The sequence below is a fragment of the Phalacrocorax aristotelis genome, chromosome 3 (assembly GCF_949628215.1).
Source record: "Phalacrocorax aristotelis chromosome 3, bGulAri2.1, whole genome shotgun sequence".
Lineage (NCBI taxonomy): Eukaryota > Metazoa > Chordata > Aves > Suliformes > Phalacrocoracidae > Phalacrocorax > Phalacrocorax aristotelis.
In genome coordinates, this window is record NC_134278.1 from 26,835 (window position 1) to 1,132,826 (window position 1,105,992).

Sequence of the window (1,105,992 nt, forward strand, 5' to 3'; positions counted from 1 at the left end):
CGCGGGCAGGGGCATCCCCGGGGAGCCGTGTGGCCGGGCTGCGCCGTAGGAGGGAAAGGTGATGTTGGTTTCCCAATTTCCCCGCAGCCTGATCCTCCCCCTTCCCCCGTACTGAGTTGCCCCCCCGCCCACCCCTTCCCGCGCGTTACAGCCCGCGAAAAAGCTTTTAGCAACCCGATCAACAACACTCCCTTTATCCCTCTTCCAGCAGCAGCAGCAAGAGATTAAGCCAACTGCAGCAGAGAGGAGGAAGGCAAGGAGGGCCTTTTCAAGCAAGGGCAGGACAAAAATGCACGGCGTAGACAGGCACAGGAAAGGCTGCATTATCTGGAAAGCACAACGCCTGCCCAAGGGCAGAAAATAAGGAATGAATTGTTTCCAAGGAGTTGCAGCAGACGAATCACCTTTTTCTTTATTGCTCTCCTGCCCTTTGTTATCCGAAGCAATAGGTTTCACCACCGGGCAGAAAACATCTGCCTAGATTTACACGGACAACCAGAAACAATCAAGCCACCCAGGAAGAAGTTCGCAGCAGAGGTATAACACATCAGCAGCTAAAACATTTGTTACGCAGGCACAACTAGGCACTAAACAAAGTCTTTCCAACACTGGAGGTCTAGAACAGGTAGATATTAGCACAGAAGCACAAGGGGCTCTGTCACCCTGCACAAATCTCCCCGTGCCTACACACGCACACGTTCAGAAGTTATTTATCAGAAAACGCCCAACTGAGCCATTTACCACAGTCACGATACTCACGACATGATAACACGACATGACGCACGAGGTGGGCTCAGAGTTTTAAGGCAAGAAATACCTCCCCCGCCCCCCACCCGAGATCTTTCAAGCTCCAGACCTGCCATCTCCCTGCACCAAACGTACCCGGCCAAAGGGTTTCAGGTGGCCCAAAACACAATACACAGAAAATAACCGGGGAAAGCCCTACATTGTAGAAAAGCGAACAATGCCCGACCAGGGCTTCTCCACACCGCGCGGAGCAGCCCCCCCCCCCCCGGGCCCGGGCCGCTTCTCCGCACCGCGCGGAGCGCCCCCCCCCCCCGGGCCCGGGCCGCTTCTCCGCGCCGCGCGGAGCGCCCCCCCCCCCCGGGCCCGGGCCGCTTCTCCGCGCCGCGCGGAGCGCCCCCCCCCCCCGGGCCCGGGCCGCTTCTCCGCGCCGCGCGGAGCGCCCCCCCCCCCCCGGCCGCTTCTCCGCGCCGCGCGGAGTGCCCCCCCCCCCCCGGGCCCGGGCCGCTTCTCCGCGCCGCGCGGAGCGCCCCCCCCCCCGGGCCCGGGCCGCTTCTCCGCGCCACGCGGAGCGCCCCCCCCCCCCGGGCCCGGGCCGCTTCTCCGCGCCGCGCGGAGCGCCCCCCCCCCCCGGGCCGCTTCTCCGCGCCGCGCGGAGCCCCCCGCCCCCCCCCGGGCCCGGGCCCGCGCCGCGCGGAGCCTCCACCGCTGCCCGAACTCACCCACCAGCGCTCTACGGCCCCTGGCCACAGCCGCGCTGCTCTCCCAGGCGGCTGCCGCAGGTGAGGCTCGGGCAGCGCCACGCCTCCAGGCGTCCCGAGGGGCTGCTGGCCACCGCAGGGGATGGCTGCCGGCGGCCGGACCGCCGCGGCGCTCCCCGCCCAGCTCCGAGCAGGCTCCGCCGGCCGCGGGCTTCCCACGCCGGGCCGCAGAGGGGCCCCGGCACCGCACAGGGACGCCTCGCGACCCGGCCGCCCCACGCACCGGCGCTTCGGCCTCCACAGGAACCGCTCCCACCTCCGCTCCACCGCGCCGCGCCACCGGAAGCCCGAGCCCTGCGGGGCGGCCCTTAAAGGGCGGCCGGAAGGACCGGCCCCCACCGGCCCCTCCCCCGCGCCGGACCGCCCCCGCGCCCAGCCGTTGGGCGCCAGCGCCCCCTGCTGGCCGGGCCACGCTCAGCTCGCGAGGGCGCCGAGGGCCGGGCGGGGCGGGACGCGCCGGCTCGGGGCCGGCGCCTTATCGGGGCGAGCGGGCGAGCGGGAAACCCCTGCGGGCCCCGGTCACGGCCGGGCAGAGCCGCGCGCCCTCCGAGAGCTGCTGAACGGGGCTGCCGCTCGTGACACATACCGAGCCGTCCGCAACGGGAGCGAGCAGAGGAGGAAGGGGCCGGCGGCCGCGGGGCCCTGGCCGCAGGCGGGGGCGGGGGGGGCTGGGGCCCGTGGGGCCGCCCTGCTGGGTCACTGCCCTGTGCCGCACCGCGCTGGGGGCTGGGGCCCGACCGGCGCCGGGGGACCGGGGGCAGCCACGAGCAGGGGGCCTGAGCTTAGCCACGGCCTGCAAAACACCCCGAAGCGTGAGATGCTGCAAGGCCAAGGTGGTCCTTGGCAATGGGAGCGCCTGGGCTTGGCCTCCGCCTTACCCGTCCTGGGTCTGCATGGCGTTCTAGGGAAATGGTGTTTTCCTTGTGCGGAAGGTGGGCTGGCCGGCTGTGCCCTGACCGTTACCGATACTGCCAAAGGCGCTCGGACGCTCTGGCCCATTACTGCTGCGGTACCGCGCCATAGCAGAAAGAAGAGGTGTTGTGTTTTCTCACAAAAAGCCTCCTATGGTCAGCTGAAGAAATAACCTCCTTCCGTGGGACTGACTCTTTTTGTACAGTCCATAGCCGGCTTTCGGCTTCTGTCTTTACAGCATTCAGTTTGCTTTCTGCCAAGCTTTCTACCTGCTGTGAAACATTTGGATGGTTTTTTCTCTTTTTTTTTTTTTCCCCCCCACTTGCTCCACAACTCCCACACCAACCACCCAGCGCAGCTTGCCTTTTAGCCCCCAGACCAAGGAGCCTTGCCCTGGGACGGCCCTTACATGTCAGCAGAGTTGTTCCAGCTCTCACCCTGTCCCTACCCAGCTGAGGACGTCTGTGTCCGTGGGAGACACCCAGAAACTCCCCCTGCAGCGTGGCAGTCCCCTGCCCCATCAGTGAAAACTGCGGCAATATCGGCTAAGTTTAAAAGCGTCGGCAGGAGGCGCAGAATACATAAATAAAGCAGCGGTTGGCTGCCGGGTATGGGTGCAATATAAATACCTTTTGTTTACAGGCCTTCGTGCCTATTCAGCATTGAACGGCACCTCAGCCCACCCATCCCGGGGCTCATGGGGCTCGGAGAAGGGTCTCTCCAAGGGCACAACCTAAGACAGCGCAGGAAGCCCAGCTGCCACGCTCCCAGTCGCTACGGGACGCTTGCTTACAGTTACACCGACGAGGTTACGGATGAGGCTGGAACTAGCAGAAATGCTGACTCTTCTGGCCTTTTATTTGTGGAAGGTACAGTGCACGAGCCTCGGCGGCTCACAGGAGAAGCGTGCAGTGCTGCCTGACTCTCATTCTCAGCTCACGTACTACTGCCAAAGCTCCTGCCCTGTGCTATGCCAGATGCCAGCTGGCGTGAGCACCTGGGCTCCTGAGGGACCCCCTTGTCCTGAGAGCCAGAAGTACTCACTTCCCTTTGCATGAGGCTTGTAGGAGATATACCCTGCAATTTTAAAAATCTGTATCAAATGTGGCAGACTCAAAAGGGGGCATTTTAAAAAGGCAGGTTTGTTTTCTTTTTTAACTTTACGATCTACAGCCTAGCAAAGAGCTCCCTTTCAGTGTCAGTCACTTGGCTTTCTCCCCTACTGACGAGGTCCCAGCCTCCCGGTGAGATCTCGCTGGAGATATTCTCAGTTTCCCTCGAGTACGTGGCTGCCCTGGCCCGAGGCCAGCAAAGAAGCTGACTTTGCCTGTGCCTGAATCAGCAACACGTCCATCAGGTGACTTGCAGAGCCCAGGGAACCCTCGTAAAGAGGTTTGGGGGTGGGGCACGCCACATCTGTGGCATCGGCCTTGGGAAAGGACCAGCGCAGTAAAACAGGTGGGTGAAACCGCGGTCCGCGCCAATACGCGCTGCTGCCTGGGGCATCGCTTTGCTGCGGGTCAAGTCAGATGCTCTCTGTAAGCGTCAGTCAGAGTAAAGGCAGTAGATTTTTTTTTCTGCTCATTTTAACAAAGGCTGGACGGAGCCCATAGAGGAAGGCACTACGCGTCTTGCTGGGTTTGTTTCCCTGCCTGTGCAAGCTGATGACAGCCACACACAGTTGAAGAGGGAGCAGATGGTGAGAGCAGAGGCGTGCTCAGGCTGTGCGCTGGAAGCTAATGCTAATGCTGCAAAATAAAGAGTGGATTTTCTTTTTTGGGTTTAGGTGAGCGCTAAACATTACATGTGCGTATGTGCGTCTCTCGCAGGTTTTTGTCATACACCCCACCCCCCCCACCCCAAAAAAACAACCCACAAATGCCACGCGTTAAACAGTGGTTTTCCATTGTACTTAGAAGTGCTTACATAGGTGTGTTGTTTTTTTTTTAATGCAGAAACAGCAATACGATAGATTTAATACAGCTAGCAATTAGATGGGTGTAGCTCTAGAGCGTCGGCTGTTTACAAAGCAACTGTACACCTTCTTTAACTCACAGTTTAAACAAGTAAACTTGCAGTGCATAACACGTGTTTTGTACAGTCACGTTCCACATGGCAGGCCAGATTCTTCACCCTGCCTTGTCCTTGTTCCCCCGACTCCAACGGGACCGCCGAGGCCATCCTGGGGACAGTGCCGGTTTCTAGCAGCTGGGTTGCTTGCCTGGACGCCCCACAGACAAACAATCATTTCCCCACTGAACCTCTTCTCAAATATTTTCCTACCCCTGCAGGCCCCACATCCTTTGGTTCATATTTCCTTTTTTCCGGGCTTGATGCACAGGACCGATGATTTCCAGAAATAGAAACAGAGGCTGATTCAGTCCAGGCTAAACATTCTCTGACCTAAAACTGTCTTCGAAGAGATAGCTGTACTGTAGGCACCACCTCGGAAACAGAAGTTGCCCTGTCATAAAACAAAAGAAGGAAAACAAGGCATTTCAGGCTGAGGAGACTGAACAGTGTGCTGGGGGCGGTGGTGGGTTGGAAAGAAACAGTTCAGACGATTAGAGCGAGCTTAGCGTTGCAAAGCGTGCCATTATTTTTAATTTGGCAGTCAGAAGAAAATAGATTCTGACACTGATTTCCTGTGTGCTGTGGGAGTTCTCTCCTCAGCATTCCTGTGCACCATTTTACTTTTGTGTCCCATCCGCTTTGCTTTTGCGCTGTAGCTCTCCGGTTCTAGCTACGCTTCCCACCACCCCCATTACTCTTTGACAAGCCCAGCTCTCACTGTGCTTCCCTTCCCTTCCCTTCCCTTCCCTTCCCTTCCCTTCCCATATGTGCGTGCAGGGAAAAGCCCGCGCGTCTGCCACTACAGGACACGCTCTGGGAGGCAGGAGAGATGATGACGCTCCCTGTCAGAGGACACAGCTGAGGGGTGGTCCGCCGGGGCTGGGGAGATGGCAGCACCTTCCCTCAGCTGCCCCATCCGAGCACAGGTGCAGGTGAGCACTGAGGAGAGACAAGCAGGCAGGAGCCGCAGAGCGAGAGAGAAAATAAAATTCACGGGTGGGTGCTACTTACGTCTCATTTTCAGTGCAAGGGATGAATTCTCAGCACATTCTTGGAGCTGCCCCTTTGGGACTCATGGAGAAGAGGGAGGTTGGCCACGCGGTGCAGCCCAGCTCTGCTTCCCCTAAATGGTTTTACTGTTCAGGTGTTGCCCTAATCTGGCCGGTACCCCTGCAAAGAGTTTGGGATTTCTGCTGCCTCTCTGGGCCAGCCACAGACCCTGACTTCATCGCAGCGAATGACCCTGCACTCATCAGAGCGGTTGCTGAGTCACATCCTGCTGCCTTCCCTGCAGAACTGGTGACCCTTTTTCAGCCCTTGCCCCCTCTTCTCTCAGCTCGTTGCCCATCCCTTTATCAGTGCTGGCACCAATCCTGTCTCCACCTGCGAGCGCCCAACAGGAGCTAAATGTCTCCTCAAGGATGCATGGAAGAGATGCGCAGGTAACCCAGCACAGACCCCCTGCAAATATCTTCTTTCCATTTTCTTTCCTCTCCTGACATAAAGAGATGACTTAGGAAAAAGTGTACTGCTCGCATTTCACCTGCACTGCTTCTACTTTCACTTTCGCTCTCCTTGGCAGTAATTAATAGCAGTGGCTGGGGGGGCTGGGACATTCCCCCAAAGCGGCTGCAGTTACATCTGGGCAGTTGTGGCACTCCATTAGCTTTGTAGTTTTAAATCTAAATCTTCTGGAATTGTTAGTTCTGGTCAGGAATCACCTGTACCTGCAAATTTTCTTAATAGCTACGCTTGACCCCAGCCAATGTTTAACAGCTCACCTTTATTTCTCTTCATTTTAGAATCTAAAGCTTCGTTTACTGTTTGGGTTGGAAGCAGGAGCTGTCACTGCCTCTGAACTTTCTAACATCCCTGTTACAATTTCAGTATTACCCACTCCCAATTTAGCTTTCCAGTTCGATTTTCATTGTAGATTCTAAAATTTCCTTATTTTGCTTCTGATCAGGAGTCATTAATGCCTGCAGTTGATTTAATAACGGCTGTATTTAGATTGAGCTATTAATGACTCGCAACTCTATTTATGGCATAAAAAAGGACTGCCTTTATTTTTTTTTAATTACAGATTAGGAATAATGACTGCCTGGTTTGTTCAGTAATAGCTGCAATTAAATTTAGTCACGACTCGTCCCTAAATAATATGTATTTATTTGCACTCTAACAATTTAACCTTCGCTTTACTGGTCAGGGGCACCGACAAGTGCCCGTGCGTGCCTCCTCTCCCCCTGCGCTGGGTCCCCAGGGAACAGCCTCTTACCCTGACCAGAGTCTGCAGCGGCCTGTTGTCGTCCCAGCTCCTCGCCCTCGAGCGGCGGATCTGCTGCTGCCCAAAGGGGACGGAAATGGCGCGGGGTAAAGCTCTCCGGGCCGCCTGCGTCCCGCGCGGAGGCAGTGACCTCAGCAGCCTGTACACTGTTGGGGCCGAGCCAACAACCTGAGGAGGAGTCACAGGGCGTAGCTGTTTCTGCAACAACCACACTTTCCCGCCTGGCTGGACAAGAAAGTGGGGCCTGCGGGGGCCTGGAGAGGCAGCATCGCTGTAGGTTGTGCCACGGCTGTTGAGAGGCCAAGTCAACACCTGAAACAGTGAACGGCACAACTAGTGAAAACCCCCAAGGTTCCGGGTTCAGTAAAGACAGGAATTGCAGCAGCACAATAAAATGATCTCACAAGGGGAAAAAAACCAGCAAAGCAAAAAACAAACCCCAAACAGAACACCATACCACTAAACTGTCTCACCGTCCCCTCAGCGTGCAAAACAACATCCTGGGAGAAAAAAAGCAAAGCAGGCCACAAGGGACCTTTCTAGTACAGATGCTGCCAAACAGTGCCAAGCTCTGAAATGCTTACCTCAGGCAACGCCTCCGCTTCTCTAAATGCCAGAGCACGCCTGCCCGGGGAGCTGAGACAGCCCCAAAGCTGCGACCGCCCGAGGGAACACGGGAGCACCGACGCCAGAGGAGCCCAGGGGCAGCAAGAGCTGCCCGAGCCCAGGCTGGGGCTCTTCGACCCCCCGGGCCCTGCCCCCGCCCCCACCCTTCCCGCAGTGCCCCGCGAAAGGGGCGGGCCGAGGCCCCCGAGGGGTGAAGGCCCCGGCAGTTGTACGAGAGCCGCCTGAAGTTCCCGGCATGGGAGGGAGGGGGGAGAGAAAACACCCAAACCGAGCACCCCAAGCAGAGCAAACAAATGCTTGGGCCGTTGCCAGGGGGTGGGGCCTGTCACCGGCACCGCCCCCTGACCATCACCAGGGGGCGGTTCCTGTCACTAAGGGGGTGTGTCCAAAGGGACGCTGGCAATGCCCCTGGAACCATCACCACGGGCAGGGCCTCTTGCTATGGAGGGTGGGGCCAGGCAGCACCAGCAACACCCCCAGGCTGTCACCAGGGGGTGGGACCTGTTGCTAACTGGGGGTGCTGGGGAGCACAGGAGCACGGCCCCGCCCCCCCAGGCCCTCACCAGGGGGCGGGGCCTGTCGCAAAGGTGGGTGGGGCCAGGAGGGTCAGACATCAGCCCGCCTGCCCACCCACCCGGGGGCAGGGCCGGTTGCTAAGAGCGTGGCTAGGGGTGTCAGCACCACCCTCACCGGGCTATCGCAAGGGGTCAGGACCTGTTGCTAAGGGCTGTGCCTACACTGTTCCGGCCCCCACGGTGCCGTCACCAGTTAGCGGGGGGGGACCGTCACTAAGTGGCGTGGAGAAGCGAGCGCAGCAAAATGTCACTACAGCCCGTGCACGGCTGCTGGCTGAAGTACCGCAGTTTGGTCACACGGTGGCAGCAGAGAGCTAAAAGGTCGCCACTGCGAATGCGCGGCTGCCCACCTGCAGTACGAGGGTTTGGGCGCTTGGTGGAAGTAGGGGGCAGAAAATAAAGCGTCACCGCGCATACGGATCTGACTGGCTGCAGTACCGGAATCTGCTTGCACGGTGGCAGCATCGACCAGAGGAAAACTTCACCCTAGGGAATGGGTGTCTTCCCGTCTGCAGTAGCCGGTTTTGATCGACCGGTGACTGCCGCGATCGGGTAAGGGGTGGGTGGAAATCTCTACCAGGGTAGCGCAGCTCCCGCCTGCAGTCCCGGGGTTCGGTCGCTCGGTGGCAGCAGAGAGCAGAAAAAAAAAGGTGGCCACTGCGCACGCGTGGCTGCCCACCTGCAGTACCGCGGTTTGATCGCACGGTGGCAGCAGAGAGCAGAAAAAGGCGCCACTGCGCATGCGCGGCTGCCCGGCTGCAGTACGAGGGTTTGGGCGCTCGGTGGAAGTAGGGGGCAGAAAATGAAGCACCACTGCGCATACGGAACTGCCTGGCTGCAGTACCGGAATCTGCTTGCACGGTGGCAGCAGCGACCAGCGACAAAAACCTCACCCTCGGGAACGGACGGCTCCCCGTCTGCAGTAGCCGGTTTCGCTCGATCGGTGACTGCCGCGAGCGGGTAAAGGGGCGAGGCGGTGGAATCTCTATCAGGGCAGCGCAGCTCCCGCCTGCATTACCGCAGTGTGGTCGCTCGGTGGCAGCAGCGAGCAGCAAAAGACACCACTGCGCATGCGCGGCTGCCCGCCTGCAGTACCACGGTTTGATCGCACGGTGGCAGCAGAGAGCAGAAAAGGGCGCCTCTGCGCATGCGCGGCTGCCCGCCTGCAGTACCGCGGTTTGATCGCACGGTGGCAGCAGAGGGCAGAAAAGGGAGCCACTGCGCATGCGCGGCTCCCCGCCTGCAGTACCGCGGTTTGATCGCACGGTGGCAGCAGAGAGCAGAAAAGGGCGCCACCGCGCATGCGCGGCTGCCCGGCTGCAGTACCGCGGTTTGATCGCACGGTGGCAGCAGAGAGCAGAAAATAAAGCACCACTGCGTATAGGAACTGCCTGGCTGCAGTACCGGAATCTGCTTGCACGGTGGCAGCAGCGACCAGCGACAAAAACTTCACCCTCGGGAACGGACGGCTCCCCGTCTGCAGTAGCCGGTTTCGCTCGATCGGTGACTGCCGCGAGCGGGTAAAGGGGCGAGGAAGGCGAATCTCTACGAGGGCAGCGCAGCTCCCGCCTGCATTACCGCAGTGTGGTCGCTCGGTGGCAGCAGCGAGCAGCAAAAGACACCACTGCGCATGCGCGGCTGCCCGCCTGCAGTACCGCGGTTTGATCGCACGGTGGCAGCAGAGAGCAGAAAAGGGCGCCTCTGCGCATGCGCGGCTGCCCGCCTGCAGTACCGCGGTTTGATCGCACGGTGGCAGCAGAGGGCAGAAAAGGGAGCCACTGCGCATGCGCGGCTGCCCGCCTGCAGTACCGCGGTTTGATCGCACGGTGGCAGCAGAGAGCAGAAAAAGGCGCCACTGCGCATGCGCGGCTCCCCGCCTGCAGTACTGCGGTTTGATCGCACGGTGGAAGCAGAGAGCAGAAAAGGGCGCCACCGCGCATGCGCGGCTGCCCGGCTGCAGTACCGCGGTTTGATCGCACGGTGGCAGCAGAGAGCAGAAAATAAAGCACCACTGCGTATAGGAACTGCCTGGCTGCAGTACCGGAATCTGCTTGCACGGTGGCAGCAGCGACCAGCGACAAAAACTTCACCCTCGGGAACGGACGGCTCCCCGTCTGCTGTAGCCGGTTTTGCTCGATCGGTGACTGCCGCGAGCGGGTAAAGGGGCGAGGAAGGCGAATCTCTACGAGGGCAGCGCAGCTCCCGCCTGCATTACCGCAGTTTGGTCGCACGGTGGAAGCAGCGAGCAGCAAAGGGCGCCACTGCGCATGCGCGGCTGCCCGCCTGCAGTACCGCGGTTTGATCGCACGGTGGAAGCAGAGAGCAGAAAAGGCGCCACTGCGCATACGCGGCTGCCCGTCTGCAGTACCGCGGTTTGATCGCACGGTGGCAGCAGAGGGCAGAAAAGGGAGCCACTGCGCATGCGCGGCTCCCCGCCTGCAATACCGCGGTTTGATCGCACGGTGGCAGCAGAGAGCAGGAAGAAGGCGCCACTGCGCATGCGCGGCTCCCCGCCTGCAGTACTGCGGTTTGATCGCACGGTGGCAACAGAGAGCAGAAAATGGCGCCACCGCGCATGCGCGGCTGCCCGGCTACAGTAACCGCGGCTTGATCGCACGGTGGCAGCAGAGAGCAGAAAAGGGCGTCTCTGCGCATGCGCGGCTCCCGGCCTGCAGTACCGCGGTTTGATCGCACGGTGACAGCAGAGCAGAAAAGGGCGCCACTGCTTTGAATTCCTTCATCTATCCCTTTTCTTCACTTTAAACTCCTTTATTTTTTGATCTAGATATATAGACAGTCGAGTAACTTTTGTGTTTTAAAACCCTGTATCTCGATGTAGAATTTTTGTATCCTGAAATCCGTTATATAATAATATAGGAGAGATAAGTTCTTATTTTAAAATCCCTTTATACATCTATAAATTAATTTTACATTTCAATATATATAAAATAAGAGGTTTTTGTAATAGCGCCCCTGAATTTTCAGGCATTTTGGGGCTGCAACCCCCCTTTTTGGGGGGGAACCCCTACATGACGCCCCCACTCACCTATTCCTCTGACGCATTATCAGCTCCCCCAGTGACACCGGGGCGCCCCACATGACATCATCACACCCCCCCCAGGACTCCCCCAATTTTATTCACCCCCAAGAAGGGCACTAAACAAGGGAATCTGCTCCAACCTGCAGCTCATTACTTTAATAGTGCCATTTACAAAGGTACACACACACACACACACCACACACACCCCAGAAAAGGGGGAGCTCTGCTAAAATCTAAAAGATAGGGCAGCCCCCCAAACAGCTGCAGCCCCCCCCAGCCCCTGTCCGCAGGCTGGCGGCCGCCCCACGGCAGAGCGGGAGCATGCCAGAGGACGGTGTCACGTCTCTCTCGGGCTCTGCTCGGCCATGCTCCCGGCTCTGTTCCCGCGCTGGGACGGGCTCCCCGGGGCGACAAACAGCCCCGGTCCCTGGGGGCCCCGACTCTCCCCACCAGGCAGCCCTCGCAGCCGCACCTGCGGGGCACCCGCTGGAGACAGACCCAGGAGCCTCCAGGCAGAGGGATGGCCCCTTACCTTCACCACGCTTAACGACCAGCAGGCAAACCCAGGCCGGGGGGCATCTCTTGAGCATCACGAGACACTTAGAAGACACCTGAAAAACAGAAATCCCAAACTATATTTCAGCACCTTAATAAAATAGCACAGAAGAAAATGGAGGAACTCAGTCAGCATAAGGGATAGGAAGGAAATTGAGCCGCAGCAAGATTCTAGGCAAACGGGTCATGTCAAAACACAACACATCCTTTAGAAGCTAGAGTGATTGGAACACTTGAAAACGGTATTAAGACTAACCGATATCATTTTGAACAGATTCTTCACATAACACTGACCGCTCTGGCTGGTGTTGGAAAACGTCTCATCCCTTCCTTACGGCACCACTGCGGGGAGATAACCCCGTGAGGCTGTGGGGCAAAGTTGTACCGTAACCGGAACCTCCACTTACAGATCCACCGCAGCAGCTACAGCCCTCGCCCTGCCGCCACACGTCTTGCTGCCTGGCTCAATGAAGCCTGAAGTGAAGCGTGTCAAACTTGAAAGAGTAACGTAAAAAATTAAGAATAAATCTCAGTAATTCACTTTGTGCTGAGAAGGCGGGCGCCTGTTTACGCACATCCAATATGAGCGTCTAGGCTCTAAAAGCTTTCCATTTTCCTTCTGCGTTCATTTAATTCACACAGCTGTTCACACGCACCATTCCATTATCTATCTCCAAAATACACAGCAGCAACGTGACTGGGGGGTTTTGGCGTGTTATGGAGTCGGGAGGGACGTCCGCCCAGCTGCCCCGCCCAAGAGATGCTGCTGAACTGCCAGGGAAACACGCATCAAAAGTGAGACTGAAATAAAAGACTTAAGAGCACTCCTTCAAAATACCGGCAGGAAACCGCCCACACACAACATTCAGTCGCCCCTCACTAAATATTTACCACAAATACCTACCTGCTTAAGTACACCTAACAAATCGTACCCTACATCTGCTTGGCAGTTACAGCTGAAACAGCGCAAGTCACGTCGTAAATCAGACAATGTTAGCTTTTTTTAAACTTTCATTTATGACAGAAGAATCAGTGAGTGAAGAGATCCCCGATACGGTTTTACTTTTTTTGGGGAAAAAAAAAATACCACAACAAAAAACCACGCAAATCAAATCCCCAGTGTTGCAATACATGGGGCTACCAAGACAGACCAGCAGATATGCTAATGCGTTTGGCTGTACTGAAGCATACAGGGGAACCGTATTTTATGGTATCTCGACTGTGACAACTGAGAACCCAAGCACTACCAATGCCATCAACATTTGGAGTATGTGCTGTGCTTGGATCTCCACAAGGACCATTGATTTTTTTATCTTTAAAAAAAAAAAGGCAATACTTTGCAAGTCTTGCGCTGATGAGTTCTACTGACAAAGACATCATCTCTAAGATGCACTCTGATGGCAAGTTCATAGAATGCAACCTCACTGAATAAGAAATATCTCAATTTTTCAAAATCTCTTTCTAACAAAAGTCACACTGTGGGGCTTTCAGATGGGTCAGATTATGAATCCTTTCACAACAAGAAACACACCAGCTAACCAGGATATTCTTGCAGTGGCCAGGTGCCTCTTCAACACGTGAAAAAAACAAAAAAACACCAGGGCCAGCAATAAGTATCACACGGGTCAACACAGATCTCTTCCAGAGCACCCCCCTCATCAAAACAAACATGCCCATCGGCTCACCTGCTCTGCACAGATTCCAGCATCACCCCCCGCTTCCGTCATCGCTTGTGGCACCAAATGTATCAACACACAGTAAACTACCGTTACGCTCGTGAGAAATCACCGCCCCGTGACTTCCTCATTACTACCCAGCTCACTTCTAATGCTCATACGCCATTCCAAAGACGGCCCACGTGTTACCTACAAACTGAAGGGCTCAACGACGGACCACAGCATTCTCTGATCTTAGATGCTGGCCACTGCCCCATCTTCTCAGACCTCTCATAGGCATGCGGCAGCACCACTCCGAGCCTGCCAGCGGCACCTGCAAAAAGCCAAGCGAAAAGGCACCTCCTGAGATGCTGCCCGATGCCACAGCCTGCCCGCACCGATCCCCGTCTCGCACTCCTTTCCCTCAACAGCCTCCCACCCGGCCTACGTCACTTCCAGGTGCTGTGTTCAGCTCGCCTGCCGTCCGTAACACCCAAACGACACGTGTTGCTTATAACTTCACCAGCAACACAACACCTCAGAAAAGAACTGCTACTTCAGCCCACCAATCACCACTTGCCTTGCTCGACTTGCCTCCTTTGCTCATTGCTACGCTACTTCAAAACCAAAACAAAAGACAAATGCAAGGAGCAACGGAGTCATAGAGGCATCGGTCACATCTTCCCTCTATATACACCACGCACCAACTCACCCGCTTACATCGGTCCCCTCAGTTCCCCTCCGTCGCCCTGCACGACTCGTCCCTCGGCATCCCCAAAACCAATACGAAACAAGTCGCCTGGTTGCACAGCAGTACCTTAACAGTTCCTGAAGGCCAAGTATAACCTGCCAGTAAAACAAACATATGACATCAAACATGAAGCCCTATGCACGTACAAGCTTGAACACCCTGCAGATGTAATCTGCTCAGCTGAACTCTAGCTGCCTCTCCCAGATAGCTATGGTCACGGCCTCCGAGCCCACAAAATGTCACGGTGATTACGGTCCTCGCCCGCTGAGGAGGGCCACTCAATCCGAGACGACGGTACAACCTTTCCCCCAACAGATATGCTATGCTTGGCATAGCAACAGATGAACCCTAAGCTCTTATTGCTGTGCCACCTACCCGACTCTACACGGCCAGCAAGGCGGCTCCGAGCCAAACCCAAACTCACAAAACGCACACACCAGCGCCATGAGAAACACTACAAACTGCACGCCTCCGAGACGAGAGAACGCTCTCGGCAAACACAGAGACAACTGGACGGAAGATCTCATCCAGCAACAAGACCTGCGGAACCCTGACAGTGACACAAGGAGGCCCTAACGCGATCCAAAAAGATTAGAAGAGCGTCAGGGCCCGTGACAAGAAGTTCCTCTCAAAACTGAGACGAAGGGTGCACAAGAAGCCCGGCTACAAGACCTAAGAACGTAAGGATGCAGGGAAGAAATTACACTCCTTGAAAACGGACAGCGACAGAGCAGAGCTGTTCACGCATCTGGGAACGACGCCGCAGACGACAACTGCCCAGAAACTCCTCAAACATCAGAGCAATCCACACTTTAAACTGTAACGCAAAAAAAGAAGCACCCGATGGGCGCCGGCCCCACAATTAGAACCTTGCCAGCCCCTAGGGATAGCGCTGTGCTCCTGAGAGCAAAGAGAACAAAGTCACCAGCCCCATGCGCCTCCTCACTGCAACCTGCCTCGCCTGAAATGCTCCTCAAATAGCCTTCAGTCGCATCTTCCCTTTAATCCTGCACACGGACCCGCCGCCTTAGTGTGCTCTACTCAGCTCTGCTCTATCACCCTGCACAGCTCCATCTTCATCCTCTGCAAGAACAGCATGATAGAACAAGTCACCTGGACGCACAGCAACAGCTTAACCATTCCACAGGTCTTGCTTCCGTGCAGGAATACCATCTAGAGCCCAACTACTGCATGCTGTTAAAGGAAATACCTTCAATCAAATGTTAAGCCCCACGCATGTACAAGCTTGAACAGCTGAGAGATGCCCTCTGCTCAGCTAGCACTCTAGCTGCCTCTCCCAGACAGCTACGGTCATCCCCTCGGCACCCACAAAACGCCCCGGAAATTACCGTCCTCGCTCGCTGCCAACAGCCACTCGCTCCGACGAGGGTTGTACGGGCATTGCCAAAACAGTCTATGCATATTAACATTAACCGTATCTCTTATTGCTATTCTTTCCCCCGCTCTACCATTGCTACACCCCCAGGCGGAGCAGCTCTGACACAGGCATCGAAGTGCACGGACCGACACTGCTCACAAATACTACAAGCGACGTGATCGAGGCACCTAAGAAAATTCTCACCAAGACGACAGACTTCCGGCCCAGAGATGCCACCGGGGGAGAAGATCTATACGGCAGTGAGGAAGAAGCAATAGCATCCACAGAGAAGTCACGTACCATCATCACCTGCGATAAAACCATATACCCACAACTATGACGATGCACGAGCAACAAGCCACTCTTAAAGACCTCAGAACGTTCAGGTGCAGGGAACAGGTCCCAGAAAAGGGCTCTGCGTATTCAGACTGCTCTTCAGCAGCAGTACTGAGGCCGCCTTAATCACCGCCGCAAAAAGATGACCTTCTATAAAGGTCTAATATTTAAGACACAAGACAAATCTATGCCGTAGACTTAAAATGCAAGAAAGGAAGCTCTCGGTTACCATTATGCTGATGAGCCAGGGCTTGCAAAACCCTCAATATTGCTACCTAGGTGCCTGCTCAGCACGGAGAATGACAGACACATCGAGACCCAAGTACAGTAAGGAACAAAGACAGACTACAAAATCCACACAACAACACAAGCACAGGCAGGAACTCCCCTGCCTGGCAGATGCTTCTGTTTTGCAGAAAGGACACCACAACCTCTCTCGGCCCAAACATGTCCGGTCTCTGAACGGTACCCTCCACTGATTTTAGAACCCCTGCCTGCCCCACCTGCGCTTCCCCCAGCCGACCAGCCACCCGCACAAAGACCGCATCGGCCCCTCAGCTTCCCTTCCAAATCCGGGGGCTCAAAAGCCATCCTTTAAAAAGGCCACACAGGCTACGTAGGATGGGGCTGCGGTCACACGGATACTCTTCATCTCCAAACGTGCGGTGCCATCACTCAGAGTCACACCACTCAACGCCGACCACTTCCACAACGACAGCCTCGGAAGCGCCGTGAACTTCCGCTCGCCCACGCTCTAATGAGGCTGGATGTCGTGGCCGCTGCCACCTACGGTGCCTAGAGAACCAGAGAGACAAGGTGACCGCTGCGCCTGGAAGCGGCTGCCCGCTCACAAACAATTCCACACCTCAAAAATAACCGCTGCTACGGTTTCCTGTTCATCGCTCACCTTGCCCGATGAGCTCAGGGCAGACATCCTGCTTTGCATATAGTTTTGTGAGTCCCTTCATTAACTAGTCACATAGGTGCTCACACTGCACGACCCCTCCATTGTCACGTGCTGACCTACCTTCTCACGATGCTCTGTTCGTCCCCTCCCTCCCGTGTCCAGCTCCCTACCGTGCATCTGCACCAACAGCCACATTCCAGACTCATCCTTTCCCCTACCATGCCAACACGGCTCCGCTCACCTCCCGCTCGGTGCCTCCCGGGTCAGTGGCCGCATCAGGCGCCTGCTCACATACTCGGTCCGTCCCTGATGGCTGGGGAACCGTCACTCACCTTCAATGCCGGGCCCACTTCTGGGGAAATACGGAGAGGCACACAGATGTTGGACACTGCTTTCCAAAAGCAAGAGCTCACCGTGCAAAACAAACTAACAAATCCTTTTGACTGACTTGTTCGGCAACACAGAGACCCCAAAGGCAGAAATCCCAGACGAGTGACCTCACAGCCTGCCCCATCACAGCACACGACGCCATCTGCTCGCCTTTGCCGTCACGCCTCGCTCGACTGTCCTGCTTAACCCTTGACCTATTACATAAACTGCAAGAAAAAGTCAAACCACGCAACACAAAAATCACAGTTCGTGTCAGATGACTCAAGCACAGGCGGACACCGATAGGCCAAACGCCAAAAGCAGTACGGGAAGCAAACGGGCGTGGCTGGTGTAGTGACACACACTCCCTTTGTAGGTAACTCACTCCTGAGCGACTCCATGAACAGCCGCGTGGAGAACCTCTCGGCAGACAGCACGCTCGAGTGGCTGCGCTGACACATACGGGGAAGGAGACTGGGCTACCGGAGGCTGCTCGCACACAGAACGCGACCATTAGCTAACACTTAAACACCCCTTTCCCAACCTTTCCCCGGTACCAAGGACTTCAAAAACCCCTCTTCTCCTCCTGAACTGTCAGGGAAGGAACCTCACTCCTTCCCGACAGCTCTTGCCCTGTATTTGCACCCCTAAAGCCCCTCTGTCAGCTGCTCCTCGGGAGCTGCCCTTCCCACCTCTGCCCCGCGTTCTGCAAGCACCTCCTACCTTCCGGCTTCCCGCAGACTCCGTGCTCTCTACAGGCCCACAAAATAACGGAAGCCCTGGTGCTTATAATCTACGAGGGACCTGCCGCAAGCTGCAAAGGTTCTCGGGACAACGTGGTACTCTGCGGGCGATTGGGAAAGGCGACGAGCAGTTCCGTACCCTGACACACACTATGCGTTACGTCCCTGCTGCTTTCTGAAGGAAGGCTAGAGCTCCATATACAGATGCGTACAACACGCTCACCCTAACCCCTACCGCAGCATCTCACCATCAGTCCTATTGAGAGATAACGTCAACAACTTGCACAACACACAGGCAAAACTGGTGGAAAAAATATAAGCTTCTACCTTCCGTCAAGTCATAAAATTCCTGGAAAACAAGACAAAACAAACAAAAAACCTACCACACACACAAAAAAACCAAACCACAAACAAAAAAACCCAGACAAAACCGTAACACCCCCACAAAACCAAATAATCCAAAACACACTATTAGACCACCTTGCTACCCCTGAACACCCAACACAAACTTACTGACCCTAGGAAAAACAAAAGCTCGTACAAGTGTACTTTCTAATATATATCTGCTGCTCAACTTTGACTGCTCCTTAATCTCTTACCTCAGCCAGAAACCTCCCCCTCTCTAAATGTCAAAACACACTTACCCAAAGAGCTTAAACAGCTCAAAACCTGCAACCAACTCAAGGAACAGTACCAGAGAAGCCCAGGAGCAGAATGAGCCTCCCAAAAAAAGGCTGGGGCTCATCTACCCCAGCAGAATGGCAAAGCAGAATGAAATCTTTTAAGAACCTCTTCTCAAAAAATATCTCTGGTTATAAAGTAAATAATTTATTGTAAAACCATCAACCATTTTCGGAGTCACCTCAACGCTCTCTCACACTCAGTCCCTTAACAGAACTGGATCAGTCTCAAAGGACAAAAAACATGAAAAGAAACGTGGAAATACACAAGTGTATCAGGAACCGTATGAAGCAGCTAAATTAACACCTCAGTAGCTGGGACAAAACTAAATTGTAAAGGACAACAAAAAAACCACCCCAGGAGACGCATCGATAAAAACAGATGAAGGCTCTCTCTTCTCGCAGAAGCTCAAGAAGAGACCTGAGCCAACGGTACACACTTTGGGGTATCCGATACCGAAAAGAAACATACTTGAGACAGAAAACAGACTGCTGTGGAGCACAAAGGTGGCTTTGGCAAAGGTTCTGCCAGGACAAGAGTCACAGTTACAGGGAACGGACAGCGGCCGGCAGGGGAAATGCCGTCGGCGTGGAGGGGCCAGCGGGGGAAATGCCGCCCTCAGCTAACGCTGCGCTATCAAGCCTTAAGCGAAAACTGCAGAGTAGTTACAGGAGACAGGTGTAAGATGGATGCTGAATATCACTTGGTCACAAAATCTCATGGGGATGGGCACCACGTAGCCTCATGGACACCCCTTAGACCCAAACGCTTAACGAGAGACGCTTCTTGCCAAAACACAAGCTCGACGAGGAAAAGCCAAAGCTGATGCGGGGGCAACTACTAAAATCTCAGTACGTGAGCAGGCATTACTTAAGATGGTGCAGTGGTTCTTCTGGGTCCATCCAACCTGAGCAACAGGTTCTAATGCCTGTCCAGCAGTGTCCATGATCTCTCTCACGGCCTCCCACGTCATAGACACCTCCCCTGCCCGGGACCGCGTTTTCCATGTCCCACCCCTCCCCATCCCCGCAATGAAAATCAAACACAACAAATAAGCAGTCTACTTCATCTTCTTGGCCTCCAAAAGAAGCTTTCTTCCTCTGCTGAGCGTCGACACTGACATCCTCGTGTCGTTCCTCAAAAGCAAACTGGTCCTCAGGTGCCCGTACTGCCAAAAGAAGAGAAAACGATTATGCTCTTATAACGAGCTCCATCATCCTCTCCTTCTTCAGGAACTTGAGTCCCGATTGCTACATACCAGAAGTTTGTGCAGGAGATGGCTGAGGCCAGCCCCGTAAATGAAGCACTCTGTGACCTTGCTTTCTCTTTTGGCCACAGCACCCGCCACCGGGGAGCCCCAAACCCCTTCGTGACTCCCTAGGAAAACCAGATACAACTAGTTCAAAACATCTGGCAGGTGAGAGATGACCAACAAACACATATAGCCCACCTCAAACCAGCCATAGAGCTGACTTCCTCCCCCACTAAACTCTCGTCTTCAACAAATACACCAAACAGAACAATGTTTACACTGAACAGAACAAAACCCTTACCCTCTGACACTCTGAAAAGGATTTGTGCACCCACAAAATACATATATTCATGCTATCGACCCACATACCACAATTCCTCAGGGTCAGCCCCGCAAAGACAGGAGGACACCCGATGCTCTCTCCACGGATACTCCGCTCCCTTCTTTGCCGCCCCTGTCACAGGAAAACGCTGGGAATAAAAAAAGGTTCAGAGAAGCAAAACAATAAACAATAGGGAGAGGGACCAGCGCAAAGGAATAGAGAGAGGAAGAGATGAACAGGAAGGACAGACAACCCCATCCTGAGCACAGCCTCTGGGAGAGGGAAAGAGGAAACAGCAACCGTTATTACCGCAGATCGACCCTGACCAAAGCCTCTCCTTCCGCAGGGGCTTCTGGACACACCGCTCCATCCCCGCGCTACTGCTAAGGGCCCCTGCACTGACAGGGAATCCAGTGCAGGCAGAGAGAGGCGGAGAAAGAAAAAGTAGCCACAGGCTACAGGACAGAGAGAGGGAGGACTGAAAAGACGGGGAGGCAGGGAGCCACTCAGAGCGAGATGGAGAAAGAAGGTGCGGGGGGGCGCAAAAAAAAAAAAAAAAAAAAAATATTTTGCAGCAGGTAAGGAAAGAGAGGGGGCCAGGGGAGAGACAGGGAGGGCCCAGGATGCACAAGAGAGGCAACGGGGCCCCAGTGGCCCAGGACTCACCGCGACTCTCGCTCTCAGCGCTGCTGGCACAATTTAGCCGTTCAGATGCTTCTTTCCCCTCCTCTCCTCCCTGCCTCTTCTGCAGCTCCAGACTCTAGGCCGTCCTCCACCTAAAGAGGATACATGGGTGTCTTACCGCTCTTACGAGATGAGGCTTCCTAGGCACGTAGCCTAGCTCGCTCGTGCACTACACGCCCGTACCCAACTCCGGGTTACGCGTACAGACCCTGCGGTGCACGTTGGTGGCCTGGCCCGCTGCGGACTATGAAGGGGGATCCTTCCTCCCTCACCTGCAGGAACAGGCTCTCTCTTGCCTGCAGCAGGAAGGCAGCTGGCAGCCAGAGCGCCTTCAGTTTCTTCTGCTTTACCTTTCGTTGGCGTCTCCAGCTTCAGCTGAGGCAGCTCCTGTCCACAGCCGGGAAGGGCTCTGTGTGTCCCTTTTCGCCCCGGCGCTGCGAGGATGGCAAAGCCGGGCAGAGAGAAGCCACACAAGCCTGAGATGGCCGCAGTCAACGGCATCCCCGGGGGAAGGACAGACAACCACGTCCTCAGCACGGTCTCTGGGAGAGGGAAAGAAGAAACAGCGACCGTCATTACCATCCATCGACCCTGACCAAAGCCTCTCCTTGCGCAGGGGCTTCTGGACACACCGCCCCTTCCCCGTGCTACTGCTAAGGGCCCCTGCGCCGAGGGGGAATCCAGTGCGCTTGAGGGCTGGCTCGCTGCCTTCACGACAGGGCCTGGGGGCGGCCAAGGGCTACGCAGCACGCTTCAGGGGAGGTGCCGGACCTGGGGGCAGGCGCACGGGGCAAGGGGGGCCAGGGGAGGCTGAGCGGGAGCTCCGGTGAGCCGGGGAGGCGGCCATCATCTGCGCCCTGGGCAGGGGGAAAAGGTCACCGTCCTCCTCCTCCTTTCCCTCTTCCCTTCTGTCAGCTCCCGGGTAACTCCTGGGGCTGCCCTCACCCGCTCGCCTTTAGCATACCAGAAGCCTGCCTCGGTGGGTGGTTTGAAGCGTCCCATCCCACCAGCCCCAGTAGTGCAGGCACACAAGGAGACACCCCTGCACACACCAAAGGGGCTCGCTCACCTCGCCGGAGGCCCTAGGCATCACCCGACACAGGGAATCGTGTCCGACACACCACCACGCTGCAGCAGGAGCGGAGGAGGCCTTTCCTTACCAGGAAGCAGCAACGAGCACGGCGGCATCACCTCGCAGGCACTGCAGCATCGCAGGGCTGTTACCTGCGGAGACAGCAGTGTGGATCGCGGGGACGCCACCGCGCGTGCGCGGCTCCTGGCTGCAGTACCCAATTTTGGTCGCTTGGTGTCAGCTGCGACCGTGGGGAATGAGGCCACTGCGCATGCGCGCCTCCCTACCTGCAGTACCCAATATTGGTCGCTGGGCGGCAAGAATCTTAATTATCGGTCTCTTGAGTATTTAGTAGAACGAAAAATGACTGATAGGTCAGGCTACTTTATACGATCCAGAGACGGTAACTACTTACTGGGGGTACAGAGCTTATATTTTGATGCCCTTTTCCCACTTGCAGCCCCAGCAGTAACATTCATTGCCTCTGCACCAAACAGCATCAAAGTGTCTCAAGCATTTTAGTCCTTTGCTCTTGATGGCTTTAAAAGTCTGATGGTTGTTTCTGTCTATGGCCCCCACTCCATTCCCTAGGGAGCAGAAGCAGCACACAGAACCTGTGGAATAGGGTTGGGTTGTGTGTCCATCCATGCCCCCCTCCGGAGTAGCGCCAGGAATTGCTGTATTCATGTGGCATCAGTGTTGTGACACTGAGAGCAGCAAGAAAACAGATGCTAGAGAGTGAGTTTAAAAAAAAAAAAGGCAACTGTCATGGTTTAGCCCCAGTCAGCAGCTAAGCACCACACAGCTGCTCGCTCACTGTCCCCATCCCTGTGGGATGGGGGAGAGAGTCAGAAGAGCAAAAGTAAGAAAACTCATGGGTTAAGAACAGTTTAATAATTAAAATAAATCGGTAATAGTAATAATAATTATTAATAATAATATAATGAAAAGGAAAATAATGAAGGAGTGGCTTGGGGTGGAGGCATAAAAAAACCAACCAAACAACAAGTGATGTAACTGCTCACTGCCTGCTGACCAACACCACAAGCCCGCAAGCCGCGATTGCTCCTTCCCCCTGCCAACTCCCCGCAGCTAATACACTGAGCATGACATCATATGAATATCCCTTTGGCCAGTTTGGCTCAGCTGTCTTTGTTGTGCCCCCTCCCCTCCCAGCTTATTGTGCACTCTGCAGAGCATGGGAGGCTGGAAAAGTCCTTGACTAGTATAAGCACTACTTACCGAGAACTAAAACATGTGCGTTATCAACATTATTCTCATACTAAATCCAAAAGACAGCAGTATACCAGCTACTAGAAAGAAAATAAACTCTATCCCAGCTGAAACCAAGAACCTCCACTGAGGTAGTACATCGAAATATACTGTCATTTATACAGGTGTCCTCACCTTCACTCGCTGCTAGTGAATCATCTATGTATTGTACAAGAGCTAATTTGCCCAGTAATGTTATGTCTCTCACATAATTTCTCAGCATTCATGAAAAAATCGTAGGAGGCTCTGCAAACCCTTGTGGGAGATGTGTCCAGGTTAATTGTTGTCCTTTCCACATAAAGGTAAACAAACCCTGGCTGTCCTCATCTAAAGGGAAGCTAAAGGCAGCAGTGGTTACATCAATCACAGTAAAATACTGTCCTGGTTTCAGCTGGGATAGAGTTACATTTCTTCGTAGTAGCTAGTATGGGGCTATGTTTTGGATTTTTGCTGGAAACAGTGGTGATAATGTGGAGATGTTTTAGTTGTTGCTAAGTAGCGCTTACACTGGTCAAGGCCTTTTTCAGCTCCCCGTGCTCTGCCAGGTGCACAAGAAGCTGGGAGGGGACACAGCCGGGACAGCTGATCCCAACTTACCATAGGGATATTCCATATCATATGACGTCATGCTCAGTATATAAAGCTGGGGAAGAAGGAGGAAGGGGGACGTTCGGAGTGATGGCGTTTGTCTTCCCAAGTAACCATTACACACGATGGAGCCCTGCTTTCCTGGAGATGGCTGAGCACCTGCCTGCCCGTGGGAAGGAGTGAATGAATTCCCTGTTTTGCTTCACTTCCGTGCACAGCTTTTGCTTTACCTTTTAAACTCTCTTTATCTCAAACCATGACGTGCCTCACTTTTAATCTTCCAATTCTCTCCCCCGTCCCACAAGGGGGCAGTGAGCGAGTGGCTGCGTGGTGCTTGGTTGCTGACTGGGGCTAAACCACGACAAATACCTTGCCCAATGTGCTACTTGTAAAAGCATGGTAGAGGGATCAGGCATTACGAGATGAGGAGTTACCACATGCTGATTAACTAGTCATAGATCTTGTACAAAATGGTATTCCATGTCCCCAGCTCCATGTAATCTATTCTTTGTTGCAGGGAGGATATGAGTATTGTATGGTGACACACACTCTTTCAAAATTCCTTGAGCTAAATACCAGTCTATTTGCTTTTGAATGCTCTTCTCACCTTCTTGGGGACTTGCATACTGTTTCACAGCTGGAGGGGGGGTCTCCTCCCTTTATGTTTACGGATTGAGCTGAAACTAGTAATCCCACTCCCATGAGAGTTTTACTCTACAGATTTGTGGGTACAGATTTCAATACTTCTGGTGTTTTTAGTTTATTATTTGGGCTTCCAGTGACTACAGTCATTCCCATGATTATTAAATCTGTCAGGTGTAATTCTACACCTACAGCCTGCAAGAGATTGCTCCCTAATACACACGGTGGGGAGTCCTCTGCCAGTACAAATTGTCCACATATACTCATTTCCTATGGTTACTAATAGAGGTTTACTCAAATTCTACTCTCTTTGTCCCGTGACTCCATGTATTAAAATTCTGTCTGTGGTCCAAGACCCCTTTGGGGTAAAAGTCAAGAGGGATAATGTGGCTCCCATATCTACCAAGAATTCAGCTTCACGACCTTCAACTTTACCTATGATATGTCCCTGCTTGATCCAATTGGGTTACCCACATATTAAAAATCTCTAATCTTTTTGTTTCCCCTTCAAGACCCACAGAGCCTCTTCCCTCCAGTCATTGTGATGGTGATTCTTCCTGGGGCAATTATTCCCATAAATAATTTCCTTCTCCTGTCCCTTCCCACAGCTGAAGTGGGCATTCCCACTACATATGCCCTAAATTCCCACAGTAACAACGCTCCCTTCTAGCATTCCTTCTCATTCCCCTTTCCTTTTTTCCCAGCCTTAGCTCTGACCTTGTACCCAGTCTTCTTTCCCACTGCACACTGGTCTCTAGTTTCTCACTTGCAAATTCCTTGTGAAAGCTGCAGCCAGTAAACTTGTCCCGTTCTTTTGCCCCTTTCCCCCTCCTCTAATCTGCTCAGCTTTTTGCCTTGCCTTGTGCCCATCACATACAAACACAGCAATACTCAAAATTGTTGTACTTTAGTCCAGTTCACCCCTAGCTCCCCACAAGCTCTAATGGCTTCTACTACATTTCAGAGCCCTGTCTGAGAAATGGCTTGATCCCTGCATGATTATAGTCCCAGTTTGAATAATTTACTGGCTAGGGGTTTCTGTTTCCTCCCATCAGTTAATTCAGCATTATTATTCATTCCCTTTAGTAGGGCGAAAGAGTTCCCTTAAGAGTATTTGAGTGTCACTCCAATTTGGATTATACCCTGTACATACATTCGAGAATGGCTGGGCATACCTCTCGGTGTCTTCCTGTAGGCAGGAAATCTGTCTTCCTGAAAGCAGGTTTGTTCACCCAGTGTGCAAAATGCCAAAATACACGCAGAGCAGGTCTATTTTAGTAATTTCATTTTTGTGCAAAGATGGGTGCTGGGTGGTAACTCCACAAAGCCAGCACACCACACCAAGAAAGTACAAGGTATTTATACAGTTAAATGTGTCAGCCACAGCTAATATTCACACCCCTCAGCTAATAATTGGTTAATTTCTTTCTTTCTCACTTCACCTTACAGGTATAGCTCCTTTTAAATTTACCATGCGTGCTCAGAGCGTGGGGGGCTTATTTGAGTGGGGGGGGTTTCTGGCCTATGGGTGTGATTTTTAGTATTATAATAAGGATAGTTAACCTAAAGGACACTTAGTTTTAATTCTTATCAGCATCCCAATTAGTTGTTCTCCTTGACTACACACTTTATCACCCAGTTCTCAGCATCTTCTGAGGTGGGATGCTTGCTTTTATCAGTCTGTCAGCTCTCTTCAAGGATATAGTGGTAAAACAAATGCTTCCCTATCTCTCAGCTCCCTTCTCTGGCCGCCAAATTATGTTTTGCCAAGCTCACATGATTCATTGTTATTGCTTAGTGGAAAATTCCATTTTCTTCAGGATATCACCCAGACCATGCATGCCACACATACCAGTAATCTATTTGGTATGGGTACTTATTCTCCAGTCGATATCTCAAATACATTAATTTGATGGATTGAAGGTTCCTCAGGTTGGCCATAATGGCAGAGGGCTCCCTCCTGCCATTCTTGTAATAAACGACCTTTCATCTTCGCATTAATTTGATTGTGCCCTTTTCGATAATTCTGGTGTACCGTAACCTTCCTCCCAGTTCTGTAAGACCTCAGCCAAGGACATCCCCTTTTCCACACAGGGTGCATTTCCCATTTCTTATTCCTACTATCAGGGTCTCAATTACATGTGCTTTATGCTGGTCAGGCCACGCACCACCTTTTTCTTCTGGTGATTCACGCTGTTCAGGCCACACACCTCCTTTCTGCTTCTTTTGTGGTTTACGCTGATCAGGCCACGCACCTCCCAAATCACTAGTCTCAAGTCTGCTGAGGGAATTTTAACACCCACCCTTTCCAGCCTCCTGCTCCAAAGGTCCCACGTGAATTCATCCGCTGCCAGCACTTGCATGTTTGGAGGCAAGAGGATAGGAAAGTGGTGACCTAGGGTCCCATGTGAGTCACCAAACTGTTAAAGGAAAAGCTGCAGCCTGAGCACTCACACACCATTCAGGGAGTCCCACACACACCACCCAAGACTTTAACTCCTAGGACTGAGACTTTAACTGCTAGGACCAAAGTCCCTTTGCAGTGGGCAGCTCCACCGAGCCAACAGGTGTCCCTTCCCGACTCCTCACTCACACACACACACTCGCTCTCAGGTGATTTCTCTCCCTTCAGGCTCAACTCTAGGTTTTCCCAAAACAGCATCTCTGACCCAATGTATCTCAGATGCATTTATTGAGCGGTACAGCAGCAAAGAACAGCTCGAGCTGGGTGCCTCTGGAAAGGAACTCCAAACAAAGAAATCCCTGGGCAATTATACTCTTCCAATTTAACTTCCCCTCCTCTCACGCAATAGTTCAGTCCAATAACAATATTTGGGTCTGGGGGTCGTCTTGTTCCTTATTGGATCCTTTCTCTGTCTCCAGGCAGGGCATTCTCTTTCTTATCTTAATGGATGCAGCTTCTTCTGATGGTTGTGGCTACCTTATCTGTCTGGTTTGCACTAGTTTCAGGGCCTTCCTTCATGTAGCTGAGAAAAAGTTCAGTATAGGGTCAGCATTTCTAGTCGAAAGTTCACAGCTTGGGGACTATGGCTTTAGCAAGCCTTGCTACAATGCTACATACTGGATTCTGTTTGAGCTAGAAAGTGACTCCTACAACAGGTGAGACCCCACCTGGAGCACTGCATCCAGCCCTGGGGCTCACAGTAGAAGACAGACATGGACCTGTTAGAGCGAGTCCAGAGGAAGGCCACAAAAACAGGGGGCTGGAACACCACCCCTATGAAGAAAGGCTGAGAGTTGGGGTTGTTCAGCCTGCAGAAGGGAAGTCTATCAGGAGACCTTATTCCAGCCTTTCAATTCTTAAAAGGGGCTTACAAAAAACATGGGGACAAACTTTTTAGTAGGGCCTGTTGTGACAGGACAAGGGGTAACGGTTATAAACTAAAAGATGGTAGATTCAGACTAGATCTAAGTAAGCAATTTTCTACGATGAGGGTGGTGAAACCCTGGCCCAGGTTGCCCCAAGAGGTGGTCGATGCCCCATGCCTGGAAACACCCAAGGCCAGGCTGGACAGGGCTCTGAGCAACCTGCTCTGGTTGAAGGTGTCCCTGTTCACTACAGGGCAGTTGGACTCAATGACCTGTAAAGGTCCTTTCTAACCCAAACTATTCTACGATTAACAACAAATGTATTTTTAACCTTACCAGTATGCTATGAAATCTTTATTTCAGCTTTGCTTCTGATAATCATTCTTATTAGGATCAGCCTAGTTTAAATTTGAAATTGTCATATTCTTGGAAAGCTCTACATTAATAAAGCAGTAACCATATAAGAGCTGGCAGGTAACAGCTGGTTGTCAATTTCCCTTCCCTGCCAGCTTTACTTTTAAAATTCACAGAAACTGGTTTTCCACGAACCTACAGAACTTGTGCTAGCAGACCCTGCTGCCAGATTCCCACTGAGAAATCTATTAAGGCCACAGCATTGTATTGGGGGAAAGATGACAAAGGTTCCAGAGTTCAGAATGGTAAACAGGAAGTGAACATCTGTGCCCATGGTGCCTTCCAGGAAAATAAGTATCAGCCAATCTCCAAGTCTTTGTCTACGTTCCATGTAAGCACTCATCTACAGAAATGCCTTTGTTTTATGCTATCTACAGATATATGCAGCCAATACACAGCAATGTGAACAAGCTCCCCAGGGAGGTAGTCATGGCATCAGCCTGACACTATTTCAGAAGCACTTAGATAACACCCTCAGAGATATGGTGTAAATTTGGGGTTGTCCTGTGCAGGGACAGGAGTTGGACTTGATGATCCTTGTGGGTCCCTTCCAACTCAGGACATTCTATGATTCTATGAATGCATACTTTGGTCCTCAGCTGAATCAAGCCAGGTTCTTTTTATTACTTTCCCTTCTGGGAATTTTATTTAATCGGGACTCTCCAAGGAGGCATCTGTATTGTGTCTATGTAATGTAATTAAGATGCATTTGCTGTGCATCCATACGGATGGGCTGTAAGGATAGAAAAAGTCTCACGTTAGAACAGGGAAATGAAATCTCCTGCTATTAACCATCACACATTTGTTAGTACATAAAATATATTTAACTAAAACCAAAATATCAAACACTAGATTGATGAAGTTTCATGCAATGGAGATTTCACTTGTGTCCTGGCTGCAGCAGACAGCTGGTCTGCACAAGGTGAACATATCACACTTCTGGAGACCAGTAAGTACTCTGGATGATAATGCTGTCAGAGCTCAAAATCTAAGCTCTCAACAGGCATATCTAAAGAATTTGGAGCAAAAGGAAGTCCTATCTGGTTCCTTCAGCTTCAGGAAGTCACTATGGCAGATGGCCAAATGGCCAGTCAGTCAGATACAAGACTTTCAACTCACATGACCAACAGTTACTGCAGGAAGAAAGGTAGAACTATACCAGAGGAAACTATCCACAGATAGAAGACTTCACGCATGGTTCCATGCAAGTTTCTTTATGCTGTCGCTTTACTTCTAACTCCATTACAAAGGATTCCAAACCCTCTATTTCTGAAGGTTTTGTTCATTTGGGTTGCTTCTTCTCTGGTATTTCATCCGTGTCTCCTGCATAAAGTTTCTGAAGGCTGGTTCTTCATGACTCTCCTCAGTAACTGGGGGAAAAAATCCACAGTTCAGCAGTATTTCAGCACTTGTTCTACTTGTGTTACTGAAGAAAGCTAGAGTCAGGCTAGTCAGAGCAACACATCCAAGTCTATTTGATCTTCAATTTCATTACAAAGCAAAAGAAACAAGTGATCCTAAAAATCAATGGAACAGGGAAAAAATGAAGATTAAGCCTGTGAGCTATATAAAAGAAGAATCACACACTAGGAACTTAGAAAATTGCTCCAAGACCAGGAGTCACAGGAAAAGGGAAGAGAGCCAGGGGCGGAAACTGCAAGGGCAAAAAGATGATGAAACATATTGTGTGTTAATCAGGTTCAGAGGTCACTGTGTGTTTCAAGCCTAAGTTGTCTGGTTTATGCATGTTATACACCTATTAAAAATCATTACTTGAATAGAAAATTTACAATTCAACTTCCACGAAGGTTAGAGAGTGGTATCAGTGGGCTCAGCATTGCAGCTGGGCTTCTGCTACAGATTCAGACACCTATATTTACCTGACTGAACGTTTGCTTGTTTTCTAGGCTCTCATTACAGTCAATCCAGTTAACGAATTACAGAAGGTATTTCCCGACTAGAGAGGCAGCGTTTTGACCAGATCATACCCCTCATTTCCTTACCTTCATGGTCAATGTCATCAGTATCACTCTCCCTCTCTTCTTCTGCTTCATCAAGAGTTCCTCGTGTTAGGATCAGCTCAGAGGGACCCATTGCAGAAGTATCATCAGACCCTCGAAGGGAGCAGAAATAGCTATACACAAAACAGCATGCTAACAAGTAAGTTAGTTCATGCAATGACAATTTCTATTTGCTCATAAACACAGCAACTAACACCTACTCTAATGGGACAGAAAACTGCTTCTCGATTCCAAAGATCCAGGACAGACTGCATCAGCACCACACTCAACCTCATATAAAGCAACAGTTCAACCAACAGCAGAGCTTTCTCATATTCTAATTTGATTGTTTCACCTTTTATGAAGTATTTCATTACTTTTAGTAGGTACACTGTTTTATCTACACAGCACGGTTTCTTCTTCTCATGTCTGTGACTGACACATAGAAGAGCTAAGTCTGACCCATCCCACAGGAACTAAAGCCCCACTCCTCTTTACTAATATCAGTTGCTTTATTGCTTTTGCTGTGAAGACAGAAAAGCATAGTATGACTTCTCTGGGCAAACTCTTCAGACAACTTCTGCAGGAAACTTAATCTTCCTAGTAAGGTACCTGCAAGTGTGTTTCCCTGCACACACACACTGCCCATGTCCTTCCACAAATGTTCCAGCTGCTCCCTCTTTTGTTTATTTTGAGCTTTCTCCTGTAGGTACAAAATTATTTGCGGACTCTGAGTACATTTAAAACATCAGTAGAAAAGTAATCTCACCCAATACTAGCAGTCTATCCCCCAGCCAGAAACCAGAAGTCAATAAGCAGATCTTACATTATACCTAAGGTTACACAGAACTTTTGGATAAACATGGAAAGCAGCCTCCAGCATGGCGGACTTCAAGAACACTTTCAGCAGCATCAGGAACCAAACTCAGTGAAGTTGTGCCTGCAGAGAACTGCCCTTTGGACAGCCTGAATTAAAGGTGAGCACAGCTACTGGTTTTGGTACTGTAATTCAGTCTTTGTTATTAATTGTCTAAGTCAAAACAAACTTAACTGGTGTGGAAAGATACAGTGATCAACAGATCACTTTGGAAAGTTATTTTTTAAAAATTCTCTATCCTTCTCAATGGAAAATATAAAAATCTTTCCTGATCATTTTCTCACAATTTGCCCAAATAAATTATTAGAACTAAAACACTGTAAAACAAATGTTGCTCAGAACATCTTTATTTTTGTGAAGATGTGATCCACCACATCTAGGAATAAAAGACAGATGGTGAGCTTCAGGACTGGACATTTTCCACACTGCGTATGATTAGCAAATGAGTTGTTAGACCCTCCCAAAATACAGGCAATTGTGTACATAAAAATGACCAAAGATACACTGCCCAAGTATACAACAGTTTAAAATACTTACCACTGTTTTTCTCAGACGCTCATATTCTGGACGATATTCTCTGAAAAGAAAAATACATTCAGTGTGAACTAATATGTGATTTATATTAAGTAAAGAACATCTTGGAGACTCGTATCTACCCCCAAAAAAGGTTTCAGTGGGCTTTTTACCCAGATATAGATTCTGAAACAAATTAGTCTAAAATAAGTCAACATACTTCATTAAAATAGCAAACCTTTCTCACACTGTCTTATTAGATAAGAAATTAAACCAGCTTGACTGAGGTAGTCATTTCCCTGCTATACCTAATCAGCAGATTTATCGCTTTCCTCAAATCACAGACATTACTTTCTCTGCCAGTACTTGTGCCTCTTAAGACAGTTCAATGGGACCTCATACAGAAGACTGTTCACAGACTTCCAAACTACCGTACCATTATGGGACCTTTGAAATATTTCTTTAATGAAGTAAGAATAACGTGGATGTGGATACCCTCTTCTCAAAATCATGAGAGTGGTTTGGGTTGGAAGACCCCTTTAAAGATCATCTAGTCTGACCTCCCTTACATGAGCAGGGACATCTGCAACACCACAGGCCTGGGGCAGAGTGGCTGGAGAGTGCCCGGCGGAGAAGGCCCTGGGGGTGCTGGCTGACAGCCGGCTGGGCATGAGCCAGCAGTGCCCAGGTGGCCAAGGAGGCCACCAGCCCCCGGGCTTGTGTCAGCACTGCTGTGGCCAGCAGGGGCCGGGCAGGGATGGGGCCCCTGTGCTCGGCACTGGTGAGGCCCCACCTCGAATGCTGGGCTCAGGTTTGGGCCCCTTGGGACAAGAAGGACCTTGAGGGGCTGGAGTGTGTCCAGAGAAGGGCAGCGGGGCTGGGGCAGGGTCTGGAGAGTAGGTCTTACGAGGAGAGGCTGAGGGAACTGGGGTTGTTTAGCCTGGAGAAAAGGAGGCTGAGGGGAGACCTTATCACACTCTACAACTACCTGAAAGGAGGTTGTAGCAAGGTGGGTGATTGTCTTTTTCTCCCAAGTTACTAGTGATAGAATGAGAAGAAATTGCCTCAAATTGTGTCAGGGGAGGTTTAGATTGGATATTAGGAAATATGTCTTTACTGAAAGAGTGGTCAGGCACTGGAACAGGCTGCCCAGAGAGGTGGGGGAGTCACCATCCCCAGAGGTATTTAAAAGTAGTGTAGACATGGCACTTCAGGGTATTGTTTAGGAAGCATAGTAGTGCTGGGCTGACAGTTGGACTTGATGATCCTGGAGGTCTTTTGCAATCTTAATGATTCTATGAGTCTATCTTTCACTAGGTCAACTTGCCCAAAACCCTGTCCAACCTCACCTTGAACACCTCCAATGATAGGGCATCCACAGCTTCTCTGGGCAACCTGCTCTACTGTCTCACCACCCTCATCGTAAAAAATTTCTTCCTTATGTCCCATCTAAACGTACCCTCTTTCAGTTTAAAACCGTCGCCCCTTGTCCTGTCACTACAGGCCCTATCAAAAAGTCTCTCTCTGCTATAAGCCCCCTTTATATACTGAAAGGCTGCAATAAGGTCTCCCTGAAGCCTTCCCTTCTCCAGGCTGAGCAACCCCAATTCTCTCAGCCTTTCTTCATAGCAGAGGCATTCCAGTCCTCTGATTGCTTTCATGGCCCTCCTCTGGACGCACTCGTAACAGGTCCATGTCTTTCTTGGACTGTGGGCCCCAGAGCTGGACACAGGGCTCCAGGTGGGGTCTCACGAGAGCAGAGGGACAGAATCACCTCTCTCGACTGGCTGGCCATGCTGCTTTTGATGCAGTCCAGGATACAATAGCCGTTCTGGGCTGCAAGTGCACACTGGTGGCTTACACAAAACCCTTAACTAAAGTTTTGTTATACAGGCAGTGTATATCCCAGAATAATCATTAGGTTATGTGGTAAAACTCCTCAGCATCACCAAAGAGCAGAGAGACATTTGGGAAAGCACAAATAATATTCTGTCCAAATAATCCCAGGTCCATCACAGGAGAGCCAAAGCCTCAAAGACCCATCTCAACAAGGCCAGAGGAACACAGGGGCATGGTGGCAGGCAGGGAATCCAAATTAAGGACTCCAAGGAAAGGATACTCTGTCCCAGCTCCTCCCAGGAGAACCACCAGTCCCATGGTCCAGGTGTGAAACCCATCACCATGCTTCATCGGGAGCTCTCTGGATCACCTTGTGGCTGCCTTGGGGTGCAGGACACATTATGGGATGCAGGGAAAGAACGTTTGGGAATAGGACAGGATTTATTATGGGTTGTTTAGGGGAGGAACCAAAGGTGGGAAAAGGGAGGGATTTAGGAGATTTCGGAAGGACAAGTGTGAGAAATAGAGGGATAAGGGAATAAAGAAGTGTACTTGCATGGAAGCAGAGACTAGGCAGTATGCAGACCTGGGGTAATGACCAGGGGAGACTCATCTGATCTGGGAGCACAAAGCTGTAGCAGCCTCTCTCTGGCTATCCAATCCAGCATGACATGTTTTCCTCTAACAATAATCTATGGTCTGGCTTGGGTATTTCCAAGTAATCCAAGTTACCGGATTTGCTTTCTAATGTTTTAGAGCAGTCTGGCAGTATTTCACGGGGAGGAATCCAGTAAGGAGCACATTCACAAAGAATTTTTGAATTTCAACTTTCTCATCTATTCAGTCTGCCAAACTGGTCTGTTAGCTTCCTGAAGACAATTCAAACCTTGATAATTTTATGGTATCAGAGGAAAAAAATTACTTCATTGATCCGCTGGCACAGATAGCTTTTACTTTTTCACAGAACAGTTAGCACAAAAATTCACCACTGAATAGTTCCTTTTGACTGCTCCTTTTTATGCTGACTCTTGCACTTAGGTTTATGAGAAACCATAGACTATCTCAGCTGTGAAAATCAAACAGTCTTTCAAACCAAAGGAGTAGCCTCATGTATCAGTAACTTCAGTAAAAATATTCACTGGGTCAGGGACCAAAAGTTATCACCTTACCTCTCATATTCATCTACAGCTTTAGAAAGCTGAACAAAAAAATCATCCAGTCCTGTTCCGAGCACAGCAGAAATACCAACCACCTATAAAAGAAAACCATATACCAGATCTGAAGAGTAAGTGAACCAAGTTTTTAAGTAACTGATGAATGATCAGAGCTGGAAAGACTAAGTAGTACCTTAAAAAAAACAAAACAAAAAAAACCCACAACAATAAACTAAAAATATAGGGCAATCTAATAATACCCATTTAATCATCACAGTGGCATAGCAGTGTGTAGCAATACTTCTGTCATTCCTACTTTCAGCCTCCTTCTCTACCTGCTGTTAATGTTTGGGGTTTTGTTGTTGTTGTTTTTTCTTTTGTTTTATTTCTTTCTTTCTTCGTCTCTCTGTCTTATTTAACCCAGGAACCTGGGTTTTCCAGTCTGTTTGTCATAGTTTTAACTGGGATAGAGTTGATTTTCTTCACTGCAGCTGGCCCAGTGCTGTGCTTTGGACTTAGTATGAAAACAATGTTGATAACACAGCAATGGTTTAGCTGTTGCTGGGTAGGGCTCACACGAGTCAAGGACTTTTCCAGCCTCCCATGCTCTGTCGGGGGCACAAGCAGCCGGGAGGGGAGGGGGCACAGCCAAGAGAGCGGATTCACACTGGCCGAAGGGATATTCCATATCATGTAATGTCATGCCCAGTGTGTTACCTGGGAGGGGCTGGCCGGGGGAGGGAGGAAGCAATCGCGGCTGGGGGAGGGGCAGTGTTGGTCGGTGGGTGGTGAGCAGTTGTATCATTTGTGTTTCTGGTTTTTTTTTTTCCCCTTTCTTCCCCTTTTCCTTTTTATTACATTATCATAACTGTTATTATCATTATTATTTTATTTTAGTGATTAAACTGTTCTTATCTCAACCCACAAGATTTTTTCTTGCTTTTGCTCTTCTGATTCTCTCCCCCATCCCACAGGGGTGGGGGCAGTGAGCGAGCGGCAGTGGGGTGTTTAGTTGCTGACTGGAGCTGAACCATGACACTGTTACAAATTTTGTGGGGGTGTGGGGGTGTGCGTTCGACGGGGGGAAGTAACAGAAAAAAAGAAAACCTTACATCCTTATACCTCCAATCTCAAAACCCCACAAAAAGCATAGTTAACAGAACAGAATGCCTAAACATATAGATAGGACAACTTGAAAGATCAAGTCGTTCTTCAGTTTACTTGGTTATTGTTAATAATCCAAGTTCTCATTCTGAGCCTAGTCATACTAACTACTTGTAATACTGCAATATCAGTATACCAGAATAAAAGAGCAAAATCATAGAATGCTTTGGGTTGGAAAGGACCTTTACAGGTCATCTAGTCCAAGCCCCCTGCAATGAGAAGGGACACCATCAACTAGATCAGGTTGCTCAGAACCCCATCCAACCTGACCTTGAATGTTTCTAGGGATGGGGCATCTACCATCTCTCTGGGCAACCCATTCCAGTACTTCACCACTCTCATTGCAAAAAATTTCTTCCTTAGATCCAGTCTAAATCTCCCCTCCTTTAGTTTAAAACCATCACCCCTTGTCCTGTCACAACAGGCCTTGCTAAAAAGATTGTCACCATCTTTCCTATAGTCCCCCTTTAAATACTGGAAGGCCACAATAAGGTCTCCCCACATCCTTCTCTCCTCCAGGCTGAACAACCCCAACTCTCAGCCTGTCCTCATAGCTGCTGTTGGCTCATGTCCAGCTTTTCATCCACCAGTACCCCCAAGACCTTCTGGTCAGTGCTGCTCTCACTCCCTTCATCCTCCAGCACGTATTGATGTCAGGGATTGCCCTGACCCAGGTGCGGGACCTTGCACCTGGCCTTGTTGAACCTCATGAGCCTCTCAAAGGCCCACCTCTCCAGGTTATCCAAGTCTCTTTGGATGACATCCCGTCCTTCTGATGTGTCAACTGCACCGCTCAGCTTGGTGTCACTGCAAACTTGCTGATGGTGCACACAATCTCGCTGTCTATGACATCATATTAACATATTAAACAGCACTGGTCCCAGTACGGACCCCTGAGGGACACCACTTGTCACTGGTCTCCATCTGGACATCAAGCTGTTGACCGCTACCCTCTGGATGCGACCATCCAACCAATCCCTTATCCACCAAACAGTCCATCCATCAAATCTGGATGTCGCCAATTTAGAGAGAAGGATGCTGTGGGGGACTGTGTCAAAGGCTTTACAAAAGCCAAGATAGATGACATCTGTTGCTTTTCCCTTGTCTACTGATGCAGTCGCTCCATCATAGAGAGCCCCTAGGTTGGTCAGGCAAGACTTGCCCTTGGTGAAATCATGCTGGCTGTCCTGAATCACCTCCCTGTCCTCCATGTGCCTTAGCATAGTGTCTTGGAGGATCTGTTCCATGATGTTCCCAGGCACAGAGGTGAGGCTGACAGGTCAGTAGTCCACAGGGTCCTCCCTTCTACCCTTTTTGAAGATGGGCACAATGTTTCCCTTTTTCCAGTCACTGGGGACTTCACCTGACTGCTGTGACTTTTCAAGTAATATGGAGAGTGACTTGGCAACAACATCGCTTAGGATGTTCCCTTAGGACTCTGGGATGCACCTCATCATAGATCAAATAGACCACAAGAACTGACATTTTGCCTCTGAAGTTCTAATACTTTGTATTTAGCTGAAGCACATTTTATAAGGTACCCAATCCAACCCCCAGTACAGCAAGAGATAGAGAATTGGTCAGCTAGTATGGCAATACATTCAAAATGCATATCTGCTTCCTAATTTGAACTTGTCTGTCATTACAGTCTGGCCATTTGTTCTGCTTTTATTAAACCAATTATCTAAAAATACCATTAATTAAGCCTATAAATAATCACTACTTGGTGACCCTTAAGAATCTTACATCCTCTAATGAAAATTCTCCCTCTTTTTTATAAGCCAATCTTAACAAATCACTTTCAAATATAAGACTTTCTCCAACACAGCCTTGCATTTTTATCAATAGTACAGTAAATATCCAAACAATCAAGTATTCCAAAGGATTTTAAGCATTAGTCTAGGCACTGTGCTGATAATGTATTAAGAGTTAATATTAATTACATAATTTACATTACCCCAGTGTTCCCCAGGGGTCTGTACTGGGTCCAGTCCTGTTCAATATATTAATCAGTGACCTGGACGATGGGACAGAACGTCCCCTCAGCTAGTTCGCTGATGATACCAAGCTGGGAGGAGCAGCTGATACACCAGAAGGCTGTGCTGCCACCCAGCGAGACCTGGACAGGCTGGAGAGCTGGGCCCAGGGGAGCCCTCATGGGATTCAACAAGAGCAAGTGCAAGGTCCTGCCCCTGGGGAGGAACAACCCCATGCACCGATACAGCTTGGAGGCTGACCTGCTCGAAAAGCAGCTCTGTTGAGAAAGCCCTGGGAGTGCTGGTGGCGGTGAGGTTGATCATGAGCCAGCAATGTGCACTTGTGGCCAAGGCGGCGAACAATACTCTGGGTTGCATTAAAAGGACTGTGGCCAGCAGGGCGAGAGAGGTTATCCTCCCCCTCTACTCTGCCCTAATGAGACCACATCTGGAGTGCTGTGTTCATTTTTGGGCCCCCCAGTTTAAGGATGCAGAACTGCTCGAGCAAGTCCAGCGGAGAGCTACCAAGATGATCAGGGGGCTGGAGCATCACCCTTGTGAGGAAAGGCTGCGAGACCTGGGCTTGTTCAGCCTGGAGAAGAGAAGACTGGGGGAATCTATTTATATATACAAGTATCTTAAGGGTGGGTGTCAAAGAGGATGGGGCCAGACTTCTCAGTGGCACCCCATGACAGGACAAGGGGTGATGGGCACAATTTGGAACACAGGAAGTTCCAGCTAAACATGAGAAAGAACTTCTTTCCTGTGAGGGTGCCAGAGCAGGGGCACAGGCCGCCCAGAGAGGTTGTGGAGTCTCGTTCCCTGGAAGCATTCAAAAACTGCCTGGACACGGTCCTGTGCCCCCGCTCTGGGTGTGCCTGCTCATGCAGTGGGGATGGACAATATGATCTCTAGAGGTCCCTTCCAGCCCTACTATTCTGTGATTTATACTTTCATTGCACTTAAGTACAAGCTGCCTTCTACTCTATAATCCTTTGCATATGCCCTGCTCTCCAGTCTACTATTCTAATAGATATGACATGCATACAAACAGCTGATTAGCAAATAAGAACTAGGAAGTACTTTGATCCTATATATGGCACCACTACAATCTGTTTTGAAATACTGTATATCGTTCCACTTAGGGCACTTATTTTTGTTTTGGCTAAATTATCATTATCTGTATGAATGGAATCACTTATTTTTATTGCCTTTCTTGCAATATCTATAAAGCTGATGAAGGACACATTAGCTGAACCCTTTTATCAAAGACTATGGTATCATTAACATCTTCCAATGTATAGTGCTTTCAGAGAAACTGAATGGATTTGTCCTCTAAAAACCTGGTAATTAAAAAAAAACAAAAAACAAACAAACAAAAAACCCAACACCCACACTTTCTTGCATCTGCAAATACCCAGAGGATTTTTTTTCATTTGTTTTTGAGATTCTTTCCCTTCTTCCTACATAGTAAATTGCCCAACTGTACTTGACACTTTCAGAACAAGAAAAATCATCTCAGATGGGAGACACTGCAACACAGAACATTACCTCTTACCAGCCTATCTTAGCTTTCTTCTGATGATTAATCACAATTCGGTATTAAATGATTCAGGCTTCCACTCAGTGTGACAAGCAACTAAAGCTACTTTATGTTCAAACCCGCAAATCCTCGCTCTCAATGCAAGGCTCATCAACAGATTCCAGTTCAAAAGAGCAGTGCAAAGCCTTTGTACAGGACAGAATATTTGACATTGGAAGATACCTCTGGAGATCATCTAGTCCAGCCTCTCCCACTCAAAAAGCAGGATTAACTAGAACAGGTTGCTCAAGATCTTGTATGAGCATGTTTTGAGTATCTCCACTGATGGAGACTCTTCTGTTTCTCTGGACCATCTTTTCCAGTGCTCAATCAGTAAAATTACAGTAGCTCTTTTTTCCTCTTCTGTTTAAACACAGTTTCCTGTATTTCACTTCATGTCTATTGTCTCTCGTCCTTTCACTGGGCACCACTGAAAAGAGCATGCCTCTGTCTTAATTACTCACATCAGGTATTTACACACATCAATAATATCCTCCTTGAGCTTTCTCTTCTCCAGTCTTTTATGAGAGGTAGTAAAAAATGGAAGATTCTTACCTTCAGTGAACTGTAAAATTCATCCAACACTAAACTCATAGAACGAGTCAGGTTACTGACATAGGATGTCTCTTGATTCAGGGCATCTTGAAAAGTCTCAAAGTCCTGCATCCATTCTACTGCAAAACTGTGGTCTATTATGTCAGTCTGGAAGGAGAAAGAATTTTCAGAAAGAGAAAATTTTCAGAGTAATAACAATGGATTCTCAGCCTTAGGCTGTTAAGTCGACAAATAAAAAATTCCATTTCAAACTTACTTTTCAAAATGCTGATCTTTTCAAAATATTCAGCCCTAGTCTGAAGTTTTCCAAGCTCTGTTTTTATCAAACCAACTACTTGAATATAGAGAGGACAAACAACCACTATCCAGGTTTTAAGAAGGCATGTTAAAGGAAACAATTGCAAGTCTAAAGGCTTCTATGGTTACTGGAAAGGGGCATCCAAAAATCGCTTACTGTACAAGAAATCTTAAATTGTAAATATTAGATTGTATGATTAAGGCCAGACAGGAACAGTCCTCATTGAAGATCCCATCCTATCTTCATTGGCTTCGCAGTCAGGGGGGGAGAGGGAGCCATTTTTATGCTGGTTAACAGCCTACAGGATCTTTATAAAAGTGAGCTGTGAACTCAGTGCAAGATGATGGAAACAAACAGGTGAGATGGTTCCATAATTTTACACGTATTAGTATTCAAACAGTCTTTTAAAGAGTTTTATAAACATACCTTACCAAATGTATATCCAGTGCTATCGCTCTGATATATTTCATTTCCCAGCACCAATGGGAAGGAGGAAAATAGATAGAGGAAGTATTGCCTAGCATTACTCAAGAGATTCTCAAGACAGAGCTGAATCCATTGAGGGTCAAAGCCTGACTATTTAGTGTTAGCTTGATTAAATTCTACAAATAAAATTAAATCAACTCTACAAATTACCTTTTTTCCCCCTCTGCAAACCTTAACATTCCTTAAATCTATGTGTTTGTCACTGCACATATATCAGTTCCTTGGGATTCTTTCATTCTTATCAAGGGTCAGTTTTAAAATGCTTGTCAAAAATTCTTCAAATGCTGTTGGCCTTACTTCTTACTGAAGGCTAAACACCAGATAAAAATGAAGTTTAAAGTTATGAATCCTAAGCCTTGGGCCTACCTTTTCTTACATACACTGATGAAGTCTCATTTCTTTCAGTCTTTCAAAAAAAACCTATTTTCTTAAGAGAGAATGATTTTCCTACCTCGTGCCTTTGTCTACAGAAAAAGCTTAACAGCTTATTCTAAAATTACTGTCTAGCGTTAGAAAGAAGGCAGTGTGCAAAAGCTTGCTAAGTAAGCAAGCAGGTATCAAGGACATGTATAGTAAGGGTCGCTGGGAAGATGTGTGTAGTTGGAGTACATCAGACACTAATCCCACTTGGCTGGTGTGAGGTAAAATTTCACATTCAAAGCATGGGTTTTCTAGAGGAAGTGTATGGTATATACGTGCGCACACACACACACAGCGCCTGCTATGTTGGGGAGCAATTCCTTGAATATAAAAGATGTCTGTGGGGACAAGAAAGAGTACTCACACCAAAAGTGTAATGGGATTCTTTTAATATGTTAAATTGTTAAGTTTAGAGAGCCAGCTAGCTGTTAAGTTCAAAAACATTCCTTTACGGCTACAAGTACCTTACACAACAGTGGAGGTGTATCCTTAGGCTAGTAAGTATCTGCTTTCTGGCTAATATTGGCATATTTTTAGTGTCACTGATCAGGACCAAACACCTTTTGTTAAGTTTTGCCTGCTACAATACATGGGCCTCCTTCCTCAAAACAGGCAGGTGTTACACTGTGTGCCATCAGCCTGCTGCTGAGTAGAAATAATTAATGATTAGGACAATTGTTCTGAGAAAGCAGGGGACTGTAAGAGCAGATTCAGTAATGAACTTACCCTTACGTAACAAGGGTAAGTTTCCTTATAGCCAAGGTTAAGGTGCAAAACATTCTTCAAGAAGGGATCTCATCACCATGTACCAGTACTTAAGGGGCAGCTACAAAGAAGATGGAGACTCCCTTTTTACAAGGAGTCCCATGGAGAAGACAAGGGGGGATGGACACAAGTTGCTCTTGGGGACATTCTGGTTGGACATGAGAGGGAAATTTTTCACAGTGAGGACAGTCACCTTTGGAATAGCCTCCCCAGGGAAGGGGTTGACTCAGCCACGTTGGACACCTTCAAGAGTCGTCTGGACAGGGTGGTGGGCCATCTTGTCTAGGCTGTGCTCTTCCTAGAAAGGTTGGACTAGATGGTCCCTGAGGTCCCTTCCAACCTGGCATTCTGTGATCTCTAACTTCAATGTTTGGGGGTAACTGCCTATCCCCCAATTCTTCTTGTGCATTTGTATACCAGATTAAAGACCCTTTTAGATGCAGTTTTTAGCCTGTAGCTCACTCCCAGCCTCTCTTCTAGAAAAATCTAATATTCTAGTAAGACAAAGACACTACGGCAAAGCAAGCTAAACAGAACAATATTCCACTAGGACATAGAAACCATAGCTTTAACTTACTTTGTTCATGACAACAATGAAAGGTAGCTTTGTCTTGTACAGGATACTGAGGGGGAAAGAAAACAAAGAACCCCACAAAAACCCCACATTAAAAAATAATTTAAATCTCATTAGAATTGAAAACAAGTTAAGCGTAAGGCAGACAAGACTTGTGCAAAACTGAATACATTTGACTTCAAAAGGTGATTATATTCCTCTGCATCAATTAGAATGTAATTTTCACCCAGATCTTCCTTACCATAGTTGAACAAAGTATGTCCCCTGCAAGATGTAAGCACATGTCTGTAAGATAGAACATCTCCTTCTACACACCCAGTTGATTTTTATTACTTTGATTATGACTCTCAGATCCCATTTTTTAACCCTCTGCATTTTATTTTGACTCAAATCTTAGGTTCTGAGATACTTGTGAACAGAGCAATGAATTCAAATAATTCAAAATATCTATAAAGCAAAACTGCCTTGAAACATGAGCTTACATATTCATTTCACTGAATATATTCTAGCATCTTTTGCCTAACACTGGAGTCAGAAAACGCAGCGTGTGATAAGACACACTTTGTATACTCCTATCAAAGTGATATAGCTTTTGACCACGGTACAAGGATTGATAGGGTTTTTTTGAAACATTTCACCAACATTTACCATGAATTATGTCAACTCTAGATAGGTAGATCTTTAAATAGGTATTTAGTCCTCATTTCAACGCAAAAGAAAAAAGATACATCCATGTATGAAGAGGAATACAATAAATCAAGAACTCCGTGCAATGCTGAGCTCCAAACAAATACTGAAGATTCACTGAAATTATCAATAATATTAAAAATAGAATAAAATATTCTGTGTTTAGAAGAAGGAGCTTAAACTAGGCTGTCTTGACACATCTTAGATAAATGATTTTATAAGCAACGGGCGCTGTGTTAGATCTGTTGTAACTAGCCTTTATCACACTAAGGTCTCATGGATCATTTAATGCTTTCACTGGGACTTTGACCCAATGACCTCCAGATGTCCATTGACACCTAAATTATTTTTCTTATCCAAAGGGAAAACCACTAAAACAGAATAATCAAAATAGCAGATTAAGTGGATATGAGGCATCAATGTGCACTTGCAGCCCAGAAAGGCTATTGTATCCTGGACTGCATCAAAAGCAGCATGGCCAGCCAGTCGAGAGAGGTGATTCTGTCCCTCTGCTCTCGTGAGACCCCACCTGGAGCCCTGTGTCCAGCTCTGGGGCCCACAGTCCAAGAAAGACATGGACCTGTTACGAGTGCGTCCAGAGGAGGGCCATGAAAGCAATCAGAGGACTGGAATGCCTCCGCTATGAAGAAAGGCTGAGAGAATTGGGGTTGCTCAGCCTGGAGAAGGGAAGGCTTCAGGGAGACCTTATTGCAGCCTTTCAGTATATAAAGGGGGCTTATAGCAGAGAGAGACTTTTTGATAGGGCCTGTAGTGACAGGACAAGGGGCGACGGTTTTAAACTGAAAGAGGGTACGTTTAGATGGGACATAAGGAAGAAATTTTTTACGATGAGGGTGGTGAGACAGTAGAGCAGGTTGCCCAGAGAAGCTGTGGATGCCCTATCATTGGAGGTGTTCAAGGTGAGGTTGGATGCAGCTTTGAGCAACCTGATCTAGTGAAAAATGTCCCTGCCCACAGAAGCAGTCATGGACTAGATGGTCTTTCATAGAATCATTAAGGTTGGAAAAGACCTTTAAGATCAAGTCCAGCCACCAACACCAACACTGCCTCCTAAAGTATGCCCCAAAGTGCCATGTCTACATGATTTTTTGAACAGCCCCAGGGATGGTGACTCCCCCACCTCTCTGGGCAGCCTGTTCCAGTGCCTGACCACTCTTTCAGTAAAGACATATGTCCTAATATCCAATCTAAACCTCCCCTGACACAATTTGAGGCCATTTCCTCTCGTCCTATCACTCATAACATGGGAGAAGAGACCAACACCCACCTCAGTCCAGCCTCCTTTCAGGTAGCTGTAGAGAGCAACGAGACCTTTAAAGGTCCCTTCCAACCTAAACCATTCTGTGACTCCCCTCCAAAATAAGTATCAAAGAGACACAGCAATCAAAGCAGATGGACTGCATTTTCAGCTTTTCTTACCTGCAGGCATACAGCATGTTGGACATAAAAGTGATAGGGTTAGTACTGCGAGAAGTGTCCATCACATAAACAACAACTGAAGGAAAAGAGGAAGCCTAGATACACAAAGTAAAAGATATTTCAATAAGTACATGCTGTTCAACAGCCACTTCTTTCACACAGCCTCACTGTCAAGTCATGTAGAAAACACTTACCAAGGCCTCAGTTATGATGGTTCCTGATGCTGACCAGGTGAATACCTCAATTTGTCCTGGTGTGTCAATAATAACATACCTGTTTAAGAAGTCATCCCCAACAAACAATAACGGAAAATTAGTCAAGCACAGGGTCCTGTTCTGACTAGATTACCACAAGCACGTAATGGAAAATCACATGATTATTCTGTTACAGATCAGAAAAGCTTCTCCCAAACAGTGACAAGATTTGTGGCATGCCTGAAAATTTCCTGTGTGAATTTTGTAACTAGGAAGCACATACTCTCTTCAGATTCTATTGAAGTTGAAGGCATCAATTTGAGAGACACTCAGTACTGCAAACTCTTCAGAAGAAGAATTAATTGTTGCCTATCTGAACAGTGCATGAGAAAAAAATTACAGTCTAATGGAAGACAAGAAAAGCAGAACTCAAATCAGCAGACATTTCTTTGAGGTATCTGAAGAAAGACTAGTTTATCTGTTCTAATTCTATGCCCTTTTGCACATAAAATTTATACCAAGGCTGAAAACCAAATAGAAAACACGCAGAGAACCTTTTTAGGATTTCATGTGTTTTTCCCACACAGATCCCAGAAAAGTAGAACTTGGTAGAATGTACTCACTTGGATGCATTTTGTCTTTTTTCAATAAACTTCATCACCTGATTGAAGAAGGAAGAGTATACTTTGTATTTAGACTCACAACAGGAAACTTTCAGAATCATTTCAAAACAGAAACTACAGTAACTTGCACAGCAGCAGGTACTTATCAAAAGAAGATTAAAGTCTCTAAGCTTTTCAATGTGTGAAAACGCCCTACTAAGGAAGGGTGGAAAAGGTTCAGACAATGCATAGGTCAAAGACAACCTTGATTTTTCCTGTGTTTTTACCTGGCTAAAGAAATGGTATAACAAATGCAGTTGTTCCCTACCTTTTTACTATGATATTGCACTCTCTCAATATCTTGCGTAAGTTCCCACCCCAGTGCTGATTTAGCATTATGATTTAAAAGAACAGTCAATTACCAAATAACTGTAGGAAACTTTGATCTGTTTCCAGAAGTGAGCTTCTCTACTTCAAATCATATGAAAGATTTTACCTTGAATAGTGCAACAATAGACTTATGTACAAAAACTTAAAAAAAAAAAAAAAAAGAGAGTTCTGTACATGTGGTTTCTAAATTTTACTTTTAAAAAAGCTGAAAAACTGAAATCTCTCAAATGAAAGTTAACGCACTTTGGCTCCTTTGTAAAATACATAGTTCGGTATGGAGAATACTCCAACTCCGAAGAAATACTAGGAGGCTAACCAAACACAGTGCTCTCTGAGATCCCAAACACACAGAAATCCCCACAGTCTCCCAGCACAGTATTTGTAGCACAGTTATCATATAGGAACAACCTCATACCTGATCAAATCTTGTAGCAAAGAGATTGAGAGAGGTCACTATTCCACCATTTGGGCCCAGCCCATATCTAGGCATTTCATTTAGGAAAACAGATGATTATGCAGACCTCAGAGGGCTTCTTTTTAAATTCTGATAATAGTTGGCCAGGTACAATGCACATTGGATACCTTGCAGCAAAAGACAATACTTCTAATACAGAATTAAGCCTAAGTGATGCAATAGCGTAACAAATGCAAAGTAGTCTCTCTCTTGCCCAAACACTTCCTTTTCTTCAGTCAGACAAGGGGCTATGCCGTGGCTTCCTCTTGCCATTATTCAAGCATTACCCTTCTGGACAAAGGGAAAATATACCTACGTGTATACATCAAAGCCATCTTTGTCTTTCCAAAAAGATTTACAACACAGCCAGTATTTAACAATTTAACAGAATTTAACAATGCCCTGAATGCACTTAGTTTTAAGAATTTACACATCAAAATATAATTAAAAGATTTCTTGCACAAGTAAATTCTTAGTAGAATTTAAATTATAATTATAACTGTAATGAATGCTGTAAAGACACTCGAAGTGTCAACTTAAAGATGAAGGTTTCAAAATTATTTTTAATGCATACAGATCTGTGTACTAATTGTGTTCAAAGAAACACAGGCTTTTTTTTTTTACTGCATGAGAACCACCACTGATTCTTAAGTACATACTGTCTCCTAGGGCCACTACTCTTAATATTCAAACACGAGGCCACATACCCTCCTTAAGCACTATTTAATGAGATGCTAACAGACACAGTAAAGCAAATAATGCACCTACATACCAAAGTGAAACTTACAAACTTACACTTGGATGTTTTGCTGGTAACTCCAAATCAAACAATAGCCCAAAATGAAGAATCCTATCCCCCACCATCTTTATTCTTGTCTAAAATATTAAATTTAAGAGCCACACTAACAAGTCAAATCCAAACACTGTATATTATCTCCATCTGCACAAGCTATTACTTAGGAGAGAAAGGAGCTCCATACCCCTCTGGAAGTGCAGTCATTTTAGTGTAATGTTACTGAACTACAGTCAAACTACTGTGCAGCAAAAGCCAACAGTCCAATGCCTGAGATTCAGAAAGATAACAATGCTTTGATTACAGTCAAACATGGAAATAGTTTTTTCCACCTACCACAAGCAAATAGAAATTTGCATTTTTGTTTATAACAAATGAAATCAGACTTGTTAAACATGGGGGAAAGGCTGCTGGCTTTCACAAAGGAACATACAAGCTCTTTGAAAGAACAACAGGGGGCGAGGGGGAAGATGTGGGCAGAGTGCCTATTATTTGTAAAAACGTATTATTAGGCAGAATCACTTTGAGCATGGAAGAAAATGGCCTAAGGAGTATCAAATCTCGTAGAACATACACTTCGAACCTTGCATGCAAGAAATACATAGTCAAAAACTTCTTATCTTTGCACGACATTCTGCATTACTGCAATCCCCAACACCTCCTGCCCCCTTCATTGTAGTGTTCAGGAGTGACAGACTGTTTTCACAAAATCTGAAATTTAAAATATCATTATTTAGACAAAAAAGGATACTGTTTCATTACTTCTTTATATTTCACAGTGTCCCTGATATCTAGAGGATGAAGACATATAAATAGTTTTAAGACATCACTTCTAAAATATCCTTCTTCACCAGTTTGCTGAGAGGTGAAAGCCCTTCTTTCTAACAAGTCTCTTTTTGTCTCAGTAATAGAACTAGCAGCAATAGGAAAAATCTCCCAAGAAGAATAAATCTAACAGATTTGCAATGCTCTCAACATACATATGAAACCCAATGCAATTCATGCAAAACACCACCAATTTAGGTATTTCGCAGTAACCTCTTCACTTCTCATCTGATCAACATCGTTTAACAAAGTATACATATTTAACTGTATTACTGGAGATCCAGCACTGGACCAGAACCTCAGTTATTCATCTGACATCAATAAAACAACCTTGGTATCCACACTGCCTTTCTTATCCTCTGTAGTGGCAGGCTGACGAACTTTAGAAAGTTAAAGGGACAGGACCCTTACAAACCTAATGACTAGTAAGCCCTTTGCAACAGCTAAACATAAGGTCTGTTTTATTGTTAAGGTATTTTCTCTAAAATTCGTGTCTTTTAAAGTGCTTTAAAGAAGTTATTTGGTAGCACATATAGCGACCACTGTGCTGGATGTAGGGAACCTGATTGAATTTGCTAATACTTTCATCACTGACAAAGAAAAACACCCCACAAGAACCCAAACGCATCAAATCACCCCAGATGATGTAAAAAAGGTACAAACGCGAAGGAAGAATGCCTTTGGCCCTAAAAATTCGCATGTTAAAGATTAGTAGGAGAAAAGAGTTAAATTAAAAAAAAAAAAAAATTGAAGTCCTTCTTGTGTTACGACTTGGAATCACTTAGAATATAAACAACCTAGCCAAATACCTCACATACCCCGCCCCCTCTCGCGAAACACATGAAAAGCACTATACCGAAAAGGGTTTTGTTTATTTATGGCAAAGTATACTTGCTTTCTTCTGGCGGCCTCCACAAAGACGCCCCACCTCTGGTCCGGGACCACCCCCCCCCTCACACCACCCATCCCCCGCCACCGTCCGGGGCTAAGCCAGGGCAGCAGGACTCACCGATGTTGGCGGGGAAGGGCAGGTCATGCACGGCGGGGTCCAGGTTGATCACGTACGGGGGGCAGCGTTGCCCATGCAGGTGGGCCGCGAGTCGCTAAGGGAACACGAGGAGGCGTCAGGCCCCGCTGGACATGGGGGTAACGCTAATGGAAACCTACAGCTCCCCCCAGCTGCCCCTCACCTGCACGAAGGTGGTTTTCCCGGAGCCGGCCATGCCTAGGACCAGCACGCACACCGGGGACGTTGCCGCCAGCCCGCTCGCCGCCGCCATCTTCCCAGCACCCACTTGTCCTTCCGGGGCGCGCAGAGGACGGCGAGGCGGGGGGGCCGCAGAGCACCCCGCCATGGCGGGCGCGGGGCCCTGCAGTCGCCCTGCCGCCGCCGGCTGAGTGCACACCGCGGGCTCGCGCGGCCTCCCCGCGCCGGCCGGGGCCCAGGAGTGGCTAGCAGCATCCCCCCACAGGGCTCGGGGGCCGGCTGCCGCCGTTAAGAGGCGGCCGGAAGCGGGTGGGCGGGACCTTGCGGCCGTGCGCGTGCGGGCGGGGCGAGTGCGGACGTGGCGGCGGTGGCGGTACCATGCGGGGCTGCGGCGGCGACACCGGCACCGTGCGGGGTAGCGGCGGCTCGGTGAGTGTCTGCCGTCCTCGCCAGCGGTACTGCCGTCTGCTGCGCCGGGGGCGCGCGGCCGGGCTGTAGTCCAGGGGCGGAGGAGGCGCATGGGGCCGGAAGCTGCCGCGAGCTGCCGTGAGACAGGCTCCGCCGTCGGGATGGCGAGAGTGGGCCGGCGCCAACGGAACAGCCGTGGTGGGACGTGTGGGACTTCTGCTTCGCCCCGACGGTCGGTCTGGGCTTGGGGCTGGAAAGAGAGGGGGCCCGGCCGTGGTCTGCGTGGGTGGTGCGGCCTTGGCTCCGTGAGCAGCCCCGGTCTCTTTTGCCGTCGCCCGGGCCCTGTCCCCGAGCGGGAGGGCGGCGAGCGGGACCCGATCCGGGCTGCGTAGAGAGCCGCTAGCGACAGTGGAAACGCCTGCTTTCTGTCTGGAGGCCTGGTCGCCCGCTGACACCGAGCCCGGGGAGCAGCGGGGCGGCCCGCGGGAGCGGCGGGCCCACCTCTGCTCGGCTGCGGGCGGGGGGGGGCCGGGCGCTCCGGAGCAGGGCGCTGCTGGCTCCTGGCGCCGGTTGTGCGTTTGTTCCAAAGGTCTTCGTTGCAGGGTACGGCAGTCCATGAAGTGTGCATGTAGAAATGGAAACGTGGGACTGAAACGGGGAGTTCCCTAAAGGGTGCTGCGGCACCACGCCGGCTCCGCGTCCTGGGCGTTTTCCCGCGGGGGTTAGGGACGGTCAAGGCGGTGCAGGACCCGTGGTGCTTCCACTGCTATCTCTGTAGCTGTACGAGTGACTCACGAGTAGTTGCTACATCAGTCTCCTGACTTCAGTGAGAGTTTCTGCGCTGTGCTTAAACACTGTCTTTCCAGATGCGTTGTTGTGGAGCAGCCTGTCTCTAGGAGCAGGCTGTGCTCCAGGTCACAGAAATGTCCCACTGGCAAATTAAGTTTCTTTATCTCTTCAGGCTCTAGGCTGCTGTTTCTCTTTTTCTAACCCGTGCAAGGAGGTTGCCTTTTTTGGTTTTCATACATCCAGCCCTTGGGCATTCCTGCATACTTTAGGGCTCCATTTTCTGAGTGGGAAATATACTTTATAAATAAAAATCATTCAAAACTTAAACACCAGTTTCTCTAGATGTTTCCTTGATAATTGCTACTACCAACTTCCCAGAAAGGAAGACTAGACAGGTGATCTGTACTCTCCTTGTTTTAATTGCAAATCCTTAACTGTGACCTAAATTCTTCATATTTCTTCAATTCTTCACTTCTTTGCAAAATTTTTTAGTTCTTAAAAAAATAATCTTTGAACAAATGCTGTGTTTGTCAATTATCTACGTTATTCTAATGGTAGATTAGGCTAGCTGATTGCAGCCTGCCTGTTTGTTCATTTTGGTTGTTACAACTTGACAGGCCTAATTTTTTTCTAGCTGCTACTCAGTGAGGCTTCTCCATGTTTCTAATGTAGGGGTTTCCCAAACACTGCTGTTTGCCCTACTAGATGCATGTAAACATATCTAAGTAATACAAACACAGACATTCAGTTGACTTTTCTTCCAAAGAAGACAAGATATGACTGTGAAGTCATTGATCAAGCAGTTGTGAACCTCTCATTCCTTAACCTTTTCATGAGAGGAGATGCTAGGCCTGGAGGCCCGAGGAGAGTGTGACATTCCATAGTCACAGTTTAAGAATTCATCTAGTTGATGTCAGTGTCCACCACTGAATTTCTTACCTGGTGGTTAGGGTGTCTCTCACTGTGGTCCTGAGAAGCTGCCTATTCCCTAGTTTTGATACAACACCTGAAGTTTCTCAGCATCTCCTCCTGACAAGTCATCTGTTCTTATGACTTCTTCATATTCTGTTATATCCCTGTTGACTGTTTTCCCCTGATAATGTCTAGCATTTATTTCTGATAACTAAAATACTTCATAGCATGGTCCAGTTGATAATGTGTGTTACATTTTTTTCTAAAGAAGATAAGTAATTTATCCATATTATTTTTTTCTTTTTTTTTTTTCCAGTTTCTTTGCCAGTTCCTGTATGTGGCAAAATATTTTCTCTGTTCCTAGGTTACAGTTTTGGTATTTCATATACTTCTACTGGGCAATGTTTTTTGTTTTCTAGACTGTATAGCCAAGATTTTTGTCCTGGGTTTCCCAATGAAGAACGACATTGAGTCATTATTAGTATTTGGAAGAAGGCGATAAATGATTGTCTGCACGCCAGGAACAATGTACAGCAAATGAGTTGTTTATACTGACTTGGGATTTTCAATGGTTATCTGTTAAATTACATGTCTTAATAGGAGGATAAGAAGCAACAAGCAATAAGTGACAATAATCTTTGTTAAAGGATTCTGTGATGTGGATAAAGTGAACATCTGGGCAGCTGATGGAGTGTGACAAAAATAATTGAGGTAAAAAATGAAAAAGGCCGTAAAAGAGACTAGAGACAACATTCTTGGCATGGTAAACGCAAGAATTATTTCATTAAGGGAATGACAAGTACTATGTAAAAAGTAGTAAGTTATGATCTAAAATATTTGTCATCATGTGATAAAGTCTAGGCAGAAAGCAGGTACCACTGAATGAATTGGAGGCAAAGAACATTCTGTCATGCCCCAGTGCAAGGGGAATGATTTGCTTTCATATGGGGAGCGTAGAGGGGCTCATCCCTATTTTGTTTCCAGTTCTAATTCAGCTGGAGTTGGAAGGGTTAAACACTTCTTTGTTGCAGAAAACAGTGGTTTCCTTTTCAAAGGATGCTATGCACATCCTCAAAGCGCAGGTGATTGTGTTTAACTGAAAAGTGAAAAATGTAAAAAGAAGAAAAATTATGCTGATAATGTAAATTGTTCTACTTTGTTAGGACACCAGGCCTGGACATCACAGACAACATAAGGTCAAGAGGCCTCTGGGAAACAAAAAGTATGTGAATGTTTCTTGTCTGGTTTGACTGAGGGCAAGAAAAAAAGCTGAGATTCCTATTGGAAAACCATATCTAGTCTTTACAAAATGCATCCATTTTGGTTTGTGTCATGAGAGTCTCAACTGACTTTGCATGTTGGGTTGTAGCAAAAGTGCTTTTCTGACACATCAAGGGGTATTAGCTTTCATTTATTGTTTTCAAAAGCATTTTAACACTGAAAAGATAAATATTTTATATTCAAGACCAATTGGTGTCCCCAAATCAATGTATTTTGAGTGTGATTGCAACTGAAAGGCTTTAATTTGAGAATTCTTCTCCCCATCCTTCAGCAGTACTCCTTATCATAGTATATACTGATCTGACCTGCTACCATCGGTGTCTCCCACTTATTAATTTCTGGACTGATGTGTTAAAACACTGAGCTCCACAGCTCAGGGTGTGGGAGAGTATTGCTGGGATGGCCATCACAATCATCATTCAAGCAATCTGCTTATTTAAGTTTGTGAATTGTGGTAGCAGTAGGTTATGTTGAAAAGTGTTTCTGTTTTCTGTTCTTTCCTCTTATATTAATGGTATTTTCCTAGACAATAGATACTCTATGTTTCTTTGACACCTAATCATTTTGCTGTCATATACAGCAGTGTAAATGCCCAGGGATTTAAGGGCTGTGAGAAATATTTGAGAATAGTGAAGCAAAGTTCCCTGTGATCTCTAGGAAGAAAAATCAGTGCTGCTGGCTAGCCTAAATTAGTCTTTAATGTAGGATGATTTTTAGGATACAGTATAAGGCTGTCTTCATTGCTGAAAGGCTTGCTGGTTAAAATTCTTCTTAGCGTTGTCTTAATTGTATAGAGTCTGACTCTGGGAGTACATACTGAAGGAGATCTTGCCCTTTGTAGGATGGCAAAGGTCTCTTTTTTAATGATGGGCTGCAGAAGAATTCTTACATTCCACATCAGTTGCTTACGGATAAATGAATATTTTTAAATTGAGATTAACTTGTGCCTGTTTCTTAAGTTGAAGGTTTGAGGCAGGATGAATATGTTTTTTTCTGTTCCTCTCAATTAGCTTTCTAATGTCATTCTCTAAAAGATGTACTGAAAAATAACATTTAGGATGTTTTATCTTGCTGGCACTTGTCAGTTCACAAAACTTAGGAGATTCAATGAACTGTGAGATGAATTTTTAGAGTACTGGGAAAGATGCAAGAGATGTCTGTCAAGTTATTGTAGCTTTGTGTGTGAGTGTATGCATACATATGCATAGGATTTCAGGTTGATATTTTCCAGGTCTAAGCAACTTGAGGAGGTGGAAACTACTGTCCTAGGACTGAACAGTAACTATGTTGAGACAGTCAGCAACATTTCTTCTGCCTCACCGAAGAGTCCAGTGAACGGAAGTGCAGAGTCCAGAAGCAAGCGGACCATTCGCAGGCCTGCTTACTGGTTGGAAATGAGAGGAATAAAAAACAGCATTAACAAATCCTCAGAAAAAAAAGGTACTTGGCACCTTTGGCACGGTGCAAAATGTTTTTCTCTTTGGTTCTTTTATGAGATTAGATGACTTCTGAAAGACATGCTGCAGTTCAGCCACAAATTACAAGCTTGGTAATGCTGCTCATGTATTGGGAGAAATAAACTTCCTCCACTACAGAGGAAGTTATACAGTTCCTTTTGAGTGACTTGTCTATTAAAATTAATGATTCTGTGATGGAACTCAGATTTATCTGTAGGAGTGATATGTATAAGGGTTCTGCCGCTCATATCAGGAATATGCTTTGAGAGCTTTAGAAGTAGAACAAGCAACAGTAAAGATGTAGAAAAGGGGACCATTCAGCAGTATTCTGGATTAGACATGGCTTTTGTCGTCGGTAGATTTTTGTTGTTGTTATGAATGTTTTTATTTTTTATTTTCTCACTTATGGTTTTCTGATTTGGAGTGGGTTGGGTCTTATGGTGTTGTAGGAACGTTCAGATTTCCTGGCCTAGGAGCTGTTTTCCAAACTCCCTGTGTGGCGGAGAGCCAAAACTTTGCTCTTCTTTAATGGGCTTTCTTCTCATCTCTAAGCCAGAATCTGTATTCTGTCCTGTTGTGGGGAGAGCCAAATCTGGTAGCTTCATAGAAGCGAGGTTGCTGCAGGTCAAACCAGTAGTGAGACTAAGCGTGTGTTCCTGTAGGTATAAACACACATATACAACATGTATACACAGCCAGCCACACAGATCAACACAGAGAGGCACATTCGGCATGCGCACAAACAGCACCAACCGCCTTCATCCTGTTTCTGTCTCTGGCTGATCAGGATGAAGATGTGTTAGTGAGGGAAAAGAAGCATATATAAAAAAGTAGTACATATATATGTATGTGTATGTTTGTGTATGCACACGTATGTGCAATGTGGATCTCTCCTGTAGCTGGACTTTAAACACTTAGTCAGTGTCTGGTCTTTGGATTCCAATCTCCTCAGCTGCTGGTACGTGGACGTACTAGCCCCTGAGGCCTGCAGAGCCATGCCAGTTGCTGGGTAGACCTCCCTACAGACAGGGTCACACTCACAGACATTGCATTCCCCTTGTCCCTCAGATTTGGTGTCAGGCATGACCAGACTTTCATACTGACCAACCACCTGTTTACAAGCAAATGGTCTTGTCCTCTATTTTCCCACACTCGTTCCTCCCCAAATCAGCTAATTCTCTCCCTTTCCTTTCCTTTGATACTGCTTCTAAACATCCCAGTCTTGTGTAATCCTGAATTGTTCTTCGCTAGCATCTAATGTGTCACATAACCCTGGGCATTAACACCATACTCTCCCTTCTCACTGCTCCCACCTTCCAAAGGGTGCTTCAGAAGGTGGCTCCCATTGACTCCTGGTGGGTCTCCTGGAACAGGCCTGGGAGGAAGGTGTCTGTTTCTTTGAGCCCATAATTTGTATTCCCCTGTCAACCATTGTGCTCCTGTACTTCTCTGTGTTCATGGAGATAAGCCTTTGATAGGCCTGGAAATAGTAAGGGGAGGTAGGATATTATTTGGGTTTCCCTACCTGCCATTGTTTCTCTATGCTCCTTTTTGTGTGTGCGCAGATGAGCTTTTTATGACATAATCTAGCACCTTCTGGCTCTTTTCCTGAGGACTATTATTTTCCCAGACCATGCTGTGGCACGGTTTCTTCCATATCTTCTGTGCAAGCTGTGGAGCGCCTAAATGTTACAGAGTCAAAAGGCTGCGTCTAGCTCACTGTGTGTCCAGGTGCCTCACAAAAACTTTTTTTAAAAAAAAAAAGTATTGAATATGAGGATGAGCTGAGGCAGCAGCAGACTCAAATCTGTTATCCTGATTGAATAACGAGACTGAAGCATTTCTGTTCTTACTCATTAGCAGAAGTACTATTGAAAGGCAAGAGGAAATCTGAGCAAGGGGAACACGAAGATCTTATAGACTCTCCCAAGAAGAAGCAGAAGATTTCAGGTAATACAAATAACTTGTAATTCCTAGTTACAAGCCTCCAGGTACTTCAGACTTCCTTGCTGCCCGAATGCTATCCTCTGCTGTCTTCTAACTCTACTTCTGATTCTGGGTAATTTGTTATAGGAGGCTGTTGACTAGTTTCTGTCCTAATTTCAGTCTCTCTTAAGAGTCAAACAGGGAGAGAGGAAATGAAGTAGGGGAAGTATAGGCTAGTCTGCTTCATTTCAGTTTCCCAAAAGTTTCTGGACTAAATAATCAGACAAATTACTTGTAAACATCTAGAGATTAATGAGTAGATGATGACAGCAATATGGGTTTGTTAAGGAGGAGAAATCAAACCCGATGACTGTAATTTTCTTTTACCACAGAGACAGACGGGGAAGATGCTTGATATCATAGGTCTTTCATACCTTCAAAGGGTTGTTAATCAGTGGTTAGGTGCAAAAAGAAGTGTACGAGTGGTGAAAGTAGGAACAGGTGACAGGAGAAGGATACGTTTGCTGTCCAGTCTTGCAAGGATGAGGTTAGGAAAGCCAAGGCCCACCTGAGCTGAATCTGGGAAGGGATGTGAAAGCCAATGAAAGAAAGGATTTTACAAGTACGTAAACAGCAAAGGGAAGACGAGAGAAAGCGTGAATGCACTGCTGAACGAGGCAGGGGAACTGGTGACAAATGACATGGAAAAAGCTGAGGTACTCAGTGCTTCCTGTGCCACAGTTTTTATCAGTTAAAGGAATCCTTCAGGAATCCCAGGTACCTGAGACAAGAGGAAAAGTCTGGAGCAAGGAAGCCTTATGCTCAGTGAACGAGAATGAGGTTAGAGCACTTAAACAAACCGGACATACCTAAGTGCTGTGGGGCCTGACAGGCTGCACTGAGTGCTGAGAGAGCTGGCTTATGTCATTGTGAGGCCACTCCTGATTATCTTTGAAAGGTCATGGCGACTGGGAGAGTTTCCTGAAGACTGGAAGAGGGCAAATATCACTCCTATCTTCAAGGACAGAAAGAAGGAAGATCTGGGGAACTACAGGCTAATCAGCCTCACCTCAGTCCCTGGGAAGCTGATGGAGAAAATCCTCCTGGAAAGCATTTCCAAACACATGAAGGACAGGATAGTGATTGGGAGTAGTCAGCATGGATTCACGAAGGGCAAATCATGCTTAATCAACTTGATAGCCTTCTGCAATGAGGTTACTGGCTTGGTGGACAAGGGGAGAGCAGTGGATGTTATTCAGCTCAACTTTAGTAAGGCTTTTGGTGCTGTTTCCCACAAATCCTCATAGACAAGCTGACAAAGTACAGGTTACATAAATGAACAGTGCAGTGGATGGAAAACCAGTTGAATATCCAGGCTCAGAGGGTTGTGATCACCAGCACAAAGTCTAGCTGGAAGCACATGACTAGTGGTATACTCCAGGGGTGAAGACTGGGGCCACTACTGTTTAACATATTCATTAATGACCTGGACGATGGGATGGTGTGCATGCTTAGCAAGCACGCAGATGATACAAAACTGGGAGGAGGCTGGAGAGCTGGGCTGAGGGGAACCTCAGGGAATCCAACAAGAGCAACTGCAAGGTCCTGCCCCTGGGGTGGAATAACCCCATGCATTAGTACGGCTTAGGGGCTGAACTACTGGAAAGTGGCTCTGTTGAGAAGGCCCTGGGAGCCCTGGTGGGCAGCAAGGTGACCATGAGCCAGCACCGGGCCCTTGGGGCCAAGAAGGCCAACAGTATCCTGGGCTGCATTAAAAGGAGTGTGGCCAGCAGATCGATAGAAGTTATCCTCCCCCTCTGCTCTGCCCTAGTGAGACCTCATTTGGAGTGCTGTGTCCAGTTCTGGGCCCCCCAGTTCAAGAAGGACAGGGAACTGCTGGAGAGAGTCCAGCGGAGAGCTGCCAAGGGCATCAGGGGCTGGAGCATCTGCCTTGTGAGGAAAGGCTGAGAGACCTGGGCTTGTTCAGCCTGGAGAAGAGAAGGCTGAGGGGGGATCTCATCAATGCTTATAAATATCTGAAGGGCGGGTGTCAGGAGGATGGGCCGGACTCTTTTCAGTGGTGCCCAACGACAGGCCAAGGGGCAACGCGCACAAGCTGGAACACGGGAAGTTCCACCTGAACATGAGGACAAACCCCTTCCCTGTGCAGGTGCCAGAGCAGTGGCACAGGCTGCGCAGAGAGGCTGTGGGGTCCCTTCCCTGGAGACATTCACACCCCGCCTGGACGCGGCCCTGTGTCCCTGCTTTGGGGGTGCCTGCTCAAGCAGGGGGTTGGATGGGATGATCCCCAGAGATCCCTTCTAGCCCCCACAAGTCTGGGATTCTGTGAGTGTTGGTAGACTAGATGGGTGTGCTGCCATTCACAGGGACCTGGACAAGCTGGAGAATTAAGCAGGCAGGAATCTCTTGAGGTTCACCAAAGAGAAATGTGAAGTCCTGTGGCTGGGCAGGAATAACCCCATGTACCAGTATATGCTGGGGGCTAACTTTCTGGAAACCAGCTCTGCAGAGAGGGACCTTGGGTTCCTGGAGGACAGGAAGCTGACTGTGAGCCAGCAACATGCGCTTCTGGGAAAGGCAGCTAACAGCATTCTGGGCTACATTAGGAAGATGGTTGCCAGTGGGTCGAGGGAGGTGATCCTTCCTTTCTGCTCAGCACTGGTGCGGCCACATCTGGAGCACCATGTCCAGTTCTGGGCTCCCCAATACCGGGCTGCAAAGATGATTGAGGGGCTGTAATATCTTTCCTATGAGGACAGGCTGAGAGAGCTGCAACTCTTCTGTCTGGAGAAGAGAAGGCTTGGGGGGAATCTTATCAGTGTGTACAAATACTTGATGGGAGGGAATGAAGAAAAGGAAGCCCGACTCTTCTCTGTAGTGCTCACTGATAAGAAAAGAGGCAATGGGCACAAATTAAAATTAAAAAATTCCATCTAAAGACAAGAATACACTTTTTTTTTTTACTATGCGTGTGGTCAAACCCTGGCACAGGCTGCCCAAAACTTTACTGACACGTTCTTCGGCAACCTACTCTAGCTGACCACTCATGAACACAGGGGTTGGACTAGGTGATCTCAGAAGGTGCCTTCCAACCTTAATGTTTCTGTGATTTCTGTGAAATAGAAAAATGTATAGAATGATGGTTCACAATGTGTCCTAAGTTCAATTCTAACTATTGTTTTTGTTGCCAAAGACTTGGAAGTATATATACAGCACAAAGCTGAGAGAGATGGCAAGTGTGTTGGAGGAGAGGCTAAAACCGAAAGTGATCTTGATGTTAGAGAAACAGTTTTAAAAATAGAATGGAATGTAGTGTGTAAAATTAAAGATACTGTAGTTCGGAAGAAATGTTAGCACAGCTGAAAGGCAAAGAGCAATCTCCTAGGTGACAGCTCTTCAGAAAAAGATTTGAGATTTGTAACAGATCAAAAGCCAAATAGGGACCAACAGTGTCATACTTCTTTTTAAAAAGGCAGATGTTACACTGAGGTGTTTGAGCAGGGATGTAGACTTTCAGACATGTGAGGTAATTCTGCTCTAATGCAGGACCACACTTGGAGTGCTGTTTTCATCAGTGGGCACTGCAGTTCAGGAAATATGTGGATCAACTGAAGAGAACAGGAACAAGAAGAGAGCAAAAAGCGTTACCTATAAGAAAATACTGAAACAATAAGAGTTGTTTAGTCTAATGGAAACAAGAATGAGTAGAGAAATGGGACTGTCCATATGGTTGTCAGCAAGTCATTAGATTGGCTCAGCCATACTGTGAACACAGGATGTTTCAGTGTGAAGAATTCCCATTCCCCGAGCTTTGTATATGAACAACCATACAGATTACAGATATCTGAGTGGGACTAATGTATGCAACTGTAAATAGCTATGGATTTTGAGAGGGTGTAGGGAACATAATCTTGAAATTCCTTTAAAAAAAAAAAAAAGGCATTGAACATTTCTGAATTAGTAGCTCTGAGGCAGCAGACTAAACAGCAACCTCCTAGCAAAAAAATCTCTGCCTTTTTGTAACAAGGTTCACAGAATTAAGTCTTCTTGTCTTTCTTGTTTGTGTATAACAGGAAAAAAACAGCAAGCTGGAACACAACAGAACTCCAAAATGAAAGGCCACTGTGTTAAGAGAGAACCAGAAACTGGCACAGGTAAGAAGTAGTAGTTGCTCAGGATTGTTTATAAAGCACCTAGAAGATAGATGTGATTCTAGGATTTGAATCTGAGCAACAGCTGTGTTTCTGGTGTTTCCATTTTGTTGTTCACCTCACTGTTGACAAGGAAGAACTGGCTGCTGTCTTTTTGGCACTGTGTCAGTACTGCAGAGCAAGATTGGAGGGACTGCATACTGCCTAATAGTGTGGTTCCACGTGGTTTTACCACTGCATAATGGAGCAGTGAAGGGAGAATCACTTTTCTGAACTGAGCAAAAGCCTGTTAAAATTCACTATAAAACTCAAAAATACTTATACTTTTTACTCAGCAGAATATGTTTGCAGGAAAAACTCCGTAGCTGTTTCAGCCAAATCACCTCTTCTGGTAACCTGGTAGCCAGAGACCCAAGCAGTCCATCCTAGAAAAATAACATTAGCCTTGATTTAGCAAGTGGAATGGCTTGTTATGTGTAGCTCACAGCACTCATTAAATACCGTAGTTTTCTGCCAAGTGCTGTTTGATACACAGACTTTTCCCCCAGCCACCTGGGGAGGGACAACGCCTGCCTGTTATTACTGGGTAAAAAGGAAAGCCTTTAGATCTTCTTATGATAAAAATTCAAGCAGATGGCAGCTAAGCCACTCTCTTCATAATCCTTGTGGATCATGCTAAGCTTTTGCTTAGCATTTCAGAAAGGGCCAAGAACTGGAAACCATGCCACACAGGGTACTTTTCCTCAGCTGCTGAGTAACTTGCCTTGGTGGTGCAGCTCTGTTCTCTTTCAGTGCCAAAACTGCTGGCTAACGTAAGTGGCGTTCTAAAGATTTGGTTAGTAGAACTGAACCGTGGACTTTGTTTGAAACAGTTCAGTCACATCTGTGACTGCTTTTACTGTGGAAAGCCTTTTGCTGAAAGAAAAGTTTACTCTGCATGCTAAAGTAATTGTGTAATAAAAATGAATGAAGGAGAAATCTCTACTGAACAAGTGGAAGAACACTGCTTGCAAGGGGATGGTAGGATTAAAGAGTCTTTATAAAATGATCTCTCAAAAGGAGCAATGTATGCCTTGTCACGTGGCACATTTAAAGCTGCAAATGAGTTAAACCTATTGAAGTGTAGCTGGACATGAATTTGGTAGCATAGTACATGTCAAAAGAAAAAAAAAAAGATATTGTGTTTGCAGTTCTATTCCAAACCTTTGGTTTTGACAGGTAGTGTGGAAGAGCAATGGTCTTTGGAAATTCAGGACAAAGGCCGAGTTACGTGTCCAACATGCCGGGCTGTGGTGAGAAAGACTGTAGAAGGACTGAAGAAACATATGGTAAATTGCAGGCAGGTAAGAACATGAGAAATGAGCAATTTTTCTTTACTGCTCTTCAGCTTGCTAATAGAAATGCCGGCACACTGTTTTGTGTTGTATTTAAAACCAGTTTCATCTCATCATTGTGCCTCTAAGCAAGAGTCCTTTATACATCTCTAAGAGGCTGTGCTTGGTGCTTCTTAGCCTTTTGCTGGAGGTTTGGGGTAGTGAACAAAGGTGTATCTGTTTCGTTGTTCCCCTAAATTTTAGGCTCCATAAAATCTCTTCTGTTCTTAATGGGCAATTAGCAGGCCCAGATAAAATGTTCTGCTTTCCTGCTCCTTTCACCCAAAGAGCTTCATACTGCTTTGGATAATTTACAGTTAAATGCACCATGCCCTTGTTTATTTCTAGGAAATGTTCACATGTCATCACTGTGGGAAGCAGCTGAAGTCTTTAGGAGGGATGAAATACCATGTCATGGCAGACCATAACAATCAGGTAACACAACTGCCTTGCATATAAAAATCCTACAGGCAAGACAGTCTTTTGTTCCTTCCCTGGTGCACACAAAAACATGGTGTGTTTTTTCAAATGCGGTAGCCGTTCAATCTTGTCTACCTATTAATTTTCCTGTGAGATCTGACATCTGAAAAAAACAGTAGAATGTTACCAGAGATGGTAGGCATGCTACATCTTAGAAAGAGAGGATGAATTTCTGTTTAGGGTGGTTATATGTCACACACAAAAGGCATTTTCAACCAGAAAAAAAATGATTGCTCATTAGGCTGCAATTTTCAGTCCTTTGCTAGAAAGTAGGAGTTTTTCTGCATCCAGAGCAGACTAGATTTCAGTTCTTTACAAGTTCAAAGGTAAAAAAGCAGAAGCAGTAGTTTAGTTATTGTCTCTATTTACTGTAAAGATACTAATGCTACAATCTGCTTTTCCTCTTTGCTATTACTTTAAAGAAGGCAATGTCTCCTGTAGTTGCAAAGAATTAGAACTTTTGGAAAGGTCATTCAGAAACGTGGGTGAGGTTTAGGTAATTCATTACTGTTAGTTTTTACATAGTTCCCAGTACTGTGGTTTCTGAACCTAAACATGTACTAGTAAATTAAATAGGTCAGGGATCATGTTCTGGCCCTGAAGAATACGTCTGTCACTCAGTTCTAACTTTTTATTCAGTCCAGGTGTAATATTATTATAAGGTAGTGTAGGAAATAATATACAATAACCATCAGAGAGAGAATAGAGAAGAACTTGAGCTGTAGTTTAGAATAGATGAATAACCGTTACAGGCAGTTAGTCTGCTCAGCTTTAGTTAGGCTAAGTGGAAGTGGTAGGACCAGTAAATATTAAAGATGCATGACAGAGGTGAGTAAGTACTCTCTGCAGGCCGAAGGGGAGAAGAGTAATTATGGAAATGCATACCCTTGTCCTTCCTAGCAGCTATAGTTTGGGACCATTTCTTATCAAGGTTTTGTTCATGGATAGCTATCTAAATGTTAAAACTCATCTGCAGAGTGGTTTTAAGGCATTTTACTCCTTTTAAAAATGGTTCTGGGACATAGACAGTGGTCATTGTATTGGATACACTTCTGTAAAATCATAAGTTGCAAAGATGCAGTTATTTTAGAACCTTTCATTCGGTAGTATGTTGAGGAGTGAATTCCCTATGAGAAGAATTGAAAATGCTAAGCATCCTGTGTTTTTCTTTCATCTTTCTGCTGTGCTTTAGCCAGTTGTGAACGAGGGAGGAGAATTGGATGAGCAGCTTGAGCGAGACCGCCTTCGGAAGGTTTTGAAGCGCATGAGAAAACTGAAGTGTACGAGGGAGGTAAGCTGCATTGTGCTAAGTATCCTGAATAAAACAGCAGCAGATGCATGAATGTAAACTATTATGAGAGTTCTGCTGGGTATGCTTTGGTGCTGGCCAAAGCTGTATTTGTTTCAAGATCCTAGCTATGCTTTTAAGGCAGAGTATCATAGAATCATAGAATGGTTTGGGTTGGAAGGGACCTTACAGGTAATTGAGTCCAACCCCCCTGTAGTGAACAGGGACACCTTCAACTAGATTAGGTTGCTCAGAGCCCCGTCCAGCCTGGCCTTGACTGTTTCCAGGGATGGGGTATCTACAACATCTCTGGGAAACCTGTTCCAGTGTTTCACCACCCTCATCGTAGAAAATTTCTTCCTTATATCTAGTCTGAATCTACCATCCTTTAGTTTAAAACCACTTACCCTTTGTCATATTGATGAGAGGCCCTATTAAAAAGTCTGTCCTGACCTTTCTTGTAAGCCCCCTTTAAGTATTGAAAAGCTGGAATTAAGGTCTCCCTATAGACTTCCCTCCTCCAGGCTGAACAACCCCAACTCTCTCAGTCTTTCCTCATAGGAGAGGTGTTCCAGCCTTCTAATAGTGTTTGTGGCCCTCCTCTGGACCTGCTCCAGCAGGTCCATGTCTTTCCTGTACTGAGGACTCCAGAGCTGGACACAGGACCCCAGGTGGGGTCTCACCGGAGCAGAGCAGAGTCCTGTTTCCAAGTTCAGTGTCAAGTTGATCACTGGATTCAAGGTTAGGAGATACTCTAGGAAGTGACATCTGCAGGAACCATTGGAGTTTTTGTTGTCCTCCACTGCAGCATGAGACAATAGCTATATCCTAGGAATAGCTGAAAGTTTTATTTACCTTCACCCTAATATTGCTGCGTTCTAGACAGTTTGACCAGCCGACCAAGTATAAAATCCTCCTCTTTTTCTACACTTCTCCATTTGTATGTGAAAATCTTTGTTTTGTGCATCCCCATTTAACATCTTGCTTCTTCATTCCATAAATTGAAATTTTCTGATGCCCACTACCTACAAAGAAGTTCTAAGAAACAGTTTCTCCCAGTTGCAGCCAATTCTTTGTCCCAGGTTTTGTTTATCTGAATAGACTAACATTAAAGTTTACTACCTGATTGTCTCTGGTCCAGCAGGAAAAGTGATAGTACTTTGGTCAGCAAACTGTGGATTCTATACACAGTGGTCATGATCACTTGGAAAGCATTTTTCTTCCATGCATTTTTCTTCTGCATTGACAGGGCTGCACAGGCAGCTTCACTAGCATAAATGGATACCTATACCATGTTAAAAAATGTGGGAAGGCTGCTTCTGAGCTGGAGAAAATGACTGTGCAGTGCCCTCATTGTGGAAAAGCATACAAATCAAAGGCAGGACTTGTCTACCATCTCCGATCTAAGCATGCGCTGGTAAGTGCAAATTGCCACAGTTATCAGGATAGTGTGGCGGTACTTCGGTCATTCGACTTGAGACACGCGTATGCTTTTGTCTGCTGCTTGAGTGGGTAATTAGGGATAGCAAATCTTTGCATTTTTCTGTCTCTCTGCAGTATTCTGTCTTTGATACTTCCTTTCTAGCAGCAGTCACAGCTGCTCTGTGACTGGGATGAAGTTTTCAATAGTAAATTACTATAGCAGCAGTAAACTTGCCCCAGCCTGACTTTTGCTCCATGAAAGAATGATGCTAACATGTATAGCTTGAGATGCTCTTCTTTGCTCTTAAAAGACGCAACATTGGAGCAGAACAGGCAGTACTACGCTTGTTGTCCGTGAAGGTTTTGCTGTGAATGCTGTGATATCCTTTCAAGACCAATGGCTGCATGTAACTCTCTGCTTGAGCCTTACTGCTGTGACCCCCCCCAAGTAGATTTGGGGGTCTGTCTTGCTAGTGGGATGCACTTCTGTGCTATGTCTGTGACAGTGAACCACATCTGCGGCAGCCTTTTTGTGAGGGATTTGGCAGAATATTTATTCACAGTATTTAGTGTAACTGAAATAGGAACTAGTGGAGGAGACACCATTTTTTGGTCTTCATTGCAGGTCACTTTCCTCCATGAGGAGAGAAGAACAGAGAGCCTGAAGGAAATAAAACGGGAGCCAAATAACACAGGCAGAGTTCAGAGGAGATCTGCAAAGGTGGCAATCTACTATCTCCATGAGCTAGCTGGAGAAGAGCTGGCCAAGGAGTGGCCCAAGAGAAAAGTTCTGCAAGATTTGATTCCAGATGACCGGAAGGTACAAGGCCTTAAAAATGCTATATAGGATTTGAGTCTTTCTTTGCATCAGATGAGTCTTGCACTAGCATCTCTCCAGTGTCCCCAGTGTTTAGTGGCCAATGGAAAGCAATATTGAAGATATCTTGTGGGAGGAATCAGGTTTTGCTCTCTCTGGACTAGATTACAGTATTGCTACAGTAGCAATTTCTGTGGTATAAGTATTTTATCCAGGTAGGCTATAATGACTTTCAAGTCCTATTGCTGTAATTTTCAGTGGGCACAAGTAACAAAGGCAGTTATAGGCAGTATGTTGCTCATAAGTCATAGGCTGCAGACCCCTGCTTCCATGCAGTGGCATTTCATAGTTTTCAGGCTTCAGAGTTTCCAGGGGCATCTTTTAGGCTATAAGGGAAACCCAAGGGAAAAGGATGATTTATTATTTTATTAGGATAAGTAAATTTAAAGCAATTGTTGTAGTCAAAGTTACAGGAAGTTTTGGATTCTAGTATTGTGGATTTTTTTTTTATTCAGTTATGTTTGTAGAGTCAGTGAGATGGGAAAAGATCGGTTATTGAGAGTTTGGCTGTTTGAGTCGGAGAAGATGTAGCACTTCTGTCTCACAGCCTAGGAGAGAAGGGATGTACTTGGCATTATGTGTGGCCAACATTGCTTCCAGCTTTCAATTCCATCTCTTTATCTTAGCTGAAATATACTCGTCCTGGACTGCCCACATTTAGTCAAGATGTGCTGTGCAAATGGAAAACAGAGATAAAGATGTACCGAAGAGTCCATTGCCCAAATCAGGTAATTCTTAAGCGTTTCTAAAGCCTCAAAGGGGTCAGATCTCAGGTCTGTATGAGCCAACAGCTTTCCACAACCCTGACACTGCAGTTTGTCTGTCTGTGGGAGACAAATTCTGCTCCATCTCAGTATGATTGGGTAGTGTAACCCAGACCCTGTTTGGACTGTTGCCCTGGGGGTGATCCCTCTGGGGATGTGTTTGCCCACTTCAGAGCCAGTAACTTGGTGTCAGACTGGTACAGCTTTCACATCCAGCTTAGAGCTGGTCTATTTGGAGGTTTGAGCAGTGGAAACATTACAGGCCCCTGCCTGTCTAGGAGGTGTGCTAAATCTAATTATAGAAGGGAGGAGTAGAGATGGAAATGAAAGAATAGAGAGACTTCATCTGGCACAGCAATTAAGTTTTCTTTTGAAAGCTGGAAATGGGCTACAAAAGACTCATGCCTGGCACTGTTGTCCTGGTCTAGGGATGCTTTTGCATGTGCACTTAGTTTCTTACAATCCCACACAACAGTCACTAGTCAGATCCAGTGAGAAGAAATGGCCCATTGGTGGAAACTATGGTGCACAATGCTGAATAGCCAAGGGTCAGTGGTGGCTTCCATCTGGGTTTGGTGTAGAGACAATGCCTTCCCCCTGCCCTACTCCTCCCCCAGCACTCTCTCCCCAGTTTTCAGGCTTGCATCATTTCCAAGTACAAAAATTGCAACAGGATGATGTATGTGGAGCTGTCCCCAGAAAGCAGCTGTCCTGTTCCACCTACCAGTAGCCCAGAAGCCTGTCTTGCACCTACCTCCTGTTTCAGGGTCTGGGCTGTCAGCTGAGCACAATCTAGTATTCTGAGACTAATGTCAAAAGGTCCACATGGGCTAGGCCTGTAAAGCTGCCCTTTAACTGGGACCATTGCTGTCAGATGCAGTACTTCTGCTCTGTGCCACTAGATACACGACCAGGGCAGGAGAGATTGAAGTGTCTTGTATTTGCCCCTGTGCATCATTTCACTCAGGCTTTTGATAGAGGGTGAATGTAACTGTGACAGGAGTCTCTTTATTATGTCTAAATGTGCTCAAAAACTGGAAATATTTAACTTACTGAAATCACAGAATCACAGAATCCCACGTTGGAAGGGACCTCAGGGATCTAGTCCAATCTTTCTAGGAAGAGCAGAGTCTAAACAAGATGGCCCAGCACCCTGTCCAGACGACCTTGAAGGTGTCCAATGTGGCCGAGTCAACCCCTTCCCTGGGGAGATTATTCCAATGGTTGGCTGTCCTCACTGTGAAAAATTTCCCTCTCGTGTCCAATCAGAATCTCCCCAAGAGCAATTTGTGTCCATTCCCCCTTAACTTACTGAAAGCTTAAGTCTCTCTTAATGGTCTTCTCAACAGAAGTTTCTGGTCTTGTAGGACTTGGTATTTCCATCCCCCTAGCTCTCTTATCCCTTCTGGAATTGTCTTCCAGAAATTGAGACTTTCTTATGCAGGAAGAAGTGATTTCTTACTAAAGTTTTGCTGACATGCTTTTTTTTACTATTTCAGGGTTGTGAATCTGTATATGGCAGTGTCTCAGGACTCAAATCTCACCTCGGCACATGTACCTTGGTTGGTAGCCTTCCTGTACTCACTATCTTTTATACCAATAGCCTGACTGTCCCTGTCCCTCAGATATCTCCTTATTCAAGCTGTTGTCCTGCCATCTGTTAATCTGAGTTCCTCACAGCTTGAGTGCTTCCCTATGTGCTAATGGGGTTGCCATTGCAAACACTGCTTGAGGCAAGGAAAAAGCATCTTGATGGTGTGCATTTTAATGAAACTGCACTCTGTCCTGTAGATTCACAGCTACATACAGTGCTGGAGACCTTGTAACATCTCACAGAGCAGTCCTATGCTTTGTTGGGCGTAACTGGTCAATAATGTCAGTGTTCCTGTAGCTAAAGCATTATGTGGTGTGAATAAGAGTTTCTACTTCTTACTGCTGGGTTATATCTGAGCAAGATTCAAATACAATATATAGGTGTATTGGCCTTCTAGGAAACAGCTGGTGATGGATTTTTTTGTTTTGGTGCCAGGGAGACTTTGTGGCTGGTAAATACAAGTGTCTCCTGTGTGAGAAGGAGTTCATTTCAGAGAGTGGGGTCAAGTATCACATCAACTCTGTGCATGCTGAGGTAAGGCAGGCAGAATGGAAGTCCTCAAACCCCAGGTTGTTGGAGGTGGGGAGAGTGTCTTGAGAAGGAAATGCTGGATGCTTGCCCTGTTTTATTTTTTCCTTGCTTAGTGCTGGGAACAGGATTCCAGACACAAGTGGCCTTTGATTTCCTTAAACATAGCTGGTCTTACGCATTGTTCTGGGGAGCAACTGTGTCGTGTCATATATCTTGTCCCAAGCTGCTGCTGCTTAGTTCAGCTATTCAGCACTTCCCATGCCTTTAGCCAGGCAACTGCCAAATCAAATCTGAATCCTCTGAGACAGAGTGACACTTGAGGAGGAACATTGAAGAACGGAGCTTTATTAGGCAGCTGCCTTTCCAGATCTCACATTTCAGGAAACCCTTGTCCCACAAGGCAGCTTTATTATAAGCTCTAATAGGCCTTATATGGTATTGCCACCATCAGTACCAACCTGTTGCCTTCTAAACCCTCCAGGACTGGTTTGATGTGAACACAACTACCACCAAAAGCTTTGAGAAGCTAATGAAAATCCGCCAAAGAGAAGAGCAGAGGAAGCAACGGAAGAAACGTTCTTTGACCCGGGGCAAAAAGAAGAGAAGTGGGACCCTGTCTGCCAAGAAGCTCCCCACTGCTGGCGTTGAAAAAATGAGGAGAAGTAAGAGAGGTCATCCACAGCGGGTGGACAATGAGAGCGCGAGTAGTGAGGAGGGGGAACCCCAAGTTGCACGGAGAGCTGAATTTCTAAAAACCAGTCACAAGCGAGGCCGGAAGTAAATCCCTAGAAGAGGAGTAATCCTAAAGCTTTTCAGTTAAAAGCTCCAGCACTGGGCATTGAATGTATGTAGAGGGTCTTCCAGTCCAGTGAGGAATAAATACTCTCCAATCTTTTGGAGATTCACTGGCCTTTCAGAGACCCCCAGTAACTAATGTAATAAGATGGCCTTTGTGGGCCCTCTGAAGACTGCTTGTTTCAGACTCACCTGGGAAACATTCTTACTGCAAGGCAGTGCATACCTACAATAGCAGTCTGGCTAATGCTGAAACCCAGGTTCCACTGAACTACCTTGCCAGTGTGTTGTTCTTTGTCATGCCCATGCTCCCATAGTGTCCTTTTTTTCTGCACTGTAGACACCACCTTCATTGTCTTATATCACCTGTTTCTTTTCAATACTCCGTCCTTTGTGTGAATGAGGTATACTAGCAGTGGCTTCCCTGTGTAGAAAAGGTTAAAAGGAGAGGGCTCTTTATTTTAAGTCATGTGTTGGCATGAACTCTGGATCACAGGGAGTATCTTCCTGCGCTCAATAAATGCAACAGATGTCATAGAAGCTACTAGAAAGCAGCAGCACAGGCAGTTCTATTCTGTCTTTCAGAGAATGGGTTCTCCAGAATTTCTGTTCCCCGAACACACACTGTACCAGGAAGTTGCAAAATTTGACTTTTTCCTTGCAGTTTTGGAGGCAAGAAAATAGACAGCTGCCTCCATGTTACCTCCCTGTGAATTTTCACTGTCTACCAAAATTGCTGATACTGAAATTCACAGGGAAGCCATTGCAGTGCCTGGTGAACAGGCAGGTTTGTACGTATGTGCTGTTATCAGAATAATCACACTGGCCCTGACAGTGGGAAGTGCAGTATGGCCAGGGTGTTCTCAAGAACTGGCTCTCCCGTATAATAAGCAAAGCAGACTCCAACTGACCATGGTCTGTCTCTCACAGGGATTAACACCTCCATGGTAGTGAGACAGCATGCCAGTGCTCCATTGTGATTTACATGCAGTAGTTAGGCTGCCTTTTGAACTATCTGTGACTGTGGTTGCAATGCTGCACTGAGAGTATAAATATGTGGACTTTGGTGCAGGGTGTATAAGGTCTGCAGTAAGAGGGGCAAGATCAGAAGGTGACAAAATAAAATGTCACCAGTGCAAGGATGTGGTTTCTTGTCTGTCTGGTGTGTCGTGTTCTTGGTACCATCCCTACTTGCACAAGCCCCCAGCCTGTCCACATGGTTGTCCTGCATGCTCTGGTGCTGCTCGGTTGTCTGCACCATTTCTCCTCAGTACTCGACTCCACACAGCTGTACTTTGAACACGCATATTTACTACCTTCCCACCCAATAGATGGGCAACATGATAAACCCATGAATTAAAGGAGGTTTTTCTTAGTGGATTTCAGTCGAGTCCTATTTACTGTCATTTATGTGTAACTAACCAGACCTGCTTTCTAGACACGGACACTTCATGAACACCTGGATTTTGTAGAGTTACATCAACAACGTTCACCCACATAACATGGCATGTGGGGAAAAAAAATCATCCAACAGTCCATTCATGTTCCATCAGTGTTACAGTATGCTGTTGAATTGGCTCAAGCCGTTAAGAGGTGGTGGGACTGCTGCACCAGCATGGTCCACTGCTTTTGAGGAGTGTGATCTGTTCGGGAGCACCTGCATCCTCCTGTAGATGGACTATGGCAGGCTACCCAATGTGACTGCAGCTATGCTCTACTGCTCTAAGAGCATGGGAAAATATAGCCTCAAGGAAGGTATTTTAATTGGGGAATTCACAACATCATGTGTATCCAGGGCTATAAATAATGTATAAAACCAGCTAATTGTACTACAACCTACCGTGATAAGGCTTACTGTTCAAGCTACCCATGAGTCTTCTGTTCAATCCATTGTTAACAGTTCAATTAGTCTAACATTTTGCAAATCCAGGTTTGGGTTGGAAGGGACCTTTAAAGACCATCTAATCCACCCTGTTTGCCACAGGCAGGGACATCTTTCACTAGACCAGCTTGCCCAAAACTCTGTCCAACTTGACCTTGAACGCTTCCGATGATGGGGCATCCACAGCTTCTCTGGGCGACCTGCTCCAGTGTCTCACCACCCTCATCGTAAAAAATTTCTTCCTATTGTCCAGTCTAAATCTACCCTCTTTCAGTTTAAACCGTTAACCCTTGTCTTGTCACTACAGGCCTTGATAAAGTCTCTCTACAACTTTCTTGTAAGCCCCCTTTATATACTGAAAGGTTGCAATAAGATCTCCCCGAAGCCTTCCCTACTCCAGGCTGAACAACCCCAACTTTCTCAGCCTATCTTCATAGGGGAGGTGCTCCAGCCTTCTGATAATTTTCATGACCTTCCCTGGACCCACTCCAACAAGTCCATGCCTGTCTTGGACTGTGGGCCCCAGAGCTGGACACAGGGCTCCAGGCAGGGTCCAATGAGAGCAGAGTAGAGGGGGAGAATTACCTCCATTGACCTGCTGGCCATGCTTCTTTTGATGCAGCCCAGGATACAATTGGCTTTCTGGGCTGCAAGCACACACTGCAATCTCATGTCCAATATTTTGGTATCCCCAAGTCCTTCTCTGCAGGGCTGCTCTCAATCCATTCATCCTTCAGTCCGTATTGATACTGGGGATTGGTCTGACCCACGTGCAAGACCTTGCACTTCACAGAATCCCAGACTGGCAGGGGCTGGAAGGGCCCTCTGGAGCTCATCCCATCCAACCCCCTGCTTGAGCAGGCACCCCCAAAGCAGGGACACAGGGCCGCATCCAGGCGGGGTGTGAATGTCTCCAGGGAAGGGACCCCACAGCCCCTCTGGGCAGCCTGTGCCCCTGCTCTGGCACCTGCACAGGGAAGGGGTTTGTCCTCATGTTCAGGTGGAACTTCCCGTGTTCCAGCTTGTTCCCGTTGCCCCTTGGCCTCTGTTGGGCACCACTGAAAAGAGTCCGGCCCCACCCTCCTGACACCCGCCCTTCAGATATTTATAAGCATTGATGAAATCCCCCCTCAGTCTTCTCTTTTCCAGGCTTAACAAGCCCAGGTCTCTCAGCCTTTCCTCACAAGGCAGATGCTCCAGCCCCTGATCACCTTGGCAGCTCTGCGCTGGACTTGCTCCAGCAGTTCCCTGCCCTTCTTGCACTGGGGGGCCCAGAACTGGACGCCGCACCACAGATGTGGCCTCACTGGGGCAGAGCAGAGGGGGAGGAGAACCTCTTATCAATCTGCTGGTCACAACTTGGCCTTGTTGAACTCCGTAAGGTTCACATGTGCCCATTCCTCAAGCCTGTCAAGGTCCCTCTGCATGGCATCCCTTCCCCCAAGCGAATAAACTGCACCACTCAGCATGGTGTCATCTGCATACCTGCACTTAATCCCCCTGCCTACATAATTGCTGACGATATTTACTAGCATTGGTACCAACATGGACCCTTGAGGGTCAACACTCATTGCCCCAGCAAACCTGGCCTTGCTTTTATAAATTCTATTTGAGCAGATATTTAGAAAGAGATTCAGTTTTGAGGGGTGTGGGAAGTGATAAAAAGAGACCAGCTAGTCACTTGATACTTGTTCCAGTGATTAGTTACACTAAAAATGATGTGTCCTTTTATTTGAACTTTTTTTAATTTCAGCCTCTGCATCTCATATTGCTCAGTCTGGGTAACTTAAATAGCTTTATGGTATCAGAAATTTCTTCCTGTATATATGTAGTCATAATTAACTCCATACATAATTTGCTGTATGAACTAAAGAGGCTTGCTAGTCTCAGTCAAAACAGTTGTTTTGTTGGTTGTTTTTTTGTTGTTCTTTGCTGACATTTTATATATTGATCAGTGTATTTTTGGCATTTGAAGTCCAGAGACACGAACCAATTGCAATATTCTGTAACAATCTGTTTTATGTAGAATACAATGATAATGTTGCTCTGCTCTTAGCTGTCTCTTTTTTCCCTCATCAACTGCTTCATTACACTGTTTATATTCAGTTTGCGATTTACCCTCTTAATCATATTTTTAAATTGTTCTGAAAATGCATCTGAGGGCCCATTTCCTTTGTAGAAATTCAAGTCTACAGGCTTTAAGGCCAGACAGCACTTGATGAACTCCTCTGTCCTTTCTAAAACATTATGATATATTTCACAGAATTACCCTAGCAGAGACCTTAATAACTGTATTTTTTCTTGAGCAACTTTTCCAGGAAACATTTTTGTATCATCTTTTCATTGCTTTCATTTGTCATCAGCTTTTTCAATCTGCAGATTTTCTGTGCAATTGTTTTATAATTTCATTAACATTCTTGATAAAGATGCCAAATAACTGCAGACTCTGGGATTCTCTAGGACAAATCCTTATTTACAGTTATTTACTAACTAGTATTTAATGTTTTTTAACATTAAATTTAATTAAACAAGTAATTTAATTAATCCACCAATATTTGTATAACATGCAGGGCTAAGAACAATGCCTTACAGAAATTTATGTCATTAGCTGCTTCTACCAACCCAGACATGTAATTAATTAAAAAATAACATTTTTAGAAAACTGTTCTCTGTGAAACCATGGTCGTTGGTTTTACTTATGATATCCTTTTAATGTCAACTGTTCTGTTGGTTTGCTGGGAGATTTCAGACTGATAAGCTGTACTTAGGCTAACCACACAGATTGTCATTTTTTAAATACTGGCGCAACGCTAGAGTTTTGTTTCTCTCTTCTTTTTTTTTCTTCAAAGAGGAGAGAGAATATCTTCTTGTTTCAGGGGTTGGGTTTTTTTCTTTTCTTCACCCTCAAGGATTTTCCCGTTGTTCCAAGAGTTGTTAAAAGCCATTAATAATAATTCAAGGAACTTTTCAGGAGATTACTTACCATCCTTCCCTGCAAGTCATCCAGTGCTGTAGCTTTAGAGATGTTTACACTCTTGTAATGTTGCCAGAATGTCCAAACAATTGAGCTGTTCTGTTGAGGTTTGGAGGACCTGTGAAACAGGGGATGCACCTTATGCAGAGACAACAGCAGCAATTTGTCATTCATTCCTGCCTGCATGAAACAGCCCCACTGCTGTGCGTGGCACATGGAAGCGAAATCATGCAGCATACATCATACGCTTAGCCATATAGCTGTATCGGTATGGAGTACATCTGACTTGTTCTTTAAAATCTCCTTTGGAGAGAACACCCCACCTTTGCCAGGCAAGCTCTTCCAGTGCTTCATTTTCCTTGCAGTAGTATTACCTGTAACTTGAATGTTTCACTGTGTAGTGACAGTGGGTTTGGGAGCAGAGCCAGGGCCCGGGACCAGGTCTCAGAACAATTTTGTCCTCAGTGACCTGCATGGCAAGTGCTAGTAAGCTATGACCTCATTGCCATTACTGAAACTTGGTGGGACAAATCCCATGACTGGAATGTGGCTGTCGATGGCTACGGGCTGTTTAGAAGGGACAGGCAAGGAAGGAGGGGCAGAGGTGTTGCTCTCTGCATCAAGAAATTGATGCAGTGTGAAGAGCTGTCCCTGAAGAATAACCATGAGCAAGTCGAAAGCTTATGGGTAAGAATCAGAGACAGAGGCCACAAAGGGAACCTTATGGCTGGTGTCTGCTACAGGCCATCTAATCAAGGGGAGCCTACTGACAAACATTCTTCCTCCAACTCCAGGAGGCTTCACGTTCACAGGCTCTCATCCTACTGGGGGACTTCAACCACCCTGACACCTGCTGGAAAATCACAGAATCACAGAAAAGTAGCACAGCGAGCTGCAGGGAATCCAGAAGATTCCTAGAATGCATTGAGGATAACTTCTTAAGCCAGGTAATAGACACCCCTACCCAAGGGGATGCAATACTGGACCTGATGGTCACCAATGCAAATGAGCTCATTGGTGATGTCAAGATTGGAGGCAGCCTGGGCTGCAGTGATCACGCATTGGTGGATTTCACACTCCTAAGGAATATGGGAAAAGCAAGGAGTATAGTCAGGACCCTAAATTTTAGGAAAGCAAACTTCCAGGTATTCAAGGAGTTAGTCAGCAGGGCCATCTGGGAAACGCTCCTCAGGGGCAAGGGAACAAGAGAGCTGGCAGATCTTAAAGGACGTGTTCCATAGAACATAAGAGCTCTCAGTTCCCGTGTGTAAGAAATCAGGAAAGGAAGAGAAGAGACGAGCATGGCTGAGTCAAGACGTGCTGGTCAAACTAAAGAGCAAGAGGGAAATGCACAGGCACTGGAAGCAGGGACAGGTGTCCTGGGAAGAGTATAGGGATGCTGCCTGGCTGTGCAGGGATGGGTTCAGGAGGGCCAAGGCATGGCTGGGGCTGAATTTGGCAAGGGATGCAAAGAATAGCAAGAAGGGCTTCTACAGGTATGTCAACCAGAAAAGGAAGGTTAAAGAAAGTGTACCCCAACCCTGCCCCGGATGAACAAGAAGGATGACCTAGTATCAACAAATGAGGAGAAGGCTGAGGTACTCAACAACTTTTTTGCCTCATTCTTCGCCGGTAACCTCTCTCCTCACCCCTCCCAAGTCGATGGACCACAAGATGGGGACCAGGGGGGCAAAGCCCCTCCCACTATAAGAGAAGGTCAGGTTTGTGACCACCTGAGGAACCTGAACATACACAAGTCTATGGGACCTGACGATATGCATCCCAGAGTCCTGAGGGAATTGGCTGATGTTGTTGCCAAGACACTCTCCATGATACGTGAAGAGTCACGGCAGTCAGGTGAAGTCCCTAGTGACTGGAAAAAGGGAAACATTGTGCCCATCTTCAAAAAGGGTAGAAGGGAGGACCCTGGGGACTACTGACCTGTCAGCCTCACCTCTGTGCCTGGGAACATCATGGAACAGATCCTCCAAGACACTATGCTAAGGCACATGGAGGACAGGGAGGTGATTCAGGACAGCCAGCATGATTTCACCAAGGGCAAGTCTTGCCTGACCAACCTAGGGGCTCTCTATGATGGAGCGACTGCATCAGTAGACAAGGGAAAAGCAACAGATGTCATCTATCTTGGCTTTTGTAAAGCCTTTGACACAGTCCCCCACAGCATCCTTCTCTCTAAATTGGCGACATCCAGATTTGATGGATGAACTGTTTGGTGGATAAGGGATTGGTTTGATACAGAGGGTAGCGATCAACGGCTTGATGTCCAGATGGAGACCAGTGACAAGTGGTGTCCCTCAGGGGTCTGTACTGGGACCAGTGCTGTTTAATATGTTAATATGATGACATAGACAGCGAGATTGTGTGCACCCTCAGCAAGTTTGCAGTGACACCAAGCTGAGCAGTGCAGTTGACACATCAGAAGGACTGAATAGCATCCAGAGGGACCTGGACAAGCTGGAGAAGTGGGCCCATGAGAACCTCAGGAGGTTCAACAAGGCACCTGGGTGGGGGCAGCCGCCCGTATCAATACAGGCTGGGGGATGAATAGATTGAGAGCTACCCTGCAGAGAAGGACTGGTGGTGCTGGTGGATGAAAAGCTGGACATGAGCCAACAATGTGTGCTTGCAGCCCAGAACGCCAACCGTGTCCTGGGCTGCATCAAAAGAAGCGTGGCCAGCAGGTCAAGGAAAGTGAGTCTGCCCCTCTACTCTGCTCTGGTGAGACCCCACCTGGAGTCCTGTGTCCAGTTCTGGAGCCCTCAGCACAGGAAGGACATGGAACTGTTGGAGCAGGTCCAGAGGAGGCCACAAAAATGATCTGAGGGTTGGAGCACCTCTCCTATGAGGACAGGCTGAGAGAGTTGGGGTTGTTCAGCCTGGAGGAGAGAAGGCTGCGGGAGACCTTATTGTGGCCTTTCAGTACTTAAAGGGGGACTATAGGGAGGATGGGGACAGCCTCTTTAGCAGAGCCTGTTGTGACAGGACAAGGGGTGATGGTTTCAAACTAAAGGAGGGGAGATTTAGACTGGATCTAAAGGGTGGTAAAGCACTAGAATGGGTTGCCCAGAGAGGTGGCCGATGCCCCATCCCTAGAAACATTCACGGTCAGGTTGGAGGGGCTCTGAGCAACCTGATCTAGTTGAAGGTGTCCCTGCTCACTGCAGGGGGCTTGGACTAGATGACCTGTAAAGGTCCTTTCCAACCCAAACCATTCTATGGATTTATGATTCTATGTACAGCTGGAGGGTTGCTGTCACTCTGGGGCGCTGCTTGACTGTGATGCTAGTAAAGAAACCAACACTAAGCATGACAGTATTTCTCAAAGTTTTGCTTGACTCTGAAAGCCAGCTATCTTCAAAATTAAGTAGGTCAATTTCACTATTAAAATACAGCAGGATTAACAGTAAGTTTGGCAGGGGGGTGGCAGTTATATCGGGCAGCTCCGCTGAGACATTAATTAGCGCATGTCCCTTTTTATGCATGTTGTGTCAGGTCCAAAACTCTATCTGAATTATGTTCAGAGGTCTTCTAAATCAGAGACATTTGTTTTTAAAAAGTGTGATTGCACATGAGAAACAAGCCTCTCTGCTTTTCTTCCCAAGCAGGTAACAAAAGCCAATTAGTTATTCCAATAACGCCTTTATTTAAAGATAGACTAACCATAAAAAAAGAAACAATCTTAGTGATTGCTGGGTGAGACAGAACCAAACAAAAGGTTAGGAGAATCATGGCCAGTGTTGCAGCTTTCTCTCCAGCTCCTGCTCCTCAGAGCGGGCTCTTGCCCCTCTGCATGCTGCAGCGCATGCACGTATGTGCTGCGGTGGATGGAGAGGCCTGTACTTAACCTGCCCTTGGATGGCCCTGCTTTTTCTGGGGCAGTCATGGCCCAGCCTGGTGGCCAGGGCATTGCACGTGGGCAGCCAATGATCCCTGTTCCCCAGACAAGGACAGGTGGTAAATGCTGTGCCATTTTTGTTGACAGCAGCTTCACCTCAAGAAAACCAGAGGCCAGTCCATGTGGCAATAAGGGTTACAGCAAAGAGGAGGACTGATGTGCAGAGGAAGGGTGTGGGGTATGAGGGAGACACCAGGACATCTGTGAAAGGGAAACAGACTTCAGACAACTGTTTCAAGTTTTTGAAAACAGGTCAACCTAAAAAGAAGACTTCCACGTCTTTGACTATTTCTTGCTGCAGCTGCTATTTGAATTTCCAAAAGATTTTGACAAGATCCCTCACTCAGACCTCTTAAAAAAGTGAGACTGCCATGCATTAAATGGGATGGTTGTCTTGTTGGAGGTTAGAGGAGGCATTTGGAGGAGACATTTTCAGGAGAGTGAGGCCACTGAGGGAATCCCATAGGGATCCATATTAACACTGGGCTGTTCAAAATTTTATCTCATGATCTAGGAAGTAAGTGGGCAGGGACTAAGGCCAGGTTTGAAGATTATACAGAGCAGTAGAAATTGAAAAGTAATGACAAAGTAATGATGAAGCAACTTAAAATACTAACTGGTTGGGAGATGGAACAGCAGATGAAATCCAGTATTATAAAATGAAAGGCACACAGTAACCTCTGTACATTGTCTTTGCAGCCCTCAGATGCCTTCAAAAATGGCTTGAATATTACCTGCTGAAAGGACTGCTGCATTTAAAATGGGGATGTCCTGAAAGCCTACAGGAATACTTCACAACTTCTTACTGCTGAAGCGAACTGTATATTGATGCTCTTTCCTCTTCAAAACATCTTGCCATGGCTACAACAAATGCCATATTTCAGGATAGACTCCGACCACCCTTAGTTATTTAACACTGGATATTATTTTTGCATATATGCTTCTTCTCCAGCTATACAATTATAGGCCTCAGCAACCTTCCGTGTGGTGGTTATTGCAACCCATTTCTTTGCATGTAAGCATCACATGACCATGTGTTCACTTCACTGCAGGTTTCCTGTCTTTTAATTTGTGCCAGAGTGTGATATCTTCTTTAAAAATATATGTGTGTGTGTGTGCATGCATACATATATATAAACTTATATCTATATACAGGACCTGTTGTTCACCCATGCAGAGGTCAAGACTGATGGTAGTCTGGACTACAGTGATCACACCCTGGTGGAATTCATGGTCTTGAGGGAAAAAAGTATAGCCAAAACCATAAACCTTAGGAAAGTGAACTTTCAGTTAAGGGACTAGTGGATGAGACCCCAAGAAGCTGCCCTCAGGAGTAAAAGAGAACAGGAGAGCTGGCAACTCTTTAAATGCATTTTTATTAGAGCACAAGAACTATGAATTCCCATGTGCAAGGAGTGAGGAAAGGAAGGCGGGAGACTAGCATGGCTGAGTAAGGACCTCCTGGTCAAACTGAAACATGAGAGGAATGTGTAGGCAGTTGGAGCAGAGACACACATCCTAGGAAGAATATAAGGGTACTGGCCAAGAGTTTAGGGATGGGACCAGGAAAGCTAAGGCACAGCTGGAACTAAATTTCCAAGGGATGTGAAGAGTGGCCTCAAGGGATGTCAAGCTTTGGAACAGGCTGCCCAGGGAAGTGGTTGAGTCACCATCCCTGGAGGTGCTTAAAAGACATGTAGATGTGGCGCTTAGGGACACGGTTGAGTGGTGGACTTGGCAATGCTAGGTTAATGCTAGGTCAATGATCTTAAAGGTCTTTTCCAACCTAAATGATTCTATCATTCTATGATTCTATGAATAATAAGGGCTTCTACATTATGTACATTAGTCAGAAAAGAAAGACAAAAGAAATTGTACCCTCCCAATAAATGAGACGGGAGCTCTGGTCACAACTCAGATAAAGAAGGCCGAGTTATTCAGCAACTTTTTCCCCCCTCAGTTTTCACTGGCAATTGCTCTTCCTACATCTCTTGAGTCCCTGAATATCAAGGCAGGGACTGGCAGAATGAAGTCCCACCTATTGTAGGGAAAGCTCAGATTCAAGACTGTCTGAGGAACCTGAGCATACACAAGTCCTTGGGACCTGATGAGATGCATCCCAGGGTTCTGAGAGAACTTGCAGATGTAGTTGCTAAGCTACTGTCCATCGTATCTGAAAAGTCATGAGACTCAGTCACCCAGTGACTGGAAAAAAGGAAACATGACACATTTTTTAAAAAGGTAAAAGGAGGATCCTGGGAACTACCAACCAGTCAGCCTCACCTCTGTATCCAGTAAAGTCATGGAGCAGATCCTCTTGGAAGCTGTGTCAAGGCATATGGATGACAGGGAGGTGATTAGAGACAGCCAATATGGCTTCACAAAGGGCAACTCATCCCTGACTAATCGATGGTCTTCTACAATGGAGTGACTGTGTTGGTGAATAAGGGAAGAACAATTGATGCCGTCTATCTTGACGTCTGTAAGGCTTTTGACACAGTCTCACACAATATTCTTGCCACTAAATTAGAGAGATACGGGTTTGATGGATGGACTATTCAATGGATAAGGAATTGGCTGGATGGCCACATCCAAAACGTTGCAGACAACAAACGACTCAATGTCCAAATGGAGATCAGTAATAAGTGGTGTCCCTCAGGGGTCTACATTGGCACCAATGCCATTTAGTATCATCATCAATTATGTAGGCGGGGGATTGAGTGCAGGTATGCAGATGACACCATGCTGAGTGGTGCAGTTTATTCGCTTGGGGGAAGGGATGCCATGCAGAGGGACCTTGACAGGCTTGAGGAATGGGCACATGTGAACCTCACGAAGTTCAACAAGGCCAAGTGCAAGGTCCTGCACGTGGGTCAGACCAATCCCCAGTATCAATACGGACTGAAGGATGAATGGATTGAGAGCAGCCCTGCAGAGAAGGACTTGGGGATACCAAAATATTGGACATGAGATTGCAGTGTGTGCTTGCAGCCCAGAAAGCCAATCGTATCCTGGGCTGCATCAAAAGAAGCATGGCCAGCAGGTCAATGGAGGTAATTCTCCCCCTCTACTCTGCTCTCATTGGACCCTGCCTGGAGCCCTGTGTCCAGCTCTGGGGCCCACAGTCCAAGACAGGCATGGACTTGTTGGAGTGGGTCCAGGGAAGGCCATGAAAATTATCAGAAGGCTGGAGCACCTCCCCTATGAAGATAGGCTGAGAGAGTTGGGGTTGTTCTGCCTGGAGAAGAGAAGCCTGGAGAAAGGCTTATTGCAGCCTTTCAGTATATAAAGGGGGCTTATAAGAAAGATGGAGAAAGACTTTTTACCAAGGCCTGCAGTGATAGGGCAAGGGGTTTAGTTTTAAACTAAAAGAGGATATATTTAGATTTGCACAAAAGTAAGAAATTTTTTATGATGGGGATGGTGAGACCCTGGAGCAGGTTGCCCAGAGAAACTGTGGATGTGCCGTCATTGGAAGTGTTCAAGGTCAAGCTGGACAGGGTTTTGAGCAACCACATGATTTCCAACTATTCATTCAAGGGGCCAGTGTTGACTGGTCATTGGTGAGTTTAGGCTAAAACAAGTAATAGAGATGCAAACCTCAAAGGAGCAAGGTGTGAATGTCTTTCAGTGGTAAAAGAGGAATTAAGAAATCAAAATTTTGTGAAGGATCTTAACCAGGTAATGAAAGAGGTGATACAGCATGTTGTTCCTGACAGCAGAGACAGGATTCACTGACTCCGTTGGTCCCTTCCAGTCCTGTGCTGCTTCTCCTACATATTCAGGGAGCACAAGTGTTCTTCCAAGAGATTACAGCTCTGAACCTCAGTACCCCAAGCAATCAATAACAATGCCCTGCACCTGCCCACCCTACAGTCTACCAATTGAATTTTCGCAGAGCAGTCTGGGGTGTCAGTGAAGTCTCAACCTCATAGCAGGCCGCCTAGACAGTTTAACATCTCACCTGAGGAGAAACCAGTAACCCAGATGAAAGCAGGAGATTCCAGAACATTACCGTACTCCCTCTCATTGCTGTGAAAGTTAATTTACAACCCACATCTGCTGCTTTTATTCAGGGCATCAGCACACCTCAGCTGAAAGGCAGTGTGGCTGCCCAGCCAGAGGATATGCCTGGAACAACCCAAAACCAAAAATCCTATGAGTCTCCTTGGAGCCAGGATCCTGCTTGCAGAATCAGATTTGTCTGCTCCCCGTTTGCACCCTGGGGCATTCAGTGGAGCCTTGATGGCTGCACAGATGGAATGGGAGGGGTCCAAGCACTTCAGGCTTCCTGCACCGAGCAGTTCTTCAACAAGCACAAGACAGCTGTGGGGACAACCTGCAAGGATAGGAGAGAGAACATCACGGCATCAGCTGGGCCACCCTGACACCCAGGGGACACCAGCACCCTCTTGCATGGTACAAACAGCCCAAGAGCTCCCTGCCCACTGGCACTGCCTTCTCGATCTGCCAGGGAAAGGCTGTACTGGTGCTTCTCTGCTGTTTCTGGTGAGGGTTCCTTGCTCAGTCTGGCATTCAAAAGCCAGTTCCCACCTTTTGCATACAGTGGGGTATTTAACTCATGCTTGACACAAAAGCATCCAGACAGGCTGCGGCCAGGGCTGGCCTTCCTGGTGTCCTGCACTGTAAGGGGAGAGATGGGGCATGTGAGTGGTGAACAGGATCCCAGATACCTTGGTTGTTCCATTGCTACCAGAATGTGTGTAGAGATTTCTTTGTTGCAGAGGTCATTTAACAACACCTCGGAGTCATAGCTAACCTGCAGGAAGCTATCCAGATACCTGGCCTGGGAGTGCCCTGTCAATTGCAGTGAGAAGAACATTGCACATTCAGAGGCAGGAGAGAGAGATGGCCCACGCCAGTGTGAACTATAGGCCAGTCAGCCTCACCTCCGTCCCTGGAAAGGTGATGGAGCAGTTCATCCTGGAGGTCATCTCCAGGCACGGAGAGGACAAGAAGGTTATCAGAAATAGTCAACATGGATTCATGGAGGGAAGATCATGCTTGGCCAACCTGACAGCCTTCTATGATGGTGTGACGGGCTGGGTCAACTGGGGGGACTCAGACTGCAGGTAACCAGCCAGATTCTCACAGTGTGGAACAGAGGGATCTCTGCTTACTGTTTTTCTCCTCCCTGGGAATCCACTGAGTGACAGTGCAGCAGTCCTGTACAGCCATCTGGTATTATCAGAAGACTTATAGGGCCACCAGCCAGCAAGACAAAGTCCTAGCAATTCCATCATCCTGGGTCTCCCTGTTACACATGCAAAGCCAGTTCTTACCTGTGCCATTAGGTCTGTCTCCTTGTTAAAGATGTTTTTATGATCCCTAATCAGGAAGCCTTGCACATCCTTATTGTCTGCAGAGAACATTACAGTAAAACAGGCAAACAAGCCAAAGGGGAAGCAAATGGCAAATGTGCAGGTCCCTGTAGCAAGGATACCAGAAGGGAGGATAGAGATAGATCTAGCTTTAATGACAGTGTCTCACTACATGGGATGTGATCACACGGTCCTCCTCAAGTCATTCACAATTATCAGCAATCCCCTGCCCTTGCTGTCCAACCCTTGCCCTGCTAAATATACAGCAATGAGGTCTCAGGACATCCTATGCACTGAGGAATGCCCTGTCTCTGCCACACAGCATAGTCTCTTGCCTGTTGCAAAGGTTGGGATGCACACCACACTTTCCATGGTCACAATGAGACCCAGCATGTGCCAGCCCACCACGGACACACAGGCCGCCTTCTGCAGACTGGAGAAGGCATAGCACAGGGCAACCACTGACTGGCACTGCTAGGAGCTTTGCAGAGCCAAGCACTAGGTGAGCAGGTGAGAAGTGGTCTGGAGTAAGGAGATACTGTGATGGGTGGCCAGAGGTTTGTAAGACATGGACAGAAGAGCACAGCCTATGGGACATGTGGGAGCTACCAACACCCTCAGGGGATGGCGAGCTTAGAAGAGGAGCTACTGCCAAAATGGGGTGCACTGCATAGATCCAGGCTATGGTGGACCTTCCCTCCTGCACTTCCCAAAGGCGCAGTTCTCTTCTCTGGATGCTTGCAGAACCAGGCACTTACTTACCTGGCTTTTGTCTGAGCTGTGTGCACTGACACGCCAACCCTTTCTTCCAGGCCCAAAGCTAGCACTGCTACTCTGGGTGGAATGGGACTGGCAGGACTCTTCACCTCATGCCTGCTTGCTTCACTAGAGCAGCTATCTTCCTGCTCTGGCCATAGGTGACTTTGTGTGTCTGTTCATATATTCTCAAGATTTCCACAAGGCACCTAGACAGAGGAAAGGTGCAGTCAGCAATCACAGGAGCTTATGCACCCAGTCAAACCAGGCCAGGTGCTGTGTCCTCTCTGGAAAGAGGCCAGCCCAGGTGCCATTCACAGCAAGCAGCAGCAGCCAGCTAAAGGGATCTTTACATAGATCAGTGCCAGCTGTGATAAGAGCTGTGTGTCATGGGGAGGCTGCCTGCCTAATTGCTTGCCAGTGTTCAGCAACCCAACACTCCTCTGAGATTTCACTCTCCCCGGAGACTGTCTTGTACACTACCAGCAGCATGGTCTCCAGCAGGATCTTGGTGGCACTTCCACCTTTCATCCATGAAGAGCCACAAAGGCCTTCATGCTGATGAAATGGGATAAAAAGAGAAATTGTGCATGGGTATTAGCCATCAAATGTTCCTGCCTGGGCACGTACTCTTAGTAGTACGTGTCCTGTGGAGCAGGGAAGCTAGAGGATTGTAGGACAGCACATGGTTGTTGCAGTTTTCCCCACTGGTGTCCTGAAGCAAAACTTGCTGTGGTTGTTTATTGCCTGGGCTCATCTACTGTGGGGGACTTCAGACATTGCAGCATGGTATCAGCAAGGGTGGAGCTGGAGAATCTGCCAGGACACTGAACTCCTGTCTCCTGCACCCTCTTTTAAGGATTTACCAGATGTCTGCTGGAAATACAATACAGCAGAGAGGAAACGGTAGGAGGTTCCTGGTGTGTGTGGAAGCTAACTTCCTGATACAGCTGGTGAGTGAGCCCACTAGGGAAGGTGCCCCACTGGATCTGTTGTTTGTGAACAGAGGAGGACTTGTGGATGATGTGATGGTTGGAGGCTGTCTTGCGCATAGCAATCACAAAAAAAATAGAGTTTTCAATTCTAGGAGGAGTAAGGATGGGGGTCAGCAGGACTGCTGCCTTGGACTTCCAGAGGGGAGACTTTGTCCTCTTTAGAAGACTGGTCGACAGAGTCCCCTGCGAGGCAGCCCTGAAAGGCAAGGGAGTCCAGGAAGGCTGGGCAGTCTTCAGGAAGAAAATATTAAAAGTGCAGGAGCAGGCCATACTCATGTGCCAAAAGACAAGCCAGCAGGGAAGAAGACACACCTGGCTGAATAGAGATCTTCAGCTGGAACTTAGGAAAAAAAAGGAGAGTTTATGAACTTTGGAAGAAGGGGCAGGCAACTCAGGAGGACTACAAAGATGTTGTGAGGTTATGCAGGGAGAAAATTAGAAGGACCAGAGACCAACTAAAACTTAATCTGCCTGCTGCCATAGAAGACAATAAAAAAATGTTTCTATTCATTAACAACAAAAGGAAGGCTAAGGAGAATCTCCATCTTTTATTGGCTGCGGGGGGGAAACACAGTGACAAAGGATGAGGAAAAGGCTGAGGTACTTAATGCCTTCTTTGCCTCAGTCTTTAATAGTAATACCAGTTGTTTGCCGGGTACCCAGCACCCTGAGCTGGAAGATGTGGACAGGGAGCAGAATGAAGCCCACATAATCCGAGAAGAAATGGTTAGTGACCTGCTACACCACTTAGACACTCAAAACTGTACGGGGCTGGTTCAGATCCACCCAAGGGTACTGAGGGAGCTGGCAGAAGTGCTCACCGAGCCACTTTCAATCCTTCAGCAGCATCCTGGCTAACCAGGGAGGTCCCAGTTGACTGGAGGTTAGCAAACCCAACACCCTTCTAGAAGAAGGGCCAGAAAGAGGATCTGGGGAACTACAGGCCTGTCAGTCTGACCTCAGTGCCGGGAAAGGTTATGCAGCAGATCATCCTGAGTGCCCTCACGTGGCATGTACAGGACAGCCAGGCAGCCAGGCCCAGTCAGCTTGGCTTTATGAAAGGCAGTCCTGCTTGACTGATGGGATCCCCTTCTATGGCAAGGTGATTTGCTTAGTGGATGAGGGAAAGGCTGTGGGTGTTGCCTACCTAGACTTCAGCAAAGCCTTTGACACCATTTCCCATAGCAATCTCCTGGAGAAACTGGCTGCTCATGGCTTGGATGTGCGTACGCTTCACTGGGTAAAGAACTGGCTGGATGGCCGGGCCCAAAGAGTTGTGGTGAACAGAGTTAAATCTAGTTGGCAGCTGGTCACAAGTGGTGCTCCCCAGGGCTGAGTATTGCGGCCAGTTCTGTTTAATATCTTTATCAATGACCTGGATGAGGGGATCAAGTGCACCCTCAGTAAGTCACAGGTGACACCAAGTTGGGTGACAGTGTCAATCTGCTCGAGGGCAGGAATACTCTGCAGAGGGACCGGGACAGGCTGCATTGATGGGCTGAGGTCAGTTTTATGAGGTTCAAGAAGGCTGAGTTGTTGCTGTGGTTGGTCTGGTCACACCCCCATTGGATGTGATGGGCAGAAGCCTTACCAAACCCTGCTAGTGCTGGCCCTGGCTGGGGGCCTTGCTCTCCAAAAAAGGCTGCAAGACTCTGTGCACAGCCACAGAAATCTGCAAAATGCCTCTGCATTCCCCTGGGCCCCTCTCCTTCTGGGAAGAAAGACACAAATAAGTGCAGCGGGAGACCTGAGGGCTCAGCATGTGAGTTTGGCAGGGAGGAGACATGGCATGATTTGATGACACACCTGAGGACATTAGTAGGAAAGAGATATTTTGAACAAAGAGAGCGCATGCAGTGGAGAAATGTGTTTGGCCATGTCCATCACAGGGTTGAGCTGGAAAATGCAAAGCCAAATGAAGGCTAGTGGTTAAGGAGCACCCCAAGGCTAGGGGAGCATTTTGTCACACCCAGACCAGAACATTTTGGAGTTCAGTCCTTCAGCCTCTCTGTTATCTGTCTCAGTGCCAGCACCCCAGTGAAGACAGGCATAGTACATGGAAGGAGTATGGCTACCTGCAGTTCTGTTCTAAGCAGGTTGGGGTGACACTCCAACTCGCCTTGCCAAGGTGCCAGTCTTCCATGCAGGACCAAAAGGTCAGGGAAGGCTGCTCAAGGAGGTGATGCAGAGAGGACTAGTGATACCTGAAGATAGGCGCACTCTAGCCCCTTCCATCCCCCCTCCTCAAGCTTTGCAACTCAAGGACAGCAAGGACCCAGCCCCGTGCAGCACTTGCTGCTCAGGGTGCAGCTGTGCCTAGCAAATTGCTAAGCCAGGCAGCATGGGAAGGCAGTGCAGACTGGGACAATCACCTCCCTGGACTGGCTGACTATGCTGTGCTTCATGAAAAATATTGGAGAACATCATTTTAAAGAAACACCTTTCTTTCATGTCCAGTATTTTTTGAATGTGCGCTTTCCATATCGTCATTACAGATGCAACTATAAACGTCACTGCATTGTTTAAGATTATACTTATTAACACTTTTAACATGCTAAGATACATTATGGCATTCACTTGGACATTGAGTCAAAGAACACCACCTGTACAGTGTCAAATAACTTTAAACTTAGCTGTTACAGGATGAATAATTAACAGATTTCTGCAACTGGCTTAAAAATATTCTTTCTACAGCTGCATTTGAGGCAGCATTAAACAAAATATATTACATAAAATTTAGAACTTGAGAAAATTAATATTCTAAGATACAGTGGGATCTAATGCTTTTATAAAAGTCTCCCAAAGCATGCACCCACACTGAACTTACAAGTTTGTTATACCTTATTCTTCACGCAGATAATTTATATCCTCACCAACTTTTGTCAGCTTCATTCTTCCAGTGATATTTATGACCTCTTAAAAAGCAAATATATTTCTCCAGATCAGTTCCCTGAATCTGGATGTGGTAATTTTTTTTTTCATTAAGTCAAAGATTTGGGAGATTATATATGCCAATGAATTAAATCCCAGGTTTTTTTTCTGCTTTGCCATTGTGTTTTGAGATAAAGATTTGTAATGAAAGAGAAGGCATTGCATCACACATTTAATCACATACATGATTGAATTGCTCTCATTTTAAGACTTAATTATAAAAAATTGTCTATTTGAAAAGGCACTTAGATATTTAAAGTATTTGGTTATCCATCTTTGTAGTCTTCAAGAACTCAAAACTGCAATGGAATAATCACAGAATCCCAGACTGGTGGGGGCTGGAAGGGATCTCTGGGGATCATCCCATCCAACCCCCTGCTTGAGCAGGCACACCCAGAATAGGGGGCACAACCGTGTCCGGGCAGGGTGTGAATGTCTCCAGGGAAGGGACCCCACAGCCTCTCTGCGCAGCCTGTGCCCCTGCTCTGGCACCCGCACAGGGAAGGGGTTTGTCCTCATATTGAGGTGGAACTTCCCGTGTTCCAGCTTGTGCGCGTTGCCCCTTGGCCTGTCGTTGGGCATCACTGAAAAGAGTCCGGCCCATCCTCCTGACACCCGCCCTTCAGATATTTATAAGCATTGATGAGATCCCCCCTCAGCCTTCTCTTCTCCAGGCTGAACAAGCCCAGGTCTCTCAGCCTTTCCTCACAAGGCAGATGCTCCAGCCCCTGATGCCCTTGGCAGCTCTCCGCTGGACCCTCTCCAGCAGTTCCCTGTCCTTCTTGAACTGGGGGGCCCAGAACTGGACACAGCACTCCAAATGTGGCCTCACTGGGGCAGAGCAGAGGGGGAGGAGAACCTCCCTCACCCTGGTGGCCACACGCCTTTTCATGCCCCCCAGGACATCGTTGGCCTCCTTGGCCCCAAGGGCCCGGTGCTGGCTCAGGGTCACCTCGCTGCCCGCCAGCACCCCCAGGACCTTCTCAGCAGAGCCGCTCTCCAACAGGTCCCCCCCAGCCTGTGCTGGTGCAGGGTGTTGTTCCTCCCCAGGGGCAGGACCTTGCACTGGCTCTTGCTGAATTCCCTGAGGTTCCCCTGGGCCCAGCTCTCCAGCCTGTCCAGGTCTCGCTGGATGCCAGCACAGCCTCTGGTGTATCAGCCGCTCCTCCCAGCTTGGTGTCATCAGCGAACTTGCTGGGGGGACGCTCTGTCCCATCGTCCAGGTCACTGATGAATGTGTTGAACAGGACAGGACCCAGCACAGACCCCTGGGGAACACCACTAGTGACAGGCCTCTAGCCAGACTCTGCCCTGTTGATCACAACCCTCTGAGTTCTGTTGTTGAGCCAGTTCTCTGTCCACCTCACAGTCCACTCATCCAACCCACACTTCCTTAGCTTGCCTGTGAGGATTCTATGGGAGATAGTGTTGAATGCCTTACTGAGGTCGAGATAGACAACATGCACTGCTCTCCCTTCATTGACCCAGCCAGTCACACCATCACAGAAGGCTATCAGGTTGGTCAAGCATGGTCCTGCCTTGGTGAATCCACGTTGAATGCTTCTCATAACATTCTTGTCCTCTCCATGCCTGGAGATGACCTCCAGGATGAACTGCTCCATCACCTTTCCAGGGATGGAGGTGAGGCTGACTGGCCTATAGTTCCCCAGGTCCTCCTCCTTGCCCTTTTTGAAGATTGGAGTGACGCTTGCTGTCCTCCAGTCCTCGGGCACCTCTCCTGTCCTCCGTGACCTTTCAAAGATGATGGACAGTGGCTCAGCAAGAACATCCACCAGCTCCCTCGGGACTCGCGGATGCATCCCATGGGGGCGCGTGGATTTGCGAGGATCCAGTTTGCACAGGTGATCTCTGACCCGATCCTTCTCAACCGATGGCAAGTCTTCCTTTCTCCCGATTTGTCCTCTCTTCTCTGGGGGCTGGGATGCCTGAGGGGCAGCCTTAGCAGTAAAGACCGAGGCAAAGAAGGCATTCAGTAACTCCACCTTCTCTGCACCCTGTGTCACCAGGGCCCCTTCCTTGCTCACTGGCCCACTGTGTCCCCAGTCTTCCTTTTACTGCTGATGTAATTAAAGAAGCTCTTCTTTAATAATAATCCTCTCTTATTTTATAAAAATACTTTCTAGAAGCAGAGAAGTGGTTTAAAATGCATTTGACTGCAGATATAATTTGCATGTAAGTACTTATATTTGCATTTACATGAGATGTCTCTATAATTCTGAAACTCTTTAGTAGAAGATCTTCATTAGTTACCTACAGGAGACACTGCTTCATGATACAGTACATAAATGGGCAAATATTGGCCTTCTGCAGAGATGCAAACAGGTTTCCAGACTTCTGTAGTCGCAGGACAGTCGCGAGGGGTCAGACAAGCCTTGCTGTGACCTAGGTATGCCGTTGAGACAGACTAGGTAAAAGATGCTCAGGAGGTGCTGCTCAGATGCCCCTGTCTGCACCTCATGTTGCCAGAGCCACCAAGGCGAACCTCCCCCACAGTGACCATTTTCCATGCTACGTTGCAGAGATGCAGAATCTGCACAGCCCTGGTGCATGGCTGAGGACAAACCACAGGAAATTATAAACTCCCAATCAACCCCAAACTTGTGCAGGACTTGCTTCTCCAGCTACATCCCTGTAAGTTGATGGGGCCTGATGGTATTCATCCAAGGGTACTTATAGAGCTGGCTGATGTCATAGCGAGACCTCTCTCAATGATTTTTCAAAGCTCTTGGGAATCTGGAGAGGTCCCAGTTGACTGGAAGCTGGCAAACATTGTACCAGTCTTCAAGAAAGGCAACAGGGAGGACCCAGGGGACTACAGGCCTGTCAGTCTCACTTCTGTGCCTGGTAAAGTTATGGAGAACATTATTGTGGGAGTTACTGAAAAACCCCTGAAAGACAAGGCAGTCATTGCTCCCAGCCAGCACAGGCTCATGAGGCGAAAGTCCTGTTTAACAAACTTAATTTCCTTCTACGACAAGGTCACCCACCTCGCTGACCAAGGAAAGCCAGTCGATGTGATCTTTTTGGATTTCAGTAAAGCCTTTGATACTGTCCCTCACAGTCTCCTCCTGGACACGATGCCCAGCACACAGCTGGGTAAACACGTAGTGCGGTGGGTGAGCAGTTGGCTGCGGGTCAGGCTCAAAGGATGATAGTAAATGGGGGTACATCGGGCTGGTGGCTGGTCACTAGTGGGGTTCCGCAGGGATCCATCTTGGGGCTGGTAGCCTTTAATCTCTTTGTTAATGACTTGGATGCGGGACTGGAAGGAATACTAGTGAACTTTGCTGATGACACAAAGCTGGGAGGAGCTGTTGGTGCTCCCGAGGGCAGAGAGGCCCTGCAGAGGGATCTGGCTAGGCTGGAGAGCTGGGCAATTGCCAACCATGTGGAGTTTAACAAGGGCAAGTGCTGGGTTTTGCCCCTGGGGCTCGGCAGCCCTGGCTGTACAGACACCTGGGGAGCGAGGGGCTGGGGAGCAGCTCAGCAGAGGGACCTGGGGGCTCTGGTCGTTGGCAGGTTGAACACGAGCTAACATCGTGTTGGCCCAGAGGGCCAACCGTGCCCTGGGGGGCATCGAGCCCTGCATCACAGCCGGGCGAGGTGGGGGATTGTCCTGCTCTGCCCCGCGCTGGGGCGGCCTCACCCCGAGTGCTGTGGGCGGTGTTGGGCGCCGCAGGACATTGAGGGTATAAATCTACTGGAGAGTGTCCAGAGGAGGCCACAGGGTTGGGGAAGGGTTTAGAGGGGAAACCGTACGAGGAGCGGCTGAAGTCCCTGGGTTTGTTCAGCTGGAGCAGAGGGGGCCGAGGGCAGCCCTCATGGCGCTCTGCAGCTCCCTCCCAAGGGGAGGAGGAGGGGCAGGGCTGGTCTCTGCTCTCTGGTGACCAACGCCAGGCCCCGAGGGAATGGCAGGGAGATGTGCCAGGGGAGGGTGAGGCTGGGCATTAGGAGAAGGTTCTTCCCCCTGAGGGTGATGGAGCCCTGGCACAGGCTCCCCAGGGAGGCATCACGGCACCAGCCTGGCGATATTCAAGGAGCACTTGGCCAAGGCCCTCAGAGACATGGTGTGAATTTGGGGTGTCCTGTGCAGGGACAGGAGCTGGACTCAATAATCCTTGTGCGTCCCTTCCAGCTCAGGGCATTCTGTGATTCTGTGATTCTATGGTTCACGAGAAACCTTTGCAGAAGAAAGGAGAGAGGCAACCCCAGCCAGCTCTGGTGAGGACTGTGAGCCTTTCTCTGGTGCGTCTCTCCATCTTTGTCAGAAGCAGACAAGCGGATGCACCAAGTCTTGGGTTTCTTTTCACCTGAAAGCCCCATGTGCCATCACCAGCTGCTACATTGCAATTTGCCTGTATCCAGGTGTGTGAGATTTCTCCACCCCCAAGCCATATCTCTGCAACTCTGCTCAGGAGCAGGGACAGCCCTTATTCCTTGTGCAGTGCCAAAATCCTAGCCTTGCCAAAATGGCCAACCACAGTTTTGGGGCAGGGAGGCAGGGGTGCAGCTGGCCCAGGTCCTCAGCTGTGGTCTGAGTCTAGAAATGTGCAGCTCTGAGCGGACCATACCATGACACCTGCACAACCTGCACTGTTCTGCATGGCTGTGGGGTGATGGAGAAGAGAAGTGCTGGCATGGCCCTGTATTTGGCACCATTTCCCAGACCTTGCTCTAACAGTGCAGAAGGGCTTGGCACAGACCGGCTCCAAAGGGGCCCTGCAGTGGAGCAATATCTGCAGCAGTGTGGCCTTGCCAAGGCACTGCACAAGGCAGAAAGGAGCAGCAGCAGAAGCAGTGGCTGGGATGAGTGGGGGTGTGCATGGCTGCCAGCCAGGGACCTCATCCCTGTGTAGCAAAGCCTGAAAGGGGATGGGACACAGCAGGAGAAGAAAGAGAATGACCCACCCATGAAATCAGTCCTTACCTGCCCACAAAACTGTGCGTGACTGCTGCCCCGCACTTAGAGCCTTGAGGGTAGGAACTAGCTTTTTACGGAGGGTATCAGATGATGCATTCTGTGGATGGAAGAGGCCACACCTTCATCTCAGCCTACAGGGATATTCCCACTGCAGGGAACTGGGTCCAGCACAATGGCTCTGTGATGCTGTGGGGCATAATGAGAGTACATTGGAGCTCAACCACCTGCTGTAGGGACAGGCCACATCACTGACAGAAACATCTGGTATAAGGGTCCAATCTGCATTTGCACAGTCTTGTAAATCCTGCTCCGTCCAGACAGGGTGACTGGGTCCCCGTCATGTAACAAGATAGTCTGGTGACTGACATCCCTGGCCACTCCTGGTCCCCAGCCACATCCTTGCAAAGGGCTACCCCAGGGCAGTGCCCTGTGCTGGAGAGGGACGTTCTCTGCCACCACACCACTGCCATGCCTGACGCATCTAATAGCCCAATCACATAGGGCTCTCCCTCACATGGGCTACCCAGTTGGTGCCTTGTCTTCCTGTCCCATGTCCCTGACATCTGCCTGCCCCTAAGGCAGTGACATGCAGATTTTGTGCATGTTTGCCCTGCTTCCCATGCCACCCGGGCTCTTCACCGGGCCTTGCAGAACACCGCCCAACTGGTGCAGGTTGATATACCACCCGTGCTGAAGAGAGGCACATGGACCCGGGCTGGCTGGCAGGCACATCATCTCTCCTTGATCTGGGAACATCAGCTCTGCTCCTAGATAATGGGAACAATTGCACAGTCAGCACAAGCAAACACAATGGGCAGATCCCAGTGTTACTGATGCAGATGGCAAATTATTGTGGATCTGTCAGAAGCCAAGGAGGAGGAGGTCAGAGGAAAGGCAGCAAGACAGCCCTTGGAGGACGGGCATGGGGGGCTGGAAACCACATCAGCATCCCCCAGTCTTACGCTGAGAGGAGCAACTACCCCTGGTCTCTGTGCAGGCCAGGCCAACACGGACTCGAGCCCTACCCCCAGACACAGACCATTCCAGTCTCTGCAGCAGCCTTGTATGTACTCAGCAGCTGTCACGCATATAAAGAGAAGCTGTCAGCACATCCCCCTCAGCTTCATAGTTTCTAGGCTAAACAACCCAGGCTAATTTAGGCTTTCACCATAAACTACTTTGCCCAAACCTCCTTCTTAAGGACTCTCAGGTGAGCTTTCTCCCTCCTTGAAGCCAAGAACCTGACTGGTCACCAAGCCCCATAAGAGGTACCAGCACTACCAGGCAGAAGATTAGGCATCTGAGCCAGACCAGGCTTCTTGCAGGCTGTGTGCCCATTTATGTGGGTGCATGACACCTCCTTGTGCATGGCAGCTGGTCACTACAGGGCAGCATTCAACTTGGGATGCAGTGTTTGACCAGTGCTCCTCATCCTTTTTCTTACTGCGGTTGGCTTTCCTGCCCCACGTTCAGTGCTTTGTACATTTCTCTGCTCATCTGTACCCTCATTTGTAGAATGAGCAATAACAAATAAACTGCTTCCCCAGGAGTGGGCTTTGATAGAGGCTGATTCTAGTTCCCATAATTCATGGGCTCAATGACTATGATAATACTGGATACTTTTGCTATTAACATACCTGTCAGATCCCTTTTTAGCTTTACTAGGCTCTTGGCTCTGATGCCTTTGTGTGGTGTAAATGATCTCAGAAAAGGCTAAGTGGTAATGTTATCAATGTATCAATGCACAGGACATGCATCTCAAATACCATATGCTGTCTAGTTGTCCCATCTTAAAAGGGTAGTAAAGAAATTATCATGTGGGAAAGATGATAAGGATCTGCACTGTCACAAATGGCACAGTGCATATATATAGCAAATAATTATTAACTGTTTCTTACAATAGAAACTAGGAAGTGCCAGAAGAAATAATTGGGCAGCTGGTATAAAACCAACAGAATTAATTACTTTTCACATTGCACATAATTACATAGCAGAACTCTTGACTTCACAATACCCTGTGATAATCAAAAGTATAAATATCTGTTCTTGGGCAGCATTGAATTTCCCAAAACCAATTATGCAGCAGATGGTAAAAAACCACCACTACCAAATGAACACAAAGGAGGATCAGGAATTACTAATGATTAGCAGAGGGGCTTTCCACATTTCATAAACTTCATAAAGTTTCAAAGGGTTGATATCCACAACCTGGTGATGGATCTGAGCCCATTCCTTGGCTGAAGACAATGAGGGAATTTCCTGTAGCAGCTTTATAGAAAATATCTGTGATTTGCTGTACCTTTGCCCTCCATAATATTGTTATCAAAAGGTATTGTCCTGGGCTGGGACAGAGTTAATGTTCTCCCTAGTAGCTGGTACAGTGCTGTGTTTTGGATTTAGCATGAGAATGTTGATAACACACTGATGGTTTAGCTGTTGGTAAGTAGTGCTTGTACTAGACAAGGACTTTTCAGCTTCCCGTGCTCTGCCACGTGGGGAGAAGAAGCTGGGAGGGGGCACAGCTGAGGCAGCTGAGCCAAACTGGCCCAAGGGATAGTCCATACCGTGTGACGTCATGCTCAGTATATAAACTGGGGGGGGGTTGGCCTGGGAGCAGTGATCACTACTCAGGGACTGGCTGGGCATCGGTTGGTGGGTGGTGAGCAGTTGCATCACTTGGGGTTTTTTCCCTGGGTTTTTGTTTCTCTCTCTCTTTCATTGTTTTCCTTTTCATTACATCATCATAATTAATGTTGTTGTTATTATTAGTTTCATTATTAATAATTTTGTTTTAATTATTAAACTGTTCTTATCTCAACCCATGCGTTTTCTTAATTTTGCCCCTCCGATTATCTCCCCCATCCCACTGTGGGGGCGGGGCAGGTGTGAGTGAGCAGCTCTGTGGTGTTTATCTGCCTGCTGGGTTAAACCACAACAGGGATCAATGAGTTAATTCTACCTCCATGGGAGGGAAATAAGGTACAGCAGTCAGCACATGGACATAGTTGAATTGACTTAAATGAGCCCTCCCAACATACCTTGGACATCATGTTCCAGTGAACAGGAGCCAAGACAACAGCCAATGTAGAGCAGCAGCCACAGCAGCTTTGGAGAGAGCATGTGATAGTCATGGGACCAGTCAAGAGATAGGATCTGGGGGTGCAGGTGTAGATCTGGCATTTGCACCCTACCTAGCCCTCCTCTAGGCCAGACTGCAGCTGGTTGAAGGACAACGCTCACCTGGAAAAGGTCACCCTGAGTCACAGCTGCAGCTGTCTCCATAGGCATAATCCTGCCCAAAGTGAGCCTCGCTCAGGTCACAGCGGGCCACGGGGAGCTCTGCAGCAGAGAGCTGGAGCAGCCAGGTTTTCAACCTGGACAGCACCATTCTGCCAGTCTCTGGAGGCAGGCACAGGCAGAACAGGGCCTACACAGACTTGCTAGCTGGAGAGAGGATGGAGGACTTGGAGACTTGGACAGGCATTCATAAACTTGGTGTTTCTTAGGGAAAGAGTTGCACGAGTGTGGTGTCCCAAGAAGAGAACAGTCACAGAGGTCCAGGACTCCCAGGTGAGGACCCAGCTATTGCAGGTCATGTCACGTTAATTTCTCATAAATTTCTTATAAATCTGTGAACACCCAGCTCATGTTAGTTAAAAGCTGACTAAGGCTTAGATTAGGGACAAAAAATCCATGCATCTGTTGTGAGTTTCACTTAATCAATAACATTTATATGCGACCAAGTATGGGCAGTTTCTGCACAGGCATATCATAAATCTAAACCTTTCCCAGCTCCCAAGGGCCATGGACGTAGACACAGAGGTAAATTACTGACGCTCTGGGAACCCTTCCTGGTGAATTCAGTATTGGGCAGAGAAAGATGACAGCAGGGTGACATGATGCAGGTACAGGAGGTTCTTGCGCCACGGTCAAGGCATTCCCCTGCTTCCACCACCTCTCCCAGAGCCTCACATTTGCCTCAGTGACTGCCAAAACTAAATACTTATAATGAGCGTATTTAAAGGCTTCCAGACCCAGGGAGTCTCTGGGAAATTCTCTCATCCCTGAAAGAGCCTCCTACAACCTGTGCATGTGTGCAAGGCAGGGTGTATGGGACACAGGAAGGAGCAAGCACAGAGGCACCACTGCACCAAGCAGCAGCCACACAGCCCATGAGACATTGCAGTCAAGCAGCCAATGTGGCTTATGTGCTCCTCTTCCACGGGCAGCTTTCGCTCATGGGCCAGCTTGTGCTGCGAACAGGGGAGCAGCACAACACTGCAATGCACGTCAAAGGCAGACAGGTAGAAGGGATGGTTGGTGGGCAGAGCACCCTGGGGGGATCAGCAGGGGTGAGCTGGCTGGCCCAGTGGGACTTAAAATGCCTCCTCTGGCAAGCAGGGAGAGAAACTGAAGGGAACCAAGGCAGGCTGGGGGCTGCGGGGGACTGCAGCCCAGGTTGCAGAGGTGAGGATGGGATCTCAAGCCTGCTGGATTTCCCCACTCAATTCCAAGTACAAGGCACTGCAAAGCATATAATAAAATTTAGATATATTAGTTCCTAATTTGTGTTTGCAAATTGAATTTTGCCTTGCCAAAACCCCAAACACGTAAATGATAATAAAATATGTGTGGAGAGTTTACACTCTCAGTATTTATTATTTATAGACTGAACCTATGGATATAAGTGGTCTCCTCTGCTCCCAGAGCACATTGTGCTTCTCCCCATGCACAGTCACAGGGTTCTTCCCCAATGCAGTGCACAAGGGGTGGTGTGGCACTGGGAAGAGATGGTTGCTGAGCCCCCAGGATTGCCTAGAGTGGCACGGCATGTCATTTCCATGTGTGCGGGACAACCAGTCTGGCAGGTGTACGAAGCCTAGGGATGCCACTCAGCCAACAGTGGTGGCCAAGGGTGGTCAGATATAAACTTCCACTGATCACAGCATGATTCTCCTCCTGTGTGAGCAATAGGGGCGCAGCCTGGAGTGTATGGAAAGGGCAAAGAAACCTAATCCCCTGAAAGTGACTTCGGGGGCGGGGGTGCAGAATAGACTGTCCCACAGTGCTAATGGGCACTTGTTTCTGCTATCAAAGAACAGCGTTATCCACTGATACCTAATACCTACAGTGCTGAGCTTTCCAAATCATGTCTTTTAAAAGTTGCCATGTCAGCTTCATCTGACCACACCTGTGCAGGCTACAGTAATGATGGGCAAGCCAGGGAGCAAATGAGTAACTACTGCAGCTGTGCGATCTGAACAGAAGTGACCCAAACTATGCAACTGATAAGCAGCTAGACAGCAAGTCAGTCTTCATGACTGTGTTCCAAAGGCTGTGAGAGATGCCACTTAAGCGTAGCAAGAACATGCTGAGAAATGTCCAGTAGAGCATGCAAACATATGTATAGCAGGAAGCAAAGTCATGGTGCTGATAACAATTGGAGCTGAAGTAACAGCTTAGTATGCAGGTAAAAAACTAATCCACTAAAATGTAAACACAAAAAATTATAAAAGCCAGTCACCAATAGAAAAAAGCATGGTATGAAGTTAAGCCACTGATTCAGTATATGGGAGGAAGGACCCGACTTAGGTTGTTTGCATTAGAGCCACAGTATGACCAGAAGCTGTTTGACATCAGTACAGACATTTGTGCTTGCTGCTTACTGGGCTGCCTAAACAGAGGAACTTATGCTACAGAGCAGCCAGCGGCAAAGAGCCTGAATCCTTGGCTGGTGGCAAGGACAGGCCATGGAGTAGTTAATATTAACACCAACCATCAGGTCTACAGCCAGCTCTGCAATAATCAAGTGTGGATCATGTCTCAGCTACAGTGACCAAGTAAGAACAGATATTGCAGAGAAGAGACAACTAGCAACCTGTTCATCTAAAACCTCTTGCAGTCACATTCTTGCAGTTGCCAGCTCTACCCTTGGCTTTCCTTGAAGTTCCCTCCCCAGCACCCAGCATGCAGATAGAGGAAGAAGGAGCCTTCCTTCAGGACTTTGCTGGGAAAGCATGATCAGACTCATCTTCATCCTGGCCACTGTTGACTGCAGTGACAAGGAAGCTCAGTATGGGATGAAGGTAATCTCCTGATCCACCAAAGGCACCTGAAGAGTGGCACTGAACAACCCAGAGAGGGCCAAAAGACCACCCAACCTGCCATATAGCTGCAAAGTTAATCTGGGTTCTACTAGACTTCAATTTCCACTTGACTGGAACTTGTCTCTTACACACTGACACTGCAGATTAAATCCTTCCCATGGCAGCAGCACTACCCTGGTCTTCCACAGCTCTCCCCAAAGTACAGACCAATTCTGCTATAACTAGGAAAGACCTCCTGAAGTGACCAGGAAATAATTTTGGGGGCCCTAGTGCATTGAATTATGCATGCATATGCCCACACAGACATCAATGTACCTTTGCTGCAGGCTGACCACATCCAGGGCTTGATCTGACTGCTGTTTAGCTCCAGCAGTGCTACACAGCCAGGACAACACAGGCTGCAGCAAAGGACATCAGCTGGACAGTGAGGAGCCTCAGGAGTCCCCGAGACTGCGCAAAGTCACAGCTCGGCTGAGCCACTTTGGCAGCCCCTTGGGACCAAGGGAGTTCATAGATTCCCACTTGGCTTGACTCCTTCTTCCAGTCTCTTACCCAGAGAAAACAGTGGCTTACTGTCTGTAAGGCAATAAGAGGATGATTTAGGTTCATTTCCTTATTTCCCTACCGCTTCACTAGCCCAGTGCTGCCTCTCCTGCAGGTGGGACACAACTCACACCTGTGCCTTCATGCTCACATGGAGCAGCACCCTGGAGGGGCCAGAGCATCCCCAGCTGCAGAGTTGCTGGTGGGACTGTACTGGGGCACCAGCCTGAATGTCTGCATCTGTCAGTGCCCCAGCAGTCATGACACCAGTGAGCCAACAGTGTTCACCGCCACTAGGGCATGACCATGGCACCACTGCCCAGGACACTTGCCTGCATGTGGAAACCCCTGCGCTGATGGCCCCCTACCTTGGATACAGGCCCTTCACATCATCCATATGCTCAGGGACAAACCCTCCAGCCCCCTGTGCACACAGCCTCCTCAGCACACAGAGGTGACGGCTGGTCAGGTTTCCTCATAAGCTGGAGAAGCCATGCTTGCTCCTCTTCCCACCTCCTGGACTGTCTCCTCAGTCCTTGCCTGGTGCTGCAGCAGAAAGCACCATTATTTTAGTACGGAAGCCCCTGCAACTTCACCAGACCCAGGCTTGACTCCAACCTTCCAGCAGCCCCTACCTACCCCTTGGTTTTGCCTTCTGCCTGGCAGCTCTGGCAGCCTGTCCTCCCATGCTGTGCTGTGCCGTGCCCTGCCATGCCATGCCATGCCATGCTGCACTATGCCATTCCTTGCTGTGTTGTGCTGTGCCCTGCCACACCGTACCATGCCCTGCCATGCTGTGCCCTGCTGCACTGTGATACGCCTGGCTGTGCTGTGCCGTGCTGTGCCGTGCCCTGCACCAACACTGTTCCCTGCTGCACCATGTCACACCGGGCTTTGTCTTGCTGTACCATAACATGCCATATCATCTCCTGCCATGCCATGCCATGCTGAGCTATCTGTGCTTTGCTATGCTCCCCTCCACTGCTGCGCCTGGCTATGCCATGCTGCACTGTGCCTTGCTGTGCATGTCAAGCCATACTGTGCTGAGCCATGGCCCTTCTTGGTCATAGTGCCCCAGTGGCTCTGCACGCCCATCTGCTTCTCCGGTTTGCCCCCAGCAGCAGAGGGCTAAAGGGCAAGGAAGGTCCCACAAGTAAAACCCATTATGCCCAACATCCTGCAGCTTCACACAACACCTGTTCGGTCAGACTGAAAGCAAGAAGGGGCACCTGAACATGGACATTTACAGTTAACCACAGCTTGTGGACTGCAATGCAGCACAGCTGGCCCTGCAGAAAGCACTGCACTTAAGCCTGAGGGAGCAACAGCCTAAACTATTATGATGAGGGAGTTACCTCCAGGATAGCCAGCATCCCACAGATTAATAAAGCTTGCTCTCAGCAATACTTCAGAGTGTCACTGCCTCCATTCTCACTTCTCTAGCAGATGAACGAGAGCCCATGGTTGGACATAGGTCTGCAGCACAATGGGGCAGAAGGGAGGCTGTTCTGGGGTGGCTGTCACCATTACCAAGCATTCAGGTGCCATGATGCAGGAGTACCTCCAACTGCAGCTCTCTTCCATGCGAGCCTGGCACAAATCCTGCCCCCAGGCACAAGCCCTGGGGAGCAAGCAGAACTCTGCCAGGGCCAGATCTCGCCAAAGGCCCAGACAGACCCTTGGGGTGGCCGTGGAATTTTGCAAGGATAGACTTGCTGATTGACGACCACATACATGAGTGACGCCATCAGAGCTGCACTGAACATATCGGGCTGGTGGGTGACCACCCTGCATCTGCAGCTCCATGGGCCAAGGCTTTGGCCAGCACCACCTACACCTGTGCCAAATGGCTCGATCTTGCAGTGACAGCATCGTGGAGCAATGAAACCCCAGAAGGATAGAAAAGGTTTCTCCCACATGCCTTCCAGAAGCCTTCTGCAGCACAGCCCAGAGATGCACAAGAACCCTCTGCAAGGACAGGATGGTGACCGAGGGCCCCCTCAGTCTGCCACAGCTGTGTGCAGCAGCATGTGGGGCACACATGCTGTGTGGGACGACCCTGTGTGCCCCCATGAAGTGTTCTGCTGTGGGCACAGCAAGTGGACAGCCAGCCTGAGGCCTGCCCAGCACAGGAGCCTTCCAGGCTCCTGGAGACTCACACCATCCTTTTTCACAGTGCCCGGCCCCTCTCCACACATCGATACCATCGCAGCAGGAGAGAGCGTGCAGCCAGCCCCTGCACGGCACCGAGAAAGTGTTGTGCTACCATGGGGTGTGCAGCCTCAGTGCAAACCCGCAAGGCAGGAGCCGTGGGCTTGTGAAAGAATGCATGGGTGCATGGGAAGTGCCACACCAGGACCGTACAAGCGAGAAGGGCCGTTGTGTAACAAAAAACGCTTTAGCACACTGCGTGAGGGAAGACTGCACGGGGAAGAGTCGGCACTGCTGGTTACTGGGGGTACAGCATGCCTGGGGTGTCACTGGTGGTTACTGGGGTAGTGCACACGGGGCAGTGCTAGTGGTTATGGGGTACGGCACGGGGTGGGGGGCAGAACTGGCGGTTTGGGGGTACGGCTCGGGGGGCGGCGCTGGTGATTTTAGGGGTACGGTTCGAGGCGCTCGGAGGCGGCTCTGGCGGTTCCGGGGGGCGGCGCCGGCCGTGTCGGGGTACGGCTGGCGGACGGCGCTGGACCCGCTGCGGTGCCGGGGCCGCTGCGGTGCCGCGCGGGGGGCGGTTCTGGGCGGAGCGGGCCGGGGGAGGTCCGGGCCGTCGTTCCGCCCCCACCCCGCGCTGCGGCCGGGGCTCGGCCCCGCTCCGTCCCGCGGCGCAGGGAGCCGGGCAGGTGCCGGGGCCGCCGCCCGGGCCGGGGCCGCAGGCCGGGGCGCCCCTGCGCCGGCCCGCCGCCATGGCCCGCTTCTCGGCGTTCCTGAACCCCGTCCTGGTGCTCTTCAGCTGCGACCTCTGCCTCGTGCGAGCCAGTAAGTGCGGCCGGGCCGACGGGACGGGACGGGACGGGACGGGACAGGAAGGGGCGCGTCGCCCCGCTCGCTGCCGCGGGGCCCGGCGGGCCGCCCCGCGCCCCGGGCGCCCGCGCTGCCGCCTGCGGCGGGGCCGGGCGGGGGCGCGGGACTGGCGCTCCACGGGCGGGGGACGTGCCGGGCGCCGTCCGGGGTGTCCGCCGCCCCTCGCTGGGCCCCGGCACGGGACGCCGGGCGCCGGCCCCTGCTGTGGGCTGGGGCCTTCCGCCGGACACTGTCGCCGGCCTTCCCCCGTCCCCGGCATGGCCTCGGCCGCGACCCCGTGGGGCCCGGCCCTGCCCCCTCCAGCCCCCGGGCAACGCCGCCGGGACTGCGCCCGGCCTCGGGGCGCCGTGGCCTCCAAACCGGCCGTGCGTTCGGCCGTGTCGCGTCCCCTCCCCGCGGGACGGAGTGCGATCTTGTGGCCGTGCTGCCCTCCGTGGAGGGCACCGGGCTTTCCCGGGGGCACCTGGAGTCGCCGCCTGGAGCTTTGGCCCCCGAAGCTTCCCGCTTCTGGGCGCGGTAGTGGGGAAACGCGGGCTCTCCTTGTGTCCCCGCAGAGGAGGGCTTCCCCGTTCCCCATCCTTGCCCCTCACCAGTGAGCAGCGAGTCCTGAGAGAGCTAATGACCCTGGGCAGGGCTGCTCCGGTGCTGGGCTGCGAGGTGGTTCTTGGTTGACAGGCATTCCCGTGTGCCTTCCTGCCTTGCTCTCTCTGGGCCCGTGTTTGGTAAGACACCGAGGTCTGCCGGCACCCAGGACACCTCTGTCCTTTCTTCCCCTGACTCATTTGAATGACCCCGTGTCAGTGGCAGCCTTCTGCTGTCTATTTGCCCCTTGTTGGGTTACTGATGTATTAAACTGAACTGCGAGTATCAGACATGTTCTAATATGTTCTGCCATGTTTTCAGTCTCCTTGCAAAATATGTACTCCAAGGCCTGACAGACTCAGGAAGAAATGCGGTCTGGGTTGTTAAAAAGGGGACGTTTATTTTTAGATGTGCAGTCCGATGCTTACCTCCCTACTGCAGGGATAAGTTGGGCAAACATCTGGGTGCCCTTGAGCAGCAGTCCCAAGGGCACGGGCCAAGGGACAGGTGAGGTCCCCTCTCCAGAGTCGTAACAGGACGGGGAGTGTGCCAGTGGGGCTGTGCCCCGTCCCTATGCAGCACCACCTCTACCAACATCACTCTTGAGGGGCGTCTGTCTAGCCCCTTCTCTAACCTATGAAGCCAGGTTGCGTGGCAGATCTAGTCCAGTGCTCAGCTGCCCACAGCTCAGCCCTCCCTGCTGCCCAGCCCCAGGCTGCAGTGCTGCTGGGTCCGGCACACAGGGCCAACTCTTCCCGCCTCTTCAGCAGGCCTGAAAGGAACCCACTGCTGAACTGACAGGACAAAAGGGTGTGCCAGGCCTTAAGTGATTGCTCTTTCTGTGGTGGTGCCCATTTCTTAATATGGCTTTAATAAAAAGTGAAGCTGGATAACTTATGAATGATGCAAAATCATTAGCTATTAATGCATTGGGCAGGGCTTAACTGTGGCATGCTTTTCCCAGACAGTCCAGCAGGGTGTTGGAGCATCTTGGCTTTACAGGAATGTTTTCAATAGTTGGCTTCAGAGAATACATTTTTCGGAGCCCTTGCACTCACAGATCTTTATGGTAACAGCTCTGGTGTGAAACTGCTCTGACCTGAGCTGCAGAGCAGGGTGGAGAACATTAGGCTTAATGTGGGGATCATACGCAAAGCTTTCTATGGTGTGAGCTGTGCTTTGGAGGTCTTGTCATAACAACTTTCAGTGAGGTCTCGTCTTGCATCTCCTTGGGATTAAACATTGCCTCGTGTTTCTAGAGTGAACTTCTCTAGTTTTGACTTCTGAAACTTCTTGTCCTGTCTCTTCCTACTAGGTGTGCAAATCCCATGTGCTCAGAAATGTCTTTTCTGCAGTTTGCTAACTGCAAACTGACCGAGGGATGCTCATTTTCCACTGAAGAACTGCAGCTGGGACACCTTCAGATCTCACTATCACACAGGTTCAGGTCTGCTTGCCTGGAGCCTGCACAAAGTGTGTTTACGATACATGAGGTCTGAAGCACTGGCTGGCCGTGCATGCTGTGATTCCCCCATGTCCCCACGTGCTTTTGCTCTCCCCTCTCTCTTTTTGGGTCATTTGGGGATTGGGTCTGGGTGTAATAGCAGATCATGCTGGCTTTGACTGTACTGGCTTTTCAGTTTGGTACCAGGGCGGTATCCCCTCTGGGATGCCCTTCTGCTGCCAGTGAGCGAAGATCCCTACACATGGCCTCTGCAAGCTCTGTCTAAGTACAGTTCAAGCAATACTGTCAGCCCTATGTGGACCCAGCAGCACGGCCCGTGGATCAATGCAGTGCCCTTGTTCTCAAATCATAGAGTGACTCAGCCCCAGGGGCGTGTCTCAGCATCCCCAGCCCGAAAACGTGGTCTGGGCCGGGCTGGGCTCCCTGCAGAAGCCTAGAAAATTCTTGTGCAGAGGAGGGAGCCTGATACAAGTTCCACCCACAGACTTTTGTGTCGCACAGATGTCAGACCCTGCCTTTAATTTCCTCACATATACTTAGAGGTTGGGAAGTCCAGCTGCCCACTTTGGACATGTTCAGATCTCTTCTTATTCTGTTAGGTATAAATTAGGTAGCTTCGCTTTTTATTACTGTAGATGTATCCTGTGAAACACCAGGTCCTGTTCTTGTCCAGAGGCCAGCTGGCAGGGTCTGGTCACATCTATAGCATTAAGCTCATGAGTTCCAAAGAAGGGAGGTCATCAGTGCTTCCTACTAGGAATGGTTCATGGCTTGTGCTAGCTCCTGAGCCATGCCCAAGAGTGGTTTGGGCACATGCTGGCTGTTCCAGACCAAAGTAGTTCCTGGAACAGTCTCCACCACTGGGTTCCTGGGCTGATCTTGACCTCATTACATTTACTAGCATAGTGGTAGCCTTGAATAACTGTACTTCTTATACCTGAAGGCTAGCAGAAACGTTACAGCCCCCCAACATGCACACACTTGGAAATGCTTTTCACTGGGACAGTGCAAGGGAGTAGTTATTGGCTAGCTGACAGGGTTCTGTCTACAGCTCAGCTGTTGTGCAGCTAACTTGCACACTGGCAGTGGCTGGAGCGGAAGACCAGACCACGTCTGTGGGGAGCTCAGCTCCTGTGTGCACAGAATACACATGCCCCAGTCAGTGGCCAGGTCTGGGGAGTCCAGCTGTATTCAGCCTGTTTTGCTGTTGGCTTGTGGGAGACAAGGATGTGCAGGCAGGGACATGGTTCAGAGACTCCCTCTCACAGGTTAGAGTGATGAACCAGAGTCCCACTGGCAAAACTCTAAGGAGACACACTCTTTATGGGACAAAGGATATTCAAGTATATCTTTGAATCCTTTCCAGTTTTCCAGCCTCCTGTTCTGGAAGACAGAGCACAGCCTCCTGTGATATCCTTGTTCATGTTGTCTTCAATGACTCTGTCTCCTGGTGATGCAGTAGGCTTCTGTAGGGTATGCACTCAGCCCCAGCGCCTCTCTGAGAACGTGTTTTCTGGGTTCTCTCAGTCGCCCATGGCCGACCACAAAACTGCATTTCTCAGAGTGGGAATCACAGCCTGGTTAGGTTAGATCTGTCATGGAGCTGGGTATATTCAAATGTGAATGCAAGTATTTAAATAGTTGACCTGCAGAAATGACCTTTCCTTGTTACTAACTGTGGTGGTTGTTGGTGTCTACGATCATCTTTTTTCTTGTTCTCAGGTGCCCTCTGGGGCTCTTTTTCTATCCATACAAGTCACAACATTGAACATGTGCTACACAAGCAGCTTGTAGAAGGACACTGTCTTGTTTACAAGGAGAGAGGACACACGAAGAGCAGCCTCGGTGTCTTCATGAGTTCCTGTGTATAACTTCCAGACAAAATTTGGCTTTGTATGCAGGTCTGCGTATCTGTGTAGGAGGATCCTGCCGTGCTCTTAGTGCTGTGAAATCTCAAAATGGTGATGATGCAGACCATAGGTCAATCAGGCCAGCTTTCCAGAGGATAGCAACGGCTAAGTGTTGCTGCCAGCTTTGCAGCTGATGGTATTGCGCTGCTGGGAAAGTCAGCTCTGCCTTCTGCATTGGGCTTTCCTCCCCACTCTAGAGCAGGGAGTAATGCCAGGCAGATGAAATGGCCAGATTGAGTTGCATAGTGTGTTTATTCCAAGCTGCCCCATTTTTCTGTCACAGTTGATATATAAATACTGTGTCTGGGCTGCTTCCTACGCAGTTCTGGGTGGTGTGCCAGGCATTCATGATGTGCACATCCACGGGGCAGCCCTAGAGCTTAGAGGAGCCTGATTTTACCATCACAGTCTTGGCTGAAGAATTGCATTAATGTAGGATTTGTTTGGACTTTCTGGACCCTACAGAAACACGGGACTTCCCTGCCAAGAATCTACTCTGTGCCCAGGCTGAGCAGGAGCATGTCATGCCAGGCAGCCCTGCTTCTGCTAGTGCTGGAGCTGAATGAAGTAAACCTTCCAACAGACGAACATCTGAGCAGCAGTGAAGGTACCTCAGATCTGCAAGCAGATGCCCTTGTGAAGAGCTAATGCGAATGTCATTTCCTCTCTGATAGCAGGGTCTCTGCGGTACTCTGGGACAGGCTGCAGGAACTTTTCATGTGATTTTGAGCTGCAGGGACTGCTTAAATTGCCATGACAGTCTCTTAAACTCTGTAACTCCTTTTTGCTCAGGACAGGCCTTCATGCATTTCCCATTTCAATGTCTGCAAGGTGGAAGGAGCCTATTGGGGGCCCTTCGTGTCTTTAGCTGGGTCTGGCAGCCTGGGCATGTGGTCAGCACTGCTAATCCTTTTTACGCAGAACGTATATTGTGAGCAATGGGCTATGTCTGCCACTGCAAGCAAGCCCTGTAGAGAAGAGCAAGTCAGATGCCTCGCGAGCCTGTCCTCCTTCCCCACTGTAGGACACTGCAGAGGGTGAGGTGTGCAGTGAGCATGTTCCTCACCAGTAGCCAGGCAGGGAGGAGTCCTTGCCAGCGAGTGAAGACTGACAAAGCCAGCAGGTGCCACAGAGAGGTAGCTGCCTGGGCAGGGAGAGCCTCTGTGCAGCACACCTCCCACACGCACAGCAGGCAGCTGCCCACTAGCCCAGTAAGCACTGTGCTGTGCATGTGTTGCTGCTGGCAGGGGCTCAACCTTGTGTGCCTGCTGTGCCACTCCTCTCCTGGGGGCAGATTCACCGGAGAAGCTGCTCCCTGTAGCCCTGGCCAACATCCTGCCACGGGCAGATGTGGGAGAGGCCTCCCATGGTGGTGTGCAGGGGTGAGTGCCTGTTCTAAAACATCTTTTTTTGCCTCTTTCCTGTGCCTTGCCTTGGTCCATCCCTGGCTCACCCAGACAGGCCACCATCCCCTGTCAACGTGACTGTGACGCAGCTGAAGGCAAACTCTGCCACAGTCTCCTGGGACGTCCCAGAAGGAGATGTGGTCATCGGCTATGCCATCTTACAGCAGGTATCCAGGCTCTGTCCCCAGCGGGCTGGGGACCCCTTTCACTGATTACCAGCATGCTCCTATGTCAGCCCTCTTGCTGCAGTTTGGAGCTCCTCTGGCACCTGCCTGAGGACACTTCTGCTGTTGAGCAGCCCTTGCCAGGGCACCCTGTCTGAGCCATCCATCCTGGTGGGAGGTGGCAGACCATGGGCTGCGCTGAGGGTAGCCGCCCGTCCAGTGACTTCCCTACGATTTATCTGGATAAGGATGGTGCTTCAGCCATGACATAACCCTTCTTTGCTTGCCTTGCTCCACCTCCACAGCCCCAGTTGATGGTGGCTTCTCCAAGGAGGTGCCCGGCTCTCAGGCCACACAGGGATGCTACATAGCAAGGTGCTGGCCAGCCTGGCCCACCCCAGGGGTGGATGATTGCCCAGGAAGGGAGGAGTAAGGGCAGTGTGCCCAGCACAGCCCTGCAGACAGGGGCCTGTGCCTGGTGCAGCTGGGAACAGCCTCCTGGGGATGACAGCTCTTCACTCTGGCAGCGGCAAGATGGACAGATGCAGCGCTTCATCCGGGAGGTGAACACCACCAACCGGGCCTGCGTGCTGTGGGACTTGGCGGAGGATGCCGACTACATCATCCAGGTGCAGAGCATCGGCCTGTATGGGGAAAGCCAGGCCAGTAAGCGTGTCCACTTTCGGACCCTGAAGGAGACCGACCGCCTCCCTTCCAACAGCTCCAACCAAGGTGAGGCAGCTCCTTCCAGCTCACCCAGGTGCCACTGGTGGAGCCACACCTGGAGGTCTCCACAGTACACGGGCAGGGATGCAGCAGCCAGTGAAGGAAGGTGCTGCCCTAAGCGGCAGGCGGCTCGGGACCCACAGGGTCATGATGGGTAGCAGTGTTGTACAAGCTGCTGTTGTGTCCACTATGGCCATGAAAATGTGCCCAAGCCCCGGTGTACAGCCCTCCTATCCCACATCTTGGCACCCTATTCAGCTAAGCAGGCTATGGACAGGACAACTGCTGTGGCCTGCTCACTGCCTGTAGGAAGCAAATATTGAACAGGCTCTCAGGTCTCCCAGCCTGCAAGCTACCAAAGGACAAATAACAGAGGCCCACAGTCTCCTTTCCTACTCATATCTGTGTTGCACCTTCTTGCCTTGGGGTTGCCTACATGCTGGCCCATGAGAGGTGATCCAAGAATCCAAAAGAGATGATGCCCAGAGGGGGTCCACTGGTCACAGGAGTCTGTGTCTAGCTCTAGCCATAAAAGGGGGACTTGAGAGGAGTAAAACAGGGCAAGCAGATGACTTTTCTCAGAACTTTTGTGTCCAACTCAGGGCCTTCCTAACCTGCCCTGGTCCCTACATCGGGAGTAACCTCAGTGATTACTCACATGCATTGTGCAGTCCCTATTTGAACCCAAACAAGGTGTTACAATCCCCGACTGGGTTTGGTAGTGAGGGTGGTTTATCTCACACAGGAAAGCCACAGGCTGCGTGTCCTCTCCCCAGCCAAGATGTCATCCCACACCTGTTCTTGTTTCCGAGAGGAGGAGCTCTCTCCTCTGGAGCTCCTTCTCAGATCCTTGAGTGTTGCTCTTCCTGAAGTAGGTTCTGGTGGGAGGGTATCTGCTGCCAGCCCTGCCTGGGTTCTCTTTGCTGCAGGTGACATCACCATGGAAGGGCTGGACAAAGACAGGCAGCTGCAGACAGGAGAGATTATCATCATCGTGGCTGTGCTGCTCATGTGGGCAGGTGAGTGCCACAAGCAATGTCTGGCAGGCTGGGGCAGAGGTGCGATCCAGGGGGCACGGGGGGCTGGGGCTTAAGAGAGTGCAGAGGCGTATTGGTCTGGCATCCTTTCTAGTAAGTCCATTGAGTCTGTAGGAGCTCAGCCAGTGGGGTAAAAGGAGCACCCACAACCACTGCTCAGCAGTGACGGCCTGGAGCATGTGGGCTGGCTGGCCTGACTGCTCTGCTGGAAGAGCTGGAGACAATGTGGGACCAAAGCAATACAGAATTACAGCGTGGGAGCATCCCAGCTGACATTAACTATCATGTAAGTTAGGCCTGAGCTAGCTTGTCTGACACCTGATAACATTGCTGCACTGGCTGGTAGCGGCTGTGCTTCCATCTGCTAGAACTGTAGGATGGGTGATTTGGTCCTGTACAGCACCTGATTAAAGCCAGTGTTCCACCAAAGAGCAGGTTGTCCTGGGGGCAAGGAAGCCTAGGAGATAACAGTCAGCTCCTGACTGGTTGCGTGCAGCTTCTGTGAATGGGAAGTCATTTGTCCCCTACTCCCTTCCCAGTAAATGTGGATTTTCTAGTGGCATCTTGCAGGAATCTCTCCTTGTCCTAACCTTGAACACTTTCCTAGTGCACTGGAAGAAAATATAAGACAATATTAGGTGGCTGCTGCTAGCTTACACCTCGTGCAGGTTGGTGTGTCAGAGTGCCAACAGGAAGAAATCAGGTCCAGTCTGTGGGTGGCTGTGATAACGCACTGTGGTTTGAATGGGTCCAACACATCTAATGATGGCAGTTCAAAGCGTTGCTCCAGAGTCCTGCATCCAGGGTCTGAAGGTGTGGGATGTGTGCTGCATGAGATGGGTGCTGCAAAACAACAACAGGGTGACTGACCCCACAGTCAGTTTGCAAGACAGGACAAAGCCAAGGGCTGGCTTTTGTGAGGGTGATGAGCGTTGAGTCAATAACTTCAGTGCCTTGCTGGAGGCACTCAGAAACCCACTCAGCTGCTCCCTGACCTCAAGGGCTGTCCCTCTCCAAGTGCCTCAATATTTGTCTTTGGCCTCAGAGTCCTAGCTGCAGAGCTGTAGGCACCAAGCCCCTCACATGTGCCCTGATGGCTTTAGTCACATGTACCTCTCTTGCCCAAGGAGACTGCCCTGGCCATACATGCAGAGGTGTCTGGGGTGGTCCAGGCTGACGCAGGTGGAAGGTGTGGGTGACCAGCATGCCAGGGTTCTTGGTCCTGACTGCTCTCCAGCTGGGATGCTGTAGGGAGGGGAGGCAGTGGGCAGCAAGTGTGAGGGAGTCCTTCATCCCCTGTCTTTTGGCAGCCGTGATTGCCCTCTTCTGCAGACAGTATGACATCATCAAGGACAACGACTCCAACAACAACAAGGAAAAGACAAAGCCATCCTCGGAGCACAGCACGCCAGAGCGACCGAGCGGAGGGCTGCTGCGGAGCAAGGTGAGTGGGGAGGGCTGGCAGGAGGGACGGCATATGACATCTGCTGTGGCTAGCTGCCTGGACAGGTTCTGGCTACCTCCAGAAACAAACACCCCAGCTCATGCTCTCACCCTAAGAACTGAGGGTTTTTAGGGTGCAGTGAGCCCTGGTGTCTCTGGGGCAGTGTGTGTGCCCCATGGGAGATTGCAGGAGAAACTTTGGTAGACACAGCAGGATATATCAGCTGGGATGGATCCCACATGGCAGGGTGGTACTTGTCCTTGCACTGTAACAGCCCCTTCACCATGCTGCTCCAAGGCTGCACCTCTTCTGCATCCCATAGACAGGTCTAACTCCAGCCTGTTCAGGCACGAGGCAGACAAGCTGGGCAGCTGTTCTTGTGGTTCCTGCACTGGTCTATCACTGCTTGCTTTCTGCCTTCACTGGGGCCTGTTCAAGGTCATCACCACACAAGTCGTTCATGGGAAGGACCCCCAGAGGCCCTTCCCCACCCTAATGGAGGTACTGTGCTGGGCTATGGATGGGGAAGGAGCAGTACTTTCATCTGGCTATTCCCTCACCACCTGACACTTCTCCCTTTGTTACTTGACAAAGACAATGATTTATAAGCCTGATGCGCAAGCTCTAACAGGACCTTGCCTTAGGTGTTCCCTGTGTCTCATCTGCCTCCTCTGTCGATGGTGGGAACTCTACTGACTGTGTTGCCTAACTGCCCCTCTCCTTCCACATCTTGGTTTCCAGCAGATGTCAGGAGCAGAAACTTCCTGTATGGACTTCAAGGCCCCAGACCTCCTCCTCCAGATTTTCTAGCCTCCTGATTAGTCCTTGCCAAAAAGGTCCATCCTTTTGGATCACTGCTCCAAACTGACCCTACTCATATAGGGCTGCGAAGGCAGGTGCAGCCTATTCCTGCTGCTTGCAAAGTGCATCTGTACAGGGCTGATGCACCTCAGTTTGTCTTTTTGCATTCACCATACCCTTGGCACTTTGCAGGTGACAACACTGCAAGTTTATTCTTGTAGTCCTTAATTACAAAGCTGGGAACAAGGTATGGAAAAGAAAAAGCTCTGCATTCGCTTGCCCTCCGGGCCAAGCATTTGTTTGCCTTCAGGGCCAAGCTGCTGTAAAGTAGCAGACAACAGTGCAGCTCTTGATCTGAGCCCTGTTATGAAGTGTGGCCATGGGGGCACTCACCTTCTGCACCCTGCTTCAGTGTGAAAGGGCTGAGCTATAAAACATGCAAGCAACCAGGACCCCTTCACTTCCTAGCAACTTCTCTGAATTCATGTATCTGCTGTGCTCTTCAATGAGTACACTCCTTTTAGTGTAACGGAAAGTGCCTGCTCATGCTTGCAACAGTTTTTGAGAACATCCACCTCGCCACCTGCAGCCTTTAGCTCCCTTGGCACATGCCAGAGCTGTCATGAGGGAATGGCAGTGAGACGTGCCTGGCACTCAGCAGACCTCATCTGTCCCTCCATGCCAGTCATCCCATGCTTTGAGGATTCTCTGCCCCATGGCAAATGTCCTCTTACCCCCTCACTTAACTTTTCCGCTCTGACCCTGCGCCTGCCTCCTGTCCAGTGGCATCAGGTGTAGCGTGGCTACCACTAAGGAGCAGATGGAAGTCACCAGACATCTGCAAGCCCTGGAGGCTGAAGAGTGAGGAGCAGGGGAGGCTGGTTCACCCAGGAGTACTGGGGCACAGCAGTGGGCAGAAAGGCTTCCTGGGGAGGCAAGTGTGTGGTTGAAGGGACTCACCTGGAGGTGTTGTCTGAAAAGCAGATTCGTCACCTGGTGTGCAGTGAGTCAGTAATCACACACTCAGGAGAGACACTGCTAATTTATTTCAGGGTTGTGTGAGCCTGGGTGTTTGGTGGTTTTCCACAAATCAAGGCACCAGGTGATGCAGCTGAGCAACCTGAACCTTTCTGCTAGGAGAGCATATAAATGCAAAAGGCCAGGGTTCCAGGGTTAGCTCCCTTGCTCTTCTGAGGGAGCTGCTGTAGCCAGGTCTCTGCTGCAGATCACCCACACCTCAGCTCAGGGCAGAGGGCTCAGCTGCAGCTGGCAGCCCATTTGTGGAGGAGGTCTGCTGGTCTTAGTGCCAGCCGTGGGAGGTTGGGGGCTCTGCCGTGGGAGGTCTGCATCCCAGGGGCTTAGCAAAGCAGGGCCTGAAAGCAGATTTTTCTCTCATAGAAGAAGTCTCCCTCGGTCAATATAATCGAGGTATAAGTACAGCACCAGCTCTGCATCTGGGGTCCTGGGCATCCTGCCAGAGCCAAGCAGGCCTTGGAAGAAGAGGCAGCACCAGGCACCCAGCCTGGAACTCTGCATGCGAAGATCCATGTATCAGAACTTACGCTTTCCCAAGGGCGCCTGTCCAGGGATGTGCATGGAGCCGGCTCGCAGCTGTGCATGCAGTGCGCGGCCCCACGCATCCCGCATGCCTGGCCTCGCTCCCCTGCCACTGCGGAGCGCAGAGCTGAGAAAGGGGGGGTGGGCCACACCAGAAGCCCAGGAGGGCGAGCCTAGGGGAGCAAAGCGGCTGGTGTGCTGGCTTGAGGGGAGGCAACATCCCTGCACATTGGCTTGGCCAAAGGCCTGGGGGCAACCGCGTGGCACCAGATGCCCGTCCGGCAGGCAGCCTGGGGCAGACCTTGCTCTCAGCCGCTGTGTCTGGGCTCGCAGGGCTGCCTGCGGAGGGCAGGAGCTGCTTCCCTTTTGGCCCTGAGACTGAGGGGATAGGGCAGTGCCGGCATTCATCCCAGGGCTGCCAGGGAAGTCGTGGCCGGGTGGCAGGAGGGTTTGTCTGTGGGGCTGGGCCTAGCCAGCACAGCTGAAGAGTGGATCCCTGCTAGAGGATGGGGTTCCACTGCACTCCATCATTCCATGCAGGGGTTTCAAGGCCTCTCCCTGCTGCAGGGGACAAAGACACAAACGAGCATTAGGAGCTAGTGCTGCCACAGTGCCTGGCTGGCCTGAAGAGCATGCAGCCAGGGCAGGGCGTGCTGGTAGGAGCCGCTCAGTGGGGTGATGTGAGCCCCACAGAGCTATGGGAGCAGGCAGCGCCAGGGCACAGCCGTGGCTTGGCTCTTTTGCTAGTAGAGCTCAGTCCTGGCACATTCAGGCTGTTTGTGGGGGAGCTGCTGAACACCCTGTAGGCAGCGCGATGCCTGTGCTGCCAGGAGAAGGTAACGTGTTGAGGCCCAGCAAGGTGTCAGTGGGCTCAGCAGGACGTGTGCTGCAGAGCTCATCACTACTCTGGCATCAACCCTAGCTTCAACAGCGTCACATCCTGCTCCTGGCTCCTGTCTTGCTGGGGTATGGTCACTGCTGATGCTTCTTCTCCCAGAGCTAGTCCCGTGGCCTGCACCAGGCTGGCTGATGTAACACGGGCTGGGCCTGAATGCCCAGAGCTGGCTCGCTGTTACCTGCCCAGCCTGCCTGCTCATGCAAGGACAACAAGAGCCGATGACCACTCTGGGGCTAGTGAAGAGGTGATGTCTGGGCTGTGCTTGTTTGCTCCGCAGAGCCTGCAGGCAGAAGTCTCTCACGGGGTGTCTGCAGTGCTCTGTGGCTGAGGCTGAGGCTGGGCCCAGGCGTGCCCTCTTGCCCAAGGCAGGAGTGAACAAGGTGATCTGAGGAGGCTCTCTACTGCAGAGATGGCAGCTGGTGCCCTGGCTGGGGCTCTCCCTCCGTGCTCTGCTCTGCAGCCTGCCACTGAGCTGCGGTGCTGGCTCTGCAGCCCTGGACTCAAGCATCACAGGATCCAGCGTCTTCCAGGAATAAACCTCCCAGTAAAGCACTTTCAGGACTCTTCCTTCCAGGTGCTGCTCAGCTCCTGCTGCAGGACTAGGTGGGAAAGGGACAGGATAAGCGACTCCCTGTGGCAGGGTCTTTTCAATAAAAGCATCCTGGCTCAAAGGCAGCATTGTCCCTGCAGAGTTGTGGGTGGGTGTGGGGGTGGTGCGAGCGCACGTACGCATATCGGCGCTTCTTAAATATGTGTATGGCCCTCAGAAGGAGACCTGTTCTTTCACGCCGTGCAAGAGCTGCAGGTTCTCTAAGGTCGTCCCGCACACCTCGCTGGCTCTCGAGGGAGTGACAGTGCTGCATGCTGAGCCATGTCATACTGCTGGACAAGCTGCACGTACAGACTGTCCCACTGAGGATGGCATCGCAGCCGCTTACTCTGCACAAACAAAACAGGCTGCAGAGATACCCTGGTGGCAGGGCCACGAAGGAGAATGAGGCCAGATCCCAGCAGGCTGCTGGCCGGAGAGGGCTATGCTGCTACCTGGTCAGATGAGGAGAGGGGTACCTGAGGAGCAAAAGCAACATGGTGGTGGGGTGCAAGTGTTGCTGTGCTGTAACGTGGGCTGTAGGGAACATGGCCACAGCTCCAGAGAGACATACTGCCTTGTTTTGCCAACTAAATTTTGTTTCTTAGGGAAGTTTTAAAAAAACTAGGGCTGCCATGGAAATACAAGAGGTTTTAAAAAGCTCTAGTGCCCTGGAAAATGTTTAGAGGTGCTATTCTGGAGGGTCAGAGCACACACATGCCTATTGTAATGAATTCTTTAACCAGACCAGAGGCGCACACAAAGAAACAAAGGAGCATGACTGCAGCAGAGTTGAGGAACTGCGGGAGGCACCAAAAAAAGGTATGTTAAAATGCTGGGATTGTGGCCAAATAAAAAAAAGGAGTACAGAAGTCTGTCACATTAAATGCAAAATCAGGGTGCAGTGTTGAGGCAAAAAAGACACATACCCCCTCAGAAAATACACACACACACACACACACACACAGAGACACACACAGACACCAATACACACAGACACAGGGACACACACAGAGACACACAGACACAGACACACAGCACACACAGACACACACACACACACCCACACACACACCCCCACACCCCTATATAAGCCAGGAGGAATGGCAGAAGTGGCATCTGTGAAGGCCTGCAAGAAGCCATACAGGGCTGTGGCGTTCAGCATGGTCACAGCAAAGAGCACACTGCAGCAACCATGAGTCCCAGGGAGAGCGGCTGTTAAACTGCTTGGAACACTTGTGTCTGGAGTTGTGACAGCTACCAGGCAGCAGGGTAGAGCCCACTGCCTTCCCCAGTGGCAAGCGATGATGAACAATTATTCACAGGACAAAAGCAAAGGGTGAGTGAACCAGTCAGCATGTGCCAGCATTAGCAGCAGCATTGTCCACCCCTCAGCACTACCTCCAGTACTCGGCTGCAGGACAGCATGAATACCAAGCATCCTAGTTCAGCGCAGGGCAGGAAGCCACATCAAGAGCTGTTTAATCTACACCAACAACAGGCCAGCCATCCCTCGGTGCTGGAAGCTGAGGCCCTGACTGACAATGACCACCTCACCTTAACAACCCCAGTAACATCTACAGGTTGGTCTGTGCCCTCAGCTGTGGGAGGAAAGGCATGGGACCAGGCCCTAACATGCAAAACTGCAAATCATAAAACAGCGCAGAGCTCTTGGCTGACCTGCAGGGACCCAAGCCTCCCCAGAGTGCTCGCCTTCCCCTCAGCACCTGCCTACAGCACTCGCTGGGAGACCAGCGCTGCTGCTGCAGGCTGCACACTGAGTATTGCTCAGCTGGGGCTGTCAGTGTCACCAGCCTGAGAAGGGGAAATGTGCAGCAAGGCCCTCAGCCAGAAAGCGGCTGCAAACTGTTACTTGCCAGAGAAACCAAACATCCTGCTGGCTGCAGCCTCCCCGCTCTACCTGGGGAAGGAAACCAAGTGCATGGCTTGCCCGTGTCTCCAGACCACAGCCAGGTGTGCAGCAGGAAAAAGGCACCCCAGAGCAGAGCAGGCACACAGGGAGAGGTTGAAACCTGCTCACAGGGCACTTGTATCCTCCCAGGCCTCAGCATGGTCAGTTCTTGGCTCCCATCAGTGCATATGACATTCACAGATGCTCAAGACACATGAGTCCAGCACAGCCTGGACCAGCTGCCCGCCAGGTAACAAGGGCCACCCTGGGCCCCAGCAGCCCTCAGCACAGGGGGAACAGCTCCCTTAGGGCCAGCAGATGAAGACATGAGAGCTGCAGGGCAGCTGCAGGCTCCATGAGCTCAGGGCAGAGCCCAGGCCCTTGCTGCAGGCAATGAAGCCTCACTGCTGGCAGTGCAGCAGAGACAGCACCCTGCACATTGTGCATGGCACCCCATCCAGCACTCAAACCCGAACAACAACAGTAAAAAAAATCAAGTTTATTTCCCTATAAAGGCAGAGCTTTCCTTTAAAAACCAGCTCATTTAGCTCATCAGAGGGCATGGGGCTGAACTGCAGGGGCAAGGCCTTCCAAACTCACACCTCCAGGCCAAGAGCTATTGCTGCCTGAGGGTCATGCGTGCAGAGGAAGTCCTCCATCATCATCGGGGGCTGCTCAGCCTCAGCTGGCACCAAAGGAGCAAAGGCAGGAAAAACAAGCAGGGCAGGTCAGACACAGTGCAGTCCCAGGTGCACTGGCTGCATCCTGCAGGCTCAGAGCACGGGAGTGGCTCTGCGCACACTGGGGGCAGGCCGAGCAAGCAGCACTGGTCCCCCAGCCCGAGCTGGGAGCAGCTGCAGTTTGAGGCGGTTCATGCAGGCAGAGAGCAGGACAAGGAGCGGGTGTCGCAGTCTGTGCACTGCAGGGCAGCAGTGCCAGCAGACCCCGTGCCTGGTGGGCAGTGCCAGGGGCAGGAGCAGGTGTTGTCTGGCCTGGGTGCAGGCACAGGGTGAGTCCTGAGTGGCTGGTCCATTGTTGCAGAGATTTGGCTTAGCCCAGGGGAGTCTTGGGGCCAGCAGTAGTGAGGTCTCCAACCCCTGCCAGCCCCTGCCAGCTGTCTGGGGCTTGCCCCGAGTGGTAGCACAGTAGCTGTGCAGTAGGCGAGCTTGCTCTGGGCACGAGAGGTGCTGACTCTGAAAAGCAAGATGGAGGAAGAACCAGTCCGTGAGGTGTGCAGTTGGAACCAAGCACAGCCTGGGAGGGGAAGCAGACCTTCCCAGGTGAGCTATCAGCCCCCTCCCCTTGCAGAGGGGATCCCCTTTGCTGCTCATGCAGCAAAGCAGCACTGAAGGAAAGGACTTACCTGCTGGGCTGTGGGCTCCCCTCCCCAGCTCCTCCATGCTGCTTTGGAAGAGAACAGAGTACCCATCATACCCCAAGCAAGGCCTGCTGAGAGACACGGCATGCTCATGACCCTGACGACGAGGCATGGCACCGCAGTACCAGGCACTCAGTGCAGAAGGCCCTAGCCCACTTGCTACCAAACCCTTTCCCCAGGCCAGCCTGTCCCGAGGCTGCAAAGCCACATCTCCTTCCCATCAGGAGCTGCCACTTCACAGGGCCACATCCATTGCTCCAGTCTGTGCATGCACTGGTTCCCAGCTGACACCAGCTCAGACCAGGCTCAGCCCTGCAGCTCTGACAGACCCCATCCAGGTGCCAATTGCCAGGCACATGGTGAACAGCCACAACGGAAGAGGCCTCTCGCACCCACCACCACAGGCACTGCTGCAAGGACCTCTGAGTTAATCCTCCACTGCGGGACTGGCACCATCAGCTCCTCTGAAGCACATGACAGACACCACCAAGCTCAGCCCCAGGCACTAGTCCACACAGAAGTCAGCATCAGCAGGCCTCCATCCTGGCAAGCCCCAGGGAAATCAGTGGGAGGAGAGGGACAACTCTGAGTCCCACCTGAGAAGCCCCTCACTACAAGACATTAAAGCAGTGCAGTGTGTCCAGAGGAGGGCAACAAAGCTGGTGAAAGGTCTAGAGAACAAGTCTTAGAGGCACAGCTGAGGGAGCTGGCGGGGTTCAGCCTGGAGAAAAGGAGGCTCAGGGGAGACCTTATCGCTCCCTACAACTGCCTAAACAGAGGTTGTAGCGAGTGGGTGTTGGTTGTTTCTCCCAAGTAACAAGCAATAGCGCAAGAGGAAATTGCCTCAAATTGTGTCAGGGGTGGTTTAGATTGGGTATTAGGAAAAAAATTCTTCATTGAAAGGGCCACCAAGCATTGAAACAGGCTGCCCAGGGAAGTGGTTGAGTCACCATCCCTGGAGGTATTTAAAAGACATGTAGATGTGGTGCTTAAGGACATGGTTTAGTGGTGGACTTGGCAGTGCTAGGTAAATGGTTGGACTTTATGATCTTAAAGGTCTTCCTTTTCCAACCTAAACGATTCTATGATTCTAAGCATGTCTGGATAGGCTGACCTCAGAAAAGAGTGACAGCAACAGAGCAAGTAACATCTCTGGATACATCCTGCGGGTCAGCACCTATCCCCAACAGCTCCACTACAAAAGCTGAACTGCAAGAAGTGCCCCTCCACAGCAGCACTTGATCTCTCAGCTGACAGAGGCGGAGAGAGCAGCAGGAAGCTCCGCCCTGCTCCTATGCAGATCTCCTGCATGCTCCTACCATGCCCATGGCCCCAGCAGCTCCCCTTGCATGGGGGATAGAGAAGGAAACAAGACAGGGTTCACCAGAGAGATCTCTGAACATCAGAGATCCTTGATGCAGCCTCTCCTTCTTTCCCAGAAAGGTGATGGAGCAGTTCATCCTGGAGGTCATCCCCAGTCAACTTGGATTCACCAAGGCAGGACCATGCTTGACCAACCTGATAGCCTTCTGTGATGGTGTGACTGGCTGGGTCAATGAAGGGAGAGCAGTGCATGTTGTCTATCTCGACCTCAGTAAGGCATTCAACACTGTCTCCCATAGCATCCTCACAGGCAAGCTAAGGAAGTGTGGGTTGGATGAGGGGACAGTGAGATGGACAGAGAACTGGCTCAACAACAGAACTCAGAGGGTCATGATCAACAGGGCAGAGCCTGGCTGGAGGCCTGTCACTAGTGGTGTTCCCCAGGGGTCTGTGCTGGGTCCTGTCCTGTTCAACACATTCATCAGTGACCTGGACGATGGGACAGAGCATCCCCCCAGCAAGTTCGCTGATGACACCAAGCTGGGAGGAGCGGCTGATACACCAGAAGGCTGTGCTGGCATCCAGCGAGACCTGGACAGGCTGGAGAGCTGGGCCCAGGGGAACCTCAGGGAATTCAGCAAGAGCCAGTGCAAGGTCCTGCCCCTGGGGAGGAACAACACCCTGCACCAGCACAGGCTGGGGGGGACCTGTTGGAGAGTGGCTCTGCTGAGAAGGTCCTGGGGGTGCTGGGGGGCAGCAAGGTGACCCTGAGCCAGCACCGGGCCCTTGGGGCCAAGGGGGCCAGCGGTGTCCTGGGGGGCATGGAAAGGAGCGTGGCCAGCAGGGTGAGGGAGGTTCTCCTCCCCCTCTGCTCTGCCTGAGTGAGGCCACATCTGCGGTGCTGTGTCCAGTTCTGGGCCCCCCAGTGCAAGAAGGGCAGGGAACTGCTGGAGAGAGTCCAGCGGAGAGCTGCCAAGGGCATCAGGGGCTGGAGCATCTGCCTTGTGAGGAAAGGCTGAGAGACCTGGGCTTGTTCAGCCTGGAAAAGAGAAGACTGAGGGGGGATTTCATCAATGCTTATAAATATCTGAAGGGCGGGTGTCAGGGGGATGGGGCCGGGCTCTTTTCAGTGGTGCCCAACGCCAGGCCAAGGGGCAACGGGCACAAGCTGGAACACGGGAAGTTCCACCTGAACATGAGGACAAACCCCTTCCCTGTGAGGGTGCCAGAGCAGGGGCACAGGCTGCGCAGAGAGGCTGTGGGGTCCCTTCCCTGGAGACATTCACACCCCGCCTGGCTGCGGTCCTGTGACCCTGCTCTGGGTGTGCCTGCTCCAGCAGGGGGTGGGACGAGATGAGCTCCAGAGGTCCCTTCTAGCCCCCACTGTTCTGGGATTCTGTGATTTTGTAACACAAGCAGCAGCTCACCACCTACCCAGATATGGTTTCACAGATGTTATCTTCCTCCTCCTCTTCCTCCTGGCGAAGAAAGAAACAGAACAAAACAGAACACCATGACACCTCGCTGCCTGGGCAGGTCTCTGCCAGGAGTGGGGCTGGGCTGCTCAGAGCCTTCTCTGGAGCAGCAGGGCAGTCCCCAGCCCCTTCACAAGGCACAGTCACCCACCATGCATGACAGACAAAGGGTTCCTACAGGCAACAGGGGGAAAGATGGCACCTGCAGCGCTGAGCTGCTGAAATCCTCAGGGCTCAGGCACACAGCCACACAAGGGGAGAGACAGACCACGCATATCCCCTCCAGCCAGCAGATCACCAAACACAGGCTGTGAGCAGGGAACAAGCCACCAAGCTGCGACAGCTGGTGCACACAGCACACCTTTGTCCAGTGTCAGGAGTGGGGTGAGCACAACTTGCAGCTGGAGGGACAGGCAGAGGACCACCCGGCAGCAGGCTGTAAACAAGGATGACCCCAAGCACTGCCAGGCTGGGTCAGCACTGGAAGCATGAGGCCAAGGACCAAGTGTCCAAAGGCTCCTGGGCAGGGACACAGTGAGACCGGCAAGGCTCTGACTGGCTCTGGACATGCAGTAGGTGTAATGCGGGTGGGCAGGGCTGAGCCTTAGCACAGGCTGGCAAGCTGATGACCAAAGGCTCCTCTCCTTCAGAGACAATATTGCACCCCTAGCCATGGCACCAAGTGTGCAGAACAGGTCCCAGTTCCCTGTCTGACAGTGCCAGCAGAGCAGGGCTGAGAGCTGCTGCAATGCTGGGCCTGCCAAGAGAGCTCCTGGAGCAAAGACCACCTGAGGAACACACCTGCCTTATGACCCAGACAGAGCACAAAGTGCCCCTCTTCACGTCAGGCCACCATGTGTGAGGGAGGCTGCACAGATACCAACAGGGTCCTGGAAGGCCAGGAGGAGGGAATGGTGTAAGGATTACTCTTTTCCTGCTCTAATGTGAGACAGCCCTGGGCATGGGCCAGACTTGTACATACTGTACCCCAAACTGGTGTCTGAAGGGAGGGCTCCCCGGGGGGGCTGGCTCACTTGGTCTGCCGGGCTCACTGCTCTCCAAGACACATGAAGGGTGAAAGGGCTGTTCCTGCCTAGAGCCTGGGACAGGGCAAAAGCAGCAGAGTTAGTGCCTGCAACCTGGAGAAGGGCCAGCAGGGGATGTATAGGCAGGACTGTGGTCAAGGGACAGATACCCCTGCTGTGCTAGGGGGAAGGTGCAAACAAAGGGGGGAATCACTGCTCAGGGTAGGTACCACAGAAGGCAAAAGAGTTCAGCATAGATAGCAGGGACACCCCCACCCCAGCTAGAGGTAGGGCAGGCTCCCCAGGTGGGGCAGTGGCAGAGAACACAACAGCAGGGACAACACACTCCCTGCTTGGTGTGTTTCACCAGCCAGGCCACGAGCCATCTCTCCTCCACACAGCCCAAAAGAGGGTCCCACACTGGAGACCCCAATCCCAGGGCTAGGCAGAGGGACGTGTTTGAGAAATTCCTCCTACCTGCATGTGCTGCTTCCCAGAGATCCAGTGCCATCTGGAAGGCCTGGGCCACAGTCAGAGTCACAGCCTGGGCCTGTGGACAAGAAAGAAGGCAAATGTCTGCTTCTGTCTGGGCCCTCAAGCCAAAATAACCCCTCTGCCATGAGACCCGAGAGCCCCCAGGTCTCCCTCGCTGCCTTTCCCTGCAGAGCATGCACACAGGACAGCTTGATGCTGTATCTGTCTACCCATGTGGGCCACCCATCCCCAAGAGATCTCAGAGGAGCTGGGACAGAAGAACCTCCTTTTGCTCACCACCCGCCTCTGCAGCATGTGAGCACACATGTGCTCCCTGGCTCCGTTTCCAGCTGATGTGCACAGGGAGCAAGGGCCTTCCTCCTGTCTCTGAAGGGGGAGAAGGAATTCCCTTGCTCCCACCCTTACCTCATGGAGCCAAGAGCAGAAGGGAAGTGCTTACAATCTTCTTCTTGGGTGAGAGAAAAGCATGGCACTCCAGTGCCCCGCTCTCCTGGCTCTGGGCAACATAAGCGAAGACTTTGTTCTGCAGCTTGTCTGTTGTGCAGTAGGAGATCCTGCAGGCAGAGAGCAGCTGCTTAGGGCAATAAGGGACCCCAGCACAGGTCTTCTGCTGTGTTCCCGGCACACCAACAAGCAGCGCTGACAGCTTGAGGCTTTCATTTGCCCCAGATGATCAGGCAGCCCAACCCCCCAGCAAGGGCCTGGCACCTACAGCTAGAAAGAGATCACTGGATCCACAGGCATTCCCTCCTGTATTGCCTCAGTGTGCTCCTCGGTCCGCTGATGCCCAGTTCAACCCCAATGCATGAACTCAAGCACTGATGCAAAAGGAGCACAGAAGGGTGGACAATTGCCTCCAAGGACATGATTGGAGGCCAGGAGGTAGGGTGGTCTACCTTGGCACATCAGCTCTGGTGCTGAGACCCCAATTTTGTACCAAGGAGATGACCTGTCTCTGCTTTCCATCTAGCCACCAGACTGCAGCCATGCTCCCCTCACACCCAGCACCCACAGACATCCAACCCAGCCAAAGCACATCTGGCAGCAGTACAAAAAGCCCACGTCAGCTCTCACAGCAACTGCCTTTATCCAGCCTGAGTAAGCTGCAGTCCACGGCACCCTCACCCCATTGCAGCCAGAAGGGCAGTCCCGTGTCAGTGGAGAGAGCCAGACATGCAGCCCTGCCCTAGCTGTGGGGGCTTTCCAACCACCAGCCTCAACATCCTGCTTGAATGCCAGAAGAGACAAGCAGGGCCCACGGAGAAGACAGATGGACTGACCCAGAACTCAAGGGTGTGGCACAGCAGGGAGAGGGCATGGGCCTCAGGGAGCCAAAGGAAGACCTAAGCTTGAAGGTACCACTGACAGAAGGCCCAGCCCTCCCTGGCTACTCAAGATCCCATCAGTCTCCAGCTGGCTGCTGGGGAACACCCAGGCCCTCCACATGCCATGCCCACCTGTAGATGGAGATGTTCTCAACCATCTCCTTTGTGTCTGCATCCTGCAGCGAGATGCCCCTTGGAGACACTGTCAGAATCACCTTCTGGAACTTGCGAGCTCCCACCCGTGCCTGGCAGTGGGGAGACACCAGACACCTCTGCAAATCTGGCAAGGGTCTTCACCCCCCTCGCTGGCAGGAGTACCCCAGACTCTGTAGAGAGTGCCACCCACTTGGACCCTTGCTGCAGAGTCTCCTGCCGTAGGGATGGGAAAGCAGAGCTTGGAGATCAGGCATGCCCTGCACAGAACACCCCTGGAATCTGTTCACACTATTGCCATGCATACAGGAAAGGACAGGCCCCACCTCCCCCAGTACTTCACCCTCCTCTCCATGCTGTGACAGACACAGCTCTGCTCCTAGCTGCATTCCTGGTGTGGGAGCAGGCAGTGGCAGCTGTCCTGCAGGAAGACAGCTCCACCCACAGCACGCAGGCAGAAACCAGCCAGCCTCTTGTATGCCACCCTCCACTTGAGAACAGCACAGTTCCTAGCTGGGGTTCGGGGCTGGGACATGGACACTTCCCAGAGTCCAGGGGCTGGGCTCTGAATTGGCTTTTCTCCACCCCAGCACAGCAGGGCCCCAGGGCCAGGACTCACCGTGGCAACAATCCGGCGGATGGCAGCAGCAGCCATGTCTTCTCCTTTGGGTTTTTCTACCAGTGTCATGCCTAGATACTTGAGTGTGAAGCACATCCCATCAAGCAGCGGCTCCTGCATATCAGCCCAGCTCTCAGGAAGCTCTGCAAAGACAAAATCCCTTAGCAGCATAAGCCACATGCCAGTGGCCCCACAGCTAGTCCACCTGACCTTGTTGCAACTTCACTGCTCCCAGCAGGGCACTCTCCCAGTTCTGTGTCATTCTTGGAAGAAGAACAGAATGAGAGGACAGTTCACCCCCAAAGCTTTCAGTCCTCCATCCCCGGAGGTACCGGCTCTGTCAGAACAGATACTAAGCTCCTACACAGGGCCTCAGATGCTATCTGCAAAAACCTTGCACTTCCAGGTCTCATCTACTTCACTACAAGCAGGATGTGCTCTCTACTGAATTCATCTCAGCCCCCCAAAGCCGCTGGCACTCCTCGGCAACAGCAGCATTTGCTGCCACACTCAGTCAGATCAAAATCCCCAAGTTGTCACAGTGTAAAGCCAAACCCTCTGGTAGTTATCATTTGCAGCAGCAGGCTGCCACGAGGGGGTAGCTTGTCCAGCACTCGTGGTCCAAGCTGAGGTGACTGGGAAGCAACTGCACCACAAGGATTCTGTATTAAGGAAGAGCTCTGACTGGTATTTCAAGGATGCAAACTAGCTTCCAGGAAAACACATTTTATGGATGGATGCAATGCACAGATGGAGAAGGATCATTGGTTGGACTCGATGATCTTAAAGGTCTTTTCCAACCTAAACGATTCTATGATCCTACGAGAGCTCCCATGTGCATTACTTTGCAAGTCACAGAATTAAAAGGGGACCGTCTTCTGTTTCCTGTGTCCTCTCTTTTCAAACTCCATTGCTGCAGTCAAGAAAAGCAAACCAAAACCAAAACAAAACAAACAATGGGTAGAGTGTCTGTTAACTCAAGGAAGATTCCCCAGGGACAGTCCTCAGCATCTCCAGCTTCGTGTTCTGCCACATCATAGATATGCTCGTAGAAGGAGCCCTGGCTCTACAGTCAGGTCTGACACCACTACTGTTGGCAGACAACACACAAAGCAAGCACTGTAGAAGCACCCATTCAACCTCTGCTCTCACAAGACAAAGCCATTGGCTTCAACAGAAAGTTCTCCCTCATCAGAGGAAAAAGCTTTAGTTATCAGACTAGTGTGCCACACACAAACGAACACTTCTCTCGTGCCAAGGGCTTCCCGGTGATAATTTTCAAGGAGAGCTGAAGCAGATATTAGCACACATTTACTCTCTTCAAATCCCAAAGGGCACGAGGATGGTGAGAGAGGAGATATGCAGAAAGGCTAAGACACAGGGAGACACAGACTCCCTCTCATGTTCTTGGGGATTCACCCCACAGAGGAGGGTAGGAACAGGAACACAGAATTTACACGCTCGGGTACAAACACTGGGTTTGTACGATTCCCTAGGAATTGCCTAGGTATCTACTGTTCATGCTAAGCTAATACTTTGCAGAGTTATTTTTCATCTCTTTGCTGGGATTAGCTCCCTGAACATTACTGGCACACTTGCAGAAGGCTTTGACTCATAACTGGAATAACCTGAACCCACAGGGAAATCAGGAGACCTTATTTGCACAGCATACTCCTGCACAAATTACAACTACCAGGACACCACTCAGTACCATGCAGGCTTCGGGGATCTCTCCCCAGGGTAGAAGAGCACTGTCTCACTCTGAACTTTGAGTACACACGCATGACAGGGCTCTGGCATGTGGCAGAGAGCTCTGCTACTCCAATAAAGCCTCTGGGCAGCTATGACTGAGAATGCCCAGGCACAGCCCTCCTGCTGGGTCTGCGGGGTCAGCCTCGGGTCTCGCTGCAGGCGGCATGGCAGTCAGCCCGCACCCAGCAACGCGCAAGCCTGCCACACTGCACGCGTGTCCGCGCCTGCAGAGAACCAGGTGCGGTGGTTCGGGGAGGCCAAAGCCTGCACAGGCTGGGGAGGGTGTCTGCGGATGGGGCACAGTGCGCTCCGGCAGCTGGCACCGCCGGCACTGCCCGTCACAGCCACCCAAGGCCTTTCAGCCTGCGGGCGTGGGCGGCCTCAATTCAAAAGTGGGGCAGGAGGCCGGCAGCCAGGGGAGCGTGGCAGGGAGGGCCGGGCAAGCAGCCCGCAGAGCTGCTGCCCGCCTCAGCCTGCAGCCCCGCAGCCTGCCCCCAGGTACTGCCACAGCCTGCTCCACAGCCCCCGCGCTGCCCCACAGTGCCGCCAGCCCGCCCCGGCCCGCGGCCCCCAGCACGGCCACAGCCCGTCCCCCGCACGGCGGGCCCCCGGCTGCTCCCCACAGCCCACAGCACCGCCACCCTGCCACTGCCCGCAGCCAGAGCCCGGACCCCGGGCCCCACACTGCTCCCCACAGCGACGCCGGCCCGCCCCGGCCCGCGGCCCCCAGCACGGCCACAGCCATGCCCCACACCGCTCCCCACGGCAGGCAGCGGCCGCGTCCCGGGCCCAGCCAGACCGAGATGCGGGCTTCTTGCCCCACCCGCGGCGCACCGGCACCGGTGATGTCCCGCCCGGCCCGCGCCACAGCTGAGCCCGGCCCCGGCCCGCAGCCCCCGCCCGCTCCTCGGCAGCCGTGACCCGCACTCACTGCGCCGCCGGCGGAGCCCCAGGCCGTGCCGGGCGAGGCGCGGGCTCCGCAGCACGGCGCGCCCTGCCGCCCGCAGCGCCTCCATGCCGGAGCCGGAGCCAAGCTCTGCCGGTATCGCGGCGGGGGGGGGGGCCGCTGCTGGACTCGGCGCGCTGACGTCAGCAGCGGCGGAGGCGCTGGGGTTGCCGGGCAACGGGGGGCGGGGCGAGTTGGGTCCGGCGGCGACGGCGACGGTCCCGGTCCCGGTCCCGGTCCCGGCGCTCGGCGCGATGCAGCTGCGACATGTGCGGACCCTGCTGGCCCCGCAGGTGGGGCCGGGCCGGGCGGGGGGCGTGGGCCGGGCCGGGGGGCGGCGGTGCTGAGGCTGTGCGTGCCCCGCAGGACGGGACCGCGCGGGTAACCTGCATGGCCTGGTCGGCCAGCAGCGCCCGGTTCGCCGTGTGCACCGCGGACCGGGTGGTGCTGCTGTACGACGAGCAGGGCGAGCGGCGCGACAAGTTCTCCACCAAGCCCGCCGACGCCAAGGTGAGGGCCCGGGGCCCGGCCGGCCCCCGCCGGGGCCTGCTGCAGCGGGACACAGCCGTCTGCAGGCCGGGCAAGCGCGCCTGTGGCAGGCCAGCCTTGCCCTGTGGTTCACGCTGCCCTCCTCTCCGCAGTACGGCAGGAAAAGCTATGTGGTCAAAGGCATGGCCTTCTCCCCAGACTCCACCAAAATCGCCATCGGCCAAACGGACAACATCGTCTACGTCTACCGGATTGGAGAGGAGTGGTAAGTCTGGTGGCGAAGTGCCCGATGCTGCAGCCGTGAGGGGGGCAGCTCTCTCCTTCCTGCTGTACAGTGGGCTTTCTGGGCGTTGATGCTTCCCGCGTCAGTGTCCTGGCCTGCTCCTCAGCCCGGTACACGCTGAGCATCTAACCTGCAGTGAGTCACTCAGATATTCTGTGGTGAGCAGCAGATAGGATTTCCTTGAACACAGCCCTTGTGGAGCCCTGTGTGAATGTGTGCCGGCTGAGCTTAGTGTCACAGAATCATAGAATCGTTTAGGTTGGAAAAGAAAGACCTTTAAGATCATAAAGTCCAACCATTTACCTAGCACTGCCAAGTCCACCACTAAACCATGTCCTTAAGCACCACATCTACATGTCTTTTAAATACCTCCAGGGATGGTGACTCAACCACTTCCCTGGGCAGCCTGTTTCAATGCTTGGTGGCCCTTTCAATGAAGAATTTTTTTCCTAATACCCAATCTAAACCACCCCTGACACAATTTGAGGCAATTTCCTCTTGCGCTATTGCTTGTTACTTGGGAGAAACAACCAACACCCACTCGCTACAACCTCTGTTTAGGCAGTTGTAGGGAGCGATAAGGTCTCCCCTGAGCCTCCTTTTCTCCAGGCTGAACCCCCCTAGCTCCCTCACACCTCTAAGACTTGTTCTCCAGACCCTGCCCCAGCTCCGCTGCCCTTCTCTGGACACGCTCCAGCCCCTCAAGGCCCTTCTTGTCCCAAGGGGCCCAAACCTGAGCCCAGCATTCGAGGTGGGACCTCACCAGTGCCAAGCACAGGGGCCCCATCCCTGTCCTGCTCCTGCTGGCCACACCATCACTGACACAAGCCTGGGGGCTGGTGGCCTCCTTGGCCACCTGGGCACTGCTGGCTCATGCCCAGCCGGCTGTCAGCCAGCACCCCCAGGGCCTTCTCCGCCAGGCACTTTCCAGCCCCTCTGCCCCAGGCCTGTAGCGTTGCCTGTGGTTGGTGTGACCCAAGGGCATGACCCAGCACTTGGCCTTGTTAAACCTCATACAGTTGGCCTAGGCCCATCAATCCAGCCTGCCCAGGTCCCTCTGCAGAGCCTTCCTGCCCTCGAGCAGATCGACAGTCACCCAGCTTGGTGTCACCTGCGACTTACTGAGGGTGCACTTGATCCCCTCGTCCAGGTCATTGATAAAGATATTAAACAGAACTGGCCGCAATACTCAGCCCTGGGGAGCACCACTTGTGACCAGCTGCCAACTAGATTTAACTCTGTTCACCACAACTCTTTGGGCCCGGCCATCCAGCCAGTTCTTTACCCAGTGAAGCGTACGCACATCCAAGCCATGAGCAGCCAGTTTCTCCAGGAGACTGCTGTGGGAAATGGTGTCAAAGGCTTTGCTGAAGTCTAGGTAGGCAACACCCACAGCCTTTCCCTCATCCACTAAGCAAATCACCTTGCCAGAGAAGGGGATCCCATCAATCAGTTCCCCGGATCCTCTTTCTGGCCCTTCCTCTAGAAGGGTATCGGGTTTGCTAACCTCCAGTCAACTGGGACCTCCCTGGTTAGCCAGGATGCTGCTGAAGGATTGAAAGTGGCTCGGTGAGCACTTCTGCCAGCTCCCTCAGTACCCTTGGGTGGATCTCAACCAGCCCCGTAGAGTTGTGTGGAGCTGTAGCTATAAAGCCTATGCTGCTGTCCCCTGTTTCATGGATGTGGAACTGTGGCACACACCTGCCTCACTTCAGCCTCGTTTGGTGGCATGTGTTGTGCTAAAGGAGCTCAGAGAGGCAGGTCACAAGAATTTTGGAAGCTCAGAAGTTGCTTTTTTTGAAAATTTTCTGCCTAAAGTTGGTTTGTGATAGACCAATAGTGTATAAAACTTAAATAGTTTGTGTTTGACGATACTAAAACAGACCGAATGCAAACAGTAGGGTAGCCAGAGCGGGCAGTATTACTAGCTTCACTGATAGTAATTTTCATCTACCTTTTTCTGCAGGGGTGACAAGAAGGTGATATGCAACAAGTTCATCCAAACGGTAAGACCCAGACTCCTGTTTAATTCCATTTTCTTCAGTATATGTAGTTCTGTTCTGTTCTGTTGCTCTGGCGCTAAATGAAGAAAGATGTTGGTCGGCCTTTGTTTCTCTGTGGTTGAGCTGCTGCACTGACTGGTCATGACATTGGAATAGAGTGTTATGAGGAAAAGAGAGCAAGAGGGGCTTGGTGTCCCCTTGTCCCTTTCCTGGACATCATGGTTATCCCAGGTATGGGTACCTGTAGCCTCACTGGAGAGTTCCTTCATTGTTTATTGCCTGCTGCCTGCCTGCTGCAGGACTAGCTTCCTGCCCCTCTGACTCTCCTTTGCTGCAGCACCTAGCTAACAGCCTGGTGGAAGGCTGCTTGCGTCTCACAAGGTTTAGAGGCTGTGCACAGCATGCGTACAGTTTTCTGTATTTTTAATGCAGTGGTTCATTTCTGTTTTGCTCATTCTCTCATTTTCCCCATGCCTTTTCTAACGTTTCTATCATAATAAATCCTTTATTTTTTCCTCATGCTATACGTGTGGTTGCTTACCACTGTGTCCAGTTTTCTCCTGTAGCTAAGCATTGATATTTACAATTTTTTGCGTGTGTTTAATCAATGTTAGAGATCATTTGTTGAGCTCTTTCCCTCTCCTGACATTTGCAAAACCTGTTGGGCACTTTTATACATCTTGTGAATACAGTGACACTATTCTGCTCTGCTGGCAAACAAGGCGTCCTGCTAGAGGGTCAGGATGAGTATGTGCAAGTTTGACTTTTTTACACAAGTAGCTGAGCACATTACCACTTTGTGAGGCCTGTTACTAAGCTACCACTGGGCTGCTTGTGGTTGTGTTAGACTGAAAATAAGGGTCTGGCAGATAATGACGGAAATAGACTGATGTCTGGGAAACAGGTGTAATAAAAAAATGGGTCTTGGTCATTGGTTGGACGTATAAATTATGATCAGCTGAGGTATCCAGGGACATTTTGGTATCTGATTGTAGCTGTGATTGCTGATGTGAATGGTAGGAGTTGGGGATAGAAGGTGAGATGAATAAATTAGACATATATATATATATGTCTAAAGTGGGCCCAAGTGCTTAAAATGGAACAGATGAGCCAGTGAGGCTAGTGCTGGTGGCACAGTGCCAAACACCAGCCTTATTGACTGAAATTCTTCAGTTTAAATTTGAAATGATTTCATTAACTCTCTTCGTCCTCTCTTACAGTTGGGTTTCATGCTCAGCTTTATTCGTCCTGACCCCCACCTCAGATTTTGAGAATACCTTTGGTTTTGATTTAATGAACCTGTTCCTACCTGACCTACTTGGTAGCATCTGATAGCCTTCTTGCTTGTAAATGAAAAATATAAATAAAGACTATTTCTGATGCATCAAATGAAGATTCAATGTACAAATATTCTCATATCTATTATAGAAGCTAGCAGAGTCAAATTATTTTCGTGTTTTATACTTGTTGTTGTAACAATCATGATTTTGTACATTCAAAAATAGCACATGGAAAACCACACATCTGATCAGTGAGTAATCCTCCCAGAAGAGCATCCATATTGAACACACCTAGTATAACTCTGACGCCCTGCTTTAGCCCTTCTGAGCCTATTACTTTACTTCAGCTCACTACTACCTAGGTCAAGATTCATCATGGAGGGCCTCAATCCTACTTTAAGGTCTGTCCAAATGCACCCACCTCTCCTCTTTCTTGGTCTCAGTGGTGTCTTACTGTTCATAAGCTATCTTATGTAGCAATGGGGCAAGAAGCTTTCTAAGTAGGTTGGAGCTTTTATCTCTCTTTTTACCTCCTTGGCAGAGTGCCGTGACCTGCTTATTGTGGCCAGCGGAGAATATCATTGTCTTCGGTCTTGCCGAAGGAAAGGTAGAGAAACTTGTTATTTGCCTGATTTTCTTTTTGATGCAGCAGCTACAGGGGCCTGCAAGCACCTGGGCTACAGGGTAGGAGCCATTACTGTGTGGCACTGGGCATGGAATAGCCACAAAGGCATTACAGCACTGACTGGAATATTCCAATTCTGCTTCCCAGTTAGTCCTTGGAGGTTCTACTTGATTAGTTGGTCCTTTTCCCGAGCCTTTCTAGAAATATGGAAGCGTGACTCCAACTTCTCCCCTGCTTCTCCAACCTACTGGAAAGCAATGATCTTCCTGTTATTTCTGGCGTTCATCATGGACTGGGAAATCTCTGGGGACGTCACACTGGGGGAAATCCACATTCTGCAAACAGAAGCAACATTGATCAGATTCTCTTTCTCAGGTTCGTTTAGCAAATACAAAGAACAACAAGTCTTCCACCATTTATGGGACAGATTCCTATGTGGTCTCGCTAACTTCCAAGTGAGTATGGCATTGCTTTAGCCTACACTGCTTTGGCTCAGTCTCCTGCCCGCTATTGGCCCTGGCATAACTGGTGGCACTCTGGGAGTTTGCCAGAGTGTCTTTCTGCTGTCAGTTCCTTGTTGAGATAATAAAAAACTGCTTCCCAGAAGGAATTCCTTCCTAAAATCTGAAACCTGTCTATGCTGCACTGGCCCATGCAGTTTGATTATCCCCCAAACACATTTCATGATGGGAGAACCCATGAGATTACTTACATACATTGATTTATTTGAATCCATGACATTATAAAGATTAAACTTGTCAACTTCATCTAGCTAATTACTGACATTAGTCAAGTTTAAGGAATAAAAAAAGTAAAAATATTCTGCCAAATAAAACTGTGACAAGGCTATAATTAGAAAAATAACCATGAAGTGCAATTTTAAATTATTTTAATTAGATTTCCTTTTAACAACTTTAGTTTCCTTCACCTAAAAAATTTAAGATGTTATAGTCCTTACAGCGGGATTTTCACTAAATGGTGTCCTTCTGTTTTTTGAGTGATAAGGAAATTAAAAAAAATTAAGCTAGTCTAGGACTCTGACTTCCTACTGCTGAGAAGTCCCTTCCAAAGTCTGTCTGTCTTTGCCTCCATTCCAGAAAGCTTCTATTTCCCCCCTCTCTCTTCCTCTCTCTTACCCCCCACTCCTTCCCCCACCTCTCTTCCCTGCTTCCCCTCCTCTCCCCCTGCCCCAGACCACCCCCTTACTTTAATTCTAAATGCAGCTCATGCTGTTATTGCTATGGTGTCAATGACAACTCTGTGACTGCAGTCAACAAAAGACAGATGTATGATTTCTGGATCGTTACAGGGTTCACAGAATTTGTATTCTGTACTTGAATCATCATTAAAAAGTGTTCTTTCTGGGTACGTTGTGTTAGGCCTGTTTCCTCTTCCTTACTGTCTTCTCCCTGCTTGTGTCAAGAAATACCCAGGATGTTAATGCTACAAAAAATGGACTTAGGCCTGGAGAGTTTGTCCAGATGTTTTTTTCTCTAAATTCTGTTGCTTTTAAGGATTTCTGGCATCACAATATCCAGCCTCACCTCTGGAACAGTTCCAACACAAGGGTGGTTTGATATACCTTGCTATAAGAAATTGTGTGCATAGTCATTATTCCACTTAAGGTCATTAGCCTCTCTGTGTTTTAGTAATACAGAAAGTTGGTTATGTGATGTTACATGATGAAGATACTTAACTGGACACTCGCCTTTCCACTCTCCATACTTTTGTCTGCTTTCTTTTTACAGACACTGATACAGGTACTAGATATTCTTGTGTTCATCACCCAGCATGTCTTTGGTGAAAGTTCCTTTGATGAGGAATGTCAGCGATGACCCTGGGACTGGCTCCCCTGAGCAGGGATAGGAAAACAAAGGTGCAAGTCTTACTGCGATATTACATCATCTTGTTTGTGTTTCTTTACAGTGTGTCGGGGAAGGGAATCCTGTCTGGCCATGCAGATGGAACCATAGTACGCTTCTTCTTTGATGATGAGGGCTCAGGTGAATCACAGGTACCAAAAGTCATTCTTCAATGAGCAAAATTCCTGTTTGTACAGCCTACTCCCCAGCTGAGGAGCTCTGGAAAAGGCACAGGCGGTAGAGGGAGTGCAAGTCTGGAGAGGAGCTGCAGTCTGTGCTTGCTAGTATAGGTTTTATGGAGCATTGATGAAGACAGAAGAGTGACTAGATGCTTTGAAATGCACTGAATGTGGTAGTAAGAGGGGAAGTTATGGTTTTGTGTATGAGACATAAGGCTTTTCAGGCATCTGGAAAGATCTGATGCTGGAGTGTCCAGGCAAATGGTGCTTGAATGGGTAGGGTTCCAGGGAATAGCTATTGTCATCTTCTCACTGAGCAATGTATAGTTATCCTGGTTAACCCTGAACCCCAAGTTCACACTCTATCTACGGACAGGATACTCTGGGCACCCAGCATTTCTCCTGAGCCTCCTGCTCCTGCCCAAAAGGAGTAGACTCTGTGCTTCAAGCTGTGGTGAAGGGAATGATATTCTCACTCAGATCTTTTCTCTCCAGCTGCAGAGTTTGAGCATGCCTGCTCTCTAGCATGATATGCTGAAGGCCCATATATACTCTGCTACGTTAAGGGTGCATCCCAGTCTAGTTAGTGGTACTGGTCTTCTTACTGGCATCAGGAATCTTCTCTCCCACTTACATGAACGGAATAGCTGATACATCTCTCAGTGCTGGTTTCTGTCTACCTTCCTACAGACTGGGGCAGGCAGACAAAGCAACCCTTATGAACTGGACTTCACAGAAGGGCCTCATAATGGTCTCAGTGTGATAGCTGAAGACAGAGGCCAGTTGGGGACTAGAGCCATTCACATTTTCAGGATGCTCTTTCTTGTCTAATGTAGGGTAAGTTGGTGATGCATCCCTGTCCTCCTTATGCCCTCGCCTGGGCTTCCAACAGCATCGTGGCTGCAGGCTGCGATAAGAAGATTGTAGCTTATGGGAAGGAGGGCAATGTGATTCAGACCTTTGACTACAGCCGGGACGCATCAGAGAAGGAATTCACCACAGCAGCTGCCAGTCCTGGCGGCCAGTCTGTCGTCATTGGCAGCTATGATAGGTGTGGTGCCTGATGGTAAAGTCTCCTCTTTATAGTGCTTTCTTCTTCAACCATATACAGTTCTTCATGTCTCTGCTTTCTCATCTCTTCTCATAGGTTAAGGGTTTTGAACTGGAGCCCACGCCGCAGTGCCTGGGAGGAAGGCAAACCCAAAGAAATAGCTCACCTCTACACCATCACAGCGTTAGCATGGAAGAGGGATGGTTCGCGGATCTGTGCGGTTTGTATCATCAGTCAGCAACTTGAGCCCATGAGGCAGACACCAGGCAGAGTCTTGTGTGTGCTCCTGAGAACAAAGTGATGTGATACAGGGAGGGCTTATGAGAGTGGTCACACCATCACCCAGGTGTGCGAGGCAAGGTGCCTGGGTGGAGACCTTGTGCAAGGGACATCGCTGCAGTCACGTGGCATAGATGTGCAGTGTGCAGAGTAGGACGCTGGAAAATATCATGGACGTTTGTGTAACGGCTCATTGGCAGCAGCAGTCCTTTTTTCACAGAAGCATAAGGTCAGCATAGCTTCTCTAGGGCAGTCTCATGAGAATTCTTTCCTCTGACCACCTGTAAGCTGCAGTATAAAAACCAGTCTTATACTCTATGTGCTGTGTTTTCAGTTCAAAGTTGTCCTTCTTGTATTCTCAGCCACTGGGGCTTGACCTGCCCTTCTCTATTAAGTTAAATAATTCTTTAAAGCTCTTTAAATCAACCTTTCTGCAAATCTTTCTGTATTGAGTTGAATAACTCCTTAAAGCACTTAAATTATTTAGGGAGGTTGCTATTTACAACTTTTCTGTAATAGGTTTTGCATCTTCTCATGTTCATGTTCATGTTCTCATGTTCTCATGTTCAACAAAATCAAGAATCCTTGAAATATTTTCAGAGAATTTTCAGAGAATTAATTGAACATGTGAACAATTACTTGTAAAGAAGGGGAAGGGGCTAAGGAATAGGAGAGCAGTGAAAGGAGTAGGGATGTTATAAAGAGATAAAGGTAGAAGGATTCTGCTGGAAGGGAGGAGAGCTTGGGAGGCTGGGAGAGGGAGAAGTGGGAAACTAGAGGGATAATGGGGAAGATGAGGATAAAGGTGATATTTAATCCCTCCTCTTGCTCTGCCATGTATGTGGCAGTATTTGGTAAGCTCTGTTTCTCTGAGAATTTCTCAATCTTTCTGTTCTCTGAAGACAGTCAAGATAGGGCTGGTCCTCATGCATCTTGGGGACTTGCAGTCTTGTTTCCCAGAGCAGCGAGGACCTGTGGATTTCTGTCTCACCTCTGATCCTCTTCATGTAAGTAGGGTCTGGAATACCTCTCCTTAACAGGTTTCACTGACTGTGTGCAATGTGTTTGTTTCTGCAGGGTACTCTGTGTGGAGGAGTTGAACAATTTGACTGCTGCCTTCGCAGAAGCATTTACAAAAATAAATTTGAAATTACATACGTGGGACCAAGCCAGGTAAGAGAATATCCAATGACGTAATGTCTCTTGATGAAAATGGTATACTTACTGAAGCTAGACATATTTGGAGTTCTTGGTGCCATCAGCTTCTTTCCTGTCCATCATCTGCCTCCAGTCCCTGGCCCAACCATTCAGATTCCTTGTAATCAGCTGAGGGAGCCCTTTAAATTCTGTCATTAGCTTCAGGCCCAATAAAACTATACTTGAGAGATTGGGGAATGATGCTGTCTTTATCTGAGTCCATCTACCTCATCCTCTCCTCCCTTTAAAGCAGCTACGCTGCCTTGAAAAATATGCACCAAAACTGCCACAGCAAATTACCAAAGTATTTTAGGTACACATCTGCACCTACAGTTTGTTCGCGGCAACTTGTCAGGAAAGGCACAGGGAATATTCCAGGGACGGGCAGGGCTGGGTGGAAATTGGCTAGGTGCAAAGACAATGGAGTTTATGTCCTAGCTTGTGAATTCTTGTGGGATACCTCCATACCAAATGGAGTCTCCTTTAGTGGTTCAACTTCAGCCAACTTTACCTGGCTCAAAATCAGGTAGTAAGGGTGAGCTAGCAGTCTAGGCACCCCTCTGTAGTCAGTGGAGAGAGAGCAGGACTCTCAGAGGGTAACTCATCCTTGGGGGCCTGAGTAGTCCTCCAGTAGCGCTAGAAACTTCTAAATGGCAGAAGTGAGGATCCCACACTTCTACTACAGTTGTCGCCCCATACAAAAGGAATGGTAAGGTTTCTTTGAAAAGCAGAGTGAAATGATGTGAAGGGACATCTAAATACCCAAATATCACCTGTTGCATGAGCTTCAGTGGGGCAAGAAGTCTGTGTTCTTCCTCTGTGCATGGAAAAAGGGCCTCATATTGCTTTTTCCCACTTACTCCAGGTCATTGTGAAGAACCTCTCAACAGGAACTCGAGTTGTGTTGAAATCCCAGTATGGTTATGAGATTGATGAGGTGAAGATCTTAGGGAAAGACAAATATCTGGTGGCCCATACCTCAGACACATTACTGCTGGGTGACATCAACTCCAACAAGCTCAGTGAGGTACTGGAAAACCTGTAACATTTCCTGAGTGTCAAATGCTTAACTTTGTAACTCCTAGGACATGTTTTCTGCATGGGAAAGGGACCTTGGGAGGTCTCTTACCAAACTTCCTACCTGAACGCAGGTCAGCATTAAATTCACATGTAGTTGCTCAGGGCTTTATCCAGGTTGGTCTTGAAAACCTTCAAGGATGGAGACCCCACAGTTTCTCTGGTCCCCTGTTCCAATGCTTTACTGTCCTCATGGGAGAAAGCTGTTTTGCTAAGTCTCGTTGGAATATCTGTTTTCATTTACAACTGTTTCTCACCCTTTCACTGTGCATCTGGCTGGGTTGACGAAGGGAGAGCAGTGCATGTTGTCTATCTCGACCTCAGTAAGGCATTCAACACTGTCTCCCATAGCATCCCCATAGGAAAGCTAAGGAAGTGTGGGTTGGATGAGGGGACAGTGAGATGGACAGAGAACTGGCTCAACAACAGAACTCAGAGGGTCATGATCAACAGGGCAGAGCCTGGCTGGAGGCCTGTCACTAGTGGTGTTCCCCAGGGGTCTGTGCTGGGTCCTGTCCTGTTCAACACATTCATCAGTGACCTGGACGATGGGACAGAGCGTCCCCCCAGCAAGTTCGCTGATGACACCAAGCTGGGAGGAGCGGCTGATACACCAGAGGCTGTGCTGGCATCCAGCGAGACCTGGACAGGCTGGAGAGCTGGGCCCAGGGGAACCTCAGGGAATTTAGCAAGAGCAAGTGCAAGGTCCTGCCCCTGGGGAGGAACAACACCCTGCACCAGCACAGGCTGGGGGGGACCTGTTGGAGAGCGGCTCTGCTGAGAAGGTCCTGGGGGTGCTGCGGGGCAGCGAGGTGACCCTGAGCCAGCACCGGGCCCTTGGGGCCAGGGGGGCCAGCGGTGTCCTGGGGGGCATGAAAAGGTGTGTGACCAGCAGGGCGAGGGAGGTTCTCCCCCTCTGCTCTGCCTGAGTGAGGCCACATCTGCGGTGCTGCGTCCAGTTCTGGGCCCTCCAGTTTAAGAAGGACAGGGAACTGCTTGAGCAAGTCCAGCGCAGAGCTGCCAAGGTGATCAATGACTGGAGCATCTGCCTTGTGAGGAAAGGCTGAGAGAGCTGGGCTTGTTCAGCCGGGAAAAGAGAAGGCTGAGGGGGGAATTTATCAATACCTATAAATATCTAAAAGGAGGGTGTCAGGAGGATGGGGCCAGGCTCTTTTCAGTGGTGCCCAGCGCCAGGCCGGGGGGCATCGGGCACAAGTTGGAATACAGGAATTTCCACCTCAATATGAGAAAAAACCCCTTTGCTGTGCGGGTGCCAGAGCAGGGGCACAGGCTGTGCAGAGAGGCTGTGGGGTCCCTTCCCTGGAGACATTCACACCCCGCCTAGATGTGGTCATGTGCCCCCTGCTCTGGGGGTGCCTGCTCAAGCAGGGATGGGATGGGATGAGCTCCAGAGGTCCCTTCCAGCCCCCACTGTTCTGGGATTCTGTGATTTTGTAACACAAGCAGCAGCTCACCACCTACCCAGATAAGGTTTCACAGATGTTATCTTCCTCCTCCTCTTCCTCCTCCTGGCGAAGAAAGAAACAGAACAAAACAGAACACCATGACACCTCGCTGCCTGGGCAGGTCTCCACCATTCTGTGATTCTGTGATCTGGTAAAAAAAGCCTGGCATCACCTTATTAGAGGTCTCTTAAGCCTTCCCCTCTCCAGGCTGAAGAAGCCCAGTTCCTTCTGCCTCTCTTTGTAGTGCAAGTGCTTCAGCCCTAACCATCTTGATAGCAGTCTGCTGAGCTTGATTCAGTTTATCAATGTCTTTCTTGTACCAAGGGGCCCAAAGCTGGATGCTGTACATGTGTACATTCCAGATGTGAATGTATGAATCTTAGTGTGTTTAAAACAAAAAAACTCAGAAAAAAACATTCATGGCTGCGGTACCACAGCTTATGCCAGTACCATTTCTGGTACCAAACAATTCATACAAAACTGTCCATACCCTGAACCTCACAGTGCACTGAGTGCTGAGCCTATGAGCCCAGCCTGCAGAACATGGGCAGTAGGTTAGTGTCCGATAGAAGTATTAAATAGGCTTCAGGACGCATGTGCTTTGTTCACACAGGTATCACATACTTCTAATCAGGCCAATAGTGTGCTAATCAATCTAGCAGGAGCAGGAGCTCCTGATTACAGATCTGAGTTGGAGGATACTGACACTTGGTAATCTAGCTGAAAATCTGTCCAGACTAAATCTCCCAGGTTTCTGTACATCATATTGCTCAGAGGCATTTTTCCTTCAGTTGCACAGCTATTCTCCTTATAAAGAATAGAGTTGTGAATAGTCATTTACCATCTTGCTGTCTCACTGGAGTTTTGTTGAAGTAGTTCCTTGGAGCTCTTGCTCTAGGAGGGAAACGGACAGCTGCAGCCTTGACTTTAGTTTTCTGCCTTTCTGACCACATGCCTGTTGTGATCGCGGTACTTACGGCATTATCCAGCACTCTTCTCTAATTCCAAATCAGCTCATCCCCCACTGGCACTATGCTGAGCAGTCACTGCTAACATGACCCCAAAACAGACAGTTTTCAGCTACATGTAGGTTCTGCCCTCACAAATGGTAGTACTGATTCTGTGGAGAAGATTTACAGAGGCAAAGAGGCTGTTTGGGGTGCTTTTTATAATAAAGTTAGTCTGAGGAAGGTGGAGAAGTGCCTGTGAAAGAATAGAATCATAGAATCATAGAATTGTTAAGGTTGGAAAAGACCTTTAAGATCATCGAGTCCAACCGCTAACCTATCACTGCCAAGTCCACCACTAAACCAGATCCTCAAGCACCACATCTACTCTTCTTTTAAATATCTCCAGGGATGGAGACTCCACCACCTCCCTGGGCAGCCTGTGCCAATGTTTGACAACCCTTTCGGTGAAGAAGTTTTTCCTAATATCCAACCTAAACTTCCCCTGGTGCAGCTTGAGGCCATTTCCTCTCATCCTATCACTTGTTACTAGGGAGAAGAGACCAACCCCCACCTCGCTACAACCTCCTTTCAGGCAGTTGCAGAGAGCGAGAAGGTCTCCCCTCAGCCTCCTCTTCTCCAGACTAAACACCCCCAGCTCCCTAATAATAGGGTAGAGCGAGTACATTGGTCAGATAAAGGCCTCTTGTCCAGAAGGCAGTAAGATACTACACAAAGAGAACAGGAGTCTGAAGCAGAGGTTAAAAAAAGGAGAGGGGAGTGAGGAACTTGCAAGCTGGGAATGACTGAACAACAGTGTTGACAGCTGAAGTGCTGGAACATGATCCCTTCTGTTCTGTAATTCTTGCTGTCTGTTGTGGGAGCTGTGAATTGGACAGTAGACCACAATGCCTGCAACCTGGTCCCTCCAGGAGCTGCCAGCCTGGCATTTGCTCACTCCATTCCATTGCTTTGTAGGTAGCCTGGCAAGGATCTGGAGGGAATGAGAAGTTCTTCTTCGACAATGAGAACGTAAGTTGGATGGGAGAGGATGCTATCTATGAATGGTGAGTAAAGCAGGGTGTGCACCAGCAGAAGTGTCATCTGCACTTCTGGAAAACCCTGTTTCTCAGCAGCTTCCTGGACTTACCCTCTCCATGCAGATCCTGATATACTTCCTCCCTGTACTTGCCTTTTCCACATGCCAGGTACAGAACAAACTCAGTGTGTGGACTGTCAAGTTATACAAGTCATAACCCTATAGGAGAGAGGAGCAATAAAAGAGCAACAGCCACAGAGGATGTTAGAGGTGCAGAATACAGCTGTCAGGGTGATAGGACTGCAGGACTGATAGGCCCAGAACTAAAATCCCCAACTCTGAGGAAAAGCTGGCAATCACAAGAGGAAGCCAAGGACAATTCCTTACTGATCCCAGAGGGTTTGAATTTAGACTTGTGTGCGGCAGAGTTCTTTTCTGCACACCTCACTGGTAGGTATGTGTGCTTACCGGGCTTTTCTGTAAGTTCATATTCCCTTCTCGCTTTCAGGTCTGCATGATCTTTAATGCTGGAGAGCTGACACTAGTGGAATATGGAAGCAATGACATCCTGGGGTCTGTCCGCACAGAGTTCATGAACCCTCATCTTGTCAGGTAGGTGGCCTGCCTGCGTGTGTGGCCAATACAGGCATTTTGTGAGAGTGACCTCAGATAGATACACTTGGACGTGTCCCACTCTGCAGAACACAGCCCCGGACACTGGGACCTGAGTAATCTGCTTCTGACAGTGACCAATGGTGGGGTTTAGTTGCTCGGTTACACTTAATGGTTGTAATGTTTTAGAAGCACAAGAGACACTTTTCCTCTGATACATGCTTATTGAAGGCTATTGCTGAAGAGGGACCTCCTGTGCATGTACTCAGGTGTCTCTGCATCCAGCTAGTCCTAGTACAGCATTATCAGGGACTCTAGATGCCAGTAGGACCTCCTCCATCCCTCTGAAGTACCATACTCCATTTTCTGATTCGAGAGAAGGAAGAATAATGGGCCGCGTGGAGACGGAAGCAGTGTTACTAATTTGCTGTTGGGGACCATGGTTCCAGAGGGCAGCTTCCAGAGTGAAGCCATGAATCAGAAAGGTTTGTTCTGATTTGAGGCAGCCGTAGGTACTGTGCAAGAGTCACAGGTCAGAGAACTGCAAGAGGCTCCATGTGCTTGGGGAAACTGCAGGTAAGTCTGGGAGGGACTACATGATTCAGTCCTGTGAATTTAGAGAGCAGTAAAAGTAACAGTCATAACTTCCTTCAAATAATAGTGTCCGTATCAATGAGAGACGGCAGAGAGGTGTGGAGGAGAACAAGAGACTGGCTTATCTGATAGACATCAAGACTATAGCAACAGGTGATGTAAACCTCTCTCTCTTGTATTTTGCCAGTCTTCCTGATTCCTTTCTATTTTCTGTGCCAGGCGACATATCCCTGAAGGCCCTTTTTGCATTCACTTTACCAAGCAGCAGATTGCTGAAGGCCCCCTCTGCATTCCTTCTGCCTGGCAGCAGACCTCTAGAGACCAGGCTGCCTTGCTTTTGGCTGGCTGGCTGGCTGGTGTGGACACAGCTGTGGGGTGGCTGTGACTGTGTCCTGGGCCTGAGATTCTATGCGGTTCAGCAGGACAGTTATTGCTGCCTGCACTGCCTGTGATCTGTGCATGCTCACAGAACGGTGGAGGGAGCTACTGCTGTTAATAAGGCATCAAGATAAAATGTCACTGCAGTCTGCTTTTCACATCACAGTGTGTTCGCCAGCAGGTCCTGCCCGAATTAAGTCCCAGGCACCTAATCCCCATGGGAAAGCATTGAATGTTCAACACTTTGGGGCACATTAGGTACTTACACTCTTTCCTTTCTTTCCTTCCCAAGTGGACCTCGTTGGTGGCTACACTGCTGGCACTATCAGCCATGACAGCAAGGTTGATTGGCTGGAGCTGAATGAAACAGGCCACAAACTACTCTTCAGGGACAAGAAGATGAGGGTGAGGCGGATACATCTGGGGGAGTGTAGCATGTCTGGGGAGAGGTACAGACAGATATGCCTGAATGGAGGGAGGGAGGTGAGATACATATCTGAAGTACTCCTGATTTTTTTGACCACTCCTTTGAGGAACACAGACCATGTTCAGATTGCATGAGCTGGCAGCATTGCATGTTTGATCTTGAGTCATAGCTAATGCTGAAGGTAGTTACTAGACATCTTGCTCTATCTGAGAATCACAGAATCACAGAATCCCAGGTTGGAAGGGACCTCAGGGACCATCTAGTCCAACCTTTCTAGGAAGAGCACAGCCTAGACAAGATGGCCCACCACCCTGTCCAGACGACTCTTGAAGGTGTCCAACATGGCCGAGTCAACCCCTTCCCTGGGGAGATTATTCCAATGGTGACTGTCCTCACTGTGAAAAATTTCCCTCTCATGTCCAACCAGAATGTCCCCAAGAGCAACTTGTGTCCATCCCCCCTTGTCCTCTCCATGGGACTCCTGGTAAAAAGGGAGTCTCCATCTCCTTTGTAGCTGCCCCTTAAGTACTGGTACATGGTGATGAGATCCCCTCTGACCCTCATTTTCTCAAGGCTGAACAAACCCAGCTCTCCCAGCCTACCCTCGTATGGCAGCTTCCCAGTCCTTTGGTCATCTTGGTGGCCCTTCTCTGGACCCTTCCAGCCTGTCCACATCCTTTTTGTACAGCGGGGACCAGAACTGCACACAGCACTCCAGGTGTGGCCTGACAAGTGCTGAGTAGTGTGGGATAATTACTTCTTTCTCTCTGCTGGCGATGTCGTTTTCGATGCAACCCAGCATCCTGTTGGCCTTCTTGGCCGCAGCAGCCACTGTTTGCTCATGTTGAGCTTCCTGTCCACCAGGACCCCCAGGTCCCTTTCCACAGAGCTGCTCTCCAGCCAGGTGGATCCCAGTCTGTGCTGCACTCCCGGATTATGTTTTCCTAGGTGCATGACCTTACACTTGTCCTTGTTGAACTTCATAAGGTTCTTGTTATCTCACTCTTCCAGCCTACCCAGATCTTTCTGCGGAGCAGCTCTCCCTTCTGAAGTGTCTACTTCCCCACTCTATGTGGTGTCATCTGCAAACTTAATCAGGCATTGATGAGATCCCCCCCTCAGCCTTCTCTTCTCCAGGCTGAAGAAGACCAGGTCTCTCAGCCTTTCCTCACGAGGGAGATGCTCCAGTCCCCTGATCATCTTGGCAGCTCTCCGTTGGACTTGCTCAAGCAGTTCCCTGTCCTTCTTAAACTGGAGGGCCCAGAACTGGACGCAGCACCGCAGATGTGGCCTCACTCAGGCAGAGCAGAGGGGGAGGAGAACCTCCCTCACCCTGCTGGTCACACACCTTTTCATGCCCCCCAGGACACCGCTGGCCCCCCTGGCCCCAAGGGCCCGGTGCTGGCTCAGGGTCACCTCGCTGCCCCGCAGCACCCCCAGGACCTTCTCAGCAGAGCCGCTCTCCAACAGGTCCCCCCCAGCCTGTGCTGGTGCAGGGTGTTGTTCCTCCCCAGGGGCAGGACCTTGCACTGGCTCTTGCTGAATTCCCTGAGGTTCCCCTGGGCCCAGCTCTCCAGCCTGTCCAGGTCTCGCTGGATGCCAGCACAGCCTCTGGTGTATCAGCCGCTCCTCCCAGCTTGGTGTCATCAGCGAACTTGCTGGGGGGACGCTCTGTCCCATCGTCCAGGTCACTGATGAATGTGTTGAACAGGACAGGACCCAGCACAGACCCCTGGGGAACACCACTAGTGACAGGCCTCCAGCCAGACTCTGCCCTGTTGATCATGACCCTCTGAGTTCTGTTGTTGAGCCAGTTCTCTGTCCATCTCACTGTCCCCTCATCCAACCCACACTTCCTTAGCTTGCCTGTGAGGATGCTATGGGAGACAGTGTTGAATGCCTTACTGAGGTCGAGATAGACAACATGCACTGCTCTCCCTTCATTGACCCAGCCAGTCACACCATCACAGAAGGCTATCAGGTTGGTCAAGCATGGTCCTGCCTTGGTGAATCCACGTTGAATGCTTCTCATAACATTCTTGTCCTCTCCATGCCTGGAGATGACCTCCAGGATGAACTGCTCCATCACCTTTCCAGGGGTGGAGGTGAGGCTGACTGGCCTATAGTTCCCCAGGTCCTCCTCCTTGCCCTTTTTGAAGATTGGAGTGACACTTGCTGTCCTCCAGTCCTCGGGCACCTCTCCTGTCCTCCGTGACCTTTCAAAGATGATGGACAGTGGCTCAGCAAGAACATCTGCCAGCTCCCTCGGGACTCGCAGGTGCATCCCATGGGGGCGCGTGGATTTGCGAGGATCCAGTTTGCGCAGGTGATCTCTGACCCGATCCTTCTCAACCGATGGCAAGTCTTCCTTTCTCCCGATTTGTCCTCTCTTCTCTGGGGGCTGGGATGCCTGAGGGGCAGCCTTAGCAGTAAAGACCGAGGCAAAGAAGGCATTCAATAACTCCACCTTCTCTGCACCCTGTGTCACCAGGGCCCCTTCCTTGCTCAGCAGTGGGCCCACTGTGTCCCCAGTCTTCCTTTTACTGCTGATGTATTTAAAGAAGCCCTTCTCGTTATCTTTGACATGCCTTGCCAGATTTAATGCCAAGTGGGCCTTGGCCTTCCTCGTCGCATCTCTGCATACCCTGACAGCATTCCTATATTCCTCCCACATTGCCGGTCCCTTTTTCCACATACTGTGAAGCTCCCTCTTCCATTTGAGTTTCTCTAGAAGCTCTTTGCTCATCCATATGGGTCTCCTGACTCCTCTGCCTGACTTCTTCCTCCTGGGGATGCACCGATCTTGAGCTTGGAGGAAGTGGTCCTTGAATACTGTCCAGCTCTGCTGGACCCCACTGCCTTCCAGACCCATAGCCTATGGGATTCCTCCTAGCAGGTCTTTGAAGAGGCCAAAGTTGGCCCTCTTGATGTTCAAGGTTGTAACCCAACTCATAGCCCTGCTTCTGCCTTGCAGTATCCTAAACTCAGTCATCTCATGGTCATGACAGCCAAGGCTACCCCCAACTCTCACATCCTCACCCAGCCCTTCCTTGTTCGTTAGGATAAGGTTGAGCAGCACATCTCGCCTCGTTGGCTCCTCCACCACCTGCATCAAAAAGTTGTCCTCGATGCTCTGCAGGAACCTTCTGGATCATGCATGGCTTGCCGTGTTGCTTTTCCAGCAAGCATCAGGGTCGTTGAAGTCCCCCATGAGGACAAGGGCCTGCGATTGTGAGGCTACGCAGGCATTTCAGAGAGGTGCTTGAGGACACAGGTTTCCCCGGAGGGGTGTACAAGGACCCTCTGTAGCCATGCAAACCCTTGAGGTGGTTGGTCTCCTCGTTGCCATCGCATGACGCCACCATGGCACCTTTATCATGGCTCAGGTTGTGCTGTCTTACTCCCCCATTGTATGTGGTGGCATTAGCATTGTCAGTTTGTCCCCCTCCCCCGAGTTCCTCAGTTTAAAGCCCTCCTTGTCAAGCTTGCCACCTGCTGCCAAAGATTCCCTTGCCCCTTCCCAACAGGTGGAGTCCATCCCTCCCTAGCAGCCTATGGTTGTTGAAGAACATCTTGTGCTCCTTTTGCCACAAAAGCATCCTGAGAAAACAACATGACCCTCTTCATAATGGTGTAATTCACATCTAGAATTTCTGTGCAGGTGTCCCAGGTGCTGTGGCAGACCCCAGCTATAGCACTGCAGTTCATCAGGGGATGGTTTTAATTGCTTCAGACTTCAGATCCCATTGGGGGCTGTCAGGCTGCAGGAGGGTATTTCCACACTGGCTGTACCTCTCTCCTTAGCCAAGGGTGGGTGAAGTGTTATGTTCACACATGCATATGTGTTGAAATCCCTGAGAACTTTCTCAGCCTCATCTCAGAAGAAACTCTGAATTCAACCCTCGCATTTCAGACAGGAACCCCAGGCTTCTTCACTGAGCTGCTCCTCCTTCGTCATTTTTGACAGCTTGACCCCTAAGATTGTGTCATAGACTGTAGGGGGTGCAGAGATATCTTCCTCCTTGGGAATCACAGATCTCCAATTAACTACCTGTCTGCTTGTTATCAGTCACACACAGGCTGATTCATTGCTGCCAAGCTTATCAGCTGGCAACCAGAGTGCTCAGCTTTGTAGCCAAAGATTGCAGTGCACACATCTGTTGCCTCACAAGCTCTTTACCATAGACTTCTCTCACAAGAGTGTGCTAGAGGTAGGCTTTCTTGCACAAAGACTGTATTTCTGGTTCTGGGCCATCTCAGAACAAGGACTCCTACAAATACTTTTGATTCCAGAGAAACAGAAGGAGCAGCCCAATGTGGATTTGCAAAAAATGTAATGCCTCCCTCTGCAGTAGAATAGAGTGCCTCTCTAATCAAGACCCTCTTAACTGTCAGAAGGAGGATTGTTCCATGTCTACAGCTCTTAGGATACTACTTTCACATATCCATAAAAGTATCAAACAAGAAAGAAGTTTGCTACAAAGGAGGCTGAATCACTGCCAGTAGCAAGGGCATCTCTTTGGGCTCTGCTGCACTGATACTCTTCAGAAGGGTGCTAGCAGTGACTGCAGCCTGCACCAGATGAAACAGGCTTCTATTTGTAAGTGGTACATACATTTCCACAAGCCTGTGTATGTCCTATCATGTGAGAAGAGAGAACTTTCTCAGCAACATACCTTTTTATATTTATTTCTGCAGTCTTGTTTAGTTCTAATTCTAATTCACTGTCTCAGCAAGAGGCAGTGGCATCATCAAGATTGCTGTTGCCTCTTCTGGCTCCTTTTCAGACCTCTCAAGGGGCTACATCAGCAGCCCCTTCATTAAATACTGCCACCAGCCTAAATCTGACAGTACTATGATTCTCCTAAGCTATGTCTGTACTTATTTCTCCAACCAGTTTGGTACAGACTGAAACAGCGACTTTCTTGGTCTCTCTTCACTGGTATATCATGAGAGTAGCACAATTCTCTCTTCTTTTTCTCATCTCTGCTATGTGAGGACAATTATGACGAGGAACAGAAGCAGCCTAGGACTTTGAAGCTACAAGGCATCATACGTCTTTGTTATGCCACGTGCAGGTTACACCTTCCAAATTGTCAGGTTTGTTTCAGGGCAGTATTTTCTACAAACACCCTCTCACCTTACTGGCAACAGTTCTTGCAATAGGACTTCACCCAGGATGGACAGTTCAGCCCAGAACTGCAGAGGAAGGCCCTTCTTGGTCCCCCAGTTTGTTTGTATGAAGGACTTAAGAGGCTGTTCTGTTCCAGCTCTGCAACTGAGGGAACTGAAGTAGCACAAGGCATATTCTGGTTTATATACTTATGTGCCTAGCAATAAGGAAGGCAGGATCTGAGCATGCTGCTTAGAATACTGCAAGGGTGATGTGTGTAAATAACAGTGTGGAAGTGTGGGTTACGTATCTTGGAAGACGTCTGGTTCCTGGTTGGTAATAACTGTTTACAAGATGCCTTCTCAGATGTTCCTACAGTGTTCATGTGACCTAGCAGCCCAGCCATGGGACCAGCTTAGCCTTTTTCTCCTCTTCCCCCCTCTAGCTGCAGCTCTATGACATTGAAAGCAGCACCAGGACTACCATTTTGAACTATTGCTCCTATGTGCAGTGGGTCCCAGGCAGTGATGTGGTGGTGGCCCAGAACAGAAACAGCCTCTGCATTTGGTATAACATTGATGCTCCAGAGCGAGTCACCATGTTTCCTCTGAAGGTAAAACTCTGGAGACTTTGATTACCTCTAGCAGTTTCTGTGACTTCTTGCTCACCTGTGTGGGAATAGTCAGGGTAGTGTTGTGGAAGGGAGACAGAGGGAGCTGCTAGTTTCTCCTGGACAAAATATGAGCTCATCTGTCAGCTTTGTGGCAGGCATTTCTGGCAGAAGATGGAGACAGTTAATACACCAAAGAGTTGTTCAGTGGCTTTTGCCTTCCCTCTGGTGAGATAAGGATGACATCTGCTTGGTATGAGCTCATTCAGCAGGAATTAAATCAGCAGAGCTGTCCTCACATCCCTGCTACCCCACATACTTTAGGAGACCATGGGAGTGTTGATATCTGGTACTCTTTCTAGGGGGATATTGTAGACTTGGAACGGAATGATGGAAAGACTGAAGTGATAGTATCTGAAGGGGTGAACACTGTGTCCTACACCCTGGATGAAGGCCTCATAGAGTTTGGAACTGCCATTGATGATGGTGATTATCACAGGTAAGTGCTAGATACACCACATGGTGATGGCAGGCAGCCCGCTTCACGTAACAGACATCTCAGTGTCAGCAATCCATGAACTACAGCAGCACAGCTTTCCACACAAGAGTTGAAGTTTAGGCTCTGAGCATGATGTTGGTGCCAGGTCTGGCTATAGTGTGCAGCAGAGTCCTTCAGGAGTGAATATTCAGCTTTTTCATCCTCACAGCTCTGTGGTTTCAAACTCTGTTGCACAAAACTGGCCAGTCTGGTCCCATTGACACTGACAGAAATTCACTGAAGGCAGTTTTCACTTAACTGCAGTGAATAAGCATGTCTTCCATAGCAGCCAGATGTGAAGGGGTACTCAAGCACTCTTGCTGCTGCCCCTCCAGGGATGGCGACAGTGTCATGAAAATATTCAGGAGCTGTGCAGAGTAAAAACTGACTGCCTGAAGCAGTCATGGCAGCGACCTGGGCATGGCTGACATTGTTCTAGGACTTTAAAATTGACCACGGAAGAAAATTTCACATGGTCATAGCACTGATACCACTTAAGAGGCTTTGCACCAGGGGCTTACTTCAGGCACAACACTTTGGACTAGCCCCACACTGCTAAGCGCCTTCTGGTGACCATATGCCTCTAAGTACCTTAGCCTGGATAGGGATCGCCCGCATCACTGAACTTTTCCCTGATGTGTCAGGCCCTGCATTACACAATCATCTTCAGAACTGGTCGCACAAAGCTTGCTTTGTTTTCAGCGCAACTCTTGTTAGGAAGCTCCTGTCTCAGCCCAGGATTTTCCTCAGAGGGCTCTTCTATTCTGTTACTGAAAGTCTTCAAATCTCTCTGTCCCAAGGGCTACTGCGTTTTTGGAGACACTGGAAATGTCCACAGAGACAGAAGCCATGTGGAAGACCCTAAGCAGACTGGCTTTGGAAGCTAGACAGCTGCACGTTGCAGAGAGGTACAGGAAGAAGCTATAACATCTTTCTGGCTGAAACACTCTCTTTGCTGAACCCCTCACAGAAACCAGGGTCTAACTAAAATTGTGACTTTTTGTGTGGCCTGGAAGATTCACTGCACTGAAGAATTAAGTGTTCTCTATTCCAGGCAATGGCTTCTCCCTTTCATCCTAGAGGGTAATGCTAGAACTGGGGACGGGGAGACATCACTCTGTAGCAAAACTTTTTGCTGATGTCTTCAGGGAGCTGACAAACATGGACAAGCTCAGCACATCTCTGAAGCATGGGAAGTGAAGCATGCACACTATTTATGCCCATGGCTGATCCCATGAAGGGATGCTAGAGGGCACTTCTGAACATGGGTCTTGGCAAAATCCTTCTCTTGAAGCAGGGCTACCTCACCTCGCCAGCTTGCAGAGCTGGGTCTGCTGCCCAGCTTCTGATTTGCTTTTCTTGGACCAAAAGTGGGCAACAAAACCCAGTTATTGACTGACTAAATGCTTTGCTCTTTCCAGGTGCTTTGCAGCTCTGGGCAACGTGGCAAAGGCTCGATTTCTGCATGAAACCAATACCATTGCTGACCAGGCAGCTCAAGAGCATGTGAGTCAAACTTTTTCAGCTGTGCAGGGCAGCTGCTTTCCTGTAAACACTTCCATACACTTTATCTTCTATGTCCATGATCACCAGTATCCTGCTACAGACTAGAACCTGGTCATGTAGAAACTGCTGACATAATCCTTCATCCACACCTGCCAGGTCCCTCTTCTGGCTAGTCATTTCATATTGCATCCATCTTGTCACTTCTGTGGTTCTCATCTGTCTTCTTCGGTTTCTGTAATGACAGACCCCACCTGCAGTCACCTCCTGTGCACCATTCCAGAGCCTATTCTTTCACTCAGCAAACTGATTGAGCTAACTGATATTGTCTGCAGGGTGGGGATGGTACAGACCATTATCTGGTGCGTGCCCGCTTGGCCATGCTAGACAAGAACTACAAGCTGGCAGAGATGATCTTCCTGGAACAAGTGAGTAAAAGAGCAAGGAGCAGAAAAGGTCTCATTTATTTCTGAGCAGGGATATTTGTACCCTGATGCGAAAAAGGAAGAGGTTGCTTATTCCTGGGAGAAGAGTTTTTGCTCTGAAATAGGAGATATTTCTTGTTCCAAGGTGTAGGATCACCCTGAGGTGCATGAAGAGGGTGAGGGAGGATGTATATTCATGTAAAAGGGATGGTTCACTTTTTCAAGTGTTTTCTGCACATCTAACCCTGCCCACTGTGAGACCTCAGTGGCAATGTGCCTGCTTAATGGAACATTCAGGTTGAGACTTTGCTCTCTGACACAGAACGCCACAGAGGAGGCCATGGACATGTACCAGGAGCTGCACATGTGGGATGAATGCATCGTGGTTGCTGAAGCCAAGGTACAGAATATAGCTGCGCTAGACTGTGGGCTGGGCTTGCTTGATAAGACTTCTGGTTGGGAGTCCGTTCAAGGTCTGGGTTCTCTTCAGAGACGATCAGGACCTCGCTTCTGCTTGGAGGGCTCCAAGAAGGTTGCATTGGTGTAAGCACTGACCTGGGTGAACAGTGAGGGAGAAAAGCTACTGAAATGGGTTTAGGAGTATCTAGGTTGTTAGAAAAGAGTGGATGATGCAGTGGTACACAGGCAGGCGTTGTGGTTTCTGCTCACTGCAGTTGCTTAGTTTACCTGGGCAGCAAGGAGTCTGGTGCCATGAACTAGCTGTTCAGAGCCTGCAGGATGAGCAGGATGACATCTTGCCTTGCCCACGTCAACCAATGCTGTATTTCTCAACAGGGACACCCGATGCTGGATAAGTTGTGTCGGGGTTACTACCAGTGGCTGCTGGACACCCAGCAGGAAGAAAAGGCTGGGGAGGTCCAAGAGGGACAGGGCGACTACCTGGCAGCCATCAGCTTATACCTGCGGGCAGGGCTGCCAGCCAAAGCAGCACGGCTGGCCACGAGCAGGGATGAGCTCCTGACCAATGGCGATGTCATCAATAGGGTCTCCACGGCACTGATCAGGGGGGAACTTTATGAGCAGGTGAGTGGCCCAGCCCGTTGGTCTTTCTTCTTAGTAGCATCAAAGCTCTTAGGCTGCTCTCTGCATCTGTGAGTTACAGGGGGAAGGAGCTGGAAAGCAGCAGATGTAATTCTGTGTTGATAAATTTGCAGTTAACAACTGGGAGGAAATCCTAACTGCATCCACTATACACAGGCGAGGTCTAGAATTGCTGGTATTACTCAGGAAAAAGATCACAACTCATTGGCAACATGTCTCTGAAACATCAGCTGAGTGTTCAGTAACAGTTGAGGAGGCCCTTGGGAAGGTAGGAGCCAACAGGAAAGGAGTTGTGAATCAAACAGAAAACCTGGTATCACTATGAAAATGTACAGTGCTTCCTCATAATAGAATAAAAATGATGGTACAGCTTTCATATGAGGGTAGTCTAAATGGAAAAGCTAAGGAAGAAAAACAAAGGAGGCGATAAAGACCATCCGTAGAGCTATGAATATCATAGAAAATGGAAGTGATTATTCTCTGTGTCTAATAACACAAAAAATTGGTAACTATTTATTATTAGGTGACAGTTTTAAAACAGAAGGACACTTTTCACACAGCACATAATCATGTTAATGTAAGAAAACAGTGCTAAGTCTGAGCAGTGTACAGCTTGGTATCCTGGACAACAGTGGCCTCTTGCAGATGTTTAAGAAAGGAATATAAAGACCAGGGTGGGCAAACATAGATGATGCTTCTGCTAGTGTACTTTTGTGGTTTCCAGCAGTTTGCAGATTGCAGTGTACCTGAATAGTTTTATTTTTATGATTAAGAACTCTTGATGGATTTTACTTCCATGAACTTGTCAAATTATTGTTTGAACCATCTGTACTTTTTAATCTACAATGTTGGCTATGAGTTATCCAGTTCAGTTATGTGTTGTGTGAAAAATCCACTTCTTTTTGCTGGCCTATTCTATATGCCTAGTCTCATTTTACCTCTATCATTTTCTGACCATTTCATTTTGACCCACAAGAATTTTGTGATTTTCCAAACCTGTCACCTTTTCTTAAGCCTTCAGCTGAAAGGGTAACTGGGGAACTCGTTGCTGCCAGGTGTTTTATTACCAATAGTATAAATGGTCCAAAAGTGATTAGACAAATCATGGAGGTAGAGTCTGTCAAAAAACATTAAATGTGATGATGTGAGGCCATCATGACACAAATTCCGGACGCTTCTACAGTGCAGATTGTCAGAGACGATATAATGGAGGAAAGGCTGGTGTATACTTTTGCCACCATCCAAATACTGAAGGGAATGAATCTTTGTCTGCCAGGGTGGCCTTTCTTATATTATGTTCTAAGTTCTACAGGCTTTGAGCCCTGTTGGCTGCCACCCTTTCCTACAGAGTACAAACCTGCTGCTGCAAGAGGCTGAGCCTCTCCCTTCATTACTCATGCTCAGGGCTCCTGTATGATCATCTGCATAGCAGAGCTCTTAGGGGCTGTGGTCATAGAAAAGGCTGCTGCTGCACCAGCCACTGTGCAGAGAAGGAACATTGTCTCAAAAACTCTCATCTTGTTAGAAGATGGTACCCCAGAAAAACACTTGAGGTGTGTCAATCAGCAGAGAGGGCAATGGTCTCAGCACATGCAGTCTTTCCTAGAAGTTCCTTTCATCATCATGCTCTTGGTTAGTGGAGAAGGCATAGCTGATGGAGAAGTCTGTGCAGCAGGACTGTCAAGCTCTGTACATGGGGCTGGTAGGGTACGTGATGGTGTGGGGAAATAGCGGCTCTGGAAACTGGCAGTTTGTATTTGTCATTAGGCTGGAGACCTGTTTGAGAAGGTTGGGAACCCACGGAAGGCTCTGGAGTGCTATTGCAAGGGCAGTGCCTTCATGAAAGGTACTGTGCTAAATATGTTCCTTCCCCACCCATCCCCAGCAGGAGCCTGGGTACTCTGGCCTGGTGGCAAAATGAGCCCAGAGATGCCTAGATGCTCTGAAGCTTCCATGTGTCATCTCATTCAATGTATGTATTTTCACACAGTTGTACCTGCACACACAGTCCCAGAACAGGATCCTCTTCCCGAGGCCTTGATCATGCTGGTTGCACCAGCATGGATTTGGTCCAGCTCTCCACAGGGTACAGATTGCTGGGTAGCCCGTTGGAGCTGGAGTGGATTAGAGAGACACCATTGCCCTCCCTTTGCCCCCCATCCAAGGCCCATGTTCGCCTCACGGCTCTGCTTCCTTGCTGGATTCAGCATAACAGCTATCATGTCCCCTTACAGCAGTGGAGCTGGCTCGCCTGGCGTTTCCCGCAGAAGTTGTGAAGCTGGAGGAGGCCTGGGGAGACCATCTGGTGCAGCAGAAACAGCTGGATGCTGCTATTAACCATTATATTGAAGCCAGGTGGGGGCAGGTGATGGCTGTATAACCAGCAGCAGTGTAACCTGGCAAGCTATGAAGTTCATATGGTTTGCTTAAATCAGCAGGGGGTTTTGCCTGAGTAGGTACCCTCAACCCCACTTAGCCAGTGCCCCTGGTGCTTATGTGCAGTCTCTGCTCACCCTGACCATGGATGCCTCCCCACATCTCTCCCAGGGTCTTTCAGCCCTGGTTCCTCTTCCCTGCTTCCTAGTTCTTCGTTCTTTCCCCTTAGCTTTGCCAGTGATTCAGATCTTGTTTGCTGCTCTAACCCAGAGAAGAATAATCACGCAGCAGACCACTTTGGTCTCCCTGGCGTAACTCAGCTGGAGGAGACAGACAACTGCTGGCTGACTGTAAAGAGCTGTGGTTTTGATGGTAGGTGCTCGATTAAGGCCATTGAGGCAGCCTTGGGAGCCCGGCAGTGGAAGAAGGCCATCTACATTTTGGACTTGCAGGACAAACAGACAGCAGCCAAATACTACCTCAAGATTGCCCAGCACTATGCAGCTTTGCAGGAGTATCAGGTGAGGCCACAGACCACAGTCGTTGCTGTTCTGTCTGACCCTTGGGACTGCTGAGTATGGTCATTTTTCCTTACAGGTTGCAGAGGAGCTGTACATCAAAGGAGACCAGACCAAGGATGCCATTGACATGTACACACAGGCTGGGCTCTGGGAACAGGCTCACAAGGTAGAGTCAGAAGCCAAAGCTTCTGGGGACCTCACCCCGCTTGGTGAAATGTCTGTCATCAGGAGGTGGTGGTGCCTTGTGCACCAGTACCCGATCAACATGCATTCTTCCTAAGGGACGCACGCAGGGCCATCCAGTAGCCAGCAAGAAGGCAGTCCCCGGTATTCACATCCTGCCTGTGCCTGTCTCTGCTTCAGCAGCCTCGTGGGGGTGCCCCGTGACTCAGATAGCACTCTCCAAGGGGGTTGGTCCTGCGGGCTTTGATCACAGTGACAAATGACTACCCATTCTCTGCAGAGCATATAGCATGTATACCTGCTTGTAATGGGAAGGAAATTGGTTTTCCCCTTCTTCACTACTACGTATCAAGAAATTGCTCTGCGGTGCGCTGTAGTTTCTCACACGTGTGTTTCTTTTGGCAGCTGGCAATCAAGTGTATGAGTCAGGAAGATGTGTCTGTGCTCTATATAACCCAGGCCCAAGAGATGGAGAAGCAGGGCAAGTACAAAGAAGCAGAGAGGTGAGCATCTTCCTTGGTACTGGTGCAAGACTGAGCCCTGAAAAAACGGCTGTAGTGAGGAAGAGCCCTTTCCTGGGGTGGAGCAGAGTTTGGGACTATGGTTTGAAAAGGTCAGAGGTACTCTCTCCACACATGGAGACCTATAGCTGGTATTTCAGAGTTCACAGGAAGAGAAGTCACTAACTGTTAATGTATCTGTCCACCAGGACAGAAAGGAGGTCCAGGTGGGGTGCAGCTGTCTCCTGTAGCAGAGGAAACATAGCAAGGCTTTTCCCTACTGCAGAGTGCTACATCTGGTCTGTCATGGTCAGCTGAGGATAAGAGCTGAGAAGTGGAGTATTTCATATCCAGGTTACTAATGTTGTCAGTTCTAGATTAATAACAACACAATAAGGTTAGTAGGTGTAGGGACAAACACAGCTGTGTATCTGATGACATGGTACCGGATCTCAAGGATGCCCTGTGCATGAACAGGGGGCATTACAGCTGGTGAGGTCACATTAGGATTAATCTTTTTGCTGGCCTATATGAGTAAGTTGAGCTGATGTCATGTTACCATCCCAACAGGACTAACAGCCTCAGGTCGGAGGCCAATATGAGAACAGGTCACAGAAGCTCAGAGTTTCCCTCCAAGTCAGAACTCTGGTTGACAAGTGAGGATGGAGGGAATAGCTTTGCTCTACTGCAGCTGATGGTGGCATAACAGAAGAGCTCCATATAAGCAGTGTTCAGCCTTGCAGCCCACAGCAGTCATGCTGCACACTGGTCATGCCTTTTGGCAGCGTGCCCAGGACCTGGCTGCAGCTGGGCAGGCTGCAGAGAGACTGCAGGGACTGGTCATGTCCTCGGCTGAGCCATTTGAATGTGCTTGTGTTCTCAGGCTGTATATCACTGTGAATGAACCTGATTTGGCCATCACCATGTACAAGAAGTGTAAGATGTATGATGAGATGGTTTGCCTAGTGGCCAAGTACCACAAGGACTTACTCAGCGATACTCACCTGCACCTGGGCAAGGTGAGTACATCTCATGGCAGGGGACCAACTAGGCCAAGCAGGGACAAGACTGTCTCTAACTCATTGCCTCTGACTGCAGGAGCTGGAGGCAGAGGGACGCTTACAGGAGGCAGAGTACCACTACCTAGAAGCTAAGGACTGGAAGGCCACAGTAAACATGTACAGAGTGAATGACATGTGGGAGGAAGCTTACAGGGTAATAATCACTTCACAGCTATCCCGCTGTGCAGGGATCAGGCTTTCACTGCAAGATCCTGGCAAGAACTGCTCTGTCTCTATTCACCGCAAAATTTGAAGACTTGGCATACCTTACCTAGCTTCAGCATGTGGCACAGCACTGGAGGCCCTTGTGCCTGCTGCTCTGCAGCGCTGCGCCCAAAAAGCCGGGCTTTACCCCTAGTCGCTTTGCAGCGCTGCCTTCCTCCAGGCACTGCTCTGCTCCTAACCACTGCAGGTTTGGTCTACCTACCAAACTGTAGGTTTGGTCTGCCCATAGCCACTCTGTAGCAGCCCCCCCGAACACTGCTCCCCTCCAGGGTGGGCACAGATTGCCAGGGGTCACTTCTGCTGACCTAACAACAGTATGGGCCGTGCAGAGGAGGCAGCAGCCTCTTCTCTGCTCTCTGCCATTTAAGCTTTTGTCTCACTCTCCCCAGTCCAGTGGTGGCTACAGAAGGGTTTCTGAGGAGAGAACAGATATTTTTGGTGCTCCCTTATGACAACAGGCATTATGTGAGAGGGGAGTCCTGGCCTAGCCTGCTGAAGATGAAATGGATGCATTGGGATCTTCTGTTTTTTTTGCTTTGGATAGGTGGCCAAGGCACATGGGGGAGCAAACTCCTATAAGCACGTGGCCTATATGTGGGCAAAGAGCCTGGGTGGAGAGGCAGCTGTGAAACTCCTCAGTAAATTCGGACTTCTGGAGATGGCCATTGACCATGCGGCAGACAGCGGGTAAGCAGGTCCATCAGCCCAGCACTTCTCTGCCATCTGCCTCACCTGAGAAAAAAGGGGCGGCCCAAGATAACTGTATGCACATGATAGCTGCAGGTCCGGGACACAGCATGTCTTCTCCCCCACACCTGTACTTCTTCAGACGGGCGTTCCGCTTCCTTGACACATCCCACTTCCTGACCACCTGTTAGTCTCTCAAATATCAAGTCAGAGCTGGGCAGGCAAAAGCAGTTTGTCCTTTAGCCTCAGCCAGGAGCCTTATAAGAGCCTGTGAACATGGGAAGAGGTATTCCTCATGTCACCATAAGTAACTGCTTGCCGGAAGAGTTTTGGCGCCACTCTGCACCTGACCAGCCGTCCGACTGCACTGCCATTCACTGCAGCAATCTCACATCACTAGGCTCCTGGGAGCCTTGTGATCTCCCCTTAGGGTTGAACCAAGGGCCTCTGGCACTAACAGCTAATGTGAAGGAGCTGAATTTTGTTAGTGGGGACTCTAAAAGCTCCTGTTCTCTGGTCAGTAACAGGAGGAATGGTCAGCGCCCATTCACTTGGGACAGTCTGTATTCCGCTTTCTCCTCTCCGTGGCTTGTGCTCTACTTCATATCTTGCTCTTGATGAAGGCATGCCCTCGTAGCACATAGTCCTGCTCTCACCCCATTTTCTCTTTGATGCAGGGTCTTTGAATTTGCTTTTGAACTGGCCCGCCTCTCCATGAAGCAGAAGATGCCAGAGATCCACTTAAAGTATGCCATGTTCCTAGAAGATGAGGTAATTTTACCCCCTGGAATAGGTGGGAGTTCCCTGGTCCCTCAAGTAATTGAACAGTTCTCCTTAAGGATTGCTGCAGCAGGGTGTTTTATGGCTGCAGTCACTGCTCACCCAAAAGGCTCCATGATTACAGCCCCAGGCTTCCACATACATCTTCGTTTCATAAATCCACTCTGCCTTAGTAGAGGAGGTCATGTGATGGTATCAGGGCAGGAAGGCAAGCAAGCAAATGCTTTCCACTCTCCTAGGGCAAATTTGAAGAGGCTGAAGCAGAATTTATTAAAGCTGGGAAACCCAAGGAGGCAGTGCTGATGTATGTATCCTTCCCCATCCTGGCCTGCTGCCATCTCCTCTCCCCATATGATGCCAGCCTGGTTGCTTCTCCAGCATCAGTCTGCTCCTTGCCATCCTTCTTGTTACACCTCGTGTTGATTCCCCCAGGTTTGTGCATAACCAGAACTGGGACGCTGCACAGCGTGTGGCTGAGGCTCATGACCCAGAGAGCGTGGCTGATGTGCTTGTGGGACAGGCACGTTTTGCCTTTGAGCAGAGAGAGTTCCAGAAAGCAGAGGCCTTCCTCCTGCGAGCACAGAGACCTGAGCTGGCAATAAAGTACTATAAGGTAAACATAGTCTGTAGCAACATCATTGCCTTCCTCACTGGTCAAGAACCCAGTCTAGACGGAGGAGGAGTGAAATCCATCTCCCAGCTCTCCCTCTCCGGTTAGTAGCCAAAGAGAAACCATTTACTCAGTGGTTCCTAGTAGAACTTAATTCTGGCCTGCTCTTAGAAGGCTGAACTGGTAGAGATTTCACAGCATAGCTTAGCGCTCTCTCAGCTCTGGGAGGAGGTATCCTGCCAGAAGGCTGTGGGTGTCCTTGGGGGTAGCATGAGTGGGTGGTTTTAGAGACTGCAAGTGCCCATTCCACAGAGGTGGCTAGGATGGATGAGCACTTTCCCCTGAGGTAGCCTGGGTGAGTGGATAGACATAGGTGCCTTTTTGGGGGAGGAAAGAAGTGGGTGGTGCTGCTGTAGTTGTTTCTTCCAGTGGGTCCTCTGGCAAGATGACACAAGAGGCTAGATGTGTTATGTGATGCCCGTACTGTGGGGGATCCTGGTGAACTGGTGAAAATCTCTCCTCCCCATTGTGCTTATGCAGGAGGCTGGCATGTGGAGCGAGGCCCTGCGGATCTGCAAGGAATACGTGCCTAGTCGGCTAGAAGAGTTACAGGAGGAGTGCGGCAGGGAGGCTGCCAAGAAGGGCTCCAGGTGAGGAATGCTGTGGTCAGGCTGCAGGGAACAGGCAGGTAGCTCTTCCTCTAGGCCTTACAGATATAGCCTGACCAGATCCCTGAAATCCAGTTGTTTCCTTCTTGAGGACTCTGGACTTCTTCCTGCATATGTTTCCTAACATCTTGCCTCCCTTCTCTGGGAGACTTCAGGCTTGTTCTTCTCATCCAAGGTCTCCCAGATGTCGTCTTGGCGCTTATAGATCTTCCAGGTCTCCTGTACCACCAGTGCATCTCCCCATGGTCCTTAATCAATTATCTCCTTGGCACTGGCTGTGTGCATTCCTTGTCACATGCTCAGCCCTCTCTGAGGTCCCTGACTTACCTCTGCTGTGCACCTCCCTGCTCATGCCCTACTCACTGTCTACAGGATCTCTGTGGTAGCATCCCAGTCATGCTCACAGCCTGCATTCCTCCCTGCAGAGGAACAGAAGGGCTGCTGGAGCAGGCACGGGAGTGGGAGCAGGCTGGGGAATATGCCAGGGCAGTGGACTGCTATCTGAAGGTGCGGGACCCCAGCAACAGTGGCCTGATGGAGAAGTGCTTGCTGAAGGTACAGTCAGGAGCTATGATTCCCTTCATCTACTCTGCTGTCTAGGAGGTCTCCCACAACCTGCAGTGCATCCCAGAAATAACTCAATCACTGCAGGGCACAAGAGAGGATCTGCAGGCTCCAGTGACCGCAGGGTCTGAAAGCCTTCGTGGCCATTCTCTTGAGCTGTGATGGGCTGTGTGCTTATCCTGCACTGCGCTGACATCCTTGCTCTGGCACCACTTCCAGCAGCATGGTGGTGTCTTTGTGCCTGTATCTCCATGCACTGAAGGGCCGGACTTTACGACATAGACCTTGGCTAGATGAGCGTCCTTTCTTCTTCTCATGGTCCATGTCCACCAGCCTTTGGGTTGTGTTCTTTTCACTCTTACCTGTGCCCTTGTACCAGCTTCAGCAACAATTATGTCCTTGTCTGATCTTCTCCCATGTGTGAAAGTAGCTGGGCTTTGCTTCTCTGAATTGCTGAAGTGGGCTGTCATTTCTTCTCCCCTTCCCCCAGAGTTCAAGTGCTCCTGACTCTCAGTCTTTTAGCTAGGACTGAGCTCTTCCCAGCTTCATCCCTCTCTCAGACAGCTCTTATCACTTGTGCTGATGACAGTTTCTCTTCACAGGCTGCTGAGTTGGCCATTAAATTCTTGGGTCAGTCACAGAGCATGGAGGTGACACGGACTGTGGCTCCTCAGCTGGTGGCCATGAAGAAATACAGTGCGGTGAGGGCTGGCTCCTGCCCCTAGACTACTGAAGCAGTAACGTAGGAAGGGAGAGCTCTATCCAAGGGAAGGAGGCCAAGTCACATCCTGGGGTAACGGGTGGATGGCCCTCTTCAGAGTTAGGCAGCACAGAGTTCTCAAGGAGGAGGATGGAGGGGAAAGCATAAAGTCCTGGAATAGAGGCAGGCCTCGGGAGGAGGCAGGAAGCAGAGAAGGGGGTTGTCTTTTGGGGGGAGGCTTTCTGTTGTTGCTGTGTGCTGGTCACCTCCAACAGCACCAGCTCCAGCCTGGGCTGCAGGGTGCCCTTGGGGTTTCATCTCCCATGGGACTGTCTCTGGCCCTGCAGGCAGCTGAACTCTACCTCAGCTTGGACCTCATCCAAGAAGCTATTGACGCCTTTATTGAAGGGGAGGAGTGGAGCAAAGCCAAGCGCATTGCTAAGGAGTTGGACCCCAGGTAAGCCCTGAACTTCTGAAATTATACTCTTCCTGCTCCCTCTCCCACCGCAGATGATCCCTTGTCCTGTCCTATCCTGCTGACCTGAAGTTCCCTGGGTTCTCCCCACAGTGGCCTTCCCAAGCTCGAAAGGGCGCATTCTCCATAGCTGCCCTTCCCAAGCCATTTACCAATTGTGACATTTATTGTGAAACCTGGGACAATTCTCTGTTGCCACACATCCCATGGAAATCATTAACCTCTTTTGTCCCATCCCTATCTCCCCTTCCCATACACACAACCTTGTGCATGCATTTCCTTCTGAAAGTCCTGTGATCCCTTTCTCTCCTCACACATCGTATTGCAAAGAGCTGCCTAGACCCCTTCTTTCCCTTTCTACCTATACTCCCAGCAGCAGGCCAGAAAGACACGGCACAGCTGTAAGTCCTCTTTTTCCCAAAGTAGACAAAGTTGAATCCGGCCTCTGCACTGACGCAAGACACTATTAGCCTTGCTGCCTATTGAGATTCTTTCTACCCAGTAGGTCAGAGGAGTATGTGGACCAGCGTTACAAGGAGTATTTAAAGAACCAAGGAAAGGTAGATTCGGTACGTATTTGGGATGTATCACAGGCTCGGAGTAATGTCAGGACCTGCACAGATCCTTAGGGCCTTTCTCATGGGGCTTTAGCCTCAATGTGCCCACAGGTGAGGAGTCTGTATGTGCCTGTGAGTTATGGTTTCTGCATACCGGATGGGTTACACTGGATCTGTGCTTCCATCCCATAGGACGGGAGGGACTGTGTGTATGCAAAGAAGAGACCTGGGTGGGATGTTGCCTGCCTTGATGCTGGTAGGAAACCTTGCCCACACAGTGAATTTATGGTTATTTCCATCCCCAGCTGGTAGGAATAGATGTCATGGCTGCTTTGGATATGTATGCAGAGCGAGAGCAATGGGAGAAGTGCCTGGAGGTTGCAGCTAAGCAGGTGAGTGCCTGTATGAGCCCTCAGGAGGCACACGTGGGGTCCTGGCTCTCTGAAGCAGGGGCTGCAGGAATGAGTGGGCAGGGAAAAGCAGTCATTTCTGTGGGGAGCATGGGGGGACACTGCAGCAGCTCAGAAAACACCTCTCCGCTGTACCCATCTTGGCCAATCAGGCCTAGAAAGGAAATGTTAGAACCCAGAAGCATATTGGCTTAAATTTCGCGATTAATGGAGCATTAGAAAAAGCTAAATGAGTTGTTTGGGCTGGAAGTAATTGGTACCGTGGAAACAAAGAGACTTGTAGAAGAAATCCTTTCTACATATTCTTTAGAGGCCTGGTGTCAGTACAAATGAGACATCCTTGTTGTGAAAGCAAATTTGACTTTTTTTATCATTTTCCTGACCTAAAACTAGCAAATTACCTCAGCAGAGTAATAAAAACGGAGAAAAGCAAAATGAAACTCTTTTACAGTGCGATTCCAGTGCAGTAACAGGAGGAGAAAGCTCTAGATTAGATTACCAGGATCTACTTTGAGGGTTTGTTTTTATTCGGTGGTTATTGATTGGTTATTGATTCAATGGTTATTGATAAAGAAGCCAAACTAGAGGCAGGTGTGGATTCTTCAAAGTGAGGTATTGCCTCACATCGAGCAACAGGGCAGCCCCTGGCAATGGAGTCTGCAGTTAGTGGAGACATCACAGCTAACCAGCCAGGCAAACACTGATAACTTGGACAAGTACTGGTGATGACTTGTACTCTGTTTTTATAATTTTGTTTCTAATGCAGTAACCCAGTAATCTGAGTTTGGGCTCTACTACAGTAAACGATTTCTTTTTGACTCAGGCTTCTCTGGTGATATGAGTGGTCTTTGTTGTAGTAACTGTTATCTTGGAGACTTCTGTGCTGATGTTCTAATTATCTGGAGATACCAGTGTTGATCTTCTTCCATAAAGAATAACTTCACTCTCAATTGAATGGTAAAGGCTTAATCAGTTTTTATTGTCAGCCGGACACAACACTACCACATTTAGTCCAAGAAGATGTTAGTCTGTTTATACCTCTAAGAGAGCATCAGCACAGCCTTGCTTCATGACCAGTGCACAATTTCATGACTTTTGACTTAGCTGTTCTCCAGTGATTATACCAGAAAAAAGTTATATTTATCAAAACAGGTCACATACCAGACTTAATCTTTATCCCAAACTATCCTGTACCTAGTGTTTCACCAGCATCTGGGTGTTCAAGTTCTAGTCATATCACTGGGGCACTGGTCTCTCTTGTGCTTAACAAACTTGTTTCACTTGCTCATTTTTTTAAAGGATTGCACATTTTATGCCATCTTCTTCATCTCATTACCCTATTTAAGTCTCTGTGAAACAGGCTGAGGTCTTTCCTCAGTTGAATTTCTGTAAGGCCAACCACAGTCAGTCCTCAGCAAAGTGTTTATGTGATCAGCACATGTATGAGCAGCACTCCAAGGAGGCCTCCGGTCCCAGAGATCTGACAGCATTTGAATAATGGACTAGAGCAGCCTTGCAAATTATGAACATCTTCAGTCCACAAAGTGTTTGGTTCATTCTTTCATTAGACTAAGGACTGGTTTACAGTTGGTACCCGTGGTGCCACATTGTGGAGCTACTGCATCCTGTAGGTATTTGGCAGTATTCCTTTGGCAAGTGGTGAACAGCTGAAAAACAGTTTTATTTCTATGTGTGGAAGGATCAGCACAGCATCAGCTAGTCAGGATTAGAGGTGTCAAGTGGAGCCCAAATCAAAAACCCTGCCTGTGTGCCAGGTCTGCTGCATGCAGGCTGTCTCTGATTAGCTAGTCTCGCCTTTTGGGGCTCAGGCATATGGGTGTGTGTCCACGGATATGAAACTGTCTCTATCAAGAGACAAGTGGTTGGTTCATGAATCTCATGCTACTGCTTTCTGTGTGCCTTCTCCAGAACTATAAAGTCTTGCACAAGTACGTAGCTCTGTATGCAACCCACCTCATCCGGGATGGCAGCTGGGACAAAGCCCTGGGCCTGTATGTCCACCATGGAGCACCTGCCAACCCACAGGTAATGAAGGCAGAATCATCCCAGTGTGAGTTGCCAGAGTGTGCTATGATTTGCTATACGAGTCAGGCTTCCAGTCCAGAACTGGGATTGCCAGGTGTTCAGCATGTCAAAGCCACTTCAACTGTGCTGTGGATTATTCCAGAGGCTCCTCAGCTAGACGACTAAAGGCAATCTCCTGGCATATTCTCCAGGGAAGGAGAAGGGGGAAGTTGAGTATTTGTATTTGTTTGTAACACCTTAACCACCAAGTCCAGAATAAAATTAACCATGTTTGCCTCTCAGAGAGCACCGGCTGAAGGAAGCATTCTTCCCCATTTCCCTGTCTGTCCTGTAGCACCTCCTGCAACCAGCAATCTGCAGCAGTGTGCTCCAGGAGCCTGTGTGCAGAGCTGCCGTCCCTCTGTTTTGTGGCAGACAGAGATTTCTCTCTGTTTTGTTGCAGAATTTCAACATCTACAAGCGTCTCTTTGTGGAGATGGTGAATGCATCTGGCATGAATTGTGCCGAGGCCTACTCCAGCTGGGCTGATCTGCGTGATGTTCTCTTCCATCTGGTGAGTGTGGGCTGTGTCTACCGCTGCCTGTTGAACTCCAACACCCTGGTGGCTCCTAGCAGGGGAGAAAGAAGAACCAGTCTCTAGCCAGGTGACATGGGCAGTATTTGTAGAACACAGGCCAAGGGAAAATGGGGAAATGTCCACAATGGGGACAGCAGAACAACAGGATCCTGTAAAGCAGACATAGCTGGGCAAAAGAAGTCAGGGAAGAAGATGACCCTGCACTCAAGGCCAAAGCCTAGAAGTGGGTCTGGAAATCAGCACTTGCAGAGCTTGCTGTGTCACTGCTACATGGGATCCTGTCACAACATGCCCACTTTTCATCTTACGCTCATATTCAGCAGCCTGGGTCAGGCAAGGACCTAGGGAAAGCACAGAACTGCTGCACCTGGAAAGTAAGAGTCCTGTCCACCTCCCCAGAGATGCTTAGAGCCTTCTGCTCCTTCTTCCCTGTCCCAGATACCTCAGCCAGAGCCCATGATTGCCTCTTCTCTGTTTCTGTCCCACAAATAGCCACCTCTAGCACAAACAAGATCCACAAATACCCCTTTGTCCATCCAAACTCACCCCTGCTTCCAATGCTGCCTGTTGTTGCAGGATGGCTCTCCCCTTCTCACACAGCCTCCTCCAGTCAGCACTCTGTAGGACCCAGGGCACCCAAGGCCCAGCCCTTTCGCAGTCCCCAGAAGTACCTGGATATTTCAGATCCTTCTCTCTCCCAACTTTTCCCTGGACTCAAATGGATGAAGAGTACCCTTGTGCTCTCATATTCTGAATTACTCTCCTTGTCTCTTCTTCAGTGTGAAAACTTAGTGAAGTCAAGTGAAGCAAACACTCCAGCACATGAAGAGTTTGAAACAATGCTGCTGATCTCTCATTACTATGCCACCCGCTCCGCTGCTCAGGGTGTGAAGCAACTGGTAAGGTTTTTGAAGTTCCTTTGCCAGGTCACCACCCTGAGTGCAGAACCCTGTGGGGACGTGCAGGCTCAGGGCTATCCATAGTTCACTATTGCACTTCATGGATCACTTACACATCATGGATGCGTGAGAATGGGACTATAGTGATCTGGGAGCCCGGCACTAGCGGGTAGAACTGGAGATAGTCTTCTCTGACTTCTTACAGTGAGACCTGCCCCAGCCACCAAGGCTGAGATGTAAACCAGTGGGAGGCTGATCCATATGCTCAGCATGACTTGTGAGAGCAGAGGCACCATTAGGAATTTAGGGATCACACAAAAATGTGGTCTTCCCAGGAGAGGCGTTGCTTCCTCCTCAACTGCCCTGGGCCATGAGAGCTGCTGGGCTTCACACATGGTCTTGAGAGCAGATTGGCTTTGCGCAAGGCTTTGGGAGCTCATGGGGCTGTGTGCCAGACCTCTCGGGGGCTTTGGAAGCTTGTGAGCCTAGGTACTTGGCACCACACAGGGCTTTGGCAGATACTGGGCCTGTATGCTGGGCCTTCTGTGGGAATCTGGGAGCTTATGGGCCTGGGGACTGAGCCTCACAAGGCACTGCGAGTATTTTTGGGTCTTATGTACACTGGGATCTGTTCTGGGCCACAATATATAGCAGAGTTCCTGGTGAAGTCTTGATCCATATGGGACTGTGGAATTGTGACAGAGCTCTGTATGAGTGTGGGACTGGCGCTGTGATACAGCAGGCTGTGAAAAAGAAAGGTTGCCACAGCTAGGACGCCAGTAAAAGTCATAAGGGAGACTGTGGCCTCCCCATGGCTGCCCGTGTAGATGTTGGGAGTCCAGAGACATGGAATCAGAATCATAGAACAGATTGGGTTGGAAGGGACCTTAAAGATCATCTAGTTCCAACACCCCCTGCCATGGTCAGGGACACCTTCCACCAGACTGGGTTGGTCAAAGCTTCATCCATCCTGGCCCTAACCACTTCCAGGGATGGGGCATCCACAGCTTCTCTGGGCAACCTGTGCCAGCGCCTCACCGCCCTCATAGTGAAGAATTTCTTCCTTACAGCCAATCTAAATTTACCCTCTTTCAGTTTAACGCCATTAACCCTTGTCCTGTCACTACATGCCCTTGTAAAAAGTCCTTCTCCTGCTTTCTCATAGGCCTCTTCAGGTACTGGAAGGCTGCTCTAGGGTCTCCCCGGAGCCCTCCCTTCTCCAGGCTGAACAACCCCAACTCTCTCAGCCTGTCTTCATAGGAGAGGTGCTCCAGCCTTCTGATAATCTTCATGGCCCTCCTCTGGACTTGCTTCCAACAGGGCCATGTCCTTCTTATGTTGGGGCCCCAGAGCTGAATGCAATACTCCAGGTGGGATCTTGCAAGACCAGAGTAGAGGGGGAGAATCACCTCCGTCAACCTGCTGGCTATGCTTCTTTTGATGTATCCCAGGATACAGTTGTCTTTCTGGGCTGCAAGCGCACATTGCCACATCATGTTGAGCTTCTCATCAACCATCACCCCCAAGTCCTTCTCCTCAGGGCTGCTCTCAATCCATTCTCTGCCCAGCCTGTATTTGTGGTTGGGACTGTCCCGACCCATGTGCAGGACCTTGCACTTGGCCTTGAACTTCATGAGGTTCACATGGGCCCGCCTCTCAAGCCTGTCACGGTCCCTCTGGATGGCATTCCTTCCCTCCAGCATGTCAACCGCACCACACAGCTTGGTGTTGTTGGCAAACTTGCTGAGGGTGCACTCAATCCCACTGTCCATGTCACTGACAAAGATGTAAAGCAGCACCAGTCCCAAAACCAACCCCTGAGGAATGCTGCTCATCACTGGTCTCCACATAAAGAAACAGTCAGAAAGAGCCAAGCCTGATGTCTTGCAAACCTGTACAGACCCAGACAGTTGTGGAATGTTGAGGCGTTAGGTACTCTATTTGGGACTGTGAAGGAGGGGTGTCCTTCCCAGTTCTGGGGTGATAAGACCCTATCTGGCAAGCAGAAAAGTGAAATATCCTTTGAATTCCTTACCCCCTCCAAAATAATTGTGTGATTGAATACAAGAAAAAACTTACTGTGACTGTGGCTGAGCACGAGAACAGGTTTCTTGGGGAGGCTGGAGTGTCCCCAGCCCTTGAGCTAGCTACTCAAAACCTGACCAGACATGTTCCTGAACAGCCTGCTGTAGCTGACTCTGCTTTGACCAGGGCGGGGGGGGGGTGGATTAGGTGATCTCTAGAGATCCCTTCCAACCTCAACAATGCTGTGACTCAAACAGTGGAACTTTGGGTGTGTCTTCTAGTAAAAAAAAGCAAGGTTTATAAAGCAGAACTTCGTCGCCAGGTGACAGTCCTTCTGTGTGTTCATGTAGTGAGGGTACTTACGGTCAGGACTGAGGGGTGGTGGGTTTTTTTAAACCTTTCTTAGACGAACATCTTGGGAACATGTGGGTGCAGAGTCCCTGCCCTGAGTCTGGGGTGGGATGATCTCATGAGATCCCTTCTGCCCTGATTTTTCTGTGCTGATCGTTGTGGCTTTACTGTCCCCTGCATCTGCAGGACACTGTGGCTGCCAAGCTGTCCATTTCCTTGCTGCGCCATACTGAGCTCCTCCCTGCAGACAAGGCTTTTTATGAAGCTGGGATAGCTGCCAAGGTAAGAGCTATCTACCACCAGAGCAGCTGAGGAGAAGGACCCTGGGCTCAGGGAGTCTCAACTTTTATATTCGCCTCGCTGCACTGGTGGACCAGTAGGCAGCCACTGGCATTGGATATATCTCAGCCACCTTGCCAGCCTCTGCATTTTGTCACGGACTGGCAGTAGGCAGTTGAGGGCAGACATGAGTTAGCAAGGGCGCATGAGCTGCAGACCCAGGGAGTAGGCCGGAGGCCCCCTTACGTTGCATGGCTCTGTTAGTGTCGATTCCCTGCTCTGCCTTGCTCTGGGTCACCTAAGTGTTACCTTACTCCTGAGACTACAGGCCTTGCCTGCCTGCATGCAATGGCACCTGGCGAGCATAGCAGCGTGTTCTCACTGTCCGATGCTGGCTGTGCAATAATACCTGACTCCATCTGGTGGGACAGCTTGTGGCTAGTGGGCTGGGTGTCCCAGTGGTTGCCTATGAAGCAGTTTTCATGGGTGCTGAGTCGGGATGTCCACTCTCCTCCTCCATTACCTGTGCTGCAAGCAAAATGTTGTTGCACAACCTGAATCACATCCTTTCTAGCCATCGCTGAGGCAGGAGAGTTGTTGCTGTGAAGATAACCTGCCTGGCTCACTTGGGGTTTCTCTCTGTACTAGGCAGCCAGCTGGGAGAACATGGCATTCATCTTCCTGAACCGCTTCCTGGACCTCTCAGATGTGCGTAGTCTGCTGGAGGGAGGGCGATCGCACTGACAATGGGCTGTAGAGCCAGGACAGACCCTCGGCCTGGCCAGGGTACTCCCGAGGTTTGGATGTGGCAGCACGTGTTTAAGCTGCTTAAACGCTGCTTGGGGTGTGTGTACGTGTGCACGCACAGCACTGAGTACCCTAACACTAACTGCAGAAGGACTTGCCATGCAGGGTACCAGAGCAGCCCTGACCACGGCACCCTGTGTGCCAATGCACACTGCAGCAAAGAGCATGTTGGCCTAACAGTTTAGGCCTGTAGGCTTCATGGCTGCGCGTGCCGTTACAGCCTTCAGGATGACCTCATCTGAAGTGTTCCAAGGGAAGGAAAACTACCTGAGGGGTGGAGGGCATGGCCCAGTGCTTTAGCCACAGTGATACAAGACTCGGGAGTCCCCCCATGCCAGACCGCCTTCCTTGACTAGGAGGTGGGTCACCAGAAAACACCAAACCCTAGGAAGGTGACAGTTCTTACCATACCAGTGGTCCAAGTGCTGTCAGCAGCAGTGGGGGGGGCGGGGGGGGGGGGGGAGAAAAAAACCAAAAATCCTCTCCATTTCATCTTTCCGTTCTTAGCAGCCACCTGACAAGTTTGAGTAGTACAGTGTTTCGGGGGACACATCCTCTGGCTCTGCAGAGGATGGCTGTAAATACCACCTCCCGGGGGCCCAGCCACCACAGTGCTAATAGATCAGGGCATCAGTAATGCCATGCTCACAGCGTAGATTATACTATCCGCTCCAGGGATGGTATTGCCTAATGCTCCACCACTTCTCCTTTCTCAGGCCATTGACGAAGGGAACCTGGATTCCCTGGACCACTCTGATTTCCAGAGCACAGACATTCCCTTTGAAGTGCCACTTCCAGCCCAGCAGCACGTGCCTGTGAGTGTCCGCTGCCTTCTTCAGCTCCCATGAACAGTGATGCTGCTTCAGGGCCCGCGCTGAACGGGGACTGGGACAAGGGTGGCACATCAGGCACTACAGGAGATGGAAATATACTCAGCACTGCCCCCTGCCCTGTGCCGCACCCCCACAAACACACACGCAGCCCCACTACACACATTCTCATGCCCCGCGCCCTGCCCATGCTTCACCATGCATAGACTCACACCCTCCCCCCAATACGTGCACATGGCATGTGTGCCATCCTGCATGCACGCTCATGTCCTGCTCTCCCCAGCGTGCCTCCCAGTGCTGCGGCGCAGCAGCTGGGCACTGGCACAGCATGCAGTATCAGGAGGTGCATTGGCCTCTGCCCTGCAGGAGGAGAAGCGGGAAGAGGTCAGGGACTGGGTGCTCACCATGTCCATGGACCAGCGGCTGGAGCAGGTGCTGCCACAGGATGAGCGCGACACCTATGAAGCCTCACTGGTTGCAGCAAATACAGGGGTACGCTCCCTGCCCTGCGTGCTCACAGGTAAGCTCAGGCCCGTTCACACATTGGCAGGGGAGTTGGGAGCATGTTGCAGGGCAGGTCTGGAGGGAGTTCAGGCTATGCTGTAAGAGGAGTAGGGAGACTGGGTGGCTGTGGGGACCAGTTCTGAGGGAGGAGATGGACGGACCATTTTTTTTTTTACTGTGAGGGTGACCAAGCACTGGAACAGGTTGCACAGAAGTTGTGGTAGCTCTATATTTGGAGATAGTTGAAGGCTGTTGAGACGTGGTCCTGGGCAACTGGCTGTGTGTGACCCTGCTTGAGTGGGGGTGGGGGGACTGTTGGCCCATAGAGACCCCCCCCAGGGTTCCCTTCCAAGCTCAACCATTCTATGTTTCTATGATTCCGTGCCTGCTCAGTCTCATGCAGCACTGCCTAGAAGACTGCCCAGCCTGGCCAGCACTGACACACATGCACATGCAGCTCCTGTTCCTGCTTTGCCCCGCTCTACAAAAACTGCCTATTCTGGCAAGTACTGTCCTTGCACACCCCAGACAGGGAGGGATTGTGGTGCAGGACTTAAAAGAGTGGGTCAGCAAAGGGCAGGGGGGCGCAAGGGTGGGCCACCAGCAACACAACTCTGGTTCCAGAGTTCAGGAGCAGGGTGCCATCAATTGACATACTTCGGTGTTGTGGCCAGAGGGCAGCTCAGCTTTCATCTTTAATCCCACCACTGTGGGCACCCCCTTCCTCATTCTGGTCTCTAAAAACCAGAGGCGGCATTGTTCCCCTGCATTGCCCCATGAGAGCAGCCCTAGCCAGCAGACCATGGCAGAGAGGGAAGGGGTGTACAGGGTAGGGGTCTGCTATGGGTCTCAGCTTGTTTCTGACGGTGTCACTGTGTGACCAGGGTACCCTGTGCTAAGGAACAAGATAGAGTTCAAGCGGCCAGGCCGAGAAGCCAACAAGGACACATGGAACAAGTTCCTGATGGCTGTCAAGGTGAGCCAGGCACCCTGTGGGGCAGGGAGACAGGCTGTGGGTGTTCAACCCTTCATGCTGACAATAAAACATCATCCCGCTGGGTGGAAACAGAATCAGGGCAGTTTTAGTGCACCCTCCCTGTGTGCTGCTGGGTGGGGATTAACCTCACTTAGAGAGCTGGGGCAGACCCAGCCCTGCCTGTGCAGATCTGTCAGCTCCCAGGGGTGCCCTTGGGCAGAAGGTGATGGCACTGCCCCCTTGCCAGTGCCAAGACCTCTTTCATTCTGCAGACATCCCACAGCCCTGCGTGCCAAGATGTGCTCAAATTCCTCAGCCAGTGGTGTGGAGGACTCCCAAGCACCAGCTTCTCTTTCCAGTGAGCTAGACTGTGGCAGCTTTCAGTCCTGTTCTTCAGCACCTCCACTTCCACCCCAATAAATATGTCTCAACCCTGCTGGGCTCCTGTTTGTCAAGAGATGCTGATCCAAGGAGCACATGTAGCCCCCATGGCACAGGGCCGTAACCCTGTACACCTGTGTCTCAGCCTCAACCTAGCTATGGCAAATGTGTGCTCTCCACCCTGCTGTATGACTGTCACACTGGGACCATGTGTCTGCCACATCCCTGCGCCTGGCGGCAGGCAAGCATGGAGTTGGGCTTACGCACCAGCTGCGCTGTCCTTCCATCAGCGGGCCGAACTCCCAGCAGGCATCCACCCTGGGGAGGCACTTACAGCATCCAGTGTGAAAATTAAAAGTTTATTTACTCAGGGAAACAAGAGGCTCACAACAAGGGGTTCTTCACCTTCCACTCCTTGGCCTGCCGGAGCACAGGCACAGCAAGCTGACCCTGCCTGCTCCGCTGCAGGACCACCAGGAACCAGGCCAGCCCTGGCTGTTGCCAGGCCCCAGCACCTCTGCCCACCCCCACCACTGCATGTAAAAGACCAATGGATCCTCTGGAGTGCCAGGAAGGGCCTTGCAGCTTGGGGAGAGAAGGGGAGAGCATCCATGGCCCATGTCACCTGCTGGGCAAAGGCTGCCTAGTGACCCTGGGCAGCTTGTGTCTGGAACCTGCAGGGTTGGTCCCAGGTGTGGTGGTGGGACTGGAGGGGGGGAGGCACACCTCTCCCCCCTGCAGCCCACCCTACCCACGCCTACACCTGGGGCAGGAGCGTGGTGCAGGTGCAACTTCACCTTGCTGGATCGCAGCACTCCTGCAGCAGCACCTGGGAGTGAAAGAGCACACATGAGTGCAGGACTGCAGGGCCAAGCACATGCCGACACCTCTGGCCAGTACTTGTAGCATGTGCTTGGAAAGAGACGGTTCAGGGGGCTGGTGTGGGCAGGGGCCCTGTGGACAGCAGAGCCTGCCCCCTCCCTTCCCCCAGGCATAGCCCATGCACTGCACTCACCTCTACAGCTAGGCAGAAGACTCGGGCTGCCCCACCAGGAGTTGCTGCACCTCACGTGGTGGCCTCTCCTTCACTGTACTTGGCCCAGGAAACTAGAGAGAAAAAAAGAGGTGGCAGGTCAAAGGGACGTGTGAAGGGCTGGGCCAGGTTGCGGGGGGTAGCATTTGCTCAGGATAGCCAGGACAGAACAGGCTTGGCTATCAGAGGGATGAAGAGGAGGGTCCCTCCGCAACTACACAGAATGAAGGGGTGCCAGTCTGTCAGCAAGGCTAGCTAGAAGAGGCTCAAACTTGACATTCTGCCCCCCCCGGCTGTTACTGTACAGCCTACTTGTATGGGAACAAGGGCCCAGCAGAACCCAGCCCCTTCAAAATGCAGCAAAAAGGCAGAAATGGTGGAGCAGAGGCAGGGACACCCGTCCGGATTGATGGGGCATACCTGCTCTTTGCCATAGCTGCGTGCACAGGGCCCAATGCCACGGAAGATCAGGGCCACCAAACAGCACCTGCCAGACAGCACAGCTTCTGCAGCCGCCAGCACCATGGAGGGGAACCAGAGTGCCAGGGCTGTGTCCTGCAGAGCAGAGGGTCAGAGGTCCCTCAGGGAGCGTCGTCCACTGCACGCAGCCTACCTGCATGTGGCTGGGCGGAGAGGCTGTGCAGGCGATGGGGGAGAGAGGGGGAGAGAGAGAGAAAGGGAGAGGGAGGGAGGCAGAGAAAGGGTGGACAAAAGAGAGGGCGTGAGAAAGAAGAAAAAAGAAGAAGAGGAAGCAGAGACAAAAAGAGGAAGAGTGGGGGGGTGGGGGCGTGTGGTGGCCCTGCAGACTCACATAGATGCGTGTGGTGTTGAAAGGACAGTCGTTGGTCACAATGGCTCCACGGGTGTCAGCAGGCAGTGCGGAGCTGTTGCAGCCCGTGACAAGGTGCGTGCCCCTGCTGCGAATGGTGAGGGCAATGGCCAGTGTCAGGCCCACGCTGCATACTGTGGACAGGAGGCAGTTCAGCAGGGACACGCTCAGAAGGGTCCAGTGCTGCAGGCAGCAAGGAGAACACATGAGAGTTGAGCCGGCCAGAGCTGGGGGAAATGCCAGGGCTAGTCGCTGCCACTGCAAGGGGGCAGACACATGGCTACTGCGTGCCCACTCTGCAGGGTAATGGGGGTGCTGGGAGCCCCACAGATATTTGCACCGAGCACATGCAATCTCTTGCCCCTTCCAGCATGGCTCAGCCCTGCACTCAGATGAGGCTTTTGCACCTTTTGCATCCTTCGCCCCTCCAGTGAGACGGAGACACTGCCCGGCCCCCTCCCACAGGCCCCTGAGCCCGGGGCGCCCCAGCACAGGTCCAGCTCCGCTGGCAGCCAAGGCCCCCGCCAGCAGCCGCCTTGCCTCATGCAGGCCCACCCCGAGTGAGCCCACAGAGCGGTGCCTGACCCCGGCTGCAGCTTTACCCCTCAGCTGAAGCGTTTCTGCCCCAGGACGGTACTCGCTGCCCGCCCACCCACCGTCCCGGCGCTGCCGGCCGGGCTGAGCCGGGGCAGCAGGCGACATCCACAGCCCCGCGGGCCAACGAGGCGGAAGGAGCCACCGGGGACAAGGTCCAGGGGAGCGGCTGCCGCAGGGACGGGGCCGCGTCGAGGCCCCCGGCCCGCCCGGCCGCCGACCCCGCGGACCCCCACTCACCAGAGCTGCCCGGGTCAGGTTGTGCGACACCAGGATGGCGACGATGCCCACGGCGATGCTCTGCGGGGAGAGATCCGCGCTCAACGCGCGCCTGGGGCAGGGCCGGCGCCCCCCTCCCCGCGGCCCGGCCCAGCCACCCTCACCAGCAGCCCGGAGCCCACGGACACCACGTTGGCCACCGCGTACTCGGGGGTGATGGCGGGGCTGGCGCCGGCCACATGCCGCAGGACCGAGCCGTGCACGATGGCGCCCAGCACCAGGCTGCTGTGGCCCAGCACGATCAGCCCCAGCCCGGTGCGCATCAGCCGCCGCGGCTCGGCCAGCTCCCCCGGCCCCCACCGCCCGCCGGCCATGGCCGCCGCCGCCGCCGCACCAGGAGCCGCCCGCAGCCGGCGCCGCCCCGGGGCAGGGCAGGCCGGCGCCGCCCCCCACCCCCGTCCCGGAAACAGGCAGCACTCGCGTATTTACAAAACAGTTTATTAAAAATAGGAAATGATAGAAATGAGATGCGGGAGCGGCGCCGCGCCCAACCCAGGCCCGCGGAGCCGCGGCCTCAGCCCCGCCAACCCCCCCGAGACGGGAAGGGGGCGCGGGGGCAGGGCCCGGGGCCGCCGCAGCCCCCGCCGCCCGCAGCGGCACGCAGCGCCACGCAGCGGCCGCGGCGCCGGGGCAGCAGGGCGGCTCCGGCCCCGCTGGGCTCCCGGCGGCTGCAGGGGCCGCGGCCCCGGGTCAGCACACGTCGCCGCCCTGCACCTACGGGCCATGCCGAAGCGCAGGGCCGCGCGGCTGTGCAAAACGAGTAAACAAAGTGCAGCCACAGGGAGCAGAAGAGGCAGGCAAAGCACCAGGGCAGGTGCTGTGGGAGCCCGGCTACCCCTAGCTCCCTCTGCCCGGGAAGGAGGGTAGTGACTGGTGCCAGAGGCCGTTGCGGAGTGGGGTGCAGAGAGGGGCAGGGCGTAGGCCCCCCCCCCACCTTGCTTACCTTTAAATTAAAAAAAAAAAAAAAAACCACAAAAAAGAAAAAACAACATTTCTGTGCTGTGCAAAAGACACTTTGTACAATTCAAACAGAACAAACTCCATGCACATGAATGGGGCTACAGAACACCCCAAGCCAGGACCCGGCTCCCCGGCACCACCTGGCAAAATCCCAACAAAAACAGGGCTGGAAATAATACTGATGCACAAAGTCCCCTTTAATAGGCGGGCAGGGAGGATTGTCGCTGAGCCCAGCCACGGCACATGCAGGATGAGCTTCCAAGCACTGCAGCTGGGGTCTTGCTGATGCCCTACAGTGATGGACAGACACAGAGGGGTCACAGGCAACAAAGCCGCACTGGCCGCCTGGGAGCCGAGGGGTGCTAAGATGACACGGTCACTGCCGTCAGGGCTCCATTCCGGGTGTAGTAGAACTTGCTGAATGCCTCTTCAAGTAAACAGGTAAGTCTGCTCTGGTCAGCCTGGGAAGAAGAAGCTACAGTGAGGGGTAGGCCCAGCCCATACGAAGCTAAGCGGTTGGCTAAAGCCTGCCAGGGCACGTGGGCAGGACATCTTATTTCTACTTCCCCAGCTAGAAAATGGTTTACGCCAGAGCAGTCCTTCAGGTTTGAGAAAGGGATGCAGACCTATATCCCTCCTTGAGCCCCTGGCCTGCTTACCTCACTGATGAATCCAAGCTGGACCAGCTCAGCTGCCAGCTCCTGGATGTTGTCATCTGCAACACAGGGACAGGTGTAAGTCCCAGGCCCCACTGCTGGCCCCAGCGCACCAGAGCATGGGAAGAAAGGTACTTACTGGGCTGCAGGTCACAGCTCAAGTGTCGATTCAACTTGTCTTCCAGTTTCAGCAGCAGTGTTAACTGCAGGGTAGAGAAGTTCCTATGAGGGACTGCACGGTGGCCACAGCCAGGAGCATCCCCAGAAATCCCCATCAGGATAGGAACCACCCCCCTCCAGAGCCCCACAGGAGTATAACAGAAAAGCCACATCCAGTTCCATTTCAGACCACAGCCAGCAGTGCCATCCTGCAAAGGAAGCCTGAATCTGAGGGTGGGCCGAAAACATCTGCTACGTGCCAGGTCAGCCACAGGCACAGGCCTGGATGGGGCTTTGGGCCCCAGAGGTGGCAGCTGTGCCACCACCAGCACATCAGCATGCTGGAACCGCACGCTCCGCGCAGCCGCCCTGGGACACCCCCCACCGCATGCTCAGCCAGAAGATGGAAACTTACATGGTGCTTCACTCCCTCCTCTACTGACTCAATGTTGCACTGCATCAGCACCACCTGAAACAGGAGCAGAGACACCCCGTGAGCGACTGCTGCTGCACAGCACAGCTGCCTGGGGAGGGGGTGAATGCAGCTCCCTTCTCTCACCTTGCGGGTCTCGACCTCAGCAGGCTCTGGAGTTGGCGTTTTCACTGATGGCGGAGCAATGGGAGACTTCACCACGACCTGCTGGGGCTGCTGGGGTCGCGGCATCCCAAAAGCTGTAAGTGGGTAGATACCATTCCTAGAAGAAAAGAGCAGGGTCTGAGGTTATGCCTCTCCTAATTGCTTCCAGTCTTACACACAGGTAAAGTTGCCCTTTAAAAAAAGCCCTCATACCTTACATCTTCCAGGAACTTGTCCAGCTCTAATGCCGGAGACTGTGAGAAGCTGGGGGGGGGAAATAAAAAAGTACTGAGGTTAGAAGTCATCTAACAGACCCATCTGCTCAAGTTTCTTTGGATGCAATTTCAAATCCCTGACCTAGACCACAGCTGTGTCAGTGGGCAGGAGGAGTACAGACAGAGGCAGCCAGCCAGAGGCAAGACAGACCGATCTTCCCGTACAGGAAGCAACTATTCATAGAAGCAAGTACGAGGCAACATTTTAGTTATGGCAGAACAGGTATCACCTCCCTGTAGAATTATTCAATGCAAACAATTATTTGGAAGCTAGCCCAATAACACCATGTTTCTAGCAAGGTTTTTCAGAGACGTCTGTCATACCAGACGCAGGAAGCCTGCATCCCCTCTCCAGAAGAGCAAGGGCACTCAGCACGGCAAAGGCAAGTGCCTTCCCAGCAGCTGATGGCACAGTGTGACCAGCCATACCACTCCAGACCAGAAACTACACCGCAGGATTTAATGCCCTGAGCAAACATTTCTCACTGGAGTTTGGGATACTTTTGTTCTCTCTGTAATGTCTTTCCCAGACTGCTCATTCAGCTTGGTGGCTTCTCAATGTAGTGTCCCAGAGGAATTCTTCCTACCACTTTGTTTTTACTTCCCCAGCTTCTAATTCCATTAAACGCCTTCCTTGCTGGTGGCTGATGGAGGACAGTAAGCACTGACAAGCCCTCCCCTTTGTGTCATCACTTATCATATGCCCACTGCTCTTCCTCTTTCTCACCCTCAAGAACACACAGTTCCTCCGCATGGTGACAGTGATTTCCAGCCCCTTGGTGAAGTCAGCTCTCTGATCCGCTCCAGGACTGTTCAAAGGTTGCCGCTTTGTACACGTACACTGTATGGGTAACATCTTTAGACATTTCACTCAGCTGCCGTAACCTTCTCTCCCATTATTGGGCACCCTGATATCATATTTGCTCTCATCTATAGCTGCGCAGCAGCGTGTTTTCAACAAGCTGGAAACGGTCTTTTCCTTTGGTGTTACCTCACAGCCTGCTCAGACAGAGCAGCAGTTCTTTCTTCTCCAAAGCAAGCTATTACTGTCTTTTGCACAGCACAGGGAGTTCGCAACACCAGCATAGTCCACAGCGAGTACCTAATTTCTTTCTGGTTCTGACTAGCAAGGAGACACATGTTATTCTACTTTACCGATTCCCCATTAAAACACTTTCCTCATCACCTTAGTCAATTCAGCTTTTTAGTGTCCAATTGACCACAGCTTCCTTTAGACCAGTGCAACAAAAACGTTGAACTGCCAGTCTCCTCTGTACCACTGTCTTAACACTGCTTTGAAGGATTTCTGAGATTAGCCAGAGATGCAAGCTGCTCAAACCCTGCCACGATCCTCCCTCAAGTGCCTTGCTCTTCCATGCGGTCTGGTGCAGGCTGCACATCTGCCTCGGTTCCCCAGACCACGCTCCAGCCCTTTTCAACACACACAACCTCTGTTACTTGCCCATCCTCTAATACAGTAGTAGATGTCAGCAAAAATTTACAATTTTCCTAGCAGTTCAGTCTGCGTGGCGCTCTGATGAATCACTTCGAAATTATGTTCTCTCGCATTTCAAGGCACTAGTATGCTTTCTTCTTCCTCTTCCAGCACCTCTGAGGTAGCGCACTACCAAAAGGCAAGTCCCGGGCGGGCACGTGTGTCATGGTTTTAGCTGGGATAGAGTTGATTTTCTTCACTGCAGCTGGCCCAGTGCTGTGCTTTGGACTTAGTATGAAAACAATGTTGGTAATACATTGATGGTTTGGTTGTTGCTGGGTAGGGCTCACACGAGTCAAGGACTTTTCCAGCCTCCCATGCTCTGCCGGGGGCACAAGCAGCCGGGAGGGGAGGGGGCACAGCCAAGAGAGCGGATTCACACTGGCTGAAGGGATATTCCATATCATGTAACGTCATGCCCAGTGTGTTACCTGGGAGGGGCTGGCCGGGGGAGGGAGGAAGCAATCGCGGCTGGGGGAGGGGCAGTGTTGGTCGGTGGGTGGTGAGCAGTTGTATCACTTGTGGTTTTGCCTTTTTTTCCCTTTTCATTATATTATCATAATCATTATTATCATTGTTTTATTTTAATGATTAAACTGTTCTTATCTCAACCCACAAGTTTCGTTTGTTTTTCTTTTTATACTCTTCCAACTCTCTCCCCCATCCCAGAGCGGTGGGGGGAGTGACTGAGCGGCTGCGTGCGTTTAGTTGCCAACTGGTTCTGATCCACGACAATATGCCAGATAGCCGGTCCTCTGCAGACTGAAGTCCAATATATGTAAAGAACCTCTCTTACACAGCTTTGGCTATTCACTCTTTGTCCTCTATTCTGAACCTTCAGTTAACAAAAAACATTCCAAAGGGAATTCAATACTATTATTAGCGCTATGAAGATCAGAATGTCAGTTTTTAGAAAGGTCTGTATGGGTCAAAAAGCTTCTCAAATCATAGAATCACAGAATGCCCTGAGCTGGAAGGGGCCCACAAGGACCATCGAGTCCAGCTCCTGTCCCTGCACAGGACACCCCAAATTCACACCGTGTCTCTGAGGGCCTTGGCCAAGTGCTTCTGGAATATCGCCGGGCTGGTGCCGTGATGCCTCCCTGGGGAGCCTGTGCCAGGGCTCCATCACCCTCAGGGGGAAGAACCTTCTCCTAATGCCCAGCCTCACCCTCCCCGGCACATCTCCCTGCCATTCCCTCGGGGCCTGGCGTTGGTCACCAGAGAGCAGAGACCAGCCCTGCCCCTCCTCCTCCCCTTGGGAGGGAGCTGCAGAGCGCCATGAGGGCTGCCCTCGGCCCCCTCTGCTCCAGCTGAACAAACCCAGGGACTTCAGCCGCTCCTCGTACGGTTTCCCCTCTAAACCCTTCCCCAACCCTGTGGCCTCCTCTGGACACTCTCCAGTAGAATTATACCCTCAATGTCCTGCGGCACCCAACACTGCCCACAGCACTCGGGGTGAGGCCGCCCCAGCGCGGGGCAGAGTGGGACAATCCCCCACCTCGCCTGGCTGTGATGCAGGGCTCGATGCCCCCCAGGGCACGGTTGGCCCTCTGGGCCAACACGATGTTAGCTTGTCTTCAACTTGCCGCCGGCCAGAGCCCCCAGGTCCCTCTGCTGAGCTGCTCCCCAGCCCCTCGCTCCCCAGGCGTCTGTACAGCCAGGGCTGCCGAGCCCCAGGGGCAAAACCCAGCACTTGCCCTTGTTAAACTCCACATGGTTGGCAATTGCCCAGCTCTCCAGCCTAGCCAGATCCCTCTGCAGGGCCTCTCTGCCCTCGGGAGCACCAACAGCTCCTCCCAGCTTTGTGTCATCAGCAAAGTTCACTAGTATTCCTTCCAGTCCCGCATCCAAGTCATTAACAAAGAGATTAAAGGCTACCAGCCCCAAGATGGATCCCTGCGGAACCCCACTAGTGACCGGCCACCAGCCCGACGTACCCCCATTTACTATCATCCTTTGAGCCTGACCCGCAGCCAACTGCTCACCCACCGCACTACGTGTTTACCCAGCTGTGTGCTGGGCATCGTGTCCAGGAGGAGACTGTGAGGGACAGTATCAAAGGCTTTACTGAAATCCAAAAAGATCACATCGACTGGCTTTCCTTGGTCAGCGAGGTGGGTGACCTTGTCGTAGAAGGAAATTAAGTTTGTTAAACAGGACTTTCGCCTCATGAGCCTGTGCTGGCTGGGAGCAATGACTGCCTTGTCTTTCAGGGGTTTTTCAGTAACTCCCACAATAATGTTCTCCATAACTTTACCAGGCACAGAAGTGAGACTGACGGGCCTGTAGTCCCCTCGGTCCTCCCTGAATGACCACTGTGTTTCTTCCTTGTCATCTTGATTACTTTTGTTGAGTAGCCTGAGCATCCCAGAATGCTGGGCTACTCTGGCTTTCTCTGGAAATACAGTATCCATGTTTTAGTCTTTCCATTATCCAGAATTTAACATAACTTTTTGGCACTTTACTTGCTCCATACATATTACAGTTACTTAGGGAGCCACCTCTATAGCTTAAGCGGCTGCTGTGCATTACCCATAGCTGCCCAACATAGCCTTTCCTTTTGCATGTTGTAGAATGAGCTGCTCCGTTAAGAAAACACTGAGGAACCATTTCTCCAACACACTGGACTTCATTTGACAAGCCTTTGATTGGTCCAGGTCACTTCCCCAAACTGTTCAGCCAGGTTTTTCTAAGGACTGTTCCAACTACAGTGTGTTCATCTCCCACCCCTCCATCTGGGGAACAATTCACATCTCAGCTATATGGAATCTGTTCACTGAATGTGGGTGCAAGGTCTTCTTCCACCCAGGAGCCACCCTCCAAAGAATTATTTGTGCCCAAACAGAGAGTAAAATCTCCTTCACCAACGGCACCATCAGCTCCCTTTTGTTTCCCAGTTAGTGGTGAAATACCAATTCTAACTTGAAGGGAAGAGTTCCAGGCGGACCCTTCAGTGCTCACCCCAGCACCCTGACACCTGTTCCACATGCACCTGAGCAGCTCCCCCCCAAGCACACCATGGGGTACTCACATCATTTTGACTCCTTCCCTGTCCACATGATTGATCTCTGCCAACACTGCACTCATGTCAAGGTTCTTGGTCATTTCTTCTAAAGCGTTTTCAGGAATCATATCTATTTAAAAAAAAGTTAGACCTGAACAACTGCCATTCCTTTCCAGCCTAAGAAAAGCAATAAACCCCCCAGAGGATTTAGGCTGCTAATCTCCCACGTGACTCAGAGCAGGCAGGGCACCATACCCCTCCAGGCTCTGCAGTGACCAAAGCTGTTTCGCAAGGCCCTGGTCCCTGCCTGTTAAGAGCAGCATGACAGTGTTGATTTCCAGGATGCCAGCTGTACTGGCACTTAGTGAAGCTTTGCAGAATGTGAGATGTGGCACCCTGGGACTCCATACTCACGCTGATGTCCAACAATACAGTGGGCAGCCAGTAGCTTTAGTGATGGCACCTCAAACAACGCCTGATGAAAAAGGAGTTCCCGGGCAGTAGGACGCTTGCCAGGGTCCTGTTCTAGACACTTCTGAATGAACTCCTGAAAGACAAAACTTGCGTGAGACCATGTGCAATACCAACGTGTCTGCAGGGCCACTGTTCCCTCCTCACTCACCCTCTGCAAGGGGTCCTCCAGCAGCTGGATGGCACTGTTAATGGCCTCCTGGGGGACATAAGATGACTCTCCGTTACCCTGTATTTCCAGAACCGCCATCTGCAAACACAAACCAGCGCATCAGACTTCATTGAGAATTACTGACTACATTGAACAGAGCCCAAGGAGACCACTGCCAAGCGTGAGATCATTACAGCCAAGTTGCTTGGTGCTATTTAAGGTCACAGTTTGTGGAAGCAGAGAGAGAACGACTGCCTCACTATGATAGCTTGTTTCTAGCACCCTAACAGCTTGCCACAGAGGCCTGAAAACTATGCCAGTATCACCTTAGACCGTATCTCATGATCCATTGGCCTGTACTTCTGCTTGATAATTCCCATCCTCTAATGAAGCAGTAACGGGACGACTGCCAGAATCTGACAGTGTCCCTCTCGGCTGTATGAATAGCTCTGTATTACAGGCAGAAAAGCAAGCGCACAACGCCATCCAGAACTGGCTCCAGCCAACACATGCACAAATTCCCAGCTAGGAAAGGCTGGCAAAAGATTCCAGAGAACGTCTTAAGATTCAACTCAAGTTTTCCTTCCTAAAAGTTGTGTGTTTCCACAGTTCTCTTCCCACTTCACTTACGGGATGCGCAGCATAGGTTCAGAATTCATGTTGGCTCTTTCTGACAATTCTTCCCAGAAAATACTCTTACGAACAACTCCCATTTCCTAGACTTGAGCCCACTGATTGCAAGGACAGAGGAACCACTAAGCTGCTACGATCGGGTACGTCAGACTCGCACCTGACTGCAACCAGCACCTGTATCAGGTGGGGACAGGCTGGCCCAGAAAGGTTATGGACTACATCTGTCCTCTCCAGATACCACAAGAACAGGTACTCCCCGGAAGGAGAGTTTTGTTCTCCATGTACATTAAGTAGAGTTTGTAGTAGTGACTGTTGTCACCAGCCAGTGGGTCAGACTTCAGAACTGGCCAAAACCCACAGAGAAATAAATCACACATTAGGAGTTTCAGAAAGAATTTTACTGAGCTATTTGCTTCTTAGTAAGGTGTTTGGGGGAGCCTCAGTAGGGATCCCTCCAAGGCAAAGCGTATTTGGCTCAGAGAACAAAATACACTTGTTTCCAAGCTAACCCACCCACAAACACATAACCCATAACGCACCCATAATCCACAGAGCCATCTTCTTCCCTCAAACTCATTCTCTCTGCCCCACAGCCAAAGTGTTCCACACTCACCTCCAGTGCACACATCCCGAAGGAGTAAATGTCCACAGCGGTGGTGACGTTGGCAACTTCTGTAACACAGAAATAACACTCTGTTATCAGGCCATCCCTGCCTTCAGCAGAACCACCTCTGCATCAGGCTACGATACTCCTGCAGCCTTCTCAGACTCTCTCTGTCAAAAGACAGAGGAGTTGGACATGTAAGCAGGCAAATAACTCAAAACTGTTAATGTGACATCTGTCATGAGTCTGTAGCTGAAAACAAGATACAGAACAGCTCGGAAGCATTAGTAAGGCCAACAAAACCAGGCTTGCAGCTGTAGCCACACCATACCTCCATATTCTGGGGCAAAGAAGTGCAGGTTCTTCTGCTCCTCACGACAGGTCTTCACATGGTTGTTAATTGTGTCCGGTGCCACTAAAAGAAAGTCATGAACGCTTAGGATACAGAAAACCATAGCCCATCCCTGGCTAGATCTTAGGGAATGCATGCAACTCCAAGGCCCTCTGGCGCCCAAAGGGGCAGCACAGTGGAGTTAAGTTGGCCCCTCATGAGTCCCTCATCTAAGCCCACCTGCCCTGATTTATTTCTCCATTGATCATGGCGGCAGATCAACTAACACAGCTTAGCATCACTCTCCAAGGGCAAACGTGGACACCACGGCTTCTGCCAAATGGGAAGACAAGCTGGGAAGGACTCCCTGTTGAAGTGCGAGTCCTGAAAGCACCTAACTAAAACCAGATCTATAGCGTGTGTCACAAACAGCTCAAGTGTAACAGAAGCCCTAGGAACAGCCAGCGATGCCAAGATCACTGCAATTAGTCATCACCTCAGGGCTCTAGGAGAGGGACAGACCTACAAGGCATCCATTCCACATATCAGCAGGACACTGGTGCCAAAGTGCCTCAAGATAAGTGTCAAACAAAGCTGCTGAATGAGGAAAGATGACCACCCTGACAGCAGATGCCTCCCAGCAGCCAGCACCTCTACAGCAGCAACCAAAAACTCAGAGCTACAGGGAGGGAATAACTCCCAGCCACAAGAACAGCAAGCAGAACACAAGCATGGACCCCCCATAAAAGATAAGCCTTTGGGACAGCCACCTCTATAAAGAATGCAAACAACTCTCCAAAACCAAGCAGCTGGCTCCACCAGGGAGAAACACTGAGTAGGCAGGGAGCAGAGTCACCACCCCATCTGATGCTCTACTTCCACCCTTGAACATGCCCAGTTCCAGTCTAAAACCCATCTCCCACTTTGTCAGCCTCCTGGACAATCACAATCGGTCCTGGTCTGTACTGCTACAACATGGACTTACATGGGACATGCCAAACTCTTGGTTTTCTCCAGGTGTTCCTGGTCTAGGGCAGGACACATCAAAGAGGATTGCTAGTTGAATGAGACTGACTTAGTTCTCGGCCCCATCGGAGAGATGATCTTTGGGCTCTAGTCAGACAAGAGGATCTTCCTTGATAACTCAGCTCAACCTTGCTGTGTGGCACACATCAAATCATATTATCTTATTCAAGCATTGGAAACAGAGCTTGCTCCAATGGCCAGCATCTACTTTCCCAACCAACCATTCATGAGTAGTTTACTGCTTTTTGTTCTTGTGCTGGATCCTTATCTTGGGAGTCCAGTACGATTACTTCCTTCCTAGTGCTTATCTCTTTACAGACACCAGCAGATCCTCTCAGCTTCACAGCACTAAGCAAAGTAAGCCACACACACTAGCCAAGTGGGTCAAATTCCTCCCTTGAACAGCTAGTAGACGCCAGATCCTCCGATCCTCCTCAGCTCCCAAACGATGAGCTCTGCACTTTCATGCAGCTTTGTATTTTGCACTACTGAGTTACCCCTGGAATTTGTCCAGTCCTCTGTCGTCTTCCTGTGCTTCTGGAGGACACCCTGACCTACCTCAACACCACACATTCCCCACGTTTCTACCAACAGCTTCAACACTGAAGAGATCAGTGCCTGAGGGACTCCAGACCCCTCCACAGTGGGGTCACCCTTTTTCAGCTTCTACCCTGTCACCAGCCAGTGCCTGACCCTGCATACAGGGCAAATCACTCAAGGTTTGTCCAGCACGACAGGTTCTCATACTCGGCCTTCTACAGATGTCCCCAGACATCCCCAGTGGAGAATTCCTGTTAACTTACTTTTGTTTACAGGCAGTATCTGCCTTAAGCAGCCCACTGCATAAGTCTGGTCTATAGGTGGCTACCAAGAGAGGAGGAGCTACGTCAGGTGTTCTCCAGCAGCTGTATTTTCTCCTTATTACTGCTCTTTCCTGATTTCTTTCTGTAGATGTTTTGGCCAAGGAAACAAGATGAGGTTTAACAGTACTGGCCCCTCCCCTCTCTAAGCAATTTATTCTTTTCTACTCAAAAGAACAATTCACCACTGTAAAATCGAATAATTTAATACTGTCAAATGATGTTCTGCCTTCTAAAAAACGAACAAAAAACCCCAAACAAAACAACCCCCACACATGTGACTTTCAGAACTTCTGCTGGAGACTTGCCGGAACTAAAAACAGTTTCTCCTAAATCTATAGCATACCACTGGTGGGCACGAGGGGTTGAGATGAGGACAGCTACAGCCCTACGAAGGGCCAGAGTCTGATCGCATACAGAAATGCAAGATTGCTGCAGATGCACAGCCACCTGAACACTCTGAAGTTTTTGATCAAGAACAATTTTTCCTCAGAGTGACCAATACCGTTGAGATTTTGGCATTTCTCTGAGGCTAGGCTATAACGCAATCACAGGATCTTGCTGATCCCAAAGGTGTTTGTTCTCTGTCCACAGAGTCCAAGTTTTTGCAGAACAGGGTATTTAAGACTTCAGAAACCCTTCTGCTCTAAAATGTGTTGTGTTTTGGGGTTTTTTTAACAGAATACTGGGTGCCTTTGTGCAGCGTGCAGCATACATGAACTATCAAACAAGTGTTTGTGAACCCTGCTCAACTTAACATCTACTGCATGCATGACAGCCTCCATCTTCTGGGAACTAACTAGACAATCTGGGGATATAAAGTAAGACTTAAGTTTTCTCTTCATTCTGCCTTTCTTACAATCTATTGTAAGAGTAAATAGGAACCCAAAACTCATCTTCAGCTACACAGTTCTGTATAGTCAGAGGCCTGGCAACCACCACCAAGATCCTGCATGTAGCTGAGAGGCTGCCAGGGCAGCACCGCTGTCCGTCCAGGGCCGGACTCCTGGGGAAGAGCAGAAGCATCTAGGCCTGCCCTGAGAGAGGTACTGTGTCAGAAGTGACAGTGTTGCAGAAATTCAGCACATGCCATCAGGTGTTGGCACAATCCCCTCGGGTAGGAGCTCTGGCACAGTACTACCCAGGACAACACTATCCTGCCAAACAAGGAGCAGAATCAGCCAAGTATAAAGTCATGTTTCAAATGATGTTTTCATTAGCTTAATTTTCCAATATGTCTTTAAATACTGTAACTACCTCGCACAGGATGGCAAGGGCCAGGTCACTATCCAGCCATTCTGTCCTTTGCTCCTGGGCCCTGTTTTTAAACAGGGAAGAGGCAGTGATCAATCACAAAAAGCCATTATCAACACAAACTTTAGCCAGTGATGCAACATAGGCACTCCCACATCAGAAAGGCAAGTACAATGGAGCCCGCGCCCAACCTCTGCGCCTCATGAAGGACCTGATAACAAGGAGCTCTGCGTCCAGGTCCTAAGGACATTCTGCAGTGGCACCAGCACTTCTGGAAAGAGCTGGGCTCGCACTGTCTGTCGAAACTTCCAACTCAGACACACAGGAAGGCGGTTTTGAATTTGCTGTTGTAGGTCATCCAGGGACCTGTCCCCTCTGACGTTCTGGTCCTTGTGCCTCTGAACTTGCACAGTCCCACTGGAATTCCTCGACGTGTTTTTCTGTCACTGTTGCAGAGGCTGGCTCTGCAGCTGGGTTTGATGAGCCACCCTTGGCAAGCCTTTTTCCTGTTCTTACAGTTTATATCACAGCTCACGTGCAACTTGACTGGAAGTCACATGCATAACCTTGCCCCGTTACTGCAAAGCTGAAGCAATGCAACAGTAGAGCAATGGCATAAGACTACCAGATTCTTCACTGTATGCCTTAGAGCTAAGCAGAGATGGCCTCATCAGACACACATCTGTTCCATTCATCGCTGTGGTAGCAACAACCTGCTGTTGAAGTTAGCTCCGAAAAATGCACTGCAAGCACATTAAACAAGGCAGACAAAAGCGCTGTTATGCCTTGAGACAGTATTTTAGAAGCTGGGACAAGAAGCTTTGGTTTTGGCCTGGTCTAGTCACTACTGTAGGTCCACCACATTGGCGTGCAAGCCACTTAACACAGACAGAGGCTTGAGAGGAGCTTCACCCAAGTGTACACTCTAAAACAAACTCTTAGCTGTACAAGACAGAATACACACTTTAAGGTACCTCTGACAAAAGCTCTTCTGACTGATTCATACATGGTTGCTACCTGTCGTCCACTACTGTATCTAGTGATGACTCTTAATTCTGTGAATGATCAGATCCATGAAGGCTAAGGACAGTTACGTTAAGCAAGACAAACAATGAACGTCAAAAAGGAAAGCCAGATCACTAATATTAACAACGAACATGCCTTTCTCAGCCACAGAGAAGACGACAGCAAGGGGTAGACCACAAGACATAGCACCACATAACTAATCAGTCTGGTAGGGAATTAGCAAAGCAAAGATGATTTTTATAAAAGGATTCAGCCACTTAGGGTGCCTGTGCAGGGCAGGTGACAGGAAGAGACGTGAAGTACAGTTGAAGGCAGGACAAGCACTTTGCCTTGCGCAAGCTGAACTCAATCTGACAACAAAATCATAAAGAGAAATGATAAGCATTATTACAGGAACATGCAGGTCTTGCCAGACTTCTTAAACCCTCAAGGACATACTAGAGCAAAGAGCTCACCAGGGTAAACAGGCAGCTCATCAGAGGGCCAACCCATCATTAGGAGTGTCAGCCAGGAAGGCACTTGGTGGTATTACTTCCCAGTTGTCACCAGTGACAGGTTTTAGTAGAGATGTGCAATCACATAGCAACTTACCCTTTTAAACGCTACCTGCTGCAAAAGACATTTTCCTCTTGTCTGGTGTCGAATTCACACCCACCTTTGTTATGCATTCAACACTCCTCCTTGCAAGTAGGAAAGATAATCTGCCCAACAGTCCTTCCTTCCCTCCTGAAGTAGCCACTGAACCACTTAGTCTCTAGCAAATGCCTAAGCACTCTCTGAAGCAAGAGTGTATTACTCCACTCTTCTAGCAAAGTGCTCAAGTACACTGTACTCCAGATTCCAGCAGGCTTAGAAAGCAGAGGAAAACAAGATGACACAGCAAGAAGGATCAGCAACTAACCTTTAAGATTAGTCCCAGGGTTGCTATGCAATCCAGCAACAGGGGACGATTAACCACCTTACCTATGCTGCACTGTACCAGCACCACAGGGACCCAAAAATAATCAGCTGAATGCAAGACCATCTGTTTGCAACTATAAAGAGATGGCCAGAGTGCCAGGATAGGTATGAGACCACATTATTATCCCCTGCACTCATATGGTCAAGACATTTTCACTACTGCAAAAGAATACAAGACTGCACAAACCCAAGACATTTCACAGTTCATTTGCACACTAAGATGACAACTGCATTTTTATTAGGGCAGGCACAGCCTAGAAAATAAACAACTAGGAAGCTATTGGAAACAAAAAGAAGCATACAGCCATTAAACACTGAGTCAAACAGGAAAAGCACTGGCAGATTTAAGTTGCTCACAGAATACAAGCATCCTACAGTCCTGCAGATCTATATCAGGGATTGTAAACAGTGTTTGCAAAGTTATTTGCAACACTGAATCACCAGAAGCAAGAGGATTGTATTATTTTTAACAGTTGAATATCTAATGAGATGAAGGGGCAAAGAGGTTCAGTGTATGTAAAGTTCACTACATACAGCTACCAGTGCCAAGTAACAGCCCCCCAGCTGCTTACCTCTACATTCATTCTCACACATCCATTGACATTGCTTCTCAGTAGTATAACTCATCTCTGCTTAAAACATTGCCCATGTTTTTCTTCAAAGAAATTACTACTGAAGCAGTGCCAGTGGTACTTGCAAACAGAAAGCTGATATAATACAAAACTTCATGTAATTCGAGAGAGGTATCGTTCTCTACACAAATTAATACAGGATCATAAAATCATGGGATGGTTCAGGTTGGAAGGGACCTCTGGAGGTCACCTTAGAATCATTAAGGTTGGAAGAGACCTCCAGGATCATCAAGTCCAGCCCCCCTGTTCAAGCAGGGACACCCAGAGCCTGTTGCCCAGGACCATGTCCACACAGATTCTGAATAGCTCCAAGGATGGAGACCCCACCGCCTCCCTGGGCAGCCTGTGCCCGCGTCAGCCTCACGCCGAGGAGTGTGTCCCGGTGTCCGGAGGGACCCTCCCGTGGCCCGGTTTGTGCCCGTGGCCTCTGGTGCTGGCACTGGGCACCACTGGGAGAGCCTGGCTCTGTCCCCTTGACACGGGTTCGATCCCCCTGAGCCCTCCCTGCACCAGGCTGAGCAGCCCCAGCTCCCTCAGCCTCTCCCCACAGCACAGATGCTCCAGTCCCTCCCCATCTTGGTGGCCACTCGCTGGGCTCTCCCCAGCCTGTCCATGTCCCTCCTGTACTGGGGAGCCCAGCACCGGACCCAGCACTCCCAGTATGGCCTCACCAGCGCTGAGCAGAGAAGGGTCACCCCCCTCCACCTGCTGGCAATATTTTGCCTAACACAGCCCAGGATAACATTAGCCTTCGTGGCACGGGCACGTTGCTGGCTCATGTAAATATGAAGGCATACAAATGAATGATGGGAAGGAACGTCATTGTGCTGCGTCAGATTTCTTGTGAAACGGTGAATGATATTTTTATGTTTAAGTAAAAAAGCATTCAGAGTTTTAAACTGACGTGTTTGACCACGTCCATTACGTGGAGGTGGAAAGCGAGAATAGACAAAGCAGGAAATGCAAGACTCTAGATACAAGAATAGATAAAGAGGACCTGTAAGATCAGTACTTGACAATCCTGGCTGCATGCAGGCTTTTAAGCAGGAACTTGGGAATTTATTAGCACTTGATCTGGAACAGTTCATGATACAAACAACTTCATTCCAAACAAAGCGTGTAGGCAGATTTGAAATCTGCACACAAAACCAAGTTCTGAGTTCTTGACCAGAGGAACAAATGCCCTATGGACCGGGCAAGCCCCTGCTTGCATCATCCAACTGCAACACAGAATTTATATCAAAAAGATGAAGGGGCAGCAGGACTGCCATTCTTGCTCAGTTCTTTCACAACTGAAATGGCAGGGCACTAATGAACTGCAGTAGCCTCACGCCACAGTGCAAGAATTACATACAATCAGAAAAAAAGGAAAAGACATACAGTGAAATTTTATGGACTAAGCTACTCTGGGGGAATCTTTTACTCCCAGAAGACAGACATACACTGAAAAACAAAGTTCTCAGAAACATGACTATGGAAGTTATTTTACATTTTAAGCAGCTCTGCTTAACAGAAATTTGGACTGAAGCAGTATAAGTGCATACTCAATTATAATGCAAATTAGGGTCCACAAGTTTGAGTATTTCAAGTTTAACTTCCCTGAATTTCAGACTTCACATCTCTGATTACCAGTGTTTCACAACATGCTGAAGTGAAGCTGCGCAAATGACCTTGATAGACTTAATAAACAGAAAAGCTCACCCCCTGGAAGCAGAAGCTAGAGTGAAAACACTACTTGGCCCACATGCCTCAAGGCCTAAATCACAGAATTATCTAGGTTGGAAGGGACCTCCTGAGAATGCAGCTCAACTCCCCTGCTGAGGCAGGGTCAGCTAGAACAGGTCGCCTAGGACAGTGTGCGGTTTGGTTTTGAGTATCCCCAGGGAAAAAGACCCCACAATCTCTCCAGACAGCCTGCCCCAAGGTTTGACTACCCTCACAGTAAGAGAAAAGGGTATTCTTGTGTTCAATAGAACTTAATGTATTTCAATTTGTGCCCATCACCTCTTGTCCTGTCAGCAGGCACTACAGAGAAGAGGCTGGCTCCCTCCTCTTCATTCTCTCCCATCAGGTATTTATACATATTGAAACAATCCGCCCGAGCCTTCTCCTCTCCAGGCCAGTTTCAGCTCTCGCAGCCTCTCCTCATATGGACAGATGCTCCGGTCCCTTAATTGTCTTCATGGCCCTGTGCAGGACTCGCTCCAGTAAGTCCATATCTTTCCTGTACTGTGAGCTCAGACCTAGACACAGCACTCCAGACGCTGCATCATCAGTGCTAAAGGGAGAAGAAGGATCACCTCCCTCAGTCTGCCAGCAATGCTCTTCCCAACACAGCCTAAGATGCTGTTGGCCACCTTTGTTGTCAGGGTGCGTTGCTGGCTCACGGTCAGCTTGCTGCCTCCAGCAACCCAAGGTCCTGATGTGCAGAGCTGGTTTCCAGAAGGTTAGTCCCCAATAAATGCTGGTACGTGAGGTTATTCCTGCCCAGCTGCAGCACTTCACATTACCCCTTGCTGAACCAAGAGACTCCTTTCTACTTAAATTTCCAGCCAGTCCAAGTCCCTCTGAACGGCAGCACACCCATCTGGGGTACCACCCCTCCTCCCAGTTTTGTATCATCTGTGAACTTGCTGAGGGTACACGCTGTCCATCATCCATATCATTGATGATGTTAAACAGCACGAGCCCCAGTGTTTACCCTGGGTATACCACTAGCGATGTACCTCCAACTAGACTTTGTCAAGCTGATCACAACCCTCTGCGCCTGGATGTTCAGCTGGTTTTCAATCCACTGCACTGTTCGCTTATTTAACCCAAACTCTGTCCCCTCATCCATGAAGTCAAGGTAAACAACACCCATTGCTGTCCCCTGTCTACCAAGCCAGTCACCTCATTGCAGAGGGCTGTCAAGTTTAAGAACAATTTCCCCTTCATAAATCCACTCTGACTCCTGATCAGTCTTGTCTGTCTTGTGTTTGGAAATAGTTTTCAGGATTAGTCGCTCCATCAATTTCCCAGGGACTGAGGTGAGGCTGACCAGCCTGTGATTCCCCAGATCTCCCTTCCTGAAGATAGGAATGACATTTGCTCTCTTTCAGTCTTCAAGAACATCTCCCATTCTCCAGGACTTTTCAAAGATAACCAATAGTGGCCTTAGAATGGCATGAGCCAGCTCCCTCAGCACTTGTGGGTACATCCCATCAGGCCCCATGGACCTAGGTATGTCCAATCCCTTTTTAAGTGTTTCCTAACCTGACCTTCCTCCACCAAGGAAAAGTCTTAATTGCTCTAGACTTTCCCCCTGGTCTCAGGGGCCCGGGACTCCTGAAGGCCAGCCTTAGCAGAAAAGACTGAGGCAAAGGCAGCAGTGAACACCTTGGCCTTTTTTGTGTCCCTTGTCACCAAGGCCCCCACCCTAATTAACAGAGGGCCAACATTTTCCTTAGCCTTCCTGTTGCTGTTTACTTGTAGAATTCTTGCTTGCTGCCCTTCACATCCATTGCCAGATTCAACCCCAGATGGGCTTGGCTTTCCTAACCCATGCTCACATGACTGGACAGCATCTCTATACTCCTCCTGTGTCAACTGCCTCTGCTTCTACAGAAAAATTTTCACATAAAATTCCAAATAAAACTCTTCAGCAATGAGGGAGAATGCTAAGCATTTCATCCTGGATGCTAAGTTTTTATTCAAGTGATCTTTCAAGAACTGGCATGAAGGAGCCTTCTAAAATGCTAATGTTCCATATGCCTTCAATCAAAAGACCCCAAAAGGAGGAAAGATACTCAACTGCTGTACTAATACGAAAATGGTAAGTGAAGACCTGGCTGACTATAAGACATGTCCCCTGATACAGCCTGGAAATACACATAAAGGCAGAGAAAAAACACAATCCAGCAGAACTGAAGCAGCAGGCACCTTCGATGCAATACAAAAAGAATAAATTTGACCACAGAAAGGGAAAGTTCTCATAACCTGGAGCACTGAACTGGTAAATCAAAGCCTTTTTAGAAGAACCTATTTAATTGAAAATGACAACCAATCTAGTAGATAGTTGTTTTCTGGTATTTTCCTAAATGAGATGACCCACAGGAGCACGAAGAAGGTGTACTGAGCAAGGAAGGCAAGCACATGAAGCAAGAGCAAGCTTTTAAACCTTCTGCAAAATAAAAACGAGAGTTTATTACCATCATGGCATAGCAGGAGGTAAACCTGTTAAGTATGCATTCCACTTTGTGACTTTGCAACAAAGCCACCAAAAGGCACCAATTCTTACCACTAAACCTGACTATTTTAAAAAAATAAATAAATGAAAGCCAACACCCTCCCCTCAAATGCACACACTAAATCATAACATGCACACACACATTCAGCCAGGTGCTAGCTGCAGTTTCAAAAACTAACTACAGCAATTAGAAGCCCACTGATTGTCATTTACCTACAGCTGCTCCTCCTGCCTTGAGGTGTGTGCTTCTCTACAAAAATCAAGGCAGGTGTCTGGTAACCATTTTTCCCACTCTAATAATCATAACAGCAGCCAGATGATGAGATGCCGGCAAATATATTAAAATTAGAAATTAACCTCATGCTATTCCACCCAGTTTGTTCAACAGAGTTTCTCAAGAACAATCCAAATCTGAAGAATCTTCACTTTATGAGAGGCTTTTACACCACTGGGAGTCTTGAAGACAACACAGGCCAAGGTGGGACAAAGCCTTTAAAAATAAAAGGAAAAAAAAAAACAACCCACAACACGAACACACCACCCAACAAAACCCTGCATACCTCCTCGGACTTTCTGTGCATTCTGGGCAAAGAGAGTTCCCCTCAAAACTATTCATCTGCCAGATCTCATTCCTAGCAGCACCTGTAGTCAGAGACAAACCTGTTCCTCTGCTTCTGAGAGTTTGCCTTAGTTTTGTCAAGTTTCTAAGCAACTGCAAATGTGTGGCTTGGTAGAGGACGTGCTCAACTCTACACATAAGACTGCACGGCTAGAAGCTAAACAACATAAATTCATGTTAAATCTTCCTAAATTAATGGGTGAAAAGTTTTTCCATTTTTATGATAGATTTTTCTATGTCTGCTGATTTCAAATGTCCATTATTTTTTCTCTAAACCACATTTGCCTTAGTTAAAAATAAAAAAAAAGCCAGATCCAAGATATCCCGGTCACCCCTTTTATTTCTACATCACCTACTAGGTGTCTCAGGTGTCTGTTAAGGATTTGAAAAACAGTGTAACAAGTCTTTAAACATAAGGTAACAAAATCCAGAAGAGTGAAGTAATGACTAAAATAAGATTAATTATGAACCCATGTCACTCACAACCTTATTAGCTCAATGCTCAAGCAAAAACGGGAGCCTTACATCCTGCATTTAGTGTTTTCAAACCCAAATCACTGTTCAAGATCTAAGGATTAAACAATTTCCAGCTCTCATATGAACAGAACAGCACTGTTGTGTCAATATGTAAAAACAAGTTCTCAAGAAACCAGCCAAGAAAGCTCAGTATTTCAAGGCCATCTGATGCTGTTTCAGCACAAGTGAGATACCACAGCATCTCCTTAAGCCTGAAGACCACTGGCAGAGGCCTTTTTCCTGCCTTGCTAGAACGAGGGCCTTTTGTTCTGCTTGCAGCGGTGACTTGATTTCTGAGAAATGGCTTGCTAGTCTTAAACCTTGTTACCATTAGCATGATTGAAGCCATGCTGAAGCCTGGGCTCAGTCACGTTCCCACTCTGCGGGATTGTTCCTGGACCATCTATCTGCTGCCAGTGTGCCACCTCACCTCTTCCAGCCCGCAAAGGCAGCCTGCAGCACGTGACTGCCACAGCCTGACTTGCCCAGCTTGCAGAACTCTGGTAAACAAGCCATCCCCAAGGAAATCTGCCCACTTAATGCCACAAGCCCTGACTACATCAACTTCCCCCTCAGCTGTGTAAGATCCCAGATTTAGCTTTTTGAGAGTGCCTCTGCTCGGCTCGCGATGCAGTACAGCATGCCACATCATCTTCCTGCAAACACTGTTAACGCATAGAGCCGATTTGGACAGGCCCTTCCCTTTCCACCACTTCCAGCTGACAGTTGGTAGGTTCCCAACTCAGTAGAAACAAACTCTAACCTTCAAGAACAACCCTGATGGCAAAAAATAAAATGAATAGTTATTTTAAATGTAAACACAGCGTGCTATTTAGTAGGGTTACACACTGCAGCACTCAAATCCTTTTCTAGTCCCCACCAGCCCAACTCCCTCGTCATATGCACAAGTCTCCCCCAAAAACAGAGCTTTGTCTGGGGAAACAGAAGTAGTAAACCTTAATTCACAATTAGGGACTTGTTTGGGTGGGATGTCTCTCTGGCCATCAGGAGCCAGACACATTCACCGAAACATTCATCTTAAAAACAAAACGACTAAGGAGTTAAAGCTACAAGCAAGCAATCTGATAGTCAAGCACAAAACAAAGGCTAGTCCAGGTCTGGTGTCCAGCCAAGTCTAGCAGAGCAGTAGCAGGAAAGAGCCTAATATATATGGAAAGTTCAGCTGGGAAGAGCTGAGAACAATGCATCCGCTTGGCTTGACATGCGGGAGCTGGCATGCACTAGGGTCCGTGGAGTAGCACGCTCTAAGAACAAGGAAAGGAAGAGAACTAACAACCAGGAGACTTCACAAAGGGCAGTGCTCCCTCTCTATAAGGCTTTGGCTGGGAGCACAAGGAACGGTTTGCATCCCAGCGCTGAACACAAGGTCTCAAAGTAGGATGCACCTAAGCCAAACAGTTTTATATACCAGCCTTATAGCAAGGGAACCCTGTATAAATAAAGTGTGTATGTTTGTGTGTGTTACAAATATAGATATACACACACACATATATATAAATATATATACACACACACAAATAAAATCATGTACATTACATATACAGTGGCAGTCACATCACAGGAGCGGAGAAGTTTGCTCACCATTAGCAAATATCCTATGAAAGACTGTTGGTAACAGAGCAGCCCGTAAGCGGGAAGTAAAACAAGATAGAAGTCAATGAGTTGATGAAATAGCAAGCACTTAACATCGACAGAGACAGCTAGGTCAGAATCATGGCAGAACATAGACAAGACTGAGAATCTGGCCTGCCTCCAGTCACCTTTTAAAACAAAATAAATTTACATAAGGAACATTAGTGTTTCTAATTGAGAACCACACTGGGCAAGGGAGACAAGACACCCCTGACCAAACAGAATTAGTAGATTACAGCCAACTCTGAGGCTAAGAAGCTGGAAATCCTGTTCTGTCTCTGAGTGCCCTACAGTCCCTTAGCAACCCCTTCAGCAGACAACTACCTTTCTCTACATCCCAGCACCCTTTCCTAGGCGTGGATCTTGGCAACAGAGCCCATACTTACATACCTGGCCACATCATTTAATAGCAGAGTTAATGCCAAGTAAGACTCAGTCTCCTGGCGCTTTGGCCTGGAACTGAAAAGAGACTCTGGACAGCCTGCAGTTAAATATATAATGAATCCTAGAGGTCAGATATGTTGAAGACAGGGAAGTATATGCATCAGCCGAGTGCCTGGAGGCACTATTGGGAAATATACTAGCACAACACTAAGCTTCCTCCTACGTTCTACTGGAAGTCTCACTCAGCACCACATTAATACATGACCTTGTCTCAGGGGCACAAGACGACATCCAGGACACTCCAGTTTGAAGCCTCAGTTCTGTTGGGGCACTCTAAGCGCTGCCCAGAAGGATTTTTAATTCAAAACCATCACCTCTTTCCACCTGCAGCTGGTTCTTACACTCCCAATGAGAATTGCAAGAAACATCTCCCAACACTGCTTAACACAAGCAAGCAGCATCATCAAACCCCCTGTTCTCCTTTGTGCTCGGAGTAACTTCAACGTGCCACAGTAAAACATCTCACAACACGCTCCCTTCGCAGGCCCACTTGTTAGACAATACAGATATGCACAAATGCAACATAGCGTTGCATTTGGATCCTGTGGAAGAGTACACAGAAAACAACTTGGACCTCTCAAGGAATGTTTTCATCTGACCACAACTCTAGAAATCAGCTGGAACGTTCCAGTCTCTGGGAACACTAGCAGCAAGTTTAAGAACTGTAGGTGTCTTTCCTATCCTCATAACAAGTTCTCCAAAGCATTTGATACTTTTCTTCCTTAAGTCTATTAACCCTGCACTTTATGGCACTAAAAAAGTTGGTAAATTAATAGATTACGGGTGGCTTTTGCATTTATGCAGTACGAGAAATCCGCCTTCCTTCCCACTCCCTTTTTCTTCCACAGATGACCCCCAGTATATAAATATTTCATCCCTCTTCTCAAAATTCAATGCAATAGTAACAGCAACACCCTACTACTAAATTAATCTATTTTCTTCCTGCAGTGCACAGGTGGCTCTAGGAAAAAATAAAAAGACAAAAAACCCTGATCCAGAATTACACACAGAACAAGAAAAACAGCAGTCAGTCCTGCTAGTGCATGGGCTTCTGCAGTCTGAAGTAGCAGCAAGAAGCGATAGGCGAAAGGGCTGTTCCCACACCCAAACAGGTGTTACAGGAGCAAGTACCAGCCATTTCCCATGCAGCGCAAGTCACAGGCACTACTCTTCTAGTACTTCCTCACCTAGCAGACAGAAGGATGTTTTGCAGAACCCACTAGCAGCTTCCCTTCCCCAGATTTTTGCCCCACATTCAGCAAGTATTCTCTTTTGCTTAAAGGGAAGTGGAGCTTTCAGGAGCGTAGCCCAGAATGGTGCCAGGGACAAAGACAGCATCAAAGAGATCATAGTGCGCTGAATCATTGTTCCCCTTAAATCCATGAGAATTACTGCCCCACTTCTTTTAAGTAAACACAGGAAAGTTTTCAGTTCTTACAGCTGGCTGGTATCTAAGTTCATGAAGCAATAAACATGGGCCTAACATTGTCAGTGACACCAAAGCAACTATCGGTCTAGAGCCTGAACATGAAAATAGCCTGTCTGACTACTGCACAGTCAGCAGTACTAGAGAATCTCAAGCTCAAATACATCCAGCAGTTCTGATGACACAGTTTTGGCTTTCTTAGTTGGGTGAGCACTACAAGAATAAGAATACGTTCTGCAATACTGGCAACTAATTCCAGCTGCACTGGAGCCATAGCTTTCACATCTGGAGGATTCCTCTTATGACCACAAGTCTACTCATGCTCACTTCCTCTTTCATTTAAGAAAGGACCACAATCTCCCAGAAAAATCACATCACTTGTGAACACAACATGAGCAAGGCAGCCTACAGCTGTGGAGCAGAAGAAAGTTTGCTCAGGAGCAACTGCAATTAAGCACTGCTCCCGCACAGTCACACTGCCAGCACGTGTCCTCTTCAGGACTACCAAGGAATCTTGCTGAGGATACAGTTGTTATAGCACTCAGACACCTGCTACTCTTTGAAAGAGCACATCAGTCTAATTGCCTCTGTCCATCCCACCGTGCCTAACAGAAGCAGAGCTCTATGGAGTTGGAGGGAGCAGGCAAAGGTGTAACTGTTGAGGCAACTGTTTGTGACCCACACTCAGAGAGCCACCCTTCTTGTAGACAGCCTCTGAATGCTCTTGAGAATGTAATGTCTGCTGATAGGCAGAACCTCCCTCTAGTAAAAAGCCACGGCTCTAGATACCAACCTCAAGTGGTTTGTTTTTACAAAGTGCCAGCCACCAATCAGAAAGATTGCAGCTGTATAATGCTTCTAAACTAAACTAGAAAGAGAAGGATCTCTTAGGTACTCAAGTCGACAGTACACTTCCCATAAGTGGCCTGAAACGAATGCCAGGGAGTCAGTTGCATTTGCCAGCGTACAGGTATCTGAGGTACACAACTCTTGGAAATTCCTCCCACCTGGTGAAAGTCAGGGAAAGGTAATAAAGTGAACCCCGTGATGTCACCACCCTGTATGAAGAGTTTACAGGCAGATAGAGAACTGAGTTTTCCCTCTGCCATGACCCAGTCTCCCTGGCTACAAGCAGGTATCAGGTTTGTTACAGAGAACAGAGACCCCAATTCTGGAACAGAGACAATACGAGAGTTCTTTGATGGAGAGAAAAGCCACAGAGGTCTGCAGTTTATTAAGAGAGGCTATTTTTAGATGCCAGGCAAAGCAGAGCATTCTTTCCTGTACACTGTCAACATCAAACCAAGAATTCACACAGACAAAAGCCTATAGGATGGCAAGTACACACTACTCAGGTTGGAGAATACTTGCAGAAGTTGGGCAACAGATAGCAAAGCTGTCACTTGAAAGGGTATGTCAAGGTACAATATAATGCATCCTGACTGCAGACAGATTTTGAGACACAGGAATAGCAAAGGTGAAAAACAACAGAGTATGTAAGGATGCACTGCACCGCCACCACACTGCTTGCTTATGAAATAAAACATTTCAGCACAGATGGCTGCCTGAACAGGGCATGTCTTTGCCAAAGAGGCCCAAGACAAGCTATCGCCTTGAAGTGCAGGCCAGAGTTAGTGATGCCTGCACTTGGCACAGGGGTGCCAAGACAAGCAGTTTGCTGCAGCCAGAGTCTATAACCTTGATTATAAAAGTTGGTTGCTATAAGAAGCACTCGTAGGCTCAGTGGACACAGCTCTCAAAGCTTCTCAACACTGGGGAGAGAAGTCTGTGTGTACTAACATGCAAAAGACTGCAAAGCAGATGAATTCAAGGATACCATGCATACAAAACTTGAAACTTTCAGCATCATTTCTCAGGACAGTCCCTTGAGATCAAAAACTGCGGAAGAGACTAACAAGGGAAACAGTATCCAGCATCAGCCCTTCCCGTGCCTGCAGGTGGTTCAAACAAGAGTGACTTCACTACTAGTATCAGGCCCATTGATGTGGAGATGGAGGAACAGGGGTCAATACATGCCTATCATTCCAGATAACCGTGAAAGGATTAGATGCTGCCTTCTGTTTGAGCAGTTTGTCTCATAGGCAATGGTGACCTCCAACAAGCCTTACCTGACCCAATTTTGATCAGTCCGTTGTGCTGAATGAAGATGGTGTCGCAGGTCAGGTTACCATGGATGATTGGGGGATCACAGGAGTGGAGGTAGCTAGAGATTCAGAACAGAGCACCGGTCAGGAGGCTGTCGAGGCTGAGGCCAGGAATCCCTGCCTTCATCCCTTCCCTGCCTCAAGCAACATCAGAGAGAACAGGAGAGCAAAGGGCACATGCCAGGAATTTACAATAGCAGGGAGGTACAATTAAGTGACTGTACATCAGCCTCTAGGCTAGGAGAGAATAATGAAAATTAAGCAATTGTCTCTAACAACCTCCAGAACCTCCAAAACACAGGGGGGAAAAGAAAGCTTATCTTATCCGTTCCCAAGAAACCCAAGGTACCAGGGGTAAAGAAACTCTCTTCCATCCCAATACTGCTACTTGGGTGCCAAAAGGGTTTCAATTTTATACCAGAAATATCAGAGCCTTATTCTGGCCCTACTCACAGGTCTTCAAAAAGGCACTCAGCACTGTACAAACATGATTGGTCATGTTTTCCAGCAGGCACAAATAAAGCTTTTCAGTGCTGGGGTCCCAGGTACATTTGAGGCTACCTACTTTTGCACCTTGCTCTGCTTGGTTTGAAGTTAGCAGCTAGCACAAAAAAGGACTGTCAGCTCCCAAAAGCTTATTAGAACCCCACTTCTTCATCAACAGCTATATTTAGCCAAATGGCAACAGCATTTTCTCTCTGGAGTGGCAGTCTTGCTCTGACATCTGGATTATTGTTTTTCCAAGGATGGCTGCAGAAAATCTGCATCATCAAGAAATGTATAGGTCCACATACATTTCTAACAATATCACACCACAATAATTATGAACCTACATTAACAATTATGCACGCTACAAGGGCTGCAGCCTGCCAAGACTAAGAAAATTATCTTCACTCCTTTCACGTGGAATTTGATTGCTTTGAGACTTTTTTGCAACATCATCTTGGCCATGGTTAGATCCAGGTTATAAAGTTGGATGCTCTTGAGAAGTTCCTGATGCTCAACTCCCACACTCACTATCATGTCAGTCGCAACTGTTGGGATCTAAAACCTACATTGCACCTGTTTCTCTGTTTTAGAGGCTTCAATATCGTCTAACTGAAGACCCTGGAATAGTTATAGGAAGTGCAGCTGGCACTCTGCAGACCGTGACTGGGACAAGAATCAGGCTGGGTGACTGAAAGTGCTCTGCAGGATCCATTCCATGAAGCTTGCTAACGTTCGGCAACACGTGTGTTTAAAGCTTTTAATATTCTAGCACAAGAGAGGTTACACCGCAGCAGATGGCTAGACCACAAGATCAGTAACTCACATACCTGAGAGCAGAGAGGATCTGGGTACACCATCGCTTCCAGGCCTACAGACACAGGAGCAAAAAGGATAGAAATCATTCAAGGAAGAGGAAATAATCCATAGTTCTGTGGTTTATAGCCCCATTCATATGCTCCATTCTGTGGCTTTTACCCAGTACAGGTGTGCAGGAAGTAAGAACTTAGAGGATCAATACTCTCATGCTCCGTTTAGTTTCTACATATTTGTATGTGTCAAGAAACAGACCTGCCCTCCTAACTCCTCTCATGCCCAGATGTCTTCCCTCTTTCCTGTATGCACACATGGAAGGGGACGTGCCTATCACACCATACATATGAAGCTGCAGAACTACTGGAACCAAGGCAAACAGCACAGAACAGCTGTCCAAGACAGCCTGCAACTAAATTAGTTTGCAGTAATAAAAAGGAATTGCAGCCACATGTTATCAGCGGTTTGCCTTCTCATCAGGATCCTCTGCTGGAAGGGCCTTCTAGAGGCTGATGGCACTAAGTGAAAATAGACATACATGGAAAAAAGAGTTACCTTTTCATTCATAGTTTTGTGGTTTTTCTTTGTCTTCTTCAGGAACTGTTTCAAGCTCCCTGAAGACATATATTCAGTGATGAAGATCACCTGCAGGGGCAGTAAGAAACATTACCCTCTGCTTCACTAATTACCTATAGGACATAGAGTGAGAAAACCCAACAGACTGTTTTCTTTACTCACCCTGGCCTTATTCTCCTTCACATCAGCCCAGTATTTGTGAAACTTCACGATATTCAGATGTTCCAGCTGAATTAAGTTGTCAAACACTGCTTTGACTTTTTCCTTAACATCAGAAAGACAGACATGTTACATTAGAGACCACATCAGCCCACATCTTACTTTCCCCTTGGGTCTTGATCCCCTTAAACAACACTGTACACTTCAAGCTCCTATGCTAAGAACAAACAGCATCTGATTTCATCATACACAGCATCTCAGCTGAACATGGTTTGATCACCAAGACTAAATCAACACAAGAGCCCATGGAAATAGCACAACAACAGTTCTGCATCACATTTTCTGCACAGGCCGGGCTTAAGCTGAATTTGCTACGTTTGAGCAGCACAGCACTCCAAATCCAGCCAATAATCCATGTGAGAGATCACCCATACCTATAGCCCCACCCTGGTGCATTGTACACTTCCCACACCTTGTTGGGAAACACATCAACTTACTTCCTGAAGCTTAAAGTTCTTCCGTTCAGAAAACTGAACCTCATTCCAAACAACTTCCACACCTTCCTCTGTATCCATGGCCAGGTAGGCACTATCAATCCCTGGGACATTGCGCTGATTCACCTGTACGGGGAGGAAGGAAACAGATGTGAATTCTAAGCCAGCAAGACCAGAGCATTACCATGCATCCTTCATTTGAGTATTATGAACTTTCTCATTACTTTTAATAAAATGAGCGTTCCAGGACACGATCGTGCACATGTATTTCAGGAATGGGACATATCCAAATGCGAGTACACTGTAGGCCACATAAGCAGCAAGCCTTGGGCATATCTGTGGGAAAACTTCTTTTGCACAAAGGCTGTTTTGTTGCAAAAGCTGCCTTTTGGCAACAATACCTTATATTTTTATGTTTTATGATACTCATAGTTCATTTAACCACCACAAAAAAAACAAACCCTCCTACCATACAAAAGGGATATAAAAAAAGTCTGAGGAACACAGACACAACTTTCTGGGGAAATTTTCTGAAAGGTGATGAGACACAAAGCTCAAGAGAGGAAAGTGATACAAGCAGAGAGAAACAAAGGGAAAGCTGCAAGCTGGGAATAAATTTAGGAATGGATTACACAACTGACACAGCTACAATAATTTATTTAGTTAATAAATGCAAAAGTTAACCCAGCAGAAGTACATCCACACCTAATATTAAAGGCATAGATGAGCACTAAGAAAGCAACAAGGTAAGGGAAGAGGACCTGACAAAGCAAGAGTTTAAAGCCTAGCACAAGAATGGCTAGGGGTGTGGAAGTGCTTAATGCTAGAAGGCCCACATAGATACATGATGAACAACGTTCCCAGCAGCAACGTCTACCATTATATTTCCCTCATATGTCATGTTTCCTCACATGTTTTTCCTCAGATATGTAGTCACATCCAAAGATGTATATGGATTCCTTCCTCCAACATCTAGAGCATCTTGCTGCTCTGTAATGCCTTTTATAGGCTATTGCACAGGCATGCACAAGTTACAGTCATGGTTAAAGTGCTACTGCACCAGGCAACGTGCAGCGATAAAACTGGGTTCCTATCTCAAAGTACTTACAGGAAAGAAGAAAGGGGGTAGAATCATCGACCATGACTATTCACCATCAACTGGCCACATACCCAAGATCACTTCACCTTCAGCTGATCCAATCCTCCCCTTGAGGTAAAAGTTAATAGAGAGATTTGGCTAGCAAACCCAGACTCATCTTCCACTTATATTGCCTCAAAGTCCTGGCCATTTCACAGCTTTTCCTACTCATACTTGTCTCGCCTTCTCTTCCCCCACTAGGGACCCCATCAGCATCCTATTTGCTGGAAGCTTCTCGCCATATACAAGGACTCACTCAAAAATCCCTTTCCTCTGGGCAGCCACTTCTAACACAAAAAACTTACTCAATTTCAGCCACAGTGTTATGCTAATGAGAACGGACACAAATGTTCTGCCACCCATAAAACTTAAGTGAATTAAACACTATACTGTAGAAAATAACTACCGATAACACAATACTAACTAATAAAACTAAAGAGAAAGAAACCAGTTTCCAATGGACGGTGCTTTTAACTCTGGTAGACTAGGTACAGACTAAAAGCATCCAGCTGATCATACTGAAATGCAAAAAACCTAAGGCTTGTGTTTATAAAGAAATTCTGCTGTAGGAGGCAGGTACCACGAAGAACTTGTAGGTCACACTAACAATCAGCTAAATTTGAGCTCCTAATAATGCATAATGACAAGGCCTAACACAGAAATGCAACACGTAACACATAATTGTGAGCAGAGAAACAAGTCCATTGAGGTAATAAGTTTACTGGTGTACAATACCAACTCTTTCTATATAGCACTGATACCAACATCTAAATACCAGGCCACGCCTGTTACTTTTCATCATTACAGAAAGCTGAAAGAATGAAGATAATTAAGGACAGAACATTTATTCTTTCAAATTTTAGTATAAGAAATATTTTAGGGATGACAGTAGCATAAGGATGCCTGGTATGATTAATAAAGCTGAATGCCAAGTCTTTAACATAAGAAAAGTTTAAACAAGCCCCCAGTCAGCAGAAAGGCAGATATGTGTTAGTATTGTAGGGATGAGATAAAAGCTATGACTGCCAACACCCACTGGCCCATGCATCCCTCTGTATTCTCTTCTTTCATCATACTTGCTGCCTATTCAAAGGCCTTTTAGCTTTACCAGATTAATCAAGTCCTCAGGTACTGACAAATACTCATAATCTGCCCTGATAATGCAGCCAGTAGATGTGGATTTATCGTATCTTCTCCCATTTCTGGGCAAGTTTACCAAATGTAAATAATTTCCATGACTCATAGGGAATATTCCAGGGCACCAGATATGACTCAAGACACCAAACCCATCTGACATCACTGATGGTAATTCCCAGTTCAAGAGGAGATTCAACAGCTTGGGCAGAAGAGTAAAAGGGGAAAAATGCAGACAGACAACTGAAGAGGTGACAGCAAATCTCTCCTTTTTTCACGTTACCAAATCACTGCTCCACATCCCTCTTCATGCTCAGCGAAGTGGAAGCATAAGCTCCCATGAAAGTGCGTTCTGGCACTTGCTCTGTACCTTCCTGAGAGCTACGTCCAGCCATTGGTGGCTGATCGATGGCTGTAAGCTTAACAGGTCACAATTCAGAAGCAATGTGGCAGTTAATACTATTGTAAGCACAGGTAGTTGTAGGAATGTAAATTTCAACTTCACAAAACTGACTGAACAAGGGGAAATAAAAATGGCAAGTTCAAAACGCTGACTTCCGTGCCTTGCCTTGAAGGTTAAGAAGCGCAACCGGCAGCATCCGTAGCCTAGTACACCCATGCCCTGAAGAGACAACAGAAGTACTGCTCTTGCCCTGAAGAGTGCTCATGACATGGGCATCAGCACAGAATGAAGATGATGCAGGTTGTCTCCTTACTTTGCCCTAACGCCCTGCAAGCTTTGTCAAGTGATTTAAGATAATTTTAAATTGTTTAATTTTCAGCAGTCTTTTATGACCCAGACCAAAGACAACAAGCTGCCCATGAACTATGCTGATGACATGACAAAAGATTACTGGATCAAATAAAACACCCTGTGTTCCTAGGGATACTATATTACTCTGACACGTTTCTTTTCCAGATAGCCCACATAGACTAGGCAGCTTGTAAACTACGAAGGAAGACTTTTTTTAACTAAACTCAGTTTTGCAGGAATTTTTGAAGTAAGACAGAGGAAGAAGTTCCACAAACACAAAAAAAATATAGCAGAAATACTAATGTAGCTCTTTGTCCATATAAACAAAAGGTAAAGACACTCAAGAAGAATTTTAAGTTAATTTAAGTACTTAAAGGGGAGTGTGGGAAGGAGATATAAATGCCGTTACTTCAAAGCTTAACTTAGCTCTAAGGGAAAAAAGTCTGGAAGATGTATTTCCCTTAGGCAGGTTATTCCAATTGTCCAATGCATATTTCTTCCATAGCTCTCAAACATCTTGATACTTATCACTGAAAGGACACAGACGTTTGGAGAGACGTTCTGTAGTTCACATGATCCGTCAATTAAATTTAAAAAAAAATTACAGCCAAGCCACAAGTGTCAGTGATGATTTACAATCAAGAAAAAGAAAACTTATAAAAATTGGAAAAAACCCTCACAATAATTAGAATATTAGTACAGAATGAAACTGCACATTGAAGAACAGAGATCAGGAATGGCACCACGTTAGGCCAAACACTTAGGAAAAGCAGTGTGTCTGGTTAAGAGTAGCATGAACATGTTAAGAAGTTACCCTAGCCACTTGTTTTGGCCAGACAGAAAGATCAAAGCTCTGCTCAACCAGCTTGGCAAAAGCTGGAGAACAGAGATAATATACCTACAGAAGACAGTAGCTGGACCACAGAGGAACATTACTTCTCACTGAACTGCCGCAAAAGAAAAAAGTAGCATATTTACCAACAGAAAGAGGAAATAAAAGCAGCCATCTCAGAGGTTTGAAGCTAATCTAGCGTGAAACAAACAAAAAAAAAGAATGCAAGATCTACTGCAGTCAAAAGGGAAAAAAAAAAAATCCAACAGAACAAAGAAGCAAGCCTACTTCATGTTTTCATTGAACTGACAGGACTGGCCTTTGTAATTACATTCATGGTTATAAAATGCTTGAAAGGTGTTAATTCAAAAATAAAATTAAAATAACTAGTGTAATATAAGAATCTGACTGAAAAGAAATGTCAGTTATTACCATGCTATGCAAACCAATTCATACAGCAATCAAAAGTACAAGGAAAAGAAAATCTGACTATCACCAATGCAACGTTGGTTCTTCCAGCCAGCTACAGGCTGGAACAAGTAGTAAGATAAAATATATTAGCAATAAGTTTGTTTGTGTAACCAAACAAACAAATCTTGACCATTAAACACAGAGTTAGACGCCTACCGTGACTTGGAGCTTGCCCTCCCTTGTAATTTCACATGCAACAGCTCAGGAGATGCCACCCTGAGAAAGAAGCCACAACCAGACATACTTTTAAGCGCACACAGTAAGCGTCCCTGCTGGCCATACAACTGAACTACAAAGGGCAGAGCACAGCTCGGAGCCAGGAAACAGTTCAAGGAGCCCAGTTCCATCCTGTCAGCGAGAACAGCAACCGTTCAGTCAGAAAGGCAGTGGGTTTTGAACCACACCACCGTCACACAGACTGTAGCCCAGTGGCCATCCAGCCTCTCCGAAAGCATTTGACAGTTCTGGTTAAACAACATGCTGAGGGACAGGCTTCACTAAAAAATACGTGACAGATAACTCTCCATCCAGTACATTAGCAACTTAAAAGAAAGGATTGCAAGAGTCAAGTTGCTTTGAAGAGAAAGAGCACTGCTCTTGCTGTCCCACGGGGAGACATGCATCATTGCCATCCATTTAATGGATAACATAAACAAACATGTAAGTTGCCTGCTAGGAGCCCAAGGGGACGAATGCTTGGTTTCGTCAGGTGCTTTGAAACAAATGAGCAATCCAATGGAGTCAAAGAGAGTTCAATCTTACTGAGCTGCACTATGGAAGCAGGAAGAGGCAATAAATTCCTCATCCCTAACTCCCAAAGGGAAACAGGAACAGCACAGCAAAATAAGTAAGGGAGGAGGAAAAAAACCAATATCCCACCAAAAAAAAACCATTCTGATAGAAGGCCATTAGGAAGGTTATGGTAACTCACCAGTACCTCTAGATCTACTGTACTACTATCACTCCTGTACCATTCTCTACAACTGCCTGAGAGGGGCTGGAGTGAGGGGGGGGTTGGTCTCTGCTCCCAAGTCACCAGTGACAGGACGAGAGGAACCGACCCCAAGCTGCGTCAGGGGAGGTTTAGGTTGGATATGAGGGAAAATGCCTTCCTTGCCAGAGCGGTCAGGCCCTGGCACAGGCTGCCCAGAGAGGTGGGGGAGTCACCGTCCCTGGGGGGGTTCAAACACCGTGCAGACGTGGCACTGGGGGACATGGTTTAGGAGGCCTGGGGGTGTTGGGTTGGGAGTTGGACTTGATGATCCCGGAGGTCTTTTCCAACTTTAATGATTCTGTGATTCTACGATTATCAACACCCTCATCAAACATACAACACCAAGGACATCAACAGGTAGTTATATTTCGGACTGTCCTCAGGGATATGAACTGACTGGGAGGTTCAGGAAGTTCTCAGTACTGAACCCAGGGGCAGTAAGCTCAGATGAGTGCCAGTAATACAAAACACCAAAGAGGAGAAAAAACACAGGATAAACTCCAAGTTAGCCACTTTCATTCTGTGCTAGCCCATCCTGTTATTCTGTGACACTTTCACTTGGTAGAGAGATCTTCAAATCACTGCAGATAACTCACAAAAAAATCCCTTAGTCTTAGGAGGTGTTAAAAGATCAGTATTAGGAATTACAAGGAAACGAATAGAAAATGCCATAAAAATTGGTATACTGCTGTTAGCACAAATCTTGAATACGCTTGTAAAAATCTCTTATGGCACACAGAATACAACTAGAAAGTAATTATTTCACATTTCTGATAATACAAGAGCAAGAAAGCAGCCAATTAAGTGATCAAACATCATATTTTGAAAAGAAAGATAAAGAAGCACTTGATCCTAGCATATATATATAAAAATATTAAACTGTAAAGCTGACTACCATGGGATATATATCAGAAGTAAAAATGACTGCAAGTTGAAATTAAACTAGCTGAAACATGCATATTTAACTACTAAATACAACAGTCCACATACACTAGCTGGCTCAAATTTTCTCAACTCCCAATTATTGTGAGACTGTCACAGCAAAACACCTTAGTCTTTTTTCCATTCTTCTGTTCACTTTCTTACTTGGTGGTTTAACAGCAGAAGCTCTGGCTCTGCCACCTAACCATAAAAAAGCTAGAGCAGAATTCCAGCAGTATTGTAATTACACATTTTCTCTTTATTCTTACTACTGTTGTAATTGCATTTTTTACAGTTGCATTCTTCCTCCTTGTGCACTGTAACAGTTGTTCACTCAACTCCAGACAGAGCTGCTGAAGTCTCCCTGAAGTAACAGGCCAACAAAGTTTCATCAAACTGCTGTGGAAAGGTATCTGGGTAAGGGCTTTTCAAAGTAGAAGCAAGAACCACATCAGTGATCAGAAGAACCAGATGGGGAACCCAGACAGCCTAATGCACGATAGATGAAACACTGAACCGAGGACCCCCAAGGCCACAGAGGAGAGTGATTAACTCATTGTCCCTATTGGGAAAACCCACCTAGGCAATTCAACAGGAGACACCCCTTCAGCAATATTACGCAAGCCAGCTGGAGACGCTGCGTAAAGGAATATAGGACTCAAAATAGGATGTTGGAGGTGGGCAATTTTGGGATCAAACAAGAGGATTTGGGTACAATATTCATGGGACTTTTGAAGGAAGGGCCAAAAGTGTGGAAAGAGAAGAATCAAGATAAGCCACTAGCCAAGTCCCGTGCCTGATCACTACCACCTGAACTGTCTTTTTATTAAATTGTTTTTCAAACTATCTTCTGTGCAAGCGTCCTCTTCACTCTCTGTGTATGTGCTCACCCGAGCACACAGATCTGCTAGCGAACTGCAGCCAGACTAGCCAGAGTTAGGACAAAAGGTCTTGAGGCCAGATTTTGCAGAGACAGAGGGCCTAGGAGACAGGCACTAGAGACACCCATGACACGGGATTTTCCCTGAGCACTGATCCTTAGAAACAGGATAGGGTTATTCATGTGACCTGTGTTAACACGGGATGCTCAGAGAAGCACCATGCTCCCATTTGTGCTAGCCTATTTGTGGCCGGCCATGCTTTCACTGTGCCTCAGCACTTCCACACAGCCTCGCTGCAGGCAGGACCTGGAGTCAGAGACAGCAAGCAGCCTCTCACCTCCACTGGCCCAGCAGTAAGTTCCCTCCCAAGCGTAAGCCTGGCTATAACATCTGACCCCCACCAAACAGCACCAACCATGACATTGTGATCGCTTCCCCTGGGCCTCCCAATGCAGGTCTAAAGAGACAGAGGTCTGACAAGGGGAACACGCTGGTGCTGCTAGTAAGCTACATGGACCACGTTATTTTTAGAACAACTCTGTCAAGAACGCAGAGCAAACCCCACCCCTCGGTCACAGGCAGCTGGAGTGTAACTAGCACCTCTAACCACCCAGTAAAGCTAGAAAAGCAGCAGGCAGCTGCTCTGGCTGCGCCTGCTTCCCCACTGAGGCAGCATAAAGGCTGAGAAGCGATGCTGGCTGGGGCGGCACTAAGCGAGCTGCCAGCTGTCTGTTACAGTCAATAAGCAAGAACATAACGGGTGCGCAGACAAGAGGCCCAAGACAAAGGCTCAATTCCCTCTTCATCTTGCAGTGCCCCCCATCTCATTCAAGCACATCAAGGGTTCATTCCTTCCAGGAAGCCCCCAGATGAGCCAATATAAGTGTTAAAAGGCTGCACGTACTCCCTCTTTCGAGTATCTTCCCGATGGTCAAGTAAAATCATAAAAACTACAGCACAGCATTAGTTTTCTCCACCAGCTGGAAAAAAAAAACAAAACACACAGGTCCATTGCCAAAGCCTGTCAAAAAGCTGGCAGCCCTCCTAGCACTAGTTTGCTTTGAGAATCTCTGCAACCCATCCTCTCTCCAGCAGCAGAATCCAAAGCTCAGAGCATCTCAAACGCCACCTTCCCAAGGAACAATGCCTCACATTCCCACATACAGAAATTCAGATGTGTGATAGGAAAAAAAAAAGACTGGTGCTTATCTTTTACTGCCTCAGCAAGTTTCTTTCCAGTCACAACAGCAGCTAAGAAATCAGACTCAAGCATCACAGAATCCATACACCCGATCTATTGGCATTTTCTCTCCAAGAACCCTGCACTCTCCCTCCTTGAAGAAATGTAATTCCAGAGGTACAAAAGTCATCAATCAGCTCCTGATGAAAAATTATTCAAGAAACTAAGATTCCCACTAGGAGTGAAAAGACAACAAAGAGGTAAAATGCATTTCATGTGTTTCTGGGCTCAGCTCACCGTAAACCACAGCTCTTTCCTTAACATTTCATAGCACGGGCGTGGATCAAGAGCGCATGTTAGCCCGAGCACTAGAATTCAGCTATAATGCCCCACCACCTAGCCATCAACAGCCCCTGAACGGCTGGGAACCACCTATCCGAGTGACAGCAAGGTCTTTCCTGAGAAAATAAGAAGCAAACTAATGGCAGTGCAGTAAAGACAGTAGTGCAGCCTACAGTAACCTTCTGAACTTCCAGCAACGGTATACAATGAAGAACAGCAAGACTGAACACTGAACTCGGACATACCCACAGGCGCAGTGCATGCTGCCTCAAACACTGGTCCTCAAGTTCTGCACCTGACCTGAAACCCAGGTCCACATGGAACTTCATTACTGTAACATGCAGACTAAGATAGGATAAAGGAAGCTATGAAGGACTGCACACTGCATCTAGTTTATCTCACAGTGGAAAATACTAGAGATAGGAAGATAAGAATTAACATAGCAACCACTGTATGCACAGACAGACACACTTCTATACAAGACTTTTTTCCCCAGGGATGAGGCAAAAGAGAACCTCTCAATCTCAGCAGCCACTGAAGTGGGGGCATAACATGGAAAGCTGATGTGGTTTAACCCAGCTAGCAGCTAAACACCACACAGCCATTTGCTCACTCCCCCTGCTCCAGTGGGATGGGAGAGAGAATCAGGGGGGGAAAAAGTAGAATTTGTGGGTTGAGATAAAGACAGTTTAGTAGAATAGAAAAGGAAGGGAAAATAATAATAATAGTAGAACATACAAAGTAAGCGATGTACAATGCAATTCTTCACCACCCGCCAACTGACACCCAGCCAGGCCCTGAGCAGCGGTCGCTGCCCCCCAGCCAACTCCCCCCAGTTTATATACTGAGCATGACATCACATGGTATGGACTATCCCTTGGGCCAGTTTGGGTCAGCTATCCTGGCTGTGCCCCCTCCCAGCTTCTTGTCAGCAGGGCATGAGAAGCCAAAAAGTCCTTGACTAGTGTAAAAACTACTTAACAACAACTAAACCATCAGCATTATTCTCATACTAAATCCAAAACACAGCACTGTACCAGCTACTAGGAAGAAAATTACCTCTATCCCAACCGAAACCAGACCAAAAGTGTCCCAGCAGCTGAGCTTACAAAAAGGTTAGCAACACATCAAGCACGGGACACAATCAGACAACCACAAGGTCATTTCTTTCTCAAGGAACGTTGTCGATGGTGAGCAAGAACTCAACCATCACCTTTCAGCCACCCCGGAAATCACCCACAAGACTTCAGAATCTCTAGGAAAGAAGCACAACCCTTAAGTCTCCCGTCCGCACAGGACTGAGCAAGTCAGCACTTGGGCAAGTTCCCAGACAAGGGACTGAATGCAAGCAGGACTGCAAGAATGGTACAAGGTTCTCCTGCTAATCTTGAGCGGCCTGAGGTATCCTCAGGCAAAGGGCAAAGGTATTTAAGCAGAGACTAGTACCCTTTCTCCCATTATCTCTCTTTTCCCCTCTACGTGCCAGGCTTCACATCCTTGCAAAGTCTTCTGTATCAGGGAACGAAGCAGCCTTTGGCAAGAGCTGTACTACAACTGACTACACCTCACAAGGAGCCTGCAGAAGAGGACGCCTAGCATACCCAAGTCTGCTTGGTCCTTTTATCTCTTAACCATGACAGACATGCTCATACACATACCTAAAAGGGAACCTACTTGTTCCCACACCCACAATATGATACAGATTCATTCAATGGCACTAAATGGGTTATTTACTAAACATGTTACAAAGATGACAACGAAGTATTTATAACAAAAAGTGTTGGCTTATGCAATCACACAGTGTTTTCCTACCCAAAAAAGGCATAGAAAGAAATCCTGTCAATAGATAGCTATTAGACACATGACAAACTGTAGGACCATCTAAGTCTGTGAATGGTTAAGTCCCTCCCACTAACATAAGCTTGCCAAACCCAACACAGTAATACTGCGCTGAAAATTAAGAAAGATTCTGCTGCAGCAGAGCACAAGTTTTCCTACAATTATGTTTGGGCCACTTTTCTGTATGATCCATGTAGCTCTCAGGAACAGTAGGCACTGAGTCCAAGCTCTCCATTTCAGGTTTAGTATCAGCCAGCGGCATGAGTCTAAAAACGAACTGCAAGCGTGTCGCTGCAATCCATCTTTTAAGAAGTTTCTATTCCTAGCAGACATGGCAGATAATTCTGAAAATATTTGTACAACCCAAGAAAAATAAATTATGCATACATGCTGACCGAAAGAAGAAAATGGAGTGTCATATAGGGACAACAGAAAAAGAGGTTTTTGTCAGAGAGAAAAGCCAAACGGGACCAAGGAAAGCACAAGGTTGGAGAGCCAGTCAGCCTCAGTCTCTCCCTCCTGTGATTCCCCTAACGTAAAGCAGTGAGCCCTTTCTCTACACCTCTCTATCATAAGACAAGATTCCCCTGTCAAAAGTTTGTCTTCAGCTCCTTGTAGAGGCTAAAGCCTCACCTTTGAATATGTTAAGAGAGCAACCAGGTACGTGATTACAATTGCAGAGAGGGATTCAGCTCAGGCAGGAAAGCAATATGGTTTGCAACACACCAGGAGACCCACACTTGCAACATATACACAGCAGCAACAGCATTGTCAGGGTCCCTGTGGCACTTAAGGACGGGAGAGATGCCTGAAAACACCTTGGTTATACAGTGCAGGAAAGAGGAGAGCAATACTAAGTGTTCTGTTGTATAAGTTGTTTAATGAACAGAAAATAAGTATCCTATGGGACAAGCCACATTTACCCTCTACCCTCCCGCTCCCAGCCATCTCACTCTGGCAGCAACTTCACCCTTAAGGTATATCAAAGCATTACCATATGCACTATTGATTAAATGTTCTACAAAGAAGAGAACTTTGGGGAAGGTAAGTGTTCTGTATCAGTTAAAACGGGTTCTTAGTTAAAAATTTCACAGTAGCATCTGATTTTAAAACACTACTCAACTTCCACAGCAGTTACACACTTTACACCATAGAAGTTTCCTGTCTCTACGAAAAATTACAACCAATGAACCAACACAACCCTTTTTTACATTTGAGGTTTAAGCAAGAATCGAACAGAATCGAACAGAATCGAACAGAATCGAACAGAATCGAACAGAATCGAACAGAATCGAACAGAATCGAACAGAATCGAACAGAATCGAACAGAATCGAACAGAATCACAGTTCACTTGGAAGGGACCTACAAGGCTCATCTGGTCCAACAGCCTGACCACAAATTAAAGCATGTTATTAAGGGCATTGTCCAAACGCCTCTTCAACACTGATGGGCTTGGGGTATCGACCACCTCTCCAGCAAGCCTGTTCCAGGGTTTGACCACCCTCCCAGTAAAAAAAATCCTTCCTCACGTCAAGTCTGAACCTCCCCTGGTGCAGCTTTGAACCACTGTCCTGTCCCTGGATGCCAGGGACATCAGCACCTCCCCCTCCACGTCCCCTCCTCAGGAAGCTGCAGAGAGCAAGGAGGTCACCCCTCAGCCTCCTCCTCTCCAAACGCGACAAACCCAGAGCCCTCAGCCGCTCCTCACAGGACGTGCCTCCCAGACCCAGCTTCGGTGCCCTCCTCTGGACGCACGCAGGGACCTTCACAGCCTTCTCAAGTGGTGGGGCCCAGCACCGTGCACAGTACTCCAGGTGAGGCTGCACCACCACTGAATATAGCGGGACAGTCCCCTCTCTGACCAGCGGGTTATACTGAGTGTGAGGCACCCCACCAGCGGGTTATACTGGGTGTGAGGCACCCCAGGGTACGGTTTGCCCTCTTGGCTGCCAGGGCACACAGCTGGCGCCTGTTGAGCCTGCTGCCCACCAGCACCCCCACATCCCTTGCTGCTGGGCTGCTCTCCAGCCACTCCTCTCCTAGTTTAGACTTGTGCCCGGCATTATTTTTCCCTTGTAAACCAATATATTTTAAGTTATATTAGATGATATAGTTTAGCCTAGGCCGCTAGCTAAAATACAAGCAAGTAATTCGCAACCCCACTAACAACCGAAACTTTTTTCTCCCTCCGCACTCCCAGGATAGCCTCTGCTGCCTTGCTAGCTTAGCCTGGACCCAAGCACACTCAGGCCGATGCCCTGGCGCACGCCCCGTGTACTGGAGAACCCGGGCACCGGCTGGGCCTGCCGAGCCCCCATGTGACTCGGATCACTGCAGCGGAACAAAGACGGAGCAAGCAGCGGGGCTCCGGGCGGCAGCCCCGCACGGCGGAGGCGGCGCTCCGGAAGCGCCCGCTCGAATGCTCCGGCAGAGCTGCGCTTCCCCCCGCGCCCGCTCCCCTGCCCCCGGGCCAGCACCGGCACCGCGCCACGGCCCGGAGCCGAGCACCGCCGGAGCCGCCGCGGCACGAGGGCGTCGCTGGGCGTGGCCAAGGCGGCGAGCAGCCTATGGGAGCTGGAGCTGGTGATGTAACGCTTGCCGCCCTCTGCCACTGGCTGGAGCAGCCGTCCTTCGGGGAGCCGCCCCGCCCCGCCCCCGGCGCCGCTGCCGTTGCCTTCCCAGCCCCGGCGGGGCCGGCGGCGGGGCGCGCTCTGCGCTGGGGCGCTCGGGGGGCGGGGGCACGGCTTCCCCCGGGCGGAGAAGCGCCTCGGAGGCAGCAGGACCGGCACGGCCACCTTTCTGCCGCCCCTCGACCATTTTGTGCCCATAACCTGCCGCGGCGGCACTGGCGGGCGGCAGGCGTGCTCAGGATTCACGCTGCGGCTTATTCTGCTGAAATCTGCTAATTTACGGTAAATGGCCTGAGCGCTTACGCCCTTCCCGTTCACAGAGACAGCCTGCTCCCTCGGAGCCACAGGGGGCCCCTCCGCCCAGCCTCTGTGCAACGTCACCTCTGTTCTAGGAGGGTGACTACAAAGACTCTACAGCCATTAATAATTTTTTTTAAATGAGGTTATTACACTTCCAAATGTACATACAAGTACGCGACTCAAAGGAAGAAGCAAAGAATGTAACATCTGGGGTTACCAGACCACACGTAGTGCAGAGTCTTGCTCTGCCTGCGATCACGCATGCTGTTTCCTCTCCAGATTATCACATTAAATTGCCTCCAAGGTGACCGCCTAATTCAGCATCCAGAGGAGATATTGCTGAGATAAAAAAAATCAGGATTGCATCACCGGGGGAGGGGGTGGCACATCCTTTCCCATGGAGTAACACCTCCACCCTGCCGAGGGGTTGCGAGTAAGAGCCTGTCTACACAGCTGCACTGACCGGAATAACCAGTGTGGCTGAGCAGTCTCGCTAACAGCCCTTTACAGGGACACCACGCCAGCATGAGAGACACTTTACTCTGCTATTCTGGGATGCTCAGAAAGTAAAGCTGTTATTCCAAAATAAATTTCATGCCAGAGTATCTGTGGTGGGAGACTTTACTCCAGGGAACAGATCAGCCCAAAAGCTGAAGACAGCAAAAGAAGTATGATGTCATATGGTTAAAGTGAATGAATGCCACTCCACAAGCCTGGGTCTAATCAAGCCACAAATTTACATGCGTAATTAAGAGGCAAAACAGAATTTAACTGTAGGATCACTAGAAGCCTGTTTTTTCACACACGAGACACAGGGCCCACACACAGCCAACTGCAGCTGCTATCAGTCAGCACCAAATCAGCGCTTCCTGTGGGGAGGTGGGGCAACCTTGACGGATGAAGGCTGGAGAATCGAGGCCCTGAGTTTACCCCAGGCCAGACAACAATTCATTTTGCAGCCTTCACCAGTCATTCTTCTGTCTGTAAGGTGGAACAAAGCTCATGTGTCTAACATATAGAGGTGGCTTGCCTTCAAACCAACCAGCCACTCTTGTTCTCAAGCTAGAAGAGAGTGATTTAGGCACGCCGAAATTTTAAGGAACTTCTTGTGTTTGGGCCTTAATTTGTCTGCAGATGGGGAAACTGAAATCCAAAGAAAATACTAGAACCTACCAAATCTTACATTTATGTAGGAGAGTACATAAAAGCCTGGAAGTAAATTTATCCTTCTGTGTCAAAATGATTGGGTATAAAAAAACACTGAAAAAACTACACAAACTGAAGATCAGGTTTGTTCCCTAATGTGTGCCAATCCAGCACAGAACACAGGAAAAAGCACTTCAAGTTATCATAAGGAATATGTTGTGGAAGACAGACTTAAAGCTTCATACAGATGCCCTCCCCATTGCAACCCAAACCCTACAGCTTCACCAGAAAAGGCATATTCTTACTACACCATGCTAGGATTTGGCTTATGTTAACAAAACCAAGAGAGCTTTCAAACAAGCAAAGGTAAGGAACTGTGGGGAATCCTTGACCTTACTTTGACCTCCAAATTTACATCAGGATAAATGACTCTTTCACCACCACCAGAGTTTGAACTACCCTGTGTGTACAATAATGCATAAAGCAGACAAACCTCTATGCTCAGCCCTGACTTGGCTGAGAAAAGCTACATCAGCACTTGTACCGCAGCATTGGAGTTAACATTTCCTGTCTTTCAGCAACTACCACAGCTACACAGCCTGCCCAGCCAGAGCAGGTTTCACTGAGCCAACATGAGCCAGAAACCAGTTTGTGGAGACAGCCCCCTATACGATAAACAGGGCACAGCAGAGAGTGGAAAAAGGGAGAAGTTCAAAACAATACTTGTGTCTTCATACAGGACAATTCTGGTATACACACTGAGAAGTGGATGCAAACTGGACTAGCCAAGAAACAAATCTGCATGAACTGGCTATGCTTTAACCTAATTGAAGGCTTCAAAGCAAACCAAAACCAAGGCATAATTCAAAAGCTGATGAGACTGGGCAACTGGCTGCTCTGTAGCAGGTACTGTTCACTTCACACTCTTTAGTTAACACCAAGAACCATCTAGTCATTGCCCTCCATTATTCCCAGAGCAAAAGATCTGTAAAACAAGATGCACATAGGAGTGCTGGAGACACTCCCTGCTCAGCACAGCAGCAACATCTGGCCCTGACACCATCCGTACAGAGGGCCTCCAGCACAATGAACGTGCAGGGAGAAAAGCAGGTTGTGCTCTGGCTTCGACGCTCCCGAGCCCGAGTAAAGGCAGCCCCACAGCTTGCGAAGAGCTATCCACCTCTCTGCCGCCCCACGAGCGTGACCGGCGCTCACCACTGCGACCTAGGCCGACCCGGGGACAGGTGGAAGGAGGACAGCCGGCGGGGGAGGACAGGACAGGAGCCCGCCCGGGTCCCGCGCCCCACCCGGCTCGGCCAGGGCTCCCCCGCCCCGCCCGGCAGTCCAGCCCGGGGCACCGGCGCCGGCACTGACCTCCTCGCGCCGCTTCTGCCAGCGGCCACACGGCGACTCCTCGAGGATCTCAGACTCGTCCTCGCTCTCCTCCTCCTCCTCCTCCTCAGGGGGCGCCGCGGAAGTCACCGGCGCAGACACTGAGGTCATTCCCGGGCCAGACGACGCGGACTCCGGCTTTGAGTCGGAGCTGCCGCTCGGCACCTGCTTGGACTCGCCCTCCGACATGCTGCGGTCGCACAACCTGCGGGCCAGAGGCGCGGGCCGTGAGGCGAGGCGAGGTGAGGCGAGACGGCTCTGAGAGCAGACCAGGCCCGCTGGGCCGGACCGGGCCGCGCCCGCCGGGCCTGTCAGCGGGGGCCGCACCCCGGGCCTGCTGGCGGCGCCCGACCGAGCCGGTTCCGGCCCTAGCCCGAGGACGGCGGAGGGCAGCACAGGGGCAGAGAGGGGAGCAAGGCGGGGGACGGGGGAGCCGCACACTTACCGGGCTCGCCCGGCACCTCCCGGTCCCCAAGCGCGTCGCTACTCCGCCGACGGGCCGCCGCCGCCAACCGCCGCGCTGCGTAACGCGCCGTCCGGGGCAGGGCTTCCCGCCCGGCAGCCAATCAGAGCCCGGGAGCGTGCCGTCAGCCTCCACCAATTGGTCGGTAGGCGGGGGCTCCGGGTATATAATTTCATAGGGGGCGCCCGCGCGCTCGGTGCGTGACGGGCTGTGAGGCGGGGCGGTGGGGGCGGGCGGCCTGGCCCTGCGCGATAGCCAATGAGAGCCTGGGAGAGGGGCTGTCAGCCTCCGCTGATTGGCCAATAGGCGGGGCTAAGCTTATACCGGGTGCTGGTGGCGCTCTGGGCCCCCGGCTGTGTGAGGGGCCGCGGGATATCGTCTGGCGGGCTGGAAGGCCCCAGGCACACGCTATGAGGGTGCGCCACTCCAGCCGGACACCTGAGCGTGGGGCCGCCCCATGCCACAGGCAGGCGGTGGTACCGCCGGTCCCGAGTCCCCTGTCCCTCCTCCTCGCCGTACGATGAGTCTGATCGAAGCGTGGCTGCCTGGGGCGGCCACCGGCTTCATCTCCCTGGGGCGGCAGGGCGAGCTGGCCTCCCAAGGGCTGCCACAGCCTACGGAGTGCGGCCGGGGCCCGGGCCCGGCGGAGGCCGCGGCACCGGCGGGAGGGAGCTGCAGAGCAGCTCACAGCCAGAGGCGGGCAGGCCCGGGCGGGGCCCGCGCACCGCTGACAGGCTGGCGGCGGGAGCGGCGGCCAAGCCCCGCGGGCCTGAGGCCGCCGAGCGGAGCGCGCTCCCGGCCCCTGTGCCGCGCTAGCCATCGCTCGTCTCTATGGTAGGCGCTTCCGGGCCGCGGCCGCGCGGGCTGAGCGCCGTCCCCCGTGGCGCCTCTATAGCCCGCTTCCGGCCGCGCGACTTCCGCTCGGCGGCTCGCTGGTGGGTGGTTCCGCCGCCCTAGCCGTCTCGCTGCCCGCGCTCCCGGGTGCCGCCCGGTACGGTCCGGTCGCGCGCGGCCCGGCTGCCGCCGCACGTGCTGCCGCCGTCCCTCCGCGCAGGGCCGCCGCGCCGGGGGCCGGTCCGCCGGCGGAGGCCGCCGCGGCGCCATGGGCGCCTACCTGTCGCAGCCCAACACGGTGAAGAGCTCGGGGGACGGGGCCGGGCTCGGGCCGCGCCCGCTCCACTTCGGCTTCAGCGCCATGCAGGGCTGGCGCGTCTCCATGGAGGTGAGTGGGGCGTGGGCGCCGGGCTGCCGCGGAGCACCCGGCACCGCGGCTCCAGCTGCGAGCCTGGCGGAGAGGCTTCCTTCTCCCGTGGTCCTTTCTCGGTGTCCTGCGCCGTCGGGCGGGCGGCGCGACGGCCCCGCCGGCGCCCACCGGAGGGGGTGGGCGGGCGGTCCCTCCCGCGGGCGCCAGGCGCTGAGGCCGCGATGCCCGCCCCGTCGGAGCGGGGAGGGGCGGCCTCGGCCGGTGCTGCTGTGGCCTTGCCGGAATGCCCGTGGGCTGCCGCTTGTCCCGGCTCCCGCGGCGACCTGCCGGAGAGCCACACCGCTTCGTGGGGGCACCGCGCGGTTTCTCACTGGGGGCTCTCCTGCCACGTACAGCCTGAAAATCTCTGTAGGGAATGAGAGGCTTGTGTTAAAAAGTGGTAGAAGGGACGGTTTAGTGGTTGGGATGAAGCAGCAAGTCAAAGCATACGAAAAATTCTCAGGCAAAATCCCTGCTTTTCTTCCCAGGCAGAAATGAAGTGTCAGTGTCTCTCTGTCCTCTCTCCCTGTTTTTATTTTTTTTTTCTAGGCAAACTTGTTGGAGGAATTTTCATTGCTGCTCTCAGTCACCTGTAGCCAGTCCTGGCTTTACCATCCTATCAGCTAGGCTTGTTGTGGGGCAAATGAATTATCGCAAGATAAGTACCTGGCTGCAGGAGCCAGCTGTTTGCCCACGTTCCTCCCGGTGGGAGTCTGTTGGAACTACTTTGTAAACCTGCATGTATAAGGGCAGTGTCCAGCTGGTGGGACTACTTCTCTGCCTTGCCAGCAGTTACTCGTTCTTTGAATTTAACACCCTCTGTGAGTACCATTAATCTGCTGGTTTATTTTCCCTGCTAGGCAGCCAGCAACCAAGCTAAATTAGATAAGAATTAATACTGGTCCCTGCAGCCAACCCCCAAGGGCACATTCCGCTGAACATGGTAATGCTGCCTTCTTGATTGTAGCCATTTGGCTGGTTTGGAGAGGATATCCCACTCAGACTGTCATGGATTGATTCTTTGCAAATATGGTTTCATGAGCCACACTATCAGATACTTTACTACTGGTAAAGTGTTACAGCAGTCTTACTGGTGACAAAACAGCAACCGGGTGTTTCCTCTTTTCTGTGTGCATCAGAGCTTTGTGAAACCGTGGGCTCTAGTTTCCAGGGTAGAAGAGGCAGGAATTGGTGCTTGTGCTCTTTAAGATGCACTCAGAGTATGTGTGTGCTTAGCTGACTGTGACTGATAGTGTGCAGGCTGGTGCATCCTGGTGACCTCTGGAGGGGTGAAATGGTGGCACAGAGACATTCCTGGAACACTGAGGTGATGTGCAGTGTAATCTCTGCAAGGCGATTAGCTCATGTCTAAGAGGCTGAATGCAGGCAGCATTTTGGCATCCTTGGTGCGCAGAGGCTGAAAGTGTTTTAAGGAGGCAGGCTTGGATGAGGGAGAGCAGAGAGTTGCCCCTATTTATAATGCTGGTGGGCTAAAGTAGCCCTCCCACAGGTGGGACATTGGCTCGTAATGTCACTTTTCTGAAGTCTGTTCTTACTGCTGTTGACCTTTACAGAAATTGGATGAGGCCCAGAGCTTGCAGCTGTGTTTTCTGCACTAGCCAATGTCTTTGGCTTATCTCCTTGTTGGCAGAAGCAATACTGAGGGCATTGGTGTAGACATGGTTTAGCTGTGTTATCACAAGAAATGAGAAGACGGCAGGAATCCTTACGTTACAGGTTGAACCTGCTGCAAATTGCTTCTGAGTCTCTGATGGAAGAGAAACATGTATTGTTTCATGTACAGCTGAGCAGAATTTGACAGGTCTGTTGTGTTTTCCGGCATTCCGGTGCTATGTGTTCTTCTCTGTGTCTCGTCTTGTGTTTTTCCCTTTTCATCATGTTTAATTGTACTTCTGCTCTTCTGTAAGGCTTGGAGAAAGGTCTGAGCAAATGCTTACGCTTAAGGTTTTAGTTATGTGTTATGCTAGCGAACCCAGTCAGAGTGTGTACAAGTGGTAGGACGCAGGCGTTTTTGGGTAGCAGAAATTTCTCTAAAGGAGTTGCCTGTTGCCTTTAACTTAGGTTTTAGGAGCCCCCAAGTGAGGTAGGTATGCAAGGGTCTGAAGCAACACTAATAAAAATCCATTCTTAGTGTAGAGAGGTTGCTTTGTGAATAAGGAAACGTCTTGGGCAGATGAGGGACACAAAGGATAAGGATACAAAAAAACAGTGTTAGGTACTATGGGCAAATAAGGAAAGAGAAGAAACTGAAGGCAGCTTTATGGTACAGACAGGAGTGCTCTGGGATATGATGAAAGGTGCAGGAGGCACTTTGGAGGTAGTTGGATGGGGCCTCTCTGAGCATTTTGCTGTTCTGACCATATTTCCACAATGAGACACCAACAACCCCTGTGTGCAGGTTCATTTCACTCCTCGGCTCAGAAAAAAAGTCCTTGCTTCAAAAAAAGTAGGAATTCTGTTCAAAATATGGAGATTTGTCAAATTAACTCTGTTTTGACCTTTTTTTTTGCTAATTTCAGCTGAATTTGATGATTGATGTTTCAAACGTACTGTTTTTCAGTACTGCAATAGTAACCACTGAGATAGCTGAGGGAGGCCTGGAATCATGCCGTCCTTGAGGGAAAGGCTAGGTAGCAGAAAGCTGGCACCCAGGCTTTGTGAGCTCTTGCTTGGTCTGAAGAGTGTGAGATCACGGTTACTTGAAGGACAATCGCTGCAGGCAGCTTACCAGGCCTGGAAGCAGGAACGGAGACATGTAACTGACAGCCTCTTGTGCTGGCAGCTCAGGGTTGGTCTTAGTGGTCAGCCAGATGCACTCTGAGCTCCTCTTAGTGTTGCAAATGCCACGGACTGGTGCGGAGACACGAGAACTCATGCTCAGAGCAGTGTAGAGCAAGTCCTGTGCGCAGCACGGGAGCTGAACTGTCTCCTACCAACTCAGGTACGGGCCTTGCTTGTCTGCCCTTCTTGGCTGCAGTGCCTTGGTCCGGGGTCAGGACAAGCTGCGGTGAGTGCTCTGCAAATGGAATAGGGACTGGTTTTGCTGCCAATATTGGGTTTCCTCCCCAGCAGCGTTTGCGTTACTTGCTCTAATTAAACTGCTGTTTAGTCACCTGAGCTTTATCCCAGGCACTTTGTTGTGATTTTGCTGTCTCACTAGCTTCTGTAAATGCTCTGAGCAGTGAGCATAAAAATGGTGGTTCTTTGCTTATTCTTATTTTCATTCACTGTCTCCAGTGATAGTCTCTGGTTAAATTTCCTACATTACCATTCAGAGTAATTTTTTTCATTTTGAACTGAAATTGTAATTTGCCTGTTCAGACACTATTTTCATCACGGTTTCAGGAGTTTCATTGCACTAAGTGTTGCATAAACCCAGAACCTCTCTTTTGCTGTTTTCCTTAGCACTTGATAGAAATTGTAGGGGAATGGAGTTCTCTTCTGATAAGATTGTGGGACTACAGAGGGAGAAGGGCTCTTATCCAAGGACTCCGACAATAAAAAAGAAGAGCTCAACTGTTGCTTGGCTGTGCAGTAGCTCTATGTGTGTGTATAGAAACTTCAGGATATGGCTGGCAGTATGGACACATGCGAATCTTTGAGCCAGCTGCTTGGAGTAAGCACAGTGGTTTGAGGCAACTGTAGCACATTTAACTTTAAAGTGATGAACCACAGCAAAGAGACTAGATCACGTTGTTTAAAATATCACATGGTGGTTCTTGAACAAAAGCATGTGGGGTGCGGTCAGGCTGTAAATTGGTAGGTTAGGGCTTGAACTTTAAGGAACGTTAGGAGATCAGTTGGGCAGGGGGAGGGTTTAAGAGAAAGATTCAGTCCATGCCTCAGTTGTCTGTTCCTTTGCATTGGAACAGCCAAGTTCAGTTTGCCTACCCATAGGGCGAGAAAGGTCAGGCACCTGGCTGTAAAATCTGGGTGGTGCCTTCTTCAGAGTCAGCTGTTCTTGTGAGACCTTGTGGGGAGAAAGGTTGCGCAGTGTTTATGGCTTGTATGTTGTTGATCTTTGTAGTTTGGGAGCATGCGCAGGGAAGGGCTGGATGCAGTTTGATATTTAAGACCAAAACGCCTCTGGGACACACCTTCCCTCTGGTTAGCCCCTGGAGATTCTCAGGGTTTCTGACAGTTGCCAGAACCAAGATGTAGGCCTCGCCTTAGGAAGTGATACCTGGGTTTGTACTTTGGTTTTTGCACTGTTAGTTGACTGGTTGCTTGTCCTTTGCTTCGCTGCTTAAAAGGCACTTGAGAGAAGCCGGGTTCTTTGCCTTGTTTGTCAGGTGGCTGTGCCTGAGGCCAGCAGTGCCTTCCTGGAGCATCCAACGTGGCAAGAAGAGCAGGAAGGAGCCTTTGCCCCAAGAGAAGGTTTTCCAGCCCAGTTGTTTGTTCTCACTGGATGTGGTAATCCTGTGTCCTGCAAGGCTGCCTTTCATTGGGCTGTTCCCGTAGCCAACTGTTGCCGTGTCTAACTGTATTCACCCGGACAAACAAAGGCAAAGCTACGGTTAGTTGAAGGCATGAGGTCAGGAGGCTCCATATTTGACCTTCTGGCTTCGTCAGCGCATCAGAGTGGCTTTTCGGTTTGCGTGGCTCGTGTTTGGCAAGAACTGGGGAAGAGAGTGTCTGTGGGAATGGCCAAGCTCCGTGGGTGCCCCTGAGCCCGCTGCGTTTGTGCGGGAGAAGTTGCCAGCGTATCGGTACCAGTGTAACTCGTATTTCTGTAGTTACGCTCGGCTAGACAGCCCTCAGCCTAGGTATCAGTTTGTGCAACAGAGCACAGCTTGCTGCCTCATGTCCTTTAAGGACTGTGAGCTACTGCAGTAATGCAGGCATTACGAGTACCGTGAGCAGAGGGATGTGGTTCTGGCTTGAGCCTGGCCATGTCTGAGTTGTACTGAGGATCTGAAGGGGTTTTCAGTACAATCTCATGGTGACAAGGCTGTGTTACTGCTCTAGCACAGAGAGCACCGTAATGTTAAAGATCTGTGCCCCATTTTTGAAGATCAGTGCTCACCAGGTAAGCTTCTGAGAATGTGTGGAGGCTTTCTTACTGTTCTTGCTCTCCCTCCAGATTTGACAATCCCTGTGCCGGTGCTCGTAGCCTCCCTGCTCCTTTCTCCTGCGCCCCTGCAGGGGTCTAGTGCAATCCATGTCACTCCTGACTTTTGCTCTCTCTTTCAGGATGCGCACAACTGCATACCGGAGCTGGACAGTGAAACAGCCATGTTCTCAGTCTACGATGGACACGGAGGTAACTGCGTCCACTGTTCTCTCCAGAGTCCTTCGGTGTGGCTCTTCTAGGCTGCTCAGTGGCTGCTGGGGCAAGCATCTATCTATCCTTAGAAATCTTGCTGCTTCTTGGGAAGCATTTTCTCTGATAGATATCATTGACTAAGGTTCTGAAAGTTTTTTTATGTTTTCTAGGTGGAAGGTCATGGGTTGATATGAGATTGAAATGAGGTTTTAATTCCATCTTGTAAACCTTTTAATAGTGGCTATTTTCTTGGTGAATAAGCTAGACAGGATAGTCACAGAAGAGTGGAGGTAAGAAAAACTACATGAGATTGGACAAAAGGTCTGACTCTAGTCAATGTTTTCTGGTGGTTGCCCGTACTGGTTGCCCAAGGAAAGAGTGAAAAAACAGAACGGGCAGATCCACTCCCTGGTACACCTTCCCAGCTTCCATTCCCCACTTAAGGGCTCCCTGAGCTAGAGGTTGCAATCATTCCGTCTTATGGACACACTCGAGTCTTCCTGATGAGCTAACTCTTCGTGAATTTGTCTAATTGCATTTTAAACCAGGTTTATGTTTGGTGATGATTTTCGTAGGGTGTTTTGTATAGAACTTCATTATTTGAAAGAAGACTTCAATCTAAACCTGCTGCCTGCCAATTTCACTGCAATATCCCCAACGCTTACGAGAAATCAGCGAATAATCACTCCGTTAGTGCTTTTCACAATTTTGCACTCAATGTCCTTTCTTCCAGTCGTAAGAGTCCTAGACTTGTCTCTGGTCATACGGCTGAATCTGTATCATTAAATAACAGCAGCACCCACTTTCTGGCCCTGAGGTCAGTTGGCACAGTCCAGCCACGCTGGTGCTATTAAACTGTCTTAGCATTTAACGTAGCGCAGCTGCATCCAAACTGACTGTTGGTCCCTGGTTCCTACTAGGTCCTGAACTGTGTCCAGAAATTGAGTGATAACTAACTTATGCCAAAATCGTACCATGGATCATTCTAGTAATTTTTAGCATAGGTGATGAAATGCCTGGGCCATGGAGCTTAGCAAGCTGCTGTTGTTGGATACAGCCACGGATTCCAGAGAGTATCTTGTACCACAGCTCTGATTGTGTTTGTCCCTTTTTTTTGACATAGCCTAGCTCTGCAACATGCTTTAGTTAGGCTGATTAGAACTGCCTATAGCTTTCAAGTTACAGATACACCATTTATTGCAACATAAGTGTTTTCTGTTTTGTTCTCCATTCCTTTCCTAACATGTTAGCTGTTTTGATACAAATTAACTGTAAACTGACATTTTTAGAACTCTGTCCCCAGTTTCTTCCAGATCTGTCCTAAGTGGTAATAGATGGCTTTGAGTCCATCCAATGTGCATGTGGAGGTTGGTTGTCTTCTCTTTTTTTCGTGTTCTTGTTTCTGTCAGTGAGGAATTTCGTCTGGCGATATCACAGAAAAGCACAAGATCCTGCTGTAAAATTTGGCAAGTTATTTTAGTTTTGATCATTCTGAAGGATCCATTGCCTCTTTTTCAGATTATTTATGTAGTTGTTGAACAACTTAAGTCTTTAAGGAACGCTCCCAGTAGCCATCCTCCATGTTGAAAACTGTCTATCAAACCTTACTACTTTTCCCATGGCAGCTTAATGTGTAAAACATTTAATGATTTATTTGAAAGCTTTTTGCAAATCTGTAGGGGGTAGATCAACTGAACTACCTATTTCCTCCTGCTCATTGACTCTTCAAAAAACACTGAGCAGTTTGTGATATTCTCTGCTGTATATTTAACCCCTGCCCATTCTACCATACATATCCATGGATGTGCTGATTCTCTTTATTGCAATTTCTGCTGTTTGCTGCATTCACATACCAGACACGCTGGTCTGCACTGTTGTGAATCCAGTGTCCACCACTCTCTCAGGCTTTTTTTTAATGATTTGTATGCATTTTGTTTCTCTGATAACGGAGCAGATTCAAGTGGAAGGTTACATACCACAGTTCATGATTTCTCGTTTTCCTTTAGAACTGAGTTATCTAATTCTGCCAATTTGTAAATAAGACCTTTTTTGCAATAGTCATTATTAAAAAGGTCAGCTGGAGTAGGTAGCTGACTAGGAGTTCTTCAAAAGGTATGGTCTCAGTCTGAAGCATTTATATTGAATGCTTGAAATTATTTTCCTCCTGAACTTCATCTTAGAATGTTATTTCTTGCAGGAATTCAGAAACCATTTGTAAGCATCTAGCAGATATGAAGATGAGTAGCAGCTAGCAAAAACTGGTCAAGAATGATATCAAAAGATCAGCGTGTTTGTTTCTCAGCTAATAGGAAGGTCTATTTTGTGTGTTGGGTTTTTAGAAAGACTTTTGACACTGATGACATTCCCAGTAGTGTAGAACATGAAGTAATGTATTTGCTTTTTTTTTTTTAATATAATAGGAAAGATTCAAGGCAGACATTAGGGAAAAGCGTTAATCAGAGTGGCAAAGCGCTGGCATGGTTTCCTAACTTGTGTTTTATATTCCCAGTGGTTGAATCTCTACAGCTCCTCCTAGACAAACCTTATCAGGAAGGATGCAGATATAGTTGAACCTGACTCTGAAGATCTTTTCCCCATCCCTACTTTTGTATGATTTTACTGATGTGTTAGTTCTTTAGTTTTAAACAATTCCTCTGGTCTGTCCCACGTAAAAGAAGGTTTTAGGGTGGGAGCCTCTCTAAGCTTTATTAGCTGCCTGTGCAAAGAATTAATTAGCTTTTCTTTTATACCTTGCTAATCTCTCAGCCTTAAACTCTCCAGAAAGCTTCCCGCTCCAGGAAGTTTGGGAAAAAGTTTTAGTTACTGTGTTCCTTGGAAAAGGCTGGGGCTTGGTTTGGTTTTGAGTTTTTTGGTTTGGTTTTTTTTCTTTCATATTTAGCCTCCCATTTCACTCATCATTTTTTCTTTTGTGTTTTCCCGCTGTGGACAAGACTTCCGGTTTATGAAAGATGCTGCTGGGTTTTTGCCTTCCCCAGTGCCTTTTTACTTGCCCTGGCCTCCCTGCTCCCAAATCTTGAAGAATCATATATGGGGACTCTGCACCTCCAGTATGGTGCTTCTCATCAGCCTCTCTTGCTATCTACATGTGCTTTATCCTTTTAGATGCTTCTTGTAATTTCCTTTTAATTTAAAGTGTCTTCATTTACAAGTAGCTCTCCCATTTCAGAGGTCAACATTATCACAGTGATGTTTTCTTTTTGCTCCTACCAGGGTGTTTAATTTTAATACAGCAAGCCCTGTTGGGGTTTTTTGTTGTTTGTTTGTTTGTTTTTTTAATTATTATTATTTTCTAGTTTGTATGCAGAGCGATGGATATCTCTTGCCGTGTTCTTGGTCATCTTGCCTTCTGATCTGCCTTAGCATTCTGCCTCCCTGTCATTGTCTTCAGGGTGGGAGTTATTTTTTTCCTTTTCCTGTTTTGGCATAGTATTCCAGTCCACAGGGATTCTGTGATATTAGTTGTTAGCTAGTTTGTTATTTGACTTTAAGCTTTCTCTATTTTATATTCAAATGGTGTGTATGTGTCTAAATACAGACCAGATCTTGGAGTGGGATCTACTTTCAGCCTTGTGAAGATGAGATAGGATGGGTTTGTGCATGTACATGCACTGAAAAAGGTTTGATCTAGGAACCTGTATCTGTGGAGGCCTTTTTCTTGCCTGGATTTCTGCCCTGAGGCCGCTGCCCATTCTTGTCTTTGCATGTCATATTCAAGCCTGTGCTCCTGGAGATAGAGAAATCATGCTGCAGTGAGATTCCAGCTGGGTCCTAGGTACTCTGGAGCCAGCCTTGCCTGAAATGCCAAGATAAATTGACTTTGTTCCATATTTCATCTGAATGAGACTCCTGCTTTTAAAACTGAATTGGGTGTGGGTTTTGCCAGTGGCATCTAGCTGTGCAAAAATGTGCTCTGAGGCCTGAACTTCCCCATCTATGCTTTCACCTTTCAGACATCCTGAAAACTCCACATGCTCTTTTGCAGGCAAAAGCAGTCTCTTTTTATAGTTTTGTAGGAACACAAAAGTATGCACTTTGGACTTTGGAGAATCCCCCAGATATTTACTCTTTCACTGAATTCAGTGCTACACGCTATATATTTTACTCTAGCCTCCTGAAGACCTCCATACTACTGCATCTGTGTTGCATGAAGTAGGAAATGCAGCTGAGGCTTTGCATTACTTAGCTGGATGAGGTTCTAGAAAATATTAATAAAATTATTCATGGAGACTTTTGAGGGTTTTACAGTGAGTTTCACACTGGAGATGTGGAAGATGTGGTCCTGGATTCATAATACATAACCAACAATGGTTATGTGTGAGTAATTGTATTCTCTAGGTGTTCAGCCCCTGAAGCTTTTGAAGTCCCTGACAGCTGAAGGCACTCCACACCCATGGATACCAGGGCCTGCTTTTCTACCTCTGCTTCTCCTCTGTCCCAATTCTCAGGGAAGTGTGAAGAAGCAGAAATTGTGTTTGGTGAGGTTTTCTTTTCCCTGCTCTCCTAAAACTGCTAGCGCCAGGACTCCTGTTGCAGTTTAATATGTAGCTTTAAGTGGGTAGAACCTTGTCTGGAAGGTACAAGCAACAGATTTCATTCCTCCCCCTGTGGAGACAGCCCTGTGTTCTTGCCCACCTTGGTGAGGGGAAGAGCCTCTGTGGCGGTTCCTCACGCTTACCGTGCTGTGCTATATTGTACTCATGCACTCATCCTTCTCTTGCTTGAACAAAATTGATTGTTTTCTGGGTGCTTGCATCTTTGAAAAATTCATCCCATTTTACTGCTCTGCAGGTCAGGTTTGTGCTTCAAAGAGCACTTCCCAACTTTTACCATTTTCGGGAAGTGTTGTCTCAAATGCTTGCTACAGGTGAGGGCAGCCAGAACCCTTTGCTGTAGGTCTGCTTAGGAAACTATACAGCCCTGAGCGCTTACTTCATTGCTGACAGATACTTCGAGGCTTTTAGTCACTTCTGATGCCCAGGTGAGCATGAGTGGTTTGGGGAATATTTCATCCTGTGGATTGTGTGTTGCTTCTCTATACAGCCGTAATAAGAGCATAAATTTGTGTGTATAACGCAGTAACTGCAGAAGTGAGGGAAACTAATTTTGAGACTGCGCTGTAGTACGTGAGGCACCACAGGAGAAAAGCAGCAAGTGGCTGTAAAAGGAGCGGGGAAGTCTTTTGCCCTGAGAACTTTGTGGTCAGTCCCGGGAGTCACTGTTACTCGGTTGCAACTGGTGTGTCTCTGATAGTTGTTCTCCTCCCTCATTCCGTGCCACAGACTAGCAGTATCGTGGCGCCGAGTCCTTTGGTACCTAGTGGAGCTGGCAGGGAAGGACCTTGGTGAAGAGCACTGAGCAGGACTGAGGTGCCTCAATCAGCTTTTGTAATTAGCTGGCTCTTCAGCCCTGCTGCTGATGCCCTCATCCCCACCCTCAGTGGGAGGGTGCTTGATATTTCATGAAGATAAGACCTTGATAAAATGTGGTGGGTGGACGGCTGATTTTGGTGTAAGTCTAACCAAATCCAGGAGCATGTAACATAATGAACTGAAAGGAGCCATTAACGTCCACAAGATAATTGTGCTGGTTGCACCCAGGCTAAACTGCAGAAAGGCTCCCTCGCCACACTTGCCCCACGTACGCAGAGCCGCTCAGTGCGGGCTCGCTCCAGGACCTGGAGTGAGGTAGAGCTGACCTACTGCACTCTCACAAAGGCTTTGTCAGTAAGAAACACCTGGTGGGTTTCTTGCTGCAATAGGTCCAGAAGTGCTGAGATGGAACATTTTAGTACATCTGTCTGCATGCAGAAAATTAATTCCTTGAGCCAGTTCGGTTTCTCTGGCCACTGTGGCAGCAATGTGCTTTGAGTTACTGACTCACCTTATAAAACCCATTAGATCTCACTGGGGCTGCTGTGCAAGCAGCTAGACCCAAGGTCTGTGTGCCAAGCCGATAGCTGCCTCCTGTGCACCAAAGGGACACACGCCTATCAGATCTGAGGACTCATTTTGATGGATCATCTTCTGCAGTTGGGGGACTCCAAAGAAGAATCTTGTTTGTCTAGGTTTTTTGGTTAAAACACTGTAAGGGAGCATCTTTGCATCCTCTGTGCAAGGGAGACGGGGTACTGCCATGACCAGCTCTGATCGCAGAGGGTGGCCTGGTTTGAGGGTGAGCTGTAGCCGATGAAGAGATAAGCCTAGGAGACTGGCAAAAGGGTCCCGTGCAAAGCCTCATCAGTCTGCAGCAGAAGCATCTTTTGTGACATCCGTGCTGGAGCTGCACAGGAAGCAGCAAAGATGTCTTTTCTTCTGTGGCACCTACAAATTCTCTTACAGCAATTTGTCTTTGCGTAGCCACGGTCGGGCACATCAGACGTTCCCAGATCACTATTTAACCTCAGCATCCCTGTTCCAGAGAAATGGCTTATTTAACTGCCAAAGGTTTTCATACTGGGGCTGCTTCTGTGGTGACAGAGCAAGATCTTTCTCTGTTGCATTACTTTGCGCAGCGCTGCCAGGCTCCTGGAAAGCATCTTCCTGCAGCCTGTGCTCCAGCCCCATGCCCTGCCTGCTTACAGGAGACATACTGGGGCCAAGGCTGCAAAGCTGTCAGTGGCTTTCTCAGATCAAGCTACTTGTTGCTGTGAAGAAAATCCCGTGTCCCTAGCTGTGGCAGAAAGATTGCAACATTCAGTCATCCTTTCCATCTGCTGTGTGATCAGGTGTCCACGCTGGTATTATTAGATCTGCCAGCTGCTTCCAGTAGCACAGATTGCGCTGAGCTGCGCCTCATCTGCAGACCCTACTAGGCAGGGAAGGGGGTGCCCTCTGGTCACTTTCTTCTCTCTTTCTGATCTCAGCAGTTAGCTGTGGCCAGTGCTCCTCTGCCAGAACAGTCACCTGGTAAAAGTGATGCAGGCTCTTACCCGCCCCGTTCCTGTTTAGCATTTGTGTATGCTCATCAGCGAAGCCTCTGAAGAGCTGCAGGGCAGGCATGGCTCGTGTGCAGAGGGCCGACCTCTGTCTCTGTCACACGCTGTGGATGATGCAGATCAATGCCCTGGAGAGTGTCAAAATGAGACGAGGAAGACATGTCAGCGCCTTTATGCTGGTCCAGATTGGGCATGCAGGAATGATTGCAGGTCAGAAGAGAAACTGAAGGAGCTTGCAGCTGCCTCCTGCGATGACTGGCAGCCGTGTCAGCAGCCCGCTGGGCCTGTTCCCTGTCCTGTAGTTCCTGATTTAGGATGAGATATTCTTGCAGTTTTCCTAGTTTTTCTTCTTGGATTGTTGAGGCATGCTCAGTGCACTGCCTTGCTGGCCAAGCCTTTAAGTGGGAGTGCTTCACCGACATGTCTACGTCTCAACCAAGGTGCCAGCCAAGACCTGGAACTCACCTGGAAGAGCTCTGCCCATGTCAGAGCCCTGTGTCCCCGCAGCAAACCCCCCTGGCCACCTTTGGGCCAGGCTGGTCTGCCCAGTCCCTGTTGTACGAGTGAGGACGTAGCAGTTGTCGGTGTTCTCTGCACGTGCTTCAGGGCTACTGTTCTATGGCCTGCTAATTTATGCCCTAAGTACAAGCAGCCTAAATAAAACAATGCACATAGCGTGTTCCAGGACCGTCTCACGTTGTGTTCGGATCTGAGGGGTGGTTTTCTGCCATGGTCCAAGACTGTGCACGCGTCTTTACTTGGTGGCCGTAGCGCTCTGAGCAGCCCCTACTCGCTCCCCCAGTTCATCAAGTGTCACTGTCGTCATTCTCCGCTTCCTCTGTCTATAATTTTCTCATAGAAATTTTTATTTTGGCTCTTTTATAAAAATGTTACAGTATCATCTGGAGCCAGTCCTTCAATACTGCATATAAACACAACTTCCCCTGTGATTCTTTGTTCAGTTTCATCTCATGACTGGTAGCTGGCAGTTCTTTATTCAGCGTGTGCTGTCTTATATGTAAGCTTATATATGTAAGATATATATGTATGTGCAAGTTATACCTTACCTAAACCTAAGCATGCAGATGTGATAGATTTATCAGGCAAAATCATAGTATTTTTAAGAGCAGATCTTGCCAATCCAAGTCAACATGTGCTTCCATAAGCCCATGTCAATGGACATTAATTGTCAGTCCTCTTCATTTGGGATCCTGTAAGGGCTGGCCAGTCTTTTTTTTTTTCCTGCCATTTTTCTGTGATGCTCAGGTAACCTTGGTATTCAATTTTAAGTTCTCATTAAAATGCTAGGGTCACTTCTATTTCTCTCTTAGAGAAATAAGGGATAAGAAGTAATTCTCTCTTATTTTTCTGTGATTTTTCCCTTTTTTTTTTTCCTCCCACTCTGCATTTTTGAGAGTACAGTCAGAATAGAGCTCAGTCTCTTTGTTGTCTAAAGCCACAGCATTGAAATTTTTGCAGCGCTATTTTGACAGCAACTGTTTTGCAAGGTGTCATGGTTTTAGCTGGGATAGAGTTGATTTTCTTCACTGCAGCTGGCCCAGTGCTGTGCTTTGGACTTAGTATGAAAACAATGTTGATAACACACTGATGTTTTGGTTGTTGCTGGGTAGGGCTCACACAAGTCAAGGACTTTTCCAGCTTCCCATGCTCTGCCAGGGGCACAAGCAGCCGGGAGGGGAGGGGGCACAGCCAAGAGAGCGGATTCACACTGGCCGAAGGGATATTCCATATCATGTAATGTCATGCCCAGTGTGTTACCTGGGAGGGGCTGGCCGGGGGAGGGAGGCAGCAATCGCGGCTGGGGGAGGGGCAGTGTTGGTCAGTGGGTGGTGGTGAGTGGTTGCATTGCTGTTGGTTGGTTGGTTTTTGTTTGGCTGTTTTTTCTCTCTTTTTTGGGCTTTGTTTCTCTCTATTGTTATTTTCCTTTTTATTATATTATCATTATTATCATAATTGTTATTACCATTATTACTATTTTAATTATTAAACTGTTCTTGTCTCAACCCACAAGTTTTCTTGCCTTTGCCCTTCCGATCCTCTCCCCCATCCCGCTGGCTGGGGGCAGTGAGCGAGCAGCTGCCGGGTGCTTAGTTGCTGACTGGAGCTGAACCACGACACAAGGTTTCTGTTCTTTGTCAATGGCCACTTGATCCCTCTGTGCAAGCACATTTGAAAAGTCCCTTGTCTGCCGTTTCTTTCTTTCAAACGTCGCCACCTTTTCGCTTCCCGCTATATTCCCTCTGCCTCTCCCTTTGCTCAGCTGATGGCTAGCTACTTCCCACCCTTCTTGTGTTTTCCCCTCTATTCCCTTGCTCCCCTTTCCTTCACAGAGCTTTTCTGTCCATTACTTCTCTTTGTGCCTAGCTGCCTGCACAGCCCCAGTTTGGCTGGAGGAATGGCAGGGAAGCTGGGACGTGCTAGCAGGGAGATCAAGAGTTGAGTGGCTGTTACAGCTCTGCCGTAAAAACCTTCCTTCTGTACCCCGGAGGAAGGAGCACGCATGGTTCTCTTGGCTTTACCTATAGCTGTAGGAAAGCTGGCGGTGTGCGGAGAGTCTCAACTCTGAGAATGGCTCATCCAGCACAGCCTTAAGCGTGCTGCTGGACCTCTCCACCTGCCTGTGGTCTGCCCTGCTCCCCTCTCTGCCACCCTTCTGCAGCTGTCATTTAGGGTTTTTTGCTATTTCTAGCTCTAATCTTTCTTTCTTATGACCTGTGAGCCAGGTTCCTATGCCCATCATCATTCTTTGTCTGTCATATAAACCCCTAAATTACTAGATTGATCTCTTGCAAGTCACACTATTCTTTCCGGTCCCCGTTGCTGAGATGAACTCCAGAAATTCACAGTCCCTCACAATTTCATCTTCGTCCTCTCTTAATTGCACCTTCATGATCACAATGTCCCCTGTGCTCTGTTGCATACTTGACAGTATTAATTACTGAGCTGCTGGAGTGTTTCCAGCTTTTAAAAGTCGTTCAGCTGCCTCAGGAGTGGGTGCTTGGTTTGTGCTGCTGACTGCCAATGCAGGTTACCCTCTGTGCTCCCAGCAGCCCGGTGTTCTGGCCGCCATTCACTCAGGCGGTGCACACCTTCCTGTACCAAGGTGACTGCTCTGTCGATTGGGACCCCCATCTTCCTGAAAGGCTTATCTCCAGGCTGTGGCACTGTATTTTCATTGGTCTGGAACACACAGAATATATAGAATATAGAACAGTTCTTGGGCTGCTCATCAGGTGTTGGTAATGCACTGAGGAGGAGATTACCTTGACCAAAAGCTTCCCTTTTTCCCTGCTTGTTGTTTATACCTGTGCTTACATGTGAAAATAGACCTTCCTAGGAAGGATGGGCCTAAACAGTTGGCCAAAGTGCCGAAATAGGCCTAAGCTTGGTTTCAGGAAGCTTATAGCATTGGCCAAACCTGATGGCTAAGGATTCATTGAGATTTGCCAGAGTTCATCCACAAATCCTGCTGTTCTGGGGGTGCATCCTGCTGGGCGGTGAGAGAGGGATGCTCAGCAGTCTGGTGCTGCATGACTTTTCTGTGTCTGGGTTAGTTCTGGTTGGTGTCCCAAGATTTGCCTCAGGAATTCAGTTGATCAAGAGTATGTTTTGCTTCTGGGAGGACCAGCCTCTTTAAATGATTTCTGCTCTCTTTCAGGAGAAGAAGTTGCCCTGTACTGTGCCAAGTATCTTCCTGAGATAATCAAAGACCAGAAGGCCTATAAGGAAGGCAAACTGCAAAAGGTAAGAATCTAGCTCTGCCCTAAAACAAGTAAGCACCAATGCAGAGGAAAGCCCTTGTTTAGATACCTATTATTGATGTGCAAGGCCCCGTCCCTCCAAGATCTGTCTGCCATGTCTTCCATTTTAATTTCCCTTCCCTTGTATTTTCAAAGATAAATATTCTATTTTCCAGCTTTCTTTTTTGCTTTCTTGTTCCAGTCAAAGGCTTGGGCTCGTTTTTTGAGCTGTTTTGGTGTGTGTTTGTGGGTTTTTTGGTTGCGGGGGGGCATGTTTTGGTAGTTTGGCTTTTTATTGTGGGGCAGGGGTAGCTCTTGTCAAAGGTAGAAGGTTAGTTCATGTCTTGTTTCCAGCAAGTGATCCCTCTGTTTTAAGTCTTCCTCATAGTACTAATCCCTGATGTGACATTGGGTGTTCTGTGGGTTGGTGCTGGGATCTGTAGCATTGTGGGTGAGGGCAAGGCAGTCCCTCCAGAACTTCCATTTACGTCTAGACTGAGGACGGCCTATAAAAGCAAAGTTGAATCAGATTGCAGCTCTTGCTGTGGGCTGAAACACTCAAGTATTGTGCTTTGCTGATCCCAGGCTGGTTGTGCTCCCTGACCGCGCTAAGCCTGTCTGCTGAGTAGAGGAGCCCGCGTGCTGAGCCGTCCCCACAGTGGCTTGGAATGCTGTCCTGTCCCCAGGCCTCCTGTGGGCTTCAGCAGGGCTGGTGCCTCAGTGTCCCCTAAGATCCTCCTAGAGAAGCTGTTGAAGTGTGGGCTGGATGAGCAGAGAGGTGCTTGAAAAACGGGCTGCATGGCCAGGCCCAGAGGGTGCTGATCAGGGGCACAAGGCCAGTACCGACCAGGGTACCTCGGGGTTTAGTACGGGGTTCAGTCTTGTTTAACATCTTCATCCATGATCTGGAGGGTGGGGCAGAGTGTACCCTCAGCGAGTCTGCAGATGACACCAAGCTGGGGGAGCAGCTGTACGCCAGAGGGTCGTGCTGCTCTGTAGTGCAGAGGGGTCTGGACAGGCTAGAGAAAGGGGCTGACAGGAACCCCATGAAGCTCCGCAAGGGGAAGTGCAAAGTCCTGCCCCTGGGGAGAAACAACCCCGTAGCACCAGTACATGCTGGGGGCCGCCCAGTTGGAAAGCAGCTCAGCAGAAGAGGCCCCGGGGGTCCTGGTGGACACCAAGTTGACCATGAGCCACCAACGTGCCCTTGCTGCAAAGGCGGCGAATGGCACCCGGGGCTGCACAAGGAGAGCTGCCAGCAGGTGGAGGCAGGGGATCTTCCCCTCTGCTCAGTGCTGGTGAGGCCACCCCTGGGCTCCCCAGTACCAGAGAGAGATGGACAGGCTGGGGAGAGCCCAGCGAGGGGCCACCAAGATGGGGAGGGACTGGAGCATCTGTGCTGTGGGGAGAGGCTGAGGGAGCTGGGGCTGCTCAGCCTGGCGCAGGGAGGGCTCAGGGGGATCGAACCCGTGTCAAGGGGACAGAGCCAGGCTCTCCCAGTGGTGCCCAGTGCCAGCACCAGAGGCCACGGGCACAAACCGGGCCACGGGAGGGTCCCTCTGAGCGTTAGGAAACACGTTTCAGCATGAGTGTGGCACAGGTTACCCAGGGAGGTGATGAGGTCTCCATCCTTGGAGCTATTCAGAAGGTGTGTGGACATGGTCCTGGGCAACAGGCTCTGGGTGTCCTTGCTGGAGCAGGGGGTTGGATCAGATGGACCTCAGAGGTCCCTGCCAGTCTCAGCCGTTCTGTGATTCTGTATGGTGTGAGTTCTGCAAGGTTGCACCGTGTGACACACAGGCATCCCGTAAGGAAGATGAAACTGTGCACGCTCTCGTGTGTGTTCATACGTAGGCCCTGGAGGATGCTTTCTTAGCCATAGACGCCAAGCTCACCACTGAAGAGGTGATTAAAGAGCTCTCTCATATGGCTGGACGACCCCAAAATGATGAAGATGAGAAGGAGAAAGTTGCTGATGAAGATGATGGTAAGTCAGATGACACTGAATGGATAAGACTGTAGCTCCAGGCCAGGGACTGAGAGCAGTTGGGCCAGGTCTCCTTTAGCAGAAGGTTTTCTGTCCAAATGTCTCAGTTAAATTTCAGCTGGGGTTGAACTGCCACCCCTCAGCACTGTCTATTGCTTTGGGCTGGTGCTAGGGGAATTCGGATTCATTTGGTAGCTTAATCCTATGAATAACAAACCAGTCTGTCACAGGTTTCCACAGGGCTTCCTCCATGGGGTGCAGAGTTCTAGGATGCGTCAGAAACCTCTGAGCTGGGAAGCTGTGAAGTGAAACATAGGATGTCCAGTGCTTAGCTCCCCCAGGCTGGTGGCAGACACCAGCTGCAGATAGGATTGAAGTAGGTTCTGGTCTCTTCAGTGGTTCTTTTTCCCACAAAGAAGCAAGCATGCTTTTTCCACCAGCAAATAGTTACCAGACCATGAAGCCAACTAGAAGGTGAATCCCAGGGTAGAATCCTGTGCAGCGCTCAGCTGAGTACCTTGTGACTAGCCTTGAAGCAGGTGTAAAGCGGTACCTTCACCTTGAACACCTTGTTGGTCTGAAAATGCTGAATTTGTTGGCCCTCGTTCTCCAGCTGACAGGGACAAAGTGGCGTTTTGTTTGGTTGGGTTTTGTTGTTTTTTGCCCTATACTTTCAAGAGTGTTTGGGATATGGTCATTTCTTTTTCTTTTGGGATTAACTAGCAAAGAAAATGATAGCAACTAAGGCGATGTCAATAGGGAAACGGTGGTCATTGGCTGTTAGTTTAGGGAAAGTCATCCTGTTTTCTGTCCAGTGCCCCACTCGGGAGATACTGCACTCACTGCCTGAAGCTGTTCTATCATCTGTAAGTGTCTAGATTAGCGCTGGTTGGAATTCCTGTGGTGCTTACAGCCCATGGAGCAACTGCTGTAACAAAAACTTCTTGTTCTCAGTTGCAGTATTAATGAACAAACCTGCACGTGGAAGTGGTCTATCTGCTTCCCCTGCAGCTTCAGATGAGCCTGCACTCATGAAGTATGAGGCTTTTTACCCCCGGCCTTACAGCTAATTCAAACACACTAAGCTGCCTGCAGGTCAGGCAGACAGCATCAGAGGGCAGAGGTGCTAGGCTAACTTGCAGACTGCATGCATCAGCTGAGGTTAGAAGCCATTCCCCTGCCATTTGCATATTTTTCATCTGCAGTGTCTGGAAGCTGTGGGATGGTGCAGGCCTGGCTGCCTTTGTCTGTGCCTGCTAGTGATCAGCCTGTTGAGTGTTGGTGAAACCTGTCTGCAATAGCAGCCTCCAGTCAGGGCAGCTCACTGGCGAGCCCAGCGTGGCTGCACAGCTGCTGCTGTGGCGATGTATCCTGCTTTCTGACCTCTTTGTCCTTACCCCCCTCCCCTTTCCATTTTTAGTGGATAATGAGGAAGCTGCTCTTCTGCATGAAGAAGCCACAATGACCATAGAGGAGCTTCTCACACGTTATGGACAAAACTGCACCAAGAACCTCAAAAACAAGTCTTTAACTCCACCTGGGGAGAACGCTGCAGAGGGGACAGGCAAGCAGCATGATGGGGAGTCAAGTATGAATGGAGAGGCTGACCCAGGGGAGCTTACCGACCACAAGGAAAGGAAGAATGGGAAGCCAGATGAAGAAATCACGGGTATTTCCTCCACCTCAGACAAAGCCAGCGCTGGAGGCAACAGCCCTGCTCTGCAGAAGCCTGAACTAGGCAAAGGTGACGAGGCCGTCACCTCTTCTACTGGGGAGGCCGGGCCCTCCTGCTCCTCTACAGGAAAGCCCCAGCGCACAACCAAATCCAAATTTTTTGAGGACAGTGAGGATGAGTCAGATGAGGTTGAGGAAGAGGAGGAAGACAGTGAGGTAGGAAACAGCACTGGGACAGAGTGGCCTTCTGGCTGGGCAGAATGCATTTGCTTACTGTGGTACTCGAGCTACGAGCCTCTGGCTCATCCTAGGTGTGTCCTAGGAGTAGGTTTTCTAGGCTGATACTTTGAGACCATCTCACGGGAGTTTCGGGGTTTGTTTAGATAACCCTGAAGGAAACATACCCTCATCTGTGCAGTGGCCATAACGGATAGCCCTTGGTCTTGCTGCATGCACCCATCCCTCCATTCACCGTGGTAGCTGAAACTAGCTGCTCTGATTGTAGATATCAGGTGTGGGGAAAATGTACCAGGTCATCTCAGCCTTCTGGGGTGAACTTACCTGTCCCCAGGATGGAGAGACCAGCTGTCTGGGGAGGTCACTGCGAATGTCCTGTGTGACTCCTGGTAGTATCTCTTGTTTCTTGTAGGAATGCAGTGAAGATGAGGATGGCTACAGTAGTGAAGAGGCAGAGAATGAAGATGATGAAGATGACACTGAAGAAGCAGAGGAGGATGAGGATGAAGAGGAGGAAATGTTGTTACCAGGCATGGAGGGGAAAGAGGAGGTGCACACCCTGTTCTTGTGTTCTGCAGTGTAGTGTGGAGCCAAGGGCACTTGGCAGGGAACTCAGCAAGGAGATATTTCCATTCAGATGAGGATTAAATGCCCCTTTTGTTCTCCTGAGGGTGAACACAGCTGCTGACAGCCTGACTTTATGCAAAAGGCTGAGGGATGGGGCGTGGATCTGGGCAGCAGGTTCAGATCAGAAGAAGCTGACCCCAATGCTGGGTTTGCTGTGCTTAGAAACTGCTGTGGGGGTTGGAGTGGAAGGAGAGCACAGGACAGTAGCAGGGCTGCTCTGCTGGGCAGAGCATTGCTCTTTGCCAGGCCGAGGCTGTGGCTCCTCAGCCCATGGCAGTGCTGTCAGTGGCCCAGGATGTCAGGAAAAGGGGACTACAGCTTCCAAGGTGCCAACCTTCTCTGTTTGGAGAGATGTCCTGGCTTGCGATGAGGCTTCTGCTTGAGCTGGACTGGGGTTGGAATCAGTGCATTATAGCTGAGGGTATAGCAGGACATGGTGAACACTGGAGAATCCTGAACCACTGGTGCTTTGTGAGGCTGGAAGGGAGGTATGGCTTGACCCTGCCTCTCAATGAACACGCTCCTGCTGTGTTTCGCACGTCCCTTGGGCTTTTCTCCATTGTTCTGTGTGTGCTTATGGGAAGAAGGGGTGAGATGCAGCACCTCAGGGTCTGGGACGCTGCTGGGTCTGTGGTGGCTAGTGCTGGTTCCCTTATTGACCTGATACGGAGCAAGAGAAAGGAGTGTCAGCAAAACCCTTTTTCTTGCAGCCTGGCTCTGACAGTGGGACAACTGCTGTTGTGGCACTTATCCGGGGCAAGCAGCTGATCGTGGCTAATGCTGGCGACTCTCGCTGCGTGGTGTCAGAAGGTGGCAAAGCTGTCGACATGTCCTATGACCACAAGCCGGAGGATGAGGTGGAGCTGGCCAGGATAAAGAACGCTGGCGGCAAAGTGACCATGGATGGGAGAGTGAATGGCGGTCTCAACCTCTCCAGGGCAATTGGTGAGCAAGACGGGGGTGAATGCTGGCATGCCTGGCCTCAGAGTGCTGTGCTCAGGACATCCATGCTTCCAGCACTTGCCAGCCACTAAGTTGAAGGAAAACTTTTAACTGGATGATGAGTAGAACCTCTCCAATATTTGATGTGGTGAGATTTCAGTCCAGTTAGAGAAAATGGCCATCAAACTGGCAGATACCAGTGGAAAGCAACACTTAGCACCTACCAGGCTCCAACACAGGACAGTGTGAAGCCTCCAGGGCTGTTGTGACAACAGCTGCATTGTCAGAAACTACCTCATATAAACTGTCTCAAAAACAGACTGACTTTTGAACGGGATTTTTCCTGTTAGGAGGCTGTTGAAGGACCTTGGTATGTTGCTTCCAGGGGACCTAACTTTTTATACCAGTTTGAGCTCATTTGTTTCTGAGCCAGCCTTGCCTTTTAACTGCACCAGCTCCATCCCCCTTGCTGCAGTGCTTCAGACAGCACCTGGCTGCTGTTTGTACTCATCTTTTGGTCTCCTATGAGCAGTGTTGGAATAATCAATGGCTTAGGAGACTGGGCATGTCTGTAAGCAGCCAAACAAGGTCTTGGCCCAGTCAATGGCTACTGTCTGAGCAGATGAGATGCTGAGAGCCATTAAGGAAAGGGTAGTGAGTATCACTGAGAATATACTAGGAAACATACAGAGAACGGAAGGAAACGTCAGCAGCTACAGCTGTGAGTGGAGAGTACTTGTACAGAAAAACTAAAACCATTGCAATTATTATTCTAAGGTAAAGAGATAACACATTTAGGACACAAACTAGGAGTCTGCTTATCTAGGGAGACACTGGCATTTCCACCTACTATTTTGTGGAAGCCCTAGAGGTCCCTTTCTAGGATGTAATTCCCCATAAGCCCCCTAGTTGGAGCTGAAAATCAGTTTTCTTCTGCAAGCTTTGGCTGCTGAGGGTTTGGCAAGACCTGAAGCCAGCAGTGTGATGTGAGCACTGCACTGAGATATCTGGCCCAGGACATCTTGAGCTTCTGGAACGTTATCACCTAGTGTTATCACAGCAAAGCCAAGCTAGTGCTGGGGGTGAGCTGCAAATCCAGCTCCAAAACATGGGATAGCTCATCTCATGAGCACTGCTGCACGATCTCAGCTGCTGGTGTCAGATGCCATGTGCTGTTGGGCTGGTGTTACCCCAGGAATTGGGGAAGTGGCACTTGGTTTGGGGTGAAGAGATGCTGAAGGCACCTCTTTCCCATTTGCTCGGCTCACCAAAGCTGATGCCACAGACATGTGGCAGATTTCTGTCTGATGCACCCACAGCCTGATCTGCTGTGGCTGTGGGAGCACTGGCTCTGGTTCTGCGGGCGGTGCCCTTCGGCAGGGCAGTGTTTCTCACTATTTGGGGGTAGGCAGCATTGCCAGGGCCCAAGCACAGCAAAAACTGGTCCTCTCCACTACAGGTGATCATTTCTACAAGCGGAACAAGAATTTGCCTCCAGAAGAGCAGATGATCTCTGCCTTGCCTGACATCAAAGTGCTGACAATAAATGATGACCATGACTTCATGGTCATTGCCTGTGATGGAATCTGGTGAGTAGTGAGAGAGCAGTCGTGCCTCTTGGGCATCACTACTCTGGCCTTTCTCTGGAGCTGGGCTTCAGGAATGCCCAAGGGCCCTGGGTGCTAATCAGCCTTTTTTTCCCCATGACCTCAGTGAGTTAAGTTGGGCCCCTGAGGACCTGTTCTCAGCTGGAGGGATGTCACAGTGTGCTGAGCTCTGAACCTTCCTGTTCCCAACGGTACACAGCCTTGTTCCCATCAGCTCCCTGCCACAGTGAGGCTCTCTCGGGACAGTTATGGCATGACTGCTCCCTTCACGTGCCCTTCTGACCTCTCCACTCTCTGCAGGAATGTGATGAGCAGCCAGGAAGTGGTGGATTTCATCCAGTCCAAGATCACCCAAAAGGATGAGAATGGAATCCTGAGGCCGCTCTCGTCCATTGTAGAAGAGGTAAGGTTCAGAGCTTCGCCATCCCTTCAGCACACAGTGTTTCTGCATCCCAGCTTGGTGCCTGGCTCTACCCTCCCTCTCCATCAGACTGGTTTGTTCAGCACTTGGGGTATCTGGCAGCACATGGGCTGCAACCCTGTCTGAACGGGAGCAGAGATGGCTCTGAACTGGGACCCAGTTCCTTTGGCACACTGACCAGTGCTTCTGACCTCTAGGTTGCTGTCAACCCGAAGGAGTTTCTGTCCACTTTCAGAAAACCAGGGCTGCTGAAGCTGTTCTGTCCCTTGTCTGGCTGCGAACAGCATTTGAGCCCAGCCCACAGTGTTGTGGCCTGGCAGCCCCTAAGCTGCTGCAGCTGCTACAGCGGGCGCAGTGTCTCAGGTTATTCAAGTGCTGTGTCTGTGCTCTCTGCTAACCTGCCCTGTCCCTCCTCAGCTGCTGGATCAGTGTTTGGCTCCAGACACCTCAGGGGACGGCACCGGCTGTGACAACATGACCTGCATCATTATCAGTTTCAAACCCCGTAATACACACCCACCTGCTGAAAGTGGGAAGCGGAAACTGGAGGACGTGGCAGCACTGGCAGCACCAGCAGAAGAGAATGGCGGCGACGACAACAAGAAGGCCAAGCTGGAATAGCAGGCCTCGCACAAGGACTTTGCTGTGCACTCACCAGACTCTCGTTTCTTAAACATGCTGAACTCAAGACTCCAAAGTCTTGTCCTTTTTTTAGCCTTAGCAGAGGCCTTGTTTGTCCGTGTCCTGGTTGGGGGGTGGGGGGCGGGTCTGGTTAGCAAGGGCATGTCGCACTCTTCATCTGTAACCATTCCAAAGAGGGAGCCGAGGGCAGAGCTGCGCGCAGGAGCAGCCACCAGCCGCAGTGCGGGAGCCCGCTGCAGCTGGCAGCCTGTGAGCACGGAGCCCTGTGGTTAGAGGATGTCCCCCCCATTGTCTCCATGTGGTTGTTGCCATTTCTGTGCCTGTGAATTTCTGTTCAGAGGGAAGAACTTTTTCACTGTTGAGGTTTTTTTAATCTGCACCCAATTATTTAAGGCCCTTTATGTTTTTATTTGTGAAACAATCCGGCTGTGGTGGTGCTGCCACACCTTGTTCTGTTGTACACTTTCAATCAATACTTTTTTCAAACTAAAAGCGCAGAAAACATAGCTGTACTTTTGGTCCTTGGTTCCTTCCTGGAGGTGGGGGGTGAGGAAGGTGGGATGGGGAGGATAAGGTCTGTCCCTAGTGTCTCAGGGCACTGTGGGGGATGTGTTTGCTGCTCACAAGAGGCAGCTGGCTTCTGCCATGTGGTGGCAGAGCACCAGCCCCTGCTGCAGTTCTTGGGGCTGCTGCCTCTCCAATACCCAGAGGTGGCTCAACTGAGGACAGTCCGTTGCACACAGAGCGGGAGACAAGTCTCTGGAGACAGTTTGTGTCTGTTGAAGGGACAGGGGTACCAGTCACCCCCCTGAGCTAACCTGCCGGCAGCATGATGCACCCCATCTAGCTGTATGCTCCTGTCAGCGTGTGACAAGAGGCAGCTCCCGCCTGGTGTGCTGGGTGGTGTAAAGCTTGTATGATGTGCTGATAGTGCAGCTTCTCCCGCAGGAGTGAAGTCCCTGGGCTATAATCCACTGATGGAAAGGTCGGCTGCTACTCACTGCTGCTGTGGCCCCTTCACCTTCCACCTGGCGCTGTGCGGAGCACAGGGAAGCACAGATGAGGTTGGCAGGCCAGGTCACCTGTCACAGCTTCCCCCAGCTGCTCTGGGGTTCCTGTGTCACAGGGGAGTGCCCTTGGCAATGCCTTGCACTGCAAGTCTTCCCTCTTTGAAGACCACCGTCCTGGTCCTGGCCTGTTGCTCTGCCTCTGCGGTTCAGTCAGCCCATGCCTCACCAGCCCGATGCATGTACCCCGTGCCATCTTTGAGCCTTTTCCCCGGTGGCCCTGAGCTCATGCCCCTGCGTCTAGTGGCACTCCAGCCATGACTTGTTCAGACCTGAACTGTTTCGGGCCCTGGATCATCAAAGCTGGGCTCCTATGTACCTGCACGGGTTGGGAGTTCAGAGCCACAAACACGGGTGCTGCAGCTGGGTTTGCTGCTCAGGCTACTGTCTGTGCTCAGAAACTTTCTGGATTAGCCGAGGTGTTCCCCTGGAATGGTGCTGCCTGAATAAAGCACCCAAGGAGATTTTTTTTTTTCCTGTGCAAAAGTGAGTTTCTTCAGGTTCGTCTCATTCTGTCTAAGGGGCAACTTGGTACCTGGCGCTTCCTCCCTCCTACGAATGTGCCAGCCAAGTAGCCTCCAAATTTTGGATAAACAGATTGAATTATCACAGAAATGAGCAGAATTACTTTCTCCAGTCCTAAAAGCATTTGTCATTTCTGAAGTCCCTCTAGTTTCCACACATCCTCTCCAGAACAGGGATGGTAGCGATGCTGTAGAGCCTCCTGCAGAAGGGTAAGTCCCAGTCAGGGGTGGCTGCAGTGCCCTGGGAGGCTGAACTGAAGAGGCAGTTTCACTCCATGCAGTTAAAAACAGTTTCAATTGTCATGTGCCCGCAGCCTTGTTCCTGCTGCAAGGCATCAGTCTTGAGAAGGTTTGGTTTTAAACTTTCTCCTGGTCATTGAAGAAAGTTTTTGCTACAGGACTTAGCACTGGTCTCTGTGGAGTCCCCTAAAATGACTGGTTATTGGTGATTTCATGTTAGTAATTTGTATCAAGACGTAACTGGATTTAGACCATTTACTGGGTGCCCTGTTGATGTTTCATCATGCCAATTTTTAATCAAAATGCTTTGTGGTTATGTCACATGCCCTATCAGAGGCCCTTGTAGCTACAGTTATTTTCATTAACCTAGTGAAGCTGTTCAAAGCACAGAATCAGGTTTGCTAAGACTGCCCGACAGGTTATGTGATGACAGCTCATCTCCACAAATGCAAAGGAGGCAAGAAGCTGTGCAGGGGAGGGCTCCTGGTGACCTATTTGGGGCCAGCGGAGGCACCCAGCCCCGCTGCCGTGGGACCATCCAGGGGGACGGCCAGACCCAGAGCTACCTGAGGTCCACGGGGGTCAGTGGAAGACACCCCCTGGCAGCAACAGGGGCTGCTGCCCAGAGGGCTTGTGACTCGCTGTGGGGTGCCAGGGCAGGGGGCACATGGGGCAGGCGGGACCACTATGGGCTGTTTGGGGGAAGGGGGACACTGGGGGGAGAGGAACAAGTCTATGCTGTGTCAAGCAAGTGTTGTTATTATCTCAGCCCTTTGTGCCCCACACTGGGCACTAAAAAGGACTGTCATGGTTCAGCCCCAGTCAGCAACTAAACACCCCGCGGCCGCTCGCTCACTGCCCCCACCCCTGTGGGATGGGGGAGAGAACTGGAAGAGCAAAAGCAAAAAAAACACCTTGTGCGTTGCAATAAGAACAGTTTAATAATTAAAATAATTTATAATAATGATTATGATGATAATGAAAAGGAGAGGGGAAAAGGAAAAAAAACAAACCCACAAATGATACAACCGCTCACCACCCGCCGACCAACGCTGCTGGTCCCCGAGCCGCGTGGGAAACACACGTAAAAGGGACCAGTTGTGTGGGTTAAAAAAAACAAAACAAGGATCACCACAAAGTGCTCTTCTTTTCTCACTGTTATCCTGGGGGTGTGGGCTCTTTCTGCTGCGCGTGGGGGTGTGTGGGTCTCAGCACCAGCAACAGGAGAGACCAGCGTGTACGTATGCTGGGGAGGGACCCACACCTCAGTGTGTACTCACCCACAAACATCAAGCTGGCCTTGCTGGTGAGCAGGCAAAAAAGTTTGGGAGACGGGTTTTGGTGTGGCCTGGGACAGATCCTGGAGACACCAGCGGTCGGGGAATTGGTTACTGAAGGCAGCAGGGAGCCCCGGTTACAGGATATGCTCAGCTGCTGACACAAAGGAGGCAAAAGAAACAACGGCAGGAGGAGTGACTTGATTAATAACGTGCTCCAGCTACTCCTAGGCCCATCAGAAGAGAAGTGGCAGCCCCTCAAAGGCCAATGGCCGAACACAGAGGGTGGGTGCTTAGCGGTGCGGGACACATTATGGGATGCAGGGAAAGAGCATTTGGGGATCGCACAGGATTTATTATGCGATGTTTAGAGGAGGAACCAAAGGCAGGAAAAAGGAGGCTTTTAGGAGCTTTGGGGGGGGAACAGGTGTGGGAAATAGAGGGATAAGGGCATAAGAGGGTCTATTTGCATGTACGCAGGGACTAGTCAGTAAACGAGTCTGGCCGTGCCCTGTGCCTGAGCACCACAGGCTGCCCTGCCACCCTATTAAATTCCACCTTCAACTACTTACTTTCCAGCATGGGCTGGGGGGAGCAGCTGTGGTGCCAGATGCACGCACATGTCTGTGAGCACCAGCAAAGAGCAGCCGTGCTGGCCGGGCAGTAGGTGACAGGGCCTGGGCACAAGGGAGGGAGTGGGTCTCTAGGGGCAGCTCTGGGTATGGGAGCATGGTGGGGGGGCCAGGGGACCGCAGGAGTCCTGGCTGGCTCTGGGTGTGAGTGCGCTGTGCATCACCAGGGCAAAAGCACCTGGGCCGCAGGGTGTCAGCTAGGGGAGCAGGGAGGGGACCTGAGGACTTCTGGTGACAGATGGGCACCACAGCAGCCACGGCTGGGGAAGGGCAATGGGGTAAGCAGCACCCGCCCACCCCAATCAGTACCAGTCCCTGCAAATGTGCTGTAAGATGCTGCTAGACTCTGCTAAACTTTAAGCAGCTAAATTTTCAGAAGGAGCTTTTTGTCCCGAGGGTGCTGCAGTGGCGCCAGACCGGTCATGGGCAGGATCCCACTTGCCTGAGACGGTGCACCCCACCTGGCTCAGGGTGCCCACCCACAGCCTGTGGCATTACCACACGGTCCCTCCACGCTGGCCTGGCTGCAGGATGGATCCCTGGTGAGGATTGGGACCCACAAACTCATGCCGCTTGGCCCCAGAAGCTTGGGGGCAGGGGCAGCTGCCCCCACCCCAATGCCACAGGCACTCCTCAGGGGCAGCCTGGTTGCCCACAGGCAGGGTGGGAGGCCACAACCACCCCTGCGCACAGAGGCATCAGGTTGGCCACCATTGCCTTGTCCTCATCCGCACAGAGAAATGGGAGCCCTGCAGCCTGTGCCAGCATCCCACGGGGTGTGCAGGGAAACTAAGGCAGGACACGGCGCACCACAGCTGTGGCGGTGGCTGGGGGCTAACGTGGCCCCCAGCCAGGGGCTACCCCGTGCAGAGCGCAGGGCTGCGTGGGGGCCTGTAATCCCAGCGGCACCAGGGAGAGGAGCAGCTGTGGGGCCCCGGGTGCTGCAGGCAGCCTCACTGCTGCTGCCTCCTCCAGCTGGGAGAAGCCACAGGACCCTCAGCACCATTTTCTCTCCTGCTTTAGAGCCAGTGCCCATCACAACAAGGATCCAGGTAGGTCCCCATCCTGCAGCACCCCACATGCTAAAGCATCATCACCCACAGCTGGCCCAGGGCACAGCCCTCCTCACCTCACAGCCCTGGGAGCCCTTCACACACTGCAGGAGCAGCCAGGGGCACAGGGCACAAAGGGACACACATATACAGACACAGGTCATCATGGTGATACCTGTGCGCTTCCCAGGCCTGCCCTGGCACACTGCACGGCCTCCCACCCTCAGTGGCTGCTCTGGGACCCCGCTGCAGCTGTCCTGTGCCATGCTCGAGGTCTGTCTGCCAGAAGCCATGTGCTGCCCCCAGGAAGGTGGCTGGGGGGACACAGGACCCGTGGGTGCCACACTGTGCACCGGGGGCCAGCCCAGCTGGAGCAGGTCTCAGCCCCTACCCGAGTTGCTCAGTTTGCTGGTGCTGGCTGAGGGTCTGCAGCAACACCCACCCTCCCAGCTGCTGGCCAGCCATGTGCTGCGCTGGTCCTGCACCCGCAGCACTCAGTTTCCCGGGGTGTTTGCGCAAGGGAATATCCCCACTCTTCTCCCACTCCCTGGCCCTACCTGTCCCTGCTGCCTGCTCCACTGTACAGGGCTGGGCTCATCCTGCCCCACCTGCTTGGCTTCCTGCAGTACCCGTCAGGGGATCGTACCGTGGATCGGAGCCTGCTGTGATGTGGGCTGTGCTGTGGGGTGGCTCTTGCCACAGGAGAGAGACAGAACCGCGGAGAGTAGTTTTATTTCCCAGCAGCATCAATGCTCAAGCCTGCCCTTGGGGAAGGGGAGGATGGGGCTGGGCGCAGGGTGCAGGCAGCACTGAGCGCAGTCAGTGCCTGCCCAGCCTGGGGATGGCTGGGACCCAGTTCATGAGGCTGGTTGCACCCCACAGAGGGTGACCAGCTCTGCCACAGCAGGGCAAGGGATCTTTGTGTCAGTGGCAGGTGGGAGCCCACGTGGGGGCTGTGTGGTTCAAGGGTCTCCCCCCCAGGTTGCTGCACAGTCCTGCTCAGTGAGGGGGGTCACCCATGGCACTGCATCTGTCACTGGTGTCTCCCAGGGAGTCCCCAGAGAGACTCTGCCCTGACAGCGCGCTGCAAAGGCTCTGCTCCCGGGCAGGATGTGGCACTGCTTCGATCGACACCTCCACCTCGATGTTGATGCCTTCCTTGCAGACAAACACAGGGCTCGAGGGCAGCAGCCCAAAGGGGGATGTCACCATATTTCTGCCCGGTACAGTGGGCGTGGGGAAGGCTGTTAGGAAGGGGCCGTGCCAGTCCCCTCTGCCTCCCCCTCACAGCAGCCCCAGCTCACCTGTAGGACATGTTCTGGCCCTCACTCAGCATGCTCCCCGCGAGGGCCACCGTGCTGGCTGACTGGCTGTCCTGCTCCTTCCACACCGCCCTGTGGCGCGGGCTACAGCTGCTGCTGGGGAAGGGGGTGGTTGTGTCCGGGACTCCATCCTCGCCCCCCTTGGGGCTGGGCAGCACCGACCACAGCTCATTCACTGGTGGAGGGAGAGGTGCTGCTGAGCACCCTGCCCACAAGGACTGCTCCCCGTCAGAGCAGGGAGCAGGACAGCCCACCAGGCAAATGAGCTGCTCCCAGACTGCTTTGGACAGCACCTGCCTGACACAGGACACCAGCATGCAGCATCCCTGCAGGGGCAGAGGTGTGCCAGGGTACTGCCAGGTGGTACTGCCACGAGCAGAACGGACACGAGTCCACAGGGAGCCCCCAGCTCCACAGATGTCACAGCCAGAGCCTCAAGGCAGGACCAGGGACAGGCTAGCGGCTGGATGGCAGCACGGAACTTACGCTTGGTCAGGTTCTCCAGCTCCACCACACCGAGATCCCCAGGCGGGCTGCGGCTGCCCCCACACCCCCAGCGGCTCTGACACAGTGACAGCACCACCACCCCATAGACGTAGGTGAGCATCAGAGGCACGCCAACTCCTGCGGGCAGACAGGCAGCTGTTGCCTGGCCCCCACCAGTAGTCCCAGCTGGCCTGCCCCCCTGGGTGGAGCCCCGGTGCCCCAGGTCTCAGTCATCCCTCCTGGAGACACTCCATTGCGGTGTCCCCCAGGCCCCAGCCCCACTCTCTCCAGCACACAGGCAGTGACCTCAGCCCTGGCCCAGCACACTTACCCACTGCAACAGCTGTTATGATGGGGGACACAAAGAGAGAGAGGAGGACACTGCTGGTGACAGAGAGGCACTGCTGGCACCCCGACAGGCTGCTCCTCCGGCTCTGGCCCAGCACCTCGAGGAGAAGCAGGAAAGGTGAAGGGCTCTGCAGAGATCTCAGTGCACAGCCCCCAGGGACAGGGCCTCTTCCCAGCCCTGGCAGAGCCCTGGCTACAGCTGCAGCTGCTGGGACACCCCCTCCACTCCTCAGGGACAGGCAGTCACAACAGTGCCACCACTACAGCTCAGGTGTCCCTGGAAAATACCCCTGGACACCCAGACCCCTTCCTCCTTTCACCCACCCCAATCCCCACCTCTCCAGCTGAGAGTACCCTCACTGGTGGAGGGTGTTGGGGTGGGCAGCAGAGGGTCCCTGCAAGGAGGGGCTGTGGAGAGTCAGGGGTGGCACAGGGACATGCTGTGGGCAGAGGCGAGTACTGGGTGTCTGTCCAGGCCTGAGGCCATAGGCTGCCAGGCTCAGCGGGGAGCGGGACCACAGGGACTCCAGGGCCCCCTGCCAGTACCTTCCTACCCATGTAGATGGGGATCCCAATGGTAATGACAGGGACAGCGATGCCTGCGACGAGGGAGATCACCATAGGCGCCCCCAGCACCATGCCCAGCTGCCACAGGGTCTTCCGGGTCCGTGACCAAGGCCTCTTCCCCCAGAAGGTGCAGCCAGAGGGGCTGCGGGGACAGAGTGGGGCTGGGCCAACAGTTCCTGCGCAGGGGCAGGCAGACACCAGCACAGCCTGCCCCTGTTCTGGAGGGGCGCCCATGGGCTCTCCAGGGAAGCAGAAAGCCAGATTCCCCCCTCCCAGTCCTGAGCTATGGCTGCCACGTGGGACAGCCCCATGGGGTGCTGACAGCTGGCCCCCAGCCCCCAGCCCTGCGAGACCCAGCAGCACAGACCACACTGCTCCCCACTGATCAGACCCACAGCCCAGCCAGCCCCAAACCTGGCTGTACATGGTCATGTACAGGGACTTGCTGCCCCCCCATCCTAGCCCCACAGCTCCTGACATGGACCCGGCCCTGACCCAGCATCACAGCACTCCCAGCTCAGCCCAGGGGCAGCTCCTCCAACCACCCCTCAGCCCCTGGGAGCCCCTCCACCCCAGCCCCCAGCACACCCCATGGCTCCCAGCGGCCCCACAGCCCCGCACTGACCTCAGGAAGTGCACATCAGAGATCTCCTGCAGGCACAGCCAGCAGAAGAGGCAGCCACAAACCGTGCAGTTCATGCGGTTGCAGCTCCCATCATTGATCTTCATGATGAAGGCACTGCAGCGGGGACAGACCTTGATGTCCTCAGCCTCAGCTGGCAGGGAGAAGGAGATGAGGTGGCATGCAGGGGAGCAGGACAGGACAGTGCAGGTCCACCCCTACATCCTGCCCCAGGATTGCAGCCCAGCCCATGGGTGTCAGGGTGAGCCAGGCACAGCAAGGCCCCACTCCACACCCCCAGCTCAGCTGGCACATGCCTCCACGCAGAGGCAGCCAGTGGGGACCGCTCTGTCCTGGCTCTGGTATCCCCGCATGCAAGAAAGTACAAAGCCATCTGACTGTGCTGCTCGGCCATGCCAAATCCCTGACCTGCTTGCTCCCACCCTGGGTCAGGGTCTCACCACGGGCCGAGTCCTCCGGGGGGACAAGCTGTGCTGCGGGGCTGGCCAGGCTGGGGGCCGGCGGCGCTGGCGCACAAGGGCCATCGGGGTGCCAGGGCTGCCGGCAGTGGTAGCAGAACTCGGTGCCACAGCCCTCACGTCCGCAGGTGAGGCGGGGACACTCGGCACAGCCGTAGGCGATGACAGCATAGCTGCAGGGAGAAGGCAGTGAGTGTTGGGGGGGCCGGTGGTGCCCATGGCCCTCCCTGTGACCCCTCCCCAGCACAGACAGGCAATGCAGTGGCAAGTCCCAGTTCCGCAGGGAGCCAGAGCTGCAGCCCCTGCTCAGGAGAGGCAGGAGCCGCTCTCACTAGCTCAGACTGCAGCACAGCCTTCCCCAACCAGCACCCACACGGGTTCCTGGGGCCTCACAGACTGGCCTGGCACGGCCAAGAGCACCAACCCTGGCAGAGACACCCAGCTGCCCAGGCTGTGAAGCCAGGACAGGGATCAGGACGGATCTCTGAGCAGGCCCAAACCCACACAGGAACAAGTCAGGAGGGGATCAAGGCTGGAAAAGGATGCAGGCACAATCTGCTGCACACTAGCTCCCAGCTGGGGAAGCCCACTGCCTCCGCTAGCGTGGTAAGGGGGGACCCACACCACCCCCCTGCTCCCGGCTCTGCACAAGGGGCCAGCCGGTCACCTGCAGTCAGGTGCAGGGCACCAGCGCGTGCTGGGGTCGGCCACCAGCAACCGTCGCAGGAGGAACGCCTCGTACTTGTCACGGAGGGCAGGCTCGGCCAGGAGGCCGTGGACATCAGCGGGCTGGAGCACGGCAGGGCAGTGCGGGCAGGCCACCTGCACACGGCTCTCGCTGACAGCGATGCGCAGGTACTGCTCCAGGCAGGCCCGGCACGAGCGGTGCGTGCAGGAGGCCAGGGTGGGAAAGGCCTCGGGAGGCTGGGGCAGCAGGCACAGGGGACACTCCACCAGCTCCCCGCCCTCGCCCAGGGGTAGCACGATGCACATCTCCTCAGGTTCCTCCGGCTCTGGCTCCGGTTCTGGTGACGTCTCCCCTCCGACGGCCTGTGGCTTCCTCCCAAAGAAGCCCAGGAGGCGGAGGGGCCCGGGCATCCGTGTCAGCTGCTCCATGGTGGCCCGTCAGGGGTCAGGGCGGCAGCCAGTCGCTGCCAGGCTACGGAGGGCAGAAGGGAGGTGCCAGCCCCAGCGCAGCCCCCATGGCCAGGCTCCTACCTGGGCCTTAGAGCCGGCATCCTCCCCACAGGCAGCAGCTGAACCATCTCCAGCTGCAGTTGGCACCGCTCAACCTGCAAAGGAACCACACGTGAGAGTGAGCTCTGGGACCTGGACATGGGAGCGGGCCCTCGGCACCCACGAGACACCACTACCAGCCTGCCAACGGCCCTCGCTGCCCAGCCGGACACCAGGACCATCCATGTGGCTGCACCATGGGAAACAGCCTGGCAGCTCTGGGACAAGCCCGCAGCACTCCTCACAGCCCCTAGGCTGACCCGGTCCCAGCCAGCCATCCCTGTGGGTCCGGGGCACCAGGGCCAGCCCTGCCAGCAGCACCCTGGCCCTGGCCCGAGCCCCGCAGCATGGAGACCTCAGCCCCCTGCCCCAGAACTTCCCTCCTCTGGCAGGTCACAGCCCACAGCCCAGACCGAGGTGCTTCACTCTCTGCTCCGGCGTCTGCCACCTCCTTCACAGAACAGCTCCCACGTGCCGCACACCGGCCCAGCATGTGCAGCAGCCCGCCCCGAACCAGGCAGCGAGCTCCCTGTGGACCAGCCGCAGACACAGCTGCCAGCAGAGCCCTGCCAGGGCCCAGGACACTGCCCACCTCCTGCAGCCCCAGCACTGCGCCTGGTCCCCATGAGAGCGCAGCCACCCTTGAACTGAGCAAGTGGCCAGACCCTGTCCTTGCTCGACACCTCCAGCTGACGTGCTCCCTCCCACCAGGCTACAGGCAAGAACAAAAGCACCCAACCTTGAGCTCCCACAACCGCTTCTTGTGTGGTCAGTGTGACCATGGTCGCCTCCAGCCATTATGTCCAGCCCCGTCCCCACGTTGGCCCAAAGGCCCTGGGTGACAGTGCTGAGGCTGACCAGTCCCGTGCTAAGCTTGGGTAATGCAACCACAGCCTGTCTCCAGCCACCCACATGCCCCTGAGCCAGTTCTGTTCTGCCCCATCCTGTCTCCTTCGGTTCAGCGTCAGAGTCCAGAGACACAGGACCTCCCAAATTCCCCGAGGGAAAGACAGGGGTCTTTGGAAGGAAGGCAGTGGCAAACAGTGTGACAACCAGTGTGTACACCGGGCAGTTCAATAGTCACACCTCTCACCACCCCGAGCCTCCGCACCTCTCCACTCCAAGGAGAGACATGGCTGAAGCTCTGACTTTCCACTGGAGTTCAAGTGCCCAAGAGGCACAGACTTGGTCCAGCTGGATGCCAGTGCTTGCCGCTGCAGACACAAGCTCCTTAGCCCAGCCTGCCTTGGGAAGCTCCTAGCAATGGCTAGCGGGAGGGACCCCACAGGAAAACTGGGGGCAAATCAAACCTGCCATCACTCACTACTCCTCCTCAGGATTAGCTCATAGGAGAGCAGGAAACGTCTCACTGCCACAGAGAAAGTGCTTCCTCCACAAAGGTTTGATCCTGAACTGTCCTGGGAGAAGAGAGCTCCTCCATGTGCCCAGTAACCCAGGGCAGTAGGACCTGAAGCCTCACAGGGAGCAGCTACTTCTGACCAGTGCTTCCCCACTCCCCAGGTGCTGAACTAAAAGCTGCATCGCCCAAGCTGCTGCTGAGTTTGTAGAAGAGACAACCAAGCCAAGGGACCCAAGAGCCAGTTAATTAAGTGACCAGAAGCCAGGTGATTACAGGACAGAGGAGGTAAATCTCAGTTAGAGCTCACGAGTCCAGGGCCACAACATAACCCCTCCTGAGAGCAAGGTCAGTCCCTTCATCATTCCCCTTGCTCCTTCCTTATCTAGACCCCAAAACGTTGCACCCTACAGTTTACACCTCCACAGCATCGCTGCATCCCTCCACCTCTAACAGCCTCTGCTGTTTTTTCCATTTAAGCAGAGCTAGAACAGCAAAAGCACTGGCACAGGAAGAGGCAGATATTAGTGACGGCTCAGGTAAGACGGAGCAGTCTGATTACATCTGCTCTGCTGGGAACAAGCAAGGTGCTGCAGCATGTCACCCCAGGTGACGAAGCACTTTCCAATGAGGTGGTAACTGAAGAGCTCACAGAAATTGGGCTGAGATTGGATTTAAATGGTTGTTAAAGAGTGGGAGGTAGTGCAGGAGGAGAGCGGGAAGGAACGTGCTCAAACACGGGGAGGGCAGTGGGACCACTGTCTGGGGTGACCGCTGCCATCACTGTGCACTCTGGCTGGCAGAACAGCAGGAGCCAGTGCCAGAGCAGCAGCAACGGCTGCACCGACACCGTGGACATCAGCTGCCCGACCAGTGGGGCCAGCCCACCAGCGGACACCCAGGGTCTGTGCTGCTGCTGCACCAGGGCTGCGACAACCTTGACTAAACGGCCGGGGCTGCACAGCACAAGCAAAGAAGCACCGGCAGGGATCTAAGCAGCCCCATCCTCTGGCCCCAAGGTACCTGTCAGCAGGGAATCATTGCTGACGACACGGCATGGCCATGGCTCCCCTGGGAGTGACACAAAGTCCAACACATTTGACTCCCTCAGGGACCTGCAAAGAAACAAAAACTACCCGTGACAAGGCTCAACAGCAGGAGCTCACACCCCCAGGGTCACCTGGCCATGACACGCAGCTCTATTAATGGAGCCACAGAGAAGGCAGATTGAGTCCTGCAGTTGGGGACCACATCCCGGGCAGGGACCTAGGCACCAGAAAGGGCAAGGACAAGGTACAGCTGAGCCAGAGCAGGGCTGCTGCCCCCGACACGCAGAGCTGCACACCAGCCATCCCTGGAGATGGGCCGAACAAGTCCCTGAGCAGGGTAATCAGGGGCCCTCCTCCCCAAGAAGCAGGACACAAAGCCCTGGATGTCCACAGTATGCACAACGCTGGGACACCAGAGATGGAAGCTGCAGGAAACCAACCAAAGCAGAGCGAAACGTGACAGCACGAGACAGCTGATCTCCCCTGGGAGCAGAGGTGTGACTGGCCTGCATGAGGAGCCATCACAACATCCCTGGGGCCCAGCCGGCTCCTTGCCTGGCAGGGTCAGAGCATGCCTGAGTGTCTGGGAGCTAAGCCATGCAAACTGGAGGAGATTTTCTGGGAAGGAGGGGTTATGAACCACAGGGACATGCCACGTGAAATCTGGAGCTCCATCGCATGGGGGCCCATCACCCACACGCACTCCTGGGAGAACCAGGCAATAGGGCTCAGCTCTGTGGTCCCTGAGAGAGCTGTGATCGTGGGGACAAGACTGGCAGAGGTAATGGCTGCAGAGGAGCCACAGCACTGCCACAGTGCCCCAACACTGGGGCCACTCCTGGGCTTGTTCTGCAGCTGCCTCTCCTGGCGTGCCTGGCTGTGGGCAGCCAGCTCCCATGCATGCATGCAGCTTCCTCTGCAGCCAGCTCCCATGGGGTCACAATGAACACAGAATAATTCAGGTGGAAAGGGACCTAAAGAGGTCTCCATTCCATCTTCCTGCCCCTTTCAGGGTCAACACTGTGGTTAAGGGCTTTATGCCAGTTGGGTCTTGAAAACCTCCAAAGACAAAGATTGCACAACTCCTCTGGGCAACGTGATCCGTGACTGCACTCGTTCTACTCCCCAGGACAGTACAAGGGAGCAGGACCCCTGTGGTTGTCTCCAAAGGATGGTTTCAGTCGCCTCTGGAGATCAGACTATGGGCAGGACTGTGAATCCTTCTCTGCACTCCCAAAAGCCCCAGAGCCCTCATCATGCTGAAAGGATCTCAGCGCTGGAAGCACCAAAGTGGTGGAAGACTGGAGCGCTGCCGCTCATCACTACTCAAGTGTCGTCCTGCATGCCCGTTCTCTAGCCTGTCTCCACCCTGCCCCCCTGTCCCAGGGCAGTGTGGGCTCTGGACCACCCAGCCGCACTCTGCCAGGATCCCCAGAGCCTCCACAGCTCTACAAGCCCATCTGTGACACACACAGAGAAGCCGTTTCAACCCTCCACCAGTGGCTCATCTCCACCTCCCTCCTGTAGCTGCCTTACGCGGACACCTTGCTCCTTCAGCCCTTTCCTCTGCACGAGGTGCCGCTGTCCCCCATGGCTCCGCAGGGCAGGGCCCCGTGAGTGACCCGCACCGACCCCTCATCCCGGCAGCTGCCTGGCCGGGACCCCCAACCCCGCCAGCGCTCCCCGCACACGGCTGTCCCCGGCGGACGGGGGCCCGGAGCAGGGCCGTGCCTGGCGGGGCAGCGGGGGAGGTCGCCGCCGCAGCCGCCGCTACTGCTGCTGGGGCACAAAGACCGTCAGCCCGCGGCCCCGGGCCCCGCCGGGCCGCCCCCGCCTCCGCTCCCCGCTCACGGACCCCGCGGCTGCTCCCCGGGGACCCGCGGCGCCGCCGGGGCCGCCGCCTCCCCGCCCCGCCCCCGAGGCCTCCGTCCCACAGACGCCCGCCCCTCCCGGGCCCCCGCTCCCGCCCGAGGGGACCCGGCCCGGCCCAGCCCCCGCCTGCCTCTCCCGCGGCGCGGCCCGAGCCCCCCCGCCGCATGCCGGGGAGGAGAGGCCGGCGTGTTTCCGGGAGGGAAGCGAGCGGCGGCGGACCGCTCGCACGCTTCCGGGTGCCCGGTCCGCGTCCGGGGCGCCGCGCTCGCTTCCGGCTCCGGCCCCTCCCCGCGGCGGCCGGAAGCGGAAGTGCCCGGTCGAGGCGGGGCGGCGGCGGCCGCCCCGGGCTGGCGGGGGCGGCTGGCGGGCCGCGGGCGGGCGGGCGGCGGGGCCGGGCCGGGGCCGGGGCCGGCCACGATGCCCCGGCGGAAGCAGAGCCACCCGCAGCCGGTGAAGGGTGAGTGCGCGGCGGGGCCGGGGCGCGGCGGCGGCGGCGGCCCGGCCGTGACCCGCGGCGCTCGGTGTGTTGCAGCGGACGCCGAGGACGGCCCCGAGGAGACGGCAGGAGCGGCGCTGGTGCTGCCCGGCGACCTGCTGTTGGGCCGCGGCCTGGCCTTCGAGAAGGGACCGCCAGGTGCGTGCCGCCGTCCGGGCCCGGCAGCGGCGCCCCGCGGGGACGGCCGTCCTGGGCGTCCCGGCTCCGGGAGTGCCGCCGGGCGGGGACGCGGCCCGGCCTTGCCGGTACCGGCACCCGTTCTCGGCCCCATCTGGCAGCCGCCCTCCCCGGGAGCGGTCCCACTCGGCGGCCGCTCCGTCCCCGGGAGTGTTGTCCCTCCCGGATCGCCCCCCGCGGGGTGAGGCCCCGTCTCCCGGCAGGGGCCCGCCCCTCCCGGGACCCCGCTCCCGCCCGAGGGGACCCGGCCCTGCCCAGCCTGGCACTGACCCCCCAAGCGCTCCCTCCCGGTAAGGCTCCCCAGGCGCGTTTGGTGCCGCCACCAGGCTCATTCTCAGAGCCGTCCATGCTCCTCTGCCCAGCAGCCCCAGTTCCCCGGGCCACCAGGAAGGGCTTTGCTGCTCACCTGGGAGCCGGGGCCTTCCTTGGCCCTGCGGGGTCCTGCCCCACCACCACCCCTTGGCATCGCTCGGGCCACAGAGAGCTGGGCTGGGGCTGCCTCTCCACCAGCCCCTGCCCTGCGGGCCCCACCGCCCATTTGTGTGGCCGGCCAGCACCTGCTCAGCTGGTGGCACGATGGGCTCCAGGTCATCCTGCAGTGCGGGGCAGCCAGGGACCAAACGCTGCTCCAGCTCCATTAAGGTGCCTCACAAAGACCAGTGGGAGCATCACTCACTACCCTTGATGGTGAGCAGTGAATAACATGGGGACATACTCAACGGCAAGAGAAGGGGGCACAGACCCCACCTGACCCCTGTGGCTCTGTCACCTCGCTGTTCACAAGGGCTGTGCTCCGGTCTGCACGCTCTGTAGCCATGGCAGGCCATGCTGGCAGCTCCCACTCTCGTGCCAAGGTGCGGTCCCAGCTGCCAGGCAGGTGGGGTTCTGCTCTGAGGGCTGCGCTTCCCCACAGCCCGTGCACAGATCCCAGCACTGGGTCAAAGCCTGCTCAGCAGCTCTGGGAGCTGGACACTATGAGGGCTGAAAGCTATTCTCTTCAGCAGACCTTTTGCCATCAGAAATACCTTCCTTTCTGCTCTCAGCCACCAGCCCCATCTGGGGAGCAGGACCAGGCACCTCAGGGCCCACTGAGGAGGTCAGGAGAGCCATCACCAGCCACATCGTTGTCCTCACCCCGTGGGCCACACTGTCCCACCTGGGCAGCTCAGGCAGCCACGCTCAGGGGACGGTGTTCCGGGGATGCTGTGGCACTGCTGGACTGTGGGCCTGAGCTGAGGAGGCAGGAGAGGCCCTCAGTGTGGGGCTTGAGGTGGGGTTGAGGGTTCCCCCAGCAATAGCCAGGCCCTTGCAGGATGCCCTGTTCTGGCATCTGCACTTCAGGCAGCCCTTGTGAAAGGGGACCAGAGGCCGGAGGCGCTGCCCCATCCTGCACTGTGGGAGCAGCCTCACCCCTCCGCCTGCCTGGGGCTTTGAGAGCTGGACCCCGCTGGGTGGGCCGCAGCAAAGGGGATGGTACAGGCTGTTTCCTGGGGTGGTGGGTATCTGTTGGGTCTCACAGGCCCCAGGGCTCCAGGTCCAGCACAGCATGGGACAGCTGGGCACAGCTTGAGGCTGGTAGTGGCAAGGCTTCAGCTGCACGTCACTGCCCTTCTGGCTCTGAGCACCAGCCTGGGGGCACGTCTGGGGCACGGGGCTAGCAGGCTGGCCTGAGGCGGCTGCAGGGCAGTGGATGCTGCTTCTGTCATCCCTTCCTGGGGCCCAGGCACTACCCCAGGGGCTGTGGGAGGATGGGTCTGTGCCCAGCTGGGGAGCAGAAGTGCCCTCTGAGAGCCTGGTACAGACTTCCCCACACTGCCATGGGACGGTGGTGCTGCGGGGGGCTGGGGAGGGTCTGTTTTCCTGCATGATAGAAGGGGGCTGGTGTTGGAGCCCCAAGGTGTTGGCTGTGGGAGCAAGACCAGCTGCCATCCCCAGGGCGGGGGCAGTGGCACAGTGAGGTGGGGCCTGGAGCAAGCTTTATGGGCACCCAGCCCTCCTGCCTGGGTCAGGCTGTGCTCAACACCTTCCCACCACTGCTGCTTCCTACCAGCCAGGTCCAGGAGTGCTTGTGGGTGCCCAACCTGCCCCTGTGCCCCTCACTGCCCACCCTTCCTGGTGCCAGGGGTTTGGCCATGAGCCAAACCTCATTCGGCCAGCCACAGGGGTGGCGACAGGGTTTCCCAAGGTGCCCAGGACAGACCCTGCAGTAGGGTGGGGTTCATCACCCCGCTGTGCTCAGCATGGTGGGCTCCTGCAGGCTGCTAGGGTGGGTGCAGCTGCCTGGCCCCTTCTGGCTGCGGTCCCTGCTGGGGCTGGTGGCACAAGCAGAGGGGCTGTGCCTGGGCCAGCCAGGCTGACACCGTCCCATCCCCACACTCTTCTCAGCAGACACTCTGGTGGGGAAGATTGCCATTCCGGCGTATGCACTGAGCGACGACGACTGCTCCTCTGGGTACCAGCAGCTCAGTGTGGAGAGCGACCCCGAGGAGGGCGGGGAGCCCGGCCCCGCAGCGCTGCCCTGCCGCCAGTGCGGGCTGCAGCTGGCTGCCAACCTGGGGCAGAGCTGCCTGCAGTGTGCCGGCACCGAGGGGGGCCGCAGCCAGCGAATCGTGTACTCCTGCCAGCTCTGCCCCTTCGCCTCCCACTACTCCAGCCACCTCAAGCGCCACATGAAGACACACAACGGAGAGAAGCCGTTTGCATGCCCGCAGTGTGCCTATGCCTCTGCCCAGCTGGTGAACCTGACCCGACACCTACGCACGCACACTGGGGAGAAGCCCTACCGCTGCACATGCTGCAGCTTCGCATGCAGCAGCCTGGGCAACCTCAAACGCCACGAACGGGTCCACAGCCAGGACAAGCCCTTCCAGTGTGCCGCCTGTGACTATCGCTGCAACCAGAGCCGCAACCTGAAGCGGCACATGCTCAGCCACCGCCTGCCTGAAGGCGAGGGGTCACATCGTCGGGACAAGGACCCAGGTAAAAGCAGGGGGTGCAGGGGAGAGCTGCTGTGGGGGGAGCCCCATGGCACAGCCCTGGGGATGGGGAAGGGGCACGTCCTGCCATCAGCCTGTGCCAGGTGTGGCGGCATGTGCCAGCAACCTTAGCCAGGGCACTGTCGCACCCTTAGCCAGGGCACTGTCACCCCCTGAGCACAGGGCTCCTTGTGGAGCTGAGCCCTGCCAGCACTGCGCTGCCCTGCTCACAGCCCTGCCTGTTTTTGTCCCACAGAGCCGCTGCTGCCGGAGCTGAGCCTGCACGTGGGCAGTGGCAGTGGCCCCTTCCTGCCTGGCTGTGCTCGGCTGCGGGGCGAGGAGGCAGCTGCACTGCCCGAGCTGCTCTTCCCCTTCACATGCCGCATGTGTGGGCTGGTGCTGGACGACGGGTTCGCGCAGGATGAGGGCCTGGCTGAGCAGGTCTGTGGGCGCTGCAGCTTGGCAGTGCTGGGCACTGAGCCGGGCGCCAGCCCCCGCAAGGGCACTGGGGACAAAGGCTTTGCCTGCAGCCTCTGCCCCTTTGTCACCCACTACCCCAACCACTTGGCGCGGCACATGAAGACGCACAGTGGGGAGAAGCCGTTCGCCTGCCCGCTCTGCCCCTACGCCTCTGCCCACCTTGACAACCTGAAGCGGCACCAGCGAGTGCACACGGGTGAGAAGCCCTACAAGTGCCAGCTCTGCGACTACGCCTGCGGCAACCTGGCCAACCTCAAGCGTCACGGGCGCATCCACTCGGGCGACAAGCCGTTCCAGTGCAGCCTCTGCAGCTACAGCTGCAACCAGAGCATGAACCTGAAGCGGCACATGCTGCGGCACACAGGCGAGAAGCCCTTCCAGTGCCGGGACTGCCCCTACACCACTGGCCACTGGGACAACTACAAGCGCCACCAGAAGATCCATGGCCACACGGCTGAGAGCTGGGTAAACCCCCGCAATGCCAAAGCCCTCCTGGCCCCTCCAGCCGTGGGCACAGCCCTGCCCTAAGACAGCACTTATCCTGACTGCAGGGGCTTGGCCCTGCACTGGGCCTGGGGTGCCTCAGCCTTGGGGCACCCCAGCCACTTGCTGGCTGCAGCCCCTGCCCTCCCTGGGGGAGGGATGGGCAGCAGACTCCATGGGGGCTCAGGGCTGCCTTCTGCAGGGCCCATGGGTGCACCAGGGTCTCCAGCAGCCCTATCCTGCCCGGGCAGGGTGAAGCCACAACCAACAGCTCGGATGTCTGCCTCAGCAGCAGTGGTGCTGTGCCCCCAGGCACCCTCGATGGCAGTTCCTGCCTGTTGGAGCCTTCCTCTGCCAGAGTTTGGGGAAAAGGGGGGAGGGGGAAACAGGACTGGTTCCATGGCTGTTGCCATGCCAGTCAGTGTAATTTATATTGTGTATAAAAGCATTAAACAGTCAAGTTTTGTTATCTGCTATTCCCCCTGGGGACCTTGTTCTGCTTTGGGAGAGGGCACCATGGGGCTGGCAAAGTGAGCAGGGAGGGGAGGGACAGGGGCCACCCCTGAACAGACAGCCCAGTACCAATCAGGATCCATTTTAATCATCATTGCAACGTGTAAACATCAGTTACTGTCCATTAATGCTCTGGTTGGTCTCAGCAGCAGGAGATACGTGGTTACAAGCCTAGATTATGCAGGAGTCTATGAGTGGGTTAGAGAAGGGGCTCTGCGCAGAGCCCCCTGGAGACAGTTTACTGCAGTCTGTCTCTGAGCAGAAACCTAAATGCTAATTTGGCATTATGGAGCCTCACGAGGGCTGCTCGCTGCGGCCAAGCCACTGCCCCAGCCACCTGGGGCAGCTGCCCTCCTGCACAGCTGGGTGCTCAGGCCAGGCCCTCCTGGCTAGGGAGGGAGCAGCTCTGCCCCCCCACGCTGAGCCAGGGTCCACGACGCTGCTCAGCCTGGGCATGCTGCTCAGGCTGGACTGGTGCCGCCCTGGGAATAAGCCCTCTCCCAGCTGGAGCCAGCAGCAGGAGGAGTTCAGCTGCCCCCACCCTGAAGGCAACGGTGGGCTGGGGTGAGCTCCCCAGCCCTGGGGGAGCAGGGGAAGGTGGATGTAGCAGGTGAGAGGCACGTTGATTGCAACCTGTCTGCAGGTCGTACATTCCTCAGCGAAGGCCCTCGCGCCAGTTCTGTCCTAGCACGTGGGGCACTACAGATCTTCATCACCAATGCCCTCAAAGGCGTAATTGCCATGGAAGTCGTTAGCGCCCACATCATTAGCAGAGCTGGAGTGGCTGATCCCTCGCAGGCTGACAGAGGTGAGCTTGCTCTGCAGAGAGGCGAGATGTTAGGAGGACCATCACTCCCCCCACTTGGTCCGAGGGTGACAGCGCCGGTGCGCCCACACACAACTCACCGAGAGTTTGGCCATCGGCTCCCGGGAGGCATCGGGCGAGTCCTGCGGAGACAGCACCGTCAGGCAGCAGGACACGCTGCCCACCCTTCCCACCACCTGCCGTCCCCCCGCCCTTGGCCACCATTCACCTTCCTGGGATGAGGCCAGGCCACCATCCCTTCCTTCCCCCAAGGGGTCTGGTTCCTGGGTATGGGTCTAGGACTGCGCTTCCCTGGGCTATGGGAGTGGGGCACTACAGCCCTGCTGTCCTCAGGGCTTGTCCCAGCCCTGCCAAGGGGACAGCAGCACCTGTGAGGTGGTGGGCTCTGGTACCCAACACACAACAAAACCCATGGTCACAGTCATCTCCACTAGCAGGGCCGCAGAGTCCCACTCACCAGCAGCGGGGGTGATTTCACAGCTTGCTGGCTGTCCGAGCGCCGCAGGGCCCCATTCACCCGCCGGCGAAACATCTGCAGGGGAGGAGCTCAGCTCAACAGCAGGGTCCCCATGGGCGGCTCCAGAGGTTAAGAAGGCCCCTGGGGATCCTTCAGCTGGCCTCATCCTGAGGAGAGCAAGCAGGGCCCGGCCCTGGGGACCCGGGGGAGTCACAGGGGCAGGATGGGATCCCACCCCAGAGGCAACATCCAGCCCCAACCCTCACCTTGCGGATGCTTCCTCCAGACTTCTTCACCATCAGCTCATCCACCATGGACTGCAGGCAGATGCTCAGCATGATGGCCTGCAAGGGACAGGTGTCACCATGCCAAGCCCAGACCACCACCTTGCTCCCATCCTTGTCCACTGCTAGCCTGGTATGCAGGCAGCCCTACCTGTGGACTGGTGATGGTGACCCACTGCAGCCGGTCCTTGCTCATTAGATACTCGAAAGCCAACTCCAGCTTCACCTCAGACTTCCCTGGGCTGCTCCCTGAGGGACCGTTGCTCATCGGCACCTGCAAGGCCACATGCTGAGGCCGGGAGCCTGCAGAGGGAAAGCGGCCAGCCTCCCAGGCCCCCGTGCTGGCAGAGGGCAGTCCCCAGGTGGGTGCTGGACACTCTGCCCAGCTCCCACTGGCCTTTCATCACCATCAGGTCCTCTCACAGCAATGGCCCCCTCAAATGTCCTCACACCGATGACCCCTTCAGCCCCAAAGCACAATTCAGACCCTCCTCAGGGCAGCTGGGCTGGAAGCCAGCAACACAGCCAGCACTTTTCCTGGGGAGAGCCTCCAAAGCAGCCCGGCACAGCTGGGTCCCACCAGACCCACAGAGCCCTCCCTACTCCCCAGGGCCTCGCAGGCAAGTGGCACTCACCGAGGATGTGACCCGCCAGCACCGCATGCGCGTGACCTTGAAACTGCCTTCCTTGATCTGCTCGTTCGGCAGCCGCACCTGGAAGTTGAGCTCGTTGTTGCCAGCACTGACAACGACGTGGCATCCCTTCTCGGGGAAGTCAGTGATGCAAGGGTCGAACTTGAGATAGCCGTAGTACTTCAGGGTCTGCGCCAGGCGGATGAACTGCGGGCAGAGCCAGGGAGCTCAGCACAGGCAGCCACCCTCCTGCCGCACCTCCCAGACTCAGCACCACACATTCACACAGGAGCGGCGCCAGGCCAGTGCCAGGACTGCTCCAGTCACAACATCGTGCCCTCCCCTACCTCCTTCTTGGAGACTTTTTCCTGCAGGGACTTCAACTGCCGGTGCTGTTCCTTGTTGACAAGGATCCATCCGTGCTCGATGTCCGACACCGTCTACCAAGAAGCAGGGGCCGGTGAGCATCTGGGCCCAGAGCCACCTAAGACCCTGTACAGCTGTAGCTGAGGGGTGCGGTGCCCCTCCTCACCTGGCTGGGCCGCACTGACCCTCACCTGTGCATACAGCAAGTTCAGCCCAACACGATGCTCCATTACATCATCGTCATAGGAGGAGTCCCAGTAGCTAGAAAGGAACCACATGGGTCAACTTATTCCTCAGCTCCTAACAGTGATGGGGACAAAAACAGCCCCCTGCGCTGGGGCGAGGTGCCAGGCTGGCTCTCTGGCCAGCTCCCCCGGTACCCATCAGTGGCCATGCACCATGCTCCCTCTCAAGCAGCTGCCAGAAGCGGGAAGAGCCATGTCTGAGAAAGCAGAAAGAGAGGCCAAGCCCAGCAGGGCAGCCCAGCCTCATGTCATGGCTGGGGACGCACAGGTGTGTTTCTAGGGGCCAAAGCACCCTGTGGGTGGCAATGGCAGGAGGGGAGGGGTCCCTCTGCAGAGCAGGGAGCCCTGGACACCACCCCACTGCCCCAGCAGTTGGTTCCCCTCCGGTTCTGCTGCTCACCTCTTGCGCAGGATGATCCTGAACTCGGAGTTGTGCAGGCTGGTGACAGACACATATGGCAGCTCAAACTCCTGCAGCTTCCGCACGACTGCAGGGAAACAGCAGCTCAGCAGTGGCTCAGGGCAGCAGGAGCCCAATGGACCCCCCACCAGCCAGGGTGCCCCGGGGTGGCCCACTGGATCCCCCCACCCAGGGCAGGACCATCTCATCCAAGCACACAGCTCTCATTCTGGGGCAGGGCACATCCCGCCGCAGCCATCACGGGGCTCCAGCATGCTCTACTCACAGGATAAAGCTCCATCCTTGGTCTCTCTCACTAGGAAGAGGCTGAAGTAACCGACCAGGTCATCTGGCAGATCCAGCTTGGAAGCCACCGCCTGTGTGTGAGAGCAGGAGGTCACCACTTCCCTCCGAGAGGCAACACTTCTACATCCTTACCCCGCAGCAGGATCCAGCCTGTGTGCGTCCTGGGGCCTCCCAACAGCAGGAAGGCAGCACCTCTGCTGTGCTGGGGGCCAGGGCAGGGGGTGCAAGTGTACAAGCAGGGCCCGGGAGATCACTGCCACCATGAGACAGCTGGGGGCTTCCTGACATCAGTCTAGGCCCAGAGAGGGGCACAAGCACATCAGCACACCCTTTCCAGCTCTACCGCTCTTCAGCCCCACAAGGCAACCCTGCTCTGGGGTACAGATGGGACAGGGAGGGTTGGGGGGCTGCCAGGCTGAGGGAACTCCTGCACGTGTGGGAAACCACAGAACTCAGCAGGAGGAGCTGGTCCTGCCCAGCACAAGAGCTTTGGCACCTCAAGGACATCCTCCGTCTGGTCCGAGGTCAGGATGGTGACCTTGACCTTCTGGCCATTGGAGAGCAGCACTTCCAGCACCACCTCCTCTGTGGGTATCTGCTGTGTCTCCTGGAGAGAGAAACAGGATTAGCACGCCAGCCCCTCCACCGCTGACCACCCTTGCGCCACCCAGACTGCCCCGCAGTCCGAGGGCCCCAGCGCGCGCCGCCTGGCCTGGTGGTCGGCACTCACCCCCGCGCAGGCTGCCCCAGCAGCCCACCACATCCAGCAGCTCCTGCCCCCTCACCTGCTGGGCCTTGCGCAGGAAGCTGTTGAAGGTCTCGCTGCCTCCCAGCGTCGGGTCCTGCCGCACTGGGGGTGGAAGATGAGCACGGAGTCAGGCATTACGTGGGAAGGGGCACAGACCCACACCAACACTCATCCACTCTGCAGCCCCTCAGAGTTCACACCCAGGCTAAGCGTGCACTGCATGTAGGATGTGCACATGGGCAGCCACGGACTCCCTGCAGGTGGAAGGACCAGCAGGTCTCCACCTCTGCCAGCACAGGGAAGGGGAAGGGGCTGGGACAGAAGAGCTGACATCCAGTGGACAAGACCAACCAATACCAGAGCAAGACCAGGAGTAAGTATCAAGAGGGCCATAGCAAATGGAGCAGTGTGAGGAGGAAGATGTGGGCAGTGCCCTGGTACCCTGAGTGACCAAGCGGGAGGCAGCCAGCCCTGAGCTGCAGCACAGGGCAGACTCAGCTTACCAGCCTGCATGTACTTCTCCAGCTGTTCCCGTCGTTGTTCTACCTCTGCTGGGGTGAGTGTGAAGATCTTCTTTGGGGGAAAGGCTGGCACCACATTAGCGCCATACTCTTTCCTTAACTGGGAAGAAAGCAGAGTGCTGTGAGAGCCTCCAGGGAGATGGTAGCTGCTCTGACCACCCCCACCCAGCACATTTCCAATGCGCAGGCAGCAGAGAGCTCGCCAGTGTTCCTCATCCAAATGGGCAGCCAGCAGTTTGCATGAACCCAGCTGGGATATCACAGAGCTAGAGAGGAGCCCTGCACCCAATGTCAAGGAACAGAAAGCAACACCCTGGCTGGCCCCGGGGGCAGCACATGCCTGCCCGCAGCCAGCGCAATGCCCAACACTGCTCTGGCTCCCCAGCAGCATGCAGTGCCTTCCTGCAGCCTGCAGGGCCTGGCACCCTGCCCGCCAGGAGCACAGTGGGCACTGCCCCGCGGAGGGGGCCAGTCGGCAGCAGCTCCCACCACTGCTGGGGACACCTCCCTACCTGCTCGTGCAGCCCCAGGAGCTGGCTGTAACGCACTCGGCAGTGCAACACCCCGTTCACGTGGATGTTGTAGGCCTGCAGGGAGAGACGCCAGTCAGATCCCAGCATCCGCTGGATGGAGGGGCCCCGGGACCTGCCGAGCTCGGGCACATGGGCCACCCCAGGGAGAATCCCCTGCAGGACCCAGCCCCACTGCAGCCCAGGAAGAAGTAGTGCTCCTGAGGACCCCATTAAGGGGCAGATGGGGCACCCCCAGCCCTCCCTGCCTGTCAGCAGAGCTCAGCCCCTACCCCAGGGAACACTGGGACCCACCTGATGCCCTCAGGTGCCCCATGCCGGGCTGGACACTGCTACAAGAGCTGGGTTTGCCTTGCAGGCGCCAGACCCAGCTCAGAGGTACTGGTCCCAGCAGCACACCTCCCACCACCTGGACCCCCTCCAGGCACTGCCCTGGAGCACACAGCTCCGCAGCACTTGACTTGTGGGGCCAGGGCCCCCTCCAGCTCTCAGGGGCAGGACCCCCAGCAGCCTGGAGAGGGGCAGGGCCCACGCGCCCCAAGGCTGCCCATGGAGGCCAATGCATGCAACAAGCAGCCCCAGGCAGGCACGGCCACAGCCCCCAGCATGGCCAGGACCAGGAGGGGCTGCTGTCAGCAGTCGAGGGCTAAACATTAGCAAGTAAGGACAGATCAAACACCCAGGACTTGCACGGATAAGTACAGTAACAGCACTGAAAGGTTTCTGTGTGCTGCTTCTCTGAAGCATCGGTGCATTTCTGCAGCCCAGTGGATATGGTCAAAATTGCTCAGGAAGTACAAGTGCATCCAAGGGATATGTCTGATGGACACCAGGAAGGCGTAACCCTGCAGCTGCCCAGCCACGGGAAGAGTACAGAGCCACGCTGCAGCCCCGTGGACACGGCTGTCCCCAAGTCAGCAGGCAAGGACACCCCACAGCAAGAACCAGAGGCTCTCCGTTCTGCTGACCCCAACACATGTCAGGAGTGAGCTCAGCGACATGGTGGCCGGCACAGTGACCCAGTCTGTGCTCAGGCCAGCAAAGCAGGAGCCTGGCATCCAGCCGCTGAGAGCTGCATAGCCAGAACATCCCCACTGTCAAAGGCTGCAGGCCTGGGCTCACTCCACCACCTTCTGGGGTGCAAGGCCATGGCCAGCCTTTGCCACAGGGAAGGCGATTCCTTCCTCGTGTGCTGCCAGCCCACCTTAGGGCTACCACAACATACCCCAGCACTACTGGGGCACTGGTTGGTTGAAGCATAAGGGTTGCTGCAGTGAGTCCGGCAGGACATGTCCCCACTGCGTACCCCCTGGGCCAGGGGAGAGGCTGGAACCCCTCTGGGACAGTTCTACCCCAGAAGCACCAGCCCAAGCTGGGGCTCACCTGCCCCACAGCTCAGGGGCAGCCCTACAGAGAGATGGGGAGCCGAATGCTCCTGCTGCGGGGGATTCCACTGTTACAGAAATTACGCATGCTAGCACTAAGTTTTGACTACTACAACACCGCGGAGCTGGTCCCTGGCTGCTGCCCCCAGTGTCCCCTCTGCCCTGCACCCCGCCCTGGCTCAGCTCCCTGCTGACACCACAGACAGAGCACAGCCACAGCTGCACAGCGCCCAGCGACCCCATGCCCCAGCTCCCAGGCACCTCGCCACAGGCAGCGTCCTCCCAGGGGACAGTGCTGTCCCTTTTGTGCCAGAGCAGGTCCTGCCAGACCCAGAATGGTATTTGGGAGGGCAGGAGGACTGCACTGCAGCCACTGGAGACATGCCTCCAGCTGGCCATAGCAGCCCAGGCATGTATCTCCCATGGCTGTTTTGCTCACTGGAAGCCCCAAGCATCTTCTCGCCCCCGAAAGCTGGGACTGCCCAGGGTCAGCGGAGGCACAGGTCCAGGCCACGCTGGCCCTGCACACGCTAGATCTCACGCTAGCTTCTCACACCACCTTCCAACCCAAAGGCAAAAGCCCTGTTGCTCAGGGTCCCTGCAGAGGGCCCAGGACACCACGATGGATGCTGGGTGGTCCAGGCAGTGCTCACACCTCCCCAGCACCAGCACGGGGGCCTGTGCTGGCAGGGTTCTCTGTGGGGACACCAGCTGCTGTCCAGACCCAGGGCTGCAAACGAGCTCTCCACTGACACTGAGGATGAGGTCTCCCCCCCACCCAAGGAGCCAACGCAGCACCTGAGGGCAAAGTGCAGGGAGAGGCATAGGGTCAAACACACCTCGGGCGCTTGCTCCTCCTGCCCTTGTGCGACCACAGCTGCCTGTGGATCACCAGGTCCCTTCGTAGTCCTTCCCGCAGCTCACAACTGCCATTCATGTCCCTGACACAACGCCTTGTGCTTCTGAAAGGATCAGGGAGATCCCCCAGAGAGGGATCTTGGCAAAGGGGAGAGAGGCATCTTGGCAAAGGGGAGAGAGGCATCTTGGCAAAGGGGAGAGAGGCATCTTGGCAAAGGGGAGAGAGGCAAGGGATCCCCGTGGCAGCAGGCGTGGAGAAGCACACTGCCCAGAGCACAGAGCTTCCTGCAGGGCTGGAGCAGAAGGGGCCATGGAGCCCAGAGCTGCCTGCCCTCGCCCTGAGCTGGGAGCAGAGGGGAGTACAGACCTGGACCCGGCCCCTGCGGCCGCACTGCCATCTCCACGTACCGAGTCCCTGCTCTGCAGGCAGCGCTGCCACTGCAGGCCCTGACACAGAGGGGTCTTTTGGCACCTGGGGAGCCGTCAGATCACCACCCCACAGCAGCGTCCCTCCAGGCGCCCTGGGGGCCCGCTCCTGGAGGAGCTGCCAAGCTGGAGGGCGTTCACGGCGCGCTCAGCAAAACAGGAAGCCCGGACGGATGGACAGGCTGGCGGGCCAAGATGAGCCGGGCCCCAGGGACGGGATGGGGCCCTGGCCCGCAGCGAGCCCCTGCGCGCCGTCCCTACCCGTGCCCGTCATCCGCCCCCGCCCGCAGCACGGCGGGCCAGCCGCCCCACAGCACAGGGCACGGTCCGGGCACCCTCCGAGCGGCGCCTGCGGGGGCGCACCCCAGGGACCCCCCGAGCCCGCCGGGGGCCAGCCTGGGCCACAGGGCCCGGCGCCGTGGCACAGGCCGAGGCCCGCCCGGCCCGGCAGCGGGGCGCCGGCTGGGGATGGCGGGCGGGCGGCCGGCCGGGAGCTGCCCGCCTCGCCCGGAGCCAGTGCCGGTCCCTGCCCGCCCAGGCCGCCCGCCACCGCCGCCGGGGCTGCGGGCCCGCACGGCCCCACCGGGCGGGTGGGGCGGGGACAGCGCCCGCCCCGGGACGGCGGACCCGGACCCGGACGGGCGCTGCCGCCGCGGGGCCCGCCGGAACCGGGCCGCGGGCCGCCCCGCCCCGCTCCGCACCGCGGGACAGCTTCGATCCGCTCGGCCCCGCTCACCACGTAGGCGGCACCACCGTCGCCAGCGCGGGTCTCGGTCTCGGGGATGGAGAAGTGCATGGCGGGGCCGGGGCCGGGCCGGGCCGGGTCGCGCGCCCCCGCTACCTGCCGCGCGCCGCCATGTCGGGCCGGGCGCTCCCCGGCGCCGCCCCGCGGGGCCCCCGCGATGGCGCGGCCGGCGGAACCGCCCGCCGGGGCCGGCCCGGCCGCCCGCCCCGCCCCGCCCCGCCCCACCGCCTGCGGCCCCGGCGCCGGGGCGAACCGGCAGGGAGTAGCACGGCCCCCGGCGCCGGGGCCTGGCCGTCGCGGTGACACGTCCGTGTTCCCCCGCCCAGGGACCCCGCCGCAGCCCCGTGCCTGGCGTGGGGCGCCCGATAACGTCCCAGCAACACCCGGCCGTGACGCAGCCCTGCCCCGCCGCGCCCGGTGCTGAGCGCGGGCCGGCGGGACGGGCCCTGCCCCCGGGGAGACAAAGGGAGCAGGGCCGGGGGCTGAGCGGGGAGGGCGCGGGGCTCTGGCCGCGCTGGCAGCGGGCGGCGCGGGGAGGGACACCCCGGCCACGGAGTGGCGTCACCGCGCTGTCATGCGGCGGGCCGCTGACGTCACGACAGGTCACGCGGAGCACGCGGACGGCAGCGCCCTCCGGCTGGCAGGGGGCGCTGTGGGCGGCCGGGCAGGCGCCATGGCGGAGCGGGCCGCGCCGGGCGGTGAGTGCGGCGCCGCGCCGGGCGGGGACGGGCACCGGGTGGGCGGCGGGAGCCGCCCCGCAGCACCGCTGGGGACCTGCTCCCGCCCCGCTGCTCGCACCCACCCGGCCTCCCCCCACCGGCCTCTCCTCGTCCCCGGCAGCTGGTGCCGGCCGGGCCCGGCCCCGCTCCCGGCCCCTCTCACGCTTCCCCTCGTTCCAGGTGCGGGCCCTGAAGCAGCCGCGCCGGTGCCGGCGGGACCGCAGGTGAGCAGGGCCGGGGCCGGCGTGGGGCTGGGGGCCGCGGGCCGGCGTGGGGGCCGGGGGCTACCTGACGGTCTGTGCCCGCAGGCCCCGGAGCTCTCCCGGGAGGAGAAGCTGCAGCTGCGGAAGGAGAAGAAGCAGCAGAAGAAGAAGAAGAGGAGCGAGAAGGGGCCGGCCGCCGAGTCCCCGGAGCTGGGGGCGCCCTCCGACCCAGGGCAGCCCCGCGGTGAGGACCTCCTTCCCCCTGAGGCAGCCCCCGCAGACCTCCCCAGCACCCCGAGCGGGAGCAGCCCTGTGGTGAGGCACCGGTGGTCTCCCAGTCTCAGAACGCCCCTCGGGCTGGAACAGCCCTGAACCAGGAGCATCCTGCAGTTAGGGGAGGTCACGGTGGGACCTCTGGGGTGTCACACCTCTCTACACCTGAATCCTGGCATCTCCAGTGCCTGCACCTTGCGGGGGCTGAGATCTAGAGAGGCCATTCCCCTCCCCACCTGAATACAGGGCTGGCCTGGTGGTCTCCGCATCAGCCGCACAGGGGTGGCAAGGTGCTGGAGAATCTGGGGCTTAGTCCTACCTGCCCCTCCAAAGGCAGACTCCTGCTCAGTCTGCTTGCTGTAGGCTGCCCCACGTACTGGGCTACAATTCCTGGTGACAGAGGCTGGGCACAGACTTCCCCTTTCCATCTCCTGCAGTAGCTGCTCACCCCACGTCCCTCCCAGCCTTGGCCGATGGCCCCAACGATGGTGAGAAGCCCGCAGGGGGAAAGAGCAAAGCTGAGCTGCGAGCAGAGCGGCGGGCCAAGCAGGAGGCTGAGCGGGCCCAGAAGCAGGCCAAGAAAGCAGAGCTGAGTCAGGCAGCCACAGCAGCCAAGCCCAGGCTGACCCCCACCGAGCCTCAGTCTGGTAAAGCCATCGTCACCAGAGGGTGCAGAGGGTGGGTAGGTGAGCAGGGAGGGAGGGGGCTGGGGCAGGCACCTGCAGGGGCTGCCCATCCAATCCTTCCAGGGTGCCCTGGGTGCTGCCCTGCCGTGTGTTTCCTGAGTCTTGGGGCAGCATGGCTGGGCTGGGGGCTGCACCCGGATGGTACCACCTCACACTGCTCTCCCCACTACCCTCACAGTGGTAAAGCGGCTGCCAGAGCATGTGCAGGTGGATGACCCTGCTGCACAGAGGAAACTGGCCAAGAAGCTGGAACGGCAGCAGGTAGGAGGAGGGCTGGGTGATGGGCTGCATGCTGCAGTGTGGTGGGGTCGGGCTGTGTGTGTGTGGTGGGACTACGGCCGGCTCTCAGGTGTGCCACAAGTGAGTGCTGGTGTGATTGGTGGTGCTGGAGTGAGCAGGGCTGTATGGTGGCCTTGGGTAAGCCATCATCAACACTGTTTGGCTACAGGTACCTCTGAGGCAGGACTATGGCACCAAGGTCAACCTGTTCTCCCACTTGCACCAGTACAGCCGGAAGAAGCCACTGACACAGCAGATGAGGTACGTGGCCTCCCCAGCCCAGGCCCCTGGCAATCATTTGGCTCTGCTTTGGCTTGTCTGGCTGCAAAATGGCCCTAGTGAAGGCATGGAATAGGCTTGATCAGGTGGAGGGGGACCCCTTCGCTTGCTTTGAGGAGCAGCAGCAGGGACAGCTGGATATCCTGCCTGTGGGGTGAGGAGAGCTCTCCTCAGTGCAGGGCCGTAGGAGAAGGGGCTGTGGGGTTATCCTTGACTCTTTAGGTCGCAGAGCAAGTAGGGGCCAGACTGACAGCTCCCGTCTTGGGCTATCCCTTGGGTTGTTTGGCTGGGAGCCTGGCAATGGGTTGGTTGTTCCTGGGCTGTAGGGGGCCAGGGCTGACAGCTCTCTCACGTTTGTCCCTGCAGCATCCCCTCCACGGTAATTCACCCCGCTGTGGTGCGCCTTGGCCTCCAGTACTCTCAGGGCATCATCAACGGCTCCAATGCCCGTTGCATCGCCCTGCTGGAAGTCTTCAAACAGGTAGGTGAGCAGTTACCCATGCCCACCAGGCTGCAAGGGCATTGCACCAGGCACAGGCATCCCTTCCTGTTCCCTGACTGCTGGGGCTGTACCTGTCCTCAGTCATCTTCAGCCTCTTCCTTCTGTCCATGCCCAGGGCTGGGCCCTGCTGGTGTCCTGTTCTGGTGCTGACACTGCAGATCTGAGTTCCTGGAGCACCCCTTTGACCTCCCTGTGAAAGCGAGTCAGGCTGTGTGGTACATGCTTGTGCCTGGTCTGCAGCCTCCTGGGCAAGGGTGGTCGCATGCAGCGCCTGGCCAGAGGGGGCCGGTGCCCTGAACTCATGCTCTCTTCCTTCTTGTCTCAGCTGATCCGGGATTACTCAACTCCCCCCAACGAGGAGCTGTCACGGGACCTGGTGGCCAAGCTGAAGCCACACATCAGGTGAGGGCTCCCAGTGCCAGAGCAGAGGGACTGAAGCTCCGCTGAGTGTGGTCCATCGTTCGCCTCTCGGGTTGGTGTCCACCCAAACTTGGGCTGACTTTCCTGGGACTCTCGGTTCTGCCTCCCTGCCCACCATCCCCAGCTCAGTTGAACACTCCCTCTTCCTATCCCTGCCCTCCAGGCTGCTCTGGAGTTAAGCCCATTTCTTCTCTGCAGCTTCCTGAACCAGTGCCGACCCCTCTCAGCCAGCATGGGCAATGCCATTAAGTTCCTCAAGAAGGAGATTTCGTGCCTACCTGACACCCTGAGGGAGGAGGAGGTGAGTGGCCTCACGTGAGCAACAGGCTCCAGCCCTCTGGCTGCAGGCACCAGGGTGGAGGGACAGTGCTGGTGCGGGCTAAGCGTGGAGAGGTGGTGGGATGCAGACTGGGAGCAGTGCTGCAGTGAAGCTGGAAGACTTGGCCGTCAGTGTCACCAGCCATGGCCTGCGCCCAGACCTGCTCCCCCTCTGCCAGCAGGCGCAACCCAGCAGGGCCCAAAGGGGCCAGGGAGTGCCACAGCAAATGCTGGGCTGTTAGTGTCTCTGGGCTGGTAGGACTGGAGCTTGTCAGGAGCAGGGACATAAAATGGGAGAAGCTTCAGTAGACACACACGGTCTCGGTGAATGCAGCAGTGCAGCATAGGCCTGGCCAGCAGCTGGCATTGCACCTGCATTGAGAAGTGGCTCTTGAGCGGCTGGAGGACTTGCGGGCTGGTCCAGCTGGTGCTGTGCAGTGCAGGAAGGCCACAAGACCACAGCAGCTGGGCACCATGAGCTGCCTTTGCCCACCAGGACTGCCTATGAGAGCATAGTTTGATAGCATCAGTAAAGTCACAGATGAACAAGAATGTGTTTTTTCCAGTGCTCAGCTTCGTCCCATGCAAAAAGTTCCACAGGAGCTCAGTGGCCGTGGAGCAAGGGGCAGGGTGGTGGTACACGTCAGCACGCCTGACACTGCATGGCTGGTGGGCTAAGAGGAGTCATGCTGGAGAGTCTGAGCAGTAAAATCTCCATGGGATGACTAGAGTGACTGACCCGGGAGATGCAGGAGAGAGAACGGGCAGAGCTGGGGAGGGCCTGATGGCAGCTTAAATGCGTGGTGGGGCACTATGGTCTTCTGGGAAGCTTGTGCTGGGGCAGGAGTGGCCTGTTGTGTCCTGCAGAGCCCCAGTCCCAGGGGAAGGTGCGATTCAGCAGACAGGCTGGTTGGGAGCAGGGCAGGGCTCTCTGCTTGCAGGAGAGCTCAGCCCACAGTCCTGCTAGGCTGCAACGGACAAGAGAGAGTCTGCAGAGTGGCAAGGCCATGCTGTACGTGATGGCACTGTCTCCCCAGGCGAAGGAGAAGCTGCAGGACACTATTGACAAATATCTGCGGGAGAAGATTCTTTTGGCAGCTGAAGCCATTTCAAGGTCTGCCTTTGAGAAGATAAATGACAACGATGTGATCCTGGTCTATGGATGGTAAGAGGAGAGCCAGGGCAGCCAGGCCAGCGGGTGGAAAAAGGAAACAGAGCAGTTGAGCGAACATAGGAAGCTCTTGCAAAAGCCGTTTTTCAAGGATGGAAAAGCCAGCGTTGCGCAAGGGGGAGGGAGAGGTTGTGGCTCTGGGTCCAGCAACTAGAAATAAAACAAGCAGGGAGGGGGCAGTCAGGGGACACCAGCCAGAACTTGGCCATGATGGGGAGCTGGTAAATAAGGGCACAAGGGAGAAGTTTCTGACCTGCGGGGCAGGACAGAATAGTGGTTGTACAAGGGTGTCAGGACAGAGCAGAGCATGGCCCTGGGATCAGCACTTGCTAACTGGATGTGGATGTATTGTTAGTGCTTTAGAAAAAGCAGAGAGCTCATTAGGACTCTTGTCCCGTCCTGGGAGACAGGCAGGCTGATGAGCTCGTGTCATGAGGTGGTGACAGCATTATCTGCCTGGCAGCTGCTGAGGGGAATGCCTAAACCGTGTCTGTGGAGTGCAGTGGATGGTGTTGGCAGGCCTGGCTGTGAGCAGGTGTCCCTGGCGGGCCCCACTGCGGAGGGCTGTGTCCTGCTGATGTTGTTTCAGATTTTTCCATGTGCTGGGACAGGCTAGGTGCTGGAAGCACTGGAGCTGCCAGATTCATTGGAGGAATGAACAGGAGGGTCTAACGAAGTAGCCTATACTGATGATTGTAGTTGTGTTAGCACCTCAAACTCAGTTTGTGAATGCCTGAGTTTTCACTGCCCGCCATCTCAACTAACCCAGACTCCTAGACTTGCGAGCCTGTAGCATTACAGTGGTGGGCAATGGGCCACCACTCAGAGAGGTGCCCGACAGAGGCCTGAAGCCATTGCTGTCAGCAAAGCCTGTACCTAAGGCTTGTCTGTGAGACTTTGCTGTTCCTGTTCAGGGCTCGGCACTGTCCTCTGCATGTGCCCAGAGTTCAGTGTTTCAATAAACCCAGATTCACTGCTGCTTCAATACAGGGCACTTACAGAGCAGTCATGGCTGTTTACTGGCACTTGAAACAAACTGCAACAAAGCCAGATGTCAGGAAGCAAAAATACGGAAGCTCATTCTCCCTTCCAGGGACTGTGTCCTAGAAAGTAGAGGTGGGAAAGGAGCCAGAGACCGCTGTGGCAAAAGAGTCCAGATGTGCTGTGCCTCCTGGGTGATTGGTGGAGGAAGGAGCAGGGGCAGGAGGCCACTGTGGGACTGTAGCATTGAGAGGGAAACTTGGAGAGAGTTTAGAGGGAGAGTCCCTCGCTGTGGCTGTGGACGGGTCAGTGCTGCTTCCAGGGAGGGCTGAGACATCACTTTTCTTAGGGAGTGATTCTCTGTGCAAGGACAGGGAGAGGGGGCCCTGGTAGCAAGTATAGCAGGAGAGTGTCTGGGAGGGGCAGCACTTTTAATGGCGAGGGTGGACATCAGCTCTGTCCACACTCATCTCTAGGAAGCACCAGCCCATCAGAGTCTTGGTGGGAGTCCAATTCCCACCCTGGGTAAGAGAGACATTGCTCTGTCTGGGCTGGATGTGCCCAGGGACCTGCTGTGGGAGCTGGTGCCTGGCAGCGCATACTCTGCTGCAGCTCCTGCCACCAGGTGCCTGTTGGGGCTGCCCCCTGGGTAAGACCCCAGGCTAACACTCAGGAAGCCTCCTGCCTGACCGGCATCTGACAAGTCCCGCCCTGGGGCCAACACCAGGGGAAGTCTTCTGGCACTGGGCTGGGTTCCTGGGCAATGCTGGCAGCATGCAGCATCAGCACAGGGCAGCTGGGGCAGCCACGTGAGCCAGGTGAGAACCTGGCCTGACGGGACAGGGCAGCCTCCTAACTGGTGTCCGTCAGCTCTTCCCTCGTGAACCGCACACTGTGCGATGCCCACATGAAGAAGGGCCAGGCCTTCCGAGTGATCGTGGTGGACAGCCGGCCGCGGCTGGAAGGCCGGGAGACGCTGCGCCGGCTGGTGCGTAAGGGCATTCACTGCACCTATGTGATGATCAACGCCATTTCTTACGTGCTGCCTGAGGTGAGGAGCAGCGCGGACTGAGGGCGGTGGCAGGCATGGGGGAGGCTGCAGCATGAAGAAAGGCGCTAACAGATCCATGTGCTTCGCTGACAGGTGTCCAAAGTGCTGCTGGGAGCGCACGCGCTCCTGGCCAACGGCTCTGTCATGTCCCGGGTGGGGACATCCCAGATAGCACTGGTCTCCAAGGCCTACAACGTGCCTGTCCTGGTGTGCTGCGAGACCTACAAGTTCTGCGAGCGAGTGCAGACGGACTCTTTTGTCTCCAATGAGCTGGGTAAGGCTTCTGTCCCCTTCCTCCCACCTGGGACCTGCTTCCCTTTCCCACTGCTGGCCAGGACGGACTGATGTGCCCTGCCATTCCCCTTCCTGGCTGAGGGGCAACAACTCGCAGGAAGGGTGGCTGTTTGGCCTGGCTGGCAGCAGGGCAGGATGGAGAGGTGCTGTCCCTCCCCCTGGTCCTACCTGCTGCTCTTCTCTGCACAGATGACCCCGATGACTTGATCATGCTCCGGAAGGGCCAGGCCCAGTTGGGTGGCTGGGCAGAGAACAAGTCCTTGCGCCTCCTCAACTTGGTCTATGACGTGACACCGCCTGACCTGGTGGATCTGGTCATCACGGACTTGGGCATGATCCCCTGCACCTCGGTGCCTGTCGTCTTGCGTGTCAAGAACGTGGATCAGTAGTAGCGGCAGCTACATGGACACTAATAAACCAGGCCCCAAGATACACCTTGTTTACCTTCTGTGGTGTGGCAGAAGTCCTGGCACCTGGTATCACCATAGGATCAGCTCTGCGCTTTCCTTGTGCATGCCGGCACTTCTGCCCAGCTCTGCCTGGCCCCTCTCCTACCACTCCAGGCTGCAGCGGGGAAGGACTTCCCCTATCCCTGGGCCCCTCCTCTGGAGTGGTGGAGGAGGGATGCATTGGGAGAGTGTGCACGGGTGGGAGGGTGCACAGGCTGGGTGCGAGGCAGGCATTCACTGTGGGGGTGCACAGAGGGTGTTGGGGGACGCGTGGATGGGGTGTGCTCAGGGTGGGTGTGCGAGGGTGCCTGACATAGGGGGGAATGTGCCCCCTCCTGCTCTCCATGAGGGCTGGGCCAGGCAGGAAGAGGGGTCTGGGGTGGGGTCTGGTGGGAACCCCACTCCTCGATGGGCCCGCAGGCCAGCACAGTCCTGTCTCGCTGGTCCCACTCTCCAGCCCCGTCATCCCCAGGCCCCACAGCGCCCCGCTACATGGGGACAGGGCCACTCTGAACAGCGGTGGCAGTCAGGGGGAGCCCCCAGTGACTGCAAAAGGGAAACGACCCCCATCACAAGTGGTGTCCCGCAGGGGTCTGTGTGGGACCGGTTCCATTCAATGTCTTATTTATGACGTAACGGGGTCAAGCACACCCTCAGCAGGTCTGCGCATGGCACCAAGCGGCGTGGTGCGGTTGATTCGCTGGAGGCGGGGGCTGGCATCCCCAGGGACCTGGGCAGGTTTGGGGGGTGGGCGCATATGAACCTCCTGAGGTTCAACAGGGCCAAGTGCAGGGTCCTGGACCTGGGTCGGGGCAGCTCCGGGGATCAATCGAGGCTGGGGGATGGGGGGATGGGGAGCAGCCCTGCCCAGAAGGACTTGGGGGTGCTGGGGGGTGAAAAGCTGGACACGAGCCGGCAATATGCGCTTGCAGCCCAGACCCCCAGCCATCCCCCAGGCTGCATCCCCAGCAGCGCGGGCAGCAGGGCGAGGGAGGGGGTGCTGCCCCTCTGCCCCGCTCTGTGAGACCCCCCCCTGCAGCGCCGCCTCCAGCTCGGGGCTCCTCAGCACGGGACAGACACGGGGCTGTTGGAGTGGGGCCAGAGGGGGCACAGAAATGCTCCGAGGGCTGGAGCCCCCCTGCTGCGAGGCCAGGCTGGGAGAGCTGGGGTTGTGCAGCCGGAGAAGGGGAGGCTGCGGGGGGACCTTATTGCGGCCTCTCAGGGCTTGAAGGGGCTGTAAGACACCTTTAAGGCAGACAGGGACAGATGTTTCAGCAGGGCTGGTAGTGACAGGACAAGGGGAGATTTAGGTTGGACACAGGGAAGAAAACTTTCACCCTGGGGGTGGTGAGGCTCTGGCACAGGCTGCCCAGGGAAGCTGTGGATGCCCCATCCCTGGCAGTGCTCAAGGCCAGGCTGGACGGGGCTTTGAGCAACCCGGTCTGGTGGAAGGTGTCCCTCACCATGGCAGCGGGGTGGAACTAGATGATCTTTGAGGGTCCCTTCCAACCCAAAGCGCTCTGTGACCCTCTGACCCCATCCCAGAGGTACCTTGTCCCTCCCCGGGGCTGGTGTCCCTGCGGTGGAGCAGCCTGGCCCCAGGCAGTGATGTGGCGCAGAGAGGGGGTCCCCACACTGTTCCACAGCCCTCGCCTGCCCCGCAGAGGGGCACCCTGGGGGGCTGCTGCCGGTGCTGTGTGTGGGCACCCAGGCAGCAGCCTGTGGGGGTCCATGGCGCCTGGTGTCTTTGCAGGGACCTGACGGAGAACCCGCTGACAACCCTCCCCAACGGCTCCTTCCTGGGCTTCACCCACCTGCAGTGCCTGTGAGTACCGGGGCGGGGGGCGCGGGGCTGCCACGGAACCAGGTGCTGAGCTTCGCTCCCCAGCGCGCTGCCGCTGCCGCTGGAGTGCCCGGGTGGGAGCAGCGCCTGGGAGGAGGTGACGACAAACGGGAGCAGCCGGCTCTGCCAAGGCCAGAGGAACCCCTGCAACGGCTCTGGGGAGCTCGGTACGGCGGGGGGCCGGGGGCCGCATCCCCAGCACTGGGTGCCACAGGGCTGGCGGGGGGGGGCTGGCCATCGCCTGCCCCCATGACCCCCCGCTCTGCTCCACCAGCCTGGCCGTGCCCTGAGAACGCCGCCTGTGCCCCTGACGGCCCCGGCCTCGTCCAGTGCCTCTGTGACAGCCCCTTCCACGGCTACAAGTGCCTGCGGGAGGTGAGCACCTGCGGAGCGGGACCCCCGCGCCCTGTGCCCCCCGCCGGAGCTGGAGCAGCAGCGGGGTGGGGGGCAGCACCACTCACTGCAGCTTCCTCGCAGGGCACATTCCCCGTGCTGCTCTTCTGCGGGATCCTGGGAGCCATCACCATGGCCCTGGCCCTCCTGCTGTGGGGCACCCAGCGCCGGAAAGCCAAGACCCCCTGAGCGGGGAGAGGGCATCTGTGCCAGGGCCTCTGCTGAGGCCAGGGGCAGGGTCAGGGGCTCTGGGTCCCAGGGGGGTCCGTGCCCTGGGGTCTGGCTCACCATGTGGGGGCTGGGGATGAATAAAACTCGCAGCAGCCTCACCGTATGTCTGTCCGATGGCTTCCCGGAGCAGCCGGGGTGCCGCCATAAGGGGGGTGCGGGGAGGGGGGGTGCAGGCAGGGAGGTGCTGGCAGCCGCCCAACGGCAGCGTGGGACCCTCCGGCTGCTGTGGGGAGCGGCCCACGGGGCTGGGGGCGCCACCTTCCGCCAACCACCGCAGCGTAATGGTCCCGCCGCTCCTCGGAACCCCGACCCCGCACCCGCGCCGTGCGGGGGTACCCGCGGGGAGCGGGATGGCGAAGGTGCGGGGCGGGGGCGTGTCCATGCAGATCAGGCACCGCGCGGCATCACGGGACACACCCGCACACGACGGTCACCGGCCACGGCCGTGCGCGGGCCATGCGTGGGCGCTGCGCGGCGGCAGCGCGGCGCGGGGCGCGGGAGGCGGCGGGTGCTCGCGTCGTGCGCGCGTTGCGGGTTGTTGTGTGCGTGTGTTGTGCGCGGTAGGCGGGGGGTGTGGTGCGGCGTTGGGGGGTGCGGTGTCATACTTACCTGGCAGGGGAGACACCATGATCAGGCAGGTGGTTTTCCCAGGGCGAGGCTCATCCCCTGCACTCCGGGTGTGCTGACCCCTGCGATTTCCCCAAATGCGGGAAACTCGACTGCATAATTTGTGGTAGTGGGGGACTGCGTTCGCGCTCTCCCCTGGCTTCTGGTTTCTAACAACAGAGCTTTGGGCGGGGTTTTGTTAATCCCGTTGCGGGAGGCAGCTCCGCGTCCGTTGCGAGATGATCCGGCGGGTTCGCAACCACCGGTTTTTGCACATTGTCGCTCAGCCCCGACCCTGGGGGTGACACCGCGGAAACCCCCCGTTTCCCACGGCCCGCTCCCGCCCCACCGCCGCGGCTCCGGTCAGCGAACGCGGGCAGAAAACGCCTTCAGACGGTGCATTCAAGAGCCGGCACTGCTTTGCTCGCGCCGGGTACGCGGGGGTCTCTCCCCCCACCGCGCAGCCCCACCGCAGTTCCTTCAGGCATTTTCACGCGGCAGATGACGCACCGCGCTGACCGGTACGTAATCGCTGACCCGGCTGGGCGCCCCCTTCTCCCGCTGCTCTGGTCCTGCTCCGCTTAAGGCCAAAGGCGCGGCGTGATTCGCAGTCACTGCGCGTGCTAAGGGCAGTGGGGGGGGGGTCAGTCCTTTCGCCCCTTCGGCTGAGTCGGGGGTCGCATCTCCCCCGGCCGGAATTACCGCCCCCCCGGTTCCCACGCTTCGGCACCTTCTGGGCCAAGACGATCCCCGCTGTCGCTGCTGGCGGATTTGTGGCCTTCCCTGACCTTCGCCCCCGCTTTGTAGCAGGATGTTCCCGCGCTCAGTCCCTGAAGTTTTACTGACTTGGCTCTTCGAGGGGGCTCTTGTCAACGGGGCCTTCGTCGCCAACAGCCTCGCGCCTGGCCTAAGCGTTACTGACCGTCTTGTTCCGACCTTCTGGTGTCGGTCTCCGCTCCGAGCTCTGGTTCCTTGTTAACCACTAACGCCTCCTGCGCGCTCCCGTACGGACACAGGCGCGTGCGGTGCAGCTCCCGCCCCGGCACCCAAGGGGACGGGGTGTCGGAGCAGCACCACACCGCTGCAACTAGCCCCGCCCCAGCGATACGTCTGTCCTTGCGACACCAGAAACCAGGGGAGAGCGCGAACGCAGTCCCCCACTACCACAAATTATGCAGTCGAGTTTCCCGCATTTGGGGAAATCGCAGGGGTCAGCACACCCGGAGTGCAGGGGATGAGCCTCGCCCTGGGAAAACCACCTGCCTGATCATGGTGTCTCCCCTGCCAGGTAAGTATGACACCGCACCCCCCAACGCCGCACCACACCCCCCGCCTACCGCGCACAACACACGCACACAACAACCCGCAACGCGCGCACGACGCGAGCACCCGCCGCCTCCCGCGCCCCGCGCCGCGCTGCCGCCGCGCAGCGCCCACGCATGGCCCGCGCACGGCCGTGGCCGGTGACCGTCGTGTGCGGGTGTGTCCCGTGATGCCGCGCGGTGCCTGATCTGCATGGACACGCCCCCACGCCAGGCCACGCCCCCAGCCGGGCCGGCTTTGCCCCGGCGGCGCGGGGGGGACGCGGCGGAGCCCGGAGGAGCGGGGGCGGGAGCAGGGGCGGGAGCAGGGGCTGGGGGAGTCCGCTCCATCTCCCGCAACGGGAACGGTACATAACGGGCAGCGCCTTGACCGACACCCGCTGCGCTGCTGCTGGGGCTGCCGCCCCGCGCCCCGGCCAGCGACTGTCACGCAGCGAGAGCCACCTCGCCACCACCGGGTCCTGCCCGCACCAGGGCCCCACCGGCACCGGGTCCTGCCCGCACCGAGGCCCTGCCCCCCCACTGGGTCCCGTCTCCCCAGCGTCGGAGCCTGGAACGGCCTCAGCGCAGCGCCCACCCCTCCCACGGCAGCAGGCTTGGCCGCAGCTGTGCCCGGCGGCCTGGGCAGTCCCGGCGGCGGCTCGCGTGATGGGGAGCCCCAGTGCCAGGCACCGGGAGTGGCGGGAAGGTGCCCCCGACCCCCACCGGGCGTGGAGCAGGGCCCGGGGAGGTGGGGGCCGGTGGCTCTCCTGCTCGCGGGGACGTCATGCCGTCGCCTTCGTGTTTTCTGTGCAATGAGGAGGAAGCACGGGGAGCAGCTCCCCCGGGTTGCCTGAGAGCAACCCTCGAGCTGCTTGCGGAGCCCCTGGGCAGCGTCCCCTGGGCAGCGTCCCCGGGGGAACCCGCTGGCGAGGGCTCAGGGGTCTGTGGGAGCGGGGCAGGTCTTTGAGCCACCTTGAAAAGCCCAGGAGCCACAGTCCCAGGGTGTCCTAAGGGAGGCACGCAGGGCAGGAGACCAGCCGGGCTCACCAGGGGCCTCCTCCTGGAGCTCAGGAGGAAGAAGGCACAGCACCATCTCTGGAGGCAAGGTCAGGCCTTGCAGGAACATGGCGGAGCCGTGGGTCACGTGTAGGGAGAAAACATGAAAGGCCACAGCTCGGCTGGAGCGGACACCGGCCAGGGCTGTGTCGGGCAAGAAAGGCTTTCTACGTACGTTATCAGCAGGAGGAGCCTAAGGAGAACGTTGGACCGACGCTTGCTGAAGATGGACACCTAGCAAACGGGGTGAAGAAAGGCAGAGGCATTCGGTGCGTCTTTTGCCCTAGTCTTCGGTAACACGGACAGACCTGGGGCTGCGCGTCCCCTGAGCTGGGGGACCACGAGTGTGGGAACAGTGACCTTCCTCTGTGGACACTGAAATCGTCAGGGTCCAGCTGCATCAGCTCAATGTTCACATGCCCAGGGGCCCTGGTGCAGTTCGCCCCGGAGCGCTGGAGGAGTTGGCGGGTGCTACGGCAGGACCCGTCTCAACCACCTGGCAAGGTTTGGGAGGCCGGGGAGGGCCCTGCTGACTGGAAGCTGGCCAGCGTTATTCCAGCGGAGAGGAAGGGGGCGAGGGAAGCCCCAGCAAATGACACACCTGTGAGTCCAGCCTCAGCACCTGGAAGATGACAGAGAAGATCATCCTGGGCGCTGTTGAAAGGCCGTTAAAGGACAACGCAGTCATCAGGCACAGGCAACATGGCTTCGCAAGGGTTCGCCCTGGCGAACTAGTCTGATACCCTTCCATGATGAGGTCCCCCTCATGGTGGATGAAGGGGAGGTGGAGAATGGAGGTTTTCTGGATTCCAGTAAGGCTTTTGATCCTGTCCCTCCCAGCATCCTTCTGGACAAGTTGTCCAATGGTGGGATGAGCAGGTTCGCAGTGCCCTGGGTGAAGAACCAGCTGGGCGGCAGGGCTCAAAGGGTTGCAGCAAATGGGGCTACGTCTGCCTGGTGACCGGCGACTAGTGGTGATCCTCAGGGCTCTGTCCTAGGGCCGGTTCTGCTCCATGGGTTCATCAGCGATCTGGGTGCAGGAGTTGAATGCATCATTTGGCAGTTTGCTGACGGTGCCAAACTGGGAGGTGCCGCTGAGTATCTCGAGCAGCAAGAGGCCCTGCAGAGGGATCTAGACAGACTGGAGCAGGGGGCAATCATCAACGGCATGAAATGGAACAAGAATAAATGCTGATTCTGCTCCTGCAACAGAGTAATGCTGGGCACAAGTCTAAACTCTGGGTTTGGCTCTGGGTTTGTCGCGTTTGGAGAGGAGGAGGCTGAGGGGTGACCTCCTTGCTCTCTGCAGCTTCCTGAGGAGGGGACGTAGAGGGGGAGGTGCTGATGTCCCTGGCATCCGGGGACAGGACAGTGGTTCGAAGCTGCACCGGGGAGGTTCAGACTTGACGTGAGGAAGCATTTTTTAACTGGGAGGGTGTTCAAACCCTGGAACAGGCTTGCTGGAGAGGTGGTCGATGCCCCAAGCCCGTCAGTGTTGAAGAGGCGTTTGGACAATGCCCTTAATAACATGCTTTGATTCCTGGTCAGGCTGTTGGACCAGATGAGCCTTGTAGGTCCCTTCCAGCTGAACTATCCCATCCCCATCCCATCCCTCCCACCCCATCCCACCCCACTCGTTTATCCCTGAGCAGGACGGCACACACTGTGCGATACCCCTGGGGTTGGCTGTCCCGGCTGGGTCCCACCCGGCCCCTTGCCCACCCCAGCTGCCCCCTGGGGATGCAGAGGGCACCCTGGTGTGGGGTCGGCGCCGCTCAGCAGCAGCTGAAGCGTGGGCATCGCCAGCCCCGTGCCGGCCACGCGTGGGGCAGAGCGCGGCACTGCCGGGGCTGCTGTGCCAAAAGGTGACCCAACACAGCCGAGCCCGGCGCACGATCAGCCGTGTCGCGGGGTACACCGACACTTTACTGATGCGGTCGTCAGCTGGGGGCTTTGCCAAAGCTCTCCCTGGCTCTCATCCAGCCCAGATTAGCACTGGGAAGGGAGAAATAACTGGGCGATAGGCACGGGAGAGACACCTGGAGCAAAGCCACCCTGCGGCGGCAGCTGCCACCCCCGGCTGGAGCGGGCCCCGCGGGGCACGGGAGCGGGGCGGCTCCGCCCCTGGTACAGAATTTGATAACTGTGTTCTTCCCTCCGAATAGTCTCGTTTAGCATTAGTAGCTTCGCACGAGTAGCTAAAGCAGCTGAAGCTTTAGGCCGCAAGAGCTGAGCGAGAGTAAACTTTGTGATAAAACTAATGCTGCAGACACAGGACTCGCTGAGTCCAGCAGGTACCAGTGGGATGGAGGAGATAAGGGCCAAGGAGACAATTCCAAGGCAATGAGGTAACTTCAGAAGGCGGCCAGCGCAGAGACAGTGAAAACCAGTGAGGAAACAAGAGACCACCGCCCAGAATTTACTGTTGGGACTTGGGGATCGAGTGCTGGGTGGTACGGGTAGCATTGAGGGGCGTGACATGGGGTAGGGGTCCCTCTCCAGAGGCACCAGCTCGAGCTGTGACCTGAGAACTAATAAAAGAGGGACTGGAAACCTTCAGCTGGACTTTACGTTCACCAGCAGGACCCCAGGTCGGACCCTGTTACGGTGGCCGGTGTGTGTAAATGCGTAACGCCGGCTGCGGTGGCTGCGCGGAGCCACGTGCGGTGGTGGAGGGAGCTGAGCGTCGCTGGCCAGGCTCCTCAGGGGGGTCTGGGTGCCACTTCAGCCCCTTCCCCTGCACCGACCCCCTCCACCCCGAGGGGGCGTCCGGCAGGACGGCACCAAACCTGTCCCCGTCCTGTTCCTGTGCCCGGCTCGTCGTCGTTGTCGAGGGCAGAGGCTTTTAAGACCCCTAGAAGGGACCCAGCTCAGTGGTGGAGGAAAGAGTAAGAAATCCTCTCCCTGGGCAGAGGAGGGACGCGTCCGTGTGTCCTTGGACGCCAGGACCCCTATTGCCACCAGGGGCCGGAGCAGCTGAGCCTGCACTGCGTTGTCCCGGCCGGGCGCGGAGGTGCCCGGCGGTGCCGGGGCAGGAGCCGCAGGGAGGGGCGTTCCCGCAGGTCCCGCATTTGGGGGAGTGAGGCTTGTTCCCGCAGCCCCCCGTGCTGGGCACCGCCCGCTCTGCTGCTGGGCTCGGCCAGAGGCCGGTCCCCGGGCAGGGCGGCCGCTCGGCGGCCCCCGCGCGTTCCCCGCCCTGCTGCCGCGTCTCCTACACCGGGGAGTGAAGCGCGGTGAGCGCCGGGCCGGGCCGGGCCAGCGGCGGGTCCCCCCGGCCCGCGGCGGCGGCTGGCGGCGTGCGGGCGGCTGAGGGCGTGGCCCGGCGGGGGCGTGTCCATGCAGATCAGGCACCGCGCGGCATCACGGGACACACCCGCACACGACGGTCACCGGCCACGGCCGTGCGCGGGCCATGCGTGGGCGCTGCGCGGCGGCAGCGCGGCGCGGGGCGCGGGAGGCGGCGGGTGCTCGCGTCGTGCGCGCGTTGCGGGTTGTTGTGTGCGTGTGTTGTGCGCGGTAGGCGGGGGGTGTGGTGCGGCGTTGGGGGGTGCGGTGTCATACTTACCTGGCAGGGGAGACACCATGATCAGGCAGGTGGTTTTCCCAGGGCGAGGCTCATCCCCTGCACTCCGGGTGTGCTGACCCCTGCGATTTCCCCAAATGCGGGAAACTCGACTGCATAGTTTGTGGTAGTGGGGGACTGCGTTCGCGCTCTCCCCTGGCTTCTGGTTTCGCAAGGACAGACGTATCGCTGGGGCGGGGCTAGTTGCAGCGGTGTGGTGCTGCTCCGACACCCCCTCCCCTTGGGTGCCGGGGCGGGAGCTGCACCGCACGCGCCTGTGTCCGTACGGGAGCGCGCAGGAGGCGTTAGTGGTTAACAAGGAACCAGAGCTCGGAGAGGACAGACGTAGTGCTGGGGCGGGGGTTGTCGCGGTGTCTGTGCGTGGGGGCTGTGATCCGGGGGGCGGGGCGGTAACGGGACGCTGCTGCACAAGTGCCCTGTAGCCCCGGCGGGATCCGGTACGGCGCGTCGGTAGCAAGGCTTGCTAAAACCTCCGGCCGCGGGCTGCGGACTTTCCCCGAGACAGGCTGAGCCTACGCTGAGCTCTGCTGAGCTACGTGAAGGTGTTACGAGCGCGTAGGAAAACACTCGCCTGCCCGGCACAGGCCAGCAGCATCTCTTAATTCCCGCGATGGGACACGGGGGGAAGCTGCGCCAAACACGTGACCGCCTTTGCATTAAAATGCACCAGTTTTTACACACTTTCTCTGTCAAGTTCCTGTTACATAAATTGCTTAACATGAAAACGCATACTATGTTCGCTGTTAAATTTAACCTTGGCTTTGATTGGTTTCTTTGGTTATATAACTTCATCAATATTCATATCCCAAAATTATCATTGGTCACTGTCAGGACTAGAAACTTGTCTCAACACTGTCAGCAGGCGAGTTTCTCTACCAAAGCCGGACCGCTCCGGCAGCTGAGCGGAACAGTTAGATCACCAAGGTCGACCCGGCAGGAACGTGTGCCCCGTTATCTCGGAGTGCTCGTCCTCCGCGCATACGCCCGGGCCCAAGGCTGACGGGCAACATCTGGGGGGGCTCGGACCCTCCAGAACTTTCAGGCACCATCTAGTGACGGTACTGGGCACGTGCCCCACCGCAGAGTGGGAGGCAGGGGTGTGCAGAGCAGTTACTGGCTCTGCAAGAGAGCAACCTTATAAAAGGGGAAACCAGCGGAGACGACAGAGGTGCTTTCTGGAACATCCCCCCCTCCACCGGCTTCAGAGATGCATCAGACGCCTGGACTCCCCCACCCCGGACCACCCAGGCTCCCCCCCACCCAGGCCGGACGGACCGCTGCAGATCCATGGTGACAGCTATCGCAACAGTCCCACTCTCTCCTGCCCTCTCTCCCTCTCGTTCCCTTTTTCACCTTTTTTTTCTCTTTTTCTTTGCTTTTCTCTCCCATATCTATTTTTGGCCAAATAAAGTGACTTGGCACTTGACTCCGTCTGGAGTCTTAATTCTGTTCCCGAGAATGTCACAGGACCTAGCCACGATAACACATTGGAGTCAATCACAAGTTAAGCCCCCAACCTCCCAGAATTATCTGAGGCCGGTTGGCAAGCAAGGGGGTTTAACCTCTGCCAAACTGTTCAACCCAACAGGGGGTCGTGAGGGTCACCTCTGCTGATGCCCACCGATCGGGATTCTTGATATTCAAATCGAGACGGGAAGGGTAAGGGGGTTTCCAAGCGCCATCACTGGTGCGTAACAGCTTTCTAGAGCAAGTTTCCTTGGTTTCACCAGACTTAACAAATATACTAACAAATACGGTTCCTGGAGTTACAGGATTCAAACAAAACTCCTTTATTTGGTTCTTCGTTGTTTCATCCAGTTTCTCTTAGTTTCTTAATGCAAAACAGTAACTACCTAGTGAGGTTTCTATGGTTACGAGTTTCAAAGCACACAATATTCTAATGTTCTATTTCTCCTAGAGACAAATGTGGCGATTCTTTGCAACAAAGGCAGGCCCCAAACCGGTGCAGCGCAGACAGATGAGGCAGCCCTGATGCTCTCCCATGACCGATCTCCTGGCAGACCAGCTGACAGGAAAGCCACGCACCCAGACGCCCTTGACCTGGCAATTCAAGCAACTGCCAAGGAACGGCTACGTCTCCCAGGAAGTGCGTGCGATGCCGCCCTACGTTCCAGCACTCGGGACGGAGGGCTGGGTAGCACCGGGCTCTCGGGATGGATCCCCGGCGTGCAGCTCCGAAGGCTACACAGAATTGCGTGGTCTTCGGATGCAATGATACGTGCGGTGTCTTGACAAGAGGGGCTTGAGAAAGAGTTTGAAAAACTATGGATTGCAGCAGGAGGGGATAAGGGAAAAGGTCCTCCTCTCTGGGACCCGAGAACAGCAGTGGTGACATCCGGGGAGCCCGGCAGTGAGCAACCAGCCTCGGAACGGGAGGTACCTGCCCCAGACGTCACCTTCCCGAGGGCCTGTAACTGGAGGAAGTGGGAATTTGAGAACTGGACCAAGGTGGTTTCCCAGGGCCACGGTATTTCCAGCTTCGTGAAGGATGAGATCAGCAACACCGATGAGAGGTTTATGGGGGCAAGCCCCACAGAAAGCTTGTCACTCCATTACAGTTGAGAGCCAGCGACTACGCGACGAGAGAATTTCTAGCAAGGGTAGACAGGACAGTCAGATTAAACCTTGTCGACACTGTCAAGCGGAGGACGAGTCCTGCGCGAGTTGGCTCACCGATTATTGAATCGAGCACTGCTCTCTTCAGTGGATGTTATGCCTACGTTTGCCAGTAAAGTAAGAACCGTTGTAAGATCTTAATGTTTGATGTAGTCTAAGCATGTTGTGTGATGGTTTATAAACCAACTGCCCTTTCCTCTCTCTCTGCATAAGGCAGCATGCGGACCCCCCTGGAGCAGCCGAGGGCGACCTAAGCTCGGGTAACGAGGGCGAGAATAAGTAGGGATGAACTGGGGTCGGTATCGTGACGTGTCACCACTCCTGCCCAAAGGACACTTTATCACTGGCCTTTACCAAGGTGGATGGGCCGGATGGGGCACCTACACTTAACCTGGACGAGGAGCATGTATAAACTTATATATGTTCAATAAACAGCCACAACTGTCAGCAGAAGCCGCATCCATCAAGATGAGAGAGGGAACGTCCCACGTGGAGACAGAGAAAGGATCCAATGAGGAACAAGGCGACCCCAGCCCCAGACGTCGCTGCGGGATGGAACCATCAGCTGAGGGGAGGGGAACGGGGATTGCACGGGGATAACTGCGCAGGGCTCCTCTGCTCGGGGTCCCTCTCCGGAGGCGCCCAGCTCGGGCTGTTCTTCACCGCGGAAGCCCTCAACAAACCCGCACGGGCGCTGCATCAGGGAAAGGCAGGCTGCGCCGGAGCGGGGAGCAGCGGCCGGCGGGGCCTGTGTGTGAGCTCGGGGCGCCGGGGGGCACCCGCCGGCTCGGCGGAGCCGCCCGCTGCCGAGGGCCGCCGCTCTGCCTCGCCGGGCCGCTCTCGGGCGGGAGCGCTCGGGCCGCGGTTTCTCCTTCCGCGACCTCCCGCCCGGCTCCGGACGCGACGGCTCCGGCGCTCCGGGTCCGCCTCCCGCGCCTGCAGCCCTGCCCGCCCCGGGGTCTGGACAGCTCCGCCGGCAGCCCCAGCGCCCCGAACAGCCGCACATCTCGTCCCGACACCTCGCCAGAACCGCAAAACAGTCACCGTCCTGCCTCACCGAGAAACCACATCTGCTTTTAGGAACCAGAAGCCAGGGGAGAGCGCGAACGCAGTCCCCCACTACCACAAATTATGCAGTCGAGTTTCCCGCATTTGGGGAAATCGCAGGGGTCAGCACACCCGGAGTGCAGGGAATGAGCCTCGCCCTGGGAAAACCACCTGCCTGATCATGGTGTCTCCCCTGCCAGGTAAGTATGACACCGCACCCCCCAACGCCGCACCACACCCCCCGCCTACCGCGCACAACACACGCACACAACAACCCGCAACCGCGCACGACGCGAGCACCCGCCGCCTCCCGCGCCCCGCGCCGCGCTGCCGCCGCGCAGCGCCCACGCATGGCCCGCGCACGGCCGTGGCCGGTGACCGTCGTGTGCGGGTGTGTCCCGTGATGCCGCGCGGTGCCTGATCTGCATGGACACGCCCCCCACGCCAGGCCACGCCCTCCCGACCCGCCCCGTGCGGGGACTCGGACGCCGCGTCCCGGCCCGTCCCCGCGCCCCGGCACCGGCAGCGCCCCGGCACCGGCACCGCCCCCGGCACCGGCAGCGGTACCGGCACCGCCCGGGCTGGGCCTGTCCGAGCCGAGCGGGACCCAGCTGCGGCCGCAGCGCCGGCAGAGCGGGACACCGCGGGGCCCGCGGCGGGAGGGGACCCGTGGGACGGCGCCGGGGCCGAGGCAGCCGCTGTGACCGCCCGGGGCAGCGTCTGCCGGCGGGTGGCTGGGGCTGGCCTGGGTGGCCGGGGGTGGCCGGGGTGTCTCGGGGACACGGGCTCAGCTCCGTGGCTGCCTGAACCTGCAAAGGGGGAAGCGGGAGCCATGTCCTGCGGCTGGGGCAGAGACCCCCGGTCCCCAGACGCTGGGCTGGGCTCCAGTCGACAGGCAGCACCCTACTGAGTGGTGCTGCTTTGTCCTGGGCTCCAGTACAGATCGACACAGGGCACCTACAAGGCCTGTGGACAAAAGTCTTCGCAGCCCGGTAGATCCAGTGCCGGGACCGTGGGATCTGGGCGCTGGCAGCAGCGCAGCAAAAGCAGGTGCCTGCAGAGGAGCCGCCCCACGAGCACACGGTGCCGTCACAGTGCCCGCACACCCTCCATGGGGAAGGGGAGGGGCTGGTAAATGCCGGTGCTCGAGGAACCCCAGACCCACCAGCTCCCGCGCTCTCTGCCTGTAACCCCACGGCTCCTCGAGCTCCCTCAGCAAACGCAAACCCACCCTTTAATCCATCTCCTGGTGTCTGGGCATTGCTGGGTGGGCTCATAAACCTCGCCCCGCCACGGGGAGGTACCGGGACTCTTGGGCTCTGACCCCCGGTGCCTTCGGAGACAAAAACGTCCCTGTTCGTGTTTCACCCACCCACCAGCCCATTACACGTAACCAAATCAATGGGGTTCGAAGGGGGAAGGGGTGTAGCCAGGCTCCCTAAAGAGGGGCCTAGAGGTGACGTGCCAGGGTTGGGGGTGAAACCGATAGCCCAGCTCGAGGTCATCCACACCAATGCACGCAGCACGGGCAACAAACAGGAGGAGCTGGAAGCTGTTGTGCAGCGGGATAGCGATGACTTGTTCACCAGCCCAGAGACATGGCGGGATGACTCTTACGACCGGAGTGCTGCAGTGGATGGCTCTAAGCTCTTCAGAAGGGATGGGCGAGGAAGGAGAGGCGGTGGGGTGGCTCTGTATGTTAGGGAGCGCTTTGGTTGTCTGGAGCTCAGCCACTGTGATGACAAGGCTGAGTGCGTATGGGTGAGGATGAGGGGGAAGGCCGAGAAGGCAGAGATCCTGCCGGGAGTCTGTTATAGACCACCCAACCGGGATGAAGAGGTAGATGAACTGGTCTACAAGAAGCTGGAGGAAGATTCACAAGTGGTCCCCCTCATTCTAGTGGGGGACTTTGATTGACCAGATGTCTGCTGGGAATACAGCACAGCAGAGAGGGAACGGCCTGGGAGGCTCCTGGAGCGTGTGGAAGGTAAATTCCTGATGCGGCTGGTCAGTGAGCCTACCAGGGAGGCACCTCGCTTGGCCTGCTCTTCAGAGAGAGAGGAAGAGTGGTGGGAGATGTGCGGAACAGCCAGGGGATCGGGCCCAGCCAGCACAGCTTTGTGAAAGGCAGGTCCTGCCTGACCAACCTGATCTTCTATGACAGGGTGACCCACCTGGTGGGGGAGGGAAAGGCTGTGGGTGTGTCTGCCCGGGCTTTAGCAAAGCCTGTGACGCTGTCTCCCAGAGCATCCTCCTGGAGAAGCTGGCGGCTCATGGCTCGGACGGGTGGACCCTTCGCCGGGTAAAAAACTGGCTGGATGGCCGAGCCCAGAGAGTTGTGGTGATGGAGCTAACCCCAGCTGGCGGCTGGTCACGAGTGGGGTTCCCCAGGGCTCAGTGTTGGGGCCAGTCTTGTTTAATGTCTTTATCAACGATCTGGATGAGGGGATTGAGGGCACCCTCAGTGAGGTGCAGATGACACCAAGTTGGGTGAGTGTTGATCTGCTTGAGAGTACGAGGGCTCTGCAGAGGGACCTGGGCAGGCTGGATCAATAAACTGAGGCCAGTTGTGTGAGGTTTCACAAGGCCAAGTGCCGGGTCCTGCCCTTGGGTCACACCAACCCCAGGCAACGCTCCAGGCCTGGGGCAGAGGGGCTGGGAAGTGCCCGGCGGAGAAGGCCCTGGGGGTGCTGGCTGACAGCCGGCTGGGCATGAGCCAGCAGTGCCCGGGTGGCCAAGGAGGCCACCAGCCCCCGGGCTTGTGTCAGTACTGGGGTGGCCAGCAGGAGCCGGGCAGGGATGGGGCCCCTGTGCTCGGCACTGGGGAGGGCCCACCTCGAATGCTGGGCTCAGGTTTGGGCCCCTCGGGACAAGAAGGGCCTGGAGGGGCTGGAGCGTGTCCAGAGGAGGGCAGCGGGGCTGGGGCAGGGTCTGGAGCACAAGTGTGCTGGGGGGCGGCTGAGGGGGCTTGGGGGGTTTAGCCTGGAGAAGAGGGGGCTGAGGGGAGCCCTTCTCGCTCTCTGCAGCTGCCTGAGAGGGGCTGGAGTGAGGGGGGGGTCGGTCTCTGCTCCCAAGTCACCAGTGACAGGATGAGAGGAACCGGCCCCAGGCTGCGTCAGGGGAGGTTTAGGTTGGGTGTGAGGGAAAATGCCTTCCCTGCCGGAGCGGTCAGGCCCTGACACAGGCTGCCCAGAGAGGTAGGGGAGTCACCGTCCCTGGGGGGGTTCAAACACCGTGCAGCCGTGGCACTTGGGGCCATGGTTTAGGAGGCCTGGGGGTGTTGGGTTGGGGTTGGACTTGATGATCCTGGAGGTCTTTTCCAACCTAAATGAGTCTATGAGATAAACAAAGTGGCAAATGCCCCCCGCACGCTCCTTCCTCACCTGCCGGAGCCTTCCTCCCCGCACAGAGCACCGGTCGCACCAGGACCTGCCACCAAGGCCCTGTGACAGGGTGGGGGTGCTGGTGCTGCAGGTGACGCTGTTCCAGCCTCACAGCCGTGGTGATACAAGCCCCAGCACCCACGGGACAGGGCAGCTCTCGGGTCCGCGCCAGCTGCTCGTGGGTGGGGGTGTGTGGGCCAAGAGCACGTGCTGTACATGTGCAGAGCAAGGTCAGAGAATGGAAGCAGCTGTGCATAAAAGCAGAGGTAAACTTCAGCTACAGCAGGAAATATCTGGGAAAAAACCTTTTGACAGGTGGGGACGGTTCCCAGGCGTGGGAGGACGGATAAGAAAACTGCTGGGGACAGCAGTGGGGTCCAGTTGGGTTTACTGATGGCGCTGGTTGTGTACGTGGGGGTCCAGCTGATCCTGCATTGAAGCAAACTGTTATGTGAGAGGCTGGAATGAGGCCGGGATGGCACAAGTGGAGGCCAGAGGAGCGATGCTGAGTGCATCAGGGGATGGGGAAGAAGAGGAGGGGGAGAAAGAAGAGGAGGTGAAAGAGCTTGGCATAATGACTGGAAATGATAAGGAAGCCTAGCAGCACGAAGGGGCGAGGGGATGTCAGGGACCCGGCAGCGATGGGTGCTGAGCTCCCAGGCCGTCGGTGCCAGCCCTCCTGCGGTAACCCTCGACTTTCAGAGGAAGACGGTGCGAGTCTGTACGCCTCAGCGGGTCACGGGGCAGTCGAGCAGCAAACGCTTCACAGGCGTTTCAGGCCAGCTCGGTTCGGAACTGTCGGCAGGAGCCCGGGCCCCCAGCGAGTGGGCAAGGTTTAATTAACGCCGGGGTGAGCTGCCGGCAAAGGAGAGCCGCAGCGGCAAAGAGCCACCGAGGCTGGGGAAGACCCCGAGGGTCCCGGCGCCCGAGCGCGCCGGCGCCGCTGCCAAGCCCACGGCCAAGCCGCGGCCCCACTCCCCGCGGGGCGCGTCCTTCGGGCGTGGCCTGGCGTGGGGGGCGTGTCCATGCAGATCAAGTACCGCGCGGCATCACGGGACACACCCGCACACGACGGTCACCGGCCACGGCCGTGCGCGGGCCATGCGTGGGCGCTGCGCGGCGGCAGCGCGGCGCGGGGCGCGGGAGGCGGCGGGTGCTCGCGTCGTGCGCGGTTGCGGGTTGTTGTGTGCGTGTGTTGTGCGCGGTAGGCGGGGGGTGTGGTGCGGCGTTGGGGGGTGTGTTGTCATACTTACCTGGCAGGGGAGACACCATGATCAGGCAGGTGGTTTTCCCAGGGCGAGGCTCATCCCCTGCACTCCGGGTGTGCTGACCCCTGCGATTTCCCCAAATGCGGGAAACTCGACTGCATAATTTGTGGTAGTGGGGGACTGCGTTCGCGCTCTCCCCTGCCTCGGGTTCTGTTAAAAACAGATGGTGTTACTTACGAGAAGGGGCCCGTAAATGCGGTGCGCTTGTACTTGTCCAGTGTTCGTGGCTCGGACTCCCGCGGGCAGTGCGGGTCCCGTTATCCGCCGGTGCCAGCGTCGGTGGCCCGCTGCGCTCCGGTCTCCGTCCGTAGGATCCCCTCCCGGCCGCGCTCAGCCATTCTCTTGCGGCCCCGCTATCTGCATCTGGGCCGCTACCGGCGACACTCCCGCTCCCTTCCCGCTGCTGCCCTGGGACGCCCCCGCCCGCCGGGCACCCGCTCCACCAGGGGCCGCCGCCGCGTGCCGCCCCGCCGCCGCCCCGCCCCGCCGCGGGGGCTGGCCCGGCCCGGCTCCGCCCCGGATCCTCCCGCCGCCACGCTGCTCGCTCCTCGCTCGGTAGCCGCCGCCGCCGCGGAGCCGCCGGAGCGCACGTGGAGCCGCCATGGGCTGCCTGGTGCTGCAGGACGGGTCGGTGCTGCGCGGCCGCCCCTTCGGGGCCGCCTGGACCGCCGCGGCGGGGGAAGTCGGTGAGTGCGGCGGGCGGGGCCGGGCCCGGAGCAGGTCCGGGACGGCGGCGGATGTCGGGTGGCGGCCAGAGCCCGGCGAGCGGTACCGGGAGGGAGGCGGCGCAGCGCGGTGCGGGGAGCGCCCTCTGCTCGGCGCCCCGCCGTGGGGCAGGAGCGGGGGCTGGCCCGGGGCGGTGAGGGAGGGGGCCGCCGTGCGCGGGTGCCTCCGCTGGCGGGACGGGGGGCGGCTGGGCTGCTCAGTCCCCGCCGACCCGGCCCCACTCTCGCAGTCTTCCAGACCGGCATGGTGGGCTACCCCGAGGCCCTCACCGACCCCTCCTACAAGGCGCAGATCCTGGTTCTCACCTACCCGCTCGTCGGCAACTACGGTGTTCCCCGGGACGAGACCGACCCCTTCGGCCTCAGCCGGGTGAGCGAGCGGGGCCGGGGCGGCGGTGCGCAGGGCGGTGTGTCCCTGCAGCGGGGCCGCTGCAGCCCGCGGAGCCGCCGAGCCCAGCTGCCCGCGGGCCGGTGCACAGTGCCGGGGCGGGGGGGCGCCGGGGCGGCACTCGGCGGCTGGTTGACCCCGATGCCGCGGGGCCCGGAGCCAGCAGCAGGACCCAGGCCGCCCCAGCCCACCGTGCTCCCAGGAGGGGCTGGGCAGGGCCGGGAGACCCCTGTGCACTGGGATTGGGGCACCCTGGCAGCACGTGGGGAGCAGGGCTGTGTGTCTGTCCTCCCAGGGGCCCCGTTGCAGGATGGGGGTCCCAGCCCCCGAGGGCAAGGCGGGGTGGGGCAGCGCAGCCCCTGCTGCCTGCTGGAGGCCCAGGACCCCTCCCAGCCCCTCGGCCTCCACGCTGCGTGTCCTAGAGCTGACCCTGCCCCCAGGGCAGAGGCCAGGTCCCAGTGCCGCAGTGCCATGTCAGGCCTCCCCGTGCTGACCCTGGGGGTCTCTCCTGCCCAGCCACATCCCACATCGGCATGCCAGGAGTCCCCAGCCCCACCCTTGCTGTTGGCAGCCCTCTCTGGGCTGGTGGTCTATGGGTCTCTGCTGTGGCCCTGCAAGTCCTGCTCCCAGGAACCAGAGCCCCAATCCCATCGGACAGAATATATTGGTGTGTTTGGGGCTCCCCAGTGAGGCTGTGGCCAGTGGGAGCGGTGCTTTCCCCTCTGCTAGTTCGTGCTGCAGCTGAGCTTGAGGGGTCCTGTGGCACAGGCCATTCTGGCCCCTGAGTAGGGCGCTGCAGTCCAGCAGCACCAGGGACCTGGGCACCCTGTCCTGGGGCTCCCAGAGCCTGGGGCTCGGCTGGACCAAGGCTCAACTTGCATGGCTGGGTGTGGGGCAAGCTGGGGGCAGCAACAGCCCAGCATGCTGTGTGGGGTGGCAGCAGAGGCTGGTCCTGTGCCCTGGGCCAGGGATGGGGTCCCTGTTCCATGGGCATCCCACAGCCCAGGGCTGTAGCCAGCCTGCTGTGCCCCATGGGGATGATGAGGCTGGGCATCCAAGGGCTGCACAGAGCTTCTCCCAGGCTGGCGACCCTATACCCAGCCACGCTCACCTCCTGCCCCCACAGTGGTTCGAGTCCAGCAAGATCCATGTAGCCGCACTGGTCGTGGGCGAGTGCTCGGAGACCCCTAGCCACTGGAGTGCGTCCCGCTCCCTTGACCAGTGGCTGAAGGAGCAGAACATCCCGGGGCTGGAAGGTGGGACTAGGAGACTGCGAGGTTGGGTTTGAGGTGGGAGCTGAGGGTGTCTGGGGGGCAGCTGAAGGGCTGGGGCCCAGGGGTCAGTGATTTCTAGATGAGACTTGTTCCTGCATTGAGATTTCCCCCCCGAGGGGGTCGACCCGGCATTGGCGGTTGGGGGTGTTGATGTTGCAGGGGCACAGGGTCCTGCTCGGGGTGGGATGGGGCTGCGGGGTTGCATCTCACGGCCATCCACAGGGGTGGATACTCGGGCCCTAACAAAGAAGATCCGCGAGAAGGGGACGCTGCTGGGGAAGCTGGTGCTAGATGGGACCCCTGAGGAAAGCCTGTCCTTTGAGGACCCCAACAAGCGGCACCTGGTGCAGGAGGTGTCGCTGAAGGTAGGCCTGGGGGGTGGCTGGGGGCATGGATGGGGATGGCGAGGGGATTGTTGGGGTTGCTGAGGGGGCTGGCACTGCGCTGGGGGGCCTGGGAGGGTGGCTGGGGTGGGCTGGCACTGGGCTGGGGCATGGCTAAGAATGCCTGGGCGACATGGGGGGGCTTGGTTGGAGGGGCAGCTGGGGCTGCAGAAGTTCTTGTTGTGGAGGGCTGGGCCCAGCCTAGAGGGCCAAGGCGATCCGTGCTCACTCCTCCTGCAGACACCCCATGTGTTCAACTCTGGTGGGTTGCTGCGCATCACAGCAGTCGACTGCGGCCTCAAGTACAACCAGGTGCGGTGCCTGTGCGAGCGGGGGGCAGCCGTCACCGTGGTGCCCTGGGACCATCCGCTGGACACAGCAGGTGGGGTGGCAGCGGCTGGGGGTCTCCTGGGGCCCTGCCAAGGGGTGGGGGACAGGGCCTGGAGCCGGGGCTGACTCCTTGGCTGGTCCTGGGGGCAGCAGGGAGCAGCACCCGACTCCCCACTGTGGGGTGGGAGAGCCTTGATGTTGTCCTTCCTGGGGGCTTGGGGCCCTTGGTGAGACCCTGCGGGGGGTGGGGGGGGCATAGGCACAGGGTCTCTTGCTGTGATTAGGATGGGGGGGATCTGGTCTGTGGCATCAGGGTGCCCTAATGTGACCCTGCATGGGGGGCTGTGGGACTGGGAGGCTTGCTACCACCGCGATGGGGGTTGTGGGGTCAGGGCACCTTGGTGAGACCCTCCTGGGGTGTTAGGAAGCTGTGGGCTGGGGGTGCTTTGCTGCTAGGATGCTGGTAGCCAGGGGGCCCTGCTGTGACTCTGTGGGGCCGAGGTGCCCACTCTGACCCCGCTGCTGTCTTGGCACAGACTTTGATGGGCTGTTCATCAGCAATGGCCCCGGGGACCCACAGCTCTGCCAGGAGACAGTGTCTAGCCTGCGCCAGGTGCTGGACGCCCCCCAGCCCAAGCCTGTCTTCGGTATCTGCCTGGGGCACCAGCTGCTCTCCCTGGCCCTTGGTGCCCGCACCTACAAGATGAAGTGAGTGGAGTCCAGGGCTGGGGTCAGGGTCCCCGTGGGGTCCCGGCTGTCCAGGCCTGCCTAACGCCCATCCCACCATCTCAGGTACGGGAACCGCGGGCACAACCAGCCATGCCTGCATGAGGACACGCAGCGCTGCTTCATCACGGCGCAGAACCACGGCTTCGCGGTGGAGGCAGGCAGCCTGCCGCCTGGCTGGGTCCCGCTCTTCACCAACGCCAACGACGGCTCCAATGAGGGCCTGGTCCACGAGCACAAGCCCTTCTTCAGGTAGGCACAGGGTCGTGGCTGGGGGAGCCGGGGGGGTGCAGGGCTGTGCCCTGCCTGACCCCCTCCACAGCGTCCAGTTTCACCCTGAGCACCGCGCTGGCCCCACGGACCTGGAGGGGCTCTTCGACATCTTCGTGGAGGTGGCACGGGACCTGCGGAGTGGAGACAGCAGCGCCCGGACAGGTGGGTGTGGGGCGGGAAGGGGCAGCCAGGCCCTTAGTTCCTGGGCTGTGGGTGGGGGCTGTGGGACTGGGACCATGTGTGGGGCTGGTCCGTGTGCAGAGGCCACAGGCAGGACTGTGGGGCAGGGGCTGTGCGCTGGGGTGCGTATGACCCCAGCATGACCCACCCCCCCCCCAGTGCGGCAGCGGCTGCGGGACTGGCTGACCTACGACAATGCACCGGAGGAGGGCCAGGATGCAGCCCGTCCCCGCAAGGTGCTGATCCTGGGCTCCGGTGGCCTCTCCATTGGGCAGGCGGGCGAGTTTGACTACTCAGGGTCACAGGTGAGCACCCACTCTGGGGCCACGAGGGGCAGTGGGGGTCACCAGGGTGTGTGGGCCTGGGGCCACTAGCCATGACCCATCTGCTCCCCATTAGGCCATCAAAGCACTGAAGGAGGAGAACATCCAGACAGTGCTGATCAACCCCAACATCGCCACGGTGCAGACCTCCAAGGGGCTGGCAGACAAGGTCTACTTCCTCCCCATCACGCCTGAGTATGTCACCCAGGTGAGCATCCCGGGGCGCCAGCTGGGACAGGGGTGGTTTGGGGGGTGCAGGGGTGGGGCACCAGTGGCTGCCTGGGGGGCTGTGGGGTGGCAGAGGGGCTCTTACATGGAGGACTAGGGGGTGGCGGAGGGGTGCCTGGGGGGCAACACAGGTGCGGCAGCAGCTGGAGGGTGCAGGGCACATTCTGCAGGGCTGCTGTGGGTCCCTGCCCCACTCTCCTGTGCCCCCAGGTGATCCGGAACGAGCGCCCCGATGGGGTGCTGCTGACCTTCGGGGGGCAGACGGCCCTCAACTGCGGTGTGGAGCTTACCAAGGCGGGCGTGCTGGAGCGGTACTGCGTGCGGGTGCTGGGTACCCCTGTTACCTCCATCGAGATGACAGAGGATCGCAAGGTCTTCGTGGAGAAGATGGAGGAGATTGGGGAGCACGTGGCACCCAGTGAGGCTGCTGCCTCCCTGGAACAGGTCCGGGGTGGTCATGGGGCAGGGTGGGGGCAGCTCCTGGGCAGGGTGCTGTCCTCCCTGCTCCTACTGTGTTAATACCCTTGCTCTCCGCAGGCGCAGGCGGCGGCCGAGCGGTTGGGGTACCCGGTGCTGGTGCGCTCTGCCTATGCCCTCGGGGGCCTGGGCTCTGGCTTTGCCAACACCCGGGAGGAACTGGTGGCACTGGTGAGCCAGGCCTTCACCCACACCTCCCAGGTCCTGGTGGACAAGTCTCTGAAGGGCTGGAAGGAGATTGAGTACGAGGTGGTGCGGGATGCCTACAACAACTGTGTCACGGTACGGGGTGGGGCGAGTCTCCCCAGGCCTCTGCTGCAGGGGACTTCACAGAGGAGCAGGCACTGGGGGCATGGGGTCGGGGGCTCCCACTGCACCCCAACCCCAGGGAGGGCTCCCCAGCCACTCCTGCAGTGCCAGCATGGCTGCTGTGTGCTGCTGGGAGCTGCGCCCCTTGAGCCAGACCTCCCGCATCCCCTGTGCTCTGGCGGGGCTGCAACAGATGGAGGTGTCCCAGGGGCTCGTATTCAAGCCCTGACTGTCCAGGGGAGTCCCCGTCGGTCCCCAGGGCAGGGGAGGAGGCAGTGGAAGCCAGGAGGGACCCTCCTGGGGCAGCAGCAGACAGGAGCGTGTGTGGGGGTTGGGACCTCAGCAGCCCGTGGTGACCCCCCCCACTGCCAGGTGTGCAACATGGAGAACCTGGACCCGCTGGGGATCCACACGGGCGAGTCCATCGTGGTAGCGCCCAGCCAGACCCTCAATGACACCGAGTACTTCATGCTGCGGCGCACAGCCGTGAAGGTGGTGCAGCACCTGGGCATCGTGGGCGAGTGCAACATCCAGTTTGCCCTGAACCCCGAGTCGGAGCAGGTGAGTGCAGCCCCTTGAGGGCCCCAGCTGCGGCTCCCCCTCCCAAACCCCCTGGCCAGCCCTGCCCTGGGGGAGCCTGGGTCTGGGTCCTGCCCTGCGCTGTCCTGCAGGGCTGTGCCTCACCGGCCTCCCCAGGCTGCGGTCCGTGGGGCCAGGGGGTCTCAACGTGTCACTGGCTCAGCCGGCCCTCACGAGCGCACCAAGGTACTGGGTTCTGTCATTCCCGGTGCCATGTGCGTATGGGGTCCTTGGGCAGTCGCTGCCCAGCACCATCCTCCCACAGCCATCGGTGATGGCTGCCGTCCCCAGCCCGGCTGCCTTCACTTTCGGTCCCTGTTGCTATTTGTGCCCTCCATGTGCAAGTGCCTCTGTGGTGCCAGCCGAGCACTGGGCAGCAGGGAGCTGCGCTGCCAGTGCCCGGCCTGGGGCCGCATCCCGTGCCACCCCACTAACCCTGCCCGCCTGCTGCCTACAGTACTACATCATCGAGGTGAACGCCCGGCTCTCCCGCAGCTCAGCCCTGGCCAGCAAGGCCACTGGCTACCCCCTGGCCTATGTGGCTGCCAAGCTGGCCCTGGGCATCCCCCTTCCCCTCCTCAGGTAATGGCAGCGCTGCGGCGTGGGATGGGGCATTGTCCCGGCCAGCCTTGGGCCCCACTGGTGGGATGGGCCCAGCTGCTGACCCCCATTGCCTCTCCAGGAACTCTGTCACCAACTCCACCACGGCCAACTTTGAGCCCAGCCTGGACTACTGCGTGGTGAAGATCCCGCGCTGGGACCTCAGCAAGTTCCTGCGCGTTAGCACCAAGATCGGCAGCTCCATGAAGAGCGTGGGTGAGCGCGGGGCGGACAGGCAGCATGGGTGGTCAGTGCGGTGGGGGGCACAGGGTCCAGCCGCTCATGGCCCTGTCTGCAGGGGAGGTCATGGCCATCGGGAGGAACTTCGAGGAGGCTTTCCAGAAGGCCCTGAGGATGGTGGACGAGAACTGCGTGGGCTTTGACCATACTGTGAAGCCGGCCTCAGACGTGGTGAGCGCTGGGGGCCTGGGGTGGGGGGGCCAGTCTACCAGCGCAGTCGGGGGGGGAGGTGGCCATCTGCCCCCCTCCCAGCCCCGCTCACCCCGGCCCGGCCTGGCAGGAGCTGGAGACGCCAACAGACAAGCGGATCTTTGTGCTGGCGGCCGCGCTGCGGGCCGGCTACTCCATTGAGCGGCTCTATGAGCTGACCAAGATCGACCGCTGGTTCCTGCACAAGATGAAGAACATCACAGACCATGCAGTGCTGCTGGAGTCGTACCGCGAGGAGCAGAGCACCATGCCGCCTGCCGTGCTTAAGCGGGCCAAGCAGCTTGGCTTCTCTGACAAGCAGGTGGCCCTGGCTGTCCTCAGGTAACACTGGGAGGGGGCAGCCCCGCTCTGTGCCCCGGCCTGCATCCCGGCACTCACCCTGTCCCTTGCAGCACCGAGCTGGCCGTGCGGAAGATGCGGCGTGACCTGAAGATCCTGCCGGTGGTGAAGCAGATTGATACCGTAGCAGCAGAGTGGCCAGCCCAAACCAACTACTTGTACCTGACCTATAACGGCACCGAGCACGACCTGGTCTTCCGTGAGCCCCATGTCATGGTCATCGGCTCCGGTGTCTACCGCATTGGCAGCAGCGTCGAGTTTGACTGGTGTGCTGTCGGCTGCATCCAGGAGCTTCGCAAGGTCAGTTGGGCCCCAGCACCCTGTGGGGTCGGTGGGTTGGGTGTCCTCGGTCAGAGGATGGGGGCAGGGAGGAGCAGGGTGCCCTGGGGGCCCTTAGCCTCACCTTGTCCCTCTTTCCCTGCAGATGGGCTTCAAGACAATCATGGTGAACTACAACCCTGAGACAGTGAGCACTGACTATGACATGTGTGACCGTCTCTACTTCGATGAGATCTCCTTTGAGGTGAGCAAGTCTGGGGGCCCTGTCTGCCGTGGGGCTGGGGCAGGGTGAGGGCTGCCGTGGCCCCAGTCCTAGCCATCCCCCTGCCCCCTGTGTTGCCACAGGTTGTGATGGACATCTACGAGCTGGAGAACCCCGAGGGTGTGATCCTGTCCATGGGCGGGCAGCTGCCCAACAACATTGCCATGGCCCTGCACCGGCAGCAGTGCCGCATCCTGGGCACCTCCCCAGAGGCCATCGACTCAGCTGAGAACCGCTTCAAATTCTCCCGCCTGCTCGACTCCATTGGCATCAGCCAGCCGCTCTGGAAGGAGCTCTCCGACATGGAGGTGGGGGGGCTGGTGAGGGCAACAGGGCTGCCCGAGAGGCAACCGGCCCTCAGCACGTCCCCTGAGAGTGCTGGCTCTCCTGCAGTCGGCCAAGCACTTCTGCTGCAAGGTGGGGTACCCCTGTGTCGTGCGCCCCTCCTACGTGCTGAGCGGCGCTGCCATGAATGTGGCCTACTCGGACAGTGACCTGGAGAAGTTCCTGAGCAATGCTGTCGCAGTGTCCAAGGAGCAGCCTGTTGTCATCTCCAAGTTCATCCAGGAGGCCAAGGTCCATCCAGGAGGCTGCTCTGGCCCCAGGGTGCCCCTGCTCCCCGCAAGAACCCCATTTCCCTGCTGTGGCACCAGGCTGTGACCCATGTTCCTGTTTGCAGGAGATAGACGTGGACGCAGTGGCCTGCGATGGTGTGGTAGTGGCCATCGCCATATCGGAGCACGTGGAGAACGCCGGGGTGCACTCAGGTGACGCCACGCTGGTGACGCCCCCTCAGGACATCACCCCCAAGACGCTGGAGCGCATCAAGGCCATTGTCCATGCTGTCGGGCAGGAGCTGCAGGTCACCGGGCCCTTCAACTTGCAGCTCATCGCCAAGGTACCCCAGCTGGGGGGACTGCACTGGACTGGCATGGTGCTGAGGGGGACACCCTGCTGCCCCACATGAGCCTCATGCCATCCCCTCTCCTCTAGGACGACCAGCTGAAGGTGATCGAGTGCAATGTCCGTGTCTCTCGCTCCTTCCCCTTCGTCTCCAAGACCCTGGGGGTGGACCTGGTGGCTCTGGCCAGCCAAGTGATCATGGGCGAGGATGTGGAGCCTGTGGGGCTGATGACAGGCACGGGCATCGTCGGCGTCAAGGTGAGTGGGGGATGTGGGGGCCGGGATGGGGTGTGTGTCTGGGCAGTCCCTGAACCTCTCCTGCCCCCAGGTGCCACAGTTCTCCTTCTCACGCCTGGCGGGTGCCGATGTGGTGCTGGGCGTGGAGATGACCAGCACAGGTGAGGTGGCCTGCTTTGGGGAGAACCGCTGTGAGGCTTACCTGAAGGCCATGCTCAGCACTGGCTTCAAGATCCCCAAGAAGAACATCCTTCTGACCATCGGCAGCTACAAGGTGTGTGGGGTCAGGGCGGGGGCGGGGGCCAGGGCCCACCCTTCCACCCTCTGACCAGCCCTGGGGTTGTTACAGAACAAGAGTGAGCTGCTGCCCACGGTGCGGACCCTGGAGAGCCTCGGCTACAACCTGTATGCCAGTCTTGGCACTGCTGACTTCTACACCGAGCATGGCATCAAGGTCAGGGATGGGGGTCTGGCAGGGAATGGGGGCACCCTCAGGGAGGTATGGGGCCCTGATGGGCATCGCTGCTGGCAGGTGATGGCTGTGGACTGGCACTTCGAGGAGGCGGATGGCAGCGAGGCCGGTGCCCGGGAGACCCAGCGCAGCATCCTGGACTACCTGGCTGAGAACCACTTCGAGATGGTCATCAACCTCTCGATGCGCAACTCGGGGGGCCGCCGGCTCTCCTCCTTTGTCACCAAGGGGTACCGCACCCGGCGCCAGGCCGTTGACTACTCTGTGCCGCTTATCATCGACATCAAGTGCACCAAGCTATTTGTGGAGGTGGGCTGGGGCGTGTGGGTGCCCAAGGGATGTGGCTGCAGGGGAGGGAACAAAGTGGGGTCTAGGGTAGGAATGTCCTGTAGTGGATAGTGTGTGGTGGGTGATGTGTGTGAGCATTTCTGTGGGAGGGTTGTTTTTGGGGTGTGGCTTGGGCAGACATCCTTATCCTGGCCCTGTTGTTGAGCTCTGGCCCCACGTACCCCTGCAAGAGGGTCCTGCCTCACAGCTGCTGTCTCTGCAGGCACTGGGCCAGATTGGGGCAGCCCCCCCACTGAAGATACATGTGGACTGCATGACGTCCCAGAAACTCATCCGCCTGCCAGGTAGGTGGGACTGGGGCCACAGCGGGGGCTGGGGGCTCTGAGGGTGCTACAGGGAGAGGAGATGTTTGCCTGTGCTGCTGGGGTGTCCCATGCTCTCCATGGGTGGGGGCTGCCCATGCTGACACTGCCCTGCTGCCCAGGCCTGATCGACGTCCATGTCCACCTCCGCGAGCCGGGCGGCACCCACAAGGAGGACTTTGCGTCAGGCACAGCAGCTGCCCTGGCCGGGGGTGTCACCATGGTGTGCGCCATGCCCAACACCAGTCCCGCTGTCACTGATGCTGCCTCCTTTGCCCTGGCGCAAAAGGTGAGGGGCTGCCGCTGCCTGGCCTGATGCCCACTCCCCTCTGCGGGTGCTGAGGTGCCAGCTGTGGTGTGCTCGCTGCCTGCGGCGGGGCTGCCTCTGGCCCCGTACCCACTGCCTCTTGCCCCCGCAGCTGGCTGAGGCCGGGGCCCGCTGCGACTTTGCCCTCTTCCTGGGGGCTTCCTCAGAGAATGCCAGCTCGCTGGGCCCCCTGGCCGGGGCAGCTGCCGGGCTCAAGATGTACTTGAATGACACCTTCTCCAGCCTGCGGATGGACAATGTGTCGCTGTGGATGGAGGTGAGCCGTGGCAGGCAGGGGTTGGCACGGGGCTGGACCCAGCTCCTGGCACCGGTGCCCACCAGCCCTGTCCCCCCTCCAGCACTTTGAGCAGTGGCCGCGGCACCTGCCCATCGTGGCGCATGCGGAGCGGCAGACGGTGGCCGCCATCCTGATGGTGGCCCAGCTGTACCAGCGCCCTGTGCACATCTGCCATGTGGCCCGCAGGGAGGAGGTGAGCGGCGGGCCCCAGGGGTGCGGCGGGCAGACTGCAGGCCCTGGTAATGGGGCGCGGGGCCGTTTTGGGCCACCCCTCACCGCCACCACGGCTCCCCCAGATCCTCCTCATCAAGGCAGCAAAGCAGAAGGGGATCCCAGTGACATGTGAGGTGGCCCCGCACCACCTCTTCTTGTGCCGGGATGACCTGGGACGCCTCGGGGAGGGCCGAGCGGCTGTGCGGCCGGTGCTGGGCACCCGCCAGGACGTGGAGGCGCTCTGGGAGAACATGGACACCATTGACTGCTTTGCCACAGACCATGGTGAGCCCTGAGGGATGGTGGCCATGGGGCGGGAGCATGGCATAGGGACAGTAGCGGGTCCCGCAGTGACCAGCCCTGTTCCACAGCCCCTCACACGCTGGAGGAGAAGCAGGGGCAGGAGCCACCTCCCGGCTACCCTGGCCTAGAGACGATGCTGCCGCTGCTGCTGACGGCTGTCTCTGAGGGGCGGCTCACCATGGAGGACGTCATCCAGCGCCTCTATGAGAACCCTCGCAAGATCTTTGGGCTGCCCGTGCAGGAGGACACCTATGTGGAGGTGGGTCCCTGTCTGTGCCCACCCTGGATCCGGCCCTGGCCCTGGCCCTGCTGCCTTTGACTTGCTGTCCTGGCAGGTGGACCTGGAGCATGAGTGGATCATCCCCAGCTGCACAGCCTTCTCCAAGGCACGCTGGACACCCTTCGAGGGCATGAAGGTGAAGGGGACAGTGCGGAGGGTGGTCCTGCGTGGGGAGGTTGCCTACATTGATGGGCAGGTAAGAGCCCAGGCACCCTTCCCCCTGCATCTAGGGGGTCCTCCCCAGCCTCGGGGGTCCCCCACCCAGTGTCAGGGTCCTCCAGTACTGACTTATTTGCCCCAATGGCTGCAGGTGCTGGTGCCTCCTGGCTATGGGCAGGACGTGAAGAAATGGCCCTCGGGAGCTGTGCTGGCACCGCATGCAGCCTCTGCCAAGGAGAGCACGAAGGTACCAGGGTCTGTGGGCCTGGGAGGGGGTGGTCCCTGCTGCTCCCTGGCTCCAGCTCGGCCTCTTGTTGCAGACCCCTGAGCGACCCCGGCATGTGGCGACTGGTGAGACACTACGCAGCCGAGCCTCCAGCCCCCGCCGGACCGGCCCCGGGGGTGAGGGGCGCTTCCACCTCCCACCCCGCATCCACCGGGCCTCTGATCCCGGGATGCCAGGTAGGGGGGCAGGCAGTGTGGCGTGGTGGAGCGCAGCGGGCGGCAGGGCAGTGAGCGTGCTGCCCCAGGGCTGGGTCTGGGGCCGCGGCTGGGCGGCCCCGCTGACGCCGGCCCTTGTGTCCCGTTCAGCGTTCCGGAGGCTGGGAGCCGTGCACCGCCCGGGCGCCCGAGGCACCGGTAATGTCGGGGGGGGACTCACTCAGACAATGAGACGCGGCCGTACTAATGGCACTAACCGCAACCGATGAGTGCATCCCCTCCCCCAGGTGCCGCGCTGGCCCCGGGCCACCCGCGCCGCCCTGGCACGGGCCCCTTTCCCCACTGTGTGATGGGGCTGGGCACCGCGGGACAGGGCATGGCTGCGCCTGCCTGCTCCCCTCCCGCCCCGGCCTGCGCGGCACCTCGGGGACCCCTCGCCTGCCAGTGTGATTTGGGTTGCGTGTGATTGGGTTTTGTGGGGTGTGTGGGGAGAGGGGCGCAGCACAGCACTGGGGCTTGGCCCGCCTGGTCTCTGGGTGGCCGTGGCCCTGGCGTCGGGCCCCACGGTGCTTTTGCCTGGTGCTGCGAGTGCCTGGAGGGCTGTGTCATGCTGGCAGCGCCCCAGGAGACTGGAGCCTGGGGTGCCGCAGCTGCCCTCACCCTCTAATGCCATCGCTCCCCTCTCCTACCCTAGCTGATGATGTCCGTGAAAAGGCCGTCAGGAAGGCGGCAGAGGCGGGTGAGTGCTGCGGGGGTCCAGGGGCCCACAGCAGGCAAGCTGGTTGGGCTCTGTGGGACCACCTGCACGGGCTGACCCAGCTGCTCTTGGTGCTGCAGATCCAGCTGTGATCCAGGACAGCTACTTCTACCCACCGGGCCCCCTCCCGCGTCAGGCGTCCCCCCAGGGTGTGCCCCACTTCCAGACCTCCCCGCTGCTGCACCCCCTTGTTGGGCAGCACATCCTCTCTGTTCAACAGTTCTCCAAGGAGCAGGTGCCTGGGCTGGGGGTGGGCGCTGGGGCCGTGGGAGCCCAGATGAGCACGGGGAGGGTGCGGTGCCTCAAGCGCCCCAGCTGAGTCCTGGTGCCACGCACCCCCTGGCTGAGCTGCCTCTCCCCGCAGATGTCACATCTGTTCAACGTGGCACACACTCTGCGCATGCTGGTGCAGAAGGAGCGGAGCCTGGACATCCTCAAGGTAAGCCAGGCATGGGGCAGCTTCCTGGCCCCCTGGGCACACCCAGTGAGGCTGTGGGAGCCCTGTGCCAGGCAGAAGTGCCCCCAGGCTACTTGAGGTGACGGCACGGCCCCCGCAGGGCAAGGTCATGGCATCCATGTTCTACGAGGTGAGCACACGGACCAGCAGCTCCTTCGCGGCAGCCATGAGCCGGCTGGGCGGCTCCGTCCTGTCCTTCTCAGAGGCCACCTCCTCAGTGCAGAAGGGCGAGTCACTGGCTGACTCTGTGCAGACCATGTGCTGCTATGCAGACGTGCTGGTGGTGCGGCACCCCAAGCCGGGCGCTGTTGAGGTGAGAGGAGGTGGTGGGGCCATCTCCTGATTGCAGTGGGGCCTGGGGTTGGCTGCCTCTACCCCTGAAGGCATTGGGGGCCCTGCCCACATGGTGGAGTTGGTGACCTGCGCTATGGGGCAGGGCCATGTTCCCCATCGGGGCTGGCTGGGCAGGCGTCAGGAGCAGGAGCCAGGTCTTGTCCCCATGGGGCTGGCGGGGGGCCACATCCTGCCTGCGCTCAGCCCTACCTGTGCTCCCAGCTGGCTGCCAAGCATTGTCGCAAGCCCGTGATCAACGCCGGGGACGGGGTCGGGGAGCACCCCACGCAGGCGCTGCTGGACATCTTCACCATCCGTGAGGAGCTGGGCACCGTCAATGGCATGACAGTAAGGCTCTGGGGGGTCTATGACCACATCGTCTGCGGTACTGTGGGACTGAAGGGCCCTGCCTGGGGCTGGGGGGCTGTCGGGTGCCGTGGCTCAGGCTGACCGCTCTCCACAGATCACCATGGTGGGTGATCTGAAGCATGGGCGCACAGTGCACTCCCTGGCCCGCCTGCTCACCCAGTACCGCGTCAACCTGCGCTACGTGACGCCCCCCAGCCTCCGCATGCCCCCTGACATCACCAGCTTCGTGGCCTCCAAGGGCATCAAACAGGTGAGCAGGCGGGGTCAGGGTGCAGGGGCCCCATGCCGCCCCCAGCCCCACTGACAGTGCCACCCCAGGAGGAGTTTGGGAGCATCGAGGAGGCACTGCCCGACACTGACGTGCTCTACATGACACGCATCCAGAAGGAGCGCTTCTCCCTGGCTGAGGAGTACGAGGCCGTGAGTAGCAAGGGGTGGGTGGGGACCCCGGGTCTCGCCCTGGTGTGGGGGTGACAGTCATCTGCCCTCTGTGGGGTGGGGGCTCCCCTGCCCCCAGTTCACGGCTGTGTCCTGCCCCATCCCCCTGCCCCACAGTGCTTTGGGCAGTTCATCCTCACGCCCCACATCATGACCCGGGCCAAGGAGAAGATGGTAGTGATGCACCCCCTGCCCCGTGTCAATGAGATCAGGTGGGGAGGGGAGGGATTGGGGGGGGGGGCAGGGGCATGGCAGGGCGCTGTGCAGTGGGGGGAGGGCTCTGGGGCAATGGGGGCTCGGTGATGGGGGGGCAGGGACATGGGGTCTGTGGTGTGCTGTGGGGGAGGGCTCTGGGGCGATGGGGGGGCAGGGACATGGGGTCTGTGGTGTGCTGTGGGGGAGGGCTCTGGGGCCATGGGGGCTGGCCTGGGGGGACTCGGGGGGGTCTCAGGGCGATGGGGGGACAGGGACATGGGGGCTGGGCTGTGCTGTGGGGCAGGGCGATGGGGGCTGGGCTGGATTGGGGGGGCTCGGGGGGGTCTCCGGGCGATGGGGGGGCTGTGCTAGCTGTCCAACGGTGGGCTCGGGGGGCCCGGGGGCGGTGCCCGCGGCTGACGCCACTTCCGCAGCGTGGAGGTGGACTCGGACCCGCGCGCCGCGTACTTCCGGCAGGCGGAGAACGGCATGTACATGCGGATGGCGCTGCTGGCCACCGTCCTGGGCCGCTACTGAGCCAATAAACGCGTCACTCGCCCGCGACCGTCGTCATCGCGCCGCGACCGCGCCGTCGCGCCGCGGCGGGCGGGCCATGGCGGCGCTGTGGAGGGGCTGCGGGCGGCTGCTGGGGCGGCGGCCAGGGGCTGCACAGGCGCTCACCGCCGGTAAGGGCCGGGGGCGGGCGGGGCCGGGCCGGGGCGCGCCTCTGCCCCCGCAGCGCCGGCGCCGCCGAGCCGGGGGCTGGCCCCGCACCCCAGCAGGTGGGCGCGCTCTTTCCTGCCTCCCTGTCCCGTCCCGCCCCGACACACAAACCCGTGCCCCGGCACACAGATCCCCCCCGGCCCTGGCACACAGCCCCCCTCCCACCCCATATAACGCAATGTCCCCCACCCCACAGCCCCTTTCCTGCCCCATTTAACGTATAGCTCCCCCCTCCCACCCCTTATAATGCACAGGTCTCCCTCCTCCTGGCACACAGTTCTTTTTCTGTCCCATATAATGTACGCTCCTCCGCCCTGCCATATAGCCCCCCCAGCCAATATAATGCCCAGCATACAGCCCTCTTCCCACCCCATATAACACACAGCTCCCCTGCCAGCACACAGCACCATCCTCCCTAGCCAGTATAATGCGTAGCCCCCCCAGCACACAGTCCCTTTCCCACCCCATACAACATGCATCCCCCAGCCCTGCCACCCCATCCCCCCAATATACAGCCCCTCACCACCATAACACAGGGCCCTATTGCCCTGCTGTGGTGAGCACTGTCAGCCACGGTGGGAAGCAGGACAGGAGCCCCACAGGCATGGGCGTGTTCCTGGTGCCTATGGGGTCCATCCTGAGGGAGGAGCAGGGGCTGCCATTCCCCCAGGCTGAGCGGGGAGCAGGGGCTGCCATGCGTCCCACTGAGTGAAAGGGTCTGGCCCACTCTCGGCTCAGGAGATCTGCTGGGGGCCTGCCCTGGTGCCAGGAGCACACAGCCCTGGAGAGACCTCCCAGAGCTTGAGGACTCACCCCAAAACCCTGGGTGGAGACTGTGTTGGGATCCTTACCCCCTCCCTGGGTGGGGATGGATGCTGCAACTTGGCAGTGGGCGGGTTCAGTCTGCAGCCTCTGCCCAAGGGCTTAGCCAGCACAGCACTGCACCAAGTCTCTCCCAGCTGGGCTGCCAGTACGCGGGAGCAAAGGCTTTGGCTTAAGTCAGGTGCAGAGGTCCTGCCTGGGGAGAGCTCCTACCTCTGAAGGGCTCCTGGGGCCCTGCATGGGTGATTTAATCTCCCTAACCGCGTTGCTGTTTGCAGGCCTGGGAGGTGTCATACCTGCCCCAGTTCTGGCAGGCGACTGTGTGCCCTGAGGATACCCTCCCGGCATGGGCAGCTGCTGCAGGCGGGGATCCTTCTCCCTGCCCTGGCCCAGGGCTCGCAGTCCTGAGCAACAGGCAGTTCTGCTTCTGCTGCCGAGCCCAGCCTCCCCTGCGGAGCTGAGGCTGCTTGGCAGGAAAGCCCGTCCTGCCTGTGCTGTGTGTGCACGGAGCTGTGTGGGGGTGTGTGTGGTGCGGGCTGGCCAGGAGCAGGGTCCCTGCATGCTCCCCTCTGCACCCCTTGCTTGCAGCCTTCTCTGCTGCCGCTGCTCCCCACCAGCTGTGCTGCTTGCAAGTAACCAGCCCAGGGCGCTGGAAGGGCACAGCTGTGGAGTCTGGGAGCGCCAGGGAGCTGGTGTGGGTGCTGCGGGGCTCCGCTTGGTGTGCAGCCGCTGACCCTCCTCCCTGCTGCCTGTGGGCGTGGCGGCATGTTGCCCTGCCTGCCAGGCTGCTGGGGTCCTGCCAGGCCACCTCACTGTTCCTGCTGTTATTTTTATCTGATTTGATGGAGTCTATTGTCTGGCACCTGCTGCGCTGTATGCTGTGCATCCCTTCCCCCTCGATTCCTGGAGGGAGGCCAAGGTGGAACTGGGAGGGCTGCCCAGGATGGAGAGAGCATGGCCATTGCTCCGAGGCAGGGGTAGCACTGCTGGAGGCCAAGCCTTCCTGCTCTCCATGTAGCTTCAGCAAGTAATTCATCTGTCCAAGGCTGGGCTCAGGCCCTCACTGCCTGACCTACTGAGGGCCATTCAGAGGATTGTCCCCTGGCCCCGCTGCTGGGCAGCCGTAGGGGGACTGGGCAGGTTCCAGCCCTGCCTTGGCTTGCTGCTTGCGGAGCTGCTGCTGCTGCTGTGCCCCTGGGTGGAACAGAGCCGTCAGCTGGGGCTGGGCCAGGGAGGTTTGCTGGTGGTTGGCTGTGTCTGGTGTGTTCAGCCACGCTTGCCTGCCGAATCCCTTTCCCACCTGGTGGTGAGAGCTGTGGGGTCAGGCAGGGCTTTGCCTCCTGCATCTCAGGCCCTGGGGCCAGGATGCCAGCAGGGCCTGGGCACAGCAGGCAGCAGCACGTGCCCATGGCAGTGACCTTGCTGTCCCTGCCTGCAGCGAGCAGCCCCGCGCTCCCGTGGTGGCGATGCAGCCTCCAGCTGCCAGCCGGCGAGGCCTGCAGGGGACACAGACGGTGTGGCCTACTTAAGCTTGGGCCTGTTTCAAAGTCCTCTGGCTGTGGGAGCAGCAGCCTGCAGGATCGGCCAGGCACCCCCCAGCTCCCAGGCTCAGCCTGGCCAGGGGCAGCACGCTGCCTGCTGCCTGCCTGAGGCACCACTCTGCACTGAGCAGGAGAGAAAGTGCCTCCCCACAGCTTGGGCGGCCGTGAGCTGGGGAGCCTTCGCCCTTCTCACTGGCTGCATCCAGCCCTCCTGCGTGGGCACACTGCTGCTATGTGCCTCGGCCCTTCCCAGCCTAGTAGCAGGTCAGCCGGGGGCTGGTTCCTGTGTTTTGTGGCGTGGGGCGCAGCTGGGGGCTCCAGCCCCACGCTGGAGCTGCAGCGGGGCCGTGCCAGTGTCACCCTGGGGCAGGCACAGTGCGGGTGGTGAGCAGTGCTGGTGCCAGCCTGGTCGAGCAAACTCACTGCGAGGGTCTTGATCTGGCTGCGCTCCCAACCTGGCCAGGGGTGCACAGACAGGCCTGTCACCCCCCATGGCAGCCCTGGCGTTGCTTCGTCACCACCAGGCACTGTGCCCGGAGCCTTCGGCACTGAATGAGTAATGCTGGCGCTGCCGGCTGCGCTTTCTCAATGAGCACCGTGCGGGGGGAGCCTCTCTGTGCCTAGTGGGAAGGCTGCCCGCAGGAAGCAGGTAGCCAGTGCTTCTGCTGTGTTGGCCTGGGGTCGCTCACCTGCTGTCACCCCCTGCCCCTTTGGTGCCACGGGCTGTCGGGGCTGCTCTGCTGTCGCAGAGGGGTGAGGTGGCTCTCAGGACTGGGGGCATAGCCTCAGCCCCTGAGGGCTTTGTTGGTCCTGGGGTGGGAGATGGAGCCAGTGGCGTGGTGGCAGGAGATGCTGCCAGGAGCACGACAGCTCTGTGGTGCTGCGGGGACCAGGCCAGCCCTCCCGGCCCTGCTGGGGCACGTCCAGCCCGGCTGGCCTTGGCTGGGGCTCAGGCTCCCACCCAGCATTCTGGGCCGTCTCCCAAGTTCTGCCGGCCACTGCAGCCATGCTGGGCCGGGTCCAGCCCCTGCCTGCGGGCTCCTACACGGCCCTGGTCTGCGTGGCTGGGGCGAGGGGCAAGCCAGGCCCACACCTCTCCCCTCACGTGTGCAGGCTGGAGATGGCACCCACAGGAAGGCACAACCTGGCTGTGGGCACTGGGGAGGCAGCAGGTCCATTCCCCTGGCACAGCCTGAGGTCTGTGGGCCTGTGGCTGGGACCTGCTCCCCACGGTGCTGCTGGGGGCTGTCACAGAGACACTGGTGGCCCCGGGAGAGAGGGAGTGGGTGGCAGGAGCCAGGTGCTGCTGGGGACGTACCCAGGGCTCTGCCACCCTGAGCGTCCTCGGCCCACCACTCGGTGAGGAACCGCTCGTGGGGACCGCCTGGGCAGGGCCAGCCCTGAGCCAGCGGTGACGGTGGGGCTGCTGGGAGGAAGGGGTACGCAGGGGATGCTGCTCCCCAAGGCGAGGGCTTGTTGGGTTCAGGGTTTCCAAGAACATAGCAGAATCGCAGCCAGGCTGGAGAGCTGCCTGACAACCATCCTGGGAGGAGCAGGGGGAATAAGCAGGGAGCCCAACAAAGGCTGGGGGAAGGAGCACGGGGCCAGCCTAGTTGCGTCGAAGAGGTCAAGGGTGTCGGATAGAGAGGGAGCTGCCAAAGGCCCAGCTGAGCAGCACCCTGCAGGGGACGTGCACAGCAGAAGGTCCCCCACACTGATATGGAAACAAGGCGAGGAGCCGTGCCAGCAGCTGGGCAGCGGCAAGGAGCTGGGGCTGGCGCTGGTGCCAGGCGAGCCTCACCTGCTTGTCCTGGCTGCTGGTGGCCATGGCACTGTGGGCTGGGAGCGGCACAGGCAGAGAGCAGCTTTCCAAGGAAGGGGATCGTAGTTGGCAGAGTTTGCACGGTGCCTGGGGAGGGGTTTTGGGAAGCACAAGGCCTTGGGCTTGGGAGAGGCTGCAGCAGGCAGCGCAGGCAGCATCTGGGTGGGCTCTGCCCCAAAAGCTCTGGGAACTGTGGGCCCTGGGAGACAGAGCAGACCTGTGTCAGGGGTGTGGGGAGGCGGCACAGCCAGGCATCATTTTGGCTGGAGACGCTGCATCATCCCAAGAGCAGCCCAAGGTGCTTGGCAGGAGGGCCTGTGCTGGGGTGGGTGTGAGCAGGTTTGGTGCAGGGCGGTGGGGAGCTGCGCACTGGGATGGACCCAGCAGGGCCAGACCAGGCTGAGACCTTCCCGGGGCAGCGGGGCCACAGGCAGGCAGAGATAGCACTCAGGCTGGAGGACCTGGCTGTTGGCAGGGCGCTCCAGGGTCTCACTCTGCCCCGGTGTGCCACAGCCACCTGAGCGGGCTGTGCTGGTCGCAGGGGCCCTCATGGGAGCTGGTGATGTGATTGCGCAGCAGCTGGTGGAGCAGCGGGGGCTGCACGGGTACCACGGCTCCCGGACCCTGAAGATGATGGCAATTGGCTTCTGCTTTGTGGTGAGTGCCAAGGGTGCGGTGGGCACCCAGGCTCTGTAGCACGCACGTGGCGGGTGGGATGGAGGACTGGGCTGGCGGGCTGTTTCAGCAGGGTGAGACTGTGGTGCCTGGGTGTGAGCTGGGCCATCCCAGTGTCACCTCCAGCAGCCACAGGCAGAGCTGGGCCCCCTCGAGGGGTAGTGCCCTGTTCCTGTGCCCAGCTGTGGGTGCAGGTACCCCTGGCTGCACTGCAGGGTGGGATGGGATCAGCAGCCTCTGTCCATGTAGTCAGAGCACCCGAGCCCACCTCTGCTGCCAGTGCCAGGCCCTGGGGAAGTTTCACTTGGCAGGAGGGTGACTCTGCACCCAAGGGTACAAACGTGCTTTGCTCCGCTGTGTGTGGCAGGGCCAGATCCTGACCTATTACCTCTTGTGCTCCAGGGGGATGTGTTGGGCCCACTGCCCTGCACTGGTGGCTCAGGCAGGGAGGGCCCTGGGCAGTGTTGGCACAGCCAGGGTCCCACCACCATGGAGCCCTGCATGGTGTGTGAAGCCCTGTGCCCATCCCGCTGGAGCAGGCCCCTGGCTGTCCCATGCTGGTGCTGCCAGGCAGAGTGCCCTAGGAGGGGCAGGGGGGCTGTGGGCATCCCTGCATCCACCCTACATAGGGGAGCCGCCCCACGGCAGTGCAGAGCCCAGCAAGGGAGTGGCACAGCCCAGGAGGGGAGGCAGGACAGCCCCTGGTCCCTGTGTCCCAGGGCCTGGGCAGGGCCATGTAACCTGCTCTGGAGACCCCCTCGCCCTGTCACACTGTGGCTCGGGGGAGTGGGGTGCTGCCCCTCACCACACAACTCCTGCAGGGTCCTGTCGTGGGCAGCTGGTACAAGATCTTGGATCAGCTCATCCCGGGGACCACAAAAGTTGTGGCTGTGAAGAAGATGGTCCTGGACCAGGTCAGTGCCACGTGGATGAGGGTGCCTGTGGGAGGCTGGTGCACGTGTCTGTGGGCAGGTTTCCATCCTGCTCTGAGGGACCCAGCTTGGTGCAGCAGGTGCTGAGCAGGAGATGGTGCCCAGGACCTGCTCCAGGCTGTTGCTGGGCTGTAGCACACAGCCCCTGGGCCATCAGGGAGTTCAGCCCTGCAGTGCAGGGCTGGTGCATGGGGGATCTCTGGGGAGCCAGGAGGATCCATGTTTTACCCTTGCTGCAGCTGTCCTAGGGCTGTTGAGAGCTGCCCTCTCCCTTCTCTGAAGCGGAGGCTGGGAGGCTGGGCGGACAGTGCCATCCCTGGTGTCCCCGCTGAGAGGGGTACCCTTGGGGTTGGGGGACCCGTGCTGCCCTGCCTCCTGCCTTTCTGAGGCTGGGGCTGGCCCCGAGGTGGTGGAGGGCTGGGGCAGACAGGGTTGCAGAGGGCCCACCCTTGGCCTGGTCTTGGACCATTCCAGAGGCCCTTGGTGGTGTCCGTCCCTCCATATGACTCTGCACTGGAGAGTGGCAGGCTGAGTAGCCCCAGGGCATCAGGCAGGCTGGGCCCATGGCCCCTGCCCCGCCATGCACTCCCCTTGCCCTGTGCTGTTGTGGGCCCTGCTCCAAGTAGTGCAGGCTCCTTGGCATCGGGCCCCAATTACTGTCTTGCAGGGGGGCTTTGCACCGTGTTTCCTTGGCTGCTTCCTCGCCATCACGGGGGCTGTGAACGGTCTGTCGGCAGAGGAGAACTGGTCTAAGATCCAGCAGGTATGTGCTGTGTCCCTGGGGTGGCGTGGGGCCGTGGGCAGCCAGGGTGCCTTGGCAGCTCCTCCTGGTACACCAGCACTGCCTGCTGCTCCTATTGGTGGTCGTGCCTGTACCCAGGCACAGCCCCCTCCCAGCAGCAACTGCGTGCCCCCAGATCTGCTGTTGCACTCCTGTCCTCATAGCCTGGCCTCCAGCTCTGTTGTGCCCCGGAACCCCAAGCACAGAGCCGGCTCTGTGGGTGTCCCAACAGCCAGGGTAGGGAGGGGTCTGCCCCACTGCTGCAGGGCATGGAGTAGCTCTCTGCCTGGCCAGGGCCTGGGGGCGTGTGGGGCCAGTCCTGCCAGGCTCAGCTGTGGGTGCCAGGGCCCTGGGGGCATCAGGTTCCTCAGGCTGCCGGTCCTCCGGGTGCTGGTGTCGGGGCTGCTCGGTGTGGCTCTCTGGGGTCCTGCCTGGGCTGGGGCAGCCAGGTGCCTGGTGCCATCCAGTTCCCTGCACGCCATCCGCTCTCCTGGCTGCGTCTCCAGACCCATTACCGAGATGGCTCCCATTAGCAGCAATTGCTGGAAATCAGCGTGAAAGCTGAGTCAGCATGTCCAGAGCGTGAGTCACCAGGGAGTGGGTGACCACCCAGCATGGGATGAGGCACTTGGGGGGTGGTCGTATGGCTGCTTGGGGGTGTGCAGCACTGGCACTCACGCACCGATGGATGCTGGGACTGTGGGCGAAGGACCCCAGCCCAGCCAGGCCCTCTGCCCCTGGGCTGTGAGCTGGGGATGTTGCCCCGGCCAGGCTGTCAGCTGGCCGGAGCTCTGCCTGGGGTGCCATCACCAGGAGCTCATTCCTCTGCATGGGTGCGCCTGCCCTGCCAGGCACTGGCCAGCTGCCCACCACGCTGCGGGTATGTCCCAGCAGAGACCTTTCCAGCCTCCAGTCCTGCCCTGGAGCACAGGGAGCAAATCCTGGGGGAGGATGGAGTTACCTCTTCTTTCTCCTGGCTTTGCAAGAGCAGCAGCCAGGATACAAGGTGTTCTGAGACTCCCCAGAGGGGCACATAGGCTGACCCTTGGCACGGGCAGCACCCCCAGGAGCTCCCATCTGCCCCAGCTGCATCTCAACCAGGTATCTTGCCTTGCCTCCCCTAGAGAAACCTGCTGGGGCCTGAGCAGGGTGGTGGGTGATTCCTGGGAGCTGTGGTTCCCAGCCAGCCCTGCCTTGGGAGGGGGCTGGGCTGGGGACTGGGCAGCGGTGGCTGGCAGCCACCCTCACCCCTGGCTTGGGGCACATCCATCTCTCCCCACGCAGAGGAAGCGTCAGCAGAGTATCTGTCACCCCTGAGCCCGCTCTCCCCGTCCTGGGCTGCCGGCCAGCGCTGGGAGGAGGCCGGGCTCCTGGCTGAGTCACAGCCAGGCTGGACGAGGGACTTGTCCTGCTGCTGTGGGGCAGGGTTGTGCCATGGCCGCAGGTGCACCATGAGGACAGCGCAGTGCCTCGGGCTCCCAGGGTGGCTGCCCCAGCTCGGTGCCCCTCTCCGTCCCTGCCCCACAGTGCCTGGGAGTGGGGTTTGGGCGATGTGGGGCTGGATGGGGGCTCGCAGCCTGTGCTGAAGGAGAGGAGCCAACAGCCCCTGCCTTGCCTGCTCTGCCTGAGTCTGCTGCAGGTGCCCACCTCACCTCCTGCCCTCTCAGCGCCTTATCCTGCCCCACGCCTGCCCCTGCTCTGCTCCCGGGCTTGCCTGGCGGCCTGGCTGTGGCACCGTGGGCCATGTCAGCTGCAGGAAGGGCTCATGGTGGAGGTGGAGCAGTTGTGGCCACCCTCGGCCTGCCACCCTGTGTTCGCCCCATGCAGGCACAGCTCCGGGAACAGGGCCGGGGCTGCGGGGGGCAGAGGGCATCTGCCCTGTGCCCAGCTGGAGCGGGTGTGGAGTCAGGGAGACCACAGTGTGGGGACAGTGGCCCTCTGCATGCTCCGGGCCCCTGCCTGCAGCCCAGCCTGCCTCCACCTCAGGCCGTAGGCACGAGGAGATGCTCCTGTGCTGCTCCTGCTGGTGCCAGCTCTGGGACCTGCCTTGGCCTCTGGCCACCCTCAGCAGCCCCAGGTTCTGCCCATGGCAGCCGGGGCCTCCCCCGGGGCTGTGCAAGCGGCCGCCCCTGCTGGGGCCGTGGCCAGCTGCACAGCAGGGCTGGGTGTCCGTGGCAGCTGGATGGCAGCAGGCACCTCTGGGCGCTCACGGCCTCCTTCCTCTCCCAGGACTACACGGATGCCCTCCTGACCAACTACTGTGTAAGTGCTGGCGGCAGCCGCAGGCGGGTTCGCACCCCTCCCTTCCCCAGTGCGGTGCTGGCCGTGACCCTGGCTGGGGCGGCTGGGCCGGGTCCTCCGTGCCTGTCCCTGTTCCCGGCCTCAGGGGCTGCTGTGGGCTTGGTTGGATGCCCGCAATGCCTGGGCAGGGGTGGACACGGGATGGGGGTGCTGGCAGGGCCCCTTCACCACTCTCTCTTTCTCTGCCCAGATCTGGCCACCGGTGCAAATCGCAAACTTCTACTTCGTGCCCCTGAAGCACAGGTAGTAACGTGGTCATGGCCCCGGCTCCCTGGCTTTTGGAGTCCACGTCTGTGGACCCTGTCCCCTCTGTCCCCAGGCTGGCCGTCGTCCAGTGCGTTGCCATCGTATGGAACTGCTACCTCTCCTGGAAAGCAAATCGGATGTGAGGGGGGAAGCCGTGTCCCCTCCCTGCCCACCTGCTGCATGACCGCCCACCTCCAGAGCCCTTGGAACAGGCACCCATGGCTGTGGGTGGGGATGGGATTTGCAGGGTGCTGGTAGCACCTGCCCGCTCTCTCCTCAGGGGACCTCATCACCTACAGCTATGGCCCTCACCGCTCGCAGGGGCACATGGAGAAGACGGCGATGGGTCCACCCTGCGACAGGCCGGTGCCTGGGGCTGCTCCGGGTCCGGCTGCCTGCCGTGCCACGGGGCAGCTCTGGCCCTCAACGTGCTTCTCCATCCATGTTCACTCCTCTCCCCAGCCCCTGGCCCCACACACGGCGTGTTGCCGCTGCGGCGCTGGTCTGTCCTTCCCCGGTGGCAGATCCCAGGAAGGGTGAGAAGCCAGAGCGGCACGTGCCGGTGCAGGCCCCGGGTCAGCGGTGCTGTGGGTTGGGCATGGCCCTGGTCAGAGCTGGGGTCAGTGCTGCCTGCCCCATCCTGGGCTGGCTGCCCCACACCGGCAGCTCTGTGGCACCCGCTGCTGCAGGTGGGCGCGCTGCCCCTGAAAATGAGTTTCTCTGTAGCCTCTGCTGCGGACAGTTGGAGCACCCAGTAAACAGTGTTTTTCCCTCTTGGGTCGTGTGACATTTGAGCTCATGGCTCTCTGTCCCATGCTGCGGGCTGTGCAGAAGCAGTTTCAGGCCAATCGCTCCTGTGCTTGCAGAGTTGCTGGCAGCTCTCCTGTCCCCTCGGAGCGGTGGGGACCCAGAGCTGCTCTCCCACCCAACAGGCAGGCAAACAGGGCCTTGGGGCAGCGGCAGAGCGAGGGCTCCGCACTCTGCCTGTTCCCCGAGGAGCTGAGTGTGCAGCCATGGTGCTGGCACTGTGCATGGGGCTGGGGCACCGCAGTGCTGAGTGTCTCGGGTTGCTGGGGGTGGGCTACCCAGGCTGTCTTGGTGAGCAGAGAGGGGGGCCTGGTAGAGGGTGGATGGTGGCTTAGGGGATCTCCAGGTCCCACTGTGACTGATTTGTGGGGTGTGATGGTGCCTCCACTGCTGCTGGGTAGTGGGACAGGACAAGCTGCACCTTGGGGACAGCGCTGGGTGCAGGATCCTCCTGGGGCTCACAGCATGCTTGATGCTGGGCTGTGCATCAGAGGGGAGGATGCGGGAAGGGTCTGGGTGAGGGCTGGAGCTGGGGTGGTGACAGGGCCACAGCTACCTGTGCCTTGTCCAAGATGAGCCTGCCTGCCCTGCCTGCAAGGAGTCCCATGAAGCTGCTGCCTGCCTGCATTGCTGCAGGCAATTGTGGAGATGTGCATCCATCCAGGCTTGTCCTACACGGGCAGTGAGCAGACAAGATTGGGCTCACACAGTGTCCTGCACAGCACGTCCTGACAAGGGTCTCCACAGCAGATCACGGTGGTTAATCTCATCCAGGGGCCTGAGCCCCAGACCCTTGGCTGTGCTGCTGCAGCCCCAAGCAGCTGGATGGAGCCAGCCCTGTGTGCTGCCAGCATCAGGCTGGGCTCTGCCGGCCAGCCACCGTCATGGCACTCGCTGAGGGGGGTGCACTGTCCACCCTCCTTCCAGCCCGCATGGAGCCTGCTCCATGCTGCCTTTGCACGCCAGCCCTGACGCTGGCTCATACCAGCTGGGTAGGGGCTGGCCATGGGGGTGGATTCAGTTCTAAGCAGGTGGGTGCAACCCAAAGCACAGGAGGAGCCAAAACCTGCACAGGACCCCAGTGCACCCTGACAGGAAGGGAGCCCCAGACCCTGCCCAGCCATCCGCACCTGAGGGATCGGGAGGGGCTGCAGCTGCAGCCACCCGGCAGCACCGCAGAGCAGCACTCGGCTGTGGGGCTGGGGCTGTGCATGGATGGCCCCGGGGCTTCAGGGGGCTGGGCCCAGCCTGGCTTCAGGCACCGCACAGGGCTGTGAGGCTCAGCTTAGGCTCTCCCCAGCCCACAGGGTGGGCACTGCTTGTCAGAGGCTGCGGATGGTGGGAGTTTGCAGTCCCAATGTGATGAGCCTCTCACAGCTGTCCAGGGGTGCAGAAGGCCCTGGTGTGTTGGCAGTGAGCGAGCTGTGAGTGTGGCATGAGCCTGGGAGCAGCCAGCCCCATGGTGCGAGGGCTGCCAGGGCTGGGGAATTGAGCCCAGCCCCTGCTGAGGGCTCTGCCCTAGAGCTGCAGGGAGGTGGTGCCAGGTGCCAGCTTTCACAGGATCCACATTATGGGTGCATGGCAGCATGTGCTGCCTCACTATGGGCAGGTCTGTGCCCCACCACCTCTGTGCAGCCCAGTGTGGGATGCGCTGCATGAGGGGCCAGGCTGAGCCTCTGCCTCCAGGCTCTGCCTAACACTGGCCCAGCAGAAAAAGCCTGCTCTGGGCCCATCTTGGCACCTGCACCAGTGCTGGGTGTCAGCTCGGTTCCCCTCCTCCTGCAGGCAAAGGCATGGAGGACTTTCCACGGCAGAGGCACAGAGAGGCCAGGCAGGGCACAGCCCTGCCAGGGGGGTCTGCGGGCAGCAGTGTGGTGCACCAGCAGCTACCTCACCTTTTGGCAGCGGCGGCCGGTGCCCCGGGCTGGAACATCCTGCATGCAGCACAGCGCTGTCAGCTCCGGTGTCTTTGCTCTGTGAGTCACGGAATTTGGCTGGTGGTGCCTCGCTGCTGCTCAGTGCTGTCTGCAGCATCCGGCCCCGGTGCACGCGGCGGTTTGACCCCGCCACCACGAGCTCTGCCCGGGGCACGGTGCCTCCAGCCCCTGTCACGGCCAGGTCGTGTGTGCCCCCCGCGTGCCCACCCTGTGCCAGTGGGTGCTGGTGGCTGGGGCTCCCCCACCTGCCCAGACTCGGCCCCTCCTGGTGCCTGCCCAGGACGTCATTGCTCGACGCGGCAGCCGGGCCCGGCCCGCCCGGGTGGTCCCACGGCGAGAAGCCGCGGGTCAGCCCACTCCGCCGGCCCGGCGCAGCTCCCCGGCACAGTGGGCTCGGGCCGGCCCGGGGCCCTGCCCGCCGCGGGGGCCGGCGGCCCGCCCGTGTCCCGGTGTCCCGGCCCGCGCTCTCCCGGCGGGTCCCGGCCCTTCAGCACCGCGGACAGCGGCACCGGGGCCGGGCCGGGGCGGCGCTCGGTGACCGGGGCCGGGAGGGGTGCGGGCGGCGCCGGGAGGTGGAGCGGGGGCGCCGGGGGGGCCGGGAGGCAGCGCGTCCGGCGGCTCCCGGCCCGGGGCCCCGCCGCGCCCCTGCGGGAGGTCGCCGGAACGGAACGGGGGTCTCGGCCCCCGAAACCGGGGAGAGAAGGACCTGCCCCATTGCCCCGCCGCCCCGCAGCCCCGGCGCTCACTCCCGCTGCCGGGCACCGGCTCCCCGCCGCTGTCCCGGTGCCCCTCCCGCCCCCGCCCCCCGCCGGTCGGTGCGCTGACGTCAGCCCGAGCCACCGGACCTATATAACCACCGGCCGCGCCGCCGGCTCAGCTCCCGCGGGACGGATCGCGCTCCGCTCCACCGCCAGCGCACCGGCAGCGGACAGGGGACAGCGCACCGGGTACGGGACGGTACGGGGCGGGGGCACGGGGCGGGGGCAGCGCCGCGGGGGTCCGGGGAGGGCGCAGCGCGTACGGGACGGTGCGGACTGCCGGGGAGGGGGCCCCACACCCGGGACGGCCCCGCGGCGGGACGATGCCCGCGCCGCCGTGTCCCCTCTCGCTGCCGAGGACGCGATTCCCCTCGGGTGCCCCGATCCCTGGAGCCGCCCCGGTGCCCCTGTCTCTCCCCAGTGCGCTGAGCTCCCGGTCCCGCAGGTGCGGACGGAGCCGAGGATGCGGCGGGCGCTGCTCACCCTCCTGCTGCTGCTCGCCCGCCCGCAGCCCGCCGCCGCCCGCCCCGACGGCTCCGTCCCGGCGGCCGCGGCCGGTGCCGAGTTGCGGGGCCGCCCGCTCTGGCCGCCTCTGGCGCCGCCGCCCCCGGAGCTGTGGCGGGCGCGGCGGGACGAGCCTCCGTTGTCCATCGACCTCACCTTCCACCTTCTGCGGCACCTCCTGCTGCTCGCCCGCGCCCAGAGCCAGCGCGCCCGCGCCGACAGCAACCGCCTCATCCTCGACGCCGTGGGGCGCTGAGCGCCGTCCCGCCCCCCCCGGGTCCCCGCCGGGGCTGCGCAGAGGTCCGGCCACCACCACCGACTCCACGCCATGGGCCGCTCGGCGCTGCACCGGCAAACTCACCGGCACCGATCTGCGCCTGCCGCACCCGCCTCCTCCTCGGCGCTGGGGCAAGTGGGCGCGGTACCGGCCTCGGCACGGCCCCGGGACGGGCCCGCACCGATTTTGTAATAAAACGTGGTGAAAACCCGAGGCGTGAGCGAGTGCGGGGGAGGTGGGGCTGCACGGGGCCGATGGGATGGGCTCAGCGGGAGCGGGGGACGGGCTCGCCGGGAACGAGGGACGGGCTCACCGGGGACGGGGAATGGGCTGAGCAGAGCCGGAACGGGGCTGTGCAGGAGCAGCAGGGCGGGCAGCACCGAGCATGCCGCGCCTGGGGACGGGGCTGTGAGTGTCCCTGGGTGGGGGGGGCATACCGTGGTCTCCGTGGGGAAGGAGCTCCCAGCCCGAGGCGAGGCAGCTGCGGATGTGGTGGAGGGCGAAGGGCAGAGCGATGGAGACAGCGGGCGCCTCCCCACCAACAAGTGGGGCAAAGAGGTGCTGCACGCACATGCGGGCAGCTGGGGACGTGAGCGATAGGAACCAGAGCTCTGCATGTGGCACCCCCCACCACCTCCCCGAACTGCTGTCAGAGCACTGCAACGGGGTGGGCCGGCTCGTGGAGCTGGGGGCTGTGAGGGATGGATACAGGCCTTTCAGGAAGGGCATGGCCACCCATAGGTGGGGCAGCTCCTCTGTGGGACACATGGTGCTGCTGAGCGCTGGTGGGTCAGGACTGGCACAAGGGGCAGGGAGGGGTACACTGTGGTGGGGCATGTTTCAGACCCCCAGTCAAGAGGAGGACATGGATGACGCCTTCCTGAGACAGTGGGGGGAGGTTCAGCCTCCTCATGGGTGGCCCTGGTCCTCACAGGGGCCTTCAGCCTGATCTAGGTGAAGATGTCCCTGCCCATGGCAGGGCGGGGTTTGGACTAGATGACCCTTAAAGGTCCCTTCCAGCCCAAACCATTCTGTGATTTGATGACTGTATTATAATCTCCCTACCTGCTAGAAGGGCAGCACAGCAGGACGAGAGCAGCAAAGGCGTTTTCTGGAGGGCCCTTGGAGACGTGATGGCAGCGCTGTGAGGCAGTGGGGGTCAGCACCCAGGGGCAGACAGGAATGCAGGCAGAAGGTGCAGCCCCTGGACTTCAAGTGAGCCTATTTCAGCGACCTGGTGCGGTCTGGCAGGACGCAGCTCCAAAGGACAAAGGAGCTGAGGAAAGCCAGGAGGCCTTTGAGGATGAGCTCAGGAGTAGTCGCAGGATGCTAGGCTGGCTGAGGGTGGAAGGGGCCTCTGGCGATCTCCCACTCCAAACTCCTGCTGAGGGCAGCCGGACCCAGTTTCTCAAGGCCATACCCATGTAGGCTTTGAAAGAGGAATTCCTTTGGATGTGAGAAACCTGGAAATGGAAGACTGTACTGGAAGAGATTCCCTAGAGTAGCTCCTTCCTCAAAGGTATTCAAAACTGGACTGGATACAGTCCCAGACAGCCTGCTTCAGCTGATCCTGCCTGAGCAGGGGCTGGGAGTGCTCCAGAGACATTTCACCCTCAAGTGAGTCCATGGATAGCTTCACAGCTGGAGGGGCCACAACCTCTCTGGGCAGTGTGTTCCAGGCAAACTGATCAGCCTTACTGTAAGGAAAGAGTTGTTGGTTTTTTGGTTTGGTTTTTTTCCCTGGGGTGGGGGTGTGGGGGGCATGGGTGGGAAAACCAAACAGCTTTGGAAAAAAGTTTCGGTGAAATCTCCTGTGGCCCAGTTTGTGCTCATTGCTTCTGGTCCTGGGCACCACTGGGGAGAACCTGGCTCTGTCTTCCTTCCCTCCCATCAGGCAGGTATACACATAGATATAATCCCCTTGAGCCATCTCTGCTGCAGGCTGAGCAGTCCCAGCGTCTTCTCATGTGGCGGATGCTCCAGTCTCTTCAGCGTTGCTGTGGCACTTCCCTTCCCACACCCCACTTGCACTGGGGAGCCCTGACCTGGCCAGAGCGCTGCATCCATGACCTCCCCATCCTGCAGGGAGGGGAGGGAGATCCAGCATGGGGAGTAGGTCAGCACAAACACACCGGGTGGGACAGATGATAAAGGAAGAGTTTTAAACCCTTGCTTGTATGTGCAGGGAAGGTGTCAGGCAGCCAGAGACCAGCTGGGGCATGCAAGGTGAAGGCGAGCATCCACCCGCACCCTGAGCAGTTGGGGGATGCCCAAGGGGCAGGCTGGGGCTGGAGAGGGCAGTGACAAGTAACAAGAACTTGGAGATGGGGCTCAAGGAAGAAAATGACCTGAAATAGAGAACCAAGCTGGGGCTCTACTGAGATGCTTCAACCCCCCCAGGGATGGCACTCAAGGACACCCAGGAGCAGACAATGTCCTCGTGAGCCCTTCTCTGTCATCTCTGGAAGGTGCTGGGGACAGGGGGACATGCCTGAGGGGTGGAGAAAGGCAAATGTCACATCTCCAAATGGCCCCAAATGGCTGGTGCAGGGATGGAAAGCCCACACAGCCTCACCTTGGTCTCCAGGGACCACATGAGCCCTCCTGGGGCATGTTTCCACCATGTGAAGGAGCAGATGGTGACTGGGAGCAGCCAGGCTGGGCTGCGGGGTCCATCCCCCCACTGCCACCTTGCCTCTGCCATGAGCAACAACTTGGGGATGCAGGAGAGCAGAGATATCCCCAAGCCCATCCCCAAGCCCATCCCTGGCCAGGGCTGAGCCCATATGCCTGTGCTGGGATGTAGGGTCTGGCGGGTGGACACAGGCAGGCAAATGCTGGGTGCAGCAAGTGGCTCAGGGAGCCACACTCTGCCAAGGACTGGTGGCGAGCAAGAGCTGCAGGGCACCTTGCTGTGGCGCCTTGCTTGGATTTGCAGGTAACACCAAATCTGCAGGGACTAGTAATGCTGCCTGAGGGCAGAGCTGTCACAAGCGGGGCTGAGCCAGGCTGTAGGAAGGGGCTGGTAGGGATCTTACAAGGACAAAGGCAAAGTCCTGCCCTGGGCAGGCAGAACCCCTGGCAGCCGTGCAGCTGGAGCCTGCACCTACAGCAGCAGTGAGTTCAGCACAGGCCATGAGGAGCGGGCTGTGCCAGGCCATGTCCCATGGTGCGCTCAGCTCCAGCATTGGCCCCTCTTGCCCACCTCCCTGCCCAAAGCAGTGTCCACACTAGGGAAGGCTGGAGCTGCTCTGGACTCCCCAGCCCTGTTTTAAGGGTTGTCATGTTCGTGGGGGGAGGACTTTTTTTCCTGGTATCCAATGGGAATTTCCTCTGTCCCATCTTGTATCACCAGCTCCTGTGCCATCCCTGTGCCTGGTGGGGCGGGGGGTGGGGGTCCAACTCCAGCTCCCTGCACCCCAGGAGACAGCTGAGAGGTCTCCTCTCCCCTGGATGCACAAGCCTAGCTCCCGTCCCAGCTGCATCCCCTGCACAGCTGGGTGTCCCTGCCTGTTTACTCCCAGGGACCCAGACTGGGCCAGGACCAGCCCAGACACAGAGGTCTCCTTGGCTGCCAGAGCACCCCCAGTCTCCCAGGCACCCCTCTGGGGCCCAGATGCTGTCCCCACCCCGGAGTTCACCAGAACCTGCCACATGCTGGCGTTTGTCTTCCTTGATTCCTGCAGGCCCGTCCTCACCCATCCTGTGGGATCCCGCACCCCAGCCCCTGGCCAGCTTGGTGGGCTGCAGGCTTGCTCTGCGGCGCCCAGGTCTGCTGGGTACTGGGGCTCCCAGACAGGCCCAGCAGCCAGCCCTTGCTGCACCCCGGCAGGGGAGCTGGCAGCAGGGAGACCCCCCCATGGTGCCCTAATCCCCAGGGATATGCGCAGCCGCAGCCTCGGCCCCACATGGAGCCCCTCGCCAGGTGCATCATCTGCTGCATCAGCTGTGACGCCACGGTGGCGCAGAACGAGGCAGGTGACGCAGCCAGCGCGTCCACGGCCCTCCTGGGGGGCCCGGCTGGCAGGGCCGGGGGGCATGGGCCCTGACCTGGTGCTGATTGTGGTGCTCCCGGCTGTGTACTCAGCCAACTCATCCCAGCACTGTTTGCTTGGTGCACCCAGGGGACAGTGCTGCCGAGACAGCACCAAGCCCAACGGGAGGGGGCTGGTGGGGCCGGATGCGGTTCCTCACCCCCAGGCAGGGGAGGGCAGAGACCCACTCACAGGGTCTGAGGTGTGAAGCTCCCAGCTGCAATCCCGCCTTGGGCTGCCAGAGCCGAGCTGCCCTGAGCCCCTGGGACACAGCCCATTGCATGGGGTCCTGGGGGCTCTGCTGGGGTGGTGGGGCTGGGACCCAACTCAGTGGGGCAGGGGCTGCACCCGGGCCAGACCCCATGGAGCCAGTGCAGAGCCATGTGGGGGGGCTGCCCCCGTGCCCACCCCGGCCCACACAGCATACCAGTGACAACATCCTCACACACAGTTTAATGTCAAAGAAGAGCATTTGGAGAATTACGCCAGCAGGGTTGGAGCTTGCCAAGGGGTACGAGGGACAGCAATGAGTCGGTGGGTGCTGACGCTGCCCCACAGCACTAGCTCAGTGCTGACCTGTGTAGGAAAGTGGCTTCAGCACCACACAGTGGGGACCCAGGGACCCCTGCCTCTGCTGGCAGGGAGACAGGGAGGGCCTGGACGGCCCCCAAGGTATGACACCCCCCCCACCCCCATCTGTCCCCAGGAGGTGCCTCCTCTGCCCCATGGCACCCTATGGCCTGTCCCTGTCCCCATTCCTCCTCCCACCCCAGTTGTGGTGAGGGTCTCACCATGGGGAGAGCTTGCTGCCTTCTGCCTCGGCCCCACATCTGCAGAGGGAAAGTGGGTGACAAGATGGAGACGGGGATGCCCTGGCATGCTGCAGGACCTGTACAGCACATGCAGGCCACAGCGCAGCCACACAGATGCGGCACTGGGCACAGCACAACCCCCCCCACTCCATGGGCACAGTAGCCCCAGCCCCCTGGGCCCCGCTGCCCACCACCACCCCCGCAGCCCTGGGGCCAAGCACAGCAGCCAGGCACGGTATGGCACAGCACAGCACGGCATGGACTCACCCTCCATGGCTTCGGGCACCTCCAGGCTGTCCAGCCGGTCCTCATCTGCCGCGGCCTCACTGCCATCCCCGGGTACGTCTGCCTCATCCTCGCCTAGCGGCTCTGCAGTGCAGGGGAACAGATCAGCTGGGGCCCTTCCTCCCTGTGGTGTGGGCAACTCAGGGACACCCCAGGAGGGAGGTGACCAGCCCAGTATAGGAGCCTGGCCCTGGTGTGGGACACAGCAGCCCACAGGCCAGGGTCCCCGGGCAGTTCTGAGAGGGGGCACACATCCCCATTCCTCTGCACAAGGGGACACATCCCCGTGCAGTTCATGAGGTGGCTGGGGCTCTGCCCATCCCAGGGCTGGGTGCCCCAGGCAGTCCCATGTGCCCCCTGGGCACAGCAGCGCTCGTCCCAGCACCAGCACCTGTCTGGAACTCGATGGTCCTCAGCATCTCTGCCACATAGTCCACATTGATGGAGAAGTGGTCCATGTTCTCATAGCCGGGCTCTGGGCGGCTGCTCATTGACACCTTGGACATGTCTGTGATCCTGCAGGGCAGGCAGACCCCTGGGAGCTGCCAGGGTCCAACACCCACGGGGCCCCCATGCCCCCCAGCCATGGTCCAGCAGGGCCAGCCACAGCTGTACCACTGCTCCCAGTGTCCCCCCCACCCTACCCCCTGCCCTGTGCTCCCCAGCTCCACTCACTTTTTCAGGAGCTCCTTGGAGTGCTGTGGAGGAAAGGGGGGGATCAGTGTCTCCCTGGAGCAATGGGACCTAGGACCCCAGGAGCCAGACATCACCCCTATCCCAGGGACAGCCCCAGATCCTTTGGAGCGATCACAGCCCCCCACACAGTCCTGCAGGGCAGCCCCAGACCCAAGGGGACCTGTGGCACCACCACTCAGCCCTGGAGCAGTCCCAGACCCCTTGGAGGGACCTGGCCCCCAGTTCCCCAGCACAGCCTGCAGGAAGATCCAGCCCCCTTGGGTCCTGGCACCCCACATCCCATGCCCGCACAGACCTGCAGGTACACAGCCATCTGGGGCTCCTCCATGGCCTGGATGGCCGACTCCACCAGCTTGGAGGAGGCCTCCAGGTGGTCGCCGTACTGGCGGATGAGACCCCGCACGCGCTGCACCTTTGTCTCCTGCTCCCGCGCGATGCTCTGTAGCAGCTCCTTCTTCCGCTCCTCCAGGATGCTGTACAGTGAGTCGAAGCGCAGCCCCAGGTGCTGCTTCTGCCGCCGGCCATTCTCCTGCAGGACCCCGAGGTTCAGGGGCTGACCTGGTCCTGCTGTGTCCCCACCACAGGCACAACCCAGGGCTCTACGTGGTACTCAGGGACACCCTCAGCCCACCTCGATGGTGCGGCAGATCTCCTCCATCTGGGTGATGATGGCCTGGATGCGGTCGTTCCCTGCCACCAGCATGGCAATGCCATCGCTGAGCTCGCTCTGGGACAGGACGGGGTGGGAAGGGCGTGAGGGCTGGCTGGGCAGGCAGCCTCCAGGCCCCTCGCCGGCTCCCCCCAGGGCCCCCACCTTCTGGCGCTGGTAGACAGCAGGCAGTGGTGCGACTTCGCAGTCCTTGTGCGCCCCGAAGACCTTGCAGAGGGAACAGGTGGGCGCCTCGCAGCGAAGGCAGTAGATGTTGATCCGTTCGTCCTCGTGCTCCTCGCACATGAGGTGCTGCTCGGCCTTGGCGTGCAGGGGCCTGCGGGGGGGGGCCGGGCAGCGCTGCCCACCGGTGGGCCCCAGTCCCCAGGGACATGCCCGGCCATGTGTGGGCCCCGTTAACCCCCGCTACGCTCCGGGTGGGCTCCCTCCCCCAGCCCTGTGCCTGCAGCCTCCCCACGGGCTCCCTTTCACCCACGGTGCTCGCTCCCCCGTGGGGTCCCCAGTGCCCCCGTGGGCTCCCCGCACCTGGCCGACTCCTGCTTGTAGATGTCGATGATGTTCTCCACCAGCAGGTTCCGCTGCAGCCCGTACACCCCGTGCCTGTCCAGCACCACCTCGTGGCGGCACGACGGGCACCGGAACCGGCCGCCCGACGGCACCGCGCTGGAGCCCCGCGACTGCCACAGCGGGTTGGAAGCCTGGGGGGGCGGCAGGGCGGCGGGTCACGGCCGCGGCACCCCCCCCCCCCCCGGCAGCCCCCCCCCCGGCAGCCCCCCGGCACCCCTACCCAGGCTCTGCTGCCGAGAGCGGGACCCCGCGGGGCCCGGCCCCTCCCGGCCGTGTGCCCGCATCCCCCGCGCCGGCACGGGCACGGCCCCCCGCCCCGGGAGCGGCCCCGAGCGCGGCCCGGCCGGGGGTCCCGGGGGTCGGTCTGGGCGCACCTGGAAGACGTCGTTGGCGCACTTGCGGCAGAGGTTGTGCTGGCAGGGCAGGATGACCACGGGCTTGGTGAACATCTCCAGGCAGATGGGGCAGATGAGCTGCTTCTCCAGGCTCTCCATGCTCCGCGCCTCCGCCAGCAGCGGCTTCAGCCCCACCGCGAAGTTCATCGCCGCGGTCCCGGCCCGGCCCGGCCCGGCCCGGCTCTGCTCACCAAGGCCCCGCTTCGGCTCCGGCTCCGGCCCCGGCCGCCCGGTGCCCGCACTGCCCCGGCCCCGGCCCCACTGAGCGCGGCGCTAATTTTAGCCGCCCCCGCCCCGCCGGGGCCGCCGCAGCTGTCGGCGGCGTCGGGTGACACTGAGTCACGGCGCCGCGGCGGGGCCCCACCGGCCTGCCCAGCCCCTCGCCCCGGCCCTGCCGACCCCGGCACCGGCTGAGCTGCGGGGACCGGCTGACCCACGGGACAGGCTGGCATACTGGCACCGGCCGATCCCCGGGGACCGGCAGCCCTGGTGGCCTCGGGGAGGCAGCCGCGGCAGTGGCGGCCGAGCCGCACAGCTCCCCCCCGGGCAGACCACCCCGCCGAGCCCATCCCACCCCAGCCCTGAGCCCTTGGCCTCAGCAGAGCCCCGCTCCACCGGGACGGAGAGTGCTGCTCGCTGGGGCTCTGCAGGGCTCCCCCGCTGCCTCCTGCCTGGGGAGCACACGGTGCTGAGCCCCTCCCCATCAGACCCTGGGTGGCTGGGGCAGGCTGGCATGGGGGGCACAGCACTCGGCGGGGAGCAGGGCTCTGGGAGGGCAAAGCTGCTGGGCTCTTGCTGGGAGGTTCAGAGGTTTGTGCTCTCCCTCACAGGCAGTGGGGCCAGACACAGGCCAGAGTCCCCAGGCCCCACAGATCCTGTCCAGCTCCAGTGCCCCCGAGCAGCAGCGTGGAAGGGTGCCCAGGAAGGACAGTGCCAGGAACACCCCCGTCCCACCGCTCGCCCTGACACTCCAGCTATATTTAGGGGGTGCGACAGAGCCCATGCAGCTGCGGGCAGAGGCTGCTGCCTGGGTGAGTGGGAGGGAAGGGCCAAGGGCTCACTACATCCTCCTTGCCCCTGGCCCCTGGGTGGCACACCTCAGCAGGGCCAAATCTCTGGAGAGAGGAGGGCAGGAGTGGGCAGCCTGGCCGGGTAGCTGGCAGCCCTGCCTGAGCAGGGAGCAGGGCTCCGGGGCAGCACGGCATGGCAGGACACATGCACCCAGCCATCAGCTGGCACATGCAGTGGAAAGAGTCACAGGGCCAGGGGAGCTGCTCCCGGCAGCAGGGCTGGCCTGAGCCGCCCTGCTGCTCCTGCCCAGGCGGCCACCTCCCACGGGGCCGCAGGGAGATGGTACAGCACTGCACAGCATGTCAGCAGCAGGAGGAGCAGAGACAGCCCCTGCGAAAGCCCCAGCGAGACCAGGGTGCCTGGCCAGGCAGCTGCTGCCCTGCGCACTGCAGCGAGGGGGAAGCACAGCCCTGCGGGCGCCAGCACTGGCCAGGGGACACAGAGCTGTCCCAGGAAAGTGACAGGAGACAGGGTGACATTCACTGCTGCCAGAAAGCGCCCCTTCCCAAGCAGCACTTGGGACACAACCTGTCCACTCCACACCCTGCTCAGCCCACTCCCCCAGTGGGACCCATGGCCACATACCCCCCAGCACAGGGCAGGGCTGAGCAAAGGCACACCCTGCTGCAGCGTTCAGGCAGCTCCTGACGAGACACAGACCACACAGAAACGTGCTCCCCTCCTGTCATCCTTTAATGGTGCCCATAAAACTATACAAACCCAAGGAAAGTGCCTGTGCTGGGCCCAGCCCTGCAGGGAGCCTGCCAGAAGCAGCGAGCGCTGGGTGCAGCCAGTGCCCCGGGGCTGTGGCAGGGCAGAGAGGAAGGGGGTCCAGAAGGTGGCACCCCAACCCCACAAGCAGCATTTGGCACCCATCACCCATCAGGAGGGTCCCCATCAGGGCGGGCAGGGGGCTCAGCCCAGCCCCAGAAGTTACAGTGCTAACGGTCTCAGACACACTCAGCTACCTCTTATAAGCTATGGAGCCTGGCCCGGAGAGGTCTCCACTTGCAGCTGCTCAGGCTAGCTGCCGGTGCCCGGGGCCAGGCGGGGGCACAGCAGCAGGCGAGGCACTGGGGATGGGGCACAGCAGTGCAGGCTCCAGGCCACCTCCACCACCAGTGCTGGGAGACAGGGGCATCACCCTAGACCTCGGGCAGGGGCAGAAGAGCCTCTGCATTGATGCTGGCCAAATTAACCTGAGATTCTAGCCACCCTGAGGATAGAGAGCGACCCTGGGTGGCATGACTGGGGTCCCAGAAAGTGAAAGTCCCAAAGAAGGATCCCTGCCCAGAGTCCTGGGGGAGCTGGTGGGACTGACGCCAGCCTCAGGCATCGGTCCTGGTGCTGACAGCTGGCAAGGGCTCTGCACTGGCAGGCGGGGGCTGCGCCACAACAGGTATCTGTGGGTCTGGAAAAGAAGAGCTGCAGATCAGTGGTTCAGCCCCATCTTGTGGTGCCAGTGAGCAGGTGTTTGGGCCATCCCAACACTCTCACAAAGCCTCCCACAGACCAAAGCTGCCAAACCTCTAGCCAGCACACAGCCATGCAGCAGTGCCCCATGCCCCATGGAAACCTGCAGAAGTGATCCAGTGGCAGTCCCTAGACTCCAGTATGGCCAGTGGCCAGGGAACAAAGCCAGCCTAGAGCACAGTGCTCTCCCCACACTCCTTCCTCAGGAAGGCATGGGCCCAAGTGTCTCTCGGCTGCAGACCCTTGCAGGGGCTTCAGGGAGCCCTTGACCAGGGGAAAATAAGGAACAAGGCATCCCCACGGCCTGTGAGGTGGTTCCCTCTACCACCATCACCAGCCCCAGCCCAGGGAGGAAACACCAAGGGCTGGCTGTTAAGCAAGAGATGTGGCTAAGTCAGATCTGAGCCTTGAGCCAGAGCTCCAACCCCTACCCAAGATGAGACATGGGGAGCCCCCCGAGAGCCCACACAAGACACAGCCAGGCGGTCTCAGCTGCTGGGGCTCAAGACAGACGCAGATACCCCAACTCACCACTGTCCTCCGCGTGCATCTGCGCCTCCAGGTCCTTAGGGTCGACGTACTTGTAGGACTCATCCTCCTTTGGCGGGCAGCATGTCCCACAGCAGAAGAAGCAGCAGCAGCAGCAGCAGCAGCAGGTGAGAGCGCCACAGCACAAAGCCAGGGCCTGCAGAGGAGGGGATGGCAGCCCCCGTGAGACCACCCGAGCCCCGCCAGGCCACCATCACAGCAGCCCTGGCGACGCTCCGCACGGAGAACGGGCTGGGCATGGCGGCGGGGCAGGGCTCACCTGGAACCACCACTTGGACATGAGGAAGTAGTGCTTGACGGCATCGTCACCGAACTGCTCGGCCACGTAGAGCCCCAGGGAGCCGTACTGGTCGTAAAGGCGGCGCTTGTCCTCGTCGCTCAGCGTGGCGTGGGCGCTGTTGATCTCCTTGAAGCGCTCGGCTGCCGCCGGGTCATCGGGGTTCTTGTCCGGGTGGTACTTGAGTGCCAGCTTCCTGCGGGGCACCGCGGGTCGGTCAGACCCGTCCCGGGGCGGGCCCTGCGCGCCCGGCGACCCCCTGCCCCGGGACGGGCCCTCCCGGCCCCCACCCCGCCGCGCCCGCGCCCCCGCCCCGCCGTACCGGTAGGCCTTCTTGATCTCCTCCGGGGAGCTGCCCTTCTGCAGGCCCAGGACGCGGTAGAGGCTCTCCCCGACCCGCGACAGCTTCCGCTGCGGCCGCCCGGACTCCGCCATGGCTCCCTCGCCCCGCGGAGGGGCACAGAGGGGGCGGCCCCGGCGCCCACCGCCCCAGCCCGGCGCTGCCCCGCGCCCGCCGCCGCTTCCGCCCGCGCCCGCCGCCGCTCTGCGCAGGCGCCGCCCCGGCCCCGGCCCCGGCCCCCCCCGGCGGCGCGGCAGCGCCCCCCAGCGGCCCCCGTAACACCCCCCCGGCACACGGTGGCACCCCCACTGCACAACCCCACACGCACGGTGACAGCCCTCTCACTCGCCCCAGCACCCACAGGATGCGGTGACACCCTGTGACAACCCCCGTGCACGGTGCCAGCCCCACGCTTGGGCATCGGTGCCACCCCATGTGCCCAGCCCCGGCTCAGGCAGGAGGCGGCAGGCAGCAGCCCGGGGGTCACGCTGCTCCTTTATTGGGGTACAAAATGAAGGCAGCTGGGGCAGCGGGGAGAGGGCAGCGCCCCAGGGCTGGGGGCACAGCGGAGCCTCTTCAGCCAGCAAAGCGGGGGCAGGGGCCAGGCCCAGGACCCCCAGGCAGACAGACCCAGCGCCGGAGCCGTTCCCGCTCAGGGATGTGAGGCCACTGCTGCCCTTCCAAAGAAGAACCTGAGCAACACGGGCAGCGGCGGCTGGGCAGACCCCGGCCCCGCCAGCCTCCCTCGCCGCCCTGGATGCTGGGCATGGAGGAGCCCGCGGGCCGCGCTGGTCCCTGGGCCAGCCCCACAGAGCTGGACAGCCCTGGCGGCCCAGGGGCTGGGATGGCGGTGACAGTGTTTGAATATCAAACCCTCCCGCCGGCGTGGGGGCCAAAGGCAGCCCCTGCCCTCCCGGCGCCGGCGGCCAGCCCGGAGCCCGCACGGGGCCTGGCCGGGGCGGGGAGGGGATGGAGTGTCAGATCGGTGGGGACAAGGTGGTTCCTTGAGGAGATCCCCAATCCCTGATGTTTTTCAAGTAGCTGGCCTGCCCCACTGGAGAGCCAGGTGGGCAGCTGCTCAAAATAAATACAAACAAATAAATACAGATTCCAGCAAGGGAGCCTGCCTGGCGCCCAGCCAGGGCCCAGAAGAAGCCTTGAGGGCACCAGACCCCGTCCCCCTCCTTCCCAGGGAAGAGAGTGACTGGCCCCTCAAGCACAGGCCACAGGGAGACCACCTCTCCCTCCCGCAGGCACAGGCGGCCCAGGGTGCAGAGGCAGGTCTCGGGGGGCGAGGAACACCCTCATGTTCCACAGGACATGCCACCCCTCCCTCCTCGGAGGGGAAGATCGATCCCACAAGGGGCCACTCCTGCGGGGTGGAGGGAGAGGCTGGCAGCAAGGCGCTCGTCCTGCAGCCAGGAGAGCTGGGGGCTGGCGGGGCCATGCTGTGGGTGGGTGGGCACAGGCTGGCAGCTCGAAGCCCCTCCTGGGGGCAGAGGCAGGGGGCCGGCCCCATGGCCAGCCCAGCTGGTGGCCCAGTGGCCAGCCAGCTCAGCAGTCCATGCCATCGCTCTCACACCAGGCAGAGGAGCCATCAGTGCCGAAGTATCTGTCCCCAAAGTTACCTGAAGGATGAAGGGACAGAGTGAGGTGATAGCAGCCCTGGCCCCATCGCACTTCCCCCCGCCAAGGCCCCAGGGCTCCCTCAGCATGGCCAGAGGGCATCCCACTGCTGGGGCAAGGCGCTGGGTGCCCAGCCCGCAGGGCACAGCACACCCTTGCCCACCCTCACCGATGCCTGGGATGATGTGGAACTCCTCGTTGATCCTCTTGTCCACAGCAGTGGTGATGATGCGGACACGGGGAAAGGCATAGGCCACGGAGTGCACCCCCATCTCTGCCATCAGCAGCGACAGCAGGAAGATCCTGTCCTCTTGCACGTCGTGATCCTGCAGCACGCACAGTCGTGAGAGCCCGGCCAGCACCAGGAGGTCTGCACGCCCCTGCCCCACACCCTGCCGCCCCCGGGCCCTCACCAGCAGGACACGCACTGCCATCATGGCTGCAGCTCCTGTGGACACGGTGCTGTCCATGAGGATGACGTAGTCCTCACTGATTTCCTTGGGAAGGCGCAGGTAGTGGAGCTGAGGAGGAAAGGAGAGGTGGTCACCCATCCCACAGTGCTGGGAGGCTCTGGGCCAGGGCAGCAGGTGCTGCTCACCTCGGGCTCCCCCGTGTCGTGGTTGGTCTGGATCAGGATCTTGCCCAGGCGGATGTCCTTGCACACAGCAGTGAGGGCCTGCTCCATGGTCTCCCCTGCACGCAGGATGGACACACCTGTGATCTGCAGAAGGGACAAGAACACATCTGCCTGGTGCTGCACAGGGGAAGCAGCCACTCTGGTGAGCTCCTGAGGCTCTGGCGCCGCGGGAGCGGGGAACAAGCCCTGCCGAGCAGCTCGCCTGCACAGGAACAGACCCCAGGAGCCACCAGGTTTTCCCAGACCATGCCAACCCGAGGTGGGGCAGCTGCATGCTCGTGAGGAGAAAGGGGCCAGGACAACATCTCACCCTCTGCCTGTGGAACCGCTTTCCTTCGTATGTTGTCCCCTGGGGCGTCTCCACAGTGACCGACTGCAGAAAGGGGAGGAGAAGGCAGTGCGGACGAAGCCAGGCCCCTGCATGGCCCGGGGGCTCAGGAGGGGGCGATGTGGCCACGGCCACACCCAAGGAGCGGTCACTCACCTTCAGTGGCAGGAAGGAGAGGGCATGTTCAATCAACAGCCTCATCAGGCGCTTGGAGTAGAAGATGAATTCGTCCCTAGTTGTGTCCTTGTTCCTGTTGAGGGAGGACACTCGCGTGAGACAAGCAGAGCCCCTGCTCCACCCTTGCAGATGGCGAACGGGGCTCCAGAGGAAGGCTGGCACGAACAGAGAGCAGTCCCTGGGAACCTGGAAGCTCTTGGGGAAGAGACACAGTTAGTAATCACTGATGTTTCAGGGGTTGCTGAAGACCAAGGGTGTTGTCTAGAAAGGACCACATGGTCAAGAAACGTGCGCAGTTCCCCTTCACCTGGAAGGTGGACACAAAGCCTGCAGCAGATCACACAGATCGGATAAAGTGAAAGATTGCTATGTGATGCTGCTCAGTCCTCTTTGGGACACGGGACAGTTCAGAGCTGACTCTGCATGGCGGGATAGCTAGACTAGCAAAGTGAATACAGCTAACAGAAAAAAGGGGGGGATAAATGAGCATAACACGAGCGGCCTGGTATGTAGATGTACATCCTGACCCTGAACAGAGATGAGGCAGGTGCCCGAGGCAGCATTACTTGCTCTGAGCACGACCTCTAATTGCTGCTGAATCTCTGCTGAGGATTTGCAGGGCTGGAGATTTAGGCCTTAAATGCTGACTATGTGGAAAGAGCCAGGAGGAAAACGGAGGGCGGGAACAGCAGATTGTCAGGCAGCACCATCGGTTCTCGGGGCAACAGAAACTCCGGAGCAAGCGGCAAGTGCTTTGCATGGGCCCTGTCAGGGGAGCACAAGGCAGAAACGGACCACAGCACAGCAGGACAGGCAGCTCTGGGAGCCCCTCAGCATGGAGGAGACCAGACTGCACCATGGCCAAGAGCAGCTGGGTTACCTGACACTGGCAATGGGAAAACATCTGACATGTTCTCAACTCCTCTCTGTTTATGTACCAAATTAGAGATAAACTACTGCCAGGAACCAGACAGATTTTGAAATACCTGGCGTTATCTCATCACAACACTGAAGTGCTGAGGACCGCAAGAAATAAAATAAATAGAAAACAGAATAAAACCACAATGGGATTGTAACTGACAGGAAACCTCCCCTTTTCCCTCGGAGGAGTAAAGCCAACTCTGTGTGCACATGCGCTAATCCCAGTGCTGGGGCAGAGGGGGAAAGAGGCTGGCTTTTCTTATTGGGAGCAGTTTGACCATCAAGCACGCACGCACACGTTGTAGTCTAACTCATCCATCGCACAAAAGAAACCACTGCACAAAACCTCACATTTCCTGCAGCACATGGTTCTCAAAGCACAGTAACACGAGCCTGTGCAGCACTTCACTTACAGGCAGGCTTGTCCTGGTGCCGTGTTACTCCGAGGGTACCTGCAGGGGAGCAGAACAGCTCCTCCACCAGCACTGTCAGTGCCAGGTGCCTGAAGGCAAAGTACCTACAGCAAGGGGTCACGCAGCAGGAAGAGGAGGAGAATCTGAGATTTGCTTGTCATTTAAAACGTGACCATAAAGAATCCAACAATGTCCATCTATACCTCTCGCAGTCTGTGGCTGCTTTGGCAAAAGAGTAAGTAGCAGGTTGTAACGTAAGTGCCGTTTTACTTGAGAACTGTCAAGAACAAGCTCCTGGCTCCCTGGCTGAACAATAGCCACGAGGCAGCCTGACACCAAAGGACTGTGCTTAATAAGATGCAGCTGAAATCTGTTTTCTCTTCTGTGACCTGTCTCTAATGCAGCGCAGCCTGCATATACCCCTGGTGTTTTCTGGAGAATGTAAGGAACAAAGGAACCCTACAGACATTTGCCAGTTTCCAGATGGAAGAGGTGGAACTGGCAACGGTCCAGATGAGGCAGAAGGATATTGAATATTTTTACTCTGTATTTTAAGACAAAATCTGCCACTTCTCACATCTCACCACGATGACAGACAGCCCAGCCAACAGTGCTCAGGAGAAGGATAAACAGACTCTACTATACCAAGATATTTTTGCAGCCAGACCTGGGTAGCTCTCACCCAGGAGCTCTGCAATGACCACAAAACCCGACGAACACGGACATTTCCGACAAGCCTGGGGAGAGCGGGGCACTCCCAGAGAAGTCAGAAAATCAGTTCTGGTCTGGAAGAAACAGGCACCCTGCCTACAGCCTTTCAGCGTGGGCTGTCGGCATATGTGCTCCCCCATGGTGTGCTTCACCCACAAGCTCACCCACGGCAGCTTTGGAAGCACTGCCTGAGCTCCAGGTGCACAAGCCCGGCAGCAGCCCTGCCTCCACAGGCAGTCTCTCCCAGCCAGCCGCCCCTGACAAGCCCCACACTGGCCCTGTTGGCCCCAGGGCCGCTCTGCCACAGATGGGGCAGTCAGCCGCCACGGCCGGCCCCTGACCTGCGTGGGACAGGCCCGTCGGTGCTCCCACAGAGGCAGGCTCCTCCGCAAGGCGTCCCAGGGATGGACAAGTACCCTCAGTCCCTGTGCTGCAAAGGCCCCAGCATGCCTCCCTTTTCACAAAGAGGCGAAGACAACCAAGAAACCTCACCCAGGGGACAAGCAACCATTGATGACACAAGGGCGAAGGGGTGCTGCAGGGGAGGGCAGCCCTGACATCCCCCGGCAGCAGCAGGGGCCCCTTCCCGCAGCGGTCAGAGAGCGGGACAGCTCCGGCCGTGCCCCCACGCCAAGAGCACTCCCAAAGGGGACACCCCTGTCCGCACACCAGGCACATGCTCGGACCCTCGAGCATTGCGCAGGTGAAGCCCGAGGGCAGGCACAGCTCCAGGCGCTGCCCGCCTCCTCGGTGGAGGGGGCAGCTGAGCCGCAGGCAGCGTGCACACCCCCACAAGCCAGGAGCCCACAGCTGGGCACAGCAGCGCTGCAGCCAGCGGCTCCCGAGAACCTCCATCTCCGCGGCACTCTCAGCACAAGATGGCAGGAAAGCAGCGGGTAGCCTGACAGGGACCAGCGAGCTTCTGGCTGGGAGCCTGAACACGGTGTCAGCTCAGCTCATGAACAGGATTGTCTGTAGCTGAAAGCCAGCCATCACATTCAGGCCCCCAGGAAACTTGAGCATGGACAGGTTTCATGTCTGAACCACCTTCCCTGGCGCTGCTAGCTTCTCAGCACACAGGGAGCACCTTGCCCTGCCCCTCACTAAAGCACCAACAGCCACACGCTTCTCAAGGGCAGCTCCAGTGCAGGACAACGTGTCCCGCCAAAGGACAAAGTCCAAAGGCTCAGGCCAGAGCAAATGTGCTAAGAGAGGCAGGTGACCCACGCCACCCACAGGCTGTGCCGCAGGGGATGTCCCAGAGCCTCTCCATGAGCATGTGGGTGCCAAGATGCAAGCAGTGGAAAGAAACTGCCGTTCTCCTGCGGCAGAGAGATGCTTCAGGGCTGCTGGGAGGCAGAAAGGACTGTTCAGGCAGGCCCTGCAGAGTCCTGAGGGGTGGCACAAAATGTTCCTGTTGACTCTGGTGATCTGGACCCAATACCGAAGACTCTTATATAAGTTGGAAGATATGACCCATACCCTTATTACAGTGTCCATCTTCAACCTGATCATGAATAAAATCATTCAGCTACTTTAGTGCAGGACTATTTTTCAGTTCAGTTTTCCCACCTCTCCACAGTAGCAGAAAATCACTCTGGAAACCACTTCTCCCTGAGATGCCTAGCCTGAATTTGCCGTGACTATGCTCAGTGAGATGCTCATCTGCTGCCACAACACGATCTTCCAGGAGGGCCCTCAGAGACAGAAGGCTGAAACACAGAAGAGCCTCCAGTGTTGAACAACAGGGAAACAATGTCGGCCAGCAGCAGCCTGGCAAGCTGAGATCAACAGGCTGTCTCCAAGAGAGCCATGCTGGGAAAAGCAGGATGGAAAAAGGGAGCCTGGAGGGAAATCATCCTGGTTCGCAGCTCTCTGGTGCACCCACAGACGCCAGGTTTGGTGTGCCAAGGCACTCCAAAAGGCAGTCCTGGCGGGAGCACCAGCACTCCATGAGCGCTGCTACTGCAAAGAGGGGCTGACAGCACCGCGGCAGCGCAGTGAACACGAGAGATCAGATTTGCCAAGACGGTAACTTCACATGCTGAGGTGCAGGAAGCTTGGCAAAAGGCGTGCGTTTGATGCTCTGCCAGCCTGGACCTCTCTAGGGAGCCCAGAATGTCAGCAGATAAGGAGCAGCACCTCTGGAGCAGAGGGAAGCCCAGAGGGTCGCACATGAGGACCATTAATAGTTCCACACCATGCTGAAGTCACGCAGAAGCGAATGAGCGCTGCCAAGTATCACCTACAGGCACCAGAAATACAAGCTGCCTTGCTGAATACAGGAACTTTTTACCAGAAGAGTTCCCCAGCTTAGAGATCTTAGTAACAGCACTGCTTCAGCTTTCCTTGCTTTCTTGGGCTGCAGCAGGATTTGAGGGGGTGGCTGACAGGCCAAGTCAACGCCCCTCATAAACGTGGTATTTTTCAGTTACCATCTGGAAGAGGCAAAGTCCGCCTTCCCGCAGCCCTGACGCTCACACCAGCCGGCTCCAGAAGCACAGCACCACTACAGTAACCTGAGATCAGCGGCGCTTCTGGACTCCAACCACAGCCTGCATGGGTTTGATCCCCTCCCGCCCCGGGGCAGCTGAACAAACTCCTAAGTCTAAGCAGATTAAGGTTATTAGACACTTGTGGCATAAAAGCGGAGGCACAACAGGCTGTTCCCGGCAAGGCAAAAGGACACAGACTTCAAGGAGGAAGACGGGAACAGCAGCTACAGATGAGAGAGGATTCAGCCCATGGTGCTGCCCCTTCCGGACGAGGGCTGGCCAAACCTGGCCCTTGGCGCTGCTAACAGATCGGCCCAGGCTCATGTTTGCTGGCTTTCCCACGGGAGCGGGAGGAGCTGTAGGTAACAGGTCCGCGCCAGAGCCTGGGAACAGCAAGGCGAGAGACAGGGCGGGCTGCAGCACAAAGACTTGCATTCTTCTCTCCCTGCATAACCCCAGCTAACAGAAAACTGCTCCCTTGCAAGTAAACAACATTCAGCTTCCGGAGGTGCCGCTCCCTCAGGATCTCCCTTCGACCTTCATCTACCACTGAGCACACAGATGGCAGATGAGCTAGGGAAATCGGCTCAGGCTATGAAGAAGACACTGCCAGAGCACTGAAGCTCTTGCTGGAGGGACATGGTCATACCTGCTCCAAAGTTCCCTTAGCTGGACCTGAACTCAGAAATACTAGAAGTCCACAGCCTAGGGGTGAGGTACGGGGGCTTTGGACACTGGCACAGGCCTCTGCCCAGTGCACATAAGGTGCCACATCACCGGGTGAGGCACATCACCCGGCTTTTTACTGCTGTGAACTGCCTCGGGAGCCTGCGCTTCAACAGGGAGGAGTCACAGGAGGAGCCTGGAGAAGGAACACCTACAAGGTGTAATTCGACAAGGGGCACAGTGGCAGTAACTACTGCTAGTGATGGAAGAGAGGAAACGGCCCCAGGCTGCGTCAGGGGAGGGTTAGGTTGGGTATGAGGGAAAATGCCTTCCCTGCCAGAGCGGTCAGGCCCTGGCACAGGCTGCCCAGAGAGGTGGGGGAGTCACCGTCCCTGGGGGGGTTCAAACACCGTGCAGCCGTGGCACTTGGGGCCATGGTTTAGGAGGCCTGGGGGTGTTGGGTTGGGGATTGGACTTGGTGATCCCAGAGGTCTTTTCCAACCTTATTGATTCTGTGATTATGGTCTATGATTCTACAATTCTAAGAGTAAGAGCTGCAACAGAGTACATGTCGATGAGGAAAAGGAGGGTTCTCAAAGCCAGGGGAATCCACAAACATGCAGAGAGACCCTGCAGGAGCCAGCAGATTCCCAAGCGGGGCTGATGTGGTGGGGACATGGCCAGGAGCAACCACGGGAAATTCATACAGCTCCAGGGAGCACGAGCGACCAGGATGGGCAAATGGCACGGCAGTTCACGCAGGGAGAGCCCTGCCACCCGAAGCACAAGCTGTGACCCACTTCTAAGGAGCTGAGAACAGCAGGGGCCATGGTATCCACCCAGCAGAGCGGTGCCCTCACGGCCCCTCCAGCTGCAAGAGCTGACACAGCCACCCAGACAGAGCCTGCGAGGTACCACGCAGCCGCCCAGGCCCAGGCTGCAGGGCGAGCCTGAGTGTCGGGCCAGCACCTGGCCGCAGCGCTGAGCTCGCCTGGGGGAGAGGCACCCAGGTAAAGGAGCTGCTCAGCCCGGGGACAGAGCTTCGGGAGGAGGTGTCCGGGCTGAGGAGCACCAGGGAGACAGAGAAGGAGGTTGACTGGTGAAATAGTACTCTACCATTCCTTTCTGAGAGGGACCTGCAGCAGCCACCCACAGCACAAGCACAAAGGGCCCCCTAGCCCCTCACCACCAGACAGAACGAGGTAACCCAGAAGACGGGGAGAATGGAAGCAGGTTACTGCTCGGGGCATCAGACGACTCCACTCTCAGCCTGCCTCACCTTCCGTGGTGCCCGTACACAACAGGTGTGAGGCCCTGGAGTTGGAAGGGCAGACGATGGATGATGGGGATCAAGGTCTTCCCAGGATGGAGCGGTCATCTAGGCAGCCTACCCCCTGCATCACAACCAGTCATGGTGAGAAAAAAAGAAGGGCAGTTGCCATAGGTGACTCCCTTCTGAGGGGAATGATCCAATATGCCAACCAGACCCAACCCACAGGGAGATCTGCTGCCTCCCTGGCGCCAGGGTAAGGCAGGGCACTAGGAAGCTCCCTAGCCTGCTGAGCTCCTCAGACTATTACCCACTATTGGTTCTCCACATCGGCAGAGAAGAGGTAGCAAGGAGAAGCCCAAAGGCTGTCAAAAGGGACCTCAGAGCCTTGGTATGGATGGTTGAAGGTTCAGGTGCTCAGGTAGTATTTTCCTTGATCCTCTTGGTATCAGGGAAGAATATTGCATGGAACAGGCAGGTCCAGCTGATCAACACGTGGCCCCGAGACGGTGTCATCAGCAGAATTTTGGCTTTCTCAATCACGGGATGGTATACTCAACACCAACCTGCTGACACCTGATGGGATTCAACTTTTTCAGAAGAGGAAAAGGGATTTTGCTCAGGAGCTAGAAGGGCTGATTGACAGGGCTTTAAACCAAATTGGAAGGGGGAAGGGTACGAAGCTAGTCAGCGATGAGCAATGGGTAGACTCAAAGCAGGAGCTGCGTGCTAGTGAGAGTCCTCAGCTTGCTGCACGTGGCGATGGGTACAAGGAGCCACGCTTGAAGTGTGTCTACACAGATGTGCGCAGCATAAGGAACAAGCAAGAGGAGCTGGAAGCCTTGGCCCAGCCCCAGAGATACGACACCATTGCCTTAAGTGTAACCTGGTGGGATGAGCCCTGTGACTGCTGTGCCTCAATGGATGGTTACAGGCTCTTCAGGAGGGACAGGCAGGGCAGGCGAGGTGGGGGGTGGCACTGTATGTAGCGGCAGAGCTGGGATGCACGGAGCTTGCACCTGGCGATGGCACCGTTGAGGGTCTCTGAGTAAGGATGAAGGGACAGGCAAATAAAGCAGATGATGTTTGGGAGTGTGCTATAGGCCACCCAGCCAGGAGGATGACATCAATGAGTTAGATGTCTCTAAGCCACCACTTGTCCTTGTGGGGGACTTCAACTCACCAGATGTCAACTGGAAATACCACATGGCTGGGACAGACAGGTCCAGAAGGTTCCTAAACCATCTGGACAACAATTTCTTGGTACAGGTACTAAGGGAATTGACCAGAAAAGGTGCCTTCCTCGATTTGTTGCTTATTAACAGGAAGGGTCTCATGGGTGAAGTGGTTATTGGTGGCTGCCTTGGCCACAGCGACCATGAAACAGTCAAGTTTAAAATCTATGGTGACAGAGGAAAGCTGCCAGCAAGCCCCCAGCTCTGGGTACTTGGTACGAGGAGAGCAGATGTCAGGTTGCTTAGGGAACTGCTTAGTAAGGTCCCCTGGGAAAAAGCTTTTGAAGGTGCTGGGATCCATCAGTGCTTGTCACTTTTTAAGTACCACCTCCTAAAAGCACAGAGGCAGGCAATCCCTAAGTGTAGGGAGTCAGGCAGCCGAGGCAAAAGGCCGACTTGGCTAAGCAGGGATATTCTAGAAATAAAGTGAAAAAAGAAAGTATATGGCCAGTGGAAGCAAGGTCAGGCAACATGGGAGGACTATAGGGATGCTGTTTGCCACTGCAGGAGGAAATACGTATGGACAATGCTCAGTTAGAGTTGAAGCTGGCCAGTACTGTGACGGACAATAAGAAGGGATTTTTTTACTACATTAATGGCAAAAGGCAGGCCAGAAATAACATTGGCCCGTTGCTTGATGAGAACGGTCATCTCACAAGCAGGGACACAGACAAGGCAGAGACATTTAATACTTTCTTCACCTCGGTCTTCAACACTGGTGATGGGCTCTGGGGGTCCCATCTCTGGGCTACAGAACCATGCCTACTATGGGAGTGATAAACTCCTAATAAACCCTGAACTTCTGCAGGACTTGCTGCCCCAGCTAGATCCATGGTGTGAATCTGGGGTTGTCCTGTGCAGGGACAGGAGTTGGACTCAGTGATCCTTGTGGGTCCCTTCCCACCCAAGACATTCTGATTCCATAAGGAGGTGCACAGGCTGCGCATTGTTACGACAAACCAACACATGGGCGCCAGTAGCCAGCCACAGCGTGAGCAGGCGCAGAAAAGCCCTGCTGAGCTCAGCATCCCCCTTCTGTTTTACAACCCAGTGACAGAAATGCACAGAGACACTGCAAGTTTCTGCAATCGCAGTAACAAGGAACGTCTTAGTGGTCCCACGGGATTCAGCTCTTGACCCGACACTAATGCTACTGTCATCTGGAAAAAAGGAGCATCAGTAGGGAATGAAAAGAGCTGGTGAGCAGCAAAGTCACGGAAGCAGCACCCTGTCACCTTCTGTAAGCTGTCTCTAAAACCAAGTGCCTGAGGAGAGGGGCAGCAAGGGTACCTGACCCCATGCCACCAACTGCTAGGCCTGTGCTCCAGCTAGGGAAGAGCTAACCAGTCTCCTCTCATCATAAGAAACAGCTGCCTGTGGCTCAAAAGTCATCCCAGGGCAGATGTGCCAAGATTTTGTTGCAAAAAAAAAAAAGCGTCTGTAGGCCAGAGCCAGCCCTGATCAGCAGTTCTGCTCCAAGAAAACACCTACATCCAAAGCTCTAAAGGCAAGGAGGGAAAACTCACACCTATGGAACAGCCCTTCTGTGACGGGGACAGAAGAAATCCTGAAGGAGGCAGGGACCTACCTGATGATGGTGTGCATGCCTCGCACCTGCGGCGTGTTCTCCAGGACACTCAGCGTCTTTGGCAGGGGCTGCCCTTGGTGGGCAGAGGCCAGAGCTGCCCTGCAACAAGGAAGCAGTGACCAGAGCTGCACAGCACACGCGGACGGAGCCACCCTGCTGGAGCCCCTCAGAGTAGGACATGGCCCCCAACCAAAAGAAGGATCCTCCCGGAGAACCCACTGCACAGGCTGGACACCAGAAAGCACGTGGCCTTCCCGCCCTGATCCCTATGAAAGCCCCACATCTGGTGCCAGGTATGAGATCCCAAAGCAGTATCACCCCGTAAAACTGGGGCAAACCTCCCCCGACCACAAATCCAGCCGTCAGCTGCCCCCGCACCCACGAGCCTCCGCCAGCATCTGGGGAGCAGGAGCAGCAGCTCTGCATGTGCAAGACCTTGCCACGTATCCTGAGACAGGGCTGCCTGGGTTGCACTGAGGTACGAGGACTGTCCCACTGAGGCTGCCTACACAGTGTCCCAGAGAACAGGGAGGACTGTCCAGGGCACTTCTCCCACAGAAAGGAGCAGCCTGGGGCACTCCAGCATTCAGGGCAGGAACCATGCTCCAGAAAGGGGCAGGAGCAGCACAGGGAGCCAGTCGCACGAGTCAAGCATAGTTGCTGTGGGATGGGTTACACAGGAGCCTGAAGCCACAGCAAGACAACCCCGAAGGAGCTGCATGCAGGGCAGCCACCTCAGCAGTCGAGGAAGAGCAGCTACGCTCAGGCATCTCAGCAAAGCTTTGGCCAGCAGGGACAGGGAAGAGGCAGGACTTGGAGAACAGTGGGTGCTGGCAGCCTTCTACCCCCAGCCTAGGAACCAGCCCCCTGCGCTGGCAGGGTCCCCACATACCTGACGGTGATCTCACGCTGGGTGGTAGAGCAGAGTCATCCAGCGTGTAAAAGGGGAAGGAAAGGACACTCAGTCACTGCACTGGCCAGCCCCAGTCCAGCTCCTACACCTTCTCCTGGGGTTAAACCGAGAGCAGGGAAACCACCACTGGGCACAGCTCGGAGGCAAGGGCGGGCTGCTGGGTGCAGCCAGGGGCGAGGGAGGTGGGGGGATTAGAGAAGCTGAGATCAGAAGAGCTGACAGGGACCAAGGGGGACAGCAGGCGAACAAGCCCAGGCCAGATCACAAGTGCCAGGCATCGCTGCCAGGGCGGGGGCTGTGCTCAGACCCATCTCAGTTTCCCCAGTTCCCACATCCCAGCTCGCTCTGCCCCGAGCGCTGTGCTAAGACCTTTTGTAAAGAGAGAGGGGACACCAAGAGCCTCTGGGTGCTCCAGGAGCACATGGCTGTGAGCAGCAACATCCTCCTCTCTGCATGCAGAACCCCCCTCCTCCTCACCCGTGCTAGCAGCAATCAATCAGCCCACGCCTCACCTTCTCCAGCTGGCTGTGCACATGCTGCACTATGAGGTCCAGGGCCACAAAGTTCTCCCCACCTGACAGGAGAGCGGAGAAGCTGGATGAGACACACGCTGACCCAACCCCACCCCCGGACACCTGCCCCGATGCTCAGGTCGGGTCTGGCACCACAAGGTGGTCTCACCCCTGGGCACCACGATGTCAGCGACCTGCATGGTGGGCTCGATGTACTGCTCGAAGGCTGGCTTCACAAACTTGTTGTATTGCTTGATGACACCCACGATGTCGCGCCCATGTTCCATGATGTCACGCTGCAGCCGCCGCACCAGCCGGATGTCAGAGTCCGTGTCCACAAACACTTTCATGTCCAGGAGCTGGAAAACTGGGAGGGGTGAGCACCCCCTATGCAGCCCCCCATCAGTCCTGCCTCAATTTCCCTTGCCCACAGCCCAGCCAGGTCTGACCCCCCACAACGATGGCATCCAGCACTTCCTCCCCTGAAGCCTGCGACATGGAGGTGCTCTGCCAGTAAGCAGTGGGTGGCCTCTCCCTCCGCAGCCCCCGGCCATCACCCTGCCCCAGTGGCACCAAGGGCCAGAACAGTGCTCATCCCACCCGCAGCAGACCACTGTGTGCCTCCTCCCACGCCAAGATGGGCCACCAGCTGCATCACGCAGCGATACCTTCAGCAACTCCTTGTTTGCAAAAGCCAGTATCCCTTCAAACACGATGACGTTGGCCCCATACACTGTTTTCTGTGGGCAGATAAGAGCTGTACTCATCCTGCCCCCCTCATGAACGCTGCAGCAATGCCAACACTCGGCACAGACATCACCTTGACTCCTGACCCACACCCAGCTCTTGCCACCCATGGGCAGAACTCCCCATAACCATCCTACCTCACCCAACCTCTAAGGGCCCTTTTTCTCACCCCTGGACTCGATACCCCAGCCCCACACTGACCCAGAACCCAGAGCCTTGCTCCAGAGCCACAAACCTCTGCCCAACACCTTCCCCCAGCCCCCACCCTCCCAGCGCTCCTTCAGGCTCTGCACCGCTGCCTCTCCCCGAATGCTGCGCTGGTCCGTTTCCACGTCCATCTCCATGCCTCCATGCTCCCTCCCTGCCTCCACACCCCCAATCCCCCCGAGTGACCCTCCCACACCTGATGGCCCCCAGCCCCTCCCTCCCTTGCCCTCCCAGGCCCCACAGCCCCTACCACAGCCCCACAGGCATCCCCCCTATTCCTGGAGGCTATCCCCGCAGTACCTGGCCCACCCACCCTCCCTCCCGGGGCCTGGCCCGGCTGCCCTGCGGCACCCACCCACTCGCGGCGGCGGCTGTGCGTGGTGAAGTCGTAGACGGGCACCTTCACGCTCTTGCCTTTCTTGAGCTTGCGAAGGACACTGATGAGCAGCTCGAAGTCAAAGGCGTCGGGGTGGTCAAAGTTGTAGTCGCTGCGGGCTGCCAGCGCCTGCTGTCCCTCGTCCAGCACCTGCAGGCACCGTCACCGCTCAGCACCGCGCCGGGCCCCCGGCCCCGCAGGCACTGTCACCGCTCAGCACCGCGCCGGCCTCCCGGACCATCACCTTGTAGAAGGACTCCATGGAGAGCAGCACGACCCAGGGCACGTCCAGCGCCTCTATGATCCGCGTCGCCACCGTCGTCTTGCCCGAGGCGTTGCCGCCGCACAGGCCTGGGGGCGAGCGGGTGGTGACACCGCGGCGGCCACCGCCCGGCCCCGGCCACATCATTTTACCGGCTCCAGCCGCGGTCCCAGCCCCGGTCCCATCGCTTCCCCGGCCGTGGCTCCGGCCCAGCCCCCTCCCTTCCCCTTCCCCGGCCCCATCCCTCCCCCGGCCCCGGCCCGCCGCTCACCGATGACGAAGGCCTCGTCCACGGGCGCGCCGGTCTCGCTGTACCAGGGCGGCCGCCCGGCCGTGTAGATGGTCCGCTTGCTGGTGCGCAGCAGCGGCGGCTCCGGCTTGCACTGGCTGGCGGTTCGCCGCCGCGGGGACGGCGCCAGCGGCAGCCGGCTCAGCAGCGAGCCCAGCGGGCCGGGGCCGGGGCCACGATCGGGGCCCGCCGCGCCCCACGCGCCGCGCCGCTCCCCCGCGCCCGCCGCCGCCGCCATCTCCCCGCGCCACCGCGGGACGGGCCGCAGGGGCTGCCGGGATGGGCCGCGGCCCCGCCCCGCGCCCCACGCGAGCCCCGCGCCGCGGGCGGCGGCGCCTCGGGCTGCGGGGGCGGGTCCCGCCCGGGACCGCGGCCGGAGTCTGCAGGGCCGGAGACCCCACCGCCTCCCCGGGCAGCCTGTGCCCGCGTCAGCCTCACGCCGAGGAGTGTGTCCCGGTGTCCGGAGGGACCCTCCCGTGGCCCGGTTTGTGCCCGTGGCCTCTGGTGCTGGCACTGGGCACCACTGGGAGAGCCTGGCTCTGTCCCCTTTACACGGGTTCGATCCCCCTGAGCCCTCCCTGCGCCAGGCTGAGCAGCCCCAGCTCCCTCAGCCTCTCCCCACAGCACAGATGCTCCAGTCCCTCCCCATCTTGGTGGCCCCTCGCTGGGCTCTCCCCAGCCTGTCCATCTCTCTCTGGTACTGGGGAGCCCAGGGGTGGCCTCACCAGCGCTGAGCAGAGGGGAAGATCCCCTCCCTCCACCTGCTGGCAGCTCTCCTTGTGCAGCCCCGGGCACCATTCGCCGCCTTTGCAGCAAGGGCACGTTGGTGGCTCATGGTCAACTTGGTGTCCACCAGGACCCCCGGGGCCTCTTCTGCTGAGCTGTTTTCCAACTGGGTGGCCCCCAGCATGTACTGGTGCTACGGGGTTGTTCCTCCCCAGGGGCAGGACTTTGCACTTCCCCTTGCGGAGCTTCATGGGGTTCCTGTCAGCCCCTTTCTCTAGCCTGTCCAGACCCTTCTGCACTACAAAGCAGCACGACCCTCTGGTGTACAGCTGCTCCCCCAGCTTGGTGTCATCTGCAGACTCGCTGAGGGTACACTCTGCCCCACCCTCCAGATCATGGATGAAGATGTTAAACAAGACTGAACCCCGTACTAAACCCCGAGGTACCCTGGTCGGTACTGGCCTTGTGCCCCTGATCAGCACCCTCTGGGCCTGGCCATGCAGCCCGTTTTCCAAGCACCTCTCTGCTCATCCAGCCCACACTTCAACAGTTTCTCTAGGAGGATCTTAGAGGACACTGAGGCACCGGTCTTGCCGAAGTCTGGGTAGGCAACATCTGCGGTGCTCCCCTGATCTACCAGGCCCGTCGCCTCATCACAGAAGGTGATCAGGCTGGCCAAGCACAACCTCCCCTTGGGGAAGCCATGCTGACTCTCCTGAGAACTTTCTTGTCCTTCGTGTGCTTAGAAATGGTTCCCAGGATTGGATGTCCCATTGCCTTCCCAGGGACAGCGGTGAGGCAGACCCCATCTACACCAGCTGTCCTCCCCATACCTAAACTGCCCCCCATGCCCAATCAGCCTCCCCCATCAGCCCCCCACGTACCAGTTAGCCAGGGCACCCCCCACTGCCCCGGCTCCCGGCACTCCTGGCAGAGGTGGTACCGCTGCACGGTGCCTTCCCTCGGGCCCATGGGGCCTCGTGGCTCCGGTGCAGCGTCCCGCGGCCCCACGCAGCCTCGGCTGGAGAGGCTGGGTCACCCTCCCACTCTCCCTGTGCCCTTGGTTGGTGTCTCGGTGGGGCCGCGGGCGGGTCCGCCCCCCCGCTGACCCCCCCCTTGCTGACCTCCCGCCGGCAGTCCCCCCTCCCGCTGCCGGCGCCCCTCCGGGGCAGAGCCGGGGAGCCCGCGGGGTGCCGGCTCCTCCCGACCCCCGGCCAGGACCGGCCCCCCCCAGCAACGCCCACGCAGCCCCCCGACTCTGTCCTGCGCGTGACCTGGGCGTGGGCGGGGCCAGGGGCGTGGGCGGGGCCGCGGCGGGGCGGGGCCACGGCGTCCCGGCGGCCGGTGCCCACGGTGCTGCTCGCCCGCGGCATGGAGTCCCCGACCGGCACCGAGAGCGCCCGCTTGGTCAGCCCGCGGGGCGGCCCCGCCGACGGCAGCCTGCGCCTCAAGAGGTACCGCCGGCCCCGGCACCCCATCGCCCCCCGCGAGCACCACCTCCCAGTGCCCCCGGCAATCCCTGGCACCGCCACCTCCATCATCCCCTGCATCTGCAGCCCTCGATCCCCCCGCACCCCCGCACCTCCACTCCCGGCACTGGCTCCCCCTTCGCCCCCGGCATCTCCACCACCCCCCGTCGCCCCCGGCGCCTCCGGCCTCGCCGACACCGGCACCCCAGGCACCCCCCGAGACGCGACAGCCCCCGGCACGTCCAGCTCCCACGCCTCCCACCTTCCCGACACCGGCACCCCCCCGGCACGTCCACCACCCCCCCAGCCCCCGCGCCTTCATCCATCTGGCACGGACATCAGCGCCTCCGCAGACCCCGAGCCAGTCCTGACCGTCCGTGCACCAGCACCCGCACCCATCCCCTCCCTGGTACCGGCACCCCATCCAAGCGGAACCAGCACTCCCCCGTGCGCCAGCCTCGCTCTCCCCTCGGGTGTCCGTCCGGCTGCTACCGGCGCCCAAACGTCACCCACCCGCACCGGTATCGTCCATTCATCACCTCCCCGCACCGGCACGCTGTCCGTCCCCTCTCCCGCACTGCTGCCCCGCGCATCAGCGCCCTGAGCCCCGGCACCGGCTCCCCGCCCGCCCCCCCGCTTCCCACGCTTCACGTCCCCGCACCGGCGCCCCGTCCAGCAGCCCGGGCGCGACACCTCGGTCCCACCGGCACCCCCGCCGCAGGCACCCGCTCCCGCACCGCTCCCGGCCCCGGCATCCCCTGCCCCCGCCCGCGCTCCCCTCGGCCCCGCCGCGTAGCCGGGGTGAGGCGGGCAGCTTCGGCCATGCGGGGCCGGGACCGGGGCCGGACCGTCCCCCGAGCATCGCCCCGGCCTCGCCGCCCGTCCCGCGCCGCCTCCCGCCGCCGGCGGCCCCGTGGCTGCCCATCCCGACGGGGGCGCTCGGCCGCTGCGGGCCCGGCTCCTCCGTAGCCTCCCGGTGACCCGCCGGCGGCCCAGCCGCGGAGCCCAGTGCGGCAGCGGGACCCCGGGCGGGGGCGCAGCCCGCGGGGAGCCTCAGCCTCCGGCTTTGTTACCGGCTGCGGCAGGGCCGGGGGCGGCGGGTCTCGGGGCAGGCACACGGCGCGGCCCCCCGGGACGGGCCCGGGCCCCCTCGCCGGTGTCACACGGGCCGGTGGGGGCCGGGGCCGGGAGGGGCGATGCCGTGCGCCCCGTGCTCTGCAGTGGCCGGGCCACGGGGAGCCCTGGGCAGCTGGGATGGACTGTGGCTACCGGGAGCCGTGGGGGTGCCAGGAAGGGGCACCGGTAACCAGTGTGGCCAGCAGTGACTCTCGCCCCCAGTCTGTTTGCAGGCTCCCAGGACCCCCTGGCACTGCCAGACCCACCAGCTATGGCTCCCCGCTGCCACTGCAGCCCCCTCACCCCCAGCCCTGGCCAGGAGAGGCTCCAGGCCCGCCGGCAGCTGAGCATCGCCTGCACCATCTGCTGCATCTTCATGGTCGGGGAGGTGATAGGTAATGGTGGGACAGGAATGGGGATGGGGACAGGGGGCTGCCAGGGCTCAAGGTGCCAGTGGCTCTTTGCCCGCAGGTGGGTACCTGGCGCACAGCCTGGCCATCATGACCGACGCAGCCCACCTGCTGACGGACGTGGGCAGCATGTCCGTCAGCCTCTTCTCCCTCTGGGTTGCCACCCGCCCACCCACCAAGACCATGAGCTTTGGCTGGCACCGCTCTGGTGAGCTGGGGGGGCACAGCTCCACAGGAGCCCCACAGCCAGGGTGGCTGCTGATGGCTCCCATTCCGCAGAGACGCTGGGTGCGCTGGCCTCTGTCCTTTCCATCTGGGTTGTGACCGGGGCCCTCGTCTACCTGGCAGCCGTCCGCATCATCAGCAACGACTACGAGATTGAGGCACGAGCCATGCTGGCTACGTCCGCCAGCGCCGTTGGTGTCAACCTGGTGTATGTCCCACACAGGGCTGTGCGCACCCCTGTCCCCCTGCACACCCCCAGCCTGAGCCCTGGCCTCCCCTCCCATACCCCTGCCCCATGTGTGTCCCTGGCACACCAAGATCCCCAGCCCTGGCTCCCAGGTCACCTTCTGTCCCTCTGCATCAGCATCGTGTCCCCAAGCGCTGCCTCCCCTTATTCCCTGTCCCCCACATGGTTCCAGCTTCCACCCCATGTATGTACATCCTCTGGCCCCACAGCCCTCAGGCCGCCTCAGCTCTGTCCCCACACTCAGCTGGAGCCCTGGCATGTGCCCCAGGCCTGAATCCCTGCCCTGGCCCCACACACCTCCCTGCAGTGGTGCAGCTGCCCTGTTCCTGCGGTGCCTCCAGCCCTGCCCCATGGTGGGACTCTGCCCCACACTTCTTCACCCTGCCGGGGCCTGAGTGTGCATGCCCGTGCCCCCTTTGCCTGCAATGCCTGGGCACCACTGCCTGCATGCAGGTCCAAGCAGGGCCAGCGAGGCCCCTGCACGCTGTCTGGCACAGCACTGAGCCAGCCCTGCTCTCCCCAGCATGGCCTACATCCTGCACCAGTCCCCCACTGGCCATGGCCATGGCACAGGGGGCTACGAGCAGCTGGAGAGCACCGGGGGCTGCCTGCCCAGTCATACCCCCCTGCCCGGCAGCACCAGTGTCCGTGCGGCCTTCATCCACGTGGTGGGTGACCTGCTGCAGAGCGTTGGTGTCCTCGTGGCTGCCACCATCATCTACTTCAAGGTGCCTGGGCTGGAACTCCCCTCCGCTGCCAGCGGGAACAGTTCCCTCAGCCCCATGCAGGGTGCCATGGGATACTGGTGTCCTGGCACCCCCACACCTGGGTGCCCATCTTGGCTCTGCACCCCTCAGCCTCACACAGACCTTGCTCTCTGCAGCCCCAGTGCAAGATTGCAGACCCCATCAGCACCCTCTTCTTCTCAGTCTTTGTCCTTGGCTCTACCTTCACCATCCTCAGGGATGTTTTCAGAGTCCTCATGGAAGGTGAGCAGTGGGTGAGGAGGTGTGGGACCATGGGCGCAGAGGGCCCTAGCAGGGCGCAGAGGGCCCTAGCAGGGCTGCAGCTGCCACAGCCCCTTCCCAAGTAGCAGCTCACCCCCTCACAACCTCTGCTCCCCACCCACCACCCCCAGCCTGGTCAGAGCATGGGGAAGCCCCCAACCCCTGCCTACTCCCACCACAAGCCGTGGGCCTGGCGGGGGTCAGGACCAGGGCCTGGCCACCCGTGACCAGGCATTGCTGGCAGGGACACCACGGGGCCTCAAGTTTGATGCAGTGAAGGAGGTGCTGCTGGGGGTGAGCGGGGTGAAGGGCACCCATGACCTGCACCTCTGGGCCCTGACGCTGAGCCACCACGCGGTGTCGGTGCACGTGGCTGTCGGTGAGTGTCCCGCGCATGGCCTGGCCAGCTCGCACAGCCCCCATGAGATGCCTGGGGGGAAGCCGATGGCTGTCCCCACACCCGGGCTGAGCCATACTGCCCTGCCATCCCCAGACGCCAGCACCGACCCTGAGACGGTGCTGCAGGAAGCCACCACCCAGCTGCAGAGCAAGTTCGGCTTTGCCTCATGCACAGTGCAGGTGGAGCGGTACCAGGAGGAGATGGCAGCCTGCCACCACTGCCAGGACCCCCGCGCCTGAGACCCTCACCTGCTCTGGAGCTGCGTCAGGGCTGGCCCCAGCCCCCCGTGGGGGAGCAGGAGCTGCCCCTGGAGCAGGGAGCGTGGGACAGGAGCAGGGGCACCGCTTGGGCCCCTGTCCCTGCACTGCACCCACCGCACTGCTGCAGAGCCCCGGGCTGGGACGGTGCTGCGGGCGCGCAGGGCCCCGGGGAGGGGGGGGCGCACGCAGCCTGGCCCCAGCAGCACAGGAGCTGTGCCCGGAGGGGACCAGGCCTGACCTAGCCTCAGGAACGCTGGGACCACCCCCAAAGGAGGGGGATCCTGCCCCTGCCCCACCGCACGGAGCCCTGTTGTCCCCTGCAGGAGGGGGGGACAGGAGGGAGCCGCTGCAGCTGCTAGAGGGCCCGGGGAAGGGAGGGGACGTCCCCGGGGGCAAGCCCAGACCGGGCCTTGGCCCCAGCCGCTCCTGTGCCCCCACGGCCGCAGGGGCTGCCCCGCGGCCCCCATGGCTGTGGCCTTGCTGCTGCTGCACCCACCGAGGGGCAGGGAGACAGGGCAGCCGGAGCCTGGAGCGCAGCCCTGAGCACCGGCTGCCCTGGCCTCGCTGCCCCCCGCCCAGCCCAGGCCAGGGCCAGGTCCTGCCAGACCTCGGCCCGATCCCTTCCCACCGTTGTGAGTCTGTGTCCGTTGCACCCGTGGAGTGTCTGTCTGTCTGTCTCTTTGTGCAAGGAGCCCAATGGGCGGTGGCAGAGCCTGCAGCCACCAATAAACTTGTTGAAGAGCAGCAGCAGCAGCACAGGCAGACAAGAGGGGGCTGGGGGGAACACGGCCCTGGCCCACCGCAAGGGCCACAGGCACGGCCGCCCCAGGGGCCCCGTACCAGCACCACAAACAGCCTTTACAAAACAAACCACGTTTACTGCACAGTTGAACACAGGCTCAATGTGAGCGACTTCAGAGCTCCTGCCACCTCTGCCGGCCCCATCCACCCTGCCCAGCACAAGGCTGGTGCTGGCAGCCCCACCTGCACAGGGGCTCAGCCGGCGACCAGGGGTGGGAGGCAAGAGCAAGCACAGCCCCACGCAGGTAGGGACTCACGGGTGCTTCCCCAGCATCAGGCTCCAAGACCCACGCTCAGCCCAGGAACACGCACCAGTCCCACTGCCCTCCCCGCACCAGCTCAGACCAAACAGTGCAAAAGGATCCTTTTGGGCCCATAGCACAAGGACAAGTGTCCTGAGCGTTGCAGGTGACAGCCAGGAGCAGCCGTCCCTCCCCTGCCGTGGGGGCTCAGAGGATTAGAAGCACCGAGAGGGGGCACGCAGCCCTCCCGGACAGCACAGCCTGCCCCTGGCCCGAGCTCCTGCCCTGGGCGAGCGTGTGGCGGCAGCAAGAGGGGTCTGCTGCACTACTCTGCCGGCAGCGGGGAGTGCTCGGTGGGGCTGGGGCTGCTGGGCTTGTCTCTGTAGAGGGAGGTGAAGCGGGCACGGCGCTCTGGGAGCAGCTGGCAGCCTACGCTGGAGGCCAGCCCCACCAGGCAGTGCACCCGCACGATGCCTGCCTGCCCACCCGACACCAGCCAGCCGTGAGAGTCCAGGTTAGGGCTGAAGCGCACCTGCAGGGAGAAAGGGGTCAGGAGTGGGGGGGGACGAGGTGCTGGGACCCCCGCACCCTGCAGCAGCAGTGGCCTTGTGCCTGTGCCCTCCCAGGCTCTCACCTTGTGCAGGGACTCCAGCTGCAGGCGGTCGAGGCTCAGCTCTGCCTTCACCTCCTGTGTGTGCATCCTGCGCATAGGCTCCCGGCTGGGGAAGTTCTTGAAGCTGCGCTGTGAACCAGCGGCACCACGATGGGCAGCGTGCCCCAAATAGGAGCGCTGCACACATGGCAGCTCTGGCATCACCAGGACCACAGCACGGGCAGGTGCTGCTTGGCCGGGGGACGCGTGCCGCCCTCATGGTCACCCACCAAAAAGCCACGGCAAAGGGCAGCAGGAGCCAGACCCCAGGGAGTGCCTGGGCAGGGCGGCTGGAGCGTAGCAGATCCCACCCCACTGGTGCCTCTCCAGGAGCTCTGGCCCACAGACTCGCTCCCCCTCTCCAGGAGGCCCTTGGGCACAGCATGGCCCTGGTGCCCCATGTCAACACCTCCAAACATGGCCCAGCACACCGGGGAGCAGGGGCCCAGGCAGGCTGTGACCCCCTGCAGGCTCCTTCCCAGGGCTGGGCACTCCAGACTGCTGCCATAGCCAGGACACTGCACTGCCTGGGGCTGATGCCCACAGCCATGCCCCCCATTGCCCCACGACCAGACAACCAGGAGCTCTCTGCCTGTGGGACCCCAGCCCAGGCCAGCAAGGGAGGCAGGCCCAGGCTTCACAGAGGCCAGGCAGCGGGGCAGCCTATCCCCATGCTCTCGGGGCAGCCGGCCTGGGCTCTGTCAGAGTGAGGGGCTGCCACAACATCTGAGCAGTGTCTCCTTGCCCCACTGCCCAGCCACAAGCCCACAGGCTCCAGCCCTGCTTCCATGGGTCCCACTCATGGTCAGGACCACCCAGCCCCAGGCCTGGCCCCTGCCCTCTCCTACCAGGTCCGTGTCCCGGAATTGGATGTAGCTCTTGGTCACCATCTCGCTGTAGAGCCTGGTCTTCGGCAGCAGCTGCTCACCACCCTCTGACCCAGCGGGGCTGCGGGGCAGCAGATCGGCTTTGTAGACAGGCTGTGGGCAAGATGGGGCTCAGGGTAGGGCAGGGGGTCCATCTGCTCCTCCACAAACAGGGACCACCAGGGACCAAGTGGGACTGGGGGCCCTGGGAGCCATGCGCTGCCCTGCGGCACGGCAGGCCTGGGGCAGGGGAGAGGAAGGAGGTGCTGCCGTAAGGGCAGGGGACAAACAGGTCCAGGCCTGCCCCACACATGAGCTCAACCCCAAAAGTCCCATTGCCAGGGCAGAGGCTGCTGCCACTGTCCTTCCCCACCACGCAGACCCTGCCCAGGTGGGAAGAACACAACACACACACATGACATGCACACACACACATGTGTGGGGCAGCAGAGGCTCTGAGGCTGGCTCAGGACACTCTTCCAGCGACCCAGGAAGAGAACTCCCATGCTGCCCCACCCCACATGTGTCGCAGACAGGCCCTGCTGAGCACAATAGCCTCTTACAAATCTGCGGTCCGAGGACCGCTTGACGTTAAGGGGGTTGACGGCCAGGTCGGGCAGCACTGCAGCCACCAGCTCGCCGGTGATGTCTCCTGCAGCCACCGTGTTCAGCCAGTCCGAGCCAGATATGCTCTGCAGAAACAGACGGCTCTAGGGCACAGGGTCCCAACAGGTTCCCCACCACCCCAAGCTGGGCTGCAGCACCACAAACGCCAACCCTTGGGCACCACCCTCTGCCCCTGGGCAGGGACAAGCTCGGAAGCACAGCCAGCTTGGACACAGGCAGGGACACCACACAGCTGCCACGGTCCCTAGTCTGAGGGGCAGAGGGTGACCCCAAGAGCCAGGGCCTCATGTGGCCAGGCAGTGTCACCCCCACCTGCAAGCTGCAGGACCCAGGGTCTGGGGCAGGTGCCCACCCCACTGACATGGCCCCCAGGGCAGAACTGCCCAGCACCAGCCTCTTACCCACACAGTCCCCTTGCGAGGGGCCACAAAATAAGCCTTGAAGCCCAAGTAGCCTGCGTCAATGTAGTGGATCCCACAGAGACCGTAACTGCAACAGAAAGGGAATGTATGAGGACGGAGCTCTGCGCTGCCACCCTGAGACTGCGAGAGCCAGGTAGGAGCCCACCTCCCCAGAGACCCTGGCGGATGGAGGGGGGCTGTTCTCGCTCTAGCAGCGTGTCACAGCCTCACGAGGTAGCTCAGGGCACCTCCTGGAGGCTGAGAACACACCAAGACCCCAGAACCCTTCTGCCAACTTGTGTCAGCCTGCGTCCACCCAGGAGCCCCGCTGCCCAGCCCAGCTCAGGGGCCTCATCCTTCCCCTTGCCCACCTTGCATGTGCCGCAGGATGGTGTGGCTGAGGGATGTCAACACTGCCAGCCGTGGCATGACCCAGTACGAGCAGAGCCTGCCCTCGCCACGGCGCAGCTATATGCTCCCAGGGAGGGAGACCAGGGCGGGCCCCTGGGGAGTAAGACCAGAGCCCAGCAGCAGGGCTGGCCCCAGGCACAGAGCAGGCACTGTGAAGGCCACAGTACTCACGAGGCATAGCAGTTGTCCTGGGCCACGGTGACCCCGTTGTAGGGCAGCAGCCAGGCCACCTCAGTGCTGAGGAACCGCTTGATGCTATTGATGGGCTCGTAGAGCCGCCGCAGGTCCCAGAACTTGATCTTACGGTCGTTCCCTGCCGTGACCAGGAAGTTGCTGAGAACCAGGAGAAAGGCAGTACTGAGACCCCAGCGCAGAGCTGTGCCCTGTCCCTGCTGCAGGGATGAGGTGGCCCTGGTCCCACAGCACAGCGCTGCTCCCACAGGCAACGGCTCTATCCCCCCTCACCCCGGAAAGCCCAGCCCAACCTCTTCAGTGCCTCAGAGGGCCAAGTGCCATCAGTACCGAGTCCTCTTAGGCCCATCTTCACAAAGGACCCTCATCTATAGGAGTGAGCCCGCTCTCCCAGGCAGCACTCGCACCAGTGCCTCCTCCCTGCCCTCACCTGTCAGCCTTGCACCACTCGATGCTCCGGACTGCGTGGTCATGGGCTAGAAAGCACTGGAAAGGGTAGAGCTTGAGGGAGTCATCAGGCTGGCGCACACACTGCAGCAGGGACTTGGTGAGCAGGTTCCAGACGGCCACAGTGCCTGTGGGATGAGACCTGTGCTTGTGAGAAGCTGCCCCAGCAGCTGCCCTGTGACTACGCCACTGCTGCAGCGTGGGACCTGAAGCAGCGCGGGGCTGGGCAACGGGCAGCAGTGCAGGCAGGGGCTGCAGGAGCTGCAAGGCACAGTGTGGGGGCCAGGGCTGGGGCTTAGAGCAGGACAGGATGGATTGGGCACAGCACAGAGCTGCAGATCACCTAAGCCAGACACAAAATTGGATCCAGGCAACTCAGACAGATGTGGATCAAGCCAGAGCCACGTCCTGGACCTGACAGGTATGTGAGGGTACCTATGGCCAGCCCACAATAAGCCCATCCCAGGGACAGGCAGAGAGATGCCTGCATGGTGCCTGCCACTTGCTGCTGCTCACCCCGATGCTGCCCCTGTACCTCATCGTCAGGCTCCCCCATTCCCTGCCCCAGGCTGAGGCTGAAGGGGCACAAAGCTCCATGTGTGTCTCTGCCTGCTGCAGGGCGAGGGCTGCTCCCCAAAGGCTCTGCCACAGGATGCAGGCCCCTCTTGTGCAGGAAGGGGACTCACCGTCATAAAAACCAGCAGCAAGGTAATGATGGGGCTTGGATGGCATCCAGGAAAGGCTAAAGCACTGGCCACACTCAGACGCATTCCCTGCCTGGATAGAGCCCACCTGGAGGGTGGCAATGCACTGCACCTGGAGGCCAAAGGACAGACATCAGTCACAGCCCCATGCTGGTGCCATCCATGTCCCAAGAGCTCTGCTCTCCAAACAGCCAGGGCCAGCGAGCTCTACTGGCGTCCCGACTCCCTCCCCAGCTCTCCCACCTGCACCAGCCAGGAGGCTCACTGGGTGCCAGCCCCGATGGGGGACCGCAGTGGTAGAGGACACTGACCTTGCAGATAACGTGCTTGTGGAAGGACCCATCTAGAAGAGAGCAGAGGAGGGTCAGGACAGGCACCAGCTCTCCTAGAAGCTCCCTGCAGCAGGAGCTGCTCAGCAGCCCGGAGCCTGGCTCACTGCTCCCCACAGCGCTGGCCATTGCTCCCAGTCCCTGTCCTGCCACCCACCCAGACCAGTGTCCCCACCACAGACAACAAACGGCAGACGAGCACACCCAGCAGTAGAAAACAGCACACGGAGCAGCAAATCCAAGGGCAGGCAGTGGCAGGACATCCAGCAGCCAGACCTGCCTGCATTGGCAAAAGGGGGTCCCCGAAAGGTGCTGCAGGCAGAGGTGGGGCAGGGCTGACATGACCCCCACCCCAGCAATCTTCACCACACCATGACCAGCTGCCTGCCTTGATGGAGGACACCTTTGCCAGGGGACCCAGTAACACACAGCAACCAGACCAGACCGTGACCACCCTGGGGAGGAAAGGAGCAGCTGTGCAGGACAGACTGCTTTGCCAGGCAAAGGTGGCCAAGCTGGCCAGGGCAGCCGGTGATGGCGGCTGGAGCAGCCGGGGCAGCCACTCCTGGGGAGGGCAGACTGTGCAGAGACCTCTGTGCCCAAACAGCTCGGGACAAGGTGCCTGCAGGATCTCCCACGCACCAGCTTTGTCCACCAGAGAATCTCCCCTGCCAGCAACACATGACACAAGTGCTGCGGGGCCCCATCCCACACCTCTCGGGCCAGAAGGGCTTCCCCTGTCCCCCCAGCATGGGGCTGTCCGCAGGCACAGTGAGCGCCAGACAAGCAGGTCTGCACCTCAGAGTGCGGCAGCCGCAGGCGGAGGCGGTGTTGTGCAGAGATACAGAGGAGCCATGCATCTTCTCTGGCACCTGCATGACAGCCAGGGCACGGCATCGAGAGCAGCCCCAGGCTGTCAGGCAGAAACACCAGGTGTGTGTACCTGGAGCCCCAGGGAAAGCCAGCACAGCCACGCTGACCCGGGAGCTCCCAGCAGGGCCCCAGCACACCGCAGTCTGGCACTGATCCTGCAGCTGCAAACCAGCACCCTCAGCCCGGCTGCGAGCCACAAGGACAGTACGTGCTGCTGACGCTACATTACAGGACCCGGCCTGTCCACCAGAGCTTTGCAGGCTGGGGAAGGCTCCGCGCCTGCCGCAAGCTCCTCACGTGGGGGCTGCGGCAGCCAGCGCAAACCACCCGGAGCTGGCACTCCGAGAGGGGGGCGGGAGAGGCAGAGCCAGCGGCCGGCACAGGCAGCAGCACGACGTGCTGATGGGGGGCGGCAGCCACGCTTGGGTGTAAGGAACCAATTCCCATTGTCAGCCACTGACGTGCGGGCTGTTGGCCACGGCTGAGCGACCACGAGCAGCACGCACGGGTCATCAATCTTGCTCAGCACCCAGCAGATGAGACTATTACAAGCACCATTAGCCCGAGACAGCGAGCACTCAGAGCCCCAGATCCCTGCTATGACAAACAGCTTGAGCTGGGCTAGAATAAGCAGCTCTGCCACAACAGGACATGCTCCCAGCAGCAAGCAGGAAGGCTCGGAACACACTACCGCATCTACGCCTCGCCCTGCAACCCCACTCCAGTCACAGCAATGCCGCTGAGAGCACCCTCCCACTGCACCCAGCTCCAGGCAGAGCTGCCCCAGGAGCCACGCACCGGCTGGGCTGCTGCAGTGTCCCCCAGAGACTGAGCTTGCCTCTGGATCAGCAGTGCTTTGACATCCTCCGACATCAAAAAACACCTCCGTGCCCTCCCCTGCTGTGCCTCTCTCTGCCAGAATCCAGCCCAGGGGCGGCAGCAGCAGGGGTGGCAGCTGGTCCCAAGCCTGGAGGCGTGCCAGGCTCGCTGCCCTGCTGGACACGGCTCCCAGGCAGGGTGGCACTGGCCTAGGCACCGTCCTGCTGCATCTGGTGAGGGGGGCCTGCCCCGCGCCATGCCCCTGCCCAGCCCCCTCGGCACCACGGGCTCCCTCCCGCATGGGCAGAGGAGCCCCAGCCCCGGGGCTTGCACGCCGCCCACCCCAGCACAGTGGGACGAGGGCCAGGATGCCCCTGCCCAGCAGCATGGCTCTTCCTACCTTTTACCTGGGTTCTCTTGGAGCGCTGCAGGGCCCCGGGGTGCGGGAGGGAGTACAGCACCACCCTGCCGTTCGAGAAGGCCACAGCCAGCAGGCCCAGCCGGCTCATCTGTGGGTGCTGCGGAATGACACACGGGCTCAGCCCCAGGGTCACCGTCTGAGGGGCCTCAGGGTCCCCCGCCCAGGAAGGCAAGGGTTTAGCGAGGGCATGGACTTAGGAGCCCCAGGGGAAACCAAAGGTGGCCCCAGGGCCTGGGTGACCCTTCCAGCAGCACACCCACCTTCCTGTCAGTGGTGGGCGGCTCCCAGGCACCGCTGGGGCAGAACTTCATGTCCCAGACGCAGCCGTGATCGGCAGCGATGGCGTAGGCCAGACCAGCTTTGTCAGTAGAGCTGCAGGCACAGGTCAAGCCATGAAGAACATGGCAGCTAGTGCCCAGCAGCTCCAGTATACACCAGCAGCTTCCAGTGTACACCAGCAGCAAAGCTGGCTACCAGCACAGCCCCCATCGGGTTCACACCACGGCTGGTGGCTCTGGGAGAGGACAAACCTCACCACCCGCTCGGCTGTGGAGGGACAAGAGGTACGGGCCCTGCCCCATCCCTGAGAGCCCGGCAGCCCCCAGCCCCTTCCCCAGGGAGGCCGTTCCCCAGGCCAGGCCACTCACCCCTTCTCCTGCTGCAGCGTGCCCAGGCCCCAGAGCTGCAGGAGCGCAGGGCCCCCGTGGAGCCCAGCCACGCTGTGCGTCTCCTCCATGCTCCCGTGGCAGTACAGCGCCACGTACTGAGAGGCTGCTGAGCCCTCTGGGGACGGGCACCACTCCATTGCCCACACAGGGCCGCCCACGAAGAAGGACACGTCCAGGCGCTCCTCGTGGGGCTGCAGGGAGCTGAACCTGCCAAGAGGGAGGCAGGTAAGGGCACGGGGCAAGAGTGGTGCTGCCGCGGGATGGGAGTGTGCGGGCTGGCCAGGGCAGCTCCCGGCAGGCACAGAGCCCTGGCACAGGGCCGGAGGGTGGTGGAACCCCGGGGCACACTGCATGGTCTCGCTGCTCAGCCCACAGCCACTCCTGCTGCTGCGTGGCCCTCAGACCCGCTGGGGCCAGGGCCCTGGAGGTCACCAGCTGTCACAGGCATGACCCATCACCCCAGCAGTGCCTCTGGTCACAGACCTGTTTACCCTGTACAAGACACCGTCGTCTTCAATGCCCTCCCGCTGGATGGAGAAGAAGGGAGACTTCTCCTCTGCTGGTAGGTACGGGGCAGCTTCACTAGGGAGGCAGAAGAAGGTGAGAAGGCATCTCCCCACCCCTGCCCCTCACCCAGTCATGCCTCGGGACAGCACCATGCCCCAGCACCCATCCCAGTGTGTCCTGCTGCAGGCCACCCTGAACGCTTTTAAGACTCCATGGCCAAATCCATGAGATCCCCAAAGCCCACACCAAGAAAGCCCCATCCTCTCTGCTGGGGCCTGATCCTGACAAAGGGACGGGGGAGGACAGCACCCACCGTGCCCTCATTCCCCCCACCCCCAATGGCTGGGGGCCAACCACTGCCCTGCCCCACCTCACCCCAAGCACTGCCGAGACCTGCCCCATCATGAAGGATGAGCGCAGGCAGTGCCTGTGCCGCGTGTCCCTCCCAGCCCCTCCCTTCCTACGCTGCTCTGAAGGCACCTTTCAGAGAGACGCGTCCACTTGTGCGCCAAAGGGATCCAGTCTGGAAACTCCCACTGTGAGTACTTCTGATCCCGCCTGCAGCAGATGTGCCAGACATCAGTGACAGCCCAGCTTCCCAGCCCTGCCTGTATGGCAGCGAGCCCCCAACACGCCCTGCCTGCAGCACAGCGAGCCCCCCACACACCCTGCCTGCAGCACAGCGAGCCCCCCCACACGCCCTGCCTGCAGCACAGCGAGGCCCCCCACACGCCCTGCCTGCAGCACAGCGAGGCCCCCCACACGCCCTGCCTGCAGCACAGCGAGGCCCCCACACCCGCCCTGCCTGCAGCACAGGCAGCCTCCCATCCCCCCCCCCCACACCCTGCCTGCAGCACAGGCAGCCTCCCATCCCCCCCCCCCCCACACCCTGCCTGCAGCACAGGCAGCCTCCCACCCCCCAAGACACACCCCCTGCCTGCAGCACAGGCAGCCTCCCACCCTCCCCCCACACCCTGGCTGCAGCACAGGCAGCCTCCCACCCCCCAAGACACACCCCTTGCCTGCAGCACAGGCAGCCTCACATCCCTCACACACGCCCTGCCTGCAGCACAGGCAGCCTCCCACCCATCCCCCTCCCCCAGCACCCTGCCTGCAGCACAGGCAGCACCACTTCGAGGGCTCTCAGCCCCTGCACTTCCCCACACCCCCAGCTTGGCCCAGCCGCCTCCCCAGATGATGGGGCCCCGTCCCCAGTGGCGGCTGGCAGAATGCCGACGTTCCCAATGGCACACGCTCCTTTCTCCTCATACCTGCGAGAGCGATGGTACCCAACAGCCATCGCTCCCTGTAGCCTACCCCAAACCCCCCACCACCCCCTCAAGCCCCCACTCACAGGCTGCAGGTAAGGCTGGAGCACTTCTCCACTGGGGCCATGATGGAGTTGTGGAAGCCGTTGGGAGCAAGGCCTCGGCACTGGGGCTTGGACCTCTGGGCACAAGAGCAGACTCAGAGCAGTGCCTCGCCAAAGGGCCCCGCCTGGGCTGCCTCTCCTGCCCAAGTGTTCCCACAGGCCCCTGGGGTCCCGCCTGTCCTAAGCACCGGTGCAGCCCACAAGCACACCGCTCTCCCCCAGACACAGCGGAAGACACCAAGACTGTGTCAGACTGGGCTAATGACACAAAGGCCCATTTTGGCGACATCCACAAACTACAGAACAGCCGCCAGGACCCTGCCTTTACCTCCCATCACCTTCAGCAGGAGCCCAAGACCCCCGCACCCTCTCCCAGGAGTACATGTCACCCTGTCCCCATCCACGCTCACTCAGAGCTGCCTCTGCCCGCAGTTAAGCCCAAAGAGCTCATGCCCGGATTCACGGCTGATGGGCACTCTGCCATCCCTGACTGAGTCCTGCCCAAAAGAGCCTGGGGTGGGGACACCACATGACAGCTCAGACACTTTGTGTTGTTCATGCTGGGCCAAAAGTAAGTGGCTAAGGCAGAGACCCTGCCCTTGCCCCTGCCCTTACCCCTGCAGATGACACTTTCCCACCGTGTCCTCGGAGTGGCTCCAGCTCTGGCTCTGACACCTCACTGAATGGCACATCGCTCCCCTCCTCTTCTTCCGCCTGCAGCAACACCTCCTTCGAGGGTACAAAGTCAGCATCTTGTGCAGGATCATCACTGTCTGTTTCGTCCTCCTTCTTCCTCCGGCTCCGACGCTTCTTCTGAATACGCTCAAGCTTTGGCTCCGGCTCCTGGGCACCCTCGGTGGGAGCCGGAGGCTGGTACACTGATGTCAGCTCCTCTGCCAGCTCCTGCAGGTACAGCAAAGCCCTGGGACACCAAAGACATTGCCCAGAGGTGAGCAGAGGGACCATACAGGGAACAGCCAGCCCTCCCTCCAGGACCAGGCAGATGCACCCCTCCAGCTCGTGGTTTGGGTGAGCCATTTGCTCCAGCCCTGCCCAGCCAGGCTGTGTCAGAGCTGATCTGGATCCGCTGCTGGCCTCCAGGCCAGCCACTGTGACAGCCAGCATCTCCTGCCCCTCCCCAGGGAATGCCAGCCTCCCTGGGACTCCAGCAGCAGGCAGAGGAATGCATGGCCCTTTGCCAGCCAGAAAGTGGGAAGGCCAGAGATCCTCTTGCAAGCACCCTGAACAACGGGAGCTCCCACACTGGGTGCCTCACTGCAGGTGCTGCTCCCTCTGCACCGTGGAGCGAGGCAGCTGGGGCACTGCAACCCTGCCAGCCCTGCCCCTGCAGAGCCAGGGCTCGCGCAGGCACTCGGAGAACGCAGGCACCGCCTGAGCTGCCTTCAGAGGCCCCAAAGCACACAGGCTCCCCCCAGGACTCCTCCTTAAGCAGTGCATGGCTTGTACAGTGTGTTCTGCTGCCCCCAGACAAGCCTCCTCCTGGCTTTGTCAGGAACCAAGGAAACCCCTTCCCCACTGCAGACAGCCCACTACCGTCAAAGACCCACTGCACGTGAGCTCATCCTCAGCCCCTGCTGTCCCCCACATCCCTGTTTCCCTGGATCAAAACACGTTCTCCTCAAGCGGGAAAAGACCGTTCTGTGGGGAACCGGTCTGTCCCACTGATAACAGTCCTTCAGGAAAGACACTGAGACCCCCAGGTGAGGCAGAGGTCTTGAGGAACCATCCTGAGAGCAGTGTCTGCCCATCCTTCCAATCTCCCCAGGGCACCCACCCCCAGACCCCCCCATCTCTTGCCCCTGCTTACACTTTGGCTGCTCGCCTCTTGGGGCGCCCACCGCGGGGGGCCTCCAGGCCTTCCGCCACCTCGCTGCTCCCCAGCATCTTCTGCACACAGATGGGCTCCGGGGTCGGGCACTCCAGGTCCTGAGACAGTTTCAGCAGCAGCATCTCTGTCTTGGGCTTCCGCCCGCGCTTCCCAGGTGCCTTCGGGGGCAGCACGGACCCATTCTCAGAGGTCCTGGAGGGCTCACCGTGAGCCTCAGCCTCCGCAGGGGCTGGGCCATTGGGGTCACTGGGACTACTTTCTGGCTTTTGGTTTTGGACAGTTTTATTCCGGGACTTGGTAGGTTCTCCTCTCTCCTCAGAGCAGCTTAAAGAATCCAGATCTCCGAGTGGTGACAGTTCTCCTGCCCAAAAATAACAGCCAGAGTTAGCAGGAAAACACAACAGGGCTCTGCTACCACCCCTGGGCGCAGCGATCGGCCGGCTGCCACCGCCCAGCCGGGCACCGGCAAGGCAGCAGCTCCCTGCCCGACAGCGAGGAGCCGGGGCCCGGTCGGACACACGCGGACGCGGGGTCGGACACACGCGGACGCGGGGTCGGACACACGCGGACGCGGGGTCGGACACACGCGGACGCGGGGTCGGACACACGCGGACGCGGGGTCGGACACCTGTGCCCGGACAGCTTCTCAAACCCGCCGAGGAGCGGAGCGAGCCTAGCTCAGCCCCAGGCCGGGCCGAGCAAAGCCGGCGGCTCGGAGCAGCGGCAGGACGCACGCAGCACCCCCAGCCCCGCACGGGCTCACGCCGCCCCCCGCCCGCCCGCCCCCGTACGTACGGGGCGCCCGGGGCTCGCCCTCCCGCGCCGGGCTGCGGCTGCGGCCGGCGGGCGCCGATCCCCGTCCCGAGCGGCCGCGGCGGCTCCGCTCCCGGCAGCGCGGCCCGCGGGCGGCACTGGAAGCCATCCGGGCGGGTCCCGACGGGCTCCCGGAGCCGCCGCCGCCCCGTTGCGGGCCGCGCCGCCAGCACGGAACCGGATCCGGAAGCGGTGGCGCGGGGCGATGGCGTCACGCCGGCAACGTCGTTACCGCAAAGGGCCGCGCCCTCCCCCGCCACGTGACGGGCCGGCGTGGCTTCTGCGTGGGCGCGTGCAGCGCCGCGTCCCGCCGGACCCGCGGGAGCGGAGCTGCGGGGCCGCACGGAGGCACAAGCGTACTTCGCCCGGCGGCGCCGCGCGCGTCCACGAAGCGCCTGAACAGCACAACGCGGGGCCCGCGGGGACGCGCGCCTGAGCGGGGGCGGAACCGGGGCGTGGGGGACGAAAGCGCAGAACCGCAGCGCCATTACCAGCGTCCAAACGGCAGCACGCGGTAACCCTGCGCCATGGCGGTTGGGGGTGATCGTGGCTGCAAGCAAACAGGTGAACCTGAGCCCTGACCCGGGGCAGCACCCGCAATGCGAGCTGTGCTGCACACCTTGGGTCATAGCCTCGCCCCACAACCAGGTCTGTCTTTGGAATTAGAAGCCAGGGGAGAGCGCGAACGCAGTCCCCCACTACCACAAATTATGCAGTCGAGTTTCCCGCATTTGGGGAAATCGCAGGGGTCAGCACACCCGGAGTGCAGAGGATGAGCCTCGCCCTGGGAAAACCACCTGCCTGATCATGGTGTCTCCCCTGCCAGGTAAGTATGACACCGCACCCCCCAACGCCGCACCACACCCCCCGCCTACCGCGCACAACACACGCACACAACAACCCGCAACGCGCGCACGACGCGAGCACCCGCCGCCTCCCGCGCCCCGCGCCGCGCTGCCGCCGCGCAGCGCCCACGCATCGCCCGCCACGGCCGTGGCCGGTGACCGTCGTGTGCGGGTGTGTCCCGTGATGCCGCGCGGTGCCTGATCTGCATGGACGCGCCCCCCACGCCAGGCCACGCCCGAAGGACGCGCCCCGCGGGGAGTGGGGCCGCGGCTTGGCCGTGGGCTTGGCAGCGGCGCCGGCGCGCTCGGGCGCCGGGACCCTCGGGGTCTTCCCCAGCCTCGGTGGCTCTTTGCCGCTGCGGCTCTCCTTTGCCGGCAGCTCACCCCGGCGTTAATTAAACCTTGCCCACTCGCTGGGGGCCCGGGCTCCTGCCGACAGTTCCGAACCGAGCTGGCCTGAAACGCCTGTGAAGCGTTTGCTGCTCGACTGCCCCGTGACCCGCTGAGGCGTACAGACTCGCACCGTCTTCCTCTGAAAGTCGAGGGTTACCGCAGGAGGGCTGGCACCGACGGCCTGGGAGCTCAGCACCCATCGCTGCCGGGTCCCTGACATCCCCTCGCCCCTTCGTGCTGCTAGGCTTCCTTATCATTTCCAGTCATTATGCCAAGCTCTTTCACCTCCTCTTCTTTCTCCCCCTCCTCTTCTTCCCCATCCCCTGATGCACTCAGCATCGCTCCTCTGGCCTCCACTTGTGCCATCCCGGCCTCATTCCAGCCTCTCACATAACAGTTTGCTTCAATGCAGGATCAGCTGGACCCCCACGTACACAACCAGCGCCATCAGTAAACCCAACTGGACCCCACTGCTGTCCCCAGCAGTTTTCTTATCCGTCCTCCCACGCCTGGGAACCGTCCCCACCTGTCAAAAGGTTTTTTCCCAGATATTTCCTGCTGTAGCTGAAGTTTACCTCTGCTTTTATGCACAGCTGCTTCCATTCTCTGACCTTGCTCTGCACATGTACAGCACGTGCTCTTGGCCCACACACCCCCACCCACGAGCAGCTGGCGCGGACCCGAGAGCTGCCCTGTCCCGTGGGTGCTGGGGCTTGTATCACCACGGCTGTGAGGCTGGAACAGCGTCACCTGCAGCACCAGCACCCCCACCCTGTCACAGGGCCTTGGTGGCAGGTCCTGGTGCGACCGGTGCTCTGTGCGGGGAGGAAGGCTCCGGCAGGTGAGGAAGGAGCGTGCGGGGGGCATTTGCCACTTTGTTTATCTCATAGACTCATTTAGGTTGGAAAAGACCTCCAGGATCATCAAGTCCAACCCCAACCCAACACCCCCAGGCCTCCTAAACCATGGCCCCAAGTGCCACGGCTGCACGGTGTTTGAACCCCCCCAGGGACGGTGACTCCCCTACCTCTCTGGGCAGCCTGTGTCAGGGCCTGACCGCTCCGGCAGGGAAGGCATTTTCCCTCACACCCAACCTAAACCTCCCCTGACGCAGCCTGGGGCCGGTTCCTCTCATCCTGTCACTGGTGACTTGGGAGCAGAGACTGACCCCCCCCACACTCCAGCCCCTCTCAGGCAGCTGCAGAGAGCGAGAAGGGCTCCCCTCAGCCCCCTCTTCTCCAGGCTAAACCCCCCCAGCTCCCTCAGCCGCCCCCCAGCACACTTGTGCTCCAGACCCTGCCCCAGCCCCGCTGCCCTTCTCTGGACACGCTCCAGCCCCTCAAGGCCCTTCTTGTCCCGAGGGGCCCAAACCTGAGCCCAGCATTCGAGGTGGGGCCTCCCCAGGGCCGAGCACAGGGGCCCCATCCCTGCCCGGCTCCTGCTGGCCACACCAGGGCTGACACAAGCCCGGGGGCTGGTGGCCTCCTTGGCCACCTGGGCACTGCTGGCTCATGCCCAGCCGGCTGTCAGCCCCCACCCCCAGGGCCTTCTCCGCCGGGCCCTTCCCAGCCCCTCTGCCCCAGGCCTGGAGCGTTGCCTGGGGTTGGTGTGACCCAAGGGCAGGACCCGGCACTTGGCCTTGTGAAACCTCACACAACTGGCCTCAGTTTATTGATCCAGCCTGCCCAGGTCCCTCTGCAGAGCCCTCGTACTCTCAAGCAGATCAACACTCACCCAACTTGGTGTCATCTGCACCTCACTGAGGGTGCCCTCAATCCCCTCATCCAGATCGTTGATAAAGACATTAAACAAGACCGGCCCCAACACTGAGCCCTGGGGAACCCCATTCGTGACCAGCCGCCAGCTGGGGTTAGCTCCATCACCACAACTCTCTGGGCTCGGCCATCCAGCCAGTTTTTTACCCGGCGAAGGGTCCACCCGTCCGAGCCATGAGCCGCCAGCTTCTCCAGGAGGATGCTCTGGGAGACAGCGTCACAGGCTTTGCTAAAGCCCGGGGAAGACACACCCACAGCCTTTCCCTCCCCCACCAGGTGGGTCACCCTGTCACAGAAGATCAGGTTGGTCAGGCAGGACCTGCCTTTCACAAAGCTGTGCTGGCTGGGCCCGATCCCCTGGCTGTCCCGCACATCTCCCACCACTCTTCCTCTCTCTCTGAAGAGCAGGCCAAGCGAGGTGCCTCCCTGGTAGGCTCACTGACCAGCCGCATCAGGAATTTACCTTCCACACGCTCCAGGAGCCTCCCAGGCCGTTCCCTCTCTGCTGTGCTGTATTCCCAGCAGACATCTGGTCAATCAAAGTCCCCCACTAGAATGAGGGGGACCACTTGTGAATCTTCCTCCAGCTTCTTGTAGACCAGTTCATCTACCTCTTCATCCCGGTTGGGTGGTCTATAACAGACTCCCGGCAGGATCTCTGCCTTCTCGGCCTTCCCCCTCATCCTCACCCATACGCACTCAGCCTTGTCATCACAGTGGCTGAGCTCCAGACAACCAAAGCGCTCCCTAACATACAGAGCCACCCCACCGCCTCTCCTTCCTCGCCCATCCCTTCTGAAGAGCTTAGAGCCATCCACTGCAGCACTCCGGTCGTAAGAGTCATCCCGCCATGTCTCTGGGCTGGTGAACAAGTCATCGCTATCCCGCTGCACAACAGCTTCCAGCTCCTCCTGTTTGTTGCCCGTGCTGCGTGCATTGGTGTGGATGACCTCGAGCTGGGCTATCGGTTTCACCCCCAACCCTGGCACGTCACCTCTAGGCCCCTCTTTAGGGAGCCTGGCTACACCCCTTCCCCCTTCGAACCCCATTGATTTGGTTACGTGTAATGGGCTGGTGGGTGGGTGAAACACGAACAGGGACGTTTTTGTCTCCGAAGGCACCGGGGGTCAGAGCCCAAGAGTCCCAGTACCTCCCCGTGGCGGGGCGAGGTTTATGAGCCCACCCAGCAATGCCCAGACACCAGGAGATGGATTAAAGGGTGGGTTTGCGTTTGCTGAGGGAGCTCGAGGAGCCGTGGGGTTACAGGCAGAGAGCGCGGGAGCTGGTGGGTCTGGGGTTCCTCGAGCACCGGCATTTACCAGCCCCTCCCCTTCCCCATGGAGGGTGTGCGGGCACTGTGACGGCACCGTGTGCTCGTGGGGCGGCTCCTCTGCAGGCACCTGCTTTTGCTGCGCTGCTGCCAGCACCCAGATCCCACGGTCCCGGCACTGGATCTACCGGGCTGCGAAGACTTTTGTCCACAGGCCTTGTAGGTGCCCTGTGTCGATCTGTACTGGAGCCCAGGACAAAGCAGCACCACTCAGTAGGGTGCTGCCTGTCGACTGGAGCCCAGCCCAGCGTCTGGGGACCGGGGGTCTCTGCCCCAGCCGCAGGACATGGCTCCCGCTTCCCCCTTTGCAGGTTCAGGCAGCCACGGAGCTGAGCCCGTGTCCCCGAGACACCCCGGCCACCCCCGGCCACCCAGGCCAGCCCCAGCCACCCGCCGGCAGACGCTGCCCCGGGCGGTCACAGCGGCTGCCTCGGCCCCGGCGCCGTCCCACGGGTCCCCTCCCGCCGCGGGCCCCGCGGTGTCCCGCTCTGCCGGCGCTGCGGCCGCAGCTGGGTCCCGCTCGGCTCGGACAGGCCCAGCCCGGGCGGTGCCGGTACCGCTGCCGGTGCCGGGGGCGGTGCCGGTGCCGGGGCGCTGCCGGTGCCGGGGCGCGGGGACGGGCCGGGACGCGGCGTCCGAGTCCCCGCACGGGGCGGGTCGGGAGGGCGTGGCCTGGCGTGGGGGGCGTGTCCATGCAGATCAGGCACCGCGCGGCATCACGGGACACACCCGCACACGACGGTCACCGGCCACGGCCGTGCGCGGGCCATGCGTGGGCGCTGCGCGGCGGCAGCGCGGCGCGGGGCGCGGGAGGCGGCGGGTGCTCGCGTCGTGCGCGCGTTGCGGGTTGTTGTGTGCGTGTGTTGTGCGCGGTAGGCGGGGGGTGTGGTGCGGCGTTGGGGGGTGTGTTGTCATACTTACCTGGCAGGGGAGACACCATGATCAGGCAGGTGGTTTTCCCAGGGCGAGGCTCATCCCCTGCACTCCGGGTGTGCTGACCCCTGCGATTTCCCCAAATGCGGGAAACTCGACTGCATAATTTGTGGTAGTGGGGGACTGCGTTCGCGCTCTCCCCTGGCTTCTGGTTCCTAAAAGCAGATGTGGTTTCTCGGTGAGGCAGGACGGTGACTGTTTTGCGGTTCTGGCGAGGTGTCGGTACTGGTCGCCGGGGTCGGGACGACATGTGCGGCTGTTCGGGGCGCTGGGGCTGCCGGCGGGGCTGTCCAGACCCCGGGGCGGGCAGGGCTGCGGGCGCGGGAGGCGGACCCGGAGCGCCGGAGCCGTCGCGTCCGGAGCCGGGCGGGAGGTCGCGGAAGGAGAAACCGCGGCCCGAGCGCTCCCGCCCGAGAGCGGCCCGGCGAGGCAGAGCGGCGGCCCTCGGCAGCGGGCGGCTCCGCCGAGCCGGCGGGTGCCCCCCGGCGCCCCGAGCTCACACACAGGCCCCGCCGGCCGCTGCTCCCCGCTCCGGCGCAGCCTGCCTTTCCCTGATGCAGCGCCCGTGCGGGTTTGTTGAGGGCTTCCGCGGTGAAGAACAGCCCGAGCTGGGCGCCTCCGGAGAGGGACCCCGAGCAGAGGAGCCCTGCGCAGTTATCCCCGTGCAATCCCCGTTCCCCTCCCCTCAGCTGATGGTTCCATCCCGCAGCGACGTCTGGGGCTGGGGTCGCCTTGTTCCTCATTGGATCCTTTCTCTGTCTCCACGTGGGACGTTCCCTCTCTCATCTTGATGGATGCGGCTTCTGCTGACAGTTGTGGCTGTTTATTGAACATATATAAGTTTATACATGCTCCTCGTCCAGGTTAAGTGTAGGTGCCCCATCCGGCCCATCCACCTTGGTAAAGGCCAGTGATAAAGTGTCCTTTGGGCAGGAGTGGTGACACGTCACGATACCGACCCCAGTTCATCCCTACTTATTCTCGCCCTCGTTACCCGAGCTTAGGTCGCCCTCGGCTGCTCCAGGGGGGTCCGCATGCTGCCTTATGCAGAGAGAGAGGAAAGGGCAGTTGGTTTATAAACCATCACACAACATGCTTAGACTACATCAAACATTAAGATCTTACAACGGTTCTTACTTTACTGGCAAACGTAGGCATAACATCCACTGAAGAGAGCAGTGCTCGATTCAATAATCGGTGAGCCAACTCGCGCAGGACTCGTCCTCCGCTTGACAGTGTCGACAAGGTTTAATCTGACTGTCCTGTCTACCCTTGCTAGAAATTCTCTCGTCGCGTAGTCGCTGGCTCTCAACCGTAATGGAGTGACAAGCTTTCTGTGGGGCTTGCCCCCATAAACCTCTCATCGGTGTTGCTGATCTCATCCTTCACGAAGCTGGAAATACCGTGGCCCTGGGAAACCACCTTGGTCCAGTTCTCAAATTCCCACTTCCTCCAGTTACAGGCCCTCGGGAAGGTGACGTCTGGGGCAGGTACCTCCCGTTCCGAGGCTGGTTGCTCACTGCCGGGCTCCCCGGATGTCACCACTGCTGTTCTCGGGTCCCAGAGAGGAGGACCTTTTCCCTTATCCCCTCCTGCTGCAATCCATAGTTTTTCAAACTCTTTCTCAAGCCCCTCTTGTCAAGACACCGCACGTATCATTGCATCCGAAGACCACGCAATTCTGTGTAGCCTTCGGAGCTGCACGCCGGGGATCCATCCCGAGAGCCCGGTGCTACCCAGCCCTCCGTCCCGAGTGCTGGAACGTAGGGCGGCATCGCACGCACTTCCTGGGAGACGTAGCCGTTCCTTGGCAGTTGCTTGAATTGCCAGGTCAAGGGCGTCTGGGTGCGTGGCTTTCCTGTCAGCTGGTCTGCCAGGAGATCGGTCATGGGAGAGCATCAGGGCTGCCTCATCTGTCTGCGCTGCACCGGTTTGGGGCCTGCCTTTGTTGCAAAGAATCGCCACATTTGTCTCTAGGAGAAATAGAACATTAGAATATTGTGTGCTTTGAAACTCGTAACCATAGAAACCTCACTAGGTAGTTACTGTTTTGCATTAAGAAACTAAGAGAAACTGGATGAAACAACGAAGAACCAAATAAAGGAGTTTTGTTTGAATCCTGTAACTCCAGGAACCGTATTTGTTAGTATATTTGTTAAGTCTGGTGAAACCAAGGAAACTTGCTCTAGAAAGCTGTTACGCACCAGTGATGGCGCTTGGAAACCCCCTTACCCTTCCCGTCTCGATTTGAATATCAAGAATCCCGATCGGTGGGCATCAGCAGAGGTGACCCTCACGACCCCCTGTTGGGTTGAACAGTTTGGCAGAGGTTAAACCCCCTTGCTTGCCAACCGGCCTCAGATAATTCTGGGAGGTTGGGGGCTTAACTTGTGATTGACTCCAATGTGTTATCGTGGCTAGGTCCTGTGACATTCTCGGGAACAGAATTAAGACTCCAGACGGAGTCAAGTGCCAAGTCACTTTATTTGGCCAAAAATAGATATGGGAGAGAAAAGCAAAGAAAAAGAGAAAAAAAAGGTGAAAAAGGGAACGAGAGGGAGAGAGGGCAGGAGAGAGTGGGACTGTTGCGATAGCTGTCACCATGGATCTGCAGCGGTCCGTCCGGCCTGGGTGGGGGGGAGCCTGGGTGGTCCGGGGTGGGGGAGTCCAGGCGTCTGATGCATCTCTGAAGCCGGTGGAGGGGGGGATGTTCCAGAAAGCACCTCTGTCGTCTCCGCTGGTTTCCCCTTTTATAAGGTTGCTCTCTTGCAGAGCCAGTAACTGCTCTGCACACCCCTGCCTCCCACTCTGCGGTGGGGCACGTGCCCAGTACCGTCACTAGATGGTGCCTGAAAGTTCTGGAGGGTCCGAGCCCCCCAGATGTTGCCCGTCAGCCTTGGGCCCGGGCGTATGCGCGGAGGACGAGCACTCCGAGATAACGGGGCACACGTTCCTGCCGGGTCGACCTTGGTGATCTAACTGTTCCGCTCAGCTGCCGGAGCGGTCCGGCTTTGGTAGAGAAACTCGCCTGCTGACAGTGTTGAGACAAGTTTCTAGTCCTGACAGTGACCAATGATAATTTTGGGATATGAATATTGATGAAGTTATATAACCAAAGAAACCAATCAAAGCCAAGGTTAAATTTAACAGCGAACATAGTATGCGTTTTCATGTTAAGCAATTTATGTAACAGGAACTTGACAGAGAAAGTGTGTAAAAACTGGTGCATTTTAATGCAAAGGCGGTCACGTGTTTGGCGCAGCTTCCCCCCGTGTCCCATCGCGGGAATTAAGAGATGCTGCTGGCCTGTGCCGGGCAGGCGAGTGTTTTCCTACGCGCTCGTAACACCTTCACGTAGCTCAGCAGAGCTCAGCGTAGGCTCAGCCTGTCTCGGGGAAAGTCCGCAGCCCGCGGCCGGAGGTTTTAGCAAGCCTTGCTACCGACGCGCCGTACCGGATCCCGCCGGGGCTACAGGGCACTTGTGCAGCAGCGTCCCGTTACCGCCCCGCCCCCCGGATCACAGCCCCCACGCACAGACACCGCGACAACCCCCGCCCCAGCACTACGTCTGTCCTCTCCGAGCTCTGGTTCCTTGTTAACCACTAACGCCTCCTGCGCGCTCCCGTACGGACACAGGCGCGTGCGGTGCAGCTCCCGCCCCGGCACCCAAGGGGACGGGGTGTCGGAGCAGCACCACACCGCTGCAACTAGCCCCGCCCCAGCGATACGTCTGTCCTTGCGACACCAGAAACCAGGGGAGAGCGCGAACGCAGTCCCCCACTACCACAAATTATGCAGTCGAGTTTCCCGCATTTGGGGAAATCGCAGGGGTCAGCACACCCGGAGTGCAGGGGATGAGCCTCGCCCTGGGAAAACCACCTGCCTGATCATGGTGTCTCCCCTGCCAGGTAAGTATGACAACACACCCCCCAACGCCGCACCACACCCCCCGCCTACCGCGCACAACACACGCACACAACAACCCGCAACGCGCGCACGACGCGAGCACCCGCCGCCTCCCGCGCCCCGCGCCGCGCTGCCGCCGCGCAGCGCCCACGCATGGCCCGCGCACGGCCGTGGCCGGTGACCGTCGTGTGCGGGTGTGTCCCGTGATGCCGCGCGGTGCCTGATCTGCATGGACACGCCCCCCGCCGGGCCACGCCCTCAGCCGCCCGCACGCCGCCAGCCGCCGCCGCGGGCCGGGGGGACCCGCCGCTGGCCCGGCCCGGCCCGGCGCTCACCGCGCTTCACTCCCCGGTGTAGGAGACGCGGCAGCAGGGCGGGGAACGCGCGGGGGCCGCCGAGCGGCCGCCCTGCCCGGGGACCGGCCTCTGGCCGAGCCCAGCAGCAGAGCGGGCGGTGCCCAGCACGGGGGGCTGCGGGAACAAGCCTCACTCCCCCAAATGCGGGACCTGCGGGAACGCCCCTCCCTGCGGCTCCTGCCCCGGCACCGCCGGGCACCTCCGCGCCCGGCCGGGACAACGCAGTGCAGGCTCAGCTGCTCCGGCCCCTGGTGGCAATAGGGGTCCTGGCGTCCAAGGACACACGGACGCGTCCCTCCTCTGCCCAGGGAGAGGATTTCTTACTCTTTCCTCCACCACTGAGCTGGGTCCCTTCTAGGGGTCTTAAAAGCCTCTGCCCTCGACAACGACGACGAGCCGGGCACAGGAACAGGACGGGGACAGGTTTGGTGCCGTCCTGCCGGACGCCCCCTCGGGGTGGAGGGGGTCGGTGCAGGGGAAGGGGCTGAAGTGGCACCCAGACCCCCCTGAGGAGCCTGGCCAGCGACGCTCAGCTCCCTCCACCACCGCACGTGGCTCCGCGCAGCCACCGCAGCCGGCGTTACGCATTTACACACACCGGCCACCGTAACAGGGTCCGACCTGGGGTCCTGCTGGTGAACGTAAAGTCCAGGTGAAGGTTTCCAGTCCCTCTTTTATTAGTTCTCAGGTCACAGCTCGAGCTGGTGCCTCTGGAGAGGGACCCCTACCCCATGTCACGCCCCTCAATGCTACCCGTACCACCCAGCACTCGATCCCCAAGTCCCAACAGTAAATTCTGGGCGGTGGTCTCTTGTTTCCTCACTGGTTTTCACTGTCTCTGCGCTGGCCGCCTTCTGAAGTTACCTCATTGCCTTGGAATTGTCTCCTTGGCCCTTATCTCCTCCATCCCACTGGTACCTGCTGGACTCAGCGAGTCCTGTGTCTGCAGCATTAGTTTTATCACAAAGTTTACTCTCGCTCAGCTCTTGCGGCCTAAAGCTTCAGCTGCTTTAGCTACTCGTGCGAAGCTACTAATGCTAAACGAGACTATTCGGAGGGAAGAACACAGTTATCAAATTCTGTACCAGGGGCGGAGCCGCCCCGCTCCCGTGCCCCGCGGGGCCTGCTCCAGCCGGGGGTGGCAGCTGCCGCCGCAGGGTGGCTTTGCTCCAGGTGTCTCTCCCGTGCCTATCGCCCAGTTATTTCTCCCTTCCCAGTGCTAATCTGGGCTGGATGAGAGCCAGGGAGAGCTTTGGCAAAGCCCCCAGCTGACGACCGCATCAGTAAAGTGTCGGTGTACCCCGCGACACGGCTGATCGTGCGCCGGGCTCGGCTGTGTTGGGTCACCTTTTGGCACAGCAGCCCCGGCAGTGCCGCGCTCTGCCCCACACGTGGCCGGCACGGGGCTGGCGATGCCCACGCTTCAGCTGCTGCTGAGCGGCGCCGACCCCACACCAGGGTGCCCTCTGCATCCCCAGGGGGCAGCTGGGGTGGGCAAGGGGCCGGGTGGGACCCAGCCGGGACAGCCAACCCCAGGGGTATCGCACAGTGTGTGCCGTCCTGCTCAGGGATAAACGGGTGGGGTGGGATGGGGTGGGAGGGATGGGATGGGGATGGGATAGTTCAGCTGGAAGGGACCTACAAGGCTCATCTGGTCCAACAGCCTGACCAGGAATCAAAGCATGTTATTAAGGGCATTGTCCAAACGCCTCTTCAACACTGACGGGCTTGGGGCATCGACCACCTCTCCAGCAAGCCTGTTCCAGGGTTTGAACACCCTCCCAGTTAAAAAATGCTTCCTCACGTCAAGTCTGAACCTCCCCGGTGCAGCTTCGAACCACTGTCCTGTCCCCGGATGCCAGGGACATCAGCACCTCCCCCTCTACGTCCCCTCCTCAGGAAGCTGCAGAGAGCAAGGAGGTCACCCCTCAGCCTCCTCCTCTCCAAACGCGACAAACCCAGAGCCAAACCCAGAGTTTAGACTTGTGCCCAGCATTACTCTGTTGCAGGAGCAGAATCAGCATTTATTCTTGTTCCATTTCATGCCGTTGATGATTGCCCCCTGCTCCAGTCTGTCTAGATCCCTCTGCAGGGCCTCTTGCTGCTCGAGATACTCAGTGGCACCTCCTAGTTTGGCACCGTCAGCAAACTGCCAAATGATGCATTCAACTCCTGCACCCAGATCGCTGATGAACCCATGGAGCAGAACCGGCCCTAGGACAGAGCCCTGAGGATCACCACTAGTCGCCGGTCACCAGGCAGACGTAGCCCCATTTGCTGCAACCCTTTGAGCCCTGCCGCCCAGCCGGTTCTTCACCCAGGGCACTGCGAACCTGCTCATCCCACCATTGGACAACTTGTCCAGAAGGATGCTGGGAGGGACAGGATCAAAAGCCTTACTGGAATCCAGAAAACCTCCATTCTCCACCTCCCCTTCATCCACCATGAGGGGGACCTCATCATGGAAGGGTATCAGACTAGTTCGCCAGGGCGAACCCTTGCGAAGCCATGTTGCCTGTGCCTGATGACTGCGTTGTCCTTTAACGGCCTTTCAACAGCGCCCAGGATGATCTTCTCTGTCATCTTCCAGGTGCTGAGGCTGGACTCACAGGTGTGTCATTTGCTGGGGCTTCCCTCGCCCCCTTCCTCTCCGCTGGAATAACGCTGGCCAGCTTCCAGTCAGCAGGGCCCTCCCCGGCCTCCCAAACCTTGCCAGGTGGTTGAGACGGGTCCTGCCGTAGCACCCGCCAACTCCTCCAGCGCTCCGGGGCGAACTGCACCAGGGCCCCTGGGCATGTGAACATTGAGCTGATGCAGCTGGACCCTGACGATTTCAGTGTCCACAGAGGAAGGTCACTGTTCCCACACTCGTGGTCCCCCAGCTCAGGGGACGCGCAGCCCCAGGTCTGTCCGTGTTACCGAAGACTAGGGCAAAAGACGCACCGAATGCCTCTGCCTTTCTTCACCCCGTTTGCTAGGTGTCCATCTTCAGCAAGCGTCGGTCCAACGTTCTCCTTAGGCTCCTCCTGCTGATAACGTACGTAGAAAGCCTTTCTTGCCCGACACAGCCCTGGCCGGTGTCCGCTCCAGCCGAGCTGTGGCCTTTCATGTTTTCTCCCTACACGTGACCCACGGCTCCGCCATGTTCCTGCAAGGCCTGACCTTGCCTCCAGAGATGGTGCTGTGCCTTCTTCCTCCTGAGCTCCAGGAGGAGGCCCCTGGTGAGCCCGGCTGGTCTCCTGCCCTGCGTGCCTCCCTTAGGACACCCTGGGACTGTGGCTCCTGGGCTTTTCAAGGTGGCTCAAAGACCTGCCCCGCTCCCACAGACCCCCGAGCCCTCGCCAGCGGGTTCCCCCGGGGACGCTGCCCAGGGGACGCTGCCCAGGGGCTCCGCAAGCAGCTCGAGGGTTGCTCTCAGGCAACCCAGGGGAGCTGCTCCCCGTGCTTCCTCCTCATTGCACAGAAAACACGAAGGCGACGGCATGACGTCCCCGCGAGCAGGAGAGCCACCGGCCCCCACCTCCCCGGGCCCTGCTCCACGCCCGGTGGGGGTCGGGGGCACCTTCCCGCCACTCCCGGTGCCTGGCACTGGGGCTCCCCATCACGCGAGCCGCCGCCGGGACTGCCCAGGCCGCCGGGCACAGCTGCGGCCAAGCCTGCTGCCGTGGGAGGGGTGGGCGCTGCGCTGAGGCCGTTCCAGGCTCCGACGCTGGGGAGACGGGACCCAGTGGGGGGGCAGGGCCTCGGTGCGGGCAGGACCCGGTGCCGGTGGGGCCCTGGTGCGGGCAGGACCCGGTGGTGGCGAGGTGGCTCTCGCTGCGTGACAGTCGCTGGCCGGGGCGCGGGGCGGCAGCCCCAGCAGCAGCGCAGCGGGTGTCGGTCAAGGCGCTGCCCGTTATGTACCGTTCCCGTTGCGGGAGATGGAGCGGACTCCCCCAGCCCCTGCTCCCGCCCCTGCTCCCGCCCCCGCTCCTCCGGGCTCCGCCGCGTCCCCCCCGCGCCGCCGGGGCAAAGCCGGCCCGGCTGGGGGCGTGGCCTGGCGTGGGGGCGTGTCCATGCAGATCAGGCACCGCGCGGCATCACGGGACACACCCGCACACGACGGTCACCGGCCACGGCCGTGCGCGGGCCATGCGTGGGCGCTGCGCGGCGGCAGCGCGGCGCGGGGCGCGGGAGGCGGCGGGTGCTCGCGTCGTGCGCGCGTTGCGGGTTGTTGTGTGCGTGTGTTGTGCGCGGTAGGCGGGGGGTGTGGTGCGGCGTTGGGGGGTGCGGTGTCATACTTACCTGGCAGGGGAGACACCATGATCAGGCAGGTGGTTTTCCCAGGGCGAGGCTCATCCCCTGCACTCCGGGTGTGCTGACCCCTGCGATTTCCCCAAATGCGGGAAACTCGACTGCATAATTTGTGGTAGTGGGGGACTGCGTTCGCGCTCTCCCCTGGCTTCTGGTTTCGCAAGGACAGACGTATCGCTGGGGCGGGGCTAGTTGCGGCGGTGTGGTGCTGCTCCGACACCCCGTCCCCTTGGGTGCCGGGGCGGGAGCTGCACCGCACGCGCCTGTGTCCGTACGGGAGCGCGCAGGAGGCGTTAGTGGTTAACAAGGAACCAGAGCTCGGAGCGGAGACCGACACCAGAAGGTCGGAACAAGACGGTCAGTTAACGCTTAGGCCAGGCGCGAGGCTGTTGGCGGCGAAGGCCCCGTTGACAAGAGCCCCCTCGAAGAGCCAAGTCAGTAAAACTTCAGGGACTGAGCGCGGGAACATCCTGCTACAAAGCGGGGGCGAAGGTCAGGGAAGGCCACAAATCCGCCAGCAGCGACAGCGGGGATCGTCTTGGCCCAGAAGGTGCCGAAGCGTGGGAACCGGGGGGGCGGTAATTCCGGCCGGGGGAGATGCGACCCCCGACTCAGCCGAAGGGGCGAAAGGACTGACCCCCCCCCCACTGCCTTTAGCACGCGCAGTGACTGCGAATCACGCCGCGCCTTTGGCCTTAAGCGGAGCAGGACCAGAGCAGCGGGAGAAGGGGGCGCCCAGCCGGGTCAGCGATTACGTACCGGTCAGCGCGGTGCGTCATCTGCCGCGTGAAAATGCCTGAAGGAACTGCGGTGGGGCTGCGCGGTGGGGGGAGAGACCCCCGCGTACCCGGCGCGAGCAAAGCAGTGCCGGCTCTTGAATGCACCGTCTGAAGGCGTTTTCTGCCCGCGTTCGCTGACCGGAGCCGCGGCGGTGGGGCGGGAGCGGGCCGTGGGAAACGGGGGGTTTCCGCGGTGTCACCCCCAGGGTCGGGGCTGAGCGACAATGTGCAAAAACCAGTGGTTGCGAACCCGCCGGTTCATCTCGCAACGGACGCGGCGCTGCCTCCCGCAACGGGATCAACAAAACCCCGCCCAAAGCTCTGTTGTTAGAAACCAGAAGCCAGGGGAGAGCGCGAACGCAGTCCCCCACTACCACAAATTATGCAGTCGAGTTTCCCGCATTTGGGGAAATCGCAGGGGTCAGCACACCCGGAGTGCAGGGGATGAGCCTCGCCCTGGGAAAACCACCTGCCTGATCATGGTGTCTCCCCTGCCAGGTAAGTATGACACCGCACCCCCCAACGCCGCACCACACCCCCCGCCTACCGCGCACAACACACGCACACAACAACCCGCAACGCGCGCACGACGCGAGCACCCGCCGCCTCCCGCGCCCCGCGCCGCGCTGCCGCCGCGCAGCGCCCACGCATGGCCCGCGCACGGCCGTGGCCGGTGACCGTCGTGTGCGGGTGTGTCCCGTGATGCCGCGCGGTGCCTGATCTGCATGGACACGCCCCCGCCCCGCACCTTCGCCATCCCGCTCCCCGCGGGTACCCCCGCACGGCGCGGGTGCGGGGTCGGGGCTCCGAGGAGCGGCGGGACCATTACCCTGCGGTGGGTGGCGGAAGGTGGCGCCCCCAGCCCCGTGGGCCGCTCCCCACAGCAGCCGGAGGGTCCCACGCTGCCGTTGGGCGGCTGCCAGCACCTCCCTGCCTGCACCCCCCCCTCCCCGCACCCCCCTTATGGCGGCACCCCGGCTGCTCCGGGAAGCCATCGGACAGACATACGGTGAGGCTGCTGCGAGTTTTATTCATCCCCAGCCCCCACATGGTGAGCCAGACCCCAGGGCACGGACCCCCCTGGGACCCAGAGCCCCTGACCCTGCCCCTGGCCTCAGCAGAGGCCCTGGCACAGATGCCCTCTCCCCGCTCAGGGGGTCTTGGCTTTCCGGCGCTGGGTGCCCCACAGCAGGAGGGCCAGGGCCATGGTGATGGCTCCCAGGATCCCGCAGAAGAGCAGCACGGGGAATGTGCCCTGCGAGGAAGCTGCAGTGAGTGGTGCTGCCCCCCACCCCGCTGCTGCTCCAGCTCCGGCGGGGGGCACAGGGCGCGGGGGTCCCGCTCCGCAGGTGCTCACCTCCCGCAGGCACTTGTAGCCGTGGAAGGGGCTGTCACAGAGGCACTGGACGAGGCCGGGGCCGTCAGGGGCACAGGCGGCGTTCTCAGGGCACGGCCAGGCTGGTGGAGCAGAGCGGGGGGTCATGGGGGCAGGCGATGGCCAGCCCCCCCCCGCCAGCCCTGTGGCACCCAGTGCTGGGGATGCGGCCCCCGGCCCCCTGCCGTACCGAGCTCCCCAGAGCCGTTGCAGGGGTTCCTCTGGCCTTGGCAGAGCCGGCTGCTCCCGTTTGTCGTCACCTCCTCCCAGGCGCTGCTCCCACCCGGGCACTCCAGCGGCAGCGGCAGCGCGCTGGGGAGCGAAGCTCAGCACCTGGTTCCGTGGCAGCCCCGCGCCCCCTGCCCCGGTACTCACAGGCACTGCAGGTGGGTGAAGCCCAGGAAGGAGCCGTTGGGGAGGGTTGTCAGCGGGTTCTCCGTCAGGTCCCTGCAAAGACACCAGGCGCCATGGACCCCCACAGGCTGCTGCCTGGGTGCCCACACACAGCACCGGCAGCAGCCCCCCAGGGTGCCCCTCTGCGGGGCAGGCGAGGGCTGTGGAACAGTGTGGGGACCCCCTCTCTGCGCCACATCACTGCCTGGGGCCAGGCTGCTCCACCGCAGGGACACCAGCCCCGGGGAGGGACAAGGTACCTCTGGGATGGGGTCAGAGGGTCACAGAGCGCTTTGGGTTGGAAGGGACCCTCAAAGATCATCTAGTTCTACCCCGCTGCCATGGTGAGGGACACCTTCCACCAGACCGGGTTGCTCAAAGCCCCGTCCAGCCTGGCCTTGAGCACTGCCAGGGATGGGGCATCCACAGCTTCCCTGGGCAGCCTGTGCCAGAGCCTCACCACCCCCAGGGTGAAAGTTTTCTTCCCTGTGTCCAACCTAAATCTCCCCTTGTCCTGTCACTACCAGCCCTGCTGAAACATCTGTCCCTGTCTGCCGTAAAGGTGTCTTACAGCCCCTTCAAGCCCTGAGAGGCCGCAATAAGGTCTCCCTGCAGCCTCCCCTTCTCCGGCTGCACAACCCCAGCTCTCCCAGCCTGGCCTCGCAGCAGGGGGGCTCCAGCCCTCGGAGCATTTCTGTGCCCCCTCTGGCCCCGCTCCCGCAGCCCCGTGTCTGTCCCGTGCTGAGGAGCCCCAAGCTGGAGGCGGCGCTGCAGGGGGGTCTCACAGAGCGGGGCAGAGGGGCAGGACCCCCTCCCTCGCCCGGCTGCCCGCGCTGCTGGGGATGCAGCCCAGGGCACGGCTGGGGGTCTGGGCTGCGAGCGCACATTGCCGGCTCGTGTCCAGCTTTTCACCCCCCAGCACCCCCAAGTCCTTCTGGGCAGGGCTGCTCCCCATCCCCCCATCCCCCAGCCTCGATTGATCCCCGGAGCTGCCCCGACCCAGGTCCAGGACCCTGCACTTGGCCCTGTTGAACCTCAGGAGGTTCATATGCGCCCACCCCCCAAACCTGCCCAGGTCCCTGGGGATGCCAGCCCCCGCCTCCAGCGAATCAACCGCACCACGCCGCTTGGTGCCATGCGCAGACCTGCTGAGGGTGCGCTTGACCCCGTTATGTCATAAATAAGACATTGAACGGAACCGGTTCCACACAGACCCCTGCGGGACACCACTTGTGATGGGGGTCGTTTCCCTTTTGCAGTCACTGGGGGCTCCCCCTGACTGCCACCGCTGTTCAGAGTGGCCCTGTCCCCATGTAGCGGGGCGCTGTGGGGCCTGGGGATGACGGGGCTGGAGAGTGGGACCAGCGAGACAGGACTGTGCTGGCCTGTGGGCCCATCGAGGAGTGGGGTTCCCACCAGACCCCACCCCAGACCCCTCTTCTTGCCTGGCCCAGCCCCTTGTGGGGAGCAGGGCGGGGTATGAGGGGGCACGTGGACTCACAGGACGACAGCGGCTGCAGCCTCGGCCAGCCCCGGGGGGAGGTCATGCAGGGAGCAGTTGCTCAGGTCCAGCCTGGGAGGGGGGGGCAGTTGGAGGGGTGGCAGCATGCCTGGCACCCCCCGCATCCCCGGGCCCCCCACCCACACAACCTCCACTCCCTGCATTCCACTGACCCCCATGTGTCTCCCAAGGCCCACCTTGCCACCCCCCTGTGTCAGGCACCCTCCCGCACCCACATCATATGGCCCCCAACACTCTCCACACCCCCGCCGCGCATGTACTCCCAGTCCCCCATCACACACCTCCCTATGCGCCCCCACCCCCCACCCGTACTTCCCGCACGCTCCCCCCGCCCCGTACCCCAGCAGCCGCTCCGGGTGGGCGCCCCGTTCCCGGCAGCAGCGCCCCTCGCTCTCGGTGCCAGGCCGGGACGCGCAGAACCTGGCCACGATGGAGCCGCTCCGCGGCGGTCCCGGGCAGCTCCCGCACACCTAGGAGGCACTGCACCTGCCGGCACCCACACAGGCACCCCCGACCCCCGGGTATCCCACCCCGGAGCCCCCCGAGCCGAGCAACCCCCGGTCCGGGCAACCCCGGACCCCCTAGCTACGGGCACCCTCCCGTCCCAGGCATTCCCCGGACCCTCAGCACCCTCGATCCCGGGCACTCCCCGGACTCCCGGCACCCCCCCGGTCCTTCAGAGCCCCGGCACCCCCAGATCCAGGCACCCCCAGCCTCCTCGCCGTCCCGGCACCCCCCGCACCGCCAGCACCTCCCTGTCCCGGGCACTCCCGGTCCCCCAGCACCCCCCTGTCCTGGGCACCCCCGGACTCACGGCACCCCCGGACTCACGGCACCCCCGGTCCTTCAGACCCCCGGCACCCCCAGACGCGGAAACCCGCGGCCCCGGACATCCCCCAGACCCTCCGGCATCCCGGACTCCCGGCACTCCCCGGTCCTTCAGACCCCCGGCACTCCCAGACGCAGCCACCCCCGGCCCTGGGCATCCCCCAGACCCCCGGCACCCCCCAGTCCCCGCTCTGCCCGCCCCACCGCTCACCGCCTCGCCGGTGGCGGCCCGGGACAGCGGCAGCAGCGGGAGGAGGAGGAGGAGGAGGAGGAAGGCGCCCATGGCCCCAGCCGGGCACCCCCCCGCCCCCTCGGGGCTCTTCCGGGTCCGCCCCGCCCCGCCCCGCCCCGCCGGACACGCCCAGCGTGATGGCGCCCTCTGGCGGGTGCGGCGGGAAACACCGGGCGGCGGTGTCCCGGGAGCCCGGGGCGGGGGCGGGGCGGGGGCGGGGGCGGGGCGGGGCCGGGGCGGGGCCGGGGCGGGGGCGGGCGGGCGGAAGCGGCGGTGAGGGCGCGTTCCCCGGGCGCGCCGGCGGCTGTCAGGGTGGCACGTGGGCCGAGCTCTGCCGCGCCGGTCGCCGCCGCCGCCGCCGCCGGTGAGTGTCGCGCCGAGGCCCGTCAAGGTCACCGCCCGCCTCCGCCCGGGCGCGGCCCCGCCGGGCTCCGACCGCACGCCGGGGGCGGTGCGCGGGGTCGCGGGGCCGGGGCTCGTCCTGCGGCCTCCCCGCCTCCACCGGTACCGGCGGCACCGGTCACTGGGGACAGCGGCGTCGCGGGGGGCCGGGCCTGGGGCCGGGAGCGCAGGGACCCCCAAGGAAGGGGAGCAGCGCCATGGGCTGGGGTCACCGGGGACGGTGGGGTCACCGAGGACACCGGGGAACTATGAAGGGTTCGGCAGGAGACAACGCGGGCGGGAGGCCGGGCCTCAGGCAGGGTCACCGGGGCCGGGGAAGGGCGGGGAGGGGCCGGGGAAGTGGGGCCACGGCCCGGGGCCGTGGGGCGCCCCCGGGGCTGGGGGAGTGGGGCCACATCCCGGGGGCGTGGGACACCACCGGGGCCGGGGGAGTGGGGCCACCACCCGGGAACACCTGGACTTCAGGGAGGGGCAGCAGGGTCTCGGGTGGGGTCACCAGGGGACGGGCAGCGGGGCCTTGGGTCAAGGACGCCGAGGCTCGAGGCAGCAGGGCCTCAGGGACAGCGAGGGGACACCGAGGGCCCTCCCGGTACAGGGCAGCCTTGGGCTGGGGCCGCCATGGGCTGGCAGGCCTTGGGCTGCGGTGCTGGTGGGGCAGCCCTCGCAGCCCACGGTGCTGCCCGTCCCGTGTTTACTCTCCGCAATGGAACGTGGTGACCTTGGACCCTGGCCAGGAGCTGCGCCACGCAGGGTGATGTCCCAGCCAGGGACAGGGACCGTGGCATGCGAGGCGGGGAGGCGCTGCCCTCTCACCCCCTTCCTGCCCAGCCGGCGCTGCCACGGGGCCCCCGTACCAGCACAGCCACCCCTGGCCCCTGCGGTGGGCAGGCCTGGGCAAGCTGTGCCGGGGTGCCAGGCGGGGCCCAGCCTAATCCCCCCAAGTATGCCCCAGGCGGGCATTCCTCCAGAGATCACGGTGGGCACAGCGCCAGCCACCCCCGCCTGCCCCCCGCCACTGGCATCCTGGCTTCATCCTCCGCGTGCCCTGTGCTGCCCCGTGGCAGCCCCTATTGCTGCCCCACCAGTACGGTGACGTGGGGTCCCTCTGCACCCTGCACCCCCTGCCCTGCCAGCACCTGCCGGTCCCCTGGCACCCGCCACTCCTGACTCCCTGCTCCCCGCAGCCCCGTGCGCGCTGGCAGAGGCAGAGGGGGGTCCCTGCTTGTGCACCCTGCCCTGCATCTGGGGCTGCCCAGCCGCCCTCTCCCGCTCTGCAGGGGCTGGGGGACAGAGGCTCAGTGGGGGACTCTGAGGACATGCCTGGCAGAAGGGTGCCAGGGCCAGCAGCGGCTCAGGCATCTGCTTCGTCTCGCTGCTGCCCAGAGCCTCTGTGGCTGTCAGTCCCGCTCTGTCTGTCTGTCCATCCCCGGCTGTGTGGGGCGCATGTTGTGGGGGTCACCCTGCCCAACCTCTGCTCTGCTGGGCCTGGGGGCTGGGGATCCTCCTGCACCTCCTCACCGGCACAGAGTGGGCTCTGCTGCCCATCCGTCTGCCGTCCCCAGCCCCGTCCGTGGGTCCTGCGGGACCAGGGGCTGCCGGCGGGGCTGATCCTGCCGGGTGGGCTGGTGTGGGGGCGTCTGCCTTGGCGCTGGCTGAGCTGTGCCGGCCCCGGGGCGGCTGGCTGGCGCCAGGGCTGGGGCGGTTGTGCTGGGCTTGGCTGGGCTCTCGCACCCGGGGCGTCTCTGCCAGGCTCGGCGGAGCTGCGCGGTGCCGGGGCGGTTGGGTCGTGTTGCGTTTGGCTGGGACACGACCGGTGCTGCCGGGCTTGGCGAGGCTGTCCTGTGCTGGGGCGGTTGTGTTGGGTTTGGCCATGCAGGGCCGGTTCTGCCGGGCTTGGCGGAACTGTGTGGGGCTGGCAGGGCCGGTGCTGCCGGGGTCTTGGGTGGGACTGTTTTTGCATCCGTGGTCTTGCTGCTCTTTGGAAGAGGCTCCCGTTTCCCTTGGCAGGGGCGGGTTGGGCAGCCCAGGGGGTGGGCGCTGCGGTGCCAAGCCCAGCCCAGAGGGAGGAGAAGGGCTACAAGGACATTCCTCAGCCTGGCCCCCTGCACCGGGTCCTTGAGGTTGAGACAGAGGAACGAGCGAAGGTCCCTGCAGTGTCAAAGGTCCCTGCAGTGTCGGGCACAGCTCCTGGTGTGGCCCTCCTGGTGCTAACACCTGTCCCTCTTCTTGCAGCTCTGAGTGCTGGGGAGATGTCAGCCAGGACCCGCTGCCGGGCCGGCTGCCGGGGCTTGGCATGCCCATGAGGCCGGTGGGGTGCAGCCGGGGCGGGCGGTGGGGCAGCGGCGGATCCAGCAGGGCAGCGGCGGCAGGAGACGCTCACCATGGAGTTCACAGTGATCGACTACAGCATCTTCGTGCTGCTGCTGGTGCTGTCGTCGGCCATCGGGCTCTTCTATGCACTGAGTGGGGACCGGCAGCGCACGGTGCAGGAATTCCTCCTGGCCAACCGCAACATGGGCTTCCTGCCGGTTGCCCTCTCCCTGCTGGCCACCTTCCAGTCCGCCGTGGCCATCCTGGGTGTGCCGGCCGAGATCTACCGCTTTGGCACCGAGTACTGGTTCCTCGGCTGCTCCTACTTCCTGGGGCTGCTCATCCCAGCCCACATCTTCATCCCCATCTTCTACCGCCTGCGCATCACCAGCACCTACGAGGTGAGCGGGGTCATCCCCACAGGGACCGGGGGTGGGGGGGGTAGGTGCGGAGCCCGGTGCCCAGCGGGACGTGCAGGCAGGCGGGTGGCCTTGGGGGATGAGCCGACAGTGCCCAGCAGGGGCTTCTGCTCTTTGTCCGTGTGTCCCTGTCCCACCCAGCTTGTCTGGCACCCGTTCTGCCACGGGCATCTCTCCTGCCCGGGGCAGCGCTGCCCAGCCCCCGCCTGTCTCTGCGGCAGCAGGAGCTGAGGTGCTGGGGCAGGGCTGCCTGCCCCCCTCCTCCACTTCCCCGCTGCCCTGGGGGGACACAGGGGACGTCCCCCCAGCTCAGAACCCCGCGCCTAGGGGGGACAGTGCCCTGACCCGTCTCACCCGCAGTACTTGGAGCTGCGCTTCAACAAGACAGTGCGAATCTTCGGCACCGTTGCCTTCATCTTCCAGATGGTGAGTGGGGATGGGGGGATGGGGGGGACACGGCGGGCCGTGCACAGCTCCAGCGCTGCTCTCCCCGCAGGTCATCTACATGGGGGTAGTGCTCTACGCGCCCGCGCTGGCCCTCAATGCAGGTAAGGGGGGGACGGGAGCAGGGGGGAGATGCTGGAAGCCCCGTCCTGCGTGGATGCGCGTTAACGGCTTCTGTCGCTTCCAGTGACAGGCTTTGATCTCTGGAGTGCGGTGCTCACCATGGGGCTGGTCTGCACGCTGTACACCACGGTGGTGAGTCCCTGCCCGCCGCGCCGGCCGCTACCTGGCCATGGGGCGCCCCGTGCCCCCACCAGGCTGCGGTGACAGGCACCGTGCCTCCGCAGGGTGGGCTGAAGGCCGTCATCTGGACAGACGTCTTCCAGACACTGGTGATGTTTGCGGGGCAGCTGGCTGTCATCGTGGTGGGTGCCCAGCGGGTGGGCGGCATGGCCCGCGTCTGGCACCTGGCGAAGCAGGAGGGCAAGATCGCCGGCATCGAGTGAGTGGCCTTCGCCCACCTGGTGCTGGGCACCCCACGTCACGCTGTGGGGTCATGCGGGGCATCTGGGAAGGGCCTGGGGTGGGGGCGAGGGACCCCAGCACGGTGGGGTGAGGGGAAGGGGCATTCCTGCTGCCCCCTTTCCTGTGCTGTGGGGTGCAGGGTGCCGGTGAGGACCCGGCACCGTGACCCCCCCCCCATCGGTGCCTCTCTGCAGCCTGGACCCCGACCCCTTCGAGCGGCACACCTTCTGGACCCTGGCGGTGGGGGGCATCTTCATGATGCTGTCACTGTACGGGGTGAACCAGGCGCAGGTGCAGCGGTACCTCAGCGCCCGCAGCGAGCGGGAGGCCAAGCTGTGAGTGGGGCTGGGGCTGGGGGTCCCGTGGTGGGGACGGGCCCCCCTGCCACCCCCAGGCTTCTGACGCCTGCCCGGCACCCGCAGCTCCTGCTACGCCGTCTTCCCCTGCCAGCAGATCGTCCTCTGCCTCAGCTGCCTGACCGGCCTCGTCATGTTCGTCTACGACCGGGAGCACCCGCTGGTGCCCACCCAGCACCCCGGCTCCTCTGACCAGGTGGGTGCCAGGCCCCTCCTCCCGCAGCCCGCAGGGCTGGACCCCGCTCCCCCCGGTCCCCCTGGCTCTGCGGGCGCTGACCCCCCCTGCCCCAGCTGGTGCTGTACTTCGTGATGGACGTGCTGCAGGACCTGCCGGGGCTGCCCGGGCTCTTCGTCGCCTGCCTCTTCAGCGGGTCCCTCAGGTGAGCAGGTGGCCCCGGGGCTGGCGGGGCTTTGCGGGGTCCCAGCTGAGCGCCCTCCTGCTCCCTCTCCTCCCCAGCACCATCTCCTCCGCCTTCAACTCGCTGGCCACGGTGACGATGGAGGACCTGGTCCGGCCCCACTACCCCAGGCTGTCAGAGTCACGGGCCACGCTGATCTCCAAGCTGCTGGGTGAGTGGGGGGCTGTGTACGGGGGGCTGGCGCTGGGGGTCCCCAGTGCCACCCTGACCTCCCCCCCCCCTTCTCCCCAGCTCTTGGTTATGGATTGCTCTGCCTGGGGATGGCCTATGTGTCCTCCATGCTGGGCCCCGTGCTGCAGGTAGGGGTGGGGGCGCAGGGCCCCCCAGTTCTGGCACCCAGCTGGTGAGCAGCTGGCGCCGGCCGCGGGCCGGGGCGAGGGGCCGGTGCTGAGGGCCATGTACCCACAGGCAGCCATCAGCATCTTTGGCATGGTGGGGGGTCCGCTCCTGGGGCTCTTCTGCCTGGGCATGTTCTTCCCCTGCGCCAACCCCACGGTGAGTGTCCCCCTGCCCATCCAGGGGCATGGACCCCATGGGGGGCAGTGCCGGGGGCTGGGGCACCCCAAGCCCAGCTGGGGGTCAACACCCTCCCTCTTCGCCGGCACAGGGTGCTGTCGTGGGGCTGCTGGCAGGCCTGGCCATGGCCTTCTGGGTGGGCATCGGCAGCCTGCTGTCCAGCATGGGGGCAGCTGAGGGGGTACCCCCACCCAACAGCACCACACTCCCCCCCATGGGCAACCTCACTACCATCCTCGCCACCACCCTGATGGCCCCCACGCCGGCCCCCCAGAGGTGAGTGGGACGGGGGGGCTCAGCGCCGGGGTGCTGCAGGACAGGGGCTGCTGCTCTGTGCCCCCCACCCCACCTCTTTACCCCCCTGACCCCTGTCTTCCCCAGCCCCACGGGACTGCAGAAGTTTTACAACCTGTCCTACATGTGGTATAGTGCCCACAACTCCACCACCGTCATCGTCGTGGGGCTCCTGGTCAGCCTGCTCACTGGTGAGTGCGCGGGGCGGTGGGGGGCGGCAGCACTCCCCACCGCCTCACTCTCCACTCTGCCCCCCAGGCCCCACACCAGCAGCAGCTGTGGACCCCCGCACCATCTACCCCGTGCTGCCTCGCCTGCTCTGCTGCCTGCCGCAGAAGTACCGGGAGAGGCTCTGCTGCGGGGTGGGCTTCCCTGCCCAGGTGAGGGGCCCAGACCCCAGTACCCTGGGGAGGGGGCACGGGGTCAGTGACCCCCCCCACCCCATGCTCCTGTTGCCCCCTGCCCTGTCCCCGCAGGACACCAACCACATGGACGCCACAGTGAAGAGCAAGGGGGTGGCCAACGGCCTGGCCCCCCCTGGCTCTGGGCGGAGGGAGGAAGAGGAGGGACAGGGCTACATCCGCACAGTGGGGGCCCCAACCTACGCTCTGCAGGAGACATCCTTCTGAGCCCCCGCCCTGGCACGGGGGTTCCGGCCGCCCCCCCGTGCATGTCTCCAGCACCCCGCTGGCCAGGGGGCTCAGACCCCCCGCGGGGTGCCCGCACATGGCCGGAAAGAACCAAATAACCGGGAGGGGCTGGGTCCCTGCCCGGGGGGGCCGCCTGGGCTGCACCCCACCGTGGGCAGCATGGGGTCTCCCTGCCTTCGCCCGCAGCAGGCTGGCCCTGAGGCCCAGGCCCTCTGCCTGCCTGCGCCCACGCCAGCCCCTGCCCCCCAGCCAGGGGGGCTCTGGCTCTGGGACCATGGGAGCGGTGCCCTCTCCCCCCTGCCCCTCCCCGGGCCGGGATCCTGCCCGGTTCCCCTGGCCTGGCATGTGCCTTACTGCACCGCTCCCAGGCTGGGGGCCACCCAGACCCCTCAGGGGGCCCAGTGACCCCCCCCCCCCCCATCCTCCCAGTCCCCTGTCACCCCTCTCTGTTCATTTTTGCCCCAATAAACAGTTCTGGAGCGCAGGTGTCGGAGGAGCCCCAGGACCAGCCCCGCACACAACCCCCTCCCCACTGTCCCTGGGAGCCTGCAGGGACACAGGACCCCCGTCTCCCAGAGCCACGGGGGGGGGCCTGCTGTCCCCCGGGAGTGGGAGCTTCGCCAGCCGGGGAGATTTATGGCTGCAGCCTTGGCCCTGGCCCCTTTCCCATGGCGCAGGGCCAGCGGGGGGGCCCAGCCGGGGGAACCAGGTGAGCGCAGCTGGGGAGGGGGCCCCAGGGCCCCCATCACCCCATCTCCCCACCCTCCAGGCATGGCAGGGCCCAGGGCGAGGGTCCCACGGGGGAGCCTGTTCCGCCACCCCCAGTGTGGCCAAGGCAGGAGGCTGGTGGTGGGTGCTTGGTTTATTGCTGCAGGTCGGACCAGGTGGCCCCCAGCCCCCATGGGGCATCCCCCCCCCCCGTGCCCACCCCAAGGGTCCCTGGGGTCCTGCCCCATTGTGGCTGTGGGCAGGGAGCCTGGGCATCCCGCTGCCCACTGTGTGCCTGTGAGCTCATGGACCCCCATGCAGGATGGGGGTGCAGATCCCATCAGTGCTGCCCACCCCCCCAGCTGCTGCCCCTGATCCCCACCCTGGGGCACGGCCTCCCTGTGCTGGGGGGGAAGAGCAGGCCCGGGGGTCCCGTGGCCATAGGCAGCCTGGGGAGTCAGGGGGGTCCATCACCCATTGCCAGCCTGCTGTCCCCCTGGCCTGTGTGCTCGTGGCTGCCGGTGGCGGCGGCTGCCCCAGGGGGGTCAGGACTGGGCCCCCCCCAAGGGCTGGCGTAGAGGCGGGAGCGCATCGGCCACTTCTGCAAAAGAGGGAGAGGGGTCGGGGTTGTGAGGGCAGCCCCTTGTCCTGCTGCTCCCTGTGTCCCACGCCCTGGGGGGGGGCACCCATGACTGGCGGACCCCGGGACTGGCTGTTGCTGTGTGTGGGGCACGCTGGGGACCCCTGGACCAGCTGCTGCATGCGTGGGGCAGGCTGGGGATCCCAGGGTGGAGGGGCTGCAAGCCAAGGGAATGGGTGCTGGTGTGCACTGGGGGACCCCAGGGAGCAGCTGCATTGTGCACTGGGGGACCCCAGGGGCTGGCTGCTGGCGTGCATGGGGGATAATGGGGGTCCCCAGGGACTGAGTGCCATCATGCAAGGGGGACCGCAGGGACCGGTGCTGGGGAGCTGGGCCCCGAGGCTGGGGTGTGCTGGGTCTCACCTTCATGGGGTGCAGGAGCGGGTGTCCGCGGAGCAGGTGGGAGGGCGCGGGTGGGGGGGGCCCATGACCCAGCGCGTGGCTGAGGTGGGCGATATAGCTGGTGGCCAGGACGAGGATGTCCAGCTTGGAGAGCTTGGTGCCGGGGGGCACGGCGGGCAGGGCTGCCTGCAGCGACAGGAAGGCCTGGCGCAGTGCCCGCACCCGGCTCCGCTCCCGCGCCGCGTTCTGGGGGCACAGCAGCCCCGGGGGGCCCTGCGGCGAGAGGGGTCTGAGCCGGCCTGGGGCCCGCAGCCGAGGCAGGCACCGTCACCCCCAGCGGGATGGGGGCAGCACCCGTCCTCCACCATGCCACCTGTCCCCAGGGGACCCCAGGTCCTGGACCTGTGGGGTCTCTGTGCCCCCAGGGCTGCATCCCACACACCCGCATGCCGTGGGGAAGCCCATCCCCCCCTGCCTGCACCCAGCTGGGCTCAGACCTGCCTGCAACCCGCACCCAAGCGGGGCGTGCTGGTGCTGCCTGGCGTGCACCCCCTCCCACGGCAGCCCCCTGGGGCCCCCCACGCCATCCGGCTCTGGCACAGCGGGGCGAGGGGCGGCAGGCACGTCCCTGGGGCTCCCGGCTGCCATTGCGTGTGGGGTCCCGCTCCCACGCTTGGCCAGCTCCTTACCTGCCTTGCTGCCAGGGGGCTCCCCAGGTTACCAGGGTGGGCAGATGAGACCCCCAGGGTCCTGCCTGTGCCTGCTCCCCGGCAGCGCCGGGTGGCTCGCGGGGGGCTGCAGGCCCCTCTCCTCCCCCGGGAGCTGGGGGCAGCGGTGGCTGGGGGGCAGCCATGCATGGCGGCTGACCCCACTCTGCACCCCCTGCCGGTGCAGGCCCCCACGCTTTCGGCCATGCTGGGTGCCGGCGGGCAGCCCCCGTCCATGCTCCTGCCTGTGCCTTGGCCCTGCGATGCTCCAGCGGGTCGGGGCGCCCTGGGGAGCGCTGCCGCGTCCCCCCGCCGCCTCCCGGCACAGCCCGGCCCGCGGCCTCGTCTGGGCAGGCGTCTCGCCTCCCCCTCCTTGGCACCGTGGGATGAGCAGGAGGATACCGGCTGTCCCAGCCGGAGCCTCCCCCGGCCCGCGGCCGCCCACGGGAGCCTTGCTCACCCCACGGCCGGCCCCACGCCGCAGCCCCGTGGGAGCCCTGCTCACCCCACAGCTGGCCCCACGCTGCGGCCCCATGGGAGCCCTGCTCACCCCACTGCTGGCCCCATGCCGTGGCCCCACTGAGGCCTGGGCAGGGCACCCACATGGGGTCACACCGTGCCCCGGCCTTGTGTGCAGCCCTAGGCTCTGCCTGTGGGTCACGGTGTGGGGGGCTCCCACACTCGCTGCCACCCGGCAGGGGCTGAGGGGGGTGTCCTGGGGGCTTTCCTGTCCCCAGCCCCACCCCAGCACCCCAGCTGGTGGCGGGGGAGGCTGGGGCGGGAGGCACAGCAGGTCAAGGCTAGGGCATAGGAGGCACAGTGTGGTGGGCTGGGGCACCCAGGGCTAGGGCGGGTGGACCGTGGGGACCTGGGCAGCCCCCTGCCACACTGTGCTGCCTGCACGGCTCTGTGGGTGGGGGCAGTGGGGCTGGGGCTGAGTGGGGACCACGGGGACCCCAGCCTGAGGGAGGCCATACATGTGTCCTGCGCTCTGCTTGGACTGTGGCGCAGCTCCCCCGTGGCCACGGGGGCCGTGGGGCAGGCAGCGGCCGTACGGCAGTGCCGGCGTGCCGGGGCAGCCGGGTGCAGGTAGCGTGCCCACGGGTGCCTGGGGGAGTGGGGGGATGCGGGCCAAGCCCGGCCTAGCACGGGGCGGCCCCACGGGGGACAGACGGTGCCCTGCTGCCCGGGGACGGCGCCATGTCCCGTCGCACGGCGCAGGGAACCGTTCCGGTGCGCAGCCGGACCCACGGACACGCTGGACGCACCCGCTCCCACCCCCGCCGCACTGCGCATGCGTGGCTGGGGGCGGCGGGGCGAGTGGCGACGGGGCGGGGCTAGGGGCTGCGTGGGCGGGACTGGACATCGGGGCGGGGATATGGGCGCGGTTTGCCATCAGGGGGCGGTGCCCGGGGCGGTGCGGACGTGGCGGCGGCGGCGGGGTGACGCAGCGGCGCGCTGACGTGTGTTTGCGGCGCAGCCATGGCGCCGCGGCGGCCGGCCGAGCTGTACCGGGCGCCCTTCCCGCTCTACACCGTCCGCCTCCACCCGCGGCGGCCCCTCGCCATCACCGCCGGCGGCGGCGGCGCCGCCAAGACCGGCATCCGCAATGGGGTGGTGCGGATGGGCCGGGGGGCGGGGAGGGCGGTCCCGGGGGGGCGGGGAGGGGTCCCGGGGGCGGTTAGTGAGGGAGCTGAGGGGGTCCCGGGGGGTGCCGGTGGGGGGTGGCGGGAGGTGGCGAGGGCGTCCCGAGGGGGTGGGGGAAGGCGGTGAGGAGGGTCCTGGGGGTTTGCTGAGGCATCCCGGGGAGGGGTGTGAGGGAGCTGAGAGGGCCACGGGGGGTGAGGGGGGTCACGGGGGTGCGTGGCGAGGGGGTCCCGTGAGGGGCGTCCTGGGGGTTTGGTGATGGGGTCCTGGGGGGGGGCGTGAGGGAGCTGAGGGGGATCCTGGGGGGTGGTGATGAGGGGGTCCCGAGGGGGGGCACAGTGAGGGCTCCCGGGCGGATATGGGCTGGCAGCCAGAGCAGCATCCCTGGGGCTAGCCCCCATTGCAGAGCCGGGGTATGCTGGGGGCTGCACCCAGCAGGGTCTGAGGCTGCTCCCTGCTCTGCAGCACTTCCTGCAGCTGGAGCAGGTTGGGGGGCAGCTCAGCGCCTGCCTGCTGCACTCCCACGACACCGAGACCCGCGCCACCATGACCATGGCGCTGGCCGACGACATCATTGCGGCAGGGCAGGATGCCAGCTGCCACATCCTCCGCTTCAGCGTGCAGGCACCCGAGGGCAGGAGCGGCTCGGCTGGCCAGAGCGGTGAGGTCCCGCTCTCCCCAAGGGGGGTCGGTGTCATGGCACCTGCAGTGGGGCAGTGCGCGGCAGGCCAGGTGGTCTGTGGGGTGCATTGGGGATGGGGCAGTGCTGTGGGGGCCTCCTGCCTGCCCTGGACCCCCGGGCTCAGCCCATTGGCAGCGCGCAGCTGTGTCAGGGCTCCATGTCGCCTGCCCCGCTGCAGGCAGTGGGGAGAAGGGGCCACGGAAGCGGAAGGGCCCCAGCCCGGTGGGGCAGGGCGACACACAGAGCCAGACCAGCGAGGTGACGGTGGAGAGCCTGCACAGTGTCCGCACGGATTTCAGCCCCGACGCCCTGCAGAAGGCCGTCCGCTTCAATGCTGACTGCTCCCTGCTCGTCACCGGCGGTGCCGACGGCTTCCTCCGCCTCTGGGAGGTAGGTCTGGGGGCACCTGGGGCCAGGCATCACTGTGCCGGTGGCAGTATGTGTCTGGTCGGGGAGGCCAGGCCCCAGCAGTGCTGGCTGGGACCATGGGGTGCAGCTCTGATGCCTGCTCTGCCCTTGCAGTTCCCCAGCATGAAGAAGACACTGGAGTTCAAAGCCCACGACGGGGAGATCGAAGACATCGCGCTGGGCCCTGACAACAAGGTGAGTGTTGGGCAGCTCCCCGGCCCCGCGGGGAGAGCCGTCCTGGAACGCCCACGCTCTCTGTGCGCAGGTGGTGACGGCGGGACGGGACTTCCAGTGCTGCGTGTGGCAGCAGGACCAGCTGGTGACTGGGCTGCGCTGGAACGAGAACCTGCCCGGCATCCCCGACAAGGCTTACCGCTACCAGGCCTGCCGGTGAGCACCAGGGCTGGGACTCGTGCAATGTGCAGATGCGTACCTGGGGTGCAGCCTCTGCAACGAGGGGCTCCCCTGGGCAGGGGGCAGAAGCAGCTCCCCTGTGTGCTTTAGTGGGGTGGGGTCTGGGCGCAGGTTTGGGCTCGGGAGAGGGGAGGATGCTGGGCCCCGGCAGGCCCATCTTGCAGCCCCGGGTGGAGGGGTGGTGGCAGTGCTGGCCGTAGGGACCTTCACACCCCCTGCTCTCCTGCGGCAGGTTCGGGGCCGTGGAGGACAACGCCGGGGCGCTGCGGCTCTACACGGTGCAGGTGCCCCACAAGCGGGAGCGCCGCCCCCCGCCCTGCTACCTGACCAAGTGGGACGGGAAGAGCTTCCTGCCGCTGCTGACTCGGCCCTGCGGCAGCGAGGTGATCTCCTGCCTCTCCATCAGGTACTGCAGGGCTGGGCAGGCATGGGGCTGGGGGCCACGCTGGGCCCCGCTCACTGTCCTCCCCCCTGCAGCGACTCGGGCACCTTCCTGGGGCTGGGCACGGTGACGGGCTCTGTCGCCATCCACATTGCCTTCTCGCTGCAGGTGAGGTACGGGGGCAGTGGGTCTCCTTGGGGGGTGGCTGGCAGGGCAGGGAGGGGCATGGGTCACCCCAGTGCCCCCCCAGTCCCCCCCCGAGCCTGGCTGCCTCAGGTCACCCCCCTGCTTCTGCCCTGCAGAGGCTGTACTATGTGAAGGAGGCGCACGGCATTGTGGTGACGGACGTGGCCTTCGTCCCCGAGAGCCGGCGTGGGCGGGAGCTGCTGGCGGGGAATGAGGCCGCCCTGCTCAGCGTGGCTGTCGACAGCCGCTGCAAGCTGCACCTCCTCCCCAGCCGACGTAGGTGCTGGGGAGCTGCCTGGGGGGGCTGCTGTGGGTGCTGGGGTGGCCCCTCTTGCTCCCCAGCGCAAAGCAGGGCAGCCTCAGCAGGTGCACCCCCCTCTCCTTGCCCCCCTCTCCTCCACAGGCTCCCTCCCTGTCTGGCTGCTGTTGCTGCTCTGTGCCGGGCTCATCGTGGCCGCCATCCTGCTGCTGCAGCTCACCTTCCCGGGGTTCCTGTAGGATCCCCCAGCGCCCGGACAGATCCCGCAGGCTCAGCCAGCCTCTGCCGGGCCTTGGCCCACCCCAAGCAGACTGTGAAGCAGATGAGGGACCAGCCCCGGCGTCACCACCCCCGCTGGCGCTCGGGGAGCAGGCGAGGGGCGCGGGAGCCACGTGGGGCCCCGGCCCAGAAGGACTGTGCCAGCTGCAGCGTGGCGCTGGCCCTGGGGAGGGGGTCTTGCCAGCCCTCTGCCCCGCCGCTGACATTAAAACTGGAGTGCGAAGGCAGCGCTGTCCCATTTGTGCTGGGGGGAGCGGGGCTGGCTCTGGCACTACTCCCACCTTCCCCCGTGCCCTCCCTGCCCAGGCCCCTGGCACCCAGCTGCAGCTGTCTGAGTTTGGTGTGGGGTCGGGCAGCCCCCTCCCAGTGCTGTCCCCATCCCCCTCCAGCTGCTCGAAGGCAGAGGGGACAAACTGGGCGCAGGGTTGCTCCGTGTCGCATCCCTGACCCCCTACCCACCTGCTACCAAGTGGGTGCAGGCCGGTGTCATGATGGTGGTTGAAGGGCTGCTCTGGTGTCACGGTGCCATCCCAGCCAGGGGCAAGGGCTGTGGCTGCTGCCAGCCCAGGCGCCTCAGCACAGCGTCCTGTCCCATCCATGGTGCGGGGGCTGCCCCTTCCTGCCCGGGAGAACCCCTGGCCATCAGCGCTTGCCGGTAGCTGCACTTGGCTGGGCCACAGCTGTCTCCAGGCCCTCGGTGTTGCTGGCACAGAAGGGCCGGGGGCTCTGAGGGGTGTGCGGAGCTGGGGGTGGGGGTGGCCTGCACCCGGCTGTCCCCCACTCTCTCTGGGGTCTCACCCATCAGCAGCTCCTCACCGCCGTGGTTGGGCACGATGGACCTGGGGGAGAGGGAGGGCCGAGGGGCCAGTCCACGGGGCTCACCCGTGGGTGGGGCGGCCGATGGAGCCGGTAACAGGGAGGCCCGGGAGCAGCGGGACGGGGGAGGGCGGATGCGGAGGGACGTGCACGCTACGTGGCCCGGAGCGGGGCCGGGCTGCTGGGGGAGGGGGAGCACTGTGTGTGCGGGGCGTGCGGTGAGCAGCACACGCATGTGAGCAGCGTGAGCGGTGCCCCGCAGCGTGGCCACGCGCGCCGCACCCCCGCCCCCGCGCAGCGCAGCCGTCCCGGCGGTGCCAGCGTGTCCCCGCTGGCGCTCCCCGGAGCTCCCGCCCTCCCGGGGCGGCGGGCAGAGCTGCAGGCAGGGGAGCAGGCAGGGCTGCAGGCAGGGCTGGTGCAGCAGCAGAGGCCGGACGGTGCCGTGGCTGTGAGTGAGTCAGAAGCCCCTCGTGTAGAGCCCCCCCCAACCCCCTCGCCCCTCCTCAAATGCCGGGTTCCCACGGCCCCCCGGCAGCCCGCACCCCCACCGTGGGGTGCCCACCCGGGGTGCCCACCCTGCCGCTCTCACCCGGCCGCAGCCCGAGGTCCGATGAGGAACCTGCTGGTGGCCCTGCTGCTGCTGGTCCCCGCGGCGCGGGCTGCCCCCAAGGTTGGGGGGCACAGGTAGGGGGGGCACGGGCGTGGGGGCGCAGGCGCAGATGGGTGCCTGGGCGTGAGAGGGGTGCACAGGTACTGGGTGCGTGGGGTGCGGGTGGGTGCACGCAGCTGCGGGTGGGTGCAGGGATCCGAGGGGGTGCATTGCCAAGGACAAGGGCTCGAGGGCACAGGGGTGCATGGGGGGGCTGTGGGCGGAGGGGACGCCGTGGGGGACACTGCGGAGATGTCATGCCAGGCCGGGGCGCGCAGCCCCCGCCCCCAGGGGCACAGGTAACCCCACACCCGCCCCGGCCAGGCTTGAGACCCCCGCACCCAGGAGGCCGGATCCTGATTGCCGACCCCACTGAGCCTGGAGCTGCCCACGCTGCCGTGAGTCCCGGTCCCCTGGGGACCCCCGAGGCACCGGGCCCTGCGCCCCAGCCCGGGGGCTGTGCACCGGGTGTGACCCGGGGGGGCGGGAGGGGAGATGGGTGGGGGCCACAGGGAGTGGGGCAGGGTGGCCCTGGGGACAGCTCTAGGGTAGAGCAGCTGTGGGGCAGGCCGTGGGGCAGGGTGGTGCGTGCCCACCCCCAGCCTCGCCGCCCCCAGGCTGCTGCGGAGCGCGGTGAGGAGCCTGGGGCCGCCGGAGCGGGACGCGGAGGCCATGACGCGGGAGCAGGGTAAGGCTGTGCGGCGGCGGGGGGCCGGCAGGGCCACAGCCACGACCCCAGCCCCACGGCTGCCCGTGCCCCACAGCCCTGCTCTACCTCTTCGTGCTGCACGACCATGACCGGAGCGGGCGCCTGGACGGGCTGGAGCTGCTGCAGCTGCTGGGCGCGGTGCTGGCGCAGCGGGACGGGGGGCGGCCGGACCCCGACACGGTAGGTCCCACGGGGACGGCCCCTCGCACCCCACCTAACCCCCAGGCCAGGCCCTCACCCCGTCCCTGCGCTGACCCTGCAGGTGGCCGCGCTGGTGGACCAAGTTCTGGAGCAGCAGGACCTGAGCGGGGACGGGCTGCTCGACCCCTCCGAGCTGCTGCTCTCACCCGGCTGGGGCCGCGGACCCCCGGGGAAGCCCCTCCTGCAGCCGCCCGGGGAGCCGCTGGCAGGGGATGGGGCGGTGCCCGGCGGGGGCACGGAGACGTCGGGGGGGTACCCGGGGGTGAGCGGCCCAGGGCTCCGCCCAGCCGAGGGGCAGGCAGCCCCCCAGGCTGAAGCCCCCCAGGTTGAAGCCACAGAGGTGGAGGCAGCCCCCGAGGCGGGAGCACCCGAGGCTGAAGATGTTGAGGCTGAGGAAGACCCCGAGATTGAAGCCCCTGAAGCTGGAGCCCCCGAGGGGGAGGCAGCTGCAGTTTGGGGGGACCCTGGAGAGGGGTAGGCAGTGGGAGGCTGTGGGGTGCTGTGCCCTTGCTGCTCCCCACCCTGCTTGGGGCACATGGTAATGCGGGGCGGGGGGGCTGTGTCTGTGCCCCCCCCCAGCATGTGGTGGGGGCTGGGGTTGTGCAGCCACCCCTGTAACATGGTGGGACAGAGAAATACAGGTGCTGCTGCCGGCGCTCACCCAGGCCATGGTCAGTGTGGCCCCCGCAGTCACTGCAGGGCTGGGGAGGGGGCCAGGCCCAGCCCAGGGGGGCGTGGGAGGCAGTGGTGGCACAGCAAGGGGCTTTATTGGCAGCAGGGTTGGGGGGTGCTGGGTGCAGCGGGGGGGACAGCGTCCCCCAGGGCTGGGGCAGGGGGGGCTCCTGGCACATGGCACCCAGCTCAGACGATGCCGTCGAAGCCCTGGATCCCACATTTCCTGCCCGCGATCTGGCAGCCGAAGGTGAGGGCATCCTGCAGGCTCCTCCCTAGGGAACCGGCACCTCCTCAGCCATGGCATGGCTGTGCCATGGCCATGCGAGGCTGAGCCTTGGCTGTGCCACGCCGCGGCCATGCCAGGCCAAGCGCTGCCGCGGCTGTGCCCACCTGCCGAGAGCGCAAAGACGACGGCAGCATTGAAGGTGTCGCCGGCACCCAGTGTGTCCACGAGGGTCTCCGGGGGGAAGGCGTCCGAGTGCACCAGCTCTCCGTTGGGCCCCATAGCGTCAGCCCCCCGCCTCGGCCCAGGCACAGATCAGTGTCGCCCTGGGGGGGGGGTTGGGGGGTGGGCACAGGGTGCGGCCATGCCCCCCCACCCCCACACCCCTCCCGCAGCCCCCTACCCCGGCTGCACGCGGCCACGCAGCCCCTGCAGCGCCTCAGGGGCCGACTGGTACCCAAAGTGCTGGGCCACATCCTTGCTGATGAACACCTGGGGGAGAGGGGCTGGGAGGGGGGGCAGCGTCCCCCAACACCCCCGACTGTGCTATGCCCCTGCACCCTGACTGCGCCCCAGATCCCAGCCATGTTGCTGCACCCCCAGACCCTGACTGCACCCCCCTGAACCCTAACCACACATTGCTGCACCCCAATTGCACCCCCAGACCCCCACCACACACTACTGCACCCCAGCTGTGACCCCAGGCCCCAACCACACATCCCCACACCCCAACTGCCCCTGCACCCCGACTGCACCTCCGGACCCCACTGCACCCCCAGACCCCAACTACCCACTGCCATGCCCCCCCACCCCATACCCCAACTGCACCCCAGTGTTCCAACTGCCCCCCACCAAGGCCCCACTGCTCCACCCCCCAACTCCTGCCCCTGCTGCCCCTCCCCTCCCGGCCCTGCCCCCATGCCCCGCCCAGGGCAGGTACCCCGCCTCTGCTGGCCAAATCCTGCCCCACACCCCTGGTCCCACCCAACGGCCTCGCCCCACCCAGCGGCCCCACCCAGCTGCCCCGCCCCGGCCCCACCCAGCGGCTCCTCCCCAGCCCCACCCCGCACCACATGGCCCAGGTTCATCAGCGGCAGCAGCTCCTCCCGTGGTTTCTCCACCTCCACCGAGATGCCGACCCGCTCGCCCGGCGGCCGGGCCTGGTTGTGCTGCTCCACCCGCCGTATCATTGCCGCCTGCTCCGCCGCATTCCGGGCCTGCGGGCGCATGCTGCCTAGCACCGGCACCGCCTGCCTGGGGGGGTGACATCCCCCTCCCCCAGCCCCGGGGTCCCCCCAACCCTGCCCCAGCGTCCGCCACCCCCCGGCTCACCTCCCAGTGGATCCACTTGTACTGGGAGAGGTCAACCCGCTCGAAGTCACGGGCCGTCACGTCGGGCAAGTTCCTGCGGGGCGGGGGTCAGACAGGGCGGGGGGACAAGTGACCCCAGCCCAACGCGGGGTGAACAGCAGCGCCGGCGGTGGCACCACCCGGGCGAATCATTAACGGCGGCGCAGCGCAGCCCTGGGGCGGGCTCAAAGGGCAGCGTGCGGCGGCGGCCAGGCGGGAGTCCAAAAGCCCCTTCCATCACCAACCGGCGCAAGCGCGGCCGGCCCTGGAACCGCCACGGGGGAGCGCTGTCCTGGGCGCCGCGCCGGCTGTGCCGGGCACCGGAGCTTGTGGCCACGCAGCGATGCCACCGCCAATTGTGGCTCTGGCATATGGAGGGGGCTGATGATTGGCAGCAATTGTGTGTGCGGAATTACAGGGAATCACCATCCCGGCGAGTGGGACCCCTGGCACGCAGGGGTGTGTGGGGTGGCCCCAGCTGCCCGGCTCAGCCAGAGCGAGGGCAGGGAGGGGGCTGCGGCCCCAAGCACTGCCCACCGGGCGAGCGGGACCATGGCTGGCGCCCTTACGTGTCGTAGAGCACGATGGTCCGGGAGCCGCTGGCAGCGCTGACGACACAGCAGGCGCAGGGCACGTCCCCGTGGGGCTGCCAGGCCACGTGCGTCACATCCACGCCCCGGCGCCGAAAATCCGCCATAATGAAACTTGGTTTGGGGGGGGACGACACACAAACACAGAGGCAGAGGGGGGGTGAGGGGCGCCACGCACCCGTGGGCGTGCAGGATGGTGCGGGTGCCGCGGCTGGAGCTGGCGATGACGATGGAGGTGGGCATGCTGCCGATGGGGGGCTGCCACACCGTGTGGCTCACGTCCACCCCGTGATGCCGCATGTCGGCCAGGACGAAGCTGACGACGGGAAGGGGCCGGCGGGAGCGTGGGGGTGGCGGGAAGGGGACCCCACCGGGGACCCCCCCCCGGGGACCCCCACTTACTCGGCTGCATGCCCGGGGGCCAGTGAGCCCATGAAGGCGCAGGGGGCTCCCAGCAGCGCCAGCACCGTGCAGGAGTTGGAGGCGTTCCCGCCCCGCTGCCACCGCTGCGACACGCACCTGCGGGGCACCGGGCGGTGGGCGGGGGGCGGCGGGGGCGGCGGGCGGTGGGGCCGCCCCGACCGGCCCTACCTGGTGTCGGAGTCCTCGGCGGGGTAGGCCCGCACCACGCTGATGATGTCCAGGCACACCAGCCCCACGCATAGGATCTGCTTCTCCCCCGCGGCGCCGGGTCCCGGGTCCCGCCGGGCGCCCGCTCCCGCCGCCATGCTGAGCCCGCTGCGCTCGGCCCCGCCCCCTCGAAGGGACACCCGCCAATCAGGGGCCGCCCCCGCCGCGCGCCCCGAGGGGCGCCGCCAATCGGAGGGCGCCGCCGCGCCGCTCCCTCTCCCCTGCGGCGAGAGGGGCGGGGCGAGGGGCGGCGGGGCGGGGCGAGGGGCGGGCTGCGCTATGCAGGACACGCCTCCGTGGCACGCCCCTCAGGGCCCCTGCACCGCGCGCACGCGCACAGTAGCGGGGTGCTGAGGCTTAAGCGGCTGCGCGCGCGGGGGCTTTGGGCGTGCACCCCCCGTGCCCACAGCCCCCCGTGCATCCCCCCCCGTGCACCCCCCGTGCCCACAGCCCCCCCGTGCACCCCCCGTGCCCACAGCCCCCCGTGCATTCCCCCCCCGTGCACCCCCCGTGCCCACAGCCCCCGTGTATCCCCCCACCGTGCACCCCCCGTGCCCACAGCCCCCCGTGCACCCCCCGTGCCCACAGTCCCCCGTGTATCCCCCCCGTGCACCCCCGTGCCCACAGCCCCCGTGCATCCCCCCGTGCACCCCCCGTGCCCACAGTCCCCCGTGCATCCCCTGTTCCCACAGCCCCCCGTGCATCCCCGTGCCCACAGCCCCCCGTGTATCCCCTGCCGTGCACCCCCCGTGCCCACAGCCCCCCGTGTATCCCCCACCGTGCACCCCCCGTGCCCACAGCCCCCCGTGCATCCCGCCCCGTGCATCCCCTGTGCACACAGCCCCCCGTGTACCTGTGCACACAGCCCCCCGTGTATCCCGCCCCGTGCATCCCCTGTGCACACAGCCCCGCCGTGTATCCCCCCTGTGCATCCCCTGTGCACACAGCCCCCCGTGTATCCCCCCCGTGCATCCCCTGTGCACCCCCCCGTGCATTCCCCCCCATGCACCCCATCCCGTGCACCCCATGCACACCCCACCCCGTGCACACACCCCCCAGTACACGTCCTCTGTGCAACCCACCGTTCTCACACACACACCCCCCCCCGCCCCGTGCACACACGCACCCCCATGCTCCCCACAGTGCACCAGCCCACCCTCACCAGTGCCGGTGGTGTCAGTGCCCTGAGGCCACCGAGGCCAGGCGGGCGCAGGGCCCACGGTCAGGGCACAGTGGGCTGGGTTGGGGCAGTGGGTCCCCACCGTGGGGTGGTGCTGGGGGGGCGCGGCGGGCCGTGGCCCATCAGCCCTGGGGAGCCTGGAGCTGAACCAGGCACAGCTGGGGCCAGGGGTGCTGTGGAGTACCTTGGGGCAGGGGGTGCCAGCCCCTGGGCTCGACTCTGCCTGAGGTGGCCATGCCCGGTGCCACCGCAGGGTGCTGGGACCCCCCCTCACCCCCAGCCCCTCCCACGCATGGGGCACAGGTCAGGGTGCAGGCCCGTGGGCAGGGTGTGCACGTGCTGGGTGGGGGCGCGGGCCCGTGGGAGCGCCGCTGGGCAGGGCAGGTTAATGTGTCACCGGGGCTGTGCCGCAGCGGTGGCACGGTGGAGGGGACGGCGGGCAGCGGCGGTGGCACAGGTAGGTGCCCCCGCACGGGTCGGGGAGTGGGGCTGAGCCCCTGGCGCCGGCAGCAGCCCACAGCCCCGGCAGCCGGGTCGGGTCACCGCGTCCCTGTGCCGTGCCGGGGGATGTGCCGAGGCCACTCCCGGCTCCTTTGTGCCGGTGGCACGACCTTTGCTCAGGGCAGGGAATGCCCCGGGCATGGTGACCGTGGGAGCCCACACCCACCCTTGCCATGGGGTGGTGGCCAGGGCAGGGACCCCCACCTGGGAACCCCTCCTGTCTGCACCGGGGTCCTGCCTGCGCTGCCCCCAGAGCTGCTGGGCCAAGGGTCTGGGGTACATTGGGGGCCAAGTGCCCGGCACCGCAGGTTCCTGGGTGTCCTTGACCATGGCGTGCCCACCTGTGCCGTGCTGTGCCGGGCAGTGCAGCGCCAAGGCTGGCAGTTGCCATGCTGGGCACGGCTGTGCCGCGTGCGGCTGCACCATGTGGGGCTGCGCACCAGGGGCATCTCCCCTCTGTGCCCTGGGGGACAGGGGCGGCTCTGGGGCCGGGGGCTGGTGCCGTGGTGGGGCGCTGCGTGCCGCTCACTGCCCGCCAGCTGCACCCCAGGGCGCCGGGAGCGGTCGCGGTGGCACAGGGATGGACGAACGGCTGCGCGAGCTGCGGCTGCAGGAAGAGAAGACCTTCCTGCAGAGCATGGCGCGGGAGGAGGCCACAGAGCAGCCCCCTGGCCGGCGGGACAGCCGGGCACCAGCCATCGTCCCTGAGCCCCTCGCCAGTGACGCAGACCTCTGCGTGCCCAACAGCCCACATTATGCAGGTAGCCGGTGGGGCGGGGGGGCTGCAGGGCTGGGGTCAGGGGTCCAGTGCTGCCCTGCCTGTGTCCCTGCACCAGCAGGGACCTCGGCCTGATTGCGGGAGGCGGTGGGACGCCAGCGAGTTCCTGCGGCGCCTGGGCGAGGGCTGCCCCGAGGCGCTGGCCCAGAGCTTCACCCCCGGTCTGGCACGGCGCCGGGGACACGGTGCTGGCCGAGGGTGCTGAGGGCACCGCCATGTACATCGTGGCAGGTGAGAGCGTGGCGGGGGGCACGCGGTGCGCGTGTGCAGGTGTGCTGCAGGCGTGCACGCACGTGCGCATCGGAGTGAGCCCGTGTGCGTGTCAGGCTGCCGCACACGCGTGTGCACCTGCTGTGGGGGGGTGCAGCAACCCACGCGCGTGTGCGAGGCTGCCCGCTGCAGGGCAGACCCACATGTGCACACATGTGCTTGTGCGCACACGCGTGTGTGCGTGATGCCATGGGCCGCGTCTCTCTGCAGAGGGGCAGCTCAGCGTGAGCCAGCGGGGGCCGGCAGCTCCGCACGCTGGGGCCGGGTGACGTGTTCGGGGAGCTGGCCATCCTCTACCACTGCAAGCGCACGGCCACCGTGCAGGGTAAGGGCAGCCCCCCACCCCAGGGGCCCCGTGCTGCCCTCCCCGGCCCCCACTGACCCCCTCTGCTGCAGCGCTCGGCCCCGTGCGCCTCTGGGCCATCGACAGGCAGCGGTACCGCGCCATTGCCACCAGCAACGCCAAGCAGAGGCGAGCCGAGATCTTGGGCTCCTGCGGACGTGAGTGGGGCCTGGCACCTGCCAGCAACACCCCCGTGGCAACCCACCACCCCTGACCCCCTCGGGGGGGGTGGTGGCCTCTCCTGCCATCCCTGGCTGCAGAATCCCCTCATAGTCCCAGCCTTGTCCTCATCCCCACCCCCCTCCCAATCCCTCCCCATCCCCATTTTCATCCTTATCCCCATCTCATCCCACCCCATCCCATCCTTATTCCCACGGCCATCCCCAGACCCCTCCTCTCCATTCCCACACCCATCCCCACCTCCACCATGTCCCAGTCCCCATCCCAGCCCTGCCCCCTCCCATCCTCGTGCCTCTCCATCCCCTTCCCCAGCCCTGCCCGAGGGCTCTGCTGGGCTCCGGCTCCTGGAGCCCTGGGCGGGGCGCGGGGGGAGCAGGCGGGGGGCAGGGGGGAGCAGGCGGGGCGCAGGGGGGAGCAGGCGGGGGGCAGGGGGTGGGCGCGGGGGGAGCAGGCGGGGGGCAGGGGGGAGCAGGCGGGGGCAGGGGGGAGCAGGCGGGGCGCAGGGGGGAGCAGGCAGGGGGCAGGGGGGAGCAGGTGGGAGGCAGGGGGGAGCAGGCGGGGCGCAGGCAGGCTGCGGGAGCCCCACCGGCCCCTCTCGCCCGCAGGGTGCACTGGCTGCGGGACCTCTCCGACAGCCACCTCTCCAAGCTGCTGGACGCCATGGAGGAGGTGGGTGGTCGCGGGGCACGGTCGTGGGCCGGGACACCTCCCCGTGGAGGCCGCAGCCCGTGGTGGGGGTCGGGGGTGCAGCGTGGGGGCTGGGGCCGCCGGGATGTGCTTGGGATGGCGGCTCTGGGGCGGCGGGGGCGCTGCGGGCCCGCCCAGCCCCCCGCCCGCCCCGTCCCTCCCGCAGTGCACCTTCGCGCCCGGCCACGTCATTATCCACGAAGGGACGAGGGGGAAAACTTCTACATCATCCTGAAGGGAGAGGTGGGTGCGGCGCCCCGCCCCGCCCCGCCCCGCCCCGCAGCGGGGTCCCCCCGCGCGAGGGGCATGGCCCGCGCTCAGCCCCCCCCCCCCCCCCGTGCAGGTGCGGGTGAGCCGGCGGGAGGACGGGCGGGAGAAGCTGCTCCGGGTCCTGGGCGCCGGCGAGCACTTCGGGAGCTCTCCCTGCTGCAGTAGGTGCCCCCGCCGCGCCCCGCACCCCGCCCCGGCCGCGGGGCCAGCCCGCACTCGGTGCCTGGCTCCAGCGCCGCGGCCCGGCCCCGCGGTGACACCCGCCCCGCACCGCAGTGACACCCCCCCCGCAGTCAGCGACACCCCTGCAGTCACAGCCCCGCAGTCACACCCTTCCCACTGCCCACAGTGTCCCCAGCACGTCCCCGGCGCGCCAGGACGGGCAGGTCCCAGCTCACCTGCACCAGCTCCCCACGCACCCCCCCACCCCCCCGCCTCCCCCGCCCCACCCCGGCTCCTGTCCCCCCTCCCGCCCACGTATCCCCCCCGTGACCCCCCGCCTCCTGCGCAGGAACACCCGCCGGACGGCATCGTGCCAGGCCCAGGGACACGTCACCTGCATCACCGTGGCCAAGGAGTGGGTGTCCCCGTGCCCCCCCACCCCAGGCTGGCCCTGTGGGGGCACGGCCAGGGTGCCCCCACCCCACTGAGCCCTTCTCTGCCCCGCAGAGACTTCCTTGAGATCAGCCCCTTCTGCCCCCGGCAGCCGTCAGAGCCGTGAGTGTCCTGGCCCCCCCAACCCCTCAGGGGACCCCAGGGCAGGGAGGGGAGCCCCTGGCCCCAGGGAGGCCCCGGTGTGGGCAGCTGGGTGCTGCTGTTGGTGGGGGCTGGGCTGGGGGCTGTGGTGGGGCCTCATGCAAGTCTTGGTGCCCTCCCACTCCCACCCAGCCCCATGGCACGGGGTGTCCCCCACCATGGATCCCCCTGCCAGGGCGGCTCCTTCCTGACCCTACATATGGGTCGGGACCCCAGCTGCCCCCCCGCACCCTGTACCTGTCCCGGGGGGAATCTTGTGCTGGGGGGACTGTGGGGAGGGGACGTGGGGGTGCTGGGAGGAGCAGGCGCCGATGCCCCTGCCCCCGCACCCCCAACCCCTGATGCTGCACCCCCAACACCCATGGCTCCTGACCACCCAGAAACACTTCTGAGACAGAGGCACCGGCCCCGGAGGATCCTGGGCGGTCAGTGGGGGCTGGGGTGGAGATGGGATGGGGATGGGATGGGATTGGGATGGGGATGACATGGGGATGGATTGGGATTGGGATGGGATCGGAGGGGATGGAGATGGGATAGGGATGGGGTGGGATGGAGGTGGGATGGGGATGGGGAATGATGGGATGGGATGGGAACGGGATGGGGATGGGGAGAGATCGGATGGGAATGGGAATGGGATGGGATGGGGATAAGGGCAGGGCCATCCTGCCCTGGGATGTGGCTCCCTGGCCTCAGGGCATGGACATGGGTGGGCAGTGGAGGAGGGGCAGACAGCAGCAAGTCAGTGAGGGCCCAGCCCTGTGCTGGGCCTCCCTGGGGTCTGTCTGGGTGACACAGCGTCCCTGCGGTCACTCGGTGCTGCGGTGTCCCCATGTCCCAGAGCAATGGCGCCAGGGTCCAGCATGGTGCTGGGGAGTCCCCAGGGTCCGACCCAGCGCCGTCCCTGGGGAGCAGCGGGGGCGCCCTGAGCCCTGGCAGGTGTGGGATCGGCAGCCCCACAGTGCCAGGGCGGGTGCTGCAGGGCCATGATCCACACCCGCAGGGGCTGGGGGTCCCCAAGCCTGCGGCAGCCCCCGGCACCGGTACGGCTGGAGGACCTGGTGGCTGTACGCTACAAGGAGGGGCAGTGGCAGGGCCAGCGCGTCGTCCTGGGCACCGGCGGCTTCGGCAGGGTCGAGCTGGTGAGAGCCGGACCCTGTGCCCTCCCCTGGCTCTTGGCACCCGGCCCCGTCCTGCTGCCTCCTGCCGCGGGTGCCCGTCCCGCTGCCCACGGCCACCCACACCCAGGTGCAGTGCCAGGAGCGGCTCTTCGCGCTGAAGCGGATCCGCAAGGACTGGGTGGTGCGGACGCACCAGCAGGAGCACGTGCGCACTGAGCGGCGGGTGCTGGCACGCAGCCGCAGCCCCTTCGTCGTGGGGTGAGAGCGGGGGGCAGCGGGGTCGGGGGGGGCAGAGCAGGGCTCGGGGCTGTGCGGCTGCTGGTTGTGCCGAGGTCTTGCCAACCCCCCTCCACCGGCAGGTTTTTCGGCACATTCCGGGATGGGCAGTACATCTACCTGCTGCTGGAGTTCTGCCAGGGCGGCGAGCTGTGGACCAAGCTGCGTGAGATGTACGGAGCTGGGGCGAGCGCGGGACGGGGCGGCATTGCCGTGCCGTGCCATACCGTGCCGTGCCGTGTGACTGCCGGTCCCTGCCGTGCAGGCGCTGCTTCGAGGAGCCGCTGGCCGTGTTCTGCTGCGCCTGCGTGGTGGAGGGCCTCGAGTACCTGCACAGCCACGGCATCATCTACCGGGACCTGAAGCCCGAGAACCTCATGCTGGACCAGCGCGGCTACATCAAGCTGGTACCGGGGCGGGCGTCCCGGCGACGCCAGCGCTGCTGTGGCAGTGCCTGGGGAGGGGGCGGCAGGGCCTGGCGGGGAGGGGGGCTGCGCTGGCTGATGGCGCCGGAGCCCGCAGGTTGACTTCGGCTTCGCCAAGGAGTTGGGGCGGGGGGAGAAGACCTACTCCTTCTGCGGGACCCCCGAGTACCTGGCGCCCGAGATGCTGCGCCAGGAGGGCCATGACTTTGCCGTCGACTTCTGGATGCTGGGTGTCCTCACCTTCGAGATGCTGGTGGGCAGGTGAGTGGGCGCCCCCGGGGCCAGCCGAGCCCCCTCCACGGCGAGGCCACAGCTGCCCGCACCCCGCAGGCCCCCCTTCCACAGCGCCGACCCCCGGCAGATCTACAGCCGCATCCTGGACGGCATCCTCTCCTTCCCCGCCTTCCTCAGCGAGGCCGCCTGCTCCCTCATCAGCAAGCTCTGCAGGTGCTCGGGGCACCCACGCGGGCTCCGCAGGGGTGGGGTGCGCGGGGTGCACTGGGGTGCCCCGGGCAGGGCCGAGGCCTCTTGGGAGGCACTTGGGTGCCTGGGTGCATCGCCACACCCCACTGTGCATTGGGGGGGTGTCCTTGGGTGCATCGCCGCACCCCACTGTGCATTGGGGGGGGTCCCTGGGTGCATCACCGCACCCCACTGTGCATGGGGGTGCCCCCCAGCCCCCGCCCCACGCCATCCCTTGCAGGCGCCGGCCGGGGCAGCGCCTGGGGAACACGGCCAGCGGCATCCGCGGCATCAAGAAGCACAGGTGAGGGGGGGTTGGGGGGGGGACCCAATGCCCCCGTCTCGGTCCCTCCTGCAGCTCCCCCACCCCTCCAGGTGGTTCGGGGGCCTGAAGTGGAGGAAGCTCTCGCTGCGGCAGCTGGAGGCACCCACGCTGCGGCTCATCAAGGAGGTGAGGTGGGGGCTTGGGGGGCTCGGGGGGGGGCAGGGAGCTGGCTCTGACCCCATCCCCCCCCACCCAGGGACCCCCCTACGTCAACTTCAAGCGTTTCTCCGTTGACTGGACGCCAGCAGAGGACGAGTTCTCGGGCTGGGACGAGGATTTCTGACCGCAGCGGGACCCCCAGGACCACGGTGGAACCCCCCGGGCCAGGCCGGCTGGGCCCCCTCCCCACAGCACCCCTGGGCTGGGGCAATGCCAGGGGCTGCCCTGTGGCCTCGTGCTCCCCGGGGTTGGGGGGCTGCCCCAGGGCGATAAACCGGGGTGGGGGGCTGCAGCTGGGTGCAGGAAGGAGCCGGAGCCGCAGGTACAAAACCCGGTGCCGTGTCTTTATTTTGTGGGGGGCAGTGGGGGGCCGGGGGCGGCATGGGGGGCTGGGGCGGGCGATGTGGGGCAAGGGGTGTGTGGCGGCAGGGGAGTGAGGGGTGAGGGGTGCTGATAAATAACAGGGTGGGGGTGGGGGGGGGTCCCGCCAGGGCATGGGGACACCCTGGCCCAGCTGTGCCCCCCGGCTGGCCGGCAGCCCCATGCCGGGGCGGGGTGCGGGGGTCCGGTGGCTCTAGGGCTTGTTGGCGTCGTAGAGCAGGGCCCCGCTGAAGACGGTGAGGGGCTCATCGGGCGCGTGGGCCAGGCGCCCCGAGACCAGGTCCACGCAGAGCGTCTGGCCCGCATCCAGCTGCAGCAGGAGGCTGAAGACGCCGAGCGCGCCGGGGCTGGGCTGCAGGGCCACCACCGGCTCCTTCTCCAGCCCCTCGGGCTGGAAACCGGCCGAGTCCAGGCGGGCGATGCCCCGGTTGGAGCGTGACAGCACGGCCTCCACCTTCTCGCCCTTGTGCCCCGTCAGCACCGCGCTCACCAGGTACCGCCCGCTCACCGGCGCTGTGAAGGTGCCTGCGGCGGCGGCGGTGGATGTCAGGGCTAGTGGCCGCCCTGTCCCCAGGGACCACCCCCCCGGTACCCCCAGAATGGGCTGTGCCCCCCCCCCCAAGCTCCCCCACTGCACCCCACAGCCACCGGTGCACCCACAGGAGAGATGTGGCACCCCCCTGAGGAGCCCCCCATCCCATGGCCTTCATTGCACACCAGGATCATGCTTCACCCATGCCTGAGCAGCCCCCACATGCCTGAAAACCCCATCCAGCCCCATCCCGCCCCACAGCCCCCTCTGCAGCCCCATCCCGCCCCACAGACCCCACTGCAGCCCCATCCCGCCCCACGGACACCACTGCAGCCTCATCCAGCCCCACGGCCACCACTGCAGCCCCATCCCACCCCACAGCCCCCTCTGCAGCCCCATCCCGCCCCACAGACCCCACTGCAGCCCCATCCCGCCCCACGGCCCCCCTGCCCCATGCGTGGCCGAGCCGCGTGGGCGCTCACCCGTCTTGGGGTCGTAGGCGCCGCCGTCGTTGAGCAGGACCTGGTCGAAGGGGACGGTGCCCGGCTCCGTGCGCTGGGTGCTCAGGGCGGCCGAGAAGGCGATGCGGGGCACGGAGCCCGGCTTCCCCACCTCGCCTGGGCACCACGTCAGGATGGGGCACCCTGGCCCGGCCCCTCCTGCCCCCCACGGCACCCCCAGCCCAGCAGCCACAGCCCCTGACCCCCCCACCCCCAATACCTGCCGCTTCATTGTATCCATGCCCCCCTCCCCGACCACGTCTCCCCACCGTGCCCCCCAGCCCCTCTGCCCCCAGCCGTGCCCTTCACCCCAGGCTGCCCAGTGCCCTGCGCCCCCACCATGCCCACCTCCCGCTCCCCTCGCCCCAGCCCACACCCCCCAGCTGCCATTGCAGCCCCCCAAGCCCACTCATCCCCCAAGCTCCAGCCCCCCAGACCCCCCCCAGCCCTACCTCTCTCTCCTGGCAGCCCTAGGAGGAAAGGGGAGGAGGGGGCTGAGGGCTGGAACAGGGTGGGACCCCTGGGGCACAGGGTCCGGCCACACCAGCGCTGCCCCGCTGCGGGGGATGGGGCTTGGGGGGGCTGCTCCCTACCGGGGGGGCCCACGGGGCCTTGTTCTCCATCCTTGCCGGGGGGCCCGGCGGGGCCGGGGGGGCCCATCTCACCCATGGGGCCAGCAGGTCCGGGGGGGCCGGGGGGCCCTGGAGGGAAGGTGGGTTAGAGCCCCCCAGGCCCCACAGCCCTTCCGCTTGCCCCACAGCCCCACACCTTGCGTCCCCAAGGCCCTATGACTTGCACCCCCATGTCCCCACACCCCACATCCCCATGGCTTGAGCCCCCACATCCCCACAGCCTGTGTCCCCCCATCCCTGCAGCCCAACACCCCCGAGGCCCCACAGCTATGCCCTGCACCCCCACCTCACTCGCTGGTGACCCCCTCCCCATTCCTCAAAGTCCCACGTCCCCATGGCTGTCCCTGCACCCCTGAGCCCCCAGACCCACCATGCCTCCCACCCACGCCCTGTCCCGCAGCCCTGAGCCCCCAGCCCCACCGTGCCCCCCACCCATGCCCCGTCCCGCAGCCCTGAGCCCCCAGCCCCACGGTGCCCCCCACCCACGCCCCGTCCCGCAGCCCTGAGCCCCCAGCCCCACGGTGCCCCCCACCCACGCCCCGTCCCGCAGCCCTGAGCCCCCAGCCCCACCGTGCCCCGCACCCACGCCCCGTCCCGCAGCCCTGAGCCCCCAGCCCCACCGTGCCCCGCACCCACGCCCCGTCCCGCAGCCCTGAGCCCCCAGCCCCACGGTGCCCCCCACCCACGCCCCGTCCCGCAGCCCTGAGCCCCCAGCCCCACCGTGCCCCCCACCCACGCCCCGTCCCGCAGCCCTGAGCCCCCAGCCCCACTGTGCCCCCTACCGGCACCCGATCCCTGCAGCCCTGACCCCCCGCCCCGCCGCCCTGACCCCCGCGCCCGCGCACCGGTGAGGTCCCCCCGGGTCAGGCGGAGCAGCTCGCCGCGCAGGTGCTGCAGGCTGGCGTTGAGGGCTCCGAGCCGGCGCGGGAGCTGGGCCTGCAGCGCCTTGTCCAGCAGCGCTGCCTGCTCGCGGGCCGTGCCGTTCAGCTCCCGCACCGCGTCCCACAGCCCCGCCACGTGCCGGCTCAGCCCCTCGCGGACGCCCCGCAGCCCGCCCGACACGGCCTCCAGCTGCTCGCAGATGCCCTCCAGCTTGGCCACCCGTGGCTCCAGGCCGGCCGGGCAGCCCCCTGCCCGCACCAGCTCCCGCACCAGCCCCTCCAGCCGCTCCTCGCTCTCGGCCTGCCGCGCCGCTGCCGTCGCCGCTGCCTGGTCCAGCTCGGCCACGATGCGGTCGGTGATGGCGTCCAGCTGGCGCTGCCGGGCGTCTTGCTGGTCCAGGGCGTCCTGCAGCCCCTGCACCGTGGCGTTCAGCCCGCCGAAGGCGAGCAGCGCTGACCCCAGCTCGCCCCGCAGCGCCCGCAGCTCTGAGGGCGAGGTGCCATCAAAGATGCTGAACCCCTCCAGCGGCGGCTCCGGCTCCAGCTCCGGCTCTGGCACCGAGGGGCCGGGCTGGGGCAGGCGGCAGGCAGCGGTGCAGGCGTCCACCTCGGCCCGCAGCTGCTCCAGCTCCCGGGACGGCAGCGGGGCGCAGGGCCCGGAACAGGGGCCACCGCTCAGCCCCCCCAGCTCGGCCTCCAGCCGCCCTGTCCGGTTGCGGAGCTGCTCCAGCTCCTCTGCCAGGGCCCCCCCGGGCTCCAGCCGCCCCGCCAGCCACCCCAGCGCCTCCCCCTGCTCCCCCAGCAGCTCCCGCAGCTCCCCAGCCTCCGCCTGCAGCCCCCGCAGGGTCCCGGCCAGCCCATCCCCACCAGCCCCCAGCGCCTGGAGCTGCCCCTCGGTGTCCTGCAGTCGCTGCTCCAGCTGCCGGAGGAAGAGGAGGCTGAGCTGCCCGTCCGGCCCATCCTGGCCGCCTGCCGTCGGCTCTGGGGGCGCGGGGCAAGGCTGGCCGCAACGGGCCAGCAGCCCCTCCAGCTCGGCCAGGCGGGCGCCGCGCTGTGCCCCACTCGCCGCCAGCCCCTCCACCACCCGGCTCAGGTTGGCCAGGCGTCCTGGCAGCCCCCTCTGCCACCCCTCCGGCTCGGGGGGCCACGGGCCGGCCCGTGAGGCGTTCAGTCGCCCCTCCAGCTCCGCTAGGCGCCGGGCCAGCACCGGCCCCTGCCCTCCTGGCCCCGCCGCCGCCGCGGGCAGCCCCTCCAGGCGCCGCTCGAGCTCAGCCAGGCGCCGGTGCAGCTCGTCCGGTGGCGCGGCGGCGGGGGCCAGGCGGCTGCTCAGGCTGCTGATGTGCCGCTGCACTGACTCCACCGCCTCCCGGTTGCGCTGGTCCACCGAGCCCACCAGCTTCTCCAGCGCCCGCATGCGCTCCCGGTCCTCCGCCGCCTGCCGCCGCAGCCCCTCGGTGCCGGCCGCGCAGGCGGCGCAGGTCTCCTGCAGCCGCTGCTCCAGGTCATGCAGCGCCGTGGCCGCTCCCGGGCCTCCCGCCGGCACCGCCGAGCTGTCCCGGCCGCTCTCCTGGCGCTGCAGCCGGTTCTCCAGCTCCTCCAGCCGCCGCTGGACGTGGCTCAGCACCTCCCGCACCTCGGCGGGGGCGGCCGCGTCGGCCGGCTGCTCGCCCTCGGGGCCGCCGTCCGTCGTGCGGCGTGGGTGCTCCGGCAGCGGCTCCTGCCCGGCCCGCAGCTCCTCCACCTGCTCGCTCAGCCGCCGCACCTGCTCCTCCAGCTGCCGCACCTTCGCGGCATCCCCGCCGCCTGCCACCGCAACGCATCGTCAGGGTCACGGCCGCGCCGGGCCTGCCCCGCCGGTGCGTACCCCTCCCGCTGCCCGACGGCACTACCTTCGCCCCCCAGGCCGCTGAGGGGGTTGCCGAAGCCGGAGAGCGTGGGGCGGCCGGGCCGGGGCCGGGGGTGGCCGGTGGGCAGTGGGGACGCCGGTGCTGGCCCCTCGGTGCAGTCCTCGCCTGAGTAGCCCTGGCAGCAGCGCCAGGCCAGCTCTGACACCGTCCTCTGGGACAGCTTGTAGCGGGGCCGCAGGAAGCTGCGGTACCTGCGGGCAGGGAGGGGGGATGCTGGGTGGGGGTCCCGGGCGTGGGGAGCGGGGCTGGCCCTGGGGGGGCAGGGCTGCGGGAGAGCCCGCGCTGAGCCCCCTGCCTGCACTCGGCCCCCGGCTCTGCCGGCACCGCCGCCCGCCGGGCCCCCGCTTGCGGTCGCGCCAAGTGACGCCAGCCCGGAGCAAACCCAAACACAGGCCGCGGTCTGGCCCCCCACGGCACGGCCGCGCCCCCGCCCGCGCCCAGGCTCTTGCTCAAACGCCGGGGGCCGCGGGGGGCTGCCCCTGCCCGGACCCAGCACCCCGCCGCCGGCGGCACCCCGCGCTGCCGGCCCCGCTGCCGAGCTGCTGGCCTGGAGAGCTGCGCTGGGGGTCCCGGCGCGCGCCTTGTGGGGGGCCCCCAGCTGGGCAGGGGCGGGGGCCGGTCACCCACCCAGCGCCACTGGAGGCTCTTGTGAAAAAGTAAACATGACCCGGGCTGGATAAACACCAGTGACAACGGTGGCGGGGGTGGCAGCGGGGCCACGGCCAGAGATGGCTCTGCTCCAAGCCCCCCCCACGGCCCCCAGAGCCCCCCCACTCACGCCAGGACACGGGGGCACTGGAGCTGCCCCCAGCCGCACGGCTGGTAATCCGGCTTCACGAAGCTCTCGACGCCGTCCTCCACCACGCAGCTCACGGTGCGCGTCACCACGTAGGCACACCAGTTCCTGCGGGAAGGGGTCAGGGTGTCCATCCGGCACGCACCCGGCACCGTCCTGCGTGCACTGGGTACCCTCCCGGCACGCACCTGGCATCGTCCCGGCGCTCACCCTGCATCTCCCGGCACACACCGGGCCCCTGGCACGCACCAGGCCCCCCGGCACGCCCCAGCGCTCGCCCTGCCAGTCCCACCGGTAGCAGCCGTCACGGCCCAGTGCTGCGGGGTTAATGGGCCAGATCCTGCCCCACGGCAGAACCCTTTCATCCCCGCTCTGCCCAGCAGCCCGTAGCACCAGAGCCCTTTGCCAAGCCCCAGCCGGGGCCGTGGCACGGCAGGAGCAGCCCCTGGCTGTGGGGCAGCCCCTGGGGAGCCCTGGGGGGGGGGTTGGAGGCTCTACCTGGGGGGTTTGGGGTGGCCAAACAGGATTTGAGGTGCCAGGCACCCCACCACGCTGTGCTGTGGGGCCTGTGCTGCCTGAACTGGGGACACGAGCACCATGTCTTGCCCCACATGTCCCTGGTCTTTTCCACACCGGTGGGGACCCACACAAAGGAGTCTGCAGGCTCCACAGGCCACTGGGACCCCAGCCCCACGGCACGGGACGCCAGCCCAGCCCCGCAGGCTGCAGGGACCCCAGCCCCACGGCACAGGACGCCAGCCCAGCCCCGCAGGCTCAGGTACCCCAGCCCCACAGGCTGCAGGGACCCCAGCCCAGCCCCACTGGCCGCACGGACCCCAGCGCAGCCTTATATGGTCTGAGCCCAGCGCCCGTTGCCCAGCCCCACACCCAGCACCCCCAGCCCCATGCGGAACAGTCCCCCCGGGCAGCCTGGCAGGGAGCAGCCCCCCCCAGCCCCCGGACCCCCGCAGCTGGAGCTGGGCTGCGCTGTGGCGGGGGCCTGGGGAGCTGCGGCCGGTTCCCGTCAGCCCGGCTGGTTCCCCTCAGGCCCCGGCTGGATTCCAGCTCCTCCCCGGGGGCCGCCGGGAATTCCTGCGCCGACCAGCGGTCCCCCCTCGCCTCCCCCTTCCCTTCCCCTCCCTTCCCGGCCCCCCTGTGCCCCCTCAGCCCCACACCCATGGGATGCCAGGACCCGCTGGGCTGCCCCGGGGTCCCATCACGCAGGACCGGGGATGTCCACGTCCCAGGGAGGGATAGAACGGGGTGGGACAAGAGCCCTGCTGAAAGGGCAGGGCACGAGCACGGCCCCCATGCCCCCCATGTGCCCCGCGGGGGTGCCTGACCCCTGTCCCCCCTTTCCAGGCAGCCCCACGCCTGCAGCCAGCTCCTGCCACCCTACGCTGGGCTGGGGCTGCTGTGGGGCTGCCGTGGGGCTGGCCGTGGGGCAGGGACCGGGCAGGCGCTGGCTGCGGCCGTGCCGGTGCGGCTCCACCCCACAGGGCCGCTGATGTGGCCACGGTGACAGCGTGACCCCCACCCCAGCGTGGGGCCGGCCCCAGCCCTGCGCCCCCCAGGGTCCCCAACCTGCGGGCACAAGCTGCCCCACGCCGTCCCCACGCTGCCCGTCCCCGCCCCGGCATGGCACGGGTGGGGTTGGGGTGGGTTTGGGCCCCGCGCCCCCTCCCCGTCCCTGTCCGTGCTGACCCCGCACCGGGGCGCACAGTGCGGGCGTGCGGATGCTGAGGCAGGACCGATGCCGGATCCCCGGCACCGCGGCACGTACGGCTGCCAGTGCCCGCCTGCACCGAGCCCAGCACCCATGCCTGCCCCTCGGGGTGCCAGGGCTCGCCGGGCTCCCGCACCCCCACACCCGAGCCCCTCCTGGAGCCCCGCACCCACGTGCACCTCCGCGGCCCCCGCACCCGGCCCCTCCACGTGCCCCCAGCCCTCACCAGGCCCCCGGCCCGCACCCTCCACGTGCGCCCACCACCCGCCCCAACGGGCGCCTGCGCTGGGGGCGGCGCGTGAGCAAGGCTGGGGGCAGACCCCCGGTGGGGCGGGGGAGCGCCCCAGCACCCAGCGCAGTCCCCAGCACCCGGCACAGCAGCACCCACCGGGGACGGGACCCGCCGTCCCTCGCCGTGCACCCCGGGCTGGCGGTGGCACGTGCCGGCGCCAGGGACCCCGTGGCATCGGGGTGGGCGTCTGCGCCCCGCTTCCCCAGCGCTGCCCAGCCGCCGCCGTCCCTCCCCGGCACGGTTCGGCGGTCGCGGCTCCTACCTGTGCCGGCTGGTGGCCCGGGCACCGCCGTGGGCCGTGGCGGGGCCCTGCATGGCCGCGGCCTGGACGGGGCTGAGCGGGGCGGCCCCCCTGGTGTAGAGGCTGTACCTGGGGGGGAAGTTGGCGGCCAGGGCCTGGGCGGCCAGGAGGCACGGCCAGAGCCAGGGGGCCATGCTGGGTGGGCGGCTCGGTGCGGCGCGGCTCGGCGGGCACGGCCCAGCTCAGGAGTGCATGGCGCGTCCCGTCGCGGCTCCGTCCCTCCTGGCTCTGCGCGGCTCGGCACGGCTCGGCTCGGCACGGCGGCTCTGCCCTCCCCTCGGCCGCGCCTCGGCCAGCCCCTCGCCGCCAGAGCCGCCCCGGCGCTGCCCGCCGACGGGGTCCCCGGGGCCCCCCGCTTCCTGCCCGCCGTGGCCCCCTCCCCGGCCCGCGCGGCCCCCGGCGCGCCCCGGCCTCCGCCGGGCACCGCGGCCCCCGCCGGCCCCCGCCTCCGCCGCCCGCACATCTGCTTCTCGTTAGGCCGGGACGCCAGCGAGGACGGGAAGGAGGGACGGGGAAAGCCAGAGAGGCCGGGCAGGGGGCCAGGGCCGCAGGCAGCCAGCGCGGCCGCTGCTACCGCGACGGGTCCCCCCGGCCCGCACCGCCGCGGCTTTGCTCGGCACCCCGCTCCTCGCCCGGCACGGCAACGGGGGCTGCCGCGCTCCCCCAAGCCCTGGTGCTGCCGCCGGGGCGGCCCCCGGCACCGGGGAGGACGGGGCAGTGCCCTGCCTGCGGCCCGGCACACGGTAGCCACGCACGTGGCACGTGGCACCCGAGCCGCGGCGGCGGCGGCCCGGTGTGCCGGCGGCACCGCGCCCCATCCGTGGGGGGCCACGGCCCCACGGCAGCGGCGGTGCCCTGAGCTGGGCACGGCCCCACGCCCCGGCCCCGCCCCGACACCGCCGGCCCCGCGCCGGGGATGGTCACCGGGGGCGCGGGCGGTGACACCGCGGCCACCCCGGCCCCCGCGGTGGGGTGGCGGCCGCCCCGGCCCCAGGCCTGCAGTGACGCCACGGCTTCCCCGGGCCATGCCGTGATGTAACGGCCTCCCGCTGACATCACACCTTGGCCCCAGCCCCGGGGTGATGTCACCGCCTGGCGCGGCAGCGCGGGAACCCGCCGCGTCCTGGGGCTCCTCCCGTGGGGGCTGAGCGTGAGCAGCTGCGGCAGCTGGGTGGGGGAGGGGCGGGGGGAGGGGCGGTGACACCCCTCCCTGCGCTCGGGGGGGGGCTGCGGGGGGGGGGGGGGGGAGGGCAGGGTCCTGGGGGTCTCGCCGCCGGGATCCCCGGGCTGTGCCCATCCCATCCGAGCCCAGTATGGCCCAGCACAGCCCCAGCACGCCCCATCCCATGAGCTATATTTAGCCCCGGCCGGCCGCGGCCCCGCCCCCCAGCGACCCCGCCCCCGCCCCGGGCCCGGCCTTGTATGGCGGCGGCGGCGGCGGCGGCGGCGGCTGGGGGGGGCGGGGGGTTCCCGGGCTCCCGGGGGACGGGGGGCGTTCCCGAGCGGCGGGCAGGGCCCCCTCCCCCCCCTCCGGCCCCCGCCCGGGGCCTCGCGGCGAGCCAGGCCGTGACGTCACCGCGACTCCGGGGCCAGGAGCTGCGACGTCACCGCAACCCGCGGCTGGCGTGTCACGGCGCGCGAGGGCGGGGAGAGACCCGCGGCGGCCGGGACGTCACGGCCTGCCCGGGCCATGACGTCACCCACCCAGGCCCGGCCGCGCCCCGCCCCGTTTCCATGGCACCGCCCCCGTCGCCACGGCGCCCCGCCCCGCCCCTCCCGCCCTGCCCCGCGGCCGGAAGTCGCGCGCGGCGGAGGGAGACGTGTCGGCGGCGGCGCGTGAGCGCGGGGTGGGGGCGGAGGCGGAGGGGCGGCTCTGGGGTCCCGGCGTCTCGGTGCGGGGGGGCAGGGGGTGTCCGGGGGGTGTCTGGGGGCTGCGGCCCGGCCCGGCCCGGGGTGGCGCTGCCCCGTGGGTCCCGGTGGGGGCGGATTGAGGAGTCCCGGTGGAGGCGGGGTCCCGACCAGGGTGAGGGGTCGCGCCCGGGTGGGTGGTCCCTGGGGGGGTATCCCTAAGGGACCAAGCCCGGCCCGGGGGGGGTCCTGCCCCGAGGGTCCAGGCGGGGTCTGATCGGACAGTCCCGGCGGGGGATGGGTCCCGCCCATGGTGGGGGGTCCCGCCCGGGTGGGGGGGTCCCGGGGGTCCCGGCGGGGGTGGCAGCGCGTCCCTCCGGCAGGATGATCACGGACGTGCAGCTGGCCATCTTCGCCAACATGCTGGGCGTGTCCCTCTTCCTCCTCGTCGTCCTCTACCACTACGTGGCTGTCAACAACCCCAAAAAGCAGGAGTGACGTCACCCACGGTGAGACCCCGGTACCGGGACCCGCGCCGGCACCCGCACCAACGCCGCTCACCCTCTGCCTCCCACAGGACCACGCCGACGCATGCCATGGTGGCCGCGGTGGAGCGCGACCCCTCACCCGAGCGGCGGTGGGTGCCGGTGCCGGCGCGGTGGTGCGGCGCTGAGGCGGGAGGCCGTGCTTCTTCCAAACAAACTTTAACGGAAACACGATGATACAAGACGAGACCGTGTGGTGTAAAAATATCTCCCATCCGCCGGTGCCGGGGCCTGCCGCCGGTGCTGTGGCGAGGAGCGGGGCCATCCTGGGGCGGGAGCCCGCCGGTGCCGGGGAGCAGGCGCTGCTGTGAGACGGGGTCTGCGCCGGTGCAGCTTTGGTCTAGGGGGTCCGTGGTGGGGGGCTGTCGTGGCCCCGCCCCATGCGTGGGCGCCGGTGCTGGTGGCTGCGGTCAGGCCTCGGCACAGAAGAAGAGGAGCTGCCGGTAGGAGCTGAGTGAGGCGGGGCCGGTGGCCAGGCCTGGCGGGTGCTGCGGTGGGGGAGAGCACGGTGGAGAGGGGCTGGGGGGCTGGAGCCCCCTCCCCAGCGCCACAGCCACCACCCAGGCCCTGCCGGCACTGGGCAGAGCGGGGCTGGGGTCCCCCTGCCCACACTGTGTCCCCCGATGCCATGGGGCCCTACCTGGGGGTGCAGGCCCTTGGCCCCGCACAGGAGGAGTCTCTCAGGGCTCCGCTGCCCCATGGGGGCCTCCTGGCAGAGCCCTGCGGGGACAGAGACCGGTGTCACCTCCCCGGGACCCAGCACGGGCAGGCGGGTGCTTGCAGACCCCTGGTGTGACAACACCAGCCCCTGGGCCCCCTCCGCCCATTTTGGCACGCTGTGGCCGGGCCCTACCTGGCAGAGGCTGGGAGGCCCAGGGCCCGCCGTGGCTCTGCTCCCCGGCGTGGCGGGCTGCGGCGCTGTCGGCACGGAGCCCCGGCAGGCTCTGGCCGGTTGCTGCCCCCTTCCTCCGCACGGGGATCCTGCTGGGGCGCGGGGGGAGACGCCCTGGGCTGTGGAGAACCACATGCCACTCCTGAGGTGGCTGCCGGGAGTGGGGGGCTGCAGCCCAGACCCCCCTGCAGCTCCTGGCGGGGGTCCTGTGTCCTGACACAGGCCCTGGGCCGGCCCCGTGCTGATGCCAGCACCTACCCGGGCTGTTCTGGGGCTCTTCTGGCCTCTGGCTTCCTTGGGAATGCCTGTGGGGAGGGGAGGGGAGGGTCAGGTTGGTGCCCAGGAGGGGGGCTGGGGGAAGCCCCCCACAGCGGCAGTATCCCACAGAGCTGGACCCCTGCCGTCGCGGTGCCTGCGCAGCTCAGGAGAAATACACGCAGGGCGGAAACTCCTGGCAGAGCCCCGCAGGCAGACGGGGGGTCTTGCCCCACAGATGTGGGTCTCAGCCCTGCAGATGGGGGGGTCTCTGAACTCCTTGGGAAGCCCCCTGCCCAGCCCTGGCAGTTGGCGTGCAGGGCCCTGCGCCCTGGGACGCCGCACGTGGCTCGGGATGGAGGTCCGACACCCAGCACGGCCCAGGTGCAGTTCGCACCCCGGTGTTCCCCAGACCCACGTCCCCCAGCATGGCTGGCAGAGCCGTGAGGCAGCCCCCTCCCAGGGCACCGGGGCCCTGCTGCCCACCCTGGGGTCCCCTGCCCGCCCTGGGCCCTGGTGGTGCCCAGCAGTACCTGCAGCAGTGCCGTGCCATGGGCAGCCACCGGCTCTCCCGCGCCGCGCTGGGCCTCCCGCGGTCTGTGGCCGGTGCCGGTGCTCGGCGCTGCCCGGGAGCCCACTGGCAGGGTCCCTGTGGGACAAACGAGACAGCTCAGCCCGTGCTGGGGCCAAGGCCCATGCCGCAGCACGGCAGCCCCAAAGCCAGAGCGAGAGGAGCTGCTTTGGCAGCTGCCAAAGCACCAGCGGGGAGGACCGTGACGGGCACTCAACAGCTCAGCGTGGGGCCAGGGCTGCTGGTGGGAACCAGAGCCGGAGCCAGCAGCGGCAGCACCAGGCACGCGGCTCGGCTGCCGCAGGACACAGCTGTGGCCGAGGACCGGGCTTTGCGCCCGTGCCAGCGCTCAGCAGCGGTGCTGGAGGCGGGGATGGGCAGGACCACGACGGCAGGGCGGCATGCCACAACAGCCTGCAGGGAGCCGGGGCTCGATCCTGGGTCGTGCTCCTGGCCCTGCCAGTGAGATGGGCTCTGAACTGGCTGCGCTGGGCAGACCTGAGGGGCTGAGGGGGACGCACAACTCAGGCCCAGGGTGGGTGCCCATCAGCACCGCTCCGGACATGGCGAAGCTGGGCATTGCCTTGCGGCAGCAGAGAAAAAGCCTGGACAAGCCCCCAGCACGCACCGGCCACGCTGATGGCGTCGATGGGATCAGCCCTATGAGCAGTCGCGCGCCGCAGCGGCTGCCGGGGTCACACGGCACCTGGCCAAGCTGGCAGCGCCCACGAGCTCAACCCACACCTACGGAAATCGCTCGGCAGCCGAGGAGGGGGATGGCGAAGGCGCGGCGAGCGGGTGAGGGTGCTGCAGGGACTTGAGGGAGCCGCACGGGTGCACGAGCGCGGGCGCCAGCGGAGCTGAGGTGTGCAAGGACTTGATGGGTTTGGCTGGGAACGAGTTAATTTTCTCCGTAGCGGCCCGTCTGGGGCCACGGAATGGATTTGTGCTGAACCCCACGCACAAGCCCTCGTTTAGCTGGTGCCAAGCAGCGATTGTGCAGTGCTGGGGCTGTTCTGCTCCTCGCCCAGCCTTCCACAGCCACCGTTAGGCGAGACGGAGCCCGGCGCTCCTGGGGACGGCTGCATGCCCGCCGGCCCTGGGAACCGGCCAAGGAATGCTGGAGCTGGCTTGGATTTGCTTCCGCAGCTTTCACTGTCCCTCTTAAACTGTCTTCATCTCATGCCGGGTGTTTTTCCTCACTTTTTCCCTTCTCATCCCACAGCTGAGATGGCACAACTTGCTGATGAACGCCAGCCAGTGGCAGCCGAAGCTGTGCAGAGCAGCGGGTCACCGGGGGTCCTGCAGAGACCCCCACCTCACCCTGGCTTTCACGAGGCCATGGGCAGAGCACAGGTGTGGCTGGGGCTCCCCAGGGCTTGGCTGATGCTGGCAGGGGTTAGAGCTGGAGCATGTGGTGCCTGAGGAGAGCCCAACGGCGCAGCCCTCTGGGAAAGCGGCTCCTGCGGCAGCACCGCACAGGCTGTGCCCACGCCTCCTGTGCTCGCACGGAGATCTGCCCTTCCCCTCTGCTCCTCAGACACGGCAGCTCCCAGAGACCACCAGGACCGGCAGTACCCACAGCTCCGCTGACCACCGGTCCCCGCCGCAGCCAGGGCTGGCACGGAGGAGAGGCAGCAGGGCAGGGGGCCCGGTCCTGGTAGTGGCAGCTGGCAGGCTTTGTGCCAGAGGGCTGTGGCTGGAGCCCACCGGGAAAGGGCTCCCTTCCTGCGTGGCGCAGAGGAAGCAGCTGGGAGCGGGATGCACCTCTGACACCTGCCGGGGCCCTGGCCCAAGCAGCAGCTCCGGGACAGGACATCCTCCGCAAGGCCCAGGCATCCCCAGGGAGAGCTGTCCTGCAGGGCCGTGGGGAGAGCAGCCTCCCCTTGCCCCGGGGCATGGTCAGTGGGACGGCCGGGCACCACTCCTTACCCCGACGCCCCTGTGAAGATCGTGGCAGGATGGGACAGGACCAGGGCGCAGTGTCTTCATCCCGTGCCATTTAACCATGGCCTCGTCACGCCTGGCTGGCGGCAGCGGGGGCTGCAGGCAGGACCGCAGCATTCCCATTTCCATCCCGGCTAGAAGGGTCTGTGATGGCATCCCGGCACCACCCCGGGCAGGACAGCCAGCAGGAGGGCAGCGGCATGGGGCTCGTAGGGCAAGCTACGGGGGCAAAGCATTCCCAGGCCATGTTTCCCTGCACAGACATGGCAGCGCCAGTGCTGCCAAGGCCCCCACGCTCAGAGAGTGGCGGCGCTGCTGGCAGCCAGAGCGGGCATGTGGAAGGCAAAGCTGCCAGGTGATGCCAGGGAAGGAAGAGCCATGTCCTGGTCCCCAGAGGCAGGCAGCTGGGCTCCCCCGGGCTCTCGGCTCTGCTGGTCATGGCTGCCCTTGCCAGAGGAGGCTGTGCGGATGGCACATGCCGGCGCGGCAGCCAGCAAGGGGAGAGCGCAGGCTAGGGAGGCAGAGCGACGCTGATCCACCTTATCGAGACAGAATCTTGCCCTCCAGCCCCACAAGGTCTGTTCCTGCTCACGCGCCTGACCGTCACTGACTCCCCGGCAGCCGGGGGTCGGGCCAGGGGCTCGCTGCCGCTGGCTCCAGGGTGGGCCGAGCATGCATGGCAGAAGGAACAGACGGTACAACGTGCCCATGAGAACATCAGCCTTTTATTTCCTCCCTGCCACATTCTCGTGGCAGATGAGAAACAGTCACTACAAAGTCCTGGAAAGCAAACACGGAGGACCAAGCAACGCAAGAAACACAGGCGGAGCACGAGAAAGAAGCCGACAGTCGGAAACGCAGCGATCTCTCCCGAGAGCAGCGCCAGTACACAGAGCCTTGACACAACGACAGCTTCAGAGTCACACCCAGAGTCACACCGGCAGCCCCCCTCCGCCCTGAACGCAGGCCCTTGCTCGCACACCTCCCTTCTTTGGGCACTTCTGATCATGGTGCTCACGGGGCCCGGAGCCCCGCATCGGACCCGTCCAGCCCCGTTTCCTCAGCTGGGGGCCTGCGGGACCGGCCCATGGGGTAGCACAGGGCACTGGGGCTTCCCCCAGCATCGACCAGCCAGCATCAGCACCAGATTCCCGAAGGGCCTGGAGCAGCACTGCCCGCCCTGCCAGGGCACTGAGCCCCCTGCCCGGCAGCGAGGAGGCCAGCGCAGGGGGCACAGCGAGCGCCTCGCCTTGTTTTGGCAGCCCCTGCTGCCAGGGCACGGTGCAGTCACAGGGCTCACCGGGAGCTGGCGGCAGGGTGCTAAGCTGGGGCCTTTCTCCTGGCCGTACAGGCGGCTTGGCAGCTTGGTGCTGCGAGCCATCCCCACCAGACAGGACTTGCCGTGTGTTCAAAGCCCCTGGTGACTAACTACAGCTCTGCCAGCCTGCCTCGCCATGACCGGAGTCATGTGCCACCACCGAATGCTGCGCAGCGGGTGCCTGGGAAGGGAAAAGGCACTTTGGTGTATCCCCGCAGGCCTCGGGAATGCTGTGGGAGCGGCGGAGGGAAGTCAAGCAGAGGTTTTCCGTGCTGGCTTCTCCAGAAGCCCCTTGGCCCCTGCCCTGGCAGCCCGCAGTGGGCCCAGAGCCTCCAGCCTTGGTGCCACAGAGGCAGCGGGCAGCTTCTGCCCAGCCAGGGGCTGCAGAGCCGCTGGGCTGGAGCTCAGCTGGGCCCCCTCGGCTCCCTGCAGGGGCCGAGCTGGAGAAGCCATGGGTCTCACCATGCGGCGCCTGTCCCGGACCAGCCAGGGCCACTCTGCTCAGGACGGAGCACAGAGCTGAGCACGGCATCCAGGGCCCTTCCGAGGGGACGGGGCGGCCGTTCACACGCACTTCTTCCACGCAAAACCACTTTCATTACATCGAAGCACACGGTTACGCTGGCAGAGAGCTCTCCTCAGGGCTGTGGCTTTGCACAGCAGCTTGACAGGTACTGGATCAAGCGCACAAGAGGTCCCCAGCCCAGCTTACCTCTGCCCGGTGCTGGGGCTCTGGTGCTGCCTTTCTGAGGACTCTGGCTCGCTGTGGCCGGACCCAAGGGCCTGCTGCAGCTGAAGGTGAAGCTGGGGGAGGCTTTTATCTGTGGCGAGTCCTGCTGGCTGCTGCCGCTCCCGCTGGTGCCGTTGCTGAAGCTCCTCATGCGGGACAGGGCATTATCAGAGGCCGAGGTGGGGAGCCCGCTGGAAGGGGATGAGAAACAGGAGGCTCAGCCCAGCTTTGTGGGCAGGGGCTCCCCTCCACTGGCCCCTCTGTGCTCCCCCGTCCTTCCCAGCCTGCTCTGCCCTGCAGCCCAGGCACTGAGCGCTGGGCTGCTGCAGAGACACCATCTCTGTCAGACCCTGGGGTTTCTTCCCCAGTGGCTGGTGAGCAGCTTGGGATAGGGGTCAGGGGCTGTCCCCAAGCGGCAGCAGCCCCGTCCCCCTCGTGGCAGCGGACCCTGGACTCCCTCATGGCAGCAGATCCCCGTTTCCCCTCGCGGCAGCAGATCCCCGTTTCCCCTCACAGCAGCAGACCCCAGTCCCCCTCGTGCAGCAGACCTCAGTCCCCCTCGTGGCAGCAGACCCCAGTCCCCCTCTCAGCACATCGCTGTCCTGGCAGCCTCGGGGCAGCAGCATTGTTTCAGAGTGCCCTCTCCCTCACCCCCCCCATCCCAAATCCATCCCAGTCCAGCACTGGACCAGGCTGGGGGGAGAGAAGCTGGTTCTCTCCGCAGGCAATCACTTCCCAGTTACTGGGGCAGGTGAATCCCACACAGCTTCATGCTGCACGGCTGCGTGCCCCTCTCGCCTGCCGATGACTTGGTGCCAGGGGATACCTGCACCTGCAGTTCCCAAAGCAAACCCTGCAGGGACAAGCACAGAGCCCGACAGGGTGGGAAAGCAAGCAAATAAACCTTGGCCTCGTTAGCGGCAGGTAACTCACTTGGAGCACATCTATCATCGCTAACTGGTGTTATCCTGCAGCTCTTGAACACTCAACCCGGCAGGCCCTTACGTGGAGCTCCTGGGGGGGGTCCTGGCACCTCCTCTCCGCCGCGGGCCCCCGCCTGTGCCCTTCATCCCGCGCACGTGCTTCAGCATCCAGGCCCGCAGGTTGCTGAGGCAGCTGTGCTCCGACAGGACGATTCGGGGCCAGGGGTTGCAGTCCGCCATGTCCAGTGCTGCCACAGCCAAGGCTCTCCCGACCTGCCGGGGCAAGAGGCAACTGCTGAGAGAGGCCCCGAGAAGGAGCAGCAGCAATGTGGGGCTTGAGGCAGGAAAGCAACAGAAGAAAAGAAAACCCCGTGCGGGTGCCCAAAGCGCTGCCCGCAGTGCTCGGGGCAGGGCCGGGCCACGCACACCCGGCCGTGCCGCGGCTCGGGACCCCCTTACCTGCTCAAACAGCTCCACGGTGTATTTGGAGGGGAAGGCGGGAGGGGGCGGCGGGCTGGCCCGCCCGTTGTCGTGGCAGGCCACGGGGATGCTGTTCACCGAGCGCCCTGTGTTGTAGTTGCACTCCAGCGTGTAGCTGCGAAGCAGAGGGAAGCCCACGTTACCCGATGCGGATCCGCGCCTGCCCGAGCACAGGAGCACCACTGCTGCGACGACACCGTGCCAGCAGTGCTGGGGTCCACCCAGCCCCGGAGGGCAGGCTCCAGGGGGAGCCTGGAGGGAAGACGTGGCTCCTGCCTTGGAGCCACAGCTCTCGCTGCGACCCGCTTTGTGGATGCTGCGTTTTCTCATGCACTGAGGCAGGAGTAAAGGGGGGAAAGAAGAAGGAGTTGGCCATCAGAGGCATGTTGAGGACAGGAGAGGCACCCGTGACACAGGACCCGAGGAACCGGACTCTGAAACCACTGCCAAGGAAGGGACCAGCCATGGGGGAGCTGGTGAGCAGGGTCAGGAGTGGCCAGTGATCGCTGAGCACCCAGCTCCCAAAGTGCTGAGTACCCACCTCTTATCTTAAATCAATGGTCATGGCGCCCATGGCTGCTAGGGACGCCCCAACTGCTTCTCAGGGTGAAGCCACTACCAAAAGATCTTCTCTGATACCCTAAAAGGGTCTGCAGCCACCCCTGGGGAGTTCACGCTCAGGGCAGGGCACAGTGAAACGGCTGCCACGTCGTTCCCCACGCGCGAAGCCTCATGTGGCACCGATTTTCTGGCAGCGAGGCAGTGAACCACTGACGTCGCACAGACCGCCGGAGAGACATCTTCTCGTCTCTCCGCTTCCAGGGAAAACCCAGCGAGAAGTCACCGGATCGGCGCTGCAGGGGTGACCCGAAGGTCTGCAGAGCAGGAGCACGCAGGGGGCAGGAGATCAGCGGTGGAGGAGGAGAGGGCTCGGACGCACCGTGCAGCATTTGCAAAAGCACATACGGCTGGGATGCGTATCCTGATAGTTTGCAAACTGTTAGCAGGAGCGTGGGTAGCGAGCAAGGGAACTGGGAGTGCTCGCTGAGCAAACTCAATCTGGCTGGCAAAGCCGATGCCTTGTGGGAAGGCTGTTGTGAGGGAGGTGTTAAAGACCCCAGCTGCAGGGGCATCCTGCTGGGGGAAGGCCTGCCGAACGCCTGCCGACGGGAGGAACTCGCCTTCACAGCCGCGGCGTGCCGACGCTGGCCTGGCGCCCGTGGGGCTGACCGCCACAGCACCGCGGCACCTGCACCGGCAGCACCAAGCCGACTGAACACGGTGGGATCCAAGGGCAGAGGGGATCCCCCCTCTCTGGCCACCGGCTCCCAGGCTATCACCACATGTGCCCCCCCAGCTGCAGAGGGGCTGGGGAAGGGTCTCTGGGTCCTCCCCTCCAGAGACAGGGGGTCCTGCAGCCCAGCACAGCCCGCCTCACTCACTCCGGCCCCGCATCCCGGCAGCTCAGTGCCAGCACCTTGCACACAGAGCAGGGTGGGAGTGGGGACTGACAGACTGACAGCCTTCCCCGGTTGCCTGGGCAAGGTGCCATGCAGGGAGCAAGGCAGGAGCTCGGCGCAGGGGGCCAGAGCAAGACTGAGCCTAGTTAAACTGTACTGGAGTCTGTACTGGAACTGGTACTATTCAATATCTTCATCAACGGCACAGACAGTGGGATCGGGCGCACCCTCGGTGACACGGAGCTGAGCGGTGCGGCTGACACGCCTGAGGGACAGGACGCCACCCAGAGGGACCTGGACAAGCTGGAGAGGTGGGCCCGTGTGAAGTGCAAGACCCTGCATCTGGGTCGGGGCAGCCCCCGGGATCAGCCCAGACTGGGGGATGGAGAGATGGGGAGCAGCCCTGCCCAGAAGGACTTGGGGGTGCTGGGGGGTGAAAAGCTGGACATGAGCCGGCAACGTGCACTCGCAGCCCAGACCCCCAGCCGTGCCCTGGGCTGCATCCCCAGCAGCGCGGGCAGCCGGGCGAGGGAGGGGGTCCTGCCCCTCTGCCCCGCTCTGTGAGACCCCCCTGCAGCGCCGCCTCCAGCTTGGGGCTCCTCAGCACGGGACAGACACGGGGCTGCGGGAGCGGGGCCAGAGGGGGCACAGAAATGCTCCGAGGGCTGGAGCCCCCCTGCTGCGAGGCCGGGCTGGGAGAGCTGGGGTTGTGCAGCTGGAGAAGGGGAGGCTCAAGGGAGACCTTATTGTGGCCTTTCAGGGCCTGAAGGGGATGTAAGACACCTTTAAGACAGACAGGGACAGATGTTTCAGCAGGGCCGGTAGTGACAGGACAAGGGGTGACAATTTTAAAGTGCAAGAGAGGAGATTTAGGTTGGACACAGGGAAGAAAACTTTCACCCTGGGGGTGGTGAGGCTCTGGCACAGGCTGCCCAGGGAAGCTGTGGATGCCCCATCCCTGGCAGTGCTCAAGGCCAGGCTGGACGGGGCTTTGAGCAACCCGGTCTGGTGGAAGGTGTCCCTCACCATGGCAGCGGGGTGGAACTAGATGATCTTTGAGGGTCCCTTCCAACCCAAAGCGCTCTGTGACCCTCTTTCTTATCAGGGGCTGATAAGAAAGGCGGGACAGACGTTTTAGCAGGGCCTGCAGCGACAGGACAAGGGGTGATGGGTTTAAACTAAAGGAGGGGAGATTCAGACTAGAGAGAAGGAAGGAATTGTTCACGCTGAGGGTGGTGAAAGCCTGGCCCAGGCTGCCCCGAGAGGTGGTCGATGCCCCATCCCTGGGAACACCCAAGGCCAGGCTGGACGGGGCTCTGAGCAACCTGCTCTGGCTGAAGGTGTCCCTGCTCATGGCAGGGGGTTGGGCTGGGTGGCCTTTAGCAGTCCCTTCCCACCCAAACTGTTCTGTGATTCCAAAATGGCACAAGATCAGCACCCTGGAGCCGCGCGCTGCAGCGACATCAGCCTTGCCCTTTAACCACGACGACGACCAATTTTCTTTAAAAACCACCCGGTCCTGAACACACGCCTGGTTGGACAGTCTGGCTTTGCCAGGGCAGCTGAAGACAAACTAAGCCCCGGGCTGAGGCTGCCAGCTGGCTGAGCCTCACCAAACTCCCCCCGGGGGGAGCCAGGCAGCAGAAAGCACACACCAACCCCCCGAGGAACTCACCACGCGCTTACAAGGGCCGCAGCGCTGTCGAGAGGTGCCTCACATCCTCGCCAGCACGAGGGGAACCCTCCGTTAAGACCCCTCCGAGGGGCAGCCCTTCCGCTGGGCCTCACGCCTATGGATGAAGGAGGGCGGGTTGGGGGCGTGCAGGTCAGGGGCAGCCCTGCCTGTGGCGACTGTGCTGTGGCAGAGCTCAGTAGCCCAAAAGGAACATGGCGAAGAGCAGGATCACAGCCCTGGGCTTTGGGAGAGCAGGTTTTGCCTTTTCAGGGATCTGTGTGGAAGAGTCCTGTGGGACAGAGCCCTGGCAAGCCGATCCATCCTGAGGGCTCACCTCCTCTGATGGCTCCAGGGTGGCGGGGAGTCAAGCCAAGGCAGCAGGAGCCCTGCATGGATGAGCACGGAGCTCCCACCTGGACTCAGATGGAAAAAGGAAGCACACAAGAGGTGAAAGGAGGGAGAGGTGACCTGAGAGGGACACAGACGCTGCCCAAATGGGCAGGGATGGGGCTGGGAAAGCCAAAGCCCAGCTGGAGCTGATCCACTGAGGGACGAGAAGGGCTACAAGAAGGCTTCTGGAGGTGTATCAGTGGCAGAAGGAAGACCAGGGAGAGCGTGAGCCAGCTGCTGGGGCCAGGGTGCTCCTGCCTTCTTCACCTCAGCCGCCACTGCCGAGCTCTGGGTTCAGCCTTCTACGGCCCCCAAGACCGGAGGAAGGTCTGGAGTAAGGGAGCTGTCCCCGTGAGGGAGGAGGAGGAGGAGGAGCAGCAGCTCAGGGAGCACTGCACAGCCTGGGCAGGCACAGGGCCCTGGGACCCGGTGGGACAAACTCGCAAGTGCTGCGGTAGCCTGACGATGTCCCGGCGAGGCTGCGGCTGGCTGTCTCGGAGAGGTCCTGGTGACCGAGGTGGGTCCCCAAGGACGGAGAGAGAGCAAATGTCACCCCTGTCTTTGGAGCCAGGGACCCACGGGCCGGTCAGCCTCGCCTCAATCCCCGGGGAGGTGACGGAGAGAGTAATCCCGAAGACCCAGGAAGGATGAAGGTGCCTGGGAGCAGTCAGCAGAGTTATGATGGAGAAATCGTGCACAACCATGCCGGCAGCCTTCGATGACGTAACGGCCAGCTCCGAGGCCGACAGCGAGCTGCGGGCAATGGCTGATGGCTTTGGACAGGGTGTCCCAGCCCACCCTTGCAGGCGAGCGGACGAGGGGCAGGCGATGCGATGCCAGGGGATGTGGAGGCTGACACGCCAGGCCGTGAGCGTGGCGCAGAGCCCGGCTGGAGCCCCGGTGCTGGGTCCTGGCTCAGTACTGGTCATCAGGCGTCCACCAGTGCCTGAGGCAGCGCGTGGCTGTGGTGAGGCTGCGGAGGATGCAGAGCTGGGGGTTGATGCTCCAGAGGGCTGGAGGAAGGGTGGTCAGGGACCTCCCTGCACTCCCGTGGGGAAGGCAAAGTCCTGCCGTGGGGAGAAATAACCCCATGAGACGGACCTGGGGGGCCCGGTGGGCTCCGAGTTTTGTGAACTGAGACCAGGGGCGCTAAGCGGGGTCTCCCCTTCTTCCAGTTTCTCTGTTTGCTCTCCTAGCGTGTTCTTGGTTCCAAGCTTTCACCTTTCTCTACCCTCAGCGTTTTCAAGGTGGGAAAAAAAAAACCCTAAAGGCTTCTAAGACAGACGATGAACGCCTGCACGTGGCTCCTGCTTTGTGCATCTCTGCTGCCCAACGCGACGGGTGCTAGAAACTCCCCTGTGCTCAGTGGCAATAAGGAAAAAAAAATCAAATACATCACCCATTAAATACTGCTTCTATCCCCGGAAAGTCCTGGATTCCTGCAGATTTCTGGAGGGTGCTGGGGAATAACTTCCCGATATGGGTGCAGGACGGGCCTCCCACGGGTGACGCACAGCTGGATCACAGGCAAGGAGGAACCCGTTGGCTGGGGATGCGATAACAAAAGTCAGCCTTGCCTGCAGTGACCATGAAATGGCGGCGTTCATGATCCCGAGGCGGGGAGAGCAGCAGCGCACAGGCCCTGGGCCTCAGAAGGGCAGGTTTTGGGTAGTTTAGGGCACCAGTAAAGGGGATCCTGTTGGAGGCAGCTCTGAGGGACGAAAGGGCTTAGGAAAGGCAGCAGGTTGTTCAGGACAGCATCCTCCAGTACCTAGGAGATGGACAGATGTACCAGGAGATCAGCTGGCGGACAGGGAGCTCTCGCCAGAGCTCCACTGCAGAAAGCCGCAGGCGGGCTGGGAGGATCGCTGGGCCTGGAGACGGGGCTCCAGGAGGAAAACCACCAGGGACAGAGGGTAATCAAGTCGAGGATCTGCTGAGAAACACGACCCGTGTGAGCCCACGAGCCCCGAGGGGCAGCATCCAAGGGTGCCGAGGTCCTTGTGGGGCTTCTCTGATGGGGAGCAGGGGTGTGTGTCCCTGATGGGTGGAGAAAGGCAAACATTGCTTCTGTTGTTAAAAAAAGACCATCCAGGGTCTGAGAGGCCGGGCAGCCTCACCTCAGTCCCCAAGACACCACTGAGCGGGCCCTCCTGCAGCACATTTCTGGAGGCGTGAGGAGAAGAGGGTGACTGGGAGCCTTTGGCCGGGATTCGCTCGCATCTGTCCGACTGCTCGGAGGCAATCTGGCTTGTTAATCCAGCAGAAAACCGGCGCGTCTCCATCCCCATCTGACGTGCCCGCACAGTGCCATGCGGCACGGGTGCCAAGAGCGCTCCTGGCGCCTGCAGAGCGGCCGCCACCTCTCAGGACGTCGTGTTGGATTAGCCATGGGTTGTTCCCTGCCAGCTCTGGCAAACGGGCACGGAGCAAAGCAACACCCGCAACCCGAGCCTAAAAAACGTCATGTATTTGTGACTGCAAGGTTGGTTTTAGCTGGATCAAGTACGCCCCCTGACCCAGGCTGCGGCCAGGCCGAGGAGCAGAGCACGGGGAAAGTGCTGAGGAAACGGAGGAGAAAAAGGAGCGGAGGGAGCCACCGCCTCTGCGCAGCCTGGTCCTACACCAGCCTAAGCCAGCAACGAAACCGCACCCGCCGAGAGCGGCTGTTCACAGGAGAAGGGGCGCCAGGGCTTCTGGGGGAGGTCCAGGCCTGGTGGGAAGCCTGGCACTACTTCCACATTTCCTCAGACCACAGATTCCCGGGGAACGCAGCGCCTACTAAAGAAGCATTACGCGCTTCACTTCTTCCTTCGGCATCTGCGAGCGGCCGCCACCAGGGCCAAACAGGGCGAGACAGGCTGTCGGTCTCATTAGTTCAGCCGTTTTTATGATTCCAGCAACCACAACAGAAATGGGCCAAAATCGTTCCATCCGTTGTTGGGGAGAGGCGCGTGGCTGCTACGGGTCACACACATATCCTCAACTCACAGAATTCTGGGCTGGCTGAGGCTGGAATCTTGCAGGGCAATCTCACACGCAGGGTCTGGGGAAGCTGAGCCCGTTGCAGCTAAACAGGTTTTAACTACAGCTAAATATAAATGTACGAAGGTCCGTCTGGGAAAAAGGAGAATTCCTGCTGGAAAGCAGCGCACCAGCAGCTCTGCATGGCGAGGACAAGAAGCCAGAGTAGCTGCAGGAGGGGTGTGAAGGGACAGGAGGTACTGGTGGAAAAGGAGCCAGGCTGCAAAGCAGGACAGTGCCTGTGGCTCCGGAGTGTGGTGGTACCTGGCACGGCCAGCTCCCGGCCTCTGCCTGCACCGCACCGAGCACGTAACGCTCTCCTGGGCCGGGTCAGACAAGGCGCAAGTGCCAACCCCATGGGAGAGCCACGCAGGGTAGGTGCCTCCCAGAAGTGTCACCTTTCTGTAACAGCCTGCATCCAGCAGGACCGCCCCTTCCAGGGGGGAGGAGAGCTGGGCCAGAGCAGCCGTCACGACACGCAGCGGCAAGCGGAGGTTTGCCTACCTGTGGATGATCCCCAAGGCTTTGTAGACGGCAACTCGCCCGCTGCCCTCCTTCGACTGCCCATCCCGCTTGTCTTTGGCATACATGTTCTTCTCTGAGAAGTTACAGCCCATGAAGTCAAAGTGAGGTGAGTTTAAGGAGATGAGTTTGGGGAACAGCATGTTCTCCACCTGCGGCACACAGAGAGGAACATGGGCAACTTTGGGGGGAGTCCTTGGCTGTTCGTCCTGCTCCAGCACCACCAGTGCCAAGCTCTGGGGTGTCAGCCAACGCTGGGCCCACTCTGCCTGATCCCATTGTCCCACCCGCTCCAGCCCTGCCTGGGGGATGGTGCCCAACCCCTGCCCATCTCCAGCAGCCAGGCTCTCCCGACAGCCGGCTCGTGGAGGCAGAGAGGAGGGAGCCCAGCAGCACAGCTCTTCCCAACTCTCGTCCCCTTGGAGAGGAAGGGGCAGCTCTTCTCCCTCCCCATGCCGGCTCCCAGAGGGAGAAGGTGAGACCTGCTGCAGCTGCTCTGCTCACAGGCCTGGGAGAGGAGAACGAGCTCCACCGAGCACCAAAGGCAGGGAGAGCGCCCCCTCCTTGGGCACCAGCCCCATCCCGATGGGGAGCTCCCACCCCCTCTCCCAGCAGTGGGAAGGGGCATTTGGGACCCTGGGGAGGGGGCAGAGCGGTGAGGGGGTCCCAGCCTGCTCCAGCACCTCTGAACTCCTACCCCCTGCCCTCACCTGATCGTTTTCATCACTGAAACTGTTGCCATACATGAAGCAGCCGCGTTTGGAGGCATGCCCGTGGAGATCGACGTAGTAGGCCAGCCCGCTGTCCTGGGGTAGGATGGTTTCGGGGAGAGGTGCTGGTGGAGGCCTCCTGGCTTCCTCCTCACAGTGCTCTGCGGCATGGCTCGAAGGGAGGATCCAGACAGCTTGGTCCTTGCTGCCCAGCTCGGCGGCAGGTGTTCCCGAGAGCCGGGGTTCCTGAGAAGGGCTGAAGTACGTGCTGGCACGCCAGGTGCTGGGCGAGTTGCGGAGGTTATTGGCTTTCTCCAGCTCCGAGAGGGCTGCCTCCGGGGACGGGGCGCTGCTGTGGACGGAATGGTTGGAGGATTTTGTGCTTAGCGAGCTGGTGCCGAGCGGCGAGACGTACGTCCTCCAGTCGGGAGAGCCTGGCAGGACGCGGCTGTGAACGTGGTGGTAGAGGAGGACAGCTTTGGCCCCGTACACCGCAGGGTGCAGCTCGGCATCAGGGTTGAGATACTGGCGGTTCAGGTTTACCCCACGGGAGTCAGTTCTGCAGGGAGAGAGCAGAGGAGCCATGAGGTCCTTCGCGCAGCACCATCCGTTCTGCAAAGGCCTGACCTTTCCTCGTAACGGCTGAGGCTTTGAGCTCAACCCTGGAGTACAGGTGGCCAAACCACCCCCTTGTGGGCAGCGACCCTGCCCCAAAGCAGCTCAGAACCCCTCTCCCGGAGCGGCACTTGCCTCAGTGAGACAGAGCCCTGAGTGATCTCCTTCCCTCTCCACTGGAGCCGGCCCAGCTCTGACACGCCAGGGAGAGCAAGGTCAGGACAGCGTCCGAGTGCCTCAGAGGCACAGGGCAGCATTGCTCGCCTGAGCTAGAAAGCCCTGATCCAGGAGGTGACCTACGCAGGAACAGCAGCCCCGCGCCCTTGCCACAGATGCCGGGGGGCAGCAGGGAGGTGTTGCCGCAGCCTGGGGGCCTCAGCTCACTCTCCGACTGATGCAGGATCTCGGGGCTGTCCTTCACAGCCATCGCGAGACGCATAGCAGGCTCCAGACCAGGCGAGCAGCCCTGCTCGGACCCCGACGAAGCCGAAGCTGCAGCCCCTGCTCACTCACCGATAGTGGCCCCGCACCACCCCGTCGGGGTTCAGCATGGGAATGAGCTTAAAGACGAACATCCGCCGCAGCATCTGGGCGCGGGGGTCCTCCTCCCGAAGGATGAAGTCCAGGAAGCCATTAAAGACGAAGCTAGAGGGTGTTTCTCCCGGGTGGACTCTGCTGCTGAGGAAGAACACCTGGGGGCAGACAGATGGGGGTGATGGGCAGGTTTCTGCCTGCCCCAAGGGGCTGCGATGCCTCAGGTCCTGCTTGGAATAAGGCTGGTTATCCCTGTGTGAGACTGAAGGGACAGAGACCCTACAGCCTGCCACCGGGAGAAACCAGAGCAGAGCCACAGGAGCACCCCAGGGAAAAGCCCCGAGCGATCCTGCACAGCGGGGAATGAGCCCGACTGCAACGATGACATGAAGCATGCCCTGAAGAGCCCTTCTCTTGGGGGGAGCTTCTCGGCAAGAGACGTGCCTGCAGCCTCCCAGCCGCCCATCCCAGCTCTGCAGCTGCAGGGGCAGCTCCCTGCCCGTCCTGTCACCAGCAGGCAGGGCCTGGCACCCCAAACTCACCACCTCTAGCAGTTTCTTTGCAGTTTAACGGAGCAACAGCATTAAAAGGAGAACAGAACAAAACTCCTAGGAAACGAGACACTGATTTTTGCCCAGAGGAACACGCGTGCGGTGCTACCAGAGGGCATTTCATGGTGCTGAGATGATGCGGATGCACCGGGGCTCCTGGCTGGCTAACAGTCCCCAACTCCTGATGTGGGATCTTTCAGACTCTCCACTCCCCACGCTCCCCACCCAGTCTAATGCTCCAGCCCTCCAGGATGACGCCTTTCAAGTCAGCGAGGCCCTGACACACGGGCCATGGCAGAGCGCGCTGGCCGTGCTCGCTGGCCCCGACACAGCAGCTCACCCTCTTTCCTGCAAAGCGGCGTGGCCGCGGAGTGGCTGTGTCTGGGAAGAGCTTGTCCAGCCGGGGCTCCCGCTTCTCCAGCATGCCGTGGCACGAGGTGACGGTGAGCAGGTCCACCCGCAGCTTGTCCAGGGAGTGGCAGAGCAGCTCCCGGTGGTAATAGACAGAGTCGAGGGGGCTGCAGGTTGAGAAGAGACACTCAGCCAACGATGCACAGGTCAGAGCCTCCTGCTCCGGGGAAGGAAGCCACCCATTCAGAGAGAGGAGCGGTGGCCCAGGCCCTGGGGTCATGGCGCCCAGACCCCCGGCTGCGGGGAGCGGTGGGCGAGCAGCTCCAGCACAGTCAGACCTGGCAGAGGCACCTGCAGCTCCCAGACAGTCAAGCCATGCCCCTGTGGCAGCACGAGACTGCTCAGATAGGGAAATGAACCGGCAAGAGGAGAGGGTGCCCCACCTGCACAGTGCAGGGACCCTCCTCGCCCCACTGATGCCTCACCTAGGCCCCTGGCAGCTCCCGCAGCACCGAGGGAGCCGGGGTCTCCTGCAGGAGGGTCCGGTTGGGATCACCCAGCCCTGCGATGCCGAGGGGCTCAGGGACCTCCCTTCAGTGGGTGAGTTTGACCCACAAAGACTGCGATATCACCACCAGACCCTTACTGACTGACTGCCGGGTTTTGAAATTTTCGTAGCTCTCCATTGCGTGACAGTTTAAGAACAAACCCCGTTCAATAGACCAACGCTCACCCCTTGTCTAAGAAAAGGTATTTATGACCCCAGCCCTGCAGCATGGGAAGCCTCTGGGGCCAGAAGGGGCTCCAGGACAGTTATCCACAGGGACACCAGAAAACTGACTCTGTCTTCCTCCTCCTCCCCTTCAGCCAGGCATTAAGTTCCAAGAAGAAATTCTTGAGATCAGGGGAACTTCCCAGGGCAGAGCCTGGTGCTAAGCCTGGCTCTTAGCACCGACATGTCTCTCCGTGACAGGATTTGCAGAGGAAAGGAGTGGTGGGAGAGATACCGCCACCTTCCTGCAGCCAGGAGGGGGAAAGCAAACGAGGTGTTGGCCTCCAAGAACCCCCTCTCCTTAAACAGAGGGCTGCAGTTCTGTTACAGCCCCTCCTCAGCTTCTTCCACCCAATGGGAGCCTGCCCTTGGGAGGGCTGGGGGGGATCCAGCCCAAAACAGTCAAGGACCCTCTGGAAGCCCCTTGGAAGTGCGTGCTCGGGGGAAGCGGGGGGCACAGAGACCCTCCTCACAACACCACGGATCCACAGCGGGGGCAAAGGCGAGCGGGCAGGGCTGGGAGTGGGGCGCACCTGCTGGGAGACATGTGCCTGCACTCCTGGAAGCGGCCGTCCAGCTGCGCCAGCATCTCCTGGCACTCCGTGTAGGAGAAGGGGTAGCAGAAGGCAAAGTAGGTGGTGGCACCGCGGTGCTCCAGGAAGCGGTGCACGAAGGACAGCACAAACTGTGTCTCCACCATCTGGGACAGACACAAAGCAGAGGCTGAGCAGAGGCACGGCCGCAGGAGTGGCCGGCACAGGCCAGGCAGCCACGGCCGCTGCAGGCCTGCCGCCGCTCTCTGGCATTGCCGCGCCGGTTCCTAGTTCCCTCGTGCATCAGGTGGTGCCTGCAGCCGCTTGCTAACCGCAAGGGATTCGAAGCTGCGCTCTCAGCAGATCCCAGCCCGCTTTGCCCGTATACCCAGAATGCCAGGCTGTTCCCTATGAGGCCCTCGGTTCCCTGCTCGCCCCACTGCAGGCAGCACTCAGGTCCACTGATGCCTCACCGTGTGCATGGCTCCGGGGCAGAGCTCTTTGGGAAACCCAGAGGCTTCCTTCTGCTCCTTGTGCCCACTCACCAGCACTCAGAGACTGAACAGTAACTATTTCAGCACACTTTGCAAAGTCAATGAGCACTGCGAAGCCTGTCCTTTCTCTCCCTGGTGCTGGCACGGGCCAAATCGAGTGTCGTCTCATCCTGAGCCAGGGGATGGGTGATCCTCCCAGCCCCTGTTCTGTGGGGTGGAAGTGGGGGGCATGTTATGGGCGTCACTGCCTCCCCATGGCAGCATGCGCAAAGCAAGGGCGATCCAGGGTGCCCGCAAGCAACTTGCCCCAGGCAGCTCCTACCAGACCAAAGGCGGAAAATGCCAGAACCAACAAAGTCCTGTTTGAGGCCCAAACAGCATAACGGGGCTGCAAGGGCCAACCTGCGGCCGTTCCTGCTGGCTTCAGTTCCCAGGGCTCTTGCCCTGCGCCCCCCGCGGGGACTTCAGCACTGGGACATCGCATAGCTCCCCGCCAAGAGTGTTTACTGGCCACTTGGACAATGGGAGCAGGAAGGGAAGCCCCAGGCGTGTTTTGAGAGTGGTTCCATGTTCCCCTGTCAGGCAACAGGGAAATCACCCCGTGAGAGCCTGCATGCCAGCAGGGAAGAGAGCCAATGGGCCCTGGGAGGGGGCTTTGTCACTAGCCCCCCACTCTCCTTTGGGGCCGCCAAAGGTCACCCCGGCGCAGTTAGTGAGGGGCAGTTGCATCCCCAGAGCTGCCCACCACCCTGAACACAGGGTCCTCTCCCTGCCAGTCACCATCCCTCAGCCGAGGGCCACCCTGCCCCAGCCTGAGCCCCCAGCCCAAGGCCCCACCACCCGTACCTCGAAGCTGGGCCGCTCACGGATGCGCTCCCAGCGGGGCCGCATGGGCAGGGTCCGCACGAAGGGGGACATGCCCTGGGAGTACAGCCGGCTCTGCTTGTTCATGTTCAGGATGTGCAGCTTGATCAGCTTCCCCGGAGCTCCCCCCCGCACGCTGAAGTAGAACCAGGACCTGGGGAAGGACAGAAGAGCTGGGTCAGCCTGTGCCCGACTGGTCCTCCTCCTCTCCAGGAGCCTGTCAGACTCCCTGGTGGGGGGGGGCACATACCCCATAAGCTCCCCTCCAGAGCGCCCCTGTCCCTCCTAGCGACTCCCTGTCCCTCTCCACAGCCCCTCACCAGTCCCCTTACCCCAGGGGACTATCCATCCTGAGGGTCCCCCTGCTCTCCCCCCCATCCAGGAGCCTGTCAGACTGCCGGGGAGCTGGCACAGGCCTCATAAGCTCCCCTCCAGAGCATGCCTGACCCTCCTAGCGACCCCCCAGCTCCTTTCCGCAGTCCCTTGCTAGCCCCCTTCCACTGCGAGACCACCCACCCTGGAGATCCCCTCACTCTCCTCAGCCCCCCAACCTCCCAGCCCCTCCTCCCCCTCCAGAAGCCTGTCAGACCCCCAGGGGCGGGCGAAGATCCCATGAACCCCCTCCCAGAATATCTCTGACCCCGCTAGCGGTCCCTCTCCACAGCCCCCTTCCCTCCCTGCCGCCCCCGTGCCCACCCTGGGGCTCGCCCCCCCCACCCCGTTACCTGTTGCCGTTCTCATACTCGGTGTGGGCGCAGTCGGGCCGCGTCCAGACGTTGAACTCGTAGTCGGCGGCGGGGAGGGCGGCGCCCCAGGCCGCCGCGCCGCCCCCCGCCCCGGCCGGCCCCACCTGCTCGACGTGCGCCAGGTTACCCGAGTCGAAGCGGGAGCTGAAGAGCAGCCCCCCGCACCGGATCTCCATGGCTGCCGGCCCGCCCCGGCCCGCTCATCTCCCCACCGCCCCGGCCCGCCGCCGCCGCACCGCCTAGCAACAACAACGCCCGCGCCCATTGGCCCGCCGCTTCCTAGCAACGCACCCGCCCGTTGGACGGCGGCGAGACTGCCCCGGCGCGCGCGGCCACGCCCCTTCCCCCAACCACGCCCCTTCCCCCAACCACGCCCCCTCTCCCTGTGCTCTTTACACGCGGACGAGCCTACCCGCGCCCGGTGGCCACGCCCCCGCTAGCCACGCCCCCTCGCCCGGCACCCCGTTACACGCGCGTACAGCAGAGCGCACGCACGGACACGCGTGTGCACACACACACGAACATGTATGTCCTCCCCCATGCCTCGGGGGTGCCCCCGCACCGGCCCGGGATGGGGCACACACGCCCCCGGGGCCGTGGGCAGGCCCCCCGGCCCCGGGAGGGGGCCGCCCCATGGGAAGGGTCGGGGGCGGGGGGGGGGGGGGGGGGGGAACGGAACTGTGCTTATCGGCTACTGAAAGTGCAGAATTAGTGCTTCCCCCCGCCCCCACCAGAGGTTTTGGGTAGCCCCACCCCACCATCCCAAAGGTATGCCCAAGTAGGAAGAAAAAGCACTAATTAAAAAGAAAAATTAGAATAATCAGGTCTGGTTCATTCACCCCTGGGATGGGTGGGGGTGTGAGCTGGGGAGGGGGAATCACACACCCGGTTGAGCCCTCGAGAAGGGACAGCAGGAGAGGGGAAGCTAAAGCAAATTCACAGGGGGCAGAAAACATGGCTGTTTCCCAGGAAAGGGGGGAAAAAAAAACCCAACAAAAACCTCCCACCCTCACCCCCGCCATAAACCCCAATTTGAGCCCAAAGTCCCTGTGTGTGCCTCCCTCGGCCGGCGCAAGTTGCACCGGAGACACTCCTGGGTGGTTGGAACATGAGGAGGCGGCAGGACCGTGCCCCCCCTCCTCCAGAGAGCGGTCAGTGTCCAGAGATCATAGCCAAAGCCCAGTTTTTGACAGCTAGGGTTGTGTTTTGCAGATAAATCCATGAAGAATAGGTAAAGCTCGCCAGGTGTTCCCTCACGCAGTCCCACGTCACTTCTCCCCTGGGAAAAAAAATGTGAGAACGGGGTTATGGGCAGCACCAACGCCCCAGCCCCAGCACTGCAAGCCCAGGAGGGATGGGGAGTCCCCCAAGCGGGCGACTGCTTGCCCCTGGCCCAGCACTGGGGCAGGCAGGACCAGGGCGAGTGCTGCCTGGAGAAGGTACACCATGGTCAGGGCTCATCTCCGGCAGTGCCAAGCTCAGCGAGCTGGCTGGCAGTGGGTTACCGGGAGCCCCTCTCCAGCATCCCCCAACCCAGCCCCAGACCTCAAGCGCTGCAGAAAGAGGGCCTGAATCATCTTTGAAGGGCCCAGCGCAGGAACATCAGCTGCAGCCCCCCTCACCCACCACCTCCTGGCAGAGGGAGCACCCAGCCAGCTCCGCGGCGAGAGCAGGGGCATTCCGTACCCACGCCACGACGCCCGGCTGTTTCCCTCCTCCCCGTGGAGGGGACGCTCAGCTTGGACCCCCGGCGTGGCTCCCAGGGCCCACAAGCAGTCAGGGACGGGGCGAGCCCACCCGGCCCTTGGTGCAGAGCTCAGGACGGCTGCAGGGGAAGCAGGTTCTGTAGCAGGTTCTGGCTGGTGCTGCCCATGGGGCAAACGCTGCTCCCAGGGGGGTACAAGCTCCCTGCAGGGCCGTGGGTCAGTCACACCAGCCACGGTGCCATGTCCCAGCCGCTCCACTGGAGCGGGACCTGGAGCCACCCTCAGGTGGGACGGGGAGAGCCGCTGCTGCTGCGCCGTGGGGCAGAGCTGGGCCCAGAGAGCATCCTGGGGGGAGCAGAGCCCAGCGGGAGCCTGCTGCAGGCGCTCGAGGTGGGCAGGGATGCTCACTTGCAGGAGTCGACCCAGTGCTTCCAGCCCCGCTCCAGCGCCGCGGCCACGCACTCGAGCAGCGGCAGCAGGCAGCTCCGCACCAGGAAGAGCAGCAGCTCTCTGACGCACTCGGCGAAGTGCCACAGGGACTCCGGCACCCGGGACTGGAGCTGCAGGGGCAGAGAGAGCCGGTGCAGGTTTAACACCAACCTCCCCTTCTCACGCCAGGTTTGGGTACCCCGAGGAGCCCGGTGTCCTGGTTACCCACGAAGGAGGCTCTGCCAAACCAGGCTGTCCCACAACTGGCCAGGCATTGGGCCCCCTCCCTCCGCCCCACGGTGCGGCACCACCGAGCCCTCACCACGTTCCCCGCTTGGCTTGTGCGCAGCACGCCTCTCTCAAACAGCAGGGACACGGAACCCACGCTGCTTGCTCCGTGAGGCGCCACGGTCACCCCTCTCCCACCAAACTGCCGAATTTCAGGAAACTAGTGAGTTCTCTTTGAGACCTCTCGCTGTCAGAGCCAACATGGTTGCTGCTGTGGCTGGAAGGCAGCTGGGGTGAGCGCTCGGGGGCTGGGGCAGCTGCAGCCATGGCGGGGGAGGAAGAACAGCATCTGTGCTGGGCTGCAGTGCCCCACAGACCCAGCAGCACCGGCGGGCTCGCAGCCAACAGCAAGGGCAGGAGCCACGACAGAGACTTCGCCTTCCTCCCCTGGGCCTCTCCCACCTCCAGCCCTCGGCGTTGCCACCTGGCAGCAACCCCTGACACGGGCTCTTCAGCCCCACAAGCTCCCATGGGCTGCGGCCACGCCAGCACTCCTCCTCTCTTGGAGCAGCGGGGGCATCCTCCTTACCCCATCAACAAAGGCGGGCAGGCCGTCGCGGATCCAGGACAGCAGGGAGGAGCAGTGCTGGGATGCGTAGAGGGCCAGCTCGCCGCTCCTCACCCAGAGCAGCTCCAGCTGCAGCTGCAGGACGGCCACAGCCTGCGAGCCGTACGCGGGCAGGCTCCGCTCCAGCCACCTGGAAGAGAGCGAGCGCCGGCTGTGGGCAGCACCGGCTGCCCCGGCACCACCAGCTGCCCCGGCGGCACACGGGTACCTCGAGCTGCTGCCACAGGCCAAGGGATGAGGAGAACTCAAGAGCTGAGCTGAAAGCCCTTCCAGGCAGAGCTGAGGAACACCTTCCCAGCGCAAAGGGGCTCCCCACAGACTCCTCTGTGCTGCGGGAACAGCTTCACGCCCGCCCAGACGTGCACGCTGCCGCCCAGCGCTGGTGCCACTGACCTGTACCCTTCGAGGCAGCAGTGGGAGACCTTCTCCCAGGCTTCCTGCAAGGCCGGCAGGACACCAGAGGAACGAAGCAGGTGAGCAGAAGAGGAGGCTGCAAGAGATGAGAGCCATTCCCTGAGCAAGCCTTTGGCTCGGTCTGCAGGAGCTGCGTGCTCAGTCTGTCCCCGAAGCCTCTCCGAGGACACGCAGCCCGAGCTCCTCTGCAAAACGTGGCAGAAAATGCTCCGAGATGGGACAAAAGCTCTGGAGGAAACCTGGGCTCCGGCAGCCCTGGGGAAAACACTCCCGGGAGGGGAGGGGCAGGGGGTCTCTCTGCACAACCTGCCGAGAATGCCCGGCCCAGCGCAGCTCCTTCAAAGACAGGGCCACGGTGCTCCCGGGCAGGCAGCGGCGCAGACCCAGGGCGAAGGCAGGGCTGCGGAGGGGCTTCACGCAGCACGGCAAAGTTGTTGCTCCCCAGGGACATTCCTCCACCTCACACAGAGCCAGGAGCAAAGCCGCCGCCTTACCCTGGAAGGAGCCGTGCGTCCGGACGTCGTGCAGGAGGAAGCCGGCCACGAAGACCAGGAGGATGAGCAGCAGCCGTGACCAGGGGAAGCCCCGGCCCTTCATCTTGCGCAGCAGCTCCTGGGCAGGCGGGAGGACGAGGCCCCGTCACCGCAGGGCTCCCGAGGCTGGGGAGGATCCCGCACAGCCACACCGCCCTCCGGCAGCGCGCGGCTGCTCTCACCACCCAACCCCGGCTTCCCAGTGGAAACCAGTGTCATCTGCAGAGCAGCTGGGAGGATGGACAAGGGCCAGCACCATCTGTCCCCGGCGTGTCCTGCAGATGTGCCGCTGCGGGGTCCCCGGCCTGGCGCAAGGAGACGCTGACCGCAATCCCAGCATGGAGCAAAAATCCAGCTGCCGCCAGGCACCGCCCGGGGCTCACCTTGCAGGCAGCATCGCAGGCGGCGACATCCTGGTCGCTGTGGGGCCCTCTCGCCGCCAGCTCCTCGTTCGTTACTTTGAACGAGCGAACCGTTTCCTGCAGCGACTGACGCACCTTGGGGAAGGCAAGAGCTGCGTCACGGCCCCGAGCACCCCGAGGCGGCAGCGCCGCGCGCCCACGCCACCCAGCCCCGCAGGCGCTGTGGGAGGGAGCGGAGGGGGAGCAGACAGAGGAGCTGTGGGACGGATCGGGCTGTGGGGACACCTCCAAGGCTCCTGCACTGAGGCCAAGCGCCTGGGCCGACCCAGCCGGCCACTGCTCCAGAGCCGTGGGAGCTGCGCTGCTCCTCTGGGGACGCTGAGCTGCGGCCAGCGTGACCTCCCTGCCCATCGCAGCGCCAGGACAGGGAAGCCTAACGGGGGCTGAATCCGGAATATCCAAGTCCCGATGCAGCATGTCTTGGGAAAGGGGCTCTCCTCTCTGCTAGCGAGCAGATAAACGCCCTGCCCACGGGCAGCGTGTGCTCGATGTCAGGACGCAGCGCTGGCTCTCACACGCCAGCAGACCCGGCTCAGCCGCCGGCGCGCTGCAGCAGCGACGGGTGGGCGCACGCAGGTCCCGTGGGGGCACGGCTCATGCGGGGACCTCCCACAGCGGCACAGGTACGTTGTCTCCCCGCCCCACCCAAGTCCTTTCCACAGCTCCTACCTTCTTGCTGCTGCTGTCCCAGGACTCCAGCAAATGGTTCAGAAGCAAGCTATGGGGGGAAAGAGAACACAGGGCTCAGCCAGAGCTCCAATAAGCAATTTAACATGCTGCTACACACTAGGAGGCTGGTGCTGGCCCTGCTCAGAGCAGCGGCCCAGGCAGCAGGCATGAACCGACCTGGACTGGGAGAGGTGCTTGGTGTACAGCTGCCTCCAGACGCTGAAGCTCAGTGGGTCCAGGCTCAGGCACTGGCTCATGGAGGTCAGGAGCTGGGAAGAGAGCACCGCAGGTTGTTACACCTGATCCTCACCCCCAGCACAACACATGTCACTCAGTGTCCCATGCCCCAGGCTGCACGCCGGCAGAGCCGACCACCCCCAGCTCCAAGCCACGCAGTGACACGCTGGGAACCAGGGGTCTCGCGGGGCTGGCCTGTGGTGCCGGTGGCCGCGCACCCCCCGCACAGAGCCCACCTCTTTTTTCATGGCGGGAGGGCAGCTTGGCGTGGCTCGGGAGAGGAAGGAGGGGAAGTAGGTGTGCAGCACCGTCTCCGGCTTCGCGCCAAATGCCAGCACCTTCAGGCGAGGGTAGAGCTGCCGCAGCTGCTCCTGCAGGCTGAGGGGAGACGGCACCGGGGCTGCGGGGAGCGGCCGGCGAGGCGACCAGGGTGCTCGCCCCACAGCGCAGCCCACACCAGGGTGTAACCGGGGCGGTGTGCTGGCATACCTGGGCGGCAGCGAGTTGTTGGGCATGAAGGCGAAGTCTAGGAGGGGGAAGAAATCCTTGGGTCCGATCATTCCGAAGCCTTTGGTCAGGTTTGGGTGCATCCTGCACAGCAGAAACAATCCCTGTGAGCCGTGAGAGACGTGCTGGCGGCCAAACGCAGCTCGGGAGGGAAGGGCTGCCCTCGCCCTGGCCCCAGTGGTTTCCCTTCGGCCAGACACACTGCTCAGGTACGCGCGGGCGGTTCTGGCCACCACGGTTCCCTGCCTTCACCACGACTCAGGGACACCCTGCACGGTCAGCAGGCAGCTCCAGGGGCCGTATGCCGCCCAGCAGCAGCTGTATCCACCCCCTGGGACAAGGCAGGAGGCCTCAGGAGGGCTGAAAAGGGACAGCCGCCTCCTCCCCAGGCCGCAGCAGCCAGGCAGCCACCCCAGATCCCCTGGCATCCCCGTCCTCCTGCCACAGCCTCACTGCCAAAGTGCACAGAGGGAAAAAGGGGTTCGTGGGAGCCGCTTCCCGCAGCTGGGGCGAGGGGCAGCGCTGGCATGAGGGTTCGTGTGCTCTTCCCCCCCCACCCTCCCTGAGAGGCTGGAGGCAACCGGGGTCTGGTGGGCCTGTGACTGGGGTTGCCAGTAAAGGAAAAGCAGCCAGAGAAGGGAAACCAGATTGCAGAAAACTAATTAAATAAAGGTTTGGAAAGATGAGGAGGAACGATAAAGGCTGGCTCAACGAACCTCCACAAAATCCTCTGGCAAAACCAAATGCAACATTCCAGTTACTGGGAAGCAGGGGGGGAAAAAAAAAAACCTTAATAAAAACCTCTTGAAGCCTTTGGGAGGGCAGGGGACGCCCTGTGGTGCTCGCTGCGAAGCCGCCCCCGGTACCAGCTATCTGCACGGCGCGGCACCACCTTCTTCCAACCCGGGCGCTGGAGCCGCGGCGGTAAGGCCCAGCTCCCTTACACCGCGCCGAGGCGGCGACGCCGGAGACAGCGGCTGCCCTAACCAGTGCGAAGGCCGGCAGAGCCATCTGTCCTGACCAAACCCCACCTCCCTTCTCCTTTCAGGGACTAATTCATCTGCCTGCGACAGTGGCTGCTGCCAGCACCTCTCGCCGCAGCTGGGAGCCCCAACGCGGCCGTTCGCAGCAGCCAGCGGCAACGGGGATCTGCTCCTCGGAGCACCGTCCCCCCGGACACCCGATACAACTCGCAGCCACCGAAGTTTGGGGACAAACGGACGGCAAGCTCATGGCTGCAGGCTCTGCGGGGCCCGCACACCCACTCGCTTGCACTCTCCCACATGCACGCTCAGGTTTTTCCACCAGCATGCCGCAGACGCAGTCACGCCGCACCCAGCGGCCCGGGCAGGCGTTCGTTGCTCTTAACGAAGGCACCCTGATAACGAATGCGAGGCGTAACTCACATCAGCAGACGGTCCAGGTATGCAACGGCGTACGGGGAGAGAGACTTGATTCCGAGCACCGGGAGCATGACACCGAGCCACACTGGGGGAGAGAGGCAGGGGTCAGAGGAGGGGTCCTGCTGCATCCCCACGCCCCAGGCGACACCGAGTGCCCCCCGGCGTGCTCCCCCCATCAGCACCAGTGCTCCTTGGGTCCGCAAACAGCAGCAGGAGAGCAGATGAACGCTCCGGTGCCAGGACTGCAGCTATGTTTAAACCCAGGACAAAACAACCACCCCGTTTCCCCGCTCAGAACGCCCGGCAGGCAAGCGGACAGACAAATCCCTCGGGAAGGGCTCCAGGGCGGCTGCTCTGCTCACGGAGGATGGCGGAGCAGCACCCTCCCTGTCTTTCCAGGCAGGATGGCTTCTCCTGGCACCCAGCGATTTCCCTGTCCCAGCTGGGGGAAAATGCCCTCCACAGATCAGATGCCATAACGGCAGTTTTGTTGCAGAGGCCACCGTGGCTTGACCCGAGATCTGAACTCGCCCTTGCGACATCTCCGGCTTCCCCCCAAGATAATTAACCACTTCACGCAGACCTACAATGTCGCCACTCTAAACACTGAGCGTTTGTGCCTCCGCAAACAAACTCCAGCACACGTCTCTCCCCTGCCGTGGTGGTCGCTGATGTTGACATATAAGGCTGAGGAATGAAGACGCGTACGAGCGGTCGGCACCAGCGAGCAGCGACACGCGCCGGGCAGCAAACCCCGGCCCGGCCCCACCGCAGCGTGGGGGCACCACCGCTCAGATGGGCTCGAGGACCTTAAGGGCCTTTTCCAGCGTAAATGAGGTTATGATTCTGCTCCCGGTCAAGCACCTGGCAGGCATGGGGTGCCCTCGCCGTGAGGCACCCACGGCAGCTGCAGATGCCTCAGCTCCCCCAGGGCCCCCCCAGGCACTGCAGCCCCCTCTCCAGCATTTCAGCAGCAGGCCGGTGTGTTTTGAAGCAGACCACGCGCCCCAGCGGTAACAGCAGTGGGAGCGGAGACACGTGGGCAGCACTGGGGTCCACCCCAGCCTTCCTCCCGCTCCCCAGGGCAAGGGGAGCCCCTCGGCGGGGACGGGTACCCAGCCTGCCGCTCCCAGCTCTCACCTTTCAGGCCCTCGTGGAGGTCCGCGAGTCCAGCCTGCCCCAGCGCCCAGAGGACGGTCAGGCATTTCGCTGGCCTGTTCTGGTGGGACCGCAGCACCTCCAAGTACTGGGGCGAAGACAAGACATGTTAATCACGAAGAGCCTCAGCCCATCCCACCCCAGCGCTGCTGCAGGATCGCGGCGGCTCTGCCGGGCCCTGGGCTGCCCAGCCTGGCAGGGAGCAGCCCCCGGAGTGGGGCAGAGCCCCTGGCCCCCCCGGGAGGGACCCTCAGGCCAGGAGCTGTGCGGCTGGGGGCAGGCGGGACCCCAAACCCCAGCCCTGGGGAAGCAGAGCTGCCGGCACCACGTGGTGCTGGACGGCAGCCGAGCTGCAGCCATCACCCGCTTGCTTCGAAGGAGTGGGACCTCAGAAACCCTCATTCCGATCCCACGGCTGCCGGACGGCCGAGCGCAGCCAAGGGTGGGCACATCCCGCTCCCCTCAAGAGCAGCAGAGCATGCAGCAGAGCGGGAGCATGAGCTTTGGACAAGATCTTTAAAGAAAAGACACCATGGGAGGGGTGCTGGAGCTTACAGCAGCTCCAGCGTATCGGGGGAGGAGGGGGGAGATACTGGTCCCTCTGTGCGGGCTTTGAGCAGAGGGAGGCACAAGGGCTTTGTGCATGGGACGACCCTGATGGCTCCCAAAAGGCTTCCGATTAACGGGGACAGACGCTCATCGTCTGGCCTGCTGGGGGACCCTCGGGGCGGGAGGAGGAGCCGCACCGCCGGTTCACCGCACCCGCAGACGCAGGAATCCAGCTCACCTTGCCCAGGTTCATCGTGGCGATTTTGGGCCTGTCCAGAAGCACCGCCTGGATGCAGATCCTGTACCCGTGCAAAGACTCCCCTGAAACAGAGCACAGAAGGGGCCTCTCAGCCACCGGCCGCTTCAAGCGTCTCCCCGCCGGCGACACCCCAGAAAGCAGGGGGCGGAGACGACCCCCTCTGTGATGACCTGCCCTGCTCCCCGGCTAACCAGCTCTGGGCACGAGCCCCACCACAGCGGTGCGGGTCCTGCTTCCTCCCTGGCACTGTCCCTGCCCGCCCTCAGCCCAGGACCCCCTATAACAGAGCCCACAGGAGCAGGACAGACCCCACAGATCCTCGGAAACCCACCGGCAGCTTCCTAAAGCCCCCCAGGCCCAGCTTCTGCCCTCCAAAGCAGCGCAGGCAGGCACGGGAGGGCTGCCCCTGAGGGCTCGTTTGAAAGAGGAGGATTTGGGGGGCCCCCATGGCTCCCAGCCACCGTCCAGTGACCCCCTCCAGCTCTGCTGAACCCTGGGATGGGTGGCACGACCACTACAGGGGCTGGCTGCCCCCCGGGGCCAGTCCTGCTCTCCAGCACGGTCCCGTGGCTGCCACAACCCTCCCCTGGGGTGGTCCCCTCCATCCTCCGACTGACCCCGCGGCAGGTCCAACAGCCAATCAACTTCCTGAATTACATAGGAAGCAAAGCAGCACCTCGACCACTTGCTAACAACCGTTTTGTGCTATTATATCCTGTTGTTTTGATCAGTCAGGCGGGTTTTGTGATGGAAACGAATGGCAGGGGTGGCCACTCATTGCAGGAGACTGCGGAGCCAGGGGCTGGGGACAAGCGGTGCCTGGGTGCTGCTGCTTAAAGCTGCTGGCAGCCACCAGCGTGGCCGGGGACGTACGGACACGGGTGTTTAGGGTTTGTGTCCAGCCCTCGGCTGAAAGCAGCGGGCCATCGCCATCGTTGAGGATGCCTGAAGACCCAGGCAACGCCGCCGGGCGCCCGCGTGCTCTGCGTCACGGGAGCAGCCGCCTGCGCCCTGCACGGCCGCTCCGACGGGACCCCTCGCTTCGCAGGGAGCACCGCTGCCGCAGCACAGCAACAAACCCGCTTCTGCCAAGTTTCTTAAGGCCAAAAGACCCCATTTTACAAGCTGCAGCCACACCCGTGCTGGCTTTGACAGCACAAGTGTGAAAGCCCTCGGAGAGGTGTTTTCCACCATGTACCGTCCCTCCTGCTGTTGCCCCCGGCGGCACCGTGCCAGGCTCGTGTCTCGCCCCCAGCTACGCCTGCGCCGGCTCCTCCACCCTGAAACCCCGCAGCCCCAGCAGCATCATTTTGCATCACACCAATGAGCCGCCCGGGCAGGAAGAGCCCCTTGCTGTGTGCCAGATGCACAGGAGGAGCTCCCCACCTCACCTTCTCCAGAGGAGCTCAGAAGAGCTCTTAAAACAGGTGACGAGGAGCAGCAGCGTCCCCGTGGTCAGAAAGCCTCAGCACCGGAGCACCTTGCAGAGCCACCACCACACTAACGGAGCGCAACGGGCGCGTCGGCGCCCTGGACCTGCCCGACCGCCTCTCACCTGGGGTTTTGTCCAGCTCCTGTAGCATGGTATAAATACAGTGGTCAAAGAAGAGCTCCAGCACGCCAGACGACCTTCCCAGCAGGGATCTGATGATGTTCTTCAGCTCCTTGCTCACGAGGCAGTACGGATAGTCTGGAGCCAACACAGGAGTAGGAAGAGTTTAGCGAGCGCCAGTTTGCGAGGCTTTTAGCTGCAGCTGCAAGGGGAAGGTGGCCCAGCGTGCGAGGTGGCCGCAGAGGAGCGCCCTGTCCTCAGACACTGCACGGCCAGCAAGCGACTCCTTTCTCAGTTACTCTACATTAGATGCACCAAATTCAGCAATAAAAGATTACTTTCTGTTAAATGTCGGTGCTGCGGGACATACACGGGTTTTGGGGAGATGTTCTGCTCTTTCACCCACGGCCACCCCCAGAAACAAGGGCTCAAAGCAAGTGTAGACCGACACATCATGCACAAAAGGAAAATCCAGCCAGAATATGCCTCTTAAAGATGAGTGCAGGCACCTGCAGGCAGACTCCCAAATTCCACAAGAACAGATAGGGGCCACGCGTCCTTATGGGGAAGGGGTGACCACAGAAAGTATCTAATTTGCCAACTGCGGGGATGAGTTTATCATCTTATAGTCAAGGAAAGCTGACTGCAGTGATATCCAGAGTCAAGTAAATATTTTATTTGTTGAATAAAGAACAGTTTTGTGCCTCTTCTATTACCAAGATTCCTAAGACACTTTCGGCACAGAGGAAAACAAAACCACACTGCTTGGAGCAGGGGGGAAAAGGCCTGTTTGCAGGGAACAAGCCTGGGCTGTGGGTCAGGCTCAACCCACATTGTCTCAGGTGAAAACAGGAGATTCTCTTCCTTTCACGTCTGTGACTGTTCTGGTCCTGCCCGCTCTGACGATTCTAAAAACCGCACCTTTAGCAAGCCATCCTTCAGCCTCTACCCTTGAGAAACCCGTACAAAATAAACCAGGCAAACACGGACTAAAGCCCTTCAAGTCTTCCTGCTGGGACCAAGACGGTCGGACTTGATCTTAAGCCTCCTTTCCAACCTAAATGATTCTGTGAGATCACCCAGCGGGGAGCAAGCAGGGGCCGCTTCTTCCCCCGTGCTGCCCCGAGCCGCTCCCCATGCCTGGCGGCCCCACGCGGTCTGAAGGACCCCCCGAGCTGTCCCGGCGCGGATCAGCGCCCGCCCCGTCGCTCCGCACGCCCCTGCGGAGCACAAAGCCCCTCCAGAGCGACGCTGCGGGTTGAATGCCACTGACCGTGGGGGTGCTGGCTGAGCATGGGGTCGCTCCTGGGCGCCTGCAGCTTGTAGTTGAGGTAGCTGGCCAGGTCCTTCACCCAGACGGAGGGGTTCTCGGGGAACACGCTTTGGCTCTTCGCCAGCTCCTTCTGCAGATCTGCCAAGTCCAGCTGGAAGTGACAGACAGACAAATTTAACCCAGGAAGGGCAGAACTGGTCAAAAAAGCACAGAATGAAGTTAACTTAGAATGACAGAATCGTTAAGGTTGGAAAAGACCTCCAGGATCACCAAGCCCAACCCCCAACCCAACACCCCCAGGCCTCCTAAACCATGGCCCCAAGTGCCACGGCTACACGGTGTTTGAACCCCCCCAGGGACGGTGACTCCCCCACCTCTCTGGGCAGCCTGTGCCAGGGCCTGACCCCTCTGGCAGGGAAGGCATTTTCCCTCACATCCAACCTAACCCTCCCCTGACGCAGCTTGGGGCCGGTTCCTCTCGTCCTGTTACTGGTGACTTGGGAGCAGAGACCAGCCCCCCCCCTCACTCCAGCCCCTCTCAGGCAGCTGCAGAGAGCGAGAAGGGCTCCCCTCAGCCTCCCCTTCTCCAGACTAAACCCCCCCAGCCCCCTCAGCCGCCCCCCAGCACACTTGTGCTCCAGACCCTGCCCCAGCCCCGCTGCCCTTCTCTGGACACGCTCCAGCCCCTCCAGGCCCTTCTTGTCCCGAGGGGCCCAAACCTGAGCCCAGCATTCGAGGTGGGGCCTCCCCAGGGCCGAGCACAGGGGCCCCATCCCTGCCCGGCTCCTGCTGGCCACACCAGGGCTGACACAAGCCCGGGGGCTGGTGGCCTCCTTGGCCACCCGGGCACTGCTGGCTCATGCCCAGCCGGCTGTCAGCCAGCACCCCCAGGGCCTTCTCCGCCGGGCACTTCCCAGCCCCTCTGCCCTGGGCCTGGAGCAACTTCAGCTCTGAAGGGGCCGCTGGGCATGGAAGGAAACCCTCCCCACCCTCATCCTGAGGGCGCTGCCCTTCCCACACAGAAACCTCTGCAGTCCACCACCCTCTGACACAAATGGGAGCACCGGCCCGGAAACAGTGCTTAGTTTTGTACTGCAAACACATTTTCTTCAGATTAGACAGACTGCTGCAGGGGAATAACAAAACCCACATGGGGACCTGCAGGCGTGCAAGGGGCTGCGGAAAGCCCAGGGCCAACAGGGACGTCAGGACAGGCTGCGCTGGCACAGCCGCAGGAACAAGCTCTTCTCCCTCCTCGGAGCCGCCCCCAGGCGCACTGGGGTTTTCCATGCTCTACCTTCCCGCCGGCCAGCACACCGGCGGGAGCTCTGCCACGCCACGCTCCCCGTAACAAGGGTTGCCCGGGACTGGCCAGCTCCCTGCGAGCGGCCGAGGAGCGCGCTGCACCGCCAAAGGCTCGCTCGAGGCAGGAGATGGCACAAGGCTGCAGCTCAGCGTGGATCAGCCCAGCACCGCCGGCTCGCATCGGCACCGTCAGGCTCTGTACCGGAGCCCGGCAAGGACAAAATAGCCAAAATCATCAGGACTCACTGTTTCAGCAACTGTTTTGAAAAGAGGAATAACAAAAAAAAAAAGCTGCTGCTACGTCAAAAAGCTAAATGATGCTGTCATAGAACGATTAAGGTTGGAAAAGACCTCTGGGATCATCAAGAGTCAGTGAAGCAGACGGAGCAGCAGTCACACAACGGCATTTGTCAGAGCTGAGCAGAGCAGGCACGGGGCAGCCCCGCTCCAGCCCCGGGCCGTCCTCCCTGAGGGATATCTGCCACGACACACAGGGAAATAACGCGCATTAATTCCACCCCGAGCTGTCTCGCTGTGTGAAAGCTGGAGGCGGAGAAGCGCGTGCGCCCAGCAGAGCGGAGGAAAGCCCCCAGCCCTGCGGCAGGGCGGGTCAGAGGTGCTCAGGGCTCGACAAGATGCGTCCCTCGGGTGAAAGCGAGGAGCTGGACGGGCGACCGCTGCGGGAGAGCCCTCGGGCAGTGGCCGCCAGACCTCAGCAGAGCCAATGTGGGGTCCTTCCTAAAACCCATCCGTGCTCAGACACCAGAGGAACAGGCGGGAGGAAGACGAACGAGTTCTACAGATTCACCCGAAGCACAGGGAGCAGGAGCTGCGGGAACGGCGCCCCAGGACCTCGGCCGGTGAGACGGGGAGGGTGTCACCAGTGACACTTTCTCAGGATTCCTCCCAGACAGCAGACAGGGAGTGGGTGAAGAAAGAACCAGAAATTCCCTTCCAGCCACCTCTTGCCTATGGCAAAAGCACAACTTCAAGCACGAGACGGACCTCCTGGGCCAGCCCGGCTCTCACCAAAGCACCGAGTGCCGTCTGTGCCGCTCCCGCAGCGTGTGCAGCTGCACTGGGCTGCGGCCGGCGGCAGCGCTCACCCCTGCGCGAAGGCGGGGACGCATTACCGAGCTGGGGGGGTCTGCGGGCACAGAGGGGCTGGGGTGTGGGAGCCAGCCTCCTCCTGATGAACCTGGGCGGTAAGGCTGACCAGGAACAGGGCACCGTGCTCGTGCTGCTTCCGTTTAACCAGATTTAACAACGATGCCCTGAGCACCCAGGCTCTCGCTCCCGATGCAGCGGAGAGCACAGGCTGCTGGAATACTGGCTGGCCTCGGCGAGGGCCGGGGAACAACAGGGAGCTTCGGCTGCGCCCTCGGCCTGCAGGAACGGCTGTGCTGGGGCTGAGCAGCCCGCGGACACGTGCAGGCAGGGCGCCTGCAAGGCACGTCCCAGCACACTCACGGCTCTCAGGGCTTCCTCCAGCGAGCGGCATTTGCCGGGCTTGACGCCGGCATCATTCGCCGAGGGCTTCTTTGCGCTCTTCCCCGCGTGCTGGCGCCGGTGGGGCTGCTCGGGCGCCGGGGCCGGAGGCACCTGCTCCTTGTTCTGCTTCTTCAGCGACTTCTCAAAGCCCAGCTCGAAGATGGTGCTGGACGGAGCGATGGGAGCTGGAACGGGAGAGAGCGGGGAGTGGGCGGCAGCTATGCAGGGAGCACCCACGCGTGGGGCAGGGGGACACGGGGCACTTGCCAGCGGCCCCCCAGGAAGGGACACGTGGCGCTTGCTCACAGGGATGCAGGACACTCACCCACGGCCCGGAGGGACACACGCCCACGGCCCCATGGGGAGACTCGCTTGCCCACAGCCCCGCGGGACACTCAGGGTGGGCACCACGGGGCGCTCAGGCCTGCCCACGCAGCGCAGGGAAACCCCCCGGCCCCACAGACCGCGGAGGAGATTGCCCGACCAACCCAGCCCCACGCAGGCCCTGCCCGCAGCCGCGGGACCCACGCGGGACCCACGCACGCCCCGCGGGAGCGGTGACACACCACGCACAACCCCGGCCCCCCCTTCCCCACGCCGTCTCACCGCCTCAGCGCAAACACTCACCGGCCACAGGCAACGCGCGGCCGCCGTTGGCCTCGCCCAGGGCGCGGCGGCCGCCGTGGCCCCCCGCGGGCCGCCGTCCCTTCCGCACCACCTCCCAGCGGCCGCTGCCCGCCGGGGCCGGGCCCGCCGCCGCCGCCGCCGCCGCCATGGCCGCCGAGCCCAGGGCAGCGCGAGCCGGCGGGGCGGGGCGCGGCGCCGCGCATGCCCCCGCCGACCCCGCCGATTGGCCGCGGCTGCGCACACCGGCCCCGCCTGGCTGGTGCCACGTCTTCGCCCCGCCCCGCAGCGACACGTGACAGGGTTGCCGTCACGCTCCGCCCCACTAAATGCCACGCCCCCGAAGAGGCCCCGCCCCGCGGGGGGCAGCACTGCCGCACCCAGGAGGGGAGGGAGGGGCCTGGGGCGTTGGGCGGGGTGATGCAAATCGCGTCGCTGTCTGGCCGGTGCGCCGGGAGGCGGGGCTTTGCGGAGTGGAGGCGTGTCCATGCAGATCAGGCACCGCGCGGCATCACGGGACACACCCGCACACGACGGTCACCGGCCACGGCCGTGCGCGGGCCATGCGTGGGCGCTGCGCGGCGGCAGCGCGGCGCGGGGCGCGGGAGGCGGCGGGTGCTCGCGTCGTGCGCGGGTTGCGGGTTGTTGTGTGCGTGTGTTGTGCGCGGTAGGCGGGGGGTGTGGTGCGGCGTTGGGGGGTGCGGTGTCATACTTACCTGGCAGGGGAGACACCATGATCAGGCAGGTGGTTTTCCCAGGGCGAGGCTCATCCCCTGCACTCCGGGTGTGCTGACCCCTGCGATTTCCCCAAATGCGGGAAACTCGACTGCATAATTTGTGGTAGTGGGGGACTGCGTTCGCGCTCTCCCCTGGTTTCTGGTTCGCAAGGACAGACGTAGTGCCCGGGCGGGGCTGGTTGCAGCGGTGTGGTGCCGCTCCGATACCCCCTCCCCTTGGGTGCCGGGGTGGGAGCCGCACCGCACGCGCCTGTGTCCGTACGGGAGCGCGCAGGAGGCGTTAGTGGTTAACAAGGAACCAGAGCTCGGAGCGGAGACCGACACCAGAAGGTCGGAACAAGACGGTCAGTTAACGCTTAGGCCAGGCGCGAGGCTGTTGGCGACGAAGGCCCCGTTGACAAGAGCCCCCTCGAAGAGCCAAGTCAGTAAAACTTCAGGGACTGAGCGCGGGAACATCCTGCTACAAAGCGGGGGCGAAGGTCAGGGAAGGCCACAAATCCGCCAGCAGCGACAGCGGGGATCGTCTTGGCCCAGAAGGTGCCGAAGCGTGGGAACCGGGGGGGCGGTAATTCCGGCCGGGGGAGATGCGACCCCCGACTCAGCCGAAGGGGCGAAAGGACTGACCCCCCCCCCACTGCCCTTAGCACGCGCAGTGACTGCGAATCACGCCGCGCCTTTGGCCTTAAGCGGAGCAGGACCAGAGCAGCGGGAGAAGGGGGCGCCCAGCCGGGTCAGCGATTACGTACCGGTCAGCGCGGTGCGTCATCTGCCGCGTGAAAATGCCTGAAGGAACTGCGGTGGGGCTGCGCGGTGGGGGGAGAGACCCCCGCGTACCCGGCGCGAGCAAAGCAGTGCCGGCTCTTGAATGCACCGTCTGAAGGCGTTTTCTGCCCGCGCTCGCTGACCGTAGCCGCGGCGGTGGGGCGGGAGCGGGCCGTGGGAAACGGGGGGTTTCCGCGGTGTCACCCCCAGGGTCGGGGCTGAGCGGCAATGTGCAAAAACCGGTGGTTGCGAACCCGCCGGATCATCTCGCAACGTGCGCGGCGCTGGCTCCCGCAAAGGGGTCAACAAAACCCCGCCCAAAGCTCTGTTGTTAGGACCCAGAAGCCAGGGGAGAGCGCGAACGCAGTCCCCCACTACCACAAATTATGCAGTCGAGTTTCCCGCATTTGGGGAAATCGCAGGGGTCAGCACACCCGGAGTGCAGGGGATGAGCCTCGCCCTGGGAAAACCACCTGCCTGATCATGGTGTCTCCCCTGCCAGGTAAGTATGACACCGCACCCCCCAACGCCGCACCACACCCCCCGCCTACCGCGCACAACACACGCACACAACAACCCGCAACCCGCGCACGACGCGAGCACCCGCCGCCTCCCGCGCCCCGCTCTGCGCTGCCGCCGCGCAGCGCCCACGCATGGCCCGCGCACGGCCGTGGCCGGTGACCGTCGTGTGCGGGTGTGTCCCGTGATGCCGCGCGGTGCCTGATCTGCATGGCCACGCCTCCACTCCGCAAAGCCCCGCCTCCCGACACGGCACAGCAGCGCCCCCAAGCGGCGTGGCGGAGCTCTCCCGCGCCCGCCAGGCCCACCCGTGCCCTCCCCGCGGACGATAACCGCGACAACACTCGGGGTTCGCCCCCCCCATACCCCCCCCGGGCGGGCAGGGACAGACAGACAGACACACACACACCAACCGACCCACGGCCAGGACAGCGAACAGGAGCCGTGGGGCCGGTCCCCAGCCACAGCCCCAGTGCCCCCCATGTGCCCCACAGCCAGGCCAGACATGGGCAGGGGGTTTATTGTATTTTTTACCACACGAGTTTATTTTTAAATAAAACTTAACACAGATGCAGGCGTCGCAACTGGAGTGACGGACCAGACAAGCGATGCAATGGGGAGACGACGGCCAGGGCAGGCGTTGCGTGCTGCTCTCAGGGGACCCGGCCGGCCCCGGGGGGGCGGTCCTCGGTGGTTGAGGGGAGGGGGCCCAGCAGCACGGAGAGGGGCACCACCGCCCCCACACCGCAGAGGAGACGGGCTCCTGCTCTGGGGTCCCCCATCCTGGCCCGCAGTGGCTTCGTCCCCCCTTGACGCCTGCACCAGCCCAAGTGGGCGGGTGCCCACGTCGCCAAGCTGGGCTGGGGTCTCTTTTTTCACCCCCCCCCACAAACCTGAAGCAACACCCTCCCTCCTCTGAGCCGCGTCCCCCCCGCGCAGCGCTGCTGGGGCCGCCGGCTGCAGCCCCAAAGCGGGGGGTCCGGCGCTGGCCGGGCACAGGCAGCACATGACCGCGCTCCCCCCCAAGCTAAACCACCTGAGGAGTCGGTGCTTCCCTCTCGCTCTCACGCAGCGGGGCAGGGGGGGACGCCGAGGCGGCCGCGGCGCTCGCGCGGGTGGGGAAAAATGGAAATAAATACGGGGTGGGGGCAGCGAGGGCCAGAGCCCGGGCGCGGTGGCCAGAGCCCCCCCGTCCCCCAGCCCCCGGTGTAGGTACAGCCGTGCTCCTCGCTGGATGGACATCTATTTATTAGGGAGCCAGTGGCTTCCCACCGGAGCTGCTGGACGCCGCGGGCTCGGCCGCCGGAGGCCGTGATGGCGTGTGACAGTGCGGGGCGAGGCGCGCAGGCTCAGACCTGGAATGTCTATGGTGTGGGAACGGCGCGGGGCGGCGCGGGGCGCGGGAGCGTGCCGGGGCTAGTACTCGTCCTGGTCTTCTGGCTGCTGCTCCTCCAGCTCGTCGTCCTCTGGTGGGGCGAAGCCCTCCTGGCAGGGGGGGCACGGGCGGCTGTTAGCCCAGGTGGGGTGGGGGCTCCCGCCTCAGCCCCTCCTGGCACAAGGGCTCCGGCAAAGCCCAAACCCCTCCGCCCCGGGGCGCCCAGGGAGCAAACGAGGCCAGAAGCAGCAGTGGGGAACAGGGTGGGGGTGTCTCATCCCAGGGAAGCCCAGAGAGCAGGATGGAGGCTGGGGGTCCCAGGGACAGGGAGGGGGCGGCAGTGCCCAGCCCTCACCTCCGTGGCGTAGAGGACGCTGACGATGCCGGTGATGATGGGGCTGTTCTCGTTCTCGTGCTCCTGACAGATCAGCTCGATGTCCCGCAGTTTGCTGAAGTAGAAATCCCGCTCCTTCTCCAGCCCGTCCACCGTCAGCTTCAGGTCCATCAGCTGCAGGGGGTGGGGGGCCGGCGCCTTCAGCCCGAGGCCGGGAGCGGGGTGCTGCTCCCCTGCACCCCCAGGGGCTCAGCCCCATGCCCTCCCTCGCCGGGCGTCCCCTGGCCCTGCGGGCAGGCGGGCGCGGGCAGCGGTGGGCCGGGGTCCTGCCTACCTGCTGGTTGAGCTCCAGGATCTGCGCGTCGGCCTCGGTGCCCCCGTTGCGGGCCGCGGGGGAGTTTTTCCGGAGGATGCTGCTGGGGACGTTGCTGAGGCGGGCCGGGTTCGGCGTGTTCTTGGGGCCGGTGGGAGAGGTCCTCTGGGGGACTTGACAGCAAACGGGGACCAAGGGGTTAATGCCGGCCCGGGGGGCTGCCGGTGGGGACCGCCCCCCCGCGTGGTGTGGGGAGGCAGCAGCAGGCAGCAAGGGCAGGCAGAGCACTGGGGGCTGCGCCGCAATCCGAGCTGTCGTGCCTGGAGCCTCCCCCCTGCCTCAGTTTCCCCTGGCAGATCTCACCCCCAGCCCCCCTTGAGGGGTGCTCGCGGCCTGGCGGGGCTTTGCTGCGGGACCGGAGGCTCCAGCCCTGGGGATGCTGCTGCGGGGCCGGCACAGGGAGCCCGTGATGCCCACGCAGCATCAAGCAGCCTGGCTGCACCGCGGTAGTGTGGCACGGCACAGGGGGGTGGCTGTCGGGGGGTGACCTGGGGGGACAAACCACCCTCAGACCTGGGGTGAGCAGGAGGATGGAGGCAGCCGAGCCCTGCCCAGCTCCCCGCGGGTCCCTCCGTCATCCCCGCCGCCCCGGTGTCCCTGCAGACCCGCTCGGCCCCCCCGGTCGCAGGCAGGCAGGCAGCAGAGCGGGGCGCAGGCAGGGGCGCAGGGTGGGGGGGACACGCCTGGCCGCGGCCAGAGCGACGTGGGGTGCAGGAGGCCGGGCGGGAGGGCGGGGGGCAGCGCTCGCCGGGGGACCCCGACATTACCTGCAGTGCCAATGGGTTTCTTGGGTTTGTTGAAGATGTGATCACCTGGGTTTGGGGGGGGCGCGACGTCCTGGCCCTGCCGCGCCATCAGCGGGTTGTACTCCTTCCCGTCGTAGTTGGCGTCGAAGAACTTCTTAAACCACTGGATGAACTCAAAGTTGTCCTGGAATTTGCCCTTCACCAGCCTCTCCACCGCGATGATCTGGGGGGGACGGGACACAGAAGGGCTGGTGGGGCCGTCCTCCCGGCATGGCCCCTGCCCCGCCGCTGCCCCCCCCAAACCCAGGGACCTACTTTATCCACTCCCATCTTCTTGAAGGCGGCCTGCAGCACCTTGAAGTTGTGGATGTACTCGTGCTCCAGCTTCGCCTGGAACTTCACCTTCCGCAGGTGGATGCAGCCGGGGAACAGCATGTCCATGAACTGGCAATAGGCAGCCCCTGCGCCGGGCCCACACCGTGGCGTCAGGGCGGGCCGGCGGCACCCCCGCCGCTGCCACCCCCCCCCGGCGCCCGCGCTGCCCCCCGGGACGTGCGCCCCACCTGAGCAGAGCTGCTCGATCTTGGTGTAGTTGAGCTGGAGGGAGTCGTTGACCCAGGCGAGCATGTCGTGCCGGCTCAGGTTCTCGCTGGTCACCGATGTCGAGTACACATTGACGGCCATGCCCCAGCTGCCGAGAGACGGGCGTCACGCCGGCACCGCCACACCGGTGTGCCCCCCGCCTCCCTGCTGCCCCCACCCCCAACCCGCTCCACTCCGTGCTGGGGGGGCTCGGGGCGCCCGTCCCACCGGGCTCCAGCACCAGGGGGACACTGGGGCCACGCTGCCACAGGACCCCAACCCACCCTGGCTGCACACTGTGGTACAGTGGGAGCACACAGGATGGGACACGAGGGTCCCGGCAGCCCCATGGTGTTCCACCCGGGCAGGCGGACCCCTGCCCCGAGCAGGGGCATGGGGTGGGGGCACAGCCCCGGGGGAGCCGGGGGGCCACTGGGAGCGGGACCCACCACGGCACACAGGTGCGGTGCAGGATGGGGCTCACGGGCAGGGGGCCCTGGGGGGACGTGGGCTCTGCAGAGGGCACTGCCCCCACGCCGGGGCACAGCTCCTTTGCCACGCATGGCCACGGGGCGCCTGGGGGCCGCTGGCCCATAAGCAGCTTACGGCCCCTCCTTCCAGCCCTCGCTGGCTGCCTAATCTGCCGGGGCTGGGATCGGGGTCCATTAGAGCAGGGCTTAGAGGGGCAACATCTGCCGGCAGGCACAGCTGCACACCCGCCCCCCCAGATGGCGGAGGGCTCTGCCCGGGCTCTGCGGGACTGGAGACCCCACAGCCACGGCCCCAGCACGGCAGAGCACCGGGGAGCTGCCGGGGAGCGGACACCGAGGCACCATCCCGCCGGCTCCAACCAAACGCTGCAAGGGCGCTGTCCCTGTCTTGCTGCCCCCTCCCCAAGAGCAGGGGTCCCCCTGCCGCCCCACTGCCCCAGCGCCTGCCCCCACGCCCCCCCGCACAGCAGCAGCAGTGGCAGCGTTAATCCGCTTTCCCTCTCCCTGGGGCTCAGGTCCAGCTACCAGACGGGGGCTCCGGGGGGGCTCGGGGGGAGTAGCCCCCCCCCCCCGCGCTGCTCTCCTGCCACCACAGCCCCAGGCATTGTGCGGGGCCGGTGAGAGGGTCACTGCCCGCCAGCACGCCTGCACCCTGGGGGCCCCCTGTCCCCCAGCAGATGGGGGCCGTGGGGTGCTGACGCCTCCCCGGGCGCCTGCTTGCATGGGGGGAAGGTGCCGGCAACCGCAGCCCCCCCGCTCACGGCCTCGGCACCGCTGTGACTCAGCACTGGCGATGCCGGCCCCGGCACAGCCACACGCCCTGGCCGGTTGCACCGCTGCCGGCAGCCAAGCCGTCCCGTGCCCCTGCCGGGACCCCAGCACCCCATCCCACCCGCCCCATGTCGGTATTTTTAGCCGCCGGAGCAGCTGGCAACGAGGCCTCTGTGGCCGCCGCCAGCCCCCGAGCTCCCAGCACGGGGCGGTGGGCACCATCCCGCTCCGTGGCGGCCGGCGAGGACCGAAGCCACCCATCACGCTGGCCGCAGCGCTCGTCCAAACATCCCAGTGCCTCCCGGCACCGGCTGGGGTGCGGGCAGGGGTCCCCTCCCTCCGGCAGCGCCGAGCTGAGTCATGCGCGGCGCAGAGCCAGAGCCACGCGCACTGCGGTGCGGGTGCCGCGGTGCAGCCGGGAAAGCAGCAGCAGCGCTTGCCCACTGCCAGAGCGGGCAGGGGGCCGGCAGGCGGGGTGGGGGGGCTGCTCACCCGCCCCAGCAAGGGGCCAGCAGCTGGCTGACACCCCCCACCCCATCACCGCCCTTTCCCGAAATAGCCGGAGCAGCTGCCAGCACCCTGCGATCACGGCAGAGCCGGAGCAGGGCTCGGCACCGCGGCCACCCGTCATGATGAGCCGTGGGGCCAGGTCTCGCCCCGCTTGGGCCAGGGGATGCACGGGGCCCAGAGCCGGCTCGGCAGCCCGCAGCAATCCTGCCTCCCCCGGCACCCTGCCCGTGGGAGGGGGCGCACGCCGTGGGACCGGGCAGGTCCATCGCAGCAGGGAAACTGGCCCAGCCCCATGCCCAGGAGCACCCACAGCACCCAGCCCCGGTGCGCAGCCCTCCTCCGCACCTGCTTCCCTCCAAAACGGCCTGGTGGGGGGATGGGATGGGGGCAGGGGGGCGGCTGGCGCACCGCAGACCCCTGAGAAGCAGAGGGGTTGCGGGAACGCACCGGGGCTCGCCGCCGGATCAGGCAAACAGCCCCAGCAGCCAGCAGGAGCCTTCCCGGCACAGGGAGCCGCCACACTGCCGGCACCCCACCCCAGCCTGTACCGGCACAGGCGAGCCCTCCCGAGCGAGCCCCCCAGCCCCTGCCACAGCCCAGGGTGCGGGATGCCCTGCACGGCTGGGTCTACAGGGACCCTCCCCACACTGCAGCCGGGGGGATGAGCAGGCAGCCCCCACTCCGGACACGGTGCAGCCCCCGATGCCGTCCCAGCGCGGTGCAGCACCGGCAGAAACCTCAGCCGTTCCCGAGCGAGGGCTGAACCCGGCACCTTCCTCATCATCTCGCCCCGGTACGGAACCCAGCAAATGAAGGGCTGGGGCCAAGCAAGGGGGGCCACCCCACGCAGCCCCACACACCCTCACCCCTCAGGGTTTCCACCGTGCTTCCCGGCACGCTGCCGGCATCGGTGCCCCACGCCTCAGTGCAGCCACAGTTTCCCCTTGGCTGAAGCAAGCCAAGGCCCGTGCCGGCAAGCCGCGGGGATGGGTTTCACAGCGGGACGAATTCAGGTGTCACCGTGCCAGCCGCTCCCCGGCATGCCGCCGCCGGCCGCACCCCGGCTTCTGCGCACGCTGCTGATTGTGCAAGCCTGGCGGGGAGCACCCTGACCCCGCTCCGGCATGCGGTGCCGCCAAGTGCCGGCACGGCACAGCCCCAAGCAGCCAGCGGTGAGGCGGGGCAGCCGGAGCTGCTGGCACCGCCGGAGCCGCTGGCACCGCGAGGGGACGCTCACCGGGGCACGTGGAGCCACCCAGCTCGTTCCCACCCTCTGAAACGCCGCACCGGGCTTCAAAACCCTCCGTCGCTGCGCCGAGCACGCCCCGGCATAATGACAGGGAAGGGAACGCTTGCGGCAGCCCCGCGGTCGGGGAAAAGCTGCCCTGACGCCTGCCCCAGCCCTGACGCCGGGTGATGGTCGCACCCAAGGCAGGGAGCCTCCGGCCCGGCCGGTTTGTGCACCGCCTCTGCACTGGCTTTTGCCAAAAAAACAAACAAAAAAAAGATAATTTAGCCCCAATTCCCAGCAAGCCCGGGGGAGAGGAGCTGTTGCGGCACAGGGCTCGGCACACGGCTGCCTCGGCGCTGGGTGAGCGCCGGCCCGGCTCTGCAGGCACCGGGTCCCCGGGGAGCGGTGGCTGGCTTGGCAGCACGGCTCCTGCCGGCTGCCCTCGATGCTGGCCATGGCTTTGCCGTGCAGGCAGGCTGTGGGCAGCGGTGGCGCGGGCGTCTGGGCGCAGCCCCCGCTATGCACAGCAGCCCCCCGTCCCGTGTTGCCAGCGCAGGGTGCCCGCGGCTGCGCCGGGCCAGCCACGCTGACGGGGCAGGGGGGACGCTTACCGCTGCATTTTAATTGTCCGGCCGCCGAGCTGCTAATCAAGGCCCAACGGTGAACAAAACCCTCGGGCGCGTGTCTCTGCCCCGTCCCGCCGGCGCTGCCGGGGCGCGGAGAGGTCGTCCAGCCTGGCTCCTCGCACCGACGCTGCCGGGGAGGTGGCGGCAGGCACCGGCGTCCCACGCCGCAGCCCTCGCCGGGCCAGGGCCGGTGCGCTCTGGCCAAACAAAGCAGGAGGAGAATGAGGCCGGCGGCCGCACCGGACACGTTTGCTCAGCACTGAGGCGGCGGTGCCAGCACTGGCTGCCAAGGCCAGGCACCGACTGCGTGCCGCTGCGGCTGCCCGGGAGCCGGACGGGCAGCGCTGCCCGCCGAGGCTGGGGGTCGGTGCCGGCCCCTCGCTGCCCACGCCGGCCGGGCAGCACCGCCGTGACGGGGCGAGCCGGGCTGCTGCGACTTGCGGCTTCTATTTTGGGAGCCGTCCCGGTGGCTTCTCAAGTGACAAACATGCGAGGGGGGTGGCAGACAACACAGCGGGGGCTGAGCACCGTGCGGAGCCGCTGCGGTGCTGCCCGCTGATCTGGCAGCTGGCAGGCAGCTCCAGCCGTGGGCAAGAGCGGCCGCTCATCCCTGTCCCCCCTGACCACCGCAGACGTCCCTCCCTGACGTCGATGGGAGTGTCCCTGCACCGTGCCATGCCGCGCTGCAGCCCGTGGCAGATGGGTTTGCCCGGGCGCAGGGAGCACCCAGCTCCTCGCCGGGTCTGTCCTCCGGCACCTTTCCCGGTTTCGTGGCAATTTGGCAGGCAACAGCGCCCGTCCCGGCCCACGGTCCGTGAAACTGGCCGCGCCGGGAGCTCGTGGGTGCCGCCGGCGGTGCTCGGCGCGGCCGCGGTGCTCGGCTGGCATCCCGCGGGGGAGCAGGGGACGGGTGGCCCAGCCTCGCGGGTCCCCCGCCTGCTCCGCTCTCGCTAACCTAAATAACTTGAAATAGCAGCGGCAGGAGCATGTGCAGAGCGCGGTGCTGCCGGCAGCGCCTCCCACCGCGGCTGCTCCCCCCTCGCCCGCTCCAGCATCCTCATCCTGCACAGCATCCCTGAAATATTAATGCCGAGCGCCTTTTGATGAGCCGAATCGGGCCGTTGTTCCAGCCGGCGCAGGGGGAGCCACTCGCCGGCACCCCACGTGCCACGGCGGAGCGTCCCCCAGCCCGGGCAGCCCCATGCCAGCGAAGCCCCTCGAGGAGAGGCCCCACGTGCTGTGGGCAGGCCGGTGCGGCCGCGCTGCTCGCCAGGGAGAGCTGTCCCCACGCCCGTGGACTGGGGGAAGCCGCCGTGGCGGCGCACGACACCCACCCGGGGAGCCCCGGCGGTACCGTGGGGCTGTGGGGGACTCAGGGCGGCGCTGGGGGGGCCGGGGGCTGCACGCCCCACGCCGCGGCTTGGGGACACGCTCTTCCCCACGCGGCGAGAAGGTCACGAGTGGGAGACAGGGATGGTGGGGGGGTGCCGGGGGGGGGCGGAGGGGCACGGTACCCCCCCACCCCGACCGCCACCGGAGCGGGCACCCTTTGGTGCTCGTGCTGCCGTCCTACCGGTGCCACCGCCGCCGTGCCGCCATGAGGACGAGGGACGACAGCGCGTCACGATTTGGCAGGTCACCGCGCCGGCCTGGACCGCTCCTGCCAAACCGGCACCGGGAGCATCGCCCCGCACCGGCACGCCGTGGCCGGCAGCGACCCCGGCCCGGCAGGACGCCCTCGGCCCGGGGGTCTCCCCGGGTGATGCTCGGGGCTCGGGGATGCCCGGTAACCGGCGTGGATGTCCGGTAACCGGCTGGGACGATCGGTAAGCAGCCGGGATGCCCGGTAACCGGCCGGAATGCCCAGTAAGCGGCGCTACGGGGTGCTGGGCAGCCCCCTGCCGGTGCCGGTACTACAGCTCCCAGCGTTCCGTGCCGTGCCGTACCGGGCCGTACCGAGCCGTGCCGGGGCCCGGCCCTGCGGGACACGCAGCCGGAGCGCAAGAACGGCCGCCGCTGAGTCAGGCCGGACCCCGCCGCCACCGGCACCGCGGACCCCCCCGCCCCGGCTGCTCCATCATTCCCCAGTGTCCGTGTCCCGTCCCCCCCCCCGCGCCCGTTCCCGTGGGGCGGCGGCGGCGGCCGGTCCCGGGGTGCAGGCGTTGCGGCCGGCCCGGCGCGGTGCCGCCCGGTCCCTCCCCTCCCCTCCCCTCCCCTCTCCGCCCCGCCCCGCGCTCACCGTGCTCGGTCCGCGGCCGCTGCGGCCGCCGCTCCGTCCCCTCCGCACCGCGCCGGGACCGCCGGGACCGGGCCGGGACCGCACGGGCCGCCCGCGCATGCGCCGCCACCGCCTCTCCGGGGGCGGGGCCCTGCCTCGCCACGCCTTCCGCCGCCATGGCAACGGGGCGGGGACACGCCCCCTCGCGTCGCCCTGGCAACGCGGGCCGCGGCCCTGGCTCTCCCACAACGCCCCCAGGTGGCGGGCGGCCTCCGCACCGCCGGGCCCCCGGGACCCCCCAGAGCCTCCTGCAGCCCCAGAGTCTCCTGGGACATTTGTGACACCCCCCAGAGCCCCTGTGACTCCCGTAAGAGACACCCAGAACCCCCGCAGTACCCCCCGGGTCCCCCCTGGGGCCTCCTGCAGCCCCAAAGCCTCCTGGGACCCCTCAGGACACCCTGGGACACCCAGGGACACTCCACAGCCCCTGGGGCCCCCCCAAGAGGCCCCAGGGACATCCCAGGACCCCTCATGTCCACAGCAGAGCCTCCTGCAGCCTCAGACTCTCCTGGGACATTTGTGACAACCCCCTGGCAGTCCAGAGACCCCCAGAGCCCCTGTGACCCCCCTAAGAGACCCTAGAGACCCCCCCCAGGACCCTCAGAGCCCCCTGAGATACCAGAACCAGTGCAGCCCAGGGACCCCTCACACTCGGAGCTCCACCTCCACCCCATCCCTGCCCTACAGCCCCCTCCGCCCCCAAACCCCACCTGCACCCCCGTGCCCCCCCCCGCCTGTGTCCCCCCAGTCCCCATGGCAGGGCTGGGGACGCTCCCAGCAGCCCCCCGGGGCCCGGAGCTGGGGCGCCGTTGGGGTGCAGGGGCACGCAGAGCCCACTGCGTGCCTTACCCCTGCCGGGACCCCCCCCAAAAGCAGGCGTCGAGGCCGGGCGCTGTGAGAACGGTCTTTAATGAGCAAACAGAAACGTACTGCAGGTTCCTAAAACGGCCAAGATGCAACTACCTGGGGGCGGGCAGGACCCCCACGCCGGGCTGCGCCCACCCGGCCCCCCCGCACACCTACAGGGACCATCTAGGGGAAAAGTGCACAAGGAACAAACTCACATCTGACACGACCCCGGGGGACGGGCTGGGGAGGGGGAGCGGGATAGCACCAGTGCGCTGCCGGGGACCCTGCTCTGCGGGGGCTGCACACCCCACCGGCACACAAGGGGCGCTGGGGGTCCCCGGCAGCCCCGCGGCGGGGCGTGGAGGGATGGGAGGAGGGGCGCTCCCGGCGCGGGGCGAAACCGGAGGCCGCTATCGCGCACGCAGGGATGCACGCGTGTGCGCGCACGAGCGTGTGCTATGAACTGAGGCCATGCACGGCGTGACACGCACGTGCGCGCGCACATGTGGCGGTGAGGCCCTTTGCACGGAGGGATGCCCGTGTGTGTGCACACACGCATTGGCTATGAACATCTCACTGGCCATGCATGGCGTGACACACACGTGCGCGCGCACACGCGGTGGTGAGGCCCTTTGCACGGAGGGACGCACGCGTGTGTGCGCGCCTGTGCCAGCAGGCAGCTGCCGGCTCCATGCCGGCGCAGGCGTGTGCGTGCCGTGACGCTGCTCACTGCCGGGGCGTGGGAAGGGCTCACGCGTCCCGCATGGGGGGGCTGGAGGGGGTGCAGGGATGGGGGCGGGGGGTGCAGCCCGGGGGAGGGAGGGGTGGAAGTGGGGGTGGGGGGGGTCCCTGCTGCTCCCCTAACGCTAGTGACACAAACCACTTCAGAGTATTTCCACGTGATGCACAAACAAGTCAAAAATTCACTGATCCAAACCCAACGTGCAAACAGAAAAGGGCCGGGGCAGGCCCACCCGCTGCCCCCGTCCCCTCCCGCCGGCCGGGCTGTGGCCCCCCGGCTCCCGGCCCCCGGCTGCTGGCTCACGCTGCCGGCACGGCCCCGCGGGCAGGACGGGGGCCAGGCAGGGCGCCCCGGTGCGAGGGGAGCCCCGCCAGAGCCGGGGTCCCGGGGGGGGGCGGCGTGGGGCCGGCGCCTGGTCCTCAGTTGGGGGACAGGTCCCCGGCTCTACCAAATGCCGCTCGACCGGCCTCCGGGGGGAGCGAGAATCCGGGCCGAAGCTCGCTTTGGAACGTGGTCATCGATCTGAGAACCTGGCAGACAGATGGACGGGTGGGCGTCAGGGCAGCCGCCGCCAGGGCGAGAGCCCAATGGCCACCCCAACCCACCCCCCCGGGGGCTCCCAGCTCCCACCCCTCCGCCGGCACCGTGAGGAGAGCGGGTGGTCCATGTCCCCCCGGCTCTGCCACAGCCCCACTCCCACCTCAGCTGTGCCACATGCGGCGGGCAAGCACCGGAGCACCAGTGCCTCGTGCGGCACTGGCCACGCTGGGGCTGATGCCCACGACCCCCCAAGGCCCCAGCGTCCCAGGGCAGCCCCATCCACACCGGGAGCACCGAGCAGGGCGCTGCCAGCGCCGGCACAGCCAGCACCGAGCCGCGGTGAGCGTGGGCAGCACGGAGCGCCGCTGCCGAGGGAGCAGGATGCAGCCAGCCCCGCTCCTGCCCGGGCACGGCACGCGGCTCGGTCCGTGGCAGCCGCGGTGTGGGATGGTGAGCGCCAGCCGGAGCCGCGGGGATGTCCCCCCTCCCTCCGGTCCCAATCCCGGGGACGCAGGCGCCTACCAGGGCCAAACACAACGCATGCGCCGGCTCAGTCCTGCCTCGGTCCCCCGTCCGCCCCCTGCCCGGCACGGAGGTGCAGCCACACAACAGACGGTGCATGGAGGGATGGGCGAGGGCTGGAGGGGCTGTGGGTCTTGGGACGGGGTCAGCTCCCTACTCTGCCATGGGAGCACTGGGGCGGCATGGTGCCCTACCCAGGGGGACGGGAGGGTGCGCCCTGGGGTGGTGATGGGGCACCCTGGGGTGCTGCTGGGGAGGCGAGTGCCCAGCCGGTGCCGGAGAGCCGCCGGATGCGGGGCTACCGGCAAGCCCCAGGGGGGGCTGGGCGCGGGGCCGGGGTTGCTGGGACCCTTGCTGTGGCCCCGCTCTTACCAGACAGGCTGAAGCTGGACTCGTGGAGGTCCCTCATGCCCCCGTGTCGCGTGGCGGGCCGCGTGGGCGTATCGGCCAGGGGCGTCCCCGTCTCTTTTTTCCCGGCATGCACAACCACGGCCACGTCCCCCAGGTACGGGGTGCGATCCACACCCCGCAGCTTTAAACTCTGCCAGAAGGGAAAGAAAAAGCAGAGAGAGCGTCAGCGCGGGCGGCACCGGGGGTGCCCTGTGGCGCAAGCGGGGTTAGGGGTGCTGCCGCCTTACAGCGGGGTGCGGATCAGCCGGGTGCAGGGGGGGAAGGAAGGGGGCTGGGGCATGCTGCAGCTAGGGAGGGGGCTGTGGCATGGGGAGGGGGCTGCGGTGTGGGGAAGGGGTGCAGAGAGGATGAGAGTCACTGAGTGGGGTGCTGGCTGGGCTGTGGGGCTCCCAGTGCAGGAGGGCCCGGCGTGGAGCGGTGCCAGGGCAGGGGCCAGGGGAGGCAGGTGGCCCTGGTGGCGCAGCCCCCTCGACCTAGTCCCCTGGCGATGCCAAGCAAACACCCCGCAGCGAGGCGCAGGCAGGTGATGCCCCGTGCAGACGCAGTGGCAGGACCCTGACCCGTGCCCCCCACCCATGCACAGCTCCAGCTGGGCACCCCAGCGCTGGGCATCGGCTCCCAGCTCCCTGGGATGGCGCCGGGGTCCCCCCCTGCCACCCCCTTCCCTCGCAGCATCGGCACCACGTCGAGCCCCCAGTGCATCCCTGATGGACGCACAGTGGTTGGAGGAAGACGTGGGGACATGGAGGGGTCCCCGGTGCCAGGACATGCCGGCACTCCCGGGTGTCACGCCCTGACAGCCCCAGGGACCTGCAAATGCAGAGGGGGACGTCGGGGTGGTGGCTGCGTCCCTTGCCTGCAGCGGGTCAGTGATGGGGTGCAGGGCTGGCGCTGTGGGATAGGGGGGCAGAAAGGAGGAGAGGGGCTTCTGCAGCCCCACGAGGCCAGGGGGGCCCGGGGTCCCCTCCTGCCATGCAAGTCCCTGCCCCGGTGCACATGGGGCCACAGCGAGCTGAGGGACCGCCTCAGGGGGCTGCAGAGGGGTGACATGGCAAAGCGCAGAGAGGCCAGGACAGCGGGGTGCGGGGGGCCCTGATGCTTGGCACGTGCCTTGCATGTGCGTCAGGACGGCTGCAGCATGCAGGGCGACTGCCCCCAAATCCTCTGCACTGCCGGCACACAGCAAGGGCAGGCGCTGGTGGGGGTCCTCCACTGTACGCCCACCAGCAGGGCCGCCACTGCTGGCGCTTGGCCCTGGCCAGACACTGCCATCATCCCCCGTCCCCGGCGCGAGGCACGCTGCGCTCCCGCCACGCAACGCTCCAGGGTGGTACCAACCATGGCACGACGTGGTACCCGGCCAGCACAGCACTAGCTGGCACAGACCCATCCTCCCGGCACCGGCAGCACCGATGCACACCGCTGGGACCGCTGCGGCAGTCCCCTCCGGCAGCTGGGAGCACGGCACAGCGCAGCCCTGCCCCACGCCGCGGCACAGCGCCGGCACGGCCCCCGCCACCCTCCTACCTTCTCCCGCTGCACCAGCTTCTTGTAGACGGAGTCCGGGAAGGAGCGGAGCGGGCAGAACTTGCCGGTACCCTCGGCGCACATGAAGACGCCGTTCTCGTAGACCACGCGCCCGCGGCTGATGGTGACCAGGGGCACCCCGTGGCACCGCATGTTCTCGTACAGGTTGATGTCCCCACCCTGCACCTGGGTGCTGGCTGAGATGGTCCTGGGCAGGGGGATGGGGCGGTGAGTGGGTGCCTGGCGGCACGGGGAGCCCCCTCCCCGGCCCCCCACCGCTGCCGGCACCTACTTGGTGGCCTCGGGGTCCCAGACCACGACGTCTGCATCGGCCCCCGGGATGATCCGGCCCTTGCGGGGGTACAGGTTGTGGATCTTGGCAGCGTTGGAGCTGGTCACAGCCACGAAGCGGTTCTCATCCATCTTGCCCCCGACCTGCCGTCGGAGCCGGGGGGTGAGGATGTGCCAGGCCGCATCCTGCCCCAGCCCCGTCCCATCCCAGCTGCCTGCGCCCTGTCCCTCACGCTCTGTGCTGCCCACCCCAAACCCCCCAGGCACCTTGGGGGTGCTGCTGGGTCCGTGCCCCGTGCTGGCACCCACTGGGTTGCACTGGGAAGCACCTCACCCGCCCCCAAGCTGGAGGGAAAACACCTCACAGAGTGTCCCATGGGACCTGGGGCAAGGGCCCTCCTGCCCCAAAGCTGGGGCCAGCTCAGCCCAAGCCAGTCCCACTGCCAATCCCCTCAGGAGCCGGGGGAGCAGCCCCATCCCACTCCCATCCCAGTGGTTCCTGTGGGCCAGGGAGGGCTGCGGGACCCCGTACCACGCCTCGCTCCCAGATGATGTTCATGCGGTCCTGCACCCCGCTGACACCGTGAGGGATCTTGGTGAAGTCCTCCTTGCCCATGGCTTTCTGCTTGGTGCTGAAGGGCCGGTGGTCGGAGGCCACGATGTTCAGCGTGTCGCTGTGGGAGGACAGTGCAGAGCTGCTGATGGCACGGCCGGGGCAGCTCGGCCACAGCCAGCCGGGAGCGGGGTGCCCGGGGAGCTCAGCACCCGTGCGCTGGGGAGCCTGGGGAGCTCAGCGCCCAAGGAATGGAGCACCCGTGCCCTGGGGTGCCCGGGGAGCTCAGCACCCAGGGAGCAGGGTCTCTGGGGAGCTCAAAACCAGACAGGAGGGTGTTTGAGGAGCTCAGCACCCAGGGAGCTGGGTGCCCAGGGAATAGGACACCCACGCAGTAGGGTGTCTGGGGAGTGGGGCACCCACGCAGCGGGGTGCTCAGTGAGGGCTTGGGAAGTGCAGCATCCACAGAATGCAGCCCCAAGGGAGCACAGCGTCAGGGAATTGAGGAGCCCGGAGAGCCTGGTGCCCAAGAAGTGAGGTGCTGGGGATGTGGGGTGCTCAAAGGGTGGGGTGTCTGGAGAGTGCAGCACCGGGGGTGCCAGAATGCGTGGTGCTGGGGTGATGGGGCAGCCAGACGGCACGGCACCCACAAGCAGGACACCCAGGCATGCCAGACACTGGGGATGCCCGGAGAGCAGCGGCAAGCGTGGCAGCTGGGCAGCTGGGAAGCACGGCCGGCGGGGAAGGGGTGCCCAGGGTGCGGGGTGAGCGGGGTGCCTCACTTGGCGAGCAGGCTCATGAGGTAGGCAGAGGTGTTGGTGTCCAGGCGCAGCGGTGGCACGGTGACATAGGCGGCGGCGTGGAACCAGTCCTGGTGGTAGTAGTGCAGCCCGGTGAGCGTGGCGTGCGCCGTGGTCGTCTCCGCGTACACCACCTTCCCTGCCGGGGCGGAGGCACACGCATGGGGCTGGGGGCAGCGGGTGGGTGTGCAATGGAGGGGTGTGCGTGGGTAAGTGTGCAAGGGGCACGCGTGTGCTCTGCGCGTGTCGGTATCTCTGCAGGCAGCGTGTGCCCCTGCCTGCGCATGAACCCCATATTCACATGTGTGCCTGTGTATGCACATGTGCTCACGTCTGTCCCACGTCTGTGCAAGCAGAGCTGCCGGCGGCTGTGGGCCCATGTGTGTGCCCCTGGCCAAGGGCACGTCTCCACATGCACACATGTGCTCCTGTGTCCGTGTGTCTGTCCTGCCTGCATCCCTGTCTGTGTAAGAGCCCACTCTCTGCATGTCCACGGCCCTGTACCTCCCGTGGCGTGTGTGTCCACGCCTCTGCACGTGCCACGGCCCTGCACGTACCCACGTCCATGTCCCTGCAGGCCCACGTGCACCCTGCATGTGGCCCGTGTCCGTGTCCATGCACGTGCCTCCCGTCCACACGTGTCATGTCCGTGTGTGCCTGTGACCCTGTCCGTGCCCCACGTCTGCAGCCCCGCATGGGCTCGTGCCTGTGAGCCACCCCCCCCCCCATGGAGGTCCACATCCCACCCCACTGCTGGCCCCTACCTTGCATCTTGGCGGCGGCGATGACATCCCCAGCGGACATGCTGGAGACATTCACCAGGTAAACGGGGCAGTGGGTCTGCGGAGAGAGGGTCAGTGCCACCATCCCCGCGGCACCCCGGCTCCATGAGGGGGTCCCCCCCCGCCCCATCCCTCCTGCCCCCCATGGAACCAGGGTGCCCACCCCCCGCTGCAGCAGGGCACGGACCAGCAGCGGCAGGGCTCGGTCCTGGCGGCCCGGCTCAGGAGCACTCACCCTGTTGGCAATGGTGATGACGCGGTGCGTGGCCTCGGCTTCCAGCTGCGGAGAGAGCGGGCAGTGAGACACATGGCATGGCACGGCACCCCGGCCAGGGCACGGAGCGGGCTCGGGCCCGGTGGCCCCGCTGGATGGGTGCATGGTGCGTGGATGGGTGTGCAGCCGGTGTGCCGGTGGTGCAGAGGTGGGTGTGCAAATGGTGTGCAGACAGGTGCGTGGACGGCGTGCAGCTGGGCGCATGGTGCCAGCTCTGAGGATGCCCCGGAGCATCCCACCCACATCCCGAGCCACCGCCTGCGCAGGGACTCGGGGGCGCCAGCAGCCACCTACCTCTTCAGGCCGGCTGATCTCAATGCCCTCTGGCCCCGTGATGCCCAGGTCCAGCGCCTCCTTCGCTCCCTGGGGAATCGGGGCGGGGGGGGGATGTCAGGGTGGGGGCGACACGGGGGGCTCTGCCCCATCGCTGCCGGGTCCCCCGTGGGCAGCCCCTGGCCCCAGCACTCACCTCAGCCACCAGCTCACCGTTCTCGGCGTGGACCCGGGCGATGGCCCCGATGTCGCGGCAGGCCCGGAAGACCTGGTAGAGCTCACTGTCGCGCAGCATGTACAGGTCCTTGTAGGTCATGAACATCTGGAAGGAGTTCACCCCCTTCTCCCGTACCAGCGTCTCCATCTCTGCCTTCACCTGCGCCGGGACTGGGGGTCAGCACGGTGAGGGGGACACGGCAGCCATGGGACCAGCTCCCCGCAGCCACGGGGGAGGCGTGGGGTGAGCTGCCCCCCACCACGGGGCAGGGACCAACGCTTTGTCCCTGGGGACGTGAGATGCAGGATTTGTGCATGCACCCTGGGGTGATCTGGGGAGCGACAGATGCTGGGGGGGGGTGGGGAGGATTTTGCTTGCTGTGTCATGCTGTGATCTGGCCCTGGCCTGGCTGGACCCCCAGTGTGCTGGGATGCACCCCAGGGGGGGCACCCGCTCTGTCCCCATCCACCTGGGAAGGGTCTCGTGGGCCACGGGGCACGCAGGGGCTGGGGTCTCCCTGCAGCGTGGCCGGGAGCAGCCTGGCTCAAGCCAGGCCTGATCCTGCTCTGGCAGCTTTGGTGGGGATTGCAGGGGCTGAGCGTGCCATGGGACAGGGTCCGGGCGCCGAGCAGGGCCAGCCCTGTGGCCACCACCATGGGGGCCGTGCTGCAGGATGGGGTCCCCCCCGAGATGGGACCGCCGTGCTCGGGCACCCCACTCCCCTCCATGGAGCGGCAGCACCTTCCCTGCCCTGGCGAGGGGCTCAGCCCTGAGGAGGCCCCCTGCCCTGCTGAGCCCAGATCAAGGCAGCTCAAAAGGCAGCCTGGGGGCTCAGCCCAGCCCACCCCAACAAGCAGCTAATGGGATCAGCGGGGCCCGGAATTAGCCCTGGCTGCAGCAGCTGCTCCTGGGCACCGCGGCCTCAGCGCCCGCCTCGCCGCGCCAGGATCAGAGCCTTGCTGTACCGGCGCAGCACGGCCACACTCACCTTGGGCGCCCACCAAGTGATGCCCATGTGCAGGGCGTAGTCGCAGCAGACCTTGGGGTCAGCCAGGCTGCGGCACTTCTCGTAGGCGTCCAGCAGCGAGGTCTCCTTGTCCGGCAGGACGTGGCCGATGATCATCGTCGTTCCTCCCACCAGGGCTGCCTGCGGGCGACAGGCACAGTGGAGGGGGGACAGGATTCACCCCCCCAGGGAACGGCCCTCCCAGGGCCCGCGGTGCTGCCCACGCCGTGGGGCAGCACTAATCCTGCCTGGCTGCCAGCAGGGCTGACCCCGGGTGCCTGGGCTGGGACAGCCACATTTGGGCCATGGCAATGCCTGCAGGCAGGTGGGGGCCCTGCGCTGGGCACCTCTACAGGCGGGGATCCCCCTGCATCACCCTGGGGTGCAACTGCCCCCGCAGCACCCTGGCCCTGCCCACAGCTGCCTGGCTGCAGCAGCATATCTGGGCGCTCAACACATCTGGAGAGCCTCATCCTGCTGCTTGTCGGGGCACTGACTGCCCCCCCCCAGCACCAACCGCTGGGTTTGGGGTGCCAGGGGGATGCCCTGCCTGGGCTGCCCTTGGGCTGGGCACCGCAGCACCTCCCAGTTGCATCCCCGGCGTGGGGCCCGATCCAGGATGGAGCTGCCCAGCGCAGGCCCGGCAGCACGGGGGCTGCAGGGAGAGCCCCCCGACGCGGCACACATGGGCAGCAGGGCGGGCACCATCGCACCTGGTGGCGGCGGCCCTGGCTCACCCGGCCTGGCTAATCCCCAAAGCTCCTTTACCAACGCGGCGCGGGCCGGCAGCCCCGGCGCAGTGCTGTGAGGCAGCCTGCCGGGACAGGGACGGGGAGCAGGCGCATCACGGGGTGCCTGTGGTCGCCGCACTGGCCCCCTGCCCTCTGGCACACTGCCGTGCCCCTCACTGTGCCGTGCATGGCCCCCCAACCCCTATGCTGCAGCAGCCGTGGCAGAGCCGAGCCCCCTGCCCAGGGACGCTGGGCACACCGGGGCCAGGCACGGCCAGCACCGGCCCGGCACAATGGCTGCTCTGTGCGCGGCGCTGGACACAGCCGGCCCCAGCGCTGCCCGGGACAAGCCTGTGCCGGCCCCTCGACACCCACAGGCAGCGGCAGCCGGTGCACGGCACCGCCGGCCCCAGCAGGGCCCCGAGCTGGGCTGGCACCACGGAGCGTCCCCACGGCAGCCCTGCTGCCATCGGTGCCTACGGCCAAGCCAAGCCTGGGCTTGCCGTGCCCCGGCCGGGAGCCGGACGAGCACCCCCTCAGCAGGGTCTGCGGGCTCCGAGGGGTCCCCACGCAGGGCAGTGCCTTTGCTGCAGGCAGGGGGACTGCAACCCATGGGGACCATCCCTGCTGGCACGCCCACCTCTCCGCTCGCCCTCCTGGTGAATGGGGCTGGGGTCCCGGCTCCCGGCTGCCTGGGCTGGGGGCTCATCCACCGGCACGTGGCATCTTCCACTCACTGCCCTGTGGCACGGCCGGCGGCACATGGTGAGCCGCCGGAGCAGGGGGTCCCTATGGCGGCACAGGGTGCTGCGGCGCCAGGGACCAGGGACCCCTCCCTGAATTGGGATCAAACCCACCCGCTGGGGGCTCGGGGTGCGGGCAAGACGCCTGGGGGTGCAGGCGGGGGCCGCAGCCAGGTGGTACCTTGGTGCCATGGTAGAAGTCATCCACACAGGTGGCATTCATGAAGGTCTGGTGGAAATGGGTGCTGGTGTCGATGCCGCCGGGGATGACGAGCTTGCCTGTGGCGTCGATGACCTTGGCCCCGCCGGGGATCATGAGCTCGCGGCCCACTTGCTGGATGATGCCGTTCTCGATGTAGACGTCCGCCTCCAGCGTGCAGTCATCGTTCACAACCTTCCCCCCCTTGATGAGGATCCGCATGGTGGCCGCGTTGGCGAGCATGGTGCTGCGAAGGCAGGCGTCAGCCCCGGGGCAGACGCCAGGTGCCCCTGTCCCGCGCAGCCCCCTGGGGCTGGGGGAGGCTCACCCTCATTGCCCCCCCCAAGGGGGTCCCAGCCCAGCACAGTGCTGCTGCTGTAGGGAGGCGAGTGGCCCTTCTCGGCACGGGGACCCGGTGCAGGCAGGGCTCTGGGCAGCCCTGCGGCTGCGCGTCCGCCATGCCCATCCCCACCCCGGGCCGTGTCAACACTGGATTATCCCAGGAAATCTGCAGGAGGGGGGGGCTCTGGGCACCGACTCCCTTGCTCTGGCAATGTGAGCCTGCACCCCAGCCGGCACCGCGGTCCCAGCACCCAGAGCCGGCCAGGGAATGGGGCTGCCGGACACCCAACCCCTGCCAGCCCCACATGCTGGCCCCCCTCGCTATCCCTCCAGCCGTGGGCAGGGATCCTGGGGTGAGGGAGGGGGCCAAGCCCCGGCTGCTGGTGCCACTCATGCCGAGGGACACCGCCGGGGCTTCTCCATGGGGCGCGAGCACCCGTGCTTGGGGCAGGCTGCCTGCCTTGCTCTGGCGGCACCGTAGGGTGGCCAGGGCCAGCACCGCTCACCGGGGCCTCTGCCCCACAGCCCTGCACAGTGCCAGCTGTGCCAGAGCCCCCCACGCTTCCCCAGCGCCACCTTCGCCCCCCGCCCCAGCAGCAAGGGTCCTCCCCAGACACAAGCTGTAATTCATTCAGTAGATGAAGGTCAGGCGCGATCGACCCGTCTGAGCACGTGACAGCTGTGGGGGCACCCCGGGAGCGCGTTCCACCCTGGGGACCCCACCTGAGCCCCCACCCCAGAGACCCCTCTGCAAGGACCCACTGCAGAGATTCCTGCCCCAGCAACTGCACTGCATGGACACCCCCCAGGGACCCCGCAGGGCCCTCAGTGGTGCTTCCTGCCCCCCTCCCGACAAAGGCCAGGGCACGCGTGTGGGCATCACGGCACCGATCGGCCTCGCTGGCACGGCCACGGGGCAGAGCCCACGGCAGTGCCGGCTGTGGCTGACCAGCACCGAGCAGCCCCGGTGGCCACGGGGCAAGCAGGGCCCCAGCACCCCCCCGACCCCGGTGTCCCCAGGGCCCTGGATGAGGACAGCGGATGCTGTCCGTGATGTGCCGCCGGGACCGGCACCGGATCATGGGGCAGAGGATGCTGCTGGTGGGGACACGGTCCCTCGTGGCAAGGGGCTGTCTCGGTGCCCCCACGTCCCCACCACCGCTCCGTGTGCTTGCTGGGGCCGGAGCACCGCGCCAAAGGGACTGTCCTGAGCAGGTGCCAACGATTCCCAGCCACCCAGCGAAACGCCGGCTCAGCAGCAAATGGCTTCCCCAGGCGCCAGACCTGGCGGAGAGCCGCGGTGGCCGGCGGGGCTGAGCTGGGCCCGGCCGGCAGCTGAGCATTCCTGGCGCTGCGGGCAGGAGCAGCTGCCCCGGGGAGGGCGAGCGGCCGTCCCCACCGCAGGGCCACAACCGCGCTGGGGCTGGGGGGCACCGGGAGCCTGCGGCTCTCACCGCGGCACAGGACCGCAGCGAGGGGTCCCGCACGCAGCGTCCGCTGCCACAGGCAACGCTCCTGGGAAAGGCAGCCCCTGCCCTGCCAGCAATGCCACTGCTGCGCAAGCTGCACTGGTGGCCGAGGGATGGCAGAGGAAAACGGGCTCTCAGAGGGGCTGAGGCAGGATGGCAGCCACCTTCCCACTGGCAGGAGCTCCTCGTGCGGTGTGCCAAGCCGCCGTGCCACGGTGGGCACCGGCACCCCATCCTGGCCGGTCCTGCGGTAGGGGTAGCCCCTGCCTGTGCCTGCCCCTTGCTGACCCCCAAGCCCAGGCACGCAGGGAAGCTGCTGCCCCGTGCAAGGGCTGTGCTGGGGGCCACCCGGACCCACGGCTGTGCTGCCTGCCCTGGGGGGACAAGGGGGACAGCCCCAGCCCGAGACCTGCCAAGACCCCGTGGCTGCAGCAGCCATGACAGGGCAGGATGTTGGGGCACAGACCGATCTCAGTGGGGTGAGGGACCGCACGAGATACTGCGGTGCCCACTGCCCCCCCCCCCCAAGTCCATTGGGACCCCAGTGCAGGGGTGGGCTGGGCAGGATGGTGCTCCCATGGTGCAGGAATGGGGGGTGTGGGAGGGAAGCGGTGCACGGCACCCCGAGATGAAAGCGGGTTGCTGTGACAGACAGATCTGGAGCATGGCGGCGTGCAGGGAGGCAACCTGTGCCGGCACTGAGCAGCACCACAGCACCCACCCGCCGTGCGGCATGGGCAGGGCCCCCCGGCACGGGTGGCACAGGAGGGCACAGGTCCCCGGGACCATGTCCCAGCCTCGCCTGCCCTGCTCCCCACAGCAGCATGGGGATGGGGTGACTGTGCCCGCCCATGCCTGGTGTGGCCAGCTGCCACCTGGATTTGGGAGGTCTGGCACAGGCGAGTGGGTGGGCTCCCCGGCCCCACGGGTGAGAGGGTGGCTGGAAGGGGGTGAGTGCGGCAAGGCACAGGCTGTGGGGACAGAGCATCACTCGAGGACCCGGGCAAGGGCGAGCCATGTCAAGGGCTGGCAGCTTGACATGCTGCCCGTGGCCTTGGCCACCATGGAGCCGCCCACGCCACCGCGCTCCCCCCACCCCGCTGTGCCGGGCCTCTTTCCCACCCCCTCCTTGGGGACCCGGCCAGCCACCCCCTGCACCCAGCCCTGGGACAGCACTGCCACCCCTCACCTCCTGTGTCGCCAGCCACTGCTCCAGCCGTGACGCCGGTCCCTGTGCCTGGCACAGGCAGCCCACCGCGGGCTGCCCGGCACACCAGTCCCCCCAGCTCACACCCAGTCCCCCCACAGCTCACACCCAGTCCCCCCACAGCTCACACCAAGCAGTCCCAGGGGTGCTGCCCCCCTGCCCCCAGCCTGTACTGCAGTGCCGGCATGGCACAACCTGCCCTGGGAACACCCAGGCTCTTGCCCGCGCCTCGGCCAGCCGCTGCGGCGCGGCGGCACAGCCAGCATCAGGCGGTGGCGGCTGTTTGCTGAGGCGGAAGGCAGGAGGTGCCTGCGAGACAACAGGTTCCCCAGGCAGGGCAGAAACGTGGTGTCAGCACCAGGGGGGCCATGAGCATCCTCGGGGCCCCCCCACCCGGCCCCCCCACTGCACCCGGCGCCCCCACGCCGCAGGTCTCTGGCTCGGCTGGCCTTGGGTGCTGATGGCAGCCCGGCCAAGCCCCGGGAGGCAGGGGGCTGCAGCGGCGCTTCCCGGCATACAAAGCAGCACGGCCATCTCGGGGGGTTCGCGGCCCCCGCAGAGCCTGCCGGCTGCTTCTCCAGCCACGAGCCGCAGGGGCTGAGGGACAGCTGTGACCCCGGCAGGACAAAGGGACCCCTGCCCCGGCGGGGGCTGCCGGGGGGGCACCTGTTGGGGCCGGGGCGGCTGCTGGGCCCAGCCTTTGTGCCAGGACAGTGGGGATGCGGCACGGCCGCACACAGAGCCGCATTGTGCAGCGAGGCGATGCCGGGGGCTGCTCCCGTGCCTGGCCTGCCGCGGCCTCCCGCTTTTGTCTGTGCTGGTGAGACCCCCGGCACCCACCCCACCTGGCACCCACCCTCCTGGCTGGGGCCACCCCGCCTGGACCCCGGCTGGGACCCTCCTTTGTCAGTGGGCTCGGTGACTGTCCCCTCCCGAGCAGGTTCAGCCTCACCGGTGACACCAAACCACAACCACGGCCTGTCCGCGGCCAGCGGCTGGGCGGGCATCGGCCCCCACCCCGGAGATGACTCCTGGGGGTCACGACCACCCTGCCCCTTCCCCAGCTCCGTGTTGGCCGCGGCCATGCCGGGAGCTGGTGTCCCGCTCCGGCGCAGCACGGTGGGCCTGGGCTGCCCTGCCCTGCTGCCGGCGACCCACCGCCACAGCCAGCATGAGCTCCTGTGCCCGGGTGACCGAGCCACCACCCTGGTTGGGACCGGGAGACCCAGGTCACCGGACCACCACAAGCCACGGGCGAAGGGCCAGGGGTGCTCCAGCGGAGCTGTGGGCATTCACGCAGCCGGTCCCGGTCGCCGCGGGCACCTTGGCGGGGCACGCTCCACGGCACGCGCCACGGCATGGCAGGGCCACGCCCGAGCGAGCGTGGGGCGTGCTGGCACGGCCGGAGGGTGCCGGGGTCCCGGTGGGGCCCCCCGGCCCCGTTACGGGGGGTCCCCATCACCCTCCGAGCGCGGACACCAGGGCGTGCCGGGCGGGTGCAGCGCAGGCGACGCTGCGGCGGGCACCCAGCCCAGGGGGTCCTGCCAGGCCCCGGGGGCGGGGGGCCAGGGCTGCGGCGGGGGGCCGCGGGTGGGGAGCCGGGGTGGCGGGGGGGGTGTCCCCCGGGCGGAGAGCCGGGGCTGCCCCCCGTGGTGCGGGGTGGTGGGCAGGGCGCAGCCCCGGTGCGGGGCCGGGCAGCGGCGGGGGCCGGGGGGGGGTGTCCGGCTGCCGGGGGCGCGGGGGGGCCCGTCCCCGCCGGCCCGGGGCGGCCCCGCAGACAAAGCCCGGTGCCGCCAGCACAAAGGATGCTCCGAGCCGGGGCGGGGCCGCCCGGGAGCCCCCGCGGAACAATGGGCCGGGCCCGGCGGGACCCCCGCCCGCCCACGCGCGCCCCCCCGCCCCGCCCCACCCTGGGGGCCGCGCTCCCCCGCGACCCGCGCACCTGCTGCTCCGCACCCGGTCGCGACACGGCGCGCGCGACGAGAGAACCGCGCCCGCTCGGGCGGGGCCGCTCCGTCGTCGCAGCCCGCCGAGGAGAGCCCCTCGCGCTGTCGCGACATCATGGCCCTGTCGCGACAGGTGACCCGCCGTACGTGGGCGGGGCCCGCGCACAACCTTTCCGCCCCGCCATACCCCGCCAGGCGCCTCGGGAAGGGTATGGCGGGGCGCTCCCCGTCCTAGCCTGTCGCGACACCCCCGCCTGTCGCGATACACGCACCTGTCGCGATACGGCCGCGATAAGTCAGGTCCCGCCGGTGCGAAAACGTGCGGAAACGTGCGGGAACACCCCGCCCCGCCCCGCCCCGCCGGTACCTCCCGCTCCGCTCCCGCTCCGGCTGCGCCCGCCGCGCTCCCCGTCCGCGATCGCCTCTCACCCAAACCTGCGCGGCGGGGGGCGGGGCGTGCCCGCCGCCTCTGCCAATCGCCGCCCCGCCTTCCCCGCTGGGGGCGGGGTCGGGCCCCCCACAGCAGGGTAGGCTGCGCGCGGCCTGACTGACGGGCGTAGGGGGCGTAGCCGGCGCCCAGGCCCCGCCCGTCGGCGGCCACCTGTCCCGCGCCGTTGCCGTGGTGACGGAGCCGGCACAAAGGCGCGCGGGGGCGGCCCCGTGTGACCCTGGCCACCCCGTGGCACCGCCCCACGGACCCCCACGGACCAACCACCCCCGTCCCCCCCCCCCATACCTCCCCTATGGCCCCCAACCCCTCCCCCGGCACCTCCTCATGACCCCTGTGGGCCCCCATGGCACACCCCTCATGACACCCCCCCCCCAGTGGCGCCCAACGGCCCTCCCATGGCACCCCCTGACCCCCCCCAGCACATCGCTCCCCTATGGACACCCATGGCATCCCCATAAGTGTCTCCCAGCAGCGCCCGGTAACACCCAGTGCAGCTCAGGAACACCCAGTAATGCCAGGACAGCCCAGTAGTGCCCAGTAGTGTCCACTAAGGCCCAGTACCGCCCAGTAACACCCGGTGATGCCCAGCAGCACCCAGTAACATGCAGTGCAGCTGAGCAACACCCAGTAATGCCCAGTACATACAGTCCAGTAGTGCCCAGTAATACCCCAGCAGCATCAGTAGTGGCCAGCAGCACCCAGTAGCACCCAGTAATGCCCAGTAACACCCCAGCAGCAACTAGTAACATCCAGCAGCACCCAGTAACACTAAGTAGTGCCCAGTACACCCCAGCAGCACCCAGTACAGCCTGTAGTGCCCAGTAACACCCAGTAATTCCCAGTAGTGCCCAGTACATCCCAGCAGCATCAGTAGTGGCCAGCAGCACCCAGTATCACCCAGTAATGCCCAGTAACACCCCAGCAACACCCAGTAACATCCAGCAGCACCCAGTAACACCCAGTATTGCCCAGTAACACCCCAGCAGCACCCAGTATCACCCAGTAATGCCCAGTACACCCCAGCAGCACCCAGTAACACCTAGCAGTGCCCAGCACACCCCAGCAGCACCCAGTAACACCCAGTAGTGCCCAGTATAGCCCACCCCCGTCCCCTCCGGGCCGTGCCCCCAGCCTCTGGGGCTGCCGCCCCCCGGTCCCCGTCCTGCCCCAGCCCACCCCAGCCGCTCCCGCAGCCTCTCGGGGCAGGACGGGCGCCCTGAGCCGCGCCGTGGCCCCAGCGCAGCCCCGTCCCGCCCTTCCTCGTCGCAGGGGGCACTGGGGGCTCCAGTGTCTGCCGGGACCCCCCGGGCCCTTCCCGCAGAGCCGCCCCCAGCCCCTGTCGCTGCCGGGGCTCCGCCTGCCCAGGGCAGGACTTTGCCTTTGCCCCTGTGCGGTTCCTACTGGCTCCTTCCTCCAGCCCGGCTCGGTCCCGCTGCCGGCACTTCTGCCCCCGAGCAGAGCCTCTGCTCCTCGCGGGTCTGGTCGTCGCGGAACGGTTTGGGTGGGAAGGGACCTTTAGAGGCCACCCAGCCCAACCCCCTGCCGTGAGCAGGGACACCTTCAGCCAGAGCAGGTTGCTCAGAGCCCCGTCCAGCCTGGCCTTGGGTGTTCCCAGGGATGGGGCATCGACCACCTCTCGGGGCAGCCTGGGCCAGGCTTTCACCACCCTCAGCGTGAACAATTCCCTCCTTCTCTCTAGTCTGAATCTCCCCTCCTTTAGTTTAAACCCATCACCCCTTGTCCTGTCGCTGCAGGCCCTGCTAAAAGGATTGCCCCCATCTTTCCTACAGTCCCCCTTCAAGCCCCGAAAGGCCGCAGTAAGGTCTCCCTGCAGCCTCCCCTTCTCCGGCTGCACAACCCCAGCTCTCCCAGCCCGGCCTCGCAGCAGGGGGGCTCCAGCCCTCGGAGCATTTCTGTGCCCCCTCTGGCCCCGCTCCAACAGCCCCGTGTCTGTCCCGTGCTGAGGAGCCCCGAGCTGGAGGCGGCGCTGCAGGGGGGTCTCACAGAGCGGGGCAGAGGGGCAGGACCCCCTCCCTCGCCCGGCTGCCCGCGCTGCTGGGGATGCAGCCCAGGGCATGGCTGGGGGTCTGGGCTGCGAGTGCACGCTGCTGACTCGTGTCCATCTTTTCACCCCCCAGCACCCCCAAGTCCTTCTGGGCAGGGCTGCTCCCCATCCCCCCATCCCCCAGTCTGGGCTGATCCCCGGGGCTGCCCCGACCCAGGTGCAGGGCCCTTGTTGAACCTCAGGAGGTTCATATGTGCCCACCCCTCAAACCTGTCCAGGTCCCTGGGGGTGCCAGCCCCCTCCCCAGCACAGCGACTGCCAGCGTGTTACTCGCACACCCCAGTGAGCGCTGCCTGGCTGCCCGACAGCCCGGGGACCCCAGCACGGTGCCCTGCGGCACCCACCACCGCCAGCCCCGCTCCCCACTGCACCCACCCCGTCTCCACCCACCAGAGCCTGGGTCCCAGCGCAGGCACAAGCCCTCAGCACCGGCCCTCAGGGACGTGACGTTTGCCTTTCTCCACCCATCAGGGATGTCCCCCTGTCCCCATCATCTTCCGACAATGACCAGGAGGGGCTCACAAGGAGCTCGGCTGCCCCTGGGCACCCTTGGGTGCAGTCCCTGGGGGGTCAGGGTGTCTCTGGAGAGCCCCAGCCTGGCTCTTCTCCATTTCGGGCAGTTTTCCTTCTCCAGCCCCATCTCCATGACCCGTCCCTGCCCTCCCCAGCCCCAGCCTGTCCCCTGGGCAGCCCCCAGCCACAGGGGATGGGTGCTCTCCCTGCCCTCGGGGTCCCCTGACACCCCAGCCCTGGCTGAGCTCCAGCGTCCCTGTGTGCCCCCGCAGCCCATCCATGTCCCCACACCTGGCCCAGCCCCTCGCCCCCTCCAGCCCCTCTCCTGGGGTCATCCCATGAGGGATCCCCTGGGCCGTGCTCAAGACCCAGACCCACCTCGGAGTCTGGCCTGGGGGTTGCCCAGGAGTCTCGTCACCCACCTGGCTAGAGGGGAAACCGAGGCAGGAGCTGCGTAGGGCAGCTTCCTCACCCACAGCTCATGGGGCAGAAACATGGGGTCCCACTCTGCTGGGGGCTCTGCGCCCCCACACCCCAGTGCGGCACAGGCAAAGCCCCCAGTGCCCTGCCCCAGGAGCTAGGCTCAGCCCACTGCCCTCTGCACCTGGGACTGGGACCCCCACCGTCACCAGGACCCCACTGGGAGCCCACCACCTGCCCTTGGGACCCCACTGTTGCCTGAACCCCCCCACCCATTGCCCGCTGGCCAAACCGCCACCCATGGGGACCCCCGCGCCTCCTGGACCCCCACCCCCAGGACGCCGAGAGGACACACAACACAGGACGCCAGGGAGGTTTTTTTTTTCTCTTTTTTTTTTCCTCTTTTTTTTTTTTCTTTTTTTTTTTTGCACAAAAACAGTACATTTATTCAAGTGTTCTCCAGCACAAGTACATTAGAAAGGAGCTCGTCTGTATTATACTCTTCTGGGCACGAAAGAAAAAAAAAAAAAAAAAAAAAAAAAGGAGGATGGGATGGAAGCGGAACGGACAGACTTTCTACATCTGCTGCACGCATTGACCTTTAATTAGTTCAGAACAGCTATGTCACGAGCAATACTTACACAGATACAACAGAGTGCCGGGCAAGCCCCGCGGGCCAGAACCATACGGTGAAATGCACAGTATTCAGCGGCAATAAATAGAGAAGCGACCCTAAAAAAACAAACCAACAAAAAACAAAAGGAACGAACCGAGAGAGAGAGAGAAAAGTAGAAAATAAAAGGGGGGGGGGGGAGGGGAAGAGCAGCTGGGGACGCTGGGCCGGGGCGGCCGCGGCGGCGGCGCCGGCACTGCCGGGAATGTGGCGGTCGGGCGCGGGCTGAGCCAAATCATAGGAGAGGAGGGTACCAAACTCTACGCGTTTATTCCTCGGTATGAGTACATGATTCCCCACACATAGTTAAGCGTCAGCTACTTCAATGTCTAGGCTAAAACACATGAAATCTCTCGTTTAGTTTTCAAGTACAAAGTTAAAATGCCTTTTTGTTTTTTGTTTTTTTTTTTTTTTTTTAATAATAATATATAAGAGTAAAATAATAGTGCTCTTTGAAACTCCACTACAAGAAAACAAAACAAACAGTCATTGTCCAGACAGCAGACTTAATTTAACAATATATACTTTTAATAAAATGTTTTAGCACCGTGTTTGTCACCTACTCCCTCGGCGGATCTTAAGGAATTTAGGCTTTTTTTGTTTTTTTTTTTTTACTCTCTCATCTAGGGCTGTGCAACAAAATTTGTCTGTTTGTTTTAAAAAAAGATGTAGGTCGGGTACGTTAAAAACTGAACTCTTTCCCCAGGCGTCCCCACGGTCCCCACCACCACCGGCGGCTGCCGCGGAGCCGCCGCCGCGCCCCCGGCACCACCGAGCCGAGCCCGGCGCCTTTCCAGTTGTGCCGCGACAGGAACCCGCTTCCCACCGGCTCCGGCACCGGCTCCGGCGTCCCGGCCACGGGCGCCCGGGGCGGGTGCTGGAGCCGCCTGGGACGCGCCAACCCCACACCGGGCCGGCGCCCCGCGCTGCAGAGCTGGCTGGGACCCGGCGAGGGTCCCAGGCAAGGGCTGCAGGGCTGCGCCAGGCCGGCACGGCGCGGCGTGGCGCGGCCCCCTTGGCACCCCCAAACCCTGCTGCGGGGCCGTGCCAGGCTCCCAGCCGGCGCTGCAGGGCCGTGCGGGACCTGCAACCATCGCTGCAGGGCGGCGCCAGGCTCGCCAGCGATGCTGCAGGACCACGCAGGACTTGCACGCGGCGCTGCGGGGCCCTGCAGGACCGGCGGGCAGTGCTGCGGGGCTTTGCAAGGCTCGCTCCCGGAGCTGCAGGGCTGCGCAGGACTTGCAAACGGTGCTGCAGGATTGTGCAGCACTAGCACCCAGCGCTGCGGGCCGTGCAGGGCCAGCACCCAGCCCTGCAGGGCCACACAAGACTTGCAGCCGGTGCTGCAGCGCCACGCGGGACCTGCAGACAGTGCTGCAGGGCCATGCGAGACTCGCCAACAGCACTGCAGAGCCACGCAGGACTTGCACTTAGAGCTGCAGAGCCACGTAGCACTTGCACCCAGCGCTGCGGGCCGTGCAGGAGCTGCAGGCAGTGCTGCAGTGCTGCGTAGGACTCGCACGCGATGCTGCGGGGCTGCGCAGGACCTGCTAACACTGCTGCAGGGCCACGCAGCGCTGGCACCCTGTGCCGTGGGCCACGCAGGACCCGCAGACAGTGCTGCGGGGCGGTGCAGGACCCGCAGCTGGTGCTGCAGAGCCGCGCAGGACCTGCGAGCGGTGCTGCAAGGCTGTGCAAGACTCGTGTGCGATGCCGCAGGGCCGGATAGGATTTGCATGCGATGCTGCAGGGCCACGCAGGACCCGCAAACAGCGCTGCAGGCCACGTAGCACTTGCACCCAGCGCTGCAGGGCCGCGCAAGGCTGACACGTCCTGTGCCAGACTCGCCCCGGTGCTGCAGGGCAGCACCGGACCCAGCCCCGGGACTGAGCCAGAGCCCACAGCCACGGCTCAGCACCCGGGGCCGGGGGGACCGCGTCCCGCCTCGCCTCCTTTACCACCCGGCAAAGCTGGGCCCCGCGGTGCCCCCCACCGCGGCCACCCCGCGCCGGCTCAGCTCCCCGCGCCGCCCGCATCGAGAGGGGCCTCCGAACCCCCGGTAGCACCAGGCGTGGTGGGGAGGTGGCAGGGGGGGCCCCCGTGGCCACCCCCCCACCCATCCCCACCGCCGTCAGTCCCAGCACCTCAGCACCCCGGGGCCGCTGGCGCGTCTCGCTGCCAATTAGCCAGCACCCCGCAGCGAGCGGCCGGCGGCCCCCGCCCGCATGCGGACCCCCAGCACCTTTCACAGTTAGAGAAGAGACGGCGATGGGCCAGAGACCCTCCGTGAGCCTCCCCCACACCGTAGCACCAGTCCCTACCCCTGCCGGAGCCCCTCCGCTCCAGCACCGGGCACAGGATCCGGCCACCCCAGCAGGCACTGGGGATGTGGGGCAACGCCCCCGCACCGAGCCGGACCCACCGACCTCCTGTGGCACCCACAGCTGCCAGACAAGTAGCACCATCCACAGCAACGCCAGCACCTGCCCGCGTCCTGCCTGCACCCCGCCTGCCCGCACCACGGCTCCCCTCTGCACCGCCAACACCGTCGCGGCTCTTGGCCCCCTGCGGCCGAGGCTGCCTGCCCTCTGCACCAACACCGCCGCTCCCGCGGGATCCCCGCGCCCACCGTGCGCCTCACGGACACCCATCGCCCCACAAAGGGGGTATGGGGCCACCCCCGGCACGGGGCACCGATGGGACACAGCTGCTCCAAACCCACGCTCGGATAGAGGAGCGATGCCCCGAGCCGCCCGGCGCACAAGGCAACGCCGCGGGCAGCACCAGGGTCTCTTCCCGGTCACCGGGGCATCACCCTCCTGCCGGACCAGCCCATCCCCACAGATGTAGCACCAGGGTACGGGGACCCGCAGCCGTCCCCGTCCCGCGCCAGAAGCGCCCCAGCCACGCTTCCAGCACCGCTCCGTCCCGCGCCTGCTCCCTGCCTCCCGCCCTGCCCGTGTCCCTGCCGGCGCGGCACCGCCACAGCTTTCGGCAAGAGCCCGATTCACAGCACCCGTGCCCCGCGCCGCCCCGGCAGCCAGCACCTGCAGGCAGGAGCAGGCAGGAGCATCCCGCTGCTGCCGCCGGGTCGGGGAGGGGGACAACCAGCACCGGCCTGGCCGGGGACGCCACGTACGCAGAAGAGCACCAGTACGTTTGTGCGCGTCGCGGGCAGGGCGGGCAGCGCGGGCAGGGCCGGGCAGGGCAGGGCGGCCGCCGCCGCCGAGGGAGGCGCTTCCTTTTAGGACAGAAAAAGGTTATTGCATGACTCGGGATGGAGATGCTTCCCGCCCGGCCGCCGCCCCGGCCCCCTCCCGCGCCGCTCGCTCGGAAAGGCCCGGCACGTAAGGCAACATGGAAGCTGATGTCTCGACTCACCCCGCTGTTTAAAAGCACCATTATGAAGTCAGGTTGTACAGTAGTAACAGTACCTTTTATATATATATATATCTATATCTCATATCTATCATATATATATAAACTGTAAACAAGAGGTAACAGCGGCTTCTAGGATTTGCTTTCTTCAAGGTTTCCCGTGTGGTAGGCACCCAAAATACTGTAGAAAAGGTGTGTGTTGTGGTGTGTGTGTTCTCGGCTTCCCTGCCAGTTGGGTTGGCTCCATATCACCAGTGAACGGTGCTGGTGGAAAAAAAGAGTGAGGCTCAGTCGCTGGGCGTTGCGGAGCCGGCCGAGCGCCTCCCTGCCGCTTCGCGCTCCCCCCAAGCTCGCCGGGCCGGCGGCCGGGCCGCGAGCTCGGCGCACGCTCGGCGCAGACGGAGCGGGTCTCCTTCGCCTCCGCCTCTCCCGGCTGGGGTTTCCCGCTGCCGTTTCCCCTCCTCCGAGAGCAGAGCTGGTGACGGCATCTCGTCTCGCCCGCTGCTCCGAGAAGCAGAAACCAAACCAACAGAAAAACCCAGCCAGAAAAGAGCGGAAAATTAAAAGGTTACCCAAAAAAAAAATGGTTTTGGTTTTTTTGTTTGTTTTCTTTTTCTTTTTTTCGTTTCTTTTTTTTTTTTTTGTCGTTTTCGTTGGTGGTTTTTTTTTTGTGTTGGTTTTTTTTGTTTGGTTTTTTTTTTTTGTGGTTTTTTTTTTTTTTTAAATAGGCTAAAAGCTGAACATTGGAAATTCAGGAGAGGACACCGAACCCTTTCGCTCGGGGAGACGTGCGCCGGGTTCCCGTCGGGCTGCGAAATCCCGTCTCTCTTCTGGGTGCTGACTCTTCTCTCATTCCGTGTTTTCACTTCTCTTAGCATGGATGGTTTTGTTTCTGACTCGCTCCGTGTCACCAGTTCCTGTCTGTCTCTCTTAAACGCAGGCAAAGTATTCCTTCAGGGGAGCAAAGAGGTGGCGGATCACCGGCACGCTCCAGGATCTGCCGAGCAGTCTCTGCCGGGCCAGGCGGCTCATGTTGGACACGTCTGTGTAATGCACCGGGAAGCCAAAGACCCTGCGGGGCACGGGGAGAACAACGGGGAGCGGGGTCAGGAGGGTGCCGGCCCCACCCCACGCGCGCGCAGCCCCGCGGCGAGCCCGAGGGCGGCCGTGGTACCTCTCCATCTCCGTGCACCACAGGATGTCCTCCTTCTCGTTCATGAAGACGGGGAAATGCTGGTCCTTGCCCTGCTTGATGGAGTTGGAGCGAGTGGTGATAGTTCGCACTTTGCTGAACTGCAAGAGGCACAGGCTCGTCATGCCGTGGGGGGTGGGATGGAGCCCCCCGGCGCGGGCAGGCGGTGCTGCCCGGTGCCAAATCCGAGACTCCCACCCCGGGATGCCGGTGCCATCGCCACGTCCCTCCTCCACCCTCACGGGCCGCCTTCCCTGCAGCCCAAGGAGCCCGGGAGCGCCGGGGCCGGCCGCAGGACCCCACCGCCCCCTCGGCCACGCCGTCCCCGCTCCCGCCGGCCGCACCCTGCGTGCTGGGGCTGACCTTTGCTATCCTGCCATGCTCCAGGCACTCCTGCAGCTCCAGCTTATCGTTGACTGTGGATGCGAGTGGCCTGGGGGGCAGAGAGAGAGGGTGGGCACAGGGTGGCAGTGCTGCGGCCCCGTATCCCCATGCTGGCACCCACATGGGCGCAGGGCGGCTCTGTGAATGGGGTTTGGGGTGCGCTGGGTGGGCAAGGCTTTTCAGGGGGGCTGCAGCAGCCCATGGCAAGAAGCAGCTGACCCCCCGGGAGCCTGCTTGCGGCCACCAGCTGTATGCCACTGTGACCCCTGTCCAGGAGGGACACGGAGGGCAGCTCCGTGCCACCCCACCAGCACGAGGGAGACAGGACAGCACTCGCTGCCTCTGAGGGGGCCACTGCTCTGGGCTTTTGGGGTGTGCTGTCACCCAGGGCTACTTCAGGAGCCTCCAACTGCTCTCACCCAGCACTGACTGGGGTCAGGGGACCCCCAGAGCCACGTCTGGGCACAGGGAGGACCCTTTCTGCACCCTCCGGTGCCTGGTGGCCACCCCAGCCCCGCAGCGGGCAGGCGAGCTGCTCGGCTCCGGGGCGCTCTCACCAACCTGTTCATCCCGGGAAGGTTCCCCCAGAAGTACCGTGCCCTGTGCGCTGCAGACACTTCTTTGGCATCAATCATGACGGGGTTGGACTGTGAGAAGGGAAAGAGGTGAGGAGTCAGCAGGGCTTGGCAGCCTGCAGTGGGGCAGTACCCTCGGGGTCCCTGGGGCCGGGTCCAGAGGGTAGCGGCCCCCCGGCACTCACCTCCAGGAAGCGCGAGATGTCCCTCTTGTCGCTCACCCCCATGGCCACCACGTTCTCGAAGAGCCAGAAGAAGGGCCGGTCGTCGCCCTCCTTGGGCCGGGCTTCGTGGAGCAGGCGGTAAAACTCGAAGAAGAGCCGCCCGGTGCCCTCTGGGCAGGAGAGAGCACGAGAAGGGCTGGCATCAGCGGTGGGGGGCCGGTGGCAGGGACCAGCCCCAGCCTGGTGGGGAGACACCTACCGTAGAGCCCCTTCCTGGCTGGGTTGACGATGGAGAGGTCGTTGCAGGGGCTCCCCCCGATCACCAGGTCGAAGGGGCCCCACTCCTGTATCTGTAAGGAGAGCCCCGCGGTGAGCCGGGCACCGGTGCCAGATGCTGCCCAGGCGGGACGCTGCCGCCTGCTTCGGGGACAGTGCACCCGCCGGGGGGGCACAGCTGGACACGCGGCGGGGACGGATGGTGGCCGAGATCCTCGTCAGGATGGCAAGGCCGTGCCGGTGAAGCCCAGCACGTGGCGATTCACAGGACAAGGGCCCGGACCCGTCTTGGGGGACACAGGGGCGCTTTGGGGGGACCTGCTGCCTGCAGGGAGGGGGGAGCCGCGGGGGGCCAGCGGGCAGGACGTACGTGTTTCTGGGTGACATTTCGGACGTCCCCGACGTACATGATCTTGCCCTGGTGCCTCACCATGCCCACGGTGATGGAGTCCTCGCACACCTCGGAGGCGATGTAGCGGTCCACCTGGATGCCCAGGTCCTTCAGCACCAGCAGGCCTGCAGGGAGTGGGGCTGGGGTGGGTGGCGCGCGGGTGACGGGCCCCCACCCCCTGTCCCCACCCGTCCCGCCCTGGCAGCACCACCATCCCCGTGCCATCCCCCTCCCTTACCCCTTACAAGCGTGGGGACCCCCAGGGCAGAGGGGACAGCAGGGGTTCCCCACAGGAGTACCTGGCTGGGGGTCCCGCAGGTGACACGGGACCATCCACCCACTGCTGACACCCTGATGGGTGCAGGACCCCCCTGCCCCAAGGCTGGACAGTTGTGGGGTGCCCCACTCCCTTCTGGCCCCCACCCAGTCCCAAACATGCCCCGTGGAGGGTCCCTGTGGGGGTGCCAGGCCAGGGACCCCCACCCACCTGTGGCGATGCCGTCGAAGAGCGAGAGCACCCGGATGGGCTTCCTCTTCTCGGCCGGCACTGGCGGGTACACCTTCGGCGGGTCCTGAAAGCCACAGGTGGGTGTCAGGTCGGGAGGGGGGACACACGGGAGGCAGCGGGGAGCCTGGCTGGGGCCGGGGGGATCCTTCCACAGGGGCAACTCACAAACTCCTGGTCGTGGTTGTTGGCGAAGAACATCTGGAGGCGCGAGGGCCAGTCCTCCCGCCGCCGCAGCAGCCCGTAGACGCCCTTATGGCCGCACATGTAGCAGTTCCAGGGGTCCTCCTTGATGGCCGCCTGGGCCGCCCCCGGGCCCACCAGCAGGTCCACGCACTCCACGCAGAAGCACCTGGGAGAGCCGGTGTCAGCGGCAGGGCTGGGCCTGGTGTCCCCTGGCAGCATCCCCCGTGAGGTGCTGGGGAGCGAGCGCAGGCGGCAGTGGGGGACGGCGCCCCTGGCACGGCCCTGCTGTCCTAGCGGGACTAGGGCCAGGCTGCGGCCGTGCCCCTTGAAGGCCAGTGGCAGGGGGGTACACCAGGACCGGCAGCCCTACGCTGGGACCTGCCGCACTGCCCAAACCCCCGCCAGCCCCATGCAGAGACCCGTGGCATCACTGAAACCTCCCAGCCCTACACCAGGACTGGGGCACCACCAAAACCACCCAGTCCCTTGCCAGGACTGGAGCTCCACACCAGGACTAGGCACCACCAAAACATCCCAGCCCCAAACCAGGACCTGCGTCACAGAATTCCCGTGCCAGGACTGGGGGGCACCGCCAAGACCTCCACGGCCCCACATCAGACTATAGAGTCACCAAAACCTCCCCCATCCCCAAGCCAGGGCTGGGGCATCACCAAAACCTCCCCAGCCTCATGCCATGACAAGGGCATTGCCAAAATACCGCACTGGCACCGTGGCACCACCAGACCGCCCCCAGTCCCATACTGAGACTGTGGCATCACCAAAATGTTCCAGCCCCACACCAGGAGCGGCATCACCAAAAACCCACAGCAGGACCGTGGCGTCCCCCAAACCTCCCCAGCCCCGGACCTGCAGCAGTTGTTGTTGCCGCACATGAGCACCTCACGGCCGCCGCAGCAGATGGTGCAGTAGGACTGGTAGCCGTCGTCGTCGTACTGGTACGCGCACTCCAAGAAGCAGTTCTGTGGGAGAGGCAAGGTGTGAGCATGGCACGGCCCGAGCCCTGCACCAGGGACACCGGGACGCAGCTGCCAGGCCGGGCACCCTGCGAGGGCACCGGGGCAGCTCCTAGCAGGGAAACCTCCAGGACAGGGTGTGTGGGGGGACCCGTCCGTGCCCGCGCGCCTGATGCCGGGGCTGCCCGTGCCGTGCCGTACCTTGCAGTTTTGGCACATTCCTCCGATAAATAGAGGGTGCTCCAGGGTCACATTGAGGCTCCCGCAGGAGATGCAGATGTCTGGGGGTCAGGAGGGAGGGGAGGCATTACCCCCAGGCTCTGCCACCCCCCGGCACCCTGCGCTGGGGTGAGCCCCGTGTGTAGTGAGCAGCCCGACCCCGAGCCATGTCCTGCTGCGCCCCCAGCCCCAAACTGCTGGCACCATCAGGACAGCCACTGCGGTGCGACAGGGATCAACCCTAGGGACAGCGGGGCAGGGCACCCACCACCTCCCCGGCCCAACAGCCCCCCCCCAGCCCTGCCTCGCTCCATGCCCAGGCTCAGCCCTTCCCATGCCGGTGACCCCAGCCCTGGGCGGCATGTCCCAGGGGTCCCCACCACCACCTGGGGCAGTTCCCGTCACATCGTGGCTACTGCGGTCCCTGCTCCCAGCCAGGCTGAGGGGTGGGACGTGCCCATCCTCTGGCCCCTTGAGCTCCCCCTGCCCCCCCACTCCAAGCCCCCTCTGCCTCCCAGCTCTGCAGCCAGAACTGGTGCCCCGCTGGGGAGGGACCCTCCACCCCATCCCCATCCCTGGGGGCGGGATGCATCCCAGCCCTGGAGCAGGGCATTGCCCCACACTCACCTTCGATATTCCTGCATTTCTGCCGGACCTCGTAAACCAGCCGCTCTGTGGAGGGAGAGAGGTGTCAGGGTGGGGGAGGTCTGCCTGGTGCCAGCCTTGCCCCAGCCAGGTCCCCTCCACACAGTCCCTGCAGGGGGGTGAAGACAGGGGACCCCCGGGAGGCCCCTCAGAGAAGGGGACCTGGCCCACAGCAGCTTTCACTGCACAGCCCCCCATGGCGAGCACGGCCCTGCAGGCACCAGGACTAACCCCAGCAGGGTCACAGCCAAGCAAATCCCTGCGGAGGTGGGGTGAGCGTGGGACCATCCCCAACCCCCCAGGTGGTACCTCGGGTGCGCTCATCGATGATCTCCTTGACCTTGGGCTTCTCTGTTGTGCTTTTCCTGGGTTTTTTGGCGGGTGGGGGTGGTGCGTAGGCAGCTGCTTCTGGCTCTACCCACATCTCCGTGTAAACTTCTTTGTAGGGGTTTCGCTCCTCTGCAAGGGGCACATGGGGTCCCATCAGCCCTGCGCCCCACAAAGGACCTGCCAGCCCCATGGCGCTTCCTCCGCCCAAGGCTGCACCACCCCAGCGATGCTGGAGCCTACGGCCAGGAGTCCCTGGGGACACTCGCCAAGACCACCGAGCGGGTCTCCGTCCTGCAAGCAGGGCCCCACACCTCCCCTGGCTCACCTTCGGGGGGCTCCAGGCCCTTGGGGCCAGAGGGCTGGAAGCCGCCCAGGGCCCACTCGATCATCTGCTTGTTCTGGATCTCCACCACCTTGGAGGTGTCTGTCTCGTCGTTCTCGGGGCATGCTGGGAAGATCTTCCCCGCTCTACTGCTCGCCACCTGCCGGGGGAGCCACAGGCCCAGCCATCACCCACCAGCCCTGCTGAGGGGGTCCTTGCCCTCAGTGCCCCCCACCGCTGCTCCAGACACTGCCTGCACTGCCCAGCCAGGCAGCCTCCAGCCCCAAAGGGACCTACACAGTCATACTCCCCCACATCGCCCCGCAAGAAACCCAACACCTCCCAGCACTGACAAGACAACCCCAGAAAGCCAGCCCTGTCCTCCAGCATCACCCCATGGGGACTTCAGCACCTCCCCAGAGACCCCGACCTCGCCTCACCAGCTTCCTCAGCAGACCTCCAGACACCCCTGGCTGGGACAAGAGATTCCCAGACACCCCCAAAATCTCCTTAGGGAGTCCCTAGATCCCCCCACCCTTTCAAGAAGCACTCTTGTGCTCCCCAGGACACTGCTGGGAGCAGGAGAGGCAGGGCTGGATCCCAGTGGGGTGGAGGACCAGCTGCCTGCTCCCGCAGACCTGGCCCAGGGACAGCAGGGCAGACCTGCGCAGGCACCGATGTCCCCCTGAACCTCCTGGCGCTGGAGGGGCCGGTGCTAGCCCCGCAGCTGCTGGTGCTCACCTGCAGCACCTCGTAGATGGCTTTGCGGTACATGGGCTGCTTGTTGTAGGTGGCCTGGTGGAAGGCGCTGGCGAAGGAGCTGAGTGGAAGGAGCTTCTCCACACACACCTGAGAGAGGGGAGACGGCCCTGAGCTGGCTGGACGCCTGGGAAGGGGCGGGGGGGGCTGCCTGGATCCCCACCCCACAGGGGCGACTTACCACTGAGAACTTGCCGTCCCCAAACCACATCACCCAGCGGGTGCCCTCGGCTGCCCGGCTCCGACCCGTCATCCACCAGGAGACGATGCGCCCGGGCCACCAGGAGAAGCCGCGCAGCTTGCCCCACACCAGCTCACCGATGCCGAAGCCCCGGCCGTCCTGCGTGGCAAGGAGACGGGGGGGGAAGGTCAGAGGCCGGCAGGGAGGGGGTGCCCCCATGCCCGCAAAGCCCCCCTTCCCTAGCCAGCCATGCCCTCACCTCGTACTCGGGCTCGTCGTCGGCTGACTTGGAGGTGTTCTTGTCGACGGCGTCGGCCACCACTGGCTCAGGCGTGGTGGCCACGTTGGGCGAAGCGGGGTCGGTGGGCTGCTGCGAGGCGGGGGGGCTGGCCTCCTCCTCCTTCTGGGGCTCTGCCCGCGGCGTATCCTCCACCACGTTCATCACGGCGATCACCTTTGCCTTCTTCTCCGCCTGGGGAAGGGGGCACAGACGCGACACACCGGTCGGGGCAGGGCTGCGGGGCACGGCTCGCCTGGCGCCCCGAGGTGCGGGCGGGGGTGGGCAGGGTGCCCTGGGCCAGCCCGGCTTGGGGGGCCGCACTCAGCGGCACCACCCAGCGCCTGGCACGGCCCTGCGGTCCCCTAGGGCAGCCCCCCGCCCCAAAGCAGCGGGGTGGTGTCCCAGCAGCCTCCCTGGGTGGGCCTGGGCCCCCCACCCCGGCGCCCTGGGGTGCTCGCCTTGGTTCCCGTGCCTCAGTTTCCCTCTGCCCTCGGAGGGGGGCGGCGTGGGGAGCGTTTGCCGAGGTGCCGGGGGGAAAGAGGCGGCGGCCATCCTCATCCTCCCCCCAAAAAGGGGCTGCCCCCCCCCCCCCCCCGAAGGTGGCTGTCCCCGCTCCCAGCCTGGCTCCCCCGGGCCGGGGACCCCAGTCCACCGGCGGCACCCCTGACCCCGGGCACCCCGCGCTGTGCCCGGACCGAGGGGGCTGAACTGAGCCGAACAGGCCGAGCTCCGCCGGGCCGGGGCCGGCCTATACCCGCGGCTGGGGAGTGCTGGGTTGAGCCGAGCCGAGCCGGGCCGGGCCGGGTCGCCCTCCCCGCGGTGGCCACCTACCCATGCGGGCTGGACGCCGCGGCGGGCCGGGCCGAGCCGAGCCGATCCGATCCGAGCCGAGCCGAGCCGGGCCGGGCCGAGCGGGCCAAGGTGAGCCGGACCGAGCCGAGCCGAGCCGAGCCGGGCCGGGCCGGGCCGAGGTGAGCCGGACCGAACCGAGCCGGACCGAACCGAGCCGGGCCGCGGGGCACGGCCGGCGGTTCTTTGTCTGGGCTCCCCGGGTCACATGGTGCCTCCCGGCCCGGCTGGTTGGCTGCGGCGGGAGGGGCCGCGCGGCGCCGAGGGGACAGCCCGGCTCGGCTCTGCTCGGCTCAACTCGGCCCGGCTCGGCTCCGCTCGGCCCAACTCGGCTCCGCTCGGCCCGGCTCGGCTCCGCTCGGCCCGGCTCGGCTCCGCTCGGCTCAACTCGGCCCGGCTCGGCTCCGCTCGGCTCAACTCGGCTCCGTTCGGCTTGGCTCAGAGAGCTGGGATCGGCTCCATTCGGCTCGGCTCAGTCCGGCTAGGCTCGGCTCAGCTCCGGCCCGGCTCCCCGGTCCCTTCCCCGCTCCCCAGGCCCGGCCCCGGTGTCGGGCGGCAGAGGAGGGCCGGGGTCTCCCCGCTCAGCTCCCGGACCGGGCCCTCGCGGTACTCACCGGCCCGGCGGCAGCGATCCCGTCCCGGCTGGGCTGGGCTGGGGCGGGCTCCCCACCGCGGGGCGGCTTTTGTCCCGGGGCCGCGGCCCCCCCGGCCACTTTGTGCCGCGGAGCGACGGGACGGGGCGGGGGGCGGCGGCGCCCCGGGGGGCCTCGCCCCGGCACGGCAGGAATCCGCCCGGGGGGCTCCGGCCGCCCCCCGCCCTCCCGCGCTGGCACCGGGCGGGACCCGCCGACCCATGTTCGCCCCAGCAGCACATCTGCTGGGGACCGGCTGGCTGCCTGCTCCGGGCTGGCACCAGCCCCGCTGCACCCGTTCGGCCCAGTACGGACACCGGTGTGGGAGCAGCCGGCCCAGCTCGGCCCAGCGGCGCTGGCTGGGGAAGGTCATGTCACCCAGTTCAGCCCAGACCCACACGGCACTGGTCTGGCACGTCACCCAGTTCAGCCCAGACCCACACAGCACTGGTCTGGGACCGCATCGCCCAGTTCAGCCCAGACCCTCACGGCACTGGTCTGGCACGTCACCCAGTTCAGCCCAGACCCACACAGCACTGGTCTGGGACCGCATTGCCCAGTTCAGCCCAGACCCTCACGGCACTGGTCTGGCACACGTCACCCAGTTCAGCCCAGACCCACACGGCACTGGTCTGGGACCGCATCGCCCAGTTCAGCCCAGACCCTCACGGCACTGGTCTGGGACCGCATCGCCCAGTTCAGCCCAGACCCACACGGCACTGGTCTGGGACCGCATCGCCCAGTTCAGCCCAGACCCTCACGGCACTGGTCTGGCACACGTCACCCAGTTCAGCCCAGACCCACACGGCACTGGTCTGGGACCGCATTGCCCAGTTCAGCCCAGACCCACAACAGCACTGGTCTGGGACCGCATCGCCCAGTTCAGCCCAGACCCACACGGCACTGGTCTGGCACGTCACCCAGTTCAGCCCAGACCCACACAGCACTGGTCTGGGACCGCATTGCCCAGTTCAGCCCAGACCCTCACGGCACTGGTCTGGCACACGTCACCCAGTTCAGCCCAGGCCCACACGGCACTGGTCTGGGACCGCATCGCCCAGTTCAGCCCAGACCCTCACGGCACTGGTCTGGCACACGTCACCCAGTTCAGCCCAGACCCACACGGCACTGGTCTGGGACCGCATCGCCCAGTTCAGCCCAGACCCACAACAGCACTGGTCTGGGACCGCATCGCCCAGTTCAGCCCAGACCCACACGGCACTGGTCTGGCATGTCACCCAGTTCAGCCCAGACCCACACAGCACTGGTCTGGGACCGCAACGCCCAGTTCAGCCCAGACCCTCACGGCACTGGTCTGGCACACGTCACCCAGTTCAGCCCAGACCCACACGGCACTGGTCTGGGACCGCATCGCCCGGTTCAGCCCAGACCCACACGGCACTGGTCTGGGACCGCATCGCCCAGTCCAGCCCAGGCCAACACGGTACTGGTCTGGGACCGCATCGCCCAGTTCAGCCCAGACCCACACGGCACTGGTCTGGGACCGCATCGCCCAGTTCAGCCCAGGCTCACAACAGCACTGGTCTGGGACCGCATCGCCCAGTTCAGCCCAGGCCCACACGGCACTGGTCTGGGACCGCATCTCCCAGTTCAGCCCAGGCCCACACGGCACTGGTCTGGGACCGCATCGCCCAGTTCAGCCCAGACCCTCACGGCACTGGTCTGGCACACGTCACCCAGTTCAGCCCAGACCCACACGGCACTGGTCTGGGACCGCATCGCCCAGTTCAGCCCAGACCCACGCGGCACTGGTCTGGGACCGCATCGCCCAGTTCAGCCCAGACCCACACGGCACTGGTCTGGGACCGCATCGCCCAGTTCAGCCCAGACCCTCACGGCACTGGTCTGGGACCGCATCGCCCAGTTCAGCCCAGACCCTCACGGCACTGGTCTGGCACACGTCACCCAGTTCGGCCCATCAGCACGCACCCACACCAGTACTGGCCCAGTCTGGACCCAGCGGTCCCAGCTGAGGCCTGTCCGCCTGCTGCACCCCCAGCAGCGGGCTGTCCCGCAGCCAAGAGCCGACCCTCCCCAAATGACGTTCCCGGACTCCGGCCCCGCCAAGGCACAGCCCTGAAGAGCCGGACAGCCCCCGCAGCCGGGGTGCGTGTGCCCCCCACAGCTGGGCACCCCAAGAGGTGGGACTGCCTGCACCGCGCCGCGTGCTCGGAGGCCGGGCTGGGCACTGCTGCCGGGGCTGCGCCGGTGCCACGAGGACGGCGGCTCCACCATGTCCCCTCTCCTTCGCCATCGCTGGCGGTGGGTGGGAGGGGGCCCTGCGGGACCCCCGGGTGGGAGGCTGAGCACTGAGCGGCTCGGGGGCACGGGCAGCTCCTGCAGCACCCATGGAGCAGGACCGAGCTGCGGCACGGCTCCCGCGGGGTGCCCGTGTCACCCTCCCGGCACGGCGGCGTGTCTTAGGGAGCGAGTTTTCCCCTGATGCTGAGCAGAGGAGCCCAGGCGGGAGCCACGGTGGCAGCCCCAGGCTGTGATGGGACATGTTTGGGGTGCCCGGCACCCCAGGAGGGACCCTGCCAGCACCCCGGCAGGCTCTGCTGCCCTCGCCGCCCTCCCTGCCAGCCCCGGGGCAGGGGGGTCCCAGGACCCCCAGGCAGTCGGTGTCCCGCAGATCGGTGGCTCCTGAGCTCCGGGACCCCTTTGTGTTGCAGAGTGGAGGGACAAAGGGGCGGATGGCCGTCACCCCGGGGCATGGGGCTGTCCCCCAGGTCGGAGGGCTGTGAGGCTGGGAGGGGGGTGGCAGCAGAGCCCTGCTGCCCTGCGAACCCCCACCCCGCCCAGGGGAGCACCTCGGCCAAACCGCCTCACCTCGGGACCCCGAACACCAGCAGCAGGGCTGCACCCCAACGCCAGGCGAGCTGCACTGGGGGTGACAGCAGCCCACGGGCACCCCGACCCCTCCAGCACCCCTCGGCCGTGCCAGAGCAACAAAGCTGCTTTGGGGACCTGGAATAAAGTCATCGGGACAGGAATCACCCCTGGCAGGAGGATGGGGTGGGTCACGTACCACGGCTGGGGGATCCTCGGGCAGGGACCCCCCCGGCAAGGGGCACCCAGGGGCACTGCGGTGCCGTGGGGGGAGCACGGGGCACCCCCTGGGGCTGGGGCCATGGGAAGGGGCTCGAGGGGTGCCAGAGAAAGGCTGCAGCCAAAGGAGGGGGGAATGGGGAAGAAGCCCCAGCAGAGGCCTGGGGGTGACAAAGCTGCTGGGGGGGTGCTTCTGCTTTGTCAGGAGACAGGCAGGAGTCAGGAGAGGGAGGAAATCTCCCATCCGCCGGTTGTTAAAGCAGAGATAAGCCTGGACCGCACGTCCAGACAATCAACCGAACCCTGGCCCTCCTGCCCTCGGGCCACAGGCAGCTCTGCCCAGCCCCTGCCCCTGCATCTACACCCCCCCCACCTGCTCCACCCCCATCCTCATCCTCATCCTCATCTCCATCTCCATCCCACTGCCACCCCCAACCTCATCTCCATTCCATCCCCACTCCCCCCCCCATACCCTGCTCCATCCCCATCCACATCCCCACCCCACCTCCAGCCCCTGCTCCATCTTCATCTCCATTCCCATCCTCACCCCACCCCCATCCCCATCTCCATCCCCATTCCCGGTCCTTGTCCTTGCCCCACTCCCACACCCATCCTCATCTCCATCTCCATCCCATCCCCTGCCCCATCTCCATCTTCATCCCACCCCCATTCCCATTCCCTGTCCTTGTCCTTGCCTGGCCCCATGCCCATCCTCATCTCCATCCCATCCATCCCCATCCCCATCCCTCCCCATCCCCATCCCCATTCCCTGTCCCATCCCTGCCCCACGCCTGGCACAGGGTTAGGGGTGCGCAGCCGACACCAGGGCCCAGCTGAGGGTGCCCCAGCACAGATGGGCCAGGGCCAGTGCCTGGACCTGTGCGTTACTGCTCCGGCTGCAGCCCCAGTGCTGGCCGGCAGCAGCGATGGTCCTCAGAGGCTGTGGGGGGTGAGGAAGAGGAGGGAAGGCTGGAAGGGGCCAGGCCATCCCCATCCCCATTGCAGCAGGGCTGGTGACCCCAGACAAACTGCTGGGACGCCGCCAGGCAGCCTCTGCCCCCCCAAATGGCGCCGGGGCATGGGTGGCCGGTGTCCCTGCCGCAGGTGGCTCGGGACACCGCCAGCCTGCTTTGCTCGCTAAAAATACGCCCCAGAGGTGACTGATTACAGGTTTGGGGACCTCCGCAGAGAGGAAACCGCCGGTGCTGAAGGGCTCCAGTTTGGCGAGACAAGGCAGGGCTGGCGCCGGCACCGGGCAGGTTTGCCGGGCACGGGGGGCCGTGCCATGGGGGTCCCTTCCTGGGGAGGGGGTCCTGTCCCACGGCCCCTGGCACCCCCAAAGGGCCACCCCCCTTTGGGGCATGGCCAGTGCCGTATCGGAGCACGGCCAGCCCGGCGTCTGGCACGGGGAGCTCACCAGAGGGAGGGAAAGGGCAAGGCTCCCCCCAACGACGGAGCCACACGGGCGGTGGGTGGCATGTCCCGTCCCCGGGGGCTGCGTCGCTGACACCACCGGCAAGTGACAATTGGTGCTGGGCAGGCGGCTCCCGGGCGGCTGTCAGCTGTGATCGGGGAAAAGGCTGCTCCAGCCTGAAAACGTTTCAGGCTTTCTCCCCGTAATGAAAAGAAAACACTTGTTCTTATTAGAAAAATAAAGGAATTGAACGCGGCTAAATTCAGCATTGTTTGAGAATGAGAGACTCCTCAAAAGAAGTATTTTGATTTTTTTTAGCATTTTTTTCTCAATTATTTTTGGCTGACGAGCGATTCTGGCTGACCTGAATCCGCATGTGTTTTGGCGAGTGAACTGTGTGTTGGAAAATTGTTACTCGGCGGCCGCAACCACCAGCCTCCCCGGCCGTGCCGAGCCGTGGTTCACCCCGGACGCTCAGCACGGCGCGGCGCAGCTGGGCCTGGGCACTGCCAGGGCAGCCCCCACCGGCCCGTGGCCGGAGCCCATGGCACAGGGGCCCGTCCGTGGCTCTGCCGGGGGCGGCTGCGGTGCTGCCAGCGGCCAGAGCACAGCTGCAGGCAAATGCCTGCATCGCTGGTGCCCCCTGCGCCAGGCAGGGGCAGCAAACCACGACCCCTCCAGGCACGCAGCCCACTCGCGCTGGCGGTACCTCCCCCCCGCCGGACACCCCCCTGCACGCCCTGGCTCCGCAAGCCCACCCTGTGCCTGGCTAACCTCTGCCCGCCAGCAGCAGCCGCACACGGACCCTGGGTCCAGCGGTGACCCCCCCACAGCCCCGGCTGTGGCAGCCCCGCTGGGCCGGCAGGACCCCCTGTGCCTGTGCCGGCCCCCCACGAAGAGCCGATCCACGAGATCCCCTGGCACAGCCACCCCAGCCATGCCCTGTGCCCCATGGGGACACCGTGGCCATGCCCTGTGCCCCACAGGGACAGCGTGGCCGTGCCAGCTGTGCCCTGTGCCCCATGGGGACATTCAGGCTGTGCCAGCTGTGCCCCATGGGGACACCGTGGCCGTGCCCTGTGCCCCATGGGGACACCGTGGCCATGCCCTGTGCCCCACAGGGACAGCGTGGCCGTGCCAGCTGTGCCCTGTGCCCCATGGGGACATTCAGGCTGTGCCAGCTGTGCCCCATGGGGACACCGTGGCCGTGCCCTGTGCCCCATGGGGACACCGTGGCCATGCCCTGTGCCCCACGGGGACAGCGTGGCTGTGCCAGCCGTGCCCTGTGGGATGCCGCGGCCATGCCAGCCTTCCCCCGTCCCCACGCAGTGCCAGCGTGACAGTGCTCGACAGCGCAGGACTATAAATAGAGCCGGGGGCGGCGGCGGCGCAGGGGGGACCTGTTGCCAGGGAGACCCACTGGCAGCGGGGGACGACACCGAGAACGGGGCGAGGGGGAGCAGCGGGGACGCTGGTGGGCATGAGATCCCCGGGTGCCTGCAGAGCCCCTGCCCCACGGCCCCCCAAGAGCGTCCGGCGGCACCGCAGCCTGCCCGCAGCCCTGCGCCTGCGCCGGGGCTCCCGCCGCCCCCCAGCCTCCCGCTGCTACCCCCGGCTTCACTGATTTCGGCTGCGTCACGGCGCGCGCTGGTTCCCCAGGAAACCGGCAGGAACGGCACATCCCGGCACATCCCGCGGGAGAAGGAAGGGCCCTGCGCTGCCCGCACCGGTGGCTGTGCGCACTGGGCTCCTGACCCCCGGCTTACGGTGGCCCCCGGGGGGGGGACGCAGGCGGGAGCGAGGCTGCCCGCCCTGGCCATGGCGCGAAAGCCGGGTGCAGGCAGGGCAGCGGCACCGCCGCAGTGCTTGCACGGCGACCGCCCGCCCCACTGCCAGCCCCATGGCACGGCACGGCACAAGTCGGGGTGCCCTGCGGTGGTGCCTCCCGCCCGGGCCCCCACCCTGTGCTGACCACCCCTCGTGCAGCCGGTCACCCCGGCACTGCCGGCGGCTGGCAGAGCGCTCTGCGCGTGCCGTGTTTTGCCGGAGCTTTGCCTGCCGTCGTTAGCAACGCCACAAGTAGCTGTGGAGACAGCTAGACACCGCTGTCTCTTGGGGTGCTCGGACCACGCAGCGCCACGCAGCCCACCCCAGCATTGCCGCCACGCCGCCCCGCCCCCCTCCCCGCCCGCTCCGGCGACGTCTGGCTCCTTACCTCCCTTTTCCAGCGGGCCAGCCACTCGTCCCGCTTCCTCTTGCTGATGTAGTAGGGGTCCCCGGCCTGGAAGGTGTGCCGCTGCATGGGCCGCTGCCGCAGGCTCGACTCCCAGCCCAAGCCGCCGCGCAGCCGCCCACGGGAGCCCTGCCGCCAGAGGGAGAAGAGAGGAGGCTGAAGGCCACGGCTCCAGCGCTGCGGCGGGCACCGGCGATGGCAGCGCAGTGGGAGCCGTCGCCCGGGACAGGCAGGGCTCTGGGGAATGGTGGTGGGGGGAACGAGCGGAGCTGCTCGGGCGGGGCTGGAGATGGGCACCCCATTTGTGCACGCTGGGACTGGCCGGGGCAGACGGGCACGGGGGGAGCTGCCTGCCTGGGTGCGCACACACACACACGTGCACACACACGTGCACACACACACACACACACACACGTGCTCTGGCCCACATCTGCACCAGGTCCTGGATGCGCCAGGGCCCGGCACCATGCTGCGGCTGGCTGCGCCTCGATGGCACCGCCGGCACCGTCCCGGGCACGGATCTGCCCCAGGCCGACATGCTCTGCCCGGGCACCTCGGGGAGGCGTGGGGTCAGCCCGGGCAAGCGCCGTCCCACGGGCAGGGCAGGGTGGAGGGGGGTTCACCAGCCTGGCCGCGGCTCGGTGCTGTCCGGTCCCCAGCAGAGAGGCAGGCACTGCCTGGCTGTGTTGGGGTGCAGGAGCCCAGGACCCCCATCCCGCTGGGGACCCCATCCCTGCAGCTCTTCCATGGCCGCCGGTGCCGGGGGACCGGGGGGTGCTGGTTCCTGCGGGCACGGGGAGCACCGTGCTGGCTGGTGGGGTGCCGCGCTGTGCCCGTCTGCTGCGGGTGCCCCGGTGGGGGCCCAGCCCTGGGACATACTTGCCTCCATTTTCAGGGTGTCAAAGTTGTTTTCTTCCTTCTCTTCCTTGCCTGCACACAGAACAGAGAGGAGCCATCAGCCAGGGGGATCAGCTCGGTGCTATGGGGCAGGGCACCCTGGCCCCCGCGGGGGAGAAGGGGGCCCACCTGGGACCCCCAAGCCTGGCTGGGGGCTGGCCCTGGGTTGGGGAAGGGCACCCATCACCACCGTGTGAGGCCTGGGCTGTGCTCCCGGGAGGTCGCCGGCTGCTGGGACGTGAGCTGGCTGCTCCTGCGCCCCCTCCCCGCACCCCAGCTGGGGGGTCTGGGGGATCCGGAGGGTCTGGGGGAGCGGCCCGTGCTGGGGCTGGGGCAGGCAGGGGAAGCGTGCGGAGCCCCACCAGCTTCCTGTGCTATCGGCACATCTCGCGCGCTGCAGGTACGCGCCGAGCCGCTGCCAGGAAAGCGGCTAAAAATAACCCCGACCGTTTCTGGGGTTGCAAACCTCCGTGCGCCCCGAGCAGCCGGGTCAGAGCGTGGGGTGTGCCGGCGTGCGCATGCGGGGGCACCCACCCGCCCGTGCCTCGCCGCGGGCACTGCTGGGGCCGGTGGGTTCCCGTGCCGGCGAGGGGACCTCCCTCCTGGGCGCCGGCATCCCTCCTGGCTGCGGGGCACTGGCTGCCCCGGCACAGACGTGGGCTGCAAGGGAGGGGCTCAGTCAGGACCCCCAGTGTCCCCTTGCCGGCTGAACTCGAGTCCTGTTTTGCTGCAGGGTGCAGCCACAGCACCCCCTGGATGCCCACCCAGCCCTGCGTGACACCGGGACAGTCCCCCGCAGCTGGGTCATGGGGACCTGACCCCACCACGGCAGCCGTCCCCTGCTCCAGAAGCAGCAAGGCCGGAGCAGGACAGCGGCCGAGAGCCCTGCTCTGAGTGCCGGGGGGCAGTGGGGGACACGAGCCAGGGGTAGAAGTGTGTGCACACCCTGGGGGTGCCCAGGCACCCTGTCCTCCTTGCCCTGCCCACAGGCATGGGGATCTCAGGTGGGGAAACTGAGGCACGGGAGAGGGGACCTGGCCTGTTCTGAGATGCAGGTCCCCTCCGTCACTGGGTCCAGTGACTCAGGTGCTGGGACTGGCCAAACTGGGGGGCACTGACCGAACTGGGGACATGCAGCCGGCATCCCCGCACCCTCTGCTGCTGTGCCCACTGCGCAGCCGTGGGGCAGAGCCCAGTGCCAGGCCGTTATCGGTGCCAGGGCTGCCGCAGCGCCCTCCTGCGCCGGGCCACGGTGGCCCCACGGCTGCAGCTTGCTGCCTGAGCATCCCACACGTGCCCAGCACGGCCGGGGCTCGGCAAAGCCCCCGGCCTCGGTTCCTGCCTGTCCCAGCATCCCGTGGCAGCACCACGACCCACGCTCTGCTGGCCTGCTGCACTGACCGGCCAGGACGCAGAGCTACTGACCGACGGCAGGATCCCGGCTGAGACTTTCCCCCAGATTTCAGCAGGGGTGGGACCGGGCGGCCCAGCCAGACACCAGCTGTGTTTGCAGGGAAGCGCTGGAGAAGAGAGGAGGGCAGGGAAGAGCCTCCAGATGATCGAAAGCACCTGCCCGGCAGGAACACAGGCAGCTGCCGCTCTGGCTGGGCGGTGAGAAGAGCAGGAGGATGAGCACCATGCGCAAGGGCGCTGCAGGCAGGTCATGCCGAGGGAGGATGGGCTCCATAATGCCAAGGGGAAAGGCCTGAACACCAGCCCGAGACTGGAAGGCGAAGCTGGACCTGCTCATGGCACCCATGTTCATGGTACCCACGCTCATGCACTGTGCTCAGGGCATCGTGCTCGTGCTCCTGCCAGTGCCCGCTGCTGCCAGCCTCTGAATCCAGAGCTCTGCCCTGCAGGGGAGCTGGCAGCAGGGCACCCCCGGGGCTGCCTCCACCCCATTCCACGCTGGTCCCCACATCAGGGTGTGCTGCGCTGACCCACACTGTCTCAGCCTGTCTGGTCCAGCTCCCCTCGGCTGCCGTGGTCAGCCTGGCTCTGGGGCTGCACCATGACCCATGCCTGACCATGGCATGCCCAGCCCAGCAAGCTCCCCCCAACTGTCTGTACCGCACTGCCAGCTATGGCTTCTCCGCTCCCTCAGCTGCTGCTCTGTGCCTCGTGACTGCAGCAGCATCTGCATCGCCCCTCTCCATCCAGCCCTGCCTCATCATCTCCATCCCAGCCCTGCTCATCCATCTCCAGCCCCGTCTCTCCCAGCTCCAACTCAGCCCTGCCTCTCCCAGCTCCAACTCAGCCCTGCCTCTCCCAGCTCCATCCCAGCCCTGTCTCTCCCAGCTCCAACCCAGCCCTGTCTCTCCCAGCTCCATCCCAGCCCCGTCTCTCCCAGCTCCATCCCAGCCCCGTCTCTCCCAGCTCCATCCCAGCCCTGTCTCTCCCAGCTCCATCCCAGCCCTGTCTCTCCCAGCTCCATCCCAGCCCCGTCTCTCCCAGCTCCATCCCAGCCCCGTCTCTCCCAGCTCCATCCCAGCCCCGTCTCTCCCAGCTCCATCCCAGCCCTGTCTCTCCCAGCTCCATCCCAGCCCCGTCTCTCCCAGCTCCATCCCAGCCCTGCCTCTCCCAGCTCCATCCCAGCCCCGTCTCTCCCAGCTCCAACCCAGCCCTGCCTCTCCCAGCTCCATCCCAGCCCTGCCTCTCCCAGCTCCAACCCAGCCCTGCCTCTCCCAGCTCCAACCCAGCCCCCTCTCTCCCAGCTCCATCCCAGCCCTGCCTCTCCCAGCTCCATCCCAGCCCTGCCTCTCCCAGCTCCATCCCAGCCCTGCCTCTCCCAGCTCCAACCCAGCCCTGCCTCTCCCAGCTCCATCCCAGCCCTGCCTCTCCCAGCTCCAACCCAGCCCCATCTCTCCCAGCTCCATCCCAGCCCCATCTCTCCCAGCTCCATCCCAGCCCTGTCTCTCCCAGCTCCATCCCAGCCCCATCTCTCCCAGCTCCATCCCAGCCCTGCCTCTCCCAGCTCCATCCCAGCCCCGCCTCTCCCAGCTCCATCCCAGCCCCGTCTCTCCCAGCTCCATCCCAGCCCTGTCTCTCCCCGCTCCATCCCAGCCCTTCCTTACTTGTCTCCATCCCTCATTCAGCATGGCCAGCAGTCGGTCTCTCTGCTGATCCAGGTGGAGAAGCCCCCAACAGCCAGAGCCTGATGCCCCTCGTTCTCACCCCATTTCTGCTCCGCAGCACCCTGTGGTGCCAGTGCTGTGACACCCCAGCTCCAAGCCCCCTCTGCTGCTGCCTGTTTGTCCCCCACTGTGGGGAGTCCACAGTCCCCCCATCTCGGCCCCCCATCCCAGCTCATGGCTGGTCCAAGCTGCCCCATCCCACCACCCGGCATGTCCTGGCCAGGAGGGATGGCGGCAGCAGGGCCACAGGCCGGCAACTGCGTGGGGGGCAGCCGCGGCCAGTGCTGGGCTCCCCCGTGGCCTGCGCCGGAGCTGGGCTCCCCTTTCCACCTGCAGAGAGCGGAGTCGCTCCTGCGTGATCAGCCACGGCCAGGGAAGGTGCCGGGGGGTGGAAAAAGCCTGTCCGTGGTGAGCGGCGGCTCTGCCGGTGCTGGGAGCCGGTGACAGACACGGCGCAGCCCCGGGGAGCCCGGTCCCCGCAGCAGCAGGCAGCATGGCAGCGTGCCGTGCCCGCAGTGCTGCGGCAGCTCGCCCCTGCCCAGACAGGACTACGGGCGTGTCTGGGCAGCGCACGGGGCTGGCACGAGCCAGGGAGCGGGTGCCTCGTGTCCGCCGTGCTGGGGTCTGCAGGGGAGCCGTGGGTCTCGCGGCAGGCAGGGGCACAGGGCTCGGAGCCCTCCCCAAGCTGCACACACAGACCTGCACCCACGCTCACGGACACGACATGGCCATGGACTGGTGGAGGCCGGGCCCCGCTGGGGTTACCCCGGTCCAGTCCCCGGCTCTGGCGGGGCCACCCAGAGCTGCTGCCCAGGACCGCGGCCGGAGTCCGCATGGCCAGAGACCCCACCACCTCCCCGGGCAGCCTGTGCCCGTGTCAGCCCCTCACGCCGAGGAGTGTGTCCTGGCACTGGGCACCACTGGGAGAGCCTGGCTCTGTCCCCGTGGCACCCCCCCTGCAGGTATTTATAGACACGGGTTCGATTCCCCCTGAGCCCTCCCTGCGCCAGGCTGAGCATCCCCAGCTCCCTCGGCCTCTCCCCACAGCACAGATGCTTCAGTCCCTCCCCATCTTGGTGGCCCCTCGCTGGGCTCTCCCCAGCCTGTCCATGTCCCTCTCGTACTGGGGAGCCCAGCACCGGACCCAGCATTCCTGTTGTGGCCTCCTCAACCAGCGGGCAACCCTCCTAACGCAGCCCAGGGCACCATTTGCCTTCGCTGCACGGGGACCCGCTGCTGGCTCATGCTCCATTTGGTGCCCACCGGGACCCCCAGGGCCTTCCCTGCCGAGCTGCTTCCCAGCTGGGTGCTCCCAGCACGCGCTGGTGCCCGGGGCTGAGCCGCAGCGCGGTGCTGAGCCCATCGCCTCGCACGCTCCCTGCAACGCCCAGAGCAGCGCCGGCAGCAGAGCTGGCACCTCCGTGGCACCGGGGCAGCACCATGCACGCGCCTTCCGCTCTGCCGCCGGCACATGCAGGGCTGCCAAGCGAAGCGGGACAAGCACCGGTGGCGGCGGGCACGCTCCGGAGCGGGCTGGCATGCAGGCAGGGGCACGCCTGTGCCGCGGGGCACCCGCACTGGCTGCGCCGGCAGGACGAGGACCAACCTCCCCTCCTGCCCGCCCTGTTCCTGCCGGGGGGGAGCAGAGCCTGGCGGGAAGGGTGGTGTGATGGGACAAGTGTGCGAGGGCAGCCCCCTGCTTGGATCTGCTGCCCCCACCCCAAATCTCGCGTGGCACAGAGGGGCTCAGCCATTCCTCCTCCTCCTCCTCCTCCAGCAGCACTCCCCAGCCCGGGAGCCGCTGCAGCCCGGACCCCTCCCGGAGGTGGCATGGCGCTCAGGGTGGCGGGGGCTGGGGGTCCCCAGAGGGGTGCAGCAGGCACCGGTGGGACCGCGGGCAGAGCCGCAGCCCCGTAGCGGGGAGCCCTCAACGCCAAGGTCTTACTTTTCTCTGTGGCCTCCAGGAGTTTCCTCCTCCCGCGTTTCTTCTGGGGGTCGGAAGGGGCCAGCTCACCCTCATCGGCCGGGGCGTCCAGGCCCTCCTTGGGGGTGCAGCGGCCGTTCTCCAGCGCCCGGCCCGTCTCGCCGTCCGGCAGGCTCTCCGTCTCGTCCTCCTCGGGGCGCCCGCCCTTGGGGCTCGCGCCGCCCTCCTCCACGCCCTTCCACTGGGCACCGTCCCCCTCCACGTCCCCGTTGGGCAGCGGCTCGGCAGGGCTGGCCTCCGGGCAGGGCGCAGGGCACTTGGGGACGGCTGCGATGTCTTTGGGGGTGTCACTGCTTTCCACCTGCCGAGAAGGAGAGGGAAAGGAGCTGCGATGGGCGCTGGCATGTCCCCGCTCGCTCCCCCACCCGTGCCCCCAGCCCGCACCCCTCCGGCCACCACCACCAGGAGCCGCTGCACCGCCTTGGTGCAACCAGCCCCATCCAGTCCCCCTGCCCTGACCCTGCTTCCCCACCGCAGACGGCACAGGACGAAGGGTGTCTCCGGGACCACTGCCCATAGCCCCAGAGACACGGCTCCATGGTGCAGCAATAATCTGGAGATGAACGCCTGTTACACCGAAAAGAATAAGCCCTGCGTCTCAGGCATGCTGGGCTGATGCTGCCTGCGGGGCTGCAGGGTGCCCCGGGGTGGGATGGGACTACAATAGCACCCTCAGGACCAGGACACGTGGCCGTGGCTCACTCAGGTCATGGATAAGCTGTCACAATGTCACGAGGACCATCACATAATGCCGTGGTACCTGCAGGGCCAGGATATATGGACATGACATCATCAGGACCAGGACATACTCCTGTGATGCCAGGAGGACCACGACACACTTCCATGGGTTGTCAGGACCGGGACATGCTGCCATGACAGCCTCAGGATCAGGACACAGTGGCACAACACCCTCAGGACCAGGACACACAGCCACGGCACCCTCAGGACATCAGACACACAGCCACGGCACCCTCAGGACATCGGACACACAGCCACGGCACCCTCAGGACCAGGACACATGGCCATGGCATGTTCTGGACCGGAATGCAATGCCACGGCACTCTCGGGATGAAGGTACACAGACGTGACATCAGTACCTTTCACCTTCCACTAGATCTTTCACTAGATCAGGGAACCCAAAGCCCCTTCCAACCTGACCTTGCACACGTCCAGGGAGGGGGCATCAACAACTGCTCCGGACAACCTGTGCCAGTGTCTCACCACCCTCATGGTGAAATATTTCTTCCTCGTGTCCGATCTAGCCCTACCCTCATCCAGCTTAAAGCCATCGTCCCTTGTCCTGCCGCTACATGCCCTGGTAAGAAGTCTCTCTCCATCTTTCTCATAAGCCCCCTTTATATATCAAGAAGTCACAGTAAGGTCTCCCCAGAAACAGGTGATACAATGCCATGGCACCCACAGGATGGTGTCACAGGGATGTGACACTACGAGGACCTGGATGCACTGCCAAGACACCTTCAAGACCGGGACACGCTGCCGTGACACCTTCAGGACCAGGACATGGTGCCATGGCATCTGCAGGACCAGCAGATGTGGACATGACACCCTCGGGACCAGGACACAGTGGCACAGCACCCTCGTGACAAGGACACATGGCCATGGCACCTTCAGGACCAGGACTCAATGCCACGTAACCCACAAAAAAAGGACATGGAGCCACGGGCTCCTCAGGAACAGGACACAGAGTCCCAGCATCCTCAGGGCCAAGATACGCAGCCATGGCACCCTCAGGAACAGGTCACACAACCACGGCACCCTCAGGAACAGGACACAGGCCATGAAACCCTCAGGAGCCAGACACGCTGTCATGACACCCTCAGGACAAGGACACGCTGCCACAACACCCTTAGGATAAAGAGAAACAAAGCCACGGCACCCTCAGGAGCAGGATGCATTGCCACAGCACCCTCATAACCAGGACACAACACCATGACAGCCTCAGGACTAGGACACATGGCAGCGTCACCTTGAGGAGCAGTATATACTGCTATGGCACCTTCAGAACCAGGGCACAATGCCATGACATCCTCAGGACCGGGACAGACTGCCACGGCACCCTCAGGAGCAGGACACACCACTGTGTCGCCCTGAGGACCAGGATACACCACCATGGCACCCTTGTGATCAGGACAAAATGCCACGGCACCCTCAGGACCGTGAGACTCCACCGTGGCAATCTCAGGACACAGTGCCATGACACCCTTGGGACAAGGACATGCTACCATGGCACCCTCAGAATCAAGGCTAAAAGAGGTGATGCCATGAAGACCAGGACACAGAGGCATGGCACTGTCATGACCAGGACACGTGGCCATGGGACCCTCAGCTCCAGGACATACTGCCACGACACTTGTCGGCTGCAATAACACCCTCAGGACCGTGACACAATGACACAGCATCCTCAGGACCTGGACACCGGGACATGACACCCACAGCACCTGGACAGAAGTATGTGACACCACGAGGACCTTGATACACTCTCACGACACCCTCAGGAACAGGACACGCTGCCATGACACCCTCAGGATCAAGACGCAAGGATGTGACACCATAAGGACCCGGACACAATGCTGGTGCACCTTCAGGACCAGGACAAACTGCCATGATACCCTGAGGACCAAGACAAAATGGAGATGCCACTGTGAGGACCGGGAGAGAGAGTCATGGCACTCAAGGCCATGGCGTCCTCAGGACCAGGACACGACACATGGCAGCTTCAGGTCCAGGACAAGCGGTCAAGACACCCTCAGGACCAAGACACACCTCCGTGGCACACTCAGGACCAACAATGACTGCTGCAACACCCTGAGGAACAGCAGGTCATTTTGCAGCCATGGCACACTCAGGACCAGGACACACAGCCACGGCACCCTCAGGACCAGGACACATCACCACGGCACCCTCAGGACCAGGACACACCACCACGGCACCCTCAGGAGCAGGACACACCACCGTGAAACCCTCAGGACTAGGACACATAGCCATGACACCTTCAGGACCAGGACAGAAGGCCAGGACACCCACAGGAGCACGGCACCTGCCATGACACCCTCAGGACCAGGACATGCTACCCTTAGGACAAGGACATCCTGGGATGTCACCCGGCCGCTGCTGTCCCCACGTCGGTGAGGACGGCCGCTGCGCAGAGGGGACACGCGTGCTGCCCGGCCCGGCTCGCCTGTGCTGCGACGCTGCGGTGCGGGGCCAGCGTCGGGTCCCCCTCGCTCCCGCCTGTCCCCGCCGGGGGTGTGGGGCCACGCTTCCCAGGACAGCGGCGCGTGTGCATGCTTGTGCGAGAGACAGGCGGAGCCAGGCCCTGTGACAACCCTGTGTGCACACGCGCGTGCAAGTGCGACACACGACTGTGGCCCACGGTGTGTGCGAGAGCGAGAACGGGTGCGACAGGCACAGCCGCGGCCTGTGACGTGCACGCGCGCGTGTCAGACGGGCAGTGCCAACACCCGCGGGTGGGGGTGCGCGTGTGCGCGACAGGCGGTGCCACCGTGCGCGACAGGCGGTGTCGGCGCCCGCAGGAAACGTGCAGCCGGTCCCGGCTCGCGAGTGCAGCGACAAGAGCGGCGCGCGAGCGCGAGACGCGCCGTCTGCGCCGGCACTCACCGGCAGGCCGGGCGCGAGCGCACGCCCGTGCGACAGACAGCGCCGACGCGAGCGCGGCAGACGGCGGTGCCGAGCGCGCCAGCGAGGCCGGGGGTGGCATCGCTGGTCCCCCGCCACGCCAGTGGCCCCCGCGGAGGCACATGGCACGGCACGGGCGTCGGCGTCGGGAACGGGAGCGGAGTCAGAGCGAGAGGAGCAGCACGGCTCGGCGGTTTCCGTGGCGAAGGAGAGTGAAAGTGCTGCTGCGTCACTGTGACAGCGAGTGCCGGACGCGCGGCACAGCCGTGCCGGAGTGGGCTCTACCTCTGCCGCTCCCCCAGTCCCCCGTCGGCCCCTGCTGCCACAGTGCCGGGGAGCAACCGGTCCCCTCCCGGGTGTGCTCCTGTTGGGGTGCGGGCTCACCCCATGCTGGGTCTAGGGGGGCCCCACCCTTGGGACTTGGCCCACGCCGGCACGGCACAGCAGAGCTGTTTGGGCACTAGCACCATCCTCCCCAGAGACCCCGTACGCTGCCCACCGGCGTGGGTGCCCATCCCGGCCTCACGCCAGCACTGAACACCCTAAGGACGGACACCCGCAGGCACTGCCGGTGCCTCCCGGTGCCGCCGGAGCAGGGAGCTGAGGGGGGCGGCACCCAGCCCCGCTTCCTGTGCCCTGCGCTCGCCTCCGCAAGCTTCTGCACCCTGAGCCCTGCGCTCGCCTCCACGAGCTTGTGCACCCCTAAGATTGAGCTTGTGCACCCCTAAGCCTGTGCTGGCCTCCACGAGCTTGTGCACCCCTAAGACTGAGCTTGTGCACCCCTAAGATTGAGCTTGTGCACCCCGAAGCCCTGTGCTGGCCTCCATGAGCTTGTGCACCCCTAAGCCCTGTGCTGGCCTCCACGAGCTTGTGCACCCCTAAGCCTGTGCTGGCCTCCAAGAGCTTGTGCACCCCTAAGATTGAGCTTGTGCACCCCTAAGCCCTGTGCTTGCCTCCACGAGCTTGTGCACCCCTAAGCCTGTGCTGGCCTCCAAGAGCTTGTGCACCCCTAAGATTGAGCTTGTGCACCCCTAAGCCTGTGCTGGCCTCCACGAGCTTGTGCACCCCTAAGATTGAGCTTGTGCACCCCTAAGCCTGTGCTGGCCTCCACGAGCTTGTGCACCCCTAAGATTGAGCTTGTGCACCCCTAAGCCTGTGCTGGCCTCCACGAGCTTGTGCACCCCTAAGATTGAGCTTGTGCACCCCTAAGCCCTGTGCTGGCCTCCACGAGCTTGTGCACCCCTAAGATTGAGCTTGTGCACCCCTAAGCCTGTGCTGGCCTCCACTAGCTTGTGCACCCCTAAGATTGAGCTTGTGCACCCCAAGCCCTGCTCTCACCTCCATGAGCTTGTGCACCCCAAGCCCCTTGCTTGCCTCCCCCTCCCTGTCACTCCCGGGACCTGTGGCAGAGGCTTTGCAAGAAGCTGGGAGCATCGGGGGCTTTATGGGATCCCAGGGCCGGAGGGAGAGGCCCCGCGTTTGCTCCCAGCCCAGCCCTGCCTGGCCAAGGCACGCCGGCGTGCATGGCGGGCGCGGGGGGCAGGCAAGCCCCGCCTGGGCTGGAGCAGGGCCCCCCATCTCTGTGGCAGCGATGCCAGGAAACGCGGCCGCGCTGTGGGGACAGGCAGCCCACCGGCACCTTCCCCACGCCTCCGCCGCCGCCTCCGCTGCCGCCTCCGCCCTGGCCCTCCGGGCTCCCTGCAGCGCAGGAGGGCCGGGGTGCCAGGAGGTGCGGTGCAGGGCCGTGGTGGCACGGAGGGGAGCCGACTGCAGGGACCCTCCTGCCCGTCCCCAGCAAACTACATGTCCCAGGATGCACCGTATGGTGGCAGGGTGCCAGGGAGCAAATGCCGAGCTGCCAGCCAGGCTTGGCGTGAGCCAGGGTGCCCGTGGTGCTGCCGGAGTGCCCGTGGTGCTGCCCACCCTCCCCTGCCCCGGGGGCCACTGGGAAGGGGGCCGGGGAGGGGATGCCGAGGCCAAGGCAGGTGCTCGGGGGTGGGGTGGCAGGTGCCGGGAGAGCTTTTGCTCTCTAGGGCTCCCCAGATTCGCACCGCTGCTGCCGCCCGCTCCCCTGTGGGGCGCAGCAGCCCCCTCCCCAGGCATGCCCGGCGGGCGGCGGGGGGCCGCATGCCGCTTACCATGGCGCGTCCCCTTCGGCTGGTGCGCAGACCCCCGTCTGGCTGCCGCCCGCCCGCGTGCAGGCGCCTCCTCCCCGCGCTGGCGGCCGCGGCCCCGCGGCGGCGGGCGCTTCCTGCTCGGCCCGGCCGCCCCGGCTCGCTGGCAGAAGTCACTTCCTCCGCTTGCTTGCTCGCTCGCTGGCCCCAGCCCCGGCGTGCGGGGGGCCGCGGGCTGTCGAGTCGAGGGGCCGCGAGCGGAGCTGGGCAGGAGGGGACGAGCCGCCCTGCAACCCGCAGTGGGGATGGGGCTGGTGAGGTGGGAGGGGGTGTTGGGGGCCAGGGGGACCCTCGTGGGGTGTCCAGAGGCGGTGCAGCGGTGGCTGTAGCCCGGCTGGCCCCACTCCCACCCAGGGACAGCGCGGCGGTGTCACTCGTGCCAGGGATGTGCTCGCACCAGGGTGGGGGCCACAGCACACCCACGCACCAGGGACACACGAGCCGCCGCCGCCAGTCCCAGGGGTGCCTGGCAGCCTCTCCCCGAGTGCCGGATGGCTCCCCGGCTGCGGCAGGCGGCGAAGCCCAGTCCCCGGGGAGGGCACGGCTCAACTGAGCAGAAACCGTCGCTGTCGGGAGGGTGGAGGTATCGTGCGAGGCCGCCGTGCAGGAGCTCCCGGCCGCGAGTGACGGCAGGCACGGGGTGATGGAGGCTGAAGGACAAACCTCGGCATGCCCGGCTGACAGACGCCACAGCCCCAGGGGGTCTGGACACTGACCACAGTGGTGGGACAGGCTGCAGCGCCGCCGCGGTGCGCCTGGATGCGGCCCTGGAGCAGCGGAGGGAGCTGGCACTGCCGGTGACATGGATGCCGGAGAGCGAAGTCCCCGGCTGGCGGAGGGGAGGGAGCCTCCGTGCCGCCAGGCTCGTGCCTGGGCCTTGTGCTGGCTCTGGAAGCGATTGTGCGGCGCACGCTCCGCCTGCGTCCCCCTGTGCCTGTGCACTGCCGGCGCCCCAACCGCCCGGCCTCAGTGCGGGCAGGGGGCTCGGAGCAGAAGAAGCTGCTGGGGGGGGGTTGGAGCTGGCTCGGAAGGGGATGGAGAGAGACTTGGGGTCTCTCCCAGAGCAAACGGGAGGGAGAGGGACTTGGGGCAAACCAAAGTGGGGCTCATGGGCTGCACCGCGGCCCTGCACCTTGAAGTTCCCTGCCGGGGGCTGCAGTCACAGGGACAAGTGGGGGTCCATCCCACGTCCCTCATGGGAACAGGCCGGGGGTCTCTGTTCCCACAGCAGCCCCCATGGCGAGCGTGAGGGGACCTGCTTCCTGCTGCATCCCCCCGTCCCCTGCACGCCAGCGTCCCCCAGCTCCCCATCTTGCCCAGCGCCGCGGCAGGAGCTGCCCTCCCTCGGGGTCCCCGGTTGCTGTCCCCACAACGCAGTGCCGGGGCTGGGCTGCAGCTGGTGGCGGGGGCCCAGCCGCCCCCAGCCCCGCTCCCGCCTCCCGCTTGGGGCTGCATCCTGGCCACCGCGCCGAAAACAATCGCAGGGGCTGCGTGGGCTTCCCGGGAGGAAACGGGAAGGCCAGCAATGTGCTCCGGATTAGGCGGCTGCAGGGGCCGGCGGAGGCACGGCTGTGGGGGGCTCGGTGCGGCGGCGGGGGGCTCGTCCCACTCCCCTGGTGGGACGGGGCCTGAGAAGCCACGCAGGTGTGGGGGTGGCGGGAGCACGGTGGCATGCGCTCCCCTCAGGGCTGCGAGGCCGTGGCAGCGGCACCGGGATTACCCGTCACCGCTGGCCATGGAGTAGGGGTGCGCCACCCTGCCGGGACCACACGCCCCTCGCCGGGAGTCGTGACGCCCCCTCCCACGTGGGGCCATGGCCGAGATGGCGGCTGCCGTGCCACGTGCGTGGCTAGCCGGGACAGGGACACGCAGCCTACCCGGCACCGCAGCCGGCATGCCCTGGCTTGCCACCCACCCGAAACCAGCCTCCCCCACCCTCACGCCCCCAGCCCCTCCAAAGCCAGACCTGGTGCCCCAGCCCCAGCCCTGCTGCCGCTTCCCTACCTGGGTTGGAACCGGACCCTGGCTCACCGGACCCCGGCCCACCAGGCCCCCCGTGCTGCCAGCACGTCCCGATGCCGCGGCTCAGACACCGCTGCCGGGCCGGGAAGGCGAAGGGGAGGCCGGGACCCACCCCGCGGCCGTGCCCCTCCCCGGCTGTCCCGGCGCCTGTCCCCATCCCCGAGGAGGGCCCGGCGGCGGGTCTGCCTTCCTGCCCACCCACCCGCTTCCTCCACGCCGGCCGGGCCCTGGGAACAAGCGCTGCCTTTCTCCCGCTCCCCTCCGCTGGGCCCCCGCCAAGGACGCTGCTCCGCCGGGAGCCCGCCGGGATGGACGGCCCCGGGCCGGCCCTGCCACCTCGCTTGCTGGCCGGGGGACACCGGTGGGGCTGGCTGTGCCGGGGACTCATACTGATGCTGGGGACCGGTGGCCGCAGAGGGATGGGGGGCAACCCCGATGCACCGCAGCCCTCGGGGAGCCTCGCGCTGACCCCAGTCCCAGAGCACCAGCGGCAGCTCCAAACCCGCAGGGTCCCTGCCCGAGCCTGGGGAGCTGCCAGACGGGGGGCCGCGGGATGGGGCACCCCCTGCGCCGTTCCCCCTTTGCCAAGGGGAACGTGCCGCGAGAGTCGCTGCCATCCACGGCACAACCCACAGAGCCACTGGCAGAGCGAGCATCCTACTGCGGAGCCCTTGCCGGGCCTGGCTAGGGTTGGGGTCACTGGTCTCGGAGACACGGCACGGTTCGGCGCGGAATGGTTCAGCACAGCACAGCATGATTTGGCACCGCATGGCACAGCACGGCTCAACACGGCACGGCGCACCACAGGACAGCACGGTATGGCCCGGCACGGCTCGGCGTGGCTCACCAATACCACTGTACCCACCCCTGCAGCGCTGTCCCCAGCCAGACCCCCAGCAAAACATCTCCGATGCCTGGGACAACCGAGGGGCCGGTTACTGCCTCCAGGCAGGGCTCCCCCCACCCTGTCCACTCCGCCAGCAGCCGCTGGCTCCTGCCTGCAGCTCCAGTACAGGCAGGCCTGCCCACAGCAAGCCTTGGCATCCCCTCTCCCTGCCAGCTCCTGCTGTTCTCTCCACCCTGCTGAGCCCCCTGCAGGGACCCAGCCCTGACTGGGGTCCCAGGGCCACAGTCCCCGCACCATGGACGCGCTGCGACGAGAAGCTGGCGGCAGCAGCACGGGTCCTTGGCGCCCAGACCCCACCGGCCCCGCGTCGAGTCCCCCCATGCCGGCGAGCTCCATCCCCCTGCCCCAGGGTAGGCCAAGATGGGTGCTCAGCACCCTCCTGCAACACATCTGTCCACTGGGTCTCTGTGAATGGGGGCTTGGGGACCCTCAGCCGGTCCCCAAGAAGCCAGCCTGCTTGCCCAGGGTCCCCATGCCACGCACCAGCTCCCCTCCACCCCGGTCTGGTACCCCTGGCCAGGGGCCGCTGCTGCAGGCTCCGGCACCGTGGGGCTCTCCAGCGGGGAGGATATTTTTAGCAGCCCACGCCCGGCCGGGGCTTCCCCCGGCCTCCTGGCAGTGCCCGCGGGGCTGCAGGGCTTGCCAGCTCCGCTCGCTTGGCAGCGGGAGCTGCCAGGCCATCGGCCGGGCCGGCGCCGCACACGGGGCAGGTGTGGAGCACAGGAGCGTGCAGCAAGCGCGCGGGACAGGCACCGCTGCGAGGCAGTCGGCTCTTCTGCAGGAGGCACCGGGAGGTGCCCAGCCTCATGGCACCGCCGCAACCCACCGACCCTGCTCCGGACCCACCGTGCCGGAGGGAGCTGCCAGGGCCGCCTGCTCTGATGGACAGAGACCTCCTGGTTCCCAGGCTCCGTCTGTTCCTGACGACTTTCTCCATTTGTTCCCGTGCCAGCATTGTTCTTCTACCGAAACGGCTCCCCCCGCCCCGGCACGTACCTCCCGCCCCGCCGGATTTACAGCCAGCGCTCAGAGCCCCGCCACTCGCCCCCCCGCCGGCTCCCAGCCCTGCGCCCCATCGTGCCCCATCGCACCCCCGCCCACCCCTGGCGACACGGTCCCGGCTTCCCCGGCCCTGCCGCCATGACAGCGCCGATCGGGACAGGCAGCAGGGATCTGGACACGTCCAAGCGCAGGATTAACCCTTTCTGTAGCCAGAAAACGTTGCAAAAAGCTTTTGCAACCTTCTAGCAGCAGAGGTTTTTAGCAACCTTCTGCCCATCGCCCCCGCCACGGCTCCGGAGGACTGAGCCATCGCCTCCGCGAGTCCCTGTCGCTGCTGCCCGAAGCCTGGAGCACCCGCTGTCACCCCGCAGCACTCCGCCACGGTCACGGCAGCCTGTGAGCACCAAGGCGCGCTCCTGCGCCTGCCCCTCGGCCAGCGGCACCGCCGGGGCCCCGCGAGGCGCTCCCCAGGAGGAGCCGTTTCAGCCGCTTTAGGGCACGGCGATCGCGGCCGGCTGGGCTAGCGAGCCGGGAGCTTGCCGAGCCCCACGCGGTTAAGAGCGGGTATCGCCTGCGTGGCCAAAGCCGGGGAAGCTGGCGGGGGCTCGGCGCTGTGCACTCACATCCACCGTGTTATTGCAGCTGCTGGCGCAAGCCCGAGAGCCACGGATCATGGCCCGGGGAGCCAGGGGGCTCCGCCCCCTGTGCCCAGCCAGCGCCGGCAGCTGGAGGAGGGCGAGCAACTCTGGGGGGGGAACTAGGGTGCTAGCCCCCCAGACAGGGAGCAAATAATGCATGGCGGGGCCTCGACCGAAGCTGTGCTGAGTGGAAAGCTGCTGCCGCCAGGCACAGGAGGGGGTCCCTGGGTGACGCAGGGACAGGGCAGCGCTGGGGGCTGGGGTGGGGAATGCTCCCTTCCTGCCGCTCCGCCGCCCTCGGGCTCTCCTCCTGGCCGGAGACCGCTGGGGCCGCGAGTGAGCAGCCGCGTGCCCCGGCATGCAGGGGAGGCAGGCCAGCCCACGGCACGCCGGGAGCCGCAGTCTCCCACCAGCGCAGCGCGTCTGCTGGGCGGTGGGGCAGGACGGCCCCACGGGGGGACGCCCCGCTGCCCCCCACCTGGCCCCCACGCCTGGTGCCCGCTGGCTCACCTGGGCATGCTTGCGCTTCCGCCCGGGCCGCCCGGCTTTCCTCATGGGCGTCCCCGGCTCCTGCTTCTCCTCCTTGCTCTGGTTCTCCTCGGGCTCCTCTTCCCCCTGCGAGCCGGAGACAGAGAGGACGGTTACGCCGCCGGCCCCGGGGCCAGGCAGCCCGGGGTCCTGGGCACGGCTCCGCTCCCGCTCGGCGCTGGGATCACCGGCACCGTGGGCACACCGCAGAGGGCCGTGCGTGGCCGGGCGCCCGGCTGCCAAGGCAGGAGCACGGCCAGCATCACCAGGCCAGTGGCCGTCGGGGCACCATTAGAAGGGCAACAGTGGCTCCTGCCAGGGCTTGGGCTGCAGCGTGAGCCGCCGTGGGGCTGGGCGCCTTCAGTGGGTGAGCCCGCCTGCACTGTGACCCTGTGCCGCGGCTGGCTTGGGGCCACACGCCCGCTCCTGCAACCCGCTGGAGCCCTGCGCATGTGGGGCTGGGGGCTCCTGCACCACGGCACATGGAAAGGGCTGCATGGACCCCACGGCACGGCATGGCATGGCATGGCGGGCCTGCAGGGAGCCGTGCAGCTCCCTGGGGATGAGAGCAGGCAGCAGGAGCCAGGGTGCCCTTGGAGCAGGCAGGCAGCTGCCTGCTTCACCGTACTGCTCCCAGCGAGGGCGCTGCGGGGGACCACGCACCCCTCCACGCTCTGTCCCGCAGCAGCTGCCAGCGCCCCGCCGCCCCGTCCCCCCCACCCCGGCACCGTGCCCTGGCTCCCGGCGCTGGGAGGGCACACGTGCCGGCGCAGGCAGCAGAGGAGGAACGCGGCCCCGGGAAATGAACCTGCTCCCCGTGGCTGGGGCCACGGCAGCCGCCCAAGGACCGCGGCATGCCAGGGGCCCTGCTCCCCGCTCGGGGGGCCCGTGCCCAGCGCTGTGGCACGGCAGGGGGACGTGCACGCGGGGCGAGGGCTGCGCGGGGCCCCCAGCGTGTCCTGTGGCAGTGGCAGGGCCGGTTTCACCTGAGCCCCAGAAGATCCCGGCGGCAGCAGCCAAGGCAGGAAGAGGCCGCGGAGGGGGGAGCCGGGGAAGGAGGAGAGGCCGGCGGGGGGCTGGCGAGGGAGAGGCCGGGGAGGGGATGGGGCTGGCAGCCAGACAACGCCGACATCCAGCTGCACTCGCGCACCCCGCAGGCGCCAGCCCCGGCCGCATTCCTGCCTGCCGCTGCCCTCCTTCCCCCTGGGCTGGGCGGTCGCAGGCAGCGCTGCCCGCAGCACCGCCAGGCTGCAGCCGGCACATCGCCGCTGGGGTCTGGCCAAAGGTCCCGCACGGTCAGGATAAGCCGTGCCCCATGGCCATGGTGCCCCACAGCTGCAGTGCCCCAAGGCTGCAGTGCCCCTTGGCCGCAGTACCCCAGACCAGCTCCCTCTGGGCCACCCACCCACCCACCCACCCACACCCACCCTGCATCCCTCAGTCCTCCTCACCGCCTGTCTCCCCCCACCCGGGGCTGTGCATGTAGGATTGAATGGGAGCCACGTGCCGGTTCATCCCCAGCCACTACGGCAGCCCACCGGCACCGTGCTCACCCCAGGCCCATCGCCACATGCAGCTCACCTGCGCGTCGGGCAGGGCAGCCCCCAGCCCCCTGCACTGACCCCGCAATGACCGTGTGCCCAGCCCTGGCACCCACCGGCACCGCGCCGCAGGCCAGGAAGCCAGGGCCGAGCAAAGAGAGGCGGCACCTCGGCACCTGGGGGGCTCAGCCCCAGGCCCAGCCCTGCTCCCCATGTGGTCCAGGGCAGAAAGGTTTGGGACGGGTCCAGGGACGATGTCAGGACAGCAGTTGCAGCTCCATCCCGGTGCAAGAGCCAAACGGGGGGATTCCTGGGGGTCCCTACCCCACAGGGGTGCACCTCACCCTGCACCAGAGCTGACTTGGAGGGGGCAGAGGGAACCCCCCGCCACGGCCGCAGGGACACGCCTTGCCAAACCACACGGCGCTGCACTTTGTCCCAGCTGGAGCCGCCCCCGGGCGCGTGGCCCCAGTCCCACAGAGCCAGGGTGGCCCCGCAGCCGCACGGCGTGTCCCCGTGGTGAGGCCGCGCTTCGTCCAGCTCCACGGGGAAACGAGCAGCTCCTGCCACTGCCGCCAGTGCCGGGGCACCCGGCAGCACTGAGGGGGCCGAGGGGCTCAGCCCTGCTCCCGGCATGGGAGTGCCACAGCAGAGGTGAGACCCCCAACACCCGTCACTTTGCGTGAGCTGCCCCCTGCCGCGCACAGACTTTGGCTGAGCCCCGGCGATGTTTATGCTGGATGTAAAGGAAAGGTACGGGTGGGTGTCAAGTGCGCGGTGCTGGCACACGGGCCGTGCCGGGCGGCCAGCCTTCCCGCAGCTGGCGGAGGATGTGGCAGGGGAGCACCTGGTGGGTGCCGGCGAGGCGAGGGGAGCTCTGAGGGTGTGCTCTGCAGGGTTCCCAGGCAATGCTGTGTCTCTGGGGGGGGCTGCACTTCCCTGGGGAGGTCTCTGTGCTGCCCCAGCCCTGTTTCACCACCCGAGCCGCCGCAGAGGCAGTGCTGGGGACGGCAACTTGCCTGCGAAAGCGGCGGCCGGCTCCCGCTGTGGTGTGCAGGACCCCCGGCGCTGCCCCCCGGCCGGCCCTCCCAAGGCCAGTGCTCAGCCGAGGCTGGGGTCAGGGCTCCATTCTGCTCCCCACACTGCTGCACATGCCCGAGCACAAAACACCGGCGGGGCAGCTGGCTCAAGAGACGCTGCAGTGCAGGGGTGGGCAGCAGGGGTCCCCGCTGCAGAGACAGGAGGTGCCCCCAGCACACACGGGGGCAAGGCGTGCTCCCCATGAGCTGTCCTCACCGCTGCAAACCCGGGGCAGCCCCGCCATGGGGCTCAGCAGTGTCCCTGCACACCCAAGCTGGTGGATGCGGGGTCCAGGGCAGTGCTGGGGCTGCAGGAGCCCCCTGGGGTGCAGCCAGCACCCCAACAGCAGGGCAAGCACCGGAGAAGCAGGGATGCAGCCTGGGCACGAGCAGGGTGGCTGCAAAGGGCTGCGAGGGGGATGGATCTGCTCCCCCCGGCCCGGCACAGGAGTGCCGGTGCCGCAGCCCCTCGCCGCCGCAGCCTGCTTGGAGCTGAGTCATCTCTCCGTAAATCACCCCACTCCCCTTCTCCCCGGGGCTCGGCCAGGCGCGGGGCTGCATGGCGCGTCCCTGATGCGCCGCGCTCCTGCGCCGCTGCCAAGCAACAACCCAGAGGGAAACCACCGCCGAGGAGGAGAGCTGCTGCATGACGCAGTGCTGGCTCCACGGCCGCCGCGCCGGGTCCCAGCTCCCGGCTGCACCGGGCTGGCGGCGGGGTGGGAGCAGGAGCCCCTGGCAGCCAGGGGAAACCAGCCTGGTGGGGTGGGAGAAGGCGGGTGCAGAGACCCCACCTTGCACGGGATCTACAGCTCAGCCTCGCTGTGCCTGTGCCGAGAGCAGCTAGCACCGGTGCGACCCACAGTGCTGTGGGTGTTGAGGGATGGCCTCATCCTCCTGGCCCCACCAGCAGCACGCATCCCTCTGGCAGAGGTGACCTCCGCGCGTGGCTGCGGCGGAGGCGATGCCGCGTCCCGGTGGGGTCAGGCCAGGACAGCGCTCAGCCGGGCATGCTCGTGGCGCGCTCGCTGCCAGCCCACGTGGGTCGCTGGCACCCCAGGGACCAGCACCGGCACCGGTCTGGCTTTCAAGGGTGAGCCGGGCTGCACTGCAGGCACCCATGGCTCTTCCTGCAGCCCACCCTGTGCCGCGGCCCTGTGCCCCCTTCTCCTAATCAGCTCTGCCGCAAACCTCCAGAACTGCACCAAAACACGGGGTGGGCTGCCACATCAAGCCTCCCGGGAGCTGCCCCGCTGCCTCGCTCACACTCCTGGTGCCAGTGACCCACGCGGGCAAGCTCAACCATGCGCACCCAACCCGGCATAACCCGCCGTGGGGGAAAGCACAGGACCCACCGACCTGGATTACCCATCCCCCCGAGCCGTACCGAGAACGTGCCGGGCGCTTCCCAGAGGACACAGGGGTTGGCTCCTCCAGCAGCCAGGAGCGACGGCCAGAGGATGGGGAACACCGGTGCGGGGACCGGGCAGGCCTGACCCGGCGCGGCCGCCACGGCCGAGCCAGCCTGGAGGAACTCGGATGACCCTGACCCCGCGCTGCCCGCAGCGGGATGGCGTCCAGCTGGCCGCCAGCCCTGGTCCCCACGCGTTGACCAGGGCAGGCCCTGCCCCTGCACCCACTGGGACGCTTCTCTCCGCAGGAAGAGCGATGCCATTGCTGGCACTGGCAACGGGAGCTGCCACACCGGCCCGGCGTGTCCTTGTGCGGCGGGGACACCGGGGAGCACCGAGGACGCGGTCAGAGCCTGCCACCCACCCCGGCTCAGGCTTCCCCAGAGCCCCTCGCCCTGCCCTGCCCTCCATCTGTGCCGCACCCCCAACCCAGCCCCCGCTCAGCCCCGCTCCATCCCGCAGCGGGCACGGCGGTTTGGGGGGCAGCCCTCCCCACAGAGCCGCTCTCCAGCTGGGGGGACACGTACCGGGGATGGGGGTCCTTCCGCTGGGGCCACAAGCCCCTTGCATGGTGCAGTGCGAGAAGGCGAGTGTGCACTGTGTGCCAGGCGGCACAGGAGGGGCTCCCCTGAGCCCAAGCATTGCGCACAGGGAGGCAGGAGGAGGCGCAGGGACTCCCGACCCCCACAGCAGGTGGGACCCCCACGAGGAGGGAGCAGGAATGGCAGGAGGGCTCGAGCCTGACAGTGGCGACGCCATGGGGCCACCTCTCAATGCACGCCCAACATCCCCCTCCCACCCCTCCCACAGCCCAGGACACGCACTCACCACCCACCCCATCGCCACCCACCCAGCCCCGGAGCCGGGGCAGCCCCCAGCCTTGGGGATGCCCCCCAACCCTGTGCTCTCTGCCATCACGGCAGCCCCCTCCCCGCAGGCAGGCTTGCCCCAGCCCTGGCAGCTACCGGGAGGTGACAGCAGGTCTCCGCTTCCCCGTCCCCTCCCCGTGCTCCCCCACCGCCAGGAATAGCTCAATCCATGCTAATCCCAGCCGCGGCTCAGGGCTCCCCCCGCCCAGCTCCGCACTCCCCACCGCAGCGAGGGGGGAGCGGGGCCAGCATGCGGCAGAGGGGGCCCTGCACCCCCTTTTCCTGCACGCCTGCCAGCCAGCATTGGCCAGGAGCGAGCTGGACCCTTGGAGCCCACTGCCCCCTCAGCACCGGCAGGAGCCCAGTGATGGGGATGGCCGTGGTGCGAGCGGGTCCCCCCCAGCAGCCCCCCACCTGCCGAGAGGCGGCAGAGCCGCGGCGAGACCCTACCTTGTGCGTGTCGAGCGCCTCGCGGTTCGGAGCGGGGCTGCTGGCGTCGAGGGTCCCGCTGGACGGCATGGTGGGGAGCGAGGGCGGGCGCCTGGGACCGTCGCCTCTTCAGCACCAAAGCGGACCCCGCCGCCGCGCTCCGGCTCTCTGCGCCGAGGAGGGGGTCCGGGAGCCGTCGCCCACCGCAGCGGCCAGCCCCTGCGTCCCGCCGCCTGCCTGGATCCTCCTGCCCCTGCGGGAAGCAGAGAGGGCCGGGATGAGGGGGGAGCAGCGGCCCCGCCGCCCCCCGCACCGCGCCCCGTTCCCCGGCAATTATTAACACGCCACAACCTTGACTCAGCCGGGCTGGGCTGGGCTGTTGTCCCCCACACCGGCCCCAGAAGTGGCCAAGCCCTGGCCCGCGCTGGCTGCGGGGTGCATGGTGTGGGGTGCCCGGTGCATGGCGCCCGGTGCTGGCTGCAGCAGCGTGGGGTGCACAGTGTGTGGTGAGCGGGGCCTGGTGCGTGGCACAGGGTGCACAGCGCTGGCTGCAGCAGCGCGGGGTGCAGGTGGGTGTGTGGGGGGTGCACAATGCACAGCACGGGGTGCCCAGAACACAGCGTGAGCTGCACAACACAGGGTGCACAGCGCGGGGTGCGGGGCGCCCACTGTGGGGTGCAGGGTGTGTGTTGCACAGCGTGGAGCGCACGGCGTGGGGTACAGCCTGCAGGGTGCACGGTGCGGGGTGCAGGATGCATTCTGCCGGGTGCACGGTGCGCGGTGCATTCTGCAGGGTGAGGGGTGCATTCTGCGGGGTGCACGGTGCGGGGTGCACGGTGTGGGGTGCAGGCAGGGCCCCGCGGGGCTGCGGAGGAGGCGTCAGCCCCAGCACCTGTTGCTATGGCAAACGCTGCCTGCATTAGCCATGGCCGAGGCTGCTGTTGCCTTTGGCACCGGAGCTGCAATTTGTTTCTAGAGCTTTCCAGCCGCAGCCCGTTCCCAGCCGGCGGGGTGGGGGGCTGCCGGGCGGGCAGGGCCGCTGCTGCAAGGAACAGAAACTCAAAACCCAACACGTTCCTCCCGTCCCTACGGCTGCCTGCAGCACGGGGCTGCCTGCGGGGCGGGGGGGCGCGGGGGGCCCCCACCGGAGCTGCAGCCTCCCCCCGGCCCTGCAACAGCACCGCCGCATGCACGGGGACCCCCGGGGGCGCAGGGTGATGGGCCAGGGGGGCCGGAGAGCGGGAGATGGGTGGGAGTTCGGCCATCCCTGCCCTGGCTCCCCCAGCATGGCCCCTCTTGCAGGCAGGGCTGGGACGGGACGTGGGCAGGGGGTGCAGGCAGGGGGGGTGGGATTGCAGGGCCGGGTGCAGGGGTGCAGTGTGCAAGCTGGGGGTGCAAGCCGGGGTGTGGGATGCAGGTGTAGGATGCTGGCTGGGGGTGCTGGGTGCAGGATGGGACCTGGGGGTGCAGGATGGGGTTGTGGGATGGGGGTGCAGGATGCAGGATGGGAGTATGGGCTGTGGGCTGGGGGTGCAGGCTGCCGCCCCTCCATGCACAGCCCCGTGTCAGCTGGTGGGAGTCAGGGAAGGGCTTCCCCGTCCCCCACCCTTGCCAGCCCGGGGAGCCCCCGGGGGGAGGCCCTGTCCCCACCAGCCCTCTGCCACGCAGGGCCTGCCTGTGCCTGTCCCTCCTGGCAAGGGGCTGCGGCTGGCACCGAGCACCCTGAGCACCCACACACCACGGCTTTGGGCACCCACCTCACAGCCACCGTGCCACCAGCACCATGGCACACGGTTTGGCACAGCGTGGCATGCCGTTTGGCACAGCACAGCGTGGCACCCTGGTCCCACGTCCCTCCCTCTGAGCTGCATCCCTGGGGTGCTGCTCGCGGGCCCGGCGCCGGTGCCCCATGCTCTGCCCGCATCCCCCAGAGCCCCCAGCCCCGCTCCCCGCCGTGCTGGGCCTTGGCAAAGCCCCGGCTGCGGGCACGGTAGGACACGTGCTGCTGGGAATCACCGGGGACACCCCGGCTGCACCCAGGCACCCCCACAGCAGAGGTACCCCAGCCCCCCCCCGGGGGGCCCGCCCGTGCCCAAAGGCGCTGTGGGGTGCCGGTGTCCCCGGCTCCCACTGCCCGGCGGGTCCCTGCCTGCACCGACCTGCAGCGCTGCCGCTGGTGCCTGCCTGCACGGCCCTAGAAAATGTCTCAGCTGCCCCCAGCCCCACGGCACCGGGGTCCCCCCTGGTAGCTCCGGGGTGCAGGTGAGCCCTCCTCAGCATCCCCGGTGCCCGGGAAGCGCACGGCTGCGAGCCGCCCCGCTTGGCGCTGCCGAAGGGCCAGCTCGTGGGCTTTGATTCGCTTCCAGCAAACATGGTCTCCAAACGCACTAAAAATAGTTGGGCTGCGTACAAACCCCGCGGCAGCCCCGGGCCGGCGGCCGCCGAACAAAGACGGGGAGAAGCCGGCGGCACCGGCTGCCTCCCGCTCCCCCAGCCCCACCGCCGGCACCGTGGGGCGAGCGTGGCCCGGCCACGAGGGTATGTGCGGGTACCACCGCTGCCCCTGGCACCGGCCCCGCTCCCCCGCGCTCTTACCGGGCCGAGGCTCGCCCACCACGGCAGGATGGAACGGGACGGGGGGCTGTGGCGCCGTGCCCCCACGCTAGGCCGCCGAGACCCTCCTCCCGCAGCGCCGGGGCATCCCCTCACCAATGTGGTGGCTTGGCGGTGGCGGGGGGGAACAGACCCTCGCCCGGGCGCTCGCCGCCGAAGCGCGGGGAGGGACTCACCGCGTTCCCTCCTGCCTCCCTATTTAACCGCTCGGGCTGACCTTACGGCTGACGGCGAGCGGGGGAACCGGCAGCCTCAACCCGCGCCGTGCCGCTCCCGCACGGCAGGGCCCCGGCGAGTCACGCTCGCCGCACGGCAGAGGCGTTTCAAAGTAGGTTACCTGCGATGGATGGATGAGACACGCGGCGTTGTCAAAAAAAAAAAAAAACCAACCAAAAAAACCCGCCTTTTTTATATTTAGGGACCTTGCCGGCGCCCGCTGTTGCCATGCCGCAGCCGGGAACCCGCAGAAACCCAAACGGCCATTTTAGGTGATGGTGAGCGGGGTCCCCGACAGCCCCCCACGCCGGTGGCGGGTGACACCTTCACCGCAGCCCCCCCCCCCGTCCTAACGTGACCCTGCGTGCAGCACCCCCTGGCGCGGTGACACCCACCGGCGTTGGACGGGGTCCCTCATCCAAAGGCGGTGGGGACGCACGAGGGACCCCGTCCAAACGCCTCTCCCGTGACAAGTGCCGCAGCGTATTATTATTGTTGTTGTCACTTTGAGTCACCGCCACCCCCGGGCAGCCGTGCTCCTCCTCCTCCTCCTCCTCCTCCTCCTCCCTCCCAGCGCCGGGGAAGAAGTTCAGGATTGACTCAGAGGGGATGGGAGCCGCGGCCGTGAGTCACCCCCCACCCCCTGCGCCCCCCACCCCTGACTCACGGTGGGGCGCTCCCCCCCACCCACAGCCCCCCCGCAGCGTGGGTGCTGCTGGCAGGGGCAACCGGGGACGGGGCGGGGGGGGAGGTTCATCCCCTGGGCCCCAAAATTTAGCCGAGCGGGGGCAGCTCCCCTGCAATCACCTCCGACAGATGGTTACGCCGAAACCACGATCACAGGCAAAGTGTTGACCTCATCCCCCGTAATTATAACTTACGAGCAAAATATTTGGCCACGCTGCTCGGGGGTGCACGTGGCGGGCAGGGAAGCAGCCGCCTGCCCGGTCGCACGTGCAGTGGGCTCCTGCCCTCGCCGCAGCCGCCCGGGAGCCGCTGCCGGGTCCCACCGGGGTTCTGATGGGACGAGGCGCTGCCAGCAGGTGCCCACCGCTCCCAAAACCAGACCAGGGGCAGAGGGGGAACCCCAGGTTGACTGGCACCACCGAACCGGCCCCATGCTGCGCCCCAGGGAGCGATGCACCGCACGACCCTGCGCCCCGGGGAGCGATGCGCGGCCCCACGCTGCTAAGCCGTGCCACGGGCAAACAGAACCACAAGCTGCAGCCCCAGAGCCAGATCCCGCAACGCAGGAGCACTAGCAAGGGCCAGGGTCAGATGGACCTGCCCGTGGGACGGTCACGCGTGTGGGAGACCCCAGCGCTGGGACATGGTGCCGTTTCGCAGGCGGGACGGTGCAAAGCCGGCAGGGTTCATGAAGGAGCCGTGGCTGAGCTCCTAGAGCTCCGGGAATGCCTCGCAGCGGAGCACCAGGGAGCTTGATGCGCTCAGCTTATCAGGGGAAAAAACAAGCCAGGAGATGATGTGATTATGGTAAGCGAGTGCCTCTGCGGGCAGAGCCCCACGGAAACCCTCAGGGAGCAGGGCTGGGAACAGAGCGGGGAGCCGGGGCAATTCAAGCTGGCAATCGGGTACGGGCTTTGAACCGGGAAGGGCGGTTAACCGCGGGAACAGGCCCAACCGGCGGCGGCGCGTTCCCACGCGTGCCGAGCCCCGCGGCTGGAGTGCGGTGGGGAAGCGGGACAGCGGCTCGGCTCGATGCCCCTCCTGACCCCGGCTGCCAGGTTAGGCGAGTTTGCCCGGCGCGGCCCCACAAGTCGCCTCTCCGTGCCGCGATGGTGGCACCTGCGCGAGTCCCGCTCCGCAGTTTCGCCGGCGTTGAAAGCCCAAACCGACGCGCGGCCTCGAGGGCGAGCGGGTTCCTGAGGCAAAGCAGAGAGCAAGACAACATCGCCATCCCTGCGAAACCGCACACCCAAACGCCGCTGGCCCCTCCCGTGGAGCCGGAGCCGCCAGGGCACGTGTGCACCTGGCACACGCATGTCCTGGGCACACGCACATGCGTGCCGGCGGTTACCTGGCAAGCCCACACGCTTTTCCCTCCGGGTGCTGCAGGGTGCCGCACGCTCACTTACGGGCCCCGGCGGCAGGCAGGCAGCGTCGCAGGCAGGGCAGAACCCGTGGGAAGGCGTCAGGCAGGGACGCGCAGATGTGCAGTCCTAAAAATACCCGCACGAAAACCACCACCTGAAGGGCCCCGAGCGGCCGCCCCGGCACAGCCCTGCGGCTCCGCGGCAGCGAAAGCGGGGGCGAAGCAGCGGCTGCTGCTGGACGTCAGGCACGGACATCACCCGTGCCCGGCAGCGCGGCGGTCGTATAGGCAGCCGGTGAAACGCCTGGGCTGCGGCCTCGCCAGGCGGTGAGCGGCGCGGGCACCGGCATCCTGCCTTTCCTCGAGAGGCGGCGGGCACTGCGTGCAACGAAAAGAAGCTCCCGCTACGAAGTTTCGAGCTGACTCAGCACGAAAGGCCAGTGCAGGCGCGGGAGCTGCCGGGAGCAGCCGCCGGCTACGACAACATCCACTCCCCTCCGGCTCCACGCGTCCACCGGCTTCGAGGGATTCGCTCGGGGCTGGTTCAGGTCTCCCTGTCCGGGTCTCCCCATCGGGGCAGGCGAAGGGGAGCCACCGGCACGGCCGAGCAGGACGGCGGGCGCCCGCCGTCGCGTCCGGCTCCTGCCACCGCGCACTCGGTGCAGCAATGCAAGCACCGAACGCCAATCCCGTGGTGACACCGTCTACGTCACACAAAGGGAAGAAATAAAGAAAGAGGAACTGAGCGAAGAGGAAAATTTCATTTGCCCACAGGTTCGCGCACACGAACACCCAAAAATGATGGGGGGGGGGGGAAGGGAAAAAATAAAGAGAGGGGAAAGGGGGGGAGCGAGTGGGCAGCCCAGCCGCGTCCCCGCCGGGGCCGGGGGAGCCGGGGGAGCCCGGGAGCGGGCAGGCAGCGGGCCAGGCAGCGCCGAGCACCCTGCCAGGCCTCTGCCCCGCGCCGCCCCCTCCCCGCCCGGGGCTGCGGCTCTTCTCCCTCCCGGCGGTGGGGGATTATCGGGTTTTTTGGGGCTGCAAAAACGGTGGAAAAAATAAAAAACTTTCCGCAGGCTCCGTGAGCCCCATCCCCTCTCCCCGGGGCGGGGGAGGGCAGCCCCGGTGCCCCCGGCTCCGCAAGCCTTGCTGCCCGCGGGGCGCCGGGGGGTGCGGGGGTCCCGCAGCGAGGCGCGGGCGGGGGGCACCCCCCGGTTTTCCGGGCCCGGCGGGGGTCCCGCCGCGAGGGTCCGCGGTGCCAGGCGATGCGCTGGGGCTCGGGGGGCACACACACGGCGGTGACACCCCCGGAGCGGGGCGCGGGGCCCCGCTGCCCTTCAGCCGCCCGCCGCGGCGCTCAAGGACACGGCGGGGCCCACCGGGCCGCGCCGCCGCCGCCGCGTCCCCCTCTCCGCCGCGCGGGGCCGGGCCCGGCCGGAGCGGGGGCGCCGGGGCCGGGCGCGGAGCGGAGCGGGGCGGGGGGGCGAGGCGGGCCCGGCCCGGCGGGTGGCGGCCCGGCCGCTGCCATGTTTTCCTGCTCGGCGCTGCGCCCCCCCCGGCCCGGCCCCGCCGCAGCCCCCGCCCGCCGCCGCGACACCCCCCCCCCAACCCGTCCCGGGGTGCGTGTGTGTGTGTGGGGGGACACACGGACACACGGGCGGGCGGACGGACACCGGGGCGGGGGGTGTCGGCGGGGGGTGCGGGCCGCCCGCCCGGCTCTGCGGGTCGGGTGGAGCCGAACCGAGCCGAGCCCAGCCGAACGGAGCCGAACCGAGCCGAATGGAACCGAAGCGAGCCGAGCGGCGCCGAACCGAGCCGAGCGGTGCCGAACCGAGCCGAGTCCTCCCGAGGCCCGGGGGGTGTGGGGGGGTGCCCCGTCCCGGGGGTCCGCGGGGGCCACCCGCGCTCCGCCCCGCCGCGGGGCCGTTACCTGGGCCGGTGCGGGCCCGGCGCGCCGTGCCGAGCCGAGCCGTGCCGAGCCGCCGCCGCCGCCGCCGCTGCGCTGCCCGGCGAGGCCTCCTCCCGCAGCGCCGCCGCCTCCACTGCAGCACCGAGCCGCGCCGCCCGCCCGCCCGCCGCGCGGTCCTAGCGCCCGCCGGGCCAAGCCGAGCCGAGCCCAGTCCTGACCCGCCGGGCCGGGCCCAGCCGAGCCGGGCCCAAACGGCCGCGGGCGGTGTCGGGGTGGGCCGGGCCAGGGTGCTCGGGCTCAGCTGGGCAGGGCCGGCCCGGGCGATGCTGGTCCTTGCCGAGCTCGGCTAAGCTGTGCCGTGCCGTGCCAAGCCGAGCCGTGCCATGACGTGCCAAGCCAAGCCGTGGCGTGCTGTGCCAAGCCAGACCATGTCATGCTGAGCCAAGCCAGGCTGGGCTGAGCCAAGCATAGCCGTGGGCTGTGTGGTATCACACCAAGCCAGGCTGGACTGGGCCAAGCTGAGACAAGCCAAGCCAGGCTGGGTGATGCGGTGCCGAGCTGAACCAGACTGGACCAGACTGGGTCAAGCCAATGCAGGTTCCAAGCCAGGCCAGAGCACGGCGAGCCAAAGTGCGCTGGACCAGGCCAAGCCAAGCCTAACCGAGCTGCGCCATGTCTTGCTGGGCTAAGCTGGGCTGGGCCAAGCTGAGCCAAGCCGAGCTGCGCCATGTCTTGCTGGGATAAACTCGGCCGGGCCAAGCTGGGCTGCGCCAAACTGAGTCAAGCCCAGCAATCCCATGCAGTGCTGGGCCAAAGCCACCCTGAGCTGGGTTGAGCCCAGCATCTCTGAACCACGTTGGGTGGCATGGGGTGGATCCAAGCAGTGCCAGCCTGTGCTGAGCAATGCCGTGCCTTGCCAAGACGAACCATGCCGTGCTGTGCCAAGCCAGACCATGCTGTGCTGAGCCAAGCCAGACTGGGCCAAGCCAAGCATAGCCAAGGGCTGTGTGGTATCAAGCCACACCAGGCCAGTCTGGGCCAAGCTGAGCCCAGACAAGCCAGGCTGGGTGATGCAATGCCAAGCTGAGCTGAGCTGAGCCAGGCTGGGCCAGACTGGGTCAAGCCAATGCAGGTTCCAAGCCAGGCCAGAGCACAGCGAGCCAAAGTGCGCTGGACCAGGTCAAGCCAAGCCAAACTGAGCTGCGCCATGTCTTGTGGGCTAAGCTGGGCTGGGCCAAGCTGAGCCAAGCCCAGCAATCCCATGCAGGGCTGGGCCAAAGCCACCCTGAGCTGGGTTGAGCCCAGCATCTCTGAACCATGTTGGTGGCATGGGGTGGGTCCAAGCGGTGCCAGCCTGTGCTGAACAGTGCCATGCTGTGCCAAGCAGTTCCAAGCCTTGCTGTGCAGCGCCGAGCCGGCCGTGCAGTGCCGAGCCATTGCGTGCCAAGCTGAGCCGTGCCATGCAAGGCCACGCGATAAAGACCATTGCTGAGCGAAGCGGTCTCGTGTCATACCAGGCCATGCAGGGCCAGACAGTGGTTTGCAGCACCAACGGGAGCAGTACTGTGCCAAGCTGTGCCATGCAGCACCGAGTGGAGTTGTGCAGTGCCAAGTCACGCACTGCTGTGCCAAGGCACACCAGCTGTGTGCCGCAGTGCTGAGCCGAGCTGTGCCGTGTGGAGCCAGCCGTGCAGTGCTGAGCCGGGCCAAGTTGTGCTGAGCGGTGCTGAGCTGTGCCGTGCAGTGCAGAGCCGTGCCAAGCTGTGCCGAGCTGTGCCAACGTGTGCCAAGTGTGCTGAGCTGTGCCAAGCTGTGCCATGCAGTGCTGAGCTGTGCCATGCAGTGCAGAGCCATGCCAAGCTGTGAAGTGCAGTGCTGAGCCATGCCATGCTGTGCTGTGCGGTGCTGAGCCGTACCAAGCTGTGCCGAGCAGAGCAGAGCTGTGCCAAGCTGTGCCATGCAGTGCTGAGCAGCGCAGAGCTGGGCCAAGCTGTGCCGAGCTGCGCAGAGCTGTGCCAAGCTGTGCCGTGTGGTGCTGAGCTGTGCCAAGCTGTGCTGTGTGGTGCTGAGCCGTGCCAAGCTGTGCCATGCAGTGATTCCCAGCGGTGCCCTGTGGCGGTGCCCCCCTGTGCCCGCCCTCAGTGCCCCCGCAGCAAGCCCAGTGCTCCCACCCAGGGCCAGTCTCACAACCCTCTGCCCAGATCAGGGCACCTCTGGCCCCATCCCTTCTCCCCACACTCGTGCCAGCCATGCCCCCTCGGTCCCCTGGTGCTGGGCACTGCTGGGATGTCTCTGGCAGCTTCCACTGTCTGGGCACCCCATGCCCGCCCTACGCTTGGGGGGCCTGGATGGAGGCCGCCCCCCCATTCCTCTCCCAGCCAGGGGCTGCCAGGGGGATTCCAGGGCCAAGCAGGGACCGGAGCATCCTTGGGGCACTTTCCCCTGTGAGGTGTTTGCCTTGAGAGGCTCAAAGCCCAGTGATGGGCATGGACACACCGTGAAGGTTTGGAAAGCAGCTGATGAATAAAAGGACTTGGCAATTAGGATGTCGGAGTGTCGTGACTTGTAATCACACCTGAGGTTTCCCGGGGGCTGATTCAGGTTCCTGTGCCACCGGCAGTGCTGTGGGTGCTGGGGAGGGACTGGAGAGCCGGGCACTGCCAGGGCTGACCCGCTCGTTGGCAGCAGCTCAGAGGGGAGATGGGCTCTGCTCTGGGCCTGTGGAGAAGCACCCAGAGGTTGGGGGCTTAGAGCTGGGCTATGAGGGGCAAGAGACCTCAGAAGAGCCGTGGGTCAGTGATAGAGGAAGGGGGACCTGGGGAGCCATGGGGAGTTGCGGGGGAGGTTGCTGGGTCCCTCCAGCCTCGGTGGGCACCCGGGAATGCTTGCACTGCTGCCCTGGCACCGCACACACTGGGCACGGGCTGCACCATCAAAGCCTCTGTTTGACCGGGGCCGCACCCCAAAGCCAGCACTGAAGGGTCCTGAGGACGGGGTGACCTTGGTGGGGGGTCAGCCTGCCCCAGGGAGCACCCCGGCACCACCTGGACGAGCGCCTGGGGTCCCAGGCTGGCATCGATGGACCCCCCCAGGGAACCCCCCAGCAGCGCCCAGCAGCCCCACTCCTGCCCCCAGTCGTGCCATGCCGCTGTGCTCCACTGCGCCGGGCTGCAGCCCCGAGAGGAGCCCTTCCAGGCAGGGACCCTGGCTCGCCTTCAGTGCTGGAAGGCGCCTAGTGCACATGGGGGCACTGTAAAATAAGACATTAATTAGTAATAATAATTAATGTTGCATTCCCCTGACTTAATAGGGCTGTCTCTGCTGCTGCAGGGGAAGGCTGTCCCTCCCTCCCTCCCTCCCGCTCCATGAGCCTCTTGCAGTAGCTCTTGAGCCTGTGCTGGCGCTCTGGGCTGGAAAGGGGCTGGTGCCCACCGGGAAAGGCTGCCTGGCTCTGCCAGATGATGGCCTGCCTGCTTCTGCCGGTACCTCCCCATGCACAGCCAGCGGCAGCACCTACGGTACCCGCTCTGCATCGGCAGCAGTGGACCTGGCGCGTGCATTTGAGCCAGCACCCGGTTGCTCGCTGGGCTGGGATTGACCCCACTGGGTTGGCAGCAGCACCGGCTGCCGATGGCCATGTCCGTGATTGTGCGGCCCCAGCACCATGTTGGGCATCGCCCCGCGGTGCTTCCAGAGCAAGGCTTGGGTGCAGCGAGCCGCGGCGTGCCATCGCCCAAGCATGTGAGATTAGGGATTTGCTCCCTGTCACGCTGGCGTAGCCCGGGCCCGGCAGCGGCATGGTGTGTGGGATCCCTGGGGCGAGCAGCCCCAGCAGGCTGGCATGAGGCAGGGGGTGTGCCAGGACGCTATCATCGGCTGATTAAACCCCAGCGCCTGACCGACCCCAGGATGCAGCTGCCTTGGGAGGCCGGTGAAGACCCTCGCCGCACTCTCCCCACGCTCCCCCTGCAAATGGTGCCGCAGCTCAGCCCCAGCAAAACCCATTTCTCCAGTTGCTTCATATGCCCCAGGCTGCCCTGCTATCTGGGGATGATCTTGCTGGAGCGGTATGTGCCGTGGTGACGGCAGCTGCCATCACTCCCTCCCAGTGTGTCTCCTCCAGCGTGCTGCCGTGTCGAGCCGCAGAGCCTTCGCTCCCCCCCGGCCGGAGCAGCCACATCCCAGCGCCTTGAGCCACCGCGCGCAAGTTGGCTCTCCCCAGCTGCACCGCGCCGGCTGCTATTTCAGGATGCCGGCACCAGTGGTGGCTGCGGTAACCGCACGCCTGCAGCCAAACTCAGGCAGGCAGACCCCAGCCGTACCCCCTGCATCCCCTTCTCCATGGACATCCCGCTGTCCCCCTCCGGCCACGGTGCGGGATGTGCCAGGGCTGGCAGGCCTTTCCCAGATGGCTGCCACGGCGAGGGGTGCTGGTGACGCCGGCGTTAGCGCCCTGCTCGGGTTTGCTGCTGCTGCCGCACGTGTGCTCCTGCTCCCCGCGCCTAGCTCCGGAGGATTCTGCCGCGCTGCAGGAATGTTTTTTTTTTTTCCATATCCCCAAGCCCCAGCCTAATTGCAGTGCTGCTCGGCACGCCCGCCCTCGCACGCCGGCACAGCCGTGCTCCCGCCCTGGCGCAGCCGCCCTCGCGCCCCGGCACACGCGCGGCTCCCCGCGCCTCGTGCCGCGGCACTGCAGGTGACTGCGCCCGCGGCCCTGGCCGGCAGCCAGCCCGGCAGCAGCCCGGGCATGCACCGCTCCCGTGCAGCGCATGCTGCCCATGCCGCTCCAAGGGGCAGCGAGTGCCTGCGGCAAAGAGCCGCTGCGCTGGCGTGGAGGGTACGGCTGCGGGTGGGTACGCCAAAATATAGGGGATCTCTGCACGTAGGAGCGGCTGGCATGGGTACGTCTGCATGGAGGTGAAGCTGCCCGTAGGTACGGCTCCAGGTGGGCACATACGCGTGGAGGTCTAGAGCCATAGTTACGGGTCCGTGGTAAATCCGGTGGTGTGGCTCCAGCGGAGGTGTGCACACATGGAACGAGGGCTTGATTAGGTACAGCCGCACAGGAGGTAGGTCTGTCTGTAGGTACATCTGTATGTAGGTAGGGCTGCTCATAGGAGTGTCTGCATGTAGGTACAGCTGGAGGTACGTATATCTGCATATGTGTGCATAAGAGTACAGGTGGGTGTGGGTGGGTATGGCCGTGGGCGCATACAGCGTGAGGGGGTATGGCATTGGGTACGTATGGCTGCGGGCTTGTTCATGGAGCTCTGGCATCTCTCCGTCTCCCGGAGTAGCCCACAGCACCGCTCAGCAGCCGGGCGCTGCTCGTCACATATGCCCAGCTGGGGACGTCCCCGGGCCATGGGGGAACCCCAGGCAGTGCCGCTGCCCAGGGAGCCACCACGGGGACCGTCAAGCACAGCGGAACCGGGGCGGGGAGCACCATGCGTGGGGCTGCACGTGGCACCGGCTGCTCCATGGCACCGGCTCTGCTGCACCCGCTGCCCGGGCAGGGCTGTCCCACCACGCTTCAGCTCCGCGCCACCAGGGTATCTTCCTACCAGGCCCACCAGAGAGGAGCCTAGGGGTAACATGCCAGGGTTGGGGGTGAAACTGATAGCTCAGCTCGAGGTCATCCACACCAATGCACGCAGCACGTGCATATTAACAACAAAAAGAGAATAAAAAAGAATCTCCATCCTCTATTGGACGTGGAGGGGAACATTGCCACCGAGGATGAGGAAAAGGCTGAAATACTAACTGCCTTCTTCGCCTCAGTCTTTAACAGTAAAGATCAGTTATCCCCAGGGTGTTCAGCCCCTGGAGCTGGAAGGCAGGGACAGGGAGCAGAATAAACCCCCCATCATCCAGGAGGAAGCAGTTTATGACCTGCTGCTCCACCTGGACACTCACAAGTCCATGGGGCCAGATGGGACCCACCTGAGACCACTGAGGGAGCTGGCAGAGGAGCTGGCCAAGCCACTCTCCATCATTTACCAGCAGTCCTGGTTAACAGGGGAGGTCCCAGATGGCTGGAGGCTTGCCAATGTGACACCCGTCTACCAGAAGGGCTGGAAGGAGGATCTGGAGAACTACAGGCCTGTCAGCCTGACCTTGGTACCGGGGAAGGTCATGGAGCAGCTCATCTTGAGTGAGCTCACTAGGGAGCTGCAGGTCAGCCAGGGGATTGGGCCCAGACAGCACGGCTTTGTGAAAGGCAGGTCCTGCCTGACCAACCTGATCTTCTATGACAGGGTGACCCACCTGGTGGGGGAGGGAAAGGCTGTGGGTGTGTCTGCCCGGGCTTTAGCAAAGCCTGTGACGCTGTCTCCCAGAGCATCCTCCTGGAGAAGCTGGCGGCTCATGGCTCGGACGGGTGGACCCTTCGCCGGGTAAAAAACTGGCTGGATGGCCGAGCCCAGAGAGTTGTGGTGATGGAGCTAACCCCAGCTGGCGGCTGGTCACGAGTGGGGTTCCCCAGGGCTCAGTGTTGGGGCCAGTCTTGTTTAATGTCTTTATCAACGATCTGGATGAGGGGATTGAGGGCACCCTCAGTGAGGTGCAGATGACACCAAGTTGGGTGAGTGTCGATCTGCTGGAGGGCAGGAGGGCTCTGCAGAGGGACCTGGGCAGGCTGGATCGATAAACTGAGGCCAGTTGTGTGAGGTTTCACAAGGCCCAGGGCCGGGTCCTGCCCTTGGGTCACACCAACCCCAGGCAACGCTCCAGGCCTGGGGCAGAGGGGCTGGGAAGTGCCCGGCGGAGAAGGCCCTGGGGGTGCTGGCTGACAGCCGGCTGGGCATGAGCCAGCAGTGCCCGGGTGGCCAAGGAGGCCACCAGCCCCCGGGCTTGTGTCAGCCCTGGTGTGGCCAGCAGGAGCCGGGCAGGGATGGGGCCCCTGTGCTCGGCCCTGGGGAGGCCCCACCTCGAATGCTGGGCTCAGGTTTGGGCCCCTCGGGACAAGAAGGCCCTTGAGGGGCTGGAGCGTGTCCAGAGAAGGGCAGTGGGGCTGGGGCAGGGTCTGGAGCACAAGTGTGCTGGGGGGCGGCTGAGGGGGCTGGGGGGGTTTAGCCTGGAGAAGAGGGGGCTGAGGGGAGCCCTTCTCGCTCTCTGCAGCTGCCTGAGAGGGGCTGGAGTGAGGGGGGGGCTGGTCTCTGCTCCCAGGTCACCAGTGACAGGATGAGAGGAACCGGCCCCAGGCTGCGTCAGGGGAGGGTTAGGTTGGATGTGAGGGAAAATGCCTTCCCTGCCAGAGGGGTCAGGCCCTGGCACAGGCTGCCCAGAGAGGTGGGGGCGTCACCGTCCCTGGGGGGGTTCAAACACCGTGCAGCCGTGGCACTTGGGGCCATGGTTTGGGAGGCCTGGGGGTGTTGGGTTGGGGGTTGGACTTGGTGATCCTGGAGGTCTTTTCCAACCTGAATGATTCTATGATTCTATGATTCTATAATTCTAAATGATCAATTAACAACCTTCTCAGGTTCATATTTTTATGCTTGTTTCCCTAAAGAAAAACTTCCCTGGGACCAGCTGGGTCTCCTTAACCTGCGCCTAGGCCAGGCTTTTTGCTAGGACCAGCCTTTCTTCTGGCTAAGCAGAGGACATGGTGTTGCTTATGGCAGTGTTAATTATTGGTATAAACACGCCTGCACCACACCACTGGCTGGGACAGAGGGAGAGGGAGGCCGGGTTTCCCCTTCCAGACCATTATCCGTGTTTTTTCCCCGTGTTTCCCGCTGCGGTGGGTGCTGGCAGCTGGGTTGGAGCAGGGGGAAGCAGCAGCGCTGGCAACTCCCTGGGCATCTGGGCTGCAGGTGACGCAGGCTTGTTCCCCCGTCTGTCCATCCGTCTGTCTGGCAGGTGCGGTGGGATGCTTTTCATCATGGTGCTTCCTGCGTCTCTCCTCTCACCCGTCAGGTTTCACCCTTGTGTCTGCTCTTGCTGACAGATTTTGGGATGGAAAACATTACCCGCCGAAAACAGAACGTTTCTTTCCCTTTTTGCTCTGAAATCCCCACTGAAAAGGAAAAGTCGGTATGAAGAGCATTCGCTGGGTCTTGCCTACGCTGCTCGTTCACTGGGACAGGCACGGGGGTAGGTCGGGCTGTAAGGTGGGCTCCCACGTGGCCCGTGCTGGCGGCACCCCGCGTGTCCCCACTGCCTTGGCCCCAGTATTCCCAGCGTTGCCCCCACTCCTCCTGGCACTATCCCCTACCTTGTCCCCACTGCTCCCAGCGTTATCCCTGTTGCTCCTGGCACTGTCCCCTTGCTGTCCCATTGCTCCCAGCACTATTCCCAGTGTTGTCCCCATTGCTCCCAGTATCAATCCCCACATTATCCCCCATGCTGGGGGACGAGTGCCGGGAAGGGGCTGCGCATCCCCACAGAGCCCCGCGCGGAACGCCGCTGCGGCAATGCTGTCGTGCTGGCCGGGTGCCGCGTGCCGACGCTCCTCGCCGGTGGGCATCGCCGAGCCGCCTCTGCCACCATTTCAGCGTTTGCCGAGCCTCGCTCTCGGCGATGGGAAAGCTCTGGTGGCGTGCACCCGAGCGTGCCGCCTCTCGCGGCAGCGCTGCCGGCGGGGCCGTGGCGCGCACATCCTGTTATCGCCGCTCAGGCGCCGTGCCAGGCGGGAGGAAGCCGTCGCCGACCGCCGGGAAGGAGGAAACGGCCTGGGCCGGCGTGGGGCACCGGGGACGCGCGGCCCCCGCTCGCCAAGGGGCTGGCCGGCTCTTGGCCACCTGCACAGACCAAACCTGGGCACCTTCCCCGGGGCTGCTCGGTCACTGAAAAGCAGTGGGTTCACTGGTGGGGAGGAAGGCGGTTTTAGTGGCAGAGCAGCCGGCGGCGGTGCTTGGCAGTGGGGAAACGGCATTTACTGATGGGAGAGGGAGGCTGGACGCCGGTGCTGGCTGGAGGCAGCTGAGTTAAATGAGGAACTGTGAAAACTGGACAGAAGATTGTTCAGGGGTGCTGGAAACTCAAGGAAAGGCTCTGGGCAGCAGCGAAGGGGATGCTGTCGGTATATGGGGAACAAGTGAAATCCTGGCAGAGGCATGGGAGCCTCCCTGGGTAACACCACTGGCAGGAGAGACGCGGCTCATGGGCTCTTCTGCTCCGGCAAGGGGCTGGCGGTGGGCTCCGCAGAGGAGGAGGATGATGATGGCCACGAGTTGTCCATCTTCCCATGCCAGGTCTCAGCGTCTCTGCGCTCGAACACGGCCATCCTGCTCCGTGGTCCTTGCCACGGGGGAGCTGGCGCCTCCCATCCCCTCTGTGTTTTGCACCTTTGAGGGGTGTCTGCAAACCCCAAAGGCCCTTGGAGAGCCCGGGCAGCCCTGCGGCCGGGGGTGCCCCTTGCTGTGCCCAGATACCCCCGCGTCCCTTCGGCCTTTCCAGCCAGCTCGCCATTTCCCACGGCAGGCTGTGGCGCCCGGCGTGGTCCCGGCTGCCCTCCTCCACGGGGGCTCAGCCGGCAGCCGCGGCTGCACCGGGGAGCGCAGCGTGCTGCCTGCCCGCCTACCCTCTCCCCTGCCCCGGCAGCTCCACCGGCAGCCGCTAACTTCGTTTCGGCTAATAGGTGCAATTATCCCTGGCTTAAATCTCTGTGTGACAGGGAGGTCAGGGCGGCTGGAGGAGGGCAGCACCTCCCGGCACGGCCATAAATCTCCAGTCCTGTGGGTGGTGCAGCACTGGGGACCAGCCGGGCCCCAACCCGCTGCCTGCTCCTCCGTCTGCCGGGCTTAACGCGGCTGGAAGCGGTGCTCACTGGACTCAGCGCCCGCTCCGGCTGTGCTCCTGCTGCTGCACAGGGCACCGGCCACCCATCCTGCAGCCCCCGGTGGAGGTGGGGGTCCCCGGGGTCCCCCACGCTGAGAAGCTGCGCAGCCCATTGTGCCGCATGCCCCCGGCAGGTTGGCCTCATCACCGAGAGGAGCGGTGGCACCACGTCCCGGTGGCAGGTGCCAACGTGGAAGGCAGCTCCCTCTGTGGCCTCGGGTGCGGGGATTGGATTAATTAATCTCGCTGAGAGGGCGGGCGCCAAATTAAGCCAGTGACACACGGTCAGCCTGTTAGTCAGCGCTGCTGCAGAGGGAGCAGCGGCTGATCCTGCCTCAGCGCGGGGGGAGCCTGTGTCGCGCGCCGGGCAGCCGCGCCGCAATGTGCCGGGCTGGTGTGTGAAGTGCCGGGCTGGCAAGCGGCCTCACCAATGCGGCGGCCCAGGGTGGGGGCATCATCGCTCCCACGGAGCCGAGGGGGTGCAAGGTTCAAGGAGCTTGACACACTGCCCTGGCGGCGCTCACTGCAGGCTCCGGTGGCTGCGTGGGGGTGATGTTGGGGTGGTGAGGGCAGCAGCGGCCATGATGGTGGGGAGGGGTCCCCCGAGAAGAGGCAGAGCCACCACGGTGGGGGCCCATGTTTGCCCCCTGCAACTTGGTGATGCTGCCAGCCCGGCCATCACCGCGTTTGGGGTGGCTTCTGTTGCTGCCCGCACCCCACGGGTCCCCCTGCCTCTGCTCGGGGGGGGTGGGTTTGGTCCATTTTAGAGTCCCTCTGTCTGGGTCTGAGCACCCCCAGACTAAGCAAAGCTGAGAGCCCCACTCTGCGGATGGGGACCAGCCCATGGCAGCTGTGGGGACGCAGGCGCGACACCGCCATGGCCAGAGGGACCCCAAGGGATGCAGGTGTGACACCACCATGACCAGAGGGACCCCAAGGGATGCAGGTGTGATGCCACCATGGCCAGAGGGACCCCAAGGGGCACAGATGTGATGCCACCACAGCCAGAGGACCCCTGTGCTCGCTGCACTCCTGTTGCTGAGTATCACCAGCATCCCGTGCCGTGTCAGTGCCACTGCCGGCATGCGGCTCCCGCAGTGCCGCTCCTGTTGCCGCAGCCTCACGGCGGGGACCAGCCGCCAGCCGGTCCTTCCCCCTCCCCCCCGCCGCCTCCCGCCTGACCTTGTTTTCAGGACCGATGGCTCCTCGTTACGTAATTGCTGCCAAATTTCTGCACAAGCCCACAGAAATGGCCGATGGTCTCGGCGTCCCGATGCATGGCGGGGGGGCCAGGACTGACCCCGTGTGCCCCAGTCCCTTGCCTGGGCGTCCCCAACCCAGCGCCATGTCTGTGGCAGAAGGATGCTGGCAGGGTCTCGGAGACACCCTGCATGGCTGCAGTGGGGCTGTGTCCCCAAGTGCCACCGGGGCTTGTGCCACCCCCTGGCACGGGGCAAGGCAGCAGGCGTGGGGCGCGGGGAGCTGGGGTGCAGGCGCTGCTGGGGCTGCCTGGGGGTGTGGGGGCACTGGTGGCACTGGGAGCACGTGGCGGTGGCCTGTCCCCAGTGGGACACAGCGTGTGTCCCATGGGGGTGTGTCTGTGCAGGACACGCGTGTGCGAGGCAGCGGGTGTGTCCGTGTGCCACGGGCAGGCGCAGTGAGGAGGGGGCTCCATGGCACCCGCAGCCGCACCCCCCACGTCCCACACCGGCGCGGTGTTTGCCCTGCGATGCCCACCGATAACCGTGCTCGGCGCTCCCCTTCCTCCCCCATAAATCATGGGTGGGAGCGGGCTGTGGGGCAGGGAGGAGGAGGAGGGCTGGGAGGAAGGGCAGGGCATGGGTCATACCAACAGCTTGTAGCAGAGTGGAGGAACCAATTCCCTCGTGATGGATGGAGCTGGAGCGGCCGATGAGGCCCAGGGTGGCCATTAAATGGTGCAAACGAGGAGCAGCCCCGGCCCTTGGGTCAGGCGCTGACACTGAGGCCCCCGACACTGCGCGGGGGGAGGCTGGGTGCCCCTGACTGTGCCCCACGTCCCAGGGGACCACACTGGGGGCTGCCCTGGTGGAGGGGGCTGCAGCTGTCTGAGCCATGTGGACATGGGGCCAGCCACAGCTGGCCTTACCCTCCCCAAATTGGGGCAGTGGCCCCCAGCTCCAGCACCCATGGGACCCCCCTGCCCACCCTGCACGCCCTGCTGCCATGCCCCTGCCCCCCGAGCAGGGCCCAGAGGGGGTCCTGTGGGGGAGGAGAGGCACCCAGGTCTGAGCCCAGCTGTGGGGCTCACGGGTTCCCTGGGCTCTCCCTGGGGGCACATGGGGTCCCTGAGGTCTCCTTGGGGTCCACAGAGACCCTGGGATCTCCGTGAGGCACATGGGGTCTCTGTGGGGTGCATGGGGTCCCTGGGGACTCCATGGGGCACATGAGATCTCTGCGGGGTGCATGGGGTCCCTGGGGTCTCCATGGGGCACATGGGGTCTATGTGGGGTGCATGGGATCCCTAGGGTCTCCATGGGGCACATAGAGACCCTGGGGTCTCTTTGGGATGCACAGGGTCTCCCTGGGGCTGAGCCCATCTGCTGCCCCATGCTGAGCAGGAGCTGATCCTCCCCACTGGGGCTGGGAGTAATTGGGTTTAAATATGGCACTAATGAGGTGTGAAAATGTTATCACCTGTAGGACAAGCCGAGGGGCAGGGGACGGGGACAGGGACACAGGTGCCACTGCACAGGCACCCTGGCTGCAGCCTGCAAGCAGGTCCCGTGTCCGCACACAGCACCCGCAGCCCCCTCAGCACAGCACCCACATCTCCTTGGGAAGGGGCACGGGGCAGGCGGGGGACCCTCCCCGCCCCCGGGGACGTGGTGTGGGGGCTGTGCCTGGCAGCAGCTCAACACACGCAGAGACCCCCACCGTGGGTCCCCCCACCCATGCCATGCTGCCCAGCGCGGAGGCAGCTGCTGGGAGCACTGGGAAAGGACCGAAGCGGTGGCTCGGTGTCCCCAAGTGGCGGCTGGCAGGTGCGTGGGCAGCACAGGGTGGGTGCAGGCAGGGACCTGGGGATGCCGGGGATGCGGGGGCACAGGCAGCGCGGGGGAACCGGCACCGAGCACGGTGCCCTGTGTGTGCAAGAGCTCACGTGCTGCTGCACGCGTCAGTTTTGACGCGCGTCCACGTCTGTGAACACACGTACGTGTGTGTGTGTGCATGCTCGTGCATGACCCCGTGGGGACCCTGCCCACGGGGGCTGTGGGACTGTGCACACACGAGAGCCAGCTGTGAGCGTGCACAGGCCTGACTGTGCGGGTGGGTGAGCTCACGGCGCGTGGGTGAGCGTGCAGGCACATGTGCGCACACAGGCACGCAGACGAGCGGGCCGGCAGTGCGTGGGGGAGCGTGAGCACTCCACGAGCGAGCAGGGGCTGACGCAGCCCTTGTGCCACGTCCTACCTTGGGCTCCCCGTGCCCGCAGGCAGCCGCCGTGCAGGCGGGGCTCAGCCCGGCAGCGTGGCGTCCCTGGGTGGGGGTCCCAGGGGCCATGGGTCTGGTCCCTGCGAGTGGGAGGGGGTGGGTGGTAGGGACCTTCCTTGGTGGGGGCTTCGTGGGAGAAGGGGGGATGTGGGGAATGAGGTAAAAAAATCCTCTCCGCCGCAAGCAGGGACAATGTTCCAAGTGCACCGGCTGTGCCCTTGGGGTCTCTGAGGGGTGCCAGACAGGGTGGGGGTGCACCTGTTCCCCCTCCCCCCCAGGGGGGATGGTGATGGACAGTTAAATATAGCTATTTAGGGCAAGGGGTGTGCTGCCTCCATGCCCCCCCAGTGCAGGGTGGGAGGGAGCAGTTGGTGGGGGACAGGAAAGGGGACATGAATGGCACCAGCACACTGCCACCAAAAGCCACCTCTGTCTCTGGGTGGTCCTGGGCACTGCTGATGGGTTTGGGGGACACGGCACCCATTGGTGTCTCCCCACACTTGACCAGGGATGGGAAACAGAGGCACCCCAGGGCTGTGGGATGGGGAGCAGAGGCACCCCAGGGCTGTGGGATGGGGAGCAGAGCTGCCCCAGGGCTGTGGGATGGGGAGCAGAGCTGCCCCGGGGCTGTGGGATGGGGAGCAGAGGCACCCCAGGGCTGTGGGATGGGGAGCAGAGCTGCCCTGGGGCTGTGGGATGGGGAGCAGAGCTGCCCTGGGGCTGTGGGATGGGGAGCAGAGGCACCCCAGGGCTGTGGGATGGGGAGCAGTGCTGGTAACACATCCTGTGCCAAGTTGGCAGTCACCAGGTCTCTGCTGGAGGTCGGTGCCGCTGCCCAGCATGGCCGGCAAGGTGCTGGCCGTGGCCAGGCAGGAGCTCTGCCGGGGCCGGTGCCCGTCCCGGGCCCAGGCAGCTGCCCGCAGGCCGAGCCCAGCAGCGTGCTTGTGCGGGGGCAGCGGAGCGGGGCGTGCGGCAGCGCCCCTGCGAAGCTGCGCTGGGGTCTTGGGGGTTTCTTGCTCGCGCTCTTCCCTCACACTAGGCTGAGGGGAGCACGAAGCCGCCCCAGCCCCGACAGCCCCCTCTGCTATGTGAAGGGTCTGTGTCTTTCCCACCAAGACACCTAATCCCTAAGACAAATGAGTGCCTGGAGCTGGGCGGCACCATGCCAAATCGGGGCCGGGAAGTGGAGGGGATGCATCTGCACCCATAAAGCCACGGATTCCTGGGGCTAAGGTTTCCTCTCCACATGCGGAGCCTGGCCTCCACCGCTGGCGGCTCTGCCCGGGGATGGCAGGAGCTGGGGGATCCCTCAGCAGAGGGTCCGGGCGTGGGTGCGAGGCATCGCCGTCGGGGCCAGCAGCACCAGGGCATCCCTGTGGGAGAGCCCGTGCGGGCTGCGAGCCACCGCCAACCCAGCGTGCCGGGGCTGGATGGGGCGTGAGCCTCCCTCCATCACCGGCTCCGTGTCTGGGGGGAGCAGGGGTGACGACAGCCCAACCATGGCAGGGGCGTTTTGGGGGGGGTCTGGCACCTGGTACCCCAAACCCCACCTCCCCCAGTAGAGATTTTAATGCTGTGTTGGGAGGGGATGGGGGCTCCAGTGCGGATGCTCCCACCCCGGTGCCTGCCCGCCCTCCGAGCCTGGCCCTCGCCCTTTCTGCCTCCACCAGATGTGCTCGCAGGGTTTGCAGTGAGGGGGAACATCTGGCGAGGCGGGGGCAGCGGGGATGGGGCGCCGGCGCCGCGCTGATGGCACAGATGTGGCGGGCGCCGTGGCCCCGAACACAGGCAGCTCTGTCTGCTCCCAGTGACCTGCGGCCATGACAAATGCGGGTAATCTCCTGGCTCTGCTGCTCCGTATGGACCCACGGCAAAGCGCCGGCAGCTGCGCTCAGGCTGCGCCCTGCTTTGGACCAGTCGTTTGCTATTAAAACCGATTTTTTTTGCTTTTTCATGAACATTTCTCCTTTTTTCACGTGGTGAAGGGACAAGGCGCCGCATAGGGATGAGATGAATTTATTAAATATTTGGCAGATGACAGAACATGGCTTCCAGTTTACAGGTTTCTGTTAGAGACATTCCCCATGCTTCCAGCATCGGCTCCAGCACGGGTTTGCCAACCGCTCCCAGGGATGCTCCCGCTCGCTCCCGTGCTCACCCCGGGGCACGGCCTGGGCTCGGGGAGCCTCCGAGCAGCCAAAGCCACCGCCCTCCTTTCACACACCGCCGACAGACCAGCCGGCTGTGGGACGTACTGCACCCCACCCCACGAGAACTGGGGGTTCCCCTCTCCTGGCATTAACCCCCAGCACCACGGCACCGGCTGGGGATGTCAACGCAGGGACATGGCTCTGTCCGGGTAAGTTTCCCATGAGAAAACATTTTTAGGTGGCGTTTTGCTTTTTCGCTCAGGCGGGTTTTGCCCTAAGGAAAAGGCAAAGTTTCATCGCAATCCAAATCTGACGGGGGCTGCCGGCCAGCCCTGCCCGGTGGGACAAGGCACCGTGAGCCTCACAGCTCTGCCCCAGCCTGTGCTCAGCCCGAGTGGGAATTAAAGAGGAGGTTTAATTACAGCTGCTGTGGCTACGCCACAGCGCCGGCAGGCCTTCCCATCACCACCGAGGCAGCGGCCCCGCGCTGGGGACTGGCCTACCCCCGGGAGCGGAGTCTTTCTCCCAGGAAAACCCGGGCGAGGCGGCTGCGGAAGCGGTGCCGGACCCAGCAGCGTCGCAGGCTGCCGGGGCGACAGCAGGCGGTTTGGTCAGTGCTGGCGAGGGAATTACAGCGCAGACAGGGCAAAGTCACCGGAGAGCAATCAGCAGCGGTTCCCGTACGGCCTGTCTCAGCGCCCTGTCCCCAGGATTCAGCAGCAATGCCCGACACCACGGCCCCTGCCCTGCCTGTACCGGCACAGCTCTGGCAGCACCGTGCCCGGCGGGGCTCTGCACGGGGCCTTGCCATCCTCCCCGGGCTCTGGATACGGCCCCGCCCTTTGCTGGTGACTCCCATTGCTGGCTTGTAACCAAAAATGACCATCCGGTTGCATAAAATAAACCCCCCAAATTTGAAAGGAAAGAACCGTATCTGTGGTTATTTATTTTTTACCGGCAGCCTCAGGGCTGTGGGCAGACGCGGGGCAGCGGAGACGGGCAGGGAGGCTCCAGCCGGCGTGTTGGGACCCAGCAGATCTCCCGAGAGCAGCCCCGGCACGCCACACGCTGCCTGCAGTGTCTGTGGGTGCTTACGCACGCACGTGCACACGTGCACGCACATGGCTCTGACCCCGGCACATTTCCCCGGCAGCCTCCGGGATGCAGCTGAGCAAGGGCTGGGGCGAGCGGCCGGTCCTTCCAGCACGGTGCCACCGGCCTCGGGAACCCCCGCGCACGCTGGGGCTGGGCCAGGACACAGCCTGGGGACACATATTAAAGCCTGAACTCTTCCTCCCCGGGGGGGTTTAAGGCGATTATTCCAAAGGCAAACAAAAGTTCATAAGCAGGTTTCAAAGTTACCCTTAGGCAAGCTGGGGTGGGGGGTGGATTTTCCCCTACACAATGTCCCAGCATGTTACTGGAGGAGGTGCCTGGTGTTACTGGGGTGCAAAATGGTCCCGGGCATCCTGCCTGGCACAGGAACCCCCTCGACAGCCACGGCACAGCTCGGACCCCATAATCCGTGCTTGTCCCGGTGCTTCCCAGGCCCCACTGGACCAGCTCGTGCCCCAAGCCCTGCTCTGAGCCCGCTCTGCCTACCCCAGCGCCAGACTGGTGCACGGCGAGGGCAGCCGCCGGGGCAGCCAGACAGCCTGCGCCGGCTGGGCTTCACCAACAGGGTCTGGGGACCGGTGGTGGCCTCCCTAAACGACACCCTTGGGCGACACGTCGCCACAGCCCGCCCAGGGCACCGCCAGCCCCGCTAACCACGCTCGCCTCGGCATCGCCGCGCCCCGCCGCGGGGACCCTGCGGCGTCGCTCCCGTAACCTCGGAGCCGACGGCAGAGTGAAGCCATGGGCAGCAGACTGACGAGGACAAGCGCAATTAAGCTCAGGCCTTGGCGATGCACACAAGCAGCCCGGCCCCGGCCAGCGGCTGCCCTCGCTCCCCATCGCTCCCGGCGCCTGGTTGCTCTTGCTGGCTGCAGGGTGCACGTTACCGAAGCCGAGCCGGCAGGACCACGGCCTTTCCAGAACCCTCTACATCGGGGCAGCACAGGTTCCTCTCGTGCCAGCGGCAGCTTGCCGGGCGAATGCCATCCTCCCGGCAGCAGCCAACACCAACCTGCAGCCCCAGCCTTGCAACAATACAAAGCATCTGTGAAAACACTTTCCCAGATAAAATAAATGGCACCGTGGGTGAGGTAATGCAGAGCTTTGGTGCGCAGGGTCACATCTAACACACACAGACGATATCCCGGCTGCGTCAGTACAAAACGCCGCTGGGTTTTCCGAACCGAGCCCAGACACCCCCTGGGCTGTCGCCGTCCCTGCGACCGGCAGCGCTGGCTGCAAGAGCCCCGCGGGGTGGGAGTCCCCGGCGCCTGCCCTCCGAGTGCCCGGCCAGCCGGAGCGGCCGTGGCAGGTCCCGGCGGTGCCACCTGCGCCTCCTCCAGCTGCGGCCGGACCGCAGGCTCGCAGAGATGCTCGCGGCCGAGGTGGCGGCTGCGGCAGGAGGCTTTGCCTCCTGGCAATCGTGGTAGCAAAAGTGAGAAAGGAAAGTCTCAGGGTGAGTAATAACAGGAAAAAAGCAGCAAACGTGATGCTCCCCTGTGATCCAGGCTTCGTGAGCAACGTGCTTCCCCGGTGGCTACAGGAGATGTGAATTCATCCCTTCCTTCCCGCTCTGTGCCATGTTTTGGGCACTGGCACCTCTCTGGAGGCAACGATTTGCACCCCGCCATCCCACAGGCTGCCAGGGGCTCTCCCACCACCGCGCCGGGGTGCCCGCGGTGCCTCCCCCCACCTCCGGCACTGCCGCCCGTGCAGATGCCCAGTCCCCGGAGGACACCCGCAGCTCTGACGCTGGACCCCGGGGGGCTCGGCTGGGCACCCCCAGGTTCTTGGCCGCACGAGGTGCCAGGAGATCCCGCCGGCGCGATGCAAGCCTCGCCATGTGTGCTCGCCTCTGGTCAGCGGGAAGACCCCGATGCCCGCGCAGCCGTAATGCCACCAGCTGCCGACGGCCTTCGCCGCCCCAGCGGGTCCCTGAGCACTGCCATCCGCAAAACATTCCTATTTTCAGTGCTCGAACCCGCCCGTAGCTGCAGCCAAAGCCGCTGCAGGTCCTAATTCAGCAAATTCAGCCGAAAAACGCACATGAAGCCTTCCCCATCCCTGCGAGCGCGCTGTGTTTGGCAGGCTAAAGCTAACACGCTGCACCAGGTTATCATCACTTTCCTTTCCTTCTTGACAGCTCATTCACAATATTTATATTCAACTAAATCTGTGGCCACCACGTGTGTTTATTTTCTCTCTCCCCAAGGGCTGTAGGTGCCCAGTGAACACTTTCCACCGAGAACCGAGGCCGCGTATCGGTTCAGACAGGAAGAAAAGCTGAGGGCTGGCTTCAGGGTTTATCGCTCCTTTCCATTCATCACCCTTGATAAATATTTATAGATGCATTAGGGCACTCAGCTCCCTCCACTAAAAATAACATTCCTAAACACCAAGGAAAAAAAAAAAAATCGCAAGTGACTGGAACTGATTACAATATTTTCTAAGCAGCTATGGAAGAAAAGCCTAGCAAGGATCAGAGAGCGGTGAGCCGCCCGCCCCAGACAAACAACTTGCTTATTTCACTTGATTTTAAACAAAACTGCAGTCGCCTCCTGAAAACGAATGCAGAGGTGCTAACCTAAGCCTAGCAATGGCTGTCCCTGAATTCCCTGCTTGTAAAGGGGAATGTGTTAATGGCCTGAAGAGACGCAGAGCCAGGAACGCCGGGAGGCGGCGGCTGGTGGCCCGGCCCTGCTGCCGCTGGGACGCCCCTCCTGGCGGGGCACCCCTCCACCCGTGACGCGCCTTGCCGCTCACCCCCAGGACGACACGCGACATCACGCACGATGGCAACCAGACACTGATAGACAGCGGTGTTTTGAGAAGGTGGGTTTTTTGAAGGCGGAATCCCCTCCGTGGCACACGCGAGGGGACCCCGGAGCCTCTGCACCCATTATTTCATGCAAACCGAGGGGCATCAGAGGAAACAATCAGCGTGTGATGCGACGATGACACCATTTGGGAGGCAATCAGAAAAGATCAGCACACTTAGCAGGAGCGGGGAGCATTGGCTTTCCTTTCGTGTCTCTTTTTTTTTGTCAAACCTCCCATAAATTGCCGAGTTTGGTGGGGCACTGTCTGATTATTGACACACGGAGGAAAATAGTACATGCAATGACCTAAGAGGCAAATGCCCACGGGGAGAGCCCTCCAGGCGGTTCAGAGAAAGTCGCTTTCGTCAGCGGGTGGTTGAGGTCGGTCACAGTTGCACGATGGTGAATGTATCAGCTGAAACGTGACTCTTCCAAAGGATGGGGAGATGTCTCTCGATCGTAATGCAAATCCTCCTTGCCTGCGCCATTGGAAACACACAACACGCCATCAGCACCTGCGGAGAGCAGCGCTCCAGCCTGCCTGTTCATGGTTTTGGAGATCAGCTCGCCCATGGTCGCCGGGCAGGAGCCAAGCTCCTCTGCTGGGACCTCCCGAAACTGCTGGTGGGGGCTGTGCACCTCTGGGGCCACCCCCGCATGCTCGGAGAGGACCAAATGTGCAGCGCCCCACCGTCCCTGGGGGGTTCAAAACCATGCAGCCGTGGCACTTGGGGCCATGGTTTTGGAGGCCTGGGGGAGTTGGGTTGGCGGTTGGACTTGATGATCCTAGAGGTCTTTTCCAACCTTGACGATTCTATGACCATCAAGTGTCCTGCTGACCCCAGAGCTCCTCACCTTGGACCCCAGACAACGTGGAAACGTGAGCTCCTGAGTCAATGACACCAGGACACCAGGACCACGGTGCCGTGGCAGGTGTCCCCAGGTCCTGCGAGCGAGGGCCCATGAGGTGACATGCCTGACTTTGCAAGGTGAGGTTGGTGCTGGGCATTTTTCCCCCCGAACAGCCAAGATCTGCTAACAGAAAGGCCCTGATGATGCTGCCCACCCCAGCCCCCTCCATCACCAGTGGGCGGCCCGAGCCACCGGCCGCCTTGGCCGGGCCCTGCCATCACCAAGGCTCAGGAGGACCCGTCAGAGGTCCTGGCACCACAAACGGGAATGTGAAAAACTTGAAGATGAAACACCACAGTTTAAAGGATTTTTCTCTTTCACGGACATGTCTTTTTTCGTTCTTTCTGAAGGATAAAGAAACCTGAAGGTAGTTTGTCTCTCTCATTTTTTCCGTTGTCTCTAATTTAGCCCCAATCACCGCCAGTCCTTGCTTTGTTGGAGGCACTGCTGGGCTTCTTAGAGAACAGGGAGCTGCCCATCTCCAGATGAGTGGCTATGGGGTGACCAGGGTCAAAGCCATCCTTTTCTCCAAAGCCATTAGAGTTAAAGGGACATTAAGAAAAAGCCACACACAGCCAGTATAAACAGCTCTCCGTTGCTGGCTTCCTCTCTAATGGTATAATTTCACTCCTTCTTGAGTTACCAGATTGTTTCCCAGATGAGGCAGGACTTGAATTTCTAATGTAAAAAACTATCAGAAAAACTCTCAAGCCACTTGTGGGTTATCTCTACCCAGCACTAAAATGGCAGGGAGGGCAAACTCCCTTTTTTCTCCTTTGCAAATTACAGCTAGAGGATAACCGTGGTGGTTTTTATCATGCAAAACTGTGTTTCAGATCCATCACGCCTAATTCATCTGGCCCACTATCACCGCGGGCTGGGTCCCAGCTGGTAAGTTAAAGATAAACGACTTTCTCCTGTCTGGTTTCTACAGGTAACTGACCTGTGGTGTAAAGGACAAGGTCCTGGAAAGACGGTCACCTACCACGCCAGTCCCCATCCCCTTCTGGCTAATTACGGGCGTGTCCACGCCACGTTTTTGTGCCAGGAAAACCTTCTCCCCACCGGGAATGGTGAAAGATGGGCATTGTGGCCAAGACAAAGATCCAGTGAGTGTATGGGGAGTGTGGAAACCTGATCTGGTGCCCTCCTACAGGCTTTTCACATGGGCAGAGATAAGGGTCTTATTCAGGTCCTTCAGAGGCATTGTCATCACCGGGCTCGGGCTTTCTCCCGCACCGCTGTCTCTGCTCTCCAACCACCTGTTTGTCTGTTGTGCCTTATTACAACCCACAGCGCGGGCTCTTTCAGGGTGGAGATTGTATTTTTAGTACATCTGGAGAGTGTCCACCACAATAGGGTCCTACTTCCCGGCTGAGACCTCCCAGTATAGAAGCAATACTAATAAAATAGGAGATAATGCCGCTCTCACTGAAGTTATTGACGTTTTCCCCACTGTCTGCAGCAGGAGCGGAATTGTGACAAGAAAAAAACTCAACATCCTTTTGAATGGAGCCATGGGCAGGTGGGGAACCCTCCTTGTGCAGGACCAGGAGATAAAGGACAAGGGCAGGAGGCAACCATGCTCTCGGTCCTACGCATTGCAACGCCGCATGCAGAGCAGTGCTGCTGGAGACGGCAAGAAAAAAGATATCCGTCCTTACCTGAATTACTGTACAGCCTTCAGTCGTCTGTCTAACCTGCAACACAGGGGGAAAGGCACGTTTAGAAAGTAGGTAATTTTATTCCCTGCACAACGAAAAATCTACCCTCCCCGTCTGTTGCTGCTCTAAGGGGTAACTCTGCAAACTGCAAACAGCTTTACCGGCATTGGGATAGGTGGCAAGTCCTCTGAAATACAAGGTAGGTAGAAAAGTGCCCCTGAACCCCAGAAATCCCATCGTCGCTGGGATCACCCAGTCCAACCCCCCACTCAAAGCAGGGTCAGGCCCCGCAGGCTGCCCCGGACCTTGGCCCATCAGGCTTTGAGTATCTCCAAGGACAGAGACCCCACAACCTCTCCGGGCAACCTTGTGCCAGTGTTTGACCAGCCGCACGGTAAAAAAGTATTTTTTATGTTCCAACAGAATTTCCTGTATTTTGATGTGTGCCCGTTGCCTCTTGTCTTCCCTGGGCACCACTGAGAAGGCTCTGGCTCAGTTTTCCTTACTCTTTTCCATCAGTTATTTACACACGGTGATTTGATCCCAGCTCTCCCAGCCTCTCCTCATGTGATGGATGCTTCAATGCCCTAATCATTGCCATGGCCCCTCGCTGGGCTCTCCCCAGCCTGTCCACATCCCTCCTGTACTGGGGAGCCCAGCACCAGACCCAGCACTCCCAGTATGGCCTCACCAGCGCTGAGCAGAGGGGAAGGGTCCCCTCCCTCGACCGCAATGCTTTGCCTAATGCAGTCTAGGATGCCATTCGTGTTCGCTGCACATTGCTGGCTCGTGGTCGACTCGGTGTCCACCAGGCTGTGGACAGGGCTGGGTGCAGGTGGCCTCCAGCCTGTGCTGGGGACTGGGCTTGTGCCCAGGACTCTGCACTTCTCCTTGTGGAACTGCAAGAGGCTCCTGCCGGCCCGTTTCTCCAGCTTTTTGAGGTGCCCCTGGATGGCAGCACGACCCTCTGGGGTATCAGCTGCTCCTCCCGGTTTGGTCTCATCTGCAAACCTGCCGAGGATGGACTCTGTCCTAACCCCGCGAACAGATGCCTGCGCGGACTCCAGTCCTCATCGGTACGGGCAGGTGTATTTCAAGCTGGGTATTTCTGCCTAACAAATTGTATGGGGCTGCAAACCATGCCCTTCCTTCCAGCAGTTTGAGAGAGCAGATCATGGCACTTTAGTCCCTTTTCTAGCAGTTTGGGGGTTATAAATTCCAAATGGCCAACACATGGAGGGACCAGCTCACGGAGAGTCTCGTTTTGGGTGATACTGTCATGGGTCCATCTCTTGGTGACCAAGAGGAGCACGCTGTCCTGGAGAAAGGCGGCAGCACCACGGCAAACGGTGGCGGCGGGACAGCCCTGCCCAAGCAGGCGTCCGACCCGAGACACGTTTGGCGCACGTGCAATCCATGGATACGTCGCGCCAGGCTTCAAGGAGGGGTAGCGCAAAGACAGCGTGGAGGCTGGCTGAACTGCCGCCGGGTGATGTCTAACGTGACTGGATGGACGCGGCTTGGCCAGCTCCAGACTGTGCTCTTCTGTGCCTGGAAACCCGTGTACACATCTTCTCTGGAGATCCTGCTTAATTTGTAATCCTAACCACAAAAGACGCAGCCAACTTGGAGTCTTCCCGAATGATTTCATCCTGCTAAAGCCGTACCACGCCGCTGCTATATTGAGCGTACAAATGCAAGGCTCTCCAGCAGGGAAGCGAGTTCTGAGGTTGATTAATTGGGACACAGAGAAATATGAAATAACTTTGCGAAGAAACTTGTGAGGAAGCCCGAGGGCAACGCTGTCCCTAGGAAACACGTCGCAGCAGTGTCCCCGCGAGGACCGGCGTCTACGCTGGTGCAGGAGTTGGGGAATACACGAGCTATAAGTAATTTTAACTCTTGTCCGCTGAGGATGGGAAGAAGTAACGGGCTGGCGTGGCAGCTGGGGAGGGCTTTGCCGAGAGGGGGATGCACGCACAGACGCTGTGCAAAGGATGAAGTCGGGGCAGGTGGGGCTCGGTGTGGGCACGGGGCGCTGCCGGCCAGCCCCGTCAGACCCTGCGGCCACGGGTCCCTACAGGTGACGGGGCAGAGAAAAAGCGCTGCCGCAACGCCCGGCCTCCACGTAGCCCGCACGAAGCCGGAGCCCGACTCCCCGTCGCCACGCGCGCTTGGGTGCCTGGAGGAGCTCCCATCGTGTACGCGCTCCGCAGGAAGGCTGCAGTTTATGTATTGATCGTTCCTTGATTTTTCTGCCAGATTTTTATCTCACCAACTTTGTGACACTAGGAAATCGCTTACTCTCTGGCAGAGACAATATTTACATTCCACACAAAGGCTCTTGGGCCAAGTTCTGCTTTTGGTTACATGTTTCTGTCCACCCCCCCCAACTCCAATGATGCTGCATTGAGTAACAGAGCTGAATGTGTCTTACTACATCTCCGCTACCATACATCATACTTCAGCTCCTCAAAATCCCCCTTTCCCTGCTTCCCATGCAAGATACAATGCACATTTGGAAAAAAGCTGAAGGGTCATCTGCTAAGCATCTAAAATATTTAACTGAAGAGGAATGTTCTAGGGCAAAGACAGCCCTGTGATTTAGAGCCAATGCGATTCTGCTTTGAAAACTCCTGTTTTAGCTAAAATCAAACTCACTGCAAAGTAAAGCGCAAAAGCAAAGCAAAGTATAAGCTCTTCCTACACACTTATAACATCTAACAGTGATGCGCTTCTTCGTGCAAACTCAAAATGTCTAATACTGATGGCCAAACCGCCAGGAAGCGGAGCGTTTCCAAACACCTGAATGCTTTGCAGAACTCGCTGGACAGGAAACCTCAGGAAAACAAGCTCTTTCGGTGAGAAACGTGAGCCCTGTCACTTCAGCTTAGCCAGAAGGAGAATGTGCGCACAACAAAAAAAAGGATAAAAAGTTCCAGTTTGTTGATGCTGAAATCAGTTTTGGCTCAAGCGAGACAGAAATGCTCGGGCTGATTCAAACCTGCCCAAGCCTGTTTCTCGCGCTTCGGTTTAAAACGCAGAAAGCAAAGCTCAAGAGGCCCCGCGCAAGGTCCCTTCCCGAGGAGGCTCTGGGAGGTGCTCTTTTGTTCGCTTGTGCAGCGCAACATGAGGAATAGATCTCCCGCAGACCCCTCCAACTCAACCGTACGCTGCACGGTTGTTTGCAAGTCTCGGGGCTGCGTTCCACGCCTGCGATGATCGTTTCCAGCCCTGGGAGCAACGCTGCTAGCACGTGTTACGGATTCACTCGCGCCGAAGGAAGACGTGGTCTGGGGTGGGGGGGGGTTAGTATCTAGACCTGCGATCCGGGGATAGCGGAGATGAAAGGGGCGTCCTGTGAAACCCCGCTCCGCCGACGGCGCTGCCTACACGGGACTGCCATCAGCAGAGCAGTGCTGCTCGTTTGTCCCGCCAAGGCCACGGGAGGCAGTGGCCCAGCAGACGACGGTCCCACCGCTCAGGAACTTTGGTTCTTTTCTAACACATTCATCTGAACTGGATTTCTCGCAGCACTCAAAGCAACTCCTCCTCCTCTTACCCATTTCAAAGATCCGTGCATGACCCTTGCTGAAAGAAAAACATTCTTGAACGCTGACTACACGCGCTGAAGAAACCCTGGCCATGAGGTCGTCTCAAGCCGCGGCAGATGTTGGAGAGAGCGACCTGGCGGCGTGGCGACGGCCGGCACGGGCAGATAAAGCTGTGCCGTGCCTGCAGGTGACGGAAGAGCAGCGGCGGCTCCGCGGGCTGCTCCCGCCCGGGGCCATCTGCCCTCAGAGCCCTCTCCTGGGGCTCCAAGCGGAGACGCCGAACCGATCTCCTGCAGAGGAGGAAATCAGAGCGTGCTCTACAGCTCAGAGACCGTAGTCTGTCCCCTTACCTCGGTCCTTCCCATTCTGCATTTTTGCTGTTTCTTCTTCATCTTCTTCCTCTGCTTCAAAAAAACAAAAAAAGAAAAACAAAGCGCAAATGAGACAAGGTGAGAGAACAGGTACTCGGGGAACTTTTCTGCAGCAAAGGAAGAACTGGCTTTTCAGGCAGCGCTGACATTGGAGGGGAAGGAGGACGAGCGTTCAGGCTCCCGCGGAGGTCCTGGATGGAAGCACCACCGTCCTCTCTATGGCACGGCGCCTGTTGGCTGCTGGTGCCAGAACAGGCCCCACTTCATCCTGGTCGGGTGATGAGAGGCTGTAGGGTGCTAGCTGGAAGCAGTGTCTACGCTGTCCCAACGAGTGCACCGCTGGTGGACTGCTGCCTGGCCCAGGGAGTGTTAGGACCAAAGTCCCTTGTGTACGCTTATTTTAGCACTGTAAGAAACCAAGAACTGCACGATATACACCGTGGGAAGGAAGGCAGGGCTTCTAGGCTGAGGTCAGATCTAAGGAAGCAAAATGGAAATGGTGTAGGAGAGGTGGAAAGCTGGGAGGGTTCCCTGGCGGCGTTGCAGGGTTTGCCCACGCGAGGCGGTCAGTGGCGGCCAGGCTCTCGGCGGGGCAAAGCCACGTAACCGGGGACAGGCTGTGCCTCCGGGGACGGGCGCTCCTTTTCCACCTGAGAGCTGGCGGTTCCTTATATTTAACTCCAGTTATGCTGAAGAGAGTTTATGGCCAGGCTCTTATTTATGTAGCAGAGAGCGGGAGCAGAAGGTCACATTCTTCTGCAGATGGTGGCTCATATCTCTCTGCGCAACATTTCAACGAGACCTGTGTAAACAGGTAATAGTTATTATGAGCAGCGGTATCACTTCTGCCTACTTCACATGCTGCTGAGAGCAAAGAAAGGGAGAAAAACCCTGCAATAAAAGGCACAATTTGGAAAACTGAAGCACTTTGAATTGATCTGATCAAAGGGGGTTTTATAAATATTTGCTCTCGCTGTTGCTTTGACAGCAGGACCGATGAGACATGCGGGAGTCGCAGCCTCTGCCAGCTCAGCGATGGCTACCGATGAGTCCTTAATGCGAGATCACTGACAAAACCAAACGCATTTTTAATAACAAGAGACGTGCCCTGGAGCTCGGCAGCCGCTTCGGGTCCTGAGCTCGCCCCCCGTTCGGCAGCGTTGCAGGGCAGGGGCTGAGCCACCTCCAGCAGCACCGCGCCTGGTCCCGGGGGGTCCACAGCGTGCGTCGTTAATTTAAGCTCAGTCGGGGCAAAAATGGTATCGGTGTTCCCTCGGCAGCACCGGGAGTGTGAGGCTACCAGCACGGGAGAAGGCGGACGGGGGGCATGATCAGAGCACCTCTGGCAGCCCGTTTGGAAGGGGTAACCCTGGGCAGCATTGCCTTTCCGAAGGGTTCTGTCTCCCGAGCTCGTGCAAAGGTGCGGAGAGGCAAACAGGGGCGTGGGTGGTGCACGCACCAGAGTCTCACAAAACGCTCACAACACAATGCCTGCAGCTATATCAGGCGAGCCAGGGGCTGGAGGAGGTGTCTACTCTCACAGCTTACCTCCGGGACAATATGTGTTAAATCCCACCGACTCTCATCAGCTGAGGATAACTCATGCTTTTCCTAATTTACACAAATGAAATGATTTCAGATACTTTCAAGCGAGCCTCTGCATATCCTCAAGTAGGAGACTGTAATTAATTCCATTTTCACTCCCTTGTGAACCATAACTGCTTTGCATGATCCCTGACAAGCCTGAAAGGGCCGTCGATAGCGCAAACCTGGGCTGTTTGCATTTGCCAAGCTCTCAGGGATTTCAGAGGAGGGCAGGAGAGCCGCGGGTCCAGGCGACACTTCAGCTCTGCCGCCAGCCCCGGACCAGATCCTGAGCTCAGCCTTAGCGCTGCAAATGCGCTCTTCTATTAAAAGCAAAAAAATAAATTACTGCAGACATCTGTTTTGGGCAGAGGGTCTGTTCACCGGGTTTCAGGCTAGAGGGAAGAGAGCTGTGTGCCTTGAGCATGGTGATTTATTGAAGAAACACAGGGCCCGTCCCTGCAATGGCACCAGCGATGCTGCTGTCATACATGAAAGACTTTATTAACTCACAGCTGCCTTTGCAGCCAAGACACAGGGTTTAGACCGGGTGAATTTACTGCTTAGCAGTAAAATATCAACCTGGTTTATAACTGTGACTTCTCCATTAAGGGCAGTGGGAACAAAAAGCCTAACTGGTTTTAATACAGAGCTTGATAAGTTTATGGGGGGGGATTATGTGATGGAACTACCGGACACAGCAAGGGGCTGGGGGAAGTGCAAAGCAGAAACCATGAGGTTCACTCTGAAGACAGAATGCCTTACTTCTTTCTTAAAAGAGAAGGCAGCCCACAAACAAGCTTCTGGAATCCCAAATGATCGTATACTCCGTCGCCGACAAAGCTCGAAGGCCACGGGACGCGTCCCTGGACTAGAGCAGAAGCTGCTCCAGCCCCACCAGGGTGTTTACCTCCACAGTAAAAAGGCACGAAGGGAATAATTACCTTTTTCCACATCACTGTTTAATCCTTTGTCGCAATCGGCCTCACGCAATTGGCCTCTCTCTATATATACATGATATATATTTACTATGTGTTTGTGGTTGTGGCATCTGACGGGGATTCACTGCAGCGGAGCCTCGGCTGCTGCCCCAGGATCGCTGCCACTAAGCAGTAGTTTGGGGGGGGCTCACTCAGATCTGCCCTGGCTTGTGACTTGCCGGCTTGTGTCGTTAAGGAGCTCTGACCTCCAGACGTGGGGCTGGGCAGTGGCACTTCTCCTGCCTGGTACGTGGTGCAGGACGTGCCTGCAGGGCGCTCTGGACGAGCCACTCGGTGCCGTTACACAGGCACGGATCGATACGCGCAGAAGCGCGGGAGCTAGATCTGAGTCTGCTTCATGAATCAGCAACGGTGCCGTCAGCCAGGTTTGTATCTGCAGAGTAATGCCTTAACTATCAGCGATAAAATCAATGGAAAGCCTGTTCAGAAGGTATCTGGAGTTCTCAGTGATGTTAGCTATAAAAATTATTTTTCGTTTTATTGTTGGAAAAAAATGAACACAAAATCTCGCATTACGCTTTAAATAGTTGTCATAAAAAATAAAAGGTGAAGACAAATCTCCAACTTGTGGCTCCGAGCTCTCCTTTTCCTGCTGCGCGCGCGCGTCGCTAAATCGACTCTTACCTGAATGAAGCTCCTTCACCAGCGATGACATGGTGTTGGTGATGGAATCGGCCGCTACCAGCAGGTCGTTGCGGAGGTTCCTCCTCGTACCTGGGAGCGGAGCAGACACACAAACAGCAGGAATCGCACGTGCCGCGCTGCCACTGCCCAACCTCCTCGTGCCACGATGCTCGGCCACGTGTCCCTCACCGGCCCCCAGCAGGGCCCCCCCCCCCCCAACCCGGGACAGAGCCGGGGCGCCCCGGCGTACGGCCGGGCCCCACCAGAGCTTCGCGAGAGGTGGTGATTTGCTCTGGAACAGCCCTGTTCTGCTTGGTCGCCTGTTTGGCTAATTAGCTATCACACCGCTCTGCCCCCCGACAAGGACGGCGCGCGCGCGGCAGCTCGAGGGCAGATGCTTCTCCCCGGGACCGGAGTCGCTGGGTGCTGGCGGTGGCGCAGATGATCCACGCTCTTTGTGCAGAGTCGTTATCGCTGCCGGCTTCCCTGTTGCGATCGCTATCGCTGAGGTTTGAGGGGAATAAAAGATAACTGAACTCTCACTGCGCCGCTGGAGGAAGCAGTCCTCTCCCTCGGTGTGCCACCCAGCCAGGGAGCACGGCACTTCTTGCGCCACGGACACTTGTCTTGTGCCATCCTCTGCTCGAGGGACCCGCTCGCCCCATGGGCATCTTGAACACCTGCCACGGCCCCACAAGAGCGATGGGGACCGGTGTGGGGCCACAGCGCTCTGCAAAGGGGCCGTCAGACTGGCTGCTGCTTGCGAAGGAGACGAGCGAGGGCAGCAGGAGCTGCCGCGTGTCGGGGATGGTGCTTACTGCCTTTCGCTGACGCTGGGAACACAGCGATATTATTCGCCACCTACTCCGGTTCCCCGAGCCGGTCCCTCCGGCAGAGCCAGCCGTATTCTCGTGGCAGGGCACCCTGCCGACCGCAGACCGATTTTGCAGCGCCCCAGTGCCCAGAGACGCCGTGGACGTGACTCCCCGCCCTCGCTGAGCCCCCTTTCCTCCAGCACCTCCCTGTGCTGCGCTGTTTCGGTTTTATTCGGAGGCTTTGGACAGCGTGGGGTCATGTTTTCTGCCCCGGCAGGTGGTCTGTAGCCGTGGTTTCTCAGGTTGCCGAGCCGATGGCCCTGAGCTGAAGCTTTGCCTGGAGCAGGTCCCTGCGAGGGTTCAGTGGCCCCACCTCAGCCGTCCCCAAGCTTTAGCTGCTCACAGAAGATGGCTTTAGGCGGCCTGTTAGCCCACGCAGGCACCAGATGTCCGCGCTGGTGCAGCCTCCAGGAGCACCGCTTTGATGCCGAGTGCCTGACAGTGCTCTAAGATCCCGGCGTTTGGGATCCCGTCCTGCCATTTACTGCAGCAAGGGCATGAAGACAACACATGTGGAATCTCCGGAGACATTTGATGTGGCATTCTGCAGCTGCACTGAGCTCTGGTAATGACAACTGTACATTACACGTTTACTTTTGTTTGAAGTCGCGCGTCTCTCTCATTCCAGACGTGCTGCTTTAATCTCCCAAATGCTGTGCTGGCTTTTCCTCCGCCCTTGGCGGGGCTGCTGTCGGAGCGCCTGCTCTTACATTCTGCCTAAGGATTTTAGTGCTGTTTGAGCGCTGCCAGAGCGCGTTACCCAGCTGACGTGCTTTCCATCAGCATCTTCCTCCTCCAGGTTAGGTTGCCAACCGACCAGCACCGCTCCCGAGGCAGCAGCAAGGCACTGGGCAATCCTGTGCATGCACAGCCTGCAGTTCCCAGGAGAAAAATGCAGATTGTGGCCAACAAGTCTGGGACCTGTGGCTTCAGGGGGATCCTCTGCACCTCTTACATGACGGAGGCTACTTCACCCAGGTCTCTAGGAGTCCTGAGCCCTGTCGCTGCACGTGACGGTGAAGCGCGGCCACCGCCCTGCCCGCCGTTCAGGAGTGGAAGGTTATAAAACACCGGCCTATCTCCGCTGTGAAACAGATGGATAATGTTAAGGAGCTCATCTGGACATCTACGTGCAGAAGCCACCCGAAGACCTCCTGGCTGGTGGCATTAAATTATTTTATTATGTGAAAACATAGAAATTTAATCCTGTTTCCTGTGTTCTCCACTTGCCTTGGATTTGCCTGATTTTGCATGATTAATATGAAATGGCACTAATTGTGCAGACTGGCCTTCCGGAAGGATCATTCCAGGAAACTTATTACGGAGCCTGTTGGCCATTTTTTTTTCTTGCAAGAATTTTTCTAGTAGTTGAAAGGAATAAGCCATCACTGTGGTTATCCCGAAAGGAACTTCCACCTTTCTGTTGGCAGCGGTGGATCGTGTTTGCATCCGAGAAATCCTGAGGGACTGTTTTGTTCTCTTTCAAGACAATAAACAGCAGCATTAGTTTTCCAATTAGACAGTGACCGCTGTATCTGAATATTTCAACGGAGCACCTTCAGGGAATTTTATTCTAATACTGTATTACTGCGTTCTCCCTCCAGCCAAGTGAAAGATCAAGACATCACCTACGGAGGAAACTTATCTGATCTTAAGACTATATAAGCAAGACCACTGAGAGTCAGCTCTTTGAAGGTTTCCTCCTCCAGACCTCCCCGCACTGAGGGGGAAGCTCGCAGAAGGCTCGTGCCCTGGGAGGAAAGACAAGACGTTGGCATTCCTGCCCGCTCCTAGGTGGCGGCAGCAAGAGGCAGAACCGCACCGCGATCTCCACTCCCTTTTCCTCTCCTCTCCCACCACGACATCTTATAAGAAGTTGGTGGACATGCAAAAATTAGCAAAAATAATTTAAATGTGTTTGTTAAAAAAAAACAACAATAAAATACGTGTCCTGCAGGCATTGCCTACAGATTTTTCCTTCTGGGGAGTCACCACCACTGACACCGGGCTGTTGTGATGCAGGTGCTGCACAAGCCCTCAGCCCAGCCCTGAACAGTTTTATACAACACCTGGTTCATTGCAACACGTACCTGAGATGCTGTCAGGTGTTAAAAACCTCTAAAAAAAACGCGTTTTTCACTTTCGGCAATCTCAACAGGTCCTGACGAAGATGATCCCCTTATGAACCAGTCATTCAGGTAAAAGGCATGAATGGGCCCTTGATTAATTACATCAGCTTCTACCGGAGCCAGGAGTTTGAGGAAGACAGCTCTAATCACTGTAAACCATGCAGAGGGAAGTTTGCTTTGTCATGGCTTTTGCCTGTATCTCCAAAGAAAAAAGCAGATGGATGGAGAGCAAATTCAGATGCCAAAGCAACACTGTAAAATGAAAAAAAATCAAGTAGGACTGTTAATGTACTGCTCTAATCATGTGCTTATTACTCCTAGCAGCGGAAAGGAGATCATTTCATCTCTTTGTGCTTTCCTAATTAAAAAAGGAAAGGGGAAAATGATGAAGCAGATAGAGCAGATTTTCCCAGTAACTGGTAGGACTCATTGCGCTGCTGTTCCACTTTATGCAGCCTGGAAAAAGAAAGCCAATCTGCAAAGGGGGGAAGGAGAGGCAGCTGCCAAAGAAATCAGTTGAGAGCTCTCGGCTGTACCATCAAACTTGTTGTAGAGATGAAGAGGAGGCGACCGGACCACCCACAGCAACAGATGGAGTGTTGTGCCTCTGGTATTTGGCATCTTGCCTCCCTGGAAATGCCTGCTTCTGCTGTCGTTTCTGGAAGTGTTTAGAGAGATGAGGAGCTTGTTCCTACCGATGGGATCGGAAAAAGACATATCCTTCTCACAGATGGGCGGTAGAGGCTCGGTGTTTTCAGACGGACGCGCTCCATCACCTGACCTCTTCACCGGCTGAAGTTCTGGAGAACAAGTAACAGCCCTTCCCTCTCTTGGCTACGCTGCGGGCCAAGGGCTCGCACTCCTTGCTGTGGCACTCCGGCGTTAAACACCAGAGTATGCACTGCTACTTCCTGCTCCTCTGCTACCATGTTGTAGCCCCTTCCCTCAACTCCTTCTGGCAGCAGCTTATTTAGGCAAGGACGATTGCTCTAGAAGGATCTTTCCAGTGATCAGGTGACAAACGCAAATTGTTATTTAAAGTCTGTTTGTTTTTGAGATACATCATCAGTTCTGCGAAGTTTGTTTTCATGTTTTCTTTGTTTTGAAAAGGACATCCATCTGACGGAGGTATCTGACACTAATATTCACGATCTTCCCTACCCAGAATGAGAAAACACCACCTCCAGTTTTGTGACTCCATATGATACAACTTGTCATCTTTTAAAGAAGTAAACAACCTGGCCTCTGCAGCAAGCCGAGGGCTCGCCTACTGCAGAGGACCAACGCGCAAGAGAGGCTGCAGCACCCGGGTGCCTCCGGCTCCAGGACACCCCACACTCAGTGGGATTTCCCATGGAGTACCAGGAGGTCCATAGGAAGAGTTGCTGCCCGTTGGTCATCTCTGCCTGCAGACAGCCGAAGCCCTTGCCAGTGCATTAGGGAGAGGTGGACTCTCTGTCTTTCTTTCTTTTATCGTCATTAAGAGTGGATGTCCTTCTCCAGAAACGTGGATCATGTCCAGACACAACTTCCAGAGGTACCCGGGACCAGGTCCTGCTGCTGTTTTTCTCACAGCTCTACATCCCAGGATGCTTCTGGAGTACTAAAGACGAAGAGTTCTGGACCAAAATGGGCAAAAGAGAAGAAAAGAGCACATAAAACACGAGTGACACCACTCCTGAGAAATACAGAGTATGGGAACCTGTTCCTACTGGGGATGGCTTCCTTCACCATGAGCAGAGCTGGAGTAGGTAGGACTGAAGGACAACTAATTTCCCCCTGCTCTGCAGTGAGATGGCCCCTGAAAGTAAAAAAATATTTGCCAGGTTTCTTGACCTCAGACTGACAGTCGTGTCTTCGCTTGCCGCCTTCCGACATCGCCAGATAGCCCAGCCTCCTCAGTACTGGAGGAAGAAGCAGTCGTCTCCAGTGGGCTGAACAAGTTTACATTTCACCTGGTTGTCTTCAAATTTTGGAGTCCTTCTTGAGCCGACAATGGCTTTGACATGGAAAAGTTTGACTTTTTTGAAACGCGTGACTGTAAAACTTTTTTTTTTTAAAAAAAAGCAACAGCGGCTAAGTATAAACTCACACTACCTACAGAAGTTGGGGGATAAAAATACGCATGTCAACTGCTGCCCTGATTTTCTACAAAGCACGATAAGCTGTATTATTCACAAATGGACAGCTTACCCATTCGATCCAACCACACCGATTTTACCACAGAACTGGAAGAGAAGGTGGGCAGGGAGGAACACGGCTGAAACTACCTGATAATCCAGCACTTCTGGTGCCTACTTATGGAGCAGTTGGCAGCAATGAGTTTAGGCCAGAAAGTGGTATTTTTCTCAAATGCACATGTAGAAAACGTGCAAAGAAAGGAGCTCCGACCATTGGAGCAAGAAGTTAATTGTCCTGTGTATCCTTCTGCTTCTTCATTATGGTCTCGTCTCTTCTCTTCTCTTCTCTTCTCTTCTCTTCTCTTCTCTTCTCTTCTCTTCTCTTCTCTTCTCTTCTCTTCTCTTCTCTTCTCTTTTCTCTTCTCTTCTCTCTTCTCTTCTCTTCTCTTCTCTTCTCTTCTCTTCTCTTCTCTTCTCTTCTCTTCTCTTCTCTTCTCTTCTCTTCTCTCTTCTCTTCTCTTCTCTTCTCTTCTCTTCTCTTCTCTTCTCTTCTCTTCTCTTCTCCTTCTCTCCTCTCCTCTCCTCTCCTCTCCTCTCCTCTCCTCTCCTCTCCTCTCCTCTCCTCTCCTCTCCTCTCCTCTCCTCTCCTCTCCTCTCCTCTCCTCTCCTCTCCTCTCCTCTCTTTTCTTCTTCTCTCTCTCTCCACTTCTCACGTTCAGCACTTTTTCCTTCTCCCCACAGGGCTGCTGCACGTCTCCAGCAGAGCGCGCAAGCCATTTTGCAGGTGTGCACGGCAGCCAACTGCTCCGTTAGGGACACCGAGTTGGGCTGCAAAATTTCATCTTCCTTTCGGCCTCACCACCAGCTGAGCGGTGAGTAGCTGTTGGCTGAACGCTCTGGATAACAGGGCTGCTTCTTTTCCTTCTTTTCAAACCAATGGTTTTGCTCATTAAACTGTTGTTTTCCCTTTTGCAAATCATAGCACAGTTCAACCACCACATATGTAAATACGACCAGTTTTTAATGTCTAGCTGTTAAACCCCTTGCAGGCGTAACTTTCTGGGATGGAAGATCCCTTCCCTGGAGGGAGGATCATCATCACAGAAATAATTTCATTAAGTTAAAAAGATTAAAAATGTGCCCCCAATCAATTTTGGTCCAGAGCACAGGAAAGGGGTTTGTAATTATTGTCTCAATATTGGTGAGTTATGCTCCTGTTGCATGCAGGATCATCGAATCACAGAACAGTTTGGGTGGGAAGGGACCGCTAAAGGCCACCCAGCCCAACCCCCTGCCGTGAGCAGGGACACCTTCAGCCAGAGCAGGTTGCTCAGAGCCCCGTCCAGCCTGGCCTTGAGTGTTCCCAGGGATGGGGCATCGACCACCTCTCGGGGCAGCCTGGGCCAGGCTTTCACCGCCCTCAGCGTGAACAATTCCTTCCTTCTCTCTAGTCTGAATCTCCCCTCCTTTACATGGCGATGGCAGGATTAACACCAGCTGTGGCCCTGCTTTCTGTGATATTCACCTTGTGTGAAAGCTTCCTGCACCTCTCCCCCGACACCTGCGAGCGAGTCCTGCGGGACGTGAGTTGGGGTAGAGCCGGCGGAGGTGGATCTGACGGGCATGGGCATGGGGCGGCTGCCTCCGTGGGTGGGCGAGGAGTGTGCCGAGCCTGCTGCTTGCGCCTGCACGGGAGACACGAGACACAGTTTTCACATTTTTAACTTTCTTTTGGGTCAATGTCTGAAGGTAATTATGTAAAAAACAACAACAACAACAACAACAAAACCTTAAGGAAAGACCCTTCACCAAAACACCCAACTTGAGTAACGTGATGACGACCGGTGCCGAGGGAGGACCCCGCAGCGGTGGCACGCTGGGCGCGGTGCAGCACGCGTCGGGCTGCGTGTGGCATCACAGCTACGCCGACCCACGGCCTCCGCACCATGCGCGTACCCTGTCTCCGGTCAAACACCAGTTGGAGAAACCCCAGGAAGGCACCGGGTGACCTTCCCGGCCGCGTGCTCTGGAAGGACCCCGACAACCGCTTTGCACCTGCTCATCCTTCCGCAGGTGGCAGTGAGGAGACCCCCCGAGCTCTGCGGTGCCACCGAGGCACTGCTCCAGGTCCATCCCCTTTTAAAATCTATTTGAATATATTTTTAATATATTTTACGTATTTTTATTTATAACCAAAATTGCGATTTAAATTTTTTTCTTTTATTTTACATTTTATTCCAGCCAAACCCGCCCTCTCTGCTGCGCTGCTCGGAGGGCCTTGCGAGCAGCTCCGCGTCACGGGTGCCGGTGCCTTCCCAGAGGAAACTTCTGGAGCTCCCCTACAGCTCTCCACGGATGGCGAGTGACGGTACCAAGGGTCTTTCAGGCACTGCCTACCTACTCAAAGTCTGCTGAATTTTGTAGCAAATCGCGAACAAATAGAATGGTTTTTTCCCTGCGGTTTGAAGGCTCAGAGAAAACTCTTGCAATATTCACTTGGGCAAAACCCCCCCGCCTTCAAAGATGACGCTGCCCCAGCAAAGCCTCTGGAGCACAACCTGAGGTTGACGAGCAGGGAAAGGAGGGGGACTGACGAACGTAGGAAGAGGAGATAAATATAGGTACCTACTGACATGCACTTATTGGCTCCCTGTTTTCAAAAAAATCATCTCACTGAAGTACTCGGTGCATGGTGCCAGCAGGAGAGAGAGCAAGGGGACATCGACCGAGTGATGCCCCTCGCTGGGTGTTTAAGGACATCCGCAGAGAGCTCGGTTCCCTTCTCCTTCCTCCGGCCACCCGTGGCAGAGGGTCTGCGCAGCCCAGGCCCCTCGCCCCAGGCGCCGCTCGCTCCCCCCGCACCCACCCTCGCTGTCCGGGAGGCAAAGACATCACCCTTCTCCAGAGCATCAGCCATTACGCACGAGAGCTTTGACTGTGCACGGTGCTGCTTTACTGTTAATAATCTGGTTGTTCTCTGCAGCCACTTGTGTCTGTCAACAACCTCTGAACCCTCTTGCTCAGCTGCAAAGTTATTAGTGATCAGTTTTGTCTGGCTTTGCCCGTGAGGGTTTATGATCTGTGACTGTATTTATATTTAAGCACGGTCCCTACGCTGCCGTTGATTAAAGGAAAGCTACTCATAAATAATTGCCCACTAAGGGCATTAAAACCACACAACCCCTCTGAGCAAATACCTGGTTTGTTTGTGCTGTTTGCCTTGTCGCCTTTTTTTAAGCCTGTTCATCGTTTGCTCCCTTTGACGTGCATCAGTTACCGGGGCAACCTGGCCGGCGCAGCGGCGATGCCGCACGGTGACACCGCCGGTGACACGGCCAGCACCCGGTGCAGCCGGCCCTTGCGCCGCTGCAGGGCGCAGCACCCGTGACCGGCACGTTTCCCCCACGCTCACATCAAGTGCTGGTCCTGCTCTCAAGTGCTGCCGGGTCCTGCTTCCCACGGGAGCGCCAGGAGCGGGACGCTGGCTGGGGCCGCGCGGGGACGGCTGCAGCTCCGGCTAATCCCTGCCTCCCTGGCAGCCTGAAGTTGATGTTCTTATTAATACAAAAAACTAGTCATGTGTAAAATTGTCATTTTGAAACTGTATTAATAATAGGGGAATTCAAAGAAGTGAATAAAATGTTCTTGCGGCACGGGTGTCTGCAGGGGAGAGGGCTGCGGGAGGGAAACGACATCTTTCGAAGATAAAATCATTAGAAAACGCACATGCCACACCAGCAACTTCACTTCCCTGCACCAAAACCTAAAAAAAAAAAAAAACCCTTAAAAAAAGACCTGAACGTGCACAGAAACAGGCAGGAGGGTCTGAATTCGCATAAATTTGTGGCAAAAGATGCGCGCCCGCTGCTCGGCGCTCCCAGCCCGGCACGCGGGACGTGGTCACACATCCCACGGCTTTGGTTTGGAGGAACCTGCCCGTGGCCTGTCTCGCCCCCAGCCCGAGCGCCAGCCCCGGCAGCCGCTCAGGCGAGGAGGCACAGCCCGCGGCAGCGCAGGGCTAAGCCCCGCGGCGGAGGCAGGGGCGAGGAGCCGGGGCTTGCCCTGCCCCAGCAGGGAGCGAGAGGAGCGTTTGGTGCGCTGAAGCGTGTTCCCCAGGTTGCACCTCGGGAGCCCGGCACGGGGTGCTGTTACCCACCCGAGGCCCACCGACGGCGAGGGAGTGCCAATGAAAAGCCGCCTAGAGGTTGTGTTGCTTGGAAAAGCAAGAGTTCAATTAATAGAGTAAAATCCCACCGCTGAGCTCCTCCCCCCAAAACACATTTGCCTAAACTGCGAGGGGACAGATTTTACCCTGCGTGGCAAACTCGACCCGTCCCTCCCGTCTCCACATCTGGCTCCCAGCGGTTTCGCAGATGTGCTTGGACCAAGGGGACACCTCGAGCCCCAAAACGCCGCTGGGCCGGCAGTGCAAGCCCGGAGAGCGGCACCCAGACACCCTTCGCCTCGGGGGGGGAAGGAAACCTTTTTCTCACCTTCATTCTTCTTTGAGACACGCTGCCTACATTTATATTCTTAGAGTAAGTGCCCGAGGACTTGATTTCTTTTTTTAAAATTTTTTTTTAACCGCTGGGCACGCAGATGGGCCGTGCTGATTTGCATAGCGCAGCCACCGGTGCAGAGGGGCTGGGAATGCCCCTCATCCACGCGATGATGCGGTTCCTGGAAAACTTAGTGATTTTGAGAACAGCTCGTGAGGTCACACGTAGATGACGTATCTCGGCAGGGAGCAGTTACAGGGCAGAGCTGCGTTTCCCTGCTGCCCCTGTCCCCATGCCCACGCCGCCGCGCTCGGCGACCCCCAGCGATGCACCCCACAGCACTCAGTACTTGAAGGAGGATCTGAAAGTTTTCGGTTCAGTGAAGGCTTGAAAGTCACCTTTGCAAATAAATAAAAAACCCCACTGCCTGCTGGAAACACGGCTGCTGCTCAGGGACCACAGGGCTGCAGTTCCCAGGCTGCTGGTGCTCCCAGAGCTGCACTGGGACCCCCTGTGGGCTCCAGAAGCTGCAGTGGGACCCCCCGTGGGCTCCAGAAGCTGCAGTGGGACCCCCCACGGGCTCCAGAAGCTGCAGTGGGACCCCCCACGGGCTCCAGAAGCTGCGCTGGTGGGTTGGCCCCAGCCAGCAGCTGAGCACCCACCAGCCGCTCGTGACCTCCCCACCAGTGGGATGGGGGGAGAAGTGGAAAAGCGAAAGCAAGGCGAGCTCGTGGATCAGCCTGGGATGGATTTCCTAGCCAAGGAGGGACGGCCGCTCACTCCTGATGCAGTAGATGAATGAAAAAGCAGCTCGTGGCCAACACCGACACCAGCCCTTCTCGTGCAGCATCTGCCAGGAGACAGGTGGGACGCGCCGTGGCCTGAGCTACACCTGCACAAGGCCCTCCAAGGTCACGTCTCTCGGAGGAAAGAACGACTCTCTCTGAGGCCACCGTCCCCATGGGGTGGCCGTTCCCTTCCTGAGCAGCAACGACACCTGAGCGGGTCCAGAACGGGACGGGAGACCTGCAGGCGCCCCTCTGGGCACCGCTGCGGGATGCGGACTCCTTTCTGCTCACGGCAGAACCCGGCGCAGCCTGAGCACCGGCGGAGCTCTCCCATCGCACGCCAGGCATCAAAGGCATGAAGAAAAGCAGCAGCCACCTCTGCAGGACCCGAAAGCCAGAAGCAGCACCGACGTCGTGGACGCAGCGGGCAGAAGGTTTGGGAAAGAAGAGAGATTGAGCCCAAAGCAAATCTGTAACGATGCATTCACCAAGTTACGGGCTAATTAATGCCAATTCAACCTCAGCGACGGCCTCAGGGTGCGCGTGGGGCGTTCCCTGCTGCACACGGCTTGGGTAAGGCTCGCTGAGGTACCCTGCGGGAAACGCTGGAGCCAAAACCTGCTCTCTGCAGTGGGTGGTTGTACTCCCAGCTTGAGCTTACACATAAACCAGTACCTGCAGGAGAGGGAATGGGTGCTTCTCAGCCTCAGGGCTGCATGTGGTTCTCTAGCACCTGTTAATATCTGGTTTTGTCTAATTCCAGATAAAACAAAACAAAACAAAACAAAACACAGTAAAATAAAATAAAATACAATAAAATAAAATAAACTAAAATAAAGTAAACTAAACTAAACTAAATCTATTTCACATATTGATCTCTCTCTTGCACTTTATGCACATAGCACATGTACGTAAAGCACATGTAGCCTTAACATGCTTGTGTGCTTTCCCTCTGCACCGAATGATGAATCCTGTGGAAAAATGATGCACGTGGAAAAATGGTATGTGACCTTTGACTGTGATGTATATACATACAGAAAGCAGAAATAAGAACGTATGAGCTGGCGTTTCCTAACCGTGAGCAACGCTTGTGCCACCCTCAGCCCACGGCTCTCGGGCAGCCTCCGGGACCCTGACGGCATCTGCAGCCACGAGCTCGAGGTGGACCCAGAGGAAGCCGCTTGAGGACACGAGTCAGAGCCAAGGACGCTGACGGTGACAATGAGCCTCACCAACAGCTGGGCTCACACTGCACAGCGTGAAACCAGCCCTGTCCTAGAAAGCACTTTATCTGCTGAGAAAGCAAGAACGGCACCTGGGGCGGGGGCAGAGGGAGCGGCACAGAGCCCTGCCAGCAGAGGCAGCCACCCCGCAGCCCATGGGCGCTACGGTGCGGTGCCGGCGCTTGGCCCGCGGCAGAGGAAGCCGTGGGAGGACGTGGTGGGTGCAGCTGCGCCTCTGCAGACGCGGGAAGTGAAGCGGGACAGCCCGGAGGCGGCACGCGGCCGCCAACGGGTGCGCTCGGGGACAGCTCCCAGGGCCGAACGAGCTGCGCCCAGGGGGGTCAATAAATCACTCTCGCAACCTTCTTCAGCGGCTGAAGGCAAAGGGAGTGATGGAAGGGATGACGCAAGGCCCAATAAATATTGGGGTTGAGGCTATCCCTGTGGCTTTTGAAGCTGGGGCTGTTGTTTCAGTGTCCCTGTCCCCCGGCACAGGCTTCTGCAGCTTCGCCTGGTGAAGAGACGGGTCTAGTGAGGAGCCGTGCACGGCTCCGCTCCCGCAGGGCCACCGCCGCAGAGCTCACATGATGGGAAACTCCGGGATGCCTTTTGTAAACAGAGCGGAGGCAGGCTGGAAAAGGTTTGTAAGCTCCTCTCTGACTCTGTTGGAGTTGCAGCCTTAGAAAATCCCGGGACTTGTTGGCTCATTGCATGTTCTTCCAGGAAACTGCACCAGGGAGGACACAGAAGATGGATTTCGATTTAGAAAAACAATGAAGGAAACCTCTGACCCAGCTCCTGAAATGTTTGGGAGCTGACTTTGATTTATTGGTCCCAGCTTATCAAGTCTTGTATACAAGAGTTCTGAGGTTTAACTGAAAAAACTCTTAATATTTCCTGAAGAAAAGAGGCAGAGCTCCGGCCTGTGCACCAAACCCACGTCAACGGAGGTGCGGGAAGCAGTGACCATAGTAGCTTTCAGCAGGTATACAAAATGCTGCTGCTCCATCACCCCGCCCATCCCAGCAGTTTAACTGGAGGTCCCCCACCTCTCCGGTGACCTGCTGTCAAATTTCCTACAACCACCATGAAAAAGGAGAGTTTTAAAGGAGAACGGGATGAAAAAAAAAAAACAAACCACTGAAAAATTCAGGTTGGAAGGAGCCTCGGAGGGTGTCCAGACCAACCTCCTCTTCTGAGCAAGGTCAACTTCAAAGCGTTGCTCAGGGTCTTCTTCAGCTGGTCTTTGAACATCCCCCCAAAATGCCCCTGCCACCGCTCTGGGCAGCTCACTCCAGAGTTTAACCACTCTCCTCGGAATCTCTTTCCCAAATCCAGCCGGAACCCCCCAGCCGACTTGTGGTCATCACCTCTTGCTCTCTCCATGCACCTCTGGGAAGGCTCTGGCTCTCCTTCCTGCTCGGGCGCCCGTTAGGAGACACGTGATTACAGCTGGATTTCCCTTTTGCCTCCTCTTCTCCAGGCTGAACACAACCAGCTCGGATGTCACCAGAGGGTTTTGTAGGACACGGACATTAGGAAAAGCTTCTTCCTGGGGAGCTCACCAGAGAGGTAAGGGACGTCCATCCTCAGGAGTGTCTTCAGAGCCTGCCTACATGAAGCCAGAACTATCTTGAAGCCAGAACGTGATCCAGTGCCAGCGGCAGGCCTGCTTCAAGCAGAAAGTTGAGCTAAAGACCCCTCAAAGGCCCTATATCTCCGTGATCAGAACATCTACAGATGTTCACCAAGCAACTAAGAAATCTTGCTTTGCATGAAGCATACATTGATTTGAATTCATTAGCATATTCCTATGAATAGATTAAAATAAAAAGGGACCATTTATTTTAAAACAAAACCGAAGAGCTAACAGGTTTTAGGTAAGTGATTTAGACAACTAAACATCTCATCATGCCCCAAATAACTAATGCCAGCAAACACGGCAGAAACAGAACAAAAACCGAGAATACGAACACATGGTGTACAACTCCCATGTTGTGTTCTGCGCCCTTGCTGGAGGAGATGAAGCAAGCCAGAGGATGTCAAAAGGCATCCAAGGAAAAGCAGGGGTCTTCATTAGAAAGTGAAATGACAACGGGTTTTTTTCTTCTGCATATCATGCACATTCAGTGTCTAATTCACATTTACCGTGCTTTTCTTTGTCTTTACTTAAGAATGATGAAATGGCTCTTGAGCCCAGCTTCCCCACGTCAAGTGTCATGGGGCTCAAGCTGAAGAGCTTTTATAATACTCGCTGTAAGTAATTGGAGCTCTTCTCCATGCTGCAGGGGCTTTCTCGGAAACAAAAGCCCCTCTCTTCTCACCCAGGTGTTCTCCCCATGTCAAGGGCTGGGGGGGCACGGCGAACCGAGCCCCCCACAGCTGACGCTGCCCGTGGCTTTCTCTGCAGCTCTCTTCTTGTTCAGCCCCTCAGGCCCTCTGTATCCCCGCATTTTCAAATACCATTGACATCACCCTGCTTGAATTGGCAGAGCAACCTCTGCTGATGTTATCGCATGCACCGTGGCCACAAAGCATTATGTAGCAGGGAAGAAAAAACACGCTTTCTGCATATTTCACCCCAAAACTGTCAAGTAGGAAATCAAGCTATTCTTTCCATGGATGTATAGGTCACCCGCCTAGCCTACATCATCTGTGTTTGAAATCTCATGCGTATATACAACCCGAAAGCCGCAGTGCCCTTGCATTCCTCTGCTCATTTTGGGGCTGAGCCAACTCAATAAATAGCATCGAGAAGCCTGAAAAACAACAAGCCGAGACACTCCTTGCGCTGAGGTTAATTTTGTTTAGCAACGTCTTGAAATATTGGGGAAATTTATGAGTCCTGAAGAGTGCAAATATTTTACGGCACAGAACACGACGGAGTGCCGCAGGCAGGTGGGGCAGGTGGCAACCCCCGGCCAGCGACTGCTCAGACAGGCCAACAAATGCAGCAGTTTTTATCGACGGGGAATAAATGACACAAACACAGCGGATGTTGGGCAAGCTGGTTTTGCTGAAAACAGGCCTTGCCAAATAACACTTGATTTCCTTCCTTGAGAAGATGATGAGTTTTATTGACGGGGATAATTATGGAGAAATAATATCCTTCGTAAGGCATTTGATTCAGTAATGTGTGACTTTCTGATGAAAAAAGTGAGCAGTAGGCAGCAGCAGCAAAGTGCATCCTGCACGGATTACGCAAAAAGATGACTGTCAGAAAATGCACCACCGAAGGGCACGTCCCATCGAAGGTGGCTTGGGTCTGGTCTTCAGCGTAATGCGTCGCCCCAGCCCTGCCGGACTCTCCCGCCACAGCCACGTGCTGTGCCTCGGCTCCTCCACCCCGACCGCTCGCTGGATCATTTTCCCCATTTGTTTTTTCAGTTTTCATGTACACATCGACGCCCCACCGCTGAAGCAAGAGTGAGCCCTTTGCGCGCGTGGCCATCCCCAGCATGGACGTGGAGAACCTCCTGCATTAGAGTCTGTCTATTGTAGAACCAACCTACTGGAAAGCTACAGAAAACTTTGCAACTGAAGTAGCAAAACTAACCTGAAAATACTCTATTTTCAGGTATTTTTTCTGCAGTCAAGAGTAGTGGAATCTGCTGTTTACAGAGGTGTGGTGCAGCGAAAGGGCGCTATTTGCTGACCCAGAAATGACCAGTATCATAGGAAAACACAGCTGTAAGAAAACACCTCGTCCACCGCTGTGCACCGCAGCTGCACCCGCTCTTCATAATCCCCTCCTGACAGATGTTTATCCCACATGCTCTTAAAAACCTCTTCATTCAGATTTTCCTAAAGTCTAAGTGAATCGGCTAAATGACATTTTCAGCGAGCGGAGCCCGCAGCACAGCCCAGCCCCGTGGGGCAGGGACAGCCGCTCTCCCCTCCTCTGTGCAGCGATCTTTTTGGTGCCTGAAGCCTTCTGAACCTGCTCCCAGTCCTCTCTCCTCCAGGTAAACAACTCTGGTCCTTCAGCCCTGCCAGGTGAGCCAAGGCGCGCTTCCTCACCGGCCTCCTCCCGGCTTGCCGCATCTTTTTTTGGGGGGTCGGTGGAGTAGGAGGCTGGTTTGTGGGTCTAGTGAACCCCCAAGTCATCTCTAGTCTTTTTTTCTTCAGTACCGTGACAGCATTGACCTTGGCACCCACCACGCCCCAGGTGCTCCTCCGCAGAATGGCTGCTATCCTCCCAGCTGCTTCGTGTGTCATAGGCATGCAGCTGACTCCCCCGCGCACGTACCGCATGCACTCCTTCGTACGTACTGAAAGACAATGTTTTGTTTCCCTCCAAATATTCCCGCAATTTTCCAGGATAATTTTGAATTCTCATCCCCTTCTCTAAAGCCCCAGCAATCTCCTCCTGCTTGATGTCAGGAGCAAATCCAAGTCCCTTGCAGGAAGGCTGAATAGTAATTAATTCGGGACAGAAATAATGAACTATAGCGGAATTTCAATTTACACGTCTTTCTATTTTAACAGAAACCCCTTGACAACTGATCTTGGGGAAAACTTTCCCAACCAAATTTATGACTGCTTTGCATGAGGCTCAGCTAAGCCTACGCTGCTCCAGCTCCGCGGGAGGGAACGCGGCGTTTGCTCTGGAGTGGGGTTGCAGAGGAGAGCTGCAAAGGGGATGCTCACTGCTGGCTGCTTCTTCCTAATAGGCATCCATCTGAATCGCTTGAACCTGTGATAAAAATCGGAATGCTGCTCAGCCGGTTTGGTGTAAAACCGTTTGGTCTTGTCCTTATGCCTCCTGCAGAGGAGTCGGGGAGGTGCCAGAAGCGCAGCTCGCAGGTACCAAACCCTGTTTTCCTGGGGCACCCCCGGAGCCGTCCTCCCCGCTCCTGCCCCGCAGCCCCTCGTGCAACTGAATATTGCGGCTGCAGTCTCCGGGGATGTAATTTTCCTGCAAGGTATTTCTACAGAATTTGGGTCTGCGTCGCCATTTGCGGTTTTCCTTTTTACCAGTAATTTAAAAATTGTTTGTGTCAACCAGCAACGGAGGAGAAAAATCCTTTCAGTGCTGCAAATGGAACTATCGCTGTTGCTGCCTGAATAATTCCAGCTCGATCGAAGTGTGTGCTAAAAATAATTCAACGCCCTCTCCGCAAATAACTCTTTGAGGAAAATATTTAAAACAGAAAATAAGGTCAGTAAATCAGACCCCCACCGGTTCGTCTGGGTGACCTTATTCGTGCAGGAAAATTGAATTTTACTGTCCTCTGTGGCACATCAGCCAGGGCTATCGGCTCCAGCAGGCCTCACGCTGCCTGCCACTCTTCTCCAAGAACAATCGCGTCAAGGAATACATAAAAGGCTTATTACTCGGGTAGGCTAATAACCTTTCTGAAGCGTTAATAAAATCCCACGACTAAAACCTAACACAGGGCTGTTTTCATGGCAATGGAGGGAGAGAGGTGCGATGCCCGCTCCCCCGGGTCCCCCCGCTCCCCCGGGTCCCCCCGGTCCCCCCGGCGCAGGGTGGCTCACCAGGACAAGGACCTCCATCCCGCTGCAGCCTGTTGCAACGCATCATGCTCCGGGTTTGCAGAGGCACACGCTGCTCTGAAACACGGCGTGAGAGAAGTGGCCTGCACGGACCGAGTGTGCTGCTGGCACCCCGACATCCATCTGCGCACCTATGCCCCTATCTATATAAAATAAACATATACGGTCATAGAGAGGGCTTGTGGGGGTGTGCGTTACACACACACAAACACCGACCTCCGAGCCAAGGCTGCCGGGTTCCGCACCCCCACTGACGGCCAACCCAGCGACGCCGACGGCCTCACCCAGCGGCGCGGTGCAGCGGCCAGGCAGGGTCGATGGGATTATTAGATGGCACATCGCCTGTCGCACCAAAAGGTTTGCTTTCAATTGTTCAAAAAAATCACGTAATTAGATTAGATACACAAAACCACCCAGCAATACTGCGGGGGCTGTGAGACAGGCAATCTGGTGGGGAGGCTGAGCATGCCGGGGGGGGCCGTGCACAGGGGAGGAGAGGGGGCCAAGACTGCACGTGGAGCAGCCTTTTTTTTTTTTTAATCACGGTGTTAATTAACAGCTAGTTTGCTTGGGAAGAAGGTGGCTCTCCCCTCCTGACCGCAGCTCCAGCCCTCGCTGCAGGCGAGAGCCGTGCGCGGGGCTGGGGGCTGCGGACAGGCGGGCGAAACCCCCGCGCCACCCGAGTGCCGCGTCGCAGAGGCCGAGACCACGGGGCTGCACCGCAGCGACAATCGTCAGTGCTAAATTAGAATCGCTTTGCCAGCGTCCCCCCTCCCCGTCCCAAGGGCAGGGCCCCGTGGCCATCGCCTCCATCCAGGCAGCGCCCCGGGAGCCGGCAGAGCCTCCAGCAGCGCGAGCAGCTAATCCTGCGGCAGCCAGGCAGGGCTCAGCGCATCCTTCTGCCAAACTGGGAGACATCGAGCCTCAGCGATATTTCCACTGCTGTTCTGGCAACCGTCTTGTATTACTCAGCTCTTTTTACAATTTGCTTTTTCAGCTTTAATTCTAACGCGCGGATAACCCGTGGCTTCGGGACAGCTATTTTATGCAACGTCGCTGGCGCTGCTTTGGGAGGTGAGTATTTCCAAAGCGTGTTACCCGCCGAGCCTGGGGAGCTGCTTCGCGGCGCTGCTGAACGCGCCGGCCGCCCTGCCTCCTCCCTGCGCATCAGGCAGGGCGAGCCGTGTAGCAGAGCCGTGCACGCGCCTTGCAGAATTAAACACCGGCTCTTATAAAGGAGAAGAGCGACAAGGATGATTCTTCCTGGATTATGATAGAGAAAAGGGGGAGAAAGCAGAGAAACGTCCACTTGACTTTTCCATGGGTCACGTTTAGAAGAACCCACGTTTTCCAGCAGTCACCGCTGAGCAACCAAGTCCTGTGATCAGTATTGGCAGCTCCTGCCTTTTTCACGGCAGTTACCGCCCTGAGGATGCCCTCCCTATGCGTTGCTATCGTTTGGCTTTTTCCGAGGGGGAGAAAAAAGAAGAAACCCCGCCTTCTGCGGAGCCCAGCCACCGCTCCGAGACCCCCACCGAAACAGGTCTGCCCCATCCCCAGCTCCGCCGAGTGCGAGATAGCTGTTTGAACCCCTCCATTCATGAAATGTTGTTTGTTTTCATTCCTCTCTATCCCTCCAGCTGTGGGATATAGAGCAGGGATCAGGAAACAATAAAATCTTGGTTACCACACAGAATGCCTCCTTTTTCCTAGCTCCTTTCAAAGCCTGACATTTTTGCTTTCATCCGCCATTTCCACAGTTATGGGGCATGTGCTGCCGCCCCTTCCAGCGGGGCCTCATGTGGGGATCCCATAACTGTGCTCAATATGTACCAGATCGCTCCCCTCCCCACTCCAGCATCGCCTCCCACCCCGCCGCTCTGCGCTCTCACTTGCAGCCGTTCCCAGGACTCCTACAGTTTCAATTCCCATCCCATTCCCTGACCGACTTGCATTACAAAGGCTAAAAGCAAGTGTTATCTTTCAAAATCATCCGAGTTTTGTTTTCAGGCTTCTCAGCTGGCACTTTTATCCCTTTAACGCATCAGCATCACCAACGTGGCTGGAAAGCTTTCCGCCGCGCCTGCCGAGGCGAGCAGCGCCGCTCCCGTGCAGGAGGGGTGGAGGGGCCTCCCCAGGCCCCGTCCTGCAGCACCAGCCCTGGGGGGGCTGCACCGGGACAGGGCGAAATGTCTTAATTCTGGGAGCATCCGGACCAACCACCGGAGCCACTGTCTGCGGCGGCGGCTCCGGGATTTCTCAGATCTGCAGGTGTTACTAGGGAACACGTGAAGTGCCTCGAGTCCGATTTCCCGCCCGTTACAAAAACAGCTAGAAAAGCTCTCCCAGAAGGCAGATCCGCTCCACCAGCCGTATGAAGGTGATCTGTAACTCTGCCTCTCGGCATGGCTACACCCTGGCAGCAGGGTAGCGAGGGTGTACCCGTTACTGCCATTCGGGCACGGCAGAGAAGCCACCTCCCCTAGGAAACATCAAAAGCTTCTATTGGGGCCTCGTGCTCAACCAAGCAGGTTGTTGAGAGCACACCTCTTGCAGCTCTGGCTCCACGGCCACGCCAGCCTGATCAGTGTCGCTCGTCGTCTGAGCAAGCGGCCACGGACCGGCCCAACCGCTCGAACGCGCTGCGCCACCGCCGCGCGGCCGGCGGGGACAAACCGGAGGCTACGCAGCACAACGCTCGTCTCTGACATCTTCCTTCCCGAGATCAAGCTGCTTCTCCCTCCACACAAGCAGAACTGCTCTTAAGGAGGGAGAAGCGTTGCTCGTGGTGGCTTTTGGGCAGGAGACAGGTACTATGATGGTGGAAGTCACCCAGTTAAAGAGCTCACGGGTTCATATCCAACCACAACTAATGGGTCTCTGAACAGATCCAGCGCTTAAAGTCACTGATGAAAGTCTTCCTTGGCAATAAGAGCATGAAGCTAAAAAAGGCAGCGTATGAACAAGTTTGCACATGAGCTTCTAAGCCGGCAAGGGCATGTGAATTGCAAGAAAGTTGGACAGGAACCACAGCTCTGTCTAAATGCGTGACAGGCACTGACAATAAAGAAGCACCTCTGTAACCCTGGATGAGCCCTGCTCCCTTTCCACAGACCAGAAAAAAACACCTTCCAAAGCTCGCAGCTCCTGGGGGCCACACCAGACAACAAGATACACATCTAGAAGCACAAGCTGTAACACCGCAGCCAAAGGATAAAGGCCTTTTGGCTAGCCTGATGTGATAACTGTTGCCAAAGACACAACAAAGAGAAAGATAAGGGAAAAAAGAGTGTGAGAAGCTGAAAAGACAGATTGTCTGACTTGTGTCCATGAGACAGAAGCTTGAAATCTTCAAGCCAGAACACAGAGTCCTTCGACGATGCTCAGAAAATAAACTACCGAGGAATCTGCCCCAGGCACCACGCAATAACAGGCTACAGGAGATAAACCTGGTATTTGGTTTTGTTCTCTGAAACAGTTGTCAGCACAGGTCAACGAGCAAAGCAGGGTTGTGATTTGTGGCTCTATATTGCCGTAAATGCGAGAAGAAAATGGGTTCTGCTGAAAGACAACCTGCAGGCTGGAGGATGCACGAGGAATTCCTCAGGGATTCATCTATTTAATATTCTAATTACGTGCACAAAAATAACTGCACTCTAATGAAACTTCCTGATGACATAAAGGTTAGGATGACTCATTAATACAGAGGCAGAGCCGAATATTACACATGAACCAGAGGCTCAGAAGGATGGAAATGGCGTGGGGTACACTCACGCCCAACAGAGCAAGGGCTTCTGATGCCCACAGGATGACAACTAGTGACTCGTTACCAGGCGAGTGCGAGTTCCTGGTTGCTCATTCCAAGGTAAGGACTAGTTAGAGGACAGCGTAGTCACATACGCAGCCCCAGGGCACACTCTGCAGGTATTGCCACTCACACTCACGCTGGCCCCAGCCACCCACGGGGCACCCCGCAGAGCGGCGCGCAGGGCCCGGTTGGTCCTGTTCCAGACAGAGGAGTTTGAAATGGAAAAGGAGAGAAGGGGGGGAGACACAAACTCTGCCTTCCGTCTTCGCAAAAGTAAAAGTACTCCCGGCACCTAGGAAAACTCAGACTGTGAAACTGTGCTGTGAAAACTCAGACGTAAGAACACAGATAGTTCTCTCGTTACCCGGAAGTCCAAAGAAGAAGCAAAAAAAACCCCCAGAAATCGTGGTTAGCGGGTCGGCAGAAACCGATGGCGCTGACACCGCGATCACAGAGAGCTTGCGCGCTTGGCCTCTTGAAATCCAACTTTTTCCTGTTCAGGAAAGGTGAAGAACGTGAAGAGGAAAAGATGGGTGGGGGTGGCAGCACACCTTCTCAAGTATTTTTCCTTTCGATGTATCGTTAACCCAGAACTCCAGATCTTGAACGCAGCGGGTCCGTGAGGAAGCTGATACGGACGGAGAGCGCTAATGGATTTCAGTGTCACAGCAAGCGAGGGAGCAGGACGAGCTCTTCCTTAAGCACCTACTCGCAAAGTGAAGCTGCACGGTTTGGGAGGATTTAAATTCGAGACGGGTCTGCGAGAGTTGCCCTAGGAACCCTCCTAGAGTTTAGAACGGTTAGAAACCACAGTTTTCTTCCACCAAGTGCACCGTCCCCAACACCAGACCGCTGCCTGGACGTCAGGGCGGCGAACAAAGACAAAATAATTGATGCTGGGGAAACCTGTTGTTGTTCTGGGACCAGATTTTGACTTGGTCACAGCACGGTATTTCAGTATTCAGCACACTGTTCTCTGAAAATACTTGTTTTTAAAGGCAGCAGGCTGGATAACTCGAACCTAAGAGTCCCTGAAGAGTTGCTTGAAGAGTGTTTTGGCCTACTGATATCCATTTTTAATAAATCTTGAAGTAACAGGGAAATTCCAAGCGGTACATTAGCATTTTCCTGGATAATAATAAAAAGAAAAAGCAGAATGATTGGGTAGCTAAGGCCAGTTAGCCTAATGTTAAAAACAGGCAAAATAATAGGAAAAAGCTGACAGGAGACTATAATCAACAAAAAATTGAAGGACTGTAACTGACGACCATTAACAGGACCTTTCAGTTGGCTGCTGCGGCAGAAGAGAAGGGCAGCCAGTGAGTACCGAGGGTGCCAATGGTGATGATTCTGGAACACCGGAGCAAAAGACTTTTAGAGTATTTTAGAATATCTATTCAGAGTATATACTTTTTAGAGACCACATCGTAAAACAGAGATTGAGGAGGAGAAGGTGCTCACAAGAAAAAAGCCAAGCAGAGGCATTAGCTAAAGATTTGAAAAGACTAGCAGACATCTGCCTTCTCAGGTTATCCAAAAGATAACTAAGCGCTGACTTTATCTAAACAGGTAGATACATTCACAGGATGAAAATACAGCACACCAGAGATGTTTAATCAAGCAAGGAAAGGTAAAATCAAACCCAGCTGAAGCCAGACAGGTGCGTCCTGCAACGGAGACAACATGCTTTTCAACACCGTGCGATGCAGCAGTGGGAAAACTTGCATTGCCAACCAACGGTCCTTTGTACCGGCACGTTTTCGCAGTCACGTTAGAGACATTTCTGGCTCAACAATTTAATACAGAATGGCATTTTACTGGATTCAAAACCTGAATTAACCAGGTGTCCTGTGATAAAAAGGACATCAGACTAGCTGGTCAAATGGTCGCTCGCCTGCAGGGGTCCATGACCTGCTCAGGCTGGTTTCCAAGATGGGCATCTGGACTTTTGGGCAAGAAACAAGTGCCATGGGAGAGTCTCCTGGTTTCGGCTGGAGTAGAGTTAATGTTCTCCCTAGTAGCTGGTGCAGCGCTGTGTTTTGGATTTAGTATGAGAACAATGTTGATAACACGCCGATGTTTTAGTTGTTGCTAAGTAATGTTTACACTAGTCAAGGACTTTTCAGCCTCCCATGCTCTGCCAGGTGCACAAGGAGCTGGGAGGGGACACAGCCGGGACAGCTGAGCCCAACTGGCCCAAGGGACATCCCACACCATATGACGTCATGCCCAGTATATCATCGGGGGGGAGCTGGCTGGGGGGCAGCGACCACGGCTCGGGGACGGGCTGGGCATCGGTCGGCGCGTGGTGAGCAATTGCGTTGTGCGTCGCTTACTTTGTATATTCTTTCATTGTTTTTATTATTTTCTCTTCCTTTGCTGTCCTATTAAACTGTCTTTATCTCAGCCCCAGGGTTTTACTCTTTTCCCCCTATTCTCTCCCTCACCCAACCAGGGAGGGGGAGAGCGAGCGAGCGGCTGTGCGGTGCTTAGTTGCCAATGGGTTAAACTACGACAGGGAGCCTGTAAGGGTCCATGCCAGTCTGAGAAGGAAGCCAGGGGGTAACACCAACAACCCTTCCCTAAGGAGCAGCCAGAGAGCCCGGGGGCTTCCGGATAGGAACCCCAGTGCACCGAAAAGCTGTGCTGGTCCTCCGCCTCCCGGGGGTTTGCGTGGCTCTGGGGCAGCGCGGCCGTGCAGGTGGTCACCCACCGCGGCAAGCATGGGCTTGGGAAGGGGGGAGCTCATGGTGCAAGCAAACCCCGCTCCCACACACTCTCTGTGCCACGCATTGCCTACCGTCTGATCCTTAGGAGCAGGTGTAGCACATTAACCTAAGAGCACCGTGAAATCTGTGCGTGCGACATAATTTTGACATTTCTGAATATTTGAGAACCTTTGCTATGCAAATGTGAATGTCTTCTGAACATAAACGTGCTCACTGAAAGGTGAAGTTCCTAGCCTTGGGGACTTCTTCAAACAAACCCCCCATTTTCTACATTTAGGCAACACAAACTTGAAGGAGGGCACGAAAAACAGTGGTAGGGGAACAGTAGGCTTCCCAAGGAATTGAAACGTTTCAGTCACTTTAAAAAGTCTGCTTTGAGCAAGAAACACCTGCTTCATGGAAAAGATAAATGACACAAACACATCAACAGAATCTTGTTACTTTCAAAAGAGAAAACGGTTTCTTACAGTACCATGCAATTACTGAAAAATCTGGTTTCTCTGAGCTTGCAACTGTTGTGTTACTCAGTAAAGCTTGAAGGAAGCCATCCAGAGAGGAGACTTCTCAGCCAAAACTCTTCTTTTAGACCCAATAAACACCTACATTTGCTTCATGGTTTGGATCAGACTTTATCTGACCCGTCTGACAACAGCACGAGATACTCCATATTTCAGAGCAATACGTCTCTCCGGGAAGGCATGTTCCTCTTGATGCGTGCAAGGTGCCCATCACCAGAACGCTATTCCTCCTGGGCTATTTGTTTTACTGCACTTATTTCATATACTACTCACTACAGACTAATGCTATGTGGAGTGAACAAATGTATTTGCCATAGGGGAAGAAGTCCAAGGCTGGGCTCCCAGCCTCCCCGACACGTCGCTGCTGCCCATCCAGGAAGGACGCGGAAGGCGCAAGGCAAGCCCCGTGGGTGAGGAGCCAGCAGCGTGCCTTCACAGCAAAGGGCAGCCACCTCCTGGGGTGTGTTAGCAGTCAGCAGAGCCAGGGAAGGGAGCCGTCCTCCCCGCTCAGCACGTGCGGGTCATGGAATCGTAGAATCATGGACTCATGGAAGCACTGAGGTTGGAAAAGACCTCCAGGATCATCGAGTCCAACCCCAACCCAATACCCCCAGGCCTCCTAAACCATGGCCCCAAGTGCCACGGCTGCATGGTGTTTGAACGCCCCCAGGGACGGTGACTCCCCCACCTCTCTGGGCAGCCTGTGCCAGGGCCTGACCCCTCTGGCAGGGAAGGTATTTTCCCTCACACCCAACCTAAACCTCCCCTGACGCAGCTTGGGGCCGGTTCCTCTCGTCCTGTCACTGGTGACTTGGGAGCAGAGACCGACCCCCCCCTCACTCCAGCCCCTTTCAGTAGGCCCTCTTCCAGCGGGACCTGCTCCGCGCAGGAGGCTGGACTGGGGACGTCCAGAGATCCTCCCACCTACAGGAGGATCATCCCAAGGAGATCTTCAGAGCCAGCTCATGAGTGAGGAGGGAGAACCATTAGCAGTTTGCAACGGGGATCGCCACTTGCCAGGAGGGCCGTGTAACTGCTGCAAGTCACTGGGTGTAAACGCCCATAAAGAGACCCACAGTGGCCATGGGGTGGAGGAGGAGAACGGTAATTCTGGTTCCAGATTGAGCCCTTGAGACCTTACTGACGTATGCAGAGGAAAAAAGGTATAGAGTCGTCCCAAGGGGAGGCTGATGTGGGGTAGTGATGGAAACAATTACTAACTGCATCTGAGAGTTAATCGTTAACTAATGATAAGGCTTCAGATGCTGAAAAGGGATAAAACACTGGATGGGTTTACAAGGTCTTTCGTCTGCTGTTTAAATCCGTGGCTGTCAGGTCAGAGAGGAAGCGCAAAAGCAACAGAGCACTCGATGTTTTTGCAGGACCTCAAAAAACGTGGCTCAAGGTTTGAGTTTGTTGGCAAAAAGGAGAGGAAGCCAGTGAAGACAGAATGTGGGCGAGGACAGAAAACTCAGGAAAATATTTAAATTCTTCATGGCTTCCATCATTTCCTGGAACACTCTCCCGATATTTTATGCAGTCCTCAAGGACACTGGAGGCTGTGCTTGGGAAGTTCTGCGTTGGTGACAAACACTGCCAAGGCAGGTGTTGCTGTAGCCTAATCTGCCGCCAAAAAGTCCGCACAGAGCTGTGCCATGGAAATGGCTGGAACAGGCGTGATTAATTTAGAAATACAGGCTGTAGCCCCACATATATGTTCCAGTGTTGGCCCCGAAACAGAGGCGCTCGGGCCAGCAGGAGCAGGGAGCACACGAAGGCTCTGCAACACGCTGCTTGCAGGGCAGGGACTAGGAGCCGCCTGGAATGTGAAAAAATACTGCATTTTTCACGAGGGAGATGGTCTGCAACCAACAGCGCTGACAGGCTGCAGGGACTGGCCAGGAGCTGAGCCGGGAAGGTTACTATGCCTACTCGGGCTCCAACAGTCAAGACATAAACAATGAAATGTGGCCCTGCTTTGGCTAGCTGTCCCTAGCTGAATCTGTGAAGTCCTCAAATCTCACCTTTTGGGGTTTTATGTGAAGCTTTATGCAATTGAAACAGCCAGAAGTTAACACTGGTGGAGCAGGGACAGAGTCGCCGTGCTGCTTCGCGTAACTGAAGCAGCATCATCAACATCAGGGTACGGAGATGACTGCTGCAGAGTCCACGAAGGGTGACTAAGAAAAACCACGTGCTCCTTCGGTGTTCCCAAGAACTGCGCACAAAGTTTTCGCTTTTTCATCCACTCTTCTTCTGAAAACCTTTTATGTGCTGAAAATCGAGAAAGAGATGAAAACTACTTGTCAATGGACTATAAATAGAGACCCTGCTGAGCGCTGGGGGAGGCAGGGCTTTTCGCAAAGTCTAGTTTCGCTTAGCGGGGCCGACCTCCTGAGGCCATGCTGAAGTCAACGGTGCGAGGGACAGCATCCTCCGGAAAGTGATTCAGAGCAGGGTGCTGGTTCAGCCTCTCTGGCCTGCTCTTCGGGGGACCACTGACTGCAGAGAGTCATCAACAGCAGCTTCGTCAGCCAAACTTAGCGCTGGGAATGCAGCTCGTGTTGTCCGAGAAGCACCGGTGTGATGCTGCGGGGAATGTGGCAATTCCCAACTTCCACGGTCTCTGGTGGTTTCAGTGTTTGTGCTGGGCTGTGTCGCAGGTCGGACACTGAACTTCCTCTGCACCTCCTCACCCTGAGCTTCTCCCAGTCTAAAGACCTAAATCCTCAGAGAGCCACGCTCTGGATTGTTTTCAGTTGTGAAAACGTGTATAGATGGAAAAATATTATTCCCCTCTTCCAGTTAAAATGAATTAGACCTGCTCACAGTGCTCTTATCCCTGGGTAACGAGAATACAGCGAGGACCAACCTGCGTTTCTCCAAGACATGGACGGGGAATGGGCTGCACTGAGACCAACCTACACATATTACATGAAAGGATCAAGGGCCTAGAAGTTGCCAGATGCTGTGCCTCAGCCCCAGGCTCCTTCCCCTGCGATGCCTCGGCGGTTCAACCACCCGGGAACACCCTGCAGGTACTGCAGGTGATGCTCCCGTGGTCCAGCACAAGGACTCGCTCTGAAGGCACGTGAGCAGGACCACAAATCGCTCCGTGCAGGGAGAGAGAGGGTCCCACAGCGTCCGGGCGCTGCCACCGCCATGGCCGAGGGCGCTGAGCTCTTTTCCAGGCTCTTTATTCTCTCTTGTTCCTGGAGAAGGATTCGTCCTTTTCTCTCTACTGTCCACGTCCTAACGCTCCTCCTGAAAGACAAGTGTCAGACGTGGAGCTTACGTGTCACAGAAACACAAGGAAACCTCTCTGGCCACAAACTCTCTCAGAAAACGTTACTTTTATGAAGACAGTGACCACGACGCGCTCGGGTCCCGCGCAGCGGCGCCGGAGCCAGTGCCATCGGTTTCGCTCTTCGAGCGAGACACTGCTCGAGTCTCTGCCTTCTCCTCCAAAACGAGCAGAGCTCGCTACATGGCGGCGGTGTGTGCCGACAGCCGATATACACAGCCAAGCACTCGGAGGGAAGATTATTAGGACGATGTGTCTTTCACTGACCGCAGACTGGCGCAATAAATAGTCTTGACAAGGATTCAGAAATGCCTATTTCACTCTGAATAAACTTAAATCTAACCGCTGAATAATGAAAAACGCGCACGGTTTGATTTCTATATCTAAATGTTTTCTCTGAATAGCTGTAAAGTGGTTAAAATAGATTAAAAGATAAATGAAGTGTTTGATGAGAAGGCTACAATACAACCAGGAACACAGCTTAAGGAAAGCATAACGCATTGCTAATGCAGCTTTGTGAATTTCTGTAGAAACTGATCAAAGTACACTTTTTAAACCCATTTCAGGAATACTGTGATTACGAATAAATATTTTTTTTTGGACTGAGAAAAATTGCTGCGCTACAGTGAAATTTGTAGTTCTTTGGATAAATATACCTATGCTTTATGCAGAAAATGGAAGGCTTACAGTGCTCTTAACTAGTCATTTCCACACTCTTTGAAGCCACGGTCTCATAAATTTTCAGAGGTAAGTAGCAGCTGGTTACTTAGCAACTTTCACTACTTTTCTGAAGTGTGCTACCTATAAAATTCTCAAGGATTTGTCATCCTTTTTTAAGGATGGCTTTTAACAGAATCAATAACAAATGCAGATCAGTCGTCTGTAGGGCTTGTCGTGCAAGGATGCTGCAAACACTTTGCAAGTGAATAACCTCATCCGTTTGAGTAACCAAACGCTCTGTGCGTGAAGTTACTCCTCGGTCTGTGCCTCCACAGGCAGTGGCCTACACAGAGACCAGGAAAGCATAAGGGGGTGCCATAGGAAACAGCCAGTGAAGCTGCTTAGTCACTGAGCCTGCAGTACGAACCTCATTTCTCCTCCTTCTCCTCCCTCCCAGCAATATTAGCGATGCTCAGCGGCTTAGTAAGCATGGCCACGCTGGCCGCCTGGCTTCGGGCAGGCAGCATCCCCGAACGAAGAAGAGAGGATGGTCACTTACCTACCGAAAGCGCCACGCAGGGAGGCCGGATCTCGGGTGGGTGTTTAGGTGCCCCTCGTGCATGAGCTGGGAGGAATCTTCTCTCGGCTCCGCGGGAGCCGGCGCAAGCCTGGGCTCCCTCTGCTCCTCGGCACGGGCACGGCTGCACCCGGGACAGCTGAGACGCCGCTCCTGGCACGGGGCAGACGCCCGCATTAGCTGCGGGCTTAGGAAATGAGCAATAGGAGGGATGCTTGTGGGATTCACCCTGGTCCAACAGCCCTGTGAGGGCAGGATAAGCACTGGCTCCTTTCTTCGGAGGGTGTGGCAGCGCGAATCCCGTGAGCGTGCGCTCCTGGACCCATAAAAAGTAAACTGGACTTGCACCTTTAGTAAAAGGTGGAAGATTTACTAGATCTAAGAGAAATCTGAGGCAGCAGAATCCACTTTAGATGGTGTCAGCAGCATCAGCTGCTATGTGAATTTGAGCTTGAAGAACTGCTCCCCCCAAGTGTGCTGAGACTCAAACCAAGGACCGCACGTTCAGCAAAAGGCAGTAGGCTGCTCCATCGCCTTACAGCTGCTGGAGGCATGTTTTTAAAAGCAACCTCCTCGTGGCCTGGCAAAGCTCCTTTGATCTTTGGAAGGAGTGGCTCATGAGCTAATTAATAACACATGGACACGGAACATGACGCGTCATGAGAGGCTCTGATGCGATGCCTTGGTCTTCCGGTGAGCTGCAAATAGCCACGAAAGGAAGGGAGATAATCTGAAAGGCATCGTCCTGTCGCTGTAAGAGAGCGAGGCCCAAGGAACGGCCTATGCAGCTTCTCTCCTCCCTCTCTGGAGTGTGTTTTCTGATGGAGAGCTCCCAGCTGGTCACCTAGACGGTCACACCAAGCATGATGTGCGTGCTGGTGTATCACCCTGTGTCCCAGGCACAGAACGCACACTGACGAGGGGGTCAAACCTAGGTGTTGTGCCTCTGATAGGAAATTTCTTGCCGATTGAGAGCAGACCAGTCCCTGTATATTTTGTTCCCTAAGATGATATCATCTGTTCCTCACATTCTCCAGGAGCTTACATAGGAAAATAAGAATAGGGCATATTCTGGCCATATCACTTCTGAGCTGGAGGACAGCAAGGAGCAAAGCGAGCATTACCATCCTGAACCTCAGATAGAGGCACCTTTTTTTTTTGCATCTTCTTGGGTCAAGCATCAGAAAAAAAAAAGCTCCCTTCCTTCTTTGAAAGAAAAAACCACTGGGAATAAAACCGATCGTTAGCTCCTATCTACAGCACCAAGCATATGCTGCTTTGTAACAAGCGCGTGTAACAAGCATCACTTGAGAGAAGAAGGATCACGAGAAGCGCAGACTGGCATGCAAATGGAGACAGGAGGCACAGGCAACAGCTTCTGCCCCTTCGTGTCTGATGCCACGGGCAGAGCGGTGAAGTTTCTTAAATTTCATGCTCCCTTATTCTCAGATGGTTCACAAAACCAGCATCAAATTCACAGAGCTGTCAGCTGAGCGGCATGCACGGTTGCAGATGACACAGATTGATGATCTCTGCTGTATTTTGGGTTTTTCCCTGTGGGTAGAGCAGCAGTTGCCTACGACGCTGTGAGAGCAACGGCTGCCTTGGCTGGGCCGGTGGCCCGCAGGCCTTGCAGCAGGGAGCTGAGATGTCGGGGAGGCAGTGCACATGGCAGCGCACACAGTCCACCCGATAAACGCCAACTCTAGACTTTTTCCTCTTACTTCCTTTCCAAGGGAAACCCAATGCTTGCATCCCTGGTGTTCTCCATCATCATTCCATGCTGCTCTTGGTTTCTGAGATGCCTCCTGCTGTCTGACCCAGCTGCCTCGATAGCTCCCCTGCATCCCTCATTACCACCTCAGAGTCTTAAGAGGAAGAGAATCACCCTGCTCCAGTTTAAATAAAAGCTGGGCTTGGCTCTTGTGGTCTGGCAGCTTGCAGGCGGGGACGCAGAAGAACTCGGGCCTTTGCAGTCACCAGCCTTTAGGGGTGCCCCTCAGCAAATGGGTTTCCCTGCAGTACTGACACATCCAGGGAGCGAGAACGGGGACGGGATAAGGTACACAAATCCTGGCAGCCTGGCTTAGCGCTGACCTCCAACCATTTGAACGTGGGTGCCTTGAAGGCCAGTACTGCGGCGTGGCTGAACATCATCCACATTATCAAATCTCTTAAGAGGTTTCACTGACGATGACCAGGGCCGCGATCAATAGAGTCTCTAGAACTCATGAATTCTTCTAATAATCTTCAGCTGCCTGCTGTTTTTTAGGGTAGTACAGAGCTGGGAAAGACTTTCTAGACATCAAGCCTGACCCTCTCTCATCATGTATAACCACCTCACGTAATTGTTCTATAAAGCTATGAAGAGCTTTGGCAATGGCTTCCCTGGTAGGGAGGCTGGGCAGGATGGAGCTCAGCGCTTTGCCAAAGGCTACTCCTGCGGTCCCAGGAGACGATGAGCCCAGAAGGCATCTCCTAATGTCACGGGTGACGTGTTGTCTGCAACCGTTCTTGACAATGAAAGTAAGTCTTTGGATCTGAAACGGGTGGTGAATATTCCTGATATCCTTGCTATCAAGATGATGTTGTTCTTGATATCGGCCAGTATCAGCAGTGGGAGATCTGGGGACCAGAGGTTTCCAGTCTCCTACACTGAGGAGGAAGAGGGATGTGTAAAGGGATATCTGCTTTAGCCTGGAGAAGAGGGGGCTGAGGGGAGCCCTTCTCGCTCTCTGCAGCTGCCTGAAAGGGGCTGGAGTGAGGGGGGGGCTGGTCTCTGCTCCCAAGTCACCAGTGACAGGACAAGAGGAACCGGCCCCAAGCTGCGTCAGGGGAGGGTTAGGTTGGATGTGAGGGAAAATGCCTTCCCTGCCGGAGCGGTCAGGCCCTGGCACAGGCTGCCCAGAGAGGTGGGGGAGTCACCGTCCCTGGAGGGGTTCAAACACCGTGCAGCCGTGGCACTTGGGGCCATGGTTTGGGAGGCCTGGGGTTGTTGGGTTGGGGGTTGGCCTTGGTGATCCTGGAGGTCTTTTCCAACCTGAATGATTCCATGATTCTGTGATCTGAAGATAGAGGCTGGGCTGGAGTGACCCTGAGTGTCAGCATCCAGCCCAAACAGGTCAACGCCAACTACTGAAGCTGTACATCAGTGGATGAGAGGGACTGCAGAAATCTTTGAGAGCAGTAGTTGGAGCTAAGAACTTGCCAAACCGACCTCACCAAGGGCAGTACTGACCGAGGCTGCCACGATCGTTCCGGCCACGCGCAGACAGGGCGCACCCGATATCTGGATGCGCAGCAATGCTCAGCAGAGTCCGACCTTGACACGCATGAGTGCCAAGAGCATTCATAATGGCGTAACCCAACTTACAAGATGTAAATCTTCTGGAATTCTGTATTTTATTTAATCTGATGAACTCATTAATGTTGTCAGAAGCAGGATTAAACTGCCAATGATCTGGAGAACGGCGGCTGCTAGAAGCAAACATGTAATGTTTTCAAATGAGCAGAGACGATGGGGTTTGACTGTACCACGGGTGCACTGGTGCTTTGTTTTTTTCAGTCCCAGGAGGCTACTGGGATTCAGATCTTTCTTAAAGCAAGCACCCCCCCCCACCTCCACTTGGTGAAACTATTTCAACAGAGAAAGGTTCAGAGAAAAGAAAATTAATATTCACGTGAGCAGGGTTTTTCCGAACGACATCAGTTAGAATACCGAGATTTTCTATTTCTCTGTTGTTTTAATTCTCTGTGGATTTAAGCACATCTGCTTTAGGCTTGCAAAACTGTAGGGGTATTTACAGTAGGCAGACTAAATCACAAATACAATACAAGCATTTCTTTCTAAACCCAATTTGGATTACACGACGATTTTAGTAGTTAGAACAACTTTCATTTCACTTTGATAAGTAAAACCCCCAAGAGGTTTCAGTCTGAAAGCATCGTGAAAGGCCAAATCTACAGCTGGAACAGATATTTCATACAGTCAGGCTCTTAGGTAAGACTATTCTGAGCTAGCACTACAGATAAATTGATTGCAGGTATGGTTTTTTTTTCATTTCTGTAGTACAGTGTAATATTTACACCAGTGTTTGATGATTTGAAGTTTTTTGATAGCTAGGTTGTAAATACATGTTGTTGCAGTGCAGTAGCCATCACTGTACAAGAGGAAGCTATCATGATAATGGCTAACATAACATCTGAGTAAGGAAATATTGAACCTCATCGTTTCCAAGGTCTTGAATTCATAATATTTCTTTAATACTAAACAGCACTGCATCTGTATTTTCCAGGTTCTTTACCTTCCTTCTAGCATGCTTCACATCAGCTGTAACTACAAAAAAAAAAAAAAAAAAAAAAAGTAAAGCAAAACCACACAGCTCAAAGGTTTTACCCTTTCAGGAGCACCACAAACGGTCCCGTTTGGCAACTAGCTCCACGGCCGGCCGGCAGGACACCCAACCACCTTCCAGCCAACCCTCAAACAAGCTAGAGCAAGCCCTGCAAAGATCTCCTCTCAGCCGCTCCACCAGGGACGCTTTTCACGGGCAACCGAATCAACACCGACGTGACAACAGCCAGGTCACCGCCAAAATGAAAATGCAACCCCTCTCTATAGGTGTTACGCGCTCGTCAAAAGCAGGCTCGCTGGCACGCAGCTCGCCGGGGCACGTGATTGAGTTAGGCTCCGGTGACACACGCGCTGGTGTGAGACCGCGCGTTGTGTCCACAGTTACGGGGCTGTGTCTTCTCAAAGCCCTTTCGCTCGCTCCAAGCCGGGAGTGCAAAAGTGTACTTGTGGGCTGGGGAAATAAAGAACAAATTGGAGCGAGGCCAGTACCTCAGAAGAAACTACCAACTTCAAAAAGATAAAAGTTTACAACACAGTTAGTAAAAGAGTGATTTATGCTCAGAGGGATCATTTTGTCGTATCAGACCATTCCTAAGCCCTTGTGCTGCATATAACATGCTTTAACAAGATGTTTCAGGACTCCCTTTGAAAAAGACAACCCTTATAAAGAGACAAGGTGGAAAAAGGGATAGCTCCTTACAAAGGAAAGGGCCAAAGTGGAGCAATAAAGCCTGTGTAACAGATGATGAAACGAGCCCCAAATTGCTGCCATCTGTTAGCAACCTTTGCCCAGTGAAATGAATTTCATGTGAGGTCAAGAAATCCCAAACTGCCATTTCCTCATTACTATTAATAAGGGCCAGGTGCCATATAAACCAACCCTGGATCCAGATGTCCTTCATGTGGCTTTGATTACCCTTCTAGGCTTGGATGATGATAGGAGGGAAAGTATTACAGATGCACACAGAGGAACACGTTTAGTATTAATTTCTGTGCAATCAAATTACTGGGCATTAACAGCATTACACACCTTCCACCCTACTGAACGTCTGCAGGTCAGCTACGTGGACGGACGGCGCTCCTGCAAGGTGTACAGCAGGCAGTGCTTCGGGACGCAGTTACGGCATCCGCGGCTGCAACGCGGGCTTCTGCCGTATTTTCCATGATTGCGTATGAGAAGCAATCCTTTCTAGAAGTGACAGCCAGGATACAGGCAACTGCTCTCATTTGAATTTCATCAACATCTTGTTGGAGAGTCTTGAATGTCTAAGAAAGTATCGGCTTTCCCTGCCTCTGAAATGGACACACTCAACTGAATCCAGAAAGATGTGAAAAAGTACGGCTACGTAGCTTGGTTAAGATTGACACGCTGTGGGAAAGCGAAGCGTATCCCCTATTTATGGCATCAATCCGCTGTATTTGGGTGCCAACCCAGTGCTGCAGCACAGTAGAAGGAGTCAGTAATTGCAGAGAATTAAGTGTTACGCTGGGTCGTATCCTGAAGGAAGGGGGCGCACGCGCTGTCTGCACTTAAGCTTATTTACATAATAGAGCAGGTCCTTGGCTACAAAGTGAAGGAAAAATTGTTTTTTTCGAAGAGTCAGCATGGCTATGAAATTCAGCAGGGAAGCAATACATGTTTCACATCCTGGACTCTATAGGGTAATCGTTCAACCAGTTACAGTCCATGCTCAAAGAAAACAGGGTTAAAATAAATTTTTCCAGAATTCTGTCTTCTAGCTTTCAGTCTTGCCAAACTCATCATCAGCATCGCATTTCTTAGGGACTAAACAAACACCAAGCGAAATTATATCTTGCCAAAACAAATGCAAATCCTTGTCATACATCTCCCCAGTCATCCTAATGGTATCTCCGCAACAGAAACACAACATCTTTAGGCTCATGAACATCTATCCCAAAATGTGGCAACAAATGCTTTGGTGGAAACATCTATGTGAAATGAAAAATACCACCAACAAACCACTCAATTCTCATGAACAAGTGAGAAAGGCCAGAAACACCCATGATGTGGGAGAAAGTCTTCAACAAAAAAACCAACCCACTCTGACCTTGTATACGAGCTCTTTAATGGTGACCGATGAAATATTCCTACAGGATAAGCTTAAGCACTGAATTCCTGGTTCTAAATAATCACCGACTCTGGACAGACATTGCTTGTCACCCTTTATCACCTTCTTGATCCTGATCCTACAAACTATCCTTTTCTCTTGCTGCTCCGAAGGGGCACGTACCTTACCACGTCCATCACTGCACCTCCCGAACCGCAGGTGCTCACTACCTGTTTTGTACCATGGGGTTTAAATGATTGCCACAAAAAGGTCAACCTCAGGAATGGCATCCAGCCTCTTCCAGCCCGGGTCAGTAGTCCTCGGAGGTCAATGAAGGTGTAGTTACAAGAGATCCTGGCTTCATCTTTTTTTCTAGGGATGCTGTTTTCAAGTAGGGCAGTTTCAGTGCTCTGATTTGTACCGTGGCCCTTAAAAACTGCGTGGACATAATTGCTGGAGCGGTGAACACCGGCGCAGGAAAAGGAGTGTTTCAAGCTGACTTTGCTGTCTAGGACAGCTTATCGTAAAGCTGAACCCTGGGCATTTGACAAGCATATCTGGGTATTTGAAACGTATTAGTAAACTGCCAAGAAGCAAGATTTCTCATAGAAGCGACTCACAGAATAAAGCCGTTGTTAGTACGCCCCAAACCGAGAGCCCATGCTCGGACACTGTTCTTACTCTGCGGTCTCTGGGCCATCGTCCCAACTACGGCTTGGTCATGTCACCCATGCGGAGACAGCTCAGATCGGGTGGTGGTTATGAGCTCGAGCACCGCTGCCATGCACCTCTGCATCCAAGGCAAGTTTAGGCTTGAAGAGATGATGCTCTTGCGTGCTGACCGCTGCTTTGGATTCACTCTGGTTGAGTCCAGCCTGGGCGCCCTGGTGCTGAGCTCCCAGAGCTGGGTGCTGTGCGGTGGTGCTTGCGGTTCTGCAGCAAGCAGCTGGGGTCTAATGCATTATTAGTCCCAGCAGGTCAGACCCAAGCTAAGTCTGAGCAAAGCCACAGTTTCTGCAGCAGCTCCCCCGATCTCCACATTTATCTGCTGGGGCGCATCACGATGCCTGAGCTGGCTCCTGTGCTAGGCTGGTGCGAAAGGAGCCCCTGCGAGCCTGGGCTTCCCAGGGAGTGCAGGAGCACCCAGGAGCTCTGCTGGAGCTAGCCCGCAGCCGGCAGGACGGGCGCTGGACCTGCACTGGGGAGGTCGGCACAGTGCTAGGGCACGGGGCTGCCTCTGCACCACCTCCCCGTTGCAAGACCTGGGCTCTTCTGGTGCCTGGGGCGCCCCAGGGTCCACTGCAGAAATAAGGGAGAACTGGCTGTATTTAGCTGTATTTAGCTGTCCTGAAGAACATGGGGGTCGGACTAGATGACCTCTAAAGGTCCCTTCCAACTCAAACTGTTCTATGGTTCTAAGAAACCCACAAAACAGGCGCTACATTATATACTACATTATATATTATATATTCACCCTCTTTCCTACACACCACCTCCCTCCAAAGCTGTGCCCCGCGCCCCCGCTCCCCAGGGCAGAGGGTCTCTTGGGATGGGACAGCTTTCCCATTTCTGCAACGGCGCAGGAGCCCGCGGGTGGGAACTGCAACCAAAGCGGGGTGTGAACCAGCCACTCCGCCCCAGTGAAACGCACCTCAACACCCTCCCTTCTGCCACGCGGCGGCGGCACGGCCAGCGGACAGCAGCGCTGCCGTGCCCAGGGCAGTACGACGTGCCTCCTCAAAGCAAGGACCTCTCCTGCAGCCGCCGTGTTTCAAATTTATTAACATCAAAATGGGACATCAGAGGGAGGGGAGAATATTCTGAATGCAGAAAAAAGTTCTTGGGGCTCCTGGAGCCCCTCTGAGCACGTGGCACACGACCAAGCCTTGACTTTCCTTACAACCACCCATGATAAATCTATCGGAACTGCTGCGTGCGAGTACCGCACGCCCTGGTGTAAACGCTCCAACGGCACTTCATTTCTAATCCTCTTTTCACAAATAAAGCACATTAAAACAAACGAGTATGCAAATAAACAGAAACCTCCAGAAGGTAAGAACTGAAAAATTTTCACGCTGGGCGGCTCCTTGACAGAGGATCTGTTTAGAAAATAAACCCACCCCCTTCAGCTGGTGTTGCAGTACGTTAGAGCGGATAAGCATATCTTTCCTCCACGTTGAAAGCAAGTGTAGCTGCAAAGCTTTTGCACAGAGCTTTGTTAAAAATGGTAGCGGCTTAAAAGTTGCGACTTGGCACATGTGCCTCTCCCAGCGAAGGCTTGGAAGACAAGAAACTGAACAAACTCCTGCCTGTTTCTAGCTGTGCAATCCAAAACGTGATTAAGTAGAGAGGAATGCGATTCAGGGAAGGCATGAATGGAGTGGGACTCTGCAGAGCCACTCTGCCTCACGGCCGTTACCTCGCCACGGGACAGCGGGAGCACAGGGAAAACCACACTTCTCCCCGACAACTTTCCTAACTGCTGTTTTGGAAAACATCTCTGGTTACTACAATTCAGGATTCAAAACATCTACGTGCTCTCTACTGTTTTAGTTTGTGTTTGACAGCACTTACCCCCTTGTGCTCTTTGTGAGCCCTCCAAAATGGAACAGAATGACTAGATCCCCCTCTGGACTGACGGCAACAGGCCATCGTGTCCCCAGCCGAGCGTGAGGAGCGGCTCTCGCACCTCTCCACTGCCCCCCTCCAGCAGCAGGCTTATGCCAAGCCACCAGACCCAACCACTGCAGGTCTGTGTTAATTCGGGAAGGCTCTGGCAGGCTTCCGCAGGGTTTGGCCTCTGCCGTCCACTAGACACAGCGTTAGAAACACAAGCAGCAGCCCCCTTTCCTCTGCTGCTGACCGAGCCACGCTCGGTCCTGTTAGCTCTGCCCGCTGAGCTCGGCGCGGATGGCAAAGGGCAGCAGGGGAGGGCTGCGTGAGCCCCGAGGAACTCGCCAATGCTCCACTGGTGTGGGGAGAGGGATTTTCCTTCACCTCAGGCAGAACCTGGGTCTTCCGCAGACACCAGCCCCACACCTCGGTCTACATTTCAGTACGTTCATCCCATGGTGAGAGGAAGCACCACCGCGTCAGCCAGGGATTTGTCTCTCACCTGACGCTCAGCCGCCACAGGACAGCGTGATCCATCAGAGCAGAGAGACTTCCAAGAAAGTAACCCATGGCTGTTCCCTGCCAAGCCTTCCTCCTCGTATCCGAAAAAGTCAACTGCTAGGGGCAGTGCTGCCAACTGAAGAGCAGGGAGAGGTCTTCTTCACCTCCAACAGCTGGTGTCAGCAGAGGCCCAGCCTTCCCTTCCGAAACGTCTACTGACAGATAAACACCCTGGGTACAGAGGTCTGGTTCCCTACATGACTTTAAATCTTTAACATCTAAATGGCTCCTTCAGCAGCCTTTCTAGGTTTGATACCCTCCAGGAGGTCCATGAACATGGCTCTTAGTGAGGAGGCACCAACTCAAGGCTTATTCTAAAGCTATATCTCTCTATATTAGTGAGCTGAACCATACCCAGGAGTGTTTCTGGCACTGGGACACGGTAATTTACAGTACCTGGGTGTTAGAATGCTCCCTGGCATGGTTATGACACACCTCAGCCGTCGCATCCCCGGCAGTTCCAGGCGCGCCGCTCCCAACACTGCACGCAGCCACCAGGTTCTGGAGGCCAAGCAAATCTGCTAGCACGGAGGCAGGCATCCTCATGCCGGTTGCCCTCAGTGTCGGAGAACCCTTCCATGTGCATTTACTAGCACAGACAGAGCCTGCACGCTGCAAAACTTGTCAGCTTAACCAGAGAAGGCATTTAGGGCTGCCAGCGAGGTGGGTAACTAGACTTAGTCCCTTCCTTAAATTTATCCCGAATAGGCAGTTTTGTCTTATTCTGTATTATGCTACTTGGGCTTTCCACTCCCACCCTCCAGAAGGTGGTCCTCCGTGTACTTCAGAAAAGTTTTCCAGTTACGAGTATAAATGAATGTCATTCAAGCGAGTTGGGTCACGTTAGCGCTATAGCCGGCAGACACGAGCCGTCAGTGCTGAGTTTGCGAATCACCCACAGAGTCCAGAGGCACACCCTGCAGATGAACGAGGCCATGCAGCGTGAGCAGCTGACTGCGGTGTCGAGGCACTAGGAGGAATTCCTCCTATCTTTGTTAAAATGCATGATGTTAATGTGCATGTAAAGTGATCTTAAAATGCATGATGTTAATGTGCATGTAAAGTGATCTTAAAATGCATGATGTTAAAATGTGTGATGGTGGGAGTCACCCAGACACAGAATCACAGAATCACACAGAATCACAGTGGCCCACCCCGGAGAGGCGTACAGGACCTCTGGCTGATGCAGAAATGGATGCAGAACTGAACAGCAGCCTCAGATTCGGATATCAACACGATGAGACTTCTTCAGCTGTTACAGGGCTCTTCGCCATTGGGAATTCCCCACTCCATGTCTGCATCTCTCGGGAAGAGACACAGGTATCACCTTAGCTTGCTGCCTGGGCCCAGCTTCGCCGCCGCCGTTGGGTAAGAGGCTCACCTCATTAAAGGTACGTGCGCTGCTGCCCCTGCTCTGCTCAAGCTGAGCGAAAGGTATCATCTCTACTCTCCATCTGAACGATGGCAGGAAAACAGGAACTCCTGACTCCCTCTCCATGGGGTTAAGGAGCAACCCTCCCACGATTTCCATGACTTCACAAGGATTGCTGGGTGGGAGCGTGTCCACTTCTTCTGATTGGTAACATAACCTCGAAATTCATGAGCTGAATCTGCTCTGCTATCCGTATGGTTCCCACCATCTTCTGAAAGGAAAAGATTTCCATTTCAGTGTTTAAACGCTCCCATGTGAGCTCCTCTGCTGTGAAGCCATTTCTGTGCCTGTTTGGCATTAGAGGAGGTCTCTTGTGCTGGAGTATGAGCGCTTGACGCTCTTCTGGATCTGTTATATGAATTGTACTACATGCCAAAGACATCATACATGTGATGTACATCTTTGTGAATTCCTTTAACGTTCTTCCGAATATTGAAGAGTGCAGCTCCAATGGCTGCTCATTTGTGTTAAAACAAAGACGTTTTAACATTTAGCAGATTATTTAAGCCTCTCACCAGCTGTGACATGAAAATGGTCCTGTTGTAAATTAGGATCTACGCTGGCAAAGATCTTTATTAGCTGGGACTCAACAGTCTTAGCAGTAGTAGAGAATAGTGTGGTGGACTATGAATAACATGTGGCTTAATACTCCATTACTGGAATAATACCTCTACACAATGTACTGTTCCTCAGGGGTGTGACCAGAACTGGCCCCACTGATCCCAAGGGATGGTCCTGCAAAGGCAAAGACGGGGCAGAAACGTTCAAAACAGTGACAGGAGACCAGCTCTGGACACGGGGCACAGAAGTTATTGGACTTTCTCGTAAATATCACAATCAAAAATAGTGACTCTCTCCTGATACAAATCCCTTACAGCTTGCCATGGTTTTCTAACCAAGACTGGCCAAGAGACACTAGGCCTAGCTTCTAGGCCTTCTGAGGACATTTTTGTGACTGGAGTCTGGTCTCTCAGATGTCACTGCGCTCACCTAGTCGCTTGCTGGAGATGCCAGTTTTCTGTAGGCACTTGGTGGTAACCTCAGCAGCCAAGTCACGCCTCATCAGCCTCCCACGAGCAGCACCGATCTCTACTCAATGCTTAGCGACGCAATCACTCCCCACCAGGTTCAGTGCCTTGCTGCACTGGGTGCAAAGCTGGCTGGCGATGACAGTCAAGCCATTCGAAACGGCCGTGCTACCCTGGACACCTTCGCCCCTGGAATACAGCCTGCGTTGTCTCAGTTAAATGCAGAACGAATGAGATGGCAGTACTGGGTTTGCGTGGAAGGGTTTGGTAGCCGGGGGACTGTGGGGGTGGCTTCTGTGAGAAGCTGCCAGAAGCTTCCCACATCTCCAATAGGGCCAACGCCAGCCGGCTCCAAGACAGACCCGCTGCTGGCCAAGGCCGAGCCCATCAGTGATGGTGGTGGCACCTCTGGGGTAACAGATTTAAGAAGGGGGAAAACCCCTGCGCAATTGCAGCCGGAGAGAGGAGTGAGAGGAACAACCCCGCAGGCACCGAGGTCAGGGAAGAAGGAGGCGGAGGGGGTGCTCCAGGTGTCAGAGCAGAGATTGCCCTGCAGCCCCGGTGAAGACCATGGTGAGGCAGGCTGTGCCCCTGCAGCCCATGGGGGTTAGCGGTGGGGCAGATATCTCCCCGCAGCCCATGGGGGTTAGCGGTGGGGCAGACACCCCCCCGCGGCCCGTGGGGGTTCGCGGTGGGGCAGATATCCCCCTGCGGCCCGTGGGGTTAGCAGTGGGGCAGATATCCCCCCGCGGCCCGTGGGGGTTCGCGGTGGGGCAGATACCCCCCCGCGGCCCGTGGGGTTAGCGGTGGGGCAGATATCCCCCTGCAGCCCGTGGGGGTTAGCGGTGGGGCAGATATCCCCCTGCAGCCCATGGGGGTTAGCGGTGGGGCAGATATCCCCCCGCAGCCCGTGGGGGTTAGCGGTGGGGCAGATATCCCCCCGCAGCCCGTGGGGGTTAGCGGTGGGGCAGATACCCCCCCGCAGCCCGTGGGGTTAGCGGTGGGGCAGATATCCCCCCGCAGCCCGTGGGGGTTCGCGGTGGGGCAGATACCACCCCGCGGCCTGTGGGGTTAGCGGTGGGGCAGATATCCCCCCGCAGCCCGTGGGGGTTAGCGGTGGGGCAGATACCCCCCCGCGGCCCGTGGGGTTAGCGGTGGGGCAGATATCCCCCGCAGCCCGTGGGGATTAGCGGTGGGGCAGATATCCCCCCGCGGCCCGTGGGGTTAGCGGTGGGGCAGATATCCCCCTGCAGCCCGTGGGGGTTAGCGGTGGGGCAGATATCCCCCTGCAGCCCGTGGGGGTTAGCGGTGGGGCAGATATCCCCCTGCAGCCCATGGGGGTTAGCGGTGGGGCAGATATCCCCCCGCAGCCCGTGGGGGTTAGCGGTGGGGCAGATATCCCCCCGCAGCCCGTGGGGGTTAGCGGTGGGGCAGATACCCCCCCGCAGCCCGTGGGGTTAGCGGTGGAGACCCCACACCAGAGCAGGTGGATGCCCAAAGGAGGCTGCGACCCCGTGGGAAGCCCATGCTGGATCAGGCTCCTGGCAGGAGCTGTGGCCCCATGGAGAGAGGAGCCAGGCTGGAGCAGGGGAAGAGTGTGAGTGTAAGGAGTCCTCTCCCTGAAGAGGAAGGAGCAGCAGAGATGACATGTGATGGACTGACCGCAACCCCCATTCCCCATCCCCCTGCGCCACTGGGGAGGATGAGGTAGAGAAATTGGGAGTGAAGTTAAGCCTGGGAAGAAGGGACAGTGGGGGGAAGGGGTTTTAAGGTTTGGTTTTATTTCTCATTACCTCACTCTGATTTGGTTGGTAATAAATTAAACTAATTTCCCCAAGATGAGTCTGTTTTGCCCACGACGGTAATTGGTGAGTGATCTCTCCTTGTCCTTATCTCGACCCATGAGCCTTTTGTTATATTTTCTCTCCCCTGTCCAGCTGAGCCAAGAAAGCTGATCCTCTTTGACCCACCTCTGTAAATCTTACTAGCAAGATGGAGAAGGTGGAATGGGACTTGCAGCCTTAGCAGTGAAGGGAAATCAGGAACTCCTACCGTGGATGCTGACACTACTGCTCGATGTGCAGCCAGTCCTGACTCAGCGATCGTTATCCTACCCGTTATTTACCCTAACCCTTCGTGTAAATTCATGTTGCCGCCACACAACCAATCCATCTCATCAGGGACTGAGAGGATCATCACTTTAGATCACTAAGACACTTGGGCCTTCTCTTCCACAGGACCCAGATGGTGCTCCACATGTTCCCTCGTATGTGGTCCTGCTGTTCCTGGACTAGCCTGTAGACCTTTGTGAGGTTCTAACCAGACTGGGCCCTTCTCCTCTAACTTCTTTTTCCTAGCCAGATGCTTGTAGACACGAGGATGGGGCTGGCTGAGCACACAGTAGACTCGTCACCTTTCCTAGCTACTGTAGTGTTTTATACACTTGTAGAGTGTATAAACGGCACTAGAGCCACCAACGCTGGTCTCAAGGTTCTCAAGAACAAAGGGATGTTTGATAATATTTTTCAAGTTCTTCACTTGGCTGTGTTTCTTTAACTGTCACAGACATTCAGCCCTTTATCAAGTATTTCTGTTATTGGAGTACATGGATGATCATGAACTCCTGAAGACATTTGGAAGCCAGTGCATGGTCCAATGAGTTCTGGCCTTCAAGCTGGAGATATGCCGTTACCTCCCTCCCAGAACAGGGCAGATGATACCAACACGGTGTGTGATGGGTAGGGTTGTTACCCGCCACATGAAGCCCAGCTGGAGGCAATCACTGGTGGTGTGCCCCAAGGTTTGATAGAGGAGCCAGTAGTGTTTAACATCTTCAGTAATGACCGGGCTGACAGGGCAGCACGCATGCTCAACAAGTCTGCAGACAGCACAGAACTGGGAGGAGTGGTCGATACACCAGATGGTTGCGCTGTCATTCAGAGGGATTTTGAAACTGGAGAAACGGGCAGATAGGGACCTCATCAAGTTCAACACAGGGGCTAAGTCCTGCTCCTGGGAAGGGATAACTCTGCATCAAGTGCACTCTGGGGCTGACTGGCTGGAAAGCAGCTTGGCAGAAAAAGACGCTCGGGTCCTGCAGAGAAGCTGAACACGAGCCAGCAGTGTACCCTTCCAGCAAAGAAAGCCAACAGCATCCTGGGCTGTGTCGGGAAGAGCGTTGGCAGCAGGTCGAGGGAGGTGATCCTTCCCCTCAGCTCAGCACTGGTGAGGCTGCATCTGGAGTGTTGGGTCCAGTTCTGGACAACCCAGTACAATAAAGATTTGGAGAAAGACTGGAGCAAGTCCAAGGAAGAGCCAAAAAGATGATTAAGGCACCAGTGTATCCACCATATGAGGAGAGGATGAAGGACCTGTGACTGTTTAGCTTCAAGAAGAGGAGGCTCAAGGGAATCATATCAATGCACACAAAGCCCTGGTGGAAGAGGGTAAAAAAACAGAGCCAGACCCTTCTCGGTGGTATTCAGTGAAAGGACAAGAGGCAATGGAATGGAAATACAGACAACGAATGGAGATATAGGATATTCTGCTTTAAAATAAAGAAAAACGTTTCTTATGGAGAGGGTGGTGAAGCACTAGAACCAGTTGCCTACTGAGGCTGTGGAGTCTCCATCTTTGGAGATACTCAAAACCTGATGGGACAAGTTCCTGAGCCGCCTGCTCTGAGCATGGGGGGTGGACTAGCTGATCTCCAGAGCCGCCTTCCCACCTCAGCTCTTCTGTGATTTCTGTGACTGTGTGCTTCTCGGCCAAGTGGAGCATTGTATCCTGGGACTTCCAGCTTTTTCAGGTGGCACCTCTGTAGTTAAGGGGAGAGCAATTTCAAGCTACTTCAGCCCATGCAAACGTAAGGATGTAAAGTTTCCATTCTTACAGATCAGTAATGTCTCCTTTGGTTGGTCAAAACCTGCCTTCTTGAGTCTCAAATCCTTTTTGGCTCATTCACCATTGATTCCAACAGACTGGGATGGGGCCATGAAACAATGTGTTGACATTATTTTAGCCGTCAGTTTTGGCTCTCCTATCCTCCTACTAGCACAGCATTCCAGGGAAAGAAGGGAGGTAAAATTGGGCAAATTCTTCGTTTGATCTCGTACTTACCCTTTTTCTTTACCCACAATCAAGATGAACGTCACAGCACAGGAAAAACAACCGTAATATAATGCTGCGTTTCCACACAGATGATTATTCCTAGCAGTGACGTTGGGTGAGAGAACGATACACGGCACAGCATTCCACTTGCACAGTTAGAAGTTGGAGGACAGGGGTGGCGGTGTCTTGTTTTCCTTCCTTCCTCCAGGAAATTCCTGGAAGATCGCTGCCACATGCTGCAATCTGGTCCCTTCCCTAAGCCAAGGAATTTCTGCAAGGTGCCTTAGCAAACCCGGGGATAAATCTTCACTGGCAGCATCCACTAAGGGTGAACCGCGCTCCAACACAAGACGCACACTTACCACCATCTTCTTTTTCAATTGATGACAGGAGTCACCAAAAGCCAATTTCAGCACACGTAGCACTGACGCATTTTCAGCAATAGAAGTTACCCAGAAATAGATATTTCCTTACAAAATCTAAGCCACCAGAATTTCCAATTCATGTATCCAATATCCAGTTTGGGGCTCTGATAAACAACATGTAAAAACCCTCCAACAATGGGAAACACACGATTAATCTTCATTAAAGCTTTGTGTATAAAGAAAACCGTGTTCGAAAATGCTGAAAAATTTGTTCTGCTGGAGAGAAGACATTGAACATCTGGCTATTTCCGAGAAAAGCAAAAGGGCTCCCTCTGGAGTGGATTCCGAAATTAACACAGGATTCAGATTTTCACAGGCGGGCAGAGAAAATGAAAATCAGTAACAAAGCAAATGCGTTCTTGTCTCTTGTTAGTTTACTCATCCTGTTTACAATGAGCATACTGGGACTAATTCAAGGAGACCATATCATGACTGAATGATATGGATCCATGCCCAGAATATTAAGTCATTAATTAGTTTTCATGCATGGGCTTGTATGTGGCAAGGAGGCAAATTAAAAGATTCCTGAAGAGACAAGAAAGCTTTCTTAGCATGTAAAATACTCCAAAGAATTTCCAGCAAAATAAATTATGAAGCCAGCTGAGAATCCACATTTTCAACCCTGGATGGCCATGCACAATTCTATGCAAACCTAATGAATACAGCCACCGGTTGTGTACCCATAGCAATAAACTTAATTTGAAAGGCAGAGAGAATATCTTTAAGGACATATACAAAAACATGCTCTACTGCAAACTGATGAAGGCTGCTTTCAAATTTACAAGTGAGACAGACCCCACATCCCCATGGTTTGTTCACGTACAAGCCAATTAACAGGAAATTGTTTGCATGCAGAAAGAAAAAAGAGTTAGATCACCTACAAAGTGAAGCCAACTTACTGCCTGCTTTTGCTCTTCTTCCTATAAACGTTGGCAAAAGAAAAAGGTGAAGAGAGAAACAGGATAGATTAATTATCATATGAAAAGGAAACATACAGACACAAAATACACAACAGACCCCACGGAAGAACAGAACATGGCAAATTGTAGAAACATCTGCAGGCATGAAAGGAAACAAGGACGTTAGACACAGTGGCCGTGGGGGGGGGAGAGCAAAGGCGTCATCTGTTCCAGTCTCAAAAGAAGACTCTTGTCTAAAATGGCCTTCAGCGTTGGCGAAAGTTGACCAGACGGGATGGATACCACAGTACGGACAGCTCGGTTATCACGTAGGATAGCCAGTGGGTATCTTTCATGCAGAACCTTTGCTGGCTTCTCGTCCTACGCCGGCTCGGGCGTGCCTCCCTAGCTGTCCCCAAGGCAAGAAGCATCAGCCTACCATCCTCTGAGGTCTGGAAATACCCCCTGCAGTGTGCAACCAGGGCACGGGATTCGGCTCCCCGTGGGCACAAATCTGCCGTCACAGAGACCCAAACTGTCATAACCCGAGAGGCAAAATGGCTCCTTTCTGGGCAAAACACGTCCGTTACCACCGGGCCTGCAGGGACCTCTGCAGGTGGGCTTCAAAAGGGCAAATCAACGAGCGGTGGGCAACCGAGTCTGGAATGGGAGGGGAGAAGCTGGGAGGCAAAAGCACCAAAGGCGCGGAGCAAGGACAAAGATGCAGAGAAAAGAATTCCTTGGTTGCAGTGCAACGTCTGTCTGTACAGATCACTACTAATTTGGAAGACCCAAAAAGGTGGAATATGGATTAATTTATCTTCTTTTGAATCAGAGAAACATGCACTGTGATCCTGCCGGGCAGTGGGGTGACGTTCTGACTATACGAGCGTCCCTGGGAATGAGCAAAACATCACGTAGTCAAGAGGTTTTTTCCGTAATTCAAAAGTTTTCATGGATTTTGCCCTCGCATCTATAACAACCATCACGAGTCCTGCGGGCTGTGCCGTCTGTGGGCTCGGCTGTGTGGAGGAGCTGTGGTGCGGGTAGCAACACCGTGCATTAAAAGAGAGGCTGGCAGCATGTTTTTGGTGACTCTCACATACACAAAAAGAGCAACTACAGCTTTTCCTGGGCACCAGTGTATGTTCCCTCCAACGGTGGCCTTGCGTGGACTGCCAGTGCAGAGGGCAGCACGACCACTGGCAAGCACGTCTCCCCAGAAATTCAGGTCATGGAATTAAAATTCATGGAATAAAAGCTCCTTCTGGCCTTGAAATCCATGAACTCATTTATTCATCTTCCCGCATTTATTTCCAGTCTGAGCAGGATTAACCTGAACCTGCCCCATAAGTTAGAGCTGATTCTTCTCACTGACCACCGTACTAAAAGGGATTTTCCTACCTGTGCAAGGGGGCCCTACAGAGACATCTGGGAATGAGTGCAGAGAAGCCCATGCTTCCAAGCAGGTATTTTTGGTTTTTTTCTCCCAAGACTTGGTGTTCCTTCAGGTGTGTGTTTCGGCACTGAGGTAGCAGAGGTAGGGTACGGCCCCACCGAACCATGGCTCAGCATCAGCTGCGGAGGCCAGCGCTTCCCTCCCCACACCCCCACGTGTTCCCAGTTCCTCCAGCCGGCATCGGGGCTCGCAGGCCCGGATGGTAAGCCAGGCCAGGGAAAAGATCTTAAACGATCTCCACTCTACAAAAAAAGTTGTTAGTTTGAAAAATGAGGCTTTAGCATTAACTACAGATGTGAAAAAAAAATCTCAGGAGGCGTGGAGCTTTGCTAGAAGGACTGAGCAGTTATTAGATAAATCATCAAATCAGCTAGTGCGGAAATTACCATTGAGGAAATGGAAAAAGTGAAATGGGATACGGCTGCCAAATATCCGTGTACTGAAAGCAAAAGCTGCAAGAAGGCAGACGATCAGCACTGCCGACTACTTATTAGAAGAATGTCAGCTAATGGCACTGGGTGTCTTATAGAAGGCTTCAGGAAAAAAGGAAAAGCCAAGCCAACCGCCTGGATGAGGAAAAGAAGATAAAAAATCTTGGAAGAAAGTCACTGATGACAGTACTGACGGGTCAGTGGGCACCGCTCCGCCCAGACGGACAGCCCGCCTCTTGCGTGCAAGGGGCTCCATCTGCTTAACTGAAGACCAGCAGCCGGGAGGCCGAGAGATTAGCAGCCAGCGGGAGCCCTACGGCGGCCACTGCAGCAGCCCTGCAGACTCGGAGGCTACAGAATTAAGTGAAATTGTGCAAGGGCCTGTTCTCTGGCATGATCTGCACACATCCTCGCTGTTAAAAACCCTTGTCACCCCGATCAGGGTGCCCTTATCCAAACTGCCGGCCCTGGAATGGGTCTGGGTGCCTGACAACCACCTGGGTGGTGGTTGAAGATGGTTTGGGAAAGCTCTGATCCAAAGGCACGTCAGCGACCACACCACCAGCAGAGCGGGTATGGGTGGGTCCTGCCCAAGGAACGCTGCCGGGCACTAACGGGCTCGCCTGGACAGATACAGCCGGGGCCTCGCAAGTGCGTGGGACGCCATGGCAGAAGATGCCAATGACAGCACTTAGTGAAGAGATGAAGGACCAGAACTTCTCCTTCGGGGAAAACCACCATCAAATTCCTGTAACTGAAACCTCCTGCAGGAGCGTCAACACACGTTGGCAGTAAGGTGTGGAAGGACACTCGCCGCAAAAGCCAACCTTGACTCTATATTCCGACGGCGTGGGTAGGTCACTGTGAGGGCTGACAGACATCAGGACACTGACCAGAGGGTTTTGACTGCCCCTGCACTAGCAACAAACAGTCGAGGGCCTTTCTCTGCTCTGAGGCCAACTATCACAGCATGGCTCGCCCTGGGAACAGCCTCCAGAGAACAGCCATGTCCTTCCAAATATAGGCTTTCGTCTCTCTCTGTTATTTCGCAGAGGGGGCTGAGGTACCAAACTTCCAGATAACTGAAGTTAGGTAAGCTGAATCCAGCTCTAAACGGTGAAGGCAGCATTAAAAATGTAAAAAATACTGCATAAGAAAATGGAAAAAACTATAAAAGCTTAACAGCTGATCTAAATTATAAATGAAAATTTTTGAAGTGCACCCAATGATGAGAGAAGCTAAAACCTTGCGGGAAAAATTCATGTCTGGCAGGGCTAAAGCCACCAAAAACGAGACTTTGAGATGAACGCAAATATCAGAAACAGAACAAAGCCTTGAGGTGGCGTACACTGCTTCTTGACAGTCATGGCAAAATTCTTAATATGGGAGGAGGAATCAGTATTTCTGTGCTGCGTTTGACTAACAGTACTTTCCCCTTGTAGTTTCTATCAGGAAACGGTGAACTACTTTCCACTAATAATGAGAAAAGGTGTTAAAAGGTATCTATGAGAAAAAATATTTTTCGATCAGCAGGCCTGGGTATCTTGTGGCTGGGATTCTTAAAATAATTACATGAGGAGTTATCCGGTCCAGAGAAGGTAATTTTTAATAGATCTTGGAATACCCAGGACTGGAATGTGCTGTATTGCGCCGATATTCAGAAAGGGAGGTGAGACGGCTTAAATAAGCATAAGCGTCTTACCCTGTCATTAATTTATTCAAAGTAACAGAAAAGCTGATATAAGACTCAACTAATAAGTGATATATGAAGCATTATAACTTCACGGAAAAGAGGTCTTGCCAAATAAATCTGATTTTGTTATTTGGATGTATTTCAAGTTTGGCCTCTAAAGGACTGGCACAGATGAAGTATATTTTCATATCTGCGGTTTCTTTAGAGGCCAAACTTGTAACACATTGCCATTAACCCGTTAGAGCTGTACGAAATAAATAAAGCCCTTGACAGGGAGTAAGATCCGCATAACCGACAGCTTTCAAAAAGCACTCACCGGTGCAGAACAGCACAAAAAGGAAAATAGTGATGAAGAGCAATGAAACTCCTCCTGTAACTCCCCGTGCAGCATTGCTAAGATTCAGAGAAGAATTCAACATAGGGTTTGGTTTTTTCCCAATTTTAAAAAAATTGTATTAAAAATCTGGAGAAAGCAAAGAAATCAACCACAAAAAAAACCCCCCAACTTTAGTACAGTATTGTGACAAGCTCAGAAAAGCTCTACCTGTTTAACTGATTTAGCAAAGAAGATTGAGAAGTGCCTTCACTGAGATGAGTAAGTATCTGCGTAGGAAAAAAACCAGGGGTGCTAAAGTACTCCTTAATTTAATGGAGGGAGAACCACATGTACCAAAGCCAATGGGCGTAAACTGAAGCTAAATACATTAAAACTGAAAATGAGGCATAAATTTTGATCTGTGCAAGCAAATTTGCATTGGCAGTGAATTTTCCATTTTTGATTTCTTCAGTTTAAGAACAGATGTCTTTCTGGAAGATGCTTTAATCAAAGGGAAGCTGCCAGGCTCCATAGAAAGCTAAGAAGGGGAAAAGCAAAGAGCCATATTATGCAACATGTAGAACCAAATAATCGCACGGTCGCGGGCTCACAGGATAATTCTGGTTGGAAGGGACCTCAGGCGGTGTCAAGTCCAGAGCAGGGTCAAGTTGCTTTGAGGCCCATCCAGTTGGGTCTTGAAAACCTCCAAGGATGGAGGTGCAGCCTCTCTGGGCCCCTGCTCCGTGGCCTGAGCATCCTCGTGGGGAAGAAGCGTCTCCTTATATGCAGTCCTATCTGCCCGTAAAGCTTTGAAACAATTTCAAGAACTGGGGGAGTTAACTAAAAGACGCTAGATTTATAAATGTAAAGTCTAGTAAGAACCACCTTCTCAACTAACCTTCTGTATAAGAAGCCTAGAAGATGTCATTAAAGCTTCTGTCAAGCTCAGGATTGAACTGCATGATTCAACTCAGTGAACGGTTCCTAAAAACATTAGTTTATCACATGTGAGTCAGTTGTGGCTCCCTTCCCGCTGCTGCAATCCTCCCGCCTCCCCCCTACGTCTCCCCAGTCGCAGCCGCTGCTGCTCGTGCTCGTGCGCTCTTCCCCTGCGATATCCCGCGGCACCCTCCGCGCTCTCCTCGGTGTGTTCCTGGCGCCGACATCCTCCGCTGCGCCGCGCAACGCCACGCTCACGCGTCCAGCCAGTCGGGCAAGAGGCTCCACACGCGCTTTGGGCAGCTGGGAGAGGAGCACGACGGCCAAGCGGGCAGAAGAGGCCGGCGTGCCGCCCACCCGCGTCTCGCCCAGGGGAGGGCAAAGCTCTGCGGGTTGCTCTGGAGCCCGCACGTTGCACGGGCCCACAGTAGTGCATCCGAGAAGGGTAGCCCACCTGGCCTGCAGGGCTTCCGAGGAAGAAGAGCAGAAAGCCAGGCCAGCCGAGAGAACAGCTGTTCGCCCTAACGCGATGACAGCGCTTACGTCAGGTCGAGTTTGGGAGAATTAATTTGTAAAGGCTTGCGAGTGCTCTCAGTATAATAGGGTCTACGGAAGACTCCCATCAGAGCCTGTCACCACATTAAAGCAGATGTCCAAACCAATTCTGTTATAAAGGGGCTCCTCAAATGTGTACGAGAAAAATGCTCAGCCTGTGGTCATCTGAACCACAAAGAAACAAACCGGCTCTGACGCAACAACTTTTTCTACTTTCCTAAATGTGTAATTCAGTCTTGGATGCCCATTTTCAGAGACTTAGAAGGACTTAAAAGGACACCTCAACTTAGGGTTTCAGAGACTTAGAAGGACTTAGAAGGACACTTCAACTTAGACTTAGTGTCTGAAGAAATCCAGGTGAATTTAGCAAGTGATTGTCTTCAAATTTTTAGGAGACAGACATTAACAGGCTGAACAGGAAAACAATTACAGTGTGCAAAACCACTGGCTTAAAAAAAAGTACTTCCCAAACATGAATCCTAGCGATGTGCCAGGGGAACTAAATAAAAAACAGGCACCTCTGAGGAGTATTTGATCATAGCCTCTTGCATATACATTCCTACTCCAGAACCCAAGCCTAATCTGAGAGCGACTGCACTTCAGACTTACGAGCGATGTGAATTCATTATCACTTTCAAGTGTCGACAGCTCTGAATTTTTCTGGAACTATCAAGTTGTGCCTGTAGCTGATCTATAACCCCCCGCGCTGCTCCTGCAGGTGTCATTGCTGCGATCTCTCTCCCGCTTCTTCCACTGCCTATAGTACCGTTGCTGCACCTTGTCTCAGACCAAAACCTCTTTGACTAAGGACGATGTTTTGCCATTTGCTTCATAAAGAGGCTCTTGCCCAATTTAAAGATTGGAAAGAATATTTAAATAGTATACACATAATAGTATTTCAGACTATAGTCATCAACCATGAGCTCAGCTCTACCAGGACTCCATAAAAAGTAATAACGCTCTCACCAGGAACCCAAACAGCAACACCCGTTACAGATCGGCGCCGCCGCCACGCTCAAGCACAACGCGCCACAGACATTGCAGGGTCAGCGAAACACAGCGCCGCGCCACCGGGCGCTCGCGATCCGCCCTGCACTAGCTAGAGTTTCCAGTTCAAGTTGGAAGAACTGAATTGGTACCCAGAACAGCACGCAGCTGATTTGCAAATCTCACACCTCCTTAAAGCTTTCCAAATCTGATGGGTTCTTGATATTTTAACCAAAGCAGCGGCCTATGAACCTGAAAACCCGTTAACCATCTGCACCGACGCACAGAGCCAGACTGGAAATGACTTTTTGCAGATTCCTTCTGCTCCTCGTGAAGTGTTTATACCGGTACGACAGCGAAGCGGGAGTCTCAGAGCAGCACCAGTGAATCCCAGACCTGGGGAAGAGAAGGACGCGCTACATTTCTGACAGGAGGTGGCTTACTTTGAGCAGTTTCATCAGCCCTTCCAGCTGCACCATCAGTTCTCTTCTGCTTTCTTGCAGTGCAGACATCCTCTGCTCCAATTCATCCTTCCTCTGTCTGTTCAAGGTACATGAAAGAAAGAGTCAGAAAATAAACTTTGGGTATTTCAAAACCCCTTCAGGAAGTTCACCTGTATAACCGTGCCTTTGGTTTTCATCACTGCCCCCTGCTTCCAGCTTAAGAAAAATAGAGCAAAGCACTGACCAGGAAACCTATACATAACCACCAGGCTTTTCACTTGAAACCCAGAAATCTGCACTCAGCACCTTGGCAGCAGGAAGCCCTTTTCACGACCACTGCATTTTGAGGGAAAAGAGCCCACTTTTTTTCTTCGTTTTAAGACCTCACTTAACGTCAGGCCCAGGCATCCTGCAGAGCTTTCAGACAAGCCAGAATGACCTACGGGAGGACAGACGGGGAGAGGAAAAAAACCAAAAAAGAGAGAAAAGGCTGCAGACGTTTGGAAAGGAAAAGCTATCACCTGCCTGGGTGGAGGCTCGGCAGAGCTATTTCCGTCCACCAACGTGACGTATAATCTTTGACATATTTGCTGTTCCAGAACCCAGGTAACAAGAAAAGGAGACAGTAAGTGACCTTCCCTCTCCTTGGCATCAGAAAACCCCTGTATTTCTACAGATGCCTATCTCTGAGATATTTAAGGGACTATGACTCTTTGGTTTTATTTTAGATAAAAAAAAAATAAAGAGGTGACTAATATAAGGAGAAATTCAAAGGAGAATATAAGGAGAAATTCATACACCCCAAGCAGAAAACTGCTGAGGCTACATAACAGACTTGGCTTGTTTTTATACTGGTTCTTAAAAGACTGTGAAGTATTAACTATCTTGGGTATTTCTTTCAACACCTTTTTGTATTTTGAAGGATGTGGTTATTAAACGCTGAAACACACCACAAAAATAAGGGAATAAAGAGAAGATTACGCATGCCTGGTCACCTAGGACGTGTTAAAAATCCACCACAGACACAGCTTCACCTGTCTACACGGTCCTTTTGCTCTCTCTAGGTCAGTTCAAAGTCTGTGGCTTTTATTCTACAGTTATTTAATATGACATTCTGGTTAACAACTACAAACAATGTGAAAACCAACATATACATAAGTACAGCCCTCCAAATGTAGTTGTTCATGACGAATCAACCTCAGTGCGTACGTCTGACTTCGGCTGACGTGATTCAATTTCTTTTGCAGTGACCTCCAGTGAAGAAAGAGGAGGTTCTGCCTGTCAGTGAGAGAGGGTGCTCGGTGTCTGCGGAGAAGAAGACAGGAGAGCGCCCAGGGACAAGGGGAGAGGCGCAGCGCGAGGCACGCGGGGCCTGCGGCAGCGGGGCCTCGGCACCTGCGCACGAACCAGCGCAGAGTCACAGCACGGGGTGGGTCGGAAGGGACCTTCGGAGGTCACCTACTCCAGCCAACCATGCCGCTCCGACCGCAGCACCCCGCGGACTCGCACGCAGAAGCCGAGCGCGCCTGCGTTACAAGGCAGGGATCTGCAAGGACGACGGATCCAGCCGGGCTTCCTCCAAGGCTACATTTGCCAGCAGCGTGGTAGAGCTGACTCATCTCTACGGGCTGCAGATTTTTAAACCCGGGAGGCGTTAATTTTCCATGGATTATCTTTCTGGTGCTTTCACAGCCTGAATTCTACACAGCAGCTGAGATCACGTGGTAACGTGCGCTTTCATACATGCAAAGGCAAGGTCTCCACGTACTGCTCGCGCAGGCCTGGGGAACGTCTCCTCGTCAGCCGTGGCTTTGTGAAGTGCTTTCGCGTCACAGGCGACCTGCTCCTTGTGAGCTTCCAGCGCGGTGCTATGCAGCCAGGAAAATGAATGTGCGCTCCGAATTTACTAGTGAGAGTGACGTCTGGTGGTAAGAGAGCTAACGCTAGGTCCGTCTACATCACCAGTGAGACTACGTCTGAGGCACCGCAGCCGGAATGCTCCAGCCTACAGCGAGACGAGATGCAGAGGGCTTAGAGAGGCCTTGGCAGCAAGCTAAAGGGAGAGCTGGAGATCTGGCAAACCTGCTTTATGGAGAAACTGAAGAAGTTCAAGCTGTTTATGCAAGATGAGGTTAAGAGGGGAAGGAATAAAAAAATCACTAAATACTCACACACAAAAAGGAATTTTGAAAAAGACCTTTTTAGCCCAGTAGACAAAAACATGGGGAAAGACAAGGTTTGGCAAATGGCGCTAGGCTTACGAAGGTTAGCAGTAATGGCCACCGAGCACAGGCACGGGAATTAACCAAAGATCGCATTAGCAGTGTCGGGGCCGTGGTACTCTTCCCATATCCAAAATGACAGCGTGAACGCCTGCCTCACGCGGCTGCTGTAGCCCAGTCAAGAAGGGATCTGCACGAGGCTGCAGGGAGAAATTTCCCAGCTTGTGTTTCACAGAAGGCCAGGCTGGACAATCGGGATGACTTGACAGGCGTTACATGCTTCATTCAACCTTTTTTTTCTTTCGTAACTCTTCTATTTGCCAGTTTTGTCCAGAAACGGCTACAACGATCGTTCAGCTTTCTTCTTTTTTTTTTTTTAGCAAAATCCAGGCCGTGTAATCCCTCCTGGTGAGCTCTGGTTTGCTCCCAGTAACCTGTATTTTTGCAAAAACATCTTCAGGAAAAATGTGTAGGGACTGAAGACTCTGTCGCTGCTCTTGCGATTATTGCCTCGCTTTAAAAAGCACATGCTTTACTTGTGATCCGAATGTGGCTGGTCTCCAGTTTAAGCTCTTGGTTCTTACACCTTTCTCTGCTGGGTCAAACACACATCAAGTTGCCCCGCAACCTCTTTTTTCTCCACCTCTTGCATAACATTTGTGGCAATCTTCCGCACCCTCTCCAGTTTTTTAAACATTTTTAAAAACTATACGCAGCTACGTAAAGCATAAAGCTAGAAAACCTATGAGCTATTAGCATTAGGCAATAGAAGGAAAATTATCAGTTACCAAAATGTGTATGATATAGCTAATTCTGTACTAAAAGGTAACGGACGAAGCTGAAAGACTTAGATTTTGCAATAGGGGGCTGGATTATACCTTGCAGACGCTGCCTGCTGTTGCAGCAGTTCCATCCCAAGAGCTCTGCACTTCATGGCGAACCTTTGCGCGCCCCTGGGAAGCACAACAACCGTGCCATTTCCTACGTGGGCAGGAAAAGTTGACCGCAACGAGCGAAATCCAGCAAAGAGCTGCTGCTGCTGCCAAGACCTTAAATTTCAGGACCTGCTTTAGATTACAGATGGCATTTTTGAAGTTTGAGCTCTGAATCAACTAGTAATAGAAGATGACATAAAATATAGCCAGGGAACGCCCTTGTGACTATCCAAGCTAAGCCACTTTATTCTATAAATACTGACAGTTTTCCCCCGTCACTTCAAAATGCAAAGCTAATCAAAGAGGCTTTGAAGCCTGCTCCCCACCTCTGGATGTATGCCTGACTATCTGTAGGTATGAACTTTTGGAGTTTCACTGACTGATCAAATAACTGACATTTATCTTCACCTCCACTCCTTTGGACAATAAATGATAAGCAGTTAATGCCATTTCTGCTCGTTTTTCCTATCCGTTTCTTCGTTACAAACAGTTTTCTGAACTATACAAATAGAATTCATTTTAAGAGACAGTTTTATTTACTTCTAAGCCCATTTTAAAACAGGCAAATTGCAATATGCTGTCAGGCTTCAGAATCCAGCATTTTAAAGAACGCTTTAAGGTCAGCGGGGACAGGCGGGTGTTACCCTCTCCCCGGTAACAGCCGGCGCTGTCTGGGCCGCAGGGCCGACCCCACGGGCTGGCTGGGCTACGCACGCAATGCACACGAGCTTTAGGTATTTCTCTCACCGTAGGAGCCGGAGTTCAGCCAATAAAGTTGGGTTCTGCTGGGCTTTCTCCGGGGTGGGTTGCGAGGCTTGTTCGTGTTCCAGCCTGAGACGCTGAATTTCTTGGAGTATCTCTCTATAGAAATGACAGAGGGAAGATTAAAGAGGAGAAAGGTCAGCTTCTGCACCGCTCTTAAGTACTGTCACAGCCCTTCGAGCACTCTTTCTGTCGGTCTCCGGCCTAAGCATGGCAGTTTTGTTCACGTATGACTGGCACAGACTCAAACCCAAGACAGGTAAGTTAGCACAGTCCTATGAATTCCTGTAATACACACAGAATATTTATTACTTAATAAGAAGTATGAAATCACTTATGTGCCATAGGCTGGCAATGTCTCTCCGAAACCTTTCATGCAGACTGGGCTAGAAGACTCTTCCAAGAAGAAAAAAGTTCCATCTTCAGCATAATCTGCATCGCACACGCTGTAGGAAGGGCTCTGAGGCGGCACCACCAGCATCCACAGCCGTGCTGGCACCGGTTCGCTTCCCACTCACCTTTCCAAGGGCCCCCGGCAGGTCAGCAGGAATCAGGAAAATCACAGCTCATAGTAATAGAGACAAACTTGCAGGTCTCACAAAGGGAAGGTGATCAGCCAGCAGCCCAATTAAGGCTGTTGTGTTCTGCGTAGCTGGAGGTGAGGGAACATAGCACTGACAGCCAAGGATTCACTTATTGAAATGGAAATAAAATCCTTCTGAGAGTGAAGATTACAATCTCTCATTCTCCCCTTGCTCTTTTCTAAAACTGCTGAGCTGCTCTCCTTGCAAGGGTTCATACCAGCACTGATTGAGATCTCCTTATCAGTGATCCTGATGAATAATTTCAAATACCTGCGAGGTCTCCTGGTAGCGTAGTGAAGCTACGAGGCTCCCACGGTGCAGGGATCGAGCTGTTCCCGTGCTCTCCAGGAACCCGTTCTCCTCCAAGCTAACCTTAAGAAGCCTTTTTACCTGGCGTGCTGAGGGTGCCTTGGCGAGGGGCCGTGCAGGCAGCAAGCTCACGCACGCCAGCGGAGGCGCAGCTGGCGCACAGGGCGGCCCGAGCGTGGCTACGAGGCCAGCACGCCATCGGGCCCCGGAGAGGCTCCGCAGGCAGCCTGCGGGCGGCCTGCGCCGTACGGCACGCGGGGTTCGCAGCTGCTCAATGGCCTGCTCTGTACAGCTGCACCCGCTCAGCTTCTTTTAGCCAGAGAAACATGAACTCGAGCCGTGGGTGCTGAAGAAGCAGGTAAGTGCGAATACAATATTATGATAGAAACCAGAGAGATCTCTTCTTAACTGTCCCTCTGGAAAGAAGAATCATTGAATCATGTTGGGTTTGGGTTGGCAGGGGCCTTTAGAGGCCACCCAGCCCAACCCCCTGCCGTGAGCAGGGACACCTTCAGCCAGAGCAGGTTGCTCAGAGCCCCGTCCAGCCTGGCCTTGGGTGTTCCCAGGGATGGGGCATCGACCACCTCTCGGGGCAGCCTGGGCCAGGCTTTCACCGCCCTCAGCGTGAAACAATTCCTTCCTTCTCTCTAGTCTGAATCTCCCCTCCTTTAGTTTAAACCCATCACCCCTTGTCCTGTCGCTGCAGGCCCTGCTAAAACGTCTGTCCCACCTTTCTTATCAGCCCCTTCAAGCCCTGAGAGGCCGCAATAAGGTCTCCCTGCAGCCTCCCCTTTATTCTCCTGCTGCCACCTGAATGGCTTGCCCTGCTGCGAGCAGTTTGCTGGGTTTGCAGGTAGCAATACCAGAGAGCAACGCAGCTCCTGATGCTCAGCATCAGTTAAGATGATTTTAAGAAGATCAGTGAAGATCAACCTGCTCCCTGGGGAATCAGGGCACCGCAGCTGCATCCACACTGAGCTAATTGGTTAATGAGGCAGCTACACCTTCCGACAAAAGATCTAGGAAAACAATCTGGTTAATATAATACAAAAGGTTAAAAACAACAAAGCACAGGACTGACGGCTCTTCTCTCCGCAAATGTTGTTCCTAAAACAATACTGATCAAAGCTTCTTTTTACCTGTTTTTGTTTTCCAGCTCTGCGATCAGCTGTCTTTGTTGTTTATTGGCATCAAAGCTGAAACCCAGGTCTGTGGGTGGGCGAGGCTGGTGGATGAGGAACAGAGAAAAATTAGACAAGATATTAATTACCTGTTACCACATATGACACAGTCTGGATCCGGCCCCGTACTCCCTGAATGCCGTGGTACAATACTTACAACCCAGGCTGCAAGACTATGGAAACAGCTGTGCTGAGACGGGCTACGGGGGCCCATCGAGATGTGGTGTTACAGCGGCCTTGGTCTGATCTCAGGGTGGGTGGCTGCTGAAAGGGCCACCTGGCTCATCAGCCTCACTATCCACCTGGAGAACTTAATTTGCCTTTTTTTTTTAAGACCTTCAGAAAAAAATACACCGTACCTATCTGTTCCTAAAGCACTGACAGAGTTCCCTGGGAGGAGATGCAGCTATACCTTTTATCATAAAGCCTTCTAGTGAAACACTAACCTTCTCATACGTCATCTAGTGAAGAAAAGATAGAATAACTTATAGCTTAGGAACAGGATTATTCAGACATTAAATTTAAGCATGATCACTGCCTCTGCAAAATTTGATTCTTCTCAACTCCTCAAAAGCATCAGTTGAAGGGAGATTGCTGAATAAATGCATTTTACCAGTGAGCCCTGACCTTTGTGACCCTCGCATGTGGCACTTTTCACCAGCAGCCACCACCCCTACTGAGCAATTAAACAAGAACCTGTAGTTTCTGGGAGAGCTGGTCTGGATGGTGAAGCAGCCAGTTAGATGGAGCAAGAATCATGGAATCATTAACGTTGGAAAAGATCACCAAGTCCAATCCCCAACCCAACACCCCCAGGCCTCCCAAACCATGGCCCCAAGTGCCACGGCTGCACGGTGTTTGAACCCCCCCAGGGACGGTGACTCCCCCACCTCTCTGGGCAGCCTGTGCCAGGGCCTGACCCCTCTGGCAGGGAAGGCATTTTCCCTCACATCCAACCTAACCCTCCCCTGACGCAGCTTGGGGCCGGTTCCTCTCGTCCTGTTACTGGTGACTTGGGAGCAGAGACCGACCCCCCCCTCACTCCAGCCCCTCTCAGGCAGCTGCAGAGAGCGAGAAGGGCTCCCCTCAGCCCCCTCTTCTCCAGGCTAAACCCCCCCAGCCCCCTCAGCCGCCCCCCAGCACACTTGTGCTCCAGACCCTGCCCCAGCCCCGCTGCCCTTCTCTGGACACGCTCCAGCACCTCAAGGTCCCTCTTAGGAAGAAAGAGAGGGAAAAATTACAGGGTCTTGTACTGTTCAGTGCATTTTTCCAGTGGAATCCTAAAGGGCTGCTGAGGAGGTCTAGTACAGCTCAGAACCATCCTTCTGGCCATCAGTCACAAGAAGTTGTGTGCTTGGAGCTGGGGAGACTTCTTTTATCATGGACAGGTCTCCTTGGCTAAGAAAAGCCTGAGGAATGAGATGGTGGGTAGGGTCTGCTTCTCCCACCAGGTCACTGCAGAGTCACAGAATGGTGGCGGTTGGAAGGCACCTCTGGAGGTCTCCTGCTCCATCCAGAGCCGGTTGCCCAGCGCAGTGTCCTGGCTGCTTCTGAGTATCTCCAAGGCGGGAGACTCCACAACATCCCCGGGCAACCTGTGCCAGTGCTCAGGTACCCTCACACTGGGAAGTATTTCCTAACGCTCAGAGGGACCCTCCCGTGGCCCGGTTTGTGCCCGTGGCCTCTGGTGCTGGCACTGGGCACCACTGGGAGAGCCTGGCTCTGTCCCCTTGACACGGGTTCGATCCCCCTGAGCCCTCCCTGCGCCAGGCTGAGCAGCCCCAGCTCCCTCAGCCTCTCCCCACAGCACAGATGCTCCAGCCCCCAGATTAGTTTTCCTTATTCTGGCGGTCGCGGGGTCCCCTGCAGAGAGGCTGCGTTCATATCACCAGCACAGATGATTAAGGCCATGGTGCCTCTGCCTCGCACTGTGTCCTTGAGAAACGGCGTGTTTTCTGACACAGCAGAGCACTTCTGTGCTCAGCTTCTGTTGTTTTGTTCTCATCTGATCTCAAGATTGCACAGATTTTTACCACAACATTTTCGGAAGGACCTCAGATTGGGATCCTCGTTTGAGAAGACACTTTCACAACCGTTTTTTGGAAACTATTTGGGTAGAAAAACAGAAACCGGATGGGAGAGCCTGGTATCCACCAGTGCTCCTGGAGACAGAGTGGAGAGTGACAGACCCAGGACGAAGGGGACAGACACCGTGTGGGTTTCAGTTTTGTTTCGCTGTGGGTGTCTAGAGCCAACCCTGCCTGGAGTCAGGCTTGAAGTGCGGATAGCACTTCTCTTCTTAGGGCCAAACCCACACAGTGCGTGGGTTTGCACGGGGCAGCTGCGCCTTGCCTGACCGACGCCTGCAGGCTGCGGTTCTGTGGCCTCCTGGGTGACCCGAGGGCTGCTTCAGGCATCTCCTAATGATGTGGAAATTGCCTGTGTAAAAACTGCTTGGTAAGGGAGGTCCCAGGCAAGAAGAAACAAAACAGCTTGGGAGTTAAAATGAACAGTGTGAAAACCAAAAATAAATCAACCAAGAAACTGAAGTGCAGAAACACTGTTTGTTGCAGAAGGGTCAGAAAACCCCCTCTCCCCCCAGGCAGCGGGGAGGAGCTGACGGCGCTGGGTGGGCTCTGCTCTCACACCGAGGAACGGGGCTGAGTGGGCGAGGAGCTGGGATGGACCTGCCGAGGCAGCTGGGGCAAACCCCCAGTTCTCATCTCATCTCATCTCATCTCATCTCATCTCATCTCATCTCATCTCATCTCATCTCATCTCATCTCATCTCATCTCATCTCTCATCTCACCTCACCTCACCTCGACATTCGGGGTAGGCGCGCAGTGTAGGCAGCAGCACTGCCACCACTCGCTCCATCTCGGGGTGACCTGAACAGTCTTGGTGTAGCTAACACTGACATCATAGAATCATCAAATCATAGGATGATTTGGGTTGGAAGGGACCTTAAAGATCATCTAGTTCCACCCCGCTGCCATGGTGAGGGACACCTTCCACCAGACCGGGTTGCTCAAAGCCCCGTCCAGCCTGGCCTTGAGCACTGCCAGGGATGGGGCATCCACAGCTTCCCTGGGCAGCCTGTGCCAGAGCCTCACCACCCCCAAGGTCAATATGAGTCAGTCATACGGGCTCCCCCGAAACAGCGCGTCACAAAGCCGAGGCCCCACGGTCTCTCCCTGCGTCCTGGTACGATCAGCTACGAGGACAAGTGCAGGTGAGACGTTTCACCTGCGGCCTCAGGAGGTTGCTGAGGCTCTGGGGCTCTTGGGGCTCCCCCTGAAGCATGTGAACCTTTGTTCTGCTGCGAAGTAGGACTGTGCTATAAAAACACAATCTTATCCTTAATCTCTTTCTTCAGAAATCCCGTCCAAAGCCTGAAATCACCCTCATGACCTAAAGTACTCGAGTCCTCGGGAGCAAAGATAACACTGCAGAGAACTTAGAGGAGACACATCCCTCACGCTGCTCACTTTCAAACATCGCTAGTCAAGGGGTCTTTCTGAAACTGTACAGTGGCTATGTCGTACGACCACTGAATGTTCTCTTATTTGTTCTATTGCTTCCAAGAGCCCATTTCATTTTTTATCGTAACTCAGAATCAGAGAGTTGTTGGGGTTGGAAGGGGCCTTTTGGGACGGTCTAATCCAAAACCCCTGCTCAAACCAACGTCAAGTACAGCGGGTTGCTCGGGACATTGTCCGGGTAGATTCTGAATATCTCCAAGGATGATGATTCCACAGCTTGCTGGGGTGACTCGTTCCAGTGTTTGAGCACTTACACCATAAGAAAGCTTTTTCTTTTGTTTAAATGGAAGCGAGCCAGTGCCCACTGCCTCTTGTTCTGCCACAGCACCACCGAAGAGAGCCTGGCTCCAGCGTCTTGCCTGCAACCATCACATGTTAATACACAAAACGACCCTCACTAGTCTTCTCAAGGCTAAACAAGCCCAGAAAAAAAAATTGAGGCTGCCGATCCTCCACCAACACCTAAACCCTCCAGGTTCTTAAGCTTAAAAGGCACCTGACGCTCAGCCTGAAAGATCACAAAGGGGATGCCTACGTGGGTGAAATAAAAAGCACCAGGCAGAGGCACTGGAATTTGATCACCCATATTGTTAGTTACTTAGTATGGCCCCTGCCTTAATTTTAGCTCAGACTAACCAGCTCTCTCAAGCAATTCTCAGCATGGTCTGGGATTTACCCTAAGCTGAGAACTATCTGCAGCAGGTGGTTTGTCCGCAGCTGCCCTGTTCCGGAGGGTGAGAGCGCTCAATATTATAGATGAGGGCACCAGAACGTTTAATGACTGCTGTACACAAAGCCTGGGTGCCTGCCGTACACTTGGCTATTGAGAAACAGCACTTATCTCCCACCTGACCTATTCGACAGCGTGGACTCGGGAGGAGAGGTGTCTAAACTCCTGCATATTCAAAAGCGTATCACAGAGTCACCTGAGACAGCACTGAGCCTGCTGAAAATACAACAGAGGTACGTGTCTAATTGCTACTGCACTTGTCCAGAAAATATCTGACACCCGTTCTAGATATATCTGACCTTGAACGGGTAATAAGACACAGCCCCTGTGCCGCATTCCCCACCAAAGAGGCATCCTGGGAGGCAGCGGGCTCCATCCTTCCTGCCAAAGCCCAGCCGCAGGCGGCAGCGGCGGTCAGGAGGCAGCCCTGGGATTCTGGTTTGTGCTCTCTGGGTTAGGTTTTATTAAAAAAAAAATCTAATAGTGGTCTAATATTAAAAAATATTAACTTCCCAGGTCATGGAATTTACAGCCTTGGGGTAAAAACTCAGATTAGAAAAGAGAAAACAGACTGAAGACAACATAGACAGATGTTTCCAGTAGCCGGGGCATGAGGAAATTCATCAGCTCTTGGGACGTAAATAAACCTGAGGCGATCTCAGAGCTTTTGTGTTCATCTCTGAGAGCACTAAGTTTTATAAGGTGACGCTCCAGATGCTAGAAGAGGCTATCCATGAAGCTTACACCTAGAAACAGTGTAAGAAGGAACAGGCAACTACAGCCCAGTCAGCTTAACCTCAGTGCCTGGGGGAAAAATGCAAAATAAAACCACTTGTAAATACTTAGAAAACAGGCTAAGTAATAGTCTCATGGAGTTTTTAAGAACAAATCATGCCAAAGCAAACTACTCTCCTTCCATAGTAAAAAACCAGATCCTATGTATAGGAGAGAAGCTATTAACACAATCCACTTTCACCACAGCAATGCTTTTGACATCCTCTTGTGGGGTTTTACAGCTTTTCTCTTAGATTTAGTACCATTCAACATTTTCATTAACATAATGGATGATGGAATAAACTATTTACTTCTTACAGCCGCAGACTGTATCACTCTGTGGCGAGCTCCCACTGCTTTATTGGACAAGAGAAAATACAACATATACTAAAATACAAAATTATTTGAGAAATTGGAGAAATGGTTTGAAAAAATAGGTTGCATTCTATTAAGACAAGCACAAACTCTCATATTTACTTTCAGCATGTCAACTACGTAAACACTCAATGGACGAGGCAGCAGTTCTGCAAAAACGGGCTTGCAAATGAGTTCAGTTCACAGTCCAAACATGCGTCGATAACCTCACGCTGTCGCAGAGGCCAGGAACGGGGTGTCTGAAGCAGGGTATGCGATGTGCTACAGCGCATGACCTACCCCTGGTCTCCAGCTCAGGCGAGCTACCGTCTCCAGCCTGAGCATTACAATTTAAAAGAAGCTAAGGGTCAAATGGAGAAAGAGGATGAAGAAGAGGAATGATCAGAGGTCTGTAAATCATGACAATGAGGAGAGACTAAAAGAATGAAGAGAACAGAAGAATGAGAGGGGACAACGTAAGAAACTTCAAATACAACACTTGTTGCAAAGAGGCAAGTAATATATTGCTTTCCATATCCCCTGAGACAGGAGAACGAGTAGTGGGCTCAAACCGAGCAAGGAGGCATTAGAATCATAGAATCACAGAATCATTAAGGTTGGAAAAGACCTCCAGGATCATCAAGTCCAACCCCAACCCAACACCCCCAGGCCTCCTAAACCATGGCCCCAAGTGCCACGGCTGCACGGTGTTTGAACCCCCCCAGGGACGGTGACTCCCCCACCTCTCTGGGCAGCCTGTGCCAGGGCCTGACCCCTCTGGCAGGGAAGGCATTTTCCCTCACACCCAACCTAAACCTCCCCTGATGCAGCTTGGGGCCGGTTCCTCTCGTCCTGTCACTGGTGACTTGGGAGAAGATTATGTTAGGATTCAGGGAAAACTTTTTATTGGTAGATGAATTTACACATTGGACCAAATTTCCTTGATGGATTCCAGCTGGAGTGGACTCCATCCATTGAGGTTTTTTTAAAAATAATTTGATAAGCATCTGCCCAAGAACGGTTTATGCGTAGCTGAGCTGACCTACAGCAGCAAATGCTTGTAGGTAGGTCGTAGCTGTCCTGTCGTCATTCAGAACCAGGGAAACCCCTCAAGTGTCAGGGCACTCCAGCTTTGATAACGCGGGCGCAGGCTGCATGTAGGGTATTTACATTTATACCAATCTATCACTTGCAAAGAGATAAGGCATATGATCAACTATTCAGAAGTGATGGCCAACTTTAACTTTCACGCTGCAGAGAGCAATGCTATTTGTCTGGCCATTTCCAGCCTCTGCCCGTTCCTCAGAGGTCACTGTTCCTCTCAAAGAACATAAGGGAGAACCTGCCTCTAATCGATAATCAAAGCTAGGTGGCTTTGTTCTCTCTCGTTAGATCCGGTGTCACCTTCTGGTTCCATAGCTGAAACTTCCCCTGAGGTAAACAGCAATGTCTCAGAACACTTCCTTCCCCCCCCCCCTTTCCAAAAAAGTAATCTTTCCTCTAAAATACACTCAGAATGTCCTGTAACTCATATTTCTACCAAATCTAAAGATATTAGAGACCTTTACTGTTTTTAGACTTGTGAACTAGATACGTAGTTATTTGAATCAACAACTTCCCATCTCTTCTGTTTTGACTGAAGGAATTTTTTCTTTTATCCTTTAAAGCCCCCAAAATCTGACTCCCTTCTACCACCTTTCTGCTCCCTTCACTTCTCAAGCTCTTTGATTAGGTTTTCTCCATCACTCTTCCTTTTTTGTTTTATCAGTCTCATTACTGGTCTTCATTCATTTGCTTCATAAACCTCTAGAGACCTGTGAGAAACCCCAGAGTATTTAATAGAAACTTAGGAAGTAACTGACCATCGCGTTCTCAATAACAAAAAAGTAAGATTAGCCAAGAACTCAGATTTTTTTTCTTTTTTGGTTCTTTTGTTGATGGGAGGAAGTCTTTGCATTTATGCTGCGTGTTCAGGTGGCTTTTCTAGTAGCTCAAGCATTGCATTTATTTCAAACTGGCTTTTCTTCTCCAACTACAAGGCCTGGCAGTCTTACACAGCACAATCGTGCCGCACTGGTACAAAATCTGACATCCTGCCACGAAGCCACACCTGAGCCCAGGCATCGAGGGTGCTGGGCATCTGTACGCACTTTCCACACATGGGAAGTCATTTCGGTGGCTGAAAATTCCTTATCAGTTACTTTGCTCACAGGATCAGTAGCCTTAATCTTTCCTTGGCTGATTGTTGATCACTAATCCCCCAAGCTCCTTTACAACCCAACTGTGAGATATAAGTATTTTCTCTGTGACAGGCAAGTATCTCGCTGAGCCTGTATATAAATAGAACGTCATAGTGAAGGAGTTTGTCGCTGCCTTTCTCAAGCCCAGATGACCGCAGGCTGTTTTATGGCGCAGACAGTTTAAGGAACCCTGGTTCATGCTTCGCAGCGATCTCAGGATGCCCTTACTCTTCTGGAAACATCAGATCTCATGGGTGAGAGGAAGTATTGCCCGGGGTAAAGCAATTCTGAGGAATGACTGAGAAGCTGCTGGACACAGTGTGGGACCTGTTATTGATCCAGGTGTTTCAGATTAAATTCATATGGGTATCGCATTCTCTCTTGTGGATGCGAGGATTTCAGAGGCACCTTCTAAATACGACTATTTGGAGATAATGGTAAAGTATGAGGTATCATTCAAATGTGCAAATACCATTCTGGGCTTCAGGTGGGACACTGGTAGGACACCCCGTATTCCTTTAGTGAATGAACTCCTCTGGCACCCACGGAAGGAAGCCTAACTATAGTCACTGCTCTCACTTCTGCCCAGCATTTTATTAACATCAAATTCTTACTGTTTTGGGTGTATGGTATAGGATCGCCATGGCAAATGCTATTCTCACAAATCCAGGGAGACAGAATTCGTTAGAGCATTTGCATGCTACTCTTTACTCTGATGAGACGTACCTATCCTCTCTGTGAAGTTATAGGCGGTTCTTAAAGCCTCTGCACTTCAAACACACCAACCCAAATCATTCATTTACTAGTCAGCACTCTTAGGTTTGCACTCCATCTTGCTGGACAGGTATGAATGACTTGTGTCTCTCAAGATTTATTGCTGTAATTCCTTCCTTTAAAAAGCCTAGCAGGTTCAGCTCCGTACCAGGGGACGCAGCCCCTTTCTACTCAACTCCTGCAAAGGCTTTTTACTACAGAGAGCAAAGACCTGGTGGGAGTCAACAGCGTAAGATGTAAGGCCTTCAAAAGTACTACACCCCCCCTCCCATTTTTGCATGTGTGTGAGAAAATGAACAGAGTTTATATTATAATTTTGTCCTCTCTAGCTTTCCTTCTCAGTAAGGAATAAATATCTCAGGAAGAGAATAATCCCATTACAGCATAGAAGCAACACGGGGATCTTTTCATGGCCCTGTTAGATGCAGCTCCCAATTTTCTGACAACAACGTAGTATGACCAAACTCCCAAACATGATCGATCCCTGCAGAACCAACCCACAAGGGCTTTGCAATATGGTGGAGCTTGAAAAGGAAACAGACTTTTTGACAGTGAATTGTAACATAGGTCTCTTGTTTTGTACCAAACAGCAGCAAGTCCAAAGCTGGAGCCTTTCAAGCTGAGGACTAACAATTTCAAAGCTAAAATGTTGAAGTTTAAAAGCTAAGCGAACTCTCCCACACAGCTGAAGGTACAATTACCATTGTCTTCTGCTTTCCTGGTGCTCAGCAGCAAGGCTGGAGCCTCAACAGTTCTAAGATCATCCAAATGGCAAGCCTCGTTTTTTCCCAGCAAGAAAGTTCATAAGATGATGATCATAAAATCTACTTAAAATCCTTAATATCACATAGGAAGAGTAAAACCTTCTAGCACTGTAATTTAGTTTTCCTGTGAATGGGCCGTTAAACCTGAGAGAGCACCACGCTGGAGCTTCAAGTCACAGAATCGCAGAATATCTCAAGCTGGAAGGGACCCGTAAGGACCATCGAGTCCAACTCCCTGTCGGACTGGTATTTGTAAGAAGGAGCATGCAGCCCTCACCTGCAGTATCCCTTTTCTGGGTGACGGAAGAGGATTTAACGATAGTGTTTAACCAAGCCCCACAAAGCCAGCGTGGCAAGCCATCGCGCTCCTCCATCCCCCGATTTGGAAGAAACTGTCAAAGAATGGTAAAGCTTGCGTCTCATGGGCATCAGATGCCAGGTTCCTTGGTGCAAGGACCTCATAGTGTCATGGAAAGCCTGAACCAGTACTTCACCTGCCTATCCCTGTGGTATTGGTGTTCTTTATGATCCACAGACAAAGAAGAGGAAACAAATAACAAAAATGGTTCATATAACTGGTGTATGCAGAAGAAATGGCCCAAACCCAAGCTGCAGATTCATCCTGCAAAGATGTACAGCAGGAAATCTCGTTTACTTGTTTGTTATTTATTTAAAAAATACTTACTAAATAATGCTGAAAGCCTAAAAGTTACATGAAGGGAACATTACAAATATTATTTAGGCTGTAGGTAGCTTTAATGAGATGAGATGATGATAGGCTTTTAGCAGCGCTTAATGCTGAAGGAAGAAGAGCAACCACACAGTTTTCAAAAAAGAGCAACGTGGGCAAGAACCTAATTATCGTAACTCATCCACATAACTCAACCTAATTATCCACTCATCCATAATTGAGTATTATATTTATCAGGTGCTCCTGCTTTTCCTAGCAGCAAGGCTGCATAGGTCAGCAGAGCCCTGCCAAGAGTCCCTGTGGACCCCTGCTCCTGCCGAGAGCCACGGGCTGCACGTGGTGGGGCACCCTCCATCAGAAGTCACTGGGAAGCAGCAGGCGCGTGCGGCTCACAGACCAGGTACCGACCTGTGCTTGTACGAATCGCCTGCCCGCGTGCGTCAGCCGAAACTCCGGAGGATCTGGGAGCGCGCTAACAGCAGAAAAAGGGGGCGGAAAAAGAGTTGAGGTAGAGGAGGTGGGAGAGATGAAGGAGGTATTGGCTTGGAGAAAGGGAGGTGTTGAGTAGGACACTGACAACAGAGGGCCTAGGGTTGCTTTATATATATGGCTGTATATACATACATATATATATTGTGAGCCAGCAGTGCCCAGGTGGCCAAGGAGGCCACCAGCCCCCGGGCTTGTGTCAGCACTGGTGTGGCCAGCAGGAGCAGGGCAGGGATGGGGCCCCTGTGCTCGGCCCTGGGGAGGCCCCACCTCAAATGCTGGGCTCAGGTTTGGGCCCCTCGGGACAAGAAGGGCCTTGAGGGGCTGGAGCGTGTCCAGAGAAGGGCAGCGGGGCTGGGGCAGGGTCTGGAGCACAAGTGTGCTGGGGGGCGGCTGAGGGGGCTGGGGGGGTTTAGCCTGGAGAAGAGGGGGCTGAGGGGAGCCCTTCTCGCTCTCTGCAGCTGCCTGAGAGGGGCTGGAGTGAGGGGGGGGTTGGTCTCTGCTCCCAAGTCACCAGTGACAGGACGAGAGGAACCGGCCCCAGGCTGCGTCAGGGGAGGTTTGGGTTGGGTGTGAGGGAAAATGCCTTCCCTGCCAGAGGGGTCAGGCCCTGGCACAGGCTGCCCAGAGAGGTGGGGGAGTCACCGTCCCTGGGGGGGTTCAAACATCGTGCAGCTGTGGCACTTGGGGCCATGGTTTAGGAGGCCTGGGGGTGTTGGGCTGGGGTTGGACTTGATGATCTTTTCCAACCTTAATGATTCTGTGATTCTATTCTATATTCACCTAAAATACAAGCAATGGCCCCTTCTCTTAGAAGTATGCCGTCGCCTTGCATGCAGGATTACCTATATTCAAGTAAAAGGGCAGTGTTGAGGCAGGATCTGATATTTATGTGGAAGGGGTTTTGTAAGGGAAAGCAGGCAAGAGGGCTGAGGACGTGGACACAGGATATTGTTTACAGTCCACGCTTTTATCAAAAAGATGATGCTTTGTAGGAAATACCAGAGTATTTCTTACCTCAGACTGATAATCTGAACAGATCAGCAGAGGGAGACAAACAGATCAAACAGTTGTGATCTTGAAAGCTGTGGTTTAAACGAAGTTTGGCTTGCTTTCCATTAATTACTTCACTTTACTCCTCCAGCCTCCTTTTCTCTCTTTTGCTTTCTAGCTAACTGGTCTAGCAGAGCCAGCCAACAGCTATTTTAATGCACAGCACTCTGCTGTGACCAAACCGGCAGGCCAAGCATAGCCCTGAGCAACTTACATGCAATAAAAGGGATTTTGTCTTCTGACAACTGGCTTGAAGAAAACAAGAGTAGCCCAGTCAGAGCTTGTTTGAGCGAAGACAGACTGAGCTGCTGTCTAGCAGTGCGTAATTGCACTGGTTGCATGCCATCAGCCTCTCCCGCACTACGGAGCAACTCACATGGATCAAGTGACAAATGATGCATTCTCCTTCCTTCTCCTCTCTCCCCATTTATTTTTCTTCTTTAAGAAGAAACAGGCTTGGATTCCAAGAATTAACTCTGAGATATGCCTCAAACTCTTTTGTCCCAGTAAGACTTCAAGCAAAGGCATTTCCCCTAAAAATGTTAAGGGACTGTATTTGCATTCACATGGCGAATGACGTTCGTTACAGCAACAAGCCTGCAGAAGGCACTTCTAACTTTTTATCTAATTTGAGAAAAAGCAGGCACTGACGGACCGAGTCAGACCCATTGCTGCACAGCGTCCAATGTCCAGCAGTGACTACTGCCAAGTACTTCAACGAAAAGAGTATGCAGCTTAGCACTAGGCTTAGAACAGTCTGTATCTGGGATCCTCTTTGTTTCTAGCAGTCAGCATGTTAAAAATGAAGCACATTACATCCAAAAGGGAGGGCTGGAGAGGACAAGAAGAAATAATTTTGCTCACATCAGTCTCTCTCAAGTATTCCCAGCAGATACTGGTCTATGTTGGTTTGACAATCTCCATTGACAAATATTCCATAACTCCTTTGGATGGTTTTTTCCCCATTCTCCACTTTCATTAAGGCCCAGATTCATAGAGAATATAGGTGGGAAGGAACCTCTGTAGGTTTCTAGTCTATGTGTTGCTCAAAGCAGGGCCAATTCAGAGCAGGTTGCTCAAGAACTTGTCTAGTTGAGCTCTGAATGACTCCAGGGAGGAAGATTCCAGTTCTCTGGACAACCTCTTGGACAACAATATTTGACCATTATCATGGTGAAAAGTTTTGTAGATATATAGTTGGCATTTCCCTTCCCTCCTCCCTTTTACCTGTTTCTGTTGCTTCTTGTCCTTTCAGTGTGCACCTCTGCGGTGGGTTGACCTTGGCTGGTGGGTTGACCTTGGCTGGCCAACAGATCCCTGTAAGTCTGGCTCATCAAGTGGCTACAGACAGCAGTGAGATCCAAATCCCAAATTTCAAATCCTTTGAAAGCAAAGGATTTACTTTCTCTTCTGCATCCTGAACGTACCCAGCTCTCTCAGGCTCTCCTCGGATGTCAGGTACTACAGCCACCAACCACCTCAGTGGCCTCTGCTGGGCTTGCTCCAATATCTTTCCCGCACTGCGGAGCCCAGACCAGGCACAGTACTGCTGATGCGGGCTCGCTGGCTCTGACTGGAGGAGGAAGGTCTCTTCCCTCGGCCAGTGCCCCTCACTCTCCTGGCTGCACGCTTGCCAGTGGTGGGCAGCCTTGCTGCAGGGGCACCCTCCTGACTCCTGCTTCCCGCCAAGATGCCCAGCTCCTCTTCTGCAAAGCTGCCCGTGGGCGCTCAGCCCGCGCTGCTGCACACTGTTACCCTGTCCCAGATGCAGGATTGGCGCTGGGCTGTGCTGAACTTCATTATAATCGTCAGCTCATTCCTCAGCCTGTCAAAGACTCCCAAGCTAATGCCACGCGGCTGCAGCGACTATGTGTTCCCTCTTTTAGAAGTGAGGCCACCAAAATGCTCCGAGGGCTGGAGCCCCCCTGCTGCGAGGCCGGGCTGGGAGAGCTGGGGTTGTGCAGCCGGAGAAGGGGAGGCTGCGGGGAGACCTTATTGCGGCCTCTCAGGGCTTGAAGGGGCTGATAAGAAAGGTGGGACAGACGTTTTAGCAGGGCCTGCAGCGACAGGACAAGGGGTGATGGGTTTAAACTAAAGGAGGGGAGATTCAGACTAGAGAGAAGGAAGGAATTGTTCACGCTGAGGGTGGTGAAAGCCTGGCCCAGGCTGCCCCGAGAGGTGGTCGATGCCCCATCCCTGGGAACACCCAAGGCCAGGCTGGACGGGGCTCTGAGCAACCTGCTCTGGCTGAAGGTGTCCCTGCTCACGGCAGGGGGTTGGGCTGGGTGGCCTTTAGCGGTCCCTTCCCGCCCAAACCGTTCCATGATTCAATGATTCTATGATTTATTTTGAACAGATCTGACTCCTCCAACGTACCTGCTATAAAGAATACATTACATGATGCGCCTTCAGCAGTGAAGACTGACGCAGACAACTCATTGGGCTTCCTTGCTATGGTCTTTTAATTCCTGACTACTCTTTTGTACCCCTTGATCACCAAAAAGTCTTACTGATTCCCTAGTTAGACTCCTACTTTTGATGGAATTGGAAATCTTTCTACCATAGACTTCAGCATCCCTTGTGAAGTGCTCTTCAGTTTCTTTTCCCACCTCTGAATTTCCTGTTAATGTTTAAGCAGCTGTGTTTATAGGCTTTCTTCTTCTTTCCATTTGGGCAAGCTCTCCATTTCTTGAACACCTCCTTTCCCTGGGGTATCCTCCGTATTGACCCATGAAAAGAGTTTTTTTATGGTTTTGTTTTCCTTTTGGATTTTGACACATAGATTTCCTGAGCTCTAATACAGGATTTTTAACAGCCTCCAGGCAGCTTACAGGCTTCCTGCTCTTTGGACTGATCCTTTTAGGACTTTTTCTAATAGTTTCATTTTTACATAGTTCTCTTTCTTGAAACTGAATATCTGCATACGGGATTTACTTGGCGTGCTCTCTCCTGCTGGTAAAGCTAAGTGTGTGACAGCTGCTACTACAGATCAGCCAGCACAGTCCACGCCGCTCAAACCCGCCCCAGTGCACCACTCAGGACCAAATCCTGGAGCCCAGCTTTCTGTGGGTTTTGTGGGTTCTAAAACTAGTTATTCAAAGGAGCCTCTCCCTCTGAAAAGGCATTGATTTAGCCTCTTTGTGGGTAGCCAAAATCTCTCATTGTTACTTACCTGCCCTGAATTCGCAGCTTATCTTATCTCACTCAACATTTCCTGATCACCACCATCATCTAATCAGGGGGACAGTATTTCTTTTCTGTTATTAAGAAGTTGGAATTTCAACCCACAAGGATTCTGCAGCTTTCCTCTTCTTCTGTCATATTTTTATGCCGTCACACTGTGTGTTTCCTTGATGCACAATACCATTCCCTTGCCTGCATGTCCCCCTGTGCCACTCCTGTAAGGCTGGTAGCCTGGTCCCATATACTGGATGAGCACCTTTATCCTACTGCATCTCTGAGATTTTATTATATTGGGGTTTTCATTTGATGTCCCCCATTTTAATTCCATACAGGAAGAAAAAATTGTTCCTTCTGTTTTGGTTTTGAATTTCCCACCCTCTAATTTACTCCTGTCTCCCTGTTTTAATGTTATAAGAAGAGTATTTTAAAAAATGGCTGTGGCTGACAAATCTCAGCCATTCCATTTCCCACACAGGGCACACCCTCAGAAGCGAGCCCCGCAGACACGGCCACTTGGACACTAGTCGTACAATGTGCTGGCGAGGGAAGGGGGAACTCCTGTTGGCAAGAAATAATTAGAACCTGCCACGAAGCAGAGCACTTTAAACTCAGATTCCTTCAGAATATGAAAAATATATCCATTTCAGCTGATTAATATTTCTGGACCGTGAATATTTCTGGGCTGTGGACACAGTAAATAACCTTTACACCCCTTGCTGCCAAGCTTCGGTCGCAATGGAAACACACTATTATTACCCTCACATCCTTCCTCCACTGCACTTCAATCCCTGGCAGCGCTTTGACATCGACCCTATGATGTAACTTACTTGGACGAAAAGAAAGCAGCAATTAGTCACGGGTCTTTGAAAAGTCTCAGTAAACTCTTAAATGCTGCTTTCTTTACATCCAAATAAGTTGCTTCATTTTTGACCTCTTGCAGAACTACGAAGCACACAGACAGGTTGAGGTGGTTTACAGATTTTTAAACAACCAAGTTCTTTCAGAACCAACACGGTGACTCTTTAGTTTTCATGATACTTCTTTATTACCACCAGAAAAAGTCAAGTCATGAGTCAGAATTCTTCCACATTCTTTCAGAGTGAAACTGATTCAGCACTTACTACCTCAATAAATTTAATTTTATACGATTACATAGAAATCCCCTCCTTTTCCATCTAAACCAGGAAGTTTCACTGTATTGTTTTTGTATTTCAACACGAACGTAGATCTAGCGAACTGAATGACTTCAGAAATGCAAATACACCGTTTGACCGAGATAATGGGAACTGACAGCTAAAAGCGTTTGAAAAGCATAATCCTTTTTCATTAAAGTTTCACGAAAGGGGACTATCCGCAGGACAAAGTCAGATCGTTGGCTGAACACGCACGAGGAGGCACAAGCCTACCTTGCTGGGAGGCACTTGGAAGTATTTATACGACAAATACGTAATGAAAAGGAGAATGAGGACACTGACGTTGAGGCGCCTCTCTAGCCACGCTACCGCGCTAAGATGCTTAGGAGGGGTCGTCGCCGCTGCTGGCGGCCGGGGAAGAGCAGGGCCGCATCTGAAACGGCGCATGGCTCATAACGTGCTTTGCAATAGCGATCACGCAGAGCAGCAGCGAGGGAGCGGCGCTGGTGCAGCCTGCTCAGAGCCGCTGCAGCAGGCCTAAGGACGTGCACCTTCGACAGACGGGAAGCACAGCCAGGTTTGTGAGCACATGCTAAGCCAAGCTGCTTCTAAGCAGCACACTTGGTGGAAATGCGGTAAATGGCAGCCCTGTATCGAGGGAGACCAGGAGCGTGGCAGATTGCTCCTGCAAACACCGCTCTCCTTTCGTACAGCTAAACCAGCAAACACAGGCGTCTCCCCTCCAGCTAGACTGCAGTTATTCTATGGAATTTCAGTAAAGCCTTCATTGCCATGATCTCCTATAGCAATTTTCTCTTAAAGCAGCATTTATTTTTACCAATTTAAAACTGGTTGGGTGTTGCCTTAATTTCTTCTATTATAAGAAACTGCAAACATAAAAAATACCTTCCTTTCCCTCTCAGGCTCCTTCCCTCTGGAATAAATATTTTCCATAACGTTTGTGCCATGAATTGTTTTCCTCAGGTATCTATGCATTTATCTCCTCTCTAGACTAAGTGGGACTAATCTGCTTATTCTCGTCTCCTCTGACCTCATTTCTAATCACTTCTGTTGTCATTCCCTGCTCTTCCCCCGCTGCCTGAGGACGCAGTAGTTCTGCTAGAAATGAGGAAAGCGTACCGCTCTTTCGCATCAGCTGAATAAACAAAAAATGACAAATTCACGCAGCTATTAGCATTAAGCCACTAATTAGACTCTGAAAAACACCTTCCATATTCCACGGTCAGTAAGGAGGGACGAATATTCACTTACTGCATTTCCAGCTTCGGCAGCCAGCCGGGCGGCGTATCTGGCAATCAGCCTGTGCTCCTCGTCCAGCCTGCCGGGGCTGTCCAGGACACTGCCGGGGAAAAGCCAAAACACCCCGTCAGTATCCGCCGCCTCTAGGTATTACTCATACCGGGGGATGACAGAGAAAAGGATGTATTATTGCAAAGGGATGGTGATGGGAAATAGAAGAGTCACGCTGGAAATAATCTAGATCGTTCCCTTTTTTATTCCGCTTCCAAAGCAGGGGCTCCTCTCAAGACTCTCTGCCTAGCAGCATTTTCTCCAGGATTCACATATTCCAGTTCTAAATGATTAAAATGATTTGTTTTCAACAATTCATAAATACGTATCATTAGGAACAAATTTATTTGTTTCTGAGGAGCTTTTCTGCACACCCTTTTGGTTCGCTCAAGGTAAAAAGGGGCAAATAGCTGAATGATGAAGGAGAAAAGCTTTGTCCGCAGGAGATGTGGGATGACAAGTGTCAAAGTCAGGATGATTTACAGGAGGAAGAGCAGGGGGAAACATGCTGACCTGAGAAGAACAGACTCTAACAACATCGACTTAAATGCAAATAGTACTTTGCAAGTCAGCCCGACTTACACCTGACTTAGTACCACCTTACAACACCCAAACGTGGCAATCTGAGACATGGTCCTTCACACCTCAGCTAGCAGAGTTCTGGCTGCCTCCCGTGGCCTCGTGCAGGCAGGGCTTAGCTGTCTTGAAAATGTTGCTGAAAGAAGTATTAAAAAATATTTCCAATCAGCAGCAGCAGCGGCGACAGCACCAGGAGGTGAGAGCAGAAAGGGACATGGAATTTTGAAACAGGAAAAGTAGAGACGGCAAACGGGACGGATCCCCAAGATTAGGAGGTGAAATGCAGCACCTGGATCTTCCTAACACTTAACACCAGCATCATCCCCTCTGGCATCTAGTCTGGTAACCCAGTTAGGGCCTGGAGTGCTGAATCGGTTTCCACTAATCAAAATAATTGTCTTTTTAACTAGAAACACACAGTGGGGACAAACGATAATTTTCAGGCTGTATTAGTTGAAACCAGCCGACGTTAAGACCTATTACCAGCTCAGTCTGGGTGGCACGCTGGCCTGGCCACAGCGAACCAGCAGGGGAAAGCCAATGAAAGAGCAACTTCCTAAGTCAACACCCACCCAAACGGTTCCATAGTTGCTCGTTGTCTTACTGCTGCACAAAGAGTTCTCATCACAGCCTCCCTTCCAAAGGGAAGCCACTGAATTAGTTACAAAAAACAGAGCATCATTAACCAAAAACAGCCAGGGTTCCTGGGGAAAAGAGCAGAGCGCTCCGTGTTGCAGCACAGCCTTCCTAACGCTACCCTCGCCGGTCCGGGTGGGGATCACAAAACCCACGCTGGCTGCCGTCAGTCGCACAGCGCCGTACCTGCACGCGCTTACGCGGCAGTTCAGGGTCAGGAGCACGCCACGGGCGGCAGCAAAGGCAAGGAGACACATAGCTAAAGAATTTCCATTTCTCTAAACTTAATTTCACAGATTTATGTTTGCATTATTTAAATTTCACAGATTTATGTTTACCTTATTTCAAGAACCAAATTTATAGCGCATACATGATGTTTATTTTAAAACGTAGGTGTAATTTCTTTTTTGTAATGCCAAATTTAACAGCTGGATCTCTTTTAAGACTCTGAAAGTCTGCCAGATGATGTGTTGGAGATGGCACAGAAACACTGGACTGAATTTAACAGATGTACAGCTACGGTTGACACAGATGGGCCTACAATGAGTATAAACTGCACCGTTATGTCTCTGCGTTTGGCCTGCTGGACTAAGGCCTGAAGATACCGAACTAAGCAGTGCAAAGGAAGGAGCTGGCAAAAGGTAGGCTAAAAAAAGTGGGAAAACAGATTTGAGAGAAGAAAAATGAGAGTCTTTACACTAGGCTTGACGGACTTCTCACACACCTTCATGCTAATTCATTTTCTGATTTTTTTTTTTGTTGGAGGAGAACAAACTTTCCCATCCCACTTTCTGAATTTGATATTGGCTTTGTTCAGCTTTCCTCTGCAATTTTGTCTGTACATGGCTTTTTTTCTGCTTTTATAAGAATACAGATCATTCCATCCCTTCTACCCGTTCCATAACTGGTATCTCCTAACGCCTCTCCCAGCTCCTGGAACTATGACCTCTAGAAAATAGTAGTTTTAATTTCTGTGGAGACATTGCAGGGATTCCTACCCTGGAAACCCTTCCTTGCCAGGAGTCCTGCGGAGCTCCCCGTCCTTCGGGACAGCAGCCGCACCGCAAACCGTGAGCCTTCCCCCAGCTGAGCGAGTCCCGTCGGTATCCAGTGCTGCCTGCGCGGAAAGGTCCCGGAGTGGCAGCCGGCACAACCTCCAGGACAGCAGCTCAAGAAGAACAGGAAAGGCAGCAAGGGGGAAGAATAAGCCTGGCTTAAGCCCCGAGCTCAGAAGGCAGGAGGGTACATGGGTGAGAGTGCAGAGATTTTCACAGCAGCAGAATTGTGGAAAGGTAATATTACAGATTTCCCTGTCATAAAAATACTGTGCCAGGTGGTTTGGTCTGTTTTGACAATGTCGTGCTACTTATAGAGCACCGATGAGTCAATCCGTGAGCTCTCCCGCTTCTTCTTCGGAGACGCAGGTTAGAGCTGGCACACAGACAACACGGACGGACAGGTCTGACTAGGGGAGGCTTTGGCACGCACACGGACGTGCCATCCTTGGGACAGCCCGCGTCTGCCGCAGAGGCTCGGAGAGAATGAGACAGATTCAAACTGACTGGAGCCACAGAACATGAGCGTGAGGTGGGGTGCAGGGAGGGTGAAGCGATGCTGATTTTTAGGTGTCAGTAGAAACGTTTGAGGCAACGTGGTAAACGCACACAGGAAGCATTGCTTCTGCAGTGCCTCTGAGCTGACCCAAACGCGGGCAGGCAACAAGAGCGATGCTCGCAGCCTCTGCCCTCCACTGCTGCGCCGGCAGTAGTGTCGGGGCACCGTGAGGAGCCAGCGAAGGAAATTGAATTGGCTTGAGAGTGGCCTGACAAAACAATAACTTGTTTTCTGCCAGGGCAGTTCCCCGAGCCAGCTCAGCAGGCGGCTGCGTAAACGCGGGAGTTAACGCAAAGGCGGGAGCGGGCGCACGGCAGGATGAACGGGGTGGGGGAGAAAGGGGGGAAATCAGCACCCCGCACTTCGGTCGGCTTGAGGCTCTCGTGAAACCATGCCCAGCTGTGCTGGTTTTGGCTGCGAAAGAGTTACTGGGGGCAAATGCAAGCTGTAAAGAGAAAGTCGAGATGCCAGCGCCCTGCTGTCAAATACTAACACAAAAATGAGCTTGGACAACTGAAGCATTGGCAAGGGATGGGCAATCAGTAAAGGATGTAAGAGATGATACATCATGGGAGAAGGTTTGAGATCTTCAGCTCCTTCCAAAACTGCTTAGGCAGAGGACAGCAAAAGAAGGCACGGCTTATTCTTGCAGCACTGACCTGAAGGGCGACACTCCCAGGTGTCAACTGATGGTGAGCCACAAGTAAGGATCTTGGGGACAGAATATCTTTAACAAAAGTGACTTTTTCCTTTCATTCTCCTTTAAAATCAGGAGTGCTGCAGAAAAGTGCCGTTTTGGAGAGTCAGGAATTTAAAGGAAACCAAGTCAAACGAGCCAAGCAGCTAACCACCCATCCACCCACCTAGCTCAACCGACCAACAGTGAAACGCACCAGTCCTGTGGCCAGCTGTCTTCTGCAGGAAATGCAGAACACGTAATACATAAAAATAATGACATTCCAGGTAGGGCTACTTAATTTTTCTGGTGAAAAATGGAGCTCAAACACAGGCTTCACAGGGACTGGGGAAAAGCAGGCTTGCTGAATGATGTGGAACGTAAGTTATGAATGCTGAGCTTAACAAATACGTAACAAATAACTGTCCAAGTAATAAAGCACAACTCATCAGCTCCGTAAGCTTTCTGGCTGAATTCGGTATAACTTGCTGCGCTCTGCAGCTGTCTTTGCCTGCAGCACATCCTCTAGGGTGGGGATTTTCTATTATTTCTTTGAAAAGCACTTCACCAATTTGGCTTGCTACCACAATAATGCAGTAGGTAAAAAAAAAATATTGTAAGAAAGATAAATGAAATCCACTGAGCTCTGTTTGCTATATTCGTTATGTAGCTTGGATGGACTTTTTGGCTGGAGGATATCAGTGAATTAAGTAATTTTTAATATGATGAAAAATCTCAGGGGTCCAGCTAGCCATGGCTTAAAGGCTCTCAAAGTTTGGCTGAAAGACATGAAAAGAGGCTGGGCGATAAAGAGCACAGGTAAGTATACACAAAATCAGTGACTGGAAGATAGAGAAGTTCAAATTTGAAGTAGGGCTCTTTTTTTAAAAGAACCAGCACAATTAATCACTGGGACAGATTGTCAAGGAACTGAGCAGCTTCTCCATCATGGTGTCTCTGAAAGCAACACCTTTAGAGACACAAGGTATTAGGTTCAGCACAGGGGTGGACAGGGGTGATGGGTTTAAACTAAAGGAGGGGAGATTCAGACCAGAGAGAAGGAAGGAATTGTTCACACTGAGGGTGGTGAAAGCCTGGCCCAGGCTGCCCCGAGAGGTGGTCGATGCCCCATCCCTGGGAACACCCAAGGCCAGGCTGGACGGGCCTCTGAGCAACCTGCTCTGGTTGAAGGTGTCCCTGCTCATGGCAGGGGGTTGGGCTGGGTGGCCTTTAGCTGTCCCTTCCCACCCAACCTACTCTACGGTTATATGAATAGGGCAGCAGAGGATGGGCTGGGGTAGGGTAGACTATTTCAGTTGGAAGGGACCTACAACAATCATCCAGCCCAACTGACTGATCACTTCAGGGGTGACCAAAAATTAAAGCCTGTTATTAAGGGCATTGTCCAAATGCCCCTTAAATGTCCCAATGCCTGGCCACTGGTGTGAGATGACAGAGGAGATGCTCTAATGGTCTCTTCTGCTCCTGAAGGCTGCACCGCCCTGACAGGAGCGGGGCCGTGAGGAGCATGAGAGCAGCAGCTGGGCCAGAGGAGCAGTCCTGTACCTTCCCTCCAACAGCAGCCAAGAGCAGATGCCAGCAGGAGAACAGAGGCAGGAAAGCAAGCGGTGGTTATGACTGGAAATGCTGTCCGTAAGTGAGATTTACTGTTATCTCAATCAGTCAGAAACAGAGACGGCCGGCAAGGGCTGGCTGGAGCACACTGAGGATCTCCACACAGCCTGCCAAAAGCAGAGATATACTGTTATGTGAGATCTGGGAGGGGGAGTGAGGGGTGAATATCAAAAGAAGTGGCAGCGGAGCATGGATTTAATCAGGCTCTCATGCTGACTTGGAAGACACTCCCATGCACAGTGAAACTAGGATTTAAATAATTTTCTTTGCGTTTGGATCCTTCCAGGAGTACACTGCTACTCTGGTAACAGCACCGAGTGATTTTATTTTCATTTAAAGACCTAAAAGACTAAGAACCTCTACTCCAACTGGTTGTAACATGGCAGCTATGAGCTACGTACAATATCTCAATCTGTCACGTCTTCTTCAAGATGCACTCCTTTGTATCTCAAAATCCTATGATTACAGTCATTGAGGGAAGGTGAGAGTCTGAAATTCCTTGGGTTTTATTGTCTTGTGGACAATATTATGGGCTTTCAGTTGATAGCAGGTGATAGCAGACAGCAGTGATTCACTAGCAAGAAAAAAACTGACTTTCCCCCGAGATCTAGATGGCCAGAATGCACTTCACCAATAACAGCAGTGGAATACAAATTTCTTCATGAGAGAATAATGAAATCGGACTCTAAAAATATTATTCAGAGAATGGCAACATGGATAGAGCAAGGCCTTTACAAATAGCCTCCAGACCACTAAGACTCCTTTTCCTTTCCTGCACAGCTCTGGCTCTGTAAAGGCACAATTTAATTAGGTCCAAAAGTGGAATATGGAAAACCTCCCGGCTACGTCCTGTGATGAAATGGGAGAGCTGTGTTTTGGGGCTTTAGGGTAAAATTTCTCCACATAGACAGAGATGTGAAATATAAATGCGCACAAATACTAAAGCTGAGATAAAAGACACTAATTCTTCAAGGCATTAACAGTTTTTGGAAAGGCAAAGAAAGAAACAGCCATGTTAAGCAGGTCGTGGTGAGGGGACTGAAAGCGCTTGCTTGTTTAGCCCAGGAGGCAAAGATGGTGACAGGATGGGACACCTGCCTGCGACCGCGTTCGGGGCAGAGGGGTAAAAGCAATAGGAGAAAGAAGAGCAGTTGGCGTTATAGGGCCACGTTGGCATGAGAACTAATGGGTATGAGCTGGCTGTGAAAAAAATTTAAGGTGGAAATTAGGCAGCTTCCTAGTGGTGAAAAATGAGATTCTAGAATGGTCATGGAGAGAAAAATCATCTAACCCGTTTGGAACGATGTTAATCAGTTCAGGTGAGGGATTCTGTAACACGGTGACTGCGATAGGGCGGGACTGGACACAAACCGATCCCTTCCCACGTGACGTTTTTCCCCTGCGCGCACCTGTGCGTGCACGCACACATATTTGTCTGTTTTCAGAAGATTCCGGAGAAAACTAAATACATTTCCCTCTATTTGCCAACGGAGGCCAAATACCTTTGACTGGAACACCTCTCCCCAGAGGAAGCAGCGTTACTGTACCCGTCCCTGCTCCAGGAACGCTTTCCTAACACTAACCGTGCACCACTCTGCAGCCGGTTCACATAGGTTGCTATCAGTGCATGCTCGTCAGCTAACGGGCCGGCAGTGTCCGGGTTGCACTGTAACCTAGCAGCGATGAAGGCAAAAGAGAGCAAACAAAACATAACATGAATACAAAGCAAATAATTAATGAATGTTAACGAAACAAACAGTTAAAAATTAAAGCAAACTGATGAGCAATTAAAAATGTAAACATGTTTCCGCAAGTCACGGGAAAAGGATACCTTCCACAGTTAAAGATTAAAACACAGATTAGAGGAACATTTGGGTGCCTAAACGTGCAATGAATAGAGTGGAGCTTCCCCGAGCTGCTGCCCCCAGGGAGAGAGGGCCCGCCCTGAGCACCACGCCATCGAACGCGCCAGGCAGCCTCTGCTGCGGCGGCGACACTTCCAGCAGGATCTGCGGTCTTCGGTGAGCCGCTGGGAACCGAGGGCTGGGCACAGCCTGAGCCAGCTGCCCCGGGGGTCTGGAGCCTCCGACCTGACCAGAACTTACCCTTCTGCTCTCACACAGCTCCAAAAGTAACCCAAACCACATCGGGTTGCAGCTTTGTTACTATGGCCAAGATCAGAACCGAAAGCATCTTCTCTCTCTCTCATAATAATAAATGAAAATATGAAGGAAGTGATAAAAACAAAAAAAATCAGAGGTTGGTATCAACAGAACTACCCTCTGGCAGGGATTCGTTAAATACCATCGTATTTTTTTTGTTTTGAGGACTCATAAAAATAAACCTACTAGAGTTTTGCATATTTCTATGGATAGAGATTGAACGCAATAAATATTTGTCAGAAGTAATCCCACACAGATAACTGTCTGTCTGTACGGCCCCATTAAAACGTGCTGGGCTCCACCGTGCTTGCGACAGCAGCGTCTCCAAACCCCTGAGGGAATACATCAAAACGGCTCTGGTTTTACCGCAGGCATCGCACACCAGGGCAGCCACGCTTTCTCCTCCCTCCCAAAGGCGGGAACACCCGTGCCGCGACGCTGGCGCTCCTCGGCTCCACCGTGTGAAACGGTGCACGTGTGTCGCCCTGCTCCCTGCTGGGAGACGAGAGGTCCCGTGCAGGTATGAGATCAGGCTGTCACCTAAGAAATGGTTCTCGAGCATATATCACTCTTATTTTACCATAATACGCATTTCTTCCTCAAACACAAGTGTACGAGAAATTCCATTTTCCATTTCTACATCGGGTATTCAAGCCGCTCTTTCCATTTATAAAGTGCAGTTAATTCCTTCTCCACATGTGTCCAGGAAGCGTGTGTCTCAGAAGCTTTTATAAACATGGTATTTATTGCTTTCAGCATCAATATACTGATACTATGAAAACAGAATCCTCATTTTTTCAGACGTACAAACTCTTTTCTTCTCTCTTACGTGCAGCAACATGTCAGAGAAGTCTGCCAGAAGCAGAATAAGACCTTATAAAAAAAGAGGCAAAACAGAATTACCCACACCAACCCCCCAGGCAATGAGCAACCTTCGTAATAATGGGCTTGTAATAAGAGAATTTGCATTAACCACTGCATAGAAGGATTCTTAAGCAACCTACACCTCGTGAAGCCTGACCACCGGCAAGTGCAGAAAAGCTTTACTTTAGATACGCTTTATAGCGGGCACATCGCCGCAACCACAACAATTAAGATTCCAAGACCTTTTTCATTATAAATCATTACACACGCTCTTCTGAAGAGGAAAAAGCCCAGCAGAAATGACCACATTTGTACCTCAAAATGGGAATAGCCGTAAGAGCGATTAGCAGTCCTCGTTTTGGAAGAAAAGTGAGAGTTAGATTAAATTAACATGTGTCTGAACACCGTTCCTAGCACGTGTCTGATTCTTCCTTCACACCTGTGAATGCGGGGACGCCTGCCCGGCGGCAGCCCAGCCCCCTCCGGACCACGGCCCCACGCCTCAGGAAGCCACGGAAGGCAGGATTTAGGAGCACGCTGGCAACCCCCCTCCGCTCCCCCCAGGATGGCGCTGAAAGAGGGCCACCGGCGGGGGACGCCCTCTGCCCCTGATCAATCTGCCACCACAAGCAGCAGGTGCATGGCGGGAAGCATTCGCCGCCGCGTTGGGCAGGCTGAGCCAACTGCAGCGCACAGGTATCGTCTCGTCGAGGAGAATATCCGAGTGTGGTGGGCAGGAGAAAGCGCAGGGCTCAGCGGCATTCTGCGGCGTGCACCGGGGGACTGTGGAAATCTTGTAGGTATGCGAGCCGCTTTCACGGAGCGAAAGAAGCATCTGAATATAAAAGCCGGTGTAGGTAGTCCTGATCTGCAAAACTCACATAAACAGAGGCTTCGCGGTTCAGAAGAAAGTACTGAACTCGTATGTGCCGTCCCAGTGCCTTCCTGGCTGAATGTGCCGCTGTATTTTCAACTGCTGTTGCACCCAAATAACAGCAGTTTCAACCAGTCCACATTTACCTAGTTTATTTATGAAAATACCGTATGGGACAGTGTCAGAAGCTTTATGAGTCAATACATTTTAAATTAGTCCTTCCCCCTCCTTCCCGAGGCCACCCACCCAGGCAGAACCACCCAATTTCCATTCTTTGACATGATTTGTTCTCGACATAGATATGTCAGCTCTTTTTATTCCCTACCCCTCTACCTGGGCACGGACCGATTGTTTTATAACGTTTCAGGAATCTGAAGGCATCCCTTCGACATCCAGACACGTATTTCAGCAAAAACACTTCTCGATGTAGCCTGAGAGCAGAGACGCAGCCACGTTCTCTCTCGACACAACGCCACCCCTTGTCCTTCCTCCTTTTTCTTCCCTGATTAAAATACAGCTGCATCGGTTCCTTGACCGAAGGGCAAAAGGCCGACGGCCCATGGTGCCTGTGCCACTGACGGCGGCTGGCGGGGACGGGGACGCTTCGGGGTGGTTCTGCTGCAGGCGCAGCCACAGCTCTATTTGCGCCTCCCTGAGATCGCCTTTGAAACCTCAAGTCTGGGAAAGTTCATTGTTGAAAAAACACCTTCAGAAAGTAACTTTCTATTTAACCGGCGCTTTGAGTCATATCCACATCTTCGAAGAAAACCTTTCAGAATCAGGTGGCCTGAATTCGGACAGGGGTCAGACACGCTGACCTGTGGGCTGAGCGTTTGTTTCACTCTCCTTTTAAAAAGAGTTACTACATCACTGGTAGGGAAACTGAGAACTATACTATTACCACAGAACCTTTTAGATTTCAGAAGATGGTATCAAAGACAAAATACCACCTCCTCCCCCCAAATTAGCCACATGCTGTAGCTGAATTCTTTAAGGCAGCATTAAAATGCAATTTTATGGTGGGTTTCCCACACTTTTCGTATAACAACAGCCACCATACGCAAAACCAGCTTACACCATGCAAAGCGAAGGTGAAAACACAGCAAGAAATAACGTTAACCATGCTCCTTCCGAGTAAAGAAGGGAAGCAGTATAAAGTAGGCAGAGAAAAAAGAGGTCAGAGGAATCTGCCCAGAGCTGCAGGAAGCTCCTCCTCATCCTACTTCCCAGCGGTGATGGCTGAAGGTTTGGGCCCGGGTGCTCGGACACGTAACTGCACGTCTGTGAGAACGGGGTTTGAAAGGTTCGTTGGCTCCTGCTCCAGTTTTCACACCCTAAGACTTGGCTCTGCAGCTTTATAAGCAACTCAATAAATTACTAAGGTATTTAAACGGTGCTTTTGGTGTCTTAAAATTAATTTCTGTTCTGAAAATCTACTGGGAAAGCCAAGTAAAATAGACAATTTATTTAAAATCCTGTAATTTACAGCAAGAAATCCCTGCAAATTTCTATTATGCTGGCTCGCAACTTTAGAAATCTTTGCAAAATTGCGCACTGCTGCTCTGGCTACTGAGGAGGGAAAGAGCTTTTGAAAGGGCTGCCAGGACATAATCTAGAGGGATCTCTTGTTTTCTGTCACATTACTTTCCCCCATGATTGATTTAAATAGCTGTTAAGGTCAAAAAGGATAACCACCACCATTCTCTGCGTAATACAGACTGTGAAATTTAGCACAGTAATTTCTGAATCAAAGCCGTGCTTCCGACTGACCTGCAGTGCTCTGGGCAGACAGCGATGTCATCGGGCTTAGGCTTAAAGTCATGGGGAAGCCACCCCTTTCCTTGAACTCTCTAAACAACCTTTGTAATTTCTTCAGACCCCCACCTCCAGCTGTCGTACGCGGGAAGGACAGCGGGCAGGTATCCCGGCTGAAAATCACACGGTATCACTGTACGGGGAAACGCAATGCAGTCCAACAGCAGCGGCATGTGGATGGTCATCATTAAATAGAGAATCCAGGGGAAAAACATGATCTTGTAACACTTGCATTTTAGGAGACACAGAACAGGGAAGAATGAAGAGCCAGCAGAGTGGCTGCAGAAGGACAGCAGTGATAAAAGCTGCTGGAGTGTGTATGTTGCTGTTCAGTTACTTGAAAAAAAAAATCAAAATCTTAATCAGGAAATTTATAGCAAACATGTGGAAGTATAAAAACAGACGACTTGAACAAAACCGAAGGTATCGGCATCGCAGCACTGCCAGGAGGTGGAGGGAGGGGACCCTTCCCCTCTGCTCAGCGCTGGTGAGGCCATACTGGGAGTGCTGGGTCCGGTGCTGGGCTCCCCAGTACAGGAGGGACATGGACAGGCTGGGGAGAGCCCAGCGAGGGGCCACCAGGATGGGGAGGGACTGGAGCATCTGTGCTGTGGGGAGAGGCTGAGGGAGCTGGGGCTGCTCAGCCTGGCGCAGGGAGGGCTCAGGGGGATCGAACCCGTGTCAAGGGGACAGAGCCAGGCTCTCCCAGTGGTGCCCAGTGCCAGCACCTGAGGCCACGGGCACAAAGTAAAAAATTCCACCTGAACACAAAACCCCCACATTTTACTATGAGGGTGGTCAGACACTGGCACAGGTTGCCCAGAGAGGCCACAGAGTCTCTGCCCGTGGAGGTATTGAAAACCCGACCAGGCAACCTCCTCTGACTGACCCTGCTTGAGCAGGGGTTGGACCAGGCAATCCCAAGGGGTCCCTCCCAACCTAAACTGGCCCGTGATTTCTGTGGCTTTGTTATAGAAACATTGAGGTGAACTAGGCTGACAAATCTCAGCGCACACAAAGATCAGGTAGCTAGGGAAAAAACAAAAGCATAGGCAAAATGGAGTAAAAAAGAACTAAAGAAGAAATTAAGTGTTTGAACGTGATGAGAAAGGCGATAGAGAGCAAATCCAAATTCTCAAATACTCGGGTGTGCACGGCCTGCAGGGTGCTTGTGATGGGCAGCCTTGCCCCCCGTTCCCTTCCCGGCCGGCATGGCGTTCTTGTCACCACTGCTCTGCTGGACCCAACAGCCCTGGGACAGCAGGTGGATAGCAGTGAAGCCATTGGGAAACCCGTCATGAACCGCAGGGAGGAAGAGCTGGAATGAGTGAGAAATGTTACGTCAGCAGCAGCACAAAGATAAACTGAAGCAGCACTACTGGAAAAAGGGAAAAAACTACAGAAAAGGTGGAAGTAGCTGATGTGAGAAGTGGTGTAAAGGTAGACCAAAGCTTTCACGACAGAAGTAGGTTAGAAGATACCATCACAGCAGCAGTAGGATTAAGCACAGCTGCCTTGCCCGCAGGTGCTGTGCCTCGTGCTCCGACCCCGCGGTCCCTCGAGGCGCTGGCTGGCCGCAGGACGGGACGGCACAGCGCCGTGCCCGCACGCCCTCCCAGCTCTGCGCTGCCCCCAGACCGTCTGCGTGCCAACAGCACGAGGGGAACACCCTTCCCATCTAGGTTCCAAACCCAGGATTTTTTTAATATTTTATTCACATATTTTCCTCTTGATCTCGAATCTTACAGCCACTTAAGAGCAGTGTACACATCCCCCGACTGTTCCCCTTGCTGATGCTTTTTGACCACATTTTTCTCCCCATCAAACCCTCCACGCTCTCACCTAACGCATCTCCCTCACAACCCACATCCCACAGACTCACCATCGTACCTGCAGGACTTTAAAGCACAAGTTAAAAACAAATACCTATAGGCATCTAGGTATCGGTTTAAATAATAAGTACTAAAACACAGATTTTTTTGTTTGAAATTGTTAGTCTGATTCCTTACGCTGACCTTTCTCCTCACCCTTCCTTCCTCCTTGCTGTCCCCTTCTCCTTCACCCCCATTGCGCAAGGTTACATGTGAGCTGGGATCTCCCTTGCCTCTAGACAAAGCCATATTTTATGCTTTTTCCAGAAATAAAGTCTATCTGGTGTTAGGCAGGCATATACGTGGTGTTATGGTGCAAGCCCGCGCCTATAGCAGCAATCCAGATGGTGCCAGCTGCCACAACCCACCCAGGCTCATGCTATTGAACTCTCTCCCCCCAAAACCTTGCTGCGGCTGAAGCTATGGCTAAAACGGATCTGGGATCGCTAGAGGTCACACAGGTCTAAGCAGCAGAATATAAGAAAAGGAAGGTACTCCACCTGTCTCAAAGAAAAACGGCAGAGCGGACAATAACAGTGGTTTCAGTCACTTTCGGGTGGAATTGGTGACTGGGCAGCTAGAAGGAAATGTCAGAGAGATGAATGTGGACACGGCAACAGGGGAGAAAAAAGGCACATTGGAAATTGTCAGAAGATAAATTAAGCTAGCCAAGCAAATGAAAATCACTTTGGGTTACAGAACTTAAAAAAACCAAGGGGCAGCATCAATGACATAGACACGGACTATATCAATGCAGATCTGATGGCAGAGGAAGGTTTCTGCAGGTCTGATCAAAAAGCGGGAAACTACCCAGTCACGCGTATGTTAGCAAAGCCAGAGAAGGGCAGGGCTCGGGCGGGGGGTAACCAACGGTGCCGGAGACAGCAGTTAAACAAGGACGAACAAGAATAAAGGCAGGAGGAGTATGAGGGACTAGGCAGAGCAGGGGATCAGTGGCAGTAGGAGCAGAAGGCTGAAAAAAAATCCAAGCTAGTGGAAATAAAGCCTCTCACATAGGAAAAAAGAAAGGTTTTGGATATTGTCTAGGCAGGTGACATCATATCCCTCCCTTTCAGCCTCAGTTCTTAACTTGCAAATAAGTTTTTTTTAGGCTGTAAGAACATGTTTCACCTGACCAAATGCGACATCTCTAGTCTCCAGGCTCCTTAGAAATCAGAAAAAAAAGAATGCAATACTGTGTTGGATTGCAGGTAGCAAATATGGTGACTGCTTTTACAGGCTAGGTTGTTGAAAAGGACTTCTATTTTAAAGACCTTTCTCAGTCCAAGGGAGAAACTTTTGCCTCCCTGAGCACACATTACTAGAGGCTTCTAAATACGAGCTCGCTGTCTGCGCTCCCTTTACGGGCAAGAAAACTGGCATTGCCAGGCTGTTCTCATCTCAAAGCGGATGTCGAAATCAGATCTGCTCTGTCCCACTCCAGAAGCGTTTATTTATCCGCATGAACCACGCAGGGCACCTGCTGCAGCTAGCGTGGGGGGGAACAACGCTGCAGACAACTGAGCGGTTGAGATGATTGTCACTCTTACGCTTTATAGGACCCATAACGGCAACAGCGACGTATGGAAGCCTTGTAGGAGAAAACAGAGCATGATCCATCCACCTTTTCAAATATTGTGTACATTAACAAGACCGAAATACAGCGCATTTGAATTCTAACGTGGATCTGCACGAAGCTGCGTAACCTACAGACTGACCACGGCTGCTGAGAACACGAATGATGTAAAAGGGTATTCAAAGAGGGAAATACACGTCATTAGCCTAATTGAGGACAGGTTGTCTTTGGGAACAGAATTACTGGAAGAAGAATAGTGCGCATTGACCACAACAGCAGGAAAAAATCTATTCCTGAAGTAATTTAAAATAAATTAGCTAAAACAAATAACATTTAATGGGCTTGGCCTAGTCTTACAGAACAGACATAATGACCTCCATTTATTTAGAAAGACTCGTTGGCTGTAAAGATCGGAGAAGTACTGTGTTTTGTTGTATCATAGGTAACAAACGTAGGCTAGGTTGCCTTAAAGTTTCCCCTTTATGTCTCAATAAATGCACGGGACAATGCAAACATGCCACTGAATCCATTGGCCTTTTTAATTTGGAAACTTACATTTTGCAAGATGAAAAATACCAAAATTGTAATGTTACGTATGTTAAATGTGAAAAAAATCCACAGCTGAGCATGGCCTTGGCTATGGTTCTGTTCCCAGAACTCCCTGCTTACGAGAAAAAACGTTCTCTGGCCTCATTCTGTCTACAGCATTTTAGAGATGACAGAAAGCTCCCTGCCTTGTGCAAAATACAGTTATGGAATGGTGGGATCTGAGGAGTTCATTGCCCTTCTGAATATTTCCCCACTGAAAGGGGAGGATGAGGAGGCTGGAAACAACAGAGGTTCCTCTGAGAGATGTGCCTGGACTGAAGAGAGCACTGATGAGGGCTCCTTTGGTTTGTTTGTTTTTCACTTTCTAGTTCACAAAAAAAGGGAGCTCAGGCATTAAAATCCTGTTCTTTCAGCTCAGTCTTATTCCCAACAAGACGGTCGTCAAAGGGAGGTTATTTTTATATTTTTAACAGCGGGAAGTCACAAAAAGAGGTTTCCATCCTGCCCTGCCCCTGAATGGCGGCGTTCGCTGCGTCCTGGAAGAGTGAGAAGCTCTGCGGCGCAGCTGGTCCCGTCCGGTCTTTGGCAGCCCTCGTGCAACGAATGGACGCAGCCCTGACACGAATCACAGAAGGGTTTGGGTGGGAAGGGACCTTTAGAGGCCACCCAGCCCAACCCCCTGCCGTGAGCAGGGACACCTTCAACCAGAGCAGGTTGCTCAGAGCCCCGTCCAGCCTGGCCTTGGGTGTTCCCAGGGATGGGGCATCGACCACCTCTCGGGGCAGCCTGGGCCAGGCTTTCACCACCCTCAGCGTGAACAATTCCTTCCTTCTCTCTAGTCTGAATCTCCCCTCCTTTAGTTTAAACCCATCACCCCTTGTCCTGTCGCTGCAGGCCCTGCTAAAACGTCTGTCCCACCTTTCTTATCAGCCCCTTCAAGCCCTGAGAGGCCGCAATAAGGTCTCCCCGCAGCCTCCCCTTCCCCGGCTGCACAACCCCAGCTCTCCCAGCCCGGCCTCGCAGCAGGGGGGCTCCAGCCCTCGGAGCATTTCTGTGCCCCCTCTGGCCCCGCTCCAACAGCCCCGTGTCTGTCCCGTGCTGAGGAGCCCCGAGCTGGAGGCGGCGCTGCAGGGGGGTCTCACAGAGTGGGGCAGGGGGGCAGCACCCCCTCCCTCGCCCTGCTGGCCACAGCCTTTCTTCCCCAGGGACAGCCTGGACCGAGGACTGCCTACTCCACCTCCAGGAGCCAAATCGGTGCCTCAGTTTCTCGAGGCCAGAGCTTTGGAGCACAAGCTAGAGAAATCTCTCTTTCTCCAACAGCAAGAGTTACCGATTCCAGCCTCTCTTCCATGGGTGATAACGTATTTTCTGGCCGCAGACTGGCTTAACTCTTTCTGCGGAGGTCAGTATGGAGGAGCCATGGCACAGAGCCGAGCTCTGACCGGCTCTGGCCGCAGAGAAGCCTGGGGATGAAGCAGAAACCCCCTGTGCCTCCTAGAGAGACCCAAACCCCCACGTGCGCATCTGTGACGAACAGATTAAAACTGGAGTGAGGCCGGTTTTCACAAATAATTTAGTGCAATCCACAATTTTCGCTAAATTCCTTCTCTTATTAAAAACATTACTAGGAAGCACATGAAAAAGGCTTTTCAAACTACATACATCAATCAGTATGGACTTGCACTGAGGTCCTGCATTAGCTATACCTACCCAGACAGCTATATCTAGCTATATCTGTATCTGCAGGCACCCCATGAACAGCAACTTCCTAACAGTATGGGTGCAACAAAAAAATTGCAGAAGCACTTCTCTTTTTTCCAGCAAAATCATGTCCAGGTATCCATTTACTATTCCTTCCAACTTCCAAATGTTATTGTGCTTTGCTGATGCCCTTTTCATGTTTTTCCAGTGCTGAGGTCATTCAAAGACAGGCTGAGCCCTCTCTTTCCTGTTTTCAGGATGAATTTTCTTGTCCACAGACAGGCAAACGTGAAACTTCTAACATTTTCATCCACTTCTTATTCCAGGTATATAAAATAAAGGCAATTTTAGGAACAAATTTGGTTTCCAAAAAGAAGGCAAGCCACTGAAAAGTGCCCAGTTTGAACAGCTTCAGCACATTAAAATGCGGATCCGAACCCCATCCAGCTCACACAGAACAACCTTGGCGACCCTGCCATCTTTATTTCATGCTGCCAAGATGTGAGAGCGCCTCCAGCTAGGGAAATGAGGCCCTTAATTTTAGTCAGTGATGGTCTTTTACATCATGGATTAACCTAGAGCAATAGTAACTGTAATAAATCTTGGGGAAAACACTGCAATCAGACATATGTGAACCGACAAAATAGAAACACAAAAAATCTTCAAGGGGGAAAAACCCGTTTCTCCTGCCTTACCTCACTCTATTATTAACTTCCTGCACCTGAACATTTTCCAGGCTTAAAGAGATGAAGGACACAAAGACAACACTGACGTGTGCTTCTACGCCCCTGACAACTAGATGACAGATGAACCAATAATGCTTCAATGTATTCAGCGGTTCAGTCAGTGAACTGAAACTCGAAAAAATCGGAAATACTTCATGATATACGGGTGGGCATCTGCTGAGACAAATACAGAGCCCCCGAGGCAAGAGCCAAGTATTTTAGCTTTTGTGCTTACTACTAAACGCACGGACTCTGGAACCACCCAGGTTGACTGGTTGTATGCCGAGGCTATGCAGAAGCTAGTGGACCTTGAAATGCCCTTCTAGGCAAGGCTAAAAACCCCTGCTACTGGACATATCGCCACGTACAAATATTGGTAACCTAGCTAGCAAATCACACCTCTGCCTTCCTTAATACACTAAACAGGCAGTGCTCCTTCAGCATCACTTTTCCAGCTTTCAGAGATATCTCTAGCTCCCTCTCTAGTAATTTTGAAGTGTCTCCATATTCTTTTTTGAATATGTATACTTGACCTGAGCCAAAGTTTTAGCAATATCAAGTAAGAGCTTGGTAATGGTTTTTGGTGTGGTAATGCAGCATTTCCTTGGTGTGTGTGGACACAGCCTGGTTAAGATAATCTATGCTACTCTGGAAGTACTTTTCAGTGTAGTTCGACTCGGTAATGCCAGCAAGCAAGCCTTGCAGCGACGGAAACAGATTGGATCATACAAACGCTATCATCTGAAATGGCTTTCACTGATTGCTCCTTGCAGACCCTCAGCTGAACAAACAGAGAAGCTCTGATAAAGACCTGTATTTCTCACTATTATGCGATTAAAACCAACCCAACCCTGATTAGACTTGGTCAGGTGCACGTAGCCACCACAACTAGGTAGTTTGCAAAGAACAAAGGCAGGAAGCAGAGTCCGAATGACAATACCTTTCCAGAGATGTGTCTGGGTCCCACTGCGAGCCTCAGGTACATCCCCAGGGGCTTGTTGAGTGGTTATGGAGAAGTGTGCGTTCTGCAAGCTGAGAGCCTGGGGAGCTGGAATGATGGAGGCAAACATTACTACCTGAACCTGAGGCAGCCGGTCCGTACCCCCCAGGTCCAGGAAAAGATAAATACCCCATTCCTTCTCTGGAATAAGCAAGTATAGGGAGAAGAAGCCTCTTCCCATGAATTCTTGCAGAATCTGCTAGATGATGTAACCTTTCCTAACAGAAAGTGGGATCCTTGAAGAGGGATGAGCCAGGACCTTGGTAAGAGGCAGGTACTCACATGGGTATGGTGGTCACAGATGATTGCATCTACCACATATTTGCTGCCTGTGATCTGTCATGATGTCTGACAGAAGATGACACTGGAAAGTAAGATCATTTCACCTTTCTAAAGATACGTTCTGGACTGGTCTGGTGCCATTCTGCACTTGTGTGAATGCCTCGCCTCTTGGGAAGAGGAAACTGTGGACAAAGGATGATGCAATGATCATTTTGCAGAATCACGTTGTTTCTCTGGTGTTTATTCCGTGTTTATTCCATCTTCTTTTCTTAGCCTTTGCTGGGGACAGTATCTGTGAAGTATATGTACTATAGAGGTCTTCATCCTGAATTACCCCAGTGCAGCCTTTGAACTGCTGAGGAAATGGCTTATTTATCAGGGTACAGTAAAGTTCTGTGCTTTTAAAGGGGAAGTCACCTATAGTTACTTGCATGCTTTTCAAAACGCGAGCTGCTCGCAGTCAACTGGACGTTGTTCAGTAATAACTGTGATCAAGGATCGGCCCCAACGGCTGAAGGAGCCTATCTTGACATTTTTGTTACCACACAGCTTTCTTGACGATCTCACTCCACTCCCTTCTACAGATGTGAGAGGTCTGAGTTAGCAAGTGATAACTGCTTCTCATGAGGAACTTCTTCAGCAAGTCTTGGGGGTTGACAATCGCAGCGTGTGCAGAGGCAGACGACAAGTCATGTGTCCAAACAGCTCTGATCGCTCAAGTCTTTACTTCTGAATTATTGTTGGTCTACCTGATCTTGTCTTGGACAACAGACAGCAACAGACAGAGACCTTGCTCCTCTATAAATACAAAAATGCTCCAAGCCAAAGGGCGTTGCTGATTCTGAAGCCCTGTTGCTGATTCTGTCATGTCCTCACTAGTCAAAATACTAATCGTAGTAGCACTTTGAAGAGCTATTCATGTTTCCCTTAATCACTGCAGCTTCTACATCCAGTATTTCTGGGATTCTTGTGATCAACTCCAGATCTACGCATACCCTTGCCCACATCAGAGAAGAGAAAGATTTCTTTCATTGCTCACAAGATCCCTGTGATTCACACAAGCAGAAGAATATGGGACTGGAACACCAAAGTGGGCTCAGATCTGACTCTTCGGTGCAGTTCTGGTCATGCCACATCAAAAAAGAAATGTGGAAGAAGGAGAGGTACTGATAAGGACAATGAGCCTGATCCAAATTACAGATTACCTTCCGTGCAAGGAAAAATTAAGTAGATAAGGACTCTTAGGCTAAAAGCAGGTGGGATATATACAGCCTTCAATGGCATGAAGAAGGTGAATTTTAGAACAAAAAAGGAAGAGCTTTCTTAAACAGGTCATAATTGTAGAACTCACTTGTGGATGCTGCACTTATGAAGCAGCGGCCTCTATAAATACTGCAAATCAGGAAGTAAACTGATGAGTGCTGCGAGATGGGAGCGAGTGCAAAAGCCAAGAGCAATTTTGACTTACTGACTTGACTTAATGACTTACTGCTTATAATCTTAGCTAAGCATCTGCTACTTGTCATCGCGGGTGACAGGATACAATATCAGCATGAAATTCTTGTGCCCTTAAAACCCCCGACAATGTAGGCCTTGTCACAATCTAATTACTGTTCACCTTCAACAGTACTTTATCTACTAATATCTACTTACCATAAGCTGTTGATTTTCTTTCCCTTCATTATCCCAGACAAAAATGCTGTTCTGCTATCCCTTATCTCAGCAGTGTACTGTAAGGTCTACGTAGCCAAGAAAACAAGTTGAAGAGTCACATCGTAGTATCCAGCCCTCTTCTTATTTTGGATTAGTGTTTGCTATGGTATTTTCCTAGCATTTTCTGTGGTGCCCTCCCCTCAAATTAAGGCAATAGGTAGCCTAGGCCCTGCTCACAGAAGAACAGAAGCATACCTGGCAGATTATGATCTGAAAGACGTATCCAAAACAAGTTTCTGGATGTTGACATGAAAAAAAAAAAGAAAAAAAAAGTGTTTCCTTAGGTAAAAGTACTTAAGGATCAATGCTGGTACTTGGCAATAAAGCCAACATTCGTTTCATCTTCTCATTTGCTCTTTTAGCAATAAAGCATTTGTTCCCATGTGCTTGAACTAGATCAGCAGCTGAAAAGCACATCTGTGGAGGATTGCTCCACCCCCCCATCAGAGACTATCCTGCAGAATATTCGGTGCTAACCCTGTATTTTGCATGAGTTCTGGTATTTTGCAAGGCAAGGAACACAGAGATACTTGCTGTGGATAATCTTGCCTCAAGTTTCACTCTGTCTTCTTCCAGATCAGACGTGATTTTTATAGATCACACAGCAGGCACGCTCTGAGAAAGAAAGAAATCACCAAGTGGAAAGGAGAGGAATTAATAGTTCCTGGGACTACGTTATTCCATGAGAGAAAAAGGCACCTACCATGCCCACTGACCATAACAGAAACCAGTCACGTACTGGAAAGAGGCAAAATGTTAGTGAGCCAGGACACGACAGGATGGCATCAGGAAGCTCTCTACCAGACAGGTGAGTTGGTCTTGGTGACTGTGGAATTACAGATTTTTAAAATGTGAATTACCTAGTTTGGATTAAGGAAATGGGAAAAGCTGGTTAAACAAAGAAGTAGAAACTAAGGAACTAGGTGAGCCCTACCCAAACGAACTGCTGCTCCTCAGTCAGAACGGACAGAGGGTCGCACCCTTCCATTCCGTAAGAGCTTTGCGCAAGAGGAGGCTGCAGGAGAGCCCTGCAGGCGTTGCTACTCAGGTGGTGTTTCAAGTCTGTGTGCACAGAGGACATGCATGCCTAAAGCAGGATCTTCTCTGATAGAGATTTGAAGGCGACTGTTGTCTGCACTACGGTGAACAAATGTGGACCCCAAAGCAGCGACAATGCAGAAGAGCTTGCCCACAAGGTTGCTTGCAATGCAATAAGCGAGGAGATGTTATGGGTCACGTGCTTAAGGACGGCCTGCATGAATACCCTGCAAAGCACTGGCTTTGGGAATTGTCTGCTCTCGCAGCCTCCTCGCTTCTAATTCAGCAAAAGGCGTATTTCATAGAATAGGGTGTATCTCACAGAATCATAGAACAGCCCAGGTTGGAAGGGACCTCACAAGGTCACCTGGCCCAGCCTCCATGGGAAAGGTAGCCTAGGTAAGATTACCTGGCACCTTGTCCAACCGTGTCTAGAAAACCTCCAGTGATGGGGACTCCACCACACCTCATATTTGGAGTCATCCCGTGTACTGCATGGTGTAGTGCTTGCAGACACCACATGGGATGGTTTCCACGCAGAGTCTGAAATAATTTTAATGTAGCCAGTTCAAAACTGCACACACAACTGATTTTTTTTTTTTTTTTTTGTCTTGGAAAGTAGAAGGAAAGTACATGGATCTTTGCTTAGTTCTGTTTGAAGGGCTGCTGCTGAAAATGAGGGATCTGGCTTGCCTCTTGAGTACCACTTTGTCACTAAAATAGTGACAGTTCAGCTCATCTTTCCCTGCGGGGAACTTTTATTCATTCACAGCTTCGGACAAGTGAAGTCTCCAGTGAACCACCTTGCTATGCTCCCTAGCATATCTTAACAAGCAAGAAAAGCACAAATAAGTGATACAACTAGTTTTCTGTATGTTTACATACATACATCCATACGATAATTTATATATATCTAACTAAGTAAATGTAAACCCAAATTCAACTCAAACCCAAATGCCTCTAGTAGACATGGGCAACCTGAAAGCATTTCGGCAGCTCAGCTGTGTTTGGTGCGGGGAGCAAGTGCTGACGATGGCAACGCAGTACGCTTGTTACGTGAAATGTCTCCAGCAGAACGGAATAATCCCTTGTAAGCGGGGGAGCCTATGATACAACAAGACCAGCCTTTCTCAGAACAGCTTTGGAAGTAATGCTCTATTTAAAAAGAAAAACAAAAATCTCTTTAGCTCAGTTTGGTTACGCTCGTAACAACATCCATTCCAATAAAAGAAGATCACTCTTCAGAGAGAACAAAATGAAGCACCACGAACAATTCCTTATACTATGAATGCTGCATACACACTTTGAAGTGGCGTTATCTGAAAGCAATACTCTGCATTTTTTTTACCTCTCATGGAAATAAGCAACCAATATTGCAAGGCACGCATACCTTTTTGTGGGTGTAGGTGCTCCAGAGGACATGTGGGTCACCATGGTGTCATTCATGTTAGTCAGAGGCCGAGGAGGACTAAAATGGAAATGTTTACTCCAGTTAGTGATTTAAAAAAATAAACAAAAAGGAAACAAAACCAACACTAGGGAAAAGGACATCGCTGTGCACAAAGGTACTTGAAGAGCTTCGTCTACTCTGGTCTAGTTGCTTTTTCACAGTTCATGCGTTACACCAAAATGAAGATAAAACTAACACTTGTGATTACATAACTGACCTTCGGCATTGTCTAGCAGTTCAAGCAAATGTAGGAACCTTTCAAATTAGGGAAATTATTTGAAATGTTTAAAGAAATTAAGCAAAGAGTTATTATAACAAGCAATCATTTATACAGTGACCACATACACCATCAGCTTCGGTTTTGTTTTAGGAAGTTAAAGTTAGTTGGAAAAAACAAATCGATAGAGCCTCGTGCTCCTTACTGCCCTATAAAATACAACCATGGACTGATGCTCCCATGACTTGCTTTTTTAAACCCTGAAAGTTTCCCAGTGCCACAGCGCCGCGGCCACCCAGGCTTTGTGTGCTTGTGGCTGTGCAGGGAGCGGGAGGACATGAGGAGCCCACACGGGGCGTCCCCAGAAAGCTCTGCTGCTGGATTCAAGCTGGTGGGAGAGAACTACAGCAGCAACTATCACAGGATCAATATTTGCCTACGTTTACCCTCCAGTGATATCCAAATACATCCATCACCCTTTAAAATGAGACTTGGAAAGACGCGCAGCGTTGTCTGTGCACAGGTAAAAGCTCAGCTTGCACGTCAGGCAGCACAGGGCTTGTGCAGACCCTCACGGAGAAAAATGCCACGCTTCCCCCCGTGCTTTCGTGGAACATGGATTAAATTCTTCACAGGTTTGTATTTGCCATCATCGTAGCATTCACTTTCAGTAAGATTTACTGCAATAGTACTGACATTAATTCTTACCAACTTCAGCTTCCTACAGGACAGCGGTGCAGAAGGCGTTCGACCCGACGGCGTTCGCAGCTTCTGCCCTCCCTGACACCCCCAGTGCGGCCGCACGGAGCCTGCGCCTCTCTCGGGTGTGTGAGCACCAGGAGTCGCCTTAAGACTCATTAGCTTATTTCAATCAACAATTTTCAGAGCCCAGTAGTCCGGAGAATCAAACAACCATTAAAAACATCACCTGGACATCAAACACGTAAAATCGCAAAGAATATATATTCCCTGTGTGTCTTACTGCTTTCCTTCTCCACGTAGGATTTGAGTGCAAAAGCGCTTCAGTGCTCAGTCCTTGCTCAGGAGAGATTTGCACAGAAATAATTACGCTGCATGTTTAAAGTTAATGTTGCTCTAAATATAACATTACACCAAGAAATGACTTGGTCATAGGACATTTAATAAACATGCTCCTTTGGAAAAGGAACTTCTTGCTGTACAAAAAAAGCAGAAATAGGATTATAATGCACTGGAAGGCTGACAGACGTGCCACCCCGCGGCACGTTCAGGCGCCGTTAATATTGCTCATGAACGTACAAATACATCCTGTGGTAACGAGCAGTTAATTAACAGTGCTTTCCCTCTGCCCCTTTACCTCCCTACTTATTTCTTCTTGACCGAACGCAAGGAATGCTCTGTCCACATCCACACTGCAAAACTCCCCTCTTTCCCTGAAGATTCAGTTGTCGGCTTTGCATTCCCCTGACACGCACACCACAGAACCGTATGTGCAGCTGCGAGAGAACAGCTGCAAGAAGCAGCAGCTTTTGCAACCCAAACCATATTTTTCAGCAACAACTCATTTCAGCGTTTCTGTGTGCATTAACTGTTTTTTTTCCTTTTTGGGGAGGACAAACGGTTTCCTTAAACACTGTGCTCTTAGAAACAACAAACACCACCTCGGTATTCCTTATAGAATCACAGAATCATGGAATCAATAAGGTTGGAAAAGACCTCCAGGATCATCAAGGCCAACCCCAGCCCAACACCCCCAGGCCTCCTAAACCATGGCCCCAAGTGCCACGGCTGCACGGTGTTTGAACCCCCCCAGGGACGGTGACTCCCCCACCTCTCTGGGCAGCCTGTGCCAGGGCCTGACCCCTCTGGCAGGGAAGGCATTTTCCCTCACACCCAACCTAAACCTCCCCTGACGCAGCCTGGGGCCGGTTCCTCTCGCCCTGTCACTGGTGACTTGGGAGCAGAGACCGACCCCCCCCTCACTCCAGCCCCTCTCAGGCAGCTGCAGAGAGCGAGAAGGGCTCCCCTCAGCCCCCTCTTCTCCAGGCTAAACCCCCCCAGCCCCCTCAGCCGCCCACCAGCACACTTGTGCTCCAGACCCTGCCCCAGCCCCGCTGCCCTTCTCTGGACATGCTCCAGCAAACAATTTTAGGGTAAGCGGATAATAATTCCAGGGGAAGCGAATTCCATCGCAGGGTGCCGCATGTGGAGGGGGCGAAGCGAGCCCAGGGCAGAGCGGGGCTGACCCCGAAGGGCAGGTGTTGCGCGCGGCCGGCCTTCATCGCCTGCGCGGGGGCTGGACGGGGCGCGCGGGCCTCGGAGGAGGGCACCCGAACACCCACCGTCCATGAGACACACGCGGCAGCACGAGCTTTCACAGAATTCCTTTTAGTTTAAGTAACAAATTGAACACAAGGGCGCATTTTCCATTACCGCGCAGAAGCTCACCTACGTGGGTCTGCTGTTTTGAGTGAAGGGTAATTATTTTATTACAATATTGCTTTTACATGACTCTTCTAATAAGAATCTCGATGTAATTCACCATTTACAATCTGGTTTTAGTATCATTACGAGACATTTCCACAAGTTCATTCCAGTTCTGTAAATACCAGCGTCCTCGGTTTTCCAGCTAAATCCTTGCTAGCAGTGATAAAGGCAAAGAAAAAAATTAAAGACAAACATCTGGCTAAAAGATGTTCTAGTAGCACAATTCTGCCTTCTTTATTACGTACAATAAAGCCCTTTACAGTCCAGGGAATTTTTGAGGCCATTTATATGTTTTTTTAGGGAATATCTTTTCAAAACTCTGTAACCCTGTCAAGGCGGCGCTACACCGTCTTGTATAACCGTTACAGAAGAATCGTATTGTTCACAAAACCAGGAGGACGCCCTAGCCGCGTGCACAACACCACTGGAGTAACAGGAGCTGCTTTCATGAACCTGGGACTTTCAGCGCAGGTCAACCTTATTTTACCCAAACTTCTCGTTTAAAGGCAACGTAAGTGAATTCCCCTTCTGAGATGCTCATGACAGTTGGCATCTGCTACGGCCTACCAACATAACGGAAAAGAAGACAAATATTCTTGGCTCAGCTACTGAGGAGCAATTTTTCTGCCTTGATAATCTCACTGGAAAATGGAACTATCCAGATGCATCCAGAGGAGCAATCCCCAAAGCATCGTGGCAGAGAAACTCTGAGGATGCACTCAGAAGAAGTAACTCCTCCCCTGCCCACAATGTAGGTGAGACACTAAAACTAAGGGACTTGGACGTAGATCAGGAACAGCTCACCACTTTCTTTCAAAACTTCTTCTCTTTTGTTAGGTTAAAATTTTCAGCTTTAACTTATCTGGCGTTTAAGGTGTATTTAATCAGCCAAGGGTGCTCTTGGGAAGGAAAGCACCTAAAAATAAACAGTGAACTAAGAGACCTCTTTCATACCTGGTAGCTGGGACAAACATGGCAGCCATAGAAGCTGAGAAATCAGACTCCTTAAACTCTCTTTTTTTCATGATGCTTACAAGGAGTGACGTTAGCCGAGCAGCTGGGAGGTCAGAGATCAGCCTACGCCAGAGCGCATAGATCATGACATCGGGAATCTTTATTCCCATTCCACGCGTGAGGTCCACGATCTACGTTGCACAAACCTTTAGTAGCTTGAAAAACACGACAGTGTCCTTTGCAAGACTAGGATGTTTTTTTTACTTAGCCGGTTGCTGGTTAGCACAGAAGCAGGTGCTAACCCGAGACATCTGAAATGCATCCCTCTCCATGTAACTAGACCTAGAAATAACTGAGGAAACCGCAGCACTGTAGGCTCAAAGCCGGGACAAGGACTCATCCTGACAACTGTACCAGGGGAAGCAGCTCAAGACGGGGGTGCTCCTTTGGCCGGGGCTACGCAGAAGAAAACTCACAGCTCTGGGCGCTTCCAGCACGGTCTCCTTGGGTTTAACGTATTCAGACTCTGATGAGGGACCATACACTTCCATGTACCGAAGCGTCATATAGCAGTGGCAGATGCTATCAGAACACAAAGAAGTAGTAGAAATTTGTGGAGGGCTTGAAAACAGGGGTCATGAGAGTCCTCCGCATTCGTTTGGGAAGGAAGGAATAAAGACTGGACAGAACGTCGCGGGTATGCCATCACTTCGGAGCCATTGTAAGCAATGTACCCACCTAATTCTGTTTTACACAAATGTCACAAAGTTAATTCTGAAGCTAAAATACCTTAAATTGTCTTTATAGAAGGTATCACAGGTTTGAGCTTTCAGCCCCAGCACTTGTTTATTTTTCCAAAGCATATTTCTGTATGAATATTACCTCCGGCTCTTCTGCCATGAGCAGCTCCCTCCCTAAGCGGCCAGTTTTGGCTACTCCTGGAAATAAGATACTGGACTAGACAGCTTTTTGGTCTAACCAGGATGGATGATGGATGATATTCTGTTCTTAGATTTCTCCATCATCTTCCTAAACATGTCAACAAGCTTTTATGGGTAATTGCCATAATTCTAATAAAATTAACAAAGATCTTGACTTCTCTCTATTGTTAGCATTTACTTTTACTAACTACTGTCTCCTACCTGTAGTAAAACCTACGAGATCCAGATGTACCTGAGGTTGCTGCTACATCTATTCTCAGTAATCTTGTCTAAATATGAGAGTAATCTCACCAAAAATGAGAAATAGATTAGTCACTGCTATTTTGTATGAACAGTTTTCCTAAGTAGGAGAATCAATAATTATGCATTCTGAAGAAAAGCAAAATTAAGCCTAGGTCTAATTACTCGCTTGTCTTCTTTCGGACTTGGTTGATGAAGGTCCAGGACAATTCTGAGACCTCACAAGTCTAAAACCTCAACAAATAAAAGGAACTAAGTCTTGAGACTTTTTGCTGTGCTGGACAATCACCCTGTACAGGGACCTTTACAAAAAAGCGACAGTAAACAATATGTTACGCAAACAAACTAGTTCTCCTACCTGAGACTGCTGATGTGCAGCAAGGCAACATTCATCTGCTTCCATCAGAGTGCAGAGACTCGGAGATCGCCGAGCTCAGGAAAGGCAATGTGTACTGGAGGGTTAAGGGCTGTCACAGCAGCCGATTGAAAAAAGAACCAGAAGGAATGCTCATCGGATCTGGAACTGATGAGTCCGAAGCCGATGACTGACACCTGAAACTCTGAAATCTGAAAAGATTTGACATGGAAAAATCCATGTCAAAAGTGTAACGGATACCATTTCCTACCTTTATTCAACGTTTTTTGTGCGTAAGAACCAGTGTGTATGTCACATATAACAAACAAAGGCAGTGTTTTCCAGGTGAAATGATTGGCACGGTAATAAATGCCAGTATTTGGTTAATTATCATATAATAATTCCTGGAATTAAGCTGCTTTTTAATTAGGGATGGAATTAGTGGGGATCACTGAATCATAGACTGGTTTGGGTGGGAAGGGACCTCTAAAGACCATCCAGTCCAACCCCCTGCAGTGAGCAGGGACATCTTCAACCAGGTGATGTTGATAACAGCATGGTGTCCGTCAGCCTTGTTATCTTTGTCTAATACCGTAGCTATTGCGTTTATATGGCTACCAACCGAATAGCTAGGCATTTGCAACCTTTAGAGCTGAGTTTTGCTCTATAACCTGAAAAGTTCTAAACTGGTAAGATTTTATAACATACATTATCAGTCTTCTTGACACTGCTTAGGAACCCTGCTCACAGTTCAGGCTGTTTCTTCGTGCAAAGACAGTTACAAAGAATTACAACTAAAACTGCACCGACACAGGAAGGTAAGCACAAACCAAAGGTAGGTAGATATATTAGATATATGAAACTGAAAAATCATACTGACAGTACATCACACTACAGAGAGTGGCTGACCATAGTCTATTATTGTGGCTGTTGCTATTACTTTACAGGCATGCTGACGGACTTTGAAGGAGAGATTTAAAGGAAAACAGAGAGTTTTGTGGATGTCTGCAGGTAAAGGTTAACTTAAAGCATTTCTAGGTGCCAGGCACGCTGGCATCACAGGTAGCAGACACTGAAGTCAAGACCTCGATACTGTAAGAGAGATTTGCATGAAGTTAAACACAGAGATTGTAACCAAGGAATAGCAACCAAATCCATAGGGAATCCCAGTCTCTTTATTAACTGAAAACTCCACCATAAATGTAAATAACAGCTGATGAAACATAGATGCATAAAACTGTAAGAATAAAAACACCCCAGCTGGCATGACAGTCTGTTCACTTTTCTCAGATGAGGTGAAGACGGGAATCACGGAATCACAGAATCATCAAGGTTGGAAAAGACCTCTAAGATCATCAAGTCCAACCCCAACCCAACACCCCCAGGCCTCCTAAACCATGTCCCCAGGTGCCACGTCTGCACGTTTTTTGAACACAAAAGCAATAAGCAATAGGAAAAATCAATAAGGTGAGATCGATTCCTTTTCTGGGAACTTTATGATTTCTCACATAGCAGTTTGGGAAGTACAAGTCATTAGAATTCATTAGAACTGTTTGCTCCTAACAACGCATGCACTATTAACCTTTTTGCTTAGTACGTCCCTCCAGGTGAGAAAGACACTGACTACAAAGTGCAACCTGATTTAATATAATTCTTGCTTCCTTGCATGGCATTTGCATAGAAGCAAAGAAATGCCTTAACAGCTCTCTCGAAGTCTGGTGGGAGGCTCCAATGAACAACCATGTAAAAACTAATCTCTTTCTATCATAACGTATCAGGAAGGATTCAAAGCAACAGAAGCGTGACCGGCTTTTCTTACATCGTATTCTTGGAAGACCTATGTCAATACATTTTGATAATAATGTTACCTGCACTGTCTTAGCTTTTGTTCTCAGGAGAGACCAAAATGATTCCTCCAAAGAATAGTCACGACTAAGTTACCTACAGTAAGTACATCCCCCGTCTGTTTGCTGTGCCACCCAGTTCTCCCAGAAAGACAAATGCTGTGATGCGTTGAAGTGACAGAAGCAAGGCTGCGCCCCCAAGAACATACTCTTTCTTTCCTGTTTCTGTCTTTCCTGACAGCTGATTTAAGAAAAGAGATTACCTCTCCCTTGCCACTCCTTAGAAAACAAGGCTGCTTGCTGGTAACCTCAGTTAGGCAACCCCATATACAAGGTTTCCATTATTTAAACTTAGGGTTGCAAAAGCAGATGTTGCTCAGTACATACACACGCAAATACATGACGTACCACAGAAACTGTGAGCCCAATCGTGATGCACCCTTACCTTCGCCTACAGGCGTTAGCGATCTGTATGTGACTGCGGTCAAACTTGTACTGACATTTGCTCGAGGAATGCTGTTGGCGTTTGGAGGGAGCACACTCTAGCCCCTAAACTCTCACGAGCCAACAGCTCTTGACAAGAAGGCCCTGGAGGGGCTGGAGCGTGTCCAGAGAAGGGCAGCAGGGCTGGGGCAGGGTCTGGAGCACAAGTGTGCTGGGGGGCGGCTGGGGGAGCTGGGTGGGTTTAGCCTGGAGAAGAGGGGGCTGAGGGGAGCCCTCCTCGCTCTCTGCAGCTGCCTGAAAGGGGCTGGAGTGAGGGGGGGGTCATGTAGTCATGGTGCTGAGGGACATGGTTTAGTTGTGGACTTGGCAGTGTTGGGTTAATGGTTGGACTCTATGATCTTAAGGGTCTTTTCCAACCTAAATGATTCTATGATTCTATGAACTGCATCCACGTCTGAGGCCATGTTGCTGAGGACACCACACCAGTTTATCCTACTGACAATAGCTCAGACCAAATTTCAGTAATCCTGGACTACTACCTACTGCTATCACAACCTCCTTTCCTCACAACAACCTGAATACTGTGGGCATGAACACACTGTGCTATACCACATCGAGGACTGCGTGTATGTGAAACTAATGTTTTTCCCAAGAATATCACCTGAAATCTTGAAGTGCAGACATGTATAGAGCCCGTTCTGCTGGCCATGCCTCCCTCCTTTATTTTGCAAGCTCAGTGCTAACGCCGATAGGAATGTGCATCACCGTTCTTACATCATCACCAGCTCAAGCCATGCTCGGACTTGTGCTACAGTATGTTGTGGCAGAAAACGCTCGTTTTCTATGGGATCCTCCGCTCTTCACGTGTTAATGCACGTGGCTGAGGAACTTCAGGACCGGTGCTCCTTCCCTGTACCTGCTTCACGCACAGCCAAACCACAGGTGATCCACAACTGCTTATTCTGACTTAATGATGGTCCTACTGTTGCAGAAGGACTGAGAAAGACTCAGCAATGTGATGAACAGTGCTTCAGCAGCAATTCCTGGTCACTGGCAGGCAGGGATGGCTCCTGAAGGGGGCTTCACAGGGTGGAGACGTCTTACAGCTGCTGTTACTAAGGGTTTGTGTGCGAGGACCGTAAGTTCTAGACCAGGACTAGAAAGGACAGCCTAATGTGGAAGAATCCCATTGTGACACCAAGCTGGAAGAGGCAACGGCAATGCCAGTACCCTCACAAGAACAGAGTGTTGTGCAGAGATGTACGAACAGATTATCTTGCCCCTTCATTATCTGGATGCAAATAAGGATGAGGCAGTATCACTTCTAAAGCAGGTTGATATTCCCACCAGGAGCCAGCTCTCGTACTGCTACTGCCTCGTGGCACACCAGCGTGGTGACTGCAGCTCCACTGAGGCTGTTACGGTACTGATATATGAGACACTATAACCTTTTTAAGATGATATTTAGTACATTTAACAAAACAGATAACGCGTTTTTGATACACAAAGCTTGCTGGTTTGTTTGCCAGAAGGCGCGCGTGCACACTTCCTTCAGAAAGGCTGTCGTTCTGTTGCTGGGCACAGACTGGTAGGCTCATCAACGCCAGCAAAGGCATTATTACGCTTGATGCTGGGATGATATGCCATTTATTTTACTAGGAAAACATGGACATTATTCACACCAAAGATGATTAGCGGGCTGCCTGTGCTTCCTGTTATTCTAGCAGTCTTGTTTATCTGTAAGATGATGAGATACAGGATCTATTGCTACTGTTTTGTTTTTAAGCTTCCTTTCTGGCCAATTTTTCTCTATAATAATCCAAAAGCCAAAGCTAGACATACTCTTCCAGGCTACAGTGTATAAAGGAGATTGATCCTGTGTTTTGCCAGTTGACTGACGACCCTACCAAGCAGTGGCAAAGGAAGACAGATATAGAGACAAACACTTGAAATGTACTTTGCCTGAGAATCTCCCTTCTCCTCTTTGAAGTCTTCCCACCTGTCACAAGTAAGACAAGACTTGGTTTATGCTCGATGCAGTACAAGGACATTGGGTCGCTCCAAGGAGAACAGTGTCTCTCCCCTACCTGGTATGATGCCAGACACTGCAATCAGACAAAAAGGCACAAGCCACAACCATGAAAAGAAAGTGTATCCCGGCCCTCGAGGTCTGTGCCAGCAACTCTGGGACCCTGCTCACTCTGGCAAAGTGATCGTTGGATCTAAATGACCAAAAGGAAGGGTGTTAAGGTGGGGACAAGGTTCAAGGGAGCAAGTAAATTGTTAGCTTCCTCCCTCACTGAAAGAGGATGAAGTCATTTTACTCTACGCAAAATGCTCTATAAGAATGATACAACCGAAATCTTCCTCCCTTGCATTATAAATTCTCCAAAAACAATGCTAACAATGGGAGACACCATTTACCGAGTTACAGATTTAGAGCCCACTCCAGCACGCCCCATTTTTGAACTGTTCCTATGGTTTATGTCCCACAAATCTTGAAGAACATAGTCTGATGGCCTGATCCAGAGCCAGTTTGGCCCCACTTATATTAGTAAATGAAACAGTGCCAGGAAGTCTTCCAATATCCTGGACCAGGATCGTCTGCACGTTTAATTGTTAGCAGACCCTGGCGCAGTTCTGGCTTGAGTCAAATAGCTCTCTCCCAAACAGTTCCTGGGAGTAGTTTGGGAGGTAGCAGGAGCCAGGAATGACTCCCAGGAAGCAGTTCAGATGTGGCCAGATCCTTTTGGAAGGTGAGAAAGATTAATTGCATGGATGAGACGGTTCAGAGCCAGCTGGCTTCACTGGCAAAGAATGGTTCCAGGCACATTCGAATTACCAGCAGACGCAGTGCTGTGACTTGATCAAGGGCTTATTCCTTTGACTTTGCATCCTCAGTGTTTCCTCTGATATCAAAGCCACCCAGCATTTAATCAGAAATCTGCCAGTGGATGGTGTTTGATCAGCAGCGATGACCCAGGCAAACCCCTCCCGTCAGCAGTAGCAGACAGGGAACGGACAATCACGAGCTAACCGATGATCTCTGGCACTGCTTGATCACCAGCTTGGAACTGGTTCCTGCCCTTGGGTATTTCAGGTGACAGGTTCATTGAGGTTGGAACGGACCTTTTGAGATCACCTTGTCCAACCTCCCCGTCCAAGCTGGACCAGCCAGAGCAGGTTGCCCAGTCAGGTTCTTAGTATCTCCAAGGACAGAGACTCCATCACCCCTCTGACCAACCTATGCCAGTGTTCAACTACCCTCACACACTTCATCGAAAATCAGGCAGTTTTCCCATTTTACATCAGAGGTTTTGATCTGACTGATGTGGGACGATCTGCAGAAGCAGAGCAGTCTGCACCAAGGCACTCACTAACACCAAAGGACTTGGAGTTGATGATCCTTATGGGTCTCTTCCAACTTGAGATGTTCTATGATTCCGTGATTATGAGTCTACATGTGCTCAGGGGGCAAGTGGTGAGTGAGCAGCTGGGGAGACCAGAACATATGAGGTTCATGCACTTTGTAATGGCCTTTCAGGCCTGACTTTACACCAGCTCTAGCTATTATCTATCCAAAATAGGTATAAGTTAAAGAATGTCTTAAACCCATGCTAGGCAAGAGAACATAGTTTCAATGAACACATCGATACGTATTTCAGAGCTCTGTTTGCGAATGGCAAGGACTCTGGGGTGGACAATGTACATAGCACAGGCTAACTGTGCAATACAGACATTCATTAAATTCAGAGGAGGGCTGGCATGAGCAGACTGGGATATTGCAGAACGTGGTGGGACACTGAAGCTTCAGCAGTAGTCCGCAGAGCCACTTTTAAATAAGATTAGGTGCAAATGGTTTCAGACCTCGTACCTAAACATTGTCCTTGCTGTTCCACTCTATGTGCCTGAAGAGTTCAACAATTACTTGAAATGCTTCTGGAAGTTCATTGCGTCAGATACCTACTTGCTTTGAAATTCATCATTCCAGCATTAGTAGGTCACACCATACGCTTGGTAACGGTGAGCGCTAGATGGGTGAATTTTCTGTCCAGCGTTCTCTCTACTGAACAAATTTGTTCTACTGTTTCAGAGGGTGATTCTTTTAGTGCTGTATGAACTCTTCCTTTGCTCTATGAACTCTTCCTTTGCTGTATGAACTCTTATCCTCTAATTACTCAAAAACTATCATTAAGTGGGCGGAAATGAAAGAATGACTTCTTTTGTTCAGTGTATTATATATAATCAAAACCATAAATAAGGCCCATTATTTATTATTAAAATCTAAATAATGATCTCCTGCTGCCTTTTCCCTCTGACTACATGCCTGAGTAAGCAGAATATAAGATCAATACATCTGTTCGACAGGAGGCACTGAAGGCAGGCCAATGAGGAAAAGGAAAACCTGTTTGAAAATGCAACAGCTGATAATAAAAAATAAAAGTTCACATCCAGAAGCAAAGAAAGGGGTGCAAGAATTACCCCTTTTCACAGAATGAGCAGACTGGGGACACAAACAGGCTTCATCCTGGGAAACCGACTGCAAAGGGCGCGAGGGTCGGCGGCAGGCAGCTAAAGGAGCGCCCTGGTGAGACGCTGGAGCGACCAGCCAAACGCAGTGACCACGTGCAGAAGTAGGCGAGCGGTTTCTGGGAACTGCGGGCTTTCTGTTGCGCTTGGCTCTGCCAGGGTACTGATGGAATTACAGTCAGGTTTAGGAGCTACAGTTCAAGAGATGGTTCAGCAAAGAAACACAGGAACAACTAAAAGCTGGAAAACATGCTTTTCACAGAGAGAACCGTAATTGCAAACCTCCTACTTAGCAGACGATTATATGGCGATTTGATGGCAACCTACATATAAATTTGATTTATTTCTAATAAAACCAAACCGCAGTACACAAGCAAAGACAGAACAAAATCCAAAGAGCAGAAACTCCAATGAACGAAGCGCAACAAAGCACATGAACTACTCCCATGGCTGCGGCACCCGCTTCCTGCTGGAAACTTTAAAGCTTTTTATAAAATACCTGATTTTTTACTTTGCACAGGAAGTAATTCAAAGAAATCTTCTGATCTCTGTTGTATTTGTGGTTCAGGTTAAACGTCTGTGATGATTCACTTGGCCTTCATGAACACTGAGTTAGGAAATAATTGCAGTAACATCTGTGTATACAGTTTGAGCTCTTTTGCCCAAAAACATGAGGGAAAAACCTCACAGCAGGGAAAGTTTTGGAAACATTTGTTTGCCATATATATATGTGTGTGAGATTGCCTACAGTGATTGAAGACAAATCTATGACACAAACCCCCATCAGACCCAAATGTACGAATCACCAGCCAAATTCAAGAGGCGAACATGCGAATTCAGAATTACGCTTTGGCGGGCAGCTACGGCCCGTGTTCTCAAACAGCGAAACCAGGAGGTGCTGCAAGGGCGCGGGTCCCTTCCAAATGACACACCAACGCCATACACTGCCTGTTGTTTTCCCTCTCATTGTACTCTCTCTTCATCCAATACACCGCATGATAACATCTCAGAAAGCCTGAATTTGCATGGTCACACCATAAGGTTTGAACAATGCAGTGGGAAGATGCTGCAGAGATGCAAAACAGACCTCAGAAATAAAATCACTGTATTTTAAGAAGGGTTTGTTGTTCTTCTTTTGGGCTTTCTTTCCTTTTCACCATCTGTACATCAAAACCTCACGGCCAGGTCTGCAGCCGAGCTTGCCGCAGTCTTTGTCACCCCACAGAATTCCCATGGAGCAACTCTGGCTGATGCCAGGCAGCCAGATTTAGCCCCTCGGGCAGCTGACTCTGGATCCTGCACCACGCACAGCTCGGCTGGACTCCAGGATCAAGGCCAAGGTTTCTGATTTCTCTTGGCAGGAGGACTTAGGAGGCAATATCTGAAAATGCTGACTGCACTCCAGCTGTGGGCTGAAAACTGAGCTGTGACACTACTTACACCTAGAAAATGGAGGAGGGTTTCTGGCTGCTTTTGTAGGAGAATATTGGATAATAATAAATGGGCTTTTTTAGAGGTACTACGCACAAACCAGAAATATGTTAAATCTTTCCTTAGTGGGTTTTCTGAATTTTTTAAATCTTGGGTAGGGGTATGGACTAAGACACAAGAAACTACCTCCTCCCTCCCTATAAAGAAGGGAAGGAGGTGAAGGTTGGAAAGTAGCAAGCGATAGGACGAGAGAAAACGGCCTCAAGTTGACCAGGGGAGGTTTAGACTGGATATTAGGAACAATTTCTTCACCAAAAGGGCCATCAAGCACTGTCACAGGCTGCCCAGGGCAGTGGTGGAGTCACCGTCCCTGGAGGTATGCAAAAGATGTGGTGCTGAGGGATGTGGTTTAGTGGTGGCCTTGGCAGTGCTGGGTTTACAGTAGGACTCGATGATCTTAAAGGTCTTTTCCAACCTAAATGAATCTATGCTTCTATAAATAGTTTAAAAGTCTTACTGTGCTTTACTTCAGGAAACCCTGATAATTAAAATATGCTGCTAAAAAGAGGACATTTTAGAGAGAGTTGAACTGCCAGAGCTCTATTTCTATTCTCAGGCTATTTCAGATTAGATTTCTTCAATTTCAGATGAAAAGGGCATTCTGTCACGCAGGCAGGCAAGACTCGGAACCAAGGCTTCTCAGCGTTGCCCGACTTGTGCTCTTGCAGAGACCAGCTCTACCTTTAGGGACAGCGGCACAACCGTTTTCTCCAGCGCGTGCGTGCCACTGCTGGGCTGGTAGAGATGCACGAGCCACAGCAGAATACGGCTCACTCTTCTGCAAAAGCAATGGCTGTGGCAGACTAAGAGGAGTAAAGGACTTATTTCTGTTGAAGTGAACAGACACAGCTGTACCGGCGCTGGGAGCTATGAGTACATGAAGGGAGCAACAAGGCTGAAGGCACAGACTTGGAGTACACAAGGCTGTGTTATGGACATGGAAACGAGCAGGCCGTGCATCGGAAACGCCAGGAAAAAAACCCAGACTCTGCACTGGAAAAACAGACATTTAAAAGTGCAACAGATTTAGCTCCAGTTCCCCCAAAGGAAATTTGCCGCTGCTGAAACAGAGCTAAATTGCACTTGGGAATTACATGATGCAGCTCTTCAAAAAATCGGGTGGCTTGACTTGGCCACAGGTGAACGGGTTGATGAAACCACGTCCTCAGGAGCGGCCCCAGACCAGGCACCGAGACTTTACACAGCTGCGTTGGGGGTAAAGCTCAGCCGGCTCGGCGCACGGCTCCCACACATTCGCGGCACTTCCTACCTCATCTCTATTCAAGCGCTTGCTTTATCTCATCGGGGAGCCACGGAGGGAGCTGGTCAGGGCCAGTCTTGAGCTTTGATGTCACCTTTGAGATCCCACAATAAAATACCAGAAAACTCCAGCAAAAAGTGGGAAATTGTTACCTGTTGTTTCTACTGTTAAATCGAACAGAAAGTCTGTTTCAAGTCAAAGTGCACTTTCAGCACAGAAGAGAGGCCTAAGCTTCTGGTACTTAGTTTGTTTTCTGAGCAGGGAGCAAAAAAACCCCAAATCGGGGCAACTTGACTTAACAGGACATGCAAACCAATTAACCGTGCAGATGAAACAAACCGGAGAATGGAAACGCACTCGTGGCTGTCCCTGAACGGCAGAGAACCGGATTTAAAATTCCCTGTAGCCCTTTAGCTGTTCCTTAAACTAGCCAGGCTACAGCGTTGTTTAAAGATTTCTAAAGAATTATTGCATTGTAATTGACGTCACGTATCAGACTGCAGCTTCAGGACGGCACCGAACACTTACTCTGCACAAACTTTTGTAAAATTCCAAGCACCAGATGACTGTCAGCAGTCCCTGACTGGAACATACTGCCTTCTGACAGCGTATTTATAAGAAAAAATTAGGAATTGTTTAAAAATAGCTGCTAACACTTTTCCAATGAGAGCACCAAGGGCAAATACATCCCTGGCTATGCTGAGCCAACGCTTTTCTTCCTATAAAAAGGGAACCTAACAGCCGTAGTATTAAATTGCATCTCACCAACCCATTCCGGTGCAAATCATGTGAGCAACTTTCAAGAAAATTTGCGCCTATATATTACAGATTAATTTCTCCCTTGTTCTCGTTGCTACTTTAAACAGTAGAAAACAGCCAGTTCCTGTTCTTATACTATTCAAGAGTGGTTTTTTATTTGTGGACTAAGAACGAGAAACATGTTCTCTGCTTCCCTTTAAAATTCTGAGCTAAGTTTTCTACGTGTCTTTATGGAGCTTTTACATCTCTTTTTTTAACTGTGACTAATCGTCCTAATGCCACTTAGCAGTGAACCAGCCAAAGGCTATCTTCGTGCAAAGGGAAGCAGAAAAAAAACCTAACAACGTGTAATCCAACAACAATTTAGGTTAAAAATGTATAATCCAAAAATAGCAGCCCAAATATTTGCCGAAGGGAAACATTTTAGACATGTTTGGATACGATAATCCTTCCCTACCTGACTCTCTGCTAAAGCTGGGGTAACAACCTCCTGTCACTGAGCCTGGCTTTGCACGCGCTGGGCGAGGGGACTCCAGGATTTCAGCCTTTTGCTCTCTCCTCTGGAAATCTGCACATTCGGGTTGTCTGAGCAGCAGGAACGACGAACAGGAGGTTTTGATTTTACAGGGTTTGTAGGAATTTTTAAAATAGTTTAAGATGTATGCTTCTGGCAAGAGCATCAGAAACAAATGAAAGGTGCTAAGAAGTTAAAAACCAATCACAAGCCTGAAAATACGCACAGATATTTGAGATTTTTACAAAAAGATGAGTACGAAGGAAGATAAATCCCTGAGCACTATAACACCACCTCCTGAAAATGTATACAATGTATTGCTTGTGAGCAATTTTAAAATTAAGCCTTCACTGGTTTTTTATGTAATAGCCAATTTATCTGCATGCAGCCTCTCTAACAAAAACATTAAAGAGCGTTCTTCAGCTGGCTGCTGTCTCTAGCACATAAATGGAAGAGCAGTAACTGTTCAGAGACACCGACACAAATACGAGTTCCTTATTATGCCTATTTATTTCCACTAATTTGCGATACGCGTATTACTTGTCATGACAAAATGCCGTGGTAAACTCGGCTGTTTTCCACTAAAATGTCACAGGGGTATGCATGAGCTATTAATAATAATTCTTATTGCAAACAAGGCATCAAGTGAGATATTACTTCATAATGACTTTGTTCTTGCCCTGTTAAAAAATTACTAACAGGAAAGATGGAAACGAAGCATTCAGCAAGTTACCCCTTGCAGGCTGTTCCCTAAGACGCCCCGTGCCGCGTCCCTCTCCGAGCTGCTCCTACGATCTGTTTATGACAGCCAGAAACAAATAAAACCTGACAGCGCGGTCACGCTACTGCTCCTCGCTGGCATCCCTCGCGCTGGTCCGTCACAGCTCCCCGCAAACCACCGCAAACAAACAGGGTTACATTTCAAGCAGCATCCAGGGAAGTTAACTCTGCCTTAACGATGCGCTCCTGCATCCCGACGGCAGGCTAAGACCTGGCTAGCATTTTCATGCTAAAGCAGCGAGGAATGCAAATCCCGCAAACCTTTGTGGTCGTGGCGAATGCCTCCCCGGTCCTCCACCGAGCTGGCATCCCGATGCATCCCGATGCGCGGCCGTCTCTAAGGAAACGCAGCCGCCACGTGACCCGGCATCTCCCGGGCACACGGTATGTTATCTGACAAAACGTTTTTAGGCTGCGTAAGGCAGTCAAGGATGAATTGTCCAGCCACGAAAGGACTGGGGATTTTTTGTTTTTTAAATTCTTTTTTTTTCAAATCTAACCCATTTTGACCCGTTCAGAGGTGAAGGGACAGACGTGCCCTCTCAGCCAGAAGCAGCACACCGGCGCGTATGCAAACTTTTTTACCAAACACCTTATATTTCACTACACTGTTCCCCTTGAATAAATTAATATAAAAGCGCAAAACTTAACCTTCAAAATACAATCTTCACCGAGAGAAACACAAACGTAACAAAGAAAATGCCACACTGAGACTAAAAGGCCGGTTTTTGGAGGAAGAACATTGTCGTGGCTTGCTAACGGGGCTGCTCGCATCAGCTATGGCATGTCCCACGTGGATTAAAGAGAGTACAGAGGAGTTTCTCTCTCTGTGAAATTCTAGGTCCCCAGTTATTTGCCGTACAGACGTTTGTGATTTTAAAGCCTTCAGCGGACCAGAATTCCTATTTCAACAGAATCCCAGGCTTCAGCGGCATCAGGAAACCCGGGGCTGTTTAGTGCTGGCAGCGCTGGTGAGGGCTCTGCCGCCCGCAGGTGCGGGGTAGAGCGGAGCCACCGCCACCACGTCCTCGGCAACGCTGAGCAGCTACAGAAGCTTCAGTGGAAGGAAGGAAGCAAGAGAGGAAAGAGCAGCAGAGAGGAAGGACGCAAATAAAGACCGACTAGAATATAAGCACAGGTCTAACCAATATACACACATTAAAATGCAAACTCCGGTACATTTTGACCTAAAAGAAAAATGAATATGTGACCCATAAATTGTAAGTATAATAGAGGTTGCTCTGCCATGCGATCTGACCTTCTGCACACAAAAACAAAAGCCCTGCCTACATTTCACCCACTACTCCAGCACTGAGACAAGTTATTTAGGTTTGTCTAAAGCCTAATTTCAACAAGTCTGGATCTAAGGCGTCAAAGGGAAAAAGCCACAGCGGCTTGCCTTGTTTGTTTATTCCACTCCTATCTTGATCATAAAAAGCAGATTCTTAAATGAAATTTGTTTGGCTTCAGCATCAATAGCTTAAGCATTAAAAAAAATCTCAGCTCCTTTTTCAAGTATAAAAGGAACTATAACCAATGCTCTGTATTCTGCCCCAGAATAACAGCATTATTTCCAGAACCATGGCTGTGAATACGTCTATTATAAGATAAATATTGACCATACTCCATAACGTGATGGCAGAACATAGTACCTTGACAACACCGCATTGTCCAGGAACAGGTGAGAGCTGCTTACAGCCACTGTAAAAAGATCATGACAAGACTGACATACCATATGTATAAAAAGGAATTAAAAACCAAAAGCCAAGATTATAACCCCACCACTTGGAGGTTTCTATTCATTTGCTGGATAATGTCATAATAACCTTCTACCAGCCTGAAACCAAGAAGAGACTTCTCTTAGCCAGCAAAAAAAATGTACTTGCAGCCAACCATGGAAACAAACAAAAAGTATTCAAAATAAAGAAAAATTGTGTTCGGCCATGGAGAACAAGGGCAGCTGCAGTCCAGATGAGCAACACAGCCAAGCCTTTCTACTCTGAACTCTCCAACTACAACAGTGGCCAAAATGCTTCAGGAAGAGCCAGAAAAACCCGCAGTAAGAACCGATACTCGCTATGGGGCCATTAGGCTGCGAGGGACGCCGGCCCAGGATTAAAGGCTGCTACAAAATCCCGTGGAGCGCCACTTCGTGTGACCCAGAAGAGCACGGCGCCTGCGCAGAGCAGCAAAATGTTTTATGAACCAAACACTGGGAAATTGCCGCATCCTTCAGGAACAGCTGGCTCTGAAGGAGAGCACGTAAATCCAGCAAGAACCCCTTGCCCGGTGTGGCACCCGGAGCTCCCGCACACGAGACAGCTCTTCAGCAGTCTGCAGTCCAACGGCCATGCACCCTGGGACCGACTTTATGTCTAAGTCTATTAAGAAAACGTGCATGGGGTATCAGTCCAACCAAAATGTGGAGATAGCTAAAAACATCTTAATTCTGAAGCAGTGGTGATCAGGACGACTACAGAAAATACAGAAACGAGCCTCCTTCGCTGGGAAATGAAGGAAAAATCAATGTAGCAGCTGGTGAATTCAAAGGCATACCGAAGAGAATATAAAAATCAAGGAAAATATGCATTTCAAACATGCTTACCTTTATGATCCTTTTATTAAAAAAAAAGATGTCATCTGTCTCCTGTTAAACATCTTTACATTTTTTAAATGTATATTCATGTAATTTTGGTAAAAAACGCCTGTAACGTGACAGAAGCAGACATCATTCCTCAGCAGTGACAGAATGAGCATGGAAGTTAAAAATAAGCCATCGTATTGCAGCAAAATAAATTCATACTGAATGCTTATGCAGATCTTAGGAAAATAGAGCAATTCTCAAAAAATGCAAACAGAAAAAACAACAGGATGCTGAGACCTCACAACTCTGTGCAAGCACCTAATCAGTGACGGTAATTACAATCTGCTTTTCAGTGCCTCGCATCACAGAATCATGGAATCATTTAGGTTGGAAAAGACCCTTAAGATCACAGAGTCCAACCATTAACCCAACACTGCCAAGTCCACAACTAAACCATGGCCCCAAGTGCCACGGCTGCACGGTGTTTGAACCCCCCCCAGGGACGGTGACTCCCCCACCTCTCTGGGCAGCCTGTGCCAGGGCCTGACCCCTCTGGCAGGGAAGGCATTTTCCCTCACACCCAACCTAAACCTCCCCTGATGCAGCTTGGGGCCGGTTCCTCTCATCCTGTCACTGGTGACTTGGGAGCAGAGACCGACCCCCCCCTCACTCCAGCCCCTCTCAGGCAGCTGCAGAGAGCGAGAAGGGCTCCCCTCAGCCCCCTCTTCTCCAGGCTAAACCCCCCCAGCTCCCTCAGCCGCCCCCCAGCACACTTGTGCTCCAGACCCTGCCCCAGCCCCGCTGCCCTTCTCTGGACACGCTCCAGTCCCTCAAGGCCCTTCTTGTCCCGAGGGGCCCAAACCTGAGCCCAGCACTCGAGGTGGGGCCTCCCCAGGGCCGAGCACAGGGGCCCCATCCCTGCCCGGCTCCTGCTGGCCACACCAGGGCTGACACAAGCCCGGGGGCTGGTGGCCTCCTTGGCCACCTGGGCACTGCTGGCTCATGCCCAGCCGGCTGTCAGCCAGCACCGCCAGGGCCTTCTCCGCCGGGCACTTCCCAGCCCCTCTGCCCCAGGCCTGGGGCGCTGCCTGGGGTTGGTGCGACCCAAGGGCAGGACCCGGCACTTGGCCTTGTGAAACCTCACACAACTGGCCTCAGTTTATCGATCCAGCCTGCCCAGGTCCCTCTGCAGAGCCCTCCTGCCCTCGAGCAGATCGACACTCCCACCCAACTTGGTGTCACCTGCAACTCACTGAGGGTGCCCTCGATCCCCTCGTCCAGATCATGGATAAAGACATTAAACAAGACTGGCCCCAACACTGAGCCCTGGGGAACCCCATTCGTGACCAGCCGCCAGCTGGGGTTAGCTCCATCACCACAACTCTCTGGGCTCAGCCATCCAGCCAGTTTTTTACCCGGCAAAGGGTCCACCCGTCCGAGCCATGAGCCGCCAGCTTCTCCAAAAGGATGCTCTGGGAGACAGCGTCACAGGCTTTGCTAAAGCCCGGGCAGACACACCCACAGCCTTTCCCTCCCCCACCAGGTGGATCACCCTGTCATAGAAGATCAGGTTGGTCAGGCAGGACCTGCCTTTCACAAAGCCGTGCTGTCTGGGCCCGATCCCCTGGCTGTCCCACACAGATCGTGGTGGCATCGGTGCAAGCGTGGAAGGGCACTTGCTGGGCGCACGCAGCAAGCGCAGGTGGGCTCCCCACGGCGGGGCTCTCTGACCTCTCCCTCGAGCGGGTAATGCCGCATGGGTGTTTGCACACCAGGCTGCTCGGCCACAGCGGGGGAACTTTGAGCTCCTCAACCTGCTGGGTGGAAACACGCAACTCCTTGCTCCGCGGGAGCCTGGCTGTTGCTATTAGTCACGGGTACCGGCAGAAACGGTGGCCGTGAAGGATGGGGATGGGAATCGCTCCCAGTATAAAGGTTCAGGGGACAAAAGAAAGCGGTGACACAGACTTGCGGGTTTGCGCACACACACCACGCGGCCTCACCTCCGTGTGTGCATGCACGCAGACACGCAGCAGTGCAACGAGAAAGCCTCCGAGCTCCCAGTGCAGAAAGCCAAAGTTTCTCTTGGCTGTTCCCGATTACAACCTGTACCGACAGAGAAGGAAGGCCCTTGCACAGCTCCCGGTCTTAGTGCTCTCCCTTTTTCACATAACTCCCACTTCAGATGAGAGAGAAAATCCTCTCAGTTACCTGGTTTATCTTTTTCTCATCCATTAAGCACAGAAGGGTAACCGGTTGCTCTCTCTCCTGTTCCTGGTAATCGAAGGGAATTGTCCGCCAGTAATTTACATGCTGCCGGTTCAAGACTCTGAGCCCTGTACAAGAGGAATCTCCTCGCCCTCACCCCCTTGGCCAAGGAGGAGCTTGTGTCTGTCCTTTGCTGCTGCTGCCAAGAGCGGCACCGAGGGATCATCGAATCACAGAATGGTTTGGGTTGGCAGGGACCGCTAAAGGCCACCCAGCCCAACCCCCTGCCGTGAGCAGGGACACCTTCAGCCAGAGCAGGTTGCTCAGAGCCCCGTCCAGCCTGGCCTTGGGTATTCCCAGGGATGGGGCATCGACCACCTCTCGGGGCAGCCTGGGCCAGGCTTTCACCACCCACAGCATGAACAATTTCTTCTGTACATCTAGTCTGAATCTATCTGACGCAGGGTGCTGCTGCACCCCCGAACACACCGCCCCAACACCCCATGAGTGAGGGAATGAGAGACCGAGGAGCTCTGATGGGCGAGTGGGTGCTCCCTTGGCCCTGCCCTCGCCCTCCCTCCTCTCTTCCCATCCCCACAAGATGCCTGCAGGACCCTTCCCTGGCACAACATCCCAGCCACCGCCACGCTGGAGCTGCTCCAGCCTCCTCCGGCTGGCGTGGCCGCAGCAGCATCACAGCTATGCTCAGGGTGCTGAAGCGTCACAGGGAGGGTGGGCAAGCTTTCACCTACCTTTTGTAAGGGAAAAATGCCTTAAGCCCAGAACCCTGTAGCGCTGCTAGCTCTTACCTCACAGCCGTGGCAGTCTCCTGGTGCAGCCGTGCTCCTGCTGCGGCAAGGGCACCGCTTCCGACAGCCCAGCCGGCAATGGCAGCGCTCGGGAGGCTGCTGTAGATCCGAGCAAGCTCCGGCTGCTTCACCTGATGCCGGAGGCTTCGACAGCTCCCTAGTGCAACTTCAGGGGTCGGATGCCACAACAGCTTCACCAGTTCTGCTGCCCACCCTGAGCCTCCCGCTTTATGAACCACCTTTTACCCGGGCTCTGCTGCCCGTCCGAAGTACGACACACCACTGCTGCCGCACCCGCTGACCAAAGGTGCCGGAGTTTGCCATAAAGTTTGTGGCTTACTGCTACAAAACTGAAAATATGAACTACGTAATATCAACACAGGCTTTTAAAATGGATTCAGGACTGTTAGATCTCAAAAACATCTGTCAGTTTGTCATCTTTGAAATAAAATGATCTTAGTGGTTTTTCACAGCTGCTCTAGAAGATTTGAGACTTCAAATTATGGGTTCAAAGCACACAAAAAATGAGCCTTGATAAACTGTATGTCAATACTTTGTTTTAATGTTATACTGTACTTAAATAAGGCCAAATGTAAAATTATACATCTAGGACATAAAATGGCAGAGTAGGTTCAGAGAATAGCGCTCTATCTCCAAAAGCAGTGGCTACAAAAAAGGATTACAGGCCACAGTGGACAGTGCAATTCACTGGAAGCCGAGCTCACCTGATCCTCCAACACATATACATGGAAATGTGCTAGTGTTTAAGTAGAGAAACAAAAACAGAACAAGGGCTGGAAACAGAACATCGTGTAAGAGGGAAAAAAATGGAAATAAACCACAAGTACGAAACAGGAAGGAAGACTGGCCTTTCAAACAAGCCACTATTTGAGAAACTGGGCTTTTATAACCTCTAGAATTCAAGAGCGAGTGCCTTTATGGAGGGTAACCTTTCCCCAGTACAAATTACTGGGCTCAGGAGAGAAGGAAGGTGGTGACATTTAATGATTAGTAATGATATGGGAGGTGAAACAGGCTGATTTAACGTTTTCTGACCTTGAGTTCCATAAAAAGTCACCTTTGATGTATGTTTGCAATAAATACTGTCAACCTAAGCATATTTCTCCTTTTCCTTTGTGTTCATCTAGATTTTATTTAATACATCTAAGAAGCCGATCTAGATCAGCAACCCTTGATTCTAGGAGAAAGGATCTATATTTTCTTGGAGGTTCTGGAGACCATGAAGCTTTTACAGAAAACTTCCCCAGCTGGAAGAAGACCTGTGATTTGTTTGCAGTTATCACAGACATTCCGCAGCCGGACAGACAAGCCTCCTGGCAAGGATAGAGGAGTATAAAAACATTGCTGATCACATCAGTCTCTGCTCCGATCCAGGGCGAGGTGGTTTCCGCAGCGAAGTGGTCTGTAACGTTCCACAAACCTGCTCTCCAGAAGACACCAGCCCTGCTGCACCACCCACCTGAGGCAGCCACACCCGCCTAGTCCCTCAGGGTCTGCTTAGGGACCCTCCTCCTCCCGGAAAATTGACCATTAACCTCCACTTTTTGCTTCCCTAACTTTAGTGCTTCTCAGTACCTCCAAAGACCTTTTTTCCAATCCCACGGTACCTTCATATCTTTAATAGCCTTTGACAAATTATCCATTTGAAGACTTTTTGAAAATCCAAATACGTGAAATCCACTCAATTCCCTTTATCCGAGGTCCTCTGCAGAGGACTGCCACTGCCGAAGCAGCCCGGTCACCGAGCGAGGCAGATTTCATTGAGAGGGGCTGGAAACCCTAAGGAATCACGACTGCCATTTACAAGAGCTGTTATCAAATAGGGTGGGGCTGGGCTCCTGAGCGTTTCCACGCAGGAAACAATAGCGAAGCATTTTGCTTTGCTCTATAACCTACTGCAATGGGCACGTCCGGCAGTTACGTGCAGCTAATCAAAACCCAGCACGTTATCCTCTTGCTGGGAGTATTGCTTTTTGAGACGTTTCAAACAGAGTGGTTTATAAGGACGACCAGACGTAGAGCAGCGCACAAGACATTAACCCGACAGCCAAAGAGCATGCGGTAGCTGACCGATGCCCAGGGACAGGGGGCCTCGAGCCCCAGCGGCCAGCGTTACCAGTGCACATCCCTCTCCCTTCTCCCCTGGGGAAAGAGCACGAGGGCAGCTCACAAGCGCGTCGCCTTTGAGCCACGTGAGCGTCTCCGGTGTACCGCACCTCAGACACGAGGTGTCTCGGCACCTCTGAGCCCCAGAGCCTTTTGGCAGCTGCAAGAAGAAGAGACAATTTCCACCAGAAGCAGACCCACTAAATTAGCCAGCGGCGTTTAAGCCCCACTGTTAAACTCTGCAGAGGCAATAGGCAACCTGGGCTAGGAAACAGGCAGTTTTGAAAGCTTATCGGTTTTTGGTTTCCACTGTAATTCACGTATTTTTCAAGCTTTTTCAGTAGAGCTGTCCATAGCAGCAGCAGCAGATAAAGGGATATGATTTTTGACAGGTCACTGCTCCCTCCAGGGTTTTGAGCTGCAGCAACAAAAGAGACCCAAAGCCCTTGCTGCCTGAGAAAGTGTTCGTGGGGAAAAGAAGGGAACAGTCAATAAATACCTCATTAATTGTCAAACAAGATAAAACTTCTGGCCACGTATACCTGATGCTCCAGAAACACCTTTGTGACCTGCACACCGCTGCTCTTAGCACGACTCTTCACAAAGATATGACAAAATTTATTTTCACGTGCAAATGCAAACCTTTTACGCATTATCATTGCAAAAATTTCTGGGAGGAAATATATTCAGTGCCAAACCCGAATCTCTTCCCAAGTCAGTCATACCACTGCTGGCAGGGAACAAAAAGGTCACCATGATTTCTTACGGGAAGCAAGCGATGCAGAACCGTGCTCCATTTTAAATTCAGCAATTTCTGCCTTTCTCAGAGAGTGACACCTATTGTCTCGGTCTTTTGAACTCAGGTAAATCTATGAAGTGTCACTTTGCTAGGAACAGGATCTAATGCACATTCTAACTTAACGTGATGTGTAAATAAAATAACGTAACAGGGAAGAACAAGGAGGCAGTCCATCGGCAGTTTTCCCCATTTAGACCCTACTGCTACACCACTCTTCCATAGTAACGAGAAATTGTACTTTCTTAACAGCCAGGGCACGGCTACATTGCACTGTATGCAATAGATACAATTGTATATATATTTATTTTTATATATATGTAAAAATACAACATGTACGACAATGCTGGCTAGCATGTGTCAGCCACATCATCTTCTATGCAGACAGAGCAGAGTATTTCCCCCCTCTTCACTGTACTGAAGTAAATATCAGCTGTATTAGTAAATCCCACTGATGCCATTACACATCCTCCGTGACCCGGCAGCTCTCCGAAGGGCTGAGCCCAGGCCTGACTGCAGCAGCCATGTCCGGGAGGCGCCGGTGGCAACGCAGGGCCGGCCCCGCTGCCCTGACGGCTGCAAATCCCCCAACTCCGGCGCGCATCGCCAGCTCGCCCAAGGGAACCAGCTACGGCTCCGCAGCCCCAGCCGCCTGCTGCGCTCTGCAGCAGCTTGTAGCCGCAGGACTTGCCAGCTGAGCCGGGGCGATCGACAGAACTCACGTGCCCCCAGCTTCCCTTTCAGGGCGGCAACTTCCACACACCTGGGGTCACCTCTCCCCTGGGATGCTCGCCTTGGCTGACCACAAGGAAGGCACGCTAACGTAAGCACGATAAGGCCCCTGACTTATTTTTTTGTCAGCCCTGCCAGCAGGGGCATGAACACTCTGTGAATCCCTACAAATGCCTCCTTATCCCGTTTTTGCTGATCTGCTGAAGGGCTTAAAGAAGCCTCTCCAGTCCTCTAACACAAGAAAGTTGATCTGAAGTAATCCGCAGTCCTTCATCTCTCTGTGGCTTCACATATTTGTCACCTGGAGAGACTCGCAGCGCACAGAGCCCCTTTCTGTGAGCCACCGGAGTGGGACGCGCGTTTCCTCTTCAGCTGTCAGCGGCCGCGGCACCGCTCGTTGGCACGAACCCACCTTCGCTGGTGTCACGCCGAACTCCCCCGAGCTGCAGGGAGGAGCGGCTGCGGAGGTGACACACGCCACGTTCTGCCGCCTCTCCCGCGAAGGCAGCGATTTCTCGCCGCTCGGGGCGGCGGCTGCCGTGGCCGAGCGTGACGCAGCCCGTCTGTCACGGTGGCAGCAGCCGTGCCGCCGAGGACGCCTGAGCTCAGCAACGGCGCAAGGACACCCTAAGCGCTGCAGTGTTTGCTGGAGGACGGTACCGGCAGCGGTAGCTTTTGCTGGCACGCTTATTTCAGTTAAGAACGGTGATGTTTCGCGTCCTGTGCAACAGGGTTGTGTCACCGAAAGGATCCGTCTCAGATATTTCAAAATCAAGGCTTTAACGGGAAGGGTTTGCGTTTGATGGGTCCAGAGCCAGGGGAAAATGATCAAGTTCTACCCTGAAATAACACCGCAGCGAAGGAAAACTTGAAATGATTTCTCCCAGGAAAAATGATTCACATCAAATACACTCTCTCCTTTATCAAATATAAACTAAGAAGAGTTTTTTACTGCCTCTTCATTTTTTTTCCCCATCATACAGTTTGTAATTCCTTAAAAAAAGGGAGAGCCTCTGGAGCCTGTGGGTTCCAGCAATCGTATCCAGAAAACCGACACCTAAAAAAGAGCATGATTCACACAGAATTACTCTACAGCAGCCAGGAAACTCCCACCTGGACACAGCTTACACCCTGGAGGAGGATGCAGGGAGAGAGGCACAGAATGCACAGAAATAGCAGGAAAGAGCACAATTTGCATTTTTTGTATTACTGACCCAGCACAGCTGCAGGGATGCAGGTGAAGAGAGGTAGAGGGAGTTTCAGAAACACTCACTGATTTTTTAAACGTAATTAAAGCAAATCACAATTGCCTTGTGGGGCACATGTAGGGAGCTCTAGCAGCAGGTTCTGTAGAATTCCCGACTCGGAGGCTGCACTACAAATTTTGTCTGCATTTTTCACATCTCACAAAGCTATAAGGAAACACTGTAATAATTGAGCTCCTGTCAAACACAGAACATAAGACTGACTGGAATTCTTATTTGATTTAAAAATGCTCTCCTCTTGGTTTTAAAGTTTCAGTGGTGGAAATTCCATCACCAGTTTTGATTTCGGTGATCTAACAATTATTTACTTACATTCACCTTTAGAACCATATTTCTTATTTTTATTCTGAATTTGCCTAGCTTCAACTTCTGGTCTGTGTCTTTTGTTAAGCCCATCTGCTAAGGCTCCCTGGGATTATATTTAATTTCTCTAGGATAGATATTTTTAGAAATATCAAATCATTCCTTCACCTCTGTGTGTTACACTTACATCACTTGAGCCTTTGGTTGTAAAGCTATGCGTCTTCCCACATCTATTTGCAGCCCTTTCATCACTTTCATTGCCCTTCTCAAAGCCTCTGGTCTCTCACCATTCGCCTTGACTGCAGGTGCTGTAACTACAGAGTTTTCTGACATGGATCCTGCCGCCACCACGCACGAGGGCTAAACTCGCCTCTCGGCGCTCTCAGATCCCGCCAGCATCCTCGGTTACAAAATCACCCCGAAAACACGTATTCAGCCAGCTGCGTCCTCCAAAACTGCTCTGGAGTCATTCTGCCCTTCGGGTCTCCTTCGTTCTGCCAATGTTTTTCTCATTTGCCTACCTAGCCCGTCAGAGTGATTTTATATGTTCTCCTCCTGGCCATGACAACGAAGGCCAATGGCTCAGGAGCTTGGCTTGACCACTGCAGGACTCCGCTTGACAACCCACCCTGTTCAGCAACCTTCTTCCTGCAGATATAGTGAGGACAACGAGCTAAACAATTTTTTTTCCAATCTGCTGTATATGTGCTGTATTAATTATTGTTTTCTAAATTATTCAATGCTCATAAATGCATTATGCCAACAATATCACTTTATTAATAAAAATTAATCTCACAATAAAGATACAAGTTGAGCCTGACTACACCAAATTGCCAAAAGCCTACGCTTGATTGGCATGAGTTACCTTTTTATTGACTGATCAACAAAACAGCTTATCTACTGCTCAATTATTTTATTCACCATCAAAGTTGTGTTGGTAAACAGGACGTGTCAGAGATTGCCCTGCCTGACTTCATCCCCCGCCACCTGGGAAAAAAGAAGTGAGATCATCTGAATTTTCTTCCAGTGCCCTGGGAACTTTCCAGTGCTCCAAGAAATATCAACGATCTGCAGCCAGTATCCAAATTAAGAAATTCTTTCAAAATGTAGCTTGGACTGAAAACGTAGACGGTGCAATTCGACATCCTTCCGGATTATCTCTGCAAGGTAAGTATGCATTACCTCTGGAAGGCAAGTGCCATGCCATCAGCTCAGGGCACAGCTGCTGCCCCCCCGCCAAACTGCAACCTGAAAACTATTCTCCAATAGCTTTTAAACCATTAGTTTACCTCCTTTGCCACCAATTTTTGCCTTTTCTCCTTCCCTTGACAAGTGTAGCTGGTTTTTATTTCCCTTCCAAGCCTGGTTTTCCCTGGAACATTTGGCCAAATACTCTTAAGCTGTTCCTAGTTATTAATATTTTTACATTCACATAATTTACTCAGCTGAAGTTGATTTTAGCGTTGCGAGACAGTCTCCTCTAAAGCATTTGTTAGATGCTGATGTGCACCTCATTTACATGAAAAAAATGTAATCAGGTCACGATCACTGACACCTAAGTAGACTCACTGTGGCCCTGAGCAATTCCTCTTTATAAGTTGAGTTTTATCAAAGAATCTCCGCTGGCTATGTCACTTTTCACACTTAAAAACTCAGGGGGGCGGGAGGAGGGTTTGTATGCTCTTTTTTATGGTAATTTTTTTTTTATTTCAGTGGTATCACTAACACAGAAACCCCCAAAGGTCTTATATCACTTACATAAAAAACCCAGGAGGTCTTTTTAGTCCTACGCTCGTATTATTCTCCTGTGATTTAGTGTTTGATATAGATCACCCACTGACATCACTCTTACACCAGGCCATTATCTGTTGTTCCGCAGTCGCCCCTCTAGCACCAGGCACTATTTCCCAACACCTCGGCTTCTTGGGGCACACCTTTCTTTTAATGAAAGCGGCGGCACAGAGCAGATGTCTCCGAGCTGCCTTGCTGCTGCCAAGAGCGCCTGGGCAGGGGTCCCGGTGACTGCAGAAGGTGCCGTGCCCCCACCCACGCGTCCCCAGGGCCGGGCGCTCCTGCCAGGCTGCCCCAGCACCCTCCTGCCCCCCTCCTCACAGCCAGCATCTCCCCCGCTGGCTGCTGCGGCAGGCAACGGCCTCAGGAAAAGGGCAATGCCGTGTTTGTAAGCTGACCTACGGCCTCTTCCTAACGGGAAGCAAAAAGCAAGCCTGGAGGAACTTCTCTACCAGCACCTTCCATGGGTCCCGTATTACAAATACGAAATCCAAAAGTAAGCCACCCACTCCTGCCTTTACTGTCCTTCGTCGAGCTGAGGACCGAGACTTTTTCGATCCACTACCAAATCGGTGAGTCCTAGCAAAAGACAGAAGTCATCCATCAAACTCTGCAATCTCTGTCAGAAGTAAAACTTCGGCTTGTGATTTTGGGACCGGTTTCCACAGCCTTCCTTCACGCCGGCAGTCACACCACCACTGCTCCGATCATTTACATACACTGTACCTATGCAATTACATAGTCTTTTAGTTTTTATAGAAGCATTACATTGTAAGCTACTCATTTTCTCTTGTGCATGTTAGTGCACTCTAACACAGAAGCAGCACAGAGGAAAATCTAGAAAGAAAAATGTGAACGGATTCATGATCTGGTAAGGTTTTAAACAGGAAATTGTTTTCCATGAGGCTGAGCAGCACCCTTACTGCCGAAGTGACAGCTCCACGAAACATCCCTGCCAAGGCATGGAGGCAATTCCGTGGACAATGTACAACCTTGTCCTTGCGGGTCTGAGAAGCCGCTCACTGAGGAGAGCACAGACTTCAGCTCCGAACTGAACAGCAGCATAACAGACTGGGTGTTTTATTTTGTTGTTTTGGTTTTTTTTTAAAGTTGAGTGCAATTTCACAGAGAAAATCAGAACAATTATATTTCATTAAGTCAGATCAACTCCCCTCACCGCACACGACTAAAGCAAGCATTGTAGAAGTCGGTAAATACTCAGTGACGCAAGGACCACAAAAGCCAGTCATTCATTCAGCTAAGCCAAAATTGGTAAAGCTCAGAACCAGGCTGTTAATGAGTCCTGCATCACAGCTACTCTTCCACGTCACGTTACGGATCTTCTGTGCTTTTCACAGAAGAAAGCCACAGGAGTGTTTTACCACACTACGAAAAGCTCCATGAGTCTCTCGTTTCCAACACTTTGACCAGCTAGCCTCCAGCTTCTTCTTAACGGCTGCCACAGCTGTTAAAGGGAGCGCAGAGGAGAGCCAGGCAACCGACACCACGCGGCATCAGGAAGGGCCAAAGCAGCACATCCTAACAGTGAACTGCCAGAGGCTTTAACACATTCAGATTCGAATACCTTTGTTCTCCATTCAGGAATTGTGACAGAGAACACAGTTCACGAGGAATCTGGTATTTATGATGTCAAAAGATGACCAGGGGAGCATCGATTCTGCTTACTGCAAATTACTCAATACCCATGAAAATGGGAGTCCTCCATTTCACATGAAGTACATCCTTTTGCTTTGCTCCTCTCTTCTCGCTCTTCTCTATAGCACGTGCTTGAATTTAGACATAGGAGAAGGCTGAGACTTTTTCTCAGCTGTAGAACATTAAAACAGATCCATTTAGAAGCTTAGTTTATCATACATATTCTGTAACAGCATTTGTTTGGGTCTTTTTGGTCTCAGGTTTTACTGCTGACGTGAATACTGGCAAACTGGGGAAGCAGCCCGATCTCAAACCGGTTCAAACCAACACCGGTACAACAGTATTTCGTTACAATCATTCCATCGGTTCAACAACAAGGTCAGGATGAAAGGGTAACAACAACGCACTGAGCAGAGACGCGCAGCAAACCTCTCAGCGAGGCAGATGAGAACGTAAAGCCAACGCTGCCAGGCAGCAGCAACAAGCCAAACCCCGCTACTGCTAATATTGGGCAATGTTAACTTGCAAGTAAATACGTTTAACGTTGGTTTGTTTATATAATTTAAATCTACGATAAATATGAAAACAGAGTCTGATCCAATACGGAGACGTGCAAAAGAGCGACGAGCGCTTTGACGTGCTGATAGGTGCAAGAAGAACACACAGTCAGACCTTGGTCTAACTGCACGCAAACGCGCGCTCTCTCTCCTTCCTTGTTAACAAAGCAATACGTTTCAAGCAGTTTTTCAGAGCAACGCTTATAACAGTTACAGGACCGCAACTTCATAATTCGAACCTAAGGGCTCCATTCCGCTAGCCCGTGCCAAAGTCAAACGCAGCCACAAACACCCTGCTCTGGATCCGCGATTAAGTGAAAAACAGACCGAAACAGATACTCACACTATATGTGCAAGATCAAGTGGCTTCTCTGGCTGCTCAGGAAATACGGGACGAGGCGGTTCTCTGCTTGGTACGCAGCCCAGCGATTTACTAATTGCATGGCTCAGCTTCTTCGCAGGCGATTTCTGTGTTTGAAAAGAATGACAAAAATGAGCTGACCGTTACGAAGAGCAGGGCAATACGTGCCATCAGATAAGGAGAAGTGTAAAAAAATGCACAGCGCTGGAATATTCAGAAACGTCCAGTTACATTATGCCATGCCTGAGAAATGAGCGCAGACACTACCTAGGTGAACAAGTTTTGGGGTTTTTTTTTGTACTCCAGACTGAAAAATGAAAGTCATTTAACACAAGTGAGATCAGGAAATAAACCAATTATCTGGTGCTTCCACCAGGAATTAAATCAAGGGGTAATCATACCCAATTAAGGGATTTCTTATACTTACTCACGACGCCTCCTGGACACAGGCGTTGTGTTTCGGGGGGAGGGCAGGGGAAGAACGAAGGGCCTGGCACATGAGCAGGTAAATAACCTGCACGCAGGCTTTCCAACCGCCAGCACCCCCTTCATGTCCCATCTACGGAATCCATGCGGAGCTGGCGCCCTGCGCCCTCCCTCCGTCCTCAGCAACGACATCGCTTTTGAAAGACAAGTTTTGAATTTTTTGTTCATTATGGGCAAAGCCAAGGGGAAACACAGTGCTAAGACAGGTATGAACGACCGGTTTCTTTACTTCCTCTGACACATTCACTTGGTTGTGCTAACTGATCTCGCAGGAACAGCTATCCTGGGATCATCCAAGGAAGACCGAAGGGCTGGCGGCAAGCGTTGCCAAACACACAAGAATGAATAGCTGGCCGGAGTCATGCGCTTAAAATGCGTTCTAAGTCCAATGTTGACTTACAAAATTAAGCCTTAAAATGTAATTACACCCACCGAACTCACGCCAGTGATGTGGGAGGCCAGATAATGCTTTTATGAGAGCTCAGAAGGAACCCATCAGCTCTGTTTTTCTGATCTAACTCACTAACAGTCCATGTACGTGTAACCTAGTGGCTAATTACTCCGATGTAATTTTTTTACTACTCCTGTAAGACATTCCAAAGCGGAATTAGGACCAATTCTCAAGGCACATGCAACTAAAATTCAGATTAACAGATTTATATAGGAGGCAAGGCTACCCAGGACAGGAGTTGCACATATAGTTGCAGCTAATATAAATTAGTAACTAGCAATTACTAACAATTACTAATATTTACTAACAATGAAATAAACAATTAGAAATTAGTAAACCAGTGAGAATCTTCAACTCTGAGCCTCTTAGCTTTAGCGATATAAAACAGGCAATAAAGGCTTTTCTGAGTGGAGAACCTATGCGTGAGGAATTGCTCCCTCTCTGGATTGACATGGTTTGTAGTACGCTGGGATGCATTTTCAGTATAAAGTAAAATACTAATATCAACTGGAAAACAATGAAAAGAGAAAAATTCCATTCAAATTAGAAAAGGAGGATGAGCTGGATGCCTGTGAGAACATATTAGGATAGCTGGTTCTTAGCTGAAGATTTATTATCCTCCTTCAATTACCTTACAACTCAATTTCAACGTTAACCGAGAACTCTAAAAACCATGATGGAGGCTGCCTCTGAATTCGTGATGAATGTAGTCTTGGGGAAGAGCAGAATTACTTGTGATCGTATTCTTCCCTGGAGCACACGTAGAGAAGATTCAAGTGGTGGCCTCAGTGAAATTCCATCGGCACCTAACACTGCTTCCCAACGCGTACTCTGGCCTGGTTGCCGCGTTAAGACTGTACTGCTTCACAATTTAATCTAATTATTCAATAGGTTTAAACCAATTATTCAATACGTTGTAGCCTAATTCCTTTCAGATTCTGGAATTTTTATTCATCAGCCCACAGATCCGACCTGTGAAGCAGCAGAATGCATGAAGGCCACGGAGAGCAAGTCATCTAACCACCCTCAATACCAGGTGACGTGGGCAATTGATCTTCCCAAGGCATTATCTTTGGCTCTTGCAGACAGAAAGTCTTGGCCCTACCAAAGCGCCCCTGCAACAATCTTGTGACGAGTATAAGATTCTTGTCTCCTCTCACCAAGAAAGGCTTCAGTAGGAAGGATGTCAAGATAATTAACTGCCTCGGGTGAGTCTCCTATAGGGTGCTCTGTAAAACAGCATGTTCAGAAGCACTTCAGCTTACTAATTCACTAAATAGTAAGTGCTAAAAAGACTTACTGATGGTAAGCTGATGGGCGTCTTTTTTCTTTTACTTTTTTTTTTAATGTGTTGAGAAAACCTGGTAGATTGCAACAGTGGATGATCCTTGCAAACAGTGTTGAAGTGCTTGGCACTCTCGCTACGACAGGTTCTAGAGATGGTCATCAGCCTTTATTTATTTTGAAATCCTATGAAAAACACAATCCAATCTCTGTGTTACTTCTCACTAAGTCCACAGTAACATGTAAATTATGCACACAAACATGATGATAGCCGAAGTAAAATTCTAGTTTTCCTAAATGAATTCTTCCACACGTTGAAAATTTCCACACCTCTTTGTCTCTCAGTTTGTTCCCCACTCCTCCTTTTAGAGTATTTCCTACTTTACTCTTTACCCTGTTCATCTCTTGTTTTCTGCACAGACCATCCATTCTCAGCATGCCTTTTCTGCGACCTTTTGCAGTATTTCTAGGCTATTTTAAAGGGTTTTTTTTCCATTGTGGTAACAAGCACTACATCCTATTGTGCTACCCCCCCATTTATTTTGTCAAACAAACGCAGTGCTGTCTAGAATGCTGTACAATCGAGCCACTAGTGCAGCTTCACTTTCCAAAAATTATAGGGGAAAGATAATTTCCATTGATCCCAACTTTTTGATGATGCTTCTCAGTGCAGCTGACAGTGAAAAGAGCACAGCAGCCGGAACGGGCATGCTATTTCACAGGCAAGTATACCTCTTATGGGCGTCCCGTTTCCCTGAGAAGTAGCTTTTTTTTTTTCTCAATTAGCTGAGTTCTACTTGAGAAATTTCTAATCAGAACCACCTCTCTCTCATCGATTGTCGCTAATCTTGGCCTCCTGCCTGTTTGACGTCGCCCATGAGCACCTCTGCAGTCTGCAAACATGGAACACTCTCCCCTTCGAAAAAGCAGAAGGCACAAACAGAAAGCCCCGGAGAACATAACCCTCTCGCCCAGCACCACCACTGCAAACCCCCAGACAGCACAGTCCCTTCCCCATCACGGACACCGCCGCTGCAGACCTCCCCAGGTAACGCCCCTACTTGCCCATCACTGGCACTACTGCATTTTTACCACCTTCTTCCTCCCCAGCTGTTCATCTTGGTTCTTCTCGACTTCAATCTATGTTTGTACTGGGGGCAAACTACGTTTTAGGAAGTATCTGTAAGTTATGTTACAGCAGGACCTCGGCCGGCTCGGATCTCGGATGTACTGCTGCCAAATCCCCAGGATTAATAAATCTCAACTCCAAAGAAGCAGTTACAACTAATAAAGAATTTCAGACTTTGAAAAATGTTTCACACTTCCTAAAGTCCAGTTTATGGTCTTATTTATCTTCAGGTTTAGATGGGAAAAGAGTCTGGTGTGCCTTTATTTTCAAAGGCTTTCAACCACTTAACATTCCCTTCTGCTACAGAAGCGTAACTGTAGAAACCAGACGATGACGTGCTGCTCTACCTCCGGCTTCATCCCCAGCTCCCCTGGGACAGGCTAGCAGGCAACCCATTTTCTTTTACTTCCGAAGTGGGCACGGTATGTGACTCGGCAGGACCTGCACTGCTGCGGCCATTGTACCAGTCTGATGGTAAGTGTGGTTGACGATCCAAAAAAAGTCAGGCGTAAATGAAATACGTGCTCTTTATCTGGCCACGACGTTTCAGCGACCTTCCCGGACCCAGGCGTTCACATTTTTGGTTTTCCTCCATACAGCAGTTTCTTCTTTCCCCTTTTACTGATCACCTTATCGCCAAGGCATTCACGAGAGGCTTCTTCTCTGCATTACTCCAAAGGGTTCACGAGGCGCAGGTATCAGTTTGGCTCCAGCAACATGCCAGTAGAACTTTGCAGCTCTGAGGCTGTTACCAAGGAACAACTGCAGCGCTTCCTCTTGCAGAATTCCTGCTTTTCAGCACAACGAATCTTTTTAAGTTTTATAGCCTTTCTGAGACTCCATCTTCAACAAACTCAGCCTTTGACATATTTAGACGTATCAGTGGAGGATACTTACCTTCTTCCCAAGTCTATCAATAAATATTCATAAGAGAGTTTCTGCTTCTTTCTCATCATGCACAGAATAATTAAACTACCTTGTGAGAAACGATTTCCACCAGTTACTGTTTGCGGAATCAACGGGGCTTCTACGTAGCCACAGCTCAGCACATGGTTACTAGACTTCCCAATGGATCCCCTTCTTTTTGAGCCGGTTATCCGAGATATGCACGTTCAGGTTTCCTGCCCTCTGAAACACCACCTAGTTCAGAGTCAGAGGCGACTACTGAATTACGTACGAATCCAGGTATTCCAGCACTGCTTCTGTAACACCACTCCCACCGCCACTTTCTAGATGATACCTTTTATTAGATTTTTCAACCGAACAAGCAGCTGAGGTCAGAACAGGTCAGACGACTGCTATAAAAGCCGCCTTCCTCCAGGCACGGCGCTGGCTGCCGCGCACGCTTTCTGCAGCTACTGCAGTGCTGAGCTGCAGAACTGCATTCCTCAGTGGTGCGAGTTCATAAGTAGCCGCAGTCAAACACAGTTTGCGTGATCCAAAACAGGGTCCACCTACCAGAAAGCACATCTGGCTTCTCCAGCTTCCAGAGAAAGCTCAAATAAAGTAAAATAAATACTTCTGAGAGGCTGGAATGTTTGTTCCCTTTGTAACATAGGAAGTTGAAGGAGACCCTGCTCTGTGCTGTACACTCTCCGGTGACCTGGCATTCCACTTGCACAGCCACAAGGTAAGGTTAAAATACCTTTCCTATTAAGCACTGAATCTCTCCCTCTGGTATTCATCCTCAGTTAGCATCAAACGCAAACCAGACACTCGGGGTTTGGTTACTTCAGTTAATGTATCATTGATACATCGGTCAAGGACTCGCCTGGATTCTACATTTTTATTTAATAAATGATCACAGAATCACAGAATGCCCTGGGCTGGAAGGGACCCACAAGGACCATCGAGCCCAGCTCCCGTCCCTACACAGGACACCCCAAATTCACACCGTGTCTCTGAGGGCCTTGTCCAAGTGCTTCTGGAATATCGCCAGCCTTAGTGCCGTGATGCCTCCCTGGGGAGCCTGTGCCAGGGCTCCACCACCCTCTGGGGGAAGGACCTTCTCCTAATGCCCAGCCTAACCCTCCCCTGGCACATCTCCCTGCCATTCCCTCGGGGCCTGGCGTTGGGCACCAGAGAGCAGAGACCAGCCCTGCCCCTCCTCCTCCCCTCGGGAGGGAGCTGCAGAGCGCCATGGGGCTGCCCTCGGCCTCCTCTGCTCCAGCTGAACAAACCAAGGGACTTCATCCGCTCCTTGAACAGTTTCCCCTCTAAACCCTTCCCCAACTCCGTGGCCTCCTCTGGACACTCTCCAGTAGCTTTATATCCTTAATGTACTATCATGTTTTATCCAATTTAGTTATATATACAGCATGAAAAAATATAACTTATGCAGCGATGCCTGTGTAAGTGTGCAACTCATCTGCAAATAAAGTAATTTTAAGTACTAGGAACAACTATTCAACTAACTTTTCCCAGCGAGGCGGAGGCAGAGGTGTGAGCACAGAGCGGGCAGCCACGCACGCTGCTCGCAGCTGGAAGCGCTGCCCCGCGGACGAGCGCGCATCGCCAGCATTCGCTCGCCATCCCGGGAGGTTAGGAAATCGCTGCAAAGGGACCTCCCACAACAACGTGGCAAGTGCTGAGCGTGTGCGTCCTTAACCCCGTCTGGACAAAAGCGAGTTGCGCCTGTGTCCGGACAAGGGCTACCCTTGGAGCCGTCTGGATCTACACAATCAAACGTGGCTGATGTGCATCGAACGCAAACGGACTGACCGCCTTCTGCTGGGAAAACCAACGTGGTTTTGACAGTTATCACTGAAAAACCGCGCTATACGTGCAAAAGATGTGAGAAATCATCAGTTAAATGCAATTGTGATGTTCCATGTGTTTGGAAACCCGTCGCATCTGTACTGTGTATCGCCAGATCCTTTTCATTTCAGAAAGGTTTCTAGATCCTGTCTCTGTTCCCCTGCCTTCCTGTCAAAGGCTACATCTGTTAAAAAATAATACTTCATTGTGAAATTAAAAAGCCAGAAACTACAAACTACGCTACCAAAAGTTATCTTTCCACCTTTTTCTAATAGTCTATTTATAAACCACATCCACCTCTACCAAAAGGGTCTGGCAAACACTCGTTACAGCGGGCTCAGAAATTCGTAGGCAATAACAACTGAATTGAAACTTGGTTGGCAAGAACACTTGTTTGAAAACTGAGGTTTTCAAGTTATCTGTTCTTTCCCTCTCTCCCCCACCCCCCACCCCCTCCAGTATCTGCCTCCTTTTACTGGTATTACTTGTAATATCAGAACTGTAAACTACACGGGGTGTAAACACGAAGTAAGGCAGCGTATCCACCCTCCTCTACTGAACACGGGTAAGCGAGCAGAAAAACTTTCCGGGTCAGTGCACAGAGGACTTTCCCCCTTCTCCCAGGAGAGGAGCGGCGCTACGCAGCCAAGTGGACTGAGCAGAAAGAAGCCAACAGGGTAGGCGGATAAATTAATAAATTATTATTAATTAATTAATGAATCATTTATTAATACCTACACGGAAGCGGTTGGCAGAAGGAAGCTGAAGCACCCAGACCTGCCTCCAGCTCTCCGCAGGGAAGGTGCGGGGTCGCCCAGCGCCAGGGCCTGTCACCTGCCTGTGCGCGAGGGCAGCGTGCCCTCTGCTGGAAAACGCGGAATGATGGAAGGAGGCTTTTTCACGTCATTTGAAAATAGGAGCCCATGTGATGGTGGAAGTCCACACACAGACAGCAACATGACAGGGATGCAGAGCACGTTATTTAATACCGTGTTCCTTTTCGGCTTGTTTCTGGGGGACCGAATAAAAACACATTCAAAAATTTGTAATAACTTTCAGGTAGTCTAAACGGGAAATTAAATGAACCAGAAATATGAGAGATGTCATTTTGAGAGGAAAATCTTATTAACAGCTACTTACAGTATTGTTAGACCATAACTCGGTGGATGAAAGGGTCTGGTTTAGATTCGATTAGTACCCACTGTAATGACTTCCCAACGGAAGCCATAGATATCATCGCTATAGAAACAACTAAACATTTGTTCGGGTTGTGATACACACTCCAAAGCCACCACCTCAAGGGTGGTTATAAATAACAAACATTCCATTATTTATAGCAGGAAGGGCATTATAACTCAGCTACAGTTGATAACAGGCCATCAAAACTTACAGCCCAGGGTATAAGCCTGCAGGGTAATTTGGCTATTTTAACATTTTACCTGAAATTTATAGCTGACAGAGACTGCTGAAGTTTAGCAGGCTACACAAAAAACAAACAAACAGCATGAACAATGACTAATCTACACACTTTCCAAATGAACAATTTGATTTGCAGTTCTGCTGCGCGTACGTAACTAAACGAATCAGTGTTTAAAGCCATTTAATAAAAACAAAATTGAAATAGGCCAGAAGGACAAATTTGGGAAGTGTTTGAAGCTTCCCCCCCCCCCCAGACAGGCCCCAACAAGCAGTGTCTTCATGCGGGAAGCTTCCTCTTTCAAAAAAGGCTCCTACCTGAACATACACATACATATAATCACTATAGCAATATATAGTAATATATATATATATAATCACTTAATTACATGAGTTATAGTATCAAAAAATTATCAAAGGCACTTCAGAATTTCAGGAAAAAAAGAACCTTATGAAAATACTTACCATGAATTCTGGGTCTTAAGGCTCCAAGACTGAAACTACACCATACAAAACTAAACTAGATCTGGCTTGATTGAAAACCCAGGAAAAATAAACTTTTTTTATTGTATCAGAGTACCAGCTAATCTCTGCAGATCTGGTCAGCAGGGGTCTTTGGGTCTTCACTCAAGAAAGTACTATTGAGTAAACACTTGAGTAAGTCATGCTATTTCAGCTGAAGCCTCACCATTGCTGAGCAGAACGAGAGTTATTGTGCGCGTTTTGCAGTCATGTCTTCCTTCCTAGACACCAATATAGCTTTTTCACAACAGTCTGACGTTGCTGATGCAGGTTCGGGTCATAAGCAACCATCTTCCCCAAGCTGCCTTCTGCAGACCTGCTCCCCAGCCACGCATCCTCCATGAAACTTTGCGGGTGCTTAGTCCCACCTGGCAACCTGGCAATTTTCTGTACTGAATCCCAGAGCGGTGGGGCTGGAAGGGTCCTCTGGAGCTCACCCCGTCCCACCCCCTGCTTGAGCAGGCACACCCAGAGCAGGGGGCACAGGGCCGCGTCCAGGCGGGGGGTGAATGTCTCCAGGGAAGGGACCCCACAGCCTCTCGGGGCAGCCTGTGCCCCTGCTCTGGCACCCGCACAGGGAAGGGGTTTGTCCTCATGTTCAGGTGGAACTTCCCGTGTTCCAGCTTGTGCCCGTTGCCCCTTGGCCTGGCGTTGGGCACCGCTGAAAAGAGCCCGGCCCCATCCCCCTGACACCCACCCTTCAGGTATTTATAGGCACTGATGAGATCCCCCCTCAGCCTTCTCTTCTCCAGGCTGAACAGACCCAGGTCTCTCAGCCTTTCCTCACGAGGGCGATGCTCCAGTCCCTGATCCCCTTGGCAGCTCTCCCCTGGCCTTGCTCCAGCAGCTCCCTGCCCTTCTTGCACTGGGGGGCCCAGACCTGGCCGCAGCCCTGCAGCTGTGGCCTCACTGGGGCAGAGCAGAGGGGGAGGAGAACCTCCCTCGCCCTGCTGGCCACGCTCCTTTCCGTGGACCCCAGGGCACCGCTGGCCTTCTTGGCCCCAAGGGCCCGGTACTGGCTACCAAACTGCATCTTTTTTTAAAATGTAAGTGATCCAGAACAGACGCCTTCAAATTCATTCCCTTTGCTGGATGTCCTTCATCTTTTTATCAGGTTCAGCTTCGCCCCTGTACCAGCAGTACTGGTTACCCAGCTGGAGAAGGCAGAAGTGTCCGACTGGAGACTGTCGTAAAAAAGGCTCTTCAGATTCCCTGACCTCACCAACTGACGGATTTCCTTGTCTGTCATTTACCTGGCAGTAATAGAGTCCAAATCCCAAACTAAGATATATTTTAAAAAATTAAGACTAATTTTCAATTTTCAGAAAATTAAAACACAGGACTTGCAAAAGTTAAAAAGATTTAGAAAAAAATATGTAAGAGACCTCTCTCTTAAAAGATTCCTCTTCCTTGCTCAGTTTATAGGAGACAACCCAGCCTGTAGTAGTATTTTATATATCCCTGAACTTTTTAGTCTATTTAAAACACTTTGTTGCTTAAAGAACACAGGAAACTGTTAAAAAGGCTCAGAAATAAGTTTCCAGAGCTAGAGCCAGAGATATTACTTTAGACTACAGGAACATAAATGCTCCTGATGATTGCCTTACTGTTTACTGAAATCCCTCAAATTTCTCCATTTTTGTCCTTGATTTCCTTCTTTTGTCTTTGCTTCACCTTCAGGCAACCTTTAGCCTCTTAATTTCATCTGTCTTCGATTTGCATTCTGACTACCCCGAACAAGAAACGTAAATACCTCCCGCACTCTTTGTGCCTTTTATTCTTTCGGCTCAGGCCCAGGCACAACCCCACGGCCGTACGGCACCACCTCCTGCACACGTACCGGATTTACGAAGCACAGCTCTGAACAGCGCTCCTTCCACTTCACCAGCGGCTGCACCTTCCTACTAGTACGAGCTACACCTTGCTTCTCTTCAAGTCAGCCAAATTGGCTGCTGCTAGAATTCCTCCACAGACTTCGGGACCCACTGTATTTATGTATCAGTGTTTTCATTGCATAAGATATTAAAATCTAGTCTCTTTTGAGGTTACCAACTATCATTATTTTCTTAAATTCTTTCCTTTTGTCTTGTATAAACTCTGTTTCCAGTAATCACCTGCTTCCAGTTCTGCGCTTTGTTCAGTGTTGTTTCTCTATGTGCAATTCCCCCTCATTCTTTGACATGAAGAGTACGGAAGGAAGGAGTTCCAGGGCCACTACCTGGTCCTGACGGCCGATAATCTGAATTCTCCATCTCCAAAGCAAGGTGGCTGCACCCAGCTGTCCGGCAGGCGTGGTTCCTCGCCTGCGTCAACTCCTAAACCTGACCTTAGGGGCTGCTTGGGAGAGTGCTGCTTGGTCCATGCTGAAACTAGGGATTGCTCTGACAGTCCTGCACTTCGGGTCACGCAACCGCCTGCACCGCCGCGTTTACCAGAAAAGCGATAGTCCGAATATCCTCCTCCTCCGTTTATATAACTTCCCGCTCCTCCAATTCACAATTACATCTTAAAACCCACCCATTCTGTACAGCCTAGTAAGAATCAAAGTTAATACTGAAAGACGACGGGCTGGAAGATTCACAGATCCTAGTACCAGAACGGGGCACGGTCCGGCTGACCTGGCTCGCTGCAAACACGGGCCAGCGGCTTCAGAAGGGAACAGCTACGCTAGAGTCAGTCGTACTATTTAGATATGCCTTTGTGCTAAAAAACGCAGGCTGGGTTTATGTATACTGAAGGGGCTAATAACCTACCCGTAGTTCAGATTAAACATTCCAGAACTTTATTACCCACAGAGTTAATAAAAGGACAATATTTAAGTCTGAATTTTCCTATCTTTGCCTTCCAAGTACTGAATGGCATTAAGCCCCAATTTTCTAAATTAAACAGTAATACTATAATGACGCTTCCTCATGAAGATAATTACTAATTATAATCCAATCATCATCTGAACTTCTCTTTGAATAAGTAAAAGGTTGGGCTTAATCTTTTGTCATAAAATAGGTTTTTATATCTAAAATTGCCTATTATTTCTTGAGATGTGATTATCATATAGTCACCTTACAATGCTATTTCTCATATAATTTAAGGGTTTTTAGTTAAGAGTTTTCAATGCATGTATTTACAGTTGTCAGGACATGACAATACTAAATTTTTCTCTTAAAGAAACACTGTCCTTAGAGATGTCACTTGGATAAGGCTCCTGTCTAAGCACAGCATTCCTGCTAACTGGTTTACCTTTCTGGGGAGGAGAGGTATTGCAACCTTTACGTCTTTCTAGGCTAGAAGAGAGGAAAACATAAGAAAAGTAGGACTGATGCGAAGAGGGGAAGAAACCACGTGTTAAGGTCCTGAGAAGGATTGCGCCGTCTTGTGTGCTTTAAACAGCGTGGAATACAATGACAACCATCAACAAATTAACAACATCATTTGCAATAAAAACAGTACAGTTCACCTATTTATATACTTTTGCTATTTGAAAACCTTTAAAAGCCCTACCGTACAGTTCTGCTATAAAAACTTTAACTTCCAGAATAAATTAGTTGTTTCAGCATGATAAACAAAGGTGAGTTACCCAAGAGGAATGCTCCTTCATCTGATGCTGGTTGCTATGAGGACCATTTGCATGGCCACGCCAAAAACAGTTCTGACAGAGCTGGTAGTTGTGGCACTGCTGGCATCGGTACCGGAAACCCATCATGCTCTCGCAGCGGCAGTACGAACATTCCACGGGATGGAAGACTTGGGGGAGATGGGGAAGGGGGGGAGGGGAAAAAGAAAAAGAAAAAAAAAAGTAATAAGCGAACTTTAGGAAAACCTCAACCATCACATTTCATTGGAGGTTCCAAAACCCGCCCCCAGGTTCTTAACCACAAACCACCTTGTTATTCTGGGCAGGCCATGGATTTTAAGTGCAGAGCAGGTAATTTCGGTAAGGTTAACTGTAAATTTCACTTGTCAATAACACAGCAGTTCCATCTGACAATATTTCAGATGGAATATTTCCAATCCAATGTAAGTCCAATATTTTTTCTTCAGATTTCTCCCTCCTCAGATACGGTCAGCCCCAGAAGTCTCCACAGAAGGCCAGCACCCCTGAGAATACTTATGAGTGGACAGGGAAAGCAGAAAGGCTACATTCACAAAGGCTGATTTCTGCCCAAGGAGACGGCTTTGCCCTGGGTCAGCTGAGAGAGCTCTTCACAGAAGAGGCAAATTCAGACCACCGCGATGGGCTTCTGCTCCAAATCACCTCTCTGCGAGGCACCTCCCTCGCTCTTCCCCGACGCTGAGCTGCCTCTTGCACCTCTACAGCTTAAACTGAAGAAATCCCCAACCTGCTTCTAAATCTTAACATCTCGAGAACTAGAAAATTAAATTAGGTGTGACCTGCAGAGCCACCATCAGAAGCAGGCAAAAAAAAAACGCTTCTACCCATGAACAAACAATCACAGACTCACTCCGTTTAATAAGTCTTCAGAATAAGCAAGAGAGGAATGTGAGAATGAGGTAAAGGAGATATCCTACTGTGTCAAATGCATCTTAAAAGGTGAGGCACAGGAAACAGCATGGAAAGGATGAAGGTGGAGGTGAATTACAGGAGCACATAGCTTAGCATTGCTGTGGGTCTAGTGCGTAAGTAGTTACAGGCAGGTACAAACAACTGTGCTTTGGAGAAGACCACAGGAAAGAAGAGCAGCTGAAATTTCAGCCCGTCAGATGAAATTCTTAGACATGGCTATCAGAAACTCCTGAAAGATGGAAGAGAAATAATTTGAAAGAGTCTGAAGTTTTGATCTATGATAAAGGTTTTGACTTAGCTGTTCTAACGGAGGCATGGCGCAATACCGCACGGGGCAGTAAAGTCAATGCAGAGAGATACAGCTCAGGGAAGGTTTGGCCAGGTAAACAGTGCAGAAGTGCCTGGTACCCCAAGAGTGGATGCACATGCCAAAACCGCTGAAAACACACGGGTGACAATTAAAACAAAGACAACTTGAGCCTTGACCTGGTCAGGACCGAGACGATCAGGCGGATGATGCTTTATTGCAGCACGTGGCAAGGCTGTATAAGGCAAAGAACCTGACCGAGGTAGGCGATTTCAATATACAAGTGCCCAGTAGGAATGGACTGTAGAGGAACTGGTGACTTTTTTTTTTTAAAATAGAAAACTGAGAAAAAGCACTGAAAAGGAAGGCTTCTAGATTTGTATCAAACAGTAGAAAACAACTGGTTGAAAAAGATGACAAGTGACCTGAAGCCAACATGCCAACAGAGTAATTTTGCGAACTTCAGGAAGCAGAGGGGAGAGAAAGTGACTTCAGTGCAGACCATTTCAGTAAACTCCTGAGAATTAGTGGTAAGCTACAGGAAGAAACAGTTCAACAGGAAAACTGAGTTAAAAGAACTGCCAGTTCCTTAAAGAAACGATGCTAAAGAAACAAGCATAAACTATCTCAGTGCAGAGAAAAGAGCAGACTCTAGTAAAAGACCAATGTGGCTAAAACAAAGAGTTCCTCAACATCCTAAGATTCAAGAGGAAGCCTACAGAAGCAAAACCTGGGACAAATTATTAATGAGGGTAAACAAATAATTCAAATATTCAGAGACAAAGTCAGAAAAACGGAACGAGAGAAAACTACCAGGGGATTTAAAAGGGATGTTACAAGAATTGTAAATAGGATCCTTAAAAGGGTGTGAAATTATACATATGTAACCACTGACTTCTCTTGTTATTTTAACTTGTAGAATACATACTGGAACAAATAATAAAGCCAAGTACTGTAAGCACCTGAAGGACAGAGAAATGAGCCATGGACATTTGCCAAATCAACCTAATGTCTTTCCGTGACAGAGTAATTGACCTTGAAATAGGAAAGAGGCATCAAACGCTATCAATTTGTCATTTTACTTCAGCAATTCTTACAAAACTGGTCTCCCAGGACATTCTCGTGACAGGAGAAACACAGAATAGATGAAAAGACTGGAACTTGGATGTGAATCTCATTGGAAAAAGACCAGAGAGCAGTTAATTGTCAAAATGGAAAGATCGAATAAGCAAAGGGCTTTATTCCAGGTCACGCACTGGTCAATATTTTTCACGAACATGTTGAACGATCATCAAAAATGTCCAAATTGGGGCATCACAATTCAAGGAAGGTGTGGGTTAATTGTATGTACAGGAGAAAGCAATATAATTGTCTGAACAACAACATCTCAGCTAGGAGCAGGCTGGGAGAAGGTGTCAGCGAACATGCAAGAGGTGCTCACATAACCAGCAACACGTTCTCCAGAGCCAGTGGCCAAACCCGAGGTGCTGAAGGGTTTAAGCTGCAGTAGGAAAACACTCGTGCGAGAATATTAGGGAAAAACTTTCTCATCCTAAGGCTATTCAAACAGTGACCTCACCCCAGCTTCAAGTGCAAGGAGGTGTTGAAACTTTTTGATAGAGGATTTTAAGAAGCAACGAGGCAGATCTCTCAAGACTGTTTACACACATTCCCGTTTGCCTTTGGAAAGAGAGACGGATGAAGTCACAGGTTCCCAGAGCACCCCCCTCCCCCAGTACCCCTTCTGCTCGTGGCAGGGGTGCCGTCTCCTGCTAAGCTGCCGCATTAGGTCACCTCCTCGATGAAAGCCGATATAACGGCATCAGCCGATCGCAGCACATTCTGTCTACCTCTGCGTACCACTTGATCTTGTCTCCTCCTCCCCACCTTTACAAAAACATCTCTTATCTCCTCTGGCTCTATGCCTTTAAAAGAGATAACTATTGATGAAACAGGGACAAGAGTCCTGAACCAAAGAATCAAAAGCTTGAAACTGATACGCTTGATTTAGGAAAGCAATAACAACATCCTGATAAAACACAACATGAGGCAAAATAATAATGGTGACAGCACTCGGTGTGCTGCAAAAACCTCGCTCTAAGAATGATTGGTAAAGGGAAGACTGGAACAATCAGTATCAGAGATTATTAGATCATGGGCAAGGTATCTGGCTGCCAAGACAGAAACCAAAGAGCTGCGCTTTTTGTTTGTTTGGGGGATGTGTGTGTGCGTGGGTGTTTTTTCTTTTTCCGAAAGTGACACAGTCGAGCTATGGGTGGGAACCAAGGAAGTGAAGTGGGATGGCAAGCTTCCTCCCAGTACCAACCTGCTGTCCTCCCCTTGTCGGCTTACTGGCAGGTGGTATGCCATGATCAAATGCAGAAATTACTCTCTTCCATTTTTTTTTTCTTCATTTCTGAATGCCATAAAATATGGTGTTGCAAGCTTTATTTCTCTTCCCTCCTGTTCTGATCACTTTCCACGCTCCCATCTGCATAAATCCAACTGGATTGAAGCTGCCATGAAGAGGTCAATTGAAAATGTTTTTCACATCATCGACATGCCCAACTCCAAGTCACACTTGAACCACCATGACCCTCCTGCCTGTGGACTGTAAGAGATCACCTCATGTCCCGATCCATTTTCCCTCTCTCCTTCCTGCTCTTCCTTTCCTTCCTGAAATGCTTGCTCTAATCAAAATGCTCATGCTTCATTTTCTCTGCCTCAGTGATCTGAACATTTTTGTTGTTGACACCTTCTCTCTTGAAGGTGTCCCATTACCCAGAGCTCCCTGCCACATATGGGAGTGGGAGTTTTAAGCTTCTTTCCACCTTTCGCTGCAGCCAAGTCTTCAGTCATTCCCTTTGCTGGCTGCCAGTACTCCAGACTCAACCTTCCTGCTGGGTTTTTCTTCAGAGAGACAAGTGCTCCTGCCTCCCCTGACTCCGCCAGCTGACCAGTTCCCTATGGAAGGTGCAGGAAGGGCAGGAGAGGGAAGCAGCTCGAGAGACTGACCCAATTCGAGAGACCATGAACCCAATTCTCCAGTCTGGCTTTTCCTGACTCCCAATCATTTATCTGCAGTCAGCAAGTTTTTGCTTTGCCTTCTTTTTTTCAACTGATACAGTCAGTGACTGTCACTGTATTTCAGTTCCCTCCCAAGTGTTCTGCCCCTGTGGGACACATCCTTCTACTTCCCACCCCACCGGACCCACCTAACTCTGCTAAGGCTCCTGCACTGCAGTGTGACCCTGAAAGAAATCTTGTCACCAAACTAACCTCCCCCATCAAAGCTTGGAAATTCTTCCAGATGAAAAATGGAAGAAAGTGATGTGTCCTCCCTCCTCTATCACACAGATACTTCTAGGTGGCTTTCTTCTACAAACACCTAATTTGTTCAAAGATCTTGTGCCATCTTGTGATTTATCTCTGACTCCTCATAGCCATTCCTTCTTTATTATTTGCTTTGGTCTGCTCCCCTTCTCTCCAGCATCAAAACATGCACATGATTCAGGTTTTCAGATTCCAGAGGCAGAAACCAATTGCCTGTATTTTCTTCTCTAACTCCAAGCTCCCTTTGTCTCTGAGCTTCCTGAATACACGCTTACTGTCTGATGCCCCTCTCCTTCAGTTCTGATCTTAAGAAATCCCTCTGCCTCTCATGTTTCCACATAAGCTGTTGTGGTCAGAATCCCTTTTTGCTGTTTCGCACCCAAATGTAGGTATCATTGCCCCACCTCCAGTTTTTGAGCTGCAAACCCCAAATCCCATATTCACCCTTGTCTTGAAATCTCCATATACTGCCCTGGCTCTGTGTACTCATATTTTATCTTATATTTTGCCTCCTGATGCCAAAAACCAGTCTTTGCTCTGTCTGAACAATGCCCTTCCCACAGAGGCATATGATTAGGGCTTCCAAAATCTGATAGCAATGTAAGTAATACACTGCTAAAATAAAACAATGCAGAAGAGTTTTAGAGGAAAATTGTGGATCCATATTTTGGATCCACATGTTTGTTTCAAAGTACTTTAATTTTAAGGTACATGAGAGAGGTAGGAGAGATGCAGGACTGCAGGACCACAGACTGGTCTGGAACTGCGGAGCCTGATATCCATGTTGTTTGCTTATGCGTGACAGAGGATTTCCATAGGAAGAACGGTATCGGTAACAGGACATAGATAGAAATAAGTAGGGGGAAAGAAGAGAATCTTTATTAAATTGTGTAGGAGAAATACCCAAAGACATCAAAAAACTAGCAGTTAAAGGCAAATGGAAATATGACAGCTGCAAAACGCAAGAAAAGAAATCAAAGAGGAGGTAATAAAAGTAGAAAGCTAAAGCAGGATGAAGATGTAATAATTCGACATTCTTCACACACAAATGTTTCAAGGAAGACCTGGAAAACCCCCCACTGTTCAAAACCCTGGCTAAGACAGAATTAACGTTGGAGGAGAAATGCTTTGAAGAACCGGCCATGACTATAAATACAAACTTCTATTATAGTATTCTCTTACATGTGGTACTAATAGCTACAGCCGTAAACAAGACATCCTGCTACAAGGTTTTGTTTTGTCCCCGTGGACACAGGCCAGCAACACTGATGGGCGCATCCGTAATGTCTAAATCCTATTGCTCCGATGCCTGGTGCAAACGATACTGTTAGCTATGAGACGGAAGCGCAGCCATCTGCTTAACTGCGCAACACACACCACAGAAAGGCAAACGCTGCAAATACTGCAGCCCTTACAAAGCTGTATGCAGCTTTACCACAGAAATCACGTCTAGCGTACAACGGACGCCCAAGCTCCAGGCTTCAACTCTGGCTTTCAGATTTTACCATGGAAACTATTCAAATGAGCGGAAGGAGAACGCTTCCAGGAGGTTAACGTCCGTAGCTAAATGCAATGACTAGAGGCCTGCTTAGGCGGCAGCTGAGAGCTGGGATCTATACCTTCCTAACGACTAACGCAGGAACCTGGCTTCCTCGGTCTAAATTAACAGTGGTGAACACACCCAAACCCTCTCTGGTCCTGCACCCCCCGCTGCCAAACCTCTGAACAAAACCTGATCTCTGGGCCTAAACGCGTCCTGCTCCGCTCCTCGCAGTAGAACACCACTCTACCACCTGCGATCTGCGGACCACGTGGAGCTGATGGACTACTTCCCCGGCATCAGCAGGTTATGATGACCAGAAGCAGTCTGGCATGTGCTATGCAGCAGCCTACGTAAAAGAACCTTTCAAAACAACCCACGTTCCACCGGAAAGCTTAGGGACCAGCAAAATAGAAACGACTGAAGCGCATTGCAGAAGTTTTATCTGGAAAAGAAACGATGGGCTGAGAACCTCACCGAATGCTACCGGTGAGGCACGCTCCTGGCTGCCAAGTGAGATGACGGCTCTAACCAGGGCACAGAAAAACACAAGTGCGTCACAAGACCCAGCTTAAGTTGTGCAAAGACTCTGCTGAGCAGTAGCTTAACACCCTCCTGTACTCTGTAAAAATGCTACAGGGAATTACTGACTTAAGCTACCCAAGTTATCACGGGCAGGCACTAACACACCAGGGCAGCACGGACTGAAAGAGCTTTGCCAAGGCTTCGTTTTGAAACGTGCTTCCAGACATTTGTCATCCCTCGGACGCACAAGCAACACCGTGCCTCTCAGAGGGGTATCAGCCTTCCCACCGACAAGGTGGTCTCCAGCGGTCTGTAGCTTCCTTTTCCTTTCTTTAAAGCAATTGTCTGGAGAACTGGTCTTTAAGGATGAGAGTCCACAATCAGAAGAGTCTTTCTTGACGACGACTTACAACTCGGGCAGTGCAGGAAATCACCTACTGCTGGTACAGAAGATTTTAATGCTACATTTTTCTTACTGAGCCTTTTTTTATTTCACCTACTGACAGCCCAAGGACAATGCAGACCTCCACGCAAATATCCAGATCCTCTACAGCAGACTGGAAAAGTTTTGGCTCCTGAGTATTCGTAAAACATGGTGCCAAAATCACACTAAGGGAGAAAGAAACACTAGTTTCTCGATGGATGTCAGCGATATATTCAGGGCAGGAAAGGACAGGCTGAATCAAAAGCACGGGTTTCTGTCACCAGAACTCTTTTACCACTGTCAGGATAACTCCGAAATAATTTTGAGTATGTTTGTAAACTTATATTGCATTTCTTAAAGGAAGCTGGAATTCACAGAAACCTGGGGAAGCACAGAACAAGAGAAAACGGTGAAGATAAGGCAGTTTTGCTTCTGGAAAGGCAGAGAAATGGCAACACGAGCCGGCCAGACACTCAGAACACTGCTCGGCCGCTGCCCTGCCCGCCTGGAAGCAAAGGGGGGGCAAAGGCAAAGGGGGAAGCGATGGGGCACAGACACCGAGGGGTGTCGGAGCCCTGCAGCAACCGAGCGTGACCTCAGCCAGCTGCCGCTCACCTGCCCACAAGGGGAATATTGTTGGCACAGGGAAGTTTAAAGGTGGTCCGTACCCTTCAACATCCCCATCAAAACACCAGCACAGCTGGCAAAGCTTCCTAGGAAATCATGTTCAAGAAATGTGAAAAAGCCAAAAACAAAAAATCGCATCATCAGCACCGTTCTGTGCCCTTTTTAGTGTTCCCCGCCCCCCCCCCCCTTTTTTTCAAAGGAAAGTTGGAAATTAATTCCTCTGCAAGGCTCTATCTTTCCATGTGAAAAGTAAAAGATTTACCCCAGATGAGGCTGCTTAGCAGCTGCTAAACAGGAATTTTGTCACTTTCGGAAAGGTAGAAATTCTCAATCCTATTCAGAAATTATTGAAGTTATTTTGATCTTCTGGGAAAGTTCAAGCTTCATTTGTCACAGAAGGTGGCGAAAGCTTGAGTTATAACACCTGACTGAAGAACGACCTGGAACAGTCGGAAAAAAATGTTATAGAACATTTTTTAATTGGGAGCCCCTCAAGAGGAACTGCTTTCTCCCCACCACACGCATCTGGGTTTTAAAAACTGTTGCACTCCAGATAAGATACAACCCTTACCCTGGAGAGTCCACGAGCTAGCCATGCGTTTCTACAAACGTTAATATAAGCTTAAGATAACAGCCGTGGCAAGTTTAAAAGCTAGATATTCCTTTCTATATTTTCCCTTTGTTGTAAATGGGAGGAAGAAAAAACCCCACAGCCTGAAGGCTTCTTCCACTTGCATTTACAAAGGATGTTACTTCTACAAAAGCATAACTAAACAGATTAGGATGCCTGCACAAAAGCGTGCTGTCATTATGCTGCATATTAGCATGCAAATTGAGATTATGGCTCTCAAAAATAGCATGCTGCCTATTTGTTTAGATCAATACTAGCAATCCAGTGTTTATTTGATGCCTTGAGAAAGAAGAGGGTTTTTTTTTTAACCTGCAAATGTTATTTCTCCAATAAAACAAGCTCAGTTCAGAGCTTAATTGCCTTTTGCTTATATCCGAGTTGAAAAGACAGCTAAAGAAATTGCAGGATTTTTTTTTTTTAAAGGTGTCAACCAAAGCATTCAAGTGCCTCTAAAGTAACTCAGCAGCAATCGCCAGAGTAATTAATGAGAATATTTACAAGCTGTGAAGGAGACAAACATCTGGCTGGGAGGAAGAGGCAGGGAACAAAAGCACTGCTCTGTTGAGGTGCGATCCAGAGAAAACGAACTTGCAGCGGACATCAGCGACTGACTCCAGAGCAAGGCTACCGCTGAATGCTGCAGGAAATGCCCTCAAGGCAGCAGTAGCAAAGACACAAACTTCAAGGATGGATCTTTATGGACCGAGCCGTTTTATCAGCTAAGCAGTGCGTACAGACCTGTGGTGGAAGAAGAGAACTTCAGGGAACGATGTAATGGCAATCACAGCTAGAATCACAAAGTGACTCGACAGCCGAGGCTGGAAGGGCCCCGGAGATCCGCAGGGTCACCCGGAGCAGGCTGCTCAGGCCATCGTCCAGCCGGTTCTGAACATCTCTAGGGATGGACACTGCACAACCTGATGCAGAGTTTGACCAACCTCACAACAAAAGAAATTTCTTCTTGTGCTTAAGCAGAATTTCCTGTATTTCCATTTTGCCCTGTCACTGGGTACCACCAAGAAGCCTGTAGCTCTGTCTTCCCCCCAGGTATCTGCAGACATTGATAAGGTCCCCCCGAGCCGTCTCCTCTCGCGGCTAGGCAGTCCCACCTCTCAGCCCATCCTCGCAGCACACGCTGCAGTCCCTTATTCATCTTTGTGGCCCTTTGCGGGACTCTCTCCATAAGCCCACGTCTCCCTTGCTCTGCAGAGCCCCAGTGGCCGCAGTGTTCCAGATGTGGTCTCCCCAGTGCTGAACAGAGGGCAACAGGTGTCTCCCTCGAGCTGCTAGCTACGCTCTTCCTAAGGCAGCCCCGGACACTGTTGGCCTTTTCTGCTTCAAGGTGGCATTGCTGGCTGATGTTCAACTTGGTGCCCACTGGGGACCCCAGGTCCTTTCCCACCAAATTGTTTTCCAGCCCGTCAGCCCCCAGTGCACACTCGTCCATGGGGTTATTCCTTCCCAGGTGCTGGACTTTGCAATTCCTGGTGTTGAACTTTGTGAGGCTCATGAGGAAAGAGATGAGCAAAATTATTTTTAAGGCCTCAATTTCTCATGAATCTGCAGTTGGAGAATCACCTGATACATGTCAGAACACTCAACTTACAGCCTTGCAAGCTGGGTCTGGAGAAACAGTTTAGCACCTCTAGTAAGGCACCTGCAGTGGAAAGAGAAAACCAAACCTGCGTAACACTAGAGAGCGAAGTTTACCTTGAGCAGGGAGGTGAATGATCACGAGCTGTTCTTTTGTCCAAGTTTTGCCTCAACCTGAAGGACCTGCCTTTATAATGTCCACTAGTAAAAAGGTGGAAAGGTGTCACAGTTCTCACCACTTCTGGTATTGGATCACAACATAAAAGAGGTTCATCAACTAGTGAGACCTTCACTAGCAACCCTCGTAAAGCAAGCTCCAGCATCGGGGCGGGTATCAGTTACCCTCCCTGCGTGACGGCTGCAGATTTTAGTTTACGCTGGATGTGACAACCTGCCACTAAGAAGTCGCACAGTGCTGAAACACAGGTGCCAGCTGCAGCTTAAAATTTATCAACTGACTGTACCAAATTCATTAAGGACCCAAATCAATGTCTGAAATTTAAGCCCTTTTAATAATTGTGGAGCACTATGAAGCAAGGGCAGTGTTTCGTCTGGGAACTTAATGTCTCCCATTTCAGCTCACCGTAGGGAGATGCCAATTCCTACCCTGTCCAGCGCTGCAGTTACCACGCTGCCAGGCGCGGAACAGAGCAGTCCGACACACACCACTGAACGGCTGGTCAGGAATAGAATCATAGAATCGTTCAGGTTGGAAAAGACCCTTCAGATCATCCAGTCCGACCACTAAACTATCACTGCCAAGCCCACCACTAAACCATATCCTCAAGCACCACGTCTACCCTTCTTTTAAATACCTCCAGGGATGGAGACTCCTCCACCTCCCTGGGCAGCCTGTTCCCATGCCTGACAGCCCTTTCGGTGAAGAAGTTTTTCCTAATATCCAACCTAAACCCCTCCTGATGCACCTTGGGGCCGGTTCCTCTCATCCTGTCACTGGTGACTTGGGAGCAGAGACCAACCCCCCCCTCACTCCAGCCCCTCTCAGGCAGCTGCAGAGAGCGAGAAGGGCTCCCCTCAGCCCCCCCTTCTCCAGGCTAAACCCCCCCACCTCCCCCAGCCGCCCCCCAGCACACTTGTGCTCCAGACCCTGCCCCAGCCCTGCTGCCCTTCTCTGGACACGCTCCAGCCCCTCAAGGGCCTTCTTGTCCCGAGGGGCCCAAACCTGAGCCCAGCATTCGAGGTGGGGCCTCCCCAGGGCCGAGCACAGGGGCCCCATCCCTGCCCGGCTCCTGCTGGCCACACTATAAGCGGAGGCCGTGTCTCAGTGATGTACGTCCTTGGGGCAGCAGCCTAGGACTAGGGGAATCTTTGTGGCCACCTCTTTGAGGATTGGTTTTGGCTGGCTCGTAAGGCTGACAATAATCTGACCAAAGGCATTAGTACAACATACCACCACACCCAAATAACAAATGATCCTGTTCTAAACCAGCATTAATCTCTGTTTCTTTCATGGTTTTGCCTATGTTCTGGACAAGTTTTCAACTGAGACAGGCATTCCTATAAACTCCTACAAGCATTTATTTCAACAAAATTTATGTTTTTTTAAATATATGCAGATACAAAAACATACACAACCCTTATAAGTATCTTCATATTAATTTAGTCACAGAATCCACAGCAGTAGCCATTGTCAGCACAAGCTTCACATCTTCCATCTTCTGCCTTTTAAACATTGAAAATGACCATTTGATAGGAGATGTTCAATCCAGTTCCATGGCGACAATGAACTCTTGCCTATGTCCTGTCCCAGCCTAAACTGTCAAAGCCTCTGGCTTGTTTTTCATTTTGCGGGCACAGCTGTAATCAGAGCTGTGTCTTCCCTCAACATTGCTTTCCCTACCACATGTCCGAGTAACCCCAAGCTTGTTCCTTCTACTGTCTCTATCCTTCAGATTTGCTATTTTTACCTTCCCGTAGCCAGGCCCCCAACACCAAGCCTCCCTTAACTTCTTCTACTGTAGGGACATAATCCAGACTTGACCTCCCCCACCTGCCAAGCCTGCTGTGGCTTGCCACATACCTCTGTACAGCAGCTGTAATGGTTTCTCATCAACGCTTAAACAGAGAAACTGCTGCCTGATCTGGGGCAAAAATACCACTTGCAACACAATAAGGGTTTCTGAGGAAGAAAAACTGTGGTAACTTGGAGGGCAAGAACACTGGCATGAATTATTGGTGGTAACGTAATTCAGCAAGCAGCTTGGGAGGTAGCTGTACAAGAGACTGATAAGAATTAGAAACATAATAAACATTAGAAGCTATCCTGTCAAGTTATCTGAATGCTAAACCTACATGTAACAGGACTCCTGTGTGGAATGTCGGATTAAATCTGGAGACTGGCTGGCAGAACAGACAGATGGGGAGAATCTCTGGCTGCCTGGAAGAAAGCGTCAGGAAAAGGGGCGCTTACGCAACTGCTCCCAGTGAAGACGGTTAGGCTGGGATCTGCGTGTTCTAGCACAGCCACGTCCCACAGTGAGGGCAACAGAAGCTGTCAGATAGTACAGGAACACACGCACTAACCCACAAGGATGTATTACTCTGGGTAGCAATTTCCTCCCAGTACTTTCAAGCAGAAGAAAGGTCAGATTATGGATTATCTCCAGATCTTTCCACCATTTCGCTTCTGCCCAGACACTATGTTTAAACATTTTACCCTTGCCTAGGAAGCTCTGTGCAGTTCTATCCTGACCTGTAAGTCATATAAACACTTTTTGCTGCCTGCTCCCTTACTGTATTTACTCCACCCTGAGTGCTCTTCTTGGAGTACAAGTCTATACAGATGAGAGGACAGAGGAAGAAGCAAGCAAAAAGTCGCTGCTGCTCTTCCATTAGTGCAACCTGTTACAGAAGGATGGGAAAGACACTGTAGTTTACCTAATACTTAAGAAAAAGGTGGGCAGCTTGATCTAATTAAGTTTTCCCATAAGCTTTGTCTCCATGTAATTGTTCCCCTCAAAATTCTTTTTTTAAAAAAATCACTTTTTTATTTTTTTTAATGAGACACGCAGTTGTCAGGAAATGCCTGTGAACATATAGAGCAATTGGGAAATTCACCTTCTTGTGCTGCAATAAAGAAGGAAAGGCCCATTGAGCACTGCAGTTCCAATCTTGTTCACTGCTGAACAAATGCAGATTAAATTCATGACCAGATACGCGTTGCAAGAGGATCGAGAGGAGACAGTGAAAGAAATGCCAAAAGCCAGCATCTCAAAATCACAGCAGTACTTAACAATGTCACAGGCATAAATGTCAAGAAACAGAGAATGGAATATAAATCACGCAAACGTCACTAGAGACAGACTGCCAAGCTGTGCCTGGGAACGGCTGGGCAAAACCAGGAGCCTAGAGCTTATCTACCTATGTCTTAAAAGGAGATTATACACCTTGCAATGACTGTAAATGCGCTACACGGAAAAAGAGGCAGCAACAGTAGGGCAGGGGTTCTGAAGGATGATAACGTGATTCTACTCTGTGGGGAAGGAAACAAAAGATGAAGTTTAGTTTATGGGTGAAGAAAAAAAAAGTTCTGTTTTTTTTTTTCTCTAGAATTCACATACAAAACATCATACACATACACTGTGTGCAGCTGTACAGTAAATTAAACACACCACCTTTCTGGCCATTAAAAACAACAAATAGTTTCGATACACTTGCACAACCTTCTGCAGGAAACCTTTTTGCTTCCCTGAACTCCACAAAGTCCTCTCAGCCAGACAACTCCTTCGTCACCCTTTATCTCTGTTATTCTTCAGTTTTCCATCCTTTATTGCTCCTGAAATACTTCCCATAGGCAGTAAACCCAGGAGATTTTAGCTAAGAAAGGTCTGGAAGTGAGAGGAGCTCAGCAGGTACCTCCCGTTGGGAGCACTGAAGTGACTCATGTGCTCAAATGCTACCCAAGACAGACGTTTGAATGGGTACCAAAATCTTTGGGAGTTCGCACTTGAAAGCATGTATCAAAGCACGGCTCAAGTGAAGTTTTTTAGAAGTTTCAGAATAAACACGAACATTTAGAGAACATTGTTTTTCTGCTGCCTGCTTTTCCATCTTCCCCTACCAGTGATGCTAGAACTCAAACTGATCTTGTTCTGCATTGCTGCTGATGACTTCACAGCGTCAGCCTTCATCCCAGGAACGCAGAACACTTCTCACTCCAACACAAGTCTGGGCTTAAGTGCTCTGGGACTAAGACCGCTGGAGTGTGAACGATGAAAGCATTAAGTGCTTTGTTATGTGAGAAAGGATGGCATATTTACATCTGTTCACCAGAAACCCTGCTCTGACCAGGTGTTTTGAACAAGAAAATATTCCGTTTACCATTTTCAACGTGGGCAAGTCTGTGCATGAGAGGCAGCCACACAAGGCACTGAGGAGGTGGATCAGCCATCAATGTGTCTAAAAACATGTTTAGCATGATCTTTTTCTGCAAAAAAAATAAAAAAAATACAACTTAATTATAAGAAAAATTTCAAATTTTTAATACCAAAAACTACTTCAGCCTTAAAAATCTCTCTGACACAACTTCTGTCTACCAGGAATACTCCATACGCTACAGAGAGAAAGACCACACTTCTTCGCAAAGGGAGTTTCAATCTATGTTAGGCAAACAGTAACAACACAAAGAAGGTACTGGTATAGACAGAACATCATCATGCAAAAATAAATGATAAGCAGATGAACAGGGAACTCCAGAAAATGGAGGGCTGGTCAGTCAGGACGGGTTCCCAAGCTGCAGTTAGAGATTCTTATTTCAAAGAGACTTACCACAAATGAGAGCGGAGGTTATTTAGTGACATAGAAAACGCTATTTCACATATACAGACAACGCTGAAAAAAGCAGACACATGCACAAAAAGGGTAGTTACAACTAATGTCCACACACAAACCCTACAGTAAATGTGGGTGGGATTTTTTTAAAGGCAAAATAAGGCAAAAAAGAGGCAAGGGGAGAACTAAGATTCTAAGATTTTAGAAACCTGTCAATGAAAAAGAGGTTGAAATCGTTAGGAGAAGGAAGCCAGCCATGTTAAGGGTAATATTTTCTACAGTTTCAAATTCAAGTGCGCAAGAGAAAGTTTCTGCTGCAAATACAAACAGATGGAGATAACTGGTAAGAAAACCAGCTACGAATGTTATGGATACAAAGAAAGACTACGTTGGCTTTCGCATACAATAAGCTAGATGCTTAAGGACTTCTCACAGGCAGAGGAGCAGCTGGTCAGGCGGCCCTTTCTTCTCACCTTAGCATATGGCACTGTTACTCCAAAACACATCCACGCCAGGGAGGGTAAGCAGAGCTAGGGGAAAGCCAGGCTGGTTTTCCGGGAGCTGCGAAATTAACCGTAGCTTCCACTTGTAACTACAGTGACAGAAGTTAAGGTGTTTTTGTCTGGTTTGGGGTGGTTTTTTTTTTAACCAAAAGAGAAGGTTTATATTTAAAGCATCAACAGTTTGTGATTAGAGGCAAATATATACCTCTAATACCTCTGCAGCCTACTACCCTGGAGAAATAATATGGAATTGTAATTACCTATCCCAGTTATCATTAAGTAAAACTCCAAGAAATATTTAATCTCACTTCCTCCAACTTCTATAAGGTGCCCTTGTTCCGGCCTCTCTACTTAGTACATGAAAAGCTTTGCCTGAATAGTTAACTGCTGCCACAGCGAGTCCAAGAATTTCCTTTGCCAGACATGGCATCAGATGCGCAACCTGGAAGAAACCGGGTGCCTGGATCTCACCTGGCACTGCCAGCCTTCCCTCCACCACAAAGCCGAGTCCTCCTTTGGGCTGTTAATAACAACACACAGTCAACCTGCCTTCTCCTCTCCCTGGGGGTGAAGACATGCAAAGCCTTAACGCACACACATCTTGGTACGGCCACGAAACACTAAATATACCAGACCAAGCCTTCTGATAGAAGGAGAACCACAATTTTTAACTGGGAATTAACTGATCGCGGTATGCGATGTCTGAGACCAGACCAGGCAGCTCGGGTAGCTGGGAACCACCGTGCCAAGGATGTTAGATGGCAGCAGCGCCTGTAACTGATGCGCAGAGTTATATTTCAAACCTTAACATAACCTCCTAGTTGCTTACTTGTACAGGTACTGAATAACTTCATAAATATGCCTCCAAGGCTCCCAGTTTTGACTCGGCTCTCATCTCTCATACTGCTTCATATACAAGAGTATGAAGGTTACTCCAAATAAGAAATACTGCTCACGGACAGACAGGTTTTCTGGAGACAAGCCTCAGGACCCATTAGACATCACACCCATTTTTAAAAGGGGTAAAAGGAGGACCCTGGGAACCACCAGTGAGCCTCACCTCCGTGCATGTTGGGATCACAAGCAGATCCTCCTGGAAAACACGTTGAAACATATGGAAGATGGGGAGGCGACCGGAGACAGCCAGCGTGGCTTCGTGAAGCACAACTTGGGCCTGGCCAATCTAGCGGCCTGCTGTGACATGACTGCACCAGGTGTGACCAAGAACAGAAGAGCTACGGATGGCACGTACCCGGACTTCCGTAAGGCCATCGATAGGGTTCAACACAACTTTCTGGCCACAATATCGGTGATGTACGAGTTTGATGGATGGACTGTTAGGTGGGTAAGGAATTGGCTGGATGGCTGCATCCAAAGAGTCACAGTTAAACTCCAAGTGGAAACCAGTAGCAAGTGGTGTCCCTCAAGGGTCTGTACTGGGACCAGTACTATTTACTGTCTTCACTAATGACAGACAGTGGGATTGAGTGCGCCTTCAGCAAGTTTGCAGATGACAGAGCTGAGCGGTGCAGTTGATTTGCTGGAAGGAAGGGCTGCCACCCAGAGGGACCTGGACAAGCAGGAGAGGTGGGCCCGTGTGAAGTGCAAGACCCTGCATCTGGGTCGGGGCAGCCCCCGGGATCAGCCCAGACTGGGGGATGGAGAGATGGGGAGCAGCCCTGCCCAGAAGGACTTGGGGGTGCTGGGGGGTGAAAAGCTGGACACGAGTCAGCAACGTGCACTCGCAGCCCAGACCCCCAGCCGTGCCCTGGGCTGCATCCCCGGCAGCGCGGGCAGCCGGGCGAGGGAGGGGGTCCTGCCCCTCTGCCCCGCTCTGTGAGACCCCCCTGCAGCGCCGCCTCCAGCTCGGGGCTCCTCAGCACGGGACAGACACGGGGCTGTTGGAGCGGGGCCAGAGGGGGCACAGAAATGCTCCGAGGGCTGGAGCCCCCCTGCTGCGAGGCCGGGCTGGGAGAGCTGGGGTTGTGCAGCCGGAGAAGGGGAGGCTGCGGGGAGACCTTATTGCGGCCTTTCGGGGCTTGAAGGTGCTGATAAGAAAGGTGGGACAGACTTCTATAGACAAGGATGTTCCTCAAAGGGAAAAAGCTGGCTCCCTTTTAAGCAGTGAGAACCTTATGAGTTGTTAAAGCTTGTGCACGGAGTGATGCAACTTCCATGGAGTTCACAAGAGGGCAGCAGGGACACAGGCTTTGAGTTGGGGTTTTTTTTCCCCCTACCTGTACAGGTAGGATATATTGCAACCAATTGACCAAGGAGAATCATGCAGCATTATCAGTACCACATCTTGTCTGTCTGGGCATAGGCAATCTCTGTAATGGCTGAGTTGACGGGAAGGCAAACAGCAGTCCCCATCTCCTGGAAATTAGGAGTGTGTCAGAGAAGGAGGCTAAATAAAGCCCTTTCTTGTGGCTGGTCTAACATTTCCTACTGGGTTCAAAACCCAACCATGGAGCAACCACAGAAACAACACTCAGTCACCATCTGCAATGCAAACCCAGCCAAATAATCCTCCAGCAGGTTCCAAACTCCAAGAACGTAAACTGAACGTTAGTAAATGTGAAGGCACAACCAGTCACGAGGGTCAAACGCTCCCCAGGAGAACAAACGCTCTTCTGCGCAGATACTTCCTGAAATCCCCTGCTTACTCTATCCTATTGTAATAGCTGTTTTTACCAATGGCTGTTAGCATACCTACTTGTCTTAATAGCTCTGTAGTCTCAGGTCTTCCTGCAGGTGGGTGCAGCGGCAGGTTGTACCTGTGCTATTCTTATATTTAGAAGACTACCATAGGCAAAAACTGAGCCAGTTTTATTGTTACCCTGCCAACATGCTTGTTCCAACAAGATGTTAATGCACATATTTCCCCCACGAAATACTGGCACAAACCCACGTCCCCGAGCCAACACAGAAATATGTGATTTTTAACTCTCCAGTGATCAAAACAAGTTATACTGACCTAAGCAGCTGTGTATTAGACCCCACCTGTACCTCTAACTGTCCTGCATCCTGTGCTTAAACTGCAAACCCATCGGAGTATATTTACACCATCTTTTGCACACAAGACCACCTTGTCCTTAATAAATATATCTGTATTACTCTAACAAGACTGCACATCCTGAGCATCCTTCCGACACCGTTAGGCTTGTGCAGTCAGTTCGGCTCTCAGCCTTACCATCCACAAAGCCTAAGTCAGCCGACGCTGTGGCAAAGCTCTTGAGTAACATATGCACAAATCAACGCCTGGCTAGGCCTGCTTGTATAGTTTGTGCTGCTGAGTTTCAACGGAATAACATGCAGTTTGGCTCTACAGAAGCCATGCTCCTGGCTCCCAAGTCTCTGAAGTAAACTTCTCAGCTCAGTAGAAAGGCTGCAATCAAACTGCTCTGTAAATGAGATATAACACAGACACACCTCTGCAGTGACAGGGCAGGCTGTGCCATGAACACAGAGCGATTCTGACTCAGGCAGGGAATGTCATGGGGATACAAGATCTCTATGACAAATAGATGCACTGTAGCCAAGTGAACAAGTCTTAAGGGAAGTATGACATGATACCTTACATCTGTGGAAGCCCCCGCTTGACCAGAATAGTAAATTATTACTGGAAGCATTTTATACATCTGGAAGCCATCACAAAGAATACAGCTCCTGCCAAATGCATCCCAGTAAACTCCATTTCGTGTGGGCAATAACTTAGAATTATTCCATCTGTGACCCAAGAAATGAAACAGAGTTATGGAGTGTATACAACCGCTGACACTTCTTTGCCTATCTGCCCTTTCACCACTCAAACATCAGTAAATTATTAGCCTTTTGCACCTCTAAGTGGCGGCTCCCAGAACCAGGACCTCCATGAATGGCCAGGAACCACAGCTGGCCAGGAAGGATTTGTCCCTTGGTAGTTGAAGTAACACCAGGGAAGGTTCCCAGCACTGAAACTCAATCATGCATGCTTTTATGTTATTAAGCCTGTGCCTGGTTTAACCACTCACTCTCCCAAATGATTCCAGCATCCTGATCATGTGCTAATATCAGCTAGGAATCATTTTAATAAACAGTTTCCATGTAACCGCCCTGCTTGAGGGAATAAGAGAGTTGAATAGTATGGAAGTGGTTAGACCATTCCAGCTGGCCGTAGGACCACAAAACGCCCCTGGCACTGTTTCGTTAACTAGCACAGATGTAGCTTATGTGTCCGTCAGGTAACTGCCAAAGTCTGAAATCCCGCAGCTTTACCAATGCCATCTGGAGAGAATTTCAGCAAAATGGTAGGCTGTAAGAGGAGGCTATCACAGAAGTACCTCTAGGAAGCTTTTTTCCAAACCTGGGAGGCATAAGAAAATGAAATTAAATCTAAGACAGATTATCTATCTACTTGCCAGGACCTGTTTGTTTCAATGCTCTCAAATAAATGAAAGAATTGTCTTGGGGTACAACGTATATTGGGATGAACTAAAAAACCATTACCGCTCTCTACAAACCTGGTCTTACACTGGGGATTTTCTTTTGCTGAATAAAGTTAGAGCAAAGGCATTTCTGAAAGTGAATCAATATGAAGAATTAGCTTTCTTGTTCGTGAGAGCCGAAGTCCAAGAGTACCAAGGCGTGCTGCAGGCAGGCCACGTGCAAACGGGCAGGTACGACACCTCGCTTGGCCCCACCACGGTATTTACATCAAGAATTGTAGAAGTGTCAGTCAACTGTCAAGGTCCAGCTCCTACACTGGCCTCTCTTCATGGGTAAGAGAGAAACGGTCACTTCCAGAGCACAGGCCTCGAACGCAACGCGAACGCCAGCTCCGTTGCCTTTGCAGACAACGGAAAGGGCACGCAGAGCCTGGAATGCCGCGGCTGACTCTGAGAGCTCCGAAGCAAGGCTGTGGTTCTACGTTCAACAGCGGCGCCACTTACGTGACGCCTGGTTTGATCGGATCAGTCCCCCTACGTGCGCTGACGTATCAGAAAGGGTGGCACATCTGTGGGAACGAGTATGGCCCACAAATGCCATGTATTGAAACAGAAAAAGTATTTATTAATTACACTGGTAGTAGAACAAAACTCCATCCTCAGCAGGTCACAGAGGAGCCGGAGCCCTCATCATTTCCTAAATCAAAGGCTGTTTCCTACTGTGCTGTATTTCAAATATACTAATTGCCAATTAACTTATATTTAGCAAAAGTGACTACAAATTCTAAATCTAAATACTTCAGAAATATTTCTTCCGGAACATAAACATGACCAGAATCTAACCATTTCGTTTCAGGCCTAAGATTCTAGGTTTGTGTTTACAGTTGATGTAAGGATCATTTATACTATTTACATTATCTCAAATTAGGAACAAATCCGTGGAACAATTAAATTACAACTAAAACATATAAAGAAATAAAAAGCTCTTTTAAGATCATTACTATAACATCTACTCTAAACATTACATGCAATGGAAATAATTCAGGAAAATACAGCTATACCAATAAGCATAACAGGGAGATTGATTTAAAAATAAACTATGTGTACACAAGATATTTATTTTGTACAGACCCAAGCAACCAGCAAGGGATTTGTTGAAACAAATGCTCTTAGCACAATGAGAAAGCTTAAAAAAAAAAAAAAGATCAAGGGAAAAGAGTAAAAATGCCATGTTTCATGTTTTAGAGAAGAAACAGGTCATCTTTGCTATTCTGATGGGGAACAGAAGTGTCCCTTCATGGAGGGGGAACGAACTAAAATTGCGCAAAATCCTTTAATTGCCTAAAACCTAGACACGCTAGTGTAAATATCCAGACTTTCTTAAAACTGCGTAGGTTATATAGCGTACGTTACCGGCCCCCCTCCCTCCAAACCCACCGAACTACAACGAAAGCAGCCGGAGGCCTTCAGAGGAGAGCGCTGTATTAACGAGCAACACAAATCCGGTTTTGTTAACCCTTACTTGCTGTGGGAAACAGGTCCGTATGGAATGCTCCGTGTATCCGAAGGAAGGCCCCTCAAACACAGCCGTTGGAAGTTTTAGAACTTCTTTCAAAAACTGATCAAACTTTGTAAATATCATTAGTCCGTTTGAATCTGATATTTGGGAGAAAATATCTGTAAAAAAAATATAATAAAACGCTACAGTTAATACATGCTTACTACCTAAAAGAAGAAAATTTATTTCAATCCATTTAAACCCAAGAAGTTTCTTTGTTTTATCCTGAACATAATTTCTTATCACTTGCTAACAAGACAAAACTTATAAATGAACATATTCGAACATGCCATGACATAGATCCTTCCGTTTCCTCCATCCCAGTCAAAACTGGCAGAACTCTCGGTAAATGTGGCGCGCGCCAGTGGCACGCTGGGTTTAAGTAACAGGGCAGTGAGAGAGCGCATCGGAAGCAAAGCAGCGGGAAGCCGGGGTGCGAGGACTGCCACCTCCAGGGGGAAAGCTCGCGGGTCATGCGGCCAAGAAACGGGCAAGAGGAAATCCCACCTCATTTTATATCAGAGATGCTGCGCACGCTGCAGAGCTAGAATGGGAACTCCCGGCCTTGGCACAAGAAAAATGTTTATGATGAGGTGAGGTATGCTTTTTAGTTAGCTGTGTGGGGCTAAAGAGATTTCTGAAACCAAAAAGAGGAGCGAGCAAGATGTTCAGCAATCTTGTGGATATATGGGAAAAGAAAGGTAAGGGAAGGGGGGTCCCAGCCACTCCATGTGACCAGCCCCAAGCTCCCAGCTCCCATGGCTCAGGAAAGGTAAAAATATAGGAGAAGATGTGCAGATGGCACTGTAAGAAAATGATGTCATATAAAATAGGAGGACAGCTGTCTACAGATCAAGTAGAGCTGTCCTGGGATCAAAAAATCTCTTTGGAAAAGACAAATCTCTCAAACAGCAAAACTAGGTCTCCGATATCCTCGCAGTCAGACCGCTCTATAGAGGAAGATTTCTCTAATAAGAGCACTAATATTAGTAAGACCTGAATTTTCCGAGATGTGACAGACACCAGAATTCTTCACTGAACAGCCACTGAATCATCTATGAGGTTATTTAAGACAACATCAGTAATTAAACATCAAAAAGGATATGCTGACAGAAAATAAGCTTAAATTAAGTGATCAAAACAGGTCCGTATAAAAAAAATTTTAAAAAGACTCTTTCAGAAAGGCATATTTCTAGTAAACTAGAGAAATTACTCCAGTCTGAATGAACGAGCTCATGAAGAAGCCTACAGTATCGAAGGTAAGGGTGATCGAGCTACCTGGCATTTGTATCACTGGCTGAACAGACAAGCTCAAAGCGAAGGTCTGAAGCCCAGTTGAATAATCTTATACGGCATATTAGGAATAAATATAGGGGAATTACATAAATATAGGCGGAATAAAAAAAAAAGGAAAAAAGAAGATAAATGGGGGTTGGGGAGGAATGCAGTATTTTAGAAAATTAAGCCAAGTAGAAAAATTACATTTTACCTGAAAATTGAATGTAGAAGAAAAGTCAAGATCAAAATGCACACAGATGAAAACTATGGAAACAACTAAAACTAATGAGAGCCAAACTTCCAGAATCCTAATCCACCCCAGATCAGAATCACTCCAGAACAGGCAGATGCACAAAACCTGAAGGTCTAGTAATAAACCTATCACGGCGGGACTGGTAGAATATGACTGGAACATGACAGTACTTGTATTTAAAAAAAAGGACAGAAATCTTCTGGGTAAATACAGTCTATTAATCTGAACTCAGGAGTATGCAAAATCTAAATGATTTTATGGAGAAAGTTAATTAAAGCTACAGAAATCAATTGAAAATGAGCTAAAATAGAACAGGCTATATCAAGGGTAAATGGAAAAAGAAAACCAAACCAAACACCAAAACCCAAACCCCACTAACCTACATGTTACGGTCGTAAAAATGTGACTTTATAGTCGAAGTAAAGTTGAACCCATTTATGTGGGAAACTTTCACATGGGAAATTACCAGTGAAATTGGAAAAGATAAAGATTAGTAGGATATAATTACACAGCCACGTGGCCTCCTAAGGGGCAGTAAATTACCCTCAAAGAGAAAACCTCAAGCTGAACAGCGGCTAACAGTGTAACTTCTCAGGAGCTCACCTCAGGGTCCCAACAGGCACGTGCTAATAAAGTGCAAGGCATTGCACTTCAATTCTTATACAAAATTTCAGTCCAAAGCTACTATGCTATAAACACTTTTTGTAACCAGAGAGAATAAAAAGTTTAGAACGACAAAAACCACTGCTCAGTCCCCAAAACGCCAGTGTGAAATGGTACTTGTGCAACTCGCGATCTCCTTTTTCAAACGCTTAAAGTAAGCGTTTTACTACAAAACCAGAGCTCACAATATAATCTATTAAACCTACCCAACAGTTCCCTCGAGAGCCTCTCTCCAGCTGCTTGTACCTGCCAAAACAGACCATTCTGCGTTTCCCAGCCGAGGCACCTGCCTGATGCTGCGTACAGTTTCAGCTGAAGGCTCTCCCATTTCTCTGAGCAAGTTAAAGCAACAAAAACCTGGCACCCTCATTCTCTAGGGTCTTGACCTTGGGTGTATCCCACGTCTCACAATTCCTATGAAGTTATCAATTTTTATCGTACAAATTCATAAAATATTTGTTAAATACTAGCTTTAATATCAGTAAAAGCCAAGAAAATAAATTTATCAGATTAATCAGTTTGACTGTGCTTGTGTGTGTGCGCACAGTGTTTTTGGCATTAAACCAAAATATGTACTAAGGTCAAAAGGACAATCCCAGGAAGTACAGGCCAGGCAGTTCCTGGGAAAGTCATGGAACAAATCCCGGCATACTGTCCTGGTTGCTGACTGGGGCTAAACCACGACACACACGTTCCTGCACACAGAAAAGGTGACTGCGATCTGTCAGCATGGATCCACTGAGGCTAAACTCAGCACTTGTTAGACCTCCTCCAAGGACTGTGTCCAGTTCTGGGACCCCCCAGAATCAGAGGGCTGTTGAGAATCACAGAATATGAGAGACAAACTGAAGTGAGCTCTGTAGAGGGCTACGAGGATGGTCAGCATGCTGGAGCACTTACCTTGCGAGGACAGGCGGAGGAAACAGCAAGATAAGAGAGATCTGGAGAAGATAAGACACTGAGAAGACCTAATAACACCACCCAAGCACCTACATGGAGATGTATGAAGATGCTTTTGGAGGAAAATTTAGTGATTGGGGTTTGAGAGCTAGGACAGATACTGGAGAGACGAGAGGATCTAAAGAGGCTCCAAGGACCAGCTCCTAGATGGATGAGCATCTAAGGCCAGGCACTGGAGGGATCCGTGTTGTACAGGCATATACATATATGTCTATATGCCACTAATGGACTTTCATCCTGATCAGGCCAAGGTGGGAACAGAACGAGGTCACTGGTGCTGCTCGTGTTCACATGGGTATTTTCCGTCTGCGTTGATCCGCGCCACTGCGTGCGTGTGCTCCTGCTGGGAGCGCATGCCCACCCTCCCCACCTGCGGGCTGGGGACATGGCAATGCCGCAGCCTCTCCTCTATCAGATCAGATGTTGCGGCACCTCCCACCATGTGTTGTAAAGTAGCGAGATGTAAGAAAGCCTGTATAAAATCAGGTGCTGAGCTTGTTCAGTTGGAATAGGTGGGATACCACAACAAACCACGTATTACCACTACTACTACTTTGGTCCACTGATTAGGACCATAACAAATAACTCCCCTTTCATCCCCGCTCCTCCAAAACCCAAAATACCCTCTCCCCAAAATCAAACCCCCAATCAGGCCAATTCATCTACAGCAGATTAACTTTCAGGACACCTTTATTAGGTGAAACCTAGTATTTAGCACACATTCTTGTATGACTTTCTAGGGTGAACTTCAGTGAGCACTAAAGGCTTATCAGAGCCAGATGGTGAGAGGGAAAAAGTAGCTAGTGAGGCGAGGGAGCCAAGGAGCACCACGCAGGTAGAGCCAGTCGTCAGAAGTCAGACCGCCCTTAAAACGAGCGGGACAGAGTCTTGATGTACTTGAAGTTCTGTTTGCAATTTACTTGCAGAAATGACATGGAAGGAAGCACTAATTACTTCACAATGAATCTACTTCAATGCCAAAATGAAGTCATCCAGATCCACAACATGTGACATTTTTATATGGCATTTCTTGGGCTTAAAAAACTTTGACAAAAATAGCGTCCATAGTAGTAGGCTGGGTTTACAACCCCTACCTTGCACACCACGGACAGGAACTCCTTTGCAAGGAGTACCATGTCGCAGGAAACAATGTTTTCCAGAGACAGCAAAGTGGTATCACTGAACAACTCCCATGTCATATGTGCTGTCAGACACTGTATGGACTGAAAAACACTCCATTTGTTCACATTTTCAGAATTTTAAAAAATAAGCCTGTACATATGGAAGCACAGAGACCAAGTTACTATCATTCATATAAATTATGAGATGAGGAAAAAAAAAATATTTACAGCTTCCAGGATTTCCAAATAGCCTCATGTCCCAGCTGAGCCGGAGCTGACAGCCTGCTTAGGAAAGGCAGTGCAGGAGTGGGGGTGGAATCAGGGGAACAAGGAAACTGGAAACAGAAGTTCGGTGATGAAATGGGTCAGTCATCAGAGAGACAGGTTGGAAAGACAGGAAAGGGAAAAAAACAAGACAGCATATTCATAATGATCAGGAGAAGAAATAAAGAATATGAGAACAGCTGAGGCAGATCAGATCAGAAGTCTGTTTATCCCAACAGCAGATGGCTCAGGCAAGCACATTCCCCAGCACATTCCTCCGCTTGCTGGGAGCATCTTCGTGTTCAGCAACCTTTGATGAATTTGCCTTCAGTGAAATTGGCTCAAGGAGTAACCAAGTGGTGTAAATGGTCGATACCAAGAACGCCCTCTGGCAGAGTTTAAAGAAGTATTGTTTTTGGTTGTTTCAGTCTGTCACTGCTGATTTCAGCTACTGCCCTCTAGTTCTTGACTGCAAGGGGGAAGGAACACCTGTTTTCTAGTCACCACTAACACATTGCTCATGGTTTTGTAGAACGCTATTCTTTCACCACCATTTTTCTTTCCAGGTTGCAGAATCCCGCTCCACCTAGTTGTTCTTTGTACAGAAAACTTTCTCTACCTTTGATGATCTTTGTTGTTCTCAGAAAAGATCTATCAGAACTGGCGAGGGCAGAGTACCAGCCAGGGCTACTAGAGCAGCACTCATTCAAAGCCTGAAGACACCACGGATTTACACAGTGCCTTCATCTCTCCACTTTGCTATTCACGTCCTTCCCCTCTGTAGCATTTCATAGGTTTTTAGCCGTCACTAAGCAGAGCGTCAACATCTCCATCGAAGTACAGCTCCAAGATCTCTCATCTGAGCAACAACTTTCCCAGCTCACTTCTCCGTGCATCGCACTAGGACTGCACTTCCCTCCTCCAGCACACGCCACTCTACATATATTCACACAAATTGCACCTACGTTTTTATTCCACAGTAACTCAGCATTGTCAGACGATGCTTCAACTCTTCGGTCTATTTTAGCTTTTAGTAAGCTGATTTACTTAGTATCAAATTGTCACCTTTGACTGTATTTTCCAGATCATTTATGACAGTGCCAAAAGCAGTTCAGGTCCAGCACTATCCACCAATCTCAATATACAGAAAGGATCTTCATTGCTCTTTTTTTGGTTCCTTTTAGCTGATCTTCTACCCATGCAAAGGCCCCACCCATCATCCCTTTCATCAAACTCTTACATGTCTTTAAGTGTTTGATAAGGGACCTTCCTCAATGCCTTTCAGAAATCCAAGAAGTCTGCATCAGCCAGAACTCCTTTGCCCGTCTTTTTTTTTTTCCTCCTTTAATGAACTCCTGTGGTTTTATAGGGCATCCCTTCACAAAAACCATTTCCCCCAACAACAAAATCTCATTTATCTACATGTCAACTAATTCTGTGCTTTATTACCTGCAGCTTGCCCAGAAGGCATGTCAGGTATACAGCCCTGCAGCTCCCCACATCTTGCCTCCCAAACTTCACATGACCTTTTCTTCTTCCCATTCCCTTGCCCCTTAGAAAGTTTTTGGAAAGACAGGTAACCAAGAGCTAATAGTTCAGCTATTTTATTACCTCTCTTCAGTTCTGGTGATACTCAGAAACTTACTCTGCTAACAATACGACGCACTTCCCCTCTTCTCTGCCCCCGGAAGGTTTACAAAGGTTTAAATTCTGAATCTCAGATTTGCTCCCGCATCCAGGTAAAGCTACCCTACAACCTTGTCTGAGAAGTCAACAGCCTAATTCTATCCTGGCTTAAAGCTCTTCCCTCCTGCACAGATTTCCTATACTCCTAAAATCTCAATTCCAAATTAGACCAAATCCCCTTTTCCTGGACAATTTTGTTAATCGCGTGCCAAGACTCCGCCTGCGTCTAACCTTCCACATGGCGCTGTGAGCGTTTCAGAGAATAATAGTGAGCTGGTTCCAGTCTTTAACTTTGTCTCCAACTAAGCAGAGACAACAACGAGCACACGAGGGGGCAGAGGACCGTCCACGGCAGATGGTGCATGTGAAGGAAGTGCCATGACCATACAGAGCAGTGGCAAATCAGCATTACTGTTACAGTTACAGATAAAGACATTTTCCTTTCCCAGTTCACTTGTAAGATACCATACCTGACAGAACAACAACAAAGCCTCACCAAAACCAGGTGTTAACGAGGTGTGGTTAACAGTTAGAACTAGTTAGAACAGACATAAGAACTAGCCCAGAAACCTCAAATGGTGGTAAGTCTGTGTGGGTTACATCTGAAAAGGCAAGAAGAACCGAGATTTAACACTGAATTAAAAAAAAAGAAGCCCTACTGTCTAAGCACGTAAAATACAAAGTCACATGCTCTTTGCAAATGATGCTCCACATCCAAACAAAAGTGCACCAAGAAAAAAGGGGCAGCAGATATCTGGTTTCCTCTCCCCCAACCATTTCTGGTCAAGAGTGGGGTTCCCCAGGGCTCAGTGTTGGGGCCAGTTTGTTTTAATGTCTTTAACAGTGATCTGGATGAGGGGATCAAGTGCACCCTCAGTGAGGTGCAGATGACACCAAGTTGGGCGGGAGTGTCAATCTGCTCAAGGGCAGGAAGGTTCTGTAGAGGGATCTGGACAGGCTGGATCGATGGGCTGAGGCCAGTTGTGTGAGGTTTAACAAGGCCAAGTGCCGGGTCCTGCCCTTGGGTCACACCAACCCCAGGCAGCGCCCCAGGCCTGGGGCAGAGGGGCTGGGAAGTGCCCGGCGGAGAAGGCCCTGGGGGTGCTGGCTGACAGCCGGCTGGGCATGAGCCAGCAGTGCCCAGGTGGCCAAGGAGGCCACCAGCCCCCGGGCTTGTGTCAGCACTGGTGTGGCCAGCAGGAGCCGGGCAGGGATGGGGCCCTGTGCTCGGCCCTGGGGAGGCCCCACCTCGAATGCTGGGCTCAGGTTTGGGCCCCTCGGGACAAGAAGGCCCTTGAGGGGCTGGAGCGTGTCCAGAGAAGGGCAGCGGGGCTGGGGCAGGGTCTGGAGCACAAGTGTGCTGGGGGGCGGCTGAGGGGGCTGGGGGGGTTTAGTCTGGAGAAGAGGGGGCTGAGGGGAGCCCTTCTCGCTCTCTGCAGCTGCCTGAGAGGGACTGGAGTGAGGGGGGGTCGGTCTCTGCTCCCAAGTCACCAGTGACAGGACAAGAGGAACCGGCCCCAAGCTGCGTCAGGGGAGGTTTAGGTTGGGTGTGAGGGAAAATGCCTTCCCTGCCAGAGGGGTCAGGCCCTGGCACAGGCTGCCCAGAGAGGTGGGGGAGTCACCGTCCCTGGGGGGGTTCAAACACCGTGCAGCTGTGGCACTTGGGGCCATGGTTTAGGAGGCCTGGGGGTGTTGGGTTGGGGGTTGGCCTTGATGATCTTCGAATCATTTAGGTTGGAAAAGACCTCTGTGATTCTATACCAGAGGAAAGATGCCAGATGTACAATGCAAACTAAAGGTCAGCTGATAAGATACAACAAAGAATAAGTAAAAGGCATGACAACTGGCATATAGCAAAGGTGTAAGAAGCAGCACTGTTCAGTGACAATGGTCAAAATCCTTTCCTCCAAAGTATATGAACATCAATCAGGAATTTTCATAAAGATGAAAGTTACAGTGGCAAAGGGAACAAGAGCCAATAGATTAAGGAAAAAGAAAGAGGAAGCTTCAAACGCTATGAAGAAAAGCAGACAGTATGAAAAGACAGAAAGAGAACATTTGTGCATTTGATGTAGTGTTAAGTTTTAAGACCAGACACACCTGTTAAATAGGACTATTAAATGAGGTGTCCTTAAGGTGAAAGCGTCTTAACCAGCCACCTTTCCAATCAATAACTTGGGGCTTAGTATCCACAATGATATCTAGCTCTTTGTCTGAAAACATCACAAGTTTACCAATTCCTATAGCATGTAATTCCAGTGGTTAATTGCCTTTTCCACTAAAAGGTCACATTGCCATTCTCTTGATGTGTTCCCATACTGTCTTGCTAATTCTAGAAATAATGCTCCTTTCCTGTCCCAGACCTGTGCCAAACTGCTCATCTGCCATGACCTCCACAAATCTTATCCGAATTAAATCCAAAACGTAATCTTTTACTGAGAAGATACAGTCTCTAGCTTCCCCCCCCACCCCCACCTGTTCCTGCATAGTTTATAGAGGTAATGCATTTGGTAAAAGTGCTTAAGAAGTCTGAAATATCCTCTGTCATATATGCCTGTGACCTTTATTTAACACTAATCTTCAGTCACCTGCAGCTTTGTTTTTCATCTGAGAGTTTTATAGTTAGTACCAGATTAAAAAACAGCATTTCCTGGTACTGAAACATGTGTGGCCTTAATGTAAATACATGCATGCAACGATTTCTCACTACCTGTTTTTCAGACCTTGTCAAATAGTTTAATTCAGCACACTAGCATTTCACGTTGCTAGTTTTAAAGCAAATAAAATAACGCAGCTTGACGATGTAGAAAAGCCTAAAGAATTATTTACAGCGAATGACAACCATGGAGATTAGGAGGCATGAATTATTACACGATAACTTTCATAAAGGGAACTTAGGGTGAGGTGAAAATGACAAGACCTGAGCAGTAAAATCTAGCACCAAGAGCAAGATTAACTTCCCAGCTTCTCAGGGTGGGACTGAAAAGAAAAAATACCATAACGACAGCACCCGGTGCCACTGAGGCAGACAGAAGAGCAAGAGCTGCTACTAAAGGACAAAAACAATGCTTATGGAGACCGCTGATTCTCTGCTGATACAGCAGAAGGCTCATGGAAACAAGAAAAAAGGAAGTAAGATTGATGAAAAGAGAGTAAGAGTTAAAAAATAAGAAGTGAGCAGCTGGAATTACAGAATGAGAGATGCAGAGAGCACCTCACATGAAGCAGAAGATACAGAGAACCCCCCCCAACATCCTCAAAACAGGGGAAATGGCAACAATTTTGACATTACTCTCAGAAAAATCAGACCTGGAGTTTTACACTTAAAACATGCCCAAACATTTCAAAATAAACCAATGTACTTGTAAAAGCTATTCAGTACCAAACTCGGCATGTTTTATGGCCAGCAGGTGGCATGCGTAACAAAAGCATTAACACAGCAAGTTCGCTTCAGTATAAAGATCGCTGAATAAGCAAAAAAGTTAGCTTTCAGGACTCCATGCAATAAAACACATGTGGCCAGTGATGATTTGATTTGCTCGAAAATACTTACATCTTAGCTTGTCCAGTATTTTACCGCCGCACATTGTAGCTAACATAGCTTTCACTGAAAATACCGTCAACTTCCCATGGCCCTCACTGTGAAAAAAAATTACATGGTAAGTCATTACTACACAGGATGATGAGTAACAAAAATACTTGAGGCCTCGGAAGGAAACACATAAGTGCCCTCCATTAACTATTAAGATCTACCAAAACTATCTAATGTAACATTAAACCAATGATAACACTAGTGGTTTTAGTATATTGGAAGAGTTAACAAGTGTCTAATCACAAATCAATTTCCTTGCAGAATAAGGAAAAATGCACAGACAAAGAGACTATCATTTGTCTTCTTCCTCCCATAACTGTCCTATTAAAAAAGTAACATGTTAATTTTTTCCATTAAAGCAATTTGTTAACTGGTAAAACATCTCACTTTTTTCTCCGCTACCCTTTGTTAGTTAAATATTTACTCCTTGATTTAAAGTCTGATGTTCAAAAACACACCACATTCTAAAAACAGCACGTAACTGACAGCTAGCGAAGTCCTATGATATCCTGAATGTGCTGCGTAGAAAAGGAATAACGCGAACAATGTTTTATTCTAATTTAAGTTAATAAAGCTGCTGTGCTATCAGGACAGATAGCACATTTGGGGAATCATTTTCTAATATCAGCAAGAGAAAATGAATCTGTCTCTACGGAGAGTGTGAAAAAGCCCGTTCAGCACGGTATGGCACGTCGCAACAGCCACGTGTCTGATCCCTGGTACTAGAAAGAAAGATAAGGATGCAATTATGAGGGAAGCAAGTGACCAGAAACACAGCTAAGGCTTGCTGGGTAAAGCACAGCAGATGCCAGCTCACGGTTTCTCCCAGCCCAGTGCTGGCCCAGAAGGCAGGCACCCCACATCCCGCCCCCCGTCACCTGAATTTCTCCATCACCTTTCATAGTAGTAAAGGCGGGAGTCTGAGAACTTCCAGTGTACGATAGACAGCCACGGTGTGGCCATCTCGGGTTAAATCCACTGTCACTGTGAAGTTGGTAGAATGTTAGTTTAGTGGTGCTTAGGGTACAAGGAGTGTGTGTAAACATGGGTCAAAGCTGTTGGAATTCTGAGCAACTTATTGCCAGACAGAAACGTATTGAGTCGTCGCCCTTAACTCTAAACGGCGACGGTGGTATGGACTGATGAACCGAGAGAGTTAGTCACACACAGAAGGAGAAAAAGAATTCAAATACGTGCAAGTAACTGTAATTAAATGGCAGATAATTTGTACTATCATCAGAAATACAATGATGGGGAAAATACCGGATGAGCGTTAGAAGAGAAACACTCGGATGCTTCTCAGCAGAAACGAGATGTTTATTTAACAACTGCACTTGGAAGACTGGCACTTGGAAAGCGTTAAGAGTAAAGTTCTTTGAAGTAAATATTGGCTTGTGGTGCTGAAGTAGTGACTAGGTCTGATGTCAACGGCAGACGAGCGACCAGATGGAGACAGCAGGAAGTGGCCAAATCACTTTTTTCCCCTCCCACGCTCAGCGTTAATACGCACGCATCCGGTTACATGCACTCCATGGAGAGGTAAAGGCTCTCAACCTGTCTCAGACTGAGTCGCATCTGAAATATAATATACAATTTCTCTAATACAGACTCAGGGTATCTTTCAGATACGCCCTCTGCAGAAGAGGGGCAATCTCTCCTAGAGCTACAGCTGCAGGAAGATCTCTGGAGAGGAATGGAGACTCAAGGCCATCACTTTGTTGATATCTAGCACCCTTTTAACTGCTGTTGAAAGAAACTAAACATGCTAGGTATCTATTTCAAGCTATATAAAGGTTATAAAGGTAATACCACAGTAAAGATCTCAGCTATCCTACTTTGTATTTTCTCTTAAATAGCTTTCTCACAGGAATTAGTTGGCACTCTGTGTGTAAAAAACACCAAACCACTTGACTGCATCTGAAACTGATGGTCTGAAAAGTTCATCCTCTTCAAGCCATGACCTCCACTTCTACCTGAGCAAATCTGACTAACCAATTCAAGTTTCCCTAAGTTACAGTCTCAGCCCCTCTCCCCCTTTTCTTTTTAGTAGACAATCATTTTCTCTCTCTCTCCTTGTAATACAGAGAGAGAGAGAGAGAGAGAGAGAGAGAGAGAGAGAGAGAGAGAGAGAGAGAGAGAGAGAGAGAGAGAGAGAGAGAGAGAGAGAGAGAGAGAGAGAGAGAGAGAGAGAGAGTGTTCAGCTTTGAATTAATTTCCAGAAAAAACAAGTGACTAAAGCCATCAATATCTCCTCACAGGACGCAATCCTATCCTTGGAAAGGTATCTTATGGTGCCTTCGGATGTCAGGCCTGCTTCTGCTGACAATCTGTTTATGAATCAAGAAAACCCCAAACCCCTCCTCCTGCAATCTGCTGGAGGTGTAGTTATTAAGCCAATTGCCAAAATCTATTTTTGTACCAATGCTATGCAATCTGCTGAACTCCCAAAGGGAAAAAGGGCAAAACTTTCAATATGATTTTGAAACTCCTATAACAATCAGTTCTCAGGGCTGGAAACAGAACTGACGGACTTGTTTAGAAAAGACTGGGTCTGTGTACACAGGGCTTCTTCCAGCTGTCTGAAGAAAGCCCATCCTCTATGCCCTCCTAAGCAGGCGGTCTGTGGCAGATGCCCACAGCAGCGATGGCCATGCCAGCCCGCCCACTGCTCCTGCCTCCAACCCGCCGCTGCCTCATCATCAGCCCCAGGCAGAGCTCCACGCGCTCCAGCCGCCCTCTCACGTGAAGAGCGACTAACTCCCCTCCTCGTCCGTCCCTCCTGAAGCACTCCAGCTGTGCCAGCCCTCCCACCGCGTCCTCTCCAGAGGAGTCAGGCCTCTCGTTCCTCCCGTTTGTCCCCTGTGCCGCACGCATTCCTGTGCGGCCACTTCGCAGGGGCACCCACTCACGCTCCTTTCCCAGAAAGGGCCGGAGCGCCTTCCGCGCAAGGCTGGTCTGTGGGCATTTCCTTACGTACACACCCGGGCCCCTTCCAGCTCCACCGTGCTGATTGCGAGGTGCCTCCTCACCACGTCAGCCTGCACTCTGCTTGCCAACTCACTGCCTCATCTGTTTGCTGGTCACCTTCTCCCTCCCCCTTACTGTATGCTCGTTTATTGCCAGCACACAGTGTGGTTTGATACCTATATTTTTAAAAGGAAAAGTAAGTTGGAGCAACTAAACTCACTGTGAAATCAAATGTGACTTCTAGAAATGATGAAATAAAAACCTGACTGCTCTGAAACAGTAAGTGCCAGAGCCGTTACTCTGGGGTGCCAGTAATGGGTCAGGGACTTTGGAAAGCCATGAGAGGCTACTGGGAAAAACGGACTAGAAAAAAAAACTTTCCAACACCGATGCAAAGCTCTGTGGAAGAAAGCAGTGAAGAACATCCCACCAAAGCTGTTCCTCCTCACGACTCACTACTGATGCAGTATGAGCCAGCATTTCTGCACCGTGATCAGCGCAGCTCTACAGGTCCCAGCGAAGCGTTCCGTGTCAGCATCTTTCATACTTACCTAACATAAGCTCTAACTTAAGTAGTTCCATGGGGAAGACACGAGTCAGATCTTTGATTCCTGTACCTGTTTGGTGGAATGCTGATGACTTTGCAATGCTGCCACCTGCACCACCTTGTAGAACATACTGGACCATGTGCATTCAGGCAACCTCACAGCTAACCCAATGGTGCAATTCCAGCACAGATGTGTATTTTTTTTAAAAAAAAATGTCTGCCATGTTGATGAACTCCTGGAGAGGGAGCCTCAGCTCTGCCTCTCCTCTCACTCTTGGCTCTCCCGCTGCACAACGAAGCGCAGCATCCCAGCTTCTCTCTCGATCCCACGTGCCAGGCAGAGGAGGCCAAAGAGAAGCTGTGCACTGTGCTTGGGTTCCAGAAGAGGCAGAATTTGCAGGGCTGGGGGCAGCGGGGAAAAGAAACATGTCTCTAACTAAAGCCTCAATCTTTTCAGCCAGTCCCCAGAAACATGACCATTTCTATTTTTAAAGTCTCTATTTTCCTAGTATGATCTGTCTCAGAATAACTAAACCCATGAGCTCACCCTTACAACTCATCTCACAAGTAATACCAAATCAGAACTAAACAGGAAAATACACGCTTGATTCTGTTGTCATTCCTGCTTCTGTCTTCCTGCTCTGAGCTTGGTGTTGCTTTTATCTGTCCTTAGCAAGACAGGGACTGTTCTGAACTCTTGGACTTTTTCTGGGGGGAGACCTAGCTTCTGTTTGGTGACAGTAAGAAGTAGTCACGTTAGGAAAGGATCAAAGACTGGACATTACAAGCAGAACAACTATTTGGCATATTCAGTGCTGCAGACTGTCTTGGGTAAAACTGCTCAGTGTCTGTGACAGCTTTCTGGCCGCAAGCAGTTCTCTACTGCTAGGGGAGAGGGCAAAAGCAGAAGAAAGAGAAGACTGAAATAACAGCCGATGGTGAGAAAGATAAGGCGAAAAGTCAGAAGTGCTAAACAACAGTGAAAGATTTGCAGTTGCTACCCAGAGAGCCCAGAGGCCCGTCTACTCAAGATTAGCAGACCGAACCCTGAAGGCAGAGGCTGTGAAAGAAACTCATAAAACTGGCCCCAAGGAAATGCCTAGACAGTGCCCTGGACAAGAAATCAAGCTTCTCCCAGTCAAGAAATGAGAATTAGCCTTCATGGCGTCACAGCATGTTAGAACAGGATCCAAGCTGACTGTCAAAACAAGACAGCGTTATAAAATGGTCTTGTTGATCAAGACTCACTAGAACACTTTCACTTTTTAAAACAGCGCTATACCACCAGGAGGTTCACATTATGTTCTATAGCAGCCTGCAGAGCACAGTTGCACTTCACCTTCAGTTCAGATACACGGCTTACAGCAGTCTGCCAGTTCCAGAAGGCACTAACTTATCTTTTGAAGAAAGCAATTTTTAAGACAAAGCATTGCTGCTGTGGCAACGCAAATCTCCGCAGGCACGGCTACGATATTAAATACACATGCGTGTGTGTGTGTGTATGCGCAACACACAATTTCATGAACTTGTGAAATAGCATGCGGACAGTTTGCCAGAGACTCATGCAGTTGTTGGCCGCATTCGTCTAACTAAAAGAGAAAATTAGTTTAAGAATACAACTGGAGGAGTTACTAGCCTGTCATATGCTGCTATCATGAAGTTGAGGAGGAGGCTGATGGATTGCTCTACACTGATTTGGTGAGTAGAAGGAAGGCGTTTGTTTAGCTGGTAGTAGATGGATGAAATGATTGTTTCTAGTCGAGACACGTTGATCTCTGTGTTATGATCCAAAGTGTTAAGGCCATTATCTCGGAAGGCTTCAATCATATTCCAGATATCAACAAGATGAACTAAAAATAAAGGAAAAAAAATTAACTTCTATTCTGTAATGCATGCAAGCTTACTTTTATGGTACTGTTTCTGAACACTAGGTTAGCTTTTATTTTGGAATGAACAGTTACTTATTTGTATTCAAAGTGAGAGACAGATTCTTGATATTTATAACCAGTTTGTGTCAGCTAGTTTAAAGTAACAGAGCAGTGCCCAGCCATCTTTTATCCCACCCTTCAACATCTGGGTGCTCTGACAGAAAAATACAGAAAGGAGTAAAGGGATCTTCTGTCATCATGCAGTGCGTTTTAGCAGTTAGATATTTTCATTTGAGAGAGACATCGGCAATATTCTCAATCCACTACAGACTGGTTACAATAATTTTAAACATCCTTATGCTGACTAGTAGTCGAGTATTGAAGGAGGAACTTGATGTTCCAGTTAAACTATGGCTGTGTCCAGTTGATCCAGCTGCCAAATCCAGAGCATAATACTTTGTAAACTCAGGTCTAGAGCTCCAAAGTGTTTCCCTAAATTACCCTGCCATATCTTAGTGCATCTCTAAGAAGTGTTAACAACGTAGAGAAAAAGCTTTCCAAAACCACAGTAAGAGACCTGCAGAACCACATTAAATAATATTTTCAAATGCTGCAAAGCCTGAAAGGTATGCATGACGGTGGAGGAGACATCCAAGCATCAACAGCAATCCATCAGTCAAAACTGGACGTGATCCAATAGTTACAAAAAGATAGACTTATTTGCTAACTGCACAACTTCTGTTATCTTCCTTAACTTATGAAAAAAGGGTCTGAAGTAAGAGTAGTCTCTAATGTTTCTCACATAAAATTCATCTTCATATATCTCACATAAAGACCGGAGGATGATAAAGCCGAGCTGCCTATTCACACCAAGCATACGCCCCGGAGCACCCTGTGGTCCAGACAAAGATCATAAATGCACAGCCTCATCTATACATACACGTATGGTAAAGGTTACTCAAGGCATATGCATGGCATCAGTCAACTGGGCCCAAAGTGTGCAATGGACTATGTAATTAGCATTTCTTAATACCCCTCTACTGATTAAGAGAGATTTTTTAATTCAAAAGCATGAATTAGCGACAAGAACTAACACTTTCCCAGGAACGACAAAGCAGTAAGCCGTCCATCAGGCTGAAGGCACTGCGGGTACTGCCACAACAGCCCTAAGAGACACACGCACACCCCCCGGGGTCAGCTGCGCTACGGGGGAGCTCCGGCTTGCGGCGTGCAGCTGCACACGTCCTCTGCCGGCCTCCTCAGCTCTCCTCCTGCCCTCTTCCACACCAGGCACACCAGTTCCACCTCACTGGGAGGAGGGACCTTTTCCTGCATACGTGAGTCTCTTCTGCTTTTTGCTTTGCCCAGTTCAAGGGTGGTGGCAGGACGCAAAGTAATAATCCAAGGGCGAATAGGTGATAATCTGTGCTTTGTGGTGAGCTGTCAAAGGACCATGGAAGAGACCAAGAAAACTTACACTGCCTAGTATGGTATGAGCTTAAAGAATTCTTTACGGTTGCTACATTTCATGTGGGCCACCACGATCAGATCCAGACACTCTCACGCTAGCGACTGTGTCGTGCACCACCAAGCCCCTCCCTGTGCCTAGCTGCCAGGTGGTCTGCGGCACACCGTGATGGAACAGGAGCTCCAGTAGCTCCACACTGCCTGCATGCAATGCCTCGGGCAACTGAGATATGCCAAGCTGGCCCACAGCTTTCAAATTTTTGAAACGTTAAAAAATAAAACTGAAGATGGTGTAGAGTATTGGTCAGAGATGGCTGCCCGTTTATTATTATATACTTAGTCTCCGTTTAGTTTAAGTAATAACTACCATTGTCTGATAAAACGTTTGCTTACTTTTGCTATAATTAAAATTCACGTGGGTAGAATATTTGAAACAATCATGCATGAGAAATTTTTTAAGATAAAGAGTAATTATAACTTACGATTACATCTTTTTTGTACAAACCGCAGTTTACAGGCTGTTCGATACGTTGAAAGTCTGATGACATCAAAATTCTGTGCTCCTATGAATAAAAAAAAGTTTGTGTTTTTCTTTCCTCTATTACATTCAGCTTATCCGAGAGAATCACTTCAAAAACGGTATGAGTGTTTCTTCACACACACCATCTTCGTCACATGAACACGACAAAGATTTTCATTAGGCATCTCGCGGTAAAGTGATTTTCAGCAGTGTATTATAAACTGACCTAAGCCTGGGGCTGATATGAGTAGCTTAAAAGGAAGCAAGAGTTAAGTGGTGAGTGCATAAGGAAGAGGATTGCACTGATGTTGGAAGACACGTACACAGAAGATCAGAGACAAGGAAAAGGGGGGTTGGTACTCCTACCACCATCTGCTTTGCAGCCCCATCAGGACCTTGCTTTTGGTCTCCCAGATAGATCCAAACCAGGTAAGCAGCAGAAGAAAAAGCACAGGGGGCAGAGTAAAAAAATCTTCACCAACAACCTCCCACTTCAAGATGTACAAGTGTTAGACCTTCAACCACCACCACACCACAAAAGACTTGAACGCTATTACCTATCACTACTCTGCACCACATCTACCAGTTCTAGCAATTACTCTGAACATTACAAACCTGAGCGATTTCAGGAAGTTGTGTCAACCCTCTGCCAAAGAGACCCGCGCACCCCCTATACTGACCAAAGATGATAAATGATGTGGGGCTGATGAATGATACTGGTTTGAAGTCCAGTATCGATCATTTCTAATTTGGAAGCAGCCAGCAAGTCAAGTCTCGAAAATCCCATTAATCATAAACCAAAATGCCTTTTAAATGTCTCACATTTCAACAGCGTTAGTGGCTACATCCTATAATCAATATAGTTCTAAGGCATAGCCTGAAACAACCCAGCTGCACGTGGGCAATGGTGTGGGCGCACACGGCTCCTGCACCTCTCGCGTTCTCACAGGAGTGCCCAGAAGCAGGATCTGCCACAGCCTTCCATACTTCTCTCAAAAGCCAGAGCCCAGATGAGTAGAGAACTGAGAAACGGGGATAACTGTAACTTCTAGAATCCAGAGTTCTAAAAGATACTTAAAAACAAAACCCAAAAACCAAACCCACATACTCCCAAAGAAGGCATCTGATTGCTGTATCGGGGGGGTCTTGCTCAAAGGTGATAACATATTCCCTCCCACATGCTGAATTCAGAAACCAACTTGCAAATACCTCATTTGAATTACCTTTGTGTTGGCACCCACTGACTCACAGTTGCAAATTTAAGAAAGTATTCTTATCTTTTAGGTATTTCATTACAATTTCGCAAACACAATGCCAAAGCATCTGCTTGTTCTTAGAGGCCCGGGTACTGTGTCTTGAAAGGGACATACAAGGATCATTTCTCTTCATCACAGACGTGGAACATGAGGTGAAGAGACACTCATGAGATCAGCGAGGCGGCTGACCAGCTTCCCAACCCAAGGCTCCCCATGATGGCTTACCTAAGAGTGGCACTAGACTAGCCAACATCTGAGGAGCCTTCTGCCTCATAGCACAGTGCAACAGACTTAAGTGGATTATTTCACAATATCATCTTCAGAAAACTAGCCTCTGACGTATTTCAGGGAAGTACTTGGCCAAGCAACGTAAACTGGAGCATTCAGATCCACGGCTACAACAAAACAGCTCCTTCTGTGCTTTCTATGCAATTTTCTTTCAAAGCTCTCAGGGTGCATGCTTCTGTCTTTCAACCACAGAAAGCACTTCCACAGACCATGAAACTTCACAGAATGTTTTTCTATATAAAATGTATGTATCTAAATGTATGTAAAATATACACATCTCTGTGTGTGTGTATCTATCTAAAAGGCCATTTAACAGCTACATGCAAAAACAAGAACAAGAAGTCATCCATTTTCCGTTCCTGTCTTCCTGTGTCACATTACCACAAAAGCTTCAACAAGGTCATTCTTCTTAACTATCTGAAGATAAAACGGGATTTGTTTTCAAGACAATCCACATAGCTCAGAATCACAGAATAGCTGAGGCTGGAAGGACCTGCTGGAGATCATCTAGTCCAACCTCCCTGCTCAAGCAGGGTCAGCTACAGCAATGTGTCCAAGACCCTGTTCAGTTGAGTTTTGAATATCTGCAAGGATGGAGACTCCACAACTTCGCTCCGCCAGTGCTCAACCACCCTCACAGTAAAAAAGTCTCTTCTCACATTCAGACAGAATTTGCTGTGTTTCAGCTTGTGCCCATTGCCTTGTATCCTGCGCCTGGGCTGAGAAAACTCTGGCTCCACCTTCTTTACACCCTTCCATGAGATAAACTCTGTATGCATTCTGCAGTTCAGAGAAATTTGAACCGCTTGCACAGAATTCTTGCCTGTCAGACATCTCCATGAGTACCACAGACCCAACAAACACGTCCTTGGGTAGCTTGTCCAGGGTGGGTGAATGTCAAGGTCTACTCTTGTTCACATGAGCAATTATCTAAACGCTTCGGCAAGTCTGTATGTTGACCAACAAGTGGTCACTGAAAGCATCCGTTTTACACATCGCATATCTACCCTGTGTGTGAAGCTCACCTAGAAAGGAGAGCATCCATGTGTTCGCTTTATAGTGGAATATTCTACTGCAGGACCGGTGAACCTTGAAGACCTTACACTTCCCATACTGGTATGCTAAAGAGCCTTACAAACTGAAAGGCAGTTTGGAACACATACACACCGGTGCTTTCGCTGATGATGAACAGCAAGAACCACAGCTGCAGAAAGAGACACCCTATATAAAGATAATCAGAAGGATTCTGAATATTTTTCACAATTTAGCCAAGGCTAATAACTAGCAAGCCGATTTCTGTGCTAAATGATGCCAAGACGACTACAAAGCTTTAAAGCGATGAGACAAATGTAATACTCTGGTGCACCAGCCAAAGCATTTCTAGTGCAGAAGTACGACTGTCATTTTAAAAGGTTCTAATGGGATTTCATCCAGGATATCACACACAATTCAGTCGCCTTTGCTCAAGTAAAACTGAAGAGAGGCAGAGGAGAACAGGTGAGGTGTACAGCAGGGAGACTACAGGAGTTAGCTTGTGCCGACTGTTCAACAAGCCAAAAAGGGACACGACGATAAACTGAAAGGCAAAGCAAGCGGGGAAGGTGGGGAGAAATACTGTCCAAGACAGGTCTCAGATGAGAGGAAGCAGAGAGAAATTGGCCAGGATTGAAACTGGTCCTGAAACTGTAAGATGCTTATAACCACAGTAAGCATGTTACTCTCCAACAAAATAGGACAAATATACTATTTGTTTCAAGACAGGCCTTCATCAGCCTATAACTGGAATTATAGGACATGCTCGCCTAGCCTAGGCATTTCATTCAGTCCTGTGTTCCTGTAGCAAAGAAAAACAACACGATGATATGCAAACACATTATCTTTTACTTCTAACTGCACACACCCTTTTAAAAGGCTATGTCTCATTCCTTTAAATGACATTATTTCTGGGGAGGCATGTGATTTCTAATAACAATTACAGCCCCTCTTTCAGAGAATGGTCCCATATAAAAAAAAAACACACCCCAAACTGCCTCTCTTCTGAGTCACACTGGCACTGCGGTGCAATTTTTTTTTTTTTTTTAAGGTAAAAGGTGATCTGTTTGTTGTCATTACTTATTGTAATTGCTGTCCACAAACTCTAGATATTGCCGTATATGAGAAATGTGAACATTCCTTAGAAAGGGAGCTTCACAAAACCTAGCAATGAATGACCTTCTCGGCAGCTGTGACCCTCTGCTTGCAGTCTCCTCCTGACGAGCACCCAGGAGCTTTTCACTACATGAGGCACTGGTCTCGTGGAAACAAGATGTAAATGATCTGGTAACACTATCAAAGCGAAGATCTCAGCAAAGAATAAATGACATTATGTCTTCCAATTTCTTACTTACTCATTTCCATGAACAGCTGTCTCTTCTCTGCCATTGTCCTCCTCCTCTTCCCACTCTCCTCAATCATTCTGAAGACAAAAACGGCAAACACTGTTTGTGCTAGAATTTCTGTTACAAGTGCAACTCACTGAGAGCAACATTATTTTAGCCCTCAACTGAAACAGTTTGATTATATCTTGTAAATGAAAAGACCGATAGAAGACAGACGTTTCCTCACAACGATCGTATTCCATAACAGAGACACACTCTAGGCTTGTTAACACCTTTTGAAGTGGTGCACAATACAGGAAACGTTAATTCTAAGCATTTTAGTTGCTAATCTTAAGTTTGCAAAACTCAGAGCTGCATACATACATATGTAACACTATCATGTAAAGAATCCCCTTCTGTTCTAAGAGATCTTGTTTGCAAATTACAAAGCAAGCAAGACCTCTCCACGAGCAGTCGAGCCGCTGAAGCGCAGAGCCCTACGGATTGTGCCTTAGACTCTGCAGCCCAAAAGGAGAAGGCACATTACATTCCCTTCCCGGGCTGGCAGAGATAAATAACACTCCTCTTCCCTGCCTAGGGTTTTTGTGGGGACCTTGGGTTTGGGGGTGAGGGATTGTGTTGTCCTTAAACAAAACTTTTAAGAATTCATTTGACTTTGAAACCCGATGCCCGAGGTCAAACCCCATGATTTGTCAGGGAAGTAACAGTCTTAAATATAATTAAGGTGGAAATTAAAAAACTGTACAGTTTGGTCACAGAGGCCTGCCTTTCTTTGGAAAACAGGTTAAAGAAGTGACAGCAACACAGTGGAACTTACTCCCCAGGGTAAGGAGGCACAGAGACAGTTTAGTACCTCTTACGGCTTACTTCACTACGCAGTCCTAAAAGACAGGTGCTATATTTCAGTCAACTCCAGGGAAAAAAAGCCACTTAATTCAGTATCAGTGCAAAATTTCCATTACAATTACTACATTATGTTATTCTTTTGTTACCAGATTCACCAACTCACTAAATATGTTTTTTGAATATCTTAAAAAAAAAAAAAAAAAAAAAAGAAAGGGGTGGGGGGCAAAAATACCAAGCAATTATTCTCCAGTTAGACCAGAATCTAACTCTAAGGGAGTTAGTCAGCTCACCCTCATGCAGCATGGCAGGACAGATTTCATTAGGCTTAAATGTCAACCAAGGAAAAGAAAGTCATGTCTTGGCACTTCATACACTCTCTGATTAACAGTTTCCCTCAGCAGTTGTCCATTGCCTGTTAATTATCCTCTGGTGAAGCTCTCACAACACATTCACCTTGAAAGCCACCAAAACCTTCTTCCTTAACTGTTCATAAAAGGAAAATAAGCGTACGGTGGTATAAAGTAATCTACAAATACATGTTATTTCCTTACTTTTTCCTACTTTAGAAAACCCTAGACTCAGAATCAACGTGCGTCTGTATTTTCTTTTGTTAAAGGAAAAAGCTCAACGGCATTTCTGCAGATATGTAAAGGTGGGGTTTTTTCAGCTTCCTAAAATAAATTAATTTTATTAAGCTAAATAAATGTATGCAGACGGACTGCCTTATCTCCTCAACCAAGGTTTGTCACAATGCATTATCTCAAGCTGTGCTCCACTGGAGACTGAAGCAAGGGTTCCAAGAGCCGGGCGCTGGGAAGCTTTGCCTGTGCGATTCATTTGTTCTCCCCCAGGTCCCAGTGATCCTCATACACTGGCCCCAGCTTACGAGTTTTTGGAACTAATTACTATTCTCTTATTTCTTCATCACATGAAACACGCATGTCATCTTGAAGAATGCCAGTTACTGTACCAGTAATTAGCTTTATTTCAAGTGCTAGCGCCTCTCTAAATTCCACGACAGATGGACTCCAAGGGGTAGATTAGTTATTTGATCTTTTAATTTGTTTTTAGTAGAGACTATTTTATCAAGACATAAGGGACAATACCACTTGAATTTTCCGCAACACCAAAAAAACAATCATGATAATGTTAGATCTTCCTGTCCTTGGGCTTTGGGTGTATGTGTCCCTCATTCCACCTTCCCAACCCCCTGCTTCCAAGGCAATCTCATTTTTCCGCTAAGCTGGAACCAGTCCCTGGGGAACTTGCCTCACATCAGAGCAGCAAGATGGAGCGATGCTAGAGATACCATAACTGTCATTTCTCCTCTCAATTACCCACCGCAGCCCATGGGTTACGGCTAAACCCACGAGACAGGCTTCCTACCGCGCTTTCACAGAAGGCACAGAGGCGTGCTACTGACGGGCAGAAAAAGCATATGGCAACGCCAGACGCTCCCGTTCACCACCACCACTCGAGAGGCTGTGCAGGTAGCACAGGCGGGGCTGGGGCAGGGACTAAAGGCAGAGATGAAGCAGGGTATGACACTAATCCTGTATACTCAGGGCTGCAATTAATTTTGCTGCTGTCTGGTAACACGTACGTTTAAAGTCCTGACATTACCAGGACATCAATCTCCTTCCCTACAGACACTGTATTGCCTTGCAGGTGTTAGGATTTGAGTTTTTTAAGAGGTCATTCAGGCTGCATCACAATCATAGAACACTATCATACGCAGTTCACAGCTAAATAGGTTAGACTGACCAAAATATACACTTTTAAAATTTTCGAGGAGCTAGTATTACCCTTCGTGCTCTTTGCAAGGCAAACGAGTGACCTACCTGTTCAGCGATGTCCTTGAAATGAGATCTGAATAAGCAACTGCTCTCTCCATGATTATGAAGTGCTGCAGGGCCATTGCAACAAAGCCTGGCTGATCTATAGCTCAAGAATTATCTCATACAGGAAAACCACGTCCTAGGGAATGTTGTCTCAGGTCCTCCTCCAAGTCTCTTACCTTTCTTGCAGGGATCAAAAGACTTGAAATTTTTGTTAGATGAACAGCTCAACAATCCTGTGCCTGCTCACCAAAAATAATCAAATGCTACTAATTAGATTCACAAGCTCTCCTTGCCGGTTCTTTCCTGCTGTTATCTGTGAGGGGACAAACATCTAGGAAGTGATCTTCCTGGGCCAGTCAGTTACACATTCTAAAGACAAATAGTCCAGAGTGGAGAGAGAAGAGACAAAGCGGCAGATATTTGGAAAAGTTATGGAAATTACATTGATCACATGAGATCTACTAGAATAACTGACAAACCCGTTTTGAAAGCCTGAACAATCAGATATGGAAGGATCCCTTACTGATGAAGCTGGAAAGAAGGAAGATGGAAGGCCTATATTCACCCTTGCACTTTAAATTTATCTCAAGTTCCAAACAGGAACGAACTAAAACCAGAAGAGCTGCAAGTATGCTAAGGATGCAAATTACAGTGCTCAACGTCAGAAGGCAAGAAATGTAAACTACAGTTTGCTCCGCACTGGGTTTTTTGTTTGGTTGGGTTTGTTTGAAGGGGGTGGGGGGCTGGTTTGGTTGTCTGGTGGGGAATTTCTTGGTGGGTTTTTTTTGTTTGTTTCTTTGGCTGGTTGCGTGTTTGTTTTCTTTGTTTGGTTGTTTTGGTCTTTGTTTAACATTTGTGGCAAAATGCATGAGAAAAGTGCCAAGAAACATGCATGGATTGTAATGACAAGGCAGGCAAAAATTCTCAAGATGGATGCTCACCTTATAATGGACGTATCTGGAGAAAAAACACTCAACTATCCTTAGGTACCAACAGAGGACAATGTGAATGCGCTGGGGATTCTCCAGTACCACACGACATGTTTAAACAGGTACTTACAAGGGGGTTTTCATCCAGCTTTGTCCTTCACATTCTGCAATGAGCTGCTTCTACACACTTGGTATCTACTTCATCATTCTTTAACCCACCAACAAACCGGCAATGCTTGAGATAAGCAGCACACATAGACCAGTGCCTACCTTAGAGAACAGTACCGCATTTTTTTACGCCCTCTTTAGCATGTGCTACCATTTTAGTACGTGCTAACAATATAGCATTCACTATATAATCACTCTATGCTGAAGAAGTCCCAAAGCCCTGCCTACAGTAACCAGACATTGTATTGCTACAGACAGGACAGCAGCAACATGTGTCAAACTGTCAGCACTTTACACTGTCAAGAGAAGAAAGTTCTTATACATTCACAAAGCGTCAGCTTTGGACCTGAAGACTTCCATAACAGTAACCCAGATCGTGTTTGTTGGACTTGTCGTAAAAAGAACTCAGATGAAATGCTAGAGAGGGATTCAGAAGAAGAAACATGCTTTGTTGTGTTTAAAAGCCTCAAGTGTTCTATTGCAAAGTTCTACTAAGAGAATAATGGCATGCTACTGGGCCGAATCCAGCTTGCCAATGCAGTATCGCATCTCCAAAAGGAGCCCAAAGTGGATGTGCAGGGAAGAATGCAAGAGTGGGGCAAGCACTCAGTAAAACTTCCCAAGAAGTCCCTTTCAAGTTCCAAAAGTTTGCAATGCCAAGGCTCCTGAGCCAAAGTCATTCTCCATGTTCAGTAGCCATCTCTTTCCCCGCCCTAAGCCTGTGCGTCTGTTGCTGTGCCACCCATAAACTGTTGACATTCACACCACTCTGCAGCAAGAATTCCCGAACCATGAAATCCACAGGTCAACACATCACCTCCCCACACTTTCTGCACCTGCCTTTCCCTATCAGATTCCCAAGGCTCCTAGTTCTTCTACCAAGAGATATGGAACAGTCAACCACCATCCACCCTCTCCACAACATTCAGGATTTTACAGACCTCCCACATACCTTCTCCCCTGCTGCATCTCCTCCACACAGAGGGATCGCAGCTTATTTTGTCATTCCTTGTACCAAATGCACTTTGCATTCCTCTGAGTCCAAACCAACACCCGCCTACCAAGAAAGCTGAGCAGCCAAGGAAAGGTCAAAAGAAGAGGGGTAACTAAAGCAATTAACGTGCACGTAGCTAGGAAAAGCCTAGGATGGAAAACCACAATAGACTGAACAAGGAGGTGGGAAGTAAAGATGAACCGGGATCATGGCTTTGCACAGGAATGACTGGAATGGCCGTGAGGAGCAGAGCAGAACGCACAGAATGTTGTTTGACTTGGGCAAACTGCAAGATGAGAGGTAAGGATCGCAGCTGCTACAGGCAGCAGAAAAAAACCCTACCTTTTCCAAAATAAAGTGACTCTGAATTTCAGTCTTCCTCTATCAACGAAATTTAATAATAAAATGTGTTTCATTTTCCTGAAGCTTTTGGTACATGTACTTGAAGGTGCAAATGCCTACAAACATTAGAACTTGCAGATGAAGAACTGTCGTGGTTTAGCCCCAGTCAGCGACTAAACACCACGCAGCCACTCGCTCACTGCCCCCTGGTGGGACGGGGAGAGAATCGGAAGAGTAGAAGTGAGGCAACTCATGGTTTGAGATAAAGAGAGTTTAACAGGTAAAGCAAAAGCTGCACGTGGAAGCAAAGCAAAACAAGGAATTCATCCACTCCTTCCCATGGGCAGGCAGGCGCTCAGCCATCTCCGGGAAAGCAGGGCTCCATCACGCATAACGGTTACTTGGGAAGACAAACGCCATCACTCCAAACATCTCCCTCTTCCTTCCTTCCTCCCCAGCTTTATACACTGAGCATGATGTCATATGGTACGGAATACCCCGTGGGTCACTTCGGGTCAGCTGTCCCGGCTGTGCCCCCTCCCAGCCTCTTGTGCACCCGGCAGAGCACGGGGAGCTGAAAAAGGCCTTGACCAGTGTAAGTCCTACTTAGCAACAGCCAAAACACCTCCACTTTATCACCGCTGTTTCTAGCAAAAATCCAAAACATAGCCCCATACAAGTTACCACGAAGAAATTTAACTCTATCCCAGCTGAAACCAGGACAAGAACCCATGTGGGAATCCATATGGATTGAGAAAATGAAACAAGGAAGGAGTTTTAATATAAAACTACCTTAAGTATTAATCAGACTTTTATAAAGTAAACAGTAAACACTGTATCTTAGTGCATGTATTTGAAGGGAAATGGCCAAGACTGGAAAGGGGGTGGTAAATCCCAACGTCAGTGTTTCTTTAAGTATAGTCTTAAATTGCATACACAAATACCAAAAATGCCAGATAGCTTTCCGTGGTTTTGGCCATCCATGCCTGACCTCCATCCAGTCTGAGACTTCCTAATGCCAGCCAGTACCACTGTTTTCTATAGACTAGGCCTAATGATTTCTTCCTCCCTCACGCTTCCTGCCATCTACCCTTTGAGTGTTTCAAAGGTAAACTTCATCAGAAGAGTCTGTGCATTAAGATACCAAGTCTTGGGATTAGTAGCGTTTAATTAAAGAATCTGCCTTCTTCCTTCCCCAGCTCTAAATCACCACTTAGCCCCAGCATAATCACACAGAACAGCAAGGTTCCCCAAAAGGTCCTTGCAGCTCAAAAAGTCTCACTTGCCAGCAGAGATACTTCAGCTTCTTGAAAGCCAAGCATTTTGAGATGCAGACAATACTGCCTGCTGTTTGTATAAAGCTAGAAATCAAACCCCTCTGAATTTCACAGAAAACTCTAAAAACATTTCTAATTGGGCTTAGAGATGTTATGCTTTAATTATTCTGAAAGGGCTGGAATTTTCTTTAAGATCAGGGTTGAGACTGTAGTACTGAACCCTGTCTTCTCTATGGTTCTTCTGTGTGATTGAGAAACCTGTAAAATTCCATTCTGCACTCTTGGAAATTTGTAGGGGTGTGGGTCTTATTTCTTTATTTTAAACGGAAACATAAGAATGACCATACTGTGTCAGACCAAAAGCATGGTCCCTCATCATCTTTCTGCCTCTTTTAGGCTCATTACTGGGTAGCTCCATTTTTTGCTTTCTCCTGCCCCCATCCATTTCCGTATCAGACAAGACATGACCAATCCTCGGACGTCACCTCTCTCCTAGGCAGAAGAATCTGCAGACTAGCTGCTTCTTGCACAGAAATCACTCATGGTTTATCTTTATCATCTTCTACCATCCCTTTTCTTGTTCCATCATCTGCTCTCAGAGATGAAGGAGAAGCAGCACAGAGAACTCAATATGTAAGCACCCCACTGCTCTATAAAGCAGCAATAACAAAAAAAATAAAAAAGCCAAGAATGTTAAAAGACTCAATATTCTATCAGCTTTTTTTTTTTTTTTTGGATCATGACTGAGCATTGGTCTGAAGGTTTCACAGAACTCTGCTAAAGCATTGGGATCCTATTCCTGAGGCTAGTTCAGAGCCTCATTCAGCAGACTTATTCACCTAGGACTGCCTCTATCCTCTCCCTTCTCTCACCCCTATATTTGCATGACTTGACATGCCTCTACGCTGGACAAATAACAGAAGAGATTAAATTCAACTGCTAACAGAGTCCTTCTAATGAATTGGTTTGATTTTTTAAATGTGATTTCATTCAGAAGACACCTCGCTGTTCACCCTCTGGTCACTCACCACTTGTGGTTATACACTGTTTTTTATGACAGAGTGAACCTGGAAATGCGAGATACAAGGAACTGATCTTAGACTCTTTAGCTCTATGTGTCTTCCACCCAAAAATGCAGCCTTGCTTTTAGACTAGAAGGATATGTTTTTCTAACCTCTGCCCTATCCTGAGGCATTCTTAGCAGTAAGATAATGTGTTAGTCTGGTTTTGTTTTCCTCTCCCTTTCCCCACACCAGCGTTTTCCAAATTAGACATCTATATTTTGTGATATAAAACAAACCTATCTTCTCTCTTGCTAAAAAGACGCAGAAGTGATGGCCAAAGTAAATACTATACTCACAATTGAATTGGAAAAAAAAAAAAAAACCAAAATCATCAGAGGTCCACAGATTGCTCCAAGTGCTAAGTGGGACTTGGCAGGTTTTCAAAGCATACAGAATCGATGCATATACAGCTAACTGAAGAATAACACTAGGTTTTAACTTCTTTAGCTTTAATAACTCTCAATTCAACAAAAGACTGAAGCTTCCAGTACTTAAAGAAATGTGCCTGGACACAAACCATCTGTGCTGCCCCCAGTCTTTATCATAGGGGAACAAATCTAAAATCTGATAAAGGCGTGAATTTCACACACCGAGGTGTTTCATGATGAACATCCTGTTTTGCTATTCTAGCAAAAGCAGTATCATCAAATACTCCGCTTCCAGTCGTGGTGATGTGACAGCGAGTCTACATTGTCTGCCCTAGATGATTTCCACAGGTATTTCTTCCTCAGAAAGCTTTTCGTAACCTTTAGCAACCTGGAGGGGACACCTGCATTATGCCAGCTCTTGGTTCACTTAAGAATAAGGACTAAGAGCAGGTTCAACCTACTGCATTTTTCCTTAAAGGCTGTTAAAACCAGCTGCAGCTGAATTTGCATGCCAGAGCCAATCTCTTCTGGCTGGATGTCTCCCAAACTTTCAAGGATCCTGATAAGCACGGAGAGCTGGGAGTAAATGTCAGTTCCACAGGTTTTGGTCTTCCCATCAGTTCTTGCTCTGACAGCATGGGCTAAATTTACACTCACCACCTAAGGTGGAAGTACAGAAAACTTGCAGGAGCGCACCAGCGCTCTGCTCAAGTCTGACTCAGAGCGATACAGAATTTCCTCCCTGCAGCAACAGAACAGTGCTTGAATTTAAAGTAAGAATGGTGCTGGTTCTGGAGCACAGGTCTGCTTTATGTCAAGAGGCAGCAACTTTGTTTAAGGAAGATCTGAAATCAGTGCGATGAACCCAGGATCAGCAAAAAGTTTATCTTTTATGTGCCAGCAAAGTCAGCAGAGGTGCTAACACAGACTGCAGTCTAGAAGTCTCAGCAGCCAAGCAGGCTTAAGTGAATCGGAAACGGAAGCTTAAGAGTTGCAGCTTCTGCTGCAGCCAGCACCTGACACCGTGCAGGTTGCGATGTGATTCAACTTCAGAGGTAGCGAAAGTAAGCCGCAACCTGCCCCAGTTCCAACTAGTTCTGTCACAACACATGTGCTCAACTCACTTCTCTAAGTATTCAGGTTAGAGGCTGTTGAAAATTACTGAGACATTGTAATTTTATAATTATAATTTATTTTTACTATATATAAGTATGTATATATATCTGTATGTCTATATACATATATAAAAAAGGATTTTTTCTCCTACAATGGGAGTACTAACCTCAAGTCCCATGGGAGATTTTGGGTCAAGATGCCTATTATTTAGAGACGTAATGTTGAGCATCAGCAAGGAATGATCTGTACTGCAGTAAAATATTCACTAAAGAAACTTATTGTAATCATTACTAAATAATATTAGAAAAATCATTACATGCTGAGTTATTTGTATACACTTGTTGCAAAGTAATGTTCACCCAAAAGCACAAAAATTGTGTAAGATATAGTACCTTACAAAACTAGATGTTTGATGCAAACCTTCAAAAAGTTTACTGTTTCCCTTTACGCATTCACCTTCTCCCTCTTTCAGTAGCTACAATAAGACTGATCAATTGCTTCATGAGCAACTTCTGTGATAGAGTTAATATAAAAGCTAATTTACATTCCATACCACTAAATGTGGAGAATTCTACAGACAGTCACCATCTAAAATATCTTCAATAGCACCATAAACTCAAACATGTCTCTTATTTCTCTTGATTTTTCTTTTTTTTTTTTTTTTTTCCTTTTCCTGTATACATTCCATTCTTCTGTTTCACAGCTGTCCCTTCCCCTTACCTTTAAAACCTCTCTCCCGCACCCACCACACACACGCATTATATACGTGCACCTGGCTGGATGAAACCCAGCGATATAGAGTAAAACCTAATGACTGTTTTCCCTTTCGCTTGCCCTAACAGGTTCGGCCACTGATGACTCCGGACCACATGTTCCTGTGGTCCTTGGTCCCGCCAGCAGCCGAACACAAAATGGACCCAAGTGAGCCGCTCTCATATTGTTAGGCCAATACTACAGGACCTATATTAAAAGGTTTCGCTCTTCTTGGAGCTCATCAGCTGTAGGTAACGGCCTAAACAAGCAGTTTTTCCTCTCCAAATCAAAGGATAAGAGAGAGACTATATAATTAATCTCAGCTAATACAGCAGCCTAAAGGCTGCTCTAACCATAGACCCCACCTAAGAAGTCACACTTCCTCCCCAAGCGCTGTTGTATTGACTTCCTTCTACATCCGAGACTATGAACCTAAACTTTAGCATTTGGGTTCCCTCTCTGCAATTCCGGTCCTTCCTCACTGCTTTTTGGTGACACTAATTTTGTCACGAAGTCAGTTAATTAGCTACAGAATTTTTTTGTTTGTTTGCTTTAAAGTCAATTTTGGTTTACTCTGTATTTCCACCTTTAAGACTTACTCCAAAGGAAATTCCGATCTTTCTGATTTGATAACCATTTCCAAACATTGGTTTGCACTGAAACGCAGCCTCATCAGCCAAACAGAAGATCACAGAAATACAAGTTAATTTATGAATTTTTAAATTTTAGTTTTTTCAGATTCTTGGTGTTGCATTTTACTAGCAGAAATAATTTGCTACTACTGATAAGACAACTGCAGTTGCTCTGTGAGGGTAAAACTGTGCTTATACCTATTTATGTTAAGAAATAACTTGAAATTAAAAAAAAAAATCAGAATACCAGTTTGGGGCATATGTTGATCTTAAATGTACCAGATATGCAGTGAAGGAAGTTTAGTAACTTTCTGCCAATTTTCTGATTAGAAGGAATGCATCCTCATGGGTGGTTTAGAGAAAAGCTTTCATCCCTTGTCAGTTCACTCGCTTTTAAAAGTATGAATGAACCCATCATTGAGATGAAGATATTGAATAAAAATTCAGGGCATAGCTGTATTCGCAGAGAAAGTTATTGCTGTCACATCTCGTTTAGCACTTCATTTGTTTTGGGCTTCTAAACTTGTGTGTCTTCAACTGTCATTTGATTTAACTAATTTCAAATAATTTCTAAATTGCCATGAATGCTTTGTTAATTTTAAAGTATAAACATAAATTTATGATATAAAAGTGCTTACATTTATTCATCTTGGACAGATTTCAGTAAAAAGATACTGAAGGATTTTTACTTCTTCTTTACTAAGAATTTGAACAAAAAACCCACAAAGATTGATTTCATTCCCTCATCTCCCTCTCTGCCTATCCAAAATACCTGATGCTGCCTTACCCGTTTCTTTGTTCCTCATCCTCTCTTGGTTCATATTCCCATCTCCCTTTCATCAGCAAACGTTAATACATATAATTGATTAAAAGTATTCCTTCGTTCCCCTATGCCTCTTACCAGGAAAAGAAAGCGATCCAGAAGTTATTTCAGGTGGACACATCTAAGCCACTTAGACCAAAACCCAGGAAGATAAAAGCCTCTTATACTTCTGCAAGCAGACTGACAATCTCTTCTTTTGAAGTATATTTTAACCATTTCTGATAATCCTCCTAGTTTAACTTAAAACTCCAATTCTGTTCCCATCACTGTACGGGATAAGGACCTGAAGCATAAGCAATTCTGCACAAAAGTGCAGACTTCAAAACGTTACTTCCGTGCCCACAGCAACAGAAGTAACAGAGCATCTCTGAGAAATAATGCGCACCTTCTAGTAGCATAGTTTCCTAAAAACTTAAAGGTCAGGATCTCCAGCAGATTTTTAAGATAAAGCTTTCGTACAAGTATTGGACTCAAATGCTTGCAGAAGAGCTTTACAAGTCAACACTGACTTCAGTATAGAAGTAAGGCGTAAGTGAAAAAACCCACTAGACCAAGAAAACGCACTGTAACGTCGCAGTGAAACTCTATACAAGTCAGCGGTTCCTTTTTCTATTTTTTTTTAATACAGTGGATCAAGCTACTCCTAAAGAAGATTTTGCAAAAACATGCACATATTATATAGCAAACTTTCTTGAAAATGATCAAGCAGTTTAGGAAAAAAATCTAGTACTAAGAACTAACCACTTCCCTACTCCGTGCCTTGCCACTTCTGTTTAAACTGAAGGCTTTTTTCGAGGCATAAAATGCCATCCGTTTTGTCTGTACAGGACATTGCATGCAGGAACACATCCTCTGCCAGGCCCTCCTGCTTTAGTTTTCTGTTACGGAAAACCACCATAGCATTGATCTAAGCCCCAGTACGAGACCAGCAGTCTTACCTTCCCACCTAGTAAGCAACTGATAAAGGTTTTACTAGACACCAGTTAAACAAAGATGGAACAAGTAACAATATTTAATCACAGGTTTCTCTAAAAACCTTCAAAAGCTTTTAGTGCAATTTTAAAAGAAGCTAGAGATTACCTCGAGACGAAATAGAAAAAATTCACATCCAGGTAGAGTTCCCAACCATCCGAACTACCGTAACACAACCAGATTGGACCTCACATATGTAACCGCTTGTTCAATGCCCAGAGCAGAAAGAAGTCCCTGCCCGAAGGAATGTCTGGGTCAGCGCAGGGCTAAAGCTGATGAGACCGACAGTAGGCACTGCATGTTAGCAGCCTACTTCTTGTGAAGTTTAGGTCACAAAGCCAAAGAAAGCTTTAGAAGAATATTACAAGGTGTCATTTTAGGTACACAGCAATACATATTCATTTTTAGTAAACAGGGAATTGTTAAGCACGGGGAACAGGAAAACTGCAAGCTATGAAGGACAACGCTGCGAGCTGGAACACATGCTGCACAGACAGATCTGTTCTCCAGAAATCTAAAGAGAGGATGCACAGACGTCAGGACACAAAGTGCCTAGCATACAAAAATTATGTTCCTGAATATCCAGAGAGCCATCGCAAACTCCTGGTCTTGTTCATTGCCCAAAAGCCTGAGGAACAGAAATGGGTTTTTACAACCCGCCCTGTTGATTTTTGAGGCTGAAGGTAAAGTCTAAATATAAGATTTACCATAAGCCTGCAAACAAGAGCAAATTGTGAAGAGAATTAACCCCTTCTCAGCCAAAACCAGCACAGCAGTTAAAACTGTTTCCTTAAAATAAAGCAGTGTTAATGTCAGATAAGATAAATGAAATATTACACCACCATTTTCAAGCAATAAGAAGTTGGAAATACCCTAATTAACAGCTCACCTCTCCCTCTCGGGAAAGGAAGACTCGTCTTCTTTGTAACACTGGAGGGGATTTCTGTGCAATCTGTGCTTCCCAGCTTTTCCAACGGGAATCTTACAAAACCCTTTCTAGCCATTTTAATCTGCAGGTTCCCAGCACCGCTTGCTAGAGCACAAAAGAGAATTCTAAAATTGCCTCTTCACCAAAATGAAAAAGCTATTAGGAAATGTTTTGAGTTACATTTTTGCCCCTTTGTCTGTTAACCGAGACTAACAGATCAAGCATGGAGGGAGCGAGGAACGTACGAGAACACGGACAGAATGCAAGCTAACCCTGATCTCGGGTGGGCGGATGACAGCACAGAGCATGAACACTACTGTCCTCACAAGTCATCAACATCAGGAGAAGATAATACCACTTTCAGTACTGTCATCACCTCCAGTTCCCTATCACCTGCTACCATCTTCACCAATCACTAGCAATCCACACAAGAGCTCCCCTTCCCACCTCACTTCAGCTGTATTCACTTTTGTTCTAAGGTTTCAGCACACCAGAATAAGTCCACACAAACGGCTCCTTTGGCACACCTCCAGAGACGGTAAATTCCCCTCAAAGGGGCAGCGACAAACACCTGGAAACATGAACTACGTTCACTCTCAGAACTGAATTAGGGGGGAAAAGTGCTTACCCAAGCTTAATTCTTTACACAAGGATAGTTTTGTCTCCTACATGAATTTAAAATGTAAAAGCATTTTCACCAACTTCACAGGTCTACAAAGTTATTTTTTTGGAAAAGTGTTAAAAGTTATTAATGTAAGAGTATAGAATATGAAATTTATATTAAACCTAAAAGTATATCTGCCATTTGCCACAGTCAATGGGAAAGTGAACATACATTTAGTCCCAGGTACAAGAAAACCTCAGCTTTGCCTGAGCTGCCAGAAACATGCCCGACCTCCTTCAAAAGCCTGGCTGTACCCAGGCGAGTTGTCAAAACCACCAGTGCCTCCCTACTGCCTTTGATGTGATCATTCTGTTAAAATATAAACAAATAAAAGAATAACACACAATAATTAAAAGATAAGATTTCATAAGCACTGCAAAAAAGTGTAATATAAATAAAAAACCTCAAAGAATACAGTTGTGCTTGCTGCAGGGTATTCTGTCTGTCCCCAGAGCACCCCCTCCCTGGCTGTAACCACTGTGCCTACGCAGGCAGGTCGCTCCGCTCTGCGGTCCCAGCCAAGCCTCTCAGGGCTTGCAGGCTTGCTCACACTGCAAGGTATTAACAAAAAGAAAAAACAAATCTCAGACCGTATTTTGGTTGCATCCACAAGGTAACCAGGGCAAGAAACATTTTAACGTGCGTGCTTCATAGCACGCCTACTTCCATATAATTTGCTTGTCTGCTCTGCCATCCAACCTGTAGGATCACAGAGCACCTTAACTGATACTATCACCCGGTCAAGTTGTCTTAATGCTTACTGCTGTGCGTAAGTTTCTTCTCACAGTTTATTCAGCTGTTCTAAAAAACTGCCCTACAAGCATTAACACAAAACACATTAAGTGCAACTGGGGGCTTCAGCCCCACCCTGCCTCCCGTCTAGCTCCTCTTTGTGGACTATATTCAAAAAAATCCCTTTCAGAATACTCAGTCCTTTCAGCTCTACACGCTCTTCGATTGCTCTTCTCACATCCATTACACACGCAGAACTCCGTCAGCTTCTTTTCTAATCATCTGCAGTTCAACAGCATTCCAAATACCTGACCAACTGCAGGCACAAGAAAGGAAAACCAAAATACAGCCACCTTAATTGATCGTGCTTGCCACTGTCTTCTGTAAAACTCAGAGCTTTTATCCCTTCGCTCTTAAATTCCTTTAAAAACAGGAAAAGTGACAATTAGGGACTAGGCTCCCTCCCAGTTTGCTTTATGGCAAAACACCCGCCTCGTTCCTCCACCTCTTAAACAAAGTGAAGAGCTGCACCTGAAAGCAGCAAGACTGATAAAGACTAAAAAAAATATCTCACACTTGCAGTCAGTCAGTAGCTACTTAGCATTATTATGATTTAAGTGTTTTGTAACTACAGTACACACTTTATACATCCTATCTTTTAAAAATTTAGATATGAATTGGTTCCCGCTGTCATACTTCCACTCATTTTCAAAGAGATACAACTAACCAATAAAATTCCACAACAGATACCCCATTATAAGATCTCCTACCATTTCTTCCAGATTTAGGTTGCCTAAAAATCTTCACTAGTCTAAGTATTTTTATAATCTGTATTACTCAAGGACAGCTGAGAAGTTAAAATACTTTAATTCCTTCTAGTAGTCCTTGAAAGCCCAGAGGGCTGGAAGAGACCCATGAAACTAAGTTTAGCCACAGTTTATCAGTAGAAACCTGTTCAAACACTAAACCAGACATACACAGGACAATCATGAGTTCTCCTCCCTGGTAGTCAAGGGCGGGGGGGGAAGGAGTAACAACTTAATACAAATATTATGAATTAAAATCCTTATCACCAGATAACATAACCCTGAAACCACAGAGTGAAAGGCACGTGGCAGTGACAGATAACAGTAAGAGAATCAGGCTGTGCTGTGAGTGGAATGCTGAAAGCTTCACACCCACAGGGAAACTGTCTCCGTCTCCTCCAGGTGACGGACGTATTCTGTAACTACAAGGGTAGCATCAGCACTACAGGCTACCATGACTGAACTAAGAGAATTATTTACCTTTCCTTTTAAAAGAAGGTCTAGGAAATAATCTGCAAAAAGTGCCTTACCTGAATACATCAGGTAGGTCCTATAAAAGCCACACGGAGCCAGACTCTCTGAAGTTGGCACACAGAGCATGTGCTGGGCACTCAGTAAATGCACCAACTAATCCCAGAGTTGTTGGTTTAAACTTCAAGACTTTACTTTCTCCCTCTTCAAAAACTGTCAGCTTGCACAAGATACCATAGATAACGTATGGCCACGACTACAGAGAGTTGTAAGTTGTCACTCCTAACACCACCCTGTGCTACCCAGTGCATAATAACATTAAATGATAAGGAGCAGAAACCCAAACAGGATTTAAATAGGCCAATACGGCCAAGGCAAGGACCTAAGCCTGACCAACGCTCTGGGGTAGCATCCTGGACAGACAAAAGCACAGCACAAATTTAAGGGGCAAAGGAATGATGTTGCTGGTAACACAGGATGAATTGACTAGTCTGGAAAAGAACAGGAGAGGCTGCAGCACAGGCCATGGACAGCCCTCACAAAATGTACGTGTGCCGGTGAGAGAGGTTACCGCTCACCCTGCCCTACGCTGTCCAGAGCGATCCACTCTCCTCTGTCCAGCTTCCCTAAAAAGGAAGTCTTCAGGTCAGTAGCATCTTTGCCCTTTTATCTAAATTCCCCATTCATCCAAAATAGCCTTTGGAGAAGAGGAAACACAAAAAGCAACAGCCTTAAGCCAACGCTTTCAGGTTACCTCCTTTCCTTTGAGCGTACTTTACGATAGTATAACCTACCTACCCGGGGAAGGGAGAAAAGCCCCCATTCTTCAGTCCAGAATCTCCCAACTTTTAAAACCTGGAACTAAGCCCTCTGACTTTTTGAGCCTATGCTTTGGCACTGGGCAGCCACACCAGACGGAGCATTGGAATACACAGGCAGTTTTAGGAACCAGAGTAAGAAAAGAAAACTGAAAGTACAAAGCACTCTTAAAGGGCAGTCATGCACAACTATTGACCAAATTCTAACTTTAAGAACTCAGACTTTGTTGGACATGGATTTTCAAGAAGCACGGTAACAACTTTTAAAGCATTCTTGTGCTGTCCAGCCCATTCTCGGTGGTGCACCAATCCCCTCTGAAATTAAAACGTACTACACAGGTGCTCTGCCTACCACTGCAGGCCTCCTGGGTCCCCATAGGAATATCCAACAGCTTCACCTTCCCCATCTAAGGGATCTGTTGCACAAGAATCCAATTGCGTGGGCGTTTTTTAAATACAGGATAGCACCTCACACAGGACTATTTTTACATGCCCAACACCTAAAATGCAGAAAACACTACTTCAAACTGGGAGTTTGTCACAGACAAAGAGTTTCAATGTAAGTTATGTGAATGTGAACAAACACGCGACTGAAATCAGTGACGTCACACAAATTAAGTTCAACACCACAGGTAGTCACAACAGATCACGTTACCTGAATTACACTGAGAAGTCTCTCAGGGCAACTTTCCTGGGCTCAGTTCCTTCTTCAAACATTTAAAGACAATCTAAAAAGATTGAGGGAGAAAAAAACACAAGTTTTTTCCCAAAGAAAGACATGGTTTTCCAGACACAAATAACACCACCTATTTTGCAGTTATGACTATGATTATGCTGCTTTTGCCCTGATTGTGTCTCCGTTTAATTACAAAGAAGCGAAGTCTGCAGATTCTGCATCTAGGCGAGCATCTGTCTGCTACAACATGAAACAATAAGACACAGCCAAAACCGCTTAGGTGCCAGGAACACTCCCGCTGCCAGCCAACAGGCTCCACAAAGAGAACAGTGAGGAGGGAGCATGGGGCAGGTAAACCTGCAAGGCTGTCTCCATGGTATCTGGGGCCCCTTTATAAAATCATAGAATCATTAAGGTTGGAAAAGACCTCTAGGATCAAATCCAACCCCCCAGCGCAACACCCCCAGGCCTCCTAAACCATGGCCCCAAGTGCCACATCTGCACGGTGTTTGAACCCCCCCAGGGACGGTGACGCCCCCACCTCTCTGGGCAGCCTGTGCCAGGGCCTGACCCCTCTGGCAGGGAAGGCATTTTCCCTCACATCCAACCTAAACCTCCCCTGACGCAGCTTGGGGCCGGTTCCTCCCGTCCTGTCACTGGTGACTTGGGAGCAGAGACCAGCCCCCCCCTCACTCCAGCCCCTCTCAGGCAGCTGCAGAAAGCGAGAAGGGCTCCCCTCAGCCTCCTCTTCTCCAGGCTAAACCCCCCCAGCCCCCTCAGCCGCCCCCCAGCACACTTGTGCTCCAGACCCTGCCCCAGCCCCGCTGCCCTTCTCTGGACACGCTCCAGCCCCTCAAGGCCCTTCTTGTCCCGAGGGGCCCAAACCTGAGCCCAGCATTCGAGGTGGGGCCTCCCCAGTGCCGAGCACAGGGGCCCCATCCCTGCCCGGCTCCTGCTGGCCACACCAGGGCTGACACAAGCCCGGGGGCTGGTGGCCTCCTTGGCCACCTGGGCACTGCTGGCTCATGCCCAGCCGGCTGTCAGCCAGCACCCCCAGGGCCTCTGCCGATGTCAGGAGCACCGAGGCGGCAGCGCCGCTCTCCTCCCCCAGGCCTCCCGCAGGGTGCTCCGCTGGGCGATCCCTCCGCTCCAGGCCCGCAGCCCTGCGCAGCTCGGCAAACCCCGCCACCCGCGGCCCCCGTCGCTGAGGCGAGGGGCTCCGGCTCGGCGCCGACGGCAAGCCCCGGCCGGCGGGAAGGGTGCGTCCCGGGCCCACCGGTGCCCGCCCCCCGCCCGGCCAGCGCGCCTCCGGGGAACCCTCCTCCCCGCAGGGCCCCGCGCCCCCCCCCGGCGCCTGGTCCGTCCCGCCGAGCACGCACCTCTGCCGGGGCGGCGGTCGGGGGTCCCGGGAGCGGGAGGCTACGTTCGGGCTCCGGGCTGCGGCCGCCGCCTCAGCGGACACGGACAGCCAAACGCCTCAGCCTCCCCGCTCCAACGGTCCCCGGCCGCCTCGCGGCACCCAGCCAATCCGAGCACGCCTCCGCAGGGGCGCGCGCACACTCGCCAATCCCAGCCCGCACCTCCCTCACCCCCGTCTCCGCCCCCACCAGCCAATCAGCAGCCGAGGCCACCAGCCCCGCCCCCTCCCTCTCCGTGCGCCAATCGCGAGGCAGACGCTGCTGCTGCGGCGGACGTGCGTGTGCTCACCCCCCGCGCTCCCCTCCTTTCCCTCAGCCAATCGGCGGCCGGCGCCGTCGCAGCGCGCTCCCGCCTCCGCCACAGCGCGCGTCTCCGCCTGAGTGCGCAGTGGCAGCGCGCATGCGCAGTGTGCGGCGCGGCGGGGACGGTCTGGCCGCGGTGGTGGGACGCCCTGAGGGGAACCATGAGGGGAGCTGGGGCTGTCGCCGGCTCCGGGGCTGCCCGCCGTGCTTCCAGAGCTGTGTGGAGCGTGGAGGCGGCTTCTGAAAGCCATTTAAAGGTCTGGAGGTAACTGTGGAAACGCCGTTCTGAGCCTGAGGCCGACCTGTCGGCGGGACGGGGAGGCCCGGCACGGCTGGGCTCTGGTGGAGCGCTCCGTTGTGTTGCTGTGACTCCAAAAAGCAAAGTCTGGGGGGTGTGTGTGTATGCATCTATATCTGTATCAAACCCCAACAGAACCAGGCGGTCTGGTGCCACTCAGCAGGCGCTCCTATGCGCTGAGCTGTGGCCTCTCTTGCCCTCATCAGTGTGCGTCAAAATCCTGTGGATTTTGTCCACAGGAGCGTTGGTGAGTTTGGGATTGGGCTGAGGCTCCGCATTAGAAAAGACCCAGGGCCAGGGAGGGAGGTAAAAGCGTGGGATGGAACCTGCAGCAGTCAGCTCACAGCCGGCTCCTCAGCAGCCATCGCCAAAGCTGTCTGCAGGATCCTCCGCTGAAGGTCAGACGCTGCTGTAGTGCCTCAGCTCTGCCAGTATGTCTTGCTGTGATTATACCTTCAGCAGCCTTCGTGGGCTGGGAGGGCAGCTTTGGCTTGTAAGGACACGCGCGCTTCAAGGATGTGTCACTTGTACACAAAGGGAGTTTACTAAAATCACCCTGCTGTGTCTCACAGCTTCCCCCGCCAGAGGAACAGCAAGTTTCTCAAATGACGGTCTCCCCTGCTCCATTCTTTGACCATCTGTCTCTGGCTGGATAATGCTATTGCATAGCAATCGGCTGTGTTACAGCTTGGTTTGCTGGCGGCCGATCGCAGTACAAACAGGCACAGCGATGACTGGAATGTGAGCGTGTTCTGAGGAAGATTGGAGAGGATGGGCATCTGCTCCAGGCTGTGCGTGCAGTCTCCCTCCGAGCAGTTTCCCTGTGCGCAAATGCCAGGATTCCTTCTGCAAAATGTTTTCCGTGCCTGTGGGAAAGGAACAGGATTCTTACGCTGTGTGTGGAGAGGAGGGACTACTAACATTTTGCATGTGTGGGAGGGATATATTTTGTCATGAGGAAACAGGAAAATGAGAGGAAAAAAGTGCTGCTTAGATGTTCTAGCTAGTGCTGTGTTAATGTTTATTCTGAGCTGTATGTGTGCAAATGATAGTACATGGGTTTTTTTTTCCCCGAATCCTGAACTCAGGCCCACTAGCAGCAGTGGAACCAGATTAGCCAGATGTGGTCTGGAGGGATTTTTTCTGCTGGCTGCATCTATGCTAGTAAATTAAGTAGCAGTAGGATGTAGGCATTGGCACTGGAATTTGATGGTACTGTTTAACTGTTGGAACAGCTAAGCAACCAGTGTATTTCAGTGTGTATATATAAGCTCCAGCCCAATTACTATTCTCCCAAACATCCTGCAGGCAATCCTGGGCGTCTTGCATGGGGTAGGGGCCATTCCTGGTAGGCACTTCGGGTAGAATCAGCCTTTTGTGCAGTCGGACAGGTTTCAGTAGCGTGGCTGCAGCCCATTCCGTGCCATTCGGTCTCACGCCTGTGCATGACCCTGGGGCAGGCTTCACACACTGGTCTGAGCGCAGGTGTTGAATTCACTCAATATGGAGTGGTTTACCCGACAGTTTTTGCAGGGTGTGCAGTGCAGCAATCGTAACCTCTCCTTCTGTGACAGTGCCTTTTTTTTTTGTGTGGCTTTTTGCTGGACTGACACTAGTACATCCATGCCTTTATTGTACTGGGGAACCCAGAGCTGAACACGTTACGTCAACTGTGATCTCACCAGTCTCGCCTTTCCTACTGCTGATATTTAATTGCATACACTCACCAGTGCTGAGAGAGAGGAAGGATTGCTCCCCTCAATCTGCTGGTGACACTCTGCTTAGTGCAGCCCAGGATGCTGCTGACCTCCTCTGCCCCGAGGGCACGCTGCTGGCCACCAGGACCCCAGGGCCTTTTCTGCCAAGTTCTCTTCCAGCCAGTCATCCACCAGCCTGCGCTGGTACATGGGGTTGTTCCTGCACATGGAGTGTGGGACTTGGCATCACCCTTTGAACTTGAAGAGGTTCCTCTCTGCCTGTCGAGGACCCCTAAATGCTGGCACAGTCATCTGGATGATCAGCTGTTTGTGTCCTCTGCAGACTTGCTGAGGTTGTACACTGTCCCTTCATCTAGGATCACTGATAAAGGTGTTAAACGTCTGGACCCAATACTGAGCCTCAGGGAACACCACTAGGACGAGAGGAACTGGCCCCAAGCTGCATCAGGGGAGGTTTAGGTTGGATGTGAGGGAAAATGTCTTCCCTGCCAGAGTGGTCAGGCCCTGGCACAGGCTGCCCAGAGAGGTGGGGGAGTCACCGTCCCTGGGGGGGTTCAAACACCATGCAGCCTTGTCACTTGGGGCCATGGTTTAGGAGGCCTGGGGGTGTTGGGTTGGGGGTTCGCCTTGATGATCCTGGAGGTCTTTTCCAACCTTAATGATTCTATGATTCTGTGATTCTATGACTGGCCTCCAACTGGACTTTGTGCCACTGATCATAACCTGCTGAGTCTGGCAGTTCAGCCAGGGTTCTGTGCACCTCAGTGTCCCCTTATCTAGTTCGTACTTCACCAGTTTCTTCAGGAATATTTTATGGGAGAGACTGAAAGGCTGTGCTGAAGTCCAGGTGAACACCCGCTGCTCCTCCCTCAACACAGATGCCTATCAGGTTGGTCATTTCACTGCAGATGGCTACAAGGTTGGCCAGGCATGATTTTGTCTTCACAGATTACTCCTAATCACCTTCTTGCCTTTCATATGTTTCAAAATGGTTTCCAGTCCTCCAGACTTATAGCAAATACCACTTTGCCAGGAATGGAGGTAAGGCTGGGTCTGCCTTGCCCTTCCTGATTATAGAAGTGACATTTGCTTTTTCCCAGTCCTTGGGAACATCCCCCCATGATGTTCGAGACATAGTTGGGAATGGCCTGGAGCTGGCATCAGCCCTCAGTCCTCCCAAGCGGGCACCAGCAGAGGCAGAACAGACTGTTCTCTTGCCTTCTGAAGTGCTGTGGGTTGCTCAGTGTAAGTAGGACAATATAGTCACGCTAGCATGTACTTAGTCCCTTGGCTTAAAACCTTTCCTTGACAAAGGGGAAACCAAGCCTGGGCTGGGGCCCAAACCAAAGTCACTGCCTGGGAGGGGAGATTAATGGATATGGTTTGCACAAAACTCTTTCCATTCCTTCGTGGTCTTGCAGCACAGTTGCTTCCAAGATGCCAACATCCGTCTGCCCAGTATTGCTCTGTTCTCAGTGACAGCCTCTCCAAGCCATTCCAGGGGAAAAAGTAAAACGACAAAAAAAGAGGATCCACAGCAATAGCACACAGGATATTTATGCAGCTAAAGAAAAACAGCAGCGGGAAGTGTGCAGAGAGGGTACGTCCTTATGTAGCGTAGTCCCAAGAAAGTGAGCTGACAGTGTGAATGCTGTGTGCAAGAGCGCCTTGTGTTATGGAGGCGCAAGGGCTGAAGCCACAGGTGCAGCGCTCCAGAGCACCCCGGCCAATGTGCTGTGTAGGATCTTAGACCTAGCATGCTGTGGACACAAAGCTTTTTCTTCTGCTTCGCCTGGGGACCAGGAGCCGCTTTCTAACATGGATTAGGAAGAATTTAGTCCATTATATAAGATAAAAATGTAAGCACCTGCAGGGTTGGAGGAGGGGTTTGTGAGCGTTAACAGTGCCCTCGTGATGGACTTTGGTGAATAGAGAGACATGTAAATGCCTGCATCTTCTTTGGGAATCTAGCCCCTTGAGCAGGGTTCGTATCATCTGACTTGAGAAATCTAAAAATGAGATAAGTCTGATGGACACCTGGGGTCCCTTCACAGTCGAGTAAACAGGTCCCTTAAGACAGCAGTTTATTTGACCTGCCTCAAGCACCTGTCTTGGTGACTGACTTGCCCTCTGAATTCAGTCTGCGTTAACAGCATTCATAACTAGCTCAGGTTTGGACATCTAAATGAAAGATGCCGAAGTTAAGGCAAATTAATCCCATCTCACGTTTCTGCCATGGTATCAGCAGCTAGTGCACGCCACAGCCTCACCCTTACAGGGAACAATTTCTAAAGGAGTGCAGCAGGTACAGCCGTGACTTCCTGAACTGAGATTCCCCAGATACTTTTTTTCCCCTGCTGTGTTGAATTTCAATATCCTGCAGTTAACTGAAGAGCTCTGTAAAATGTTGCACTGTGCAGCACTATGTTCAGTCAAGGCCTCTAACATAAGGAAGATGTCAGAAACCAGGAATGAGCTCAGATGAGGGCCACCGTGATGCTTGCGGGGTGCAGCACTTGCCCTGTGAGGAGAGGCTGAAGGACCAGGGCTTGTTCAGGCTGGAGAAGAAAAGGCTGAGGGGGACGTGATAGCCACCACCTTGCTCCTACAGGGAGGCTGTCGGAAAGATGTAGTCACAGGAGGATATTCGTCACGGTGGTGTGTTGCACAAGGATGAGAGAAAATGGGTCTCAGTCAGATGGGACGTAAGGAAAAACTTTATTCCCGCAAGGACAGAGAGGTTGTGTCATCTCCAACCTCGGCTGGCCAGAGCCGTGAGCAACCTGGTGGAGGCCAAGCTGCCCCTGCGCCGAGCAGGAGGATGGACCGGAGACCTCATGAGGTCCCTTTCAGCCTGAATTATCCTGTCGTCCTCTGACGCGCGTGTGCTGCTCTGCAGTCCTTACATCCAATGGGCCACAGTAATTTAGGTTAGAAGGGGCCTCTGGAGGTCATTCTTGTTCAAGCCATTACTCAGCTGAGGACCAGATCCACAGAGACTGCTTTAAAGTTAGATTGGACTGTTTCAGTTAGTTTTTTAAATAGTTTTCTCCCTCCAGAGATTCTGGTTTATTTAAGTTATATATTTAAATTTAAAACTTGAATTCAGCTAATGGAGTAGGGGAGCAGCTGTTTATGACGTTTGTCATTCTTTAGCATTTTATTAGAAAATGATAATTTCTTTTTTGGCGGATGGATTTTTCTTAAAAAACCCTCTGGCTTCTTTCAATAATAAAGCAATTTGGTCATCTCTCATTCAGAATTGAAGGAGATACTGTTTCCCAGTGACATATCTTTCTGTTTCATGTTCTTATAATGAAACCTAATTTCCCGCTTCCTTAGGAAAAAATAGGAACAGGAATGTATTCCCATTTTTAAGTGTAGTGCTGGAAAATGAGATTAATTTGTTGATTCTGAGCAGTGGCATAACGCATAGTGTTCCAGCGTCTTTTGCCATGTCTAGGGAGGTCAGGCCCTTGGTATCTCAGCACGTGCAGGACCTGCCCCATCCATAGGTCTAGTAAAGTACAAACGTGCTTCCTTGGTTTTCTCTGTGAAAGGGGCTGGCAACCCAGAGTAAGTGGAATCTAGCATTACCACTTACACTTAGTGAAATACGCTTAGAAACATCCAATATGACTGAGAATTAAATTTATCATCACCGGTGTAAAATTTATGATTTTTCAGTTAATTGCTTTTTCCTGATGCTGCTGCTTTGTTTTCTAGATGAGGAATAAAGCGTAGTTGGAGAACCTGTTTACATCACATCTATGTACTAACTTACTGGTCCGACTGTGTGAGAGACAGAAAATGCCGTACTCAAGAAATAAATATGAAGAAAGTCCCAATGCTTAGAAGCACTCCACTGTCATTTTCAACTGCTCCCCATTGTTACAGCGTAGAAATACCTGCGCGTAGAAGCTAAGTATTAAAAAAATCGATTTTCCTCTCAGTTTGTGTACATCCAAATTCTCTTTGGATGTGGGCAGTTGTGCATCAAGAGGAGAGTAAAACCCTACAGATACGTCTGAATTCCAAGTGTCGTTTTCTTTAAACGGAGAATAAGTGGATTGGAGCTGGTAATATCAAGCAGCTCTTGCAAGCCCACAACGTTCCTCTTTTGGATGCAGAAAGAGCTCCACAAAAAAGCAGAAGAGGCTGAAGACATTCTTCCATAGGAGTATGCTTTGATGATACAATTCTGACAGAAGTTTTTGTCACAGGTATGTACTTAGCATTCCAGAGTAGTGGTACTAGTTTAAAAATAGCATGAAATTCGGCATAGGAAATATTTTCCTTCTTGTTGATATCTTCAGTGTCATTGTACGCCATTTCGTCCAATTGGGAGCAAAGCACAGAAATAAAAGGAAACGTCAGATGGTGTTTCCCCAGATCTGAGCACAAGACTGAATTTGCATTTTGGGGCTGTCACAAAGCGTTACGAGGAACAAAAGCAGACCCAAATGTAGATGACTGTAGATGTAGAAGGTTTATAACATTCTTTAATTTTGTGTTCTAGTAGAAGAATGTCCTGCTTGCTTGGAATACAGTGTTCATGGTGCACAGGAATAAGTGGTTCTGGGATTCTGTGAAGTCTTGAATGGACCTCTTTCCGTCCTGTGGAAAGACAAACATGCCCATCGTGCTTGCCTCATAACATGGAACATGTGCCCATGACACATACTTGTCAAACCTGGCTTAAAACGCTTCTGGCAACGGGAATCACAGAATCCCAGAATCCCAGGTGCGAAGGGACCTCAGGGACCATCTAGTCCAACCTCTCTAGGAAGAGCCCAGCCTAGACAAGGTGGCCCAGCGCCCTGTCCAGACGGCTCTTGAAGGTGTCCAACGTGGCCGAGCCAACCCCTTCCCTGGGGAGATTATTCCAGTGGTGACTGTCCTCACTGTGAAAAACTTCCCTCTGGTGTCCAATCGGAATCTCCCCAAGAGCAACTTGTGTCCATCCCCCCTTGTCCTCTCCGTGGGACTCCGTGTAAAAAGGGAGTCTCCGTCTTCTTTGTAGCTGCCCCTTAAGTACTGGTACATGGGGATGAGATCCCCTCTGAGCCTCATTTTCTCAAGGCTGAACAAACCCAGCTCTCCCAGCCTATCCTCATACGGCAGCTTCCCAGTCCTTTGGTCATCTTGGTGGCCCTTCTCTGGGCCCCTTCCAGCCTGGCCACATCCTTTTTGTACAGCGGGGACCAGAACTGGACACAGTGAAATTCACACTCTCCCTAGGCAACTGAGGGCAGTGTGAAATTAGCCTTCCCATTAGAGAGTTCTGTCTGCGCTACTCTTTGTCCTTCCTCCTTTGCATATTGAGCAACTTGACTCCCATCCTCTTTACAGTTATTTCTAGATTGCTGTGATGTTCCTCAAGCTTTCTCTTCTCACATTTATACGGCAGCCCTCCTTGCAGGGCATGCTTTCTATGCAGAAGTATTCAGCTGCTTTCCTCTGGACTCTTGTCCAGCCGGCCCGCTCAGCCTCGAGCTGTTTCATTTCATTTTTGTGAACCATGGTTCCCAAAACCAGATACATTACCTCAGGCCGGTGCCATCCTGGTACTGTGTTCAGGAAAGAACCTCTTCACCGGTCTCACAAATAATACTGCTCTTTAAGCAGCCCAGTATTCTGATTTCCTTTTTCTTGAGTACGATGTTTGAAACAACTCCTGCATCTTCTTACACAGCACTGCCGCCTGTCCTGTCCTGCTGCCGTAGGCGTGCGGGCGCGTGTTGGTACGTGCACGCACCTGTCTGTGCTGACTGCCACTGCTACGCGTTTCCTACTGTTCCTTTAAAAACTGCTCAGCACAGATTGGAAGAGGAATCAGAAGATACATCAGCATCTCTTTGCTCTAATGCAGTGTCCCAGCATGTTTTGGAACATGCCCATAACTTCAGTTTACAAGCCTCTATTCAGAGGCCTCCAGCAGAGAATCGGCTGTTCGTTTTGTTTTCCATTACTAAATATTCAGCACTAAATGGAATTTTTAAAACAAAATGCCTATTAGGGCCATTCTACTCAGTTCCCCCACGCTTACGATTTAAGAAGCTGTCCTTTGGACCAGCTTCAGGCACAATAGGAGAAGGTTTTCAGTAGCCGTGATGGGGCAGGGCTAAACCAAATCTAGCAGAGGTGAAGAAGAAATGGAAACAGAAAAAAGCGTTGGAGTTGGTTAAGCTTTGTGTGGGGAAAGGTTGAAGGATTTGCAACGTCAGTAATAATAGAAGTTGCGTAGCATGTAAATAGCTTACTTTTTCCATTATTCTGAAGTAAAAAGAAGTCTTTTCCACAGGCTCTATTTGTCTTCTGTGTGGTTTTCTCAGCAGTACAAGAGTATTAAGGCTTCTGTCTAAAAGAACCGCAAAGAGACAAGACAAGGGGGGCAGTAGGAGCTGCCCACTACAACACCGAGTAATCAGCAGTGAAATCTCAACTAATGCTGAGGCAGCAAACCCAAACCAGAGTCATTGCAAGGGCAGATGTTTTCTTGAAGATAAATTGTGCAAAATATGGAAAAAATTGTGGGGCGGGGGTGGGGAAGAGACAGTGGCACAATCTTTTTATGTCCTTCCCCTTTTACAGCTGTTGCTTTCTTAGCAAAGCGGCAAAGTGGCAAAATTTGCTTACAATTCATTTGCAGCCCCTCACATCTTGAAACAGAGATGTTTCAGAAGATAACCAGTGAATTTAAGATCTTCAGCCGATACTTGGTTTTGATCCAGTCATTGCCTGAAAATTGCCTGTCTGTTAAACTTGTGAAATCGATGGTGGAGAAAGAAGTTGGTAAGGGGTGACTCAAAAGCGGCACGTTCCACCAGTGGGTGAGTTGGACCCTCTTATTTATGTGACATCTCCAAATGTGACATAGTGCGCAAAGCTTATTTAATTATTAGAAACACAGAACTGGAAAGAATCTCTTGGATCAAGAACAGCTCCTTGATGCCACTAGTGACATGTCTATAATTCACTTCATGAATTTATAAGGTTTAAAAACTGATGGATTTTCTACTCGCCCATCAATTAGAAGTCCCCAAATCCTACTTTTGTGCAGATGGAAGCCATTTTCTAACTTTCATTCGGATTTATTCACTGTTCAGAGCACTCCAGTCCTATGCTGGTGTTTCTTTAGTTCCAGCAGTTTTTTCTTTTTTTTTTTTTTAATGACGAGCAATAGGATCTACCATAGTTTTGTTGAATTTCTGTCTGGCAGATTCTCTGTTGCCCTGGTTAGACTAAAAAGCTTCCATGGACCCTGCTGCACCATGAATTCATATTCTTCGTTGTGGCTGATCAGGGCTGTGCACTGCACTCTGCACAGGCACGCTTAAATGTGCTAGTACTACTTACATTTACTTATTTACAGTTATTTATGTCAAAAATTCTAAAAATAAAACTTACTGGTGGCTAATTTCTAGCTCATTCTGTAGTTTTTTATAGCCTCTGCAGGTAAGGAGCTCTAAATCACCTTTCTGTCATCAGCCAATTTGACAGTGCAGGGTTTAATTCTTCTTCCAGATGGCTTAAACCAACCTTGTCTCAGGTTTGTTTTTCTTTCTTCTCTGTTTTAAAACAGGTATACCACCCAGAACACTCTAAATGTGTATAGCATCCCGGCTTGGCAGCGTGCTGGTGCGTGCCAAATCAGTGGCCTTTTCTGAGGGGACGTGGCGATTACTGCGTATGATCAGCTCTCGAGCGTCAGCGAGGGCTCAGTGCTCGTACAAGACAGAAGACCCCGACCCCGTCCCCTGGGCCTGGGTGAGCAGAGCCTCTGCCAAGTCCAGCCGACGATTTGGATGCTCGGCTGACTGTGGCCTGCTAAAACGCCCAGTGATTATATGGAATTAAAGGCTACTCAGCGTACTCGGGTCCTCGTTTCTTACATGCTTCCAAGGTGGTAACCGCCTGCCGACAGATTATGGCTCCTTCCATTAACTTGTCATTAAGCATCCATATTTTGAAATGCTTTCCTCAACTTGGACTCATCTATTTGACATTCTTTTGTGGTGTTGGTCTCAAATAGTTTAACCTTTCTGAATTCCTTTCATAGTTTTTCTGTAATTTCTCCAGATGAAAGCTGAAATTCCTCTTTGAACGTTGGCTTACTTTTAATTTTATGCTGTATCCCATTGTCGTTAGAAATTGTGGCTGATTACCAGATCTGAGTCCAGGAAAAAGCACTTTTAGTACTTTTTTTTTTACTTTAAAAAGAAACTTCTCTACACTGTTTGTGTAGGTCCCAGTCTACCTTGTAGTCCGTATTACTTTGCTGGATTCCTGAATGATGTGGAAGGCAAAGTCAAGAGTGTTTGGTCTGGTGCTGCCGGGAAATGTCTTATGAAGCACAAAACAGCCCTCACCTGTTCTGGCAGTTCCCCATTGCTAGTTTTCCATTTCTTCGTTCTTCCCTTTTTCTCTTCTTACCTCTTCGTTCATGTAGGAGCTGGGTGTTAATTCTGTGTTAAATCCTAAACACGCATATTCACTGTTGATGGCTTTCGGTGTTTCCTGTTTTCCTGACCCCTTGCCTTTAATTAATTTCAACTTGAAGAGCATGGTTTTGCTCCGTGCCTTTCACCGTTACAGAGCCCACATTTACACGTTAAGGACCCTTTTGAGGCCCGTGCCCTCAGCCTCAGTGTCGTGTTTGCCTTTTCACCGTTCCTGGTGTTTTATCTGCGAACTGGCGGTAACTCTTGTTACTTCTGCATGGTTTGTAATAGATTATATGACTGCTCTACACTTTGTAGCACTATAATCTTCTTGTATCCTTCCTAATTTTGAGCAATTAGCTGATTATCTTCCACGGCCAAGCTGCTACATTTGCCCTTCCTCATTTTTCCTTTTCCTCTCAAGCAGCAACGACAGTGCTTTGTGAACCTCCCAGAGCAGTCAAGCACCTGTGCTGTCGCTTGTACGTGATCTCTGGGCATGCAGCGCCATCTGAAGAAGTCTTCAGCAGTCCGAAGGCTCTGCATTTACATTCTCATGTCGACTTTCCTCAACTTTTACATGAAGTTTTGCTGTACCTGGCTGTAAAGAGAATGTAGTGCAGCCCAGAACAAGTATGACTAAAACGGTGAGATTGAGAATGTCCGCGCTGAGAAACTGACTAATGTTTTTGCTATCCTTCTATTTCTATTTACATAATCATGTCAGAATTTTAAATTCTGAATGCAAAATTTTGCACTTTAGCATCGCTCCTAAGCGCCAGAGAAGGGCCTTGTAGCCCCTGTGTATCTGCATCTCCAGCTGCTGGCGCAGCACCCGGTATTTGTGGTCATGCAGTTACCCGCGTGTCACAAGCTGCTCTTCCATCTCTCAGGTACTCCCAGTTATCACCACCATGGCAACGGAGATAAAGTGGAGGCTGAGCTCAGGAGAGAGGAAACAATCTCTTCTTCTGTTCCTCTTCCGTGTGACAAGGTAATTACCTTGCTCGAGCCATAAGCATGTTCCTTATTTATCTTTAGAAATGGATTCTGCGGCTTTTCTTTCACTTACAAATTTTTAAAGGCAATTTGGCAGAGAACAGAACAAGCCAGACGATGATTGTGAAATTGAAGCAGATCCTGTTAAAATACAGGTGAAATGTCTAAGTTCAATAGGACGTCCTGCGTATGGCTCCCTCCCTGGGCACAGAACTGTTCACAGCTGACTCATGACTGCAGAGGTCTTGGGGGAGCTGAAAGAAAACTGACATGGGAAGGTACGGAGCTCTTAGAATAGAAGTACGAGAGGAAACGGCCCCAAGTTGCACCTGGGGAGGTTTAGATTGGATATTAGGAACAATTTCTTCACAAAAGGGTTGTCAGGCACTGGCACAGGCTGCCCAGGGCAGTGGTGCAGTCACCATCCCTGGGGGTGTTAAAAGACATGTAGATGTGGTGCTGAGGGACGTGGTTTAGTGGTGGGCTTGGCAGTGCTGGGTTTATCGTTGGACTTGACAACTTGAAAGGTCTTTTCCAACCTAAACGAGTCTATGGTTGGTTCTATGACTGTATCTACCATTTACAAGCAGGCTCCAAAGTCAATGCAGTGGAGGGCATGCACCCTGCATAACACCACCCTGTCTCCCCAGCAGTGAATAGCCAAATTAGCATTTGGAGAGTCAGTTTGCCATGCGGTCTGCAGGGAGAAGTTCTGAAACCTAGAAAAACAGCAGATGGTGACTGGCTTTATTTATTTATGCCTTCGACTCTTTAAGAGTTCAGGCTTCACTGTTTCGTAACTGTGGGTTGTGGCCATCCTCTTTCTTCCCAAGGGTCACAGGGGAGATCTACAGGGCTAAAAAAAGACTAGAGTCTTATTTTTTATTTAACAAGATACAGCAATTGATTAGTTACATGGATTAAAAAAGAGAAGACTAAAACTCTAGCAAATAAAGCCCAGTGATGACACCGAGCTGAGCAGTGCAGTCGATTTGCTGGAGGGAAGGGCTGCCACCCAGAGGGACCTGGACAAGCAGGAGAGGTGGGCCCATGTGAACCTCCCAAGCTTCCACAAGGGCAAGTGCAGGGCCCTGCACCTGGGTCGGGGCAGCCCCGGGGATCAATCGAGGCTGGGGGATGGGGGGATGGGGAGCAGCCCTGCCCAGAAGGACTTGGGGGTGCTGGGGGTGAAAAGATGGACACGAGCCGGCAGCGTGCGCTCGCAGCCCAGACCCCCAGCCATCCCCCAGGCTGCATCCCCAGCAGCGCGGGCAGCCAGGCGAGGGAGGGGGCTCTGCCCCTCTGCCCCGCTCTGTGAGACCCCCCTGCAGCGCCGCCTCCAGCTCGGGGCTCCTCAGCACGGGACAGACACGGGGCTGTTGGAGCGGGGCCAGAGGGGGCACAGAAATGCTCCGAGGGCTGGAGCCCCCCTGCTGCGAGGCCGGGCTGGGAGAGCTGGGGTTGTGCAGCCGGAGAAGGGGAGGCTGTTTCTTGTATCATTTTTACTACTGAAGATACCCCTTATCTGATGAGAAACGATTTATCATGCCACACACCGAATTAGTCTGCACACCCCTTGGGCGGGAGCGCGTGGCTTTCTGTCCCACTTAGCAGCACAACTACAGGATCAGAACTGCTGGGGCCTCGCGTACGAATGATGTAAGCGCCTCTCAAATGCCGGCAGCGCCGTGCTGCACAGGCTGCCACAGCTCTCCTGACGCTCGCGGTACCTGAGCTGCAGCGTCTCTGTTGGCCCTTTCAAAAAGCCATCGCCTGGTTGCGGCGGTGCGAGTAACAGCATCCTCAGTGAGCACAGGAGGAGTATTACTGCTGTTTTGGGCGGGGTTTGGGCCGCGCCTGAAGAGTATTGCTAATCATTTTTTCTTCTTTTCCTCTTTTTGCGGTCTGTCTCTACGTGAGGTGGTAGAATTGAGGGGGGGTGTCTGCTAACGCTACGTCAAACTCAGCCGGACGTCTTGTAGTCGCTCTTTGCAGGACGCAGATTTCTTTACGGCTCTTTCCTTCTCCATTTTACGTTCACTCTTTACGCTCCTGACACGATTATTCCCACTGGCAGGTTCACAGCCCCGTCACGGTACCTTTCCACACTTGGAATAGAGATTGTTGCTAGTTCTAATATATTCCGAGAAAAGAAATCCCAGGCTTCCTACACATTCCCAGGCGCCTCAGTCCTGCTGATATTACTGACGTTAAGTGCAGTCAGCGTTTACCTGTCAGAAATCCACAGAGCCAGCTACAGAGCTATTTCTCCGAGTCCCTCCGTGTGAGAGAAACCACGGTGCCACCACCTGGCACAGGTCTCTGCCTGTTCCTCTCTTTCTCCCAAACCTACAGTTCAACGCCCCGAAACGCTTCAGGGCCCCAAGACGTGAGGCTTGAGGGAACTGCAGTGTTTGTTAAGGCTTTGTATTAAACCAAAGTTTTCCCCTCGAAACGTGTCGAAAAAATTTTCCAGATGTCCTCAGCTAATAAAGCCAGAAAAATGTAGTTTGTTGTCATTTATCAGGGCCCCATGAAAGACAAAGGTAATCGTTGGAAAATCAACATTAGCAGTACTAGCGACCATAAAATCATATGCTTTTTATTTAACATAAAATGAAACATTAGGAGAAAATACACATTTGTCCATGTGCTGAAGAACTACTGTATTTTACATTCATTTATAAAGCAGGTAGTTTTACATGACAAAAATAAGTGAGAGGAAGAGGAACAGAATCCGCAATAAGACAGAAGCCACAGGGCAGGCTTTTGCTTGTCAAAGTGCTATCTCCTAAGGGCACACAGATCTTCAAGTGACAGGTTAGGAACGGGCTGTTTTTAGCGCTCCTCAGATCCCTCGTAATGCTGGTGAGAAGCTAAGGTGGAATCTTATACAGCAAAATGAGTGGAAAAACTCGTTGACAAATCGCCCTTTGCCAAAATGCATAGCTGCAGCACGGCGGACCGCGTTCGTCCCTGCTGTATTGCGCCTTTGCTCGAACCGGCCCGTGTGGTTTTCTTAAATGCCTAAAAGTTACGTTACTGAACTACAATTGCTTCTTTTTTTAATTATTATTTTCCCCATACAAACCTCGCCACGGTTCTTATTTCAGTGTGACTTTGCGAACGGGCTGCGATAGGGTTTGGGCTTACAGTCGCGCAGAAGATTTACGGCAACGGAAGGTGCTGCAAATCCAGCGAAGGCGGCTCTCTGTGGGTGTACCCTTGGCACGCCTCTAGACGCCAGAGCGCGAAAAACCTGACTGAACGCTCTGCCCCTGAGGCTCGGGGCCATGCCTGTCCCGCCCAGCTGCAGGTGGGCTAAGAGCACCCGCACAGACGGGACAGTTCAAGCCGCGTCAGTCGGGAAACAGTCCCGCGGCAAGCTGCCGTAGCTGTGTGGTATTTGCTTGTTTCCAGGCCTGCCGTGCCTGCGGGGCCACGCTCCTGGCCTCTGGGCTGCGGGGAGCCTGCAGGCCCGGCCTCCGCACGTTACAGCCCCAGCCTCCGCATGTTACACCCCAGCCTCCACGTGTCACACCCCGGCCTCCACACGTCACACCCCGGCCTCCACACGTCACACCCCGGCCCGGCTCTTCCAATACAAAATCTATAACGCAGCATCCGAGAAGTCTTAACTGAAAGGTACGGGAGACAGTCGGTTTTACGTTTTAAGTTGGGACGGGAAGGAATGGGAGATGCAGCAGTACCAGGGGAATAAGGAATGTTTTTCATTTTAAAAAAGTGCAGCAGATCAAAACACGTTGCTATTATATATTTTGTCTAACCCATATACCTTAAATACGAAAACAAATACAAAAGCTGTTAATTCTCAGGCCTGTGGTGACTTTGCAAGGTGAAACGCCACCAGAAGACCGAGGTGAAGCTGGTCTTGCTATGTACACTTCCTACCCAAGCGCCAGCCGTGCGTCGGTGCGCACACGCGCACACGCAGCTGCGCCGCCCCCGCCCCCACACGTACGCGCCCCCAGGCCGCGGGCTTTCTCATAGTGCAACTGTTTATAGAGCGAAAGCCCCGCTCAGCGGGTCGGCGGCAAGTTTTGACCAAGTATCGGGTGCCACAGTCTGTTTTTTTCAAGAGATTCCTATAACAATTGTAGCAGTATAAAAATACCAGTGGCCTGCCTTTTCACGGTTCGGATTTGTACTTTTAGACCGTGACTCATTAATGCGTCTTCTTTCCCCACATTCAGTTTCCTTCCCTGTAAGTCCCAGCAACAGAGAGTCGCTGTAAACACCTCCAATTTACAGACAGGATTCCTGCAATCGCTTGCTGGAGGAAGTGGAATAGTGTAAATGTCATCTGAGACTCGTCCGAGCCAAAAGGGGCATCACAGAGAAGGGGCCGCACCGTGCCGCCCGCCTCGGGAGCCCCTTCGCCTCCCCGCGCTCTCTGGGCGCACAACCGGGGCCAGCAATGGCAGGGCTGCCCATCTCCTCGGCTTTCAGAAACGGGGATGTACAGAAGGAGCCGTTACTTGTTGTTTGCTCTAATATAGTTCCGCGACGCCGCGCCAGGAGGCCGGGGTGTCTCAGCTTCACCTGAAAGCGCCGCGACCTCCCCACCTGCACCCCTTTGGAGCCCGGCCCGCCCTGCAGCCGCCCGGTGCTGCCTGCGCCTATCAGATAGTGGCGGCTCAAGCGGGGCACCTCTAGGATCCCGTTCCTCGTAAGCACTCGCTCCGTTTCTAGTAGCTGCAAAGATGTATCATCCTCTATGGTGCGGCTTTCGCCAAAATTCCTACAAAGTAAAAAAAAAAAAAAACCAAATTCTGCTTTGATAGTGTTTCCTTGAAATCACCGGACTTTTGGTGTATTGTTCGCATTCCCAAGAGCGCCGTAAGATGCTCACACGAGAAATCCAGCTATTTATGAAAATTTCAGTGGCACAGCAAAACTGAGTAGCTTCTGGTTTGGTTTTGGTTGAGTAGCTTCTGTCCCAGTCTGTCTCTTTGGCTATAAAGGCAGCATTGCGTGTATAAAAGATCCACCTCACCGTCTTGTCCTCTCACCATAGATTATTCCGGGTGGGTACGAGGCGCAAGGGACGAATCTTAACGGAAACACAAACAGGACACAGGACTGAAAACGGTCAGTACGCGCTACCTGAAACTGCCGAACTCTTCCGGAAGTCATTTGCTCCTGAACCTCTGGTTCCTCCGCTACCCTGCAGCTGCTCGCCGCAGCTATGCCGTGGCGCGGCGCTCGCGCCCTCTCCCTCTGTCCTTTTCCTTTGTTCCTAAACACCAGTACATGCTCAAATCCAACCAGCTCAAATGCTTTTTAATACATTGAAAATGTAAAATAAAGAATATATGAAGTACATACAGTGTATATATACATATTTCAAATACTTAAAATTCTTATGTAAAATACGGTTCTTCTATATCATTTGTGTAAAAATACATTTTAAAATGGTGTTGACTCGATTTTTCTGTACATACTCTCTATTCCAATTTAAGTCCCTTTTAGAAAGGCAAAAGACAGACAAAGGTTCCGTATCTCCTAAGCTGTGGTTACAGGCCTGTCGCCAAGACAAGAAAAGCACATGGTAAACAGTATTGGATTTCTTCTTTTTAAGAATTCCCATTTTTATTGCATTAATGGAAAAAAACGGAATCTTTTCAGTTCTCCTCCTAGTAAAACTGCTCTGGGCCTTGCTGAGGAACTACATACTCCCGATACCCTGTTTATCTAGTTCATAAATCATCCTTTGTCAATTTTTTTTTTTTTTACAGATACTAAAATATATATTACTTAAAATATATTACTGTAAGCTCTTAAAACCGATCTTCAGTTATATCAAATGTATAGCATTAATTAAAAAAAAAAAAAAAAACAACCAAAAAACAAAAAACCCAACCTAGGTAACACAGAGAGTTCTGGATGTCATCATCCTCGCGAATGCTCCCGCTCTTCGCCCCGGGCGGCAAAGAGCCCCGACGCCCGCAGGGACGTGGCCGGCCGGGCCGCCTCTGCGGCAGCCGGTTAGCGGCGGGCGCTCCCCCACACCAGCCGCAGCAGCGGCCCGGCCCCGCGGCCGCTGAGCCCTGCAACCCCAGGAGGCGGTTTGGGCGCACGTGCCGTCCCGTCCCTCCTTCCGCCGCTGCACCCACGTGGGATTTTGTGACGTGGGAGCCTGGAAGCTCAGAGCAGCGCCAGCCTGGTCGGCCCTGGCCGGGGAGAGCAGAGCAGCCTCCCCCGCTGTGCCCGAAAGCAGCAGAGCCAGCGGGGGCGAAGCCAGGCGCTCATGGCCAGGGCCGGCTTTCAAGAGACTGAGCTAAGTAAAACTGCCAAGTCAAGAAGTTCCCCCAGCGCTTCAAGCGCTCCTGGCGAGGCAGCTCCAACGCGGAAAACTACGGGAGACGGTTCCAATGAAGAAAACTGCTGGCCTTTCTGGGGAAAAGACCCCAGTCCGCTTTTCTCCAAGCCACGGTGTTTTCAGACCACTCAAGCACGCTCTGCCCCAGCCCCGCCACAGGCCGCGCGCTCCTACCGCCTCTCCCGCCACCGGCACGGCACGTCCGCGTGGCTGCGCGGCGCTGAAGACTGACCGCCTCCAGAGGACGCCCAGGCTGGGCCGGTGCTCGCGGGTCGGTGGCCCCCCACCTTCCACCGGTTTAAACGAGCCGTCAGACCAAGCCTCCCCGCAGGAGGGAAGCTGGAGCCTCCCAACACCACCACCTCCTGCGGCCTGCCCGCCCGGCAGGACCCGGCCCCGGGATGGCCTTTGCCGCCGCTGACACGGTGCGAACGCCCCGAGGACCCCGCCTGGCTGCTGACCTGACCGGGAACCTGCTGCCCATCGGCCATCTCTTACTACCGTAAAAAAGTTACAACTTCGCTGACCAGCGTTAACTGTTAAGCACCTTGGTTTTTCCTTTTGATTTAAGAAGGGACAACTTCACACCTAATTCCTTCCCCGTGCTACCAATCCCTCAGAACCCGAACGCACTCGGAGCTGCCTTCACTCCTCCGTTGCAACAACTTGTACGTGGGGGTGTTTGCACTGGGGAGACAAGCTCCGCTGATCAGTCTGTGCTTCTAGTTCTCATGCTGCAGGACTCAGATGTGGCCCCAAAGGGACAGTTTAAATCTGAGGGTCTTTTCTTACTCAAGTTGCTTTTACTGCCGCAAACGTGGTTTTTGACATTAGGCTTTGAAAACATTTTATCTCGGATTTTTTTTTTATGACAGCGTTTACCATAGTGCTACTAATTTAATACCTGCGGAACTAAAGTCTAGCTTTAAACTACGTCACGACATCCCTTCTGTTGGTAAATCCAGTGTGAAGGCAGGTTTATCGTCTTGCTGGAGGGACAGCGGGGAGGGCAGATGATGGGAAGAGTGGGGACTGCCGGGAGGAGCCCCAGCAGTAAGGCAGCGGCAGGCTGATCCCGCGCAGCTCCTCTACAGGCTGCAGGATTTCCCCCTTCTAAAAGACATTATTCGATAACCAGCACTGTAAAACAGGCAAAGCTTTCGAGGTTTTCTGTCGACCTGTACTTATAGTGATTATTAAACTGAGCCCCATTATTTCTAATGATTTCCTAACTACTTAATGCCCTCTTGCAAACCTGTGGAGATTGTTCCATCAAGTTGCACCTAGTAGCTCGCCAGCGTATGTTAAAATCAGAGACATGCAGTTAAAAGAATTTGATTTCTTAAAAAGAAATAGAATAAAAGTAGCCCAAGAAAAGTGCTGATCTGTTAAAATACAACTAAGGCACTGAACAGAGTTGTAAACTTCCAAGGCACCACGGGAGACGCCTACGCATCCCGACGCGTGCCTGGAGCCACGGGGATCCTCCCGGTCACCGAGCACCCCAACCCGGTCGGCCTCGGCTCGCCTCGCGACGGCCGGGCAGGCGTGCTTCCTGCAGGGCCGCTCGGCAGCGGCAGCTTCTCGCGTTCCCGAAGGAGGCTCGCAAGAGGCGTGGGCGGCACAGGAAGCCGAACCCACGCGCGACAGCGGACGCCCGTCGGATTCAAAGGGAGAACCAAGCTGGAACCGTGCTCGGGGCCGGCGACTGTTTTACAAAATGCCGAGAGGAGCAACGACACAGCCTTTCCCAGCAGCGGCGCAGCGGGCTGCAAAGCCCGCGAGCGCTAGGAGCAAGACGGCAGATCATAGCCCGCTGCTCCCTCATCATCTCCTCCTTCCCCGCCTTAAGCAGCCTCGTCAGCCTAGAGAAATGACACCGATCAAAGCCACGGTGGGACCGGAGCGGATCCAATTTTGCCAGCGAAACATCTTTGCTCTTATTTGAGGCAAGAATGAATTTTTCAGTTTAATTTGCAACTAGCAACAATCTTTAAATGGGATTATACTGGGGGATCTGTCTTAGGTGGGCACGCGTGTCTGAGGACAGCACCGCTGTAACCTCTTCCGTGTCTAGGCAAGGCTCGAGTTAACATGGAGCGGACAGACCCTGCTCTCAGCACCCGGCTCCCCAGCGGACGCAGCTTGGGGCCGCTTCAAACCCATCCCGAGATTTAAAAAAACGGCAGAAATTCCTCTTGCGGAACAAGAGGTGGGAGCAGGCAGGGCCGGGCGCTGCCCCGAGCGGTGCTGAGGGACGAGCCAACCCGGGGGACGAGGTTACCCTGTCCAGCGTCGGGGGACGTAACAGGAGAAGCCACCCACGTCACCGCTCTGCCCCTCTGCGCCGACGGCAGCGGGTTCCCGCACGCCGGGGGGCAGTTCTGGGGCTACGACCACTGCCAACGCGCGCGTGGTATGCATGAGAGAGTAATTTTTTGTGTAATTTCTTTGAGATTTCAGTTTTGGATTAAAAAAGATGGACTTTATTTCTAATACTTAAATCCTCTTCGCCACTGGATGTCTGAGCAGCGATGCATAATTAGAAAGCAGGGGTCACGGCTCCCCGCTAAACGTGAGATGAGCAAAACAGAGACCGAGATCCGCTGCAGCTCTCGCGAACTCCCGCGCGCTCATCCTGCCGTGGAGGACGCCACGCTGTGCTGGACAGGGAAGGAAACGCTTCTGTTACGACGTGATTAAGTCTGCGACTCTCTTTTCTTTGTCGCTACCAAAGAAATCACCTCCCGCTCCTTGGAAAAACGCACTGCTTCACAGGCAATTATTTCTGGTCTTTACCGAGAGCCGGGCTCCCAGGCGAGGAGAGGGGAAAGCAGCCGTGTAGCCAAACGGTGAGAAGAAAGGAAGGCTGAGGACCCCAGCTCGCAAACCAGCTGTCCCTCCCACCTATTTTGTTAATATTGCTTCATCGTAAAAAGGCCTTTGGATTCAAAGTGAATTCAGTGCTTTTCCATCAAAAAGATACATAGATCTGTTCCCTGACCGAGATGCAGTATGGCCCCCCCGCCCCGAACAGCGACAACATGGGACTGGACGTGGTTAGTGAACGCGATGCTCTTCGTTGCGCAAGAGGAGTAACACAGAGATCCTGGATGTGACGCGGGTGTGTTGCAATTCGTCAAAATGCGGGTGGGCGTGTGCTTCGCTAGCCAGCCTGTCGTCAACTCCTCTTGTTGAGAACAGAGTACCTTTTGTAACTGCTTTAATTCGGATTAATCGAAATGAATGAATGCACGAACAGCGAGGATGAGCGTCACTAGCTGCGTCCTGCCGTCAGGAACGAGGGGTGCGGTGCAGCCCCCCTGCCCCAGCCCCCCCGCCCGTCTTCCCCAGCCCCAACACAACCCCGGACCTCAACTGAGCAAAATCCAAGCTGAGCCAAGCCTGATTTGGTATTTATAACACAAAGAGACACCCACAGCGGGCTAATGGTGAGGCCCAACAAGACACTTGTTCTCCTTTCCCTACACTTAGCTAAATATAAAATCTTCTATAGAAATTAGACACATCTGACTATCGTGGAGGTTTGAGTGAGCACAGTAAGCTTCCTAGGAAACAGCAGGACCGAGGGTGACACCTAGTGCACTTCGCTTGCGTCATGTGCCGTAACGGCCGATGGCGCGTGACTGCGGGCTGGCGCTTTCCCGCTCACTCAAAAAGCCTCAGAAAAAAAAGCAAGTTTCTGCCGAGTCCTGACAGTCCAGAAACAAAATGCGGTTCGGCGCATATTTGTGACCTCTGCTTTAAATGGTTCCTGGGATTACCGATAATCACGGTTACTGAGTTGCTTTAGTGATTTAAATTCTTGAATCCTATGGTTAGTACAGTTGCCTTTTCCTGTATTCACCAGTAGCAAATCGAGACACTACCTTCCTTAAAACAAGGTTACTGCAACTGAGTCCTCCTTGAAGAGGAGAGGATATGCAAATCAAAAACGCCAGCCAATATTGCACAACCCAGTATGCCTTCTGGAGACTGCCAGGTCACGAGTGAAAGGCAATTGCTTGGAAGGCCGGAACGACGTTAATTAATGCCTTCCCATTCTGAAAAAAAACTGAACTAAAATTCAGAGCAGCAAAGCGAGCCCCGTTCCGGGGTTCCCGCTTCGGTGCTCCGTGATCAGTCAGTACAAACGCTTAGTTTCTTGATTATCCAGTTCTTCTCTTTGTCCAGAGAAGACCAACAGGCTATGGTTTTGCGGGGGGTTCGTTCCCCCATCTAGAGCAGAGCTCAGCAAACATGCTGGAGAGCAGGCTGGGGTTAATGAAAATGCAGTACAAGTCAAACACTATCTCCTAAAAGATTGAAAAAATATTTTTAAACAAAATAATGTGACATATTTACATAATTCCTTAAGTGCAAACTCTTGTCACAATTCACGTAGTTGAGCTCAATTTCGACTCACTGTACAAGAAGGTGCTCTTTCTTTAATGAAAGAAGGACTCTACTCTGTATTCCTGATTCAGTAACGTGTCTCTTGTGCAAGGCAGTAAATTTCCTGTTTCTTCCCAACATACTTCCGAAAGCTAAACCGAACCCGAGCCATCCTCTTCCCCGCTTCCCCTCCCGGTTACCGCACGACGAGGCAGGAGACACAGAGCTTAGAGGGGCCAATGCAATCATCATGGCAGAAGGCGCCGCAGCCCTTGCACATGATCATGGCTTTCAACCTGCAGTAACATTTGGAAGGGGAATCCTCCATGCTGTTGTCTTCAGCGAAGGCTTGAACGGGGATGGTCTGAGCGTGGGTGCCAGCGCTCATGGCCTGGCTGGTGGGAATGGTGGTTACCGTCACAGAAAAGGACATGACATTCCCCATGCTGCTGGACAACTGGTTGCATTCAGAGAGCCCGCTCATAAGGGACCCTTGGTTCACGTCCGGGGAGGTGGAGACGTTTATCGTCCCGCTGTAACTGGGCCCAAGGAGCTGCGCTGCGGTGTTTCCAGACAGCTTTGGAGCGTGCGAAGGAGAAAGCAGCGGAGGCTGCTGCTGCACAGAGTCCAAGGACGGTACGGAAGTACTGAAGAGCTCTGGACCGCTGTGCATTTTCCCCCTCATTGCATGTGCCATTTGCTCTTGAGCGGCTTGAATGAAATCTCGCGCTAGTGTAGTGCCGTCAAATGGCTGAACGCTCTCCTTGCTGCCTGCCGCTTGCTGAGACGCGGCTGCTTCCGTCTGCACGGCCTTTTTAGCAAGGGTGCTGTAATCCAAAGAATTTGCGCCGTGTGACACCCGTTCTTTCTCATACTGAGCAGGAACCTGGGCAGCCTGGGGCTCCTCTTTTACGCTGACACGCTCCCGTTCGTCGCCAGTACTCTCGTCATCCACATCTCCTTCATCGCTGCTGCTGCCGTGGCCGGCTACCTCCTCATATTCCCCAAACTCTGTTTTGGGAGCGTCAGCAGGACTGTTCAGACATAAGCGGTTTTCAGGGTTCAGGGAGAAGCCTCTCCTCAAGCTCTCTGAACCACGACCGTAGGTGGAAATGTTGAGCAGATAATGACCAGACATAGCAGGCTTGGATGTCCTTCTGCCCGTGAAACCCAGCATAAATCTCTGGCTGGTGGAGCTGTTTTCTAACTGGAAACCTGAGTGAGTGAGGTTCAGTTGTGAAGGCTGAAGTACTGGCAACAAATTCTGCCTCTGGACCCTCTTGATGAGGGTCTGAAGGATCTGCTCCTGGGTTGTTTTGCTGAGCGCCTCGTGGCACTGGTGCTGGTCAAGACCAGGGTCCTTTCCCGAGGGGAGCGGAAAGGTCCTTGGAATGTGAGGCAGAGGCCTGTTCTGGGAAAAGATCTTCCCAAGCTGTTGTGTGGGTAAACTTGATTGTCTTTCGGCACCCTCGGCCCCAGTGCCGTTCCCCGCTACGCTTGTAGCGCTGGGCGCCGCTGCTGCCCCTTTTTCTTCATGAGAAGCTAACGGGACCGTTTTCATCTCCGCTTTGGTGAGAGGCTTCGGCAGGATTTGCTCCAGAGGGACGCTCTTGCCTTGAAGAAGCTGAGTGACCAGAGGGTTGTTAGCAGGAATACTGGAGCTTGGTTTTGGGAGGGCCCCACTTGAGCTCAAACTTGCATGAGTTTTAAGGCTAGGCGCGACTGACGAAGTGTGGGAGGGGGGGACAGACGTAGCAGATGGGACCACACCTCCAGCCTGGGCTTCCGAGCGTGAGGACGTTAGCGAGGGCGTCAGAGGGGAAGGAGATTTGCCTTTAGGAACATCTAAGCTGGTCCCACCTAAGGTCGTAGGTGCTACCTTAGTTACGTTTGTGTTGGTATCTGCTGCCGACACCGTGACACAGACTGTTCCATCCCTGACGGCTGGTGCCCCGCAGGCCTGGCTTGGACCTGCCGGAGCAGAAGGTGCTTTCTCTTGTTTGTCACTGCTACCAGCATGTTGGGGGCCAGCGGCCTGACCGACCGTCACACCCGGGGGGCTCTGTTTTATTCTGTTGGTTTTCTCTAATGCCGATAGCGCGGAGGAGGAGGAGGAGGAGCTGGTGCCTGTACTGCTGGCTGGAGTTCTGGACGTCAGCGTGGAAGTTTGCTGTAGTTGTGCTCTAGAAGGACTGTGAGGTGGGGCCTGGTCCGCGGCCTGGGTCTCCATTTGGGTAGGGGCCCCTGGGCAATGGGGAAGGAACCTTCTCGAACTTCCCCCGCTTCCAGTTCCTGCCAGTTCCAGTGCGTTCCCTCGAATTCCAGTTTCGTTGGTTCCGCCTGTTGCTGCGTTACCCTTCTCTCCTCCCCCGCCCGGCGGGCCCCCACCACCGCCCGGGCCCGGCCCGGGGACGGCCCCCCCCGCCGAGGCGGCAGCGGCAGCGGCTGCGGCGGCGGCGGCTGCCCTCTGAGCCTTGGCCTGCTGGGCTTTTGCCTTGATGTCTGCCAAAGTTCTGGCCCCGGTTCTTCCCGGACTGGTGAGTGAGAGTGGGAAACGTGCCCTGGGAGAGACCTGGCCCGCAGGAAATGGCATCGGGGAGATTCTGGAAACAGGAATCTGGAAGAGAGGAGGAGAAAAGCACAACTGAGGTGTGGGGAACACTTAACACACGTACAGGTGTAGTCCTAGAGAAACAGTCATCGTTCTGGAGAAACCCCTCGCCTCCCTCACTTGAGATAAGTACTGCAAGACGCGTACGATCTCTCGATGTCCGACACACCTATTTTAAGTCTGTTACAGCCTCAGTGCTGCAGGCGGGAAGCTCATCCCCTGCAGCCGCAGGCCGGTACATCGCACGCCATTACTCAAAATCCAATCAAGCTCCCTCGGAAAAAGCTGCGAGGTGCTTCAGAACTCAACACCTAGCATCCCTTATCTAAGCTTCATACTTTATTCATGTCATTTATACCCTTTTCAAGATTTGTATTAACATTCTGCTTGATTTTGTGTTGCTTTCCCCCCCTGCGTATTTACACTTGTCTCCTCAGTGCAATAATACTCTCTCCACTGTGTCTCTGTAGATGAAAGGCCAATATTTCAGTCCTTTCTTCTGAAACAGGTTCTCCACTCCCCTCCTCACGCCACTTTACTTTCTGTGAGTTTGTTCTCTCTAGAATGTAAGCGATGAGAACGGGGCACTAACGTCAGTGCTCTTCGCTCTCCATCGCCAAGATTCAAGGTATTTCGGGGTGACATCTGTTTGCACAATACCTCGCTGCCTCCCACTCATCCTCCATTAGCCAGCGCAACACTTCTTTCTTTTCTGAGGAATGGCGTGTCTTCTACCTTACAGGGGAAACTATTTTTGATCACCCTTAAATCCACCCTATTATTAAATCAAATCCCATGTTTTTGACACCAGAAGGCCAACCATTCTTCCTGTGTGATACCTCAGGTCTCCTATATTGACAGTTTTCCCCCAGTTTTGTGTCACTAACCAATTTTATTAACGCTTTCCTACCTTTGGGCTACACTTGTTAACTCAGGGAGAATAATGAGCCTTTTTTGAAACACTGTGTTCGTACACTTCCTAGGGTAAAGGAATCTTCATAGGAGAGGAGGATTCTTGGGACATACAGAAATACAGAAATGAAGCTGTTTCCTTTTACAGCTTCTGCTGAAGGTCCTGAACCAGGGAGCTGAACTTCAGCCAGAGCAAATTCTGGCAGAAGAAGCCCAGGCCCTGTTCTATGGAAACCAAACTTCTCTATTCATACAGTCACACACGGTGGTAAAAAATGTTCCTGTGCTGGTGCATCCGCTTGTATCTACTGCCGAGCCCAGCATCACTGAAGAAAGGCTCAGTGTTACCTGCATGCTCGTTACTTACCAGCGGGGCAGCTCTGGCAGCCTCGCAGCTGGTGTGCGCTCCTGGCACCTGGACCTCAAGCGCCCGAGGGCTGCGCTGTCCAGGCCAAAGTGCAGCATCTCTTTGGTGCGTCCTCTCCACCTGCCCTACCCCCGTGGGGATGTACCCTGCTTCCTCTCCTGGGCACGTTCTCGCTAAGACCCAGCAGCCAAAGGGCGTTTGGAGTTGAGATGCTCCCTGGAATAGCCTTTCCCTGCTACCTAGTCTGGCACTGCACCGCATTCAGCGGGTACGAACGAGCGCTGCAGTACTTCTACACGTTTTTTTTTTTTAACACAGGTAAATAATTTAGCTTCTAGATGTGATATAACAGAGGAAGCAGCTGGTAGCATTCTTTCTGGAGCTGTTACCGTACTGCTGGGGATACTCTCACAAAGTTCTGTGTGCTCCTGGGCTACAAACTTGCTCTGTTGTTACAGTCCCGCAGTTCCTCCGCAGCTCTCCCCACCATGAACTACAGCACTCCCTGGTACACCCGGGCTTGGGCTTCCACACAAGTGTTTGAGCCCAGGAGACCTTTTAACAGACGCATGCATACGAGAGATATCTAACTGGAGTTACCTTGATTGGCCAGCCAGCAGGTCCTCTCTAGCAAACAGCTGAGCTTTTACCGTTTTGGATCAAATATTTCCACGCTATAAGGAGGAGGCAACACGATTTACATGCACAACTAGAACTGACAAAGCGTTTCTGTGAGAGCCACCAGCTGCACTGACCCGTGTAAGGCCACGCTGCGGATCTGCCTTCGTTTCTCTTTACCTTGAGTGGGGGTACCCGTGGCACCGGCGTCCCCGCGGCGGGAAAGGACTGCGGCTGGGCCCGAAACGCCTGGTGGTGCTGACAGTTCTCCACCATCCGTGGCTTTTTCTCAGGAGTGGTTAGAGCTTCCTCGCGACTCTCCAACTTCCTCTTATGGGCTTCCACGCTGATTTCCATTTCCTCATTTACAGGAGGCTTCTTTCCTGGTGCCTCTGGAGTCGTCGCTGGACTCTTCACGTTTGCTACCACTTCCCCTGCCTCGGGGCTCTTTGGTTTACTCGGGGCCGAAACTGAGGTACTGACAGTCTCTTTCACTAGCGCTTCCTTTGACGCGGCGTGCTTTCTCTCGTCTTCTGGCTTTTGACTAACAGCAGTTTGTGGTTTCTCGTGAACAGATTCTCCTTGGACTCTCTCTTTCACAGGGGGAGAACGGTCACCAGGTTTCTCTGCGCACCCGCCTGGGGAAACCGAGGCCTCTGCAGGGTTGGCTGGTCTCGGCTGCACATCCTCTCTTCTCTCCTCTCCCCCTTTTTTCATCGCTGGTGCTTCCTGGACTGCTTGTGCTTTAGGCTCTAACGGAGGAGTAATCTCCTCTTTGAGTGGTGCCAGAGCCGCTGGCGTGCATTTTGGCTGTTCGGCTGCTGGATTTTCAGTCTCCGTCTCGGCAGGGCTGGTGTTCGCTGTCAGTCTCTTGGACTCTTCAGGACTTAGTCCAGAGCTATCAATAAAACAAAAATTTTTATGTTGTAAAGCATTTGTGCAAAAACATACCATCCTTATGAAAACAGAAGATTCTTTACACACCGCACCCTAAATAAATCTCTCTCACACACCTAATTCTATGCCGCGATCTTTGAAAACCTCCCGTACCGTTAATACTTCCACATGAAACAGAACTTAATAGTAAAGTTTAAAACCAGCTAAATGAAAACCACGGAACACAGGTTAGATCTAGTCCTTTAGCTGGATGTTAATTTTCTAGGCTGCAAATCAAATTAATTTGGCCAACAGTAAATATTCCCTTCATTGGCCATGGCAGGCATCCCTCTGCGGCCTGAACCACCCCCGCAGGCTCCATCCGACTTCAGCTCAAACAGTGACGCATGCGGGAAGGCACCCTGAAGCGCCCCACCATTTTTTGCGGAGGCACAGCCAGTGCGAGCACCACTGCCCCAGCCCGAGCTGAGAACTGATGCCGCTGCCCTCCTCCGTCAGCAGAGAGCCAGGGCTATTTCCCCTGTGTTATTCATCCACCTTTATTTGTGAAAGAAATGAATGAGCTGGGAATCTAATTCCCAGCAGGACATCTGATTTAGGATTGGCTTCACCCATCCCTCGTAACGAAATACCAAATTTGGGATTTTTGCCCATACACATACCCACAGAGTCTGCTGAAGCCAGCCTGAGGAATCTACGGGATTGATTTCTGCCAGCCAAGTTCTTGGGAGCTAGAGGGAACTCAAGTCCTGCTGTTGTGTATGTCACCCCCACGCTGTCCTGCTGCCCCCCTAAAGCTTCAGGAATACGGCTGCCACCTCTTCTCCTCCAGCGCAGAGCTCTATGCGCGTTTACATCCTGGATTTCAGCGCTGGGAGGATGGGGTGCGTTACCTGCGCAAAGCTCTCTGCCGGCACCACTAGGTCACCTGCATCCCCAGCCCGGCCTATCCCTTTGCAGGGTACTGCAGCCCGCCGTAGGCCTGTGCCCACACCCCGGCCCCCTCCTCACCCCTGAAACCCCAACCTGTCAGACCCTGGAATGATAAAAATAGAGCTTGCAATAAGCCAAGTGCTCTAGAGGGGTAAAACACCAGAGACAAATGGGAGGGACTGGCTGACGGTGTGACGACAAGCATAAAGGCTGACTGTCAGAATGCAGGATAACAAATTCCTTGTTAGTTATTTATATGCATCTGTTCCTTTCCAAGTTTCTTAGTACAGTCATTTGCACAGAAACCTGACATCCTCTCCAGGGCCCAAAAGGACGGGAAAATCTTGAAGCAAAAAGAAACACAGAGCAAAAGACTTGCAGACTTGGGAGTTTTACCAAACACGTGTCTGAGCAGACATGGGGGGAAACACAAGATTTCACGTCGCAGGTGGCTACTGCAAGGCAGAGTTCACTGCAGCGCCACGTACCCGCGGCTCTCCGAATCCTGACACTAGAAGAAGCCTAAGAGGGGAACGTCTCAAAGTATTGTAGCAAGCAGTGGGAACAGTTAAGATGTGAAGTCTAAAGGAGATCCCCGCCTAAGGAAAACAGCACTGCACTGGTCAAAGCGTCAGAAATCACAAGAGCAAACGCTCTGGCCCCGGTCACTCAGGCATCGCCTCAGCTCGGCGCAGTGAGGTGGAGCCAGCGGCCTTCTCCAGGCAGCAGGACTAATGAAAAGCCCCGTTTATCAACGGACAGCGCGCTACAAATGCAGCAGCAGGTACATCTGGGCAGGCGATGTGGGATTAAAAACAGACAGTTCAATGTCTTACCTCTGGCCATAGTAGCTCTCAAAAAAATGTTCCTTCCACAGCTCGACCTTCTTTTCCTTTTCTATTTCTTGACGTATTCTCAGCTGCATTTCTGGGGTAAACTCACCTGCAAAACACGATAAAGGGTATCGTCAAAAAGAGCTACGGAGAGACTGACTCAGCATAACCACAGGAGCCTTCACGCTTGCAGGCGAGCGCGCTATCGCACACGAGCCCCCTTCGCGGCTGGCGACACTGCAGCCGTGCCTGCGGCACCGCAGCCTTTCTCTCGAGCTGCAACGTGCTTCCCTGCTGCCGGTGCCTTGCAGGGGAGGGCAACAGCTCTATGCCTGACAGTCCCAGCTCCTTTCCCTGTCCGCGTCCACCCTGGCTGCCGATATGAAACGAAATCTATACACGAGCGTACGTTGTACGTATGCTGGCACTGCGTAACTGCTATTTTTTGAAGGACCTGAAGACATTGCCTATGCAGATGGCAAAGCAATATGGCACCTTGAAACGACAGCCGCGGGTGGCTGCGGTGAAATATGCACGCGAGAACATCAGAGGCTTCTTGCCCAGCACAAATGACAGAAAATATTCCTGGCAGCGGATGCTGCTCTGTCAGAGGCAGGTGGGAAACAACAGAACCCCCCCCCTCGCACAGATCTGAAGCGCACATTTCACATGCACACGTACTGTGGTTTGTAAGAACTGCTTCCTAATGTTGGGTCTGAACCCTCCCGACGCGGCTTTGAACGACGAAGGCTTGTCAGACCATATGTTCATGTTTTAGGAGTTCATCACTAGGCAACAAGACAGCTTGGGGTTTTGTGCTCTGACGACAGGTACGTGACCCTCAGCCCTCAGCCCTCATTCATTCTCCAGGTTTATTCTAGTTCGTGCAGCATTTTGTTTGTGCTCTTTAGCACCAGAGCAAACAGTCACTAGAATCGGACCTTTTCCAAACTGCAGTTACCAAGGAGAGGAGGTTCCTTAAAGAGATGAGCAGAAATTGGGTACTTCCATCACTGCACAGTTTGTTTCTCAACAATTCTCTCCCCTCAAATAAGGGGATCGTAACAAATTCTTGCCGAGTTTGTTCTCCGTACAGATATCAAAGTTTGTCCAAAGGAAACTATGAGTGCGTCCCTTTTTAGCCCACTGTTAATTCTCAGTACTAAACGGCGACAGCTTTTTGTTGCAGCGAGTACAGAGAGCCCAAACCATCTCTGGTGCTTCAACTTTCTTCTCTATTTTTGTATAAACTTTGTCAGGTAAATAACAACAGAAAGTCTGCTGCATCGAAAACACCTGAATGCCTGCCTTTACTTAAGAGTCATTTAGCAACAAGGTATAAATTCTGACTTCTCCAAGGCCTTTGATAGTCCCCCACACCCTCCTCCTGGAGAAATTAATGCGTTATGGCCTAGACAAGGGGTCTGTGCAGTGTGTGGGGAACTGGCTGACAGGCTGCACCCACAGGGTGGTGGTAAACAGCTCCTTTTCCAAGTGGCACCCTGTCACTAGTGGGGTCCCCCAGGGATCGATATTGGGCCCAATGTTATTCAACATCTTCGTAAGTGATCTGCATAACGGGATCAAGTGTAGCCTGATGAAGTTTCCAGATGACACCAAGTTGAGTGGGGAAGCAGACACTCCAGAAGGGAGAGCTGCTCTGCAGGAAGATCTGGATAGGCTGGAAGAGTGGGCTAACAAGAACCTTAAGAAGTTCAGCAAGGACAAGTGTAAGGTCTTGCACCTGGGAAAACATAATCCGGGAGTGCAGCACAGACTGGGCTCCACCTGGCTGGGGAGCAGCTCTGTCAAAAGGGACCTGGGGGTCCTGGTGGACAGGAAGCTCAACATGAGCGAACAGTGGCTCCTGCGGCCAAGAAGGCCAACAGGATGCTGGGTTGCATCAAAAAGGACATCGCCAGCAGAGAGAAAGAAGTCACCATCCCGCTCTACTCAACGCTGGCCAGGCCACACCTGGGGTCCTGTGTCCAGTTCTGGTCCCCGCTGTACAAAAAGGTTGTGGACAGGCTGGAAGGGGTCCAGAGAAGGGCCACCAAGATGACCAAAGGACTGGGAAGCTGCCGTATGAGGATAGGCTGGGAGAGCTGGGTTTGTTCAGCCTTGAGAAAAGGAGGCTCAGAGGGGACCTCATCCCCATGTACCAGTACTTAAGGGGCAGCTACAAAGAAGACGGAGACTCCCTTTTTACATGGAGTCCCATGGAGAGGACAAGGGGGATGGACACAAGTTGCTCTTGGGGAGATTCCGATTGGACACCAGAGGGAAATTTTTCACAGTGAGGACAGTCACCACTGGAATAATCTCCCCAGGGAAGGGGTTGACTCGGCCACGTTGGACACCTTCAAGAGCCGTCTGGACAGGGCGCTGGGCCACCTTGTCTAGGCTGGGCTCTTCCTAGAGAGGTTGGACTAGATGATCCCTGAGGTCCCTTCGCACCTGGGATTCTGGGATTCAGTGATTCTGTGAAATTAACTGAATTTTTGGATTTCCATTGCTGTGGTTATGCCACCTTGGCCTCCCAGTTGGGAGATTTCATCAGTCTGCATCAGCCTAGGCCGGCACTGAGCGCAAGGCGCAGTGAAAACCTATGCAGTCGCTCGCAGTCAAGTGGAAGTAATTTACTTGTGAGCATCTACCTGAAGGCTGATGGGGACCCCGGCAGGTCTCCAGTGCGACGCCCAGCTCCAAGCAGGGGCAGCCTGGCCTCCAGCATTCACCCAGGGCTCTGGCCAGCCAGGTCTCGCAAACCTCCAAGGATGAGGTGGCACCACATGCCTGGGCCCCTGCTCCATTGCAGACTGTCCTCATGGGGAGAAAAGCTTCTCCAAGTATCCCATCTGTCTCATGCCTGTTTTCTCCCTTCCTGCCTTGCGCCACTGTGACAAGCCTGGCTCCATCCTCCTGATGCCTCCCTGGGCGTACAAGGGGGCTGCCCTCAGGGCCCCCCTCCCCAGCCCGTAACGCTGCCAGGGCGGGATCCGGCCTGTCTCCGGCCTGCCTCGGTCCTGCTGGACAGCAGCCCTGCCCTCTGCGTAACAACTGGTCCCCCAGTTTGGTGTCCTCCACAAGCTCCCCCAGGGTCTCTGATCAAAAAGGCAAACAGGACAGTTGTGGAGAGGCCCCTGCAGCACCCGTTTGGCGCCAGCCTCCAGCCACGAACTGTGACTCCAGGCTTGACCGTCTAAGCAGCTCGTCGCCCATCTGGTTGTCCACCTGTCTAGACCCAGCCTCCCACTCGGGCACAAGAGCACTGTGGGAGAGGCTTATCAAAAGCTTTGCTTAGGCTGAGGTAACTGATGCACACTGCTTACCCCTTGTTCACAAATTCAGTAATTTTTAATGCAGCCAAGCTCTTCAGGTACAATTTACCCTTGGTAAAACCACGCTGACTGTTTCTAATCACCTTCTTCAGGTGCCCAGAGGTGTGCTCCAGGAGGGCTTGCTCCATGATGTCCCCAGCGACGACACTGAGGCCAACCAGGCATGTTAAATACCATTGTGGGTGACCCCAAACAGCACTGTAGGCATTGTCAGTACCCTGAGGAGCAGCTGAAGAAAGCCTGTGAACTGCTCCGCCCACAGGGGCATCGTGCTTTATCACCTGAGCAGGGGTACGGTGCTCAGTGAGGATGCCAGCGGAGATTGGCAGGCTTCACCCTCGTCGCTGCAAGCTTTATCACTGCAGCGGGTTCTGCGGCAGTTTTCCTCTGGTGAGAAAGTCTTTGTGTACAGGTAGCTGCACCCGCTGGACGTGAGGGCATGAATGAACAGAAGGTCTTCCAAGAAACATTAAAGGCAAAGCACTAATGATGGTGGCTAAAACCGGGGGTGGTTTTAACAATTGAAGGGATTGGACCACTGAGTTCTACACCTTCCTGCTTACTGGCACAGATACGCCTGTTATTCATATGGAATTGGATACATTTTCTATCGAAAAGCCTCATAAAAGTCAATCATCCAGGCATGAGTAAATGATATTCCCATCTTCTTAAAGCGAGCCATGACTGGGGCTATACCCTTCACAAAAGCTCCGTGGCAGGCTGCGAGGTTCAATTCTGCCGAGCAACGAGCGAGCGCACTTCTGGCGACATGACCTCATCAAATCGCGGAACTAAGCACCTCTAAGCTCACGGTGTCGATGACTGCTGAAGGTGCTGGAGCCCTCTAGATTAGTAAATGGCTGACTTTATGTTATATAAAAGGTTGTGGCTCAAAGGCCTGACCACACCGACCGTGGCCAGACAACTTCGCTGATGACACCAAAGTGCATTACCCTGGGAATATAATTTACCTTCTCTGCTCAGCGTGGCTGTGGCCTATATTCAGCTACCACAACTTGAGAATTACAGAGCTCTACTGCCATTGCAATGAGATTTTAAACACAGTTCTCCTTATTTTCTTATCTTTTCCAGAGACTTGCTCGTTTTTCCACATGTCAAGTTCAAAAGCGAACTCACTGCAGCCCCGCCGTGACCTTGAGGCTACATAGCCCTAGGCTTGCACTTGCTCTCGCGGGCTGTACTGACTACAGCTGTCTCCACCCAGGAAGTCACTCCAGTGCTTCAACTTCTCCATAAAATATCTTTTCTCTATCCCCAGCGCATTCACTAGCTGAAAGCCGCCCAGAGTTTTGCTCCATTGTCTGGGGAAGTTTTACCTTCTGACAACCTCTCCTTCCAGCCTTGGGCAGCCGAAGTGAAGAACTCGTTGTTGAGCGCAGAGCCACTGAGCTTCATCAAGCCATCAGCCCCAACCTGCAACACAGGACAAAGCAAACAGCATTAACTAGCCGGAGAGACAAATGTCACATGTTGTCACATGGGGTCTGAAAACAGAGCAAGAGCCCCTGGAAAAGTCTCTCTGGAATTCACCTTCCACTCACTCACAAGAAAATAAACAGCCTTCTTAAGGCTGCGCCTAGCCAAGCCTGGGATCTAGGAGTGGTATATTTTCCTCATTTATATGTGGTATATTTTCCTCATCCTTGCTTCAGCCCAATCCTCTGTAGTCCTGCTGCTGCACAAACACACAGGAGCAGCAGATGGTGCAGGTGGCGAGGAGGAGGGCAAGGAAACAAACAGCGTAGCCTCTGAAAAGCTTCTGCAGATGCCTTTTGCCCTGCAAAATGGAGGCAAGATATCGCCTGACCTACCGTCCAAAGCAACAGCTTGGTCTTCTGCAAAGATAAGAAAGTGCACAAAGGAAAAGCGAGGACATAAAAGGTATCACATAAAAGTAACTTTGAAATTTGCGTAATGGTAATGATGGACGCTTCAGGAAAGAGGGATAAATGAAGCTCAAAACTCATTCCGCCTTTGAAATATGGTTAACCAAATTGGGCAGTCATGCTAATGAGTGGGATGTAAATGAGAAAGCACAGGGCTAAGGCTGGAACACACCACAGTGGGGAATTATAACCAGGGTCATAAAACATCTACGAGGTTTGCTTTTGCTCTTTATCCCGCCGAAGTAAACGTGGAATTTCTCTACCAGGAACACAAAAACGCCTGTATCATTCGGTGAGTCGCAAGAACTTGCAGCGGGCAAAACTGACGTGCTTCCATTTCTTGCATAAGTAATAAATCAGAAATCCAAGCAAAATCCAAGCGTCCAAACGGAGGATACATCGCTGACGCCGGGAGATCTGCGCAGCAGCCCTTCAACGAGCACGGTTTGATAAAGGGAAATGCTGCTGTTCCTGTGGCAGCATTTGCGACGCAGGTAATTAAAATGATGGAAGCGACCTGACAGAAGGCTTTGTGGGTGAGATTTAGTTAGCTTGAAGTTAGGAGCAGCCTTTACAGTGATGACAAAAGCAGAGGTTTATTTGCGAGTCCAAATCTTTGCTGACTGACTACGGGGAGCAGGGTTCACAAGCATTCCCCGCTGCACCGACGGCACTGCCGGCTCCCTGTGCTGTAGGACGGGCAGCTACGCAGGGCTGACGGGGCCGTGCCTCGAAGTGCCACTTTCTCTTCTACAGAAGCACCGGCTGCAACAGCTCGGACTGAGACATTGCCACACAGAACACACAGAAACGTGACCTTTCACAACTGGCGTGCCCAACGCCGCCACCTCTTCTCCTCTTTTCTACAGCAAAGCCTGGCATTTCTTAAAGCACGCATCACCACTCGACATGGTGGGCTGCTCTAGGAGATTTACCACAGTGAAGTGCAGAACTTGGCCTCTCAGCGGCCAAGTGATGTTATTTAGTTAGTCAAAACTTGTTCTCAGTCAAATTCTCATTCAATTTAAGGACAATTAAACTTAAAAATGGGACAGAAATGTCTTACCATCTGCTGTGAGGTTCTTGCCAGTAAACTCCAGCTGCAAACTCCATCACATCATATTCTGACACATACCTAATTATTACAAAGGCCACAGGACTTATAAAACAATTCCTTCAAATATTTATTGGATCAGCCTTGGACTAACGTGTCCCCGATGAATGCTGATTGAAGATGAGAATTTATGAGACAACACAGAGCGTTAGAAGCCCTCCTAACTCCAAACGACCCCCTGTAAGGCAGGCCACAGCGCAGGTGCCAGACCCGCAGGCGTTATTAACATTCTGTGAGAACCAAACGAGCAGCACAGCTGTGAAGATGGATGTAACTTCACTAAACACGGATGGAACTGGCCGAGATGCGGACTCCTGGGGGGTGACCAAGGTGTGCAAACACAGGTGTCCAGTGCTGCTCTGGCCACCCAGAAGAGTACCCTCAAGGGGCTGGCAGACCTGAGACAGGACACAGAGGAGATGTCCCTCTGGAGTGGCGCCCTGAAGCCAGCTTTGGTATCCAAAGAACATTTAAAATGGCTCGAGGCACATACGTTAAGGCATCTGAATGAACAGCCCTACAGCTGAAGGGGAAGCATAGCGCAGAATCCCACTTTGCCCTGAAGCTCCCAGCCAGCAGGGTAGGAATGCTGAAGACAAACATGAGACAGAAGGTAAAAGGAAGGAAGCCTCCATGTTCTGTCTACAACTTTTCTGCCTTTGAGCATGAACAGACCAAACTTCACTTCCTCAACTCATTGTTTTTTTCCTCATTTTACATACAAGTGCAACATTTGTTCTTTTCTGGTCTCTCAGTATCACCTCTGCCTTCCGCAAGCTGCTGCAGAAAACTGCTATAATGCTGAGATTGCTTCAGGCGGTTCTTTCACGTACCCCTTTGGATGAAATCTGTCAGATCCAGCTGAGATAAGATAACTATCTTATCAAAAGATTCTCTGAGCTGCTCTTTCAATCCCGAAGGCTGAGTTCTGACCCCCTTGTCACTCACGTTAATTGTTCCAGTTATCACCAACTGTTCAGTGCTCAGTGAAAACCTTCACCTTTCTCCTGCGCCACTCCCAGAGCAAATAAACCCGTTCCTTCCCACCGAGTACTTTCCTGCTTCTCCAAATTCCTCTCTTCACGCACAAAGAGATCTTAGACGAGCCACTAAAATAAACTGCCTTCAAAGCCAACTCGTGCTGCAGGCTTGGCACCGTTAGCCCATGCGTGTTTCGGGTCAGGACACAAGCTCTGGAGCAGGTCAGGTCCACTCTGCAATCTGGACAGTGTGAATATGCGACAGAAAACTCATTCGGTTTTCACTTCACCGCATTCAGAATTTGACAGCGGTGACACAAGGTCATCAGAAGCCGAAGAGGCTGGAACTAGTTTATGGCAGGATCTCCTTCGGTGCTCTGTCTAAAAGGCTGCGGGGTTAATCCTGTACTGAAGAGTCTGGGAGAGGACAGGAGAGAGGAAGATGCTGGAACCGCTGCATTCCCATCGCTCCTGGCCCTCTTCAAGGCCAATGTACCAGACACATTGCTCTCGCTGCCGCTGGGAACATGGAGTTGATTAAACAAAATTAAGCCACTCTTTTATCAGCCCTGAATTCTTTTTTCTGGTAGCAACAGAGACCCAAACGCATCCCTGAAGAATTTTCCTTTTTTTTTTTTCCCGCACTGTGCACAGAAGGAAAAGCCTACCCCATCAGACATAACAACAGCAGCTGGATGTCTGGCCTGAACGGCTTCTGGAGATGCTCCCCACTGACGCCGAGGAGCCTGGCTTCTCTCCAGAACAGAAATCACGACCTACCTGCCTGTCCACCTCTGGCAGCAGCAGCAGCAGGCGCTGCTGGCATTCTGTCGGCAGGACAGAGAACGTGTGCTTGTTGATCAGCGCCCGCAGGTTCGTGTTCACAAGGATGGAGTCGGGAGTTTCCACATCGATTTCGGCGCACTTTGTTCTCTTCAGCTGTCCTGCAATGAACCACAAAGACGTAAGCACCACCTCGCCCCAGAGAGGGCGAACTGCTCCTCGGGACTTCACTCCACCTGAGATTTTCCAAATGCCAGCTTAGCGATCCATTTCAAACCCTGACTTGAAATATACGTTCTACCTTTGCACAGTCAGTTAAAAACAAAATGTGGGAGATCCTTTCCAGCACGGAAAACATCCATACCTAACATACTGTGGCCTGCATCAGCTCACCTGACTTTTGTCAGAATCCCGGCTATCTGGGGACTGGCAAGGAGTCGTTTTCAGGAGGTTTCTAGAACTGCTTTTAGCCACATCAATTTTCTATTTTAAGCCTCTAGTTGAGGTCAGTCTGCTCCCCGGCATTTCTTGTTGGACTTTCCTACTTTGCTCTCAGCAAAAGCATTTCAGAAAAATTCATCAGCTCGTTGTGCTTGCGTGGAAACCTCTACAGAGAACGCAGTGGAAATGCGCAACTGTTCTTCTGTGTTTGAAAGCCAGCAAGCCCAGCGTTAACCCTTGTGCTGCAGCCAGCTTCACGGGCGTGCTGCAGATTCAGGGCAGAATACTGAAGATGGCATTTGTGCTGCCTACTCTATTGCCTTTGGATTCATCCACTGCCTAGTAACAGCGAAACACCATGCGGTTCAGATTGAAAGTGGGTTATTAGCAAAATGGGTCATATTCAGAGAGACGCTGCTCCCCCGGACTCCAGGGGTGACAGCCGCTATTTTTAGGGTAACAGCACCTAACGGAATCAACACCACGGAGGCTCGTTGCATTAGGGGAAGTTGGCTCTATTAGAAGTCATTTGGAAAATGGCTCTGCAGGTTTATAAGCTACATAAGTTGCAGAATTTCCTAATTACAGGGGACAAATGAAACGTGCCCTGGAAAGTGCTTCTTTTCACCAGTGATAACAGAAATCTAGGATGATTAGCATAGAGAGAGGCCTCGGAGCACTCCTAAGTTCACCGAGGTCAATTCCACCGTCGGTGTATGTGAAAGAAGCCACAAAAGGTCAGGAGGACTGGGAAAGTCCTAACCTCAGTGAATGGGAAGGAAGCCAAGTAACAGTGGGGTCTGAGGCACGGAGGTCTGGGAAGGGATGAGTCTGGGTCTGGGAATGGATAATGGATCTGGGAATGGATAATGGAGGGTCTGGGAATGGATAAGTCCATTACAAAGACTGCTAAATAATGCAAGCCCATTTTTGCTTCGCAAACAGCAAGCTGCAAATTCACAGGTAGAAACCGCTGACGCTAAGGAATGAGAAAAGGCTTATTTGCAGGTGTCAGGTTTGAGTTATTTTTCCCAATTCGCACAGCGCACTAGCAGTACCTTCCAGGGTTGTCCAGAAGTCACTTTAGCAATGGAATTAATTACACATTTTATTCAATTTTGCTATTTAGGCTTTTATTCTGTCATCAGAGCAACCAAATCTCTGTAAGCAGAAAAATAAGTCTCTTACTTGCATGGAGCCTGTCAGATCTCTGGAACGGTTTCTTCCCCAAGCCTGGCAAGGAGTTATCAAGCTTAACAGAGGGAGAGGAACTGGAGGTGGAGTTCTGAGGGCTGCTCGACTGTCCGTCTGACTGCTTTCCTTCCCAAGCTGCACAGGAAATTGAAACATTTAAACACAGAGATGTACAAAGAAATATTACACAAGACATCTGTTTGGCCTGAAATAAAGATTCTTTAACGTGCATACCCTAATCCCAGCAGCCCTGGGGCAAGCACTTCTAGGATACTTATAGTCCTTTATTCTTGCAGCACTTACTTCCCAACAGGGCGAAAGTAGAAGCCCCCTGCGTAGGTATCGGACTATCACAAAATAAAGGGACAGAAGGACAGCCGTTTCATTATGGTTTGAGTCTATTTCCCAGTTAGTCCCATCGCATATATCCAATCCAGTGACGATCTTGTTAAAATTCCTTCCAGAGGCAGCTTTAGTTTCTGTTAGGATTCACTGTGAGGGAAAGTACCCTCATGCTTTATGTGTACGTTCTAGATTGTAACCTACTCCTGTAGCTTTTGTTCTTTTAGATGACCCTCAGAAATTCCTCCTCCTCTTCCACATACTCACGAGATATTTTCATGTCCCCCTCCAAAATCACCGCTTAGCCACACGAGGAAGATTTCACCACTACAATTTCTCCTTACAAATCACTGCCACCCACATGCTCTTTTGTATAGCAGCATTTTTTTCTGCCAGTGGGAAGAGCTTCTTCCCTAGATTCTTCCTGCCTCCCTTTCCCTCCTCGTTTTGACTGAGGTGAATTAGGAACAGGAGCTGGTCTTCCCTCTGCTCTCTTTAGGTCTGTGTGTGATAACAGGTACTCACTCAAGGGAAGTCCCACACCTCGAAACTCCACGACACAAGTGATCAAGTCACAGACTAAACGAATGCTGGCTCTGATTAATGACTTGCACTAATCAATTCCTTCATCCCATCTGCGCCAGCTTTGTTCCCCATCTGCCTCTCTTACTCGCCTCTCTGCCTGGTTCCTTTCCCCTTCCCTCTCTTCCTTACACCAGCTGTTCCAGTTCTGACTAAATACATCCCTGAAACTGTGGAATCGGTGTGTTGCTTTCTCTGAGAATATCGCTCCCTCTCCACTTGTACGTTTAAGTTACTTCTCCACCTCAATATCTCCCACTGCCCCGGCCGTGGGCTATTTCTGCGTACTCCCACACGGATAGGAGGGGAGAAAAGGACTCCACAGATGCTGATGAAAAACCTACAAAAGCCACTCGTGTTGCAGTAACATTCAAAGGCTTTTACAGTGCTCATTCTAACTGGGGGCTGCAAAAACACACACTCTTCCTACACTAAATCAGTCAAATAAGGCCACAGCAAAAGCCGAGGAATGCAGCTTTCCTGAGACCACATGGGAAATGAGTTCGATCCTTGACCTCTTCCTGTCCCTCACAGTCTTTCAGGCAGGAAGGCTCTCATGGCTGGATGCTGGCATGGATAGATATAACCCTTCAGGAAAGACGGGCAGGGAAGATGCATCAAGAAGGTTGTCTCTACCCACACAAGCCTGTGGGACAACAGGAGTTGAGTCCAAAGGTCCTGTGGGAGCCCACCAGTGCCCTTACAGGGCTTCTCTCTACCATCTTTGAAAAGAAGTGAAGATCGTGGGAGACCCCCCCCCAACTAAGAAAGGCAAATGTCGCACCCACCTTCAGAAAAGGCCCAAAAGGCAATCTGAGAAAACACAGACTGGTCAGCCTCACGCTTCTCCCTGGGAAAATCGTGGAGCAACTCCTCTGGGAGCACGTTTCTGGTCACACAAAGGAGGCAATGATGACTGGAAGCAGTCAGCACGGATCTACCATGGGTAAATCGTGCCTGACCAGCCTGATGGCCTTCTGTCATCAAACGGAAGAGAGGTGGGTGCCATTCACCTTGAGTTCAGTGAGGCATTCAACACTGTGTCCCGCAATACCGTACGCGAGCTGGGACATGTGGGTCTGGATGGGTGGGCATCCAGGTAAGCAGCGGGTGAGGTGGCCAGGCGTGGAGAGTCACGCTCCGTACTCTGCCTGGAGCCTGGTAAGGCGCGAGTGTCTCAGGGCTCCCATCCTGGTTCACGTTTTTGTTTGGGGAAGGCGGTGGAGCACTTGCTCAGGTTTGCAGGTAACGCCAGACCCGCGAGGAGCAGAGGCTCTGCTCGGGGGCAGAAGTGCCGGCAGCGGGACCGAGCCGGGCTGGAGGAAGGGGCCAGCAGGAACCGCACAGGGGCAAAGGCAAAGTCCTGCTCTGGGCAGGCGGAGCCCCGGCAGCGACAGGGGCTGGGGGAGGCTCTGCGGGAAGGGCGAGTGCTGGAGGCCAGGCTGCCCCTGCTCGGAGCTGGGCGTCACGCTGGAGACCTCCCGAGATCCCTGCCAACACCAATGGTCCTGTGAGCCTAACTTACTTTCAGAGCAGTACTAGATAGGCTGGAGAAGTTGACACGCAGAAGCTTGCAACCATAATGTAGCAGCAAAATATGGGGAAGTCGGAGGAAAAAAAAGGGTAACAAAAATTAAAGAGATGCTGGAAGAAAATAGTTCACCCGTGACTGAGCAGATGTAGCAATAGTTTGGGAAGCGTGAAGCCAAAGTAAGGAGAGAAACTGATATGCCATGAGCTCCTGCCACGGCCGGACACACAGTGCCTGGGAAGGCCAGACGGCAGGCCGCCAGCGGCAGGATCCTACCCAGGGAAGGCAAAAGCTCATTAGATTCACAAAAAATGAAGACACCAAACAGTACTTCAAGTACTCTAAGTAACACATGTTTGGAATACTTACTGCACTAGTCTATTTTAATAATTACTCCATGCTAGCTAATAATCTGACAAAATATCCTACCTATTTCAGTCCCTCTTAGGTCTCCCCTGCTCCTACTTCCCAAGTGAAGATGTGATTCCTCCTGGGGCGGGACAGGGTCCTCCAGGAACAGCATCTGCCTGTTGTGCTAATGAACCACTCAGGCTTAATCCTAGGCAGCAGAGGAATTGCAAATGGCTTTTAAACTCTCCTTTTACGCTAAAGACTTCATATCCCCCCCCCCCCCCCCCCCCCCCGCATTTTCTTAATACTGTCGCGGGAAATGGGTCATTTTCTGCTGGATTAGTTGTGGCTTCCTTCCTAGACCACACCAGCCCAGGTGTAAAGGGCACAGGCACGGCTTAGGGCTGAATTTCAAACAAGATGATATTAACCTTCTTCCCCTCAACCTTTTTGAAAGGGTCTGAACTATAAAGCTGCCTGGGAACAACAGGCAACCTCATCAACTATCAAATACTTACTCTGCTATTAAATGATGCATGAAGTACAGCTGATGAATATGCCTGTTCAATTGGATGTATGGCCCAGAGGTGCAACCTTGCATATGTCTGAACAGATGTTACAAGAAACATTCCAGTGGTATATAACCAGCAAGCCAGGACAGATTGGTCTGGTTTTTGGTTTGGATTTGTTTAGAGCTGTTTGGAAAGGGAGAGTAAACAAACACGCTAAAACACAGAAAGAAGTTTATACTAAAAGAAAATCAGCATGAGACAAGATGACGTCTCCAGTAATGTAAAAGGTGGTAGGGAGAAGAAATCAAACAACCTGCACAGTGTGTCCATGGTGGATAGGACTGGAAATCTTGGGTTTAAACCCAAGGAAGCATGAAAACATCCTGATTAGAGGCCAAGAAAAATAGTTTAAGGATAAAGTTAACAAGAAAGGTCTTGGGTTTTTGGTCTCTGCATGAATGGCATCCCTCAGAACAGACTGAAGAGAACATCTATCAGAAATGCATCACAGCTCCTGCTCTGAGGAAAGGCTACGGACTTGATGAGCTCTCAGGGGTATTCCTAGGCCTAGTTTCTGATGGCTCTGTGAATTTTCTTAACATGACCAGTGAATTTCAGGTAAACATTCACATAATTACAGCAAGAATATCCAAGAGCAAAAAGCTTTGCAAGCTAATACTGTCTTACTGGTCTTGTATGACCCTCTCTGGCTACTTCCACACCAGTAAACAGGCTGGTGATGTTGGGAATTCCCCTGGCCCCGAGAACAACTGGCACAAACTGGCTGTGGTCGCGTCCCTATGCCTTCTGTCCCCCCAGGCGGGGCTGGTGCGTTCAGACTGCCTGCAGGGAACGATGTTTGGCCTGTGCTGAACACCAAGCTGTGCCAAGGACTGCCCAGGAGACTGCTGGTTTGCCCTGGGCCAAAGCTACGTCAGGGAATGCAGCAGAATGGATTGGCTGAGTTCCAGCTCTTGTGCCCAGCACTTTGGCAGGGATCAATTCAGTAGCAGAGACGCAGCTTCGTTCTCCACATACAGTTGTTTCTTGTTCTAAGCAGAGGCTTGTTGGCTGAAGGACTGACTGTTTGGAAGGGGAAGGAGTTTTGGGACTGGAATCAGGTTAACAGATGCTATAAGGATAATGAAGGTGCACCTTCTTTCTGTAAGGCAACGGTTTGGTATTATCCACATTATCAGGCTTTACCAAAAAGTCGTTTTAAGAAGACTGCAAATAGCTTAGGATTTGGGATTGGAGATGTAATTTTGTTGTGATCTCATTGCTTTCTCTCCCTTTTTTTGGGCAAGCCTCATGAGTGCCAGACTGAGCCAGTCTATCTGTGAGAGGACACCTGACAGAAGCCTTTCAGAGTGAGTGTTCGTGCTGCATCTTCCTCAACGGCTACGTTTTAACGATCACCATCTTTCTGAGATGAATCAGGACCAGTCAAGTAAATCAAGGGTGAAGGATGGAAAAACAGAGTAATTATTGAGGGGGAGGGAATTTCCATCTCATAGAAGTGTCTGAGTTTGACAGACAGCACGGCATTTTACGCACGATAATCAGCCTGGCAGATGGAGTATAAGGGCAGGGACTTCAGAGGCGCACACCACTTAGGGACTGCGCATGCGCTACAGAAGATGGCGAAGCAGGCTCAGAACCAGCAGGACTGTGAAGCAGAGGAGATCGTTGTTTTTCGGAAGAGATCTCAGCCTCAAAAAGCCAGCCCTCTTTTCTTCTTGTACACGCACTGCCTTTCCCTGCTCCGTACTAACACTGTGTACATAAACTCTCTCTATTTCTTAGGTCCCAACACCCCCCTCGCCGTTACGGCTGCACAAGGACTTAATGATAACAAATGGCTGAGTGATACAAGAACAGACACGATTCACTGTACAGAAACATGAAGTGATGTACAAAAAGAACTCCTGTAACCCTACACACATGCTGTTGGGCCCTAAAATAGAAAATGACAACTCAGGAAAGAGTCTCAGAATCTCTACAGTTCTGGGAAAATGCCTGCTCTTGGCTGGGTCAAAAAAAAAAGCAAACTGAATGCTAGGAATCATTAAGAAAAGATGAACAAAATAGAGAGTACCAAAATGATGCTGTGCAGATTCAGAATGCTTCTATGCCCTGAATACTGGGCGCAGTTCTCATTCTCTACAGCAAAAAGCATATGGCTTTCCATACGAGGAATGAGAAAATACAGTAGGACTCTTCAGACTGAAAAAGAGGTGCCTACAGAAGTCATGAGTGGCAAGAAGTTGTTGAATAAACAATAGTTGTTCACTGCCCCTTTGATAATTAGAATGAATCCAATAAAGGTATAAGGAGCCTGTCTCAAAACGAACAAAAATGAGCAGTTTTTACCGTGCGCTGTTTGCCACCAGGCATTTGCAGAGTCAACATTCCCACCCTCCAGGTTAGGAAGGAAATCCCACTTGAGCCCATGAAATAAAGACACCTCCTCTTGCTTTGGAGGTCCCTGAGCACAACACGCCTCGCTCTGGGAGAGCACAGCCACACGCCTGCCCTGCTGGTACACACTTCTTCATGTACGTGCTTTCAGCAGTCATGGACATGGGTCACCAGGCCAAACGGTTTTGATTTGATTTGATTTGAGAGCCCCCCCGCTCCAATTTCTGCCCTAAGCACAGGCAGGAGCAGAGTGGTGCTCAGTGGTCGGGGAGAAGGTACAGAGCCACCACCGGTGAGGTTTACAGATGACAAGCTGTGGATGGATGAAATAACGACGGTGTTAGTCTACAAAGCTATTTACTTGTACAACATGAAAATCAGTCTGTAAAAACACAGAGGCATTTCTTGCATCTACAGGAAAACAACTCGAGTCACGCTCACAGAACCAGGAGCTTGTACTGGAAATCAGTTACCCTGAAAAGAATTTAGAGAAAACTAGAAGTAACTACCAAGAATTCACGATAACTCGCCAAATGCTGCTGCCGGTAAGGGAGCTAACGCATCGTTGAATGAACAAGAGAAGAGCAGTGATCTCATTAATTTCTAATGCAGCCTAAACGCTGGAAACCTCCTGGGGATGTTTCAGGTCAGAAGGTACGTCTTTGGAACAAGACATGAAAGCCACACTACAGAGTGAGAAGCTGCTTTGGAAAAAAAATAAATGCTAAGAGAAACACCACCTAATTTGCTCAGCCATGAGAAGGACGTGACCAGCGCACAGGCAACTATAGGGGAAGACATTTATCACAGAAAGCAGCTTTTCAACCAGACAATGGCACAATAAGATCTATTCAAGATCTATTCTTAACTGAATGCATTCCTAATAAAATCAAACCCAGGAAAATAGAAGCTAGACTATTTCAGAAACAAAAAGAATGCCATATGAAAACAGCATTTTCTTCTCTCATCCCCCAAGAACAATACAAGGCAAGTTAAAGAGACACGACAGCAAAAGAACACGCAGGAGCATCGCTGCCACGTACCAGACTTTGCAGGTGCGGAGTCACTGGCTGCCTTGACGGCCTTCAGAAGGACGTGCTGGTTCGACGACACGGGCATGCCTGCTCTGCATTGCTGCTGCTGTTGCTTTTGCTGCTGCTGTTTCAAGGCCTGGGGAAGAGGACAGAAGAACATGACAGATGAGAAATTAAAAATATTCTCAGAAATTCTTAGCACACAGCACAAACCACTCGTTTTACAGCAACCGACTGGTGGGTTCGTGATTCTAACTACGTCAAAAGTCCAAAATTACTTCTGCGGCACCTGCAGCTCGCACCGGACATTGACACTGTCTATTTAAATGCACTGCTACAAGTAGGAGGGTTTTCTGCCTTGCATCTAAAGCAAAAAGTTAATGGCTGCAGAGCACCTTAAGTTGTGTTGTTTCATGAAGAATGATCTCTAGAGAACACAAAGAGAAAGGATTCCAAATCTGGAGTTGCTTCAAGAAGTAGTTATATAAATGACTTCAAAGTAGAAGTACCATAATGTAATTCATTTCCGTCTCCTGGAGAAGCACGAAGCAACTCACTAAAACCCTTCAACAGAGGCGCTACCCATTCAGAAAGACTTTTTCAATTAGGAGAGTAACAAAGATTAAAACACTGAAGGGAAGCAAATGAAAACCTTTGTTTCAGAAAAGACTGTTAAAGCAACCCTAACACAGCCAAAAAGGCATGAATGACTAAGACGAGGAAGCAAACGGGCAATTTGGTGAAACTGCAGCATTTGTCCAAACCAAAGCATCTGTCCTCAAAAGAAGAAAGCCAAACCCAAATAGACTGAACGGCAGAATAAACTATGACAGATCGGGTGTATGGTGGAACTGCAAAATAGGAAGTAATGGGAAGTGTTATGCTGCACGTATACAAATGAGTGGGACTGTTAGCTAGAGATCACCACTATCTTTAATAATAATAATAATTAATAATGATGATGATGATAGAACTAGGAGAGAGAATCTGCAGGATTCTGCAGAGTCTGCCACATGAGAAAAACAGAACACAGACTGACGTTTAGTCTGTAAAGACACACGAAGGAGACTGACAACAAAAGGATACAGATAATGAACAGACATGTTAAATTCCTATTTTCCAATTTATTAAATAGTTCCTATTTAGCTGCTTCTACCACAGGTTAAAAAAAAAAGACATTCAGCCTAACTGAAACACATCGAAGTTGGAAATCAGTAAGAGGAAGTATCCCCTGCAACGCACAATTAACATCCTGTTATTCAGGTCAACAACTTTTGAGAAAAAGAAAGGTAAAAAGAGAGACCTGGCATTCATACGAGTAGCAAAAAACCATGAACAAGTTCAAGATAGCGTTTTTAAGTTCTTTGGTTGGAGATGAGCTGCAAGCCAACAGCAAACGTCAAGAAAGTACTACGCTATGAAGACCACTAGTACGTTCAGGGAGTTGTGCGAATCCCATACTTCCATTATGCAAATGGATTTCAAATATCTAAGGGTTTGTATCTTCACCTATTCTGTATGCCAGTTAATTGCTGCATTTCTCTTGGCTTAGGTAAAACAATTCTGCTTTTGTTCATCGTGTCACCTCAGTTCTCCGCCATGCAGCGCCTGAGGGGCCCACGCCAACGGTGGCGGAGGCATGTGTGGGAAGAGGAGGAAACAATTATTCATCAGATACCTCTTTTTGCATTCCATGTCAACTTCATGCTCTGTTATAAACATTTGGGGGTTTCTTTAATGTATCTGCATTTATACTGAGTCCTGCCACAATCACAGGATAATTCTGGTGGGAAAGGACCTCGGGAGGTCTCCAGTGTGACGCCCAGCTCTGAGCAGAGGCAGCCTGGCCTCCAGCACTCGCTCAGGGCTCTGGCCAGCCGGGTCTCGCAAACCTCCAAGGACTGAGGAGGCAGAACCAGCCTGAGCCAGGGGCACCACTGCTGGACTCTCCTCCTGGGGAAATGCTCTTCTTTATGTCCTGTTTTTCCTTATACCATTCAACTTTGCTTTTGCTCCTCACCATCCCGCTTCCCTCACCGTACTGTGGCGAGCCTGGCTCTGCCTTCTCAATTACCTCCGTGTATGTACTGGGGGGGGGAAGAAGGGGAGAGGCCCAGAGGCCCAGCCCCCCACAACACCCCACAGCATGCAGAGCTCTCCCACAACACCCCACACCAGGCCCAGCTCCCCACAACACCCCAAACCCGGCCCGGCTCCCCACAACACCCCACACCCGGCCCGGCTCCCCACAACACCCCACACCCGGCCCGGCTCCCCACAACACCCCACACCAGGCCCGGCTCCCCACAACAGCCCACACCCGGCCCGGCTCCCCACAACAGCCCCACACCCGGCCCGGCTCCCCACAACACCCCACACCAAGCCCGGCTCCCCACAACACCCCACACGAGGCCCAGCTCCCCACAACACCCCACACCAAGCCCGGCTCCCCACAACACCCCACACCAGGCCCAGCTCCCCACAACACCCCACACCAAGCCCGGCTCCCCACAACACCCCACACCAGGCCCAGCTCCCCACAACACCCCACACCAGGCCCAGCTCCCCACAACACCCCACACCAAGCCCGGCTCCCCACAACACCCCACACCAGGCCCGGCTCCCCACAACACCCCACACCCGGCCCGGCTCTCCACAACACCCCACACCAAGCCCGGCTCCCCACAACACCCCACACCAGGCCCGGCTCCCCACAACACCCCACACCAGGCCCGGCTCCCCACAACACCCCACACCAGGCCCGGCTCCCCACAACACCCCACACCAAGCCCGGCTCCCCACAACACCCCACACCAAGCCCGGCTCCCCACAACACCCCACACCAAGCCCGGCTCCCCACAACACCCCACACCAGGCCCGGCTCCCCACAACACCCCACACCAAGCCCAGCTCCCCTCAGCTCCAGCCATGCGTGCCCCCCCTCTCAGGAACCAGCCAATCAGGAAAGCGCTAACTGCCCCACGCCCACCAATCAGGAGGCAGCCTTCAGGCTGCAGCGGCAGCGGGTCTCTCAGGGCCTCCCCACAGCGACGCCCTCGCCAGCACCAGCCCGCCCGCTCTCCCCCGACCTCCCAGCCTCCCTCCCACACGTTCTTCGGGCTTCGTTTGCCTTCAGGCTGTCCATTGCTCTCCCCAGGGCGCTGTGCCGCCCTCCACGGAGGGCAGATGTTCCTCAGCGCAAGCAGGTGCGTTTGCACACAGGGCAGCTCTGAGGTAAACCCTGCCGTCGAGGGCAGAAACCACCCCTTTATTCTAGAAAATCGAAAAAGAGCGTAATTCAAAATGGCGCCAATCAGTCGGGATTATCAGTACCTCCTTTAATCGCAATTTAAACGAAGACCTTGTGTCAGCAGCACACTCCTGTCAGCTCCGCTGCGGATGACAGCGGTGATGGCAGCAGGACCAGGAGCTGCTCCTAAGGACCCGCTCCTTGCTCTGGACCTGCCTACGGTCACTGGTTAAAAACCCACGGGGACGCACCTAATGGGGGAAAAGCCTGTATTGTACGGCTCCCTCCTTCACACAAAAGGTGACAAAGCGACTGTTCCCTGACAGGAGAGCTTTTGTAGGGTGTAGCCCAACCCAGCCCCTGGCCTTATTCATTCTGTATACATGGCAACGAATAAAGGATAAAGATGAAAGCCAACGGTATAAACCTTATCAGAGCAGAGGGTGTAACTTCTAATCTTAAAACACCACAATGAGATCTGGATCGAGGGAGGGGACCCTTCCCCTCTGCTCAGCGCTGGTGAGGCCATACTGGGAGTGCTGGGTCCGGTGCTGGGCTCCCCAGTACAGGAGGGGCATGGACAGGCTGGGGAGAGCCCAGCGAGGGGCCACCAAGATGGGGAGGGACTGGAGCATCTGTGCTGTGGGGAGAGGCCGAGGGAGCTGGGGATGCTCAGCCTGGCGCAGGGAGGGCTCAGGGGGATCGAACCCGTGTCAAGGGGACAGAGCCAGGCTCTCCCAGTGGTGCCCAGTGCCAGCACCAGAGGCCACGGGCACAAAGTAAAAAATTCCACCTGAATTCAAGATACACTTTTACTACAAGGGCGACTGAGCGCTGGCACAGGTTGCTCAGAGGAGTGGTGGAGTCTCCCTCCTTGGAGCTATTCAGAAGCCATCTGAACACCACCCCGGGCAACCGGCTCTGGGTGACCCTGCTCGAGCAGGGGGCTGGAGCAGAGGGGCCCCAGAGGCTCCCTCCAACCCCAACCACTCTGGGTTTCTGCGATTCTGTGAATTCTGATGGCGCTGGGGTGGCCGCCCAAGCTAGGCAAGAATGAGATGCGGGTCACTGGATTGGAGAGGATCAGAGGACAGAACTAGAGGAGTACCTGCATTTTCCAGCGACAGGTGAAAACCCACCCATCTTTCTAGATCTGTATTATAAACTTCAGAGTCTCAACGTGGTGGTTTTTCGTATCAGCACACACTCACAGTAACAAAGGGGGTTTCTCCCCATGATCGCTTCATTTTTCCAGCGAGATGAGCACTGACATGTCTCTGCCAAATTAGACTCAGATATTGCAGACCTCCAACTCAGGACTTTTCTGAATGGTTGTAAAGAATGCAGCCACCTGTGTGCTTATGCCACACCAGTGCACACGATATTATTTGGCTGTATTTTACAGTTTTAACTCTATATGTTTATGAATGAAATCCTGACCCATATTTCTTAAAGGACCTGATCCTTATTTTCAGGATAGCGGCAGCGTGGTGTTCCGAGGTTGAAAGTTCTCCCTTAGAAATCTGCTCTTTTTTCCCTCAGTGATATTATAACTACTTAGCAGTTAAGAGAGGAGGGCTGAATGCAGCCAGCTGTCCTCCTCAGTGCACGTGGTTGAATAATGTGGGTCACAGACATAATTAAAAATATGAAAGCTTTCTTTAATTCTTGTTTCCCTCAATATCTTATCTTTTTTCCTACCACTCTACTCATAGCACCGCTGTCTCCTTCCTGCTATCTGGATTTGCTCCTTTTACCTACTTTTTATAACTTTTTCTGACCACAGTGGCAACCGTGTTTAGGAAGAGGTGGAAGATGCAATATTGGGTCAAAATGGCAGAATTCTAGTGGAACTAAAATTAAGTGAAGGATTAGACGTGCAATGTTCTTAATTTTACCCAAAGCTAGAGCAAACCTCGGACAGGTAAAATAGAGCGACTCAACGGTTATGGTGTTCTTTAGGCACACTTTTTTTGTCCTGTGTGCCTACAAGGCGAGTTATCTGCTAAGCTACGATTTGATGCTCTACTCGGGGCCATGAGAGCTGAGTTCAGGGAGAAGAGTTGTTGTGGGGGAAGGGGATGACCATCAGGAGCAGCTTTTTGCCTTGCAGAGAGCTGCAGAACCGTCATGTACAAACAGGGACGCTACACGGGCATCGAGGCCTCCATGCAGTTCCCCTTTTCCCTTTCAGGGTTTCTGACTTTTTTCCCCCAAACCCATGAGATTAACCCTGAAACTGAGAACACTGTCTCAGTCTTGGAACTCACTGGCTCTGACATATTTCATTACATTTGGCGACAGTGCTGTCCCAAGGATGCTCGGGAAGTAGTCACCTCGGAATAAGGAAGCTGGGGGGTGTAAGAGGGAGAGAGCAGAGACAGAGGGGAATGTATTTACAGGTGGGGGAAGGCTGGTGGGAGCAGGAGCATGGGAAATACAGAGATGAAAAGTAGAAAATTATTAGGTGTGTAAGGACAGAGGCTGGGGAGAGAGGAGAAAAGTAGATGGGGCATAGGTTTGGAAATGGTGTAATGTTTGGAAGTGGAGTGTGGGTTTGCCCAGAGGTCCCTTCCAACCTGTGATTCTGTGAAACTGACCTAGAGACCCGAGAGAGTGCTGAGCACGAGAGGGGAAAGAGGGCTGTTTATAACAAACCCTGAGTCTGTTTGAGCACTCCCTTAAAAGAGAAAAGCCTTTGAGGATGTTGGAGAAATGATTGCCAACCAGGCTTAAAGAGGGATGACGAAGGGAAGGCAAAGAGTAAAATTAATATCTTGCCGAATTAGTGAGAAGCAATTTTCTGAGGATTCACATGAAAGTGGAAGCTTGACTCTGAACTGCGGAAGAAAATCTACCTGAAGTGACAACACAATCTCACTTCTTTATTGCGGCTGTCAGCAGTGAGCAACATCACAGTAACACTGATGCTTCTGTCGAGAACCAGCCAAGTGGGAAAAGAAAGCAGAGAGAAGATTTCCTTAAGCTGCCATCTCATTCTGACACCAACTCTTGCTGGAAATAAAGCTCTGGTTTATCCAGTTGCCTCATCTTCCCCCATAATATACTCCTCAATAATATGCCCTAATTAGGCCCTTGGATCTCACTGCAGATCCTCTCCCAGGGCCACAGGCTCTCTCTCAGCTGAATGCCATCCTGAGCGCTGCTTCTCAGCTGGAAACAGTCAGGAAAGCAGGCTGGGCTGGAAAAGGTAAATCCTATCTGCAACACATCATGACTTCATCCGTCTGTGCCAAGCTTCCGTAATCCCTGGACTAGCACCTCCTCTGCAACCTGATTCCTAAATCCTTACAGATTTTTACTTTACTAAGGAGTAAATCTAACACTGATAAAGCATTTCCTTTCTAAGGATCATGGGAAAATGAAACAATGCAGTTGGGGAAACACCTGCAAAGACGACGCTCAGAGGAGTAATTCATCTTGCGTTTTTCATTAGGACAAACAAATCATTTGAAGTACAAACACTCACCCGTTCCATCCTGTGTGCACACAATTAACACTTGACACAACTGTCACTCCCCAAGCATGGAAAATCATCAGCCCTCCTCCTTCTCTCGTAACACCCGGCAGAGGTGCAACGCAAAGTCAGTGTGCTCGCCTTCCTCTCGTTCCCTCCAGACACACATACACCCTGCACCCACAGGACTCCTTGGAAGGGAAAGTACGCCGCTAACTAGGGGAAGAAGGCAGTGGATTTGTTTCTTTTCCCCAAAAGGCCTTCCATTTACTAAAACAGCCTGTAGAACACTCATCAAAAGGTTGGGAGAAAAGAAATAACATCTTATACCCGTGCTCTAACAACAATAATTTAAAAAAAAAATCCAGATGCTTCTTTAGGGAAAAAGCAAAGAAGTAAATGGCACAATATTTGGAACCACCTTTAAGAGAGGGATGTTTTAGCAAAACCCTGTTTGCTATGAGACGGCCAGGAAGTCCTGACTGACTCCCCTGCAGAGCACAGTTTCACTGAGAAAGACGATTTACCAGAGAAACACAATTACTGCCGTGATCCCTGCACTAAAGTGGGTTTTGAACTAGGCTGCTTACCTGTTTGAGCGCCTTCTTGCTGTGCTTCTGGGATGAGGAGATGACTTTGCCTGTCTGGATGGAAGGTGATGGGCAGCCTGACTGAGGGGAGGACGTCTGTGACAGTCTAGATGACACTACAAGACAAAAAAAACCCATGACATATACATAACCCGACCTTTACACATTTGCCTGCAGCACGTTAGCCAGACCTCGCCATTTCAGATCATCTCATGAGGCTCATGAAAACTGCACCTCCTGCAAATGCTAGTTTTTGCATGAAGAATCATTTCTATTTCCTCCCCACCACCCAGGCAGCTGTTTTCCTCTGAAAGCCAACAGCAGTTCCTGTGACCAGCTTCAGATTTCTCATCTCTTGTCCATCTCTGCTATTAATCTTATAAATAGCTGCTATCAAACAACACTGCAGCTTGAGAAAACCTTCAGGTTCACGCAGGTTTAGCCAATTCAAATCTAACTGGAAATACAGACGCAGGCAACAGTTTTCTTCATGTGGAGTGCCCTGCGGTCAGACACCTAATTGATCAGTTTCTGATCAGATTAAATCTGAATCCCACACAAGAGCGGGAAGATAAATGACGTGCAAAGGAAGCGAAACATCGCTTGCTCCTTTCTAAAAAGAAATATGGGAATATACAGGATATCCCAGTAAATGAGCACATATTCTCAGCGGATGAGCCTAGACGCTGAAGGGAATCTAGGCCTAGCTATGTGGAGTCTAAAGCAAGGCTTAGAGTTTCAGATGATTCAGACTTTTAAATGGCCTCATTATAACTAACAAACCGGGACTGGGAATTAAACGACAGCTGGTCACATAGCTCAAATATACCTGTTTGGCACAGGATACTCAAGCTACTCTGCTCCGGCAGCAGTGGGGGGATGGATACGTGGCCGGCCAGGGAACGCATTCAGTTCCAGTCTCTCAGAATCACAGTTCTGCCTCTGTTATCTCAGCAAATATATAGTCTAGGGGCCAGCAGCCAAGGTTAACCCACCACACGTACTGATATAAAAGCCAACCATCAGCACACCAGGGCTAGTCAAAGCTGTTTAGCTGCTGAGACCAAAATAGTACAACAAAAAAAAACAGAGAAAAGCAAAATGCCGTTAACTGGGAAGCCTTATATTGCATGATGGCAGTAACTAAACAAACACCGTGCAGGCACAGCCGAGAACGCCAATGAGATACGGCCGCACCCGCAACGAACTCCGAAGGTAAATGGCTGAGACTGGCCATGGAGGCAGGCAGTTAAAAAGAAAACAAGGTGAGTTAGGAAATGCATGGTCTGCGCCTATATCTGCACGTTGGCTTGTACAGACGGTCATGCCCACTGTCAGATCAAGGCAACAAAACGAAGGGTAAGAGAACCCTGGCCGTAAAGGATAATAAACAGACTCACAGGTAAACTATTTAAATTATTGCTTCCTGAGGCAATTAGTTTTAGAATCTGTGAGGCTGGTCCTTCTGCAACTGTAAGGAGTTAAGCGATAACGACAACAGCCCTTCATTAACAATAGCACTGCGTGATCCCGCTCGGTGCCCAGAGAGAAGGGAAGCTCCCGAAAACATCGCAGCGACAGTAAGCATCAGAAAGCAACATTTCAATAAAACACAGAGAATTAGAGCAACAAATTATAAAAAAGTAAAATTTGCACACGTGGCGTGGATGTTAAATGAAAGGAGCGAGTTTTTTAGAAGGCGCACGCAACGGAGATGAGGTAATACCAGATTCTGAAATGTCACTAAACCAGCAACAATGAAAGGGAATGGTAAGAAACTGGCAATTTAAAAGTCACTGGCCGGACAACCGTACCCAGATGATACATGCACATGATAAAAGATGATACGGTCGCACAGCAAGCACAACTACTACTTCAAAGGCAAAAAACCCCACCAATGTTATACCAAGAGCTGGAAAGCAAAGGTTATATCTGTACTTTGAAAGAGCAGTAAGAATGTTTGCAAACTTGCATTTGTCTCTCAGAGTGGTTGAAATTGCAGTTCAAGAGGAATAAGATGATGCTGGAAAGGTCATAGTCTGGATCAGCACCTGGAGCGGAAAAGCGGATCTCACAAACCCATCAGAATTCTTTGAACGCATCGATAAAGAGAAGTGGAAGAAAATAAGAGTTCACTCGCATTTCCAGAGATTTTCAACAAACAGCTTCTAAAAATCATTTGGCTATTGTTTAAAAAACAAAGAATTGGCTTAACTCTGATGCTGGATGGGAGAGAAGGCAAAGAACAGAATCAAATGGTAATCAGGCAAGAAATTAGCAAAAATCCTGCAAGGTCACCTACTAAGTAGGGAGCATTTTAGTGCTTAGTGCTAGACTGGAAGGCAGGAGATGGTAAAATATTAAATATTCAGTTCAGTTAAGATCAGAGGGAATTGGGTGGAAACTCAGAGAACTATAATCCAGAGAACAAAAGACCAAAAATATCAAGTAAAACATCAAAAAAGGAGTAAGCAAATTTTTGGAGGAGAAAAAAAAAAACCCCAAGAGACTCATAGAACCTGTAATAATCTAAATGAGCTATGTCATCTCGGGACAGGGATCCACTATGGCTGCCGGGTGTATGAGGACGGCCAGCAAGATGATGCAGTGTGTAAAGATGGGAAGGCGGCGTAGCTGCGATTCTTACAGCGCATTCTTCCCCTTGACTGTCTCACATACTGTAGTGCTGATCACACACTGCCAGCAAAATTTGATGGGATTCAGGGAAGTCAAGAAAATGGTTAACGACGCAACAAAAACTAGGGATATTGAGGGATTTGATATTATTCTCAAAGGAAGGGCCATGAGCGAAGCTTACAAAACGAGACAATGCAGCTTCGCGCCGGGGCACCCCGTTTCTGCGGGGAAAGCACCGTGCTCGCCGCCAGCCGGCCACTGTCGTCACCCGCGGAGCCTGGGCTCGGCAGAGCCGTCAGCCTCACTCTCACACTAAGCAGGCAGGCGCCCAGTCCACCACCGCCGCAAACGCAACCCTCGGCCGGCCAAACGCTGCGCCCCCGTCCTCGTAACTAATCCTTGCTCGTAGTTGTTAAATACAAAGAAAACACAAGTTTGGTTTAACATTTAAAACCCAGGCAGAGAAACAGATTGACTGTTACTGGGGTTTTGAGACATCTGAATAGCACGAACATAAACCACATCCTCTTTGAAGCCTATCGCTGCTGAAACTACAAGTTCTGTGTGAAGTAGAAACATTAAGCCAAATACAGGCTACCCTTCTCCAGCCTCATATTCTATTCACATTTTCATTTTTATGCTGTCTTGGAACAAAAACTAATCTTTTCAAACCAGGAATGGCAGCACAGGCTAAAACCCACACCTGGGAAGACAACTCATCCCCGGAGCAGATAAAATAAAGCCGCATGATGATATTCCGCACATCCTCTGGCTGTAAAAGCCCTCGGTGCCACAACGGCTGCTGTGCTGGACTGACAGCTGTAACCACAACAGATTCTCAAGAACAAACAGGAGAACTTGAGAAAGCCGACCAAGGCGCAGCTGCTGAGCTCAGCTTTGAGCCCCCCAAGTGAAGGGGGATGGATGGGAGCATAGACCTGTGGGAACACAGCCCTGGGTCCTCGGGCCCTGGAGCTCTCAGAAAGGTTACATCCTTTTAAACCCTTTTCACGCTGCCAAGCAGAGGGATAACACAGAGACACGCACATGTAGGGAAATATTCAGGCTCCTGTAAGGCTTGACAAGCTGAGTTTGTTTCCTTTAGATTCGAAGAGAATGTCAGTAAAATTAGTTCTGTCTTCACTTCAGGCTTTCTTATAATTTGAGCAATACGTGGAGCTGAGATTATACTTCTCAATGCTCTTAAATCCTAAGAGCTGCAGAAATAATTACAGAATGTGAAGCAACACCTGGGAAAGCAGTGCATCCAGTAGGGCGCTCCAATTTTAAAATGCTCAGTAAGTTGCTTTGCGCTGTTTTTCGGTAAATAAGGATTTCCTTGCTCAGCTGAAGGTTAGGGAGGACTGTGGGCCAGGATCTGACAGAAACAAATTTCAGCAGATTTTGGAAATTAGAAACAGCAAACAGGATCCCCTCATCTCAAAGAGGCATACGAGGGAGGGGATGGAGATGTCACCTTGGTACTAAGTGGTAAGGACAGAAACGGGACTAAAGGGCAGTGACAAAACACCCTCGGGTATTTGAGCGTGCTGGCTTGGAGAAGCAATCGAACACACGCATCCGTAGCCAGGAGAGCTGCAAACAAACAGCTCTGCACGCCTGGCCCGAAGTCACCGCGCCAGCTGGTTCATTCACGAGGTTTTTGCTTCCTGCTGTTGGTTTGGCTGGGAGGGGAGTTTGCCAGGTGAAATGTTAACAGTTCTCTGAGATTAAAGTAGATGAGATAAAGCGGAACCTGTGTCAGCCAAACCTCACAACCCCTGATTCGCTAGATAAACTAAGAATGGATCCAATAGAGTCCCATGTTCTAGCTGCAAGAATAAACACCGGGGGACGACCCGTCTGCCGTCAATTACAGCTGTAACGCGGGGGGCAGAGACTCCTTTACGCTTCAGACTTGCCTGAAATGTCATTGACACAAGAGCATTTCTTCTAAGAAATGAAATTATAACAGAACTTTGATTATGTTGAAGATCAATTCAATTAGAAGTTTCAGTCTGGTGCGATCTGATGACATGTTACAAGGCGTTGGGTTCCCTTAAGATTTGCAAACCCTAAACCATCGGTCAATCAATTCTCTTTCGTACATCTATAAAGAAACTGCGCTAACAGCAGCAAAGAGACGTAGTAAGACTTTTTTAACAAGAATTTATTGAAGATGAGTGGTTAATTCTTTTAGAAAAATTGCAGTAAATTGCTGCAAACATTACACACAGGATGCAGACCAGGGATCCCTTCTAACAGAAACAGTAAGACAGTTTCATCAGGATGCTGCTTCGTGCCTTTCCTTTTAGAGCCCCGACCTCAGCTAACACCAAGGACTTTCTGCTTCACCCTCATGGATAAAGGAATGTGATTAACCACAGCCTCAAAGTGCACAACGAGGTACGATGTGACCACACGTCCGTTGTAAAAGCGTGCCACGCCACGTGTTTTCCCCGTGTTTCCAAAGGCAATGGTGGAAGCCTCCTGGCACCCTGGTACTTTGATCCCACCACGTGCTCTCCGCTGTCACCACCCAGCGTGAGACTGGCCCACTGAAACCAGCTGAAGTCCATCCTACCACCAAAGACGCACTAAGACTCATAATTCCCACCCGGTGTTAGGTACCAGCACAGCTCTGTGCACTACATGAGACTGAAAATAACAGGAAGGTGAAGATGCTCAAAGTAGTCTAACTTTTTAAATTTTTCTTGGATGTCTCATCTTGCACAGGTCATTTACCTTTTAGGGTGTGAAAGTAGCGGGATATTTGTTTGAGATCCCGCTGGCTTCCAGTACTCATCTTCTGACTTGCCTAAGATTATATTTAATAATAATATTCTGGCTAATGTTTGTTTTTCACAAACAGCATCAGACAAACAACAATGAGAAAATACGTGGACATAGCTGATCCTGCTCTGGGGCAGCAAAACTGGCTGTACAACTGGAACGTCCCTTTAAGCTCAACATGGCTATTAGACAGAACTACAGAGATCTTGGCTCACTCAGCCAATAATTTACTTTTTGATTTATTGCCTTATCCTGCCTTGTCAGCACACCGAGCGTGGCCAGCTGCAGGACGGGGCTGCTCAGAGCAGAGTGGTTCAAGCCAGTGCAGGACAACACCTGGAGCGGTCCTGAGCCACAACGCAGAGGGAGGTCTTACAGCGAAACAACGGGGATGATGACAGAATGCATACTTCTTTGGCAGGCACTCAGGCAATTCCTAAATCAAGATTAAGATTTTCTTAAACTGATGTACCAGAAATGACTGCTGGGTTTCTCGGGCTTGTTTCAGAAGAGCTGCAGAGGACAAGCGAGCAAGCATGAAGAATGACCTTGCATTTATACAACCGTTTTATTTCAGTGGCTCCAAAAGAAAATTACTCTTGGGGTCATTCGGCTTAAGGTCAACCTCGGCAGTTCACTCCACCAGCTACTGGCATAGGGATACCTGGACTAACATGCTGCCTGTTAAACAGCGTGAAACAAAATAAAACCATTAAAAAAAGCACTAGAAGTAAAGGAAAAATACGTCTGCAGTTGTCGGGAGAATTTGGGAGTGATACTGCTTTCAAATCAGAAGGAAAAAAGGTACAACAATTTGCAAAACCAAAATTAACCTGACAAGAAAAGTCCTTTGTTCGAGCTACAGCCAAAGGCAACCAAAACCATCCTGCCCAAATACTGCTAGCATAAAACCACTGCAGGGACCCTGTATTTGGACACTGCAACAGGCTCGGTGATGTAAGCAAAGGGCATGGCCTTCTGACCCGCTCACTCAACGGTTCCAGGAACGGTGGGGTTTTACGGGATCTCTCAGCCTTTATCTTTTAAAGATCAGGGCTAATTATAGTTTCAGGTATACTATGCAACAGAAGAAACTCTCATCTTTTGGTAAGTAAATCAAACTACTTTGGAGCAACGAAATTGCTCTGCTAAATTAATACTCAGAGCATTAGATTTAAAAAATCTACCGGGAATAAAAAGCCTTTTGCTGGACAACCGCTCGTGAGCATCACCTAACAAACTGCTCTGGCTGCAAGCGCTGCAGAAACCAATGCCATCTCATGAAAGGGTAACACACCCTGGTAATTCGTTCCACCCATTAGGAGTCTGAAATCTGTAATCCCGCTGCTGGTGTAAATTTGATTTATCACCTGGCACAGAAGCAGCGCTCTTCTGTACACTCTTTGGGCATGAGATATTTACTCTTTGCCTTTAAAAGGACCAAAATGCAGCATGCCCCAGACACAAGACGTGTCCCACGGGCAGGTGCTGCTGCCAGCCCTGCGCCTGCTCTCGTCCCTCTTGCAGCAGAGCTCAGTGCAAAGCCACGTGGGCTCACGGACTAGGTACTCACCTCTGCGTCCCGGCCCAAGCTTAGGAGGAGGAGCTCTACTGGGGTTTTGTCTCTGGTTTTGTTTGGGCTTGGGAGAGTGTAATATGAAAAGAAGTTAAAATAGTAGATCCAGAGTTCCTGCTTGAGGGTTTTGCATGCATTTCCACGGGGTTGTCTGCCTCGAAATCTACCCATTCAGAAAGAAAAGGCTGCACTTTACTCATTTGGAAAGAAAGTACAGTCAAGCTGAACTAAAAATACAATACCCCCCCTTCAACTATGTGCAGTCATAAGCTTAAAATAACCCAATTTTAAACAGCTAACGGGATCCAGATGTATTACATGAAAAACTTCTAGTGAAAGCCGTTAAAACACAGTTTGAGAAGCACAGAAATGACTCTGGTTAATCCAATGCTCTTCTTTTCTACAGGTAAGCAGTTTATCAGAATGAGGATGGGAACTCGACCTTGAATTCATATCAAAACAGTATCATACTTACAAGCGAGACAACCATTTTAGTAGAGTTCTCCCCTACATGACTGTTCCGTGCTAAAATGAAGGAAGAAATAATGCCCAAGAATACTGTCCAACTGCAACTTCCCACAACTCCCCCTCCTGCACTTACCCGGGTAAAGATGAAACTTGTACTGCCCTGACGGGGACTACTCGTTCCTGTTACCAGACTGCGCTTTTATAAACATTAAAAAAGATCAACTCTTTGCTTCGTATAGAGAGACTGGAGTGTATCTTGCACTGACAGCTCTGAGAAAACAAGCTGAAGTACTGAACAAGCCTGCGTCTGATCACTCATACGCCTCCATGCTCTGGGGAGCCCACCTAAGCTCTCTGCCTTCTTTCTCTCCCAATTTAGAGCTTTCTTAAGAGTAAATTTATTCATATACCTGCTTTCTTGGTTACCCTGGGCAATTCCTCCGCTCTAGGAAAGGACATCAATTCAATACTAACACACCCACAAGAAAGAGGCGGAAAGAGAAAAGGAAAGATACAGATCTCTGCTCTAGGGAAGAAATAAAGTTGGCGCCAGGCAGCTCTCCCTATGTAGCTTGACACCACGAAGAGAATATTGGATCACTTAGAAAGGTCTGACAACCTGAGCCACCAACAGTGGCCAAACATTCTGCATCAAACACTGGACAGACTGCCACCAAACCCTGCTCCGTGTGTCCATGGCGGCTCTTCACCAGAGGGACGGGTCAATGCAGAGCTCTTTGGGATGCAGGACCGACCAAGCACGGCTCTTCAGGCTAGCCATGGTACTCTGAAGCCCGGGCACGGGAACATCCATCAGCATTATAAACGTTTCAGACATCATCTCTGTCATAAAGCCTTATCAGCTATGGAGATCTCCCAGTTAGCAAACCCCAGGCTTACCCAAATGACCTAAAAGGTTTCACCCCAGGCATGGGGAGGGCACACGGTTACATCTATTACTCACAGCATGCAGCACATCTAGGAACAGCAGCCACCGACTAGAAGACCCTGCTGCAGACAGTAGGTGTGCAAAAGGAATGAGAAGTCCCCAACGCAGCATGTGCAGAATGTCATTATAAACCAAATTAAACTAACAGAAACAGTAAGAAGAAATGCTCAGTAATTTCTACCCCTACCACTTCCTAAGCTTAAGCATTTTCAGGTTTTCTTGAGGACACACGGTGATGACAAAGGCAGGAAAGATGCAGCTCCCTGGGTGTTCAAGAAGTCAAGCACAACCATCAAAACATTCTGAATTTAGAGAGATTTCACTGATCCAAACAACATTTTTCCAGCTGTCATACTGGAAGGAAGAAGAGAAATAAAGGATTGTACATAAGCTCATTAAAAAATGACAGCTATAAGTGCTAATTACCTCAGATGACATCAAATTAGCCAACATCAATGAGGAGTTCTGTTGTTTGGTGGGCCTTTTTGTTTAAAAAAAACATTAGAGCAAATGTGTGCCTTTAGGAAAAAGCCAAGACTGTAAGGGTGAGTGACGAATCTGAGTTACTCGCGATACGCGCTATGGAGGCCCAGGTGGTTGGCTGAAGCAATCGTTCATTCCCCTCGTTGATAAACACCCAACACTCGCTGAAAGCCATTTGACAACTGACCTTGGCAACTGCCGCTGCCTGGTCTCAGTACGTAACTGCAATGATTTCAGTGTTTGCTTTTTACTTTCCCTGAAATACAAGTTTCCATGTCAAGAACAATTCCCTCTTCCCTAAAAAAATACCTTTGGGGCTCAAGGAACTTGGCAGTTCATCTAAACTTCTTTCCTCTTAGACTCTGAGAAGCAGAAGTGAAATAATTCAGGTCAAGGCCAGTTGTGTAAAACCAAGAATTGAATCTCACGGTCCATCCCATCAACACTGCTACAGAAAAGTCAGGTGTTTGTGTTTTTGGTGACAGCACCCATGTACTTCAGGCCTGTCCCTGCAGCTCACCACAAAGGCAGCAGAGACAACCCATCCCAAATTCGTAAAAAATACCTGTAGCGCTTCATGGTAAGACCAAAAGAGAGAAATCAGGCTGCAAATAACAGCACTGATGAAGAACAGAGTTACCCTGGCATGGTGGAAGCACTGCCTTCTTCACAGCCACCCATCTGATGACAAAAGGCAGCCAAGTGGCTCCTGCCGTGAGGTTGGTGCACAGACAGATCACAGAGAGACTTAGAAACATAGCACCATTTAGGTTGGAAAAGACCTCCAGGATCACCAAGCCCAACCCCCAACCCAACACCCCCAGGCCTCCTAAACCATGGCCCCAAGGGCCACGGCTGCACGGTGTTTGAACCCCCCCAGGGACGGTGACTCCCCAACCTCTCTGGGCAGCCTGTGCCAGGGCCTGACCGCTCTGGCAGGGAAGGCATTTTCCCTCACATCCAACCTAAACCTCCCCTGACGCAGCTTGAGGCCGGTTCCTCTCGCCCTGTCCCTGGTGACTTGGGAGCAGAGACCAGCCCCCCCCTCACTCCAGCCCCTCTCAGGCAGCTGCAGAGAGCGAGAAGGGCTCCCCTCAGCCCCCTCTTCTCCAGGCTAAACCCCCCCAGCCCCCTCAGCCGCCCCCCAGCACACTTGTGCTCCAGACCCTGCCCCAGCCCCGCTGCCCTTCTCTGGACACGCTCCAGCCCCTCAAGGGCCTTCTTGTCCCGAGGGGCCCAAACCTGAGCCCAGCATTCGAGGTGGGGCCTCCCCAGGGCCGAGCACAGGGGCCCCATCCCTGCCCGGCTCCTGCTGGACTTCTGCACTCCATCCGCGCGCTTGACACCAACAGCCGATGACAGCTTCAAAATGGAGATTGAGGAGGATGTGTTGCCCCATAAGGGAAAAATCTTGTTATGTGGGTGGTTTACATGTTGATACAAAAGTGGGGAGAACGTCTATGTTAAAGCAAGGGAAGACAGGAGAATCTTCTGTGCATACCAGTGTAATAATTATTTTGAGAAAGGCCAATATTTTACACTCTCACACCAGAAAAGCTTCTGGCACTGACATTCAACTACTACAACAGCCCGTTTTGATGTGACCAATACCCAACTGAGAGTGTCCACGTTCCTGGTATTGTTCTGTTGCTCAGTTTGAACACGGCACCTGCCCTGAGGAGCCTCTGAAATGACCCTCGTCATTCCTTGCAGGTGGTCTCTTTCCCTGGATCTCAGCTGATGTGCAGTAGCCAGAGAAATGGTGTCATTTCAATAGGCTGTTCCTTGACTTCTGTGTTCCTTAGGAGGAAAATTTACAACCTACAGAACAGGCATCGAGTTGAATAACTGCAGGACAGGCAGGACCTGGACTTTGCCATGCCAGCACCTCCTGTTGTCACGCAGGGATGCATATAAGGGCAGAAGCAGCAGCGCATCTCTTCTCCCTCACTTTTCAGGCATTTAATTAAGAAAGGAGCACGAAAAGTATTTCTGTATCGCATGTGTGAAGAAGGAGGGAGATTAATTGTGCAACAGTACACCCACTCAGCGGGTTCGCTCTGGCTGTCATGGCCTGCGAGAGGAAATGCGGGCAGGTCACGGCCACCTCTGGCACACAAAGCATTTGGCAGCTCTACAGACACAGTCACTCAAAACCCGGCATCCTGTGCACACAAGATACAGGCTTCAGTAAGACTTTTGGTACTTACTCAAAAGCAGGGATGTGAATTTAAGCACAGCGTCAATAAGGCACCATGGGAGCAGAAACCGAGGCAGATCTACCAAGAAGCACGAACGAGCACAAACGCAGCACTTGTCCTTCTAAAACGTTCACTTTGCAACACAGTTCAACAGTTTGGCTCAGCAACAGCGACACCAAATTAACACCAAGAGAACACAAACTCGTTTGTTCACACAGAACTGTACCAGTGCATTTGCTCGTCACTGCATTCCTAGGAATGCATGGTTTAAAAAAAAACAAAACAAAACCCAAAAAACCCCAAAACCCAGAAACTGCAGCACAAATGGCACCAATGGCACTTCCCATTGAGTATGTTTCTGAGCTCATCAGAACCCAAAGCTTTACCTCATGGCACCAAGCATGAGATGCCCACAAACCTCAAGAGAACTTCTGCCGACTGTCCTGACTAGTATCATTGTATTCTTAATAACAATTTATTTCTAAAAGAATCCAATCGCCACATAACTCATTCTGTATGGGAGTATTTGCTCTGAAGAAGTAACACACCTGCAACCGAAATACACCCCATACAACTTTGTTCCTTGTAAAGCCGCCCCCTTCGGGCAGCATACTGTTGTGAAAAAACACTTGTAAATTATAGTGAAGATTCTTATTATGCTTTTCACAGAATCCTCAAGCAAAATATCTTCTTTTTTGAGTATTACTTGTGCCTGCCTACTAATACCACAGCATACTGAAGGCACGGGCATTCCTGAGCCAGAACAATACAGAATCATAGAATCATTTAGGTTGGAAAAGACCTCTAGGATCATCAAGTCCAACCATCAACCCAACACCACCATGTCTCCTAAACCATGCCCTGAAGTGCCACGTCTACACGTCTTTTAAATACCTCCAGGGACGGTGACTCCCCCACCTCTCTGGGCAGCCTGTGCCAGGGCCTGACCCCTCTGGCAGTAAGGAATTTTTTCCTAATATCCAAACTAAACCTCCCCTGACATCTGGGGCACAGCAAGTTTCTTAAGGTACACGAGCAAACAAACTGATCTAATGGTTTGCTATCATCAAAAGGAGGTCTTACACCTCCCACCCCAGATGAGCAGCCCCATCCCTTCCATCAGACTATCCCGGCATGCATCAGGTCCCTGCATGAGCTGATTCAAATTGCTCCTCATCCACAAGGCTGCCAGTCTTTTTATTGATAGCCTCGCTGTCATAGGGCTACCGAGGCATGCTGGCTCACAGCAGGGTCCCCGTGGCTGCCCAAGCCCACCCAGGGTGAGTCAAGTGAGGGCACAGACCGGTGTCGTGGGCAGAAAGAGCCATCCGAGCAGCTCCGCTGACCCTCGGCACCTCTCTACTGCAGACTCTTAGAGGCCAGCGCAAGCATGACATTATGCTTCAGATGCTTTGTTTTGGGGTAACAGAACACGTTTCCAGGTTGCTGACTCAAACACAGAGCAGATTAGAGGTGGCCAAACATGAACCATATAGGAAGTTAACGTAGGCGTTCGAAGAGGGGAAGATGTGGTCACATTTCTCTGAACTCCCCTCCGGGCTCCTGCAACACATATCGCCTCTGCGTGACTGCATCGGGGGCAGCACGGCTGCTCTCCTCCTCCAGTCTGAAGAGCTACTTACAACGAACTCATTAGCTCTCAGGTCTCTTTGATCATTGTTGCTGCAGCTTGACTCTGCCAATATACATCTTAAGAGAAGAAAATAAGCCGTTTAAAAATCCCGTATCCTGATCATGGAGGATCTCCAACCCAGCCATGCAGCTGGAACCTGCGGAGGTTTGCACATCGCTCTCCCAGCTACTGCCTCACCTGTGCCTGCAAAGTGTCTCACCGACTACTCCGCTTAGCGAGGGTTTGTTGCCAAGATACATGTGCCCGAAAACAAGCCTCCAAGGATAGCCAAGGGCCTGCGAGAGGATGATTTGAGTATAGAATCACAGAATCAGAGAGTGGTTGGAAGTTGGGTGGGAAGGGACCGCTAAAGGCCACCCAGCCCAACCCCCTGCCATGAGCAGGGACACCTTCAACCAGAGCAGGTTGCTCAGAGCCCCGTCCAGCCTGGCCTTGGGTGTTCCCAGGGATGGGGCATCGACCACCTCTCGGGGCAGCCTGGGCCAGGCTTTCACCACCCTCAGCGTGAACAATTCCTTCCTTCTCTCTAGTCTGAATCTCCCCTCCTTTAGTTTAAACCCATCACCCCTTGTCCTGTCGCTGCAGGCCCTGTTAAAACATCTGTCCCACCTTTCTTATCAGCCCCTTCAAGCCCTGAGAGGCCGCAATAAGGTCTCCCCGCAGCCTCCCCTTCTCCGGCTGCACAACCCCAGCTCTCCCAGCCCGGCCTTGCAGCAGAGGGGCTCCAGCCCTCGGAGCATTTTGGTGGCCCTATTGTGTGTTTCAGGAGCACACGAGAGCAACAAGCAGTTATGCCCGGACTGGAACAGCGGTGATGCCAACGCATTTACTGCTGAGATGGCACTAGCGCAAGGGTTTCATTCTTTTGAGAACTGTGAGTCACCCACGGCACTGAAACTTCCTGATTTTCACCTCGTGAAGAAGCATTTTTCTTCCTTGGTGAAATCACACAGTTGACCTGGAAACAGTTAATTCAGACAATTTAGGAATTCACCAAATAACTTTTCTGCAGAGAAACTGATGAAGATAATATGATCACATTTAATATCAGCTATAGGGCACTTAGCTGAGATGTAGGCCTGTGGCTTGGAGTCCTAAATTAGGGGTCAAAGTATAGCCAGTAGAGATGAACTGAACTGTTCCCCTGCATTCCCTTCTCTGCTTTCACCTACTGTCCCTTCAGTGGCGTGACTGCAAGCTCCCCGGGGCAGGAATCCTGCCTACAGCACCCAGCACGACAGCGTTCTGATCCAGGAGCCGTGCTAAAACAGAGCTGTAACGCGTCCAGCTAAAGCTTTGCTGTCGGAGAGCAGGAAACGCAGCTAAGATTAAATTCAGTTTCTTCTCTACTGTTGAGAGACCAGTTTCGAGAGACCACTGTCAAAAAATATCAAAACGAAGCTATTACGGCTCTTCCTCACACAGTTGTTTGTGATTAACTCTTCCTGATTCACTCCATATGGGAACAATCGCTCAGGAACAGCGAGGTCCGCATGCGGAGTTAATTGTCAGCAGCACTTCCAACTCACACCCCAGACTAATTTTCATTAATTTGCAAACGTACATTAAAAATAACTGAGAAACATTAAATCTTGTCAGCTGCAGCCCAAGCGTGCATCGGGCCCGTCGGCAGCTGGAGCCACCCAAGGGCCGCTGTGGCGGGGCCAGCCAAAAAAGCAACTCCCGCTTTTTGACAATGGATTCCACAACCCTGAACCAAAAACAGAGGAAGAGCCAAGCTCAGATACTTACAGTTCTGGTGAAAAACGAACAGCGCTTGAAAACTTGCCTCTCTGTCGACCCCAGGACCGCACTCCCTGTTCCTGTTGTTCTGACCTGTGCCCTCACCCGCTGCCACAAACCGGCTAAACCGAGAGTCTCGGACGCTCAGAAATGCAGGCGCAATGTCGTGGAAACAAAAAATTGTTGGGTTGTTTTGTTTTCAGCAAGAAACTACGCAGTCAGATTTAAAGTCCTGGGCTGAGGCACTGCCATGGCAGTGTATTACACTGGCTTTTAATTGGACCAAAAAAAAAAAAAAAATCTATTTCCCTACACTTTATTCTCAGCAGCAGTTGAAGAGATCCTGCTGATGTTAAAAGACACTCCCCCTTCCCCAGACAGACAGACAACCAAGCCCCAAAATTAAAGTTTGGCAAGCGAAAAAGGTGTTTTAAAGATTGCTGGGCAGCCTTAGCTACAGGCACTCCCTCTCCCACTGCCTCCCAACGGCACCGAGGAGATCCTGCTGCTTGCCAAGGGAAGGGGCAAGTCTCCCTGCGCCTGTCGGCTGCCACCAGCACTGCTAGGACCAGCGCCAGGAGGACGGAATGGAGAGGCAGAGCAAGCAGCCCTCTGCCTCGCATGCACCGAGACCCGAGGGATCAGCTGCTTGGGAATCGATGCGGTAACCAGAGGGTAAACCTCATACATCTGCCTATAATATACGGAAAGAAACTGCAAAGTCTTAAAGACATCACCTTGTGCAGCCTTATGGGACCCTAGGCAAAAGCTTTAACGCTTCCAAAAATTAGGAGGCGGGCCGTGTTTGGAGGGGAGAATTAATACTGAACCAGAAGACAGCAAACTGCTGAGGGCGCAGGGAGCGTGGCCGTGTTGTCGGTAAGGACAGAGACAAGTCTGAAGCGCTAAGATACGTACTTCGTTTTAAAAGATCTGATTTCCCACAAGTGAGAAAAGCACGAGCGAATCCAACCGGTAAGAAAAACATTGCCAAGAAAGTGCAACTGAAAACTGGAGATCCTTACAGAGACATTCATTGCCAAGTCACAGGTAATGGCATTACTCAGTGGAAATACGGAATAGGAAAATTCTTCTCCTAGAAGAGAGGTGAAGGAAGCAATTAAAACCAAAAATGTACTCTATATTGCTACGAGTCCTTCGCAGTTGAAGATGACTACCAAGCTGCTAGTAATCACTGCCAGTTGGAACGTTGCTACTACTAATGCTGAAAACACGAAGAGGCAATCCTGTGGCCAATACTTATTTGAAAAGCAAAGCGCAGGAGCAATGACAGCTCCCCCGCGGTGAGCACAGGGCAGTGCTACCCAGCTGGGACTTTTAGAGTACATGTTATCCATTTCTTAAAAACTAAATTTCATTATTTTCATTTTCAGTAATTTCATTTTTATCCCCTATTGGACGTTTTCAGGGCAAACACTGTACGATACCCATGTTATGAAGACTCCTCACATCCCTACTTTTCAACAGTGTGTGTATATACATACAGTTTATACATGGTTGGACAGGAAATTCAACCAAATTCAGTGCGCTCATGACAAACACCGTAGCACTGTCAAGTCCCATTAGAGACGCATGATTTGCATGGAGCTGGCGCTGCTACCGAAGCTTGACGTGCTAGTGGCAGCGCGCTTCCCAGCTGCGACGCCTAGCTGAAATACAAACGCTCTCGGCTGCCTAAAATACACCTCGTGCTATGTAAATAAACAGAGCTCTCAAAGGGTGGCGAGGTCTGCCCCAAACACAAGACAGCGCGACTGCTCTGTCAACATGGTTTTCATTGGCACGGGCAACTCTTTTGCGTGAGACTGTTCATCTTGAAAGACTGACCTGAGAAAGTGACGCTACACTCGGTCCTCTAATCACCAACGTGTCGTTTCACCTGGTTTCGCTCCAGCATTTCTGAGTTACGCCGTGGTACGTGTCATTAGCATGACTCTCTGGAAACTTTTTTTGTTCCTAATGGTTTCTGCAATAGTGAAAGAAGGAAGCAGAGTCTGAAGATGTCACGGTCAGCCTGCCTGGCCGAGTGCCACCAGACCCAACTGCTGCATGCCGCGTGCTCCAGCTGCTCCCCATGAGACCTATTCGGCAGCCAGGTATTACACAGGTAGAGCAAAAATGTGTCTGACAGCAAAGAAGAGCAGAAGATTGCCATGATATCCAAGCATCATATTCATAAATTCAATGGAAAAGTAAGCGAACAGTGAAGTTGCAAAGTTTGCTGATGACATCAAGTTATTCAGGAAAAAACACACGGGCTGATGGACAACTTGTAGGAGCGGGAACAATGGCCACAGAGAAATGTTATCTTAGTATTGTAACAAATACTTGTACAAAGGCCTCAGGCCACCAGTGGTCAAAGCAAGCAGAGTGCTAGGAATTACCAGGAAAGAAATACGGAAAGAAACAAAACATACACGCGCCTACTTCTTGAAGACTGGTTGCCGTGTTCATATTGGCTCTAAACACACCCAGATGAGCTCAAAAAGCCCAACGAGGACGGAACAGCCCTTAAACGAGGAATGGTGAGGGCCATTCAGCCTGGAAGAGATAGCTGACCAGTGATACAATGAGGGTCTGTAAAATCCTGAATGGCACAGTAAAGCGAACGGACCAACGGTTCAGGTTCAAATACAAGAGCTGGAGACTCCTGGATGACGTGGAAGAAAAAAAACCCAACCCATCCTAGCAAGGTTTCTTCTGCATGCAGACATGGAAGACACGCAACCTCAGTACCGCAGTACACATAGTTGGAAAAAACCCCAGCACTGATTTGTTACAGAACAAGTTTAAGATTAAAGAGAATAAGGAAAAAAATAGATGTAGAGAGGTCAAAGGAGGATCCCATCATACTGGTGAAACAAGAAATTCAGGCTTTACTCAGAAATGGCCTCACACGCAGAGAGATCAAACATCTCCGGATCATGTGTTTTGCTTTGAAGAGCGAAGCGGCTCCTTGGCTGGCAGGACGGGCACCGACCGGGGTGCCAACCACACAAGCGCCGTGGGCTGGGAGGCCAGGACCCCTCAGCCCCTCACTCTCAAAGCAGGAATTCCTGCTGCGTTTTTCCAGCGCGCGGCCCACGAGCCTCTCCAATGACGTGACAGCAAAGGGCGCGCCTGCAGCACGCAGATGCCTGGCTCCCGCACCGCTTTCCCGTGACCCGCAGAAACGCCCACGTTGGCTGGGGCCTCGAAAGATCATCCGGTCCAACCTTTCGTGGGTGAGGAAGGACAGATGAGATTATCTGGCACCTTGTTCAACCGCATCTTGAAAACCTCCAGCAATGGGGACTCCACCACGTCCCTGGGGACGTTGTTCCAGTGAATGATCACTCTTACTGTAAAAGATTTCTTACGTCAGGATGAAACCTCTCCCAGTGCAATTTGGACCCGATACCCCTCGTCTTCTCCACGTAGCTCCTTGCACAGAGAAGTTTGTATTCTCAAGTTTGTCTTCCCTTTCTCCTGTGACACAGAGCTCAGAGGAGCCGCAGGTCACAGGCAACCTTTCTTCTAAGGAGGAAAAGCCCCTGGCATACATTTTTGTGGGTAAAAATTGAACATGACGCGGTATGCGAGGCTGAAAGGCAAAGCCACCGAGGTTTTGTTTGACGTGGAACGACAGAATGAACTGACAAAATCTCAAAAGCAAGTCAGAGACGCTGAAGTAACAAAGGAAAAAAAAAAAAACCCAGATGAGAAAGTCCACTGACAAAGCAGCCCCTTCCCTCAGACAGGGTTGCTTCGTGTACCCACGTACCGCTGGTGACACAAGCCGGGATGTGAGCCTGTCTTCTGCAGGTACCACATGGCAAAACCTTCCCTCCTCCACATGAAAGCTTGCACGACCAACTTCTGTATGTCCTCAGACTGTCACTGAGAGTAGACGTTATCACCTCGAACGACAGCATTTCCATCGCGTCAGGGCTCCAGAGGCCGGAGCGGGCTGCGCCTCAAAGCCTGCCAGCGTTCAGCTCCTGTCAGCTGGAGACCTACAGCGTGCAGAGAAACGCTCGGGCGCGTTCCTGCCCCGTCCCTCGCTGCAGAGCCTGCTGTCAGGCTTGGCAAAAAAACTTCTAATTGTAATGCAATATAATTGGAAAGTCTGAATTAAATGGAACAATACATCGATACTTGGTGACTCTTCACAAACATGCGTGCACTGGGTTTTCCTAAGCCTCCAGCTCAGAGAAGCATCTGAGAAACCCGCTGAATGCAATCAGAAAGCTTTAGGACAGTAAAGTTCAGGACTGAGAAGCAGTTTTACTGCTCCTCTGCTCGCCCTGCGCAGCTGCAGCCACACGTAACGGCTTTCAGTTCCTCTTTGCTCTCCAGCTCTTCGGCCGAATCCTTGCAGCTCCTCACGCCTCCAGTGCAAGTGGATGTCCCCGAGGGCACGAGGACGGCGCTGAGCATGGGGGACCACGCACCCTCCCAGATACCGCATGCACGTGGAGCCCCAAGCGGCACCTTTGGGGGCCAAACAGCATCTGCCTGGGGCGACGAGAATCCCTGAGAAAACCGGCTTTGTCTGAAAAATGCTTGCTGTAGGAAATGGCTGCCCACTCCTCAGTTTGCTGCAAAACCAATTAGGGACTTACAAATCACATTTCCCTGCATTTCAGTGGAAGTATTTTGGGGCCATACAGTACCTTAGAAATACTGCGCTTGTGGCATAACCACCCCAAAACGGCCGCGCTCCCCACATCGGTCGGGGACGCAGGGCGGGAGTGATGCTCAAGGCTTCTCCGGTTCACGCACCGAACAGCAGCACGATGCCGCCGACCCAGGTGTCACAACAGTAGCTACAGCCTCTGGCCGGCTCCCCTCCTCACAGAGAGGCCGGGGAGCTGGGATGAGCTCCGCAGCGAGGCAGCGCAGGGGGCGAGCAGCAGGCTGGCGTGTAAAACGGGCTCTGAGCGCGGCTCGGTCGGGCCAAGACCATAAGCTGAGAGTTTGTTCCAGGGCTGGGAAAGGATCGCAAAAGTTCACTTGGTAGAAGCACAGATTGAAGGTGTCCTGCGGAAAACTGGTCTGTTATTCCTTCAGTAGGGCTTCAGTAAGGATTAATTCAGTAAGCATTTTTGGTTGCTGAGGAAAATTCATGCAAAAAATCATCTACTGCAGTTTTTAACTTTATAACCCATTTTTCTACATGTCTAAAATTCCTGTCAAACGCAGAGCCGCGTGTAAGTGCCCGTGACCACAGCCTACTGACTGCTGCTCATGCAACTTAAAAAAAATACGGTACTTGCTGTGAAGTCTAATGGAAATACAACTTCTTGACTGCTCGAGAGTAAGCCCTCAGAGGCTGTATAGCCCGTTATGAAAACCTACAGCTCGCTCAGAACCTGGATACTGTGATAAACTAGCTGAAATAGAAGATACACTCACTTAAGTAAAAGAAAGAGGAACATTTTTTGGGTTCATATCTGCAGATTCCTTGGTAAGTTGCATAATGTGATATTTGGGAACCAGCTTCCTCATGAGTCACGAGCACAAGCAGGAATTGGCTGTATTTAGAAAAGCTGATATTTCTACCAAATCTTCAGCAGGAAGAAACAAAAATGACATAACCCAAACAGAATTCTTTTTTTAAATTTTTTTTTGGCAGCTATTATGGGCACGCAGGAGCAAAGCGCGCCCCGAAGGCAGTGCTGTGATCAGGCCACGGGTGTTAACGAAGGAAGCTGAGGGCCACCGCCACAGCAAAGCTCTTCTAGTGAAGGCAGGTCATGCCCTCCAGCTGTGAACTCGTGTTTCTGTGCGTCCTGACTCCCAAGGTTTTCCTCTACACTAAAAAATAATGCAGACATAGAAATTTCATTAAAAAATTTCATAAAAAGACATAAAAAATTTCAGACATAGAACATTATACCCATTTTCCTAAGCCATTGGCATTGAACATAGTGTAAAAGTTTAATTACTCCAGATATTTTCCCTTCACTGCCCTATTTAAGAAGAGTTTACGGTGACATCCTATTTTAACCTTACTAAAATCATTTAATCTGTTTTAGTAAGCGACATTTTGCCAAACACGGTTACTTTTCACTTTGAACACTGATCTGGTCGAACAAAATTCTGACTGCCTGGGGGCCACGAGGGACCCACCAGTACGTGTTTGTGGTATAAAAATGCAAGACAAGCTGATCACGAGCTAATGGAGAAGGATTCCCGGTAACTCTGCCCAGTTTGTTTGCCCCTTTTCTCTTAAAGTTCACTTTACCATCCAATTTCCCCCCCAGCCACACACACACACACACCCCTTTTTATTTTTCCTTTTAATAGAGCAAACTTAGGTTGGGTTTTGCTGGAGGAGAGACCTGTTACTGCAGTGGCTCTCATAGAAGGGCTCGGTTATAGAACCTAAACCAGACCCTTCTCTTTCAGGACGACTCTGATTAGAAAGGGTACACCAGGGACATGGCAGAAATTGCAGGAAAACCCAATTTTGACAGCCATTTTCATTGTCAGAAGCCAGGAAAGCCTGAGCAGCTCTACACTGGAACCAAATGCCTTTCATTTGTTTGTACCAGCTTGCAAAGCCAGGTGTAGGCACCGATCGAAGTTCCACTCCAGTCAGCTGAAGCGTTGCAGCCGACCACAGAAACAGGGCAAAAGTTACGGGGTTTATTTCCAGACGCCACGAGGACAGACTGTATCAGTACCCTTGAGCTCAGAAACGACCCTAGGCGCGCCAACAGGCACTGACACCGAGCAGCTGCATTTCACGCCCGCCGGGCGCATTACGACAAACCACTTGCAAGTTGTCCCACAAAACCCAGCGCAGCGAAATGGTGAGAAAAGCAGGCGCAACTGAGGCTTTTACCCTTTACGTTTCAGGATGACTTAAAACAACACAGAACCCAAGGAGCCTTGGCAGTATCCTTTTACAAGGACCGCATCCAAGACAAGCTTTGTTTTTATCATCAAACTCCAAAGATGAGAGCCGAGTAGCTGCCTCGAAGCCGACGAAAGGTGTCTGCCTCACCTCTGATCGGCACAGAGGGGGCCCGGCCAGAAAAGCACCCGCTCCGTTCCCAAAAGTGAAAACCCTCCGCGGCTGCCTGCTGAAACACCCGCACCTTACCTTCGACGGGAATTGCATAAAGCTGCTCCATGAACATTGCTGCTGCTTCTCAGGCTCCGAAAATCAACGCTGCTCCCGGCTTCCTCCCGCCTTCTGCTCACGCACAGATGTACAGGCACTAATGCACGGGGCTTGTTTTTAAACTTCTTCCCCTGTGCTCCTGATTGGTCCCGTGTAATGCCCATGTGGCTCTACAAATGCACAAAGGTTTCTATCCTTTCTAAAATCAAAGTGTCAGTTTTGCTGCTGTCAGAGCACTTTATTTTTGTACATATAAGGAAGTGGCTGTTGATGTTATCTGAATGCGCTTCCTGTTTTATATGTATATGAGCAAAAATAATGTCACATTAAGCTAAACTGCAGGCTCAAAGAGCTCAAGTCAAAGCCTCTGAGCAAGATAATATGAGCACAGCTCATCTGTTTGCCGTCCACCCCGGTTTGCATTCACTGCACTGATTTTTATTAGAATTCCGTATTCTCACAATAAAAACTATCCTCCCCAGTCCTTGCAAAGAAAAAAACACACAAAAAAAGAATCCGTACCCTGTACTAGCGCCACTTCCTCCCGAGACCCTCGGGATCAGCCGAGTTACGCAGGGCTCGGTGCATGCTGACAACCCTATCTCAAACGTCGCGCAGGTGGTAACGTGGCCAGCGGCCGAGCAATGCCACCAGACGATTCTAGCTCAAATCTGGGCTGTTCTTCAATTTGAGCGAGGCGATTTTTCTTCTTTTTTTTAACCGAGGAAGGAGGCTTTTGTGTTTCACGCACGCACGGACACTCCAGGAAGAGGCCGTGTAGGAGTGCTGCATTCCAGAGCTGATGCTACACAGCTCAAGGCTGAAGGAATCTTTCTAATTGGAATTCAGTGCCTTTCTGGTTATTTTGAAGAGCAGCAAACAAATGTAGCAACTAAAAATAAAACTCATCGTGAAGCAGAAGCTCTACGACGGTTGCAGAAGAGAAGAGCAGTAAAAGGCACGGAGGCACCAAGGAGGAGGGCTGCCAGCATCAGCGCCACGTCCTCTTATCCCCCGAAGTCAGAGCTGCCGCTGCCGGGAGGTCCCGCGAGGCGCAGATTCATTCACTTCCACTTTCAAACGTTCCTGGTTGCAGAACTCGGAGACGAACCGCGGCTGGGAGGGAGCCGAGGCCGTTTGCACTTTCTACTTTCATTATGCTTTTCACGGCGGCTCCTCGGACGTTAAATGCGAGTTAGTTTTTGTACGCAGCAAGATTACGAAACTTCGGGTTTTGCTGGAGGAAACCAAAAGAATCTTTTCTGATGTATAAAGTAAATGCAATACTAAAAGTGAAAGAAAATTTTCTTCCCCGTGGACTTCGTGGCCCAACTCTTTTTATACACATCCCTGAGACTCTCAGCTCTCCAAGTACAGCTGGTCTGCGCTTTGGGAAACTTAAACTGAGGAGTGTGGGCTCCACTTCGTGAAAATCACTGTCTCTAACATAACAGAGAGTTACAGCATGTGACCTAGGAAAGATGCCTTACAAACTTTAGAATTTAAAAATGTCTCATGTAAAGATTTTTTAACCACTTACCATCGTAGTACCTTATTTTACCTCATTAAACAGCTTTAGATCATTTAATCTGGGGGCAAAGCTATGTTACAGCCAAGAAACGGAGCCGGGAAGATAAAGCAGGCGTCTTATGTGGTGACAGAAGACTGAGAGCGATCACAGCAAAGTTAAGTAACAAGATCTAGAACTAGCGGAGTCCAATTTGCTGCACATTTGTGTCCTGGCATCGGTTGATCTGAATGTCTGCAAACAGGCAAGCTTCAGAAGTTTCCCCTGCATCTGGGGCAGCTGCATCGCCCTCGTGTATCCTCGCACGCCTGCTACAGCACGAGTTCAGCTACAGCCTTTGCACTGCTGGAGCAGCTACGGTGCCTCTTCTCCCTTCCCAGCGCCAACTGTTGTGAAAAGCAGGAATGTAACGAGCTTTGTAACCCCTCCAGCTACTCCCTGAGGTTTGGATGAAATTAGTTTTAAAAGCTACAGTTCAGAAACAGACAAAAATCAAGAGCCAAGCCTTGTTTCCAAACGTAAATGAAGACAATATCATAGGCGCACCCAACTCTGGACACGCTACTTGACCAGCGTGGTGGAAGCACGCCAGCTTCTGCAGCCAGCGACAGAAGATGATACGATCAGCCTCACGTTCAGCCTCCTTTAACTGCCCAGAACAAATGAGCAGGTTCCCATTTGCTCTCTGATCAGGGATGGCTTTTACTCAGAATCCCTAACCGGGCTCTCGCCCGCATTTCAGGCATCCTCACAGCCCCCCACCCCACCGCATGCCACAGCTGCACCAGATATCAAACAAGCTTCCTGAGAAAGGAGGAATCAATCCAGATTATAATTATTTAAATCTGTTGTCACTAAGCATCCTTCAGGAACTATTTCCCTTCGGCAGCCTCCCAGCACCAAGCTCTGCTAGGAAAGCCTCCACCCCTGCCGTGAGCACGGGAGCCTTGACTCTGCCGGCACCTCCCCTCCCGCGGTCATACCCTGGAAGGGAAAAGGGCACCGTAAATTTGTAGGGTTTTTTGGAAGGTTAGTGTATGTTCCCTTTTTTTTGAAGACATTATTTTGCAAAGAAGTCTCTTGTTTCTGTCCTTCATTATGTATTTCTAAAATCCCTCCTGAAACACGTGGACTGACAGAGACCTGTAACGTCCAAGTGTCTCACACTGAGCGTGTTCAAAATGAACATGAGACATCTGATGGCATTTGTTTATTCGAGTGCACCAAACGTGCCTAATTCTTTCAGCTTTTGTGCTTTTGTTTTAAATCTCCAAAGAAAATCTGTGTTGTTGGGGGGGGGAAAGAAAGCAGAGGTTGAGATGCCGTTCCTCCTGCTTCTTCTGGAGTGTTTTTACGTTCAGAAAGGTGCTCGTCAGATGTGCTTTGGAGTACTGGAGCTTGATGGGCACGTGAGTGTCAGCAAGTCTGAACTACTGCACTTTAAAAAAAAAAAATTATATAAACTGCTGTCTTCTTGGGTACCAAACTGATATGGTCATCAGCAATAAGCACTGCAGGAGTCCCTGGGGGTCTCTGAAGCCCCCCGGAGCCTCCCATCGAGCAGGGTGCCGGAGGTGGCACCTGGGGACAGCCAAGGCAGCACATCACCGCTGCCCTCCAGCCTCCCCAACAGAGCGAGACGAGAAAGAGGAAAGGGAGAATAACAGAGAAAGGAAATACATGCTGCAAAACAAAAGCGCAAGAAACGGCTAGCGCAGCAAAAAGCCCGTGGGGAAAGCCCCCGGTGCGGTCGCTCCCTTCCTACAGCGAGTCCCTGACACAGCAGCATCAACAGGCACCGACAGGGCATATCTGCCGGTGCGGGTGGATTTGCCCCTGTGCAGAGGCACGAGGCACAGTCACAACGCACAAACCAGTTTTTTTCTTTTGCTGTAAGAAGGAGCTTATCAGGAAACGCCAACAGCGCACGTCTCTCGAAGCGAGCTAAGCTCCGCGGCTTCGGGGGGCTCTGCCAGCCGCGCTGGATGCCCCGGCTGCTCCTGCCTGCACCTCTGCTCCCCCCACGGGCCCTCCTGCCCGCTGGGGCAGGCTCACCCCAGTCCAGCTGGGCTCCAACCCGCAACAGGAGAGGAGGAAGGGTGCCCGGGACTGGCAGGACCGAACCTTTCCTTCATGTAATTCAGCTCATATCCCGAGCAAAATCCAAGCTCTGCATGTGTGTAATGCAAAACCAGCCATCCGCGGGTTAAGAGAAAAAAGAGATTGTATTTTAGATGAGAGCAGCCCATTTAGCTAGGAGCTATGCGAAGGGCACATATGTATTTCTGTCCTCCCCCCTGCAAAGCGAAATCTCAATATTCACCCACATCCGAAGGTCACGCCAGGATCCACGAGCAGAGTTCAGCAGGACAGCCTAACATCGTTGTCCTACAACACTGCACAAAAGCAAAAGGTTGCTCACCCCCTCTCATAATTTAATAGTACAATGTACTTATAACTTCAGTCTTTGCCAAATTGCTTAAAAAAAACCCCAAGTCCCCCATATCAAAACTTTAATGAGCAAAGTAACAGGCAACTTATTTATGCCTTTGAATGTTCTTTTGTGCAATATAGGCGAGAAACTTTTATTCTTGTGTGAAGCTTCTTGTTTCTAGCTAGACTAAGTAGTTTTGGTTTGGGGGTTTTGTTTCTTGCTTTTTTTAAATAAAGAAAACATATCTACGAGGAAATTTCTAAACGAACGTCATACGTGGTGTCACAGCAATGCTCAACGTCATCAAAAGGAGAACCACACTGAAACACAGCAACAGGTTAAAAAGAAATTAAAAGGAGCACCCGAAAGGGAGAAACACGTGCCAGTGGCCAAGGCATAATTTAAATGAACCATAACAGATTCCCAGAGAAAGTGGTTGTCACGTATCAAATATGACTCAAGAGTTAGAAATAATCTTGCCTGGTTTAGGAACAGAGTAAAGGAGACCACTCTGAGTCCCGCGGATCTTTAAATCCTGCAGGTTAATAACAAACTAAATTTAACAGGAGGCCGAACCAGCGAGGTTTCCCCATGGCAGGGGGTGCTGGTGGGGTGTCCAAGGAAGCGAGTACCCCCCATGCCATCCAACATACCCGACCCCCGATGAGACCCGGCTTGCAGGCAGGCCTAACAAGTTGTTCTGCATAACAAAAGATTAAACCGGGCTGCAGACAACTGCAACAGGAGCTCAGGATGCCACATGGAGGGGCACTCAAACAGCAGAAAGAACTCAGTGAAGATAAAAGGCAACATAACGACCAAGGGCAAGAGCAACTCTGAAACAGCTATTGCTGCTCAGGAAATATTCCTGCTATGGCCCCAAGCTGCGTCAGGGGAGGGTTAGGTTGGATGTGAGGGAAAATGCCTTCCCTGCCAGAGGGGTCAGGCCCTGGCACAGGCTGCCCAGAGAGGTGGGGCGTCACCGTCCCTGGGGGGGTTCAAACACCGTGCAGCCGTGGCACTTGGGGCCATGGTTTAGGAGGCCTGGGGGTGTTGGGTTGGGGGTTGGACTTGGTGATCTTAGAGGTCTTTTCCAACCTCAATGATTCCATGATTCTATGAAAAGGATCTCAGAGTCACCACAGATGAAAACATCAACTCGGTGCTCATCAACAGTCAAAAAAGCGAAGACTTAAAATATAGTGGAAAGGAATAAGCAAAAAACTCAAGAACTGTTAGAAGATAAACTAAAAGAGATGGCGGCATCACCCTCTGTATTCATGGAATGTGTGCTTTGAAGCGTATGGGCATTTCCACCCATCAATCTCAAAAAATATACAGTATAACTGAAAAAGATTCAGAACGTGAAATAAGGATAACCGAGATCGTCTGTGAGTCCTGGCTGTCGTCCCAAAGCCTTGCACCGACTCTCCTGCGGGGCTCCTCACGGGTCCTGCTATGCCACCTGGCTCCCCAGTGCTGTGGGAGCTGCTGCGGCCGAGCGCTGAGCACTGCTGGCACGTGCACAAAGGCAGCATTGCTCTGCAACAAGCCTCCCAATATTGTTTTCTCTAGAAAAGCACCCGTTTTCACCACAGTCACAACTGCAGCTCTTAAGAGCCATTCACGCAGCTTAAATAAGAGAAGTGTCACGGCTAGTAATGAAGTCAGGTTTGCTCTAAGATGTGAGGCACATCCTGCTCCAACCAGAGTATTTATTTTATTGTCATCTTCTAGGTAGTCTCGGGAGCCCCCAAGAGAATAGAAAAGAAAAATCAGCGTAATGCTGAAACGCAACGTGGTATATGGTACGATACAAACATCTCCTACTGTCCATCGTATTTTTCTTGTTTGGGATGGCCTCTACCTCTTAGTATTTAAAAGAAGGCACTTCCTTTTAACTAGAAACACAAGGAAAGCTGACTGCAAAGAAAAGAAGGTTCATCTCAGCTCTAGTAATCTGCATTCAAATAAATCCTGAATTTGTTCCCTCTGGATCAGCTTAGCTCGCTACTCCTAAGAGATATTACGCCAAGGAGGAGTAAGTCATTATATGCCTCTCATTAGACGTGCAAACATGGCATCTTGTCTGGAGAAGGCAACGTGGAGCAGGACACGCAGTTACAGTACATTAGTACATGAAGAAAAGTGTTAATTTTGCTTGGGAATGGTCAGCGCAAAGCAACTCATGGTTGATTTCTGTTCTGAAGCATGAAATTCATGTTTGTCATCTTTGGCAACTAAGCTTTGAGACATAAATACATCCAAAAACATCGCTTTACCTTCCCAGTGTGACGTGGGAAAGTATATTTTAACCACCCATTTCTTGATCCTCTTGTGAACCAAGACCGACGAAGGTGGATGCCGAGCCGCGCTGCGGCGGACGACCTCCGACGACGTGAGGGTAACGTCCTGCCCACAGGCACCGACTCTGCAGCACTGAGCACAACGCCTTGCTTTGTTTGTTGAAGATACATTCTGACTTCCACCACACAAGAACCATCCTTTGAGGTGCTCCAGCGTAACGTGTACCCCTGCTTTTGACCCGCTCCCCACTATAAAGGTACATTTCACTCTGGGAGAACCCTGACAGCTGGAACCTGGCACTCCGGCAGGTAGCGAGGTGAGCAGTCCTGTCATAGAATCATGGAATCATTAAGGCTGGAAAAGACCCTTCCACCACTAAACCATATCCTCAAGCACCACATCTACCCTTCTTTTTTTGGCCCCTCACTACAAGAAGGCCCTTGAGGGGCTGGAGCGTGTCCAGAGAAGGGCAGCGGGGCTGGGGCAGGGTCTGGAGCACAAGTGTGCTGGGGGGCGGCTGAGGGAGCTGGGGGGTTTAGCCTGGAGAAGAGGGGGCTGAGGGGAGCCCTTCTCGCTCTCTGCAGCTGCCTGAGAGGGGCTGGAGTGAGGGGGGGGTCGGTCTCTGCTCCCAAGTCACCAGTGACAGGACAAGAGGAACCGGCCCCAAGCTGCGTCAGGGGAGGTTTAGGCTGGGTGTGAGGGAAAATGCCTTCCCTGCCAGAGCGGTCAGGCCCTGGCACAGGCTGCCCAGAGAGGTGGGGGTATTTAAAAGAAGGGTAGACGTGGTGCTTGAGGATACAGTTTAGTGGTGGACTTGGCAGTGATAGGTTAGCAGTTGGACTTGATGATCTTAAGGGTCTTTTCCAACCTTAATGATTCTATGATTCTATGACAGGACTTTGCTTGTGTACAACCAGGCTGCTAAAATCCTGTCTCGTAACTCACCACCAGCTCACCTCTGCCAGCAGCAGCAAAGGTGACAGCTCAGGGGACAGGAGAGTTCAGAATCATAGAACAGAATCACAGAATCATTAAGGTTGGAAAAGACCTCCAGGATCATCAAGTCCAACCGCCAACGCAACACCCCCAGGCCTCCTAAGTTTAGTGCCTGGGCAGGTAAAACAACAAGGTACTGCACGTACCCTGGCATCTGCCTGTCTCACCAAGATCCACCGCAGCTACTTGCCCTCGTGTAACTGTAAGAAATGAAGCACAGGGGCAATGAAAATGCCCGGCGAGGTGGAGCAGCTCTGCTAGTGTTCACTACAGACCCCGCAGCGCCGACGTACGGGATGCGCTTCCCAGGCAGCAGCCGGTGGCACGCACGGGCTGGGGAAGGTCTACTGCTGGCCAGCTCGCCGGATTTAATCTGAGTTGTAAATACAGAAAGGACATGCTTCAGCTGCCAATCCTGTCATACCCTACTGGTACGGGTGAAATCCGGGCAGCTGAAGGCTCTGCTGAACCCCTCTTAGCCCAGAAGCAGCTCCATACATCTGCAGCTCCAAAAATTCATCGCCCAGAAACGCCATCCCTGCTTTAGCAAACAAGAGCTCTGTTTTTCACAAGTTTCTTAAAGGGAAGCTTAAGGAGAAAGCCGTTTCCCCGCACAGCCTGGTGATGCCGCGGTGTGACACCGAGCGGTACGCTCGTTAATAATTATGAGCTGCTCAGAGGAACACCATCCTCGAGGGAGGGCGTTTGAACAGGAGGAAAACAGTCAGTAACACCCCTGACCAGAATGACTTCTCTCATTTACCGACCATTTCTAATTTACTCATCACTGGAAGGTCATGACTTTAAGTGCGTTAAAACCTACGAAAACGTGACCTTTATGCTAAAGGTTGAAATGCCACTCCTAAGAAAAGTCATCAGCGCCAGACAACAAAAGAGGAGCAAAATCCCTTTTTCTGTATTTATACTGAAACCACTATCTTCACACTGCCTGCTTTTGAGTCTTGGGTACCTTCTGCAGCCCTTACGGGGTCAGATTTCCCTTCCTTGGGTTCCTAAACCACACTCGCCCTCCTGCCTTTTCAGCCCTTTGGTAACGTAGTATATAAAACCTTCCATATCAAATGCATACATGTATTTCTACATAAAGATCTCACTGAAAGATACGTGTTTCCTTTGCAGGTTCTTACATCATATCATAACTTTGGAGGTTTAGGCAAAGTAGCAAAAAAAAAAAAACCCCAAACAAACCCTTACTGACCAAATATTTGAAGAGCATTTGTTAGAAATGAAAATATTTTGGCCAGACTTTCTACAGCTTCCCTTTCAAAGGATGAATTAGGTTTTACTTCTAAGTGTTTTTCACAATTCGCTCTTTCACAGTGCTTTAAATGCTTAAAATTCTACATAATACTTCTACTCTTGTGATGTGGGGTGTGACTCCAGGGAAAGCTCCAGGCCAGGTCTGGTCCACGCAAGCCTCACGCACCTGTATGGTAAGAGCACGTTCTCGTGCAGCGACTCCCTTCCCCGCCACGGGTGGGTTTCGGCAGACCCCACCGGTTATCGCAAGTCTTTAACCACTTCAGACAACCCCCCCACGTGCTTCCGCACAGGTATCCTATTGCATTGGAAGTAAGTTTTAAATAATATTTAATTCCAGCCCAGAAATTCTGTGCGTGACTGAGGAGGAAAGGAAAAAGGAAAGGATCGGATTGAAGGGTAAAGTTACGGCATCAGCAGCTGCGCAACAGCTCTCCAGGAGCACCCGGAGCTGCACCCTGCTTCCTCTGCCTGAAGGGGAGACTTCGCGCCTCTCCACAAAGCCCCACGCTAGGAAGCATGCTTACTTTTGACAGAGAGAATAACAAGACCAGAGCGAACAGACTCTCCCCAACTCAGAGAACAACGTACGTCGCATCCTCGCATTTTATTGCGGCTTTTTTTAACTAATTCAGCTCATAGCGTCTAAGCAGATGAGCAGAGATCCGAGCAAAATCTTGAAGGAGGAAAAAATTCAGACAACGCTGGTCAAATGAACGGGTGCTGAAACTAGAGGTGGGCAAGATGGCACTTCGGTTTATTACTAATACAGGGTGTAAATATTATAACGCGTGATTTCCGCTGCTCCAGAAGGCAGTGCGATATGGCAGTATCTGACAAGATACGTTCCCTCCTCGGAGCGGCAAAGACGTCAGGATTCAAAACAGAGGGAAATCCACTATTTCCTCCGCTTGGTGCTCTTGCGCTACTTCTGTTGCAAATCCAGAATCTAGAAATCCTCCGCACGTCGCTGAACCAGCCAACTTCAGCAACCACCCGGATACAGCAGCGGAGCAAAAACCAGCACTTCACTCAATTGGCTAAGGTTGTTAATTATTTAATATTCAACAGTACTGAGTAACTAAATATCGCCTGGTTTGTGAGGGAAAGGAGTCCAGGACAGGACAGAAGAAAAGAGCGCAGCGGCTCAAGTCCAAGCCCTATGGGACCCGTCAGGTCACATAACAGGCTTTAACCTCAGAGGTTCTGGGCTCATTCCTAGTTGGTGTTATATCCAAAAGCATCAAAAAAGGCCAGAAGTAAAAGGTGTGATCTCCTTGGGAAGGCTGGGGAATGGCAGAGAAAACCTGGAGGCAAGAGATGGGCCGTTCCTGGGTGTGAAACACAGCGCGCTGGGCTGTGACTTGTGTTACGGCCTTAAACATAGACGCTTTACCACAGACACCTTCTCCCCTTCGGCTCCCGCAACAGTAAACCAGCACGTGCGTCACCAGTTCAGTCCACGAGCACAAATGGTAAAGGCAGATTTTTGGCTGCCGTAACAGCCTGTCTTTATAAGGCAATGGATGTGACGGATAAAAACCTCCAAGGCCTCCACACACACAGACCATGTTAAAACCAGCACTCCTGAAAAGGAAAATTACCTTTCCTTTTCCATCTGCTTTTCTTCCCATCTTTGTTACTGCACCTGTCGCTGCTGCTGCTGCTGCTGCTGCTGTTCTCGGAGCTCTGAGAGTCGGACTGGGCATCGCTGCTCTCCTCTGAGCCGTCGGAGAGCTCCTTCAACCCGTCTGGAACATCCTTCTGCGAACAGAAGGAACAGACACAGTTACTCACTCCACAATAAACTCTCCCAATTAACAAAATTCTTAAAAGTAATGGTTTTCTATATTCAGCAAGCAGTGATTTAGGGTTTTTTTTTAATGCTTCAGAGCAACGTCAGGACTGCTACGCCACCGGCCTCAAACACGCTCGCTGCCTTCTGCCAGTCCATATAAAATACTGAACATGGCCCCAGCTGGCACGTCTTTTACACCGCCCTCACCATCCCTTCGCAGGTATGCTCTTCCTCAACTCCTTCTCCATCCCGAATCTCTAACTTCAGGAGAAATCCCGTCAATTTTTGAACCTCATGACAGAAGAGCAACGCCCTGAGGGCTCAGCGCCCCACGGCCCCAGGTAACGCTGTTTTCCAAGGGGGGCCTGCGGGCACAGGTCCTTGCAAAACCGGGCCCGGCAGGTGTTTCTGTGCGGTGAAACGCCAAAGGCCGCGGCGGTGGGTTCACGTGCCTTCGCCTCCGTGCTTTTGTGCTGGTAACAGCCAGCAGAGAAGTAGCAGCGGTTCCCACCCTGTCCACACCTAAAGCCAGAGTGCCCTCTAGTGATTATCCCACCGGGTTCAGGTTTTAACCTACACTGCAGATTAGAGCTAATTAGTGATAGCAACCTGTTTTCTGCTGATGAGGCCGGTAATGGCACCGCTGACCAACCACCCCAAACCGCTCCAGACGCCTCACGGGGCACTGAGCCGAGAAGGGCAGGGCAGCAGCCGGAGGCACCAGCCCGCCTGGCCACCCTCACCCCGCTCCTCCGCCTCTGTCCCATCACCTCGGCCGAGCCACAGGACATACCCAAAATTAGGCCATGGACCTGAATTCCTCATTAGTAACTTAAGTGAAACTGTAGAGGTTTCCTGTACAAGGCAAGCAGGACAGCGGCCGTAAGAGCTGGACAAACGAACAGGTCTGCGTGCGTCAGACGGCACAGTCCTTCGCTAATCCCCACCGGGAAGAGCGACTCAAAACACCTCTCCCTTCAACTGGAGACAATAGATTTCTTCTCCTTTGTCTGAAATTAGCTCTGTGACGATTTCCACACATAAGGCAGAAAAGTACTTCAGATGACACAAGTGTTATCGATTTAATTAATCCCAGGTTCCTTCCATCAGCCAGGTGAACTAATAGGTTCAGGTATTCAGTTGTATTTTCATCCAGGACTTCAGAAATAAAGTTTTAACTGCATGTTAAAAGCTACTTGTAAGCCACAGCGGAAGAGAAGGTATCACCAAAGCAGGGGAAAAAACCCCTTTCTATTTATACCAAGTGTCACCAAGCTGACAATGATGAAGCTCATGTACCGCTAATGCTGCCACCCTCCCTTATAGCTTAACCTCTGGAAAGATAATTTCGTCACCTGAGATGCAGTAATTACACATTTATCTATTCCAGCTTTTTCAAGATGTCTCTTTTGAAGTCTTCTGCTGTGAGACGAGGAAGCCGCGGCATGGGGAGCCTTCACCTCCTGCCAGGGGAGGGGGGACACGCGAGCAGCTGGAAAGCCTGGACTTCTTGGCTTTTCCCGACTTGGCGTTTCTGGTGGGAGAAGGCAAAGACAACGGAGCCAGAGCCTTCTCAGTGGCACCCAGAGAAAGGGCGAGAGGCAACAGGCACAAACTGAAACACAAACTCCACTTCCACAGAAGGAGACACTTTTTTCCTTTACTGCAAGAACAATGAAATGCCAGAACAGGCTCCCAGAGAAGCCGGGGAGTCTCCATTCTTGTAGGAATTCAAGACTAAACCATGACTGGACATGGTCCCGAGCTGCCTGCTCTAGTCGGTCCTGCATTAAGCAGCGGGTTGGACCAGAAACCTCCAGAGGTGCCTTCTCACCACCACCCCCCTGCGATCCCAGCCCCGCCTTGCCTCCGCAGCCAACAGCCCCGCTAGCTCACAAAGCCAACAGCTCTCCTTCCACCAGGGCCTCTTCCTGCCAGCGAGAGGTTTTCAACAGTATCTTCTGATGCCGTGTCCAGTCCGCACCGTGGATCTTGCGTTCTCTCGAAACTTCCACACAGACGTCAGTGTAAGATCTCCATGAACATCAACCTGAACGCACCTGCAGCTCACCCTATCGCAAGTTCTGCTTTCGAAGCAGAAGCGAGCTCTCAACTGCAGAATCTGCTCCACACTGTACTTGTTCTTCTTTCAGTAAGTAAACTTACTCCTTTTAGCGAACTGTACTCAACAGTCAAATAAAACTTGGTCTCTCAGCTATCAGTCCTATAAATGCACCTGGTAAGAAGGCGTGCACTGGTTTTAGCGTCTGTGGTTAAAAGCTGAACTAGTCAGACTTCTCCAAATAGCAAATAGTGAAAGATATTCCTCCAGACTGGAATCTTCCAGGCTGCTGGTGAACGGCAAATCCACCACAGAGCGTGGAAAAATGCAAAGGCAAACGCGCAAGGGCAGAACTACAACAGGGAAGGATGCCAGTTTGTATTTAACATCAGCAATGAATTTGGGACCCACAAACCTGAAGATGGCAGGCAGAAACACACCTGGAAATCACCAGCATACACACATGGTTGGGGTGAGACGTCTACGTGAAGGTCAGTGAACCGACGGCACGGCTGGTGGTGGCTGGGATAAAGGCAAACCCCAGCGCAAGCGCGGCCCGCACGGACGCTGCCGTGCCATGGGACGGGGAGCTCGTGCGCTGCTGCGAGAGCAAGCGCGGCTGGGGGACGGGGATGAGGGAGCACCTGCAGCCGCTCCACGTCCCTCCACGGGCAAAGACGCCCCCAGCATTCCCAGCGCAGTGGCAGTGGTGCAGAGGAATCCCAGAGAGAAACACGGGCACCCAGAGGCGAAAAACGTCTAAGACAAATATACACAACGTGTGCGTGCCTCGCGAACAGGTTTTGTTTAGACTTCTCTATTGTACTTTTTACTTCTTTGATCTTTTCTCTCTCAACCTCCTGCCAAAATGACTCCAGTTTCTCAGCGTCAGCATATCAATCTTCAGTCTAAGTCCTACAAGCGTACATGGAAGGTGGGAGCATCAGCTTCACTAACAGTACCCAGCCATGGGTCTTTCCAATGAAAAGTAGGTGGGGAAGCAATAAATAAAAACATAGAGACACACAAACGGGATAAGCAGGGGGTACCACAGTCAGTGCTGAAGACCGAGAGCATCAGGATGAGAGGAACCGGCCCCAAGCTGCGTCAGGGGAGGTTTAGGTTGGGTGTGAGGGAAAATGCCTTCCCTGCCAGAGCGGTCAGGCCCTGGCACAGGCTGCCCAGAGAGGTGGGGGAGTCACCGTCCCTGGGGGGGTTCAAACACCGTGCAGCCGTGGCACTTGGGGCCATGGTTCAGGAGGCCTGGGGGTGTTGGGTTGGGGGTTGGCCTTGGTGATCCTGGAGGTCTTTTCCAACCTCAGTGATTTGATGATTCTAAGAGGCTCCAGTCACTAACTGATGGGCCCCAGGACACACAAGGCAGCTCCAGAGAGGGCCAGCATGAACTTTGTGAGTACCATGACGGGGAAACAGAGGAAAATGAGGGTTTGGGATACTGGGGGGGGGAACTGAGGGATGATGCAAAGCTTATAAAGGGAAGATGAGGGGGAGGGGATAGGGGAGGATCCAAGTGGGGGAACAAAACAAAACCATCCCCCCAAAGCTCATCCCACACGCGCAGCATTCGCAAACCATGAAAAAAAACACGTTACAAGAAACTCAAATACCAGGAGTTACCAGAAGTTCAGCACTTCTGCTGCAAGTATTTAAGGGCCACAGTAATTTGTTTTATTCTGTAGTATTTAGGAGTACTGGAAGTTACTTTCCCCCTGGGACCAAGCAGACCGCTCAGGCTGCATGAGAAGCGACCAAGACATCCTCGCCAGGGCCAGAGCAGCTCGCCTTGAGATTCAGAGCTGCCCCAGCAGCGCACCGCTGCCTGACCTGGGGTGTTACACGTCCCTTCAGCAGCAGGGCCAGTCCGGAGCGGCTAAGCATTTTTATAGAGATTAAATGTTATTCTTTGCTTCCCCCTCCCCGTGCAAAGCTCGGCTATTACCTCTAGGCTGGTGAAACAGTCAGTTTGGGATTCAGCGTGCTGTTTGTATCGCTCCTGTCAAGCATGAGCGTTTCCGAAGCTGTACACCCTCCACATCCACCCTGCTTCCTGCTGCCAAAAATACACGGCGCCTAGCAAGAGAAGCCTGTGCATCAGCTCGGCTCCCGATCACACCAGTCCTTAAACTGACCTTTGCAGTCGCGTTCCTTGAGAAGCGCAAACCGCGCCCCGTGCGCTCGGCTTCGGGGGCGTACCTGTCCACCACCGTGAACAGACTCGTCGCCGAGACACGCGGCGCTCGGCGCGTTGCAAATCACTTCTGACTGCTTTAATTAGACATGGTTTGGGGGAGGGAGATGATTAGGTACTTGGAAACAAAGCGACCAAAAAGAGGAACAATAAAATCACATTAATAAAATTTAATGTGAAATTTAGCTGAATTGCTAGCTGCCACTAGGAATTTTCCTCCGGAGCATCTCCTGGCCATCGGCGTTAAGGAAACACCTCCAGAAACACCTAATCCTTTGAACATTATTTCGCAGAGCTGACGTACAGCTCGGTTATGATTCTCTGGTCTGTTTTACATATCTTTATCGTCAAGCCTAACAAAAAAAGCAACGGAAGATCCTGTGGCCTGCCAGTCTCCTTACTGCAAAGTTCAAGGATGCACAATCCAGTTCAGTGAGCGAGCGCGGCTTTGCTTCACTCACCAAATATTTTTCCTGTAAGCTTTCTCTTTAGGCAGTGTGATTTACCGGACACCTGGCTCTCCTCCTCCCCACTGCGGTGTAACAACGCATGGCTGGGGGAATGGTCAGCCCTGTTCTTCAAAGCTTTCCAGTTCTACTTGCTACCTAAGCCATCATCATGTTTTGTTAATCACGGATCCTCCAGAGGATTTCTCTCTCGGCACATCATCTTCGCAATTCCCAGGCTGCTCCTGATGCTGCGCTGGGACTAAACGTGGCAAAGGGGGCCTGGGATCGGTGCAGTGGGGCTCAACATCTCCCTCCTTCCCGGCATTCCCGGTTTCTCGCTGCTCTGTGGAAGATACCGCCTCCAGACTGCACAGCCCCAGGGAAGGCAAGCTGACAACAAAACTGCCACGGTTTTAGATGTGCAGGACACGATATGCCTTTGGAATAACTCAGCAGCTAGCCTAGCCTCCTAGTTAATACAAATCATTACCTTTAATCAACTTACTCCTACACTGCGTTAAATGATACTGGAGTTTTGCTGAAGCTTAACATTAGGAAATAGGCTCAGTCGTAACTCGCAGATCTCATGAGCAAAACAAACTGAAGGACCACAGTAACTCTGACAGTCTGTTTTGTTGTTCAAATGCATCCTTAAACTTGACTTTGCGTAGATTTAATCTCTAGGCATTGAGTTTGCCTGGGATCTACCCCACTAACAACGTGCCCACAATCTTTCAAAAGGACTTTTTTGGGTTTTTTACCCTTGAATTGTATTGTTCTTCTGTGAAACTCCTCAGCACAGCTTTGCCATGCCATGACACAGAATTCACCAACAATGACTCAATTACTTGTCTAGTACCAGATCTAAACTTTTTCCTGAGTCACAATGTTCTGACAAAACACTGCTTTCCCAGCCTGGACTTAGGCTCTGCATTCTTTATTCCTAAGATGTAGAACTTCACACTTCTCCGTAGCGACACAAAAGGTGCAAGAACAAGTCCGGTTTACCAGCAGAAGACAACTACCTTGCCTTCGTTGCTGGTTAGATCTCCGACAGCCCCTACCTTAAACGCACACGTTATCAGAACGGTGGTTTATGTACTTCCACTTAGATGCGCTGAAATCAGGTCAGCCTGTGCTCGGTACGACGACGTTCGAAGAAGTTTACCGGATGTCCTGCAGCGGCATTTTTGGAAGCTCCGACGCCGTCTCGCTCTGACGGGGCGGCGGCGCCGATGCCCTGCTCCCAGAGCGACGTCCTCCCTCGTCACGTTCCATGCAAGGACTCAGGAAACAACGTGCTTTCCCAGTGTGACGGGAGGAGACAGCGAGAATGGGATTCGGTTCAGCTAGATTTTTGACCGTGAGGACATCTTTTTCTGGGCAATTCTTAGTTGATTCCCTTGGTAAACTAACCGGCCCTTTTAAAGCAGTTCCTCATATACCTGGACTATTTTAGGATGAAACGAGTGTCACCTTAGCAGTTATTTCCCTCTATCGAGCGTGGAGTGAGACGAGGAAAGCGGTCCCAGCACAGACTCCTGCACTGGAGAGGTCTATGTGCAGGGAGAGGAATCCTGTCTTACGGCACAATCTTCAGAGTCAAATTTACAGAAAATGAAGAACAGCGTGAGCGGGCTTCATTCTAGCAGTTTAACCAGCGGAAAAGGTTTCCAATAAACATTGTTTTTAAATACGCCAATCAGATAAATCAAGGAATCTACACGTCTTCCCTAGAAGTGCTCTCCGCCTACTAGTCACAGACTGAGGATAAGGGAATTTTTCACTTCTAGATACAAGCTGAGATCAGTGAAGATGAAGTTAACCTTTTAGGGCTAAAATTTCATTACAATTTTAATTGCTCTTTCATTTCTGCGATAGAAATGTGAATAAAGGCCAGCACCTTCAGTCATACTTTAAGCACACAGGTTAGCTAGCACGAAGGCTTAGGGTCTGCATTTGGAGGGAAAGTTTACGCTACGTTCATGCTATTGAGGACCGGTTCCCTCTTCAGGATTATCCCAATCCAACCTATTTTTAAATGGCTAAAAATCACCTGAGCGTTCAAACAAGATTCCCCAGCCGAGCCACTTACCTTCAGCGTGTACACTCCCATGCGCCCCGGGACCTTATAGAAAATGCCCTCTTCCCCTCGGGAGTTTGTATGTAACATAGCATTCAGGCATGCAAGAGGAGAAGTCCCACTGAAAACAAAAACACAAGGTTAATGTTCAAATGTGTTCAGTCCGTGTTCATCTTCTACTGGGAGACCATCACGGCCCCTCGCCTGACCGTCACGCGTGCAGAGGCAGAAAGATTTCAGATCCAACTTCTATTCCCAAGGAGAATACAAGCTGAAGCTGCCGTAATGAGCAACAGCAAAACCAGCCCATGCACCCGCGCTCCAGTTCCAGAAAAGGAAGGGGGAAAAAAAAAAAAGCAAACAAAGCAGCCCCCAAGTTCAGGCTCCCCGATGCTTCTCTGCCGAACATCAAAACGTCGTTAAAGCTCTGGATATTCAGCGTTGCTCATCTGAACCTCAGAGCAGGTTTGCTGTGAGCTAACTACCGAATGCAGAGGTATTTCAATTTGGGGTTGGTTGTTTTTTTTTTTTAATGAAAACCCACAGCCCACTGAAATGAGAGCTGTGGGATACAGAACGGAAGCCAAATATGCAATTTCCCCTGAAAGGAGAGGAGATCTTCGATCCCAGCCAGGGGAACCGAGACAGAAGATCCATCTTTTCACCGGTGCTGGTGGGGGTTTCTTTGTTTGTTTTTTTTTAAACCCATCCCGCTGTAGACAAGAAGGAAAATCAGGTGGACACGGCAAGACAGGCGACTTTTGTTCCCACTGCAGAGTCAAGGTGATCACACCCTCTCCTAAACAGGTGTCCTTGCTCAGAAAGCGTATTGATATCGAGCACAACCCCTGAACATAAATTAAGGGAGAGGTTTTCATTTCCTTGCCAGAAAGACTGGAACGAGAACCATCAAATTGACTGAAATCCTAAATGTGTGTCTGACTAACTGAAATCCCCGAGCAGGAGACAGAGCTGTTTGTCTGCGCTGTTTTGCCTTGAACGTTCAAACAAGCCTGCATCAAACGCAGTGAAGTAAGCCCTGGGAGGAAAGGGAAATAAAGGCAAGGACGAGCACGGCCCCCCAAGGATTCAGGCAGGGCATGTGCACCCCAAGTTCTGCCTAAGAGCATCAAAACAGCTCAGCCGAGTTACTGATGTACAGGGAGAAACCAACACCCTGAGATAGGTCCGGTCTCCTGGGCCCCGGTGCGTATGAGCTAACGGGGAGGAGACCCCACGAGGGGTACTGGGCAGACATGGTGGCATGCAGTCGTCCCCCACCGGCAGAGATCTCCGTGGGGTTGCAGCCCATGGTCAGACCAGATGACCTCCCTCAAACCTACGTTACTCCATGCGAAGGGTCAGAACACAGCCTCTACAGCATCTCTGCTCTGCAGGATCTTGTGCTTTCTGAGTTTTTGCCAGCGTTATTTGTTAATAAATACTAGTGAAAATGGCGATGAGGAGGGAATTTTCGAAACCCCAGCCCAAAGCTCATCTGACCGCCTTGGCAGATGGCTCAGCCTGATGCTCAAGCACAAACCAGCGGCGCTGGAGGCAGCAGCTGAGCCTCAGGCGTGCCAGGGACGACCGCTCCTCCTGCTTGGGTTCTTACATGGCGAAACTCAGTTTCTTTCAGATACTCCTACTCTGACCCAGCAATGCCTCTGGCTAGCGCATGCCCTTCAGAGAGACAGCCTACCACGGTGCAACAGAGAAATACGTAACGTGAGCATCTCGCTTCGACCCCTGCCGAGAGCTCATGCCCACCTTCAGACGTGGCGTGTCTAGGTTGACGTTCCAGCCACAATCCCTTCTGCTGAATATAAGCTTCTCCTAAATACGTTTGCCCACAGCAGGCAACCCCTCCTCATCACCTCCTCAGCTCCCCCCACCAAAACCAGCCTCAGCTCATCACTCCCTGCCGCTCCCACGGCTTTTGTGTGCCCTCGCCAGTGGTGCAGCAGCTCCCACGGACGTGAGCACCACGACTGGGAGCAACTCTCCTCACACGAGCTTCACCAAGGCTCTCTGCTGACTTCACAAGGCTCATCCTCATCTCCAGAAAGCCACACGGTCTCCCTGGAAGCTGTAACTTGGTGTGATTTCCTACAGCAACCCCAAATTCCTTCCAAAGGCATTGCTCCCCGGGGTATACCCTTCCTCTCTCTGCTCCCGGATGCGATTTCCGCACGCAAGTACCATGCAAGAACTGCATGCCAGCATATTTTATACAGGCCCAGTTCTATCTGGCAGCATAAACAATGTCCTTCTCCCATCAACGTTCATAATCACCCCTCCTATCACTGCATCTCGAAAACTGCCATTTTTATACTTCTTTCCAGGTCACTACTAGCATGTTGCATCGCACTGAAGACAGCAAAGTACTCCCGTGTTCATGTTCAGGAAGCTCTAGGGCAGCGAGGAGAGCTCTGCCACGTACCTGACCTTTAGCTCACGGAGTACATTCTTTTTAAAAGCTGTATCAGAGCAGAATACCAATGTTAAGCCAAGCGTCTAACAAAGTCTAGGCAGAGCTGCACTTTGGAAGCTCACCAAGGAATGAAGCTTTGGCAGGACCTATCTTTACAAAAGCTGCACTGGTCTGGCATCTACGCTGCTCCTTCTGACGTGGTTCCATTGTGTAACCGCTTATCCACCATTTTTGCTGTATTTTTTTCTCATGTTTACCCATCTATAGTTACATGCCTTCCTCTACAGGCTCTTCTAGAAAGCTGGCACAAATGTGACACTATTCTAGCCTTTCATACAGCTTATTGTGAAAATTTTAGAAGCTAAAAATCAGTTGACAAGTGACAAGTTTCCCCCCCTACTTTCAAAAACAAGACAAAAAAACCTGGGGGTGGTTTGATTTGGGTATGAGATGCACGGTCTTCGCGTCATATTACATCCCTTCTGCCTCTACGATTCAGTACTCAGGCCAACCCTTCCTACCTTCGTGACCACCCTGGTTTCAGACGAGGCCACCAGGCGGGTACAGGGGGACAGGCCATGCCTCTGAGCAGGCTCCCCCGGCGCAGCTGCAGGACGGGAGAGCAGCGGCTGCGGCTGCAGGGTTACGCGAGCCGCCTGACCAGCAGCCTCCAGCTCCACCAACCCAGATCTTGGGTCGACATAAACACATCCAAAGTGAGAAAAAATAAAAACATATCCAAAAAAAGAGATCTGAAAACAAGCGGGGAGGCTCACCCCGGAATTCGGATGACGCCCGACCTGCCTGCATCCTACGGGAAAGCGCGTCGATGAAGGGTGCTGCTGCGTTACTGCAACCCCCGGCCCACAGCTCTGACGCTCTGCTGACAAACACGCAGGGAGGCTGGGGTTACGTTTATTTTTGGAGGTGAAAACTTGCCCCCCTCTGAGTGGGAAGATTGCACCCCTCGCTTGTTCTTTGCTGCCCCTGTGCTCAGAATCCCCCAATAGCCACTTAATTTTTCCAACTACCTGTTTTGCATCCAGCCTACCTTTTGTTATTTTAAATGCAATTACTGCCTAAAAATAGCCTTAGGAACCAGATGCTATAATGCCATTTATTTTATCGCTGCTTTTGTTTGGGGTTTTGTTTGTTTGGGGTTTTTTTTGCTAATAACGAAGGCCATCTCCATTTGCCAGGAACACACACTGGCTCATCAGCCACGCCTGACAGTTCCTGTCATTCCTCCTCAAAACCAGTACTTCGAGAAGCAGGTGAAGCAAGGGATGAGTTCCTGCCCACTCCAGATTCATCGTTACCCCCCGTTTCAGCACAATCCCTCCCCTCCCACCCAACTCCCTACTGCTCTGCAGGCAGGGCCACGGCCAGCCTGCGGCACTGCCGACCACCAGCTTCCACGAACGTGACTGCTAACGGGCCCGTCCTTCTGGAGGATTTTGGAGGAATCGAATCAGGATTCATCCTTCAGAAACGATTAAATGGAGCTCAGCAAGACTACAACATGACTAGCTCGTAATTGCCATGCTCCTTCACGTCCCCTCTAGTGGATCTGTCAGACGTCAAGCCCCTGCCTCGATTTCTAAAACCTCCGAAGAGAAACACCCTCCAGCTTTGTGATCATGGTCATCACCCGCCCCGGGCTCTGTGTAAGCTCAGGTTGTGGTTCTTGGCTCAGAGACGAGGGGTTTGAGGTGCGGATGCACAAACCTCCTCGGTTCGCAGGGGCAGGAATTGCTCCTCTCTTTGAGGAGAGCCTGGCAGCAACCCAGCTCACCAGCTTGCTGCAGGACGGACAGACAGCACGGGCACGGTTATGGTGGAAGGAAGAAGGGACATCCATGCTCATTAACTTCTCATTCTCCCAAAGAAACCTGAACAAACACCATCCCTCCACAGCGGCTGCTTTGCCCCTCCTGCCCCCTCTCCATGTAGGGCTATTTTCACTGAATTGTGTAATTAAGGATCTTCAAAATTAGCTAAATCCTATTATTATTTCCCTCCTTGTGTTAAATTCCTGTACTCCCTTGTTCTCACAGGCTGCCCCGCTTTCACCCAACACTAACAGCTCCAGAGGGGCGGTGGGCAGCAACGGGCTCCCACCCCCACAGCTGAAGGCGAGGGCAGAAGCCTTGTCCAGACGCTGCCGATTTGGTGCAGATGACCACTAAAAGCACAGCTATTTCATCCGCGGCAGTTCAGGAACAGAGGTTCCCTTTGGATGCAGGCAGCGCGGCACCCTACCACCCCACCAGGGCTTCCTTCGGTGCTACGCGTAGGGTGCAGGTTTGGGGCTTTTGTTTGGATTTGGAAACCGGGGAAAGCTTCCGAATCAAAGCTGCCTTTTCTTCTGCTAACTGGGCTCGCGACGCTCCTCTCGGGGACACGCTGCCTGACAACGCAGCGGGTGAACTCCAAACGCAGTTTTACGGCGCCCACCTAGAAGTTTTCTGTATAAACCACTGCACTTACGATGTTTTCTCTAGGTAAGGCACATAGGATTTTACTGGACTGCCAGGGTTTCCCCCCAAAAACTAGCTTCTGGATGAAGAGTTAGACGTGATGTTTTATTAAAATTAAAACATTGTGTCACACCCTGTATTTTTACAGCTAATTAAAGAGAGTTCCAGTGCTCATTCCAGCCAGTTTTTCAACCCAGGTAAATATTTTTTTACATCACACCTACTAACAAATAGTGTGGAAAAACCCATTATCTGCAGAATTGAGAGGCAGGATAAGAATTACTGAGGTGGCAGGTTTTGTGAAGAGCTGGTGGGGGGTTCACAGCTCTGTCTCTGCCCAGGGAAAGCGCCGGCGTGAGCCGGTCTGTGCTCATGCTGCTCCCGCCGCCGGAGAGCTGGGGTGGCTGCTTTCAGCTCCCGCTTTATTCTGTGCTTCAGTGAGGGGAAAAGCAAAATTTAAGTTTTCCAGACCCTGCCTCCCTTGTAACTCGGCTCGTGCCAACAGCAGAGGGACTCCACCTGCACGAGCTCGATCTGCCTGGACTGTTTTCACCCTGAATCTCATTTATGCACTGAAAATAGATCACATAATCAAGATACTGTAACTTTATCCAGCTGTCAAGTAATGCAAGCCCTTTTCAAAGGTATTTGGATATTTCGGTAGCTTATGTCAGTAATGGAATTCTGTTTCGTCAGGCCGCTTTGCTGACCACAGCAGCGTTTTCCTGGTAAAACCAGGATAAATTCCCGATATAGGAAATAACTGATTCTGACATCCTCCACCTCCAGAGCGTTACTGGGGCCTCTAATGCTTCTAACAGTCATTTCTGACAACAGCTCCGGCAGGCGCGTTCCTGCTGCAGTTCGTCATGACGGCACGAACGCCGGCCCAAGTACAGCGGGGGGCAACGACTGGGGCTAAGGTGCTCGGCCTCTCATGGAGGCAGCGCGCTGCTGCCTTCCCCATGCAAATATTTTCCAGAATTTTACATTTTAGGTGCACTGCACGCATGAGCTCCATTTGTGCCTCTGTGAGCGGAACGGATTTTTAGTTGTATTTTCGTTTACGCACTCACAGCGATGTATTACCTCAGCTCCTTATTCCGACAGGGAATAGCACGTTAGCCGAGAGCTACAGCAAACAGGCAAACCTATAGGGACTGTTGTGATAACGAACGGGATGCCCACCTCCACCAGTTACCCGGTGCCAGCCCAGACAAGTAAACAGCACCCCTGGGAGCTGGACGGCCCTGTGGTTACACCGGCTCGCGCCTCAGCCTCTTGGGGCGGCTCACATCGGAACAGCGACTCAGGCTGATAAATTCACCTGACGCTAACAGTTAACTCTAGGCTTTGTTCATTGAAATGAGCTTGCCTTAAAGTAAAAAATATGCTTTTGCAACAGTTTAGAAGATGCAACGGTAACTACAACAACATTTGCCAGGATTCATTTGGTTTCCACAGCATCACAAGTCCGTACTGAAACTTCCTAGTTTTCAGTTCTCGAAAAGCTAAAAACAGCACAGCCTTTCTGTAAATCTGCCAAAATCTGGGCAGCAAGCTCAGCACAAACTGGACTCCTGCTGCTGGTGCAAGGGTCACAATCCAAGCTCTCGTGCCCAGACTTAGGACCTGCTTCATTAAAACCGGGAAGCACCGATTTGTTCACTGTTCCAAGTTTTAGATCATTTTACTTCGCCATACCTTATGCTTTATCCTCGCTCACGGTATGTTTCGGCTTGAGAAAAAAACCTAGGGAGTAACACATCCACCCATTCAAAGCTGCCTTTATCAAAAGCAAAAGAAATGGTTTAAGTGCTGACACAGGTTTCAAACTGCAGCACCAAGAACATTTTCATTTACAGGTGCTGTTTAAGAGAGGTCGGACATAAATACCCATCAGTACTTACCAGGGGACACCCAGCGAACGGGCTGAGCAAAGACACATTCTCAAACTCCGATATGAGCAGAGCAGGCACCAACTTTTTAGCCACGCAGCACCTTCGGCAACAGGGTCTTAACTCTACTTATTTTGTCGGCCAAAAGCGTGGTACCTTGTGAGCCTCCGCCTGAAGCATTTCAAGCGTGCTGCGCTGGGGCAAGTATTAAGTGCCTGTGAAGTGGCTGCTCCGGTTACGAGTTCAGCTCCCAGACGCTCTGCTGCTACTGCTGCCTTCCGCTGAAAGTGGGGTTGGGGCAATCACCCCCTTCTGGCACGGGCTTCCCAGTTAAAAACAAGCAAGATTTACTGGAACTTACAAACCTGTTCATACTTACAAACCTATGACCGCTACATAAACTCAATATTTTTTTTTTGTTACACTGTTGACCAAACAAGGGGGTTTGGTAGCTTCTAAATATCTATTCTAGTTTTAAAATGAATATTTTTCACCTCTGCACTTCCATTTCATTAACGCATCAGAGTATCAACCTCAAAGTGATCAACAGCAAGCGACACCCCTCCGCCTGCGGAAGGGGCACGCTCTTTACCTGTTTTATCGGACTGGTGAAAGGGCAACACAGCGTAGCACTGGTTTTTGTAGTTAAAAGGCAGTTGTAAAGCCAGTCAGTGGCGTCAGAAAAAAAATATGTATTCTGAGCTCTGGCCCCCCCGAGAATGTCTCTAAGCTACTTGACATTTCAGACACTTACATACCAAATTTTCCTTCTGAGAATTGCCAAATTTAAGCCATCCTTAAATCCTGGCATTTTAAACTCCCCATTAAATTCAAAGCTTCTTCAGACTGAGCAGGAAAAAAAGGGGTTTGAGAGTGGTAAATGTACACAAGGTTAAGGTGAGGACTCTACTCCGAGCAGCTGCCTGTCGAAGGGGAGGAAGAAGGGGGAGCGTTTCTTCCCACAATTTTTCAATTTTCCCCCCCATTTTCAATCCCCCTGCAGCATCCCTTCCTTCCCATCAGCCCGGCTCCCGAGACCTCAGGGACCGAGCTGACTTACTCTGATTTGAAAACAAACCTTGACCAAAACATTTTTGTTCAGTCGCTGGACTGAAATTTTTCAATTGTGCAGTATTTGAACTTAAAAACCTTGCCCTCATAGCATGAGGCAAGGTGTATTTACCTCTCAAAAGGCTACTTTATATTAAAGCTCCATTTTTAATTTGGTTCACAGGGTGTAGAGTGTTTCTGCACGCGTGCACAAGAGCACGGGCTGCAGCGTGGCGGAGCCGGCAGAGCCCCTGCCGCAGGACCACCGCCTCCGGGCTCCAGCGGGTCCTGCAGACAGAGGAGCACCTGCTGACGCTGCCGGGCACAGAAACACCTCTCGGAATCCACTGGTTTCACACCAGGTAGGTGCCGTAGCGCTCAGCACCCTCAACACCAGGGAAGAGTTAATTATTGCCTTCTACCCTCAATGGAAGCTTAATATAAAGCGCATCTGACAGCGTCTTCATTTCACATCCTCGCTGCACATGCACATAAGTGGATAAGGACGCCCAGAGGGACTGGGCTGTGCTTAAGGGTGAGGGTTTTTCCCCATATTTTTTAGTTTGAGCATCCCCTTCTTCCCCACTTCCCATTTGAATCAGACATTTGCACAAATAGCTTTTTGTTTATTAGTATATTAAAATATGACTTTTTAAAAAAAACAATTGTTTTAGATCTACGGAAGCATCAGAGCAGAGGTATCGTAAGCAGAAACCACTGTACCAACTTCAAGCTTGTTAAACAAATTTATGATTTAGAAAAGCAGCTCATTTCACATGTTAACCTTTGCTTAACCCAATACGCAGTGCCAAACGTCCCCGAGACAAAAGATGCACAAAAAACACATCATGCGGATCAAGCAACCCCCTCCCCAAATTCAGGTTTGCAGGCAGCAGGGTTAATCTGTGAGACACCAAGCATTCACGTGCTATTAGCCCGACATTTTGCACAGACTATACACACGGTGAGATTTCAAGTTTGCATCGCACAGAAGCGCTAATGCAAACGGCATGCAGGAAAGGTAGATTAAGGTAACAGAAGCATTGACACCAGATAAACTGCCATTACTTGGTTTCTAAGTCTGTGTGAAACAAGCAGTTGCTTTTATAATTAAGGCTTTTGCAGCTTGCGTTAATAGAGAAGAGTAGCTTTAGAACAATCAGCAGTGGTTCTTACCTTCTGGAATTGGAGTGCAACCCAAAAAAAGGAGAGAAACACCCCTTTAAAAACTTGAGCAAAACAATTTTCTAATCATTAATATGAACACTCCCTCCCCCCCATCCACCAGAACCAAATTTAAAAGCTTTCGGGCAGATCTGCAATAATGCTCAGACTGGGTCATACCAGACATGGGGGGAAGGGGTAGACCTGTCAGATTTTTTCAGTCTATTTTCAAAGAAGCTGGCTTACAGCTGCCAGCCTCAGGCAACTCCCAGATGCGTTATTTTCAACTTCCATCAGTTAATGAACTTTTTAGAGAAGTCAGGTGGACCCTTTGAAAATCTCACATGCAGGCAGACAGCGGTACAGGAATTTACTTAGTCTTTCACACCCCGCCAGCGCTACCCACAGCTCACAATGCTGGGTAAAACAGCAGCCCCCTGCAACCCAGGGGAGCAGGATAGACAACCAGCAGCTTAGTGAAGCCAATAGTTATGGTGCGGGAATGAGCACGTACCGCTTTGTCACCTCCATGGGTCACCCATGGTATCTCCAAGTCATTAATGCAAACTAATACACCACTGGCCTCATTTAAATATTTCCACAGTAGTGGGGCTGGGGGCAGGTAAAACGTTTCATGTTAGCACAGCGTAACGAGGGCACGGGAGGCACTTGTGGATGAGGATCTGCCTGGAGGACACTATAAAGCTCTCAGGCACACACTGAGGTTGGACTTTGGTTATAGCTTTAATTAATGGTTTATCATGACAAGTGAATCCGACCTGTGGGAACATCAGTGGACCCTGATACCATACGCTGAGTCCTGGATAAGACTAAGAACCGTTGTAGAAGTCATCTGACTTTCTTAGACATTGTTTCCAGGCCTAAGCAATGCCTTCGGGTTTGCAGCACTGGATTAGTTCCACCTTAACAGAGTGTCCACAGGTAGGATATCTATTCATGTGCTGTTCACATCCTTGAGGGACCATGCAGAACTACCATTTTCTGATTTTTAGGAAGGAATCCAGACAGAAGTACCTTCCTCTACGACTTCTGGGACACAGAGTTAAAATTTCAATGTTTTTGGGTTCCCCCCACTTTGTATCTCTGCTACAGAACCACCAGCCAGTTCATACTGAAGATAAACCCTAAATCTAGGCATTTTTTGAGACCTCAGCTCTAGCGTTTCCTAGAAGGGAGTCAACCTTTTAGATTCCTGCAGCGTTCATCGGTCACCCCACGTTTCTCCTTGCAACAGGGAATGTAGTCTCTCCCACGATGAAAGCCGATATGCAATTGCATTTTGAGGAGCCAGCAAAAGCTGCTACTCCCGCAGCCTCAGTAAAGATTAGAAAAGCGGAGTATTTTGTTAGTTATGGATTCGATACCTTTATATAAGGGATATGGGAAGAGTCACCTTGCCAGAGTTTCTCCTACATATAATGAATATATTTAACACCCCCTGATCATGGTAATGACAAGATCTTTATCATTTTTCAAACCAACATTTTCCACTGTGTATTATTTATGGCATCCACTAACTTATGCCCATGCTTTTGCAGCCACCGAGTGGCACAGAAACCTGGGGCTACTTCAACTTTTAGCTGAATTAATGCTAATTAAGGGGAAAAAAAATATGCCCTGTGAGGGTTTGCTGTATCCCTCAAGATCAGCTTTTCATTCTGTGGTCTACAGGGAAGCAAAGCAGGCTCCCGATGAAGTCTGGGCGCTATCTGCAGACAAAGGCCTGTGATACAGGACCACAGGCGAGGCGGCCCGGAGCTGGCGGTGTTCAAAGGGCAGAAGTGGCCTCTGCCTGGTTCAGAGCAGAAAATCCTGAACAACGGGATAGTCGTGAGCGCCCAGCAGAGGCACTCACCGAACATACCACTAAACTCATTAAATATTAATCTGTAACCGCCACTATGTAACTGTCACATAACTATGACTAATACTCGACAGCCGTTTGACCAAAAATAGCTTTAACCTGTACTTTACACACAAATTCCACTTAGATATAAAGACATCCTGAAGGTCTCAAAGAGAGCACCGTGTCCTCGAGGTCTTCAGTTAGAAATGTAAATTGATAACTCTTTATCTTCTCCAGAAAATGCCAAATCCAACTTTTAGCCGCCTAAGGGGAAAAAATTGCAAGAACTTGCTGCTGCAGCCTTTATCGGCCTTTGGTGTTGCCGGCCCCTTCTCCTGAAGGCTTCCAGTGATCAAAGCAAAGCTGTAGAGTCTTGCAATTAAAGTGTGCATGCCTGGAAGGCTGGCCCTAAGGCACCTGCTCCCAACAAATTCCCCTTTCCCAGCGGTAGAACATCGGGAAAAAGCCCCAGAATCCCAGCTGTGAGGAACAAGTCCTGCATGTGACAACCTCAAGAGGTTTGTAATACTTATATGGGCATCTTCCATATAACACCCATCAATACTCATCTTCCAGCAGAATGAAAAAAAAAAATCTAACTAGATGGAACGATTTGAGGTAACCCAACCCTGGTGGTTCTTCAATAAGAGGTGCGGGTGCCCCTGTCCTACCACACACACACTCAACCCGATCAATATCAGATCCAACAGACTTGACCTCAAGGTGTTCCAGCTCATTTGAAGACTACCTTTACAGAAGCTGCGGATTAAAGAATATGTAAAGTTATTTAAATGTTTGTCAGCTGACGGCTTCAGCGAGCAACGGCACCTTCCAAGCCAGCTCATAATTCGCAACTTCACACCCTGAGAGGGGAGAAAACCAAAGCCGGTTTGTACTAACAGGGCATGACCCGTGTGACATACTGTACCCCAGCTGCACACACTAGAAGCAGCCCTTTCGCTGTACGCCCTTTCCCACGGATAAGCCTATTAAGGCTTCAAGGTACTGCAGTAACTCGCAATCTTACAAAAGGCGCTGCAGCCAAAAGGCCACTTCGCCAAGGAACATGAGGCTGGGATCCATGGCTCAGTCATTTAGGTGGGGATGAACCCCAGAAGGTCACCAGTCCAACCTCCAGCTCAAGGCAGGAGCAACTACACCAGGTATCTCAAGGCTTTGTCCAGGCCAACTCTGAATATCTCTGTTATCGCCCTTATGGCGAAAAAAATTCTCCCCTCATACCTCATCAGGATTTCCCACCTTGCAGTCTCCTTTCATTGCCTCTCAGGCTAGCACTGTGTACCGCCACCAGGAGCCTGGCTGTTCTATAGAAGCTATTCATAGAAGTGAATGCTCACCAGAAACGCCAGCCACCAGGCTATGACAAGCAGTTTTGGATAGAGCAGCTTTTAGATGTACTGTTGTACAAAGAGCTTGAGCAGGAGGGCTCTACTGGGCAAGATAAAGAATTCACGGGATCAATCACTGGGGTGATTTCTGCAACTGCCTGAGAGGGGCTGGAGTGAGGGGGGGGTCGGTCTCTGCTCCCAAGTCACCAGTGACAGGGCGAGAGGAACCGGCCCCAGGCTGCGTCAGGGGAGGTTTAGGTTGGGTATGAGGGAAAATGCCTTCCCTGCCAGAGGGGTCAGGCCCTGGCACAGGCTGCCCAGAGAGGTGGGGGCGTCACCGTCCCTGGGGGGGTTCAAACACCGTGCAGCCGTGGCACTTGGGGCCATGGTTCAGGAGGCCTGGGGGTGTTGGGTTGGGGGTTGGAGTTGATGATCCCAGAGGTCTTTTCCCACCTTAATGATTCTATGTTTTTAAGTTTCCTAGAGCGGTTAACTAAGGACAGCCAGAGCAATGAGTAGTTTCAAAGACTCTAGACCAGTCTACACAGAAAGATGGTTTTTTGGCAAAAATTGTGTTACCTGACCTCCTCACTGTGGGACGTCACAGCTTGCACCAGGCATATTTGATCATACATATCTTCAGAAGTTCTGAGAAGCTTTATTTGAATAAATTAACACTGTAAACAAACCAAGACTGTCAACTGTGCTGCCTGCCAGCCCTCGACGGCTGCAAGGACAACTCCTTCCAGCATCCCCTCCTGCCAGGGTCCTGCAGCACAGGGCAGGGACCGCAATGCCTAGGTGTCAGCTGCTGTCACCATAATAATTCATCTTGCCCTCAGTGAAGACAGAGGCCTTTAGGGAAGACTGTACGGGTACAGGGGACAAGCTGAAAGGAGTCCCTGGCAGAGTTTTCCCTGCAGTTCCCTTGAGGACAAGCCCCACAGCGTAGAGCGCTCGCTGCCCACACCTCCAAACACCTCCTGTACAGAACGCGTGTGCAGAAAAGCCTGCTTATTGACACAAGGATGCTACATATCAGTCTTTGCCACTAGAAGAGAGTTAGTGTCCTGCTTGACTGGTATTCAAGAAGCTACGTGGTTAGCCAAGGTCAGAGAACACTACAGGATCCCAAGCGTCCTCTCGAGGATGCTTTGCTGTAGGGCCATGCTGAAGCACCTCTAGCAGGTCCTTCTAGCTGTTCCCACCTCCTCCACCCCACTCCTGCCAGGGTCCCAACACAGCAGTGCCAGCAAAAGAAGCTTCAAATTAGCTTTCTTTCTTCAGCACATTATTTCCCAGCCCCCTGCTGTCACGAGGAATCAGGTCCTGCCTGACTCGGGATTTTTCAGCCACAAGCTGAGATGATCAGAGGACACTGAGGAAACACTAAAGATGAGCTCATCAGCATGTCAGGTGGCCTGAAAGCACTTTAAGAGCAGTACCATAAAGGTTGCTCTGACCTGTGCCAGCCTCCTCCGTCAAAATTTGGGCTCTCAGTAACACTTAGCTCAGCAGTAAAAATACATCTTGTTCAATATATAGACAATTTCAAGCTGCCAATGCACAAATACTCGCTAAAAGGAGACAGCAAGCAGGCTGCACAGCAAGAAGTTGTTTCCTCAGCATTTTGACTGCCAGCATCACGGGTTAAGGCAAAAGTCTGGACACGCTTACGCCACAAGAAATTGTCAAGCGGACCATCAAATATTCTATCAGGATAATTCTGTGTATTAGTCAAGTACACCTAAAAGGTAGGCAGTGGCCTATGTGTGCCCCTCAAGTATAAAGTCATAACCAGGATCAGATCGAGCTGATGAAAATTCCTCCATTTCTCAAAAGCAAATAACAGTGTCCAGAGCCATTATGGAGTTTGCTGAAGGGTTCAGCCTACACTCAGTAGCCTCTGGACTTGTGAAAACACCAAAGAGCTGGAGCATTGACAGAGGAAGTAAGTTAGAAGATCTACTTTGGGGGAGGTAAAACTACGCTAGCAGACTCAAATCCAAGATTTGCAGCCTCACAGTAGACTCAGACCAGCAAATCTTCCGGCTGTGTTTTGTACGGCTGCCTTTCCAGGCAGGGGGAAGAACACGGCTCGGACTCCACGTGCAACACAGCCAGCCAGCAGCAAGAGGCTTGCCTGCTACCTGCCCGACACAGGGTGCATGTCTCTTCCATTGTTGGAGGGTGTCAGTTTTCCCTTTTTCCTAATATTTTTTAAGACAGAGAAATGAGAAATCTTTTCCCCCCCGGAAGAGCCTTTTATTGTAAGCTCACCATGGCTTTAAAGAGCAGGTTTTACAGAGAATCTAACAGTTTTGATACAGGCAGCTTTTCAAAGGGAGGGAAAACTTTTTTAAGAGATCATCTATCTCCATGCCCAGAGTCAGTGGCATCCATCAGGAACACCATCCTCTTCAAAATAATTTAAGATCCCTGCACCCTTTTGAAAGCCCCCCCTTCCACCCCTGCCCTGTGGAGGGTGTTGGGTTCGTTCTGCTTTTGGAGGGGAGTTATGCTGGAGGAAGAATTTTCTATATCAATTTGAAGAAACAACCGCCCTGAGGATCACGGCACAGAGGAGCATGCAACTTAGCTCCCCCGACCCTGTCTTATTACCTTGCTCTGCAGCAGAAGATAAGGAAATCGAAGTACTGAAGAACAGCTGGGAGGTATTTTAAAGGCAAAGCCTTCTGCCAGGAGTGAGGAGAGATCACTTTGTTGCTCCGTAACTCAGACTGAGATGCAAGAACACCCTCCAGCAGCAAGCAGCTTCCCTCTTCCTACAGTTCACACCTAAGCCTGTCCTTTGCTTGTATTTCTGAGGCAAGTCAACGACAGACCTGTTTGCCTTTTACGTTCATCCTCTCTCCTCTTGCAAGGGAGTGACCAAGTACAGAGCTTTTCCCCGGCTCAGGCAAATTCCTCCTTCCACAGCACACGAGCTACTGGAGAGTAATATACATGCAATGCTGCTCTGAACCACACAGAAGCTAAAAGCCCTGGGTTTTCTTTCCAGATGAGGGCCATCAGTATCGCTGTAGTTCCTCATCGCTCAGGAAGACAGGCTGTTCACATTACCAGGCTCACAGAGGACAAGCTAAGCACAGAAATACAGCAGGCTTCTCATTTTCAGCCAGCAAAGTGAGAAGAAATATAGGAAACCAGTTAAGAATCCTTATGGGAGCCTGAAGTTGCTGTGCTGGCAGCTCATTTATATGAGCATCAGAGCGAGCAGCTCCAGCCCTGATCACATAACCATCTCCTTGCCTGGAAGCAAGTCACCTCCTCGAGGAAGCTCTGAGCTCGATTTGCAGAGCATCTTGCAAGGAATTTGGAAGGACCAACTTGCCAGTGAGAAGCAGAAATTCACTGCTGCCTGAGGGGCAGCTAAAACTTGAAACCATCATCTCTAGCCCAAATATGGCTAGTGAAAAGGGGACTTTGGCTTCTATACTCACACACACCCCCAAAGTGGTTTAAGAGTTTGTTTTGGTTTATGATAGAAATTCCATGAATACCTGAAACAAAAGTAGCCAGAGCATCGTGTCTGTTTTCATTTTGATTGAGATTGAGCTACTGCTTAGATGTATTTTCTTTCTTAATTAGCATTTGGGCAAAAAAGTCACTGTGTTCAGACAGAGGTTCACAAGCTCATATTTTACACAGTGTCGCCTACAAAAATCCAAGAAAGAAAACATTCGTGGCTATGAAAGGTATCTTTCAAAGATGCTAGCTCTTCAGATACCGATTTTAGCATACCGAAGGAGATTAGTGAACTCAAATGACAGGTTAACAGTTTTGGTTTTAAAACCTACGTGTCATCAAACAAATGGGATCCTCTGTGGCTAACTCTTGATGCCCGTCTATCCCACACGTTCCGGTTTAGGGAACTTTCACGCCTGGTGTTCTTGGGTTAACGCCATTATCCCGGGCATCTCCAAAGCCTTGTCTGAAAGCGTAAGTGTTACAACACGCTCAGACTTCGCCAAGCTGCGCTGCCAGAGATTAGGCAATACAGGACACCGGACAAATCTTAGAGCCAGACACGTTTACGCTGCCAATGCGCCAAATCTTTTACCCACGCGTATTTTCATTTTGCAGTTTAGAGGCAATGACCTGTAGGTAGGAAAGGATCGCATAGGATTAGTGCAGCCTGTCAAAACAGGCAAATCAATAAAATTAGGATGACAGATCACTCAAGAAGTATGGTTCTGGCTTCAGGATGCCTTAGGTCTCCAAAACTGACACCTCAGAGTACTGGTCCCAGGTTGACCTTTAAAAATCTCATGATTGAAATTGCTTATTTGAGTACTAGGATAAAATTATAAACACAGATAAGATAATCAGCCAATATCACCCAAGGTTTCTGTGTTGCTACAAAAAAATGCCCGTCTTATGAAAGACGCAGCCTTGTCCAAAAAAATAGCTTGTCCCGCACATTGCGGAAATCACTGCTCAACTGCCACCCTTCTTCCCTGCAACTCCAAATCCTCTACAGCAGTGCCAGGCCTTCCAGCCCTCAACTCTTTAATCGCACCCTCAAGCTTCCCCCAAGCAGCTGGCCAAGCGGCAGCACGGGCCAGGGCTCACGAGAGCAAGAGGGAGACGGACTGGCTGTGCGGCCAGAGAAGCGACCGCTGGAGGCTAGCTGGCCTCCCCAGCCTCTGCCTCATTTCAGCACATCTGTAGGAAAGTCGTTTGTCACTTCTAAAACTATTTTCTTTCTAGAAATCAGGTATTTTTAAAGAGTTACAGATGTATCTAAGGGTTTGAGGCAATAGGTGCTGAATTGAAAGAAAAAACAAAACACTGCAGTCAAAACTGACAGAGTTTAAAGATTCTGTGGTTTTGTTTACTACCAAAGAGATTTGCATTTTTGTTTATTAAAAGCAAATCCTATCGAGAAACAACTCAGAACGAATGCCCTGATGCACACGCTAACAGGAGAGCCCATGTCCTGCCTGCAGACGCAGGCACATTTTACCAAGCCGGGAGTCTCGCAGCCACCGGCTGCCTCAAGGCAACCAAGTACAGGGAAACTGCTGTAATCTGCTGTCAAAGGCTTCGCCGTGGTTTCCTGCCAAAACCTCCACATAAGAGGACTCAGAATGTGGTGAGCTCAACGTGCTCATCCAACAGCTTTTATACCTTCTCTAACATGATTTTTCCTATAATAAATGCTGGTTTGTGTTAAACCCATCTTGTCACAGGCTATGACTGATCAGAACCCAACCCAGCCGCAACACGTTACTGGCGCTAACCAGAATTGAATTCCTGAAGAACTGACCGCGTTCTAGGTCTCAACCTAAATAAAGCTTTATTACATCAACCTAACATTTAAGGGGAAAGACCACCACGCAGCATCCAAGGGTGCCTAAGTCAGGAAGGTGAACAGTTGAACCGGAGATACTGAGTTTCACATCTAACTGCTCCTACAGACATCTGCTGGGATTTAAGATACCAAGGAGTTTGTGCTGTCCTGAAGCTCAGCAGCAGCTCCTTCAGAGAGGAAAACAACGTACTCATCAGCTCAGGCTAAATCCCCAAATCAGCTCTAAAAGAAGGACTTGAGGCTGAGGATTATATGGCTCCATGGCATTTCTGTCCTGCTTTTTTTTGGCTGTTTGGTCCAAAGATTGGCCTGGCCAGCCAGAGACTGCATCTTTCATGCCACAGCTGAGGCCCTGCCTAAGGCTCTGCCCCAAAAAGAGCACTCTGAATTGCTAAAAAGGTTCACTGTCCAAGTGCCTGGATGTTTGCTGGACTTGTGCTTTGCCATCAGCGATCCCACCAGTACAGACATCTGCATTCCTGCCCTCGGGGCGCTGTTGCTGTTTGCAGACATGCAGCTGAGAGATTAACAGTATTTAACACAATACTGAAGCTGCCCTAAGGCTGGTACACCTTTGATCTGACTGAACGTACTGCCCCAAAGCAAAGCCTGGGGTCAGGGCAGGAACTAAGCCCCATTCTTGACACCTCCCTAAATGAGTATATTTGGTTTCCTTACTTTTAGATAAACAGACACTTCCAAAAAGCAAACCACCTTTGTGCCATCCACAACTGCAGTGGAAGATCTTGTTATCAACAGAATTTCTGCACTCAGGCCCTTGAATATATTTCTGGCAAAGCAGATGGATTGCTGTACTCAGCTGGCAAAGCGGAGTAGGGAACAGAGTTAAGCCAAATTTAGGATGGCTATTTCATTCCAAGATAGATGAACTGGCACATCCCATCATCTCCCCCGCCTTTTTCTTTGCTCTTAGAAAACAGAAGTATAAATACTTTTACTTCATGTGGACAGTTGTTCCCTATCTCAGCAACTAAAGCTGCCCATCTCTGGGAAATGGCTGAGAATTTGCCTATGCTAACAGCAGCTCAGGAGCCGACACCCAAGCTGCTCTGTTTTTCTACAGCAGATCCGTATCACCTGAGCTGGTGCCCTCCTTCACCCAGCACACTGAACACTCCGCCTGCTCCCTGGGGGGGGAAGGGAAGATCCCTAAAGCAGAACCACACACCACCCCAGATAATAATAAAGAAAATAGCATGAGGCATAAAGTTTTCTAAATAAGGACTTGTAAGTGAGGCTGCTTTTTTACTTCCTGGTGAGCTTTAACTTTTGTTTCAGGTCATTTCAATTAAGCTTTTTTTTTTTTTTAAGATTGAACAAAAAATAGTTAAGTTCACTTCAGTACCTGGAGTCTGAACTACCGGGTCAGGTCCAGCCTACCTCATACAGCAGCTGCAGACCAGAGTCATGCATACCTGGAAATTAAGGACAACCCTTGCTTCTCGGTGAAAAGTGCCAGTGACTTGAGAGCTCGTTTGCCAATGGGACCTAGACTCCAATTGTGCAGGCATTTAACATTCCAGTCCCCAAAATACTTATCAGATAGGGGTTAACAGTAAACTAAGCTAAACTGGAACCCAAGTATGAATGTGTGATGTGTTTTACTGTTACGGGTACTTAACTCACCTGATTTCTTTAAGTCCTTCTTTCTGGATAACTTGAAGGATCTCTTTATGGCTCATAGGGGTATTAGGATATTTCTCCAGGACCTGGCAAGCAAAAGTAGATGGAGAGGAAGTTACTCATTTGCATTTTCACTTTAACTGCACAGAAAACCACATTTAATGGTTTGAACATCCCCAAAGATACAACCGAGGAAGAACTGCTGGCCTGCTCGCATCTCATTACCACCCATTCCGTCAGAAGAAGATAAGGAGCAAAGAGGCTCCAGAAGAGTGGGTGGAGGAGTTATTTTAGTGCAATTCCCAAATTTTATTTCAAACGCGGTGCCCGCAGATAACTCTCCTTGGAGAATTAAATGCTCCACAGTAACAGGGTGGCTTCACAGCCATCAGCTTCACTTGGGAGCGCTTCAGGAACTGTCGAGGTCCCTCAGGTATAAAACTTCCAAAACCCAAATCCTTAATGCTTTCTAAGCTGAAACAACTACTGGTCAGTTTGGTAAGCATTAAAGAAGCAAAAGGAAATTTGGGGTTTAACACTCTTAGGGTTCTTTGAAAATCTCTGCGTACGGTCTAGGAAAACCCTTCCTGCGTGAGGCTGTCCAACACCCTCGCTGCCCTCCCCGTGCACGCTCCAGCGCCTACGGCCCCTCAGCTCCCTTTCAGGGGGGCTAAGATGCAAAAGACTAATTCAAAACAGCGACAGAGAGATGCTGAAGACTTCTGAAGGGAGATGACTGTTACTGCAAGTCATTTGGATATTTTAAGCAACATTTGTGCTGGGGGGATGGGCAGGAAATGCCTCGTTTCCTTCTTAGTCATCTGCTTTTGACCCATGCCCGGCACATCAGCCTATCAGTCCGTCCTCAACCAGAAAATAAACCAGCAGTATGTGAAGTATAAGAACCTACAAGTGACTCTGCAGAAGGAAATTACCAGTTTTAATTACATTTCTCTGCTCAACAGCTGTGCCGAATACATGGCTTCACCTAAAGCCCCGCACCCGGTTCCCTCCAGGGCCACTGAAGTTCTCCTGACGGCTCCTTAGCTCTCTTTGGAAAGGACTTTGAAAAGACCTCCCCGAACTGCAGCATCCCCCTGCTTAGGGAAACAAAGACCGACGTTTAGCACCGCCTTTAGCGTTGGAAGCCCTAGCTGATGCCCTCATCGTGTTCAAGTCTCTTGTTAAGTTATGTTAAAGCCTGACTTTCACAGCAAGTCCAGCCATTTCCAAAGCCGGTGCGAGACTTTTGCCGGGGCTGGCGGCTGCGGCGACGCCTACTCCGAAGCACAGCTCCGAACACCAGCACAGCATTCCGGCGTTAGCGGCTCCATGAACAGCAGAGTGGCACATATATAGAAAAAAAAAAACCCCGAGTTTAAACCACATTTAAGTGGGATTTGTTTACACTCACTCTCGTATCAGCCTCTGACTCATTCCATTTCACTTCTAGCTGCATTATAACTAAGGATGCCCACAGCAAAAGTATACGAAATTAAGGTCGTTGAAGAGTGATTTAAGTCAGAGCACTGCAGCTTATAGATTTCTATCAGCTCCCAGATCGTGTCTTCTCAGCATCACCAAGGAGTCGGTATACTTCTATACCATCAACTTGGAACAAAATCTGAAAGCTTGCTCTGCACAGCATGCTAAAAGCCCGTGGAGGGCAAGAAGAGTTAAGGTTATCTCAATTTCCATCTGTGGTATCAACTTTTTCACTGCAGCTAGCAAAACAGATTAGGAGAAAAATACAGTAGTGCTATGATTGCGTTACCAAGGAACTTCAGGGCATTTGCCATCCCTCACGCACAAAAAATTAAAGGTGCATTTCTCCTCTTGGGCACTGTATTTCCCCCTCGACTTTTGCTACACGGGTGTGCTCTTGGCAAGTCCCCTCTCACTCACACAGAGAGAGGCAACACCACTTTTCATTAATATTTCACTAGGCACAGCCGCAACGCAAGCTAACACCGTCTTCGACCAGAATATCTCAACATTAAGAGCAGAAAGGAAGAAAAGCTTTTCTAATTATATCCTTGCGTGCCCACGGGATGCTTCTACGCATTTCTCCAAGGTAACCTGTCCCCATGTCTTCCTTCCATAGGGCTTTTTCCTGTAGTTGCGCTCAGCAAGATGATCAGTCTGGCCTCCTGCCACACCTGCTCGGCTTCCTGCAAATCGTGATGGACCACTCTTGTGCTCCGAGAAGCTTGTTCTTGAGGATCAACCAGCTCTCCTGGGCTTCTCTGCTCTACAGGAGACATTCCTGTAGGATCCCATGTACCAGTTCTCTGAACAAGCTGGTATTTTTATCCTTCTACTCACTTTCTTCATTTCCCACAGGATCTTAAACTCTCATTTCCCAGTCACTGAAACCAAAGGTGCCCCTGTGCACCACTGTATTCCTGTCAGCTTTCTTCACTCTGCTAGATCTCCTCTATCCAGTTTGTCCAGCACCTGGCTCAAGAAGTTGTCCTCAAGCAATTCCAGAAGTCTCCTTGGCTGGTTGTGCCCTGTATCACCTTGTGCTTCCAGCAGATGCCAGGTCAGAGTCAGAACCAACTCTCCATTCGTAAAGCTTATTCCAGTGGTCAAGAGGGTTCATCATCTTCTCGGTCAGCTGGTCTGCAGCAATCACCCACCGTGATGTCCCTGTGTCACCCTCCCCTCTGAACTCAACTAAGATAAGCTCCCAACTGCGTCATCACCGGTTCCACAGCACGGCTCTGCACATTTCTAAAGCCGTTCCTTAGCACAGCAGGCAAACCCATCTTCATTTTCCATGTCTCTCTCTCCACCTAAAGCACTCCAGTCATCCATCCACCCCTCCACGAGTTTAATCTCACCAATATCCAGGCTCTGCACGTGATGAGAGCTGATCAAGAGGGAACTAAGCTACTGGTATCAAAACTGCACACAGGCCTTTAACTCCTTACGGCCTGTGCTGAGCACATTTACATACCAGCACCTCGGGCTGGCCCAAGGGTGTGCTGGGGAGGTGCAAGAGATTCTCTGGAGAAGCAGAAGAGACTCCCTTGTCACAGACACCCAAGTGCCTCTCTTCATCCTATACTTCTCTTCTGGTTTTCAGTCTCCGTCCCACAACAAGCCTAGTTTAAAGCCCTCCACACTGTTAGCAACTGTGTTGGCAAAGATGCTTTTGCCCAACTTTATCAGATGGATCCCACCTCTTGCCATGAGTCCTCATTCTTTAATGAGTCCCATGGTCACAAAAAACCCACCCCGTCTATACTCACTGTGCAGGCAGAAGCTGATGCTCATACATCATCTGCCTCCCCTCCACGCCTTTCCCATTCACCAGCAGCACCTAGGAGACCACCTGAATGCCCAGGCCTCTGAGACTTGCTCCCAAGGCCTGGCATTGACCTTTTATCTGCTCAAGGTCTCCCTTGGGAGATCTTATTCCGTTTCCAATATAGGGATGATGCTGATGAATCGGGGCGAGAGGAAGGATATTAGCAGCAGGCCCCAAGATGCTCAGGGGGCTAGACCACTTCCCCTGGAAAACAAAGGACTAGAGAGCTCCTGAGGCCTCTTCCAACCAGATTATCCTATGATCCTACCAGTGCCCACATGCATGAGTGGCAAGGGGCAGCAGTCCACGGACCAGAAGAACGTGAACCAGAAGAACTTCTCCACAACATCCTGGATCCAGTCTCCTGGCAAGCAAAAAACTTCCTGAGACAGCAAATCTGCTCAGTGGATGGGCACCTCAACCCTTCATTGAAGGAAGTCTCCAGCCATTATCACCAGCTGCTTCCTCTCAGTGGCACCGAGTCATACCCACAGACCAGGCACAACCAGCCCAAAATGTGCCAGTCTGTCAGAACTGACTGCTCCTCTTGTGTTGCCAGAACCTTGTATTTGTTCTCCATCCAAACATCTGCATGTAGAGGAAGGCTTTTTGCTGCTGACAGTAATAAAAACTTCCATTTTCAACACTGCCCCTGACAAGGTAATGCAACTTTATCATCTCCTGAGTAGAGCCTGGACCGTCACACTGCAGTATCTCTCAAATGAAAGCTACATCTGCAAATAACCAGTTAATCTCCCATTTGTGCCCCCTAGTGCTGCACAGTCTGCTCACCTCTTCCTACAAGTGAGTCACTCAGGAGCTCAAGCAGAGCCCACACTCCACTGGTGAATCATAGAGTCACAGAGTATCTCAAGTTGGAAGGGTCCCATGAGGAGCACAAGTCCAACTCCCTGCTCCTCGCAGGACTACCTAAAACTAAACCATATGACTAAGAGCATCATCCAGCGGCTCCTTCAACTCTGACAGGCTTGGTGCCATGATCACTTCCCTGGGGAGCCTGTTCCAGGGACGGACCACCCTCCCAGTGAAGAACCTTTTCCTAATGTCCAATCTGACCTTCCCCTCACGCACCTTCACTCCATTTTCTCCTCTCCTATCGCTGGTCACCAGGAGATCAGCACCTCCCGCTCTGCTGTCACCTTGAGGACGTTGTAGGCAGCAATGAGGTCACCCCTCAGCGATGAGGTCTCCCCTCAGCCTTCTCTTCTCCAGGCTGAACAAGCCAAGTGACCTCAGCTCCCAACAGCTAGACCCTTCGTTGACCCTTGACCCCAGACAGTCAACAGAAGGAGGAGAAACTTTACTTTGCCGCTCTCCCCACCCCACAATACACCAATAAAGAGAAACCGCATGAAATTGATGCTGCTAACAATGCAGTTTGAGACCTTTAAGGTGTTGCTTTGCTTACAAAAAAAACAAACACACAACTTTGGCCACCTGTACTGAGGACAGACATTTAAATAGCCTTCAAAGGCATGATCGCCTGCTATCAGATTATATGCTACTTGGCAATTAGTAGTTAAAAAAACCATTAGGGTTGGTATTGGGTCCAAGACTGTTTGCCCAGGACAGAGAGCACCCTCAACAAGCCCACGAACAGTACAACAGCAGGAGGAATGGCTGATGCACAAGGTGGCTGTGCAGCTGTTCAGAGGGACCTTGACGGGACGGACAAACAGGCAGACAGAACCTCACCTCAAGTCCACAGGGAAATGCCCAGTCCTGCACCCGGGGAGGAACAACCCCTCGCTGACCATGAGCCTGCAGTGTACCCTTGAGGCGAGGAAGGCCGCCAGCACCCTGGGCTGTGTGAGGCAGAGAGCTGACGGCAGGTCCACGGAGGTGACCCTTCCCCTCCACTCAGCACTGGTAAGGCACTACCTGAAGTGCTGTGTCCACTCCTGGGCTCCTCGGCTCAAGACAGACTCAGACAGACTCAAGAAGTCCAGCAAATAGCAACAAAGACCATTTTAAGGGACTGGAGTATCTTGTTGGGGGGGGGGGGGGGGGGGGGGGGGCGGGCAGGGGCTGAGAGATGAGTTTGGGGATGCTTGGGGCTTTTTCTGTTGGTGTTTTTTTTTTAATTAATATTCTGACAGTGGTCAAACACTGTCAAAAGGTGCATATGGTAGCAGTGGAGTCTCCACCCTTGGACTGGACAATGTCCTAGGAACCTCGCTTTCAGCAGAGTTTGGACTAGACAATCTCCAGAGCTCCCTTTCAACCTCAATTATCCTGTGATTCTATGATATAGACCTTCCTCAAGTGATCAAAAGAAGCTGATTTACTCACTAAAGGACTGAGGTTGAGTACCACCACATAATTCCACATTCCCCATGCTTTCTAGCTGACCAGGGTAAGCCCACAGGAGGCATTTCACAAGCCAAGCGGCGAACTGCTTTCCACGGGCTACGTGAGCGCTGAACAATGCACGGCAAGCTACGGGAACCTCACAGAGGATGTTAATACAAAGTCAACACCTTTGGTTTAGGAACTTCACCCAAAGACAGCTGGGAGAGTATTTTAAGGGGAAAAAAACCCAAACCAAAACCATGAATCAATCCACTTGCCTTTTTTTTTTTTAAAAAGAATTTTCCTTGGCTATCTGTTATTATCTATAATCAAACTCACCACAATAGTCTTGACAAGACAATACAGCCAGTCTTAAAATGATACAAACAGCTTTCAGAAAGTATCTATGGAAGTAGTGATCCATGTAATCTGGCCAGCTACACAGCAAGAAGGGATCTCAGACTCTCACGATAACTAGTAACATGGGAAGGAGGATGCAAAAGGGGAAAAATATGCCAAAAGCTTAGCATTCTCATTCTTCAACTCAAAAGACTGGAAAAACTAGCACATGAAGTTGCAAGTCTAACAAAATAAAGTAAGTTATGGTCAGGAAGAGAAGTAGAGATTCGAAGCTTCATGGTTTTTAGTCTGAATGGCTACCTGTAACTTCGACATGTGAGGCGTAACTGCAAGAAAAGCTCCTCAGGTGGACTATTCCTATCCCATAAAATGGGCATTGAAAACCCTTTCATCATCTGCAAGTTCAAGAAGACATCTAACAAGTAAAAATAAACACGGCCATTACTGCAGGAGCATGAACAGGTCATTGTCTAAAGGATTCTGGGTCACTGAAAACATTTTATCTGGTGAATACTAAGCAATTAGGAATGGTTTAAATAGAACAAAATCATGGGAAAGGTCCAAGATTTGGGAAACACGCACAATACTTAAACTCAGTCTAGACAAGCTCATCTGGAAAAACAACTCTTCTGGCTGAGCAGCCATGGCTGCTTCTAACAGCAGAAAGTTTGCACAAGAATTGAGAGACTTGTTTACAGTGGTCAGATGCTTCCCTGAAACCTCAAAGCAGACACATCCTCCTGCACAACACGATCCCGACCACATCTAAGGGCAAACCAGAAGAGGTCGGACAACCCACCCCGAGAGTGGTCAGGGGACTCTGAGTCACCAGTCCCATCTTTTCCGAAGGCATGCAGCCCCCCCGTCAGATACCTTCAAGCAGCACACCAGGCTCCGCAAGTATCCCAGAGAGGGGTAAGGAACATTTCAATCCGCACGAGCCACAGCACCGCAGGACTGCTGCACATACCGAAACATGGCTGGCACGCTTTTACCCATGACCGCCTTTCAGGCAGGCGTGCAGACACCAACAGCCCAGCGGCGTTAACCCAGAGCGTTCGATCCGCGGCCATTTTGGCTCACGGTGGCTAATCCTGCACTGCAGGATCAAAGTTTCTTGTGTTGGGCAACCACCGCCACAGGTAAAACCGATAAAACTACTAGCTTTGGCTACACAGGACCAGGATTAATTTGCACTATCCTGATCACAGATGTCATCTCAAGCTTTTTAAGAACCTTGTTTAATACCAACTCTCAGCCTACTTAGATAAGCAAAGCAGCTCACACCTTCAGATGCAGTAATAACTCGGTGCTGCTCTACAAGCTGAGCCAGAAGAACCAGGTACAAGATTAAAAAAATAAATACACCTTAAGTACCTTCTCCTCTCTCTTCTGCCCTTTTAATCCCATATCAGATCTTTCAGTTGAGTCCTTTTTTAGTTACTGTGTGTAAATAAACAAACACTACTGTCTGCAACAGAGCTGGATTTGAGGGGCATTTTAAAATTAGGAGTCAGGATTTATAAGCTGCCTTCGTACTATGCTCAGCATTAGCCAAGACGGATCCAAAGAACAAACCAGCAAGTGCCAAACCTGGGTGCTGAAAAAGCCTCACTACTCCAGCCTAGCTATTAATACCGAACAGCGGCAGTGTTCGATATAGCTGAAGCCATCTACCTGAGATGGTGTCGCTGATGCTCAAACTATGCTGCCTTAACTGTTGAAATACTCCAGCTGGCTCGTTGTTCACAAAAGCCATTAAGAGAGTTATCTATTTTCTAGAACGCATTGCTTTGTGCCCTGAACCTGTCCTGCTTTCTGCAAAGTTTTCTAAGAAAAGAGGATCATCAGAAGAAAAGGTACTTACTAATTTCACATCTTGGAAGAAAGGCAGCTTTCTTACTCTTACAGTATTTACAGTGTGAGAAATTTATTCACACCACCGGCAATTAAATTTAAAGCATTACATTTCAGAAGCGAGGCAGGCAGCTACATCGAGCAGACCCAGAAAAGCGAGTCCCCTGCAAGCACCAGCCTACCACACTGGAACAAAGCCTCCGACAACACGTATCAAAATCCTCTGCTCTTCGAAGCAGCTCACTTTTTCCAGGTTTCCCAGATACCACTGATTTACAGGCATTGGCAAGAGGGGAAGGTCGTGTCGCACCTCAAATCCACTGCAGAATAAGCAAAACCACGTTTTACCCGAGTTGTTTACAGAACAAGGAAACGAGAGGCAATTGCAGCCGAGCTGTGGAAGCAGATATCCGACGTGTTTCTTTAGCTAAGGGGAGAGAACTGCAGGGCGGTTTAGGTGTGACACACAAACACAACGCAAGAGAATCATAAGAGTTGGGGCTCTCGCTGCACGAAATCCTTGTCATTACAGTATCGCTTTAAAATAGAGGGGCAATTCTGGAACATGTGATAAAAACAGGGAAACACCCGAGTGGAAGATGGTTCAAGGCAAGAGATACTATAAAAGAAACGCAGATCTGACAGTACAGTAACCTCAAGGCTCGTATCTCTTATTATGGTTTTGCTGAACTCAGGCTCAAAGTCCACATTCTGGTTCCAGGTTGAGCTATTGCAACATGACCCAGAGGAACCCTCCGCTCTGCCCGTGCTGCCTACCAGCGGTCCTGACTTCGAGAACAAAAAGCAAAGACTCAAGGATTCCCAGCACGGAAAGCTGCATTTCCAGCATCTCTCTGGACAACAAGAATTCGCCCATAAGCCAGGGTCCTCTTAACCTTAAAGGAAAAATATTTCTACTATGAATCTGAACTTGCTGCTCGAGTCAGTGGTGAGAACATCCAGGTCCCACCCAACAGGACAGAGAAGAAAGAAGGATGGGGGTGAGGAGGAGGATGGGGTTGGAAGCACAGATGAAGGGGGGCTCAGAATCAGAATCGTTAAGGTTGGAAAAGACCCTTAAGATCGAGTCCAACCGCTAACCTGTCACTGCCAAGCCCACCACTAAACCGTATCCTCAAGCACCACATCTACCCTTCTTTTAAACACCTCCACGGATGGAGACTCCACCACCTCCTCGGGCAGCCTGTTCCCATGCCTGACAGCCCTTTCAGTGAAGAAGTTTTTCCTAATATCCAACCTAAACTTCCCCTGGTGCAGCTTGAGGCCATTTCCTCTCATCCTTTCGCTTGTTACTAGGGAGAAGAGACCGACCCCTTTCCTTCTTTCAGGCAGTTGCAGAGAGCGATAAGGTCTCCCCTCAGCCCTCTCTTCTCCAGACTAAACAACCCAATGCCCTGAACCAACATGCATCTTCTCACAGGTGGCCCAGCCCACGGTTGAGAGCAGGCCCCACCTCGGATGCCAGACCTCAGAGAGGGCCTGCGGTGAGCAGCAGCGATGCCTTCGGTAAGGCTGGCATCCCCAGCGCAAGGCACAGAGCTGCAGGACAGAAACTATCAAAATCAAAAGGCTCACGTAATAAAAGTTTACAAGAATCCGTGTGCCAATGCATCAGCGTTAAGTGCAAATAGGAGGGGTTTAAAAGTTAAACACAAACCAAGCAGCCTCTAAACATGATTATTCAGGGTTGGCTGCTTTGGGAGTAGCTTGGCATGTGTTTTCTAGCATTGTTAACCCCAAAACCAAAAGAATCTCATCTCTACATCAAAGCTTTCACCTCATTTTTAGAAATCTTTTTAAAGGAAATCAACAACCCTTCTCGCTCTAAGCCCCATGTAACAGCAGTCTGTTCTCTGCGGGAACGCCCCAAAGCTGCGGCGATTCCCCGGCGCTGCACTGCCCGAGCTGCAAGATAACAGACACCTCTGACCGACGCACAGGCTGAACAAGAGGGGTGACTGTCCACACCATTAAATTTTTGGTACCGGACATTGCTAAAGCCAAGGTTTTGCTCTGAAAATACACCAAACACTGACCCGCACGTCACAGACAAACTGAGCAGTGTTACCAATGCTATTTAAATCACCACAGTAAAGAGAAATCTAAGTGTCCTGAGCCACTACGTCTGCAAAAAGCGGGACATGTGTCGCCTCTGAACTGCACCTCAAGTCTCTCTGCTGAGTAGAAACCCTTGGTTACACAGTTAAAACTGTTACAGTATCTTCTCATACAACACTAGACCAACCAAATAATCTCATTTTGGATTTCATGCCTTTCTTCAACCCTTTGACAGAAGAGGAGGGAAACCACAGGAAGATAATCTTAAAGCACAAGAACAAGACAAAGGGCCAGGATTATATTGATCAACTGATGATTAACTGAAAACAGCTTAGGAAGAAAGCAGTGAGAACCCCAGCTCTTACAACTTTGTGTTTAGTCTGCAGTTGCCAAAACCAGTAAGAGCAAGGGTGCTAACCTGGAGCTGTAGTTTGAAGCTGAAGACCCAATCTTAGCTTTGGAGGGATTTCCACATCTACAATTTCATCGAGATTCTTTCTAAAGAGATGCTGACTAGGTTTACGGTTCCTTACATTAGTCATTCTTCTATAGCTTCTTACTAGGAAAAGTAAAATTACTCTTCCTTTAGAGCTCATAAAGACACTGCATTGAAGCCCCTTGTGCTAACAACAGATGAGAATTAACTAAGCCCACCCTGGTCTTCCCCTGCCCAGTTCCACCCGCTGCCAGCTCTAACTGCTCGACGCGAACAAAGCTCTGATTAGCGGGGATTTCCACCCAGAAAGCTGGACCATCACATAGCTACTAACACTCTGCTCTCCTGATGTTTCAATACACCACAATAACCCGAATAGGACCAAGTTGTTGGGAATCAGACACTTCTTCCCAGTGAAATACTGGAATACGTCACGTGACTTTAGCATTACTGCCAAAGGTGCTTCTCAAACATTTATCCCCAGCCTGACTATCAAAAGAAAGCCCACCGACAAAGACGCACCTGCTTACGAGAGCAGCTAAGCACCCTTCTGCAGGCACTCCTTGCGGAACACCACATTTGCAGAAAGAAGCTTTATGCGAGCTCGCCACGGGAAGCCTGACAAGCGAAACGCCCCGGGAGCTCCCGCCCGCTGCTGCCCCTCGCTCAGCTGAACCCCGCTCACTGAGGGCTGGCGTCAGCGTCTTGATGATCCTGGAGGTCTTTTCCAGCCTTAATGATTTTATGTTTCCAAGTGCAAGTGAGCCCGGGCGACTCGGAGCAAATCCATGGAGTATGGCCTGCCTTTTCCTGAAGCAAGATTAGTGGGGAGGGAAGGACAGAAGAAGTAGTTTAACTTTTAAGAATTAAGAGAAATCGTTCTGACTGAATTTAAGAAAAACTCAACTGTGATAAAGTGACCGGCTTTACCACCTGGGCGCTGGTCAGAAAGGCAGTGTTACTGCCGCATCGGCCTGTGCTTGACAAGCTTGCCAAACACCCAAGCGAGGACCTTAGCACCTTCACAGCACAAGGAGCTTCTACTGTTCCCTTGCCTGGCACGCACGACGTTTTGTGGCTCACTCCGTAGCGCAAACGCGGATGCAGACAACGCAATACCGGCTGGCTTTCATCCTACCAGCGTGCCTGACGGGAATTGAAGGGCAGAAAATGCAGTTTCTAGGAACACCCCACCTATGTTCACGTCACCTCTTCTTTGCGTAAGGGAAAGCTCAACAAAATCAGAGAGTACCTTAGGGACGCCCGTGGGGGGAGTCGCTCACCTTATGCATTAACCAATTCTTAGGCCTGTGGTGCGTCATTTGCAGAAAGTTCTGCCAAGTAGAGTATCGACGTGGGAGGAGGGCTTTCATTATTAGTATTTCCAACAGTTAAGTGAAGCTTCCTGAAGAAAAGGTATCTGTATCACTCAACTCCACCTAAAAGGTCTGTGCTCCAGCAAAGTGCCACAGCACCGCTGCTCCCCTGTCACGGCACAGGGAACTTGCCCAAGCCAAGCTTTCCTGATGCCGACTGCCCATTCACTCCTCCCTAAAGCCGCTGGATTGGAATTAGGCTAAACCTGATGCAGAAGCAATCTACGATTCCTAATTATCTGTTTCACATCGCAAGACCTAGAATTTTACTGAGAATTAAACTGTAGCATGTGGGAACCTGACCATCTACTAAGCAGGAATAGCAGAGCAAAAAAAAGCAGTTCTGGCAAAGCCACTTCAATCCCATCTGTCAGCAAGTCTTCCCCCTTGCTTTTTAATATCCTTGCCGCCTTGCCTAGCTATTTGTGGCTCCCGAAAGTTGGAAGAATAGGATCTTCTCAATTCAGCTCAGCTTTCAACACTCTTCCGTATGAAGAATTTCTCCCGTTCTCGTTATGGTTTGGAATTTTACTGACAAAACAGAAACATGACGTTTCAGAAGTACTAACAGCACCCATATTCAGTTTTGTCGAAGCAGCACACGGCCATTGCCCCCACCCCAGAAGTGTCACACCACCAAGTTATCCGCCTGTCTCCATTACATACATCGCTATCCTTCCATCTCCAAATATGCAAATGAAAAAAAGCTAGACAGAAAACTAAAATACTACTGTTCAGAAGTACAAGCTGGAAGCAAGGCTGTGAACGCTTCCACTGCTGTGTCTTTCCCAGCAGATTACATCAGGAACGAGACCTTTCCAGTTTCAACACCAGGTCTTCAGGAAATTTAGCAACCGCTGAACAAAACCAACTCAGCCCTGATTACTAGGCAGAGAAGGATGAACACCATGACAGGGAACCCACTCCATTTATCACATGAAATGAATCAACACCTCCATTCATACATACCCAGGTTCCAGGCTAGTTAATAGCTTCGGAGCATTCTCAGGGCACCAAATTAGCATGCACCTCACTGAAATGCAGTTACACCACAGGCTCCTTAGAAGGCTGCAATGAATCATTCATGAATACCGGCGCTGAAACCCTTGTTATGGGAATTAAAAAAAAAAAAGACGTCCCCTCCCCCAGACCTGTCCAGCACAAAATGACTCTTTCTGGGTGATACTGCTTGGTTTTCCTTTATAGCTCAGCCTTTGCCAGAAGTCAGAGCTGGCCGTACTTCTCAATTTAAGAAAGCTCCAAGTGATCAGAGTAAGTTCTGTCCACGTAACTCTGGCAGCATATCACGCCAGGATTCAGAATCACCTAGGATAAAAGCCTCATGGAAACTCATGTTTGAAGTGGTTGGGCTTTTCTGTTTGTTTTTTGTTGTGGGTTTTTGTTTGGGTTGGTTTTTTTGTTTGCTTGTTTATGTTTTGGGTTTTTTACTGCGATATGTTCATCAAGGTTTAAGCAAGAGATTCTCCGATACTGGATACGAAAGAGCACCGTAGTCCATTAATGTTTTCAGCAAGCTTTGGTAAAAATACACTTTGGCATTCTTACTATTCCCTTATGTAAAGGAGGAACTAAAATTGTGCAACCTAATGCTGTAAACGTAATCATCACTTACACTTGGGCTTCTTCCTGGAAATAGAATTTAAACTTCATAAAAGCCACGAATCCACAGCAACCTGAAGCGTTATTAGCTCCAACCCCTGCATGCTCTGGAGGGCCAGGCAGCGATGCCTGCTCATTCGGTTACATCTCAGCCTGATATCTAACGGGGACCTCTCTCCTCCTAGAAAGGAACGGCCAGGAGGTGAATTCCAGCTGCAGCTACTGAAGCCAGCAGTATCTGCAAATTTCCTTATACGCTCCTTCAGCAAGAAATAATTTTTATGCAATGCAAACCTTTTACAGAGAAGTGGGTCAGCTATAAAAAACATCCCAGAGTGTACATGGAATTCCTTTTCAGCCAGTCACTACAGGACTGAGGGCTGGGCAGAGGCAGCAACCAAAGCACCCTTCTGCTCTGGCAGTGGCGAGTGGAGCGGAGAGGGGGGCTGAAGGACTTGACCTAGATTGCAGTGTCTTTTCTACTCATCCAATTAGCCAAATGCTATTCAAGGTTTTAACCAGAAATGAGGTCAAGAAGGAAGGGACAATTCCATGTTACTGGAAACCAAGTGCCATTAAATGCCAGCACATGTTATCATTTTATGCCGCATTGGAGACTGTTGTGTGCCACTCCATTTTTCAATGTGTCCGAACAGCAGCGTGAAGAGTTGAGATCCACGAGCCACGTTTCGCCTCGAGGACACGGTGAGGCAAGCGCACAACTCTGAGCTCAACAGGAACTTTGGGGAGGGCACAGGGGGACACCAGGCTACGCTGCCGCAGCAGCTCCATGGAAGCTCACTGCTTGTTTCTGCTAAGATACGCAACTGGAGAGGCGAGGCGGAATAGGGACGCAGGTCTAAGAAGTTGTACACCACTTCTCAGCAGAGACAGGAACCTGGCTCCAAAACTGCCCGTATTTTTGAACATTTCGTTATGAGGATACAGCCAAGGGGAAACTGAAGTGCTGCTTCAAATAAACCATTTCTGGATGTGTGAAAAGCTTGTCTAAGGAAAGACATGGCCATTCTGCAGATATCCCGTGCTCCCACCAGACTCCTAAACTCCCACCCAGATGCTCGATAAGCTCAGCTTTAAGTGGAGAAAGAACAGTTTGAAAGAAGCTCAACAGGATTGTATCAACCTCAACTCCTGGTAGAAGTTTGACATCTAGAATGGGCAAAACCCAGAAGTGACCATCCCTACAAAACATTCTGGACTTAGAGCTTGCATCGCTGAATTTAGAAAACCACAGAGTGGAATCGCACCTCTGCGGTGCTGTCGGCAGTAACAAGCGTACGAGACGGGAGAGGGGCAGAAGTCCCTCAGTGGGGACCCTTTTCCAAAAAGAAAAAAAACCCAACCCCAAGCCCCTCTGCATTATCTCTCAAGGTTTGGGAAGGCTGAGGAGTTATACGGTAGTAATCTGAAAGCGATATGAGGTGGTCACAATTAGCAAGAGGCTATTATTAAGCAAAACTTGCCGAACTGCTCCTGGATGGGCATTTTGGCTCCCCCATTCAGCGCAAGAGCTCAGAATTCGGCTGCAAAATACTACAGGGTTGTCATCTTTGCACATATACGCTTTTTTCAAGCGTAAGTGGTCTTAAGCTCCCAATCAGTATTTGCGGAAGCAAAATTAACAAGTTTAAGCCCTGTAGTTGTGCCTACATTTAGCTATGCGAGGAGAGCATGGGACAGGCAGCAAGGTGGTACAGGTCACCAGTTCCCAACAAGAAAATAAATGGCAACGCAACTGGAGAGCAAACACTGAAGAGGTCAGAGTCCCAGAGCCCGTGGCGTGGCAGCCCAACAAGGAAGTCTCAAAAACAAACAGTCCTCGGACACCCACCCTGTGCGGGGCAAAGAGCTAAACCGAAGCCAGCTCTTGCTTGAATAAGGCAGCACACCAGGGCTACAAGGAGGAGTTTTCAGTATTTGTACATGAAAGCATGGGCATGTTATAGCCAACACGACCAGCTACTAAACTTAGACAAGTTATTTCACTTAACTTACTGCCAAGAAACCTCATTTGTCTCAAATGACTGAATGTCCTATTAAAACCCCAAACTTCTGCAAGCTGAAGCGTCCACACTGATGCTGAAAGATGGGCCTGCACCTTTGGCACGTCTCCCTTCCTCCAGGCTGCACAACCACGCGTGCTGGCAAGGCGGTAAACAAGATCAGGGATCTAATCCGAGCTAAAAATAATTTTACCTTTAAAAAAACAAACCCACCCAGACTAGTTTTACAATTCGGTTTGCCCAGCAGCTTCACACACTCACGGGACACTAGAAAAAGAGGCCAGTGCAAGGGCAGAGCTGGCACACACCTCCCGCCTGGCAGTGGCGGCAGCTCAAACAGTTTGTAACCCGGCCTTGGACTTGCAAATATCACATGGGCCCTGCAGGAAGCAGGTAAGTGCATCTCCTGTGGGCGCCAGCCTGGGATTCTGCCCAGGTTCATCCTTCTACTAAGGTAAGGAGAGTCCAAAAAGGAAAATGAGAAACAAACATTCACGATGGGACGCGGCACAGACAAAATCGTCAAGGTTCCTGGTGCACTTTTATGCCTTTGTTAACCTTTACTTCGAACGCTACTTCGCTGTAGGTTTTACCATTTGATGCAATAACCTTTGAGCACAAGATCACTATGCAACGCCTCACGCAGACGTTTGCAGGCTGGTTTTCAAACGCGAGGAGCACGCTGCGAGCCAAAGCCACTGCAGCTATTTTTACCCCGTGCGTTAAGCCTCGGGTGCTTGTGCTATGATGGACGGAGTCAACAAGTTCACATTAAGGATGATCTGGAAAGATCAGCCTGACCCGTGCTCCTGGTCGCCAGGGGTGAGACAGCAAGCCTTTTAGCCACACCACTGACAACAGCCGCCACAGATCGCTCCTGCTGGACAGGCATTTACGAAACGTCCAACCGAAAAGAGCCACGATCATCATTGCACTGACAATACTTAGGGTGGTTTAAAAGCACCAGCTTAACTGAAGTCACCAATTGAGCAACATTTATTACCAATGATGAGAAAAACCTTATTTAAAATATCATTTAAGAACTCCACCTTCTTCTAATTATTAAGAGTGTTTAAATAAAACAAATCCGATTACCAGAAGAATATCAAAGCTAATTCAACTTCTAAAATTTGTCCTCCAATAATTAAAGCCAGGATAGGATTATCAACCTTTCTTCCGGCAGTAAAGCAGTTACCATTTTTTATGTTCCTTTACCCTTGCTGGAAGAAGGGTTCTCTCTCTCATTTTGGCTTTCACATCAGTCAGGAAGCTGAAGCAGAGACACTCTGGGAAATTAGTCGCCTACTGACCTGACGTGAGAACTAACGCTAAGGACCTTCACTCGAATGTGGAGTTGATGATGAAGCTATTCATCTAGCTCATCGTCTCTTCTGAAGAGAAATCCCTCAGAACCAAGGCTCCCACAGCTGCTCACAATCTCAGTCTAATGCAGTTTGGCAGACCTTGAAATGCAGGAGTCTCTCTTGTTCCCCTAAGAGAGAGTTGTTGAGTGCTGGCAAGATATTCACGCTGCCTGGCAGCAAACCTCAGTGGCGGCTCTGAAGTCAGTGCTCAGGCATGTCTAGCTTACCCCAAAACCGCTGCTGCGTACCTTCCCACCCGGCTGCCAGAGCCAGCAACGCGAGAGGTAAAGTTGCTGAGCTACGCCGGGGTTTTTTGGTTTGTTTTAAACACTGCAACCAAGGCTTTGCGTTTCATTTCATCCATGTTGCCGCTGGTAGAGAAGGCAGGCAGCAGAAATGCTTCTCGCCAAATCCTGCGTGACAGCACTGGTGACACAGAGTGGGGAGCACTCTGAAACAGAGCAGAGGTTTAAATACAGCTTTAAAAAAAAAGGGAGATGCATAGCAGGTAGCAGCAAACTTCTGAATCTGTCAGCACAGGAGGCAGCTTCTTCCCATCCAATAACTCCCAGTTCCAACAAGCCATGAACATAGTTTTGTAAGTCGCTACTCCAAGCTTCCAAACGAAGCGATGTTTTATACCAAGGAAATTGATCTCTCCCACCTTTCCATTCTTCTGTATTCCTGTACGAGTAGCACATAGACACCCATGCTCTCCACGTGTGTTGGCACAAGTCTTTCACATTTTTAACCCCTCCCCAGCACCTGGTGCAGAACTAGCAGACCACCCAGGACCCCACGTGTCCTATTCACACGTGTTTTAGGTCAGCATCAGCACAAAAACCAGACAGCTACAAGGCATTATTCAGACTGCACAGCTCCACGACGTTCCTTCGGTTACACAGCAAAAAGTGTGGCAGAAGTACAGAGAAAACTCAAGACAAGGTGTACAAGAGGTTTCCTGGTGAAGGAAATGGAGGGATAAGCAGGTTTCACACCAGACACCGATCTCTCACAAGCCTTCAACCAAAAAGGCCAAGGGGTGGGAAGCCCGCAGGGACAGAAGGCAGAAGACAAGGAGCCATCACTCACTTCCACGCAGATGTAGTGGAAAACAGTAAGGTCGCTGCAGCTCCAGCTTTTGAAATACCCACAAAACAAGATGCTAAAAAGATGACCCTGAAAGGCAGGGCTAACTGGGGCCACTGGATTTCCACATTCAAGTAACCACGGGAGATACAGGTAGATAACTTGAACCAGGGCGGCTTGTTTGGAGGATATTGTTTCTCTACATTCCTTTCCCTAGAGCAGAGGGGAAACCTTAACGCTCCTTCCTTCCTTTTAAGACTAGAAAACATTCAGCTGTATACAGCTCTAGAAGAGACGTATGGTCAAAGATGGGCAGGAAGTCTCAGCGGCCCAAAACATCAAAGTAAAAGGCATTTGAAGTAGATTAGCTGCTTGGTGAAGGGAAGTACAGTATTTACAGAGAACTGTGTAAATAAAAAGTTTGTTACTGGAGTTAAGTGCTCATCTACAACTCGAGCTTTGTCAGAAAAAAAAATAACTTTTTTTTTTGCAGAATTCATATTTGCAGAGCAAGGAGGTGAAAATCCCCAGCAGAAGTAAGATAAGGTAAGGTAACCCCCTGCAAACACTTTCAGCATATGGAAATTAAGAAAAAACAACATTTTGAGCGTGTTTCAGGTGGCACTCCAAGATTTAAGACAGCCACTGATAACAGCCAGGGCTCTATGTGCACCTTGCCACGTGGTTTTTGGGTTGGTAATTCACCGTACATCCCAAAGCAAGGAGGCCAAATGCAAAGATGTGGGTGTTTTACTTCAGCTGCCCTTCCAAAACAGATGTTTACTTAGTGAAAGAAAAACCATCCAAGTTCAGGCATGAATGAAAATCTTGCCGACTAAGGGTAAGCCCATTACTGCAACAACACTGCTGATGAGACAATTTTCTTTGCCGTTTTCTGAACAGCTCTGGTGTTGGAAGGTTGAACAAGAAGGTCAGATGGAAACGGCTGCAAGGAGGCGAGCAAAGACCCTGAAGACCTTAGCTGCCTATTAAAGATTTCACGAGACAGAAGGAGACTTCTCAAGTGACGGTGTGTGTTAATACTTTAAAACAGAGATGATCTAGCTCAGCGAGACTTTAATCTTGGTTGAAACCTTTAAACCTTACTATTCTAATGGCAGACAAGTCATTCATACAACCTGCACCCAAAGTGTTTCATGTTTTCCTTCCCACTAGCTCCTGAAAGTTAAATTAAGTGATGTTATGACAGTATGACGACTTTTTCATGGCAGTAAGGATGGGATCAAACCTTCAATGCGGGTTAAGGAGAGCTGAATTAATTCTGGCTGATATCCACGCTTGGGTGAGGGCAAAGACTGTGCCATTTAATTTCCATGGCAAAGCACATCAGAAGTCATTTGCTGACCCTCTGCCACCAGAGGAGCTATGCCCACATCGCATAAAGGCTAAGCAGGCTTCAGATGCAGCATTTCCAGAAGTACACTGACATTTAGTATGACTGTATAGGAGAAAGTGGAACTACATTTATACGGCACATACTTTAAAGAAGGACAGCTGCAGGAGCCCCTCGACACTCACTCGGTCCAATGGTGGGCTGCTAACAAGAAAGAAATGCTGAAGACAGACACGAGGTAAACCCTGGCAACTGAAGCGGACGTAATCCAAATCCAAGCCTTTCAAAGTGTTTGCACCGTGCACCGAGTCCTTGGCTGGAGCCGACTCCGGAGGAACCCTGCTTAGAAGCCTGTGGACTCCCAAGACGACAGCGATGAGCCATTTTCAACCCTTCCCCTTGCTCTGTGGATTATTTCTGCAGAAGTTACTGGAAGCAGTGGTAAGACAGGGTTGTGGCAATGCCCAAATCCAGGCAGGCCTGTTCCAAGGGCAGCTCGAGAATCACAGGCTCTAGAGCTGATGCCCTGGGTGACAGAGGAGCAAAGTCCTCAGAGGTGTATGGGGACACCGTATTCCACTGGATGGACAGTGCACGAGCCCAGCTTGTGCTCGAGCTCCAGCAGGGAGACTCCATCCATCTGACGCATCATCTGCCAGCTCTGCTAAAAGCTTCATGTTTGAAATGCTTCTTTAATGAAGAAGTGACTGTCATTTTCCAACATGGCTCAGCTGAAGCGCCCACCACCTGCCAGAGGTGAACAGGATCAGCATAGTCGGTGCTCTGCGAGTATTACTGGCCATTTACTTGCTAAAGTCTTTTTTGATTGCACAAGCCACCGCTGCCAGGAACACCAGCCTACCGCAGCTTTTCAGCGGCCACAAATCGCCCAACACGAGCCGCTTGTGCATCTCGTGCCAGAAAGTGCAGGGGAAAAGAGGAGTAAAGGAGTTTTGTTGATCTCGGGGGATGCTCTGTTGGGACAGAGGCAGACCGAGCTCAGAAAAAGCTTCTGAATGGCAAAACTGCAAGTCATAAGAGATAATGTTTATTGCTGCGTCTTATAAGAGGTTTAAGAGCAAATTCGAGTTTCCCCACATGGGAAGCAGGGAAGAAAGAACTCTTCCCAGCAGAACACTAATTGCATAACTCGCCAGAAGAAGAATATGGACATTTTTACATAGTGATCTTATCAAATCAATTCTGAATCCTGAATCCAGTAAAACACAAGTCAGTGCACTCAGACTCCAGCAGAGCCAGCACAGTGATTAGAAGGAAAGACAGTGCCTAATATCCATACAGCCACTGAAAACAGTTTTAGAAGAACACTGAGCTCCCAGCCATGCCATTGCAGCACTTTGTGCTCTTGAAAATAGTTTTAATCTGCCCAAAGAGAGAAGTTCAGAAGCTCAGTTCCTGCCCCAAAGTTGCACCATTGCAATGACATCAGTAGGGTTTCCTGGTTGGAAGTGACCAGTGGTCACATCAGTTTGGCCTAGAGTGAACAAAAATGCATGTAAGCAAGGATTCCTTTTGATGTTCTTACCTGGAACTACTGCAGAACCACGTGCAATCAAATTATTGTCCTTATGCGAGGCAATGTTTATGCTCGCAAAGGTACAGCTGTGGCCCTTAGCTTGACTGAGCTCTCTTATGCTCTCAGGTTCTTACAGTTAAACTTACCTGAAGATAAAAAAAACATACTGAACCCATGGGAGAGCTGGCAAACAGACCCTAAGCCTGTTGCTACTGAATTTTTTTAATATGCTGCAGTGGGGGGGAAAAAAGGCAAATTCTTTTATTTTAAACAAAGTTCATGTAAGTACATCACCCATCTGGCTGAATAATTCCACACCCACTTCCTGAAGCTGCAGAGTCTATAGGTACATACTTGGCTTTAACCAAGCAAATAAATCCACACTAAGTTGAGAAGAATCAGGAAGTTTATTGTGCACATTTATAATCACACTGTACACTTCTTTAGAAGAGCCAACACTAAACTCTTACAAAATTAGATCACATTTCAGTGTCTAAAAGATACCCAGCTCTAAAACAACTGCCTTAGCAGGGCTGCCATTTCCCCTCTAAGGGAATATGATAGAGTCACAGCCACTTTGTAAGCATTTAAACATGTTACACTACGGCTGCAACAGGCAACACGGAAATACTTCTGCGGGAGAAGAGCAACCCAAACCACACTTTGCAACACTGGACATACAACTTTCCTGGTTCGTTCTAAAATGCGGAGGAAGGACAATAAACATGACCACCCACAGACAGTTATCTAAGACACCGAGCCCCGATGACTGGATTTGGGTTCCAGCCATTACAACAGGGACCTTTGGTACACATCCGACCACCGACATGAGGCATCAGCTCAGTATCAGCCTTGGCACCACCACCGATACGCAGCAGCCCGCGGACCTCTGCAAGGCTATTCAGACCTTGGTGCTCGGCCGTCCCGTCAGTTTAGCATCGACCTCGTCACCTGCTTATCCAGCCTGTGTCTCACCAGCTTGGTCACAAGGATATGATGGGAAAAAAAATCACACCAAAAGCCATGTTTTAACATGGCAAGACAAACACCATCCCCTGCTCTGTCCTCCACCAGAGCCAGCCACCTCACCACCTTACCTTTGGAAAGCCCACACTGGCTGTCCCAAACAAAATATTCCTCTCCTACATGCAAAAGGAGGCAGCTTCCAGGAGCATTTGTTCCATACCTTCCCAAGGACCCAAATAAGGATGACCAGGCCTATTTGCCCACATCCTCCTTCTCACCCTTTTGAATATAAGCCTTATGTTGTCCCCCTTCCACTCACAAGCTTTCCCCAGTCACCACAGCCCTTCATAGACAATAAAGAATCAACTTGCAGTCACGTTGGCCCGTTCCTTCAGCACACCAGGAAATTCTTTTGTTTACACAGAAAAGCAGGAAACTCTTCTAGCGGCCTGAAGTTGAAGTAAATACTTAACACCAATCCACACCAGGCTGTATCGGGTCTTGGTGGGCCTTCTATGCGAGTAGCTAGCATCCCAACATCCCAGGAGGCAGCTCTCCCATCCTCCATGCTGCTTGGCACTTCCAAAATAAGAGGAGTTTCCACGTATTTAGTAACCCACAACAGATTTCTGCAAGCCTTTAGCATCCACAACATGCTGCAAAAGCAAGTTCCACAGCTTACAGCTCCCGCCGCGCTCTCCGAACGTGAGGCTGGCACATGGCACTTGCCACCCCTTGGCTTCTGCACTGAAACAGAGCGAACATCGCACCACTGGAGGGTTTTCTTTAAAAAAATCCAGGTATAATCTTACTGCCATAGCTATCAAGTGATAAGCTCACATGCTTAGTCCTCCAAATCTGCATCTCTAGTCAACCCACAACAGCAGTACTGCTCTCCTTCTCTCTAAAGCAGAGTTTCATAGCGTCTGCAGGACACAAGCGGTAGGCATGACTATCCAATTTCACAAGTTTTATTTGAACAGCTATTCAGTAACAGTGAGAGTATTTTCAGTACATCCTACTGAAGCTGCCTCATTCGGCACATGAATTCAGATCAGACCTCCGAGAAGATCCCACAGCTGGTTACAGCAGAGATGTTGTAGAGGCACAGCAAGAATTAGACCTAATGTTTTGGCTTTTCTTGGCCCTCTATTTTTACTCCTCCAAAGAAACAGTTTAAGCTAGCCACATAAGCAGAAAACCTCACAACTATATTAAAAAAAAAAATCAACCCAGATATATCAAGCATCTGCTTTGGGTGTGTTTTAACACCCATTGTTGGCAATGGATGCACACGCAGAACTGAACCCAAAAGCCACAGGACGAGCTTCATTCAGCACTGGCATATTTGGGCGGTAACACCCACCTCTCGCACCCACGTTATCATAGTTTGAACTCTGCTCAGGAGAGCGCTCGCGGTGCTGGCTCTCGGGTGCCTCCGCTTGCCGTGCTCACGCTCCAGAGCAGCTAGTGGAAAAGGCAACGGATTCTCTTTGGACGAGGCCAGAGGAGCACCTTTTAGTTCAGAGCACATCCAAGTACGCGACAGGCAGTAGCTAAAGTTCAGCCCTGAGGATCAAACCAGAGCCGCCCCGATGCTGCAGCAGGCACAGCACCGGTATCAAACCCTCCTCGCCACCGATTTCCCTCCACAGGGTGATTTTATCACTCCACGCTTCTTGCTAATGAGAAGAGCGCTTGTGCACAAAAACACAGACTGTGCATCACGGGTTTTGAACACAAAGTATTTGAATTTCCCCTTTTTTGTAGAAAAAGCTTACAGGATATCCAGAATCCAACTACATTTTCGTAAAGGATTATTCTTCCATTTCTTTAGGACGCTTGACAGCGTGCTGGTAACTACACAGTGGTTAGGTTCATTTTCACCATCTTCTGCAGATGCTGCAAAGACCATATCCGGGAAACAAAACTGGCTTTTGTTCTCTAACAGTCTCATTTGGAAAAGCCTTGTACAAGAAACGCTCAAGTCGTGCTTGCACATCTATGTTTCTCAGCTGATTTGAAAGCAGACCACAACTTTTGCAGAAAAGCCATTTCAGTGCCCTTGCAGCTTTAGAGTTGAGCTCAGTCAAGGAAGCCTGCACGATACCTTTAAATCCCTCCATGCTAAAGTAATGGTAACAAGAGACCAAGCAAAAGTATATCTAAGCTGTGCAGGAGTATCAATACCTAAACTGTAGTTATTGTTCTAAATAAGAACAGAAATAAAACACATCTGAGAGCCTTCAGTAGCACTGAGTTTTTCTACTGGAACAGAGAACAAGGTGAACAGTTGCCCGAACCGCCGGTGCTGAGCGGCACTCGCGGCGGGGCCGCGATGCTCTGCAGCTGGCGGGGGTTCCCCGCCTGGCACCGCCGCTCTCCGTTTCCTCTTCTGGGTCACACGGCTGCACTGGGTGCTCACGCATCTGCCAGTGCCCTGCTTTGCAGGGGGGGAAACCACACTCCAAGATTTTACCAAGGGCTTTGATGCTTTGGGACAGACGGACTCCGCTGCCCTCAAGCCAAGAGCCAGCTCCCTCAGGTATCTTTTAAAAAAAAAAAAGTTGTACTAATACCAGTAAAATTAGCCACGCCTTAGCACAGCATTGCATCGTCAGCCCTGTGGCCCAGCTACAAGCTTGCTGAACTCCAGCCACGGCGAGCACAACTGCACATCCAAAGCAGCAGGTCTGTCTATGTGCAATAACTCGCAGGGATTTTGATGCCTTTAAGAGGTTAAAGTTCCTGGCAGGAACACAGGCTTGGAAATTAGTTTTTTAAATGGCAGGCAAATAATTGGATTACCGTGACTGGAAGAAGGGCAGATCCTGTAGTCTGCTGGTTTGCTACAGCTATTACAGTGGATTACTCTGCCACCTCATCCTTTCCAAATTCTATTGCCGTATCAGAAGAAATTTTTTAAGCCTCTGTTTGCCTCTTACAGATTCCCAAGAGGAGTTTAGGCAACTTTCAGTTCACTAGAAGTTCTAGCATCCAGAAGGGTAGATACCAAGAGGATACAACCAACGCTGGGCCAAAACTGAGTTCACAGTTGCAGAGCAATTGCTGACTTTACTGTAAAGTCCTTATTAAAAAAAAACAAACTTGAAAAAAAGCAGGAAAAATACATCCAAGTGCTGTGGTCAGTAAGAGATGTGTATAAGTAGCAAAGAAAACTGCTGCTCTCTGTTAACACACGACAACGTTTGTGCCAACTTTTGTTCAGTCTTGTGCAGCCACGAGTCTGTTTCTCTAGAAACACTGCCAAGGTATTTTCCTGGCTAGCAGGCACGTAGAGACGTCACGTGGCAGAAGGACGCCGTGCAACAGCTTGGTCACCAGAGCGGTGGCTCCCCACCGCACTACGCCTGTCCCGCAGGAGGCTCTGTGAAAGCATTCAACAGACTGACCTTAGCCACGGCTTCTTGTCCTCAGTGGGAGCAGGTCTGGTACCTGGACACAGGCTGAGAACGGGGAAGGAAGCTGTGATGATACTCCAGGGATTAAAAAACAAGAAAACCACCACCAAAAAAGCCTAACACACAGCCACAAACCACCCCCTCAAAAAAAACCAAAAAACAAGAAACCTCCCAGCTTCAGCTACCAGTTCATTTCACAAGACTTGATTAATCATTTAACCTTCTACAGCACTACCTTGCTGAAAAAAAGCCAGTTCTCAGATTCCCCAGGAAAGGCCTGCTGTGCTCCAAATCATCCTCCACATTTTTTCCAACTGAGCGCTCAGACCTCTGAAGGACTGGCGAAATGAAGAAATCTATCTCAGACATCACGTGCGGTTTTTTGTGCGCAGTCAAACCAAGCACCGCTCTTCTCTCGAAGAACACTCTGCGAGCGCACGCAGTTCAGCTCCGCCTGCGAGGGGGCACTTGAAATACATCGTAGCAAACAGTAAGAGCCGCGTCTGCTGGGCTGATCAGTCCCTCAAACTGATATTTCACTGAATCCTCTGAATTTCTGCATATTTTTGCAGCAGTCTTGGAAAGCTTGCAGATTTTCACCTTTGGGTATACGGCTGAGCAAAGGGACTCAGGGACTTGTAGGCAAGCACGCTACTTCTACAGTTTGGATCTTCCCACCCTCTTTTCTGCATCCATCTTAAACAGAAAGCAGGGAACACAGCATCCCTCAGATTCCTACTTCATCTCCCCCAGAAAACAGCACCTTAATAAAAAGCACAGTCTTAATAAAGCCAGCTTGCAAACGCATGCCGTTTGTTTCCCTAACAACCTTTCTATTTGATTTCGCCTTTTGACCCGACTACATTGTCTTCTGACACAGCAGATGGGCCTGCGAACGCCAGATCGCATCGCATGTTCTGCGCTATCAGTTTCAGAGGCAGAACATCTTTTCATTTTAATTCTTCAGTCGACAAGAGCAATGGAAACAAACCCCTGCAGCAAGAGAGAAACCGGGGTTCACATCACAAGAGCTGCACAGTAACTGCCAGCACCATGACAGGACTCATACTTGGACATCTACGCCTTCCGAGACGCCTACCACAACACGCTTAGCGTACGTCAGCTTTCCCAAGGGCGTTCTCGCACTGGATTTCCACCCTCCAAAGTCAACAAAGTCAGTTTGGCCCAACAGGAAATCAGCACACAGGAAAAACCGCGGCTGCTGCAGCTCCCTCACACGAACAGGCAGCATAAAAGATTGCATTTTGTGATCCTAGATGACGGGGCAAAGGAGCATTTACAGAGATCATCTCCAGCAGCAGCACTCAGCCCACGCTCACACGGCCCCCGTGCCTCGGTACGCAGAGGCTCTATGGCAGAAGACTCTTTTGTCAGGTCACACACGGGGATTTCCCATGAAAAACAAACACCAAATTTCTTCAAACTTGGCACATGACAGCATACATAAACAAAGCACAAAGACAGCCCGTTTGTGGCTTCTATCCAGCAACAGGACTTCTGGTCCGGATCTAAACAGGCCACTAACGCACCGCGACAGCCTGTTTGCCACAGCACTCCATCACGCAGCAGAGCGGAGGATGGCAGCAGGAAGGCGTGCAGAGCGTTGGGCTGTTCTCTGGTTCCCCCCCCGTTCTAGAAAGCTGCATCACAAGGAGCGTGTTAAACATAAGCAAGAAGAATAGCAACAACTGAGACCTCAGCAGTCAAAACAAGGCGCAGAACCTCCCCGCTGCACAACCAAAGCCCCGTTGCCGCATGCACGACAGCGCCTGCCCCCGTCAACTGCAGCATCAATTCTGTACTACAAGGGTAACGCTCACCCAAATCAGACTAAAGCAAGTGCTACCAAACATTTGTTCTCATCTGCCTGTGCCAGCTTAACAGCCATCAGCAACAGTTTTCTGATAACCACCGGACCGCCACAGCCATGCATTTAAGCTCAGCCCACTCGGGGCATTGCACAGACACCAGCCCCGCTGCCCACGCCATTCGGTTAGCGCAAGGTTCCTGGCACAGATCTGTAAGCAAGATTACGAGTTGAGCCTGGATGCCAGTTTACCATGCAGTTCAAGAGTTAGCTCAGGCCGGCCTGACAAAGGCAGCCTGAACACAGTCATCCAGCTCGGAGGAGAGAGGTTGAGCAGCAGGGACACACACAGACTCTCTGAGATGCCCTTGGGGCCAGAAAACAAGCCCTAAAACTCAAGTTTACCAGTACAGATGTAATCTGCCTGGTCTAGTCTTCAGCAGACTAGGCAAATTACGGCTTTTCTTTAGACACTGTCCCATTGGTGTGTCTCTGCAGTTTCGTTGCCCCACCACTGCATCTGAAGGTTATACACCACGTTAGGGACAAATACTGTGTATTTATCTTAAAATTCTGTACTATTATCTTAAATTCCTGTACTATATAGTAACAGCTTCTCACCTTAATGAAGCTTTTTACTTTAACTGCAGGGACACCCAGCTACTGTCCCAAGAAAAGTTACAAGTTAACAGTCATCTGCAGCTGCAAATTTACTGAATGAGCCAGGAAATAAGAAAAAGGTTGTTTATCAACAGTAACTTCCTCCCTCAACGTGCTGCCCGCAGCCCTTTCCTTACTTCACACTGCAATTCTGCTCCAATTAGCAGTCCATTTGCTTGAGTCCCAGCAAATCCACCTTATCCATATACCTACCATGGTCCTCCTATCAAACAGGAAGGCCATGCTTCTGCTGCTTATCACCCTGCTTCTAGCTAAGGCAGAACTGCTGCAAAAGATTAAGCTAACTCAAGTAGATATTACTTTGGTGCTCTCCCCTCCCCACATTCCCATCACCTCCCTTGCACTGGAGGACATCTAATCCCAAATACCTGGGTAGGAAGACGAAACTGGCATGAAGCCATATCAGCACCATAATAACAACGATGGTTTTTCGCTGGTTTAGCTCCTTGAATGACCTGCGAGCGGTCATGGGACAGAGAGAGTGAGGCGGCAGTGGGGCAGGGGGAGGGGGGATGGGTGACAAAATTGCCACAGAACCATCAGCTGCGATAACGTTACGCCACTGTTTGGGGACCGCCGCAGCGCGGTTTGCCAGGACAAGCAGGTCTACGGCCAGCTGCCGTCAAAACCTGCAACCCCGATCCCCTTCCCCTGCAGCTCTGTGCTGACCTGCAACTCTCGGGGCTCGCTCCACCACTCAGCGAGCAAACTAACTCTGCAAAAGAGCATGGAGACGCAACGCTGCGCTGAAGACAAAATGGAAGGTTTCTCAAGCCTAAGGAAAGTTTTATGTTACCTTTTGGGAGCAGAAGAACATGGTACCCGAGAGCTGCCACGTTTCTTAATGTGGTTTTATAATATACCCTACAAACTTCAACCACCGGCAGCTGAGAAGCCAATATGAGCACACAAGCTAGGACAAGAATCAAAAGACATTATTTCAAACCAAAAACGCAGGGAAACTTTCTGAAGACTGGAGTTTGGCCAGAATATTTTAACACTCCCACTGAATACACAAATAGAAAAAATTGCCAAAAGCGACGTTTTGGCAAGCATTTATTCATCTTTTCCTAGTTTTGGCTGCCTCTGCCATGAATCTAGGTGTGCAACCCAGGGGAACGTGTAACCTTCGGTTCTGATAGTTTTCAGTGCAGCTTTTCTAAATAGGTCTTTTAGCCTTTAAGTGGATTTTGGAAGAGATCAATGGATGAACAGCAGCACGCTTAGGCTGGAAAAGGCCTGGCCACACTTATACGCTACACTGGAGATTCCTCCACTCTTTCTTCAAAGGAAATTATTTTTTAAAAGGATCCACAAAAACATATAGACAAGTACTACTGTGTTCTCCTGTGGGACAGGATCTTATATTCTTAAAATGGTTAACTGCATCATATCTCTTGGAAGAGAGGCAGCTATTTTGATGCCTTTCAAACTGTAAATACACAGTCCAAATAAATTACTATTTATTAAAACAGTTCCTGCAAGTCTCAGCCGCAGATCCCTATTTACATATGCATTTCAGTCAGACTCTTCAAGTCTTGTTTTAACAGATACCTCTTTCAAAATGCTTATGATAGAACCCGAACTCCTCCCCCTCCCCATGAGGTGGATTTGAATCTGCACTGCAAACACGGATCTCTCAGAAGCACGTGCTGTACTCTCACAGCTCAACCCTCCTCTTCAGCTCCTGCAGGTTGCATTTGGCTGGCTTCCCCTCTCCCACGTTTGTCCCACTGCTCAACTTCCCTTTTCTTTTATCCACTCTCTAACAGGCCTGCCCCACAGAGAAACTATCAGTCAATAAATGTCAGATAAACATTAGCCAGTCCGACTTCAAAACAGTGGACTAACAGTCAGACTGGGAAACCAGAAGATAAAAATTCTCCTTTTAGGGTTCGCAGCTCGCTGCCCGAGCCGAGGCGATGCAGCAGCTCCTACCGCAACAAGTTCTGCTGCGTGAGAGACACCGATACACCGAGAACGGCGAAAAAACCCCCCTCTGTGCGTGCCACTTGTTTGCTAATTTACACCTTCGTTAATCAGAGCATTTCGCAAATAAGAGGTAATCCCTCCCCCACAAAGCTTCCCCTGTACAGTTGTGCCTAGAAACATTAAGAAACTGGAGAACAGGTCAAGATTTTAAAAAATATAATAATAAAAAAAACCTGCCTACGCAAGTGGGCGGCGCTGGGACAAAGTTGCGGGGAGAGACAGGGCAGCAGCTGAAAGACCGTGCGGCGCTTCGCCCCTCCGCTCCGCACCGGGCCCCCCCCGCCCCCCGGGGCCTCACCCCCCCGCCACCCCCGCCCCCATCGGGGCCGCCCCCCGCGCCGGCAGCCCCCGCCGCCCCGCAGGAGGGAACCCGCAGGGCCCGGAGCGGCCGCGAGGCCTCCGACCCGCCGCCGCGGCCTCCAGCTCCCCCCCGCCGCAGGGCCCCGCGTACCGTCCGGGCGGCCTCTGCCCAGGTCCTGCCCTTCTTCCTGCGGCCCTTCTCCCTCATGTCGGACGCGGCCGGGAGCAGCTGACTCCGAGACACCCTGGGGACTCCTCCCAGGCGGGGAGGAATAGGAGCGGCAGCGGCCCTACGTGCGGGCGGCCCCGAGCGCAGCGGCCCCTGCGCCCGCCGCCGCAGCTGCCATATTGGGCTCCTACTGTAAAGGGCCCCGGTCATGTGACCTCGCCCGCGTGACTCCACCTACTGTACGGGACGCCGGGACGGGGGAGGAGCTTCTCGGCAGAGCCACGCCCCCCTGAGCAACGCGTGCGCGCTGCCCCGTACGGCGCGCCTCTGCGCGCTGCCTGAGGCGGCGGCGGCGTTTCGTCATGGCGGTCGCGTCCAGCCGCTCCCCCGGAGGCACGGCAGTGCCTGCAGTCAGTCATGCGATCATGGACTCGCCGGGATTGGAAAGGACTTCCAGGATCACCAAGTCCAACCCCAACCCAACACCCCCAGGCCTCCTAAACCATGGCCCCAAGTGCCACGGCTGCACGGTGTTGGAACCCCCCCAGGGACGGTGACGCCCCCACCTCTCTGGGCAGCCTGTGCCAGGGCCTGACCCCTCTGGCAGGGAAGGCATTTTCCCTCACATCCAACCTAAACCTCCCCTGATGCAGCCTGGGGCCGGTTCCTCTCGTCCTGTCCCTGGTGACTTGGGAGCAGAGACCAGCCCCCCCTCACTCCAGCCCCTCTCAGGCAGCTGCAGAGAGCGAGAAGGGCTCCCCTCAGCCCCCTCTTCTCCAGGCTAAACCCCCCAGCTCCCTCAGCCGCCCCCCAGCACACTTGTGCTCCAGACCCTGCCCCAGCCCCGCTGCCCTTCTCTGGACACGCTCCAGCCCCTCAAGGGCCGTCTTGTCCCGAGGGGCCCAAACCTGAGCCCAGCATTCGAGGTGGGGCCTCCCCAGGGCCGAGCACAGGGGCCCCATCCCTGCCCGGCTCCTGCTGGCCACACTTGCCGATTCAGTTGCCATGGGGTGACCACCAGCCCACACTGTCCCCGACCTCCCTGTCCCAACAGCCACCAAGAGCCACTGGACCCCCACAGGACCTCCACGCCTGCCCCAGCTTGCCCCCAGGACTCCCAAGCTCAGTCCCTCACCGACCACTGCTTCACAGCTGCAGCACCCACCTACCCGTGCCCCTTCCCCTGCTGCTCACCACCACCCAGCCATAGACTCATAGAGTCATTAAGGTTGGAAAAGACCTCTAAGATGATCAAGTCCAACCGCCAACCATGCACCATTCTGGTGCTACCAAGTACATCTCAACTAACCACACACCTCGCAGCCAGCTGCCACCTAATTGCCATCCCCATTCCTCTCCCCAACACCGGCACCTGCAGTCAGAGCCACTGTCCCCATCCTCTGGCACCAAGCTCCCTCTGCTCACAGTTAACCAGCATCGCAGGTGCGATCTTCCTCCATCAGCACATCCACTCTGCACGCCTCCACTTGCACGGCTGCTACCCTGAGCTGCGGCTCCCCTTGCTCCCTCATCACCCAGCCTGCTGCCCACCAACTAACCTTCTCCTTCACCAACACCCTTACCAGCTCCCAGCTGCACTTCTGGCTGTCCCAGCTGACAGCCGTTCTCCCGCAATGCTGCTCCGGATGCTCCCAGTCCCCTTTTCAGCACAGCTGTCTTCCCATCCCACCTCATTGAATCATAGAATCATTAAGGTTGGAAAAAACCTCTAGGATCATCAAGTCCAACCGTAAACCATTGGGGGTCATAAACCTCGTCCTCCAGAGTTATAATCTACTCCCATCTTCTCTCAACCAAAAGCCACTTCAGCCCTTGGAAGCCCCAGGGGACGCTCCCACCCCACCCAGACTTGTGATTTTATTTCCATCTTCTCTCCTGTTAAAGGAGGGATGTCACTGACTGGATAGAAAAACCCCAAAGGATGTACGTCCATGCAGCATCTCAAATAGCTGCTCTTCCCATATCGCAGTTTCATAGAAAAATGAGCAGTTTCTCACAGTGTGCAGCATCGTATGTTTCTGTTTCTATGGGATGAGAATGTGGAAAATCGCAGTATGCGCCTGTCTGGGAAAGCCACCATCAGTGAGTACTGTGCCAGGGATAAAAGAAAGTTAAGGCTGGTGTCCTTAAAGGTGTTTGTACACCTTAATTCTCGCAGCACCTTCAGCAGGTTGCAAGGTTGTCTACGACGGCTCTACAGCCAAGCCAAGAGTCATGGGCATAAATGTACAGCATAAATGGTCGTATAGATGACATTGAACTGAGCATCGATGGAAAGGAACGAGTTCTTGTTATGTCTCTGGAGAAAAAAAAACCAGTTACCGAGGCTGTGGAAGAGGTAAGCCAGTCCAGGATCTGGAATTAAAGACCACTTCTCCACCTCCTAAGTGAATCTCAAACTGACTCGCAGAATTATAGCTTGCTTATTTTACTAAAATGCAATACGGTGCATGCTCCACCCCGTGATGGCAGAGTGGCCCTCAGGATGTACGTTGTGAGCCATAAATTCGTAGAGGCGTTGGCTGGAAGAGACATTAGGAGGTCTCTAGATCAACCTCACCTGAAGCAGCGCTGCCAGCAGCATTGGTTGGATAAAGCCGTGTCCAGAAATCATCCAAGCCTGGACATTCCCCCGCCTGCCTGGGTAATACATGCCCACCTACACCTTCTCAAGGGGTTTTTCCTGCTGCCCAACCTGAACCTCTGAACTGCGGTTTGAGCCGCTGCCCCTCGTCACACCCCCGCACCGAGAGCAGTTTGGCTTCACAGCCGTCCTTCACGCAGTAGCGGGCTGCTCCTACGGGCCCCGCTTCTCACCTGGCCAAACAAGCCCCAGCCTCTCCTCGTGCGTCACGTGCCCCAGGACCTCGAGCATCTCGGTAGCCCTGCGCTGGCTGTCTCCAGTTTGTCCCCATCCCTCTTGAACTGGGGGGATCACATATTGAAACTTTATTCAAAGCAAGGCCCCAACAGTGCCAAATACAGGAGAAACAGTAATTTCCCTCTGTCTACCAGTGATGCTTCTCCTCCCGTAGCCAGCATGCCACTTGTCTGATTTGTGGTGAGGTCGCACCATTGGCTCATGCCCAACTATCTGACCTTCTTCTCTGGGCTCCTCAAGTCCGTAACTGTGAACTTGCCGGGGAGATGAGTTAGGAGGGGGACTGTGCTAACATCGATTCAGCTGTCTATCTGTAATTCACTCTAACTTCCAGGGTTTTAAGAGAGAAAAAGTGCACATTTTGGATAAAGTAAAAACAGACGTTCATCCAGTGAGCTAAGGAAACATTTGCGGAGTAAGATAATCACCTATTAATTGATTCATCTTAAGTATGCGAGCCGCCTTGTTATTCCGCTCAGGATTTACATTAAGCCTGGAGTTCGGAACCTTCAGTTTCCATCTGAAGGTCAGTTAATTTCCAAACTGGAAGTCAGACAAGCTGGAAGATATTAATTGGTGGCTTTTTGATTGACAAATGACGTGGCCACAGCCCCAAGCAGCCCTATCTGATAGCAACTGACCGCAGGAAAGGGCAGCGTAGGAATATAAACATTTTCTGCAAAATTATACAGAAAATGCAAAGCTTTTAAGAGGATAGGTGAGGGGGGCACTTACCCCAATTATGTAAACACAACTTTAAAATCTTTATTTAAGAGGTTTTAGGTTATGACCATTTTACTCCTTCTGCAAATCAGTAGCTGGGGGCTGTCAGCAGGAACCATCTCTGTCAGTTTTAGATGTTCTGCCCTCTTGCTGTGGATTAACAACAAAAATTATTGCAAGTCCTTTAATTATTAGCAAATCACCTGGCCGTTAGAGCATACAAGTGAGGTTTGGGTACCAAAATGCCTTTAAAAACCAGAATGATTTCACAGGCCCATTTAGGGCTTTCTCTGCTCTGACAAAGAGGCCAGATTCAATTAACTCTAGTTAGAATTAGACTAAAAACTTAGGTAAAAAGTAAGTTAACTCCAGCCTCGTCTCCACGTTGCCTTGACTATAGACAACATCTTCAAGTGCAGGGCAACCTGGTCCAAGTCAGGCTCCTGTCATCCCCTCCTATCCTCCCACCTCCTGAAACCAGACCAAAGATACGAGATGAGATATGCGGCCAGTGCACAGAAACAAATACTGAGATCATAGTGTCATAAATAGTCACTCGTTACAAACAAATCAGGTACATGGTACTTCATTTACTTAGCTATGGCTGGCACACATCACTGTTTTTATGAATTGCTTTTATTTAACCTAAACAACCAGATAATTAAATAAAAAGAAAACCACAACCTGTGCATGCTTCAAAAGCTCAACACACCATTAGTTCTAACTCTTGTCTTTTGAGAGTACACCTGACGTTTCCAGTCTACAGTGAGGTTTGTGCTAAACCCCGTTCAGCTGCAGCCGTTTGGAACACTACTGAAAAGCCTTGGGCAAGAATCCTGTATCTGGCTAAAAATGCTTGAGAAATTAGTTCTAGTGACAAAGTGTCCTTTGCAACTTACCGGGTCATTGAATTCAGTATTTCTGGGGGACCGATCCCCCTACACTATCAAGTTCTTCAAGTAAAGTACGTCAGCCAGTACAGCCATCCTCTGAATGGGTTGAATCTATACGTCACGCTGGGACACAGAGCCCTGGCCCCAGTTCTCCCCTCCTCATTTGAACCCTACTTGGGGTGACCATTTACAAGTTCAAAGATGGCTTCTGAGCAGGAGAGAGTCTGTTTTGCACCTTTGCTGTCAGAACACACCGATGCAGAGACTTTATGTCAGCAGATTCTCAGCACAGCAGAACTATACCATGGGATATAGCACCTGCATCAGGAAGGTCGGTAGCGGGTGTGTAAAATATCTAATATAGCAGCTTTCCTCTCGAGCAAACAGAAATCTCATCCAGGCTGTCACATACTGTACCTCAGCATCCTTCCCCAATGCAGTCATGCCCTGATTATATCCATCCATTTTCGTTTCATCCTTTTCTAGTCCAAAATTACTCTTCCCTGTGTAGCTCTTCACTGGCTCTTCTCACATCAGAAATAAGATCCCTCTCTTCATTTTCAAAAGCTTTCACATCCTACCCTACTTATAACCCTAACATTCACGTATATTCCCAAATCCACTCGACTTCTAATGCCAGCCTCCACTGTCCACTCGACTGATTTTCAAACCAGCATATTTCTGCTCCTTAAAAGGCTGCCTCTGTCTCCTACGGCTATCTGTTTTCTTTCCTTTTAGGCTTAGATAGTCATTGCCCCCTGAACGCGTGCTGTATTTCCGAGGTCACAGGGCAACTCTGCTCTACAAACAAGAGGTCCGAGTTCTACGGCGTGAGTAGCAAATACTTATTGTTTGAGATGGAGCATTAGAAAGCCAGCCCTCAGTTCATGTTTCTTACAGCACAGAGTTGCCATATCCAGCAAATTCACGTCCTGCTTTTCAGTCAGCTGAAAGCTGGACACTGCTGAGCCAAGACTTCAGCAATTTTCTCCTGCACTAGTTCCAATGCAGGGTCTGTAAAGTTCATATGATCCTCCTCTCATCCTGATCACTTCCTGTGATGGAACAAATCTACATTTTTCAAACACCAGGACAAATGGGATCAGGCATCAAAACTCCTTTCAGAAGACTCTGTTTCTTCTTGTAAGTCATAAAAGCACAACTCCTACAGCTGTGGTCTACCACATTCCCCACATTATTCCCCATAAAGTATAAAACCAAGGCTAAGTTTGCATGTTGCCCTGTTTACATCCCCCCCATTGGCGCCTCGTGGTACGTACGAGTTGAAGCAAAGCTAGGCTTTAACATGATTCTTTAGCCTTGTATCTGAGGTGGGAATGTACCTCCAGGAAGAGAAGATACTGTAAAACTCAGTGGCCATGGCCTGTGCTGCACCCTGGAGCCTGAAAGCTCACCTCCCAAAGTAAAAATAAGTATAAACAGGCACGACTCACCAAGGCATATCTTTTATTATTATCATTATTACTACTACATCTACTGTACCACAGTTTCCTTGTTCAGAGGAGCATGTAAAGCACACACACACTGCACTGGTACAGGCTGGGGGGGACCTGCTGGAGAGCGGCTCTGCTGAGAAGGCCCTGGGGGTGCTGGGGGGCAGCGGGGTGACCCCGAGCCAGCACCGGGCCCTTGGGGCCAAGGAGGCCAGCGGTGTCCTGGGGGGCATGGAAAGGAGCATGGCCGGCAGGGCGAGGGAGGTTCTCCTCCCCCTCTGCTCTGCCCCAGTGAGGCCACACCTGCGGGGCTGCAGCCAGTTCTGGGCCCCCAGTGCAAGAAGGGCAGGGAACTGCTGGAGCAAGGCCAGCGCAGAGCTGCCAAGGGGATCAGGGGCTGGAGCATCTCCCTCGTGAGGAAAGGCTGAGAGACCTGGGTCTGCTCAGCCTGGAGAAGAGAAGGCTGAGGGGGGATCTCATCAATGCTTATAAATATCTGAAGGGCGGGTGTCAGGACGATGGGGCCGGGCTCTTTTCAGCGGTGCCCAACGCCAGGCCAAGGGGCCACGGGCACAAGCTGGAACACGGGAAGCTCCCCCTGAACATGAGGACAAACCCCTTCCCTGTGCGGGTGCCAGAGCAGGGGCACAGGCTGCCCAGAGAGGCTGTGGGGTCCCTTCCCTGGAGACATTCGCCCCCCGCCTGGACGTGGCCCTGTGCCCCTGCTCTGGGGGTGCCTGCTCCAGCAGGGGGTGGGACGGGATGAGCTCCAGAGGGCCCTTCCAGCCCCTACTGTTCTGTGATCCTGTGATTCTGTGATAAAGCCAAGGCACATAAAGCTGGTTTTAGAAGTAAAGCCGGTAGCTGTTATGAGGAGATAAAGTTAAAAAAAAACAACCAACAACCCAAAATGAAAAACCCCAGACCAACCCCTGGTCAGCAAGTAAAGAGGGGAACTTGCTGCCCAGGAAGTCTCAGCACATCGCCAGGACAGAAGAGCTCTCTGTGCTCCCCAGGGAGAATCTACAGCTGCACAGAGGAACTCCTGCTCCGCCGCCTGCGCAGAAGTGCCCGATCACAGCTGATACCGAGTGCTGTCGGGAGCAAGATGAGTCTGCCCTTTAAATGCTTCCGCTGAGGCTTGAATAAAACTACCCAAGTCTTTCCTGGGGAAAATAATTTGGTCCACTGGCTTTCTTAACTGTAAAGACTCCCCTCTCACTCTTCCCACTCAGAAGAGATTACCACAAGGATTTATGTGTTAAAAAAAAAACCCCAAGAGGGTCATTGATTCGACTCGGAGCCTGTTAGATAAAATTCTGCCCCCCAAAGTATCTTGATATTTACCATCTCCTTACGGCTTCAGTCAACAGGACAACATGTTCCTAGCATTCACCATTCCTCTGCTCTTTTGTACCTGGGTAACGTTTTGCTGTATGGGTGTGGTGAAACCCACCATTTTTAGCCCTTCCAAGAAAAATCTGCTTAGGGCATGACTGTGTCCAGCCGGGTAAAAGATTGACAGGAGCTGGGCACTGGGAGCCACAGCTGCAGCCGCAATGAGATCATCGGTTTCAGCCAGCTGAAAACTGCCTTTGCTTTAGTCTATTGCTTTAGCGTAATGCTCCAAACATGCTCAGAAACCCCAAATCTGCCAGTCGAACAAAAGCCCTTCCAAAGAATTTTGTTTCTTTGCTCCTACCCAAAGATCAGTATCACGTTTCCCTGACAGTTTATCATAGCGCTAGGCAACGCCTACAGGCTGACAGGAGCCCGGTTTGATACTGCTCGAAGATCAGAGGACTGATACCAGTTGTTCTGGCTTCTTTTACCTGAACGCCTGCACTCTGCCGGTTCGCTAGTGTGCCTTGTGTGGTATGGCCATACCTGCAGACTCTTCCAGGAGCAGGACGCTCTTCACCCACCTTGCTTTCCTTCTAATACATTGTGTGACTCCCACCTGCTTTTAATGACACGCATGCGGACGACATTAGCTAGAAAAGCCCGTTCTGATGACAGTCGTTAAGATCTTTGCATACAATGCGCTCATCTGAAAGCGTGGCTTGCCCTGGATTTGCACCTGTGCCAAGCTGAGCGTAAAACACCACCAAATCAAGAGTATGCCTTTCTAGAGGCGAATGGTGTACCAGCAGGGGCGCCGGCAAAAAGCTAACAACAGACAGACAAAAACCCCAGCAGCCTGCTAAAAATGAAACAAGGCTACAATTTATTGTTTGTGAAGTTTTAAGATGTGCTTTGGGCATTTTTCAACTCTGTTTCTGTTATTTCAAGGGGTATAAAATTATTTCCATGTAAGATAAAATATTGAAGCTCAAATTATTATCCAGCCTTATTCTTCATGACCATGGCTTTTAGCAGGGTATCTCAATGTTGCAAGACTTAGAATCAGTTCGTGATTAGCAGATTAATTTTTAGATGTCACTTTTTCACAAGTACTAGCAAAAGGCAGTAGAAATCAAGAATCTTTTTTGCTCCTTATCCATTTTTTGTTGCTTCCTCTTACTTGTTGGAGAGCCTCCAGAGATGCCGACTCGCTAGCCTTGCTTCCCTGCCGTGCGATAATGCAACAGTAAGGTGGTGGTGATCCGAAGTTCAGAAGACGTTGAGTGTGCTCTTGAAGGTACTTGCTCCCTGTAAGGGCAAAATGAGTTTGACACTAAAGCTGTCCTGCAAAGGACAGCCCTGCTCTCCACCTTCCCCCAGGGGCTGCGTGGTCAGCAGAAGTTAGACCCGATCACGACACGGCTGCACCAGCAGCGCTGGTAGCCCCGGTGCCGCCCTGTGCTGACAAGGCTACCTGGTTCCAAACCTACCAGGGCAATTGTGAGCTCAGGCAATACCGCATCACGCCTCTGTGCGCCATAGACATACCTGACAGCCTCTCAGAGACCTGAGGAGGCCTTTACCAGAGAAAAGCAGGTTTCTTTGTGCTGTTTCCAGTATTATCACCCAGTATTCTTCTTCCTGCACCTGGAGACCCCCACGCGGAGAAGTCCCTACATGGCAGATATGCTGAACGCCCAGCCAGGGGGTTTGTCTGCCGCGTGCGAGGGCTGTTCTCTAGTCCTGGCATGTCAGGAAACGGGGCAAAGCTCTAGAAGCCAAGCAGGAGCTGCACTTGACTGGATGCTTCTAAAGAGGACATACTACCCTGCACACCAGCACCTCCAGGGACCCATGCCCAGGGTCTTGCAAAAGCAGCTGCGCAAGCCACAGAACTGAACTGCTGGCATTTATTTCAAAATAATATCCCTCAATCCTCTTTCAATTCATCATGTATCTAGCTCCCAGCGTAGCAAAAATTATAATGGCTGGTACAAATTACAGCTTATTAGAGGTGTTTCGGAGCAAGTGGCTCGGCCGGCCAGCTGCTCTCACGGGTCAGTCTGCTCAGATCTAATTTTATCTCTTGAAGCTGTATAGGAGGAAGTGAAGCATAGTTCACTGCAAGGGGATCGGTTCATCCCTGACAGTAAAAGGAAGGACTGACCTTATTGTATATGAACGCAGCTCTATCCCTAAGATTTAAGCTTAAATAATTCATATTTATTAAACAGGAGTTAATGCTAAAGCAGAATTTTTGGTCGATTTAAATCCTATTTCTAAACTCAGATTCAAAACAGGCAGTGAGCTGGTTGGAGGCTGATACTTCCAGCCAGGAAAAAGAACATGCAAATGTCAGATTGCTGAGCTAAAACAACGAGCAGATGGCCTTTCTGGTGGGGGAGGGTTATGGGGCTACAGCTTTACAATAATTATTTTAAGTTCTGAAAACGATACGAAAACCAGGAACCCAAATCTTTGTGCAAATCCATGAATTCAACCTTGAATGAAAACAAGAAACATAGCACGGACACTTCACGAGAGAGCGGTGGTTTGTCTTCTTGACTCTTGTTATCCATTGGCAGGATGTCTGGGCTGCTGGGAATGTGATACCAGACCCGGGGTTACACAGAGCCAACTCGGGTCCAGCAGGACTTCTTTGGCCAGGCAAAGCATTAGCCCCATGAAATCCAAGCAGGCCTGTTGCAGAATCAGCTCAGAAATCTCTGCACGCTGCTCAACAGTTGTGTTATGAAATCTGATGTACGTGTGATTGGATGAACCACATTGCTCCAATCCATGTGCTGCTTCTGGGCTTGAGCTGGCACTTTGTATTTTCTGGAAGAATGAAATAGGAGGGAGTATGGTGCAGCGGCAATCAAGCTAAATATTTAGGAGCCAGTTTTGCTGCAGAAGAAATACCTGTATTACATATGTAGATCATAGAATCCCAGAATCCCAGGTTGGAAGGGACTCAGGAACCATCTAGTCCAACCTCTCTAGGAAGAGCCCAGCCTAGACAAGGTGGCCCAGCGCCCTGTCCAGACGGCTCTTGAAGGTGTCCAACGTGGCCGAGCCAACCCCTTCCCTGGGGAGATTATTCCAGTGGTGACTGGCCTCACTGTGAAAAATTTCCCTCTGGTGTCCAATCGGAATGTCCCCAAGAACAACTTGTGTCCATCCCCCCTTGTCCTCTCCGTGGGACTCCGTGTAAAAAGGGAGTCTCCGTCTTCTTTGTAGCTGCCCCTGAAGTACTGGTACATGGGGATGAGATCCCCTCTGAGCCTCCTTTTCTCAAGGCTGAACAAACCCAGCTCTCCCAGCCTATCCTCATATGGCAGCTTCCCAGTCCTCTGATCATCTTGGTGGCCTTTCTCTGGACCCCTTCCAGCCTGGCCACATCCTTTTTGTACAGCGGGGACCAGAACTGGACACAGCACTCCAGGTGTGGCCTGGCCAACGCTGAGTAGAGCAGGGTAATGACTTCTTTCTCTCTGCTGGCAATGCCCTTGTTGATGCAACCCAGCATCCTGTTGGCCTTCTTGGCCGCAGGAGCCACTGTTCGCTCATGTTGAGCTTTCTGCCCACCAGGACCCCCAGGTCCCTTTCGACAGAGCTGCTCCCCAGCCAGGTGGAGCCCAGTCTGTGCTGCACTCCCGGATTATGTTTTCCCAGGTGCAAGACCTTACACTTGTGGCACTTAGGGACATGGTTCAGTGGTGGAGTTGGCAGTGCTGGTTGGACTCGATGAGCTCAAAGGTCTTTTCCAACCTAAACGAATCTCTGGTTCTATGATTCTACTTTGCATTTGTCACTATTTGTTTCCTCACCTTCCATTACTTTTGGTGGTGAAGAACTGATTTTTCTTCCTAGGCTCACTGGAAGAGCTCTGGCAGCGTTTCCCTGTTGGTCCGGGATAAGAGTGCGGCTGACTTCTTGCTGACACGAGGTATGTCTGCAGAACTCCCACCCCAGACATAACTGTATCAGCCAAACCGTACTTCTTGCTTGAGAAAGCAAATGTTCCTGTGTCAGGAACTGCAGCCTGCAGGTGGTGGGGAGATTAAGTCCTCAGTTTTTCCAGTGGCCCTAGCCACTTTGAGAGAGGCTCATCAGAGCTCCAAAATACTGCTTTGAGTACAGCCCGTAGGCCATCTGTGCCAGGGCAGGGCAAAAGACAAGCTCCTGAAGCCTGGGCCTTCCTCCCCACATTTGGTCTGGTCAGTGAATCCCAGACTACTGTGCTGATACGTATGACCGGCCCCAGTGCTGCCCACAGAGCATCCCCCTTTAGGCCCACGCTCAGCCCAGTGAGGCTTTTGTAGGTCACTGTCGCCTGGCGGCATCCCTTAAGGCTCCTTTGCCACTTCTTTCCAAAAGGTTCCCCTCCTCGCTGTGAGGTGTGATGCTGGTGTCCTCAGTGCATCGTCGCTCCTGAAACCTGCGCTACCGGCAGAGTCATCAGGAAAAAGAAACACAAAACCAGGATCAGCGGCCTTGCATTTTCCACCAGTTCTACCTCGGCAGACACACAGAGAGGCACCTTCTGTCTCCCAACGGGTGCCTGTGGAAGGTATCTTCGGACCATACGCAGCCTTGTAACGCAGTTAGAGGCTTTCCTTGGCTTCAGTCCTCCCGCTTGCCTGGAGATACATAGAAAGAAAAGGAGTGTTCCCTTTGAAGGGAAGACTTTCTTTAGTGCTACTGCGGGAGAGTTTGCTAGCTCAGCTTTGAACTTGCAGGCTATCTTATGATCCTCTGGGCTCCTCCCTTTACCTTGCAGACTTCTCAGCCTATCTCCATTGTTCACAAAACCCCCTATACCTTTCCCTGCCTCTCAGCATGCACCAGGAGCTCCCAAAGGCATCGCACCATTGACAAGCGGTGTAGTGGCAAATGGGCCCATTCCTTCAGTACCTCAGCTCCTCTGAAGCAACAATGAAGTTACGCCAAGGGTGTAAACTGTTGCTTTCAGGTGAAAGTAATTTATTCCAAGAAGTTACAGAATTATTATCTCTTTATTTCAGGAGAAAAGAGTCTTGCTACAGGCCATTTCCTTATATAGCAGCGAACAGCAGTTGGAGGTGGATTCTGGCCTTAGGGACGCTGAGCTTCTTTGTTTAGAAAGTCAAGGGCAGAGCGGTGACACAACTTGGGGCACAGGAGGAGACATATGAGAAGAAATGCAAAAGGATGAAGCAAAGAAGACACATGGAAGGCAGCATTACTGGGGACACAGCTGGAGACGCACTCTTGGAAGGTGGCACTTTGTGCCAGAGGAGGACCTCTGACAGGTCTGTGTCGTGTGGATAAGCCACCCAGAGCAAGGGCACCCCCAAAGGGACTGCAGCTCCACACCAGAGCAGAGGAGGTGCGAGAAGCAAGAAGCAGCAGCAGAAAGAGTAAGAAGCAAGGAGCGGTAGGCAGAAACCAGTAAGCACTGACCCCAACCTCCTGCGCTGCCCATTGCCTCACCAAAGAGAGTGGGTGCGGTGTGCAGCGAAAAGGTGGGGAGCTGAGATTAGCAGGGAGAAAAGCTGTTGGACTGAAGTTCAGCCTGCGGCAGGGGCAGAAAAAGAATTTCCTTAAGTGTTTGTGGAATTGCTTGTTTCCTAGTTTTTCCCAATGCCTAAACCAGCAATGAAAAATCTATGTTAGTTGACAATATATTAAACAAAGTGAAATTCCCTGAGTTGAGACCGTTTTGCCGATGACAACAAATTGACATGCAAGATGTTTGTTCCCTCTGTCGGGATCTATCTTCCCTTCGGTGTGTGGCTGATACAACATCCTGCGATTTTGTCTATTCGCGGTGTCAAAGATTCCAAAACTCATGGAACTGACCACGACCTGAGAAAGGGGGATCGATGATTCCCATCGGGCAAGACAATAGATTAACAAAACACCCTCCCTAGACCGACCGCCAGGTGCTTTGGGACTCACCCGAGATCTTCTGAACGTGGTGACATCTTGGTGAGTATGCAGAAATGCCAATTTCTTCCCCCAGCTACGTCTCTGTAGCTGCTCTCCTGGATTCATCCTTGGACAGGGTTTTGCTACTGCAGAAGTTGTTCCATGTTTGTTTGGAATCATGACTCAGTCAGACGTGCACCTAGCGATGGGACTGATCAATAAACCCCTACAATGGAAGAAGGCTCAGGGGAGAAGAGTGAGGGCTCATGAAGCCCAGGGGAGGGAGGAGTGACTGAGCACAGCTGTTGCAAATAAACCCGAACTGATCTCAACACAAAGGAAACTGGAGAGTAGCCTTTGTTTTACATCAACTGGCTAGATCAGCTGAGCAGATCAAGCGGTTGTGTAAATGTTTGTCCCTGAAGTTAATCAAAAGGGTTTGAATGCCTTCCTGAGTTAGCCAGACCAGCAACGGGGGAGCGTATCCATGGCTCAGCCCCACAGAGAGTGTAAAATCTGGACAACAGGCAACAAGAGCTCTGGAGAGAGCAACGGGCCTGAGCTGGTCTCAACCTATGTATTCCTTTGCAGGGAGCAGGGATGCTCAGGGTCACGATGGTGAGCGTGTTACGGAGACTGGTAATGGGAATCGTGCTTGTGCTGCCATTCAAGGTGTACTGCAATCGCTGTTTCCTGCTGCCTGTCATTTGTACTTGTATTGTGGTTTCGGTTCATTGCTGTACCACTCTTCTTAGTCAAAATCACATGTAACATCAGATATCTTCAAATAGGTAAATTTGGTATTAAACATTAAACCCTCCGTGTGTGGAATATCTGTAAGATCCTCCTCAGAAAGTATGGGGCTCTGACAGGCTATAGGTGAAAAACATGGGAGTCCTGAGGCACTGAACTGCCTGTATCCGTATGATTCCTCAGGATAGACTTTACCTGATCACCACAAGTGTCACTGTTCAGTATAATTGTCTAAACATCATTTAGCAACCACATGCCCCTTCAGGCAATCACAACTGCCTTTGCTGAGCACAAGTCTAGAACAAGATATGCAACAGAATGACTTTCAGTGCGCTTCCACAATCCGAAATGACAGTGAAATGTGCCTTCACACTTGGGCATGAGTTCATTTCCAAGAGCATAAAAGCCCAGAGTTGGTGATCTCACCTGTCAAACAAGATGCATGAGCATCCTCGAAATCAGGGAGCGATGAGAGCAGGCCTGGCGTTTCGCTCATGCACACAGGATTGTCATACACGATAACGAACAATAAGATCACTTTGTTCTATTGCCACAAAAAGGATGCAAACTTCATTTCCCTTTCCTTGGGAAGTGATGCACTAAGCACCAGGTGCAGCCTTCCGCAGCCTGGAGTCTGGAGCATGTTAGTGGATGGGTCGTTTCGTGCAGCTGGATCGCGGGGCCTGTCTTCTGCAGCCAGAGTTTTCCTGTCCACCTTCACCACGAGCAGAAAGAGGAAGGGCAGTCGCCAGAGTCAGGCTCCACAGGCCTCCCAGGGGTGTTGTTTCTCCCTTTGTAGGGGAAGTTGATGTACTGCTTTTCTCTTCTGTTCCAAATTTAGCCAAAGGATAAGGCAGGGAGAAATGTGACTAATCGTTTTGGTCTCTGATGGCCTGACATCGTCACTGTACCAGGAACTCCACTGACTGGCTGCTCTGCTCATCTCTCATCTCGTCTCATCTCATCTCATCTCATCTCATCTCATCTCATCTCATCTCATCTCATCTCATCTCATCTCATCACTCTCGGTTCGGCTACATCTTCTGACAGCTCGCAGCAGGGTGCCACATGCTTTTTTGAGCAGAAAACATGCCAGCGGACATCTAACCAGAGGGGCTGGAATTTTTTCCCGATGAACAGCCACACCAGTGGCCTCCATTCAATTTATTCCACCTAACATTTTAAACTACTGCTGGGGCTGAAGTACTCTGAGACCTTCACTAGCCTCTTGTAATATGTTTGGTGGCTGCATCTGCCCCCACGCCCAGGAGGAACACTTCTCTCTTTTTTCCATGCTTACAAGTTTGATATTCCTTCAAAGGTTTCCCCTCATTACACACTAAATTCCTTGGCGGTCTTTGAGCCTCGGCTCGTTTCCTCAGCAGTGCTGTCATGCAAGCCTTCAGCCATCCACATCATCTTTCAATAAAGACAGGCTTTCTGGTGGCTATCACCACGGACAAGCTGAAGAGGATGACCAAAATCTGTAAGATTGACTCTTCCTCCATTGCTTTCATTTGGGACGATAGTACTGATAGAATTCAACCTCGCTTTTCATCCAAGGTTTAGTCTGAATCTCACCATGTCAGAATATCGACTATTCTTTCCCCCTAAGCCGCGTACACCCAGGTCTGATGTTTTCCCCATGTGTTACGCAGGTGTCTCTGTTCTGTAGCGGGGCCACCTCAAGCTCTGGCCACATGTTAACGGCACCTAATCCCATTCATGAGGTCTCTGGGTACGTTGCTGTTGTTGGAAGGCTGGTCCTCTGACACCTCTGATGCTCTCATCCTAATATTTTGCCGCTGAAAACTCTGCTGCTCTCTGCCAGCTCTTTGGTGGTTTTTGGGAGGTTCTGCTTGCATTCACAGTGCGAATTCAAATGGAGGTGAGTGCTCATAGGAGAAAGAAAGTTTAATTCCTGCTTCTTCTCTTCCTTTAATAGTTCTTCTGAGAATGAGGGAAACTAAGAGGGAAAGTACTTCCCGAGTACAGACAAGTGTGGAATGGCATGGAAAGCCAGCGGCTGCTGTGTGCCCCCTCCAACATTGCTCTTCAAGGATCAGTGCTTGACTGTGAGTACACCCACAACATAAATAAGCATATAGGCAACATATTTTAAGGCAGAACATGAAATAATTAATATATCCTTCTGCTGGCATAGAAGTTGGGACCGAGGAGACAAAGGACAAGTATATTTTCCAGACAGAGTCTAAATCTGGGGCAATTCACGGTGGAGGATGTCTCAAATCACCATAGTCCCGGCGGACAGATCACTTGGAACATCTGAAACCTGCTGCAGCACGGCGAGATGTGCTGTGGAGCACGCTTGGTCACGGAGAGGTCTACGTCACTCCACCATCGAATCGCAAAACAACAAATGTTAGCAAGGCAGCAATGCGCAGGACCGGTGTGTGCCAAATACCATGGGTGACATGGCTCCCTTGCTAAAAGCCATTAAAGGCTCAGTTAACAGCCTGAAGGAAAAAAGTCACTGGAGAAAAATGTAGGGAAATGGAGTAGAAGAGTCACTGAGGAGAAAATGAATGAAATTCTCGGGTCTTCGCACAGCTACAGCAGTACAGAGAAAAGTCCACAGGGTGTCATCAGAGCGTCAAGAAATAGCAAAAAAAAAAAAACAAACCCCAAAACCTCTCTGGAATAAAGGCTTCCTGCACAGCTCCTGTCCTGGGAAGTCCATGCAACATATTTATAGTGGCTGTAGTCACCTTCATGCTGAAATACTTCAAAATATACTCAGTTGTAAACACATTTAGCTCGTTTGCAGCTTTTTATAACAAGTAAATCTCAAAGTACCTTACGAAGATGATAATAAGCTTTAACACTGCTGTAGCAATGGGACAATCGGGATTCGGAGCAGCTTGCTCATCGTGGCCCAGGAGCAGGGCCAGGAGGAGAGACGAGCTCTCCTGACAGCCGGGAGTCCTGATGGTCTCTGTCTCCCCTCTGTCCGTGCTCCTGGAGCAGGCGTGCGAGAGCAGCGGAACCTCCACCACCACCATCAGGAGCGGCAGGGTAGGACTGGAAGAGAAGCAGGGCTCAGTGCCAGCAAATGATTCCAGTTTTCTGGAACGAGACAGATAGGAAGCACTTGGTAAACCTTGCTTTGAGCTACCCTAGTGTATCTTCACCGCACCTCCTCATGAGGTTTCAGAGACAAGTTGCTGTCTGGGTGGCTCATTCTTCACACACAAGAGGAGAGCAAGAAGAAGAGGAACCAAAGGCTGTATAAATTTCCCCGAACACATTCTTCTGTCTGTGGTGTGGGAGACTGAGGGGTGGCCCTGTCACTCCCGCCACCTTTCCCAGCACAGATGCTGTTGTGATGACTCTGACTCTAGCACCCAGTTCCACTTCAGCCACAGAGTCCTGAATTCACATCACTGACCACATGGACATCGTTGCTCTGAGAGTGAATCTGGTCCAGAGACTGACACGTCTATTAGCGGCTCCGCAGCCGTCCAGTTACAGCAGTCACGGCCCAGGAGCGACCCAACGCGTTTCTTGCAGAGTTCTCCGCTCCAAACCTCCCACCATGTCGTACTCCGCTGGGAGCAGCTATGGCTCTGCAACCAATTACCCCTGCCCGGTGGGTCTGGCCCTCATAAAACCACCTTCTAACAATTTGAACGCGGAGCTGGATGTTCTTCAGGGAGATGTAATTACCTGTAGGCTGTGGACCTTGCCTTGGTAGCCATCTGCCTTCATCCCATCACACCCACCCTCTGTTTGAGACACACAAGCTTCTTGCTGGTTCTTCGGCAGCTCTTTCAACCTGTGTCTTCAAAGGGATTTCCACCTCCAAGACAATCTGAATGCTGGGGGTTATGCCAGGATTTATTTAAGTTATAGGAGGCTACTCTACTTCTGTGGGTCCCTGATCTTCACAATGAAATGGCCACCCAAGTGTATATGGTGTATGTTGTGTCTTTGCTAGTTCAGCTTCTGCCTCTCTTGATCCTCCAGTTTGTGTCACGCTTGTGGCTCCTGGGCCCCTCACACTTGTACCTTCCTGTGTTGTACCTGGACACGGCAGCCACGGAGGGGCAAGAAGCCTCCGTGGGCATTTTTCTTCAGAGGTGGGGTGTAGGTGTTTGGCCCCTTTAAAATGTCCGCTTCGGTTCGTCATTGAAAATGTAAATATTGGCATATAGAACCACACAGATCTTGGGAATACGTTTTAGATTCATAACAGAAAAAGTCCTGTGAATTGTAGTAAGAAAGAAACCAAAATTGTTATAGTGAATTCACCCTAAATTTTGTACATTTCAATTAAAAATTATAACCTGGTTTGAACTGGCAGTAGGTGGGACATAGCTCTTTAAAGTTGAGTTTCTACAACCTGGTTCAGTACTCCCGTAAAAGCTGCAGGGTTCTGTGCAATCCTGTAGGACTGCAAGGGACAGTTGCTCCAGGGAAGCAGAGGGATCTTGAACCTGGGAAAAGACTCCCCCTCGCTGCTAAAGCCGCTCAATGTCGTCATCAAAGAAATTGCAGCCGTTTGTAAAAAGACAAACCAACGCCGACGACCGAGCGAACAAATCACAAAACCAAACCAGGCTCAGCTGGGAAACGTAGACGCTCCTGGGTATTTTCTGCATTGCCAATGTGATGAACTTGGGTCATCAATATTCATGAAATGCAGTAGCTGAGGGCACCCAAGCGCCGCGCAAAGCCTGTGCACGCTCTGCAGGTGCTCGCGCCCTCCTGCCGCTGCCTGCGCGCGGGGCGCAAAGGCGGAGGGAACGTTCGCGTTCGTTAAGCCGCACCTGCAGCTGCTCTCCTGGCTGCCGCTCCGCCGCTGCGGTGGGGAACACCAAACAGCCCCGAGACTGCAACGTCGTAAACCACCCACTGCAGACTTTGCAAGGACAGAGTATTTTTGGTGAGACGAGCGCTCCTGCCCGAAGTCACCCTGTCCTGGGGGATACACCACGTGCATCGCCAAAGCTGACGTCTCAGAATGGTTTTGGCAGTTATACTTGGCGCGGAAAAATCCTTTGCCCTTCTGTGCACCTTTCATGTGTGATTTCTGAACTCCTCTGGAGTAAGTGGCGCTCCTGATTGCATGGCAATGCTTATAACTTGACATTTCCCTCCTTTTAGTCTCTCTGCACTACCTAGGGACCTCGCTCCCTGATCTGCTCGCAGGCTGCCTTGGGTGGCAGCAGAGAGATAAACCTGACTTCCTCCCTTCCTTACCTCATCCCAGTTCTTCCAGCTCTGTCCAGGGTTTGGCTGTCCTCCCCGACACGCAGACTGCAGCCTTGCAGTAATTTCAAACCACAGAATCATAGAAACTAGGATTGGCGGAGGTGGTCAGGGGTTATCCCGTCATCCTTCGCCCTCCAGCGTGATTAAGTGCCTCTTAAACAGTTCTTGACAGCTGCCAGTCTAATCTGCTTTTAAAAGTCTCCAGTGGAAGCGATTCTGTATCACACGTGTGTGAACTATTCTAGTGCGTTATTATCCTTGGGGGCTTACAAAGGGTTTCCTAAATTCTGACCTAAATCTTTCTTGCTGTGTTTTAAGACCAGAAATTCCTGTCCTGCCTCCTTTCTGTAGCTGAAACAGGACCACCTCCTCCTTTTGCAGCAGTCTTTTCCAGTATTTGAAGATGATGATTACCTCTCTCCTCAGTCTTCTAGCCCTGGTTGGAAACAGCCCTGTTTCTTTCAATCTTTCATGTTTTCACATCATTCCCCTCGATTTCTTGCAAAGTCTTTGCAAATGGTCCCATTCTTGGCTGATCAGCGGTGCCCGGCGTGGCTCCCCCTTGGAAGGGCTGGCCTGAAGGAGAGCAAAGCACAGTTCTGTCTCTGCCTCCCTACAGCCTGTTTCTTCTGGAAAAATCTTCTTTTTTGAGCGGTAACTCCGCTTCAGCCTCCCATCAGTGACCGTGTCAGAGTTTCACCAAAACCTCTCAGTTTGTCACAGTTCGTGCCTCCTCCGTAGCGGCAAGGCCTCTTAGCAGAAGATTAGCTTGGTTTGATGTGATTCGCTTTGGACCAAACCACGCTGGCTGTTACTTCTCACCTTGTTCCCCTGTCAATACAGACGGATTTTGTTGACCCATTCAATGTCTTTTCAGGAGTTGAAGGTAGGTTGTCTATGTAATTCCCTGAGTCCTCTTTTCCCCCATTTTAAACCCATTCTTTATGTTTGTTCTGTTCCTGTTTGGACACTTTGTTCTTTATGAGTCCTCAAACCCCCTCGCTCGCAGCTCCGAGGCTGCTTTACCAACCTCCCCGCGTACATCAGTACAAATTAAATCAGACGCAGCCAATTTGGAAACAACCAGCATGTGTAAGAAATCTGTAACCTATTGTATTCTTATTTTAGCCTGAGTCCCCAACCCTTTTTCGCTGACATTTATTGCCAGCCATCTGATTGCAGCTGACCTTTTAAATGAAGACTGAAGTAAAAAAAAAAAATGATTGCATGCTTAGTTCTTTCCTCCAATATTATCACTCACTCCCCAGCACATAGTGAAGGTCCTTCTTTCATTTTACTTTTACTGCTAATGCACCTACAGATTGCCTTCTTGTTCCCTTTCCTTCTCCTCCCCGTTGTGTGCCTTGTCCCTCCCTGTGCCCACGTCCTCGCCCCTGTGCCCGCAGGCACCCAGGCTACCCGTGGGATGAGCGTAGGAGGCAGCGCACAAGGGAAGGCCGGTGTTAAAACAAGCTGGGGAGCAGAGGGAGCCGCGATGGGGCCACGAGCAACACCCAGCATGAGCTGCCTGCGCTTCTGGAGTGCCTTCTGGGTGCCAGCACAGGTCAGACTGTCGAGGACAATCCTGAAGCATGGGAGTTCGGTGCCTTTGCAGTGTTTTCTTAGTAAGAGCTTCGTTAATACGTAAGGCGTGGGAATTTTCCCCATTTCCCAATGGCATGGGAAAAATGCAGTGGCATGTGGGAGGAGAGGTGACCAGCCTCTTCCCTGCTCACTGTTGCTGCTCCCTCCTCACTGTTTCAGCTACCAAAAAACCCATTTACATCTGTGGTTCTGATTCCCTTGAATGTCCGCGGGTCCTTCCTTGCCCTCCCTGTGGGCTCTAACTGTCCCCGTTTAACCTCGTTTCCCTTATTTTGCCTTTACCCACAGGCTCTTCAGTCCTTTGCAAGAGCCAGCCTCACTGGGTGTGCGCCCTGCGGGTGCTCCCGGCCAGCCCTCCTGCCCGGCTCCAGCCTCCCCCTTTGCCTTAGTGCTGCGCCTAATGCAGGCTGTGGGCCTCGCTGGATCGATGCCGACAACCCAGACTGTGCTGGGACCCGTCCCTGGCATCAGCGCCACTAAGCTGGCAGGAACTAGGCGAGCCTCAAAATCAACTTAGCTTTTGCTGCTTAGACCTTGCCCTAGTGAAATTCCTGCAGATTACAGCTGTTTTAGTACAAATGCTCCATCTGATACGAAGCAGGAGGAATACACGGAGAAATCCAGGCGGGCAGACAGCGGTGCCCCCGCTCGCGCTGCAGCAGGAGCCCAAATCCCAGATCCTCGTCTCAAACCACACGGCCCGTGAGGCTCCCCCCGAGCTGGGTGCGCGATGTGGAGCTGCGCTTAACTCGGGTTAAGGCGCCGTGGTGCCGGCGGGTTCCGGCCGGCGGGAGCTGCGGATGAACGAGGCTGCAGACGCCCTTTGCAATGATGCTCATTCCTTTATTGGTGTCACTGCCAGTTTTCTGAAGGGTGCTGGCGCTTTCTGGTCGTTCCCAGCACTGGGTCAAAGCTACATTACAGCGTATCGAAGAGGCGTCCATCCAAAGCCAGAGGGGGTGTGAGATTAATGACCTCTCTCCATACAGTATGTATAATATATATATATTTATAATATGTCCTGTATATTCATATGTATAGAGTGACAAGGATGGGCCACCATACAGTAAACTTTTGATTTCTAAATAAATCACCAGAGCAACAGGCACAAAAATTTGGTCCTAATCAAGGCCCTCACCTTGTTAATCGATCCGAAACAGACCCAAACCCACCCCCTCGCAAAAAAAACACCATGTCCAAACCTGAAACCCAAAATAACTAAACAATTAAACAACAGAAAAAGCGCCCCAGCCCAGCCCCGTACCCCCTCTGGGAGGTGCCCCCTGTACAGTCACTCACATTGACGGTAAATAGATCCCTTGGCTACACGCGCGCGCGCGCCCACGCACACCTACACACGCTCATATGTAAATACACACGCACCAACATACAAAGACCAAAGAACATTACAAATATACATCCGAGGTTGCTGCAGCGATGCAGAGAGGCTGCGGAGGCACCCGAGGCAGAGGGGAAAAAGCTGCCGCGAGCTCGCCCGGCCTCAGCTCAAATCACCAGCATCTGCTTACAACCTTCCTCGGGGTTTGTGCTAAGGAGGTTGGGAGGTCGTCGGCAGCGGCGGAGAGAGACGGGGCGAGTCCTCGGGAGACTGCCCCGGGCCCACGCGCACGACAGATGCGATACGAGCGGCACTTGGATGTCGAAAGCGGCTCCACCCGTCCCCAGCACCGGGTGCTGGTACGCCTGTGCTGTGCTTTGCTGGAGGGGCTTCCACGCGGATCCCGCCGGACCTGGACCTGTCCTTCGCCGTGACACGGATGAGGTTCAGCGTGTGCCATGGGAGACTGGTGAGGCACAAATCCGCCCGTCAACGTGATGCTCCGTGGCCGGGGGCAAGCCAGGGGGAATGAGGGGGCACCATCAGCTCTTGAGCTGGGTAGTGAAGGGAGGGGAAAGGCTGGTTCACAGCCTCAGGGCTCCATGAGCTGCTGATCCGGCTGAAGATGAACTTGGGGCAATTAGAAAACAAGGAAGGGAGGAAAACATATTCCTGCAGGCCACCCTGCAGACAGCTTCTCCCCTTTCTGAGGCCTGTGCTTCCTGACCCTGACTCCCAGATGCCATCTGGAAAACTAAATAAAGAACTGGGTCTCTCATCCGCCCTGTTCCACGGGGCCAGAGTCAGCTTGCTCTGGGGGATGCACACGGACCAGCTCCTGGCTGCTGGTGGGACCCGCGGGCACTCGGACCTCACCCCAAGTCAGGGAAGGGACCCAGCTCTCACTCCTGAAATGCCCTTCCTCCTGCACCCTCCTCCCCAGGCTGAGCACAGACCAGACCCGGCTGCTGCTCGAAGGGGGCGAGCTCAGTCCTGGGAGCGACCTACAGCTTCCAAAACCGCCTACGAGCCAGCCGCTGGGGTGGGGGAGAAGGGGGCAACGATTTCAGAGAGGCAGAAGGTGTTATGGGGCACAGGTGGGGAAGAGAAGATGGTGGCAGAGGGCAACGATCAAGAACACGAGGCAAGACAATGTTACAGGGAATGGGGAGAAGCCACCCCGAGCAGGGGATGTGTCAGGAGGTGGGTGGGAAGCTCTGTGGATGCCCCAGCCTGGCCACAAGCAGCGTGTTGGTGGGACGTGCTCTGCTCTGAAGTTTGCTGATGCTTCTGCTCCATGTCTGCGCCTCGTTCCCTCTCCCTCCCTCACCCCGGTCCTGGGTGCAGGAGTCATCGAGGTGAGCAGTCCTCCAGCAGAAGAAACTCTCTTCATCGCCAGAAGTCAGTCCCTACCTGCAGCCTTCTCAGACCTGCCTTCCCAGGGCCTGGCCTCGGCGCACGTCCATTTGAAGACCCGAATCCTCCCACGTGAACCAGGGGGTCGCTCCCTCGTTCGTTAGGATCTCGTCAAACAACCGGATCTCCCCCATCTCCGCGCATCTGGAAGCCATCCCAGGGAGACCACAGCCGCTGGCCTGGCTCTGCCAGGAGGATCCTCAGCAAGGACCCACCTCCCCTTGACTGACTTGCTGAAAGCCAAGTCGCTCAGGAACATCGAGCGATGTCCCGGCACCCACGTGTGCTGCTGCCTGGGACGGGTTCCAGATCGCCAGAGTGGCCTCAAGGCTTGCCCCCTCGTATCCATTACCCGTTTCACGTCCACCCCTCCATGACCCACACAATCCCCAGGAAATTTCTCCCATGTGCAAGGTGATGTCCACATGGTGTCACCCAGCCCGGAGGAGAGCGATGTTGGCATCGCTCCTCCAGGCATCACCATCTCATCCTGCATTTCTTCACTGCCTTTAGTTGCCAGGACGGTGGGTGCTCTGGTGCCACCCAGGCAGCACTTCCCCCCAGCCTGTGTCTTTGGAGGGGGATGGAGATTTCCATCTCCTGTTCTTGCTGTAAGGAGTTGGTCGCCCACTTGCGCAGGGATGGGAGCAAGCTGGGTGTCAGGCAACCGAAGAGGACAGGGCCAGCCGTCGCAGAGTGTGGCACAGGAGGACAAAGTCCCGGCACCACCGGGACTGACTTGGTTTGGTTAATCTGCAAGCTCTGTCTGTGGCTGGAGCTGGCGTTCCTGAAGCGACAGCCATGCCCAGAAGTCAATGAGATGTCCTTGCTGCCACCAGTGTTGATGCAGGCTGGAGAGTCCCTCCAGGCCTCTGACAAGCCCAGTGTGAGGTGCTGCCACCACGAAGTCTCCAAATCCTTGTAGAAATCACCAAATTCCCTGGGATCCAGCAAAGCAAACCCAGCACCAGAGTCCGGGGCTGCCTCACCTTCTGCCGATGCCACCAGAGTGGGGCATGTGCCCTCTCCTGCCTGCTCCGTGGAGCAGGGTGGGGAGCAGGACGCCGGTGATGCCCGCCCCGGCAGTGCCCCCCTGCCCCAGCCCTGTGCGGGGGCTGCGGCAGCGGCGTGGGGAGGGGTGGGAGCTCAGCGTACCCGAGCAGCGGTCGGCGTGGTGCCCACTGCCAGCCTTGGGTGTCCTCCAGTCCGAACGCGCCTCCTGACTCCGTGCGTCAACCACTCCATAAATAAATACGTTAAATAAATAAAGTGACAGATCCAGATGGGGAGGGGGGACAGAAGGAAGGAGGAGGCAGCTCCCCTCGCCCCGGGGGCTGTTCGTGAGCGTCCCACACAAACACGCGCACACAAAGTAGCTGAAGACAAAGACGAACTGGGACCAGTGGAGGTGGTGCCGGCTGGGGCCCCTTCCTCGGCCGTCGGCAGGGCACAGTCCTCGCTGCGAGGCGGTGCGGGGGACGAGGGGGTCCAGGACATCACTCCTGAGCTGGCATCGTGGCGGCGCGCGGGGAGCTGGAGGTGAGGGACACATGCGTTGTGGAGGATGGCAGTGACCGCGGCGTCTGGCACCTGGACGGGGAGGCAGACTGAGAAAAACTGGTTTCTTCTCCTTCCCCTTCCCCTGCATCCCGCTGTCCCCGAAATCCAGCCATTTCCTCAGTCACTTGCAATGCAGGGAGAACCAAGGGACACCCAGAGTTGGGCAGGATGATACCTTGTGTCTTATCATCCGGGATATACGCGTATCACAGAGTCATAGAACGGTTTGGGTGGGAAGGGACCGCTAAAGGCCACCCAGCCCAACCCCCTGCCATGAGCAGGGACACCTTCAACCAGAGCAGGTTGCTCAGAGCCCCGTCCAGCCTGGCCTTGGGTGTTCCCAGGGATGGGGCATCGACCACCTCTCGGGGCAGCCTGGGCCAGGCTTTCACCGCCCTCACAGTAAAGAATTTCTTCTTAATATCTAACCTAAACCTACCAGCTTTCAGTTTAAAACCATCACCCCTCATCCCATCCCTACACTCCCTGAAAAAGGGTGCATCCTCATCCTTCCTACAGTCCCCCTTCAAGCCCCGAAAGGCCGCAATAAGGTCTCCCTGCAGCCTCCCCTTCCCCGGCTGCACAACCCCAGCTCTCCCAGCCCGGCCTCGCAGCAGGGGGGCTCCAGCCCTCGGAGCATTTCTGTGCCCCCTCTGGCCCCGCTCCAACAGCCCCGTGTCTGTCCCGTGCTGAGATGTATATGACGATATACGACATCATCACCCTATTTTTAATACTTATCCAACAATCGTTACCAAAGCAATGTCACCCATATTTTAGAATCTGCTCACACCCCAACAACTCAAGGCCAGTTTCAACCCCAAAAGGAACGGGGGGGGCTCGCAGCTCTGCTGAGACTCCTCCGTCTGCCCCACACGGAGCATCCCGGCCGCGCCGCAGCCCCCACGCATCCCCCCCACACGCCGGCGCTTACCAGGAGCGGGACTTCCTCACCCGGGAGGCTGCCGGCCTCTCCAGGAGGCTGTCCAGGTGCATCAGCCTCTCCAGGTGCAGAGCCCGAGGGTCCTGCTCTGCCAGGTCCCTGCTACGCTCGAACTCGAAGATGGCCGGAGGGGAGAGGTCCAGCTCCAAGAACATGATGTTCTCAGCCTGCAGCAAGAGAGGGCAAAGGGAAAACCAATGCGAGGAGTCACCGTGTGGCAAAACACAGCTACTGCTCCGGCAAGTTCACACTACCAAGAGAAGCTGACGGGGATGCCAGCGAGCAGGACCCTCCTCTGGCTGCCACAGCCACAAGGCAAGCTCAAAACTGGAGCCCAGGCTCCCTGCCCTGCTCAGGATCTTCTGGTCTTTCCTGGGGCTGAGGCCAGCAGGGAAGGCTGAAAGGCCCCGTCCCTTCAAACGGCAGCAGCTGCCGGTGAGCCAGAGCTCAAGGACCGGCTGGGACCACGGCCACCGATCCTGCCAAGTGGGAGGATAAAGCTGGGAGCCTGAACTGGCGTATCCCAAATCATCGGGAGCTTGTTTGCTCCGTCTTCTCTCCCACTGGTTATCCACCCACGCATATATCCGCTCAACCATCCACCCATCCAACAACCCCTACACCCACCCATCCACCCACCGACCCACCCACCGACCCATCCATCCATCCATCCATCCATCCGTCCATCCATCCGTCTGTCCACCCATCCGTCTGTCCATCCATCTGTCCATCCATCTGTCCATCCGTCCATCCATCTATCCATCCATCCATCCATCCATCCATCCATCCGTCCGTCCGTCCGTCCATCCATCCATCCATCCATCCATCCGTCCATCCATCCATCCATCCATCCATCCGTCCATCCATCCATCCGTCCATCCATCTGTCCGTCCATCTGTCTGTCCATCTGTCTGTCCATCTGTCCATCCATCCATCTGTCCATCCATCTGTCCATCCGTCCATCCATCTGTCCATCCATCCATCCATCCCTCCAACCCTCCGTCCATCCATCCATCCGTCTGTCCATCCATCCGTCTGTCCATCCACCCGTCTGTCCATTCCTCCATCCCTCCATCCTTCCATCCCTCCGTCCATCCATCCATCCATCCATCCATCCATCCATCCATCCATCCATCCGTCCATCCATCCGTCCATCCATCCGCCCATCCATCCATCCATCCCTCCCTCCATCCATCCATCCATCCACCCATCCATCTGTCCATCCACCCGTCTGTCGATCCACCCGTCTGTCCATCCCTCCATTCACCCATCCCTCCCTCCATCCATCCATCCATCCACCCGTCAACCCATCTGTCCTTCCACCCATCCCTCCCTCCGTCCCTCCATCCATCCGTCTGTCCGTCTGTCCACCCACCCACCCCATTTATCCAGTGACTTCTTGTCCCCCCAGCAGGCACCAGTGCCCTCTGGCTTACCCGGTACCGAGGATGAGACCCCATGGCCATGGCCACGCGGGCGTACTGGCTGATGGGTCTCTTGTACCCCACCGCAGAGGTAGGCCGCTTCTTCATTTGGCTGCTGTTTCTAAAAATAGAGAGGCAAGTTCATTAGAGAACATAAATTCCTACTGAAAATGCATCCAAAGAGTGACCGGTCGAGCTTGTCTACAGTGCGTGAAGGGTGGCCCTTCCTGCTGGGGCTTGGCTTGGAGAGGATTTCCACCTGTAGGCACCTGTAAGCGTCCCGGGGTCCCTGCTACCCCCCAGCCCGGGGACATCCCTGCCCTGCAAGCACAGGCTTCGTGCCTGCGGGCCGGCAGCGCTGGGGCAGAGCGTGGGTCGGGGCCGGGGACGTACCCTCCGGTGGGCACCAGCGGCTGGAACTTCCACTGGTCCTCCTCACCATCGAAGTACAGCCGGTTCATGATCTTGTTCTTCTCTTCTGGTGGGATGAAGTTCTCGATGATCAAGTACCTGAGCAAATGACCAGCCGAGAGAGACGGAGTGGGAGCAAGGGGGTGGGAAGGAGTAGGAGGGGAAGGAGTTAATGTGACAAGTGACAGAAAACAGGTCGGAAACAGAGAGGAAAGGGATGCCAGGAAGCGGGGGAGACACAAGGAAATGGGAAAACATCCAGAAGATGGAAACACGATGGAGATGGCGAGGTTGAAGCAATAGATGCGGCCAGTGGAGAGGCGATAGAGGCAGGAGAGGGAGGGCAGAGGAAGACAGTGGTCAAAGAGGAGCAAAGACACTGGGGCAGCTCTGCAAGCTTCCTCCAGGCAGGAGCCCCCACCTCCCCTCCGCTCCCGCCCGCTCCCCCGGCTGCCTGACCAGAAAATAAAACAAAGCTCAATGATGCAAAATAGACCCCAAAGGGAATCTTTTTTTCCCACATTTTTGGGGTCAAATTGAGCGGCTGCAGGAAATTATCTCAGGTCAATGAGTTGCTTCATCGAGTCCCCGGCTTTTAAAAGGTCTGAATCACTTTCGAAGGGAAAGGTAGCAAAATTTGAGATTAATTTCTGTTTCTAGTAAAAGTATAAATACCTTGAAAATGCTAAAGTACTTATATACGTTGGGGTGTGTGTTTTTTAAAGATACTGAATAAGATTGTTGCTTGAAGTGAAAACAAACCCACCAGAGGTGGTGGACCAGCAGCCGCATCTCCTGCTGGGAGGTTCCTGGAGGGAAAATGCTGCCCGGCCTCACCGGGTGCCACTGTCGTGCCGGGGGCTGCCACGGGGCTGGGGCTCACGCCGAGTCCCCCCAAGGCTCTCTCCCTCCGAGGGCTGCGCTGGGGCTGCAGCAGGTCTCCCGCTGCCCTCAGGGGACACTTACCGCCGGCTCCCACCGTCCACAGCCCGCACTGCTGCTGCGCCGTCCTTTCTGCTTGTGTGTTTTCTGGTTTTTCACCTTTCCCAGCAACTTTTTAATACTCTCGTGTGCAACTCACCCGGCTCAAGAGGTTTAATATGTTTTACACCTTCTGCCACCGCTGACAGGGCAGGAAGCGCTCCGTTGTCCCTGTCAGCAGGTGTATCGCTGCCTCCAGCTGAGCACCCCGGCTTTGCTCTGACACCCCAGCTCTGCTCTGGCACCCCAGCTTTGCTCTGGGCACCCCAACTTTGCTCTGCACACCCCAGCTCTGCTCTGGGCACCCCAACTTTGCTCTGCGCACCCCAGCTCTGCTCTGGGCACCCCAGCTCTGCTCTGGGCACCCCAACTTTGCTCTGTGCACCCTAGCTCTGCTCTGGCACCCCAGCTCTGCTCTGGGCACCCCAACTTTGCTCTGCGCACCCCAGCTCTGCTCTGCACACCCCACCTCTGCTCTGGGCCCCCCAGCTCTCCTGTCTGCACACCCCAGCTCTGCCCTACACGCCCGATGGGGCTGCGCCCGGGCGCAAGGGACGCACGACCACCTACTTGAGCTTCAGCTCCCGCGTCTGCTCGTTCTGCGCCTCCTCCAGGTCCTGGCGCACGCGGATGTACTCGTCGTGCTGGTCCTGGATCTCCGCCTTCACGGCCTGCAGCTTGGCGTACAGCTGGGGGAGAGGAGCAGCCCCTCAGCCCCACGGCTCAGGGGCTGCGGCGAGCCCCGGGGCTCCGGCGGCCGGAGGGACGGCCGTCCCTGCCTGCCACGCTCTCACCTTCTTCAGCTTCTTGGTTTTGATCTCCACCTCCTGCTGCAGGGAGGTGTAAGTCTCCCGCAGCTCCATGGTCTCCTCGTCCCGCAGCAACATCTCCTGCTGCATCTCCCGCTCCCGGCGTTTCTGCAGCGCAGGGGGAAACGCTCAGAGCCGGGAGGGGGATCCGGCCCCCCGCAACGGCCCCGTCACCCGCTTAGGCCGGGTCAGGCCCCCGCGCCGGTACCTGCTCGGCTATCTCCTGCCGCTTCAGCTCCAGCATCTTCTGCTGCTCGTTGGTGTGGTCCACGATGGTCCTGCCACCGATGAGCAGCTTGCTCTCCATGGCCTGGGGGGTGCAGAGCAGGCTGGGAGGTCAGGGCACGGCCCCCCCGGGTTTGCCCCAGGCCATCCTCGCCGCGTGAACACCCCGTGTCCCTGAACACCCCGTGTCCCTGGCTGCCGTCCTGGGCTCCCTGTCCTCACCCCTGGTTTCAGGGAGGTGTCAGCTTTCAGTGCAGGACATGCCTTGGTCCCCAGCTGATGGGGACCAAGGAACGAGGACATGGGCACCGAGGAGCGAGGGGCTGGTTCAGGGCAGCGGTGGGGGCTGGAGCGGGGGGTGTGAGGGACGTGCCCCCTCCGCAGGGACGTGCCGTGGGGCCCCTGGCGACGAGCCCGGGCTGGTTCGGGTCCCGCTTCCTTCCGCACAGCTGCGACCCTGCAGGATGCTGCGGACGTGCAGCAGCTGCCGGCAGCGGGACCCGGCCCCAGCCGAGCCGAGCCGGGCGGGGGGCTCTGCCCCGAGGCCCCCAGGACCTGCTGGGGGGGACGCCGCAGGGAAACCACCCGCAGCGGCACTTCCCGCAGCTCAGCCGGGAGCTGGGACTGCGCGTATGCACCCCATTGCACCCCCCAACCCCACCCCGCCACCCCCACCCCACCCCAGCTGCTCTTTGCCTCCCCGGGGAACGGGGCTCCCCCGTCCCACCGCTGCACCCCCACACATCTATCGGTGTCCGTGCACGCGTCCGTGCACGCACACGCCTGTGCGCGGTCACACCCCCGCACACAAACACACGCTCGTACACCCGCGCGTGTGCGTGTGCATTTCTACACGCGTGCTCAAGCGTGCAGCTGTTTACGCTTGCACAAGCGCACGCTCTCCTTTGCCCCCTGCACGCACACGCTTGCGTGCAGCCCCCCACGCACCCACGTTGAGTACACACACGCACCCCTGCGTGCCCATGCACGCGCATGTTGGTACACTCACGCGTGCCCACGCGTGTGCACAGGCACAGGGGTGTGCACACACGTGCCGGGTGCGTGCACCCCCGGCGGACACGCGTGCACACACGTGTCGGTGTGCGTACAAGCGCCGGGTGCCTGTGCACACCCACGCATGAGGTGGGCACGCTACGCAGCGGGTGTCTGCACGCCCGTGCAAGACGCGTGTGCACAGGGTGCGTGCACGCCCGCAGCCGTGTCACCGTGTCAGGGTGTCAGTGGGACAGCGCGGCTGGCGCCGGGGAGGGAGGGGACACCCTGCGCCCCCCATGGCTGCGGCTCAGGGCCACGAGCAGGGATGGGGCCAGACGTCCCCGTGCCACCACGCCGCCGCACACGGCTTTAAAAATTAATCACCGAGACAGCGCCAGCGCCACTCGCTGCCATCCCCGGGGTGTCCCTGCCAGACGCCGACCACCACCGCACGCCTGCCCTCGCCCGCGGGCACGCCTGCTCGGGGTCCCTCTGCACCCCCTGAATGGAGAGCCCCAAATGCAAAGCTCCCCCCCTGCTCCTTACTGTGCCTGGACCCCCGGGATCCCCCCGCCGCCACAGCCAAGGCCCTGCCAGGCAGGAGGGCCGGGACGCCACGCCGAGGGGGGACGCTGGCACTGGGGGGACACACGCGGCCTTCATCGGTGCCACCAGCACCTGCCCCTGGGCAGGGCTCTCCCAGGGGGTGCTGTGTCCCCCCAGCAGTACTGTGCCCCCCCAGCTGCACCCCAGCACCACCTTGGGCACAGAGGTGGGGGCTCAGGCAAACCGCAGACCCCTGTTCACACCGACAGCTCTTTGGGGTGATATTCTATTATTTCCCCTATTTTTCCACTACTTTTTCCCCTTCCTGGCCCTACGTGGGACAGACATGGGGGCGCGTGGCGTAGGATTTTAGGAGGAGCAAGCAGCACCCCCAGCACCCGTAGGACAACCCCTGCGTCCGTACCACCAGTTCCCACCTTCCCCCAGCCCCGTGAGACCCTCACAGCTGTTTGGTCCCACGGGTGCCCCATGCAGCCCCCCCAACCCTGCTTTACTCCCCCAGACCCCGACACTGGGGATTCCTCCTTCCTCCTGGCCCTGCCGCCTTCACTAGGGTGCCGATGGCTGGGTGCTTTGCCGGAAAGCCACCGGGTTGCCATGGTGGGGGGCTGAGACCCCCAAGGGCAGCCCCCCCTGCCCAGCCCCATGCCATCCCCTGCCAAGGTGGGCTGGGGGACTGGGGCTCTATGGGCCCCTTGCCCCTCACACCCCCTCCTCCAAAGCCAGTTCTGGGCTGGTCCCAGTTGCACCCTGTGCTGGGGAGTGTCCCCTGTGCCCTGCCAGGGCACGTCCTGCCCCAGCAGCATTGGGGGGGACCGGGTGGGTGCTGGGAAGATGCTCAGCCAGGGCAGTGTGCTGCCACCCCTCCCACGGCGCTCACCGCCGGCTCCCACCTTTGCCGTGGGATTACGGGGTTTCTTAGCGCTGCCGTTTTCTCCCTGCCAAAGCCTTTATTCCCTCTAACGAAGACGACTCCCAATCTTCTTTAGCGCATGGGACAGATTGAACGCTAAGCCTCTCATGGGAACTCATTTCCGGCACCCAAATAACTTCCCTGGTACTTTCTCACCCGCTGACCCCGACCTCAGCACCCGGCAGAGCCATCAGACGAGAGGCCCGGAGCCCTGGCCAAGCCGGGGCAGAGGCTCCGCTGCAGCCGGCTGCTGCGGCACGGCCCGTCGGCTGGGTGCCACGGTGCACATCTGGGTGCCGCGGTGCACATCTGGGTGCCACGGTGCACATCTGCTGGGCAGGCTGGCCCCTGCCTCGCCGAGCTCGATGCCACCCACGTGTCGCAGCCGGATGGTGGGGCCGGGCCCCGGCTGTGCCAGAGGTCAGACGCAGAGCCTGCCTCCATGAGTGTGACGGCAAGACGGGGTCCAGCGTGCCCAGCCCGTGTGTGTGCAGGGCACCCGACCCCCCAGTCACCGCAGCTGCCTCTGCCACGGTCACTCCGGAGGCCTGAAACACATGAGCAGGACACAGGGCTCTTTTCAGACCGGTGCCTCCGTGCCTGGCCCTGCTGCGTGCCAGAGCTGCCCACGGGTGCCGGGAAGCCACCCAGTGCCCCCTGCAATGTCCCCCCCCCGGCTCTGCCCAGCAGGGTGAGCATCGCAGCAGGCTCTGCCCCTCCATGGCTGGCACGGCGGGGGGTTTTGCCCCCTGGGGTGACACCTCTCTGCGGTGACCGTACGGTACCCCCATGGCCAGAGGATCCCGGTGTGCAGAGCAGCTCTGAAGGCCACCGAAGGGGACGCGGCGTCATCTCGCCTCCAGCCCTGCCTTGTTACTCAGCAGTTACAGGACACACGGTGGCCCCGAGCCAGCCTTGCTGCACCGTGCCGGATGAGGAGGCCGTGCGGGACGGCTGCCAGCGACAATCTGCACTCCATGGTGGCGGGGGGCACGGGCTGTGAGGCACCCACCCCTGCACCAAGCATCCCGCTCTGCCGGGCCACCCATCACGGGACATCCGTCACGCCAGCCGGGGACCGGCGTCCCCGCCATGGCTCTGTCCCGGTGGCACGTCCCAGTGTGAGCCCACGGGTCTCTGTGCAGGCATCCAGGCATGGCCATGCATCCCTGGGCATGGCCGTGCATCCCTGGGCATGGCCACACGTCCCTGGGCATGGCCGTGCATCCCTGGGGCTGCAACAAACACGGCTCTGGCCATGGAGGGGGGCCGGAGGGCATCCCCCTGCTCAGCCCCCGAATTCCCAGGCAGGGACGGACACCCCGCGCGCGTCCCCGCCTGGAGGGCTCCGTGCTCGGTCACCAGCCCGGCCACCGCATCCGGGCCACCGCGGTGATGGAGGGGCTGTGCCGGAGCGTGACGCGGCAGGGTCAGGGTGCTGGGGCTCCCTCCCTGCCGCCGTGCCTGTTTTCCCAGCCCCGCGCTCACGCCAGCCCTGCAGCAGCCGCGGGTGGGTGGGAGGGGGTCAGGACCCCCAGTCTCACCGGGAACAGAAGCAGGGCTTCCGGGGGGAACAGTGGTGCAGCCCCAGACCCCCGGCACGGCTGCCTGGGGCTGGGCTGGGGCTGCCGCGGCCCCTCTCACACTCAGCCCAGCATCCCCTAAGCCGGTGGCATGCCACGCCTGGAGGGTGCTGATAACATGCCCCCACCCACCCCGCTCCATCTCGGGGGTGCCAGGAAGGGTCTGAGGTGGGGAGGGGGGTCCCTGCAGAGCTGCCAGGCCCTGCCTGTGGGCTCACAGCCCTGCCCGTCCCCAGCAGAGCCCTGGCGGATCTGAGGCGGGAGCCATGGGGTGGGACAGGCTGGGGGAGCAGGCGGGGGGCCGGCTGAGTCGTGCCCCCAGCCTCAGCCCTGGGCGTGTTCCTGGGGCCACCGGGGATGAACGTGCAGCGTCACCCCCCCACCCCGCCCGCAGCAAGATGCTTTGTTGTGCCGAGGTGGACGAGACCCGAGCGCAGCAACCTCGTGCCTCCGGTGATCAGCTCCCTCACGGCCCTTCCCGCCCCGCGGCCCCAGGAGCTCTCACGCGAGGTCCCCACACAGGTCCGTGCCCAAGGGCAACCCCTGCCCACCACCCGCAGGAGGACGGGGCTGCCCTTGGGGACCCTGCTTGGGCACCCCACGAGGGGCTGGACCTGCCACGCGGGTCGTGCCCCAGCATGGCTTGCAACGGCGCGTGGCAACACGCACCTTGTACTTGGTGGCCAGCAGCTCCGTGGCCTCCTGCTCCTTCCGCAGATCCTCTATCATCTTTTCCTTCTCCTGCAGCAGCTTCTGCTTCTCCTCGCTCACCAGGCTGTGGTCATCCTGAATAGCAGCTTTCTCCTCTTCCAGCCTCTCCTTCTGCTCCTTCAAGTAATTCTCCATGTTCTTCTCCAGGCCGTCCTCATTGTCGTCCTCCCCTTCGTTCTCCGTGGCACTTTCTCCGTCCACGGCTTTCTTCCTCCGGCTGCTCCTTCTCCTCTTCTTCCCCAGCATGCCGCGTTTCTCCAGCTGGGCTTTCAGCCGGACAATCTCCTCCTGGAACTCCCGCAGCAAGGTGTCCTTGGGGTCCTCGTTCACCCGGGGCTTGTTCTTGATGTTCTTGGCCCTGTTGGCGAACCTGAGGGTGGAGAGGCTCTCGTCGTAGCTGTGGGAGGCCGGGCCCAAGGTGGCCACCATGATCGTCTTGGCGTTGCCCCCAAGGGAGTCCTGCAGCAGGCGGGTCAGCTTGGAGTCCCGGTAGGGGATGTGCGTGCTCTTGCCGTCCACAAGGGCGGAGATGACGTTGCCCAGGGCGGAGAGGGAGAGGTTGATCTTGGACGCTTCCTTGGGGCGCTCGCCATGGGCCCCCATTTTGCTCTGGCGCTCACTGCCGGCCAGGTCCACCAGGTTGAGCTTGCCCACGCGGATGTGCTCCTCGCCGTCCGGCCCCGTCTCGCTGCACTCGATGGTGATGAGGAAGATGGCGTGGGAGCGGGAGCTGTGCTCGTTCATGTTGGTGCTGCCCACGGACCGCGTCTGGCTCCCCAGGTTCATCACGTGCTCGATCTCCTTGACGTTCTTGGTCACGAAGGAGGAGAGGTCCTTGATGTACACCCCCGTCTCGGGGTTCTCCTTCAGCTCCAGCTTCTTGCTCTGGTCCTTGGCGAGGAGGTCCCTGATCTCCTCCTGGTAGATCTCCAGGTACGAGGCCCTCACCAGGTACTGCTGGTTCTGCGAGCGGGAGATGTGGGTGAAGATGTGCTCGAAGGAGATGGGGATGATGCCCCGCTTCTCCGGCTCCGCCCAGGCCCCCTGCATGGTGTAGGTCTTGCCGGTGCCAGTCTGGCCGTAGGCGAAGATGGTGCCGTTGAAGCCCTGCAGCACGGAGTCGATCAGCGGCCGGACCGTCTCGTCGTAGAGATCCGCTTGCTTGGAGCTGGCGTCGTAGACGGCGTCGAAGGTGAAGGTCTTGGGCAGCTCGCCGGGGGCGGCGCGGGGGTTTCGGATGCTCACCTGCCCCAGCTTCACGTCCAGCTCCAGGACGCGTTCGTAGCCCGCCGCCTCCTCTTTCCTGCTCATGGGGCGGCAGCGGGCCACCACCTTCAGCGCCTCGCAGCCGCTGCGGGACTTACCGGCCATGGCGGCGGCGGGCGGGGCCGGGCGGCGGCGGCGGCGGCGGCGGCGGCGGCGGCGGCGGCGGCGGCAGCGGCGGGGCGCGGGGGGGGGGCTCAGCCGCGCCGCCCCCGCAGCATCCCCCGGGCCGGGAGCGGGGCCGGGCGGGGGCCGCGGTCGCAGGCGGGGAGCGGGGTGCGGGGGGCCGGGGGGCGGCGGGGCGGCCCCGCCGGGCGTTCGCTCATGGCAGCGCGGCCGCTGCGCCCCGGCCGTGTGCGGGGCCGGGCGGGACGGGCAGGGCGGGCAGCGCGGCTGATTCGCTGCCGCCCCGCAGACGGGCACACGCACGGAGCCACGCACGGGCCCACGCACAGGCAGGGACGCGGGAGGGAGGGAGCGCTGCCGGCCCCGGCCCCCGCCCGGGCACGCCGGGAGCTGTAGTCCTGGCTTTGTGCTGGGCCGGGGCGGGGGGCGAGGGGAGGGAGCGGGGCGGGGGTCGGGGGCGGGGGGTGTGAGAAGGCAGGATTGGGGGGGGCGGGATGGAGGGTAGAGAATGCGGGATCAAGATGCAGGACTGGGATGGGGGATGAAGGATGCAGGTCTGGGATGCAGGATTGGGATGGGGGATGAAGGATGCAGGTCTGGGATGCAGAACTGGGATGGGGGATGAAGGATGCAGGTCTGGGATGCAGAACTGGGATGGGGGGTGAAGGATGCAGGACTGGGATGCAGGACTGGGATTGGGGGTGAAGGATGCAGGACTGGGATGCAGGATTGGGATGGGGGATGAAGGATGCAGGTCTGGGATGCAGGACTGGGATCGGGGATGAAGGATGCAGGACTGGGATGCAGGACTGGGATGGGGGATGAAGGATGCAGGTCTGGGATGCAGGACTGGGATGGGGGATGAAGGATGCAGGTCTGGGATGCAGAACTGGGATGGGGGATGAAGGATGCAGGTCTGGGATCAGGACTGGGATGAGCAATACAGGGTACAGGATGTGGGATATGGATTCAGGACTGGGATGCGGGATGCAGGGTACATGATGTGGGATAAGGGATGCAGGATGTGGGGTGCAGGGGGCATGATGTGGGATAAGGGACACAGGACTGGGATGCAGGGTGTGGGATGGAGGACAGCAGAGGCAGGAGAGGGCAGGGGAGGTGCCCAGCCCCAGCAGTCCAGCAGAGACAAAGCTCTTTCCTTGGGCCTGGCACTGCAACAGGGATATTCCCCTCAGCCCATCTCCTGTGGGGCCAGGGCAGCGTCACCCTCGCCAGGTGATTTATTTCAGGGTCACAGGCTGCACATGGCCCTCATGGCAGCAACCCCTGGCCTCCCAGTCCCCATCCCAGGTCCTGTCCCTCTGCCAGCCCCGGTATGGCTGGTGGGTCCCTGCACCGGCTCGCTTGCAGCCCGGCAGCAATAATCCCCGGCACCTTACGGGAGAGGCAGTGCGAGGCTTTGGTGGGAGATTAAACATTCTTGTGGTTAATCGAGTCTCAGCAGCCGCCCGTTCTCCGGAACCAGAGATTATCCCATAATTAATTAATTAGGGTATTCGCTGCCATACGCAGGATTGCCTGGTGCAATCCAAGTCCTCTGTCTCCAGGAGGAGCTTTTGGGGCGGACACGGCCCCCTCCCCAAAGGCACAGCCCCAGCCACGGAGGACAATGGAGGGCAGGATGGGGGGTGCGGAAGGGGGATGCAGCAGGGATGGAGGGGAGATGGAAGTGGGAAGGGGGGATAACGGAGGGTGGATGCAGCCGGGGGCGGGTGGTGAAGGCAATGGGAGGGCGGTGGAGGAGGGATGGAGGGGGATAGAAGCTTCATGGGAGGGCATGATGGAGGGGGGCGGAAGGGGGGATGCAGCAGCGATGGAGGGGGGCGGAAGGGGGATGGGAGGGACGATGCAGGGGGGTGGAGGCCGTGGTGGAGGCGGATGGGGATGACGGGGAGGGTGGGGAAACAGAGGGGCAATGGAGGGTATGGGGGGTCTGTGAAAGGGGGATAGAGAAGGGATGGAGGGGGCGATGGGAGATGGAGGGGGGAAGGAAGGCAGGCTGAGCAGGGGATGGTGGAGGCTGTGGAGGGGGTGACTGCTGGGGCTGGGGCTGCCCCCACCCCAGTGCTGGAGGAGGAGGACGGGGCACTGCAGGCTGGGGTTCATGCCGCGCCAGGCTGCGGAGAGGGGCCGGGCAGCACCGTACCCAACGCGTGTGTCCAGGGCAGCCGTGGCTCCACGCTCCCCCTCGCCTCGGCCTCTTGCAGCGCCCCATAGCACCACCGCAGCCTCCGGGGATGATGCAGGGCAGGATGGGGGTCTGCACAAGGGGAAGGGGCTGCCCACGGGACCCTGCAGATGCCCCATACCGTGGGCATGGCGTCAGCCCCGCCATAGGGCCAGCACAGGCCTGATTATCCCGTCCCTGCTGCAGCCCCCAAGTCCTGGCCCCCTCCCAAATCCCCGTGCCACGGGGCAGGGACCCTGGTGCTGCCCGGCTCTGCCTGTGGCACCGGCCCGGCATCCCCACAGTGGATGGGTTCAAGGGCGCTGTAGCCCCGAGCCCCCGGCAGCCCCAAGCATGGTGCCCCCGCCCCTAATGCCCCACAGGACCCTGCTGCGGTGTCGGGTAGGTGACACGTACGGAGGGGGTGACATTTAGGCAGGGCACGACATAAGGGCAAAGTGACACAGAGGGACAGGGTGACATGTCGGGAGGGGGTGACAGGTAGGGGCAGAAGGGTGCGGAGGGACACAGTGCCATGTAGGGCAGGGTGACATGTAGGGACGGTCCCTCGCCCGCAGGTGTCAGCACCGGACTGGAGCCTGCTGCTGGTGGCCAGTGGCCTCTGGCCTGACCTTGGGGCTGGCCTTTAGGGTAGCCCAGGGCTGTCCCCACGGCGGTGGGGCTGGGGGGACAGTGGACCCTCACTGTGCCTGTCCTGGGCCATCCCTGGGGTGTGAGGGCAGGGCCGCAGGGCCACCCACCCCTTAGAAGCCCCCAAAGCAGCCAGGGCAGAGCCCTGACCCCTCCCGCTGCCCCCTGCCCTCTGCTCCACAGGGGGATACAGGGCATATGGGGGGGCCACACTGTGGGTCCCCCATCACCAGCTTTATCCCACCCACGTGTGAGGAGGGGGTGTGGGCTGGGGGACCCTGGGGCAGCCCTGGCTGGGTGGGGGTCCCTGTGGACACCCCATGACTGGTGACGTCCCCTGTATGTGGGACAGCGCGTGGGTGGCCGAGCGCCCGTAAGGGTGGATTGCTGAGCCCTGAGTCACGGGGTGGGGTGCAGGGTGAGTCCTGGGGCAGAGGGAGACACACAGTGACTCATGGCCCGCTGGCCCCCCTGGTGGGTCCCTGTACAGGGTGGGGGGGGGCACTGCCCTGCTCCCACACAGACCCCAGGGTCTGAGGGCCTCTATGGCCCCCCAGGGATGCTGCACCCTCCCTCATTCACCGTGGGTACCATACTGGTGTCAGTGTCACGGTGGGGTCGAGCATCCCAGGGGTGACACTGGGCTGGCTGGGACAGGGGACATGGTCCAGGTGCCACACGGGGGTTGGGTGCTATTCAAGGCCTGACTGTGAGCCTGGGTCAGCCCCAAAACGCTACTGCCACTGCAGTGGGGCTGGGGGTGCCAGTTCCGCAGCCTTGCCTCTCCTGTTCCTCCTGATCCTATGTCCTTCTGTCCCACGGCCACCCGGGACATCGCAGCCACCCCTCGGCCTTCGTGGCTACTGTTGGGACAATGCAGACGCCCCTGAGAGACCATATCCGTCCCTTAGAAACCTGGCTGGCTTTGGGTGCCACAGCCACCCTGGGACATCACAGTCACCCCCAGGACACTGCTGCCATCCCTGGGATACTGTGGCCACCCCTGAGGCGCCACTGCCAGCACCACGATCACCTCTGGGCCTCCAAGGCTCTCCCTGGGACAGCAGAGTCACCCCTGGCACACTGTGGCTGACCCTGGGATATCATGGCCATCCCTGGGACACGACGGTCACCCCAGGTCACCACAGCCATACCTGGGACACCGTGACCATCCCTGGGACACTATGGTCACACCCGGGACACCACAGCTATCTCTGGGACATGGTGGCACCCCTGGGACACTGTGACCACCCCGGGAAATTGTGGCCATCTCTGGGACACCATGCCTGCCCGCTGTCCCTCGCTGTGCCCCATCCCAGCCATTGGTGACCCCCGGCCCCCTAGGGTGCTGAGCGGAGGGGCACTGGGCCAGGTGCCCCCTTGGGTTTCTCCCCACCCCACTGCCTCCTGGGGCCCCCTGGCCCTGCCCATACCAGGTCCCCGGCACTGCCGTGGGGCGAGGGGGGGGCTGCCCAGGTGGCCGGCGGCAGGGACCCCGGCATGGGCAGCTGTTGCCCTTGCCCTGGCTCTGCCGGCGGTTGGCACGGGATGGGATGGGAAGGGGCTATGGCCCCCTGAGCCCGCCACGCTCCCTTGGAAACACAGCCAAGCTTTGCTCCAGGGAGAGGCTCCGTGATGGAAAAAATGCTGGAAAATGCCAAATGAGCCAATTCCCAGCCCTTGCGGGTGGTCCAGGGGAGCCGGGGGGGGGCTGTGGCCCTGTGTACCCCTTGCCGTTGGGACACCCAGCACCCTCTGCCCTGGGGCAGCCCCCCCAGGGTGAGGCATCTCCCGGGGCTGGGGGGGTCCGGGGCTGCCCAGACTTGGCAAAGCCGCGGGGCTGGAGTCATTAAGGAATTCATGGGGAGCAGGAGGGAAGCCCTGCCAAGACGGGCAGGTTTCCGCCAGCGGCTCCAGCCAAATCACGCCAGCGTCACTCGTAGCGAGGCCGGAGGCTCTGCCGGTGAGCGGAGCAGTGACGGAGAGCCCTTCAGCTCGACATCCACGGCACGGCAACAGCGAGGACAGACGGACAGATGGGCAGCTGGGCGGGGTGCAGGCCACCTTGTGATGCCTTTCCCACGGTGTGCCCCAGCCTCTTGGTTTATAGGAAAAATGGGTCTCAAAAGTAGTCCATGTGTATGAAAGAGTTGGGGGAGTGTTCTAATGCTATAAAGCCAAAGCCTCGCCTGCGTATGTAAGTGAGGATGCAAAAATAATGCATTTCTACTTCATGTTAGTAACTTGTATTCGCTTGCTGCCTCCGGGCAGGGTCCTGCCATAGCTGGCGGTGTCCCAGGAGGCACCACCGTCCCCAGGGGGGACCTCATCCCTCTGCGGATACTGCTGTGGGGACACAGAGAAGCACACAGGCTGGGAGCAGGGACACAGGCTGGGAGCAGGGACAAGTGTCACTGCTGGCAGTGTTGGGTGACATTCCTCAGGCTTTTTCCTGAGATTTGACTAACTGGTATTGGCGTTGGCCAGAACAGCCCAGGAGGAAAGGGCTTTTTTCTTGCTGGAGGAAAGCGGCTCTGCTGAGAAGGCCCTGGGGGTGCTGGGGGGCAGCGGGGTGACCCTGAGCCAGCACCGGGCCCTTGGGGCCAAGGGGGCCAGCGGTGCCCTGGGGGGCATGGAAAGGAGCGTGGCCAGCAGGGCGAGGGAGGTTCTCCTCCCCCTCTGCTCTGCCCCAGTGAGGCCACACCTGCGGGGCTGCGGCCAGGTCTGGGCCCCCCAGTGCAAGAAGGGCAGGGAACTGCTGGAGCAAGGCCAGGGGAGAGCTGCCAAGGGGATCAGGGGCTGGAGCATCTCCCTCGTGAGGAAAGGCTGAGAGACCTGGGTCTGCTCAGCCTGGAGAAGAGAAGGCTGAGGGGGATCTCATCAATACCTATAAATATCTGAAGGGTGGGTGTCAGGGGGATGGGGCCGGGCTCTTTTCAGCGGTGCCCAACGCCAGGCCAAGGGGCCACGGGCACAAGCTGGAACACGGGAAGCTCCCCCTGAACATGAGGACAAACCCCTTCCCTGTGCGGGTGCCAGAGCAGGGGCACAGGCTGCCCAGAGAGGCTGTGGGGTCCCTTCCCTGGAGACATTCACCCCCCATCTGGACGCGGCCCTGTGCCCCTGCTCTGGGGGTGCCTGCTCAAGCAGGGGGTGGGACGGGATGAGCTCCAGAAGCCCCTTCCAACCCCCACCGTTCCAGGATTCTGTGATTCTCTGAAAAGCCCGTCCTCCCTGATGGGGAGAGGATACATCCCTGCATGATACCGTCCCAGCTCGGGCAGCAGCCGACAGAGTGGATCCTCTCCCTTGCCCCACACTGATGGCCCTTCTTGCTCTCAGCTTTCCTCTCTTGGCTTCTACGGTGGGAAAGGGACCCTGGGGGTCTGGCAGGCATTTGGCTACTTTCCCCGCAAACCAGCTCACCAGCATTCCCAGAGATCCACCAGGTTTATTTCCCTGTTTCCCTCCTCCGCGGCAGTTATGGGGTTCCGTTCGGCCACATCCCGTCTGCTTCAGTCAGTCCCCGCGACACACGCTCCCGGCTTCCCTCGTGCTCTCCCTCCTTCCACATGCAGGGTCACTGGCAGGGGAGCTGGTAAAGCAGCAGAGTCTCTCCGGCTGCTTCTCTGGCACTGCCGGGGCGCATGGAGGGTGCCCGAGGAGCTCCCTGTCCCAAATCCTGGGGCGAGCTGCCTCCCAGTGTCCCCATCCCACAGCTGAGCAGCCAGAGCTGGGGGATGCTCGGCCGTTTGCCAAGAGCTGCCTGGTGCTTGAACTGGCTGATGTTTGCCTGCTCTCTTCTGCTCAGGACCTGGAGCTGCTCTGGCTGCCCACCATAGCCTCTTGGAGAGCAAAGGCCATCCTGCTCTGGGGTCCCCCGGCTTCTGCTAAACCCTCCCAACCTTTGCTGCAAACACCTCCTCCTCTCCCCAGACACCCCATACCCTGCCAGCCACGTTCCCTGGACGGGGCTCAGAGGAAGAAATGCCTCCCGGTCATCATCCCCGATGGACCCTGCGGGCAGGACCGGGCTGCCTCCTCCTCCTCCTCCCAACGCCTGCAGAAAGAGGCAGCGCAAGCAGAGGCTGGCGCAGGGCCGGCTGGGGGAGCCAGGGCAAGGCAGGCTCTGCTGAGGGGGACTGCGGGGGGCTGCTGTGAGCACCCCTGCTGCTGACTGGCTGTGGCCTCAGGCTCCAGCCATCCTTTGGTCTGAAATCAGAGGTTTTCTGGCTTTTTTGGTCCACAACTGGAGCGTTCATAGAGCAGCAGAGACTGCCCAGGTGTGGCATGGGAGGGCCGGGAAAGGGGAGCTCCCACAGCCACCCGGGAAGGTGGCAAGGGAATCACTCCGGTGCAAGACTCACCTCATATTGGAATGGGTGGGGGGGGAGTTGGAGGGGCAAGCGCAACTCGTACTAAGCCTGGATTTAGGATGGATCAGTTTCCCGGCAGCTGACTCCTCTATAATTAGATGGCAGCCGTGATACGGGAGCCAGCTCGGGGCGCAGAGCTCCATCTCCCCATCCACAGGCGTGTCGTTAAAGGAAACTGCCCATTTTCCAAACGACCCCCAGACCCTTAAAGCAGCCGGGTGAGCGATGAGCTGCGTCTCCCAATGAAGAGGAGGCGAGGAATAAAAGCTACTGCAAAGTGCTGCCTCTCCTGCAGGCCCTCGGGCTGCCCTCGAGAGCTGAGAGGGGAAAAGGGACGGCTGGCAAACACGTGGGAGGCTCCAGGCTTTTATCTCGGATCCGGGTTTTCAACAGATGTGGTATGAGCAATGTCTGTAAGGCAACTAGATCAGCATCATTGCTCAGAGATTAAAGGACTTAATAATCTGCTGGCAAGATGTAATTGAAAGAGGCAGAGCTTGGGTTGTACGGCACTCAACAAACGCACCGGGGCGTTCCCACGCTCCCCCCGAGATCCCTCCAAACCCTCCCGTAAACAGGATAAATCCCCAGTGCATGTGGGGCAGGCCCTTTTCCTCACTGATCCAGGGACTAACGCGTCGTTTTCCTTTGTAGGTAACGACTTATTTATCATTAACGTGGTGCTAGGGAGCCCTTCCTTCTGTGACCTCAAGCTGCTCCACAAAGAATAAGGACTCGGAGGCGGCGCTGCCTCTGCACCAGGTACACGGTGAGTCCCCGGGAGCCGGTGGGGGAAGCTGCCGCTTGTCAGAGGTCAAAGCACCATTCAGCAGCAGTGGGGAGCCGGCAATCGCCACTTCTCAGTCCCTTGTTCTAATCGCTGCTCTGCTCCCTGGTGAAAAAAACCTTAGAAAACAAGGCAGTGACTGGCTCTGCAAAGCACTGACGACAACAATGCGGAGCTTCTTCCCCCGCTCGCCGGCAGCGTGGGATCGTGACCCAGCATAAGCAAGCGATGCTACGGCCAGAGGACAGAAACGTTTGGCAGCAGACAGAGGGGCTGAACCTCTGGGAGGGAGGCGGCAGTCCTCCGGAGGGGCAGAGGCACGGGTAGACGGAGGCACAGAGCTGGACTGGGCAGGAGCGAGGGGCAGAAAGCTCCTCAGAAGTGTCCAAGCATGCTGCCCGCAGCTGGGCAGAGCCCTGCTGAGCCGCCCGTGCTGGTGCTGCCTCGCCAGAAGCCGAGCCGAGGTGACTGTGCAGAAATAAGAGACGTGCCCGGCACACAGAGCCCTCTGCCAAAGGCGTGCTGGGCTCTGCTCGGCGTGACCTTTGCGTCCTCCCCGCGCCTGGAAGTGCTGACCAAGTCCTTCTGCTCTTGACAGGGTGGTGCCAGCTGGAACAGAAAACAGGGGAGATGGTCCCCGATTCAGGGACGGGGAGCTGCCTTTCTTGTTCCTCTTATCCTCTGGCTGTCCACTACAGCCCTGCCTGGGAGGCAGATGGGGTTAGAGGCAGGGACGTGCGATCCCAGGCAGTGAAACCCGGACCCTGCCAGCAGCGGTGGTAGGAGCTGCTCTGAAAACCGGGATCCTGCCACTGGCAAAACAGCCTTATTGGAAGCAGCTCTATCTGGCTGTGCGGATCAGCTGGAGGCAGGAGGGAGGCCAGGAAGCCTGGTGAGACCCAACACCACATATGCAAGTATTTGCAAAAGAGAAAAGCAGTGGGGGGGAACCCTCCTTGCACTGCTTTTACTTCCCCACCTCAGGAATTCATCTTTCTGATGAAGCTTATTTCTTACAGAATCCCAGACCGGTGGGGGCTGGAAGGGACCCCTGGAGCTCATCCCGTCCCACCCCCTGCTTGAGCAGGCACACCCAGAGCAGGGGCACAGGGCCGCGTCCAGATGGGGGGTGAATGTCCCCAGGGAAGGGACCCCACAGCCTCTCTGGGCAGCCTGTGCCCCTGCTCTGGCACCCGCACAGGGAAGGGGTTTGTCCTCATGTTCAGGTGGAACTTCCCGTGTTCCAGCTTGTGCCCGTTGCCCCTTGGCCTGGCGTTGGGCACCACTGAAAAGAGCCCGGCCCCATCCTCCTGACACCCGCCCTTCAGATATTTATAGGCACTGATGAAATCCCCCCTCAGTCTTCTCTTTTCCAGGCTGAACAAGCCCAGGTCTCTCAGCCTTTCCTCACAAGGCAGATGCTCCAGCCCCTGATGCCCTTGGCAGCTCTCCGCTGGACTCTCTCCAGCAGTTCCCTGCCCTTCTTGCACTGGGGGGCCCAGAACTGGCCGCAGCCCCGCAGGTGTGGCCTCACTGGGGCAGAGCAGAGGGGGAGGAGAACCTCCCTCGCCCTGCTGGCCACGCTCCTTTCCATGCCCCCCAGGGCACCGCTGGCCTTCTTGGCTTCTTTTGCTGAAGCAGTGGGAGCCGCAGGTGACCGAGGCGCTGTGCTGGAGGGCTGCATGAGAGCTCATCCCTCAAGGTGAGCAACCAGAAATGGTGGGACCAGAAGTTCCTCAGCTGGCCCGACCCATGCCTGTGGCTGAGCAGTGGAGTCCCTGTCCCTGCCTTGGCTGGGGGAGGAGCTGGAGAAAACAAAGCTGCTTTTCGCTGTGGCGGTGGGGCTGCTGATGCCTCCCGGATGACAAAGACCTTTTCCATCCCTGTGCACGCCAAGGGCTGGGCCCTGCTTTGTGAGAGGATTTGGGTAAGTAAGCAGGACACCAGTAAGCCTAGCATGTCACTGCTCCTCTCAAGCAAACCTCCCCAAACTTAAATACTGTTGCACAACTTGCTGGTGATTCACTTTTTCCCTCCCCATGGCGAGATCTGGAGGGCACTCATCTGTGGCGTGGTGTTGCAACCCCCGCGGCTCAGCTCTTCCTGGCAAGTGGGCTCGGGGAAGCCAGATAAAGCCAGGGAGAGGCTGCCGGCTCCTGCTGGCGCTCCTCTGCCACCACATTCCTCCTGATTTGGTGATTACCCCTCCTCAGATCAGATCAGTGCAGAGGGTCCTTGGGAGGATGTGTGGTAGAGAGAGCTGGGAGATGCGTTTTGCCTCTCCCTGGACATCCCCAAACCTACCAGCCCTGCAGTGATGGTTTCCTGACCGGGACTCACCGAGCAACCAAGAGCAAGGGTGTCCTTGTCCCTGGTGGGGTATCTCCTGTGGGACCCACTCCCTTAGCGGGTAACGTTTAAGATCAGGGCCAGGCTTAGACGTCAGACGGAAAATACCCCGTCTTGTTGGCAGTGGGATATGTGAAACTTTGTATTGCTTCCTCTCTAGGATCCTAAAAGATAAACTTCTTTGAAGTCCACTAACAAACTCTCCAGGACAAAAGGTTATTGTAAACACTGGAGTGAACATCCAGCGATGCGGTGCTGCTGATAAACCTTTGGAGACTGAGTGGAAGCCGCCTGCCCGCAGGTCCCCAGTCGCTATCTGGAGCAGCGCCTTCCCTGCGCAGCTCTCCACGGATGCCGGTGTTTTTCTCCTCATCTGCTCAGCCATAGACAGGAAGCGTTTCGTACGGTGCCCTTAAACTGATCTAGCAAAGCACTAAAAATAAACCTTCTTTGCGAAGCCGCAAAACTCTTGCCCCATCTGCTGTGTCAGCTCCTGGAGAGAAACTGCTGTGAGAGCTCATGGTTTCTTGAGGCAGAGGCTTATCCCCGGCTCACTGCGGGGGACTCGTGCCTGCAGGCAGGAGCTGCAAAGGCCGAGAAATCAAAACACAAAGGATAGAAACCCGAGTGTCGCTTTGGAAGAGGCCGGGTGGGAGGGATACGACTCGTATTAAACCTTTTGAGGTAACTCATCCTGCAAACAGTGGGGAATGACTGATTGCAGAATAGTTCATTACATGAGTGAGCTGCAACCGGCAGCGTGCTGGGTCGCGCCGCGGGACGGCTCGGGTTCGAACGCGTGCGAGCTGCTCGCGTGTTTGGAAAGGGCTGTTCCCCTCCACACTGAAGCGACGGGGTCTCCAGCAGCCCCCCTCTGTGACAGGGCGTTTCGGGTGGCTCTGGCGGTGACCCTGCAGCTGGGCTCTTACGGGATGGTTCGCTCTCCCGGCCGAGAAGAGCTGAGCTGCGGCCCAACGCCCCGAGAGCCGCCGGGATTATCCCCGCTCCCGCCGGCGGCGGGAGCCGGTGCTGGCTCCGCTGCGAGCGCACCATGTGTGGGACGTACCCGCCCGGGCTCCCGCCTTGGCCCAGTCCCGCGCCTGTTATCTGGGTTTTGCTCCCCGTTTCTGGCACAGCCCGCACGAAGCCGCCCGGGGATTCCTCTCAATGCGGGGCCGGGCTCCAGCTGTTCCCGGGAGCGCAGGGCCCTCGGTACGCCCTCCGGTGCCCGGCCCCAGCCGGCGCTGGGCTCAGGCGGGTTCTCGGCGGTCGCGGCAGGGCTGCGGTGACCGGCCCCTGCCTCCCCGGGGCGGCGGGGGGCGGTCTGGGGCCCAGGCCCTGCGGCCCGGGCCCGGCGGCCGCAGCCCGAGCAGTGAAGGCTCGGGGCTGGGAAGGCCGGCGGCTGCAGCAGAGGGTCCCTGAGGGGGCCGGTGGCGGCGGCGGGGGCCGGCAGAGCCCGGGGACACCGCGGAGGGGCCGCTGGGCCTGGGGAAGGAGGGGCCATAGGGCGACACCGGCGGGTCCCTGGGAGGGAGCGGAGGACCGCGCTCCCGCCGGGGCGGGAGGGCGTGACTGACAGGCGGGCGTACCCAATGGGAGCCCGGGGGAGCGAGGCGGGGAGGCGGGACTTCAGCCGGCGTCCAGTCGAGTGGAAAGGGTGGGAAGGCGGGAACCACCCTCAGGCCCCGCCCCGGCGCGCGAGCGTGGGTAGCGTCATCACGCCGGCGTTCTGCGGCGGGCCTCCCCTGTTGCTGTCTGGCGGGGGGGGGTGGGTGGGTGGGGGTGTGTGCGCGCGCGCGCGCCTGTGCGTGCTGACGTCAGGGCGTGCGCGCCCCCGCCCGTAGGCCTGCGCCGTTACCGAGCGGCGCGCGCAGCCTCGGCAGCGCCTGCGAGTAGCCGGGCCGAGCCGAGCCTAGCTGAGCAGAGCCTAGCCTAGCCGAACCGAGGGGTTATGAGGCCGGGCGCCGCCGTCTCCCCGTGAGGAGCAGCGGGCCCGTGGGGGTGCGGGGAGCAGCGCGAAGCGCCGGGGCCGCCCCGCGACAGGAAGCCATTTTGTGGGCCCCCTCCTCCTTCCTCCTCCTCCTCCTCCGCCGCCGCCTTTTTGGCGAGGCCGGTGCTGCCGGCCGGGGCGGGCGGGCGGACCCGCGGAGAGGGCGCCCGGTGAAGAGGGGCGGCGGAGGCGAGCGGGGGCCCGGAGCGGGCGGCGGCGGCCGCCGCGCCTCCCCATGGCGAAGAAAACCTACGACCTGCTCTTCAAGCTGCTCCTCATCGGGGATTCGGGGGTCGGCAAGACCTGCGTGCTCTTCCGCTTCTCCGACGATGCCTTCAACACCACCTTCATCTCCACCATCGGTCAGTGCCTCCCCTCCGGGGGTCCCCAGCCCCCCCTTTTCCGCGGGGGGGGGGGTCCTCAGCCCCTCCCGGGGGTCCTTCGGCCGGGCCCCCACAGCGGACCCCCCGCTCCCACCCCATTCCCACTGCCCTGGGCTCCTGCAGCCCCCCTCTCCGCCCAGCCTCGCAGCTTTTGGTCATCTTTTCTCCTGTGTCAGCACCCGCGCCCGAGTGTCCTCAGGGACCCCCCGTCCCCCCCTCCCCACGCCTTCCTCCTTGCTTTGGCTGTCGCCATGAAACCCTGGGAGCACCGGCCGCCCTGGTCACACCCGGCACCGGCTTCGCCTCTGCTGCAGGGAGGAATGGTTTGGTTTCTCTCCGCAGTCGGGCGCAGCAGTTTTCTCCGGTGTCGGTGACCCTGAGCGACCCTCTCTTTCCCTCCCTTGGGGGTTGTGCTGGCAGGTGTCCCCCGCACCCTCTGCCAGCTACAGCCAGAGCCCACCTGGCTCCTTCTGTCAGTGGTTAATCTCTAGCCCCCTGCACGCATGAGGGAGGTGGGGTTGCCATCCCTGCCCAGTAGCTTCCCTGCTATTGATGTGGCTTAGCAGAAATGATTACACTCGTGGGTGGGGTCTGTTTTCTCACCCAACAAAGCTGTCCTTCCCTCGCCGGTGAGCCAGCCACCGGGCTCCTGGCAAAGCTGACTTTAGCCTTTCGTTGGCATGCAGCTCCTGGCTCCTTCGGCACCATAAAGGAGAGCTGTGTGTTTTCCTAGGCTTTCCTCTTTCTGCTTAATCTGTGCTGGGAGACAGGCCTTGTACCTAACATCCTTTCTCCCTAGGTTTATCAGAGAGTTTTGTTTTCCTTCCCCTGAGCACAGCCTTGTTTTGCAGATGAAGAGTTCAGGTCAGCAGCTTCTCACCCTCTTGGTGTGACTGACTGGCAATTTAAGAGAATTCATGCTTCCGCTCTTTCTTGCAGTACCCGCTGGTGTAAAGTGTGCAGATACCCATGCACATCTGGAAAAAAGAAAGGTTTTTTTTTGGGGGGGTGGGATGGGGTGTGCTTGAATTGGATCTGGCTTTTTGTGCCTGATATAAATCCCTTAAATGACTGGCCGCACAGGTGTTCACCAAGGGCAGGAGAACACAGTATCAGTGTCAATCATAGTGCTAGGTGTAAGTGTGCGTCTGCGTACTTCCTCATCAGTGTCGAAACATCACCCTAAAAATTGCAGCTCAGACTACAAGACATAAAAAGATGCTCTTAAGCAAGGCTTGGCTAATTTCAAGTGGAAGAAAGCATATTTGGGACAACTAAGTGGCAAGGCAGAGTTGTTACCTAAAAGCTCTTAGGGCCTCAACTTGGAGTTTTGCTTAATTGTTCTGGGGGGCCTGTGCATGGCAGTCACTTTATCTTCTCTCTTAACATCACATACCTTGACTATTGAAGGCTGTATTTATTTTGCTGCTGTGGCCATAGCGTGGTTCTGCACTGCCTGGCAAATTCTTGCCTGGATCACATGGCGTTTGTTGCTTTCTGAGTTTGCTGGGAAGGTTTATTTCAATTCTCAAGGTTAAAAATAGTCAATGTCTTAGTTAAGAAGTCAGCGGATATATGGTGCCTCTTGCTCCAGAGAACTTGTGCATTATTAGTGATTCTAGTGATGAGTTCTTTGTCGATATCACTGCAGTTTTTGAGTGTTCAAGCTCTAGAACATCGTTAGATTTAGTAGCAAGTGTGCACATGTGGAGTTTGGAAGCATTTCTCAACAGTCAAAGCGATTTAAACCAGTAGGTGTTTCTGGAGTACCTAAAAGAAGCGGTACGGGAAGGCGAACGAGTTGTATTTCTTAAACTCTGAACTCAACGCCTGGGAATGGAAGCTGTGAACACCACCTGATGACTGGCCGCTCTGTCAGAACATGTCAGACTTGCATCTTCACAGTGGAATTTAGCAGATTTTGGGATACAAAGAGATTTTTTTTCTGTGTGGTGCTGGATTCCAGATGCTTAACTGCCCAAAGATGTCTTAAATGTATTGTTTCCTTAGCTGTTCTGTAAGTAATTGGTTAATGAGGAAACTTGGTGGGAGGGTGTCTGCGTAAGCAGTGTCGGTCAGAAGGGAAGCCTCTACATTAGCACCTTCTAAAAAGCAGCCCATACATGAAGGAAAAAGCTCTTAACTGGGTTAAAACACCTGTTCGCTTGGTTGTCCTCCGCATTATTACAACAAAGCGATTGAGTAATCCATCTGAAGATATGTTATGTCAAACTGCCACCAGTAACCACAGCTTTTTAGACTTTCTCAGGTCTTCCTGTGCTGCAGCAGTGGCAATCCAGGAGGGTAACGTGGAGCCTGAAGAGGTGCATTGCCTGGTGGTATCTGCTGCAATAAATCCCACCGCGGTAGCTGCACAGCTTGGGCTGGTTTTGCAGCCGGAAGAGGAGAGTTTCAGGAAAAACCTCAGATGGAGTCTTTGACCTGTAGCAACAAGGAAATATGGTTTCCAAAGCACTTGTGTACACAGCAGGTGACATTGAAGGTGACTGGCTTGTTGGCTGGATCTCCCCTTATTTTTAAAAAAAAATTACTTGGTAGGTGGTTAGCTCTTCTGTGTTTACGCTGAGCTCCACTGAGAGCGTGAGATAGTCAAGGATGTAAAATGCACGGTAGTACTGATGGCTGTAAGCAGGGACTGGTTCGGTCCTTCTCGTCTTTACAGGAGAAGATGGGTCTTGATGAATATTGAAACTAGCCGGTGTATATAAAAGACGAGTGGGGAGGAAGTGTTCTAATGCTATAAAACCAAAGGCTCGCCTGCGTATGTAAGTGAAGATGCAATAATAATGCATTTCTAGTTCACGTTAGTAACTTGTATTCACTTACTTTCATCTTCGCGCATTTTAAGGACTGATTAAGCGTGATCCATGATGGCAGTTTGGGTACAATTTACTGTACGGTTAACTCTGTATACTCTCTTTAACATTTGACTTTGAATCACTTCAATCTAATATTTCCTGCTAAAACAGCAGTTAAGCTTTTGGACGTGATGAGGTGCCTGTGTGAATGATTTCATTACCCTGTCTAGAGGTTCTATAAATAATCCAGATGGCTCTTCTGCAAGAATCCCTAAGTCATCGTAACCTCCCCGGAGAGAGCAGGGGCCTTGTCCTCAAATGCTGTGTTGCTGTTTTCAGGTAGAAAAGGAATAAATTATAGAAGACTTAGTCTGTCACAAACCCTTCTTATTTTTAATAGCTCTTCAGTAATTATCCAGTGCAAGAATAATTTTTATGGTATCTTTTTTTTTTTTTGAGAAATTGTGGTGACTTTTTGGTTGTGCTTTGTGGTTGGGTCAGGTCTGTCAGTGGTAGCTGTTCCTCTGGGCAGGAACGTACTGGAGGCTTCTCTTAAACAGACTGTTACCTGGTCTCCCCTCTCCCCAAATGCTCCTAATTTTAGTGCTTTCTCTGCTGCCACGCATGCTACCAGCAGATTGTCCTTATTTTTAGTGTTAAAAATATTAGTATAAGTAACTTCCAGTCAATGTATACCCGAGATCTTTATTTTCTTTAGTCATCTTTTATTGGCATTAAATGTGTCGATGACAGCTTGAAATGAACCATCGAAAAATGATCGGTGGGAGCTCTGCGGGTGTGCTGCCTGAAGCCGTGCAGGGTCAGCAGGTAGAGCGCAGGCCTTTGCTGCCTGGGCGTACGCAGGTAGAGAGGGCTGTTCTTGCAAGGATGCCTGCCTGAAAATTTGAATGTCAAAACTGAACTTGAGCTTGTAATTGCTATTGTTTGACGAAGTAAAAATGCAAATTAAGATGAGTCACAAAAAATGTTTTCCCATGAAATCTGCCTACCTCTGGTAATGTGCTCGAGAGAGCAAAGCGCGTGCAATCATTGTTAGATTCCCTCTAAATGCTACTGATGCAGGTAAAGCTTTCGTGGACCTTAACCTGTACCGAAGATGCAGTTGTGTTCTGTACTTCTGGTCTTTGCTCGCGCTGACTGCAGCTCCACAAATCCAGAGAGGGGGAGGAAAAGCAGTGCGATTTCTTCTGAAGTTTGTTCACCCCATATTTTATTTTGAGCACAGCAAGGTCTTGAGGCCAAAGCTGTGCTAGGAGTGTGCAAAACTGCTCTTCTAAATGCAAAGGTAGCTGAAAACTGCTTTCTGATGAAATCTTTCTTCCAGGTTTTTAAATTTCTTTGGCCTTTATTAGAAACTATTTTGAGTTGCTGAGCACTTGCTTTGGCATCGCTGCAGATTGGTACATTTAAGCAGTGAAATCTTTTAAAATCAGTCCTCAGATATCAAAAATAGTGAATATAACAGGTTTCTTTGGACATCTTATGAGGATTTGTTTGCCCATGATTGTGTGATATATTAATACTGGCAAGGAAGGAGCCCCACGTAGAGAAGGGGGAAAAACTTGGTAGATTGTGGGAAAGCAAGCTAGCTGCAAATTATGTTTTGAATTGTGAAAATGCTTTTGGCTGCATGGAAGTTGCAATGAAGTTGGAAAAACAAGTAGTTTCTGGGGTCCAAAAAGAGACTATTACTACAGCAGTTGGAAGTAGTGGCTTGCTTTTGCCTTGGAGTCCTTTTCTGTCTCACAATTATAGCTTGGCTTGCAGGAGCAGCAGCCAGCTTTGAGTCTGGCTTGTGCCCAGGCCGTGGGTTCGGTCCGTGTCTGACTCCTGGCATGGGCAGGTGAATTAGGGGAAAAAAAGCCAAACCCAAAACAAGAAGCCACCTCCCCAACAAGACCCCACCCCAACTCTTGTTCAGCCATTTCCAAGAGATGTGGTCCAGAAATCATCAGGCAGCAAGAGATGCAAAAATCATTTCTATGCATAGGTAATTGAGCTGTAAAACTTGGTGTCATGGGAAGTTTTGCAGGGGAAAATATAAATGGGTTCAGAATGAAAGTAGAAAATTGAAGTGGTACATCGGTGGCCGTTAGTCGTGATGGTCTGGATGCGGTATTGAGCTTGGGAATCCCCTCGCCTTTTGGTTGCTGGAGGTGGAACGAGTATTCTTGGGCCTGGAGAGAGTGGTTTTCTCCTCCCCCTGTCTGCTGGGGTGCCCGGGAGAAGGGTTACAGAGCGAATTGGACCTGTGGTACAGTAGAGTATGATTGAGGGTGTTTGGGTTTTTGGTTTCTTGGTTTTCTTCTTTTAATCTGGGGCCACAGGTGATGAGCAGCAGTTTTGCTGTGCCTGCCTTGCAGCGCTGATAAGTGTGTTGATAGCTGTATGAAGAGCTGAGGAACTGAGCTGGCTGGAAACTTTTTTTTTTATTTTAACATAGCTATTTTTTTTAGCTGAGCTGGATCGGTTCCCTGATCCCAGTGTCTTCTGTTACCGTATAAATCTGTGCTGGCAGAGTGCATAGGGCACCTGGGGACATGGAAACACTGGAATAGGTGGTACCTATACCGAGAGGTTACTTTTGAAAATTCACTTTAGGGCTGCTGTTCATGCCTACAAAGTGCTTGGCAGCAGCGCCAGTGGGGTGTTCCCTCCTCCCTGCCCCCAGTGTGAAACAAACCCTAAACTGGGCTTGCTTCTCTCCCTGTGCTTCTGCTGTCGCCGCCTCGGGGCAAGAGCAGTTGGCGAAGGTTGGGAACGCTGCTGAACTCCTTACTCGGGCACATACCTGTGCTGTGGCAGCGCAGGACACGTAGCCCTGCTGCTCCTTTTTCCGCTTGTCCTTGCGCTGACATGCTATTTATGTTCAACTGAAACCAACAGGCAGCTGTTACCTAAATGTGCTAAGTATGATCGGAAGATGTGGAGACGAATGGGAAGGACGGTGTGGAGGTTGGCTGCTCCAGTTAAGCCACTGCAGTGTCCGGGAGGAGGCTGAACTGTCGCTTTGACAGCAAGGGGCAAAGATAAAGAGTGGATGAAGTTGCTAACATTTTCTAGGGTGAAATGTCTCAGATTTGGAGCGCAGGCCTGTAGCTTGTGACAGGCTGTCTGAATAATCACACAGAATCCCAGACTGGTGGGGGTTGGAAGGGCCCTCTGGAGCTCATCCCGTCCCACCCCCTGCTTGAGCAGGCACCCCCAGAGCAGGGGCACAGGGCCGCGTCCAGGCGGGGGGTGAATGTCTCCAGGGAAGGGACCCCACAGCCTCTCTGGGTTGCTCTTGAATTTTACAAGACCAAGTGAAATGCCTGCTGACGTTGGTAGAAAACTTGCTTGGGAACTGATAAGCAGGGATGCAGCCTTCATTTTAGACATCAAGGACTATTTTTTAGTGCCTTGTTGAGTGATAAGCACAACTGAGGGGGGGCAGCGGCGGCGCAGAAAAGTGACGCCCTCTTGATTTCTTGATTTACCTCTTCCGAAAGAAGAATCCATTACTCCATTCTCTTTATCCTGAGAAAAGGCTTAATCTTTTCTACCCTTAAAGTTAATATTGATATTTAATTAGCAAATCGGTTGAGACTCTATTGATGAATACTTCATCAAGGGGTAGAGAAAAATTAATCCTAAGTTGAAGGGTGTTTGTTTTTTTCAGCTTGTGCTAAGCAGATGTTGCTGCCTGTAGTCCAGCGGTGCTGCGGGTGTGGGGTTTTGTCTCGGCAGGCCGCGGGAGCAGGGTGTGGGCCACCTCCACTGTCTGCGTGGCGACAGCTTGCTCTCCTCCTCCTCCTTTCTGGAGCTGTGGAAGGGCAGCGTGTTCCTGCTTGTTCTTAGCCGTGTTGTGGAGGAAGGAGCAGGAAAATCTCAGGATGGATGGCAGCTGGGGGCGGCCTGCTCCTGCCAGGATACTTCGTCCCGCCTGAGAGATGCCCAGGAAAGACCTTGGATGAGAGCAGATTGCACAGAATCTCCTGACAGCAGCAGCCGGTGCCTGTTTTGCTACGTGACCTTCCAATGAACACGGGGAAGGGTTTTGTGTAACCCTTGCAAGGGGGTAAGGTCCTTCAGAAACGCTGTGTGGAGAATGGGCTTGTCAAATTCCCAGCGCTTTGGGAATCCCCTGTCTGGCCCTGTGGAAACAGGAGAGGGACCAGAGCTGCTGCTGCTCCAAGCCTTCCCGAATGTTTAGTGTTTCCATACAACTTAACTGTGTGGGTTTTTCTTTTCTGCGTGGGTTTAACTAGAAGTCTTGTGTGGGTTTAACTAGAAATCTCTGCATGTTTTTGTTCTTTTCTGTAGATAAAACAACTCGAGGCTTTCTTCCCCATGGGGATTGTGACTGTTTTATACTGCATGACCTGGAGAAATACCCGTTTGTGTCTTGCATTTCCAAAATCTGACTCAGTGCTCCCTGAGATAGGCCTGCTTGCTTCATTGCTGTTAAGCGCAGAACACCGACACTGACATCCATACCTGTACAGCTTTTTCCTCAAGGACACTTTTCAAAATCATGTGTTTTCATATTTGGGCTAATGGTGAGCTGTACAGATACCAGATACGCTGAAGCAGTTGTTGGACTGGGGGAGTGCTGGAAACAGTCTCTTCACGATAACGTGGGTCTGGTGTGGCGTGCTGCTTTGTGTACTGGGAGTTCCTTTATACCACAGTCTGACAGGGCTGTGATCAGTGTCATTGAATCACGGAACGGTTTGGGTTAGCAGGTCCCTCTGCATGGCATCCTGTCCCTCAGGCGTGTCAGCCACATCACTCAGCTCCATGTCACCTGCAACCTAACTGAGAGCACACTTGGTCCCACTGTGCATGTTGTTGACGATATGCTCAGTAGGAGGCCGTCTTGGCCCAAGATCTGAGCTCCAGAATCCTTAAAAGATGTGGCTATGTGGACAAGTAGCACTGTGATAACTTCAGGTGTTTACCCATTTTAGGTCAGGGTTATGGTACCACTTACTTGCCTGTCCTTAGATTTACAAGCCTGTCAGAAGGTTACTTAAGGCCAGTCTTGTCAAGTTGTGTCATCTGAGGCTTGTGAGATCAAACTCCTGTGTGTCTTCTGTGACAACATTCACAGAACAGTATGTACCTGGTCCCCAATAAACAGTTACTCTGCCATCTGAAATGGTTATGTCGTGGTCTTACCAGCAGTTTAGTCTTCTAGACTAAAAGCGATTTCAAATTTTAATTCAGATGTTCAGTTATTGACTTCAGGCATATGAAATTAACATATTGATGTGCCAAGTGTCATATCTCTCCTGCCCTTCTAACCATGGGCATGTTACCTGTTGTTCCTCGCCACAGAACCTCCTGGCAGCTGACTTCTCTGTAGGTAACTAACTCGACTGCACTTCTTAAACCTTTTTACTGTTGCAGATCTACAGTAAATGACTGAACTTTGATAATTTAAAAAGCTGAAAATGTTGGTAGCAATACTTAGGTGTTTCCAGTTCCTTAGGTATCAATCTTAATTTCACACCTTCCAAGGCTTGCTCTAGTCTGTGTCTTACCCTCTTCTCTTCCTGTTCTGAAATGGGATTTCTCTAGCATACCTGGCTTGTTAAAGGCTGAGCTGTCAGCATGAGCTGGCTGTCTAGGCTCCTTCTGTAATCGGGTGAAGGAAAATAAGAAACTCCATCCATTTGAACATGGCAGTACATATACCTCTCACCTTAGAGGAAGCTTAGATGTGTAGCTTAAATATAGCTGTGTAATTGTTGGTTAAGTGAATCCCACCAGCAGTTCTGTTTCATCAAGCATACTGTGCAATGCTTTCATCTCAGCATAACTTTTTGATCTTGCCGGTAAACAACAAAATGATTTTATTTTTTGTTTTAGCTACTCAAGTTTCTGGCAAGACCAAAGATCCTTCAGGCTAGTCCTTTCAATTTTGTGCTGCATCTTGGCATGTCTGGGACAGCAGGGAACAGAAATGTGAATTCTGTGAGAAATCTGATGCTTCTTATTCCTACTGCAGCGAGCAGGACTAGTGAACCGCACCGCTGGTGGTTTGCATGGAAGGGGGCTCTGAGAACCCAGCGCTAGTGTCTGCTCAGTTGTGGTGGCTGTGTGCCATGGAGCGCGTGTCCTGGTGCTGGCTGCAGCAGCTGCCCCAGTGTGCTTGAGACCTTGACCCAGCAGGAGAAGCAGGAGGATGCGGCCACCTGACATATGCTGCGGTGCTGTCTGAGGCGGCTCCTGAGGGCAAGATGCAGTGGAGGTGTGTCGCAACAGGGAAAATTCAACCTGGGTCTTAGGAAAAAATTGTTATGAGGCTGGTCTGCGACTGGAACAGAAATGCAGAGAGCTGATGGGACTCCTGCCCTTGGGATAACGGAAGTATTTCTAGAAGAGACCCCAAGCAACCCGAGTTAACGTGGCCCTGCTGTGGGGTGTGACAAGCACGTGCTCCACAGCCTGCCTTAGTCTCGCTGTTGGTCCTGGGTGCCAGGACAGGAGCTGTATTGAGGGTCCAAATTCCCAGTGTGTGTTGGAGCTGCTGCTGGGTACGATCAAAAGCACTACAGTCTGGAGAGATTCCTGCTGGAGGCCTCCTTTTGATCTTCAGAGCATTAGATAAGGCCACCAGCTTTGAAAAGAGCTTCTGACAAAGTGGTTTTTAAGAGGGTAGGAGAAACAGCTGATAAAGAAGGCATGTGATGTCTTGCTCAGAGCAAGTTCAGGTGCTCCTGATCTAGCTTTTGCAGGAGCTTCAGTGCTGCTGCTGCCGAGCTCTGAGCAGGCACCTCCTTGGTCAGAGCTGCTGTCAGTGTTGTGCTTTCTCACCCTGTAACTTACAGTGCTGCTGGTCCAGCTATTGGGAAAACTCTTTAACCCCAGTTCTTTCCTGATGTCCTTTTTGAACATAGTCCCTTTCAATATCGTAGTGAGATGCTTAGTTGCAGAATGGATGTGGGATATGGGAAGCTGGAGCAGGACCTTTGGGGAGGCAGGGTGGCTGACTGCAACCACTCCTGGCTCCCTTCAGTGCAAAGGGAAATGGGTTTATTCCCTGAGAATTGAAACCAGGAGTCTCTCTGGTTGCCTTGCAAGTGAGCATCTATTTCCACTGTCTTGAGGCCTGATGCCTTTTCATTGGAGTTGAGAGCTGGCGAGGTGCTAGCTTGAGGCTTTTTTCTTCTGGTACGTGAGGTGTAGCCAATGTACAGCAAACTAAAGAATCCAATCAAGTCTTACGGCCTCTGGTGCTGCCTTGCAAGAGGCTGATGGTTTGGGGTATCAATAACTTCTGATTCTAGGCGTGTCGTCTGACATTATTCCAGTTATTTCCACCCTTTCAACTGTACATAATTCCTGTTTCTCAGGCTCTTTCTGTGCCTTCAATTTGAGTGTTGCAGCAATATCTAAAAGAGGTGGTAATGCTTACTGACAAGTATGATGCTTCTGGGCAGTATTGTAGCAATAGGCCTTTTTTCTTCAATCTTTTTTCTTGCTAATAGCTTGACAACACTGCTGTTTATCTCCGCACTCACTGGAGAACTCAGAGGTTGGGTGGAAACATCTGGTGGTATATGTGATCTCCAAGAGCAGGGAGATGGAGGAACCCTCATGGTCACACTGTGCCATATAGCTCTGGTGCTCGCGGTGTGGAAGTTGTCTGCAGATTCCTAGAACTTGGTGTAAACCAGAGATAAATACCTGCTGCTGTGTTCTGACTCTGTGAAGTCTCTGTGTTTCTTGATGCTGAAGGGTTCATAAATAAAGCTTTTTACTCCCATACCCAAGGTTCATATATGTTTATGTTGATACTCAGTAACCAAAAACATCCTAGATTGTATGGCAACTGCTTCAGTTAAGTATGGATTAAATAGCACAGATGTAGCGCAAGCAGTGGAGCTTCAAAACTGAACATGCTATATTTAACACTAGGCACAATGCCGGTCTTTGGAGTCTGTGTAGGAAATAGTAGGTGTGTCCTTACGCAGTGATTCTGTATTGAAAATTCTACATAGAAAAGATGGGGTCCCAGCCTATCTCCAACCCTCTTGTTAATGGGAATGATGCGGAGACAGCATCTTAGACTGCACTGCTTGGTGCTTTAGCAATGTCAGCGCGTGTCTGATGCCAACGACGACAAAACTTGCTGCTGTGGTGTTGTCTAGGTAGCTTGAGGTGGGGTACTTCCATAAATAATGGCAGTATTTTCTGTTTGTAATGAAAGAAACCTGGTTTTCCAGCAGTAAGTAGTCACTTACAAGCACATGTATTCTTTTCAGTGAGTTGTAAAATGCAGCTCGTAGTCTGTATCACTAGAGAAAACACAAGTCCAAGTGCAGTGACTACCTGGCCCTCATAAAGCTGCACTGACTTTGAGGGACTCCAGGCATAGTGTGAAGCGTGTAAAGCACTACAAGATTTCATTTCTCCAATAGTGATGGTGACTGCATCATGCAAACAAACGTCAATCTGTGTGGAAACAACTGGAGAATCAGTGACTCCGCGGTTTTGCTGTTAAAAGTCTGAAACCCTTGCGTGGTACCGGTGGGGGGGGTTCTGGTGCATTTTGTGCCTTTCATCTGCCGGCGTAGCTGAAACTAATCAAATGTAGGTCAGTGGGTTCAGCAGAAAGTGTGCGTTCCAGTGAGTCGCCTGGTCGGAAAACTAAGTGATGGTCTTTCTTCAGTAGTTCTAGCAGTAAGGAGTTTTAATTATTGAAAGAAGTAACTGATCTGAGTTTCTGCACTGCAGAAGTCCTCATTTCGGAAGTTGGGAAGGCAGAGAGCTTCTGGGCTCCTCTTGAGCTTCTGACCGTTTGTAACGGTTTGACTGGCTGACCCTTTTTAATGACCTGCCTCTTCAACAAAGAATGAATCTGCTTCCCTTCATTTATGTATTATCTGTCTTGTCAATCTGATGAGTATAAATCAGCCAGGGTAAGTGCCAACTTGAATTTTATTTTTATGCAACTTGAGGACAAAATTACTGTTACAGCAAGTAGCGACAAATTTTCTCTTTTATAAATAGAAGCAGTTTATGTGAAAGCGGGTTCAAGTACCGTAGTTACTTTTTAGCGAACAAATACAGCATAAGTAGGCTAAGACATGTATGAAAACTGATTTAACCGACTGTAATTGAACTTGAAGGTACTTCGCACACATGTTTGGTGGTTCAGGGTAGAATTCCAATTAGTGGTGAGTTTTTGTGGGGGCTGTCAGCTTGCTGGAGTCCAGACCTTTCCCTGCCATGATTTTAGGTACAGGCCCTAACGGGCTTCGCTGATGGAGGGATTCGCAGGGAGATGTGGCTGCTCCGTGTGATGCCCTCTCTCAAAACACATGCTGGTAAAGGTGGCTGGCAGAACTCTGCTAGCTGGGCCAGGAGTTTGAGTATATTAGAAAACGAAAGATGTGATGGCAGAGAATTAAATCAGCCCTTGAACCTGGAATTAACTGGCACTAAGCAGAGATGATTGCTGCATGGGAGCAACTCTGAAGTAAGTACTGTTTTTTGCTAGAGCTTAATTTCCTTTACTTCCCTTCCCCCCCACTACCTTATGAATAAAAACCTTACGGTCTCTTGTCTCTCGGTATGCATAAAACATTGCTGAAATAGTTCCTTTGTTCATTTTCTTTTTTTGTTTTGTTTGTGGGGAGCCTTGTGTAAGGTTTAACTGCTGGAATAACAATGATAAAGTTTTTTTTCTGCAAGAAGTGACTGCTTGTGCTGAAACTGCATGGTCTCACAGACCTAAGTGGCAGCGTAGGTGGTGTCAACAGGAAGCTTTGGTTTTCTTTCTGAGCAGTTTTTTTACATGTAAATTTGAACTGCACTTTCATATGACTTCTGAAAATCCTTCACTGAAAGGATTATGGTTAAGTGAAGAGAGAGCCTGTGGGTCCCTCGCTGCTCGGGCTGCTTGCTTTCTGTGGCCGCCTCAGATCTTTCCGCACAGCGTGGTGTATCGAGGACTGCCTAACCCTGAGCGTTATAGGCTGTATGTAGTTAGACTACACTAGACCAAAGTTGCACTAATGCTTATAAATGAGATGAAGGCAGCTGAGGAGGAGGAGATGAGAAGGCTTCACGACTGGTTCTGACCTGCGAAATGGCTTCTGTCCCTGTTGTAGGTGACAGCTTACGTGTGCACCGTAGTGAGACGCTCTGAACCTTCGCCATTGCCTGGGACCTCAATTTTAGTTTGCTTGGCGTGAATGGCAGGTAGACTCCCTGCACCCAGAGTTCATGGCAGCAGTGCTTTGAACACGTCTGCTGACTTGATGCTTAAGTGAAACGTGCCAGATTCCTAACCGTTGGAAACGGCTCTCGCTTGATGTCCGGAACCTGGCGTCGGCATCCATTTTATTGGGAAATGGTCCTTGCCCTGGTTATCTCCTGAACTTTGCCCAGGCCCTGATATGGAGAGTGCTAGCTCCCAAATCAAAACCATGAGATCAAAACTGCCATGAACACGTAGCCCACTGGCTGAAGTTCTTGGTCCTGGGAACATCCCTTGCCATCAGCTGACTCTCTGCTGGATGTGGCCGTAGCGTGCTCTTCGGTGCACAGTACCCTGAGGGTCTGGCGGGCCAGGATTCATAGGCTGAGCTGCAGCAGTTGATAGAATCATGGAACGGTTTGGGTGGGAAGGGACCACTAGAGGCCACCCAGCCCAACCCCCTGCCATGAGCAGGGACACCTTCAGCCAGAGCAGGTTGCTCAGAGCCCCGTCCAGCCTGGCCTTGGGTGTTCCCAGGGATGGGGCATCGACCACCTCTCGGGGCAGCCTGGGCCAGGCTTTCACCGCCCTCAGCGTGAAACAATTCCTTCCTTCTCTCTAGTCTGAATCTCCCCTCCTTTAGTTTAAACCCATCACCCCTTGTCCTGTCGCTGCAGGCCCTGCTAAAACGTCTGTCCCACCTTTCTTATCAGCCCCTTCAAGCCCTGAGAGGCCGCAATAAGGTCTCCCCGCAGCCTCCCCTTCTCCGGCTGCACAACCCCAGCTCTCCCAGCCCGGCCTCGCAGCAGGGGGGCTCCAGCCCTCGGAGCATTTCTGTGCCCCCTCTGGCCCCGCTCCAACAGCCCCGTGTCTGTCCCGTGCTGAGGAGCCCCGAGCTGGAGGCGGCGCTGCAGGGGGGTCTCACAGAGCGGGGCAGAGGGGCAGGACCCCCTCCCTTGCCTGGCTGCCTGCGCTGCTGGGGATGCAGCCTGGGGGATGGCTGGGGGTCTGGGCTGCGAGCGCACATTGCCGGCTCGTGTCCAGCTTTTCACCTCCAGCACCCCCAAGTCCTTCTGGGCAGGGCTGCTCCCCACCCCTCCATCCCCCAGACTGGACTGATCCCGGGGGCTGCCCCGACCCCTGTGCAGGGCCCTGCACTTGCCCTTGTGGAAGCTTGGGAGTTTCACATGGGCCCACCTCTCCTGCTTGTCCAGGTCCCTCAGTTAAAGAGCTCCCCCAAAGTCTGCTCCCCTGTTGCTTTGCCAGAGGTAGAAACCCGCATTGTTCTTTTCTGCTGGGGTCAATTTAAATCACCAGTGGTGCATCTGTTAACCACCCAAAAGTGTGGTTTGACTTGCTAAGGCATGAATGCATGTGCCGTTGTCACTCCCTTTGAATGAGGAGGAGGACATGATACTTCTCAAGGAAGGGTTACTAGAAGCAGTCTTGATCTGAACTCTTGTAGCTTTATCTTTAGTTCAGCAAGACACCTTTCCTTACAGACATCCAGTCAGGCACCTCTAATTAGTTCTTTTAATGTCATGTATCTTAGTTCCTCCCTTGGCAGAGTCGTCATCCTCATTTTACAGGAATGTTGTGTTTTGTACTAATCTTTGCAAATAAACTTCATTACTGGCTTTTTGTTTATGTGTCGGTTTTCATACATATGCAGCAGATGAAGTAAGGGAGCTGGAGCTTGAGATATATGGAAAATCCGTGGTAAGCCACTGTCTGTGTCATTGCTGAACAAGGCAGTGCCGTTTTAAAATGCCTTCCAAGTGGGTGCATGTGATGGCACCTCAACTCTGACCACGTCCTGAATGGTACTGGTGCCTTTCTTACCTTGTGATTATTTGGCTTTGCTGTTTTAATTCCAGGTATGGGGATGAACAGCACTTCATGTTGTAATCAATCTGTTAAACGTCTGACCAGTGCCACTCGAGGAGAAGCAGCTTCATGGAATTCTTGACTTGTTAATACTGCTTGCTTCCTTACAGCCTTGTGGCTTCTGGACCTAAATGTGTGGACATGATGTGTGGAAAAAGAATCTTGTCCTTGTGTTCCAGTTTATATAAAGGTTTATGTCTGCAGGTACCCAGTGCATAAGAGTAAAGGATTTCCATACATTGGAGGGGAGTAAAGTAGAATAAAAGAGGTGTCAAGATTTGTTTCTGAAGATGATTAATTTTTAAAATGTAGGTGACAAGAATAGTGGAGGGGTATAAGGTCACAGTTCATGGAATAGAATCATGGAATCATTAAGGTTGGAAAAGACCTCTGGGATCATCAAGTCCAACCCCCAACCCAACACCCCCAGGCCTCCTAAACCATGGCCCCAAGTGCCACGGCTGCACGGTGTTGGAACCCCCCCAGGGACGGTGACTCCCCCACCTCTCTGGGCAGCCTGTGCCAGGGCCTGACCCCTCTGGCAGGGAAGGCATTTTCCCTCACATCCAACCTAAACCTCCCCTGACGCAGCTTGGGGCCGGTTCCTCTCGTCCTGTCACTGGTGACTTGGGAGCAGAGACCAGCCCCCCCCTCACTGCAGCCCCTCTCAGGCAGCTGCAGAGAGCGAGAAGGGCTCCCCTCAGCCCCCTCTTCTCCAGGCTAAACCCCCCCAGCCCCCTCAGCCACTCAGTTCCTATGTAGGTGCAGCAACCTGGTGTACAGAGAACAGGCAATTCACAATACCTCTGTCTCCTTGGTAATTTGAGTTTTATTTATTGATTAATATTGCCCCAAGTGCTCTTAAAGAGTTTCTGGTAGCAACCTTGTCTTTTGTAATTATTTCCTCCAGAATTAACATGTAGGTGTTAATCTGTGATCTTAATATAAATCTCTGAAGAATGATCAAGTGGTTTCAAGTGAGGCTAGCAGTGAGAGAAAAATATTGGTGCACTAGAAGGCTGTAGTCTTGACCTACATTTAATATACATCCTTGAAACGATCTGATGCACAAAGGAAGCTTGCGCTCCTACAGCCTGCCTGCCGCTTTGAAGGGGAACAGGAACACTTCAAGAAGAGTTTCAGGTTGGGAAAGCGGCCTTCACTCTCGTTGTTCTGAATCTCGTAGCTCTGAACGGTGGTGTTCATCTCTGCGCTGGCCGGCGGCTGCGGGGGGGAGGCAGCAGTGCCGTGTGAGGGTCCCCCGTTTTCTGCAAGCGGGGACGTGAATGACTCGCGCTCCATGACCTTTCCCAGATAAAAGGTCAGGCTGGGTAACAATGGCCTTCTGTTGTGTGTGTGGGATTAAGCCAGATGTTTGGGGGGATATAAGGCAAAGGGCTGGATTTGTCACCAAAATGAACATTCAGCCGAGTCCCCCGTATCGGTCAGTGTTGATATCTCAAATATCCCCGCAAAGCTGAGCCCTACTGCAGTTGCTTGTTTGTTCCGTGATGTGTGACAGCATGTGAAAGCACAACAAATGCAGGCATCTAGAATGGAAGAATGTAGGTCATACCGAGAGGCTGCTGCCTCACACAATTGTCATCTGCTTCGTTAAGAATAGATTAATTGGTAGGAGATGATCTGGCCTGAGTTCTCCCTTACGTTACCAACTCTGTACTGATATGGTATTAGTGCAACTTAGTCTGTAAAGACAGTTTTATAAAGATACTGTAAAATTGTACTGAAAAAGTGAAGATTCAGGAAAGAGCCATGGCAGGTCCCTAGGAGAGGCTTGTAGGGCTTGATCAGCCTATTGAGAAGTAAATAACACTCTTATTTTTTTAAAGAATCTCTAGTTTAGCAAATTTTGTGTTAAAAGCTAAAGGTAGGTGGATTGTTTGGATTTTGAGAGTCTGCTGCGTTCCTAAAAACAGATGCTAGAATTAAACGAGTGGTTTATTGAGCTACACCCCATCACATGAGCAACTATCACTGGTTAAGAATCTTCAGCTTGTCTTTACGGAGAGAGGGGTGTGGTCGTAATTACTTTTCTTGGTACCTGCTTTACAAAAATACTGCTTTTCAGGCTACTTCAGGTACTGTGGGTCCCTCACAGTCGAAGATACAGCTGTTCCCCCGGTAGCTTCTCTGCTTGTTACTATGAATGTTACAAAGAAAACCCGCTCTGTGTAGCTGTTGCTATTGAGGTGGTATGGATTGAGGCTGCCACCTTGCCATAAAGGGGTGAGCGTTTATCCAAGTGGTAGTTTATAAGGGTACTAAAACCAAGTATGTGATGGGTTGTTTGGTGAATGGGTGACTAATAGAGCTCTTGGGGAAGATCCTTTGGGAAAGGAGAGGCCTCTGACAGATCCAGCCTGAGGGTGGGAGGGATGACACCGGCGGCTGGATGTGTGCGAAAGAGGAGCGGAAAAAATGTAACGCTGATCACGTCATCGTTTGCGGCTGGTGGAATTAAAGTAATTAAATCACTTGTTTCTGTTACCATTGTCCTCCTGTGCCCAGCTCCATCAAACCCAGGCTCTCAAACAGGACACTTCCCTTTGTGGATGTCTTCTCTTGCCCAATTGTTGCAAAACTTTTTTAGACTACTAGAATTAACTAAGTGTGCGTTTCCTGAAGTTTCATTTAAGGTACGTGTTACTTTATTTAGATGCAACTTCTGGTGCTCTGTAAAGGCTGAATTGTCACGACTTGAAACCTTGCAGAGCCGGAAGAGTGAGTTCATGTTGCTGCTCTAGTTTGCGCCCTCTGCACTAGGAAAGTCTTAGTGCAGAGAAGTTTAAACACTGAAGCATGTGAATTCATTGGATTTTATGTTTTACTACCACATAAAACCATAGTCTGCTCATATCTTGAGTACTTTGTTATGCTTCTGGTCACTGTACATCAAAAAAGCTGGAATTAAAGGCTTAGAAGAGGACAGCAAAGACAGCCAAGAGACCGTTTCAGTGTCACCTGCTCTGTGATTCCTGATACCCTCTGTGCTGGTCCTGGGGGGCTGCTGCTGGTTCTCCCCATAGCTTTCTCCAGGTGGTGGCTCTGGGAGTCCTGCGCTGCCTCGATCCATTTTCTGGGGCCCCTCTGCTCTGACTCGCCGGTCCTGGTACCAGGTTGCTGTCTGAACAAGTTACAAAGGTGCTCCTTCGCCTGCGGATATATCGAGTCCTGAGTCACTGTAACTTTGGAGACTGCAAAGAAACACTGTCGTGTAAGTTTGCATCATGAACAACTGCAGTCTTTTTTTGGTAGGTGTTCATTTCAGGTCGGACCAGTGCGGTGGTAGCCTTTAGTTAAAATGGCTGGGAATCCGCAACACGGTCTCAGGTAGCCGCTAAGTGTTGGCTGTTGTCGGGGTGCAGTGGGTGCCCCACGCTATTTTTAACGTACTTTGTTTTGCAGCAATTTACCCGTTTGCCTCCTCTGTTCTCCATCCATGCCTGGCTGTGTTGTTCACTAACCAGAACAGGCAGGTTCAGAAACATCCTGTTAGTTTTTGAAGAAAGTTCTATTAATCAATACATTTACTACTAATTTACTTTTATCTGGGTGCCTGATTTTTGCTTTCTCTTCCAGCAGTGCTTGCTTGTAGCAGTAACGTCCCTTCAGCTTTTGGAGTGGCCTGCAGGAGTTGGTGTGCTGGCAGGTTTTAGTGTGAGGTCAGGAAAAATGAGACAGAAGGGAAAGTCTTGCTGGAGAGCGTAGCTTGCTCCAAGCAGCGATCTTGAGCTGTTGTCTTAACTGCGTTTATTGAAATGAAGATAATAAAACAGACTTGAGACACATAAGTAACTTGCCCCGGTTTTTGTAAGGGGAGGAGCTGGTGCTGGGGTTGCAGTTGTCGCTCTGCTGACCAGGACATGTACGCCTGGCTGTGCAGAGCTTTGCTTCTGGCCCTGCAACTCCTTCCTTTCACCCCACTGTTCCCCAGCTCCCCACCTGCAGGTGGAGGACGCAGCACGGGCAAGCACCAGGGTGAAACCTGAGGTGCCTGGCTCCGAAAGGAGCCGCCTAAAGGTGGTCCAGACCCGAGGCCTCCATAGCCCGCGGGGGCTGTCTGACCCAATCGTGCGTCCTGCGGTAGGTTGGTGCTGTGGTGGGTGATCCATGACCGACTGTAGCTCTCTGGGAGAGCTACGAGAGGTTGGTGGGGTTGGGACACTAAGGGGGCCACGAGGACTAGCAATACTGATTTTTCTATTTCTTCAAAGAATTTGTTGCCGCACATAAGTGTTGAAAATACACAGACAGGTACTGGTATACATGCAAGTGTGTAAACATGGGGGCTGGAGATACGTCCGTGTATAAACAAAATGCACGTGAAGAGAGTTTTCTCCTGAAAGAGGAAGACTAGCTGTCTTATTTACTTAGTTACTATCTTGTTTACTCATGAGATTAAATGTATTTGAAAGCTGGAGAGGAGGGCAGGTTCAGTAGTGTAAAACCAAGAGGTGTGGAGCTGCCATGACAACTGTTTGTACATCCTCCTACGAAAGCACAAGCAAAATTAGTATTGCCCGCTAAGCGTAGACTAAGGGCACTGTGTTTGCATCTTGCCAGACTCTCAAGCATCGATGGGCTTCTCGTTCTGATTCAATCACTCATGTTTTGTTGCTGGTCATGCTGTCTTTCCCTCCTCCCACTCTGTTACTTCCCAAGTAGCTGACCATGCTACATGTGATCAGGGCTGAAGACAAGGAAGAGTTGCAAGTGCAATGTAATCCCTCTCTCCTGATGAATAAACATCTTGTTAGAGAAAGAAGTTATGACCTAAAGTATCACTTCCTTACCTGGATCTGCAGTTTCCCAATACTGCTTAAGAGAAGCCAAGTAGTCCAGGTTTTCAGGCTTCCTGGTTGTCTCTGATAATCTCATTCAGAGTTGTCTTAGTGAGGAAGAGTTTGAGAATTTGTCTAGTGACTCCTTTTATTGTTTTATTACAATTTTGTCGGGAGAAAGAAGATGCCACAGAGATCCACCTGTTAGAGAAGTATATGTGAGGCCTAAGCTACAAGCAACAGGGGAGGAAAACGTGGGTTCTGGCCCTTTTAGAGACCAGTTACTAGAGTTATCTCTCCTCTGTAGCTGAATGCCATGCTTTCCTGCCAAAGGTAGCAAATCTGTACTTCAGAAAGAATTGCCATGACTGTAGAGGCGTGTCCCAGCTGGCCTAAGGCTTCCTCCTGTTCCTTACCACGTCAGCCGAACTTTGCTCTCTCTGACAAAACTTAACGCTTTCACTCAAGCTCTTGCCAAAGGATGAGACCGTGAATAGCTTGAGTTTCTCTTCAAGAGCAGTCTGAATCTATGAAAAAGTTGTGAGTCTTACAAGTGGCACGTTGTGACGGTTGCCTATTCCTTTCGTATCTCCCGTGGACAAGCGAAAGGAGACATGCCAGGGAGCTGTAGAGGCTGCTCCTGTGGGCCCCGCAGCTGCCGCCCTGGCAGCCCTTGCTAAGGCAGAACTGCAGCCGGTCCAGCACGGGGAGAAGCCCGGCTGCAGGCGAGGGGAGAGACCGCCTGGGAAGAGCGGTCCTTGGATTTCCTTCTGAGGAATGGGAATTGGGATTAACACCGCATAACCTAATCTGTAAATTTGTCAACTGTAAATGAACTGCTTTTAAGAAGTCACAGCAGTATTGAAGTTCAGTTTAGGTTTTGCTAAGGAGCAAGTTCGGTTTTCTTGGTTTTTTTTTTTATTTGCTTTTATATATGATGTGGAGTTTAAGTCTCTTAAAACAGGTTTGTCTATGTTTGCGTAATCCATGTGTGCTGGCAGAGGTCTCTGTAGAGCTGGAATCAAGCAGTGCCAGCGAGCCTAGGCACAAAATGATCAGCTGGCATGGGGCTCCTCTGAAATAAACTCTTCTGGCTGAATCTTGTGCTTCGAACGCCTTTCACACCAAGCGCAAAGGGTTGTTTCAGCAGAGCCCCACGTGCCAGTGTTCGGTGCGACACCTGCAAAACCCAGTGCTGAGACTTTGTTCGGTGCTGAAGGTGTGAAGGAGGCAGAGACGCTTTAGAAATCTAATTTGTATAAAGCCTCTGAAAAAGAGTATTTGTACTTAAAATGTTGAGTGTGGTTGGGGATGTTGTATGTTCATACTGTGTAGGTATGATACCTTGCAGAATAAATATTATGAAAGACCTAAGTAGTAACTGAGATAACTGAGAGCTTAATTAAAACCAGAACTCTCGTCTCTTGCCTGATACGCTTGGGCTGGGCTTACTTTGGAAGGAGAAAGTGTATTTAAAACTGAAGCTGTCTCACAAAATATTTGATCTTAACTACTTCGCTGATAACAGATATTAATGGCTGTATTCTTAGTAAAACAACTCTCTGAAGTGTTCAAGCTTGTATGCGGGATGTATGTCGACTTCGGAGAGCTTGTAATTCTGGACTTGCAAACCTCGGAGATGTTGTTACGGGGAGGGGTTAGAGGAATTGCCTTTTTATTAGTGTTATGCTCTAGATGTATCTGGGTTAAGAGTTTGTTTCAGCAGTCATCATCTGCATTAAGACATTAAGCTGAAGAAAGTCTTGCAGTATTACAGATCTGTCCCGAGAATTGAGGGATCTCATAATCAGGTAGCTGTATAAAAAGACTAGGCAAAGCTCGGCACAGGTCTCTGGCCCAAAGTTAATTCTGTGGTTTTAAAAGCTTCCAGGCTTAGTTATTGCTGTATCCTCCAGCTGTTGATAAGTCTTCTTTTATTGCATTTTTGGTTTTTAAATAAAAAAGTTTTTAAAAGAAGTTTTTAATATAATATATAAAAATACAATAAATATAATTCTGTGATACATAAAATATATACATATAATAGTATTTTTAAGTAAAAACATTTAGGGCTGTTTATTGGGCCCCACTGTAAGCTGAAAACGTACCTGAAGGATGTGGATTTTCTCTGTGCTCCTGTGATGGTGTTCTTGCGCTAACTAGGTATGTTAGAGTGTTAGCTCTTTGTGTTGAAGTGCCGTATGCCGTGAGGCCACGTTCCTTCTGACTTGGTGAATTTGGAAGTTGTTAACTCAAAGAAAGACAGCAGATTTCTTTCTGCCTGGTCAGTCTCTCTCTTTACTTACGCTGGAATTTCCAAAGTCTGTAAAGGTAGGTGGTAAAGATAAGACTTACCTCCTTATTGAAGTGCTCGCAAGAGCTCCGCCTTGCCTTAGTTGTTTGAAGCGGCTTGGCGTGGGGGGTGTTCGGGCTCACCTTCCAACCCTTGGGGCAAGCGCTGTAGCCCAGGCTGCGAAGCCCTGCCGCCTCCAGGACTGCTGACCGCGGGAGGGATGCGGGCGAAAGGGGCCATCCCGCTGCTCGTCTGGAAGCGTGAGCGTGGGTCGAGTTCTGCTGCGTGAGTGGGAGCGTTGACAGCTGCGGTTTAAGTGCGCCGTTGAGAATACTGGCTGTTGCCAAAGCCTGTAGCACACAGGTGGGCAGCTTGAAGAGACGAGACTTGAGTATGAATTTATGCCCATTTGCTTTTCTTTCCTGAATTGAAAAGACATAGCGCTGTTAAAGTACATTTGCAAAGCAGTTACAAACAAATGAAATACGAAATGCGCCGATTTATACGCTGCTTACGGGTGGTGATCTGACGTGCAGGTTGACCGCCAGGCTCCCGGCGCTGCGGCGTTGCCCCTCTCTTGCCCTACATTCCGCTTCCTACCGCCCAGTGTCCTCATGGAGCTGAATAGCGTCTTTGTTTGGAAAGAATGCAAACAAAATTCGTGCTGTCTGAAAAGGGCTAGCTCATCATTTGTAGCTCTGAAATGGACTGGAAAATAGCTTTTTCTCCCTCCCTCTTGTGGCATTCTGTCTTTCACTTTTCAAGAACAGTTGGTTTGTGATTTAGCAACAGCAGAGTGATCTTTATAAAACCTTGGCAGGGGCTTGAGAAGGTGTAAAGTGATACAGAACTGTTTGGCTGCAGCGATTATGCATTTAAAACACACTGTTGGGCTGACGCAAGTCCTGGTTCTTCATTAATGTCTTTTGTCTGAGAGCAAGGGAAACTCAAAACCGTTGAGCAAATAGTTCTGTGTTCACTGAGACATTGAGATATTTACACAGACACAGCCAGAATGCTTTGTCGGGAGCCATTGACAATAACCTCTGATGTAGGGACAGAAGAGCTTGACTTCGGTGGCCTGATGCTCAAGTCTGACCTTCCAGCTTCTGAAACTCCTCTTGATCTGCATCTTCACAGTGACTAGGCAGAAGTGACTCCCAATGGTTGTGTAAGGGCAGATCTTGTTTGCACGTGCCGTGAGGTGAACTAATGGTACCTCTTAAGCCTTGATACTCAGGGACCAGTAACCTAAAGAGTCCATAAATAAAACAAGTTCTGCCTTTTTTAAAGCCGTGATTTCAGTTTTTGGGCCCGTGTATTGCTCTAAGCAACTGGCACAAGACTTGAAACTGGGAGGAACCCCACAAGTGAGCCAGAAACCAGGGACGATCTGCCTGTAAGACTTCGTTGCTGAACTGTGTGAGCCGTACTGAAGCGTAACAAACATTTCCAGATTTTTATTTGAAAGCATGGGGTTATATTAAGTGTTTAATAGGCTGGCAGTATACTTCGGTTTTTCCACGAATTCCAGTTAGTCCTATGAAGTTCGTGAATATCTTATCGACACTTAATGAGGGAGTAATTTTATGCTTGCCTTTAATTCATTGGTTCTGTCATCATCCTCCTCCGATAGCCCTACGTCCTCATGGCGTGCCATTCAATTGTTATGCCCGTTACCCTCTTAAACTCTGTCCTGAACTTAACGTTACTGGGAGCCCCCCATACCTGTAATCTCTTCTCTCCAAAGCCTTTGTGTTTCTTCCGGCATGATGTCGCTGGCGGCTTCTTTGGAAAGGCCTAGAATGGAGTGGGCATTTTAGCCATGCAGGAGTCTAGTTTGTCCAGTCTGTAACAGTGCTTTGACAGTATTTAGAGGCAAATGGTCATTGCTATTTATAACAATCTTTCTGTTACGAAGGCTGAACTAGTATTATATTGTAATTGGAATGGAAGCTGAGTATAACATGGGATTAGAGACTTATTTTATCCCCAAATACTAGAGTTAGCTAAATCCCTCTCCATGCAGAGAAGAGTTAATTTCCTTGGCTGGGTTAATAGCTTGCTTTATCTTGCATAAAACACGGCTGTCAAACATCCTGCTTTATCTGGGCAGAACCTAGAAGTAAGTGTCGCTGTATAAAATACTTTTATTTATGATCTTTTGGTAAATGCTGCGTTCGTTTGATAGCGTTGCTGTGGAGCACTACGTCACAGCAAACTACTTGGTTAAATGCTACAAAATGTAGGGGTAGTTTTGGGTGTTTGGGAGAGTTTTGTGTGTTGGCTGTTAATCATTCAGTGGGTTTATTTTTCAAACCACATGCATGTGTTACTGGCTATATTGATTCATAAATTTAACTTAACGTGAGTGAAGAAGTACTGCTTTGGCTAACTGGGGAAAAAAATGGAGCGTTGACCTGAAATTGAGGTCTGAAGGTCCCAAGCTGACGTCCTAGAATGAGTGGACAACCCTGGCCTTTAGTCGCTGTACTGCATTAAATCCTTGGAAATGGGGAATTTTGCCCCTTTACACTCTGCATGTTTATGAAATACTTGTAACCGTAAGAGGCTCTGTGGGGGGCTGCAGTTGTTATTCATTTAAGGGTTGTTCTCCGTTTTCCTTTCTGGCCGCATGTGCAGTAGGTGTCCATCTAGCAAGTGCCGTCCACTGTACGACACAGGCCTGTGGGGAGGGGGATTCTTGTCCCTGCCACCTAAAATTGTGTAGCCTTTCCCAGAGAGGCTCTGGTAGCCTGATTTTTATGTAAAAAGATTTTATTAATTTAATATTTCTACGTTAAAATGGTGTGTGCGAGATATAGAGCTAAAAGGAGTCGGACATGGCGGTGTTTACAGCAGGCTTCCCATGCAGACGTCTTACATAAGGGTGTGTTTCATAAATTCTATTTAATCTTGCTTGGTATAAAATGACCTTGTAGATTTAGGGGGAAAGTTTGTGATTGCAGCTGCTGCCTTTTAAAAAGTCTAAATATAAACAGATTTGTAGAAAGCATGAAAAATTATCAGCAGTGTTTCTCTGATTTTAATTGAAAGCCAGAACTCTGGCATCTAATCAGGGTCAGAGCAATTTGAGAAGGTGGCTTGTAGTGTTCCTGCCCTGCTGCTAGTAATTCTCGTAGGCAAGTTTGGGAAGAGAAGGTTGAAACAAGACGTGGTGCTCAAGCCTCTTCTGCTGCGGAGGAGCTGCTGGCAGGGTCCTCATCCTGGCTTGTCTCACCCGGCATCTGTTTTGGTCTGAGCCCATCTCTTCTGAGGAAGAGCGATTCGTCTGTATGCGTTGCACAAATGAGGTTTCACCATGGTCTTGCACAAGGGTGCTCGTATGGAATTTTTGCGGAAATTTCTCGCCAGGTGCCTGCAAGATCGTCTTTGCCTATTCTAGGGTTGCCTCTCCCTTGGGTTGTAGTTACTCTGTGAAAGTAAACGGTTATCTCTCAGCCTTCGGTCTGCCGCCTTTGTCGTGTGAAAACGGCTGCTGGTTCACAGGAGAAATTCTTGGGCAACAGGCATGTAATGTTGCAGTCTGTACTGCTGACATCCATCCTTGGTTTTATTCTGTCTTCAAGATTATCAGTTGCATGTTTTAATCATCCTTTGTACGGTGCCTCTCACTTTTGTGAGCAGTAGACTTCAGATAGGACAACTTATTACAGAATCCCAGAATGGCGGGGGTTGGAAGGGGCCTCTGGAGATCATCTTGCCCAACCCCCTGCTTGAGCAGGCACACCCAGAGCAGAAAACCAGAATTAATAATGAAGATATTAAATACTGGTGTTGGTATTGGTCTTGGCTAAGGATCTGTCTTCGGTTTGATAGTTTCTTCTTTCCCAAGTCTTCTCAGGACAGCTCTCCTTCATCTCCTCTTCAGTCAGTCCTTGCAAATCCCATGGTTAACTAACTCCCTTGCAATACCATTTCAGCTTTGCCACAAATTAACACGTGAGTTATTTTGTATTAGTTGGTAAATTAATTAAAAACAAAAACCTCGCTCATGCTCTGTCTATTGAGTTTTGAGAGCGGCGGTTACGCACTCCCATGAAATCGTGACTTTGCTCGTACCACGCCAGAGGCTGGAGCGGGGACGGACGTGAACGCAGGGACGTGGCGGTTGGGTGCCAGCTTATGCTGAGAACTTGCCTTTTATTGCTGGCGGAAAACTTCGTGTTGCTTAAACCCTTCTGCTTACGTTATTGAAGCTTGAGGTTGGCCGCCTATAAACCGTGGGTGCCTGTGTTTAGCTCAAGAGGCAATTTAGGGCTTCTGCTGCTTGTTGCAGCAGTGTGAAAAGGGAGGTGACTGCTTTTAATCATCTGGAGTCTCGTCACGCTCTGGTGTAGGCTCTCACACTGACTGCTTTGAGTTACGTTAAACAGGTAATGAGCATTAATGTTTCTGTAGTTATTCTTACAGGTGGATTACTTGAACAAGATGAAAGGAAAGGAGAGTCTTGGGGAAAAGAGGCCTTTTTATTCCTTGAGAGGTTTCTGAAACAGTGGTATTGCAAGGATTAAGCGTAAGAGTAAAAAAAAAAAAAAATTCACCGTGATATTTCACGTAGCTTTCCAGCATGTGCAAAATATTGTGGTTTAATAATTTTTGGGGAAAGGATCTTTTTTAAAAAGAAGAGCGCTTGCTATTTTGTTTAGGGTGTTTAAATTTGTACCCAAACTCCCAAATTTCTTCTATTTGGAAGTTCCCCAGAAAAATTGCAAAAACCTGCTATTTTTCGGTCTTAAAATTAAGCAAGAAACTTAAAAGCTTCTGCAAACCAGATCGTCTTAACCATGTTACCTGAAGGCGTCCACTGGTGGATCGTAGACCCTTCGAGGCCCTGCTTGCTTCGGTAGCCGCGCTCCTCTCGCGTTCTGGCTTACTCAGATGGTCCTGGGTTTGTGTGATGGTTCAGTAAAAGAAGGAAAGAAAAAAAAAAAAAGCTGCTGTTCTGTCTGCAGCAATTCTGAGTGGATGTGGAATTGCTTTTTTTTCTGTAAATAAATACTAATTACTTATTTATGTGTTTGCTTATTTTAGGGATAGACTTCAAGATTAAAACTGTTGAATTACAAGGAAAGAAGATCAAGCTACAGATATGGTGAGTAATGGGCCCAAGAAGCTCGGGGTGGCATCCTTCTGGAAGGCTTCTTTCAGAAGCAGGTTTTCGGGAGAAGAGTTCCCTCTCTCTGAGATTCCATTCAGGTACCTAATTTTGTGTTTTCAGTAGTGGCAAAGCTCCATGTGTATTCCCCTAAATGTTTTTTTAGGAAATGGGGGAAGAGATCTGCGTGTTGTGTTTATAACCAGTCAGTGGCTGCTCCCTTGGACAGGCTGTTGGCAGATCTCCTGTTTGGGAGGACAGGATCCTCGCAGTCTGTGATTTAGTGGGAAGTGTTTTAAAACAGCAATTTTAAAATTAGGAGTTGCCTCGAATCTGTGACTATAAATTGACTGGTAGCCTTGCTTTGTCTCAGCAAGAAAGTGGAATCCACGTCCGCACTTTACATTTTTCCATGGTAAACGGGAGAGTTTCTCAGCTGGCTGAAAACATGGCTGCTTTTCTGTTGGAAAGTCTAACGTGAGGCAAACCAAACTTTTTCCTCTTAGCTTGCTGCGTGTGTCTAACTGGAGATTTTTCTCCTGTTTTAGTAGCCCTGGAACAAGTCGGGTCAGGAGACGTAGCGGCTTTTCCTAGCCTGCGTGTTTGTTTAGGCTCCCTCTACCACCACGGGTGCGTAGTGGTGGTGCCTTCTCCAGCTTTACTGAGAGTTCAGAATTTAAATTTGTTTAGAACTTGCATTTGCCGATTTCATCCCCCACGGATAAAAATCTTATATGGCTTGATAATATTAACATTTGTACATGCAGATGGATGGGTTCTGGTTAGAAGAAAGCACCGGTCTTCCTCTGTCTGAGGGAAACTGTCTGAATGATTCTCCCTCCTAAGGAATGTATTCTTGAATCCTCCTCGTTGCCATCCTTCTGAGCATCCACCTTGTGCCTCAGTTGTTTCCCAGTCCTGCAAGCAGAAGTTGGTCAATTTATTTACTTTGGTTTGTGCCCTGCAAGGGAAAGAGCTGTGGAGTTAATTTTGTTGCGTAAACTGCATAGCCGGTCGATAAAGAAGCACTCGGACGACGAAGGAACCAGCGCGCTGGAATGCTTCAGCGGGGAGCCGCAAAGGGTAACCTTATTCGTAAGGGCAATGTTTTAGTTGGAGCTGCCTGAGCAAGGATGAGTATAGCTCAGCTGGGAACCGAAAGCAGAGCGGGGGAAGGGAAGGGACTGGGAGCATTAGCTGAAGAGGCATTCAGGTGCAGTGCAGCTTCAGTGGTTGACTCACTGGGCAGGAGTTCACCAAACTGTTAACGTTCAGATTTTCAACCCAGATCAAACCGTAACTTTTCACAGTTGTTTTGTGTCTTATTTTTTACCCCAATAGAGTAGGGGCTGTGAATGACAGTGGGATAGAAGGGTAAAACAAAATGTTCTACTGGGATCAATCCAGACTGGGGGATGGAGAGATGGGGAGCAGCCCTGCCCGGAAGGACTTGGGGGTGCTGGGGGGTGAAAAGCTGGACATGAGCCGGCAACGTGCACTCGCAGCCCAGACCCCCAGCCATGCCCTGGGCTGCATCCCCAGCAGCGCGGGCAGCAGGGCGAGGGAGGGGGTCCTGCCCCTCTGCCCCGCTCTGTGAGACCCCCCTGCAGCGCCGCCTCCAGCTCGGGGCTCCTCAGCACGGGACAGACACGGGGCTGCTGGAGCGGGGCCAGAGGGGGCACAGAAATGCTCCGAGGGCTGGAGCCCCCCTGCTGCGAGGCCGGGCTGGGAGAGCTGGGGTTGTGCAGCCGGGGAAGGGGAGGCTGCGGGGAGACCTTATTGCGGCCTCTCAGGGCTTGAAGGGGCTGATGAGAAAGGCGGGACAGACGTTTTAGCAGGGCCTGCAGCGACAGGACAAGGGGTGATGGGTTTAAACTAAAGGAGGGGAGATTCAGACTAGAGAGAAGGAAGGAATTGTTCACGCTGAGGGCAGTGAAAGCCTGGCCCAGGCTGCCCCGAGAGGTGGTCGATGCCCCATCCCTGGGAACACCCAAGGCCAGGCTGGACGGGGCTCTGAGCAACCTGCTCTGGTTGAAGGTGTCCCTGCTCATGGCAGGGGGTTGGGCTGGGTGGTCTTTAAAGGTCCCTCCCACCCAAACCCTTCTGTGATTCGATGATTGGAGTGCCTTAAAGGAATTGTTAGATTAAACTTAGGGCAAAGTCATCATGAAATGTAGAAACTGAAAATACGGAGCACTGAGGACGTTTAACGTGCATATAGACAAAGAAGCAAGCCGTAACGAACGCAGCTGTATGCGCTGTGGGTTTTAGTGGCTTAGGGAAATGAAGAGGCGTTTGGGTGAGCAGAGTTTTACGAAATTGCAACTTTTAAACGTTGCGAAGTTGGGAGGTCGTTGCCTGAATTTGCTTCTTGCTCCTCCCAGTTTGAAGTGTCACGTTTGAAATGAAACTTGGAAAGCGGAAAATGAAGGTCCTACAGCATGCGCGTTTGATGAGGGAAGAAAAAATCTAGGCTTTGTAGTTGCAGCTTTTCCTGTACAAGTTTTGCCCAGCAGTGGTTTGGTGGCTAGAACAGCAGTGTCTTTTGGTGAAAATGTTTTGTGCAATGCATCTATATTTAACCACCGCTTCCTGCATTTAAACTCACCCTGTACTTCTAGGAGTTGTGTAACATATTTCCAGAGTTACTCTTTACTGCCGCTGCAGCAGTTCAGTAAGGAAGGGATGCATTTAGTGGAATGTTTCCCTTGTAAACCTGGCACTGTTCTTGTAGCTTTTCCTGCGTCCGGAGTGTGGGCTGTGCTTTCACAACCAAAGTAAACGCACAGGAGCTAACGTAGCTGCATCAACACAATGTCTCCTGAGTCGTAGGTAGCACTCCCACCGGGACACAGCTCCACACCCGACTGAGCTGATCAGAAGGTAAGGAAAGATGGGTTTTGAAGTGAAAACAGAATTTTACGACAGGGGATTTAAGAATTTTAAGGACAGGAGACGAACCCCTCGGCGCTGGCATGCTTTCAGTTAGTACTGCATTCATGGAGCACATCCGTGCTCAGCATTTAGAGGAGGAATGACCGCCGTTTCATTTACGGGTTCCCCCCATCTGAAAACTATCATCCCGTTTGTGAGGTTGCCTGTCGGCCCTGTGCCGTGCACGTGCCTCTGAGCTGCTGCTGGCCGCTTGCAGAGACGCCGGCCCAGCCCATCGGTGTAAGTCCGGCCGCAGCTCTCCAAAGTGCCACCGTATCTTTGTCCAGCCTTTCATAATGCCATTTTCTTGCTTCCTGTCAGTCCCTTTTATTGTTAGAAGCAAAGGCAGTTCTGCCTTGTCATTGTTGCAACCATTATTATTAATATTGGGGCTTATTCAGATTGAAACCTCTTTTTTTTATTTTCCAGAACAGTGACGTTCAGCTGTTTACGAAATGAGAGATGGTGACAGAATTTTGTACCTTAAAGTATGTGTTAGCCCTTTCCCAAGCATGACGGAAGCTCCTTGTAGAGTTGCTCAGCATTTAAGAAGGAGCTGTGTTCAGCGAGCCATCGTTGGCGAATGCGGTGGCTGAACAAATGTGTCACAGAATAAGGTTTCTACACCAGCGGGAGTGATTGTGTGTTTGATTATGTAGCATTTGTTATTTACATAGGTGAAAATTGTTATTTATTTTCACACAGAGAAAGCAATAGGAATAAACTGTTCCTCAGTTTAAAATTACCATATTGACCACTGCCTCTTGCTGGTCCATGTAATCCTCCATCACCCACATATTAAATCTTTCTTGTGCTGCAGTCCCGGTGTAGGAGTTGCTCTCTGGCTGCCTGCAAAGCTGTGTGGCTGCGCTTTGCTGCGGCTAGCACTGGCTTTTGTGCTCCTTGGGGTGGGCAGGCAGTCTCAGTGGGCAGTTAGCTTTACAGAAAACAGATAAAATTGGTCCTTTCTAATACAGCTCTGCTCCCTTCCTGCAGAACAGGATAGCTACCTGCCTCTTCCTGGGTATGGAAAATGAGCAGACGTGGCAGCATCTCAGTCATGCCCCGACCTCTAAATTATATATATATAAAGAGTAAAGCAAGAATACAAAGGTCAAGCTGAGTTAAACCTTGCCAGAGGTGATAAGCAACTTGATACTTCATAGCTATTAAAAACTGGGGTCGCTGTTGAGTAAGGATCAAGCTAGGATTAAAGCGTTTTGGGATTGCTTCGAATGTAAATGCGCCTGTTGCAAAACGATGTTGGAATGGGGAGAGGGGAGGCTGGGCCAAGAGGAAGCGGAGAGCGGTGGGGTTGGGCCGGGTTGCAAGCGGGACTATGTCTGTGTGCAGGGTGCTTCTGGAGAGCCTCGGCTAGGCTGGGCAAGGCCGGTGTGGGACACAGCTCCTGGGACTGGCCTTCTGAAGGAGTGAGCTTGTTGAGGGCAGATCCATCAGGGGGAGTGCTGCTATGTCAGATTCTGGGTGGAAGCACGTAGAAGAATCGAGTGTCTTCTTGGTTAGGTTATTGTGCTACTTGGCTGGTTAGAACATTCATTGATGCGACAGTACACGACACAATGCCATGTGGAAAGCCACCGGTGGTGGGCACAGGATCTGGGGGAAGGGAGTTAAAGATCTGGGAGTAGAAATATTCGTGAAGGGTGGGACCTGGGAGGGTTGATACTGATAAATGTCTTGAAAAATATTAATACAGTAATGCTGACAGCACAGAGAAGGGAGGGAGAATAAAAGAACCAAGATGAGAAGTTATTGCTCCAGGAAAAGATGGTGTTATCATTGCAAAAGCGATGAAGTGGAATAGAGTGGTAGAGCTAAAAATTCAGCTATGAAGAGTGTAATATCATACACTGCAGGAACTCGGAATTGCTTTGAAATGGAAACCAAAAGGCTTAGGCATCCTGTAATTCACTAAACTTATTAGCATAATGTAGCAACTGAAAAATTAAGTGTGATTTTTCTGCTACCGTGGGTGCCACCATTTCCCGTGGGCAGGGAAGTAAGTGTCGCAGTGGAGCGTAATACACAATTTTGCTTAGCCTGCCCTAGAAACAAAGGGGCAAGTAGGGTGATCAGAGGGATGTAACAGCTATTTTAGGAGGAACAACTGGAGAGATTAGGATCCTTCAGGATGTCGGAGAAGAGACCAAAGCGCATTTTTAAAGTCACGGGTATGCTGGAAAAGGTAGGTAGGGATTGACATGCCGCATTGCCTTTTCCAGTAGCAGGACATTAGTTGTAGCATAAGGCTAGGAGGTGGCACGTGTGAAACACAAGGCAATGAAGTTAAGCTGTGAAACTCTTCATCGTAAGATGTTGCGATAGCAGCGGACGTACGTGGGTTCACAAGGGAATTCACAAAGGAACAGTCTATTTTGAACTGTTAAATACGCAGATGTGATCTCTGGCTCCAGAAGTCCTTGAACTACAAAGAAGTGGAAGCTGGGAAACCTCTGGCCTGACCAGGTACGGCTCTTACGTGCTTATGAGAACGCACAGAAGTCAGGTCTAGGTTTTTCATCCTGGTGAAGCGAAGGCTGAAACAAAATATTCCTGTCATATGAAAAATACATAGTGGTAACAGACATGGAAGAGAAGGAAGAAGTGTTGAGGCTCAAGGACTGTGGAAATCAAAGCTGCTGGAAATCCACCAGCAGGAGTGGGAGACTCTGGGAGAAGCTCTAGTTCAGCATAACAGAAAAGAAATAGAGAAAGGGGAACGTGGAGGGGAAAAAAACCCCAGGTGGGCCAGGTGTTTCAGGCTAGAACTTGATGGCTGGACAGGGAGCTAGGCCATCTTGTCTAGACTGTGCTCTTCCTAGAAAGGTTGGACTAGATGGTCCCTGAGGTCCCTTCCAACGTGGGATTCTGTGAAATAAGAGGATCACGATGTATCCTGTTATGCTGTTGCAGAAGAACTTACCCCAGGAGCCCTCTTCCCATTTATTCAAGAATATTCTATGAAAATTGGTTGCAGAACACCCAGCCACTCTCTGGTCTCTCTGTTCACAGACTCTGCAGTCTGGGGAGACAGCTAGGAACCGTGAGAGGAGATCCTGTAGGTGGATTTACAGGATGTTGATATTGGGAGAGTGAATACAAAACAAAAAAAAACCACCCCAAACATCCTTAGGCTGACTGGAATGCTGGAGGGACGGGGTAGGGCAGAAAGACGTTCAAGAAACAACTGCAGTATTTGGGAGTAGGTTTCTAGGGACTATAAACAGAGCAGGGTTATGTGAACAGCGAGTGAGCGATTCACCTTTTCAGGAGGTCAGTATTTGCTTTTCCGGGTCAGAGCGGTAAGTAATCCCGAGTTGCCCTAAACAGCCACGAGGTGTATACGTGTCTGGTCTTAAACTAGTCTTAAACTGATCTTAAGGAGTAACCAGACTATATGGTTAGAGCTGTACAAAGAGTTAGTTTTGCCGGGGTTCGTGGGGACTGACAGTTGTTCTTTCCTGACTTGTGAATTTTCCATTTACCAGTTTTCCTGCAGATTGCTTTCCTGGCAGCGGGCAGTGCGTATTGTCAAGCCAGAGCAAGGAACGCTGATAGACTCAGGTGGATGACAGTAGCTACATGTTAGTGAAGTGCTGGATTCTTGTGCCTGGGACGGGCTTGTTTGCGGAACTGCTGCCCCAGCAGCGTCTGCGCAGGCTTGTTGCAAGGCGGTGGCTTCTCAGAATCGCCGAATAGTAGGGGTTGCATCGTTAAGGCTAGAAAGTTGAGATCTAAAACATTAGACCCTGCAGAGCTTCCAGAGCTGGGTAAGGCAAATGATCCGCTTCTCTTCAGTCGTGTATGAAATAACCACACTTGACAGGGCATTAGCATGGAAGCAGTACGATGACAAAAAATTGCTTCTGTAGTAAACTGAAAAACCCTTAATTCAGAGGACAAAGACATTTAGACTTTTTTTTTTCCTACTTAGCTACTCTGACCCTCCTGTCTCTACATGAAATTTGTGTGCCAGCCTGTGTTCCTGCAGCCTTGTTGACTGATTCCAAATTTTAGAAACAGCCTTATTTATTTCAGCGTGCAGCTCTTAACTGCACAGAAGACCACAAAGTACCATTTTTCTATCGGCGCATCTTTGCTGGGAGCGCTTTGATGTGGCCAGAAAAGCGTCCTCAGAATTTTGTTTTATTCAGCAATGAGCTTGTTGCAAAAATAATGGCCTGACCTGCAACACCTGTCCAGGCGAGAGAGATGTGCAGCAGCGTAGCTATCCAAAATAGTTACACGTGTGGGAATGCCCCGTTACGTGCAAGTTCTTGCATTTAGTAAGGATGGCGGTGGACAGCCAAGGCTGCGGACAGCACCGCTGATCAGTCTGGTTAATGATCAGTCTCACTAATTTTTGCAATTACCCTAGGAATATCTAAAAGTTAACTCTTGCTGCTGAGTCCTTTGGAGGCTTCACCATGTGCGTAGCACGAGGTGGAAGAGGCTCTTTTGGCATGTCAGTCCGACTTACTATAAAACAATTAGATACTTCACTCGTTATAGACTTTTTTTTTCCTGGATGAATCTTTTTTCAGAAAAGCTGAAATTTGCCGGTCATCTTACAGATGTGCCTTTGTGAAGGAAAGTCTTCGACCCAGTTGCTGAAGCTTCCCGCATGTGCCTGATGTCAGCAGTACCGTATTCTGCTGCGTAGCTTTAACAATATTATAAAAAGAAACAGTGGGACAGTAATAAAATTCTTAGGATTATTTTGCTAGGAATTGTTTGGTTTAATATGTGAAAGACCTTTATTTTGGACTATATGTGGACTGGAAGGATCTTCACAGATCATTAGATGCAATTTCTTCTTGTTGCATCCCTGTAAATCTTTCATAAACAAATCACAGTACATTTTAAGATGTCTTCAGTCTCTGCTAGGTCAGCCGGAAAGCTGTCCCAGAAACTCCTTTCTCTGTTGGTTAAACCTCTAACATGATATAGCTTATGCATACTTTAATGTTGGCACGAGAATAATTTAAATAGATTTTTCACTTTTCTTGTGCTTCTCCTTTACCTAATCCCACAGGACGACCTTCTTTGTCTTCATTTTGCAGCCCAACAAACCAAGTTCCCTCGGTTTCCTCCTGTGCAGTAGGGCCTCATTTTCCGTGGCTATCTTAATAGTTCTTGTCTACATTTATTTTAGCTTGGAGAGCTAGCTAGTTTCCACAAATGTTTTTGCCTACGTCAAGGATTTATTGCACGCCCAGAGCTTTGGAGCTTAGTCTTACATGCCAGAGGTTTGAACAAAAGAATGGAAAGCCAGGGCAGTAAACAAGACATGTGGTCTGTGCTTGTCTTGTGCCATTTGCTCAGGGTGGATTCATCAGTCGTAGGCAGTTTGAAAACCATAACTCATTTCCTCTGTTTGCTTCAGTCAGTTCTCTAATCTCACATCCATTAAGAGTTATCTCTGAATAATGAATGGAGAATCCATTAAGAAGGGGAAAGGGCAAATATAGTATGTACTTAAAAAAAAAAAAAAACAAACCAAAAAAAACCAACCCACTCCAGGTTCTTTGCTTTTTCCCTCCCCACCTTTCTTTCCATCCATTAGCTTAGCTTCAGCTGCCAGAAAAAACACTGGAGGAGTTAACTAAGCAAGTTAGTTGTAGGCACATAAGACGTGACAAGCAGTGAGTAACAACTCCGTGTTGCCGGTGCCAAGTTGTGTAAAATCAAGCTGAATTCTTACCATGATGGCTGCGGGCCTTGTCAGGAGGGGAGAAATCGCAGATGCCGTATGTCTTGATGGTTTTGTTGAGGCTTTTCTGACACTGTCCTGCTTCATATAAGCAAGTTAGGGGGAAATGGCTTGGGTGCAGGTGCTATCAAGTGGATGCAAAACTCATGACAAGAGAAAATAAATGACGTGTGAGAGTTCTGTTGAGATATTTTGCAGGAGCCTGTCCTGAATTTCACGATAGGCAATGTTTTCTTTAATGGTGGGGATAAAGGAATAGAGAGTATCGTTCTTATATTTAAGCTTAAGCAGGACGGGATTGTAACTCGGATTGCTTTGGACCAATTGGAGAAATGTCACTGGAAAAAGTCCTGTGAAATTCGGTAGAGACCAATACAGAGTTATCGAGGTCAATACGCGTAATCAGTTACTCGGATGTCAGAAAAATCTGCTTCGTCCAGAGGAAAGGGAGTGGGATGCGTAAACTGGCGTGCCCAGGTCTGCTGGAAAACATTCCTGCATGAGGCTGGTAGGAGTTCAGCTGGAGCAGTGTCCTGGCTTTGCTGAGGCATGGGCAGACTGGAGGGAGTCCAGAGAGTAAGCGAGGCTGCGTATCTTAGACCTTGGGCTGATGAATAAGGCCTAAACAACTTGAGGTGACTTGAGAAAATTCAGAGAAGGTCCAAGCTGTGTTTGTGCAACAAGTAGTTGTAGAAAGAAGGGAAATGAACTCCAATAGTTACCTATGAAAGGTAAGACAGGGATTGACAGCCTTAATTTCTGCTTAGGAAAACTCCAGTGTGCCATCAGGAGAAACTTTCAAATGGGACAGAAAGGAAAAGAGTGAGGGGGATTCAAGCCAGCAATCACCAGAGGTCTTCAGCAGAACATGCTTCAGGAATAATGTGGGTATCCGTCAGCAGTTGGTAGAGCCAGGGAATGGACTAGATTGCCTCTCGAGGCTGCTGCCGGCGAGCCAGACCTCTACGCGGCGTGGCCTGTTAGAGCATCTCTGAACAAAGCGGTGCTCCCATTTAGGACCTGCCCCTGTTCCTCCTCCTCCGCTCTTTGCCCTCTTCCTGGGTTCTGTCGTCTCCTAGGAGGAGATAAAGGACTGGGAGCAGTCGGCCTCTTGGGTGGCTCTGCTGTGTGCTAAAACTGATCTGAGGTCCAAAGAGAGCCAATAAGACCCTTTGAGAAGAAACCTTGTGGAGCATTTCCCCTGCGTCTCAGGAAATTTCCCTCCACGGCATCTTCAGATTTCAGGGCTTTCAATTTATTCCGCATTTGCCAGCTGGTACTTGGCCAGAAATCTGACGTGCGCGTAAACAAATTAATTTGGTGACTACAGTCAGTGTTGGTTCAACTGTAGGTGACGGGGTGGTGGGGGGAGCCGAGTTTTCCCAGGACTCAGTGCCTGGTGGTGTCCGTGTTCTGCCAAGGCGTTTGCTGTGGCCTCAGGAATGGCTGAGAGGGAGATGGGTTGAGGTAGTTCAGCTCCAGGCCATGATCTTTTCTGAGGTTCCTGGTTTGTGAGCAAGGAAATGTGGGTCCGTGGGTCGGCAGGGGGGAGCGCTGTGTCTTTCTGAAGGTCAATAGGGAATGTTTAATCTCAGTTTAGACCAATTTGAATTGGAGACACCTTTGATTCTACCTTGTGTTAATAGTGCCACTGAAAACTGAATGTGAACACATAATCTGTTAGGTTTATGTCCTTTGAAAGACACTGAAATGCACAGTTAACTCTTAATTCTCTACGTAAAGGCATGTGAGTTTGTTTAACCAAATCTCGTGCGTACCATCAAAGATCTCAAAGTTAGATGGGAAAATACACACTGTCCTTAATCTTGCATGACCAATTTTCAGCATATTGCTTGTAGAAATAGACAATTTGCATCTTCTAGATTTACTTTTCATATGCTTTGACCTAAAATTTCAGGAATATAAATTTGTATGGTCACATTTAAGCTTATAAAACTGATCTGAAAATGGAATTCTTCTCTGTTTTAATTCTGAGTTCTAGAAAATACTGAGTGATTGTCTTTGTGGCTCAGCAGCTGCTGTAATGGAGAGGGATCTTCTTGGGCATCGTGGTGGTGTTGACTGGGTCAGGTCATCGCTGGTTGCAGTTCCCGGCTCCGCTGCCTTTGACAGCGGCACTGCTAAGCAACCTACAACATTTTGGGAACTTCCTACTGAAACTTGAGTACTGAGTCAGGTGGTTTGTGCAGTGTCTAATGGGCTGGTCAGCGGTCACGGTCTGTAACTTAAAAATTGTAGATGGAGTTTTTAAAGCGGCTTATTTTTACATTCCCTTGGGTGCAAGTTTCAAGTTGTCAATTAAATTACAAAGGTTAAAATTAACACGTTTCTACCATGACTCGATACTGGGTTTATTTGTTGTGGTAAGATACCAGAAGACCTGCTGCAACTTACCACTTTGCTGTTCAACAGATAGCTTCACCTTCTGCCGCCTTAGTCGTGTACGCCCAGCGAAGCAGTCCAGTGTCTTTTGTCTCTGCCATAGTTGACTCTGCAATGTGTGTTTTAAAAAAAAAGTCCCCTTTAAAGTAAAATCCAGAAGAGAAACTTCAAGCCCAAAGTTTCTGTAGCTTCATGAGCCTGGCTTACTGAAGCTAGTCCTTCTTGAGTGTTCAGCTGTGTCTGGGAGGGAATGGGCCTTCGCCTTCCTTGAAGCTGCTGCACGCTGGAGCGTGTCCTACCGCGCTCTGAAAACATCACGCATCCCTCGGGAGCGGTGCGATGAGCACGTACCGAGCCACGCGCACCTGCCGAATAGATACGCTGTGCTGGTTTCTTCAGAGCTCGCCTCTGATGTGTACTCTTGTCTGTTTTCCGCAGGGACACAGCAGGGCAGGAGCGATTTCACACCATCACCACCTCCTATTACAGAGGTGCCATGGGGATCATGCTAGTATATGACATCACCAATGCCAAGAGCTTCGAAAACATCAGCAAGTGGCTCAGAAACATAGATGAGGTGAGTAACGTCTGTAAGGTCCCGGAATTAGAGCTGGTTTTTGCGACCCGCAGAGCCACGTGATGAGTCCCACAGAACTCAGCTTCTGCTTCCACCCTGGCAGCAGGTGTAGTGTGTGAATTAACACCGGGGTTTGGGTGCTGTTCTTAGGCTGGCCTATGTTCCGTCCCTCAACTCTCCCTCCAGCAATGGCATGAAGGATCACAACATTACACAGGGGCAAGTGGTGTCCTAAAACACCAAATTCATACACGAGCAAACTTTGTTTCTGTGCTGGTGAATACTTGGAGGTAAGGAATGCATCTCGTGGTAGCTGGGAGTTGCAGTTCTCGGGAGAAGCTGCCACCACAAGGTGGTGTGCAGAGGAGCAGCACGAAGCCATAAGCGGTAGAGTAGCTATAGAATATGTCACTTGTAGTATTGACCTATTTTATAAGGATGACCCTGTAAATCCGCAAAGATAATTAACCGTGGTCGCCTCCACTCCCTCAACATTGACATCATGAAATATTTGCAAGTTTACCATGGCTGTTAGTGTGGCAGACTGCTGTTGTTGAATGTTAGCAAGCTACTCAAACCCACATAGCTGATTTTTCTGTCGTAGTTAAAGGAGCACCAAACGAGGAGGCTGGTAAAATTTCAAGGAAGGTCAAGTGAAGCAGAAGAGACTGATGTGGAAACATTAAGTGCCTGGATCCCCAAGAGCTCATTCTCTGGGAGTCCTGAGATGTTAGAGAGCAGCACAACCATTAGTTCTTGCTGTTGTTGTGCTCTTCCTAAATGGAATAAATGTTTGGATTTTCCAGCTTCATTATTTTCCTAGAAAGCATGAAGATGGCCCTGTAGAACTGAGCGTCAGCAGACGGGTGCTGTCAGGCGTTGCTAGTTGAAGCATTGAGGCTGGTGAAAGGTTCCTACGGAGCACAAATGTGATATTGGGACTTCAATTTCCTAGCGTGAGAAATGGGAAACGGGACTGTTTATGGGAAGGTACAGAAGGGGGGCAGCAGGGGGGAGTGAGGCAGTGCAGGGAGAGACTCAGCGGCGAGCTGAATATAAAATTGAAACTAAGGCCTTTAGCTTCAGCAGTTGTGTTATTTAAAGAAATTTAGTAGTATCCAGGAAGCTGAGTAATGGATGACATTCATACCATTGTGTCTGAGAAGCGAGTGTTTTTGCTGACCTCATGTTTTCAAATCCGTGTCACACAAACCTTTGCAGCCGATTTCAGGTGCATTGTGAAGGCTGCGTGGTTACGGCAGTTTTATAAGGGATGTTTGACACCATAGGAAGCTTTTCATATTGGGGAAGAAGCTCACTAACGGAGTGCATTTGCAGAAATGATGGGTGCGGTCATCCTCTGAGGCTCCAGGTGCAGTGTTGAGGCTTCTTGCCAAAACGTGTGGCTGGGGTATCCACTCGTGTGCCGGATTATTGCAAATGAGAAACGTGAACGAACTAGCCAAATGCTTTGGTTTTACAAGGACTTAATATTGCCAAGGATATTCTCTCAATGAGGGGAATTTTCAATAAGCAAGCTGCTGTTCTGAATTGCTATTCTGTGTGAGGCTCTTCTACAGGATACTGCAGCCTTGATTTAGAAATAGCCAGGAAACCTGGAGATGTTACACCTCCATCCTTGCAAAATACTTAATTATTTAAAGGTCACACATTCTGCAGAGGTGTACTATGCCATGCGCTTCTGCTTTGGGCTGGTAGGAATTAGCTGAGTTGCTCAAGTGCACAGTTTTGTACGTTGGAGCTGGCTGTATTTGAAAGAAGTCTGTTGCTGCGTAAGCAGTTCTCTGTGTGTGCACGAAAAGTCAACATTTTCAGAGTCTTACTCTATGCGGTATCTTAATCTATCTTTGCCGTCTGATTGCTCTTCCTCCTTGTGACCTGAAAGGAAAAAACCTGGGTGTGATTCTCCTGAGGAATGTTATTAATGTAAGCAGGAGTACTGGGTACGTGGGTCTCTTGCCTCTGTAGTTCTAGTAGTAATTCTCCCGCAAAGTAGTATTAAGACTGTTAGCGTGCAAGTAAATTCAGATTAGACTTTCTCATGGGGGGTTTCAAAGTACTTTGTAGAATCGTGGAATGGTTTGGGTTGGGAGGGATCTTAAAGATCATCTGGTCCAACCCCCCGGCCATGGGCAGGCACACTCTCCACTAGACCAGGTTGCTCAAAGCCCCATCCAACCTGGCCTTGAACACTTCTAGAGATGGGGTGTCTGCAGCTTCTCTGGGCAACCTGTTTCAGTGCCTCACCACCCTCAGAGTGAAGAATTTCCTCCTTATATCTGATCTAAGTCTACCCTCTTTCAGTTTGAAAGCCATCACCCCTTGTCCTATCACTACATGCCCTTGTAAAAAGTCCTCTCCAGCCAGTAGGCCCCCTTCAGCTACTGGAGGGCTGCTGTAAGGTCTCCCTGGAGCCTCTTCTCTTATCGAAGCCGAACAACCGCAACTCTCTCAGCCTGTCTTCACAGGAGAGATGCTCCAGCCCTCTGATCATCTTCATGGCTGTCCTCTGGGCTCGCTCCAACAGGTCCATGTCCTTCTGATATTGGGGGCCCCAGAGCTGATGCAACACTCTAGGGGGGTTCTCATGAGAGAAGAGTAGAAGGGGAGAACCCCCTCCCCCACTCTGCTGCCCACGCTGCTGGGGATGCAGCCCAGGGCATGGTTGGTTTTCTGGGCTGCCAATGCACATCGCCAGATCATGTTGGCTTCTCATCAACCAACACCCCCAAGTCCTTCTCACAGCTGCCCTCAATCCATTCTCCACCCAGCCTGTGTTTGTGCTGGGGATTGCCCCGCCTCAGGTGCAGGACCTTGCACTTGGCCTTGTTGAACTTCATGACGTTTGCACAGGCTCTCAAGCCTGTCAGGGTCCCCCTGGCTGGCAGCCCTTCCCTCCAGCGTGTCGACCACACCATGCAGCTTGGTGTCGTTGGCAAACTTGCTGAGGGCGCACTCGATCCCACTGTCCATGTGGCCAGCAAAGATGTTAAACAGCGCCGGTCCCAATACCGACCCCTCAGGAACAGCCCTTGTCATTGGTCTCCACTTGGACGTCGAGCTGTTGACCGCAACTCTTTGAGTGCAACCATCCAGCCAATTCCTTATCCACCGAGTGGTCCATGCGCCAAATCCATGTCTAATTTAGAGACCAGGATGTTGTGCGGGACAGTGTCAAATGCTTTGCACGAGTCCAGGTGGATGATGTCAGTTGCTCTTCCCTTACCCACCAATGCTGTAACCCTGTTGTAGAAGGCCACCAGATTTGTCAGGCACGATTTGCCCTTAGTGAAGCCACGTTGGCTGTCACCAGTCACCTCCTTATTTTCCATGTGCCTTAACATAGTTTCCAGGAGGACCTGCTCCATGATCTTGCTGGGCACAGAGCTGAGACTGACTGGCCTGTAGTTCCCCAGGTCTTCCTTTTTGGTTGGACTTGATGATCTTTTCCAACCTTAACGATTCTACGATTAGCGCGGCGCTCACTTCAGTTTTCCCTTTGTGATGGCCTGTTTCACGTTTGCTTGGTGTATAGCCTGCGTGCCATTCCACCGCATGAGTTTCTCACCTTCTGTGTGAAGTGCTTAGCAGATCGAGCTGAAGCACAAAGGTGACATGAAGTCTTGCTCTGATGATCGTGACATGATGCTAGAGAGCTGTAATTTCCCTCTGTTAGTTAACTTGGTAACTCCTCTAAAAACAAAATGACAGGCAAAAGGGGTTTTTACTAAATTCCTGGTCATTTGGCTTTGTGGTGGCTAAAAGCTTAGCTGCAATTGGTAAGGAGACGTACCCGTCTACAAGAAAACTATGCAAAGGACCCTTTAAACACCAAAAGAGTAGTAGCGTCAGCTGGAGCCATTCCTGTGCCTGAAGCCTGGTTGTCGGCAGCTGTAGAGACGGGGTTCTTCTTGTCCTGTAATGTTCTGTAGCGTCGTATCTGTACACGCGCTTGTCTAGCACACACAAAAGCCGACGCCTCCAAGTGCCAGGCAGGAAGCTGATTCTCTTCCCACATCACTGAATGCAAACTTAGCGAAGATCTGGTAGGCTGGTGTCATTAACTAGAAGGATCTGGGCTGCAGATCCTTTTCCGAAAGGAAATCTTCACACTTAAACTACAGAAATAAAAAGGAAGGGGGATAATAATTGGCATTGGGTGGTGACAGAGCCATGTCACACCTGTAGCTGTGGTTTCATTCCACTTCCAGGTTATATGAACAGTTCAGTTCAGGCACTGGCTGAGGAATGACTTCTAGCGGTCGTTGTTGTGACTCAGGGAAACGCAGGACGCCAAGACCTCTGAACGTTAGCCTGGACTTCAGACAGCCTGGAAATACAAAAGTGAAGCAGTTATTTACTGCTTGTTGGGGGAGACGTGTAAACCTGCCTCTTGTCTCGTTTTAGCATGCCAACGAAGATGTGGAGAGGATGCTGTTAGGAAACAAGTGTGACATGGAAGACAAAAGAGTTGTCCCTAAAGCAAAAGGCGAACAGGTAAGTGCTGGATGGAAACCTCCTTGCTGACCTAAGCAAATCCGTGCCAAAGCTCCTGCCGTCTCTGGGTGGTCGAGGTGCCGCGACGGGACGTGCCAGGGAATGAACAAGGCGCTGCGCTTGCTAACGGTTTGCAAGGCATGGGAGTGTTTTCTCGGAAGCTGCGTTGGCAACAACTGCCGAGAGTGGAATGAGTTCAGCTGCAGTTTCTGCTTTCCTTGAGAACTAAAAATTTTCAGGCATCCTTTGTTAAGTTACTTACCGTGTGACAGGCTTCTAGGGGATCTGTCGTCTTCTGTTCAGACATTGACTTGTGATTTAATACACTTTAATTGCTGTTTCTGAATCGTTAAGTTCCAAATCTTTTGTGACGCCTCGCCTCGCTAGTACTTCTGATGCCTGCTACGGCTGAAAGAATATTACATGCTTATAAATGCCGCTAATCACGCACGCTAATGCCGCGTGAGTAACTACCGTAACGCTAACCACCTTCTTTCTTTTTTGGTTTAGATTGCTAGGGAGCACGGTATTAGGTTTTTCGAAACTAGTGCAAAAGCAAATATAAACATTGAGAAGGCATTCCTCACATTAGCAGAAGACATTCTTCGAAAGGTAGGTGCTTCCAGGATTCGTTTGGGAAAAAAAAAAAAAAAAGTAATCCTAAGATTTCAGCTCCTGTTGCTTTTGATGTTTACCTGAACTGTTGCAGCTTTTGGCTTCGGCGTGCTACGACAAACAAGTCCCTGGAGGAGGGGTATTGTACATCTGAAGCTTCTAAAGCTTGTTTGATGTAGAGGGAGTTGCATATATCAAAGAGCCAAGGAACGTAAACTCGTAGTTGTTTGGCCCTTAAGCTCATGCCTGTGTCGTACACATGCTTGGAGTTAAAACGTTTCAGCTGGCACGGAAGAGAATTGTCCTTTCCCTGCCACCGTCTCCATCAGTACGCCACGATGTCTAAAATCTGTTGCAAAGAGTTTAGATGTGGCTGATGGAGCAGATGAAAGCTCTGCCACGTCCTACCTTGTGTCCCAGCCCTCTCAGCCTCTGCATCTCGCTGGAGGTTTTACTGGGCGGTTTTGTCGCAGCTGAGGGAGGAAGGTGGATCACCGGTTCATCCCGATGGTTGGCTCCCCTTCCTGAAGCGTGCGGCGTACCGTAAAGGTCTTTTCCGTGGCCTGTACCCAGCTCTTTGTATGCCCAGCGCTACAGGGTGCTGCTGCGCTTGTATCCCCGGTATCTTTCATCAGTAGAAAATGCATCGGCTTCCCACAGGAGCCGCCACTTTGCTGCGGGATTGAGCTGGGCTGGGTGCGTGGGTGGCTCCGGGGCTGGTCCCAGTTAGCTGATGTACTCCCATAGCCCAGGACTTGATTCCCCCAGTGACCCCTGTGCTAGCACGTTCCTGCTTCCGATCAGGTTGTGCAGTGCTGAAACCTGTGGAGCTCAAGAAACGTGGGCTTGGCTGGCTCTAGCACGTGTGCTTTTGCTCCTAAACAAATGACCCTACATGGTTTTTCTGTGCTCCGGCTTAGCGGTAGGGCCGGCCCCGTAGTGAGGCTGCCTTCGGCCCCGTCCCCCGCCACTCTCCTGCCTGAGCGCCGTAATGTCATCCCAGTCAGTCGCTCAGAAATTGAGCGCACGGTCGGTGACGAATCTTTTCACCACCCTTTGAAATACACATCTGCCCGACGACGTCTGGCTCGCCGTGGTGGTGCCGAGTTGTTTCCTAATCGGGCTTTGACAAGCTTTATGTGAGAAACGGGGTGAAAATTTGTTGGAAAAATTGTTTGGAAAACAAAGGGGATGGCCTTTGGCGAGCGGGAGGTCAGGCTGGCCAGCCGTACCGACCCTTTTGACCTTTAAATTTTTATTTTTTGGCCTCGGTGTATTCATCTGAAGAACGGGACGGGTTGCTTTTGCAAGGCTGGGCCAAAGAGGATAATAAAAGGAACAGAGAGACGAAACTGCAGTATTATCGTGAATGTTTAGGTTCGTTTCTAAACAGATGTTTAGGAAGTAGCTGTTAGCATCTGATCAAAACCACCGCACTTTGATTTTTTTGCTTTGGTCTAACCGAGTTTACATGCCGTGACGCAGGCGAGCCCGCTTTGTCCGCTGCCTCGGAAGCTGGCGTCCTGGTTAACTGGAAGGCAGATGCTTTTGAACAACCCCTCTTTATCCATAAATTACTCTGTGGTTTTTTAAGGTCATTAGTTCACATAATTTAACTGAGCCGTACGCTCTCATTTACTTACTCCACCAAAGTCCCAGTGTCCGCTCTAAGAGCGGGATCTAGACGACAGTTTTAGTTTACTTTGGGGTGGTCCAAGTCCAAAAGATTCGGGGGTTTTTTCCCAGTTCTTGTTTATTTAAAACATAACAAACCGACCCAGAACTGGTTTTCCCTACTTCTGCTGGCAAGGGCAGGAGGGTTCCCTACGTTTCTGTGGAGCCTTTTGTCCATAATTTATTCATAATATTATTTGGTGATTAAGCCTTTGTACGCCGCTATCTCTTCGGCTCCGAACGCTTGATTTCAGAATGTCTAAGAGTCATCTAACGCCTTTTTTTTTTTTTCCCACTTGTTTCATTGCAGACCCCTGTAAAAGAGCCCAACAGTGAAAATGTAGATATCAGCAGCGGAGGTGGGGTGACAGGCTGGAAGAGCAAGTGTTGCTGAACCTTCTCCTCTATCACCAATCGGCATCCACCGCCCCTTTTTTCTCGCTGCAAAACAAACCACTCTGCCCGTTTTTAACCTTAAACCAATGTTTTGTTCCTCATCTTAACAAGCTCCCGCCTCCCCTTCTTTAGGACAGCTTGCCTATTATAATTTTCTTGACAACGTGTATAGGAAAATCATCTCCGTGACTTCATTCTTCTTTTTTTTTTTCATGCACCTGCTCAACTTACCACTACGTTTTGGTTGTATTATAGTCCCGTTCCTCCTGACATTAAAACATAGAGCAATCATACTCAACTCTATTCCGCAAATTGTATAAGAATAAAAGTTAGAATTAACAATTTATTTTGTACAACAGTGGAATCTTCTGTCATGGATAACGTGCTTTAGTCACCGTATTCTCTAGATGCATCAGCAAAAGAGCCAGGAAAACACTCATTTTCGCCTTGAGTATGTGAGTGGGGTTTATTTTGTCCTGTGCCTTATGTGGAAAGGAACTTTTGTTTTCATTCTTTTTTGTTGTTTTTGTTGATCTCTGGTGGAAGCATGTGCAGGAGACATACCATCCATACTTGACCATTTTAAAGTACTGAACTCTTTCCGTGATTGCTTTCTGTAACCGTTGGTGTAATGCATCGAGGACAAAGGGTGGTGCAAAAAAAAAAAAAAAAAAAACAAAAACAAAAACCACAAACTACATTTAATCTGCTGTGTCTCCTTTCTGGTGATCTAGCCATTCGGAACTGTTCCTGCTGCCATCCCCCCCCCCCACCCCCCCCACTTGCAGCTCTTTCCTTTTGCCTGCATGCTGCTTTTATTTGCATTTCTTCATGGTGTGACGTGTTAATTAAAAGGATGGCAACGTGGTATGTTCGCCAAAAACTTAATACAAAGCACTGATTTAGCTTTCAAGGTAAAAATGTTGAAGATACCTACTAATTTCCCTCTAGGCGATGTCAGTCCACTAGTATATCTCCTCTCCCCTCCTGCATAGCCGTTGGGTTTTATGATATGGAAGAGTTATTTGCATGCACTAGTTTTCTATGGAGGGTGATGTGGTTGTCTACTTTATGTGTATGAATAGAACATGCGATTCCCAAACTGACAGCAGTTCACGCGAACTTTTAAGTTCTCTCTTACCGTTAGCCGCTCCAACAAGCTGTTCGGTAGCCTGGCAAAAGGCTGAGCGAGACTAGATTTAAAGAAAAAAAAAAAGGAAAAAAAAAAAAAAAGGAATTAAAAAAAAAAAAAGTTGGCAGTTTAATTTATTACCTCGCTGAAAACTTTCCATTTTCCGGTGTTAAAAGCTGAGTCGCTGGCGCGTGGGTCAGCCTTGCCCCTCTCCCGCTGTGGGAAGGCGGCGGCGGGCGACCCCGGCAGGGCCGCCGAGCCCCCCCGGGCCAGGCTGCGCTGTCACCGCCACCTCCCTCGCTTCTCAAAGGCAGCGGGTTAAGGACTGCCGGGGCTGGGCTGGCTCCGTCGGCCGCTCCTGCCCAGCCCAGGCAGCCCTTCGGGCCTCGCATTCAAAACACCGCCTAGAAGAGCTGCTCCAGCCAAGGACGAAACGAGACTTTGAATAGACGCTTCTCCCCCAGGGCCTCACCTTCTCCTTTAGCGCTGGACACGCCTGTGCCCCGCTCGCCTTCCGGACTGTCTCCGGTAAATAACTAAAGTAGTAAATAACGCTGATTTAATTTTAACGAAACGGCGGTGTTCTAACACTTAACGTCTAGTTTTGAGCGGCTTCCCCCGTAGTGACGCGACCGAGGTGTCTCTCTCTTCCTCCGTATCTCGGCATTTTGTCTCGGTGTGTGTTAACCCTTCGCAGGCGAGTGGCTGTCGGGGTCGGGCAGGGCCCCGCGGCGGGCGCGTGAACCGCCCGGTCAGCGCTGTAAATAAGAGTACGGCTACCTTTTGGTTACACCTGCACTTTCTAACGTTATCAAAAAGGGAAAAAAAAAAAAAATGGAGAATTATACATCAAGGGGTTGTTTGGTTGTTTTTTTTTTTTTTTCTAAATAATCCTTGTTTTAAACATGAGCTTTTTATTTGCTGCCAGGGGCTTGGCTCCCTCTGTGTAAATCCCTCGGGATCCTTTGTAGACGCTGTGTTCGTTGCGAGCCAACAGGTAGAGGACAGGCCACTCGCTGGTACTACTAGCTACCGCCTCCGTTGCGTATTCTCCTTACCAAGTTAATAAACTGAAATATTTCTAGACGGTCTACTTCTGTTCCTATGAAAACCATGAATTTTAACCGCGTGGCTTGGCTTTGGTTTGTGTTGTGGAGCGCAAGGCCCAGCCGAGGAGGAGTGAGCAACAAGAGTCGATGCAGATGCTAAAAGGAAACAAAAAATTAATAATAATCATGTTGGAGGAATTTGCAGTAACTTTATTTCTGCCGGTATCTAAACTTCCTGCTAGCTAGCGAACTAACTGCTTGTGAAACCTCTACTTGGAAGACACCCCCCTCCCCAGCCCTGCGCGTGGAATAAAGCCTAAGGCCAGCCTAAAAAAGGGTGCGAAAGCAGCTTTGCCCGGCGCCGGCGGGAGGCTTTGGCCGACCCGGCCAGCGGAGGAAGGCTCAGCGCTACCTTTTGTCACGGCAAAAACAAAACAAAACAAAAAACCAACCAAACAAAAATACGTAAATGATTAAATTGGTCGTGATAAACCAAAACCCGAGGTTGAATCCATCCTACGAGGGCATTACCGCTTTCTGTCGGTGCCCCGGCGCTGCGGGGCGGGGGTAAGAGCGGCGCTTCGTGCTCTCGGACTCGGACGGTGGAAAAACAGCATCAACTTAAGGTCTAGGATTAATTCCCATGCCTACGATTTTTTACGTAATCTTTTAATATTTTTGCTACTCCACTCTGGCTTTTTATTTAAAACACATTCTTTTGTACCACTTACTGTATCAAATTGTATAAAAGATCACTGTCCCATTCTTGGTCGTACCAAGAGCAAATAAAAGCTTTTATAAACTTGCATTGGTTACTTCCTCGGCCCCGTTAAATTCCCTCTCGCCGAGCCCTGCCCGCGGTGCCGGGGGGAGAGGGCCGAGCTCCGGCCCCGCTGGCGGCTGCCGGTCGGAGGAGGTGGGCGCCGGGGCTGGGACCGAACCCCCCCGAGCTCGGGGCCGAAGGGAAGCTTTGCACCCAGGCTGTAGCTGCTCGTCGACCCGGCAGCTCTGCCCGCTTCCACGGCCCCGTGAAGCCTGGAAGGCGCAAGCGGGTCTCTGCCCGTAAGCGGCTCTTTGGCTGCGGGTAGAGCTGGTGCTTTCTCTCTTCTCAGCATTTTCAAGGGCAGGACGTGGGGTGTCCGAGGCTGCCGGTGTCCGCCCGCTCCAAACGCGGACTGCCATGGGTGGGGGTACACCCGGCCCTTGGGTGCGTGGCCGCAGCACCCCAGGAGTCCCCGGCTCCTTGGAGAGGACCTTTGCGAACACATTTAAGCGGCCGTTTCAGCCCTTTCTTGCTCATCCCCGCTTTCCTTTCCGGCCATCTGTATTTACAGCCGAGCCAAAGTCCTTCCCCACCGGGCAGGATCCATTCGCGCTTGCCAGCCCCCTCTCCGCAAGCTCTCACGGGGAGTGGGTGCCCCGGGGTCTCCCGTAGCGAGGGGTCTGTCCCCGTCCAGCGTGGCGTGGGACGACGGAGCGGAGACGTGCTTCTCCTTCCCTCCCGCTGCCATGGTGCCGGGAGCCGGGAGAGGGTGGCTTTGTGCTGTTGTTGGTAATAAAGCCGCCGCCGAGGCTGCGAGTGTGTGACGGCCGCGGCTGCAGCCCGGGGGTCCCCCTTGCTGAGCGACGAGGCCGTGGGGAGCAGCTCAGCGATCCCAAATCCTCCCCGTGCCTGGGGAGGGAAGCGTTCATCGCCGGCTGAGCCACCTTGGCTCAGAGCCGGGGCCTCGAGGACCATGGCAGGGCCCCGGGGGCTGGTGGCGAGGCATCTCTGCGCAGCCATCGCGGCCGTGTTTGTGCAAGGGGGTCCCGGGGGGGGGCTCGGGGACCCAGCAGGGACCTTCCCCCACGGGCACTGTCCGGCAGCTCTCAGCATCCCACTTGTTGGTGTCATCCCCGTCAGAGCCTTGAGTCCTTCCTTGTCCTGCTGCTGTGTCGTCCCTGCCCATCCCCATCTCCCCATCCCTCCTCCTTCCCCGTCCCTGCCCCATCCCCATCCCCGCTTCTTCCAGCAAGGTTTTGTGTGTCCCAACACGTTTGGGCTTTGCCCCACAGGGCCCCGCTGCTGCCCCAATGGCACTTCGAGTCCCCCCCATCCCCTCAAACCCGCACCAGGACCCCATCCTGTACCGAGTCGGGCCCTGGAGGAGGGGTTGGGGTCTCCAGCACCCGCTGCCGGGGGGCTCCGGTAGCAGCCCCCCTGCCCCGCTTTCCCTGGGGGTGCTGCCGGGGGGGGGGGTCCCTGCTCCGTGTGTCGGGGCCACTTGTGTCTCGGGGCTGCGCTGGGTCCGGGGCGGGGGGGCTCCTGGTCACCCCTCGCCCCCTTCCCGTGGTGGCCGAAGGAAGCTGAGCCCCCCGGTACCCCGGAGGGACCCGGGCCGGTTGGGGCTGAGCCCCCCGGTCCCACCGGGCGCGCAGCAGTTCCCGCAGGCGGAGCCCCCCCTCACCCCCGGGGGCCGCCCCCCCTCCCCGGGGCACCCCCGGGAGCACCCCCCCCGCCTCGGGGGTCCCCTCGGGAGAGGGGTCCCCCCGCCCGCCGCCGCCTCCCCCCGCCCCCGCCGCAGAGGGGGGGTCCCCCCGCCCGTCGGGGCGGGCGGGCAGGAGGGGCCGGGGGCGGGCGGGGGGCGGCTCCCGCTGCCCCGCTCCCCGCCGCCCCCCGCCCCCGGCCCCGCCGCTGCCCCGGCCCGGCGGCGGCGATGGAGGCGGCGGCGGCCGCCCCCCCCCGCGGCCCGGGGCCGGCCTGAGCCGCGATGCGATGGAGAAGCTGGCGGCGGGGCTGGCCCGGCTCCGCTGGAGCCCCGCGGCGCTGCCCCTCGACGCCATCGTCAGCCAGTGCCGGCTGCCCACCCTCGTCTGCCTGGGGCAGGGTGAGCGGGCGGGGGGAGCGGCGGGGGGAGGAGGGAGGGGTGGGGGGAGGAGGAGGAGGGAGGAAGGCCGGGGGGACCAGCGGGAGGGAGGGAGGGAGGGAGGCTGGAGTGATGGGGACGAGGAGGAGGAGGAGGAGGGAGGAAGGATGGAGGGACGAGGAGGAGGGAGGAAGGCTGGGGGGACCAGCGGGAGGGAGGGAGGGAGGGAGGCTGGAGTGATGGGGACGAGGAGGAGGAGGAGGAGGGAGGAAGGATGGAGGGACGAGGAGGAGGGAGGAAGGCTGGGGGGACCAGCGGGAGGGAGGGAGTGAGGCTGGAGTAATAGGGAGGAGGAGGAGGGAGGTAGGAAGGCTATGGGGACGAGGAGGGAGGAACGGGTTAAGTACACAAGGGGAGCTGAAGGCTGGAGGGATGAGGAGGAGGAGGAGGGAGGAAGGCTGCGGGGTACCAGGAGGAGGAGGGAGGGAGGCTGCAGGGACAAGCAGGAGGGAGGGAGGGAGGCTGGAGTGATGGGGAGGAGGAGGAGGGAGGGAAGAAGGATTGAGGGATGAGGAGGAGGAGGAGGGAGGGAAGAAGGATTGAGGGACGAGGAGGAGGAGGAGGGAGGAAGTCTGGAGTGATGGAGACGAGGAGGAAGAGGGAGGAAGGCTGGGGGGAGACCAGCAGAGAGGGAGGAAGGCTGGAGAGGTGAGGAGGAGGAATGAAGGCTGAAGGGATGGAGAGGAGGGAGAAAGAGTAGAGGAAGGAAGGCTAGACAGATGAGGAAGAGGAAGGAAGAAGGCTAACGGGACAAGGAGGAGGGAGAGGGGAAGACTGGAGGAGTGAGGAGGAGGAATGAAGGCTGGAGGAGTGAAGAGGAGGAAGGAAGGCTAGAGAGATCAGAAGGGAGGGAGCTGGAGTGATGAGGAGGACAGAGGAAGGAAGCTGGAGGGAGGGAGGAAGGCTGGAGGCGCAGGTGAGACAGGACCAAGCCGCTGTCCCAGGTCCAGGACTCCTCTCCGTGGGGGGGGGTCCTGGCTGTGACACACACCCCACCCCCGCACAGGCTGGGTGGGGTGCAGGGGGTACAGAAGGGGGGTGGGGGGTGTGTGTGCAGGGGTGCAGGGGAGCAGGGAATCAGAGGGGTGCAGGGGGGTTGGAGGGGAGCAGGGGATCAGAGGGGTGCAGGGGGGTTGGAGGGGAGCAGGGGATCAGAGGGGTGCGGGGGGAGTGGAGGGGAGTGGGGGGCAATGTGGGGGGGTGCAGGGGAGCAGGGGTTGTGGCGGGGTGCAAGGGTGTCAAGGGTTGCAGGGGGCAAAGGGGATCAGTGGGTGCAGGGGATCGGGGGTGCAGGGGAGGGTGGGGGGGTGCAAGGGGCACAGGGGTTGCTGGGGGTCAGGGGGTGTAAGGGATCAGAGAGTGCAGGGGAGCAGGTGGGTTCAGGGGGTGCAGGGGATTGGGGGGGGGTGCAGGGGTTGGGGGGGGTGTGTGTGCAGGGGAGCGGGGTGCTCCGTGGGGTGCACAGGCCTCAGCACAGGGTGACCCCGGCGTGGCTGTGCAGGGGCCCTCCAGCGCAGCGAGCCCCCACCCCAGGTCACGGCGCTCCCCTCCAGAGCACGACCCAGCCCCTCCGCAGCCGGGTGCTCCTGGGGGTCGGGTGGGTGCTGGGGGAGGGGGGCCATGCTGGGGGTGGGTGCCGGGGCCATGGGGTACAGTGGCAGCGGGGACCCCCGTGACGGCCCCGTCTCAATAAACTTGTTGTTTGTGGCGGCTGCAGCTTTTCAGGGGGGACAAAGAAATTGTTTCCTGGGCAACTGGCGGCTCTTGGCAGCGGGCACCTGCTCATCCCGCCGGCTGTCTGTCTGTCCGTCCATCCGTCTGTCCAGCGGCCGGCCGGCCACCCCCGGGGCGGGTGGGGGGTGTCCTGGGGATGGTGACAGCCCCGTCCCCCGGCAGGTGAGCGCGTGGAGGGGGGTGAGCGCCCAGGACGTGCTGCTGGTCCACTCGTGCCGGCAGTGGACGACGGTGACGGCCCACAGCTTGGAGGAGGGACACTACGTCATCGGCCCCAAAATCGACATCCCGCTCCAGTACCCAGGTGGGGGCCATGGGGACAAGGGTGTCAGTGTCCCCTGGGGCGTGAGGGCTGGGACCCCACCCCCCCACCCCGCCTCCGGCGGCCAAACTGGGGGTGCTCCAGTATGGCCCAGTCTGGGGGAGGAGGGAGATGTACTGGTTCGGGGGCTGCTCTCTGCGTCTCCCACCCTGCCGGCGCCCAGCCCGAAGGTGGGGTGCTGCGGGGGGGGGGGGGGAGGGATGGCAGGGGTGGGGTTTGGTGGGGATGGGATGGGGACAGGGGTGGGCTGAGGAGGAAGATGAGGATGGGAGAGGGCTGGGGACAGGGATGGGATGGGGACAGGGATGGGATAAGGAGGAAGAGGGGGACAGGAGAGGGATGGTGCTGGGGCTGGGATAAGGAAGAAGATGAGGATGGAAGAGGAATGGGGCCAGGGAGGAGAGGGGATGGGGATGAGGAGAGGGCTGGGGACAGGGATGGGATGGGGATAGGGGTTGGGGCTGGCGATGCAGACGAAGGTGCTGAGCTGCCGCCGCCGTAGCAGGAGCCTTAATGGCCACTCTAAGTGCTCGTCATGTCGGTAATGAGTCCTGCTAATAAATAAATAATGGGAAGTGGAGCGGGGGAGGGGTTACTCGCCCGTCCCGAGGGGGGAGCCGAGGAGGGGAGGGCCGGGCAATGTGTTAACCGGCTTTGGGGGGGCTCGGCCGTGCCCCAGCCGGTGCGTGGGGCTGCCCCAGGCTCAGGCACCGTGGCTCCAGCCTCGACCGACTCCCGCACCCCCGGTGCCGCAGCCCCCAGCACCGCTGGGCCCCGGGCTGGCAGCGGCAGAGCCGGCTGGCGCGGCTGCGCCGGGGGATTAATATTCCCCTCAGGTCTGTCCCCGCCAAGGCGATGCCAGTGGCGGCAGTTTTGCTATCGGCTGCAGCTCGCCGTGGCCCCCCCCCCCGCTCCTGCCATAGCCCCTGCTGCTGAGCCCCCCGCTCCCCCTCCCCAGTGGCTCTCCTGGCCGAGGCGTGGGGGGTCACAGGGGGGGCAACGGGGCTTCCTGCGATTCTGGCTGCTCCCCTGGCCCTGCTCCAGGAGGGTTCCTCTATCCATGGGGCATCTCTGCGACCGCTTTGGGGTGTTCCTGCAGCTCCGGGGGGGGTGTGCTGTGGCAGCACTTTGGGGGCCTCACAAAAGCCCCCACCCTTGATGCTCTGTGTGTGTGGGTGCTCTGGTGCCCCCTTGCAGCCCTTGGCCACACCATGTGAACCCCTCTACCCACAGAGGTGCCCCCCCACCTCTCCCCCCAAAGAAAATTGTGATGGGGACCCCAGGCATCTGGGGTGGCTGCCCCCTCCCCCCCCCCCCGAGGTGGGCGACAGCAGCCGGGCGCTGGAGGTGGGCTCACATCCCTGCCGCGGCTCTGGGCTGTCCCACGCAGGGAAGTTCAAGCTGCTGGACCAGGACCGGGACATCCGCGAGCCCGTGCAGTACTTCAACAGCGTGGAGGAGGTGGCCAGCATCTTCCCAGACCGCGTCTTCGTCATGGAGGCCATCACCTTCAGCGTGAAGGTCGGTATGGGGACAGTGGTGGGACAGCAGGTGAATGTCAGGGAGGGGTGGTGAGGCAGCAGGGGATGGTGGTGGGACACCAGGAGAGGACAGTGGGCCATCAAGGGATGGTGGCTGGACATCAGTCAAGGGTTGATGGGGGGACATTGCGGGTAGGTGGTGGGACAGCAGGGTATGGTCGTGGCACATCAGAAGAGGACAGTGGGACATCAGGAGATAGTGGTGGGACACCAAGAGGTGGTGGTGGGACGTCAGGGGATGGTGGTGGGACCTCAGGGGATGGTGACAGGGCAGCGGGTCCTATGGTGGGCCTGTCCTGGGGCAGGTGGTGTCGGGGGAGTTCAGCGAGGACAGCGAGGTGTACAACTTCACGCTGCATGCGGGGGACGAGCTGACGCTGATGGGCCAAGCGGAGATCCTCTGCGCCAAGACGGTGAAGGAGAAGTCACGCTTCAACACCATCCTGCGGAAGCTGGGCAAGGCGGCGCCGGCGGCGGGGGCCAGGCAGGTGAAGGGCAAGATGCCGTGCCTGATCTGCATGAACCACCGCACCAACGAGAGCCTCAGCCTGCCCTTCCAGTGCAAGGGCCGCTTCAGCACCCGCAGCCCCCTCGAGCTGCGGCTGCAGGAGGGCGAGCACACCATCCGCAGCATCATCGAGAAGGTGCGGCTGCCCGTCAACGTGGCCGTGCCCAGCCGCCCCGCGCGCAACCCCTACGACCTGCACGCCATCCGCGAGGGTCACTGCTACAAGCTGGTCAGCATCATCTCCAAGACGGTGGTGCTCTGCTGCATCCTCCGCCGGGACGAGCTGGTCCCCTTCCACTTCCTCCTGCTCACCGACATGCCCCGCTTCCAGCTGCCCGAGGGGCTGCTCGCCGGGGACCCCCAGCTGGAGAAGCTGCTGCGGGACAGCGCCGCGTACTGCCACGACCGATTCAACCCCGACGAGTACTCGCGGGCGGTGCGGGAGGCCAAGCCGGACTTCTCGGAGGAGTGCGCCAGCCCCCGGCGCCTGCGGCTCTGCCTGCCTGCCTGCGCCCGTGAGGAGCTCAGCCAGCCCCTCCAGCGCCTCTCCCTCTGCGCCTGCGGCACGGGGGCCCCCCGGGAGCCTGCCGCCCGCTGCCAGGGACCGCGGGGTGTCGTGGGAGGTACCCCACGCCCGCCGCTACCCGAATTCCCTGACCCCGACCGGGAATACATGATGCCCGACTGGGCCGAGCCCGAGTTCAGGACTCAGGAGCCGCTGGAGATCCCCTACGAGGAGCTCTGGAGCAACTCCAGCCCGGAGGGCTGCTGCGAGCCCGGCAGCGGCGCCGGCCGGCAGGACCTCGTCTCCTTCGGGGCCGTCACCCCGCTGGGCTCCCCGCACCGCCCCGGCGTGCCTGGGGACGAGCCCCGTGGGGACACCCCACCCCCTGTGCCACCCAAGTCGGAGGCGGTAAGAGCCGCGGTCCTGTCCCCAGGGATGGGGAGTGACACCCCTGGGGTCCCGCCTGCCGCTAGCTACCCTGGCCAGGGACGATGCGCCGGGGTAGCCGGGACGACGAGCCCCGGCATGGGCCTGCCGGACCCTGCACCCTGGGCAGCAGGGTGTGCACAGACCCGGGCCGTGATGTCAGCCCCACGGCACGGCCAGCCCGACCCTCCCCGGTGCTGGGGGGCTCTGAGCTGGCAGCCCCTGTCCACCAGCTCCGGGGTCCCTCCCTGGCTATGTTCGGTCACCCAAATCCTCAGGACAGCCTTGTCTCATGGGTTACCCAGTTCCCCAGGGCTCTCTGCATCATGGGGTACCCAAATCTCTCAGGCTTCCCAGCACCATGGAGGTACCCAAATCCCCTGGGCTCCCCCACACTGTGTCTTGTGGTGTCCTTCAGGCTCTCCTTTACCACAGGGTACCTAAATCTTTGGAGCCTCCTGCACCATGGGGTACCCAGTTCTCCGGGGCCTCCCCGCCCCATTGGTACCCTGAGCCTTGTGGCTCGATGGGGGCTGCCTGCCCCCGAGCCCCCCCAGATGGCCCCCCTCCATCCGCGGGGGTCCTTGGGGGCAGATCCCTGCCGCAACTGGGGGCCTGACGGCGCTCGCCCCCTTCCAGGTGAAGGAGGAGTGCCGGCTGCTGAACGCGCCCCCTGTGCCGCCCCGGGGCAGCCGCCCCCCGGTGCCCTGCAGCCCCCCAGCACCCCTGCACTGCCCGAAGCTGACACCCGCTCCCTCGCCCAGCCCCAGCCTCTCCTACTACTCCTCGGGGCTCCACGATGGGTGAGTGGCTCCAGTGCGGCCGCGGGCGTCGGGGTGCTGCGGTGGGGACAGGGTGGTGGGTTGGCACCCCAGGGTGGGATGGCCCCGGGGCTAAGCGGGGGGGACACAGCCCTGGGGTGATGCTCCCCTTCCTCCCGCAGGTCCGTCCCCCGGAGTGGCAGCGGCTCGCCCTCGCCCGACGCCTACTCCCTGTACTGCTACCCCTGCACCTGGGGCGACTGCAAAGCCGGGGAGGCCCCCGGGCGCCAGCTGCCCCCCACCGTGCTGCCCCCCGCCGCCCAGCCCACTCCCACCTCCTGGTCGGACCCCTGGGCCTACGCCGAGGCGGGCGCCGGGGTGGGCAGTGGCTGCTCGACCCCGCTGCCGGGGGCTGAGCCCCCCCTGAAGCCCTACCGCAGCTGCCCCCGCCTCAAGCCCCCGCATCCCCAAAAACGCTTTGCCCCCTTCGGGGCGCTCAACCCCTTTGCTGGCCCGGCCACCCCCTCCTCCTCTTCCTCGCCAGAGCCCTTCGCCCCCGTCGAGGAGCTGGCACCCCCTCCTCGCCCACCCAAGGGCTTCGAGGGGGACAGCATCGTCATCCGTGGGGCGGCCCCGCTCTCGCCTGCCGTCCTGCACGGGGCCGAGGGCGGCGTCACCCGCGTCTACCTGGCGCAGGGCGTCATCGAGGTGCCACCGGTGGCGCGGGGCGATGGGGGGGCCCCGCCGGCCGCCCCCCGTCCCAGCGGGGACGGTTCGCCCTGGCTGCCCCCCGCCGACCTCTCGGCCCTCTCGCTGGAGGAGGTCTCCAAGTGCCTGCGCTTCATCGGCCTCTCCGAGGACGTGGTCAGCTTCTTCGCCCGCGAGCGCATCGACGGCAGCATCTTCGTGCAGCTCAGCGAGGAGATCCTGGCCGATGACTTCCGCCTCACCAAGCTCCAGGTGAAGAAGATCATGCAGTTCATCAAGGGCTGGCGCCCCAAGATCTAGCCGGGGACCCCCTGGACCATGGGGGGGTCCCCCAACCATCTGCACCACAGACATGGCTCTCCCTGCTCCTGTCCCCCGCTCCGGAGCACCCCGAGGTGGCAGTGCCTCTGCCCCACCGGCCGTGGGGTTTCCTCCTCCCTGGCAGCTCACCCCTATTGCCCAGCCCTCCCTTCCTTTCCGTTTTAACACTGGACGGTAATTTTGGCCCAAAGGGGCTGGAAAATACTGGAGTTTGCATTGACCGGTTTAACTTAATCCTTGTGGATTAGCGTAATAAATGTATGGGAGAAAAACGAGCCACTGGAGAAGCTCCGTGCTCAGGGAGGAGGGGGAAAGGGGCTCTCGGTGGGGAAGCAGGCTCTGGGGCTCGTGCCGCCCCTCGCACACCCTGCCTCGCCAGGGTGGTGGGTCACAGCGGTACGGAGGTGCCCCATTATGGGGCAGGAGCCCAGGGGCCTCCACGCAAGGACCACCCTGCTCTCGGACCCACTCCCAGCACCCTAGGGTGATTTCGGGGGCCTGGAAGGAAGCTGCCCTGCCTGACAGATGTGGCTGACCCTGGGAAAGGGAGACCCCAAGGCTGCATCCGCCACCTGGAGCACCCCACTCTCAGCCCCCCGAAGCCACGGCCATGGGAGGCTCTGGGACCAGGCCTCCCCAGCCCCAGCTCCCAAGCTGGGGAAAGCAGGGCTGCCCCAGACAAGGCTCACATCCCGTGAGCACAGCTCCTGCACAGCCCTCCAACACAGGGGCAGGTCCTGGGGGCTGCTGCCTCCCCCCGGGGAGGGCTGAGGGCTGGTTACCAGCTCCGCAGGGCGCAGGGGCAGGGTGAGATGATATCTCAGCCTAATTGCGTACCGGTGGCTTTGAGAAACGAGCACAAAAATGAAACGAAAAGAGCAGCATCACACCAGCTCCCAGCCCAAGGCCTAGCAGAGGCAGGAGGCAGAGGCTAGGCCAGCTCTGAAATTAGTGACAGGTGCACAGATTTAAAGGCTTTTAGTTTAAACGGAGCTCTCCCCACAGGGGACCCTTCTGGCCTTTGGCTGCTTGATTTGCAATTAGAGGCGGGTCCATCTGCCAGGATAACCCCAGCGGCAGCACTCGGGGCCAGACAAAAGAGCCGGAGGCTCCTCACAGACCCTGATTGATGGCAGAGGTGACGGAGCTGGTCTTTGTTCTGCACTGCCGCCCTCCCCTGCCTTTTTCCCCCACCCTCCCGCAACTCCCAGCCCCCCCCCCCCCCCCTTTGTGGGTCTCTCAGCCAGCAAGCACGGAGAGGACCCCAGAGGATTGCCTGAACGCTTTATTTCCGACTCGAGCGGTTCCCTTTCTTGGTGGCGAGAGGCTGCTGCCCCAGGGAGACAGGAGGAGAAGCAGGCATGGAGTCCAACCCCAGGAGACAGGGATCGATTGTTGGAGGCTTATGGAACAGCAAGGCCTCAGCGCCAGATGGGTGCTGGATGGTGCCTGCCAGACCGGGAGCGCTGGAGGTCGTAGCATGGAGGCAAATGCAGAAGAAATTCTCTCCCCCAGCAAGGAGGCACCAGGCCCAGGCTGGCACGGGACGGACATGCCCACCACAGAGTAGCTGATAAGGCACTTGAAATGACTACAAGCCACGAGGCAATCCGCTGCCCCCCTCCTTCCTTCCCTGCCTCCCCTGGGTGCTTTGCAGATTAACCTACAGAGAATGGGGTGTTGCTGGAGAGCCGGTGGTCCCGGCTCGAGCTGTCGGCGCGTCACGGGCGGGTGGTGTCCTGCCACGCTCACTGGTGGAATTTCTTGCTTGGGCTGTTGGCGTAGTCCAGCAGCAGCTGGCACGGCGTGAACTGGCTGCCGTAGACGGCCTCGTACTTCCGCAGCTTGTCCACCAGCTGCTTGGCTCCGTAGGAGTCTGCGTACCTGAAGGGACCTGCCGAGGACAGGGGGACACATCTGGGCCAAGGAAGCGAGAATCACCAAGGTGCCTGGAAGGGTGAGAGCGCTGGATTCGGCCGATCCGTCCTTCTCCAAAAGGAGAGTCTTGGAGCAGGGCCGCGCAGGACCCTGCTCTGAGCAGAGGCAGACTGGATTGCTGGGGACGAGCTGGGGCACAGCTAACTGGGACTGCTCCCTTGGTCTGAGCTTGCCTCAAGGAGGGGATGTGCTAGGTACTCAGCAGAAACACCACCTCATGCCCAACAGCCGTTAGTATCCCTCAGTTGTGAGCCAAACCTCAGCTCATGCTTTGTCCACTGCTCAGGCCCCGGCCCCAGCCACAATGCAGGCGGTTCCAGGAGACCCTTGCCCACGGCTCTTGGCGAGTACCTTGGCCTGAAAAGTGCTGTGCACCATGGCTGAGGTTGTCAGCTCAGCTTTATCTGTGCCACATGGGGGGAACGGTGCATCTTGGGCACCGTTTCTCAGCTCTGCATGCAGCACAAGACCAGGTTTGCAGAAGTGCTGCCAGACTGCTGCCTGCCCGGCCAGGCACGTAGCAGTGGCAAGAGATGAGATACCAGAGCCTTGTTTTTCACCAAGCACCACACAGCTGCACAACAGCAAGCCAGGCGTTTCTTAAAAATGTAGGGCCTTTGCAAGTCTCGCATCCCACCCGCATCCCCATGACTATCAGGCATGGTAAAAGCTCTTCCTCTGAAGTTCTGACAGAAAGCGCTCATGAGGCGGGGGCCAGCATAGCTCTGCCTTATTATTCAAGCCCAGAGACACAGCAAACGGCCTGGTTAGACTCCCTCTCCCTTGATCCTCACCAGCCACAGCTCTGTCAAACAGCTGTACCAGCAGAGGAGCTCCACAGGGTCCTGGCAGAAACGTCTCACAGCAGCTCTCAGGCTCACTGCCACCTCTCGTGGGGTGGGAACACTGGAGCAACCTCCCTGGCTCAGGCTTTACGTGGGAGAAGGACACTCAGGCTTGTCAGATTGCAGCTCAAACCCGGCCTTAACAGCTGACTTGCCTCTGGTGGCTAGATCCCGCTAGGCAAGCCCACTACAAAGCTTTCAGCCAAGCCATGCAGCCTAGCCCAAACCCTGGCTGAAAACACTTACCTCCCAGGCACGGCGGGAAGCCCAGGCCAAACACAGCACCAATATCTCCCTCCACGGGGTTGCTGAGGATCCCTTCCTGCAGGCACATGGCTGCCTCATTCACAAACCTCGTCACCAAGCGCATCTGGATGTCCTCATCGGTACAGCTGCAAGGAAGGAGTCGGTAAGGGCTGTGCTGGTAACACGGCAGCTGGATGGGGGAGCACGTGAAGCCAGCACAGACTGCGGACAGAGCCAGGCCTGGGGTAGGCGACAGAACGGTTTCTCACTGAAACTGTCCCTATCCTCATGAGGATAGGGACTAGGTCCTGTGACGTGTCCCAAAGCAGGCATGTAAGAATGGCAAAGGCTCGATCGGGCCAGATGGGAACCGCTCCAGGAGCTGTTTCCGTGCCAGGCTGTACAACAGGTCTGATGCCAGGGCGGTCACGGCAGGGCCTGCACCAACCTGCCTGCCCGGACAAAGCTCCACCGCAGAAAAGCTTTCTGCAAAGGTGCCTGAGCAAATGCTGGTGCATTTGAGGATGCCCCATTCCTGCTAGCAGGCGTTTTCCAGAACCAAGAGCCTGCCCCGCTACACTCCAGGTGGGAACAGCCAAATGCCATTGGAGTGGCTGCACGCTCAGCGCTGCCCGGTACAGCCCTCGTGCTGCTGCTCCGAGGCAGAAGGAGCTGGGGTGACACACCACTGCTCAGGCAGGCACAGCTACTTACACTTCAGGTTTGGCTGACACTTTGAACCGCGCCAAGATCTCATCCATGCCAGAGTTCACGCTCCTGTTCTTCACCCCCTCCTGGTAAACGTAAAAGCCTTTCCCTGCCTTGCGACCTGCCGGGGATAAAAAGAGACAGTCACACCCTGCCACGTGTCCCGTTTGCTCATGACACCTTCATGACCTGATCCTCTTGTGACTCCTGCTTCTGTTAGCACGAGTACATCCTCCCAGCACAGGCAGCATCTCGGCACTTCAGAGCGAGCCTGCTCACTGCCTCACCGAGGACAGAGCCAAGGGGGCCCACGCCCAGCTGGCTCCTTGGCAAGACATTGCCACTGTGCCAGACCCTAATGCCTCCACTAAGGCCAGAGGACAGTCAAATAACCCCACTGTTTCTGTGGCTACAGCAGAAAAATGACATGGTCCTTGTCTGCCCTTGGGAGCAAGGCACAGAGGTGACAAGATCTCCTGAGTAACCCTCAATGCCAGGGGTCTGGTCACAGCAAGGGTCACTGGAAGGTGAGAGCTCTCACGGTCCATGTGCAGATCCCACTGATGGCCCCTGCTCTGCCCTGGTGTGCTTGGAGGCACAGCTGGCACCCAGGGCCGCCACGGCACAGCTTCTGCCGTGCGGAGCCATCAGCTTTCCTTGCACAGAGCTTCTAAACCTCAGCTCAGGGCTTGTTTCACTCGAGCACGTTTATTTCCAGCCATTTGCTCCCCACGTCCCAGAGTACTTGTGCAGGTTTCACAAAGGGGCCAGACAGAGGTTCAGGAGATCTTGTCTGCTGCCTTTGCTCTGGGCAGCATCTTTGGCTGCAGCCAGACCTTCCTCTGCAGAAATGGTGGCAGCAGCAGGCAAAGGCCTACCCAGGGTACAGCTGGGAGGGCTTCCTGACCCATTCCCAGGGCTGTTCTCTGACTGCTCTCACCTGAGGCAGAAGAGGGTGATGGATGCTAGTGCTTTTCCTTGAACAAGGGGGAAACGTGTTCAATTAAAACAGCCTAGAGTCTCACCTAAGAAGCCTTTTTCTACCATGAGCTTGAACAACTCCACGTTGCCTCCTCCAAAGCGCTCGCCAAAGGCCTTGCCAAGGTCCTCGGCCACGTGTGCGGCCACATCCACCCCCACCTCGTCGATCAGCGTGGCAGCACCCACAGGGAAGCCAAAGGCCGTAGAGATGGCATCTATTTTCTTTGGGTCAGTGCCCTCCTGCAGGAATAGAAGGCAAAGCAATGGTATCTCTGGGTGAGGGTCCTGGAAAACCAGCGTGGGGGCAGAAAGCCCTCGCTCACCTGGGGCCACGGACCACAACCAGCCCCATTAGCCATTTGATTATGGACAGCAGCAGTGTAATCATGCTTGCACCACTCTTGCCTCTCCCCTAGTGCCATGTGGGGGGGAAAGAGCCTCATCACTGCCTGCCCCAGGCCTCATCAGACCACAGCCCAGCCAAAAGCAGGCTGGGGACAACCACAGGCACCAGAGCTGGTTACCCACCTCCCTTCTTGGCCAGGGCTGGGGTCGGCCTGATTGGGGGGCAAGGGAGAAGCAGAGTTTACACGACTATTGGGCAGACACTTGGTAGCCAACAGGATACACACCTGGAGAACTCGGACTACTTCTGCCAGCATTGGTCCCAGGCACCTGGTGGTGTAGAAGCCAGGCCCATCCTAGGGAAGAGGAGTGGAGGATGAAGGCAGGAACACAGCCCCTCCCAGCAGCACAAGAACTGTGTTTCACAGCCCAGGCACTGACATGCAGGGCAGACACACTGAACTCCATTTTTAACGGTATGTTATCGACTGCTAGAACAGTTTTTTCCTGTAGGGCTCAGCAGCGTTTGAAGTTCCCCCTCTGAAGTTTTTATTTGCAATAGTGCCTGGAGGCCCCAAGCAGGCTGCAGAGGTCCCCTTGCTTCACCAAGTCTGACAGGGGGAAAAGGGTGCTCAGTGCAAGTGAAACAGGCATAAACCAGTTGTTTCATCTCTGATACTGCTCACAAAGCCAGGAAGCAACAGATGAGCTGCAAACTGCCATTCAGGGAAGTATCTTATGTGGGATGAGGGTTAGAGAAGCAGCACTGTGTCTCCACTGGCCTTTAGAGGTGCCTGGAGCACTTTTAGTCAAGCCAGTTTTCCCAGCACCACACGAGAGACCTGCTCAGCATCGCTGGCAACCTCACACATCAGCGAAAAGACCAATCCAAAAATAGACTCACCAAACAGCCCTGAGCCTTCTGCTGCACCTCCCACGCAGCTGAAACAGCACCACTGATGTTTTCTACCATGGAGCAGGAGACCAGCTCCATTTGGAGGGCCGCGCGTTCAACAGCAGCCTTCAGCCTAACAAGCCACGCAAAGCCCGTGGCTTTTCTGAGGCTCTGCTGCCTTTTCTTACGGACCACAGCGGTTTGTTCTAGACTCCAGTCTCCCTGTGCTGTGCTCAGTCTTCTCCCTCTGCTCGGTATAGCTCTTCCCCTACACTCGCTCGGGTATTTGTGCCCCTCTCACACAAGATTTAAATCCAGAAAGAGGAGGGTTACTGCTCACAGGCCCCTCTGCCCTTGCAGCTTGCCAGGGAGAAGAGGTGGCAAGAGTCCTGCCCAGACTCTGCTCCATCTCGGATGCCACTAGAGATTTCAGCCTCCTGGAAGCTGTGCGGATCAGGACTGCCAGCTCCTCGTGCTGGCCCATCAGACTGTAGCCTTCCACGGCCACTCCAAAGGGAGAGATCACCTGGGCACCTGCCGCCTTCTAACCTCCATTTTTACTTCTCAGAGTGAAAAGTGTATTCGGTGTATTCGCAGCTATGTTTCAGCCTCCTAGCAGTGTACAAGCCTGCCCCTTTATTTATCATCCCGGCTCATATTTTGTGCAGTGTTCCCTCACCTTTACCACGATGACAACTTTGCCCTGTTTGAGGCCAACAGCAACAGCTGAAGCAGCCGTGTCCTGGGATGTTTTGTCTGTGGTGATTATTTCCAGCAGCTGCATTTTGTCAACAGGGGAGAAGTAGTGCATCCCGATCACCTAGGGAAAAGGAAGAGCTCAGGGTTAAGCACGGTTAAGGCAGGCTTTGGCTCCCAGAGTCATCTGCTGGGCCAGCCAAGTGCCCAGCCGCAGAGGGAAGCAGGCCAGCACGGGCTGCAGGACCCGCCAGCACCGTGTGCTATCCGTTCAGCCACACGCTGCACCGTATTCCCCTCTGATAAAAGTGCTCTCCAACTCCCTTTCTCCCCTTGGCTTTCCCAAGGACACAGCACGTGCGCCACAGCCCTCGCCTCAGTGAGGATAATGCTTACTGGGCCGAGTGTGCTGCTCTGCGCTCTCTGTGCTTGTTAATAGTCCGGCAGCAAAACCTGTCTGGGAATCTTAGTCGAGCTCAGTCCCCAGGCAAATTACAGGCGCTGTGTGATCTGCAGGTACGATCTGAGCTGGCAGAGGAGCCTCACGCCTGGGTGGTGCTTCTCCTGGACATTGAGAGGGGAACAGCAGCCGCAGAGAGAGCAGAGTCCCTGTGTTCTGCTTGTGAAGGTTTTGCTTTGGGTTTTTTTTCTTTTGGGTGATGAAGTGAATTTAAGGATGAGAAGGCAAGTTTCCAGACACTAATTACAGAGGTAAGTGCAGCCTTCCTCTGGGAAAGCATTCAAGTGGAGATTATTCGGCTGTGTGCCTCACTTTCTTAACACAACCATGTAATCAGCATGTCACCTTCATGCTTCCTGGAAGCTACACTTGGCACTAAGATACGTACAAGTCAGAGGCACCTCGCAGGAGAATTGCAGACTGCAAAACTAATTAAAGAAAATACCCTAATTAGTTAACCGATTTCCTATTAGTTTCCCCATAAAGAGCCATTACACGGGCAATTTGTACAGCAAGGGGATGTTATTTTCAAGTACGAACAACTAAGACTCAGTTTGCATTTCCGATGCAACTAAGGTCCAACAGCAAACCAGGAAGAGGCTCACGAAGGTCACAGGAACCTCCAACAGAATCCCAGACCGGTGGGGGTTGGAAGGGACCCCTGGACACCACCCCGTCCCACCCCCTGCTTGAGCAGGCACCCCCAGAGCAGGGGCACAGGGCCGCGTCCAGGCGGGGGGTGAATGTCTCCAGGGAAGGGACCCCACAGCCTCTCTGGGCAGCCTGTGCTCCTGCTCTGGCACCCGCACAGGGAAGGGGTTTGTCCTCATGTTCAGGTGGAACTTCCCGTGTTCCAGCTTGTGCCCGTTGCCCCTTGGCCTGGCGTTGGGCACCGCTGAAAAGAGCCCGGTCCCATCCTCCTGACACCCACCCTTCAGATATTTATAGGCACTGATGAGATCCCCCCTCAGCCTTCTCTCCTCCAGGCTTCTCCACTGTTCCCCAACAGTGGAGACACACACTGTTACTCTACAACCTTTGCAGATGTCCACAAAACTTCTGCAGGAAGACAAGCAGCAGAGGCAACGTACTGACCAAGGCAGTACTTGAGACCCTTGTAGGAGTTCAGGGAACCAGCCAAGGGTACCTGTGCTTTAGCATTTGTGCAATACTTTCCAACTGAGCTCCAGAGCTTCTCCCTCCTTCTGGCCAAGCTGCTACTGCCTCCCCATCCCACTTCTTTTAGAGAGGGACATGGGATTATCTCACAGAAGAACTGCTTGCCCTTTCCTTCATTTTCTGCAGCCCCAGGTAGGCAAAGCAGATTCCTCAAAAGAGGGGAAAGTATTTCCCCTTTTTTATACCAAGGCTGCCCCAGACTGGCGCTTAGCCCTCAGGAGGCAACTCCACCTAGTCACGCAGTTCCCTCACTACTTCGGGCACTGCAGCATCATGTCTGGTCTCCTGAAGGGTGCGGGTCTCCTGCATCCCCGGTCAGGTCTGCCAGCCTCACGCTAGCAGGTATCACAGGTACGCTTACCAGTCGGATGGCAATGAAAACCAGCACGCGGCTGACTGCTCCCAATCCAGCACGTTCACACCCCTCAGGCAGTAACTCCATCAAGCACATCCCTCAGGGCAGGCTGCTCCACATGAAGCAGCGTTCCTACTCAGCTGGGCTTGCCTGGGCTAAGGGATGAGGGTGCAGCTATTTCATATGCATTTCAGACTTCAAGGAAAGGGATGAAGAAGTCCTACACTCCAAACCACTGCCACAAGCTGCAATGTTGCTCTTGGTATCCCGCTCACATGGATTATTTGGAGGCAGAGAGAAAACCCTACCACCCTCTCAGGAGCTGATCCCATGGCTGACCAAGGCTTCAGTTTCGGCACCTCCAAATTCAGCTTCCAGCCACTGACTTTTCTTCCCTTTTTGCTGCTTTTTCTCCTTGAGAAGGCATTTTCCCATCGTGGCAAGTCACTCCTATGTCTAGGCAGTTTATCAAAATGACTGAAGTCTTCCTGGCTGAAATTCTCTCAGCTTGAGTCCTTCCACAGCTTCTCTGCCCCCATGTGCATCAACACTTCCTGAAGCGTCCTGACCTTCCTACTGCACCCTGCCTCGCCAACATCCCGCTGGGGGCGAGTCCACCTTCATCCCCTTCCTACCTGTCCAAGGACCACAAGCTCTTTGTTCAAAGCTTGCACTGGGGGTGAAGGATGAGCTGTTTCATGTTCTGAGGAGGAAGCAGAAGATCCCAGCGCTCATCTACAGCAAAGCCAGTTTGCTGCTAACAGGCAGCCGAGCGCAGAGCAGGCTCACAGCAGGCTCATGGCACGATGTACTCACCTTCTCTGGCCTCTTGCTAACAGCAGCAATTTGGCTGATTGGGAGGGCAGATGTGTTGCTGGCAAAGATACAGTGAGCAGGGATCACCTGTGGCAGGGGGTGGAAGAGACAGTGTAAATGCACAGGCTCCAGAGCACGACGTGCAGAGCCCCGAGAGAACAGTACTGGCACCTGGTAACCCTGACAGACAAGGCAAACTTGATTCTCTGTCTGGGCAGACAGCATTAGAAACTAATTCTAAAACAGCAGCGAACTCAGCCAGACCCGACTTCCCCTGAACTCCCTGCTAGGTCTGCAATATTAGTCTCAGAGTCCCCATGTTTCTGCTGCACCATCGCGACTACGTTAGACACTGCAGGAAGGGACTTCAGAAAGGTGCACGCACTAGCTCCTACACCATACAGTTATTTCCCCCAAGTGGGCTCTTGAATGGAGACGAGCAGTGGCAGCAAGCTAGAGATAGTAAGTGAAGAACTGTAAGTTGTAGAGATACCGAAAGACATTACTGTCATATCAATGTTTCTTTGGAGCAGCTCCCAGGAGTCACGGAACGTCAGAACTGCCCCAATCAGCTCAGAACGAGCGACTCCTTATTGCACTGTGAATATCCTTAGCGAACACGAAGGCTGCCCTCGACAATCACCCAGGTACTGGCATAAACAGTTTGCACAGAGCACCAAACCGCAGCACAAAAGGAGATGTGACAAACCCAGCAGCACAGGACAAGACACCACCATACGGGGGCCGCATCTAGCACAAGCTGCTCAGAACTGATACTCACAGCCTCCACTTCCTTCAGCACCTTGTGCTTGATGTTAATGTCCTCGAACACAGCCTCGATCACCATGTCTGCCTTCTCAAAGCCCTTGTAGTCCAGCTGGCCCATCAGGTTGCTGAGAATGGAGTCCCTCTCAAACGATGTCAGACTCTTCTTCTTCACCTTGCTGTTCAGCCTAGGGAAGGACAGCTCTGTCACAGCTCCTGCGCAGGCCAGCCCAGACTGCTAGAGGTGCTCCACAACATCAAGGGCAACCCTCCCTCCTGGAGCTGGGACCCTGGGACCCAAACCACCATCTCCAATCCAGCAGGGCTGTCACTCTGCCTACTGGCCCCTCCTTCCATCTGGGAAAAGGGGAGCCATGCTCACACAACTCAGCTGGTACATTAGTCTGAAGGTCAGTCGCTGACATTCCTGACAATGCACAGCTGAGCGCTGTAACTGCTCAGCTTACAGTGGAAGAGAGCCAAGAGGACAGGGGAGAGAAATCCAGCTTTTCAGAAGTCTGACCCAATGCCTCCCCTGACATGGGCTTCTAGGCAGCCAGGATTACTCCCTCCCCCCTTAGCTCTATAAGCTACTGCTAAATCTAAAAGCTAAAGCAATCATCTGTTAGGTTGTCTACCTACCTAAGGGGCTAAGGCTGAATACACTGGGCCTATTTCGTAGCAATATCCCAGCACAGTGCATAGGGCAACCTTAAAAGAAAGCATTTCTGTGACATCTGATGGTAGAAGACTCCAGAGGAACAGAGGTGTCAGGAGGTGCTGACTGCTGGGAAGCAGAGGAGTATTTCAGCTAGAGGCAGCCCCATCCCATCCCAAGCAATTTCCTTTTAACTCACGCACCCCTTGAAGACCTGCTGCTGTCCTCTGTCCAAGCCTTGCTGTGCTGTGTCCTTCAGGATGGTCTTCAGTCCCTTATCCACTGAAACCTGTGCGATCCCAGCTCCCATGAGCCCTGCTCCCAGCACAGCCAGAGTCCTGCACAGAAAAGGACCAGGGGACACATTCAGAGCTAGAAATAGCTGAATTTCCATTGTACCATTGGATGCGCACAGAGGTGACAGTGCCCCTGTGCTCAGCACTGGTGAGGCTGCACCTCGAGTACCATGTTCAGGTTTGGGCCCCTCACTACAAGGAGGACATCGAGGTGCTGGAGCGAGTCCAGAGAAGGGTAACAAAGTTGATGAAGGGTTGAGAAAACAAGTCTTATGAGGAGCGGCTGAGGGAGCTGGGGTTGTTTAGTCTGGAAAAGGCTGAGAGGAGACTTCATCGCTCTCTACAACTGCCTGAAAGGAGGTTGTAGCAAGGTGGGGGTTGGTCTCTTCTCCCTAGTAACAAGCGATAGGACGAGAGGAAACAGCCTCAAGCTGCGCCAGGGGAGGTTTAGGTTGGATATTAGGAAAAACTTCTTCACCGAAAGGGTTGTCAGGCATGGGAACAGGCTGCCCAGGGAGGCAGTGGAGTCTCCATCCCTGGAGGTATTTAAAAGAAGGGTGGATGTGGTGCTTGAGGATATGGTTTAGTGGTGGGCTTGGCAGTGACAGGTTAGCGGTTGGACTCGATGATCTTAAGGGTCTTTTCCAACCTTAATGATTCTATGATTCTATGATTCTATTTTTAGAGAGGTCATGCAAGAAGATTTCACTCATGGGTGAGACCTCCAATCTGCAGATGATTAGCCATCTGGAGGCTGGAAATCCCTCTGCTCTGCTACACTGCTTTTCAGGACTCTAGGCCACTCAGTCCCGAGAGCCTTTTAGCAGAGGTCCTCCAACTGCTCCTCAGGCACCCCACGCTCGCACTTACTTGACCTCTCTTTGAGGTGTTCCAAACTTGTTCTTCTTGCAGCGCACCTGCCCATGGTAAAGCCCAATCAGTGCCTTGGACTCGTTAGTCACCGCAAGCTGGCCAAAGCCCTGGAAGAAAGGGAAGAGGAAAGCAAAGAGTTTGGCATTTAACAGCCGTCTCCCTTCCAGCACACACACAAAAACGTGGCAAGGGGAGAGCACAGCCACCTGTGCATCTGCATAACCAGGTGGGAGTGTTGTGGGCCTTCCGGGGAGTCAGTAACCTGGTAGAAAAGGAAGAACGGACAGGGCATACGTATCCTCTGCTGTATCTTCTGTGCTAAGCACAGCCTGCTTTGCACCACTCCCTCCCATACGGGCTGCCAGAAAGCAGGAGCAAAGTTCTTGTTCAGTGTCCTTTCCCATAAACAGTATAACTTAAGGCACCTGAAAGAGCACATACCTCTAACACTGGAGTCTGGGAGGGCAAGGGTTCTGCCAGGGAATGAGAGCAGCCGCAGTATTTCTATGTCCATCTCCTTCCTATCCACTGACTCATTCACAGCCCATTTCCACCCTCCCAGCACAGCTCTGGCAGGAGCATTCCCTGCTAGCTCACTGGTGTGATGGTACGCCAGCAGTGATCTGGCTGCCTGGGCCAGCCAGCAGCTGCGGAGTCCTACGGGATCCATACTTCCCCAGTGGCAGGGCTGTATTTCGCCGACATGGAACCCTTTCTCCCCCATGTGCATCCTGCTGGGGTCATTGCCCCAGTGGCTTGCAGATGAAAGGGCCCTGCCCTCCGGCTTTGAGAATAAATATTTAAACAGGCCAATTCTCACTGACAGCAGTAGCCTGATACTATTTTCAGAGGATCATGGACAGGCAACAAAAATCGAAGGCCTGCGTAACCTCCGAGCACTCAGCATGAAACGGGAAGACAAGAGACAGCATAAGGCAACAGAAAACTAAAGTTGCCCGAGCCAAGTCAGCTAGGGAAAGCCGCCAACGCAGCCTGGTTTAGAGCAGGCTGTATCCTCCTTCACCACTGTCCTGCGAGTTAGAGGCTTGCTAAAGTATCAGACACACAAAGCCTGGAAGAGAATCTGCAAGTCTCCTATCCCAGGGGAAAGAGGGAGGCATTAAAAAAGACATGACACTGACGCTTATTATTCTTTAGAGGGTTCTGGGAAGATCTCCATCCTGCTGCTATTCTCAGGAAAAAAACCATTCATTCTTTTCTGTAGGATCAGAGTATCCCAGGCCTTTTATTGAGCACCAGAGCAAACGTGGGTAGAATGCATAACCAGAACAGACGGGGTATGCCCAAGAGGTCACTGTTAAGGTAGGAGGCACACAGCTATGTCTCAGACCAGGACCTTGTCACCAGACAACAACAAAAAGAGCTACTAAGCACAGCAGGAAAGACTGCGGGGTGTGACAGATCGCAGCGTGAGAAGCCCGTGGAAGCTACAGACAGTACTGCGGGGGACGGATGGATTTCACCGGCAGTTAACGGGCAGCGACATGAGAGATGACCCGCACACAGAGGTAACCAGATGGGAGTGTTGTGGGTCTTCTGGGGATGCAGGCCTCGGGTAACCACAGCAGTGACGCTGCAGGAGGCCAGCATCACCATATCAGCATCAGAAATGGCAAATTTGGGTACAGACGTAGCAAAACGGGGAACCAATGGGAAAAACTAATTAGGGGCAGATAGTTTATCAAGGCAGTTTACAAGGTCAGAGAAAGGGAGGGATCAAGATGGCTGAGGATGAAAAAGCATGGGAAAACAAAGACACTGTGTGTATGTGGAATAAAAGGGTCACACAAAAGCAAGCCGCCGGTGAGTACATTTGCCTGCTCAAGCCCTGGACCTGCCCACCACAGCCCGTCCTCCCTTCATATTAAACTTTACTCCTGTTTTCCCAAGTGTGTCACTAGCAAACCTCAAGCAGGACACGATGGCGTTTAGGACACGAGGCCCACGTGCCAGCAGCTAGTCAGACTGGCCCCTGTGGCCAACTATTGACAGACAAAACACCTACAGCCAGCTACTGAAGGGGTGTGCGTGTGCACATGTGCACTCAGTGCCGCACATGAACTTCAGTTCTGGTCAGCCAACCAAGAGGAACAGTGTCAATCCTCCACATCGGCCATGCCTGTGTCACCAGTAAAGGCACTGCACTGTCTGTGCGGCCAGCCGTGCGTGTACTCTGAACATACGTGTGCGTGTACCTACACCCCTGCAATAGGATGTATCTTCTGTGATTCTAATACCTGCTCAGCCTCGCCACTGGCTGGACCTACGAAGGGGAAAAGCAACAAGCGGAACAAGAGGTGAAGTCGTCTGGGCTTTAAAGTGCAAAAGACTCGACTTCCCTTAACAGTTATTGGTGTTAAAACCGATGGATCAGGGCACTAAAGAACTGGAGGAAAAGGAGGAATGAAAATAGAGGCTCCTTTCACAGGATCACAGAACCACTGAACAGTTGAGGCTGGAAGGGACCTGTGGAAATTTTATTGTCCTACCCCACCACTTAGAGCAGGCTGCTTAGGGCTGTCCCCACTTGGGTTTTGAGTATTGCCACAGAGGGAGGCTCCACAGCCTCTCTGGGCAGCCTGTTCCAGTGTCCAATCACCTCCACAGCAAAACCATTGTTTTGCATCCTTAAGTGGATTTTCCTGTTTCATTTGTGCACATTACCTCTTATTCTTCCACTGGATACCAATGAGAAGAGTGTAGCTACGCCTTCTTTACTGTTTCCTACCTGGAATTTATACACCTAAGATCCCCCCGAGCCTTCTCTTCTCCATGCTGAAGAGCCTCCCAGCCTCCCCTTGTGTCCCAGCTGCTCCAGGCCTTTAATCATCCTTGCAGCCCTTCGCTGGACTCTCTGGTCAGCTGGCCCCCAGTCTGTACCAATGCACGGGGTTATTCCTCCCCAGGGGCAGCACTTGGCATTTCCCTTTGCTGCACTTCATGAGGTCCCTGCCTCCCCAGTTCTCCAGCCTGCTGAGGTCCCCCTGAATGGCCAGTACCAGCCAGCACAGTCATCGGAGCGGCTACTGAATAGGCAAGTTTGACCAAGGAATAAGGAGAGAAAAGTCCTGTTCTGGGTGAGAAACCCCTACTGAAAAAACCCACCTAATTGTCAAAAGTACCTGAAGTTATCAGTGGATGGAAAAGGACCAGCACAAAGTATCTGGGCTAGAAAACAGGACAAAGAGAAAAACAAGAGTAATGGAGAATCAACACCCTGAACAACGATGGTGGTGAAGAAAAGGTGACAGAGAAGAGAACATTGGTAAAAATGGAAGCTAATTCTTGGAAGAAATTAGTTGTTTGCACCAAATTGCCAGGGAAAATTGATGCAACAGAGCGCGCTCTGCGCACACCTTGGGTTACCCGTCCCGTGTGACAATCGGGAAAAACAAAGTGCTCAGACACACGGAGAAATCAAAGTCCTGTTATGTGAAACCTCCATCGGTGAACTCCGTCTGGTTATTCCCCACTCGAAAAGACAACACAGGCAGGAGTGAGAAGAGGCACAAACTGTTTGCACAGATGAAGAACCTTGACAAAGAGTTCCGTTGTTCAAGACAGGCCTTTTTCACAGCCCCGCTGCCAGAAGAGGGGGCAGGGAGCAGGACACCAGCCTGAGCAGCCTGGGACAAACGTTACCCTTTGTGCGTGGTTAAACACAAATCCCCCCAACTACTCAACTTACCAATTACCACCAGGGATCTAATCTCACCTGGGATTCAGTGAGGTATCCAGCTTCACGCCCCTGATCAAGACCAGTCTTTACAACCTAGTCAGGGGAGAATAAAGATATACTGCTGTTAAGTCATGTCTGCCAACAGCTGCACTTCAGTGACATTACTTGTTTAGCTGCACCTCCCGTTTTCACAAGTGACCCCTCCCCAATATTCAAGGCACACTTCAGACTCCCTGGGTCCTGTCCATGCTGCTCAGAGCAGAGCTATGAAGCACCTTGTTCTTCTAGCACGGAAGAGCTACGATGGCAAGGAATTTATCAGGTTAATTTTTTTTTCCCCTCACACACCTTGTGGTTTCAGTAATTGTTTTCAGTAAGACCGTGCTCCTGCAATGTCACTGCTCTCAGAGTCAGAGGGGGGCACTCACAGGTTTTAGAGAAGTCTTGGCAATAACTTAATTAGTGAAAAGTAGTTTTAAAATAAGGATTCAACCATGGACAGTGTCTAAGTAATACAATGCCTGCCCAACTCAGGGGACTAGCTTTTAAGGTACTGTGTGGTTAGTGCTATGAAAAACAACAATTTGTGTTTTCCTGGCTTCACACAGGTTAACCCATCTCTTTGGAGACAGTGTAGGAAACCTGGAAAAACTGCAGCTGAAAGCTTCATGGACAAAGTATTCCAGCTAAGCCTTTCCTCGATTGGGATTCTTGATCTTCCCCTTACTGGTACCAGTACCACATAAATCGGGGATCATACTCTGGGAAGCTAGTCTGAATTTTACCATGTGTGCCTGATATACCACACAGCTATCTCTCATCAAGATCAGGATGTGTGGCTTGACTCAGAGGAGGGAACCACCTTCCCTCTGTTGCCGTGTTATCCCACAGATCCACCTTCACCATAGTTTCTCTGGCCTTGCAGTGGGAGTTACCTCAATGATCTTTAGTGGAGCAGGGTAGAGTCCTTTGGTTTGCTTCTGAACTTTGCTCTCCACCGTTTTGTAGACTTGCTGCCTCACAAACGGAAGAGCCATAGCATAGTCCGTTATCTCTGCAAGATGGGACAAAACACGTCTCAGCACAGCGCTATATGCACAACCAGCCCTTAAATGATTAGCCTGAAAGCTAAAGGAGTATAGATGTGAATGCTGCACATCTGCAATAGAAACGTGCACCTGGAACTCCGCCACAGGTAGCACGGCCTGCTCAGAAGGGTTTCTATGGCTCGTTCCACAGACAAGTCTCACTGAGGGCTAAAGTATCCTCCTAACACAACTGGTGACAGACGGAGCTCTGCAGAGTAGAGCTCTCAGAGACGCCATCACTTCTGGGCTCTAACTGCATAAGGGTGCTGCTAAAGAGGATTAGTGCAGAGCAGACCCACGTGCTGCTTCCCACTTGATTACACAAGCTTGGGACAGAACTTGCTACTAGAACTTCGAAGATGGAGAAGCCTCTGGAGGTAGCTGCTGCTCTCTCCCCAAAGCCTGGCTCCCTTCTAGTACACTTCAGGAGCCACCGTGTGCAGCTCTGGCAACACCACTTGATCACATCTGCAGGGGAACGTTTACTCTACTGACCCACCTGAGGGTCAGTCTTGTCAAGAGACAGTTACAAGACAAAACAACACTGTTTCGAAAATGGAATGAAGCAGGAGCACGACCACGTCCCTGAGAAGCAAAGCTGGATGACGCTCGCTACAGTCCCTTGGGTTTGGCTGTGATGCCCACAGACTTACTCTGCATTAGCCCTTTTGATCTTTTGGCAGACACAGTCCTGTTGGCCAGTCCTCGGGCAAAGCCAATTGCTACCTCCTCCAAGTACTCAATCGTCCGTGCTTCTGGCGCCTTCACACCTGGCCCTGTGAACAACAGGGAAGTCTTGAGGAAATGCAGCAAGTTACCAGTGACAGATACGATGCAGGAAAGAAAGGATGAGACAGCAATGTGATATTCCTTTGAATTGCTACCGCTCTATTCCCACCCGCCCGTTTTGACTTTTCTTGATTATGAACAATGATGGAAAGGCTCAACAGGCAACTATATGAAGGCCCCAAGGCATTTAATATCCACGGCATTACACAGGAATGCCAAAATGCCAGCTCCCAATGGGAGCAGACAGCAGTATGCCACTTAAACATCAACACTACTTTCACAGAGCCATGCAAAGGCTTTGGTTGGAAGGGGACTTGGGAGGCCACCTGGTCTGACCCACTGCTCAAAGCAGGGTCAATTTCAGAGTTAAATCCAACTCTGGAATTAGATTAGGTTGCTCTGGGCCCTGTTCTGCCAGTCTCTGAACACCTCCAAGGATGGAGGTCCCATCACCTCTTTGGACCCCTGACCATCTTGTTGCAAATTGTGCCCTTTATTCCTCAACGTTTTACTTTGCATAAACCCTGAGGTACAGGGGTGCCTGCAGTTAAGTATTCTGCCTCCCATCCCTCTTGTTGCACCTCTCCTTTCTTATGCAGTACAGTAAGTCTGCACAACTAAGTTGTAGCAACACTGCTGTTATTAAACATACAGACTGCATTTATTAAGCACTGTGTCCCTGAGAATGACCTGTGCTGGAACTGATGTCAAAGGTTGAGGTTTCATTGGACCTCACGTGCAGCAAACCTCTCCCTCGCTTTAGCTCATGCCACAGACAGCAACACCTAGCCAGGCTCCAGGTGATGTGCCATCCATCTTGTGGCCCAGCTCTGCTAACTTAGAGCTGTCCCACAATGAAGCAAGCTATCACAAAACGAGTTTTAGCGATCTCCGAGGGTGGGCGGCAAAATTTGCGAGCACAGGACTTGTATCATCAGTACGGGAGGATAGAGTGCAGGGCTGAAAAGGCAGTTGTGTGAAGTTGCTGGAGGCAAATACGACGAGTCATTAATGAAAGAGCAACGCCCAGCGATTCTGCACAGGGCCGGCAGCTAAACGTGCAGCCTTGGGCTGCCTCTGAACTAGCAGAACAAACCTGAGGAGGTTACAACTCTGTATGATTACAGCTGGACAACTCATGAACTTTCACCAGAAGCTGCTCCAAACACACCCAGCTGCTGCACAGAGCCTTCAGATCTACGAAAACGCCACAGAAGAGAACTCCTCCCTGACACAGGAGACAGCTAAAGAACAAAAACAAAACAGAAAACCCCTCCTCTTTCACCTCCCACTACTCTTGCCCTCCACCAAAAGCCGAGGTCTTCAACTTTAAGGTTTCAGCCTCTCTGCTCAGGAAGACCTGAGAACACACTCCACAGAGCCTGGATGCTGCTGCTGCCTGCTGGAGGGTCCCTCAGCAAGAGGCACGTGAAGGAGCATGTACCTTTAACCACATCATGAAAGCTCACAGTTAAGAAACCTCACTCATACCCTGGCAGTATGTCAGAGCCAGTCTAGAAGAAAGCAGTCCAAACAAAACAACGTATTATACAGGCAGCTCAGAAAACTTGACCCAGAGCTGCTGCATAATCTACATTTCAGCAACATCCAGTGGATTTTAGAGAAATTACTGGAGGTTTGAGAGCATTTGGGAATTCTGAGCTCAAACCTTACCAGCTTCCAAATTCTCTTCCCACCACGTCAAGGCAACATGTCTGAGACCTTCAGCTTTAGTAACTTGATGCACTACAAGATGTGAATACCTGATTTCCCCTTTTCCACACCAACAAGTTCTGGACTTTGATACTACAGCTGAAGAAAAGAGCTGTTTATTTGTAAGCCTGGGCTGTAAGAACTATTCAGGCAAGGTGGTCAAAGCCACGTACGTGGGTTTACTTTACTTGCAGTTAGCTCTCAACATTTTGTAGTGTCCTAACCCAGGAGGAGCTCCAAGCTGTCGATTCACATCTGCTTTCTCATATAAAAGGCACACACCAGAATTAGATCTGGGCACAGTAGTAAATAGATCAAGAGAATGCTGTAGAGCTCCCTACTGAAGGAGAGCTGATTGCACCCCATGAAATTGTCTCCTGATTAATGCTGTCTCTCCCCTTCAAAGCTTTCTATAATCAGTTAAAACATCACCCCAGTTAAAGCTGCTTTTGCCCAGACATTGAGAACACTCAGCAGAAAGCCTTCTGGCACTGGCTGCTATTTGAATGAACAAGGAATGCCTCCAATGCTTGCATATAATTTGTGGTTTTTTGTGTTCCTCCTACGTGCTTATCTGGTCTGAGCTAGGATTCCAAGCAGCTCTTCAAAAAGTTCAGGTTTCCTTTAAGCGAGCCAGTGGAACCACTAGTGTGAAAAGCCACATTTCCTGGCTCTTAAAAGGCAATTCACATTTAAGCCAGTGTACAGTGGTAACGTTTACTCAGCCCATTTTAACTTGAGCCTGGGTACCAGTGGTTCATTTTGCAAGCAATAATACAGCTCAGGAGGTCTCATCCAGCTGAACACCGGCACGCGAGACAGAACAGACACAGTGCCTTCCCTTGCATTTCTCAGGGTAGGCAGCAGCACCTTTTCTTTTTGTTTATTTTCTTCAGCCTCAGGAGCTAGGGGCCACTGGGGTACTCTGGGCATGCTCTGCCTGGGGAAACGAAGCTCAGCACAGTGCAACTGCGTAGCAGCACCAGCTGGTACAGCGGTTTCCCTTCTGACTCCTGGCTGCAGCTCCTCAGACCTCTCAGGGGCAGCTGCGGAGGGTTTGCTCCTCCATTTAGTCACCTTCCAAGAAAGCCCCCCTAGCGAAGGAACAGCAGACGCAAGAAACTATTCCCTAGCCCACTCAGTGCTTGGAAGTGCAACTTGGTCTGCAGTTCGCAAGGAATTTCTGTATCCAGCTTAAAGTCAGTTGGCAATTCAGAGTGCCCAAGCCAAGCAGTTGGCTTCTTCTCAAGATCTTATCACAGAGATTAACATCTGCAGGCTGCATAAGTGTAGGCATCAGTCATCTATTCTCCTTTCATTACGGGTTGCAATCTGTCCCTCCGACATGATAAATGAGGAATGCAGGTTCTTATCTGTATAATTAGCTTGCACAAGAGAGCCAGCAGGCCTGCCCTCTACGTTAACCTTTCCCCATTCACTCAGCTTTAGCAGGAGCCTGACATTTCAGGGTCCCCGTGCGCACGCCTCTGTGGAGGGGATGGCGACTGCACTGCAGAGCATGGCACGGACATTGCAGTCCCTATGCTTTGCCCCCACTAGACGGATGGCTGCACTGATGGCTTCTCCACCCATTTAAGTGAGGTGGAGAGGTTAACTGTCAGGCAGCAGATCAAGCACCGTGTCTGACCTAGTGGGTCCACCAGCTGGTCAACCAGACCCATCTTCTTTGCTCTGTCAGCACGGATGTTCCTGCCGGTCAGCATCATATCAAAGGCAGCAGGAAGTCCCACCTGGAAGGGCACAAAGGGGATTTCAGAATGGGAGCACGCCGTGCGGCAGAAGGGGCTAGCGGGTAAAGATTTTCCTCCTACTCACCATCTTTGGCAGCCTCTGAGTACCCCCTGCCCCTGGCAGGAGACCCAGTAACACTTCAGGTGTTCCCAAGACTGTTTTCTTGTCCTTTGTTGCTATTCTGTAGTGACAGGCAATGGCAACCTTAAGAAAGGAAGAGAAAACTAAAGGTTTCCCTGTGACAGACCACAGAAGAGCTGGGCATCCATCACAAAGGTCTCATCTACACACTGCCTCAACTTTCTTCCTGACCCTACCCCAATTCCCCAATTCAGCTGCCCAAATTCCCTCTGTGCTCGCTGATTGCTTCGTCCAGGAAGAGAAGGGCATACAGGGCAGATGACAGTTTCATGCTCATCTCATAGCTGCTTGCTACCAAACTGAGCCAAGCTATTTTAAAATCTCATCTAGACTGTCAAGGGCTAAACCCCTTCACCACACTGAGCGCAGGGTCCCACTTACACTTACATGGTCCCACGATCAGCCATGACACTTGGTTTATCACTGGATCACCAAGTCCAGGTTTGTCACCACAGTGCTTGTAAAAAGCTGCGACTGCCTGAGCAATCAGCATGCAGCTGAAGAGACTCCATTCCCACAAGGTTATTCTGTTTTAGTAACAACTTTGCTCTGGGAATTACTAAAGAGTCTTTCCGTTTACAAAATCCTAAAGGGAGATTACGAAGCAAATACTGCACCCAGCCGAAATGGCAAGCGACAATGCAGAGTACGCAGGCCAGGGTGGAGCCTGGCCAGGCTCCCCACACTCATCCCTCTCACCACAAGCTTTAAAAGAACAGAAGTTGCTGGGATACAAGACTCAGTTCATCTGAAAAGCAGCAATTTCCAGCCTGGACTCTGCCAGCAGCATTTATCCAGATCCCACGCCTGCTGGAAACAGCCAGTTTTCCCCGGGACACTCATCTCAATATTAGCCTGGCCCACACAAATTCATATTTGATTAACTGTCTTCACCAGGAGCAGAAAAATGAGCACGGCAGAGCCCTGAAGCACAACCAAGCCATTAACTTGCCACAAACTCATTTGAATGGATGCAACGCACCCACGTCAGGTCTCAAATCCCTCTCACGCTAAGTAGTCCTGCAGGCATCGTTTGGATAGTTTAGAGAACCAGCGCTACCAACTCCCACTGCTGCTTGTCACAAGCAGAGTTGTTCAGTACCTCCAGTCCTCCTCCCAAGCAGGAGCCGCTGATGGCAGCAACTATGGGCTTTGGAGACTGCTCAATTTTTTCTAGCATCTTCTGTCCTTCCTGAGAGAGCTGAGTCACTTCCTGAGAAGTCTTGCAGGCTTCAATCATGCTGCAGTGAGGCAGAAAGGCTGATCAGAATTGGAAAAGCACTGAGAAAACAGCAGTAAAACGGAGACTGCTTCAAGCAGTTTGTTCCCCTTTTCCCACAAAGCTCCCATGACTGGCAGGCAGGCAGGCAAGAGCTATTTAGTTCCCCAGTCTTAGATTAACAGGCAACGCAGGAAGACTACTAAATTCAGTGGGTTAAGTCACGGCATGCTGACACTGGGCTGCGCCTGCAGGCGGTGAATGAGTTTCCTTGTTTCAGAGCTTTGAAAGCCTCTGGGGGAGAAGAGGAAGGGTCATAGGAAGCCTCAAAGCGCTTGCCAGGAAGGGCGGAGGGGAGAGCCCAGGATCACTTTTTAGAGGAGCAGATGGCCAGTGCTCTGATGTTGCACTCCGCCAATTAGAGACTCCCTGTGCCAATTACTCTCACGGAGGCTAGAGGCGTTTGCCAGGCCAGCGCAATTCAGGAGGCTCGTAGTCTTGAGACCAGCAGATACCTCTTAAACACAGCCTGTCCTTTTGCTCTGCTTACCAGCTCTAGCTACCGCCTCCGTCCCACCACAACATACATCAAGTCTCTACCTCTGAATAAAGCCAGCCGAAAAGGTAATAAGGTTTGGAAGGGCCTATTTGTAATTCACCATCTTTCACCAGAGCTTTCTGGCTTTTGATGCCTTTAAACAGCTATCCTGTCCAGCCTGATGTCAGGACTAGGAGCCAACGGCACTCCATGTCCCAGTGAGAGCATGCACACGGGTCGTCCCACACCCTGCAGACGTTAGCCACGCTGAATCGCCTGGGAGGCTGCTCAGATGCTCCATGTGGCAGAGCACCACGTCCTGCCTAATCAAGGGGCCACGATGGCAGACCGCCAGGCACTCAAACCCAGCTTAAATGAAGTCCTGCATGTAAATTATCTGCTCTTGTTGTGTCCCAAACCAAAGGACAATGCTCACCCCAGAGCCAGGAAGGGTTATTTGGCTGCACCCCAGCACGCAGGAAGGAGCGACCAAGTGTTACAGCCAAATGGGGTTTAATGACTGGCCATGTTCCTCTTCATCAAGGTCCTAACTTCACTTGAGCAAGTTAGGCATCCTGTTCTCCTGGATTTCATTCCCAGCCTCTGCCTCACCCCTGGGAAGATGTCAGTGACAAACTGCTTGGGCTTCACAGTACACCAGACGGCTGGCTCCTCAGGACAAGAAGGGCCTTGAGGTGCTGGAGTGTGTCCAGAGAAGGGCAGCGGGGCTGGGGCAGGGTCTGGAGCACAAGTGTGCTGGGGGGCGGCTGAGGGAGCTGGGGGGGTTTAGCCTGGAGAAGAGGGGGCTGAGGGGAGCCCTTCTCGCTCTCTGCAGCTGCCTGAGAGGGGCTGGAGTGAGGGGGGGGGTCGGTCTCTGCTCCCAAGTCACCAGTGACAGGACGAGAGGAACCGGCCCCAAGCTGCGTCAGGGGAGGGTTAGGTTGGGTGTGAGGGAAAATGCCTTCCCTGCCAGAGGGGTCAGGCCCTGGCACAGGCTGCCCAGAGAGGTGGGGCAGTCACCGTCCCTGGGGGGGTTCAAACACCGTGCAGCCGTGGCACTTGGGGCCATGGTTTAGGAGGCCTGGGGGTGTTGGGTTGGCGGTTGGACTTGATGATCCTGGAGCTCTTTTCTAACCTTAATGATTCCATGATTCTATAGCCCTGGATGCTGGACTTCAGAGAAAGCTCCAGCAGCACAACTTCTAAGGCCCCCATACTTACTCGATATCTGCTCCAGCAATGAAAGAGCCTGGCTTTGAAGAGATGAGGACGGCACTTTTGACAGCTTCATTGGCCCAGATCTCATTCATTACATCGGTAAACTCTGAGTTCAGCTGCCTGGATAGAGTATTCACCTGAAGGCAGCAAGTGAGCATTGTCAATAGGGAACCCAGCAGACAGCGAAGTTTAACCTCTGATTAAGCACTGGACTCAATCACCATATCATCAGAAAACTTGCACAGAAGACAGACTGACAACAAAAAGCCAAAACCAACAGCAGGTCTAAACAGATTTTCCAAGCAGCAGCTCTACGGCCTTTCAGGATTTGCCTTCTGAAACGCAAAGGACTCGACCGTTCAGGAATTTGCCTGACAGCCAGACCGTTGCTTGGCACAACTGTAACACTTCTAGGACACTCAAATTGAGCCCAGATTTGCTACAAAAATTAGTTCCTCTTCTGTCATAATACAGCAAGACAAAAACCTCCAAGATAGAACCCTGCAGCAGGTCATCAAGGAATCTGTTATTAAGAAGTTCCTCCTTAATCTCACCAACAGTGGGTTTGTGACTTCAGAGGTTTTATGAGCTTCTAAGCTGTTTTTTCTCCTGTATAACGGACACTCCCCTTAACCATCTTGGATCCAAGACTTCATAAGATTTAGTGGTATCTTGTGTCAGCGAGAGAAACAAGTTAACAAATACAAAATATTTCTACGAGGCATTTTCAGATGTCTCCTTAAACACCCAAATGCTCGTTCTCCTATTTCTACTTGGCTGGCAACTTTGAAAGGCTGCGGGTTAAGAAAGTTCTTAGTCTTAAATTAGACTTTTCAGTGCCTTCTCCATACAACTGCTATTGCTGCCATTTCCACTGCCACGCCTATTAACCACAGCCAGCTAAAACAGTACCTTTGAATTTGGTGTGTTGAAGCGTACAACAGCGACGTCTCCTTTGATATCATAGCTAACGTGGGTTCTGGCTGGAAGCAAACAGAAACGTGTTATCAGCTTATGCTCAGCGGATTTTAAGAAAATGAACTCGCATGGAAAAGTTTTACACTTACTCTGAAGAGCACTGGAGGTGGAGATGTTACGGCAAGCATAACCTAAAGAAAAGACATTGCAGATGTTAAAGGAATTCTCAGTAGTCTCGGCCTAACTCTCCTTTATTTACACATCCTCCCACCTCGCCTCATCTGCCAAGGACAGCATTTCGGAAAATCCTGAGTATGAGCCAGTTCCTTCTCTTACTGCTTGACCTGTGCCGCCACCAGAGTTCAGCAGACTCCACGCTACTGAAGTGACCTTCACAGTGCAGATTCCAACACCAGCAATGCCAAACTGAGGGCAAAAAAACCCACCCCAAAAACCTCAAAGCCTCTTTCCCCAGGAGCTGACGAGAGACGAAGCGGGTGGCACACAGGAGTGTTTTGCCTTTAGTATGCACAGTTCAACGCTTCTTCATATGCTAAACCAGAGACCTTGCTGTACTTTGGGGCATTTCAGACCTGCAAGTTAAACTTTCCTGCAAATCAAACATAACTTCCCTAGTATATTTCTGTAAAAACACACTCTTGTGCCAGTGAATGGTGCCACCCCAAGTATTACTTCACAGATATCAGGGTATATATCTGGTGAGCCACAAAAAGCGCACACAAAATACTTATTCTTGCCTCCATCTATCAACAAAATACTGATCCATCTCTACTAATTACATGTGGAAGCACCTGGACAAACTTGTTATGATGCAAAGCACTCAGAAAACTCAGACCATGCTACGAACAAGTTCTGCCCACAAGTGAAATGCCACTTTTCTGACTCATACATCCCAGATCTCTTTTTCTGCTGAGAAATTGCATTTGGCCTGATGATCCCTCTACACCCACAAATCTCAGTCCTATTCAGTTGACCTTGATCTTGACCGAGAGTATCCTCTAACACAGATCTAGGCTGAGTCCCTGCCAAAGTTGCTTTAAGTCTGAAATCTAGCAGAAGCTTTACTTCTTAAGCACAATATGCACATCTATGCACTGGAACTCAGCCATGTAGCTAGGGGAGGTTCACTGCTCAACGCTGGTGAAGCATTCAGGAAGGAAACATTCCCATTCCCAGCAGAAAGAAGGCAGAAAATCCAGTACAGGGAGAACAAACTCAAAGCCTCAGCCTGCACCTCGGCAACAGGCGCTTCCCCCTCCCCACAGCCCCGTGACACGGGCTCAGGGCTGGAGCTCCACTGCACTTTGTCCCTCTTCCCACTTCATCCCCTGTGCTGGCAGCAGGGACTGACCTTTGTGCTCCATTCCCCAAGCCCAGGATACACGGTGCGACACTGCGGGGATGGAAATTCAGTGTCAGAGTGTCCCGGCAGATGGGTTTGTGTCTGCGTGAGTGTGTCATGTGCCCACACACTATTTTATAAATAAAGAGCAAACTGGTTTGTACTCCAAAGCTACTTTAAAGTATTTTTGGACTATGACAATGGCCAGATCATGACTGCTGCAGCCAACATTCATTTCTTTAAACTTTTTGTGCGCTGAAGTCAGGTACTCCTGAAACTAAGTGCCGATGCTCATTCCCCACAAATCTGAGCATGGTCTGAGAACAATTCTTCTGCTGACAGATGCTCCTCAGCTGAATATGATGCATTTCCGACAGCAGTATTTTAACTCAATATAGGCCACGCAGCCCTGAAGGCTAGGATGTGGGAAGGTAAGCAGCACCTCGCTCTCCAATGCCCACTGAGAGCACAGTACATCACATGCAAAACACACAGTCTCAGTTAAAAATAAAAAGTGAAGGGATTCATTAACTTGTTTCTCTTTCTATGGTCTAACACGCTTTCCTCTTTTGTATCGGTTTCTGAACAGACTGCTTCCACGAAAACCTTAAGCCTTGAATTCCACTTTGCCTTTCAGTTCTAGCAAAACAAAAGATATGAAGCGGGGAAAAAAAAAAAATCAAGGGCACGACTGAACACATCTCACTACATTTTAATACAAACTCTTTTGGGGAAGGTACTGTCATTAGAGTAACAGCTGCTTAATGCTTGAGTGAGGTTTCTTTAGCCTGACAATATTCTGTTTTAGAGCCCAGAACACTTGTGGAAAACGTGTTGAAAACTAGAAGCACATTTACTTGGTCACAGCCACAGCACGTCTGCTTGAGGCGTTGATTCATTCAGCAGTACAACAGTAACATGCCAAGATAGGAGCCAGAAAAATCCTCCTTCAGAGTACTGAAGGAAGCAGCAGCCAGCCAGATGTACGCTTCTGCCATTTCACTAACATTCACTCTAGAATTAAAAGCCTTGAATATTGATTCCATTTTCACTATTTCACTCTCACTAAAAGACCGCCTAGAGACGGGGACACCAACGCTTCAGACAGTTGATCTCAGGACTTTGCTGAGAGCTCAGACGCAGCAGAGGAGGAAGAACACCCCTTTCACACAGCCTAGCCAGGACCTGTTTCTTCCCCACTTTCTCTTTTCTCTGCTGTTTCCTCGCCTGCTTCCCTGTCCAGCACTTCCCCATCCCGCCCTTCCACTCACCCAGCCGCGGCATGCCCCTTGAAGTGGGAACAGCATCCATGGGTAGTTCAGGAGAAAAGCCTTCTTGCGCTCCTGGACCAAGCCGAGCGCCAGCAGAGCGAAACAGCCAAAGCTCAGCACAACTTCCCACGCTCTCAGCCTGTACCTGCGAGCTGCCGGCACAGAGAGCTGAACTGCGAAACGGGAAACTTTTGGGAAGCTGAGCTTTCCTTTCCCCTCTGGGAACCTGCTAGCACACAGCAGGTGGCTCAGCAGGTACAGCCAGCTCTCGAGCTCACACTGGTTGCCTTCTGCACGCTTCTTGGCCTGCCTCGGCGAGGCCTGCATCCAATTTAACACACGCTTTGTTAGGGCAGAGCAATGCTATTAATTATGGCGAGCAGCAGCATCCTCACAGCCGCTCCAGGACTGTTTGCGATGAAGAATATTGCCAGTTATAACAAGTCCAACCAACAACAGCCTGAGCACCTACTGGAGTTACCACGGTTCTGCTTGTCATGGATCGCAGCGCCCTGCTCCTGCAGCGACCAGCTCACGCACACACTCGCTCCAACGCTGCACATAAGACAGGTATTAGATTTAAACGAAACGTTGCTAGACTTCAGCTCAACCTTAATACCAGACCCTGAGGCCCCTCAACGCACAGGAATATGAACCTGTTTCCAACACCTCCGAGCCTTGCCCTCCGGTCTTCCAAGGGGCACCTGGTGACTCCTTGATTTGGTGGCTCTGCAAGGAGCCACGACGCAGCTCGCCGCAGGCGCCACGGACACGCAGGAGCGCGCTGAGGCCCTGCCTGGGTTGGCAGATTGGAAGGGAGCATTAGGCAACAGCTGAAGCTGCTTGCATACCAAAGTAAAGACAGATGGCAGGCACCTGGAGACACAGACATGCCTAGGGGAGTTCTCCCCACCTACCCGGGGACACTGGGGTACCCCATCCCACAGACGCACCTGTGTGCCCGGAGGAGAGCCCCAGGATCCAGACATCCAAGGACATCAGGACACCCACCCCAGGCATACACACACAAGACACTGGGGACAGACACACACACATAAGGACACAAGGACACAGTCTTCCTGCGGATCAGTTCATGTGCAGCAGGGAGGGTCAACCGGACGGTCCCCCCAGCCCATGCAGGGTCACAGAGACCCCTCCCCAATGACTCCCAAAACGTGTCCATGTGCAAGGACATGGGTGCCGTGGCCGGGCACACGAAGGCCAGCCTGCCTCGGGGACTAGTGCCGGAGCATCTCCCCCGTGGGGGCACAAACACCCCCACGCAGGATTCCCCCCTGTAGCCCCACAGGACACGGAGACACAGCCCCCTGCTCTGGGGAAACCTTTTTTTGGGGGGGGGGGGGGGGGGGGGCTGGAGGGTGTAGGGACATGCCAGGGATCCCCCGCGCGGTTCACAGGCCGTGGGGACAACACTCTGGCACAGGACACTCAGACACGCGGGGACACCTCCACGGCAGCCCCCGCTGACACACACACTGGGAACACCTCCCCGTCCCGTTCCTCACAAGCCTTTCCCCGGCAACACCCCATTTCCTCACAGTCCCCACGCTGACACGTACGCCTGAGCATATACCACCCGGTAACACCCCCCTCAACAACACCTTCACGCGTGGGCACACCGCCCCTCACAGCTCCACAGCAGCGCCACCCTCACAGGTGCCCCCCTCCCCACATCACCTCAGCGACACCCCGTCCCTCACCGCTCACGCGTGGGCACACCGCCCAGGACACGCTCACGAGTGGATCCCCCCACCCAACCCCGACCACTCCGCCACCGCTGAGCGGGAAGCAACAGCCGCCGCCCCGGGGCTCGGGCTCACCCGCGGGCGGCGGGCGGCGGGCCGGGCCGTACTTGGCGGCGGCCGTGAAGCGCCCCAGGCTGCCGATGGCGCGGACCGCAGCCGCCATCTTTGCTGCGCGGGAGGTCGAGTGAGGGAGAAGCAGCCCAGGGGGCTTAACCCCTCCATCTCCTCCTCCTGCCCCGCCCCGCCCGCGGCTGCCCGCCACACTGCCTGTCCGTTCCGCCACAGCTAGCTGCCACCTCTATCCCTTTTCTCCGCTCGTCGTGAGATGTCGGATATTTCTAGCCCTCGCCGAGCGGGAGAGGCGGGTGGGGGAGCGGGAGGACGCGGGTAGGGATGGCGGGACGGGCGGCGTCCCACAGGCGTAACGGTGGGCAGCCCGGCGGGCGATAGCCGTAGCGGGGCCCTTCCTGAGGGGCGGCGCGGTGGGGCGGTGGCGGCGGTGGTGGTGATCCGGGGTCCGAGCGGAGGTGCGCGGCCGGTCTGCGGGGGCGGCGGGGGCCGACGGGGAGGAGGGGGCTGCTGGGGTGGGTGGTCGGTCCGTCCCGGATGGCGGAGGGGCGGCGGGTTGTGTACATGAGGGGTGCGGGGGCTGCTTAATTTTGGGGGGGGGGGGGGGGGGGGGGGGGGAGGGGGGGGAGGGGAGGGACGTGCGGCCCCTGAGTGTGTGCGTGAAGGGAGGCAGAGGCTGTGTGCGGCTGAGTGCGTGCGTAGTGGGTCTGAGCTGTGCGTGGGGTTGGGGGGTGTGTGTGTGGAGTATTGGGAGGTTGGGGGCTGAGTGGGTATGGGGCGTGGGGGCTGTAGCGTGGATCGGAAAGGTGGTGTGGTGTGCGCGAGAGTTATGGAATCATCGCAGGACTGGTGGGGGTTGGAAGGGGCCTCTGGAGACCACCCCGTCCCACCCCCTGCTGGAGCAGGCACCCCCAGAGCAGGGGCACAGGGCCGCGTCCAGGCGGGGGGTGAATGTCTCCAGGGAAGGGACCCCACAGCCTCTCTGGGCAGCCTGTGCCCCTGCTCTGGCACCCGCACAGGGAAGGGGTTTGTCCTCATGTTCAGGGGGAACTTCCCGTGTTCCAGCTTGTGCCCGTGGCCCCTTGGTCTGGCGTTGGGCACCGCTGAAAAGAGCCCAGTCCCATCCTCCTGACACCCACCCTTCAGATATTTATAAGCACTGATGAGATTCCCCCTCAGCCTTCTCTTCTCCAGGCTGAACAGACACAGGTCTCCCAGCCTTTCCTCACGAGGGAGATGTTCCAGTCCCGAGATTACCCTTGTAGCCTCTGCTGGACTCTCTCCAGTAGTTCCAGGGTCAGGGGTGTTGTGTGTGTGGGGTTGGGGCTGATGTGGAAGCAGGGCAGATGCTGCAGGCTCTGGAAGGAGCTTCACCCAGATTGATTTGCATGTGTAGGGGTGTTTTTGTGTGTAGGGGTGTCTTTCTGGGGTGCCTGGGGAGCAGCTGGGATAGTGCGTGTTGTGAGGGGCGAGGCCGGTTTGGTCTGTGGCTGCGCTGTGGGGAGAGCGGCTGTGCAGCGTGCCAGGCATGGGGCTGGCGTGGGTACTTATTTTGTCAGTTGGGCAGGGAAGATTTGGAGCAAAGCTTCAGTCAGGCACAGGAAGGGAGCTCGGCACAGATGGAGGAAAAGCACTGTTTCAGAGAGGCGATACAGAGAAAGATGCCGGCGAGGAGGAGGTCTGTTTTCTGGACCTTTCCTGACATGAGGAGCCTAGGTTTGGTTTGTGGGGTGCTGGAATAACCGGAGTGGGCTGGGGAACGAGGCACGCTGCGTGGCATGTTGGAGGTACGGAGCTGTAGGGCACGAGATGTAAACCTGGAAGGGGCTGGCTGGCAGCTTACGCTGGGTTTTGGGAAGCTGTAGGGAGCTGCAATACCCGAGTGGGCTCAGCTTGGGTCTGCAAGTGTTTCTCTCACGCTCTAGGGAAAATTGTGTGTATTTGGGAGAGAGAGTGCTGTTAGCCTGAATGCTAAAATCATGGTAGGATAAGGTGAACGGTGCTGTGAAGAGCCAAAAGGCTGGAGCTGCGAGGACCGTGTTTTTGCCCTAGGCAATAAAAAACTATAGATGAGGATTTATTTGTAGGGAAACCCTGTTTTGGAACAAGCTTTGGGGAAGCTATAGAGGAAGGTTTTGGGGAAGCTACAGAGGAAGGTTTTTGGGGTAGCGGGTGCCATCTTGTTCTGCTACCCGTGGGGATAAGCCACGGAAGTTACTGTGGTTAGCATCGACAGTTAAAACGAGGAGTAGTGGCATGAAATTGTGCCAAGGAGAGTGCATCAGGAGAGTCACACTGGCAGTGAGATTGGCTGGGCGCTGGGACAATTTTCCAGTGGGGAAGCGGTGGAGCAGTTTTTGGAAGGGGAATCGAAAACTGCACTGGCTGCTGTTTGTACAGTGCTGGGTCACTGGGGAGATGGGTATTTATTTACAGGAACGTTTGCAGGCCACAGTCAGAAGCCAGGCTCCTCGTGTGTTAGATGCTGTTTGGAAAGTGTAATAGGAAGTGATTCTCTGTGCTGCTGCCCTCGGAGTGTCTTCTGTTTCTTTGCTTTTTTGGCTCTCTGTGAAGTAGGCAGATCGCTTACCTGGAAATTGTTCCGACTAGACCAGATTGGACTAATACCAGGCTTTCTCCGCCTCTCTAGGTATCAAAATGAGTTCCATGCTGACCCATGCCATCAGAAACCTCCCTGCTTCCTCAGCATGGGCTACCAGGGTCTGTAAGTATCTTTACATTTATTAAAAGCTTGAATTGGTGGGTTGTAAAGTTCCGGTTTAAGTGCTGGGTTTGGAGTTAATGCTCGTATCTGAATCTCTGTTCGGTTGTCATTTAAAAAAGATGATAAAATTTTTTTTAAAATAACCAATTCCACTGCTGCTGCATTTGTTTCTTCCCACATCAGATGTAGGAGGAATCTCAACGGGGAATAAGAACCGTGTCGTTTTTATGAAGAGAGTAAACTAAAATATATCTCGCAGGTGTTCAGGTGCAGTTGTCTTACCATGGCATTATCTTACTTTTTAAACAGTTCTTACAGCAACTAGAAATGTTTTTAACATTTCAGGTTTCACAGACGCTATTTTTCCATTTCTTGTTTTCAGTTGCTCGATCTCTCAGCTGCTCTTCACACGTACAAGCTGCAGGTAAAGAGAAAACACCAGGAATCTCAGCGGGTCTGTGCTATTGACGACTGTTTTTGAAGCTGTCTCCCTTTTCCAGAGCCTCATTTGACACAAATCTCAGAAACGTGGTGCAGACAGCTTTAGAGTGCCCCGCAAAGGTTGCAGACCAGAGAAACTACAGGCAAACCACTGTTGGCAGCAGAGCCCTCCCCACCTCCGTGTGCCCCTCGCTCCCAGCAGCTGTGCCCAGTCCAGAGCTCACGCCCCATCGTCACCTGATAGATTGCTATTTCTAGAACCTAAATGGGGACGCTAAGCTCGGGGTTTATAAGCTGTACGGGTATAACCAGATCGCTTGCCCAGAGGGGAGGGGGTTGTCCCTGATAAGGAGAAGCTTGTGGAATTAGCTCTGAAGTCCAGTGAGACCAGTAAGAGGTTCAGGTCTCGGTAGAGCTGCTAAGCGCGCACGGTTACGTGGGTTTTTAGCTGTGGCCCTTAGTGAGTGGTCGGGGCAATCCAGTGTTCTGGGATTCATGTGGGGGGGTTGCTCGGGTGACTAATGCTTTGAGCTGCCTGGATTTTGGAAGCTGGCCTTGGCAGCAGCTCCCCCTCATCCCCTTGGCTTTGCACAGAGAGCCTTGTATAACCCAAGAACAGTGCTGGAGTTTCATACTGGTGCTCGCGCTTGCTTGAGCACGGTGTTTAGTTGGCCTTAATCTGCTTTTATGTGTCTTTGTCCTTTTCCTGCTTGTAAAAGGAGCTGCTCCATGCCACCATAAACCCTCATGAAGATTTGCAGGCCTGGTAGCATTAGGATATTCTCATTGAACTCTCTGTTAATCATCACTCTGGAAGAGCTCTGACAATGGCCTGTCGAACGATACTGTATCGTGACGTGCTTTGTCTTGAACCTGGGGTGCTCGGACACCTTACAGAGAAGCAGCGAGTTACCCACAGCAACCATAAGTGCTCTTCTCACTACTGCTTTCCTGCGGGGGTGAAAGTTAGGTGACTTATTGAACTGTATTTTGATTTACCTTGAGTTATCTCGCCTTTTCTGTGCAGTGAGAGCACATACGCAGGCAGTTACTGTGGAAGGCGGGTTGCTGTTTGCAGTCCTTGCTGCTCCCCAAGTAAGAGACCATATGAGATCCTACTCAGGCTTTTGAGTTTGCTCCACCTTATCCCTATTCTAAGCTGCACAGCAGTTTTAGAGGTGTCTCTTCCTGTAACATTCTTGTCAGTGGTGACGGAGGCTGGGAATTATGTGCCTTTATTCTCAGCTGTGCTGTTGCCTCAGTGGAGCTGTAGATGAAGCTCTGCTGGTGGGGGAAGTACTGAGTTGTTAAAGCATTTTTCACAGGTCACATAATTAACCAGGCAGAGACGAGATTACAGCCCAGGTGTCCTGCCTACTCTGGTCTTCACTTAGGCACCAAAAGGGAACAATGTCCCTAGTTTTCTAGTAGTTTTAACAGAATCTTGCTTTATGCTTGCTGGTATTCTTGTTAATAGTCACTTCTCTCTTAGCAGTCCAGCCTAAGAGTAAGAAGACCTTAGCCAAAAGTGGTGTGAAGAATATTGTGGTGGTGGAGGGCGTTCGTATTCCATTTTTGCAGTCTGGCACCTCGTAAGTATAAAATAACAAGAAAATATATGCTGGCTTGGTTAATGGTAGAATCTTTCTGAGAAAAAAATTGGCTCGCTTGTTCGTTTTAATGTAGTTATTCTAATGCCTGAAAGTACTGGCATGGCAGTGAGCGAGTCTGCTGCAGTTATTCCAGCTTACCTCATGAAAAAATGTGGTTTGAAGAAGATGGCCCTCGTACACGAGTTCTGAGAAGAACGAGGATTTGTGCTGCATGTCTAGAGGAAGCTGTTGGTGAAACTATAGCAAATAAAGCAAAGAGCTTCACAAAACTAGCAGGACAGGTGCAGAGAATCTGCTGCAGACTCTTCTTGCTAGCAGCAAATTCACAGCTGAATTAGGACCAGACCTAACTCTTAGGATGGGTAGGGGATTTCTTTATTCTGTTACTGCCGCTTTTCAGCATTTTTAGTACAGTGATTGCGTGCTGACCGATGCACGGATGGTCTTCACACGCAGGGTTATGAAATGTTTGATTATAAACGCGGTGGAGCATTTGTGGTATGTCACCAGTTCTGTGCTGCTGACATGCACTTAGATTGAGGTAGACATCTGTATCGGGTTCTGACGCTCCTAAGTTTCTGCCTCTTCTTTAAATTCCAGGTATGCGGATCTTATGCCCCATGACTTAGCAAGAGCAGCGCTGCAGTAAGTAAATCCAATACTAGAAGGGCCAGAAAACTTTCTCTTGTTGAACTGTTGGGGTCCCAGTGTTGGGGTATTGTGGCTCCAACGGGTTTGGAAGCCAAGGCTCTAGCTTTGTCTCTGAACGATACGATCCAGCTGCTTCATTTTTCATGGTCCGCCACCGCCTTAGGAGGCGGCTTAAGCAGTAGGGCTTATAATAGGCTTGTGTTAAAGTGCGTTGTTATACAAAGGTTGCGTTGTTGTCCTGCTTGACAAGTTCTGACTGTAGTTGCCTAAATACAGAGATTGTAGCTACAGCTGAGGTGTTCTTACAGTGCATGGGAAAAACGGTCTGGGCACTGAGGAGAGAACTAAGTGGCAACAAGAATAACAAGCTAATTCTGTCATCTTGCCTGTCCCTTCCATTCCCTTCCATTCCTTCCATTATCGCTCTCTGCAACTGCCTAAAAGGAGGCTGTAGTGAGGAGGGTTTGTCTCTTCTCCCAAATAAATAGCGACAGGACGGGAGGAACCGGCCCCAGGCTGCGTCAGGGGAGGGTTAGGTTGGATGTGAGGGAAAATGCCTTCCCTGCCGGAGCGGTCAGGCCCTGGCACAGGCTGCCCAGAGAGGTGGGGGAGTCACCGTCCCTGGGGGGGTTCAAACACCGTGCAGCCGTGGCACTTGGGGCCATGGTTTAGGAGGCCTGGGGGTGTTGGGTTGGGGTTGGACTTGGTGACCCTCAAGGTCTTTTCCAACCTTCATGATTCTGTGATTGTGTGATCCTGCAGCAATTTGACAAAAGCCGTAGGTCATTGACAGGGGGTTTGTTTTGTTGAGAAGCAGGGCAAAGTGCTGTTGAAAAGCGAGCGGGCTTTACCAGGGGGGAACGGAGCTTTCCAAGGCCCAAGGAAAGATTGTGAGGTTGGGTGCTGTCGCGCCAAATCTGAATGCCACGTTTAGCCAAGGCAGGCTCACTTGCTCGACAGGCAGTGTTAGTCATGTGTGAGGGCTGCGTCCTGGACATCGAGGGGGTTTTAGGGTGCTGCGGAAGAGAAGTTCGTGATAGAGGTGCCTTTAGTTTCATTTCTTTTGGTGCTTTGTAGTGTATGAAACTACATTTCAATCCCGGTGGCCTTAAACCAGTGCCTGGAATGGGATTTTCTGCGGTGGCCTGTTTGTCGAGGCGTTCTGGCAAATTGTGCAGTATGTTTTCTAATGAACTGTGAAAACGCACCGCTCGTGTTCTGCATGTCTTTATTGAAGTTTTACATGTTCCTACACCGGAGGTGATTGGCTTTGTTATCTCTTAAGGCCCTCTTCCTTTAATTTTGACGTCCGAGTACTCCAGATTGGGGAAGACACCAACAGCCGTGTTGGGGGCGGGCGTGGTGCAGAGTAGTTGCTTTTGTGAAATTATGTAACCATTTATAGTGATATTATCACCACAAATATTTGCAGTCCGTAGTCAGTTATGCTTTTTGTCAAGCACATATGCACACAAGAGGCATTCTGAACCAGGGGCGGAAGATGTGGCTCTGTTGTTGCCTTGTTCTCCAGCCAAGCTGGTGCAAAGAGGATGTTTGAGGACTGTGACAAGGTTATTGCTTACATGGTGCAAATTCTGTTTGTTTTGATCTTCTCCTCAGGGGGTTGCTGAACCGGACCAGTGTCCCGAGGGACGTTGTCGATTACATTGTTTATGGCACAGTTATCCAGGAGGTGAAAACAAGTAATGTTGCCAGAGAGGTGGGTTACGTGCAGCATTTCCCCTGCGACTCTGATTTCTGCAGCTACTAGGAGGGTGACAAACACTTGCAAAAGAAAATTATTTCCAGTATTATCGTGTATTGAAACATGATTTGAGAGTATGACCTAGTTGTGCAGTATTGCCTGTTAAATAACTGTATGAGACTCTGCCTCCTGTTGAAATCTGCCGTAGATCAAGTGCATTTTAATTCTGCAAAGCCTTTCCTTGATTCTTCCCTGAAAGGGAAGCTTTTGTTAACAATTGCTGATCACTCAGCTCTAACTACAGGTTGGATTCAAATGCTGGTTTCTCCAAAGTACTTGAGAGGACCAGAGCGTGCTGCGATAGACTGTGTTACTGTGGTATTTATTTATTTTAGTTGGCCGATCAGGTGCAGCTTTTGAATGGTTTGAAGCAGAGTAGCTTAGCAGCCCTTTTTTGTGGCAGTCAGAAAACACACTTGGTGTATTATACACAGAAAGAAGCTGCCCCACCAAAGTAACGTTGCAGAGGCAGCATGTGATTTTCTGTAACCTGGAGCTTCTGCTGCTGTTCTCTGCAACTGGGCAAAGCCATGACATAACGTGGGCTGGAAGGACTTAGCAGGTTACGAGGCTCTCCAGTTTCATCGGCCGTTTTAGCCGTGTGTACGCAAATACTTGCTTTGGTCACCTGCCAGTCATATGAGGCTGCGGCATAATTTTAACCTGGGAACAACTGCTGAACTTTAAACTAGTTGGCCGCGTCTCAAGTAGGGAAGGTCTTGCTGTGAGCAATTCTCCCATGTCAGATGAGGCGCTGCATTCTGAACTGTGGGAAATGGTTTCTGTGTAAAGGAAGTCACTGTGCCTCCTACTGAGGGGTCTAAATAATTCCTTTCGCCTACTGCCTTTGCGAATAAGGTGAAGCAAAGGTGATGTCAAGCAGTTGGAAGCTCTTTTGAAATTGTGAGGTGTGTGGTTAGTTTGTCCCTTTATTAATGGGGGACCAGAGATAGTCAGCATGATGCGACTGAGAGCCCTGGCAGCCGTCGTTTACTCCTGTTCCCCGAGCCCGGGGAGGGGAAGAGCTGTTGCAGTAATCGGCCGAACGAAAACTCGATGTACTTGTTTTCAGCTTAGTCTGCAAAGGCGTGTTGCTGGGCAGAAGGTAGCTTTGACCCTGTGGAGCAAAAGGTGTAGGTTTTAACAGTCATTTGTTGTTGCTCATAGGCTGCCTTGGGAGCGGGTTTCTCTGACAAAACTCCAGCTCACACCGTCACCATGGCTTGCATTTCTTCAAACCAGGCTATGACCACAGGTATGTTGGCTGGAAGAACGAGCTGTGGGTTTGAGAAGGAGCTTAGCAATTCCTCTACATCCCTCATCTAACTCACGCTGCTTAGTGAACATAAGTAAGCATCTTAAGAAATTCTGGAGTGGAAGGAAAGTTTTCGAACCAATGAAATATAATATTAAACCAGTGTCCGCTGTAGATCTGCCAGCAGCTGGACACCCTTTGCATTCAGTAATAGTCTCTGCTCCGTGTCCATGTTAGCTTGGGAGGTAAAGGCTGCATCTTGCTAAGGAAGTTCCTGCCTTTCAGGCTACTTTCATCTTTGACTTAGCCTAAACAGAGAGAAAAAAAAATTGAGACCCAGTTGCTGTCCTGAATCACTGCGGGTATTCTTCTCCCAGCTGCTGTGGGTGACAGAAGTGGAAGCAAAGTTACAAAACTAGTATGATTCAGAAAATGTCTGTTCAGCCTGCTCCCTCCCTGTTAAGTGTATGTTAACTCAGCCAAAGCCAGAGGCTGGAGAAGGAAATCAAATGTAGTCGTACCCAGGCACTGATGGGGTAAGTGGTGCTTCTCCCCACAGTTCTCATGAGAAACTCTTTCGTTCCACAGGCGTGGGGATGATCGCAGCTGGGCAGTGCGATGTTGTCGTAGCGGGAGGCGTGGAGTTGATGTCAGACGTTCCCATTCGTCACAGTAGGAAGATGAGGAAGACTATGCTCACTCTTAACCGAGCCAAGACCTTGGGCCAAAAGCTCTCCCTGATTTCCAAAATTCGCCCTGACTACTTTACTCCTGAGGTAATTTTTTTTTTTCAGGTGTTTAGATGCTTAAGGTAAACTGTTGTATAAGAAGGTGTAAAACAAGTTGGCTTAGGTAATTTTTTACCCTCGATGGAGAGGATTTAAAAAGGGTAAGGTTGCTGCCTGCGGCTCACTTTTATCGGGTCTTTCTCCTGTGCTTTAGGTTAAAACTGCAGTTGATTCATGCACCTCACAGCGTTCTTGTCTCTCTGCTTTGTCTTCTTACGTGTTGGCCTTCAGTAAACCTAACTTATTTCAAAACTTCCCTCCCCTGCAACTCCTAGGCAAACTGTGCTGGAGACTACAAAAATAGAAGCTTTTTCCCATAAATATAGAAATTATGCAAGAGTCCTAAAGGGCCAGAAGAATTTTTGTTTCCTTGATAATATAAGTAACATGCTTAATATCAGAAAGCAATATCCTCAGTCTATTAATGTAATGGTTGTTTGATTACCCTGTCTTAAATTTGCCTCATGATGGCTGCTCCGGCTGCATCCTGCCAGGCACCGAACGTGTTCAGCTCCCACGTCTGGGCCCTGACGAGAATCAGCGCTCTGCTGGTTACTGTCAGGCGTCTGCTGTCGGGAGAGCCACTTTTTGTCTTGGAGGTCATGAGAGAGGTGAATTATGGGTGGTGGAGGTGGGAAGGCAAAAGCACTTCCCTCCTTACCACCGCCGAGCTCTTCCCAAGAAAACTTGTGTGCGTCTGTCCCGCTGCTGGCCGCCTTCAGCGTGAGCGCAGCGAAGCACAGCGTACGTACAGCAGAGGTGAGACCCAAAGTCCAAATAAGGTGTGAAAATTGCAGGCTTAAATGCACGCAGGGATTTCCTGTGTGCTGCTGAAAGAATAAAAGCCGAGCTGAACTCACTTGCTGGCTCTGGTTTTGCTTGCGGAGGGGATTGACAAGGAGTTTTAAGGTCCCAGGATGTGCTGTTTCACCTTGGACCAAAAAGTCCAGTCCCCCTTCATAGGAGAGTCCTTGTTAAATGGACAAGGCAGCCTCTCTCTATCTGCAGGTGCAAATCCAACGCGGTTCTTGAGGCCCTGGCGTAAGCAGCAGTCTGGGTCTCATTTTTTGTATCCACTTTTTTCCAAAATCTTTGAAAGTGATGGTTCCACTAATACATTTGATCAAGTCACTTCTGCTGTTGTTACCATGTGTTGGTTGTATAGCTCTAACATTAAGTGCTTTGCTTAATGGATGGAAGGGCCTCGCTGGCTGACTGCAGGGTTAATCAGCTTCTGGACTGCACGTGACTGCCCAGGGACAGGGGTTTATGTGCGCTGACTGTATTTTTCTGTTTTGTAGCTCCCAGCTGTGGCAGAGTTCTCCACCAGCGAGACTATGGGGCACTCAGCCGATCGTTTGGCTGCTGCCTTTGCCGTTTCCCGTTTGGAGCAAGATGAGTACGCCCTCCGTTCACACACGCTAGCCAAGAAAGCCCAGGATGGAGGCTTGCTACTTGATGTGGTACCCTTCAAAGTGCCAGGTAACAGCACATGTTTCATTGCTAGCGTGCACTGGTTCAATAAAATACTTTATTTAGAAAACCAGGGGAAGTCTGGGGTCAGATTCGTAATGTTCTGCCTATCTGATACGGATTTTAACTCTGATATGCTCTGTTTCTCCCTGGAAAACTACTCACGTAGGAGCGTGTTTCTGAACACACGTGTCTAAATACATAAACATATCCTTCCATATCTAAATGTTGTCATGCCCACCTCGTGTCCGTGCTAAGGTGGCGATAGAGCAAGGAAAATCGGAATGGTTGGACCAAGAATCCCACCTGCTCTTTGGTCAGGCGAGAGCGCCTGTTTTTATACCCCAAGCTATTAACAACAAATAGAAATCCTAATAAAATCCCAGTCTGATAAATCAGGTGCTGGACAGGAAGGGTTGCATATAGTCTTTATGCTAAAATTGGTACTTTTTGTTAACTGGCTTATTTAAGGAGCCAGAAGATAGATATACCTGGTTCTTCCCAGCGCTCTTACTTCCTCAAACTTGGCACACAAGCGTGTACTGATGTAGGCTCAGTTGTACAATTTAGGCTTTGTAATCAGAATTTAAATTCTTTTATCAACTGGGTTTTCCATGCAGTAGTTTTTTCTTACAATAAATAGATTGCAGCTCTTTGGTTTTGCAGTCTTCAGAGAGAAAGTAATGTAACTTCAATTAATAAGTGCTATTTTTTAGCCAAGTTAAATATCCTGGTACCATGAATGATTTTCCCTTTTCTTCTCCTCCCACTTGTCATAAAAAGCACAGTTTTCTGATTTTTTTTTCCCCTCTGGACACCTGAGGTGTAAATTCATGTATGTTGCTGACTTTCTTAGTTTAAACATGCTTTTTTCATCAACAGGCAAAGACACTGTTACGAAAGATAACGGGATCCGTCCTTCCTCCATGGAGCAGATGGGCAAGCTGAAGCCGGCTTTTGTCAAGCCGTACGGGACGGTCACAGCTGCCAACTCCTCCTTCCTGGTAAGGCGTGCTCCCATGGCTCTGCGGGCCAGAGGGGAACGTCCCGTTTACCCTCTGCCTCCCTTCGGCACGTAGATCAAGCTGGTATAATCCGTGGGAATCAGTTGTCTCCTTGGTAACATCACCCGCTTTCAGGTTTTTCAAGGGTGACTTTGGACCGTGTTACAATTGGTGAAGTTGGGTACCAGATTGTTTCGTTTTAAAATCACTAACTAAACCCCTGAAGTTTTGGTCTGTCTCCCCTGCTTGCTTTTCTGTAGCTGCCTCGTGAGGGTTGATCATTCAGAGGCACGTGTAGAAATTCTGTCCTAGGATGGGATTCATCACACTGTAGATGTTAGTAGTTTCAGTCTCAGCTTTTCACTTTAAGGCTTGCCCTGTAACGCACAGAGGGGAAGGAGCGATTTCTCTAGCACATCTACGATGGCCTCTCTTCTGCATATGCTCCTTTGTCTCTCTCTAGTGCTTTTCAAGGAAGCTTTCATAGATGCTGAAGTCTAATGTAGTTGCGTAAATTAGGTGAGGTTTATCCGAGCCCCAGTTCCTGAGACTCAGTAGAAGGTGATTTCCCCTGAAAGTCTCCCGCGGAGGGCTCGAGGTGTCTGCCTTGTTCCTGCAGGCAGCCCTGGCAGAGTCTTGTGTGTTTAAAAGGCCGTTCCATGGGTTGTGAGGAGCACTTCAAAGGAAGCAAGTAACTACTGCTGGGGCTCTTTCAGCAGCGATGCTGTTTACTCCTTGGCATTCTTGGGGACTTACAAAAGCCCGGTAGTGGCACAGCCTCGGTGTTAGGACCAGCTGAAGCACTGTTGGTGTGCTCTAGGCCGCGGGTCTGTAGGCCAGCTTAGACTATTACCCCAGAAATGAGTGGTGATGTGCCAAGCCATGATGTTCATTTTGGCAAGGTGGTGAAGCTGTGCCTTGTGTCATCCCAGGATGATTCCCCCCAGGTTTTGGGATGGAGCTGAGCGGACAGGTGAGCGTTTGGGGAAACCAGCTTGTCCTCAGGACTGGCAGGACACTCGGGCACCCCTGCCCTGTTTGAAACCAGGGGGAACTGTGGGTCTGGACTGTAAGGAAGCGCTTCGGCGGCATGTGTGCTAACATCGTTCAGAGATCATCCATCCCTCGGCTCAGTCGTGCAGGCTTGTTCTTTGTCCCATAGCACAGGGGGGTGTCGTGGAAGCTCTGGCTCTGTTGGGGTCCTCCTTGCCAGCTGCTCTGCAGAATGGCTGTCAGGCTCGGTCTGTGCTTGCTCTTCAGGCAGCGACCTCACTGCGTGTGTCTGCCTGTTTCAGACAGATGGTGCTTCGGCAATTCTGCTCATGTCTGAGGAGAAGGCTCTGGCGATGGGGTACAAACCGAAGGCCTACCTAAGGTAAAAAGAGACCGCTCTACGTGGCCTCTGAAGTCTGCTCTCACTTCCTTCTCCTCTTCCTGGTACTAATAGCCTTTCTCCTGTGCAGGGACTTTGTGTATGTGTCACAGGATCCGAAGGACCAGCTGCTACTGGGGTAGGTGGCGATGACCAAGAGCATCCCTGACCATCCGTACTGGCACAACAGCCCTGACTTGCCATTACATGTTTGTTTTTTTGGGAAGTGTCTCATGAGATATTACATCTCCTCAGGCCTTCTCGCGAAGGTGCGAGAGCCGGTGTGCGAGGTGTGACTCAGCAGGGGGAGGTGGCTGACGTGGGAGAGCAGCTGTGGCAGAAATACTCGCCCTGATTTGCCGGGGGGGATCTCGGCGTGTTGGTACTAGCGGGAGTTACTTGCGGTTGTGTTTCAGTCGGAGTGGGACAGGCAGAGACCTGTGCCTTGCGCCCTAGAGAGGAGGACTGTAGCGTGGGTCGCTGTGAAAAAAGGGGATGATGATGGGAGGAAACATGTTCATGCCAGACTCTGTTTCTTAACCCTTCCTCAGTCCAACATATGCTACTCCCAAAGTGCTAGAGAAGGCTGGTCTGACCATGGCTGATATCGATGTGTTTGAATTCCACGAAGCTTTTGCTGTAAGTACTCTGAACACCGAGGATGCCTCTGACTGTAAAAGACCATTCTGTAGGCATCGGGTGTTGGTGAAAGCTCTTAAGACCTTCGCTACCTCCTCTCTACAACTACCTGAAAGGAGGCTGTACTGAGGAGGGGGCTGGTCTCTTCTCCCAAATAAATAGCGACAGGATGAGAGGAACCGGCCCCAGGCTGCGTCAGGGGAGGTTTAGGTTGGATGTGAGGGAAAATGCCTTCCCTGCCAGAGGGGTCAGGCCCTGGCACAGGCTGCCCAGAGAGGTGGGGGAGTCACCGTCCCTGGGGGGGTTCAAACACCGTGCAGCCGTGGCACTTGGGGCCATGGTTTAGGAGGCCTGGGGGTGTTGGGTTGGGGGTTGGCCTTGGTGATCCTGGAGGTCTTTTCCAACCTTAATGATTCTATATTTCTATAAATGTAGATAGGTGTAATTCTACATCTATGTCTAAATGTAAGTGCTGCATCTATTTTAACCAGAAAACATCTTTATGTTGACACAGTCCATGCTAAGAGTGGCTTGTGTTGACTGAAGTCACCAAAGGAATGCAGATTCTTTTAAAATAATAATAATAATAATAAATCTTACTTTCCCAAGACCCTTGTATGAAAGAAGCCACTTCCGCACATTGCCTGTTAATACATGTTACGGTGCAGAGGTCGCCTGTTAATTGGACAGCGTCTTTTTCTCGCTAGGGTCGAGCTAACGTGGATCAACAGGGCTGATCCCGTAAAGTGCTTTTTCCGGTTGGCTGTGTTGGCGTTGTGGCTGTAGCCAGTCTCAGGGCATCTCCTGTTTGCTAGCACTGTCCATAGCTTGCATCGAAGTCTGCCATCGTCCTCGCTGACATTGCCCTCCCCTCCTTTTCAGGGGCAGATACTGGCTAACCTGAAAGCGATGGATTCAGACTGGTTTGCGCAAAACTACATGGGCAGAAAGTCAAAGGTAAGGCGCGGTCAGGGTGCTTTTATCTTCAGTTTAACTTCGGGATTGACCGGATTCCACGTTGCAGCGGGGCATGCTAGTGCTGGAAAGCAGGGCTTTTGTTAGGTCCTGCGAGGAGAAGCAACGTTGAACTCTGGGTTAGCAAATGCCCATCTGAGCAGTTTCTTTGGGAGCAATGGCATTCCCGTTGTCAGCGGGAGGTGGAGAGCTAGAGCCATAGTTGTAATTGTTGGAGAGGAGGGAATTAAAAACAATGGGAGGGGCCCAGTCCTTCTGCATGCCTCCTGACAGCACGGGGTGTACCTGGCTGGCTGCGGGGGAAGCAGCAGAGCCTTTGGCGCGGTTTTGTGCTGTCAGCAGGCACTCGTACGGCCCAGAGAGCTCCTCCAGCGGCCCAGGCTGGCTGTGTAGGTTTAGTGTTGTGGTGAGGCCACTCTCCTTCCAGACAGGTGACTGTGTGCGTCCCTCTGTGTGTTCTTGCAGGTCGGAGCCCCCCCTCTGGAGAAGTTCAATAACTGGGGCGGCTCCCTCTCGCTGGGACACCCTTTCGGTGCCACTGGCTGCCGACTAGTAATTACTGCTGCCCACAGGCTGAAGAAGGAGGGAGGGCAGTACGGCCTGATTGCTGCCTGTGCTGCAGGAGGGCAGGTAATGATGCTGCATGGCTGGCGCTCTTCCCTCTGGAGGGGGACAGAAATTGCATTTCTGCTCCTGTTGGCGCTACACAAAACCCTGTCCAGCGACACCAGGTGCGGGGGCACCTCCGCAGTCCCGTGGCACCGGGGGTTCCTGACGCCCGCCGGCTCGGCTGGCTGCCTCCTTAGCCCAGCTCGGTTCAGCGAGACCCGCTCCGCCTCGACCACTTTCGAGACTCTCCAGCCTGCCTCAGGATCGCCCCTGGGCAGTGGCGATGGCAGCCCGTCGCTGCCCGTGTGCCACGAAAGGGAGGGGGAGATTTCTGCCACGTTCTGAGGGTTTCACTTGGTGGCTCTCAAAGACTTCCCGGGTTGTGGTTTGTGAGCACCGTTCTAATCTTGGGAAGAGCGACCTTGGCAGGGAAAGTGGGGGGGTGAGACTCTCCCTACAGCCCCTGCGGCTGCGGATGGGAGCCCTGGTTCGGGCTGCGGTGACTGGTGGCACTTCTGAGGGCACCTGGCATGGCTGGCCCTCTGTAACCTGGGGGAGCAGGTCCTGCCGCCGCCTCCTCCCTGAATTCCTGGTTTGGCCCTCAGGAGAGCCTGATGCTTGAGTCAGGGTGGGCTGTGCTGCTTTGGCCAGCCTGAAGCCCATCTGTGCTCTCCTGAAGCCGTCAAAGCCCTGCCTGCAGAATCCTCTTAGTGAATCGCCTCTGGATTTTCATCTCCCCTTTTATTTTAAGACAGTCGAGAGACGGGCACCCCCCGTTAGGTGCGTGTCTGTAACAATTAGTCCTTGTGGTGACCGTTTGCTCCCTCTTTCTCTCTCTTTTCAGGGGCACGCGATGATAGTGGAGCTTTACCCTCAGTAACGGGACAAGGGACTGCTGAGTGGGTATTCACATCTCCTGTGCCTGGCAACGCCATTTCAATGCACTAATAAAAGCGTATTTACAGTCCTTCTCGGAAAGGATTTTTGGTGGCCTTTGTAAATACCTTTTAGCTACTCAGCTGGTAATTTTCAAGCGATGAACACGCTCTAGGAAATATTCCAGGAGAATAAAAGTTAACGTGGCTCTTGTTCTCTCCAGTGTCCTTGTAACCTGTCTGATTTCTGTTGTAACTCTTCAGTAAGCAAGGTTTCTCCCCCTGGAGAAGAAGAATGATTCCAAAGCTGCGTACAAGAGATTAAGTTTGGAGATGAGGAGGACGTGAGGTACTGGCAGTCGGTGGGCTGAGATGGGAGTTAATGAGTCCTTGTAGGGAGTAACAGCCGTTGTTGGAAGCGGGTTCAGACTGAGTTGGCTGGTTTGTACGGAGGGAGTTTGCTGCGCAATGTCCAAACAGCGTTGGAAGTAGCAAATTGCTGCTGGCAAATGAGTGTCACCGTGGTAGCCACAATAAATCGGGAAAATAAAAAAAGAGTCTGGCTTTTTCCTTTCCTTCCCCTCGCCTGAAATACGCTGGGGAGGGTTTCCACGGTGTTTGTCGTGGGGGCTGTGCGCTCCGGGGCGATACTGGGTGTCTGCCCTCTGACAGGGGCGGCAGCTGCTCCGAAACTTGCCCAGAGCCCACCTTGAGCTCCAGAGCCCCAGTGCATCACCCAGAGCCACGCTTTTGAGGCTGTTTTGGTAACTCCTGCTTCTCTGTGGCTCCTTGGTTACGCACTTTCAGCATCCGGCATTTTGGAAATGCAGAAACAGGGGCAGCGTAGTGCTTACGCCGCATTAGGTCGTTGATGAACTTCAGGTGTGCAGACTCGCGATCTTTCTCCCAAGGTTTTGGGAAGATGAGATGGCTGTCCTTGCCCTTTGTGTTCGTGTTCTGGGTGATTTTCTTCAGTCGGCTCTCTGGTTTTGTTACGCTGAGGACGGCTGGTGTTATTTGCCAGGGAACAGAGATTGTTCTGAAACGCCCTGCAAAAACCTTTGAGTCCTTTGTATAAAGCAACAGCTTCTGCGACCCAGTGGCTGCTGTACAGCCCCGCGACTCGGGAGACACACCTGAGGTAAGGGACAGGTGCGACAGTGGGTGGCTCTTGTTTATTCCTGGTTGGAAATCCTGTGGGTGGGAACGCGGCGCAGGGAGGCGGGTGCGGGTGGGAGCCGCCTGGGCGAGGGGAGAAGGGCCCTGCTTGACTTTGTGCAAACAACCCCTGTGTTCCCTGCTCAAACACGGTGCTTGGTGTCCCACTTCCCCAGAGCAGGACACCGAGGCTGCACAGGGGCGCTGGGCAGGCTGGATCGATGGGCTGAGGCCAGTTGTGTGAGGTTTAACAAGGCCGAGTGCCAGGTCCTGCCCTTGGGTCGCACCAACCCCAGGCAGCGCCCCAGGCCTGGGGCAGAGGGGCTGGGAAGTGCCCGGGGGAGAAGGCCCTGGGGGTGGGGGCTGACAGCCGGCTGGGCATGAGCCAGCAGTGCCCGGGTGGCCAAGGAGGCCACCAGCCCCCGGGCTTGTGTCAGCACTGGTGTGGCCAGCAGGAGCCGGGCAGGGATGGGGCCCCTGTGCTCGGCCCTGGGGAGGCCCCACCTCGAATGCTGGGCTCAGGTTTGGGCCCCTCGGGACAAGAAGGGCCTTGAGGGGCTGGAGCGTGTCCAGAGAAGGGCAGCGGGGCTGGGGCAGGGTCTGGAGCACAAGTGTGCTGGGGGGCGGCTGAGGGGGCTGGGGGGGGTTTAGCCTGGAGAAGAGGGGGCTGAGGGGAGCCCTTCTCGCTCTCTGCAGCTGCCTGAGAGGGGCTGGAGTGAGGGGGGGGTTGGTCTCTGCTCCCAAGTCACCAGTGACAGGACGAGAGGAACCGGCCCCAAGCTGCGTCAGGGGAGGGTTAGGTTGGATGTGAGGGAAAATGCCTTCCCTGCCAGAGCGGTCAGGCCCTGGCACAGGCTGCCCAGAGAGGTGGGGGCGTCACCGTCCCTGGGGGGGTTCAAACACCGTGCAGCCGTGGCACTTGGGGCCATGGTTTAGGAGGCCTGGGGGTGTTGGGTTGGGGGTTGGACTTGATGATCATCAAGGTCTTTTCCAAGCTCAATAATTCCATGTTTCTGTGATTGCTGGCAGAGGGAAGTCCTGGAGAGCTCAGCCAACTTCTAAGTGGCACCGCTGCAATTCCCAGCGTTCCAACGTGTGCGAGAGCCCGTTCCCACGGCCCGGCCAGCCTGGAGGCTTGGTGTGATCCTCCTTTGCAGGACGTGTGGAGTTCAACAGTCTCTAATGTAGCACCACAACAAAAATGCGTAGCTGCTCGCTTTGTTGGTGAGGATCCTCATCCATACCCTCGGTGCAGGATGGTGGGGGCACAGGCACCCTGCTGCGAGCCCCCGGGCTGTTGGGGCTGTGCTGGGGCTTGCTGCTGGGACCGGAGGGAGCTGAAGCATGTACGCTGCTCGGGGCTGGCGTGCTTGCGGCTGGGAAGGTGCTGTTTGTGCCCTGGCCGGGGGGTGAGCTGTTCCACGGCTCAGGTGCAAGCGTGCTGCCGGTGTCCTGGGGCAGCCCTTGCAGCCCCGTGGCTCCGCTGGGCCGTTCTGGCCTGTCTGTTCCACGGTGGCTGATTTTCAATGTTATTTGGGGGATTTCATCGCCCGCCAGGGTGTCGGGGGAGCCGAGCAGCGCCGTGGGCTGGTGCAGGCGGTGGCTGGGTCCCTACATGCTCAGTGGGGCTGGGCTGCAGCCCTTCAGGATGTGACTCATCCTTGAGGCTCATCCCGCTCCTCCCACCTGCTCTGCCGGTGCCTCTCTGTGCCGGGACCCTCACCGGGACGTCGTCGTGGTGGGTGAAGCTGCTCCGGTGCCGGTCTGTGCGGGGAACGTGCTGGGGGCAACGGGGTGGGCTGGCCGCAGCGAACCGGGCGGGAAGACAGAGGAGGCTTTGCAGAGCTCCTTCGCCGGCTCTCGGTACGGACAGAGCCCGGCTCTGCTCTCCTCCGCCCCGGCCTGGCTCTGACCCTCGGCTCCCCGAGATGGCCGGGGTCCCCTCGCAGCCTGGCGGTGCCGTTTGCGGGGGCAAGGCGGGCTGGCGGGGCTGTGCCCGCGGTGGCGGGGCTGGGGCAAAGGTTTCTTCCGCGCTCCTGGCGTTGGGCACTGAAACAAGGTGGAGGGAGGGGAGGAAGAGGGGGGTCACACAGGGAAGGGGTCCTGGCTGGGCTGGTGGAGCTGTGCCGTGCCGGTGTCTCCCTGTAGGCTCACGGGACCCCCTCCTACTGAGGGGCTTGGGGGGCACAGACCGGGTGGCACTGGGGAGGAGAGCCAACCCTGCCTGCGTCCCACGTGCAGGGACCATGGGATGGGGTGCTTTGCCGTGCGGGGGGGCTGGGGGGGTTATTTTGGCTGGCAGGATATGAGGGGGCTGGTCTGGGGGGGCAAGGCGTGGGACCCCCGGCTGACGAAGCCCCGTTTGCAGGGCGCCTGAGCCACCGCCGTGCCTTGCCCCACATGGACACCCATGTGCAGGACGGGGCCGAGGTGCCGCCGGAGGGAAGCCCAACGGCCGAGGTGAGCGCGGGCAGGGGCCCATGGGCTGGAGACACCCCACAGACAACCGGGGCTGGGGGATCTCCATCCCTGGAGGTATTTAAAAGACATGCAGACATGGCACTTGGGGCCATGGTTTAGGAGGCCTGGGGGTGTTGGGTTAGCGGTTGGGCATGATGGTCCTAGAGGTCTTTTCCAACCTTAATGATTCTGTGATCCCCACGGGTGGAGGATGGGGGTGCGGGTGCAAGCACCAGCATCAGTGCGGGGGTGGGACCGAGGGTCCCGTGGAGGCTGGGGAGGGGGGACTGTGGCAGGGAGGAGCCGGCCTGACCCTACAGCTTCCATGGAGCTGGAGGGACAGGCTGGGGCACGAGGGGACATCCCAGCTCACCCTCTCCTCCCGGCGCAGGGGTCGGAGGGGTGCTGCCGGCGGGAGCGGCGCCCGGCGGGGCAGTGGACGGTGGCGGAGGTGGGCGCGTGGCTGGCCGCACGGAGCGGGAGCGCGGAGCTGGCGGAGCTGGCGCGTGAGCACGACGTCTCGGGCCGGGCCCTGCTGCGGCTGACGGAGGGGACCCTGCGCCGTATGGGGGTGGCCCCGCGGAACCGACGCCGGGAGCTGCTGCGGGAGCTGCTGCGCCTGCGGCTGCAGCAGGAGGTCGAGGAGCTGCTGAGCATCGTTGGGGGTGAGCGTTGCCCACGCTGGGGCCGTGGGTTGAGGGTGGGCACCGGCCATGATGACCCTGGTCCCCCAGGGTGGTCACCATCACCTCTCTCCCCAGAGTGACGATGACGTCCCTGCGGATGTCCCGGAGCCCGCTGACAGAGGACGAAGCAGCAGCTGGAATTGAGCACCTGAAGCAGGAGCACTGCCGGGGGGATCCCCAAGGTCACGTGTGCTCCCCCAAAAAGCCCAGACCTGGCAGGGAGAAATGGTCACAGGGCCCGTGGCAGCACAAGCTGAGGGTGGCTGCCCCTGGCCCCACTGCCAGCTCCCATGGAGTCCTGCAGGCTCCGGCAAGCTGGGGGAGCCCCCCTGGCCCCGCAGCCCCCCAGGATCCTGCTGGAATCCAGGGGCAGCCCAGCCCCAGGAGCGACCCTCCAGTGAGAAGGCACAGCAGTGTCTGTCTGTCTGTCCATCCACGGGGCAGGGGGGCTGGCGTGGGGAGGGGGCGCGTTCCCCAATTGCTACACTGGGGAAATCCATCGCCTCGGTGTGTGGGGCTGGCAGGAGGAGCACAGCACTGTGCAGAGCCAGTGCCCTCAATAAATACCTTCCTGGGAACGGCAGAGGGGTCCCCGCTCCCCAGTTTCAGTGAGGCTGAAGGCCCTCGCGCCGGTGCTGCCAGCACCCTGCAGCCTTCCCGGGCAGCTGAGCTGCAGGCGCCGGGTCTGTCCCCAGGACCCAGTTCCTCATGGAGAAAGGGGGGGGGGGCGAGTGCTCCCTGCCCCTGCAATACCCTCCCGTGGCACCCCGAGTCTTGCGTGGTCTGAGGGGTGCAGGGCTCTGGGCAGATCCTGTGCCCCCCCAAAAGAGGGAGGGGGTTCAGGAGGTGGGGGAGACCCTGGACAGGTGCCATCGGCTGGGCTGTGCAGAGGCAGGTTTGGGAGGCGCAGGTTCGGGGGGACCCTGGGTGCAGGGCTGTGGTTTGGGGGTGTGTGTGTGATGCCCCTGGGGTGTCTTTGGGATCCCCGTGAGGCAGCCCCAGATCGGTTCCCTGGGGTGACTCGCGGGGGTGTGGAATAATCGCTGGAGGTGACTTAGAAATTAAACATGTCTTTAGGAAAGGTACAGCATGGAAGAAGCTGTCAGGGCGACGTGCAGCTGGCATGTGAGGAACCCATTCCACGGAAGGTCCCCTGTAACCACAGATGTCAGCAATGCCAGGAGAACTTGGCGCACTGACTCTGAGAGGAGTTGTCTGGGGGGTGGAGCGGTGCGGAGGCATCGCAGCCAGGCTCTGATAAATGGGAACTCACTGTACCCTGGAGCTGGCACGCTGCACATTTGCTACCCTGGGCCAACAGGCCGTCATGCTTTTGGCAAAATGATGTCCTTCTGGTGAGCTTTGCTCATTATAATATCATTATAATACCAAAGCACCCCTCCATCCCAAAAGCTACCCGCCTCTCAGGTGCGACCACCCCTCACTGGGCACGCGTTTGGAATTCCTTCTAGTCTATGCTCTTAAAAGTAAAGCGAGGAAATTTTACACCCATCATAATAAAGGTACAAATGACCGGAGTCACTCAAGCTCCACCTGAAAGGTAAAAAATAGTACAAAATACGTGAAGAGGAGGAGGGTGTTGGGGAAGATCCCATCGCGTACCACTGTGACCTCTGGGAGCAGTCGACGGGCTCAGCCTCCCCCCCCTCCCCGCACTGGGACGCCTTTGGGTAAGATTTAAACATTTGGTTACACCAAGTATTTCCCCGGGAAAACTCAGAGATTTAAAGCTTCACTTTAAATCTTCACTTTAAATCTCCAATGCATTAGAGTCACTTCATATTTGCTTAAGGCACTTGTAGCCTTGCAGTGTTACTCATTTCCTTAGTATTTGTATGTGTCTTGTAACCAGCAGTTTTACCACCGGTAACGCACAGAACCTGTGCATCTGTTGCTTTAATAAATCGCGTCCCGGGGCCGTTTGCGTGGAGGCGCTTGTTATTCTGGGTGATTTGTGTGTTAGCTGTGGGCGTACCTGGGTTGTGCTGATGTAATTGAGGACAATGAGGGGGGAGTTGGGCTGAGACCTGGGCTGCAGCCTCATCTCGGCCTCCAGGATGCTGGATGGAGACGGTGTTTTGGGAAGCAGAGGGTCAATAGCCCGTGTCGGTCCTGGGGCCAAAGGCTGGTGCTTCGGTGATGTGAAAGCACGACACGCTGTCCCCTTGGCAAGCGGGGGCCGGCGGAGAGGGAGGGACGTTACAGAGGAGGCGCCTCGGTGGGCAGCCATGCTGTCCTGCCGCGCTGGCCTTCTGGGTGCCGCCCGAACCCCCCCAGGTCTGCCCATCCCCAGGGGAGATCAAAGGAGCACCTGTAAGGAGCAAACGAAGACTGCGGAGCTGGGAGACCGTAATTTACACATCTGCTTTTCTTGGGCTCCGTGCAGGACTCTATTAAAACCAGTCGCTTCTCTCCTGGCCCCGTCCCAGCCGCCCGGGGCAGGGGCAGGGCGGGCACAGCCGCGGGGTGCAGTGTCACGCGTGGCCGGGGACACGGCACGGCACGGCGCGGGGCTCCATCTCCCGGTGCGGGATGGCGGCGGGGAGGCGATTGGCCCCAGCTCAACGAGAGCCACCGTAACCAGGGGCTGGAAGCAACGTCCTCTGGGCCACGAAATCCCTGAGGAGATTGGGGACAAGCGTCTGTGCCTTGTCCTGGCTCGCAGAAGCCTTCCCCCTTCTCCCCAGGCTGCAGACGGGACCCTCCCAGCAGCCGCCGTGGCATTGTCAGCCCCGGAACCCCCTTGGCACCCCATGGTCCCAGAAGGGAAGCAGCCTGTCCCCAGGCGCGGGGGGGAACCGTGCCCCGGTGCGGCCCCCTGCGCTGCTCATTTCACCTCCAGGCTGCCCCGAAAAGCTCCTGCCCTGGTGGTGTTTGGTCCCCAAGCCGGGGCTGGACCCCTGGCCCCCTGCTCTGGGGTGCTGCGGGGGGAGCTGCTGCGGTGCTGGGCAGGGTGGGGGGTGCAGCGCCCACCCCCCCAAAAGCATCCGGGAGCGGAGCCCGGCTGCAGCCCACGCCGTGCTGGTGGGGGGCCCAGCCAGGGCTTTGCAGGGGTGCGTGCGTACACACGTGTGTGCCTCCGGGCGGGTGTGTGCGCGCGTGCGTGTACGCGTGTGCCCGTGTACGTATGCACGTGTATGGGTATGCCTGTGCGTGTGTGCACGTATGCACTGGGGGGGTGTGTGCGTGCATGTGTGTGCCTGCGCGTGCATGTCTGTGGGCGTTCGCGTGCACGCAGGTGTGTGCGCGTGCATTTGTGTGTACGCACGGACCTACGTGTGCATATACACGCCCGTGTGCGCGCGTGCGCATACGTGCGTGCGCATCTGCGGGTCTGGGCACGCATGCGTGTGCGCTTGCAGGTGTGTGCCTGTGCACACGTGTGCGTACATGTGCACATCTGTGTGTGTGTGTGCACACATACGCAGGTATTCGTGTGCGTGCTTGTGTGTGCACGTGTGTGCACTGCCCTGTTGCGGGCTCTGTGCTGGGCCCTCCAACCGCTCTGTGCGAGCACCCATTCCTGGGGGGATGTGAGGCACCCTCCGCCTTCCCCCTCTCTGCCCCCCTCCCCAAAACCCCTGGGGGTTTCCCTCCCGCCCCATGGCTCCCCGCAGCAGGGTGGGTCCCACAGCTGTGTCGGTCCTGAGCAGAGCAGGACGACCCCTTCCTCAGCACATCACCCTCACTCTTCTAGCCCAAAACGAGAGGCAGCTTTTCGGGAGCAGCCTTGCACCGTGGCCTGGCACCCGTGATCCGGGGTGCCGGGACCATCTGTGCCTGCTTCCCGTGCTGGAAAAGCTGCGGGAGCCGAGGCTGGCATCCCCGCCGAGCCGAGGGACAGGACACCCACCGCCGCTTGCCCATCCACACGGCCCATGAACCTCTCGGGGAAAGAAGTGAGGTTGGCGTGACTGCATTTGGTCTTGGCCAAGCTCCCTGGCTGCTTTGTCTCACCTCATTAACCCCTGGGTGCTACAAATCGAGCAGTGGAGGTTGATATCAGTCGAGGATCGTCGGACGGTTTGGTCGGGTGCCTCCGGCTGTGGAAGCTGCACCGGGGGCACTGCGAGTCCCCAGTTCCCTTCTTCCTTCTTTTTGCCCTGCTGCAGCCCAGGGGCTTTCGCCGCCCTGCATGAGCTCTCGGGGGTGATGCCTAGTGGTTTTGGAGATTGCCTCCGATGCCCCTGCCTTGAGCACAGGCGATGAGCCGCCGTCCCCATCCCTTCCCTCCCCGGCTCCATCCCTTCCCTCCCCGGCTCCATCCCCTATACCTGGGCTATAGGGCTGCCCTATACCCTTCCCCTCCAGAGACGGGAGGAGGCACCAAGACCTGCTGTCTGCTCCCTTCCCGCTCCTCGCTGCGGCCCCCAGCCCTCCTGCGTCCGCCGCCCGCTTCGGGGTGCTGACAGGGCTCCGCTCGTGCAATTGCTGCCAAATAACAAGGAGCTGGCCGGCCTCCCCCGTGCCAGAGAAAAGGGTGACGCACGTTTGCAGGCAGGCTTTGAGAGCCCCTGTCGTGATGTTAATGACCCCCCCTCACCGCTATGTGCCCACAGGGGAGCCCATGTGTTTGCAGCTGCGACCCTGGGGGCAGGTAAACAGCAGTTTTCCCTCTGCTCTCCCCAGCTGCCAGTCCTTGCACAGACTCCGAGGAGGTTCAAAGCTCATTTTGCTCTTCCCCCCTTGCTTGTGCTTGGCCCGGCTGCCTCTGTTTCTCAGCAATCACAGCCCTTTTTGGAGGGGGCGCAGGCAGCCTGTGAAACTGAAACTGCTCGTCGGGCTCACGTGGTTTCAGGCAAACTCCCTCGTTTCTCTCTTCTCAGATCAGGAATTTAATCTGCAAACCTCTCTCGAGGATGGAGGATGCCAAGGGGTGCCGGGCAGACACCAGCCGGCCGGGTGCCCCCAGTGCTCTGGCAGCCCCCGGGGACTGGCGCCTGCGGGGCTGGAGCATCTCCCGCGGGGCAGCCGGAGGGGTGCGGCGGATCAGCGGCTGGCCCCTGGGCATGACCCGTGCTTGGTAAGGCTGGAGCAGGCGCACCTTGCCGCGGGGCAGCCGGCCAGAGCCACTCTGCTGCAGGGGCACAGGGACCCCTTGCCATGCGCCGCTCCCGGATTGTTGCCCGCAGCGAGACAGATTCTGTCTGAACGCGCTTCCCTGACGAGGCGCCAGGAGGTTCACATATAGCACAAGGTTATTGTACTTTCCACTGTCCTTAAGCAAGTTATTTTAACCTATATAATAAGCCCAATACATAATAAGACAGAAATTGGCGAAGCAAAATGCATGAAGTTGGGGGAGGGGGAGCATGCCCTGCTTGGTGGTCCAGCAGTCCGCGGCAAGGTCAAAGGCGATGGGGGTCTGAGGCCAGCTGAGAGGGAGCTCCACCGAGCTACTCCCACGCTCTGATTTTACAGCCAGCATGAAGCCCCCAGTCCCCACATGTCTTCGTGCAAGGCTTAATCTCCGCAGCACGCCCCGCTACGCCTCTCGGAGCTGAACAGGGGCTGTTGGGGTGGGTAAATGAGGGGCGAGGAGGGAGGAAGACCTTGTGGGTCAGCAAAAGTGTTCATGTTTCTGTAATTTAAGGAGCCACACAACTAAACCCTCCAGCAGTTGTGCTGGCGATTAGTGTTTAGCTGCGAGTGGGTGGCAGCTGCTTGATTTGGTTTAAACACTTCCCCCAGGGGGTTTTGTTAGAAGCTGTCGACATAAGTTTAGGCCTAATTTTTGGGCAGCTGATGAGCGGTGCAGGGAGTGGCAGAGGCACGGTATCGGGGTCTGCACAGCTGGGGCTGGGGGCTGAGCAAGGGGCGACCACCAAGTCTTCACCTAGTTCCGCCCCTCACCGCGGTGCCATCGTGGCGTTCCCTCCTTCAGCGGACCCCCGGCATCAGCCCAGCTCCAGGGTCGGGACCCCACACCCGTCTCTGCTGCAGAGCCCTCGCCCTGCGGGAGCTGAGCCCCCCGGGCTGCCCCGAGCGGCTGCGGTGTAAAGCCGGCACAGGACACGTGGGGTGGAGGGGACATGGGCTGGGGGGGATGAGCATCAATAAATCCTGCAGGCATCCGGAGCGGTGGATGCAAAGGGGGGCTCTGAGGAGAGGGATGAGGAAAGGAGGCTTCCGGGTGGATTTGATGGGTGGGCTGTTCGGTGGATGAGGAACTGGCTGGATGGTTGCATCCAGAGGGTCGTGGTCAATGGCTCGAGGTCTGGATGGAGACTGGTGACGAGTGGTGTCCCTCAGGGGTCCGTACTGGGACCAGTGCCCTTTGATATCTTCATCAATGACACAGACAGTGGGCTCGAGTGCACCGTCAGCAAGGTTGCAGGTGACATGGAGCTGAGCGGTGCAGGTGACATGCCAGAAGGACAGGATGTCATCCAGAGGGACCTGGACATGCTGGAGAGGTGGGCCTGGGAGAGCCTCCTGAGGCTCAAAAAGGCCAAGTGCAGGGTCCTGCACCTGGATCGGGGCAGCCCCCGGGATCAGTCCAGGCTGGGGGATGGAGGGACGGAGAGAAACACCCAAGGCCAGGCTGGACGGGGCTCTGAGCAACCTGCTCTGGCTGAAGGTGTCCCTGCTCATGGCAGGGGGTTGGGCTGGGTGGCCTCTAAAGGACCCTGCCAACCCAAACCCTTCCGTGATTCGATGATTCAGGGGTAAGAGGAGCAGGCTGGGGAGGTTTCCAGCCAAGAGCTCCAAGCGCTGCCCCAGCGCCTGCTGCCTTTTGCCCAGATTTCAGGCAGCAGCTTCCCCAGCACTCCACAGGCGCTGGACGGGAGCACCGGGCATCCCTGTGCAGAGCCCAGGGCAGGATTTGGGAGCCTGGTGTGTGTGCCTAGGCCTGCTGCTGCCTTCTGACTTGCCAGGCTCAGCTGCAGCAGCTCCTGTGTTTCACTTTCATATTCTGCTACAGACAATGGCCTGATTTCCAGGAAGGCAGAAGTCCCCCCTGCCTCCAGGAATGCAAAAGAGCACACCCCACTAAAGAACTGGGAGCTGTATAAAGAGAGGGCTTGCACTGGGCTGACACCAGCCTGCGAGCTGCCGAGCACTGGAGAGAGACGGCAGGACCTTGCTGACGAGCTCTGGGGCTGGAAGCCGGGGATCACCACAGAGCAGAGGTGGTGTTTGTCCTTTGCTTTGTATTTTGTGTGTTTTCTCATCGCTTGAGAGACGCCAGAGAATGAAAAAAGGGGCTTTAGGGCAGCAGGTGAATGCTCTCTGCTTTGAGCGTGGGATGGAGGAAGCAGCCTTTGCTTGCCAGCCTGTTTGAGGAAGCTCAGAGGACCCGTGTGTGCTGCAAGGGTTGAATTGGGAGGGTAGGAAGGAGGCTGAGGCGTCAGAGCCGGTGGTGGCATCTGGGTGGGATTCAGGGGCAGACTGATGTCTGCAGAGGTGCAAAGCCTGGCTTCAGGAGCCAGCAGCAGGGCTGGATGGGGAGGGACCTGCTGTCTGCTCTAGGGACAGACCCCTTGCAGAGCCCCTTCCCTGCTGCGACCCCTTCCCCGGGCTGGGAAGCACTCCCCCCACCCGGGGCTGATCCTGCCCGCCCTGGGCACGACCCAGCCCCTCGGTGGGTCAGGGTGGGTGCACTCGCCTGAAGCCCAGCTGTGCCGGGGGGCTGGGGGCCGGGGGCGGGGAGCCGGGGTGGCAGCGGAGCTGTGCATGCTCCGGTACCCTGGTGCATTTGCTTTCCTGCTCTGGAGACACGGGATGGGGCTGGGGTGGGTCGGAGCGAGACCGGAAGGCAAAGGGGAGGTGGGAAGGCAGCCATACGGGCACTCCTGTGGCCTCGGAAGCTAAAAAGGTGTCGTGGTTTAGCCCCAGCCAGCAACTAAGCCCCACGCTCACTGCCCCCACCCTGGTGGGATGGGGAGAGAAAAGGAAGGGCAAAAGCAAGAAAACTCGTGGGTTGAGATAAGAACAGTTTAATAATTAAAATAAAATAGTAATAGAACAATATAAATAATAATAACAATAATATAATGAAAAGAAAAATAACAAGAGAAGTGAATCCCAGGGGAAAAAAAGGACCCCAAACAATAAGGGCTGTAACCTCTCACCACCCGCCAACCAGGGCTGCCGGTCCCCGAGCCGCAGTCACTGCTTCCCCTGGCCAACTCCTCCCAGTTAATGTGCTCGGTGTGCTGTCATATGATATGGAATATCTCTTTGGCCAGTTTGGATCAGCTGCCTCAGCTGTGTCCCCTCCCTTCCCGGCTCCTTGTGCCCCTGACAGAGCACGAGAGGCTGTAAAAGTCCGTGATTAGTACACGCACTACGTAGCAACAACTAAAACGTCGGTGTTATCGACATTATTCTCATACCAAATCCAAACTGCAGCACTGCACCAGCTACAGAGAAGAAAATTAACTCTATCCCGGCCAAAACCACGGCAGACGGATAATTTGGGGAACCCCATGGCTAATAACGTTTTCTGTGGTGTGCTCTCTGTCAGTGTGAACGGGGGTGCGGAAGCGACGGGTGCTGGGGTGCGGTCCGCGGGCTGGCGGCGTGGGCAGCTTGGGTGGTGGTGCCTGCTTCCCGCACCGCGCGTTAGGGCGTGTGGCAGCACTGGGGGTAACCAGCGGCATTCGTGGGACACCCTGCTCAGCCCCCAAGCCTACGGGGAGAGTTTTTCCTTTTCCTTTCGGTGGAACGATGGTGGGATTCACCTCTCCCAGCCTCTCCTACAGCCTGGACTTCACACCCAACGTGCTCTGGGCCCTGGTGCAGCCCCTCAAAGGCACAAGCACCTCCAGAGCTGGGTTCCCCTGGGGCAGGGCTGGGGAAAACACTCTCAAGGAGCCTGTTCCCATGAAACGGGAGTTAACGTCCTCCATCGCGGCCGAGCAGTGCTGATTTGGGCACCTGAGATGGAAATAGCGTTGGTACCGCTCCCACGGGTGAGAAGTTGGGAGGGGACAGAGCCAGGATGGGTGGCCCGAGAGGACCGCGCTGCACAGCGCCGTGCTCAGCAGTCAAAGGAGGGAAGGAGGCGGGAAGGGAGATGTTGGCGGCTGCGGCGTTTGCCTCTGCAGGCGGCCGTCACACGTGCTGAGGCTCTGCTTCCCAGGGAGCAGCTGGACGTCAGCCTGCCGATGGGGGGTAGTGAATAAAGAGCCGGCTTGGCTTTGCAAGCGCATGCAGCTTTCCTTCGCTTGCTAAGCTCTCCTTGTCTCGACCCAGGAGTTTTTCTTGCTTCTGCTTTTCCACTTCTCTCTCCCCTGTCCTGCTGGTGGGACTGCACGAGCTGCTGGTGGGTGCTTAGATCCCAGTGGAGGCCGACCCACCGTGGTGTTTCTCTCTGTCTCTTCAGGGGCTTGAGCTTCACCCACAGCAGCAGATGCATGATCTGGGCAGTGGTGGGACAGGGCGCGTGGTGCCACATCGTCAGTGCCGTTCCCCCAGGCTCTGCCACATCCAGGCTTTGCTTTGAGGCTGGCTGAGCCTCACCGGAGAGCACAGCCTGTGTAGTTGGAGCTGGGACTTTTCTGCAAGTCTCCAGGCTTCGCTCTCACAGAGCATCCTCCAGCCTGCTGTCCATCCTCCCACATCTTCTCCCCTCAAGAAAGCAGGTGTGAACCCTCCACCCTCCCTTGCTGGGGGCTGCATGGTGGTGGTGGTAGGGCCAGTATCTGGGAGGTCAGCAGGTAGTAGGGCATTGGAGGAACCTTTTTAATCAGGTTGAGCTTTGACTTCATGGACAGGCTTGGTCTACCTCCCCATGATGCTGCTGTGGCATGCGAGCATTCAGCCCTGTCATGAGTCACTCCTGGGCACCTTTTGCTGTGCACAGAAGAGACTCTGAAAGCAGGAGATCTGTACTTTGCAAACTGTCCCTGGACTAAGGTACACAATCATAGAACCATAACATCATAGAATCATTAAGGTTAGGAAAGACCTCTAGGATCATCAAGTCCAACTGCCAACCCAACGCCACCATGTCTCCTAAACCATGCCCTGAAGTGCCACGTCTACACGTCTTTTAAATACCTCCAGGGACGGTGACTCCCCCACCCCTCTGGGCAGCCTGTGCAATTGAGTATGTGGGTTGAGGTCCCAGGCAAAACCCTAGTCTGGTCATCACCCAAAAAGGCCCTGGTGGCTCTTTAGTGGCTGGGCAATCATAGAATTGTTTAGGTTGGAAGGGACCTTTAGAGGCCACCCAGCCCAACCCCCTGCCGTGAGCAGGGACACCTTCAACCAGAGCAGGTTGCTCAGAGCCCCGTCCAGCCTGGCCTTGGGTGTTCCCAGGGATGGGGCATCGACCACCTCTCGGGGCAGCCTGGGCCAGGCTTTCACCACCCTCAGCGTGAACAATTCCTTCCTTCTCTCTAGTCTGAATCTCCCCTCCTTTAGTTTAAACCCACCACCCCTTGTCCTGTCACTACAGGCCCATCACTGGTGGAGAAGGAATGGCCTCCAGCACTCACTGGAATGAATCCTCTGTATTGATGGGTTGCCGTCTCCTGACTGTCTGGTCTTCTCCTTTAGGATTTTGGGCCTTTTGTTCCCGGTGTTTCACCTCCTGAAGTGCTGACTTGATTCCCATCTTCTGCTGAACACCCCAGCCTTGTCTACCAGGCCTGCTGTGTGGTGGTGTGCTCTCTCGGTTGAGCTGGGGACCTTGGCTACCTGTGTCCTCTGGAAAGTCAAGTGTCTGACCAGAAGGAGTATCTGCTGTGAGGTGAGATGAATTAGAGCCCATATTGCCTAAATCTTCACTGACTTTAAAGGAAAATCTGACACTAAAGGCTCTGAAAGGGTCCAAGAGCCCAGTCACAAGCGCCTCAGGTCAGTACATGTGTTGGTAAGAGTCTTGTGTCATTGGTGGGATGAAAGCTTTTGTGCACTGCCTAAACCCCTTCAGTATCCAGCTGAGACAATGATCGGGTTTGTATGATAGTGTTAGGAAAAAAAAAAGGTGTAAAAGCACGTGTACAGTGAGAGCGTCACCTCTGTTAAGGTTAGCTGTCAAGGACCTTCCCAATGCACATGGGATAATAAGTGAAGGGGGAAATGGTAAACAAAGCCACACAGGGACACAAACTGGATAGATGGGGGGCCTGGAAACAATGCCAGGGACCCAAAGTCTCCAGTCACTAATGACGGCCAACAAGATCATAGAATCACTGAGGTTGGAAAAGACCTCTAAGATCACCAAGTCCAACCCCCAACCCAACACCCCCAGGCCTCCTAAACCATGGCCCCAAGTGCCACGGCTGCACGGTGTTTGAACCCCCCCAGGGACGGTGACGCCCCCACCTCTCTGGGCAGCCTGTGCCAGGGCCTGACCCCTCTGGCAGGGAAGGCATTTTCCCTCACACCCAACCTAAACCTCCCCTGACGCAGCCTGGGGCCGGTTCCTCTCGTCCTGTCACTGGTGACTTGGGAGCAGAGACCGACCCCCCCCTCACTCCAGCCCCTCTCAGGCAGCTGCAGAGAGCGAGAAGGGCTCCCCTCAGCCCCCTCTTCTCCAGGCTAACCCCCCCCAGCCCCCTCAGCCGCCCCCCAGCACACTTGTGCTCCAGACCCTGCCCCAGCCCCGCTGCCCTCCTCTGGACACGCTCCAGCCCCTCAAGGCCCTTCTTGTCCCGAGGGGCCCAAACCTGAGCCCAGCATTCGAGGTGGGGCCTCCCCAGGGCCGAGCACAGGGGCCCCATCCCTGCCCGGCTCCTGCTGGCCACACCAGGGCTGACACAAGCCCGGGGGCTGGTGGCCTCCTTGGCCACCTGGGCACTGCTGGCTCATGCCCAGCCGGCTGTCAGCCCCCACCCCCAGGGCCTTCTCCGCCGGGCCCTTCCCAGCCCCTCTGCCCCAGGCCTGGGGCGCTGCCTGGGGTTGGTGTGACCCAAGGGCAGGACCCAGCATAGTCGGGGGATGCTCCAGGCACAGCCCTGGACAGGGACTACTTGGATTTTTCCCATGCACTGGCATAGGAAAGATGTGTGTCCCAAGAACCAGCTCCTCGGGGGAGCAAGCGAGTGAGGGGCTCTGCACCAGCAGCTGGAGCAGGACCACAGGTCACAGCCTGTGTGCCTGGTTCTGGGTATTCAGGGTAAGGGTGTCTTGTGGCTGTGGGGCGCTCCTGAGATGAGTGTATGAGTACGTGCCTCTGCTTGCTGGTGAGCGCCAAGCTGGACCAGACAGTGAGGAGGAGACCCGTGGGGCTGGCAAGGGGGTGCAGGTTGCAGGGGGAACTGTTGGGTGGGCAGCGGGGCTGTGCTGGTACTCGAAGGATCCAGAAATGCCCACAGTTGTGTGTACTTACGTATTTATGAGACCTGTCGGGTAGACGTGGGCGCTGTCGAAGGCAGCACCTTGTCCATGGCAGGTTGTGTGGCCAAGTCAGAGAGTGTGTGTGTTGCCTCTGGGATACAAACGCAATCTTGCAAATGCGGAAGCCTGCAAATGGGAAAGCAGCAGGCACATCCATTGTCCCGGGACGGAGACTCCCAGGACTTGGGGCATGCCAGGCTGGGCTCCAGCAGCTGGGTAGGAGGAATCCCCAGGGCTGGAGCTGCTGGAGACCCCTCTTTTAAAGGCCAGGGCCTCTTACAACATGCCTTAAAGAAAGTCTGTTTTCTCCTTCCACAGCCATGGGTTCACAGGAGGAGATAACAGAGGATGATGAAAAGGCGCTTCTTGCTAAAAAACTACTGGCAGAAGCTTGTGAGAAAGAAGGACTGGATGATGCATACTGGCTCCCCAAACTGTCAGAGATACTGGGAGTCAAGTCCAGAGAAGCCCTGAAACATCTGCAATATGAAGACTACCTTAAGCTGGAGTGCGAAGTACGGTACCCCTGGGAAACAAAGGCGCTCCGAAAACTCCTGGAACTAGCAGACAACAAAGCAACTTCTGAGGAGCTGCAGAAGAATCGCTTGGCGATGACAAAGCAGAGACAAGAAGTGGCCAAGCTAGCCCTGCAGGAGCTGAAAGAAATGCACAACAGCCGCAGCCACAGCAGGGATGCTATGAGACAGAAAGAGGAGGCTCTGTGGCAAGCCCTGGAGATTCCGAAAGAGTACTGGACGCTACCGGAGAAGTCATCGGTGGATGTGCTGGAGAGCATCCAGAAGCAGCTGGAGCAGCAGGAGTTGTCAGTGGGCAGGAGTGAGAACGTTTCCGACACGGAGGTCCTGAGGCGGGCGTCAGGGGGACTGGCCCTGCAGGGCATTTACAGAACAAGCAGCCTTGAGGATGTGCTGGCCAAGCGAGACCAGCTCATCAGGGTTCCTGATGGGTTCAAGCTCACTGGTCCAGAGCAAGGGTCGCTGCTCGAGAGGAAGGAGTTCTCCTCCTCTGCAGCAGAAGCCACTTTCACCAAGTCCATGGAGCAGCTGGGGTTCAGCATCAGTGTTTCGGCCAAAGCTGGGTTCTGGGGGTTTAATGTTGAAGTCGGTACAGATTACAGCAGCTCCTCACAGTCGGAGGACACCCACAAATCCTGCTCTGGGCAGAGCTACATTTGCACCACCAAGTACCAGTACATCCCTCTGGCCTCCTGCTACTTCCAAAAGCATCAGCTTCGCCTCTCAGACGCGGCCCTGCAGGAGCTGCAAGAAATCGAGCATCTTCTGAGCATCACTGAGGAAGCAGACAGGCCCAACATGCTGAAAAGCAGATGTGCGAGCTTCTTCAGCAGGTTTGGGTCCCATGTAAACCAGGGTCCGCTCCACTTTGGGGGAATATTCTGGTGGAAGGCATCTACGGAAGGATTCAGAGCTGAGCAGCGGGAAGAGATGAAGCGACAAGCCTCTGAAGCACTGAACTGCTGCGTTGGGGCCAGCTACAGCAGATTCGGTGTCAACGTGGCAGTGGACGTGGACGTTTCGAAATCCAGCTCACACACTTCTTTTAAGGGAACTGACAGAAAGAGTGACTACACAGCAGTTCAGGTCTACGTGACCAACACAGGGGGCCCATCAGAGACGGATTCTCTTCCTCAGTGGAAATTGGGGCTCGTAGCTAATAACACAACATGGTGTGTTATCGACCGAGGCTTTCAGCTGATCCCAGTGTGGGATATAATCCTGTTGAATCACAGCAGTGATTTTAAATCCAGCTATCAAATGAGCAGCAGCCTCAGGTCTGTGTACAAAGCGCTAACGAATTACAGTGTTGACACCATGTTTGGAGAGGAACTGGTCAGTGCAGTGGAAGAGGCCAGAGCTTTCATGGAGTGCGTGAAGGCCTGGGACGTGACGGTGGATGAAGGAAAACTGCTCGCACTGATATATTTCAAACAGGATCTGAATGAAAAAACCAAAAACCATAGTGTCTGGATCAATGTATGCCTGTCGGACAAAGCCCTGCAGGAGTACCTGCTGAATACTGTTCTGTTTTGCAAGAAGTCACCTCCAGAGAACACCACCTATATCAAGTTTCTGTTGAGGTGCCTCCTGGACCCTTATATCTATTCTGTTAAGGAATTCCCCAGGTCTTCGTTCATTATGCAATGGATCTTCCATACTGAGCATGTGCTTCCTGAAACTCCCAATGCTTCTGAACTTGAAGATCTCACCAAGACACTGCTGCAAATGAAGGAGTACATCCAGGAAGTCACCTACGCACCAGAAACCTCTGCCTCTGCCATTCATGAAGCGAAGATAAAAGCCACCTTGACTGCAAGCCTAGCTGTTTATTCCTTACTCCAGTTTCTCCGGGAAATGGCACAGAAAGACATAGAACTGTTGGTGCTCTTAATTACGACCAACACGGGATATCAGGTGGAAAGCAGCATTTTTCAGTACCTCCTTGGATGCCCAGAAATTAACTTCATGATAAATGAAATGCAAACAGGACATAAGGACTATCTGAGTCTGAAGGAGCAAGATGTTTACAGAGCCCAGGCCTTCCTGCTGCTGCTGGGTCTAACTGTAACATCCAAACATAAAAAGGTGTCCCCTGAGGAGAAGAATAAGCGTTTAGCTTTCATGGAAGATCACATGAAAGACTTATGGTCCACAGAGATAAAAACTCTCCTCAAAAAGCACAGCGCATTCAAAGACTGGAAGGTGTTGGAAAACGACTTGAATTCCTTCATCAGTGGGTGTGTGGATGACACATGTGACGATGTCAAGAAACACAGTATAATCAAAGACATGGAAGATACTTTTCAAAGAACAGAGCCCGCCAGTCAGCCCAAATCCGAATCAGATGGCAGCGAATCCAAAGCAAATCAAGCCATTGCAAACCAAGAGTTCCTCCAGTTACTTAAGCGTCTTGGACTAGAAAATCATTATCCAAGAAAAATGGGGACAGAAGATTTCCACATCATATACAAGACATCTTTACATGAAAGCCAGCCCAGCAAAGAAAACGAACTACCATTTTACTTCTTGCAAAAGCTATTAACCGTGGATTATCGGGTGAGGTACCTGACTTGCAACGTTGAGAGCGACCCAGGACTCGCACTCGTGCCGAAAACCACAGAGCAAGAGCATGAACCCTCGGATTCCTTTGATGACTTTTTCACAGATTTGGAGACAGAAGCCCCTGAATCTGCAGCCAGGGACAGTTGTGTGCACCCCATGGACCTCCAGATGGCAATTTTTCATTGCGCTGACGATTTCATGAGACAGTATATTTCAACAAAGCTTGCTTTCTGCCAATTTGCGCTACCTCTTCTGGTACCAAACCCATGCACTTCACAGATAGAGTTCCCACTCTGGTCCCTCAGCCAAATAAAGAAGAGCTGGAAAGGGGCTGAGAAGTCAGGAGAGCAGGCCAGAATTAACAGTTACAAAAACAAACTCATTTATCAGGCAGAGATACCCATCGTGTCCTTCATACGGATTGGCAGTTCTCCCTCCTCTTCCAAGTCTCAGATCCTGAATGCTCTGCTGAGCAAACAAAAGCACGACACTTTTTTCCACCGACATTGCAAAGGCAGCACCAAAGACTGTTTGCTGATGAAAGGTGTTGTGGAGGTCTCCTGGTACTGTCCCCGGGGCAGTGACGATGACAGCTTTGAATGCTGCGTTGCCTTCTGTAACCTGCATGGAGATGCAAGGGATCACGGAGAACAGCTGCAGTTTTTACAGGAGATATCTGCTGTGAACGTGGCTCTCGTATCCGAGTCTGATCAGAGTGACACGAAAGGGATTAAAATTTTACGTGACCTGTGGCAGTCACAAAGGCCTTTGGTTTGTCTTTTCACTGAAAAAGAGAACGTTGCAGCTGGCCGTTCTCGCCAAAACGTAAAAATAGGTATCAAGAACAGAAATGAAGCAGAATTAATTGGTGAGCTGACAAAAACAATCAGGGATCTCCTGGAAGGGACTAACACAATTTTCAGCCTTGATGCCTGCCTGGAGAAAGCTCGCAAGCATGGATTCTTAGTCGATGAAGATACAGATGCATGTGTGATAGCCAAAGAAAAGGCAAAGGCTCTGGTGAAGCTTCTGAAGAAAGAGAAGTTATCTGACATCAAATCCCAGCTACTTCCTCTTCAAGGAAAACTGTGGTACACGTGGTGCCAAAAGGACAAAGAACTCACTCGCTTGCAGGAAAAGAGGAACAAGAGCATAGAGCATCATCGGAGCCAAATTGAGTTAGAGAAGTCGGCAATAAGACGAAAGCAACTAGATAAAGCATTCCCCCTCAATCAGCTGATGAAATCAGTTCTTAGCTTTCTCCAGTCGCAGCCAGCAGATACCAAGAAATACTTCCTGCAGTGGATGAAGGTCTTTATGGATGAACTCTCTTCCGGTTGCCTTGATGAACTGAAGAGACAGTATCACCAGTTATGGTCTCAAATCCTGGCAATGAAGAAAAGCAATGAAAAATCCAACCTGAAATCTCAGTTGCTGAGTAAGTTAAATGGCCTCTCCAATGAAATCAACGATTCATCCATTGGCCTTGAGCACATTTTGAGAGAGGTAGGGCAGATTTACGAAGCTCTGGAATCAATGAACTCAAAGGACAAATGTTTTGTCAAACTACCTGAAATTGCAGCTGATCTGATGGTTTCAGGGTATCCTGTTGAGCTGATGGATGGTGATGCTTCTTACGTACCATTACGATGGGTGGGAGCAATCTTTGACAGATTAATTGAGAAGCTAGGGGACAAACGAGTGTTTGTTCTTTCAGTGCTTGGCATCCAGAGCACAGGGAAGTCAACCCTGTTGAATGCCATGTTTGGCCTTCAGTTTAACGTCAGTGCTGGGAGATGCACCCGGGGAGCATTTATGCAGCTAATTAAAGTGGATGAGAAGCTACAACAGGATTTGGACTTTGAGTACGTGCTAGTTGTTGACACAGAGGGACTTCGTGCCATAGAGATGGCCAATAAACAGTCCCTTAATCATGACAACGAGCTGGCCACCTTTGTCATTGGCATCGGCAACATGACTCTGATCAATATCTTTGGAGAAAACCCTTCAGAAATGCAAGATGTCCTTCAGATTGCTGTGCAGGCTTTTCTGCGGATGAAGCAAGTAAATCTTTCCCCCAGCTGCCTGTTTGTACACCAAAATGTGGGAGAAATAACTGCCAAGGAACAGAACATGGAAGGACAAAGACGTCTGCAGGAAAAACTGGACGAAATGACCGTGACAGCCGCCCAGCAGGAATTCTGTGACATCTCCTGCTTCAGCGACGTCATCCGCTTTGATGTGAACACCCACATTCATTACTTTGCTCACCTGTGGGAAGGAAACCCCCCAATGGCACCACCCAATCCCACCTACAGCCAGAACATCCAGGAATTAAAGAGCAAAATTCTCCAAGCCACCAAGAAGGAGAGGCAGGGCAGCATTTTAAGGCTCTCGAGCTTGAAAGTTCGTATTAGCGACCTCTGGAACGCTTTGCTGAATGAAAACTTCATTTTCAGCTTCAAGAATTCAGTGGAGATTGCTGCATACAAGAAACTGGAAACTGCCTTTAGTCAGTGGACTTGGCAGCTGAGGAGTCACATCTTAGACCTGCAGATGAAACTGGACAATAAAATTCGGAATGGGGAGTTGCACAAGGTCACCACAGACCAACTTGAAAACCTAGTGCAAGCGACGAGTGATGCCATCATGAAAGACATGGAAAAGTATTTCAGTGAAGACAGAGACTCTGAGATATTGGTCCAGTGGAAAGGCAACATGGAAATGAAGCTGAAAGAAATAAAAGACTCTCTTCTTCTTGAAACTAGAAAGAAGTGTGAGAATCTTATTGAACTAAAGAAGAACCAGTCTAAACTGGATGAAAGGAAGTCAGAATATGAAAACGAGCTCTTGAAGAAGAGTAGACAGTTGGCTCTGTCTCTAAAAGGCCAGAGACTAAGTGAAAGAGAACTGAGAGACAACTTTATTACTCTCTGGGCAGTGTGGATTAGTGAAGTCTCCTCTGCTGCTCCCCCTCCAGAACAGGTTGATATCGATGTGGAAATAGAAGATGTCCTTCTAGATCACTTTAAGGAGCCTAACTTACATGCACGAATCAGGACATTTCCCAAACAGAGAGAATTTTCTCTTGACTTGGAGAAACACGTCACTAAGAAAAAGCAACTTTTGCCCTTCTTTGCTACGAATTTTGATGCTGCTGATGTGAGCAACATGGACCACATTACAGATAACATCATAGCATGTGTGAAGGCAAACATTGATAAGAAGGAAAAGGAGAAAAGGGATTACTGTCGAGCTTTTATTCATGAAATACTGCATGAAGTACAGAAAGGTATGAAGTCTGTCTCTAGCAATGCAAAATACAGTTTTAATAAACATTATGGAATAGATCTATCACTGTATCTGTGCAGAATGGCAGCAGAAAGGTTTAAAGCCATGCAAGTAGCATTCAGAAAAGCCAATGATCCAACCATCTACCTGGAGAGCAAGAGAGAAGATTTCTTTAAATGCTTCCAGATTTCCTGTCAAGGAGCCACTTCTATCACGACATTTGCTGTTTTCCTGTGTGACAAGATTGCCCCAGCTCTTCGCCAGGCGATCTATAACAAGACGGCTCTTGCCATAGCTCAAGACATGAAGGGTAAAAGTCCAGATTTCAGTGGCAACAGATCCTCTCTGGAAGTCTGCATACTGAGGTACCTGGCAGAAGAAGAAAATTTTGAGAAGTTCAAGGAGTACCTTAGATACCCACGGGAATTTTTAGAGAGGTACATTGAGACATGCGTTGAGAAGTACTGTTTAGATAAGAACAGGAGGCTGGAGAAGTTTTTAGATTACTCCCTTAATCAGCACTATGAAAGCATTCAGTTAGCTGTTTTTGCATCAACCAACATTGTCAAAGACAGGAAAGACAGAAATGACAAAATCTCTCTTTGGCTGGATGAATTTTGCAGCGCGCTTGGAGAGGTGCTAAACTTGCCCAGAAGGGACCTGAAGAGCCTTGAGCATCAGGAGGTAACAGACATAGAGTTCCTGAATAATGCCATGACAGAAGCACTGGTTCCCATCAGAGATCATCTCAGGGAAGGGTTTGCTACTGCTGACATGAGTTCATTTGAAAGGCAACCTCATACAATCCTGGCTGAACAGTTTGCAGGGTGCTGGGCGCACTGTCCCTTTTGCGGAGCTGTTTGCACAAACACCATGACGGATCATGATGGAGACCATCAGGTTTTCTTCCATCGTCCGCAAGTTTTGACAGGATACAAGTGGCATAAAACAGACAACCTGGTCATTGATATTTGTTCTAGTAGCGTTACAAGTGACTGTTTATTCAGGATCGATGGAGACAGATGGATCCCTTACAAGAAATACCGGGAAGCAGGACTTCCCTACTCCACTTGGAACATTCTTCCTGATACATCCATGCAAGCATACTGGCAGTGGTTCGTGTCTCATTTCAGGGCAGACATAGAAAAATGGTACAATGGGAAGTTTCACGGCAAAGGAGAAATCCCTGCTTCGTGGCAGATAATTACAAAGCAGCAAGCACTTGAAAAACTGCAGAAGCTTTAGGCCAAGTCAATATGAAGGAAGAACCGCAACTGCTTTGCATTTTAGAAGAACATAGTACAAGTCTATCCACAAAATATTGTTGTAGAATCATAGAATCATAGAATAGAATCATAGGAATCATTAAGGTTGGAAAAGAGCTCCAGGATCACCAAGTCCAACCCCCAACCCAACACCCCCAGGCCTCCTAAACCATGGCCCCAAGTGCCACGGCTGCACGGTGTTTGAACCCCCCCAGGGACGGTGACTCCCCCACCTCTCTGGGCAGCCTGTTCCAAATGACTATGACCTCAAGCCACATGAAGAAAATGATATTTAATTGCTCACAAAGTGGGGTGAAATAAAGCATGCTGCTCCTGCCATCGCTTAGAAATTCCCTTCCTTCACAATAAAATCAGAATCCTCTTCCCTTCTTGCCATGACCATTTATATCTGCTTTGTCTTAGAGCAAAAAAGAAAAATAATCCTGCAGCGAGCAGTCATAAGGGCCAAGATTAAGACCAAGTGCCAAACGAAGAGCAAAGACAGCATTAGAAAGTACCAATTTTATCATCTGCTCTGAGAAAATAAGTGACACTGGCAAAAAACAGTTTTCCTGCAGCAAGTACTTGTCACGTTTAAAGAAAAGGCTGCGGGATCTGAGAGCAGCCCAACATTGGCTGCAAGCTGTGCTGCTTTGCTTTTGGAGATTATCATTCCCTTATCGAGCCCTTATTGCTAAACTGAGCTAGTAGTCAGAGCAGCCGCGGTTCTGGCTCCGACGACATTAAAGCAGTTAACACAGTAGCCTACGTGGATTTCGATAGCAGTTTAACTCCGTGTTTATTAGGTATACTTTGTACGTTAAGGTGAGCCATTCCTGCACGGGTGCCTGGACCTGGTGCAATTTGCTCCAGCTCTCAGCTGTAATAGCAACTGCTTTTGCCATTTGCTCAGCTGTTGAGCAAAAGCCTTTGTATAACCAATGTGGAGAATGATGTATCTTTGCAGCTTCCTCAGCAGCCATCGGCAGCGTGCGACATTAGCGTTTGTGCTGTCGGGACAGGCTGGTGGCAATGGAGCCATGGTCTGGAGAACGTGTAACCAGCTGGGTCTGCACCCAGTGAGGCAGTCGGTGGTTTTTGTTATGCAATTCCTGCAACGCTGCTGGAAACCCAAGGACTGAGGCGTCCTGGAGTGTTGGCCAAAGTGGCGATTCGCTTGTACAATCCCTTGTAGTCTTTGCTAATAAACTAATCCAGTTGGACTGGACTGGTCTCTGTATCCTTTATTTTCACGTGAGCCAGAGTTGTGTGTGACTTCAGCGCCCGTGCGGTGAAGGCAGGCAGGTAGCAACTGGGCAACGGTCTGTGTCAGGGTGTGTAGAAGGAGGGTGTCTGCTCCTGCCAGGTTGTCTGGTCAAGGACCTTCTTCACTCTCCTAAGGGATAATAAGAAGGGGAGGAAGCCATAAACAAGAACATCCAGTTAAACAAATCTGACCAGCTAATGATAAGGGAGTCAGTGGTGGGAACCAAGCCTGGTCAGTCACAATAACTGAGTAAGAGTAAGAGAGTGAGAGGTTCATTCCGGTGAGGTTATCTGATCGGGGAGCTGGTCAGGTGGGAAAATAAGGGAAAAAAGGGGAACCAAACCCAAAACACACCAAGGCACAGACTCAACAAAACAGACACAGAGACAATGACAGGAACCGAACCTTGCCAGCGTGAGCGTGTGCCGCAAGGTCTAAGTGCCAGTTACTGGTGAGACCTGCCTGCGTGTGAGTGGATTTGGGGCCAGCTACTGGAGTCAGACTGGGGGTTTGGGTGCCCCTGGCCTGTGGCATTAGCTACTGGAGTGAGTGGGGTGCCAGTTCAGCTACTGGAGCTAGTCAGCGGTGGGTCTCATTGCCAGCTACCGGAGCAAGTGGGGCTCCTTAGCCTCCAGCCACTGGGGTGGGAATGGTGTGTGCCCTGAAAATGAAGTACCTGGGAGACCGGTGTGAATGAGGTGAGCCAAGGGCTGAGCACTGGCAGCTGCAGCCGGACTGTGGGTCACAGCCCACATGCCTGGTACGGCGAACAAGTGCCTGCACCCCCTAAACCACGTGCGTGTGGGGGCATGGGTGTGAATTCACCAGCAAACATCAAGCTGGACCAGCCGGCGAGGAGGGTGGCCTTGGGTCCAGGCTGAGTTATCAGGCTGGTGGAGGGTCCTTGCTGGTTCCCTCACCCTGCCATGTGCCTGAAGCCCTCTTTCAGGGCTTTTTTCTTCCGTGTGCACTGTGCATTGCTTGCAAGCTTTAGGTAATCATCCTTCAGATGACTCCAGGCCTGTGTGCCAGTAACTCCCAGCTCCTTCTCCAGTACAGGGAGACAGTGCTCTACGTGGAGACCCACGCCTTCCAGTGACGCTGCCACTCCACCCTGCCCCTCGTCTCCCTCAGTCTGGCGCGCCCTTCCTTGCAGGCATTGCTATGGGAAGGAACGCAAACATGCCTTCAAGTGACACAGGGATGTGGTAGGTTTGTAACTAAGGTTCTCAGTGACACTGACTCACTGAAAAGAAGTCGTTAGGAAAGTCAAAAGGCCTGATGGTGGTGGGATGTGAATGTAAAGCTGATGAGGAGCTGCCTGGTGGGGGTCTGTCTGATGCATAGGGTGCGAAAGATGGGGGCTGGAGAAGGCAGGTGACGGGGCTGGGGCTGGGGTGACAGGCTGGGAGGAGGTCAGGATGGTGCTGGAAGAGGAGGCAGGGAGATCTGACTACAGCAATTTTGCTTTCACTTTCTCTTCCCCCTTTCCTTGCTTTATCTTCTTCTCCCACTCCTTGCTCTGTCCTTCCGGTCCCTCCTCCTGGTGCATACACCCCCCATTCCCCCTTCCCAAGGGATCCCGAACACATATCACAGAATCCCAGACCGGTGGGGGTTGGCAGGGCCTCTGGAGCTCATCCCGTCCCACCCCCTGCTGGAGCAGGCACACCCAGAGCAGGGGCACAGGGCCGCGTCCAGGCGGGGGGTGAATGTCCCCAGGGAAGGGACCCCACAGCCTCTCTGGGCAGCCTGTGCCCCTGCTCTGGCACCCGCACAGGGAAGGGGTTTGTCCTCATGTTCAGGGGGAACTTCCCGTGTTCCAGCTTGTGCCCGTGGCCCCTTGGCCTGGCGTTGGGCACCACTGAAAAGAGCCCGGCCCCATCCTCCTGACACCCACCCTTCAGATATTTATAGGTATTGATGAGATCCCCCCTCAGCCTTCTCTTCTCCAGGCTGAACAAGCCCAGGTCTCTCAGCCTTTCCTCACGAGGGAGATGCTCCAGCCCCTGATCCCCTTGGCAGCTCTCCCCTGGCCTTGCTCCAGCAGTTCCCTGCCCTTCTTGCACTGGGGGCCCAGAACTGGCCGCAGCCCCGCAGGTGTGGCCTCACTGGGGCAGAGCAGAGGGGGAGGAGAACCTCCCTCGCCCTGCCGGCCACGCTCCTTTCCATGCACCCCAGGACACTGCTGGCCCCCTTGGCCCCAAGGGCCCGGTGCTGGCTCAGGGTCACCCCGCTGCCCCCCAGCACCCCCAGGGCCTTCTCAGCAGAGCCGCTCTCCAGCAGGTCCCCCCCAGCCTGTGCTGGTGCGGGGGGCTGTTCCTCCCCAGGGGCAGGACCTTGCACTGGCTCTTGTTGAACTCCCTGAGGTTCCCCTGGGCCCAGCTCTCCAACAACCCCCCCCTCGCCCGGCTGCGATGCAGGGCTCGGTGCCCCCCAGGGCACGGTTGCCCTCTGGGCTGCCAGGGCACGCTGGGGGCTCGTGTTCAACCTGCCGTCGGCCAGAGCCCCCTGGTCCCTCCCTGGGGAGCTGCTCCTCAGCCCCTCGTTCCCCAGGTGTCTGTACAGCCGGGGCTGTCCTGCCCCAGGGGCAAAACTCGGCACTTGCCCTTGTTAAACTCCATAGGGCTGGTGATTGCCCAGCTCTGCGGTGTGTCCAGACCCCTCTGCAGGGCCTTGCCGCCCTCGGGAGCACCAACAGCTCCTCCCAGCTCCGCAGGACTCGTCCTGATTCCGTAAGAGCCGGTTAAAATGACTGTCTGGACTCAGTTTTGGAGTTTTAGGAAGCAGGTGGTCTTTTGTTACAGCGCCGGGTGCATAGGGGACAATTCCTGCTAGTGTGCGCCCTCGCTGGAGGTCATTTTGACATTGATAGCGACAGTTAACACATGGCGCCTATATAACGGACAATCATTGACATGACTGAGCATCCTCTTCCTCCATTGGTCTGTATCTTCTTCGCTTAAATTTAAAGCTACAGTGTGATTTAATTCACTGTGCACACTCAAGAGGAGTGGGGGGGACACGTTCATTTTCCCCCGTAACAGTCATTTTTTAGGGGCGGTGCCCGCCAGAGGCAAAGCGGGCTCCCCTTGGGGCGCGGCGCCCTCCCGCCCTGCAGGCGGCGCCCTTCCGGTCCCACGCCGGGCCGGGCGGCGCGCTGGGCGGGGCGCCGTGACGTCGCGGCCACGCCCGGTGGGCCGATGCGGCGGCGGGAGGCGGGCTACGGTGGCCGGCGGGGGCCTGACGGGGCGCGGAGCGGCGGGATCGGTACCGGTTACCGGTCGGTGCGGCCGCCATGGAGTACGTGACCGCCGAGCAGCTGGCCGGCTTCGGCAAGTACAAGGTACCAGTAGCACCGACCGGCGGGATGCGGGGGTCGAAGAGGGGGCGTCCGGGGCCTGGCGCCGGGAGGGGGCCGCCGTCCCGAGTGGGGCCGCCGTGCCGTGAGTGGGAGGTCTCGGGGGACGCCGTATGGAATTGGGTGGGGCGGGGGGTTTGCGGTGGGGCCCTGTGCCGTTGGGGGTGGGGGGAGGGCTGCCGTAGGTCCTGGCCCTGTGGGGCGGGGGCAGCCGCCGTGGGGCCCGGGGCCGTGGAAGGTCAGAGTGCCGGGTATGAAGTGTCCTCCCTCGCCCCGACCCGTGCCCCATCGTGGGGTGGGGTGCGGTGCGGTGCGGTGGGCGCTCGGCTCCGTGCAGGGCTCCCACCCCACGCTTGTTTCCCCGGGTGGGACTTGCCGTGGGCAGCGCAGCGGGGCCAGTGCGATGCAGGCTAATAAACCGTTTTCTTTCTCCCCCCACCCCGAAGTATTTCACGGTGGGGGGCGCTGGGCGCTGTGAGGACCACCGTGGTGGAGGCGTGACCGTGGGAGGCTTGGGACACCCCCTCCTCTCTGGAGGGGACGTGGGGACCGTCGCGTGCCCCACAGCGAGCCGAGGTGTCTCCACCTGAACACTGGCTGCCCCCAGTCCACTTCCCAGCGGGGCCGAGGACGCCGTGTGCGATGCTGCGGGGGCACGTGGTCCGTGGGGCACCCCCTGGCTGTTTGTCGTTGTTTCCCCCCACCCGGGGCAGGACAGGCTGCGTGCCGTGGGGACGGCGGAGCGTGGGGCGGTGGCAGCGTGATGGCAGCTGTGCTCTTCAGCCGTGCTCCTGGGGTGGGGATGCATCTTCGTGTGCACCAGACAACGTTACTGAGTGGGGTGTGATTGCAGAATCCCAGACCGGTGGGGGTTGGAAGGGACCCCTGGAGCTCACCCCGTCCCACCCCCTGCTGGAGCAGGCACCCCCAGAGCAGGGGCACAGGGCCGCGTCCAGGCGGGGGGTGAATGTCTCCAGGGAAGGGACCCCACAGCCTCTCTGGGCAGCCTGTGCCCCTGCTCTGGCACCCGCACAGGGAAGGGGTTTGTCCTCATGTTCAGGTGGAACTTCCCGTGTTCCAGCTTGTGCCCGTGGCCCCTTGGCCTGGCGTTGGGCACCACTGAAAAGAGCCCGGCCCCATCCTCCTGACACCCACCCTTCAGATATTTATAGGCACTGATGAGATCCCCCCTCAGCCTTCTCTTCTCCAGGCTGAACAAGCCCAGGTCTCTCAGCCTTTCCTCACAAGGGAGATGCTCCAGCCCCTGATCACCTTGGCAGCTCTCCCCTGGCCTTGGTCCAGCAGTTCCCTGTCCTTCTTGAACTGGGATCACACTGGATGTGCATGCCCCACTCCAGGCCATCCCTGGGAGCGGGGGGCGTTGCTGGGCACTGCCTGGGTGTGATCGGGAGCGGCACCGTGGCGTCTTCCCTGTCCCCCCCTCAACCCCTTCCCAGGCTGGCAGCGACGTGGCCAGGAGGGGCGGCTGTGGCACGTCACTGCATGCAGCGAGGTGGGCGCCCCGGCAGGTTGTGCTGTGGTTGCCCTACTCATGAAAAGGAGCTCTGGGTGTGTGGGGGTCTGCATGGCGGTGGGAGCACGGCCAACCCAGGGACTCCCCCACGTTTAGCTCAGGACCATGTTGCTCCTGCCCTGTGGCTGCTCCCCGCACAGTCACACCCACAGAAACATGGCAGAGATCGTCCGCATCTCCCTGTGCGAGCGTGGCAGTCTGTGTCTCGTTCAAAGTGCTGGAAACCTTTGAAGGAAGCCGCTGTAAGTGCTAACAGGCTCCGCTGTGGCAGTTTAAATCTCTAGGGGGTGATTTTGGGCCAAAGCATGTGGCATCCTTAACGCAGGGAAACACTGGATTGTGTGTTTATCAGGAGGGGAAGGTGGTTGCCGTATTTTTTCTTCTCTCACCCCAGCAGAGAGGCTAAAAGGGTTTATGTCACTTTCTCCTTTGCTTTGCTCTTGTTTTAGGCTCCATCGCATCGGACCATGTTGCAATTGTCCTTGCAGGGTGGCTCACGGGGTGTCATTTAAGCATGCAGGACAGTTAGGACAGGTCTGGTTTGGACCCTGCTCCACAAAAAAAGATGTGGACAGGTGGGAGGGGGTCCAGAGAAGGGCCACAGATATGATCAAAGGACGGGGAAGCTGCCGTATGAGGAAAGGCTGAGAGAATGGGTTTGTTTAGCCTTGAGAAAAGAAGGCTTAGGGGAGACCTTATCACCATGTACCAGTATTTAAAGGGTGGCTACAGAGAAGAGACCCCCTTTTCACAAGGGGTCACATGGAGAAGACAAGGTGTAATGGGTCTGAGTTGCTCCTGGGGAGATTCTGGTTGGACACAGGTGGAAAATTTTTTTGCAAGGAGAACAATCTGCCGTTGGAATAATCTCCTCAGGGAAGTGGTGGATTCCCCAACGTTGGCCACTTTTAAGATTCGGCTGGACAGGGTGCTGGGCCATCTTGTCTAGCCCGTGCTTTTGCCAAGAAAGGCTGTGCCGGGTCATCCCTGAGGTCCCTTCCAAGCCGGTGTTCGGCGATGCGCTTGGGGAGCGAAGCAGGTGACGTGCTGTCCTGTCTAGCTGGGTGAGGCTGGCTGCGTGGGTCTGGTCTCCTCGTGGAGCGGTCAGGGCTGGCTCGTGGGCTCCTTTTGCATGCTCAGAGCTGATGAGCTGGAGATAAATCGACTCGGTAGGGCGGGTTTGGTCAATGTGACAGGTTGTGTGAGGTGTCCTGTCAAAGGTGGGTTGTATGGGGATTCATCAGTAAACTTTAACTGTGTTCAGACAGGGAGAGCAGGATAGTGGGTTTGTGTGGATGCTGGATAAAGGGAAGCAAAACTCACTCAGCTTTGAGCCAGGCCTCCCAAAGCGGCTCATTTTGCTCCTGCGAAGACAGCGCTTTTGCTTGAAGAGGGAGACCGTTGTGCGTTCAGCCTGTTTCCAGTAGTGCCTGGAGGGATTTGTGGTGTTGCCACCTTCCCTCCCAGCACCTCAGTGGTGATGAAGGGGTCTCCACCCTCTACAGGTGGTGCTGCCAGTTGAACTTGGGAGGGTCCAGGCTACTGCAGCAACCTTCTCATTTGTGTAGCAGGCACCAAAGACCTGCTCCCAGGTCGTGGTCTTTCTGGAGACGCCTCTGATGGAAACACCGCTGCAGTTAAGTCTGTGAACAGGACCCTGAATGCAGACTGGGGCGAGGAGAAAAGCCCCGCCTAGCATATAAAGCTCAGCATGGGCAGCACTGGCTGCTTACTGCCACCAGTTACACGCTAGCGTTGTGTTTTCTGGCCTTGGTTTCGGCTGGCAGAGGGCTGAAATGTGTAAGCCGGTCTCCAGTGGAGGTATCACTCCCAGCCTGGCACAGCTGAACCAACAGGCAGAAGCCAATAAAGCTGCGTATGCCCTAGGGGGAGGTGTGCGGTCTTACTGACAGAAGTAGCCTTGCTCAAGTGATTGTGGTTTTACTGAGTCAATAGGGGCTTTGATAAATAGTGGGCAGGTTCACACGTCTTGCTCAAAGAGCATCGTTTCTACCCTGCGCTGATCCTCAGCTTCGTGGGCTCGTCGGGGCTGTGCAACACTGTCAGTTTGAGTACCTGCAGGTGAAAGTGCTTTGCTGGAGATTGCAAGAAACTGGATTGAGAAGAGCAATCAGCGCTGACAGGCTGGGTTACCATAGGAGCTAACGAGGCCCAGGTTGGTCTCTCTGCAGTGCTCCCTTCCTCCATGTCTTGTTTGCTTGGGGAGCTTTTTTTTTCCTTTGCTATTTTAGCCCTGAGAAAGCGGCTGATGCAGGCACAAACCTGATACTGGGTCACGTATTCCAGCCTTGCTTCAGGCATTGAGGCTTGTCCTGCTCTCCCCTTTCTTTGCCTGGAAGGTGTGACTCTGGATCCAGCGCCGCTCTGTTGATGAAAAGCTGGTTGATCTGGGTACGGCTAACTGTTCTTGCCCAGAAAAAGGCGACAGCGTAAGCTGTCACCCCAAACGGGCAGAGCAAGGAAGCAGCAGTGTGGGATGTGTATGGATGGCAATGCAAAATAGCGGAGGAGTAACGTAGCTGTTGCTGAGCTGCTTTCCCTGCCTCGTCCCCAAAGTGGGGGGACATATCGGAAGAGGTTGGAGCGTGGCAGCAGCACAGCACGTCACCTGAGAAGGTGGCTCATGTTGTGTCACTTGAATATGAACCCAAAGCCAGTGTGGCTGGAAAGCAGCTCGGACGAGTGATTGCTTTTAGGTAGGACTGGCCAAAAAGGGGACGCGTGGTCAGAACCAAACCCTCTGCGCTCCACCAGTTCCTGCTGCAAACGGCTCTGCAGCCTTTGACTCTGCCTCAGCTTTTAAGCAGGAGCTTTCCAGCCTGCACGCGATACATTTGGAAAAGAGCAAGCGGATTTGGGGGGATGCGGAGGAGGCAACATGTGTCCAAGGGAAGGAACATGTCCGTGCTCTTGGCGAGGAGCTAGTGTCCCTGGAGCCGATACAGCAGGAGCAGAAGAGCTTCGTGCAAGATGATCCACATCTTTCTCCAGCCCTGGCTGGTTTACTCCTCCCGTTGCTGCCAGGAGCGCATATGGGAAGCGGCGAGTCAGAAGTCCAGATGGCTTTAGCTTTGCAGCGTGCACATTTTTCCTGGCTGGGGGGAAGGTAGGTGTAGGCTCCTTCTGTCACAGGCTGGCTCAGAGCCACGGGTGGTTGGGGGGGTAGAGGGAACCGTCCTTTATCGGCTCTTGAAGGGACACCAAAGAGCCTGAGGAAGCTGTGCAGCACAGTTATCAGAGAGTTTTTACTTGTACCTCTAACACTTTTTCAGTAGGAGACTGTGGGGTTTGGGTGCAGCATGTGTACCTTTGGAGACAATTTAAGTTAAGCTAACCTAAAACGGGAAAGAAGGCTTTCTTTGCTGGAACAGATGCATCCTTTGTAGCTAACATGTTGCAGCCCTGCCTGGCAGCAGCGTGCCAGGGCTTCCCCCAAGGAGATGCTGTACGCAGCGGTCAGAGAGCTGGACAAATCCTATGTATGTCTCCTCCGGCTTGTTGGCCTAGTGCAGATGATTGATGCTTCTGGCAGGGCGGAGGTCTTGATATCAAAAATAAAGCTCTTGTTTTGAGGCTGTAAAGCAGGATGCATGTGTCGGCTTTCTGAAGAAAAGGAAATGAGATGCTCTGCTATTGTTGAGTATTGAATGTCCTCTGCCAAAACCAGATGCTCTGGTACTGTTAAGTATTGAATGTTGTCTGCCAAGAAAGATGCAGCCAGGCACTGCTGTTTCAGAGTGTAAACCTTGCAGTTGGATGCCAGAGGTCATGATCTGCTTCTTAAAAACCTGTCTGCAAATTGCTTTCTAGCAGGCTTCTGGGCAACCTCCTTCTATAAAGTTATGGGCGGGGGGAGAAAACGGGACAGTCTGGAACATTCACAGAGGTGTCTGCTCGTACTTTGCTTTCTCTGGGAGAAAGACCTACCCCTTTCTTCCCTCCAGACTGCCTCCGAGTCTTGTTTTCACAGAGCAACCCAAACAACTCTCCCTTGTGCAAGTTGTCTCTGCCTTTCCCAAGCGTGGCGCCCGGAGCTGGATGCAGCGTGCGAGCTGGAGCCTTGTCAGCACAGCAGAGAGGGGAAGGATGGCTTCGTGTGCTGCATACAGCGCTCGCGTCCCTTCTGCTTGTGTGTCTCGATGAGCTGCACGTCGCTTTCTGCGGCATCGTGACTCCTGTGGCTCGTTTCAGTGGGTTGGGAGGCTGCGCTCGCCGCTGCCACGGAGCCAAGAGCAGCTGCGGGAAGTGAGACTGACTGCAAGTGAGGGCAGTGTGCTGGAGTTTCACGTGTCCTGTTAGTTGCAGACTGCTTCAATGATTTGCCACTATCTTTTTGTGTTCCAGTTATGTGCCCTGCGTTTCCAGTAGCCTTTCTTGGCCTGGTGTTGTCTGAGCTGCTTGCGATTCTGCTTGATTCAGCCCTATGCTGTGGGGTCCTGCACTGGTGACTTCTGGTGGGATGGAGTTGCTGGTGACTATTCCTGGGGCATGTCTTACAGCCAGGTGTGTGGTCGCTGTGTGGCTCTTTCATCCAGCTCACATAGGAGCAGGGAAAGTACTTGAGCGACGAGTGTTGTAAGGCTCTGGCCATGCGTGTAAGTGGTCTCTGCTTGTGTGCTTTCCTGACCTTGTGAGCTGGGTGGAACTGCAGGCACAAGCCTTGGTTGTGATGCCACCTGGACCTTGGGCCTTCCTTAAGGGTATGTGTTATCTTCAGGAGTTTGGGGGAAACGCCAGCGAAGGAGGACGTGGGAGTGCTGCTCTGTACGTGTGATGTGGGAGGAACGCGAGAGGGAAGGCAATGACATGTGTCCTGTTTGGGTCCAAAGGTGGGACAGGCTGGTGTCTCACCCGGAGGCTTTCGGAGCACGTATGAGCTCAGCAAGAGGAAAGTGAATTGGGGCGTGGGAAGCGCCTTTTGCAGCAAAACTACCGCACCTTAAAATCCTTCCAGTTCTGTGTCCTTGCTTCAGAGCAGGAGCTGGCGGTGCAGCCCGTGGGGAGCACGCAACCAGCAGCGGCACGGGGGAGGCCAGCTGCAGCCCGCTCGCCGGTGGCTCTTGTGAAGAGGCTCTTTGTCTCATCTGCGTGGGCAGCAAAATGAAGTCCTCTCGGTCTCTGCTGCCGCATGCCTGCTGGGCTGAGGGCTGGGAGCAGCCAGCAGTGCTCAAGGACTGAGAAAACATGTCCAGGCTTGCTGCTTATCCCACCTTCTCTCTGCAGTGACCTGTGCTTTGCTGCAGCAAATGCATCAAATGGGCCTCTGATCCATACGTAGCATGCTGGACAGACCCTGTGCTAGAAGATGTTTCCCTCATTTCAACCATTCTAGCTATGATAGGATTTTCTTACAGGAAAAGTGGCTTGTGTCAGCACTGGTGTGGCCAGCAGGGGCCGGGCAGGGATGGGGCCCCTGTGCTCGGCCCTGGGGAGGCCCCACCTCGAATGCTGGGCTCAGGTTTGGGCCCCTTGGGACAAGAAGGGCCTTGAGGGGCTGGAGCGTGTCCAGAGAAGGGCAGCGGGGCTGGGGCAGGGTCTGGAGCACAAGTGTGCTGGGGGGCGGCTGGGGGGGCTGGGGGGGTTT

The 1,105,992-nt window shown here is 54.8% G+C and overlaps 45 protein-coding genes, 6 long non-coding RNA genes and 12 other non-coding genes across 154 annotated transcripts in view; 30 read left to right on the forward strand and 33 right to left on the reverse strand.

Moving 5' to 3' along the window:
• LOC142054140 (uncharacterized) overlaps nucleotides 1-21,802 on the reverse strand; it is a 38,161-nt gene extending 16,359 nt beyond the window's left edge. For both annotated transcript variants that reach the window (XR_012659434.1, XR_012659433.1), the window contains exons 1-3: nucleotides 21,719-21,802; nucleotides 20,833-21,191; nucleotides 20,632-20,741 (exon numbers count right to left, since the gene is read on the reverse strand). This is a non-coding gene — a long non-coding RNA (uncharacterized LOC142054140). The remainder of the gene's footprint in view (nucleotides 1-20,631; nucleotides 20,742-20,832; nucleotides 21,192-21,718) is intronic.
• LOC142054141 (uncharacterized) lies at nucleotides 4,302-7,523 on the reverse strand. 3 transcript variants are annotated; one of them, XR_012659437.1, is made up of 4 exons: nucleotides 7,359-7,523; nucleotides 6,766-7,086; nucleotides 5,502-5,660; nucleotides 4,302-4,881 (listed from the first exon to the last, which is right to left on the reverse strand). It is a non-coding gene; the product is annotated as an uncharacterized LOC142054141 (long non-coding RNA). The 3 variants fall into 3 exon arrangements; XR_012659436.1 differs by lacking the exon at nucleotides 5,502-5,660; XR_012659435.1 differs by lacking the exons at nucleotides 4,302-4,881; nucleotides 5,502-5,660 and having other exon boundaries at nucleotides 6,641-7,086.
• Nucleotides 11,634-19,425, reverse strand: LOC142054142 (uncharacterized). The gene is made up of 3 exons (XR_012659438.1): nucleotides 17,047-19,425; nucleotides 16,840-16,950; nucleotides 11,634-16,486 (listed from the first exon to the last, which is right to left on the reverse strand). It is a non-coding gene; the product is annotated as an uncharacterized LOC142054142 (long non-coding RNA).
• A 5,096-nt stretch (nucleotides 21,803-26,898) lies between the features above and the next one.
• GPN1 (GPN-loop GTPase 1) lies at nucleotides 26,899-49,157 on the reverse strand. The gene is given in 15 exon segments (XM_075086299.1): nucleotides 26,899-29,337; nucleotides 29,971-30,081; nucleotides 30,580-30,670; nucleotides 31,382-31,421; nucleotides 34,366-34,448; nucleotides 39,628-39,774; nucleotides 42,174-42,219; nucleotides 44,298-44,392; nucleotides 44,492-44,570; nucleotides 45,115-45,152; nucleotides 45,899-45,965; nucleotides 47,482-47,521; nucleotides 48,565-48,658; nucleotides 48,746-49,036; nucleotides 49,038-49,157. Coding segments are annotated over 15 exon segments (1,434 nt in total). The 5' UTR covers nucleotides 49,143-49,157; the 3' UTR covers nucleotides 26,899-29,230.
• Nucleotides 49,082-78,584, forward strand: ZNF512 (zinc finger protein 512). 12 transcript variants are annotated; one of them, XM_075086295.1, is made up of 17 exons: nucleotides 49,098-49,191; nucleotides 51,472-51,582; nucleotides 52,035-52,093; nucleotides 53,384-53,592; nucleotides 55,470-55,559; nucleotides 59,630-59,710; nucleotides 60,926-61,050; nucleotides 61,429-61,515; nucleotides 62,753-62,851; nucleotides 64,098-64,265; nucleotides 64,896-65,090; nucleotides 65,774-65,875; nucleotides 67,411-67,473; nucleotides 67,941-68,039; nucleotides 68,518-68,698; nucleotides 74,482-74,634; nucleotides 78,303-78,584. In XM_075086295.1, the coding sequence occupies exons 4-16, from the start codon at nucleotides 53,547-53,549 to the stop codon at nucleotides 74,532-74,534; spliced, it is 1,389 nt and encodes a 462-aa protein (XP_074942396.1). In that variant the 5' UTR covers nucleotides 49,098-49,191; nucleotides 51,472-51,582; nucleotides 52,035-52,093; nucleotides 53,384-53,546; the 3' UTR covers nucleotides 74,535-74,634; nucleotides 78,303-78,584. The 12 variants fall into 12 exon arrangements, with proteins under 12 accessions (XP_074942387.1, XP_074942386.1, XP_074942389.1 ...); XM_075086286.1 differs by lacking the exon at nucleotides 51,472-51,582 and having other exon boundaries at nucleotides 49,082-49,191; XM_075086285.1 differs by lacking the exons at nucleotides 51,472-51,582; nucleotides 74,482-74,634 and having other exon boundaries at nucleotides 49,082-49,191.
• A 23,372-nt stretch (nucleotides 78,585-101,956) lies between these two features.
• On the forward strand, nucleotides 101,957-114,904 carry FNDC4 (fibronectin type III domain containing 4). 4 transcript variants are annotated; one of them, XM_075086277.1, is made up of 7 exons: nucleotides 101,957-102,198; nucleotides 106,666-106,807; nucleotides 107,658-107,773; nucleotides 108,298-108,502; nucleotides 109,426-109,515; nucleotides 110,844-110,977; nucleotides 113,180-114,904. In XM_075086277.1, the coding sequence occupies exons 2-7, from the start codon at nucleotides 106,720-106,722 to the stop codon at nucleotides 113,210-113,212; spliced, it is 666 nt and encodes a 221-aa protein (XP_074942378.1). In that variant the 5' UTR covers nucleotides 101,957-102,198; nucleotides 106,666-106,719; the 3' UTR covers nucleotides 113,213-114,904. The 4 variants fall into 4 exon arrangements, with proteins under 4 accessions (XP_074942378.1, XP_074942380.1, XP_074942377.1 ...); XM_075086276.1 differs by having other exon boundaries at nucleotides 101,963-102,198; nucleotides 113,177-114,904; XM_075086279.1 differs by lacking the exon at nucleotides 106,666-106,807.
• Nucleotides 114,905-117,213: 2,309 nt separating this feature from the next.
• On the reverse strand, nucleotides 117,214-127,500 carry LOC142054150 (low density lipoprotein receptor adapter protein 1-like). 4 transcript variants are annotated; one of them, XM_075086305.1, is made up of 9 exons: nucleotides 127,211-127,500; nucleotides 124,528-124,670; nucleotides 123,888-124,000; nucleotides 122,870-122,984; nucleotides 122,413-122,485; nucleotides 121,897-122,010; nucleotides 120,870-120,915; nucleotides 118,098-118,183; nucleotides 117,214-117,927 (listed from the first exon to the last, which is right to left on the reverse strand). In XM_075086305.1, the coding sequence occupies exons 1-9, from the start codon at nucleotides 127,293-127,295 to the stop codon at nucleotides 117,785-117,787; spliced, it is 918 nt and encodes a 305-aa protein (XP_074942406.1). In that variant the 5' UTR covers nucleotides 127,296-127,500; the 3' UTR covers nucleotides 117,214-117,784. The 4 variants fall into 4 exon arrangements, with proteins under 4 accessions (XP_074942406.1, XP_074942405.1, XP_074942403.1 ...); XM_075086304.1 differs by having other exon boundaries at nucleotides 118,098-118,135; nucleotides 127,211-127,384; XM_075086302.1 differs by having other exon boundaries at nucleotides 118,098-118,180; nucleotides 127,211-127,384.
• IFT172 (intraflagellar transport 172) lies at nucleotides 127,390-172,311 on the forward strand. 7 transcript variants are annotated; one of them, XR_012659442.1, is made up of 48 exons: nucleotides 127,390-127,518; nucleotides 127,592-127,735; nucleotides 127,867-127,979; nucleotides 129,964-130,003; nucleotides 131,822-131,887; nucleotides 132,281-132,360; nucleotides 133,832-133,919; nucleotides 134,783-134,997; nucleotides 135,094-135,217; nucleotides 136,354-136,449; nucleotides 137,339-137,500; nucleotides 140,942-140,995; nucleotides 141,511-141,614; nucleotides 142,276-142,361; nucleotides 142,879-142,991; nucleotides 148,572-148,739; nucleotides 149,099-149,235; nucleotides 150,075-150,182; nucleotides 150,696-150,780; nucleotides 151,113-151,205; nucleotides 151,525-151,602; nucleotides 151,998-152,246; nucleotides 154,032-154,110; nucleotides 154,499-154,619; nucleotides 155,017-155,161; nucleotides 155,238-155,327; nucleotides 155,750-155,847; nucleotides 156,728-156,863; nucleotides 156,943-157,059; nucleotides 157,675-157,817; nucleotides 158,495-158,588; nucleotides 158,837-158,901; nucleotides 159,030-159,210; nucleotides 159,748-159,857; nucleotides 160,301-160,430; nucleotides 161,042-161,140; nucleotides 161,487-161,596; nucleotides 162,117-162,183; nucleotides 162,477-162,563; nucleotides 164,511-164,627; nucleotides 164,770-165,180; nucleotides 165,984-166,103; nucleotides 168,666-168,761; nucleotides 169,407-169,544; nucleotides 170,282-170,380; nucleotides 170,762-170,915; nucleotides 171,784-171,875; nucleotides 172,148-172,311. XR_012659442.1 is itself a non-coding variant. In XM_075086280.1 (48 exons), the coding sequence occupies exons 1-48, from the start codon at nucleotides 127,480-127,482 to the stop codon at nucleotides 172,235-172,237; spliced, it is 5,253 nt and encodes a 1,750-aa protein (XP_074942381.1). In that variant the 5' UTR covers nucleotides 127,392-127,479; the 3' UTR covers nucleotides 172,238-172,311. The 7 variants fall into 7 exon arrangements, 2 of the variants coding, with proteins under 2 accessions (XP_074942381.1, XP_074942382.1); XR_012659441.1 differs by having other exon boundaries at nucleotides 169,407-169,466; XR_012659443.1 differs by having other exon boundaries at nucleotides 162,120-162,183; nucleotides 169,407-169,466.
• Nucleotides 172,312-172,594: 283 nt separating this feature from the next.
• KRTCAP3 (keratinocyte associated protein 3) lies at nucleotides 172,595-175,334 on the reverse strand. Its single transcript, XM_075086306.1, has 6 exons — nucleotides 175,096-175,334; nucleotides 174,953-175,012; nucleotides 174,101-174,301; nucleotides 173,710-173,844; nucleotides 173,272-173,363; nucleotides 172,595-173,085 (listed from the first exon to the last, which is right to left on the reverse strand). Exons 1-5 carry the CDS (start codon nucleotides 175,303-175,305, stop codon nucleotides 173,280-173,282), a joined length of 690 nt encoding a protein of 229 aa, XP_074942407.1. The 5' UTR covers nucleotides 175,306-175,334; the 3' UTR covers nucleotides 172,595-173,085; nucleotides 173,272-173,279.
• A 633-nt stretch (nucleotides 175,335-175,967) lies between these two features.
• NRBP1 (nuclear receptor binding protein 1) lies at nucleotides 175,968-220,157 on the reverse strand. Of its 3 annotated transcripts, XM_075086296.1 has the most exons (18): nucleotides 220,048-220,157; nucleotides 219,585-219,807; nucleotides 203,651-203,773; nucleotides 203,157-203,258; nucleotides 202,974-203,063; nucleotides 202,436-202,476; nucleotides 201,084-201,178; nucleotides 184,311-184,394; nucleotides 183,989-184,047; nucleotides 182,743-182,841; nucleotides 182,535-182,667; nucleotides 182,148-182,250; nucleotides 177,557-177,607; nucleotides 177,326-177,461; nucleotides 177,182-177,235; nucleotides 176,747-176,810; nucleotides 176,611-176,666; nucleotides 175,968-176,412 (listed from the first exon to the last, which is right to left on the reverse strand). In XM_075086296.1, exons 2-18 carry the CDS (start codon nucleotides 219,789-219,791, stop codon nucleotides 176,314-176,316), a joined length of 1,596 nt encoding a protein of 531 aa, XP_074942397.1. In that variant the 5' UTR covers nucleotides 219,792-219,807; nucleotides 220,048-220,157; the 3' UTR covers nucleotides 175,968-176,313. The 3 variants fall into 3 exon arrangements, with proteins under 3 accessions (XP_074942397.1, XP_074942398.1, XP_074942399.1); XM_075086297.1 differs by lacking the exon at nucleotides 177,557-177,607; XM_075086298.1 differs by lacking the exons at nucleotides 219,585-219,807; nucleotides 220,048-220,157 and adding an exon at nucleotides 204,756-204,856.
• An 822-nt stretch (nucleotides 220,158-220,979) lies between these two features.
• On the forward strand, nucleotides 220,980-245,954 carry PPM1G (protein phosphatase, Mg2+/Mn2+ dependent 1G). Its single transcript, XM_075086300.1, has 10 exons — nucleotides 220,980-221,287; nucleotides 226,523-226,592; nucleotides 237,230-237,315; nucleotides 239,166-239,298; nucleotides 240,719-241,188; nucleotides 241,622-241,759; nucleotides 242,547-242,781; nucleotides 244,238-244,367; nucleotides 244,686-244,788; nucleotides 245,224-245,954. The coding sequence occupies exons 1-10, from the start codon at nucleotides 221,168-221,170 to the stop codon at nucleotides 245,425-245,427; spliced, it is 1,689 nt and encodes a 562-aa protein (XP_074942401.1). The 5' UTR covers nucleotides 220,980-221,167; the 3' UTR covers nucleotides 245,428-245,954.
• Nucleotides 245,955-250,954: 5,000 nt separating this feature from the next.
• On the reverse strand, nucleotides 250,955-259,854 carry LOC142054154 (E3 ubiquitin-protein ligase RNF19B-like). Of its 2 annotated transcripts, XM_075086309.1 has the most exons (10): nucleotides 259,709-259,854; nucleotides 257,681-257,772; nucleotides 254,732-255,356; nucleotides 254,047-254,237; nucleotides 253,589-253,739; nucleotides 252,943-253,105; nucleotides 252,380-252,494; nucleotides 252,049-252,186; nucleotides 251,545-251,737; nucleotides 250,957-251,456 (listed from the first exon to the last, which is right to left on the reverse strand). In XM_075086309.1, exons 3-10 carry the CDS (start codon nucleotides 255,178-255,180, stop codon nucleotides 251,240-251,242), a joined length of 1,617 nt encoding a protein of 538 aa, XP_074942410.1. In that variant the 5' UTR covers nucleotides 255,181-255,356; nucleotides 257,681-257,772; nucleotides 259,709-259,854; the 3' UTR covers nucleotides 250,957-251,239. The 2 variants fall into 2 exon arrangements, with proteins under 2 accessions (XP_074942411.1, XP_074942410.1); XM_075086310.1 differs by lacking the exons at nucleotides 252,049-252,186; nucleotides 257,681-257,772; nucleotides 259,709-259,854 and having other exon boundaries at nucleotides 250,955-251,456; nucleotides 254,732-255,308.
• Nucleotides 259,855-259,906: 52 nt separating this feature from the next.
• ZNF513 (zinc finger protein 513) lies at nucleotides 259,907-264,665 on the forward strand. Of its 6 annotated transcripts, none has more exons than XM_075086313.1 (4): nucleotides 259,907-260,035; nucleotides 260,111-260,212; nucleotides 262,637-263,230; nucleotides 263,483-264,665. In XM_075086313.1, exons 1-4 carry the CDS (start codon nucleotides 259,996-259,998, stop codon nucleotides 264,232-264,234), a joined length of 1,488 nt encoding a protein of 495 aa, XP_074942414.1. In that variant the 5' UTR covers nucleotides 259,907-259,995; the 3' UTR covers nucleotides 264,235-264,665. The 6 variants fall into 6 exon arrangements, with proteins under 6 accessions (XP_074942414.1, XP_074942415.1, XP_074942416.1 ...); XM_075086314.1 differs by having other exon boundaries at nucleotides 262,640-263,230; XM_075086315.1 differs by lacking the exon at nucleotides 260,111-260,212.
• A 103-nt stretch (nucleotides 264,666-264,768) lies between these two features.
• SNX17 (sorting nexin 17) lies at nucleotides 264,769-273,602 on the reverse strand. 2 transcript variants are annotated; one of them, XM_075086319.1, is made up of 15 exons: nucleotides 273,423-273,602; nucleotides 270,000-270,074; nucleotides 269,470-269,587; nucleotides 269,004-269,068; nucleotides 268,715-268,825; nucleotides 268,199-268,289; nucleotides 267,913-268,000; nucleotides 267,459-267,528; nucleotides 267,249-267,341; nucleotides 266,905-267,108; nucleotides 266,421-266,543; nucleotides 266,252-266,329; nucleotides 265,986-266,060; nucleotides 265,609-265,650; nucleotides 264,769-265,521 (listed from the first exon to the last, which is right to left on the reverse strand). In XM_075086319.1, the coding sequence occupies exons 1-15, from the start codon at nucleotides 273,480-273,482 to the stop codon at nucleotides 265,402-265,404; spliced, it is 1,413 nt and encodes a 470-aa protein (XP_074942420.1). In that variant the 5' UTR covers nucleotides 273,483-273,602; the 3' UTR covers nucleotides 264,769-265,401. The 2 variants fall into 2 exon arrangements, with proteins under 2 accessions (XP_074942420.1, XP_074942419.1); XM_075086318.1 differs by lacking the exon at nucleotides 273,423-273,602 and adding an exon at nucleotides 272,242-272,365.
• A 291-nt stretch (nucleotides 273,603-273,893) lies between these two features.
• On the forward strand, nucleotides 273,894-281,039 carry EIF2B4 (eukaryotic translation initiation factor 2B subunit delta). Of its 2 annotated transcripts, none has more exons than XM_075086308.1 (13): nucleotides 273,894-274,129; nucleotides 274,331-274,374; nucleotides 274,459-274,597; nucleotides 275,067-275,273; nucleotides 275,491-275,573; nucleotides 275,761-275,852; nucleotides 276,237-276,351; nucleotides 276,698-276,774; nucleotides 276,991-277,093; nucleotides 278,148-278,275; nucleotides 280,133-280,313; nucleotides 280,407-280,587; nucleotides 280,797-281,039. In XM_075086308.1, exons 1-13 carry the CDS (start codon nucleotides 274,006-274,008, stop codon nucleotides 280,994-280,996), a joined length of 1,674 nt encoding a protein of 557 aa, XP_074942409.1. In that variant the 5' UTR covers nucleotides 273,894-274,005; the 3' UTR covers nucleotides 280,997-281,039. The 2 variants fall into 2 exon arrangements, with proteins under 2 accessions (XP_074942409.1, XP_074942408.1); XM_075086307.1 differs by having other exon boundaries at nucleotides 273,897-274,129; nucleotides 275,064-275,273.
• A 1,546-nt stretch (nucleotides 281,040-282,585) lies between these two features.
• LOC142055536 (all-trans retinoic acid-induced differentiation factor-like) lies at nucleotides 282,586-283,621 on the forward strand (the record flags this gene model as incomplete). The annotated part of the gene is made up of 4 exons (XM_075089572.1): nucleotides 282,586-282,881; nucleotides 282,945-283,066; nucleotides 283,174-283,274; nucleotides 283,377-283,621. Coding segments are annotated over 4 exons (624 nt in total), but the record flags the coding sequence as incomplete, so codon positions are not given.
• A 503-nt stretch (nucleotides 283,622-284,124) lies between these two features.
• On the forward strand, nucleotides 284,125-284,288 carry LOC142055842 (U1 spliceosomal RNA). Its single transcript, XR_012660084.1, has one exon. It is a non-coding gene; the product is annotated as a U1 spliceosomal RNA (small nuclear RNA).
• A 973-nt stretch (nucleotides 284,289-285,261) lies between these two features.
• On the reverse strand, nucleotides 285,262-285,425 carry LOC142055853 (U1 spliceosomal RNA). The gene has a single exon (XR_012660097.1). It is a non-coding gene; the product is annotated as a U1 spliceosomal RNA (small nuclear RNA).
• Nucleotides 285,426-290,046: 4,621 nt separating this feature from the next.
• Nucleotides 290,047-290,210, forward strand: LOC142055849 (U1 spliceosomal RNA). The gene has a single exon (XR_012660092.1). It is a non-coding gene; the product is annotated as a U1 spliceosomal RNA (small nuclear RNA).
• Nucleotides 290,211-291,846: 1,636 nt separating this feature from the next.
• LOC142054157 (uncharacterized) lies at nucleotides 291,847-293,631 on the reverse strand. Its single transcript, XR_012659444.1, has 2 exons — nucleotides 292,474-293,631; nucleotides 291,847-292,334 (listed from the first exon to the last, which is right to left on the reverse strand). It is a non-coding gene; the product is annotated as an uncharacterized LOC142054157 (long non-coding RNA).
• Nucleotides 293,632-293,800: 169 nt separating this feature from the next.
• Nucleotides 293,801-293,964, reverse strand: LOC142055848 (U1 spliceosomal RNA). The gene has a single exon (XR_012660091.1). It is a non-coding gene; the product is annotated as a U1 spliceosomal RNA (small nuclear RNA).
• Nucleotides 293,965-298,384: 4,420 nt separating this feature from the next.
• LOC142055865 (U1 spliceosomal RNA) lies at nucleotides 298,385-298,548 on the forward strand. The gene has a single exon (XR_012660109.1). It is a non-coding gene; the product is annotated as a U1 spliceosomal RNA (small nuclear RNA).
• A 359-nt stretch (nucleotides 298,549-298,907) lies between these two features.
• CAD (carbamoyl-phosphate synthetase 2, aspartate transcarbamylase, and dihydroorotase) lies at nucleotides 298,908-313,906 on the forward strand. Of its 2 annotated transcripts, XM_075086321.1 has the most exons (45): nucleotides 298,908-299,093; nucleotides 299,363-299,502; nucleotides 300,647-300,776; nucleotides 301,017-301,159; nucleotides 301,418-301,559; nucleotides 302,044-302,215; nucleotides 302,300-302,485; nucleotides 302,556-302,668; nucleotides 302,846-302,991; nucleotides 303,086-303,217; nucleotides 303,448-303,681; nucleotides 303,775-303,996; nucleotides 304,396-304,584; nucleotides 305,060-305,184; nucleotides 305,285-305,418; nucleotides 305,501-305,613; nucleotides 305,723-305,973; nucleotides 306,045-306,291; nucleotides 306,416-306,514; nucleotides 306,616-306,840; nucleotides 306,926-307,108; nucleotides 307,212-307,430; nucleotides 307,526-307,693; nucleotides 307,764-307,946; nucleotides 308,022-308,126; nucleotides 308,205-308,453; nucleotides 308,695-308,776; nucleotides 308,917-309,083; nucleotides 309,214-309,378; nucleotides 309,461-309,592; nucleotides 309,696-309,897; nucleotides 309,984-310,174; nucleotides 310,251-310,391; nucleotides 310,506-310,601; nucleotides 310,675-310,816; nucleotides 310,946-310,993; nucleotides 311,490-311,534; nucleotides 311,633-311,787; nucleotides 311,917-311,991; nucleotides 312,110-312,322; nucleotides 312,565-312,690; nucleotides 312,806-312,961; nucleotides 313,030-313,131; nucleotides 313,267-313,361; nucleotides 313,779-313,906. In XM_075086321.1, exons 1-45 carry the CDS (start codon nucleotides 299,009-299,011, stop codon nucleotides 313,879-313,881), a joined length of 6,771 nt encoding a protein of 2,256 aa, XP_074942422.1. In that variant the 5' UTR covers nucleotides 298,908-299,008; the 3' UTR covers nucleotides 313,882-313,906. The 2 variants fall into 2 exon arrangements, with proteins under 2 accessions (XP_074942422.1, XP_074942423.1); XM_075086322.1 differs by lacking the exon at nucleotides 310,946-310,993.
• MPV17 (mitochondrial inner membrane protein MPV17) lies at nucleotides 313,906-323,964 on the forward strand. The gene is made up of 7 exons (XM_075086323.1): nucleotides 313,906-314,030; nucleotides 318,794-318,909; nucleotides 319,749-319,841; nucleotides 320,527-320,622; nucleotides 322,870-322,902; nucleotides 323,132-323,184; nucleotides 323,261-323,964. Exons 1-7 carry the CDS (start codon nucleotides 313,958-313,960, stop codon nucleotides 323,328-323,330), a joined length of 534 nt encoding a protein of 177 aa, XP_074942424.1. The 5' UTR covers nucleotides 313,906-313,957; the 3' UTR covers nucleotides 323,331-323,964.
• A 3,115-nt stretch (nucleotides 323,965-327,079) lies between these two features.
• On the forward strand, nucleotides 327,080-327,554 carry UCN (urocortin). Its single transcript, XM_075089807.1, has one exon. It carries the CDS (start codon nucleotides 327,153-327,155, stop codon nucleotides 327,447-327,449), a length of 297 nt encoding a protein of 98 aa, XP_074945908.1. The 5' UTR covers nucleotides 327,080-327,152; the 3' UTR covers nucleotides 327,450-327,554.
• Nucleotides 327,555-331,942: 4,388 nt separating this feature from the next.
• On the reverse strand, nucleotides 331,943-335,194 carry TRIM54 (tripartite motif containing 54). 2 transcript variants are annotated; one of them, XM_075086325.1, is made up of 10 exons: nucleotides 334,909-335,194; nucleotides 334,493-334,665; nucleotides 334,112-334,283; nucleotides 333,929-334,024; nucleotides 333,593-333,826; nucleotides 333,277-333,299; nucleotides 332,993-333,117; nucleotides 332,584-332,685; nucleotides 332,296-332,334; nucleotides 331,943-332,080 (listed from the first exon to the last, which is right to left on the reverse strand). In XM_075086325.1, exons 1-10 carry the CDS (start codon nucleotides 335,074-335,076, stop codon nucleotides 332,070-332,072), a joined length of 1,143 nt encoding a protein of 380 aa, XP_074942426.1. In that variant the 5' UTR covers nucleotides 335,077-335,194; the 3' UTR covers nucleotides 331,943-332,069. The 2 variants fall into 2 exon arrangements, with proteins under 2 accessions (XP_074942426.1, XP_074942425.1); XM_075086324.1 differs by having other exon boundaries at nucleotides 333,929-334,283.
• Nucleotides 335,195-336,675: 1,481 nt separating this feature from the next.
• Nucleotides 336,676-338,833, reverse strand: DNAJC5G (DnaJ heat shock protein family (Hsp40) member C5 gamma). The gene is made up of 4 exons (XM_075086326.1): nucleotides 338,622-338,833; nucleotides 338,282-338,495; nucleotides 338,005-338,158; nucleotides 336,676-337,411 (listed from the first exon to the last, which is right to left on the reverse strand). Exons 1-4 carry the CDS (start codon nucleotides 338,732-338,734, stop codon nucleotides 337,329-337,331), a joined length of 564 nt encoding a protein of 187 aa, XP_074942427.1. The 5' UTR covers nucleotides 338,735-338,833; the 3' UTR covers nucleotides 336,676-337,328.
• Nucleotides 338,834-339,115: 282 nt separating this feature from the next.
• Nucleotides 339,116-354,373, reverse strand: LOC142054162 (uridine-cytidine kinase-like 1). Of its 3 annotated transcripts, none has more exons than XM_075086328.1 (14): nucleotides 353,995-354,373; nucleotides 353,706-353,812; nucleotides 353,441-353,611; nucleotides 352,800-352,871; nucleotides 352,301-352,490; nucleotides 352,132-352,193; nucleotides 351,599-351,615; nucleotides 350,707-350,805; nucleotides 341,387-341,480; nucleotides 341,213-341,275; nucleotides 340,864-340,986; nucleotides 340,694-340,786; nucleotides 340,435-340,591; nucleotides 339,116-340,267 (listed from the first exon to the last, which is right to left on the reverse strand). In XM_075086328.1, exons 1-14 carry the CDS (start codon nucleotides 354,248-354,250, stop codon nucleotides 340,194-340,196), a joined length of 1,578 nt encoding a protein of 525 aa, XP_074942429.1. In that variant the 5' UTR covers nucleotides 354,251-354,373; the 3' UTR covers nucleotides 339,116-340,193. The 3 variants fall into 3 exon arrangements, with proteins under 3 accessions (XP_074942429.1, XP_074942430.1, XP_074942428.1); XM_075086329.1 differs by having other exon boundaries at nucleotides 340,679-340,786; nucleotides 353,486-353,611; nucleotides 353,995-354,372; XM_075086327.1 differs by having other exon boundaries at nucleotides 340,679-340,786; nucleotides 353,995-354,371.
• Nucleotides 354,374-356,085: 1,712 nt separating this feature from the next.
• Nucleotides 356,086-359,969, forward strand: SLC30A3 (solute carrier family 30 member 3). The gene is made up of 8 exons (XM_075089808.1): nucleotides 356,086-356,192; nucleotides 357,546-357,718; nucleotides 357,795-357,941; nucleotides 358,013-358,166; nucleotides 358,729-358,933; nucleotides 359,089-359,194; nucleotides 359,457-359,591; nucleotides 359,706-359,969. Exons 1-8 carry the CDS (start codon nucleotides 356,110-356,112, stop codon nucleotides 359,849-359,851), a joined length of 1,149 nt encoding a protein of 382 aa, XP_074945909.1. The 5' UTR covers nucleotides 356,086-356,109; the 3' UTR covers nucleotides 359,852-359,969.
• A 760-nt stretch (nucleotides 359,970-360,729) lies between these two features.
• On the reverse strand, nucleotides 360,730-373,075 carry GTF3C2 (general transcription factor IIIC subunit 2). 2 transcript variants are annotated; one of them, XM_075086330.1, is made up of 18 exons: nucleotides 372,849-373,075; nucleotides 372,033-372,414; nucleotides 370,820-371,126; nucleotides 370,187-370,281; nucleotides 369,313-369,390; nucleotides 368,809-368,907; nucleotides 368,305-368,532; nucleotides 367,918-368,029; nucleotides 367,637-367,754; nucleotides 365,527-365,558; nucleotides 365,198-365,327; nucleotides 364,495-364,639; nucleotides 364,044-364,205; nucleotides 363,462-363,549; nucleotides 362,997-363,125; nucleotides 362,416-362,547; nucleotides 361,550-361,705; nucleotides 360,730-361,447 (listed from the first exon to the last, which is right to left on the reverse strand). In XM_075086330.1, the coding sequence occupies exons 1-18, from the start codon at nucleotides 372,973-372,975 to the stop codon at nucleotides 361,241-361,243; spliced, it is 2,727 nt and encodes a 908-aa protein (XP_074942431.1). In that variant the 5' UTR covers nucleotides 372,976-373,075; the 3' UTR covers nucleotides 360,730-361,240. The 2 variants fall into 2 exon arrangements, with proteins under 2 accessions (XP_074942431.1, XP_074942432.1); XM_075086331.1 differs by having other exon boundaries at nucleotides 361,550-361,657; nucleotides 372,849-373,074.
• A 461-nt stretch (nucleotides 373,076-373,536) lies between these two features.
• On the reverse strand, nucleotides 373,537-373,700 carry LOC142055847 (U1 spliceosomal RNA). The gene has a single exon (XR_012660090.1). It is a non-coding gene; the product is annotated as a U1 spliceosomal RNA (small nuclear RNA).
• A 4,285-nt stretch (nucleotides 373,701-377,985) lies between these two features.
• Nucleotides 377,986-380,259, forward strand: LOC142054165 (uncharacterized). Its single transcript, XR_012659445.1, has 2 exons — nucleotides 377,986-379,632; nucleotides 379,772-380,259. It is a non-coding gene; the product is annotated as an uncharacterized LOC142054165 (long non-coding RNA).
• On the forward strand, nucleotides 378,123-378,286 carry LOC142055871 (U1 spliceosomal RNA). Its single transcript, XR_012660115.1, has one exon. It is a non-coding gene; the product is annotated as a U1 spliceosomal RNA (small nuclear RNA).
• Nucleotides 380,260-381,894: 1,635 nt separating the features above from the next.
• On the reverse strand, nucleotides 381,895-382,058 carry LOC142055872 (U1 spliceosomal RNA). The gene has a single exon (XR_012660116.1). It is a non-coding gene; the product is annotated as a U1 spliceosomal RNA (small nuclear RNA).
• Nucleotides 382,059-386,680: 4,622 nt separating this feature from the next.
• LOC142055843 (U1 spliceosomal RNA) lies at nucleotides 386,681-386,844 on the forward strand. The gene has a single exon (XR_012660085.1). It is a non-coding gene; the product is annotated as a U1 spliceosomal RNA (small nuclear RNA).
• Nucleotides 386,845-387,818: 974 nt separating this feature from the next.
• On the reverse strand, nucleotides 387,819-387,982 carry LOC142055844 (U1 spliceosomal RNA). Its single transcript, XR_012660086.1, has one exon. It is a non-coding gene; the product is annotated as a U1 spliceosomal RNA (small nuclear RNA).
• Nucleotides 387,983-388,486: 504 nt separating this feature from the next.
• Nucleotides 388,487-391,946, reverse strand: ATRAID (all-trans retinoic acid induced differentiation factor). Of its 2 annotated transcripts, XM_075086446.1 has the most exons (7): nucleotides 391,806-391,945; nucleotides 391,106-391,236; nucleotides 390,746-390,817; nucleotides 389,227-389,298; nucleotides 389,042-389,163; nucleotides 388,834-388,934; nucleotides 388,487-388,731 (listed from the first exon to the last, which is right to left on the reverse strand). In XM_075086446.1, the coding sequence occupies exons 1-7, from the start codon at nucleotides 391,875-391,877 to the stop codon at nucleotides 388,627-388,629; spliced, it is 675 nt and encodes a 224-aa protein (XP_074942547.1). In that variant the 5' UTR covers nucleotides 391,878-391,945; the 3' UTR covers nucleotides 388,487-388,626. The 2 variants fall into 2 exon arrangements, with proteins under 2 accessions (XP_074942547.1, XP_074942548.1); XM_075086447.1 differs by lacking the exon at nucleotides 390,746-390,817 and having other exon boundaries at nucleotides 391,806-391,946.
• Nucleotides 391,947-392,080: 134 nt separating this feature from the next.
• Nucleotides 392,081-398,645, forward strand: SLC5A6 (solute carrier family 5 member 6). 3 transcript variants are annotated; one of them, XM_075086441.1, is made up of 16 exons: nucleotides 392,081-392,194; nucleotides 394,468-394,939; nucleotides 395,318-395,383; nucleotides 395,431-395,505; nucleotides 395,589-395,656; nucleotides 395,749-395,903; nucleotides 396,121-396,261; nucleotides 396,349-396,478; nucleotides 396,574-396,662; nucleotides 396,740-396,852; nucleotides 396,933-397,000; nucleotides 397,110-397,196; nucleotides 397,309-397,493; nucleotides 397,599-397,702; nucleotides 397,770-397,891; nucleotides 397,988-398,645. In XM_075086441.1, the coding sequence occupies exons 2-16, from the start codon at nucleotides 394,522-394,524 to the stop codon at nucleotides 398,138-398,140; spliced, it is 1,974 nt and encodes a 657-aa protein (XP_074942542.1). In that variant the 5' UTR covers nucleotides 392,081-392,194; nucleotides 394,468-394,521; the 3' UTR covers nucleotides 398,141-398,645. The 3 variants fall into 3 exon arrangements, with proteins under 3 accessions (XP_074942542.1, XP_074942543.1, XP_074942544.1); XM_075086442.1 differs by having other exon boundaries at nucleotides 395,454-395,505; XM_075086443.1 differs by having other exon boundaries at nucleotides 392,090-392,190; nucleotides 394,461-394,939; nucleotides 395,454-395,505.
• A 373-nt stretch (nucleotides 398,646-399,018) lies between these two features.
• On the reverse strand, nucleotides 399,019-401,023 carry TCF23 (transcription factor 23). The gene is made up of 3 exons (XM_075086448.1): nucleotides 400,541-401,023; nucleotides 399,873-400,124; nucleotides 399,019-399,470 (listed from the first exon to the last, which is right to left on the reverse strand). The coding sequence occupies exons 1-3, from the start codon at nucleotides 400,793-400,795 to the stop codon at nucleotides 399,327-399,329; spliced, it is 651 nt and encodes a 216-aa protein (XP_074942549.1). The 5' UTR covers nucleotides 400,796-401,023; the 3' UTR covers nucleotides 399,019-399,326.
• Nucleotides 401,024-401,970: 947 nt separating this feature from the next.
• On the forward strand, nucleotides 401,971-405,042 carry PREB (prolactin regulatory element binding). Its single transcript, XM_075086444.1, has 9 exons — nucleotides 401,971-402,175; nucleotides 402,671-402,866; nucleotides 403,066-403,277; nucleotides 403,410-403,490; nucleotides 403,561-403,685; nucleotides 403,942-404,115; nucleotides 404,187-404,259; nucleotides 404,394-404,553; nucleotides 404,681-405,042. The coding sequence occupies exons 1-9, from the start codon at nucleotides 402,041-402,043 to the stop codon at nucleotides 404,773-404,775; spliced, it is 1,251 nt and encodes a 416-aa protein (XP_074942545.1). The 5' UTR covers nucleotides 401,971-402,040; the 3' UTR covers nucleotides 404,776-405,042.
• A 955-nt stretch (nucleotides 405,043-405,997) lies between these two features.
• Nucleotides 405,998-407,855, forward strand: CGREF1 (cell growth regulator with EF-hand domain 1). Its single transcript, XM_075089624.1, has 7 exons — nucleotides 405,998-406,083; nucleotides 406,231-406,315; nucleotides 406,605-406,617; nucleotides 406,665-406,678; nucleotides 406,898-406,968; nucleotides 407,045-407,169; nucleotides 407,252-407,855. Exons 2-7 carry the CDS (start codon nucleotides 406,242-406,244, stop codon nucleotides 407,666-407,668), a joined length of 714 nt encoding a protein of 237 aa, XP_074945725.1. The 5' UTR covers nucleotides 405,998-406,083; nucleotides 406,231-406,241; the 3' UTR covers nucleotides 407,669-407,855.
• Nucleotides 407,856-407,935: 80 nt separating this feature from the next.
• KHK (ketohexokinase) lies at nucleotides 407,936-410,790 on the reverse strand. The gene is given in 9 exon segments (XM_075086445.1): nucleotides 407,936-408,137; nucleotides 408,256-408,385; nucleotides 408,387-408,414; nucleotides 408,492-408,580; nucleotides 409,159-409,305; nucleotides 409,421-409,493; nucleotides 410,008-410,142; nucleotides 410,431-410,547; nucleotides 410,620-410,790. Coding segments are annotated over 9 exon segments (942 nt in total). The 5' UTR covers nucleotides 410,757-410,790; the 3' UTR covers nucleotides 407,936-408,051.
• Nucleotides 410,791-411,995: 1,205 nt separating this feature from the next.
• LOC142054213 (cGMP-dependent protein kinase 1-like) lies at nucleotides 411,996-418,718 on the forward strand. Its single transcript, XM_075086451.1, is given in 24 exon segments — nucleotides 411,996-412,295; nucleotides 412,879-413,107; nucleotides 413,176-413,209; nucleotides 413,212-413,274; nucleotides 413,276-413,348; nucleotides 413,598-413,623; nucleotides 413,625-413,712; nucleotides 413,784-413,892; nucleotides 414,516-414,579; nucleotides 414,764-414,797; nucleotides 414,800-414,840; nucleotides 414,941-415,032; nucleotides 415,379-415,444; nucleotides 415,537-415,584; nucleotides 416,004-416,048; nucleotides 416,624-416,762; nucleotides 416,869-416,999; nucleotides 417,101-417,190; nucleotides 417,283-417,424; nucleotides 417,540-417,703; nucleotides 417,773-417,889; nucleotides 418,146-418,208; nucleotides 418,280-418,355; nucleotides 418,426-418,718. Coding segments are annotated over 24 exon segments (2,244 nt in total). The 5' UTR covers nucleotides 411,996-412,072; the 3' UTR covers nucleotides 418,513-418,718.
• Nucleotides 418,712-426,714, reverse strand: EMILIN1 (elastin microfibril interfacer 1). Of its 2 annotated transcripts, none has more exons than XM_075086434.1 (8): nucleotides 426,298-426,714; nucleotides 424,000-424,125; nucleotides 423,201-423,412; nucleotides 421,279-423,117; nucleotides 420,395-420,502; nucleotides 420,254-420,271; nucleotides 419,784-419,918; nucleotides 418,712-419,294 (listed from the first exon to the last, which is right to left on the reverse strand). In XM_075086434.1, the coding sequence occupies exons 1-8, from the start codon at nucleotides 426,468-426,470 to the stop codon at nucleotides 418,963-418,965; spliced, it is 2,943 nt and encodes a 980-aa protein (XP_074942535.1). In that variant the 5' UTR covers nucleotides 426,471-426,714; the 3' UTR covers nucleotides 418,712-418,962. The 2 variants fall into 2 exon arrangements, with proteins under 2 accessions (XP_074942535.1, XP_074942536.1); XM_075086435.1 differs by having other exon boundaries at nucleotides 423,204-423,412; nucleotides 426,298-426,713.
• Nucleotides 426,715-428,568: 1,854 nt separating this feature from the next.
• OST4 (oligosaccharyltransferase complex subunit 4, non-catalytic) lies at nucleotides 428,569-428,916 on the forward strand. Its single transcript, XM_075086449.1, has 2 exons — nucleotides 428,569-428,693; nucleotides 428,762-428,916. The coding sequence occupies exon 1, from the start codon at nucleotides 428,569-428,571 to the stop codon at nucleotides 428,680-428,682; it is 114 nt and encodes a 37-aa protein (XP_074942550.1). The 3' UTR covers nucleotides 428,683-428,693; nucleotides 428,762-428,916.
• A 148-nt stretch (nucleotides 428,917-429,064) lies between these two features.
• On the reverse strand, nucleotides 429,065-449,320 carry AGBL5 (AGBL carboxypeptidase 5). Of its 4 annotated transcripts, XM_075086436.1 has the most exons (15): nucleotides 449,066-449,320; nucleotides 448,323-448,494; nucleotides 446,983-447,149; nucleotides 445,667-445,844; nucleotides 444,755-444,933; nucleotides 443,627-444,185; nucleotides 442,899-443,068; nucleotides 435,825-435,960; nucleotides 435,448-435,638; nucleotides 434,425-434,633; nucleotides 430,410-430,525; nucleotides 429,880-429,926; nucleotides 429,583-429,740; nucleotides 429,370-429,449; nucleotides 429,065-429,217 (listed from the first exon to the last, which is right to left on the reverse strand). In XM_075086436.1, the coding sequence occupies exons 1-15, from the start codon at nucleotides 449,260-449,262 to the stop codon at nucleotides 429,140-429,142; spliced, it is 2,637 nt and encodes an 878-aa protein (XP_074942537.1). In that variant the 5' UTR covers nucleotides 449,263-449,320; the 3' UTR covers nucleotides 429,065-429,139. The 4 variants fall into 4 exon arrangements, with proteins under 4 accessions (XP_074942537.1, XP_074942540.1, XP_074942539.1 ...); XM_075086439.1 differs by lacking the exons at nucleotides 429,370-429,449; nucleotides 429,583-429,740; nucleotides 429,880-429,926 and having other exon boundaries at nucleotides 449,066-449,318; XM_075086438.1 differs by lacking the exons at nucleotides 429,065-429,217; nucleotides 429,370-429,449; nucleotides 429,583-429,740; nucleotides 429,880-429,926; nucleotides 430,410-430,525 and adding exons at nucleotides 433,101-433,893; nucleotides 434,175-434,304 and having other exon boundaries at nucleotides 449,066-449,319.
• Nucleotides 449,321-449,897: 577 nt separating this feature from the next.
• On the reverse strand, nucleotides 449,898-464,667 carry TMEM214 (transmembrane protein 214). The gene is made up of 17 exons (XM_075086333.1): nucleotides 464,477-464,667; nucleotides 463,829-464,034; nucleotides 461,054-461,204; nucleotides 459,784-459,918; nucleotides 458,208-458,290; nucleotides 457,403-457,508; nucleotides 456,266-456,347; nucleotides 454,842-454,943; nucleotides 454,589-454,730; nucleotides 454,293-454,384; nucleotides 454,116-454,164; nucleotides 453,408-453,521; nucleotides 452,986-453,103; nucleotides 452,471-452,567; nucleotides 452,039-452,207; nucleotides 451,201-451,352; nucleotides 449,898-450,365 (listed from the first exon to the last, which is right to left on the reverse strand). Exons 1-17 carry the CDS (start codon nucleotides 464,622-464,624, stop codon nucleotides 450,239-450,241), a joined length of 2,073 nt encoding a protein of 690 aa, XP_074942434.1. The 5' UTR covers nucleotides 464,625-464,667; the 3' UTR covers nucleotides 449,898-450,238.
• A 514-nt stretch (nucleotides 464,668-465,181) lies between these two features.
• Nucleotides 465,182-465,345, forward strand: LOC142055845 (U1 spliceosomal RNA). The gene has a single exon (XR_012660087.1). It is a non-coding gene; the product is annotated as a U1 spliceosomal RNA (small nuclear RNA).
• Nucleotides 465,346-466,318: 973 nt separating this feature from the next.
• Nucleotides 466,319-466,482, reverse strand: LOC142055846 (U1 spliceosomal RNA). Its single transcript, XR_012660089.1, has one exon. It is a non-coding gene; the product is annotated as a U1 spliceosomal RNA (small nuclear RNA).
• Nucleotides 466,483-467,008: 526 nt separating this feature from the next.
• On the reverse strand, nucleotides 467,009-475,889 carry MAPRE3 (microtubule associated protein RP/EB family member 3). 4 transcript variants are annotated; one of them, XM_075086335.1, is made up of 8 exons: nucleotides 475,770-475,889; nucleotides 473,516-473,727; nucleotides 469,883-470,010; nucleotides 469,635-469,780; nucleotides 469,386-469,542; nucleotides 468,535-468,686; nucleotides 468,222-468,374; nucleotides 467,009-467,976 (listed from the first exon to the last, which is right to left on the reverse strand). In XM_075086335.1, exons 2-8 carry the CDS (start codon nucleotides 473,521-473,523, stop codon nucleotides 467,908-467,910), a joined length of 813 nt encoding a protein of 270 aa, XP_074942436.1. In that variant the 5' UTR covers nucleotides 473,524-473,727; nucleotides 475,770-475,889; the 3' UTR covers nucleotides 467,009-467,907. The 4 variants fall into 4 exon arrangements, with proteins under 4 accessions (XP_074942436.1, XP_074942435.1, XP_074942438.1 ...); XM_075086334.1 differs by having other exon boundaries at nucleotides 469,341-469,542; XM_075086337.1 differs by lacking the exon at nucleotides 473,516-473,727 and having other exon boundaries at nucleotides 469,341-469,542; nucleotides 475,770-475,884.
• Nucleotides 475,890-476,699: 810 nt separating this feature from the next.
• Nucleotides 476,700-491,666, reverse strand: DPYSL5 (dihydropyrimidinase like 5). Of its 3 annotated transcripts, none has more exons than XM_075086338.1 (13): nucleotides 491,600-491,666; nucleotides 486,251-486,515; nucleotides 484,578-484,736; nucleotides 483,569-483,748; nucleotides 483,394-483,462; nucleotides 483,061-483,105; nucleotides 482,808-482,883; nucleotides 482,026-482,182; nucleotides 481,223-481,364; nucleotides 480,692-480,834; nucleotides 480,400-480,607; nucleotides 478,834-479,002; nucleotides 476,700-477,929 (listed from the first exon to the last, which is right to left on the reverse strand). In XM_075086338.1, exons 2-13 carry the CDS (start codon nucleotides 486,509-486,511, stop codon nucleotides 477,844-477,846), a joined length of 1,695 nt encoding a protein of 564 aa, XP_074942439.1. In that variant the 5' UTR covers nucleotides 486,512-486,515; nucleotides 491,600-491,666; the 3' UTR covers nucleotides 476,700-477,843. The 3 variants fall into 3 exon arrangements, with proteins under 3 accessions (XP_074942439.1, XP_074942440.1, XP_074942441.1); XM_075086339.1 differs by lacking the exon at nucleotides 491,600-491,666 and adding an exon at nucleotides 491,505-491,548; XM_075086340.1 differs by lacking the exon at nucleotides 478,834-479,002.
• Nucleotides 491,667-495,175: 3,509 nt separating this feature from the next.
• DNMT3A (DNA methyltransferase 3 alpha) lies at nucleotides 495,176-543,526 on the reverse strand. 4 transcript variants are annotated; one of them, XM_075086342.1, is made up of 23 exons: nucleotides 543,395-543,526; nucleotides 536,607-536,838; nucleotides 531,241-531,345; nucleotides 520,361-520,631; nucleotides 515,196-515,242; nucleotides 514,295-514,441; nucleotides 506,095-506,307; nucleotides 505,836-505,994; nucleotides 505,637-505,744; nucleotides 504,899-505,055; nucleotides 504,553-504,702; nucleotides 504,226-504,270; nucleotides 503,581-503,660; nucleotides 503,273-503,385; nucleotides 502,388-502,571; nucleotides 502,202-502,286; nucleotides 501,694-501,839; nucleotides 501,307-501,397; nucleotides 501,069-501,217; nucleotides 500,870-500,955; nucleotides 500,288-500,357; nucleotides 499,907-500,025; nucleotides 495,606-499,804 (listed from the first exon to the last, which is right to left on the reverse strand). In XM_075086342.1, the coding sequence occupies exons 2-23, from the start codon at nucleotides 536,673-536,675 to the stop codon at nucleotides 499,663-499,665; spliced, it is 2,736 nt and encodes a 911-aa protein (XP_074942443.1). In that variant the 5' UTR covers nucleotides 536,676-536,838; nucleotides 543,395-543,526; the 3' UTR covers nucleotides 495,606-499,662. The 4 variants fall into 4 exon arrangements, with proteins under 4 accessions (XP_074942444.1, XP_074942445.1, XP_074942443.1 ...); XM_075086341.1 differs by having other exon boundaries at nucleotides 520,292-520,631; XM_075086343.1 differs by lacking the exons at nucleotides 531,241-531,345; nucleotides 536,607-536,838; nucleotides 543,395-543,526 and adding an exon at nucleotides 528,166-528,283 and having other exon boundaries at nucleotides 495,176-499,804; nucleotides 520,292-520,631.
• Nucleotides 543,527-558,627: 15,101 nt separating this feature from the next.
• DTNB (dystrobrevin beta) lies at nucleotides 558,628-776,004 on the reverse strand. Of its 25 annotated transcripts, none has more exons than XM_075086355.1 (22): nucleotides 775,797-775,974; nucleotides 774,397-774,469; nucleotides 757,207-757,274; nucleotides 753,238-753,318; nucleotides 751,057-751,270; nucleotides 745,868-745,953; nucleotides 736,054-736,208; nucleotides 729,152-729,257; nucleotides 714,883-715,049; nucleotides 703,246-703,370; nucleotides 671,219-671,296; nucleotides 655,242-655,331; nucleotides 648,480-648,567; nucleotides 631,438-631,523; nucleotides 629,391-629,504; nucleotides 625,487-625,583; nucleotides 618,664-618,684; nucleotides 579,072-579,231; nucleotides 572,423-572,512; nucleotides 569,193-569,243; nucleotides 565,289-565,324; nucleotides 558,628-563,191 (listed from the first exon to the last, which is right to left on the reverse strand). In XM_075086355.1, the coding sequence occupies exons 3-21, from the start codon at nucleotides 757,271-757,273 to the stop codon at nucleotides 565,320-565,322; spliced, it is 1,881 nt and encodes a 626-aa protein (XP_074942456.1). In that variant the 5' UTR covers nucleotide 757,274; nucleotides 774,397-774,469; nucleotides 775,797-775,974; the 3' UTR covers nucleotides 558,628-563,191; nucleotides 565,289-565,319. The 25 variants fall into 25 exon arrangements, 24 of the variants coding, with proteins under 24 accessions (XP_074942456.1, XP_074942455.1, XP_074942453.1 ...); XM_075086354.1 differs by having other exon boundaries at nucleotides 558,628-563,227; nucleotides 569,193-569,246; XM_075086352.1 differs by having other exon boundaries at nucleotides 569,193-569,246; nucleotides 775,797-775,973.
• A 203-nt stretch (nucleotides 776,005-776,207) lies between these two features.
• On the forward strand, nucleotides 776,208-790,104 carry LOC142054172 (uncharacterized). Of its 4 annotated transcripts, none has more exons than XR_012659450.1 (6): nucleotides 776,208-776,395; nucleotides 781,881-782,377; nucleotides 784,807-784,987; nucleotides 785,740-787,245; nucleotides 787,492-787,592; nucleotides 789,675-790,104. It is a non-coding gene; the product is annotated as an uncharacterized LOC142054172 (long non-coding RNA). The 4 variants fall into 4 exon arrangements; XR_012659451.1 differs by lacking the exons at nucleotides 787,492-787,592; nucleotides 789,675-790,104 and adding exons at nucleotides 778,950-779,043; nucleotides 779,576-779,754 and having other exon boundaries at nucleotides 776,245-776,395; nucleotides 785,740-786,908; XR_012659449.1 differs by lacking the exons at nucleotides 787,492-787,592; nucleotides 789,675-790,104 and adding an exon at nucleotides 778,950-779,043 and having other exon boundaries at nucleotides 776,240-776,395; nucleotides 785,740-786,908.
• A 6,299-nt stretch (nucleotides 790,105-796,403) lies between these two features.
• Nucleotides 796,404-917,582, reverse strand: ASXL2 (ASXL transcriptional regulator 2). 4 transcript variants are annotated; one of them, XM_075086345.1, is made up of 12 exons: nucleotides 917,433-917,582; nucleotides 887,371-887,453; nucleotides 868,156-868,264; nucleotides 861,147-861,306; nucleotides 829,358-829,473; nucleotides 822,049-822,175; nucleotides 815,261-815,401; nucleotides 813,629-813,792; nucleotides 810,185-810,281; nucleotides 805,510-805,615; nucleotides 803,024-803,741; nucleotides 796,404-800,952 (listed from the first exon to the last, which is right to left on the reverse strand). In XM_075086345.1, exons 1-12 carry the CDS (start codon nucleotides 917,487-917,489, stop codon nucleotides 798,532-798,534), a joined length of 4,299 nt encoding a protein of 1,432 aa, XP_074942446.1. In that variant the 5' UTR covers nucleotides 917,490-917,582; the 3' UTR covers nucleotides 796,404-798,531. The 4 variants fall into 4 exon arrangements, with proteins under 4 accessions (XP_074942446.1, XP_074942447.1, XP_074942449.1 ...); XM_075086346.1 differs by lacking the exon at nucleotides 887,371-887,453 and having other exon boundaries at nucleotides 917,433-917,480; XM_075086348.1 differs by lacking the exons at nucleotides 868,156-868,264; nucleotides 887,371-887,453; nucleotides 917,433-917,582 and adding an exon at nucleotides 867,125-867,361.
• Nucleotides 917,583-939,258: 21,676 nt separating this feature from the next.
• KIF3C (kinesin family member 3C) lies at nucleotides 939,259-953,590 on the reverse strand. The gene is made up of 8 exons (XM_075086350.1): nucleotides 952,109-953,590; nucleotides 947,364-947,465; nucleotides 947,141-947,263; nucleotides 946,917-947,035; nucleotides 945,348-945,464; nucleotides 944,967-945,075; nucleotides 943,522-943,697; nucleotides 939,259-942,617 (listed from the first exon to the last, which is right to left on the reverse strand). Exons 1-8 carry the CDS (start codon nucleotides 953,519-953,521, stop codon nucleotides 942,524-942,526), a joined length of 2,253 nt encoding a protein of 750 aa, XP_074942451.1. The 5' UTR covers nucleotides 953,522-953,590; the 3' UTR covers nucleotides 939,259-942,523.
• Nucleotides 953,591-965,722: 12,132 nt separating this feature from the next.
• RAB10 (RAB10, member RAS oncogene family) lies at nucleotides 965,723-1,012,594 on the forward strand. The gene is made up of 6 exons (XM_075086381.1): nucleotides 965,723-966,242; nucleotides 993,336-993,396; nucleotides 1,004,909-1,005,047; nucleotides 1,009,476-1,009,565; nucleotides 1,010,076-1,010,177; nucleotides 1,012,165-1,012,594. The coding sequence occupies exons 1-6, from the start codon at nucleotides 966,116-966,118 to the stop codon at nucleotides 1,012,246-1,012,248; spliced, it is 603 nt and encodes a 200-aa protein (XP_074942482.1). The 5' UTR covers nucleotides 965,723-966,115; the 3' UTR covers nucleotides 1,012,249-1,012,594.
• Nucleotides 1,012,595-1,017,081: 4,487 nt separating this feature from the next.
• GAREM2 (GRB2 associated regulator of MAPK1 subtype 2) lies at nucleotides 1,017,082-1,024,424 on the forward strand. Its single transcript, XM_075086351.1, has 6 exons — nucleotides 1,017,082-1,017,306; nucleotides 1,019,234-1,019,375; nucleotides 1,020,784-1,020,914; nucleotides 1,021,240-1,022,355; nucleotides 1,023,013-1,023,176; nucleotides 1,023,317-1,024,424. Exons 1-6 carry the CDS (start codon nucleotides 1,017,187-1,017,189, stop codon nucleotides 1,024,140-1,024,142), a joined length of 2,499 nt encoding a protein of 832 aa, XP_074942452.1. The 5' UTR covers nucleotides 1,017,082-1,017,186; the 3' UTR covers nucleotides 1,024,143-1,024,424.
• A 1,009-nt stretch (nucleotides 1,024,425-1,025,433) lies between these two features.
• Nucleotides 1,025,434-1,053,898, reverse strand: HADHA (hydroxyacyl-CoA dehydrogenase trifunctional multienzyme complex subunit alpha). The gene is made up of 20 exons (XM_075086376.1): nucleotides 1,053,771-1,053,898; nucleotides 1,049,445-1,049,486; nucleotides 1,049,290-1,049,360; nucleotides 1,048,381-1,048,514; nucleotides 1,046,505-1,046,643; nucleotides 1,045,346-1,045,465; nucleotides 1,045,158-1,045,260; nucleotides 1,041,661-1,041,783; nucleotides 1,040,855-1,040,973; nucleotides 1,039,956-1,040,012; nucleotides 1,036,217-1,036,326; nucleotides 1,035,254-1,035,388; nucleotides 1,034,409-1,034,580; nucleotides 1,033,628-1,033,714; nucleotides 1,030,801-1,030,941; nucleotides 1,029,514-1,029,582; nucleotides 1,028,926-1,029,121; nucleotides 1,027,907-1,028,021; nucleotides 1,027,193-1,027,338; nucleotides 1,025,434-1,026,057 (listed from the first exon to the last, which is right to left on the reverse strand). The coding sequence occupies exons 1-20, from the start codon at nucleotides 1,053,856-1,053,858 to the stop codon at nucleotides 1,025,912-1,025,914; spliced, it is 2,313 nt and encodes a 770-aa protein (XP_074942477.1). The 5' UTR covers nucleotides 1,053,859-1,053,898; the 3' UTR covers nucleotides 1,025,434-1,025,911.
• A 15-nt stretch (nucleotides 1,053,899-1,053,913) lies between these two features.
• On the forward strand, nucleotides 1,053,914-1,070,166 carry HADHB (hydroxyacyl-CoA dehydrogenase trifunctional multienzyme complex subunit beta). 4 transcript variants are annotated; one of them, XM_075086379.1, is made up of 16 exons: nucleotides 1,053,914-1,054,222; nucleotides 1,056,415-1,056,489; nucleotides 1,056,872-1,056,913; nucleotides 1,058,426-1,058,522; nucleotides 1,059,144-1,059,188; nucleotides 1,060,815-1,060,914; nucleotides 1,062,127-1,062,214; nucleotides 1,062,803-1,062,990; nucleotides 1,064,304-1,064,484; nucleotides 1,065,358-1,065,479; nucleotides 1,066,775-1,066,854; nucleotides 1,066,943-1,066,990; nucleotides 1,067,403-1,067,490; nucleotides 1,068,373-1,068,447; nucleotides 1,068,931-1,069,095; nucleotides 1,069,919-1,070,166. In XM_075086379.1, the coding sequence occupies exons 2-16, from the start codon at nucleotides 1,056,423-1,056,425 to the stop codon at nucleotides 1,069,952-1,069,954; spliced, it is 1,422 nt and encodes a 473-aa protein (XP_074942480.1). In that variant the 5' UTR covers nucleotides 1,053,914-1,054,222; nucleotides 1,056,415-1,056,422; the 3' UTR covers nucleotides 1,069,955-1,070,166. The 4 variants fall into 4 exon arrangements, with proteins under 4 accessions (XP_074942480.1, XP_074942478.1, XP_074942481.1 ...); XM_075086377.1 differs by having other exon boundaries at nucleotides 1,054,100-1,054,222; nucleotides 1,058,423-1,058,522; XM_075086380.1 differs by having other exon boundaries at nucleotides 1,054,220-1,054,279.
• Nucleotides 1,070,167-1,071,896: 1,730 nt separating this feature from the next.
• On the forward strand, nucleotides 1,071,897-1,076,214 carry LOC142054181 (sterile alpha motif domain-containing protein 12-like). 2 transcript variants are annotated; one of them, XM_075086383.1, is made up of 4 exons: nucleotides 1,071,897-1,072,845; nucleotides 1,073,476-1,073,567; nucleotides 1,073,959-1,074,232; nucleotides 1,074,329-1,076,214. In XM_075086383.1, exons 2-4 carry the CDS (start codon nucleotides 1,073,508-1,073,510, stop codon nucleotides 1,074,331-1,074,333), a joined length of 339 nt encoding a protein of 112 aa, XP_074942484.1. In that variant the 5' UTR covers nucleotides 1,071,897-1,072,845; nucleotides 1,073,476-1,073,507; the 3' UTR covers nucleotides 1,074,334-1,076,214. The 2 variants fall into 2 exon arrangements, with proteins under 2 accessions (XP_074942484.1, XP_074942483.1); XM_075086382.1 differs by lacking the exon at nucleotides 1,071,897-1,072,845 and having other exon boundaries at nucleotides 1,073,482-1,074,232.
• A 4,811-nt stretch (nucleotides 1,076,215-1,081,025) lies between these two features.
• LOC142054182 (interferon-induced very large GTPase 1-like) lies at nucleotides 1,081,026-1,095,448 on the forward strand. Its single transcript, XM_075086384.1, has 3 exons — nucleotides 1,081,026-1,081,407; nucleotides 1,084,784-1,084,976; nucleotides 1,086,887-1,095,448. Exon 3 carries the CDS (start codon nucleotides 1,086,889-1,086,891, stop codon nucleotides 1,094,203-1,094,205), a length of 7,317 nt encoding a protein of 2,438 aa, XP_074942485.1. The 5' UTR covers nucleotides 1,081,026-1,081,407; nucleotides 1,084,784-1,084,976; nucleotides 1,086,887-1,086,888; the 3' UTR covers nucleotides 1,094,206-1,095,448.
• A 3,232-nt stretch (nucleotides 1,095,449-1,098,680) lies between these two features.
• SELENOI (selenoprotein I) overlaps nucleotides 1,098,681-1,105,992 on the forward strand; it is a 31,896-nt gene continuing 24,584 nt past the window's right edge. Inside the window, exon 1 of one of the 2 annotated variants that reach the window (XM_075086385.1) lies at nucleotides 1,098,681-1,098,838. In XM_075086385.1, coding sequence (XP_074942486.1) covers nucleotides 1,098,791-1,098,838 — 48 coding nt within the window. In that variant the 5' untranslated portion in view covers nucleotides 1,098,681-1,098,790. The remainder of the gene's footprint in view (nucleotides 1,098,839-1,105,992) is intronic. The other variant, XM_075086386.1, reaches the window with a different exon arrangement.

Coding starts and splice junctions, on each gene's coding strand:
- AGBL5 (XM_075086436.1), bottom strand. CDS start 449,262: ATGGAGATCCGGTGCGGGGGGCTGCTCTTCAGCTCCCGCTTCGACTCG. Junction 448,495..449,065: donor GAGTATGAGAACGGCAACAG/GTAACGGGGTGG, acceptor GTCCTTCCCCAG/GTCCTGGTTCTACTTCAGCG. Junction 434,634..435,447: donor ACCCCCCCCAGGAGCTCCAC/GTAAGGGCCTGC, acceptor ATCCCCTTCCAG/CGGGCTCCCCACCTCGGCCT.
- SLC30A3 (XM_075089808.1), top strand. CDS start 356,110: ATGGAGTCCCCGACCGGCACCGAGAGCGCCCGCTTGGTCAGCCCGCGG. Junction 357,942..358,012: donor CTTTGGCTGGCACCGCTCTG/GTGAGCTGGGGG, acceptor CCCATTCCGCAG/AGACGCTGGGTGCGCTGGCC. Junction 358,167..358,728: donor GCCGTTGGTGTCAACCTGGT/GTATGTCCCACA, acceptor TGCTCTCCCCAG/CATGGCCTACATCCTGCACC.
- TCF23 (XM_075086448.1), bottom strand. CDS start 400,795: ATGGACGGGGGCTGCCCGCCGGCACCCAGCATGGCCGAAAGCGTGGGG. Junction 400,125..400,540: donor GCCCCCTGGCAGCAAGGCAG/GTAAGGAGCTGG, acceptor CTCTCGCCGCAG/GGCCCCCCGGGGCTGCTGTG. Junction 399,471..399,872: donor CGCTCCTGCACCCCATGAAG/GTGAGACCCAGC, acceptor CCTCTTTTGCAG/AAGTGGCCGATGCGCTCCCG.
- HADHB (XM_075086377.1), top strand. CDS start 1,056,423: ATGAGTTCCATGCTGACCCATGCCATCAGAAACCTCCCTGCTTCCTCA. Junction 1,062,215..1,062,802: donor AAACCAGGCTATGACCACAG/GTATGTTGGCTG, acceptor TTCGTTCCACAG/GCGTGGGGATGATCGCAGCT. Junction 1,067,491..1,068,372: donor AATTCCACGAAGCTTTTGCT/GTAAGTACTCTG, acceptor CCTCCTTTTCAG/GGGCAGATACTGGCTAACCT.
- ZNF513 (XM_075086317.1), top strand. CDS start 259,996: ATGCCCCGGCGGAAGCAGAGCCACCCGCAGCCGGTGAAGGGTGAGTGC. Junction 260,213..262,636: donor CTTCGAGAAGGGACCGCCAG/GTGCGTGCCGCC, acceptor CACTCTTCTCAG/CAGACACTCTGGTGGGGAAG. Junction 263,231..263,482: donor TCGTCGGGACAAGGACCCAG/GTAAAAGCAGGG, acceptor TTTGTCCCACAG/AGCCGCTGCTGCCGGAGCTG.
- DTNB (XM_075086353.1), bottom strand. CDS start 757,273: ATGATTGAGGAGAGTGGGAAGAGGAGGAGGACAATGGCAGAGAAGAGA. Junction 753,319..757,206: donor ACAGCTGTTCATGGAAATGA/GTAAGTAAGAAA, acceptor TTTTATTCATAG/GAGCACAGAATTTTGATGTC. Junction 579,232..618,663: donor AAGAAGAGCAAAAGCAGGCA/GTAAGTTGGCTT, acceptor TCTCCCGTGCAG/GCGCAAGCAGCAGGCTCGGC.
- GTF3C2 (XM_075086330.1), bottom strand. CDS start 372,975: ATGGCTTCCAGTGCCGCCCGCGGGCCGCGCTGCCGGGAGCGGAGCCGC. Junction 367,755..367,917: donor CGCCCACCACTGACAGGAAG/GTGGGTGTGCTG, acceptor GTCATTCCGCAG/CACCCACAGATGAGCCGGCT. Junction 362,548..362,996: donor GGTCCTCGGACCGCAGATTT/GTAAGAGGCTAT, acceptor TCTTGCCCACAG/CCTGTCTACAAAGCCGATCT.
- HADHA (XM_075086376.1), bottom strand. CDS start 1,053,858: ATGGCGGCTGCGGTCCGCGCCATCGGCAGCCTGGGGCGCTTCACGGCC. Junction 1,040,013..1,040,854: donor CTCCACTAAAGATCATTGAG/GTAACTCCCACT, acceptor TCCCCTGACTAG/GTTGTAAAGACTGGTCTTGA. Junction 1,029,583..1,030,800: donor AAGTTGTCATCGTGGTAAAG/GTGAGGGAACAC, acceptor CCTCTTCCCTAG/GATGGGCCTGGCTTCTACAC.
- OST4 (XM_075086449.1), top strand. CDS start 428,569: ATGATCACGGACGTGCAGCTGGCCATCTTCGCCAACATGCTGGGCGTG.
- MPV17 (XM_075086323.1), top strand. CDS start 313,958: ATGGCGGCGCTGTGGAGGGGCTGCGGGCGGCTGCTGGGGCGGCGGCCA. Junction 314,031..318,793: donor TGCACAGGCGCTCACCGCCG/GTAAGGGCCGGG, acceptor TGCTGGTCGCAG/GGGCCCTCATGGGAGCTGGT. Junction 318,910..319,748: donor CAATTGGCTTCTGCTTTGTG/GTGAGTGCCAAG, acceptor CAACTCCTGCAG/GGTCCTGTCGTGGGCAGCTG.
- LOC142054150 (XM_075086305.1), bottom strand. CDS start 127,295: ATGGAGGCGCTGCGGGCGGCAGGGCGCGCCGTGCTGCGGAGCCCGCGC. Junction 124,001..124,527: donor TCCGCCGGATTGTTGCCACG/GTGAGTCCTGGC, acceptor CCCCACTGCCAG/GCACGGGTGGGAGCTCGCAA. Junction 120,916..121,896: donor CTTCAGACACCAGTTTGGGG/TACAGTATGTAC, acceptor TCTTTCTTCGCC/AGGAGGAAGAGGAGGAGGAA.
- KIF3C (XM_075086350.1), bottom strand. CDS start 953,521: ATGGCCGGTAAGTCCCGCAGCGGCTGCGAGGCGCTGAAGGTGGTGGCC. Junction 945,465..946,916: donor ACGCGGGAGCTGAAGCTCAA/GTAGGTGGTCGT, acceptor TCATTTGCTCAG/GTACTTGATCATCGAGAACT. Junction 943,698..944,966: donor GGTCTCATCCTCGGTACCGG/GTAAGCCAGAGG, acceptor CTCTTGCTGCAG/GCTGAGAACATCATGTTCTT.
- DNMT3A (XM_075086341.1), bottom strand. CDS start 536,675: ATGCCGTCCAGCGGGACCCTCGACGCCAGCAGCCCCGCTCCGAACCGC. Junction 515,243..520,291: donor CCTGGAGGCCACAGAGAAAA/GTAAGACCTTGG, acceptor TTCTGTGTGCAG/GCAAGGAAGAGAAGGAAGAA. Junction 500,358..500,869: donor AACCTTCCCGGGATGAACAG/GTTGGTGAGAGC, acceptor TCTGCCCCCCAG/GCCACTCGCATCCACAGTCA.
- UCN (XM_075089807.1), top strand. CDS start 327,153: ATGCGGCGGGCGCTGCTCACCCTCCTGCTGCTGCTCGCCCGCCCGCAG.
- FNDC4 (XM_075086276.1), top strand. CDS start 106,720: ATGTCATGCCAGGCAGCCCTGCTTCTGCTAGTGCTGGAGCTGAATGAA. Junction 106,808..107,657: donor ACATCTGAGCAGCAGTGAAG/GTACCTCAGATC, acceptor TGGCTCACCCAG/ACAGGCCACCATCCCCTGTC. Junction 109,516..110,843: donor TGTGCTGCTCATGTGGGCAG/GTGAGTGCCACA, acceptor GTCTTTTGGCAG/CCGTGATTGCCCTCTTCTGC.
- LOC142054162 (XM_075086327.1), bottom strand. CDS start 354,250: ATGGCGGCGGCGGCGGGCGCGGGGGAGCGGCGCGGCGCGTGGGGCGCG. Junction 352,872..353,440: donor ACAGCCGCCGCCGCGAGTGG/GTGGGTGCCGCA, acceptor ATCTGCCCACAG/AAAACAGTGTATGGGGCCAA. Junction 341,276..341,386: donor TCTCCTTCCTGCCACTGAAG/GTGAGTGACCGC, acceptor CCCTTTCTGCAG/TCGGTCACTGTGGAGACGCC.
- EIF2B4 (XM_075086307.1), top strand. CDS start 274,006: ATGCGGCGGGCCGCTGACGTCACGACAGGTCACGCGGAGCACGCGGAC. Junction 274,130..274,330: donor GGAGCGGGCCGCGCCGGGCG/GTGAGTGCGGCG, acceptor CCCTCGTTCCAG/GTGCGGGCCCTGAAGCAGCC. Junction 280,588..280,796: donor TTTTGTCTCCAATGAGCTGG/GTAAGGCTTCTG, acceptor TTCTCTGCACAG/ATGACCCCGATGACTTGATC.
- DNAJC5G (XM_075086326.1), bottom strand. CDS start 338,734: ATGGCGGAGTCCGGGCGGCCGCAGCGGAAGCTGTCGCGGGTCGGGGAG. Junction 338,496..338,621: donor GAGATCAAGAAGGCCTACCG/GTACGGCGGGGC, acceptor GGTGCCCCGCAG/GAAGCTGGCACTCAAGTACC. Junction 338,159..338,281: donor TGTCCAAGTGGTGGTTCCAG/GTGAGCCCTGCC, acceptor CCTCCTCTGCAG/GCCCTGGCTTTGTGCTGTGG.
- DPYSL5 (XM_075086338.1), bottom strand. CDS start 486,511: ATGCTCGCCAACGCGGCCACCATGCGGATCCTCATCAAGGGGGGGAAG. Junction 480,608..480,691: donor TGGGACCCCGAGGCCACCAA/GTAGGTGCCGGC, acceptor CCCCCTGCCCAG/GACCATCTCAGCCAGCACCC. Junction 479,003..480,399: donor AGCTGGTGCAGCGGGAGAAG/GTAGGAGGGTGG, acceptor CCCTTCTGGCAG/AGTTTAAAGCTGCGGGGTGT.
- PREB (XM_075086444.1), top strand. CDS start 402,041: ATGGCGCCGCGGCGGCCGGCCGAGCTGTACCGGGCGCCCTTCCCGCTC. Junction 403,686..403,941: donor TACCGCTACCAGGCCTGCCG/GTGAGCACCAGG, acceptor CTCCTGCGGCAG/GTTCGGGGCCGTGGAGGACA. Junction 404,554..404,680: donor GCACCTCCTCCCCAGCCGAC/GTAGGTGCTGGG, acceptor TCTCCTCCACAG/GCTCCCTCCCTGTCTGGCTG.
- PPM1G (XM_075086300.1), top strand. CDS start 221,168: ATGGGCGCCTACCTGTCGCAGCCCAACACGGTGAAGAGCTCGGGGGAC. Junction 237,316..239,165: donor AGGAAGGCAAACTGCAAAAG/GTAAGAATCTAG, acceptor GTTCATACGTAG/GCCCTGGAGGATGCTTTCTT. Junction 241,189..241,621: donor AAGAGGAGGAAGACAGTGAG/GTAGGAAACAGC, acceptor TGTTTCTTGTAG/GAATGCAGTGAAGATGAGGA.
- GAREM2 (XM_075086351.1), top strand. CDS start 1,017,187: ATGGAGAAGCTGGCGGCGGGGCTGGCCCGGCTCCGCTGGAGCCCCGCG. Junction 1,017,307..1,019,233: donor GCCTGGGGCAGGGTGAGCGG/GCGGGGGGAGCG, acceptor GTCCCCCGGCAG/GTGAGCGCGTGGAGGGGGGT. Junction 1,020,915..1,021,239: donor CCATCACCTTCAGCGTGAAG/GTCGGTATGGGG, acceptor GTCCTGGGGCAG/GTGGTGTCGGGGGAGTTCAG.
- ASXL2 (XM_075086345.1), bottom strand. CDS start 917,489: ATGAGGGAGAAGGGCCGCAGGAAGAAGGGCAGGACCTGGGCAGAGGCC. Junction 887,454..917,432: donor GGGCAGAGGCCGCCCGGACG/GTACGCGGGGCC, acceptor TTTGCTTGCCAG/GTCCTGGAGAAATATCCTAA. Junction 829,474..861,146: donor AAGCAGATGGAAAAGGAAAG/GTAATTTTCCTT, acceptor TTTGTCTTGTAG/TGTCATCTAGACTGTCACAG.
- TRIM54 (XM_075086324.1), bottom strand. CDS start 335,076: ATGAACTTCGCGGTGGGGCTGAAGCCGCTGCTGGCGGAGGCGCGGAGC. Junction 334,666..334,908: donor GCGCCAACGACGTCTTCCAG/GTGCGCCCAGAC, acceptor CCGCCCCCCCAG/GCTTCCAACCCGCTGTGGCA. Junction 333,300..333,592: donor AGATGGCTGTGTACCTGCAG/GTCTGTGCGGGC, acceptor TTTCCTCCACAG/CACTCCAAGGAGCTCCTGAA.
- NRBP1 (XM_075086296.1), bottom strand. CDS start 219,791: ATGTCGGAGGGCGAGTCCAAGCAGGTGCCGAGCGGCAGCTCCGACTCA. Junction 203,064..203,156: donor TGAAGGAGAATAAGGCCAGG/GTGAGTAAAGAA, acceptor CTGCCCCTGCAG/GTGATCTTCATCACTGAATA. Junction 184,395..201,083: donor ACTGATCAAAATTGGGTCAG/GTAAGGCTTGTT, acceptor ACTTTCTTTTAG/TGGCACCGGACACAATTAAC.
- ATRAID (XM_075086446.1), bottom strand. CDS start 391,877: ATGGGCGCCTTCCTCCTCCTCCTCCTCCTCCTCCCGCTGCTGCCGCTG. Junction 389,299..390,745: donor GCTGCAGCCGCTGTCGTCCT/GTGAGTCCACGT, acceptor GTGTCTTTGCAG/GGACCTGACGGAGAACCCGC. Junction 388,935..389,041: donor CAACGGCTCTGGGGAGCTCG/GTACGGCAGGGG, acceptor CTGCTCCACCAG/CCTGGCCGTGCCCTGAGAAC.
- SNX17 (XM_075086319.1), bottom strand. CDS start 273,482: ATGCACTTCTCCATCCCCGAGACCGAGACCCGCGCTGGCGACGGTGGT. Junction 265,651..265,985: donor TGAAATCACCCCCGCTGCTG/GTGAGTGGGACT, acceptor CTGTCTCCGCAG/GACTCGCCCGATGCCTCCCG. Junction 265,522..265,608: donor AGCCGATGGCCAAACTCTCG/GTGAGTTGTGTG, acceptor GCCTCTCTGCAG/AGCAAGCTCACCTCTGTCAG.
- EMILIN1 (XM_075086434.1), bottom strand. CDS start 426,470: ATGGCCCCCTGGCTCTGGCCGTGCCTCCTGGCCGCCCAGGCCCTGGCC. Junction 423,118..423,200: donor CGGCCTGGGGGGCGAAGGTA/GTGCCGTCGGGC, acceptor TTGCGGTGGCAG/GCGGCGGGGATGCCGCGAAG. Junction 420,503..421,278: donor GACCCGGGGGGACCTCACCG/GTGCGCGGGCGC, acceptor CCTTCCCTCCAG/GGCCCCCCGGCCCCCCCGGA.
- TMEM214 (XM_075086333.1), bottom strand. CDS start 464,624: ATGGCGGCGGCGGCGGCGGCGGCGGGCCCGGCCCCGGCGGGCAGCGGC. Junction 456,348..457,402: donor CCTCCACGAGGGCCTGAAAG/GTGAGAGCTGGG, acceptor TCTCTCCCCCAG/TGTGGCTCGGTGTCATGCTC. Junction 454,165..454,292: donor AAGCACCTCTCCCAGTCCAG/GTCGGTTCATGC, acceptor TTCCCCCCATAG/CTTGCTTCTGAACCATTTGC.
- MAPRE3 (XM_075086334.1), bottom strand. Junction 469,781..469,882: donor GATCGAGCAGCTCTGCTCAG/GTGGGGCGCACG, acceptor GGCCCGGCGCAG/GGGCTGCCTATTGCCAGTTC. Junction 469,543..469,634: donor AGAAGATGGGAGTGGATAAA/GTAGGTCCCTGG, acceptor CGTCCCCCCCAG/ATCATCGCGGTGGAGAGGCT.
- IFT172 (XM_075086280.1), top strand. CDS start 127,480: ATGCAGCTGCGACATGTGCGGACCCTGCTGGCCCCGCAG. Junction 127,980..129,963: donor TACCGGATTGGAGAGGAGTG/GTAAGTCTGGTG, acceptor CTTTTTCTGCAG/GGGTGACAAGAAGGTGATAT. Junction 152,247..154,031: donor GGGGGGAACTTTATGAGCAG/GTGAGTGGCCCA, acceptor ATTTGTCATTAG/GCTGGAGACCTGTTTGAGAA.
- LOC142054182 (XM_075086384.1), top strand. CDS start 1,086,889: ATGGGTTCACAGGAGGAGATAACAGAGGATGATGAAAAGGCGCTTCTT.
- SLC5A6 (XM_075086441.1), top strand. CDS start 394,522: ATGCCCATGAGGCCGGTGGGGTGCAGCCGGGGCGGGCGGTGGGGCAGC. Junction 397,001..397,109: donor TGCTGGGCCCCGTGCTGCAG/GTAGGGGTGGGG, acceptor ATGTACCCACAG/GCAGCCATCAGCATCTTTGG. Junction 397,892..397,987: donor GGGTGGGCTTCCCTGCCCAG/GTGAGGGGCCCA, acceptor CTGTCCCCGCAG/GACACCAACCACATGGACGC.
- KRTCAP3 (XM_075086306.1), bottom strand. CDS start 175,305: ATGGCCGGCGGGCGGTGGGGGCCGGGGGAGCTGGCCGAGCCGCGGCGG. Junction 175,013..175,095: donor CCGTGGGCTCCGGGCTGCTG/GTGAGGGTGGCT, acceptor CTCTCCCCGCAG/AGCATCGCCGTGGGCATCGT. Junction 173,845..174,100: donor TCAACACCACACGCATCTAT/GTGAGTCTGCAG, acceptor TCTGCTCTGCAG/GACACAGCCCTGGCACTCTG.
- LOC142054154 (XM_075086309.1), bottom strand. CDS start 255,180: ATGGAGCAGCTGACACGGATGCCCGGGCCCCTCCGCCTCCTGGGCTTC. Junction 252,187..252,379: donor CATAACAGCTGTTGCAGTGG/GTAAGTGTGCTG, acceptor GTCTGCCCGCAG/GAGTTGGCGTGCCTCTGATG. Junction 251,738..252,048: donor GCTGGAGAACCTGACCAAGC/GTAAGTTCCGTG, acceptor TCCCTCCACCAG/TGAATGAGCTGTGGTCGGTG.
- RAB10 (XM_075086381.1), top strand. CDS start 966,116: ATGGCGAAGAAAACCTACGACCTGCTCTTCAAGCTGCTCCTCATCGGG. Junction 993,397..1,004,908: donor AAGATCAAGCTACAGATATG/GTGAGTAATGGG, acceptor TGTTTTCCGCAG/GGACACAGCAGGGCAGGAGC. Junction 1,005,048..1,009,475: donor GGCTCAGAAACATAGATGAG/GTGAGTAACGTC, acceptor GTCTCGTTTTAG/CATGCCAACGAAGATGTGGA.
- CAD (XM_075086321.1), top strand. CDS start 299,009: ATGGGCTGCCTGGTGCTGCAGGACGGGTCGGTGCTGCGCGGCCGCCCC. Junction 310,175..310,250: donor AGGAGGACACCTATGTGGAG/GTGGGTCCCTGT, acceptor CTGTCCTGGCAG/GTGGACCTGGAGCATGAGTG. Junction 311,535..311,632: donor CAGGAAGGCGGCAGAGGCGG/GTGAGTGCTGCG, acceptor TTGGTGCTGCAG/ATCCAGCTGTGATCCAGGAC.
- ZNF512 (XM_075086283.1), top strand. CDS start 49,141: ATGCGGGGCTGCGGCGGCGACACCGGCACCGTGCGGGGTAGCGGCGGC. Junction 53,593..55,469: donor CAAATCCTCAGAAAAAAAAG/GTACTTGGCACC, acceptor CTTACTCATTAG/CAGAAGTACTATTGAAAGGC. Junction 68,040..68,517: donor TCAACTCTGTGCATGCTGAG/GTAAGGCAGGCA, acceptor TAAACCCTCCAG/GACTGGTTTGATGTGAACAC.
- CGREF1 (XM_075089624.1), top strand. CDS start 406,242: ATGAGGAACCTGCTGGTGGCCCTGCTGCTGCTGGTCCCCGCGGCGCGG. Junction 406,969..407,044: donor GGCCATGACGCGGGAGCAGG/GTAAGGCTGTGC, acceptor CGTGCCCCACAG/CCCTGCTCTACCTCTTCGTG. Junction 407,170..407,251: donor GGCGGCCGGACCCCGACACG/GTAGGTCCCACG, acceptor CTGACCCTGCAG/GTGGCCGCGCTGGTGGACCA.
- LOC142054181 (XM_075086382.1), top strand. CDS start 1,073,779: ATGGGGGTGCGGGTGCAAGCACCAGCATCAGTGCGGGGGTGGGACCGA.